This window comes from Bubalus bubalis, chromosome 4, assembly GCF_019923935.1.
Source record: "Bubalus bubalis isolate 160015118507 breed Murrah chromosome 4, NDDB_SH_1, whole genome shotgun sequence".
NCBI lineage: Eukaryota > Metazoa > Chordata > Mammalia > Artiodactyla > Bovidae > Bubalus > Bubalus bubalis.
In genome coordinates, this window is record NC_059160.1 from 36,284,867 (window position 1) to 37,309,147 (window position 1,024,281).

Sequence of the window (1,024,281 nt, forward strand, 5' to 3'; positions counted from 1 at the left end):
ACCTAGCTTATGTGTGATGATGGAATTTTGCTTCTATATCATATTATTAGGTATGGTATTACCTAATATGCTTAGAATAGAAATTTAGGAGAAAGTTATGAGGCTCTGACACTCTACTAGTACATTTGATAGGAAATTTCATGTATTTTTGGAACTCCTCCCTTGACTTCTGAAACATTCTTCTTTTTGTTCTCACATTAGCTCTCTGATTTTTCTCACTTTTTTTTTTTTTTTTACTTCTCTTGCTAGTTGTACTTTGGGGCTCTGTCCTTGATCTTCTCTTCTCAAGGTCTGTCTTTCAGCATTTATTTACTTCTTTACTCTCACTGTCATGTATGTCTCAATGACTCTTACAACTTTTATCTCTACCCCTGACTTCTTTCATAGACTTCAGACCCTTATAACCTCTATCGAACAGATATTCCTTCCTGGATATGTCTTAAAGAACTAAAACTGAGTATGTCCAAGAATAAACTCATCTTTTATTTCCCCCTTGAGCCCACTTCTTCAGCATGCCCTAGCTCAATAAACAGCATCACTCTTTCCCTATTCAGCAAACTCAAAGCCCAAGAATCATTCTGGAATCCTTCTTCTTGAGCACCCAATTGAGCACCAAGTTTTGCAGATTCTCCCTTCAGAATATTTATTGTAACCAACCCATCTTTCTATCCCCAGTGCTTACTCTTGAAGATAAAACCGTTATCATATCTTGCCTGGACTTCTTTAATATTTCTTAAATAAAATAAACACTAAATACACACATGTTGAGGGGCTTCCCCAATTGCTCAAGCAGTAAAAGATCCTCCTGCAATGCAGGAGACACAAGAGACTCAGGTTCGATCCCTGGGTCAGGAAGATCTCCTGGAGGAGGAAATGGCAACCCACTCTGGTATCCTTGTCTGGAAAATTCCATGGACAGAGGAGCCTGGTGGGCCACAGTCCATGGGGTTGCAAAGAGTCAGATGTGACTGAGCATGCATAAGATGAGAAACATGTTGAAGTAAATGAATATATCAATACAGAGCTAGAGGTTATTGAAAATCTCAAGGTTTGTTTGCTTTTTACATGAGTCATTGTCTTCTATATCCTATATTTATGCAACTGAGCTCTTTGGAGGTAAACTTTACATTTGTCCCAGTTAAAGTCCATCACAATATCTTTGTTCATCATTCTAGTTTTCTGACCATATTGTTAACTTTGTCATCCATCTTGTTTACTTCCCAACTTTATATCATCTCCACATTAAAAAATTTTGCTATTTCTTTGCTTCAGACATTGAAATAAATGTTGATCAGGAAAAGGCAAAGGACAGAGATTTAACAATAGGCCAAGGCTATTTTGGGCCTCCCAGGTGGTGCCAGTGGTAAAGAATCTGCCTGCCAGTGCAAGAGACTCAAGACGCAGCTTTGGTCACTGGGTTGGGAAGATCCCCTGGAGGAGCAAATGGTAAGCCATTCCAGTACTCTTGCCTGGAAAATTTCATGGACGGAGGAGCTTGGCAGGCTATAGTCTATATGAGTTCACAAAGAGCTGGACATGACTGAGTGACTGAGCACACACACAAACACAAAGATATTTTACTCAAATCTCACGTCAAGTAAAATCCCCTCGTTTACTTGCATACCTATTTGTAGAAGTCTATTCTCATCAAGGACACGTTTTGTATCTTGTCTTTAAAAATCATTCAACTTTTCTTTACCGTCTTGTTGAAATCAATATAAACTGTGGCTATAGTATTTACTTAATCCATAATTTCAATGATCGTATAAAATGTAAATGAATTTTGGAAAACTTATTCTTAGAAAACACTTGTTGGATTTAATACAACTTTCATTTCCTTTTAAAGATGTTTAAACCACAAAAAACTTAGAAAATGAAAAAGGAAAATAATATATAATCCCATAGTTATTTTAAAATAAATACCATTATAGTGGATTTTGTTCAAGTCTTTTTGAGAAACATGCTCTTCTATAGTTAATAGTGTACATAAAATTTGTAGGCATTTTTAAAGTTTATTCTGCCTGTTTTCCAATGTAGCCTCAGTTTACATACTTTTGGTGGCTCAGACGGTAAATAATCTGTCTGCCATGCAGGAGACCCTGGTTCGATCACTGGGTTGGGAAGATTACCTGGAGAAGGCCATGGCAACTCACTCCAGTATTCCTGCCCGTGGAGTCCCATAGACAGAGGATCCTGGCCATCTACAAGTCCATGGGGTTGCAAAGAGTTGGACATGACTGAGTGACTAACATGTGCACACACACACACACACACACACACACACACATGACAGTCCATTCCATGATTGAATCATAAATTTTAAAACACACCCAAATTACTGGGCCTTTGTACTGCATTCAATTTTTTAAATTATAAATAGAGTTTGTAAACATAGATTTTTTTCTTCATCTTTTTCTTGGATACATCTCAGAAGCTGTACATTTGGGTCAGTTTTCTGGTCCCTAATACAAATGTCTGTATTAGTCAGGTAGACTTGTGTTATGCTATAGTAACCATTGCATACACCATCGCATACACATCTCATTTATTTAACAGGAAACAAAACTTTTAAATGTCAATGACTTACCACAGTTAAGTTTTTTACTCGTATAAATTTTGCTGTGTGTATCAAGGATCTCCAGGGTAGTTCTCTTCAAAGAGCTGACTCAGGGTTTCAGGATGGTTCCATCTCGGCCTCCATGATTAAAGCGGTGGGAAAAGAACTTGAGGTTGTGCAGAGACTTTTTTATTGCCTCCACTTCTCAGTTTCACTCACAATTCACTGTTCAGAACTAGTTATATCAACCACATGCACAAAAAATAAATAAATAAAACAGAACCACTGTCTCACATCATACAGAGAAATCAACTCAAAATGGATTAAAGACTTGAATGTAAGGCCTGAAACTATAAAGGTCCTAGAAGAAAACATAGGCAGTATGCACTCTGACATTGGTGTCAGCAATGTCTTTCTAGATATGTCTACTTAGGCAAGAAAAGCAAGAGCAAAAACAAATAAATGTGATTGTATCAATTTGGGTTTTATGGGAAAAGAAAAATCAGGTTGGGTGACATGGACTGAGAGATCTATTTTAAGGATTTGACCTCATGCAGTTAGAGGAAAGGGGACTTCCTAGGTGGCGCTAGTGGTAAAGAACCTGCCTGCCATGCAAGAGACTAAAGAAACACTGGTTTGATCCCTGATCAGGAAGATTTTTTGGAGGAGGGCATGGCAACCCATGCCATCCTGTCCATGAAATTTTCTGCACAGCAAAGGAAACCATCATCAAAATGAAAAGACAACTTACAGAATGGGAGAACACATTATATATCCTATATCTATATCCAGATTCTATATCTGATAAGGGAGTAAGATCCGAAATATATAAAGAACACTTATAACTCAACAACAAAACACAAATAACCCAATTAAAAATGTTTCCAAAGAAATACAAAGGGCCAATGGGCACATAAATTTCAGTTCAGTTGCTCAGTCGTGTCCAAATCTTTGCAACTTCATGAACCACAGCACTCCAGGCCTCCCTGTCCATCACCAACTCCCGGAGTTCACCCAAACCCATGTCCATTGAGTTGGTGATGCCATCCAACCATCTCATCCTCTGTCATCCTGTTCTCCTCCTGCCCTCAATCTTTCCCAGCATCAGGGTCTTTTCAAATGAGTCAGCTAAAAAGATGTTCAATATCACTAGTTAGGAAATGCAAATCAAAACCACAATGAGATATCATCTCACACCTGTTAGAATGGGTGTTATAAAAATGCTAGGAAGAACAAATGTTGCAAACAATGTGGAAGAAAGGGAACCCTGGTGTATTGGTGGGACTGTAGTTGGTGTAGCTACCATGGAAAACAGTATGGAGATTCCTCAAAAAGTTAAGACTAAAATTACCATATGATCCAGCCATGATACTTCTGGGCATTTATCCAAAGAACGTGAATTCACTAATTTGAAAAGATACAGTCACCTTTATGTTCATCATGGCATTATTTACAATAGCCAAGATATGGAAACAACCTAAGAACCCATCAATGGATGAATGGATAAAGAAGATGTGGTATATAAAGACACACAATGGAATACTGATGAATCATAAAAAAGACAAAATCTTGCCTTGTGTGACAACATGGATGCACCTTGACAGTTAGTTCTAAGTGAAATAAGTCAGATGCAAAAAGACAAATATCATAGGATTTCATTCAGATGTGGAATATAAAAATCAAATAGATAAAATAAATGAACAAACTAAACCAAATAAAAACAAACATGTAGATACAGAGAACAGAATAGTGGTTACCAGAGGGGAGAAATGGGTAAAAGGGATCAACTATACGGTGATGATAGAAACTAAATTTTTGGTGGTGGGCAAGCTGTAGGGCCTACAGAAATGGAAATATAATGTTCTACACATGAAACATGTATAATGTTATAAACCAAAGTTACCCCAATGAAAAATAAATCTCGGGACAACCCTGGCAGTCCAGGAGTCAAGATTCTGTGCTTCCAACTGTTTGATCCCTGGTTGCATCAAGAAAACTGAGATCCCATATGCTGTGCAATGCAGCCAACAAAACAAAACAAAAACAACCCTTAAAAAAATCTGAAAAACAAACAAACAACAACAACAAAAAAACCCAACCTAGTAGTGTCTCCCCCTAGCTGCAGTGGGTGCTGGGAAATGTGCCCTTTGTGTGTCCAGAACAAGAAGAGCATCACTATTGAGGAGCATCAAGTTCTACTCCAGTGGAGTGGCTTTGCATTACCTCAATTTAGCTTAGCTAGAACTACATTTCCCAGAATCCCCTCTCTCAGAGGATTAGAGGTTACTTTTGACCACAGGAAGTATTTTCCTGAGCTATGGAAGGTGGGAGTGAAACAAGAGTTATTAAGTTCAGAAGGAGTAGACAATAGCTACCACTGAAACCTGATCTCCTGCTCATGATACTGGTGTGAACAGTGGCTAGACACGACAGTCTTCCATTTTCCAGCTCCCATCAGACCGCCTTCAGCTTCTCTGAGTCCTGGGTCAGATGCATTCTGTTCCATGGTGAAGGCCACCAGCTTTTTATGCCATTAAGTTTGGAGGCTGTGAGAGCCAGATGCAAATCTTAAGTTTGTCCTCCTGGGTTGTAATTTGCCCTTGCCCTTACATGCCTCACACCCAGGTTTTTTTTCTGACCGCCAGCCCCACTGACTTAGTGATTTCAGACTCAACGGCCGATGCCGTTGCAGCAGGCTTCCGCCGAATTCTTCACCAGCTCTTCACTACAACTGTGTGTGCACGCTTGAGTGCGTGCTAAGTCACTTCAGTCGTGTCCGACTCTTTGTGACCCCATGGACTCTAGCCCTCCAGGCTCCTCTTTCCACGGGACTGTCCAGGCAGGAATACTGGAGTGGGTTGCCATGCCCTCCTCCAAAAAATCTTCCTGATCAGGGATCGAACCAGTGTTTCTTTAGTCTCTTGCATGGCAGGCAGGTTCTGTACCACTAGCGCCACCTAGGAAGTCCCCTTTCCTCTAACTGCATGAGGTCAAATCCTTAAAATAGATCTCTCAGTCCATGTCACCCAACCTGATTTTTCTTTTTCCATAAAACCCTAAAAGTTCAAAATACATCAATATATTTAATAAAACCAGGTCAAATTTTAAGATATTGTGTTCACAAATTTTTCTATTAGAAGATACTGCTGAAAAGATCAGGATCACACAAAAAAATCTGATCTATGTCGAAAGATAAGGAACAGGTTATGGCAGACAAAAAGGCAGATACAACTGTCCACAGTGAAGACAATTATAAAAACAGAACGAAAAAGCACAGTTGTTAGAACAGGCAGCAGTCTCAGTAGCAACTTTTCCCTGTGCAGATTTGAGGGGAGAAGACTTGGGGAGGAAGCACTGCGGTGGATTATAGGGGAAATTCACACCTGTATCCACATTTTCACAGCTAGGAGGACCGTTCTACCTGGAGCTGATTTTACTCAAGGACCAGAGTGAAAATGAAACAGGCTAATCAAGGCAGAAATCCACACTGAAGTGCAAAGACCAGAATTTTTTGTTAGATCGAGCCAAACTGTGTTCAACAATTCATTTCAGTTCTTATCAGTTTTCTATCTTCATCAAGTTTGGTCTCTGTGTTTCTGTGTTCCATGTGGCAGCTTCCCTGAGATGTGCCAGTGCCTCTGTTTTCAGGGAGGGACAGAGGAGTGGTTCGAGTACACAGATTTCTGGCCTGCAGATTTTTGTGCTGTGAAGACTAGCCTTCCTAAGACTTCCTCATAGCACCGCGGTTGACAGTCAAATGCAGGATCACTTTCCAGTGTCCATGACGCTCCCCACCACGTGTATCCTCCGTTTGTGCCAATTTCTCTCACTGGAAGAGGAACTCATTGTTCAGTTTCCCTCCCAAAGCCTTTCCTCAGATCTCAAACAAAACAACAATTCTTGTCACCCAGCTTCAAGGACACTGCAAAATGTCCATGTGAGCAGAGAATTCTCTTCATGGTTTGCACGTGATTCTTGCAAGTCATTTTGATTTCAGCTGTGCCATGCTCTGGGGGTTAAGAACCAGGAAATTCTGGATGACCATATGATCTGTGCCCACGGAGCCCCTGCTGGGTGTCAGCATGATGTCGATACACTAGGAGGTGCCGGCCAACTGGGAGTCGGGCCAATTCCTAGTAAGTGTTGGGCACAATGGCCCACCTGAACTATCTCACCAGTGTGGTTCAAGTTGCCAAAGTTTTGTCCCCCAAGTCACCATGTAAAATAGCAATAGTAATGATTTTCATACCAATACATTATTTAGAAACATTAAAAAATGACAAAGCACTTGAAAAAAACACACACACAAAAAAAGTTTTACAAACTCAACTTTATTAATAATAATTTATAAGTTATACTTATCTGGTCTTGACATATATTAGAATCATACTTTTTGAGGCAAATATAGCAATCTTCTACTGCAGGGGAAAAAAAGGCTTCTGGTGAAATGAGAAAAACTGGTATGATACTTTCATACATTACTCAAGTCTGTGGATACACTCAGTTCAGAGGTGAAATCTGGCTTTGTTTTCAGATTTCTTGACTTGCACATGCATTTTAGCTCCTCTGCTCCATTTTGGTGTAGTGTACTTTCTTCTACTAAATGGTGTAGATTTACCAACAATTCTTTCAAAGATAACAAATGAGTGACTGTGCTTAGCTGCTCAGTCGTGTCCAACTCTTTGCGACCCCATGGACTGTAGCCTGCCAGGCTCCTCTGTCTAGGGGGATTCTCTAGGCAAGAATACTGGAGTAGGTTGCCATGCCCTCCTCCAGGAGATCTTCCGAACCCAGGAATTGAACCAGGGTCTCCTGCATTGTGATTCATTACCAGCTGAGCCACCAATGACTAGAGAGCCTCAACTGGCCTCAGGCATTTTCTTCAGAGTGGAATTAGGTGTCAAATTTGTAAACAGAAAGCTCCCCACATTAGCAGATGCAAACGTATATACAGAATGGATAAACAAGGCCTTACTGTATAGCACAGAGACCTATATTTAAAATCCTGGGATAAACCATGATGAAAAGAATATGAAAAAATGTACATTTATATATAACAATCACTTTGCTGGACAGCAGAAATTAACATTGAAATAAACTATATTTCAATAAAATAAACTAAAAAAAAGAAAGCTCCCCATAGGTTTCCCCTTCCCTACATACAAGGTGCCCCTCACAACTGCACTCATTCTAGTCACTCTTCTGGTTCCTATGGGCACCTGTGCTTGTGTTTAAGATGCCTGCTGCACCCCCTTTTTGCATTGCATTGAGTGTCAGGGCTTTGGAACAGGTCTGTGGGTCAGAATATGCCGATTTGTGATTCTGTAAAGATTTAAGGACTGCTGGAGGGAACACACCTCTTACGGATGCTCTCCACAAAGCCCTGTTCTTTGCATGTTTAAGGGTTATCTCTTGAGGTTGTAATCTGTTAAATCATTATACCTGTGCAATATTTACTTACTTATGTCCCAGTCTACTGGGTCCCTGGAGGGTAAGCCCTGTTCATCCTACTCTCTACCCTTTACTCTGTCTTTCCCCTAATCATACTACGTTATTACTAGCTCAGTTGTGTCTGACCTTTGGCAACCCCTGGACTGTAGCCTGCCAGGCTCCTTTGTTCATGGAATTTCCCAGGCAAGAATAGTGGAGTGGGTTGCCATTTCCTCCTCCTGGAGATCTTCCATCCCCAGGGATTAAATCCAAGTCTCCTGCTTTGGGGAGGTGGGATCTTCACCACTGAGGCACCAGGGAAGCCCTTCCCCTAATCACAGTGAAGTCCCAAAGTGCACTTTCCCTCCCCAAGTCTCTAGATCCCCAATTTCTCTGCTTATTCTCAGCCCTGGGGCACGGGGACAAGGGTGGACCCTTCGGCATTACTGCTTCTAATAAAATAAAACAACTATAAACTAAAAAGAACAACCAAAACAACGAGTTGTGAGCTGAGAATATGGAAAGAAGCAAACAGTTCTGACTTGAGCGGAATATCTTCCTGATTTATCAATAATCCACTAGAAAATGCATCCTCATCACCAACAGAAAAGTTTCAGTATGCAAGAAAATAAGCCCTTGTCTAAACAACCTTTTAAAAGGTAAAATATGTTAATTTTACACGTATAAAATTTATTTTTTAGTATTATAGTCTTAAAACATACCTGCATGAAACTCTTGGGCTTCAGAGTGGACTATGTAGGGGAATCAAATCCTTTTGAAATTAAAAATTATGTTCCACAGAAACTGATACTTTTAAGCCAATATGGGTTTTAATAACTAAACAGTAAAACATTTCTCTTAACATCAAAATCAAAGATGATTGTACTTATTTTAATATCACTATATAAATATGAGAATGTTAATTGACACTTGTCTAGGTCAAATATTCCAGTTACATTAACAAACATATATAAAACAAATATAAATTTATAGTGAATGTCATGATTATCTGCTTCATCATGAATTTAATAGCCTGAAAGCTGCCTCTTTTGTTTGCTTTCGTTTATTTTACTTTAATAATCTCAAAGTATTGAGGAAGGAAAGAAGAGAAACACAACTGAGCAATATTTCAATTTTGATTAAATAAGAGTCTGGTTAGTTGCAATCCCTTCTGAATACTTCTCAGAGGAGAAAACACACTGTGATGTGGTGACTTGCCACTCCACAGTGGTTGGAGAGGTTAGGCCATTTCTTGATAGCAGGTACATATCCAATGACTCATTCTCCCTAAAAAAAAAGTGTAAGAAAAAAGTAGGTAGTTCATCTGAGAGGTTGCTCTCATCTGTACAAACTAATTTCTTTTCTTGATGCTGGGACATCCATCAGAAACATGTTAGTTTGTGCTAAACAGAGATAGGTTCTGACATTGCAATATAGCCAGTATTTACCGCTTTACCCTGCCTGTGAAACTCTCTGCCTGCCTAGTTAAAATACTTTAAAAGGGTACTTTTCATCTAATACTGTTAATAACAAAGAGGGCCTTATTTTGTGTGTGTGTTTTTTTTTTTTTTTTTTAAATGGCTGCTTTGGTCTACTTCAGTTTTGGTGAAGCCATTTAAAAATCAAAATGTGATATTGTTTAAAGTTTTAGTGAAGCATTAGGACTGAATGACAGTAGAATTCCTCATATATTCACTGAATGCCCACTGGGTCCTAGGCTCTGTGTTGCATATAGCTCAGTTTCTGAGTATCACTTGATTGTGATCCTTCAGGGACTGGTCCAGAAAAATACTATCACATCAGAGTGAGGAATTTTTAACTTGGGGAATTATTCGGAGGGGGGCAGATTCAGTTCAAAAACTCACTGCTCTGGGTTTCCACAGCTTTCCTCCAAGTCTACATTTTAATGGGGTGTGGAAGAAGGATGGTTTTGGGCATCCTTTATCATCTTCCTAGACCGGTGATTAGAGAATTTTAGGAGCCAATAGCTTAAACTACATTCAAATAATCCAAAAGCTTTAAAAAGGGGCATAGCAAATCCTGTCCAGACCTTAAACCTTGGTGGTAATAACACGAGAGTTTAAAAGGCGATATTTTGTTCTTTTGGGGGCAGCAACCAGAAAAGGTCAGCTGGTGTCAGTGCCTTGCTCTCTCACCGCATGGCGGTTCTCTTAACACTTTCATGATGTGAATTTTGCTTTAGCATTCTAAAGGCATAGTCTCTGAGACTAACACAGGCATGGCAGGTTATTTTCTCCCTCTACAAATTCTGGTTGCATAATTTAACATAAAAACAATTTGAGAAAGAGATTATTATCTTTTTACCTTTTGCAAAGCTCTTACTGATAGAGTTTAAAATATGCAATTGAAACGTTGCATTTTCTGGAGTATTCAATACATTTCTTGGATTTTTTCCCTAACTGCAGGACTAGAATAAATAAAACCACTCAGTTCTTAAGCACAGCAAACATGAATCAAATAGCTTTTACTCCATATTTATAAAAGGCAATGCCACCATCATAAGTTTCTCTGTATTTCCTGTCACCTTTCAGCATTTTCATTTGTTAATCTCAATGTATTTCAATAGCACACATACGTTCTCAAAAAATTCTTCTCTGGAGCTCACTGTCAGCTTTTTTGTTCCCAAATCTTTGATAGTCTTAGTCTCTACATGATTTGAAACATGATGTTAACAAGTCGTATGAAAGCCTCTTTTTGTGCTCCGTATTGACAAGAGTCCCTCTGAATCTGGGAGAAAGCAATCATATTCCAGTCGTGTTGTCAGCTGAGGGACATAAGCTCCAAAGCACTAGTTCCTAGGGCTATAAATCCATTGTGCTCCATGTTATAAATAAGGAAATTGCCTGTGATGGCTACGATTTGGAAGCATTAACATTTTTTCTTTGCAGCTCTCATTTTTAATCTTTTTAGTTATTTCCCTTAGTAAAACTTAGCCACCAAAATATGACTTCCTGTATCACTGACTCAGATGCCATAATTAAAAGAAAGACATTCCAGTCAACCATGACAAAGGTCTCAGTGAGCATTAAAGACAAAACAGACCCTTATCGATTTAGCCAAAGGTAGTTCTCTCTGCCCTGCACCTCTTTCCCCCCTGCCTCCCCCCTCTTCTCTCTGTCCATTTGAGCAAGCGGCTTCACTTTGCATTAAGAATGCGTGCTGTGTGCTTTCTAGCGGCTGCATTTTAAGTTTGGTCTTCTCAACCATGAAAACACAGTTAAAAATTGTTCTCAGAGCTAAACCACTCAACATCTTGGCACTTGGTTGTTTTTAACTTTTCAACAATAGGCACTGTTCACTCCCCTCCGTCTCAGTTCTTTTTTCAGCGATCAGGCAGCACATTGATGAAAGGCTAGTCACGGCTGCCCCCATGGTATCAGTGTGGTGGCATGTGATGATTCACATGGGGTGTGTTTGATCCGAGAAAGCCCAGTCTCTGCTTATTCTTCCTTTGTTCTGTCATCTGGGGGGAAAAGAGAGAGTGAATTAAGCTGATTTTTCTCACTCCTTCCCAGCGCTGGTGGAACACACAGTGTTGGGTGAATATTTCCCAGTGAGTATTTATTGCAAAAGGGAAAATATCTTTAAAAGTGAATTTCCATCGGCAGAGAAACACAGCAAACCCCTCTCTGTGGTTAAGAAAGAGGAACCATGGTTCTTTTGAAGCAGCCCCTGCTTGTCACATATCATCACTGCCAGCACCTTAGTCATTTTAAAAGCGACCACAGTTACTTCTGATACTATTTTTACTAAGGCTAACAATCTTACGTGATGAAGGGGTTGAGTGCAGCACTGAAATGATAGATACTGATGACGGTCTACTTTGCTGATGAACTTAATAATTGCTGTGATGGCAGAATATACGATTTTCTATCAAAAAGCCCAAAGCGGTCCCTGTCTTTCAGTATTTGTTCCTTCCTTCCTGTTCCACAGAAGTGTCACACAAGACGCGTGTGATAAGCAGAAGCAGCCTCTGCTCGCCAAGAGGTGGTTCTTACAACATAGCATGGGGTTTCTTTACTGTGATTTACAGTCCCATGGATAACAATCTCACTGCCAGGATTCTCCAGTCTCTCCCACTCACAGTGGTGAAAGATTTCACATCACTGCCCCCCGCCCCCACCACCACCCAGCTTCATCTCTGAAGGGCACACACCTGCTCCTTGAGCTCTGCCAGCTGACTGGACAGCTGTTTGACCAGACTCATGGTTGACTCCAGCTTCTCCTGCAGGTTCCGAATCTCATTTTGCTCACTGTCACCTTCATTGCTAACAAGGGACATGGCTCGCATCCGAGGAAACCAGTCCAAATTCTTCTCCTAAAGGGAATACATATGGAAGGGAGCCTGAAGTTATGTAAAGAATGTTTAGAAGGGTTCATTATTAACATTTTGGAGAAGAAAATGGCAAGCCACTCCAGTATTCTTGCCTGGAAAATCCCATGGACAGAGGAGCCTGGTGGGCTACAGTTCATGGGGTTGCACAGAGTTGGACATGATTGAGCAACTGAATACATTATTAACATTCTTAGCAAAGCAAAAGGTACTTTTTCTGGCCAGGGTTGAGGAGAGGTTGAGGGTGGGAATGAAGTGAGGGTTCCACATTAGTCTTCATGAGGTGAGGGAAGATTTTAAATATTGGAACGAATTTCCTATGGTCTACCCCGGGAGGTCCAAGGTAAAGCATTTAGGACAGCATCCTGCACCCTGTAGGCAATTAGTGAATCTTGATGAATGATGAGCTAGGCTTTGGAGGCTGAGAAGAGCAGATCCAAATGTGTGTGGGAACAGTAAAGGCCTGAGCTGTTTATCCTCCCTACCGGATTCCTGCCCTGGTGCAGAGGAGAAAGGGGTGGCGGAATAGGAGGTGATAAAAGACATGTTTCAGTTCCAGATGCCCATGCCCATTTACCTCCCACTTCCCCAAGACAGGCTCTGGGGAAGAGGGAAGTGGGAGGGCATGGCCCTGGGTTACCCTGTCTGCTCCTTTTGGAAACATTTTATTACAGTTGGGGATGGGGTTTTAGAGTTAGACTTCCCCAGAGGGCAACAGCGGGTGCCACTTCTGTTTTTCCAGGCTGACTAAGAGTGTAGGGGTGTGTGTGTGTAACTGCACGTGTGTGTGTGTTCCCTCCATTGGTAAAAACAGATGGTTACCAAGATACTCACATCTCTTGAAAATTCTCCCTGATTGCCCAACATCATAGAATCCCTGTGAATTACTTGTATCCCATCTTTCAATCCTCAAGAAACTTTCCCATTTTACAGATGAGGAATCGAGTGGTCCCAAGAGTTTAATTACCCTCATCACAAGCTAGGAATTGGCAGAGCTAGGGTTTGAAGGCAGGTTAGCTTTTTGTCTGGGTTTCCCTGGTGGCTCAGCAGTAAAGAATCCACCTGGAATACAAGAGACCCAGGTTTGATCCCTGGGTCGGAATCCAACACAGGAGGGGATGGCAACCCACTCCCGTATTTTTTCCTGGAGAATCCCATGGAAAGAGGAACCTGACAGGCTACAGTCCATGGGGTTGCAGAGTCAGACGTGACTGAGCATGCACACAAGCCTTTTAGCCACTGATCAGGAATCCCAGTCTATATTTACCTATTTCCTTAAATCACCTTCTCCCCGTATCCCTAGCAGTGACCTTCCTGCTTAAGATTCTTTCCACTCCAGAAAAGCCCACTGCAGTAGCTACAAAGACCTCTGCCTAGCTGAGCCAGAAGAGTTCTTTCTCCCCCTAAAGGGAAAGGGGAAACGTCCAACCTCCGTACCTTGGCACGTCTGTCTAAATCTCATCTGGCCCTTTGGCTGGTTTCTTTGGTAGTTGTTAGTCAGAGAACAACACATTCTTTATAGTTCCTGACCCCCAATGGCAATGGAAAGGGCTGATAAAGGATAGGATAAAATATTCAAGAGAGTTAAGCTGCATTTAAACAGCTGTAGCTAATTAGCATTTCAAAGCAGAATGGTAACTTATTCTGAAGTGCAGAGTGACAGCCAGATTCATTCGATTAGTGCTTCAACATCTATTGCCAGGTATTTAAAGATGAAAATCAGGTAAGACAAATGTCTGCTCTCAAGGAGCTTGTGGCTTAGGACAGCCCTCCATGAAAAGTGGACTGGGTAGTCTGCGTATCAAAATTCCCTGGGGTTGCTTGTAAAAATAGCAGATTTCAACCCCACCACCTCTTATGAAATCAGAACCTCCTAGGGGGCCTGCATGATTTGTAGGTGCACTAAAGTTTAAGAAGTCTGATCTATGGAGACATAGAAGATTAACGGGAACCACTAGGATAGTGGCAGGGTAGGGAGATGGAGTGAAGAGGAAAGATCTGAAGTGGCTGGCATAAGGAATGGGAAAAGTGAAAAATGAAAGTGTTAGTCGCTCAGTTGTGTCCGACTCTTTGCAACCCCATGAACAGGCTCCTCTGTCCATTGGATTCTCTAGGCAAGAATACTGGAGTGGGTTGCCATTTCCTTCAACAGGAGATCTTCCCGACCCAGGATCGAACCCAGGTATCCTGTCTTGCAGGCTGATTCTTTACCACCTGAGCCACTGGGGAAGAAGAGAAGCCAAATAGGGATCACTGAATGCTTGCAGGGTGGAGTGGGAGACCCTACCTTGGAATGACTCCATCAGAGATCAGGGCTCACCAACAGCCCAGGTGGGTGTGCAGCTGAGGCCAGGAGCTGGACTGATACAAGATGGTGTGTCCCCTGGAAAGGGCATCAGAATGACAAAGGTATCGGGAAGCTAGGTATGTCAGCAGAGCAGCGGCTGGTGTGAGGAACACTCATGTGTGGACTAGCAGGAGGGATGGCTAATAAACAGACAATCTAGGGAGCTCCAGTTCTCTTATTTAGAATCTGTATTATCTACTGTACTATCTCTTATCTGAATTTTACAAATGCAGAAACTGAGGCTAGCAAGCACAAGCTGGAATCAAGATTGCCAGGAGAAATATCAAGAACCTCAGATATGCAGATGACAGTACCCTTGTGGCAGAAAGCAAAGAAGAACTAAAGAGCCTCTTGATGAAAGTGAAAGAGAAGAGTGAAAAAGTTGGCTTAAAACTCAACTTGCAGAAAATTAAGATCATGGCATCTGGTCCCATCACTTCATGGCAAATAGATGAGGAAACAGTGGAAACAGTGACAGACTTTATTTTTTGGGCTCCAAAATTACTGCAGATGGTGACTGAAGCCATGAAATTAAAAGATGCTTGCTCCTTGAAAGGAAAGTTATGACCAACCTAGACAGCATATTAAAAAGCAGAGACATTACTTTGCTGGCAAAGGTCCATATAGTCAAAGCTATGGCTTTTCCAGTAGTCATGTATGGATGGGAGAGTTGGACTATAAAGAAAGCTGAGTGCCGAAGAATTGATGTTTTTGAACTGTGGTGTTGGAGAAGATTCTTGAGAGTCCCTTGGACTGCAAGGAGATCCAACCAGTCCATCCTAAAGGAAATCAGTCCTGAATATTCACTGGAAGGACTGAAGCTGAAGCTGAAACTCCAATCCTTTGGCCACCTGATACAAAGAACTGACTCACTGGAAAAGACCCTGACGCTGGGAAAGACTGAAGGTGGGAGGAGAAGGGGACGAGAGAGGATGAGATGGTTGGATGGCATCCATGATTCAATGGACATGTGTTTGAGTAGATGCTGGGAGTTGCTGATGGACAGGGAGGCCTGGTGTGCTGCAGTCCATGGGGTTGCAAAGAGTTGGACATGACTGAGTGACTGAACTGAACTGAACTGAGGCTAGCAAATTAATTTGCTGGAAGCCCAACCCAGACCTGTCTGTATCTAGGCCTTCTGGCCAGAAAGGAGACTGTGGACAGAAAGTCGAATAATAATAAGGTAGGATAACTTCAGGAAATAAAAATACTAGAGTAAAAAAGTTTGAAATCTGATAAAATATCAGTGAATTTGGGGAGTTAGTATATCATGGGTATAGTTGGAGAACTTTAGTTGGAGAAGATGAAAAATTTCTGGAGATAGACAGTAGGGATGTTTGTATAATGATGTGAATGTACTGAATGCCACAAAACTCTACCCATAAAATGGATTAAATGGGGCTTCCCTGGTGGTTCAGTGGCTAAGACTCCATGTTTACAATGCAGAGGGCCCGGGTTCAATCCCTGATCAGGGAACTAGATCCCACATACTGCAAATAAAAGCTCCCAAATGCCTTAACTAAAAAAAGTGTCTGTATGCCACAACGAACACTGAAGATCCCGCATGCTACAAGTAAGATCCAGTGCAGCCAAAAAAAAAAAAAGAAAAATCAAAGTTAAAATGGTATGCATGTGTATGCTCCTCAGCCATGTCCTACTCTTGGTGACACCATGGACTGTAGCCCACCAGGCTCCTCTGCCCATGGGATTTCCCAGGCAAGAATACTGGAGTGAGTTGCCATTTCCTTCTCCAGGGGATCTTCCAGATCCAGGGATCAAACCCGAGTCTCTTGCGTCTCCTGCCTTGGCAGGCGGATTCTTTACCACTAGTGCCGCCTAGGAAGCTCAGGACGGAACACAAAGGTTTGACAGCCTCAGATGGCTGGCTGGATCTGGGCTGAGGAGGTACCAGGAGACATGATGGAGATGGCGAAAACCTCAGCTTTTAGAACATTTCCTAGATAAACAGAGACAAAGCACTGTTCTAATACTTAGCTCACTGGAAAAGACCCCGATGGTGGGAAAGATTGACTGCAGGAGAAGTCGGCAATAGAGGATGAGATGGATAGATGGCATCATCAACTCAATGACATGAATTTGAGTAAACTCCAGGACATAGTGGAAGACAGGGAAGCCTGGCATGTTGCAGTCCATGGGATTGCAAAGGGTTGGACACGACTGAGCGACTGAACAACAACAATCCTTAGCAAAGATAACATGGGTGAGATGGAAACTGCCTCCAAAGAAATTGCTATCATAGGTATCTCAGGGGCCAGGTCAGCTCAGTCCACAGGCTCTTGCTTTTGAGGAAACAAAAGCAGTTCTCAGGGGACCGCTGCCCCAGCCGGTTGGGCCACGGGACTCTTTTCCTTACACATTCTTTCTTCACTTGTTCCTTTGTTCATGCATTCATTGACTAATTCTTCCTTGTTGACCCTGTCTGTGCTAGGCACCGGGAGAACAATAGGGAGCCAAACCCAGCGCGATTCTTATGCTGGTGGAATTGATAGTGATGGTCTAGGTGGAGCATAAGACTTCAATCAAAGATGGTGAAAATAACGACAAATCGCACTAAAGTGCTGGGGAGGAAAGTCACCTGGCTCCACTGTCCTTTCTCCTAAGTTCCCCAAAATCATTCTCTCTTCTAACTGTCTGGTTTCTCTCATCTTTCTTCCTTTAACTGCCTCTTTCTTTGTGTATGTTTGCCTGGTTTTCAGCCTTTTCTCTACTCATTTTATACTGTTTCAGTCCTCTTTTTCTCTGTATACCAACTGACTATAATCTAAAATTAAAATATAATGTGTCATTAAGCTTTTTTTTCAATATTGAATGCTTTCTTTCCTTTTCTTAATTTTTAGGAATCTGACTTGAATGCCTTGCATCTCACTAAAATAGCAAAAAATAAGCACCCTAAATTGATTATCTTTTGTCCTCTTTCTACAAAAAAAGCCAGCCTTTTAAAAATAAATGTTCACAACTGATTTCTCCTAGTACAGAAAGTGTACTCTTTTCACCAAAAGTAACTCAAATCCAAACAAGTTCTTAGAATAAATGCTGCACGTGGCTTTTCACAGAAAGTGGTTTCCAATGAAATACCCCAAGCTTCCTCTCTCTGCTCCATTGTCACAAGGAGCAGCTTCCGCAGGAGGCTCAGCCTGAGCAGGGTGAGAAAGGAAACCCTGGACTTTAATCTGAGCCAGAACCACAGGACAGACACCCAGAACACTGGCTGGTTAACAAGACACCACTCATTCACCGTGTTGGCTGTGTCCGCCATCTAACAAAGCAGTTTGATTTGATTTGTTATTTCTTGGTTACTCACGTAGGTTATGTCCATCCTGTGATCATGCTCATGATTAGCAGATTGCCGTGGTGACTGTGGTTAGTCAATATGACATCATTTCTTTGATTCACCAGGAATGAATATGTTTGACCGCAGGGTAGTATAAAGTTGGGAAGCTACAGATTGTTAGATTCTGAGGTTACAATGTATGATCCTAGAAACTTGGTGAGTGGAAAGCCAACACTTTTCAAAGGTACCAAAATGCAACTCCCAGAGATGAAGGGACAGAGAGCATGGCAGCCATGATCCTCCTGCTATCCCTAAATTTTCATAATAATGCATCTTCCTAGAAGACCAGAAGGATAGATAGGAGCGTGAAAACCTTTCAAATAGACCTTTTAACAGTCAGATCAATTTGCTTTATTTAATTTTGTAGTTATTCAGTAAATGATTGGGTTGTCAGAGTCAGTCAGAGCTTATCTGTGCTGTCTTTATAATTTGTTCTTAAATGTGATACCCCATTTTCAGGAAAGAGGCCACACAATATCAAGGAAAGAGCACTGATCTAGGAGTCAGGACACCTGGGTTCTGATTTCAGTTCAACCAAAAATGAACTATGTGATAGAAGGAGGGTGGGGAGCCTTAGTCTCTGAATCCAAGTTTCCTTATCTGTAAAACCAGAATGTTACCCTGAGTGGTCTCTATGTCTCTTCCAACTCATCATTCCATGAGTTATGAATTCAAAACTTTAAAAATCAAATTGCTGAGACAAGCCCTAAGCTTGCCAACTGAGCAAACAGAAACATGGCATTTAGGCTAGAAGCAACCTTGAAACCACATAAGCCAAGCTCAGCATATTACAGATGCCCAGTCTGAATCCTAGAAAGTTTAGGTTTCCCTGAGGTCTCACAGCTGTTCCTCTGTACTTGATTTCCACTTCTGGACAAGTCCTTCCATTTAATGTAGTGGAACAGCTCTTACATAATGTAACCTAGCCCTGCTGATGTTTAATCGATGACAGGCTCAAGAAAACATAAAGACTGTAATGATTTCTCTCCATATCACAATGAGATTGAAAAGTAGAATAAGATTGAGTTCAGTGAGCCAAACATTGGAGAAATTGTCTTATGTCTCTTTAATGTGTATTAGGTACACATTAAATGTTGCCTGGGACAAATTGGGAGTTTTGAATTAACAAATATATGCTGCTATATATAAGACAGATAAACAATAAGGACCTACTGTATAGCACAGGGAACTGTATTTGATACCTTACAATAATCTATAATGGAAAAGAATCTGAAAACGGTACATACATACATTTCTCTCTCTATGCTGCTAAATCACTTCAGTCGTGTCTGACTCTGTGCGACCCCAGAGATGGCAGCCCACCAGGCTCCCCCGGCCCTGGGATTCTCCAGGCAAGAACACTGGAATGGGTTGCCATTTCCTTCTCCAATGCATGAAAGTGAAAAGTAAAAGTCAAGTCGCTCAGTCATGTCCGACTCTTAGCGACCCCATGGACTGCAGGCTACCAGGCTCCTCCGTCCATGGGATTTTCCAGGCAAGAGTACTGGAGTGGGGTGCCATTGCCTTCTCCTCTCTCTCTCTCTATATATATATAACTGAATCACTTTGCTGTATAACTGAAACACTGTAAATCAGTTCAGTTCAGTTCAGTTGCTCAGTCATGTCCAACTCTTTGTGACCCCATGAATTGCAGCACGCCAGGCCTCCCGGATCATCACCAACTCCCGGAGTTCATTCAAACTCATGTCCATCAAGTTGGTGATACCATCCAGCCATCTCATCAACTATACTTCAATTTCAAAAAAATGTGAAAAAAAAAATTTGCCTGCATGTAAGTTAAAGAGAATGCAAGCACTGTAGTTCTGTATCATGGTAATAATCCCATTTTTAGCTGCTTGGCAAGTGTCAGCCACTTAAGTCATGCTACAGCCAATACCCACAAAAATTCCATAAAGTTGAGACTGTTGCCAGCCCCATTATCAGAAGACAACACTGAGACAGAATAGGATTAGTTACTGGCCAAGGCCACAGAGTGGTGGTAAATGGCTGGGCCAAGCTTTGGCCTCCACCCTAGGTGACTGGAAATCTTGTACTCTTTTCACTACCCTGGACTACTTCTCCACGTCCAATAGAGATGCCAATTCTTAGCTTCTGAACTTGCCAGATAAAACAGAGACTACCCAAAGGCTCAGTGGGTAAAGAATCCACCTACAAAGCAGGAGACACAGGAAACACGGGTTTGATCCCTGGATTGGGAAGATCTCCTGGAGGAAGAAAATGGCAACCCACTCCAGTATTCTTCCCTGGAGAATCCCATGGACAGAGGAGCCTGGTAGGCTACAGTCCAAAGGGTCACAAAGAGTTGGATACGACTGAGTGACTAAGCACGCAGCACAGTGAGAATACATTTTATAACCTGAATTCCCCTGATATTTCCTCTCGGGTAGGCTAAAGATTTATTTATTGAAAATCAGAAATAAAAGCTTTAGGCATTGAATCAGAAATGTAGATGCAGATACTGTGGAAATACATTGACTGACCCTTGACATTCACTGCAATTTTGCAGAGTGCTCTGAAATATTGCTAATGAGAGGTACCACACTGAATGTACCACTGTACCGTGTTGTACTGGAATATTGATAAACAATTAGTACGTGTATCTTCACCTCCACTTCCAGACTCTCTATGCTTAAAACATGCTGTCACAAGACCATTTGCAAAGGTTTTTCTTGGTGACCATCCTCTCCTAAGCCTTAAATTTACACTGCACTTTCTGTTCTAAAACCGTATGTGACGCCTCCTAGGCTGAGGAGCATAACCATCTGCCCAAAGCCTCAGTGTGACCCACTACATTCCTCTCTTGGCACTTCTGGTTTGAAGATGTCGGCAGAAATGGCTCTCAAAAGGAACACCAGCAACGCTAATACTATCTACTCACTGGAAGGTCCCTGAGGGAAAGACACTATTCCTGCTTTCCTGGAACTTCACAGACTAAGGCCAATAATCTGGAACAAGGATTCTTTCTGAAAGTCAAAATAATCATATGATTACTTCTGAAGTCAAAGTAATCATGTGGGTTAATGGGAAATGCGTCATATAGCCCATCCCAGCCTCTGCTCCATGAAGGAGGGGCATGGCAGGCCTCCCACCCTCCGACCAATATGGCAGCCTTGCTGGCAGGTGAGACGTTGTCTCAAACCCTTAAGGAACACCCATAACACTGGCATTTGGACTTCTAGCTTTGTTCCTAGTGAACATCCCACCTATATGTGACCAGAGTTGCTTAATCTGGACAACAAAAAGGCTGATTCTCACAGGGGTTTGCGCACAAACCCTGGGTTAAAAGGAAGGAAGGATGAGCTGGGAAACACACTCTTGTCTGACAAACACTGGGGACTGTCGGTGAAAGAAAGGATCCAGCTGTGTCCTTTGAAGCTAAAACACTATTCTTGGATTGATAAATAAATGAGAACCTTGTCAACTAATTCTAAAAAAAGGGAGGGAATAAGAGTAAAAATTTTGCTGTGTTAGAAAAATAGCACATTTCAGGACTGGAAGATTCATTTGCCACCCTTTATTAACTGTATCTTCCTTCTGTCTCTATTTATTCTGTTCTGTATCTTCCTTCTGCAACTGAGTTCCTGAAACTCTGGCAGAGTACTCTACTTGGGTGGCTTGAGAAATTTAAAATATGTTAGTTATCCAAGGCAAATCTGTATTGAAAGTTTTTGTAAAGCAACAAACTCCTTTACGGTGTCATGTTCAAACTCTGAAATATTTTACAAATCTAAATGTGTGGACATCATGTTTGCATTATGTATGTGAAAGTGGTTTGAATCTTAGAAGGTGGAGATGTAGATGTATGTGTGCTCTGTCATGTCTGACTCTTTGTGACCTCATGGACTGTAGCCCGCCAGGCTCCTCTGTCCATGGGATTTTCCAAGCAAGAATACTGGAGTGGGTTGCCACTTCCTTCTCCAGAGGATCTTCCCAACCCAGGGATCGAACTCGCATTTCTTGCATCTCCTGGCTTTGGCAGGAGGATTCTTTACCACTAGCACCACCTGGGAAGCCCTGAACCTTACAAAGCAAGGTATAAACGTCAAAGATCCTTGGACTGCTGAACAGACTGCAGAGAGGCAGGAATCTGTCCCTTAGAGGCATTTAACAAAGGCTGAAAAGCAAGAGACCTTGACATCCCTGCGAGGCTCCTGCCTGACCCCTTTCCATGGCCCGGCCTCCAGGGGGCTGCTGGCGTGGGAGCCCTCCAGGGACAAGGCCTACTTTATCCAGTCCCTGCTCCCAAGGTCAGTGAAAGAAGTAGGTCCAGCAGAAGTACCACCGAAAGAGAGATGGTGGAATGAAAATGACTTAACAGGCTACTGATCTCGGCAGGGCCCCAGGCTGGTAGTCAAAAAGTCTCAGCTGGGAGGGACTGGACACCGGTCCAGTTTCACAGTCCCCTTGTTTTATATGCAGCCCCACCATGGTGGGAGTGGCTGGCCCGTGCCCAGCACAGGGGGTGCAGGAAGGCACTGCTCATGGCCTGGCAGGCTCAGTTTCTGTAGAAATGAAATCCTGAATGCCCGCCTTCTGTGGCTTCCTCACCTTCGGAGCCAAAGCAAAGCAGATGAGTGTGGACCTCATCGGCTGCAAAGAGGGTTAAAACAGTTCAACCAATGTTTATAGAAATGTCAGAAAAAGTGCTGGACTCAAGTTTCAGACTCATGGGTTGAGATTTCTGTTCTTAAACATTTCCAGATTGGTTTAAAAAAAAAAAAAAGCTATCTAGGTGCTGGTTTAAAAAAAAAAAAATGAAATCAGTTGCTTAGTCATGTCCGCCAGGCTCCTCTGTCCATGGAATTCTCCAGGCAAGAATACTGTCGGGGGGTAGGGGGGTGTTGCCATGCCCTCCTCCAAGGGATCTCCCCAACTCAGGATTGAACCCAGGTCTCCTGCATTGCAGGAGGATTATTTACCAGTTGAGCTACCAGGGAAGCCCAAGAATACTGCTGGAGTGGGTAGCCTATCCCTTCTCTAGGGGATCTTCCCAACCCAGGAATTGAACTGGGGTCTCCTGCATTGCAGGTGAATTCTTTACCAGCTGAGCTACCAGGGAAACCCTATCTAAGTCATACAGCTAACTAGTTATTATATAATAATTGTATTTAATAATATCATAGCTATGGGAGAATTATTATCATACCATAAATAAAATATCATAATCATATCATAATATCATGTCATATATAATTAATATTACTGATTAGTTATGGGATCATCAAACAGAAGAAATTCATAAAGTGTTTAGTTTATAAGCCCTTTAGAGGGCAGTATTTCTTTCTGATGTCTTCTTGCATCTTCCATTTCTATGTCCTTGGTACTTGATATCTATTGTTGGTAAAACAGATGGATGATAAGGAGTTGCTGTATATAGTGCAAATGAACATAAGTAAACATAGTAACCTGAATTTTTCAATAAGACATTATTATTATGAATGGTTCCCCTTCCTTTTTGTTCTTTATTAATCCAAAGCAAAAAGACCTCCTTCCTCTCTTTCTTCAAATGTTTTAATGAGCACCTGCCACGTAGTCATGGAGAAGGCAATGACACCCACTCCAGTACTCTTGCCTGGAAAATCCCATGGACGGAGAAGCCTGGTAGGCTGCAGTCCATGGGGTCGCTAGAGTTGGACAGGACTGAGCGATTTCACTTTCATGCATTGGAGAAGGAAATGGCAACCCACTCCAGTGTTCTTGCCTGGAGAATCCCAGGGATGGAGGAGCCTGGTGGGCTGTCATCTATGGGGTCGCACAGAGTTGGACACGACTGAGGCGACTTAGCAGCAGCAGCAGCAGCCACGTAGTCAATACGGTTCCAAGCTCTGGGTAAAGCAAATGAGCAGCTCAGAAAGGACCCATTTCCATTCTAATGAAAGGTGAATAAGGGGATGAAGACGATAACAAATGAAAATAATTTCAGATAAAGGTTAAGTACTATGAATAAAATCGTGGTTTGAAGCGTTATCTTTAGAGAGAACGGGGCTACTGTGGATTGAACTGGCTGTAAAGGGTGCTCTGAACTAAAGGGACAGAGTTTCAGGTAGAAGGAACAGTCATGCAAAGGCCCCAAGGCTCGAAATGAGGCTGGCATATCTGGAGAACAAAAACAAACAAACAAAACTAGACTGTGCTACCAAGGGAGAGATAGAGAGAAGTAAGAGAGAAGGTGCCAGAGGTAGACAGGGATCAGTATGGAGAGGGCTGGAGGCAGTGGGAGTCAAGGAAGATTTTGACTCCCAACAGTAGAATGGCATTTCCTGGTTTGCAGCAAACACATACACACATACACATGCATTCAACACACACACACACACACACACACACACACACAAACAAATCAAGTTAAACAGAATATTTTGGCTGCTGCATGAAGAACAGACATAGGAGACTTCCATTCGGAGAGCACCATCTCCAGGTGGGCATTCTGGGGGGCTTTGGCAAGGGGGTGGGCAGGAGTAGAGCACAGGGAAGTGCTTCCACAATACTGTCAGCCCCCAGAGGGGCTTTGAAGGCAGCCACTGAGTGTTTGGAAATGCATACTTGACAGGCAACACCTTTCCTGGAGGATAAGACTTCATTCAAAGAGCTCACAATATTTGGTTTGCATGATTAATGTGACTAGGTAGGCTGGACAATTCAGCCCCTAAATGGATTATTGGGTCAGAACTTCACAGCTGTTCTCCCACAGGAGAGAGCTGTGTTGTGCTATTGTGCCCATCTCTGAGTTCAGTGACACCACATTGGCAGCCTGAAATCAGCCATGGCGGGAGTAATTACACCAGGGAAATGGGCAATGCTACTACCATGGCACTCCTGGTACCCCCAAACTGGTTGTTAAACATTAATACACTACTAGAACGTCTCTTACTAATAGAGATGGAGGAAGCCTTAAAGATAGTTTAAATTAAACCACTAATTCCAAAGTCACAAACCAGAAGATCATGCCAGAACCAAGGTGACAACTCCTGATACCAAGTTGGCCAAAAATTTTGTTTGGATTTTTCTGTAACATCATACAAAAATCCCCAAAAAACTTTTTGGCCAACCCAATATATCAACTTCAGGAGATGTCACCAACTGAATTCTTAGTTTACAGGGTTTATATAGGTGCCATTTTTTTTTTTTTTTCATTACTGACTTTTCTTTTTTGATTTTAAAGAACCAGATGATCTGAATCTAAACATACTTCTCTTGTCGTAATTGAGGAGAGTAATATCCAAAGTACATATATAAATACAGAACAACAAAGATTCAGGAAAAAAGCTTAACCTATGAACGCTGTAAACTAAAAATTCAGTTGGTGACATCTCCTTAAGTCAAGAGACTTTTAAGGTCAGGGATTTCTTTGATGGGTTGGTTAAAAAGTCTGGGGTTTTGTACGATGTTACAGAAAAATGCTGAATAAAAAGTAGTGACATAAGCAGTAAAATGTAGATCGAAGCACCTTTTTCTGATATTTTGACAGGACGCTCCAGAAACTTTGCTCAAATATCTCATTTCCACTGTACATGATTTAATATGAAGTGAATTAAGAATAATACATTTATTTTAAAAAATAATAGTCAATTTATAAGTAGAGCTCAGGGGAAGTTTTATGGAGACACACATATAAAATGTCTATACAGAAAACCTAGAGAAAAAACACTCCCAGAAATTCTTTTACACAAGAGTCAAAGGCAACGTAATAAAAAATGGAATTAAAATCTGTTTTAGTAACTCCATCTGTTACTGTTTGAACTTCACTGTCTTTTATACCTCATATACATGTATCACATCTATGTATGTGTATATGTACATGTGTGTATATATATATATATATATATATATATATATATATATATAGGCTTCCCCAGTGGCTCAGTGGTAAAGAATCCGCCTGCAATGTAGAAGATGTGGGTTCGATCCCTGGGTCAGGAAGATCCCCTGAAGGAGGGTACAGCAACCCACTCTAGTATTTCTGCCTGGAGAACCCCCTGGACAGATAGCCTGGTGGGCTACAGTCCATGGGGTCAAAAAGAGTCAGACACAACTGAAGTGACTGAGCACCACATATGTATATACACAGCACATATAGGTTTGTCTGAAACAAACAAAAAAATGAGTAAATCTTTGAAAAGACCACTTAAATTCCTCCTCTGGAATTAAAAAAAAAAGTCCTTTTTCCCCCCCACTAAAGTAAGCTATATAATGAATTGTCACCAAATCTCAAAATCACACACAAAAGCAATAATGATCCAGCACATGGTTATCCCTGCAGGGCTTCACCTGTCATAACCTGATTAGACTGTTGCAGTTGGCCAGCTCACCAGCTGACGTTCTTACACTAGCCCCTAATATTAAGACATTTTATCAAATTGTGCTTTTAACTTGCTTGGTTTATTGTAAAGTCTTTTTCCTTGTCTTCAAAATACTACCAAAGCAAAGGAAAAGAGTTAGTGGTCCTTAAGTGTGTCTGTCCTGGGCTAGCAGCATTAACATCGAATGGGAAACAGAAGTGCAGATTCTCAGGCCACAACCCAGACCTGCAGAATCAGGTGCTCTAAGGTTGGGGCCCAGTAATCTATGCTTTAACAAGCCCTCTGGGTGATGCTGATGTATACTACAGTCTGAGAATAACCACTTTAAATAATTCAAGACCTAACCAGTAATATCATCACTAAGTATTGGATGAACCTTAACAAAAATCCTTAACTGTATTCCTGTACATATTGAGTAATCAAACAATTTGTAGGCTAAATAGGGACACATTTGGGCTTGAAAGGAGTGTTATTAAAAATTCTGCAGAGACAATGGCATAACCAGAATTGTTTCCATCAAAACTATGGTCCCTCTTGTTTCCATGAAAACCCAGACTATCATTTACAGCATCTGGACCAATCCGTTAGGAGAATGAAAGAGTTCCATATCTGGGCAGCCTGGAGATAAGAAAATTGCATTTATGAGGCTTCCCTGGCAGCTCAATAGTGAAGGATCTGCCTGCTAACAGGAGACACGGGTTTGATCTCTGGTCGGGGAAGATTCCACATGCCCCAGAGCAACTGAGCCTGTGCACCCCAACTACCGCAGCCCACACATCTAGAGCCTGTGCTCGGCAACAAGAGACCACATGAGAAGCCCACACACTGCAACGAAGAGTAGCCCCTGCACACTGAAACTAGAGAAAGCCTGCATGTAGCAACGAAGACCCAGCTCAGCTTAAATAAACAGAATTACATAAAAAAAGACAATTGCATTTATGTATACAAATTGCTGAAAGGATACTTGTGAGATATTATCTACCATGAAGTCATATTTAGGTCACTTGTAAATTGCCTATAAAAATGGGTTTTGATACATTCTCATGGGAGTTGTCCATGCCTGCCTGGCTCATTTCATTATTTCCCATTCTCTTTCTTTTTTAAAGTGGATGGATATTAATAAGTCCCTGAAATCTCTCTTCAATGCCAATGAACTTCTAAAAAAATCCAAATTTGTTCCTTTAGTTTTCATCATCATTGGCCTATCAGTCCCTGAATTGTTTAAAAAATCTATCATGAAGAGCTTCAGCATGGTTGCAATCAAGATCTAGAATGGCTTTTCATAGGTCAGTCTCTAAGCACAATAGAATTAAAAACAAAAACAAACAAATGGGGCCTAATCAAATGTACAAGCTTTTGCACAGCAAAGGAAACCATAGCAAAATGAAAAGACAACCTGTGGAATGGGAGAAATATTTACCAATGATGCAACAGACAAGGGCTTAGTCTCCAAAATACATAAACAGCTCATACAACTCAATAACAAAAAAACAAACAACCCAACTGAAAGATGGGCAGAAGACCTTAATAGACATTTTCCCAAAGAAGACATACAGATGTCCAACAGGCACATCACAAGATGGTCAACATCACTAATTATTAGAGAGATTACAGATTAAAACTATAATGAGGTACCACTTCACACCCATCAGAATGACCATCATTAAAAAATCTACAAGTAACAAATGTTGAGAAAAGGGAACCCTCCTACACTGTGGTGGGAATGTAAGTTGGTATAGTCACTATGATAAACAGTGTGAAAGTTCCTCAGAAAACTAAAAATAGAACTAGCAAATGATCCAGCAACTCCACTTATGGGCATGAAGAAAAACCTATAATTCAAAAAGATACATGTACCCCTATGTTCACAGCAGTACCATTTACAATAGCCAAGATATAGAAACAACTTCAATGTCCATCAACAAATAAATGGATAAAGAAGATGTGGTACCTATATAAAATGGAATCTTGCTCAACCATAAAAAATAATATTTATATTTACAGCTAGATGCAACTAGAGATTATCATACTGAGAGAAGAAAGTCAAAAAGAGAAAGACAAATATCATATGATACCACTTTTATATGGAATCTAAAATATGGTACAAGTGAAACTATCTAGAGAACAGAAACAGACTCACAGACACAGATCAGACTGTGGTTGCCAAGGAGGAGGGAGAGGGATGGACTGGAGTTTGGGGTTGGTAGGTGCAAACTACTACATTTAGAACGGATAAACAATCAGGTCCTATTGTAACAGCACAGGGAACTATATTCAGTCTCCTGGGACAAACCATAATGGAAAAGAACATAAAAAAGAATGTATATATGTGTACAGTTGAGTCACTTTGTTGTAATACAGAAATTAGCACAAAATTGTAAATCAACTATACTTCAATAAAAAAAACAGAAAATAAAAATGATCTGGAGTGTCTATTTGGGGATAGCACAACACGGAAATCTAAAAACAAATTCAGAGTTGGGCCAAGGTGATGTGCCAGGTTGTACCAAAGAAATCTTACACTTGGATCATTTTCATTAGCATCAATGAGCTAATATATTTTCACTAAATTTTTTGCAAAGGGCATTATATGGATTGAAGGAGGCTGAATAAAAAACTCTTGAGTCAAAACCAATACGTTTTTCTGGGATAAGGGCAAGCAGGATGTGATGTCAACATGAGACTGAACTCTAAGTTTGATGATAGCTTGAAGAGTAGAGCACTGACCACTGTCTACCGGGCTCAGGGACTTAGAAGAACTGCAGGATGGTACATAGGCTTCCAGGTGGCACTAGTGCTAAAGAACCCACCTGCCAAATGCAAGAGATACAAGAGACCTGGGTTGGGAAGATCCCCTGCAGGAGGGCATGGCAACTCACTCTAGCATTCTTGACTGGAGAATCCCATGGACAGAGGAACCTGGCAGACTATAGTCCACAGGGTCACAAAGAGTCGGACACAACTGAAGTGACTTAACACACATGCACACATGCAGGATGGTGCACAGCTTGACTTTGACTGTCAAAGCATCAACAGCTGGCCACTGGGTCCAAGGACAACGTAGCCCTGAATGTAGGGAGCCTAACGGCTGCAGGTGATGACACATAAGTCTGCCAGGCAGCTGCTGTTACGTGTCACAAGAAACAAGATAATCTCAAGTGCGATGAACAAGGGAAACTTCAAATGACATAGCCGAGCTATGGGCTGCCCAGGACACAAGTGAAGCTGGCAGAAGAGTAGGGTGTACTGGAATTCCAGGGGACGGCAGCTCTTTTTGAATAGTGACTCCCGGCTGACTGCAATGGTAAGATGCCCAGCTACAAAAGGCACAGGTCTTGGTGAACAGGAACTGCAGCCATAGTTCATACAGCAGTTGGACACAAGGCCATGTGGAAACAATCATTGATCATACAGCAGGTATTGTATTTCTGATTTCTGTACACTTTCACAAATACAGTCCCCATTTTCCCAACTGAGGCTATTCAGGCTTTATTCATCTTCATGCATTCCCCCCACCTTTTTAAAAATTTCTTGGCTGTGCCATGCAGTATGCAGTTCCCCAACCAGTGATCACACCTGTGACCCCTGCAGTGGAAGTGTGGAGTCTTAACCACTGAGCTGCCAGGAAAGTCCCCATGTTTCCATTTTTGAAACATTTCCCTAATTATTTGTTTTTATGGAACATCAATCTGACACAAGACTTAAACTGAAACATATGCTGAAGCAACGCCTACATGTAAAACTCATTTCTGTCACATGATGGAGCCTGTGGATGAAGCACTGTGATGCCTGGTGATGACTAGCTGCTGCACACACGTGCTCTGTGTTGGTGAGAACTCAGATGCTGTCCTGTTTTATACCGAATACTGGCTGACTTTTAAACTGTCGGGCTTCCCTTGTGGCTCAGCTGGTAAAGAATCCACCTGCAATGTGGGAGACCTGGGTTCAATCCCTGGGTTGGGAAGATCCCCTGGAGAAGGGAAAGGCTGTCCACTACAGTATTCTGGCCTGGAGAAGTCCATGGACTGTAGAGGCCATGGGGTCTCAAAGAGTTGGACGCGACTGAGCAACTTTCACTTGCTTTCACTTTAAACTGTCTCCTCATTTAGGTGGTGCACATCTTAAGAGCTGAAATCTTGGATATGGCTATATGTATGTGCCTCCCACCCCTGTCCCCAGCAGTACAGGCAATTTCTGATCTCACATTTCTCCTCTGACTTGCTTCTACTCCTACTGCCTTCCTCCTCACTGACCACTCTCAGGCCTGCCCTTCTCCTTGGCTAGGGCCAAGTTACATAACAAAGAAAAACACTGTTTCTGGTTGATTCCTAATGGGAGATTCTACTCTCTTGTATAATCTGTGTGCATGCTCAATTGCTCAGTCGTGTTTGACTCTTTGCTTCCCAGGTGACACAGTAATGAAGAACCTGCCTGCCAACGCAGGAGTTGTAAGAGATGTGGGTTTAATTCCTGGGTTGGGAAGATTCCCTGGAGGAGGAAATGGCAACCTACTCCAGTATCCTTGCCTGGAGAATCCCATGGACAGAGGAGCCTGGAGGGCTATATTTCCAGAGTCTGCTTTCTTGGAATTTCCCAAATCATGGGAATGTCTTTATTATTCACAAGATCCCTGAATCAATCCTGAGTTTACGGTAATGAGTTGACTCCCAGTGGGCCCCTACAAAGCCTCAAGACAGGCGCAAGGCACTAGAAAGCCCAAGCACTCCTAACTGGAGGGCTGGGACTCTGAGTCAGCCTGATCTCTGGAGAGGGGAGGGAGGCTGCAGACCAAGTTCAAGTATCCATATGTGGCCATGATTCAGTCTATCAGGCCCATGCTATGAAAGCCTACTAAAAACACTGGGCACTGAGGCTTCCTGGTTGGTGAACACACTGATGTACTGGTTAGATAATGCACTCCAGTCTATGGGGAGAGGGCACAGAAGCCCTGCGTTCCCTCCCAGACCTTGTCCAGATTTCATCATTTTGTTGGCTCTCCTGATTTGTACCCTTTATAATAAAATCATGAATACAGTGTTTTCCTGAATGCTGCGCATTGTTTTAGTTCAGTTATTGAGCCTGAGGGGGTCATGGGTACCGTTGAACTTATATGTAGGCTGCTGGAAGTGCAGGTGCCTGGGGACACCCAAGGTACAGTTGGCATCTGAAGTCCGGGCAGCCTTGATGGGGACCATGCTCTCTAACCTAGGGAGTCTGTGCTAGCTCTGGGTGGTTACTGCCAAAAATTGGATGGCAGTGCCCTCAGATGGGACAACTGGTGTTGGAGTAGGCACCAATCCTGTTTACTGCTTGTTATGGGCCATGCGGCCATTGCCTGCTGGAAGTGGCCAGAGGGGCAGGATGCCTAGAAATGATGGTAAAGAAGCTGCAGGACAAGCAGTCCAGGTAAAGTGGGCTAGCTCGGCATCAGTTTTTGCTAATTGTTGCTGATCTGAGACCCAGACAGAGGGGATATTTAATGGGACTGTTTTAAAGAGAGTTACAGAAGGACAGAATACGCCCAGAAACATGCAGCTACATATACAACTGGGCTCCCAGGTGGGGCTAGTAGTGGTAAAGACCCACCTTCTAATGCAGAAGATCTAAGAGATCCATCCCTGGGTCGAGAAGATCCCCTGGAGGAGCGCATGGCAACCCACTCCAGTATTCTTGCCTGGAGAATTCCATGGCCAGAGGAGCCTGGTGAGCTACAGTCCACAGAGTCGCAAAGACTTGGACACGACTGAGCAACCAAGCATGCACATACTTAGGGTATAACCACACAAGGCAGAAAGATTTATCCAGGGTGTGTTTATGGATAAAGAATAAAGCAAAAAGGATGCTTTCGGATTACGATCTTAAGTTCTCTCTTTACTCCCTACGTTCTGCCTGAGTGGTTAGGAACAGTTTGAACCCACCAGCCTGTGAATGTTCTATGAATTGAACTATTAACTCTAGTGTGTGCTCCCCATTTCCTTGTCAGGAGTGAATCTGGTGCATGAGATAATTGACAATGTTGAAGCAGAAAGTGAAATCACTGATAATTTTTTAGGATAAAATTTCCTAGCAAAAATATAAACTCCTTTCCCAGCATGATCCAATCTCTGCCCTCTCCTCTATATCCTTGACAGTCATCTGCTTTCCTCATTAGCTCTGGTCAAGTGGGCCACCCTGCTGATCCTCCCTCATGCTCAGTCCATAGCTGTCAGGGACTTGCTGATTCCCAGATCTCTCCACGGCTTGCTCACTCACTCCAGTAGAATATACCTCCATCCCTCTACTTCTTCAGCTTTCTTTGCTTTTCCCAATCGGTTTAATTCTCATTTGTTTATTTTTGAATTTATTCCTTTTGCCTTAGGAGATTGATCCAAGAAAATATTGCTACAATATATGTCCAAGAGTGTTCCGCCTATGTTCTCTCCTAGGACTTTTGTGAATTCAGATCTTACATTTAGGTAAACCATTTTGAGTCATTTTTGTATATGGTGTAAGGGAATGTTCTCATCTCATTGTTTTACATGTAGTGGTCCAGTTTTCATGGTACCATGTGTTGAAGAGACTGACTTTTCTCCATTATATGTTCTTATCTCCTTTGTCATAGATCAGTTGACCATAGGTACATGATTTTATTTCTGGGCACTTTGTTACACTGGTCTATATGTCTGGTTTTGTACTAATACCATGCTGTTTTAATTATTGTACTTTCATTTTTAATTTTGTACTATAGTCTGAGGACTGGGAGGGTCATACCTCTAGCTTGGGAGGTATGTGGGTTTTGTGGTCCCATATAAATTTTAGGATTATTTGTTCTAGTTCTGTGAAAAATGTCCTGGGTATTTTGATATGGAATGTGTTAAATCTGTAGACTGCTTTGGGTAGTATGGCCATTTTAATAATATTAATTCTTCCAATCCAAGAGCACAGGATATCTTTCCATGACTGTGGAATCATCTTCAATTTCCTTCATCGGTGTTTTATAGTTTTCAGAGTGTAGGTCTTTCACCTCTTTGGTTAGTTTATTCCTAGATATGGCAATTATTTTTTTGGATGCAATTTTAAACATGTTTTTTAAAACTTTCTTGTTCTGATATTTAATTTTTAGTGATAGAAATGCAACATATTTTTGTATATGAATCTTGTATCTTGCAACCTTGCTGACTTCATTTATTAGTTCTAATAGTTTGGGGATGGAGACTTTAGGGTTGTTTATATAGAGGATCATGTCACCTGCAAATAATGATAGTTTTACCTTTGCTTTCCAATTTGGATAGATTTTTATTTCTTTTTCTTGCCTGACCGCTGTGGCTAGGACTTCCATTACTATCTTAAATAGAAGCAGTGAGAGTGGGCATTCTTGTCATGTTCCTGAATTTAGCAGGAAAGCGTTCAGCTTTTCATTATTGAGTATAATGTTGGCTGTGGGTTGGCTGTAAGTGGTCTTTATTATGTTGAGATATGTTCCCTCTATACCCACTTTGATGTCAGTTTTTATCATGAATGTTGAATTCTGTCAAATGCTTTTTTTTGCCTCTACTAAGATGATCATGTGGTTTTCCTCATCATTCCCTAATATGGCTTCCCTGACATAGTTATTTGTCAGTTTCCAGTGATAAAATGCAAATTCTAGGAGAGCAAAGATTGTCTGACTTGTTCTTAGAGCCCAGAGCAGTGTCTGGCACACAGCAGGCTTTCAATAGATGCTAGGTGAATAAATGTAGAGGCTACAATGAGGATGCAGAGGAAGAAAAGTTTTCTGCCATTGCTCCAATTTTTGCAATGTCAGAGGTAAAGAATATTCAGGTAAAAGGTGAAGTGGCTTCTGCCATCCTAGACTTCATGTTAACACTTACCAAGGAAAAACGACTCATTTTCCAAATGAGAGAACACTTAGATGAGCAGCAACCCAGTAAAGCAGGCTGTGACTGAAAAGGCAGGGGTTTTGGAGGAAGTCCATTTTCTTTCTGAATTCCAGCTTTTCCTCTCATTAGGTGTGTGATCAGAGAAGATTACTGCTCAAGTTTCATTCTCTGAAAATGGGGATAATAATACCTATCTTTTAGGACTTGTGTCAGGATTTGAAGAAATGATGTAGAAGAACTAGTGCAATGATTTTGTCTTGTGAGGAACAAGAACTAATATGTATAGCACGTTTCTGGTGGGAGGAGAGTGGAATGGGAGCCAGGCAGGGCGGTGTAGGTGTAGGATGGGGCAACATATGGTTGGGGCAAAGAGGATGGAGAGAGTGGGAAGACTGGCCTGTGACCGGCCTCATGAGATTATGACATCACTGAAATCAACAGATTTTAAGGGACAAGAACAAGGAGTCACCCTGACATTGAGTTTTAACATTTCCCCACGTCGAATGCTACTTGGGAGTTTCAGAAGGTTTTCCCTCCATTCTGCCCCACCCCACCATGAGTAACCTTGTGGGAAAGAAGAATCTACTCATTTGTTTCCAAATTCCCACTTACAACTTTGCCTGTATCTGCCCACTTTTAAAAATGTACATTCCTCAAGTAACCATGGATTTCAAAATCTACTGTTTGAGACTCAGTGACACACAAAGAGAAGAGGAAGGCCACCTCAGAGTGGAAGAATTCTATTTTTTGTTTCTGTTTCTTTGCAAGGGCAACCTGTGGTCAGGCTTCCAGGGGTGGTGCGTAAACAGTCAGAGCCCATAACATTGGTGTATCCAGACTGTTACTCGGAAAGAAAGTGGTAAGACTCTGTTCCAGGGTATTTTAGCCTTTCCACTTTTTACTAAACACACTATTAATTCTCTTCCACTTTCTGCTTCTTTGTCTCGCCCGAGGCACAGAGAAGCCCTTCTGATCAAGTTTATCTCTTCCCTTTCCCATTCTAACCTCCTTGTCATCTCTCTTCAAGGCTCACTGTTTTGGAGAAAGAAGTGATGTTGACCTTTGGCTTTGCCTGGTCACAAAGCCCAGGGCCATGCTATGAATTATGTTGAAGAAGCCTGGCCCTTGGAGCCATACTTGGCTTTGCCTTAACTTTGTGCTTGAAAATGAGATTACATGAGATGTGGGCACTTTGGCCTGGTTTGTGGCATCAATACACTGCCAGTCAATGCATGCCTTCTTAACTTCTGAGCTGACAAGGCTTTTTAGTGCCCTAACAAACAGGATTTATTTGGATTAAAATTTATCACTAGCAATGGAAAACTGACAGTTTTGCCAGTGTTAACAGCCAAGACTTCCAAGGTCCTGCTGAACTTACATTTATCCTTAGTTCTCCAACAGATGATCTGCTATATCCTATACATTCCACCAGGCAAATATAAATATATATATTTTCTTTCTATGACAACTTCAACGTAATTTGATTATACATCTTTGTGTGACAATTACAAATACTTTTATAAGACATTGTAGTTGTCCAAATAATACATTTTTTGGAACTTGGGGTACTTACTTAGAATATAAACGAATGTTACCAAAGAGCCTCACATTTAATTATGTTGTGTTAGGTTGAAAATTACATTATCTGTTGGAATTATAGCAACACCTATTCAACATTATTTAAGATATTTGGTTATCATTTATATCCTTGGTCATGGTCTATGTATCTTATAAAATTGAGCATAATTCCCCCACATTTCTGAACCTCAGGGTAATCTTTGTACCCCAAGCCCACTGTCTCTTAACTCTTCTTTTTAATTTTCAGAAAAAATGTGGGGAATGATTTGGTAATACAACTGTATGATGCAGATAGTATTGGTTCAGATTGTACACAATGACCAACTACTGAAAAAAAGATAATCTGTTCTGACCCAAGACAGGTAGGTGTCTTCAGATAATATGATATATAAGACCAAATTAATAAAACCAAACAAAATAGATTATTTGCTATTCGTTTCATAAGGCTTCTTTCCTAAAGGAATAATCCCAGGATTTCTTTAGGTAACAACTTCCCCAAGTACACTGGAAGTATGTTTCCACTTTCAACACAAAATATTTCACTTATGTGACATTCAAATGATGTGTCTAGGGTCAAAAATGATGGAGAGATTTTTTTTGATGTGCACCATCAGGTTAAGCAGCTAATTTAGCAAATGCTTATTTATATTGACAGCCATTGTACTGCAAAATGACATTTTACAGGATGAAAGCAGTCAGTACAACGTGCAGTAGAAACTTTCTACCAGCCAAATCCCACTTTCTTTTTTTTTTGAAACAAAATGTGTTCGTTTACTAACCCTACTTTTGTCATACACTGGCAACCTCTTTAATATCTAGAGACTAGATACTATAAAATTGGGACCCATTTGTAAAGTATATACATATATGTATACCGTAAAGTTAAATGAAGCACATTTAACATATGGTAAGCTGAAATGTTCTAGCACGCTAGCAAAACCTCTTTTGCAATCTTCCCTCCCACCTCCCTCAACGCAATGAAAAAGCACAGAGTACACTGTTCAGAGGGGTTTAACAATTTCATTTCCAATGACGGTATTTCCCATCAGGTTTTTAAGGCTATTTACAAGAAGCATTATTCTACCCCTTCTACTTTTACATGTATCAAGACTTCTAAATACCTAGAAAGACTAGATGTTTCATGTAAGAATTTACTTGTCCACTATGTACAAAGAGCCTCTTGATGAAAGTGAAAGAGGAGAGTGAGAAGCTGGCTTAAAATTCAACATTCAAAAAACAAAGATCATGGTATCTGGTCCCATCACTTCATGGAAAATAGATGGAAACAATGGAAACTGTGACAGACTTTATTTTTGGGGGCTCCAAAATCACTGCAGATGGTGACTGCAGCCATGAAATTAAAAGACACTTGCTCCTTGGAAGAAAAGCTATGACCAACCTAGACAGCCTATTAAAAATCAGAGACATTACTTTGCCAGCAAAGGTCCATATAGTCAAGGGTATGGTTTTTCCAGTAGTCATGTATGGATGTGAGAAAGTAAAAGTTGCTCAGGTGTGTCCAACTCTTCGTGACCCCATGGACTATACAGTTCACGGAATTCTCCAGGCCAGAATACTGGAGTGGGTACCAGTCCCTTCTCCAGAGCATCTTCTCAACCCAGGGATCAAACCCAGGTCTCCCACATTGTGGGTGGATTCTTTACCAGTTGAGCCACCAGGGAAGTGATATGAGATGAGATGTGAGATGTGAGGATGGATGTGAGGACTGGACCATAAAGAAAGCTGAGCACCGAAGAATTGATGCTTTTGAATTGTGGTGTTGAGAAGACTCTTGAGAGTCCCTTGGATTGCAAGGAGATCAAATCAATAAATTCTAAAGGAAATCAATCCTGAATATGCATTGGAAGGACTGATGCTGAAGCTGAAGCTCTAATACTTTGGCCACCTGATGCGAAGAGCTGACACATTAAAAAAGACCCTGATGCTGGGAAAGATGGAAGGCAAGAGGAGAGGGGATGACAGAGGACAAAATGCCATTACTGACTTGAAGGACATGAGTTTGAGCAAGCTCTGGGAGATGGTGAGGGACAGGGAAGCTTGGCATGCTGCAGTCCATGAGGTCACAAAGACTTGAACATGACTGAGCGAATGAACAACATGTACACAGCACTGTTAAATAAAATTGTACAGTGTAACAATGGCTATAATCTGAGGCATCTTCTAAATACGAACATTTTGGCCTGAACCATTTCCTCCCTTGCTTCCTTGTAGCCACCACCAATCCACTTTGCTGTGTATAAAGTGTATATAATCGACAAATGAGTCCTAATTTACAACAGCTAGTCTCTCTATATGTTAAAGAGGTTGCCAGAGTATGACAAAAACAGTTAGTAAATAATACATCTTGTACATTTTGTGTTAACAGTTTCTAGGAAAGACTGTCTTCTGAAAATTTGAGCATTATAGCCCTCTGGGTTGGTGGAGGCGGGGACAGAAGAGCAGAGTCTTAGGCTATGAAGACACTTTCAGATTATAATTGGTACATGTGTGCAGTTTATTCAAGATTGCTCTGTATATCGGATCAGATCAGATCAGATCAGTCGCTCAGTCGTGTCTGACTCTTTGCGACCCCATGAATCGCAGCATGCCAGGCCTCCCTGTCCATCACCAACTCCCGGAGTTCACTCAGACTCACGTCCATCGAGTCAGTGATGCCATCCAGCCATCTCATCCTCTGTCGTCCCCTTCTCCTCCTGCCCCCAATCCCTCCCAGCATCAGAGTCTTTTCCAATGAGTCAACTCTTTGCATGAGGTGGCCAAAGTACTGGAGTTTCAGCTTTAGCATCATTCCTTCCAAAGAACACCCAGGGCTGATCTCCTTTAGAATGGACTGGTTGGATCTCCTTGCAGTTCAAGGGACTCTCAAGAGTCTTCTCTAACACCACAGTTCAAAAGCATCAATTCTTCAGTGCTCAGCCTTCTTCACAGTCCAACTCTCACATCCATACATGACTACAGGAAAAACCATAGCCTTGACTAGACGAACCTTTGTTGGCAAAGTAATGTCTCTGCTTTTAAATATGCTATCTTGGTTGGTCATAACTTTCCTTCCAAGGAGTAAGCGTCTTTTAATTTCATGGCTGCAGTCACCATCTGTAGTGATTTTGGAGCCCAGGAAAATAAAGTCTGACACTGTTTCCCCATCTATTTCCCATGAAGTGGTGGGACCGGATGCCATGATCTTCGTTTTCTGAATGTTGAGCTTTAAGCTCTGTATATAGTGGACAAATTAAGTCCTTATTTGAAACATCTAGTCCATCTAGATGTTTAGAAGTGTCTGAAGTATGTCAAATGTAGAGGTAGTGAAATATTACTTTGTAAATATCTTTTTGCTTAATTTTATAGGAAGTACTGTCTTCGGGATTGTTAAATGTTAAACTATCTCTGTGAGCAGCATACTATTGTCTATACTTGTTTAGTGGTTTGGAGGAGGTGGGGGGTGGGGGAAGAATTGCAAAAGGTAATATGCTAGTACATTTGCATCTGGACATTTTCAGACAAAACCATTTTTCTATGTTACGTGCATTTTGTTTTGTTGTGTATATAGTATATATAATGGACAAATGAGTCCTAATTTTGTGCCATGTAGTCTCCAGATGTTAAAAGAGGTTGCCAGTATATGACAAAGTAGTTAGTAAAATTAGCACATTTTTGCACACTTTGTGTTGAAATTCATAGGAATGCTTGTCTTCTGGAAATGATTTTTGGATATGAATTTGTTCAACCACCTCTAAGCATTACAAATCCCTTTTTAAATACAGCATCTCCTGTGCTATTTGCTGCCTGAGTCATAGCATCCCCATCTTATCACACAGAATCCCATTATAATAAATAAGCTTGTGATGGGTGGAACAAGGCAGTGAGATGTTTCTAATACCCCCCACTTCCAAGTGGCCTGGGATCCTGCAGATGAAGGCACTGCATTTCCAGCAAGGCTCTCAGCTGTGGTCAGAGTGCTGAAGCACCGTCACACAGGCTGAGTCCCATGCAGCCTTGCGCGACAGTGGATAGAGCGGGGTGCCTGTCACCTGCTCCAGTTCAACAGCCCTGGACAGGCTCTCTCTCAGAGCTGGTCACTGGGAATATATCTCCAGCCTGAGCTGGAGGTCAAACCCAGAGCTCACAAGGATGTGGTCTCTCTCTCTCAAAAACAAAGCAACTTATATAGTGCTTTCGTAGCCTAAATGTCAACACAACACTTTAGAGAACAAGTTTGCTCATCCTTTCCTGACGTCACCTGCGCCTGATGACCCCTCAGGCATTTCTCTGGTTAGTGTCTGGCACACAAGCCCAACAGGCATTCAGATATTTGGGGCTAGATACACACATGGAAGAATGTGGGAAGAAGTTTGACTATCATCACTCCTTCACCTTCACAGATCACAGTCTTGTTGTGGTGAAGGGGCTCATGTAACTCGATGAAGCTACGAGCCAGGCTGTGCAGGGCAACCCAAGACAGACGGGTCATGGTGGAGAGTTCTGACAAAACGTGGTCCACAGGAGGAGGAAATGCAAATTACTCCAGTATTCTTGCCATGAGAACCCCATGAACAGTATGAACATGCAAAAAGATATGACACCAGAAGATGAGCCCCCCAGGTCAGAAGGTGTCCAATATGCTACTGGGGAAGAGCAGAGGGCAATTACTAATAGCTCCAGAATGAATGAAGTGGTTGGGCCAAAGCGGAAATGACGCTCAATCGCGGATGCGTCTGGTGGTGAAAGTAAAACCCTATGCTGTAAGAACAATATGGCATACATGAATTTGAACAAACTTCGGGAGACAGTGAACAACAGAGGAGCCTGGTGTACTGCAGTCCATGGGGCTGCAAAATGTCAGACACGACTTGGCAACTGAACAACAACAACTCTACCTGCTATTTTTACTTAGTCGCTGATTATTTATATTTTTACTTGGTGTCTCATCAGACCCTTTTTCTCTACTACAGTACTGCCAGGACTCCTTTAAACCATCATAGTAAATTCTTCTCCTGCTTAAACACCATCATTTTCTAACCTACTGCAGTGAAACTTTTTGGTTTCTTGATGTAACATTAAAGCTCAACTACTAGAGAAGTTCCTGGTGGTCCAGTGGTTAAAAACCTGTCTTCCAATGCAAAGGACATGGCTGATTGGGAACTAAGATCCCACATGGCTCGGAGTGGCTAAGCCCATGTACCAAAACTAGAGAGCTTGTACTCTAGAGCCTCGTAGAGAAAGCCCTGCCCTGCAATGCAAGTGAAGACCCAGTGGAGCAAAAAAAAAAAAAGAGGCCCAATTACTAGGCAGCTATTTTTCCTGGTCCTAGTCAGCACCATACTATAGTCGAAAGAATGCATACATGGGAAACGAAAGATAGGGAACATACTGGCAGCCAATCTTGGGTGAATACTTTTGTTTGCTGATCCTCTCTTGGAAGAGGAACTCCTGAGTTGGCCTGGAAAGTTGGACTAGTTATCGCAGACCTTAGATTCTCTAAGCTTATGCTTTATCATATCAACTTCTACTTAGGATTGTGGGCAAAATATTGGTACAGATCTGAAAGGAAAAGTGAAGGAGAAACCACTAAAAACATTATTAAAATCAGTACTACTTCAATCACATAATACTTTACATAGTTCACTGCTTTAAATAGTTGTTTTAAATAGTTCACATGAACTCTGTGAAGGGCACCCCAAGACAAAACTAAAAGGAAACTAAGGTTCACCGTTGTCATTAACCAGTGTCACACGAATGATGAATAAGTCAGAACTAGAATACAGACTTTTGATTCTCAGGGCCCCAAGACTCTTTCTCTGGGGATCATGAGATATTATAATCCTTTTCATGATCTTATCCTACAAATTGCTCTAAGTATGCAGGTGCCTCTCAAATGCTTGAAGTTAGACTTAAAAACTAACTTGCGATAAATGAAATTTGTACTCTGACAACCTAAGGATAACATGTCCTCCAGAACAAAGCAAGACCCACTGTTAATGAATCAATGAAATTAACTCATCTAAAGGCAACTTTGTCTACTGCCAGGAAGAAAGTTAGCTTGGGACAAAGTAGGCAGAAAGCATCACAATTGGCTTGTGTGCCACTCACTCACCTAGGCTCCATGTGGTCCATGGAAGAGGAAACGAGAGGAGCAGGAATAATCATAACTTAGAATGAAAAATGTGATGGTCTGGGTCCTGTCATATTTACATTCATTATTTCACTGCAGTTAAAAGCAACTCCAGCACGTCCCTGGTGGTCCACTGGTTGAGAGTCTGCCTGCCAATGCAGGAGACATGCGTGCAATCCCTGGTATGGGAAGATTTCACGTGCCTTGGAGCAACTGAGCCCACATGCTGCAACTACTGAAGCCCGGGCACCCTAGAGCCTGAGACCCGAAACAAAAGAAGCCACCTCTGTGAGAAGCCGGTGCACCACAACAAGAGAGAAGCTCTCACTCACTGCAGCCAGAGAAAGTCCACGTGCAGCAACAAAGACCCAGAGCAGACACAGATAGATAAATAAATAAAAGGAACTCCGCTGCCCTCGCTCTTTTCCCTTCTCTGCTTACTTTTTCCCTGTAGCATCCATCACCATCTAGCATACTGCGGTATTTATTGATGTTGTTGATGGCCTGCTGTTAAGAGCATACATTTCATGAACGTAGGGATTTTCCTGTTTCGTTTACTGCTGCTTTCCCAGTGCCTAAAATAATGCTCATTTCATTATAAGTACTAATAAATACTTGGTAATGAATAAACGAATGAATGAGCTTTGATAACCCTAAGGTAGGCACTGGTTTTCTCTCATTTCACAGAGAAGCAGACTCTTATACAGAGTAATTACTTCCCAAGGTCACAGAGCGAGTAGGTGGTAAAGCCAGGACTCACCCGCAGGACTCCAGCTCTCCTTTACAATCCAGTCTACAGCTTCATGCAGTGATGAGGCTGGATCAGTTTATCTCAGTCTGACCCACTAAACATTCAAATCATGCATCCAACTAGCTCCCTTTGCTCTGAACCTCTGCTCATTAAACAACCTTCAGATTACAATCTGACTTCTCAGGGGGAAAAAAAAAAATACACTGACCGGCTAGTATGTGTACCTGTTCTGTTTGGAAATTATAATTTATCTTGTTAAATCAATGCCTAGGTGTTCTGATTTCTCTACAGCTCTGTCTTTGGACTCTGATTAGTGCATTCCCAGCCCAATTCATTCTGTGTGTCCTGATGGCATTGAGGATCTGAGGCTGGGAAGTTGAGCACAGGATCTAGAACTTTCATCACATGGGAAAGGACCTGTGTGGAGCTCTGTCCCTGAGACAACATCTGGTGACCTGCTGTAGGTCAGCCTCTCCAGGTGGTGGCCCCACATCACTGCATTCACATTTGATCTGGGATAAAGCATTTTCAGCAAAGAAGTAGTCTAACTACAGTTATCTGATATAATTTGGGAATGACAGCGACGAACAGGAATCATGAAAGGATGCTTACTGATCTCAAGCTAAGAGTACAAAAGCAAGCCACAACTTTACAGAAGTTTCCTAGCAAGGTTAAGGCAATGGCACCCCACTCCAGTACTCTTGCCTGGAAAATCCCATGGATGGAGGAGCCTGGTAGGCTGCAGTCCATGGGGTCGCACAGAGTCGGAAACAACTGAGTGACTTGACTTTCACTTTTCACTTTCATGCACTGGAGAAGGAAATGGCAACCCACTCCAGTGTTCTTGCCTGGAGAATCCCAGGGATGGGGTAGCCTGGTGGGCTGCCATCTATGGGGTCACACAGAGTCGGACACGCTGAAGCGACTTAACAGCAGGAACAGTTAACAGCAAGGTTAAACTGGAAACTCTAAGGAAGTCAGACAATTTTCATGCTTAAACACAAAGGACTTCAGGAAAGGAAAATGAACAATGTTACTATATATAGAATGTAAATTAAATTTAAAGCTCAGTAATTCCCGTAGCCTGAGTACCTAACAATATTTTTATTATAAGAGTAAGACATTGTACATTCCCCAATCATGCAAGGATTCAAATAACGGCTCCTACAACTTTAATTACAGGAACCATTTTTAAAAATGAATCTGTTTCATTTTTCTTGACATACTGCATCCCCAGACTTAAGATATGGGAATTCAGAGGTAATAGATCAGAATTTTCATTAAGCACATATGACATTCTTAAAACATAAGATTGTTCATGCCCGTTTACAATTATATACATGTATGAGTTGCAGCTTTAAACCCTAAAATAAATGAGTTCATCTGTGCATTTATTCTAGAAAGTGAGAAGCAGAAAAGAAGTTCTCTAAGGAAAATAAATTGCGAAAAATATTTATCTACTACTTAAAGGAAAAAATTGTTTTAATTAAAAGGGAAATCTATCACCTAAAGAGTTTAATAAATAAACTTAAAAAACACTTCGTCTGATTAAGATGATGTTAAGTGATGAGGGCAGATAAAGAAGGCAGAGCACCGAAGGATTGATGCTTTTGAATTGTGCTGGAGAAGGCACAAGAGTTCCTTGGACAGCAAGATCTGAAACCAGTCAATCTTAAAGAAAATCAACCCTGAATACTCATTGGAAGGATTGATGCTGAAGCTGAACCTTCAATACTTTGGTCACCTGATGCAAATGGCCAACTCACTGGAAAAGACCCTGATGCTGGGAAAGACTGAAGGCAAAAGGAGATGCGGGTAACAGAGTATAACACGGTTGGATGGCATCACCAATCAGTGGACATGAATCTGGGCCAACTCTGCAAGATGGTGAGGGACAGGGAGGCCTGGTGTGATGCAGTCCTCGGGGTAGCAAATAGTTGGATGAGACTTAGCAACTGAACAACCACAACCAGGAGTACAGGTACAGGAGTGAGTGGGCAAGAGGAAATCTTCCACAGACACTGGGCCCACGCTGTTGCTTGCATAGAAACCATTTCGGAGTGGAGTATTTTTAGGTAATATTGCATTATTCTTGCACGTTATCCAATGTACCATGAAAACTATAAATTATATTAAACTAGAAAATAAAAATAATAGAGGATTTCTTTAAAAAGACATCAGAAGAGAAATCTATTTTAAATTAATTACCAGTTAAATATCTTCTTTCTGCCTGCTGACAAGTTTTCAGTATTCATGCAACAGTTGTTCTTATTTTCCTACATTAGTTGGACTTTTATGAAATGGTTTAGTCTGCTTTCCTTGTTCTCTTTGCAAACTTTAAAGACATTGTCTGTGTGATGCAGAAAATGTAGTTTCTGCTGGTTTAATGGCTAATTACAGCAACAAACAAGGAAACAGGAAAATCCAAGTAAATTGCAAATAAGTCATGAAAGACTTTGTGAGCGCTAACTACAATTTCACACCCAGTTGCAAATGTTTTACACTCTGTTTTTAAATAAAGCCTTTGTCAACAATTCTTTTTGTTAATTTTGGTTTGATATTTCTATGTTTATTAGGTACCAGGGTTTCACAGAAAGTGGCTTTGGATTGTGCTTATGCTTTTCGTTAGCAAGGATGTCCTTATCAGGATCCACTCAACTACAGTCCTATCTCTGCTCTATCTCCAAAATAAGATGCATTCTTCTTCTGGTGTTGGACTAACTCAAATACTATCTACCGTGTTCTTCTCCACTATTGTTTCAGAATTTCTTCGGCTAAGAATACTAAAGAAAAATGCAAGTTTCTACAAGACTGTCCCTCCTCTTTTGCACACCCCTATTTACATTCATGGCAGGAGGGAAGCATGCATTTATCTGGGAGGGTGTATTTTACTTGAATGTTTTTGAGAAACAGCAATAAAAACAATCTATTGAACAGTCACTTCTGGAAAGGATACCCATATTGACAGTTGCCATAACCATAAGGAAAGAAAAGTCATTTTGCAAGAATGCATTTTCTAGCTCTATAAAGTCAACACTCTATTTTCTCACAGTGAATACAAAACAGCAATGGAAACTTATCCATATATCATTTTAAACTAGGACTGATTAAAACATTAAAAACATGGACAGTTAACTGTGGGCATTAAAAATTATTAAAAATATCAACTTCAAAATCTCCTCCAAATCCCCAAACTATAATGCAATTCTTGATCTGCTTTGTGGAGTGGCTGTAGAGGCATCTATTATACACAGACAGGATGTACCTAATTTACAACACTAGATATATACTTTTATATCTGAAGGCCTTTTGAGGCAATTGTGTAAAATACTATAACAAGGATTGTTGGAAATACTGAAAGATTTCATACTGTAAAAACGACATCAATGTCATTTTAAATTTAACAAAATGGTTTCTTAGTTTTCCATATACATTTTAACCATCTCCTTCACAAACTTCTTCAATAAATATCTTCAATAAATACTGCACAAAAACAGCATTTCACACTTTGTGCCATAGATGCAATTTGCCAACTGATTGATTTCCTTCTGTGTAGGTCACCTGGCTTCTACATATTATATATTTTCTCCTTTATTAAAGATGATGTAATCTTAGCTTCTATCACATTTACATCCACAAAGCCTACTGAGAGAGACGCAAAGATGAGGATGGGAAAGGAGAGGATTTCACAAAGCAGGTTTGCAACCAAATATAAAAATCTGATAAAAACTCATAATGCAGATGCGGAAGAGTGATAAAACAATATTATATAAAAAGAAGAAATCTGAACCAAACTAAGACACATACCTGGAAAAAATTACGAATGAGCAGTAGGAAACCAATTATTTATTCTGAAAAGATAATGTACTATGATTTGATCAGATCAAATAATTTATGTATTGCCAGATGGAGAAATTGCATTCACATGTGTTAGCCCATGTTTCTATCACTGTTTATATCTAGACAGTGCCTTGTCTTTCTCTGATGATATAAACTAATTTCTCTTCCTTCTTAGGCAGTGCTTCATCTGAGAAAGAGTAAGAGAGAAAAGAGATGCTGACATGGGCACTGAGCTAAATCTGACTCCACCTTCAGCTACATTTTTGCTGCCATTTCTCTGCACAGACCAGAATTAGCCATGATAATCATAACCATGATTAGAAATTAAGCTTTTCAGTGACTGTTTACAAACTACAAAGAAAATTTAGTTGGGGCCATAGGACTACTTGGTGACTATTTGAATGAGCAGACTCTAATGAGAAAGAGAGCACCACTGCTTTTCTTCCATTTTTGATGTATGATTCTCTGATCCACCTCTGGAGTCCATGTCTCTCAAGATCTGTGGCTTTGTTTATAAAACCAAAGCATATCAGAGCTTGAAGCTTTTCTGATAGACTTAATTCAGTTCAATTCAGTTCAGTCGCTCAGTCGTGTCTGACTCTTTGTGACCCCACAGACTGCAGCATGCCAGGCCTCCCTGTCCATCATCAACTCCCAGATCCACTCAACTACAAACCCATGTCCGTTGTGTCAGTGATGCCATCCAACCATATCTTCTGTCGTCCCCTTCTCCTCCTGCCCTCAATCTTTCCCAGCATCAGGGTTTTTTCAAATGAGTCAGCTCTTCGCATCCAGTGGCCAAAGTATTGGAGTTTCAGTTTCAACATCAGCCCCTCCAATGAACACCCAGGACTGATCTCCTTTAGGATGGACTGGTTGGATCTCCTTGCAGTCCAAGGGACTCTCAAGAGTCTTCTCCAACACCATAGTTCAAAAGCATCAATTCTTCGGTGCTCAGCTTTCTTCACAATCTAACTCTCACATCCATACATGGCCACTGGAAAAACCACTGCCTTGACTAGACGGACCTTTGTTGGCAAAGTAATGTCTCTGCTTTTCAATATGCTATCTAGGTTGGTCATAACTTTCCTTCCAAGGAGTAAGCGTCTTTTAATTTCATGGCTGCAGTCACCATCTGCAGTGATTTTGGAGCCCCAAAAAATAAAGTCTGACACTGTTTCCACTGTTTCCCCATCTATTTCCCATGAAGTGATGGAACCAGATGCCATGATCTTCGTTTTCTGAATGTTGAGCTTTAAGCTAACTTTTTCACTCTCATCTTTCACGTTCATCAAGAGGTTCTTTAGTTCTTCTTCATTTTCTGCCATAAGGGTGTTGTCATCTGCGTATCTGAGGTGATTGATATTTCTCCCAGCAATCTTGATTCCAGCTTGTGCTTCATCCAGTCCAGCATTTCTCATGATGTACTCTGCATATAAGTTAAATAAGCAGGGTGACAATATACAGCCTTGATGTACTCCTTTTCCTATTTGGAACCAGTCTGTTGTTCCATGTCCGGTTCTAACTGTTGCTTCCTGACCTGCATATAGGTTTCTCAAGAGGCAGGTCTGGTGGTCTGGTATTCCCATCTCTTTCAGAATTTTCCACAGTTTATTGTGATCCACACAGTCAAGAGCTTTGGCATAGTCAATAAAGCAGAAATAGATGTTTTTCTGGAACTCTCTTGCTTTTTCGATGATCCAGCGGATGTTGGCAATTTGATCTTTGGTTCCTCTGCCTTTTCTAAATCCAGCTTGAACATCTGGAAGTTCACAGTTCAAGCCAAGCTGAAGCCTGGCTTGCAGAATTTTGAGCATTACTTTACTAGCGTGTGAGATGAGTGCAATTGTGCAGTAGTTTGAGCATTCTTTGGCATTGCCTTTCTTTGGGATTGGAATGAAAACTGACCTTTTCCAGTCCTGTGGCCACTGCTGAGTTTTCCAAATTTGCTGGCATATTGAGTGCAGCACTTTCTCAGCATCATCTTTTAGGATTTGAAATAGCTCAACTGGAATTCTATCACTATCACCTCCACTAGCTTTGTTTGTAGTGATGCTTCCTAAGGCCCACCTGACTCCACATTCCAGGATGTCTGGCTCTTGGTGAGTGTGAGTGGTCACACCATCGTGATTATCTGGGTCATGAAGATCTTTTTTGTACAGTTCTTCTGTGTATTCTTGCCACCTCTTCTTAATATCTTCTGCTTCTGTTAGGTCCATACCATTTCTGTCCTTTATTGAGTCCATCTTTGAATGAAATGTTCCCTTGGTATCTCTAATTTTCTTGAAGAGATCTCTGCTGCTGCTGATGCTAAGTCACTTCAGTTGTGTCCGACGCTGTACGACCCCATAGAGGGCAGCCCACCAGGTTCCCCCGTCCCTGGGATTCTCCAGGCAAGAACACCGGAGTGGGTTGCCACTTCCTTCTTCAATGTATGAAAGTGAAAAGTGAAAGTGAAGTCGCTCAGTCGTGTCCGACTCTTAGCGACCCCATGGACTGCAGCCTACCAGGCTCCTCCGTCCACGAGATTTTCCAGGTAAGAATACTGGAGTGGCTTGCCATTGCCTTCTCCATGAAGAGATCTCTAGTCTTTCCCATTCTATTGTTTTCCTCTATTTCTTTGCATTGATCCCTGAGGAAGCCTTTCTTATCTCTCCTTGCTATTCTTTGGAACTCTGCATTCAGATGCTTATATCTTTCCTTTTCTCCTTTGCTTTTTGCTTCTCTTCTTTTCACAGCTACTTGTAAGGCCTCCTCACACAGCCATTTTGCCTTTTTGCATTTCTTTTTCTTGGGGATGGTCTTGCTCCCTGTCTCCTGTACAATGTCATGAACCTCTGTCCATAGTTCATCAGTCACTCTGTCTGTCACCCTCTTGTTTTTCATACAGGGAAGCAAGAGGAGGTCAAGCAACATGGCCAAGCTCTCTCATGTCTCTTAGTCTCCAATTCAGTCTTTTGTGTCTACTTGGTCTATTTTAGACTTGTTGAACCCTCTGATCCAAGGTTCCACTGTGTATACTGGGAAGTACTAGGAGAGAGTAGTTTCCTAATTATGAAAGGTCTTCAAACACAGTTTTAAGTGTTAAGGTAGATAATTTTTTTTTTTTTTTTCCTTTTCTAACAGATGAGGACACTGAGGCAGAGGGGCTAAGCAAACTGCCCAAAGTCACACAGCTAGGAAGCAGCCAAACTAGGATGTGAACTCAATCTAATCCCTATACACTTCTTACTATCCCGTTTTGCTCACCAACCATCATCCGCACTATTAGGAAGCTAAGCTAAGCCACTAGAGATATATCATCATTTATTTCTTATTCATTTGTTTGTTCATTCAGTCATCCATTCATTCAGCAAGTACTCACTGAGCACCTACTATGTGCCAGCCACGGCTTTGAGTCCTGTTAATATAGCAATGACCAAAAACGTCGCCTTAGTGCAGATTATGTTATTTATGAATGTACGAGGAAGTCATGCAGTTAAAAAATAAACATACAATACAATGTCAGGTTGCAATAGTGTTTGAGAGGAGTCAATAAGAAGGGTAAGAGGATTAAGAATGATATAGTCAGGAGACGTGACTCTTTTTGAAAAGGTGACCAGAGACAGACTCTCTGAGATGCTGACATTTAAGCAGAAACATGCAGGATATGAAAGAACAAGTGGCATGCTGCAGGCCAAGGAAAAAAAACGAATACAAAAGGCCTCAGGTAGAAGCAGGCTTGGCGTATTGTGGGAAGAGCAAGGTCAAGACAGGCTGGAGCCAAGGGATGAGAGAGAGGCAGTGGATGGCAGGTGTCAGAGGGTATGGGCCTGAAAACAAGTTTGAATTGCATTCTGTGTACTTTAGAAAGCCAGTGGATGGTTCTGAGCAGGTGAGTGACATACTCTGATTTACAGTTTAAAAATCATCACCTTGTTCTCCAAGGAATAATCAGTAAAGGGGCAAGTGTGGAAGCAGAAGTTTGGAGGCACCTGCAATAGTCTAAGTGGCAGCTGAGGGTTAGAGCTTTGGCAACAGTAGATTTGTATCTATTTCACCAGAGAGAGTAGATGAAATATTTTGATGGAGCGTGGAGAAAGGAATGGCAACCCAGTCCAGAATTCTTTTTTTTGGGGGGGGGGTGGGGTTAACAGGTATATTTTATTTTATTTTTAATTAATTTATTTATTCTAATTGGAGGCTAATTACTTTACAATATTGTGGTGGTTTTTGCCATACATTCACATGAATCAGCCACGGGTGTACATGTGTTCCCCATCCTGAACCCCCCCCCCCCACCTCCCTCCCCATCCCATCCCTCAGGGTCATCCAAGTGCACCAGCCCTGAGCACCCTGTCTCATGCATCAAACCTGGACTGACGATCTTTTACACATATGATAATACACACATTTCAATTCTATTCTCTCAAATCATCCCACCCTCACCTTCTCCCACAGAGTCCAAAAGTCTGTTCTTTACATCTGTGTCTCTTTTGCTGTCTTGCATATAGGGTCATCATTACCATCTTACTAAATTTCATATATATGCGTTAATATACTGTATTGGTGTTTTTCTTTCTGGCTTACTTTGCTCTGTATAACAGGCTCCAGTTTCATCCACGTCATTAGAACGGATTCAAATACATTCTTTTTAATAGCTGAGTAATATTCCACTGTGTATATGTATCACAGCTTTCTTATCTATTCATCTGCCAATGGACATCTAGGTTGCTTCCATGTCCTGGTTATTGTAAACAGTGCTGCGATGAACATTGGGGTACACGTGTCTCTTTCAATTCTGGTTTAATCGGTGAGTATGCCCAACAGTGGGATTGGTGGGTCATATGGCAGTTCTATTTCCAGTTTTTTAAGGAATCTCCACACTGTTCTCCATAGTGGCTGTACTAGTTTGCATTCCCACCAACAGTGTAAGAGGGTTCCTTTTTGTCCACGCCCTCTCCAGCATGTATTGCTTGTGGACTTTGTGAGAGCAGCAGTTCTGATCGTCATGAGATGGTGCCTCATAGTGGTTTTGATTTGCATTTCTCTGATAATGAGTGATGTTGAGCATCTTTTCATGTGTTTATTAGCCACCTGTATGTCTTCTTTGGAGAAATGTGTGTTTAGTTCTTTGGCCCATTTTTGATTGGGTCGCTTATTTTTCTCCACTCCAGTATTCTTGCCCAGAGAATTTCATGGACAGAGGAGCCTAGTGGGCTACAGTCCATGGGGTCTATATAAGAGAGACAGGAGGTAGGATTCCTAACTTCTAATTAATTTTTAAAGCTCCTTTCCACTTTATTAGCCACTTTAAATAAAAGCAAAAGACACATATATAGGAAATGGGAAATGTATCTACTATACAAAAAGGAATGTGACTGGTCTTTATCTCTGCTTCTAGAGAGGGAGATTCTAATTTGACAAAAGTGTCTTTGTTATTCATAAGTCCCTCAGTGTTAAGAGATAAGATGCCTCAGGATGGGGGCTGGTCATCAGAAACACCAAACTATGTGATTAGAGAGTTGGAGTTTTGAGTCAGTTCAAACTTCAGGGAGGGGAAGGGGGCTGAAGATTGAGTTCAATCATCTGGCAAATGCCACAAAAAGTCAACCATGCCTATGTAATGAAACTCTGATAAAACTCTGGACACCAAAGCTCAGTGAAGCGTCCTGGGTGGTGAACACATCTCTGGGCCAGGAGGAGGAAGCACCCTGGCACCCCTACAGAGGGAGGGCAGTGGAGTGCTGTGTTTGAAACCCACCCAGATCTCATTTGGCTATTCTCAATCTCTATACTTCAAATAAAACTGTAAGGGTAAGTATGGTGTGCCTCTGAGTTTTGTGTGTCACTCTAGTGAATGATCAAACCGAAGGGCTCATGGGAAACTCTGAATTTATAGTCAGTTGGTCAGAAGTGCAGGTGTCCTGAGAACAACCAAAGTGCAGCTGGCATCTGAAGTCAGGGAGGTCTTGCTGGGGACCATGACCTGTAACCTTTGGGGTCAGGGTTAGCTCTGGTGGTTACCATCAAAAATCTAGTGCAGTATAACCACTGGTTTGAGAATAGTATCCCAGATCACCACGGCTGTACAGGATAGAATGGACCTGGGGAGAATAACTTATCCACAGCCAGGTCCTAATGACAAGGTAGTCCTTCAGTTCCACCGCCACTATGCCCTAAACACTGAACAAATTCATGTAACTATTACATGTTAACATTGATTTACTGTGATAAAAGTTCTTAACATTTTCCTTTCAGTTATTTGAATGAAAATATAGGATTTTCATTCAAATATCAATAGCAACACTAACAGCTTTAAATAAATCAACTTTTGTTATTACCACCAGTTAGCAAGCATGAATTTCATCTATGAGTTTCATAACATCTTCAGTTTCATCAATCTACTCTCCTGGACTCCAGTTTTGTTATTGCCAGGAACCATGCAATCATTAGCCTCTGGATGGATGTCCCATTGTCATCTATGTGGAGTGAGCTGGCAACCAAAATTACTGTTTCCCTGCATGTTTTAGGGAGGGGTTAATTGTTAATATGTCAGGCAAAAAGGTATTCTTCTAGTCACCCAAACCTGAAAACCTTAATCTTCTTTTCTCTTGAATCCATGGTCAGCTAAGAGTTTTATTCTCAGGTGGAATTAGGGAGTCAAAAATCAGGTCTGGAAGGACCTCAGAGATGAGTTACTTATACACTTCTTTAATAGATACTTGTTTGAGAGGCTTCTTAGTCCAGATGCTGTTCTAGGGACTGGGCAAACAGTGAACAGGACATTCAAGAGTTCAGTTTCCAGGGAAACAAAGACTCAAAAGTAAGTTAGCACGCTCATTCGCATATCATTTCAGACAGTGCTGAGGATTTTGTAAAACTATGACCAGTGCTCTTTTCAAAGGCCTGGGGGCTTGGCCAGGAATGGGGATTTTAGTTCCCGAACACTGGCATTCCCAGTGGAGGGAAAGCAAGAGACAAAGTTGGAAGAATGAGAAACCTCAGAAAGAAAAGCCAGGAAAGTTGGGCACAGGGACAAAACTGCCTGGTTCCTAGGTGGGAGAGAAGGGCAACAGCCCGTCCTTGCTCTTGGTCCAGTCTTCGTCCCACCACACCCTTCCTTTCCATTCTAGATTCCTTCCATCACATTTTCCATCAGAGTGATGCTCACCGGATTCCCTTCCTCCAGCCTTTTGCCCTGTCACTGCTGCTGCTGCTGCTAAGTCGCTTCAGTCGTGTCCGACTCTGTGAGACCCCATAGAGGGAAGCCCACCAGGCTCCCCCGTCCCTGGGATTCTCCAGGCAAGAACACTGGAGTGGGTTGCCATTTCCTTCTCCAACCATTTAGCCCTCATCTAATCCAGGGGTAGGTCCCCTTATGCTTTGATATCACTCCTCAGATCTGCTTCTTTCCTTTACACACAGCCAGCTCTCCCCAACCTATAGGAAAGTTGCTTATCTGCAGCTCATCATATGTTGCTACTTGGTGTTATTAACCAATCTTTGTGACCATATATTATGCTCTCTGTATTAGGCACAGACTTCTTGATAGCTGGGAATTGATCTGTCCTTTATCTGTGCTCTCCTACATGATCTAATCCATTGTTACAGACATAGCAGACACTAAATATAAAAGTTGTTGAATAAATAATTATTTCTTGAGCCTTGAAATGCTATTCTGATATATTTGATTTTATTTTTCATCATATAAAAGTTTATTTTCCTGAGTGTGGTTTGTATAATTTTTTTAATTGGAGGATAACTGCTTTACAGTGTTGTTAGTTTCTGCTGTACAACGTGGACCAGCTCTAAGTGTGTGTGTGTTTTATATATATATATGTCCTCTCTTGAGCTTCTCTCCCAGCCCACATCCAACTAGTCTAGGTGATCAAAGAACACCAAGCTGAGCTCCCTGTGTTATATAGCAGCTTCTGATACATATTTTAAATTTTAATGTACTGTGTCAGATACTGTATAAATATTAATTTGTTTAATTATCATAAAAATCATAGAGGTAGAGCTGTTTAGCTACTTTTCAGATGAAGAAACTGAGACACAGGAAGATAAAAGTATCTGCATGAGCCCCCTAGTCCGTGTCTACACACCATGTGATGCTGTGTCATTCTCACATACAGTAGCCTTCAGTAGCTCCCTTGCAATACTCCCCGCTCTTACTTCATCCTCAGATACTTGCACACAAGTGAGTTATGTACTAGAGGACCAAGTGAGAAAACCATGATCCTCTCAAGTAACCATACATTTTATCATTCCCAGTAATATGAGTTATCTTTGTACATATCTGTTGGCACTATGTCCTTATCTCCTGGGTTGAGTGCTTCCAAATTGTTCTAGAACCTGAGCTCAGGAAACAGGAAGTCTCTGAGGCCCCACAGTACAGGGACCCCCACCAAAACCACAGAGGTTTCTCAGAGGTGAGGCTCCAGGTCTTAGAGGGTAATTCATGGTCTGATACTGACCAATGTGGTCCTCTAGGGAACTCCAGAGGCATGGATGTATAATCCTGTGGACAGCAGACCATCTACCATCTAAGACCCAGACTCCAGGAAGGGTCGGGGGAGAGGTCAGTCCTAGAAACAAATTTGGACCACTCCAAACTACTTTCTATCCCAACTGCTTTCAGTTTGTAATAGAAAACAAACATTAACATACTCAAAATCTGATGAAAAGAAAAATTTAAATATTAGAGTTGTCAGAATTTTAGAACTAGAAACCACTTTAGAAGAGACTTTAGAAACCACTTCCATTCTCACTCTGAGTGAGAAATTGATGTGCATGGCAGGTGAGTCTCCAGGTCACAGGTAGAACCAGGGCCAAGGGTCTTTATACCACAGCATGGTACCCAGCTGGCTAGAGAGAATTCCTGGGTAGTTGTTTCTTTGTCAAGTTACAAGTACCTCTGCAAATAAATCAGGCTTCCCTGGTGGCTCAGATGGTAAAGAATCTGATTGCAGTGCATGAGACCCAGCTTCAATCCCTGTTTCAGGAAGATTCCCTGGAGAAGGAAATACCCACTCCAGTATTCTTGCCTGGAGAATTCCATGGACAGAGGAGCCTGGCAGGCTATCATCCTTAGGGTTGCAAAGAGTTAGACATGACTGAGTGACTAACACATGAATTTGGCTATTTTTGAATTTCAGATGAACTGGTGAACTGGTGTTTTCTTTTTAAGTCAGTTGTGTTTGAAATCCTAATCAATAATCTCACAGAATGACATTAACACTAGGAATCCTTTCTTAAGAGTTAATAATGACAGTAGAGCCCCAATGCAGAAGGGAAGTTAAACTCAGGATATTCTTTCTAAAGGGAAATGAGTGCTTTATATTAGAACTTTATCAAATGCTGGGAAAAAATTTAAAAAGTGATTACATGACTGAAAAATGCTGTAAATTCTTCACTTGAAGAAGCCTAAAAGGTACTCTTTGGAAATGAAAGACTTTCCTGTGGCTCCCACCACAGAGCCAAGATAAAGGCAAAGTTTTCACTCTCCCCACCCTTTCCCCCAGGGGGAACTTGAAGTAATCCAGACAAAATCTGTTTTCCCAGTGCTTTTGTTCTGACTCAGTGGCAGCTCCTAGCTCTCTTTCCAAACAGCCCAGCCCCCAGGTCCTGCTAGTAGGAGCCTCTCCTACTAGCATCACACCATAGCTCTTTGTGGAAAGATCTGGCTTTCCCAGTGGCTCAGATAGTAAAGAAACTGTTTGCAATGAAGAAGACTCAGGCTTGAACCCTGGATTGGGAAGATCCCCTGGAGTAGGAAATGGCAATCCACTCCAGTATTCTTGCCTGGAGATTTCCATGGACAGAGGAGCCTGGAGGGCTTAAGTCCATGGGATCACAAAGAATTGGACAAGATTGAGCAACTAACACTAAAATCACTTATTGGACTCAAATGAATTCAATGGTTCAAGCAATATTGAGTGAGTTCCTGACTTTCAGCTTAACAAAAAGGAACAAATGGCAGAAGGACTTGAGTTTGGGTCAGGTCACAAGATAGGAAAGTCCCTCTGACCGGCCTGTTCTAAAGATAACATTCACTATGTAAAAACCATCCTGACTTGTTTAGGATCTGCCTTCTGCTTTAAACAGGAAATTCCATGACAGGACACATCTGTCCTGCTCTCCTCTGTCCACCTTTCCAGGAGACATCGTAGTGCCTAGGACATGGTTCAGTTCAGTTCAGTCACTCGGTCATGTCCGACTCTTTGTGACCCCGTGGACTGCAGCATGCCAGGCTTCGCTGTCAATCACCAACTCCCAGAACTTGCTTAAACTCATGTCTGTCGAGTCGGTGATGCCATCCAATCTTCTCATGCTCTATCGTCCCCTTCTCCTCCTGCCTTCAAGCTTTCCCAGTATCTTTTCCAATGAGTCAGCTTTTCACATCAGGTGGGCAAAGCATTGGGGTTTCAGCTTTCCAAAGAATATTGGAAATTGGAATACTGGAAAATTGAAAATTGGAATATTCAGTCTTTCCAATGAATAGTCAGGACCGATTTCCTTTAGGATTGACTGGTTTGTCTCCTTGCTGTCCAAGGGACTCTCAAGAGTCATCTTTAATACCACAGTTCAAAAGCATCAATCAGTGCTCAGCTTTCTTTACGGTCTAACTCTCACATCCATACATGACTACTAGAAAAACCACAGCTTTGACTAGATGAACCTTTGTTGGCAAAGTAATGTCTCTGCTTTTTAATAGGCTGTCTAGGTTGGTCATAGTGTTTCTTCCAAGGAGCAAGTGTCTTTCAATTTCATGGCTGTAGTCACCATCTGCAGTGATTTTAGAGCCCAAGAAAATAAAGTCTGTTACTGTTTCCATTGTTTCCCCATTTTTTTGCCATAAAGTGATGGGACTGGATGTCATGATCTTCATTTTCTGAATGTTGAGTTTTAAGCCAGCTTTTTCACTCTCCTTTTACTTTCATCAAGAGGACATGGTAGGTAGTAGTTATTGAACAAATAAACTGACTATTGCCTGATCTCTAAGAGGAACATGGTCCTGAATGCGAAAAGAGTTTGAACATTAAAACTCTTAATGCTATGAATCTGCAAAACAGTATTTAAATAGTCACATTATTTGAAAAACATCTATTTCTGCTTCATTGACTACACTAAAGCCTTTGTGTGGTCACAACAAACTGTGGAAAATTTTTAAAAGAGATGTGATTACCAGACCATCTTACCTGTCTCCTGAGAAACCTGTATGCAGATTTAGAAGCAACAGTTAGAATTGGACATGGAACAATGAACTGGTTCCAAATTGGGAAAGGAGTATGACAAGGCTGTATATTGTCACCCTACTTATTTAACTTACATGTAGAGTACATCATGTGAAATGCCAGGCTGGATGAATCACAAGCTAGAATCAAGACTGCTGAGAGAAGTATCAACAATCTCATATATGCAGATAATACCACTCTAATGGCAGAAAGCGAAAAGGAACTAAAGAGCCTCTTGATGAGGGTGAAAGAGAAGAGTAAAAAAGCAGGCTTAAAACTCAACATTCAAAAAGTTAAGATCATAGCATCTGGTCCCATCATATCATGGCAAATAGAGGGGAACAAGTGGAAACAGTGATAGATTTTCTTTTCTTAGGCTCCAAAATCACTGCAGACAGTGACTGCCACCATGAAATTAAATGACACTTTTTCCTTAGAAGAAAAGCTATGACAAAGCTAGACAGCATATTAAAAAGCAGAGACATCACTATGCTGACAAAGGTCCCTATAATCAAAGCTATGGTTTTTCTTGTAGTCATGTATGGATGTGAGAGTTGGACCATAAGGAAGGCTGAATGCCAAAGAATTGATGCTTTTGAATTGTGATGTTGGAGAAGACTCTTGACCTTGGACTGCAAGGAGGTCAAACCAGTCAATCCTAAAAGAAGTCAACCCTGAATATTCATTGGAAGAGCTTATGCTGAAGCTGAAGCTCCAATACTTTGGCTACCTGATGTGAAGAAATGACTCATTGGAAAAGACCCTGATGCTGGGAAAGATGAGGGCAAAAGGAGAAGGGGGCAAAAGAGGATGAGATGGTTAGACAGCATCACCAACTCAATGGACATGAATTTGCGCAAACTCTGGGAGATAATGAAGGACAGGGAGCCTGGAGTAATGCCGTCCACAGGGTTGCAAAGAGTTGGACATGACTTAGTGACTGAACAACAGTATTATTTTAAGAGGCCAGTGTTTTAAGTAGAAGTGGAATGATCACATATTTGTTGACCAGTGACTAGGAGTCAGACACCATGTTAGGTACAAGGATGGATGTGATTTTGTTGAATATATACAGGAATCATGGTAAAGAGGAGTAGGATCCCCATTTATAGGTGAGGAAACAAGATTCAAAGCTGGGGCAAATTATCTCAGATGCTATTGTTTCAGAAGACCTTGATCTCTAAATCCTCATAAAAGTAACTGATTGCATAGACATGACATTAAGTGACTCATCTTTGAAATCCAAGTGCTGAATCATTTTTGTAAAATTCAGCCATTATTTTTCAGGAATTCCCTTAGATAAAACTAGTCCAAAATCCTATGGAAACTAGCTTGCCTGATAACCTTACCTAAAATAAATGTAGTGTTTCAGCTTAATTGCTGTCTTGACTAATTACTCATGGGGCATAGGCTATGCCGGTCTATTAAAAACCATTAGATAGAAGCTGTGTGGCTTTACGGTATATAGTTCTCATTCCCACAACTTACATTTTGATGGCATCTGTTACTCTCTGGAAGAAAGCCAGAATTTCTGAGTAAAATGTATCAGTCCTAACAATGTGGACATTATTATTCCAGAAAGCCAACTGAGAATTGAACAAGATCTTACGGTAATGACCAGAACTGGGAAACAAGAATTTTCTTCAGCACAGCGGGAAGAAGTCTTTTTATTAAGGTTAAGAGAATCAGAGATGTGAACATCCCTTTATAAGGTTCAAATAAATACCTTGGGATGGGTCATAATTCTAAGAGGTTTCAAAGAGGCTTAGATTGAATGAAACCCAAATAGCTTTGCTCTAAACATTTGGGTTTGCAGCATAATTCTATCCTGAAACTTACTGATCAATGTTGGGTTATAAGATATGCACAAACTGACCAAAACACTACTCAGTTTGTTGGCCAATGAAAAATTAAATTTGTTTTTTGGTGCCCTCCTACCAAAATTGTTTTTCTCTTTTCTGGGTTCACTTTTTGATGAGTAAAATCTGGGTGGCAGGTTCTAGACATTTTTATTATTGTTAGTTGTTATCAGTATTAAGTAGGTTACAGTTCTGTGTCTGTCTAAGAGCACGTTCCTGTCAATTACGCACTCTGTGTAGTCTCCCTTGGAAAACTTTATCCAAATTCAGCTATTGAGTATATTCCATGAGGCATAAGCTTTATGGTCATTTAACAAATCTTTAGGGAGTACCGACTCTATACCAGGCATTGTTCTGTGCTCTGGAAATCTCCCCGCTGTGATAGTTGATCTTTCCTAACTCCTTGTGGTAACTGGAGACCCATCTATTCTGTTTCTTACTGGACACATGCACTTAGAAACCCAAATTGTTCCTGTGCCCTTGGATACCATGAGGCAAACTGAGCTTATCACACCTCTTCAGCTGGCCCCCGATGAACTGGTGGGAGTTGGGTTGGGCCCCACTGCTCAACCCACTACCCACAACTATCCAAGACTGAAAGCTCCTTTCTCTTGCCTTCAGAAAGTCTTCTGCCTGAATCTTTTCATCCTCATCATTTCTTCTCAATCCCCAGTGGCATTTCATACCAGCTCCCATCACTGCTGCTAGGTAATTTTTTCCTTGCTCTATGACGGCCCCCTTGAATACATTTCCCACGCTGTCATGGAACATACTTTCTAAAATGTACAACTGACCTTGTCTCTTTGGCTTAATAACTCTGAAGGGCTTCCCTTAGCTTTTAGGGTGAGGTAAAGACTTCCCTGGTGGTTCAGAAGGTAAAGCTCATCTACCTAGAATGTGGGAGACCCGGGTTCAATCCCTGGGTCAGGGAGATCTTGGAGAAAGGAAATGGCAACCCACTCCAGTATTCTTGGAGAAGGAAATGGCAACCCACTCCAGTGTTCTTGCCTGGAGAATCCCAGGGACGGGGGAGCCTGGTGGGCTGTCTCTGGGGTCACACAGAGTCAGACACGACTGAAGCAACTTAGCAGTAGTAGCAGCAGCAAAGACTTCCAAGGTCCTTGTGATCTGGCTCCTAGTTACATTTCCTCCTGGACAACTTCACTCTTTCCCTAGACAGGCCGACTTGCTCTCTCCACCTGCTCTCTCCTAATTTCCTGACTCACTCGAGCATCCAGGCATGACCTCGTGAAGCCTCCTTGCCCAGGCCGTCTGCTCCACAGCAGGCTCCGCTGCTGTCTTGCACCATTATCACTCTTTTATTAGATTCCTCTGTCTGCTGTATTTCACCAGTGCTTCTGGAAGGAAGTTACGGTCTCTGCCTCAACCCTGAATCCCCAGGCAGCCCACTAAGCGTTCAGCCTGTGAGCCTGTTTTTATTGGATGAACAAATCTTGAAATGATGAAAAAAGATTTGTTGGTCTGCATTTTCAAGACATTTTGGGTTAGGCCTCAACTATTACAGCTTAAAAACTAAGGATTCTAATTCCTTAAAACAGCAGTCCCCAACCTTTTTGGCACCAGGGATCAGTTTTGCAGAAGACAATTTTTCCACGGACTGGGGTTGTGGTGGGGGTGGTTTCAGGATGATTCAAGAGCATTACATTCATTATGCACTTTATTTCTATTACATCAGCTCCACCTAAGATGATCAAGCATTAGGTTCTGGAGGTTGAGGACCCCTGACCTCACATACATATTGGAAAAGCAGGAAGTGCTTTTTTCCTTCCAAAGGATGCCTTTTGGTTGGTGTTTGGGTTTGTTCCCCTACCTTTTCTCCAACACTGAATTTAATATATATTTGATCTTGGTTGTTCTACCTGATTCTTCACTAAGAGATAGCAAAGCTAAAGTAAAATCATATACACAAGTCCCAGAAAAATGAGTGTTTGGATTCTGGTTCAAGTCTTATTGACTGAGTATCTTGGATAAATAATGAGCTTCTCTGAGTCTCAGTGTACAGAAAATGAGTATAATTAAATAACATGCAAAGCTGCTGGCCCACAGCATACATAGAATTCATCTTCTTTTTCTCTGCTTATCCTTTCCCTTTACAGATACACACTTCACCTGGAATATATCTTCCTCCATCCCTCCTGACCACCTCCTCCTCATTTTTAAGGTCCAACTCTCCTCCAAATCTTCTCTGTGCAGTTGTCCCTGGAGCCTTCAGCCAGAAAGGGCCGTCCTGTCACTGGGGCTCCAGTGCCTCAATATCTTATTCCCTTTGTTCAACAGATCTATGCCGAATGCCCACTATGTACTGGGCATTAATTTCGGGGCTGGGAATCAGCAGTGAAAAAAACAGATGTGGAAAAGTCTGAGTCGTAGTGAAGAGGAATAAACTTGCTAACAAGTATAAAAACAATATTCGGTCAGGTGAGTGTAAGTGCTCTCACGGGTAAAAGGAAAGGAAGTACCTGGAACAGGGATGTCAGAGAGGGTGCCAGGCATGGAAAGAGCTGGGGGACAACAACTGCAAGTGGAAGGCACCCACATACCAAGGCTCTGACCCAGCAAAAGTGCAGCATTCTCAAGGAAAAGAATAGGGTCAATGTAATAGAACTGTCCTGGGCTAAGCAAAGTGGGATAGAATAGGACTGGTGAAGTAGATATAAGGGGGGGCCAGGAAGATAGCCTTCATTTTATTCTAAGTACCAATGAACAGCTTTAATAAATCAGGGGTCAGGGACTTCCCTGGTGGTCCAATGGTTAAGACTCTGCACTTCCAATGCAGGGGACGTGGGTTTGATCCCTAGTCAGGGAACTAAGATCCTATATGCTGTGCATTGTGGCCAAAAGATAAAAATAAATAAATAAGTAAATAAATCAGGGGTGCACTGGTATACTTTGTTCTAAGATTTCTCCAGCTGCAGTATGTCTGAACATCTACTATCTCTCTGACAGGAGTTCTGATTTGCACTACAGTTTTCTGGTGATTGGCTTCCCTGGTGGCTCAGATGGTATCTGACTGAAATGTGGGAGACCTGGGTTCAATCCCTGGGTTGGGAAGATGCCCCGGAGTAGGGAATGGCAACCCACTCTGATATGCTTGTCTGGAGAATTCTGTGGACAGAGGAGCCTGGCAGGCTACAATCCACGGGATCAAAAACAGTCGGACACTACTGAGCAACTAACACTACACTTTCCGGTGAATACAGCTATTCTATTACCCCGTGGTTCTGTAAGGGCAGCAATGATGTTTTATTCTTGTTTTCATCAGTGCCTCGTGCACGGTCTTCCCAGTAAAATGCTTGTCGAATTAAATGACAATGTCCCGTAGCTTCTTTCTTGCCCACCACTGTAATAATTGTAGTTGAACCCTTCTAATCTTTGCAGGAAGCATGCCATTGGCAGCCAGCTCTGAACAAGGACAGTCCTGTTTGTATTTCTCTCAGGCCTTCCTGCCATTGTAGGCTTGTCCGCCAACTTCCTGTCTTCTGGCTCAGTTACTCCTGGGCCCGGCCTGCAGGGCACATTTGTGGTCCCTCTTCTGTAGAGCGTGAGGTCTGTGCTGGAACCCCGCCCTCAGAGGAAGCACTGCTGGTAGCTTTACATAATGAACAGCATCACAGCACAATAGCACGCATAGTGGCCACTGCATGCAACGGACACAGCATCACTTCCCGCTGGCCGTGCCGTTTGGGAGCTAGTTACCAGTCCTCTCTAAGCCTCAGTTTAATCCTGTGGAGAGTTGGGATAATCATAACAGACTGCCACCTAGGGCTGATCCAAGGCCTTTAAGATCATGCGTGTCACTCACTTAGTACAGCACTGAGCACACAGCACTCATCAAATGTCAGTTTCTATGACTCACAGTAATGCTAGTATGCAGGGTTTCATTTAATCCTCATAGCATATTACTTACTATAGACAGGGTTAATATTTAGCTGGTTTGCATAGATACGGCCTTACTAGTTGCTAAAACTATTGCAATATTTCCTAGTTTCCAGATTGCCCTCTCTCAAGCCCTCCAAGCCCTGTTCCCCTCCCCACGACCCTGCAGCTTTCTCTGCCCAGCTTCTTTCCCTGGGATCCCTGTCCACTTTTTCACCTCGTGATCTGGCAGCTAATGGAACAGGATCCTGCAAAGTAGGAGGCCTCTGTGATCCAGGCACAATTCAGCTCATTCAACTCTGAGCATTGACTGGCTGACTATGCTTTCTTCATCAACAGGTAACGTGAAGTGCAGAAGGAATCAGGAAAAAACATGGGTCTTGCATAAGGGAATCCTAGCAAATCAAACTTCAGAATCTGAGGCCCAGGTTCCTTCTATGACATTGAGCTTCTCCTTAGAAACTGATTAGAAAAACTAACAAGAGTCATTTGGGCTTCTTGAACTTTGAGGACTATTACCTGGACACCAGGGGCTTTCCCGGTGGCTCAGCGGTAAAGAATCTGCCTGTGATGCAAGAGGTGTGGTTTCGATCCCTGGGTCTGGAAGACACCCCTGGAGGAGGGTATGGCAACCCACTCCAGTATTCTTGCCTGGAGACTCCCATGAACAGAGAAGCCTGGTGGGCTTACAGTCCATGAGGTTGCAAAAAGTCAGGTATAACTGAAGTGACTAAGCATGCACCTGAATTCCAGCAGATTCAGTTTCTGATTAGTTCAGGAAACCAGTCAATGACAACTGAGAGCCCACACCTCATGTGCCTGCCCTGGTCCTTCTTACTCATCCCACTTCCATCCCTGAATCTCATTTAAAACAATTTGGCCCAATCCTTTCACCCTCATTTCTGGTCTTTAAGATGAAGACTCTGTGTACATCCACACTGTGAAATATTTACCTTTTCTATCTCTGTATTTCAAAATAAGATGAGGATTAGAAAGATGTTAAGATGTACACAAAAATGTGGTAACTCATGGATCATATATATGAATACTAAACAGGAAATTAGGATAATTAGAGGATAGAGCCTACCACAAGAATGAAATCCAGAGTTGGGAACTGAAAAAAAGATGCCTCTTAAATTAAAGACACATGTCTGGATTTAAAATATGGACAGTAGAGGTGGAGTTCCCTTGAAGGTAGACATTTACTTCTTAATTGTGCATTCTGAAGCTACAACCTCTAGCCTCCTGCTTCCCTGGAAATGTAAACATTTTAAAAGTGTCTTATTATGTTCCAACGTCTTTAAAATAGGTTTTGAAGATTGAGCAGTTTCCTAATTGGCTTAATTAGATCCAATTACACAATTAGTGTAAATTGGAAATAATAGAATCAGAATGTATAATTTCATAATTATAACGCATGACAATAAAGCAGCAATTAAGTCAGCAAATGCTGCTAATGCAGAAGGGGTGCATATAAATTTTAGAAGACCTGATGTCTTTCATGAGCCCACCTCCCTCCTGAAGTAGTTACTGCTCAAAAATACCGTTGAACTAAACGAGATTGATTTTGAGTTCCAGACACAGAAAAACAACATCTGGTAAATTCTTAGTTCTTTTCCTTCCTTCTGGGTGACTAGATTGCTTTTCTATCTCATTAAAGGATGACCTCTCTCTTTCTGAAGTCTTCATAGATCATGGAAGAATTCATTCTAATGGCTGAATCATGCCGAACAACCCACCATTGTGCATGCCTGCCCCTCTGCCAGACCAGCAGCTTCAGGTGCACTCCTGAGTGCTTTGCATGTATGGGAGGAGCTGGTCTTAAGAAATACTTAGATGACAGAGGGATTAAATCACCAGTCTCTCAAATCAGCCATCTGATTTTTAATATTGTATCCATTATGCTTGGTTCAGGTGGCATACCCTTCCTGCTTTGTCTTTACCTTTTGATTTTAAAAGAGGGGGAAAGATGACATTTGTCTAATGGGAAATTCATAGTCTAAACTCGTGCAGCTATTTTGGTGTATCTTTCTGTAAATTACGTCCAACTACCAGAGGGCTAAGAAGAAACTGTTCATTTGTTAATTCACTCATTATTCTATGTATTCATTCAATAAAAGTTTTGAGCTTCTTGAGGGTAGAGACTGTGTGTGCTAAGTTGCTTCAGTTGTGTCCAACTCTTTTGCGACCCCATGGACTGTAGCCCACCAGCTTATTCTGTCCATGGGATTTTCCAGGCAAGAATATTGGAGTGGGTTGCCATGCTCTCCTCCAGAGGAGCTTCACGACCCAGGATCAAACGCACATCTCTTATATCTCCTGCATCGATAGGCAGGTTCTTTACCACTAGTGCCACGTGGGAAGCCCAAGGGAACAGATTACTTCTTGTTTAGTCTTATGTATCAAAACCACAGAATAGCTGCTAGCATAGAAGAAACACTAAATGTCTATCGAGTTACTTTTAATGTATATTACAGATATCACCTGCTCTGGTCTTACACAGAACAAAAGCTACTCTATTCCTAGTTGTGGCCTTCAAGAAACTTAAAATTGTTTTTGTGGCAAGACAACTATTATGTTAACAAAAACATGAGTTAATTGGTACAATTATTATGGAAAACAACATGAAGATTCCTTAAAAAACTAAAAATACTATCATATGATCAAGCAATCCCACTCCTGGGCATATATCCAGAGAAAACTAATTTGAAAAGATACATGTGCCCCAATGTTCATAGCAGCACTATTTCAATAGCTAAGACATGGAAGTGACCTAAATGTCCATTGGCAATGAATGGGTAAAGAAGGTGTGTTCCATATACACAGTGGAATATTATTCAGTCATAAAAAGAATGAAATAAAACCATTTGCAGCAAAATGGATGCAACTAGAGATTATCATACTGAGTAAAGTAAGTCAGACAGAGAAAGACAAATACTCTGTGATATCACTTAATACATGGAATCTAAAAAGAAATGATACAAATGAACTTACCAAACAGAAACAGAGTCACATATGCAGAAAACAAATTTATGGTTACCAGAAGGGGAAAGGGGGGACAGGATAAATTGGGAGACTGGGACTGGCAGATACAAACTATATAAAATGGATAACCAACAAGAACCTATGGTATAGTACAGAGAACTCTACTCAATACTCTGCAATGACTTATATGGAAAAAAAATTTTTAAGAGTGTATGTGTGTGTATGTGTGTGTGTGTGTGTGTGTGTGTGTGTATAAAACTGATTCACTTTGCTGTACAGCAGAAATTAACATAATATTGTAAATCAACTGTATTCCAATAAAAATTAAGAAAACAAAAAAAAAACCCCATACAACTCCAGCCCCTCAAAAAAGAACAAGTGAAACTGTCCCAGCTGACATCACCACGATGTCCACAAATAATTATTAGTCAAGAGTCAAATAAGCATAAGAGCTTAAAAGGGCCATACACTAAAATGAGGAACTGGTCCCCCCCAAAGCCAAGGTCATGGGGCATGGCCAGCCAGGGTCTGGGTTGCCACCCAGTACACCAGAACACGTGGGCAGTTCTCTGAACAAGCAGGGTACCTGCCGTTCCGGTATCTCTGATTTCAATCTCATTGTTTGTCAAACGAAGTACTAAATATTCCCAAAGGTCCCTAACGTACCTTGGCAAATGAGCAAATGAAAATCTGAAAATGTCTCCAAAATGTTACAGAAACCTCTAAAAGCCTTGGGCATTTTTTCTAATGATCTCTATTTTGTTTGTTCCTCTTCAGTATCATCCTTTGGGTGATGGCAGAAGCGAACGGGCTTAGTGATGCTCACAGGCCATTACTAACACAGGCTACAGGACTCACCCTCTTAGGCCCTTTCCCCCTAGTTTATTGGGTTCTTTTTCATTATTTTTACTTTCCTGCACGGTCCTTCCTTTTCTGTCTCCCACTTTGTGTCCCCAATAAACACTAGCTCAAAATATCAATCCTCTTATAAAAAATGAGAACTTGTTTGCCAGAAGAAAACATATTCCCAAAATACCTTGATCTACTCACATCTCCCATAACAATATCCCAAAAGAGTTTTGTGTTAATTCAAAGACTCAGACAGTGGATAGTTAAACAGCTTGAGGCAGGGTCTGAAGGCAGGAGTGAGGAAGTTTTAAGTTCCTATGAATATTTTAGAGGTTTGACCCTGTCACTGGGTGGAGGTAGAGGCACAAATGTATTTTCTAAGAATCTAACCCCTAGAAACAATGTATCAATTTATTTATAATGTATGCTGTTGCTGCTGCTAAGTTGCTTCAGTCGTGTCCAACTCTGTGTGACCCCATAGACGGCAGCCCACCAGGCTCCCCCGTCCCTGGGATTCTCCAGGCAAGAACACTGGAGTGGGTTGCCATTTCCTTCTCCAATGCATGAAAGTGAAAAGTGAAAGTGAAGTCACTCAGTCGCGACCCCATGGACTGCACCTACCAGGCTCCTCTGTCCATGGGATTTTCTAGGCAAGAGTACTGGAGTGGGGTGCCTGCATATGAGTATAAATATTCTTTATGTGTGTTGTGTGTGTGCCAAGTTGCCTCAGTCCTATCTGACTCTTTGTGACCTTTCGGACTGAAGGCTCCTCTGTCCATGGGGTTTTCCAGGCAAGAATACTGGAGTGGGTTGCCATGCACTCCTCCCGGGGATCTTCCCAATCCAGGGATTGAACCTGCGTCTTTTATGTCTCCTGCATTTGTAGGCAGGTTCTTTACCACTAGGGCCACCTGGGAAGCCATCAAGTACTCATTTTTACCTGAGCATAAAATTGATGGATTGGAGGTGAAAAAATACACAGAGGGGAGAAACAGCCCCAAACTTGGTATATTCTTATTTTTCTCATTTCACCAGAAGACAGGAAGCATTTGCTAAGGGCCCGTAGGTCCAAATTGGGCTTACTTAAAGTGTAGCAGAATTCAGATGAGTTGTTTCATGAACAAATATGAGGAACTTCCTTATTTTATTTTGCAAAAATCCTTGAGGGTAAAACTTATGTCCACCATGAAGAAATGAAAACTTCTTCTAAAGCTCTATTGATAAATAAGCATTTAAATCAAACTGGTAAATGTACCTAATTTTAAAGACCAAAAATTGAAGTGGTAGGAAAATAGAAGGTTTCCTACCAAGCTGTTAAGAGTGATTACCTTTGACCTGGAGGAAGAGAAAAATACAGTCTTTGAAATGAGCTACAGACGTGTGTTGACTTGCTATGAGCTCTAAAATCTTCTCTCTCTTGGTGGATCAAGATTAGGAGACCATAATCTCCATGGAGCTTGGAGTAACAATTTTCCAAACTGGGTTTGTCAGCTACAGATTTTCAGAAGTTTTCCAAAAGGGCTATTTCAGTAAATGAACACTCTTAAGAGTCAAATGACTTTTTGTTTCCATCCTTCCTAAGCTTAATATCAGTCTTCCTTCTCCTGACCATTAAAATTCAGGACCAGTGCCTATTCTCTTGGATGTGCTCTGCTTGGATGAGAATGAGACATTTCATGCTCGAATAAGTTTGTGGTTCTCCTCCCTCTTGTCCTGGTTCTTGAGAGAGGAGAGGATGGACAGACACACGGAAATGTAAGTCTTAAACATTCAAGGACAAGAGCCCGGCAAAATGGTGATTTTAATATGAAGGCTAAAGATGGGTCAACAGTTTCTTGGCAGTCACCTGGGGATTTCCTTACCCAAGATCCAAAGGCTTGGACCTGTCTCTTCTTTGCAACAACTGATGCTGTGAACTCTGACACTGAAAATGCTCATCTCTAGGCTTCTGACACACTCCACTTCCTGGTGCTTCTTCTACCCTTTTTATTGTCTTCTTTTCTACTTATTTTATTTGTCTTCTTCCTTTTTCCTCAAGATGAGATTCCCCCAGGTTTTGTCTCTGGCTTTCTCTTCTCCTCTCTTTATATTTCTTTCTCCTGCCACTCACTAACCTGATGGTGCCAGCTGTCTTTCCATGTGGATGATCCCAGGGAAAACTGCCAATTACTGAGTACCCACCAGAAGCAAGTCACTTTTTACACATCATCTCACTGATCTCACACCCATTTTCTGCCTCTCAGCTGAGGAGGCAGAGTCTCAGGGAGGTTCAAAGACTCACCCAAGATACCAAGACCACACAGCAGATCCGTGCTAGAGTCAGGGTTTGAGTCCAGACTCCCTGCTCTTGTCACTATACCCCCTCTCCCAATGACTCAGCCTCCTGTCTTGTTTCAAAATCAACAAGTCTTCTTCTCTGACTAGTTTCTCCTCCTCATAGAGACTTTCTGTAACCCATTCGCTACCTTTCTCCCAATGACCAGGCTCACAGTGTCAGGTGTCCCTGGCTCAGCTCTCAGCCTTTCACCTGCTCCTCCACGGCCCCCTCCTCATCTTGTCGACTGCCAAGTACCACCTCTCACTTCGTCTTTCCCTTCCCCAAACCAGCCCACGCACCTCTGCCTGAACACTCTACTGGGCCATATTATTCCCTTAGGTAAAAACCTCTGTGGCTTCCCTTTGCTGAAAGAAAATAATGACCAAAACCTACACCTCTTACTCAAAAGTCCAGTTGACTTTTTGGGTCATAACTTGTGGGTTGTAACTTGCAGAACTTCCTTAGAAGTAAACCATGTGCTGGTGAAACCAGGCAAGTAACTATCCCCTGAGTGTTTGAATGTCCCATTCTGAGGCTTTTCTTTAGGCTGCTCCCTCTTATAGGAACTCACTCTTAATCCAGTAGACACTCCTCATCTGCACAAATTCTACCCTTTTTCATGTATTATACATACACACAGACACACACACCCCTCAAATCCCTTCCACCACCTTCCCAGTGATGTTATCACTCTACATCGTTAAGCCTTCAGACTTTTCCCTTTTCCACTCTTAGGGAACTTGGTTTGTTGTACTTTAGGTTTATTATTCACCTCCTCTTCTTAGGAAGCTCTAAATTCTTTGGCTTTAAGAAAAGGAATGTTTCAGACTTCAGTGTATTCTCCAAAATCTTTAGTCCAAGGGACATAATAGATGACTGATAAATATATATTAATTAAATGTAACTCAAACTTTGATAAAATACAGCAGTGTGAGGTCACATTGTATTCACTTACTTTTCTAAATTAAAAAAAAATTTGGGCACACTTCAAGGCATATGGGATCGTAGTTCTCCAACCAGGGATGGAACCCATGAGCCCTGCATTAGGAGCTCGGAGCTTTAACCGCTGGACCACTAGGCAAGTCCTGAGGTCACACGTTAAATGAATGCTTACATGATTTTCCCCTAGTAAGCAGAAACAAAATGTTTCACACAAATAGTCTCTGAGCATCTTGAGATCAAGAATAAATGATGACTGTGAGTGTCTATTCTCAAAATGATAACCTGTTTCCTAATTTAGAAGGAAGAGAGGGCAGAAAAGGCTACATGAAAAAAAAAAAAGAAACAATATTAAGTTCTGCCCACTGTCATATAAAAATGGAGAGAAAATAACTTACAGTAGGATGCATGTCCATAATAAAATAGGATGAAAAATGCTGAATTAAAAAAACTCAATTTACATGGAGCTCTCCTGTGACACATAAATATTGTCAGGTAAGGTAAAACAGTGCGATGTTAAGATGTTAGTAACTTAGTAACATGTTAGCCTCTGAACATGTTCTTTGGTTCTTCATTGTATTGCAGCTTATGCCTTCCTAAGTGGATGTAAGCTTCCAGAGGGGAAGATACAGACCCGCTGTTACCTGGCTCTCCTGACACTCTGATGTTTAAAATGTTATCCTTGGGATGGGGCTTCCCGGGTGGTGCTAGTGGTAAGGAATCCACCTGCCAATGCAGCAGATCTAAGAGATGAGGGTTCAATACTTGGGTCAGGAAGATCCTCTGGAAGAGGGCATAGCAACCCACTCCAATATTCCTCCCTAGAGAATCCCATGGACAGAGGGGCCTGGCAGGCTACAGTCTACAGGGTCACAAGGAGTCGAACACAACTGAAGTGACTGAGCATACACACATTCTTGGGACTCAGCATTAAAGAGGGTCTTGGCTCTTTAAAGGCCTCATTCTCAAAAAATTAACACAACTTTGGAGGATGGTTTTTGAGGCAAAATCCAATATATGGCCATATTTATTGTAAGAATACAAGAATTTATAGCAGATACAAAGATTTGTCATTATTCAATTACTAAGTCATGTCTGACTCTTTGTGACCTCATGCACTTGCAGAAGACCAGGCTTCCCTGTCCTTCACTATCTCCCAGAGTTTGCTCAAATTCATGTCCATCGAGTCAGTGATGCCATCCAACCATCTCATCCTCTGTCATCCCCTTCTCCTCCTGCCTTCAATCTTTCCCAGAATCGGGGGCTTTTCCAATGAGTCAGCTCTTTGAATTAGGTGGCCAAAGTACTGGAGCTTCAGCTTCAGCATCAGATGCAATGATACTCACTAACTCAATGGACAATGGGTTTGAGCAAACTCTGGGAGATGGTGGACAGTGAAGCCTGGTGTGCTGCAGTCTATGGGGTCGCAAAGAGTTGGACATGACTTAGTGACTGAACAACAAAATGCGTATCATGGATACATGAAAGTTGCAACTCTGACTTCTCTTTAAGCCAGTTCATTTTAATTTTCTATGAAACAGAAGAAACTTTTAATCATGGACAACCGTACTCTCTATGCAATGCTACTGATCATGAGGAGGAGTCACAAGCAACTGGACACAGCAGGATCAGGGCAAATCCATCACCAACACTAGTCAATCGATTCAAAATGTACGCTGACAAAAAGTCAATGCTCTCCCACTGGGGTTGAACATTATCCCCTCCCCAAACACTCTTTAATTGCTTAAATGCTTGATTTCTGAAATTCAAGGCTTTTCTTGAAGTACGAATCATGTGCCAATGTGAAAGTTCCAGATTTGGGGAACTGAGACATTAGTGATGACAGGAAGCATGAGGTCAGAAGATGACAGAAAGGACTGAATTCACTGCACAGAGAATTCTCCAGGAAATACCATCTGTACATCTGAAGCTTAGATTTGGTTTGTATAACCAAGATGTCCACTGAGAACCAATGATTTAGCCAGGACAGAGTTTCTTCAATGATTGACAGTCCTATTTAAAAGTTAACAAAATGACTGCTAAAACCTTTGCATTCTGGAAGAAAGGTAGGGTAGGGAATTGGAAGCATACAGAATGCAGTACAGTCATGGATCCAAGCCCTCTCCTCACTCACCACAATCATTTGAGCCACGTAACTTTCAGGTCCGGTATATTCAGTTGGGTCTTTCACCTTCACCAGGACTAGGAAGTACAAATAATGCCACATATTGTGTTCTGACTTGATGTGTTCCTCAAAAGAAACTGTTTTATTATCAAACTTGTCCCTCTCAAGTCCTGCAAAAAAACCAGGAGAGACAATGTATGTAACATGTCATTTAATCAGCACTCACTTTGGGCATAAAAACATAATCATTATTGTGAAGAAACATTTTCTGAAAGAGCGTGACGATTTTAAATGTTATGATTAAAAACGCAGTACACAAGACCTCCAGAAAAAATGCCAGAGTTTTTCATTTCTTCCCAACTAACATTATCCCCTGTGGATCCCGGGAAAAGTGGAGTCCTATTATAGATGCAAAATTTGCAGATAATTTAAAACGTAACCAAATAAAAATTGTCAAATTATAATAAATTGGACCTCAAGTCTAAGAAAAAGAAGTCAAAATGATTGTGCAAGAAAAAGCACGCTTGCTAATAATCAGGGCAGAAAAAAAATGCCATTTTATCCAGGAACTTGGGTAAAAAGGAAAAAAAAGCAGTTAACAGTCATCTCTCTTCAAAACCACTTGTAATCAGTGAAGGCAAAAGAATGTCCATAGAGATTTGTGTTCCGAATGCAATAAGGATTCACAGGCTTGTCCCACCCTTAGACTACTGTGTTCCAGGCATTTTGGGGAGGGGAAGGTCTGATCAATTTCCAGGGAATATTTTTTTAGCTTCTGGAAGGACACTGAGGAGAGGATCTGGGTAGTAAGATGCTTTTCTCTCAAAGGTTGAAGGGTAGATGAAAGGAAATGAATGGAGATGAAGAAAAATGTCTATGGAAAAATGAATTAGGCTGCCAAGTAAAATGGGATGTTGGGATTCAGTCTGGTTTTGCAGTTCGGATACTGGAGAAGAAATCTGGAGATTGAATTCCAAAACTGGCTACTTTCTTCCTAAACATATTTTTTTTAAAAAAAGTCATCTGGCCCTTTAGGCATGAAGAAGACCCTTTAAACAATAAGATACAAAATACATAAATCAAAAAAAGTCTGTCCCCAATGAAGGTGTGACCTTTTAAATTACATTATTGGATATTTTTACGGGAAATACCATAAAATTTAGCTGGCTGATGGTCATGCCTCATCTTACTTGACCTATCGTCAGCTTAGCATGCTTCAAATAAAAATCCAATCCTCTCCCCCAAACGAGCTCCACCCACGTCCTCTTTTCATTCCATGGCAACTCCAGTCTTTCAGTTTTCACGCCAAAAGTCTAGAGTCATCCTTGAATCCTCTGTCTCACATGTCACATCCAATTCATGTTGAAATTCATTTGGTACTTTTACAATTCGCCCCACCTTCACCTTCCTCTGCTGGGTCCACAAATCTGTTCTCTACTAGGCTCATGAAAACCATTTTTTCTAGATTCCATATATACGCTTTAACTATACAATACTTGTTTTTCTCTTTCTGGCTTACTTCACTCTATAAGAGGCTCTAGGTTCATCCACCTCACTACAACTGACTCAAATTCATTCCTTTTTATGGCTGAATAATATTCCATTGTATACATGTACCACAACTTCTTTATCCTTTCATCTGTTGAGGGACATCTAGGTTGCTTCCATGTCCTGGTTATTGTAAATATTGCTGCAATGAACACTGGGGTACAAGTATCTTTTAGAATTGTGGTTTTCTCATGGTATATGCCCAGGAGTGGGATTTTTGGGTCATATGTTAGATTTGTTCCTAGTTTTTTAAGGAATCCCCATACTGTTTTCCATAATGGCTGTATCAGTTTACATTCCCACTAACAGTTCAGGACGGTTCCCTTTTCTCCACATCCTCTCCAGCAATTATTGTTTGTAGATTTTCTGGTGATGGCCGTTCTGACTGGTATGAAGTGATACCTCATTGTAGTTTTGATTTGCATTTCTCTAATAATTGAGAAAGTAGCTCTGACATATATACACTGTGTGTGTGTGTGTGTGTGTGTGTGTGTATGTGTGGGTTAGTGGCTCAGTCTTGTCTGAGTCTTTGTGACCCCATGGACTGTAGCTCACCATGGAATTCCTCAAGCAAGAATACTGGAGTGGGTTGCCATTCCTGACCCAGGGATTGAACCCAGGTCTTCTGAATTGTGGGCAGATTCTTTACCATCAGAGCCACCAGGGAAGCCCATATATACATGATCGTATATAAAATAGATAGTGGGAAATTACTAAATAACATAGAGAGCCCAACCTGGAGCCCTGTGATGACCTAGAGGACTGGGGTGAAGGGAGAGGAGGGTTGAAAGGGATATATATAATTTATGACTGATTCACATGGTTGAATGGCAGAAACCAACACAAAATTGTAAAGCAATTTTCTACCAATTAAAATATTTTTTAAAAATTTAAAAAAGAAATTATCTTGGCTGTATCTTCAACATATACCCAGAATCTGATCACCTCTCACCACTTCCAAGGCTACCACTCTGGTTTGAGCCATTATTGCCACTCATCTGGTTTACCCAAATAACGCCCAGGCCTCCTTGCTTCCACATTTCCTCTCTAAGGCCTATTCTCAACACAGCAGCCAGAGTGACACTTTAAAAACCTGAGTAGGATGGTGTCTCTCCTCTGTTTTAAACCCTGCAGTGGTTCCTCTCCTCAGAAAAAACGTCAACATTCTTACAATGGCCCATGAGTAGGGTTGCCAGGGAAAATACAGGATCCCCAGTTAAGCTCAAAAATTGAAAAAACAATGAATAATGGTTGAGCTTAAATATATCCCATGCAATAGCACCTTGCTAAACCCTATGTGATGTGGCCCTGAAGCCTTTCTAATCTTATCTCCCACCTCCTCTCCCTGGCTAACTCTCATCCAGCCACCAAGGGCTTCTCTGCTCTTCCTGGCACCCAGATCCCTGCCTCAGTGCCTTTGAACTGACTGTTTCCTCTCCCTACAGCTCTCTTCTCTCTGATATCTCTTGGACTAACTCACTTACCTTCTAGTGTTAAACCTCACTTTCTCAATGTGGCTTAATTTTATTGCTTTATTTAGTCTGTCCCTCCCTTTCTACTGGGCTTCCCTGGTGGCTCAGAGGGTAAAGCATCTGCCTACAATGCGGGAGACTGGTGGCTCAGAGGGTAAAGCATCTGCCTACAATGCGGGAGACCCGGGTTCGATCCCTGGGTCGGGAAGATCCCCTGGAGAAGGCAACGGCAACCCACTCCAATACTCTTGCCCGGAAAACCCCATGGACTGAGAAGTCTGGTAGGCTACAGTCCATGGGGTCGCAAAGAGTTGGACATGACTGAGCGACTTCACTTTCACTTTCTACTGATACTTCTGATCACTCTTTCCTTTGTCTTACAGTGTTTTTCATCTCCAAACAGACTGAAAATAGCCATATCAAAGGTGTTTAATTAAACTGGGCCACAAGTCTCAGGTATATAGGTAAACATTGTTGTGCAAGAAAAATCCAGGCTGCTAATTAATTAGCACAAAAGAAAGGCATAACGTTTTATCTGGGAACTTAGATATGAGCTTATTATGTTGATTATTTACTGCATGTCCATGGGCAGACATATGTGTCTCTTTTCTTCAATAATGGTCCCTGTAGTTTAGAACATTGCCTGGCATGTAGTCAGCACTGAATAAAATGTTAATTGAGTGAATTAGGAGTATATCACTAAGAACAAACAGAATTGAAGAGATGCAGGAAAGAGTAGAATATAAGTAGAAAGCAATGAAGCAGTAGAAGTTGTAAACTGGCAGAAATCAGGGGGTGGATCTGCAAGTACAGAGATGGAATTAGAATGGCCCTAGAAAAGAGAGAGAAAGGGGGAAGCCAAGAAAAAAGTTGGGTAATGGCGTATGGTGGGGCTGCAGGTCTTGCTAAATTGAAGCATCTGTCTCTCCATGATGGCTCTTTTGCTTACTGTATTTGTTATCTTAAATTGTTCATGTATTCTTTCAATAAATACTCATTATTTTAAGAATAAAAAAAGGAATATGTCACTAGGATTCATATAATCCTAGGATGTTCCACTAGGATGCACATAATCAATAACAGATAGCAGCAGTATTGATGACATGGATAAACTGGAACCCTCCTACACTTCAAAAATAGTTTAGCAGTTTCTCAAAAGTTGAACACAGAGTTACCATGTTACCAACAATTCCACTCAGGTATATTCATAACAGAAAAAAATGTATGTCCACATAAAAGCATATACATGAGTATCTGTAGCAGCATTATTCATAATGGCTAAAAAATAGAAACCCAAATGTTCATCAACTGATAAAAAGATAAACAAAGTATGGTATAGCCATACAATGGATATTTTTCTGCAATAAGAAAGTACTGATGCATGCTAATATGAACCTTGAAAACATACTAAGTGAAAGAAGCAAGTCACAGGTGACCACATATGATACGATTCCATTTATACGAAATGCTTAGGACAGGCAAATCTATAGCAACAGAAAGTAGATCAGTGGTGGCCTAGGGCTGAGGAGGATGGTCAGTTTGATGGGAAGGAAGGGAAGAGTGATGGCCAAAGGGTGGGAGGTTTCTTTAGAGGGCAATGAAGAAGTTCTAAAATTATGGTGACATACACCCATGGCTGTACATGTCAATGTATGGCAAAAACTACCACAATATTGTAAAGTAATAAATAAATTAATTAAAAAAATAAAATGACGATGCTAGATACACAACTCTGAACATACTAAACCCACTCAAAATTTATACTTTAAATGAGTCTATCATAAGGTATATAAATTATATCTCAACAGAGCCATTACAGAAAAATGGAGAAAATTTTTAAGTAGCTTTCTCCTAGAATCCAATTCAAACAATTACCTACCTATGTACCTATTGCAAGGTACATAGAACTATAAAGATAAAAAGATAATGTCTACCATCCATCAATCCATAATAGGGTAAAGGAAACAGACAAATTGTATTATATTCTAAGTGGTAAAAACTATCAAGGAAACATAAAGGAAGGCAAAATGAGTTTTGACCAGATACATTTTAAAAGGTTTCAACGAGGCATAAAGTTTTAAACGTCTGATCTATGAAACATGACCATGGCAAGTAGAGAAGAGATGACCAGTAAGAAAGGGTACTTAATTTTTACTGAGCACCTATTTATGCTGAGAACTATAAAGATGTTTAAATATGCTATAATAACAACAATAATCAATCTGACCTTTCAGCATCTGAAAAAAGAGATTCAGAGGGATTTCATTGATTGCTCACGTTAATACCTCTACTTAGTGGAAAAGTCAGCTAATATTTAAATAAAAATATTCCTGACTCCAAATCTATGTTCTTTTGCCTCTGGGCAGAGGAAATAGCACAGCAAAACTAGAGATGAAAGCAAATGCCCTGTTTGGGGAACTGTCAATTCTTCTGGTATGGTCAGGAGGAACACTCGGAAATGAATATGAAATGGTACATTTGGCACAAACCCTGAAAAGTTTTACACACAAAGCTAAGGAGTCTGTACTTTATTCTGAAGGCTTCTGAGTGGAGCCTAGCATACTGGGTGCTGTGCTTTAAGTAATTTCTGGTGGCAGGATTTAGAGGTAGACTGTGAGAGAAGAGGAGAGGGTGGGAGTCCAGGGGGTCAGGGCACAGGAGGAGGCATGTAACGGAGGGAAATTGGTTGTCTTTCATCATCATTAGATCTTACTCTCTAAGCATTATAGTCCATTCGTGTGGTTTCAACCAGCATCACGCTGATGATTTCTCAATCTTTATTCCCAGTATCGACCTTTTTTCTCAACTTTAGATTTTATTTCCAGCTGCCTCTTGAATAACTTTACAGGCATGTCAAACTCAACTCATCAAAGATTTATGTTTCTAGCCCTTCGTCTCTTCTGTTAATGAAGTCCCTGTCCACCAAGGAGCCTGACACTGCCCTGAGACTCATGTACTAACTCTGCACATGTCCTGTGGTTACCCTGACTTTCTCACTATTCTCCAAACACACCAAATCCTTTGAAAACCCTATGCCTCTATCTAGTCTCTTTCCCACTTTATAGGAATTCCTTCTCCAAGAGCCAGCTCAACCACTGGCACCACTCTGACTCCCTTGGTTGATCCTTTCAGTGTCTTTCTGCAAAACTTGTCTGTTTCTACTGATTCCTTAGGCTCTACTACTTTATTGTCTGATTTATGTTTTGTATTACCGGCACCTGGCATAGCAATTGGAAAACAGCTGACATTCAACTAAAGTTGACAGAATAATTGAATATATGAATAAGAGATTGAAGAGGACTCACAAATGAAAACTGAAGAGGGCTTGATGTCCAATTAGAGGTATAGATTTAGTAGGAATGAAGGATGACTCTGACTTTTCTGACTCGGATGAGTGTGTTTAAGGTAATATCCACAAATCAAGAGGAAAAAAATAGAAGGAAGAAATTTTAAAGGGAGGATACGTTTGATATGGGATGGGCGCCACTTAAGATGCGTATAGAAAAATTAATGTTGGGATGCTAGGTAGGAAGCTGGGAACTCCAAAAAAGCATTCAAGATGTAACTCTACTAGTTCAAGGATCAATGACGTAAAACAACAATGAAAGCCAGAGCACTGGATGAGAGGACTAAAAAAGAAAGAAAGGATGGGTAAGAAGAGTTCTGTGTGCCCAATACAAACTTTTCCAGAAAAAGGAGAAGACTACACTTATGCTGTGTTTCCCACCCCGCACGACTATGGTAAGGGCACATATCCGCGCAGTAGCCAGGCATTCCTATTCCTCTTCTCTGCTCTATTTTTCTCCTAGACCTTGTCCTCATTCGACAGTCTAAGTATGTTAGAAAATAAGCTCCATGATGACAGAGCTTTTTCTCTGGTTTTGTTCACTGCAAGATCCTACTACACTGTGGATATAAGTATTGAACAAATAGGTGAATGAATGACTTTCATGCATAAGTATAGAGAATAAGAGAATAAAACAATGCCTAACATATAAGAGAATAAAATCACACATAAGGTACAGAGAAGGAATTAACATACCAAGAGAAGAACACAGATGCTTTCCTCACAAAATAACCTTTATTTCCTATTAAAGCATCTAGACAGACCTTTAATTCCAGGAATCTGACTCTCCTTATGATAGGAATTCTGACCTTCCTCCATTTTGTTATTCTGTTGCACTTCAGCCTCTAGTAATTCAAAATTAAGTTAACGTGGACAACAGAGCCAAACTGTTTCCATGCTTGCTGCTTCAGCTCTGTCACGTGTTCATCACCACCCTATCATGACTGCCTTCTGGATCCCTAGCAATTGTTTTCTGAATCATAACTGATACACCTGGTCATGTCTTCAAGGCTTAGAAGTCCCATCTGCTCTCACTGCCTGTCACAGAACCTACCTCTTCTGCAAACGCTACTATGCGTATCCTTGGAATATTCCTAGAGCCAATTCCTACTGTGGAGAACCCCTTTTCTATTATTCGATACCATATTCCCCTCTGGATCACAATTTAATACCAGACTGTTCCAAGAACCATTTCTAGATTAAACACAACTATTTTATAGCCTGCTAATACAACCCCCAAATATCCCATATGTTTAAATCACTCTTGAAGATATATTATTATAATATATATGGTATATATTTGGGCTTCCCTGATAGCTCAGTTGGTAAAGAATCTGCCTGCAATGCAGGAGACCTCGGTCTGATTCCTGGGTTGGGAAGAGCCCCTGGAGAAGGGAACGGCTGCCCACCCTGGTCTTCTGGCCTGGAGAATGCCATGGACTGTACAGTGCATGGGTCGCACAGAGTCGGACACGACTGACCCACTGTCACTTTCAGCGGCATATATTAGATCTTATATGTAATAAGCGATTGCAGGAATGAACGCATATCTAGATATACATGATCATAACACTTTATACATCTTTCTGCCTTTTGAGGGCAGAGGATAAAGAACCCTTAAGCTACTGAGGTCACAGGGATTAGCAGCTATAAGAACTTGGAAACACTTTTCAATATTTAAGTTTCTAGTTTAAATGTTCACACTAAATTTGTTCTACTTTACAAAACAGTTGTTCCGATATAAAAAAATACTATTTAAATTTGCTGTCTGGTTAACTTACCTAAATGGCCTCTCACGTATTTGAATAAATATGAAGTTTCTGAAAAATACACTACATTGATCTAATACTTCTTGATGTGTGTGTGTGTTAGTTGCTCAGTTGTGTTCGACTCTTTGCAACCCCATGGACTGTAGCCTGCCAGGCTCCTCTGTCCATGGAATTCTCTAGGCAAGAATACTGGAGTGGGTTGCCAGTTCCTTTCTCCAGGGGATCTTCCCAACCCAAGGATTGAACCTGGGTCTCCCACACTGCAGGCGGATTCTTTACCATTTGAGTCAGGGAAGCCAATACTTCTTGATATATCACACTATATATCCCTGTGGATATGTGTATGCCACAGAAACTATACCCTACCTGTAACAAAATTTGGAATAACTTGGAATTAGTGAAATCCTACCAGGCTCCTCTGTCCCTGGGATTCTCCAGGGAACAACACTGGAGGGGGTTGCCATTTTCTTCTCCAATGCGTGAAAGTGAAGTCACTCAGTCGTGTCCGACTCTTAGCGACCCCATGGACTGCAGCCTACCAGGCTCCTCCGTCCATGGGATTTTCCAGGCAAGAGTACTGGAGTCGGGTGCCATTGCCTTTTCCATTTTTGTCTACTGTATATAGTAATTTAGGACTTACTTTCTTTATTTTCCTTTATAAGCAATAAGCCACATAAGTATAGAGACAATGTTAGTTTGGAGGTGACTAATTGGATAGTCGTTCATCAAGCAAATATTTATGAATAATCCCCAATACATACTGAGTTGGCCAAAAAGTTCGTTCAGAATTTTCCATTACATCTTACAGAAAAACTCGAATGAACTTTTTGGCCAACCCAATAACTGGAATCATAAAAATGGATAAGATGTAGATGTTGATCTCCTAAAGAAGAGAAGTTATCATGTATTGAAAGCTTACTTTCAGCTAAGCACTGACTTAGGGATTTTTATTTATAGCCACCACAACCCCCAAACATGGCAGCATATTCTTCACTTTCAAGGTGAAAGAAGACTTGGCTAAGATCACAAAGCCAGGATGGGGAACCAGTGTAGACCCACATATATCTGACTGTAAAGTTCATTTAGTTTCAATAATATGGCAATGCATAGTATCCAACAGAGGAGATAAGACTATGGAAAACGTGTATAGTACCCTAGAGCTAATCATGATTGAAAAATTTAGGAGTGAATGTGTTTGCTTCTGATTAGTAAGACCAGAGAAAGCTGAACTCATGCAATAACGATTTTACATCTGGGTCTCAGAGAGAGGGTGGTTGTTCAACAGCCTAGGAGTTTGGGCATTCTAAACAGAAACACCATAACTGAGAACACATGGAAAGAAAGAGTTAAAGATGAGTAATCAGTTGAACCACACCTTGAGCTATAAATGGGAGAAGAGTGGAAGGAAAGACAGGCAAAAAAAGAAGAGGCCCAATCGTGGGGCATCCTACATGCCAGGAAAATCAGAGTTTTTGAGTTATAGTCTGTACAATGCTATCGATGGTCTTTTGAATAAGGAAATAATGAGCTCAATGTGGAAAATTTTGTCTGGCAGCACTGAATAGGTCATTTGGGGGTATGAGCCAGGGTAAGCCTGAAAAACCAAGGTGTGGCTGTGGGAATATGTGGAAGGAAGTGAGTGAGACTGTGAAAACAGATTCATTAGCACGTGGTAAGTAGTGCATCTGGAAGAGGAAAAAGGAGATGCTTCGAATGATGGAGAAGCTGCCAGGCCCAGTAGGCTGTCATTAATTGCAATATGGAAGTCAGGATAAGCTGCTGGCTTAGAGGAAGGAGATGGAGAGGCGTGATGTACTGGTTCACAGACACGGTAAAACTGGCTGCCAGGAAGTCATCCCTTTTAAAATGTCAATCAACCATGGAAAACAAAGGATGAAAGTTTGGAGAGAGGCTGGAGCCTTGGCTACATATTTGGCAATAAACTGCATAGAGCAGTGTTAAAGAGGTCAGCAGAGGGAAGACACAAGGAGTCAATGATAAAATCATGGGCTGGGAGAAAGTCTGAGACCTTGTGATGGACCCAGAGAATGTGCAACCTGAGCTAGAAGAAAAGGTCAGCAGGAAATTCATGATGAGGTTTGAGACAAACACTTCAATTTGGGGAAGAAGCTTAATGTGATATTTTAAGGAATTTATAGGTTACAAGCTTTTTGATAACTTTGAAAAGCCAGAGAGGACTTTGATATTGAAGGGAAAGCTCAGAGGAGCAGGAATGGGGGTGAAGTGATGCACTTATTTTGCTGTTCATGCTTGTTCTTGTTAGAATAGGGGAGAGAGGATCATGCCTTAGGATGAGGTTCACATTCTACTGACAGGTTTTTCCAAAGAGCCCATGTTTCGGAGGCAGGGTTCTGACACAACAGTCATTGTGATTGTGAAGAAAAAGGCTTTGAGGAAGCAGGTGAATGCAAGACCACGAGACACAGGAAACTCTTCAAAGGCAGTTATCTTTCTTCCTCCGTGAGGCTCACCCTTCTGTTAATATATAATAACTCTCTTCTCAAATCCCCCAATTATTGTACGACATCTTCCTGACGCCATGTCAATCTTGCGTTCCTCCATCTAATCTAGACATATAAAGAGAAGATTCTTTTTTGTGTCATTTCCTTCCAGCAAGTCCCTCCCCAGCACTGTGCAATCTGGTCCCTGCCCTTATCCATGTGGAAACTCCTAAGATTCCAAAACCTCCTAAACAAGAAATTCAAAGGCTGTGTTTCAGTTCATGTTACTGGCCTTCTCTGCTTGGGCACAGTTGACAATCTATTATATTCCCCCCAAGGCTACTCTCTCCTTTCACCTTCACGTGCCACCTGTGCCTGGCTGTGCTCACACCATTCATACTGGATAGTTCTTGTGTGTACGTGATCCCCTTTCTCTTTCAGCTTTTCAATCCCGATGTTTTCCACTTGAATCCCATTGTCTCCTCTTCTTACTTGGAAGCCTTCTTCCACACTCCAGCTTTTTCTATGCCATTCAGCCTGAGGACTCCCCAGTACTGTCTCCTTCTCTGAGGCTCAGACATATATCTTCACCTCTGTGCTGGGTGTATCCCACTGGGGTGTTCAGTTGTTGCTCAGTCACTCAGTCACGTCCAACTTTTTGCGACCCCATGGACTGCAGCATGCCAGGCTTCCTTGTCCTTCACCACCTCCCGGGGCCTGCTCAAACTCATGTCCTTTGAGTCAGTGACATCATCCAACCATCTCATCCTCTGTCGTCCCCTTCTCCTCCTGCCTTCAATCTTTCCCAGCATCAGGGTCTTTTCCAATGAAAAGACCATTGGCTCTTCCCATCAGGTGGCCAAAGTATTAGAGCTTCAGCATCAGTCCTTCCAATGGATATTCAGGGTTGATTTCCTTTAGGATTGACTGGTTTAATCTCCTTGCAGTCCAAGGGACTCTCAAGAGCCTTCTCCAACACCACAGTTTGAAAGAATCAATTCTTCAGCGCTCAGCCTTCTTTATGGTCCAACTTAGTACACACCTCATTTTCAGTACTTTCAAAGCCAAATTCAGCCTATGCCTACCTAAAATTGTTTTTCTTCTTCCATTCTCAGACTCAGCTTTTGGTACTACCATCTACCCAGGCACTCACATTCTTTCATATCCATTACAAACCACTGAGATTTAAGGATTCTGTGTGTGCTTATGCATGCTCAATCATGTTCTACTCTTTGTGACCCCATGGACTGTAGCCCACCAGGCTCCTCTGTCCATGGGATTTTCCAGGAAGAATACTGGAGTGGGTTGTCATTTCCTCCTCCAGGGCATATTCCTGACCCAAGGACTGAACTTGCATCTCTTGCATCTCCTGCACTGGCAGGCAGATTCTACCTCTCCAATATTTACTCTGTCCATTACCCTGAATACTGACATCGGTACCTGTCCTGGATCAAGGTTTCTTTACCTTTTATGGACAATGGCAATAAACTTCTACCTGGTTCCTCTGCCTCCAGTATTGTTTCCTGATGAACAACTTCCCATAGCTGCCCAGAGATTGAAAATAATAATTACACCCTGTATCTTCTACTTAAAATTCTATAATGATTCACCATCTTCACCACCTATAATAAAAGCATAAGGATAAAGTCCAAACTTTTTAATATAAGAGGTCACGCATAGCCTGGCCAGTCTCTTTTGCTGGCATACCCTGCTCTGAAACTTTCACTTTAGCAACATCAAACTATAAAATGAAGATTCTTTTCGTCTGTTTATAGGAAATGAAGATTCTTTTCATCTGTTGTCCTCTCCATGCCTTTCCTTATGCTAGCCACTCTGCTTCTACCCACTTTCATATGGCTCTCTCCTTTCCATCTTTTACCATCAGCTCCATCACCATCTCTTCTAGGAAACTTTTCCTAACTTTCTCATCTGCCCTCTACTAAAGACCAACAAAATGTTAACAACCTTTAAACTTCTCTATCATTTCCCTTAATGCATTAGACAGCAATGTTATTTTTTTTTCTGTATTTCACAATATATTGTGGATACCCTGGAGACGGGCATGTTGAATTTGTGCTTGTTTCCTTGGAAGACAGCTCATTATTACAGGTTAACATCTGGCACACTTCCACCTGTTGCAGTGATGTTGGGAACGCTTGGATGAGCCATTCAGGGAAAAGAGACAGGTGACAGAAGGCGAACTGAGGAAGGAAGGGGATTATTGAGGGTGCAGTTTAAGTTACATAGAATAAAGGTTATCTACTATATAATGAATGTTGAAGCCCTTATACTTATTTTGTGACTTCAGCTCAATATGGAAAAATAGACGTTGAGTATCACTAGGAGTTGGTGGTTATTCAAGGAGGGGAAAGGGGGACTTCTCTGGCAGTCCAGTGGTTAAGACTGTGTTTCCACTGCAGGGGGCTTGGATCCAACCCTTGGTTGGGGAATAATATTCCGCATGTCACATGGTGCAGCAGGCAAAAAAAAAGAAAGAAAGAAAGCAAAACTACATCCATGTTCTAGCTTCTATAAAAGAAAAGGAGGGGAAAGGATCCTAGGGTGACTAAGCCAGCTAGAGACAACTAAAACCAGAAAGGGCTGAGGTCTATGAAGCAGAGGGTAGAGCCAAAGGACATAATGAGGATGAAAGCAAGGTTGGGTGGGTCTGAGAGAAGAAGAGGAAAAGCACAGGGTGTGAGAGATGGGGAGAGAGAGACAGAAACTGGGAGAAAGCACAACTCAGAATCGAAGACAAAGTGCTGCCAGGGAGTAAGAAGTTCAAGCTGCTGGAAAACTCATCTGTGGATTCATAATCTAACAGAATAAAATAAAAATCATTCTATTGTTTAATCAATATGTTATTGTGATGAAAAATCTGTTTGCCAGTTGGTGGAACCTTCTGGCATTTTGCAACACATGCTATAGTTAGAGAATCATACAAATGGCAGAAATAATGACAAGAGAGCTTTGGGATGTGATTCTTCTATTTCTGGAAGCAGAGTATCCCGGTCCAATGCTCAGTTACATAATCTGAATTTTGTCCAGCTTTCATTTTGAAATAATTTTTCCCAAGGCATGACAAACAAAAAATCCTTCCATCCCCTCCTTTCTACTGGGCAGTTTCTTTCTCTTATTTTAGTATCTTGAGAACACTTACCACAGATGAAGCAGGTGGTCTTTAGAATTTCTTCTTTTTTCTGTTTTTCACTTCTGAGATCAGCAAAAGTATCAATGATAACCCCAAAAATCAAGTTCAGAACGATAATGATGACAATGAAATAAAAAAGAAGGTCATAAACCACACGGGCAGCAAACAAGGGCTCCTGAAATAAAACATTTTAAAAACATTTAAAAAAACCCTCTATCATGTGTGTATACAAACTCACATTTTCAATGTGTGTTGATTTAGCATATTGTCTAGCAGAAAGTATATATTCAATAACTGTTTGCTCAATGACTATAAATAGTATTCCAAGTTGGAAAAAAATAAGACCCACTTTCTATCTTCATTTACTTTATAAGTTTTGTGAGGAAAACTTTCCAGTCTGTCCCTAGACTCCTTCCATGCAATGCACTTTTACTTTTCTTCTCCAAAGGAGGGATTTATCATGTATTAAAAATCACTTTACATGTAATTATGCTACATGCATTTTGGTGCAGTGGGCTCCTATCCCAGGAGCTACCCAGAAGGTAAACAAATGCCATTTCCAAAGGTCAGAGAGACTGGAAATTTGAGTATCATCTAACGGTCTGTCCATTTCTGAAGGAGATTTTACTCTTGGCCTTATAGGGTCAAGTAGATTCAACTCAAGCATATTTCTACTTGATAAATGTTATTAAAATACACATTGGAGATCAGATAATCTAGGTGTTTCATAGATGAAGAAACATGAGATGGATGGACAACGTGATATGGCTGGCCAGTTAGAGGACTGAACTTGTTCAAGCTCCCAGTGGGGGGCTTGAGATGCTGCCACCAACAAGAAGTTTTTCAGCCTTGCCATTTTAATATATGAAATCCTGTTAGAATCCATTCAGATCGGATATTCCTTGTGGACAAAGAATAAATCTCCACGCCTGCAAAAACTGAGAGACAAGAGACAGCCTGGTTTCTGTTATTTATGTAACAATCAAACTCCTCCATAAAGTCAGAAGTCATGATTTTGTTGCTGTCATACAATATACAGTTCAAAGTTGGTAAGATGTCATGACCTACTAACATATATAGATTTTTAGGACATTTGCTATTTCTATGGAATTCTATTATACAATGGGTTGCTTTCAAGAGCTACCATTATATTTTTATAGCAAACAACATAAAATGGAGTACCCTATAAACAAAAACTGGGTTGTAAATGCTGTTAAGAAAGGCTAAAAAAAAGATCGTGTGCTCCGTGAAAAACTATTTTTCTCCAGCTTACATCTTTTGATGGTCTTCTCAGCACGTCACCCACGCCTCCACCATTCCTGAGGCCCTGGTTCAGGACGGTCACAATGCACATAAGAAGAGTGTCACACGTCCTTTCAATCCCATCTTCATATTCCTCATCAGCTACAAAAACACAAAGTCAAACTGTACAGCAAACTCACGTTTTTAAAACACTCTTTTCGACATCTAAAGATCTATTTCTTCATAACTGTGCCAGGACACACTTTCTTGAAGTCGTATGTTAATAATACACGTTCTATGTGGCATCCCAAGACTGACATAGACTGATAAAGCCACATGTGTAATATCCCCAAATCACTTTTTCTTCCATCAGTGGAAAATGACAGAATGAAAAGGATGAAATATAAGAAAGTTACTATTCATTGTGCATTGTCGTGGTGTGGGGGGAGTTCCATAAAACCTTCTGAAAACAATCAACTCACCCAGGGGAAAGAATGTGTACAAGAAAGCTAGGCGAGCCCAGCTTCAAACTCTACTCTGTTCCAGAACTGGGACTTGGGCAAGTTATTAACCTCATGTACTCATCTGTAAAATGGGGAAATCTGTTTAAGGATTAAACTCTTTGGAGGGCTGTTTAAGGATTTTATTTAAGTATGTAAAAGACTTGGCACAGAGATTGGCATACCCATAGTAAGTGCTTGCAAGTTGAGGGCAGATATTATTTCATTTCTTTGGTAAGTGACTACACTTTCTGAATGACTAGCACAGTGCTACAATGCATTTATGTGAACAATTTGTTTCATGTGAATAATTTACTTTATGTGAATGTGTTTATGCGAACATGTGCATGCTGTCACTTCAGACATGTCTGACGCTTTGTGACTCTATGGAGACCATAGCCCGCCAGGCTCCTCTGTCCATGGGATTCTTCAGGTATGAATATGGGAGTGGGTTGCCAAGTCTTCCTCCAGATGTGAAAATATTTAGGGACAAATAGAGAAAGGAAAAAAATTACTACGTGACAGGAAAATTTCTAGTTCTATTTTTTTAAAGATAAAATTACTAAAATTGGTAGTAATCTCTCAGTCACTTAAAAATAATAAAAAGTTCACACCAAGTTGGAAATTAGAATTAAGATGTCTTAAATTGAGAAGTGAGAAGAAATGTATTTTTCTTGTTAGATTAAAAAACCATAATGGTGCTGAATTTTGGAATTATGTAGCCAGTCTGCATGTTATGGTGTGAGTGTAAAAATCACCACTACCAAAGGGAAAAGAATCCTTCTAATTTTGTGTACGTGATCCATTATAAATAGTTTCTTTGGTGCTTTGTTATGAAAGGCTGGTTTTCTTCTTGTAAGCTGACTTTAACATCACATGGATGGCAGATCTGGTATTTTCCCTTTACTCAGAGTTGTTTCTTTCTAAAACATACACCTCAGGGTATATGCCCAGTAGTAGGATTGCTGGGTCATATGATAGTTTTATTCCTAGTTTTTTAAGGAACCTCCATAGTATTCTCCATAGTGGAATACCAGTTCATTTGTTTTTTTAAATCAGTTACATAGTGAAATTCAAAATCAGAAAGACGAGGGGAAAAATACATAGTAAAATATTCTGAAGTGGAACTGATGGAAAAATATGACTCCCTTGAAAATCAAATGTTTTCATACTCCACTGCTCACCATTTATTCTAATTCTGACCTATCTAGTGGTTAAGAAAAATCCATAACATACAGAATCCCGGATTTATTAATAGTGTTGATTAGGAACAATAAATAAATTTGCTTTGAACAGCAAAAAAATAAATAAAAATAAAAAGAGCAGAACATACACCTTGAGAGAAGGGTGGAAGTCAGAGGTGGGCAAGCACTAAATGCGGCATTGAAGATACTGGCAGAGCCTGCGCTGGACCGTGAACCTCAGAGGTGAGCATCAAGGCATATTCTGACTTAGAAAGTAGAAGAAATGAAACTGCTTTTGGAGACAGAATAGATGTGGAGGAGGGGAAGCTTGTGGTGACAGCCGTCAGAGCAGCAGAAGAGACAAGCAAGGCAGAGAAGACAGAGACAAAGCTCAGTGTGCAAAGTGCTTGGTTAGGTCCAGTGCCTGGTGGTGGTGATGGCAGGAAGCATGTGAAGAAAACAGTTAGTAACATGTAAAAGAGGTAAAGGAAATTTTGAAGAGAAATATGGTTTTCCAGCAGTGCCATCATGTGCAGTATGTCTTATGCTACTTTGCCACGGTTAGACTTTCAAATAATTTTCTATCTAGTGGCATTTATTTATCTCATCAGCAACTGCCTGATTATACGACACCAGTGTTTACTAAAGACTTATTACATGTGGGTTAATCAGTTCACAGAAACTACAGGAAAGTGCGCCCATTTCTCCCCAATAATTGAGAAGTGAGGTTGTTTGCTCTTTAGGAGGCGAGCCAGTACGATCCACACGCAACTCATGTGATTAGCCATTGTGAAGTACAATAGATTGGCCGCCAACACATGAGGAGAACTGGCTTCCTGTGTGACACGCAAACAAAGGCAGAGTGCCCGGGTCAGGGTCAAGGCCAGCAAAAGCCCAGTCCACTCACTCCACAACTAGGCGTAAGCATGCTGGTTTCACACAGCAGGCTCTGTGAGTGTGGATAATAAGTTCCTACCTTTATGAGATGGATCTATTCACAATTTGTTGAGCCAAGCTCCCAGGCATTCAGGCTGAGAGCCAGGCCCTGAGTCATGGTGAACTCACCTAAGTAAATGCCACCTGGTGGAGACTTACCTACATAACCAGCTGGCTTTCCCCATGCCAAGCCTGCCTCATTTCACTTCATCAAGAGCCCCTGGGCTAGGCACTGGAAATATAGGTGAGAAGATGAAAGTGTTGCAACCCCCAGGAAACTCACGGTCCTCTAGGAAACACAGGTCAGCATATGAACAAAGGCAAGGCCTGGGTACCAAGGAAGCAGGATAGATATGCATCTCATGGGCTGGGGCATCAGGGACAGCATCCTAGAGAAGGTGGCACCTGGGTTGACTACTGAAAGAGGGGCATCCTTCGCCAATAAGATGAATGAAGACATACCAGGCACATAAAATGGGATGAGCAAAGGCAAACAGGCATGAAAGTATCTGGAGTGTTTGCGGAATGACACATGGATTGGGATGGCTGGGCTTTGGGACTTCCCTAGTGGTTCAGTGGTTAAGACTCCGTACGGTCAATGGAAGGGATGTGGTTTCTACTCCTGATTGCAGAACTAAGATTAACATGCTGCTAGTGCAGCCCACCCCCCAAAAAACATAGTAGACCAGGAATGGCTGGGCCTTTGGGGTATACAGATGAATATGGGAGCTGTAAGAAGAGAAGCAGGTAGGGGCCAGATTACTGCAAGAATCATACACCCAGGTGAAGAGTTTAAACTTCATCCAGAAAGCTATGAGGAGGCACTGGAGAATTTCATACAGAAGGAAGGTGATTTACCATCTAGTTGGCAAAACAGTATGAGATAAAACATGGACTTAAATAACCAGACAAATTAACACATGATAAAAGCCACACAAGTGACACAAAGAGATCAAAACAGACAGAGAACTTTTAATAATAAGGATAATGAGAGGGGAGCCCTTTTAATTAATGCAGATACTGAGTTTGCCTTGACTATTCAATAGAGTAAGACAACAGGAGATTGGCATTTCACAAGGCATGGACAGAGAGCCCCAGAGTTAAAAAAAAAAAAATTGCTTAAAGATGAATAGCAGTATGTAGAGGAGTGTAAGATATGGCTGGAGATAAACTGGGAGCTCTCTGAAAGCTCTAAAGAGTTTGGATTTTAGCTGGCAGGCAATGGAGGATTGTGGAGATCTTAAGTTGGGGTAGGGGAGAAACTATTCAAAGCAGTGATTTCTGACAAGTGGTCTTAGCAGTGATATAGTGGGTGAACTGAAGAGAGAATGACTAGATGTAGGAAGACCACTTAGGAGGCAGTTGCAATAATTCAGGCATGAAGTGCTATGAGTCTGAATTAGAGTAATGGCTGTGAGAATAAAAAGGATGAAAGAACAGGAACTAGGGGGACTCGATAGGAAGGAGATGGCAACGTTAAGCACCAGACTGAAGCTTCCAGCCAGCGGTCACTTGGGAAAGGATGGTCTCATTAAACACAGAAACAGAAACTTTGGGAGGAGGAATTGGATGCTTGTGTTTTAATGAAGACAAGGAAAGAATCTAAGATGATCTTTGTTTATGGGATATGAAAATGAGAAAACATTTTAAAAGCCTAGAGAGGACAAGAGAGCTCTGATGTACTGTGATTCAAAATTAAGGAAGACACTAATTTAAAGATGAAGAGAATAACAAAAGACATCAAAATTACACAAGGGTCAAAGGCAATGAGAAAGAAGAAAAGGTCACTGGATTTAACAATTAGGTCATCAGGAAACAATAGGAAGATGGCAAATAGTGGAAGAGAAGAGAGTTGATTCAGAAATTGAAGGAGAGAGTGTACATCAATTGTTTTTAGAGAAAAAGTTGGTACTACAAGCAAAGAGATTAATAGGATATTAGTTTTCGGGGGGGGGGGTGGGGATAAGCGAATGCTAAAGAAAATTCAATTAAGACCCAAAAGTGTTTATAAGAAAAAAGAGACTAGATGGTAATAAGGAAAAGATTTCAGTTATAAGAACAATGATCGAACTAATGATGGCAAAGGGGGAATGATGAAAAACAGAGATGGTTCTAAAAGAAGTGAGAGGACATAGTTGTTTACATGCAGAAAGGAAAACTTAATGGAAATAGACTTTCATGTGGATACATTTTAAGAACTAAGTATATTCATGTAAGTAACTTAGAACACTGCTTGGCATGTATTTAGGGTGTAATAAATTCTAGGTATCATAATTACCATTCTTATTGATAGATGGCTGTCAAATCTCATGCAAAGCTATAGTTTTAATACAATCAACAAATTCTGTACTTGAATAATATGAGTTTAAATTATCCTCATTTTCAGTTTAGTAGTATTACGAAGGATTTTTTAAAATTCCTAATAGGAATGTTTCATATGAGAAAAGAAATAAAAATATATCCTATTGACTCTGAAATAATTCCCCTGATCTGAGGTGTTAGTCTGTAAATTTTTTTAATACTGGACATGCTTGAATAAGAGTGTATACTAATGCCATTTTTCTGCTGTAACAATTATTTCTTTTTTATGGTTTCTTAGAAAGCAACAGATTGCCATTGAGATATATGTGAAACTATGAGTACAACTGAGAACTTCATGTGTGTTGGCCTTGAACTTTAATCACAATCAACTCAATATGGAATTGCTGATTTAAAAAAACTATTAGGGGAAAAAAATTGAAAACATTGGACACCCAGTAGGAAGACAAAATGTAGAGCAATATAAAGACTGACTGGTTTCTGCTATTGATCAGTCTTTTTTATTACAGTAAAATACCAGAATATATTCAATGTGAATAACCCATAGATGTTGGACATCTGTTAACGTCCTCTTTTTCCTGTCTATTCAAATGATTTGAACTTAGAAAATAATTGCAATATATATCATATATAGGGCTTCCTTGGTGGCTCAGGAGTAAGGAATCTGCCTGCAATGCAGGAGCTGCAGGAGATGTGAGTTCGTTTCCTAGGTCAGGAGGATTCCCTGGAGGAGAGCATGGCAACCCACTCCAGTATTCTTGCCTGGAAAATTTCATGGACAGAGGGGACTGGCAGGCTACAGTCCATAGGTTGCACAAAGTTGGACATTACTGAAGAGGCTTTAACACCCACACATGCATATTATATATATAATATGCATATGCACATGCTCAGTCATGTCCAGCTCTTGCCTCAAAAAAATCTTACTTTTTTTGAAAATCAGTTTGTTTTTTTTTTTAAAGAGAATATTTTTGTCCAGGAAGTCAGGGAGGTCTGCAGCAAATAAAAGGTTTTTTGTTTCTTTATTCAACCACAGTTGGTTGCCAGCTGCCACGAGGATTTGCTGCCTTTGGGACAATGACCCTACCCACGTTCGTGGAGCTTCCCCAGGAGCTGGCAGCTCAGCCTCCCACTCCCCGCGAGGCTTGTTATCGTGCTACTGTGTGTGTCCGGGTCTTTTGTAATGTGGACCTGCTGTCCACTAGGTGACAAACCAAAACCTTCACAAATGCACACTAGGGCTTGCAAATTAAAATTTCATCCTGGTCTTAAACACACAGCAAAGTTATTTTTAAATCTAAGTGACACATGCTGGACAACAAACCCCAGGTTCTAGCTTTCATTCTACTTTTGCAGTTAAACACAGGTGGCCAAAATTGCAAGGTGGCCAGGGCTCTAAGATCAAATCCATTTTCAATCAAATGGATTTCATCACTTACCATGTCAAATGTAAAAAGGGCACAGAAGGAAAAGGAGATTAATACAAGCTTTCCTGTAGCTTTTAATACTCATTTAGGAATGATCCCTAATGATGAACAGCTATGGCCACCAACTCTATCTCCCACCAGCCTCTCTATCACACCTCCGGCACTGAAATCCCTGCAGGATTCTTTCCTCCCTACTCTGGGAGCTTCCCTTGCAAAATCATACCCAGCTTTCCACACAACTTCTAGCTCAGGTCCAGCCTAAAAAAATGGAGACTCTGGCCCTGGGGTGCTATGCCTGGAAGAACTGTCCCCATCTGTCCATAGGGAAAAAGGAAGTTCTGTTCTCTGTATAATGTAGTAGGTAAAAGTGATGGGTTATAGTGGTATTGTGGGAAATCTTTTATTCATGTGCATTCAGAGCTAGAATATAAACCAGTATCCAACCAGGCTTTATGACAGAACAGGGTTTCTCAGTCTTAATACTACATTTGTGCTGTGTTCAGTTGTGCCCAATTCTTTGCGACCACATGGATTGGAGCCATCAGGCTCCTCTGTCCATGGAATTTTCCAGGCAAGAAAGAATACTGGATTGGGTTGCCATTTCCTCTTCTAGAGGATCTCCCTGACCCAGGGATTGAACCCGCTTCCCCTGCATCTTCTGCATTGGCAGATGGATTGTTTACCACTGTACATTGGCATGTGGGGCTGGAAAATTCTTTGCTGTGGGGACTGTCTTGTGGATTGCAGGATATTTAGTAGCATCCCTGGTCCCCACCCTCTAAATGCCAGTAGGACTCTTCCCAGAGTCATGGCCACCAGAAATGTCTCCAGACATTGCCAAGCATCCTCAGGCCAGGGGGACAGGCGAGAGCATGAACTCCAGTTGATAAACACATAAGAGAGAAGATTTATTTTTTAAGAAATTGCCTCAGAAGACAATATGCATAAAGAAAATCTAAGCACTCTTAGGGGAAAGGCAATATGGTAGGCAGAATTATAACAATCTCTAAATTTTGGCTAGGAAATAAATAATTAGTAGATATTAATCCTTTAATTAGGAGGCGATAAAATTTAGAAGGTTGGAACACAGGCCTTGAATCAGAGATCTAAATTGATTTACTAGCTGTGATCTTACTGAATGGCTCTGTCCTTCAGTGTTTCTACCTATAATATGAGGACAGTTAGTAGTATTTTTCTATCCTTGAACATGCCTCAGGGCCTTCATTTATGCAGTTCCCTGAGTCTAGATGGCTTTTTCTTCCTCTTGGCCTGACTGGCCCCCTTTTATCCTCCAAATCTCGGTGTAAATAATCCCTCCTCAGAAGGGCTTCTCTGATTGTCAACAACCAGGCTCCTTGTGATTACCTATCATAGCACCATACATAGTTCCATATTTTGCAACTTTGCTTCCCTCACTATTTTATAAATTCCATAATGTCCAGGATTATCTTTTATTCAATGGCTGGCCCATAACAGAGACTCAACAAATGTTGTTGTATGGATAAATGAATGAATACACAAGGTTTTCATAATTATTAATATATCACTGTCATGACTGAGGATCTGTACTGATTTGGCTTAATTTCTAATTTACAAAAACACTTCATTCTGTTAAATGTTAAGGTCAAAATATTACAATTAGTGAGAATATGTGAAACAATGACACCAGAATACCTGGCTGAGCAGCTACAACAAGGCCTGGGGAACTGTCAAAAGCCTGAAATTCGCAGACTTGCACAGAGCTGGACAGCCACATCCTGGAATGTGTGCACCCATGTATGACCTGGAGGACCTCATTCTTGGCAAGTGGGCTCCCACGGCTCTCACACTGCACCTTAGAGCTTCTGGATGCTGAGTGGTAGACAAGCACCACTGATGCTCAGCTGCTGTGCTGGGTCAGCCTCCTTTACAAACTCTGGCAGGAGGAACACCAGTTTCTTTGTTGGTTTACTGACAAACCAATATTTTCCTCTTAAAATAAAACCACTGTTTCAGTATATTTGTTTTTTAAAAAAGGAAAAAAAATTTTTTTTTTCCTTTTCATAAAGGGAATTAACCTTGAATACTCACTGGAAGGACTGATACTGAAACTGAAGCTCTAATAATTAGGCTATCTGATGCAAACAGCTCAATCATTGGAAAAGACCCTGATGCTGGGAAAGATTGAAGGCAGAAGGAGAAGAGGGCAACAGAGGATGAGATGGTTGGATGGCATCACTGATTCTATGGACATGAACTTGGGCAAACTGAGAAATGGTGAGGGATAGAGAGATGTGGCATGCTACAGTCCATGAGGTCACAAAGAGCTGGACACGACTTGGCAACTGAACAGCAACAGTAACAAGGCAGGAATAGGGTTACTCTACTTGAGATCATGTTGTTAAAATACTTTTGCTAACAAGAAAGTAAATTTTTTAACATACTTGTTTTCATATTCGGTCAAGGAGAAAGAATGTTGAATTGAAGAAGTAACAAGTACTTAAGACAATAAATTGATGTTCAAGGTGGCCGAAAGATCCCAAGAGCGATTTAAATGTAGCCAGCTACTTAAACTAGGTCTACATCTTTGAAATAGCTGTCTGTGATTTTTTTGAATCATGGATAATGGCAAGAGAAAAGAAACATCTATAGACCTGAACTTGATATTATGATAAACTCTGCAAACTATGACAAATAAGATTAATGCAGATTCCCCCAGATAAGAGATGTCATTTAAAGGATAATGTGGGAAGGAGTCAGGATCAAGAGAAAGACAATATGGGTTCTGACTAACCTCAAATTGAGAATACTGGCAGATTTTATGTATCCAGGCTTTGGCAAGGAGGCATTAAGAAGTAGCCTCATGTCATATTTTTTTTTTTTAAAGACAGAGGAACATGGGCTAAATGGTAGTTTATTTAAGACAGATTTCTTTGTGGGTGAATCATGCACAAAACGTGCCTACAACAATCTGAAAGTATGTTTTCAGTGGCTGCATGCCAAGGACTCTGTTCTTAGCATTGTCTCCATGTAACATTTCTAGCACCTTTTGTGAAAATCTTCTAGAGGTTGGCAAAATTTATTCTGTTAAGAGCCACAAGACAAATATTTTAGGCCTTGTGGGTTACATATAGTCTCCAATGCATCTTTTTCTTTAAAGGAAAAAAAAAACTTTAATGCAAATAAGTTTAACAAAAGCTACATATTATATATGAAACTTTAAGACTGTCCTTAAAAATACTCATTCTCTTTTTGCTGAGTTAACTTTCCCTCTTATTTTATTTATATGCCATTCTAAAGACACACAACAATATTTGGGACTATAAATAAAGTCAATGAATTCAGTTGCAAACATTCCTAGCCTGAGAGCTGTACAGAAACAAGTGACATTTGACATGTTTTTTTCTCAGATTTCCCCATGGGCCAAGTTTGCTAAACCCTGTTCTAGAGCTTATCAGACTTGACGATGACACGAGAGAGAATGAATTTACTGCTTAACAGAATCAGAATTCATTAGGACACCATGAGCTCATGGCACGTGAACACTGGAAGGGACCTGAAACCTAGAGACCATCTGGTCAAGACACCCCTCCTCTATTCACAGGAAAAACTGGGACAGCCTGGGGCTATGGGTTGGCAGAAATATATAAATATAAATGCATGGTTTTATACTTGAAATCCCAAACTCCCAATTATGTGACCACAGAATAGGCATTTATGGCTTGATAGCTGAACCACTGAAGAACAGCATTTTAACTGAGAGTCAGTCAAATATGGGTCAAGAGTGTGGTGTGACTGCAAATTGCACTATGCTGAAAATGATCAGCCCATTCAGCCTCTCGCCTTGGAGTGTTACATGACGAGTCATGGCCATAATACATAGGCAAGAATGAAGAAATTGGAGGTGTACAAGCCTGAGGAGGCATGTAATGGGATTTCAGAAACTGCAGAGCACAGTAAAGCTACACAAAGAGAACAAACTGGTTTGTGGTTTATAGGCCTGAACTGGGTACCCAGGAGGTCAGGGAGAAAAGAAGTCCGAGTGGTCTCTGCTCACAGTGCCTAGAGCTGCTGGCACATGGGAATGGAACATACACGTGCGTGCTTGCTCAGCCGTGTCTGACTCTTTACGACACTATGGACTGTAGCCCACCAGGCTTCTGTGTTCATGGGATTTTCCAGGCACAAATACTAGAATGAGTTGCCATGCTTTCCTCCAGGGGATCTTCCCAACCCAGGTACCTGCCCTCCTTCAGGGGATCTTCCCATCCCAGGGATCAAACCTGCATCTCCTGTATCTCCTGCACTGGCAGGCGGATTCTTTACGACGGAGCCACCTTTGAAGCACAATGGAACATATGAATGTGTTTAACTCGCCCTTTAGGTCATAGAGAATGAAACATTCAGTCAGTAGAAGGGATTGTTCATTTTTGTTGGGCTTCAAGCAATAGTCCGACATCATATGGTAAGAAGCAACTTGGGAAAAAATCCTCTATTGTTATGACTAAACAATGTCCTTCTGGATGGAAGGGAGGAAATCCATCCTTATGCTGTGTTTAACTCTTGCTTCCCTCACTTTCTCTGAGTCCGATTTTGCCTTTTGTATATATCACAGAGATTAAATCCATTCCTTTTTTATATATAGAACTCTTGAAATAGCTAAACACTTCCTAAATCTCTGCTGCTTCTGGAAATAGATCACTAATTCCTTCTACAATTCATTAAATTTCACATATGCCCTAGTTTCCAAATTCCTGCCACATCCTAAGAGGACAATTTAGAGTTTAAAAATTTTTTTGTATGTATGGTTATATTTGTTCCTTTGAAGGCAAGAAAATATCATAAGCCATATCTATCTATCTATCTATCTATCACCTCCTTATCTCCCTGCCTGCCTCCCTTCCTTCCTCTCTTTTAGGACAAGCCATCTGAACAAAATCTAGGAAATTTACATAACATATCCAAGACCTAAATCTAGAAAGCGACAGGTCAGGAATTATAACCAAGCCTTTTGAATTCTAAACCCATGCTTTTCCATTCTTTGTTAATGGATGGATTCTTTTGTTAAAGGTAATACACTCTTAGTGAAAGGCTAAACAGTGGAAAGGGTCTTGCTTAGTGCAGTATGGTTTTGCAATATAGTAACAGCATTTTTAGCAGTCTGTACCACAGAGTAAATCTGAAAAATTCTCATGATTAGAATTGATATAAAGAACAGGGTGAGAATACAAAATGTTGGATATGAGAATCCTTTCTCTAGTTTGAAACTTTTAGGTTCTTTTAACCTCCATTCTATTTCAACTCACCATGAAATTTTCAGAGCAACTTTCTAACTTCAGGGGAATCTTCCCAACCCTGGGGTTGAACCCTGGTCTCCTGCATTGCAGGTGAATTCTTAACCGACTGAGCCATCAGGGAAGCCTCAAGCTGTAATAACTTTAATCAACTAAACATAACTTCAGAATCATTGAGTTCGTGCTGTCCTGGAGCCCCTTTTACAAACCTGTATTTGAAGCTGGTATTGTGGGTGAGCAGTTGTCCTTTTCGCACGTACTCAGGATTGAAGTTAAAGTCATCGTAGGAACCGCATTGCTACCTGAGAACACACAGCAGAGACATGGTAAAGAGATGAATATACAAGTGACAAGAAGTGAGCATAAATTACAAAGGCACACACATAAAAGGCACTATTACTCCAAATTAGCTGCCTTCCTAAAGGTTTTGGTTAAGTTAGTGTGGAACTCTGAATACAGTTTTGCCTACTGAAGCAATTTTATAAATAAAGAATAGGTTCTTGGACCAACCCACTAAAAGCCTTTTCTGTCTTTTTAAAGTGGCTGAGATAAAGTATTAATAATTCTGTAGGCGCTAATCACCCTGTATAACAAGTTTCCCGTGGCCAAATGCATTCAGGGCTGTGACTTGGAAATGCCAGCAACACGGTCCCCCAGGGTTGTTGGCACCCCCATGAGCTCTCAGCCACTGATGCCCATGGCTGGAGGTGGCAGCTCTAACCGTAAAATGTGGGCTCCTGGGCACAGGGCATAAAGCATCTCAAGGAAGCGAGAATCATCTGCCAGATCCCTTTCCGGATCTTCCTTTTCGTCCTTAGTCCCCAAGGATCCATCTGCTTGCTGGCTTACCACCTACCTTCCTGGCCCAGATGTAACAGAAAATAGCAACCTTCTTCTCCATATAAAAAAGTTTCACATAGTTTGCTGTTAGTAACAAAGTGAAGAGGTTCATTCCTCTCAAACCCATTTATTACATGAAGCTATCAAGGAAAGTCCAGAAGATACAGGGAGAGGATTTGGTTCACTTTTTTTTTTTTTCCTTTAAGCACATTTCATTTATTGTCTTCTTGGTTGTTTAACCATTAAGTTGTGTCTAACTCTTTGTGACCCCATGGACTGTAGCCTGCCAGGCTCCTCTGTCCAGGGGATTTCCCAGGTGAGAATGCTGGAGTGGGCTGCCATTTCCTCTTCCATCCGTTCATTTTTATACACTAAAAAAATATTCAAGTGCATTTCAGGGCAGCACCCCCCCAAGGTTAGCCTGGTTGTTTAATGAGGAGAGGGTGGAAATGGAGAATGGTGGCTGGAGTTTGGTCATGTGATGAGGAGAGGGACTAGGCCTGGGTTTGCTGCTGACACAAGCCCTGGAGATGAGAGAGCTGGGGTCTATGAGGAAGGAGGTTGCCGATTTCACCTCTGTCTCTCCCCGCACCCTGACTGGGGCAGCTTGGCAGGTATATCACTGGTGTAGCGTGAGTCAGGTGGTCAGAGAAAGAGAGGTGAGGTTCTTGAGTGTCCCTTATAGCCATTCCCTTAAATTAGTAAATATTTACTCACTTTGTGCTAGGCTCTGAGGGCTCAGAGTTGGGGCCTTGAAGAACCCACAATCCATTAGGGAACACAGAGACATACATAGTTATAGCTGAATAAAGGAAGTAAAGTACAGGTGAAGTGAAGGAGTACATCAGGAGAGGGAGAAGGGAATTCTAGAAAGGAAAATACAAAGCTTTTCAGAAAAAGATCCATCTCGAGGAGACAGGATTTACATAGGTAGAGAGCAAAGGTTGCAGTTCCGGGAACAAGTTGTTATGAAAAGGGGCACAGCAAAGGCACAGACGAGGCAGAGCTTCCAGGCTAAGGATTTTAAACAAAGCATTCTACAGCCAGCCCAGGATCCAGCAAGGTTCTGAACCCATAAGACACAGAACCAGAGCCATGGTTGGAATGAATGACATGGACGAGCAGAAGAGAGGATGCCATCTGAAGCCATCTGGGAGGTTTCTACAGTTTTCTGGGAAGAGGAAAGGAGGGTGAGAGACAGGAAGCCAGCACTGAGGAGGCGGAAAAGGGATGGCAGGGGAGACTCTGGACCCTCCACCTGGCAACACCACCTTCTCTCCAACTCCTTGGGCTCACCTAACACATGGATTCCCCTGAACACTGTCAGATGGAGCCTCCTACATCTACAGAGTCAGATTCTACTGGTGCCAAAGGTGGGATCTGCATTGTGCTGAATTCCCAAGGCCATTGGCAAATTATCGGTCCCCTGTTCTCCCACGTGCCTGTGATGCTCCTGTCATTCACTCTAGAATCTCAACCTCCTCTTTGCTCCCTGACTCTTCACTTTCCCTGAAGGGTTGTGTATTTATATACTCCCAATTTCACTTGCCCTCCAGATGTGTATCTTTGACAATTTCACTCAACTCTGGGAGAAAATAGTGTTCAACAACTGAAAGGATAAACTTTATGCTATGTATCAACAGCCATAATATATAGAATTAGAAATTAAGCCAAAGCTCCAATGCTGGCCACCTGATGCGAAGAACTGACTCACTGGAAAAGACCCTGGTGCTGGGAAAGATTGCGGGCAGGAGGAGAAGGGGGAGACAGAAGATAAGATGGTTGGATGGCATCACCAATTCAAAGGACATGATTTTGAGCAAACTTTGGGAGTTAGTGAAGGACAGGGAAGCCTGGCGTGCTGCAGTCCATGGGGTCGCAAAGAGTTGGACATGACAGAGCGACTGAACAATGAACAACAACGTAAATATGAGTGATTTTCCAAGGAAATGGTATCACATACACACACTCTCTATGAAACAAAAAGCTCTCAGTCTTTGAAGAATCAAAAGTTTAACTTTGTTAGCTGGTTTTGAGTGCTAGATTTGCATAGCATTTACAAATGCTTTATTTAACAGTTTTCATATAAACGCATAAATATTTTCAGTGACGATCTTGACATTTTAATTTCAGTTCTACTTATTTTGTAAAAAAAAAAAGACTTTTAAAATACAATATTTCTAAGGAAAATATATCCATAATATAATGACACTAACCTACTTTTAAAACAACACAATTAAAATTATTTACTACAAGATTCATAAAACAATAATGACTATATACATTTGAATTCAGAAATTATGATGCCCAAGGGTCAGGCTTCCTGGACTTCCCTGGTTGCTCAGAGGTTAAAGTATCTGCCTGCAATGCGGGAGACCTGGGTTCGATCCCTCGGTTGGGAAGATCCCCTGGAGAAGGAAATGGCTACCCACTCCAGTATTCTTGCCTGGAGAATCCCATGGACAGAGGAGCCTGGTGGGCTACAGTCCACAGTGTCACAAAGAGTCGGACACGACAGAACAACTTCACTCAAGGGTCAGACTTACTCTGTATTGAACAAATCAATATGATTAAGCCTAGTAAATACTTAAGACAAAGATTTTGAGAATAGGAATTCACAGTTTAGTACAAGTGGAGTTTTGGGTGTATTTGTATAGATGAGCTTTTCTATAAATATTTATACCCGTAAATCTCTGGATAAAGAAACATTTAAGGAAGAACAAGAAAGGTCATAGCAGAAAATGTACGATATGGCTGTGAACAAAGACAACTACCTAGGTCTGAAATTCAGTCTCAAGTTTAATAACTTTCAACTTATGTATATGATGTTTCTATTCTACGCTTTGATCACTTAGACTCTAATAGATTTAAATGCCATTTAATTATCCCATATTTTAAAAGCACCACTAATTCAATCAATCCTGCTTTTAAATTTGATGGTTTGAAGAAAGAGAATGTCATTCTGGGGCTTCCCTTCCCTGCAATCCACAGGCAGTGGAATCACCCAGAGAAACTGTTAGCAAAATGCAGTAACTATGATGTCCATCTAGCAAAACAGGAGAGTGAAACTAGAGGAAGAATGAAATTTAACCAAAACAACAAATGTAGGCAAAAGGGAAAAAAGAAATCATCAGGGAACATAATAAATAAAAAATCCAAAGTAAGACAGAAAGAATCACCCATCACATCCCAAGAATCACAGTGAGTATAAATGGGGCATGGCTAACCAGTCAGACAACAAAAATAAATACCACACAGAAATTCTGAAAGCCACAGACTCATGGACAGTCTTAATTTCTGACAGTATTAATGACAATACTTTGAGCATTTATACTTTCCAATTATTCAAGTATAATATAATGTACTGTAAGAAAAATGTATGAAATAATGGTTGTGAATGATGCTGGCTATTCTTGGGAGAGATAGCCCACAATGGGAAAAGAGGAGGAAAGAAAGAAAAGAATCTCAAAGTAGTTACCCTGAATTGAAATTGTCAAGTGTCTCCTGGAGTACGGTCAACAACTGTTGAAACTTCTGTACTGAGACTGAGCGTATGTGATGCTTCTTGTACAAAGATTTTCCTAAATAGTATACACTGTCAGCTAACATACAGCCTATGGGTATTTCACACTCATGAGCTCTTAGTGAATAAGAAAATGTTTTCAAAGCAATGAAAGAAAACATTGCCTCCATTAGTGTTTATCTGTGATCCTCTTCACTAGCTATGTACAAGCTGTGCGTGTTCAGTCACTATGTCCAACTCTTTGCCATCCCATGGATTGCAGCCCACCACGATCCTCTGTCCATGGGGTTTCCTAGGCAAGAATGCTGGAGTTGGTTGCCATTTCTTTTTCCAGGGATCATCGCAACCCAGGGATCAAACCTGCAAGTTCTGTAAGGATATCAACTGCATTACCTGTGATGGGAGTTCTGTTTTTCAGCCTATCCACCTCCATGGTGAAGTCATCCTTCAGAAAAAGGAACCCAATAATGGAAAACAGGTAGACAAGGATGAGGGCAAGAACCGCAGTTAGAATAATGGATCGGCCGTTCCGTGTGACACTTTTTATGACATTGAGCAGGGTCTCTTCTCTATATACCAAATCAAAAAGCTACAGGAAAAAAAAAAAAGAAAACAAAGGCAGGGGAAAAAATGCAATGAAGCAACAAGTGAATAAATACAAGGGTAATCACAAATACAAATGCAGCCATTTTAGTTTATCCATGAGAGAATAACAATATAAATAAGACCTTAAAAATGAACCAAGATAGGTATTTCTCTAGTCAGAATGTATTAATAAACTGCTTTTCAATCAAGATAACTCTAACACAATATATAATGTGCATCTATTGATTTCCTAACCAACAAAATATTAATTTTTTAAGACATGGAAATAGCACAGAAAATTCAAATTTGAATTTAGAATTATAATATATATGTAATCAACTTAGCTGCTTATTCCCTTTTTTTAATCTTTCTAATATTCTGCAGTTGCCTCTGGAATAAGTAAAATAGCTAATGTGAAATGCTGAATTATGTTCACCTAAGTGATGAATAATTGACAGATTCATTCAATGTATTGTTTAATTAAGGGATTAGAGGTGAGATGACAAGAATTCAATTTTATGAGCCCACTATAATATTAATAGAAAAAGTATGCAATTTAAAAATATTTGAGAAATGTAAACATCTTTCTTAGTTAAACAGGTAGAATGAGGGCAAAATCTATTACTTTAGTATATACTTGTGGAAACAAAAGTCTAATACACAGTGCTAATTCATTTCCTCTAATGGGTTACTATCTATTTTGTATTTAGTAGTAGAAAATCTATGCTCTAATTAAGAACCTAGGTATGTTGTCAACATTAAGGAAAATTTTATTTATTGTTATAATGTTGAAATTAAACATCAGAAAGTACCTGTTTTATTATCAAAAACTAGTTAAAAGCAATAAATTAACAGTTACTTTAAAGAAGGCATTAATAGCAGTATAGAAATGAATAGTATTTTAACACTGGAATAATTAGGTTTGTCTTCTCGTATCTGTGGGCAATGATCAGAATTTCTGAACTGGTTTAAATTATCAGTGTCACTCATCCTTTCAGAAACACCAGGATTTTGTACACTGTTTTTCTAAGTGCTGAGGCTTATATGGTTACTTACCAATTTAATTGCAGCTGTGCAAATAATTGCTGTAAAGATATTAACTTGTTTGCTCACCTTAAGACACTGATATTTTATGATGGTCAAATATAAAAACATATGTTTAACTATTTGCTATCTGTTTATCTCAAGAGGGAGCTACAACATTTAGAAATAAAGTCCATATTCTTCCATAAAGACAAATTAAGCAATGCTGATTCAGCTTCCAAATTATTGACCCAGCTTATTTAACTGATTTAAACATTTAGTTGACAGAGAGGAGATTTTTTCCTCAGTTGAACAGTGGCTGAAAGAAAAGGTCTGGCAAAACATCCAGTTCATTTCTGGATAGTTTCTGAAAGTTTCTAGTTTTCAGAAGCCGATGGGATGCTTGCTAAAAAATACATATTCTGGGACCCCATTCCATATGTATGGAATCAGAAGTTTGAGAAGGCAAAGGTATTGACATTAGACAGATGAATGGTTCCTTCTGTTTATTTCTGAAAGAAAAATCTATAGTGTGGTTTTTATTACTGGTTAAAGGATGCCTGGGCATTTGTGGACATAACTGAGACTGCATATAAATATATTTTTTAAATATAAAAATATTTAAAAATACATTGAAATACTATTTTAGCACTATATCCAATAAAATGTCCTTCTAGTACTCTAAACATGAAAATGAAATATATCCTTTTATAATCAACCCAATGAACACAAATTAGCATCAGTGTTGTACAATTTGAAAGATGAAAGATGAGGAAAAGGCAAAAAGAAAATAAGATTAACACAAATTAAAAGTAACATTACTACTAATAACTCATATAATAATTCAAATATACCTTTATTTTGTCAAAAACCTTTCTTTCAATAATGCAGAGTTACATACATCATTTCACATGTTTTTCATATTATTTCTTTAATGGTCTTGATATTATTAGTCTCTCATACTAAACCTATCCATTTTATAAACAGGGAGGTGTTTTTTATAAAAACACTGTCATAAATTTTACATATTACAGTCAGGGAAAGGTTCTGGGTATAACCTATTATATCATATATAATACATGATATAACTTGTCTATTAAATTTCATAGGCAGATTTTTTTAAATGGAAGTTTTATGGTGAATCAGAGTAGAGAAGATACTCATTTGTATCCCTGGATTAGAAAAAAAAATCTACTTTTGATTGCTGAATACTAATCTAACTTAACTGCCTAGAATATAATTTTGTATCCTTATGTTGATAAGGGACAAATCCACTCTTCACTGCCGGTCTTTTCATTGCTTTAGGGTAAATGAAAATGTAGTATCTTATTGAATCCTCCTACATGGCTGTTCTGGATAACAGGGCAGCAGGAGACTATGGATTTGCCTCTCATGATGTAAGCAAACCAGTCAAGATAATGTTTTTAGATCTTCAGCTTGTTCATTAGGAATTATTTTACTGGGTAGTACTCTCCTCTGTACATCAGTTGTGAGCTAAAGATATAAAGAAATTGCTCTTACGGCATCATGATGCTAACCTGGTAATGCTCTACTGTTCAAAACATCATCATCTACTTGTATCGACTCCTCTCCTAGCTTATGGCTAGAGAGCATATACATAGGAAGGAAAACTGATAATCAACAAAAAAACAAAACCAAAATCCAACTTTAGAAAAAATCTGCAAGTCCATCCAATGAATAGACATATGTAAATAAGTTTAACAACAATGCCATGTTAAATCTGAAACTGTAAGACTGTCCTTAAAACAACTCATTGTCTTTTTGCTAACTGTTAGCTTTCCCTCTCAGTTTATTTATATGCCATTCTAAAGATATACAAAATACTTGGGTTTATAAATAAATACAATGAATTCAGTATCAAGAAAATAAATCCCTTTTCTTGCTCAAGAATCTCTAAGCTAATATGATGTGGCTAAAACCCAAAGCAGCCTGGGTCAAGAGCTGGGTCTCAGAGAGTACATAAAGAATTGCACCACCTATGTAGTATCTCAGAGAAAAAGACTAAAAATAATAATAATGCATGATTTTCCTAGGCAAGTCTAAAAATAACATAATTTGTCCTCAATGCCAGACTCTGCTTAAAAAAATCAAAGAGAGAAGCATAAGAAGCAGCAGCATTGTGTATGTTTTTCAGCAGTGACCGTCCACATAGAGATGTACTCACCAGGAAGCTATAGAAGAATTCATGGACAAAGAGGCCCAGCATGCAAACCAGGACATACGCCACGTGGTAGAGAAAGGCCATATCCAGGATGACCGCTCGGTAGCCTCGGGTGAACGTACCACGATTTCCAACAAAACTCACCAGAAACACTATTTTATTACAAAGCTAAAGGGAGGAAAAGATTCGATTTTATTGTCTTATTCATACTGGTGAAGCTCACAAAAACAGCAGGTCATTGACAAAACCTATTATTTGCAAAGTCTGTGGTTTTCTTTGATGATTTCTCATTTTGCAATTTTTCAACACTGCTTACAAATCTACATGTAAACACCAGACAGACAAACCCTGTATTCTCTGCAATTCCAGGAAAAGGGAGCAAGAGTGATTAAGAGACCCAGCTCTGCAATCAAGACAGACCTGAATTTAAATCCTAGCTTTCCCACTACTATTATCTGATCCAGGCCATGCAACCGTAGGCCTTGGTTGTTTCTTCTCAAAAATTAGAATAAAGGAATTCCCACCTCAGAGAACTCTTCAAAGAATTAAACAATTCATAACGCATATGAAGTCCTTAGTACAATGACTCTTGAAATATTACTTATTATATCTTCCATATTAAAAGTAATACATGCAATGTTTTAATCCTACTGTAAATGAAACAGAAAAATACATTTTCAGAAAGCAACCAGAGATTTGTCCTGGATTTTTTTATTATTTTTATTTTATTTTATTTTATTATTTTTTTAAATTTTATTTTATTTTTAAACTTTACATAATTGTATTAGTTTTGCCAAATATCAAAATGAATCTGCCACAGGTGGATTTTCTCCACTGAATATTATTTTAAACAAGTAAGAAATTAAAAATTACTTTTAAAAATTTACTCTGCATTCATAAAAAATAAATATTTTTATCTATCTATATTAAAATAAATATAATACTTGCATGTATCTTCTAAGCTGTATGTATGGTAATTATTCAGTAAGCATTTTGGAGTGTTTATTATGCTTTGTATCATACAGAATATTTAATATTTAAGTTAAAACTACATTTAAAATTACCTTCTGTGGCATAATTTTAGAAGACAGAAATTTATACTGAGGTCTTGGGGCAATAACAAATGACCCATGCAATGATTTCCAAAGAACACGGCTATCATAAACTTGGTGCCATCTCTTTGGTTCTAGAATCACTGCATTATTTATCAATGGAAAGACTAATTTTCCCATTTAGTTATCAAGGAAAGAATTACAGGTTTCAAAATTTCAGCTAGTTCTTTCAGATCATTTCCTGAGTCCTTAAAAATTTTCTAATGGTACCATATTTGTCTTTATGTGTCCAGACCTAACTTTAGGAAGACAGCTTGCTCTTTGCAACATCATAAATTTCTCAATGTATATGAAAAAAATTGTGTTATGGAATGATTTTGAATAACATAAGAAGGAGAATAAACAACATTTTGGACAGAAGTAAAATTTGAGAAGTTGAAAAACCTTCCCTTCAACTTTCTGAAGTCCAAATCAATACAGAAAAGGCTTATCATTGCACCTTGTGAAGTTAACCAAACCAAACCAATAGCATAGCAAGTAAAAGTTTCAAACCTTTCCTAAGTTTGCTCCATGTTAATTAAATATCCTCTCAACAATCAACTTTATCAATTTCATCATTTTGCTAACAACCTGAATAGTGTCAAATGAAGTTTTACTTTACTGGTGTTACATCATCATATCTTGACATTACTATTAAATATAGCTACAGTATTAATGGATATCTTTATGCTTACTATCCAAGAACAAGTTTAATTCATTCACCCAAATCGTTAATATGAAACAAAAATGTGGAGTTCAATAAAAATGAAATTAAAGATTTAAATTATGACTTTTCAGAAGGATGAATGATATGCTGCACACAAATTATTTATATATTGTGTCTTTAAACTGAGTCATAAAAAGTCAGGCATGAAAACTATGTACACGTCCTTTATATGAAGTAAAAGTGATATACTGAATTCAAGTTCTCAAAAAGAGCAACATATGTCACTTCTCAAATGATGCAAAAGCAAGGACACACTTCTGCCTGAAAGGGCCTCTGCCATTTTTGCATGAAAAATAGAGATTAGCCTTATTGGTTTCAAGTTAATTCTTCTGAACCTTGACCTAAAGTTTGATGTTGATGGACATGCTCCTGTACTCTTGATGGAATTGATACTGGTAGTGATAGCCACCTATTTCTGCACAGAATAGAAACAAGGAATTTGAGGTCTTTTTAAGTGTTCATACCATGAAGAAATAAGTGCAAGTATAAATGATTTGGGTAGGAAAGAACTTGAACATTGGTTTTTCTTACCCATGACCTTGAAATTTGTGAACTAGTGTTAGTGAGCATTTTCCATGAAAGCTGGGAATATTCACGGAAATAAAGAAGTTACAAAAACATTCTCCTTCTTCATGTCATGACTTATTGGACACTGTCTAACTAGTCCTTCATTTATCAATACCATTATGTAGGCAATCATTGCTTCTGTGGCAAGGGTCCAGGTGGGCAACAATAAATGGGGAATGTGGGAACTGGGCAAGGTGGTTAAAAGGCCATCCTCAGAAAAACAAACATTGTATATTAACACATCTATGTGGAATCTAGAAGAATGGTATAGATGATCTTATTTGCAAAACAGAAACAGAGATAGAGAACAAACATATGGACACCAAGGAGGGAAAGGGGGAGTGGGATGAATTGGGAGACTGGGACTGACATGTATACACTATTGACACTATGCATAAAACAGATAACTAATGAGGACCTACTGTTCAGCTCAATCTGCAGTGACCTAAATGGGAAGGAAATCCAAGAAAGAGGGCATATATGTGAACACACAGCTGATTCACTTTGCGTACAGCAGAAACTAACACAACTCTGCAAAGCAACTATACTCCAATAAAAATTAATTTTAAAAAGGCCATCCTCTTCTGAACTGCTGTTGAAAGGACCTTTCAGTCAGCACACAAATGCCAATATAAATGATCATAAATATCCCATGTATTTTTTTGTTCTCTGTCTATTCTTCAAAGCTGCCCTTGATATATTGGGTTGACTGAAAAGTTTTGTTTGAGTTTTCCTGTAAGATCTTATGGAAAAACCCACACAAACTTTTTAGCTAACCCAACATTTTTCATTGGAAGGACTGATGCTGAAGCTGAAACTCCAGTAATTCAGCCACCTGATGTGAAGAGCTGATTCACTGGAAAAGACCCTGATGCTGGGAAAGATTGAGGGGAGGAGGAGAAGGGGGTGACAGAGGATGAGATGGTTGGATGGCATCATCAACTCAATGGACATGAGTTTGAACAAACTCCAGGAGATAGTGAATGACAGGGACGCCTAGCGTGCTACAGTCTATGGGGTCACAAAGAGTCAGACACAACTTAGTGACTGAATAACAACAACAATATTTTCAATTAAGAATGGGGTAAATTATGTGAAGATTGGGAAGAAAAACTGGTGGGTGAGGGAGAGAGAGTAGTAATGTAAGCTCTCTGTACAGCCTTTTAAAAGTGGCACATCCATCCAAATGATTTATGAATGTCTTCTATAACAGCAAAATTAATGCTCATTTGTTAATTAACGTACACTAAAATAAGTGCATTAATTTTAACTAAGTAAATTAATTACACAGTATAGCAATAGTTTCACAGATACATTACATTGAATTGATACGTCTTTGCAAAACTTTTAACAGCACAGTGTAGTGGAAAGACCCTGGCTTAGAAATTGGGCCATCTGGGCTCCAGTCTCTGTCATTAATTACTTTGGTAAATCCTCCTGGTCTCTATAGGATATGTATATACTCATTTCTAAAATGAAATGACTAGAAGGGAATAAGCCTGAAGGTGCCTCATAGCTCTAGAATTCAAAGTGGTGTTCTTTAAATTTTGCTGTTTTATGTGATCCCAGAAATTTCCAGCTGCCTTTATATTACCCTATTTGTTATTTGACTGTGTATTCCTGATCGGTAATTCCATCCCCATCTTACATTGTTCCTATTTATATCCTAGGAATAAATTATAGTAAAATAAGACTGTTTACTGTTTATTGAAAAGCAAAACTAAACTTATTGTCTTGAACTATCAGTTCAGTTCAGTTCAGTTCAGTCACTCAGTTGTCTGACTCTCTGCAACTCCATGAATCGTAGCACGCCAGGCCTCCCTGTCCATCACCAACTCCCGGAGTTCACCCAGACTCATGTCCATCAAGTCAGTGATGCCATCCAGCCATCTCACCCTCTGTCGTCCCCTTTTCCTCCTGCCCCCAATCCCTCCCAGCATCAGACTCTTTTCCAATGAGTCAACTCTTCGCATGAGGTGGCCAAAGTACTGGAGTTTCAGCTTTAGCATCATTCCTTCCAAAGAACACCCAGGGCTGATCTCCTTCAGAATGGACTGGTTGGATCTCCTTACAGTCCAAGGGACCCTCAAGAGTCTTCTCCAACACCACAGTTCAAAAGCATCAATTCTTCGTCGTCTATATTCAGTTGCAGAGACAGAAAACTGCACCAGTGCTGGGAGAATACTATTAATAGCATGTGTTGAATTGAGTAAGAGACACTAGTGTTTATACCACCCTTGTTTACTGTACTGTTTTGTTGACGATTTAAAAGTTTTCTTGGGTGATTTTGACTACATAATAATTTTGACTTTGACAACTGGGCTTATAGCCCAGTTAATAACTGGGCTTATGGTAATATAGCTATTTTACCATATACTCATCAACCATCAACTTTCTAACTCAAATATGAGATTATTTAATTCAAAAATTTCCATTTCAGTGATGTTACATGGGCAGGATAAGGTTCCCCAGTTGTCAAAGCCTAAGGCAAAATTGTTATATAGTCAAAATCACCCAAGAAAACTTTTAAATCGTCAAGAAAACAGTACAGTAAACAAGGGTGGTATAAACAGTAGTGTCTCTTACTCAATTCAACACATGCTATTAATAGTATTCTCCCAGCACTGGAGCAGTTTTCTGTCTCTGCAACTGAATATCAGAAGTAGGTGCCTCAGTGAATAAACTACAAGAAAAACACACAGAGAGTGTGAGAGTGTGTGTGTGTGTGTGACAGAGAGAGAGAAAAACGAAGAGAATAGGAATGTTTTGACTCAGAATACATCTTTCACAGATATATACTGTATTATTATTTATTATAAAAATGATCTAAAAATATGAATAATAAGAATTAATGGGATGGTTAAATAAATTAATGGGATGGTTAAATTGGAGAAGGCAATGGCACCCCACTCCAGTACTCCTGCCTGGAAAATCCCATGGATAGAGGAGCCCGGTAGGCTGCAGTCCATGGGGTCGCTCAGAGACGGACAGGACTGAGCGACTTCACTTTCACTTTTCACTTTCATGCATTGGAGAAGGAAATGGCAACCTACTCCAGTGTTCTTGCCTGGAGAATCCCAGGGACAGGGGAGCCTGGTGGGCTGCTGTCTATGGGGTCATACAGAGTCGGACATGACTGAAGCGACTTAGCAGCAGTAGCAGTAAATAAATTATATGATATCCATACAACTGGAAATATTATCATTACTAAAATGAGATTTACAAATAAGTTTAATGGTATGAAAAAATATTAAGTTATCCCAAATTGTTAAAAACTGTTTATATTTGCCAAACTAATGTTAATTTCCAGTACCCATAGCTAAAAGTGTGATGCAGAGGGTGGGAAGAAAACTGTATTGGGTTATAAGATAGGATTTTATAACAGAGAAAAACATTTGAATTTTTTAAGCATCTCAACTAGTGAGATAACTAACCCCTGTGACAAGACAAGAGAGGCTATCTGCAAACTAAATAAAACATTTTTTAGAACCTAGTAAAGATGAAGCATCATAATAAGCAGAAACTGATAATATGAAGTGCTCATAACACAGATCGAGGCTTTTCCTCCCACTTGATTCCTTTTCCAAAAAAAGGAACTTTCTGTATTTGCTTAAAACTGTGAAAGACACTGAGTCAGAAACAAACAAGTTCCTGCGAACCAAAACACAAACACTTTAAGGATCATGACAGCAATGTTCTATAATTAAATGCTACTTCACATATTAGGTACCTAGTAAACACTAGCCTTTATTGCTGTTTTATCATTATTACTGCTGCTGTTCTTTTTTAAATCTTCACACTAATCTCCTGAACTGATCTTCTCAACAACCCATTTTACTGATGAAAAGAATGAAATTCTGAGGCACGCTATTTGCCTAAGGTCTGAAATTCTGATTCTCACTAAGTCTTGACTCTCAGGTAGACATTTTTTTCCTGTTTCTCATACCTATAACTGTAGTAATTACAGTTCCACGTGTTATACAACGCAATGTTTTAAGTGCAAATTAAGTTACTAAATATGTTAAAATCTAAGGTACAAACGCGATTGATTTGTTTTCTTTTCCCCCTACCTCCTAGGAAATGGTAAACCATAGATAGTTCCTGTAATGATCCTGTACGTTAAATGTTAAGATAAATGATATCCACTAAAACATTTCTATTTAACTGTATAATATCAAAACTATAGATAAAAACTCTATCAATATTTATCATATCAAAATTACAATTATTCCATTTAATTTGTCCCAAATGAAAGCTGATTATTTTTTTTTTCAGTCAACATGCTCTAGATAGGCAGATAATAATGCATTATTTAGGGGTTGTGCAAATAAGTGTTTTATGCTCTGAACACTTTAGAGTACCCACAGATTGACAAGAAAGTTTTATCTCCAGGTAGATTTCTTCTCATGAAGAAATTAAAGTATAAAACTTGTCAGTCAAACAAACAGTCATTTCTTATGGTGGAACTATTTTCACCAAACTAGGCAGAAGTTATATTTTTATCCTGTCTCCCGAGGGGGAAAATATTCCTAATGTTATCGGTTTTCCCAATAGACTTTAAAATGTTATTCCTTATTTCTTCATATATTCTTAAAGCTTCTGGATGACAAGAACATAAATCTTCTATTGGAGACCCAAAATATGCCGTTATTTTGGGTCAAACTCTGTCTAGCTATTATTTCACTGACCAAATTTAAATTTTCTCACTTGGATTAATGTCTTATTGAGAATCAGCTATTACTTTATGCATATTATTTGCTTCTTCAAATAATAGGGTTCAATAGTCATTGTATTTTTTAAAGAAAAAATAATAAGCTGGAAGTAGTAATAGGCTTAGAAAAAATCAGACAAAGCCATAAAGATTCCTTAACTCACCTGCTGGAAATATTGCAAAATTAGCTTATTTCCAAAGCACAAAAAGTACAAGTTCAGTTTATGTAAACCATTTTTGAATATTTAAGTATTAGGTATTAAGGTAAAGTAAAATGGGGCAAGGATTGAGGTGGACAGGATTATATCTATGAATGTGACAACCTCTGCCCTCAAGAAACTTATAGAAAAATATATTTGGTACTTTACAGAATTTTTACTGATAAACTCTTTGTATGTATAGTATACTTCACTTTATTCACAATAATTGTGGAATAATTGGTAATATGGTGACCTGAATGTTCTAGTTTAATATATATAAACATATAAATATATCTGTCATATCAGTTCAGTTCAGTTCAGTTCAGTTATTCTGTCCTGTCTGACTCTTTGCAACCCCATGGACTGTAGCATGCCAGGTCAGACAGAAAGTATATCTGTCATATACGTATATGTATATATGTATCCACCACATATATATGTCCGTATCTGTCATATATATCATGTTCAATTTTTGAAGAATTATAACAGAGATCAGAAACATAGATTTGGCCATACTAGCTTAGCTATATAATTCTCAAAACTTCAGTTGATTACTTCATTTATTCATTTTCAATATATATTTGCCACATTTTTTATGGCGAGGCACTGTAATTGTGTAAGAATACAAAGATAATCTTTCACTCATTCATCTACTCACTCATTACTTAATTTACTTAAGAAACATTTGTTGAGTACCAATCATGTTCCAGACTTTGAATGATTACTCATTCTTCTTAAGAACTTATGTAGAAGGGGAGATACCAGATACAGATACACAGATACCAGAATATAGGACATTATGCTAGAAACCCAGTTAAAAGTATAGAAAGTGCTTAGGCATGCAGTGGACATATTAGCAAGATTTATTTGCCTACATGGCAACTTGTTCTTTCATCAACCTGGTGATTTATTGTTTCTTAATATCCCTTTTCATCTGCGCCATACAGAAAGTTATTTTGTCCCTTTAAAATTTTATCACTTGGGCAAAATTACTGCTATCTGCAATAGTAGTCTGGCTTACTTATCCTAAACTTACCTAGTAAGGTTGTGAAATGTGCTCCCTTGTTCTAATATTTTAGAATTCAGTGAAAAAAAACTTAATCTCATCTATGTCTTTCACAAGTTAACAGGTGGTGTTCACATTAAAAAAGCCCAATTTCCTATTTTCTCTTGTAGCGATCCTTTTCCTTTGGTCATTTTATAAAAGATACTCACTTCTAAAATTCTACTGAATATAATTTAATCTTTCTTGGATGATTTAGAAGTTACTTTAGAATGTTAACAGTCGTTCGGAGTCATTTTTGTCAATAGCTGCCCATATTGGATGCAGAAGGCATTAAAATTGGATTGGGTTAAATTGAGTGCAGAACTGGGTCATGCCCCAAATGCTACCATCCTAAATATATAAAATTTTCACTTGCCATTTTTTCTTTCTCTATAAAGTCAATGAAGAAGGTACACATTAAACTCAATTTAATTTGGATTCACAATAAATTAGAATTTCTTTACAGAGTTAAAGCATAGAGCTACGTTTTTATATTTAGTACACTTTTAATTAATCTAAAACAGTACAAAACTAAAGTACTTACATTTGCTGCACCAAGAAGTATTAATGTAGGCCCAAGACCTATTGTATATATTGATCTGAGCATTATTGACACAAGAAATGGCCGAATACCCACAGGCTTGGAGAAGAAAAACAGCATAGATGTGCAGATTGCCACTGCTATCCAAAGCAGAATTGAGAACAACGGTGAAAGAGTACCTGTAAAATGTGGAAGGAGTTTATTTTTACTAAGAACAAAACTGGAACATGTTAAATTATTTGCCACTCTATTTTATATATTTTATATATATGAAACTCCAATACTTTGGCCACCTGATGTGAAGAACTGACTCATTGGAAAAGACCCTAATGCAGGGAAAGATTGAAGGCAGAAAGAGAAGGGGACAACAGAGGATGAGATGGTTGGATGGCATCACCAACTCGATGGACATGAGTTTGAGCAAGCTCCAGGAATTGGTGATGGACAGGGAAGCCTGGTGTGGTGCAATTCATGGGGTCACAAAGAGTCAGACATGACTGAGGGACAGAACTGAACCAATTTCATATAATAGAGCAAGACAAGTTGTAAAACACTGAATTTCAAAGTAACCCACTCTACATTCAGAAAACTAAGATCATGGCATCAGGTCCCACTGCTTCATGGCAAATAGATGGGGAAACAATGGAAACAGTGACAGACTATTTTGGGGGGCTCCAAAATCATTGCAGATGGTGACAGCAGCCATAAAATTAAAAGACACTTGCTCTTTGGAAGAAAAGCTATGATCAACCTAGACAGCATATTAAAGAGCAGAGACATTACTTCAAAAAAGGTCCATCTAGTCAAAGCTATGGTTTTTCCAGTAGTCAGTATGGATGTAAGAGTTGGACTATAAAGAAAGTTGAGCACTGAAGAATTGATGCTTTTGAACTGTGGTGTTGGAGAAGACTCTAGAGAGTCCCTGGATTGCAAGGAGATCCAACCAGTCCATCCTAAAGGAGATCAGTCCTGAATATTCATTGGAAGGACTGATGCTGAAGCTGAAACTCCAATACTTTGGCCACCTGATGCGAAGAACCAACTCATTGGAAAAGACCCTGTTGCTGGGAAAGATTGAAGGCGGGAAGAGAAGGGAACAACAGAGGATGAGATGGTTGGATGGTATCACTGATGCGATGGACATGAGTTTGAGTAGGCTCTGGGAGTTGGTGATGGACAGGGAAGCCTGGTGTGCTGCAGTCCATGGGTTCACAGAGTTGGACACAACTGAGTGACTGAACTGAACACACTGTATATTTAGAGGAGATGTCTTTGTACACATTATTCATTATTTCTTGTACTCAGACACTCAGTGGCGTCTGACTCTTCATGATCTTATGGAATGTAGCCCCCTCCCACCCCAGCTCCTCTGTTCATGGGATTTTCCAGGCAAGAATACTGGAGCAGATTGCCATTTCCTCCTCCAGGGGATCTTCTGGACCTAGGGATTGAACCACCGTCTCTTAAGTCTCCTGAGTTGGCAGGTGGATTCTTTACCACTAGCACCACCTACATTTCCAGAAAGCTTGTGATGAATCCCAGGCTGCTAAAATACTCACTAGGCAATGCTCCTTACATTAATTCTGAAACTTGTGTGCCTTTCTTTCCAGTGGGAGTCATGCTAGATTCTTTGGATAGGGATTTCTCATTTTGGAAATCTTAATTCAAAATGCATGATTAATGGCCATCAACTATTCAGCTAAATCAAATGGAATCAGGCACTGAACTCATACCTTGTCCTGTTTTATTATAATCAAGTTTTTATATTATATTAAAGAATTCAGAATGCACACTCTCTAGTTTTTAATGAAACAGACCTAAGCTTTAACTGTTAAAACACACAAGTGCGTTTATGTGTATGAACACATAGGTATATGTGTGTGTTTCTCAACTTCTAAAAATAATGTTCAGCTATTTACTTCATCAGAAAACAAAAGCTCCAAATGTTTCAAAACTAAACTCCATTGCAACAAAAGTTTCTTTAGAAATGGCCCCAGAAGGGGTTTATAAATACATTTCCTTTTTTAAAGAGGACAATTTACTGATGTTTGCACTGACATGTGTATTCAAGGAATCCCCCTATGATGGTCAAGTGATGCTATATTTGCAGAAGTAAAATAAGGGGGAACACTCTTGGGCTGATTAGGCCTTAAACATGTGTATTTAAGCTGATGAAGTCAGAGGGGAGACGACAAAACAGGGATTTTCCACTAGTTCAGGTAAGTCATTTGGAATCAAGCGCTGAACTCATATCTTGTCCTGTTAAATATTATCAAGTTCTTATGGTGGCTTAGGGGTAAAGAATCTGCCTGCCAATGCAGGAGACATGGGTTCAATTCCTGATCCAGGAAGATCCCACGTGCCTCTGAGCTACTAAGCCCTTGTGCCACAACTATTGAGTCTGTGCTCTAGAGTCTGGGAGTCCAAGTGCTGCAACTATTGAAGGACTCTTTGCAACCTGTGTGCTCTGCAAGAGCAGAAGCCACCACAATGAGAAGCTCTCTCACTGCAATGAAGAGTACCCTCTGCTCGCCACGACTAGAGAAAGCCTGTGAGCAGCAATGGAGGCCCAGCACAGCCAAAAATAAATAAATAAAGTTCAAAAAGTGTTTTTAAGTTATAGATTCAGAATGTAAAATATCCATTTTTTAACGAAACACACCTAAACTTTCACTGTTAAAACACATAAGTGTATTTATATATATGTGTGTATGAAAGTAAAAGTGTTAGTTGCTTAGTTGTGTCCGACTCTGCAACCCCATGGACATGGCAGGCTCCTCTGTCCATGGAATTCTCCAGACAAGAATACTGAAGTGGGTAGCCATTCCCTCCTCTGGGGGATCTTCCTGACCCAGGGATCGAACCCACGTCTCTTATATCTCCTGCGTTGGCAGGCAGGTTCTTTACCACTAGTGCCACCTGGGAAGCACCAATTATTTACTGACTATAAACAGAAACATAACCTGTGAGCTCGTTTTGAGTAAGTCCATCTCTAGTTATAAATTCCCCAAGTTGTGGAGCTTCACTCTTAAGTTTAGTAAAACTGCCAACATCTTTGCACTTAACTCTCTCTCATCCAATCACTAGATTCTTCAGTATAATTCTTAAGCAACATCTTGGTGTGACATTCTTATTTTAAAAGTCTCAACTTTGGCACTGCCCGTCACGCTGTGCATTGTCACTCATGCCTGAGAAGCTAACCACAACTTGACCACCCTTTCTGAGACAGTACCTGGCTTGCTGAGATTTCCTCTTGATCCAATGAGAAATTATAACCATGAACTTAAAACTGGACATTTGATCCCTTTGTAGACAGAACTCAGTGTCTAGCTTAGTACCCTGCTGCTGCTGCTAAGTCGCTTCAGCTGTGTCTGACTCGGTGCAACCCCATAGACGGCAGCCCATCAGGCTCCTGCATATAGTTTAATGTTAAATATGTATTTGTGAAGGGTAAATAAATTTAAAAGTTACTTAAATGGCTACTTACACTATTGTCAATTGACAACAATTTGTAATGATATTTTGTAAGAATGATCATATTGGTTTTTAGCTGAAGATTTGATCTTCAGCTAGAAAAATAAACTGAAATCCTCTGACAAACTTTAGAAAACAGTAGACTGTCAAAGCGATTTTTTAATCCATTAACGGTGGAAAGAGAGGACTGTCTTCTTGATATTTGTATTAATTTTCTATAATGATCATGTCTTATTTTATAATAGACAAAAATTTAAGAATTCACTTTATACATTTTAAAATATTAGAGTATAACACGTGTCCGTAATAAAAGAAAATTCAAACAGAAACACTGGAGACTTCAATTCTACTCTCCTATCTACTTCACACTGACTTGTTTTAAGTTGACTTATAGCAGGGGTTCCCAACCCCTGGGCCACAAACCAGTACTGAGCAAGTGAAGCTTCATCTGTATTTACAGCCACTCTCCATAGCTCACATGCCATGGTCTAGGGAAAAACTGTCTTCTATGAAACTGGTCCCTGGTGCCAAAAAGTTGTATGTGCATGCTAAGTCGCTTCAGTCATGTCCAACTCTTTGCAACCCCAAGGACTGTAGCCCACTAGGTTCCTCTGTCCATGGGATTCTCCAGGCAGGAATACTGGAGTGGGTTGCCATGCCTTCCTCCAGGGAATCTTCCCAACTTGGGAATCAAACTATTTCTCCTGAATCGCAGCAAGATTCCTTACCCGTGCGGCATCAGGGAAGCCAAAAAGGTTGGGTACTGCTAACTTATAAAACATGCTGCATCTTACTCCCCTCTCTCCACTCCTCTGCCTCCAGCAGAGACTTGTAAGAATTTCCTATTTCCCCCTTCTCAATCTGGCTAATGCAAATTAGATAAATCTATGGGTGTTCTTTACTATTGTGTCTCATTCCTTTCTTCATCCTTTAACTAGACTATAAGCTCCTTGAGGACAAGGTCAGTTTTCCCAGTGTTTGTATCTCTAGGGTCGAGCACAATGTCTGGCATCCAGCCACACTCTATCAGTGGTTGCTATTAAGGTGAATGAATTAAAATCACCTTGAAGATTTATTTCCTTTAACACAAAGCACTTGAGGGAAAAAGAATGACATTCCAAATCTGAACACAGTATTTTTAAAAAATCACATGCTAAATGGATATGCTGCTGCTGCTGCTGCTAAGTCTCTTCAGTCATGTCCGACTCCGTGCGACCCCATAGACGGCAGCCCACCAGGCTCCCCGTCCCTGGGATTCTCCAGGCAAGAACACTGGAGTGGGTTGCCATTTCCTTCTCCAATGCATGAAAGTGAAAAGTGAAAGTGAAGTCGCTCAGTCGTGTCCGACTCCAGAGACCCCATGGACTGCAGCCTACCAGGCTCCTCCGTCCATGGGATTTTCCAGGCAAGAGTACTGGAGTGGGGTGCCATTGCCTTCTTCGGCTAAATGGATATAAGAAGGCACAATTCTCTGCTAACCCCTCTGCCTTTGCCAAACTGGGCAGGGATGGTTGGCATGGCAATGCTCAACTTCTGAGTGGACATCTAGGAGATTCCCTAGCATCGATAGCTGTGGCTTCAGCCACAACCAGCATGACCTCATTCCCTAACTTTGGCAAAAGTTTCATTTTTAGAGAAGCACATGTTAAGCATATAAACTAATCAACCAAACAAGGAAACCCACACCAAAACCCACACCAATAGGCCCTGGATTCTTTTTTTTTTTTTTGGCCCTGGATTCTTGAAGACATTCAAAGAAAGCTCTGCAAAGCCTGACTACAAAAGGAGATTATTTGCAGTAGGGGTTGGGAGGGTGGACGTCTTACAAGCTGGTACTCTGAGAATCACCTTCCACTAAGTATCTCCCTTTTATTATCGTACGCTACTACCCTGGTTGAAGGCAGACACTGTTCCCTCAGTTAATATTATAACCTAAGCGTGAACCAGATATCTGGACACAAGTGATTCCCACAAACTCACTGCGTGTTCAGGCTGGAAAATACCCTTGGAGACAGCAATACACAGCCCATTTCCCCCGCTGCCAGCCTCTCTGTCCTCACCTGACACATTAGCCAAAGTGACTCCAGAACAGCTTGTATTAGGATCTAGGGTTGGAAAAGGTGGCCTGTTTGGACCACAGGTCTTTTTTTCTGGCTCAGGATTCACCAGGTGATTTTGTGATCAACTTCTACCCAGAATCCAGGAACCTCAGAGCTGGATGGAATCCTCATATTTATTTATTTTTTCTTTTTTAACTTTTTATTTTAGAACTTTTTCTGACTAATGTTACAGTTGCGAATATAATACAAAATTCTCATCGTCTCTTTACCTGGCTTCCCCAAATATTGACACCTTACATAATCACACAACAATGATCAATGTCCAGAAATTAATATGATATATTACATTAATAGGGTTAGACCATAAAGAAGGCTGAGCACCACAGAACTGATGCTTTCAAATTGTGGTGCTGGAGAAGACTGTTGAGAGTCCCTGGACTGCAAGGAGATCAAACCAGTCAATCCAAAAGGAAATCAACCCTGAATATTCATTGGAAGGACTGATGCTGAAGCTGAAGCTCTAATACTTTGGCTACTTGATGTGAAGAGCTGACTCGCGGAAAAGACTCTGATGATGGAAACGATTGAAGACAACAGGAGAAGGGGACAGCAGAGGATGGGATGGTTAGATACCATCACCGACTCTATGGACATGAATTTGAATAAACCCCAGGAGACAGTGGAGGACAGAGGAGCCTGGCATGCTGCAGTCCATGGAGTCGCAGAGTTGGATACTTAGTGACTGAACAGCAACCACTTTAGTCTACAGACCTTTATTCAAAGTTCATGAACTGCACAAATAATGTCTTCTTTTCTGAACCAGGATTACATATCACATTCAGCTGTCATGTCTCTTAGTCTCTTTTAATTCCTCAACACTCCTTTGACTTCACAAGCTTCAAGAGTACTGGCCAATTATTTTGTAGAATATTTCTCATTCTGGATTTGTCTGAAATTTCCTCACTTTATGCATTTTTGTCCAAGATGCCATATCCTTATCAGCACATCATGTCAAGAGGTACCTGATGTTGCTGTCTCTTCACTGGTGACATTAACATTGATCACATAATTAAAGTGATTTCTCCACTTTAAAGTCACTCTCTTGCATAATAAGTATATTATGGGGAAATACTTTGACTACATCAATATCCTGTTTCTCATTATACTTTCTCATCTAACACTTCTCTATTAATTTTAGCATCCACTGATGGTTATTACTATTATATGGTATTTACCAAACAGCAACATTCTATTTCTATTACTCTTCCTACACTGATTAACAGGAATACTATTGTAAGGAAGAGCTTTCTCCTCCACCAGGAGGATTCCCAGATTCTTATTTTATTTTGTGGGTTATTATGTATTACTGTAACCATTTTTATCTCAAAATTTCCATAGACTTGGCCACCGGGAGACCTTTCAAGTTGAATCCTGTGTTCTTTGACACATTCCCATCATTTTCTGTAGCACTTTTTAGAAGGAATCTTAATGATCAACTAATTCATCTTTAAATCGTCTCAAAGCATCCCAGCCAAGGAGTCATCCAGTCTATGCTTGACAAAATCCACCGTTAGAGACTTGCATGTCCAGCACAGAATTTACCTTCTCCAGCCAGTTCTGATGGCCAAGTATAGTAATCAGTCTTAACTTTGCTTTCTCAGCTTTCCCAGCTATGCATAGCATGTAACTGAAGGTTAGAGGCTCAGCTAATCCTGATCAAAACTGTAACCTTATTCATGGAGCTGTAATTAAATAACTCATCTAGAACTGTAATCAGATTATCCAAATATAACCTTGGGGTTCCATACTGCCAAAATGGCAGCTCATGCTTTCCCTTCCCCCTTAGTGCCATACCCACACCCAGATACTGAGGAGTGAGCCTCCACCTCGGTTACTGCTGTTCACCTCTATTCAGTCCCATCTGAAGAGTAAAGTGCACCCCTGCACCTGAAGAGGACACACCTCGTCTTCCTGCCTTGTCTTTGTTGGTCTTATTTCTTTCTGCTTCCCTGGTGGCTCAGAGGTTAAAGTGTCTGCCTGCAATGCAGGAGACCTGGGTTCGATCCCTGGGTCGGGAAGATCTTCTGGAGAAGGAAATGGCAACCCACTCCAGTATTCTTGCCTGGAGAATTCCATGGACAGAGGAGCCTGGCGGCTACAGTCTATGGGGTCTGTTTCTTTCTGAGGCTGGAGCCTCATTCCCAGTTTTACCATATATGTGGTTTTAAGTTCTTGTTCAAGGACCAGTGTATTAGTAACACCTCCGGAAATTTGTTTAAAAGTATGTATTTCCAGACTCCCGAATTACTGGTCAAATCTTCCAAAGCCTCAATTTCTTCATCCAGAAGGATGAAGTACTTACTTATAGAACCGTCAGGAAGATTACATGGAATTATGTATGCATTGTGCTTAGCACTTTGCCTGATCCAATTTAAACAGTAAACAATACAGTTGCTATTATCATCATTAGCAATACTCTTACAACTGTTATTAATCAGGCAAATATGAAAAAATGTATCAGATGCTTGACTTTCTTGTGAATGAGTAAAGAGTAGATGTACAGAGGGGTACCTGTGCCCATCACTATCATATTTAACGTATAATAGGTGGCAGCACAGGCTATTTACTTTGGCTCTGGTGGTCTTGTAAGGTATATGATGGAATAGAACTTAGGGAAGATGATGCCCCTGTATAAAGGGGCACCTGTTACTGACACGCTTCTAACCTAATCATCCTGCAGAAAAGTCTGAGAGCACAAACAAATGCTTTAACCATCTAGTCTTAGATTTGCCATTCTCTGGGCTTCCATCTCTTTATGTGTCAATGATGATTTGATACTAGATAATTTCCAGAACTGCTTCTATATCTAAGACTTTATGTTCTATTTACCCGGATGCTACAATCTAGTTAGCATTCCTTGTGCAGATGATGCTAATTTATCATTTCAGGCTGGACTTCTCTCCTTAGGAAAGTTATGTTCTTTTGTGTCAAGAGGGCTATCACCACTAAATGAGACTAAACACAGTGAAGAGAGCTGTTTCCACTTCCTGCTGTATTTGCAACTTCCTCACAATGGACGGCCAAATATTTGCTATGTTTTCATTGCTATTTAACTCACACATCTACTCCCTTGTCAAATATCCTTTTATTAGCACTGGCGTACCTACTAAAAAAAATCAAACCTTTCTATAACTACTCAGATTATACCCAAAGGCTAGAACTTTACTATCTGCCATCTGCAACAGACCTTAGAAATAGCAAATTACTTCTGCACTCCCATTTCCCTTCCTGCTCACTCCCCTTCCTACTCACATCTGAAATAGGTTTAAATACCTCTTGCTCTTCTCTTACCCTCATTTCCACTGAGCTTCCCTTTGTAGTACTAATATTCATCTTGTAACAACAACAGCTAAGCTTTATCAAATGATTAGTAGTAGTACTGTTAATCGCTCAGTCATGTCTGACTCTTTGTGACCCCATGGACTACAGGTCACCAGGCTCCTCTGTCCATGAAGTTCTCCAGGCAACCATACTGGAGTGGGTTGCCATTTCCTTCTCCAGGGGATCTCCCAACGGCAATTGAACCTGTGTTTCCTGCATTACAAGCGGATTCTTTACTGTCTGAGCCACCAGGGAAGCCCAGATAAAATGTAAGTGCTATGTAAACAGTTGAAGATGAGTGGCAAATTCAAGTTTTATTTTTTGGTATCATATGATTACTAGTTGCTATTCTTAATGCTTTACCTACAACATCTCATTAAATTCTCACATAATCCTATAAACTGATGAGATACAAAAGCATTTTGTGGTTATTATTTGCTGGTATCTCTCATCCTGTCCTCTGAGCCATTCTTTCAATGCCCATTCCAAAGTTATCTACCTGATTGTATCCCAATCAGGATACAGATTGTGACATATTCTCCCACGTTCTTTTGCCAGATTTAAAGAAAACTTAATTTCCACAGCCTTTAGTGTATCTCTCCTACTATTTCCCATTTCACTTAACATGGGATAATTTTTCTTGTCTTTGCTTTCGCATGTATCAGCAGTTTGATAATATTAACTTCATGGTCAATATCCTTTGTGCTCTATTATTATAATCTGCCTTATGCTGTACATTTAAAATTATTTTTCAAATTATCTGCATGCTCACTGTAGAATCCTTAGACAATACTGAAAGCAAAGAAAAGAGAGTAAAATAGAGATTCTACTACTTAAGATAATCACAATCAACATTTTGGCATACATCTCTCACTTTCCCATGTATTTATAAAATTGAGATGATACATAAAATGCTTTTGCTCACAAATTTAGAAATATTTTTCTTGCCTTATTTATCAATATAGCTCTTCTGTATATGAACTTCTTGAAAAATAGTTATATTGACCATCATTTTCTGCCTATTCTACTTACGATAATTCTGTTTCCAGTGAATAAGGAAAAGCTATTTAACAAGAATGAAATTGTTGTAACTGGGAAGGTCTAAATAGTTAAGGCATGCCTCAAAAGTATTGTTTTTAGACTCTAAGATACTTATCATTTAAAGACAGACAAGCACTTGCCTTCATCTCCATCGTCCCCAAATGGGTAGAAGAGAGCCACAGCTAAGTTGATGAACACAGCCAGGTTGAAGGAGATGCTCCCCCAAAGAGAAATATGCCTTGAGAACCAGAACAGGGCAGGATTACCTAGTGAGAAAGAGGCACGGTGGGACAGAACAGAAAATGAATTTTGATTTCAATACCCGAGCCCTACTGAAATAACATCTTCCTAAGTGCATTTTTGCAAACTACTATAAAAGCATACATAAACAAACATTTAATGCAACTTATTTTAGAATATTTATCATCAATACCATAAAGGAGTTTTCAATTTGATTCCTTCTTTTCTTTAGCCAGTTTACACCTAAGCTATTGTAGAAGGGTGAGTAATTCTGCAACTGCTAATTCTGGTCAGAAAAGATGACTCTGGGTTAATTCTCTTTAATATATCCCTAGAGCAGGTTGAGGGAAGGCAGTTTAGCAGTCACCTGGAGCCCCTTTTAATGGAATGGTATACATTGCTGTGTAATTTAGTAATATCAATTAACTGGTCTCACTCCCCTGTCTTAAAGTAAAATAAAACCCTCACCCTTTGCACAGATGTATCTCTGGTGAAAGTTTCAAATCACAGTCACAGTTACCTGAAACTCTGAAACTTAATAGCATGGCACAGCACTGCTTACTGGGAACTAGTGATTTATAATATTACCTAAGTTTTAAACCTTTATGCTTCCCAAGAAGTTGTTGGGTTTGCAACAGCAAAAGTAAGTGAAAGATACAACAAAAACTACCAATAAGTGGGAGAGGTTTTGCTGAATGTTTTCAGAAATGGGATTCTGTATCTGCCACCAGAAATGAAATGATAGACGCGTCTACCGAATAAAATTTACATAAGCCAAAACTCAGTTTCTTTCACCTCTCCTAAAAAACTGAACAGACACGTCATGCATACAAGTTTGTCATACAACATATTCAGGTCTTGTCCATTGTCTAACTCTTAATAGTTTAACATTAGATTTAAAATATTAAGAGTCAATTGAGGAGAAAAGCCATCTCAATTTTCAAATAGAAATTTTAAGCTTTTCAAAGTATGTTCTGTGAATTCCAATCTCAAGTCTGCTGCTTACTTATAAACTAGACTTCCCTTCAGTACATCTTGTTTTCTTTCTCTTGGAATAGAGCATTCCAACACTGGAGTAGGCTATGATTAGCCACAGCATTTAGTTGACTAATGTATCATAAATTGTAAGCATTTGCATTTTCATCGTTCCTGAATTAGGAGTCCTCATTTTAAAAAGCAGAATATTAAGACAAAATTAGAAGATGTTGATACATACATTTGTAACAACAAATCCATCAACTGAATTAGATTCTGTCTAAAACCTCATCATAAGCTACTTCCAAATTTTAAAAGTAAACTGTATATTGGAAATTATTTTAAGGGTTTTTTTTTTTCTTTACAAATGACAAAATATTTATCTCAAAAACACAGACCCCACAAGCACTAGCTCATTATCCAATTTACTTTTTGTCCGGAATAAAATGAATGATTTTCAAATTGAGTTTCTGTTATGTACTCTGAATACCTAAGTTTCTCTGAATTCCATAAGGTTCTTCATAGGAAAGTGCTAAGGGAGAGTAATTGCTTTATTTTCTTCAAATATCCTGCTAAAAAAGCCTGACAATGCATGCTACAGTCTTTATTCAAGGATGTTATGTCTCAAGCTCAACCAAATTCATAAACCATAATCATTGACATTCCCAGGAAACGAAAATGATGCAACACTGTTGAACAGAAGTATTGAGAACATATGCCTGTTGTCTGGAAAATCTCTCCAACAGTCAGAAAAGACGTAATCAAAAGTTTTACCCCAATGATTTTTATTAAAAACTCATGATATTTCTCATCTGGGAAAGTAAAGTTTATTGTAGAATTGAAAAATTTTCAATCCTTCTGCAGTCTTTTTAAAACGTATTGGAGTGTAGTTGATTAACAAGGTGGTGTTGATTTCAGGTGTACAGCAAAGTGATTCAGTTATACATATACACGTATCTATTCTTCTTCAGATTGTTTTCCCATTTTGGTTGTTACATAATATTTCCAAATAGACTTAAACCTGAGAAATAAGCAACAGGAACTATGAGATGGTAACTTTTAAGTGTTACATTATAACCTTGCCCGATTTGAATACAAATGTCACACAATTTTTACTTCGACTTGGCAAGATTCAGATATGTTGAAAAAAGGAATGAGTCTCAGAAAAAACACTAAACAGTCTACCTGATCATAAGATCACAGATACAAGAGGACAGGCATGCCTCTGCCAGGATCTCTCCACTCCATTCACTGATTGTTAAGGCCGGTCAAGGCCTATTCACGGACTACAAACCTGCAGCTGCTCCACAGCTGAAACCCACAGCTGCAAACTTGGATGTCATAATATTTGTAAAACTATAGGATCAGTACTAAAAGATGCCTAATTAGTCAGAACCTTCTATGTTCCTTAAGCCACAGGTGTCTTGGCTCCAACTGTAGACAGAGCTTACATGCTTAAGCGTATAAGTGATTTCAGTAACATCAGATGGCAAGAAATGAAGAGCCAATTGAAACGAACACTGTCATGTATCCCAAAGTACTGGTGTATCTATCATTATGCTCAAAACATTTTCATTAGGCTCAGATCATTTCAGTTCATTGTACTTACTCCTGATTTTCTTCTGCCACTTCATCTCATTGTAGAGATCTTCAGTTTGCTGGAAAAAGTCATTCACTTTACTTCCCTGTTCATCCCTCTCTGTGGTGTTGAATACGCGACACTTGGATTCTCGCGTGAGGTATTCACATATATTGGGGACAGGAAATACTATTTGTTCCATTGTCCTGTCATGCCGAACAATCTGAAAAACATTAATTTGCATTTGTTTTAAGCTTTGGAGAATCTTAGACTACTTTCTGCTTTTAGCAATGACTTCAATAATGATACTTTATGAATTCAGCTATGAAAAAATATGCCAACTTGAAATATCTGAAACAGTCCTGTATATTATTCTCTTTAAATGAGAGAAATTAATCAGACTAATGTATCATAAGTATTATACTTCACTGTAAATAACAAAAACCAAAATCTTTATTCTTTCTCAATTAACATTAAACTCTTGCCACCCATTTTTATCTTCATGAAGTACATCAGAGAACTAAGAGGGTCTTCACTGGGAAGTGGCTGGCTATGTAATCTTAAGCACAGCACTTCTTATAGTTTTATCCTGCTCTTAGCCTATTCTTCCTAAAAATGGCTACTGGGGAAAAAATGACATATTCAACATAATGTGCCCTGTGTTCTACAGAGAAAAATGTTTTATGTCATTAAAATGTTTTCCTGATAATGGCAAACATATTTTTATGTGTAATATTCATTCAAGCATACACTCAGATGTGAATATTTGTTGTTTTGAACTTCTCTAATTTGGTATTGGTAACAGTTTGTGTTGAGTTGCTGAGTCATATCTGACTCTTTGTGACCCCCTGGACTCTGTCCATGGAGTTCTCAAGCAAGAATTCAGGAGTGGGTTGCTATTTCCTTCTCTAGGGGATCTTCCTAGACCAGGGATCAAACCTGCATCTTCTGCATTGGCAGGTGCACTGGGCCACCTGGGAAGCCCTGATCTCAGTTTAGCTTTAGACAGAAAAACAAGTAAAATGGTTTGATACAGAGTCCCTATGTCACAAGGGTTCGTGCAGACTATCTGTCAAGGTTCATATTTATATACTCTATCTAGCCCTCAAAAATTAATCAGAAATTAGTCTAAGCTAAAAGAGTCATTCTATCTCCCTGTGCTACTGACTGGTATGGTGATGAGCACTTGACCTATTTCTGGAAAATGAGGCATAAGGAGAAATATCCGGGGGTTGCAGGTGTTCGCAAGGGAGATTTTCCCTCTAGAAAAGGCAGAAACCATGTGAGACAAACAAAAGATCAAATATACAACACAACAGCTCTTTTTCATCAGTACCCTCTTTCTCCCTGCTTAGAAAAAAAGGTGATAATGCTACTTGAAATCCTGGCAGCCATTTTGCAACCATGAGGTGAGACAGCACCCACATAATAAGAAAGACTTAGCTGAGAATATGGAAAACGTCGGAGTGTTTGAAGACATCACTGCGTCATTGAATCAATTATAGAACTACTGGTACCTCCAGACTTCCCATTATAAGGGAAAATCAAATATTTTTATTGTTTAAAAACTGTTAGCCTCGTATTTGGAGAAGGCAATGGCAACCCACTCCAGTACTCTTGCCTGGAAAATCCCATGGACGGAGGAGCCTGGTGGGCTGTAGTCCATGGGGTTGTGAAGAGTCAGACACGACTGAGCGACTTCACTTTCCCTTTTCACTTTCATGCATTGGAGAAGGAAATGGAGACCCACTCTGGTGTTCTTGCCTGGAGAATCCCAGGGATGGGGGAGCCTGGTGGGCTGCCATCTATGGGGTCACACAGAGTCGGACATGACTGAAGCGACTTAGCAGCAGCAGCAGCAGCCTGGTATTTTGTTACTTGTAATTGAAACTATCCTAAATGATATGTTATATACACAAACCACATACTAGGATACTATCATAAAACAAAGAGGAAATCTGTAGTGGTAGATAAAAATTCTTAGAACATAGGTTAAAAAAAATCAATCATACAAAATAAAAATTGGAAGTATTTGGTATGGTAAGCAACTACATGGGAAAAAATGGTTTACTGGTTCCAACAATGCCAAACATTAAAAAAAAAAAAATCTCCAGATGCATTTAAGAAATAATGTCCTGATGACTATAAGCCAAGCTTTCCACCCCTTTGTGACATGTTATGTTTGATCCCGGTTGTTACATTTCACAAGGGACACTGGCAGACTGGAGGGAGTACTGAAAGAGATGGGGATGTGTTAACAGCAAAAAGCCAAAAAAGGGATACTTTTCAATACACTTATACCACACATGCTTATTCAGGCCTTAGGTGAGGAGTCCTGGGAAATTCAAAATGAAAAAGCATGAACCCCAATCTATAAAGGCTTGCAATTTTGTAATCACAATGGCACCTCAAATGTCTGAACCAAGCTATCATGGTGACAGGAGAGCAAACATTCTGAACAGTAGGCAAACATGAAAGTGGGCTGGATTGCATGTGTTATCAAAAAATAACTTTATAATTATTAGCTATTCCAAATCAGATGTTTCCTCCTGAAGTAGTGAGATGGCTATCACAGGAAGAATTTAAAGCAGAAACAGGATCATTGCAAAGCAATTCATCCTTGGACTGGTGAACAGATTAGGTAACCCGTAAGGTCCTTCCTATTTCCCAGGGTCTTTGAGCCTATAACATATAGACAAACTATTATTTGTAACAATATTCATTATTCTGAGGCTATGCTTCAAAACCAGTGTTCAGTATTGGAAATAAAGGGGTGATTAAGAGCAGTCCCTGCCTCAAGTAGGGGGCCAGTGACCCAGAAGAAGCTAACAGTATTCCAACATGACACTGTAAAAGAACAGAATGATCAAAATGCCTGTGGGAGTATAGTGGGATAAAATAAATAAATGCGGAGGTGATATAAGCTGGTCTTTGAATGAGCATGAGGTTGGTCAACATGAAGAATTTAGAGCATCAGTCCAGATTATTCCTTTGAACTCTTAATTTCTATATCCAGCTTCATGCATTCCTCAAGTCACCTCAAATTCAATTTATCCAAGAATCAACAAATGACCTTCCAGAACATTTTAACTGCCAAAATTAGGATCCTTGTGCATAACACCAATTTCTGTCCATTTGTTCAGAGCAGAAGCCCAGGGGGCATCCTCTTCCCCAGTGTTTCCCTCACCTTACATGCAGAATCCAACATCAAGCATCAAGCCCTGTGTATATGTATATGTGTGTGATATAACATGCTGCTAAGTCACTTCAGTCGTGTCCGACTCTGTGTGACCTCATAGATGGCAGCCCACCAGGCTCCCCCGTCCCTGGGATTCTCCAGGCAAGAACACTGGAGTGGGTTGCCATTTCCTTCTCCAATGCATGAAAGTGAAAAGTGAAAATGAAGTCGTTCAGTCGTGTCTGACTCTTAGCGACCCCATGGACTGCAGCCTACCAGGCTCCTCCGTCCATGGGATTTTCCAGGCAAGAGTACTGGAGTGGGGTGTCATTGCCTTCTCCAGTGATATAACATACAGTGTCTCTATTTCCTCCAATCTGTCATCTTCAATACCACCATCTCTCTCTTTTCTATCTCCCTGTCTCATCTACTTGCTTTCCTGGCTTCATTCCCTTTTCCGGTCCTTTCTCCAAATAGCAATTTGAATAATCTTTGAAAAGAATCATTCCCTTTCCTATGTTCTTTCTCTCTCCCTTCATTCAATTCTACCTGGAATTCCATGCCCAAATTTTAGTAGAAACAAATCTCTACTCAATCCTTTAATATATATTTTATGACAACCTTCTTTGTGAAATCTACCCTGAAATACCCCAGGCACAGTTAACTACTATTTTCTCTACATATCCTTGGCCTTTGTTTATACAATTACTACACAGAATGATATTCTCTATGTGTATGTAACTGGTAGAGAGTAAAGGCTCAGTAAACATTTACAGAATGTACGTATTCACAGCTAAATCTCTCCTCACCGCTGAGAACCCACAGAAGTCCAACTCCAACCACAGTCCCCAGTTCTCACAGAGAGGTATTAATTCAATCCCTACCTCTGGCCCACCTGCTATTCCATCTATTCCTGATATTCTCTTCTAATTACTAACCTTGTTCTTTGGCCTCTGGGACCTTCCATAGAACCTTGGTGGTTTGATGATCTATTTGTATCAATTTCTCTGGCTTCCTAACTTTGCCAGCTTCTCAGCCCCTAAGCACCTGAGATAGTGAGCAATGTTCTTGCTGTGGGTGCAAAAACCCCAGCTCGTGGGCTGCACTAGGTCAAGTCTCCCACCAAAGCTATTAATGTTCATAAATGTGAGCAAGGGATCCACTTTGTAACACCAGGTAATAATGATCATTACTGCAAAGGTTTGGCAACAGTAAACAAGAAGGTACAATGATTATGTACCCTGAGAGTTAACAGCAGTAATGCCATTGTGCACTCTGCTAAAAACTAAAAAATATCTGCCGAAGTGGATGAATGCACAAATGTAAATTACCTTGACAGGCGTCAACTATTCTATTCATTTCTGCCTGATCATCTCTGTCAACCAGTGTCAAAATGATACCATAGCTAGTAAATGACAGCCAGATGGGTCTCACAACACATAATGATTAAGGCCATGTTGATCCACACCTCCTGAACTGCCACCAGCCCTTAAATAAGGGCTCATTTATGGGGGCGGGGCTCAACTGCTGCAGACTGAAATGGAAACTGTTAAACCATTTCAAGTCCATGCTATCAATATGAAAACTTTACTAGTGCCTTCTGTTTTCCCCACCCTTCTGTACACTTTCTTACACAGATAGCTCTTCTTTAATAAGCCTTCCACAGTTTTATAAAAGAAACAATTTCTTGAATGATAGAATCTATTATAATAATCTTGTCTCTAAAATATCTTCCAGAACCAAAAGAAAACAAAACAACTTTATTAATTACGAAGGAGAATTTACATATAATTCTGGTCAAAAACGAAAGACAATTTTGAAAGATGTGCACACCGATTTCTTATAGACCACCCCTCACATCTCCTCTTTTGGTATATATGTTGATACTTTGACAGTTTACATCACTCAATTCTACGTCATTGTTCTAGGAAACAATTATGAAAACGGTCTGAAAGAGAAAGTAAACATATCTTTTCATGGTTGGACCCATTGATGGTTACCTCGATCTGTGCAGTATGGTTGGCATAATACTTCAAGGCTTCATCACCATCATCTGGATCGGATCCTGGTTTGAGCATCTGCTGTAAAAGTTTGTTGTGGCGGGCCAACTAAAGGGAAAAGTGAGAAAAATGTTTTAGTTCTTTTTTCCCTCCTTTACTGAGGACAGACTTTGAAAATACTTTATCCACTTTAATACAGAGCTCCACAGTTCTGGGACTAATGGCAATTAATTCCATTTCAGGAGAGCATGTCTATCTGAAAGGCATAAACAATGACATCACTATAGCAATCTTGCATTTTTATTTGGTGATATAGGTTCTTAGCAAGGGCTTCCCATGTGGCACAGTGGTAAAGAATCCACCTGCGAATGCAGGAGACACAGGTTTCATCCCTGGGTGGGAAAACCTCCTGGAGTAGGAAATGGCAACCCACTCCAGTGTTCTTGCCTGGAAAATTCCATGGACAGAGGAGCCTGGGGGACTACAATCCATGGGGTTGCAAGGAGTCAGACACGACTGAGAATGCACGCATGCACGCATGTTTTTAGCAGATGACCATGTCTTGCCCAGAGTAGGTATTCAGTTACTATTGTTGATTAAATATATATCTTCAATAAATGCACAATTGTGCCAAGAAGAAGAAAAGCCCACAATGATATATAATTGATACTCCTCATAATAAATTTAGACTACATGTACACATAAAATAACTTGATGAATACTGTGATGGTTCAATGGGTAGTGGCACCAATATAAACGGCAGCTTCTTATATGCACATAAATAGGTATTTATATTTCCTATAGCATCTAATCAAAGCTCTACAATTAGCAGTTTGTACTAAAATCCTATGCTTCTGCATAGTCAGATGTCAAAATTGCTGTTTTATGAGTACAGAGCTCAGTTTTATTAAAATTGAAACCAAACATTTATTTATTTATTTATTTTTAAATTTTATTTTATTTTTAAACTTTACAATATTGTATTAGCTCCGCCAAACATCGAAATGAATCCACCAGAACACAAAAATTTCATTATAAATTATCTTAAATGGTTGTCAATAGAACTAATGTTTTTCTCTCATTTGAATGTCTATGGAATTTGTTAGCCAGTTCTCTCACTTTGTAGATAACTAATACATATTGCCTTCAGGTAGCTCTTTTATGGTTGTCTTGAACAATCTCTAAAAACCTCATAATGTCTTTAACCTTTCAGATTTTCGATTAAGCCCTAAGTTCCCTGAGGGCTTCTGGTAACAAAAACTCTGACATATAATTATTTTATTCCTAGCACCATTCCTATCTCTTACTCTGTGCCAGACACCATCCTAAACATTGAGGTACATGAATGCATGTGCACCTAATAAGAAATCCTGGGGTAAACACTATTATCCCCATTTTACAGACAGGAAAACTGAGGTGCAGAATATTTAAGGAACTTGTCTATGAGAACATAGCTTTCGAGCTAATGATAGATCCAGTATTGAACTCAAGCAGCATGGTTCCAGAATCAATACTCTCATCAACATGAAAGAGCAATAGATAAGTGTTTGTATTATTCATTAAATGTTATTATAAATTATGGGTATGAAGAATAGTAATAAATTTTAAACAATAATCCTGAATCTATGAAACTAAATAAATATAATCCTTATTAGTGATAATTCGGTAAGTTATACATTCATTCCATTGATGCTGCTCCTCATTTTTATTAAACTATTATTTTAGAATTGGCTTTCAGGGATATTTATAAATCACTCAATAAAGCCATTCCTGTTTTATATTTATATTTAATTTTTGACTGAAATGTGAATTATACAGATTTTATTACAAACCATAGTCATAAAACTTGTTGTGACTTGCAGGTGTTTCTAAAACTCTAAACGAGTTTCAAAAGATAAAATTATGGTAATCATTTAGGCACATTAGCATATGTTCTAGGAAATGGCCAGTTCTTGAAGGCATGAACTGGCATGATTTGTTTATCATTTGGATCTGAGGCATGCGAGAAAGAGAGGAGTTAAGGATGACTCCAAAATTATTGACCTGAGCAAGTGAAAGTCTAGAAATGCCCTTTACTAAGGAAAAATGCAGGAGGAGTATAATTTACGGGGTCAGTATCTGGACTTTGGTTTTGGACACAGAAAGCTTCAAATATCATTCAAAAGGAAAGAGTGAGCAGGCTCTTGATGTTTGTCAGGAATTCTAGGCAGGGGTTGGGATGGAGCTATATGGTAGGCATTTTATATGGCTGATATTTAAAACTATGACCCTTAAAGAGATCAGCTGCTGTAAGCTTAGCTAAAGAAAGGAGACCTAAGGAACTCTGATAGAGATTAGAAAGATGAGAGGCACCAGCAAAGGAGACTGGGAAAGTTGGGCCAGTGAAGTAGGAACAAAGCCAGTGAAGTCGGGTCTCCTGGCAACCAAAGGAAGAAAGAACTTCAAAAACGGAGGGCATGATCATCTGCATCACATCAGATGAGGACGGGGAAGTGGTCACTGGGGTTACCAACTTGGAAGTCGTGGTAACCTTCACAGGGGCAGTTCAGGCAGTAGTGGACACCAATGTCTAGTCGTAGTGAGTTTAAATGAGAATGAGAGGAGAGGAAGTACAAGACTGCAGCTGTTAGGGGAGCCAAGAAATAGGGTGGTAGCTAGAGAAAGGGAATTACCATGAGAGTTGCCATTAATGAGACTGTGGTTTTGCTGGGTTAACAACATGCAAAAAAAAAAAAGAGAGAGAGAGGTGGAATTTAAGAGTCTGCAAGGAATGTATATGGGACCATGGAATCTCAGCTGAATAAGGAAGGAAATGAAGCCAGGAGGAATGATGAAAAAGTGACGGGATCAACAAATTGTAGCTTCTAATGTGGTTTTTAAACTGTGTTGGGAGTTTGGTGCGAGGTAGGAAGCGCTAGTCAGACTGAGATACTTGAATGGAGCTGACTGACAGAGAGCAGGGAGCAGGGATCAGCCAGGACCAGGTCTCAGGAGTGTCTGCCATCTAATCTCTATCTCCTACCTCTTGCACCTCCACACCACCCTGGTTCTAGGCTCCATCTCCTCTCGCCTGGAATTCTACAACAGCCCCATAATTGTCTCCTGGCTCCACCTTTGTCTTCTAGATATCACCTTAATCCAAGGCCAGAGTCCTTTCGATCAGATCATGCCTCTTTCCTGTCCCAAATCCTCTGATGGCTGTCGTCTCATCTAGAGTCAGAGCCCAGTCCTCACTGTGGCCACGAAGGACGACAGAATGTGGCCCTGCTCCCTCTATGGACTCCTCTCTGCCACCTTCCCCACAGTGCCAGCCACACTGGGCTCCTGTCTGTTCCTTCAGCCTGAGAAGTGTGTTCCCATCTCAGGGTTTTGGCAGGTGTGGTTCCCTTTGCCTAGATTCTCTTCCTCTGGATTCCTACATGGCTTGCTCCCTCACCTACTTCAGGACTCCTTTCAAATACTATCTTATCAATAACTATGCTTTCAGAGAACAATTTATTCACCTCCCTCAACACATCTAACCCCATTTTCTGCTTTGTTTTTCTCCATAGCACATACTATGACGTACCATATTTTATCACTGACTATCAGCTATCTCCCCGCAAAGAATATAAGCACATGCTCTCAGAGGAAATGGTTTTTCATCTGTTTTGTTCATGGCTGTATTTTCAAGGCTTAGAACAGTGTTTGGTACATAGTATATGCTCAGTACATACATTTTAAAAATCAACTGAATGCCAGTCTTTAAATCTTAAATTATGGATAGCTTCCCAAGGTGAGACATTAACATGAATGATTTTCTTTTCAATTTATTTATTAAAATGCTTCACTTTTTTTTCTTCTCTGGTCTTTCTATTTTTAAATTGCCATAGAGTTAATTTACAATGTTGTGTTACTTTCAAGTGTACAGGAAAGTGATTCAATTATGTGTATTCATATAATGTATATTCTTTTATAGAGTCTTTTCCATTATACGTTATTACAAGATACTGAGTTATTTTGACCTGTGCTATGCAGTAAGTTCTTGTTTTTTTTTTTTAAATCAATTCTATATATAGTACTATGCAGCTCTTAATTCCCAATTCCTCATTTGTCTTTCCCCCCAACCCTTGCTATTCTCTTTGATAACCATAAATTTATTTTCTCTGTCTGAAAGTCTATTTGTAAATAAGCTCATTTGTAAAAGAAATAAAAAGATTTTATGCCTTTATAGTCACTTTATAGTGTCAAAACTGCTATAATTATTTTAAGAAACCACTAATGCTATTTTATGTGATATAATCAATAGTACAAATCTATACAAATAATTTTTATTTCATCCAGAAATAAACAGAAACATGGTAGGGCCTCTCTCTCCTTCAGTCTTAATGAAATGCTTTGTTTCATTTGTCTTGTTTGATTGCAGATAAGAGGCACCCTAAAAGGCACATTAGAGGCTTCCCTGATGGTCTAGTGGTTAAGACACCAGTGCTTCCAATGCAGAGAGCCTAGGTTTGATCCCTGGTCAGGGAACCAGATGTTGCATGTCGCAACTAAGAGTTTGCATGCTGCAGCTAAAGATCCTGCATGCCTCAATGCAGATTGAAAATCCCACATGCTGCAACTAGGGTCCAGTGCAGTCAAATAAATAAAAACATTAAAAAGACACTAAGAAAATGCTTAGGCCTCCTTTCACATGTTCAAACATTTATTTTATCTTCATTCACGATATGTAAGTAATCTATATAACTCCTGGAAAATTTGAAATATATATATATTTAAAAGACTGATTTATTTACATTTATGGCTGAGCTGCGTCTCTGTTGCTGCATGGGCTTTTCTCTAGTTGTAGCCAGCAGGTGCTACCCTAGTTGCAGTGCGCGGGCTTCTCACTGCAGTGGTTTCTCTTGTGGAGCACGGGCTCCAGGCCGCTTGGGCTTCGGCGTTCAGGGCCGCAGCATGTGGGCTCAGTAGCTGTGGCCTAACAGCTTAGTTGCTCCATGGGCTTAGCTGCTCCATGGCATGTGGGATCCTCTTTGACTAGGGATTGAACCTGTGTCTCCAGCATTGGCAGGCAGATTCTTTACCACTGAGCCTACCAGGGAAGCCCTGAAATATAGAATTCTTTAAAATAAAAACAAATTAGAAGTAATTGCCATTGTTTAAAACCTGGACATCTTTTACATTCTTTATAACTGATGGCCTTTCCTGAGTAAAGTCACCTAGTTTCTTCTTCACTGTTCTGTGTTCAGATATTGCCCTTTACATTTCTAGAGAGTATAATTTTCCATATTGCCTCTTAGTAACTATTATTTTTCTTCAATGGGCTGTGAACAACCTTGAGAAAAAGTGCTTGGGCTTATTCACTTCTACATTCTCAGAGCCAAAAGCAGAACTTGGTACACCAAATAGACAAAAACAAATATTTGTTGGATAAATAAAGAAATGGGTTAATTAGTGACAGTCATTATGCATTTAAATGAGCAAGGACACGTATAAGTTTCAGTAAATTGTCTCAGTTTTCTCCTCAATAAATGAGAAAGGCCGAAGACAAAGAAATATGATTAGATATCACATGATGACAGAATTCCCAGCATTGGTAGAAATAAAGTATTTTAATATTTTTTCTTATCTCATGGCTGTTCACGTACTTCTATTTCTTCTGCTAGATTGTAAACTATTTGGAGAAGAAGGAACTGGGTACTCAAAAACTGTTGAACTGAATCCTTTATGAAGCAAGGATAGCATTCCTATCACATAGGCAAAATACAAAAAAGCAGACTCTCTCAATGATTCTGAAATGTGTGAAAATGTGTCCGTTTAGAGCTCTCTTGGTCCAAATTTATAGTTTACTAAAAGCACAGTACAAATTCTCAGAGACCAATGAACACACACCTAATTTTTTAAAATAAAGATTTAGTCCCCTATTTATGCAATTCTATCAAAAATATTCTGCAGAATGGCCACACTGACAATCGGAGACATCAGGGTTTCCTCAGAGATGGGCTCTTACTCCAGCCACATCTTGTCCACTCTACCAGCCATGTACCTTTTCCTACGATGCAAATAAAGAAAAACAACCCCAGCATCCAAAGATACAATGGCATCATTTAGTATTCTGTGCTCTGGAAACCAAAGGTGCAAACACTGGCTAAGTTTCTGGACAAGTATGGTATGTCTATCAAGAGTCATCACAGTAAGAAATATAATTTAAATCCTAATGAAGAACTGAAAACAGCTAATTTAAATAATCAAGGACAGCCGTCTTACAATATCCAACTTGACTTGACAGAGACCCTCAACACAGCACTCAAAATCATATGATGTCACGACACACCACAGTCTGGAAAACCAGCCAACAATCAATAGTAGTAATCATGAGAAGCTGAACATGGGCAGCAACACTGAATGCTAAAAGGGATAACGTCATAGGTGGGAAACCTCTGAGAACAGAAAAACTTGTAATCCACAGCAATAAATGTGAGACAAAATAGTAGCAATTGTTTTATATATGATATGGACATGGGATTTACACTTGTCATATCTGCTTAGTAAGTGATGGCCAAATAATTTTACCAATAAACAACTCCTATTAGCTCATTAACACAAACAGAAAAATTAGTCCTGAGATAATCTGTTGTTTATAACAATAATAAAGCTTTAAAACAAATTGCAATGCAATCATGGGGAGATATATTAGTGAGGAAAGGATCAAAAGCTTTGGTGGATAGTTACCCTTATAAAAGGACTTCCCAGTGGCTCACAGTAAAGAATTTGCCTGCAGTGCAGGAGACCTGAGTTTGATCCCTGGGTCGGGAAGATACCCTGGAGGAGGGCATGGCAACCCACTCCTGTACTGTTGCCTAGAGAATCCCATGGAAAGAAAGAGAAGCCTGGCAGGCTGCGGACCATAGGGTTGCACAGAGTTGGATATGACTGCAGCAACTAAGCAGCAACAGCAGCCTTATAAAAAAATCAAGACATCCCTCATAGCAAAAGACTGCCAAGAAGGGCTAGGGTTCTTTCACTATATGTTGAAAAGAAAAAATGAAAGTCATGTACCTTATTATTAATTATGGCATTTGTAATTTAGTTAAATACATATGCAACATTGAAAGGATTTTAAAATATGTATATGTATGTACACATACTTTAAATACAAACCTTATATATAAACCTACAGTAGGGTCTTTGACTAACACTGGGCAGTTTTAAAGTCCAAGATTGGGAAATAAAGATGATGGACCTGGGGTTTTCACTTTTAGCAGCAACTCTTGGGGAAACAGTGGAAACAGTGTCAGACTTTATTTTTGGGGGCTCCAAAATCACTGCAGATGGTGACTGCAGCCATGATATTAAAAGACGCTTACTCCTTGGAAGGAAAGTTATGACCAACCTAGATATGTATTGAAAAGCAGAGATATTACTTTGCCAACAAAGGTCCGTCTAGTCAAGGCTATGGTTTTTCCAGTGATCAAGTATGGATGTGAGAGTTTGACTGTGAAGAAAGCTGAGCAACGAAGAATTGATGCTTTTGAACTGTGGTGTTGGAGAAGACTCTTTGATGTTTGGCAAAACTAATACAGTGTTTCAGGTTTAAAAATAAAATAAAATTAAAAAAAAATAAAAAGATAAGACATGGAAAAAAAAAAAAAAGAGTTCCTTGGACTGCAAGGAGATCCAACCAGTCCATCCTAAAGGAGATCAGTCCTGGGTGTTCACTGGAAGGACTGATGCTGAAGCTGAAACTCCAATACTTTGGCCACCTCATGCGAAGAGTTGACTCATTGGAAAAGACCCTGATGCTGGGAGGGATTGGGGGCAGAAAGAGAAGGGGATGACAGAGGGTGAGATGGTTGGATGGCATCACCGACTCGATGGACATGAGTTTGAGTGAACTCCGGGAGTTGGTGATGGACAGGGAGGCCCGGCGTGCTGCGATTCATGGAGTCGCGGAGTCGAACATGACTGAGTGACTGAACTGACCTAAACTTGTTAAACCATTTCACATTTGCATTCTTATCATTAGGATTTTAGTGTTCATTTTAGTTTGGAGCCAAGTAAGGATGAGGTAAAAAAAAAAAAAAAATCAAGCAATTGCATTTGAATGTTATTCAACAATAATTATTCTTTGGCACCTCTCATCTGTGAACTTTTTCATGTAGTCTCTATTTTTATTAATTGGTAAAACTGACACAGCTATCCAAAAATCACAAAGTGAGCTGCAGCCTGAAGTCAGAATAATTACCTTATCTGCTCAGGTCTGGTACACTGCTTTTATACCAAATATTCTTCTTATTTGAGCTAGAAATCAGCAGAAGATGGTATAAACTAAAGTTTTACCTATTGTAACATGCTTAAAATATACAAGGCCTATATTTTCAAATTATCTGTTTTTCTCTGATTTTGTGATTCTACTATATGCAAAGCACAGAACTAGTGTGGGATTACAGAGATAAGTGAGATACTTTATTCTTTTAAACAACTTACTTTTTAGTTGGAGGAATTAAAATGATTACAGGAATGTAATTCAAAGAGGGAACACAAGGGCAGAAATACAAGGAATCACATTTGGGTGGTGATCCTAGGAAAGGAATCACACACGAAATGCATCTGATAAAGGTTTTTAAAGAATAGAGAAAATGAAGAAGGGGATGGAGAGGATGGCACAAAGAAGTTATTCTGTGTAGAGAGGGATCCACATGAACAAAGTCACAAAGAATGGGTAGTAGGAGACAAGACTAGAATTTGGAGCCAGACTAAATGCCCACATGAGGAGTATGAATAGAGAATATGGCTGTGCTGCTGCTGCTGCTGCTAAGTCACTTCAGTCGTGTCCGACTCTGTGAGACCCCACAGACGGCAGCCCACCATGCTCCCCCATCCCTGGGATTCTCCAGGCAAGAACACTGGAGTGGGTTGCCATTTCTCTCTCCAATGCATGAAAGTGAAAAGTGAAAGTGAAGTCACTCAGTCGTGTCCGACTCTTAGTGACCCCATGGACTGCAGCCTACCAGGCTCCTCTGTCCATGGGATTTTCCAGGCAAGAGTACTGGAGTGGGGTGCCATTGCCTTCTCCAGAATATGGCTGTAGATTGAATTATATCCACCAAAATGATACATTCAAGTTCTAACCCCCAGGACCTGTGAAATTGACCTATTTGGAAATACAGCAAGTTCTGTTCAATTTCCAGAGCATGTCCAATTGTTCATAAGCCCAACAAAGTTAGCTGAGGTACCCAACTAACACAATCAGCTACATAGTGCAATACTATAGTAGGTTTACAATATTTTTCACACAAATAATACATAAAAAAACAAATACACAAAAATAAAGAAAACATTTTAAATTTCACAGTACTGTACAGTAGTATTAGCTACATCACTGATGCTTTTATGCTTGCTCCTGGACATCTCAGGCTTGAAATAAAGACACTGCACTACTGTGCTACAGTACCATACAGTAAAGTACACAAATCCCCTACACACACTTGTAGGGGATACATGCATGTGACAATGTACACCAGACACGTGAATTATTAAGAATTTACGTGACTGGACATGCGAACGCATATTTGCATCTTTGAAAGTTCACAACTTGAAGGTCTGTATGTAGTGGACTTACTGTAAGATCTTTGCACACATAATGATATTAAGATAAGTCATACCGGATATTGGTGGGCCCTAATCCACTGACTAGTGTCCTTATAAGAAGAAGGAAATTTGGATAAACACACGCACACGAACACACATACACAGAATGCCATTTGATGACACGAGAGATGGGAGTGAGACAAGCCAAGGAATACCAAGGACTGCCAACAACCACCAGAAACTAAAAACAGCAGGAGGGCAGGATCTTCCGCTAGAGCCTAGAGAAAGAGCCTGGCCCTGCCAGCTCTTTGATTTAGGACCTCCAGCCCCCGGAACTGTGAGATAGTTAAAACCTGCTGTTTTAAGCCATCAAGTTGGTGGTAACTTATTACCACAGCCCGAGGAAGCTGTCTTAGTCTGTTTAGGCTACTATAACAAAAATATCATAGACTGGTGGCTTACGAACAGAAACTGATTTCTTACATTCCTGGCTGCTGGGAAGTCTAAGAACAAGGACCAGCAGGTTCAATGTTTAAGGAGAGCTCACTTTCTCATAGTCAGATATCTTCCCATTATAACTCTACTGGTAGACAGGGCAAAAGATCTCTCTCAGGCCTCTTTTCTATATAAGGGCACTAATCCCATTCATAAGGGCTCCACCATCATGACCAAATTACCTCCCAAAGGTCCTGCCTCCTAATATCGTCACATCAGGCATTGAAAGTAGTTTCTCAGTTGATTCTTTGCAACCCTATGGACTGTAGCCTGCCAGGCACCTCTGTCCATGCGCTTTCCCAGACATGAATCCTGGAGTGGGTTGCTATGCCTTCCTCCAGGGGATCTTCCTGACCCAGGGATTGAACCTGCATCTCCTGCATTGCAGGCAGATTCTTTACCATCTGAGCCACCAGGGAAGTCCCCACATTAGGCATTAGGATTCAACATAAGAATCTGGGGGGAAGGTACATAAATACACACTAAAAGAATAGAAACAAACTAGACTTTAGAAAGCAAGACAAAGGGTGCATCTGGGGACTGGGCATGGGGTCATAAGAAACTTTAACTTTATCATTATTTTTCTTATACCATTTAAGCTTGGAAGCAATTATAAGAAAATTTTTAGCAACAGATATTAGGTTGCTACAAACAATTTCAGTTTAGGACCATGAATTTTAAATCATTATAACTAAGTTCAAACACATCTTTATCAATCAAAATAGGAACCGTTACAATCAACACATTTTTGTCAAGGAGAAATAAGTTTCACACTCATTCAATCTATAGAAGAAGCTAACACAAATACAATCCATAAAGGAATTTTTCTCTTAATGTGGTAAGATAAATTGAGATCCTTATCTGTTCTTTTTGCTTCTATTAGAAAAGGAGTCAGGAGATTAGAGAGAAGCCATTTGGGATTGGTGTCATCTGCCCAGAGCCACTCCCAGGACTGTGAGGTCATTTATAAAGAAAGTAGACCAAAGAAGAAATAACTCTTCTTCTAGCATATGGATGCCAGAATTATTATTCTGTTAGAATAGGGCCAAAGCCATGACAAGAAGAAGAAAAGGTTTTCTCACATGAGGTAGTTCAGCAGTGTGGTCTTGGCAAGAGAACAATCACTTCAGCATGGCAGGAGTTGTTTGTACTAAGATATGTCAAAGGAGAACTGGTTTTAGGCCCTCCAGGTAGACAGGAGAACACCCCTCCCACCTCAGGCAGTACAGCCCAGGCCACAGGAAATCCCCATTAATATTCGGCTCATGTTTGAGGTTAAGGAGTGAAGGGCTCCTTTCACAAGGAGAACATGATGGCTTTTTCCCAAAGCAAGGAGGTGACAACATTAGAGACTGGGGGAGAAGTCAGGTAAGAATGAGACAAAGCAGGAAGAGTACTATAGATGGGCCATGGGAAGCAGAGCAAAGTATGGATTCACCACCAAATAGTATAATGGAATCGATTAGCTGGGAAAAGTAACAAATCTCAGTCTTTCTTAAAAAGTTAATTCACAAGTCCCTTTTTCTCTTTCTCAGGTTTCCCTGTTACTCAGTCAAACACAGTTGTCCATATTACCTTGAGCAGTATTTGGACTGTAACCAGAATGAAAGAGGAAAAAGGCAATATTTGTTTTTCTGGATTTCTAAATAGGCTCCTGAGAATCCAAAGAGAAAGCCCTTAAGAAAGTGTAACCAAGAGGAAAGCTGGCAATGAACAGGAGAGAGAATAGATTGGGCGTTCATTCAGAGAAATACAGTTTGGCACCCTGGGAAAGAGATGGGGCAAATGTCTTAGTACCTTGCCAGGCAGCTGTGAAGGATTCATGGACCACCAGCCCAAAGGATCCCAGACCTAGGAAAGCATGAGGTCTCTCATCATTGGCACGTGTACACATCCACAAGGAAGTAAAGCGGGTCCTTTCCCTCCAGTGCAGGACTGAGGGAGGGACCCTGCAAAGCCAGTACTACTCTGTTACAGCATTGTTATCTAAGGTAATAAAGAAACATAGCTTTTACTTATCTAGTATCTAAAATAAATCCTTTTATATTTCTTAGAGATCAGTTTATTATTTCCATTTTACAATGGTAGCCAATCTAAAGATAATGGGAGATAACAAGAAATTTGCCAAATTTTTTAAAACTCCTAATTTCCAAATGATCTAGACTCCTATTCATGAGGGTCTTTCTAAAATTATAGTAAAACCAATAAAAGACCTTTAGTGATCATAATAAATAAATATTTGACAGCTAAACCCTTGAAGCAAGGCAAAAAAGGAGAGGGAGGAAAAGGGCAAGAGACAATGCACTTTAAAATGACTGAAGGTAGTAAGTTGTCTTTGTACTAAAGTTTTGCCATAAAGCATTACAAATTGTTGTGATGAAGAATCTAGCTTTCCTGCTGATTGCTAATACTTATGCTAAAACAAAGATTCTCAGAATATGGTCTACGACCGGTGACATTAGCATCACCAGAGAACTTGTTAGAAAGGCAAATTCTAGGGCCCCACTTCACCTTCAGAATCAGAAACCCTGCAGTTGGGGTCCAGCAACCTGGTTTAACCAGCCCTCCAGGTGATTTCAATGCTGCTAAGAGTTGAGAATCCTTGTCCTTAATACATTTTTATCACCAGGACCAACTTATATTCTTGATGGGAAATCCCCTTTTGTAATCTAAAATTAAACTTATAAGAAGCAATTCTGTTTTTAAAGGAGGTGACTCAGTGGGTAAATAATCCACCTACAATGCAGGAGATTCAGGTTTGATCCCTGGGTCAAGAAGATCTCATGGAAGAGGGCATGACAACCCACTCCAGTATTCTTGCCAGGAGAATCCCTTGGGCAGAGGAGCCTGGAGGGATACAGTCCATAGGGTCACAAAGAGTCAGACAAGACTGAAGTGACTGAGCACACATGAGAAAAGTGTAAACATTTTAAAACTCTTAAAAACAGTAGCAACTGAATCCATTTTTCAAAAAAAAAAAATCTGAAATTGGGATCAGACATATAAAAAGTATTCCATTTAATTAAAAAAAATTGGTCACTTATCACTCTCAGATTCCAATTTCTGAGTTCACTTTGCTCTTTTAAAAAGATTTCTGTACTCACTATTTACAACAGCCAGGGCAGCACGGAAGCAACCTCAGTGTCTACTGACAGAGGAATGGATTAAGAAGATGTGGTACATATATACAATAGAATATTACTCAGCCATAAAAAAGAATGACTCAATGCCATTTGTAGCAACATGGACCTAGAGACTGTCATACTGAGTGCAGTAAGTCAGACACAAACACAAGTATCATATGATATCACTTCTATGTGCAATCTAAAAAAATGGTATCAATGAACTTATTTACAAAATAGAAAAAGAGTTATGGGTGTAGAAAACAGAATAGAGTTATCAGGGGTAAAAGAAGGCAGGAATAAATAGGGAGAATGGGATTGACACATATATACTACTATATATAAAACAGATAACTGATAAGAACCTACTGTATAGCATGGTGAGCTCTGCTCAGTACTCTGTAATGACCGATACGGGAAAAGAATCTAAAAAAGAGTAGCTATATGTATATATAAAACTGATTCACTTCTCTGTACACCAGAAAGTAACACAACATTGTAAATTATCTATACTCCAATAAAAATAAAATAAATAAAAGATTTCTGTACCAAAATCCCATTCAAGTAAAAAATGTTTATTAGAAGGTTTACATAATTATATAAGCATATTCGTTTATAAAATTAGTTTATAGATGTATTTTCATGAATAGATGAACAAAATTACCTTCTAAAAGCTAGATTTTTCCCTAGAATTGCTTGTCATATCTGTTCTTTAGTTTCATTTCTTCAATTAAAACAGGTCACACTTTCTCATACTTAATACTGCAGAAGTTATGTATGTTAGTATTTTATTAAAATTTTATAATTTTGAAGGAAAATATCAGTCATTTTGCATTTTTCACGGAAAATTTAAAAAAGTACAATATAATGCTGAACTGCTTCTGATATTAATGTAAGAATATTTTCTGAGTGACTATAACTACTGTCCATGAAAATAAATTGTATGTAAGTAGATTATATTCTCTGAAATCAGCATTGCACAAAAATATTCTGTATTAATCATTGTTGGCAGTGTTCTACTCAAAACAAATAAAATATTTTCATGGCTAGAAGTACACAGAAAAATTAATTCTACTTGTTTAGTGGAGTTGTTCAAAATACAGATTAACATTAGCAAGTGATCTCCAGGAAACACCCAAATGATATACCCTAGGAGTTTTTCTTTTGCTTTGTAGAATTGATGAAAGACAGACATTGCTTCAGACTCTATTTCTTTTTGCTGTAAATAAAGACAAGTCTTGGAAATTTCCAGGTTTTACTATTCCTATAGGGCTTCTCTGGTAGCTCAGTTGGCAAAGAACCTGCGTACAGTGCAAGAGACCCGGGTTCGATCCCTGGGTCAGGAAGATCCCCTGAAGAAGGAAATATCAATCCACTTCAGTATTCTTGCTTGGAGAATCCCATGGACAGAGGAGTCTGGCGGGCTACAGTCCATAGGATGGCAAGAGTTGGACACGACTTAGTGACTTCACCACCACCACCACCACTCCCATAAAGGAAGTAAGGCATTTCTTCAGACCCAGAGATAAGAGGATAATAATACTTCAGTAGCTTCTTCAAGCATCTAGAAATAAATTAGCTAGAAATTTACAATCATGTCCCCTCCCTAATGATCTTTCAAATGTAGTTTGGGAAACACTAGCAGAACAGAAGGATCTTTCTCCACAGTAATTAAAATAATGAAACATGACTGTGAATTATCAATTATCATTTATCTGATGTTAGTGTATCTCCCTCACCTAGAGTAAGGTCCTGGGAGGACAGGAATTTTATTTTGTTCATGATTGTGTCCCATGTAACAACAGAGTCCAGCATACAAAGACTCCTTAATAAATATTAATTGGATGGATGGATGGATGGATGGGTGGGTGGACGGCAGGCATAAAGAGTTTTTGTTTGTTCGATTTTTAAAGGTAAATGTGCTTAATTTTCCAAAAGAGATTGATTTTTAGAAAATATTGAATCATAATTTGTAAATGTGAAAGATGGTTTAATTCAATTTTATGGAAGAAAGCAAATGTTTACTTACAAAATAAAGAATTGATGAATTAGAGTATTGCTTATCTGTTCAAAAGTATTCTGATTCTTTCACCGTTTCTAGTGATTCTTTTCTCCCCCCTAAAGGAGAGCATTGAGAGATGAAGACAGTCATCTTTCTGAAGTCTTTGAATGTATTAAAATGGGTCTTACGGTTGTCTGGGAAAACTTAGAGAACACTTGCTCTCAAAATAATTGTTGCAGTGAGGGAGCTTATTATCCACATTGAGGGATTATCTCTGGTTCTGCCCCTGACCTTTCACAGGACATGTACAATTATTGACCTTTTTATGTCTAATTTACCTGGCTGTGAAATAATACCTACAATACCCTATCTAAGAGAATTACTGGAGAACCTACGCTTCTAATACTCCTGACATTCCTCAACCAACCAGGCTTAGTGAAGAGCACAGTATTACTGTTGTACTCTCCATTATGATAAACCTCGTCTAAGAATGAGTCAATTGCTTTTCTCTTGCTCATAGTCTTGACAAAGCCACTTTAAAGTGGCCTAATTAAAGGCGTGGAATCCTAATGATGAGCTCCACAACACTGCTGCCACTGCCAGCGTGCTCAGGAACCTAATCTGAAGTGCACAAATGAGTCAGAGGTAAAACCGGGGGAGGAATGTGGGGAATTGAGCAGAAGCACCATGAGATAATTTTCAGGAACTTTAAGATCAATTGCTTGAAAGCATTTCAACCTCAGGTTTCTGCAGCTTTCTATTTTTGAGTTTCATCAGACTGAGAAATTTACCGTGGTAGTGCCTCTCTATGTTTAACTGTCTAATCAACAGCTGCTTTAAACAAAAAAAAAGGTCAGCCTTTGTTAGACAGAGTGGTTCTCAAAAGTGAGAGAATTACTGCCCAAGCGAACTTCTTCATTCAAAGGCAAACCTAATAAAGGGGGAAATGCGGTGGCAAGGTGAATTTCAACTCTAAGTTAGGATTCAGATAAGTTGAATCGAACTGAAAAGAAACAAAGAATTTCAAACAGACAGATTTTGTTGCTTGTTCATTCTGTGACACCCAACACCTTTTAAAAGTTATACAGTAATTCAGAAGTTAAATTACCCAGGTTGCAAATGAAGAGACAAAGAGAAGGCATGCAATGAAAAGAGAAAAGGAGGAAAGAAAATTCAGAGACAAACTCAATTAGAAAGACTTGTTCTCCTTTCTTAAAAAATACATGGCTAACTGCTCGATATCTAAGGATATAGGCATCAAACACAAACGTATAGATACTACAGACAATGCTATATTCTGCAATTTATGCTTCTTTGGTATTACATGATAAGGTCATGAGTTATCCATAAAAGAAACAATACTGTTTGATCCATAAAGCACTGCTGCTGCTGCTGCTGCTAAGTCGCATCAGTCGTGTCCGACTCTATGCGACCCCATAGACTGCAGCCCACCAGGCTCCTCTGTCCCTGGGATTCTCCAGGCAAGAATACTGGAGTGGGTTGCCATCTCCTTCTCCAATGCATGAAAGTGAAAAGTGAAAGTGAAGTCTCTCAGTAGTAACAGCAGCAGCAGCAGCATACACAATTTTAACATAACAAAAATGCCACTTATCTCAATCCCCGACAACAACAACAAAATTCTCTTCATAATGTAAGCAATCATGAGCTAAATACTATGACTGGTGTATGCTTTCTGTGTTCATTCTAAAATGCTTCATGAAATTGTGATGTGTGTCCAGTAATTCTCTAAGCATAGGGAGCATGCATAATAGTGAACGCAACAGACAAAATTCCTGCCCTTATGGATTTTCCAGTCATGGGGAAAACATACACAAACAAATCTATGGTCAATCAAAAGGGGAAAATGCTGAGAAGCAAAAGAGGATGGGAGTAATGAACACTGGGAGGGGCTGGAGTTTGCTATTTCAAATGAAACAGAACATTGTAACAGAAACTTAATAACTAAACAAACAGTAAATTCAATGATAGAAAGTAGGAGTAGGTTTGCTGGCTTCAGAACACAGCCTTAAGACCAGGGTCACTTAAGTAGGGGAGGAAGAGGGTGGCCACAGAGGCAGGTAGAGGCGGTGCAGGGATCAGGTCATATTGGGGAGCCTTTGAAGCCAATGATTTGATGTTTGTTTAGAAACTAGAATTATCAGAAGGTTGTGAGCAGAAAGATGACATAATCTGCATTGTATTCTTAAGGGTTCAAGGCAGAGCTGTTAGAGAAGCTGCTAGGCTTCCCAGGTGGCCCTAGCAGGTAAAGAACCCACCTGCCAATGCAGGAGACGGAGGAGACATGACTTTGATCCCTGGGTTGGGAAGATCCCCTGGAGGAGGAAATGGCAACCCACTCCAGTATTCTTGTTTGGAGAATTCCATGCACAGAGGAGCCTGGCGGGCTGCAGTTCACAGGGTCGCAAGGAGTTGGATGTGACTGAGTGGCTAACACAACACACTAGCTTCCCTGCTTCCACTCACCTCAGTGTCTTCTCTAACAGTGCGCCACGTATGTTAAGTTGCTTCAGTCATTTTCAACTCTGTGCAAATCATGGACTGGAGCCTGGCAGGCTCCTCTGTTCATGGGATTCCCTAGGCAAGAATACTGGAGTAAGTTGCCATTTCCTTTTCTAGGGGATCTTCCTGACCCAGGGATCGAGACCCACATCTCCTGTGTCTCTTGGAGGCAGATTCTTTACCACTGAGCCACCAGGGAAGCCCTCCAGTAACAGTACTTTATTCCTATTTATCTCAGAGTGGTAATGCTTTCATGAGATACAGCACTCAATACTTGATAACTATGAGTCAATTTTTTTTTTTTAAGTAATCAGGCACATGAACATCAAAGGTCTCCCAAGCCTTTCTGACCGCCTGTTCTGTTCTATTGAAAATGTATACCTGTGGCGGATTCATTTTGATATTTGGCAAAACTAATACAATTATGTAAAGTTTAAAAATAAAATAAAATTAAAAAAGATAATAAAAAAAAAAAGAAAATGAATGAAAAGTTTGGTGAGGAGACAGACACAAGCAGTGGGTATTTTAGAACAATCCCTCTGACCTTCCAGTGGAAAGTGGATTAAAAAGGGACTTCACTGGAGGCAAAGGAAGGAGGCTGTTACAGCTGCCCGGGCAGAAGGAGGAAACCAGCAAGAAGAGGAAGAAGCTTGAGCAGGTCTAAGAGATGTCAGAGGGAGGAAATGGTGAGCCATGCTGTCTGGGTTGGGGGGTGGGGAGGGTGGAGATGAACTCCAGCTTTCCAGCTGGGGAACTGGTTAGAGAACCGTGCCATCACTGAGAAAGGGGGCTCAGTGTAGTTCTGGGTAGAGGCTGGTAATGACTTTAAGGTGGGTGCTGCTCTGTGCCACCAACTGCAATGCAGACCGTGACGCACAAGAAAACGTCTGAGCCCCCAGGAGAAGCGGGATAGAGCCTGGTTGCCTATCACCACCTGCAGCCTCAGCACTCATCTTTCCTGGATATGCTGGGTGTTTATTACTTCAGAAGACTTCTCCCTTCCTCTGCATCAATGCTGAACTGTGGAAGTGGTCAACTTTCCATTCATCTCCCAGAACAATGGAAATAAAAGCAAAATAAAAGCAAAAATATACAAATTGGATCAACTTAAATGTCTTTGCATAGCAAAGGAAACAATAAACAAAATGAAAAGAAAACCCACAGACCAGAAAAAATATTTGCAAATGATGTGACCAATAAGGGATTACTCTCCAAAATTTACAAACAGTTCATGATGCTTAACAGCATCAAAACAAACAACTCACTCAAAAAATGGGCAGAAGACCTGAACAGACATTTCTCCAAAGAGGACATAGAGATGGGCAATGGGCACATGAAAAGATGTACTAACATCGCGAGTTAGTACATAAATGCAAATCAAAACTACAATGAGACATCATCTCACACCGGTCAGAATAGCTATCCTCAAAAAATGCACAGCAATAAATGATGGAGAGGGTGTGAAAAGAAGGGGTCCCTCCTGTACTGTTGGCGAGAATGTACACTGGTGCAGTCGCTACGGGGAACAGTATGGAGGTTCCTGAAAGACTGAAAGTAGAGCTACCATGTTGTTGTTCAGTCGCTCAGGTGTGTCCAACGTTTTGCGACCTCATGAACTGCAGCACGCCAGGCTTCCCTGTCCTTCACTATCTCCTGGAGTTTGCTCAGACTCATGCCCATTGAGTTGATGATGCTATCCAACCATCTCATCCTCTGTCGCCCTCTTCTCCTGCCTTCAATATAACCCTCCAATCTCACTCCTGGGCATATATCCAGAGAAAAACATGATCCAGAAGGATACATGTACTCCAGTGTTCATTGCAGCACTGTTTACAATAGCCAAGACATGGAAGCAATCTAAATGTCCATTGGCAGAGGAATAGATAAAGAAGATGTAGCACATATATACAATGGAATATTACTCAGCCATTAAAAAGAATGAAATAATGCCATTTGCAGCAACATGGATGGACCTAAACAGTGTCATACTGAGTGAAGTAAGTCAGACAGAAGGAGAAATATCATATGACATCCTTTTTATGTGGAATCTAAAAAGAAATTATATAGATGAACTTACTTACAAAATAGAAAGAGACTCAAAGAAAAACTTATGGTTGTTGGGGGGTTGGGATAGTTAGGGACTTTAGGAAGATCATGTACACATTGCTATATTTAAAATGGATAACCAACAAAGACCTATTAAATGAAGCATAGCCTTTCACAATTAAAAAAATGTTTTTTTAAAAAAGAACAAGCTAAATTCAATTTACAGTCAATCAAATAGGGGTGATGGAGGATGTCAAGGAAAACCTGCCAAAGGATGTGTTTTCTGTTAAAACAATGTAGACTAATGTTTGTTTATTCCTTTTGGAGTTCATTTGTGGGCCCTCTTGCAGTGTCCATTTAGGATCTGAATCCAGCAACTGTCTGAATTTGAGCCCTCCCCAACTCTAATGAGCCTCAGGAAGGCTGATGCACTTCTCCTTCCTACTTCTGTCTCAGCAATCTGAGCCTGAAGGCCTTGCTGCAGCTCCTGAGCTCACTGACATTTAATTAGCACTGTCGCTGCTATCTCATCACGTGAGTTACCATCTGGGAACCGCAGAGCACCACGCAGGGTGGGTACCAGTTGAAATAAATGCCTTGTCTGGCAGCTAAAGATCTGCTTTTGCAAACAGGAATCCGTATTTCCTCTTAGCCCTTTCCTGGCAGTGCTTCTGGATAATGCCACTGTGCTAAGAGCAGAGACAAACTTATATGAGGAGGCTTCGGAAATCTGAGATGGGCATGTTAAACGAAACACACACACACATACACACCCACTTCGTCTAAAGAGCAACTGCCGTGTGTTGAGGGTATAAAAGCTGCTCAGTGACAATGAGAAAATTTGAGTTGTAATGCCACCAGTGTTTATCTCATCCTCCCTCCCCTCAAAGATTTAGAACGGATATTTCACTTTCATTATGCTTAAGACAGGGATCAGAAGAGGATACACTGGCTAAGCGGCTCTGAACCACTCCTTCTCTAATATGCACCCAGAATGAATCCACTTTTTAGTATTAACCTTCTAGCCCTCTCTGCTCACTGCTGTCTGTCGGGGGCCCCCACCACTCAGTATGGATTGCCCTTAGTGAGGCTGTTGGTCATCTAAGTGCCAAACCCTGTCGGGATTTAGGGCTGCACTTGGGTTCAGATGGTAAAGACTCTGCCTGCAATGCGGGAGACCTGGGTTCGATCCCTTAGTTGGGAAGATCTCCTGGAAAAGGGAATGCCTACCCAATCCAGTATTCTTGCCTGGAGAATTTCATGGACAGAGAAGCCTGGTGGGTAACAGTCCATGGGATCGAAAAGAGTCAGACACAACTGATCGATTAACACTTACTTACTGAGTTTGCTGGAGTCCCTGGTCCCCTGCTCCTTTGTGAGTCTCTCTCCTATTTTGCTTTCATGCCCCATTTGCTCAGACCTCTCATTCTCAACCTACATGTTTCTCCTTCTCTTCCTTTCCTGTAAAGTGCTCCATTGTTGGGGCTTCCCTCGTGGTCCAGTGGTTAAGAATTTGCCTTCCAGTGCAGAGATGCAGGTTTGATCCCTGGTCCGGGAACGAAGATCCCACATGCCTTGAGGCAACTGGCCTGCGTGCTGTAACTGCTGAGCCCGCACACACCATAACGAGAGAGTCTGCATAAAAGAAGATCCACTGTGCCACAACTAAGACCTGCCACAGCCAAATTAATTAAAAAAAATTTTTTTTAAATAAAGCATTTCATTCCTAATCTTTTTCTCCTCTCATTCCAACTGTTTTTCCTGAGAAATCTCATCTATGCCCACCAATTCAAATAGCATCTATATACTACTATCTCTGTTCATCCATGTTCCAAGGCCAGGTCTCTTTCCTGAGAATCAGGTACATATAATAAACTGCAGGTTATATACCTGTGACCCAATGTCTCACAAATTCCTCAAATACCAGAGGTCCAGAACCAAGCTGCTTTCCCCCCTATTCTACCCCCTAGTCGTCTCTATATCCCATCTTACCCAGCCACCAACTCTACACCTCGCAGTTATCTCCCATCATCCCGCTCTCCTCACGCCATTCCCAGAAACGGAGTGGAGTCTGCATATAGTTGATGCTAAAGGTCAACCCCCTTAGGAAGCTCTCCAAGTGTCCTGGACTGACCCTGCCAATGTCCCCTGCCTCATCCCTGGCCCTCTCCCATGTTGTGCCCCAGCTTTCTGGCCTTCTCTTCTTGTTTGGTCCTTAGGAATTCTATATGCAAAGCACGCTTAGGATTCTCACACAGCCATGGGGGATCTAAGAATCCATGCCCAGGAGGAGAAAGTTACGGTTTTTGTTCTGATGTAAATTTTTTTAAAAAAGATTCTTTTCGTGGATAAATCACCCAGGTTAATTCTTTTAATTTCATGTAAAAGAAAATTAGGTGATAATCAGATTAGTTTGATAGCACAAAGGTAGAAATTTCAAAAGGAGAGGGACAGGAAACAGATTAGAAGAGGCTGGATCTGGGTCAGATGACCAGGCTCTGGGACAATTAGGGAAGGAAGCTGGCGAGGGTGAATGTCTAGCCTGTGGACAACTTGAATAAAAATACCCAGGATGGATGGTAAGAGGCAGTTGCGGGCTCCACCCCAGACTTAGTCAATCAAAGTCTCTGGGGACAGGGTCAAGGAGCTGATGCACATTACAGTGTGATAACCGAAGCTCTGACCTCCACTTTTTAAATTTAATTAGAATATAACACCTTCACAGTGTTGTGTTAAGTTTCTGTTGTACAACAAAATGAAGCTGCTATATGTATGTGTGTTTCCCCTCCCTCTCCTACCTCCCTCCCGGCCAGTCCCATCCCACATCTCTAGATCATCACAGAGCCCTGAGCTTCATCTCCCTATGCTATACAGCAACTTCCCACTAGCTATCTGTTTTAAATATGTCAATGCTACTCTCTCAATTTGTCCCACCCTGCCCTTCCCCTCTATGTGTCCACAAGACCATTTTCTCTGTCTCTGTCTCTATTGCTACCCTGCAGATAGGTTCATCAGTACCATACACAATGTTTCCCCAGTTTGGAGATGGAAATATTACCCTTCCCCCAGCTAGCAGTTTCTTTAGTTTGCCCTCTCACCTCTCCCCCTAGGTCTGTGTCATTCCAAGTATTGTGCCCCCATGCTCCCCTCTTCTGCTTCTGTTCTACTTGATTCATCCACACCCCTGTTTCATTCATTCATTCATAACTTGATTCATTCATACTCTCAATCTAATGATTCAGCACACACTGCCCAGTCAATGAGTTAGTTAGCATCAGGCTTCCACTGTTCATAGAAGGCTGAAATCAGGATCTCAACAATGCAGAGTGACTTCACTTTTATCCAGGCAGATTCTAAGTGTATGTCTCTCTGTGGTATGTGTGTGCCTGTGTGTTACACTCATAAACAAAGTGAATTAAATGTTATAGAGATGAAAAATAAATGACCTATCACTTCTGACTCAGAGAGATTTTTCAAATGTGAGAAACTTCAGACTGTGAAGGTTCTACAGATCCTCTAAAGCAGAGTTTGGCAAACTCTGGTTTGTGGGTCAAATCTGGCCTAACATCTGTTTTCATCAATGAAGTCTCATTTTAACACAGGCTGGTTTGGCACTAGACTGGTAAGTTAATGTTTCCAGTAGAAACTGTATAACTGAAAACCAGCCCAAACTATTTACTAGGTGGCCCTTTGCCAAAAGTTACCTATAAAAGTAAAAAAACAAAACCAAAAAACTTGCCAATACTTTGCAGGTCTCATAGAGCAGACAAAATCAGAGAGAGAGATAGATACATAGTGAAGTGAGAGTCGCTCAGTCGTGTCTGACTCTTTGAGACCCTATGGACTATACAGTCCATGGAATTCTCCAGGCCAGAATACTGGGGTGGGTAGCCGTTCCCTCCTCCAGGGGATCTTCCCAACCCAGGGATCGAACCCAGGTCTCCTGCATTGCAGGAGGATTCTTCACCAGCTGAAAAGGTATCTTTTGAACCAAAAAGCTTTATACCTCTAGAGTTGATATTACTTCACTGATTACATAAATCCCAACATGGGACTTTCCAGAACTATCCCCTTCTTATAATCTCAACAACTACTTGGTTGTGATATAGAAGGGGGACTTTTTCGGTCTGGCTGAGGGTAACTACTTTCCTTTCTGAAACTTGACATTTTAGTTCAACAGTTTATCTTCTAGCATTATTTTGTCACTGTGGTCTTTCACTTTTCTGTGCCTCTGTAAGTAATTCTAAAACTCCAGATGCACCAAGAGCCACAAAACACAAAGGCATTACTAGTAATATTCAACATACCTACAGAAGTCTCTCGGCTACTATCAGAAAAGAACTATTCTCACATTCCACCTTAATATTCTACCACTGGATCTACTGATTAAAAGTGTGAAGTAGATCCTTCTGTCCTGACAGCCCATCCCATCTCATACTTCTACAATGTGTCCTGGGAATAAAGTGTCAGCTATATGTTAACCTTTCTTCATTTATGTGTGAGCTGGAAAAACAAGTTAACCAATAAACATAGGCAGACACATGAAAGCACATACACACCAACACATACATCCAGGATACTCCTTGTGCTAGGACATTCGTGTTTTTATATTGGCTTCTGTGTTTACTAATTATATTTTCTCATGGGTTTGTATCTAATTGATCTGTCTTTAAATACTTGCTTAATACTCTCAGGGTATAAATTAGCACTTGGAATAAAAGTACAGTCATTAAAATATCTTTTGCAGACTTGTAATAACGCTTTTGAGTTGGTGGATATATTTAAAGCCAAGTTCTGTGCCATTTGTCTCTGTGTTAGTGCATTTAGCAATCAACAAAATCCTTAATGTCTCATTAATTTTATGGCAACATAAATAAGAACTAAGTATCCTAAGGAAGAATTTAGTAGACACTTACACTATATTTCAATAATCAACTGAATCAACAAATCAATTTCAGTTGATTTCAATATCAACGGAATTATTTTTTGGCACTTAAAATCCTCCAGAATTTCGTAAGGTATGTCCCTCAACTGTTACCTCTACATCTGTACAATGCTGCTCTATCTCCTGATGTCCCAGAGCTCCTCACTTCCATAGACATATCATGATGACTACTTCTGGTTCCTCTGCTCATTTCTTCCCTGTGATGGAAATGCCTTCCTCTCTTTTCTCTGCTTATCTAAATCTTATCAGAGCCTCTTGATGAAGGTTAAAGATGAGGGTGAAAAGTTGGCTTAAAACTCAACATTCAAAAAACTAAGATCATGGCATCCTGTCCCATCACTTGGCAAACAGATGGGGAAGAAATGGAAACAGTGACAGACTTTATTTTCTTGGGATCCAAAATCACTGGGGACAGTGACTGAAGCCATGAAATTAAAAGACACTTGCTCCTTGGAAGAAAAGCTATGACAAATCTAGACAGTATTAAAATGCAGAGATATCACTTTGCCTATAAAGGTCCGTATAGTCAAAGCTATGGTTTTTCCAGTAGTCATGTATGGATGTGAGAGTTGGACCATAAGGGAGGCTGAGCACCAAAGAATTGATGCTTTTGAAGTGTGGTTCTGGAGAACACTCTTGAAAGTCCCTTGGAAAACAAGATCAAACCAGTCAATCCTAAAGGAAATTAACCCTGAATATTCATTGAAAGGACTGATGCTGAAGCTGAAGTTCCAGTACTTTGGCCATCTGATGTGAAGAGCCAATTCAATAGAAAAGATCCTGATTCTGGGAAAGACTGAATGCAGGAGAAGAAGGGGGAAACAGAGGAAGAGATGGTTGGATGGCATCATCAACTCAATGGACATGAGTCTGACCAACTTTGGGAAATGGTGAAGGACAGGGAAGACTGGTGTGCTGTAGTCTATGGAGTCTCAAAGAGTCAGACATAACTTAGCCACTGAAGAAAACAAATCTTATCAATACACAAGGTTTATCTAATATGTTAGCCCCCTTGGGAATCCCTGATGGTCCATTGGCTAAGATTCCGAGCTCCCGATGGAGGGGCCTTGGGTTCAATCCCTGGTCAGGGAACTAGATCCCACATGCCACATCTAAGAGTTTCTATGACACAATTGAAGATCCCACATGCAGCAAATAAGACCTGATACAGCTAAATAAATAATTATTTTTTAAAAGTAAAATAAAATGTTAGCCCCTCCACAAAGCCCTCTACAGTAACACCAATGCTAAGCTCTTCCCTTTCTAGTCATCTGTGGCACTTGTTAACTGTAATAGTCACTCATTTAATCACTCAATCAAAGTATTTACTGTATCAAACATAGTCCTGTGCACTGGGCAACACATTCAAGAATAAAATAAAACTAATGTTTTTACGGTCTGGGTCTGTATCTAAGTTAAAAAGACTGTGGCAGAATCAAGAGTTTCATTACAAATATGTTAAGTGTGAGATGCCTAAAAAGACATTCAGATGCAGACTTCCTGGGTGGCACAGTGGTAAAGAACCCACCTGTCAATGCAGGAGATGTAAAAGACAAGGTTTTGATATCTGGGTCAGGAAGATCCCCTGGAGAAGGAAACGGCAACCCACTCCAGTATTCTTAGTGGAAAACTACATGGACAGAGGAGCCTGGTGGGCTACAGTCCATGGGGTGGCTAAGAGTTGGAGAAAACTGAGTGACCGAGGACACACGAACAAGATGCCTATAAAGACATTCAAATGAAGATCTTAAGCAGTTGGATGTACAAATCTGGTGTTCAGAGGAGAGATTCAGGTTGAAGATATAAACTGGGAGTTGATTATGGTGCATCTGGTGCTTAAAGTCACGTGACAGAATGAGACCATCTGAGTGTCCGCTGAGAAAACCAGAGCCGTGGAATGGGTCCTGGGACTCTCCTTCTGATAGAAACGGGAGAGGAATAGGAACCAGTGCTGGGAAGAAGGCAGAAAGAGTAGAAAACTGTGCAGCAAGAAAGCTAAGTATTTCAAGAAGATAGCATCCCAGTGTGTCAAATGTTAGTGACAGGAGAAATACGATGGAGACTGAGGACAAGCCATTCAATTATTCAGGTGGCAGTCACTGGTGACCTCGTTAGGAGCTGTCCTGGTGGCATGGTCAGGAGGAAAGCTTGTCAGGGAGGGATTTCAGAGAGAATAGAAAGAGGAAACGGAGGTAGCAATTGTATACAACTTTTGATCGTTTTGCTAAAAAAGGGAGCAGAGCTACGGGTCAATGGGCTCGGGGTTTTTTTTAGAGAAGCTGATTTGCCTGCTTGAATGCTGAGCAAATGATCGAGTAGGGGGAAAGTGCTGTCTCTGTTCCTCTGACTCTGTCTCCCGCTCTGTCTCAGCCACACACTCACTTTCCAGTGCACACTCCTAACCTGAGATCCCAGAGCATCCCAGGGACATACTGTCCACAGGGCTGCTATGCTGTGATCGTCTTTATGTGGTTGTTGTTAAGTCACTCAGCCATGTCTGACTCTTTCATGACTCCATGGACTGTAGCTCGCCAGGATCCTCTGTGGGATCTCCCAGACAGGAATACTGTTGTGGATGGCCATTTCCTTCTCTGGAGGATCTTCCCAACCCAGGGATTGAACCTGCATCTCCTGCATTGGCAGGTGTATTCTTTGCTGCCACCAGGGAAGTCCTTGATTGTCTTTACGTCTCCCAGTAATAAAGGATAAATTCCATGAGAGCAGAGACTATATCTCACTGTCATGCCCTCAGATATCTCCATCTGTGGCACAGTTGGTGTCTCTAGAATAGCTTCCCCAAAAGGAACTGGTGATGTGATCTCAGGGATCAGGCTCATTGAGCATGGAATCTGCATCTGTTTGGTGAGAACATAACCAGGTGATAATATGTGATCAATAAATTTACATTGACTTAAGAATGAACTGAAAATGAATTTAAAGTCATGAAAATAAATCTGATGAGCCTTAAAGTTGATGGAGCACTTCTGATGCACGAGGCTCTGTCCAGGTGCTAGATGTGCACGTAGGAATATTTGTGGAGACAATTGCCAGTCTTTATATCATGTTAAAGTTGTTAGTGAAAATACAATTGCCTTCTATTACTTTGCTGTATGGCAACAGGATACAGCTAAGTACTTTTTAAAATTTAGAATCTGACAGGCCTTTTTAAATTGCAAAGTTGTATTAATCTAAACTTCTATCATATGACCAGTAATTAATACTATTAGTGAAGGTTCCCTCAATCAATTTCTATACGCCTCAGGTACAATGAAGTGTTGTACTTCACTAATCATCAAATTATATGGCTTTGTTTTTTTGGGGGGGGTCTGGGTCTGGGCGGGGTGTTATTTTACATTATATATTATCATGTAACTTAAATATTTCTTTCTATGCCTTGGTTGCCAAGAAACATAGAAAAATTAATGCTTAAAATAATATTAGTTAGTAATATTTTTCCCTGATGCTAGGAAAGATTGAAGGCAAAAGGAAAGGGGGGTAGCAGAGGATGAGATGGTTAGATAGCATCACCAACTCAACAGGCATGAATCTGAGCAAACGCAGGGATAAAGTGGAGGACAGAGGCGCATCAAGGACTATGGTCCAAGACATTGCAAAGCGTCAGACACGACAGCAACTGAACAACAACAATGTATTTTTTCTTATGTCAAACTGCCATATGATAGCAGCATAGAAAAACATCTTTCTTGTAGTGAGAAAATAGCTGATCCTGGTTTTCTTATTTCTTTGAGACAAGAAAACTTGCAATTATGTTCAGTTTTCAGGCAAAGTTCCTTTAATTGCTTACATTTCTACATATCTATCTGCCAAGACTAACAGCAGGTTTTTCACGTAGCTGGGCAATTAGGATAAGCGTATTTTCTGTTATTTGATAAAATAATCTCTTGATATTTAAAAAAGCTATTTTCAACTAAATTCACATATTGGAAAGTTTCTACAATATGAAAGTCTCTCTATGAAGTGACCTTACATACCTATTTTCAGAATGACTGTTGTACATGCTTCACATTTATTTATATTCAACTCTTGATTATAACTCAAAAATACAGATCATTATTTATCCCTCAAGACTAAAAACAGCTATGTTCATTTTTTTTCTGGTGTGTTCTACAGAACAGTTTAGAAAACATTGTTTACCATGCTGTCTTCTGCCCTTGTATATGTTTCTTTTAGAAATAAATAACAGTAATACGTTGGTCATAAATGAATAGTATAGATATGACTTGTATTGCCCATTATTTTTCACTCTTGGTTATTACCAAGAAGCTCAGTGCTACCACTGATAAACAAGAAGGATATTGGGTAAGATACTTAGCATATTTTGATTCTTTTCCTTCTCAAGCCTTTTGATCTTGTATTCTAACAGTCTAATTACACAAGTGCATTTCTTCCTCAACCTCAAATTCCTTTTATAAGTAGGTAAGGTAAAAATAAATACATAAATATCTAGTAGCTGCTTAGTTTTGTTGTTCTTGTTCAGATGCTAAGTCATGTCCAACCCTGTGACTCCATGGACTGCAGCACGCCTGGTTTCCCCGTCTTTCACCATCTCCCAGAGTTTGCTCAAACTCATGTCCATTGAGTTGATGATGCCATTCAACCATCTCATCCTCTGTTGTCCCCTTCTCCTCCTGCCCTCAATCTTTCCCAGCATCAGGGTCTTCTCTAATGAGTCGGTCCTTCGCATCAGGTGGCCAAAGCATTGGCGCTTCAGCTTCAGCATCAGTCCTTTCAAGGAATATTCAGCGTTGATTTCCTTTAGGATTGACTGGTTTGATCTCCTTGCTGTCCAGTTAGTTACTCTGTTACATTAGTTAAAACGTAATATAACTCAGTAAAAGAGTCTTTACGGTCCAACTACTTCTAGTTCAGTTCAGTTCAGTTCAGTCGCTCAGTCGTGTCTGACTCTTTGCGACCCCATTAATTGCAGCACGCCAGGCTTCCCTGTCCATCACCAACTCTGAGAGTTTACCCAAATTCATGTCCATCGAGTTGGTGATGCCATCCAGCCATCTCATCCTCTGTCATCCCCTTCTCCTCCTGCCCCCAAACCCTCCCAGCATCAGGGTCTTTTCCAATAAGTCAACTCTTTGCATGAGGTGGCCAAAGTACTGGAGTTTCAGCCTTAACATCAGTCTTTCCAATGAACACCCAGGACTGAGTTCCTTTAGGATGGACTGGTTGCATCTCCTTGCTGTCCAAGGGACTCTCAAGAATCTTCTCCAACACCACAGTTCAAAAGCATCAATTCTTCAGCGCTCAGCTTTCTTCACAGTCCAACTCTCACATCCATTCATGACCACTGGAAAAACCATAGCCTTGTGCAGACGGACCCTTGTTGGCAAAGTAATGTCTCTGCTTTTTAATATGCTATCTAGTTTGGATATAACTTTCCTTCCAAGGAGTAAGCATCTTTTAATTTCATGGCTGCAATCACCATCTGCAGTGATTTTGGAGCCCCCCAAAATAAAGTCAGCCACTGTTTCCACTGTTTCCCCATCTATTTCCCATGAAGTGATGGGACCAGATGCCATGATCTTCATTTTCTGAATGTTGAGCTCTAAGCCAGCTTTTTCACTCTCCTCTTTCCCTTTCATCAAGAGGCTTTTTAGTTCCTCTTCATTTTGTGCCATAAGGGTGGTGTCATCTGCATATCTGAGGTTATTGATATTTCTCCCCACAATCTTGATTCCAGCTTGTGCTTCTTCCAGCCCAGCGTTTCTCATGATGTACTCTGCATAGAAGTTAAATAAGCAGGGTGACAATATACAGCCTTGACATACTCCTTTTCCTATTTGGAACCAGTCTGTTGTTCCATGTCCAGTTCTAAGTGTTGCTTCCTGACCTGCATATAGGTTTCTCAAGAGGCAGGTCTGGTGGTCTGGTATTCCCATCTCTTTCAGAATTTTCCACAGTTTATTGTGATCCACACAGTCAAAGGCTTTGGCATAGTCAATAAAGCAGAAATAGATGTTTTTCTGGAACTCTCTTGCTTTTTCGATGATCCAGCAGATGTTGGCTATTTGATGTCTGGTTCCTCTGCCTTTACTAAAACCAGTTTGAACATCTGGAAGTTCATGGTTCATGTATAACTGAAGCCTGGCTTGGAGAATTTTGAGCATTATTTTACTAGCATGTGAGATGAATGCAACCGTGCAGGAGTCTGAGCATTCTTTGGCATTGCCTTTCTTTGGGATTGGAATGAAAACTGACCTTTTCCAGTCCTGTGGCCACTGCTGAGTTTTCCAAATTTGCTGGCATATTGAGTGCAGCACTTTCACAGCATCACCTTTCAGGATTTGAAATAGCTCAACTGGAATTCCATCACCTCCACTAGCTTTGTTCATAGTGATGCTTTCTGAGGCCCACTTGACTTCACATTCCAGGATGTCTGGCTCTAGGTGAGTGATCACACCATCGTGATTATCTGGGTCATGAAGATCTTTTTTGTACAGTTCTTCTGTGTATTCTTGCCTCTTCTTAATATCTTCTGCTTCTGTTAGGTCCATCCCATTTCTATCCTCTATCGAGCCCATCTTTGCATGAAATGTTCCCTTGGTGTCTCTAATTTTCTTGAAGAGATCTCTACTCTTTCCCATTCTGTTGTACTAGTTAGTGTCCAATAAATCTCTGGAAGTTCACTTTGCAAACATAGCTCATGGATACTCCTGTTGTTGTTTTTTGTTACCCCCAGAGAAAGCTGAAGTCAGAGAAGTTGAGTGACATAATCAGCAAATGGAGAGAACACAGAGTTCAGGGTGAATACGAGTTAAGCAGTTTGTAGCATATTCTAGCCAACATATGACTGTGAGTTGAAAACCCAGCCGTGTTTTCTACTCTCTGCACTACAGGCAATAATAAAGATGAAGTAATTGTTAAGTTAGTTAAAATCTTTCAAAGATATTAAGGATGGAAGTCATGTATCCAATTACAGGCCCATCCTTCTATTTCTATGAATAAAATGAAGCACCACTGATGACTACATATTAGCAGAAGAAAATAGAAGTGTCAGAGAGGTGACATTTTTCCCTAGACCTCTAGGGAAAACATTTTAAGTAATCTGAGCAATATATACATTTCATATGACTTTGGTATAAATTAAAATTTAGCTACTTAAGAGTTATGTATATGCATATCCCTTAAAATGAATATAGCTCAAGCTGTGAGATTAGAATTTTAACAGAAAAAAACAGATTAATGAGCAATAACAACTCATTAATGACAAATTAATAACAAATTTCATCAGCATGACAGAAAGCACCCTAGTCCTTGAAACAGGATGGCAGTTCCCACAATCCTCTAACCCCTGAAGGGAAAAAAAAGAGATACTGGCTTTGCTTGGGGACAAGGTAACAATTCAAAGGTTAAAATATGCTAGGGGATGTATGTATTTCCCTGCATGGAGAAAAATATATAGAAACAGCACTGCTTGGTATCTCTAGCTCTACTAATAGACTTTGAATTCAAGAATATAGTTGAAATCAGAGCAGACCTAAAGAGGAGCCAAAGAGGGCTTCCCTGGTGGCTCAGAGGGAAAGAATCCGCCTACCAGTGCAGGAGATGCAGGTTTGATTCCTGATCCAGGAGGATCCCATGTGCTGCAGAGCAGCTATGCCCGTGTACCACAGCATTTGAACCTGTGCTCGAGAGCCCGGGAGCCACAAATACTGAATGTGCCACAACTACTGAAGTCCATGTGCCCTAGAGCCCGTGCTCCAAAATAAGAGAAGCCACTGCAGTGAGAAGGCCACACATCACAATAGTGGCCCCCGCTTGCTACAACTAGAGAAACGCTTGCCACCCCATGGACTGTAGCCCGCCAGACTCTTCTGTCCACCTAATTCTCTAGGCAAGGATACTGAAGTGGATTGCCATTCCCTTCTCCAGGAGATCTTCCTGTCCCAGGGTTGAACCCAAGTCTCCTGCATTGCAGGCAGACACTTTACTGTTTGAGCCACAAAGGAAGCCCAATGAAAACAGCACAGCGAAAAAACAGGTACATATCAATAATAATATTAAAATTTTTAAAGAGAGACCAAAGACACAACGAAGGGCTTCTACATTCCTAGAATTCAGATTGATGCTCTAATAATGTAACTCAGAAATAAATATAAGTTGACCAGCCATGAAATTTTAAGCAGAGAAATAATTGCTTCAACTGAACTTGACCTGATGATCCTTACCCTAAACTAACAATTAGAAGTCCAATTACAATCCACTTCCTGGAGTACACTTTTTTTTTTTACTGCTCCCACTAACTATGACTCTGAGAGGTCATATGAAAGGCAGTAATCCAAAGATTCTTTGGAGCTTGTTGAAAGATATGCAGGAGCCTATTTGAGGGGTTAAATACCTAAGCATTTTTCCCTGAGATAGTTGTCTTCGTGAAAAAAAAAGTTTTAAAATGAGGCTTCATGGGTGCCCAGATTTTGCGAATCTGCTATTAATAATGTAGCCAAGACCTACATACATGAAATAAAGAACAATTCTAGAATTATACACGGCATAAGCTAGTGAGAAAGAATGTAAGCAGTTTGGGGGTGGGGCAGTGGACATAACTCAAAACAAAGACCACTCACTGTTCACTGGAAATGGGGTAACTAGGTTTCAATTTGAGCTTTAGAGGAACTAAGGTAATAATAAATGAATTTTAAAAACAAGAAGAGATATTTTGCTAGTTCAGAGGAAAGATGGTATCCTGAATGAAAGTAAGAAAAGTTCCTGATATGAGGGAAGATATTATAGAGTCCTGTCTATGTAGAGTTTGCTGATATGACTGGTAAAGAATAAACTACAAAATTAAAAAGAAAGGCCACAGCAGCTGAGTAATATCCTTGACTGTGAGAATGCTAATGTCAATTTTTCAGGATTCTATAAATATTAGAGTACCTGTATTATATAAAAACACTATCAGCATGCATGAATTTTTGCAGAACATTATTCTCCCAAACTCTTGTTGAGTATCTACTATAGCTAGGTACAATACTTAGCATAGGAACAGAAACAATAATTGTTTGTGCACAGGATTTATTCTCCATTGGGGGGCAATACCATTAATTTTGATTGTGGTAATGAGAACAGGAAAATATCTTTGTTTTTTAATTACAATACTTACATTAAAAATATTAAAGTTTTAGAGTATATCATGTCCTATTCATTCATTCACTCAATCATGCAACATTTGTTAAATGCTTACAATCAGGGTCATTACAGTTATGAAAGATGTTGACTCAATTCAAATTATTGTAATTCATTTCAAATAAAGACATAAGTAGATACCATACCAAATCCTTACCAATATTTCCCAAAGGAGTTCCTTTCTCTAAAATGTCTATGGTGTATTTTTGCAGAAGTTGTTGCCTCTGCCTGGAATGTTCTCCCCAATTCCCCTATTTGTCAAGATTCAGTTCAAGTGTCACTTCCATGAATTCTCTCCTGACTTAAGAGAAGTGTGTCTTGTACATACCTCCATTTTAACAAAAGTATGTTAGATTATCATCATTTATCTGTCTCCCTCTCTCCACTCCAGGGCTTCCCAGGTGGTGCTAGTGGTAAAGAACCTGCCTGCCAATGTAGATAGACATAAGAGACAGAGGTTTGATCCCTGGGTTGGGAAGATCCCTTGGAGGAGGGCATGGCAACCCGCTCCAGTATTCTTGCCTGCAGAATCCCATGGACAGAAGAGCTTGGCAGTCTGCAATTCATAGGGTCACAAAGAGTTGGAGACAACTGAAGCAGCTTAGCTCTCCCCACTCCAACACACACTTAACTGTGAGCTTTTTAATGGCAACTTTATTCATGTTCTACCTTAGCAACTAAAATGATGCCTGATATACAAGATGTTCGGTAGGAGGGAAAAGGCAAGGCCAAGGGATGCCCATGGTGGTCCAGTAGTGAACAATCTGCCTGCCAGTGCAGGGGACACAGGTTTGATCTCTGGTTCATGAAGATCCCACATGCCGCAGGGCCACTAAGCCCATGTGCCACAACTGCTGCAGCCTGTGCAACCGAGAGCCTGTGCTCTGCAACGAGAGAAGCCACCACAATGAGAAGTCCATGCACCACAACCAAGAGTAGCCCCTGCTCACTGCCACTAAAGAAAAGTCCACACAGCAATGAAGATCCAGCAAAGCAAAAAAAAAAAAAAAAAAAAAAAAGAGGTGCTTAATTAATAAATGTTCCTGAATGATAATCTTATAATAAATGAGCCTCGGTGCAGTGTTTGTAATCCGTACAGTGTTTAAGTGCTGGGAGCTGGGTGAGGGTCCAGCTACACAAGTCTTCTACTCCTGGAAACATGCCAAGCTTATTGCCACTTTCCAGACATCTCTGGGATGCGCCCCACACTGCCCCACTACATACTGCTGACTTCTGCTTTTTTCACCTAGATCTAGCTTCAATTTCACCTCCCTAGAGAAAACTCTCCTGATCAGTCATTCTGCAATAGACTTCCTGAGTGTCTTTCATCCCACCCTCTTCTCATTCACTGCGTAGCTTGTATGACTATCTGCTCTCTCTGGTTTGTCTACTTATCACTGCTACCAGTCAGAATCTAAGTCCCCTGAGAGCTGATTTCTTGCTGCTTTCCCTCACTGCTGTATTCCTAGTATCTAGTACAGTGCCTGACATCTGGTAAAGCATTAAAAAAGACCATATAATTGAATTAAAAACTGAATGAGAAATTCAGATCCCTTAGTCCACAAGTGGGCTTCCTTGGTGGCTCAGTAGTAAAGAATCCACCTGCTAAGTCAGGAGATGTGGGTTTGATCCTTGGGCCAGGAAGGTCCCCTGGAGAAGGAAGTGGCAACCCATTCCAGTATTCTCACATGGAAAATCCCATGGACAGAGGAGCCTGGCAGGCTACAGTCCATGGGGTTGAAGAGTTGGACATGACTTAGCGACTAAACAAATCCACAAGTGGCAAACTATGGTTCATAAGTTGCATTCTTCCTGCTGGTAAATTTTGGTTGGCACACTTGATGTTTTTAAAATTTTTGGATGAGTTGTCAATTTTTTAAAATTAGATTTCACAATGTTTTAAATTTAAAAATTCAGACATTTTTAAATAGTGGAGGAATAGGAAATTTAGTGCCTGCAATCCCAACTGGAAAGTCAACAGAGGTAAGTAACAGCTTACCAGATCACCAGATAGTCCCAGCCTCACCTGCCCTGACATCACCCATTTTTCTTGGCCCTGAAGGTGGTTTGGGTTTTGGCCCTGGTCTCTAATGTCCTACATACATCATGGTCATGTAATTACTAGAAGCCCTGCCCTCCCAGACTGCTGTTATTACTAAATCTTGGACTATGTCTTTACAGATAAATTAGCACAAGAACGTAGCTTTATATTATTCTTGCATTATGACACGGAAAAATTAAACAATTAAGAGCAAAAACTGAATTTCTTAGATACCAGAAGAAAATCTAGGTGAGTGTTTAAAGATATCAAGAAAGTGGGAAAAATTATCATTAAAACATTAGAAAGCAAATGAACTAGGATGGAGTAGATGTAACTACTATGAGTAAGATTTGTTGACCTTAATTAAAATTCACAAAGAAAAAAATGAAACCCAACTGAAGAACAGACAGACACATTTTCAAGCAATTCAGAGAATAAATAGAAATGACCAAATAACATATTAAAAGATAATTCATTTTATTAGGAATCCAAAAGATGTGGATTAAAATGAAATTCCTTTTCATCTACCTCATTAATTTATTCAACAAACGTGTTGAGTGGTCACTGTGTTCCTGACACTATTCAACTGGTGAATCTTTATTTAAATGGTAATAATTTTAGGATTCAGTAAGTCTATTACCATCACATGGCGAAAAACAATTTTATAATGTGCACCAAGAACCATAAAATAGTTACTACCATGAAACCTAGTAATTAAACTTCTTGGAATTTATCCTAGGGAAATAGTGCAGCAGACAAACATTAATGTGTGAGGATGTTAATCATAGCATAATTTATAATATTGAAAACATTAGAAGCCTAAATGTCTAACAATAAAAAGTGATTAAATAAATTATGGTGCAATAAAATGGTGAACAATTATGCAGACATTAAAACTGTGTTTTCAAAGACTATTTAATGACATGGGGAAATGATGATGAAAAAATTTAAAGCCTATATTTAAAAATAATTTCATATATCCAGTTAAAGTGATCCATTCTTTCTTGCCTTAAGAGCCAGGAGTTATTTTTGCTTTCCACAGGCAAGCTATCTAATACTTCTCTGCATCCTGCAAGGCACATGACATTTCACATTTCTCCATATGCTTCTCAATTCTAGTAGGTACTGAAATAAACTGTCTCACGTGTTCACTGCAGCATTATTCACAATAGCCAAGACATGGAAGCAATGTAGTTGTCTTTCAATCAATGAACGGATACAGAAGATCCAATATAGATACACAATGGAATCTTATTCAACCATGAGGAAGAAGGAGATCTTTCTCTTTGCAACAACCTGGATGAACCCTGAGAGCACTATGTTTAATGAAATAAGTAAGACAGAAAAGGACAAATGCTGCATGAGATCACTTAGATGTGGAATCTCACACGACAAACTCAGAGAAGCAGAGATAGGGTGGTGTTTACCAGGGTTTGGGAGGTGAGGGAAAAGGGAAGTATGGGAGTCAAACTCCCAGTTGAAAGATTAACAAATTCTGAGGATCTAATGTATAGCCCAGTCATTAGAGTTAGTGATATTGTATCATAAACCTGAAAGTTGCAAAAAGAGTTGATCTTAAATGGTCTCAACACAAAAGAAAAATCGCAATCATGTGACTAAACTGGGTATTAACTAATGTATCAAATCAACATACTTCACACCTTGCTGCTAAGCTGCTAAGTCACTTCAGTCGTGTAGGACTCTGTGCGACCCCATAGACGGCAGCCCACCAGGCTCCCCCGTCCCTGGGATTCTCCAGGCAAGAACACTGGAGTAGGTTGTCATTTCCTTCTCCAATGCAGGAAAGTGAAAAGTGAAAGTGAAGTCACTTAGTCACGTCCGACTCTTCGCGACCCCATGGACTACAGCCCACCAGGCTCCTCCGTCCATGGGATTTTCCAGGCAAGAGTACTGGAGTGGGGTGCCACTGCCTTCTCCGTCTTCACACCTTAAACTTACACAATATGTGTCAATTATATCTTAATAAAACTGGGTAAGAAAATAAAATTAACGTAAAATAAAGTCTCATAAAAACAGAACTGCCACATGGAATCAAAGAAACAATGTGTGTGTGTTAGTCGCTCAGTCATGTCTGACTCTGTGTGACCCCATGGACTGCAGGCCTCCAGGCTCCTCTATCCATGGGATTTTTTTTAGGTAAGAATACTGGAGTGGGTAGCCATTCCCTTCTCCAGGGGATCTTCCCAACCCAGGATTTGAACCCAGATCTCCTGCATTGCAGGTGGACTCTTTACCATCTGAGCCACGAGGGAAGCCCTAAAGAAACAATAGGACTTTATATATGTTAAACTTATCTAAAGTACTGAACATTGTTCTAGATTTCATGCAATGCCTGTTTTATAGAAAGACAGGAATAAAGAGAAGGAATATGAAGAAGGTAGAATATAAAAGACCAAAGCTAGAGCAGAGAGAGGAGGCAGAGATGCATGAGAAGAGCATGTGAAGGACAGAAAATGTAAAAGGACACAGAGCTGAATTTTAAGGAAATTACTCTGCATGACACTATGGTATTAGACTTAAGAAATTCCCTTTTTCAGGTATTGATAGTTCTATGTAGATCAGACAAGACACTTACAAGAAGCATTATTTGTTTCTGGTAACACCAACCACAGGAAGGGCCAAAAAGGATGTCATGGTAGAAAAAGCAGAACTACCCAACTACCATGAAAAGAATAACAACAAAAATTGAAAGTCTGAGGGCACCAAAATAGACTGTCTGTGCAAAAGATGATTATAGCAAAACAAGGAGGAAGCTGAACCTCAGTTTTGGAATCACTGAACTGTGCAAAGGCAGAAACCAATCTGCACGGTCATCAGCATGACAGACCCAAACAACTCCACATTCACAATGGATACAGCCGAACCTGGACCCCAGAAGACTCTTGGAGCTCAGCTACATGGCTACTTCTGAAGCAAGGCTTACAACCACTGTCTTTGGCATTTGTGCCTCAGTGTGGAGGCTATTTGGACAACAGATTCATAAGGAAGGAATTCAGCAACCATCTCTGCCTCCTAAGAAACCAGTACAATATCCTGGCCTAGAGAAAGCCAAGGAAGTCACTTGAGGAAAGATCAAAAGAGCACGGGTTGGCTCTCTTCTGAGTGAAAACTGAATTTTTCATTAAATCTAGTGGGAGGAGCCACCCCATAGAGCACACATGTATAAAGTGGCAAGGGAGCAACTTCCGGTGTCATTTTAAGAAAGCGAGCAGGCTGTTGCTTAACTACCCTGTTGGTTACATACACTGTTCCATACAGCTTGCATTCCTGTCCTAGACTCCTGTGGACTCCCGTTTCATGTTTACACTCTTACAATTTAATCACAAGGCCTCAAGGATTCCAGATCTCCTTCCCTCACTCAGTCTGACAGTCTCCCTCTTCCTGAAGTCTGGCTTTATCTATGTGCCTAGATATTGTACCATCACGCTCTGCATACTACTGCTTTTCTAACATGTTGGTTTGGGGGAGATTCAGAAACCTCTAGATATCCATTCAGGCCATTTTCATATCCATTATCTCTTCGTTTCAGTAAGTAGTTTTTAGCTCTTCGTTACTTTTTTTTAACAGGTAGTTCTGAATTCCCACTGGTTGGACAAGTCCACCATCATCGTTGAACCTGTTTCTCTCTAAGCACTTTCATAAACTCAAATCCATCAAAATCACTGACATTATGCTGTCTTCTTTTTTAACCTCTTTCATAATTTAAATCATTATCTTTCCATCTAAGAGTAGCTTTTGTATTCTTTATTCTTATTCTCCACTCTTTTCAACATTTACCTTAACTTGTCTAAAAAATCTGCATTCTTCAGACTTCCCTGGCAGTCCAGTGGTTAGAACTCTGAGCTCCAATGCAGGGGACACAGGTTTGATTCCTGGGTTAGGGAACTGAGATCCCGCATCCCACATATCATGTGGCATGGCCGGAAGAAAAAAAAAAAAAACACCACCTAATCTCTACTCTTGTATTTAATCTGCTTAAAACTGAACTGACCCTGACCTAACACGGGTCTTTCCTGACAATATTTTTATTGTTACTCAAAACTGGTAATGTGAGATTACATTTTTAAATGTCTTCTCCATGGGTTCGAGGTAATCTGGCTCAAACATCTACTCTTCTATTTTTCTCAGGGCTGACTTGGCTGGTCAGGTTGTTCACTTCCAACTTGAAAGACACATGGTTAGATCTTGCTCGTGTAGCTGCTTGCTCAGGCAGCGGAATAACTTTTAAAGGCAGAGCGAGACTAGCTTTCAGTCAAAAGAACACAAAGGGTGGCTGTACTCCCTGACTTCCTTCTAAAACTTATTACTGCTCACTCTGCTCTTCTCTTTTTCAGTTGTTTTCCTTCCACAATGCTGCAGCTTCTGAAATAACTTCTTGCTCATGTACACGTGCTGTGTCACTCTATTTCTATCTTTGTTGTAGAAGCCAATATGACTTTAATTCCCAGTTTGTGATTTTTTTCCCTCTCTACTCTCATTCAATCTCTGGACAGTCCTTCTCTGGCTTGACTCAATTGCTGTCACCCAATTTCTTTCTCTCTAAAACTATACCTCTTCCGCATCTTAAATCTCTGTGTTCTACTTTCTTCAGTGTATCTCTTCATCTTAGCTTTCAGTTCCTCAATACTTAAAATTCTCTCGTCTTCCTAGCTATAACCCATTTGCTCTGACCTTTTCTGTTCTATATATGAATTTTGCTATACTGTGAGAAGGTTCCCTGATGGCTCAGCAGGTAAAGAATCCACAAACAGTGCAGGAGATGTGATGCTGGTTTGATCCCTGGGTTGGAAAGATCCCCTGGTGAAGGGAACAACAACCCACTACAGTATTCTTGCCTGAAAAATCCCACCGACAGAGAAGCCTGATGGACTACAGTCCATAGGGTTCCAAGAGCTGGACGTGGCTGAGAACATACTGTGAGAGACCTAAAAATCTTTTCAATGGTGCAACTATACTATAAAATTATTGCAGCTTCTTGTATTAATATCTTTTAGAATTTGATTCCTTTCTGAATTTTTTATAAAAATTATACTCAAGGTTACATACATTAGGCAGTTATGTATGAGGACAGAGATGGGTAAGAATCGTCTAAAGAGGAAATTTTTAATACCTTAAACTTACACAGTGCTGTATGTCTATTACATCTCAATAAAACTGGAAAAATTTTTCAAATAGAAAGTTAATCTATTCAGAGTCTTATTTATATCTACCAATGTTTGTTCAATTACCTGATAAGATATACAGGGAAGCAAGAAAAGGTAGAGATTGTCAATAGGGGAAAATGACTAGCAAGACAGTCTAGAAGTTTAGACTTTATTCTGTAAAAAAGGGAGAGCTATATAGATAATCGCTATATGATGTGAAGAACTGACTCCTTGGAAAAGACCCTGATGCTGGGAAAGATTGAAGGCAGGAAGAAAAGGGGACGGCAGAGGATGAGATGGTTGGATGGCATCACCAATTCAGTGGACATGAGTTTGAGCATGCTCCGGGGGCTGGTGATGGACAGGGAAGCCTGGCATGCTGCAGTCCATGGAGTTGCAAACAGTTGAACATGACTGAAAAACTGAACCAAATTGATATAGATAGAATCAAATGGACATACGTACATCTCAATTTTTTAACTTCTAAAACAACTCTGCATTAGAAGATGCAAGTTTAAAGTGGATCTCCAGGTTAAAAGAACTAAATGTGTCAGATAACACTAACCAAGCACCTGTTTTCATACTAACACAAAATAGAAATGGTTTTCCTTTGAAAGAATGTGAATTTAGCTTCATATTTTTTAGAAGTCCAGTAAAAAACAGTTAGAGGCTGTCACTTTACAGGTTCTGCAGGAAATACGCTAGCCTATAATTCAAAGAGGCCAGAAGTCTGTTTCGACCTGAATGCATCCCTTCCTTTACACTCTCTGTTTTCTCAGGAGCCTCTGTCCTCTCGGCTTCCAGACTTCCATCTGTTGCCATGGATACCTATTCCTCAGGCTCTGACATGGGATTCTCTCCTCCTTGCTGGCCCAGTTTTTGGTACCAAGTACTGTTTTCTTGCTGACTAGCTCTGACCACAGCCCTTGGGGCATTCTGGGAGCTTTTCCTTTTCTTGACTCAGAGCAAGGGACACAAGCGCTGAATAAATGGAAGGACCAGATCTTGAAAGTATTGACAGAAAGCCATGACATAAGACGAGATTGATAAGATTAGCAAAACAATACAAAGATTAAAAAAAGTGATACCTGATGGGCCAGGATATAGATATTGTGTCCAACATCCTTTGGGGAAACATCCTCATCTCCGCCCTCATCATCCCCATGATCGCATTCCAATCCTTGGTTATAGGCATTCTTCATCACATCCACCTATCAAAAAACCAACAGGAACATCAAGACTTAAAATGCCACAAACAGCATGCATTTGTCTCGTTTATGGGTTATAATTAAAAACTGGAATGCCCCCTAAGACTTGAAAAATATACAAGAATTCTAAATGAAAATGGCATTGGAAACCTTCTTCATTTAAATGATTATGGAATTATTTTCCTACAAAATTCTCTGTTTTCCTTGGAAATTTTGGCTTGATTTTTGAAAGCTGACAGTGCTCAAGTTCCCATGAATTAGACTTTGGAACCCTGATAAGCATCCATTATTTATCAAGGGTCCACTAATAACAAGAATACATGGTGCTGGACAGACACCATCCTCTGCCTGAGGACCCAGTGGTGGATAGGACAGAGTTCCTGCCCACAGGGAGCTTACCATCCAGTGGAAGAGTCAGCAAGAGGCCAGCATAACAGTCCTGCCTGCAGCAGGAATAAGTGTGAAGCACTCAGTGAGCACAGGGCAGGGGCATTAATTCAGGCAGGAGGTTGAGGATGGGCCACAGGGAGGAAGTAGATGATGGGACGATAGTGTTGTAGATAAAGGAAATGGTATTTTCAAAGGACCATTGTGCAGAGTTGCTGTTGAATGAAAACATAACTCACCACCCGCATTTAACTATGAAGATGAGGAAGTGTCTTGCTCTTCCTAGCCCAATGCCTTGCAGATACTATGCTGTCATTAATTATTTGTTAAATCAAACTGCACCTTATCTTTCTCTTTATCTACATTCTTCCACTCTGTTCTTTACTATTAAAGAGAGCAAGAGGTCCTTCATACGTCATATTTCCCTACACTCCCTGCCTCTCTGCTCTTCTCCCAACCTTCCATGTTTCCTGTTAACATTACACATTGCTTCCCTGTCCCTTCCCTGCACCTCCTGGGCCCACAGTTTGTTCTAATATTTAGCAAATGCTCTTTCACATCAATGAACTTATTCTGCTTACACATTAAAAGTGTCTTCATAGAGTTGCCCATAGCACCAACAGGGGTACTCAGACAACTAGGACTTAGTTATTAGGGGACTAGCTATACAGTTTGAGAATGTTCTCAATGCTTTTGAAACTCAATGCTGTTAAAGCATGCTGATATTTCTTCATAATTCCCATGTCACAGTGAGGAGGAAAATATAACCTCTCCAATAGGAAGACAACACCAATGATCTCTGGGGATTTCCCATCAGGTCTCCATGCAATTTTTTCCAGGCTGAACACTGTCATGTTTCACTAAGGACAACTGCAAAAGATATTTATTTTGCTTTTATTTTCAGAAAGAGGTGTGAATATAATTTTTGAGGGGTACAAACATTTTTGTTTATCTTCCTCACATGTATCCTAATATACAAACTAAAGCAAACGTTTTTTGGGGGCAAAAATAATTTGCAGATAGTTTAGTCAAGTGTAACAAGCCGGTTAAGAAAAGTATTTAGAGTGGATAAACCAATGAAGTCATAAGGACCCAAATCACACAGGCCTTTGCGTCCATAAGCCCTCTGAAGTATTAGTAATGGCAGGTCACGATGTGCCAGCATGTCTTGGTAGATCAGGGAAAGCCCCCTGACATGTATACTATCCACTGTCCCTTTCAGGTTACACATTATTGACATGACTTTCAAAAGTGTTCTTACCAGTTCTCTGGGTCTCATGTTGAAAAGAATCCTTTCTGCATTCTCGCTGTCATGTCTGCTTTCCATGATGGCCAGCAAAAGCTTGGAGGCATTGTTCTAAAGATACACATTGAGTTGATGCACATGAAAAGTCTATTTCATGGATTAAGGATCCCCTGCATGTGTTTTAATTGAGATTATCAGGACTATTTTTTAAATCAAGCACAATTGTAAACTCCTACTTTTCATCAGTTAGCTTATTAACATTTTAAAAGAGAATGTTTTATTTTATTGTCAACAGAAAATAAAAGCAATGAATCATTTGAGATATGTTACAAAGGAAATTTTAAATATTGCTATAAAAGCATTTTAAACACAAAATTGACTTTATATATGATACATTAAAATATAATCATATCTTCCTTCACTATTTCCTAAGTAGGCCTTTCTATGAAGACAACCTAACAAGACAGTAAGGTGAACCAGTTATCAATGACATATTTTACAAAAATGGCACATAGTTCATTAGAATTTAACACAATTGTTTTTAATATGAAAGATCAACTCATAGCAAATCAAAATCTTAAATAAATTTGATCAATAATTTAGTGAGAATTAATTTACAAAATTCTAAATTCATGAGTTAGAAACAAAATATAAATTTATTGATAACAGTTTAGACTCCCTACATGGTAATATATATATGCTTTGTTGTCTTTGGTGCTTCCTAATTTGGTTTTTAAAATATATTATCTCAAACATGTTTACCTATAGAAGAAATCTTAAATGTTTCTGATTCAGCCAATTTATTATCCAAAATGGATACCACACAGTTACAGAAAGTCTTACAGCACAAAACACAATATCCTCAACGTTTGGAATAATGCTCCATTTTTAATTTCTACAGATTTGCACAAATCCTAAAATTCCCTTTTTATAATCCAGCATCCCACACAAACAACATATCTTTTAAAAAGTAAGGTTCTAGAGTTAGTGAAGAGCTTACATCTTTAGAGCAATCTGAACTGACCCAAATAATCAAAAGCTAAAACCCTGGCAACACTAACAGTATACTCGAATGAATTTCACTCAGCAGGCCCAATACAAAGTAGCTTAAAAATGCATCCGATTTCAGAATATTGGCAATATGGTGTTTTTCCTAACCGATCTTTTTCGTACTATCTTGGGGGAACAGAAATCTTGTAAATGGCCTACTGAAATCTGAATCAATTTGAAAGTTCAAGAGATTATATATGCTAAGAAATTCAATTTTTATGTGTTAATAAAGGATTCTCTTCCAAAAGAAGCTAGAATCCTTAGACAAAAAACAAAACAAAACAAAACCAACAACAACAGTAACAATAACAACAAAAAAACCTACTTATTTTAAAAATTCAGCAATTTATAGTCCAGGTCAGTTATGAAACATAAATTAAAAGGGACAAGATATATATATGAAAAAATTCATGAACTTGTATAGTAAATGAGTGCAGTTAAATATACTTAAAAATATACTTGTTTAAGTAATTAAAGAGTAAATGATATATAATAAAACCTTAACATTTTTTTCATATGGCATCTCTATAATGTTCCAGGGAATTTATAATTAAAAGCATCCTACCTATACCTTCTAAAATTTGCCAGTATACTATATCATTCTGTCTTACAAACATTGTTCTCATATTGGCCATTATGTACAAAGCCTCATGGATTATTTAGAAACATACACTCATCTCTCTTAGTAAAATATTATAAATATTTCAATTCAAATTCATTCATTTTCTATTTTACACATACCTTGACCTATCCAACTGTCATATTTTGAAAAGGTAACATAAATGAAATTTTAAATGACCCTTTTTTCAAAACAGATTTTCATCTGAATAGCTAAGAATATCTTCATACAAGTAAGTCATACCCTATCATTTAGGGTTCCCCACCATAGGTCTGAATTTGTAAATAATCTATATGTTTATACTTTGTTTTAGTTTATTTTTTAGATTTTTTTGTTTTTTGATGTGGACCGTTTTTAAAGTCCTTACTGCATTTGTCACTATATGGCTTCTGTGTTATGTTTTTTTTTTGGCCATGACATGTGCGATCTTAGCTCCCCAACTAGGGATTCAACCCACAACCCCTGCATTGGAAGGTGAAGTCTTAACCACTAGACTGCCAGGGAAGTCCCCTACACTTTGTTTAAGTTGATGAATCCTTCAGTATTTCTCCCAGTTAAGTTAGATCTATTAAAAATGAGATTTAAAGGTGTAAGTCTTTAGATAAATGAAAGATTAAAAAAAAATCTAAGACTTCGAAATGCTGTTTCTTTCTGAAATATGGTTAAAGATGAATTCAAGATAAAATCATTTTTTCTCTAGTAACTCAAATTAAGCTATCATATAGGCCAGGCTGACTTTGCTAACTGAAGAATGAAGTTAATGAGGAAAAGGACACAAGTGCAATCTACCTGAGAATCACCTTCTTTCTCATTTATGAAGAGAAAGATCCAAGATACCTATTGCAAATAAAAATAGTGAAAACACACAAACATAACTGTTTGCTTATTATAAGCCATTAGTATAATCTCCACACAGGTAGGACGCATATGTATTCCATTATGTAATCTAAATCTATATTTAGAAACAACTATAAGAATACCATTTCTATCCTTCTTGGCCATAAATTTACCTATAAAAGGTAAACTTTATTCTCTGTGATATTGGATCAACCCTATGTTTATGGAAAAATTTTAAATAAGCAATGTTTTTAGTTCTAACACCTAACATATGCAGTCTTTAAAAATTCATCTCAATTGAATATCATGTCTTTTTATTTGAAACTATATAGTTTCTTGTGTATATTCACTTATCTATTTCCATTTGAACAAAAAGTTGAAGGAATTTTTTTCAAAATGCCATTGTGCTCCTGACTTCTGATAAATGGAACTGCTATAAAGTATGCACATGATTTAAGCTAAAGCAACTTCTCAAAGGGGGCTTCCCTGGTGGCTCAGCGGTAAAGAATGCGCCTGCAATGCAGGAGATACTGGTTCGGACCCTGGGTCAGGAAGACCCCAGGGAGAAGGAAATAGCAACCCATTCCAGTGTTGTTGTCTGGAAAATCCCATGGACAGAGAACATGGGGTTGCAAAAGAGCTGGACATGACTTAGCAACTAAACAAAAACTTCTCAAAGGGAGCTTGAAAATGGCTTACCGTATTGGGGAAAAAATTAAAATTCTAATATAAAAGAAAACAACTTTTAGAAAATAGATATAAAGTGAAAACGGAGCCCTCTTCTACCATAGGTTCATTAATTGTGACTTGTTAGATAGAATTCTATAGTCAAGATGAATTAAAAACATATGGCATAGTGAATGTTCAGCATCTTATGTTCCTCTATATAATGAAAAATAGAAAAGAAAAGCAGTGAAACAAAGTGACTGCTTAAAAACACTTCCAGTAAGATATCCTCAAATCTTATTTGACACTTTATCAGCAATTCAGTGCTGATTGTGCTTTTCCTATCCCTTTCTGTCAATTCATTACTTGAAAATATGAAAATACCTTGCTTTCTAGAAGAGCGACTTGAACGTTTAAAGTCAACTCTGAAAGTGAGTTTTATATAGAGAATGTCACTTTCCCCTTCCCCGCAGTGGGTTTACTTTACCTTTAGTTGGAGCACCAGGTCCATTCGATATTTACCAAGAGGGTTTATGTCATTCAGAATCAAAGCAATGATGATATCAATTCCATTAGATTCATGAGTAGCAATACATGTCTAGAAAACAAAGTATTTTTAAAATAAGTCTATTTACAACATAAGAGCACTAGAGGCCATGACATAAAATAACAGAATCACCTTAGCTTTTTGACCTTTAAAATGCAATTAAGATTTAACTTTGAGATTAAATCTAAGTCAAAGATTTAATTTTACATATTCTTTTACATAGAGTCTATTATTTGATTAGTGTTAATTAAATGACTTGTATGAAGAACACAGAGAAAGACATTGTATGAAACAGGCATCTTTTCAGGCGAACCATTTTTGTAGAATTTCAAAAAGCAATGGTTAAGTAAAACACTGTCTGTAAATTTTTTTTTTTTGATTCTATTTTTTTTTATTTTATTTTTAAACTTTACATAACTGTATTAGTTTTGCCAAATATCAAAATGAATCCGCCACAGGTATACATGTGTTCCCCATCCTGAACCCTCCTCCCTCCTCCCTCCCCATTCCATCCCTCTGGGTCGTCCCAGTGCACCAGCCCCAAGCATCCAGTATCGTGCATCAAACCTGGACTGGCAACTCATTTCATACATGATATTTTACATGTTTCAATGCCATTCTCCCAAATCTTCCCACCCTCTCCCTCTCCCACAGAGTCCATAAGACTGTTCTATCCATCAGTGTCTCTTTTGCTGTCTCGTACACAGGGTTATTGTTACCATCTTTCTAAATTCCATATATATGCGTTAGTATACTGTATTGGTGTTTTTCTTTCTGGCTTACTTCACTCTGTATAATAGGCTCCAGTTTCATCCACCTCATTAGAACTGATTCAAATGTATTCTTTTTAATGGCTGAATAATACTCCATTGTGTATATGTACCACAGCTTTCTTATCCATTCATCTGCTGATGGACATCTAGGTTGCTTCCATGTCCTGGCTATTATAAACTGCTGCGATGAACACTGGGGTACACGTGTCTCTTTCTCTTCTGGTTTCCTCAGTGTGTATGCCCAGCAGTGGGATTGCTGGATCATAATGCAGGTCTATTTCCAGTTTTTTAAGGAATCTCCACACTGTTCTCCATAGTGGCTGTATTAGTTTGCATTCCCACCAACAGTGTAAGAGGGTTCCCTTTTCTCCACACCCTCTCCAGCATTTATTACTTGTAGACTTTTGGATCGCAGCCATTCTGACTGGTGTGAAATGGTATCTCATAGTGGTTTTGATTTGCATTTCTCTGATAATGAGTGATGTTGAGCATCTTTTCATGTGTTTGTTAGCCATCTGTATGTCTTCTTTGGAGAAATGTCTATTTAGTTCTTTGGCCCATTTTTTGATTGGGTCATTTATTTTTCTGGAGTTGAGCTGTAGGAGTTGCTTGTATATTCTCGAGATTAGTTGTTTGTCAGTTGCTTCCTTTGCTATTATCTTCTCCCATTCTGAAGGCTGTCTTTTCACCTTGCTAATAGTTTCCTTTGATGTGCAGAAGCTTTTAAGGTTAATTAGGTCCCATTTGTTTATTTTTGCTTTTATTTCCAATATTCTGGGAGGTGGGTCATAGAGGATCCTGCTGTGATGTATGTCAGAGAGTGTTTTGCCTATGTTCTCCTCTAGGAGTTTTATAGTTTCTGGTCTTACGTTTAGATCTTTAATCCATTTTGAGAAATTAAGGAAACAATTCCATTCACCATTGCAACGGAAAGAATAAAATACTTAGGAATATATCTACCTAAAGAATCTAAAGACCTATATACAGAAAACTATAAAACACTGGTGAAAGAAATCAAAGAGGACACTAACAGATGGAGAAATATACCATGTTCATGGATTGGAAGAATCAATATAGTGAAAATGAGTATACTACCCAAAGCAATCTATAGATTCAATGCAATCCCTATCAAGCTACCAACAGCATTCTTCACAGAGCTAGAACAAATAATTTCACAATTTGTATGGAAAAACAAAAAACCTCAAATAGCCAAAGCAATCTTGAGAAAGAAGAATGGAACTGGAGGAATCAACCTACCTGACTTCAGGCTCTACTACAAAGCCACAGTTATCAAGACAGTATGGTACTGGCACAAAGACAGAAATATAGATCAATGGAACAAAATAGAAAGCCCAGAGATAAATCCACGCACATATGGACACCTTATCTTTGACAAAGGAGGCAAGAATATACAATGGATTAAAGACAATCTCTTTAACAAGTGGTGCTGGGAACTCTGGTCAACCACTTGTAAAAGAATGAAACTAGAACACTTTCTAACACCATGTAAATTTTTATATGTCCTTCATTAGAGAAATTCTTTAAATTTAGAATTTTAAGATCCGATCAATTTTAAGAGAATATTCCTATTTATAAGAACCTTAGGCCCAAGGTTGGTAAGTCAACTTTATCTGTAATGATGTGGCATCTTCATTTCTCTGCTATTTAATGCTAAATGAGTAACAATCTATGCTGTTGACTGTGCTGGGAATACAGTCACCTCCTGATATTTCAGACATCGTGTCAATTATGCTGGTTGAGAGAAAAGGTCAGCAGATTCCTTAAACTTAAGCAATTTATAGAGGAATCTGACTTGGGAAAAGTTTATAAAGTACCCTGAGAGATAAATGTCAGTATTTTGAAGGTTAGGGCCTACCGTGCTAGGACTCTGAATTTAATTCATTTTATACAACTTGAAAATTGGAAACTTGGTTGGAATTTGTGGAACTACATCTTACCATGCAGGACCCAGAGTCAAAGGGGTTTGAAAAATTGAAACCCAGGTAAGATAAACGAGAAAGAATAAAATCAAGGTAATTCTGAAAGGATTGTTATTTTTCAGGATGGGCTTCATTTCTCTTTTCACACAAGGAAATTTTTACTCCCCTGACACCAAGGAGAGGTATCTTCCATTCATCTACATTTCCTGAGGTTCTTCTGATCATGACAATGGTTGCTCAATTTAGAGGAAATCAATTTGTGGATCATTTCTGAAATTTGCTAGCATTTTTCCTTCCTTCCACATATTTCCAGAGCACGAGGTTCATAGTAAGCTTATTTTTAGAGTATATGGGATTCATGCTATATTATTATTAATTTCTGTTTTTAGCTAACTTGATTTAGTAACTTTCAAAACTTAGTTTCATTGTCTTAAAAAACCAAGAGTGGAAAATACATGCTTTCTATTATAGATTTACTTTATTTTAACCAACAACAAAATGAAGTCTTTGAATCTGCATATATTTCCTTAACTTAAAATCAATAGTTAGGTTTTCTTATATTATTGCCCTGGAAGAGTGAAATAAAAGACAGAGCAAAATCCACAAACTCTTTCACCATATCACATGCATATTACAGGGGGTAAAGATACCCATAACAAATTATTTATGCCAATAATTGTCATGTTTTTGTTCTACATACCTATGTATGTACATATATGTGTGTGTACTTTGTACATATATGTCATATAATATGCAATAGAAAAGCAATTACTTTTCAACATTTCTTTTCTGTATCAAGCACCGACATTTGGTCTCAGTGGCTTCTTTAAAATTTATATCCAGAAATGTTTGTGATTTGAAAATTCTTCCTTCCAGGGTGGATCCATGCTTGTGATGGTAGCTCCATAACACCTGTGTGGATGTGGAGTCAATAAACTCCAGGCTGCCCTCTGCCCTTTACCAACCCAAGTATTCCATCTTCTACTCCCTCTCTGTGTCTGTGATATCCAAGAAAATGGAATCAGAGACAAACACTCTGGAAGAGGGAGTCGAAACTTTGCCCTGGAAAATGTTATACAGTCAAAAGTGCACTCTGTTTAGACTCAACCACAAGTCCTGAGTTTTAAGAATGGCCCTACAACTTAAGAGATTCCATTACTCTGGGACCCTGAGTAATGGTCCCAGAGTAATTAAGGCATTAAAAAAATTTAAGTAAGTAAGGCATTAAAAAATTAAGATCACTTAATTTCTGAGTCACAATCTAGCTATCAGCAAAATGGGAGCAATATGACCTATTTGCTACATTTACTGTCAATATAAAGATGGTAATATACACAACCCACTGCATGGAACACAAGACGCCAAAGGGAGCCAATGCCACAAATCCTGGTGAGACTGACTAAAGACGAAAACTGATCAATGATGAAAAAATATATTGTACTCTGATTTTTATCTGGGATGTTTTCATGGGAATTTCCTTTTACAGTGAAATTAAATTAAAATATGGCATAGTATTTGCTAGTCTATAATTCAGTCTTTGTATGCTTTGTTAGGAAAGTAAAAATATCTGGCAAAGTAAAAGAAAGATCTTTCAAATGCACACAAAGCTTGGCTCTTTCACCAAGTTGATCCTTTGGCTAACTGGTCAGAATAATTTTCATGAAGGACTGCTTTCACTTACCTGATTTTCATGGCATGGACCTTGGCAATACTCAGTCAAGCTCTCCAGAGTCTGGTTGACCAGCACTACATTCTTCTCGTTGATGTAGAGACCCAAGAGTCCCAGGCCCCCTGTTGTACTTCCACAAATGCAATCCAAAAACTGAAGGGTCTCACAGACAAGGTTGTAATTGGTTTTGTTGTTTTGATTCCTCAGGAAGTGCTAAACAGAAAAAAATATACCCAAGGCATTAAAAAAAAAATCACTATGCTAAATGTTTTCAGTTTTCTTTCTATGGGTGTTTTTTCAACTCAAGAGGATCCCCATGGCAATGTGGAACGGACCTGCTCTTTGTAAGGAAGTATTCACATTTATTACATTTCTCTTGGGATTAAGAAAAGAGCGATATATTTTTCAAGCATCTATATTTATCAATACAGTTCATAAAAAACATTTCTCAATGTCATTATCTTAAAACTATATACAAAGGGCAAAAATAATTAAGTAGCAGGTAAGGAGAAAAGAAAAAGGAAACCAGAAGAAGTTAATTAGGGAAAGAAGCAATCAAATAGTCAACTAAGCAATCCCTTATACATAGTGCAGCTTCAAATGATACAACCACTATGAAGGGCAACTTGGAGGACCTGTCAATATTTTGAGTAACAGACAACTACAAAGAGATCCAGAGCACACCGCTTGTAACAGCCCCAACTGAAAATCACACCATACCAATCACAATGGGACCAATTTAATGAATAATTGTATATACAAACACTGGAATACTTAGAAGCTATAAGAATGAGGTACTTCAGGGGGCTTTCCTGGTGATTCAATCATTGGGACTCTTCCTTGCAGTGCAAGAGATGCAGGTTTGATCCCTGGTCAGGGAAGTAAGATCCCACATGCAGTGGAGTAACGAAGCCCACATAGCCTGTATGCTCCAAAGCCTGCCCACCATAACTAAAAGATCTCATATGATACAGTGAAGATCCTGTGTGTGCAACTAAGACTCAATGCAGCCAAATAAATAAATAACTACTTAAAGAAAAAGGACGTACTTCAATATGTACTGACATACATATTAAACACATACATACATATTAAACACAATTTAGTAATAATTTAGTATTAACTTAGTAATAATTAATCTAGTAACTGTTGTTATTCAGTCACTAGGTCATGTCCAACTCTTTGAGACACCATGGACTACAGCGCAACAAGCTTCACTGCCTTCACCATCTTCCAGAGCTTGCTCAAACTCATGTCCATTGAGTTGGTGATGCCATCCAACCATCTCATCCTCTGTCGTCCCCTTCTCCTACCTTCAATCTTTCCCAGCATTGGGGTATTTTCCAGTGAGTTGGCAAAGGGATGTCTCTGCTTTTTAAGATACTCTCTAGGTTTGTCATAGCTTTTCTTCCAAGGAGAAAGCATCTTTTAATTTCATGGCTGCAGTCACCATTCAGTGATTTTGGAGTCCAAGAAAACAAAGTATGTCACTGTTTCCATTTTCCCCCCATCTATTTGCCATGAAATGATGAGATCTGATGCCATGATCTTACTTTTTTGAATGTTGAGTTTTAAGCCAGCTTTTTCACTCTCTTCTATTACTCTCATCAAGATGCTCTTTAGTTCCTCTTTGCTTTCTGCCATTAGTGTGGTATCATGTGCATATCTGAGTTGGTTGATATTTCTCCTGGCAATCTTGATTTCAGCTTGTGAGTTATTTAGCCCAGCACATCACATGATGTGCTCTGCATGCAAGTTAAATAAGTAGGGTGACAATATACAGCCTTGACGTATTCCTTTCCCAATTCTGAACCAATCTGTTGTTCCATGTAAGGTTCTAACTGTTGCTTCTTGACGTGCATGCAGGTTTCTCAGGAGGCAGGTAAAATGGTCTCCTTTTAAACAAAATTCCCACCTTTTAAACAATTTTCCACAGTTTGCTGTGATCCACAGAGTCAAAGGCTTTAGCGCGGTCAATAAAGCAGAAGTAGATGTTGTTTTTTTTTGAATTTCCTTGCTTTTCCTATGATCTAACAGATGTTTGCAATTTGGTAAGGTAACTACTAAAGGGTTTCCCAGGTAATGCTAGCGGTAAAAGAATCCACCTGCCAATGCAGGAGACGCAAGAGACATGGGTTCAGTCCTTGGGTCAGGTAGATTCCCTGGAGGAGGAAATGTCACCCCACTCCAGTATTCTTGCTTGGAAAATTCCATGGGCAGAGGAGCCTGTTGGGCTACAGTCCATCGGGCCACAAAGAGTCAGATACAAGTTGGCAACTGAGCACACACACACGGGATTAACAAACACACACTACCATATATAAAATAGGGCTTCCCTGGTGGTTCAGGTGGTAAAGAATCTGCCTGCAATGTGGAAGACCCAGGTTTGATCCCTGAGTCAGGAAGATGCTCTGGAGAAGGGAATGGGTACCCTCTCCGGTATTCTTGCCTGGAGAATTCCATGGAAGACGAGCCTGCTGGGCAACAGTCCAAGGAGTCACAAAGAGTCGGACATGACTGGGCAACTAACACTTTCACTTCCACATATAAAATATATAAACATTAAGGATTTACTGTATAGCACTGGAAACTATACAATATCTTGTAATAATCTTTAATGGAAAATAATTTTTAAAGATATGTGTGTGTGTGTATGTGTATATATATATATATATTAAAAAAACGGAATCATTTTGCTGTAGTCCTGATACTAACACAATATTGTAAATCAATTAAACTTCAAAAGCAAGAAAATCCTCTTCTATATTAATCTGTTTATAATAAAAACATATATTAACTGTTTATAATAGACATATATTAACTCTGTTTATAATAAAATATAAAGATACTCTGTATCCTCACTCAAGAAACATGAACTGAGTTGGCAATGATGAAGGCCCTCCAAGTCTTACAAAACCCTGTAAGGCACAGATGAGGCAAAACTGACCTTATTCAACAAATCTCGGAGTCCTAAAGTTAGATGATACCCACTGAGACTGAAGAGATGTGAGTTGAGAATGCAAAGAATGATACTGTAGGAATGCATAAAGGAATTTTCTTCTCATTTTTCTTCACCCAGATACCAAAATTTCTTCCCATTTCAGAAAAGCACTATTGTTCTTATTATCTCTCCAAAACGACTTGTTAGTTTTATCTGAATTTAATCACTAACATCATAGGCTGGATGCTCAGCTCTCACACAAAACAGAATAAGTACCTGCAGCTCCCGGTTATGATTCTCACAGAGTAACTGCAGAAACCTCAAAATCGGCTGCATGATGGCAATGGCAGGGCTCATTGTGACTTCCTCGGTGGACTTGTCCTCGGCATTTCCCGCTTCAGGTCCTGCACACATGATGTCTATTTCTGGATCCATTTCTCTTCTGTATACACAGTATGCTTTGGATGTGGCCGAAGAAGCTTCTGTTAACTGCCCTTTCATTCCCTCTTTTAAATGTAATGATGAATCCCTTACTGAAAATAAAGCAGTACTCTTACATTTATGAATTAACTTCCATTTGCTAATTAAAAAAAGACAGTTACCCAAATTCTCTAACAATTGGATTTCAAATCACCTGACAAGAGGTGCAATAACTTATCCCAAAAGATTCTGAAGGAGCAACCAAAAAATTAAATATGCACTGGGATATTTTTTTAAAAAGATCTTAATGCTTAGCCCATTTTAGAAGGGCTCCTGTCTTTCTGATAAATATAAAATTAAGAGCTCCTAAATACAAGAAAGTGAGAAAATAGTACAAAGTTCAAAATATTTATACAATTCGTTTTTACTATCCTGATGACTTTGTTATTTCAAATTCCAAGAATCTTTCATAGAGTTTAGTGCTATAATTCTGGTTCTTACAGTTTACATTTCATGAGTGTTCAGAAGGGATGGGTAGTTCTTTTTTACCATGAATTTCATGATGAAATCAAATATTCTCATGTCACTAGTTGCTTTGCACTGATAATTCCTTGTTTGAGGCAGACCCCACAGAGCGGTTTGAAGGTCAATACCATGACCACAATAATTCAAGGACAGTGTTCCATACACAGAGGCACAAGTGGCATAATTAGACTAAGGTAAGTGAGATGACAAGATAAATGAGCTCTAAAAATTGTGTTACCTTCTTTTCTCTTACTCATTCTCCCAAATACTCAACTAGTCCTTTACCTCTCATCCGTGGGCCAGACGTCATCAGTTCTGTGTCATCATCCCTTTTCTTGTTACCTAAGTCGATGGTGTTAACTGTCACTGTTGATCTTATCTCTTTCTGAGCAGCTTTCATTCGGTCGTAGAGAACTTTGAAGAATTTTTCTGATTTTTTTTGTTCATGTAACTGCTGGTAGAAGGAATACTGCAAGAAAACATATTTTAAGACACCAACCCCCAAGGGTGTTTCAAATAAACATAAGCATTATGGATAAAAGCCCATATTTAATGTGCTGCTCATGATTATTTCATAAACTGACAGCTTTACTAGTCTCCTATACTATTTACTGTGTCCTAATAATAGCTTATATTTGCTTAGTACTTTCCACTAAAATTCAACATAATTTTATGTTATTGAAGCCACCTTTAGTGATTATTTGTTTTAAAATTTCATAAGAACACTGTAACAGTGGTATGCAAAGAGCTCTTTAATTTTTATATTATTATGAAGTCATGTTTTGTGCAGTACTATGTATTGAGGTCCTACTATGTTCCAGGCCCCATGCTGTGAAGTGACAGAACACTCAGGAAAAATAGCTACAGTTCCTGCCTTCACGACTCTGTAATCTAGATTGGAAAACAACCACTAATTCTGTGATCATCCTGGTAAATGTGAGCCTACAAAGTTATTTTTCTCTTTACCTAAATTACTGTATATTTAATTTAGACTGTGTTACCACGGCAGCCTCACTCACAGGAACCCACTGATAAGTAGACACTAAGTCCCTTGGGTATTTTATTAGCTACCTTGCTTTGCACAGGATCTAGGACAAGCCCACCATAAAATGCATGAAGTGAACTCTACTGCACAATCAATAATGATGTGGAAAGGATTCAACAGTCAAAGTATGATAAAAACACATCTCTGGAAATAACAAACCTTGAGATCATCTGCCCTAATCATTGTCTGCTTGGAGAAGTATCAAGAAGAGGTATGAGTTAGGAAACGTGATATGCTCTGGACAAGCAAATTTAAGTTATTAAGACTAACACCATGGGACAGACACAACACAAACAAGAGAAATACAGTAAAAATAATTAATAAAGATAGTAATTCCAGTCACTGTACTGATATGAGAAGAGTTATATAAACTTGATAAGAGACAATGGGAAGAAAACATCTGAAGAAATAATGACTTTCAGATCAAGTAGAATTGACTATAATGCAATAGAGTAGACAATTTTGGGGAGTTTGGTTCTTGCAGATACCCTTTCTGAAAGAGTGCCTGAAACCATGACTCACAGGTCCTGGGACTTGCAGGTGCGAGTCTGTCTAATGACATCAGGCCTGGAAATGGATACCTGTCTTGAAATTTCTACTGTGGGTGATGCACATTCTCAAAGCGTTTTCATAAAGTCTTACAAGTCAGTTTCATACCTACAAGGGGGAAGCACTAGGTAGAGGGCTAGCAACAATTCAAGAAAGCAGGCTAAAAAGCCACAGTAACCATAGCAACCACAGTGCAACCATCAAGCTGGTCCTATTAATTCAGAGGATAAAGGCAGATTTCAGAGACCTCTATAGTCCCATAAATTACACTTATGCTTTAACCCTAATATTTTCAATACAATGGTATTAGAAGGCAGAAAGGGATTCCTATATATTAATGAGGAAGTTATAGAACATTGTGGTTCTATTAACCAAAGTTTTATAATTTTTATTGTTCCTTGACATGTATTATCTCATTGATTCTTTCAGGACAACTGTGTGATGAACAGAACGTGCTTATTTCATTTTATATATCAATAAAATAAAGTTTGGTGAATGTAAATGACTTTCCCAATATTATATAACAGTAATAGAGATAGGATTTAAATCTAGATTCTCTGACTCTAAATCACTATATAAAATGACCCTTTAAGCTCAAAATAACAAATGATTTACATGGACTTTTAAAAACTAGAAAGGAAATCAATCCTGAATATTCACTGGAGGGACTGATGCTGAGGCTGAAGCTCCAATACTTTGGCCACCTGATGCGAAGAAATGACTCATTAGAAAAGACTCTGATGCTGGGAAAGATTGAGGGCAGGAGGAGAAGCGGGTAACAGAGGGTGAGATAGTTGAATGGTATCTCTGACTCATGAGTTTGAGCAAGCTTTGTGAGATGGTGAAGGACAGGGAAGCCTGGCATGTTGCAGTCCCTGGGGTCGCAAAGAATTAGACACAACTGAGTGACTGAACAAAAACAACAACAAAGCTGAACAGTATGATTTTAATAAAGATAAATAGTATGCTTTTATAATATATATATAATCTCAAGAGCTAGCATAACAACTCAATCCCTCACAAAGGTACAGGTTTTGGTTAGGAAACCACCTCCATAAACTTCAGAGTATAAGGGGAAACTCCTTGTTTTTTTTCAGGAGCCAAGGTGATAGATAAACAGTTCCATACAGTAGAGGAAGGACTTTCCCCCAAGAAGGATGGAGGGTGACTAGAAATGAGAGGGCAGAGAAGAGAAACGAAGTGAGGACCCAGAGAGATGAAGTAATACTAGGGTGTAATACAGGGTGATCAGTCAGTGAAACTTCCCAGGAGTGAGTAGACAGAAGGATATTTTAGAAAGGACATTTAAAAATATTTATTATTTATTAGCTGCATCATATGGGGTCTTCTGTTGTGGCGTGCAGGCTTAGTTGTTTCACAGCATGTAGGATCTTAGTTCAACCACCAGAGATGGTTGCATGACCTCTGTGTTGCAAGTTGGATTCTTAACCAGAGGACCACCAAGAAAGTCCTGAAAGGAGATGTTTATAGCGGTTAAGAGCACAGACACTGGAGCCTGTCTGCATGGGCTCCAATCCTAGCTTGATTTCTAAACAGCCATGTGAGCTTATGTGTATCTCAGATTCTTCTTTGGTAAGATGAGATAGGACTCAAGTTCCTGCACAGGTTGTTGTGAGGATAAATCAAGCTAATACACAGAAAGCACTAAGAAGAGTGCCCAGTATTTAGGAGGCATTAAGGAAAGTTATGACCAACCTAGATAGCATATTCAAAAGCAGAGACATTACTTTGCCAACAAAGTTTCATCTAGTCAAGGCTATGGTCTTTCCTGTGGTCATGTATGGATGTGAGAGTTGGACTGTGAAGAAGGCTGAGCACCGAAGAATTGATGCTTTTGAACTGTGGTGTTGGAGAAGACTCTTGAGAGTCCCTTGGACTGCAAGGAGATCCAACCAGTCCATTCTGAAGGAGATCAGCCCTGGGATTTCTTTGGAAGGAATGATGCTAAAGCTGAAACTCCAGTACTTTGGCCACCTCATGCGAAGAGTTGACTCATTGGAAAAGACTCTGATGCTGGGAGGGATTGGGGGCAGGAGGAGAAGGGGACGACAGAGGATGAGATGGCTGGATGGCATCACTGACTCGATGGACGTGAGTCTGGGTGAAAACCGGGAGTTGGTGATGGACAGGGAGGCCTGGCGTGCTGCGATTCATGGGGTCACAAAGAGTCGGACACGACTGAGCTACTGAACTGAACTGAACTGATTCTCATGGTTGCTATTATTAGTGTACAATTTGAAATTATAATTTAACCATCTTCTTTCTCCTCCCCTCAACCAATTTTTAATTAAGTACATTTAAACATATAAATTGATTTATGTAGCTAAGAGGGTAAAACTTAAGAAAGGGCATCAGATCCCTAATTCAGGACTACAGAAGCTGGGTGTCAAGACAATCCCTGAACTAAGTAAGCAAGACAACAGTGGCCAATGAGACAATTAGAATCTAAATCCCCCTGGATTTTGACAGAAGTCTTGGGGAGGGTAAGCATTCTAGCTGACCTCAATTAGACCTCTTAGGGCCAGGAGCACACAGTTGACATCTGGGTTACACAGTGATGTAGATAAGTAAGAAATCTGGATAGTGTAAGGCTGGTAAACAAGACTGTCATAACCCATTTAAAAGATTTTCATAAACAAAAATCACTGAATTCTATTTCATCAAGTATTTGTCAAATGGCTATAAAGCTGTAGATACGAAGAACAAGACATGATCCCCCTACTTTAAAGAAGATGACATTTAACTGGAGAAACAGAATATCATATCGATAACAACCAAGCAAAGCAGCACAGGAAAAATGCCAAGTGAGCATCCAAGAAGCAAATGTTATGGGAGCTCAGATAAAGAAGTGGTCCCAAAGGCCACAGCCAAATAGTGAAGACTTTGTGAATAGAAATGGACTTGGACCACTCATTCATTCCGATTATTTACTGAATCCCTAGGCTGGGCCAGACATGGTGCCAGAAACAAGGGATGTGAAGATGGAAAACATGTGGTCTCAACCTCTAAGGATTCATAATTCACTAGACAGAGCCTGCTGTACTCATGAAGAGGCACACACACACACACACACACAAAATGCAGAAATGCTACTGCAGATATCTGCAGGATACAGCAGAAGCATAGAGTCACTAGTGGACAGAAGGCTTCCCAGAGAAGTTCATGAGCTGAGTCCTCAAAGAGGAGAAAGTGACATGAGAAATGGCACAGCACATCTGAGGAGCTATAAAGAGCTTAGTACAGCTGGTGCACAAGAGAAAGGATGGAGGCGGGGAGAGACAGAGTAAGAATGGAAAGTTAGAAAACTTGAAGAGACTAGATCATGAAGGAGCATTTACCTTTATAGAGGAAAGTGACTGACTTGAAGCAGGAGAAAAATATGTGTTTTGGAAAGATATCTTTAGAAACAACATGATTTTTCTTTTTTTTTTCCGTGCTTAATAAGATGTGATGTCTACTTGCCATGAATAGGGAAAATAGATTCTAGAATTTCCAATTAGTTGTTTGCCTTCCTGACCAAGGCAAACCTGGAAATACCTGGTTGGTGAGTGGCAGGGCCGGGAAGAGGAAGCCTGTTCCCTGGGAACACGTGCCAGCTCTCAGGATCACACAGTAAGCTCTGCCTTTAGGTGTGGGGAAGTTCAGGGGCAACTTGGCAGGAGTTTCTAAATCACGTGTGTGCCTTTGGGAAATAGTGGTGTGATCGTACATGCAGGTGAGCACACTGCTCACTGGAGTGGAGCACTGAATAGATGAACGATGACTCTCAAGTCACCCCTCCTGAGCTGAATGAGTAAACAGAACAAGAAAAGAAGGAATGGTTCTTCTCTCCCCACATCAGGGAAAGCTTCACCTACTCAGGGGCAGCAGGGTAACAAGCACCGGCAGATTTGGGGAAGAAGGAACAGAAGAGTTCTCAGTTTCTAAAAAAGTAACTGAGATGCATGGTGAATATTATCAGAACTTGTTTTAATGTCAAGTACTGTATGAGGAATTTATATATATATTACCTCATTTAATAAATGCACTTAATTCCTTTTTTTACATATAATTCTTGGATAAGTCAAAATGTCCTAATCTGCTTAGTCAGCCTAAAATTTCCCTAAGCAAATGAGAATTTCTGGAATGTTCTGCTTCACTGAGTAATTTGCAAAGTTCTGCTTCCCAGGTGGTTCAGTGGTAAAGAACCCATCTGCCAATGCCAAGAGACTTGGGTTCAATCTCTGGATCAGGAAGATCCCCTGGAGAAGGAAAAGGCAACTCATGCCAGTATTCTTGCCTGACAACTCCCATGGACAGAGGAGTCTGGCAGGGTACAGTCCACGGGGTTACAGAAGAGTCTAACATGAATTTGTGACTAAACAACAACAATGTACTTACTACAGCAAATCAAAAAATTTATAAGGAAAATGTGATACAAAGTTATTGTGGGTTTTTTTCCTTTTTGAGATAGTCATGAGAAACTTAAAGAAAAATCATTACTTGGGTTTCCAAGACAAAGAAGTAAGAAATACAAAATAACCAAATGTAACCAACAACAATGATTGTAAGCAGGTACCTGAGTTTGTGTGTTTCCTCCTTCCAGCAAGGCAATGCCAAGTAAGATGCCTTCTGAAAAAATTCTGTCATTTTTGGTATTCACTATAACATCAATGACAAGTTCAGATGCACCTTCTTTATCCAGGAGACACTGAATATCTGACATGGATATCCCCATCTTATCTGAATCTTGCCCAGAAAAGCTTCCTGTGATTAGGAAAAATAAATAAGTAAACCTTTGTCAAAAGGCTCAAATTTGTTCCCTGAACCCAAAATCATACAAAGGGTTTTTAATGTGCTTTATACTTATTTTTCCAGTTTTATTGAGATATAATTGATATATAACATTGTATAAGTTTAAGGTGTACAACATTAATAATTTGATAGATGTATATACTGCAAAATGATGAATACAATAAGATTAAATTCATCATCTCATAAAGTTAATTTGTATTCCTTGTGATGAGAACTTTTAGCACCTCTTTTCTTAGCAACTTTCAAATATGCAATACAGTACTGTTACCAACGGTCATCATGTTGTATATTACAGTCCCAAGACTGCTTTATTTAACTGAAAGTTTGTTCCTTTTGACCACTTTCACTTAATTTCTCTACTCCCCACTCTCTGCATCCAGCAACCACAAATCTGATCTCTGTTTCGCGGAGTTTGGAGTTTTTAGATCACATATATAACTGATTCTTTCACTTAGCATCATGCCCTGAGGTCCATCCTAGATGACACAAATGGCAGGTTTTCTCTTTGCTATGGCTGATGATGGTGCTTTTTAAATGAATCTTTTCACATTCGCGCTATTTTTAAGTAAAACACTAGAATAACACTGGCACACAGAGATGTTATTAGAATTTGAAAATAAAGGGAAAAATGGTATCTTGCCTGCTCCTTGTGCAGTTTTGCAGTAGGTTCCAGAGAGGTGTCCATTTATAGAGACTCCGTAATCACCTTTAAAGTATCGATTCAGGAGGATTTTTCTTAATGTATTACCCTAATAATAAAAAGGATAAGAAAAATTTTATTGTTCCTTTTTCTAGTAAAAGGGAAGGTTACCAATACATTAAAATGCCACTTATAATGCATTTTATCGATGATGTTGAACATGGAAAAACTAACATTGTATAATATTTTCTAAGGCAAAAATCTGCCAATATTTCCCATGAAAATAACAAAAATGTTGCCTCTCCCAGAAATACAGAATAAATATACAGTATTTTCAATAGAACAATACAGTCACAAACTCTATAAATTTAAAATTGCTTCAAAAGCTGAGGGTTCCAGTGTCAGTAAGAATATTCATGATGTCTAAAGAAAACACGGATTAATAAATAACCTAAGAATTGGAAAGGAAAAGCCTTCACTTAGATAGGCTCAGTAAAAAGAGCTAGACAAGTCCTAGGTATACAGAAGGTGCTTAAAAAATTAAGCTTGATAAGACAGGGTAAATTATATTTAAATTCCAAGAGCTTTATTCAGAACACAGTGGGCAAAAGATAGTCTATCAAACACACAATTCAACAATTTCTGTTTTCTACTGTTGATTGCTATTAAGGCTGACAGTCATATACTAGTTGGTTATTTGGATTTCCTCTTTTAGAAAGACTTTGTTTACCTGATTTTTTTCAATTAGATTATTTCTTTTGCTATTGACAAAAAGGAGTTCCTTATATATACTAATTTCTAGTCCTTTGTCAGTTATATATGTTGTAAAGTCTTCTTGTTTATTACTCCTCTTTCACCACTTTTCTTTAACGAAAAGAGCTGTTTAATTTTAATGTAGGCACATTTATCAGTGTTTTCCACTAGTCTTGTGTTTTTGCGTTTTTGTTAGAAATTCTTTCCAACTGTGGTTCAGAAAGACATTTTTCAAATATACTCTTTCAAAAGTTGAAAATTTTGCCTTTCACATTTAGATCTATACTCCAATTTGAATTGCATTTTGTGCCAGGTGAAAGGCAAGATCTTAATTTAATTTTTTCCATATTGACATCAATTGTTCCCCCATAATTTACTGCAAAAATCATTTTTACCACTTATCAATAAACTTCTATCATATACCAAATTTTTTTCTGTCTTCAATTTTGTACAGATTACAAGAGATTTTTAAAATAGTATATTTTGCAATATAGTTGCTTGCATGAACAGAAGAAATACAGATAACTCCAAATCTTCCATTTTATTGGTTATGATTTGAATAGGCAAGAGTACTTTTTGAAGTATTATGTAAGGACTATAGATTTAAACTATGACATTAACACCACAACTGCAACGGGAAGGACACTGTGGACCAAAAGCTTATGCATTGGCTGCAGGTCATGCAGCTAACAGGTGACAGACTAAGACCTGAACTCAACTCCTGATGGCAAAATGTGGCCATCGCCCCAGGCCATGCCACATGCCCGCTTCGCAGGCCTCCCTTTCCTACTGTGACACGTGACTCCATTGCACCTTCTCTCTCCCATGCTTTGGTTGTCCCTGTTTCTCCAGCCCTTCAGGCTTTGTCCTCAGTTCTCCAACTCTTGGCTCCCCACTCCCCATCAGCAACTTCTTCCAGCCCTTGCTTGTACAATCCCTTGGGCAGGTCTCACTGTCAAATGTGTCTCCTCCATCCTTGACCTGGTTCTCCGGAGCCTCCCCTTCTCTTTCCATCCACATTTCCTTATCTACAGCTGCAGGGTCTACTGGCAACTAAACTCAGCTTTTCACAATGGATTAATTCTTCTCTCTTCAACGTGTTTCTCTCTTAAGTGGAAGAAATTCAACTGGTTTCAAGGAGATCACATCATTCTGGTCTTTTAGGCTCCAATATCCCCCTAACTTGGAAATGATTTGTGAAAACCTACCCATTCTACTTTGTTCAACTGTTGGTTCCAAGAGTGTCTTCACACATTATACTGTAACCCAACTGAACTCTGTGATGATTCCTCAACCACAGTTTTCTAGTCTTTCTCTTTGTTCATATGGTATTCTCAGTTTGAAAGCTCTTCTTTCGTCTTACTTATGGACATATCCTTGGAGGAGGACAGGGCAACCCACTCCAGTATTCTTGCCTGGAGAACCCCATGGACAGAGGAGCCTGGCGGGCCACAGTCCATGGGGTCACAGAGTGAGACACAACTGAAGTGACTTATCACACAGGCACGGACATATCCTATCTTCCCTCTTCACTCTACAAATATTCATTAAGAATCAACTGTATTTTAGGCACTATCTTAACTTTATAAGATATAACCCTCCTCTTAGACACAGGTGTAAAGAACAGACTTTTAGACTCAGTGGGAGAAGAAGAGTGTGGGATGATTTGAGAGAATAACACTGAAACATATGTATTACCATATTCAAAATAGATAACTAGTGACAGTTTGATGTATGATGCAGGGCACCCAAAGTCAGTGCTCTCTCTGTGACAACCCTGAGGGATAGAGTGGGGAGAGGGGTGGGAGGGGGATTCAGGATGGAGGGGACACAGGTATACCTATGGCCGATTCACAAAGATGTATGGCAAAAACCATCAAAATACTGTAAAGTAATAATCCTCCAATTGAAATAAATGAAAAAATACAAATAATTTTTAAAAATATAACCCTCCTCTCAAAGAATTTACAATAAGGTCAGTTCCATATGAGAGGTCCATACTAAGACCTACGAAGTGCTTAAGGGGGAATGGCTGACTCAGAAGAGGTTTCACATGGCAAACCTCCCCTGCTAACTCAGATGATCATCCCAGCAAAGCTGTCTTGTGCACAGTGTGGAACAAATGTCCTAAAGGTCACAGTGCCGAGAATTCCAACAGACACTCAGAGCCTTACAGTGGCTTTTATTTCCTGACACTTAACATTTTTAGAACACATCTATTATTCCTCCCTATTTCATGCTTTCTTCATCTAAGATTTTTTCATATAGGGGTGCTATGAGTAAAGGTGATGACTAGTCTTAGAAGAGAAAGTGAGGTGTTAAGAGCTTATTCTACCAGTGAAGAGAACTTGACTCTCCCCTGTCAAACCAGAGTGGGGCACTTATAAAAGACACAAGAAACTAAAAGTTCTCTTTTTATGTTGAAAAGAAAGCCTTTTGAGTTGAAATAACTTCATCTGGCCAAAGAATGATGCTTCCAAAAGGGTAGGAAAAACAAAATAAGACATTTCTTTGGAGTCAAATGGACTTTTTATCATGTATCTCATTACAGCAGAAGGAGATGCTACAAAAGACCTTTTTAGACCCATAAATTATAAGGTTCAAGTTGTAACCTGGGGAGAAAAATGTGAGAACGCATTAACTGAAGTAATTTCTTTAAAGGGCAGCTCAGTTTGTTGTACTAATCATGGTTCTCACCTCTACACATGAATGGATTGCTTCTCACTCAAACCCTGTAACATACAGTTGGCCTAGCTGTAATAAATAAAACTGACAAATGTGAAAACACAGGACTGTTTTTCTTTTTTTATGGTATGGCTATTAATGAATTAATTTTTTTGGCTGTGGCAGGCAGGATCTTAGTTCCCCAAGCAGGGATCAAAGGTGCTCCCTGGCAGATGAAGTGCAGAGTTTTAACCACTGACTGCCAGGGAAGCCCTAGGACTGTTATTCTTGATATGACACAAGTCACGGTCACCTCCTGGAACAGAAACTGCTGTGAATGAAGCCCCAGGTCTACATCAATGAGTCCCATTTTATTCTCTGTAAGAGCCTTTTAACCCCATTACTCCAAGAACTCAACCAAGAGATAGAGAAACAATAGTTTGGTTTTTTTTTTTTTTTAATTTTATTTTATTTTTAAACTTTACATAACAAAGAAGAACTAGAGTGATCACGGTGGTGTGATCACTCACCTAGAGCCAGACATCCTGGAATGTGAAGTCAAGTGGGCCTTAGGAAGCATCACTATGAACAAAGCTAGTGGAGGTGATGGAATTCCAGTTGAGCTATTCCAAATCCTAAAAGATGATGCTGTGAAAGTGCTGCACTCAATATGCCAGCAAATTTGGAAAACTCGGCAGTGGCCACAGGACTGGAAAAGATCAGTTTTCATTCCAATCCCAAAGAAAGGCAATGCCAAAGAATGCTCAAACTCCTGCACAGTTGCATTCATTTCACACGCTAGTAAAGTAATGCTCAAAATTCTCCAAGCCAGGCTTCAGCAATACATGAACTGTGAACTTCCAGATGTTAAAGCTGGTTTTAGAAAAGGCAGAGGAACCAGAGATCAAATTGCCAACATCCGCTGGATCATTGAAGAAGCAAGAGAGTTCCAGAAAACATCTATTTCTGCTTTATTGACTATGCCAAAGCCTTTGACTGTGTGGATCACAGTAAACTGTAGAAAATTCTGAAAGAGATGGGAATACCAGACCACCTGACCTGCCTCTAGAGAAACTTGTATGGAGGTCAGGGAGCAACAGTTAGAACTGGACATGGAACAACAGACTGGTTCCAAATAGGAAAAAGGAGTTCGTCAAGGCTGTATATTATCACTCTGCTTATTTAACTTACATGCAGAGTACATCATGAAAAATGCTGGGCTGGAGGAAGCACAAGCTGGAATCAAGATGGCCAGGAGAAATATCAATAACCTCAAATATGCAGATGATACCACCCTTATGGCAGAAAGTGAGGAAGAACTAAAGAGCCTCTTGACAAAAGTGAAAGAGGAGAGTGAAAAAGTTGGCTTAAAGCTCAACATTCAGAAAACGAAGATCATGGCATCCTGTCCCATAATTTCATGGCAAATATATGGGCAAACAGTGAAAAAAGTGGCTGACTATTTTGGGGGGCTCCAAAATCACTGCAGATGGTGACTGCAGCCATGAAATTAAAAGACACTTACTCCTTGGAAGGAAAGTTATGTCCAACCTAGACAACATATTAAAAAGCAGAGATATTACTTTGTTAAAAAAGGTCCATCTAGTCAAGGCTATGGTTTTTCCAGTGGTCATGTATGGATGTGCGAGTTGTTCTGTGAAGAAAGCTGAGCGCCAAAGAATTGATACTTTTGAACTGTGGTGTTGGAAAAGACTCTCAAGAGTTCCTTGGACTGCAAGGAGATCCAACCAGTCCATCTTAAGGGAAATGGGTCCTGGGTATTCATTGGAAGGACTGATGTTGAAGCTGAAGCTCCCATACTTTGGCCACCTGATGCGAAGAGCTGATTCATTTGAAAAGACCCTGATGTTGGGAAAGATTGAAGGCAGGAAGAGAAGGGGATGACAGAGGATGAGATGGTTAGAAGGCATCACCGACTCAATGGACGTGAGTCTGAGTGAACTCTGGGAGTTGGTGATGGACAGGGAGGCCTGGCATGCTGCAATTCATGGGGTCGCAAGAGTCAGACACGACTGAGTGACTGAACTGAACTGAACTAAGAAAGCTACATTTTACTCTCTGTTTTAAAAAATGCCCTTTATGTTGCTAGAAGAAGGAAGCTATTCAAAACCAATCAGGGAGCGGAAGAGTTTCATGGCAGATTAAAATATGCACCCTACCTGTCATTATTTCTAAATTATTTTCAGGCAGATAAAATGAAATTGCAGGTACTTACCAGATTCATAAGCATCAAAATCCAATGAGCCACACTTCTGTTATCTAATTCCAGCCAAGTTAGAAGCATATGTTTTCTAACTATGTGAATTCAAAATGCCACAGAAAGGGGACATGGCTCCCTATATTCTGCTTTCTACTCTGGAGCCACACCGTCCGTGCTTCAGTCCCCTCTATGCCGCATACAAACGGTATGTTTTAAGCAAGTTACTTTACTATACTATCCAGCACTCAGTCCTAAAACTGTCAAATGAAATGATCATAACACCCTTCAGGGGGCTTCTGCGATGTGGAAAATATGTAAAGTACTTAGAACAGTTTCCAGAACATAGTAAGTGCTCTGTAAGTTGTGTATAATTGATGCTGTCGCTGGTATTAATACCAGATCACAGAACAGTTTACAGTTGACAAGGTGATTTTGTACATAGTTTCTCACTGTATACCAAACCGTCCCATATACTAAGAAAATGGCAAAAATAATAAATGGTAAACTAAGTGAAAATCCTCATTCATCCACTATTAGTCAGTCCTTGAAATTACATACTTGTGAGCTAATCTGCACATTACTTTGCCATTTAAAATGGACCTTCCAACTTGAACTAAATGGAAAATATTCTATACTGGTTCCAATTCCACAGTTTTCAAAAAAAGGAAACCTCGGAACTAAACAGGGCTTCCCAGGTGACGCTTGTGCTAAATAACCCACCTGCCAATGCAGGCAGACGTAACAGACATGGATTCGATCCCTGGGTGGGGATGATCCCCTGAAAGAGGGCACAGCAACCCACTCCAGTATTCTGCCTAGAGAATCACATGGACAGAGGAACCTCACAAGCTAAGGTCCATAAGGTCACAAAGAGTCAGACATGACTGAAGTGATTTAGCACGCACGCATGGGGCTAAACATGAATGAAGGATAGGCAGAGATGGAACAGGATTCTGTTTGTCTTAACTACCCTCATTTAAGATGGAAAAACTTCAGCTATCGCTACATCACAAGTTTAGCAGACAACAGACATTTCTGTTGTCCAGTACTGAGTTCTGACTTGAAGGATGGGAGGCAAGTATTTCGCCTTAACCTGTCTTGGGGCGTTCTTGGTGGCCTTACAGTGTTGACAGCTTGGAGGCAAGTCATTTCCACATATTCCTTTAACTCAAAGTAACTGTAGAATCAAGGTCAGAAATTATGGTGCCAGGGTTATAAATAATAGTCTCAGAGCTATAATTGCCACAGCAGAAATTTGGGAAAGAACTAAAAACATATTTTGAAAAGCATCCTAAAACTGAGAAGCTCAACTTCTGTACTTGCTCTTCAGCTTCCAAAATGAATTCCTGACTGGGCTCGCCATGGAAGGTGTCTTTATTGGGTTAGCCCAAATAGCAAGGAATGTCCTTCCCTCTCTTTTCAATATCAGAGTCAATTCCAGCTTTTCAATATCAGAGTCAATTCCAGGCCACAAGACATGGTTTTTAGCCAATGCCTTCATGTGAACACATCCCAGATGTGCTAAAGATAATGTAGCCAACATAACTAACAACCACCTTCTGAAATTGCAACAAAACATCTCCATAAAAAGAGAAGCCACAAGTTTGTGAAAATCTGAGAGGATGGGTTTTGCCCGGCCACTTCCTGTTGCATCAACTCTAATGGATCAAAAATTAAGAAGCTTAGAAATGACTGCCTTTCACAGATAGAAAGGATACCAAGTATGTATTAGTCTTAAAAAAGGACTAAAGATTTTCTTTGATTTTCAAGGAAGCCCAGCACTGTCTCATTAGGAGTTAGAAGCATTCAGAGTGAAGGGTTCAAGGATGTGATATTTGAGGGACCAAATCCACATTTGTTCCCATTTCCTTGGAAAAATCAGACACTAAAGTAACATTTTTCTACTGTGTGCAGTGTCCTTAACACACCATCAAAATATGTCCCACAACCAGAATCCTAGAAAACTAAGTCCTCAAGTAGAAATTTAAAAAGCAATGAAAATTGCAAACTAAAGATGCTTAATTTATGGTTTCTCCTCCAGGACTAACAATTAGCTTCTAATCAGCTTGGATAAGATCTACAAGAAAGTGATTGTATGTTTCTGTACCCTCTGCATAGTTTTATTTTAACATTAAACTCGGTATTAGTCTAACCGGTGCTCTCCTAACCTTTCTATTTAATGATAGTCTCTCTGATTAGATAGTTTTCCTCATTTGAATTCCAAGAGGTTAAAAGGCATATTTCTAATTTCAAATAAATTATTGCAACAGCTGTATCCTAATGGAATTACATTAAATGTGGCATTATAATCAACTACATCTTCAAGGAACTCCTTTGGGAAAATGTAGCCAAACTCCTATAATCTAGTTGTCTGATGGTTTAAATTTCTGGGTCACTGATTCCAAGGAATGTAAGCCAGTTCTTTCTCCTGATAATTTCCCCCCATTTTCTTAAGATAAGAAATACAAACTTCAACAGGAATAGTTATTATATACATTCACAGATACTCTTTATCAACACGATGACACAATCATGATAACCTTGAAAACATACTGATGTTTCAATAAATCTAGTAAACAAGGTTATGAAAAATAAAAGAATATAGAAAAATTTTAAAACCAATTATTCATACACCAGAATGACAGTCTATTTCCATCTCCTTTCTTCCCTTTTTTACTCCTTGTTAAGACATATTATATTTCTACCATGTGTCAGGCACTAGGAAAGGGGCTGTGAAGAGCAATTTGGCAGCATATGCTAAAATAATTTTCAAATATGTACAGCTGAAACATATGGCACTGTTTTTCAAAATAAATAATTGTCACCAGACCATTTGATTCCATTTGTGAAATTTGAACATTTAAACAGTAAAGGATGATATTTAAACATTTAATGATGATACTGGAGGAAAGAGTGGCAAGTCATCATTCTGGGTTTATCAACTATCAACCGGCTCTAGAAAAACAAGGTTGCTAAGAACACTGTTTTAGAGAATGAGTTTGTGCCACATAACTAGTGAGAAGTAAAGGAAACTATTTATCTTCTCTGAGGTTTAATAAAAGCCTCTCAGTATTTGGTTTCCAGGAAGTACACAGACTGACATGAAACTCAACAGCATCGTATACCTCCTCACCCATTTTAATACAGGGTCTGTTTAAATTCTAAGGGTTGAGAACTTATTCAACCCTTCACTCACAGTACTGAAAATGGATCTTTCTGCTTATAATTGTTCACTTTTCTGGGTAAGAAGTCTTATTCTCATCTCCAGAACATAAAGAGCTGAGAGAAGAATAAATAAGCAAGTGACAAGCAGAGGAGCCTTAAATACCATTTCCCTATTGAAGCAAAACTCCTAGATTCACACATCATAAATCACTACCTCATAAAATTACACTCAAATGGCAGTGCATACAACCACTGAAGTTAAGCCCACAATCTCCTGGTAAACAGTGCAGAAACTACCTGTTACTGAGAAAATGGAATCAATATGCTGCTGATGCAAGCATGAGCACTCACAGTGAAGACCAGGAAAAATGGAATTTCTTATGGTTAATTTCAAAGCTCCTGTAAAAGCTTTGTATACCTGAAGGATGACATGGCCAAGTATAGATCAATAAAGATTCAGCCTATGGAGGTCTCAGAGAACACAAGAGAACAAAGCAAGATGGGAGAGGAGATGGAAATAATTGAGAGACTTGAACTTGATCTGAATGTGAAGTACAAGTGAAGAGTTTCCCTCTTGGACAATGGGAAGAATCATATCTGTTTTAGATCCTCCAGTGCTGTGATTCCTCTCATATTTCCGCAATCACTTGGTAAAGACTGTTACATAGGTACAACTTTGCAAGATGGAGTACCAAGTGGTAAGGAACAATATATAAGTTATTGAAAATCAACCTCTATCTCACACAATCCACAAAAAATCAATTTCAGGTGGATTCAAGATTTAAATATGAATGAAAAAACTATAACACTTAACACTTTCAGAGGTCTATGTAGGAGAAAGTATATTTATGACAAAGGGGTAGGAGAGAACTTCTTAAATAAGAACCAAAATCTGCAAACTATAAAAGACTACAGTATAAAAGACTACAAAATTAAGAGCTTCCATTTATCAAAAGACATTGTTAAAACCACTCAGAAAAGATAATATATATATATAATATTTAAAGAATTCTTGCACACTAGGAAAAAAGCATAAACCATCCAAAAGAAAATAAAAATCTCAAACAGGCACGTTATAGAAGAGAGAAGCCAAACAGCCCCCCAAAATGCATACAAAAATAAACAACCAACCTCACAAGGAAGTAGAGAAATGAAAATTTAAACTGCAGTAGGTGCACTGGGACGACCCAGAGGGATGGAATGGGGAGGGAGGAGGGAGGAGGGTTCAGGATGGGGAACACATGTAAACCTGTGGCAGATTCATTTTGATATTTGGCAAATCTAATACAGTTATGTAAAGTTTAAAAATAAAATAAAATAAAAAAAAAAAAACAAAAAAAAAAAAAAAAAAAAAAAAAAAGAGACTTCTCATTCACAAGACTGGCAAAATTTTAAAATTCTTTCAACATCAACTTTCTACAAAGATGTGAGCAAAAAGAACACTGGGAGTTGAGCAATTGGTGTAACTACTTTGAAAAATAATTTTATATTTTCAGTGAAGCTAATGATGTACAGATGAAAAACAACAACAACAAAAACAAACAAACAAAACAAACAAAAAAAAAAAAACAAAGCAAAACAAAAAGAGAAAAGAGAGAGAGGAAAGACCAGCATGTTCCAGCCCTATACTCACCTTGCTGTTTCTATGGATATTATGTTATGTTGTCAGCGCAGTTGTGAGTTGCAAGCTGTGATCTACCTATCTACAACCAAGAGGGTTTGGCTCACTGGGCAGTGAGAGGGGCACAGAACTTGGCAAAGTTGTTGAGGGAACAAGATGGTAGAAGAATCAACCCCTTCAGAGAAAAAGAGAGAGAGAATCCTCACCCCTTTCTCCCAAAAATACTGGAATGGAATTAGCCTTAAAAGGGAAGGAGAAAACTACCACTTGCATTACTTACCAATCAGTGCAAATATTTTGACAAAAGAAGTATGAAGGCAACGTTTTATAAGTTCAGAAAATATTTAGAAGTTCCTTAGATTTATGGAGTCAATGGAATGAAGAGGAGCTCTACAAAGCCACAACGTCAAGGTAAGCTCTTGAAAATTAAAAGAGATATCTATCAACACACAGTCTAACACATAATAATGAAATTTAGAAAGTGCTCAGCATTGGAAAGCTGTACACTTAGTGAAAATGATAATGTTCTGGAAACCAACATAATTAGTTTGGATCTGGGTTCTGCCACTGGCTTTGTGATCTCAAGAATTTTATTTACCTGGCCCTGGACTCAGTTTCCCCATCTTTGAATAATAATATCTATGCTGCAGGGCTATTTTCAGAATTAAAGATTGTATATGGAAAGCGTATGTTCTTAGCCCATGCTGCTGCTGCTAAGTCACTTCAGTCGTGTCCGACTCTGTGCGACCCCATAGACGACAGCCCACCAGGCTCCCCCATCCCTGGGATTCTCCAGGCAAGTGCTAAATAGACAGTTATTATAATATTGTGTTTAACATTAAAAAATAAGCTTCAATTGAGAAAGATTTGCACAAATAGCATATAAGGCGATGGCACCCCACTCCAGTACTCTTGCCTGGAAAATCCCATGGACGGAGGAGCCTGGTGGGCTGCAGTCCATGGGGTCACGAAGAGTCGGACACGACTGAGCGACTTCCCTTTCACTTTTCACTTTCATGCATTGGAGAAGGAAATGGCAACCCACTCCAGTGTTCTTGCCTGGAGAATCCCAGGGACGGGGGAGCCTGGTGGGCTGCCGTCTATGGGGTCGCACAGAGTCGGACACGACTGAAGTGACTTAGCAGCAGCAGCAGCAGCAGCTCCACAAAGATACCCACAGTTTTAACTGCTGACCTAAGTATCCAGCTCCAACTTTCTATAAATGTTTAAGAGAAGGCAAATGAAAACCAGCATTCATTTTGTAGAAGATCGCTTTGAAGCCCACTTGATCAGTGTGTTATGGTTTCATAAAAACAATACATTAACACGCGTGAGTTTCAAGTGTCCCTAGTGCAGGTACAAAGCAGAACTCTTCCCAAAGCCAATGGTCTCATGTTCCATTAGGGAAAAAGAAAAAGAACAGTATTTCATCCTAGTATTTGTTTTAACATAAGAAACGTAAGAAAAATATTTTAAACATTTATAAAATTATCATTTCAATATATGGCAAAACCAATACAATATTGTAAAGTTAAAAAATAAAATAAAATTAAAAAAAAAATTATCACACAATGTCCATTAGGAAAGACTGCTTGCTAACTAGTCTCCCCACACGCACTTGGTGCCCCTGTAATTCATTCTCTGATATTCAGAGGGCTGTGAAACAACAGAGGACTATAGTGAATATACACAAACACATAAAAATGCCTACAAATTGATGAGAAAAGATCTCGTAAAAAGTGACAAAGAATTGAACTGGCATTTCATGTAAGAAAATACATATGGCCAATAAGCATGAAAAAATGCTCACCTTTATTAGTAATTAGGGAATATAAACTAAGTCTGTGTTGAAAAAGAATACATATATACATATACATGTGTGTGTGTGTGTGTGTGTATATATATATATATATATATATATATATATATATATATGAATCACTGTTCTGCACACCTGGAACTAACACAGCATTTTAAATCAGTTATACTTTATTTAAAAACAGAAATACCAAAAAGACTATCATAAGCCACCATTTTACAACCACTAGATTGGCAAAAATTAGGAAGTCTGACAAAATGAGTGCTGAAGAGGACGTGAATCAGTTATGGAAATGAAAACTGGTACAACCAGTTTACAAAACGTGTTCTCACCTGGTAGTTACATTCCCAAGGAAATGTGCTCCAGAAGATACACAGTACCACACCCTAGCCATTTATATTAGCACTGATAGCAAAACAAACAGGCAAAAATTAAACAAAAACACTGCAATCAATCCAAATATCCACTGACATGAAAATGGATCAGTAAACTGTTGTACATTCCCAGACTGGAATAAAATAAATGGAATAAATATGAAAGAACTAGAGCCTCACAGCAATACCCAACAGCCTTGAAGAATTTCAGAAACATGATGTTGAGAGGGAAAAAAATGTCCTAGAAGACATGAAATGCAATATTAAAAATGAGAGGTACCAGTTTACCAGTGGCCTCTGGAAGATGAAGCCAAAACACATATGTAGATACATGCTCTTCTTCGTTTGCTGGGGGATTCACACGACTTCATTACATTATTGTGCTTTATAATTTAAAGTGATGGTGTATATATTATCTCATACAAAGTCAATATTATATTTAAAGAAAAATTCAATAAATGTTAAACATCATGATAGTTTGCATGTCATCTTCTGTCATGCATGTTTGTTATCTCTTTCTACTAGATTCTGAAAACCTTTTTTTTTTTCTCCTTTTGCCATTTTTTTTCCTTCTGGCTGATCATCAACTCCAACATCTAGTGCAAAAGCTGGCACACTAAGTACTCAATAAAAACTTTTGAATGAATGTATAAACCACTGATTCTGAATGAGAGAGCACTATTTACCAAAAAATAGTCACACTGAGTACAGTCTGTTTAAGGACTGCAATATTTGATGTCTGCCATGCCTTACAACTTTGGAAGATATTTGAATTATATTTAAAGTTACTTACATATTAAATATTTTCAATACACAAACTCATTAACTGTGCTTCCAGGTCAGAAAGAAGGAAGTTATGTTGGAATCCAAGAAGCAAAATATTAGCCTACCAAAAAGAAAAGGTGAACAATTCTAACATTCAGTCTGAAAAATTTGAAGGTAAAATGTTGATCAATGATTGTGATATGGTCTAATGCAAGAAAATACACTAATGTGCTAAAAGTCTAGTCCAAATTATTCCCTTGTCACCATACATCTAATGAAATAGGCTTTTTGTATTTACTGAAAAACATTCGTATTTACTGAAAAACCTTGATGCTATATCCAGTCAACAGTCTTATGGACTCTGTGGGAGAGGGAGAGGGTGGGAAGATTTGGGAGAATGGCATTGAAACATGTAAAATATCATGTATGAAACGGAAAAAAAAAAAAGGCTATGGTTTTTCCAGTAGTCATGTACAGATGTGAGAGTTGGACTATAAAGAAACCTGAGCACCGAAGAATTGATGCTTTTGAAATATGGTGTTTGAGAAGACTGGAGAGCCCCTAGGACTGCCAAGGAGATCCAACCACTCCAACATAAAAGAGATCAGTCCTGAGTGTTCATTGGAAGGACTGATGTTGAAGCTGAAACTCCAATACTTTGGCCACTTGATGCGAAGAGCTGACTCATTTGAAAATGAGTCACCCTGATGCTGGGAAAGATTGAGGGCAGGAGGAGAAGGGGACAACAGAGGATGAGATGGTTGGATGGCATCACCAACTCGAGTAATCGACATGAGTTTGGGTAAACTCTGGGAGTTGGTGATGGACAGGGAAGCCTGGCGTGCTGCAGTCCATGGGGTCGCAGAGAGTCGGACACGACTGAGTGACTGAACTGAACTGAACTGAATACATCATTGCAAGGATCTGACTGAGTAACATAATTCTTAATATTATGTAAGCGTGTCCCTTAAAAAGATACTATTTTCTTTTAAAAATATTATATTTGGTGTGCCATAATTTATAAAAGATAAAAAATAATTTTTTCTAACTCATTTTCCCCTTATCAAATTAAAATCATTTTTTCTTAGTGTTTGCTGTTATGACAATAAAAATTATGTAGGTCTAGTTTTGATGGTTTCCTGCATCTAAGTGTCCATGAGACCATATACCTTGCCTATTTTAATATAAGCAAGCATCTGCTTATATGTCCCAACTATGTTCTAGAAGTTAACCATAGTTTTCAAAGAATTCCACAATGAAACACTATGAGACAATGATTTAGAACTGGTAGAAACTAGGAATTCCATAAATATTCAACCACATTTTAAAGTACCAATACAATTATTACCAAAAGAAAAGAGATTTCAGTTCAAACAAACCTAAACATGCCTGAGCTGATTAAAAGACAAAGTGTCAAATGCCTACTTTAGGAAGAGACTTTTTCAGTCTTTGACTCAGCTTATTACAGTCTTTGAACACTATTTTGAAAGTCATTTATTCCCTCTGGCATATACTATGGCAGAAAATTCACTATCTTATACATCCCAAACTGTTAACTGGAATTCAAGCCACTAAGAAAGTAACACTTTATGTCTGAAGTGAAGTGTTAGTCACTCAGTTGTGTCCCCACTCTTTGTAACGCCATGGTCTGTAGGCCACCAGGCTCCTCTGTCCATCCCATGGACTTCAGCCTGCCAGGCTCCTCTGTCCATGGAATTTTCCAGGCAAGAATACTGGAGTATATAGCCATTCTCTTCTCCAGGGGATCTTCTCAACCCAGGGATCAAACCCAGGTCTACTGAATTAAAGGCAGATTATTTACCATCTGAGCCACTAGGCTGTCGAGTAACATGCAAAGTACTTCTGCTGTTATGGAAGCCGAGCTGCTTGGCAGGGCTGGGGTGTAAGGGATCTGCATTATAGACACTTACACAGGCTCGTGAATCACCTGTCCAGTTAGTTTTGGAAAAGAACAAAGCAAAGTATTTTCATGGTGAAAACGCAATCTTCAAAATTTTGACTTGAGGTAAAACAGCTACTTTCAATTAGTAACTTAAATAGGACATGGAAAATAAAAATTTCAGTCAATGATAGGTTGCTAGACAGTATATTGAAAAGCAGAGACATCACTTTGCCAACAAAGGTCCATATAGTCAAAGCTATGGTTTCTCCAGTAGTCATGTATGGATGTGAGAGTTGGACCGTAAAGAAGGCTGAGCACCAAAGAATTGATGCTCTCAAGCTCTGGTGTTGGAGAAGACTATTGAGAGTCCCCTGGACTGCAAGGAGATCAAACCAGTCAATTCTAAAGGAAATCAATCCTGAATATTCACTGGAAGAACTGATGCTAAAGTTGAAGCTCCAGTACTTTCGCAACCTGGTGCAAAGACCCAACTCATTGGAAAAGACCCTGATGCTGGGAAAGACTGAAGGTAAGAGCAGAAGGGGATGACAGAGCAGGAGATGGTTACATGGCATCACCAACTTAATGGGTTTGAGTTTGAGCAAGCTCTGGAAGTTGGTGAAGGACAGGGAAGCCTGGCATGCTGCAGTCCATGGGGTTGCAAAGAGTCGGACATGACTGAATGACCAACAACAATAGGTTGCTAATTTCACACTCCCAAATTTGGAAACAGTAAGTTGATGACTCTTTCTCTCTTCTTAGTCTGTACGCGTGTGCATGAGTGTGTGCAAAATATCATTTTTATATTCATGGATATTAACATGTATATATGTCCAACTCTTTGAGATTCTATGGACTATAGCCCATCAGGCACTTCTGTCCATGGGATTTTCCAGGCAAGAATACTGGGGTGGGTTCCCATGCCTTCCTCCAGAGGATCTTCCCAACCCAAGGATTGAACCCACATCTCCTGCATCACCTACATTGCAGGAGGATTTTTTACCTCTGAGTTACTGGAGAAGCCCATTAGTATGTATAAAAGGTATTGATCAATCTTTGAGGTATTAAAAGTCTTGTTTCTCCTGTGGGTATTGGCAGCATAGATTATTGAGTTGACTTCAAAAAATAAAAAGGGCACAAACACATCTCCTACTACATTTCTTAAAAAAAGAAAAAAATATAGATGTATATATATTTATTTATTTATTGGCCACACTAGGTCTTAGTCGCAGCATGTGGAATCCAGTTCCCCAACCAGGGATCAAACCCAGGCCCCCTGCATGGGGAGCTGAGTCTTAGCCACTGAACCACCAAGAAGTCCCTCGTATTACGTGGAATGATTTTTTTTTTTTTCACAAGGATGTATTTATTGAAACCATATTTTTAGGAAGAATTGAAAAAACATTTCAATGATTCTAGCACACACATTTTCACCCAAACTTTAGGATTCCTGAATTACAGGTCAATCTAAAATTAATGGTATACCATACCTCAATTGGCAACATTTCTTTTTCCCCCCCGAGATACAACTCATGGCACATTAAAATTGACGAGAAAGAAAAAAAATCTTTTAATCTAGCATTGGAATTCAACAAAGCCTCATAGTATCTGGTATCACTCACTATTACACCTACTTTCCAGTTCATATAAAGCAAGATGAAAATATACCAGAAATTTAGGGACTTAATTTTATAATCAAAGTAGTTGTCTTTAGTGTTTTCCCTTTTTTACTGCTACCCATTCTATGCAATACTTCAATTCACCATCATCTTACATTTTGATGTCATATGCTCTGAATTGGGCCTACATTAAGATCCATATATAAAATGAAAATATTGACAGAGATGAGGTATGCTTTACTTAGAGCATACCTCTAAGAGCAATAGGAAAGTAAGTAAGGGAGATGCATTTAAAATAATTTATGAAGCATGGACAATATTAAATTGCTCTCCTTTAAAATATTCACCCTTAGACCTCACTTCACCTCCACTAGGATGGCTAAAATAAAAAAAGAGAGATGATAACAAGTCTGTGAATGCAGAAAAATTGGGCCTCTTATATATTATTGACCATAATAAAATCATACAACCACTCAGGAAAACTGTTTTGCAGTTCCTAGAAATTAAACATATAGTTTCATATAACCCCAAATTCCACTCCTAGTCATGTGTAAAAGAAAAATAAACACATATGTGCACACAAACAGCTGTACCTGAATGCTGACAGCAGTGTTATTCATAATAGCTAAGAAGAAAAACCCAAATGTCCATCACGATAAATGGATAGACAAAATACATACAAAGGAATATTAGTTGGCCATAAAAAGGGGATGAAGTACTGATACAGGTAAACATGGATTGGCCTTGACAATAGTATGCTAAGTGAAAGAAAGCATAAGACCACATAGTTAAAGACTGCATTTATATGAAAGTCTAGAAGATGCAAATCCACTGAGAGAGAAGGCCGATTAGGGGTTGACAGGGGGTGGGGTGGGGAATGGAGAGAAACTGCTAAGGGTATGGGGTTTCTTTTGGGGGTAATGACAATGTTCTAAAAGTAGACAGTGAGTGCTGTTTGCAAATCTGTGAATATGCTAAAAACCACTGAACTGTATACTTCAGCAGGGTGAATTTTACAATATATGAACATTTTAGTAAGGCCATTAAAAATATAAAATATATACATTATATGAAAGAACTTCACTCTATCAATTATTTTAAAATGCTTATCTTAAAGAAAATAATGTCAATTCTGTCCAAATTTTTGCTAATAAGCAGCTGAGCCATCACTGCTATTTGCCACAAAGTTCTTGCGTTTAAGTACATTTGTACAACAGATGTATCAAAAACAGCACGTGTTTTGAATGTTACATCTCTTAGTAAAATACAGAGCAGCTCAAACTGCTAATTAAATATAAAATTGCATGTGTCAATTAGGAGCCAATTTCTTGTTAAAACTATCTAATGTTTAAGGCACAATAAATTGAACTATCATCTAAGACTGCTTGTCTTGACCTGTGTGGGAAGGCGGCTCAGCGCACTGAATATAGGCTGGACAGTTTCCATGGATACCTCACACCATTTGAGATGTAAGAAACTAAAATTTATAAACAACCTCAGGAAAAGCATGCTTCACAAAATATATTAGTTTAAAAATAATGATCTTCTTGAAGATGCTAGAATTAATTTTGTTGATAAGTGGATAAGGTTTTGGGGGGGCATGAGGGAGGGTTTTAAGAGGACAGCTTTTAAGTTGAGTTAGAATTCACAGTAGAGGGAGAGACATATTCAAAAGGCTTTACATCATAAGGTTTACAGCAAACCTCAAGAGTTTTAAAGATATTTAGCTTTTATAGAAACCAACTCTATTGAATTATTCCAGCTGACTTTAATTAATCTGGCCACTGCATACTAATATGCTGATCTTTCCCAATAACTGTAATTACAACCAGGGTACTCCACCCACCATCCTTTTGCTCCTTCCCATGGAAGAAGACTACACATTTTCCAGATGTAACATGAAAGCCACAATGTTATTCAGAAATCATTTCAGAATTAAACAAAATAAAGCATGAGAAGAACACATGTATCTGTATATGTATGACTGAGTCCCTTTGGTGTCCACCTGAAACTACCACAACATTGTTAAATGGGCTCTACTCCAATACAAAAGAAAAAGCTCAAAAGAGAGAAAAAATAAAAAATTAATAATGTTATTTTATTATACTTTATTGTTTTGTTTTTAAAATGTGTATCATTGGTTATTATTTTATTATTTTAATATGTATCATTATTTGTAAATTATTTTTAATTTTTAAAATAATTATTTTTAAAAAATAATACATTTTTTTAAAAGAAGAAAAAAATAGAACACATGAAGCTTTTAAAAGAGATATTTCCCAGTCCACTTTGCTGAGAAGACCTGACTCTACACCTGCTTGTTCACATCTTTAAAATTTAGAGAAGAAGAATGACGAAGTCATAGCATCAGCTTTTTCCATGTCCCCAAAGCACTTCCCTTATTAAGCAATCAAATCAGGATTCAGTCCCAGAACTCGAGAGAACCAGCATGAAAACATGGATGTTTTCTTTGGACCACTTAGTCCTGCTATTATATGAGATACAGCATGAGTGTTTTAATAAAGGAGACAAATGAATCAGTACATTTTAATCAAAGTACACCAAATATTTAATTTCTATAACAGGACAGTTTCACAAATGCCTCATTCGATGCTGATAACAAACTGACACAACACCTCATTTAGCAGCAAGAATCAACTCAGATGCATATGCTCTTCCCCATTATTTCTGGAAAACATGCATCTAATTTATTTTAAAATAAAGACAATGTTTTGAAAAATTAGAAAATATTCAATAAAAGTGTTGGGGCAGAAGCTGATGGTCAAAGAAAACAAAAAAGAATTCTACCCAGAAAAACACTCATATTAAATAGAACTCAGCTCGAATCAAGTTTTCTTGATTGTTGCCAACTCTATTCCCCTATTTCTTATTTACTATGGGGCTTCCCTGGTGACTCAGTGATGAAGAACCCACTTGCCAATGCAGAAGACGTGGGTTTGATCCCTGGGACAGAAAGATCCCCTGGAGAAGGGACTGGCAACCCACTCCAGTATTCTTGCCTAGGAAATCTTATGGACAGAGGAGACTGGCAGGCTACAGTCCATGGGGTTGTAAAGGATTCCCACGCAACTTAGCAACCAAACAGCAGCAACAATCATCTTGATTCCCCTCAGTTCTTCCTGTTTTCTCACTTTGCTTTCACCTGAGCTGTAATCAATTCCTTCCTTGCAGTCCCCTTTGCTTCTGGATATCTGTTTTCATCAGGAGACAAGATCTGTACAGTATTATCACCCCATTTGTGGTGCAGGAATAGGAGCCTTTGAACCTGCTGCTCCTCCCACCCTGCAGCATTCCACTGCTCCCTGCCTTCACTAGCACCTGTCACCCTTTCGGTCTCAGCTTAAATATCACTTTCTCAGAAAAACCATCTTCTGGAAGCTCCTCTCCTCACCTAATCTGCAGTTACACACCTCCAGTTACACACTCTTAAAGAGCATTCAGATCCTCCTCAGAGTCATTAAGTAAAGAAAGTAATTAATCCCTGCCCAACCTCATGGTTGGAATCTGTCTCTCGCTAAACTTTAAATTCTATGAGAGTGTAACAGATTGTTCAAGGCATTCTCAGGGCTTAGCAGACATTCAGTAAATTTTTGTAAATATATACCGTGTCATCCATTTTTTTTTCTATTTCCAAATACCTCTGCATTCTGTCATTTTCCTGATTTCCTAATAAAAAATTGTCCTTAGAATCAGATTGTTTTTCAAAATGACCTAAACAGTCATACTGTGAAATAAATATTCTTCATCCTAGGGTGACTAGAAAACAATCACTCTCAAGCACATGGGACCAATGCATAAACACCTGTGTGACCATGTCTGGGACATGTCACATAATGACACATAATGCACACAACTGGAGAATGGTAAAGGCAGAAGGGAATTTCCATACATCCACTTTAGCTGAAAATGAAGACTTGAAACCGAAGCCATTTCTGTCTTCCACTTTCACCCTTCAGCCCGCATTAGTTTCTTTAGCTCTGACCCCTCGACACCTTGCCACATGATCTTACCATTCACGGCACTAAAATCTTGTGCTCTGCAGCTTCTGTCACCTGGAACAACCTCCTGGTGCCTCTCTACCTCATTTACTCTTCACCTCATTTCAAAGTTCAGCTGCAAACGTCCCTCTGCCCATATTTCACCTCTCAATGAACATAGAAGGACACCAATTTTTAACTCTAAAGCACTCTAGCACACACTTTACAGGAAGACACTCTACAGTATTGTCATGAAGCAGAGTATACTGCATTTTCACCCAGGGGATCTCTTAGGTCTGGGAAAGGCATTTTCATCCTGCACTTTAAAAGCCCAAGCTTAAGTTAGAATTGATTTACTATGGTATTGTCATGATGTTAATATTTTTGTCCTTTGAAAATAAATTAATATAGTTGTTCCTTCTGGAAAACATAAAACATTTTATAAAAATCCATTGGCAAAGACAGCAGCAGCAGAGGGTGGGGCAAATTGAGAGAGTAGCATTGAAACATATACATTATCAAGTGTAAAATAGAGTGGGAAGTTGCTGTATAACATAGGGAGCTCAGTCTGGTGCTCTGTGATGACCTAGGGGGTGGGATATGTGGAAAGGAGGGTCAGGAGGGAGAGGACATATGTATACCCATGGCTGGTTCATGTTGTTGTATGGCGGAAATCAACACAACATTGTTAAGCAATTATCTTCCAATGAAAAATAAAGTAAAGGGCTTCCCTGGTGGCTCAGTGGTAAAGAATCTGCCTGCCAATGCAGGAGACACTGGTTCAATCCCTGATCTGGGAAGATCACACATGCTCCAGAGCAACTAAGTCCGTGTGCCAGAACTATTGAGCCTGTGCTCCAGAGCCCAGAAGCCACAGCTACTGAAGCCGGCATGTCCTAGAGCCCATGCTCCACAACAAGAGAAGTCACTGCAATGAGAAGCCTGAGCACAGCAACTGGAAATCAGCCCCCAAAGACCCACCACAGGCAAAAGCAAAAAAATTAATAAAAAATAAAAATAAATAAATAAAAGTTGTTAAAAAGATAGCAGCAGCCATCCCTGCCCTGATCAGAAAACTAAGATCATGTCATCTGATCTCATCACTTCATGGCAAACAGATGGGGAAACAAAGGAAACAGAAACTTTATTTTGGGGGGCTCCAAAATCACTGCATATGGAGACTGCAGCCATGAAATTCTTGCTCCTTGGAAGAAAAACTATGACCAACCTAGACAGCATATTAAAAAGCAGAGGGAGACATTACTTTGCCAACAAAGGTCCATCTAGTCAAAGCTATGGTTTTTCCAGTAGTCATGTATGGATATGACAGTTGGACTATAACGAAAGCTGAGCGCTGAAGAATTGATGCATTTGAACTGTGGTGTTGAAGAAGACTCTTGAGAGACCCTTGGACTGCAAGGAGATCCAACCAGTCCATCCTAAAGGAAATCAGTCCTGAATATTCATTGGAAGGACTGATGCTGAAGCTGAAACTCCAATCCTTTGGCCACCTGATGTGAAGAACTGACTCACTGGAAAAGACCTTGATGGTGGGAAGGATTGAAGACAGGAGGAGAAGGGGACAACAGTGGATGAGATGGTTGAATGGAATCACCGACTCAAAGGACATGAGTTTGAGCAAGCTCCAGGAGTTGGTGAAGGACAGGGAAGCTTGGTGTGCTGCAGTCCATGGGGTTGCAAACAGTCAGAAACGACTATTCGACTGAACTGAACTGATCCCTGCCCTGTAAGTGTGACATTACCAGCTCAAGAGGAAAAGATAGACACTCTGGTTTACTGGTAGGAGAGGCAGAGATTAGCCGGCTTTCACCAATCCTCTTCCTTTTCTTCTGGACATACAACTCGACTATGTTGCCCAGCCTTCTGTGCAGTCAGGTGGGGCCACATGACTGAGCCTGAGCTAAATGAAAGGGAACGGAAGGAACAGGTGTTGGGCCCACGTTGGAATCTTGCATCATTTCCTCTATGGTGTGCTCAGTTGCTTCAGTCGTGTTGGACTCTTTGTAACCCTATGGACTGTAGCCCACCAGGGTCCTCTGTTCACAGCATTCTCCAGGCAGGAATACTGGACCGGGTTGCCATACCCTCTTCCAGGGAATCTTCCCACCCCAGGGATAAAACCCATATCTGTAGCCTGAAGCAAAAAGTTACAGCAGCCAAAGAAGATGCAGAGTCAGGAGAAGGATGGAATCTAAGGCTCTATATTGCTCGGGAGCCAACCAGCCAGAACATCACATTTGGATTTTAACTTTCATTATGCAAAAGAATAAGCAAACAGTTACTATACTAAACCAGGGAAGCTTTGGGGTTTATCTGTTTCAACAGCTAGGGCTATCTTAACCAATACAGGCCAGCATGGGTTAGCCTGCATGGAGAATAACTGGTCTTGTCCCTGGAAGCTCCAGTTGTGACTCTTCCTAAGGCATTTTATCCAGACTCACCTCTGTCTGGAGAAACTGACTCTGGGCACAAGCTAGTCGTGAAGCTGCCATGAAAAGTCATCTGGGAATAAAATTTCATCCACATCAGAGTGATTCCCGGTTTCCCTTAACTTATCACAGCTTTCCCTCTTTCCACCATCTCTGCCTTCTCTCTCTTATCCAACTTTTCCATTGTCTCCAATAACCATTACTACAATTCTCTCTCTCTCTCTCTTACACACACACACACACACACACACACACACACACACACTTTTTTCCCACGTGGTTGATCCTGAAAAAAGGGAAATACAAAAGGAAAGTCAACTAACTTCAGGCCGCACACACATCATCAACTATTTCAAACTATCTAGTATTCAGCTATGTTTCCACCAACTTTGTTACCTGTCTGCTTTCATTTGTCCCATCTTTGAACCTCTGAAAACATTTCCCCTTTCATAGTGATAACTGAAGGCTTAATAAGACTCAAAAAGTATTAGATATTCCTCAATTAAATATGTATTCCAAGAACAATATGATACTTCCAAACAACATAAACCAAGATTTGTCTTCATTTTTTCATTATTTTACCAACTATGGAAAAAGTATGAGCTAAATTTCTGAGAACAATCAGTTTTCACGTGAAAAGCTTCCAATTAACTTCACTTTTAAAAAGAGATAGGAAAAAAGCAAGAGTGAGGGAATGGAAATAGGGACAAATGAATTGAGGAATTGTACCAGCTGGAATTTGTATCAATTTAATTCAATAGCAAAGAATGAAGTGATTATTGCTATGTCTTCTAATGAAATCCCAAAAAATGATTTACAAGAATATTTACTACAGTCACGATGTTTCTGGTCTTGAAATAAATCCACACAAAAGATATTCTTTTGTACTAGATCAATCAAGTTCCAGCCTGGCTAGAGGTGATGATAATTACTGGAAAGTAAATTGTTATGTTTTCGTCTGACTGCCTGTTACCTTGGCACATGTTATTTCTAATTTCGTCTGGAAATAACAGTACATCAAGCCATCTTGGGTGACTTACATAACCAGCTACTATCATTTGAAAATTGTCAGCCCCAGTACCTTGCTACTGCATGCATACTTACAGTGTTGGAACACTGATTCAGTTCATTTATTTTCTGTCATGGAGAATTGTTATTTTACAAGGCAAATTGATTCTAAAGCTTAACCTTTCGTCTTTTTTTTTTTTTTTTTCCAAACTTTAAGCTTTTTTTCACTGGGGTACAGTCGATTAACAATGTTGTGGTAGTTTCCGGTGAACAGTGAAGGGACTCAGCCATACATATATGTATCCATTCTCCCCCTCACCCTCCAATCCAGGCTGACACATAACACTGATTCACCTTTAATCTTAATTCAAGCCATTTAGGTTTGGTAACCAATGATAATCAAAAAGGAATAAGATTCAATGAACAGCTGATCTCAACTTTTCTTATTTTATCAATTAAAATTTGCACTTAAACTATGACTAACTCTTCACACAAAACGTAATTATCTACTGCTGTCTGTATTTATAATAACTGGCTAAAACTGTATCCTTAAGTTAGACAATTATCCTTAAGTTAGAAAATTCTTCTCCTAAATTCTGGACAGTTTAACAAATACAAAAAGTAATTTCTACCTCAGTACTCACTAACATATTTCGCACTATCAAAAAACAAAACAAAACAAAACCCCAAAAAACAAGAGACCCAAAAACCAGTGAAAAAACAAGGTCCATAAAATCTTACTCCGATTGAGCCAATTTTGTCTGATACCAGCAAGAGAAGAAGAGAAATAGAAAAAAGAACCTACACGTTAAAAAAGGGAAAACTCTAGGGGAAACACACACACACACACACACACACACACACACACACACACACAAAACAGAAGCTTCATATCATTTATTAAAGAAAATAATTTTCCTGGACTATAAAAATACTAGCACTAAGTTCCAATACTAAAACCAATTTTTTAAAGAAGTGAAAGTCAAGAAACTGAAAAGCAACATCTCTCTCATTGTTTACAATGAGAGACTTTGTGGGGCACTACAGTGACTTTGGGGGGCAATTTGAACATTATTTTACTTTCAAATATGAACAGCACCTGTTATAACTACGGTATTACCTGGGTAAACCATCAAAGCCCAATATTAAAATGCTAGTCCTTAAAAGCACATACTGACTTCCAGTACGATATGAAAGTGTTAGTCGCTCAGTTGTGTCTGACTCTTTGCAACCCCATGGACTGTAGCCTTCCAGGCTCCTCTGTGTATGGGATTTCCCAGGCAAGAATACTTGAGTGGGTAGCCATTCCCTTCTCCAGGGGATCTTCCTGACCCATGGATCAAATCTGGGTCTCCTACATTGCAGGCAGATTCTTTACCATCTGAGACATCAGGGAAGCCTGTCTTTCAGTATATGTCTGACTAATTAATCTAACATCATTATACTTCTGTGGAAATCAACAAACACAACAATGAAAGAAACAAAACCCTAAAAACTCCATTTTCAGCAGAAGGAGGAGACAGATACAATCTAAAGGCTACAAAGGACTGTTGTCTGGCAGAAGCCATGCAGGATAGTGTCAGGAAGATGCATTAAAAGTGCTAAGGCCAAAAAGGAAAGGCAAAAATATACCCCCTGAAGTGATGGACCAAACACCCCCTCCAATCTACAAAAGCTACTTTCCACATTAATCATTGGATTTCAGGATGAGAGTGAGGAAAAGCAACGTGAGATGTGCCGAGGAACTGGAGTCACCATATTTATAAGATGGTTCTGTCTTTGTGGTGGCAGGAAAGTGCTTTTGGACCTCTAAGACCTCCTGTAAAGTATTTGACTGTATCAATAGAAAGAACATATAAAAAGGGACATGAAAGGATGGAAAAGGTGAAATGCAACAGCAAAACAAATCAATATATGTCACCCATATGAATTTATATACATACAGATTAAAATTGCTAACAAAATATTTCAACACACATTCTTTTAAGTTATAATGACATCAAATCTATAAATGAACACAGCAGAGCAAAAAGAAATAATTCATAAAGAGACTATGGACAATATAATAGGAGATGAAACTAAGAAAATATTTCTTCAGAAATGAGTAAATAATTTGAAGGGACACTACAGAAATCAGACACAGAAGACAGACAAGAAAAAGAAAACAAAATGGATATTAAGTAATTTCTTCAAAATTAAAAGCAAAAGTGAAAAAAACAGAAGATAGGGAATGAAAACAACACATACATAATCTAGAAGTATAAGGAAGCAAACCATAGAAGCAAAAGAGAATAAATACTTAAAGACAAAACAGAATTTTCCTAAATGTAAAGAAAACTTTAAGACTATAACGATAACAAAAAAGAAACTAGAGATTAGTTTTTAAAATCTGAAAACAAAAGACCTCCTGCATCTGGTAAATAATACACTCTCCTTAAACATTTGGGCCAGAGAGAGAATTCAAACAAAATTGAAGAATTTCTAGAAAACAACAAGTAAATTCCTATACTGAGAGAGATGCTATAGGATATAAGTAAAGCAGTGCTAGGAGAAAAATTCATACTCCTAAACCAGTCAAACCTAAAGGACTGATGCTGAAGCTGAAACTCCAATACTTTGGCCACCTGATGCAAAGAACCGACTCATTGGAAAAGACCCTATTGCTGGGAAAGATTGAAGGCGGGAGGAGAAGGGGACAACAGAGGATGAGATGGTTGGATGGCATCACCAACTCAATGGACATGAGTTTGAGTAAGCTCTGGGAGTTGGTTGGTGGACAGGGAAGCCTGGTGTGCTGTGGTCCATTGGGTCACAAAGAGTCAGATACAACTGAGTGACTGAACTGAACTGAAACCTTTGTACCAATAAAAGTAAATTAAATGTCATATCCCAAAATAAAAACTAGCAAAAATTTAAGCCAGATAAAATTTTAAATACAGAAGTATAATGTAATGCATTAGAAATACAAACAGCACTAATAAACCTTTAAAAATTGCTTTGGGAAAAATGAAAAGATTAATCATCTGACATAGTAAAGAAATAATATAAAACACTAAGTAATAAACTGCAAAGGGGAAATAAAGAAAAAATTAAATGATCATAAGTTTTTCTATGATCAGCATAATTTTCCATCTCTAACATTTTTCTTCAAAACCTGAATAAAATAATATTCTAATAAAATATAATTCAACAGAGTTGAGCCAAAATGAAACAAAAAAAAAAATCTAAACGGTCCATTTCCATAAAAGAAATAGAGAAAAGCATCAAAGGAGCTAAACACCCAAAAGTACCAATTCCAGAGAGTTTCACAGGAAAATTCTACCAAACTTTTTTTTTGAACTTTTTATTTTGTATACTGAGGTACAGCTGATTAACAATGTTGTGATACTTTCAGGTAAAGAGTGAAAGGACTCTTTAGCCATACGTATACCTGTTCCCATTCTCCTCCAAGCCTCTCCCCCATCCAGGCTGGCACATAACACTGAGCAGAAAAATCTACCAAACTTTAAAGAAGAGATTATTCCAATGCTATCTGTTTCAGGAGAGGAAAACAAGAACAACTTCTAAATTCTTCTTATGAAACAGTAAAAGTGATATAAAAACTTGAAGAATAGTGATCGACAATAATAAATATCTACAATTTTTTAGAAGTATCATTTTTTGTGTGTGTGTATGTGGGTGTGTTAACAATTCTATGACTCAGTGGACTCTGTTCCAGGAATACCAAGATGGCTCAATATTAGGAATACTAAGAAAACTATTAACAAGATAGGAAATTAAAGGAAATATATTTACTATATTAAGTTTAAAAAGAAAAGTCATATGGTTGGTAATGCCCTATAGATGGTAAAAACCCACTTAGTAAAATTTAACCTCATTTCTGATCTTAAAAAATAAGCTCAATAAATGGTTAATTCTTTTAACAAAGTAATATACTTATCCCCAAATTCAACATCATGCTAAATAGGAAATATTAGAAACACTGCCATTAAAGCCAGAAGCAGACAAAGATGTTCACTACTACCATTAATATTTAACACTGTGCTGAATGTACAAGCCAAAACAATTATCAGAGAGAAATGATTTTAGAGATAGAAAATTTGGAAACTATCAGTATTTGCAGATGATGTCATTTTATCCTGAAAACGCCAAAGAGAATAAAATTTAAAACTACTGAAAACAGTAAGAGAAGCCATTAAGGTAATGAGATTCTAAAACATGATGAAGGTTTTAATGTATGAATACAGCAAAATCAACAAGATATACTGTTAAGTAAAAAGACCAAGGTGCCAAAAAGTGGTATGAGAAGTAATATAACAAAGATAAGCATAAGTATTTGCACACCATATGATATCACTTATATGTAGAGTGTAAAAGATGACAAAAATGAACCTATCTCTGGAACAGAATCAGGGACATAGAGATCAGACAGGTGGTTGCCAAGGGGGAGGGGGTTGGGGGAAGGATGAAGTGGGAGGGTGGGGTTAGTAGAGGTAAGATTTTACATGTAGAATGGATAAACAACAAGGTCCTACTATATACTTGCCGGGAGCCGGCATATTGCATATTAAGTGCATATTGCATATTGAGTGCAGCACTTTCCACAGCATCATCTTTCAGGATCTGGAATAGCTCAACTGGAATTCTATCACTGCCAGGAGCAGGAGCTCCGCCCATGGCAAAGGTCATGAGGAAGGAGGCTCGGCACACGCAAAGGCGGGATCGAGCCTCAGGAGTCCCCCTGGAAATTCTCGAGCATCTACCCCCAAACCAGAGTCTGCCTACTTTCGGCTTTGTGCTCTCACCTACACCTCTGACTTTATGGGGGCTGTCCCCCACTACCTCTCTCTGAAAAAAGAGTTAGCTTATAGCTCCAGTTAATAATTCCTGGGTGTGACAGTGTTTCAACCTACAAACTCCTTTGGAAATCCTCTAGCCTGCCTGAATAGGTTTTTCCGGCCACATGTGATTGTTCAGAGCTTCCCGACTGTGAGAGGCAGGAGATGTTCTAAACGGTCTAAACACAGATTCCTTTGAGTAGTTAAAAGATTGATTAGAAATTGTATTGGTGAAGGGTTTTTCACTTATTGGGCCAATGTTTGCTGCTAAGTCTCAATACTCCTTACCTACTGTGTCCTTGGCAGTGTATTGATTGATATAATGGGTGTATAGAAATGTAAAATGCAGCTTTGTCCAATGCTTTTTTGGAGGCTGGTGCCTGACTTTGGAATAACCACCTTTAGAGACAAATAAGTTTCTTAAAATGTTAACAGGCCTCCTGGCCAGAAGATGATGTAATTCACCTGAACTTTTGCATATGATAAGTTTGAAAGCCTGGCTTCGATTAGGACCAGGAACTGCTGTCCTTACATGACTCCACCCCTTCCCCCATTATCCTTTATGCACAACTTAAGGTATAAAAACTACTTTGGAAAATAAAGTGCAGGCCTTGTTCACTGAAACTTGATCTCCCCATGTCGCTCTCTCTCTCAAATTCTGGCTGAGTCTCCATCTGGAGCGCGGAACCCGCCATGCTTGCTAATTATGCCTGGGCTTCTAAGATCCGACCGGGGAGGCCTCAGTGTCTCCTCTCCTTCGGGAGAACGGAAGGACGCCTGAGGCCTACGTAAGTGGTGCAAACTTCTTGTCTTGAAGTTTTATTGGTCTCCCGCGTAAACCAAGCTACTCAGCCTCTTTTCTCCACTGAATTTCCTACTGAGCTATCCTCATTCTATTACTCTTTATATCCTTAATTAACGTTTAATTAAGCAGTCGTTTCCTGACCCTCGCCTACACCATCTCTCCTTCGAATACCCTGGATCAGCTGGGGCTGGACCCCGGCATATACTGAAGTCACTCAGTCACGTCCAACTCTTTGCGACCCCGTGGACTGTAGCCCACCAGGCTCCTCCATCCATGGGATTCTTCAGGCAAGAGTACTGGAATGGGTTGCTATTTCCTTCTCCAGGGCGTCATCCTGACCCAGGAATCAAATCCAGGTCTCCCACATTGCAGACAGACGCTTTACCCTCCGAGCCACCCGGGAAGCCTCACTATATAGCATAGAGAACTAGATTCAATACCCATCGATAAGCCATAACGGAAAAGAATGTTTAAAAAACAATATGTATAGATATAGATATACACACACATATGTATGAATAACTGAATCACTTTTCTGTACATCAGTAATTAACACAACATTGTAAATCAATTACACTTCAATAAAAAAGAATGAATACGTATTTGCATTTGCTTGTGAATGAATAAAGACAATGTGTATATGTCTGCTCAACTGCTCAGTCGTGTCCAACTCTTTGCGATCCCAATGGACTGTAGTCCACCAGGTTCCTCTGTCCATGGGATTTCCCAGGCAAGAATAGTGGAGTGGGTTGCCATTTCCTTCTCCAGGGGATCTTCCCAACCCAGGTATCAAACCTGGGTCTCCTACATTATGGGCAGATTCTTTACCTCTGAGCCACCAAGGAAGCCCTGAATAAGAAACAAATAACAGTGATTATCTGGTTGGATGGGAGGGTTTGACGGTGAGAGGAATATCATTCTGTTTATATTTTTGTACCACATGGTATATTAACTGTTCAAAAAACTAAACTTCAAATAATTTTTAATTGAGAGAATATTCTTAAGTTACTTAAAAATAGAGCATGCCAGTTACTGAGCTTCCCTGGTGGCTCTGTGGTAAAGAACCCACCTGCCAATGAAGGAGACACAAGAGACACAGGTTTCATCCCTGGGTTGGGAAGATCCCCTGGAGAAGGAAATAGCAACCCACTCCAGTATTCTTGGCTGGAGAATCCCACGGACAGAGGAGCCTGGTGGGCTACAGTCCATGAGGTTGCAAACAGTCAGACACAACTGAGCAACTAAACAACATTAACAATGCCAGTTATTAAGCTATTGATTCTCAGCTCCAGATCAGCTCTCGTGATGCAGGGGCTGGGACTTAATAAACCTCATTTCTGCTTTGCTGGCTGAATTCAAACAAGGCTCTGCCAATAGGAGGCGGTAGAGAGTGTACAGGGCTGGAGGAAGAGGCTCCTTCTTTCCTGGTGGCTTCCGGCAGACTTCCTGCTTTTGCTTCCTGTTCTTGTATGTGGCTTTCCAGTCACACATTATTCTGACGGGGGTGATTCCTGCCCACAGCTATACCTAATCTGGGCTTCCCAGCTGGCACTAGTGGTAAAGAACCCGCCTGCCAATGCAAGTAGATGTAGGAAACCTGGGTTTGACCCCTGGGTCAAGAAGATCCCCTGGAAGTGGGTATGGCAATCCACAGTATTTTTGCCTGGAGAATCCCATGGACAGAGGAGCCTGGCAGGCTTCAGTCCATAGGGTTGCTAAGAATTGGACATGACTGAAGGGACTTAGCACTCATACACACCTAACCCAGTCTGTAGTTTTTTCATCATGCCTTTCCACCCCAAAAATCTGTTCCTAGTCTTTTCCACAGGACTCACAAATCTGATCCAGCCACATCAGTCCCCTCTGCTAAGTTTTTAAGTTTTAGTGATTCCCAATCACTTCCCCTTGCTCCTGCCCTAGGGGTGATAGCTGCTTCTAGAAGTTGCTTTCCATACCATACTTCAAGGGTGTTTTTATTTTAGCCTTTTACTTCTTCAATTCCTAATTAACAATTCTTCATATTAATCTATTAAAATAACCTGTGCCTTTTTCCTGACTCAAACCCAATTAATACACCAAGCAAATTTTTAAAACAAATTTTAAAGCACATACTACTTATGAACTTGATTAGATATTTGTGGAAATGGATCTTCTATAGGTTGATACAACTTTGGAAAACTATACAAGACAAGTCAGGCACTGGGGAAAATTCATTTAGGTAAGAAGTACAATTTCCTTTTAGAAAACCTGAATAAATTATTTCCTGGACCAAACACCATCACATTAATATAACAATATGAGTCACTATGAAAGAATGGACATTAGAGACCCAGATTCTGCCCTTAAGTAGTTTCCTTTCCATGGTATAAATCCTCGGAAAGAAACTCCAGCTAACCAGCTTTCATAATGCTGATTTCATTTCTTACCTGAAGACATTTTTGTGAGATGGTGCATTTTCAACAGTGAAAAACTGACAATATGTGGTTCATTTGCCAAGACAAGTTTATTTGTGTACGACTGAAGTTCAGAAAACAATATCATACTTTATTATTATTTACTTTTTAAGTATAACACATGGAAAATCATTTCTATTAATTATGTAATACTAGGATTGTGTAAAATTTAATTAAAAATGCCTAATATATCTGCCAATCATATACTTGGTAAACCCATTGTGACAGCTGAATCATTAAAAATGTGTTTCTAGAAAGTACATATTCTGCAAAGTTGTCTGTATGCTAGCTATTAAGTTAGAACTGTCAAAATTTTTCAGATTCATTGCAGGCATTCAGAGCCCCATTCTGCATCTATCCAAAGCCCAAACCATGATGTTTGGTCATGAAGCAGGTTTAGGTTCACATACTTAATTTGACTTTTGCAAACATCTGCCTTTAAGACAAATATTTGTGGTACAAAACCAGATGATCTTTGCAAAAAGGCAAGGTGGGGGATGGAGGAAGGAATGAGATGAAGCAAGGAAAGATGCTCATGGAGCCCCAGTCCCTGCAATGATGAGTCACACATCATCTTTTAAAGATGCCAACAGGGAAAGGAAGAAAAGGACAATTATGGTAGGGCCAGGGGATGCATTAGTCCCTGTTTATTATTTTGCAAAGATGCAGCAGCAAGTTATATCCACTGATGAAAATGAGCCATCCTTCCAACACCAACTCATTAAACCAACTCTGAATTCACTCATTAACAAAGTTACACCCTAGCATCAATTTAAGACTGGAGGCTAGCTAGCCTTTTAATAATGGATGCCATTTATTGAATATATTTCCCACTATTTTCTTTTGACTATTATAAAATACTACTGTTAACCACAAAATATTTTGTGTCCATTTTGAAAAGATATATTTTCTATTAAAATTTTACCAAGAAACAAACAAAAAAAAGAACTATGTTTTAACAATTTGGTTTGTATATATATATATATTCATATATATGGGCTTCCCTGGTGGCTCAGTGGTAAGAATCCACCTGCAATTCAGGAGATCCCTGGGCCGGGAAGATCCTCTGGAGTAGGCAATGGCAACCCACTCCAGTATTCCTGCCGGGGAAATCCCATGGACAGAGGAGCCTGGTGGACTACAGTCCATTGGGTCGAAAAAGAGTTGGACATGACTTACTGACTAAACAACAACAGTAAGTACATACACACATATCAGAAGGATAAACAGAGAAAAAATATATTTGAAGTAGAGCATAGAGATGTTCTAATGCTATCTCTATAGTTCAGAATATTAAACAAGAAGTAGCTACCAACTCTTATCTTACATCAGAAGCACCTGGGAAGCTATTTTAAAATGACAAAATCTGAGACCTTCACTCTAGGCATAATAAAATAGGATTTCTTTGAAATATGGGCCAGTCTAGCCCTAGTCCATGGAACGGCATTTGCGGACCATTAATGCACAGTGGGATGAGAATGCTTACGATCTGTTTTGGAACCTCTATCCAGTCACCTCCTTGTAGTGTCACCCTGGGCAGCTCATTGTACTCCTCTACCCATCAATTTTCCCTTTGCTTAATAAAAATAACAGTAGCAATACCTACTGCCAATGGTTTGAAAAATTAAACCAGTAGAAATACCTATGCCTGTTAAATCTCACAAAATTTAGATAATCCAAAAAAGAAAAATTGTTAAAATCTGGGTTTTACTATGACATGTTAGAAAACAACTCTTAACGAATATCAACTTACACTAAAAGTCAGGATATTAAGTTGCAGTGAGCAAATCCGTGTCCTAAGGATTTCAAAGGTTAGGAGGGAAATAAAAGCTTTTTCCAACAGGGAAAAAGCTACAACGACGGTGCTTTTGCTGCCACCAGTGGAAGACCACCTTGCCTAAAACCACAAAGGAACTGTACTCTTTAATCCCCATTTGATAGAACAAAACGGAAGCTCTCCGCATAGCATTTTGGCACCTTTTGTTTCAATTCAGTGTCCCAAACAATTCTAAAGAACTTTAAGTTCTTACCAGAGCTTTTGGTTGAAACCTTAAATTAAATCCCATTTGGAGGAAAATAAGGGTAAAAGAAAGTGGGAAAGTTAAGCTCCCATCACTGATTTTGGTGGTTTCCCAGTGGCCCTTTAAGCCCTTAGTACTATGATATTCCTGACCATCCTTCCAAGTTTTCAATTTCTCAACATCTACTCTGACCTTCCCTCCTCCATCCCAGATCTTCTTTTGTGAAAAGATATCAGAAGTTTCAGCCAAACAATATGGGGTTAATTTTAGACAGATCCCAACTCCTTAAATTGATCATCTACAATTCACAAAGAAAGTAAACTCACTCAGTATAAAAAGGCCACTGAATTTATAATTCAAAATTCTTCCTAATCAAAGTTCCTTTGCCCACCCCCACCAAATTATCACTCTACCCATTTCTTTATTCTCACTCACAGATTATAGTATAAACAAACAAACAAAACATAAAGAAAAAAATAAACACCACACAGGCAGTCTTTAAACTGATTCCTCAAAACAATATAAGAAAATCTATTCCTAAGTGTCTGTAAGAAAATCTACTTTTTTCAGTCGTGAGGATTGGGTGTTTTCTCCCCATTATTTATCCAGGTTACATAATGCTTACACTCTGCTCTTCTGTGGCACAATGATATATATATATATATATATATATATAAAATGCAAATATCCTTGCTGGAATTATGATGGCAATTTCTCAATTTATGTGGGGCTAATCAACCCATTTGCTTTCTACTGGAGAGCAGTAAAAGCTTATCTCATGCAGACTCACGGATCATTCAAAGCAATCTAATTGAATTTCAGGGCCAAGAGCATTGTACAACACGTGATGTGTCTCCAGTGGAGCACGGTGCCAGACACTGCAGGCGTTACATAATCCCATGCCGTCGTTGGCAGAGGACGCCTCCTTAGCTGCCTCGTGGCTTGGCAGTCCATGCCTCCTCCAATCATGCCCTGCAGCTTTAATCTGCACAGGCTGTTCACATGGATGGTCACATGTTTTGAAACTTTCATAGCAGTGAATAATAACACAGGGACCATTTCCCTACTGGTAAGTAACAACAGTTCATTAAAATCAGTAGCACAGCACACAAGATTATACCAGGACAGAGGATACAACACTGCAGTTTCTCAGCAAGCAACAGAGAAAGCAAATGTGAAATATTCTACTTTTCATATAATTAAGTGTAAATAGTAAGTGTGAGATAATAATAGTCTCCACCCATGGTTTCTGCTAATGTTTGGTCTTTGACCCTGGTTTCCAACAAAAAGCCCCTAAAACCCTTGTAATTTCCCGAGTAATAGGGTGATCTAACACAGAGCATCTAAATCTCTTAGAATTCCTGGGGAACAGGAGCATCTTTTGTTCCAATGAGGTAACTCCCGGTGGACTCCTGCTTGGGGGCTGGTCACCAGAAAGACCAAGTCACGATTAGAAGTCTGTAACTTTCAGTCCCCACCTCCATTCCCTGGAGAGGGAGAGGGACTGGAAACAGCATTAGCCATCTATCATGCCTGCATGATGAAGGGTCCATAAAAAACCCTGAAGGACAGTATTGGGGCTTCCGGGTTGCTGAACACATGGAGGTGCTGGGAGAGGGCAGGAGAGCACCATTCCCCCTTTTCACATACTTGCCCTTCACAATCTTCCATCCCACTGCTCCTGAGTTCTATCCTTTTACAACAAATTTGTAATTTAGTCAGCAAACTGTCTTTCCTGAATTATGTAAGCCACTCTAGCAAATTATCAAACCTGAGGAGGGAGTCCTGGGAATCTCAAATTTATAGCTGGTCAGGGCTTCCCAGGTGGGTCAAGTGGTAAAGAATTCACCTGCCAGTGCAGGAGAGGCAAGAGACATGGGTTCAATCCCTAGGGTGGTAAGATCCCCTAGAGGAAGAAATGGCAACCCATTCCAGTATTCTTGCCAGGAAAATCCCTTGGACAGAGGAGCCCAGTAGGCTACAGTTCATGGGATCACAAAGTGTCAGACATGACTGAGCACACACATGTACACATGCACACTCAGAAAGTGAAGTCGCTCAGTCATGTCGGAGTCTTTGCGATCCCATGGACTGTAGCCTGCCACGCTCCTCTGTCCATGGGATTCTCCAGGCAAGAATACTGGAGTTGGTCGCCATTTCCTTCTCCAAGGGATTTTCCCGACCCAGGGATCAAACCCGGATCTCCCGCATTGTAGGCAGACACTTTACCGTCTGAGCCACCAGGGAAGTCCTGCACACTCAGAAGCACAGGTAAAAACCTGGACTTGCTTTGGCATGTGAAGGAGGGATCTGATGCTGTCTCCAGGCAGAAAGTGCCAGGATTGGGTTAGATCATGCCCAGCTGGTGATGGAAAATTAGTAAAGGGCAGGGGGCAGGGAGACTTCTACATTTGGTGGTGGAAATGAAGTATGAGAGTAATAGTCAGCCCTTATCTGCAGGTTCTGCATCTGCCAATTCAACCAACCAAAGATTAAAAATATCTGGAAAAAGCTTCAGAAAGTTCCAAAAAGCAAAGCTTAAATCTGCCACAGGCTGGCAACTGTCTACATGGCATTTACATTATATTTACAACTAGCTACATGGAGTACAACCAAGTGTCAGACATGAGATGGTTATTCCTGAAAATGAGCTACAGGGCCTCCAATAAAGCCCCACCCTCATACACTTTATATTCATTAGTTGATTTCCAAGGATTGATTAGAATATGCACAATTTAAACATATTAAGTATATCTAGTTTTAAAGTAATATTATTAGATTTGAAAATACTGAGCTATCATATAAGCCTAGACATTTAACCTTTGCCTTTCTTCCATTTGACTAGTATTATGCCCTAATCTTAAAAAATTCTAAAACTGAGAGTGAAATATAATACACACTAAACAAAACCTTCAAAGAATAAAATTCCATTCCTAAAACATATCTACATTCAAGATCCTGAAACCAGGCTCCTGGTGATATCTTCTGACTTTTTTCTTTAACAAAAGAAAGCAGTTTAGTTTGTACCAGGGATGTCTAATTGAGCTTTCTGTGATGGTGGAAATATTAGATAGAAAGGGTAAAAAAAGGAAACAGGAAAATGAAAACCAAGTACACAAACCATATTTTTTTCTTGCTCCAAGATATGTCTATAGGTCCATCAAACATTAAAATATTATCAAAATAAGTAACATAATACTACAGTAGCTAAAACTAAACAGACTATCAATTGTTAAAAACGATCACAAAACAGCAAAACTGTCAACAAAATGTGATCATGGTATTAAATATGCAACTAAATTTAGACAAAATTTGTTGATCTCATGTGACCTGAATAAATATTTATAATTATGAACTGATAACTCAAAAGATATGAGATGGAAAAAAAAACCAGTAATTTATTTTATATACAATATGCTAGCTTTAAGTTCGGAGAAGGCAATGGCAACCCACTCCAGTACTCTTGCCTGGAGAAACCCTGAAGACGGAGGAGCCTGGTGGGCCACAGTCCATGGGGTCGTGAAGAGTTGGACACGACTGAGCAACTTCACTTTCACTTTTCACTTTCATGCACTGGAGAAGGACATGGCAACCCACTCCAGTGTTCTTGCCTGGAGAATCCCAGGGACAGAGGAGCCTGGTGGGCTGCCATCTATTGGGTTGCACAGAGTCAGACATGACTGACGCGACTTAGCAGCATCAACAGCACCTTTAAATTAGACTTGAAAAAGTCTCAAAGTGGAATAAATCACTTGTGAGATGGTGACACCTACTGATGAGTTGTGACACTGCAGCCCAGCTCTATAGGTCCGTTCATCACGGTGAAGAGACAGAAAGAAAATTGCAAAAGATCTCAATACAAAACGTGAGTATCACTACCATGCGGACAAGGGGGTCAAGGAACGGAAAAGACGTGATACATATGTCCCTGTCAACCTTTCCAGTTTTAAAGCTTCCCAGGGTCCAAGTTTTGAAGCCCTTGATTGCATGATAACTCCCTTTTAATAGCTTTCAGTTTGGGATTTATGACAGACATATAAAGTCTACCCTTTTCAACTGAAAGAGCCACAGAAACATATTTCATAAAATCTCAGATGGACAATTACAGTACTCTCCTATATGACTTCTCTGCCTACAGCATTTCTCACCAACAGTACCACAGAAGCATTAATCTTACAGTCATTCCTTGATCAAAAACCTTCATTCAGTAGCTTCAAGTTGATGTGAATTCTATTCCTATAGCTTTAAGACCTTCTATAAATTAGTTTTACTTTCCAATTTATATCCAAGTACAATTAAAAGAAAACTTGGCACCATATGACTGCAGCCTGCCAGGGTCCTCTATCCATGGAATTCTCCAGACCAGAATACTGGAGTGGGTAGCCATTTCCTTCTCCAGGGGATCTTCTCAAGCCAGGAATTGAACTGGAGTCCCCTGCATTGGAGGTGGATTCTTTACCAGCTTCGATTCCTCGGTCAGGAAGATCCCCTGGAGAAGGAATAGGCTATTCACTCCAGTATTCTCAGCTGGTGGCTCAGCTGGTAAAGAATCCACCTGCAATGCGGGAGACCTGGGTTCGATCCCTGGATTAGGAAGATCCTCTGGAGAAGGGAAGAGCTACCCACTCCAGTATTCCGGCCTGGAGAATTCCACAGAGTGTATAGTCCATGGGGTTGCAAAGATTCGACACAGCAGAGCGACTTTCACTTTCACTTTTCTTTACCAGCTGAGCTATATAGAAGCCCTAACAGGAACAGTGCTGCTCTGGATAATCTGTTCACAAACCACATTCTGAACTATTTGGCACTCTGCTCGCACTCTCACCCAGACTGCAAGACCACTGTCTTTCTGCTCTGCTTGTATGAACTGCATTCTCTATTCATTTTACAAATGTTTACTGGATAATCCAAAACACAGTGATGTGTACTGCAGATACAGTAATGAACACAAGAGTTTTATTCTCATGGAGTTATAGGACTATAGACGGAGACACAATTAACAGGATAATATAATAGGAGACAATTGAGGGAAATTATTTTAGATGGGGTCATTAAAACAAAAACAAAGGTATTTGAGCTAAGAATGTGACATCTGAGCTGAGACCTAAAGGATGAAAGGAAACAGGTGTGGTAACAGCCAGAGGATCAGCATGCCGGGCAGAAGGAATAGCAAATGCAAAACCTCTAAATAGTAAGAGATCCTTTTGTTTGAGGAACATAAAGGACATTATGTGGCTATCTTTATAGTAAAGTAAAAGAAAGATGAAAAAGATGGCACAAGCTAGGTCATGTAGAGTCTTATTTATTCTGGCAAGAAATGTAACTTCTCTTTTAAAGAGCAACAGAAAAACATCAAAGGATTTTAACAGAAGAATGGCATCATCTGATTACAACTATTATTCTATAGAAAAAAATGGACTGGGGGTTACAAACAAGGGCAGCACAGAGATGAATTAGGTGATCACGGGGTAGTCCAGGCAGGAGATGATAATGTCGTCAGGAAATGCGTCCAAACCAGGGACCTGCAGGGCAAATAGAGAGCTGGGTGTGTTGAAGAAACATTATAGGTAGAATCAACTTGTTGATGCATAGCTGTGTGAATGAGAGGAAAGAGGATCAAGAATGACACTTAAGGTTTTGATTGAAGAGCTTGGTAGATGGTGATACTGCTTATTAATAAGTGGAATGCGGTGGAATGAAGTGTGAGAATGGGGCTTCCCTGGTGGCTCAGATGGCAAAGAGTCCACCTGCAACGCTGGAGACCTGGGTTCGATCCCTGGGTTTCGAAGATCCCCTGGAGAAGAAAATGGCAGCCCTCTCCAGTATTCTTGCCTGGAGAATCCCCATTGACAGAGGAGCCTGGTGGGCTACATTCCACGGGGTCGCAGAGTCAGACACGACTGAGAGACTATGCACAGCACACAGTGTGAGAATGACTTGGTCCTTGGGATATCGAAGGATCAGCTAAAATTCTACCTCCCTCCTGAAATTTCCTAGGACCAAAAAAATCTCATTATAATCTATTCCTGCAAAGTTTGCAGTGACACTCATTTTTAGTGTCTTGAACTTTATGAATAATTCCTAGGAAATGGCTTGTAGCCATCCCAAACCTGTCAAAAATGACTTTGGTTCATGACTTCACATTCTGCCTCTAACGTCTATATAATTCATTAACAGGTAGCACAGACTTAATTCACGTTATTTACTTTTCCCGTGGACTTGCCTGGCATGCATTCTACCCTAGGGCACAAACTTCCTGCAAGCAGATAATTGATACTTCCTGGTGCCTCAGAACTTGGTAGTGTTGTACTTTGTAGGAAGGAGGCTTTTGATAAGTGTGTGTCATCAGCGATGAAGTGGCTAACAGTGGCGTCACATCCTGAGAATTCTATTAAACAATGTCCAAGCAATCAGAATGGTTCTGATACGGTGGAATACTCAGCATTTTGAACAATGGAAATGAAACCAGTATCTTTCAATTCAGGTTTACGGGTAAACTTATAGAGAAAATCAGTTCCAAATATTCATTTTAGAGAAATTTTCTTTAGTCAGTCTAGACTAACACAGACCTATACTAGGGGTTCTCAAGCTCACAAAGAAAGGATGTAACATCAAAATTGGCAATTATATACAGCTTAGCAGTAGCACAGACTGAGGTACCCGTATTGATGGCATGTTATTAATCAATGTTTCTATGAAAAAAGAAAAAAGTTAAAACCTAGTATTCCCAATCTATAAAGCAAGGATACATATACCCCTGGAAAAGGAAATGGCAACCCACTCCAGTATTCTTTTCTAGAGAATCCCATGGACAGAGGAGCCTGGCGGGCTACAGTCCATTGGGTCACAAAGTCGGACAGGACTGAGTGACTGAGCACATAAGTATACAGTATTTATAAGAACGTGAACTTAGCATGGATAAAGGCAATTAAAATTCATTATGTAATGAAATAAAACTCCCAATGGAGAAACAACAACAATAAATGGAGAAAGGTCAGTGGAGAAGTTCCTTTTTCCTCACCTTGTGTGCCCTGGGTGGAAGAATTCCTATTAGTGCCACTTTTGACCTGTCTCTGCCAACTCACTTCCCCTGTAAAAATGGGAGCATCTGATTGGTGAGTTGTAAAGAAGGACTAGGAAGATGCTTAGCAGAGCTTCTCCTGAGTTCTTCTTGACCACGAGAGCAGGTGAATTCTGGGCTGCTCTCTGCCACATTCTAAGAAGCCTGCCCTTTGGGGGAGCCACCGCACGTCTGAGGTCAGGGGCAGAAGTCAGGAGGACCCCATGCCCGAAGGGCAGCGGCCAAGAGGAGTTACCCCACGTCCGAGGTCAGGGGCAGCAGCCGAGAGTACCAGACGGCGACGGCGCAGGAACAGCCGAGAGGAGCTACCCCATGTCTGAGGTCGGGGGGGGGGGGGGGGGCGGGGGGGGGGGGGGCGGCGGGGCGGCCGGGATTACCAGACTGCGACGGCGCAGGAACGGCCGAGAGGAGCTACCCCGAGTCCGAGGTCGGGGGGGCGGCTGAGAGGAGATACCCAGCGTCTGAGGTCAGGGGTGGCGGCCGCGAGGACCAACCTCACGTCCAAGGAGCCGTGGCTGCGTGGGCACAGGAGGACCTACAGAAGCTATCCCACGTTGAAGGTCAGGAAGGGTGGCGGTGAGTAGATACCCCTCGTCCAAGGTAAGGAGCAATGGCTGTGCTGTGCTGGAGCAGCCGTGAAGAGATACCCCATGCCCAAGGTAAGAGAAACCCAAGTAAGATGGTAGGTGTTGCAAGAGGGCATCAGAGGGCAAACACACTGAAACCATACTCACAGAAAACTAATCAATCTAATCACACTAGAACCACAGCCTTGTCTAACTCAATGAAACTAAGCCATGCCCGTGGGGCAACCCAAGATGGGTGGGACATGGTGGAGAGATCTGACAGAATGTGGTCCACTGGAGAAGGGAATGGCAAACCACTTCAGTATTCTTGCCTTGAGAACCCCATGAACAGTATGAAAACACAAAATGATAGGATACTGAAAGAGAAACTCCCCAGGTCAGTAGGTGCCCGATATGCTACTGGAGATCAGTGGAGAAATAACTCCAGAAAGAATGAAGGGATGGAGCCAAAGCAAAAAGAATCCCCAGCTGTGGATGTGACTGGTGATAGAAGCAAGGTCCGATGCTGCAAAGAGCAATATTGCATAGGAACCTGGAATGTCAGGTCCATGAATCAAGGCAAATTGGAAGTGGTCAAACAAGAGATGGCAAGAGTGGATGTAGACATTCTAGGAATCAGCGAACTGAAATGGACTGGAATGGGTAAATTTAACTCAGATGACCATTATATCTACTACTGTGGGCAGGAATCCCTCAGAAGAAATGGAGTAGCCATCATGGTCAACAAACGAGTCCAAAATGCAGTACTTGGATGCAATCTCAAAAACTACAGAATGATCTCTGTTCGTTTCCAAGGCAAACCATTCAATATCACAGTAATCCAAGTCTATGCCCCAACCAGTAACACTGAAGAAGCTGAAGTTGAACGGTTTTATAAAGACCTAAAAGGCCTTTTAGAACTAACATCCAAAAAAGATGTCCTTTTCATTATAGGGGACTGGAATGCAAAAGTAGGAAGTCAAGAAACACCTGGAATAACAGGCAAATTTGGCCTTGGAATACGGAACGAAGCAGGGCAAAGACTAATAGAGTTTTGCCAAGAAAATGCACTGGTCGTAACAAACACCCTCTTCCAACAACACAAGAGAATACTCTACACATGGACATCACCAGATGGTCAATACTGAAATCACATTGATTATATTCTTCGCAGCCAAAGATGGAGAAGCTCTATACAGTCAGCAAAAACAAGACCAGGAGCTGACTGTGGCTCAGATCATGAACTCCTTATGGCCAAATTCAGACTTAAATTGAAGAAAGTAGGGAAAACCACTAGACCATTCAGGTATGACCTAAATCAAATCCCTTATGATTATACAGTGGAAGTGAGAAATAGATTTAAGGGCCTAGATCTGATAGATGGAGTGCCTGATGAACTATGGAATGAGGTTCGTGACACTGTACAGAAGACAGGGATCAAGACCATCCCCATGGAAAAGAAATGCAAAAAGCAAAACGGCTGTCTGAGGAGGCCTTACAAGTAGCTGTGAAAAGAAGAGAAGTGAAAAGCAAAGGAGAAAAGGAAACATATAAGCATCTGAATGCAGAGTTCCAAAGAACAGCAAGAAGAGATAAGAAAGCCTTCCTCAGTGATCAATGCAAAGAAATAGAGGAAAACAACAGAATGGGAAAGACTAGGGATCTCTTCAAGAAAATCAGAGATACCAAAGGAACATTTCATGCAAAGATGGGCTCGATAAAGGACAGAAATGGTATGGACCTAACAGAAGCAGAAGATATTAAGAAGAGATGGCAAGAATACACAGAAGAACTGTACAAAAAAGAGCTTCACGACCCAGATAATCATGATGGTGTGATCACTGACCTAGAGCCAGACATCCTGGAATGTGAAGTCAAGTTGGGCCTTAGAAAGCATCACTACGAACAAAGCTAGTGGAGGTGATGGAATTCCAGTTGAGCTGTTCCAAATCCTGAAAGATGATGCTGTGAAAGTGCTGCACTCAATATGCCAGCAAATTTGGAAAACTCAGCAGTGGCCACAGGACTGGAAAAGATCAGTTTTCATTCCAATCCCAAAGAAAGGCAATGCCAAAGAATGCTCAAACTACCACACAATTGCACTCATCTCACACGCTAGTAAAGTAATGCTCAAAATTCTCCAAGCCAGGCTTCAGCAATACGTGAACTGTGAACTTCCTGATGTTCAAGCTGGTTTTAGAAAAGGCAGAGGAACCAGAGATCAAATTGCCAACATCCGCTGGATCATGGAAAAAGCAAGAGAGTTCCAGAAGAACATCTATTTCTGCTTTATTGACTATGCCAAAGCCTTTGACTGTGTGGATCACAATAAACTATGGAAAATTCTGAAAGAGATGGGACTACCAGACCACCTGATCTGCCTCTTGAGAAATTTGTATGCAGGTCAGGAGGCAACAGTTAGAACTGGACATGGAACAACAGACTGGTTCCAAATAGGAAAAGGAGTACATCAAGGCTGTATATTGTCACCCTGCTTATTTAACTTATATGCAGAGTACATCATGAGAAACGCTGGACTGGAAGAAACACAAGCTGGAATCAAGATTGCTGGGAAAAATATCAGTAACCTCAGATATGCATATGACACCACCCTTATGGCAGAAGGTGAAGAGGAACTCAAAAGCCTCTTGATGAAAGTGAAAGTGGAGAGTGAAAAAGTTGGCTTAAAGCTCAACATTCAGAAAATGAAGATCATGGCATCTGGTCCCATCACTTCATGGGAAATAGATGGGGAAACAGTGTCAGACTTTATTTTTCTGGGCTCCAAAATCACTGCAGGTGGTGACTGCAGCCATGAAATTAAAAGACGCTTACTCCTTGGAAGGAAAGTTATGACCAACCTAGATAGCATATTCAAAAGCAGAGACATTACTTTGCCAACAAAGGTCCGTCTAGTCAAGGCTATGGTTTTTCCTGTGGTCATGTATGGATGTGAGAGTTGGACTGTGAAGAAGGCTGAGCACCGAAGAATTGATGCTTTTGAACTGTGGTGTTGGAGAAGACTCTTGAGAGTCCCTTGGACTGCAAGGAGATCCAACCAGTCCATTCTGAAGGAGATCAGCCCTGGGATTTCTTTGGAAGGAATGATGCTAAAGCTGAAACTCCAGTACTTTGGCCACCTCATGCGAAGAGTTGACTCATTGGAAAAGACTCTGATGCTGGGAGAGATTGGGGGCAAGAGGAGAAGGGGACGACAGAGGAGGAGATGGCTGGATGGCATCACTGACTCGATGGACGTGAGTCTCAGTGAACTCCGGGAGTTGGTGATGGACAGGGAGGCCTGGCGTGCTGCGACTCATGGGGTCGCAAAGAGTCGGACATAACTGAGCGACTGATCTGATCTGGGGTTGTTATTAGGTTGGGGCAAAATATTAGCAAACACATCCACAAATTGGAAGCACATTTTTCAGTTGGATATTCCAGTCAGTAAGCTGGCATTTTGACCTCAATCTGAGTGACTTCTATGTCTCTCAATACTTCCAAATCCTAGGAGAAGGATGCTGTTTAAGTGGTTTATCTCAAACCCTTACAGTAACAGACAGTTTGAATTAGAACCTATTTCTAAGGTTGCTGACATTTAGAAATACACAGTGCTGAATTTTCCTGTGGGGCGGGCTACACAGCTGAACATGAAATCCAACACACTTACATCATCTAGGAACATTGCATCTGTCCCCCAGGAGAATATCATCTATCTGATTATCCTCTCTCATATTCTTCCTTAGTCATTTGTTATAGCAATACCCATCCTTATGACTACCTGCAGGGATAAGCCAACTGGAATAGCACTTCTTCTCAGGTCACTGAACTCTATCTAGTATATCTAGTATCTTTGGTACTGTGCTGTGCCGAGCTTAGTCGCTCAGTTGTGTCCAACTCTTGGTGACCCCATGGACTGTAGCCTGCCATGCTCCTCTGTCCTTGGGATTTTCCAGGCAAGAATATTGGAATGGGTTGCCCTTTTCTTCTCCAGGGGATCTTCCCAACCCAGGGATCGAAACTGGGTCTCCCGCAATGCAGGCAGATTCTCTACCAACTGAGCCCACCAGGGAATAAAATCAATCAATTACAGCAAATAGTTTTTATCACAAATATCCTTAAAAGTAAGAGAGAAAATAAATGGCTGGGAGCTGAGCAAGTTCACTTCTGTATGTGGTTCCCTCAGAGGACTAACAATATTCACTGCACTTTCCTGACGCAGCTGACTGTATTCTGCCAACTGAAATATCTCAGGCAAATGTCAAGCACAGACCAGCGTAACACACTTACATTACGTGTGGAAGACACGTCAATAAATGCACTGAAAATATCAGCAGTCAACAAACAAATCAAACAAAAGAAAATTTTTTTCACATTCAAGTCTATAACCTACTTCTAATTGTTCATTTATTATACAATGGTCATGTATATTAAATTGGAGTAAAAAAACTAAGCTTAGAGAAATTCTGCAGTGGACAGGTATAAATAGCGGTTTTTAAAAATGTGTCTGGGGTTTGTTTTTTTTTTTTTCCTTTTTTTTTTTTTTTTTTTTCAAAAAAAGGATACATCCATTAAGAAATACTCTGACCATGCCTGTTCTTATATAGTTCAGACTTCCTCTCCACTTCCAGGATCCTGTGCTTTAGTCTAGTTTTTATTTCTAGGTGATATTTTCTCACATACACCTATGATTTGCAAATACCATGTTCTATATCTCGTTTACTTCTTTACATATGTATATCAGAGATATTACTTTGCCAACAAAGGTCCGTCTAGTCAAGGCTATGGTTTTTCCAGTGGTCATGTATGGATGTGAGAGTTGGACTGTGAAGAAAGCTGAGCGACGAAGAATTGATGCTTTGGAACTGTGGTGTTGGAGAAGACTCTTGAGAGTCCCTTGGACTGCAAGGAGATCCAACCAGTCCATTCTGAAGGAGATCGGCCCTGGGATTTCTTTGGAAGGAATGATGCTAAAGCTGAAACTCCAGTACTTTGGCCACCTCATGCGAAGGGTTGACTCATTGGAAAAGACTCTGATGCTGGAAGGGATTGGGGGCAAGAGGAGAAGGGGACGACAGAGGATGAGATGGCTGGATGGCATCACTGACTCGATGGACGTGAGTCTGAGTAAACTCCGGGAGTTGGTGCTGGACAGGGAGGCCTGGCGTGCTGCAATTCATGGGATCACAAAGAGTCGGACACAACTGAGTGACTGATCTGATCTGATCTGATAAATGTTTATCTGAATGATCCCCAAAAATTCTTTTCTTGTGCAGTTATCGAAGTGACCATTTAGAATCCCACAGGAAAGATTATACCAAAATCAAAACAAAAACTGTATAGCTAATCTTAATTTAGCTATATAGTTACCTTTGTAAGAGCAGAAGGAATTACTGTGTGAATGGATCTTAAAATATTTTCCTGGTACTATTTATTTACATTTGTTAGTAGAAGAGACTTGATTTTAAATATACAAAAAGTAGAACTTCACTCCTAAGAAAATAAAGTAACACTGCTTTAAAATATCAGAAAAATGTTCTATAAGCCAGGATATTTACAAAAGCAATACTATGACATGAGTCATTTTATTCTTTAAAATAAGGAGAACTTGCCACTTCATCCCACAGACAGGCACAAGGAACAAGGTACAGAGGCTAGGATAAAAGTAGTGTTCCTGGCTGTGTTTTGTTTTTTAAATTTTACTTTATGTGAGTATTAGAAATAACCATTAAAAAAAAACCAGGTACCTAACACAATAAATAAAAATGTGTATGTGAATTTTACAAATAATAGAAAGCCCTCCTCTAGATAAAGCAAACTTTTCTTAAAAAAAAAAAAACTATTTATTTTTGGCTGTGCTGGGTCTTCACTGCTGCATGGGCTTTCCCCTAGCTGTGGTTTGCCGCCCTCTCATCACGGTGGCCTCTTGTGTTACGGAGATGGCTCTAGGGCACGAGGGCTGCAGCGGTTGTGACACCTGGGCTCAGTAGCTGCAACTCCCGAGCTCTACAGCTCAAGCTCAGTAGTGTGGTACATGGGCTTAGCTGCCCTCCAGCATGTGGGATCTTCCTGAACCAGGGATTGAACTCATGTCCCTGCATTGGCAGGCCAATTTTTAACCACTGTACGACTAGGGAAGCCCCCAAAGTATACTTTTCAATGAAGGATTTTAAGTGTTTAATTTTTATGAGAAGACCAGACTGATAAACTGCTAAAATGATATTCCAGAATAACCCTTTAATTTGGAATAAATAAACTGCAAAAGATCATATCTGAAACTTCCAACTCTTTGAGATTGGGCTGAAACACTGTCAAAGTACCCAAGAAAAAAACTGGACTATGTCAGGCTAAGGCTAAATAATAATAACACAAAAATTAAATTCTATCCAGTTTTCAAATTTTCCCATTTTCTCTTTTCAGAACCAGTCAGATCTACATAGTGTTCCAATTTTATGCTCAAACATTTATCCATGTAATTCCCAGCATCACTGGAATTTTTATGCCAATCAACAGTTTTCTTTCAACATTAATCCAAGATATGAAACAAGAGGAAAATAAACCCCTTTTTCTGTTTCTTTGTTGGTCTAGACTGACTTAAATAAAAATGTTTAGAAATAACTTCCTAAATCTCTGCTTGTATACCAGCAATCTGCTCAGTGCATTTTGGCTGCCCTCAACCAAATGAGCAAATGAGAATCAAGCATAGAAAACATATGAGCACATCTTATCTATGTGTAGATTAAAGACTGAGGTTGTTGTTATTCATTCACTAAGTCGAGTCAGACTCTGTGCCACCCCATGAACTGCAGCATACCAGGCTTCCCTGTCCATCACCAACTCCCTGAATTTGCTCAAACTCATGTCCATTGAGTCAGTGATGCCATTCAACAATCTCATCCTCGGGGTCTTTTCCAAGGAGTCGGTTCTTCCCATCAGGTGGCCAAAGTATTGGAGCTTCAGCTTCAGCACCAGTCCTTCCAGTGAATACTGAGTTGACTTCCTTTAGAATTGACTGGTTTAATCTTTTTGCTATTCAAGGGACTCTCAAGAGTCTTCTCCAGAATCACACTTTGAAAACATCGATTCTTTGGCACTCAGCCTTCTTTATGGTCCAACTCTCACATCCACACATGACAACTGGAAAAAACACTTTGACTATACAGACCTTTGTTGGAAAAGTGATGTCTCCACTTTTTAATACACTGTTTAGGTTTGTCACAGCTTTTCTTCTAAGGAATGTCTTTTAATTTCATGGCTACAGTCACCATCCACAGTGATTTCTGAGCCCAAGAAAATGAAATGTGACACTGTTTCTACTTTCTCCCCAGCTATTTGCCATGAAGTGATCAGATCCAATGCCATATTCTTTGTTTTTTGTATGTTGAGTTTTAAGCCAGCTTTATCACTCTCCTCTTTTGCCTTCATTAACAGGCTCTTTAATTCCTCTTCACTCTCTGCCATTAAAGTGGTATCATCTGCATATCTGAGGTTGTTGATATTTCTCCCATCAATCTTGATTCCAGCTTGTGAGTCCTCCAGCCCAGCATTTCGCATGATGTACTCCGCATATAAGTTAAATAAGCAGGGTCACAATATACAGCCTTGATGTACTCCTTTCCCAATTTGGAACCAGTCTGTTGTTCCATGTCCAGTTTTAACTGTTGCTTCCCTATTGGTCCAGTGATTGAGAATCTGCTTACTAATGCAGGGGACACAGGTTTGATCCCTGGTCCATAAAGACTCTGTATGCCACAGAGCATCTAAACCCATGTGCCAAAACTACTGAGCCCAAGATCTAGAGCCCATGCTCCACAAGAGAAGCCACTGCAATGAGAAGCCTGCACACACACACTGCAACTAGAGCGTGGTGCCCACGTGCCACAACTAGAGAAAGCCTGTGTACAGCAATGAAGACCAAGTGCAGCTGCAAATAAATAAACAAATAATATTTATTTAAAAACACAAGGTCACAAGGGCTGGCCTTAATACAACATGCCTGGTATCTTTATAGGAAGAGGAAATCCGGAGACAGACATGTATACAGAGGGAAGACCATATAAAGACAGGGAGAAGACAGCAATCTAAAGCAAGGACACAGACCTGGACAGCTCTTTCCTCACGGTCTCAAAGAGAAACAAATTCCCCAACACCCTGATGTCAGACATTTCATCCCCAGAACTGTGGAAAAATAAATTCCTGCTATTCACCAGTCTGTGGTACTTTGTGCCATGCCAGCAGCCCACAAAAACCAATGCTGGTGGTATCACATCAATTCTTAGTTTCTTAAAACCACAGAGAATGACAACTCATGACAAGTTCTCAGGAAGTGTGGTGCTCTGACTCAAACAGTATAAGTGAGGCCAGGCTTTGCTCCAGACAATCTTCTCTCTGGTGCCTAATCCATGACCCAGAGGAATAACGATCAACACAGCCATTCCTCGATAGCATGGAATCACTGGCTGCCACGGCAGAGGCCTCCCTGGGGCGGATCCTTTATCTACTCCTCAATTTCTGGCCCAACACTGGAATGGTTCCCAAGTTGTGTGAGATTCTCTTTTCTCCCTAAAACAGAGGCGCAGCAGAGATATTTAGTATGCTCTTTCCAGAGAGTAACCCTGGCAAGAATCAGCAGGATGGTAGGCGAACATGTGAATCTCTTTACTTTCAGAAAATGGGAGACATCAAGGAGAGCAGACTTTTTTCTCTTTTTCCTTAGCCCCACCACGAAGCCTTTGGGATCCTAGCCCCTTGACCAGGGATCAAACTCATGCCCTGAACAGTGAAAGCACAGAGTCCTAACCACTGGACCACCAGGGAATTCCCCAGCTGTGTGTCTTTAAATACAACCGAGGACAGTTGACTCTTGCCAACAGACTTTAAAGGGAACCATGCTTGATCTCAACTGTGAAATATATTCCCAGACCCTGACACACCCTTTAGAACTCCAACATCTAAAAATCTCTTCTACTCTAATTTTTACATAACTGTAGATAGAGCTGAAGAAATAACAATTTCATCACACATCAGTGAGTTACAGTATCTTTCAATTTATTAACTCTGCTTTAATAATAGAGCATTCTGGCTTAAACAATAAGAAAAAGGAAATCTCACATGAAAATCTGAGGAAGCAGTATCCTTCTCAAGATCTTGTAATGAGATCTTGCAAGCCATTTTATAAAACAAACTAAATTCAGTATTACACAGGCAGTTTACTAAGGAAGAGATGATCCCATGGTATTGCAAACAAATAAATTCCCTTCCAAATGAGGCTCATGCTGTGTTTGACATACTGGCTTAACACACAGATAACTCTTTGCTAACAGACCTCAAGATTAGGTTATCTATATGAAGCAATTTCCATTCTTATGATTAAAAAACATTTTATTCAGTATGGAGGTTCCTCAAAGAACTAAAATAGAGTTGCCATATGATCTAGCAATCCCACTCCTGGGCATATATCTGGAGAAAACTATAATTTGAAAAGATATACGCAGCCCAGTGTTCATAGCAGCACTATTCACAATAGCCAAGACACGGAAACAACCTAAATGTCCATTGACAGATAAACAAATACAGAAGATGTGGTATAAATCTATGATGGAACACTACTCAGCCTTTAAAAAGGATGAAATAATGCCATTTGCAGCAACGTAGATGGACTCAGAGAAAGTGAAGTAAGTCAGAAAGAGAAAGACAAATACCATATGATATCACTTATATGTGGAATCTAAAATATGACACAAATGAACTTATCTACTAAACAGAAACAAACTCATAGACATAGAGAATAGGCTTATGGTTGCCAAGGGGGAGGGGCAGTGGGGAGGTATGAATTGGAGTTTGAGATTAGTAGATACAAACTGTTAAATATAGAACAGATGAACAACAAGGTCCTACTGTATAACACAGGGAACTATATTGAGTATCCTGTGATAGACCATAATGGAAAAGAATATATATATATGAAAAAGAATATATATGTATCATATATACATATGACACATACATATGAATCACTTTGTATACAGCAGAACATAACATTGTAAATAACTATACTTTAATCAAATTTTTACATTGTTTTATTGATTGAATAACACAGAATCAACTTAAAGTGGACTGAATTAATGATCTCCCGAGTTAACAGTAAAACATGTCATGAATATCACACATAATAAAAATGAGCCTAAAAAGCTATGTGAAATATGTACACTGCTTTCCATATACTAACAGAGCACAGAAGAGACCACCCAAGTCCAAGAAAAGTGTACTAACAATCAATAGATAAGACTCTGGGCTGAAACGTGTGCTCATTGTATCTTCCATCACAGCCTTGTCAATGATCTTCTCATGCAAAGGTGTGAACAGAAATTAAAACTATTAGTGAACATCTTGAATAGGCTATTCGAAGTCCAGTTCAAGAAACGTCATAACTATAAAGTTGTAAAGAAATCTGCAGTATCACCTAGTTCTATCGATCATTGAACAGCTGAGGAAATAAAAGGCAAAAAAGTTAAAAAAAAAAAAGAACGTGATCTGGTTCTCAAGTTCATAGTTTCAGACAAAGAGAGTGTAGTGTCAACCTTGGGACTCAGCCAAACACAGGGGGGCGGGAAGGTGGGTGGATCTGAGCTCCAAAGTCTCCCTGAGGGGTGTTCAAGGGCTGACGTGAAAGATAATTTTTCACAAAAGTAGAGCAGAAGCATTATTTCAGTGGTCATACATTTAGTTAAGTACAGGAAAAGGAGGGGGAATTCAAATGTAAGAAAAAGCATATATATTACTAATTAGCCCTTGATTCGAATATAGGAATTTTTCTTGAGAAAAATATTTTTTTCATTATATTGTAACAATTATTTAAAGATGGTGCACATAAAAAAGAAAAGAATCCAAAAAGAACAACTCAGATGTCAGTCAAGATTTCAAAGATTAATATTTACAAAAACAATTGGCAAACAACAGTGTGTGATCCAAGAGCAAAAAATGTTGCAGCAGATGTCTTGTCAAAAGGCTACAGATGACGAGACGTAGCATACTCTCGTCCATATGTTTTCTCAGTCTGAGAAAAGAGATCCTCAGCCGTTTTTCAGTTCTGGAGAACACACAGTGCCTGTGTACACAGTGAAGTAGATGTTTTTCTGTCAGGGAACTTAGAGCCAGGAATTCCAGTTTCATTTGGAAAAACGTGGCATACACGTTCAGTGGAACGTTAATAGAAAATCAGGCAAAAAAATAATCTAAACTACTCAGTCTGTCAAGAAACAAATTGCAGAAGAAACTGGAATGGCCTTCGGGTTGTTTTGGTTTTCCTGGACATTCTTCTCCCTAACCTTTTGGCAACAATATTTCAATTCTCTCCTGGGGAACCACCCTCCCATCTTCCATGTTAGTGGCCCGCCTTCAACAGCTGCTCAGCAGTTGGGCTTATAACCGTGAAATAATAAGCAGACAAAGAGACCAAGCTGGGCAACTGGGAAATTGGAGGGGTCAGTGGTTTTGATCAGGTCAAAGGACAGTCATGACGGCTGTAGTTAAATAAACAAGCTGAATGCGAAAGAGGACAGGGCAGCCAGCGAGACGTCTGAATTTGCTATCATGGGGAAGAAGCAGTTCCTGGTGATGAAAATGTCCAAAATATTGCTAAAGAAGTGGGTAATGGACGTGGACAGGAGAAGCTCAGTGCAGATGCAGGGCTCAGAGGCCGAAGTGCTGAATGTGCTGCCTATGTGGACTGGTCATCCCAATTGTCAGGGGAAACACACTGTCTAAAGCCGCCCACCCTGACCAGGCACTAGAGTAACCATGTGTGTGAGTTATTTTATGACAGGAGGTCCTAGTAAGTAACACAGAGCTAACAAGCCACCACCAATCAAAAGAGTTCCAGAAAAGTCGAAAGGAGACGTCATACATCCTACCAAGCTCCCAGAATCCTCGCTGGAATCCATCTTGGCTGAGCAATGTCAATGGACCCTGATCCAGGGTCCTCCACCAGGAAGGACCCTGAATCAGAATGACTGGCCAGAGACAACTGGGAAACTAACCTCATCACCATAAAACCCGAAACTGCAAGTTACATGGCAGAGCAGTTCACCTGGGTTCCCTTACCCTCTTGCTCTCTTACAGGGCACCAATAAAGTCTCTTCCTTTATCAGCACATGTGTCTCCTTGGATAATTCATTTTCTAGTGTTAGATAAGAGGCCACTTTCGGGCCCAAGAAGGGGTCTCCCTTCCTGGAACACAATGATAGCAGGTCTGGGGCTAGAGACATGGAATGAGAGCTAGGTTCCAAAATATTGGAGAGATGAAAGGCAGGGAAGGTGGGGGGGTGGGGAGGTGGTGGTACGGGAATGCTAGCAAAGCCAGAGTGATTGAGTCAGAGGGTCTGAACCTCAAAGAGCCATAGATTTTAAAAGATGGCAGAAGAATCAGTCTAGAAATAATCAAGAGAAATAGCAAGACCACAGAGCCTCTTCACATACTGGGTATGAGAGAAAAGCTCTAATCCACAGAGCTGCTGAGAAAGAGAGGTGGCCTCAGGAAAAGAGACTCTTGATTAAAGCAAGAAGGTGGGGGACTCCCCTGGTGGTCCAGTGGTTAGGATTCTGGGCTCCCAATGCAGGGTGCCTGGAGTCAATCCCTGGTCAAGAAACAAGATACTGTGTGCTGCCGCAAAGACCCAGTGCAGTCAAGTAAATAAAATGAAAAATAAATAAACAAAGCAAGAAGGTGGGAGATGGATTGGGAATTTGGGGTTATCAGATGAAAACTATTATATATAGGATGGATAAACAACAAGGTCCTACTGTGCTGCACAGGGAACTATATTCAATATCCTGGGATAAACCATGATGGAAAAGTATATGAAAAAAATGTATGTATAACTTTATCACTGTGCCATACAGAAGAAATTAACATGACACTGTAAATCAACTAAACTTCCATAATAAATAAATGAACAAATAAATCAATAAAATTTTTTTTAAAAAGGAGATGGAGGGAACACTTATATGAGAAGATAAGGACACAGGAGCATCTGCTGAGGGGGACAGAAGAGAGGAAGAGCCTGGGAGCCCGAGGAGGAGAGGAATAGCAGGTTCAGGGCAAGGAGACAGGCAATACCATGGAGACAGCAGTGGGAACAGGACTGGGAGAACGGCTTAGTGTTTACACTTTGTGCCCTGAATGGCAAAAGCATGTAAAACTGATATCAAAGATCTCTTTCAAGAGAGTGGGCAATCGGCCAATAGCCAGAAGTCATATCTAACTCTGCCAAGGGGATGGGGAATCTCAGCTGACTCTACATATGGTAAATGAATAAATAAGTGCATGCTCCATCGTTGAAGATGGTGGGAAGCCTAAAGAAAGCATGCTTCTCAAAGGTATGCTCAAGTATGAGATTACTTCTGGTTACCACATACCTGCTGGTATGTACATCTCTGGTTACTATATGAATGTACTCTGGCATTTTGAGAGAAGAGGAAACAGACTCAATTCCTGGGATGGGAATTTACAAGAACATCAATATTATTCCTTGTATCTGATATTAACTATAAGCATTCGACTTTAACTGTCACGTGCCCTCATACAGATTTTTTTTTGTGCCACCAACTCATTAAACCAAGCTGCCAGGTTGAGTTCATTAACACATCACGTCTGTTTTCCCCATTCCATGACTATAGAACTAGTATAGTCTGTAATTTGAGTTTTAATTAAAAACTCAGCCAAAGGCTACGAACAACTGAGAAAAGATAAACCTGACATCACACTGAGCAATCTGCAAATATTCTAAATGTTGTATGCTGCTCTGTTTTAAGTAACCAAGACGTATCCAAAAATGCTTAAGATTTTCAAGCACCAGATGGAATGCAGAAACGGAGCCTACCCTGAAGAAATCAGCAAATGGTAGCTGTTCAGAATCATTAAACACGAGAAGAAATATCTTAAGGTAGTTTGTGTTACTTGAAACAAGAAAACAGTTTTCCTCCAACAGCCATGAGTGACATTCTTAGGGCTTTGTAAGTTGATGCCAGACTAGAATGAAAGGCAGTCTCCCACAGTGATTGTAAACCTGGGCTCTGGAGCCAGAAGACCTGAGTTTTCATCCTGGCTCCACCATTTTTTCACTTGTGACCTTGGGCAAGCTCTGTAACCTTTGTGGGCTATAGTTTCCTCAGTGTGTTGTTAGGAGGGTTAAGCGAATTAATACTGTGGGGCATTTATACAAGCACCTGACTTTCATTATACAGTAAACACCATAGAGGGCTTCCCTGGTGACTGAGTGATAAAAATCCCACCTGCCAATGCAGGAGATGGGGGTTTGATCCCTGGATTGGGAAGATGCCCAGAGAAGGAAATGGCAATCTGTTCCAGTACTCTTGCCTGGGAAATTCCATGGACAGAGGACCCTGGAAGGCTACTACTGTCCATGGGGTCACAAAAGAGTAGAACATGATTAGTGACTAAACAACAAAAAACAACAGACATCACAGAAGTGATTTATGTTACTATCATTTAGAGCATGTACCTAAAAAAGAATGAAAATACATTCTCCCTTTTTATTTTTTTTAAGATTGCTTGAACTCCCCAGGTTTCTAGAGGCAGTGAAAGAACTGAAAGCCTGAAAGAGGGTTTCAAAAGGTAAAATCACATTTAAATGGCCATTTATTTTCTCCATCATTATCTGATTTCTTACCATGTGGAGAAGCATCACATACAGAGTAGAATCAGAACTCCTTGATTCCCTAGCTCTGTCACTGACAAATCTATGATTGTGGCCAGATCATTTCCCCACCGGGGCCTCAGTCTTATCTATAACAATGGAAATTAAAAAGTATTTGCCTACCTCAGAGAGTTACTGTGAGGCTCCAAATGCCCACAGACACATTGTTATTTTGCAAATAGTTTCTCTAGAGATGCACAATCAATGATAGTTAAATAACAGCAACAGCAATAATGCGGTTTTAGTGTCTCATATACTAAGTCAGATATTTCCTCTGTGAGCACCTGTCCGCGGATGAAAGCATCAGACAGAAAAAGTAAAATGTCTCAGTTCCGATCTGCTTCAACCTTTACATCCTGCTTTCTCGTTTCTGTGGTAACAGCAGGACAGTCTCAAACACCAATTTTGTCCCATGGCAGGAGATCCTGATGCTGCTTGAGAGCAATTGGTTAGTGGGCCGAAAAGCTAGTTACAGGCTTCCCAGGTGGCTCAGTGGTAAAGAATCCACCCTCCAATGCAGGAGACACACGTTTGATCCCTGGGTTGGGAAGATGCCCTGGAGAAGGAAGTAGCAACCAACTCCAGTATTCTTGCCTGGAAAATCCCATGGACAGAGATGCCCGATGGGCTACAGTTCAGGGGGTCACAAAACAGTCAGACACAACTTAGCAACTAAACAACAAGCGCAGCTAGTAACACTAGTTAACCTGACAAATGCAGTGATCAGTTCAGCTGACTGGGTCGCAGCCTCTCTCCAGAGCCTGAATTGCTCTCAGGTTCTAGGCTCTACAGTGGGCTCTTCCCACTTCTTGTGTGGCCTGAGGTCCCTACTTGTTCTCGAATTCCTTCTCAGGGGAAGGGGGCCCTTCCTGAGAGCAAAGCCCAGGGGCTGGATCCTTCCTCCCACCTGCCTGCCTTCAGATCCGGTCATCCTTCTTCTGCCGCAGCTTCCCTGAGCTGAGCACTCACACTACCATGTGGGCGGATCCCCCACTTCTTCCCCTTCCAAGGCAGACCACAAGTAAACACCACACGGCACATCAGACAAAGCCTTTGCTACAAGATAATCTGCTTCACCAGCCCTCAAGAATGTATGGAGATCTCCTTGCAGCTGGCCCAACTCTGCAGCTGTGTCAAGTACCAAGAAACCTTCCTGGGTGACAAAGAGATGCAAATTAGAATGTGAAGTGATATTTCTAGAACCCACTTCTTGGATATGACTAGTGAAGGGCAATGTGTTGTACAAGCAGACAGTCACTAACATTTGTATCTACTGTGTATAAATGTCAGTTCACAAACACTGAGCAATGATTGTGCGCCTCTGGGAACACTTCAGGGAGTATGATCACCCATCTCTGTACTCAATAGCAGCACAATGCTTATGACATGCGGCGTGGGACTGGGGATAAATACAGAACTAGACCCTTAGAGAATCTCTGAAAGGTCTTCGGGGCATTTCTTCATCACAACTATCAGACTTGTCCTCAAGGAGTTCCTAATTTATTTAAAAGTAACAACACACATCCTTCAAATGGCAAGATAATAAAAGGTCTACACTGAAGAACCTGCCTACCAGTGCAGGAGACATAGGAGATGCAGATTCAATCCCTGGGTCGGGAAGATCCCCTGGAGGAGGGCATGGCAACCCACTCCAGTATTCTTGCCTAGAGAATCCCATGCAGAGAGGAGCCTGGTGGGCTATAGTCCATAGGGTCACAAAGAGGCAGATACAACTGAAACGATTTAGGAAGGATGTAACAAGACCAAGATGATTTTATAAGTAATTAAATGATTATAAACTAGAATAATATGGAGTTAAAAGAAACTAATCATGGTGTGCATCCTGAAAAAGAGTTTAGGTTAGATGTAATTGGAAATAATTAACACATAATTTAGTAATACATTAATTTTAGCTTTTTCTTTTGTTCTTTTTGTTTTTTTTTAAACTTTTTATGTAACCCATGTTTATTTTTTAATCACAATATCATTTTTCACATACAACCATTAACTACAAATAATTGGCTAATTTTTGAGTACTGATAATATTTTCAAGATGATCTTTCAGTCATTGATCTCTAAAGAATCAAACTGCTAAGTCATTTCAGTCGTGTACGACTCTGTGCGACCCCACAGATGGCAGCCCACCGGGCTTCCCCGTCCCTGGGATTCTCCAGACAAGAACACTGGAGTGGGTTGTCATTTCCTTCTCCAATGCATGAAAGTGAAAAGTGGAAGTGAAGTCGCTCAGTCGTGTCTGACCCTCAGCAACCCCATGGACCGCAGCCTTCCAGGCTCCTCCGTCCATGGGATTTTCCAGGCAAGAGTACTGGAGTGGGGTGCCATTGCCTTCTCCGACAGAATCAGAGCTTAACTCAAAAATCATTGAGGCAGTGGTGTTATTGTCAGATTTTTAAGTGGGACAGTAAAGTCAAGATGTATTTCAGAACTTTATAATTTTTGTAATAAGGGTACAGTGATGAATAAATCTGATAAACATATCATTTTGATGGCTTAAAACAAGTGGCCAAGCCAGCCCAGCAACTGACGAGTAAATTTCTAAAAGTAACTGCTTCCTTTGTGCCCACCTTAATGCTAAAAGTCTTTCTGCCCCTATAAAAATATAAAACAAAAACTCCAAAGGGTAAGACTATACTAATTATATTTCTAAAACAGATCTCTTACTGTAAGGAGACATCAACATATTTTCACATTCCAACCATTTAGTTACCTAGTGAAAACACAATACACACACCCTCACAATACAGGAATGGCAGTACAAAAGGTTTATAACATCATTTACTGTTCAGTTCAGTTCAGTCACTCAGTTGTGTCCGACTCTTTGCGACCCCATGAATTGCAGCACGCCAGGCCTCCCTGTCCATCACCAACTCCCGGAGTTCACCCAGACTCACGTCCATCGAGTCAGTAATGCCATCCAGCCATCTCATCCTCTGTTGTCCCCTTCTCCTCGTGCCCCCAATCCCTCCCAGCATCTTTTCCAATGAGTCAACTCTTCGCATGAGGTGGCCAAAGTACTGGAGTTTCAGCTTTAGCACTGTATCTAGCTTTAAAAAATATTAGAATATAGGGGGAAAACTTCACTCACCTCTAAAATGTATGTTTTTAAAGTTCTATAAAATACATCTGATGCTAAAACTGAAATTTATTTTTCCTTAGCAAAACAATTCTTAAGCTACAGTGCACTTTATGTAACAATTCTACATAATTTGTTTATCTGCCTCCTAAAAGTGAAATAAGCATATGCATAGAAGGTGAATAATTCTGCAGACTCTTATAATAAGAGGAGTTTGATACAATTTATAAATTTGCAACAATGTAATTACTGCTGGGACTGACAAGTCTGCATATTTGATGTAGGAGTGAAGTTCCTCGGTATTTTTCTGACATTCTTTTTGCTGCTTTTCAAAATCAGAAACAAAAGATTAATTACAATGATTTTTTTTTCCTGCTGAAGAAAAAAATAAAACCTAGTTAACTCAGTAAATTTCTGAGTTAAAGGTATCTTTAGAAGGTATCTTAAAAATAACTCAAAGCATCCTTTCTTAAAGATCTTTATTCCATATCAATCCAGATACCAACTTTCAAACCAAGAAGCTCTGTCTGTCATCATTGTACAGTGTGTAAATATCACCTGTCCCACCTGGGCATTCATAAAGATCACAGCTCGCTATTAGATGCTACGTTGTTTGCTGAATGCCACATTTCCACAAGAGGCTATCTACCATGTCATCTTATAAGCATTGCTTGGGACTTTTATATATAATATTCAGGCTACTAGAAACTCAGACATGATCACAAGGTGGGACTTGGGAAGCTCTGATATTGATCTGTAGGTCTGTAAAAAATACTCTTAAAAATCTGCACAGCTCTTGCATCACATTGTTCCCAAACAGCTCAATCTAAAATCTTTAAGCGCTTCCTCAGCAGCTCACTGATTCAATGCTTTATGCTTTCCAGCACACATGCATACAGATTTTTATCAAGAACAAAACTAAAAAGCTTTTCATTTTATTTAGGTGAATATCTGAGAAAATAGAAGAGCTGTGATTGTAAATTGTATCATGTGTTCGGCTCTAACATCTTGTTAAGACCTCAGAAGCCAAAATGTTTGGGTGGAGTACAAGCTCTCTTCACCTACTTACACTATATACGTTGGTTTCCGCATCAGTAAGAGAGGTGTGATACTACCGATGACAAAGTAAGTGGAAAGTATTAGTTGCTCAGTCCTGTCCAACTCTTTGTGACCCCATGGACTCCTCTCTCTACAGAGTTCTCCAGGCAAGAATACTGCAATGAGCTGCCATGCCCTTCTCCAAGGGATCTTCCCGACCCAGGGATCAAACCTGGGTCTCCCACATTGCAGGCAGATCCTTACCCAACTGAGCCACCAGGGAAGTCCGATGACAAAGAGTTAAAGATTAAATAAGATAATACATACGAAGGGTCAGGAATAATATCTGATTTTTTAATAAGGTTTCCCTAGTGGCTCAGATGATAAGGAGTCTGCCTGCAAGGCAGGAGACCTGGGTTCAATCCCTGGGTTGGGAAGATCCCCTGGAGAAGGGAATGGCTACCACTCCAGTATTCTTGCCTGGAGAATTCTATGGACAGAGGAACCTGGGGGGTTATAGTCCATGGGTTCACTATTCTTTATTTGTTAGAGATAAAATACTTAATACTATGGATGACAAAGAGTTAAAGATTAAATGAGATAATACATACAAAGGATCAGGAACAGTATCTGATTTTTAGTGAGCTCCCAAATAAATGCTAGCAATCATTACTTTATAAAAACAAACATCTAAAACTACAGCAGAGTAGAAGTGGTTTCTAGATCCCTTTGCAAAAATATTCCAAGAATATATAGCATCTCAAACCTGAAAATTTGAAGAATATTGAACTTGACTAAACATCTTTGTTGTCCTGTAGATTTTATGTATTGTCAGTATAACTTACAAGTGGATATGAATATACTCACAGAGGAAATTATGATTGGCATTCTAAATAGGTCAATTTCTTTGACTACAATGTAAGGAAAGAGACTGTAAATTACCAGATCCACAGGCTATCAGGGGATATTTTCAGGACTCCTTATCTTTTCCAATTCTACAGGACAGAAGCTACAAATTTTATACATTCAGGATCAGATCTTATAAACATCTTTACTATTTATTATTTATATATTTCTCCCTTTTATGAGAGAAATAATTTCTAATGCTCTATAAATCTTAATGAAAATATATACTGAAGAGCATAAGATGAAGAAAACCAACCAAAAAAAAAAAGTCCTTCAAGCCAAATCGATCCTCTGAACACAGTTCTTACTATTTCCTACTCGGCATCTCGACCATCCACCTCCATCCAACCCAAACAGCTCTATCTCCTGACCACCTCAGGTAAACCTTACTCAGACCTGGACCTAAAACACCCTGAAGTACACAAAACTAAGATGCAGTGCTAAATTAAGCTTTGCTGTTCCAAAGCACACGCATCCTAACAGGTATTTCTATTTTGTGGTGGAGTCTCAGAAATAAAAGGGTCTCTCTGGTGGCTCAGATTGTAAAGAATCTGCCTACAATGAAAGAGACCCCGGTTTGATCCCTGGGTTGGGAACATCCCCTAGAGAAGAAAATGGCAGCCCACTCCAGTATTCCTGTCTGGACAATTCCACAGACAGAGGAGCCTGGTGGGACACAGTCTACAGGTCGCAAAGAGCTAAACATGACTCAGTGACTAACACTTCCACTTCCACAGAAATAAGAGTAGAAAAACATGGCACTGAGGATGGAGAATATGAGAAATCACACTGCCCTCGAGACATTTTAAAAAACATTCCTTCTCTTCTCTTTCCCTACACACATTTTCCAACATACATATTTTTTAAAGTGCAAATAAACATGCCCGCTGTTGTTACCTAAAAGGATCCTTTCAAATGGAACCCATCACAAAGGAACACTGAGCTTTCAGGGTACTTATATATATCCTTTGTAACTTTTTGCTTTTCTACCAGAATCGTCTAAATAAATAAAACTTAATAAAATTTTTATAAAACTCAGCTAACTCCCTACCTCAGGGATTTTAATATACAATTTCCATGTTTTAACCTTCAATAAAAATAAGCATTGTCACTTGTAACAAATGGTACACAGATGATCAGTGGGTTTCACAGAGGCTTGCCTAATAGAAAATTAAATTTTCATTTACTTGTATTATTCTATTTGAAATCTTCAGAATATTACCACCTACATCTTCTCTCTCAGCCTTTAGCAGAAAGGAACATAAAGCAAGGAAAAATATTACATAAAATTAATTTAGGAACTATGATCAAAGGGATTATAAATTGAATACATTTTTAAAATCAACTAAATACCAGAAAAATGTAGTTACATGAATTTTTCCTTAATATTTCATACAGAGAGAGCTAATAAAATCAGAAAACTATGGTCTCGAAGTCCAAAATTGCTTTAAGGACATCTGTTTCAACCATGAAGCAAATTTACTTCACTGCTCTATTTTTAAATTTTCACCACTATGCACACACATAGACACACACTTGTAGTACCAGAGACAAAAGAAACAAAAATGAAAATGGAGATTTTCTTTTACGGTATTAAATTTAAATCAATGAAGTCTCAAACGTAATATTATGATGTTACTATTGTTTAGTTGTTAAGTTGTTTCTTTTGCAACCCCACAGACTAGAGCCCACCAAGCTCCTCTGTCCATGGGATTTCCCAGGTAAGAATACTGGAGTGGGTTGCCATTTCCTTCTCCAGGGGATCTTCCCAACCCGGGGATCGAACTCCAGTCTCCTGCATTGGCACACAGGTTCTTTACTACTGAGCCACCAGGGATGTGGAGCAACATTAAGATAGCTAGTGTGAAAAACCTTGGTGTGAGTTTTCTGTTTGATTTAATTCTGAGAGATCTCTTGGGAATGCTTCAATATACAGACAGTAGACATCCAGCTGATTGACATGTCAGGCAGCCAGGTACTAGGTAAACTATGTGACAATGCAATTCAATTCTCTGAGTCTCTCCACGTTACAAACCTGGAGGTACTGCTTCCTGTTCTATATACTTCCTAGAACTGCTGAAAGGTAGCAAAATATTTTACAATACTTTGAAAACAGAAAAATGCTATAAATTCAAAGCAATTTTTGTCATATTCATTCACATTTAAACTGTCCTACATTTTAATCAGCCATAGGTAAGCTCTACAGTAAAAAGATCATTGTGATGGATTGGGTAATGGCCCTCCCAAAGATGTCTATGCCCTAGCAACAAAAACCTGGCACTGTCACCTTTCTTGGTAAAGGAATTTTGCAGGTGTGATTAAGGATCTTGGGATGGGAGGATTACACAGGATTATCTAGCTGGTTCCAATGTAATCACAGTGTCCTTATAAGAGAAAGGCAGGAGCGCAAGAATAAGAGTGGGGGGTATAACAATGGAGTCTTTCTCTGTGTATATGTCTGGGTGTGTGTGTGTGTGTGTGTGAGAGAGAGAGAGAGAGAGAGAGAGAGAGAAAGAGAGAGAGAGAGAGACAAATAAGGCCAGGGGTGGGGAGGGAGGGTGTTGAAGACACTACAGCTGCTGGCTTTGAAGACAGAAGGAGAAGCCATGAGCCAAGGAATGCAGGAGGCCCCTAGAAGCTAAAAAAGGCAAATGAATTGTCTCCTGGAGCCTCCAAAAAGAATTCAATTGACATTTTGATTTTAAACTTCAACCTTAAAACTGTAAGATAATAAACATGTGGGTTGTAAACTAATGAGCCACTTGATAAGGATGAAAGAGGAGAGTGAAAAGCTGGCTTAAAACTCAACATTCAAAAAACAAAGATCATGACATCTGGTCCCATCACTTCATGACAAATAGAAGGGGAAAAAGTGGAAACAGTAACAGATTTTATTTTCTCGGGCTACAAACCACTGCGGACAGTGACTGCAGCCATGAAATTAAAAGATGTTTGCTCCTTGGAAAAAAGCTATGACAAACCTAGACAGTATATTAAAAAGCAGAGACATCACCTTGCCAACAAAAATCCGTATAGTCTGGAGAATCTCAGGGATGGGGGAGCCTGATGGACTGCCGTCTATGGGGTCACACAGAGTCGGACAGCAGCAGCAGCAGCATGGCTTTTCTAGTAGTCATGTATGGATGTGAGAGTTGGACCATAAACAAGATTGAGCACCGAAGAATTGATGCTTTCGAACTGTGGTGATTGAGAAGACTCTTGAGAGTCCCTTGAACAGCAAAAAGATCAAACCAGCCAATCCTAAAGGAAATCAACCCTGAATATTAATTGGAAGGACTGATGCTGAAGCTCCAAAACTTCAGCCATGTGATGTGAAAAGCTGACTCACTGGAAAAGACCCTGATACTGGGAAAGACTGAGGGAAAGAGGAGAAGGGGACAACAGAAGATGAGATGGTTGGATGGAATCACTGACTCAGTGAACATGAATTTGAGAAAACTCCAGGAGACAGTGATGGACAGGGAAGCCTGGCGTGCTGCAGTTCATGGGGTTGCAGAGTCGGACATGACTTTGACTGAACAGCAATAACAAGTAGGAAACTAACATAGTAACGAAAACACAACCACCTGTTATCCCAGGACAGAGAATCAGGATTTTTTCCTGAAAATACATAGTAAGTTGTAAAATAATGGATTTGACCAGCTTCTGAATCTGTTACCCAAGGCCATTTCATCCAGACTGGTGGGTCCTTTAGGTCCCCTCCACTGGCACAGAAAAGGGACCACCAGTCATGTAACACGGGCCAAGTGACAACATGCAGAGATTGTCCATTGCTGTCTCTTTCCCAGCAGAGGTATTTGAATCACTCTAGATCTAATATGCTTTCTAAAAATTTCATATAGGGAGAAAAGTCTTCTCCTTCCACTAGTAGAAATGCTTCTCACTCTACAACATTTATAATTCAAATATTGACTAAGATCTAGAATTCTTTCAGCTACAGCTTTCTTATTCCATCTTTAATAGACACAGAAATTAAGAAATGATATTTATGTAAGTCTCTTTTAGGTTTTTCTTTCTAAGTTAATGACTACATTTCCATATTCCGTAATGTTTAATTCTATGTTTCTAAACTTTTATCTATTTTGGATATTACATTCTACTATATTCTGTCTGCTTATGACTTAAAATCCAGCCCCCCCAAACATGTTGGACAAAATATACTAATCTTTCTTAATAGTGATATACATCATTTGTAAAAGTTGTCTGTGATCTGATAAATAAGATTAGGCTGGTTCTGGTTCTGGCCCTGCTGTGTGACCTTGGGTAAATCACACTACCCCTCTGGGTCTCAGTGACATCATCTATAAACCAGCTTGGACTAAATACCCAGATACAATGTCTTAAAAAGAGAGGCACCATGGAAGCAACCTAGATGTCCATCAACAGATGAATGGATAAAGAAGTTGTGGTACATATACATAATGGAATATTACTCAGCCATAAAAAGGAAATCATCTCAGTCAGTTCTAATGAGGTGGATGAACCTAGAACCTATTATACAGAGTGAAGTCAGTCAGAAAGAGAAAGATAAATATCATATTCTAACGCATATATACAGAATCTAGAAAAATGGCACTGAAGACTTTATTTACAGGGCAACAGTGGAGAAACAGACATAGAAAATAGACTTATGGACATGGGGAGAGGGGGGATGTATGGGAAGAGTAACATGGAAACTTACATTACCATATGTAAAATAGATAGCCAACGGGAATTTGCTATATGGCTCAGGAAACTCAAACAGGGGCTCTGTATCAACCTAGAGGTGTGAGGTGGGTAGGGAGATGGGAGGGAGTTTCAAAAAGGAGGGGATACATGTGTATCTATGGCTGATTCATGTTGAGGTTTGACAGAAAACAACAAAGTTCTTTAAAGCAATTATCCTTCAATAAAAAAATAAATTAAAAAAAGAGAGAGAGGTACATAGTATTTTGTTAATTCTATTGAGAAAGTATCACTTTTGGCAAAAACGGTTGATAAGTATTCCTCATTAGCTCCTTCACAAAGATAACACTGGGGGTATTGAGGCTTATTTGTATTTTAACAATCCCAATTCCAGATTGGGAAGGCTCAGTGCTGAAAAAGCCTGAGGGACACTGCAGGCACCCTGAGAAGGACAGGTTTCTGGAGGCTAATGGATGAGGAAGGGCGAGGTGGGGGAGGCAGAGGGGGTCCTGTAATACCCAGGCAGTGCAGAGCCCCTGAAGGTTCCTGAAAGGCTCTCGTGATCTCCGCAGACACTGACAGGACCCCAGAAGCATGTGAAATGCACTCCGTGGTGGCCCTGAGTAAGCTGTGCCATTGGTCTCCATCTCCCCGGTGCCCAGACACTAGGGCCACCACTTAACAGTTGCTCGCAGTGTGTGTGAGCTGCCTGAGTGAATGAGCCTAAAGAGCCTCAGCTGACCCCTTCCCTGAGGACCGTGTCCTGGGGGCGCCGTTCACATCATACTTGATGGGAATAGTGTCCTTGGAGCTCTGAAAACAGCAGCCCTGCCTCCCTTCAAGGAGGTCTCAGGGAACTGGGCACTGGTGTTTTCTAGACAAGAGAAGATGAAAGCCTGAGCTAGTTAGTGATGGCCCTAGGAGTGTAAAGGAAACCCAGACAGCAGCATGAATTATTGTACAGTGGTTTGGGAGATGTGCTGAAATTCTCCTGACTAGTCACAGTAAAATCTTGCCTGACTTCTTTCCTAGTTTGCTTTACAGTAATTCAATAATCATCTATTATATAAAATTGAAAGGCTTATCACATATCTTCTGTTAAGCACAAATAACTGTTATCATAAACTTCACTCATCTGTAAAAAATTCATATGACCTCATTTTTTCTACTTTAGGATCTGATACTTCAGCCAATATCAAACAATCTATAGCAATAGTTTGAAGTACCAAAGGAGAAAGAAACAAAAAGTCCCAAGGAATTCTATGTATTGTTTTTAAGAACATATCATATAGTCAAAGTTATAGGCATATTTCTTGAGTCCTATGCTACAGCAACATTTATTAAAACTGTATTGACCACCTGTATTTTATTAATGTTTCCCAAATATAGTTTAAAGGATGATGAGAACTAATACAATGCAAAAGTCATTTTGATTACTGAAGCAAACAACTGATTCAAATGCTGTATTTTGAAGCTATCCCCCCTTCTATTAATATCCAAGATTCCACTGCAATTCTTTTCTACCAAAATATGTTAAGAAAAAATCTACCACTACAATCTTTTTGGAATTAGATAGCATATACATAAATAAAAATAAAATCTTTCCTTAAACATACCAGATAATTAATATTTACAGAAACAGAATAAAAAATTATTAAGGAGCATGTTATAAATTATGTTTGATACTTAACATAGAAGTAAACAGTAAAGGTAGCTAAAAAAACCTACATTAGATTTATATTTTATATTTAAGTGTATCTATCACCTTGGGTATTAAACATGCTGCCAGCTATCTCTTAATGAGCATCTGAGCTGTCATTTTTAATAACAGACTGACAATTATTATCTATAAGTTGATATTCCCTGAAAATCATCTGTGCAATATTTAGTATAGTTAAGAATAGAAACTTACAGTTCCATTTATTTAAAAAAGTATTATTTTATAATACTGGGTATAATATTATAGAAAATGACATGAACATATATGTACAATGAAAAATCAACATATTCCAAAATGCACAGACCATTTAAATTTACAGCAGAACTTGGTACAAAATCTTAATAATGCTTAAGAAAGATCATTTGGTCCATTGACACTATATGACAAAAATATACATATTCATGACAAAATATAATAATAACAAATAAACCAAATACTTGGGCCATTCTAATCTTAGTTACTTCTCAAATCAAAAGTAAACATTAAGAGATGAATAACATAAAAACTCAAATTATCTAATTCATCTAAGTACACACACTATTAATATGTAATACAAATAATCATATAATAGCCTATTGTAGCTTATTCATTATAGTATTCTAGAAATTCTATTTTATTTTCAAATAGCAAGAAAAAATCTTAAATACCTCTTCCACAAAGCTGTCTTTCTTCTCTAGCATTTCTCGTAAAGTCTGAAGAATTTTAATGCACAATTTTTCTTCTTTTTCCATCAGTTTCTTTGTATGATTAATCAACCTTAAAACAAAACATTAAGCCTTAATAGGACAGTAATTTCTCTTTAAGTTAATATAATAGCATCATATACCAGAGGGAAAAAATAATCACACCATTATTTTAGAGTATAAAGCAAACAAGATACATGTCATAAAGTTTTAAAATTATATTCCAGCTTATAAACTTTGTATTATAAAACTTTTGCTTTATAGTCAGTATACCCCAGTGCTTCTCAAGTTTATTCAGGTAACATACTTTTAGTGGGACACAATACTCTAAAAAGACCAATGAAACACTGATTATCTTCAAGTCTATCATGTGAACTAAAACAAGTTTATTAGGAAAGAAATATGAATATCTGCAGTATAGTACACTTTATTATATTATGCCATACTATATTATTTTCCATGTAGTGTATCACAGTAACTATATAATTGCAGCATACAACACTGGAGCCTTAGCATTAATGGGATGCTTCCAGTTTCCACTAATAATAACTGCTATTTTTCACTGCTAGGGCTTGGTAGAAATTGGCAGTTTTCGTGATTAGAAGCAAAAAAAAAAAAAAAAAAGTAAATTCAAGGTAGCTTATCCATTTACTATTTTTGCTATAATTTGGGCAAAGATTCTAATTAATTTTACAGTGGTGACCTCTGCAGTGGAGTTCTGTCAAGAGAAATATTTGAGGTCACAGTTATATAACATCTCCAAGAACTCAGAATCAAATAAGATGTTGAGAATCAGAATTTACAGCTTAGCACATACAACTCATGTTGTTAAAAAGCTGGTTCTCAAAACAACCCCGTGAGATATGTTCTCCTAGAAGAAAACAAAACCATGTAGAATATAATGGAATGATCTGATCTCAGTGACATAACGGGAATCCGATGGGACAGAGCCCCGAGGAAAAGTGAGCTTTCGCTAGATAGCGGCTAGTCAGCGCTTATCAAGTGTCAGCATGAAGCATGAGCACTTGCCATGAATTTTCTCCACTTATCCTCACAGCAAGCCAAAGTCATATGTGAGGTTCTGTTAACAGGCTAATTTTGCTAATGAGAAAACAGAGACCCAAAGAGGTAAAGCAACTTTCCTCCGGTTACACAAGTGTTAAGTTGTGGGATCTGGAAATAGACCAGGTCTATCTGACTTCCAGTAATCATATATGGATGTGAGAGCTAGACTATAAAGAAAGCTGAGCACCAAAGAATTGATGCTTTTGAACTGTGGTGCTGGAGAAGACTTTTGAGAGTCCCTTGGAATGCAAGGAGATCCAACCAGTCCATCCTAAAGGAGACCAGTCCTGAATATTCCTTGGAAAGACTGATGCTGAAGCTAAAACACCAATACTTTGGTCACCATGCAAAGAACTGACTCATTGGAAAAGACCCTGATGCTCGGAAAGATCGAAGGCAGGAGGAGAAGGGGACAACAGAGGATGAGATGGTTGGATGGCATCACTGACTCGATGGACATGAGTTTGTGCAAGCTCCGGAGCTGGTGATGGACAGGGAAGCCTGGCTTGCTGCAGTTCATGGGTTTCGCAAAGAGTTGGACATGACTGAGTGACTGAATTGAACTGAACTGAACCTGACTTCAGAGTCAAAATTCTGAAGCACCACTCTGTGGAGACAGGACATCCCTCCACTGATGAAGGCTGCCCTAGGTTATACACAGCTGCGTCTTATAAGAAGTTAGAGCAGAGAGAAAGGCAAAAGTCATAAACTGGACAAAGAAGCCATTACATTTTGTTGGGGAGCTGCCTAGGGCTGACCAGAGAAGGTTTCAGAAACAATGTAACATTTAACTATGAAGATTTCACCTGGCAGGAAACAGTGGAGAGAAGTGATTTCAAAGGGAATGGAAAAAAGGGCAGAGGCAGAAAAGCTGATGTCATGTCCAGGAAATAAGTATACTCTAGCTGCCAGCGGACAGTTAAAGACATGGAAAAGGAGAGTGTAAAAAGTGCAGTCTGAAAAGAAAGAACTGGGAATATTATGCTAAAGAGTCTGGAATTTATAGAAAATAGAGAACCACTGTGTTAAAGGAGCTGTATGATCCTCCCTACCTGTTAAAAAAGATGGCAGTGGGAACAAGGGCATGGAAGCGTGAGAACAAGTAAGAGATGAACAGGGCACACAATGGGGAAAGGGCATAAGAAGCAATACTGAAATAAAATAGCCATGACCTGGCAAACAATGGCATACAGGAAGTGGAAAAATGGAAGGGAGATCACAGATGCCTAAAATGTATGAGTTGGGTTAGTAGATGGGCAATGATAGTTTTAAATGACACCTATTTCATGTTGGGAAGGAATAGTGATTTCCTCTTAGACATGTTACATCTGGGCAGAGCACTATATGTTCATGTGGTCAGGCACATTTGTTGGTCGAAAGTTCTCCTGCTGCTGCTGCTGCTAAGTCACGTCAGTCGTGTCTGACTGTGCGACCCCATAGACAGCAGCCTACTAGGCTCCCCCATCCCTGGGATTCTCCAGGCAAGAACACTGGAGTGGGTTGCCATTTCTTTCTCCAATGCATAAAAGTGAAAAGTGAAAGTGAAGTCGCTCAGTCGTGTCCGACTCTTAGCGACCACATAGACTGCAGCCTACCAGGCTCCTCTGTTGATGGGATTTTCCAGGCAAGAGTACTGGAGTGGGGTGCCATTGCGTTCTGGCAAGAAACAAAAACCTGCCTCTCTGAAAGAGAGTTATTCAGTCTTTTTTTTACAGACTGTACTATGCATAGCTGCTCAGTCATGTCTTACTCTTTATGACCCCATGGTCTGTAGCCCGCCAGGATCCTCTGGACATGGGGATTCTCCAGGCAAGAATACTGGAGTGGGTTGCCATGTCCTCCTCTGGGGGATCTTCCTGACCCAGGGATTGAACCCAGGTATCCTGCACTGTGGGCAAATTCTTTACCATCTGAGCCACCAGGGAAGCCCAAGAATACTGGAGTGGGTAGCCTCTCTGTTTTCCAGGGGATCTTCCTGACCCAGGAATCGAACCAGGGTCTCCTGCATTGTAGGCGGATTCTTTACCATCTGAGCTACCAGGGAAGCTCATGAAAATCATTTGGTAGACACTGTAAATTTCTTTTGACATTTTTCTCTCTTAGGCTATTTCTATTTTCTTTAATTCTTTAGATAAAATATTTAATTCACTGGCCTGGCATGCTGCGATTCATGGGGTCACAAAGAGTCGGACATGACTGAGTGACTGAACTGAACTGAACTGATTTGAAAATACTGGTGGGAATAAATGAACACATGCTTGGGATTTATACAAAGCATTCATCTATCGAATAATGTTTGGTTGAATTAGATCATTTGGCTTTCAAATTTTTTCTGTATCTAAGTAAAGAGTAAGTTTCACAAAACAATTCACTATACAAATACATGAATGTGAGTGTATTTATACAATGATCGCAAAAAGTTACCTTTATTATATGAGATGCATGCTGATATTTTATATTCTTTCCCAATTCTTTTTTACAAATCAATGGTTTCCTCTTCATAAGTCACATCCCATAATTTGGGAAACATTAAGCTTATCCTTCATAAGGGAGGAGTAAGTGTGGATATTAATGAACTACATGCACCCACCATAAAAGCCAATACTCACAATGACCTATTCTCTTCTCCCTCACTGCATGTGACTAATGTGAAATCTGGTCCTTTCCTGGGGGTTAGCCCTGACATTCTCCAGCAGACCCATCTGACTCAACAAGTTCCAATAATTCAATTCATCTGAGGAAGTCAGAAGCCCCACTTAAGACCTACAGCAATTAATGATGTTGGATTCTAATTTTATTATAATAGATATCCTTGCAAATAAAACTCTTGGCTCTTCCCAGAATTATGCAAGAAATAAACAGATATCCCCGAGCCTCAAGCCATGCTACAATCACCCACATACAACTGCATAAAAATCCTTTCTCTAACCACTAAACTACGTGTGACTTTCTCTTCCTCCATCCGAATGTAGGACCTGTGATACATTCTCAGTATCATGGCATTCTGCTTCTCTCCTTTGAAGTGAAGTGAAGCGAAGTGGCTCAGTCATGTCCAACTCTTTGTGACCCTGTGGACTATAGCTGACCAGGCTCCTATGTCCATGGGATTCACCAGGCAAGAATACTGGAGCGGGTTGCCATTTCCTTCTCCAGGGGATCTTCCCGATCCAGGGATTGAACCCAGATCTCCCGCATTGCAGGCAGACGCTTTAACCTCTGAGTACCAGGGAAGCCCCTCTCTCCTTTGAATTTACCTAATATTGCAACAAACTTGCTTCATCTTCAGCACAGGTCAATATTTTCTTGACATTTTGAGTTACTTTACATCACCTTCTCACACACCTATATCCTTAAGTTCTAGACCAGAATTTTATTTGAGATCGTTGAAATGTTCTATAACTGTGCTGTCTTAGTTGTTGGCCAGTAGCTACCTAGGGCTACTGAGTATTTAACATGTGGCAAATGTCAACTGAGGGACTAAATATTTTATCTGTGTTGTAATGAATTTAAACGTTCATATTAATAGCCATGTATAGTTATCATATTGACACTAATTCTTGACACTGAATCAGCAAACTCTTTTTCTCTAGGGCAAAACAGTAAATAGCTTAGGCTCTGGAGGCCATGCAGACTAGGCCACTAGTCAGTTCTGCTGTAACAGTATGAAAGTAGCCACTGATGACAATATGTAAATGAATGTGTGTGGCTGTGTTTCAATAAAACTTTAGTTGCAAAAATTATCAATGGCCTGTGGGCCAGAATTTGCCAATCACTTGTCTAGACTATCAAGCCTCTGGGATATGGCTGTAGCATCATATGAATATCCTAGAGTTAAAATTCTCACGTTTATTGCCTACTTTTTAACCTATGTTATATATATGTTGATAGGGAGCCTGGTGGGCTGCCATCTATGGGGTCACACAGAGTCGGACACAACTAAAGCGACTTAGCAGCAGCAGCAGCATATTCATGGGAGATAAAGTATATTTGACAAAGACCCTATTTTTATACTAGACAACACCTCTACTTTTTTTTTTCCAGTGGCTTCCACTGTCAGCAGTTTGCAGACACTCTAGACCCTTCATTTAAAAATGCTTATTAGAAGGCTGGTTAGTGCCCAGACAAGTCCATTCTTCCCAGGCTTCTTAAGATACAGTGATCAAGAGTAAAGAATTCCTGATTCTGGCCATAATGGAGAAACTCCACCTGCTCTTCAACATGACCCCTGTAGTCAGTTCTCACTGCATACCTCATTTTCTCTCCCCAAATCCCAACTTTAACTGGTAAAAGAAAGAAACACACTTCCTGTGTCCCCTCATCCTTCAATTTCTGCCTCACTATGTCACAGTCAATAGAGGAGGCTTTGAGATCATTTTAGCCATATTCTCAACCATACAGAAGAGGCTGTGACAAATAATGGTCAAGGGGGTTGCAGCTTCTCCTGACCCTTCATCCAGGTTCTCTCCCCAAGGAGACCATGTACCTCTGCCTGGCCATCTCGAGTCAACATGCGGTTACTCGCACAAATCATTCAGTGAAGGGTCCTCAACATGAAGATGCATCTTTCTGGAGCTACCTAAAACTTTCTCTCACAACTGCTTATATTTCCTTGAGAATTTCTCCTTTACCATTAAAATGAAAATATTCTAGGATAACACACCCACTGCAGTAGACCTGACAATACCACAAAAATGCTAAGAGAAATACATAAATGAAAGAGCTTTAGATAAGCATCATCAAAGCAGCATGGCTGAGTGCTGGGTCGAGACTTAACAGCTGGTTACTGAAGCACACCTGGGCCTCAGTTTTCTCATCTCTAAAATGAGGCCCAATCTCTCAGAGCATTTGTACAGATTAGATAACATGGGTAAGCGTACACAGGACAATAGCCCACATAGTAAGACCTCAATAAATGCTAGTTCCCTTTCCCTCCTCTTTCTCTTAAGGAAAATCAGTGACCTTACACTGAAATCTTTTAACAGTTCACACCATAGAGCTATAGAAAGGACTCAGAACCAAGATATTCTTTTATGTGATATTTTTGTGCCCAATGATACATTTCATTTTCAGTAAATGTTAATACGTATGATAACCTGAAAATCACCAAAACCAAATTTCCACTGAATCACACTAATGATTTTGGAAGTACATGTGCAGGGATTTTAGACGCTTCACATGCTCTGTGGACTGTCATGAGGCGCCAGCAGCGTCAGAAAGCAGGCATGTCAGAGGCAGGCTCAGCGCGGCAGCACCTGCAGCATCTCGGCTGTACCCACTTACTTCGACATGAAAGCGCCGCATCTTATTCTCGCATCGCTTCCCTCGGGAAACAGCAGTTCTGGGCTGTACAACACATCAACCAACACTGAGAATTCAGCCTGCATCATCGGGCTGAATTGTTGCTCCAAGGAGGCCACTACATCCTAAGGAATAAAGCACAAGAGAAGACATGTGAAGCCCTGACTCAGATTTCATCCTTTAAAAATACGACAAGCTTATGAATACTAACCAGAAATGAGATGTGGGACTTTCAGAGAAGAGGTACCCTCCTTGCCAAAGCACTGGATGCGTGTGCTTTAAGCAGAGGCTGGCTTTCTGTGTGAACACTTCCTGGATCTCCTTTTTCATGTATATGATAAAGGAGGAGTGGGTAGCTACAGATTTCTGAGAATATACAGGAAAGATAGCAAGTCAGTAAAGCCACGGCTACAAGTACTGCAGTTTCTGGGATTGTAATACAGATAGGGCAAAAGTGAAAGTCTCTGTCATGTCCAAGTCTTTGCGACCCCATGGACTAAACAGTCCATGGAATTTTCCAGGCCAGAATACTGGAATAGGTAGCCGTTCCCCTCTTCAGCGGATCTTCCAGACCCAGGATTTGAACCTGGGTCTCCTGCACTGCAGGCAGATTCTTTACCAACTGAGCAACCAGGGAAGTCCACAGACAGTACAGGTATTCATCAAACTGGAGTTAGAGTATGCCCAGGGAACAGCTAAAAAAGACTTCATATGTGTCACTGGTCACCTGAAACTGACCATTTTTTTCCAGTGGGGGAAATTCCCTGATATATTACCTGAAGCAATATTAGTACTACACAAGGGTTCGATGACATTTAGTAGTATTTAAAATTATACTTTTTGACAGACACTATTGATCATCTACCAGTAGCCTTTCCTCATCCTTTTCCTTGCTAACAGAATCTCCATGTTTTTTCTCAGTCAGGCAACAACATTGTCAGGGAGAGGAGCCCCTGCCCGCCTCCCCTAGGGCCAAGGTTGATTGGTTTAAGCCAGTCTTGGTCATTCCATTTCCCCTGCCAACAACTGGTTAGGTGTGATTCTGTGACACAATCTTGGCCAATAAGACATCAAGTGAAGTCTGTTGAGTGTGAGGGTGTGTATGGAGTTGGGGAGTGGGCAGGGCAGATTCTTTAGAAACTATCTATGGCTTCTAAGATAGCCTCAGAGTGTGAAAATTCAAAATACAAGGCAGACCTCAAAGGACCTTTGAAAACCAGCCTTAAGCTGAAAGTCAACAGACTAATGGTGGTTGAGACCCTGACCAATGAAGCTACTGAATTAAACACCTCAGGAAGAGCCCTAGTTTCAGACTTCTTGCATGTGAAAAGATATATTTTTTATTATTTAAGCCACTTTTCGCTGTTAATTATAGCTGAAAGCAGTCAACTGACATGTTTCTTAAATTAAGTATAAGCAATGATAATTTATTGAACATTATTTAATGATGAAAGCCTCCCCTTTTTGTTTTAAAATTAACTAAGAAAACAAACAAACAAAAAAGCAAACACTCACATAAAGCAATACTTTATTCGCCCATAACTGTAGCTTTATTCTGTTAAGCAGAAAACTAACTGCCAATTGCTTATTGTTACTCTCAGCATATACTTTTAAGTTATTTTCTTCCTGGTAGTCTCTTGATTTCTTATGACTAGATTTCAGGAGTTAACTTTTGTTTAACTCTTTCCTTCCCTTTTAGCAAAAGTGATCATTTCTCCTTCAATTACTAAATAAGTTTTCTGAGAAATTCCTCATAATAGTTGAGAGAGACTACCAGGGAGGGAAAAAAAAATCACATAAACAGAAACTAGATATTATACAAAGCCGGGAAGAGAATATGGTTATCAAATGTGACCACAGTTACCGTAGTTAAGAAAACATCACTAAAACATACCTCTCTTTCAGACTACCTCTCGACTTCATTTCATTCTCTAAACAAACTGTGTCCAGGCATCTATGATGTGAGTCTCTATCTCCTATTTCGATCATGGGTCAACTATGTAATCTCTTTAACTGTTTCCCCAATGTGAAAACCCAGGATAATGATACTAGCAATTACATAGGCTTGCTGTGAAGATTAAAAGTAAATACATACAGTAGCCTCTACAATGTTTTGTAATAACCCTATAATGGAAAATAATCTGAAAAATGATCACTGATATACACCTGAAGCTAATACAACATTGCAAATTAACTATGTGAAATAGTTGCTTAGTCATGTCCAGTTAGCACTTTGGGACCCCATGGACTGTAGCCCAACAGGCCCCTCTGTCCATGGAACTCTCCAGGGAAGAATTCCGGGGTGGGTTGCCATTCCCTTCTCCAGGGGATCTTCTGGACCCAGGGATGGAAACCAGTTCTCCTGCATTGCAGGCAGATTCTTTACCGTCTAAGCTACCAGGGAAGCTCTCACTACTCCCCAAATTAACTATGCTTCATTTTAAAAATGGCTTAAATGATCCCTGAAAGTACCTGTGGCAGATTCATTTTGATATTTGGCAAAACTAATACAATTATGTAAAGTTTAAAAATAAAATTTAAAAAAATAAAATAAAATAAAATAAAAATGGCTTAAAAAGCTAAAAAAGAAAAAACAGCCTCTAACATGTACTGGCCACTCCTTAATGTTAGTAATCATTGAATACCAGTTAGCTGCAATCATCACCATGTTGCCAAATTCAGTGGTTACTTTTCTGTCCTCATCTTACCTAAGCATTTTACACACTGTTCCTGATTCGTCAAACACTTTCTACTCTTGGTTCTGTAACATCACATTTTTCCTTGTTTTCCATCTGTGTCCTGACTACTCCTTTACCAAATTCCTGGTCCTTTCTCTTCTACATCTACAGTTTCTTGTGAGGAACCTCATGAAATTGCATGGTTTTGACATCATATATATGCTGAAAATTCCCACATTTATATTTCCTGCATTGATATCTTGCCAAACCACCCCAGACCCATACATCCATCAGTCTGTTTGACACATCCATATAGATAATGACATAGGCATCTCACACTTAAGATTCTCCATACAGAATCTCTTGATTCCAACTCTCCCATCCTTCCTTACCTTAGCAAATGATCTAATCCTATTATACCAAGGCTCATCCTTGATTTCTCTTTCCAACATCCCACAACTCTCCCATCCATCCACCAAGCCCCAATGGCTCTAGGACCAACTATATCCAAGATTTATTATCTTCATTGCTATCACTACCCCCTTAAGCCAAGCCACCATTACCTTTTACCTGAATTAATGCAATAACTAATGAACTAGACTCACTGCTTCTGTCTGGACCCGATAGTCAACTCACCACTCAAGATCCACAGTGTTTTTTTTAAAGGTAAACCAAGTCATGCCTATTTTCTGCTAAAAATCCCCAATGATTGTCCATCACATTTACAATAAAGCCAAACACTTTATCGTGCATGGCAGTCTCTACGTGATTTGGCTACTTATTTCATAATACTGTCTTCCTTTGCTCCCATCTGCCCCAATGGGATTCTCTTGGTTTCTCAAATCTCTAACCTCATTCCTGCCAAAGCATCACTGCATTTACTCTTCCTTTCCCATAAAGCTCCAGACTCTTCCTCCTCATTTGGGTGTCAACGTCTCCTCAATGGAGAAGTACTCCCTCACTACAGGATCACTCTCCCAGTGACTCTCCATCATACTGTTATCATGATTTATTCATAGCAGTTTTAATTATCTAACATTATATCATTTAGTTAATGGGTTACAATGCATTTTCCATGAGGACACAGACCTCATGGTTCTATCTCCAGTACTTAACACGGTGGCTGGTACAGTGTTCATCAAATATATATTTATCCAGTGAATGTAACTGACTATGCTGAAATAAGTTGAATGCATGCCCTCTCTATGCTGGTTGACATGACAATCTCTCCTCTGAAATGTCTGCTCCCCTGACTCTCATAAACCTGCTTGCCTCCTTTCTGACTGTGCCTTTTTTCCCTCATTTTATTTCGCCATTCTGCAACTTCTGGCAGCCTAAAAAAATGTTCTTTGTTTTTCCTACCACTATACTCTTTCTTTTCAGAGAAGGCAATGGCACCCCTCTCCAGTACTCTTGCCTGGAAAATCCCATGGACGGAGGAGCCTGGTAGGCTGCAGTCCATGGGATCGCTAGAGTAGGACACGACTGAGCGACTTCACTTTCACTTTTCACTTTCATGCATTGGAGAAGGAAATGGCAACCCACTCTAGTATTCTTGCCTGGAGAATCCCAGGGACAGAGGAGCCTAGTGGGCTGCCGTCTATGGGGTTGCACAGAGTTGGACACGACTGAAGTGACTTAGCAGCAGCAGCGGCATACTCTTTTAGCAACATCAACCAACTCTTACCTCCAAATATAGACCTACTTTCCAGTACATTCAGTAGCCAATAAATCTAATTCACTGTGTGTTCAATGAGCACAGCCAACATCCTTTTACTGTATTCGCTCCTTCCTTCTGACAGTCCAGGGTCTATAACGTTACCTAGTCTCCAATCATCATGCCTCTTCAATGTCCCTCATGCTCCCTCTCTATCTCCATCTAAGAACCAACAGGTCTGTTGACCTTGCCTTCATTTTTTTAATAATTTTATTTAGTTAGTTATTTTTGGCTTTGCTGGGTCTTCATTGCTGTGCACGGGGGCTGCTGCAGGGCGAACTCCAACCAGAAAATAATTCTACTTATTCTGTTTTGGCTTGTCTACCCTCTCCTTATGTTTTTCTCTTTACCAACGATTCTGGAAAACTTAATATACATATGACTTTCACTGGTGGACCCAATGTAGTGACTTGTGAACAATGTATGCTCTCATCTTGTTTAAACCCTCAATATAATGTTTGCTCCTTTGTAGTGTTACAACGTCCACCTTATCTTATGATGTAACCACTTATTGATATGTTAATTATGGTCTCGCTGTGTTATAACTACAAGATTTAATGTGAAAAAAAAAAATAAATAAATAAAGTGCAAGCCTTGTTCACCAAAACTTGGTCTCCGCATGTCGCTCTCTCTCTTAAATTCTGGCTGAGTCTCCATCTGGAGCGCGGAACCCGCCATGCTTGCTAATTATGCCTGGGCTTCTAAGATCCGACCCGGGAGGCCTGTGTCTCCTCTCCTTCGGGAGAACGGAAGGACGCCTGCAGCCTACGTAAGTGGTGCAAACTTCTTGTCTTGAAGTTTTATTGGTTTCCCACGTAAACCAAGCTACTCAGCCTCTTTTCTCCACTGAATTTTCCTACTGAGCTATCCTCATTCTACTACTCTTTACATCTCTAATTAATATCTAATTGAAGCTATTGTATCCTGATTCTCGCCGACGCCGTCCCCGCTTCGAATACCCTGGATCAGCCGGGGCTGGACCCCGGCACACAGGCTTTCTCTAGTTGTGTCAAATGGGGATGACTACATTCATCTATTAAAACTCTGAATCTTCACCAAGTAATCTACTCATTACCTCTTATAATATTTATTCCAGTTCATGTTGTGACCATTTTCCATGCCAAAAACTTTCCTCAAGCCATACTCCAGTTTGTGCCATGACATCCTTCACTGGTTATGTGAGTGGGAAGGTATCTCCTATGGGCCGAATTATGTCCCTCTCAAAATTCATATGATAAAGCCCTAATCCTGGTGCTTTGACGCTTCCCAGATGGTGTTAGTAGTAAAAAAAAAATCTACCTGACAATGCAGGAGATGCAAGAGACGTGGGTTCAATCCCTGCGCCAGGAAGATCCCCTGGAGAAGGGAATGGCAACCCACTCCAGTATTCTTGCCTGGGAAATTCCATGGGCAGAGGAGCCTGGCAGGGCTACAGCCCACGGGGCCGCAAAGATGGACACGACTGAGTGGCTGAGCACACAGCACATACACAGTGATGCTTCAGAATGTGACTATATTTGGAGTCAGGGCCTTTAAAGAGGTATTTCAAGTAAAATGAATTCATATGGATGGGCTCTACTTCGAAATGACCGGTGGCCTTACAAGAAGCAATTAGGACAGAGAAGTATGTGCACAGAGGGAAGACCACATGAGGGTACGGTGGCACGCATGCCACCTGCAAGCCAAGGAGAGAGACCTCCCAAGAAAACAAAGCTGCCAGCGCCTTGATCTTGAATTTCTAGCTCCAGAGCTGTGAGAAAGAAATTTCTGTCGGTTAAACCACCCAGGCTGTGGTATTTCATGATGGCAGTCTGGGTAGATTAATACAATGCCTCTCTTTACTCAGTGTCCCAGAATGTCCAGGCCAAACACAGGAGTGGGATACTATGCAAATAATTTGGGAGTAAAGGTGCTCACACCATTCTCATCAAAGAAATATAAAAGGATATTGAGACATAAACTGAAGCAAGGTTGTGAAATATTTATTACACGGGTCTTTACAGTAAATTATTCCATCAAATGTATTACAGTTATTATTTTGATATTAAGACCCATTACCTCACTGTCTGCTGCTGCTGCTGCTAAGTCGCTTCAGTCGTGTCTGACTCTGTGTGACCCCATAGACGGCAGCCCACCAGGCTCCCCTGTCCCTGGGATTCTCCAGGCAAGAACACTGGAGTGGGTTGCCATTTCCTTCTCCAACGCATGAAAGTGAAAAGTGAAAGGGAAGTCGCTCAGTCATGTCCGACTCTAGCGACCCCATGGACTGTGGCCTACCAGGCTCCTCCGTCCATGGGATTTTCTAGGCAAAAGTACTGGAGTAGGGTGCCATTGCCTTCTCCAACCTCACTGTCAGAACACATTAAATAATACCTACTCAAAAAGAAAAAAAGAAAAAGACTCCCAACAACTTCTATCTGGAAGCAATGTTTTAAAAAGGATAACGTTGGTTGGACACTGGAAAGCAAAGCCTTGTACCCAACTAGAATTTGATAGTTTTAACCATAGTTTATTTATGTGGCCACATATATTAAAATTATAATTTAGAAAATATTAATGTCATTTCATGCTGTTATTGTACCTGTAACTTTTCAATAATATTTCTGTAATCCCAAGAAGGCCCTCCAAGAGCTTCCTTAAAGCGTGGTCCAGAGCGAGCTGATAGTCTCCAGCCCATGGCCGCTCTCTGCACCATGTTTGAATGACTCTTCAAGAAAAGAGTATTCACTTGGCTGTCCAAATCCACTGGAATGGCAATTCCACGATTCTTTGCTGAAAAAGAAAAATTTAAACACTTTCCTCTTAATTTGACTAAACTTACTTGACTGGTATCAAAACAATTAAGATAGAACAAATACAAAAGAAAAAAATGAGACAAATTCTGATATGTAATGTAAAGCATGGTGATTATAGTTAGCCATACTAGAGCATATATTTGAAAGTTCCTAAGAGAGTAGATCTTAAATGTTTCCATTTTAAGAAAAAAAATTATGACTGTGAGATTGTTAACTAAATTTATTGTAGTAATCATTTCACAATATATACATATATCACTGACAATATTATATGCCAGTTATATCTCAATGAAATGGGGAAAAAAGAAAACTATCAAACCTTCAAGTTCTGCCATTAAATTATTTTACACAACTACAAAAGTGTTTAACTTGAAAGTGTCTCAGTTCTTAAGACCAATGACTAAAATAGACTCATTACATATTCAAGATCTTATTTGATTTCTTGATGATTAATGTTTAAAATATACTTTATACATCATCAATATGGGAAAACACTGTATAACAATCATATATATTTGTATCTTCCTAGATGCAGAAGACAATTAAAAAGCAGGCAGAAAATACATGACAAAATCCTGACAGTCCATTTTATAAATATAATTCTTCTGTGTATGTGTATGCACACCCATGTAAAATGCACAAAACTGCATATGGTAAAACATCTGAGACAAGAAATCAAAAAATTGCAAAGTATGAGAAAATATGCATTGGAAAATAGTACACAGTACATGTTCTTCTTTCCAAGATCCACTGAAATTTATATTTTAATAGACATAGTTTTCCCTGGTGGCTCAGATGGTAAAGAATCTCCCTGCAATGGAGGAGACCCAGGTTCAATCCCTGGGTTGGGAAGATCCTCTGGAGAAGGGAATGGCTACCCACTCCAGTATTCTTGCATGGAGAATTCCATGGACAGAGGAGTTTGGTGGGCTACAGTCCATGGGGTCGCAAAGAGTCAGACATGGCTGAGGAACTAACACTTTCACTTTCATTTCATATCACAATACTGAAAAACAAGATTGCTTGCCAAAAAAAAATACAGAAATGTTGAGGTATTTTTGCAAGCAGAATGAAGATGAGATTCATCCATCAGAGAAAGAAGAGAAGAAATTGCTCTGCAAGAGATTAGAGTTAGAACAGGCCTTCCTAGGTTCCCAGCCAAACAATACATAGAGTGGAGATGGGAGGTGGGATAGTCAGCTGGCAACTGCAGAAAGAACATCTGAATAGCTGGGAAGTTTAGGTCCTCCTCTCTCTGACAAGTATAAACAGAGTGACAAGCAGCAGAGGCTTTTACCCAGAGGATAAAGTTAGAGAAATGCAGAAATGTTCTCTCAAGAAACAAGAATACCTGCCTGGAGAAGATGCCAAATGAAGGCGTTAGGGATTGACAGAGAAGCTGAATAGGGCTGGAAGTAACTCCAAAGATCCTGATCAAATAAGAAGAAGAATGCAGGGGAGAGGGGGGGTTACCCCAGTAAAAAGAGAAAATATATTAAAGATTTCAACCCATGAGGAAAAACCTCCTGATTTTAACACTTGTTAGTACTTCCAGCTTGTTTTCTCTTTCTCTCTCTCTCACACACACACACACACACACGTACACTCCAAGAAAGCCTGTGTATCATTTTGGAGGGGGGCTTCCCTGGTGGCTCAGATGGTAAAGAATCTGCTTATAAAATGCAAAATACCCAGGTTCATTTCCTGAGTGAGGAAGATACCCTGGAGAAGGGAATGGCTACCCACTCCTGTATTCTTCCCTTACCCAGAATTCAGCGTAAGCCTTGTCATTTACATGAGAAAGCTAGTAGAGAAACAGACTCTCAAAACTGCAGTGGAAGCCCGTGCAGGTCATTTATAGATCTTTGTAACTATGACATACCACCATGAATCACAGGGAAAAGCAAGAACATTAAGAACAGCTCTGGGACTTCCCTGACGGTCCATTGGTTAAGGGTCTGCCTTGCAGCGTGGGGGACACCAGTTTGATCCCTGGCTAGGAAGATTCCACATGACTCGGAGCAACTAAGCCCATGTGCCACAACTACTGAGCCTGCTCGCCTAGAGCCTGTGCACTAGAGAAAACTGGTGAGAAGCAACAAAAACCCACAACAGCCAACACATAAATAAATATTTTTTAAAAGAGAAAAACAAATATCACATACTAATGTCTACATGTGGAATCTAGAAAACTGGTACAGATGATCTTGTTTGTAAAACAGAAATAGAGGCACAGATGTAGAGAACAAATGTACGGACACCAAATGGGAAAGGGAGTGAGATGAATTGGGAGACCGGGATTGATACATATTCACTTATAGGAATAAAACAGACTATCTAATGAGAACCTACTGTACAGCTCAGGGAACTCTACTCAGGGCTCTCTGGTTACCTAAATGGAAAGGAAATTAAAAAAAGAGAGGGTATTTATATACGTACAGCTGATTTACTCTGCTATACAGTAGAAACTTACACAACACTGTAACACAAGAATACTCCAATAAAAACTAATTAAAACAAAGAATAACTAGCCTCAGTGAAAATAGAAATGATTCAGGGAATCACAAAAAAAAAAAAAAAACATTCAAATAATTATAGTTATTGTCCTCAGAAAATGTGAGCACACACCACATTCAAAAAAAAGAAAATAAAAATAAAGCAATCTTGGAAATTAAAATGACTGCATAGATTGTACAAAAGAAATTTCAAAATTGGCTGTAAAAGATAGGAATAAGGACCCCCTGGTGGCTCAGGTGGTAAAGAATCTGCCTGCAGTGCAGGAGACCCAAGTTTGATCCCTGGGTTGGAAAGATTCCCTAGAGAATGGAATGGCTATCCACTCCAATATTCTTGCCTGGAGAATTCCATGGACACAGTAGCCTGGCATGCTACAGTCCATGGCATTGCAAAAAGTCAGACACGACGGAGCAACTAAATAACACTTTGATAACTGGGAAAGTGAAGGAATCTTCCACAACACAAAGCATAAAAGAGTCAAAGGGACAATATACAGAAGATGAAAAGATAGAAATACTTTGTAAAAAAAGAAATAGTACATCTAGAATTACTGTGGTGCTAAATGGAATAAGTATCTGTTATCTAGAAAATTCACTCATGTGAAAAGACTTGAAGACTCATAATATAGATGAAGTATTATAATAGACCATATTTTAAATAAAATGTGTGAGTGTTAGTCGCTCAGTCGTGTCCGACTGTTTTGCGGCCCACCAGGCTCCTTGGTCCATGGGATTCTCCAGACAAGAATACTGGAATGGGTTGCCATTTCCTTCTCCATTAAATAAAATAACTATGCATAAAAATGAGTCCAAGGGAAACTAAAACAGAGAGAAAATGAAATAGGGAGGGTCACCCAGGAAGTCAAATATCTAATAAATGTAAGCTCCAGAAAGAAACATCCAAGACAATGGAAGAGAAAAAATTATTAAGAAAATATAGAAGACAATTAATTACTTTGAGTTGAAAAAAAATGCAAGTCTTAACTGAAACGGTCTACTGTGTGTGTTAAATAGGATTAAATAGGATTAAATAAGCATATTGTTCATATACATGTATAATGCTATTATCGGTTGAATTGTGTCTGCCAGAAAATACGTGTTGAAGTGCTAATCCCAAGTACTTGGAAAGGTGACCATACTGGGAAATAGGGTCTTTGCAGATGGAATCAAGTTAAGTTGATGCCCGATTAGGGTGGGCTTGTGTCCTCATAAGAAGGGGAGGAGGGAAACAGAGCTAGACACCATGTGAAGACGGAGGGAGACTAGATTTATGCATTTCCAAGCCAGGAACACGAAGGGCTACCAGCTGGACCACAGGCTACGAGAAAGGCATGAACAAATCCTTCCCTACAGTCTTCAGAGAGAGCACGGCACTGCTGACACCTGGATTTCCGCCTTTTAGCCAGCACTGGGGACAACACATTCCTGTTGTTTTAAGGCTCCTCGGTGTGGTCATTGATTTGGCTCCCCTATGAAATCACTGTAAATGCCAATAGCAGAAAGAAAACTGCAAGAATTTTCAGAGAGAAAAGAGGGTTTCTACAGAAATTCAGACAGGCATCAGACTTTTCATCATCAATACTGGATGCTAGAAGTCAGCAGAATAATATCTTTACAGACAGACTGCTGAGCAAACAAACCAATTAGTAGCTGCCACTGGGAAAAGGGAAGTGGGGAAAGGCAGGGGTAGAGCAGAGGATTATATGTACATGCAGTTAAGAGGTACAAACGACTGTGTAGAAAATAAATAAGCTACAAAGCTATACTGTAAACACAAGGAATATAAGCCCATATTGTATGATGATCTAAATGGAGTCTAGTCTATAAGAATACTGAATCATTATGTTGTACACCTGAAACCAAAACAATATTGTAAATCAAATATACTTCAATTTTAAAAGTGATAAAGAGGCAAAAAAAAGACCAATGGATAAAACCAGATTTTTTTAGGTGTTTATAAACCATCTAAACTAAAAATCAACAGTGATGCCTAAATAAAAACATTTCAGAACAAGCAAGGCTCATAAATTTTTCTATTCAGAAAAAAACTGATTTTTAAACATTATCAACCTATAAGAGATTTCATTGTATTTCAGAATAGAATACAATCATCACAAGTCATAACAATGCAAACCAGTCATCTATAAAGCAATCACTGGAACACAAAGTGGGAAAGAAAAGGTGAAAAATGAAGATGTGTTAATTTCCTGATTTTTCACAGTGTGAAGATAAAGACATTATTTAGACCTGTTATTCAAGTGATAGGGATAAAAAGATATTCTTTAAAGTTATAATGATAGTCACTAGAAGATTTCTTTAATTAATGGAAATAGGAGGGAAGGAATAAAAAGAAATGAGAGTAAGTGAGAATGAGAGGATCTGGCTTGCTTCGTATAATGGAAGGAAAATAACAGCAGTGGCAGTACTATTCCTGTTGGTGAAAATTTTGTGATGCTCAGAGATACTTAAAAACTTCTTTGAAAATATATAATTTTAGCTGCCAACACAAAAAGTTCCCAATTTAGACAGGAGCTCGAGCTAAAGTTTTAAGGAAACAATAACAGCTCTAAGCCAACCCTAAATGATCAATTGTACCACTGTCCAAATTTCCCAAGTGAATATTTTCCTAATATTCCTTATAAATTTCCCTTTTCCACAGCATACAATGTCTCTGCTTCTGTCCATCACATACAGCAAAGCAAATGCACTCTAGTCCCATCTGAAGGACCAACAGCCTCAAAATGGCCAAGCTGAACATATTTTTTAAATACTTAATTTTTACTTGACTGACTCACCCATAATGACTGCTTCACACATATGCTGGGTTTGCTCTAAACATTCAAAAGTCAAACAGAAGGCAATATTCCTTATATGTTATTTTCTAAGCAACAGAAAATAAGAAAAATTATAGAACTTAAAGTGTTAGTTGCTCAGTCATGTCTTGACTCTTTGCAAGCCCATGGACTGTAGCCTGCCAGGCTCCTCTGTCCATGGTTAATACATGCTTTTGAACTGCTGTGCTGGAGAAGACTCTTGAGAGCCCCTCAGGCAGCAAGGAGATCAAACCAGTCAATCCTAAAGAAAATCAACCCTGAATATTCATTGGAAGGACTGATGCTGAAGCTTTAACACTTTTGCCACCTGATGTGAAGAGTCACCTCACTGGAAAAAGACTCTGATGCTGGGAAAAATTGAGGGCAGGAGGAAAAAGAGGCGACAGAGGATGAGATGGTTGGATGGCATCACTGACTCAATGGGCACTAGTTTGCACAAACTCCGGGAGATAGTGAAGGACAGGGAAGCCTGGCGTGCTGCAGTTGGGGACACAAAGAGTCAGACACAACTTAGCAGCTGAACAAAAACAACATAAAACTTAAAATTGCTCAAAACATATTGCAACCCAGTTTTCACAATTGTTTAAACAAAGGGGATAGATTTACCTCCCCTTTAGTAACCAGATATGTTAGATACAACTGACCATCAAGTGAGTGTGTGCTGCTATGAATACTAAGAAGTATTTTTCTAATGACACCAGTGAAGATGTAATCCAACGGTGTGTGAGTGCATGCTACACTGCTTCAGTCGTGTCTGACTCTTTGCAACCCTATGGACTGTAGCCCGTCAGGCTCCTCTGTTCATGGGATTCTCCAGGTAAGAATCCTGGAGTGGGTTGCTGTGCCCTCCTTCAGGATATCTCCCCAATCCAGAGATGGAACCCGCATCTCTTCCGTCTCCTGCACTGGCAGGCAGGTTCTTTACCACTAGTGCCACCCCAGCATATGAAGCCCCCGTATGAGTGTGGTCAAGAAAATCTCATTCCCTACCCCCTCCTCATACCTCCCATGAGCTGCTACCACTATTCCACTATGGCCAGCAGCAAGGAGACACCACTATCCCAAACTTTATTGAAAGGGTGTTTCTGTCCCCCAAACTGAACCACTCTAGCTGGTTTTTTCTAGTCTTCTGTCTTGGCACAAATTGCACAATATACATTAACTGGCTAAAATAAACCCTACTTTCTCATGCCCAAAGGTAAACTCTAGTCAAATGCTAAATCACAATTTCTAAGCAATAAAAGAAAATCAATTAAGCAACTGGGGAAAGGAGAATTTGAGTTAAAATAAGTGAGCTGTGTAGATAATTATAAAACTTTTTCAAGCAATTGTAAAATGTTAATACCTTTAAGACGTGGCCTGAAATAGATTCTCGGCACTGTCAAAATATTATAAAAGAATTAAGTTGAAAGCAAAAGTGACAATGCTAATTTAGTTTTCTATATATAGTTTAACAATTAAAGCAGAAATTTGTGGCTAGGAAAAGAAAGGAATTAATTCATGATCTCACTTTACAAGAACATTAATAACCACAATAATATTTTTCTAATGTAACCAAAAATATGATCCACATTTAACTTCCATTTATTAAGGTAGAAAACATTCTGATATAAATATCAGAATGTGAATTGAAATGTGAACTAGGATGTAATTTGGGGGTTAATGGTTTCTACACCTCCTATCTTCAATCAGAAAAAACTAATGAATTACCAACAGCCAATCATTCTTTCAGCATGTGTCATTAACTCCAACTGTGCTTTAGTGGTCATATAAAAGTTTAAAGTATTTAAAAAATAAATGTTCCTATTTCACCCTAAGCTAGAATGCAACTAAGATACTATCTCATTAAGGGTATTTTGTCAGAGAATAAGCATATGGAGTTCTTTAAAATCAAATAAGAGAGAAGATGGGTTGTTATTAACAATTTATCTTTTACCGTGTTCTGCCCAGAGATGGCTAGTTCTCTAAAATGCATTATCTTTATTCATAGGTATTGTGATTACTGGGCTAACTGACTAATTAGGCTTACAAATCCTGAAAATTCTCTAGATATGACAAAATTACTTTAAGATGTAATTGAAATCTATTTTTAATTATTATTCATTAAATATTGCATAGTCTGTGATATTTTTAAATTAGACCAAATTACTGGTGGCAAATGGCAAATGAAAATCTCTGAGAATACACGTATTACAGTGATAAGTGTGACAGGAAAAAAATGTTTAGATAAATTGACAGGTTGGGGAAAAACGCAACAGAAAGTGTAAGCATTTATTAATAACACTTGGTTTGTTGTCAAGCACCCCTGTACAGGCTCAGAAAAATAAGAATGGCTAGTGCACAAGAAAGATAAGTGAGCAGAGTGGTACCTTTTCTGAATCAGGTCAAAATATCCAGGATAAATCACCACTGAAACACTAGCATTCTTAAATATGAAGAACACTAAATACACAAATTGTATCTTTCCTGTTTGGTACTCAATCTACATTTAACTGACCCCTCAATTAAATAAAATTTTATTACAAGTGTTGGAGCGGAGAAGACAATGGCAACCCACGCCAGTACTCTTGCCTGGAAAATCCCATGGACGGAGGAGCCTGGTAGGCTGCAGTCCATGGGGTAGCTAAGAGTCGGACACCACTGAGCGTCTTCACTTTCACTTTTCACTTTTTACTTTCATGCATTGGAGAAGGAAATGGCAAACCACTCTGGTGTTCTTGCCTGGAGAATCCCAGGGACAGAGGAGCCTGGTGGGCTGCCGTCTATGGGGTCGCACAGAGTCAGACATGACTGAAGCGACTTAGCAGCAGCAGCAGCAACACTGGAGAGGATGTGGAGAAAAAGGAACCCTTGTGCACTATTGGTGGGCATATAAATTTCATGAAGCGGAAAACAGTGTGGAGGTTCCTCCAAAAATTAAAAATAGAACTGCCATGATCCACATATTCTACTTCCAGGTATTTATCCAAAGAAAATGAAAACATTAACCCCCAAAGGTATATACACCCCTGTGTTCACCACAACATTATTTACAACAGCCAAGAAATGGGAGCAACCAAAGTGTCTGTCAATGTATAATGCATGGATAAAGAAGATATCACACACACACACACACAAACTGGAAACCATTCAACCATAAAAAAAGAAGGAAATCTTGCCATTTGGGACAGCATGGACGCATCTGGAGGTTACTGTGCTAAGTGAAATAAATCAGAGAGAAACACAAATACCACACGATTTCACTTACATGTGGAAGCTAAAAAACAAAGCAAATGAACACACAAATCAAAACAAAACTCACAGATACAGAGAAGAGCTCAGAGGAGAAGGGGCCTAGGAAGCGCGCGTGGAGTCAAGGCAGTCCAAACACATGCTGAAGGACGGCCACTATACTTATTGTGCTGATCACTTAATAGTGCGTAAAAATATCAAATTATTGTGTTCTAAGCCTGAAACTAGTGTACTGCTATATGCCAATTCTACCTAAATTAAAAAAGAATATATAATTTTATGGGTTATGTAAGAACTAGTATTGGCACACATACCTGACTATTCATCTGGAAAAAATTAAGTGGATTTCACATCCTCTATCTTACAACTAAATATATTCCAGATAACTCAAAATTGTAAACAGCCACACCAAAAAACAAACAGACCAGGCAAACTAAAACCATGAACATTCTCAATGGGAATTAAAAAACAACATCTTAGGCTTATCAAGGCCATTCTGGAAGATGAAACAAAACCTAAAAAGCCTACAAGAAAATAATTTCTACATGCCCTGAAAAATTCAAATGACAAATGAAAAACTGAGAAAAAAAATATTGGCTACTTTCAGGCAAAGAGCTCATTTTCTTAATGGATAAAGGGCTATGCAGACTATCGGGAAAAAAACAAACAAACAAACAAAAAAACTTAAAAAGAGTAAATAAAAAGTGACAGTTCACAGAATAGGAAATACCAGTGACTCAATCACATGGAAAGGTTTTTTTCCCTTACTTGTAAGAAGAGAGACACAAATTAAATCTATATGGATACTTTCAGTTAAAAGATTTGCAAAGATCTAAGAATACAATAACACACCGTATTATTAAGGAGACAAATTATCTCCTGCATTGTTTGTGGCATATAAATTGAACAATCTCTACAGACTACAGTATCTGTCAAAAGTAGAATATCCAGAAATTCTACCCCTAGGTATTTATCTTATTCTTCCTCATGAGCAAAATGATTAGAAACAACATAAATAATAATGGGGTTAAATAAATTAAAATATAGGCACACAATAGGATATTATGCAGCCAATGACAAGAGTAGAATATTCATTCCTTTGTATTCACTCAGGTATTTTATTCATATAATAAATATTCATCAATCTACCATGCTCTAGCCAGTGTCAGATTCTCGAACTTTGTAACAGATAAAGCACTTAGCTTTGTTTTTTACTGAAGTATGATTGCTTTACAATGTTGCATTAGTTTCTGCTGTACAAGGAAATAAATCAGCTATATGTAGATAGGTATCATCTCCCTCTTGCACCTCCCTCCTACTCTACCCCATGCCACTTATCTAGTTTTATTCTGCTTTGTGATTCCTGTACATGTAACATTTACCCTCAATGTACTAGAAATTCACTGAGGTCAAGACATATGGTTTCTCAGACTGCACATCCCTAACAACTAGAGTAATGTTTTTCAGATAATGAGGGCTTATTAGCTGAATTAATAAATATGTGAAAAAGTTTATAAAATTTGTCCTAGCTTCTCCTTCAGATTTAATTTTTTAAGTAATAATGGAGTTTTTAAATTTCCATTATTACTTTAAAACCATAATTATAGAGATACATCATGTCAAATGCTTTATATAATCAGTCAGAACATCTAGAGAGATGAAAATAGACACACTGATTTAAGACAGACTGAATTTCTCTTCTCAAAGGGTTAATGTTTTATACACATTCAAATTTGGGGGGCATGACTGGCTTGAAGATTGATGTTCATTATTCAAACCATTTGTAAAAGATATTTTGCAAAATTTCCATTTGGAAAAATGATTTTTTAACAAAGTACCCAATATTAATGACCTCAAATCATTTGAAGGTTATGAAACACATGGAACAAAATTCTTTTTTAAAAGAAATAAAATGGGAGTGATCCTTGGATGTTTTTTCTCAAAGTACTTCTAACATGTGCTATTGTATTTTATACAAATGAATAAATTGAAGAACAGTAACTGACTAATGAAATTAACATCCTGATCAATATTTTATACTTTAAAGGTATGATACAATGTTATTCACACTGATTTCTGATAGGAGAGCATCACAAATGCCTACTAGGATGTCAGTCTAGAAGGGGTTCACACCTGCCTGTGTGACCAAATGAGCTACCTAACCTTGCTAACCTCATGACCTCATCTTTAAAATGGGCCTACGGATTATGTCTACATCACAGGGTTTACCACACTGTCTAACACTAATAACAAGGCTTCCCAGGTGGCTCAGTGGTAAAGAATCTGCCTGCCAAAGCAAGGAGCTGCAGGAGACGCAGGTTTGATCCCTGGATTGGGAAGATCCCCTGGGGAAAGAAATGGCAACCCACCCCAGTATTTTTGCTTGGGAAATCTCATGCATGGAGGATCCTGGTGGGTTATAGTTCATGGGGTCACAAAGAGTCAGATACAACTGAGTTACTGATCATATACACACGCAATAACACTAATCAATGCTCCCCACTCCCAGTAAGGTAAGTTCTGACCTAGTAAATGCTTTTGCTGTTTTTACTACCTTTTATATCTAATGTATAAATATGAAAGAGAATGAAATATTTTTGATGATAGATGAGTTCAGCCAATATACTTGAGAGCACTTTACAAATGACAAAAAGTTATGTAAATATAACTAGAATAGACAATATAATAATTATCTGCATTTATAAGAATGTGTTTACCAGTTTGTAAATGCACTGAAATTTTGCTTTAAAAAAATTAGGTATTCTCTTTGACTTTGTAACATTTTTCTTAAATACATATATTCTTTGTTTTCTTTAATATAAATTCATATATATTTCAATTGTAATAAATGCCTCTTTGTATTCTTAAAGAGGTGTTGACACACAAAAATGACTTTGCACCTGAGTTGTAACACGTTGGACAGATCCCTGCCTGGCAAGCCAAACTGCCATAGTCCTAGTTTATATGTTGGGGCTTCCTAAGAAAGGACTCTGGAGCAACCTGGTACAGCATCAACTTCATACTCAGAGAAACTTGGATTTCAAATCCAGCTCTACTTATTAATCAGGTAAGTTATTTAACCTTTCTATGCCTAAAGTTCACCATCTGCAAAAATACCTAGCTCATGGATTACTGTCAGTCAACAACATTCAAAAACCAGCTATGTCATTTTGTAGTTTATATTCTAAAGGGAGAAGCAGACAACAAAGAGGTAAACAAACAAACAAGGTGCTTCCAAACAGTGGTAAGGGCTAAGATGAAAATAAAGCAGCAAGACAGGACAAGGGGTAGGAAGAAAACTACATATGGAAAACTATATCTGGAACACTTCACTGAGCATTTAACGTTTGGACATGTCATCATATGGGAGAGAAGGATTCAAATAACGAGAACAGTACATGCAAAAGCCCTGGGATGAGAAAAAGGTTTACAGAAGAGAAACGGAATGTAGGCCAGTGTGGGTGGATCAGAGATGGAGGTAGGGAAATGGGGGAAAGTAGTAGTAGATGGAACTCAGATGATGAAGGTCTTTCTAGGTCATGACAAGGAATAGGAATTTTTAGTGCAATGGAAAGTTTTACATAAATGACTGATATGATTTGATTTACATTTTAAGATCACTACAACTACTATATAGAAAATGGGTTGTAGCGAGACTGGGGTAGAGGTAGGGTATTCAGTAATGACACTCTTCTGTAATCCATGTCATATCATGGTGCATTTGACAAGAGTGTCTGACAAGAGAACAAAAAAACTGATGGATTTTGGAAGTGGAACCAATAGAACCTGCTATTGTATTTAACAGAAGTGAACAAAAGGGAAGATTCACATGTGACTCCTAAGGTTTTAAAAATGTACTAACTGTAAATAGTTATTCTTTGAAGTGGGACAAAAATCTGCCTCTTAGGGAGTTTCCTGGCAGTCCAATGGTAAGGACTTGGTGCTTCCAATGGTTAGGACTTGGTGCTCCCACTGCCAAGGTTCAATCCCTGGTCAGGGAACCGAGATCCCATAAGTTGTGTGGCATGATCAAAAAAAAGAAAAAAAATTTTTTTAAATCTGCTTCTTGCAGTTGCCATATATTAATTATAATCTATTCCTGGGAACCTGTAAACAAAATCCATTCACACCTTCAAGTGTTGCAAGATAAGACTTCTTTTTTATTTGCCTAAATATTTCAAATGCTTTCAAACACTGTTAGGGGAAGCACACTGACTGAAACCACCCACCCTGGCCAGGCACCATAGTAACCATTTACATGTGTTGTTTTACAACAGGAAGTCCTGGTAAGGAACATGGAACTAATAAGCCACCACCAACCGGAAGAGTTTCGGAAAGGTCAAAAGGAGACGCTGCATGTCCAACCACCTCCCAGCATCCTTCTCACTGGCATCCTTCTTGGCTGAACAAGGTGTGCACCACCAGGAAGGACTCTGAGTCAGAATGATTGGCTAAAGACAACCTGGAAACTAATCCCATCACCATAAAACTGTGAGCCACGAGCCACATGGCAGAGCAGTTCTTCTGGTTTCCCTTACCCTACTGCTCTCCATCTGGGCGCCCTCTCCCAATAAAATCTCTTGCTTTGTCAGCACATTTGTCTCCTGGGACAATTCATTTCCAAGTGTTAGACAAGAGCCCAGTTTCGGGCCCTGAAAGGGGTCCCCCTTCCTGCAACAGCATTACATAAGTAAGGGAGGTTTAGATCCCTTTACTACCACAGATGCTTACTTCTGAATGCTTTCATTTTGATGATGTGTTTTTCCATGAAACATATCCACCAACAAACAAAAAAAAAGATGTGGTTGACCCAGCACTCATTGGAAAAGACCCTGATGCTGGGAAAGATTGAAGGCAGGAGGAGAAGAGAATGAAAGAGGATGAGATGGTTGGATGGCATCATCAACTCAATGGATGTGAGTCTGAGGAAGCTCGGGGAGACAATGAAGGACAGGGGAGCCTGGCATGCTGTAGTCCATGGGGTTGCACTGAGTTGGACATGACTTGGTGACTGAACAACAAAAACCCATCACAAAGCAGAATTTGCTTTTTACTTTTTCATCTTAGACAATAGCTTTTATTAATGTATTTTTCACAGACATTTCATACTTGTTATCCCTCAAAATCTAGTAGATTAATACTTAGCAATGGTGTAAGCTAGGATAAAGCTAAGACTGTAAGAAAAGTATAAATGGTCAAATGGGGATGAGTTCAGATCCTGACCTGTAAGTCAGAAATGGCTTTAATGGAGGAATTTGAACAATAAAAATTTTCAAGTAATGGAAAAGATACTGACAAATAGCAATGGTGGAAACTGGAGAGAAAAAGAGACTTATTATGTGAGAAATATCTGGGGCAGGATATTCAGTTCTCTGTGTGGGGGTGAGAAGCAGTGAGCAACAAGTCAAAAGAGGAGGCAGGGCTGTGCTGGCAAGGCCACAAATGTGCAATGAGGAGTCCATCCTAGCTTACTGGACAAAGGGATGCTGCTGAAGGCTGAGAATTTTGTTGTCGACATTTTTAAAACAACAGAATTTCACATCAAGATTATTCTGGTAGCATATTTTTTTAAGCGAGGAAAGAACACAGAATGCCTATATGGTCCAGAAAGGATGCAAAGAGGGGTCAAACTAGGCCATTATGGAGTAGGAGAAGGGGACAGATGCAGACAGACAGTTTCCTAACTGTTCAGTTGGAAACAACAAATGAGGAAGTGGAAGGAAATATGCTTGCCATTTGCAGTGCCATGGATGGACCTAGAAATTATCATACTAAGTGAAGTGAGTCAGACAGGGAAAGACAAATATCATATGATATCACTTATATGTGAAATTCTAGAAAATGATCTAAATGAACTTCTTAACAAAACAGAAACAGACTCACAGACACAGAAAAAAAAATTAATGGTTCTCCCAACAGATCACAGAAGAAATCAAAAAGGAAATCAAAATATGCATAGAAACAAATGAAAATGAAAACACAACCCAAAACCTATGGGATTCAATTCAGTAAAAGCAGTGGTAAGAGGAAGGATCACAGCAATACAAGCTTACCTCAAGAAACAAGAAAAACATCAAATAAATAACTTAACTTTACACCTAAAGCAACTAGAATAAGAAGAAATTAAGAATCCCAAAGTTAGTAGAAGAAAAGAAATCATAAAAATCAGAGCAGAAATAAATGAAAAAGAAACAAAGGAGACTATAGCAAAATCAACAGAACTAAATGCTGGTTCTTTGAGAAGATTATAAAATAGGCAAACCATTAGCCAGATTCATCAAGAAAAAAGGGAGAAGAATCAAATCAATAAAATTAGAAATGAAAATGGAGAAATCACGACAACATGGAAATACAAAGGATCATGAGACTATGAGCAACTATACGCAATAAAATGGACAACTTGGAAGAAATGAACGAATTCTTAGAAAAGTACAACCTTCCAAAACTGAACCAGGAAGAAATAGAAAATCTTAACAGACCCATCACAAGCATGGAAATCAAAACTGTAATCAATAATCTTCCAACAAACAAAAGTCTAGGACCAGATGGATTCACAGGTGAATTCTACCAAAAATTTAGAGAAGAGCTAACACCTATCCTACTCAAACTCTTCCAAAAAATTGCAGAGGCAAGTAAACTCCCAAACTCATTCTATGAGGCCACCATCACCCTAATACCAAAACCAGACAAACATGCCACAAAAAAAGAAAACTGCAGGTCAGTTATTACTGATGAACAAGATGTAAAAATCCTCAACAAAATTCTAGCAAACAGAATCCAACAACATATTAAAAAGATCATACATCATGACCAAGTGGGCTTTATCCCAGGGATGCAAGGAGAACAGACTTCTGGACTCTGTGGGGGAAGCTGAGGGTGGGATGATTTGAGAGAATAGCACTGAAACATGTATATTACTATACGTGAAACAGATGACCAGTCTAACTTCGAAGCATGAAACAGGGCACTCAAAGCTGGTGCACTGGAACAACCCAGAGGGATGGGATGTGGGGGGGCGGGGGGGAGGTTCAGGATGAGGGGACACATATACACCCATGGCTGATTCATGTCAATGTATGGCAAAAGCCACTAGTAATCAGCCTCCAATTAAAACAAATAAATTTTTAAAAATAAATAAAGATAATATATTTTTAAAAAAGAAAACAAATTAATGGTCATAAAGGGGAAAAGTGGCAGGGGGCAGGGGAGTGATAAACTAGGAGTTTGGGATTAACATATACAAACTACTGCACATAAAACCTTAATAGATAACCAAAGATTCTACTATATAGCACAAGGAACTATATTGAATAAATTGCAATAACCTATAATGGAAAAGAACCTGAAAAACTGTGTCTGTGTGTGTGCATGCACAACCGAACCACTTGGCTAGGCACCTGAAACACTGCAAATCAAGTATATTTCAATTAAAAAAAAAAAAAAAGTGCTTTCACACAAAGATAAAACTGAGATTTTATACCAAAGCATTCTTCCAAACCTATTTGATTATTGACTTAAGGTATTTTTTGGACTTCCTTTCACATGTGTCTCTATAGCATACAAAAAGAGACTAAAATTTCCTGTTAAATCATAAAGAGTAAAGGAAATGGTAGAAACAGAAGTCCTGTAACATAGATATAAATTCTATTCTTAAACTGTAGAGTTTCAGTGACTGTTTTAAACTTCCAAAGTTGTGCCACCCTGCTCTGCAAGGACTGGCCTGACTACATGGGGAACAACACTGGAATTGCAACTCAGATGGAAAATACAGCATGGCATCTCACTTGTGGCTCAGAGCTCTTCATCTCTCAATTTGTAAGTGCTATGAACAGCATACCCTCCATGCCCCATGTTTTCCCCCACTGTATTTGCTGAATATCAACACTTAGGGAAGAAGAGGAGGAGACAAACAGGAAGTGAAAAAAAAAGGGGGGGAGGAGAAAGAGGAAAGGGGAGAGAAGAAGCAGGAAGATGAGGAGGAAGAAGGGAGACTGCCTTAAAATGTAAAATACAGAAATATACTTGACAGCAAAGACAATGCAAAAAAAAATTCCTTTGTAAAAACAAATCATCGTATTTCTTTGCCTTTCCTTTAGTTATCTTTTGATGGTTAGTATATTTCCCAGCTGACTGGGTCAAAATGAAAATGCTTTTAATATTGTTTTATTACAATTTGAGATCTATTATTAAAAACTCACAAGTTACAGGAAAGCATGGACAATAGAACCATTCTACCCCCAAACAATAACCTGTGTTAATACTTTATTTATATCCTGCTGTACCCTTTGCCCTGTGCATCTTTTCAAAACAAAATTTAGGTTCTCTTTTGTGTTCTTTATTTTTGACAGTACGTAGGATAGCCTGGGCTTCACTGTGGCTCAGATGGTAAAGGATCGCCTACAATGCAAGAGACCTGGGTTTGATCCCTGAATCAGGAAGATCCCCTGGAGAAGGGAACGGCAACCCACTCCAGTATTCTTGCCTGGAGAATTCCAGGGACAGAGGAGCCTGGAGAGCTACAGTCCATGGGGTCACAAAGAGTCAGACATGACTGATAGACTAACCCTTTCACTTTCATGATGGCCTCTTCCTTTTCTTCTTGAACAATTCTGTCCTAGGCCTTCCCTTGTGGCTCAGCTAGTAAAGAATCTGCCTGCAATGTGGGAGACCTGGGTTCAATCCCTGGGTTGGGAAGATCCCCTAGAAAAGGGAAAGGCTATCCACTCCAGTATTCGGGCCTGGAAAATTCCTTGGACTGTATAGTCCATGGGCTGCAAAGAGTCAGACACGACTGAGCTACTTTCACACACGTTCTATCTTAAAACCAGGAGAGGGAGCAGAGCAAAGTCAAGTGCCAATGCTGGGCAAGGATACATTAGGGGCTGAGGTGGTCCAGAGTGTTCGAACCCAGAAAGGAGTGGAAGGCATGTGCCTAGGAGGTGCCCTGGAATGGAGAATCAGACTTAGGTAAGGAAGCTGTCCACACTGGTGGACAGCCTGGCACGGTGACAAAGGTGATAAGGGTATCCGTGCTAACGAGTGACCCAGCACAGAGTCAGAGGCCACTGGGCAAGAGAGCAACAGCCTGACGGGGGCTGTGGCAACCAGTGGGATGTGAGGAGGAAGCTTCCACAAGAAGGAGGCAGAGGCTAAGCTGTCAGAGGACACAGCCTTGTGGGGTGTGGCCCTGCATAGGGTGTCTAGGCCCAAGTAGAGGGGGTAGAGAGTGCATGCGAAGAAGGAGGCCCATTTGAAAGCAGTAAAATTATAAACTGTGGAGAACTGGCATCCTTACAAGCTGAATTTTATAATCCCCAAATAGTAGTTTTTTATTTAATCTTATAAATTTAACATAATTTAAATAAATCCATTGATTAAATTTAAATAAAATCCATTTGCTAAATTAAAAATTAAGTTAAAATCATTTATTAAAAATTCAAACAAATCATTTATTAAAATCTTTTATATCCCTCAAAATAGCAATATAATTTTACTCTCATGTTTCTTATTTTGCCTAAAATATTTTTATTGTTGTGACATATTTTTTCAAATGTATTCTCTCTTAGGGATATACAGAAGATCTACCAAGTTTAACACTTATTAACAATTTACAATCACCTAGATGAACTCTATTCATCTCTTATTTCTAATAATTTTCAATTGATCCTCTTAGGTTATAAATCCTTTGAATGTATTCAAATTAAAATTGGGCCACCCTTACATTTTGTCAATATTAAATTACTTAAACCAAATTGCACACAGGGAGAAGAGACTAAAGTATTTCAAGTGGCCATTAATTAGTTAAACCATTTATTCATTTATCAAATATTTACTGAGCACATACTGTAACCCTGGCCAAGTTAACTGATCTAGATAATTCTGCTTCCCCAGCTGTAAAATGTAAATAAGCAATGAGCCTATTTAAGGATTAAATGAGATAATACATGTAAATTGCTTAGCATGGCAAATGGTGTATGCTGACAAATGTCAGCAGTGACGATGATCAGACTAATGAAACACACCATAAGCTGCCCTTTCCAATGCCTGCAGTGCCCGCAGAACCAGCATTAGCTGAGAAGAATGATTCAGCTCCTGTTTGTTTTCTGAAGTCCAGTCCAGTCTATATTTCTTTTCCCTCCTCCTTTCTGCCATCTAGAACAGTCCAAATTTACTTTAAAAAAATAAAAGGAGAGAACTCTAAAAAATACTTTCTAGAATGCACTAACCTTCCCTTAAGTGTTATTCTCTGGCATTCCATTTTATCTGTAATTTCTGAAGCCTCCTATAGATAATAGAGGCTCAAATAAATATGGATAGATTTCACACAAAATTAGCAAACTAAAAACCCCTCAAGAAGTCCTCCTACAGATATTAATATATTAGGCTACTTAACAGACAATTCCATAATAAAATCTGATAACAAAAACAAACTCATTTGTATAATATTCTACAGAGCTATATTAAAGCACTATATAAAATATTAATTTAAGGTTAGAAATATAATAATTTAAAAATAAGTATTTTTAAAATATTTAAAATGAAGAAATTTAATAATTATACTCTCCTCCCTAAAAGGATGCGATGTTCAGAATCGTTTGCTCATCTCTGTTCTTCACCTTTATATAAGTCACAGAAGCTACTTTATACTGCCTTTTAGACAAAAGCCTGATTTCTTTTACATAATGTGAAGTAAGTAAAATCTGACACTCCAACTTACCCACTTCAGCCAAAGTTCTGATACAGGACTCCACTGAGGCTTTCTGGGCCGGATTTGGCCAGGTGCAATTATAAATTCTGAAGGCAGACTGGAGCAGCTGAATAAAAACTGGCTGATGTGTCTGAAAACAGAAAGAGGCAAACAGGTCATCAGACCATTAACCCTCCTGATGCGATATCTACTCATTATGAAAACAGGTCCATCAAAATAAAATACAATCTTGTCTTTTAAGTTTCAGTGCTATTTAATGAACATCTCATTCAACAGATATTTATTATGTACTCATTTCATGACAAGAACCACACTGGACACTATAGAAAATTCATTATTTTACCTATATTCTTAATCTGGAAAATATGACATTTCTTGAAGCCAGTGATATGAATTTAAGTATACTTTTATAATTTCTGGTTTATTTCCAAGTATAAACAGAACATGGATTAGAAAATGGCAACCCACGCCAGTATTCTTGCCTGGAAAATTACATGGACAGAGTAGCCTATTGGGCACAGTTCATGGGGTCACAGAGAGTCAGACACGACTGAGCAACCAAGCATGCATAAATAGAACAGGTGCCTCGGGTTTATTTGTTTGTTTTATTGATTGTATGTTTAGGTTTCATATGATGAGCAAGTAGAGGAGACAGCAATTTTGACCTACAAAAACAATTTTACATGATTTTAACAGTCCAAAAGTTTTCTCTAGAAAGGTATAACTGAAATAGCATTTTTATAAGAGCAATATACAATCACTGTAGAATATTTGGTAACCAAACAAATGAAAATCACCGATAATCCTAACAAGCAAAGATAATCAGTATCAACATTTTTAAAGTAATTACTTACTGAGTTTTTCTATGTATATATGCACATATATTCTTTACACACACAAACCTGGAGGACACTATAATGCAATTTTGTGGCCTATTTCACTTTATACTGCTTTGTGATTATTTTCCTTAGTCATCAATTTTTCTTTTAAACCATGACTTTTAATTGCGATATAATAAGCCATCTATAGATATACCACAATATATTTAGCTAATCTCCAGCTTGAGGACATTTGAGGTTGACATCAAATTTTAAGTATTTATAAATGAAAGTGAAAGTGTTAGTCACTCAGTCGTGTCTGACTCTTTGCGACCCCATGGACTGTACGCAGCCAGGCTCCTCTGTCCATGGAATTCTCCAGACAAGAATAATGGAGTGGGTTGCTATTTCCTTTTCCAGGGAATTTTCCCAAACCACAGATGGAACCCAGGTCTCCCACACTGCAGGCATTTTCTTTTCCATCTGAGCCACCAAAGTAGTTAATTTCCTGCTTATGAACATTTAAAGTTGACATCAATTTTTAAGTATTATAAATACTTCAGTGCAAATCTTAGTATATAAATCCATGCTAATTCTTTCAGGATTTACTAAGTTGGAATTATTGAGTCAAAATGTCTATCCATTTAAGGAATCATACCAGTTATTTTGACACATGGTAAACAGTCGATCAACAGTTGTGAAAGTTCCTATTTTGCTTACAGCAAAAAGAATTCAGCTTGAAGTTTCATTTATTGAAAATAAAGATTGGGAAACTCAGAAAGGGGTATAACAGTGAATACTATGAAAGAAGACTGATCTTTAGAAGGGTAGAAAAGGACTTTATGGCCACATTAAATTTTTTTTCACTCAAATAAGGTACAGAAATTCTGTGTGACAGGATGTTTTTTACTTTTTGGTAATGTTACCTGGAGGCTGGTACTGTTGTCTGAAAAGGGTGAATTAAAGAAGCCGCTCACAATGTTCATTATTGACTCAGTAACACACTTCTCCAAAAAGGTGTCTGCATGCTTCCTGTCTGTGGTTGTGTTGCAAACCTGGAAAGAGAAGCCAAACAACTCAGTGTGTTCTTTATAACTCAATATTGGAACCTTCAAAAAATTGTCCTGAAATGGTTATTGATAATATTTCTTCTGCTTTTGAAAGTTGCTTTGAATAAAAATATTCCTGCCTAAATCCATTCCAAGTTTATCATCAGTAGTAGCTTCGCCTTTAAGTTTGGTTGTTATTTCATCTTTGGTTGTTATTTCACAGACCACCGCCCCTTCTTCCTGATCTGCTTCTCTTTCCTCCTGCACACAGCCTTCTCCCTCCATCCTCAAGCCTGACTTTGCTGGAAAATACTTTTCCACTTGATGTGAGGAAAATAAAGAGGAAACAGCCATTATAAGTACAAGAAAGTGGTGAAGGTGATTACTGATGGCTCACATCTCTATACATTTTCACCTCTAATAACTGGCCCATATGGGAGGATGCGAACACAGAAAATACCTGGAGAGGAAAACAGAAACATAAGAAAAAGCCAAACCCTTGCCAGCAATTTTGACTTGTTTGTCCACAGATTATCTGGTAAGCTCAGAGGATCTGTGCTCGTGCCTTCTTCTCCGAGTCGGCTAAGCGACAAGAGACGATTCTAGAGCAAAGGGAACATCAACAAAGACTACGGGCTCTGACCTTCATGTGGGAGTAAATGAGGCCAAAGTTGGTTATCCTGCTAAACAAACTGTAAATTTCCAAGCATGTCAGAGTAGACAAATTGCAAAAGCTAAGATACACAATTGAAACTAAATGAGTTGGGTGGTAGGGAAAAAAAAATGGAGTTAAAAAAATAAAAAGAAGTGAGCAAGGGAACATAGGCTTTGAGAAAAGACTCAAGGACTGGGCAGAGAGAACATTTAAATATTCACAAGATTACAATGGGTCAGTATGGTGGCCAGATGTTCCAGATGTTCTTAAACAGTTCCCAATTTTTACATAATTTATTTTTTCAATAAGGTGATTAATCAAAAGAGTAAGGAAATATAATTTAATCAGACAGTCCTTTAATACCCTGCACACAAGTAAAATCACCAAAGAGAAAAACTCCCTTTTCAAACTGTGTGTCCCAGTGTTTTGGTTTGGAAAATAAGTCTTCACTAAAAGGAGAGAGAAGAAAGGGTACAGGGTTTGTTTTGCTACATCACTTTCCCTCCAGTCAGGGCATCTCACTTTTTTTCCATCTATTAAATGACACCTCCCCGACAGGGGTGTTAACAGAACTAAAAGGTTTTCAGTGTGTTCCCAGGTAGCTTAGTGGTAAAGAAATCGCCCGCCAATGCAGGAGACACAAGAGACACGGGTTTGATCCCTAGGTTGGGAAGATCCCCTGGAGGAGGAAATGGCAACCTACTCCAGTACTCTTGCCTGAAGAATCCCATAGACAGAGGCGCCTGGTTGGCCACAGTCCATGGGGTCACAGAGTAGAACACAATCGAGCACACACACACAGTCTCATAGCTATGTAGGGAATGATGCAATTAATGGCAATAAATTATGCTGTTATATCATCTTTTAGTTATTGTTTTAGCACAAAATGCAATGTCTGATAAATACAAAATGATCAATAAATGTTTATGAAATGAATGACCAATTAATTTTTAAATGAAAGAATAATAGAGAATAAGAAAAGATTCATTTTATCTTAGGTTAACTAAGGGTTAGATTTTATTTGTGGAACATCTAACCTTGGATTAAAATTTAATGTGATCACGGAACTAATATAAGATTGATTTTCCCATGATGGACATAAAGTAGGGTTTATTTCACTTAATATCCTACAGCACTGGCTCTTACGGTGATTTTTCTGATACACAGGATAAAAGTACATTAAATTTGGGCAGCTGCTTAAAAATTCCACCATAACCAACCCACGGATGCTTCTTCCTCATCAAGGAGGAACAGCTGACATTTCACCAATTGAATGGGGGTATTTGGAGCTACCAGAGAATCACATTGCATTATCTGCAGCTGAACATTTGCTAAAGAATCCCCCAGATTTGCTTTAGTCTGTGGACAAATGAAAGGAATCTACTTCTAGATGAAGGCTTTCCTCAAAATCCTGGTTGTGGAAATTCTAGGTTTACAACTGTGTGGAACCTATTTCTCAATTTATTTGGACGAGAAATTCACATAAATCATTCAAGATACTTTTTCTGCCACAGATGAATGACAACTTTTTCACCTCTAGAGCCTGCATCTTACATTGTGACATTAAGGGCGGGCAGTCTCTTTCCCATAAAGATTAGAAAATAGCTCAAAAAAAAAATCACATTAAATTAATTTTATATATAATACATGTGTTTTTAAAGTTTCTGTTTGCAGACATTATTCATATACTATTATTTCCTATCAAATATTCCTATGTACCATCAATATCTAAACACTTATTTCAAAAGGTTATTGCATAGATTCCACTCTAATGCACCATTATGCTTTAATCTGTTTTTGGAGGGAGTTGAAGTGTGTTAATTGCTCAGTTGTGTCTGACTCTTTGCAACCCCATGTACTATTGCCTGCTAGGTTCCTGTGCCCATAGAATTCTCCAGGCAAGAATACTAGAGTGGGTAGACATTCCCGTCTCCAGGGGATCTTCCCAACCTAAGGATCAAACCCAGGCATCTTGCATTACAGGCATATCTTTACTGTCTGAGCCACCAGGGAAGCCCAAGCGCAGTTTAAATGTCTCCCCAAATCTCTGGTATATATCATTATTTTTTTAATATTTTAATTTAATTCTATAAGAATGATTCTCGATTTGTAATGTGCTTTACACTGGGGAAAAACATCCACCTTTGTTATCCTTTCCAAGAAAAAAGTCCATCTTTTGAAATATCTGTTCTCATCTACTTTCAGATGAATTTTACCTCATATCAGTCAAGTTTCATGGACTATCACTTAGGGACATGAACTACTAAATTAAAACTAAATATTAGACTAGGAATTAGAACAGTGAACCAAAAAAAAGAAAAGAAAAGTCTATACTCTATTAGAACTCTAATTCTAATCAAGAGATACACCATAAATAAATTACAAACATATAAGTGGTAAAAATAGAGAAAACAAATAGGCTCCTGAGAAAAATAAAGAGCAAGTAGTACAGGAAATGCAGCAGGAGGAGTAGGTATAGGGAAGGATTACTATTTTATCTATTAATAAATTGCTTGGAGAACTTCTCTGTATAAGGCCACATTTTAACAAAGAACTGAGGAAATAGCCATGGAAGTTTCTGGGGGAAGAGCAAATAAAAATCTGTCTCCACAGACAGACACACAGTAGCCATTTAAAACTGTTGGTTAAACAAATTAATATTAAGTGTAATTTCTAGATATAATTATTTCTGAAACTTCTCCTCTTTTATACATGATCTCCCTTCTCTCTTGTTCTCTACAAGTGATTGATATCTTTCAAAGATGACAGACTGAGCTAAATAAGTTATCATATATATGCTGGAGCAGCCCTGTCCATAGGATTGTCTGCAATGATAGAAAACTATATCTGGCATGTTCAAGATAGTAACTAGGCATGTGCTTACTGAGCACTTGAAATGGATTTTTTATTCTATTTTTTAAAGTTTTTATTGAATTTGTTACAATATTGCTTCTGTTTTATGTTTTTTGGCTTTTGGGCCACAAGGCATGTGGAATCTTAACTCCCTAACCAGGGATCAAACCTGCACCCCCTGTATTGGAAGGCTCAGTCCTGACCACAAGACTGCCAGAAAATTTTCTTTTATTCTATTTTATCTAGCTAAAAGTAAAATTTAAATGTGGCAAATTATTAACCTATCAGATAGGGCAGCTCACACCAGTAACATACCTTTGATGATACAGACCAAGGAATGCAAATCTTAAAGTCATTTTTTAAACCTCATAGGCAGTAAAAATGTTTTTATAAATATCTGAGGTAATATCTCATATTTATTTTAACTTGCATTCTTTTATTTATGAGGCCAAAACTTTTTCAAACATTTGCTTTTTATACTTCCTTTTCATGTGAGTCATCTGTGCCTACACTCCATTGGCTTTCTTAGAATTTTAAATTCATTTTTAAAAAAGACAATATATATTGATGTTAAGATAGCAAATGTAGGAGCCCTGTAACAAAATAGAAAAATACAAAATGGAAAACAAAAACTATCCACAATCCTAAAATCCAGACAAAACCATGGTTAACATCTTGGAATCTTTTCTTCTAATCTTCTTGCTCTGCCCTATATATTTTACATAACTGAAATATTCCTGGGTAATCAGCTTTTTCTTCTCCTTCTTATACTCATTACTCAATCATTAGCACTCTCATATCATTAAAAATCTTCAAAAAATAGTCACAGCGACACTATATCTTCAATCTTGCAGATATATCATAATTTGTTGAACCACTTCTCTATTAACTACATATGTAAACTATTTCCTACTGTATTTTATTATGAAAGTATGTTGAACTTTCTTGACCATAAATCCTTGATATCATTGTTAATTATTTCCTGAGGACAGATTCTTGGAAGGTAAATTACTTGACACATTAAAAAGATATAAAGGCTTTTTTTTTAATGTACTACAAAAATGTGTTTTTAAAAGATGGCATAAATTTACTCTCATCAGCAAGATATGTGAACCAATATTTAGTATTATCCTTTTATCTTTTTATTTTTATACTTTGATAGTTATAAATTCAGAGAAGGCAATGGCAACCCACTCCTGTACTCCGGCCTGGAAAATCCCATGGGCGGAGGAGCCTGGTGGGCCTCAGTCCATTGGGTCCTGAAGAGTCGGACATGACTGAGCAACTTCACTTTCACTTTTCACTTTCATACATTGGAGAAGGAAATGACAACCCACTCCACTGTTCTTGCGTGGAGAATCCCAGGGACAGGGGAGCCTGGTGGGCTGCCGTCTATGGGGTCGCACAGAGTCGGACACAACTGAAGCGACTTAGCAGCAGCAGTTATAAATTAGATCTTATTTTCCTTTGTATTTTTTTTTAAAGTTATTAACAGTTGACTATTTTTTCAGGGATTTACTTGTATGTAACTGAGGAAATGCCTGGATTTGGCCCTTTTTATCATCAGATTATTCGTATTTTTCTTATCAATACATATATATGTTTTCTGCGTAAAGGTTATGAGCCTTTTTTTAATGTATGGTAACTTTTTCTATTTTTATGTTCTTTTATTTTTATGATGTTTATATATATATATATGTTTTATATTTTCAAATAGGGAAATGCTTTTTTCACAGCTAATTTCATCTACTGCATTTATGCTTAGAAATAACACTCTCATCCAAAGACAGATAAATATACACCTACACATCCAACCATTTTCATCATTTCACATTTATCTATTTCAATTTATACAATTATATGATGTAAGGACAGGAACTAAGTTCATTTCATCCCAAATACCCAGGTCTTCAAATGTCATTTGGATTTAGTTCAAATCAACAATTTTTATTGAATGCCCTTATTTTATGCCAAGGACGTTCTGTGTACCTGGGATCTATCAGTGAACAACAAAATATATAAAAATCACTAACCTGATGAAGTTTATTATTACTAATTTAATAATCCAGGGGTATGCAAACTACCATGGGTCAAATCTAGCCATATCTATTCATTTATATTTGTCTATGGCTCCTTTCCCTTCAGTAATTGTTATAAGAGTTGTGATAGGAGCCTGAAAAGCTAAAATATTAACTATCCCTCTCTTGACCAAAAATAGTTTGCTAATCACTGAAAATCATGGAAAATTACCCATCACTTCCCTACTAATAGGTGATCAGTTATTATATCATAATATCTTACATAAATAAAAATCATTTTCTGGCTATTTATTTCATTCCATTGATATGTCCATTTAATTCTGTGCTAAAACCACACTTTTTTCAGATTCACTTTTTAAATATTTTCAACTTCATATGAGATTTATCTATCCATCCCACAAATATTGGGAGGTCCCTGGCAGTCTAGTGGTCAGCACTTGATGCTTTCATTGCCCTGGCCCAGGTTCAGTCCCTGGTTGAGGAACTGGGATACCACAAGACATGCAGTGCAGTCTAAATAAATAATAACACAAATACTGAATATCTATTATGTGTAAGACACTGTTCCAGGTTAGATATGCAGCAGTCAACCAAACAAAATCTCTGTTCTTCTTTTGTTGCAGCAGAAAGAAACACAAATACATTAAAAAAAAAATAACAAATCAGGTAAGGATAAGTTGTATAAAGAAAAATGAAGCAGTACTTCCCTGGTGGACCAGTGGTTGAGAATGTGCCTGCCAATACAGAGGACATGGGTCGATCCCTGGTCCAGAAAGATCCCATGTGCCACGGAGCAACTAAACCTGAGAGCGGCAACTACTCAAGCCCCAGCACATAGAGCAAATGCTCAGCAACAAGAGAAGCCACCACAATGAGAAGTCTGTGCACCAAAAGTAAGAGTAACCTGTACTCGCTGCAACTAGAGAAAGGCCACTTGCAGCAGCAAAGATCCAGTGCAGCCAAAAATACACAGATAAATTTTTTAAAAAGAAAAATTAAGCTCAAGGAGAGGGTACAGAAGGAAGAGATTGTTCCTTAACATCGGGAAGTCAACCAAAGCCTCTCTGAAGACTTTAAGTAAGGGAGGGACCTCAAAGAAGTCATGAGGATGGAGCGTACCTGGAAATGAGTACCTCCCAGGCAGATGCAGAGATGCTGAGAACGGAGTGAGTTTGCCATATGTGGGGAGCAGCAAGGAGGCCACCAGAAGCAAAAGAGAGCTAGCCAAGGGGACAATAGGACAGTGGGAAGCCAGGGTGGGGTTGGGGTGGTCATTGAACAGAGGAGAGTCCAATCATATACTGATTTTACTCTGTGAGGAGTCTGAGCAGAGGAGGAACCTGAACCAATGTTCTTCCTCTTTTTTAATCATTATGGCTGCTGTATAGAGAAAAGATGAAGGGAGGGGGCAAGAGTAGATGCCCGGAAAAACAGCTACAGCAATTATCCAGATGAGACTTAATGGTATTTTGGTGCAGGGTGGCAATGATCAAAGTATTCAGAGGTAGTCAGATTTTGAATATTTTAAGGTTAGAGCTTGCAGGGTTTGCTAAAGGATTAAATTTAAGAGCAAGAAAATAAGATTTACAGATGACATCCAGATGTTTATGCCTGAATGCCTAGAATGAATGATGGCATTGCCATTTACTGAGATGCAAAAGACTTGAAAAGGAATTAATTTTTAGTGGGACATGAAAGTGAGTGAAGAGTTTGAAGTTCAATTGCCAGCTGGAGATGTCACGTGGGCAGTGAGATATGTGAGACTATAAGAGGAATGACCCAAGCTTCCACCAGCCTGGGATTAAAGTTAGGAGAGCAGATGAAAACAGCAAGCAAGTGACTGTGGAGAGAGGAGGGAGCTAGTTTAAGGTTTGAGCCTGGCACACTTCAATATTTAGAAGCTAGGAAGATTCAGAGGAAATAGCAAAGGAGACTGAGAAGGAGTGGCCTGGTGAAGTGGAAGGCTGAGAGTAGGACTGATATCCTGGGGGCCAAGTGAGGTCATGTTTCAAGGAGGAAGTGATCAACTATGGTAAATGCTAATGATGACCTGAAGAATAGAAAGTGCTGTGCAGGACTGGGGCCAACCAATCATCAGTGAAGAAGAGTCAAACAAGTGTTTGCTCCACACGGGCACCACCATTATAAATTCATCATGAAAGATGAAAAGAAAAGCAGAATTACAGCTGAGGGAATGGTGCTACACACAAAATAATACTTATTGAATACTTAACATTCTTCACTTGCCTGCCGTGCTAGCTGTTGTTCAATCGCTAATTCATGTTTGACACCCTGTAACCCCATGGACTGTAGCATGCCAGGCTTCCCAGTCCTTCACTATCTCTTGGATTTTGCTCAGACTTATATCCATTGAGTCGGTGATGCTATCCAACAGGCTTTTTAGAAGGGACTTCCCTGGTAGTCCAGTGGTTAAGAATCGGCCTGCTAATACAGGGCACTTGAGTTTGATCCCTGATCCGGGAAGATCCTACATGCCATGGGGTAACTAAGCCCATGTGTCACAACTACTGAGCCCGCACACCTAGAGCCTGAGAGTCACAACTACTGAAGTCCATGTGACCTTGAGCCCATGCCCTGCAACAAGAGAAGCCACAGCAATGAGAGAAGCCCACACACCACAACTCGAGAGTGGCCCACAGCTAAAACCAAAAATAAATAAATTTTAAAAAGAAGGCCTTAGAATGAGACTTTTCAATGGTTCATTCAACTTAAAAAAATGAAAATTATGGACTCAATTCATCAAGCAAAGAAAACCTATTCAATTCTATCAAATTAGAGAACCTAGAAAGTGTGTTTAAAAGTACATATACATTTTATCTTTACTGTTATTTCTTACCTATTTGGTAAGCCAAAGGGAGAAAATGCTCAAGTGATCTACTTGGAAATGAAATACTCTGATTTGTCTTGTTAAGCAGTGTTTGATGAGACAATGACATGACACTGTGGCAGGTGTGTCTCTAAGTTACTCCTCAGTCTAACTTCATGCCAGTGATGCCAGTACATCACTTAGAGTACTGTTGACCATTAGAGAACCTTGGAATTGATAGCAAAATTAGGAACATCTTCAAAAGGAAAAACAGTCTGAGGCTAACACTGACCACAGCTCACCCCTCTCCATGTGCCTTCTACTACTACTACTACCTACTACTACTAAGTCGCTTCAGTCGTGTCCGAGTCTGTGCGACCCCATAGACAGCAGCTCACCAGGCTCTGCCATCCCTGGGATTCTCCAGACAAGAACACTGGAGTGGGTTGCCATTTCCTTCTCCAATGCATGAAAGTGAAAAGTGAGAGTGAAGTGGCTCAGTCGTGTCCGACTCTTCACGACCCCATGGACTGCAGCCCACCAGGCTCCTCCATCCATGGGATTTTCCAGGCAAGAGTACTGGAGTGGGGTGCCATTGCCTTCTCCGCCATGTGCCTTCTAATATGACTCAAATCTCCTGACTTTGCAACAACCATCAGTTATGAAGCAAAGAAAAGCATTTCTGCCTTACAAACACCGATTTTAGCTGCACTGACACAGAGGTCAAAGTGGGCTGTTGTTAAAGCTCTCTGTAAAAGACAGTAAGACAACTTTTCATAGGCCTAACAGCTTTGCTGTCTGTCTAAATCTGGTGTATTTACAGGATGTGGATGCTGGTTCTGTCAGAAAATCAGAATAGAATAAGTATATGAAACAGGCCAGTGCAAATAAATATTAAAAAAATAATAAAAATTTAAACAAATTTGGTTTAGTAAAAACTGTCTTTCGGAAAACTTTTCTTATATGGGTCTTAACAAGATAAAAGACAAGGGCGTACAAAGAGGAACATGAAAGATACTAATTAGGGGGCTCTCTAGAGAACTGTACCAAGAGCCAACAAAAGGAACTTGGTGGTGCTGATTCCTGCGAAACATGAAGACAAAGGTGGAGGGTGCTATGAGGACCACCACACATTAATATTTCATTTGCCTTTTAAACAGAATTGCTCTCCAAATTTCTAATCATCAGCCTCGTGCTGGCTTGCGCTTCCCAGGTGGCACTAGTGGTAAAGAATCTGCCTGCTAATGCAAGAGACACAGAGACACAGGTTTGTTCCCTGGGTCAGGAAGATCCCCTAGAGGGGGAAATGGCAACCCACTCCAACATTCTTGCCTGAAGAAATTCCATGGAGAGAGGAGGCTGGCAGGCTATACAGTCTATGGGGTTGCAAACAGTCAGACACAACTGAGCGACTGAGCCTGTGCACACGTGCACACACATACATAGCTGGGCTAGTTGAACCCTGCCTGAAGCACTGGGTTCCATCCTGAATGCCATGTTTAAAACACTAACAAATTAGAGAGAATCCAAAAGTGTAGTGCAAACAAGCCCAGAAATCTTAACGGAAGAGGAACCACTGAAAGTCATGGAGAAAACAATAGGAGACATGAGGGCTATCACGACATACTTGAGAAGTTACTGTGTGAAGAGCCCTGGATTCAGCACCCGCAGGCCTTCCAGTTCTGTTACCAGCCAGGCCAAATATCCTATGTGAGCAAACTAATCTCTCGGGAACTTGGGAGCAAAATTATCAGGTCAACCTAGACGATCTTAAGTTCCTTTAAGTTGTATACCTTTATCATTTCAAACTAGATCACTAACAAGGAGACTAGCAAACACCCACATCTTTTCTGAAATGAATCATCCTATGTTGCTACAAAAGGAAAAATAGGTAAAAAATTATAACGTAAAAATTTGGATCAATATAAGACCTTTTAACAACTAAAGTTTTCTAGTAATGAAACCAGTTGTCTCCCCAAAAAAAAGAAGACTGAGGTCACTGTTAATGGAAATATACAGGCAGGTACTGAACTCTGAACTGCAACCCTGAGATCCTACGGTTCTTCAGGTCCAATTTGCCAAATACCTTTCCTCCAAATTACCTTCACCTTGTCTCAGTGATGGAAATCAGTTGCCCCAGGATTTCAAAACTTTGTTATAACACCTGAATTTAGTCCATCTCTACATCAGGTTGCTGTTGCCTGCGTCCAGCTTCACCAACCTGGCTTCTGGGTCTTGCCTGTGTTGGATGGTCCTCATTCAGGTTATCCTCCATATTATTATTGGGTCTTGGGGAAACTACTTAAAATTGCTTTAAAGGCTACATATAACCTTTTAATAATACCAGTGAGGTTACCATGATATGGATAAAATGGATGGTAGTACCAACTCTCTTACTAAGTGCCATGCCTGTGTTAAGACCTGTATACCCATTATCTCATTGAATCCTCCCAGTAACACTATAAAGAATGCATTATTATTGTATTGATTTTACAAATAAGGAAATTCAGCATCAGAGGGGTAGGTGTCTTGCCCCACAAGATAACTGAGCTATTAAGAGGCAGAATCTAAAGTAATTAGCCTCCAATTAAACTAAATAAATAAATATAAATAAATAAAAAGAAAAAAAAAGAGGCAGAATCTAAATTTTTATGCTGGTCTGGCTAATGCCTCTAAAATGCCTAGTCTTAACAATCCTGCCCTACTTCAGTGATTATCGAAGTGTGGTCCCTAAACCAACATCTTCAGGACCACCTGAAAACTTGTTAAAAATGCAAAGACTTTCACTTACTGAATCAGAAACTCTGGGGGTGGGGTCCAGCAATCTGTGCTGTATCAAACCCTCCACGTAATTCTGCTGCTTACTAAAGTTTGAGAATTACTGCTCTACTGAACTGAAAATTTGCCTAAACGGCCACATTATACTTGCTTACCCATATACATATATATATATATATATATTTTTTTTTTTTTGCCTTTGAATTTGAAAGTGTGTGGTAGCTCCTTAAACTTTGTTCAAGGGGAGAAGGACAAATCCTAGATATGGAAAGCCAGGTTTCCTGTCCCTTCCCTGACATAAGAAGGGTGATTCCTTGTCTTTCTCAATGAGGGGATAAAAGAGTTCCTGCCTGACATATAGACAAGAGGGAGGGAAACAAGAAGGAAAGAAAAAATGCTTTCTGCAGTATAGTTAAGCTATTGTGGTTAGACATAAGGACTGAACAGACCAAGAAGATCCTGAAATTCCCTTAGAGCCCTTAATACTAATAACACTATGTCTACTTAATCAGAATAAAATAAAAATCCTGCCTACACACACACTTTAAAACAAAAATGTACCCCTTAGCCTTATGAATAAACACATCAATGGAAAGACTGTTTCCAAGGTAGCATGATCAATGACAGTTATCATCAGCTTTCTTTGGTTTAAAAATAAAAATCCTGTTAGCTTTGCAGCTCATGCTGTCTAGAGTGTGACTCTGGTCTTTTCAACCTTATCTTTAGTCTGGAGCACCGTGCAAATCTGCAAATCAGTCTGCAATATTTTTACTATCTTCCCGCACATGTAATTTTAAAACTCAGCCATCAGCATGTAAACCGTTGTTCATTCCAAGGTCTCTGGAGATACTCGTGGCTAGTCATTTAGAAGTGCTTTCACAAGGTCACAAGGGTAAATGCAAGAGGTATGTAAGTGCTGTGTAAACCAGGATGACGCCTCCACAGGTGCAGGTCCACCTGAGGAAGGTAACGAGTGGCTTTAAAGGTCTACAGAAATAAAGTAAAACGGGAACTGCTTTACTTCACGCACGTGTGAACACAGCGGAGCTCAAGCATACTCCCCCACACCAAAGTCGAAATGAATACATTCCACCTGCTAACCCTGACTAAATATAAGAGTGCCTGGACTAGAATATGTGATTTATTCTATTATCTAAGATTGGTCCTGGATGTCTGGGTCTGCAGTTGTTTCATTATATCCCCTTTGTCCTTCCTCCTTCCAGAAAGAACTGTAAGGAGGCAGTGAGATAATGGATAAAATCAGCATTCATCCATGTGGACTTCATTATTCCCCCTCCTTCACTACATCTTCAGTACATCTTAGTGAGACCCATGTAAACAACAGCACTCAGGAATGTAGGAAGCCAAAGGACTGGGACAGGCCACCATAAGTCATAACAGGTCTAAGGAGTTAGCTATACATTATCTTCTATTAGTGAAACCCTTAATTGAACAGTACGTCCCATAATTTTAAAGGGGAAACTGAAGAAGATCCCCAGCCCACTGTAAAAAAAGAAAAAAAAAAGAAAGAAAAACCTAAAATAATAGAGTTTGGACATTTTGATAATTCAGTATGCTTAAAAGGGGCATAAAATATACTAACTAAAATTAAGTGCTATCAAAAATTCCTTCCTTCCTTTCTTCATTCATTCAGTCAATATTAACAGAACAAAAACATATGCTAGACAATATCCAGAAAATGCCAACCAGCTACCTGTGTCCTTCCCAACCCTCAAAAAAAGCCAAACATGAGAAAATGGACTCAAAGTAAAAAGCAGACTGCATTTTGGCTGACATGAGTAAGAACACCAGATGATTCAATTACTGGAACACACTTTCATAGGCAACAGTGGGCAGTGTTAGGTCCCAAACAGTATGGTCAAGTACCTACCTGCCTGAAAGCCACAGTCAAGATCTTGTGAGATTCCTTCCACCTACAGTTTGTAATTGACATGAGGCTGAATATATTGATCTCTGCCAAATATCTTCTCTAACCAATGTAAGATGGCTACTAAAATTCTGTGTACCAGTAGACCAACATAATCAGCAGTAAAAACGAAAATGAACACCTTGTTGCCATACACGCTGTACTGGCATTTTGTGTACATTCACTCATTAAATCTCATGCACAGTCTTGTGAAACTCAGTCACAACTTTTTGAATGTAAAGGATGACATCCAAACATAGCGGGTTTAATTTTAAGTTTTCATCTATTAATAGCTGCTTGATACTGTTTAGTCAAAAGCTACATCAACAACTTTACTAAACACGAAGCAGCATTTAATGGTCAAAGCATAACTTACCCTTGCCATATCCACCAAGAAGTTCTCAAATAATTTCCAAATATGGTTACTTGTGTAGATTTCTTTCATTTCCACTTCTGTGTCCACGTAACAGTGATTAACAAAATTCACATAAGCAATTTTAACCTGTGCCAAGTTTCAAATATAAAAGAAAGTTTTTTCTTTTAGTTTTTTCTACATTCTCCATTTTCAAATATCTATTAGGAACGGTTAAATAAAACTTTTATTTCCTATAGTAAATTATAGTATGATTTGTGTCTACCCAGAGAACATGCCTATTTCCTTTCTTTTACCAAGATATTTCATCCCCTGACCCAGGGTAAACACATGACCTAGTACTCTGTTCCCCCGGGCCCAGTGACTGGTGTGAAAATGTGAACTTCATGTAAACCAAGTTTACATGACATATTTGAGACAAATGTCCCTTTCTCTCTCTCCCTCCCTCTACTCTCTCGCATCTCCCCACCTCCTTTTCCCTTCTCTATCTCTGTCATTCATTCATTCATACTCATCCTCTCTCTCTCTCTCTTCCTCTCTCTCATTGTCATACGGAACAAGGTAAACCTGAACTCCAAGAAGCCTCTTCTCCGGGTGTGTAGAGGAAAATTATTTATTTAATTAATTAATTTATTTATTTATTTTTTGCTCAGAAAAAAAGGGCATGAGGCAAAACCACAAAGGAAAAGGGAACAAGAGACAGATGGCACTCTGACACTGCTTGAACCTCTTGACTCATCTGAACAACCATCCTTCAAATTTCCAAATACTGGAGCCAATATATAAAATTCCCCTTTAAAATTTAAACGAGTCTAAATTAGGTTTCTGTCCATTGCAACCAAGAGAGATCTAATACGACACTTAAATATGCTGACTAATACTATATTGCCATTCAAAAACAATTAAACTGCTATTTCTGAGAAGAAGCAGGCTCACAGTTTACCAAAAAATGATATTATTTTAAGATGTATTAAAGTTTTTTTTTCCAGATTTAGCAAAACTCCTCATAAGAGACTGGGATGAGTCTCACCAACATATACCATTACTAAAGTACATAGGACAATAGTTTTTGTTTTTCTTTTCTTTTCTCTTTTTTTTTTCTCTCACCTCATCTTTCCTCTTTCTCTTTATGAAAATGTGATGAAGGCTATAAATCTCCCCAGTAAAAATCACATATATAAAAAAATCAGGTAAACAGTTTCAGAGGATTCATAGAATCCAAGTTAGAACCAACAGGAATACAAGGCCAGCTTTTATGGCCTTAGAAGTTATCAGTACTTGACTGAGGCCTAAAACCTTCAACCACAGGGTGCCTGTGTCAAGGCTGCACTACAGGGTAAGGAGGCGTCAGAATCTCCAGTATATCCTGCAATATCCTAATTTAACTTATCCTAATTTAATTCCCCAGCAATTCTACCAGATAGAGACTATAGATATAATACTCAAAATTGTGTAAATTGACAATGAGAAAGGTTAAGTAACCTGCTGGAATCAGTCACACAGGTAGAAAGTAACCGATCCAAGATTCTGACTCATTCTTCAACCCATTCACTCATTCACTCAAAACATATTTATTAAACGTAGGTCCAGGCTCAGAGAATATAATGGTAACTATAAACAGACCCAGCTGTTACTCTCACTGAGCTTATAATCTTGGTAAAGAATGACATTTGTTAATCAATAAAATTCAAATGTCAAATTTCAAATTGTAGACTCTTATAGGCTCTAACACTAGAAGCCAGGAGGATCTTCTTTGAAGAAGTAATACTTGAATCAGGATCTAAAGAATGAAGAGGGGTGAAGCAGGTGAATATAAGAGGTTAGAGTGCTATGTCAGAGAGAACTGACTGGGCAGAATCAGGACTTCAAATAAAGACAGAATCCACAATTTAATCACAACACTATGCTTCCCTTCTTTGCTACCTTACTTCAAAACAATCAAGGCATGAAGTACTCTTGGTTTGAGGCACTAGCAAACCTAAAAAATTTCATAAAAAATATACTTTCAAGTCCATCACCAAGCAGGACTATTTGGAAATAGGAAAATTAACCTAACCTGGTATCTTTTAAAGTTACTGTGATTTAAAATGTTTGGATTTAGCATATCATACATTTATAAACTTTGCAACAATACACTAGAACAGTAGGAAAAAAAAAAGAAATTATTGTCATGTTCATTCCTGGAAGCTTCATTAATGCACCTGGCAGACAACCAGTCTCTAATGAGTTTTTTCCCTGCCTGTCACACCAAACTAGGATGGAGGGTAAAAGACGATGTATGAATAAAGCAAAATATGTGTCCATGTTTCCAAGAAACCATCTATTCCATAAAGCAAAGGTAAACCTAGAGAACCTAACAGTGGTCCTGTAGCACCATTCGAGCCTCTACTGATGACGGTGCATTGTTTATGAAGCATCTGTTTTATACTCAAAACATACTAGAAGTTACAAGTAAATGTTTAAGTCTGATCACAATACCATACCTAGAAATTTCTATAGTGGAATTTCTAGAAAACTAACAGTGGCTATACTCTTAAAAGGTTTATCAACTTTCATAGTCCCTTGTAGAACAAAAAAGTAAGTTTTAACGATTTTCAAATTCCCCAATTATATACCTAGGTACTATTATGTGACTAAGTGTGTTATTTCATTATAAATAACCATAGGAGGACTTCTGGCACTTACTAGAAATTGAAAACAATTCTATAGCTGCTAAGCTTTTGCCAGGCTTACCTCAGGGATGCAGTCATCATGGGTCACCACCCTCACTATGTCGTCCAGGGGCAGAAGGGAATTGCACTTGATTTCAGTGTAGACATTTTTCCCCTCTGTGCATGCTGCCAGCAACTCCACGAGGGTGATGTGGTAGGCTAAGGGGCCACTCTCATCCCCTCGGTCTCTCTCTGAACACATCATATGGAGAAGGATGGGAAATGATGCTCTATCATTGTAAAATATCAGCACATCTTCGCCCCCATTTATCAACTGAAATGATAATAAGAGAGTCTATATAGCAGTCCAAATGTTCATCCTTGCAGTTATTTCTAAAGACTTGGTCTATATGGAAACACATGCATATCTTTGTAAAAACAGAGATAACATTGCAAAAGCAGAACTATACCAAAGCAGGATGGCAAAAAGATTGTATTCATGTGTGAAGTGATTAATTATGAAAGTCATCAAAACCAGTTGAGGAGATATGGGAGAGGTACATGGCATTGAGAATAAATGACACAGATGATTGGAAGCTGTTCAATGAGTTAGCCACTGAAATTAAACCTACAAAATATTCCAGTAATGTTACTTTCTTTAACTTCAAATGGTAGATGCCGTTGCCAAGTATGAGAAATCTCATAAGTCTCATTTTACTATGAATTAAAATATTCCCCTCCCCTTCAATAGTGATGGAATAAGTAAGCAAGTACACATAACCAAATGTAACTCTACAAGAATTTGCAGATTCCATTTGTTGTGGATATCAGTAGGGGATGGAGGTAAAAGCAGAAAAATAAAAAGAAAAATACAAGCTTAAAAAAAGAGAGAGAGAGAGACAAAGAATGAATAAGTAGGGGCTTCTAGGAAATAAATTTTCCTTCCTGTTTTGTTTGTATAACAAACTAAAGTGGAGTTTCCAGCAGGATATAATTTTATTGCTAAATCACCATAATGTCTTATTGTCTATTTGGGGGGGGGGGGAAACAGTAGTATTTTATTAAGGAATCCACTTTGCTGTGAAGCCCAGGCTGAGTTAACAGTGATGAGTTCTGGAGGTAGACTCAGAACTCCAGACTATCACTGCTATCTTCTCTCTCTCCCTCAACTGAAAACCCAGCCTCATGAAGTCTCAATTCTCGCCCTCCTATTCCTGGAAGATGCCCAGGCTAGTTATGTAAGAGGCTTCTGCAGAGAAGACAACTTTTGTCTTCCCAGGAGACAAACCCTCTACTTTGCTTTATGAGGCAGATAGCAACCCCAAACCACAGACAGGTTAGGACCTGCGCTGGCCTCAATTCTTTTTGTCTATTCTAGTACCAATTTTCTACCCCCAGTGGGAAATATTTTGGAAGGTAACACAGATTACATAATTTTTTCTCTATTTTATTTGAATTGATAACATACTTAAATTGATAAGACAATTAACTGGCTTACACTGAAAGTTCTGTTGAAAGAGAATGTATTAGTGTCAAAAATGTATATATTAACATAAAATTATAAATATTTCTTTACATATAGAAACACATCACCTAGTAAATACCATTGGACTCGCTTAACTATTTGCTGCTTTCCCATTTTAATTCTTCCCATGATGATTTTCCAAAATCTAATTAATTGCCACATTTCTAGGCAAAGGAGAACTATTACGAATGCAAATACAGATAGGTAAATTTTACAAATTAAAAATGCTCCTTAAATGTTTAATAACAATAATTTACATTAAAAATTTAGGACTTTACACTGAATTAACTTTGAAATTTCTGTGGGGCAAGAGGGACTCACATTGTAACAATACAGAAATTACTCCCATCCCAAATTTAAAGTGTATAATTATGAAAATTCCCCCAAATCAATATAATCCACTAGGTAACTGTTTGTAGATGGTTGAAAGCTGCTTTAATCCATCCAGGCCTTTAGAGAACAATTAGGTCACAGAGCAATGATCTACCCACACAGGCTCAAAGTATTCTCCAAAGTGGGCTTCCGAGGTGGTGCTAGTGGTAAAGAACCCACCTGCCAATGCAGGAGACATAGAGATATGGGTTCAATCCTGAGTCAGGAAGATCCCCTGGAGGAGGGCATCGCAAGCCACTCCAGCATTCTTGCCTTGAGAATAGAGGATAGAGGAACCTGGCAGGCTACAGTCCATAGGGTTGCAAAGAGTCGGACACAACTGTAGTGACTTAGAGCACACACACATGCATTCTCCAAAGTATCACTTGGTTCCTAATAAGTAACTCATTCACTGTATAAATCTGGCTCAGTGAGAAATATCATAATGAAGAGGGCAAAATAAATGGAGTACATCATCCATTTGCTTTTCTTAAATTTTTAACTGACTCTGGATAGCTAAACTTTCACATGTAAAAAAACACTGACAGATAATTTCTATTAATTTCATTTCCTTCAAAGCCCTCTGTAAATAGCAGCAAAGAACATCCATTTTATGATTACAGGAACACAGTAATAAAGGCACTTGAAAAGCAGAGTTTAATCCATTTTTGTTATATTTTGAAACTTAGAAATATAAAATTTAATCACTTTCATTTTAAATAATCTATAACATTTCATAGGATTTTACCCACTATTTAAAATACACAAATTCATTAAGGCTCAAAAATAAAAATAAACTCCTAGAAAATTATAACATCACCTTATGATATGTCACTTCCCTAGACCTAAGCAAAATGCATTGATGCTTAAGAGTTGTACTCAAATTATTTTCCAAACCTATGTTGTTGGGGGATTTTTTTCACTCAAAATTAACAGAAAACACATAGTTGAGCATAATGTCTATGTGAAGCTGGTAAGATGCAAACTGAGAACATACCTCGGTCATTACCATATCCTGGCATTTCTTCACGTATTTGCCATCTGCTTTGACAATCGTCTGCAGAAACCTTAGGTACTCCACGTGGCGGCCGTGTGTCTCAATGCAGTGCACAAAGTGCTGGACAACTCTCTCGCTAATTTCATTGCACAGATGGTAATTGTTCATGAAGATGTGCCGCATGGTTTCTGCTTCAAGGAGCTACACACAGAGGAATGGGCCCTTGTAATTCTGACAAGATCAGTTTTCTATTTTACAGTAATACTTAGACCATATTACCCGGCTTGTGATCAGTTTTCTATTTTATGCAAAATTGTAGTGAGTTTTCTCTTCCATAAAATGCAATGAGATTATTCAGCATTTAAAAAATAAAAAAAGACTGAGTTCACAAAGGAATTTACTTGGAAAAGGGAGCTTATTATAAAGGTCATCATGTTGGCAACAGTATTCTTGAGATTAATCATGTACGATTCAAACATGGCTCTTCCTTAGTATTCGCTGCCACATGTTTTACACAGCAGAGGTAACTCCGTCTTCGAGTTTTTCATATTTACTTACTCGTGGCATCACACTTAGTCTTTGCTGTACCTTATCTTTTTCCTAACTGTGTACATAAAAATGAAGTTGCCATCTGCAGGTAAGATTTGTGTGATTTTTCAAGTTTCTTTAAATGTTCCCTTAATGGAAAGATACTCACTTTCAGGAGAAGAAGCCCCTACAAGGAATAAAATGAGGTGACGAAGATGAATATGGGGCCTCCCAGGTGGCACCAGTGGCAACAAACCTGTCCACCAATGCAGGAAACTTAAGAGATACGGGTTCAATCCCTGGGTAGGGAAAGTCCCCTAGAGGAGGGCATTGCAACCCACTATAGTATTCTTGTCTTGAGAATTCCATGGACAGAGGAGCCTGGTGGACTACAGCCCATGGGGTTGCAAAGAGTTGGACACAACTGAAGTGACTTAGCACGCACATATGCACAAAGATGAATAAAATTCTATCCATTAATGTTGCTAAAAGAAATGACATGGACATTTTACTATAAATACTATAAATATTAGAAGTCACTCAAATACTTACACCAGGGGTTAAGAACAAATTCAGATGTTTATGGAGGAGAACTTGATTCTGTGGATTTCCCCGACAGAAATTCTGCAGGAATGTGTGAGCCAGATTCATTACTTCATTCATCTTCTCATCATTCTGGAAGTTAAAAAGTAGTACATGATACAGAGAAACACACAGAGCAAAAATACTATCAAAGAATGTTTTTTTACACATGCATTTTTTTCCTCTGTTTTCTTCACTGTTTTATGGTCTCCTTTCTGTGTCTATACCTCTCCCCATTTTGTAGATATCTCTCCCCTCATCTTCATTCTATTATCTGTTCTGCTCCCCTTTTTGTTTCACAGTCCACTTCTCGTTCCCCCAGGCTTCCTACTTGTCCACTACAATTTCCCATCGCTGTACAAAGCTGCCCCTTCTCCCCTGCATCTGTCCCCACACCTCCTCTGTCCCCCTGTTCCTCTCTCTCTGGCCTCCTTTACTCTTCCCAGTTCTGTTCCCTCTGCCCTGCATCCTTCAATCCCTCTCTTTCCTTCCCTCTCTTTGATTTACCTTCTTCCAGTGTTTCAGTGTACCTGGAGCTTCCTGATCCTCCTGCTTTCTGTTTTTCCTCATTCTGTATCATCTCTATCCCCCTGTTTCTCCAGCTCCCCCCTTTCTTCTCCAGGCATTTATCCCTCCTCCTCTGGCTCCTTCTGCTCCTTCTCTCCTGCTCTCATTCCCTTATACTGCTGATTTGCCCCCACCCTCTTCTTTCCACTCACCTGCCCTCTCTTCCCTACTCTGTAAATATACATTTTTGAGTTGGTCAAAAAGTTCATTCAGGTTGTTGCATAGTGGCTTATGATAATCTCAAACAAACTTTGGCCAACCCAGTATTTCTGACCTTCCCTCTATTCTCCACTCCCCCTTCTTTGTGCCTGCTTCTTTTGCTACTTACTTTGCCTCTTTTTTCCATCTCATTCTTTCCCTTTATCTCTTCGCTTTCTGCCCTCCTCTTCCCTCACGCTCTTTGTCCCCTCTTTCTTAGCACACATACTCTTAAGTTGCTTCCTTATTCACTGTCCTTTCCCAAAGTCCTATGATAAAGTACTTCATCACTAATCAGAATTTCAATAGGAAACCTGAGTTTCAAAACTCAAAGAATGCAAAGTTTTCATCTTAAAAGTTATCTTTTTTTTATTTAATTTTTTTTATTTTATTTTTAAACTTTACAAAATTGTATTAGTTTTGCCAAATATCAAAATGAATCCGCCACAGATAAAAATCACTGAAACAATCTAAAATTTTTTTAGGCTAGGTCATGTGGTCAGTGTCAGATACACAAAATGGATTAATGTTTTGAGTCACAGTTTATATTAAAATAATTCAATGTTTTATTATTTTCATTTTTCCTCATCTGAGAGTCTAATTTTATGCCATATATAACTAAACCAACAGCCTAAGATCATTAATAGACTCACTTCCTCATATTTAAATTAGGGATGAACTAACTAGACTAACAATTATGTCCAAAAACTCCATTCCCATCTTGAAAATAGGAAGTTTTTATTTCAAAATATACTAGCATTTTCTTTTGTTTGTAGTCCAGACATAGTGAAAAAACATCAAAGCAACTTCAGACACAGGAACACTCAATTCACACAGAAAAGCCAGCCAGTACAGAAGAATGGCAGGGACAATTTTACCAGAATTGGTATTTCTTTGACGCTGTCACCTTATGCTTTTTTTTGCTGGTTTATGAACAACTTAGTTATTAAAACTGAGCAAACCCCAGAGGCATTTTTTCACAGAAATAATTCTGAGATTTATATGGAACCACAAAAGACCCTTAATATCCAAAACAATCTTGAGAAAGAAGAGCAATGCTGGACATACCATGCTTCCTGATTTTAAACTATACTACAACACGACAGTGATTCCAACAGTATGACGGTGGCAGCAAAACAGACACATAAATCAGTGGAGCAGGACAGCCCAGAGATAAACCCAAAACATGGGGTCAGTTAACCTAGGAATGAGCTCTGAGAGAGACGATACCACATTGTATGTGCTTTTCAGTGATGTGTAGGAAAATTCTTCGACCTTTTATTCAAATTTTAGGTGATGCAAGTTAAAAATCACTTGGTTTAGATATTCTAGGCTGATGAAGAGACTGGAGAAAATGTATCAGGAAAGAATGAAAAAGAAGACAAGCATACACCTTGGGGAAAAGAGAACTTCTTAGTGTTGGTGAAATGGGACAGCTACATGCAAAAGAATCTACTATCTTATACCATATACAAAAAGAGACTCAAAATGGATTCAAGACTTAAATTTAAGACCTGAAATCATAAAAATTCTAGAATAAAATACAGGGTGTATACTTTTTGACACTGGTCTCAGCAACACTTTTTGGATGTCTCCTCAGGCAAGGGAAACCAAAGCAAAAACAAACAAATGGGACCTAATCAAATTAAAAAGTTTTGGCACAGCAAAGGAAACTATCAACAAAACAAAAAAGCAAAATACTGAATGGGACAAGATACTTTCAAATGTATCTAACAAGGGGCTAATACACAAAAACTCATACACCTCAACATCAAAAAAAAAAAAAAAAAGAAATGGGCAAAGGCACTGAATAGACATTTTTTTCCAAAGAATACACACAGATGGCTATCAAACACATGAAAAGATGCTCAACATCACTAACTACCAAGGAAGTAAAAGTCGCTCAGTGTGTCTGACTCTCTGGGACTCCATGGACTATACAGTTCATGGAATTCTCCAGGCCAGAATATTGGAGTGGGTAGTCGTTCCCTTCTCCAGGGAATCTTCCCAACCCAGAGATCAAACCCAGGTCTCCTGCACTGAAGGGGGAGCCACCTTCAGTGAGGGAGACCAGCTGAACCACCAGGGAAGCCCAATTATCAAGGAAGTGCAAATCAAAACCACAGTGATATATCAACTCACATCTGTTAGAAAGACTATTATCAAAAACAGTAACAAGTGTTGGTGAAAATTTAGAGAAAGGAGAACTCTTGTGCACTGTTGGTGGAGACATAAATTGGTAATAGCCACTATATAAACAGTATAAAGTTTCCTCAAAAATTAAAAACAGAACTATGTTTGATATGATCAAACATATGATTTGATCATATGATCCAGCAGTTCCACTTTGAGTATTTTTCTGAAGAAAACAAAAACACTAATTCAAAAAAATATATGCACCCATATGTTCACTGGAGCATTGTTTACAATGGTCAAGATACAAAAGCAAACTAAGTCTCCATGAATGGGTCAAGAAGATGTGAGATATATATATATACACACACACATATAGATAGATAGATAGATATACACACAATGGAATAATACTTAGCCAAAAAAGAACAGAATCTTGTCATGTGTGACAACATTGATGAACCTTGAGGGTATTATGTAACAGAAATAAATCAGAGAAAGACAAACACTACATGAGTTCACCTATATGTGGAGTCTAAAAAAGAAAATAAACAAGCAAACAAAACAGAAACAGATTTATAGCTACAGAGAACAAACTGATGGTTACCAGAGTGGAATGTGATGAGGGGATGACTAGGTGGGGAAGATTAAGAGTTACAGACTTTCACTTATAAAATAAACTAGTTATAAAATAAACAAAGGTTGTAATGTACAGCATAGGGAATATAGCCAATAATATTATAATAACTTTGTATGTTGACATCATTTTGTGATTATAAAAATATTTCAAATCACTCTGCTGGACATCTGAAACTAATATAATATTGTAAATGAGTAATATTTCAATAAAAATTTAATAATAAAATAGAAAACCCACAAATATAAAGTAGTAGTAAAACACTCAACACTATAGTTATATTTTTAGAAAAAGGGACTTCATTACATGTCATATGCCTGTGTTACAATATCAAAGATATAATAATTTGAATTATAAATACTAAGGAGTTAATACGTTTGGCTGCTTTTCAATAATTCTTTTACTGTATTCTCTAACATAGTTTGAATTATACCAACCTTATAAATATACATATTAAAATACACCTAAGTCAGACAGGGGGCAATTCAATAAGAGAAGTGAAAAGTCCAAGTGGGAAGGGTATATGGCCTGGCATGGTTGCTTTCCAAGAGAGAGAAATAGGGCATCTACTTGCAGATGGAGGTCAGAGCCTGAGTGAAGTGCAGAGAGCATTCATCAGGAGGAAGGGGGAGCAGTGATGGTGGAAGATGGGTTATAAACAGTATATTAATAAGTGAGTAATTATATTCACACACACATATATTCTCTAGACCTGTCTAGAGGACCTGAAGAAGCAAAACCCCCACAGAAATAAGTACTTTAAGTTCTCAGAATTTTTCTCCCAAATACCATTCTCCCCCAAATGGATCTGGAGCTTCCTGAAGAAATAGCTAATTCCAGGTGGAACAAGAAAAATGCAAGGTGAGCCTGGAACATTTTAATGTGCAATTAAGTGATGAATCACTCAAAGACTGATGAGGCCATGTTAGAGGACAGGCAACTAACCCCAATTTGGGACAATCAAAATAAATAATGATAGAAACCTAATATAACCTATTACATGAAATGAGCATCCATGAGTCCATACTAAAATAAATAAATGAATAAATCAAAGGTTTAATAAAAATAGCCAGCTAATGGAAGCTGCGGTATAGCACAGGAAGCTCAGCTCAGTGTTCTGTGATGAACAGAACGGGGTGGGATACTTGGGGAAGGAAGCTCAAACAGGAGGGGTTATGTGTATACTTATAGCTGATACAGCAAAAATCAACACAACATTGTAAAGCTACTGTCTTTCAATTAAAAAAATTAATTAAAAGGTTAAAAAAAGAAATTTTGATCAAAAATGGAATATTTACTTAGTTTCAAAGAACTGTGCCACAAAATATTTATTAAAGAGGAAAACTGAGCAGCTCACAGTGAGAATTCTGGCAGACACCATCTTTATCAAGTGACCCAAGTAAACATCACCGGTCATGAGGCAAATCAAAATTGTACGCTGTCTGATAGGAAGCGGTGGGAAAAACTTAAGTGTTACTCCTGTAACGTTCCTGCCAAAGATGCATAACTAAATTGAATCATGAGGCAAAGTCAGATGATCCAAATGAAGAGGCAGTCTTCAGAATGGCTGGTCTGTCTTCAAAAGTGTCCAGGTCATGAGAGGTCCAGATGAGGAGGTTTAAATGGACATGACACCAAACAGCACCTGTTTCTGAAGTGGATCTTTTTGTCAAACAGGACGTGATTAGGATGATGGGAGCACGTGAATGGCTCGTGAGGATGAGATGGCAGCAGAGTGCCATGTTCTTTCTCAATCTGGAAGGGTATCATGGGGTGATGTTCACAGGGAATACACACTAAAGGACCCAGGGGAAGTAGGGCATCAGGTTGGCAACTTACTTGCAAAGGGTTTGGGGAAAATATTAATTGCAACTTTGCTATACTGAAATTGCCTCAAAATTAAAAAAGGAAAACAGAACCTAAAAACTCACCTTTTCATAGGGTATCTGCAGCAGATCCAACACCACCGAATGGGCTCCCATATTTTTCAATAATCGTTGATGTTGATTGCGACACTTTTTGTTCTGGACGCAGAGTTTACTGAGCCTAATCAAAATCTTTCCAAACAAGAAGAAAATCATTAACCATAGAAAATACAATATTAAATATAATCAACAGGCAAAACTCTTTTGCCATGCAAAAATAAACCCACATAAAACTAGTTGCTGACCTCCTTTACAATCCGATAGTTGTTGCTCTTATTGCTGTCAATCTGAGGTTTCTTTGTTCCATCTTGCACTGGACTTAAAATGTTTGAGTCCTAAAATAAACACATAGATGTATTTTATGTTCTATATAGCTTCGTAATACATTTGGTTCTTTTGCAATAAATAAGAAATACATTTGAAGTTATTTTGTGATGAATTTACTATTCAACTTAAATGTTTCTTTGGTACTTTTTTATCTCATCAAAAGCTTCTTGGCTTCAAGGAGTCATGCAAATGACCACTTCCCAATAACAACCAAATTACAAGATCTGGGACTTCCCTGGTTGTCCAGTGGAATCTGCCTTCCAATGCAGGGGATGTGGGTTCAATCCCTGGTTGGGGAACTAAGATCTCATATGCCATGGGGCAACTAAGTCCATGTGCCTCAACTAGCAAAGCCCCCACATGCCTCAGGGAGTCCCAATGCAGCCAAAAGAGAAGAAGACATTACACGATCTATGGCATTACTAATAATTAATGAGTAAGTTAGAAAGGAAAGGAATAACAGGTAACATTCTCAGTGCATTTCCTTATGCTAAATGTATCAGATCTTATATGGCCTATAGAAAAAGGAATGGTAAAATTTCAGGGCACAGCAGGCAAAATTTTATTATCAGGGATAAACTGCTGGAAAAAAAAAAGACTGAAGGAGCATATCATAATGAAGCAAAATTTCAGAGATGGGAGGTAAAAACACCTCAAACCAAGAATTCTCTGACAGGTTACCATGACATTCTTAAGAGTCATGACTGGGGGGTGAACAACCACATATAGACCATGAAAATTAAAAAAAAAAAAGAAAATGTAAATTTAAAATATTTTAAATTAACAAAGTATATTAATAGGACCTAGAACACCAGAAACATTTTATTATAACAACCATTATCTGCAGTAGCACAATAAAAGACAAATATTAAGGAATGTACATATTTTAAATACCAATTACTGGAGTCATCATATGAAAATAAAACACCAGTTGTAATACAATCTCCAAACATTTACTAATCCTTAATGCATGCCTGGTACTAGACAATGGTGAGTGGATATAAAAGAAATAGAAGATATGGTTCTTCCCACAAGAAATTACAGTCTACCTAAGGAAGCAGGGAGAAACATGAAAACAAAGATCTGAACTGAGCAGAATTTACTATTCAAAGAGACAGAGAGAAGGAGACTAGATATAATTTTAGACAGCTTTATGAAGGAGGGCAAGTTTAAGCCAAGGTCTTGAAAGATGAAAACAGTTCAGTTAAGTACGAGAGACACACGAAGGGCAGGGGACATTGGTTAGGTGAAGTCACCTTACCCAAAGGTGCTGGAGAAAGGAAAGCACAGTGGTGTATAGAAACTGACAAGAACTGACAAAGCAGGCTGCAAAAGGAGGCAATTAGGAGGAGTGGGGCCTGCCCATCTCCCTGATTTACAACTAGTACAAAATTGCACTTGGGATGAATATCAAGGGTGGTTTAAAAAACACCCTGTATTCCTGACTTCATTGAAGGTGCTGAGCTCTCACAGTTAAATGGGACGCCAATCTAAGCTTGCTGCTGCTGCTGCTAAGTCACTTCAGTCATGTCCGACCCTGTGCGACCCCCTAGACAGCAGCCCACCAGGCCCTCTGTCCCTAAGGTTCTCCAGGCAAGAATACTGCAGTGGGTTGCCATTCCCTTCTCCAGGTAATCTAAGCTTAGGAGAAAGTAAAAAAAAAAAAAAAAAATATGAAGTTAATTGACACAATTTTATTTGTCCCTATTTTTCCTACTGCATTCCATGACAAATCACAAAATAAACTCAAACCAAGAAAGAAAAATCACTGTGTTTTCCTTGCTAGTCAAAGATTTCTGATCCAAGGTTTCAAGCAAGAGAATGACTTGGTCAGGTATGGAGTTACCACCACTGCTCAGGAAGCTCCATGTTTCTCTTTGACTTTTCTCCAGGCGAACATCATCCAAGATGGAGGCTCTCAATCTGAACTCCATCTTAGCAAGTAACTCTTCTCTCATTTTACTGAGCATAAGAAAATTCCCCTACATGATGCTGTCTCTTCAGCATTTGAAAACATCCAGTATCATCCACAAAACAGTCTGCATTCCCTGCTACGTCTCAGAGAAAAATAACTTTTGATACTCAGATTTTTAAATTCCATCTCTTTTCTCTCTGATTCATCCCTGTTTCTGCAGGTGAAAATTTTCTATCCTCTGCTGATTCTTTCTGAACTCTGAAACTACAACCCAAGTTGAGGCTAACTGAGCACTTTCCATGACACTGTGCATTCTGGGAATTCATCTTGCATCTTGGATTATTACCCCCACTAAGTTTCTCGAAAGAATAATCTACTGTACTAAAATTGTTTTATGTGTCAATGACTCAATTACTAAAATTGTCTTTAGCATCTGATTCTCTGGTTCACTACCACTGTCTTTAAATTCCACTTTGTTTTATTATGACAGGATATTCTCCAAGATTTTCTGACCACCTTTTCACTTTCACTGAATGGAATTGGAACCACAAAAAGTCACGAATAAAAACACTGAAAGCATTAACACTGTTCCTGTTACCTTCCAGGGTTGTGTCATCTATGCTAATAAATCCTAGGAAGGAAATGAAAGCAATCCAATTTCCACCCTAGGTAAACAAAAGAGAAAAAAGAATGGGAGATAGTATCTACAAGACAATAAACACTAAGTAAATTCAAAAAAGTTACAGAAGAAAATGTAAAAATATATACGTAAGTGAGGCCAACGTATTAATAGAAGAGGGAAAGGGCCCCCATGCCTCATGTGAATGGAAGCTATTTGGATGGAAGAGGTTGGAGGTCACAGCATGAGAGAAGCAGGGTTTCTACTTGATAGAAACATAATTTATTGATGAGAAGTAGACATTGCAAAGGTAGAAATAAAATTAAATTTCCTTTTTCTGATCACAAAGGTGAAGGTTGAATTTTAAAAGGCCATATTCATTTTTTTCTGGAAGAGAAAAAATATTAAAGAAAACTAAGTTTGTATTCCAATCCAAGATTAAGATGTTACAAAGTCTAAAGACTGACAAAGCTCCTAAGGTGGAAAGGAGATCTTTCTGATATATTTCAACTTTTTAAAAAATCAGTCAAATATACAGGCAAAGCTTTGGCAGATATATTTAAGTCTATTTTTCAAGCAACGGCCTGCAGAAAAAGCAACTGTCTTGTTTTAAGAAAAGTAATCTCAGGGAAGATGTACTACATTACAAAAGTTATGCTCTTTAGTTCTGCCCAAGGGAGGATGTAGACAATGCTAAACTTCCTAAGTATGGGAATTATAAAGAAAAATTATTTTAATTTAAAATTGCCAGCAGTCAACAAAGGAGGCAATGCTGGAGAATTCAATGAACGGCCCCTTTTAATTTCAGAAAATAATTCAATGTAATTAAACCGAACAAAAATATTAACTCATAGAACATCTGGATGATCCCAAAGCAGTGATCAGGGGAATTTAAGAAATATGTAAACTATATAACTACAGTTAGGTTTTATTTTCTTATTTAATGCCAAGATGTTCCAAGTAAAGTTGCCCTGTCTTCCTCCAGAAAGGAAAGAAATTGATTATATATTTTTTTATATCCTATACCTCTTTGTTCCTAGGTTAGTGGCCAAATCTACAAAGTCCTGGCTTTATGCTAATGACAACATATTAGTAAGGTGTAAAATGTAGAAGTGTAATTTATGCAGAATCCCAGAGTTGAGGAGGCTCAGGAAAAAAATGTGTAACACTGAGAGCAGTGCCATGCTTATGGTAAATACCTAAATTATGCTTTTGACAACAGTGATGAAGAAAGGACTGCAAAAATACTTGCACTTTACTGTAATTGTTTCCTATCATCTGGAAGAATTTGAATTTATTTCCTCTAATGGAATATGGGAACCAGTCAAGTGATTTTATTGAGGCAGCTAGATTTTTAATTGCATAGTATATACTGTAACATACTTTGGCCACCTGATGTGAAGAGCCAACTCATTGGAAAAGACCCTGATGCTAGGAAAGATCAAAGGCAGGAAGAGAAGGGTATGACAGAGGATGAGATGGTTGGATAGTGTCACTAGTTTGAGCAAACTCAGGGAGATAGTGAAGGACAGGGAAGCCTGGCATGTGGCAGTCCATGGGGCCGCAAAGAATCAGACATGACTTAGTGACTGAACAACAACAACAGTAATGTAAAGCAGTATATTCTGAAATACCATAGCAAGGATAGTTTAGAAGGGTCTAGAAATTTCTGGAAGAGTCTAGAAATTAGATGGTCAACATAGACATGCTCAGAGTGAATACCTAAGCAAATACTGGCTCTGAACATCACGTTGCTCCCACACTTATTTTGCATCAGGCAAAGAAACTCTTTTTAGATAAATAGCAAAAATGATATAATAAAATAATATTGTATGAATCATATGGGGAACTAAACATGTGCACAAGTTAATGAGGATCTGGCTCCTTAATTTAAACAAGGTCAGTCATGCTTTTAAAAAAGAACTTTCCAAATCCTACAATGTAGAAACGCCTACATCCACCACAGCTGTGATTAAAATAGCTTAGTGCATTTCTTTGCTTTGTCCCAACCCCAGTGAAGTGAAAGGATGTCCTTCTTCAGCAATGTTATCAAGTCAGCAAGACTGGAAAGCATTCTATTCACCATCTGGATCCCTAGCCTTCTCTTCTTGTATCTACTACTCAACCGAATCAGTGGCATCATTTACCAGTCACCCTCCTCCCAACTTCAGATGTCAAATGCCACCCTTTCTCCTTCTCACCTCCCTCCAAAACACCCTAAAAAAAAATCTAATAATCAGTTTGATGCTTGACTGACCAACCAGATTATAATTTAATTGAAGCTCTTCATATTAAATATCACCTCCTTCAGATAACTGAATGATAGCCCTGCCATGGGAGGATGAGGTATGTTTTTCTCCCATCCATCTAAAAGTTACATCACATACCAGCCATTTATGATGATATTCAAGGGGTTATAGAAACTCTTACATCATCCTGAATCTAATTATCTGACCGTGGCAGTAAAGCTAATACAGACCATCATGGGGTCATGATCGACAGTTTCGGCTTCCCTGGTTGACGCCTAAGGCTGCTCTAAGATTTGGTGAAGACATTAATACAGGCAGATAATCTTCCTCCAGATTTCCCTCAACCTGGGCACAAATTTCTACCCTTCTAGAGGGTAAACCATACTCTCAGTCTTACTCCAAACATGTTTGCTTTTCCTTTGTCCCAAGACAATACAAATATTGACATTTTTTGATTCATTTGATGTCATTTAATTAGTATTTGATGATGTTTAATCAGATGTCCTAGAAAACACCACAAATCTCTTTGACTATTAGTATCTCTGATAAAGTAACAAAAAAGTGTGTGCCACTGGAGTGCTTTCTCGTTGCTTAAAGTGATACTCAGAAAAATAGGGAATGTACTGATGATCGGTATGTTCAAAGTAAACTAAGAGCTGTTCCCATAGGCGTGCAATAAGAACCCACTAGAGCACCTATGGCACATCATGTACAGTACTTTTTACATAACACCTTCTATAATACTTTGGTGGTTTAGTCGCTCAGTCGTGGCTCCTCTGTCCATGGAATTTTCCAGGCAAGAACACTGGAGTGGGTTGGCATTTCCTTCTCCAGGAGATCTTCCTGACCCAGGGATTGAACCCAGGTCTCCTGCATTGCAGGCAGATTCTTTACCAACTGAGCCACCAGGGAAACTATAATACTTTTTAATATGATCCTCAGCAGTGTTATATAAAATGTAGAAAGGAAAGGCAACCCTTTAGTTAGCAGGGTGACCAAGAATAACATAGCACTGTGCAGGAAGTGGAAACAGCAACGCAACAGAGCCCTTAGAGAACATGCCTAGTACCTGCCATATGTGAGGGAAGCAACCCTAGTCGCAGTCCCCTCAGAGCAAACCCCGATGCGGCTGTGAGAGAGGGCTGCATGGACAGAAGCGGGGGAAGAAACCAGCACCTTCTTTTCAACTCCCTCTTTAGCAAGCAGTCATTACAGAAATGTTGCTTTCTGGCCCAGTGCCATAGGTGTGCTCTGATTTGAATGAATCAACTTCTATAATTTCCTTGTAAACCACTTGCTGAGGGGGAAAAAAAAAAAAAAAAAAACATAGGAAGTTAGACTCCTCGCTACCAATGAGGCAGGAGCTAGATGGGCCTCAGGGTGAACAGCTGGTTTCTCCCTGTAGAAAGATACTCTAAAATAGCAGGAGCAAGAAAGGAGATGAGCCCTGTCCAGGTAAGAGATAGGGACCACATATTTCTCATTCTCGAAGTCAAGGAGACCTCCCTGACTACATATTCACAGAAAGGCCCCTTGGAGATCAAAAGAGAGGGGACATCACATTTTAGTAAGTGATATTAACCTACCCACAGGCCTCTTTACTAGAATCCATCTTGGCTAAGAGCTGTGTGCACACATATGGGAGGACCCTGAGACACACCAAACATGGACTCGGAACCAGGCAAAGCAAGATGACTGGCCAAAGGAAACCCAGAATAAATGCCCCATAAAAGGGATTCAAACCTCCATGAGGACACGACTTTCTCTCTGAGATCACCCGTGTGTCTATCCACAAGTATTCTTTCTCTTCCATTAGGAGGGGTGTTTATTAAAACACTTTACTTCTTTCACTACTTTCCATCTCTCTGTGGAAATTCATTTCTACATAGCTGACGGGCCAGGGCCTTGTCACTGGCCACTGGTCCCTTGAGGTCTAGTTGCGCAGCCTCAGTGCTCTCACTGTTGAGGACTGACCTCAATCTCTAGGAGCAACTGAAACCCTGCTTCAAGCTGTTGCAGGCCAAAGCCACCCGAGATCACCAAATTCAAATGAAACTGAGAACAAATGGCAAAGTAGAAAAAACAAATAAAACAGTAACCTTCTCTACAACATGAAGGGAAATAATAAAATAGCACTAATTTTAAATGCAGGCCAGAAGACAAGAGGGAGAAAAAAGATTCTTATCCTGGAAATAACTCAAAGAAACCAATTCAGGAGATAAAAGCACTACTTTTAAAAATCTGCATTATAACCAAATAGAATGAGGATGTGTATAAGCAGCATTTGGCTCAAGACTAAAAATTAGTTTTCAGCTGCATGTCTTGTGAAAGGACTTATTAAAGTGATACTCATGTGCAGAAATCACCTTCAGTAACATCAGCTCAGACATAAAGGACAGAAATACGTAATCTGATATAAACAAGTAAAATAAACATACAAGGAGGTCAAGGGCAAAAACAGAAAATGAAGAAAACAAATTCCATAAAAAGAAAATTCACGCAAGCACTCTCCCAAATAAATGGATAAAAGTTCTCTATCCAGTTACCTTAGAGTTCCACATAAGTCAGATCATCTAGGAAGATTCTGTCGGAAACTCATGGACACTTTCTGTACCTAGCCATGAAGGTTAGACATCCAATCAGTTACTTTTGCCAAGAGTTAGTTAGTCAATCACAAGTTTTGCCAGAGAAACCAAGTTTATATAAAACTATTTCCCTGCGGTGCAGAATCAAAGTCCTAATACTTGGGAAAGCATAGCTTTCTTTCAAGATACCTTTCTAGAGGGAACAGCCTCCTTGCCTGTTTACCTCATCAAAGAAAAAAGATCATAAGTGGTCGGCAAAGAATGTAAACTGGGCTTCGCTTTTAAAGAGCACTGGGATGTGGAGGTAAGACAGAAACCATCAGACAAGGAAGGGCTGTCGACAGAAAAGCAGAGGGAAAGCAAAGGAGGGAAGGAAAAGGGGCGGGAGGGAAGGAAGGAAGGAACTCAGTTCATTCTCTCAGAAAGGTAAATCTGCAAACTAAAATTTAAATACCTGTGAGGAAAGCGAATGCTAAGGTAGATAACAAAAAACTCAATAATGAGACTCGGTCATTCCCATGGAAATGAAACAATTAAGAAACCTTCTGAAAAGACCTTTATGTATGTTTTAAAAACAGGCTTCCCAGGTGACGCTAGTGGTAAAGAACCTGCCTTCCAATGCAAGAGACCTAAGAGACTGAGGTTTGATCCCTGGGTCGGGAAGATCCCCTGGAGGAGAAAATGGCAACCCACTCCAGTGCTCTTGCCTGAGGAATCCCATGGACAGAGAACCCTGGTGGGCTATAGTCCATGGGGTCGCAAAGAGTCAGAAACGACTGTATTAACTTAGCATACACAAGCACATGTTTAAAATAATCATAAAGTGAGGAATAACCTCTCACCCCAGGTAGACCCCTGTGTGGCTGCTGCATAGTCAGGAGGACTCACAGCATCACTTGGCAGGGATTAGGGAGAGTCTTACTGGGAAAGGGTGGTGGGGCAGGGAGGAGCGGGGAAGACGCAAGCCAAGGGTCAGCAGAGATGGGAAGGCATGTGTCCTCCAGCCTTCAATCACCCTAGAGAGGTGTGACTGTCCTGCTGGACGCCATCCCAGGTCTACATTTCTGACTAACAACCTCCGCCCCATCTCAGCACAACTTCTCACAGAGCAAGTTGGAGAATAAGGGGTCTCTGAAGGTACACAAAACATCCTGGGCACCAAGCAGTCTGGATTTAGGTGCCTGCTGTTTGCAGGAACTGATCAGGATCACCAGCTATGAGGCCCATACAAATGAGACTCCTCCTGCTGAGAGGCAAGAGCCAGGGGTCTGCATGAGAAGACAGATCAGTGCAGGACCTCTTGAGAGAGAAGCTCCTGCCCCACCCCCCAACCCAGACTCCAGCAAACAGCAAGCCTGCTGTCTAGGCAACCCAGAGTAAACCCCCAGGGACATTTTCTAGTTAATTCTGCCCCTTACATCACACACCTATTAAAAGGACAAAAAAAATTATGAAGTGAAAACATGCACATAGGAATCTTGAATGCAGAGATATGAAAAAAATCAATCAGAAACCCCCAAAGAAAAAATAGTCCTTGATGGAAAAAAAAAACTAGACAGTTTAAACATCAGACTTTAGATTGTGAAGATTGTAATCTTTTTGTTTTTTTAATGTTAGTCACTCAGTTGTGTCCAACTCTTTAAGACCCCATGGACTACAGCCCACTAGGATCCTCTATCTATGGAATTTTCCAGGTAAGAATACTGGAGCAGGTTGCCATTTCCTTCTCTAGGTGATCTACTGGACCCAGGGATTGAATCTGGGTCTCCTGTACTGCAGGCAGATTCTTTACCATATATATGAGCCAGGACAGAAGCTCCCCCACCCCACCCTTTTTCTTTAAAGGAGCAGGCAACCATTTGTGGAGATAAATCTATATACATACACCAACAAAGAAGCACAATCATTGCGAAGGAAAATTAACAACCAAAATATTTAACACAAGTGGGAACTTCTGTTAGAAGTCCTGTGATGCCTCCATGGTTTGCTTTTCAACTGTTAAGAGATGGATGAGCATAAAGGGCAATCCTGATTTAACCCACTCAGATCTTATTTCCTGAGTTAATCCCTCCTTCTTATATTTAGAAGTCAACATGCATTTGAATGTAATGAACTAGTAATGCTACAGAGACTGTCAACTTGTTATACCCTAGCTTTTAAGTTTTCAGGAACGATGCCCTTTTTAATGCCCTTGAAAGTAAGTTAATAGGGAAACCTTGTAAGATATAATAGGCAATAAAGCTCATACATATTAGGGATGCAGTGAGCTTACTAGAAGACCCAATCTACTCCATCCTCCACTGTTTATACGAGATCAACTACAATACTAGGATAATTTTGGTTACACTGAGATTTGGTAGTGTTAGTAGGTGGATTATCAGAGCTTCCCAGGTGCTCAATGGTAAAGAATTCACCTACCAATGCAAGAGATGTGGGTTCCATCCTGGATCAGGAAGATCCCCTAGAGGAGGAAATGGCAACCCACTCCAGTATTCTTGCCTGGAGAATTCCATGGACAGAGGAGCCTGGCAGGCTGCAGTCCATGGGGTCGCAAAGAGTCAGACATGTCTGAAGCGACTAAGAAAGGCACAGCAGTTCAGTTCAGTTATTGACCCAAATAAACAAAATTTATCACTGAGGGAAAGAAAAATACTTTTATGCTATTGGAAATATTTCTTATTACCAAAATGAAGACTCACTGTACTGTTATCTGGTTTTCTGATGTCTAAGCAGGCACAAAGTTAGAACATTATGAGCTGTTTTAAAACAATGGCAATCATCCTGTGTTTAGAGCCTTTGTAAAGATTTACTACACAACAAAGGATTATTATCTGTACTGGCTTGTCAGAGTGCATGCTGCCTGCTACTGGCTGTTTCCATTGATATTGTGATATATTTCATCCTGTTTACAATAAATTGTCACTATCTCTGGCAGTTGGTTCATTGCATAACATAGATTATTTGGCTGTGTACAAGTTAGTAACTCTGTAGTCTCTCACTTTTTTTTCTCCGTATATTAATCCATTAGAAATGTACCATTCTCCTGGCTTCTCTTCTTGTGTCCATTTCTACTTTTGCCTCCAGAGCTCATGCTCACCTAACCTCACACCTGAATTTGAACAGGAGGCTCCTAACTGGTCCCCACCTTTAGGCTCTTTTTGCTGAGCCATCCTTCCCCCAAATCTTCAAGGGTTCCCAATCTCCAGCCACTTCAAATACAAACCACTTATTCCTGTTGAATTCTGCTTCTCTTGTGATTATTCCTGAATTAGTAGCCAAGGAAATCCTCCCAACCTTTTAAAACAGTGAAGCCAGGCTTCCCTGGCACCTCACTGGTAAAGAATTCACCTGCCAATGCAGCAGAGGCAGGTTTGATCCCTGGTCGGGGGAGGAGCCCACTTGCCACACAGCAACTAAGCCCGCATGTGCCATAGCTTATTGAGCCTGTGCTTTAGAGCCTGGGAGCTGCAACTACTGAGCCCTCGAGCCACAACTACTGAAGCCCATCTGCCCTAGAGCCCATGCTCAGCAACACGAGAGGCCGTGCAATGAGAAGCCACCGCACCACAGCTGGAGAGTGGCCCCTGCTTGCCATAACTATAGAAAAGCCCGCGCAGCACCAAAGACCCAGCTCAGCCATAAATAAATAAAACAGTGACGTCTTCTCCACACAGTCACGCCCACTCTGATCTCTCTTTTCTGTGATACAACAGTTCAATATTTAATCATACATTTGTCATACTGTTTTCTGGGTGTTATTCTGTGTGTGTTATCTTTGAGAGCAAGCATCATATCTCAGATATTAGATTTGATTCTACATATCAAACGTTAAGAAAGGAAACAAGAAATCCAGGTGTGTACAAAGATATGGAAGCATGACGGTGAAGGTATAAAGTTGTACCTTTAGCAGAATGTTCAAAAGAAGAGTGGTGCTCTGGAGAAACATGAAAGCAATCAAGTAGAGCAGGTTCAGATATGGTCTGATCATGCATGTGTGTTCAATCACTTAAGTCGTGTCCAGCTTGCTGTGACCCAATGGACTGCAGCCCACCAGGCTCCTCTGTCCATGGGATTCTCCAGGCAAGAATACTGGAGTGGGTTGCCACACACTCCTCCAGGGGATCTTCCCAACCCAGGGATCAGATTGAACCTGAGTCTTCTATGTTGCCTGCACTGCAGGCGGGTTCTTTACCACTGAGCCACAGGGGAAGCCCCAGATATGGTTCACACTGGCTCAAATCTAGCATCAGCAAAAAGATCTTACAAGGATAAATATATGGGTTCAAAATACAGAAGAGTTTTCTACTTTTAAGAACTGTCTAAAGTTGAAATAAAGAGAAATCCCTCTGATTACACAACATCCAGAAGTGATAGATTGGAGAAGGCAATGGCACCCCACTCCAGTACTCTTGCCTGGAAAATCCCATGGATGGAGGAGCCTGGTAGGCTGCAGTCCGTGGGGTCGTTAAGAGTCGGACACGACTGAGCGACTTCACTCTCACTTTTCACTTTCATGCATTGGAGAAGGAAATGGAAACCCACTCTAGTGTTCTTGCCTGGAAAATCCCAGGGATGGCGGAGCCTGGTGGGCTGCCGTCTATGGGGTTGCACAGTCAGACACAACTAAAGAGAATTAGCAGCAGCAGCAGCAGCAGAAGTGATAGATAAAAACAACATTTAAACTATCTCTCTCTCTCTTTCTCTCTCTCTCTGTTTTTGACTGCACCGTGTCTTCACTGCTGCGAGCAATGCAGCGAGTGGTGGCTACTCTTCCTTGCAGTGCGTGGGCTTCTCACTATGGTGGCTCCTCCTGTTGCGGAGCATGGGCTCTGGAGCACCTGTGCTTCAGTAGTTGCAGTGTGTACACTCAGCAGCTGTGGCACACAGGCTTAGCTGCCCCACAGCATGTGGAAGCTTTCTAGGCCAAGGATCGAGCCCATGTCCCCTGTACTGGCTGGCGAATTCTTAACCACTGGACCACCAGGGAAGTCCTAAACTATCTCCTACTAGTAAAGAGAAAGAAACAAATGGAAGCCAGAAACCAGAAAAATACATGACATTTCCAAGTAATAATCAAGCACTGACCTGTTTGTTGGCCTTTAAGGGCATCAGCCAGAGTTGATAACCAACAACTGAGTTTTCACTTGTCACACACACATACACAACTCAAAGAGCTGGGCACGACTGAGTGACTTTCACTTTCACTTTGTGTGTTGTTAGACTCTATGGGTTTTGACAAATGTGTAATGCTATGCATAGTATCATATAGAAGAGTTTCATCACCCTAAAATTCCTCTCTGCTCCACCTGTTTGTTCCTCTCTTTTTAATCTCTACACCCCAGAATCTCTGAGGAACCCATGATCATTTTACTGTCTCATGTATAGTTTTTCCTTCTCCAGAATACAGTTGGAGTCATACAGTATGTAGCTTTTTCAGACTTCATTGTTGTTCAATTGTTCACTTGTGTCTGATTCTTTGCAACCCCATAAACTGCAGCACGCCAGGCTTCCCTGTCCTTCACCATTTCCTTGAGCTTGCTCAAATTCAAGTCCATTGAGTGGGTGATGACATCCAACCATCTCATCCTCTGTTGACCCCTTTTCCTCCTGCCTTCAGTCTTTCCTAACATCAGTGTCTTTTCCAATGAGTCAGCTCTTTGCATCAGGTGGCCAAAGCATTGGAGCTTCAGCATCAGTCCTTATGAATATTCAGGGTTGATTTCTTTCAGAACTGACTGATTTGATCTCCTTGCTGTCCAAAGGACTCTCAAGAGTCTTCTCCAGCACCACAATTCTAAAGCATCAGTTCTTTGGCACTCAGCCTTCTTTTTCAGACTAGCCTCTTTCATTTAGCAATATACATTTGAGGTTCTTTTGTTCTTTTTGTAACCTGTAAGCACTTTCTATCGCTGACTACTACTCCGTTATCTGGATATACTAAAGTTTATTTATCCTAATTCATCTATTAAAAGACCTCTGCTTCCAATTTGGGGCCATTTTGCGTAAAGCTGCTGTAAACATTTGGGTGTAGGTTTTGAGTTGGTATCTTGGGGGCTGAAAGATGGCATGTTTTGTTCCTTACAGTATGTGGGATTACCTCAACCTGTGGCCAGAGGGCGCTGTGAGCCTGAGACGTCTGAAGGCAGGAGTCTGATTTAGCGCCCCAATCTTGGTATTTGCTTAGAGTTAACTTGTCTTTCTGAGTTGCAGAGTTACTGGCATTTGTCTTCAGGGAAACTTACCACGTTGCCCAGAAGCTTAGAACTCTCTGATCAGGTTTGAGGTTACTTTTCTTACTTGGTAGATGGAGGGCGAGACAAAGGATGACCTGGTTGGATGGCATCACTGACTCAATGGACATGAGTTTGAGCAAGCTCTGGGAAATAGTGAAGGACAGGGAAAACTGGCATGTTGTGGTTCATGGGGTCACAAAGAATCGGACATGATTGAGCGACTAAATAACAACAGCAATAACAGATGGAGGGTGGGGTCTTTAGAGTTGTCCTCCATTTCCAGTGAGCCCAGAAATATACTTAAAATAGGCTTTGTATCTAGGATCGAGTGGTTTTGTAATAGGAGGGCCATTTGAATTTTAACTTGGCTACTTCTGTAGAAGTCCTTGGGAATGTGTTTATTTAGATATTTCGTAATTTTAAAAGTGTATTATGAACTTAGATTCCTTGGAATATGTGAATTCCTCTGGGGTTTGTTTAACCCAGAGAAGATTTCATTTGCCTTACAGAGCCACTTTGGGATATGACATTTTGTGAATATGTTAATCAGAGTTTTTGACTTGGAACTTCTGGGGCCTTTTACTAGTGGGAATTCTAGTCCCAAATCTTGAGTGCAAGTGCACTTGTCTTAAGCTCAGGAGAGTTTTTCTCCCCATTTTGGCTTTTACCAAGCCAAAACAGGCACCCCTTTGCTCTTCCATGGGCCATGCGTTTCCCTGGTTTATCACTGGGTGTTTCCTTTAGGTACCCCTGGTTCTAACACAGGTTTCTGGTCAGACCTTCCATCTTCCTTGGGAGCCAGGCTTTGTTTCCTTTCTGTTCTGTGTGTGTGAAGTGAAAATGAAAGTCCTTCAGTCGTGTCCAACTCTTTGCGACTCCATGGAATTCTCCAGGCCAGTATACTGGAGTGGGTGGGTAGCCTTTCCAACAAAGAGCAAAACCTGAAATAAACTATGACCTTCAGTTAATAATAATGTATCAGTATTGTCTTATCAATTGCACCAAATGTACCATATTAATTAATGGTGGCACCAGTGGTAAAGAACCCGCCTGCCAGTGAAGGAGACATAGGAGACTCAGTGTTGGTCCCTGGGTCAGGAAGATCCCCTGGAGGAGGGCATGGCAATCCACTCCAGTAATGTTGCCTAGAGAATCCCATGGACAGAGGAGCCTGGCAGGTTACAGTTCATAGGGTCTCAAAGAGTGGGACACGGCTGAAGCAACTTTTCTTGCATGCACGCTAATAATAGAAAAATGAAGGGAAGGAAGGAGCAGATGTATAGGCATTCACTATACTTTCTGTGTAATGTTTCTCTAAACCTAAAACTGCTCTAAAAACAAAGTCTATTAAATTAAGATATGAGCTCATAATCAAAGATGACCAAATAGATAATGAAACAAGTGTAAAAAAAACATAAGAAATTCACAAGTACTTCAGATTCTGGAATTAGCACTACATACAAGGCCATAAAATAGCCACATGGAATCACAAAAATTAGCAAGCGACAACAGATAATAAAAATGACCAAAAAGATTTTTTAATCAAATGACAGGTGTGATAAAGTATAATGGCTGAAATTTTTAAAAGAAGTGAAGTTAACTACAAATAAGACATACCTGAAAAGCAACTCAGACAAGTCTAAAGAAATTATTCAAATTCAGCACAAAGTCTCAGGTATGGGAAATATAAAAAAGAAACTAACTGATATGAAAAAAATAATAAGGTTTAAGTAACATGCAAAGAGTCAGATACGAATGAAAAGACTGAGCTGAGCAGTTGTAAGATCAGAATCAAAGCACCACTATTCAATACGAGGTTTCCCTCATATCTTAAGTTGAGAAAGAATCTGCCTGCAACGCAGGAGACCAGGGTTCTATCTCTGGGTTGGGAAGATCCTCTGGAGAAGGAAATGGCAACCCATTCCAGTATTCTTGCCTGGAGAATCCCATGGAGCCTGGCAGGCTATAGTCCATGGAGTCACAAGAGTCGGACACGACTTAGTGACTAAACCACCACGTACAATACACAATAAACTTCTCAACAGCAGTAATGCTGCCAGAAGACATGGAACAATATCAACACAAGTGGAAGAAAATAACTGGCAAATGATAAAACGTTTTTATTTCTAGTTAAAAACAGTTTAAAATTTCTATCTATCTAATAAAATAGACTTAAAACATATAAAGGTTAATAGAACTACAGGGGAAACTGATAAGTTTACCACTACAGTAAGAAATGTAAGTAAATCTCTCTCAATTATGGCTACATCAAGAAAACAAAGACATTGTGAACACATGTATGGATACCTAGTTGGGGGGAATAGGGGAGGAACTGGGAGACTGAGATTGACACACATACACTATTGATACTGTGCATAAAATACATAACTCATGTTGTTGTTCAGTTGCTCAGTCTTGTCCGACTCTTTTTGTGACCCCGTGGACTGCAGCACGCCAGGCCTCTCTGTCCTTCATCATCTCCCAAAGTTTGCCCAAGTTCATGTCTATTGCATCGGTGATGCCATCCAGCCATCTCATCCACTGATGCCCTCTTCTCCTTCTGCCCTCAATCTTTCCCATCATCAGTGACTTTTCCAATGAGTCAGCCATTCTTATCAGATGACCAAAATACTGGAGTTTCAACTTCAGCATCAGTTGAAATATACTCGTCCCTCCAACGAGTATATTCAGGGCTGATTTCCCTTCAGATTGACTGGTCTTATCTCTTTGCTGTCCAAGGGACTCTCAGGAGTCCCCTCCAGCACCACAGTTCAAAGGCATCAATTCTTCAATGCTCCATCTTCTCTACGGTCCAACTCTCACAACTGCACATGACCACTGGGAAGACCATAGCCTTGACCATACAGACCTTTGTCAGCAGAGCATAACTAATGAGAACATACTATATAGCAAGGAACTCTACTTAATGCACTCTGGTGACCTGAACGGGAAAGAAGTCCAAAAGGGAGGGGATATATGTATATGTATGGCTGATTCATTTTGTTGCACAGTAGAAACTAATTGAACACTGTAAAGCAACTATACTCCACTAAAAAATAATTTTTAAAAAGTTGAACAAATGAACTTCATAAATAAAATTGTGACCATGAAAAAAGAGAGAAAACAAAATTATTAGTGAGTAGATGGATGATTTAAATACAATAAGCTCTATTTGCTAGTCACATATAAGGAATCCTGTACCCATTCACATTCTACTCGAGCATGAGAAGATAGTTCTAAAACCTGAAGACATAATAGACCATAAAGCAGTCCCAACAAATCTTGGGAGAACTGGTATCATCATAACCACATTCTCTTGTTGTGTGTTAATTAAGGTTCAATAGCCAAAGAAGTGTAAATTTTGCAAGTGTATTTGGAAATTTAAAAGTTCATTTCTAAGTAACTATTCTGGGCCAAAGAAGAAATCATAATGAAAAATTTTAATATCTAATATTGAACAATAATAAAAATTGTTGCTGTTCAGTCACTAAGTCGTGTTCACTCTTTGTGACCCCATGGACTAGAGCAGACCAGGCTCTTCTGTCCTCCACTATCTCCCAGAATTTGCTCAAATTCATGTGCATACTACCTAACCATCTCATCCTCTATTGTTTCCTTCTCCTGTTGCCTTCAATCTTTCCCAGCATCAGGGTCATTTCCAGTGAGTCAGCTCTTTGCATCAGGCAGCCAAAGTATTAGAACTTCAGCTTCAGCAACAGTCCTTCCAAAGAATATTCAAGGTTGATTCCTTTAGGATTGACTGGTTAGATCTCCTTGCAGTCCAAGGGACTCTCAATAGTCTTTTCCAACACCACAGTTCAAAAGCATCAATTTCTTGGAGCTCAGCCTTCTTTATTTGCCAACTCTCACATCTGTACAGGACTACTGGCAAAAACATAGCTTTGACTATATGGACCTTTGTCAGCAAAGTGATGTCTCTGCTTTGGAAAGCACTGTCTAGGTTTGTCATAGCTTTTCTTCCATGGAACAAGCATCTTTTAATTTCATGGCTGCAGTCACTCTCCATAGGGATTTTGGAGCCCAAGAAAATAAAATCTATCACTGCTTCCACTTTTCCCCCTTTTATTTGCCATGAAGTGATGGGACCAGATGCCATGATCTTAAGTTTTTTTTTAATGTTGAGCATCAAGCCAGTTATTTCACTCTCTTCTTTCACTTTCATCAAGAGGCTCTTTAGTTCCCCTTCACTTTCTGCCATTAGAGTGGTATCATCTGCATATCTGAGGTTGTTGACACTGCTCCCAGTAATCTTGATTCCAGCTTGCGATTCATCCAACACACCCATTTCTCATGATGTACTCTGCATGTAAGTCAAATAAGCAGGGTGACAATATACAGCCTTGTTGCACTCCTTTCCCTGTTTTGAACCAGTCCATTGTTTCACATCCAGTTTTGACCCACAAACAAGTTTCTCAGGAGACAGGTAAGGTGGTTGGGTACTCTCGTCTCTTCAGGAATTTTCTGCAGTTTATTGTGATCCACATAGTCAAAGGCTTGAGCGTACTCAATGAAGCAGAAGTAGATGTTTTTCTGCAACTCCCTTTCTTTCTCCATGATCCAGCGAAATACTGGCAATTTGATCTCTGGTTCCTCTGCTTTTTCTAAACTCAGCTTCTACATCTGGAAGTTCTTGGTTCATATACTCCTGAAGTCTAGCTTGAGGGATTTCGAGCACAGTCTTGCTAGCATGTGAAATAAGAGCAGTTGTATGGTAATTTGAACATTCTTTAGCATTGCTCTTCTTGGAGATCATAATGAAAACTGACCTTTTCCCATCCTGTGGAATACCATTTGTCAAAATCTGTGGGATGCAGCTCCTTAGGAATTATACCATTCTTTTTTTTTAAGTCTGCAAAGTATGTCAATCTAAAAGGCTAGAGTATAATACGATAAGTATAATGAAATAGCAAACAAGCCCAGGAGCTTAACAAGCCAAAAATAAATTCATTTAAAAAGATGAATAAAATATGTACAGCTCTGGTGAGATTGTACCTGATATCATACATTTGTCAAAACTCATAGAATTGTACAATCCAAAGAGTGAAATCTAAAGGGAAAAAGAAGAGAATGAAAAGGGGGTATGAAGCTACAGATGTAACAGAAATTTTAAAAGATAGTGAAAGATGAATAAATTTGAAAACTAAAGTATACAACTAGAATAATATATAAATTGACCCACAAGAGAAAAGTTTAATGAATTTATAATCTCTACAATATTAATTACTAGTTAAAATCTACCCAAACTAAATCCAAGGCCCATGCAAATTTAGACAAGTTCTACCAAACACTGACAGAAGAGACAATTCCAACCTTACCCAAAGAAAGGGTAAGAGTCTATAACTCACTTCATTATGGAACTAGTCTAACCTTGATACCAACAACTGACAGGAACAGTACAAGAAAGGAAGATTAGAGACCAACCTCACTGATAACATAGATATAAATGGTAAACAAAATCCTCGGAAGCTAGATGCAGTACTGCATAAAATATCATCAAGACATATTTTTTCTAGAATACAAGGTTACTATAGAAGTCTATTGATGATTCATGTTATTAAAATTAGCATACAAAAATTAAAGAAAACATCATCTTGATAGATGCATACACTGCATTTAATTAAAATCATAATCATTCATGGTAAAAAGTAGCAAATGAAAAACAGGAGAGAATTTCCTCGATTGATAAAAGGTATCTACAAAAAAGTATAATAAACATCATGTTCAATAGTAAAATATTAAAATTATTCCCTTTAAAATCAGAAGCAAAACAAAAATGCCATTATCACCACATCTGCTCAATACTGTACCAGAAAATCTTACCAACACCCACTAAAACAAGTAAAGAAGAAATAACAGATGAAAAGACAATACTCAATTTTAAACTTAGAGCATCACCATGACTTGATATAAAAAATATTTTTTAACTCAGTAGTAGGTACACATGAATTGGTAGGATCTAACTACCTGCCCACACAGAATGTGAGAGCTGGACTGTGAAGAAGGCTGAGCACCGAAGAATTGATGCTTTTGAACTGTGGTGTTGGAGAAGACTCTTGAGAGTCCCTTGGACTGCAAGGAGATCCAACCAATCCATTCTGAAGGAGATCAGCCCTGGGATTTCTTTGGAAGGAATGATGCTGAAGCTGAAACTCCAGAACTTTCGCCACCTCATGCAAAGAGTTGACTCATTGGAAAAGACTCTGATGCTGGGAGGGATTGGGGGCAGGAGGAGAAGGGGACAACAGAGGATGAGATGGCTGGATGGCATCACTGACTCGATAGACGTGAGTCTGAGTGAACTCTGGGAGTTGGTGATGGACAAGAAGGCTTGGTGTGCTGCAATTCATGGGGTCGCAAAGAGTCGGACATGACTGAGCGACTGAACTGAACTAAACTGAAACTGGAAGAAGAAGTGAAATGTCCAATAAACATATAAAAACATGCTCAACTTCATAAAAACCCAGAAAAATGAAAATCAAACAGGGATAATATACCAAACACATCCAATTATCAAAAATGAAAAAGCGAGAAAACCAGGAGTCTTCATGATGGGGAATTACAGAAATTCTTACATACCCCAGGAGTATCATTTGGCATTTGGAAAGCAACCGACATTATTTGGTAATCATACTAGATGTTTACACCTAAATATATATCCTGAAGGGTCTCTTAAACATGTGCATCAGGTGATATTTCAAAGTTTTTAAAGCTCCTTTTGGTAGCAAATTTCCTTTCAACACACTAGAACTGTAAAGAATAAAAATGTCCATCAAGGGTTTATTAGATAAACATCTGCATAAAATGTAATAATGTATATTAGAGAAAATAAAATAAGTCACTGCTACACAACAACAAAGACAGAGAACAAAAACATACCTAAAACAGACTAAATAATTATTTAGGTCTTCTGCTCATTTTTTGATTGGGTTGTTTGTTTTTTTGATATTGAGCTTCATGAACTGTTTATATACTTTAGAGATTATTCCTGTCAGTTGCTTCATTTGCAAATATTTTCTCCCATTCTGATGACTATCTTTTTATTTTGTTTATGGTCTCCTTTGTTGTGCAAAAGCTTTTAAGTTTAATTAGGTCCCATTTGTTTATTTTGGTTTTTATTTTCATTACTCGAGGAGGTTGGTCAAAAAAGATCTTGCTGAGATTTATGTGGAGGAAAAAAAAAACTTCTGCCTAAGTTTTACTCTAAGAGTTTAATACAATGAAATATTACTCAAGTCATAAAAATGAATGAATTGGGTCATCTGTTGAGACATGGATGGGCCTAGAGAGTGTCATACAAAGTGAAATAAGTCAGAAAGAGAAAAATAAATATTGTATATTAATATATATATATAGGAATCTAAAAAAAATCATATGTTTGTGTGTGTGTGTGTGTGTTAGTTGTTCAGTTGTGTCTGATTCTTTGTGATCCCATGGACCATAGCTCATCAGGCTCCTCTGTCCATGGAATTCTCCAGTCAAGAATACTAGAGTGGGTTGCCATTTCCTTCTCTAGGGGATCTTCCCAACCCAGGGATCGAACTCTGGCCTCCTATACTGCAAGCCGTTTCTTTACCATCTGAGCTATCAGAGGAAAAAATGGTGTAGATGATCCTATTTGAAAAGCAGAAATAGAGACACAGACATAGAGAACACCAAGGGGGAAAGCAAGAAGATGGGAGGAATTGGGAGACTGGGATTGACACACAAACACTACTGATACTATGTATAAAACAGATAACTAATGAGAACATACTGTCTAGCACAAAGAACTCTACTCAATGCACTGTGGTAACCTGAATAGGAAGGAAGTCCAGAAAGGAAGGAATGTATGTACATGTACAGCTGGTTTATTGTGCTGTACAGTAGAAACTAACACATTATAAAGCAACTGGACTCCAATAAAAAAAAAAAAACTAAATGAAATTCTTTTCATTTGTTAAATGTTTTAGAAATACAGATACACATAGTAAAACCAGTATGATAAGTAAGGAAATTATTAACATAAACTCATGAAAATGGTTTCCTCTGGAATACAGGGATGGACCATGGGGACATCTTATTGGTAATATTCTATTTCTCAAGCGATACACTAATTTCAACAGACTGTTCTACCTCAGGAGGTATTGAATTTCCCATCACAGAAGTTTGTTTTAAGAAATATCTCACTTAGGTGAGCTATTTAGAGACAGAACAAATACCACATAGGAAATGGACTTGATAACCCTACAAGTATCTTTTAAGATTTCATAATTCCATATCCATCATAATAAACAGCACAATATGTTGTGCATAAAAACCAACAATAATAACAAGCATTCACGGACTACAGATTTTTGGCAGACACTGTTGGTTGCTAACCTACATCCTTACTTCCTTCTCCCTTGCCAGCAGATTTTTTAAAATATTTATTTACTTATTTGGTTGCCCCGGGTGTTAGTTGCAGCATGCAGGATCTTTAGTTGAGGCATTCAGGCTTTAGCTGCAGCATGTAAACTCTTACTTGCAACATGTGGGACCTAGTTCCCCGATCAGGGATTGAACTCAGGCCCCCGACATTGATAGCATGGAGTCTTAGCCACTGAACACCAGGGAAGCCCCACAAGCAAATTCTGATTTTGTTTATCCTTCCCCCACATAACTCAGGGGAGAGTATTCTAGTAACCTGTAGAGCATTTTTTATTTAGTCTAAACTCACAGCCCCTTGGTTTAGAGGTAAACATATGGTCCTGCTTCAGCCAAGGAGACATGAGATAGAATCTACTGAGGGGCACCTGGGAAAGGTTTACTTGCTGTTGAGCAGGAGACCCAGACAAGCACAGACATTCTTTCTTGGGGTGTTGTGATGCTAGGATGAGGCTATCCTGATGCAACCATGAGGAAGATCAGTCTCAGTGTAAGGCCACTGGTCCATAATGATTGCACTGAGACAATACATTAACTAAAGCTGGAGACTTACTTCTTGACTTGTTGGTAACTAATATGTCACCATATTGTCTATATTTTCCCACTGAAGTCATATCAACTGACACCCCATATGCACAGAGTTCACTCATTTAATCTTCATGGTAACACTATGAGCTAAGTATCATTATTAAGCTCACTGAATGGACAATGAAAACAAAACTGAAAGAATTCAAATCAGTTGCCCAAAGTCACACATATAGTGAGTGGCACATTCTAGGGTGTCTGACACCAAAACCTATCCTCTGAATGCCCTATCCATTCAAGGCCCATCCACCTTCCTGAGGGTGTGCGGGGTGAAAAGAAAATCCCAACAGATCCGAGGGGTCCATACGTGTCTAAGGTACAAGTCAGTGCTGGTGGCTGTAGTATTTATACAGCAGCTGATGCAGATTCTTGGCCTCTGGAGCACGGTTATGATTGTTTGACCCTGAACTCTATAGTCCAAAGGCAGCCTCTAAAACTGTATTCCTCTAGACTTTCCTAAAATTTAATTCCTTGTATTAAATCACTTCCTGCTTTAAGTACCTAAAATTATTAACATGTGCTGAACTGATAAATCCCAACCTCAACAAATAAATAAATATATTTCAACTTTATTGATTTATATTTATCTGAAGTCCCTAGAAAAATAGTTTTATAGCCCACATGTAATGCAATTTTATTTTTAATAAAATGACTATCATCAGATGACTTACTCATTTTCTTTCTCACATCAACACAAACTTTTATTAAACTACTATGAGGATGTTGTGGATATACACTGAAGACAGATTCTTGCTCCACTTTCCCTCATGACTGGGAACTTAAACTGTAGACTAGTGACTGACATCCCTCACAGAACATCTCACTTCTACTCTTAAGTGATTTTCTGGGCAAACTTTTACAAAAAGCATAATGCATTTTTCCTAAGGTTTAGAGTTGTTCTCTATTAAAATAAAATAATGAAAAGTTCTGAAAAGGGAAGAAACATTACATTTATCCTCTAGAATATTTACAAAATATGTATTTGTAAAAGGAAGAGGTATTCTATCTTCATGAAAGCATAATACATCCCTTAATAACTTTAAATATTGTATCAGAAAGTGCAATTTTATATTAAAGAGCCTGGAGCTTATTATTAAAAAGACCTGAGTTAAAAATCACATAGAGCTGCTTGATAGTGAGAAAATCCTTGGGTTTTCTGAATTTCAGTTAATTCAGCTGATTCAGAAATGTGATCTTTATAACTATCTCCAAAGTCTACTGTGACATTTTAAAAAAATATACCTTGCATGACAGTTTCTGCTGTAAGAGTTGGTAATACAGCAAATACTATATAAATGTTGAATTTTCTCTTATATCTTAAATACGCTATGGAAGAACTCCATTTCAACAACAATAAAAAAGCTGTAGAAATTCTGCATGCCACTAACATATCATGTGTGTGTATGTACTTAGTTGCTAAGTCATGTCTGACTCTTTACAACGCCACAGACTATTGCCCACCAGGCTCCTCTGACCATGGGGGTTCTCCAGGCAACAATACTGGAGTGGGTTGCCATTATCACCTCCAAGGGATCTTCCTGACCCACAAATTGAACCCACGTCTCCTGCACTGGCAGGCAGATTCTTTACCATTGAGCCAACTTATATCATAAAATCACAGAAAAGTTTCTAAAGAATTAAGTCAAAAATATTGTGCAGATCAGTGGCAATTAGTGCTGAGACAAGTAGAAAGTAGTTACCCACCACTGAACTTCCCTTTGGAATTTTTCAGCATCTTATTATTTCCCATTACCACTAATTACCTCCTACTCAACACCCTACACTACAAAATACTTTGGGTATTCCAACAAACAGAAAAGTCGGAGCAGGTTAACCCCTCTAAACAGTTTACATTCCTGTAGATTAAAATAATAACTAAATAGGGACTTCCCTGTGGTCCAGTGGCTAAAATCTGGTACTCTCAAAGCAGGGAACCCAGGTTTGGAACCCAGATTTGGATCATGGTCAGAGAACTGGATCCCACATGCCACAACTAAGAGTCCACATGCCACAACTGAAGATTCTGCATGACAAAACTAAGATCGAACATCTCGCATGTTGAAACTAAGACTCAATACGGCCAAATAAATTAAAAAATAAATAAATAAAACACTGGACAGGTATTTAAGAAACTCAGCATATTATCAATCATGGTGTTGGCACTGATCTTCTAAAAAATGCTTAAAAAATTTTAATGGTTTATTTAGCATTTAGCAAAATGCACAAACAGCAATGAAATTAGCCCAGGGAAAACTAAAACCAATATAACAAAAGACTTACGAACACCATTTTACCATTTTTCAGATCAAACAAATTTGGGGGATTTTCATGTTGACAATGTTCTTTCATTTGGGTATTTTTACTTATTTATAAGGATATTCAATAATGAAAAGAATGATTTATAGGTTGGCAATAAAAAAGCCACCATGAACGTTAAAAATGAAAATTCCCCTCTCTTCATAGGTTTAGGCTTACGACCTACTCCTTTTCTCTCCACCTCACTCCATCCTGTTGTCTTGATTCTTGGATTATAAGATTGAGAGTGGGAAGGAGAAAGAGTGAAAAAGGAGGCAGATGATATAATGAGAACAATTAACAAGAATTAACCAAAGTACAAGTTTATGTGGATTATCGACTTGGCAAATGGAAATTTTATGCTGGTTTAAAAGATATTGTTCAGATGATTTCAATTTAGATCTTGAAAACAAACCTCAATTGGCTCTTCACCACCTTTTACTTGATTTTCACCCATTTCTCCATTCTCATAGCTGCTGCTCTTCTCAACCCATAACTCTGATTTCTCTACAGTAAGTCGAAGCTGGTCTAGATCTGCCTTGATCTGCTTGTAGTTATCTACATCCTGATTAGACACCAGCAACTGCACCTGGAAACAGAATTTCAATCCTCGATTTACTTATGGAATTTCATTTATGTCAAAAACCCCAAGTCTTTCAACATATGTATCCTTCAGTTGAAGTTTAGTATTTCTAGGCTATTTATGGATATTTTACATGTATATTGATCATGAAAATTTACCTGAAAGTATCTGTAAATTCCACTTAATATATTCACATGTTATAAGGAACTATACATATACAAAAGTGAGCCCTAAAAATGCTTTTCAAAATGTTAAAGAGTAATTTAAAGTTAAAGATACCCAAACTCTAATTTTACTGATAAAGTTAATTTTTCTGAGACCCCCTGTTTGAAACAGGTAGAAACATAAAAATAAGTGGAAGAAAATACCCATATAGTCTGAAGCTTAATTTGTATATATTATGTGAGTATATGAATGCTGCTGCTGCTGCTGCTGCTGCTAAGTCACTTCAGTCGTGTCCGACTCTGTGCAACCCCATAGACGGCAGCCCACTAGGCTCCTCTGTCCCTGGGATTCTCCAGGCAAGAATACTGGAGTGGGTTGCCATTTCCTTCTCCAATGCATGAAAGTGCAAAGTGAAAGTGAAGTTGCTCAGTTGTGCCCGACTCTTTGCGACCCCATGGACTGCAGCCTACCAGGCTCCTCTGTCCATGGGATTTTCCAGGCAAGAGTACTGGAATGGGTTGCCATTGCCTTCTCCAGACTATATGAATAGCTTTACCTATTTATATAATTACTTTTAATTATTTCATATTTTAACATATTCCTGTAAAATTTCCTAATGAAGATCAATGCTCTATTAAGGAACCTGGAGATAGTCCTCATTCATGGTCTCAAAATTGGTATCATTCAAAGATGACAAAGAAAAAGATTAGCTCCATCACAATTCTTCTCTTTTGGATTCATATATTTTTCAATCACAAAACATTTATTTCGGTGCAGTACCCATACTGATCAGTAAAATTTAGGGTCAGAATAACAGCAGGGGCAACAAAATTCCTAATATGGTATTATCCCCCAGTGCTTTCCTAAATCTTAGTGCCTATCATCCACATTAAAGATATTAACTGAAAAATCACCTTCTAAAATAGATCATGTCTTAGCTGCAGACAAGGCCATATCTATCTTTAAAAATAGAAAGTGTCCCCAGGAAAAGCTGCAGTCTCATTAACTCTGCAACCATTAAGTCAGGTTGGATGCTATAAACAACATTTCAGAGCCTCTGCGGGTGAAAGCACTGAAGGCTACTCAATCTCACCTGTTTAAATGCCTGTAAAACTTCCGCTCTCTGGCTGAAGTGCTTGAACAGCAGCTGCAGGGCTCCTGATAGCAGAGGCGGGTAGTCATGCATGATCAGATGAATAAGGACCCGTAAAAACGTCCTGCCTCCTTCATCATCAAGTTGAACTGGATTTTTCTCCTTTCTGTAAAACCAAAAAATCATTCTAAAAGACTTGTATTTACATAAAATCTAGTCATAAATGGCTAATATTGTATATACATTCTCAGACTTACACCATTTCCACCATCACCCCTCCACAAAAAATTGGAAATTGCAAAGGAAGGCATTTTTACTTTCTTAGGCCTCATGTTACTAACAAGGGGGCTTCCCAGGGTGGCGCTAGTAGTAAAGAATCTGCCTGCCAATGCAGGAGACATAAGAGACGTGGGTTTGATTCCTGGGTTGGGAAGATCCCCTGGAGAAGGGCATGGCAACCCACTCCATTATTCTTGTCTGGAGAATCCCCAGAAACAGAGGAGCCTGGAGGGCTACAATCCGTAGGGTCACAAAGATTCGGACACGACTGAAGCGACTTAGCTTGCAGGCACAACGGATGAGGAAACGGAACATAAAGAAAAGCTTGTGACTGTCCATGAAAGGAGGGGTGACCAAATTCCCAGTCTGTCCAAGACTGAGAAGGTTCCTAAGATGGGGGACGCTCAGTGATTGCACTAGGAAAGCCGCAGGCAAACTGGGATGATCTGGTAATCTAGGCACAGACAAAAGATAGAATCTGAATCAATCCAGAAGCGCTTATTGAGAAGGCATATCAGTTGGATAGATCCCATGGACGCAGTAGCCTGGTAGGCTGCAGTCCATGGGGTCGCTAGGAGTCGGACACTACTGAGCGACTTCCCTTTCACTTTTCACTTTCATGCATTGGAGAAGGAAATGGCAACCCACTCCAGTGTTCTTGCCTGGAGAATCCCAGGGACGGAAGGGCCTAGTGGGCTGCCGTCTATGGGGTTGCACAGAGTCGGACACGACTGAAGCGACTTAGCAACAGCAGCAGCAAGGGCCAATTTACCACGCCCCCCGCCCTCCCCACTTCCCCACCAGGCCTAAAACCTGCTCAGGACAGGCGGTGAGGCAGTGACGCACGGCACGCGCACGCGCACGCACACAGGCAAGGCCATAGCCGGAGCAACCCCGCGAGTCTCCGGTATTCGGACTCTGGGCTAGATTACCCGGATGAAAAGTTGGTTTATTTTACGGTGAAAATCATACACTGGTTTATCCTCTTCTCAGGAATAATGAAATACTTGAATAGGAAAACACAGTAACAATAACAACAGCAGAAACTGGCAAAACAATATAAAAACAAACCTAAACCAAAAGTTCACTAGAGAGAAAAATCCTTTTTGGGCTTCCCTGAGTCTGTCTTCTTCTCTTTCTTGCTAATCAAAGAAAACGCAACACAAGGCTAAGTACAGAAATCCGTTAGGTACATATGGCAAATCTGAAATAAAAATGGATGCTAGAAACTCAGTATTTGCAGCTCAGACATCGTACAGTTTTTTTCTCTTCCTTTTGACTATTAGTTTCATTTCTGGGGAAACCAAAGAAACCACCTAAAAACAATGAATAGTAGGGCTTCTGACAGCAAAGGAGGGTAGCCATGGCAGAGATACTTCATTTTCTTCAATCATATGGATATTTTCAATTGGCAGATAATAAGCATTAGTTCTCACATATATAGTTAATGATAACATTGAAAGAAGTTGCTTTCTTGCCTCAAATTTCTCAGATTTTGGGAAGCAGTGTTTTGCAAGATCCAGCGATATTTTTGCCAGGGGACTTAAAGGGCATTCGTGTGCTGTCATTATTTGAGGAAAGAAAAGCAAAGAATTCAGGGGAAAGTTCAATACACTGATCTCATCTCGCCTGTCTTTCTTTTTTTTTAACCTGACCTAAAGAAAAGCTATGCTTTCTCTTCTATAGTAAATTCGCAGCTTCATTTCTGGCAGGAATTATGTTGGGAACCATAAAGGATATAAAATTAAATAGATATAGGGAATGACAAAGTATTGTAAAATTCTAAGTAAAATCTTATTCATAAAATAATGATACATAAATGCTACTATACCTTCCAGCAAACATAGTTTCTGCCTGAGCTGCAATTTCATCTATATCAGGAACAATAGCTGCAAAGATAAATGGTAAAAAATCCATTCTTTATATTTTTATAATTAGGAGTCCCAATATTTATATTAATGTAGCATACCTAAAAATACTTTTGTCTTAATTTCTTTATGCCACCAAAAGTCAATTAACACTTTAAAAAGTCACAATACAATGTCTCTTATTCATCAATATTTTAAATTGAAGTTTACATTTTAAAATCATTATACTCAAAGATACATTGAAAAGATCACAAAGAACTATTTACAAAGTTTCTTCATCTATATAAGCACGTGTGTGTATATATATATATATATATAAAACTACATACACACGTACCTATATACATACATATAATTTAAATGGATAATGATATGGAAAGATAATATTTTTTTAAAGAATCACAATATACCCATAAGGAACCTTGTTATTACATGGTAGTTCTAAACAATATGATCTTTTAACCTAAGCTTACTTTTGCAATTCCATGCCTTCTTCTTGTGGGACAGAGTGCTTTTTTTTTTTTTAATGTGAACCAGTCTTGATTCCACACCCATTCCCACCACTAACATTTTGAAGATGTCTATGATAGGTACACAATTTATTTCTCATCTCCAAAGCATGAAAAGAAAAAGGAGCAAGATATAAAAAGGGAAAAAATTTTTCCCAGAAAGCTACCTCATACAAATACAAGCGATTTAAAAGGTCAGATAAATCAAAGAAGACTGGTTTTCTGGGGATGCCCCTAGACTTCCTCTCCCACACTTTTACTGACAGAGCTCCTTTTTCCAGAAGTCTGGCTTCTGAGAGCCAATAATTGTTATGCTAGTGTCAATGCAGACGCCAGCAAGACTTTCTGGTTCTGCCTCCTCATTCCTGGAAATAGCCCCTTGGGGTTCTACACTTCTGGGAAGCATAAAAACAACACAGCTGTAAATGTGCCAGGGAGACTTCTAGCTCAGGAGAGCTGAACTCCATCTGTAGAGCATGCCGCCTTTGGATGGTACCGATGAGTCAGGGAGCAGGACGTTCGGCTTAGCACCCATGTTAACTACTCTGACTTTCCTATCAAACTGACTGATGCACGAAGAAGAGGCTCCCTGATGTTATCACAGTGGTTGTAGTTCCCAAGAAGTTTCATATCTGTATATACATCCTACCCCAGCAAAAGAGTTCTGTGAACTGGCTAAATTGTCAATGATAAAGATTCCATCTTCAATATGATATAATTTCCAGCTTGTTACGGCTGGCCTGATCTAGCCAGAAAAAAAATGGTGATTTAATATTTCTTGGGTTTCATAAGGTACTTTCTAGAGTCACAACATTTTTACAATAATTTTTATGCTCTTATGTCATTATGCTCCTATACTCACAGAGAGAGTAGCTTCATTCTTACACACTTTAAGTGTGAAAAACTGGAAAACAGTACCAGTTTACAACTGTACAAGATAATAAAGAACCAACACACATACATACACGGTAAAACCAACATCCACATCCAGACCTTTATGGGAATGCCATGTCTTTATTCTTGAGTTGGGTAATTCCTACAAAATACCTTTCTTCCTGATAGATGCCTTTCACATGCTCTGTGATCAAGCCAAAAAAATAATCCCCTTGGATTTTCACCAAAACAGCATAATTCTTACAAGATTCAGACCTCCAGTTGGAGAGAGCTCAGAGAAAATCCCTTTTCCACTACTTCATAACTTTAAGCAAGTAACTTAACTGCTCTAACCTCGGTCTTCTTATCAGTAAGCTGGCACGATAAAGAGTACTCAAACTTGTGGAGTTGTGAAGATAACAAGAAAAACTGCATTCAAAGGACAGAGCACCAGAAGCAGCAAACATCCTCCCTGCCATTCTTGACAAGTTATTTAATTTCTGTCTCAGCTCCTTCATTTCATTGGTGGAGATTATTTGGACATTTTTGTCTCATACAAATGCTTCTTGTCTTAAAACATCAAAAGGAACTTTCAAGTTCTCATGGAAACATCATCCAGAGAGCAAATATTGTCACAAAGGTAATACCTGATGGTAGCAGTGTATCAGGAGAGCCACTGGCGGACGTTTCGGCATTTCCATTGTTCTCCCCGAATTCCTTCTTATATATTGACAGCATATAGGAGATCCTATAATCTAGTCTGACACTCAAGATAAACTATAAGAAACATTAAAAACAACATAAGTTTCTTTCGTCAGCATGGTGTTTAAAAATTCATTTCATTACAGGACAGCAGGAACAATGTAACTATCAACATGTCACGTGAACTACTTCGAAACTTTACTGGAAAACTCAACACTTCATCACACCCATGATAAACAGTCATAACACTAAGCATAGTGAGGCATTTGCAGGAGCCAAGGTCAGTAAAATCCCTCAACAGTTTTTGAAAAGAAGATGACATGACTTCCCACGATCACTCTTGGAATATTCCAGGTGGGGGTATCCAGTAGACATGGATGAAGACATTATCATGACATAATTTCCTGAGCCCTGAGCAGAGTTTCCACCGGCTCCGCAAGAAAAGTGCTGGAGCTGAGACCCTCGTTCACAACAGAAAGGCCAAGATTTTAGCTACAATAGTGTGGATTCTGACTATAACAAAAGGAGTCCTGGAGCTACGCTTCAGAGGGGCAGCTTAAGCAACAGCATCCGGTATACCAGGGATATGCCTCACTGCCACCTGGCCCTTCTTGGCTCTGTGTTGCTGTCCTTGTTCTCTTTAACGGACATATTGACAGAGACTAAATACCAACAAGGTTCCCATCTGTGCTCAGCACTGAGAAGGATGCAAGTGCCTGGAGCCCAGGGTCCTCAAGAAGAGTGATTGAATTGGAAAAACGAAATATATTTTGCCATAGCGCTGTTTGTTGTTACTTGTTTTTTGCTTCACTGCACAGCATGTGGAATCTTAGTTCCCCAAGCAGGAATCAAACCCTCACCCCCGCAGTGGAAGCACAGAGTCTCAACTACAGGGCTGTCAGTCCCTGGTACAGCGTTGTTAACATACTTGGGAAATGATCGAGGGCTACCCATGTGATATAAAATATGACGGAGATCAAGAAGGAAAAGGTATATGTTGCTACCTGAGTGGAGATGGGGAACAACAGAGAGGCAGACTTGCGCAGGGCAACCTGCCATCCCAGGTTGCCTGGGAGAGTCCTGGGACAGCCTTTGCTCCCAGTATAATTATTATCTGTGTCCCTTACACTCTCTTAAGAGATGCTCACTGGGACAGCAAACAGTAATGGTCATGCAAGTTTCAGAAAACTTGGGGTTTGGTGGTACCCTCCAAACCCAGTTCTCACTATCTATGCCACAGTCAGTGTCAGACCCCCATCTCCCTCCTCCCACCCTCCCGCCCCCTTCCTCTCTCTCCATCCCAACAGCACAGGCTGGAATGCCTGCAGTGTCTCTCTTGCCTCCTCACATTTATTTCCATTGTTCACTTTACCTTAAATATTCTTCTCCTCTACCCCATAATTACTAGCTTTTGAGATATCCTCCAAGGTTTGAATCCCTTTTGAAATGAAGCTTTCCCTGGTTCCCCAGTCCAAATCAATTTTTCTCCTTTCTGCTCACCCAACACATTATTTACAGCTACGGGTCCAAAGTTGAATGCCTCTTTCTCTTCCTTCTCCCTATTCCTCTTCTGCTAGACCTTTATGTTCCTCCTGGGTCACAGCCATGCTCCATGTCAGCTATGTTCAGTCAAGTTCCACAAACTTGTTGAGCCAGGTACTGAGGCAGGTACCAAGAGTGCGGAAAAGGTGCCAAGGGTATAAAACCTGCCTCTGAACAGCATATAATCCAGAGAGAAAAGCAAACACCGAAGAAACTCTTATTAGCATGCACTGAGCACCACTACAACTATTTGTTGAACTGATTCCAATTACTAAGGGGATTTTCAAAGCTGGAGACAGATCATGGGAGAAGAGGGCTGAGAAAGGACCAGTGGGTTTGGTGAGCAGAATGATAGGAGCAGAAGCTAGACTGCAGATGCATAAAATGAATAGTTAGTTTTTTAAGCGAATTCATTTCTCTGGTGGCTCAGATGCTTAAGAATCTGCCTGCCAGAGTTTGATCCATGGGTTGGGAAGATCCCCTGAAGAAGGAAATAGAAAGCTAACCCAGGATTCTTGCCTGCAATATCCCATGGACAGAGAAGCCTGGCAGGTACAGTCCATGGGGTCACAAAGAGTCCAACACAACTAAGCGACTAACACTTCACTTTCATGTAAAGAACAAAGAATGAAAACAAAAATTAATGAAACACTCATTGGCTTTTAGTTGATGATTAATATTCAAAGAATTACATTTTATAAATAGAGCCAAAATTCAAACTTTCATCTCTAATATAGTTAATTGTGAAAAATAATCGAAGGTAGAAGGGGAGGGGGAAGGGAAGAACAAAAAGAAAGGCAGAGAAAGAATTAACAAAGGGCTGAAGACAGACAGAGGGAGAGAATGAGCAAGAAACAAAGATGAAAAGAAAATATACAAAATGATGGGAAAAGAAAGGAAGGGCTGGAGAGGAAGAGGAGCTGGCAAGAAAGCAGGAGACTTGCTTAAGGAACGTGGCTACAAAGGAATTCTTGAAGAGACATTCTAAAAAAGAAACATTCAAGAGGAGCACAGGGGGACACAGACACAGGGAATCAGAGTCAGACACTGACACACAAAAACTGGAGCAAGAACAGAGGTTCAACCAGAAATACATAAAGAACCCAAAAGCAGCAGCAAAAGTAAGCCAGTCCTGCTCTGCCCTGCCATGGTTTCACCATAACATCATTTTTTAGCTATAATGGACTGTTTTGTAAATGCAGAATATCTGTAACTGCTATTGGGCTAAAATCAGGACATGTATTTCAGAGTCTGTCCCATGAGGAGGATGACACTAAGCTGGGAGCCCTTTAGGCCCACAGGTCAGGTGATCAACACCTTCCCTGGGTTAAGAACAGGACAACTGAGTGATTTCTCAGGGTAGTGAACACGGGGTTGGGATGCCTGCCAATAATTTCTCAGGACTTAGCCTTTGGAATTTGTGGGGGAACTGTGAAACAGTTTATGATTATAAATCTAATTACTTTAAATAAAAATGTACAAATCCTTCCAGGACAACTAACCACTTCTGGTAGCTAGTCTACATTATATTAGGATGAAAGACTTAGTAAATTGTAACCAGAACTTTAATAGATCCTCAAAAACTTCAGGCTCCAATGTTCAAATATGGAATAAATACTATAATTAAAGTATCATAAAACTACTTTCCAAACTTAAAAAAAGTGCTAAGAATCCATAGCTATAGTAATGAGATTTTATTTACTATCCCATACTAAACCACTGGTCACAAAATAGCAGCTTATTCCTTTAACTTCATAGACAAAGGTATTAGACTAGGTTAGTTTTTAAATGTATAGATTATTGATCTTCCCTGGTGGTCTAGTGGTTAAGGATCCTTCTGCCAATGCAGGGGACACGGCGGGTTCAATCCCTGGTCCGGGAAGATTCCACATGCCATGGGGCAACTAAGCCCATGCACCACAACCACCAAAGCCCGAGAACGGCAATGGAGAGGAACCCCTACTCACTGCAGCTAGAGAAAGCCCACACACAGCAACTAAGAGCCCACACAGCCAAAATTAAAAATAAGTACATAGATAAATAAACATATTTACATTTATTATTCCTAGCCTTTTGGAAACAAAAACATCAAGACAGTCACTTACATAAAATGCTAAAAACAGTAATTAGCTTTTAAGTTAATAAAAAGTCTCTTACTACGATATATCTGTATACGTAGAATCAAATGTCCAATTCAATTAAAAGTAAAAAAAGAGTTGGAATTCAATCTTAACTTCGCCTGCTCTGAAACCCTTCTTAAATTAAGGTAAAATTAAATCAAGGTCAATGTTAAATGACAAAATATATATTAAAGAAGTTATGCCAACCGCAAAGCACTCCACATTTGTTAGGTATCATCGTTAAACTAGTTAATGGGCATGCACACGTGTAATGAATATGTTAAATAGTGTCAGTGTGAGATTTCTTACCAGGCTTATCATTATCTTAAATGAAATAAAATTAGATCAACAGCATTTTAGAATATTTACACAGTGATCTGGAACAAAAAGTTAAGACATTAAGCCCATAGGCATAGGTAGGTGCCTATTGCTTCCCTCCCAGTAGGCCCTCACCTGTAAAATCTCAATGATCTTCAGCTTGGTGTCCATGACGGTGACGTCCTCGTGGTCAGTGGGGCTCCCCTGCTTGCTGGGGTGCAGGCTGGGCTGAATGTCAGGCACACTCATGGGGAAGATAGAGCCTCTGCTGAGCACCATCTGGGTCATCATCTCTCCCACCCCATGGATGGTTCTCATGACATTGTTTCCTGGCACAAGAAAAGCCCACAGGTCAACACACACGCCACGTTGGGAGACAGCTGTTATAGCCGTTGGCTGCAACCAGACTGAAAATGTGGCAGGAAGAGCACTAAGGATAAGAAAGAAGAGCATCAGCCCTGCTCCGGATCTTTCCTTGCAGATCAAGTTAAAATAGTGCAGGCACATTTCAGAATGACAGATTTTAGAAATAGAAGTTTACTTTTCTCAGAAAATGCTTTCAAATGACACACGGCAGGTGAGTTGTTGCTGGCTCTAACAATATCCAAAGCAGGTCCTTCTGGAGTGTAGGAAGTCCTACCATCCATCACACCAAGAGGCACTAACTCTTACAGTCACGAGCAAGAAAGGTTTTCAATCTCTACCATAAAGAACATTGCAAGTGAGGATACAAAGACTACAGGAAAACACTTAAATGGTGACTACTGTCCTAATCCTACCTTCAAGCCTAGGACTTTTTAGCTTGGCTTTCATAATGAGAGAAAAAAGCTTGGGAGGAGGATTTTTACAGCTTCATTTTAAGAAAAACTCTTTTCTAGAGAAGAAGCACATTTTACCCATTTCTTCATCAATTTGAATTTAAAAATCATAATTCAAAATCCACAAAAAGCAATTGTGTTTGAGATAATTACAGAAACAAATTACTAATCGTCATTTTCAATGAGGCATCCTGCCTCTCCTGCATCTTGAGTTTGGCTCCTCATTTAATTTGTCCTCCCAATAAAACTGCCCACAGGCTTCACTGGTGGCTCAGTGGGAAAGAATCTGCCTCTTAACAAAGGAGATGTGGGTTCAGTCCCTCAGTTGGGAAGATCCCCTGCAGAAGGGAATGGCAACTCACTCCAGTCTTCTTGCCTGGAGAATCCCACGGACAGAGGAGCCCAGCAGGCTGTAGTCCATGGAGTCGCAAAAGAGTCAGACACGACTGAGCACGAAGCACAAACAAAACTGCCCACACATTCATTCCTCACACTGACCACAAGCAGCTGTACCAAAGGAGCCTCCTGTCACTGCTATGATTTACCCTCTCCTCTGCTATTTCTCACTTCTAAATCCCTACAACAAGAAATGAGAATTTGAAAGAACAACTCTCTACTTTCTTTTCTGAACAGTGGTCTTTGCTTCGTGGGTGTTCATGGAACTTTGCCTCAAGCAAAGACCTAAGAATCTGGCAAAGAATTTTCCTTTCCCCAAGTGTCTCAGGGTATAAACCAAGAGAAAGGGAAATGGAAATAAGATGGGATGAGATTAAACCCTCAGCTCCAAGCAAAGACCCTAAACTGTGGGAATACCTACAGGATTGAAAGGCAAACAAATAAAGAAAGGGAAAATATTTAAAGGATGACTCAAGAGAATCTTCATGGTCCTGTGCACAGACCACAACTACCATCAAGCCAGTGGTAACTGATATTATTTGCACACTGTGAAAGGTGAAATGCCTTTCAAAATTCATTATCTTATCCACAGATTAAATCAGTATACATAAAAGAGGGTGGTACTGAAATAATACATTTTTGAGAATGCAATGAAGGAATATTTTTATCTAGAGTGGCATCTTCCAGGCAGAAATTAATTAGGGTTTTCATTCTGAGAGTCTAGGACCTTTTATTACACTACTGCTAGCATAAATTCAAAAACAGGGATCAGAAAAAATATATGAAAGATAATTTTCAAGTTTGGACAAGCTTGAGACAAAAGATTCGAGACAGCCTCATTTTCTACCAGAAAAACCTCGAGGCAGAATGCTTCATTGTCTGTGGTTCCCAAATAATCCTAACAACTGAGCATTCCTACATCTCCCCACCAACTGCAGGCATGTGATCTGGTTACTGGCAACAGTTTCGGATCATCAATGTTCACCCAGTACATTTATCCGAGGCTCGATTCCAGTATGTATATGTAGTAGCCTCCAAATAATGCTTGCTTACCACCAACACAGAACAGGCTCTTCCGTTATTCTTACCCTTGATTCACACAAAAATCCTAGGCACCCACATTGTCTGCACCTTATTTAGAATTCAAGGAAAATAACCATTTAATCCAAATGACTGTTACACACAAAACATTTGCCCAGACAATTCTTACCGCTCTCCCAAATACAGATCTTGTCATCAAGCAATTAAAATCTAGTAGCCAGGTCTGTCATAATAGATAAAACATGTTGTCAATGAAATGGGAAGGCTCATCCCAGTGGCAACATATCATTAGATGCCTGTGGCACTTGGTGGCCACAAAACTCTCCTAACATCTCTGTGTATGGCCAATGCTGAATTTGCAAATTAAAAGATGCTATGTCTTCCAGAATTTTTGGGTGGTGATGAGAAGTGCTTCAATTATGAACTACTACAGCTTGGAAAACATAAACCAAATACCACATAAATCACAGACAAGCAAGGTTCCATTTTTTCCGCAAAAAAATTTTTTTAATTCTAAGACTGTTGAGATAACTCAGAGGTGATTGAAAGTGAAAATCACTCAGTCGTGTCCAACTCTCTGATCCTGATAATTACAGATCCCCTTCTCCAGGGGATCTTCCCAACCCAGGGTTCGAACCCAGGTCTCCAACATTGCCAGCGGATTCTTTCCCATCTGAGCCAGCAGAGATACCCAAGAATACTGGAGTGGGTAGCCTATCCCTTCTCCAGGGGATCCTCCCAACCCAGGAATCAAAGAGGGGTCTCCTGCATTAAAGGTGGATTCTTTACCAGCTGAGCTACCAGAGAAGCCAGAGGTGATTAGTCTTCAACAATGCAAAAGAAGAAATCTTAGGATGTCTCTTCTCAACCATGATTAGTTAATACTACTGAAAAGTTTTCAGTGAAAAGGCTACTATACTATAATATATATCCTCTGGATAAATTCAAGTTTTCGATGTCCTTTATATTAACCCAGAAGCTAGAATTTTGATTTATGTACAAAGTGTATTGAGATGGTTTGAAAAAGGGAGTCACCTTTGTTACGTAAAACTACAAAGGAAGGAATTTCTTAGAAACAAAAGCAGACAGACTTTACAGGTTCTTTCCTTATACGATTGTATAGGTATTTTGGGGCTTCCCAGGTGGTGCTAGTGGTCAAGAACTTGTCTGCCAGCCAATGCAGGAGACATAGAGACGCAGGTCTGATCCCTGGATGGGGAAGATCCCCTGGAGGAGGTCATGACAATCCACTCCAGTATTCTTGCCTGGAGAATCCTACGGACAGAGGAGCCTGGCAGGCTACAAATGCATAGGGTTGCACAGAGTCGACATGACTGAAGCAGTTTAGCATGCATGCTAATCCTAATCCCCTCAAGAGAAAACCCCCCAAAGCAAGACAAGTACAGTAAATGCATACTAGAAATGGTGACTGGAAATGGGTTGAGAGTTCATTGCTTTGTTTCTTTGATGGTTTTCATGAGTCAAGTTTCCATGACCAATTGCAGAGATAACACTAAAACTGTGCTGACCATAATTGAATTTTTCCTTATTCCAAAGTCATTTTATTACTGGCCACACAATGGGATTCAACCATCTTTAACATTTTTGTGGATTTACAGAGAGTGTAAGGGATTTAGTAGAATCTTACTTGATTGAAATTTACTGTAGTCCTCTGGTGTTTTATTTCAAGTCATTCTTGAACTGCTATCTCTTTCTGTTAGAAATACTTTTCTCTGGGGACTTTCCTGGTGGTCCAGCGGTTAAGAGTCCACCTTGCAATATAGGCGATGCAGGTTCGATCCCTAGTTGGGGAACTAAGATCTCACAAGCTGTGGAACAACCAAACTCCAGTGTCACAACTACTGAGCCCACATGCTACAACTAGAGAGTCCACGCACCTCAACAAAAGATCCCAAGTGACGCAAGGAAGAGTCCACATGCCACAACTAAGACTTGACATAGTCAAATGAACATATAAATATTTTTTAAAAAAGAAATACTTCTCACCTATGAACACATAAAATTGATCATCTGGGTTTTCTACTTGTTCAGATTTCAGATAGACATTTCTGAAATCTTCTAAGCATTTATAAGAGAAATAGATATATCTGATAAGAGTTCTGTGAATAACTGCTCACAGCAATTTTCTTGTTTTGTGCCTACCAAAGGCAACTCTCAATGCTTTAGAGTAATGGAAGCCAAAAAATGGATAACACCAAAACCATTCTTATTTCCCTGAAACATATTTTTATAGTTGGACTTGGAAAAATATATCTGCTGTTTTCATAATTCATTTGAAACAGAATGGTGTTAAACCATAAAGACATGTTTCAGACATCTTCCTACTTGCCCTCCCTGCTTAGCAGCTCCTTATAAACCTCCTCTTGCTGGAAAACGCCTACACTCTCTAGAACTAGAGCAGTTTTCTATTTTGACCATTCCCTGGAGCAGATCTTCCTCCCAGTGGTTAGGGGCTGGGTTCTAAAGGGACTTTTCTGTATGCACACACACACAAAGAAAGCACTAACACAAGATCAAAACCTTAGTTAAGACAGTGGTATAATCAGAGTAACAGGGAATATGGTATCAATCTAAATTAAAAAAGATTAAGATTTAGCATCCCAACAGACAAGTAACCAGCACTCCCAGTTCAAAGTCAGATAAGAATAAGAGCTACATATACAATCCACATAGGTTTTTTTTTTAATTGCTCAATGATAGTTTTAAATTTTATTATAGTTGAAACTTACAATGTTGTATTAGTTTCCAGAGCACAGCAAAGTGATTCAGTTATACATAAATATATTTTTTCATATTCTTTTCCGTTTATCATTTATTGCTACTGCTGCTGCTGCTAAGTCGCTTCAGTCGTGTCCGACTCTGTGCGACCCCATAGATGGCAGCCCACCAGGCTCCCCCATCTCTGGGATTCTCCAGGCAAGAACACTGGAGTGGGTTGCCATTTCCTTCTCCAATGCATGAAAGTGAAAAATGAAAGTGAAGTCGCTCAGTCGTGTCCAACCCTCAGCAACCCCATGGACTGCAGCCTTCCAGGCTCCTCCTTCCATGGGATTTTCCAGGCAAGGGTACTGGAGTGGGGTGCCATTGCCTTACAGGATATTAAATATAGTTCCCAGTGCTGTACAGTAGGACCTTGTTGTTTATCCATTTTATAAATAATGGTTTGTATCTACTAATTCCATCCCTTCCTTATCCCTTCTTCTCCTTGGCAATCACAAGTCTGTTCTCTATGTGAGTCTATTTTCTCATAGATGATTGTAGATAAGTTTATTTGTGTCAGATTTTAGACTCCACATATAAGTGCTACCATATGGCATTTGCCTTTCTCTTTCTGACTTACTTCACTTAGTATGATAATCTCTAGGTCCATCCATATTGATGCAAATGGCATTGTTGTTCAGTCACTCAGCCATGTCTGACTCTGCAATCCCATGGACTCTCTGATGCAAATGGCATTATTTCACTATTTTTATGGCTGAGTAGCATTCCTTTGTGTATATGCATCCTATATACCACATCTGCTTCACCCATCCCTCTGTCAATCACACGAGGTTTTAATCCATGTGCTGGAACTGGAGAGAACTTGGTATTCCTCTGCCTGGAGGTCCCCAGATGGTCACTTGGCTCTCTCCCTCAAAATCCTTTCTGATTTCTGGTGCAATGTCACCTCTTCAGACCTCTTCTGATCACACTTTTAAAGAAGAACTGCCATCATTCTGGATCCTGCCTTACATTTCAGTCAAGGCATTATCACTGTCTCACATCATATTTTATACTTGTGTATGTGGTTATTGTTTCCCTCCCCGCAAAAAAGAACATAAGCTCCATGAAGACAGAGGTTCTGCCTGGTTTACTACTCTATCTCCGGCACCAGGTACAGTGTTTGACATGCTACAGTCATTCAATCAATGCTTATTAGATTACTTCACAAATAAAAGAAGTTGGATGAACAAATGAATGATTAAAAATGACATGAACTGTAGCCCAACAGGCTCCTGAGTCCATGGGATTTCCAAGACAAGAATACTGGAGTGGATTGCCATTTCCTGCTCCGGGGATTCTTCTCGAACCAGAGACTGAACCCCATATCTCCCTTGTCTCCTGCATTGCAAGTGGATTCTTTACCAATGAGCCACCAGAGAAGCCCAATTGTTATATGGCTTATATTAAAAAACAGGTAAAGCTGTGGTACATATACACAATGGCGTATTACTCAGCCATTAAAAAGAATACATTTAAATCAGTTCTAATGAGGTGGATGAAACTGGAGCTGATTATACAGAGTGAAGTAAGCCAGAAAGAAAAATACCAATACAGTATACTAACGCATATATATGGAATTTAGAAAGATGGTAACGATAACCCTGTATGCGAGACAGCAAAAGAAACACAGATGTAGAGAACAGTTTTCTGGACTCTGGTGGTGGGGGGCGGTGATGATTTGGGAAAATGGCATTGAAACATGTATAATATCATATAAGAAACGAATCGCCAGTCCAGGTTCAATGCAGGATACAGGATGCTTGGGGCTGGTGCACTGGGATGACCCAGAGGGATGGTACGGGGAGGGAGATGGGAGGGGGGTTCAGGATGGGGAACACATGTACACCCATGGCAGATTCATGCTGATGTATGGCAAAACCAATGCAATATTGTAAAGTAAAAAAAAAAAAATAGGCATTATTAAACTAGAGGGTAAGTTTCATCAAGGTGAGTGGGTTTTTGGGGGGGTTTTTTTGCTTTCTTTTACACTTTCTTAATTTTCTAAATTTTTCAAAAAGCATATATAATTTCATGTTACTTAAAAACATTTTTGTTAAAAAGTATAATAGATAAGAATGAGATAAGGCAAAATCATGGAAACTGACTTTATCAAGGGCATATCACATTGCATGTATTAATACTGTGCCAGGCCACACACACCATTCACAGCAGGGTACGGAGGTGGGGAACCCATCCCATTTTATACAGCAGCAAGTGGCAAAGTCACCGATTCAGGTTACTTAACATCAATGTGCATCTTTTCTCCATATCACATTGCTACACTAAAGGCTATCACCTTTCAAGTGTACAAAGATTTTATACTAGAACTCAGAAAACCTACCAAATGCAGAAAGAAAATATCTTAAGTAAAACTGTGTACTGAAAATGTGGGATGACTATTAATCATATCATGAATCTGCTCACATTATTCTCAAGTGATCTTATCCAACTGCTGCTGCTGCTAAGTTGCTTCAGTCATGTCTGACTCTGTGGGACCCCATAGATGGCAGCCCACCAGGCTCTGCCATCCCTGGGATTCTCCAAGCAAGAACACTGGAGTGGGTTGCCATTTCCTTCTCCAATGCATACAAGTGAAAAGTGAAAGTGAAGTCGCTCAGTCCTGTCTGAATCTTCGCAACCCCATGGACTGCAGCCTACCTGGCTCCTCCGTCCAGCTAGTTAATATTAAATAATTGCCCACACACTACTTGTGGGATTCTGTTTACATTACACAATTTAATTCTAAGGGCAGTCTCTGTTCAGAAAGTATCTATTAAGCAGTCAATGTTCACCTGGCTTTATACTAGGGACATGAGGTGTGGAAGGACATAAGAGAAGTAGAAAACTTGTTGCTGTTGTTTAGTGGCTAAGTCATGTCTGACCCTGAGACCCCATGTACTGTAGTCCGCCAGGCTCCTCTCTCTGTCCATGGGATTTCCCAGGCAAGAATACTGGAGTGGGTTGCCATTTCCTTCTCCAGGAGATCTTTCCAGCTCAGGGATCAAACCCACATCTCTTGCATTGGCAGGTAGGTTCTTTACCACTTGTCCACCAAAGATGCCCAGGAAATTTACAGTACAGCTAAGAAAACAGAAAACATGCCCCTCATCCCAAATTTAAGAACAGATACAAAACACATGAGATAGTAATAACACAACATGGGCAGTATACAAAATTGCTTAGGACATTTTTTTTTCCATTGGGGAAATTATCTTAGGGTAAGGAGACTGAAAGGCAGCTTCACTGAAGAAATACAATTTTGAACTAGGCTTTTAATGGGGTGAAGGATTTAAATTAGTGTCAATCTTTCACAAACCATTTCACCAGCTGATGTTCAGAATCTTAATCCTAATTAAAAAGTTTCCAATTTCTTGTGAGAATAAAATTATATAATATGTGCCCCAAAAGTTATGAAAAATACCATATATTGTGAGGTATTATTTCAAAATGAAAAGCGGAGGATTCGTGCATGCTTTCACTAAACTTCTGAAAAACAGCTCTTGTCTGTTGCGTTATGTCCTATTACAGCGGTCACCGCCTCACTAATGAGTACGTGATCCATCACATAATCACAGCTCATAATCACTAACACACCCGTGGGGTTGACACAAAGTATCACCTCTAAAAGAAGGAGTCTTGCAGAGGAGTGGTTTGTAAAGAATACTCAATGGACAGAGGATATGATATGACACCTAATCTTTTTCATTCTGAATAAACACTCAGTGAATACAGTATGCTGATAAGCCATTGACAGATTCCAACTTTCCAGTTAGAAATAGAGCAAAGCAAAACCTACTGAAAGCATGTTACTAAGGTATAGTAATGTTATTATCCATCTTTTTTTTGAATATAAAGTAGACTGCTTAGAAGAAAGTTATTTCCCATCCCACACCTTAAAGAAGACTTACACAAAGGATGAATTGAAAAAAGCAATTCATACAAAACAGTGGTTGAGTTCTACATCTTATTTTGAATTTCATCACTGTCAAATACTGACAAAGTCATTTCAGTATTCCAAACTCAAGGTTTCATTTTAATTTGCCAAACTGATCTTTAATTCTTAACAGCTAGTAATGCTGTTAAGTGGATTTACTATTTTTATAATTGAGATGTAAATTAAATACAGTGCAATACACAGCCCTTAAATGAAAGGCTGTAGTAGTTTGGAAAAGGGAGGACCACAAAGCATCCAGATAGTCAGACGTTTCTATTATCCAGAAAGCTCTTTTGTGCCCTTTCCCAGTTAATCCCCTCCACATTTCCCCTCACCACCACCACAAAAAAACAACCACTCCTCTGATTTATCACACTGTAGAGATATACACTGAATAACATACAGTTTCATAGGTATGGTTTTAGAAGCTGATTTTAGCCAGAATACTATTAAATGAATCATTGTTAAAGTACTGAAGGGCCTCTAGTTTCTTGCTGCTCTGTTGTTGCCTCCACCAGGTAAGTATTTTTGTCAGTGACGGGTGAAGTCAGAAAGAGCACGCTTTTTAAAAAGCATTTATTTATTTATGGCTGTTTTAGGTCTTCGTTGCTGGGCACAGGCTTTCCCTAGTTGCAGCGAATGGGGGCTCCTCTCGAGTTGTGCTGAGTGGGCTTCTCACTGTGGTGGCTTCTCTTGTTGCAGAGCACAGGCTCAGTAACCGTGCTGCACCAGCTTAGCTCCTCCACAGCATGTGGGATATTAAGAGACTAGGGATCGAACTCGTGTCTTCTGTATTGGCAGGCGGATTCCCCACTAATGAGCCACCAGGGAATCCCAGAAAGAGCATATTTCGCAAATGCAAAGATAATATGAAACAAGGAAAGATAACTAATATAGTAAATGACTGCATCAAATCCCAAAACTACGTGAACAGGTTGAAAACTAAGGTGTTAAAATCAATAAAACCAAGAGCTGCTTCTTTGAAAGGCTAAACAAAATAGCCAAAACCTCTAGCCAGGCTCACCAAGAAGAAAGGAGAGACAATCCAAATAAACAAAATAAGAAATGAAAAAGGAGAATCAACTGATATCCCAGAAACACAAAGAACCATAAAAGAATATTATGAACTGTTAATTATGTGCCAACAAATCTAACAAGTTAGAAGAAATGGACAACTTTCTAGAAACATACAGCACACCAAAACTGAATCAAGAAGAAATAGATGATTTGAATAGACCAATCACTAGAAGTGAAATGGAATCTGTAATAAATTGAAAAAAAAAAAAAAAAAAAAAAAAACTCCCTACAAACAAAAGTCCAGGACCAGAGGGCTTCACAAGTGAATTCTACCGAACATAAAAAGAAGAAGAACTTATACTGATCCTTCTCAAACTTTTCCAGAAGACTGAAGAGGCAGGAATACTCCCAAAGACATTCTATGAAGGCACCATTACCCTGATACCAAAACGAGACAGGGACAACACCAAAAAAGAAAATTACAGGCCAATATCTTTGATAAGTATAGATGCAACAATTCTCAACAAAATAGTTGCAAACTGAATGAAAGCACATAGAAAAGATCATACATCATGACCAAGTGGTCCTGTTAGTCGCTCAGTCACATCTAACTCTTTGGGACCCCATGGACAATAGCTCACCAGGCTGCTCTGTCCATGCACTTCTTCAGGCAAGAATACTGGAGTGGGCTGCCATTCCCTTCTCCAGGGGATCTTCCTGACCCAGAGATCGAACCCAGGTCTCCTACACTGCAGGAAGATTCTTTACTAACTAAGCCACCACGGGAGCCCCTATACCAACAAGTGGGCTTCATCCCAAATTCACAAGAATGGTTCAACATTCACAAATCCATCAATATAATATACCACATTAATGAGAGAAAAGAAAACTAATGGGTTAAATCCAACAAGGTAAAATGAAAATATAAAATTCCCTGCCATTTACATACAAATAAAACCAACTCAAGTATATGATGGGGAAAATGTGATGTAAACAGAATACAAACTAGAACTTGAGTTTCATTCAAGTAGATTCAACAGTAGGGCTTCCCCAGTGGCTCAGCAGGTAAAGAATTCGCCTGCAAGGCAGGAGACACCAGAGATGCGGATTCAATCCCTGGGTGGGGAAAATCCCCTGCAGAAGGACATGGTCACCCATTCCAGTATTCTTGCCTGAAAAATCCCATGGACAGAGGAACCTGGTGGGCTACAGTCCAAAGGGTCACAAAGAGTCAGACAAAACTCAACAGCTGAGCACACAGCAGAGCACACGCAGAAATCAATACGAGGTCATCATTACCCAAAACACTCATTTTCACCTAGACTGTATTACAAAAGTAAAGTGTTCAGAATAAATGAGAAAATAACTGTCCTTGCCAAGCAGTGATCAAAAATATTTGAATCATAAAGGGAACTGTTAAAGGAACTGCAGGTGATGACACAGTGAGGAGGAGACACACAGGTGACAGGCTGGCCATTTTCAAACAGAAAAAACTGATGTGTGGGAGTGAAGCTAGATTTCAGCATGGCTCCAGGGAACAAAAGTAGAGCTGCGTTTTGGAAGTGGGAGGGAGGTATCTTTAGGATAACCTAACAAAGGAGACCTGACGTTTACAGCTGCCTTTTGCAGCAGTAAAATCTTGGTCACTCAAGTGTTCCAAGAGATCCTAGATGACCATTTGCAATGGGTATTACAAAGATCTACAGATCATACAATGTGTAGATAATTTATTCAGTCCCTTTATGCACTAACGGTCTATCATCTCTATTTATGTTCCAATATGGTCCTTCATTGTAAGTCATCAGAGGATGCTCTTGACCAGAGATTGAGGCTCAAAGAGAACTTAAGATGGAGGAAATAACTGAGTAGAGAGAAGGTGAGGACAACCTGATCCTCTTTGGTCATTCTCATCACTTGGGAGGTCATCTAAGTATTGACTTTGCCTTATTAATGGAATTTGGTCCTGTGAGTAGCTCTTTCTGGTTTCCAGGAATCATTCATATTACTCCTAGGGAACTTCAGAGATTTCAGTCACTTTAGAGCTTAAGGAATGAAAATAAACTCCACACTAAACTGAAAGGTGCTTCATCCATTGTGGGGCAGATACCTTTGCAAAACCAAAACCTCAAAACTACAGACAGTTCTTTTGCTTCCAACACATCCCAGAGAAACACAGATAAACCTGGAATCAGTCTTCTGCTTCTACGAAGATAAACAACTTACAAAGTATAACAAAAAATATTTTTATATATCATAACTTTATGTGAGAAACCCCTGACTGAGAGAATTATAAGGAAGTTATACAGTAGTTTCATGACTTAGTATAGTATGGAAATTAGGCATGCATCATACCCATTAAATCCTTCTGAAATCTAACCCACACGGTTAGTAAGGGAATATTTTTCAACCATATTATTCTGTTAAGAAGGTGTACTAAACCTAAATGTCCATTGACAGAGGAATGGATAGAGAAGATGTGGTACACACATACAATGGAATGTTACTCAGCCATAAAAACAGAATGAAACAATGCCATTTGCAGCAATGTGGACAGGCATAGAGATGATCATACTAAGCAACTAAGTCAGAAAGAGAGCAACTAACACCATACGGTATCACTTATATGTGGAATCTAAAATGTGACACAAATGAACTGATTTACAGAACAGGAACAGACTGGCAGACACAGAAAACAAACTTACAGTTATCAAAGAGGAAACAGGGAAGGAGGGATAAATTAGAGGTTCAGGATTCAGTTCAGTCACTCGGTCATCTCTGATTCTTTGCGACCCCATGAATCACAGCACGCCAGGCCTCCCTGTCCATCACCAACTCCCACAGTCCACCCAGACTCATGTCCATCGAGTCAGTGATGCCATCCAGCCATCTCATCCTCTGTCGTCCCCTTTTCCTCCTGCCTCCCTCCCAGCATCAGGGTCTTTTCCAATGAGTCAACTCTTTGCATGAGGTGGCCAAAGTACTGGAGTTTCAGCTTCAACATCAGTCCTTCCAAAGAACACCCAGGAGTGATCTCCTTTAGAATGGACTGGTTGGATCTCTTTGCAGTCCAAGGGACTCTCAAGAGTCTTCTCCAACACCACAGTTCAAAAGCATCAATTTTTCGGTGCTCAGCTTTCTTCACAGTCCAACACTCACATCCATATGTGACCACTGGAAAAACCATAGCCTTGACTAGATGGACCTTTGTTGGCAAATTATTATCTCTGCTTTTCAATATACTGTCCAGGTTGGTCATAACTTTGCTTCCAAGGAGTAAGCGTCTTTTAATTTCACGGCTGCAATCACCATCTGCAGTGATTTTGGAGCCCAGAAAAATAAAGTCTGACACTGTATCCACTGTTTCCCCATCTATTTCCCATGAAGTGATGGGAACGGATGCCAGGATCTTCATTTTCTGAATGTTGAGCTTTAAGCCAACTTTTTCACTCTCCTCTTTCACTTTCATCAAGAGGCTTTTTAGTTCCTCTTCACTTTCTGCCATAAGGGTGGTGGCATCTGCATATCTGAGGTTATTGACATTTCTCTGGCAATCTTGATTCCAGCTTGTGCTTCTTCCAGTCCAGCATTTCTCATGATGTACTCTGCATATAAGTTAAATAAGCAGGATGACAATATACAGCTTGACGTACTCCTTTTCCTGTTTGGAACCAGTCTGTTGTTCCATATCCAGTTCTAACTGTTGCTTCCTGACCTGCATACAGCTTTCTCAAGAGGCAGGTCAGGTGTTCTGGTATTCCCATCTCTTTCAGAATTTTCCACAGTTTATTGTGATCCACACAGTCAAAGACTTTGGCATAGTCAATAACGCAGAAATAGATGTTTTTCTGGAACTCTCTTGCTTTTTCGATGATCCAGCAGATGTTGGCAATTTGATCTCTGGTTCCTCCACCTTTCTAAAACCATCTTTAACATCTGGATGTTCACGGTTCATGTATTGCTAAAGCCTGGCTTGGAGAATTTTGAGCATTACTTTACTAGTGTGTGAGATGAGTGCAATTGTGCGGTAGTTTGAGCATTCTTTGGCATTGCCTTTCTTTGAGATTGGAATGAAAACTGACCTTTTCCAGTCTTGTGGCCACTGCTGAGTTTTCCAAATTTGCTGGCATGTTGAGTGCAGCACTTTAACAGCATCATCTTTCAGGATTTAAAATAGCTCATATATATATATATATATATATATATATATATATATATATATAACTTAATTGCTGTATATCAGAAACTAACAAAACAGTGTGAATCAACTATACTTTCAATTTAAAAAAGAGATGGGGGCTTCCCTGGTGGCTCAGTGGTAAAGAATCCACCTGCCAGTGCAGGAGACATGGGTTCCATCCTTGATCCAGGAAGATCCCACACTGCAGAGCAACTAAGCCTGTGCACCACAACTACTGAGCCTGTGCTTTAGAGCCCAGAAGTCAAAACTACTGAGCCCACATGCCCCAACTACTGAAGCCCACTCACCCTAGAGCCTGTGCTCTGCAACAAGAGAAGCTACCACAATAAGAAGACTATGTATCGCAACTAGAGAGTAGCCCCCACTGCCTATAGCCAGAAAAAGCCCACACAACAAAGACCCAACACAACCAAAAAAAATTAATAAACAAAATTGTAAAAAAAAAAAAAGGTCAGCATCATGAAAATAAAGAAAAAAAGAGATGGTGCATGAGAGATCCCTGAAAAGGTTTAGCATAAGTAATCGCTAAAATTGTAGAAACAAAATATCAGGAAGCATTTTAACATCAACTGGCATTTGTCTTGGTATCTCCCATTCATTGACAATTTGGGCAGCCAAATTAAAAGTTCATGAGTAATAAAAGAAAAAATTATAAATCTGAAATGTTATGGTCTCAAAAATATTTTTATCATTCAAATATACAAAACACATAATTTACATACATTCCTCAAATGCATGTCACTCAATGGATAATTTTGAAAGCCAAGTATGCATAAAAAAGCATTTTAGGCATGGTCCAAGTCAACTCTAGAACCAGAAACAGAATGTATTTTCAAAGTTCTTCTCCCCACTTTAGTTCCCTTAGCCAATAAATTTCAATCTTTATTATTGAATTATCTAGGTAGTAATTGTAAAAGTCATGGAGTCTTTTGTGAGTCTACTAGAAAAAACAGACATTAAAAAAAATTTCAACATTAACAAAAAGGCAAAAGCATACATTTGGAATATTAGGGTCTGAATATTTTTGTCCTTCAAATGCATGCATATCTATATAAAGCATGTCACATACATTCATCCTAGAGATAAGTGAGTTATAAAAGTGTACATGGAAATACAGTAGTATTTGATCCTGGAGGATAAAATTGTTTCATATTACTGGGAATCAGCAAGAGACAGACCTAGAGACATCTAACGCAGATAAAGACCTGCGGGCATCAACTTAAGGTACTGTGTTGTTACTCTCTAGAGATTATGAGAACGAGTGACTCAGAAGGATCCTTATGTAGGAATGTGGAGAAACAGCCAAAAACAGAGACAAAGAGACCAGCAGGGAGTGAAGAGAAACATCCAACTTCAAGATATTTAAGCTGGTAAAAGTTTTAAGACTTGTGACTGAAACTTTGTTTCTGAGACAAGCCCAGCAATGGTTCATGAAGGCGAGATATTTGGCTTAAAAATTTTTTTGGATCTGACCTGTGAAATCACCTTAAGTTATATCAAAACTCCTTAATAAACACCTACTGTTCTGTACTAAACTTTCTCGGGAAATTGGGAAAAGGTAGAAAGCAGGATCCCTGCAGATGAAGAAGTCATCAGCACAGAAAGTAGTGGAGCAGCAGAAAGCACATCGCTGGCAAGGCTGTCAGGTTTTGTGAAGAACTAGAGAAAAAGAGACAGAAACCTGAATTCAAAATTTGGCTCAGCAAGCTATAAGCCGTGTGGTCTCAGGGCAAGTACTTAACCTCTGAAAGAGCCTATTTCCTGGGCAAAATGTGACAAGAACATCTAACAAGCTGGATTATGACAAGGACTGCAGATAAAAATATGCAAGAACTATATGAGTGCTGCTGCTAAGTCACTTCAGTCGTGTCCGACTCTGTGCGATCCCATAGACAGCAGCCCACTAGGCTCCCCCATCCCTGGGATTCTCCAGGCAAGAACACTGGAGTGGGTTGCCATTTCCCCCTCCAATGCATGAAAGTGAAAAGTGAAAGTGAAGTTGCTCAGTCGGGTCCAACTTTTCGAGACCCCATGGACTGCAGCCTACCAGGCTCCTCCGTCCATGGGATTTTCCAGGCAAGAGTACTGGAGTGGGGTGCCATCGCCTTCTCTGATATGAGTGCTAGGTGTTAAATATAAATAGATACCCTGCTAAATGTGTGGCCTGGCCAATGGTGGAAACTCAGTGTGAAGGAGACATATTACATAATTAGTCTCTGCCTACTATGTGTGTGTGTGTGTGATTTTTTAATTTTAAATTGGAGGATAATTACAATATTGTGCCGATTTCTGCCATATATCAACATGAATCAGCCATAGATATACATATGTCCCCACCCTCTTTAAACTCTCTCCCACCTTCCAACCCATCCCACTTTTTAAAGGGACATGATCTAGTGTAGATCATGTTTCTGAGAACCTCTTTATATAGAGAACACTTAAACCTTAACACTTAAGGGAAGGAAAACAAGTCCTCCCAGGCACCATTGGTAACTAAGAGAAAGCCTGACTATTACAGGCATTTTTTCTAAAACTTATAAAAGCTAAAGGAGAAAAAAAATACATGTATAAAAGTGTAAAAGACATTATACATCAAGTCAGAAAGGATTTAGAGGTGCAGTCAGCACAGCACAAAGCTGGTAGAAGAACCAGACTCAGGAGACCAGAGTGTCACAGAAAACTTCCTTCATATCTGCAGAAAAGGATTTCATAACAGACTTGCTGCCTAGAGTAGGTTTTTCTTGCCTGTGATTCTGGGGCATTTGAAAGCAGGTAGCATCTAGAAATTTCTTTCATGTCTAGAACTTTGCTGTGCATTTAAATGTTTTAATGTTGTTTTGGAGTTCCTAAATCTCCTTCTTCTGTAAGATCAGAATCACTTTTATGGTTCCTCCTATTCTGTATTTCCTGTGAGAGCTTAATCGTGACCTAAATTTTTTCCAATCATGGAACTTTTCTAGAAAATATCTATGGTGGATGCGGTGATGGTCCTGCCCAGAATTCACCTTCAGGAATGAAGGACTACTGTCTCAGCTGCTGGACAGCCCTCAAAAGTCAGCCCTATGGGGACTGACTGAACTGAAGAGAGCTGCCTCAAGCAAGCACCCATGCCATTCCAGAGTCGCCCAGAGGGGCATAAAAACTCAGCCCCCTCATCCAGTGAGAGACAACTCTGAAAGGACATCCAATTTCAGACAACCCTGAGGTTCCCCCTAAGACTGCATCACAATCCAGTTTCTTCCTTGGCCCAGTCCTGCTTCCATTCTACCATGCCCTTCCATTCCACTGGTGCTGTCCTAAGAGCTCCCCCTAATATACCTCCTAAGAGCTAATCTCTGCTCCCTGGGGAACACAACCTGTTCTGTCTCGAGGAAGTTGCTGTCAGTGGAAGAGTCTCAAGGCATGATGAGAACACACTCATCTGACACAGTGTGCACACACAAAGGACAAGACATACTTATCACTGTGGACAAGATTACACATGTGCCCTTGCTTCCTCTTCAAGGCTCCAGCTCCCTTTACCATAAGCCTACAATGTGGATGGAGAGAAGGTTGTAGATAGAAGGGAGAAGCAGATGGGGAGCAGCCAGGTGTGAACAAGGAGACCTGGAGAGGATGAGACAGATCTAAGGGCAAGGGACAGGCTTGAAGCTGAGATGAGGCAGGACCAACTGAAAGGAGCATCTTAAGAGGCAGAATGGTGGTTGGAAAAATTAAGTCCAGAAGTCCATGAAATGGATGCTCAAATGATGATGGGTAATCCGGCAAGTCAATCTGCTGACACTTCTGAGCACTGTGAGCTCCACTGTGAACGTATGTACTTTATACAGAACTGGAAGGAGCTTAGTCCCATGAAACATTAACAGAAGCTGAAGGGACACTAGAACGAGACCTAAAAAGGACCTTCACTACCTGCTCTTTGGTTATGGTCATGGAACTAAGCCTCATTTCTGTTCTATCTCACCCTGCATCTCCACACAGACACCTCCTCAGAGTCCCACTTTGCACCCAGTCATACCTTCTTGCTAACTTACTTGCCTGCTTGGTTTTTTTTTTTTTTTTTTTTTTTGGCTGCACTACACAGCATGTGAGATGGTAGTTCCCTGACCAAGGATCAACCCGGATCGAACCCAAGCTTTTGCAGAGAAAGCTCAGAATCTTAACCACTGGACCACTGGGGAAGTCCCCTTGCTTGCTTTTTTGGTGACATACTCCATACTTTAAGTGAACTAAAGCCCCTGGTTTCAAAGCATTGTAGCTGATGTCTTTACAAAGAGCAATCACAGCTCTTAACCAGGAGACATGCTTCACGAATATTTGCTAAAAGGAGTGTTTTGCAACACACATTAAGAAGAACAGCATTCAGTGAGGGAATGAGAATTACACACTAATCTTCTAAGAGCCCCGGTTTTGAACTGGAACAGACCGCAAAAATCATATTTGGACTAACCTCCTGATTTTATAAAGGAAGAAACTATTTTCTGGAAGATCTTTTTTGCTGCAAATATTTTCTTCCTTTCCCACCCATAGAACACTATTAAAAAATGTTTCTGCTCCACCTCCCATCTCAATTTCCCTTCTCCTTTTAAAAAGCAACGAGGCTGCCAGGAAAAGCATTTCAAGGTGGATCACGTGAAGTCCCAGCCAAGGCAAGGGAAAAAAAAAAGTTAAATTGAAGAAGCAGCTGGTTCTTTGCCACCAGATGGGAAGGTAGCTGTACTCTTACTCTCCGCCCCCAATCTCCTGGAGCAAGGAAACTGCTATTAGACACTTGAGTCTCCAAGGTCGCTCTCCCTCCCCTCCCTCCCCCTTCCCTGCCCTGGGCTGGGCCCACAGGGCTACACTGAGTCACCCGGTGCGGCTGGGATCCTTTTAGAGAAAGAGGATCATTCCAGGCTGCTGTGGTTACCTGTATCCTATTTCCCTAAGACCAAAGGCACTTCTGCTCCAACCCTGAAACCTCAAAGGAAAGGAAATCCTCAAAGAAAATGGAATTCTTCATTGATTTGGGGGTGGGTGTGATTTACTCTTTTCAATATTATAACATATATGCCCCCAAAAGAGATTACTAACTGGGAACAGGCCCACATGTCAGGGTTTGATTATGGGAACTCTCAAGAATGTGGAGTTGTGAAAAAGCAAAACGATAGGAGGTTTAAAAGAAAAAAAGAAAGAAACTATTCAGCTCTCATTTGGTCTTTTGGTAGTTTTCTATCTATTGTCTTTTCTTTTTCTTTAATATAAATTTATTTATTTTAATCGGAGGTTAATTACTTTACAATATTGTATTGGTTTTGCCATACATCAACATGAATCCGCCACAGGTATACATGTGTTCCCCATCCTGAACCCCCTCCCTCCTCCCTCCCCGTACCATCCCTCTGGGTCGTCTCAGTGCACCAGCCCCAAGCATCCTGTATCATGCATCGAACCTGGACTGGCGATTCGTTTCATATATGATATTATACATGTTTCAATGCCATTCTCCCAAATCATCCCACCCTATCCCTGTCCCACTATGGTGAGTTCAAGGACAGGAAGACAACTGTGAAATGAAATGACAGTGGTGGCCTGGATACCCGAACGGGCCCAACGTTTACTCAGTGGTTAGATTTCATTGCTCATTTTGGAGGTTTAAATTCGAATCCTAGTTCCATTCAAACAACAAACAGACAAACTAAAGGATATTAACAGGATAACCAAATAATAAATTAGACCTAAACCACTTCCAGACTATGTGAAGTTCTATTTGAACAGATTATAGAATTTTCCAAGTTAACATGCTATGTCGCTCTTAGAAGAATGTGTAAGTAGGATTCACATTTGCCCCAACTATTTAAATGACTCTCGAGTAGAACCACCTGTAATAAGTGATCTTAATTAATCACATCAGTACAGGCAGACCTGAGATGTTGCAGGTTCCATTCCAGACCTGCACCATAAATCATACAGTGCAATAAAAGTGAGTCACAGGACATTTCTTTGGTTTCCTACTGCATGTAAAAGTTATGTTTCCACCATGGTTTAGCCTATTCAGTGTACAGTAGCACTATGTCTAAAAACACAACATACATAGCTTCATTTAAGAACACTTAGTTGCTAAAAACTGCTGTCACCTGAGCCTTCAGGTGTTGTAATGTTTGTACTGGTGGAGAGTCTTGTCACAATGAGATACTGATGGCTGCTGAGTGATCAGAATCGCTAAAGGTTCGGGTGGCTGTGGCAATGTCTTAAAATAAGACAACAAAGTTTGCTGCATCAATTGACTTCTTTTCATGAACAATTTCTCTGTAGTTGTTTGACAGCATTTTAACCACAGTAGAACTTCTTTCAAACTTGGGTTCAGTCCTCTCATACGCTGCCACTGCTTTACCAACTCAGTTCATGTAATACTCTAAATCTTCTGTTGTCATGCCAACAATCTTCACAGCATCTTCACCAGAGGTGGATTCCATCTCAGGAAACCACTTTCTTTGCTCATAACAAACACCTCCTTGATTGTTCAAATTTTAATGTGAGATTATAGCAATTTGGTGACATCCTCAGATGCCATTTCCATTTCCAGTTCTCTTGTTACTTATACCACATCTGAAGTGACTTTCTCCACTGAAGTTCTGAACCCCTAAAAGTCATTTTTGAGGGCTGGAATCAACTTCTTCCAAACTCCTGTTTTTTGACCTCTTCTCATGAATCACAAATGTTCTTAATGAAATCTAGAATGAGAAGTCTTTCCAGAAGATTTTCATTTTACTTTGCCCAGATTCATCAGGAGAATCACTATCTAAGGCAGCTATAGTCTTATAAAATGTATTTCTTAAATAATAAGACTTGAAAGTCAAAATTATTCCCTGATCCATGGGCTGCAGAATGGATGTTGTGTTAGCAGCATGAAAACAACATTAATCTGGTTGTACATCCCAATCACACCTCTTGTGTGACAAGGTGCACTGTCAATGAGCTATAATATTTTGGAAGAAATTTTTTTTTTATTCTGAACAGCAATGGGCTTAGAATATTCAGTAAACCATGGTGTAAACAGATGTGCTATCATCCAGGCCTTTTTACTGCATTTATAGGGTATAAGCAAAGTAGAGACTGCAGAATTCGGAAGGATTCTAGGATTTTCAGAATGGTAAGAAAGCACTGGTTTCAACTTAAAGTCACTAGCTGCATTAGCACCCAACAAGAGTGTCAACCTGTCCTTTGAAGCTCTGAAGACAGGCATTGACTTCTCCTCTCCAGTATGAAAGTCGAAGGTAACATCTCCCAACAGATGGCTGTTTTACCTACATTGAAAATCTGTTGTTCAGTGTAGCCACTTTGATGAGTTATCTGAGCTAGATCTTCTGGATAACTTGCTGCAGCTTCTACATTAGCATTTGCTGCTTCATCTTGTACTTTATGTTATACAGACAGTCTGTTCCCTTAAACCTCATTATGAACCAGAGTTGTCTAGCTTTAAACTTTTCTTCTGCACCTTCCTCACCTCTCTCAGCCTCCAGAGAATTGGAGAGAGTTAGGGCTTTGCTCTGGATTAGGATTTGGCTTAAAGACATATTATGGCTGGTCTGATCTTCTAACCAGACCATTACACAACTTTCTCCATATCAGCAATAAGGCTTACCATTCAGGTGTTCACTGAAGTTAACACTTTTAATTTCCTTCAAGAACTTTCCCTTTACATTTGCAACTTGAATAACTGGTGCAAGAGGTCTAGTTTTCAGTCTATCTCGGCTTTTCAACATGACTTCCTCACTGAGTGCAATCATTTCTAGCTTTTGATTTAAAGTGAGAGACGTGCAACTCCTACATTCACTTGAACACATAAAGGCCACTTTAGGGTTAATCTGGCCTTATTTCAATATTTATGTGTCTCAGGGGAAAAGGAGGGCCCAAGGAGGGGAAGAGAGATGGGGAATGGCAAGTTGGGGGAGCAGTCAGAACACACAACATTTATTAAGTTGGCCAGCTTACATGGGTACAGCTACTAGTGTCTCAAAACAATTACAAGAGAGCATCAAAGATCACAGATCATCACAACAAAAATACTAATAATTTTAAAATTTTGAAGTATTGGGAGAATTATCAAAATGTGACACAGAGACTCAAAGTGACACCTGCTGTGGGGCAAATGTCTCCAGCAGACTTGCTGGACTCCGGGTTGCCACAAACCTTCGATTTATAAAGAAATGCACTGCCTGTAAAGCTCAGTAAAGCTAAGTACACTAAAAGCAGGCATGCCTGTGGCAGTACCCATCTTCGGACTGTATATCCTTCAGCAAGCACAAACAGAGATGAATAATTTTTTAACCGAACTGTACTTTCACAAGCATATTGAAAATACCCAGTTTATCAGCCTGTCTAAGGATTTGCTTTCAACTTCTGGACATGGCAAAGAAGAGCACTGTTTGACATAATCCTTCGACCCAAAAGATCAATTACAACGAATGGTGCCTGTGCATTTTAAATCACTGAGAGTAAATGATAGGTATTAGGCAAAGCAAACTGAATGAACAACATAGCCTGCTGGGAGAGAATTCATTTGTTTGAAAACAATTATTTCTTTTCCTAAGTGAGTACATAATGGCTAAAAGGTTGCTAGTTGATAGTTCTGAAGATGAGAGTCTTCTCCCTCACCACAGGAAAGGGCAGGGAAGTGCCAGCCCCCTCTGTCTCCATGTGAGTACGCCTCCATAATTTTCTGAATGGACCACCTCTAGGGCACCAAAATGCGAAGCTGCTGCGCATGCCAACTAAAAGCCACTGTGATGGTTGGTGTGTTGTCACAGCCTGGGAGCTAGATTCAGACCCCCGACCAGCTCAAGGGAGAAGGCAACTCCCAGCGATAAGAAGGGCTGAACTGTAACCAGGGACCCAGAAGAGGAAAACGTCTGTAACTGCCACTTTACAAGGCAGCCAACCCCATCACCTCAAACACTAATCACTGGCATCTAAGCCTACAGGATTTCCCAGAAAAACACAAGAGTGCGGTGCGCACACCCTATTTAAGACAGGCGCCACTGAGGCCAGCAAGGACTGGAAATCCGGAACCGGAAACCTTCACCTTCTCGACACGCCTCTTCTTCCGCTCCCCTGGGTCTGACCTGCCAAACAATGACGAGACACGTGTCTCTGCATGTATAACCCTAACTGCGCTGGAGCAGAATTCCTAAGTGGTAAGTAGATCAAAAGGATTTAAAAAAAAAAAAAAAAAGACATATTTCTATTGCACAGAATTTTCCAGACACATTATGAGAAAAGAAATCTGTTATCTCTTACTTGAAAGAGCTGGTTTGTCTAGCCACCGTGCTTACAAAAATTGTCTCCTACTTTTAAAAAACTGTGCTTTGCAAATGATTTCCAATGAAAAATAGTTTCATTAAAAATAAGAAAACAGAAATCAAATCATTCTAATATAAAAGAGACAAGAGGATGCTACACCTCTTGTACCCGATGCTATACCGAGTACTGTAATGTGGTAACACTTCTATGGCTCCCTGACTTTTCCTTTAGAATAACAACCCTTTTTTTTTCCCAGGTACTTCCCGTAATCTGGGATTTCCTCTCTGGCATCAACCTCAGTCTCACTCTGTACCACAGGAATTTTTCCCAGGCCTGACAATCCTGTCTCCACCTTTGGAAATTCCAGAAATGTGTTCTCTCTTGCTTCTTTTGCTAAGAATTTACAGAGTCTAAGAAGACTTTTTAAGGAATTTATAGCCTAATAGAATTCAGCTATAATAACACAGCTCCCAGAAAAGTTGCAGGATAATGCTGTTAAGTTTGAAGTGTCATCTTACATATAATAAATCATTTTCCTACTTGGCTAATTATCTAAGTCATTAACTTTTCTGTTTTGAAATACTCTCAAATTTATGAAAAGAGTTGCAAGAATAGTACAAAGAACTCCCATAATACCCTCTGATCAAATTTATCAGATTCACAAATTCTGCCACATTTGCATCCTCTCTTTCATTCTTCTCTCTCTCTCTCACACACACACACACACAATCTTTCCTGCACTATTTGAGAGTTAGTTCCAGACATCATAGCCTTTTAAACTCTCAATTCTTCAGCTATTTGCTAAAAACAACTACATTCTCTTACATAACCACAGTACAGTATAATTAGAAAAATGAGAAAATCTGATAGAACACTACAACCTAATATACAATCCATATTCAAATTTTACCGACTGTGTCAATAATGTCTTCTGTAGATAATAATTTTCTTGATGCAATACCACATATTCTATTTAGTTGTCATATTTCTTTAATCTCTTTTATTCTGAAACAGTTTTTCAACCTTCATCTTTTGTAACACTGCCATTTTTGAAATATTCAAGCCAGTTATTCTATAAAATACCCCACCATTTGTATCTGCCTCATATTTCTTCATGATCAGATGGAGATGATGAATGTTTATCAGAAATTTGAAATAGGCAATGCTGTGCCCTTCTCAGGACATCACAACTAGAAGCACACGATGTTGCTTTGTCCTGATTTTATTTTTATTTTAAAAATTACCTTTAACCTCTATTTTGTTTACTTAACTTAAAGAATATCTATAAGACTGAGTCCCTACAGAAATGCTAACTTTAAAAAAAATTATGGAACACAATTCTAACCTCAATAAGAATTTTTCTAAAGTATTAGCTCATTAGACTAATAAATAATGGAGCAGTGCAAAGGATAAGAAGCCTAATTTCTTGCACTTTAATTCTTAGCAATGCTACTAACTTACTAATGAATCTTAGGCAAGTTAATTAATCTCCCTGATTATGCTTTCCTATATTGGTACTTTAAAAAATTTTTCTTTTACAAGACTGTGGACTCCAGGCACAATTCCATTATATTTGCATTTATATTGCATTATATTGCATTATATATTATATATATTATATATTGCAATATATATTGCATTATATTGGCAACATTTATGAGCAAATGATGGATCCCTGTGAGGTACATTCTTTCTTATTTTATGTACTGTAAGTGAAAGCCACATATGCACTTTTTCAAATGTATCTCAAGGCAATATTGACAAAAGTTTAGTATCTTTTTTTGTCTTACAAATTTAGATAAGCTCCAAAGAGAGAGATGTAGGTGGCGCTAGTGGTAAAGAACTCATCTGCCAATGCAGGAGAACTAGGAGACGTGGGTTCCATCCCTGAGCCAGGAAGATCCCCTAGAGGAGCAAATGACAACACACTCCAGTATTCTTGCTCATTAAATCCCATGGGCTACAGTCCTGATGGGCTACAGTCCATGAGGTCACAAAGAGTCAGACACAACTGAAGTGACTGAGCATATCACACTATGAAAGCATTGTCCTTCCATATGTATGCAAGATAATGATATTAAATAAACAGTTAATGTTACTAAAAGCAAAAATAATTCCTTGAGAAGGACTTTTTGAGTTGAGAGAAATGAAGAAAGCTAATCATAATAAATTCTCTCAGAGGTATTGTGTGTAGTAAGTAAAATTGTCACTATTATCAAAAGAAGCTTAACAACAAACTATATTTTCCTACAGCTTACATTATGTATCCAATAATAGGAATGCATAAAAGAAATAATTTACCTTCTGATTTGCAAATATCAAGAGAAGAAATCAAACTATCATCCTTAAATTCAAATTAATTTTAATACACCAAGAACTAGAATAACAGATTTCTAGAATACTTAACTACTAATAAGGGGGATAAACACATTGTTCCAGATTCCAAAAATCTAGGCAAAATGCAAAAACCCTTACCACAAATTAAGAAAATGTGTTTCCCTAATGAAGAGACACCATTCCACACACCACACCAGTCTCAAAAGGAAGACCTCTGAATCTCGGTTCATGTAGAACACATATAGGTATTTCTTACCAACACAACAAAAAGTTTCTTAGAAAACTATAATTGGCTGATAAAAACTATCATGAATCACTTTTTTATACTACAATAGAATTATGGTGTTTAATATTTCATTAATGGAATAGCACAAGGTTAAGCCCAAGTCACATTACACGAAAGGTAATCCCATAAAACCACTCAGCACATAAACTACTCAGTGAACAGGTGCTATCTAGGAAGTACATTATATAAGCCAACAAACAATTAAAATTACTTTTTATTTGGCTTCTAAGACATTGTATTCTCCTGGTCCTCCTCTTTACTTGCTGGCACTCTGTCCCAGTCTCTTTTGCTGGCTCCTCCACTATCTCATTGTTCAATGTTGGCACATCCATGATTCAATCTTTGGACATCATTTCTTCCCAATCAACAGTCACTCCTTAGGTGATTATATTCAGTCCACTATTCTGAATGTCTCTTGTGCACTGATTCTCACATTCCTATTTCTTACCATGACTACACCCTAAGTTCATTCACATATCCAACTACAACATCGCCAGGAGATTCACAATAATCACTTCAGACCTGAGGTACCCAAACAGGAATTCCTGATTGTCCCTACAATCTCACTGACCTGCTAGTCTTCCTTATCTCAATAAACAGTACCACATTTACCCAGCTGCTTTCAAAACCTGGAATAATCTTTGATTCTCTTCCTTCTTCCCTATTCTCATCAAGTCCTATCAGTCAGGACTGCACCACTCTAATATCATCCATTTCTCTACCTCCACCACTTCTGTCCTAGTCCATCACCATCACCCAATTCTGAAATAGCCTCCTTTCTATAATCTTTCCAACATTTATGTCCACACAGATGTTCACGACTGTCCACTCAGCAGCCAAAGTTATCAAATCATATTGTTCCCTTCTTAAAATCCTCTGAAGTTGCTCATCAAACTCAGAACACAATTCCAATTTGAGGGTGTAATAATCTCTACAATCTGAGCTTCTCCAACCTCTTATCCTATGTTGGCCCTTCCCTCACTTTACTTCACCAAAATGGCCTTCCTGCTTGATATGCACATAGAGCAAGCTCATTCTGCCTCAGGGCTCTCTTTCTTGATGCATGTACATCTCTGCTCAAATGTCTGAGAGCTGGTTCACTACACGAGCTAGAAGTGCCGCTCCAAACTACAATGAGGTATCACCTCACACAGATCAGAATGGCCATCATCAAGAAGTTTACAGATAATAAATACCGGAGAGGATGCTGAGAAAGGGGAACCCGCTACACTGTTGGTGGGAATTTAAACTGTACAGCCACTATGGAAAATAGTCTGGAAGTTCCTTTAAAAACTGAAAACAGAGCTACCATATGATCCTGCAATCCTACTCCTGGGCGTATATCTGGATAAAACTATAATTTTAAAAGATAAATGCACCCTAATTTCATAGCAGCACTATTTACAATAGCCAAGACATGGAAACAATCTAAATGTCCATCAACAGATGGATGGATAAAGAAGATGTGGAACATGTGTACAATGAATTATTACGCAGCCAGAAAAGAGAATGGAATAACACCATATGCAACAACATGGATGGACCTAGAGGTGATCATACTAAATGAGGCAGAGAAAGACAAATACCATATGATCTCACTTATGTGTGGAATCTAAAAATATATACAAATAAACTTATATACAGAACATAAATAGACCCACAATCATAAAAAACAAACTTATGTCTACCAAAGGGGAATAAGGTGAGGAATAAATTAGGAGTTTGGAATTAACATATACATACTACCATACATAAAGCAGATAAACAACAAGGACCTACTGTAGGGCACAGGAAACTATACTCGACATTTTGTAATAATCTGTGAGAGAAAAGAAAACAATATATCTGTATGTATAACTAAATGACTTTGCTGTATACATAAAACTAACACAACATTGTTAATCAACTCTACTTCAATTTTTTAAAAATTCATTTTAGCTAAAAGTAACTGCCTGTCCCCTCTCCGTCATACGCCATAATGGCCTAGTTGATTTTTGTCCATGGTATCACTCAACACAGCAGTGTATATTCACTTATGATCTGACTATCTCCCCCTGTTGGGAGAGGGGTGGGATTATGTCTGTTTATTGTCTGTTCTATCTAGGACTAGGGACTGCACCCTGTTCATCATTTTTCCCAGTGACTAGAATAGTGTCTGGTAGACAACAGTTGCTCAGTAACAATTATTCAGTGAGAATTTACTGAGCAATTTAATTAATAGTTCTCATATAGTTGATAAAATGATTAAGGTATCCAGAAGTGAATGGAGCCCATAAGAAAATATGAGAGTTATAAAATATTGGAAAGAGTAAAAAAAATGTCTGTCAGAGGGCAGACATGAATAAAACAGTGGAGAGTACATACAAGATACTACCAACTTTTCAGGGGATTCAGATACTTTTTTTTAGGATAAAACTCTGAAAACACATTATCAGCACTGAGAACAAAAGTCGAAGTCAATTTTTAAGTTTTTCAAGGATGATCTGGTGTAAAGTAAACTGGATATTGTAAAAACATCACACCAGGAAGCATCTCTACTTTCTTTTATTTCTCCATTTGCTTTCATACTGCTTCCGTGCCCCCCACCACCACTTTCTCTGAATATATACTATATGTAATAGTTTATATAATAGTTTCTTTATTCTGTCATAAGTCTTGGACATTACCATTCTGTACAACCCCACGTGCACAATTCAAGTTTTCTTTTAGTTACAGGATGTTTTCTTGGATTGGAATTTTAACTCTCAGGTCTGTTCCATTGTTTCATTTTTCTTTTACAAGGACTCCAATTATTCATACCATGGCTCCTCTTTGCTTTCTTCCACTTAAACAATTTTCTCACTGACTTTTTTACTTGTTTTTTTTTACATACTTAACATTCTCATTACTGTTCTGCCTTTCTTCGATGGCGCTTCCGACACTTCCAATCAAATCTATTCTCCCTTTGATGTTGTATAATTCAGTCTGTTATTTCTAACAATAATAATAAAGTCTTTCTCTTTTCTGAGTCCAATCAACTTTCATTTCATTTCTTACTGGGCTTTTTTTTTTTGTCCATTTCTAACCTTAGTTCCCATGAAGTGATGGGACCAGATGCCATGATCTTCGTTTTCTGAATGTTGAGCTTTAAGCCAACTTTTTCACTCTCATTTTTCACCTTCATCAAGAGGCTCTTTAGTTCCTCTTCACTTTCTGCCATGAGGGTGGTGTCATCTGCATATCTGAGGTTACTGATATTTCTCCCGGCAATCTTGATTCCAGCTTGTGTTTCCTCCAGTCCAGCGTTTCTCATGATGTACTCTGCATATAAGTTAAATAAACAGGGTGACAATATACAGCCTTGACGTACTCCTTTTCCTATTTGGAACCAGTCTGATGTTCCATGTCCAGTTCTAACTGTTGCTTCCTGACCTGCATACAGATTTCTCAAGAGGCAGATCAGGTGGTCTGGTATTCCCACCTCTTTCAGAATTTTCCATAGTTTATTGTGATCCACACAGTCAAAGGCTTTGGCATAGTCAATAAAGCAGAAATAGATGTTTTTCTGGAACTCTCTTGCTTTTTCCATGATCCAGCAGATGTTGGCAATTTGATCTCTGGTTCCTCCACCTTTTCTAAAACCAGCTTGAACATCAGGAAGTTCACGGTTCACATATTGCTGAAGCCTGGCTTGGAGAATTTTGAGCATCATTCCTTCCAAAGAAATCCCAGGGCTGATCTCCTTCAGAATGGACTGGTTGGATCTCCTTGCAGTCCAAGGGACTCTCAAGAGTCTTCTCCAACACCACAGTTCAAAAGCATCAATTCTTCGGTGTTCAGCCTTCTTCACAGTCCAACTCTCACATCCATACATGACCACAGGAAAAACCATAGCCTTGACTAGACGGACCTTTGTTGGCAAAGTAATGTCTCTGCTTTTGAATATGCTATCTAGGTTAGTCATAACTTTCTTTCCAAGGAGTAAGCAACTTTTAATTTCATGGCTGCAGTCACCATCTGCAGTGATTTTGGAGCCCAGAAAAATAAAGTCTGACACTGTTTCCACTGTTTCCCCAAAGGAATGATGCTAAAGCTGAAACTCCATTACTTTGGCCACCTCATGCGAAGAGTTGACTCATTGGAAAAGTCTCTGATGCTGGGAGGGATTGGAGGCAAGAGGAGAAGGGGACAACAGAAGATGAGATGGCTGGATGGCATCACTGACTCGATGGACGTGAGTCTGAGTGAACTCCGGGAGTTGGTGATGGACAGGGAGGCCTGGTATGCTGCGATTCATGGGGTCGCAGAGTCAGACACGACTGAGCGACTGATCTGATCTGATATGATCTGAACCTTAGTTCTTGGATTTATGATTCAAGGTGTTTATCATATGTTTATGTCTTCATATTTGAAGGTATTTAACTCAGTTGAGAGTATCGTGTTGGAATTCTCTTCTCTTTCACGGTTGATGTTCAGAGAGAAATTTCCATCAACTGAAATGTTTTGATTCTCCATTCTGTTTTGATCTTATAGTCCTTTCATACAGATGACAATTGATTACATCTCTGACTTAGCAGCTGCATTTCAGGGACAAGGTGACGTGGGCTGATTTACATGATCTTTAGCTCAAGGGCACCCTCTCCTGTCAAAGTCATGAAATGCAGTTTCTTTAAAGGTTGGCCTTTGTTGGGAGGCTGTAGAGAAACAGTTTTCTTCAATTTTATTTTATGTTAAGGTATTCCAGATCTCCCCACCTTGTTTCTTTTCCATTTCACCAACAAGAGTCCAAAGGGCGCCTCTGTCTTCTTTTAACCTGTTCACCTCTAGTTTTCCACAACTGCTCCCTGTGTCCTTTCAAGTTCCTTCCTCTTTATTCAGAGTTCTTATCTATCTGGATTCTGGATTCTCTTTCAGTATTTTTCATCCTTAGGCTAGACCTTCTCTTTCTAAGGGTTGTTTCCTTTTTTTGAGGGGGGTGGTTTGGGGGGGAGGGTGTGGTGCACCGCACGGCTTTCAGGATCTTAGTTCCCTGACCAGGGATCGACACCCCCCCTTCCCCACCACAGTGGAAGGTGTAGAGTTGTAATCGCCAGAACCGCCCGGGAATTCCTTCTATAGACGATTTTCACACAGTCTCTTTGACATGGTTTTTCCCTATGGATAGAACCCCCTAACTATCCACATAGGCTCTCAGTGGGAATAGTGAGGCAGCGCCACTAAAAACTGATGTCATTTTTCTACTTACAATAACTTCGTACTGTCCTGTGTCTTCTAGTTTGGCTGAGGCTGAGGGATATATAAAGTTTCATTTGCTTCTTATTGACATGTACAAATTTTTGGCAGATGTAGAAGGAACTGAGATTTAAGCTGCAGCAATTAATTACTTCAGCTACTTTACCATTCTCTGTCAGATATTTCTTCTCTATATTTGAAGTCAGATTTCTGGCTTCACTGTTCAATCCTTAGTGGATACTGTAGTGGATACACTGTGCTCCACGCTCATCACCTATTCAGAGCTGAGGTATCTATTTCCTCAGTTGCTGGCCAGTTATGGCTGCTGACTTCTCGTACCCGTGCTTCTCACTAAGAGAGACCACCGTCCAAAAGGAACTGCCTTATTGAAGGCTGCACATCCTCTCTATGATGAAGCCAGCAATCAGTGCTGGCTAATATGAGGACAAAATCCCAGGCTCTCTGCCTTAATTTGTGACCACTGTGAGGGACCATCGCAGCTCCAGAGATCCCTGTAGGATTGGCAAAGACCTCAACTATAACCACACCGTGGCTCAGCTTCTCCACTTCCTTACAGGTGTATATCCTAAATGCCAATCCTACCTTCCCCACTTCCTTACAGGTAATTTAATCCAAATGCACTCTTAAATATACATTCTGCAAACAATTCTATACCACAGGATATTTTCAGGGCATCCATCCTGAAGACAATCACCATCTGAAACGAACTATCTAATTATGAGGCACGCACAGTTATAAGTGCTTTCAATATGTTGTATACATTCACTTAATTCTCACAAGGAAACCATGAGGTTTCTATCATTCAGTTCAGTTCAGTTCAGTCGCTCAGTCGTGTCTGACTCTTTGCAACCCCATGAACCGCAGCACGCCAGGCCTCCCTGTCCATCCCCAACTCCCGGAGTTCACCCAAACCCATGTCCACGGAGTCAGTGATGCCATCCAACCATCTCATCCTCTGTCATCCCCTTCTCTTCCTGCCCTCAATCTTTCCCAGCATCAGGGTCCTTTCAAATGAGTCAGCTCTTTGCATTAGATGGCCAAAGTACTGGAGTTTTAGCTTCAACATCAGTCCTTCCAATGAATATTCAGGACTGATTTCCTTTAGGATGGACTGGTTGGATCTCCTTGCAGTCCAAGGGACTCAACAGAGTCTTCTCCAACACCACAGTTCAAAAGCATCAATTCTTCTGAGCTCAGCTTTCTTTACAGTCCAACTCTCACATCCATACATGACCACTGGAAAAACCACAGCCTTGACTAGACGGACCTTTGCTGACAAAGTAATGTCTCTGCTTTTGAATATGCTATCTAGTTTGGTCATAACTTTCCTTCCCAGGAGTAAGCGTCTTTTAATTTCAAGGCTGCAATCACCATCTGCAGTGATTTTGGAGCCCCCCAAAATAAAGTCTGACACTGTTTCCACTATTTCCCCATCTATTTCCCATGAAGTGATGGGACCAGATGCCATGATCTTAGTTTTCTGAATGTTGAGTTTTAAGCCAACTTTTTCACTCTCCTCTTTCACTTTCCTCAAGAGGCTTTTTAGTTCCTCTTCACTTTCTGCCATAAGGGTGGTGTCATCTGCATGTCTGAGGTTATTGATATTTCTCCCAGCAATCTTGATTCCAGCCTGTGCTTCCTCTAGCCCAGCGTTTCTCATGATGTACTCTGCATATAAGTTAAATAAGCAGGGTGACAATATACAGCCTTGACATACTCCTTTTCCTATTTGGAACCAGTCTGTTGTTCCATGTCCAGTTCTAACTGTTGCTTCCTGACCTGCATATAGGTTTCACAAGAGGCAGGTCAGGTGGTCTGGTATGCCCTTCTCTTTCAGAATTTTCCACAGTTTATTGTGATCCACAGAGTCCAAGGCTTTGGCATAGTCAATGAAGCAGAAATAGATGTTTTTCTGGAACTCTCTTGCTTTTTTGATGATCCAGCGGATGTTGGCAATTTGATCTCTGGTTCTTCTGCCTTTTCTAAAACCATCTTGAACATCTGGAAGTTCACAGTTCACATATTGCTGAAGCCTGGCTTGGAGAATTTTAAGCATTACTTTACTAGTGTGTGAGATGAGTGCAATTGTGTGGTAGTTTGAGCATTCTTTAGCTCTGCCTTTCTTTGGGCTTGGAATGAAAACTGACCTTATCATCATATCTCAAATAGAAAAGAAACTCTTAGAGAGGAGAAGTACCTTGCCTAAGTTAATAAAAAAGTGGTCAATCTAGAATTGAAACATAGGCTGCTGCCGCTGCTGCTAAGTCGCTTCAGTCATGTCCCACTCTGTGCAACCCCATAAACGGCAGCCCACCAGGCTCCCCAGTCCCTGGGATTCTCCAGGCAAGAACACTGGAGTGGGTTGTCATTTCCTTCTCCAATGCATGAAAGTGAAAAGTGAAAGTGAAGTCACTCAGTCATGTCTGACTCTTCGCAACCCCATGGACTGCAGCCTACCAGGCTCCTCTGCCCATGGGATTTTCCAGGCAAGAGTACTGGAGTGGGGTGCCATTGCCTTCTCTGGAACATAGGCACTCTGACTCAAAAGCACATGCTGTCTTGCCCAGTATACTGTACTGCCTCTATAATGGCTTTGCACCCACTGCCTCTTTGGTGTGACCCTGCCTGTACCCATTCTCTGCATTTTTCTATTGCCCTGCTAGGAAGGGTAGCTAGCACGTGACACACACCAGGATGATCTCAAATATTAATTTTTTTTTTCAATTTGGCTGCACCGGCTCTTAGTTGCAGCTCGCGAGATCTTTGGTCTTCGTTGCAGTATGGGGCTCCTCCAGCTGTGGCTGCGAACTCCTAGTCGCAGCATCAGGATCTAGTTCCCTGACAAGGGGTCAAATCTGGGCCCCCTGCACTAGGAACATGGAGTCGTAGCCTCTGGACCACCAGTGAAGCCTCAAGTGTTTATTTTTTAACACATAATATTTTCACTAGTGAACTGACCATAGCATGATGGAATTCCTTGATCTTATGAAGTTGTCTCTTAAAGTTTTTCATTAAAAAGAGAAGCATGTCAGCACATCTAGCCTCTTGGCATTCAGTCCTATCAGGATGAAGGTCCACTTGCACATATATATTACCAGGTACATGTTGACAACCAGTCTCGACAGATTTGTTCTTTATCTCACCTTAAAGTAATGCCAAAACCTTATAACTTTTCTCCAAAGTTCTTACCTCCATCTTGAAATTTGCTTAATCTTTCAAAATACGATGACATGGGGGCCTGGACAATATCTAGGATAGCCAGAAGAGTCCTTGTTAGCCTTAACAATTCACTGAAACTGTAAAATCCAAAGTATATAAGATTCCGAGCCAAGTGAACCACCTAATTTAGAAAAAGAAGAAAAAGGGTAGAAAAGAAAAACATTAGGAACAAAAATAAGCACTGAATTTTTATTATCTAAATTTGTGCAGACATGTCTAATTATGTCTAATTCTTTTTTTTATTTCAGCTGGTCTGATTTAATAGAAAGGTAGATTTTAAAGAACCCAGCCTGAATATGGAGAACAAACTAGTGATTACCAGTGGGCAGAGGAGCAATATAGGTATAGGAAACTGAGAGGTACAAGCCATTACATATAAAATACATAAGCAAAAATGATATACTTTACAGCACAGGGGAATATGGCCATTATTTTGTAATAACTTTCAGTGGAGTATAATCTACAAAAATATTGACTCATTCTGTTGTATACCTGAAACTCATATAATATTGTAAATCAACTATACTTCAAAAATTTTAAAAAGAATTCTATCTAATCAACAGGAAATATATCCTTCAGCAGTTCTCTTCTAATTCATTAATACCTAGGAATTTAATACCTGCCAGAAGTAACCACTGAACTCTGATTTAATCAAGTTTAGAATTAAATCCAAATAAGACCAGTTCATCAACCCCATCACAGGCCCATGTGACAGGAATATGAGGTATCTGGTGAACAGTCCGCATGGGAAGCAAGAAGACAGATTTTAGATGTATCAGGGTGGTTAAATGAGGTTTACATTAGAATGATTGACCTCTTGCTTAAATATTAAGTTATTAGTTAGTAGGATATCACTTAATAAACAGTCACATTAATGAATTACTTTAACAACTGAATATTATCCATGAAATTTGTCTACAAACACATGTTCCTTATGCCACTTTGTGGTCTTCTGGATGCTACAGGACATACTAGGCATGGCAGCCAGCTTCCAAGATGGTCCCCAACATAGGGTCTCCTTCCACACTGCCCCAGGCTTAGTCGGTGTCACCAACAAAATACAGCAGAATGATGATAAGACACTTCTAAACTCAGGTTACAGAAGACTGCAACTTCCATCTTGGGCCCTTTCTCTCTTTCAAATAGTTACCCCAGGGGAAGCGAGGCACCAGGCTGTGAGGACACCGAGGCAGCCTATGGAAAGGCCCACGTGGCAAGAAGAATGAGGTGTCCAGACAACAGCCAGCAAGGAAGTACAACCACACAAGTGAACTCAGAAGCAGATCATCTAACCCCAGATGACGGTAACCCCAGCAACAGCTTGATTCACCACCTCATGAGGGACCCTGATCCAGAACCACCAGATTTCTGACCCACAGAAACATGAGATAATCATGCTTGTTGCTTTGGGTTGCTAGGTTTGGGGGTAATCTGTTACACATCAGTAGTAGGTACCTAATACCCCAGGTATCAGGTAATGGCATCTTCTCTCTAGTTTTGTCACTATCTACTCAAAGTGATATTATAATTTCAATTTAGTTTAATGAAGCTAAAAACATCACTTTAATGGAGATTTTTTTAAAATGTACGTAAAATATAAATATGCAAAACTCTCTGTCCATTAAATGCAATAAAGTTTACATAAATAGATCAAAAAATCAAAGAAAAGAGTATATAACATAATTATAAATAAAATATTTTGTATATCAGGTATAATTAAAGTATCAAATCTATCTTTTAATCAATGGCAGAGGGAATCATATCTTCAGGAATTTAACTACCGAATTATCAAAACATCCTAAATATTATAGGGAAAAAAATCTTTTGATGTTCAATGTACCTAATTTTAGAGTAAAGTGAATAACTTCACAGATTGTTTAAAAGAAATTACCTCAAATGTCAGTTTGTTTTTTTCTTTATCTCCAAATGGAAAAGGCTGATTTACAACTTCTTTCAAGTATTCTTCAACAAATTCCATTGTCAGTGCAAATTTCCTCTTCATATCATTTCTGGAAGAGTCTGTTATAGAATCATATCTGGGAACACAGAAAGAATTTAAAGGAAGTTAAATTTATTGTAGTCATTTAAATTGGAAAATATATGTACTTTAACCTCCTGACTTCTAAGTTTGGGTAAATTAATCAACCTTTCTAGATGCTGTGTCCTCTGACTGTGTGAATCACAATAAACTGGAAAATTCTGAAAGAGATGGGAATACCAGACCACCTGACCTACCTCTTGAGAAACCTATATACAAGTCAGGAAGCAACAGTTAGAACTGGACATGGAACAACAGACTGGTTCCAAATACGAAAAGGAGTACATCAAGGCTGTATATTGTCACCCTGCTTATTTAACTTCTATGCAGAGTACATCATGAGAAACGCTGGGCTGGAAGAAGCACAAGCTGGAATCAAGATTGCTGGGAGAAATATCAATAACCTCAGATATGCAGATGACACCACCCTTATGGCAGAAGGTGAAGAAGAGCTAAAGAGCCTCTTGATGAAAGTGAAAGAGGAGAGTGAAAAAGTTGGCTTAAAGCTCACCATTCAGAAAACTAAGATCATGGCATCTGATCCCATCACTTCATGGGAAATAGATGGGAAACAGTGGAAACAGTGGCAGACTTTATTTTTTTGGGCTCCAAAATCACTGCAGATGGTGACTGCAGCCATGAAATTAAAAGATGCTTACTCCTTGCAAGGAAAGTTATGACCCACCTAGATAGCATATTTAAGAGCAGAGACATTACTTTGCCAACAGAGTTCTGTCTAGTCAAGGCTATGGTTCTTCCAGTGGTCATGTATGGATGTGAGAGTTGGACTGTGAAGAAAGCTGAGCACCGAAGAATTGATGCTTTTGAACTGTGGTGTTGGAGAAGACCCTTGAGAGCCCCTTGGACTGCAAAGAGATCCAACCAGTCCATTCTGAAGGAGATCAGCCCTGGGATTTCTTTGGAAGGAATGATGCTAAAGCTGAAACTCCAGTACTTTGGCCACCTCATGCGAAGAGTTGACTCATTGGAAAAGACTCTGATGCTGGGAGGGATTGGGGGCAGGAGGAGAAGGGGATGACAGAGGATGAGATGGCTGGATGGCATCACCGACTCGATGGATGTGAGTCTAAGTGAACTCCGGGAGTTGGTGGTGGACAGGGAGGCCTGGCGTGCTGCAATTCATGGGGTCGCAAAGAGTAGGACACGACTGAGCCACTGAACTGAACTGAACATCTGTAAAATGGGCCTGTTTTGAAATGAGTTACTACATGTAAAGCACTTAAATCAAAGTCTACCATAATATTAAAGACTTAACAAATTTTTGCTCCTATTATTAATACATTTCCTGATTACTGGTTTCCAGAATAACATTTCTATTATCAAAAGCTGTCATTTTACTTTCCAAAAAGAGTATCTCATTTGCATTTGGAAGGTTAAAGAAGCCAAATTTGAACACAGAAATGCTTTTCCTTATAGTCCATTTCAAAATTGAAGACATTTGGGGGAGGGATGGATTTGGAGTTTAGGATTAACAGATGCAAACTATTATATATAGAATGGATAAAAAACTAGATCCTACTGTATAGTACAGGGAACGATATCCAATATCCTGTGACAAACCATATGAAAAAAATATGAAAAAGAATATATATATATATGTATATAACTGAATCACTTTTCTGTATAGTAGAAATTAATACAACATTGTAAATCAACCATTATACTTCAATAAAATAAATTTTTTAAGAAATTGAAGACATTTGATTTTGAGTTCATCAGCTGAATTTAAAGTCATCGAGAAATGCTCCCAAACATACTCATGAATTGTGATCTTCGTGGGGATTTCTGTCCAGAGCCGGGCATAGCGAACAGGCACCACGGACTCCTGGGGATCCCGGTCAACGTGCATGTGGAGCATGAGGCGACAAAAAGATGCTCGGAGGTCAAAAGGCAGGCTCTCATCTGACATACATCGCAGGATCAAATCAACAGAGAGCTGTGTAGAAATCTGGTTTATGGCCAGATACTGGCGATCCAAGCACATCCTTGCAAAGAGATTTAGCTGGTACCTTAAAAATAGTAAATGTATTACATTATTTGTCTTATCCGGATAAAGTCTAAGTATTAGTATCAATCCGCATCTACTTTTATGTTTCTAATATTTCCAAGTGTATGTGATACTGGACATTGTGGTAGTGGGTTAAGTGATTGAATGGCACGTAGATGAGTGGCCAACTCTATGGCCATTCAGTTGCAATTTCTCTCATTTGTTCTAGCCACAAGTTTCTGGTGGAGACTACCATCAGGCTCTAGGTTCTTGGTTTCCTAGGATTAAAAATACACTAAGCCCAAAGGCTATGGATAACAGCTCTCGTGAAACCATCTCTGTCTGCCTTGCCCAGGCTCACTCAGTTCCAGGCTCTCATGTCTACATTCCAAGTGTAGACTTACTCAGTCCCCAAACGATCAATGATTATTCAAGTGAGCAGTCCAAATGGCATCAGTACACTTTGATTCATCAGCCTCCAAGATACAGAAAGTAGCCTTTGATTTTGTAGCTGTAGAAATCAGGGAACACAAGGATTCTCTGTCTTTCTCAGATTTTTGTGATTTAAGCCCAGTCTTGGTTTCTGCTTTGGGTTTCCATGCCTTAGACTCAAAAAACACCAACGCGGTTCTTGCTCTCACTATACTGACTACATCAGCCACCAGTGAAACTTCAACTACTATATGCCACCACTGAACTTTTACAACTATAGACACCAGTTTGTCCAAAGTCCTAGGTCTCTACATGACCATGAGCAGTATATACATAACTACTGGCTAACCTTCTCTGAGGCCACCTCTACAACCAAATCAGTTTCCCTGGCCCCAGTTCTATCTCCCTCTCAACTCAATTATCTGCACCCACACCAATCAACAAGAGGAAAACCTCCTTTGCTGCACAACAGTTCCAAACTAGGAGAAAATGAGAAAACAGCAAGTGATATATGTGGAAAACACAGATGTTTACATTTATTGTGAATATTTTAAATAATACTAAGTATTTCAGCTACCCTAGTTCTGATATAACTTCTTAAGCTTCTTCACAGACATCTGACTTCACAGATTTACAGATTTCTGAGAATCACCTCTCAATATGTGAGACTGAGAATTATGGTTCTCCATGATACTTAACCTGTAATAGGTAAGGACTTCCAAATCAGCCTTGGTGCCCTCCTTTGCCTCCTGGGCAAGGTGTCTGATGGCTTTGCCATGAGGTTCCTTGTTGCTGTCAATCCAGTAGAGCCAAACTTCTTCCTCATCAATGTCATCTGAAAGGATGGCACTCTCCATGGGGTTGTCTCCTTGCATTGAGACCAGTCTTGAAATAAAACACACACACAAAAATCTATGAAAAAGTTCATTCAGAAACAAGACAAGGAACTGTCCTGCTTACAAATAATGAACATTAAAGGATGCCGCCATCATTTGGGCTTACTTGGTTTGAATGAGAATGTCTGCATTGCCTGGGCTCAACATAAATTTGCAGATGAGTTCTTGAGTTACGGGTATCGCGGTGGTATTAGACACACACAGATCTGATAAATAATCCAAAAACCTGACAAAAAAAAATTAAATTGAACATTAGCAAAAAGCATCTTATAAAATCATCACCCATAATATACTTTGGGATATAATGAAACTGTCTAGATACATTTTTAATATTATTTCCATGCAACAGTTTTCTAATGTGTTGCTTATCTACTGCATCATTAGAGACAAATTAAACGTCCAATTATTTGTATTTAGTACAAATCTTGTTTCCAAAAATGACATAAGCTTGCTTCTACTTATTTGCTGATATTCACCCCACAGCACTGTGACTTGTTATATTTACAGTATCAAAACAAAGCCAGATCAAAGTTAACGCTGTACTCAGTAAAACAGCCAGACAGCACATGAATTTGGTCTGGTCAAGTCAGAGGCCTAATTCTATCTTCTAACACTTATTTGCCATGCTAATTAAGAAGATTTTGTCAAGCTGCTTGACTTCTCTGCAATCATTTCTCCCAGATAAGGCAGCATGGTATAAGAGAAAGGTGACTTGCCATGGAGTCAGAAACCCTAACTTCTCTTTCTAGCTGGTTTGTAGGCTTCTATTTTCACATCTATAATATGTGGATAATATTTTATGACCAGTGTACTTCAGGAGAATGTGCAAGGATTTAAATGAAAGTGTATTAATATATATATGAACATATTCTGAAAAACTATGGAGAACTATAAAAACACAAGTTATCAGAGTGAAAATCAACCACATTTAAATACATTATCTATAAAGGGTTTTGATCTCCTATGAGATAATAACTCACGATGATATATAATTATCATAGCAATAAGTCCAACATTGTTTTGTCCATGAAAGAATTCTAACTGTACAAAAGTTCTGAAAATAAAGCAATAAGCCATAATCCCCACAAGAAAAGACTGCATGAACTACTTCAAACCTTGGCTCTCGATTTCTCCTGAGTAAACTAACAAATGTTTCTATTTCTTTTGCTGTAATGTGTTTCTCTAGTAGTTTTCTGTTGTTGTGCAACAAAGCTGTGATGGTATCTTCTGCCAAAATATCATAGCCAATCTGGGACTGCATGACACAGAAATTCTTAGCAATGTATTCCTGCAAAGGAGAAGGACTGTCAGAATGCGCTGCCAAACAGCTTAGAAATAACAGGTTCTATTAGGGTCAGCAACAATGATTAATTTATTCATAAGAGAAACACACTAAAAATTATTGTCAAAAGAAAAGCAAATAAGTAATTCTTAAATAAATAGGATTTTTGAGGAAAGAATTGCCAATATATTAATATAGACCTCAGTTTAATTATAACAGAAAATTACATGTCTAGAAGTAATTTTTAATATGGTACTTAACACTTACAAATTAGAAAAAAATAAACCTAATTAAAATCACAATTTTTTATGACATGATAACTAAGTATCTCACCAGTATAACAGATGGCCCTCTTCAAACACTCACTAAAAGTCATAACCCAGGATTTTGGCATAATTACAGAAATGAAAATGACCCTCTGACATTTTGTTCATGAAGCATGAGCTTCATACTGTTATATGAAGATCCCAGGTGAACCTAGGCAATTTCTTTTTTTATACATACTACAATGATTAAATCTTCTCTTTAAAATAATGATAAAATTACATAGCACTTTTCATCTTTAAAAAAAAAATTCAGTGAAAAAACTCACAAATAAAAAGGTAAACAGGAAAAAAAGTCCAGTAAGGTAATATGATTAATCACTTTATTGCTCAGACTGATTCATCCAACAGATATTTCTGGAAGGCCATTCCAGCTCTATAGTATGGTTATGTAAGAGGATGTGCTTGTTTTTAGCAAACACATGTTACAGAATTGAGAGCTAGGGGTATGGCAGTAAACAAGACAGACAAGCTCCCATGGAGCTCATGTCCTAGTGATAAAGGGCAGTCATTGAGCTAACAAACAGGATCATTTTAGGTATTGATAAGTGAAATGAAACAAGCAGAAGCATGGGAAAAGCTGACAAATTTATTGGATGGGGTAGATGCTGAAGAGGTGACATTTGACTTGGGATGGAAATGATGAAAATGATGAAATGATGGAAATGATTTTTTTTTAAAAAATGAGGCAATCATGGGGAGAGAAGTCATCGAAGCAATGGGAGTGGCAAGTGCAAGGTCCCATGGTGGTGGAACCCAGTCTTCTGAGTTCTGTAAACACAGAGTGCCCGTTGCAGCAGGAAAGTCGTCAGTGAGGAGAAAACAAGAGCTGACATGGGAGGTGAGGTCCTGAAGAGCCATGTGAAAACAGAAAGGTCCAATCTTAGAGCAAGAGACAGCCACTGGGGCGTTTCCCCCATGTATGATTCCATCTGCTGCTTCTCCTTCCCACCAGCCTGCCTCTCTATTCAAAGCCACATCTCAGAAATGGTAAGCTTAACCTTCTCCACAGTCCAAAGTGTTCACTTCAATTTCTTGGGGATTCTCCTTGGGGATGTTTTCTGCACTGGGAAAATTTACTGACTAGAATGTGTTCTTGCCTTAAGTAAAACTTACTGATACTAAGGGAACATTTCATACAAAGATGGGCACAATAAAGGACAGAAAAGGTATGGACCTAACAGAAGCAAAAGATATTAAGAAGAGGTGGCAAGAATACACAGAAGAACTGTACAAAAAAGATCTTCATGACCCAGATAACCATGATGGTGTGATCACTCACCTAGAACCAGACATCCTGGAATGTGAAGTCAAGTGGGTCTCAGGAAGCATTACTATGAACAAAGCTAGTGGAGGTGATGGAATTAATTACAGTTGAGCTATTTCAAATCCTAAAAGATGATGCACTCAATATGTCAGCAAATTTGGAAAACTCAGCAGTGGCCACAGGACTGGAAAAGGTCAGTTTTCATTCCAATCTCAAAGAAAGGCAATGCCAAAGAATGCTCAAACTACTGCACAATTGTACTCATCTCACACACTGGCAAAGTAATGCTCAAAATTCTCCAAGCCAGGCTTCGACAGTACATGAACTGTGAACTTCCAGGTATTCAAGCTGGATTTATAAAAGGCAGAGCAACCAGAGATCAAATTGCCAACATCTACTGGTTCACAGAAAAAGCAAGAGAGTTCCAGAAAAAACATCTGCTTTATTGACTATGCCAAAGCCTTTGACTTTGTGGATCACAACAAACTGTGGAAAATTCTGCAAGAGATGGGAATACCAGACCACTTGACATACTCCCTGAGAAATCTGTATGCAGGTCAAGAAGCAACAGTTAGAACTGGACATGGAACAACAGACTGGTTCCAAATAAGAAAAGGAGTACGTCAAGGCTGTATATTGTCACCCTGCTTATTTAACTTATGTGCAGAGTACATCATGAGAAATTCTAGACTGGAAGAAGCACAAGCTGGAATCAAGATTACCAGGAGAAATATCAATAACCTCAGATGTGCAGATGACACCACCCTTATCGCAGAAAGTGAAGAAAAAAAAAAAACAAAACTAAAGAACCTCTTGATGAAAGTGAAAGAGGAGAGTGAAAATTTGGCTTAAAGTTCAACATTCAGAAAACTAAGATCATGGCATCTTTTCCCATCACTTCATGGCAAATAGATGGGAAACAGTGCAAACAGTGACAGACTTTATTTTGGGGAGCTCCAAAATCACTGCAGATGGTGACTGCAGCCATGAAATTAAAAGATGCTTACTCCTTGGAAGAAAAGTTATGAGCAACCTAAACAGCATATTAAAAAGCAGAGATTACTTTGCTGAGCACCAAAGAATTGATGCTTTTGAACTGTAGTACTGGAGAAGATTCTTGAGAGTCCCTTGGACTGCAAGGAGATCCAACCAGTCCATCCTAAAGGAAATCAGTCCTGAATATTCATTGGAAGGACTGATGTTAAAGCTGAAACTCCAATACTTTGGCTACCTGATGTGAAGAACTGACTCATGTGAAAAGACCCTGATGCTGGGAAAGACTGAAGGTGGTAGGAGAAGGGGATGACAGAGGATGAGATGGTTGGATGTCATCACTGACTCAATGGACATGAGTTTGAGTAAACTCCAGGAGCTGGTGATGGACAGGGAGGCCTGGTGTGCTTCAGTCTGTGGGGTCACAAAGACTCGGACACAACTGAGTGACTGTTCTGAACTGAACTGATTGCCAAATAGCATCCAGCCTCCAGGTTAGACATCCTCAGCCCTCCACAGCTCAGCCCACATGCCTTTCCAGCCCACTCCCACACCATCCTTCCGCATGGACTAAACTCATCACCGAAGTTTCCTGACTATGCACTCATCTCTCCAACTGTGTAAGAGAAACATGGGACACTAATTTACCAAATGATAATTAATTGAAAACAATTTTGTATTAAGCAGATATATTTTACTGAGCCCACTGCATATTATAAGACAAAAATGAGACGAAACTCGACATGAGTTGGCAACTTTAAGCTATATCCCTGGATACACCTGGGTTCCCTGTCCTCCATGGTTAGGTGTATCTTGCGATGAAACTGCCCTTCTAGGATCCATTATTCTCTTTTCAGAAATCTCTGTTCACTAAAATGCCAGTTCCCATACAATTTCTGAAAATAATTCTTTTTTTTTTTTTAATGATTCTTATTGTATTCAAATGCTTCCTTCTCCAAGCACCCTTCCTGGGTTACCTGAGCTGAGCTCCTCTCTCTCCTGAATTCCCACAATACTGTCTTATCTCCCCTACCCACTCCATGACTCTGCCTTATATTTCAGATACACATCATATTTTTTCCACCAGACTATGAACTCTTTAGCCTACACACGATGGGGTATGTCACGTGTTTCTAGAAATGCCAAGAAATGTCTCATTCCTCTTTACATAATATATCCAGCATGCCTCCTGTCCATCAGGAGCTAATACCGTGCACACATGAGGACTCAGACATCTTCCCCCAACAATTCTAATTTTACAAGGAATAATAAATACATATGTCATTTCAAACACATTTACAGGTCGTTTTTGTGTGTTATAAAATATTTCAATTATAAAAGAAACGTTTTGGAACACACACAAATGACCAAGAGAAAGCATTTCACTGCAAAGCAGAATTTCCCATTCCTAATTTATATGTCTTGGAACTGTAACCAAACAACTTCGCCCATACTTATATGTTAAAAAGATAAAAAGGAGGGCCATCCTTGAACCTGATTTTTCCGGTAGTCCTGCTGCGAATGTCTCAGCACACGGTAGCACAGCCTCAGCATGTACTTATAGGGGGCATATCTTTGATCCCCCAGATCTTCAAGTCTCAACATTGAGCCTTCTCCTGCTTTCTCCTTAAAGGGTGCTTTAAGAATCCCAAATACCTATTAAGAAAACAACAACAACTATGACTTATTCTGATGAATGGAGGCGCATGTTTAGAATTTTTTAATCTTTTTATAACAAAAAATGTTGACTCAAAAAGGCTTTTGTAATATTTGAGTAGAATTAGTGGAGAAGGCAATGGCACCCCACTCCAGTACTCTTGCCTGGAAAATCCCAGGGACAGAGGAGCCTGGTAGGCTGCAGTCCATGGGGTCGCTAAGAGTTGGGCACGACTGAGCGACTTCACTTTCACTTTTCACTTTCACACACTGGAGAAGGAAATGGCAACCCACTCCAGAGTTGTTGCCTGGAGAATCCCAGGGACAGTGGAGCCTGGTGGGCTGCTGTCGCACAGAGTCGGACACGACTGAAGCGACTTAGCAGCAGCCGCAGTGTAAAGTAAAAAAATAAAAGAAAGATTTTTGGGGGGATATAAGACCAACATATTAAGGGACAGAAAAATACTGCTAAAATATTCCCTAAATTAAATGACAAAACAATATTTAAATAAAATGCTTCATTTTGTTTAGAAATTCTATTTTATTAAAATAAAAAAATATTGGGGAAGTGTTCCAGTTCCCAAATAAGTCAGACAGAAAAAGAAAAAAATCATATGATATCACTTATATGCAGAACCTAAAAACAATTATTCAAGTGAATTTATTTTCAAAACAGAAACAGACTCACAAACTAGAAAATGAACTATGGTTACCTGGTGGAAGGTGGGAGGGAGGGCTAAATTGGGGGTTTGGGACTGACACATACATACCGCTATATTTAAAGTAACCAATAAGGACTTAACGTAAATAAATAAATATTTGGTTAAAAATAATAAAATTTTAAAAATTTTAAGTTTTACCAAGTTACATAAACATATTCAGATGAACTAAAATATAGTTTGACTTCAATGGGCTTTGAAGTCAAACAACTACTTCTGTTATTCCCTATAAATTTCTAAAATCAAAACACTATAAGGAAAATCAAAACACTATAAGGAAATTTACTTTTCATCTAAAACTGACTACCTCAAAATATTGCTTTTAAACCTCTTGGTAAAAGAATTAACTTATTATTTGTATACATAAAGATGTGACCAAATCAATGAATGTATCAGCATTCAAACAAATAAGGAGCCATATGGGCACCTGGTGACACCCAGTGACTCAGATTCTTCTTGTAAGAAAACTAGCAGTTGGGAAGTATTTAAAAAGCATTGAGGAGCATGACTCTTTTAAGTAAGAAGACAGCAGGTAGGATCACCTGGAGATGAACTGGCAGGATGAGTAAATTATTTATAAAAGAGCACCTAGGCAAAGACATGAGGAGTCATACAAGAAAGCAGAATTATCCTCTGTAGTCCATGAAATAAAATATGAATTAAAGTTTCTTCAATAATTCTATATTCACTAAACTGTGAATTTTCTATTTATTATACTGAAGTAAAATATTTGACATATATTGGTTGAAATAATATTAATAAATCATTCAAGGTTCTAAAAGTCCTTGAAATCAAATGTTTTATACAAAAGAAATGCTAATGTTAGAAAAGACTTTGTCTCATTAGATTTGCAACCTTTATTTTATTTGAGAAAACTGTTGATTTTATATATTCTGACAATCAGCTACAGAATATTAACTGATAATGTCTACTGTTTTCCTTTCCCAACTCTACAATAGCAGGTATATTAATAACATAAATTTTATTTTTTAAGTATCTTCCTACAGTCCACAGTTAAGGCAGAAGCCCATTACTTATATAGCAATTAACAGAATAAAAAGAATGCATGAAGGTAGGCATGTCCAAACATGCACAGTATTAGGGAGTAAATTAATTTGCCAGCGCATGATGAACAACTTCAGGAAGACATAGCATAGGAGCATTTCTAGACTTCCAGGGAAAAAACTAGAATACTGTAAAGAGCACTTGTGACTAATGAATAGACTGCCCTACTTTTTGAGGGGAAAATGGGGGAAAAGGAGGAAGCAGATGGAAATGGCAGCTTCCAAGCTCCCCTGGAAATTCTACTTAGAACATTATTACAGCATGTTTTCTGGAAACAGTTTGACCATGTAGGTTTTTCAGAGGTCTGTGGCAGGCCGTCTCCAAGATAGCTCTCAGTAAACCCTGCCTCCTGGAATTACTCTCTTATGGAATCCTGTCTTATTGACTGTGAGTTGGAATTATTGGCTCACTTCTAACTAAGAGAACAAGGTAGAAATGACGAGATGTTAGAATTTCTAAGATGAGGTTACAAAAAGACTATGACCTCCACCTGGAGGCCCTCTCTTCTTCTGTCTTGGATCCCTCACTTCTAAGGAACACAACCTGCCTGGTCTTGAGGCAGCCCTGTGGAGAGGCCCAGGCGAGTGAGCTGGGTAATAAATCCTCCCCTATTTGAGCCTCGAGATGACCACAACCCAGCCAAGACCTTGACGGCAGCCTGTGAAACACCGTGAGCAAGAACTGTCCATCTAAACCACCCCCAGATTCCTAGTCCACAGAAAACCTAAGTATCTGCTGGCTTTTGACACTAAGTTTTGGGGTAATTTGTTATACATCAATAGGTAACTAATACAAGAACTTTCCTGATACTATAATTCAAAAGATAAAATATGCAAAATCACCTGTGCCAATATGTTCTGTTCCCTCATTAACTTCTGACGTTCTCGGTTTGGCTTGGTGATAAGCACGTCTAGAACGTCTTGTCCGTTGTTAGGTACATCAGCAACAAAGAAGATAAGGTCTTCCAATAACTTGGTTACAAACCTATCATAAAAAGAAAGGGAAATATTATGGTGTGCTTAATCTTGGAAATATTTGTAAATAAGCACTAAAACATTCAAAAGTAAAAGTATTTTATAATAAAATCATTTAATGAAATAACTAATACAGTAAATGTTTACTTAAATTAGCTGCTAAGTCGCTTCAGTCGTGTCCGACTCTGTGCGACCCCACAGATGGCAGCCCACCAGGCTCCCCGGTCCCTGGGATTCTCCAGGCAAGAACACTGGAGTGGGTTGCCATTTCCTTCTCCAATGCATGAAAGTGAAAAGTGAAAGTGAAGTCGCTCAGTCGTGTCCGACTCTTGGCGACCCCATGGACTGCAGCCCACCAGGCTCCTCTGTCCATGGGATTTTCCAGGCAAGAGTACTGGAGTGGGGTGCCATTGCCTTTTCCCATTTACTTAAATCTTTGCAAAGAGCATCCCTTCTTCAATTCCACCAACCCCTACTCCCACCTCCAACTCTAATCAAGTATTTGCAAAGACAATTATGAAATAAAACCCCATGAGTCCCAAAATCAGAGGTGTTGAGAGGATAACACCCATCAGCAGATGCTTTTTCATGACTGACTCACAAAGAAGGGTATTTTGGCTTTATGAGAGAACAGCTAAACTAAATTCTTAAACTCAAATTTGTTCTTTTTTATTATCAACTCAACTACATTTTCTAATCTTTACCACATTACAATTTCTCCCTGTACAGAATAGGAAAAACTTAAATGACCTGCAAAGAGAGACAAGAGCAAGCCATCACATCTCTAAATTGTTCTGAAAGTATTAACTGATCTATAAAAATCATAACACCCTAAAATCACACACTAATGTTTACCTTTAATTCTACATTTTGGCTATTTTCTTTAACTATTACTTGAACATTAGTGGCATCTGGCACATTCCTCCTTTAGCTTTCTTCTTCCTCCTTCCTGTGTTTTATCATTTCCTGTGTGACTCTTTTTTGTAAAATTCATACAGGCACTACACCACCAGGGAACTGCATCATATATGAATTTTTTAATACTACAAAAACTATCCAACAAATATTTAAGTAAACTTTATCCAAGAAGATGTCATATACATGCATGATGGAATGCTACTCAGACAGAAAAGAATGAAATAGTATCATCTGCCGCAACATGGATGGACCTAGAGATTACCATTACTAAGTGAAGTTCAAGTCCGACAAAAAAAGACAAATACCATATGATATCATTTGTATGTGGAATCTAAAATATGACACAAATGAATTTATTTACAATGTTTAAACATTTAACAGAAACACAGACATGAAAAATAAACTTATGGTTATAAAAGCAGGCACAGGGTGGGGGAGGAATAAATCAGGAGTTTGAGATTAGCAGATAAAAACTACCACATATAAAACAGATAAACAACAAGGTCCTACTGAAAAACACAGGGAACCATATTCAACATTCTATAATAAACCAAAATGAAAAAGAATATATTTATATATAACTGAATCACTTCACACTAGAATCTAACACAACATTGTAAATCAACTATATTTCAATAAATAAGCTTTATCCATATACATCAGCAAAATTATTCACTGTTATTAGTATGATCAATCAAGATCACATCAACAAAAGAACTACAATTTAAGAGATTCAGTGACTCTAGAAAAGTGCGGAATGTATTCAGTTATGAAGCACCTTGATCTTACCTCCAGATTCAACTCCTGCAAGGGAGTGGAGCCAAGTGGATACACCTATAATACAGAATTTAGCCACCACATCCAAATTCAGTGCACCTCCAAAGTTCATAAACTTACTCCAAATTCCAGAGATATGTTTTCTTGTGTGCCTATTTTAAATTTTAACCCAATCTGTTTCTTTTCGACAAAATGTCTTAGGAATAGGATTCACTGACATAACTTCTAGGGGCAACCACAGAAATGTAAAACATGATTTCTACACATCAAAATGTGGTGTGAATTTCTTTCAAAATTGTGACTCAACATCTTCTAAATTATTCTGTTGTCCTTAACAGAAATAATAAAATATTTATTTTGAGCTCAGACTTCTTCAGCAAACTAAAATTGAGTTGAGCTTCAAGGGCTCAATTTACAAGTCCAGTCCAAGCATAAATATATCTGCATTTTCTTTTTAGAAGTATTGGGGTTTTTTTTTCCTCTTGCTGTTTAGAGGATATTGTATTCAGGTGTTTAGTTATTTAAGAAAGTGCAACTCTAGGAGCAACTACAAATGCCTCTGCTTCAAACTCTTCTAGATGGCTTACAAATGAATGATGGTGGAGATGCAGATGTAGAGAATGATCTTGTGGATACAGCAGGGGAAGGAGAGGATAGGACAAATTGAGAAAGTAGCTTTGACATATATACACTACCATATGTAAAACAGATAGAGTGGGAAGTTGCTCTATAACACAGGGAGCCCTGCCTGGTGCTCTGTGATGACCTAGAGGGGAAGGATGAGGGGCTGGGAGGGAGGCTCACGAGGAAGGGGGATATATATATATACATATATAGTTATGACCGATTCTCAATGTTGTACAGCAGAGACCAACACAATATTGTAAAGCAATTATCTTCCAATTAAAAATAAATTAAAAACTGGTGATAGCTAATGGAATGATGATGAAGAAAATTAACAGTCTTGACTGAGAATGACTATACATTAACCTTATTTGCAGAGCCCACCTCCCCTAATGAGGAGGCAATGATAGTCAAGAAAATGAGTCTTCTCTTTTGACCTCCAAAACTGTTGAAACCTTATTTTTGTCTTTTCACCTCAAGCATCCCATCTGTGGCAAATAAAACTGATTTTTTCAGTTTAGACCAAATTACAATTCTGTACTGGGAGGTGAAAGTGAAAGTGAAGTCTCTCAGTTGTGTCTGACTCTTTGTGACCCCATGGACTGCAGCCTACCAGGCTCCTCTGTCCATGGGATTTTCCAGGCAAGAGTACTGGAGTGGGTTGCCATTTCCTTCTCCAGGAGATCTTCCCAACCCAGGGATTGAAACCAGGTTTCCTGCATTGTAGGCAAACGTAGGTCCTTTAATCACTCAAACTTATTAATTTCCTTTTATTAAAAACTTTTTGTGTGAATTTTATCATATGCACCCATGATAAACAAAATATATATTTAAAAAAGACACACCTAAAACATAAAAAACACAGTCAACCAGGAACAAAACAAGAAACACAGTGATGAGCAAGGATAATATTCAGTACTGGCAAGACAATGGGGACTGAAAGCATATGGCAGGGAACTAAACTAAAGACACAAAAGCAGAGACTAAAGCAGGGTGTCTCCATCTCTTAAAGGAACCCTAAACGTATGGTGACCCCTGTTCCAGTCCCGGCTGTGCAGTAAGTGAGTGATAGGAGGAAAGAGAGGATGCACACAGACAGGACTGGACTCAACCACCTGCAATCTCCATGGCTAAAGCCTCAAATTACTGGAGGACACAAATTCTCAGCCCTCAGTATCAGATCTGGCTCTGGACTTGTTGAGATGAGCAAGGTGGAAGCAACCATAAAACTAATAAAGAAGATGAGAGAATGTAGAGAGAGAATAAGAACAATATTTCCACTCAAGAAGAACCTGCATATTTAAATATCAAAGCACAAGAGAAAAACTGATATTAAGAAAGCCATCCATCATACTGAAAAACCAGGAGGCACTTCATCACCAAAAAAATGCAAGTAACAGTACAATTTCAAAATAAATTTTAAATCAGTGTGTTTCCAATCCTCAAAGAGTTAAGAAAACAATTATATACCAAAGAAGACAATATACATAAAAGAGGGCAGATACAAATGAAGAAAATGTGGCTATGCAAAAGAACCAATAGAAATCTGAGAAACAAAATTATAATCATTTAAATAAAAATATAATTCATGAAGGTAAAATACTACACACACATTCTAAGAAAATGTGGTGACTTATAGACAGTATCAAAAAATCAATCTAGGAAGCAGGACAGATCTCAAAAGGCAAGTTATAAAAGGAAAGTTAAGAGATAAGGGAGATGAATTAAGAGGATTCAACACACATCTAATAGGAGTTCCAGAAGAGACGTAAAAGGAAAAGATAAATATTGGAAGGAAGATGGCTGAAAATTTTCCAGAATTGAAGAAAAATATAAGTATTCTGATTAAAAGTATACCCTAAGTGTCAAGTGGGAAAAATAAAATTAAAAATTACTTGTAAACACATTGTAGTGAAACTTTAGGACATCAAAGACAAAAGAAAAAAATCTACAAAATTATCAGAAAGTAAGCAAAAATGCCAATAAAGAATAATAATTCTTAACGGCAAGATACAACAGAAAATAATTGTTATAACTTTAAAATACTAAAGAGAAAGAATTGTCAAGCTGGCATTTCATACATAAAGTATCAGTTAAAAAAGGAGGTAAAATTAAGACATCCCCATATAAAGATTAATAAGATTTATAACCTCATTGAACAGACTAAAGAAAAAATTTCAGCAAAAAGAAAAGTGAACCCAGAGAGGACTGAAATGCAAGAAATAAAAGCAAGTAGAACAAAAGGTAAAATACATTAAGAAATATAATTAATAACTGAAAAATAATTTTAGGAACTAAATTTTCAGGAAAAAGGTGATACATCATAATTTAGATGACATAAGTAATTTAAAGAATAAACTCAGAACTATGCGTCTAGACAACTATTGCCCCCCTAAAAAAAAGATGGGAAGTAGAATAGCAGAGAATAATCAAAGCATTCTGAAGTATTTTTCTCCCATGAGAGAAAGAAATATTTTCAAGTTGTGTAAAAAAGAAGATACAGCTGAAATGTATGACAAGACCATATGGGCACTTGCAAAAGAATAGGAACAGGATCTATAGCTTCTAAACCAGAAGAAAAGTAAAAATGGGGAGAAAATACAAACTTAACCACTCCAACAGAAAAGAAGAAAGAAGAAGAGGGAAAAGAAAAAAAGCTATACAGGAGAAAGAAAATAACAAAATATGATACCCATTGGTATTCATACAAGTCCAAACACATTATTTAACAAATCAAGGTAATTAAACTTTAGCAAATTCAAATAGACTACCAGATTATATTTTTAAAATCCAGCTCTTGCCTGCTCCCAAGACATTAACAAAGCAAAGTGACTGGCAAATCTGAAACTGTGGCGGATTCATTTTGATATTTGGCAAATCTAATACAGTTATGTAAAGTTTAAAAATAAAATAAAATTAAAAAAAAAAAAAAAAAAAAAGAAAAAAGGCATCTACTCGAACACTAAACAAAGGATAGCTGGTGTCAAGACAGGAATATCAAGCAAGTAAAATTCAAAGGGAAATGAGACTGCTATAGGAAGATATTAACTGTGTATCAGAAGGACATCTGATCTGGTGATCACATGTTGGATGGCCCCTGCTCTAGTTTCTGAGCTCCTGTCTCAGGGAACTGGAACCAATACTCAAGCTCGTAAATTGCATGAAGATGTGAATGGAGCCTGTGCTGTTCATGGCTGCATTGCCACCGTGAGCAAACTGTCCTAAGAATACTACACAATTTTAACAAACAAGGAAATCCTGTCACATATGAAAATATGAGTGAACCTGCTTTGTGAAATAAATCAGTCATAGAAGGACAAACACCGCATGATTCCACTTACACGAGGAGTGACTGCTTCCTTAAACTTTGCTCCTTACTGTCAAACTATGTTTCAAAATACTTATATCAATTATCTTCTGGAAAGCAAGGAGATCAAACCAGTCAATCCTAAAGGAAATTAGTTGTAAATATTCATCAGAAGGACTGACGCTGAAAGCTTCCAATACGTTGGCCACCTGATGTAAAGAACTAACTCACTGGAAAAGACCCTGATGCTGGGAAAGATTGAAGGCATGAGGAAAAGGGGATGACAGAGGATGATATGGTTGGATGGCATCACTGACTCAATGGACATGAGTTTCAGCAAGCTCTGGGAGTTGGTGATGGACAAGGATGCCTGGCGTGCCACAGTCCATGGGTTCACAGAGTCGGACACGACTGAGCAACTGAACTGAACTGATACCAATTATCATTTCACCAGCTGTCATGAGAATTTCAGTGTGTGAATGCCTGGGAAATTGGTAATTTCTTATTTTTCTTATTCAAATTGAAAGGTATGCAGCAGACCACGAAGTGGAGAAATACAGAGAATGCTTGCGCTCTGGTGTATTGGAAACCTATGGACTTTAAAAACACACATGATTAAATCCCCCACTTACAGTGTGACCTTACCTGATTGGCTTAAACTTTCAATTAGCCTTTATGTAGAATGGGAATAATGTCCATATCAAGGTTGTTTGAAGGACTAGAGGAATATATTTACAGTACCTAACATAGTACCAGTATAAAGTAGGGATGAAATGACTGATGGCTATCAGTATCACTCTTTCTTACTCATTTCCAAAACAGAATGAGTGGAGGAATCAAAGATCCAGTTTCTTAGAGTGTCTTTGAGCAAGTTACAAGGGCAGGAAGCTACACTTTTGCAGACTGTTTGCTGGTAGTATATAACATGTTTGCTTTGTGGGACTTGAGCAGAGAAATGTATCTTGAATAAACAAGGACAAAAAAGCATAAAACTTTTAGGGCCTTTAAAACTCCAAACCCAAATATCAAATCAAGTGCATCAAAAGGCATCTCTTATGAAACATTTAAAAGGAAAGGTCAGAAAGTAACTCAAAACAACTGTGTTCAAGCCAAACTAAAATGGAAAAATGTAAACATTCCCCAGATTTTAATGTTACTATTTTCATTTAGGCACCAGGATCTGCTCATTGAGAAGCAGGTGTGCTGCCATGGAGACCATTCTACGTATTTCCTTAGTCATTCATTCACCTGAGAGCTACTGCAAGAGTTGACAACTGACTCTTGATGATTTAAAAGTTATTCTAGCTCATGCAGCTCAATACCAGAAAAATAAACGACCCAATCAAAAAACAGGCCAAAGAACTAAAAAGACATTTCTCCAAAGACATATAGATGGCTAACAAACACATGAAAAGAAGCTCAACATCACTCATTATTAGAGACATGCAAATCAAAACCACAATGAGGTACCATTTCACACTAGTCAGAATGGCTGCTATCCAAAAGTCTACAAGCAATAAATGCTGGAGAGGGTATAGAAAAAAGGGAATGCAAAATAGTACAGCCACTATGGAGAAGAGTATAGAGATTCCTTAAAAAACTGGAAACAGAACTGCCATATGACCCAGCTATCCCACTGCTGGGCATACACACTGAGGAAACCAGAACTGAAAGAGAACTATGTACCCCAATGTTCATCCCAGCACTGTTCACAATAGCCAAGACATGGAAGCAACCTAGATGTCCACTGGCAGACGAATGGATAAGAAAGTTGTGGTACATATACATGATGGAATATTACTCAGCTTTAAAAAGAACATATTTGAATCCGTTCTAATGAGGTGGATGAAACTGGAGCCTATTATACAGAGTGAAGTAAGTCAGAAAGAAAAATACCAATACAGTATATTAACACATATATATGGAATTTTAAAAGGTGGTAATGATGACCCTATATGTGAGACAGCAAAAGAGACACAAATATAAAGAATAGATTTTTGGACTCAGTGGAGAAGGCGAGGGTGGGATGATTTGAGAGAATAGCATTGAAACATATGTATTACCATATGTGAAAGAGATGACAGTCCAAGTTCGATGCATGAAACAGGGCACTCAAAGCACTGGAACAACCCAGAGGGATGGGATGGGATGGGAAAGGAGGTGGGAGGGGGGTTCAGGATGGGGGACACATGTACACCCGTGACTGATTCATATCAATGTATGGCAAAACCCACCACAATATTGTAAAGTAATTAGCTTCTAATTAAATAAATTAATTAAAAAATATGAATGATAAATTAATAAGTAAAAGTCATTCCAGAAAGTTACTAACCTCCTTTCATTCTGGGTTATTGTGCCATTTTCCAGCTTTTTCACTGTAGTCGCCAGCACTTTATTTGCATCATTGGCAAAGTCTAAGTCTCGGACCTCGGACAGTGGGACAGACACAATGGCAAATGCCTCTTTATCTTCTTTTGTTTGGCAAGTTCCAATCTGCAATGTGTTTTTCCATTAAGATTAGTTGCTTTGTTAAAAAATGATGCAATCCTCTTAAAGTACTAACACATCTTAGTACTGCAGAAGAGGTACAAAACAGAAGTAGATGATCCAAACACAACAATTCCTACAAGCATTGCCCACTATGAAAAGCTGTAGAGACACAGATCTCTCCTGCCCGTTTCCTGCCTTGTTCTCAAAGCCTGACTGGCAATGTTTCCCTTTTACCCTTGCCCCTTGCTTCAGTTTCAACAGAGGAGAGGAAATGCCCTTCTGGAATCTTCTTCCCTTCCTACATGCTGCTCCCATTCTCTTGGTATCTCTGCTGCATCTTCTTGAATCACAGCCCTGCGGTGACCTGACGGGTGGGCATGAGTCCTTGATGAAACCCAGGGCAATAATTTCTAATATTGACAAAGTGCAGTTGTAAGAACATGTCAGTCATCCCCTAATCCTATTCATACAACATCTGGATGAAAAGTAAACCATTCTCAGAAACATTTACCTTCAACATAACAGGCCTCTCTTCATCCGTGTCTATGGGGATGCTAGTACTGGTTACCCACGTGTTTGTACATAGATGTCTTAACCGAACATATGAGTTCCTAAAAGAAAAATAATATTTAAAAAATGGTTTATAAAAAATTAACACACTTAACATTAACATATTTAACAGTTTCATACATGATATGAATATAAATATATTTTAGGCAATTAATGAGTATAGATCAGTCACATTTTAAGGGAAAATCTGACTACAGACTATTTCAAAGCATGCAGTATTATTACCTAGGCCGGTGGTTCTCAAAATCTAGACCTTGGACTAGCACCATCAGCATCGCCTGGACACTAGTTAGAAATACAGATTCCAAGGTTTTATCCCAGTCCACTGAATCAGAGAATCTGAGCGTGAGGTCCAACAGTGAGTACTTTACCAGCCTTTCCAGGAAATTCTGATGTATACAAAGGTAAGAAGCACTGACTGTGTAACCATCTCAGTTATAATGGCTGTCTCACTGTACTCCCTTTTGTGGTTTAAACATTTGCACATGAAAGTATATAGTGTAGTCGATCCTCAATAATTGCAGATTATGTACTTGTGACAAGTTATCTCTAACCCCAAAATCAATTCTTGGGGGCACTTTGGCAGTCTTTCTCAGACATGCATAGAGTGGCAAAAAATTTGATTCCCTGCCATTCACATCCCCAGTGAGGCTGAACAAGGTGACGCTCTGCCTTCTCCTTTCTGCTCTGGAACCGTCACCAAGTGTCTTTTCGTGGTCTGTATATTACCATATTTTCACTGTCATTGGGGAATTCACTGTTGAAAACAGCCCCAAGCATAGTGCTGAAGTGAGGTCTTGTGTTCCTGTAGAGCAAAGCTGTGATGTGCATTACAGAGAAAATACTAATGACAGAGAAGCTTCATCCAGGCATGAGTTATAGTGCTGCTGGTCATGAATTCAGTGTTCATGAACCAAAAGTATATATTAAGTAAGGTGTCTTTAACCAAAAACACATAAAAAACAAGGTTGAGTATTAACTGATTGACAAAAATACTGTGTCCAGAGGCTTGCAGGAACCTAACTCTGTATTTCCCTTAGGCGCAATGGTCCCATATTTGCTAATTCATGTTCCAGCAATAATAAGAACCAATGATAGGTGAATTGTGAGAGAGTGTATGAGAAAGAACAGCTAGAGCTTCCTCTGGCTCAAATATTATCATTTTCAGTGAAACTTTTATTATCATTTCTTAAAATGAATAAAGCGTCCATTAAAAGAAAACCATTGTGGTAAGTTCTCTGCCTTCAAGTTGCAAGAAGTTCAGCAGGAAAGATAAGATAAATCCCTATAACACAAGGCAGAAAGCATTAAGGCCAAGAAGAGAAACTCAAAAAACAACAACAACAACAAAGGCTTCAGGGAAAGAGATTTAGTCTCAAACACCATGATTCTGCTCATTCATAAAAGTAGATAGAGACTGAGTTTCAAAAATCTAGAAGAGCAAAGGTCCAGTCATTGTCCAAATAATCAGCAAAGGTCCAGTGCTGTAATACTTCTGTGATACCACTTATCTTCTGCATGGAATTACACAGGAGATGTCATTTGGACTCAATTATCCTCACTGTGGTGTTGGAGAAGACTCTTGAGAGTCCCTTGGACTGCAAGGAGATCCAACCAGTCCATTCTGAAGGAGATCAGCCCTGGGATTTCTTTGGAAGGAATGATGCTAAAGCTGAAACTCCAGTACTTTGGCCACCTCATGAAAAGAGTTGACTCATTGGAAAAGACTCTGATGCTGGGAGAGATTGGGGGCAGGAGGAGAAGGGGACGACAGAGGATGAGATGGCTGGATGGCATCACTGACTCGATGGACGTGAGTCTGGGTGAACTCCAGGAGTTGGTGATGGACAGGGAGGCCTGGCGTGCTGCGATTCATGGGGTCGCAAAGAGTCGGACACGACTGAGCGACTGAACTGAACTGAACTGAACTGATCCTCACCATTGTATTTTTAGCATCTGGAAAGTGGGGCCATAGCTGGAGAACGACCAGCTCCATGGTCGTTCCCCCTAGTCTTACCCCTGCACTTTTCCTATAGATGCTTATGGAGTCAACCTAGATGGCTGAGTTCCAAACTAATAAGGCCACACTTGAGCCATAATAACTTGCAATTTCTAACAATTCTAGAAATGAATAACTCCTTAGGACTTACACCACAAAAATCCTTTCTTAGAATCTTGATGTAATTTGAATGTCTAAAATATGAAGACGTCGGGAGGACTTCCTGGCAGTCCAGGGCTTAAGACTTTGTCTTCCAATGCAGGGGTATGGGTTTGATCCCTGATTGGGGAGCTAAGATCCCACATGTCTCAAGGCCAAAAAAATAAAACATAAAACAGAAGCAATATTGTAACAAATTCAATAAAGATTTTAAAAATGATCCACATCAAAAAAATCTTTTAAATAAATAAAAATAAAAGACGAAGGTATGCGTCATAGTGGTTAAGAGTACAGACTGCAGATTCACACACTTCAGGATCAAATTTCACCTCATGAGCTAGACATTGACTGATCAACCTAGTCACGCTAAGCCAGTAGTTCCCCAACCTGGTTGCACATTAGAGTCACCAGAAAAGCTTCTACAGCCTGTTGCCCAGGCTGCACTGCACATTATTTAAATCAGAATGTCTGGGACTCAGAGAAGGCATCAGTACTTTTTAAAGATCTCCAAGTGATTTCACTGGTCTTCGTGTGGTCAGAGCATAAAGGGCAAAATGCTGCACAGGTGATTCCAATTTAAAGCTGACATGAAAAGCAAGGCATTAACTAGTTCATCCCAGGTGGCTCAGAATTCGCCTGCAATGTGGGAGACCTGGGTTCAATCCGTACGTAGGTCAGGAAGATCTCCTGGAGAAGGAAATGGTAACCCACTACAGTATTCTTGCCTGTGAAATCCCACGGACAGAGGAGCCTGGTGGGCTATGGGGTCGCAAAGAGTCAGACACTACTGAGCGATTAAGCACACACAGCACAGCTAGTCTTTAGTTCTGATCTGTTAGAATTGCTGCCAGGATATTTATAAAGAACTTGACAGAGTGCTCAGCACACAGCAAGAGCTCCAGAGTTATATTACAATAGTAGTTATTACTAAGTGTTCATTAGCAGAAGCTTTAAAACAACTAATGACAAAGAATACGTTAATACAAAAATCTGTTCCATAATGAGAAGGGCTTCAGCAGCTCTGAATAATAATAGATGAACCCTGCCATATAGAGCAAGGCTCTGGGGCTTGTCTATATAGTGAGATCTTTCTACCTTTTTCTTAAGCAAATTTTCTTGGTTAGAGTTCAAGAAGGACTCTATGTTTGCTGTTAAAATCTAAAGTGAGTAGTCAGAGCAAGGATTTATTAAGATGCCATACTCAGAAAAGAAGGTCAGAGACTTGCATCAAGTCAAACCTTCAGTGTGGATCTCTTTACAGATCTCTGTTGGTAGCCCAAAGAGAAATGGCTCATGCAAGGCCAAGATTCAGCTACATTTCGCCCATCCAAGTACCAAACAGGTCTGACCCTGCTTAGCTTCCAAGATCAGGCATGTTCTGGGTGGTGTGACCATAGACTCAGCTACATATCTCATGAGTGAGAACAGCTGTGGAACAGCCCAGGAAGCCCAAGGAGCAGTGATTTCCAGCAGTGTTAGTAGAGCAGCTTTTTATCTTCTCTGAAAGTAACCTGCACAATAACGTCTGCATTTTGAGCATGTACATTCAGTCTAACCACTGCGATCTGCCCAAGGCCAAGGACAAGCATGCTGGATCAAGGACAATTTAGAACAATCCCATTAAACTTAATAATAAAGGCAAAACTCTACGCATCTAGAGATTGCATCCTAGTGCTATTGTTGGAAGGTAGACAGCTGTGGGCCAAAAAAAAAAAAACTTCATCAAATCCAAACAAAAGAATGTAAAATATTCTAAGTTACCAATTACCTCATTAACAATCCTCCTTCCCCCTCTTCATTTAGGTCTTCTTGTCTCCTAGCTGGGCCTTCAGCACAGCTAGCAAATTTCAATATTTTTCCATTTCATGTTCCTGCTACTTGAAACACTTCTCCCAGATGGAGAGGGCTTGATCTTTCAAATCATTCAGATCTTTTCTCAAATGTCCTAAATCAGAGAGGTCTCATACCTAATAATAGAACTCTCCATATGCTTCAATTTTTCTTCAAAACATTTTTATTACCTGACCTTATAGTTTGTGCTTATTTGTTTATTACCTCTCTCTCCCATTTGAATTTAAGTTCATCACCAGTTTGCTCAAAGTTGTCCTCCCAATGCCAAGGGCAATGCCTGGGAGGTAATCAATGTTCAGTAAAGATTTGTTGACTCAATGACTAAATAAATGAACAAATGGACAAATAAATAAATAAATGAATGAAATCTGGAATTTGACAGAATAAAAATGTCATAAGTATTTTAAAATTAATTTTTACTGGACTATAAAAATGCCGTAAGTATTAACGGAAATGCTTCTAGATTGTTTTTCATTTTAGTAACCACGGGACATCCGAGTAGTAGAAATAAATAATTCTTATGAACTTTGCATAATTTCTTACTTATTTTTAAGAATAGAACAACCATGTTAATCTACTCATAAAAGAGGCATGATTTTTTACACACTTGTTTCTCACTTATACTTGCTCTCTTGCTGTCACAAAAATTAGATTAAAATTATGGTTTTAATTCCTTACCAACTAGTAAAATTATTCAAAGGGACATTATTGTTTAACCTGTTTTTTTGTGTTGTTTTTTTTTTTTTTTTACCTTGGAACCAGGCAGTCTGCTCTCTGAAGAGTCGTGGCATCCAGTTCGAAAAGCGACGCAATGTCATTTCCATGCGGGACTGAGACCAAAGTGTACATGATCTTCTCCCCTGCCTGGCGTTTCTTCTTTGAAGCTGGAAGATCCCCATCTCTCTGTTGAGGTGGTAGAATGTTTTTTACTTTTATTAGATTTGTTACTAAACTGGGAGAGAAGTTGAAATTTGCATGTATTTCTTCATTGGATTATAGTGATGCCTAGTTCACACACTCCAGTTCACATACTCCAGAGGACTTCAGCTGGGCAAATTATCAAAGCAGCAACAGTCAAAATAGTTATGGCCCTTCCCTGATAGTAAACCTATTTTCACAGTAGTAATTTTGAGCATTCCACATTTAAAACAAACACAGAGGGACTTCCCTAATGGTCCAGAGGTTAAGAATCCGCCTTCCAATGTAGATGATGTGGATTTCAATCCCTGGTCCGGAAACTAAGATTCCACATGCCTGAGGGCAATTAAACCCTTGCACTGCGCTGACTGAGCCTGAAAACTCTAGAGCCCGTGCTCCACAACTAGAGAAAACCTACACACCACAACGAAGACAGCTCAGCCAAACAAAGCAAACAAAAACACAGAAGAAACTGTGCCGAATCATCTAGACGTCATAAACTGGAAGCATGGACGTGTTTCAGAGTTCCTGCCTAATCCCTAAAACACCACTGGGATATTAACTTGGAGTGAAGGGGAATCAACAGCAGGATTCCCATTCAGTTCACTGGCTATTCTATAAGATCCCAAAAGATACTATAATGTCAAATAAAGTGAAGTCAAGTGGAATAGAAGCCTTTATGATGAAACTCAGCCAATATTTCCACTACATCCCTACTATTTTAAGCAGAGAACACCACAAGACTGATGATTATGCATTTTCTCTTGCACTTCCCCAAGTTCCTATGTCCCATGGAAGGATATGATGTATAAGAAAACCAAAACGGGATACAGCAATTATAATATAAGCTTGGTAATACTTCTACATATTTATTAAATCAACTAAATTTGAATATAAGAGAGGACGGCTGTCATTGTACCATCAAAGGAAGTTGAAAGAAAATACAAGAGGGAAGGGATGCTTGAAGGTAAATGAGAGCAGTTCATATCCAAAGACAAGCTTTGCTTTCAAGGTCACCATGGCAATGTAGTACTACACCTGATCGTTCCAAAATGTTCCCTTAAAGCACCATCCCAAGGCTGTGAGCATCATTTTCCTTGGATCAGAAAATCCTTTCCATTTCTTGCTGGTGTCTTCTGTAAATGGTGCACAAATTGGCAGCACCACTGACCTACAAATGGGCAGAGGAACTGCCAGGGTCTGAAGTAGAAGCAGGATTGCTATCTGCTAAATCTCACACAGCCTAGCAGTCCCTGGTAGCTCTTGGCATCTTTCACTTACAGGCCCTCCACAAAGACCCAAGTTCAAACTTAAATGAAGATAGGAGTCTGGCTAACTCTCCCCAGGTAGTTTAACCCCCGTAACAGTTGTTTCTTACCAGTAAGTGTGAACTATGTTTATTCATCAGAAAAAAGGTAACTTACTACACATTAGAAGGAAGTATAGGGAAATAGGAAAGAAGGAAATGCAAAAACAGTAAGCAAATTACACTTGTGAATTTACACAAAGCTTCTCAGGGTACCCAAACCATTCCTTGGTTGTTCTTGCTAATCTTACAACAAAAATTTGAGAAAGAGGAAGAACATTATTTGATTTAAACAAAGAGATGAGTGCAGTTACCTGCAGGAGATGAAAGATGAGGGAAGGAGAGAAAGAAAGAGGATGGAGAGGGGGAGGACCAGAGGAGAAAGAGGGGGAGGAAAGAGAAAGGAGAGGAGAAAGAAGGGAACGAGATGGGGAGGAGGGAATAAAAAGGGGGAAAGGAGAGGGGAAAAGGAAGAAGGAGAGCAGCAGTGAATGCTCAACTCCAAATTTAACTAGACATCTCAATCCATATCACCCAAAGCCAGAGGCCTGATCTGCAGCCCTTAGACATTGAGTGAGTCACTCTTCAAAGAACAACCTTCTTTAAGGTTTCTGAAAAAATTCTCATGGGTCAGAAGACCCAATTCACAGTCATCTGCAGTGAGGGCATGGAAATCTGTGAACTGAAAACAAAAGTCTTTGAAGGGCAAAACACCATCCCATCTTGAGAGAAGAAAACCTAAATGTCTTTAAATAACCCAATAAAAATGGCCTTGCCAGACAAGTAAGCTAGGAAAGAAGGCAGCCTGGGTAACATTATAGCTTAGGCTCATGGTATCTCAAGCTTGGGAAAGATCTTCATAGATAATCTGTGAGCTAAAAAGACTTCTTCCCAAATAAATCTCTGGCAGCAGCTAGTCAAGTGAAATTCTATTACTTGAAATGTGTTCCTTTGCATCATGAAAACACTGGTCTTTAATTATTCCCTACTGAAATGTAGGCAGCCTTTGTGCCTTTCTACAGTTTCATTTATTTCCTGTATTTCAACTCTCAAGACAGTTGAGGGAAGGAGTCTAAAGAAAGAAAAATAGTTGGGATGAGAAGGTCAAAATGAGGGAAGGAATGGGAAGTGTGGACACTAGAAGGAAAATAGGAATGTGTGAGAAAAATATGACACCAAACGCACTTTCAATGAAAAATAATGATTGAGAATCAAGCTTCCATGAAAACAAATTTCTCCTGCTCTGTGAAAGGCACAGTCAAAAGAATGGGAAGATAAACCACAGACTGGGAGAAAATACTTGCAAAAGACATATTTAATAAAGGACTGGTATCCAAAATATACAAAGAACTCTTAAAATTCAATAATATGAAAACAATTAATCGAATATTTAAAAGGGCAAAAGACCTGAACAGATACCTCACCGAAGATGACATACAGGTGGTAAATACATATATGAAAAGATGATCAATATCAAATGTCATTAGGGAATAGCAAATTCTCTAATTAGATCTCACTTGCAGCAATGATATCCCATATACAGCTACTGAATGGCCAAAGTCCAAAACACTGACAACACCAAAGGCTGACAAGGATGTAGAACAACATGAACTCTCATTCATCACTGGTGGGGATGCAAAATGGTACAGTCACTTTGGAAGACATTCCAATGGTTTTACACAAAATGAAACACACTCTATACCATATGATTCAGCAATCATGCTCCTTGTCATTTACCCATAGGAGCTGAAAAGCTATGTCCACACAAAAGCTTGCATCACAGCTTTATTTATACCTACCAAAACATAAAAGCAAACAAAACACCTTTCAGGAGGTGAGTGAATAATAAACTGTGGGGCATTCAAACAATCGCATGTTATTCAGCACTAAAAAGAAATGAACTATCAAGCCATGAAAAGACATGAAGAAACCTTAAAGGCATAGTTAAAATGAAAAAAGCCAATGTGAAAAAGCTACATACTGTGTGACTTCAAATATATGGCAGTATGATATTCTGGAAAAAGCAAAATTATGGCACAGTAAAAAGATCAGTGGCTGCCAGGGATGGGAGGGGAATGAGTAGGAAAAACACAGAGGATTTTTAAAGCAATGTAACTATTCTGTATGATACTTTTATGGTGGATACATGTCATTATACTTTAATCAGAGAGATAGAAAGTTCTACACCAAGAGTGAACCCTAATGTAAACTATGGACTTTGGGTGATAATGATGCACCAAGGTAGGTTAACCAGTGTAATAAATATACCACTCTGGTAAAGGATGCTCATAGTAGGGGACGTTGTACTTTTGTGCAGGCAGCGGTATATGGGAACTGTCTGTATCTTCCACTGAATTTTGCTGTGCATCTAAAATGCTCTTTACAAATGCCTGTTTAAAAAAAAAACCCCAATCTGTGTGTGCCACAACTATAGAGCTTATCCTCTAGAGCCCAGGAGCTGCAACTATTGAAGCCCACGCACCCTAGAGCCCATGCTCCGCAACAAGAGAAGCCGCAGCAGTGAGAAGCCTGCACGCCGCAACTAGAGGGGAGCCCCAGCTCACTGAAACCAGAGAAAAGCCCGCACAGCGATGAAGACCCAGGACAACCGAAAATAAATAAATAAATAAAACTATGAAAAGTTCACAGTCTGAGAGGAAATATTTGTAAGTTATATATCTGATAAGGGACTTGTATCCAGAATATAAAAAGAACATTTACAACTCAACAGTTGTAAAGACAAATAACCCAATTAAAAATTGAACAAATGATGAGACCAAACATTTCTCCACAGAAGACAGAAAAATGGCCAAGAAATATTTGCAAAAGTGCTCAACCTCATTACTAAATAGGAAAATGTATTAGAATGGTTATTGTCAAAGTACAGACAATAACAACTGTTAGGATGTGGAGAGACTGTAACACTCAGTCTCTCCCCATATTGCTGAGGAACACACAATGGTGCAGCCGCTTAGGAAGAGTTTGGTAGTTCTTCAAAATATTAAACATATAACCAGCAATTCTAGGCTTCCCAGGTGGTGCTAGTGGTAAAGAACTTGCCTGCCAATGCAGGAGATGTAAGAGACATGGACTCAATCCCTGGGTCGGAAAGATCCCCTGGAGGAGGGCATGGCAAGCCACTCCAGTATTCTTGCCTGGAGCATCCCATGGACAGAGGAGCCTGGCAGGCTACAGTCCATAGGGTCGCGCAGAGGTGGACATGACTGAAGAGACTTAGCACAGATGCAACCAGCAATTCTAATTCTAGGTATCGACCCAAAAGAAATGAAAGTATATGACCATGCAAAAACTTGCACATGAATGTTCATAACAGCTTCACTTATAATAGCTGAAAAGCAGAAATAAGCCAAAAGCCCATCAAATGATAAACAAAATATGGTACATGCACCAAATGGAATATTATTTGGCCATGAAAAGGAATGACATACAGATACATGCTACATGTATGCACTTTGAAAACATTATGTTAAGTGAGAGAAGCCAGACACTTAAAAGGCCATATATTGTATAATTCCATATATGAAATATTCAGAAAAGGCAAATTCACAGAGACAGTAGATCTGGGTTGATAGGGGCTGCTAGTAGATATAGACTTTCTTTGGTGGGGGTGATTAAAAAAATGTTCTAAAATTAGATAGTGGTTACAGATTCACAACACTGTAACTTCTAAACAGGAGAATCCTTATGGTACGTGAATAACAACTTAGTAAAGCTGTTGAAGGAAGAAAGGAAAGGAAAGAGTGGGGAGGGAGGGAAGATGGAAGAGACAGGGAGGTAGAGGAGGAGGAAGGGGGAGAGGGAGGGAGGAAGGGAAGACTAAAAGAACCAACTAACCAACTCAAAAGTACACTGTTTCATTATCTCTGCCATCCAACTCAACATGAAAATCCAGATATTATACTAAGATTTGGATGAAGGAAGTAGCTTTCCCTGGCGGCTCTGAAATGTACTGGTAACACAGGAATCACACTTCTGTCCACCTCCAAATAACTGAGTCGAGGTCTCAAGAAGATCTACACAATCCTCTTATACAGGGCCCAGCAGAATGTACCATGTGCGACCAGGAACTCCTTCTCAATAGTGAAAATGGTGGTGACATCTGATATTGAAGATAAAGATCACTATGATGAAGAAGGTAGAGAAAGAGGAATGGTAGATTTAAGAAGAGAAAATGCTAATTCTAAAAGGAAAAAACGAAATTCTTTTTTTATTACAACATGAAAACTTGGGGAGAAATAGATCGGGAGAGTTACAATCACAAAGAAATATTATAAAAGAGCTCTTTTTTGGATTTGGCAATGCTATTGCAGCCAAAAGAAAGAACCACCAACATAAAGAGTGTTATTAATACACATGAGGGAAGACTGCCTCAGAATGGAAGAATGCAGAAATAACGGATGAGATCAGGCAGTTGTAGGAAAAAAAAAAAAAAAAAGCCACAATTAAAACACAATTTTAGCTAAGGAAAATAAAATCTAATCAATTATATTGAACCATATTTGAAGAAGGGCTTCCCTGGTAGCTCAGATGGTAAAGAATCCACCTGCGATGCAGAAGACCCAGGTTTGGTCCCGGTGTTGGGAAGATCCCCTGGAGGAGGAAAAGGCAACCCACTCCAGAATTCTTGCCTGGAAAAGTCCACGGACAGAGGAGCCTGGTGGGCTAGAGTCCACAGTGTTGCAAAAAGTCAGACGTGTCTGAGCAATGAACTTTCACACACTTCACTTTCGTATTTGAAGAAATGTTTTATTAACAGAAGATAAGCATGTACCCTAAATACTGGAGAGTCAATGAACAAGTATTTGACAGTTTCTCTCACTGTAGGCCAGTGTAGATGCAACAAATTAGTACTCCAGTCTTCCTGGAGGCATTCCATATCCCTGAAAGGGATCTGTGCGATCTGCACACCAACCTTCTCATCATAATTTAGCTTTTGATGGAGACTTTCCTTCAGGGAAAATGCATTAACTGCCCCAAGGCTTCATGTCTACTCAGCAACTGAGAGGGCTTCCCCAGTAGCTCAGTGTAAAGAATCTGCCTGCAGTGCAGAGGACGCAGCTTCAATCCCTGGGTTGGGAAGATCCCCCGGAGCAGGAAATTGCAACTCACTCCAGTATTCTTGCCAGAAAAATCCCATGGACAGAGGAGCCTGGTGGGCTGTAGTCCATAGGGTCACAAAGAGTCAGATACGAATAGGCGACTGAGCACAAGCATGGGGAGCTGAGAGAGGACCTTGTGATTATATATCAGTCATTTATGAATTCATTTAGTGGAGTCAATCCTCCTGTCTACACTCTCCTTTTTCCTCTTCTGAAAAGCTAATAAAATGAATTTTCTGGACACATAAAGGGAGAGCAGGTCCAGGTTCCTAGAGACTGCCCTCCTACTGAAATGGAGCAGGACCCTATGGTCCTTGTCCCCCATGTCCTCAGCCTGCCTTTTGTCCATGGAAAAACTTTAGCCTAAGAATAGGTCTAATCACAGAAGTGAGAACATGCAGAAACAAAGGAAACCAGTCAAAGGAGACCAAATAATAATAGTTTAGCCATTAAGCAGAGTCAAGGACCTTTAGTTCCTCCTCAAGGGCTATAGATAATATTCTGAGCCATAGTCTGTGAGCTGTTTTGCAGATACTGAAACTCACACAGAGTGGAAGAAGTTAACTACATGATGACCAAACTGTAGCCATGACATAAGCTGCCACAATTCAGAGAACTGGCCTCAAAGAAATGGAAACAAAGCAACCTTGGAAATGAAGATTAACTGTACTTAAAACAATTAAGATGATATAGATCAGACCACCAGTGACCAATTTCAAGATGACTGTCTGGACTGACTGTGCTGTTTCTGCATGTAGCCCCCTCCCTCTGTCTATAAAAGCTCTTGCCTCCAGACTGTTGAGGCGGGGAGGGGAGGGGGACAGGGTTGGGGGCGGGGAGGAGTTGGCTTTGGACAGGCATCTGTCCTCTCCCCCTATCCCTCACCAGTTGCCAGCCTCCGAAATAAAGCAGTTTCTACCAACCTGGCCTCTTTAATGGCTTCTGAGCAATGAGCAGCTGAACCCCACTTTCTACTATATCCCACTTGGTAATATTTCCCTGTGGAATCCTGATAAGAGTGATCAGAGACCTCTCTAGTTTGACACTCTTAAACAGTGAACAATAAAAATCCTTGCCATACAGAAACCTCACTAATTATTAGGACTAACTAAAAGCTCACTTTAAATTACTCATACTATTTAAGACCTGTGGTTTAACTTTAATTACACAGGATAAATGGAATGTATATTGTATCCCCAAATCATCTGCTTAGGTCCTTGGGGATAAAAAGCTTTACTGAACAGATAAGTCCCATTTATAAAAGCATGACAGTTGTTTATTTGGGAATAGGAGCTTCTAACACATTTAGAAGTTTTTTAAAACAGTGCTGTAGTCTAAACCTTTGTGTTTATTAATCTCTTATACTCTGTTAATTTGCTTAACAAGCTGTCATAAGCAGTTTGACAGCAAACTTCAAGCTAGCCCTTTGGAATTTTTTAAACAATGAAATGTGAATAATGAGTTATAAGTATACAATTTCTAAATGAATGGATTGAGTTTCAATGTACAAGAAAATTAATGCTTTATTTCCATAATACAAAAACAGTTTTGTTCAAAATCATGTGCTTGTGGCTTTTGTTTATAAACCCACATCTCTTTTAAAGGAAAAAACAAGACCCCAAAACACTAGTTCCCTGCTGAGAATTACAGAAGCACACTTCTCTCCCTCTTTGCATCATGAAAATACATTACAGTACAACAGAGCTTAAACAGGTGTTAAATTTAACATCAGCTCGTTCTCCCAAACTCTCTCAATTTAGGGCATGCAGGGCCTCAGAATGTTAACCTATTCTGCTGGGCTTTTAGAAAACTAGCATTTACACTTGGAAGGAAAGGCACACCGTCTCTCAGACTGTGTAAGTCGAAAATCCCGTGTGGGAAGCCAGAGAGGATATTAATGGTTCGTTGGCTTCTCCAGCTCCCGGGGGCCCTGCCGGGGCTTAACAGCAGGCAGCCTCCTGTAACACCTTCTCTGTTGACTCATTTGTGAGTCATCGAATTTTTAGCAGAGACATCACGTAGGGATTCTGCTGTGAGGAGCCAGAGACATTCGGTAAGAAATAATGTATGCGTTTTCAGGGCTGATTCAGACCTGTGCACAGCCACTGCAGCCTAAGATGTGCAGGCATCTGTGTCTTGGTCCAGACCCTCTGGGGCTCTCATTGCAGACTTTATGTAACAGACACAACCCTGCCAGTTAAAGCTGCAAACACTGCTTCTCTTGCCAGGGTTCCTTCGCAATCAAGTGCTCTCAAACGAATTCCTAATATGACCCCTTTTTTCTTTCTTTTCCTTATCATCTTACCACTGATGAAAATATATATAGTAATACTCAAAGAACTGGGGGGGGTCTTCTTTCAGAATCTGTACCCCCAAAGAAAAAAATCTATAGAAGTTTCAAGTCTATTTCAGCAAAGTTTCATGCTTCCTAGAACATTTCTGTTTCATGTATGTTTTTGATGGTTCTCAAAGGAAGACAATCTGGCTCCTAAGAGATATTTGGTCATTTACAGAAATACTTTTAGTTGCCACACTTGGGTGGGGGGAGAACAGGAAGGCCACTCCTGGAATCTAGTGAGAAGAGTCCATGGACACTGCTAAAAATCCTACAATGCAAAGGACAGCCCCTACACCAAAGAATGATCTAACCCAAATATTAATATATCAGGATTTCTGGGGTTGAGAATCCCCAGCACAGACAAAAGACATTCCCTCAAAAAATCAGATCACATTCCACAGAAATAAAGTAAGTGAAAATGGGTGGTGTTATCCTCCAAAAAGTCCCCTTCAAAGAGCCATCTGAAAAGATGCAGGCTTTCACGGAGAAAAAAAAAACTAATGACTGTCAGGTTCCCAGCTGGGCTTGATACAGTTCCAATATTTACAGGGTCCCTGTGGATGCTGTACATTTGTAAGATTGGAAATAATAGGCTTCTTTGTAGAATAAATACAGCAATTTGGGTCTTAATGGGAGCTCTGACACACTCCGCCTCATTTCAGCGGCACCATCCATTAACCTTTGAAACTTCAAAAATGGAAGGCAACACTTGATAAAGGTTTCTGAATTACAGGAAAAATATTAACTGGATATTAAATAGGCAACATAAGGAAAATTAGAAAAGAAAATAATTAGCATGGTCACAGTGAATTCAGTGTTACTGGAACCTAGATCTGAGGTGAGATAGCATTGTTTTGGGAAACAGATTTCATTTTTCACAGGCTACACTCCAAATGTTCCTCTGTTTCCTTTCTTAGACAGAAACGTCATTATTGCTAGGTGGTAAATGGTGTATAAAATGAGCAGCCATATTGTTAGCTTTACTGCTCCATATTCTCAGGTTTATTTACTCTCAAGCTAGTGGTTTTAGAGAGAAAAGAAAATGAAATCAAGTGTCCCAGTTGGATGTGCTTCTGAGATGACAGATGAGAGCCAATCATAAAATTCTACAGCAAAAGCAAATCCACCTGTGTGGTATGCAATTAAAGTATCACTAGTAACACTGCTTAAACAGAAGGGTGCTTAGGAGGTGGAGAGAAACTGTACTTCAGAATACAAAGAAACAAAATCTAGCAAGTCTAAGGCTTGATTAACACAAAGAGTGAACTTCACCATGGATTGATTACTTATTTATATGCTCTGTGAGGCTCCATAAGCCTTCACACACTATATTCTTCCCCTCATCTCTGCCCAGAAGCATCAATAGCATCTCCAAATGGTATGGAGTGTAAAAAAGATGAGCACAGAAGATTTAATTCAACTACACAATTTGAAGCTTTGATATGAGGCCCTCTTAAGAGAAACAACTTACACTTTTTTAACCTACTGACATCTTTTACACAATGAGTTGTCCATCCATCTGCTTTGATTTTATCCGCATGACATGCAAGTGAGGGATGTAGGGCAAACATCTTCATTCTATCAGACCGGTGAAGAAACTGAGTCTCAGGAAAGCTACCTGACTTGTCTGAGGCTATGCAAGTTTATGGTGGTGCTGAAGCAGAGCTCTCTTGTCTCTACACCACGCTCAAGAAGCCATACAGAATATCACAGAAATAAACCTTGACAAAGAGAAAAACAGTCCTTGACATCCAACAGCTGGCCTGGTATATGAGCCAGGCCTTGGAGTTGCTAGGAGCTGGCCTGACACTCGAGCTGGGCCTGGTGAATATGGACAATTTCACAAAACAGCAACACCAGATAAGGCCACTTCATGACTGGAGTGATCTAGGCAAAACAACACCACTTCATAACCATGTCTGAACACCAACAGATTGTGAATATTGTACAAGCCACAAAAAAATGATGATCCTGTTCTCCTCTACCAAGTATGAGCAACTACTGCCTCTTTAGCAAGGACATGGATCTCACCTACCCTGCCCATAGATAAAATGTATTAAGACACCTCTTCATCCTCACAGCATTCCTATACACAGCAAAGCTTCACCTGTTTAAGTCATCCCCAAAATCAACTGCATAAGCCCAAACCCTAAAATAGGTTCTTCCTAACACGTGCTCACTGAGATAACCCACAGTTCCCCACAGTGTGAGTGCAAAGAGTAATGAACCCCATTTGTTCAAGAAGGCATATTTTCCTAGTGGTCTCTGATTCGAACCATTGTGAGCACAAACAAGCTTACAAGAACACACTGTGCTTTTTAAACATGGCGTGTTCCTAAGTCATCAGAAGGTAAGAGCCCAACAATCCTGGTACAGCTACTTGAAAATCAAGGCAAGAAAAGCCCATGCTGCTGCTGCTAAGTCGCTTCAGTCGTGTCCGACTCTGTGCGACCCCATAGACCGCAGCCCACCAGGCTCCCCCGTCCCTGGGATTCTCCAGGCAAGAACACTGGAGTGGGTTGCCATTTCCTTCTCCAATGCATGAAAGTGAAAAGTGAAAGGGAAGTCACTCAGTCGTATCCGACGCTCAGTGACCCCATGGACTGCAGCCTTCCAGGCTCCTCCGTCCATGGGATTTTCCAGGCAAGAGTACTGGAGTGGGGTGCCATTGCCTTCTCGGGGGATAAAATTGAATTACAAACAAAAGATCCAATTTACCTTAAAAAACAAAACAAAACAAAACTACTTCTCTATTTAAAGATACTTTGACACGAATTAAAGTTTTTACTGGATCAGTGACCTGATACTTCCGTTTATTTCTATTGTAAACATGATAATCATTTTGCAGAGAGGAGTCAAACAGGACTGACTCAGGTCCAGAAATTCTGATTTGATTCATCACCTCCATAATCATTATCCTCATAAAACATAAATTTGCATACCAATATACAACAGTAATCACTTTATTCCAATGGTTTCCATCAAACAGCAGAATTTTGGGTGATGCAGTAATAATACCTGCTCATTCCAAAAGGGATGGCTAAATTCCTACCAAATTGTATTATAGACTTTGTCTATTTTATATCAAAATATCTGACTAAATTGCTTTTAGGGCTTCCCAGGTGGCATTAGTGGTAAAGAATCTGCCTGCAATACAGGAGACATAAGAGACACTGGTTCGATTCCTGGGTGGGGAAGATTTCCTGAAGAAGGAAATGGCAACCCACTCCAGTATTCTTGCCCAGAGAATCCCATAGACAGAGGAGCCCCGCAGGTGGGCTACAGTCCATAGGGTCGCAAAGAGTAGGACACAACTGAAGTGACTTAACATGCATACAAATTGCTTTTAAAGAAATCCAGCCCTACTGAGAGTCACATATAGAAAAGGTGGTAATCACATATATGAAGCAGTAGACACCATGGGGCAACAGCAAGTTGTACTCAGTTTAAAACAGTTCAGTACAATTCACTTCATTTGCTCAGTCATGTCCAGCTCTTTGCAAACCCATAGGATGCAGCATGCCAGGCTTCCCTGTCCATCACCAACTCCCAGAGCTTGCTCAAACTCATGTCCATCAAGCCAGTGATGTGATCCAACCATCTCATCCTCTGTCATTCCCTTCTCCTTCTGCCTTCAATTTTTCCCAGCATCAGGGTTGTTTCCAATGAGTCGGTTCTTCACATCAGGTGGCCAAAGGATTGGAGCTTCAGCTTTAGTATCAGTCCTTCCAATGAATATTTAGGACTGATTTACTTTAGGATGGACTGGTTGGATCTCCTTGCAGTCCAAGGGACTCTCAAGAGACATCTCCAACACCACAGTTCAAAAGCATCAATTCTTCGGCACTCAGCTTTCTTTATAGTCCAGATCTCACATCTATACATGACCACTGGAAAAACCTTATCCTTGACTAACTTTTGTTGGCAAAGTAATGTCTCTGCTTTTTAACATGCAGTCTAGGTTGGTCATAGCTTTCCTTCCAAGGAGCAAGTGTCTTTTAATTTCATGGCTGCAATCACCATCGGCAGTGATTATGGAGCCCCAAAAAATAAAGTCTCTCACTGTTTCGTTTCCCCATCTATTTGCCATCAAGTAATGGGACCTGATGCCATGATCTTAGTTTTCCGAAAGCTGAGTTCTAAACCAACTTTTTCACTCTCCTCTTTCACTTTTATCAAGAGGGTCTTTAGTTCTTCTTCACTTTCTGCCATAAGGGCAGTGTCATCTGCGTATCTGAGGTTATTGATATTTCTCTCAGCAATCTTGATTCCAGTTTGCACTTCATCCAACCCAGCATTTCATATGATGTACTCTGCATATAAGTTAAATAAGCAGGGTGACAATATATAGCCTTGACGTACTCCTTTCCCAATTTGGAACTAGTCCGTTGTTCCATGTCCAGTTCTAACTGGTGCTTCTTGAACTGCATACAGGTTTCTCAAGAGGCAGGTCAGGTGGTCTGGTACTCCCATCTCTTTCAGAATTTTCCACAGTTTGTTGTGATCCACACAGTCAAAGGCTTTGGCATAGTCAATAAAGCAGAAGTAGATATTTTTCTGGAACTCTCTTGCTTTTTCTGTGAACCAGTGGATGTTGGCAATTTGATCTCTGGTTCCTCTGCTTTTTCTAAATCCAGCTTGAACATCTGAAAGTTCACAGTTCATGTACTCTTGAAGCCTGGCTTGGAGAATTTTGAGCATTACATTCCTAGCATGTGAGATGAGTGCAATTGTGCGGTAGTTTGAACATTCTTTAGCATTGCCCTCTTTGGGATTGGAATGAAAACTGACCTTTTCCAGTCCTGTGGCCACTGCTGAGTTTTCCAAATTTGCTGACATATTGAGTGCAGCACTTTCCCAGCATCATCTTTTAGGATTCAAAATAGCTCAACTGGAATTCCATCGCCTCCACTAGATTTGTTCGTAGTGATGCTTCCTAAGGCCCACTTGACTTCGCATTCCAGGTTGTCTGGCTCTAGGTGAGTGACCACACCATCATGGTTATCTGGGTCATGAAGATCTTTTTTGTATAGTTCTTCTGTGTACTCTTTCCACCTCTTCTTAATATCTTTTGCTTTTGTTAAGTCCATACCATTTCTGTCCTTTATTGTGCCCATTTTTGCATGAAATGTTGAAATGTCACCTTGGTATCTCTGATTTTCTTGAAGAGATCTCTAGTCTTTCCCAGTCTATTATTTTCCTCTATTTCTCTGCATTAATCACTGAGAAGGCTTTCTTATCTCTCCTTGCTATTCTTTGGAACTCTGAATTCAAAAGGGTATATCTTTCCTTTTCTCCTTTGTTTTTCGCTTCTCTTCTTTTCTCAGCTAGTAAATCCTCTTCAGACAACTATTTTGCCTTTTTGCATGTCTTTTTCTTGGGGATGATCTTGATCCTCCAATACAATGCCACCTCCATCTATAGTACTTCAGACACTCTATCAGATCTAATCCCTTGAATCTATTTGTCACTTCTACTGTATAATCATAAGGGGTTTGATTTAGGTCATACCTGAATGGTCGAGTGGTTTTTCCCTACTTTCTGAAATTTAAGTCTGAATTTTACATAAGTTCATGATCTGAGCCACAGTCAGCTCCTGGTCTTGTTTTTGCTGACTGTGTATAGCTTCTTCATCTTTGGCTGTAAAGAATATTATCAATCTGAATCTGGAATTGATTATCCAGTGATGTCCACATGTAGAGTCTTCTCTTGTGTTGTTGGATGACCAGAGCGTTCTCTTGGCAAAACTCTTTTAGCCTTTGTCCTGCTTCATTCTGTACTAAATGGACAAATTTGCCTGTTACTGCAGTTATCTCTTGACTTCCTACTTTTGCATTCCAGTCTTGGGTGTTAATTCTAAAAGATCTTGTAGGCCTTCATAGAACCATTCAACTTCAGCTTCTTCCGCATTACCAGTTGGAGTATAGACTTGGATTACTGTGATATTGAATGGTTTGCCTTGGAAACAAATAGAGATCATTCTGTCACTTTTGAGATTGCACCTAAGAACTGCATTTTGGACTCTTGTTGACTATGAAGGCTATTCCATTTATTCTAAGGGATTCTTACCCACAGTAGTAGATATAATGGTCATCTGAGTTAAATTCACCCATTCCAGTCCATTTTAGTTCGCTGATTCCTAAAATGTCAATGTTCAGTCTTGCCATCTCCTATTTGACCACTTCCATTTTACCTTGATTCATGGACCCAACATTCCAGGTTCCTATGCAATATTGTTCTTTACAGCATCGGACTTTACTTCCATCACCAGTCACATCCACAACTGGGCATTGTTTTTGCTTTGGCTCAGCCTCTTCATTCTTTCTGGAGTTATTTCTCCACTCCTCTCCAGTAGCATATTGGACACCTACCAACCTGGGGAGTTCATCTTTCCATGTCATATCTTTTTGTCTTTTCATTCTGTTCATGGGGTTCTCAAGGCAAGAATACTGAAGTAGTTTGCCATTCCCTTCTCCAGTAGACCACATTTGGTCAGAACTCTCCACCTTGACCCATCTGTCTTGGGTGGCCCCACAGGGCATGGCTCATAGTTTCACTGATTTAGACAAGGCTGTTCTATGTGATCAGTTTGATTAGTTAAAACATTTAGTTATATTTTTTTTGTGCAACTAATTTCAGACAATCGAAATTATTTGCTAGAATGTTTACGATTAGGCATGAAAATGTTGAGAAGTTTTGTTCTCTTAAGTATGTTTTCAGATCATAAAAATTATTTAAACTTTCTATCTGGTCATATAAAATCAGTTTACTTATAAATTTTGAACCACTTCTAGATGTTTACCAGCTTTTGTGTGTCATGGAAAACAGGAGTCAGGGTTGCCAGTTTTCTACTGAAAGAGGGGAAACTGAATCAGTTTAAAAAATAGTTCACAGTCTTTTCCTGTGGGAAACTGAGAAACAGGAGTTTGATTTTTAGGTTTTGTCCTTAGTTGTTTCTAAGGACAGCAGTTGCAGAAGTAACTTAAAAATATAACAACAATAATATAAATAATAATTAGACATACAAAAAAAAAAGAAATCTAGCCCATGATCTGGGCTTTATTTATATCACATCAAAGTGTCCTGAATTTCTGAATTTTTAATAAGTTTCAGGTATATAGCATCATAATTCAACATCCTATAGTACACAGTGATGACTACCGGAAGTCTAGTTACCATCTATCACCACACAGTTTCACTTGTACCCCAAACCCATTCCCTCTGGCACATCCCTTCCTCTCTAAAATTTTATTGAATTAAATCATGTTGTCATCATTAAGTCATTTTCTTTACAAGTGGAGACGAGATGAGCAGGATGAATAATAATAAGTATTTTTAATGAAAAATAATTGAGATCTTTTTGAGTAGCACAGGGTAGAATATTAGAAACAAAAATTATCTACTTGTCAAATAGTTCAATTTCTCTGCATAAATAAAACCCAAGTTATTTTGAATCAAAAATGATTTTTCTGTTGTCCTATTTTAATTTTGTCACAATTCCACTCCTCTTTCCTAATTTCTATGCACTTCTGAAAACTAAACCTAGACCCAGCATACCTCTGAGACCCAGCTGCCTTCAGCACTCTATCATAAATAGTCTCCAAATTGCTAGAAATCTCCTTAAACACCCACTACTGATCATCTTCTTATACTCTAAGCTACCTCATCATTTACTTTTATCTTTGATCCACAAACTCTACTCAGAGTCTCTCTCTCAGAGTCCCTAGTCTTCATGTTGTCTACTAACTTTTCAATTTGTTCATATAAAATATAAATAGTATGTTTGTATTTTATGGAGGAAAAAAATAGTTGTACTCACCACATTTTTTCCTTCATTTTGGGCATCTCGATAATCAGGGTTAAGCTAAAAATCAAAAAAACAGAACTAGTTTTGAATTGCTATTAAAAGTACATTAAAAAGAACAGTGATCTTTAACTCCAGTTCACTATATTCCCAGGGAAGCCTGGTGTGCTGCAGTCCACGTGGTCGCAGAGTCAGACATGACTGAACAACTGAACTGAACTGACCTGATACTCAAAGGTGGTGAAGTGATGGAGAATCCACCTGCCAATGCAGGAGATATGGGTTCAATCCTTGGGTTGGGAAGATCTCTTGGAGGAGGAAATGGCAGCCCACTACAGTATTCTTGCTTGGAAAATTCCATGGACAGAGGAGCCTGGTGGACAGGCTACAGTCCATGGGGTCACAAAGAGTTGGACACAACTGAGCACACACACGCACACACACAATGTATACTTAACTAAATTTCACATAAAAAGAGGCTAAGAAAAAAGGTAGTACCAAATACCTTCAAATCCGAGTGGCAGGAAACTAGAGGTAAAATACCAAAGCTATGGCCTTTGTTTATATCAAAGAGTTGACATTTTTAAACAAGTGAGAGCTGACAACCTCACCTCCTAGGAAGCATTTGAGAAACTTCATTTTGCCCACCACAAAACCTGCCATTGACCAATAATACAGACACCAAGTTTTAAAAGTAGACCAAAGGCAAGTTTTAACTGTGATTCAAGATCCTGCTGCACGTGCTATACACACAAGAAAAGAAAATCAACCAAAAGAGGAACTATATATATATATACACACACACACGCACACACACACATATATATACATATACACACAGACACGTATCACCTACGTCAACTAATGCATGAGGATTATTTAACAAAAAAGAACTCATGTCTCTGGGTTGGGCTGTGGAGTAGTTTGGGGGTCATTCCAATGAGAAGCATGAGATCTGGATATGCTGTGTGTTGGCCCACACATTTCCAGCTGGCTAGAATTCGTAATTCCTGACTCCCACTGGATTTCAGTTCAGTTGCCCAGTCATGTCCAACTCTTTGCAAACCCATGGACTGCAGCAAGCGAGGCCTCCCTGTCCATCACCAACTCCCGGAGCTTGCTCAAATTCATGTCCATCGAGTCAGTGATGCCATCCAACCATCTCATCCTCTTTTGTCCCCTTCTCCTCCTGCTTTCAATCTTTCCACCAGGCTACACAGTTTCAAAAAGGCATCCTTATTGATCATTTGGTTTACAGGCTGTTTTCTCAAAATAACAAGCTGTCCAGTTGAATGTAATCCTATTAATGTGAGTCAGTTTGTGTATATAATATGCAACACCAGGTAATTAAAGTCACCACTTAAGACATAAGGCTAGAGGTCTTTTTCAGTATGACACTTGGTTAGTAGCTCTGATGAATGCCCCTGCCAATTAATTGCTAAATATTAATGAAGGTGTTGGAAAAAGATCAAAAAGCAAAATACTCTCAATAACATTGGAGACTTAGACTGAAAACAACCTAAACCTTAAATCTTCAGTGAATTGACAGTAATTATAAAGCTGGAGGAGAGGCAATACCTCCCCAGTTGTCATCTCATGGCAAATCTCAACCTCACTTCAGACTAGTGGCCAAGTGAACACAGTTCAGAAGATACTGGCCTTGGTTCCATGATTTGCCTGCTGACCTACAGAACCTGAGTATTCACCAACCAAAGACCCACACAGAAGTGCTTCTCCATCCCTGAAAAGCTGCTATGGAATGGAGCAGAAAATTTTCCCCCCATCCTTCATCTGGGCTTCTCAGGTGGCACTAGTGGTAAAGAATCTGCCTGCCAACGCAGGAGACACAAGAGAATCAAGCTTGATCCCTCAGTCGGGAAGATCCCTTGGAAGATGAAATGGCACCCTACTCAGTATTCTTGCCAGAAGAATCCCATGGACAGAGGAGTCTGGCAGGCTACATACAGTCCATGGCGTGACAAAGAGTCAGACACAACTGAATATCTGAGTATATCCTTCCATCCACTCTCCATTACCTCTTTCTGTTTCTCATGATCAAAGAGATATAACAAAGCTCAGAAAGCAAATGGGCAGAAAGCAGAGGGAGCAGATGATGGCAGAGGGTTTTCTAAGAAGCTCTGCCTGAAGAATCAGCGAGAAGAGAAAAAACTGTAGCTGCTGCAATCTGGAATGACACTGCGTGATGATGGAGATAACAGGGAAATAGCAGAGGAGCCAGGAGGAGACACAACCACAAGAGATCCCAGGGATGCAGAGTCGACACCTGCTGGAACTGGGAAGTAGGCAGGGACCCTGTAGGCTGTCCTGCAGCTAAAGATTCGGCAAGAGGATTGAGAAAAAGAAGAGGAATAAAAAGACCACCCACTCAACCCTTCTGCTTCTGAGGATAATAAGGGAGGAAAGCATGAAAAAAAACAATATGGGACAGATTACAAAGTATGTTAAAACAGGGGGAATTTGTTCTCAGAGTCTTTCTGAGTATTATCTATGGTGTCTGCAAGCATGCTCAGTCATGTCTGACTCTTTGCAACCCCATGGACTGCCTGCCAGTATCCTCTGTCCGCGGGATTCTCCAGGCAAGAATACTGGAGTGGGTTGCCATTTCCTTCTCCAGGAGGTTTTCCCCACCCAGGAATCGAAGCTGTGTTTCCTGCATTTCCTGCACTGGCAGGTGGATTCCTTACCCACTGAGCCACCTGGGAAGCCCAATATGATACAAGATAAGCTTTCAGGAAATGGCTTGGCACATTCAAGAGAGTACAAGTAAACACTGCCTCTATGTGAAGATAGCAAAATATGAATGTCTGCTGCTGCTGCTGCTAAGTCGCTTCAGTCGTGTCCGACTCTGTGCGACCCCATAGACGGCAGCCCACCAGGCTCCTCTGTCCTGGGATTTTCCAGGCAAGAGTACTGGAGTGGGGTGCCATTGCCTTCTCCGATGAACAGCTAAAAACATAATATAAAATAATAAGATAAATAATAAAATAATTAAAAAGTAAAGAATCACAATATAAAAAGAAGCTAAATTAATGGGAATTTCAATAATAATGAAAACATACATAAATACAAAATTAATGTCCATGTCAGCAGTAGGAATGAGCATAGTTGATGTTATAGGAAATGACTGATGCAAAGAACAAAAATTGAACAGCTATCTTTCAACACAGAGGAAATGTAAAGAAATGAAAATTAGGAAAAAGGAAATAATCATAGAGGACCAGAGAATGGGGTCAACTAATGGGTCCATCAACTAATGGACCTCCAGAGTACTAAAAGGAAGAGAAAATAAGTGAAACATAGGCAATAATCAAAGATAGCGGAAAATAAAGCTTTCCTCAGCTGAAGAAAGAACAGTGTATGCTGAGTTCATATTCCAGGAGTTTCCTGCAGACCATATTCGAGGAAAATCAACTAACAAGACACACTCATTTGAAGATGATGGGAAAGGTGGGGAGGAACAATGGTAGGAATATAAAACTGAGCTAGAAATTAGGCTTAGACAAAATGTATATCATGTAACAGGAGACTGGATTAGCAAAACATGGCATATTCAAGCAATGGCATTCTAGTCAGCAATAAAACATAGAGCTGCTGATGTTCATAACAAAGAAGGATCTCAAAAGTATATACCATGGAATATTACTCAATCGATAAAAAAAAATGAAATCCTGCCATCTGCAACGTCATGGATGGACCTTGCGGGCATTATACCAGGTGAAATACGCTGGACAGAGATTGGCAAATACTGTAGGCTGCAGTCAACGGGGTCGCAAAGAGTCGGACATGACTGAGTGACTAAGCACAGCACGGGCAAATGCTGGATGAGCTCACCTATATGTGGCATCCAAGACAAAGAAACAAAAAAGCAGGAAATGAACTTAGAGAACAGATTTGTGGTTACCAGAGGCGGGGATGGTCGTGGCAGAAATGGATGAAGGCAGAGTCAAAAGGCACAAACTTCCAGTGATAAGACAGTAAGTCCTGGGGATGTAATGTACAGCATGGTGACTACATTTAATAATACTGAATTGTATATTTGGAAGCTGCTAAGAGAGTCGATCTTCAAAGTTCTCATCACAAGAAAAAAATTTTACAACTGCAGTGATGGATGTTATCAACATTTACTGTGGTAATCATTTCTATATATATGTCTATATAGATCATTTCTATATATGTGTATGTGTGTGTGTGAAGTCGCTCCAGTCATGTCCAACTCTCTGTGACCACATGGATTGTTGTCCGCCAGGCTTCTCTGTCCATGGGATTTCCCAGGCAACAATACTGGAGTGGATTGCCATTTCCTTCTCCAGAGGATCTTCCCAACCGACGGATCAAACTTGTCTCTTGCATCTCCTCCATCGGCAGGCAGGTTTTTTACCACTAACGCCTATATATATACATATCCTTACCACTACCACTATATATATATATATCAGATCAGATCAGTTGCTCAGTCGTGTCCAACTCTTTGCAACGTCATGAATTGCAGCACGCCGGGCCTCCCTGTCCAGCACCAACTCCCGGAGTTCACTCAGACTCACGTCCATCGAGTCAGTGATGCCATCCAGCCATCTCATCCTCTGTCGTCCCCTTCTCCTCCTGCCCCCAATCCCTCCCAGCATCAGAGTCTTTTCCAATGAGTCAACTCTTTTCATGAGGTGGCCAAAGTACTGGAGTTTCAGCTTTAGCATCATTCCTTCCAAAGAAATCCCAGGGCTGATCTCCTTCACAATGGACTGGTTGGATCTCTTTGCAGTCCAAGGGACTCTCAAGAGTCTTCTCCAACACCACAGTTCAAAAGCATCGATTCTTCGGCGCTCAGCCTTCTTCACAGTCCAACTCTCACATCCATACATGACCACTGGAAAAACCATAGCCTTGACTAGACGAACCTTTGTTGGCAAAGTAATGTTTCTGCTTTTGAATATGCTATCTAGGTTGGTCATAACTTTCCTTCCAAGGAGTAAGCGTCTTTTAATTTCATGGCTGCAGTCACCATTTGCAGTGATTTTGGAGCCCCCAAAAATAAAGTCTGACACTGTTTCCACTGTTTCCCCATCTATTTCCCATGAAGTGATGGGACTGGATGCCATGATCTTCATTTTCTGAATGTTGAGTTTTAAGCCAACTTTTTCACTCTCCACTTTCACTTTCATCAGGAGGCTTTTTAGTTCCTCTTCACTTTCTGCCATAAGGGTGGTGTCATCTGCATATCTGAGGTTATTGAGATTTCTCTCGGCAATCTTGATTCCAGCTTGTGTTTCTTCCAGTCCAGCATTTCTCATGATGTATTCTGCATATAAGTTAAATAAACAGGGTGACAATATACAGCTTTGACGTACTCCTTTTCCTATTTGGAACCAGTCTGTTGCTCCATGTCCAGTTCTAACTGTTGCTTCCTGACCTGCATACAGATTTCTCAAGAGGCAGATCAGGTGGTCTGGTATTCCCATCTCTTTCAGAATTTTCCACAGTTTATTGTGATCCACACAGTCAAAGGCTTTGGCATAGTCAATAAAGCAGAAATAGATGTTTTTCTGGAACTCTCTTGCTTTTTTCATGATCCAGCGGATGTTGGCAATTTGATTTCTGGTTCCTCTGCCTTTTCTAAAACCAGCTTGAACATCAAGAAGTTCACGGTTCACATATTGCTGAAGCCTGGCTTGGAGAATTTTGAGCATTACTTTACTAGTGTGTGAGATGAGTGCAATTGTGCGGTAGTTTGAGCATTCTTTGGCATTGCCTTTCTTTGGGACTGGAATGAAAACTGACCTTTTCCAGTCCTGTGGCCACTGCTGAGTTTTCCAAATTTGCTGGCATATTGAGTGCAGCACGTTCACAGCATCATCTTTCAGGATTTGGAATAGCTCAACTGGAATTCTATCACCTCCACTAGCTTTGTTCGTAGTGATGCTTTCTAAGGCCCACCTGACTTCACATTCCAGGATGTCTGGCTCTAGGTCAGTGACCACACCATCGTGATTATCTGGGTCATGAAGATCTTTTTTGTACAGTTCTTCTGTGTATTCTTGCCATCTCTTCTTAATATCTTCTGCTTCTGTTAGGTCCGTACCATTTCTGTCCTTTATCGAGCCCATCTTTGCATGAAATGTTCCTTTGGTATCTCTGATTTTCTTGAAGAGATCTCTAGTCTTTCCCATTCTGTTGTTTTCCTCTATTTCTTTGCATTGATCGCTGAGGAAGGCTTTCTTATCTCTCCTTGCTATTCTTTGGAACTCTGCATTCAGATGCTTATATCTTTCCTTTTCTCCTTTGCTTTTCACTTCTCTTCTTTTCACAGCTATTTGTAAGGCTTCCCCAGATAGCCATTTTGCTTTTTTGCATTTCTTTTCCATGGGGATGGTCTTGATCCCTGTCTCCTGTACAATGTCACGAACCTCATTCCATAGTTCATCAGGCACTCTATCTATCAGATCTAGGCCCTTAAATCTATTTCTCACTTCCACTGTATAATCATAAGGGATTTGATTTAGGTCATACCTGAATGGTCTAGTGGTTTTCCCTACTTTCTTCAATTTAAGTCTGAATTTGGCAATAAGGAGTTCATGGTCTATACACACACACACCAAGTCATTATATTGTAGCTACAACTATGTCAACTATATTTCAATTTTAAAGTGGGAGAAGACACATGTGGTATGACTCCATTCATATGAAATCTAAGAACAGACAAAAAGCTAAACTGTGGTTAAACAAACCAAAAGGTGAGTGGGGGCATAAGGGAGAGGGGTTGCCAGTCCAAGAGCCACTGGACAGCAGTCTTCCAGTTTTCAGAGCAGACAGACAATGGGGAGGGGGAGAGGTTATAAAATAGGAATCCAGTTACAAGTTGCCTCTTGGTGCCAGGCCAGTAACTGGGGAGATATGAGGCTGAACTTTATTTTTCTATGGAGATGTGTACCTCAAACTCCTTAAATTCCCCTGAATTATGATTAAACGAGTCAGTTCCAGAACAGTACTACTCTTGCTTTTGGAATCCAACAGTGAAAGGTAGAAAGTGAAAAGATAGGGTACTGATTAATCAAACTCAAAAAGACACACCTTTACCCAGTAGTAATGAAAGTTCCAACAAAGGGCACAGAAGGGGTTTATTCAGCTTTCTTAGTCAAGTAGCAGTGTTTTAGGAAATTTCGTGGAGGTTCAATGGTAGGAATTGGCTGTTTTCACTGCTAGGAACTGGGTTCAATCCCTGGTCAGGGAACTAAGATCCTGCATGCTGTGTGGTGTAGCCAAATTAAAAATAAAATAAAATGCCTTTAACAAAGAGAGGATCATTGTTTTATTTTTTTTCAGTTTGAAGAATTCAGAATTTTCTTTTAAATTAAAAAAATATATATATATATAATACTAAAATATAGTTAAACTATATTCAAAAGGTATGCAGCAAGTTTAACCAGGATATATCATATGGTCAAAGTTTTCATCCAATAAGCATTTGGACTAGTTGGTTACAGAAACTGTAAAGTAAATCATATTCATGCTAGAAGCCATGACATATCCATCACAAAAATGTGTATAAAAACAGGAATTAACGTACCAAAGTCAAACACAGAATCACATATGCCCTTTAAGACACAGGTCACATTCTACCTTAAAGTCAATGTTACTTTCTAAAATTGTCTTCACACATTTCACCCTTTTAGCATCACCCAGTCCAGTCCCTGACAGATGTGTGGGGAACTGGATTCCAGACTCTGGTCTGGAAGGAAATACCATGGGTCTTAGGAGAGGTCACCTAACCCTGAAAGAACTGAGGATCCTCATCTGTAAAAGAAAGAAGTCTATGACTAAAGCCTAATCACACTTATTCCACGTCACTAAATTTTACATACTAATGTCTTTGGTAGCAGTACTAAAGATGGTGTTCATCAGTTAGATTTCGTCCCATCTTGTGTCTCACAGACTGCAATGTGGCCTTTTTTATAAAGAATTATTGCTTCAGTAAATTCATTAAAGTAATATAATAATAATAATAGTAAGGAGGAGGAGAAGAAGAGAAAGAAAAAGAAGGAGAAGGAATGAGTACCCAAGTAAATCTATGGCTACATAAATTCACCAACATTAACCAAAGATCAAATAAATATATGCTTTACTATATGTTTTAATTATACTGCTGATATCCTTCTCTAACTATAACCATAACAGTAATTCAGCAATTAGACTAAGGATGAATCAAAAAATATATTTCTAAAGAAGGGGAAAAAAGACACAGTGATATGAAGCTTCCTGAATCTTTTAGGACTTTAAAGGAAGTATTTCCTTATGTTAAAAGATGAATTATAAATCTGGCATTAGAGAGAGAGATCTAATATGTTATTCAATCATTTACTCAATAAATATTAATAGAGCATCTATAATAGACAAAGAATGGTGGCATTAGGTATTTTCACAAAGACAAAGAGAATATGGTCCCTGACCACAGGACCTTACAATCTAGAAGGGAAAATAAGACATAAATACAGTTAGCAGTAATACAAAATAGAATGTGACAAGAGATACAAGACAGGAATGAATAATTTATAAATAATAATAGGTCAGAAGAAGGCGGGATCTGTGGTGGGCAAATTTATTCAGGAATTATTCATGAAGGGACTTCGCTGGTGGTACAGTAGATAAGAACTCGCCTGCCAATGCAGAACACAAGGGTTCGATCCCTGGTCCAGGAAGATTTCACACGCAACAGAGCAAATAATCCTGTGCTCCACAACTCCCAAAGCCCACACACCTAGAGCCTCTGCTCTGCAACAAGAGAAGTCAACAGAATGAGAAGATCACACACTGCAAGGAAGGGTAGCCCCAGCTTACCACAACTAGAGAAAGCCCAAGTGCACCACAAAGACCCAGCACAGCCAAAAAATAAGCCAACAAATAATTTTTTTAAAAAAAGAATTATTCTTGGATAAGGTAGCACATGAGTGAAGCCTTGAAGGACAGGTAGAATTACAACTGGGAGAGAAGGAAATATTTTCTATATAAAATAGGTTCTCAGAAAAGAAATGCTGTATAGCACAGTGACCTCTACTCAATACTCTTGTAATAACCTATGGGCAAAGAATCTGAAAAAGAACAGATATATGTACATTTATAACTGAATCCCTTTGCTTTACACTTGAAACTAACACAACATTGCAAATCAACTATACTCCAATATAAAATTAAAAGTTAAAAAATAAAATTTTAAATTAAAACTGAAAAAAAAAAAAAAAGACAGACAGAAGGCCAGAATGAAGAAGACAGGCAGTACAAGGGGAGCTACTGCCAAATATCTGAGAAAATGAGCCTTGATCAGAGAAGGCCCGTAAATGTCATTTATAGAATACTTTTTATATGCTTTTCAAGGTTAATTCTCCCCATACAATTATCCTATTAGAAGCAACCCTTAACCCCATTTTCGAGGTGAGACACCTGGGGCACACCAAGTGAAGTACTCCATACAAAATCAAACCACTGAACAGCAGCAGGTTATTCACAAGCACTGGTCTGACAGTTCCAAAGCTCCATCTTTTAGTTCTGATAGCCAATGACTTCCCTCCCACCCCCATAATAAGGACTGGTATGATCCAAGGTGAGAAGGAAGGCCTAACCAATGGGGCTTTTTTGCCACATGCTAACGGGTTTGCATCTTCAGGAAGATTTTGCATATATCACTGGGAAAATGTTTGCAGAAACAGCGCACTAAAAACCCTCCCTTGGCCATCGTTAGCAGGAGACAGAGACAGATGATAAAAGGGACAATGCAACCAAGTGCAGGGTTGGAATAATTGGTGGTAGAGTCCCAGCATCAATAAAGATGCTGAAATAGAAAGGAGAAAGTGGATGGGAAAGATTCTACAGAGATAGAGTCAAGAGAATCTGAAGGTTGAGGGAGAAAACTGAGGGAGAAAAAGTGTTTATCATGACTCCCAAATTTTTCACCCAGAGCTAAGAAAACTTAGTCTCTCTGGGGAAACAATTTCATCTTAGATATGATTATTGGAGAAGGCAATGGCAACCCACTCCAGCACTCTTGCCTGGAAAATCCCATGGACAGAGGAGCCTGGTAGGCTGCAGTCCATGGGGTCACTAGGAGTCGGACATGACTGAGCGACTTCACTTTCACTTTTCACTTTTATGCATTGGAGAAGAAAATGGCAACCCACTCCAGTGTTCTTGCCTGATGAATCCCAGGGACAGGGGAGCCTGGTGGACTGCTGTCTATGGGGTCACACAGAGTCGGACACAACTGAAGTGACTTAGCAGCAGCAGCAGCAGCATGATTATTCAGTTTCAATGGCAGTGAAATATCTAAGATCAAACTCATGGCCCACTGCAGCCAGGAGAGTAAGTAACAGAAAGAGAAGAGAAAGAGCAAATAGGCACTAAACTTTTTTTTTTTAATTTTTAAAAATTATGTCTTTATTTATTTGGCTGTATTGGGTCTTAGTATGAGCTCTCTTAGGTGTGGCATGTGGAGTCTAGTTCCCTGACCAGGGATAGAACTCAGGCCCCCTGAATTGGAAGTGCAGAGTTTTAGTCATTGGACCACCAGGGAAGTCCTGAAATCAAGCTTTGAAGGGAATCTTCATTTAAGTGGCCAAAGAGGACTAGAATGAAGTCAGGCAGAGCATACGACAAGTTAGAATAGAAAAGTGGCAGAGAGACAGATTAATATCATAAGCACCGAGACAGTGAAAGTCATGGCTGTACCACTTATCAAATTAAAGACAGCTGCAACTGTCTCTCTAAAGAACAGCAAGCAGCAGATGGCAAGTTGTAAGTCCAAAATTTATGTTCATTTTCATAAAAAAAAATATTACTTTTTGTAATGAAATGTCTTTTGATCAATTTTTATCATATATAACACTGAAGTCATAAAATCAACACATGTATAATTTTAAATAGTTATATGTTCCTCTTTCCAATGACAAGGCATTTCAGAGCCAAGCTATTATTGTTAGGGCCAGAAAAGAATGGAAAAATAACATTTACAGGACGCTGACATGTACCAGGCATCATTTATATTTTGATATATATTTATTGTATATAAAGAGTCTGGTATGTATGTTCCTCTATTGTATATAAATTTTGCATACATATATATATATATATACACACATACACACACATATATATAAAGACCCTTTTCATATACTATGGCTGATATATTTGAAAGAGAACCAAACATTGAGGTGTTTAAAACTACAGCCCTAATATACATAAGATTCTATGCTAATGTACAAGTTCTTGAGTACTAAGTTTTTAATTAACTAAAATCCAGACTACGCTCGAGTTAGGAAATAAGTGTTTACTGCCATCTGGTGGAAGTCTGGCCTATCTACAGATAAATAAGCTAGTTGTCTTAAAACAGGTAATTACAAAATCTTTAACAAAATTATTTTTCACTGTCGCTCTTGGGAAATGATCATCAAAAGTGAGTCCTTTAATAACATCCAAAGAAATAAAATGCAGCAGATTAGAAACTGAGATATTTGAGTTATAATTCTTTTCACAGCTGTGGAAGAACTATTTACTAAGGCTTTCATATTGTCCCTATTCAAATTATGATAAAATTACTTTCTGAACCACAGACAGCATTGTGAACACTCCTGCACCAATAAGGTGATATAAGAAAAAGATCTATGGCAAAATGGCAAGGAGTGTGCTGACAAGCGTGCTGTATGTTAAAAGCAAGGTTCAAAAGGGAAGGGATACATGTGTACCAATGGCTGATTCATGTTGAGGTTTGACAGAAAACAACAAAATTCTGTAAAAATTATCCTTCAATTAAAAAATAAATTTTTAAAAATAAAAAAAAAGCAAAACTATATGAGCGTTTACTTCCGTTCATGTCACCTTATTTCTTGCCTGGCCCACAGAAACTGACATTATAGAAGAAAGCCTAATAATACAGTCACAAATGCCCTGTTACCTAATTCACAATTAAATATTTTGTTCCACATTTTGTCATGAGTTAGTAGCACTGTATATTATTCAAAAATAAACCCTTAATTCGCTAAGACAACACTGTTGGAGATATTCAAACTGAGTAAGGGTTCATTTCTAAACCTTAGTTCACTTTAGTAATTTACAGAATAAAGTCTAAACAGTGTTATATCATATCACCATCCTAATTCCTAGATGTTTTCTACAATTCACACACACACACACACACACACACACACACACACCATGGTGCTATTCTTGAATAGCTTGTAATTTACCTGTTTTGTCTCCACAGTTAAGACTACAGAATATTCAGCACATGAAATAGTCTAATTTTCTTTAGTTTCCCCTTCATTTCTAAACAAATAAGCTTATTACATTTGTCTGAATAACTTAGCCACCCAGAAAGCACTGGTTAAATAGAATATCAGATTACAAAAGTATAAGTAAAAATTTTAGGTGTTTTTTCTCATATGTGCTTAGATTTAAGGTGGCAGCCCTTTAAACTTACTGAGAGATTTATCATGGTCGTCTTTAAATGTTAACAATTTAAATCTTACACATAACCTGTTATCTCAGATATTTATGTATGCTGGAAACAACTGACAAATAGACGTCCCAGTGATGAGTTAATATAATTCCCCTCCAGATCGCACACTCTCGAAGGACAAGGACAAAATGTTAGTCATCTTCATTTTCTTTGCAATAACAGAACAGTGCTTTCACCTAGGAGGCAGTCATTAAAATGATTATGTGATTTCGGTATAACATACATCAGCTTCTCAACACTGGCACTGCCGGCATTGGGCCCAGATCATTCTTTGCTGTGGGATCTGTCCTGCACTTTAGAGGATGTTTAGCTGCATCCCTAGCCTCTACCCACTAGATGCGAGTAGCTCCCTCTCCCCAGCTGTGACAATAAAAATGTCTCCAGACTTTGTCAAACGCCCCCTGGGAAGAAGGCCATCCTCCATTGAGACTCGCTGACAGGGATGAAGCAATACAAGTGCAGCATTCAGCCTGAATACTGTCATTAACCTTGTTTCTTAACTTGGGACAAAATAAATCACTTCTCTGACTCTGGGTTTCCTGTTTTGCCAAGCGAAATGACTGGATTTAAAACTTCATTCTCTCTATGATTTATTCATTAGACTATTCAATACTTACTGAATATAAATTATCAGAGACTGTTCTAGATACAAGGTAGCCAGTGGTGATTCCTGAAACATTTTCCCCCTTAAGTTATCTGACTGACAAGGAAATGTCAGTTATGAATAACAAAAGTAATAAAGATAAATTTTAAAATAATAATAAACACAACTACACATTTCCTTTCCCCTTTCTCCCAATGGAAGCAAAGGGACTTAATACTTACTAAATACCCTTTATGTACAAGGTGTTGAAAATTCACAAGATATTCTTTAATTCCAAAAAATCCCATATAATATATATTATCACCTTTTTCACACACAAGGGAACTGAGGTTCAGAGAGGTCAAATATTTGCTTAAAGGCAGAGAGATTGTGAGCAGTCTACCTGGGACTTTTCTCCTCACTACTCCAGGCTCTCTTTGCTGCACTGGCCAATATAAATACCATGAACTCAAAGGCAATTTTAAGAATTATATCATCCAATTGATCAGGGGTGCCTAAGCATACTAAATTAATATTTCAAACTATAAATAGGTGTGTTGAAAGTGGAAAAGTTTGCGGAAAAGAGTAACATGCCTCCAAATCCTGCCCTCTGATGGATCGTTCCCTAGAACAGCTCATCCATCTTACTGTTTAAAAACACATTATAAAAGTCTAATAGAACTCTTCCCTCCCTTTTATGATTCTGTTTCTCCCCCTTCACAACCATTATACAAATCTCAGTCTACGCCTCCTTCTGATTGCTGGCTTCCTCGTCTCTTCCTCTGCCCCCTGCATTCTGGTCTTACTAAAAATGCTCTCAGCGAAGTCACAGATGACCATATTCTTGCCAAATGCTATGAAGACATTTTGTTCCTGACCTTTTCTGTAGCACTCCCTACTTCTTGAAACCCTATCTTCTCTTGCTTGGCATCTGTGACTCAGCCCATTTGATTTTCCTGTTGCTTGTGTGACTTCCCAGGCTGCCAGTCTTTCTAATTTTACTTAATTTTAAAAATATAGTTTAAATAGCCGACATGCGGCTGGTGACTACCATATTCGACAGTGCCACTCTGGAGTGGTCTGTTTTGAACACAGATTATTTAGAACACTGCTCTTTAAGCAGAAGATTAAACACATTCTGCATGGCTTAATATATATGGCCTGAAAATAGCAGCTACCCTACATTTCTGGCCCCATCACTCCCCTCCCACCTTCTAGCATCACTTCTTAACTCACATATATCTTATGTGTGATACACACATGAATTACCCATATGAAACTAGTTTGTAAAATAAACACATCTCCTCTGCCTCACTGCCTGAACACGCTTCTCTCTCTTCCCCATCTGCCTTACTCATTCACCAGGCAGCTGCCCTTCCTTGTGTCCCCCACCATCCTCTACCAAGGTGTGTTGTACTTGAGTGTTTCCCCATTTCTAAGAGAACTTTAATCCTAATTTCTAATCTTCAATAGGACACCCAGTAGACTTTTCTAATTCTTATTTTAGACAAGATTCTTTTACCTTACTGCTTAACTTTTCCAAAGCTTTACTTTCCCAAAAAAAGTTACTTCAAAACATTTATGGTATAAGCAGCCCATAAATTGTGAAGCTCTATTTCATTTAAGTGAGCCGATTCATTAAAATTGAATCAGATATTTATAGAAGTAAGAATGCTTTCTACTCACCATATAATAATCATGCCAGCACTCCTTCCTGGAAGCTTACCATGGTTACACATTACACCAAGCACTTTATATCATTTCATTCTCTTGATAAACTTATATAAATATTGTGATTATTCCCATTTTCTAGCAGAGGAAACGGAAGTTTAGAGAGATTAATTTGCCCAAATATGGTCTCAAATGTGTCTCAGATACAAATTCTATAATTTTCTTTTTTTCCATTCTCTAAGCTTAGGGAAGCCTGAATAGCTTCTTCATATTCATTCATTCATTCAAAATGTATTCACCAAATGCTTTCAAAGTACCAGGCACTTTCCCAGGTACTGGGCATGCAGTGGTGATGTTAGCAAAAAAAAAAAAAAAAAAAAAAATCCTGCCTTCAGAGAGTATTGATTTTGACAGAGAAAGTCAAAAGACATATAAAAAGTGAGAACGTGGGAAATACTATAAGGAAAACCATCACAGATTAACATGATGGAGAGGGTAATGGGTTTGAGTTCTACTTTAGACTGGGGTCAGCATATTTATAGAAACTTCCTGTTTGCACCACCTTTTCCTCATCAGCTTTCCAGCCCCACCTACTTACCCTCTGAAACATCCAAAAGCAAAAGTTAGATAATTAATACTAGACATTCCAAGACAAAATTCTGATTTAGAATTCCAGAAGAAACTCTAAGTTGAAAAACAGAGTTAAGAGTAAAATGAATGGATATTTCATATATCTGAAAACAAAGATTTTCTACATAATACCGAATGTAAAATATACAACAAAGATTTACTGTATAGTACAGGGAACTATGGGTTTCCCTTGTGGCTCAGCTGGTAAAGAATCCGCCTGCAATGAGGGAGACCTGGGGCCTGGAGAAGGAAAAGGTTACCCACTCCTGTATTCTGGCCTAGAGAATTCCATAGACTAGTACAGTCCATGGGGTCACAAAGAGTAGGACACAACTAAGTGACTTTCACTTTCACAGGGAACTACCTTATAATACCTTATAATACCTTATAATAACCTATAATGGAAAACAATTTTAAAAAGAATATAAATACATATATATAGATACACAACATGTATATTATGTATGTATAACTGAATCACTTTGCTGTAAATGTGAAACTTACACAATATTGTAAATCAACCATGCTTCAATGTTAAAAAGATTTAAGAAAAAATAAATTAAAAATTAAAACAAATATTTTCAAATATTTTCGATATAACCAGATAACTAAACTTTAATTAAATCATTCCTACAACTTCAGTGCTGTTATTTCTACCACTTTTCACTCTGACTGTCAACATGCATTTAGTGGAGAAAGAAAAGACCTTTCTACGTTTTTACCTGTCAATTTTTATTGACAGTTTTAGGACAGTGCAATATCTCAGAGGGGGGAAAAAAACCCTTTCCTTTCCAATGGTTTGAACAATGAAAGCCACCCACCAGTGAAAGAATAGCCACAGAAGATCAATCTGAAACTATCTAGACTACACCACACCAACTATGAGCTGATCAGGGTTCCAAATCAGACATTCTGAAAGAGTGAACTCAAACAGGAAGTCTCAGGATGAATCCCACACAGATGCAAATCAGATACCCTCTTCCAAATACCCTTCCAGCAAACCAACCACAAGGTTCTGTTGTGGTGGTTGCTGCTGTTTGTATTTTCAAAACAAAGATTATTTTAAGATTTCAATTAATATTTACATTTTTAGAATAGCGAACATGCCAATCCAGTACTTGATTAGCAATAATCGAATGTGCACAATAACTGTTCCTACAAATACATCTTCTCTATTGCCTGTTTCAGTATTTCCGAATCAGAGATTTTACAACACTATATCCATTAATCTTACCTCCGCAGCTAAATAGTTCCCGGTTGCAAGATGTTTAAATCTGAACAAGCTGTTCCACTGTCCTGCACCCCCACGGCATGGATCATGATGAACTACCTACAAAAAGACAAAAAGAGAAACAAAAATAATGGCTAAAAGACATGCATGTTCCTGGCAAGCAAATCTCAACAGGTTACATGGGGTACCCGCATGTTCACGTTAAACTTGTCAAACCTAATATACCTTTTTAGGAGTCCAATGTAGCAAAAAACAAGATTCCCCATAAATAAGTAAGAGAACAGTTACCTCACTGGGCTTGCATGATTCTCATGTCTCATATCTGCAAATACACCCTTACTCCAAAAGACATGTTTCCAGGCCCAAACTGGAAATACTGTGGGGCTTCCCCACATTTGTTATTCATTCATTCAACAGATTATGTTAAGAGTCTACCAGCTGCCTGGTACTCTTCTAGGCAATAGGGGCCAGAGCAATGAATAAGACTAAGCTTTCAGTGAATAAGATTTGGCAACACCAGGAGGAAATAAATAGAGTGCATGATTGAACACCTAGAGAAGGCTTGTGCTTGTGCTCAGTCGCTCATTCGTGTCCTACTCTGCGACCACATGGACTGTAGCCTGCCAGGCTTCCCTGTCCTTGGAATTCTCTAGACAAGTATACTGGAGTGGGTAGCCACTGCCTTCTCCAGGGTTATCTTCCCTACCCAGGGGTCAGACCCACGACTCCTGCATTGGCAGGTGGATTCTTTACCACTGAGTCATCAGGGGCGCTCCCTACAGAAGACTACTTTGGATCAATACAGCACTCAGCATGGGCACTCTGATGGATAAGAATGAGATGGTGATGCAGAGAGACTGGAAGAGATCATTCCAGGGAGAGAGACCACAAAGCCAAGGCCTGGAAGTCTGGACTAATTTAATTCCTGGCTCTTTCCATGTGTTGCTTGTTTACTAACACCATGTCCCTTGATACCTGCCCTAGATGCTGAGCCATTAGGTGCCCTGAAAATGAAAATGGTAGAAGGTCTGAAACTGTCGCTTATGACAAGTGGCTCGGTGCTGAAGCAAAGTTCAAGTTCTCCAGTTCAGAGACAACTGGTTTTGGGTCCCACCAATGACCCACTCCAGTATTCTTGCCTGGATAATCCCATGGACAGAGAAGCCCGATGGGCTACAGTCCACGGGGTCACAGTGAGTCAGCTACAACTGAGCATACACGTTCTTGATGTTAATGACTATGGTCTGATCACAGCAAGGAATGTAACATCTCAGAAGCCTGTTTCTTCATATACTAAGTAGGTTTAATTCATAGGATTGTTGTGAAGAGTAAATATCACAAGACATATTAGAGTGTTCAGATAACTTTCCACTGTTCTTCAGCAGATCGCCTTCTTCTTTTTGATATCCTCTGCCTCCTGCCCCAGCCTCAATTCTGCGTGCTAATGTATGAAGTGAAAGTGAAAGTGTTGGTCATTTAGTGCTGTCGGACTCTTTGTGATCTCATGGATTATTGCCCTCCAGGTTCCTCTGTCCATGGAATTCTCCAGGAAAGAATACTGGAGTGGGTTGCCATTCCCTTCTCCAGGGAATCTTGCCGATGAGGGATCAAACCTGGACCTCCTGCACTGCAGGCAGATTCTTTACCATCTGAGTCACCAGGCAAACAAATGTATAGAACTTCCCAATGCCTTTTGCTAGACTCCAGCCCCCATTTCTTCCCATACTCCAAAAGCTCAAATGAGATAACTATGAAAATACTTCAAAGTGGATAAAGTCTTACAAAAATACTCCCCCTATGGCCAAACACCTGCTTATCCTTCAAAGTTCAGTTCTCAAATCAACCTCCTTCCACCGATCCTTTGCTAATCCCACCCCCTACCATGATCTTGTCAATATCTGAACTCTTACTCCTTTTGGAGAGACACAGATATCTCTGAGAATCTGATAAAATCCATGAGTTGTCTCACATACATACATACTCTCACACAACTTTTGTATACAGCTGCTGCAGGTTAATAAATAACTTGACACTCATCAGGGATCACAGACTAAGAACTCCTGCCCTATACATTAGTGGATCTAGCAATAGTAGTACATACAGCTCCCTAAAGGACAATTTGGAGTCAGGGAAGGGAGGACATTTTCATTTATCACAGTGATTTTTGAGGGATGCTACTGGAATGAATGAACAGCGGCCAAGATATTAAATATCCTGCAATTCACAGAAGAGTTCAAGCATAGGCTAGATACTGTGTGTGACACTCAGGACCATCCCCGTCCTTCTAAGCGCCCTGCTGTATCACCAGGACAGGAAGCCAAGGAGAGTGAAAGAGAGAATCCTCCAACGGCTCCAATAAAGGTGGCAGCAGCTGCCTTGCAGGGCCTCCCACAGGGAGGCATGGGGGAGCACTACTGGAGCACAGGAAGAGGCAGCCCTGGCTTCCAGCCCTACCAGATCTGTACATAAAACCACATTCTTCACACTTTTTCCCATCTAGTCCTTCCAACGACGTTGAAACCAATTTCCAATTTTAAATATCTGTCTGCTTGAAACACCTGATGCTCAGGCTTCCTGAACTGAAGCCTGGTGATGTAGTACACCATACAGAATGTCCCCTGGCATCACTTTCAAATCTCCAACAGAAATAAAACCTACCACAGATATAAACTGCTAGTGCTGTAACATGCAATCATATGGAAAAGCTTTTACATCAAGGTACATGAAAAGGCCAATCACTTTAGAGAAATTCACTGTGGATAAGGAAGCTTACGTGAATCCAAGACATTATGTCAAAATTTCTGAATAATGTATTCACTCTCTCCATTCTGACTGCTCAGTGGATCATAACATTTCCAACCACGCATTTTGTTGGGAAGGATTTTGGTGCAGTGGCAAAATTACATCAAGAGCTATAAAACTAACAGCAAATATATAAGAGGGAAGATACAAAACTTCTTTTAACAGAGTTGGAACCAAACTCACTGTGTAAGGAATTTGCTATATAACTTTTCCATCACTGTATTTTGCTAATAAAATTTTAAAATAGCATTTAACAGTACTGCTGAAAGAAAGTGAAAGGTGAAAGTGTTTGTTAGTCGCTCAGTCGTGTCTGACTCTATGCGATTCCATGGACTGTAGCCCACTAGGCTACCCTCTCCATGGAATTCTCCAGGCAAGAATACTAGAGTGCGTAGCCATTCCCTTCTCCAGGGGATCTTCCCAATCCAGGGATCAAACCTGGGTCTCCTGCATTGCAGGCAAGATCCGTTACCAACTGAGCCATCAGGGAAGCCCTATCCCCTATATTTTGAAAATTTTTGGAGCACAATGATAAGAAATCTATGGTATGAAAAAATGTTTATTTTAACTATGTATTTATTTCCCTGTTGCCTGTTATCTTTCTCTTATTCTAATAAGAGAATTTGTGAGATTGGCTACTGGGAAGAGGATTATGTAGTTTTGGCGGTAGTTGTTTTCCTCCAACTTAATTCCATGTCACCTACTAAAGACCAGTGTATCCAAATACATTGAAGGATATGGTCCCTTCGGAATGCATGAGACTGAAAATATGCCTCAACATGCTTTTGTGCTATTTCATCTCTATTCTAAACCATGTCATAACTTAGAGAATTGTCTTTATGTAACATTTATAATTAAGGCTCGGCTCATTTACATAAATATTATACTTCCTCATTTTCTCTGTTTCAATAGCTTATAATTTGCCTCATTATCCTTATTTCAATTATGGTGATTTCTTTTTTAAATCATGTACAAATAAGTCTGTTCTGTTATTACCTCTCCTAATACTAGATATTACCCAAGGGCCCACATTTAGCTCTGCTATTTCATTTTCCTGTACTTGTATAGAATGTATTCTTACCCTCTTCTATCATCACTTCTCCCAAATTTAAATGAATCCATCAGAGTGAAAGTGAAATGAAAGTGAAAGTCGCTCAATCATGTCCAACTCTTTGTGACCCCAAGGACTTTACAGTCCATGGAATTCTCCAGGCCAGAATACTGAAGTGGGTAGCCTTTCCCGTCTCCAGGGATCTTCCCAACCCAGGGATCGAACTGGGGTCTCCTGCATTGCAGGTGGATTCTTTATCAACTGAGGTATTAGGGAAGCCCCAAGATGGGTATAAATGTTATAGTTTCTAGAGTATGTATTCATATGTTGAAATGAATATTATTTTATTATAAATTATTTTCCTTTTATATCTTCTTTATATTAGAATTTGGGCATTTTATTGATATTTTCATCATGAGAATATATAATAATAATATTAACCATGAATTTCATTTTCGTACATAAAGGAAGTATAACAAAATATACTGCTGTAAAAGGGGGGGTGATGGGTTTGAAATGATTGAGAATCACTGCTATAGCGGCTGGAGATGATACATTAAATCCAGATGGAACTTATCGGGTTGTTTGTAGTCACTCAAGTATATCTTTCTTGCCTGGAGAATCTCCACGGACAGAGGAGCCTGGCGGGCTACAGTCCATGGGGTTGCAGAGTCAGACACAACCGAGTGACTAAGCACGGCACAGGTATATCTTATCTCTTCCAGTATATAGAAAGTTCCTTTAAAGAAAAACCCATACCTTACATTTTCTTAATTACTCTATCATATTGGCACATTTAAGAAAATATGTCTTAAAGGTGAATGGATTCTTAACTATGGTTCTCCTGACTCCAATAGGAAGAGCATCCCCAGAAGACACAAATGCTCTTTTCAGTGACTGTATTTCTGATGCTCACTTACGGTGAGTCCTCCTGCTCCATCTCAACACCAGTGCCATTCAAGGCACAAGGCCTGACACTGGCCTGAAGTCAACACTTTACAATGGAATTTTTAAAAGCAAAATTATATATATGCCCTTATTAAATTCACGAGAAAGAGAAAGACGCCTCTAAGAAGATAAATAAAGGAAATAGCAACATTTCAGGGTGGTCACAGCAGTCAAGAGGTACAAGAGGCTTCACAAAAATTATTGTTTTACTGATCTATCACAAGTGATGTTTGGGCTTTCCAGGTAGCGCTAGTGGTAAAGAATCTGCCTACCAATGTAGGAGACATAAGAGAAGCAGGTTCAGCCCCTGGGTCGGGAAGATGCCCTGGAGGAGGGCATGGCAACCCACCTCAGTATTCCTGTCTGGAGAATCCCATGGACAGAGGAGCCTGGTGGGCTAGAGTGATGAGGTCGAAAAGAGTCAGACACAACTGAAGCAACCGAGCACGAACACACGCACAAGTGATGCTTGTAACGATAAACCATACAAGTGACCTTGTCTTTTAGATATAAGCATTTATTAAAAGCCAAAAATTATTTACGCACCTCTATTTCCCAGAGTGCTTTAGAGCTGGTTGCAGAAGTGGCTGATTGACGCAAGGTTGTACGAAGGAAAATGTGCTGTTTTTTCTCATATTCATCACAAGTGAGAAACTTCTCTTGTTCCGCATGGAACAAGCGAACAACATCACCCTAGAAAAAGAGGCCAAAAAAAAACTGTTATCTCCTTTGCTGTATGTCTCAGGGAACTCAAACCAGGGCTCTGTGACCACCTAGAGGAGTGGGAAAGGGTAGGAGATGGGAGGGAGGTATGTATGAGGACCTATGTATCCCTATGGCTAATTCATGCTAATGCATGGCAGAAATGAAACCATTATTGTAAAGCAATTATCCTTCAATTAAAAATAAATAAATTAAAAACTATTTTCAACAAAAGTTTGAACAAAGAGATTTAAGAAGTAGGTGACTCTGCAGGTTTTTGATACTCTGGGCCCTTCTGCTAACACTTGGCTTTTAAAGATTATGTATACATTTCCAAATATAGGAGGGAAAACTCAACATGAGTTTTAAGGTTTACAGTCACATTCTAAACTTCAAACACAGTGAATACATAGGTTTTGCATCTAGAAGCTCAGTAAGACAACCTTCAATTCTTCCAGCAAATGTTCTATGTAACATACTTACTCCTTTTAGTACATCTTCTCGATAGGAACTGTATTTCATGAATAAAGTGATTTTCCAGCTAGTGTTGCAATTAACAGCATTCACCTATTAACGAAGAGATGTTAAGTTATAAGACTGCAGGTTCCATGAATTATTACTTCAACTAGAGGAAGGAGAAAAAAGAACAACTTTGGACAATGGGGTATGTATGTCAAAAAATATCTTCAAAGGACCATTCAAAATCTATAGGTATCTTAGTAATAATAACTAGCATAAACTGGGCTTATGCTTATGAAAACAATGAGAGAACCTATAAGATTTCTTTTTCTTCTCGTGATAAAAATCAACAAATTCACTTTCCTCCCAAACTTACCTCTTTACACCCTGGATTATCAAGTAGTTCGATGTTGCTGGCATGTAGTGGCTGTCCTGCATTCACGGGCATCAAAACAACTTTATCTCCAACAACAATCTGGAAATCAGAATTAAGTTGCAACTGAGACACTGCATGGATCTGTGCTGATATATTTGATGCTAAAAATAACTGTAAAAAGTCTTCATTATTGATCTAATATTTGACCTGTTTATCAAATTTTAGATCAATTCTTTTCTCTTTAAGGTAAAATATCTTCTGATAAACGACTATATAATCATGTCCCACAGGGCCTATAAGTGTGGATTCATAAAGCTGGTTTTGTAGGTTTTTTTCCTTTTGCTTGGTATGTGGGATCTTAGCTCCCCAACCAGGGATCAGATCCATGCCCCTTGTGGTAGAAGAGTGGAATCTTAACCACTGGACTGCCAAGGAAGTTCTTAGATTCTTTTCTTATTGGTCTGCCATTTCAGTTAGAGCTTTCTTTCTTTCTTTTTTCTTTTTTTTTTTTTTAGAATTTAAGATCTATTCCTTTATTTTTTAATTAAATTTATTTATTTTAATTAGAGGCTAATTACTTTACAATATTGTCAGTAATTAGGTCAGCATCCCTCCACAGAGGTCTGACACCACATACACAGGAGCTATCAAGAATAAATGCATCTGCCACAAAACAAGAATCTGCCTAAACATTAAAACCACTTCAAGTACAAGCAGGAAATCTCATATATTTGTATTTGCTTTAAATTAAAAACAAATCTACTATATTTGATCTTCCCCCATAGTCTCAGAAATTTAATAAACGTTCTAATATCATCTGGATTCAGAAAATGAAGAATCTGGTATGACCCTGTAGGAACACGTTTATAGTTTGGGTCTTGGGCAACAGTTCACTGTTATCTTAAATATCTAATACTAATGGTGTTCCTTAAACCTGGTGCTCATTTGTAAAAAAAATTAAAATTAATTATGGGAAAAGTGCTCTAAAGAAATAAGTCAAAGTTGATCTTTTTATTAACAATGTCTGTTTGATCTTTAAGTCTTTTTATTCATCACTCAAATTGTGGGGGAAAGAAGTTGTGCTTTTCTTAAGGATAATAGTGAACAGTTATCTTACAGTTATTAAAGTTACTTTTGTCAAGTTCCACTAGAAGATTTACTACTGTAGTACCTTCACTCTTCTTCACAGAATTGCTCACCACTTCAGAAATGAAAACCAATACCTTCCCCTTGCATATTTCATATCAACTAAATATTAGAATAGATTAGTAGATAACTGAAAAACAAATTAGGACTGAGACAATAAAAACAGATAAAACGTCTCCTCCCTGGATCTGAACCTAGACTAAGACTTGAAGGAACATAATTTCACATTTTCAATGTCAATAAATTACATACAAGAGTCTACATTCACCTACAGTACTGCTGTCACAAACTATACCTGGAGATTCAAATATGATAGAGAAGCCCTAAGCTCATTAATCGAGCAAAAGAAGATTATTCTTTGGTTTGCAGGAATTGCTTCTGTTATTTACGGGACTGGTCTCTATTCACCATCCTGCCTTTCAAGTCCATAATCAGGTGGAGGCTGTGATTCAGAAAGGACCATTACAGACGCTCTTTATTATGTCCTGCTAAGTCACTTCAGTCGTGTCCGACTCTGTGCAACCCCATAGGCGGCAGCCCACCAGGCTCCCCCATCCCTGGGATTCTCCAGGCAAGAACACTGGAGTGGGTTGCCAATTCCTTCTCCAGCGCATGAAAGTGAAAAGTGAAAGTGAAGTCGCTCAGTCATGTCTGACCTTCAGCAACCCCATGGACTGCAGCCCTCCAGGCTTCTCCGTCCATGGGATTTTCCAGGCAAGAGTACTGGAGTGGGGTGCCTTATTATGTCCAGATAAGGAAAAAATCATTTAGAAACTGTGCTAAGTGAGAGGATGAGAGGGCAGAACTGGGCTATGTTTGTGTAAAAAAGGGAGAGTAGGAGTATATGCGTAAGAAATCATCCCAGTGGTTAACTGTGAAAAGAGAAGTGGGAACTGGTAACATGGAAAAAAGGATTAAAAAGAGACTTTTCCCCATATATCTTTATATTGTTTTCTACCTTTGAATCACGAATTGGTATCTATTTTAAGCAATTAAATTATAAACAAAATAAACAAAAATGAACATGACAGACATATTTTCAATACCTCCCTCAAAAAACAAAAACATAGGCTATTGCACATGACACCAAGCCAAGTCCAAGTCTCAAAAGCATGTAGAAGCTTGAGTGGTCTTCCATTCTACAGACACTGGGACTTGACACTACACACTGCCAATACTACATCTGGTCTTTCGATTTCCTAAAGAACAGTTAGATTTGGTTCACTATCATTCCTGTCTGTACTATATAAATATTAGCCAATAAGTTGCTAAATATAATGATATATTTTAGCTATATCTTTCTAATTAAAAGAATACTTTTGGTTGTACCTATAGTCAGTGCTCTAGGTCTCACTATTTTACCATAGCTTTCTGTAAGCTTTGGCTCTATCCCTATATTAGTTTTACTTCAAAACAACAGCTGTAAAGTCTTCTATAACTTTAAGAGACTAGTCATATAGCCAAATGTCACCAACTTCAAGGATTCATGTGTGGTATTCATAAGGAGAATCTAACATTATCTCCCTAATTTCCAGGTCCTAGGTCTTGTTGTTGACAATGGTTACTTTGATCACACAGGATGAATAAAACTGACACATGAAACGGACAAGATGCTAATCATAAGATATAAAAAGAACAGTAAGAAGTGCTAGGAATAACACAAACGTGTGTAAGAAGTAGTCTCTATTCTTGAGGAATTATCTGTTTAGATAACTTGGTAAATTTGGTAGTATCTTCAGAAGAGTGCAGGCATGGAGCCTGATCCACTGACAGGGAGAGATGTCCTCTGAGAAGCCATATATTTAATACAGAACTTGAGGATGACATCATTTTCTGCCATATCACGTTCACCCTAGTGCACACACATTTTAAAAAACTGCAATTCCAAAAGCATTTCTGCTGATTTTATGTAACAGCCATGGAAGATTCATGCTGGGATTTTACTGAAAATAAAGAGGAACACAATACCACCAGCAGCCACCCTTCTTTTGAAGTGGCACCTGGTGTGAAAAGAACACTACAGTAGAAATCAAAACACCAGGGATCGAGTGCCACCTTCTCTGAAATTCCAAGGAGCCTAGGTTTTCAAAAGAGTGAAATCTAATTGCTATTTACAGAGGCTCTTTCCCTAAGGGTTGTTTTTCTTTTTCTTGATTGAAAGAAATATCTGACCTTTTCTCCCTTTTAAAATCTACTCTCAAGGAAAAGAACCAATGTCTTCTTAGATCAAAGTTGAAGATGAAAAATTAACTACTCAATCAAGGGAAGATAAACGAAAATAAAATATTTATGTACTCTGCTCAAAGCTGTCCCCAGTGACTTTCTGAGCAGCAACAAGCATGGACATCTACACAGCTAAAAGTTGAGGGAAACGTGAAACTATTTTTCCCCAAAAATTATCTACCCTGAAATTCTATAAGATATATGACAGAGATGAACTTAAACAGTAGAAACTACTGATTTTTTGAGGATATGAGCACTTTTCTCTTCAGCCTATCATCAGCCTGTCTTACATTAGCTTTCAGTCACTGAACATCTTCTGGGTAGTTATAACCTAAATTGCAACTTAACTAATTAGTAAATAATAAAATGGAAATTTAAAAGTCTTTTAAATCTTGCAATTTCTTCCTTTTAGTTTAATGTTTTTTTTGAAAAATCTACAGTCTTATACAGTCATGGAAACGAATATAATTTTTATCCTGTTGTTGTGTGAAAATCCTATAAATCTTAATTACGTTGAATCAGTTCATAGTGCTTTTCAGGTCTACTATATCCCTTCTACTTTTCTGTTTATTCATTATACTAATTTCTGAGAGTGTGATACTGAAACTCCAACCAAAAAATCTTAATTTATCTACTTAAAAAATAATTGTAACATATAGTGGAAATAAATGTAGTTTGGTTCTGTATTTTCCAAGTCTCCAGTAAATGTTATCATAATTTCATAATTTAAAAAATTTTATTAAAAACTGCTTCAAAAAATCAATAGTAATTAAACCACTTGTTATGAAATGACAGGGTTTCCAACTGCCTTCAATAAAATACAGTATGCTTGTATTTTAGAAAAATGCTACCTATTCCTAAGGAGGAAAATGAACATTATGATACAATTATTTTCATGGAAATAAAGGTCTATGGATATGCTTATGCTTTCACAGCAACCTTAATTACACACAAAAGCTAGAGTGGTGAGCAAAAACAGTGAGCTATTTCAGCAAAAAGCAATGTGTAAGGTTGTTTTAGCCATGCTTTATGGAGCACATCTATATATGGAGGATCTCTATTTTGCACATAACAATTATATTATCCACTTTAACCAAGATGGAGTGCTTGGGTGGTAGGTTGTTCCCCATCCTGCAATCCAGTTCAACTAATTATTTGAAATAGTTCATTACAGTCAACTCTCTTTGATCCTGTAAAGACATTTGGGAGTAGGGAAAGGAATATAAGATGAAAAATTAGATAGGATGAATTAATAAAACCATCCTTATTATAGCTTATTGACAAGGACCATTTGGAGCTTACTGTTCGTCATTCCGTCATACCCAACTCTTTGTGACCCCATGAATTGTAGCCCACCAGGCTCCTCTGTCTATGGGGATTCTCCAGGCAAGAATACTGGAGTGGGTTGCCACTCCCTTCTCCAGGGGATCTTCCTGACACAGGGATCAAACCCGGGTCTCCCACATTGAAGGTAGATTCTTTACCATCTGAACCATGAGGGAAGTCCATAAAGGCATTTGGGAGTAGGGAAAGGAATAGATAGGATGAAAAATTAGATGGCATGAATTAATAAAATCCACGCTAATCTCAAGGCCCCAATTTATCCAATGATTTCATCCCATTCCTCCAGAGCTTGAGCTCAGCTTTTGTTTGTTTTCATGCTTAATTTTCATTGACTACCCGCAAACAGGGACCCTACTCAGTGAGGGGGGCTGGAGAAGTAGTTTAAAACAGGGCATCCAAAGACACAGGTTGTTCTTAAGCTGCATGACCAGTCCCTGAATAATTGAGAGTTGACTGTAATTAACCACCTACTGAAATTAAAATATATGTCATGCTCACAGCAAACATCACTTGATGCCAAAAGGAAAAAGAAAATAACTTATTTTCAAGGAATCCAAAACAAGTTTAAAGTGCATTACATTCCTGCATGCCATGCTTCTCCCAAACCTTACCGAAGGAGGATATCATCAGCTAATCTATTAACCAAATTAAACCATGAAGCTTGTAACCTGTGGAGTTGAATTTGGACTTCAAAATTCACTGGAAAAATAGATTTATTACAATATAAGACATTTCTAAGACAAGAAACAGCCAATACATTTTAAAATATCATAACAGTATTGATTGAGAAAATTGTCAGAATAATAAGACTTTAACATTGCTTTCAATTTTTAATGTTAATTTTTTAAAATCTCAACTATTTTTATTGATCACTTGACCCAATATTTGTATTCTATTTACAAAATTTATTGAGTACTTGGTGTCAACCAGAATTTATTAAGCATCTCCCACATGCCAGGACTGTCACTTGCTACTTCATCTATTACACACAAAAATATCTAACTACTGATCCTATTGAATCATCACACGTAATTTTTATTTTCTCTGCTCCATAAAGCAGCAGAAAAATATTTTGCAACTACTAAAATTCATATGATACAACATATTTAAGTATTGTCATCAATGAGCCACTGCCAATCATTACATTACGCATCTCCTCATACATTACACATCTACTAAGTTGTACAGATTGTAAACAACCGGCCACTGAGCCAATAAATGACATATTGTCATGATTTGCTGTGTTACTCTATTAATTCAAAGGAATAAACTCCATCTCCTAAACACAGCTTCTTCTATACAGCCACACTCCCTCCTGAATAAGGCCGAGAAGCAAACTCTGCTTTTCTCTCCCTTAAAAGTCTCAGCCAATATTTTAATGTTACTTAAATTCTTTCACAAAATTCTGGCTGGAAGATGATTTTAAATCAATCTGATCTTAGTCTTTTTATGATTCCAGAGCACAATCTGTACTATAAATAAATGCTTTCAACCTATTAAAGAAATTAACATAAAATAATATGTTGAAGCTTGAAAACTATCTTTCCTTTCTTTGCATTTTTTGGATTCTCCATTATTAAGAACTAACATCTTCAAGAACGCACGTTTTTCTCTTCATCTTAGAGCTACATACATTGTCGCCCTCGCTTCTCAGCTTCCAGAAGGGATGAATATAAAACCAAGACCCTTCATTTCCCGCAGCATCCAAGGACACACGCATGGCATTCTTCTCCAGTAAAGCAGGTAATCTCTTGTTGACAGTCAGATACTTGTTGCTTTTTATATGCAGTAGCTGTAGGAAAAAGTTAGGGATTACTGCCTTCATTCTTTGACCTCCTCTGTTCATTACACATCTGTGTTTATATTTATGTCACATGCCCGCATAACACGGCTCAGGGGACGCAGTAAACCAAGCAGCTCCTTGCAGACTCACCACCTTTCCAGGTTGACTTCCTCTGGGTTCCTCCTCACCTCCACCCCCAGCGCTGTTTCATATGAAGTGAGCACATAAGGGAAAAAAACTAAGGACATGTCCCTGAGTGATTTTCATCTCCTGATAAATAATAGGATAAACCCAGGCTTTCCAAAACAGACCAGGATGTTACTCCCAACTACTGGGTTGGCCAAAATGTTTATTCAGGTTTTCATAAGACATTACAGAAAAGCCTGAGTGAACTTTTTGACCAACCCAATATATTCTTTCTCAATTCCTGCCCGGCCACAAAAGCAAACTATATTAAAGGATAACCAAGGAACTGGAATAAGGCATCAACCCACTTCATATTATTAACCACCCCTGCCTAAAACCAGCCCTCATCCCCTTGTGTGAGACCAGCTGCCGGTCCTAAACAACCTCTGCCACTCCCACAAGAGGACATGATCCCGCTCCTTCTCAGATGAAGGCAGGAGTGCCACTGCTGGGGACATTTGGATCCCATGGGCAAAACCTTTCCAAGACACTATTCTGACTAGGAAAACTGAAACAAATAATCTTCCCATCTATTATTCCAATCATTTCAAAAAAAAAAGAATGGTCATTTTAACATCCACAAAATAAGAAGGAAATTATCTCAGAAATTTCCAGTGAAATCAGTGAAAACCCTCAGGGGCCAACTCCAGTCCTTTTGGAATCCACCCTGTTAAAAGGGCGTGGCTCAGCCCTTAACACTTTGGGAAACATCTGCATGTCAGATTCTTGACAAGAAACATAAGCTCTGCTTGCTGGCACTTAATATGAAGCAAGACTTGGCTAAGAGAAACTCTAGTTATGGAGGACCACCCAAGGGACATTCAGTCACAGGTAACACACAGTCTATTATGGGATTAACTTGTAACAACCAGGGAGTCGCAGACCCAGGGCTCTCCTCTTGCCCCATCAGAGAACTGCTCTGTTGGTCCCGTGCTCTGGCACTTGGCCACTGGCCAATAAGAAAACATTAGGGGATGTTATTTTTTGAAACAGCTCTAAGAAACACCTCATTGTAGCATTTATGGTAAGGAAGTTGTTAGGGCCATTGTTTACTATATTAAACAGTGTCCTCTTTATGAGAGCTCATTGGAGAAACAGTTCTCTGGTCCTCTTCCTGAGAATGTTTGTGCTTCCAAACTTCTGACTTAGTTCTTTGTACCGGCCTTCTACTAATATGTGAATATCGCAATATTGGAGTTATACCTAGACAAGCAACAAAAAGGCTTCAACTCAAAGTTTACCAGTCTTTACAACATGGATATGATAAACATGTCTCACCTTTGACTTCAATTTATTCATGCAATCAGTATTTTCCCTTTGATCCAGCTACCTTATTTATTTCTATTTTATCTTGTTATGTGAAAGGTATTTTTGAAAATGCCTTACATTCTTTTTGGAACAAGGTGGGGCATATATTAACAACTATCCAAGTAAAAAATTAAAAGATCTAAGTGAAGCACAAGAAAGAAATGCTGATGAAATAAATCAGTTTGCATACTAATTGAAATAGAAGATATAATAACTCAAGGACAGTTCTCATCTAAAAGTACAATTTGAAAACTTTCCTCCCTACAAAATGAAAAGATAAAGCTTCATATGTTACATGTTTAGTCTCATTAATTCTAAAAGACTATTTTATTACAAGCTTTCCCCATCTTCTTCCTTTTGATTTAATAATTTGTGTAATTCATCTAGATAAGCTCATATGTTTACATACCGGATTTATTCATATAGAATGACGTGCTGAATATCAACTGAAAATATCACACTGTCTGTATAAATCTGACCGAAGAACAAACTATTGTAGCCCCAAATTTTAATGCAGGTTGGCATTCCTACCAAATGCAAATTATCGATAAAATATTCATCTCTTTTATACGAAAATAAATAAACACTTACTTGTATAACATTACTGTATTTCACAATTTCTCCCAATAGCTTCTTATTCTCTGATTCATTTTGTTTTTGTTCCAGTTCTGCAGCATGCTATAAAGTGATTATCAAATATTTACTGTGAAACCATAACAAATAAAGCACAATAGCTGACACAGAAAAAAAGGTTTATTCTAGGAACAAAGAATACTATCAAGACTAAAATAGGTGGATTACTTTAAACTTGGTGCTTAGGGAGAAGTGGGGCAGTAACTAAATATATGATTATAATGTGTGACAATTCTCTCAGTTTAATGCTGAAATGTAGCCTAAAACATATTGATATGCTCTTATGTTAGAAATTTCAGAAAAAGGACTAAGCAGTTTGGTCTTAAAAAATTATTTTCAGAAGGAATATTGCTAGAGAAGCCAAACAGATAAATTTCAAAAGCTTCAAAATACAGTTTCAATTCTAAAAGTAACAGGAATTTTAATGACAAACTAAGTCCTATTAAATTTACAGAGTCCAAATCAGAAACAATAGACTTTCAATTTTTTTCTGATAGTTTTTCAAAAAAAAACTGGGTACTCTATCAAGTAAAATATAACTGGATTTGATATTCCTGCAGAGATTCTGAATTGGTTTTCAATGTGATGTGAATATCTGAATTGGTCTGGCACACCCTGATAAATAGCAAGAAATACAATACCTACACACCAGGAAATCAGTAGTCATACACTGATTAAATAGACTTAAAAGTCCTTTCCACTTTCAGCGTGTTGCCACATCTATTCTGGATCTCAGTGTATTGAGGGAAATCACTAAGCTATGGAACAGATCTTTTGTTATTGTTGTACTTGCTCTATGTTAAGCCAGAGAGATGGAAGGCTAGTCCTTACCTGTAATTTCTTCAGCAAGGCCGCCTCTGTGTGGTTCCCTTGTTTAGCTTGCTTGGCTTTCCAGTATTGCTTCTGAGCAGAATATCGGTTCATAGGGCACACCTTAAAGAGGCAGTCTATGACAAATCAACAAATGAAAACACTGTAACTAAGGAGACCAGCATTTTTTAGATTTCCCTTATAGCTGAGTATTAGAATCTTGAATGTCTGAGTACAAATAACATTTCAACATCATTTAGCCCATACTCAGGTGAATTCTTAAATTCTACCTATAACATTTCTTTTCAAATAATTATTTAGTCTGTTAAAATACCACCTTTTTCATTAGTTTAGGGTTTTTTTAAAGAAACCATAGCTAATGTGATTTACAAAGAAACCAAACCAATGTAAACATTATTAAGCACTTCTTAATTATAATGGGGTACCTGGTCTTAGAAAGTCAGGAGAACCAAATTAGTGTCTTTCCTTGCCTTATCTGACTTTTGCACAATCAATTACTTATACATGGTATGTACCTTTGACAGTCAAAAGTGATGGAAGAAGTAGAAACAATCACAGCAATCAAGCAATCACATTTCAGTCATCTATTCCCCAAGGTTACACATACCAAGGGTGAACACGGTGGGAAATCTGAGATGCAGTATGTTATAATGTTTGTACTGCATTGTTATAACGGAAAAACAAAGCAAAACAAAAAACTAAGATTATACTCTACTACTAAATATTAAGTTAGAAAATCATAGTGGAATAATATAGTGATATCTCTAAGTGAAAAAACAATTTTTTTCTGTTTAAAGAGGAAAACTGAAGTTTGACTGAACACTGCTTTTATTTGTTAATGATTCTGTATGTTTGTGGAATGGATTACAATCTAGAATATAGGTCAATTCCCAATATTCTATAGTAAAGGAGTATTGTTACAGAAGATTCAAACATTATTTTCATTTATCTCACAAAAATTTGTTAAAAATTCTATATAATAAATTAACCTTGTTTTGGCTGATGTGTTAATATTCACATTCATTTTCATTTTTCAAATACATTTCCAAAGATACAATTCAGTCAACTCAAATGTCAGTTTTAGGCACATTATTGACTATATTATAAATATATATATACTCATTCTATTATTCTCTTTAAAATTAAGTATAGAATTAAATGAGGTGATCTCTTTTCTTTTTGTATATACTTTTGTTTATTTATTTATTTTTGGCTGCACTGGGTTTTTGTTGCTGCACTCAGATTTTCCCCAGTTGTGGTGAGCAGGGACTACTTTTCACTGTTGTACACAGGCTCCTCATTGCAGTCGCTTCTCTTGTTGTGGAGCACAGGCTCTAGGCTCACAGGCTTCAGTGGTTGCAACACATGGGTTCGCTAGTTGCAGATCAGGCTTCCAGAGCACAGGCTCAGTATTTGTGTTACAGGGGTTTAGTTGTTCCATAGCATGTGGGATCTTCCCAGACCAGGGGTTGAACCCCTGTCCCCTGCATTGGCAGGTGGATGCCTATCCACTGCACCACGAGGGAAGTCCGAGACAATCTCTTTTCAAATCTCACTTCCTTTTGGTTCTAATGGCACACATGATCAAGAAATATTACTGTAAATTACTTAAGGAAGTTTTAAAACTCAGAAGAAATAATGACTTTTTTCTATAGCTTGTAATTAGAAATAATACAAATTCTATTGATTGCTTCCCCTCTACACATATACACCTATAGAAAACATTATTAACTTCTGGTCTAAAAGTTATTGATGTGGATGAGTAAATATTTTGTAAGTAGCAGAAAACAGACACCTTGTAACTGCTCAAAGTAGGTCGAAAGACTGTCATAATTAGAGCAGGAGACAGGAATCCTCACCAGGCACAAGTGTGCAAAACCCAAATAACTAGATTTAAAAACCATTTTCCTTGGCAACATAGTTGATAACCCCTAGAAACTATTCCTATATATTAGTATCTACAAAGAGAATATACAAGTTTTACAAGCAGGCATATGAAGGTTGTTTAGTGAGATGTCCAAAAGAGTACTCCCAAAGTAATACAGCAGACTGCTTTAACTGTCCTATATTAGGCAAATAGCCAAACCCTACACCGTTTGCTGCTGCTGCTAAGTCACTTCAGTCGTGTCCGACTGTGTGAGACCCCAGAGACGGCAGCCCACCAGGTTCCCCCGTCCCTGGGATTCTCCAGGCAAGAACACTGGAGTGGGTTGCCATTTCCTTCTCCAATGCATGAAAGTGAAAAGTGAAAGGGAAGTCGCTCAGTCGTGTCCAACTCTTAGTGACCCCATGGACTGCAGCCCACCAGGCTCCTCCATCCATGGGATTTTCCAGGCAAGAGTACTGGAGTGGGGTGCCATTGCCTTCTCCCTACACTGTTTAGTGCAGCAAAAATACAAGTCTATATTTAAGTAGAACTCAACTCCATAATCTGCAATCTCTACTTCTGATTACCTTCATCTATGAAGAAAGAAAAAAAAAATGGGTTCTCCATTACTTCAAATCCCTAGTTAAGTCCATTAGGAAATAGTCTTTTGACAAAGAAAATATTTTTTTCCTAAATTCTAGAGCACCCCAAGAGCACTCTTAATGAATGGTATCCTTGGGTAGCTAGCAAAGAAACTGTCCCAGTCCTCATCATCATAGCCAAAGCGATTGTGAAGCATCCAAACATCCAGCCAACTAGGGTTGACTAGTAGGCTGTGCCTCTAGGTGTGAAGACTCAGACCCTGTCTTCAGAAAGCTCTCAGTCTAGTGGGTGAAACAGACATCAACTGTGTGATGCCTTTTCACAACGAGGCTCTGGAGAAGGTGATGTGAGCCTCAAAGATGCAAGAGCCCATTCACATTGTTTAGGGGGATCCAGAAAAGTCTTCCAGAGAAGACACAAGTCAAGTGTAAAAGAATCTAAACTAATTCAGCATGTTGGCAAGAAGGTTCGAATGCTCAGGGGTTTTGGCCGGTGGGGTATCTCAAACAGAGTCCATGGCTGGTACAAGGGCAGAGAAGCAGAATGTCCAGGGACCTACCAACCAGTCAAGAAAATGACATTCCAGGCTGTGAAATGAAATCGGCAACACTGCTGAAATCCGGGTCTGCAGAGTGCCATGTTCTAGGTTAGGAGTATGTTCTTTACCCCAGGGAAAACACCCTATTCTTAGGGTTTTCAGCTCTTACAGCAGGTGGAGGATGACATAAACAAGATGAGAAGCCCAGCATGAAAGTCCACTGCCAGTATGATCAGAGATAGGGAGGATCTAGGCATATGGGAGTTTTAGGGTGGGCTGAAGTCCATGGGGTCGCTAGGAGTTGGACACTGAGTGACTTCATTTTCACTGTTCACTTTCATGCATTGGAGAAGGAAATGGCAACCCACTCTAGTGTTCTTGCCTGGAGAATCCCAGGGACGGGGGAGCCTGGTGGGCTGCCGTCTATGGGGTCGCACAGAGTCGGACACAACTGAAGAGACTTAGCAGCAGCAGCAGATTTAAAAAGAAAGCAGCAGAACCGACAGGCTTAGTCTTACCTATTAGTGTGGGGTGGGGAAGGGTGAGGGAGAGGGAAAATCAGGATCGTCTAGCTGACATCCTCCCACCCTGGTTGAGACACTAAGGCTTAGATTTTCAAAGCCCTTCCCATTTTCAGAGCCTCACCTGTTTAGTTCTCCTCAGCCACCTCCCCAGGAGGCATCTCATTTTGTAAATAATTGAAGTCTTCCTGTGGGTACTATCATCACAGGACTATTCTGGTTGACAGGAAGAAACCCAGGGCATTCAGACCTCTGCAAAAATGCTGTTGGTGGTAACAGTGGTGTGCGTGTGTGTGTGTGTGTGTGTGTGTGACTCTCCCTCTACCTCCTTTAGAAAACATTTTTAAAAATCTGTTCTTGGGCTAGTCACGTATTCTGTCTGATTTTAAATTTACGGCACAATAAAGGTGGTAATAATACTTGCTACACCTAATTCACAGGGCTGCTGAAATAAGCAAAAAAAAAAAAAAAAGAAAATCTGTGAAATTACTCTGTGAACTTAAAAGCCCTATAATAAAGCATCAAATGTAAGGTATTATTCTTAATATTGCTTCATTCATTCAGCAGTAGCTTTACTAAGATAAAGAAGTGACTAAACACTTACAGAGCTCTCAGCAAAGAGCTTCAAAAAGTAGAGCTCTCAGATTAAACCCAAACGTAACCCCAAAATGTCAAATTCATGACAAGGTGTTCACCCCTTCACTGATGCCACAGTCTCAGACACCACAATGTGTCTTTGTATACAGTTCTTTAATTCCCTGAAAAAGCACAGCAAGAAGTAGAGGGTGAAGTCTGCACTACCATGTTCAGTTCAGTTCAGTCCAGTTCAGTCGCTCAGTCATGTCCAACTCTTTGCAACCCCATGAATCACAGCACGCCAGGCCTCCCTGTCCATCACCAACTCCTGGAGTTTACCCAAACTCACGTCCATCGAGTCGGTGATGCCATCCAGCTATCTCATCCTCTGTCGTCCCCTTCTCCTCCTGCCCCCAATTCCTCCCAACATCAGGGTCTTTTCCAATGAGTCAACACTTTGCATGAGGTGGCCAAAGTACTGGAGTTTTAGCTTCAGCATCAGACCTTCCAATGAACACCCAGGACTGATCTCCTTTAGGATGGACTGGTTGGATCTCCTTGCAGTCCAAGGGACTCTCAAGAGTCTTCTCCAACACCACAGTTCAAAAGCATCAATTCTTCGGTACTCAGCCTTCTTCACAGTCCAACTCTCACATCCATACACGATCACTGGGAAAACCATAGCCTTAGTATCTTTTACAACATGCAGAAGCAATAACTAGCACCAGCATGGGTACAGCCTTGACAGAAAGCCTTCCTTTCTCTTCGCTGGTGGCTTAGCTGGTAAAGAATCCACCTGCAATGCAGGAAACCCAGGTTTCAATTCCTGGGTTGGGAAGATCCCCTGGAGAAGGGAATGGCCACCCACTCCAATATTCTTGCCTGGAGAATTCCATGGACAAAGGAGCCTGGTGGGCTACATGGGCTCACAAAGAGTCGGACATGACTGAGCAACTAACACTTTCTTTGGCATGCAGGAATCCAGACCTATCTATCCACTCTCACCACCCTCCTCACCCTGCTTCCAGAACTCTGGAACCCCTCTGTCTGCTCGTTCTCTAAATTTAAAGATGTATATACTGCTAGGAAAAAAGACCTCAGGGAGTTTTCTAATTACAAAGCTACTTAGTTTCACTTATTAACTAGGTGGCAACAATCTCTAGCATTTCAAGCCTCAAAGAATAATTTTTAAAAAAAAGGCAAGGTTTGCTTCATAGAGCAAACATCAAAAGCACAAACAAGTAATTACAAGCAAGTAATTCGAGTTAAATTAAAAAAAAAAACTTAACCTTAAGATCTAAGGCCAGCAATTTTGCAGAACTATAGAAGGTCAGAAAATGCTATAAATCTGACTAAACAGGCTATGTTCAGTCAAGCAATATTGTTAAAAAAAAAAAAGTCTTAAAATTGGAATATTTATTTTAAAACCACGGAAGGAAATCAAACCTCCCAGAAGTGTTCACGTTAAACTGAAAGATCTGCTGGCATCTTAAACCTTCTAATAAGTGCTCATGGAGGGAAGAAATATGAAAGCCATTCAAATGGTGTGGAGCATGTATTCCTCAGTATGCTGCTGCTGCTGCTGCTAAGTCGCTTCAGTCGTGTCCGACTCTGTGCGACCCCAGAGACGGCAGCCCACCAGGCTCCCCCATCCCTGGGATTCTCCAGGCAAGAACACTGGAGTGGGTTGCCATTTCCTTCTCCAATGCATGAAAGTGAAAAGTGAAAGTGAAGTCGCTCAGTCATGTCCGACTCTTCGCGACCCCATGGACTGCAGCCGACCAGGCTCCTCTGTCCATGGGATTTTCCAGGCAAGAGTACTGGAGGGGGGTGCCATTGCCTTCTCTGATTCCTCAGTATGTAACATTGTAAATCAAAGAACTAACCTTCCCAAGTGACTCCATGTGCGTCTGGAAGGAAACCAGTCTAAATTTCTACTCGCAATACCTCACTAAATAGTTCTCAAATGTTTTGCTTTGTACAGATACAAGTGCTTCCTAAAATACAAGGCAGCTTTTGCACCCCAGAAACTGTCTGTAGGACTCTATTCTAGGTTATTATACATGAAGTTCAAGTTATGTAGTAGCCAACAATTTCCCTTGGTAATGGTGGAAAGAAAACTTTGTTTCATTTCTTCTCCCTCCAAGAGATGTCATAAGATTTAAATGAGGCAAGACATTAAACCATCAGCAAATGGGTGTCACAAAGCAGGCATTCAACAAATGGCTCTTTCATGGAAGCCTGTAAAATTACCTCATGCTGATTACAGGGAATGTGGCTGCCAAGGGCTTTATTATCTCCACATGGAGAAAGGTGGGGAGGGAGAGCCTCTGAGCTTCTCCTGTTTTTAATATAAACCGGATGGAGCAGAGTTCCATGAAGACAACAGGCCCTTCCCAATGATAAAATGGAAAGTGGTAACAAAACTCTCCCCAGGGCCAGGGACAGGCAGATGAGGAGTGACTGGATGCCAGCAATTAGAATTAACAGTTGGTCAGAGAGAGGTACACATTCACTGGCCAAAAATATAATTGTAGCTCTCGTCTTATTTTTCAGTTTCTCTAAGAAATGTATCCTGAAATACAATGTGTTTAAAGAACTCTTTAAGTTTAGTGTATGTTTTTTTTTAAAGGAGTCTGTTTTGTTTTGTTTATGCGTGGAAATTTCAAACCAAACATCTACTCCCTGATCATGATCAAAGGCAAGGATAGAGGATGTCTAAGAGGGGAAGCGTCCTCTAGAATGTTACAAAGGCCAAAGAAAATTTACTGCAGGTGTTAGCACACGTTAAAATTTATCACAATACGTGGCTTCCAGCATGAAGACTGCAGGATAGCTTCTTCTAAGCAAAAGTCAGCTATTTTTACTACTGAAGAAGGAGAGAAAAGGCCTGTAGATTATGAAAATGTTACAATTCAAAGGGGCTCCAGATAAAATCTAACCTTTTCCTTCTCTGACATAGGGAGTAAAAGCTCAAAGTAAGTTGCCTTAGTCATTCAAGACAGAATCTATAGATTGAAATAACTTACAAATATACACAAGGTCAATCACACACAGGATGCTTGAAAGCCCTGTGAAGTGACTGTCTGGCCCCGCAGTGACAGATGTTGATACCATACTTGGTTTGCTCGATACAGTTAACTGCCTTGGAGCACCTCGTAAACTATAGAGAGCACTGCATATTCATAATGAAGAACATCTGATCTTCACAACAACATTGAGAGTTAGCGAGGATAATTTTCTCTATATTCCAGAGAAAGAAATTGATACTTCTCTCAAATCCAAAAAGTTGGTAAGGAATTAAGTCAGAATGTGAACTGAAATCCTCTGAAATATATCTATCTGAGTGAGTGAAAGTCGCTCAGTCGAGTCCGACTCTTTGCAACCCCATAGATATCTATCTACGTCTATAAATATATAATTTCTGATATCTAGATAGATAGATATAAAACAATTATAATACTTCAAAGGAACATTTATGTTTTATCATGGGAGGTATGCCACATGAAAGTGAAGTGAAAGTCACTCAGTCCTATCCGACTCTTGGTGAGCCCATGGACTATACAGTCCATGGAATTCTCCACACCAGAGTACTGGACTGAGTAGCCTTTCCCTTCTCCAGGGGATCTTCCCAACCCAGGGATTGAACCCAGGTCTCCTGCATTGCAGGTGGATTCTTTACCAGCTGAGCCACAAGGGAAGCCCAGTGTGCCACATATGCATATATAATTAATTAAATGTTAAGACATCAATAGGAATGTTACAATATCTTAGTCTCAAAAACATTTATTACCTGATTCCTACATTAATGGCTAAATTCTCAAAAACAAATGAAATGTTATATTCTGCTTCCTCTGGAATGAGACAGAAAAATAAAATTCAAATGTACCAATGCTTATTTTCATTCCTGTCAAGGTTTTAATTTTAGCACTAAGCAAACACTAGGCCTAAGCAGAATTCACTACCAAAACATCATAATTTATAATTTTCAATCAATTTCCCATTCTTAAAGTTTCATATTAACACTGACAATCAAAAAATGTGTAATAAGCAGGCTGATTCCAAAATCAAAACACAAGTCTTCAAGTCACAATACACAAATATCAAGTCTGAAAGAAACTGAAGCAAATTTATACATACATAAATGTGTGTGTGTATACATATAGACATAGGGCTTCCCAGGATGGCTCAGTGATAAAGAATCTGCCTGCCAAGCAGGAGATGTGGGTTTGATTTCTGGGTTAGGAAGATCCCCTGGAAAAGAAAATGGCAACCCACTCCACTATTCTTGCCTGGAGAATTCCATGGACAGAGGAACCTGGTGGGCTACAGTCCATGGGATCACAAACGAGATGGACACCACTGAGCAACTAAACCACTACCAACACCATACATATAGACATAGACATACATATACAGAATACTTATATATATTTTATATGTGTTTACTTGTATTTTCATTTATAACTATATAATACACTTTTATAGTGTCTCCTATGTATCAGAGCTTGTCACATTCCCTAACTTAATTCTTCTAAAAACCCTTTGAGGTTAGCATTAGTTTGATAAATGAAGAAACTGAAACTGAAGATCTATCCTAAATTTTCAAAAATAGTTTTTAGATTTACTCCAGATCAATCTCTGTTTTTACAAGAAGTAAAAGAAATCCAAACATCCATCAAGAGATGAATAGACAAACAAAATGTGGTATACACTTACAATGGACTATAGCTCCGCCATAAAAAGAATAAAATTCTGATACATGCTAAGAGATACATTTAGGTACATTTACTGAAATCAAAACACAACATGATAGTCTAGCTTTTCCTGGTTTCATACTCCTAGAGATGCTTAACTTCTCCTGTGCATATGTGCCAAGTTGCTTCAGTCATGTCCAGCTCTTTGGGCTCCTCTGTCCATGGGATTTTCCATGCAAGAATACTAGAGTGGGTTGTCATTCCCTCCTCCAGGGGATCTTCCCAAACCAGGGACTGAACCCACATCTCTTATGTCTCCTGCTTTGGCAGGTGGGTTCTTCATCACTAACTCCACCTGGGAAGCTCAAACCTCTCCTGCTGCTGCTGCTGCTGCTAAGTCACTTCAGTAGTGTCCGACTCTGTGCGACCCCATAGACGGCAGCCCACCAGGCTCTCCCGTCCCTGGGATTCTCCAGGCAAGAACACTGGAGTGGGTTGCCATTTCCTTCTCCAATGCATGAAAGTGAAACTGAAGTCGCTCAGTCATGTCCTACTCTTAGCGACCTCATGGACTGCAGCCCACCAGGCTCCTCCATCCATGGGATTTTCCAGGCAAGAGTACTGGAGTGGGGTGTCATTGCCTTCTTGGCAAATGTCTCCTACAAGGACCCAAAAATGTATTTTAAAAAGGGCTGAGTATCTGCAACTCTGACTTAATAGAAGTAACAAAGTAGCAACCTAGAAACAATCAGGCAGGATATTTCATGGTCTCAAGGCCTCCACTTTAAAAGCAGTAATTTTCAAATAGCTGAATAACTAAACTTTTAAGACAGGTAAAATAACTTTATAGTGATGAGCTTTTTAAACCAATTGCAGGATGGCAATAATAACTCCTGGCTTAAACTTTTTTAAAGTTGAACACAAAATATTTTATGCCAAGTTATAATTATGTAATGGAGAGTTATGTAATATTTAGATTGAAGAATTTCTTGCTGTTCATTATCTAGCTGTTGAATTCATTGTTATACCCATACAAGAGAACCAAAACAAAATCACCGTCTCATGCTAGGTCCTCTGTGAGCAGATATTTACCCATAGGGAAAAAAAAAAAAAAGATGACAAAGTCCTAATCATCACTATTGTTGCAGAGTTGTGCCCAAGTAAAACTACTTTTTGTTGATTATGATCATAAAGTATCTATCTCTACAGATAATTTATAAGTAAATGGACAATAATTCAATGGACATGAGTTTGAGCAAGCTCTGGGAAAGAGTGAAGGACAGGGAAGCCTGGTATGCTGCAATCCCTGGGGTCACAAACAGTCAGACATGGCTTAGCAACTGAACAACAATAATTGTTTTAAAAACTATAATTATGCAAACCAAGTTTGAAGTCAATATACTTGGTTTCAGTCAGCCCTTTTTGAATGGACTGAAATGAAATGGGATGGAATGAAATGGCATTTGACTTTTTAATCTTATTTTATTTTTAATTGGAGGATAATTGTTTTACAATATTGTGATGGTTTCTACCCTACATCAGCATGGAGCTTCAAGAGAGATGGAATGAAATGGAATGGGAAGAAAAGAGAAGGTAAACAGAAGTCACTGCACTAGCAAGTATTCTATTCAAGAAACTTGCTTTGTGTGTCTGTGTGTGTGTGTGCATGTACACGTGTGTGTGTGTGTGTTACATGCTGGATTATGATGTGAAACATACGGTATTCAGTATTCCACACTGAGAGTTGCAATACAAAGTGTTTGAAAGTGACTATTCTATAGGATTACACATGAATACAGGTTAGGGTTAAAGGAAATGAAATTTTTAAAAAACAAATCTACATAAAGAGAGGAGAAAAGGAGGGGAAGGAAAGGAAACAAAAGAAGGAAGGAATTCTGTTGTCAAGAGAGTGAAAACTGACATGATCAAAGGAAATTTTTCTTGATTTATAGACTTTTGAAATCCAGTTTTTACTATGAAATAAAAATTATCCTTCTATTAATTGCCCCATAAAGTTTCTATATAGGCAATTACAATAGAACAGGAAGATATCCTTTGAAATATATCTTCCTCTTTTTCACTCCCACTCTAGTTGACCTCTACCTTTATTACCTTATCTATCCATCAGATGGCACCTTTTTCTAAGTAACATTTGCATGTAACTCTACATTCACCACCTATTATCTGGCATATGGAAGACGCTCAGAATCTGTAGAGGAAACACCTCCTCTACCTTTACAACCTTGCCTATCAATCAGATGGTATTTTTGATAACTAACATATTTGCATGTAACTCTACATTCAGCTTCCCTGGTAGCTCAGCTGGTAAAGAATCTACCTGCAATGCAGGAGACCCTGGTTCAATTCCTGGGTCACGAAGTTCCCCTGGAGGAGGAATTAGGCTACCCACTCCAGTATTCTTGGGCTTCCCTGGTGGCTCAGATGGTAAAGAATCCCCCTGGGTTTGATCCCTGGGTTGGGAAGATCCCCTGGAGGAGAGCATGGCAACCCACACCAGTATTCTTGCCTGGAGAATCCCCATGGACAGAGGAGCCTGGCGGGCTACAGTCCACGGGGTCACAAAGAGTCAGACACAACTGAGCAACTAAGCACAGTGCACAGCACTGCATTCAGCACCTAATATCTAGTATATGGAAGATGCTCAAAATTTGCAGAGAAAACACCTGTCAAATTGCCTGAGAAACAATTGTTAGATTTCTGTTCTTTCTGCTCCAAAAGGTTTTACTCATTTTTGTCTCCTGTTAAAATGCAAATATTTGAGACGGGAACACTCTAAGATCCTGGGCCTCAGTTTAAAAGTGGAGATGAGCTGGTGCTGTGGATCTGGGGAGGTAACTTTTATATTACCAACAACTGGGAAGGATGGGCAAGAAAGGTGTGTATCAAATTTTCACATGGCACAGAATGGGGATGAATAATTAATTTGACAGACAAAAATCTAGATTTGAAATAATCTGTACAGGACAAACATCAACACAATGAAACTTTAACAAAAGTACAGTTCTGAATTTAAATTCAGAAAAATGCAGCTGCTTGAGTATCTGACAGATTTGAGTTCAACTTCATATAATTTTATGTGTCCAGGCCAATTCTGGTTTTATGCCTGGTGCCTGAGTTTAATTACTGTGTCCTTTTTTACTCTCAAAAGTATCCTATTTAGACGATAAAGTATATGTTCACCCCAAATATAATAAATGAATACCATGATATTGCGACTGGAAAGGCGATGGAGACATTTCAGGCTGATTCACGGAAGAATGCAGCTTCAACCAGAGAACTGGGACACATTCAGAATATTAGGCTCAATGATGCACACTCAGAATGCGGGGCTCAATTATAGCTGCAACAGTTTAAGTGGCACCCTGACAAAATAGCCTATCTCCAAAGTTGGGCACACAGGGAAGCCGGTATAATATAGAGATCATGCTATTTGAAGAACAATATCAAATTAACCACAGGCGAGTTAGCTTTCACAATAGCGTTCAGGCAGAGGCAGATGAGAAATGCTGTCAAAGGGATCTTGTGTTAGGAGGAAGGCCCTTTCTATATACTACCTACTGCCTTCTGTGTTACGACGGGACCCATGGCAGAGATGACTGGCATGAGAGGTTATAGAGTTCATGTTTACAATTTCCTGATAAAAAGCTCAGACAGCTCACCTGCCCCATCTGTGTTTATCACATCATGGACTGGTCTGGCGTCTCACTATTACAAAGACCAAGAAATGGCAGCCCTAGACCTTCTAAGTCTTTCACTATGAAATATCTGTCAGCAAAGGGTAAAATACTCAAAGTTAAAGCATTACATAAATATCCATTATTATTACTTCCAACTTTACATTCCAGATGAGCAAATACAGTTGTTCGATTATACCTCAGAGTTTCAGAAGCATGCTTGCTGTGATATTTTGTCACTTAAGTTGCTTAATTTCATAAGATCCTTTCAGATGAAAAGAAGGTGAACAGAGAATTGAAGTTTAAAGAATGAAAACTAAGAAACACCCTCTCTGCAGAACACACACACACGCACACACACTCTAATAACAGCTAACAATGAATGGTCAGACACTATGCACCAAGCACTATGAGAAGAGCTTCACATCAATTCTATCATACGCCAATAAAAATTTAAAAAAATAAATTACAAGGACATACTGTATAGCACATGGAATATAGTCAATATTTTATAATAACTTTGTATGATGTATAATCTATAAAAATATCAAATTACTATATTGCACATCAGAAACTAATATTGTAAGTCAACTAAATTTCATTTTAATTTTAAAAAAATTAAAATAAATGTAAATAAATCAAAAAAAGAAAAATGAGAGAAAGGTCCTATTCTCATTTCCATTTCACAGATGGTGAAAGTGGAGGTAGAAGGTTAGGTTTTGCCCAGGGTCACAGAATTAAACAAGCAGTGGAGCTAGGAGTCAAACCCTCGTAACTGCTATCAGAGTCTGTGCTTTTATACACTAAAGGTGGAAAGTACACACATAAACCAGCTATTTTGCATGTTGGGAAGGCAGGGCAGTAAGATACTGAAGAACTAGGAAATGGCAGGAAAGGGAAGACTTCCAGAGAGCAGGCTGGACATGAGAAGTTAGAAAATTAGAAGATGGGGTGACAGAGTAGCTTCTGCAGGAGTCAGGGCATTTTGGCAATTTCTTGAAAAATTAAATATACACTGAATATACAATTCAGGAATCCTCGTTCCAAGGTATCTACTCAAGAAAATCAAAACACATGTCCACACAAAGCCTCATATACAAATGTTTGTTGTTCAGTTGCTAAGTCTTGTCCTACTCTTTGCAACCTCCGTGAAATGCAGCACGTCAGACTTCCCGGTCCACAAGTGTTTATATCAGCATTATTCATAATAGCCAAAAGCAAGAAAGGGAAACAACCCAACTTCAAATGTATTAGTATATCCACAGAATGGAATATTACGGAGTCAAAAAAAAAAAAAAAGACTGAATTACTCATACACAAAACAGCATGGATAAATCTCAAAAATATACACAAAGTGGAAGAAAGTGTGAAAGTGTTAGTTGCTCAATCATGTCCGACTCTTTGCCACCCTCTCGACTGTAGCCTGCCAGGCTCCTCTGTCCAGGGATTTCCTAGACAAGAACACTGAGTGGACTGCCATTCCCTTCCCCAGATCTTCCTGACTCAGGGATCAAACCCAGATCTTTCACATTGCAGGTCGATTCTTTGCCATCTGAGCTACCAGGGAAGCCCATGGAAGCCAGACACCAAAAAACTATACAGCATAATGATGCCATTTATATGAAATTCTAGAAAAGGCCAAACTAGAGCATCCAAGACAGTCAGTGGTTCACCTAGTACTGGGCTGGGGACAAGGCTTGACTGCAAGGGGGCAAAAGAATTTTTGAGTTGGGGGTAATGGAAATATGATCATGTGTTGGCTGCAAAACTGCATTTTCCAAAACTTATTGAACTAGGCACTTAACATGGGTGAGTGTTATTATATGTAAGTTACTGTAAAATAAAGCTGAAAAAAAAATAAATCACTAGATTTGTATATAACACTAAACTGCTTTCTTTTCAATGGATCAGTGATGTCCCATAAATAGTCTTAAGATAAAAGATAAAATTCTGAGGACATAATAAGGATTTTTTTTTTTTTTTTTTTTTTTTTTTTTTTTTTTTTTTTGCTGTTTGGGTTGTAGTTTGCTTGGTTTGGGAGGAAGAGGTGACTTGCTGGCTACAGATCAGGCTCTAGCTGCCCTTCTCTGCACCTGCAGGCTCTCACACATACCTGGCGATGGACTGATAAGGCACACCCAGGGGTGCAGCAGGGAGACCTGATTAAACCTAGTGAGACAAATTTTCCTAAACACAGCACACAATAAAACTGAGGCTTAACCCAAATTTAAATTCTAATTTGGAGGAAAGAACAGCCTGGAATACCTTGTCCTACCTGAAAGTGAGTGACGCCGACTGAGTCACGTCAAAAGAGGCTCCTACTCAACAAGGATGGGGCTATCCGTGCCTAAAGGTTCATGACTAAAGTGGACTAAAGCACAGCAAATATGTTAAAATCCATGAGTTCACAGTTTTAAGAAAAAATACTTATTAGTCTTCTTTGGAGGTCAAGGTATCAACTCATTACTCGAAACACGAGTAAAGAAAACTAAGCATTAAAAAAGACAAGAAAAAAGGGAGGGACATCAGCACTTTAAAGCACATCCACAGAAACACGTCTGTGCTGCCCTGCCAAGTGGAAGAAGTAAACTACACCACATGCATGATGTGATCTCGGTGTTATAAAAACAAACTAAGCTACACCACGCTATTATATGCTTGATAAAAACACAAGGAAGATAAACTATTCGCCTTGAGGAATGGAAGTGAGCATTGCAGAGGAAGGAAAAGTGATTTTCACTGTGCTTTATAAAACTCTCTACAAAAAAAAATTTTAACAAATTTTTTAACAAAAACAGTTTAAACAAGAATTTTTCATTTTCCCAAGAAAAAGATCTAACTTACTATGAACTACTTAACTGTCTACTTTGTTTAGTCCACTCATATTCTTTTCCATGGAACTCTGTGATTAAGTAGCACCCAATTATTCCCCATAAAGAAAAATCTGAGGCAGGAAACCTGCCCAGGCTGAGGAGGGGAAAGCTCCCAGTGAGGGACGAAGCTCAAGGCAGCATATACCACTCGGAGGCTGGCTGTGTCTGAGGCCATGGTGACGCCTTCTCAGCCGGGGAGAGACTAGTTCAGTTGCAGTGTATCCCTTTTAGTCTCCAGTTAAGGAGTTTATTTAACAGAAGTGGTGAAGGATACCACTTCTGTTAATTAGAAGAAATTAGAAAATTTCTCAAAGGTTAGCAGAATTGAAACAATAAGAGTTTCCCAACAAGACAGTGACTTTTCTAAGTGCTAATATTTCTAACCTCTTTTCCCAGCAAGGTCAGGGTCTCTGTATTAGCCAGTTTTATATATGTGAATATATGGTCCTTCAGGGCTTCCCTGGTAGCTCAGACAGTAAAGAATCTCCCTGCAATGCAGGAGACGTGGGTTCGATCCTTGGGTTGGGAAGATCCCTGGAGGAGGGCATGGTAACCCACTGCAGTATTCTTGCCTGGAGAATCCCCATGGACAGAGGAGGAGCCTGGCAGGCGTTCATGGGGTTGCAAAGAGTCATACATACGGTCCTTCCTACTTGTACAGTGACATCTTGCAACAGAAGATCTTAAAGAAGAGGGGGAAGGTTGAAGAGGACTGATATGTTTAAAGCATCACAAAATTGAGAAGATTCTTGCCCTGGGAACCATGAACAAACAGCTGGATGGGACTCACGGAGGTCCACAAATCCACAAATGTGCTAAACTTGGCTTTGTTAATCACCGGGGAGGGGGGGTGGTGGAGAAGATATATTAAGGAAGGACAGGATTGTTACAAGATGCTTCAGAGAGACCAGATAAAAGTCAGTCCTAAATGTGTGCCCAGGAAGGGATGGACTCTTGCAGCAAGTTGGCAAGAAGCCAAGGGTGTGCCCAGCACCAGCGTGAATAAGCACGCCAGAACAATGTGGAAAGACAGATGAAGAAGGATGACCTAGCAACATCACTTTTGTGTGTTTATCCAGGAGAAATGAGTGCTTTTTCCACCAAAAGTCATATAAAGAATGTTCATAGCAGTATTATTTACCATAGCCCCAAACTGGAAATAGTCCAAATGTCCATCAATCATATTTGGATAAATAAATTGTGGTACATTCATAGAACAGAATCCTAAAGAGTAGTGAAAAAGAATGAACTGCTGAAACACACAATACCACAAATGAATTAACTACACAGACATAATGCTGATCAGAAGAAACCAGCCACCAAGAGGATGTGCTTTTCAAGACTAGGTCTATACCCAAGATAACTGAAAATGTATATCCACACAAAAACTTGTACATGAGTGTTTATAGCAACAGCAAGCATAATAGCCTAAAATGGGAAACAACCCAAATTTCCATCAACTGAGGATAGATAAAATAAGGCATATTCCCACAATGGGATACTATTCAGCAATAAACAGGAATGATCTGTTGATTCATGATACAACATGAATAAACCTTGAAAATATTATACTAAGTGAAAGAAGCCAGCCACAAAAGGTCATATATTATGTTTCTATTTATATGAAATGTCCAGAATATACAAGTCCAAAGGGACAGGAAGTAGATTCGTGGTTGCCAGGGTAGAAGTTAGGGAGATTGGAGAGTGACTGTTAATGGCCAACGTTTGGAGAATGTTGAAAAAGTTATGGAGTTACAGAGTGGGAGAGTTGCATAGATTTGCAAGTGTACTCAACAACACTGCATTGTGCACTTTAAAATGTGAATTTTATGGTATGTACATTATATCTCCATTTTAAAGCTTAATTAAAAAATAAGATGTATGATATGGTTCTATTTACATAAAGTTCAAAAACAGAGGAAACTAGTGTATGGTAATGAGGGTAAAAATAGTGGTTACTTTAACCAGAAGAACTGACAAGGAGTGGGAAAGGGCATAAGGAAACTGATTTATAATTACATGAATATATACGTAAAAATATATTAAACTAACACTTGATACACTTAAGCTTACTGAATGGTTATGTGTTTTATTGAATGTAAGCTAAATTTCAGCAGAGAATTTTGTGAAGAAAAAAATCCTTTTACAGTCCTTAACATTGTTGCTTGTAAGCTCCAGAGCATACAGTATGTGCTTAGGGAAGCAATTTCACCTTTTCAGTTGCCTAGACTAAAAACCCTAGAGCCATTCTTGATTCCCATCTCTTGTACCTCATATCCAAAATAATAAAACACCTATAGGTTCTTTTTTTATCCACTGGAACATATAAATTTTATTTTTTGATTTACTTTTGTTGTTGTTAAAGTACAGTTGATTTACAATGTTGCATCATTTTCAGGTATACAGCAAAGTGATTCAGTTATACATATATATAATCTATTCTTTTCCAGATTCTTTCTCCTCATAGGTTATTACAAAATATTGAGTAGAGTTCCCTGTGTTATACAGTTGGTCCTTGTTGGTTATCTAATAATATTTTATATATAGTAGTGTGCATATTAACCCCAGACTCTAATTTATCCCTCCCCCTCTTTCTCTTCAGTAACCATAAATTTGTTTTCTATGTCTGTGGGTCTATTTGTTTTGTATATAAATTCACTTGTATCATATTTTAGATTCCACATATATGCAATATTATATGATACTTGTCTTTATCCTACTTACTTCACTTAGTATGATAATGTCTAGGTCTATCCATGTTGCTGCAAATGGCAGTATTTCATTCTTTAACACCATGAAAGTGAAAGTGTCAGTTGCTCAGTCATGTCTGAACTGAATTGGGTCTCAGTCAACTCCTTGCGAACACATGGACTATAGCCCACCAGGCTCCTCTGTCCATGGAATCCTCCAGGCAAGAATACTGGAGTGGGTAGCCATTCCCTTCTCTAGGAGATTTTCCCAAGCCAGGGATCGAACCCAGGTCTCCTGCACTGGCAGGTGGATTCTTAACCACTGAGCCACCAGAGAAGCCAAAAGGAAACCATAAACAAAAACAAAAGACAACCTACACTATAGGTTCTACCTTTGAAATACCCTTAGAATCCACTTTCTTACCAACTCACCGCTCTGACCCAAATCACTACTTCTCTCCTGGATACAGCAACAGTCTCCTGACAAAGCTCCCTCTTTCTGCCCCTCTGACTGTCGAGTCTCCACAAGGCGGGGGAAGTGGACCCACTGAAAGACGGTCAGGTCCCATCAGCCTCTGCTCAAAACCCCGAAGCGGTTTCACTGTTCCAGCTCCAGCACCCCCAGGGGCTGTCTTGACTTCCCCACTCCAGCCACAGGCCATTCTTGAGGCCCCCCAGCCCCCTCATTCACTATTGCTGACACTTAGCCAGGACCCCCCACTTCAGGGCCTTTGGCCTTGCTGCTCTCTCTGCCTTTTGCCTTTTCCCCAGCATTTCTGCATGGCCAACTCTTGACTCCTTCTTCAGGCCTCTGCTCAAGTATCAGTGACACCCCAGCCCCAGCACAGTGAAAACAGCAAGCACCCCCTTTCCAGCCTGTACTCTCAGCCACCCTGCTTTATTTTTCTACCTCATATAGAAAAATACCACCACCTGATAAATGTCTGGTACTTACTACATGCTCAGTGAATGTTTCCTGAATGAATGAACACACACATGGATAAAGGAGTGAAAGAAATGAATCAATATTAGTGATATTACTTCCCAGATGTTGAATAAAATCCCACAACCTTTGGTACCATCTGAATTTTTCATCATAAGTATGGATCACTTTGATCATAAACAAGAGACATCAGGAAGAACTACAGGAGCCTGCAACTTAACTGGATTCCACCCATGATTCCCCGCCCCCCCCAAAAAATAACAAAATAAAGCACTAGGAAATGTGCTGTCTTTTCTTGAAAGTGGTTCCTGGGATCTTTTAAAAGGAAAAGGTGTGAGCACAGAGGAATTTGCAGTCAAGATGTGATTATTCATTTTAGACTGTCTGGAGAAGTTCTTTGTGAAACAAAGTTTGACAAACGATGATAGGTGCCACTTTTCTGAGCTAAAATGTTTTTGTGAAAGTGACAGAATCCTTCCGAAGTAGCAGCACTCTTAATGTTCTCATGGGTCGCAGGGGCCTGTCCTGCCCACAGATTAGCTGTGGTTCTGCTCGAACAGGCAGGCTTTGATGTGATCCAGGAATGGTGAACAGCAGACCTCCCGTGTTCCTTACCTGCCAGATGAAAACATGGAAACAGAAAGGAGCCCAGGTGTTTTTGCCTTTTATCCTTGAACACACACAGACATAAAGCAGCTGTGACTTGGCCAAATGTGAGCTGGTCCAGCGGAGGCACAGTTTCGATTGCACTCCTAATAATGACACGCCGTGAGGCTCCCGGCTCTACGTGCCTGAACCCTGGCAGAGGACGGCAGCCACCCTCTGTGCAACCAACATAAAAGTTTATTTGAGGTATAAACTCTGGATGCGCTAACAATCCGGTAAATGGTACAGGATTATGTTTCAATAGTCCAAACAGCAGAGTTGAACTGTCAGCTTGTTAGAACAATTGCTACAGAGAAAGCGAACTCACATTGTTTGAAGAAGCGCCCCGAATGCTTTCCCAGAATCACTGTTTTAAGAAAGAAGAAATGCCTGAAAATTCTCTGTTACAGACGTCTGTGTGTGTAGGGGGTAGGGGGATGGCGGGGGCGGGGGGTGCTCAGTTGCTCAGACGTGTCTGACTCTTTGCAACCCCACGGACAAGCCCACCAGGCTCCTCTGTCCATGGATTTTCCTGAAAAGAATACTGGAGTAGGTTGCCATTTCCTTCTCCAGGGGAACTTCCTGACCCAGTGATGGAACTCGTGTATCTTACGTCTCCTGCATTGGCAGGCAGATTCTTTACCACTGCACCACCTAAAAAGCCCACAGAAATCTGTAGGGTAATCAAATCTCATGAAGCAAAAATCAGGAAACATTTGGTTTAAACATTTGACTTAAAAAATGTCGTGGTCACAAAGTTATTTGGTGGAACCCAATTATCAAAAAGTGGCTCTACTTAATGGATAAAAAATAGAATTATTTGTAACTCAAATGTTAGTCCTTGCTACGAACAGAGGGTGACCTAGTATATGTTCAGTACGTGCCAATTTAATTTTAAAATATATACCTCAGTCTTCCAAAAAGCCATCCCTGATTGCAGCAGCTCATAAGAAACCCCCTTCTCAGATCCCTCCAATATTTACTATCCAACAATAATTATAAACAGTTTTTTGTTGTTCTTTAGTTATTTTATACAAAGAGGCTTATCTCTCCAACTTATTTCCCAACTCCCTCAAATTCAGAGCCTAAACATTAAATTTCTTTTGAGTAACCCAGCAGTACCTAACCTAGGGGACACAGAGTGGGATTAAATATAAAACATCTCACCCCATTCATCCTAAGGGAGCACAAACAGCTTGAAATATAATATTCCTACAACACACACACACACACACACACACACACGTCCTTGCATGGCTGTTCATGAGCTGCTTCTTTGAAGACCCAGTAAAATCTGCATGCAAATGGAGGCCACCTGGAGAATGAGCCCATTCTATTTTGCCCATGTTCCCCATCTACTGAGCCAGAGAAGACAGGGCTAGTGTTCTCTGTGGTGTTTAGGAAGCACTGGACGTGAGTTTGAATAGGAAATGAGCGGAAACAGCCTAACAATCTGCCACTCTAAACCAGGAACACGTCTTTCCTCAGCTGCTGTTCAGTCCCACTTGGTGCGGCCTGCCTCCTGGGAGATGGGGTCTGGTGATTCATGTCTTTTTCAAAGAAGTCTTGGGAGGTTTTCTCTGGAAACTCAGAACACCCCTGGTCCGCTGCGAGGGTCACAAATTTAATCTGGCGACACTGTTTTCTTCATTACTGAAGCACATGTGGGCCACTTATGATTAATTAATTTATACCCACCAATAAGATGCACATAAAGAAAAAGAGATGGTTACCAAAGTAATTCAGTCCAAAACCGTTGTGTATACACGCCTGTTCCTTCAAAGGTCTTAAGTGCTCTCTTATTCGTTGTGTATGTGTGTTGTATTTTGTTTAGTTTCTTAATTGACTTGAGCCTAATGCTCTTATAAGCTACATCAAAGTGACTGTAAGACTGAAGCAAACATGCTTCAACTCTCTTCCAGATTCACAAAACTCCTTTTGCTTGCTAAATATCCAAGTAAATCAGAAGCAAGCAATTGCCCAGGTCAGAGCAAAGCTGTCTGGACAGGTAATCAATCTTCCAGAGTTTCTCTACACTAGTTAAAGACTACTTAATCCAGTTTCAAAGGCCATACTGTTTTATCTGCACTCTGAGTTAGCATAAATATGTACATGTTTAAAACGTCAAAGATTATTTGTGAAATTTGTCTTTATTTATTTTGTTCTCAATTCTGTAATTTACTCAGCTCCCAGCTCAGAGCTCTGAAAAAAATCCACCATCACTTAAAAACACTGTCTTCAGTTAGCTGGTAGCATTGCTACCCTTGGAATTCCTGGTTCTTTATTAGTGCTGCTACCCATTTCTGAGAGTGGTTATCACCCAACCAGGTATGTACAACCAGGAATCATATAAAGCTACCACTTTGGAAGATTTAAAAAGTCAAATATTGGTAACTTCATATAATTCAAACAAAACATATGATTAAAAACATCTTCAACTCCTCTTAATATTTACTCACTCAAATATAAATTTTTACCTAATCCAATATAGTTTTTCTGATATCCCTGTTGCTTTTTTTTAACAACTATCATTCTCTATTTGCACAGCTTCACCTAAGCTCACAGCTCATCACCTTACATCAAGACAACTATATGTCCTTGCTTGAGTCTCCATCATGAATATCTCTCCATTCAATTCAGTCTTGAGTCTACTGGATCAATTTCTTCCAACATTGCTTTTTTTATTTTTTTTTCTGGGATGCACTGATTATTAGCTGCAGCATGCAGGGCCTAGTTCCCTGACCAGGGACTGAACCCAGGCCCCCTGCATTGGGAAAACGACGTCTTAACCACTGGTCCACGAGGAAGTCCCTCCAACACTGCTTTTAGCATGGTTTCTTGTTTAAGAATTCTTTTGCATCAAGTGCAAATTCATTTACCCCATCTTGAGTGTGCTCCACCAGTCTCCTATTTCATATCACTACTTCATTGACCTTTTCTCATTATTCCTCAACAGATTCTCTGTTTCAAACACACAAAAAAAGTCCCTGCCCCAAACCCATAGCTTGTTTTTCCTTCCAAGGAGACCTATGTGTGTTGTTCTATCACCTAAATAATTCAGCCTGTCAACTTCCCACCAAGTCAAATCCCTTCTAACTTCAAAACCCTGAAGAATCACTTTCTCCAGGAAAGCTTCCCTAATTAATTTTGTAACACTCAACTAATCCTATAATATTACCCAAAAAATCATTCTTTCTCACTGTTTTTATTTCTTTTTTAAAATTTTATTTATGTTTTAATTGAAGGATAATTGCTTTACAGAATTTTGTTGTCTTCTGTCAAACCACAACATGAATCAGTCATAGGCATACATATATCCCCTCCCTCTTGAACCTCCCTCCCATCTCCCTCCCCATCCCACCCTTCTGGGTTGATACAGAGCCCCTGTTTGAGTTTCCTGAGACACACAGCAAATTTCCCTTTTGCAGCTGCTCCTCTCTGAATTTCAAACATGTATCTCTAAACCATCCTTTCGTCATCAGGGTCATGGTTTCCCAGTTGCCTGAGGACAAGTCCACTGGGTGTCTCGTTTTCCACATGAAATAAGACCTTCCTTTTTAGTCCTAATAAGAATTACCAGGATTACTTCTTGACATTTAAATAAACTCATTTTTAAATTGTGAAATAGTAGATGGGATTCTAAAATACCACTTCCTCCAGGAAACCCATGGGTGATGAGTCCAGTGGAAAAGAAAATTATAAGGAACTTGAAATACAAATTTTAGAGTCCATCAGCACAAAGATGGCAATTTAAACTGTAAGAATCAATGAAATGTTTAAATGGAAGTATAAGAATTGAGAAGGGTAACAATAACCCTGTGTACGAGACAGCAAAAGAGACACTGATGTATAGAACAGTCTTATGGACTCTGTGAGAGAGGGAGAGGGTGGGAAGATTTGGGAGAATGGCATTGAAACATGTAAAATATCATGTATGAAACGAGTTGCCATTCCAGGTTCGATGCACGATACTGGATGCTTGGGGCTGGTGCACTGGGACGACCCAGAGGGATGGAATGGGGAGGGAGGAGGGAGGAGGGTTCAGGATGGGGAACACATGTATACCTGTGGCAGATTCATTTCGATATTTGGCAAAACTAATACAGTTATGTAAAGTTTAAAATAAAATAAAATTTAAAAAAAAAAGGAATTAGAATTTACAAAGGTGAATATATATATAACCTGAAGCTCTTGCTTTAAGAAAAATGTTGATTAAATTTCCATCTGGTAAATCAATAAAATTTGATGTCACAAGCAACACTTAAAAAAAAAAAAAAAGAATTGAGAAGGGAAAAGGGTAAAATCTGAGGAAATCTATACCTTTAGGTATAGGAAATCTGTACCCTTAAGTATGTGCTGAATGACTATAAGAAGTGAGAGTCATTACTGTATGAATTTGATTTGACAGGGATTTGACTGTATGGTACCATATGGTACCCAAATACCTGCAGCCTTTATCCAAAAGTATTATCTGGATTCCATACTAAGTTCTCATGGGTTATCATTCCTACAGTTCATTGAGTCCAATATGGAAACTAAAACACAAACAGAACTCAAGAAGGTTAGCATTGACTTATAAAACGTCCAGGTGGGAAAATGAAAAACAGACTGTGATCCAACGCAGCTTTCAGACATGTTACTCATATAAATTTCTAAGGGGAAAGTCACTGCTTATTCTAATATAATATAAAATGTCAAGCTTTTGTGGGAAAATCTGAATTGTATTCACATTTAAGTCATAACTGATTTTCTAAATGTACACATCAAACAGTTTCAATCCCTCCTTTTTTTCTCCTGGAGAAACAATGAAAAGCTCATATGTTCCACCACATTCATCACCTGTTCCTGACTCTACTAGAGGAAATAAAGACCTTTGTTTTCAAGTCTTGTGTCACGGCTGTTAACATTTCAGCGCTAAGGATCACAACCAAATATCAATGTTCTTTTTAGGAAACGAAGCCTATAGATCTCAAGGAATGCAAAAGCTAACTTGTCCAATAGCTTCTTATGTGATCAATCCCCATAAATGTCAAAAAAGTAAAAATAAATACCAAAAAACTCATTTTGTTTACTATAACATAAGCCCTCTACCTATAATTCCCTAACAAGTCTAGTAATTTAAATACTATGTCTTAGGACACAGTTATAGGATCTTTGAAAGGGAAAAAGACATGCATGATTTGTTAATCATGTATGGTTTCTTCCTCCCCCAGCACTGTTAGAATACGCTTCACCATTGCTAATTAATATTTGCTGGGTGTCCAACAGGGGTGAAGCATGGAGCCAGAAATGGAAAAAGCAAAACAAAACAAAACACAGGACAAGGAGCCACAGTCTTGAGTAAGCCATTAGGAGAGCAAGAAACGATTCTGCTGCTTCTTGAGAGCCTGGGGAAGAACAAGAAGACTTATTTCTAAACTCCTGTTATGAACATGAATGTAACCTTACATAATAGCATAACACTTCATTCCGCATTGAAAGAACTTTTTCTCAGTTTGGAAAACGTTCACCATGATGTCAAGTTTCAGGTCGCAGATGTAGATTTCTAACTTCGATATCCAAAAAAATTTGATTTTCATTCTGCAATCTGCATAGACAATAGATACACTCAACATCTCTCTACGGGCATGCCATACTTACCACTCCCTTGGTCATTTCCTTGTAGATAGTAAGTTATAAGACCCCTCCCTCTCTTCTGATAACAGCTGGGATAAACTAGAGACTAACAGCTCGTCTGAAAATAACCATCTCTCATCTGTGTAGTGCCAAGGTGCTGACCTTCACTCAAGAGGTCTGCTCCCATCAAGGTCCTCTATACTTGCTGGTGACTGATTAACGGGAGGGTGAGCAGGGCATGCCCTGTATTCTAAGCTAGGACACCTTTAAAAGTTAAAAGAACTGTAATGACGCTAGAACAACAGATGAAAACCAGGACTGACTCAGTAAAACTGGACATAGCATTATAATGAATTAGCCTAAACCAATACTCTCTCAGTACACAAGACTGGGCATGTGGGGGAAGTCAGGAGAAACACATAAAGTGAAATTAGTAAGCTAAAATCCCAAGGCAGAAGAGAAGGAAGTATGTGTCATGAATGAACAGAAGAGATGAGATAGAAATGGCATGAGGAAAAGCGCTGACATTTCAGACTGCGACAACTTGTGATGTCTTAGTGCAATTCCATGAGATAGCTGTAATTACTCCCAAATTTACATGAGTTAAGTGAGATTATCTGCCCAAAATCAGGTAGCTAGTTAACACCAGTCAGGCCATGAAAACAGCTGAGTCATCAAAAAGGCAAAATACCAGGGCAGGTTTCCACGAAGGTGTGCACATTCTCCTGGAGTGCCCAGTCTACTAGGGTGTGGAAGACATGTCTAAAAACTGAATATACATTCATATTTATCCCCTACTTTTTAACTTATTTCTGTGTATGTTCAACAACGCATACTACTCAGTATTACAGTAATATATATGTAATATATATAATCTATAAGTAAACATCTATTATTCCCACTTTGTTTCTGTTGGAACATATGATCAAAAGGTTGAAAGACCACTGCCTTCAGGGTCAAAGCAACAGATGGCCACTCCTGAGGAGACACTGCTCTAGTCACGTGACATCGTCAGTGCTCATCTCACACTGCAGAGCCCTTGTTGCGAGCATGAGTTATGGGGACAGAGGTTTGCTTCTCTACTACTTCCAACAATACCCTACCCTCAACTCAAATCATCATTTTGTACTAGAAGTTTTAAAGGTCCTAAACAAACAACACTGATCAACACGAGTTTAAACCCACCCACAAAATATTTTTCCCACACGACTGACCAAGCCCACAGAATTATACAACTATGTGTGTATACTCTTGTTAAAGTATTTAAACAGGAGGCCATCACATGGGGGAGGATTGGGTGGAGGGGCTGGTGCTGGCAGCATCTAATGCCCTGGTAGCCTTAGTAAGCAAACCAACACCTAAGCCAGAACCAAATCTAAGAAAGTGAGACTTAAGAACAACTGACCACAAACAGCCAACGAGGCTTTCCCAAAGCAACTGAATAAGCTATAACCAATCAAGTAATTGCTTTGCTTTGTTTCTGCATCCTGTCTGTAAAAACCTTGCCCTTAGCTCCTGTCCTTAGAAAGCTCCTGACCACTTCTGATTTGGCATGGTCCCATTAGAATTGTGTTTGTTCACAAACCCTTCAAAAAAAAAATGTTAATGTGCCTCAGTTTACCTTTCAACAATTATGAAAAGGCAAATGCATATGTAGGATTAGTAATAAGTTTTCAAGAGTAAAGAAATCCTTTAAAAATTATACTTCAGACACCTAAAAACTCATCTTAATTTCAACAGCCGTCTTGGTTAGTGATACAGCTCTTCTTGTCTATGCTACTTTCCTCAGACTGCTTAAGCCAGTTTCTCCTATTACATCCTCAGGTGAGATAATGACTAGTTTTCATATAGGCATAAATTTTCGAATAAGTGAAAACCCATTCATTTAATTCAACTCTTCTTCTTTCTCTGTCTGATATACATTCATATCTGTTTGACTGTATTGGACTCTCAGGAAGTGCACCCTATGTAGTGAGGATTCTTGAGCCAGAATCCTTAGAAAAATACCCTCTTCAGGAGGTAGACAATGGGGAAGTGAGGCTAGGAGGTGACTGCTATGACTCTCCTACTTGAGAACTTGTAGAAAGTCAAAGCCAGCTCTCGAAGCATTAAGAGTAATTGTTTACTCAGCCATTAAAAAGAATACATTTGAATCAGTTCTAATGAGGTGGATGAAACTGGAGCCTATTATACAGAGTGAAGTAAGCCAGAAAGAAAAACACCAATACAGTACACTAACGCATATATATGGAATTTAGAAAGACGGTAACGATAACCCTGTATGCGAGACAGCAAAAGAGACACAGATGTATAGAACAGTCTTTTGGACTCTATGGGAGAGGGCGAGAGTGGGATGATATGGGAGAATGGCATTGAAACATGTAAATTATCACATGTGAAACGAATCGCCAGTCCAGGTTCGATGCATGATACAGGGTGCTCAGGGCTGGTGCACTGGGATGACCCAGAGGGATGGGATGGGGAGGGAGGTGGGAGGGAGGTTCAGGATGGGGAGCACATGTACACCCATGGTGGATTCATGTCAATGTATGGCAAAACCAATACAATATTGTAAAGTAAAATAAATAAATAAAACAGATTTTAAAAAAAGAGCAATTGTTTATGCACTAATTAGAATTCCAAAGAACGGTAAGATTCAATAACGCTTGAGTCTAAAAAAAGAAAAAAAAAAAAAAACTACCCAAATTAAGAGTCCAGGGTAAGTAACTTTCCTCCTGCCTCCTCCTCCCTCCTCATGGCTGGCTTCTCGGTCTCCATCTCTTCAATCACCTGGAGCCATCTCTTCCACATCCTCTCTCCACTTCCACCCTTCTCACTCTCCATCTCCCCTTTCTAATCTTCTCTATTCATTAACTAGACAGATAATATAAAAGTATATTTTAAGTACCTATTTAATATGCACCGATGTCTCCTTTTCTCAGTTTTAAAAGATTTGTTGAAAAAGAAAACTGAGAAATAAACAATTACTACCTACTATAATATGTAACTGGAGAAGGCAATGGCACCCCACTCCAGTACTCTTGCCTGGAAAATCGCATGGACAGAGGAGCCTGGAAAGCTGCAGTTCATGGGGTGGCTGAGGGTCCAACACGACTGAGCAACTTCACTTTCACTTTTCACTTTCTATATATGTAACTGGAGAAGGAAATGGCAACCTACTATAATATGTAACTGGAGAAGGAAATGGCAACCCACTCCAGTGTTGTTGCATGGAGAATCCCAGGGACGGGGGAGCCTGGTGGGCTGCCGTCTATGGGGTCGCACAGAGTCGGACACGACTGAAGCGACTTAGCAGCAGCATAATATGTAATAGATGATTACTGATGTTAGTCTTTCCTCTTTGTTTACTGTATGTTTTTGCTTGGCAACTGACCCTTACTTGATTAACTTTGTGAGGATTAAGGTTCCCTAAGGAAGAAAAAAGGCTTTCCCACCTTAAAACTAGCCTTTTCCCATAATAGTGGCATAACAGCTCCCAAAAAAGCCCAACTTTCCAATGTCACTGTTAAAAGACACAAGTCCAGTAATACAAAGCCTCTTATTAGGAAAGAGAATGTCCATGTCATTATAGATTAGACACAGAAAGAGAAGCCCCAGGTAGGATGTGGCACCTGCTTCAGTAGCCACACTATCTTCCTGAGTTTCAGTGACCACCAAAGTATTAATATTTCACCTGCTGCCCATCTGTCAATGGTCTATGGCTTCTCCTTCTGCACTGGGCACATGGGTGGAAACAGGGATTTTCTTTATTCTCCTTAATCCAAAGGAAATAAGCCAGCATTTTCTTTTAAATTTTCTTATTAAATGCCAAGGTAGATATAAAATGAAATATTTACAAAACACATGGCTTTTCAAACAAGTTATTGATCCTCTACAGACCACCTCTGACCCACTATGACCAAAGTCAAGAAGTCAAACTTGAATGTTCTGGGCATAAGGACTTCCGTGGTGGTAGAGTGTTAAGACTCTGCACTTCAATGCAGGGAGCACAAGTTCGATCCCTGGTAGGGAAGTTCCATGTGCCCCTCGATGCAGACAAAAAAAAAGATAAACACGTTCTGCGCATCAGTGGCCATTTGCACCATGACAGCAGAAACAGTGTATGTATTAATCACCTTCAGATTTCCAACATCTATCAAAGTATCTAACCTACACATATATCACATCATCACCTTGTATGCTTTAAATGTACATAATTTTAGTTGTCAATCAACCTTCATAAAGCTGGAAAAATTAAAAAAAAAACTTTTTAAAGTATAAAGCACATAAAAAGTCTTCATTAAATACTCTAGAAATAAATTAATGATACACACATAAATTCTCACCTTTCAAGTAAAACACCCCTTCCTAGAAGTAGGTGATGGGTCATATCCACTGTAAGAACTAACAGGTAAGAATTTCCTTCTCTTAGGAACAAGACAGTTACTCTTTCAAAATTCTCTCACAGGAATAGACTTGTGCTGCAGTTGGAAACAAATTCAAATAACTAGAGTTTTTCCTTTGTTTTTGTAAATCAAACTACAGTAGCAAATCCAGGTATGCCCTAAAACATATTATTCATTTCATCAGGGCACAGCTGTTTTGCAAAAGAGCAGAGAGTAGTTTGTAACTGTCTGTCTTCCCTCAACAGCTGCTATTTAAATTGCAAGGTATCATTCTGTTATGAACTGTATCTTACCTAAGGAAATTACACAAGCTTTGCAAACACTATGCAAATCTAGACAAACTAAACACAAAATTACTAATTCTATGAGCTGACACACACAAACCACCTAATGAAAGGCGAGAACAATGCCGTCAAAGACTGAAGAGTAATCAGAGGTGGTGGAACCGGACTAACAGAGTGACAAGACACTGAAGTAGCAGCTGTGGGCAAAGCCAGGAACAAGGCATGTGATGTCCACATAATCTTTTCTAGAGCTTCAGTGACTTGTGCTGACTCCTCCACTGAGCCCAAACAAAGTCTGAACTGAAGTCACAGCAATGTGGAGGTCACCAGAATCAAACAGGAGTGTACTGGAATAACAGAGGTGAAAATTAAAACAATTCTCAACAGACTTGGGCTTGTGAAGGGAAAAAGGAGGGGAGGGATGGAATGGGAGTTTGGGGTTAGTGGATGCAAACAGAATATACAGAATGGATAAACAACAAGGTCCTACTGTAAGGAACAAGGAACTATATTCAGTATCACAATGGAAAACAATACGAAAAAAAAGTATGTATATGTATGACTGAATCACTTTGCTATAGAGCAGAAATTAACACAACACTGTAAATCAACTGTATTTCCATTTTAAAATGTATATATATTGTGCATCGAACCTAGGCTGGTGCACTGGGACGACCCAGAGGGATGGTACGGGGAGGGAGGAGGGAGGAAGGTTCAGGATGGGGAACACGTGTATACCTGTGGCAGATTCATGTTGATATATGGCAAAACAAATACAATATTGTAAAGTTAAAAAATAAAATTAAAAATTAAAAAAAATAAAATGTATATATATATAAAACAGAAGCAGAAGATATTAAGAAAAGGTGGCAAGAATACACAGAACTATATAAAAAAGATCCTCATGATCCAGATAACCACGATGGTGTGATCACTTACCTGGAGCCAGATATCCTGGAGTGCAAAGTCACGTGGGCCTTATGAAGCATCACTATGAACAAAGCTAGTGGAGGTGATGGAATTCCAGCTGAGCTATTTCAAGTCCTAAAAGATGATGCTGTGAAAGTGCTACACTCAATATGCCAGCAAATTTGGGAAAACTCAGCAGTGGCCACAGGACTGGAAAAGGTCAGTTTTCATTCCAATCCCAAAGAAAGGCAATGCCCAAAGGATGTTCAAAATACCGCACAACTGCATTCATCTCACACACTAACAAAATAATGCTCAATATTCTCCAAGCCAGGCTTCAACAGTACGTGAACCGTGAACTTCCAGATGTTCAAGCTAGATTTAGAAAAGGCAGAGGAAACAGAGATCAAATTCCCAACATCTGTTAGATCATAGAAAAAGCAAGAGAGTTCCTTTCTGCTTTATTGACCACACCAAAGCCTTTGACTGTGCCGATCATGACAAACTGGAAAATTCTCCAAGAGATGAGAATACCAGACCACCTTACCTGCCTCCTGAGAACTCTTTATGCAGGTCAAGAAGCAACAGTTAGAACCGGACATGGAACAACAGACTGGTTCCAAATTGGGAAAGGAGTACATCAAGGCTGTATATGGTCACCCTGCTAATTTAACTTATATGCAGAGTACATCATGAGAAACGCTGGGCTGGAGGAAGCACAAGTTGTAATCAAGATTGCTGGGAGAAATATCAATAACCTCAGATAAGCAATGACACCACTCTTATGGCAGAAAGCGAAGAGAAACTAAAAAAACTATTAATGAAAGCAAAAGAGGAAAGTGAAAAAGCTGGCTTAAAATTCAACATTCAGAAAACTAAGATCATGGCATCTGGTCCAATCACTTCAGGACAAATAGATGGGTAAACAATGGAAACAGTGTCAGACTTTATTTTTGGGGGCCCCAAAATGACCACAGATGGTGATGGCAGCCATGAAATTAAAAGATGCTTGCTGTTTGGAAGAAAACCTATGACCAACCTAGACAGCATATTAAAAAGCATAGACATTACTTTACCGACAAAGGTCCATCTAGTTAAAGCTATGTTTTTTCCAGTAGGCATGTGTGGATGTGAGAGTTGGACCATAAAGAAAGCTGAGTGCTGAAGAATTGATGCTTTTGAACTGTGGAGTTGGAGAAGACTCTTGAAAGTCCCTTGGACTGCACGGAGATCAAACCAGCTGATTCTAAAGGAAATCAGTCCTGAATATTCATTGGAAGGACTGATGCTGAAGCTGAAGCTCCCATACTTTGGCCACCTGATGCGAAGAACTGACTTCTTAGAAAAGACCCTGCTGCTGGGAAAGATTGAAGGTGGGAGAAGAAGGGGAGGACAGAGAATGAGATGGTTGGACGGCATCACCGACTCAGTGGACATGAGTTTGAGCAAGCTCCAGGAGTTGGTGATGGACAGGGAAGCCTGGCATGCTGCAATCCACAGGATCAAAAAGAGTTGGACATGACTGAGCGACTGAACTGAAGTGAGTATACATATATATATATCAATTTCCAGCATTTCAAAGAAAAGGGGAAAGAAAGAAGAAATTTTATATAAGATATAGAAATTTAACTATATCTTCCATCTATCTCTCTAATTCCTTGTATTAATAATAAAGGGAATGGGTGGGGATTAGGAAGAAAACAACCCTTAGTGATCCACCTTGAGCTAGTAACTGTGCTTGTAAATTTACACAAATTGTGTAATTTTCAAAGAATCCCAGGACATCAATATCACCATCATTTTACAGTGTGTACACTGAGACAGAGTGGAATGAAGTAACCCCTCAAAGTCACACTCCTAGTAAGTGGCCAGGACAGGGTCTAAACCTCCATCAGTCTGACTCCATTACACCCAGCTCCCAGTAAGACAACCAAGAATTGCACGCCAGCTCTGTGGTTCCAGGAGAGAAATAAGCCCTAATGCCTAAGAAATTTACTAACAAATCAACATCTCTCCTATCACACAGAATGGACTGGTTATGTGTCATTCTTTGGAGAACTGAGAAAGCGGTCCCTCACATTATTGGCCATGCTCTGTGGTTAAAGGACTAATTCTGACAAGAAGGGCTAGAATGGAGCATCTGCTGGTTCCTGGTAAGAGTGGGAAAACATGTTCTCAGACCTAGCAATGCCACTCCCAGGAAATACCCTAGCAAGAATGTGCTGTGGGCCTTTGGTGAGCTAGTGGAGCCAACAGACTCTTTCTCAGAATAATGTTTTATTAGCTCCATTTGTAATTAAAGAAATTATTTCTAATAAGAAATAGTGAAACAAAAAAAGCAAATGAAAACAAGGATGCAATTTTTTCCATCCAATTTCATGGACCCAGAAAACAATGAGATTTGTATATTTAATTTAGAAATACATACATATAGTGTAAATGATAAAACTAAAGAAAGAGTTGGTTAACACAAAAGTCAGGACAGTAGTTATCTCTGTGGGGGAAGAAATGGCAGAATATGAGTAAGTGGCACACAGGGGGCTTTTGGGGTGCTTGCACATTCTAGTTTTATGCTGGCTGATCAGCATTCATGTTGCTGTTGTTTGAACAGTACTATTAGTGGTAGGGGCAAGGTTCTTTTCCACTTCCATTGTTTCTTTCTAATGATGGGACTTGAAGAGTGAAACTGTGACATGTCCCACCCTTTGGCTTCCTCCCATTAAGGAAATAAAGGGGCTTACCTGAATACCTGAATGCTGCCTGTGACTGGGTAAAGACTTGTACTTGACTCTATTAATAGATTCACAATCAGCATACCCATTTGGTCAAAATGCCTCAAGTCAAATCTTCAAACCTATCCTTTAGCTTATAAAAGGTGAAATTTTGGTATCCATCTTCCCCACCTACTTCCCAATTTGTCCTTAGTGAAAAAGAAAAGGGCTACTTCAAGATTAACGATGAAGCTACAGTAATCAAGACAATGTGCTAAGAACAAAAGAATAGAAAAACAGATCAATGGAATAGAGTCCAGAAGTAGACTCCCATAATTATAGCCAACAGATCTTTGACAAAGGAGCAAAAGCAACAAAATGGAGAAAGATGAGCTTTTCAACAAATGATGCTGGAACAACTGGATAGCAACGTGCAAAAAAAAAAAAAAAAAAAAAAAAAACTGAAGACCTTACACTCTTCACAAAAATTAACTCAAAATGGATCACAGACCTAGATGTAAAATGTGAAACTATAAAACTCCTAGAAGATAACATAGGCGAAAACCGAAATGACCTTGGATATGGTGATGACTTTTTAGACACAGTAGCAAAGGCTCAATCCACGAAAGAAATAATTGGTAAGCTAGACTTTAGCAAAATTAAAAACTTCTACTCTGCAAAAGACACTGTCTAGAGAATAAGATAAGCTACAAATGGAGAGAAAATATTTGTAAAAAACTTACCTGACAAAGGATTGTTATCAACAATATACAAGAAAGTCTTAAAATTCAATGATAAGAAAACCAATGACCCAATTAAAAACTGAGCAAAAAAATCTAAGCAGATACTTCACCAAAGAAGATACAGAGATGGCACAGAAACAACTGAAAAGATGAGCAACATCATTTATCATTAAGGAATTGCAAATTAAAATAATGAGCTACAACTACACACCAGTGAGAATGCCCCAAACCCAAACGACTAAGACCATCAAATATTGGCAAGAATTCTCAGTCATTACTGGTTAGAATGCAGAATAGTACAACAACTTTGAAAAACTATTTAGGGGTTTCTTATAAAACTAAATATAATCTTAACATCCAATCCAGCAACCTTCTTAGTGTTTATCCAAATGAGCTTATGTCTACACAAAGCTGCACTCAGATGTTTATAGCAGCTTTATTCCTAATATGCAAAATTCGGAAGCAACCAAGATGTCCTTCAGTAGGTCAATGGATAAATTCACTGTGGGAATCCAGATGACAGAATATACTAATATTTTAAAAAGAAATGAGCTATCAAAGTCATGAAAAGACAAGGAGGAACCTTAAATGCATAGACTTAAGTAAAAGAAGCCAGGTTGAAAAGGCTACATACTATATGATTCCAAATGTATGACGTCCTGGAAAAAGCAAAACCAAGGCAAAAAGGATCAGAGATTAGAATGGGAGAAGATATTTGTGAGACAAATATCTGATAAGTTGATAAGAGATTAATATCCAAAATATATAAAGAATTCATAAAACTCAACAGCAAAATAACAAACAATCCAATTTAAAAATGGACAGGATTTTGCACCAATAACAAAGGGAAGAAAAACAAAATAAAAAAAAAGTGGGACTACATCAAACGAAAAAGTTTCTGCACAACAAAGGAAACTATCAACAAAATGAAAATGAAACCTATTAAATGGGAGAAAATATTTGCAAATCATATATCTGATAAGGAGCTAATATTCAAAACCTATAAAGAAGTCATACAGTTCAGCAGCAAAAACCCAAACAATCTGATTAAAAACTGGACAGACATGAATAGACATTTTTCCAAAGAAGACATACAGATGGCCAACAGGTACATGAGAAAGTGCTCAACATCATTAGTCATCAGGGAAATGCAAATATAAAACACAATGAGGCACCACCTCACAGCTGTTAGAACGGCTATCATCAAAAAGATAAGAGATAAAAGAGTTGGTGAGGATGTAGAGAAAAGGGAATCTTTATGCACTATTGGTGGAATGTAAATTGGTGTGGCAACTATGAAAAACTGGAGATTAAACTACTATATACATAGTCCAGCAATCCCATGTTTGGATCTTAAGGAAATGAAATCACTATCTCAAAGAAATATATGTACTCTCAAGTTCACTGCATTATTATTTATAATAGCTAAAATATGGAAACAATCTAAGTGCCCATCAACAGATGAATGGAAAAAGGAAATAAAGTACATACCATATATAATGGAATATTATTGGAATGAAATATTAATGGAATATATTCAATGGGAGGTTGAATATTATTCAGCCATAAAGGAATAATATTCAATAAGGAATATTATTCAGCCATAAAGAAGGAAAAATCTTGCCATTTGTGACAGCATGGGTGGAACTTGAGGGCATTATGCTGAGTGAAATGAGTCAGGCAAATAAAGACAAATACTGTATGATAGCACTTCTAAGAGAAATCTAAAAAAAAAAGAAAAAAACAAACTCACAGAAACAGAACAGATTAATGGTTGCCAGAGGCTGGAGGGGCGGGCAGGGTGTGGGGTGATGAGGCAGGGTAGTAGATGGGGATGTGAAGGTGGTCCAAAAGCACAAACTTCTGGTTAAAAGATAAATAAGTTCTGGGGAGTTCAGCAGAGTGACTAAACACTATTACAATATTAACAATATAGTTAACAATACTGTATATTTGAAAGTTGCCAAAAGAGTAAATCTTAAAAGTTCTCATCACAAGAGAAAAACTGTAAGTGAAGTGATGGCTGTTACCTAAATTTATTGTAGCAGTTGTTTCACAATGAATACATATATCAAATCATTATGCTGTATATCTTAACTAATACAATATTTTATGTCAATTATAACCAAAAAAAACTGGCAAGAAAGGGCTCAGGGGTTGACAGGGTTTAGTGGAGAGTGTGGAATGAATAGGGGAGCACACATACACCGTGACCCAACCCTGTGTGCTATGTAATGGTAGAGACATACATTATGAATTTGTCAACCTCCACTGAATGTACACCACCAAGAGTGAACCTCAGTGCAAACAACAGACTTTCAGTGAAATGATATGTTGTTGAAAGTTATCAATTTTAACAAATGTCCTACTCCGGTGGGGGATGTTGACCTGGGAAATCTCTGTACTTTGCCATCAATTTTGCTGTGAAGCTAAAACTCCTCTTAAAAATAGTGTCTAATAAAAAAAAGAGCAATGTTAGTTTGAGGCTCTACCCAGTTGAGAAGGAAATGGCAACCCACTCTGGTATTCTTGCCTGGAGAATCCCATGAACACAGGAGCCTGGCAGGCTACAGTCTATGGGGTCGCAAGAGTCAGACATGACTGAGTGACTACGTGCATGCATAGTCTCAGCAGACCTAATATTGGCAGTTTTCATCTTTCCTCTTCCCTTTCTCCTCTTCATCAAGTGGTATTTAACGTGTAACAGTGAGCTTCCCCTCTCCCCTCTCTTTCTTATTCCTCAAGCTTTTTGTTTCTTTTGCAATGATCCTGACACCTATAGGTCCTTCCACTAGAAAGCAGAAGGGTTGATAATGGACTCTGAATCATGGATTGTGACACTTTGAACAAAGTACAATCTGCACCAAATAGTAATTCCCAATGTTCTAGAATGACAAGAAGTTGTGTGTTGCTCTTATTTGTTCATAATACTTACATTTTTAAAGGAAAATATTTCAAAGCATAAAGGAACATATTCTCTTTGAATCCTTATTAATAAATAAAATGTTACATAGCAACAATAGAGGTAGGTACATGGTTTTGTTCTGTTTTAATCTGTCTTAATTATGAACTACTTCCAATATACAGAAAACCAAAGTCTAACAAAAAATAAAATTTTCCAGGCTCATTTGTTAGACATTTAGTGAGTACATAGTATGTGCCAAGCACTATGCTATTTGCTGGGAATGAAAAAATAAACAAGAGGGTTATACTTTGTAGCGTTCTTACTCTCATAGCAGAAATATATACCTAAGAACATATAGCAAAGGTGCACTTATTTTTAATGGCATCCATATTTCATGGTTTACTTACTCTTAAATTGTTGGATATTTTGTTTCTTTTTTTTTTTTTTCGCTATTTTGAGGAACACAGCTTTAAAATAAACAAAACAAAAAAGTTCTGCAAGTTCTTTGTCCACTTTCTAGCTACCCTAAGACTCAACTAGAACAAAGGCTTTGATAAGATTATCAGACTCTTCTATCTAGATCTGTCATCAGATAGAATGGTAAGGAAAAGTCTAACTGACATAAACTGGAACATTTCTTTGTCCATGAAACATAAGTAACACCCTAGAATTTTGTGTGAAAATCCAACAAAATAGTATTTTCCATGTGACATACATCAGAACGGGGCTTCCGAGGTGACTCATTGAAAAAGAATCTGCCTGCTAATGCAGGAGATGCTAGAAACGCAGGTTCAATCCCTGGGTCGGGAAGATCCCCTGGAGTAGGAAATGGCAACCCACTCCAGTATTCTTGCCTGGGAAATCCCATGGACAGAGGGGCCTGGAGGACTATGGTCCATGCAGTCACAAAGAGTCAGACATGACTTAGCGACTAAACAACAAAAACAACAAAACAACTAAAGATACCTTCATCTGCCTTGAGCTTTGCCCATCCTATTTTGATTCATCAGCCTATTTTAATTATATATTTTATGAGCTAATAATAGGTTTTTTGAGCCACTGATCACTGAACTTGCATGCTCATAAGTAGGCAGAGACAGAACCTTATTATTTAACATTTAAGATCAGAATTCTTTGCTTGCTGGGTATTTTATATTTCCCTCTCTCAGCCAAAGCCTTGTAAAGTAGCCTTGGTTCATCAGACAGCTCTCCAGACAATCTGTGCTAATTTATAATTTCTCCTTGAGTGTAAGAGTGCCTATTTCCACATAGCCTCTCTTTTTTAACAGGGGGAAGTTCTTAACCTCTCTAAAGCTTACAATTTTCACATATTTTGGCTAACTGGACAACAAGTTAGTACTCCAGTGTTCTTGCCTGGAGAATCCCAGGGATGGGGGAGCCTGGTGGGCTGTAGTCTCTGGGGTCACACAGAGTTGGACACAACTGAAGTGACTTAGCAGCAGCAGCAGCAGCAAGTTGATACAACTTACAAGTTTTAACATTTTATCACATGTTGGCTACATGACCTTTTGCTTTTCATAAGCTTGATTAATATATAATTTATATTCCATTAAGTTCATACTTTAAAGGTACAATTCAATTGTTTTAAAAATATTCAGAGAACTGTACAAATATATATTAACTTTAGAACAATTCATCACCTCAAAAAGAAATCTTGTACTCAGCACCCACTCTCCTACGTTCCCTTCCTTCACCTGGGTGGGTGTGTGAGTGTGAGAGTGTGTGTGTGTGTGTATGTGTGTGTGTTAGTCACTCAGTCATGTCTGACTCTTTACAACCCCATGGTCTATAGCCCGCCAGGATCCTCTGTCCATGAGATTCTCCAGGCAAGCATACTGAAGAGGGTTGCCAATCCCTCCTTCATCTCTATGTATCACTAATCTACTTTGTGTTACTCTGGACATTTCATATAAATAGTATCATATAATCTGGAGTCTTTTGTAACTTAGCATAATGGTTTCAAGGTTCATCCATGTCATGTATCAGTACATCCTTACTTTTTATGGGTAAATAATGTTCCCTTGTGGGGATATATCATGTTTTGTTTATCCATGTATCAGCTGATAAACATTTGGGGCTTTTTTCACTTTGGGCTATTATAAATAATCCTGCTATGAACATCTGTATGTAAGTTTTAGTGTGGATTATGTTTCGTTCCATTTAGGTATACATCTAGAGATGATTTCCTAGGTCAAATGATAACTTTATTGCTGGGAGCCGGCATATTGCATATTGAGTGAGGATCTGGAATAGCTCAACTGGAATTCTATCACTGCCGGGAGCCAGCGTGAGGCACTCCGCCCATGACAAAGGTCATGAGGAAGGAGGCTCGGCATACGCAAAGGCGGGATCAAGCCTCAGGAGTCCCCCTGGAAATTCTCGAGCATCTACCCCCAAAACCAGAGTCTGCCTACTTTCTGCTTTGTGCTTTCACCTACACCTCTGACTTTACGGGGGGCTGTCTCCCACTACCTCTCTCTGGAAAAAGAGTTAGCTTACAGCTCCAGTTAATAATTCTTGGATGTGACAGTGTTTCAACCTACAAACTCCTTTGGAAATCCTCTAGCCTGCCTGAATGGGTTTTTCCGGCCACATGTGATTGTTCAGAGCCTCCCAACTGTGAGAGGCAGGAGATGTTCTAAACTGCCTAAACACAGATTCCTTTGAGTAGTTAAAAGATTGATTAGAAATTGTATTGGTGAAGGGTTTTTCACTTGTTGGGCCAATGTTTGCTGCTAAGTCTCCATACTCCTTACCTACTGTGTCCTTGGCAGTGTATTGATTGATATAATGGGTGTATAGAAATGTAAAATGCAGCTTTGTTCAATGCTTTTTGGAAGGCTGGCGCCTGACTTTGGAATAATCACCTTTAGAGAAAGATAAGTTTCTTAAAATGTTAACAGGCCTCCGGGCCAGAAGATGATGGCTATCACCTGAACTTTTGCATATGATAAGTTTACAGGAAAAAAGCCTGGCTTGCTGCATGACTCTACCCCTTCCCCCATTATCCTCTATGCATAACTTAAGGTATAAAAACTACTTTGGAAAATAAAGTGCGGGCCTCGTTCACTGAAACTTGGTCTCCCCATGTCACTCTCTCTCCCAAATTTCAGCTGAGTGTCCATCTGGAGCGCGGATGTCCTCTGCGACCATTTATTTGCCTGGGCTTCTAAGACCCACTCGAGAAGGTGTCTAAGGTGGGGCACCTTCCGCTATTCGAGAGGGCGCCTGCGGCCTCCGTGGTCAGAGCTAACCTGGTGTCACGGGTTATATTGATTTTCCGCGTAAACCAAGCCACTCAGCTTCTTTTCTCCACTGAATTTTCCTACTGAGCTATCCTTATTTCAGCCGCTTTTCTCCACTGAATTTCCTCACTGAGCTATCCTTATTCTATTACTCTTTGTATCTTTAATTAGAGTGTAATTAAGCAGTTATTCCCTGACCCTCGCCTAGCCGTCTCTCCTTCGAATACCCTGGATCAGCCGGGGCTGGTCCCCGGCACTTTATCTTTTTGAGAAACTCCTGGATTGTTCTCCAAAATTATGCATCATTTTACATTCCCATCAACAGTGTATAAGGTTCTAATATTTCACATCCTCACCAACACTTGTTATTATCAATCTTTTTTAGTACAGCCATAATACATGTGTGAAATAATAGTCACTGTGGATTTTATTTATATTTCCCCAATGACTACTGATATTTAACATATTTTAATGTGCTTAATTGACCATTTTTATCTTTTTTTTGAGAAATACGTGTTCAGATTTTTGCCCATTTTTCAATTACATCATTTGTCTTTTTATTATTGAGTTGTAGGAGCTCTTCATACATTTAAGATATGAGCCCTTTATCAGATATATGTTTTGCAAATATTTTCTCCCAGATCATGGGTTATCTTTACACTTTCTTGATGCTATACTTTGAAGCATAAAAGCTTTAATTTTTATGAAGTCCAGTCTATTTTTTCATCACTTGTGCCTTTGATGTCATATCTAAGAAATCAATGCATAACCTAACATCACAAAGAGTTATTCCTATGTTTGTTTTTAATAATCTCAATAGTTTTCACTCTTACATTTATGTCTATAATCTTCGAGCTAATTTTTGTATATGGTCTTTTCACTTTTAAATGTCCAAAAATTTCCTCTACTAAAGAGAGGAAAAAAGACAAAAAGTGAAGCACTAAAGGACTATCTATGTTCTACAGCTAGAAAAACCACTAAAAACTTTAGCAAGTAGAAATATGTGTGCATGATATATATATTTAATTATTATTATTTTACCTCCTAATATAGGCCTAGTTTTTATATCTTCTAAATGGCAAAGGGCAAGCAAAGCTGCAGATAAACTAGTATTTCTTTATTTTCTTCTACTCGCTGCTGCAAGCTTTTTTGTCCTTTTCTTGACACCCTTGCAGCAGCCAGGCCTCTTTCTCGGCCCAGATTCTGGTAAAGATCGTCACAAGGAGCAGTTAGTATTACAGGACAAATTAAAATGACTTCTTGAGTTTGTGTCTTCCTTCTGATAAGGGCAGTACTGGCTGCCAGTACTCCCTCCTCTGCCTGGAATTCCCTCTTTCTCTGCCTCCTCCAGACATTCAAGTCAGCTTCACACAAGCAGTAAAGAAATTAAAAAATTCTAAGACCAGGACAGAAAAATATCTCAATCTGAAACAACTCAAAATTTTTTCTAGTGGCTTAAATTAAGTGTGTGTGTGTATGTAAAAAACAAACAAACAAAAAAAAAAACTTGACTTTTCTCTTAATATAAAACTGATATATGATCAAAATACTTTGGAAAATCTAAAGAATACAAAGAAAAAATAAAGTCCTAACTTTTTTCATGCCCCAAGGTTAACCATATTTATTATTTTGATGTATGCTCTTGGAAAGGCAAACAGATACAGTAACCAAAATATACAACTATACATGCATATGTATTTTAGATAACCGAAAATGTATTATATTTACAATTTTAACTAGAGCTCTTTTCACACTTCACATTATCTCTTTTTTCCAGTTTTACTGAGACAAAATTAGCATATAGCACTGTATAAGTTTAGTACATCATAAAGATCTGACTTACATACATTATTAAATGATTATCACAATAGGGTTGGTGAACATCCATCACCTCATGCAGATACAACATTAAAGAACAGGAAAAAAACTATTTTTTTCTTCATGATGAGAACTCTTAGAACTCTTAAATCCTAAATGTTAATCATAATTAACAGCAGTATTAATTAAATTTGTCATGTTGTATAGTACACCCCTAGTGCTTATTTATCTTATAACTGGAAGTTTGTACCTTTTGATTGTCTTCCTCCAATTCATGATCTCCTCCCCACCCCGCACTTCTTCTAACTATAAATTTATTATCTTTTTCTATGAGTCTGTTGGTTTGCTTTTGAGGTATATAATTAACCTACAACAACATGTTAGTTCTTACTGTACAACACAGTGATTCGATATTTCTATACATTTCAAAATGCTCACCACTGTAAGTCTAGTTACAGTCTGTCACCATGCAAAGATATTATGCATTATTGACTCTATTTCCCACCCTGTACATTTCATACCTGCGACTCAATTATTTTGCAAATGAAAGTTTGTACTGCTTCATCTCCCTCATCCATTTCTTTCTTCCCCATGCCCCCCTCCCTCTCTGACAACCACATGTTTGTTCTCCGTATCTATGACTCAGTTTCCATTTTGCTATGTTTGTTCATTTGTTTTTTAGATTCCACATATAAGTGAAATATTACAGTATTTGTCTTTGTCTGACTTATTTCACCTAGCAAAATACCCTCTAGGTCTATCTCTGTTACTACAAATGGTAAGATTTCAATTACTTATTATGGCTGAGTAGTATTCCATTGTGTATATAAATGCTAATTTGTAAAGCTGTATGCACCCCTATGTTCTTCATAGCATTATTTACAATAGCCAAGATATGGGAGCAACCTGAGCGCTCACAACAGTGAATGGGTAGAGAAGATGCAGTGTGTATATGTATACGGGCGTGTGCCGCGTGTGCTATCGCTTCAGTCACATCCGACTCTGCAACCCCATGGACTGTGGCCCTCCAGGTTCCTCCATCCACGGGACTTCCCAGGCAAGAATACTGGAGTGGACTGCCACATCCTCCTCCAGGGATCAAACTCATGTCTCTTACATCTCCTGCATGGGCAGGCAGGTTCTTTACCACTACCAGCACCTGGGAAGCCCATATATATGGATATATATATCCATTTCATACTTTGTAGTTATTAAACTTTACTTGAAAATATTAAATTCCCACTAAGGACAAATCACAATGTCTATATCTTTTTTCTCCTTGTGTATATTTAAGTTTCCTTCATTATAAAAAATACTATGATAAACACTGCACCTCATGTTTTTTCAAACTTTTATGTGATTCCACAATCTTTATATTTGCCAATTCATTCATTCATAAATATTTGTCAAAGGTCCATCCTGCTGTAGGCACAGTGCTGAACTCAAAAAATTCACAGAAAATAACTATCTACCTTTTCCCTTAATTTTGTCCTGCCTCCTTAGGTATACCTGCTGGACTGATTTCTAATTACTCTCCCTGACCAGAGTTCTCACCTGTTTCCTGCCTATCCACTGCTTTTAACACGTGCTTTTTCCTATAGCTCAGTTAAGCTGATTCCTAACTCTTGCTACTTGATGGTTTCTCTATTAAATTGTTCTCAAATATTTTGGTATCAAGACCTCTTCACAAGCTTATAAATTATTGAAAACCCCTAAGAGACTTTCTTTGGTGGGATGTTTCTATCGATGTTTACTATACAACAGATTAAAATTAGAAATTTGCAACACAATAAAACACAAGCATACGTTCCATTAACAAAGAGAGAGATGACAGGATCACACTTCACAGGCCTCTGGAAAACTCCACCGTACCGTCAACAAAGAACAAGAGTGGAAAAGACAAATAGTACTTGAGTATCATTATGAAAATACTTTGATCTTGAAGACCCTCTCAAAAGGGTCTGGAGGACGCCCAAGCTAGAGAACTACATCTAGGTCTTTGTCCTACAAGTAATTCATACTTTGCATTTACCATCTCTTATGGCCTGTGGTGGGCTTTCCTCAGCTGATAAAGAATCTGCCTGCAATGCAGGAGACCCTGTTCAATTCCTGGGTCGCAAAGATCCCCTGGAGAAGGGATAGGCTACCGGCTCCAGTATTTTTGCCTGGAGAATCTCATGCACAGAGGAGCCTGGCAGGCTACAGTCCATGGGGTTGCAAAGAGTCGGACATGACTGAGCAACTAGGCATAGCACAGCATGGCCTCTGGCAACCAAGGCTGGGCTGTCTTCAGCTTGCTTGGTTGCTATACAACCATCATAGCATGGCTCAGAGAACACATGCAACAAAGGCTCCTGACTGCCTTGTTTTCTCTGAAGAAAGTGATCACAGTTTCCAAGCCCAAAAGGTTTTATGCAACTAAGTTGCCGTTTCAAGGCTTCTTTTGCTCTAGGCTATTTAAGTGATGAAACCTTGAATTCCAGGCTGTTTGATATTTTATTTAGGAGGGCAAGGAAGAATATCCCAAAAAGCCACTAGAACATGCTACCCATCTCTGTGTTAGGTGAAAGTAGGGAACTTGCTTGCTCTCTGGGCTTGTCTATATGGAAGCCAACCAGTGAAAATACCTGCCTTTAGTTTCATTAACAATGCTGGCCAAATATATATTTTTTAAAAAACAAGAGTTGACAAAGAAATAGGAATCAAAGAACATCCAATTATTGCTTTAAGTCAAAATATAAGTTACACTCAATCAGCTGCTCTTTCCTTTTTTATAAATTTTCCCACTGGAGGGTCACACACATGTTTTTTTAACATGACATTTAAAGTATTTGATTTTTTTTTTCTTTTATGTGGTAACATTACAAAACCTAATGCAGGAGAGACCTGGGTTCAATCCCTGAGTCAGGGAAGATCCCTTGGAGATAGAAATGGCAACCAACTCCAGTATTCTTGCCTGGAGAATTCCATGGACAGAGGACCCTGGCAGGTTACAGTTCCATGGGGTCACAAACAGTTGGACACAACTGAGTGAGTTTCACTTTTCACAAAACCTAACTCCCAAGCTAACCACATAATTAACTTGTTTTAACTCTTTTTGCCTTTCATTATTTATCAACATGGATGTTTTAATTATGCAGATACAATCAGAGTACAAGTTGAATAACCATGAAGCTTTCTAGAATAATCACACCTGGACTTGTGCTTCATGCAGTACATCTAAATGGAACCAAAAGGACAAATCCCAAGGCCCTATTTCTCACCAGAGCTGAAGCTTCTGTCGTTTAGAAAGTACTAGCTTAAAAATCATTTTTAGCCTACCTATACCTATGATTTCAAGATGGAACACTTTATGGATGTGCTTATTATCTTCTGGTTTTTCATGGACCTTGAGAGACTCTAGAAGTTTAATTTTAACCAGCTCTAAGTCATCCAGTGGAAGAGTCACACACACACACACACACACACATACACACCACCACCACCATCACCAAAAATCACAGTCATATAGCAAAACATTAGAGAAGAAGCAAGACTCAGGGCATAAATCTCTTTTTGCAGGGGTCCTCAACTAACAACCTGGTAAGGAATCTGCCTGCAAAGCAGGACACCCCGGTTCAATTCCTGGGTCAGAAAGATCCCCTGGAGAAGGGAAAGGCTACCCACTCCAGTATTCTTGGGCTTCCCTAGTGGTTCAGTCGGTAAAGAATCTGCCTGCAATGAGAAAGACCTGGGTTTGATCACTGAGTTGGGAAGATCCCCTGGAGGAGGGCATGGCAACCCACTCCAGTATTCTTGCCTGGAGAATCCCCATGGACAGAGGGACCTGGTGGGCTACAGTCCATGGGGTTGCAAAGAGCCGCACATGACTGAGCGACTAAGCCCAGCACACAGCCGCTAACAAAAGACAAAAAGGCTTGAGAAGAACAAGGTGAGAGGGTGGAGAACCACCAGTTGAGGCTGGATCTCTACTCAGAGGGCTGCTTTGTTCAGTCTTTACCTCTTATTCTTCAAAAGGCAACGTTTCCAAACTACTTCCAAGCATTTGTAAAACAAACACTGCCACCCGCCAGCAGTTTGCTTTATTCTGAAATTGCTGTATTTACCTTGAAAACCACAAAATGTAAACAAGGGCACCTGATCAGAGAAGATCTTTAAACTGCTCATTCACTAAATCAACACCTGGGAAGAAAGGCAGTTGACTTGGACTTGACCACACAATGTACAAATCTCTTTTATCTTAGTGGTTGCTTGAGTAAGTTAATGATTAATGTTTTATAAGATGTACGGAGACTTTCATAAACAAAACATATATTAATTTATTTAATACTCAAAAGAGTAAAATAAGTAAGGCCAATCTACCATAAACCACAGAAGTATAATCTTAATTCACACATACTCTCACTTAAAATATCAAATGTGGTTAAGATATTTTCCCTCCCACTAGAGATATTTTATGCTATACAGCTTGTGAAAACTAGAGTGACTGACTTTGTAATATGTTTTTAATATGCCTAATACATGACAAAATAAGAGAGGATAGGGAAATAGTTTATTTAGAAATAACACAAGGAGCCCATCCTGGTGCTCTGTGATGACCTACAGGGGTAAGATGGGGGACGGGAGTGACGGTCAAGAGGGAGGGGATTATATGTACAATTATGGCTGATTTGCATTGTTGTACAGCAGAAATCAACACAACATTGTAAAGCAACTTTCCTCCAATTAAATAAATTTTAAAAAATAGCTACAATTTAATTCACTGAAGAGTTTCTGAGTGAGCCATAGCTTTAGTTTTACAATTAGTCCATGCTTCTCACCACAATGTACTTCTGAAAACTATATTATAAAAGCAATGCATTTCTCATAGGAAATTCCACTGGAATAATATACTTGAAATTACCTAAGAAATACAAAAATAATAATGGATATAGCACAGGTAGAAATACTCTAATCTTCCATATATTTGGAAGAACAAACATCCTATAAAAGTGATTAAAATGTGCTTTGTTGTACTTTCATAAGGATTGTTCTTTTCCCCCAAGTTAATACTGTATTATGTAAATGTGTAAAGACCTCACCGAGGACCTCCAGAGAGGGCCCAGAGAAGCAAAGAGTCCTGAATGCTTAAGAGCTTTCTCCATGTTTCAACACAGCTAGACTTAAAGGTGAAAAAAATTCACAGAAGTGTAGAGTGGGGAGACTTGATTATTTTTCAGTGAAGTCGTGAGATTATTTTTGGATCATATGAACTTCTAACCATTTCAGGGCTAGTTTTCCCCTCTGGACTATTCTATCTTGAATTGACTAAATTTACCCCTCCTGCCTCAACCTTTTCCAGAATGGTATATAAATGGAACCATACGTTAGGCAGATTTTTGAGACTGACTTCTTTCACCGAGTGTTGTGCACTTGAGAGTCACCATACGGTTGGAGGTATCCCTGGTTCACTCCTTTTTACTGATGAATGGTAACATACTTCATGTATTATTTATCCATTCATTAAAAGAGATTTTTAAATTTTTTCCAGTTTTTAATATAAGCACTGAGGAACAGATATCTTTGTATGAAAGTAAGTTTTAATTGCTCTTGGTAAATATTTAAGAGTGAGATTTGGGCTTTTATAGGTATGTGTGTTTAACTTTATAAGAAACTGCTAAACTCTTTTCCAAAATGGCTGGAGCATTTTTCACACCACTGACAAATGCATGAGAGTCCTAGTTGATCTGCATCCTTGTAAACACTTGATATTGTCAGTAGATTTATTTTAGTCATTTTTGTAGTAGTACTTCATTGTGGTTCTTGATATTGTTTTGGGAGAAGTACCTTAAATGTTGGTATTCTCAGGGATTCCATTTAGGGAACTCTTCTCACTCACAGCTTTAAATTCCATCTATATGCTATCAAATTTCAAATCTGTATTTTGCATCTGGATTTTTTTTCCTGCACCTCGAGACTGACATCTCCAGTAATCTTCTAGATCTACCCTTCTGGCAGAAAGGATGCCAGAACCAAGTCCATTAGTATGGTAAATGGCGAGCAGTCATAAATTCTTCTCATCCCTGTTTGCATGTCTCTTTACAAGTGGCTTTGCAGATACTTCTGTCAAAAAACACAAGTCAATTTCTCCACTCTCTGCCTCTGAACTTAGCCATATAACATTACAGGTCTGAATAATACTTGAGCACTAGGGGAGAAGGACTGCCCTTTCTGGCTGTTCTCACACCCTCCTTATGGGAAGAATCTGAGCTAGCCTGACAGAGAATGAGATGAATGGCTCAGCCACGCCTGTTAACAACCTATCCACAGACGGATGAGTGAGTGAAGCCAGCCCATACCATGCAGCCATCAGCTGACCACAGATACATGAACAAGTTCATCAGAGATCAGCCAAGTCAGCTCAGAACAGAAGAAGCCACAAGCAAACCCAGAGATTCAGGAGTTAAGCAAATGAATGCTTAGAAAGCCACTCAGTTTTGTTTTGGGTTTTTTTTGGTGTTGTTTTTTTTTTTTTTTTTTGGTGGGGGAGAAGGGTGGGTGTTAAAAATTAAAGCACCTAGACCCTCCTCCAAGCTCATTTCTGTCACTATTCCACATTCTCCTCAGCTTTTAACATTCCTAAAACCACAACCACAAATAAGTCACGCTACTACACATCCCTGTGCCTATTTCTCCCCAGCCCTCTCCTTTCCACCTAGTTAACAACTGCCCATCCTTCCACAGCTCCAGCTTACCTCCATTCTTCCTCTGAATTCCCAAGGCAATTATAATCTTCTCTTACTTCAACAGCCCTTTAGGACTAAAAGCAGTATAGATAGTGGTTAACAGTCTGGATTTCAGTCGGTCTTTTGTTTCTTACTAGTTATATGACCTTGGACGAGTTACTTAACTTCTCTGTACCTTGATCTACTCATCCACAAAATGGGATGTGTTGGGACTTCTCTGGTGGTCCAGTGGTTGGGAGTCCACCTGCCAATGCAGGGAACATGGGTTCGATCCCTGGTCCAGGAACTAGGATCTCATTTAGCCCAATATACTATATGACTATTACACATGAGTAGGAGTAATACAGGCAAATCCAGAAGTTCTCCTTAAAGAAGAATCTGCTTGCCCTTTGCCTTCTTTGTACCAACTACGGAATAGTAACTACTGAAGCAATTTTGGAAGCCACGTGTTAAAGACAACACAGTTACAAGACAGTTCTGTATCACTCACCTAGGAACTATTAGGTGAAAGAGAAATAAGCTTCTATCTTCTGTAAGCCTTTGGTCTTTGTTGTTGTTTTCTTTCTTTTTAGCACCTTATATATATTTTTTGTTTCAAGGTCTGCAGTGTTGTGCACTTAGTCACTCAGTCGTGTCTGACTCTTTGCAATCCCATGGACTGTAGCCCACCAAGCTCCTCTGTCCATGGGATTTTTCAGGCAGGAATACTGGAGTGGATTGCCAGTTCCTTCTCCAGGGGATCTTCCTGACCCAGGAATCGAACCCAAGTCTCCTGTGTCTCCAGTATTGCAGACAGTCTGTTTACCCCCTGACCCTCCCGGGAAATTCATCACCTTATACAGCACACGCAGATAATATCTTAATAACAATGCATACTTCTTAGGGATTCAGAAAGATTGAATGGATTAAGATAATATAGAGCATTGCAGGTATCACCTGATATATAGTAAGGACTAAATAAATGTCAGTGATTAGCAGCAGTGGTAGTAGAGTAGCCCTTAACATTGGTTTATTTGTGTATGTCTTGCAGAAGGCCAAATTTATTTGGGTAATGGCTTGGCACTTTCATCTCAGTATTAAGTCCTTACTATTTAAAAGGGAAATACAATTTAGCTTTGCATACCAAGTACTTCCCTAGGAACTACTTTCATGAAAAGGTGAATACTAAGCCTAAAAAGCCAAAATGTCTCTTCCCCATAGGCACAAATCTTTCTACTAACAGGGAAAATGCTATCTTAATTAAGGAGCTATTCTCATCTCTCAAAACAGGAAATTGAAATCTCCATTTTTGAAATATGGACATTTGGTTTCTAGAAAAGACATCAGAGGAAAATTGCCCTTGAGCATCAATAGAAAGGGTCTTATCACCCACTCTTAACAATGAACATAGCATGACAAGACTTCCCTGATGGTCCAAGAGTTAAAAATCTGCCTGTCAATACAAGAGACACAGGTTCAATCCCTGGTACAGGAAGATCCCACATGCCAGGGAGCAACTAAGCCCGTGCGTCACAACCACTGAGCCTGCCCTCCCCAACAAGAGAAGCAACCTCACCACAACGAGAGAAAGCCTGCAAGTGGCCAGGAAGACCCAGCACAGTCAAAAATAAATAATAATTAAAACCAATTAGCACAGCATGAAACTATGGCTACGTCTGTCAACTGAAAAGACATACATCATTTTTATCCAGACTACAAGCCATTAAACCTCAGACTGGGAACTCTGAAGAACTGGCTAAAATTTGCAGACTTTGGAAATGGCTAGCTTCTATCCAACATGACAGAACAAGATTAGCTTTCTGGTTCCACAGAAGCCTTTTCTTTACCACTTATCTTGCCTGTTACTGTACACTGACACCCTCTATTTTCTCAATGTGACTCCTATTATCTTCATCCTATTACTTTTCACCCCCTGTGGTTATGAGAATTACCTGATTCACAGGCATGGAGTCCACCAAGCACAGCACATGACCAGTAAACGAGGTATGGGAATAACCCATGGTTGTGGGATAGCTTATCGCATAACGCGCCTAGGAACGACCAGTCTCACAGGAATGCTGAAATGCTTTTCTAAAGACACAATCGATGTACCAGGCAATTCTCTGGAAGAATAAAGTGCCATTCTTCAGCACGCAGTGCATTTACTAAATCAGAGACCGCTACAGGTCCATGTGCCCAAGAGGAAAAGTAGATGGCTTGGGAACAAAGGAGTGGAGGCCGTAGTGGCCCCAATGTCCTACCATATATCTTTATGCATTCCATCCCTACACCTCTAGGCTCCACAGGGTCATACCTGCTCCAACTCATGAGTCTACTAGCATTGTTGTTGTTCAGTCACTCAGTCGTGTCTGACTCTTTGCAATCCCATGGACTGCAGTATGCCAGACTTCCCTCTCTTTCACCATCTCCCAGAGTTTGCTCAAACTCGTGTCCATTGAGTTGATGATGCCATCCAACCATCTCATCCTCTATCAGGCCCTTCTCCTCCTGCCCTCAATCTTTCTCAGCATCAGGGTCTTTTCCAATCTACCAGCATGGACTATATACTATGGTTTATGAGTTGGACTCCTTGACTAGAACTTACTTGTTTTACTATTAATAGAAAAGTAGTTCATTTTCTCCTTTATTGTGGTGGTGGTTTCACTGGTATATGTATATGTCAAAACTCATCAAATTGTACATTTTAAACAACTGTACCTCATTAAAGTTGTAAAAAATTTTAAAAACTCCATCATTCCACAATACCATTACTATAACTTTTTATGTAGCCCTTTGTACTTTCTTAACCAGATGGTCAATACCAAAATCAGATTGATTATATTCTTTGAAACCAAAGATGGAGAAGCTCTACACAGTCAACAAAAGCAAGACCAGGAGCTGACTATGACTCAGATCATGAACTCCTTATTGCCAGATTCAGACTAAAATTGAAGAAAGTAAAGAAAACCACTAGACCATTCAGGTATGACCTGAATCCAATCTCTTATGATTATACAGTGTAAGTGACAAATAGATTCAAGGGATTAGATCTGATAGACAGAGTGCCCGAAGAACTAAGGACAGAGGTTTGTGATACTGTACAGGAGGCAGGGATCAAGACCATGCCCAAGAAAAAGAAATGCAAAAAGGCAAATTGGTTGTCTGAGGAGGCCTTACAAATAGCAGAAAAAAGAAAAGAAGTAAAAAGCAAAGGAGAAAAGGAAAGATATACCCATTTGAATGCAGCATTCCAAAGAATAGCAAGGAGAGATAAGAAAGACTTCCTCGGTGATCAGTGCAAGAAACAGAGGAAAACAATAGTATAGGAAAGACTAGAGATCTCTCCAAGAAAGTTAGACATACCAAGGGAACATTTCATGCAAAGATGGGCACAATAAAGGAAAGAAATGGTATGGGCCTAACAGAAGCAGAAGATATTAAGAAGAGGTGGCAAGAATATACAGAAGAACTATACAAAAAAAGATTTTCATGACCCAGATAACCAAGATGGTTCGATCACTCACCTAGAGCCAGACATCCTAGAGTGCAAAGTCAAGTGGGCCTTAGGAAGCATCACTACGAACAAAGCTAGTGGAGGTGATGGAATTCCAGCTGAGCTATTTCAAATTCTAAAAGATGATGTCGTGAAAGTGCTGTACCCAATACACCAGCAAATTTGGAAAACTCAGCAGTGGCCACAGGACTGGAAAAGATCGATTTTCATTCCAGTCCCAAAGAAGGACAATGTCAAAGAATGTTCACACTACTGCACAATTGCACTCATTTCACACGCTAGCACCCCACTCCAGTACTCTTGCCTAGAAAATCCCATGGACAGAGGAGCCTGGGAGGCTGTGGTCCATGGGGTTGCAAAGAGTCGGACATGACTGAGCAACTTCACTTTCACTTTTCGCTTTCATGCATTGGAGAAGGACATGGCAACCAACTCCAGTGTTCTTGCCTGGAGAATCCCAGGGACGGCGGAGCCTGGTGGGCTCCCGTCTATGGGGTTGCACAGAGTCGGACACGACTGAAGTGACTTAGCAGCAGCAGCAACACACACTAGCAAAGTAATGCTCAAAATTCAAACCAGGCTTCAACAGTACGTGAACCATGAACTTCAGATGTTTAAGCTGGATTTAGAAAAGGCAGAGGAACCAAAGATCAAATTGCCAACATCCCTTGGATCATAGAAAAAGCAAGAGAATTCCAAAAAAAACATCTACTTCTGCTTCATTGATTATGCCAAAGCCTTTGACTGTGTAGATCACAACAAACTGGAAAATTCTTCAAGAGATGGGAATATCCGACGACCTTACCTGCCTCCTGAGAAATCTGTATGCAGGTCAAGAAGCAACAGTTAGAACTGGACATGGAACAACAGATTGGTTACAAACTGGGAAAGGAGTACATCAAGGCTGTATATTGTCACACTGCTTATTTAACTTATACGCAGAGTACATCATGCAAAATGCTGTGTTGGATGAAGCACAAGCTGGAATCAAGACTGCTGGGAGAAATATCAATAACCTCAGATACGCCGATACACCACCCTTATGGCAGAAAGTGAAGAGGAACTGAAGAGCCTCTTGATGAAAGTGAAAGAGGAGAGTGAAAAAACTGGCTTAAAACTCAACATTCAGAAAACTAAGATCATGGCATCTGGTCCCATCACTTCATGGGAAATAGACAGGGAAAGAGTGGAAACAGTGACAGACTTTATTCTCTTGGGCTCCTAAGTCACTGCAGATGGTGACTGCAGCCATGAAATTAAAAGATGCTTGCTGCTTAGAAGAAAAGTTATGGCCAACCTAGACAGCATATTAAAAAGCAGAATTATTACATTTCCAACAAAGATCTGTCTAGTCAAAGCTATGGTTTTTCCAGTAGTCATGTATGAGCTGCTGCTGCTGCTAAGTTGCTTCAGTTGTATCTGACTCTGTGCAACCCCATAGACGGGAGCCCACCAGGCTCCGCCATCCCTGGGATTCTCCAGGCAAGGACACTGGAGTGGGTTGCCATTTCCTTCTCCAATGCATGAAAGTGAAAGTGAAAGTGAAGTTGCTCAGTTGTGTCCAACTCTTTGCAACCCCATGGACTGCAGCCTACCAGGCTCCTCCGTCCATGGGATTTTCCAGGCAAGAGTACTGGAGTGGGTTGCCATTGCCTTCTCCAATGGATGTGAGAGTTGGACTATAAAGAAAGCTGAGTGCCAAAGAATTGATGCTTTTGAACTGTGGTGTTGGAGAAGACTCTTGAGAGTCCCTTGGACTGGAAGGGGATCAAACCAGCCAGTTCTAAAGGAAATCAGTCCTGAATATTCATTGGAAGAACTGATGTTGAAGCTGAAACTCCAATACTTTGGCCATGTGATGCGAAGAACTGACTCCTTGGAAAAGACCCTGTTGCTGGGAAAGATTGAAGGCAAGAGGAGAAGGGGACAACAGAGAATGAGATGGTTGGATGGCATCACTGAATTGATGGACATAAGTGTGAGCATGCTCTGGGAGTTGATGATGGGCAGGGAAGCCTGGCGTGCTGCATTCTATGGGGTTGCAAAGAGTCAGACATGACTGAGCGACTGAACTGAACTGAACCTGTACTTTCTATGTTGGGTTGCAATTATTTATACACACATCTTATCTCCCTCATTAGATTATAAATTCCTTGAAAGCAGCATTAATTTCTGACTCATTTGAACCCTAGTAACTAGCTCACACACTGCACTGCACACAGTGAATAATCAATAAATCTCTACTAAATATATCGAGATCTTACAGAGTTCAAAACATCAACTTCAGATAAAGCAGTCTCATCACCTAACAGCCGTGTGACCTTGAGCATATTATTTGACTTCCTCACAGTGTGATTTCTATATCTGTAAAATGAGGCTACCATGAATTAAGTAAGGGAACATGGACAAAGGCCATCCAAAGCACTCAAAGTTAAGAATTTCAATACGTAGGACTTTCTATTGTTAGAAAGAGCAGTCTTGGTTATTAAGTTAAAATATTCACAGACAAAAGGCATTTATTCTCTACTTACCAAAAATTTAGACACACATTTAACATCATGCATAACACTCGAAGGGAGATTTTTACAACAAGCTCCCAACTCGGAAAATTGGCCCATGGATACAGAACAGTAAACAAGGGAGTTGTTCTAACAGTGCTAAACCGTGGACCTCACAAGTGTTCATTTTCTGCCCATTACTTTTACTCTTCATGGAGCAAATTAAATTTCACAAGTCAAAGCCACAAATCAATCAAAGTTCATTTGTATGTATGAATCAAAGTTCATGCAGCATACACAGAGAGACGGATACACAATTAATTGTGTTGTTCTTGTTGTTGCAGCCCAAAACCGAAAACCACGCAGAAGGACAGCAACTTCCTTCCAACAGAGACTAAAATATTTTAAAAGTACAAGCCCTTTTACAATCATGACTAGATTCAACAAGAGAAGCAAAGAGACAAAGCAATGTGTTTTCATTCCATTTTTCAGCCCTCCTCTGAAATCTCACTGAAAAGAATAAACTTACTATCCAATTTCTACTGCCACTTAAGCGTTTAATAATAGGGGATTAGCTATAGAAGGTTCTTAATATGATGACTTACCACAAATACACAGAATCAACACAGCAGAAACATTCAACTGGAGAATGTTAAAGATGTTTTTCAATAAACCATGGAGTTTCTGGCTTGGAAATTCACTGCAGTTTTCTAAACTGAGTAGCAGCAAACTACAAAATGCTACAACCTAAAAGAGCTTCACTTAATTCATGTAGAAGTTTTCATCTTCTGCTATTCACACTACAGATTTATATATTAGAACACATATTTTTAACACCAATGAACTGAAATTCAGAGGTAGAGAATATAAGGCTGTAATAATAAAATAGGTCTATACTTTGCTTTCTCATGAGTGAAATAATGATCTAACATCTGTGTTACATGGTGGGTAATAGTAAGACCTCAAAAAAAGCATATGATGACAGAACTGAAATTATATTGCCTTTCAGAATTACAATTTTCTAGGACTTTATTCATCAGTTCAACAAAAATTAATTCAGCCCCAATGATACACAAAACACTGTTCTTGACCTAGGTAACTTGACAGAGCACAGTTTTTACCCTCAAACAGTTTGTAGTCTAATCACAGATCTTTCAAATAAAGAAACGAGTGCAAATTCTAAGCGCACACAAGTACCGCAACTATGTGTCCTCAGGCCCACGTTCACTGACAACCACAGTGGAGAGTTCCCAGCATGTGGGCAGGTTCCAAGCTCAAGCGCCCGCATCGCTCCTCTTGTCCTCATGATCGCTTCCCCGACACTTGGAGAACTTGCTCAGCTAACAAGCAGGAGCAATCCAGAAGTTTGTGTGGAAGGAATGACAGCACAATCCACAAACCCACCGAGGATAAAACTTGGCTGCAGCCTTGGATAGGAGATTCTAGGCATGTTCCTTGTGGTTTTTCAAAGGGCCCCAAAGGACTGAGCTCCAGTTGCCACACTGGTGAGTCTTATGCACACTTTGCCTGCATGCTTGCTAAGTAGCTTCAGTCCTGTCCAACTGTGTGCAACTCTATGGGGTGCAGCCTGCCAGGCTCCTCTGTCCATGGGATTCTCCAGGCAGGAATACTGGAGTGGGATACCATGCCCTCCTCCAGGGGATCTTCCGGACCCAGCGATCAAACTTGCATCTCTGACATCTTCTGCATTGGCAGGCAGGTTCTTTCCCATTAGACCCACCAGGAAGCCCTACGCACACTTCACCACCTTTCATTGCATTAGGCTCACTCTCCCTCACTCCCTCACACTTGCCAGGACCACTTCCCAAACTGATTCTCTCTACCCACGTCTTCCAGGGTCTGATGTGACAACAGCTCCAACCAGCATAGTCCTAATCTAGCTCTTCGGGTGTGCCCAGTCACACTGGAGCAACACATGAAAGGAGACTATCACATATACCCCTGTGATCCACTTCAGCTTCAAGATGTCAGGAGGCTGAGATTTTGAATAAATAACGTGGATGAGCGTTAAGATCGAAAAAGAGAGAATGAGAGAGCAAGAGGAAGTTTGGCAGGCTACAACAATGATCAATGCTCAAAAGATGAAACATAACAGATCCCCCATCTGGCTCCAAAATACCAGGTATGGAGCACAGGAGGAGGAAAGCAAGGGTCCAGAGATGCAAATGAAAAAGTTTCAGGAGTCTGGCTTGACTAACGGCTATAGGGGAGTTGGGGAGTCCTGCTCAGGACACCTGGGCTGCAAGTGTGGCATCCAAAAACAAGGTAGGGTCTCATCACAACACACCCAAATGTACTATATTCAGATCTTCCTAGGCTGCTAAGAATGACATTGACATATAGGAGCCTAACCAGAATCCAAACATAGCAGCGAGATGAAGACTAGAGAAATCACTGAAGATAATGTAGCTGGCAACAGGTGAAAGAATTTTTTAAATTAAGACTGTAGAAGAAAAGATGTACAAGAATAAAATCAGAACCAATACAATATTGTAAAGTTTAAAAATAAAATAAAATTTAAAAAAAATAAAATTTTGTGTTAAAAAAAATCAATCAATCAATCACTGTGGCCAGGTGTAAAAAAAAAAAAAAAGAATAAAATCATTCTAAACAAAAACAAAACGGCAAGAGAAGTAGGGGGCGACAGAGGATGATGTGGTTGGATGGCATCATCGACTCAATGGACATGAGTTTGAGCAAGCCCCAGGAGATGGTGAAGGACAGGGAAGTCTGGCGTACCACAGTCCCTGAGGTCACAAAGAGACACGACTGAGCAACCGAACAATAACAAACAAATACTTTTAAGTTTCATTGTGTGGAAGAGGGATTAGATAGAATCTATGTGGCTTTTCAGGGCCAACAGATAGAATTTACAGGAGGGTATTATACAACAGACAGTAGGGTACAGTCGTTAAAAACAAGCAGCTCTAGAGTCAGATAAATTCATTTTGAGTCCCAACTCCACCACTAATAAGCTTGGGGACCTTAAAATGGTTGTATAATTTCTTTATACTTAACTCTCTCAACTGCAAAATTGAGACAGCAACAATTTCTACTTTATAGGGTTATTGAGATGACTATAAATATTAATACACAGGAAGTCCTGAGCCCAGCGTTGCATGTATTAAGCACTCGGTCGATAAATGTTAGTGATTTCAAATCTGAAATAGTTTCAGTCTTCATCCCCAAAATTACATGATCATCAACTCTAAAGGAACTCAATAAAGGAATTGTGAAACTGGTAGAAGAAGTAGATATTTATAAATTGGCTCATACCAGAGAATTACTATGTTAGACAAGATTGACACATTCAACTATATAAAACGTCAAAGCGACTACTTAGCCAGATAGCTTTTTCACCAGTGCTCTTAAGTGTATAACCTCCATGAAAGTGTTGGTCTCTCAGTCATGTCTTTGTGACCCCATGGACGGTAGCCCACCAGGATCCTCTGTCCATGGAATTCCCAGGCAAGAAAACTGGAGTGGGTTCAGTTCAGTTCAGTTGCGTCTGACTCTTTGTGATTCCATGGACTGCAGCACGCCAGGCCTCCCTGTCCATCACCAACTCCCGGACTTTACTCAAACTCATGTTCATTGAGTCAGTGATGCCATCCAACCATCTCATCCTCTGTCATCCCCCTTCTCCTCCTGCCTTCAATCTTTCCCAGCATCAGGGTCTTTTCCAATGAGTCCGGTCTTCGCATCAGGTGGCCAAAGTATTGGAGTTTCAGCTTCATCATCAGTCCTTCCGATGAACATTCAGGACTGATCTCCTTTAGGATGGACTGGTTGGATCTCCTTGCAGTCCAAAGGACTCTCAAGAGTCTTCTCCAACACCACAGTTCAAAAGCATCAATTCTTCTGAGCTCAGCTTTCTTCACAGTCCAACTCTCACATCCATACATGACCACTGGAAAAACCATAGCTTTGACTAGATGGACCTTTGTTGGCAAAGTAATGTCTCTGCTTTTTAATATGCTGTCCAGGTTGGGCATAACTTTTCTTCCAAGAAGTAAACATCTTTTAATTTCATGGCTGCAGTCACCATCTGCAGTGACTTTGGAGCCCAAAAAAATAAAGTCTGTCACTGTTTCCACTGTTTCCCCATCTATTTCCCATGAAGTGATGGGACCAGATGCCATGATCTTAGTTTTCTGAATGTTGACCTTTAAGCCAACTTTTTCACTCTCCTCTTTCACTTTCATCAAGAGGCTGTTTAGTTCTTCAGTTTCTGCCATAAGGTTAGTGTCATCTGCACATCTGAGGTTATTGATATGTCTTCCGGCAATCTTAATTCACTGGAGTGGGTAGCCATTCCCTTCTCCAAGGGATCTTCCCAACCCAGGGATTAAACCTGGGTCTCCTGCATTGCAGGCAGACTCTTAACTATCTGGGCCACCAGGGAAGCCCACAACCTCCATGAGTAGAGCCAAATGGTGAGAGTATTGCTGTTGCTTCTGTTTTTGTTTGGTCACTAAGTCACGTCTAACCCTTTTGCGACCCCATGGACTGCAGCCCACCAGGCTCTTCTGTCCATGGGATTCTCCAGGCAAGAATACTGGAGTGGGTTACCATGCCCTCCTCCAGGGAATCTTCCGAACCCAGGGAATTAAACCCATGTCTTCTGCTTGGCAAGCAGGTTCTTTATGACTGAGCCACCAGGGAAGCCCAAAGGTCAAAGTGCCAGCCTGAAAATGGCACTCTGAGTTACATGCCCAGAAGAAACTGAGTTAAAGAAATGTCTTGTCAGTGTTCTCTCAAGTCCCTGATACTCACTACCTGCTTTCAAGTGGCATCGCACAGCAGAGAAAGTCCCTGTTTTAGTTCCTGAAGCATTCAAAATTATTGCCTCAGAATGACTTTTTTGCTTGCCGGAAGCAGCCTTTTGATAGGGCTGGTGGATTATGAAATAGTCACAAGTCAAATGACCACAGAGTCACAGAGATAGAAATTTCTAGAGCAAACAGCCAAAAAGCCTGTGGTCTAAGAGACAGGCCTGTCTTCTCTTCCCTCAGCCCTCCTGGGGAGTGGCCCCCTGGGTTCTGGGTTACTTCTGTGTTTTATCACCTTTATGGTTAAGAAAAGGGCACACACACCTCTCTTGTTTTGATTTAGGTCTGTTTCTCCTCCTAATAGAAAATCCACACATATTAATAGGTCTAAACATTCGGAAAAATCTATACCCAACTTCTCTTGAGAATAGAGGGAGACACACATAAAGGAACGAGGACAGGGAAAAGGAAAAGGGAAAGAATGTAAAGTCAATAGAAATAACTGCTATCATTTAGTGTGCAGGAGGACGGCTAAACTGTGTATCAGGATCTTCACACTAAGACTCTGCATTCCCAATGCAGGAGGCCTGGGTTCAATCCCTGGTAAGGGAACTAGATCCCAGGTGCCACATCTAAGAGTTCGCATGCCATAGCTAAAAGATCCCACATGCTGCAACTAACACCGGGCACAGCCAAACAAATAAGCGAATATTTCTTTAAAACTATGTATCAAACAATAGTATTAGTGATAAATCACGTTGACAATATGTGCCCCTGATATGATGTAGAGAGAAAGGCAGTTAATATCCCTTCTCAAAACCTTAGCCCCTGTCTAAGTATGATGAAAGCATCAGCCAGGCCAAAATCAAGAGACATTCTACAAAATATCTGGCCAGTACTCTTCAAAAGTATCAAGGTCATTAAAAAAAAAAAAAAAAAAAAAAAAAAAACAAGGAAAGACTGAGAAAGTGGAAGAAACCAGAGGAGACTAAACAGCCATGATGACTAATGGCACGTGGGATCCTGAACGGGATCAGGATTGTGGAAAGGATAATGGAAAACTGGTGACATTCACAGGAAGCCTGAATTTTAGTCAACAGTAATGTACAAATGGTAATTTCTTAACTGTGACAAATGTACCACAGTTATATAAGATGCTAACACAGGGGCAAGTGGGTGGAAGGGAACTCTCTATACTCCCTTTACGACTCCTCATAACTTAAATGTATTCCAAAGTTTATAGCTGATCTTTAAAAATGAAAGAATATTCAATCATGAAAAGACTTCTGCACTTACTTAAGAGAAAGCCAATGTGCTTCTGTTAGTGCTATTCTGATGGTGTGGTTACTGAAAATAACTGTCCATCCGCCAGGTTTTAAATAACTCTTGGGAAGCTGTTTGTTAAAGCTTCACTTCCTCTGTTCATGTGAAAAGCAGAGGGAACCCGTCAAAGGAATATTGCTTGTATGATTGTGTGTATTGGGGATAATTGTATTAACCTATTGAAAATTTTGCCTCCTCACTAAAAAATTTGGGAGACCCATATTCGATTTTCTTTTTATTTATTTATTTTGGTTGTGTTGGGTGTTCATCACTGGGCACGAGCATTCTCCAGTTTCGACGAGCGGGGGCTAGTCTTTGTTGCAGTGCACAGGCGTCCAGGCTTCTCTTGCTGTGGAGCACAGGCTCCAAGCACAAACTTCAGTGGGTACGGCACGTGGGCTCAGTAGTTGCTGCTCATGGGCTCTAGAGCATGGGCTCAGTAGTTTTGCCACAAGAGCTTAGGTCTTCCTGGGCCATGTGGAGTCTTCCCGGGCCAGGAATTGAACCCGTGTCCCCTGCATTCCAGGCAGATGCTTATCTACTATACCACCAGGGAAGTCCTCAACTGACTGCTAATTGCCTAGAAGCTCTAAAATTTTATGATTCACTTGAACAAACCATACAGTAAGTATGAAAAATTAAAACTGTTTCAAATTAATTTGCGGACACCATTTGCCTGGCTGAGGCAAGAGGAAGTGAGGTGCAGCTGAACTGGGGATACACTGTTGTTTCTTCATATTATCTAAAAAGTAACAATAAGGGAGGGTGCTCTGGAAACTTGGCAGAGGGGTCTGCAAAGGCAGGGGTGGTGATCTTGGAAGGTCAATCTATGCAAAAGTGATGGCTTTTACAGCCAAAGGGAACAGGAGGAACACATTTAGGAAGAGAAAGATGAAGCTGCAAAAGAATAAGGTATGAGAAAGGATACAGAATTGGGAAAACAAGGTCTGCCAAGCAATGTGAAGGCCAGGGAAAGCAACGCAAGTCCATCTCATGGAATTCTCTGAGGCCTCGTCAGGACGGGCCTCCAAGAATGCAAGGAGAAGACTCAGAGCTTTAAGGCAAAAAGGAATCTTGACTCTTCAATAGCAAGATACCCTCCTTCTCCAATGATGAGTGGAGACAAATGACTTAAGTCTTACACAAGAGGTAGAAAATGAGAGCAAACCAGCAACGACAATGACCTAACATATTAGATTACAGGAAAAGCCAGCCTTCCAGGGGCGGACGAAGCACCTGCATGATTTCAAACTTTGAACCAATGCCCGCTGAATCATATAACACCAAGTATCTGTGTATAATTACCTCCTGGGCACAGAGCTGTTACTGCACAGTTCCCTCAGACACACTGAAATATTTAAAGGAAAAAGACAGCCACAAACCCTGAAGATTTATCTTTGACAGATTAACTTCCCCTGACTGACAGAGGAATAAGCCTACACAAACTCATGATCATGAAGCATGAAGCACGCCTGGGAACCAAGTTGTATCACACAATCCCAGGGAAAGTGTGGGTCTCTCACCCATAAACATCTAATGGCTATTTTTTTCTGATATCTACTATGAATAAAGTTCTATGCCTGGGAAACACAAAAAGAAAAAAAGAAAAGCCTGCCCTTGAAGAGGTTATAATGTAAGAGAAGAGCCAATTATGTTTAAAGGAAATACATTATGTCTTTCTATCATAAGTTAGCTACCATTTGTATAATGACTTATAACACTTTTACATTTATTCTCTGGAAAGAATCCAAGCCACACAGAGCCTTGTGTGGCAAGATTATTCTTGTTTTTATCCACCCCTGGTCCCACCAGGCAATGACAGATGTCCTCGGAGACACTAAGTGGTTGGGTGACCTACTTAAGATGACATTCGGCGAGAAATGCGGTCAAACCCAGACTCCACGCTTTTTTCTGCTACAAATACAGATCTGTTGTCCCAGTTTGCTTTTAAAACTTATCTTCCACATCTTACAATTCACAAAAGAGAGTCTGTGGATCTGAATTTGTTTATCATCCCTTCTCTGAATTCAACTTATCTCTTCCACCTGAGAAACAGTGGCTTTCTACAACTTAGGAAAGTTCTCACCCGTATCTCTTTACATGTTGCCTCATTCTCATGCGCTCTGGCCTCTCCTTCTAGAATCTGATTAGACGCTGCTAGACCCTCTCGGTTCCTCCTCAACACTGGCTTTTTATGAATTGTTCACACTTTCCTCTACCCTGCATTCTGGGTAATCTCCTCAGCTCTCTCTTCCATACCACGGTCTCCTCATCTCCTCATATAATATGCTAGCTCACGCTTTCTAGAACCTGTATGTTCTTTTTCACAGTATCCGTTCTTCCATCAGGCTGCTCTAGCCTCTTCTGCCTCTGAAATCATTTCCACACACTTACTGCACAGTCTCTGGCAAGCTGTCCTGGAGCGCTCTGTGTCTGGTTTGTCACAACCGCTGACTCTCCTTCAAGCAGTTCAACAGTGAGTCCCTCCTCCATGGGGACTGTGTGTCGTGAGAAGACCTCACGTGCCCAGGGCTGGGGGAGTGTCCCCACTGAGCACGGCTCCGGGTGCACTGATGGGTGGTATCACTCCCACAGTCTGCTTTCACAATAATTTCCCCACATGGGGAGACATGTGGATCACGTATTCAAAGTAACTGATGTCACTCAAACCACATTTACTGTGCTCATCACTCTCTGAGACGAAAATGCAATATTCCTGCAAATCCTTATAATAAAAATGGTGTAAAAAAGTTACAGAACATGAAGCATGGGAAACACTCACCAGATGTGAAAGCTCCCTCCTCCCCCATGCACACGGACAGCATCCTGACTTGGGTCTGGGGCTCCAGCGAACCCCTCTGACTCTCTGTCCAGATCAGGCTCCCTTATTAAAGCTTTGTTTCACCAATGTGAGGAGGAATGCTGACACAGTGTGTTCAAAATGAATGCTGCTTTTAAGTTGTTATCATTATATTTTTATTATAAGTATACACTGCTGCTGCTGCTAAGTCACTTCAGTCGTGTCCGACTGTGTGCGACCCCAGAGACGGCAGCCCACCAGGCTCCCCCGTCCCTGGGATACTCCAGGCAAGAATACTGGAGTGGGTTGCCATTTCCTTCTCCAATGCATGAAAGTGAAAAGTGAAAGTGAAGTCCCTCAGTCATGTCCGACTCTTCGCAACCCCATGGACTGCAGCCCACCAGGCTCCTCCATCCATGGGATTCTCAGTACCGGAGTGGGATGCCATTGCCTTCTCCCAAGTATACACTATAAAGTATTAATTTGATTTGCACAAGCTCTTAATGACTGGTCTTAGTAGTCTATGACTCTCTACAAGTCCCATTCTCTTGTAACAGTCATCATCAGTTTGCTACTATGAACAACTTCTCAGTTGATAATATGACACTACCTCTAAAATTATCCCCAGAAGGGAATTCTGAGACAGTTGTTCATTATTATGTACCATCCAAAGTGACCTTTTAAAAGTGAAACTAACACATCAGTGTCACCATGCTGGAGATTTTAAAAAGACAAATTAAAGAGCTGATAAAGAAACGCTAATATTTATGGTGTAACTGTCACGGAAATATATAAATACATATCATTCAGCTATATTTACTGGTTTGAAAAGTGGCCTCTCACGGTTATTTAATTATTACCAAGATTTCCTTTCAACATACAGACTACTCTCCAGCAAAACAAAACTTGAAGCTATTCTTTCAGTATCAGTCCTTCAATGTGTCAAGGAAGAAAAACAATGGGGAACTTTTGAAAGAATTTTCAGCAGATATATTTCTATTTGAAAGTTTTATATTGAATAAAGTTCTAACATTACTTCTTTTAAGACACAAAAATACCGCCACTTAGGTCATATAATATAAAGTATTTCTTTCCTACCTCGGAACTTCTTGGGAGGGTTGGCAAGATCCCCTGCTTCTGGGTGCACCACACATCGGTCATCCACCAGTCTGGAAGGAAAAGAACATTCACACTGTTGACATCGTCGTGTTCATAGAGCACAAAATGCACATGGAGACTGCATCAATATTTACAAAAAGTTTTAATACCACTCTTCATTCAGAGATGTTTGAATAGTCATGGATTTGTAAAAAGATCTGGTTATACAGGCATGAATTAAAGCAGGGTTTACAAAACTCAAAACTGAAAAACTGTGAAGTGGTGGGCTTCCCAGGTGGCACTAGGGGTAAAGAATCCGTCTGCCAATGCAGGAGACGTAAGAGACGAGGGTTCAATTGCTAGGTAGAGAAGATCCCCTGGAGTAGGAAATAGCAACCCACTCCAGTATTCTTGTCTGGAAAAACTCCATGGACAGAGGAGCCTGGTGGGTTACAGTCCATGGGGCTGCAGAGAGTCGGACACGGCTAAGCACCAAGCAGCAGCAGCAGCAGCAGCAGCAGGAAACGTTAGAGAAATCACGATACTGACAAACCATGAAACACTGCAGAGCCATTTACAATTCTAGTTTTTTAAGGCAGTGGTGTGGGAAACATTTATAATACGTGATGAAAATAAGTGGGAACAAATCAATAAGATATTGTATATATTTAAACACACACACACCCTCCTCTGCAGAGACACATATGAGGCCTGGAACACAGACACCAAAACATTAACAGGGATTAGACTGCCCACGTTTTTATGATCCAGTGTGAATGCGAGCATGTTTTGTTTTCTTTTTATAAGGAATGTGTAAGCTTATGAGATCAGGCTCACAGAATGACGACACAACAGGATAAAAAGCGCTCATCCTGTGTTCATCTATGGCTCAGCCACTTCTCAGCCAGGTCGGGGTTTGGACCTCCTTCGCTACATCTGCAAACACAGATAAGAGTACCCACCTCATGGTATTGTCAGGAGGACTGACTAACTTCATAGCTGTAACGTACCTAGCACAGTTTCTAGCATAGAGTAGGCCCTTAAATATTAAGTGTTTAAGATAATAACATTAGGGACTTTACCTTTTTCCTATCTTCCTCGAAAAGGATGCCTGACACTTAGGGATGAGTACTCAACGAATTTACTCAAATGAATAGAGTACCTTTCTAGTTACAAAAACTTGCCCCTATTAAAATATCCATGAAAAGCCAATTTCAAGGACAATTCCCAGAAAAGCTGAATCTCTGATGTGAGAGCCAGGAGACATGAATCTCTTGTGTTAGGGTAATATCTAACTACCAAAAGACTCACTGATAGTCATTTTCTCCATTGACTAAGTAATGAGAGCCATTAGGGTTTTCTCCAGAATATTGTGAGAATGCACATGAATTAGTACAAATTTATGAGCTCATCTGAAGAACAATGCCCCAGTCGCAACTTTGTTAAAAAGCACACATTAACCCCAGCACAAAAGTAAACCCCACTCACTAGAATGCATTAACCCCAGCATAAAGTAACCCCAATTCATGATCAACAGTCCCCTTGAACTAGAATAATTAACCAAATCAAGATGAAACTTTTGGTTCCTGGTTTATCTGTTTACAAAAGCAGACACTTCCTAAATCACTGGATTTCTCTATAAGATCCAATTTCCACCAAACAAAATAATAATTTGATCAAGCATATAGTTCTTTGTTTGATTTTTTTTTAGTACACTTCATTCATACTGGTTTGCTAAAATGTGGTTTTACAAGAGCTGCCAAGCATGCAAGAAATTCCTTTTAAGAGTCTTCAAAATTGTTTTCTTAGAAACAGGAAGTCACAATGGGTCAAGAGAAAGCAAACCCAAACCTCCACAAAATCCAACTTCAGGCTGTAACACTGAATGTGAAAGGCTCAGAGTCCTAAGGGTGTCACAATATAATATTTAAATCTAAAAAAGTGCTGTGAGGGAAACTTCAGCTTTTCTAACTAGTTAAGTTGTGGGGGAAGGAGAGGGTAGGATGAATTGGGAGAGGAGCACTGACATGTATACACCACCATGTGTAAAATAGAGAGCCAGCGGGAAGCAGCTTTAGAGCACAGGGAGCTCAGCTCAGGGCTCTGTGATGACTGGGGCGGGGAGGGGGGCTGGATGTGAGATGGGGGGAGGCGTGGGAGGGAAGCTGAAGAGAGAAGGGTTATCTGTATACTTATACCTGATTCTTGTTGATATACAGTAGAAATCAACATAACAACATAACAATTATCTCCCAATTAAAAAAAAAAGATGAGTTAAGAATTCAAGGCATAATAATAAAAAAAAAAGCACATAATCTAATTTAGAGACTTCATGGCAAACAGAAGGGAAAAAGCGGACACATTTTATTTTCTTGGGCTCCAAAATCACTGCAGATGGTGACTGCAGGCATGAAATTAAAATATGCTTGCTCCTTGGAAGGAAACTATGACAATCAAGATAGCACATTAAAAAACAGAGACATCACTTTGCTGACAAAGGTCCGTATAGTCAAAGCTATGGTGTTTCCAGTAGTTATGTACAGATGTGAGAGTTAGACCATCAAGAAGACTGAGGGCCAAAGAATTGATGCTTTCAAATTTGGAGAAGACTCTTGAGAGTCCCTTGGACTGCAGGGAAATCAAACCAGTCGATCCTAAAGGAAATCAACCCTGAATATTCATTGGAAGGACTGAAGCTGAAGCTCTACTCTGGCCACCTGATGAGAACATCCAACTCACTGGAAAAGACCCTGATGCTGAGAAAGACTGAAGGCAAAAGGAGAAGGGGACAGCAGAGGATGATGGCACTGGAGAGGAGACAGTTGGATGACATCACTGACTCAATGGACATGAATGTGAACAAGTCCAGGAGATGGTGGAGGACAGGAGAAGCATGGGTTCTCAAAGACTCAGACATGACTTAGCAACTGAACAACAACTCATCTGGAGCACAAAAAATATGTATTAAAAGTGGCATTGATATTTTACTTATTCTTTGTGTCTGCCATTCCCACAGAAATACAGGCTCCCCTAGAATCGCCCAAGGAGTCTCCACCTGCGTGGTGGCTTGCCACCAAGAGGAATGGGGAAAAACCGAAGCCACCAGTCAGGTCACAGTGTATTTACGTAAATATTTATGCCTATCCTCAACCATCTGATAGCCCAGATAAAACATTAGTAGTTAACAGTGACTTCAGTTCTAGGAATTGGTCCTATTCCTTACAAACCAAAGTCTGTGAAAATTACAAAGACAGTCATCTCATCATACAGACTGAATGAACTGGAACTGAGTTTGGAGAGAATGGAAGAAAGGGAAGGTTACAATGAAATGGGTGGATAACGAAGCAAGTGTGAATTTTATAATAGTGTGAAACAAGTGTGAATTTTACAATAGTGTGAATGTTATAAAAACATATATGATCACAGATGTTAAATGTTAAAGATGACTTTACTGAATAACTTCTACAATATCTCCAAGAGCCTCTTCTTGAATACCTTCAGGGCCAGAGTATTCACCACTTACCATCTTCCTGCTCTGTTTTATAGGTCTTTTTCCCATCATAGTACTTACATTTTCTAACTACTTGCTTATTAGTCTGGTCTTTCAATAAATTGTAACTCCATGAAGTCAGAAAGTGAATCCATCTAGTTTACCATTATATCCTTGAGTTATAGTGGCCACTAAGTAAATATTTGTTAAATAAATAAATGAATCAATGAAAAACAATAAGACTGGCTTTCCAAAATAACTTCCCCTTTTTGGTCTCAGTTCTTTCTTTGGGACTAAGTTTTCTTTTTCTAGGAGTCTGTTTCTCTCTAGTTCTCCCTCATATGGATATTTACCAAGGAGCTCAACATCCTTTCATGCATCCAAGTGTTAACACCCCTATAAATGTGATCCCAGAGACTATTCACATGAATCCAGGTACATCTCCAACAAGTTCAGGGGTCAGGGGTCTCTCACCTCCTTCCTTATGACATAAGCTTACATTTATGCTACCTAAGATTACATCAGCTTCCATGGAAGTCAAGCCCACTTCTGACACTATTCATTATAGCTGAACAATTTCAGGTTTTTTCACGTGTACTACTGATAAACCAGGCTTTCCCATCTACCACTGGAGCAGTTAACTTTTATAACTTACAAACAAGGATTTACAATTGAATAGGTACAAATATAAAGATCAACCTTTGGCCAATGAGCAGAAAATCATCTGAAAGCCATCTATACCCTCCTGAAGTCATTTAAATACCTTCTCATGATTACTTCCCCTTTTTCTCACTCATAAACAGTGTTTTCCAAATCTGGCTCATTGGCTGAATCATATATACATGAGGTAATGATAATAATACCTTTCTTTGGTCCCTATCTAGCAAACAAAAATTTCTGAGGATACAGTCTAAGAATCTGTATTTTTTAAACAGTCTCCAATCTTTCTTGAATGGATTAGTAGCATCTATACTCCCACAGTACCTGAGGCTGTCCTCTATAAGAGAGCTTCTCACACTCCATCAAGCTTTCTTTTACGTGCATATTTTACTAGCACTACAAATTATAAGTTCCAGGAGAGTCAGCACATTTCTGCTCTGCATACATGCATGCATGCTAAGTCACTTCAGTCATGTCCAACTCTTTGCAACCCTATAGACTGTAGTCTGCCAGGCTCCTCTGTCCATGGGATTCTCCGGGCAAGAATACTGGTGTGGTTGCCATGCCCTCCTCCAGGGGATCTTCCTGACCCAAGGATGGAACCCACGTCTCCTATGTGTCTCACTGGCGGGTGGGTTCTTCACCACTAGCGTCACCGGGGAAGCTCTCACCATAATATGCCCAAATCTAAACATTAGGCCTCAAGCACGCAAGATGTTAAGTATTAACTGAGTGAATGACTGAGTCACTTTTTGAACAACTGAGAAAGTCAATAATGTTATTTTTGGTATTAATAGATCACAAAATCAATAAAAATAACTGGAACTAACAAATGGCTAACTAATAGTAGGTGGAAGAAAGGATGACATATCTCAGAAAGTTATCAAAAATGTCAAATCCTGATAAGGACCAAGACAGCCTGCTCTAAATAAAAATACCTTCTATAGAACCTTTCAACTTCAATCTGTCAGTACACTTTTTAAAGGGATGTATTAATCTCCCCCTGTTTGAACCAGCAAGTAGGCCAAATGGGCAATTATAGCCACAGCCAAAAATTCTCAATCTCTCCCTGAAACTCAGCTAACATAAAACCTGTTATCCTTCATATCTATCTTCTCTTCATAAGGTCATAACTGTAAATTATTTGTTTACTGTAATTAATAAGAAAAATTTCATTCAACAATTAGACCTTCCAAGGTATCTATAAGGAGATTTCATTAGCTACTTGGAATGATTTTATACATAAATATGAATCAAAAATATACATGAATCAAATTTTAACTGGCCAGATATGCCCCCTAGAGAAATCTTGCAAATTTTGTGCATCTGAAGACATGTGTTGACACAAGAGTTTTTGAGGCAATACTTCATGATAGCAAACACTGGAAAAACTCAAATGTCCATCAGTAATAGTAATGTGAATAAATATACCATAACAAGTGCGTAATTTCAAGCAAAAGAGAACTATTTTAAAAGGTGAATAAACTGCAGCTGCATGCAACAACACTCAAATACATGAAATTGAGCTAAAACAAGTCTCAAAAGTTACATAATTCCATTTATAGAGAAGGCATAGGTAGGCAAAATTAAATAGCATATATTTTAGGAATACACATGGAGTGTAAATAAATTATTGTATAAAAATACATGGCTCTCCAATTTTTAAGTAGACTTCCAAAAAAAAAGCAAATTACTCTGTTGGTCTCCAGTCCCTTATTATTCTACCAATTGTAAAGAAACTGCCACAAAATAGGTAAAATACAATATGTTAGTCATATGTTTTTCCTCATGAAGCCATAACTGATATTTCTACCTTTGAAATATCATACTTTTTAAAATAAGTGTGTTATCTTCCTGGTATTTGCCTACCACACATATGCAATCCTTGTGCAATTAAGTGATATAGTTTATTTCTAATACAATGGTTTGGAAGCACATTTAAATAAAGTGAATTTGAGGGGAGAGAGAAAAAGGGGAGTCCACAGTAGGTGTCATTAAAAACTATTAGTAAGAAAGAGAGCTAATATTGTGACCAGGTTCACAAGTATGACGGAATTACCTTTACAGAACCCTCAGGACTCTGTCACAAACCATTTCACCCTTAACTGGGAGTTAAGAGTTTTACCCTGATGGCCATATGAATTTCTCCTCTAGCTGCAATTTTCTGACTTTTAGCAAAACTGCCCCTCCACCCCACGCAACCCCACCACCCGCCATCAGTCACCCCTGGCACATCACCCTCCCTTACTGTCACTTAGAAGTAGTAGTAGAGAAGAAAAAACACATGTTGAGCTCAAATCCTTGGTCTGCTACTTTACAGCCAGCTGTGTTTATGCTAGCCACTTAACCTCTCTCTGCCTCATTTTCTAAATGGGGCAGCTGTGATCTCACAAATTCCTTCTATTTCTGTGGTTTCTCATTTCTCTGATTCTATTTTGTAATCAAAGTTGGCTTTGGTATCACCTTTCAGTAGCAAATTCTGGTTTTCTTTTTTTTAATATAGATTTATTTATTTTAATTGGAGGCTAATTACAATATTGTATTGGTTAAAATATTGTATATATTGTAGTTTGAAAGTTTAACTGTTCAGAATAAATTGCTTGAAGTTTATTTATTATTTTATCATACCAAGCAAAGTACTAGTGTGTGATCTTTGTTCCATTCATTCACCACAGTCTTAGAATGCAGTGTTTTAGCATCTTAAGGTCTTGCCATTTAGTAACAGGGACTTTTTTTTTACTGACCAATACTCAAGTTGCCTAAGTAAAAAGCCAACCTCCAGGCCTGTAGAGCCAACTCAATTCACTGAAAAAGATCCTAATGCTGGGAAAGATTGAGACAGGAGGAGAAGAGGGCAACAAAGGAGGAGATGGTTGGATGGCATCACCGACTCAATGGACATGAGTTTGAACAAACTCTGGGATATGGAGAAGGACAGGAAAGCATGGCCTGCTGCAGTCTGTGGCGTCACAAAGAATCGGACGTGACTTAGCAACTGAACAACAGTAAGGCCTGCAGATTCTTGTTTGTAAGCCAACTAATCTGTCTCATAATTCAGAGTAACTTAACATGAAATACTAGGTTCTACAAATGTCCAGTTCCATACCTTAGATCTGATAAGTCCTGTGGATACTCCCCTGCATAATGCCATAAACAATTCTAATCACACAAAAAGGGAAGTAATTTCATTACTAAACTTTCTGCCAAAGAGTGTTCTAACTTGTAAATGTAAAACAGATGCAACATAGAAATGTGGCCTGGACTCATATTTTGACTATGTTGACAAGTAAACTTAAATTCCCTTTTGCCATTGGAAATGTGAGATTTTTAAAAGTTAAATCAATAAAGTTGAACATTATTTTCTCTTATTAGGTTTCCTATTTCAATAACATATTTTTACTAACACAAATACTTTAAGTTTAAACATTAAAAGTATATTTAATTCCACGTGTAAGTTTTTCAACCATGCACAGGTTTGTTGCTGCTAATATTTCTAAAATTGGTTCCTTCCAAAGTTGAAATTGTGCTTGCTCTTACGTATTTCAAATGTTTCCAGTTGTTCTTCCATAAAAGATAAAATTAATCTAAACCACATATAAATTATAGCATAAACACTAAATTATCAAACAATACTACACAGAAATCCCAAAAAATACTGAGTGAATCTTTATGCTTAAATTTTTTGGTCAGCACTATCATCTATGCCAAATGACTTAAAGACCTTTAACAAAATGCATATCCTGAGGACTACAAAGGCAATGCTGTTGCTCACACATTAACATTTTTAGAAATCACTGCAAGAAGCCATCATTTAGTGAAACAGTTATATTCAGAGTATGGATGCTGGAAGAACTGGTGGGAAAACACTAAAAGAATTACACATTGCCTCTCAAAGAGAAACATGTATTACCTAACCATGACTTCAGAAAGGATTTGCCTGTATATTCTGAAAGCTTAAAGTCTTAATCTAGCCAAAGAAAGCAATCATTTTCTTCTCAGATTTTCCTTCTCCATCTAATAACTTTCTTTCCTTGATCCTCCCTACGCTGTCTGCTCAACCTCTTTGAACCCAATACTATTGCAAGCCAGTGCAGGCAGCATTTTATTCTAGCTTGCCCATTACTGTTCTCACGAAAGTCAAAGCATTTACAAAGTGTCTTTCTCAGGATATAAGTGGTCATCGATATCAGTTGAGATCAATTATGTAATGATGGCTAAGGTTACCTTAACTACTACCAGTTCTCAATCATCTGCAGAGAGCTAGAAAATCTTTGGCAGAGGTAAAAGTGACAGACTGGGCAAAGTTCAGGTCCAGAACTTTGTTAATACTAATACCAGATTGTCGTGCCTATCTGAGTTTTTGCCACCTGTTTGGTACCAACTTAAAGGTGCTACCAGTAAAAAGGCTATAAAATGGGAAACTCATCTAATAACACTCTCTTATTCCAAGAATAGACACCTCCCCTGCCCCAGGTTTCTGCCTGGTTTAGGTCACTCACTCACACCTTCACATAGTTGTTTACTATTTTCTGTCCAGAGTTATAGCAATTATACTATAGATGATACTCAAGAAATATGAGTTTGAATATTTCCAAAGTTTCTACTGCAGCAAGCTGCTATTGCATCAGCAAAAACAACAACAAACATACACTTCAATTACCAACTTAAACTATAACTAACATTTACTTTCAGTTCAGTTCAGTTGCTCAGTCGTGTCCAACTCTTTGTGACCCGATGAACTGCAGCACACCCAGCCTCCCTGTCCATCACCAACTCCTAGAGTCCACCCAAACCCATGTCCATTGAGTCAGTGATGCCATCCAACCATCTCATCCTCTGTTGTCCCCTTCTTCTCCTGCCCTCAATCTTTCCCAGCATCAGGGTCTTTTCCAAGGAGTGAGCTCTTCACATCAGGTGGCCAAAGTATTGGAGTTTCAGCTTCAACATCAGTCCTTCCAATGAATACCCAGGACTGATGTCCTTTAGGATGGACTGGTTGGATCTCCTTGCAGTCCAAGGGACTCTCAAGAGTCTTCTCCAACACCACAGTTCAAAAGCGTCAACTCCTCAGCGCTCAGCCTTCTTTATAGTCAAACTCTCACATCCATACATGACCACTGGAAAAACCATAGCCTTGACTAAACGGACCTTTGTTGACAAAGTAATGTCTCTGCTTTTTAATATGCTGTTTAGATTGGTTATAACTTTCCTTCCAAGGAGTAAGCGTCTTTTAATTTCATGGCTGCAATCACCATCTGCAGTGATTTGGGAGTCCAGAAAAATAAAGTCAGCCACTGTTTCCGCATCTATTTGCCATGAAGTGATGGGATCGGATGCCATGATTTTAGTTTTCTGAATGATGAGCTTTAAGCGAACTTTTTCACTCTCCTCTTTCACTTTCATCAAGAGGCTCTTTAGTTCTTCTTCACTTTCTGCCATAAGGGTGGTGTCATCTGCATATCTGAGGTTATTGATATTTCTCCCAGCAATCTTGATTCCAGCTTGTGCTTCCTCCAGCCCAGCGTTTCTCATGATGTATTCTGCATATAAGTTAAATAAGCAGGGTGATAATATACGGCCTTGACGTACTCCTTTTCCTATTTGGAACCAGTCTGTTGTTCCATGTCAAGTTCTAACTGTTGCTTCCTGACCTGCATACAGGTTTCTCAAGAGGCAGGTCAGGTGGTCTGGTATTCCCATCTCTTTCAGAATTTTCCACAGTTTATTGTGATCCACCCAGTCAAAGGCTTTGGCATAGTCAATAAAGCAGAAATAGATGTTTTTCTGGAACTCTTGCCTTTTTAATGATCAAGCGGATGTTGGCAATTTAATTACCAACTTCAACTATAGCTATTATAAATATTTATAGACATTAAAGATACTTTTCTTAAATGAAAAAAGAGAAAGAGCCCACCAAAAATGGCCAGACAGACTTGACAAAAATTTCCAGAAACAAAAAATAATTGTTAAACTAAGTAGGTAGGTTTAATATAGAAAATCAAACACAACTAATTAAGAACCTAGAAGACAGATCTTAAGAAATTGCTCAAAATGAAACAGAGGACAGGAAAGAGAAAAAATATGAATTAGGGGTTAAGAAACACCAGGGCTTCCCTGGTGGCTTACACGTTAAAGAATCCTCCTGAAATGCAAGAGACCTGGGTCCAGTCCCTGGCTCAGAAGGATCCCCTGAAGAAGGGATTGGCAACTCACTCCAGTATTCTTGCCTGGAAAACCCCATTGACAGAGGAGCCTGGGGGCTACAGTCCATGGGGTCACAAAGAGTCAGACACAACTGAATGACTAACACCCAAGAAACACAAGGGATGGAATGAGAAAGTATCAATGTATTATATTTAGCATCCTTGGAATAATAGACAAATGGAAGAGAGGCAATATTTGAAGAGATAATGGTTGAGAATTTCCTAAACTAATGAAAGGTATGAATCCACAGATACAGAAAACACAACCCATTGGGCTGCTAGCATCTCAGATTCAAGACAAGTCAGAAGATTTTGGAATCACTTCTTTGAATGTAATCATCTAGTTGAAACTGTGTGCCCAGCAAAATTAACTTTTAAGAACAGGGTAATATCAAAGTATTTTTAGATAGATAAAAACTAAAATTTACCACTAACAGATTTTCACTAAAAAACTTTCCAGGATATACTTCAGGTAGAAGGAAAATCTTAGTACAAAAATATCAGTTCTAAGAAGACATTGGAAGGAAAAAACTCACATGTGAATAAATGTAAATAAAATTTTTAGTATAAAAGAATAATAATGACTAACATATGACTTTTTTAAAAGTACAATATTACATATCAGATATCTGCATATAAGTAAAAAGAGAGTGATCAGAGTTAAATAGTTCCATGGTTCTGAATTGTACAGGAATTAGCTAAATATCAATTAACTTTTTACTTTACTGAGTTGCATAGCATAATTTTTAAAATACTGAAACAGAACTAGTATTAATATGTAAATACAGAGCCAACAGAGAAGGATGAACAGAACAAAAAGAAAAATAAGCAAAAATTCAATTGATCCAAAAAAGAATTAAGAGAGAAAAAAATTTGGGAAAATAATAATTAACATAAGGCACAAAGAAGGTAGAAATGAGTCAATATTAATCATAATAAATTTAATTTTTAACATACCACTTCAAAGACAGACTAAAAAAAAAAGATGTCCAGACTGAATGAAAAAATTCAACCATATGTTATTTACTAGAATTATACCTAGAACATAAGGACAGAGAAAAGCACATTAAAGAAATACTGATCAAAAGAAAGCTATGGTAGAAAAATAGACTTCAGAATTTTTTTAAAAAAGCATTATTCAAAACAAATAAGGTGATTAAATAACAAGAAGTGTTTCAGTTCTCTAAGAATACATAACAATTCTAAATTTTAATGTAACAGCCTCAAATTATGCAAAAAAAATGTTAGAACTACAAGGAGAAATTAACAAAGATATTATCACAGTGGGAGATTTCAACATATTTCTCAATTACTGATAGGGCAAGCAGACAAAATGTAGCAAGGTTATATGCTTTAAAACCCATAATTAGCAAGCCTGATCTAACAGCCATACGTAAAACATGCAACTTCTCGTAGAAATATATAAAACAACAAGTGAAGAAAATATTTTCTTTTTGAGAGTATATAGAACATTAATATTCCGGGTCTCTCAAATTTACTGATTTACTTCATATGCTGTCTCTTCCCTTCCATCCTCCTAGTATTCCCACCAATAAATAAAATCCACACAGGGGACAGCTGGGAATAAGAAATATAACAGAAATTATGAGCACAGGGCAAAAATGATTGTTAACCAATTAGCATTAATAATGTTACACATAGTGTAATGATCAAGATTTGCAACTCTGGTGTCATCAGATTGCTTGGATTCAAATTCTGAACTTGCCACTTACTGGCTGTGTGACACTAGGAAAGTTATTTAACTACTTTGAGTTTCAGTTTCCTCATCTGTAAAACGAAGGATTAATAACAAGAACCTAAAGAACCTGTATATTGTAAGGCTGTGTATTGTCACCCTGTTTATTTAACTTATATGCAGAGTACATCATGCAAAATGCTGGGCTAGATGAAACACAGTATGGAATCAAGATTGTCAGGAGACATCAATAACCTCAGATATGCAGATGACACCACCCTTATGGCAGAAAGCAAAGAGGAACTGAAGAGCCTCCTGATGAAAGTGAAAGGGGAGAGTGAAAGAGTTGGCTTAAAGCTCAACATTCAAAAAAACAAACATTATGGCACCTGGTCCTATCACTTCATGGCAAACAGATGGGGACACAGTGGAAACAGTGACAGACTTTATTTTCTTGGGCTCCAAAATCACTGCAGATGATGGCTGCAGCCATGAAATTAAAAGACACTTGCTCCTTGGAAGAAAAGCTATGACCAACTTAGACAGCATATTAAAAAGCAGAGACATCACTCTGTCAACAAAGGTCCGTCTGTCCAGTCAAAGCTATGATTTTTCCAGTAGTCATGTATGGATGTAAGAGTTGAACCATAAGAAGGTTGAGTGTCGAAAAACCGATGCTTTTGAACTGTGGTGTTGGAGAAGACTCTTGAGAGTCCCTTGGACTGCAGGGAGATCCAACCAGTCAATCCTAAAGGAAATCGGTCCTGAATATTCATTGCAAGGACTGATGCTGAAGCTGAAACTCCAATACTTTGGTCATGCGAAGAGCTGACTCATTGGAAAAGACCCTGATGCTGGGAAAGATTGAAGGCAAGAGGAGAAGGGGACAAAAGAGGATGAAATGGTTGGACGGCATCACCAACTCAATGGACATGAGTTTGAGTTAGCTCCAGGAGTTGGTGATAGACAGCAAAGCCTGGCATGCTGCAGTCCATGGGGTCGCAGAGTTGGACATGACAGAGCAACTGAACTGAACTGACTGAAAGAACCTACCACGTAAGTGTATTATGACACTTATGAAAGCTATTTGCCATGTAGTGTTTGCAAAACATTATCTCAGAAATTATGTTTATCTTTTTCTGAAGTTTGCACCTCTAGGAAATGAAAGATGTAGTTAAGAATGCACACTCAGGTAATTACTGTGGGGGCACAACCTTCATTTGATAAGAAAACAAACAAGATCCAATACCCACTAATATTCTGATTGTTCCTTGAGTCTTCTTAGATTAGGCCTTGCTGAAAAAATGTTTCAACAAAGCAAGACCATCCATGAATAAAGCAGAACCGATGGCTTTACAGTGTTGGGCTGCAACTCATAAAGGCCTCATTTTGTCTCTGAAATTTCAGAAATCTGTATCTTGCAGAGAATGGAAAAAACAGGTAAGAGATATAAAAGGCAGCAGAAATACAGGCATACCTGTGTCATTGTGCTTTGCTTTATTGTGCTTTACAGATACTGCATTCTTTTTATAAATTGAAAGTGTGTGGCAGCGGTGCATCCAGCAATCTATTGGCATTGTTTTCTTAAGTTTTTTTTTTCATGGAGTTTGCTTGCTTTACAATGTTTTTGTTGGTTTCTGCTATACCACAAAGTAAATCAGCTATACACATACATATACCCTCTCTCTGATCCCAAAGAGCACTGTGCTAAATGATAGGTTCTCGTTAGTCATCTATTTTATGCATAACAGTGTATAAATGTAAATATACATTTATGTCAGTCCCAATCTCCCAATATATCGCACTCTCCTTTTACCCTCCTAGTGTCCAGATGTTTGTTCTCTATATCTGCTTTGCAAATAGTTTCACCTAAGTATATACCAGGGAAAAAGTATATACCAGGGCCCTCAACTCTTCTCAGATTATATGGTTTTCGTATCCCTACTATATTGCGACAATATAGCCTAAATTTACAAGGTTTTGACAAATTCTCTTGGCTCATAGTACACATATTTCGCTTAAAACTCCATACTCATCAATCCTCTAGAAGCTTAGGGTCTCCTTCTATGATCCCACCATATTTGATATGCACCCTTTCAAGCTGCTATATATTGTATAATACTTTTAGTTCTATGCCTCTAATAAACACTGAGATCCTTGGGGACTGCAGCTACTGCTACTGCTAAGTCGCTTCAGTCGTGTCCGACTCTGTGCGACCCCATAGACAGCAGCCCACCAGGCTCCCCTGTCCCTGGGATTCTCCAGGCAAGAATACTGGAGTGGGTTGCCATTTCCTTCTCCAGACTGCAGCACTATATATTTAATCTTCATATTCTCAATACCTAGCATAGTGACTGGCATATAGTCAGTACATAGAAATAACTGCTGAATGAATGAACTCACATACTTCAGTGGACCACAAGGATAAAGAAAACAAATCTCAAAAGACAAAACAAGGTTGATAAAGAGGTAGCAGGAAGAACACAGGAAGAAAAGATGAATTAAATATATAAGTGATCGAATTGCTCCTCCCGGGCTCATGCCCTCAGCAAAACATAAAGTAACAATCATATATTACAGAAATGAGTGGCTAAAAAAGACCTCAAAAAATAACCCAGTCAGTAGGAGCTCCTAGGCAGAACAAACATAATTTAGCCAAAAACATTTCTCTCCTTTGAAATCTCCAGAGTACAATGCAACTAGCAATTAGTTTTAAAGCTGTTAGGACCTGTGTCTTCCCTGGTCTTTTAACTATGCTACCTTCTTCAAAAAGAGATGAATATGAAAACCAAATCTCATGCTAATCAGACATAAAAGAGAAACATACCTAGGAGGAAATAGTTGGCAAGAGAAGTTCCCTCACCAGAAAAACCTCTGGGAACCATAAACCAATTCTCACAATGATTAGCATAAGAAACTAGACTTCTTTTTTCCAGTAAGTTGGAGGGTATAAAAGTTACCGTGTTAAAGCTACAAGCAGATGACTCTTTCCGAGTCAACAAGAACTGGGACATTTCTAAGAATTGCCAGAAAAGGGGGGGAGCTTTAAAAATCCTTCTTATGGAAAAAAAAAATTCACACTGTCACATAGATCCTTCAGAGACACAGCTTCCCACATTTAATTAACAGTGGCTAAATGTGAGTAAATATAGGTTTAAAAAACAGATGTCATTAAGTCACACGTATAATATTTATGGATGGAATCAGTGGACATACCCTCTTTTAAGTCATTCTGTGCACAAAGAAAATAATTCCAAACTTATTTGTGTTACTGTCAATGGTCTAGTTGTAGCTGAAATAACAAATATATCCTCTTCTGCAGTGTTTTAATTAAAGGGCAGAGACCTGTCTTTCTGGGATAGAGTGAAAGTATTCTTACCTGAAAATAGTGAAACAAACCACACAATCTCTAAACAGAGAGCCAATTGACAGTAAAATCAAAGGTAAACAAAAAAGCAGAGAAATCTGATGGATGAAAAGAGCCACATATGTATGTACTAAATCATTTCTCTTGCTTCCAAGTTGGACAAAAAATTTTTTTCCCAATGCCTAGAAGATGTGGTGTTGGAGAATACTCTTGAGTGTCCCTTGGACTGCAGGGAGATCCAACCGGTCCATCCTAAAGGAAATCGGTCCTGAATATTCACTGGAAGGACTGATGCTAAAGCTGAAACTCCAATACTTTGGCCACCTGATGTGAAGAACTGACTCACTGGAAAAGACCCTGATGCTGGGAAAGATGGAAGGTGGGAGGAGAAGGGGATGCAGAGGATGAGACAGTTGGATGGCATCACCAACTCAATGGACATGAGTTTGAGTAAACTCCAGGAGTTGGTGATGGACAGGGAGGCCTGGCATGCTGCAGTCCATGGGGTCGCAAAAAGTCGGACATGACTGAGCGACTGAAGTGAACTGAGAAGCAGAAATACTAGTACTCTTAAAGTAGAATTTATAATTAACCCTAGGTAATGAATTTACCTATAAATGGAAGGATGTGCATGCTCAGTCACTTCAGTCATATCCAACTCTTAGAGATCCCATGGACTATAGTTCACCAGGCTCCTCTATCCATGGGATTATCCAGGCAAGAATACTGGAGTGAACTGCCATGCCCTCTTCCAGGGGATCTTCTCCACCCAGGATCAAACCTGGGTCTCCTGCATTGCAGGCAGCTTCTTTACCACTGAGCCACCAGGGAAGACCAAACAGAAGGATACTCCTAGTTCTAAACCCTAATCCTTCAGACAGTGATCATCAAAAATAAGGGACACTTCTGGTGGTCTACGGGTTAAGAATCTGCCTGCCCATGCGGGAGACAAGGGTTCGATCCCCGGTCTGGGAAGATCCCACATGCTGCAGGGCAACTAAACATGTGCACCACAACTGTTGAGCCTGCACTCTAGAGCCTGTGCTCCACAACAAGAAAAGCCACCACAGTGAGAAGCCCAAGCACCACAAATAAAGAGTAGGCCCCACTCGCTGCAACTAGAGGAAGTCCATTGTGCAGCAACAAACACTCAGCACTGCCAAAAATAAATAAATACTCGTTTAAAATTTTTAACTTAAAAAAACACAAATAAATGTTCCCAAACAGAGATATTGGCTCTACTAGATTAGGACAAAAATAGGATAATATAAATTTAACAACACATGTTTCTGGAACTTCTCTGGCGGCACAGTGGATAAGAATCCACCTGCCAATGCGGGGGATATGGGTTCGATCCCTGGTCCAGGAAGATCCCACCTGCCAAGGAGCAATTAAGCCCACGAGCCACAGATACTGAGCCTATGTTCTAGAGCCCAGGAGCCGCAAGTACTGAAGCCCTAACTCCTAGAGCCTATTCTCCGCAACATGAGAAGCCACTGCAACGAGTAGCTCAAGAACCGCAACAAAGAGTAGCCCTGCTTGGCGCAACTACAGAAAGACCACATGCAGCAACAAAGACCCAGCACAGCCCAAAAAAAAAAAAAAAAAGGTGTTTGTTTTTTTTTTTAAAAGCCCTTAACAGTACATATTTCTTTTAAGATTCTAATATCACAATTGTACTAATTCCATATAAATGTGTGATGTTGGGAAGTTATTTCTCTGGCCTACCTATGAAACTGAGATAACTTAGTACTACCTTCATAGAGTTAATCTGAAAAAACAACTGATTTGACAATGCAAAACACCCAGTACAAAGTTAACATTCAATAAAGGATAGCCACCATCATCATCAATGTTATTTATTATAAATACCCAGCACAAAGTACATTCTCAATAATTATTAGGATTCATCATTTTCATTCCTGTTATTTATTAACACATAGTTTTTGAAAAAAAGTTCAGCAATAAAGCAATCACTATAGAAAAAATGAATTGCAATCTCTTCATCAGGAAATTCATTCATTCCACAAATATTGACTGAGCAGTACGATGTGCCAGGCATTGTTCTACAAGCAAACAAAACCAACACTCTAGTAGGGAGTAGTAGGAAAGAGACAAATAAGAAACAATAAACACAATAAATCCATTAATTACATAGTGTGTTAGTCGCTCTCTCGTGTCTGACTCTTTGCCACCCCATGGACTGTAGCCCACCAGGCTCCTCCATCCATGGGATGTGCTAAGGGATAAATACTACTTTAAAAAGGAAACATAAAACATGATAGAAGATATAACGCAGGTAAGGGAGTTATCTAAGAGAACTGCATTCCAGGCAGAGGAAACTGCACAGTGAGAGCATGTTTGCTGTGTTTGAGGACTGACAAGAGTGAAGTAAGTCAGAAAGAAAAAGACAAATAACTGTATATTAACACATATATATGGAATTTAGAAAGATAGTACTGACAATCCTACATGCAGGGTAGCAAAAGAGACACAGACATAAGGAACAGACTTTTTGCACTCAGTGGGAGAAGGCAAGGGTGGGATGATTTGAGAGAATAGCAATGAAACAGGTATTGCTAAGTCACTTCAGTCATGTCCGACTCTGTGTGACCCCACAGACGGCAGCCCACCAGGCTCCCCCGTCCCTGGGATCCTCCAGGCAAGAACACTGGAGTGGGTTGCCATTTCCTTCTCCAATGCATGAAAGTGAAAAGTGAAAGTGAAGTCGCTCAGCCGTGTCCGACTTAGCGACCCCATTGACTGCAGCCTACCAGGCTCCTCCGTCCATGGGATTTTCCAGGCAAGAGTACTGGAGTGGGTTGCCATTGCCTTCTCCTGAAACAGGTATATCACCATATAAAATAGATGACCAGTGCAAGTTTGATACATGAAGCAGGGCACCCAGAGCAGGCGCTCTGGGACAACCCAGAGGGATAGGGTGGGGAGGGAGGTGGGAGGGGGGTTCAGGATAGGGGGGACACATGTATATGATGGTTTAGTCGCTAAGTCATGTCCAACTCTTACAACCTCATGGACTGCAGCCCACCAGGCTCCTCTATCCATGAGATTTTCCAGGCAATACTGGAGTGGGTTGCCATTTCCTTCTCTGGGGGATCTTCCCAACCCAGAGATTGAACCCTGGTCTCCTGCACTGCAAGCAGATTCTTTATCAACTGAGCTACCAGGGAAGTTGATTCATGTTGATGTATGGCAAAAAGCACCACAATATTGTAAAGTAACTATCCTTCAATTAAATACATTTAAAAAAATTTTTTAATCTAAGTTTCAAAAGTCAGCACTGCATCAAGGACTTAATAGTCTCCTGCTCAACACGGGTCCACAATGAACCAAAGAGAAAATTAAGAACATTATGCATTTCAAAATTAAACTGTCTTATCAAAATATATCTCAAGATTTTCAATGCATTTGAACCTTCCTAAGTGGGTTATTCTCAAACTTGCATAATAAGTATAGAAAGAAAACACTCCTCTTGTCTTTAAAAAAAAATATATGCATCATTAGAAAATCATTGTTGAGTGAAATATACGTCAAAGAAAGAACAGTGAAATTATAATTGAAATACGTAGCAGAGTGTTTCAAACAACACCCACATATTCTAAAGTATTCCTTCCCCACCCAGAGCCATCCTGCACTGGTTCCGTGTACGAGCCCTGCCAAGCACAGGGTGTTCAGCACATGCTGATGCCCTACAGGAGTCATTGCAAGGCTGATAAGTCAAAGCTAGAACATGTACAGAAAATCCACATCACTGTGCCTTCAATCTGAAGACAGACGCTCTCTCTGATTTATAACAGGTTTCACAAGATTACCATGCTCACTTAGTTAACGTTGGCATTTATTCTCTTAATTCTCAAAAATTCTGCAAGAAAGATAGAGTCATTCCATTGAGGATGTAAGTGTGTTTGGTGATATCATCCAGAAAACCAGTTGCTCAGTAAGGGATCCATTGACATCTCAAGACCATATCAACCTGAAATGAATTGTATAGGAAAGGTGCCTCAGACATATGTTACATTTTATTCTGCTCCTTAACCTTTCAAAGCTTCCATTTTCCACTTAAAACTCAACAGAGCATAGTTAAGAACCAAGAAGACCTCTCGGCCACCCAAGGGAGGATAAGAGGCCTAGGCTGACCCTTCTTGTCACATCCTCCCAGACACAGAGCTTCATCCAGAGGACAGTATGCAACCCCAGCAGGGCCAAAGCACCTTTACAGAAGCAGATATGAACAATGGGAAAGGAAGCTGTCCTAATCTCCTTCTAGGATCAAGAATTGTGATGGAAAGTGTAGGTCTAACACTGTCAGGAATCATTTTTCCCCACCATGGGTGGAAAAAGTGCCAGAGCAGAAAGCCCAAAAGGAGGGGGAAAAATGAAGCAAAAGACAAAATCCTGGTCTCATCAACTGAACCCCTGGTTCCAGCTGTACCTGAAGCGAGACCTCCTCATGCCCTTCTCAGCAACGCAAACCCAAAAGTCTTTGTTTTATTTAACCAGATTGGGTCTCTACTCCTTGCAAAAGAAGTTAATGTACCCATGAAGGGCACAGAGCTAGTAAAGAACTGGTGAAGTATTGAATATAAGCAACCAGAAAATCCAGAGTAGCCATGTAATCACAAACAACATACATTCATTTTGTCCCTGACTCATTCATTCAACAAACATTCATTGAGGGCTGACTGTGAAGGCATGGTCCTAGGCACCAGGTAAAAAGCAGAGTACAAGACAGACCAAACCCAGAGCTTACATCTTAATATAAGCACCATAATTACATACTAATACAAGTGCTCCCAAGCTTAGGTCCACAGAGTGGGTGGACCTAAGGTGGACCTTTAGGGAGCATTGAACACCCTCAATATATGTAAAATTCTATGTTTGTGTATATTCATGGCAAGTTGAACCATAAATTTTCTCTTAGTCTCAAAAGGGAACATGGCCTCCCCCAGGCCCCAGCCAAAAGATTTAGAAAAACTCTTGGAACATTAGCATACCTTAAGATCAAGAAGTCTTAAGTTCTTATGGAAATTCTCCTATCATAATGTTAGCATAGTTTTGTTCAAAGAAGACACACTCTATTCAACAGGGATTTTACATAAATATTGTTCTCCTTGAACATCTATTAGGAAGCTAACATCTTTCATACTTTATTTTTCTATGGAAATAAAACTAACAGCTAATAAGTGGTTGTTGTTTAGTCACAAGTTGTGTCCAAGTCTTCTGATAACACATGAACTGTAGCCCACCAGGCTCCTCTGTTCACAGGATTTCCCAGGCAACAATACTGGAATGGGTTACCATTTCCTTCTCCAGCAGATCTTCTAGACTCCGGGATCAAACCCGCGTCTCCTGCATTGACAGGCGAATTCTTTACTGCTGAGCCACCAGGGAAGCCCAAAAAGTGGTTGCCTTAAACCCTAAAAACCTAGAAAGTACCTCAAATAATAGCACCTCAATTAAGGGCTGTAAGGAACAGAGAATAAACTATTTAGATCCTCTCCTCAAGTCACGTAGTCTCCTCTTCCTAGGAAGCTGTTCTTCGCCAACAAATAGCTCAATAACTTTTTTAAAACTGATGGGATGCAAAGGAATTACACATCTCTTTTTAAAAGGAAAATTCCATCCCTACCCCCACACCCACCCACATTAAGTTTTGAAGGGCCCAGTTTACAAATACTGCTATTATTAACAAGCAATTTTTTTCTTCTCCCTTAGCAACTTAATTTGTATTTGGAAGTTTCCATGCTGTAATTCAAGACAACTAAAGAGCAATCAAGTTGCAACAAGCAAAAGTCAAAGGGGAAATTACCATTATAGAAGTTTCTCTTGAAGTTATGCCTCATCTTTAGAATTTTAAGTGAGAGGAAAATTAATTGTACAAAGACAAACTCAAGAAATGTACCATCTTCTGCATTCTCCCCTTCATAAGAATGGATGCAGATACTTTCTGCCCTACTTTCTAACTCACTTTTATATACAGGTTGTTTATGCTTCACACTTGCATTTCCTGGACCCAAAAGAAAAGCAACTTCCTTTCACCTGCAAAACGGTTTCCTTCTAAATTGATACTGATCAGATTCAGTTCAGTTCAGTTCAATTCAGTCGCTCAGTCGTGTCCGACTCTTTGCGACTACTATCTGGCAAAAAAAAAAAAAAAAAAAAAAAAAAAACCAGGAACCAGGGTCACTGCTTACCCTTATACCAGCTGATGCATCATAATTATTTTCTCATCAAAACTGTCTCTAAGAATGTGTTCTGGTGGCTTTTGCTTTGGCTATCCCTACTTCTAAGTTACCAAAAGCAGATTCTTTTTCCAGACAAAATAACTCATTTCTCAACTTTCTGCCATCCTATGGAGGGAAACTGAAGACCAAGTAATCAAAGGTAAACAATGAATTTTTTTTATCCTGCCCAAGTAATTCACTGATTCATGTTCATGAGGGATCCACTACTTTCACTCTTCTCTAAAAATGTCTGGACAGAAGTTAAGTTTCACCAGCCTTTTTCACTGAATTCACAGGAAGCAGCAACTGGTCTACCAACACTCATACTCTCTTTCTCATCCTAGGTTTTCCACATAATTGTTACGACTTTGGAATCTCACAAACTGATATTCTGAAAAACTTAAAGGAGTAATTATGCCTCCTAATTCTAGATTTGCAGTCTCTAAATAAAAATTACATTTCCTCATTCAGCACAGTAGACATATAAATACCAACCATCTATGAAAAGATATAATTTCGCTAAGATATAATTTTTAACACCATTTAGGGAGTAGACTTAATAAGACCAGCCAAAAGTTTACTTATGGTTGGTATAAAAGATGTCTCCCTAGAGACAGCAACATTTGACATTTTGGTTAAGATTTTCTCAGTTTCCTCAACATGCTATGACTCTCTTGTCCCCGTGGAAAGGCAAGCAAAAAACAATGTCACCAGCAGTCATTTTGCCCCATGAAAAAAACCAGCTACAGTCTTTAGGTAACTCATGCTCTCCTTAGTCTTCTATATCTGTCTTTCTCATTCTTTCTCTTTTATAATGTCAAGCTTTAAACAGATTTTTTTTTAATTTTGTTGAATTATAGTTGATTCACAATGTTGTGTTAGTTTCTTCTGTATAGCAAGGTGACACTTTTATGTGTATAGCTGAAACTCCAGTACTTTGGCCACCTCATGCGAAGAGCTGACTCATTGGAAAAGACTCTGATGCTGGGAGGGACTGGGGGCAGGAGGAGAAGGGGATGACAGAGGATGAGATGGCTGGATGGCATCACTGACTCAATGGACGTGAGTCTGAGTGAACTCCGGGAGTTGGTGATAGACAGGGAGGCCTGGTGAGCTGAGATTCATGGGGTCGCAAAGAGTCGGACACGACTGAGCAACTGAACTGAACTGAACTGATATATATATATATGCACCAAAATATTCTTTATCATATTCTTTTCCATTATGGTTTGTCACAAGATACTGAATATAGTTCCCTGTGCAATGAAGTAAAGTGAAAGTCGCTCAGTCATGTCCAACTCTTTGCGACCCCACAGACTATACAGTCCATGGGATTCCCAGGACAGAATACTGGAGTGGGTAGCTGTTCCCTTCTCCAGGGGATCTTCCCAACCCAGGGATCAAATCCAAGGACCAAACCCAGGCCTCCCACATTGTAAGTGGATTCTTTACCAGCTGAGCCACAAAGGAAGCCCAAGAATACTGGAGTGGGTAGCCTATCCCTTCTCCAGTGGATCTTCCCGACTCAGGAATCGAAATGGGGTCTCCAGCACCGCAGGCAGATTCTTTACCAACTGAGCTATCACGGAAGCCCCTTCCCTGTGCTATATAGTAGGATAACTATTTTATATAAGATGGATAAACAACAAGCTTTAAAAAGATATTAAGTAACGTTTATTCAAAATACTTTTTAAATTGCCTTTTAGAGCAACTGTTTTGAGGGCCCAGTCATCTTGCCAAACTGATGATTTCAAACCAAACTTCTAATCAAGAAGAAAAAGATAAACATCCACGATTACTCCATCTTATTGGACATCCTCTAAGAAACAAATGTAGACTTCATAACATACTCAATTTCTCCCACAAACCAATACAACTTTCAGCTTTTTATTAAAGTTTTTCACTTCGCACATTAAGTCACAATACCATCCAGAACAACAAATTACATGGAAAAAATACATCCGTCAAGAGACAAAATTCTGCAACTATGCGTTGGTTCTGGAATAGACACTAAGGGCTTCGTCACTGGAGGGTCTCATCCATGCGGATGCTGGCAACTGCTGCCAGGAGAAGAAATGGCTCCCAGGTGGTGCAGTGGTAAAGAATATGCCTGCCGATGCAGGAGACCCAGAAGATGGAGGTTCAGTCCCTGGGTTGGGAAGATCCCCTGGAGGAGGAAATGGCAACCCACTCCAGTATCCTTGTGGAAAATTCACAGACAGAGGAGTCTGGCGGGCTACAGTCCATGGAGTCACAAACAGTTGGACATGACTGAGCACACACATACATACATGCACACACACACACATACACATAAAGAATAAAAATCCTTCACCATGGCATTTGGCCCTTGCTTTTGTCCTGTCCGAAGAAAATCTATGAAAAAGGCACATAATTCACTGTGGACAAGATTTACTATTGCCAGTAGAATCACCACATGCCTTTTCTGGTTTCCTCTCTCAAAGTAATTCTATGCATAGTCCCCATAGTAAAGGATTGCCCAAAATCCTTATAGCTTTTCCCCTGGAGAGTCCTATTTTTCAGTGTTAAATTAGTGAAATGACATATCTTCAGCTACCTGCTGAATTCAACATTCTAAACTACTGAATTCTCTCTGAATGTAAAAAAGTTATACAGTAGGAACTCGCTGCTTCCCCACTGTCCACCCTTTCTAATTCTTCCCTATCCTCAGCGCAGCGCCACAGGGATGTTCAGTCCTCCCTTCTGTTCACAAACTAATCAAAAGCCTCTTCCCAGACTGTCGAAAATCTAAATTCCAAGAACTTGGCAGTACAGGGGCTGTTACTGGGCCAGACTCATAAGTATTCCATCCATGGCTAAAGAATTGTTAAGTAGCTAAAGTTTTCTCTAAAGAGCCTGGAATTTAAAAACAGAAAAAGAAAGGATGTGATAGGAAATGCTTTATTTTCCTTCATTTAATGTTATATTTCCTTTAATTTATGAATATCTTGATTAAACACATAACTTGATTTGTAACTGTGTTTACTATTTCGTCCTTTAAGCTTCACTAAGCACTGCAATTTTAAGAAACAGCTTCGCTAGATTTCTTTCTAACAATCAACAAATCTTAAACTTATGTCTCATCTCTTCTTTGATGTTTCAAGGTTTAAAAAAAAGTAATCTGGTAGGTTACCTTAACGACACACCAAATGTCATGACTGATCTGTTGAATTGTAATCAGATGATATGTGGAGTATAGTTTTAAAACCACTGCCTAAAACAAGGCATTTAATGATGTACACAACCAACATAAATTATTTCTATTTTCCAAATATGTTTATTTATCAATAAACACAAAGTGTAATCAAGAAAATACTGAGTTATGTAACCAATTCAACAATTATTTGCATCCCTGCTAAAGGGGAAACATTTTCCTGGCTTTAAAATTATAGAAAATCTGGAAAAGTAAGTCACTGATATTAAATGTGTAATATGATTCAATTGTTGAAAACAAATAGGTTTCAGTGACTTCTCTATGAGTTAATCAGTTTTTAAACCCTAGGACTAAATTTAAGCAAGGCAGTGAAAGAGTTGTATAGTGAACAATTACAACACATTAATGAAAGAAACTGAAGACACGAATAAATGGTAAGATATTCTATATTCATTGATAGAAAAAAATAATATTGTTAAAATGTTCATACTACTCAAAGCAATATACAGATTCAATGCAATCCTTATCAAAATTTCAATGGTATTTTTCACAGAATTAGAACAAACATTCCTAAAATTTATATGGAATCACACACACACAAAAAACCTGAATATCGAAAACAACTTTAAGAAAGAACAAGGCTGGAGGCATTATGCCCCTTCATTTCAAATGCTATTACAAAAAATCTCCCCTGGTGGCTCAGACAGTAAAGCGTCTGCCTACAATGCAGGAGACCTGGGTTCGATCCTTGGGATGGGAAGATCCCCTGGAGAAGGAAATGGCAAACTGTTCCAGAACGCTTGCCTGGAAAACCCCATGGACAGAGGAGCCTGGTAGGCTACAGTCCATGAGGTCACAAAGAGTCGGACATGACTGAGCAACTTCACTTTCACAAAGCTATAGTAACTAAAACAGTATGGTATGGCAGGGGCGGGTAGAGACAGACACACAGATAAACAGAACAGAATAGAGAACCCAAAAATAAACCCACACATATATGTTCAATTAACTCTGGCAAAGGAGCCAAGAATATACAATGAAGAAAGGACAGTATCTGCAGTAAATGGTGTTGGGAAAATTGGACAGCCACATGCAAACAAATAAAACTGGACCACTATCTTACACAATATACAGACATTAACTCAGGATGGATTAAAGACCTGACTGTAACACCTGAAACCTTAAAACTCCTAGAAGAAAACAAAGACAGTAAGCTGCTATTTGAGATCACTCTTGATGATGATTTTCTGAATCTGACACCTAAAGCAAAAGCAACAAAAGCAAAAATAAACAGTGGAACTATGTCAAACTAAAAAGCTTCTGCATAGCAAAGGAAGGTATCAAAAATGAAAGGCAATCCACTGAACAGGAAAAAATATTTGCATATCAGATATTTAGGAGTTAATATCCAAAATATATAAAGAACTTATACAACTCAACAGCAAAAGAAAAATCCAATTTTTAAGTGGGTAACAGACCTGAATAGATGGTTTTTCCAAATAAGACATTCAGATGGACAACAGGTACATGCAAAGGTGCTCAACATCACTAATTATCTGGGAAATACAGATTAAAACCAAAATAAGATATCACCTCTCACCTGTTAGAATGGCTATTAACAAAAGACAAAGAATTAACAAGTGCTAGCAAGGATGTAGAGAAAAGAGAATCCTTGTGCACTGCTGGTTGGAATGTAAATCGGTGCATGTGTGCGTGCATGCCTATGCACGCTCAGTTGTGTCTGACTATTTGTGATCCCATGGATTGTAGCACAGCAGGCTCCTCTGTCCATGAATTTTCCAGGCAAGAATACTAGAATGGGTTGCCATTTCCTACTCCAAGGGATCTTCCCAACCCAGGGATTGACTTGCACCTCTTGTGTCTCCTATACTGGCAGGGAGACTCTTAACCATTGGTGCCACTATGGAAAACAATACAGAGGTTCCTCAAAAGTTAAAAAATATAACTACCATATATGATCCAGAAATCCCACTTCTGGCTATGTATCTGAAGAAAATGAAAACACTACCTTGAAAAGCTATATACATCCCATTTCACTGTAGCATATTTACAATAGCCAAGATATGGAATCAGCTTAAGTGTTCACTGATGGATAAACCTTAGGAAGCATCATTAGGAACAAAACAAGTGGAGGTGATGGAATTCTAGTTGAGCTATTTCAAATCGTAAAAGATGATGCTGCTAAAGGTGTTGCACTCAATATGCCAGCAAATTTGGAAAACTCAGCAGTGGTCATGGGACTGGAAAAGGTCAGTTTTCATTCCAATCCTAAAGAAAGGCAATGCCAAAGAATGTTCAAACCACTGCACAAGTGCTCATCTCACACACTAGCAAAGTAATGATCAAAATTCTCCAAGCCAGGCTTCAACAGTACGTGAACCATCAACCTCCAAATGTTCAAGCTGGATTTAAAGACAGAGGAACCAGAGATCAAATTGCCAATACCCACTGGATCACAGAAAAAGCAAGAGAGTTCCAGAAAAACATCTACTTATACTTCATTGACTACGCTAAAGCTTTTGACTGTGTGGATCACAACAAACTGTGGAAAATTCTTCAAGAGATGGGAATACCAGACCACCTTACCTGCCTCCTGAGAAATCTGTATGCAGGTCAAAAAGCAACAGTTAGAACCGGACATGGAACAATGGACTGCTTCCAAATTGGGAAAGGGGTACATCAAGGGTGTATATTGTCACCATGCTTACTTAACTTATATGCAGAATACATCATGGAAAATGCCGGGCTAGATGAAACACAGGCTCGAATCAAGATTGTCAGGAGAAATATCAATAACCTCAGATATGCAGATGACACCATTCTTATGGCAGAAAGTGAAGAGGAACTAAAGGGCTTCCAAAGAGAAGAGTGAAAAAGCTGGCTTAAAATTCAACATTCAAAAAATTAAGCTCATGGTATCCAGTCCCACCACTTCATGGGAAATAGACAGGGAAACAACGGAAACAGTGACAGGCTTTATTTTCTTGAGCTCCAAAATCACTGAAGAAGGTGACTGCAGCCATGAAATTAAAAGACGCTTGCTGCTTGGAAGAAAAGCTATAACCAACCTAGGCAGTATATTAAAAAGCAGAGACATTACTTTGTCAGCAAATGTCCATCTAGTCAAAGCTATGGTTTTTCCAGTAGTCATGTATGGATGTGAGAGTTAGACCATAAAGAAGGCTGAGTGCCGAAGAATTGATGCTTTCAAACTGTGGTGTTGGAGAAGACTCTTGACAGTCCCTTGGACTTCAAGGAGTTCAAGCCAGTCAATCCTAAAGGAAATCAGTCCTAAATATTCATTGGAAAGACTGATGCTGAAGCTGAAAATCCAATACTTTGGCCACCTGATGCGAAGAACTGACTCACTGAAAAAGACCCTGATGCTGGAAAAGACTGAACACAGGAGGAGAAGGGGACAACAGAGGATGAGATTGGCTGGATGGCATCACCAACTCAATGGACATGAGTCTGAGCAAGCTCCAGAGTTGGTGATAGACCGAGAAGCCCAGCATGCTTCAGTCCACGGGGTTGCAAAGAGTTGAACACGACTGAGCAACTGAACTGAACTGAACTGATAGATAAACTGAGAAAATATGGCATATACCACATACAACTTTATATTATTTAAACAAAATATTAATGAATGTATACAATAGGATATTATTCAGCCATATAATAGAAAGGAAATCTTTCTACTGTAACAACATGAATGGACCTTGAAGTGAAATATGCTAAGTGAAATAAGTCAGACAAAAAAAGATAAGTGCCATACAATGTCTCTTTTTAAAATTTATTTATTTTTAATTGGAGGATAATTGCTTTACAATATTGTGTTGGTTTCTGCCACGTATCAACACAAATCAGTCACAGGTACATACAATGTCTCTTCTATGTGGTCTCTTAAAAAAAAAAAAAAATACAAGCTCCCAGATGGAACAGATTGGTGGTTACAAGAGATAGGGGGTAGTGGGTAGGAGAAATGTGTTAACTTTTTTTTCTGTTTAAATAAACTGAATTTTTAAAAAAAAATTTAAGCTCATATAGTAACTTTTTAAATATCCAGCATATACCAATATAGTTTTCCAAACACTCACACAAGTATAACATCATTTCATACCCTCAAAGGACCACTGAGGAACAGAATAGAAGTGTTAGTAGTACTCCCAAATTAAAGATGGGGAACTGACTTCAGAGATTAAATGATGTGTCCAAGTTCTCAACCACTTCAGGATAGACTAGAATTCCAAACTAAGCACTTAGACAGCTCTTTACAGGATTCATATTTTAAAAAATTCATAATCAAGTATCTATTTATTCAATGGTTTGACTTCAACCTTGAAATTAAATATGATTTCTAGATAGTCATTTCATAACCAACCAATCTGTTCAATAGTTCAAGATGGGCCTCAGTTTTAAATATTTAAGGTAGGACTAAAAAAAAAAAATTGAAGACACTGACTCTTAAGAGAAAAATTTACTATGTGTTCTCTAAATGTTACATAAAGATCACATTTCAAATATTACATATTAATTAGGTATTATAATTAATTTCTAGCTCTGACATAAAAAATATTTGTCTTACAGAGGGAATTTTTAATGAAAAGTATTTTAGCAACATTTGCTAATTTTGATATCTAAATTAACAATTTTCAGTTTTAAAAGTCATATTTTTAATCCTGCTTATGTTACACCTTGCTTAATACACATCTCCATCATAATAACCAATTCTTGTACACTGTATACATATAAGGTGCCGCAATTATTCAAAAAGTTGATAAGCTACTTATGTCTAAACAAAAGCTATGAATACTAAAAGCAAATACATTCATAATCAAATTTACTGTGAGCAAGAGGTTCAAATGCATATATCTTCAGGATGAGATTCATTTATCAAAGCAGGTTTATTCGTATACTTTTGAAAAATGTACACATTTTGAAATAGCTTGTCCCCTCAACTCCTGTTTCCTTTTTCACTTTGCATCAACATTACAATAAAATGCTGCCTTCCTTTTTTGACCCTCACTACAAGCCGCACCCTTGATAGTCTCGGATTCTTTCCTTCAGGAGATGATGCCAACGAAAAGTTTAGAACAGACCAGACTAATCAGGCTTTACCACACCATGCATAGTACTCAGATAATTTTCCTTTTCATCATGAAGTAGACTCCACCTGAAATTGTGTTACTTTAATACCCAAAACTAGTAAACTGGAAAGACAATAGTCTTCTATAGTATCAAAAATAACTAATGGTGGCTAGAGAGAACACAATGGCCGAGGAGTAGGTGGATATGGAGCACATCTCTCTCCACAGGTACATTAGGAATACACCTTCAGACACAGAAGTGCATGCAGAATACCAGCTGAGAGCAGACAGGAGTACCTGACCAGAGAAAAAGAATACATAGAACCACGCAAACTCAGGAGGAGGAAGGAACTAGGGGGAAAAACAGGAGTCTTAGTAGCAGCAGCAGCAGGACTGGACCTGCCCTCACTGGGTGGAGGAACTGAAACAGGGGTCCGATCCCCACATCAGGACAACTGTCTGAGTTAGAGGAGAAACATTTAAGAATGAGAGTGAAAGAGCCGATCTGTGGCAGCCTAAATGGAATGAGAATCAAACAGTCCTTGCTGCAGCCATACATACCCTGGACAGGGACATGGGTCCTCTGGAAAGCGCAGAGGCTAGGAGCTGGAGTTTGGGGATTGTGGAGCAATAGCAGGGGGAGGGCTGCTGTTGACTGCAGAGAGACAGATGGAGGGGAGGTAAAGGAGTAAATTGTGGTGGGAAATGCCTGTGGAGGAAAGCTGGGCAGCCATGGAAGCAAGGTGATACTGCTGAGTCATGCGTAAGGGGTGGAGCCATCACCAGAGCCTCTCTCTCCCCACATGCCAGCATCAGCAGCTGAACAATAGAAAGGCTGGCCCATCAAACGCCTAACACACTGAACTACAGAGCAGGACCCCACCCAGGGTGCTCCTTTAAGTGACCGATGCCCCGAACTACAGAGTAGGACCCCACCCAGGGTGCCCCTTTAGGTGCCTGACGCACCGACCTACAGAGTAGGAAACGAGCCAGGGGGACCCCTCTACGTGCCTGAACCGGTGGAGCTATGGAGAAAGACTGGTCAAAGAAACCTTATGATTGTCAGCTACAAGAGGCTTGAAAAAAGACTCTGATAGGGCCATAACTCCTGCAGCGGAGGCAGTCCATGTCCCTGCACACTTGGCACCTCCAGGGTCCTCGCAAGCCAAGCAGCTGCGCCACCTTCACACGCAACTCTCACTGGGGCAGAGCTGCCACAGGCAAAAAAGCTCTTGCGTCTATGCACGCATGGTCGCTTCAGTAGTGTCCGACTCTTTGTGACTCTGTAGACTGTGGCCTCCTTCTCTGTCAAGGAGGGGGGTTCTCCAGGCAAGAATACTGGAGCATATTGGCCAATACTGGTTGCCATGCCCTTCTAGAGCATTATAGTTCCTGCTGTCCTATCCACCAACCCCCCTGAGTACCTGGTGCTGCCAGAACCCCTGCAACCCAAGCAGCTGCACCACCCCCACACCAGGCCCTCACAGGGGCAAACCCAAGTCTTCCAGGGCAGCCTCAGGAGCAAACCCCAGTGGATGACCCACATGCAGAGATGGAAATAAAACCACAATTGAAACCTAGGGACAGTGTAGTTAAGGAAGAAGACCCAAAACCCTCCCAACAGCTGTACAAGCTGCAGATTAAATCCACACGATCAACTAGGCAGACTCTGTGTCTATGGAATATATAAAAGGTCACTGAGACCTCCCACAAAAGAACACTGTGGACATTGGAGGCAAGAACACATAGGAATAGGACCAGGTTAGAATCTGAGCTGCCCTCACAAGCAGGTCCAGAGATCAGCACAGTGCTGGAGATTATCTTAGGGAGGTGAGGTAGACTGTGACTCCCAGTGAGGAAAAGGACTCTGACAGCAGTGACTCAAGAAAAGCATTTATTATTCTTATGTTTTGACTTGTTCTGTAGATTCTTTTGGATTTTTTTTCTTTTTTCCCCTTTTTCTTCCCTCTCTGTTGTAGTTGTCAATTTTATTGGCACTATGAAATCTTATTAAGCTTTTGAGCTTTTTTTTGTTTCCCTCAGTCACATTTTCACTATTGTTAAAAACCTCTGCCTCTACATTGGGCTTTTGCAGTTCTACAGGGTTTTCTTTTTTTTTTAATTTTAATCTTAAATTTTTTAAACCCGTTATTAATTTTTCTACATTTATGCCTTTGTTTGCTTTTCCTACTGTTCTCTTTCCCTTGCAGTTAATCTTTAATATATATAAATCTTCTTTATCTACCTCTATTTAACTTTGCATATCTAGTCTCCCTTTCTTTTCCTTCTTTCCTTTCCTCTCAACGTATATGTTAGTTTTCTTTTCATTCCTTTATTTCCCAATTGGCACCTTGCTTCAGCTGTGTTTTCCACTTTGAGCTTTGGTTAGCTTTGTTCTGGTAGATATAATTTCTGGTTTCCTTTGTTTGCCAGGTCAATCTATTGTACTTTATTTTTGTTGGACTATTTTGATTTTGCTTATGGGTGTATATGTATATGTGTATATTCAGTCACATTTTTTATTGTTGTTATAAACCTCTGCCTCTACATTAAGCTTTTGCAGTTCTATGGAGTTTCCCTTTTTCTTCTTCCTTTCTCTTTCTTCTTCTGTTTTCTCTTTTTTATAATTTTAATTTTTAATTGCTTTTAAATATTATATTTTTCTACATTTATTCCTTTGGTCACCTTTCATACTGTTCTTTTCCCCTTGCAATTAATCTATAATGTATATAAATCTTCTGCATCTGCCTCTATTTAACTTTGAATATCTATTCTTTCTTTCCTTTCCTCTCAACATACTTTTTAGTTTTATTTTCATTGCTTTATTCCTCACTCGGCACCTTGCTTTAGTTTTGTTCTTCAGTTTATGCTTTAGTTAGTTTTGTTCTTAACTGGTAAATATAATTTTTGATTTCCTTTCTTCTCCAGGTCAATCTACTATACTTTATTTTTGTTGGACTGTTCTTACTTTGCTCATGGGTGTATATGTATATTTGTATATTCCATTATTTTAATTATTATTTGCCTGATTTTGTAACTGCCCTTTGTCTGGGGTTCATCTTTGATTTCTCATTTTTGGATATTTGCTTTAGTCTCACTTAATGCCATGAGAATCCACTTGTGGAATCTTTGTTCTTGACCAGAGATCAAGCCCTGAGCCTTTGGAGTAGCAGCACTGACTCCAAGACCCTAGAGTACCAGAGAACTAACCCTAGGCAATATCAAATAGTGAGAACTCACACAGAAGAAACCACTTGAATACAAGACCCGGCATCACCCAACCAACAGTAGCACCCTGTGCTAAACAACAAACAAAACAAAAATACAAACCCAATCATCAGCAGACAGGATTACCACCTGACTCAGCCTTGCCCATCAGAGGAAAAACAAACAAACAACAAACAAAAACTGAGCACAAATCTCACCCTTTTTGAAGCATACACAAACCACTGCACCAACCTTAAGAGGGTAGAAACCAAAAGGAAGAAAGAATTCAACATTAAAGCCTGGGAAAAGGAGTCCTCAAACACAATAAGTTAAAAAAAAATAATGAAAAGGCAGAAAAATACTACACAAATGAAGGAACAAACGAGAAACACAGAAGTCCAAATAAATGAAGAGGAAATAAGCAAACTACCTGAAGAAGAATTCAGAATAATGATAGTAAAAATGATCAAAAACCTTGAAAACAAAATGGAGAAAATGCAAGAATCAATTAACAAAGATCTAGAAGAATTAAAGAATAAACATACAGAGACAAACAACACGATTACTGAAATTAAAAATACTCTAGAAGGAATCAATAGCAGAATATCTAAAGCATAAGAGTGAATTAGTGAGCTAGAAGATAAAATGGTGGAAATAACTTCTGAAGAGCAGAATAAAGTAAAAAGAATGAAAAGAACTGAGGACAGTCTCAGCGACCTCTTGGGACAATATCAAACACACCAACATTCAAATTATAGGGGTCCCAGAAGAAGAGCAAAAGAAAGGGTATGAGAACATTTTTGACGAGATTATAGTTGAAAATTTCCCCAACATGGAAAAGGAAATAGTCAGTCAAGTCCAAGAGGCACAAAGAGTCCCATACAGGATAGACCCAAGGAAAAACATGCCAAGACACATACTAATCAAACTAACAAAGACTATAAACACAAAGTAAGAATATGAAAAGCAGCAAGGGAAAGGCAACAAGTAACCTGCAAGGGAAACTCCATACGCTTAACAGCTGATCTTTCAGCAGAAACTCTGCAGGCCAGAAGGGAATGGCAGGATATATTTAAAGTACTGAAAGGGAAAAATCTACAACTAAGATTACGGTACCCAGCAAGGATCTCATTCAAAATCGATGAAGAAATAAAAAGCTTTTCAGACAAACAAAAGTTAAGAGAATTCAGTACCACCAAACCAGCTTTACCACAAATGTTAAATGGACTTATATAGTCAAGAAATATATACCTGTGGTGGATTCATTTTGATATTTGGCAAAACTAATACAATTATGTAAAGTTTAAAAATAAAATAAAATTAAAAAAAAAAAAAGAAATATAAGAGAACAAAGTGAAAGTGAAGTGAAGTCGCTCAGTTGTGTCCAACTCTTTACGACCCCATGGACTGTAGCCTACCAGGCTCCTCCCTCCATGGGATTCTCCAGGCAAGAGTACTGGAGTGGGTTGCCATTTCCTTCTCCAGGGGATCTTCCCGACCCAGGGATCAAACCTGGGTGTCCCACATTCCAGGCAGATGCTTTAACCTCTGAGCCACCAGGGAAGCTAGTGAAAAGAAGCTGGAAGAGAAGAAAAAAGATCTCCAAAATCAACCACAACAATTAAGAAAAATGGCATAGGAACATATATATCAATAATTACTTTAAATGTAAATGGATTAAATGCTCCAACCAAAAGACACAGACTGGCTGAATGGATACAAAAACAAGACCCATATATATATGCTGTCTAGAAGAAACCCACTTCAGACCTAAAGACACATATAAACTGAAAATGAGAGGATTGAAAAATATATTCCATGCAAATGGGAAGCAATAGAAAGCTGGAATACCAATCCTCATATCAGACAAAATAGACCTGAAAATAAGATTACAAGAGATAAGGAAGGACACTACATAATGATCCAGGGATCAATCCAAGAGGAAGACATAACAATTATAAATATCTATGCACCCAACATAGGAGCACCTCAATACATAAGATAAACACTAACAGACATAAAAGGAGAAATAGACAGTAACACAATAATAGTAGGAGACTAACACTCCACTCACACCAACGGACAGATCATCAAATAGAAAATTTAAAAGGAAACACAAGTCTTAAATAATACATTAGATGAGATGGATCTCATTGATATCTTCAGGACATTCCATCCAAATGCAGAAGAATACACCTTCTTCTCAAGGGCACATGGAACATTCTCGAGGATAGACCACATCTTGGGTCACAAATCAAACGTCAGTAAATTTAACAAAATTGAGATCGTATCAAGCGTCTTCTCTGACCACATTATGAGACCAGATATCAATTACAAGAAAAAAAAACTGTAAGAAACACAAACATACAGAGATTAAGCAACATGTTTCTAAATAACCAATAGGTTACAGAAGAAATCAAAAGGGAAATCAAAAAAATTCTAGAAACAAATGACAATGAAAACACGACAACTCAAAACCTATAGGATGCAGAGAAAGCAGTTCTAAGAGGGAAGTTTATAGCAATACAACCCTATCTCAAGATATAAGAAAAATATCGAATAGACAGCCTTACTTAACACCTAAAACAACTGGGGAAAAAAAAAAAAAAGAACAACAACAAAAAAAATTAGTAGAAGGAAAGAAATCATAAAGATCTGAGCAAAAATAAATGAAAAAGAAATGAAAGAAACAATAGTAAAGATTAATAAAACTAAAAGCTGGTTCTTTGGGAAGACAGACAAAATTGACAAGCCTTTAGCCAGACTCATCAAGAAAAAAAGAGAGAAGAATCAACAAAATTATAAATGAAAAAGGAGAGGTTAACAGACAATGCAGAAATAAAAGGATTACAAGAGACTATTATGAACAACTATATGGCAATAAAATGGATAACCTGGAAGAAATGGACAGATTCTTAGAAAAGTTCAATCTTCTAAGACTGAACCAGGAAGAAATAGAAATTATGAACAAGCCAATCACAAGCACTGAAATTGAAGCTGTGATAAAAAAAAATCTCCCAAAAAACAAAAGCCCAAGACTAGATGGCTTAACAGGAGAATTCTATCAAACATTTAGAGAAGAGCTAATGCCTATCCTTATAAAATTCTCTCAAAAAACTGCAGAGGAAGGAACACTTCCAAACTCAATCTACAAGGCCACCACCACCCTGATAACAAAACCAGACAAAGACAATGCAAAAAAAAAAAAACCTACAGGCCAATATCACTGATAAACATAGATGCAAAAATCCTCAACAAAATTTTAGCAAACAGAATTCAACAACACATCAAAAAGGTCATACACCATGATCAAGTTGGGTTTATTCCAGGAAGGCAAGAATTCTTCAATATACACAAACCAACCAATGTGATATACTATATTAACAAATTGAAAGATAAAAACCATATGATCATCTCAATAGATGCAGAAAAAGCCTTTGACAAAATTCAGCACCCATTTATGATTAAAACTCTTCAAAAAATGGGCATAGAAGGAACCTACCTCAACGTAGTAAAGCCCATATATGATAAGCCTACAGCAAACATTATTCTCAATGGTGAAAAACTGAAAGCATTCCCCCTAAGATCAGGAACAAGACGAAAGTGTCCACTTTCACCACTCTTATTCAACATAGTTCTGGAAGTCCTAGCTACAGCAATCAGAGAAGAAAAAGAAATAAGAGGAATCCAGATCAGAAAAGAAGAAGTAAAGCTCTCACTGTTTGCAGATGACATGATACTGTACATAGAAAACCCTAAAGATGCTAAGTAGTGAATTTAGCAAAGTTGCAGGATACAAAGTCAATACACAGAAATCATTTGCATTTCTATATACTAACAATGAAAAATCAGAAAAAGAAATTAAGGAATCAATCCCATTCACCTTTGCAACAAAAAGAATTAAATATCTAGGAATAAACTTACCTAAGGAGACAAAAGAACTGTACACATTAAATTATAAGAAACTGATGAAAGAAATCAAGGATGACATAAACAGATGGAGAGATATTCCATGTTCCTGGGTAGGAAGAATCAATATTGTGAAAATGACTATACTACTAAATGCAATCTACAGATTCAATGCAATCCCTATCAAATTACCAATGGCATTTTTAACAGAACTAGAACAAAAAATTTCACAATTCATATGGAAACACAAAAGACCCCGATAGCCAAAGCAGTCTTGAGAAAGAAGAATGGAGCTGGAGGAATCAACCTGCCTGATTTCAGATTATACAACAAAGCTATAGTCATTAAGTCAGCATGGTACTGGCAAAAAAAAAAAAAAAAAACAGGACTATAGACCAATGGAACAAGATAGAAAGCCCAGAAATAAACCCATGCACCTATGGGTACCTTATTTTTTACAAAGAAGGCAAAAATATACAATGGGGCAAAGACAGCCTCTTTAATAAATGGTGCTGGGAAAACTGGACAGCTACATGTTAAAAGAACAAAATTAGAACACTTCCTAACACCATACAGAAAGATAAACTCAAAATGGATTAAAGACCTAAATGTAAGACCAGACACTATAAAACTCTCAGAAGAAGACATAGGCAGAACACTCATGACATAAATCAAAGCAAGATCCTCTATGACCCACCTCCTAGAGTAACAGAAATAAAAACAAAAGTAAACAAGTGGAACCTGGTTAAACTCAAAAGCTTTTGCACAGCAAAGGAAACAGTAAGCAAGGTGAAAAGACAACCCTCAGAATGGGAGAGAATAATAGTAAATGAAACAACTGACAAAGGATTAATTTCCAAAATATATAAAGCAGCTCATACAACTCAATGCCAGAAAAACAAACAACCCAATAAAAAAGTGGTAAAAAGACTTAAACAGGCATTTCTCAGAAAAAGACATACAGACAGCTAACAAACATGAAAAGATCCTCAACATCGCTCATATTTAAAGAAATGCAAATCAATGAGATATCACCTCACACTGGTCAGAATGGCCCTCATCAAAAAGTCTACAAACAATAAGTGCGGGAGAAGGTGTGGAGAAAAGGGAATGCTCTTGTACTGTTGGTGGGAATGTAAATTGATACAGCCACTATGGAAGACGGTATGGAGATTCCTTAAAAAACTAGGAATAAAACCACCATATGACCCAGCAATCCCACTCCTAGGCATATACCCTGAGGAAACCAGGGTTGAAAAAGACACATGTATTCACTGCAGCACTATTTACAGTAGCTAGAACATGGAAGCAACCTAGATGTCCATCAACAGATGAATGGATAAAGTTGTGGTACATATACACGAAGGAATATTACTCAGCCATAAAAAGGAACACCTTTGAATCAGTTCTGATGAGGTGGACAAACCTAGAACCTATTATACAGGGTAAAGTGAGTCAGAAAAAGAATGATAAATATCGTATTCTAATGCATATATATGGAATCTTGAAAATGGTATTGAAGAATTTATTTTCAGGGCAGCAATGGAGAAACAGACATAAAGAATAGATTTATGGACATGGGGAGACAGGAGGAGAGAGTGAGATGTATGGAAAGAGTAACATGGAAACTTACATTACCATATGTAAACTATATAGCCAACGGGAATTTGCTGTATGGCTCTGCAAACTCAAACAGGGGCTCTGTATCAATCTAGAGGGGTGGGATGGGGCAGGAGATGGGAGGGAGGTTCAAAAGGGAGGGGATATATGTACACCTATGGCTGATTCATGCTGAGGTTTGACAGAAAACAACAAAATTCTGTAAAGCAATTATCTTTCAATAAAAAAGTAAGTTAAAAAAAAAAAAAAAAACTAATGGCTTCACATTTGAAAACCTGATGGTAAGGACACAGAAAACATGGCTTTGCTATGCCCACAGGGCAATCCCATCTGGCTGCAGTAGACACGTGTTGTCTTTGCCCTTTCCAGCATCCACTGTCTTCCTTCTGGCCACTGAGCCCTGAAAGGAGAATGGAGAAGGGCTCTTCTTCCATGTAGTGCGTGATGGCATATCCTCTGTCATCAGAGCCTCTCATGCCCTGGCCACAGTGTTCAGCTGAAGACGGGACTGTTATCCCAGTCATTGCAACAGTGAAGACGGCAGCACTTCTGGAGTTTAAGGAACTGAGACGCTCTCTTTTCAGCTCTGGATGTAAGATGGTAGGATACGGTAACGATGAAGCTGCCAGCAGACACACTGCCACTAGAGGCAGAAGGCCTGTCTGAGGATGGACTAATACTGATGACAAAACAGAACCAAGGATAAAGCCAGAGAGCCTATAACAAAGTTATGCATAGACTTTTTAGCTACCCTGATCATAAACAATACATTGTTGCTGGTTGCCAGAGTAGGGGGATGGGGGGAAGGGATAGTTAGGGAGTTTGGGATGGACAGGTACACACTGCTATATTTTAAATGGGTAACCAACAAGGACCTGCTTTACAGCACAGAGAACTCTGCTCCACGTTATGTGCCAGCCTGCATGGGAGGGGTTTAGGGGAGAATCAATACATGTACATGTATGGCCAAGTCCCTCTGCTGTCTACCTAAAACTACCACAACGTTATTAATGGCTATACTCCAATATAAAATAAAAGGTTTTTTAAAAGTTCTCTTCTTTGCTAACAATTGTTCCAATTCAGTTTTCTGTTTCTTGCAACTAAAAAACATCCTGGCTAACAAACAGTCTTCAGATTGACTAATTCACTGTCAGAACAAGGAATGGAGCACTTTTACCCATTAGCAGTTAGTCCAGTAAGACTAGAGATAACAAACTGGCATAAACTGCACCATCAGGAATTGCTCTTAACTAAAAGGAAATACCTTCTCACAGAGAAATTTTCTAACAAGAGTTTGCAAAGCAGGTTTAAGTGTTTTAATGCTTTAATTTTTAAGAGTGCTTCAATAGTCAGAGTGTATATACACAGTAAGATTCTGGCAAATAGCAAAATCTCCTTCCATGTCTTAATCAAAAGAAGGCTACAGCCTGGATCATTTTTGTTCACTAGGTACATCTAAGTGGCAGGAGTAAGATACCCTCTCTATGCCTTTCAGATCCCATTATTATTCTAAAGAGAAGTAACCATTATAATTTGATTAGTCACTGTTTAAAATCTGACATGATTGTCCTAGGCAAATTTGTTTATTTCTAAACTGATTAATTATCCAAATTAGATAAATGTTTTTGCTAATCCCTCTAACAGTCACAGAAGCTCAGAAGGAATTCTTGGCAATAGGAAATTTCAGAGAAGGGACGGTGACACCAGCTGCTCGGTGGAAACTTATGCAAAACCTCCATTCTAATGGCTTCAAAGCAAACATTTGTTTTGTCTCAATAAATAAAACTGTTTCCTTTCACCACAGTGTTCCAGTAGGGAACAAATGTTAGCCACTGAAGTAGCGTGATGGCTTTAAAATTTAACAAGACTTGAAAATTCTAGTCAAGGAAGATATGGAAAATGTATGCCAAGCAATTCAAAGGTTGTGACTAATGTTGATACACTTTAGGTGTTTGCATTACATCAAAAAGATAGCATGCATCAAACCACTAATACAAGACAAAGAGAAGTGCCTGCAGTTTAGTAATACACATTATCAAAGTAAGGAAGGGAGGAAAAAAAGGGCCAAAACCAAAGCAAACAAGAGATAAGGCAGAGTGCCTTTGAACAGCCTACTAAACAAATACCCACTGAAAAACTGGTTTACTGCAAAGTTTTATAAACACAGTATGGCAGAACTTTCAAATCAATGCAGTACGAACTTAGCCAAGCTTCCAGAGAGACTCCTGCTGATTTTTTCAGATAGAATAATAGTAATAATAATGGTTTCCACCTATTTAACACTTAGGTGCCTAATTCTAAGAGGCTGAAGCTAAGGGTTTTACATACATTAATTTCCATTAGTCATCATGGCAATACTATAGGTAACAATCCCTCTTTACAGATAAGAAAGTTGAGGTATTCGGTATTAAGTAACTTCCAAACATCATACCATGAGAAGGAGTAAAGACATAATTTGAAACCAAGTTTATCTGATCAAAAACTCATCCTCTTAGCCATTATGCTAAAACATTATTCATTTGTTCAATATATATTTCTTGAAAACCTATTATGTGACAGATACTGTGCAAGGCATTGGGGATGTAACTGTAAACAACACAGTTGCTGCCCTTACACAGTTTAAAGCCTAGTGGGAGAAACATTTGTTATTTAGTCACTCAGTCATGTCCGACTCTTACAACACCATGGACTGCAGCCCACTAGGCTATTCTGTCCATGGGATTTTTTTCCTTCAGAAAGTTTACCCAGTTGTAGTTTTAATTGTACTTCTTTTACAACAATTGGATTATCTGTGTTTCTCCCAAGCTTCCCAGGTGGTTTAGTGATAAAGAATCCGCCTGCCAATGCAGGAGGACACTGGATTGAATACTGGAGTGGGTTGCCATTTCCTTCTCCAGGGGATCTTCCCATCCCAGGGATCAAACTCACATCTCCTGCATTGGCAGGCAGACTCTTTACCACTGAGCCACCTGGGAAGCCTGGGAGAAACACAGATAATCCCATAATACTATAAAAGTAGTAAAATGAAAACTACAATGGGGATAAACTTTCTGAAGGAAAAGAATGTGGTACTCTATGAGCATATGCATAGCTAAGAAAGCTCACAGTCTGGAAGGTCAGAAAAGCTCGCTACAGAAGCATCACAGAGCTGAAATTTGAACGATAAACAGGCTTTAATTAAGGGAAAGGAAGGAAATGGCAACCCACTCCAGTGCTCTCGCCTGGAGAATCCCAGGGACGGAGGAGCCTGATGGGCTGCCGCCTATGGGGTCACACAGAGTCGGACACGACTGAAGCGACTTAGCAGCAGCAAGGGCTTTCCGGGTAGCACTAACAGTAAAGAACCTGCCTGCCAATGCAGGAGATGCAAGAGAGGTAGGTTCAATCCCTGGGTGGGCAAGATCCTCTGGAGGAGGGCATAGCAACTGACTCTAGCATTCTTGCCTGGAGAATCCCACAGACAGGGAAGCCTGGCGGGCTACAGTCCATAGGGTCGCAAAGAGTAGGACACGACAGAAGCGACTTAGCACTCACAAAGGGCTTAAGAGGGGAAATCAACCCAACAGAGGAAACAAACATGTGAAAAGGCCCTATGTTAAGAGGAAACTCAGGATGTCCTTGGAACTAAAAAAACGCCTATGCCTAAAACAGAGCTACAGGATGGAAATACGGTACCAGACAAGGCTTGTACCTCCTCCCAGAACCACGGAAAGGTCCTACTTAATGACACTCTACCCAACTGGAAGCAATGAAGGGAAACCTTTCAAGTCTATATACTCATTTATTTAAAGTAATAAAGCCTCAAATGCAACAATGAATATTTTAATTCATAAATCATTTGCATCTAAAGTCAGACACTAAACAAAGATACTGTCCCTTCAAGGATTCTGATAAGAAGCTACTCTACATCCCCACTCCAGCTGCTGGGTTCAGGCTGCTTTCATGAGTCACCTGGTTCCTCCCATGCCTGCCATTTGCAGCTTTCTTCTACTTCTCTTTACCGTCTTCTTGCCATCTGATCTTCCTAGAGCAAAACCTGATCATTTCATTCTTCCACTTAACAGTTCATCGAGGGCTTCACATTGCCTAATGGGGAATACATGATCTGACCCCTGTCAGCCCATCTTGTTTCATCTTCTGTTCAAATACAGTACAGCCAGGATTTGCAGATGTCCAGAGAACAGGTTCATTTCTTGATATTCTGTTACTCCTAAAGTACTGGCCTCATCCACAAGGGTCAAGATGGCTTCTTCCCTCGCATATTACAACCAGCTGAATGGGAGTGGGCTGGGGGGGTCAGAAGAGGGGAGTAAACATCTCCTGTAAGGGTCTGACCACAAATTCTAGTCTGAAGCCACACCTGGCTACAGAAGAGGCTAGGAAATGTGGTCTTTATTCTCAGCATCCACACACTCAAATATTTCTATTAGCATGAAAGAGTGAAAAACTAATTTGGGGGACTAACTAGCACACTCTGATATAAAAATTAAAATCATTGTGCATTTTGCTAAATTAAATATGGTTCAAACTAAATAATGCAGTTGATATTAATTCTTTGAGCATGTATTACAACTTCAATTTTGAAAAAAGTACAATATGAATGTTGATCTATTCTTTCAAAAATGTTTATAGTATAAAATTATGGCTATCTTGTTGCCAAAGTAATTATCGACTCTCCAGAGCCTGTACCTGTCAATTTACTTTAACAATTATTTTTTTCAGATTCTCCAATAATTAACAAAATGTTTTTCTACTTGCAGTTTGATAGTTTTTAAAAGCCAGTTCTGAGAGATTCTATAGCAGCTAAGACTTCAGAAATAAGTACTTTGTTTCACTATGACAGATAACAATGACTTCATTTGTGCTGACCAGGAAAGGAGGCTCATTCTGGACATGGATTTAGAATTGGAACTCAATTACTAAATCATGTCCTGCCAGGTAAATAGGGAAGAAAGATAAATAAAGGCCTTTTATCATCTGTTATAATCCTGGCGATGGATTCATTCAGTAAAGTTTTAAATAATTAACACTTTCATTGACAAGTAATCTTGATTTGACTTAAAATGTCATAGTATTAACCATTCCTAGCCACAAGTCGAGTCCTCAACACAACAAGGTGTGTTGTGAATTCTTCCCTGTGAATTTTAACAAACCCAAACTAAAATTACCCTCTTTGCAAACATGGCTGAAACCAAAAGTCTACTTGAAATGCAAATGTCTAAGTAGTTATATCCCTGATACTAGCAATGACCTTGAACACTTTAGCCAAACACAAATAACTAGTCCTTGAATCATTAACTTACTTTGGATTCCTAATTCACCTTTTATCTCAATATTACTTTTCTAAAGATATCATATTTTCAAACATCTATCACAGGGGATCACAGCATGTTAGGACTAGAGGGAACAGAATGACCTTGTTCTACATTTCTACATTATTCTATCATTTGTTCACATCTACATTTTTCCCTTTATTTCTCTGTCCTATATGCAAATATGGTCTCAAAGAAGTTCTCATTTGTACATTGCTACCAGTAAGGATTCCAAGAATAAGAGTGAATAACAACACTGGAGAATTTTGAATTCTTAAAGAGAATGATCAAACATGTCTTTTGGAATAAGACTGAGGCAGAGCACATTATAACAGACTGAGTCAACAGAAAGAGTATTATTAAGTAATGAAGAACAAAAATACCATTCACTTGTTCTCCTCAACCTACATTTAAGTACCCATCCTTTTCCAGACACTTATTCCTAAATTTCAGAAATAAAAATTACAACTTGTTATATGCCTTCTTCTATTTAGTAAAATAAAATTATAAATTCCCCAAATACTTTCTGGTTTCATATTAGCAAATTATTTTCAACTAAACTTTTTTGCTTAAAGCTGTTAAAGTACAAAATATTCCCGGGATGTATTATATATTATCCACTAAGGAAAAGGGCTAATTGAAATTAAGAAACAGTCTCACAAAAATGCTTACAAATTCACTTTTTGCATGTGCAAAAATAAAACTGAACTTTCAGAAATAACAACTTTAATGTATCTATAACACTCAAACCATTAAGTAAGGCTATATACACTACTTTTTCCTGTAAGTTTTATCACATGTTAGGCTAGGGAGGTGCAGAGATATGACCCAAGAGATTTATTAAAGTTCCTAGTACATCAAGAGTTAATGGCACTATAAATCTAGTGACAACTTTCATCCATTTTAAAAGAATTACCCTTATGGATTCTCAAAGTATTTAATAAGAACAATTACCCTGACTTTACAATTAAATTGACTTTTTTCCCAGAGCAGGGCTGATGTAAACATCTACTTGGAGATTTGGCAATGTTCATATGCTAATTCAACATGTGTTTATTCAACACATATTTATGGAGTCAAGCACTTAAGATACTCAGTGACAAAACCAAAGATCTCGGCCTTCAGAGAGCTTACATTCTACCAGGGGCAGACAGGTGATAAACAATGAACACAAGAAATAGTAAATTATATTGTGTCTAATAAGAAGGTATGAAAGAAAAAGGTAAAGCAAGATAAAGAGAACAGGAAAGGCTGAGGCAAAATGTTAAATACGGTACCGTGTGACCAGGCAATTCCCCTCCTTAGGCGTATACCCAAAGGAATTAAGAATATGTCCACAGAGAACCTTACACACAAATATTCACTGCAACATTCCTCATAATAGTCAAAAGGGAGGAGCCACACAAATGATCATCAACTGATGAATGAGTAAGCACAATGGGCTATATCCTTATCATAATATACTATTCAGCAATAAAAAGGCATAGAGTCCTGACACGTGCTACAATATGGATGATCCTTGAAAGCGTTATGCTAAGTAAAATAAGTCAAAGGCAAAAGGACCGCACCAAAGTGTGTGTGGGGTGGGGGTGGGGGTTGCCTGGTGAGGGAGATGGGAGGTTATTTTCAAAAGGGTGACGAGTTTCTCTTTGAGATGATGAAAAAGTACTGAAAATGGATAATGGCTATGGTTGCCCAATATTGTGAATGCATTTAACGCCACTGAACTTTACACCTAAAGATGAGTAAGATGGGGGACTTCCCTGGTGGTCCAGTAGCTAAGGTCTGCACTCCCAATGCAGATGTCCCAGATTCAATACCGCATGCCACAACACAGAGAGAAGATTTCGAGTGCCACAACTAAGACACAGCACAAAGAAATAAATTTTTTTAAAAAATAAATAAGACAGTACATTTTATGTTATGAATAGGACCATAATTTTAAAAGGTGCTGAGAAGTTACTATTCAATTACCTACTAAATGATGAGATCTCAGTTCACTCAGGTCCTCCGCGCTCTCTTCCTGCCATATCACACCGCCCTGGAAGCAGGCAGAAATCAGAGCCCCACTAACATTGATTTCCCTGATAATCAGATCCAGCCTTGTGACTTTTCTTCATAGACATAAGTGATTAACCCAAGTGGAGCCAAATTCTATCACTCTGCATTTTGAATGGTAAGAAGATAAAGGGTATAGGAATTGCTGTAAATGGCAGGACCAGATAGAAGGTTCTGCTACCGATATAACCACAGCAGCTCTGAGTTTCTGCCTTTCTTGATGTTCACTTGTTGAGCTCATCATTCAATTTCCTGGAGCTCCTCCACGATCCTTGTACTCATAAATTCCCTTCTTTGCTTAAGCTAGCCAAAGATAGTTTCTGTTCCTTACTAACAATGGAACTTTACTTCTAATATTCAGTTCTTAATAAGCTTTACCCATATGGGCATAGATATGCAAGTACCTTTTGCTTTCCAAATCTTTTGAGCTTTTGTGATCAGATAGAACACAAGAGAGGGGCTTCCTTGACAGCTCAGTGATAAAGAATCCACCTGCCAGTGCAGGAGACTAGGGTTCAATCCCTGGTCTGAGAAGATCCCACAAGCTGCAGCGCAACAAAGCCCATGCACTGCAACTATTAAGCCTGTGCTCTAGAATCCAAGAGCCATAACTACTGAAGCCTGCACCAGAAGCCCGTGCACCACAACTAGAGAATAAGTAGCCCCCCACTTGCTGCAACTAGAGAAAGCCCACACACAGCAATGAAGACCCAATGCAGCAATAAATAAATATTTTATTTAAAAAAAAGAATAACAAGAGATACCTACAGGCAGCTTTTCAGGAGTTCCAAAACAATGCAATATAAGGCTTGCAAATAATTTAACTAAACGTAAGTTGGAGGGCACTGAACATTCTCTAATTTTTATAAATAATACACTTTGATTTGCCACTGGAAAAGTTAATCAACAATTTTTTAAATCCAGTTTCGTTTTTGGTTGGGTTTTTGTTTGTTTGATATGTTATATTTAGCTCTGATAATCCATAAGTTCTTTACACAATTTGAAGAATCCTCTTTTCAATAGGAGATAATATGTGGAGAGCCACTGCTCCTAGTGGCTATTTCATAATCAGTCATTACCACAGATCTTAGAGAGCTAGACATCTAGGAATTATTTAATTAAAAACATAAAAGTTTGTTCTAAGATTCCACTGAGGAGTTTTTTTGTATAACAAATACATAATAGAGTCCAGCAATTTGCAATTTTCACAAAGAGATTTTTCTGATGATATTTTAACAACGACTCAAACACTTTAGATAGCATCTTAATAACACATGCTTGAATTCTAAGAATTTAGATATGAATTTAGATTATGCTTTGTTCACTTCCTAAGCCTTTCCTGGACATCATGGGAATCTATCTATGGCCTCTATTGCTTGTTAAACACCAAAAGGAAATGAGGGCAGAGTGGGCCCCACAGATACCAGTACTCTATGCGAAGTGGAGTGTGTGTGTGTGTGTGTGTGTGTGTGCACATGTGCGTGTGTATGCACGCACGTACGCACGCATGCACCTGTTCATTTGTGCATGTGTTGAACAGTCTCAGGCACTATGAAACAAACAAAAAAAATTATAACTATTTTAGATGGAAAGTTTTCTTTATTAGCAAAGCTTCCAGGAATCTAGAAGTCAACTGAAGTCTATGATTAAGGAAGAAAAATGATGAAACACTGGGATGAGGAGAAATAAGGGGGAAAGGAATGAAAACAGAATATTCAAAGAAGCTGGAAATACTATAAAAATTCCCCCAAATAATTGCCAAGTTTCTGGGCTTTATATCCTGCCCTCTTTATCTCTTGTCTCAGCAAACTGAGTAAACTCAGCAAACATGTCTCAGCACATGACCAATTCAGAGGGCCTGAATCAAACCTAAAGCTCTTACATTCGATTAATAAGCATAAAATATGTTCTGAGGATATTTCTTCAATCTTTGCACATCTCAATAATATTTAATTTTTGCTTCCTTTTTTGGAGCTATTAATATGAACAGTAAAATTTCACTAATTTTTTGAATAAAAGAGAAAAGTACCAAGAATATATTGTCAGGTCTAGTGGTTAGGATTCAGCACTCCCACCACTGCAGCCCGGGTTCGATCACCAGGCAAGGAACTGGCCAATTTAGATCCAGAGGCTCATGCAACAGTTGCTACGGGCCTTGGTCAGTTAAAGAGATTTTTATTCTGTGACCTTGGTACAGGGACCCACACTGTGACCTTGGTATAGGGCTCCACATACATGATCAAATTATGGACACAGGTTTGAGACAAATATTCATCTTAATGATCCCACAAAGTTCAGCTAAATATCACCTCCTCTTTGAAGCCCTCTTCGGGTCATACTACTCAAAGAATCCACTTTGGTTTCCCTGTGATCTCTGTTTTTAATCATCTTCATTTGAAAAGAACTGCTTTATGTTGTAGTTATTCAACACCAATCTTATCTCCATGACTAAATAATGACTACATTGATTTCACAAATATTTATTAAATGCCTACTATGTAGCAGGAATTATGTGAGCTGCTGAGCATACAAGGATTAAAAGTCAGAGTCAGTTCCTGATCTTGTGGCATTTACAACTCTGAGGGCAAAGGTGTCAAATGCCCTTAGACTCCCATAGATCCTAGTCAAATGTCATACTACAAATTATCAGAGGAAGTTTGAATTTCTGAGATAATAATTAAAATAGCACAATATCTGGCATCTCTTCATGCTGGATCCCTAACACATGGTCGGGGTTTGTTAACTATGTGTCAAATGAACCAGTAATTCATCTGCAGCATCCTCCACCATAAACCACATCACCAAGAACAGTCCATAAACTTGATCATGCTGGGGACACATTTTCAATTTTATGATTAAATTTTTCTGAATAAATGGATAATTTATTCTTAATTCAGGGCTGGAGTTCTGTAGGTTTGTATCAGAATAAACTATAAAATTGCTATTATTAACCAATCATTGATTTGAATTTTGAAAGGGCTAATCCATCCATTTCAAAGATATTCAATAAAAACAATTAATCAAATGATTTCAATCACATACACACACAGAGCCCTCACTAAATAATACCAATAGAAACTGATAGACAATAAAAGTTCCATAGTGGGTACTAAGATTATTAAAATGATAGTCAGTCATGCTGAAGGGCATACTTCTTACATGTGTAAACAGACTTCGAAAATAAAACAGACTATATATTTACTGCACAAGTTAGTATTAGTCACTCAGTCCTGTCCAACTCTTTGTGATCCCATGGACTGTTGCCTGCCAGGCTCCTGTGTTCATGGAATTCTCCAGGCAAGAATACAGGAGTGGGTAGCTATTCCCTTCTCCAGGGGATCTTCCCAACCCAGGGATCGAACCCAGGTCTCCTACATTGCAGGCAGATTCTTTACCATCTGAGCCACAAGGGAAGCAAAAGTTAAATCAACCATTTATAAAGGATCAGCATTACTGGCCAAACATTTTTCCATAATACATTTTAAAATACCAAAAATAAATAACTAGGAACAAAAAATTTTATAGTAAACATATGACCTATATATTTTAGCAACATGTAGTTCCCGGTTTGTGGTTTTTGTCTACTGACAAAGACCAGGAAAATGCTTTCTTTCTGCTTTTTAAAATAAACATTGTTAATGAACAGTACTAAGAAACTGAAGATCCTCAAAAACATTATTTTCATTTTAGTTAACTGTGCTGACTGTAACAGTAATAAATGTCTAATTAAAGAAACATATGTACAATCTGGGAAACATAAGAGACCTAAGAATGAAAATAAAAATGAAAATCATGCACCCATCCATGATACGGTGTCACCACTGTGAAAAAAACATGCTGAAAGGTCTTCACTTTCACTATTTTCGTGGATATTTTTTTCTATATTTTTACATCAGAATTATGGTTTCCTAAAGCATATATTAAAAACATTCCCACCCAAATCTGCATGAAAGTAGAAAACCACTGTGCATTTGAAAAGCACAATCAATTTTACTCATTAAATAAATGAATGGATGAATGACCATTAAAATTTCACTTCTCTGATTACTATCTGGTGATTTATTACCAAGTTCTGACGTAAACAAAAGGAGTAAAATTCAATCACTTGTTATGCTAGAAATTTGTCATAGAATTCCACTGTTACTTCCTTTATATTTATATATGAAGATACAACTTGTGTCCGGAATTTGTTTTAAAAATTTGAATTTAACTTTTAAAGTATTCTGTCTATATGCTGAGTTCCAAAGGGAAAACATGATTGTGAAAAGCACTACCTATGCAAAAAATAATAATAATAATAAATGTTTTAAGCAAAAAAGCTCTGTTAAATAAATGAGGGCAATCATTTGCCTTTGAATTCTCTTCTCCCAAAGTCAAGGCACTTAAGGAAGCATGGTTGTTTACCTGACTGAGCTCTCCACCGGAGAGGGTCTAAAAGCTACCCTGTTGTTTATGGAATGACTTCAAAGTTTAAGAAATGGTCGACCTTTCAGCTTAAAATAGACTTTATGTTCACCACTTCAGAAGCTGTCTTTGTGCTCCGTCTGATTTCAAGTTCCATAACATGACACTACCAACCCTCACACTTTCCAAAACAACTCAGTATTCAAGATTATACTGTCTTCTTCCTCCTCTTTAAAAACACATGCAAATATCCAATGGATTTTTAGATACTTTTATCATAGTAACAAATGCTGTAGCCAAAACAGAGCTAAATTTATACACCTAGTTATAGCAGAAAATAATGGCTGTTACTTGGAAGAGTTTTATCTAGAAGAGACTAAAGATAAATTACAAATTAATGCAAATATAAGTCAGCTGTAACCATTCCTTGTTTCATTTGAGTCTCTACTGATTAAACAGTCCTATTAAGGGGAAGATTTTCTAAACTATGATAAGAACAGAAAAATTAAATAAGTAAAAGAATAAAAAATTAACAGTCAAATTTGCAAAACATTTAAATATTAAAAACTTTAAGCAGAAAAAAAGATCACAAAGGGAAATTCAAGGGACTATAATTGAGAAAAATAAACATAGGACTTTACACAGTCTTGTTCATTTATCTGAGGGATTAAGTCAGAATTATAAATTCTGTGACCCACCATTCCCCTACCTGATATCCATCATTGAACATGGAAACAAAACTCACTGAACTGAGCAAAATCAAACATGAACTAAAAATAAGAGTCCTGATCTTTAGCCACTCTGGCTAAGCAACTATTATGATACTTGGCAGTCACTGCTTCAATGGATGGTCACCTGAGCGTTTTCTCAAACCTTAACAAGCTGGTGTTAATTGTTGGTAGGTCCTGAGAAGAACCCTCAAACCAAAGGCAGTAATCACTTAAATATATGTATACAGACGTACATGATTACACACACTCGTCATTCACTGAACTCTGAACTACCAGCAGAACAATGAAACAACGGGGTACTTTTCACTGATTCTACTGCCCCACCCATCCTGGGAATTCTGGCATGCTCACTCCCACAATGTGGTATCAGACCATTGATCAAGGTGATGTACCCAAAATACCTAATGTCAGAAGTGTCAAGGCTAGGACTTCCAACTAGGCTGAATTAACACAAAAATAACTCAAAACTGATTAAAGACCCAAGTGTAAGACCAGATACCATAAAACTTTAGTGGAAAACAGAGAAAACTCTTTGACATAAATCGCAGCAATATCTTTTTTGAGCCATTTCCTAGAGTAATGGAAATAAAAGCAAAAATAAACAAATGGAACCTTATTAACTCAAAAGCTTTTGCACAGCAAACAAAACCACAGGCAAAACAAAATGACAGCCCACAGAATGGGAGAAAATATTTGCAAATGATGTGACCGACAAGAATCAGGCATCAAAATTTACAGAGTTCAAGCAGTTCAATATCCAAAAAACAGCCCAATCAAAAAATGGGCAGAAGACCGAAGTAGATATTTCCCCAAAGAAGACCTACAGATGGCCAAGAGGCACATGAAAAGATACTCAAATCACTAATTATTAGAGAAATGCAAATCAAAACTACAATGAGATATCACTTCACACCACTCAGATTGGCAAACATCAAAAAAGCCTACGAATAATAAATGCTGGGGAGGATGTGCAGAGATGGGAACTCTCCTACACTGTAGGTGGGAACATAAATTGGTGTATCCACTATGGAGAACCATATGGAGTTTCCTTAAAAAAACAAAAATAGAGCTACCATATGATCCAGCAATCCTACTCTTGAACATATACCTGGAGAAAAACATGGTTTGAAATGGTACATTCACACCAATGTTCAATGCAGCATTATTTACAATAGCCAAGACATGGAAGCAACCTAAATGTCCAGTGAAAGAAGAAAGGATAAATAAAACATGGTACATATAAATGATGGTATATTACTCAGCCATTAAAAAGAATGAAATAATGCCATTTGCAGCAACATGGATGGACCTGGAGATTATCATACTAAGTAATTCAGAAATAGAAAACCAAGTATCACAATATCATTTACATGTGAAGTCTAAAAAAAATGATACCAATATACTTATTTATAAAACAGAAACAGACTCACCTACTTAGAGAATGAATTTATGGTTACCAGGAGGAAAGGGAGGGAGGGACAGATTGGGAGTTTGGGATTGACATACACACACTACTATATATAAAATGGATAACCAACAAGGATATATAGTTCCCTGTACAGCACAGGGAACACAGCTCAATATTCTGTAATAACCTAAATGGGAAAAGAATTTGAAAAAAAATGATAAATGTACATGTATAACTAAATCACTTTGCTGTACATCTGAAACACAACATTATTAATCACTAGGCTCCAATATAAAACAAAAATTTTAAAAAAAAGTATCAATGACTAGCAAAGTAAATCTCAATATAAAAAAATAGAGGAAGAAGAAAGAGACAATTAACACTGCATTTGGTGCAAATAAAATCACCATCCTCAAAAACTCTACAAATCACAAATGCTGGAGAAGATGTGGAGGAAAGGGAACGCTCCTACACTATTGGGAATGTAAGTTAGTACAGCCACTATGGAAAACAGTATGGAGGTTCCTCAGAAAACTAAAAATTACCATGTGATCCAGCAATCCCACCCCTGGGCATATATCCAGACCGAACTATATTTCAAAAAGATATATGAGCTATGTTCATAGCAGCACTATTCACAATAGCCAAGACATGGAAACAACCTAAATGTCCATCAACAGATGGACTGATAAGGAAGACGCGGTACATAGATACAATGGAATATTCAGTTCAGTTCAGTCGCTCAGTCGTGTCCGATTCTTTGCGACCCCATGAATCGCAGCACGCCAGGCCTCCCTGTCCATCACCAACTCCCGGAGTTCACTCAGACTCATGTCCATCGAGTCAGTGATGCCATCAGCCATCTCATTCTCTGTCGTCCCCTTCTCCTCCTGCCCCCAATCCCTCCCAGCATCAGAGTCTTTTCCAATGAATCAACCCTTCGCATGAGGTCGCCAAAGTATTGGAGTTTCAGCTTTAGCATCAGTCCTTCCAAAGAACACCCAGGACTGATCTCCTTTACAATGGACTGGTTGGATCTCCTTGCAATCCAAGGGACTCTCAAGAGTCTTCTCCAACACCACAGTTCAAAAGCATCAATTCTTCGGCACTCAGCCTTCTTCACAGTCCAACTTTCACATCCATACATGACCACTGGAAAAAACATAGCCTTGACTAGACGGACCTTTGTTGGCAAAGTAATGTCTCTGCTTTTCAATATGCTATCTAGGTTGGTCATAACTTTTCTTCCAAGGAGTAAGCATCTTTTAATTTCATGGCTGCAATCACCATCTGCAGTGATTTTGGAGCCCAAAAAAATAAAGTCTGACACTGTTTCCCCATCTATTTCCCATGAAGTGATGGGACCAGATGCCATGATCTGTTTTCTGAATGTTGAGCTTTAAGCCAACTTTTTCACTCTCCTCTTTCACTTTCATCAAGAGGCTTTTTAGTTCCTCTTCAATGGAATATTACTCAGCCATAAAAAAGAATTATATAATGCCATTTGCAGCAATACAGATGGACCTAGAGATTATCATACTAAGAGAAATCAGAAAGAGAAAGATACAGACTTCCCTGGTGATTCAGTGGTTAAGACTCTGCCTTCCAATGCAGGGGGTGCCAGTTCAATCCCTGGTCAGGGAGTTAAGATCTAACATGCCTCAGAGCCAAAAAACCAAAACATAAAACAAAAGCAACACTGTAACAAATTCAACAAAGACTTTAAAAATGGTCCACATCAAAAAATATTTTAAAAAAAGAGAAAGGTAAATATCATATATGATATCACTTATATGTGGAAACCAAAATCTAAAATGTAACAGAAATGAACAGAAACAGTCTTCTGGACATAGAGAACTGACTTGTGGTTGCCAAGGGAGAAAAGGGTTGGGGGAGGGATAAAGCGGGAGGCTGGGGTTAGCAGATGTAAGCTATTATACAGAGAATGAATAAACAACAAGGTTCTACTATATAGCACAGAGAACTATCCTATGATAAACCATAATGGAAAAGGATATTAAAAACTATATATATATATATATGCATAACTGAATCACTTAGCTGTAAAGCAGAAATTAACACATTGTAAATCAACTATACCTCAAATTTAAAAATTTAAAATAAAAACAAAAGCAACACCACATTTGAAACTGTACAGCATGTCCCCAAACTCCTTCACTTTTAAAAGAAAAATAAAAACCATAACCTTCAAGTGTACAGTAGTAAAACAAATTGTTTATTTAAAATATATTCACCATCTTCATCCAACAGGATTTAACAGTTTTCCTTAATATAAGTGTTTCCTAAATAGATATGTAGATGAAAAATTAAGTTAGAAAATATAAACCAGGCCCCTGTGTTACCAATACAAGCTGGAAGAACAATACTCTACCTTATTTTGCAACAACTCAGGATCATAAACATCAGGTAAATCCTGGTTAAAGGATAATTGTGGGGAGGTGGGTGGGAGAGAGGGAAATGCAAACCTTGGCAACAGGAGCAGTCTAATTTCTCAGACTGAGAATCTGAGCTTAAAAGCTAGGTCACAGAGCCTATAAAAATCTTACCACATTTCCAGTTGGAAAGGCCTCTAAAAGGGCCTACTGAACTCTAACAGAATGAAAACCTGTAATTTTTTTTTCCAGCTGAAAAATTCATGACTTTATTGCAAAAAATTTCCAAAAACCAAATAATAACAAGTGTATCCTCTCAAATTTCCACACTAGATACTAAAATCAGATACGATGTATCTGCAGACAAATAAATATCTATGAATTATCTTGTGATAATTAAGCTGAACTTGAAAAACCATCACACAACCAAAAGTGTCCAATAGATAAAGAGTGAAAACAGAAGTCAGAAACTTTCAGCCTCATTTTTAGCTCTTACGCTGAGTTTTTAATATTACAGTGGAACAGACTATGCTGGCTAACTAAATACAAGGCCAACGTCTCCAATCAAGCTCTCTGATTCACTTTAACAATTCACACACCTTTGAAGAAACTTAAGGGCCACAAGGGAGAAGGCAATGGCACCCCACTCCAGTACTCTTGCCTGGGAAATCCCATGGACAGAGGAACCTAGTAGGCTACAGTCCACGGGGTCGTGAAGAGTCGGACACGACTGAGCGACTTCACTTTCACTTTTCACTTTCATGCATTGGAGAAGGAAATGGCAACCCATTCCAGTGTTCTTGCCTGGAGAATCCCAGGGACAGAGGAGCCTGGTGGGCTGCCGTCTATGGGGTCACACAGAGTCGGACACGACTGAAGCAACTTAGCAGCAACAGCAGCAGCAAGGGCCACAAGAATATGAGCGTAATGTGGATTTTCCTGCAAACTGTCTAAAAATAAGGGGGGGGGGGCTCTTTCCTTTCTGTCTCTTCCATTCACTTTTATAATACGCTAGGGGTGGGAGAAGCATATACTTTTACTCTCCACAAAGACATGCTGACATGAAAAGGGAATAAATGATATGAACAAGGTTAGCAATAGCCCTCAGACAACAGATCTCCCTCCAGCTATAGAAGAGCAGAGAGATTCAATCTAAAGTATGCTCTCTGTCTTTGATAGAAAAAGTGTATTACTATGATCCTACAACAATATAATGAAAAACTATAATGCTGCTTTGATATTTACAGCCCTAAAAAAAGATGCAAGGTAACATATCTACCAGTTGTCTTCTACACTAACAAAGTAGATGATGCTACTTTGCCTAGAGAACATTTCATGTCGCATGCACATAGGCTCCTGCTAGTTTTGTAACTTCTAAAACTCTCAGGCCAATGTAGTTCCATGAACCACGTTGTATTCCAATTACTCCATGGACTCCATAAAGAAAAAGAACACTCAATCAAAGCACCAAGATTCACTGGCGGCAGCATACCCCAAGATCCATCCTCACCTTAGAACTGAGCTACACAGAGGTCTTGTCATAGTAACCTCAAAAAGAACCCGTTTGTCAACAGAAAAATAATACTGCACAAACACACTCTAAAGCAACTCAACTTCCACAACACCAGCAAGAAATGTTGAATACAAATATACATGCTACATTAAAGGTCAAGCTTCTTTCTCTCAAGGCTTAAAGACAACAATATGTAACCAAAGAAATACACACTTGGCTGAGAATCTGGGGACAGGGCTACAGTTTCAGCTTTTGACATTAATGTCCTCTGCTTCGTAGGTAAGTCACTTCATTTGTCTTCCCCTCCGTGTCTCCACCTCCAAATTGAGCGGGAGAGACAGTACAAGTGCTTAAGTAGGTAGTTGCCAAACACATTCCTCTGCTGAAAGTGTGTATTAGTCGCTCAGCCGTGTCCGACTCTTTGAAACCCCATGGACTGTAGCTGGCCAGACTCCTCTGTCCATGGAATTCTCCAGACAAGAATACTGGAGTGGGTTGCCATTCCCTTCTCCAGAGGATCTTCCCAAGCCAGGGATTGAACCCGAGTCTCCCGCATGGCAGGTAGATTACCATCTGAACCACCAGGGAAGCCCTCTTTTGCTGAATAAGACACAACAAAAACATGGCTTTTTAATTTGACTAGTTTATAATTTAATTTATTATTATTATTATTTATTTTATTATAATTTATTATTTATAATTTATTATATAATAATAATATAAATTATTATATAATTTATATTATTATTATATAATTTAATTTAATTTTAATTTGACTAGTTTATAATTTAATTTTTTTATAGTTTATTCCTAATGCTTTTTATTATTTTGTCCAAGAGTGTCACTATTGCTCACAGTTACCAAGGGAGTGATAATTACAATAGCGAACATTTTATACAACTGCTCCCGTGCCTGGTGCTATACTAAACACTTTACGTTAACTCACTTCTTAGCACAATCCTATGAGGTAGTAACCACAATTTTCCTATTTTCAGAGGTGAGGAAACTGAGATGCAATTGCACAACTTGCCCAGGGTCATCAGGTTCATAACAGGAAAAGCAGAGATTTGACCCCAGGCCCCTCCAGCTTAACCACCATGTTACCTCCACAGAGTCCACAGTGGAGAAGCGTGAGGTGCAGCAGAGTCCATCTGCAAAATGTTGTTGGGGGCCCAAACACTGACCTTGCACTGTGAACTCTCCCAGAAACAAACGGCAGCTTATGATTTACAAACTCAGCACCAAGCACTTGTTACAGCTGTTTTTTTTTTCTTCCATGCTTTAGTTTCACAATAAATTAACACTGATCTTAAAAGAATCACATTAAATCTACCTCCCTTCTTTCACTCATTAGAGGAGATGCACAAATAACAGAAACTGTGGAAGTTGGGACTCCCATGTCCCCTGTCGGGTAGACACCACCCTGTTAATGGCATGGCTCAAAGTCACCGTCCAAGGACGCTGCATGTTAAGTTGTTGTGCCCTAAAATCTAACAGCAGGAAAAAAAAAAAAGTGACCAGTCATAAGTGGAAACACCAGTTCCTCAGCCTAAAATCTCTAAGACTGGGGAGTCCAGCTACTGAGACTAGGCGGCAACAGCAACAAAAACGTGCCTATCAAAAGACAATGCAGTGCGCATTAAAACTACAGGCTGGTATTCACCATCAGGACAGAGAAAATACTAGTTATCAAGGAAGTCCTCTTTACCCACCTAGCACAGGTTATGTTTATATACCTACTTCCCCCATTCAAAAACCAACTTCAATCTCAAGAGCCATGCACTTGGCTGCGTCCCAGGAGAGGCTGAGCATTTCAGTGGGCCCAGGCCCGGAGCGGGGAGAAAGCAGGTGTGAGTTCTAGAACCCAGAAGCCCCCAGGACGCCCCCGAGGGAGGCGAGTTCCCGTCTGGCACGGCCAAAAGGAAATTACTTCAGAGTAGCGGGGACAGTGAGCTCCTCCCGCAGGGCAAAGCCACACTCCTCCCGCTCGCCTCATCGCCCGAGTCTCACGTCCAAGGCCACAGACTTTTATCGACTGCTCTTACAAACCCGGCCGTGAGGGGCAGGGGCTTGAGAGTCGTAGCGAACAAAGGTGGGGAGAGGAGCCGTGTTGTTTGTTTTCTCTTTTTTTTTTTCCCCACCTGTAAGGGGAAAAAAAAAAAAAAAAAAAAAATTTTTTTTTTTTTTTTTTTTTTAATCAAAACAACCCACGGAGAGGCCAACGAGGACTTCGCCGGGCCTGTGTTCGGGCTTCTGAATCACTTCCTCCTTTTCAGATGCGTCTGAGCTCGAGATTACGAAGTTGCTGAGAAAGTCCTGCCTCCACCGGCAGCTTCCTGCGAGCGCGCGAGCCGAGCGCACCGCGCTGTCCGCGGGCACAGAGCCTGCCCAGCCACCCCAGGCGAAGGGGATGAGCTCCGAGGGGACCGAGCGCCAGGGCTCCCCAGCCCCGCGCTCCCCGCCCGGAGTCCTGGCTTACCCCAGCGTGTTGATGAAACCGTTGACCGAACCCTCCGCGTACAGGGACACGATATCCCCTATATAGAGGAAGCTGGACATTTTATCGGACATGCTGCTTCATGCTCCGAAGAAGACGTCCCCTTCTCTTCTCAGCACCCGCGCCGCCCTCTCCGGGGAGCCGCAGCGGCAGAGGCGGAACGGAGCGCCCGCCTGCAGCCCAGAACAGCGGCGGCGGCGGCGGTTAGGCACGGCCAAAGGGACAGACCTGCGCCGGGAGAGCTGCCAGGACCGGAGCCGCAGCTCCGGAGACCCCAGGACGCGCGCCGCCCGGACGCCGGGAGAGCCGCAGCCGCCGCCTCCCCGGCAGGTTTCCTGTTCCTTTCAGAACTTTTCTCTCCGACACCTTTGCTCCTCCTCCTTGCTCCTCCGCTCCCGCCTCCGCGAACCCTCCGCGCGCCTTCGCGGCGGTCCCCACCGCCTGGCCCGAGCTGCTGCTTGCAGAGCCTTTGGGTCCCCTCGGGGAAATTTTTGGACCAGGTGGTGGTGCCCATTGGGCGAAGGGGAGCCGAGGAGCGTGGGGACAAGGAGGCGGAGGCCAATCAGGCAGCGGCGGCAGGGGGCGGAGCCCGGCCAGGGAGGGACGACTTTAGGGGGCGGGGGACCCGGCCACCCGGGAAGCCGCGACGCGCGCGCACCGAACGCGGGGAGGCGCTGGAGGGGCGACAGAGTGGCCCCCGAGCCGGGAAGCTGTCGCTCGAGAGCCGCCCTGGAGTGGCTAGACTTAGGATGCGACAGTTCCCGCCTGGGAAGGCGAAGAACACTGGGGTCCAGACCGGTTCCCGCGTCTTAAAGGGGGCGGGGAGCATGAGAATTGGCGATGGGGCGGGCGCGCTGGACCCGAGCAGACTGAGCCAGCCTCACTCCTGCAGATGAAAAGGAGGAGTCAGGGTGAGGTGGGTGCGTGGAATGGGTTATTTGCTGACAGAGGGAGAGAAAGGAGGGTGTTGAAGTAAAGGGAAAAATAGAACTTTTTCAAAATACACAGTAAGGAAAGAAAATATGAGGGGAAAGGAGGGAGACAGTGGGGAGGGAGAAGGAAGGGTTTGTCTCCATGTGGAGTTAGTAGTTAAGGTTTTTGTCTCTAGTATTAGTGTAAGGCGTTAGTAAAACTTGACCCGTCAGCAGATGTCCAGGTAGATGCGAGAGAAAAGTCACTTGGCCGAGCCAGCAATTTTTTAGCCAACCATAGGCCGCGAACCTTCTGTTAAACCTCGGAGGCCGCGCCTCCTGCTCTTAATCCCAAACCCAGGTTTAATCTTCCACCTCCGGAGCCCGCTGTCACTCTCTCACTGACAGCCTTGGTTTGTTTCCTTTTTAAAGCTTCTGACTCTTAAAGTACCAACGGTAATGAATGAAACTGACAGCGGGACACGTTTCCACACCTTCTTTGTTGTTTTTGTAACTCTCGTCTTATCATTTTAAAAGACTTTGGTCCTGTCCTTCCGGAAGACCTGGAAAAGGCAAACTTGGGCAGCAGTTAGGACTCTAGACACCCAATCAAAGAATTTCGACCTAAGTAATCCCCCCAGAGCAAGGTTTGATGAAAGGTGAAGGGACTCAGGGCGGACAAAGAGGTGTGTGCCAAATTGTGCAACTGATGGAAATTTAAATTTACAGTTCAAGGCTGTCTTACATTTTGAAGATGGTTGACACTTATAATCATATAATGGAATGTAAAGCTGGTTCTGCAAAGTTGCTTTAGTCATGTCGGTTTCTTTACGACCCCATAGTCTGTAGCCCACCAGGCTCCTGTGTCCATGGGATTCTACAGGCAAGAATGCTAGAGTGGGCTGCCATTTCCTTCTCCAGGGGATCTTCCCAACCCACGAATGGAACCTGTGTCTCTTTTATGTCTCCTGCTTGGCAGGTGATTTCTATTCTGAAGGAATAAGCTTAATATTCAGACGTTTAGAAAGCATGCAAGATAGAGGAGAAAAAAATGTTAGACACAGAATCCAGGAAATGTCAGCACAAAGCCTGTATGTGTTGAGATAAACTGGACCCACTCATTGTCCTACCATGTAACTGACAGATCTCCCTTTACTTCTGGGTTCTCCTTTGGAAATCGTTACTTAGCAACTTAGAAATGCCTATTATGTGACAGAAACTCTCTTCTGTCTACATGATACAGTATATTAATGTTGGGAGCCTCCCAGGCATTGAACTATTTAAAAGCTTGCGGTGGAACTTGATGAAGACCCTGAAAATGGAGGTTTCTATTTATCCAAGAAGCCCATGGATTACATTCTATGGTTTCCCATGTTGCACAATCCTGTACCAAATATCCAAATGGATGCTCCACTATTATTGGCCGAAGTCATGAATGTTTTTCTTTGTTTCCCCTAGGTACAAACTTATCAGTGAACCAGACATTATAAAACAAGTGCGTTCATACTAATGAACAGGTACAAACTTGAGGTCATATAACCAAGATCAATGTCTTTTTTCCTCCTCACCCATCCCCACCACCCACCATCCACTGAGGTGTCCTGTATAGTCTGAGACCTGAATCCAGTCACACTTCTGCATTAACATGAAATAGATGGTCAGTCAACCACCGAAGGGTCTTCTGTGCCTTAGCTATTCTGGCAAATCTATCCTTCATTTGCTCAGCTTGGAAACCTCGGAATCATTTTTGACTCCTCTCTCTCATGTCCCACATTCAATTTACCAGCAAATCCTGTCAACTCAGCTTTCAAACTATAAACAAAATCCTACAACCCTGGTCCATGCCTCCATCATCTCTCTCCTGGATCACAGCAGACTGCTCACTGACTTCCCCTCTTCCACCATTGCACCTTTATGATCTATTCTCTACCAAGAAGCCAGACATTTGCTGTTAAAATACAAATTAGATCAAGCCTCTGCTCAAAACATTGCAATGGCTTCCCATCTCAGAGTGAATTCTAAAGTCACTTCCATGGCCTTTAAGGCCCTATATTGATCTTCCCCCTGGGCTGATGTGGTGCAGCTGTGCAGGTACACATATGTGAGCAGCACCTTACGTATAAGTGAGTGGTGAGCAGTCCGCATCTGCACAACCATTCTGAGAGCCCACCACCACATCTCTGACTTCATCTCCCACCACTGACTTGAACCCTTCCATTCCAGCCTCTTGGCCTCCTCACTCACCTTCACATATGCCATAGGAGGGCACTGCGCTTGCTGTTCCCTCCGCCTTGTGTGTTTATCCCATGTGTATCTGCAGGGTTCGTTGCTTCTTCTGCTTCAGGTCTCTGCTCTGATGTCACCGTATCACAGGAGACTTTCCCTGACCACCCTGTAAAAAATACTGTCCTCAGCTTCATTTGTTCTGTCTCCCCTATTCTATTTTTTCTTAGATTTTTTTTTTAGCACAACATGTTATTTGCTTATTTATTGTCCTGTCTCCTCCCACTAGAATATGAGTTCCAGGATGGCAGAGAATTTGTCTGTTTTCATTCCTGCTTTATTCCACTATTATAAGAGTTCTTGGCACAAGATAGGCAATTAATAAATACATGTTAAATGTGTGGGAGAAAAATCCCCTAGTACAGCTATTGTTATAGAGTCTCAGGGACCTCTGTGAAACTTGCTACCTCCAGGAGTAACGGTACTTCAGTTGGGATGAATGTTCACCCTAATCCCAGATTCCCAAACTTTCTTCAGGATCTATCATTGTCTTCTCTTTGAAGCTAATTGTAGGACAAAGAACCGCATTTAAACCTAATCCTAATTCTAACCCACTCTATACGTACTACTTCTCAACAGGTACCATTAACCATTAATGACTTGGCTAAATCCCACATAAGAAGAGGATGAAGGAAAACGCCGAGTCCTAGATTTACTGAGACTAAAACTGTGGTCATTGAGAAAACCTAAATTTAATGTATCCAGAGTTGACTAGATTTTTACCACCAGTAGAAATGGGCAATTGAAACAAATTATTAAAGAACAGCTTGGCCTCACATCAAACACAAAAATGAAATCAAAACAGACCTAAACATATAAGCTAATGCTATAAAACTCCTATAAGAAAACATAGAGGTGTTGATCTATTCAGAAACCAATACAATATTGTAATTATCCTTCAATTAAAAATAAATAAGAAAAAATTTCGGGGTAAATGTTCATAATATTGAATTTATCAATGGTTTCGTAAAGATGGCACCAAAGCCATAAGCAACAAAAGAAAAGATAGATAAATTTGACTTTACCAAAGTTAAAAATTTTGTATCTCAAAGGGTGCTATCAAGAGAGTTAAAATAATCATATGGGAGAAAGTATTTGCAAATCATATATCTGATAAGGGACTGATAAGATAATAACGAGTGTTGACAAAGATGGAAAAATTGGAATGCTCTATTGCTATTAGAAATTTTGGAAAAAGAGTTTGATAGTCCTTTAAAAAAGTTAAACAAACTTAACATTTGACCCAGCAATTCCCTGGTGGCTCAGAGGGTAGAGTCTGCCTGCAATGTGGGAGACCCAGGTTCGATCCCTGGGTGAGGAAGATCCCCTGGAGAACGAAATTGCAACCCACTCCAGTATTCTTGCCTGGAGAGTCCCCATGGACAGAGGAGCCTGGTGGGCTACAGTCCGTAGGGTTGCAAAGAGTTGGACACATCTTTCACTTTCAGCAATTCCATCTCTACAAATGTATTTAAGAGAAATGAAAGCATATATGTGCACAAAAAAAATTTGTACAAAAATATTCATAGTAGCTTTATTCATAATAGCCAATGTCCATCATCCAAGATGAAAGGATAAATACACAGTGGAATGGTACATGGCCATAAAAACTACTGGTTCATATTACAACATAGATGAACCTTGAAAACATTATGCTAAGTGAAAGAAACCAAGCACTAAAGATCACATGTTATATGATTCTGATTATATGAAATGTGCAAAATGGGCAAATTTGTGTAGATGAAAAGTCAATTCGTGGCAACGTCCCTGGTGATTCAGTAGCTAAGACTGCACTCCCAATGCAGGGGCCCTGGGTTCAATTCCTGGTCAGGGAACTAGATCCCACATACTGCAACTAAAGATCCACATGCAGCAACTAAGACCCAGTACAGGCAAATAAATGAATGAAAAATATTTTTTAAGCCAATTAGTGGTTACCTATGGCCTGGAAGACAGAGGATGAGATGGCTGGATGGCATCACTGACTCTATGGACGTGAGTCTGCGTGAACTCCGGGAGTTGGTGATGGACAGGAAGGCCTAGCGTGCTGCGATTGATTCATGCGGTCGCAAAGAGTCGGACACAACTGGGCGACTGAACTGAACTGAACTGATGGCCTGGAATGGATAAGAAAGGACACAGGGTTCCTTTTGGGAGTGACGAGAAAGCTTTCAAACTTACACTTTTGCTCACTGTATTTTTCCCTTGACCTCTGTGTTCTTGGTTTCACCTGACACCTACTTTGAGCAACAGTAGCCTCATACTTAGCTGCCAAGACTGGGGAAAAGGTGGTAGGTTACAACTAAAAAGAATTCAATGAAGCTGTAGATGGGGTAAAACACATTACTTGCTGCTGCTGCTAAGTCGCTTCAGTCATGTCCAACTCTGTGCGACCCCATAGACGGCAGCCCACTAGGCTCCTCTGTCCCTGGGATTCTCCAGGCAAGAACACTGGAGTGGGTTGCCATTTCCTTCTCCAGTGCATGAGAGTGAAAAGTGAAAGTGAAGTCACTCAGTCGTGTCCGGCTCCCAGCGACCCCATGGACTGCAGCCTACCAGGCTCCTCCATCCATGGGATTTTCCAGGCAAGAGTACTGGAGTGGGGTGCCATTGCCTTCTCTGAAAACACATTACTTCATTCCCCATTAATTGTCTGAATGCACAAACTCAAAATGTTCCATCTTCCAATCAAATCACTTTTATCATCAATGGCATCAGCAACCTCTTAAGTAATCAGGCGCAAGGTCTTGGAGTCACTCTTTTTTCTTTTCTTTACCTACTTTCTTTCCTTTATCTCAAAAAATGTCTCCTCTTTACCTTCCCCACTTGCTCCATCCTATACCTGTTGCCTGCTCCCAAGTCTCTGCTCTTCCAGTCTCCCCCACTCACAGTCCTCACAGCAAGCCAGAGCACTCTCCTTACAAGGCTGATCTGATCAAAACTGCTCAAACTTACAGTGACACTCCCCTGTCTACAGAAGAAAGTTTAAAGTCTTTAACCTGCTGGTATGAATATTAGATACTGTGGGCATCAGTCCATCTAAATGGATTTCCTCTGCTGAGAATATGACACCACCATGTCATAACATTCCACAGTGGTCATTATCTGGTCTCCTCCTTTGATAACTTTAGTTTCTACTCTTCCACTCCTGATAGCCTCGTGGGAAGCCAGACTTCCCCCATATAATCTAGTACTTTTAGCCTCATGATTTTTCTTTTTGTTGACTGCACAGGGTCTTAGTTGAGCCATGCGAAATCTTCAATCTTCATTGCGCCATGTGAGGCCTTTTAGTTGTTGCATGCAAATTCTTAGTTGCAGCATGTGGGATCTAGTTCCCTCACCAAGGATCAAACACAAGCCCCCTGCATTGGGAGCTCAAGGTCTTGGGCACTGGGCCACAGGGAAGTCCCAGTCTTCACGCTTTTGATTGCAATGGTCCCTCTGCCAGAAAATCCCCTTCCTCCTTCCCTCCTCCCACCTCTACATGCCCAAGCTCCATTTCCCCAGGGAAGTGTCCCAGGTACAGCCAGGGCAAAGTGCCTCTCCCCTCTGAATCCCCATCTCTATATTCACTAGGGAGAGTTCTGTGGATTTGTCCTCTAACAAATATGCTTTAGTCATGTATACAGCCTGCTGTGAAATTTTGGGCTAAAAAAATGCTGTGACTTGCTTCCAGGCGCAAGCTGGAATGAGAATAGAGGATGATATAGGGAAGATTGTAGAAGGAGAAGCTGATAGGATTCTCATAGGATTTGTAGGAGAATCTACCACTGTTGAGTGGTAGATCCCAGAGAACTGTCTACTTTTCCTCCATGTCTTCCAGCTTGAGTGGGGTCAACACCACCCTGCCCCCGACAACTCCAGGCATGGGTTCTAACTAGTCTAAACCAGTGCTTCTCAAACTTTAGTGTAAGAACCATCTTAAAACACAGCTCCCTAGGCCCCATCCCATGAAATTTTTGACTTAGCAGGTCTATAGTGGGGTTTACTAGCATTTCTGGAGGATGTGGTCATGTGTGAAACGGGTAGAGGGAGGTGGGGTAAAACAGATCTTGGTGAGTGGGAAGGCATTGCTGAAAAAATGTTTTTCATTTTTATTCTGAACTAATCTCAAACTTACAGAAAAGTTACAAAAGAGTAACTTTTTATGAAGAGCACATCACTTTGACCCAAATTCACAGATTTTTATAATTTGCCACCTTTGTTTCATCTTTCTGCACAAACACACACATACACACATACAATTCATTTTTAGAACCATCTGTCTATAGCTTGCATATATCATGCCCCTTTACCTAGGACTTCATGTGTTCCTAAGAGCAAAGATATTCTCTTCTGTATCTATAATACAGCTATCCAGCTCAGAAAAGTTAACATTGATCTAAAATAATCTACTGTCCACAATCCAGTGTTGTCAACTGTCCTTCATAGCAGGGGCCCTAGCCTTCAGGATCTAATGCCTGATCATCTGAGGTGGAGGTGATGTAAAAATAATAGAAATAAAGCGCACAGTAAATGTAGTGCGCTTGAATCATCTCAAAACCATCCCCACCACCCCCAGTCCAGGGAAAAATTGTCTTCTACAGAACCAGTCCTTGATGCCAGAAAGGTTGAGGACCACTGCTTGATGGCATTGTTTTCCCTCCAGGACAGAATCCCATGCAGGATCACATACAGCATTTAGCTGTCATATCTCTTCAGTGTCTTGATCTGTACCAATTCTTCAGACATCCTTTGTCTTTAACAACATTGACAGTTTTGAAGAATCAGGCCATTTATTTATAGGATAGTCCTCTGTTTGGTTTTGTCTTGCATTTCTTCCTAATTAGATTAGGTTAAGTGCTTCCAGCTAGAATAGTATTAATGCGTTAAGTGATGACGTGTACTTCCTCAGGTGACTTGACCTCAGGAAAGTGGTGTCCATCTGTCCCCTTGTTTGTGACTTTACTTTTGATCACTGTCAAGTGTTGTCTAGAGGAGAAGAGTTTAGCAATAATCCCAAACCAGGTCTCATTTTAAAGATTGATCCACAAGAAACACCCTTTTAGCTTGGGAAAATTCCACAAATGTAGGCCAATCCCAAAGCAGCAGCAAGTTTGATTTTCCTGCCAAGAATGGTGTCCAACTCATCTCCTGACGTTTAACTTATTTCCAAAGCTAGAGTTCGACATCGGTCAACTGTGTTTCCCTACCTGCAGGGGACAAATTCCAATCTCCCCCAGTGGTGCCTTTGAAGTTCTTCCCAGTAAACTAGATGTGAGAGCCAGTTATCCCTTCCACACCCTCCTCCCAATACACACACAAACACACACACACACTTGGATCTTGCCCATGCACTGGGGGTGGGGCAGGACTCATAACACAGCAGCAGCGCACTCCAAAGCACTTCAGAATCATTTATCATCTCCAACAGCCTAGCTCATGTTTCCCTTCACAATTTGCATCTTGGTCTTAATTATTATATTTCAATGTCTCCACTGAAAGTCCTATTTAACATCCTATTAAAATATTCTTCCAACCTCTTAGAGATATTTACACTACCAGCTGTTAAACTGCTCAAATATTTCAGTTCTTGCTTACTTCAATTTGCAACTATTCTTCCTCTAATATAATTTCATGTTCTCAGCTAGATATCAGGACAACAGTCATCAATCATAACTGTATACCAGAATAATTAAAAATAAAGCATCACATAGACCTGGTTTGTGTGTGTGTTAGCCACTCAGTCGTGTCTTACTCTTTGCAAGCCCATGGACTGTAGCCACCAGGCTCCTCTGTCCATGGACTTCTTCAGGCAAGAATACTGGATTGGGTTGCCATTTCCTTCTCCAGGGGATCATCCCAACCTAGTGATCGAACCCAGTCTCTTGCATTACAGATGGATTCTTTATGGTCTGAGCCACCAGGGAAACCTGGTTTAAGTCACTGTTTGACTCTCTGCTGAGTTTATGCAAATATTCAGCCTCTGATGCCTCATTTTCTTTATCTGTAAAATGAGAACAATAGTACCTGCCTCCTAAAGTCCTTGTGAGATTTAAATTAGAGAATACACTTAACAAGTTTGACATGGTGCTATAATTTTTGTGATTACCATTGTCTGAGAGAAAAGCAATATTAAAAGTCATAATAAAATCAAGCCTCAGAGATACTGTGACCTGTGCAAAAAGACAGATCAATGACAAAGTCAACACCAGACCTGTCTCCAGAGAGTCTGAGTCAATAGCTGCTTTATTTACACATCAGTCCCTTCACTAAACAGTAGGGAATGCCTGATAATCTCTCTCAGGGATATCTGATTCTTTAAAATTTCTTTAAAAGAAAGAAATCTGATTTTTAACGGGAAAATTTCAAACATAATAGAGAAAATAAATTTTGAAACCAAAGTGGCTAAATTCCCACCCTGGTGCTACAAAACCACCCACAATGTCCCATGGGAACTCTGCCTTCGACAAGTTTTTATCTCTTCACAGAAGCGGACCAGATAAAGCCCTGAAAGAAAAATGCCATCTAACACAAGAAAAAGCTGTTGTGCTTATGGTCCCTAGCCTGATAACAGGAAGACATAAAGCAGACCTCTGACTATCCCTCACCTCTTACAGACTTCCCGTACAGAAGTGCAGCTGGGGCAATTAAGGTCCTAAAATGCAAACTAGGAGCAATTTCTCAACCTGTAATCCCATTTTCAGATCCCTCAAGATTTCTGACTTGCTCTTAAAGGTTTACTTCAGGAACTTTAACCTTGTCTTAATGAGTGGAAACAGACTATGAAGCCCAAACTCGTCAAACTGGTAACTGTCAGTGAAAATGAAAGACGTAAGAGCAAATGTGAGTAGAAAGCAAAGAGATGGGGAAAAGTAATTATATTAATGACTTCTGTATTTGAGTCTCCGAACAGAGCACTTCTTGTATATTATCTGAGAACTTCCAGGAGATAATTACTACTTACTATCGGCCCCATTTTACAGCCGAAGAAACTGAGTCTAAGAGAAGTTAAGGAACCAACCCAAGGGCACCCAACTAGTGGCAGAAAAGAGAAAACAGCACCATAACTCAGAAAAGGGCAAAAACAGGGAGAATAAACTCAAGGAGAACTTCCTGAAGTCTCTTTTTTGACCTGACCTTTCCCAAATTTGCCTTGGCTTCCTCTCATGTGTGTACGTACTATAAACTGTCATATCGTCATTTCTCAGTATCTGGGGGATTGGTTCCAAGAGGACCCATGGATACCAAAATCCCCAGATGCTCAAGTTCCCATGAGAGGGTTGGTACAGCTGGTCCTCCCTATTAGTGGGTTTTGCATCTGCAGTTTTAACCAACACCCAGGCATATACACACACCCGTTTAAAGTTGTACCATATACGCAAACCGTGGTTGGCTGAAAATTTTAGTTTAGTGCTTTTAGAACATCACATGACATCTTAAGATAAAAATAAATTCAGGAGAATGTAGTTATTCAATAAAAAACTCAAAAATGAAATTTAACGTTTATAAGTATGTATAAGGGATTTCTGAATTTACATGTGCATTAATATAAAACATAAAGTAAAATGTCAAGTAGATTTAATTCATACAACTGTAAAATATGTCAAAATTCTAATAAAATTTAAAAGAAAACAAGATGGGCAAACTATATGCAACAAATGTTATAGGCAAAATGTTGGATGTAGGCAAGAAATGAAAGTAATATAATAGTGAGATGTCATTTCTCATAATAGCAAAAAATATTTCTTAATTATAATAACCAATGCTGATAGTGAAAGAGCCAATCTCATATCTTTACAGCCATTTTCAATGACAATATAGATCCAAGGAGTATATCCTGAGGAAATAATTCTATATATGAAAAATACTTTACTCACAATTTTTTGTCATAGTATTAATAATAATAAATATTGGAAGCAAAGCAAATATTGAGCAATAGCAAATCAATGATGTAGAAGTAGTAGCTAACATGGTGTATGCCAATGATTCTTATTAAGAATATGTAAAATATATAAAAAGATTCATGTCAAGATTTACAAGTAGGATCAAAGTTCTATATTGAGTTTGGTCACTAAAATGTCAGGGGAAAACAACATACTAGAAAAAAAGACTTGTATGGTAAAACTAGGACTAATTTTCTCTACTTTCCTAATGTTTTAGAAAGTTTGTATTTTTTTTAATGAAAAATAAAAATCACAGCAATAAATGACACTTCTTTTTAAATGGAAAAATTTCTAAAGAAACTCTGAGAAAGATTTTTTCAAAGTTTCAGTTGACACAATAGAGTGAAGGCAGAACAGGAAAAAATGGAAATACCAGATTCAGTCATGCAGAAGACATGCCTAGGACGTCAGCTTTTGATTTTGGTTTCTTACTTAACCTTTTCTTGTTAAGGCATATTTTTAAGAAAGTGTTTATCAGAGTCTTTGTAGTGAAATTACAAGCAGAGGATATATAGCTACCTGGCATTTCAGTAATTCGGTTTTGGCTGGCCCAGTGTCTCCTAGAGGGCCTCCTAGGAGGGGCACGAGTAGTAAAGAACCTGCCTGCCAATGCAGGAAACAAAAGAGGCGTGGGTTCAATTCCTGGGTCAGGAAGATCCCCTGGAGGAGGGCATGGCAACCCACTCCAGTATTCTTGCCTAGAGAATCCCATGGACAGAGGAGCCTGGTGGGCTACAGTTTATTGGACACGACTGAGCAACTAGGCACGTACACGTGTCTCCTGGCATCTTTCAGAACATCTCAGTAGACAAAGATGCCAAGTGGAAATTCAAGAAGCCTGTAGAATTCAAATCCACCCTTCTTGGCAAAAACAGATTTAAGATTGGACTGTAGTTCTCTATGACAACCTTATCAGTGTTTGGAGTCTGGTTATTTCTGGGTACCAGGTAACAGGAAAGTGTTGCAACTAAACCTGTGACCATTTTTGCCTTAGTTCTGGGCCTTGGGCTAAGTCAGGATTTGGCTAGGCTCACCATTACAATCAATCTCTGCTTATCAAACCGGAGCAGACTTGATATTGAATAAAACTTGCCATAAATGACATAAAAATATTCATTTTTTTGTCATTATATAAAACTCTAAACTGAATAAGAGATTTTGAGAGATACTCAAATAAACAGGCCTAAACTCAGCTCCCCCAAACTCTCCCAAATTATATTGCATCTTCTCTTAAGAATGCCTGAGGGCTATTGTATAAAACGAATCTAGTATTTTTCATATGGAAGTAGGTTTACACTAGACAAAAACATTCCTTCAAATATTGCAACCATCACGGCCACTTCACACAGACTTTCATTTCCCTGAAGAGATGAACACCTGGCTCAAATGTCATTTCCTGTCCATGTTTGTGTGTGGATGAAGATAACATAACACCAGGTTTTGAATACATGCTCACTTCCTTCTAGTCTGTCAATTTCTGAGAGAAGGTGTAAGCAGCAGTGGGTAGAACTAGAGGATGAGAAGGGAACATGCTAGAACTTTTAAGACAACTTGTTAGCAACATCTGTTCTATTTGCTTCTAACGAACATGCAATTCCTTCATTCTCACAGCATTTGAAATACTCTCCCGTAGAGTCATTGCATAATGGTTCATGTCTCTAATGTTAATATTTCTTAATGTATGCCGTCTCCCCCAACGCAGCCATACACAACGCCATATAAAGTTGTACCATACTGGTTTTCTTAGCAGCTATGTTACAAGTCTACATTAACTATACTTTGTATTCTTAGAGTTGAAAAATCATTTGTCTTTAAAACAGAAATAGATTCACATATGTAGAAAACAAACTTATTGTTACAGGGTGGGGGAAGGGGTAGGGAGGGATAAACTGGGAGATTGGAATTGATGTATACACACTATTATATAAAAAATAAATAACAAATAAGGACCTACTGTATAGCACAGGAAACTATTCAATACTCTGCAATGACCTATATGGGAATAGAATCTAAAAAAAGTGGATGTAGGTATAACTGAATCACTTTGCTGTACAGCAGAAATTAACACAACTTTGTAAATCAACTATACCCTAAAAATTTTTTAAAAACATAATAGAAAAGAATATGAAAAAGATGGGACTTCCCTGGTGGTCCAGTGGCTAAGACTCCATGCTCCTAATGCAAGAGGCCCAGGTTCGATCCCTGCTCGGGGAACTAGACAGATCCCACGTGCCATAACTAAGAGTTCTCACGCCGCAACTAAAGATTCTGCATGATACAATGAAGATCGAATGTCCTGAGTGCAACAACTAAGACCCAGTGCAGCCGTATAAACAAATAAACATTTTTAAACAGAGTATGAAAAAGAATATATGTATATATAACTAAAGCTCTTTGCTGTACAGCAGAAATTAACACAACATTGTAAATCAACTATAATAAAACAAAATTTTTAAAAGAAAAAATAATCATTTGCTTTTTGTCATGAGTATTTTCTTCCAATTTAATATTCATCTTTTTCCCACGGATTTTCTTATTGTTGACATAGTCTTAGACCAAAAGGCAAGGAGGTAGAGAGAGAGGAAAGCGCTTATTGTCTCCGCTTTCACCATCCCTGCAACACAGCCCACCAATCCACGTGACATAGTCTAACCTGCACCATTCATGTTTATTTCCGATACAGCTTTTGACCTTTGCCAAGTGCTCTGATAAACTTTATGTTGGTTTAGAGGTGTTCATGTTTCTACACTTCTGTATATCCATCCACTTCTTCCACTAAATTGTTGAAAGTCTCAGCTTTCCCTTTTCCCCACGCTGAGTCTCCCTGTGTTCTTTTCCTCCATGGCCAGGTCAGTTTGTACACAGGCATTGGAAACAGAAAACTAATTGTGTGTCATTCACCTGACAGTGTTCTTATAAAGCAAGTAGACATGAACATTTAAACACTTTAAATATAGCAGTTTATTCAAAGTTAATGGGACATCCTGGGAGTCATTTTACTCATCAGCAAATATTCATGGAGCACCTACGCTATCATGTTACATGGTAGTTATACAACAGTGACAAAAAATTGTTTCTGCCCTCAAGGAGTTTGATCCAAACATCATTTAGAAAATGCCAACCTATTTTTGTAAGTTATGTAAAACTGGATAGGCATTAAACAAAAAGAAAAAATTGAGAGTAATATTTTACAAACTATGCAGTTCCATCTTGCTTGAAGACTGAGTTCTAAAATCAGAATTAAGGTGAAAAGTTGAGTAAAATGAAAAATGTTACCCTTTGAGCATTGAACTCTCTTAAAGAGGTGGGAATACCAGACCACCTTACCTGCCTCCTGAGAAACCTGTACTTGGGTCAAGAAGCAACAGTTAGCACGAGACATGGAACAATGAACGGGTTCAAAATTGGAAAAGAGTATGTCAAGGCTGTATATTGTCACCCTACTTATTTAATTTATATGCAGAGTATATCATGCGAAATGCCAGACTGGATGAAGCACAAGCTGAAAAGATGACAACACCCTAATGGCAGAAAGCTAAGAGGAACTAAAGAACCTCTTGATGAAGGTGAAAGAGGAAAGTGAGAAAGTTGGCTTAAAACTCAGCATTTAAAAACCAAGATCATGGCATCCAATCCCATCACTTCATCGCAAACAGATAGGGAAACAATGGAAACAGTGGCAGATTTTACTTTCTTGGGCTTCAAAATCATTGTGGATGGTGACAGCAGCCATAAAATTCAAAGATGCTTGCTCCTTGGAAGGAAAGCTATGAACAAACCTAGACAACGTATTAAAAAGCAGAGACATCACTTTGATGACAAAGATCCATGTAGTCAAAGCTATGGTTTTTCCAATAGTCATGTACCAATGTGAGAGTTGAACCATAAAGAAGGCTGCATGCCAAAGAATTGATGCTTTCGAACTGTGGTGCTGGAGAAGACTCTTGAGAGTCCATTGGACAGCAAGGAGATCAAACCAGTCAATCCTAAAGAAAATCAACCCTGAATATTCATTGGAAGGACTGATGCAGAAGCTCCAATACTTTGGTCACCTGATGCAAAGAGCCGAGTCATTGGAAAAGACCCTGATGCTGGGAAAGATTGAGGACAGGAGGAGAATGGGGTGGCAAAGGACAAGATGGTTGGATGGCATCACCAACTCAATGGACATGAATTTGAACTAACTTCGGGAGATAGTGGAGGACAGAGAAGCCTGGTGTGCTGCAGTCTATGGGATTGCAAATAGTCAGACACGACTTAGCGACTGAACAACGACAAAGAACTGTCACATGCTCATGCTTCCAAGGGTCTCATGCTACTGAAACAGAGACAAGCAAGTCCCTTCTCCTGCTACCCCCAGGAGCAACATTCAGTACGAGGCAGCAAAATTCCCGCCTCTACTAAAATTGTTGTTTTCCTCTTTTTTTAACAAGACATTAAAATCTAAATTAAATTTGGGTATATTTCAATATCACAATAAAAATTAAGCTCCTGAATGTGAAATGTACAGTGTGGAGAATATGGTTAATAACTGTAATATCTTTGTATGGCAACATTGTAATTAGACTCATTATGGTGATCAATTTGAAGTGTATAGGAATATCAAATCACTATGTTGTGTAACAGAAACTAATATAGTGCTATGGTTCAATTATATTTCAAAAGCAAACACATTCATAGAAAAATAAATCAGATTTGTGGCTACCAGAACCGGGGTGGTATGTAGGGGAACTGGATAAAAGCAGCCAAAAGGTATAAACCTTCAGTTATAGGATAAATAAGTACTAGGAATGTAATGTATAATATGACATGATAAATATAATTAACACTGTTGTAATGCTATATATAAAAGTTGTTAAGAGTAAATTCTGAGTTCGCAATACAACAAACACCAATCTTTTTCTAGTTCTTCAATTTTGTACTTATATGAGATGATAAATGTTCACTAAACTTACTGTGATAATCCCTTCAGGATGAAGGTAAATCAAATCATTATGCTATACATCTTAAACGCATACAGTGCTGCATGTCAGTTATATCTCAATAAAACTGGAAGAAAAAAAGATTAAGCTCCTTATATTTTTGGACTGACACTTTCCTCTGATAGGGATGTATTATTGTGTGTAATATTTTTTACAGCCTTTTTTGTGACTGTGCTGGGTCTTCATTGCTACGAGCGGGCTTTCTCTAGTTGCGGCGAGTGGAGACTACTCTCTAGTTGCGGTGTGGGGACTTAGTGTGGTGGCTTCTCTTGTTGCAGAGCACAGGCTCTAGGATGTATCATCTTCAGTAATTGTGGTGCACAGGTTCAGTTGCCCCAAGGCGTGTGGAATCTTCCCAGCAGTGGTCAAACCCGTGTCCCCTGCATTGACAAGCAGGTTCTTTTTTTTTTTTAATGCTTGAAAGTTTTTTATTTTATTTATTTATTTTTTAATTTATTTTTTTAAATTTTAATTGGAGGCTAATTACTTTACATTGGATCCCCAAGAAAGTCTTTTCATGTATATTAATAAGAAAGAATTTGGTGAGGGAAGAGAATTTAGAAAACTGATGCTCTGAAGAAAAAGAAATAAAACCATACACTGTCACCCATGAACAGTAAGTCCAGTGATACATGTCTTTCAAAGCATACATGCAAAAAGAATTCCAAACATTTCTAAGATGGTTATTATATAGAGACTCTCAAGGGTAAAAAAAAAACAAACCAGACTTGAGTGGTTTGTATTACAAAGAATGTCAAATATTTTCACATTCAAAATATATCAAAATACTAGCTCAATTAAATAGCTAATCAATAAAGTTCAACACCTGTGTGCATAGCATTTTCTACTTATATAAGTCAAACACATTTTATTGTTTGTTTCCATAATTTATCCCAAATTGAAATAGACTCTTAATGTCTGTCTGTATGTGTGAATTTACTATACTAATCAAATAGTATTTTGGCAATGTATCTTTAATAGTATAATGACACAAATGTATTTTATCATTTGGAAAGAAGACAAAAATAGGAATTTTTTCAAGTTATACAAAACATATAGAAAGAAAAAGTAAAGGAAAGCAAAAAGAATGGAGAGGGTAGAAGGGGAGAGGAGGCAGATAGTAAGTAAGGATCAATAAAGAGACCTGTTGGAATTCCCAGGTGGCTCAGTGGTAAAGAATCCAGCTGCCAATGCAGGGGACACAGGTTCAACCCCTGGTCCAGGAAGATTTCACCTGCTATGGGGCAACTAAGCCCAGGCACCACAACTATTGAAAGTCACCACCCTAGAGCCTGTGGTCTGCAAAAAAAGAAGCCACTGCAACGAGAAGCTTGTGCACCGCAACTGCTGCTGCTGCTGCTGCTGCTAAGTCGCTTCAGTCGTGTCCAACTCTGTGCGACCCCATAGACGGCAGCCCACCAGGCTCCCCCGTCCCCGGGATTCTCCAGGCAAGAACACTGGAGTGGGTTGCCATTTCCTTCTCCAATGCGTGAAAGTAAAAAGTGAAAGTCAAGTCGCTCGGTCGTGTCCGACTCTTAGCGACCCCATGGACTGCAGCCCACCAGGCTCCTCCGCCCATGGGATTTTCCAGGCAAGAGTACTGGAGTGGGGTTCCATTGCCTTCTCTGGTGCACCGCAACTAGGAAAGCCCAAGTAGAGCAACAAAGACCCAGCATAGCCAAAAATAAATGAATAAATTTTTAAAATTAAGAAAAAGAAAACTATCCCCCAACCCTCCACACAATGTGATACAGAACAAGGTAGCCAGGCTGGGGTAGCAAGACCCAGCCTTTCTAGGATCAGCTTACTTGTTAGGATGCATTTATTCTTTGTTTGGATTTTAGAATGTCAGTGCCACAGATGCTTTCTTTGAATGAATGTTCTCAAAGCATAAAAAGATACATTTTGATTGAAAATAATTGCCTCTCATGTGTAATAATTAAATAGCTATCAGATCAGATCAGTCACTCAGTCGTGACCAACTCTTTGCCTAAGCTACCCATTATTTACTAGCAATTTTCATTGAGTCAGGACCAGCACCTTTCTGAAGGCCAGGAAAGAAAACTCTCCATATCACAGCTCCTCTTTGATAACAAGGGGATGGTGCTTTAGTCACTAAGTCACTTGCAACCGCAGAGACTACCACCCTCCATGTTCCTCTGTCCATGGGATTTCCCAGGATAGAATACTTTCCTGGGGGTGGGTTGCCATTTCCTTCTCCCCTCAATAACATGATCTGCTTATAAAATAAAGATTTAACCATCTAAACATTAATATTTAATATGAATTCTCATAACAAAATTCTCCTGGCCTAACCATTTGTATGACTACTTAGAACAACTTTATCACTTAACATGTATTTTAACACTTTTTACAATTTTCAAAATCATTTCTCTATCTAGTTGAGCTGGATACAGTGAATAAAAGGAAACAATGTAAAAATTATGTCTGAAAATAGGGAGGGTATTAGTAAATGTGAAAAAACTGTGGGGTATATTAATAGACTACCAGAACTTATTTCTTTGGTAACATTTTCAGGAAAATAAGTTGAATTTTTTTCATTTTTTTATCAGTCCCTCAATTTGTAATGACAAGTATCAAATAGCACACTTTTAGATTTTTCATCTTCATTCTGAGTTAGAGAAATTCTCAAATTGGATTTATAAGCAAAAGAGCATCTATCTATTCTCAATTTAGTACAATCCCAAAGACTGTAGTATTAAACTTTATATAATCTGAAGAAAAATGCTGTATTAATTTGTGACAATTGTGTAAGGATTAAATCTATATTCCCGGCAGATATGTAACACGTCACCACTAACCTTAAAATGAAAATTATTTTATTTTGCTGTAATACTTGCATATTTCAAAGAACAGGAAATTCCATATTTGTCAATTTGTTCAACATAATTCATACTCCAAAATGTATCATAGAAGCAAAAGGTGTGCCTGAGAGAAAAGAATCCATGATCCATGACTGCGAACTTTATATCATTCTATCTCATTATGAGAAATGACTGAATCATCAGTGTTAATAAATTTTAATAAACCTAAGATAACGATAAGAAGGTGACTATTCACATATGTATATTTTTCAGTTAATATTTTTTAATTTCTTAAGCTTTTATAGGTGAAGAAGTTAAAACATTTGTAGGTGTTTCTGATGATGTTTACTACAATGCAAAATGAGGCAGAGAACTAATACAAGTCTCTGGATAATTCACACTATAATAAAATAGTCAAATACTTGAGTTTAAGCTTAGGTGTCTGTTTTTGCTTTCTCTTTTGAGCTCAGTTTTCCTATTGATTTTGCAAACAGAACACTCCCAGACTTGATAACCCTCCATACCTACATGAATATCATCTTTTTCCCATTTTGCAAGTGACAAAAGCTAAGGGCCAGATGAATCAGGTGATTTGTTCATAAATCAGGAATTAAATCATAACCTTCTCACTCTCATCTCATTATCATATTAGAATCTTTTTTGTAGTAACAGAAGCTATGCTTGATTTTTAGAAGAATATACAAATAAATCGTGCTTATAGTATAACACAGAAAATAAGATTAACAATAGAAAAGATCATGCTATTCAAACCATTTGGAAACTACATTTTCTTTCAAAACAGTAGATCACTATCATATTTCCATCATAAGTAAATTTTTACTTGCCTTGTTTCTCAAATGCTTTATCTAGAGATTATCATACTAAGCAAAGTAAGTCAGAAACGGAAAGACAAATACCATATATCACTTGTACGTGGAATCTAAAATATGACACAAATGAACTTATCCACAAAACAGAAATACTAACAGACATACAAAACAAACTTACGGCTATCAAAAGGGAGAGGGGGTGGGGGAGGAATAAATTAGGAGTTTGGGATTAGCATATACAAACCACTATATATAAAATAGATAAGCAGCAAGGCCCTACTGTATAGCACAGGGATATTACATTCAATATCCTGTAATAAACCATAATGATAAAGAAAATTAAAAGAATATATATATGTATAATTGAATCACTTTGCTATACAGCAGAAACTAACACAATATTTTAAATCAATTATACTCTAATAAAAAATTCAATTTAAAGAGGGCCCAACCTAAACAAATACTTTCCAATAATAGAAAATTAGTTATCACTATTAGCAATTAAACTCTTGAAAAACTACTATAAGCATCAAGTTGTTACCATCATTATCAACAATACCTTTATAAAAGTAACTTTTGCTTTGATATTCATGTGTATAACAGGTATCACATTTATTTTGCAACTGTTAAACAGATACATTTTATTCCCCACTCCATAATCAGATTTCAATGCTGTCTTCATCTCAGAGACCAAGCCCTGGATTTTAATCATACTAGGGAGAAGGCAATGGCACCCCACTCCAGTACTCTTGCCTGGAAAATCCCATGGATGGAGGAGCCTGGTGGGCTGCAGTCCATGGGGTCGCTAAGAGTCAGACATGACTGGGTGACTTCACTTTCACTTTTCACTTTCATGCCTTGGAGAAGGAAATGGCAACCCACTCCAGTGTTCTTGCCTGGAAAATCCCAGGGACGGTGGAGCCTGGTGGGCTGCCGTCTATGGGGTCGCACAGAGTCGGACACGACTGAAGCAACTTAGCAGCAGCAGCAGCAGAGGTAGAAGAGCATGTTTTGGGTTTCTTGATCAAGACAAGAGGTAAAAATCCAGAATGGTGGAGAGGAATTTATTAAATTCGTTATTTCCCTTTCAACAAATAATACCTGCCACAGAGTAGGGACAATACCTTTAGTGACACCAGTGTGCTCAGTTGTGACAATAAAGTGGAAATAGGAGAATGTGATACAGCAGAAATAAAGAGAGGCAGTATTTTAGAATCTAAGACAACGTTGATTGTAAGGAGAACCATTACACCACCAAGAAAGAAAAAATTCTGCTAATTAAACTAAGGACATGATATGAATTCTAAGACCCAATTTCAAATATGAAGGGGGTAGAGAGCACTTCTCTGATGCCTAAGTACAGCAAAGGAATAGACAAGAAAGGGGGCGAGGGAGGTGGGTGAGATGCTCTGATCTCTACAGTCTGGGGCGTTAGAGACGGGAGGATGGAGGGAGGCACGTAGGCTAGTTGAAGGGCAATGCTGAGGGCAGAGTCGGGGTCAGGCTCTGCTTCCAGTTAGAGTTCCAGGAGGAGGCTGCCTCTCAGGCAATTCCCATGCTAAACGAGGGAGGCAGAGTGCCATATTAGAGTAAAAGTGGTGAGTCAGTGTCATTGGGCAGATAGGGGAGACAGACAGCAGATCCCCCAAATTTGCTTTTACTCCCATGTGGTAGAAAGTGTGAAAGTGTTAGTCACTCAGTCGTGTCCAACTCTTTGTGACCCCACGGTCTGTAGCCTACCAGGCTCCTCTGTCCATGGGATTCTCTAGGCAAGAATATTGAAGTGGGTTGCCATTCCCTTCTCTAGTGGATCTTCCTGACCCAGGGATCTAACTCAGGTCTCCTGCACTGCAGGCAGATTCTTTACCTCCTGAGCCACCAGGGAAGCCCAATGTAGAGATGGGACCCAAAGTGAGGATCCCAAGGGTTAGAATGTGAAGTCACATGAATAGAGACCCAGTGAGGTTGCCACAGGGCCACTGTCACACATCCCACCCCACTTTGGTGAAAGGTGAGATGACCCATAATCCATCAGGCCAGTGGCCAGATAGGAGACAGGGCAGAAACTCAGAGGGGACCATGGCAAGCAAGCAAATGCCAACTTGGTGAAAGAGAATTACTGGGCTCAGATCAAGCTCAGTGAGCAGACCATGGGTTACACCAGCACAGATCTCAGCCAAGAATGTCAGCAGAGCGAGCAGCAGCCCGGCAGACAAGAGGTTTCACCACAGAGAGGAGAGAAGCCAGGGCACAGAGCAGGACCCCATCCCCCCACAGCCACGAGGTCACAAAACCACATTCCACCAGGTGAAATCCAAAAGGCCAAACATTTCACCCCAAAGATATTAAATACTGTCTTAAAAAGATTGCTTGAATTTATGTAACTAACTCAAAGTTGGGGCTTCCCTGGTGGTTCAGTGATAAAGAATCTGCCTGCCACAACCCAGAGGGATGGGATGGGGAGGGAGGTGAGAGAGTTGTTTGGAATGGGGGACACACATATCCCCATGGCTGATTCATGTTGGTGTATGGCAAAAACCACCACAATATTGTAAAGTAATTAGCCTCCAGTTAAAATAAAGAAAGAAAGAAAGAAGAAGAAGAATCTGCCTGCCAATTCAGGAGACATGGATCAGGAAGATTCCCTGGAGAAGGGAATAGCAACCCACTCCAGTATTCTTGCCTGGGAAATCCCATGGACAGAGGAGCCTGGCGGGCTACAGTCCGTGGGGTCACAAAAGAGTCAGACACGACTTAGCAACTAATCAACAACATATCAAAGTTTAAACAGATTGGACTGAAGTCAGTTTTTTTTCTGGTTTTCCATCAGATGGGGTCTTGATGAGGATCAAATCCACTTTGGACAATGCAGCTTTATTTTTCTCTCTAGTTTTTTGAGATATAATTGGCATACAACATTGCATACATTTGGGGGGCTTCCCTAGTGGCACTAGTGATAAAGAACCTGCCTGCCAATATAGGAGACATAAAGAGACACGGGTTTGATCCCTGGATTGGAAAGATTCCCTGGAGGAGAGCACAGCAACCTACTCCAGTATTCTTGCCTGGAGAATCCCTTGGACAGAGGAGCCTGGTGGGCTACAGTTCATAGGGTGGCAAAGAGTCAGACACGGCTGAAGAGACTTAGCATGTGGTGTGCAAAATGTTGATAAAGTGTAGACAAATGAAGGAACCATGTTTCCTAGCTCCTCTGACATGCAGAGTAGGTAAATATGTAACTGAAAATTATGACTTCTCTTCTTTATACCAAACATATGGTATTTGATGATGTCAAACTCTGTTGTTTCTAAAATTATGCAAAGAAATACAGTATATTATTCACGAATCATCCTTGATCTTTCCATCCAGAAGAAATCCTCCTTATTCTAAATTTCCATACCAAGTAAGTTCATTTTTGAAATGTGCTGGGAACTTGTTAGAAATGCAACTCACTGGACCCCACCCCAGATTATATGAGAAACTCTGAGGGATGGGGCCCAGCAATCTGTATTTTAACAAATCATGTAAGTATTCTGATGCTTGCTAAAATATGACAACTATGATCATAACATTTTGTGCTTCTTTTATGAGCTCTATTACATTCCAGCATTATAGTTTTGGTTTTACTGTTCTTTGGTACCCAGGTTTGAATATTCTATGTGGCAGACTTTATTTTTCTGGGCTCCAAAATCACTGCAGATGGTAACTGCAGTCATGAAATTAAAAGATGCTTACTCCTTGGAAGGAAAGTTATGACCAACCTAGACAGCATATTAAAAAGCAGAGACATTACTTTGCCAACAAAGGTCAGTTCAGTTCAGTCACTCAGTCGTGTCCGACTCTTTGTGACCCCATGAATTGCAGCACGCCAGGCCTCTCTGTCCATCACCAACTCCCAGAGTTCACTCAGACTCACGTCCATCGAGTCAGTGATGCCATCCAGCCATCTCATCCTCTGTCGTCCCCTTCTCCTCCTGCCCCCAATCCCTCCCAGCATCAGAGTCTTTTCCAATGAGTCAACTCTTCGCATGAGGTGGCCAAAGTACTGGAGTTTCAGCTTTAGCATCATTCCTTCCAAAGAAATCCCAGGGCTGATCTCCTTCAGAATGGACTGGTTGGATCTCCTTGCAGTCCAAGGGACTCTCAAGAGTCTTCTCCAACACCACAGTTCAAAAGCATCAATTCTTCGACGCTCAGCCTTCTTCACAGTCCAACTCTCACATCCATACATGACCACAGGAAAAACCATAGCCTTGACTAGACGGACCTTTGTTGGCAAAGTAATGTCTCTGCTTTTCAATATGCTATCTAGGCTGGTCATAACTTTCCTTCCAAGGAGTAAGCGTCTTTTAATTTCATGGCTGCAGTCACCATCTGCAGTGATTTTGGAGCCCAAAAAAGTAAAGTCTGACACTGTTTCCACTGTATCCCCATCTATTCCCCATGAAGTGATGGGACCAGATGCCATGATCTTCATTTTCTGAATGTTGAGTTTTAAGCCAACTTTTTCACTCTCCTCTTTCACCTTCATCAAGAGGCTTTTTAGTTCCTCTTCACTTTCTGCCATAAGGGTGGTGTCATCTGCATATCTGAGGTTATTGACATTTCTCCCCACAATCTTGATTCCAGCTTGTGCTTCTTCCAGCCCAGCGTTTCTCATGATGTACTCTCCATATAAGTTAAACAAGCAGGGTGACAATATACAGCCTTGACGTACTCCTTTTCCAATTTGGAACCAGTCTGTTGTTCCATGTCCAGTTCTAACTCTTGCTTCCTGACCTATGGTTTTTCCTGTAGTCATGTATAGATGTGAGAGTTGGTCTGTGAAGAAAGCCGAGCACCGAAGAATTGATGCTTTTTTTTTTTTAAAAACTTTACATAATTGTATTAGTTTTGCCAAATATCAAAATGAATCCGCCACAGGTATACATGTGTGAATTGATGCTTTTGAACTATGGTGTTGGAGAAGACTCTTGAGAGTCCCTTGGACTGCAAGGAGATCCAACCAGTCCATCATAAAGGAAGTCAGTCCTGAGTGTCCATTGGAAGGACTGATGTTGAAGGTGAAACTCCAATACTTTGGCCACCTGATGTGAAGAGCTGACTCATTTGAAAAGGCTCTGATGCTGGGAAAGAGTGAAGGTGGGAGGAGAAGGAGATGACAGAGGATGGGATGGTTGGATGGCATCAACATCAACGGACATGAGTTTGAGTAAACTCCGGGAGTTGATGATGGACCGGGAGGCCTGGCATGCTGCAGTCCATGGGATTGCAAAGAGTCAGACACCAATGAGCGACTGAACTGAACTGAACTGAACGGAATCTTTATCACAGTCATCTGTAGACTACTTAGTCATCCTTTTCAATTTTCTGAAGATTTACCTTCTGGCTCACTATTACTCTTGCCAACACTTCAGGCATAACTCATAATACTTTCAGTATCTACATAAAGATCTTTTTCACATCCTGGTCTCTAACTTAATCAACCCCAGTTTTTCCTCTCTGCTTCATCTGCTCACTCTAGGAGCATGTTGTGGATCCTTATCATTACCAATAGTGATTACAAACATAAACTTTAATCTCAAGCAGCTACTCTCTCTCTACCTTCTGCTTCCTGTTTTTGTAACTACCCTAATTCCACCATCTTCCAGCCTGCTAAGATCCCACTGATCCACCACTTTTACATGGGAACCTGCCTCTCACAGGCCCTACTTTCCTTCATTACTCAGCTGGCTTAGGGTCTGTTGTCATCATCACACATGACTACTTCAATTTTCTTTGTCTTCTCTCTCTGTATTATTCACCTAGACAACTGCGACTCTGGCTAAATCCAATATCCCAGCTTGCTGCAACCTGCACTGCTAACTAATATCACTAGAGAAAAATGCAAACCCACACCGACCAGTCCCATTCTAGAATCACAACTACTGGATATGAATGGCTGAGTCCCTTCACTGTTCACCTGAAACTATCACAACATTATTAATCGGCTATACCCCAGATACAAAATATTTTTGGTGTTAAAATCATAACTACTGGACTTCCAGGGAGTGAGGCAGTCAGAACACATTCTCTTAATTGCATCCCTCTTCCACTCCTATGTATGACTGCTCACACCTTCTCATCCCTCCTCAAATGCCACAGCTGCTCCCCAGCTCTGACTCTCTTCCTGACGGTAGCCTTGTCTCCCAGCTCATGAGGAAATGGAAGCAATTGAGACAGAAGTTCCACAAGCACCTACGGGCACACCTCTGCCATTTCCTGTGTCCCCTGCCCTGTTATGAGCTCACCCTGATGGCAGCTAGTCCCCTTACAGAAAACCTCCTGAACAGAGTTGTGCATAGTCTCATTCTCCAATTTGTCTCCTCCCAGTCTCTCGCTCTCTCTCTCTTTTTAAATTTTATTTATTTATGGCTGCACTGGGTCTTCGTTGCTGAGCAGTCTTTCTCTACTTGCTGTGAGTGGGGGCTACTGTTTGTTGTGGAGCTCAGACTTCTCGCTGCACTGGCTTCTCCTGTTGCACATGTTCATGGTCTCTAGGTGCAGTAGTTGCAGCATGTGGCCTCTAGAGCGTAGGTTCAGTCGTTGTGGGGCACAGGCTTGGTTGCTCCGAGGTATGTGGGATCTTCCCAGACCAGGGAGGGAACCCATGTCCTCTGCATTGGCAGGTGGATTCTTAACCCCTGGACCACCAGGGAAGTCCTCCTCCCATTCTCTTTCGAGTGCTTTGGCTTTGCCCCCATGAATCCACTGAAACTACTCTCATCAACATCGCCTGTGACCTCCATGATGCTAAATCAGTGGTTCTCCTCCTCATCTTACTTCTCCTATCATCAACATTTTGCACAGTGGTTGACTCCCTCCTCTTTGATCTATTTGCTTCCATTGGCTTCAGGGATACCACCTTCTCTTGGTTTTCCTTGTATTGACACGTCACTGACTGCTGGTGCCTCAGTATATCTGACGCGTCTAAACAATATTGTGTCCCAGGGGTCTCTTCTCTTTTGAGTCTACCTTCACTCACAGGTTTTCCACTCCAAGTTTAATTGCAAATTCTGTATCTACCTGCCTAGACATTTATACTTCTTTGTCTAATACACAGGTTTGAGTCCTACTGATCAGCAGCATCTGAAATAAGACAGCTCTGGCTGGTGCATGAAGAAAAGACTCAAGGGGAGCAAGAAATAAAGTAGGGGTGCTAGTGAGAAAGCTTCATGTAGTAGCCCAGGCAAGAAATAATATTAATGTGAACTCTAGTGGGGGTGGTAGAGATGAAGAGAAATGGGCTCATTTAAACTTGTCTGAAAGTTTGAATCAAAGGACATGATAATGGATTGGATGGAGGTGTGGAGAAATTAAAAGATTTTTTATGAAAGACCTTATCTCTTCATGTTCAGAATCATCACAAACTGTCGCAAAAATGAATCAAATGTCCTGTGGGTAGCAGACATAAGGGAAGTAGAATGATACTGACTTCCTAAGACCAATCATTTCTTAACAGTTTCTTTTCTTGTTGTTGTTGTTTTTTTTTTTTTTTGCCAGTTTTATTGAGGTATAATTGGCATGCAGCACTGTATAAGTTTGAAGTGTATAGCATAATGATTTGACTTACATATATCATGAAATGATTACAATAAGTTTAGTAAACATCTATTATTTCATATAAATACAAAATTAGATAAAAGAAAAATATTTTTGCTTGTGATGAGAAATCTTAAGATTTATTCTCTTTAACAACTTTAATTTATAATGTAGAGAAGTGTTGATTATCTTGGTCATGTTGTACATCACATTGCTAGTACTTATTTATCCTGTAACTAGAAGTCTGTCCTTTTTGACTGCCTTCATCCAGTTTGCCCTCTCCCCCAACATCTGCTTCTGGTAACCACAGACCTGATCTCTTTTTCTATGAGTTTGTCTGCTTCTCTTCTTTTGAGGTGTAATTGACCAATAATACTATGTTAGTTCCTGGCACACAATATATTTCTATACATTTCAAAATGATCGTATGAAGTCTAGTTACAATATGTCACCATAAAGAGATATTACATAGTCCTTGACTCTATTCCCACACTGTATATTTCATACCTGTGACTCAATTATTTTTCCAGCTGCAAGTTTGTACCTCTTGGTCTCACTCACCTCTTTCTTTCCTCTCCCAATTGCCTTTCCTCTCTGCCAACCACCCTGTTTGTTCTCACTACTAGAGGCTATAGGCTATGGCTATAGGCTATATCTATAGGCTCTGTTTTTCTTCGGTTTGGTTATTTGATTTGCTTTTAGATTTTACATACAAGTGAAATCATGTAATATTTATCTTTCTCTAACTTATTTCACTGAGTATTAATTTGGAGAAGGCAATGGCAACCCACTCCAGTACTCTTGCCTGGAAAATCCCATGGACGGAGGAGCCTGGTAGGCTGCAGTCCATGGAGTCGCTAAGAGTCGGACACAACTGAGCGACTTCACTTTTACTTTTCACTTTCATGCTTTGGAGAAGGAAATGGCGACCCACTCCAGTGTTCTTGCCTGAAGAATCCCAGGGATGGGGGAGCCTGGTGGGCTGCCGTCTATGGGGTCGCACAGAGTCGGACACGACTGAAGTGACTTAGCAGCAGCAGCAGCTCCATCCATGTTGTCACAAATGGAAATATTTCATTGTTTTTTATGGCTGACTAATATTCCATTATCTATATATACCACTTCTTTATTCATTCATCTCTTTTTCCTTTTTTAATATTTTTTTAAAAATTAGGAAAATATAATAACACTTTTACAGAACACTATAACTGGAAAATACAGAACAAGTTTACATATAGTTCCACTATATATCACAATTATTTTTTAAGTAGATAAATTTAGATTTTTAATTGGAGTTTCAATATCAAGCTCTCAAAAATTAATAGAATGAATATACAGAGAAGTAGAAGGATATAGTAGACCTGACAAGCACTGTGAACCAATTCAACATAATTAAAATCTGTCTAATTTTCACACAATAGTAGGATACAAATTCTATTCAAGTTCCTATAGACTGTAAAGTAGGAGATGCTGGAACAGATCCAAGGACATAAAACAAGGTGCAAAAGTATCATGGGCTAAAGTTATTGAAATCATACAGAATCTGTTCCCTTATCACTGTGGAGTTATGTTAGAAAACTGTATCAAAAGATATTTAAAAATAGGCCTATATATTATCGAATGCAACATGACATTTACCAAGAGAGATCTTTGACTTAGCCAATAAAAACCTCAGTAAAGTTAGAAGACTGAAAAAAGCACAGAGGGTGATTGCAGAGAAGAAAACATTTAAATGAAATGAAAAGTGAGAAATTAATATCGAAGATACTTTAAACAAAATCCCATGTATTTGGAAATTAAATGTCCACTTTTAAATGATGGATGTATCTAAGAAGCCATAACAAGGAAATTTAGCAAATATTTGTAATAGAATAAAAATGAAAAGAGAATTTACCAGAGGTTTTTGCACACAGCTGAAGCTGCTCAATGTAATTAAATACAATGTGGAGTCTTGACTAAGGTATGAAAACATATAGTGGATACTGGCATAAAATTTTGTGAAATTTGAACAAAATCTGTACTTTAGTTAATAATATTGTATAACCTGCTAATTTCCCATTTTCTTTTTTTTACAACTTAGTTTATATTCATACTTTATAATCATTCATCTCTTAATGGTCCCTTAGGTTGGTTCCATATCTTGGCTATTGTAAACAATGCTGCAATGAACATAAAGGTCCATACATCTTTTCTGACTAGTGTCTTGTTTTCTTCTGATATATACCCAGAAGTGGAATTGCTGGATGATTTGGTAGTTCTATTCTGAGTTTTTTGAGTAATCTCCATGTTGTTTTTTCTATAGCGGCTGTACCAATTTACATTCCCCCCAACAGCGTTAAAGATTTCCTTTTTTCCACATCCTTGCTATCACTTGTTATTTGCATTCTTTTTGATAATAGCCATCCTGACAGGTGCGAAGTGATATCTCATTGTGGTTTTGATTTGCATTTCCTTGATGATTAATGATGTAGAACATCCTTTCATGTGCCCGTTGGCCATCTGCATGTCTTCTATGGAAAAATGTTTATTCAGGTCTTCTGCGCATTCTTGAGTACATCTGCCTCCAAACATAAAATTGTTTACTGTGTACAATGAGGAAAAGGGCAATAGATGTTTGTGGACTGATTGTCTCAATGTCGTAAGCTAAATGCAACCAAATTTTAGATAGCTCACTAGGAATTCTGAAATCATTTAATTTTCCTCTTTTTATAGAAAAAAAATAAACCTCATTCTCATTAACTGCCTGTAAATGATCAGGTTTTCTTCACCATGACATGTGATTCTTCACAAACATAGAATCTAGCCCTTCTTTTAGCTTCATTGAACATTGCCTTTAATTTTTTTAAAAAGGAGGAACATTTTTTTCACTGAAAGGGAAGGAAAGAGGAAGAAGATGGGTGCAGAAATAGATGTGTTCATAGGATTTTCCAGGGGATGAGCAGAGAGCACCACCCAATTTTTTTTTACTCAATGAACTGGAATGAAGAAGAGGTAAGAAGTGGGAGAGAGTGAAAGGTTAAAATAGAGAGGAAAACATGTTAACTAATCAAAGAAAGAGAGGGGGAACTGCTTTAAAAAATTTCCATTTATAAGATGGAAAATGAATAAATTAATACAAAAATACTTTTATGTGAGGGGATGTAAGGATGCTGCTAGGTAGAAATAAATTTCATATTTCTGTGTTCAGAAGAAAAGGATCCATACAAAGTTTAAGCATTCAGGAAATCATATGCTGTGTAAATAAATTGTAAACTCTTATCTTGAACTTATAAGATTTTAGGTTTATAACTGAAACAAATAGCTACCTATTTGCCTGTGATAAAAATAATACAGAAAAAAATTAATGAGAAGGAATTCTGTTAATTGTCACTTAAGCCAAACCATTTCCTTTCTTTGAAATCCAGCTGGAAAAGTTCACAGGGCGAGAATTTTGTTGTAAACCCAAGGTACAAACACTCATTACAGGACAAACAGCGGAAATTATTCCACCATTAATCGGTCAGTCATCAACACAGCCCATTCAGACCATTACAAAAGGCTTTATTTGCTCATGGACTTTTATGCTCTGGCTATATTTCTCTTTCCTTTCCTCAAGAAGGGACAGACATTTAGTCATCGGGATACTGGCACATCGGGAGGGACAATGAAATTTATCTGGCTCAGTACTCTGCATATGCTTGCCTTGACTTTACATAAATCATAGAGTCCATGCATGAGAGTCTCCAGCTAAATAAAACTCAATGACCCTCAAGGGAACCCGTTTCAGGTTGAACGGATCTTCCTTCCATTGAACTAAAACGTTTCCCTGATGTGTCCAGCTCTTTCCTGAGTTTGTCCATTAAAAATTTTCACAACAACTCTAATGTTTATTCCATATGCTATGGTCACCAAGAGGGAAGACAGCTATGGCATACTCCCCCAACCGTCTTTCTCCATTTGTTGTTCAGTTGCTCAGTTGCGAAGACTCTTTGTGACCCCATGAACTGCAGTACGCCAGGCTTCCCTGTCCATCACCATTGCTCAGAATTTGCTCAAACTCAAGTCCATTGAGTTGGTGATGTCACCCAACCATCTCATCCTCTGTCACCCTCTTCTCCTGCCCTCAATCTTTCCCAGTATCAGAATCTTTTCCAATGAGTCGGCTCTTCACATTAGGTGGCCAAAGGGTTAGAGCTTCAGCTTCACCATCAGTCCTTCCAATGAATACTCAGAATTGATTTCCTTAAGGATTGACTGGTTTGATCTCCTTGCAGTCCAAGGGACTCTCAAGAGTCTTCTCCAGCAACACAGTTCAAAAGCATCAATTCTCCAGTACTCAGCATTCTTTATGGTCCAACTCTTACATCCATACATGACTACTGGAAAAACTATAGCTTTGACTATATAGACCTTTGTCAGCAAAGTGATATCTCTGCTCCTTTGATACACTGTCTATGTTTCTCATAGCTTTCCTTCCAAGAAGCAAGTGTCTTTGAATTTCATGGCTGTAGTCACAGGCCACAGTGATTTTGGAGCCCAAGAAAATAAAATCTGTCGCTGTTTCCACTTTTTCCCCTTCTACTCGCCATGAAGTGATGGGATCAGGTGCCAGAAATAGCCAAATTCTGGAAAGAATAAAAATTAAGGCAATTATATTTCATCTTTATGATAAATAAAGATTGCTTACCTAAAGCCAATTTCACATTCCAAATAGTTTAATAGAATAGAATTTTACCAGAACAACTTGTGAACAAATAGTAGGAGAGAAAAATGTCTAGTGGGAAAGAGTGTTCTCTGGGTCTGTAACATTTGGTTTGATTATAAGCTGGGTACATATGATTTACTTTTCACAGAGTTCTATCAGAAAACTGCTCCGTCTGCTTAAGACTGCTTTTCTTTCTTAAATTACAGAGGTAACACCAAACCATAGTGACCCATTATAGGCTATACAATTCTGTTGCTAAATTACATAAGGAAAGCTGATATTTTTCTTACACTCTGTGCCTTTTAATGCATCACCCTGGGCCTCTTCCCTCTTTCCCAGCTTCATTCTTTTTCGTCATAGAAAACATTGTCTGGCTTACATTAAAAGTGTACTTTAGAGGCTCCCCAAGGGGCTCAGTGGTAAAGAATCTACCTGCCAATGCGGGAGACATGGACTCGATCCCTGATCTGGGAAGATTCCACATGGCACTAGAGCCCAGTAGTCACAAATACTAAGCCCATGCGCCGTAACTACTGAAGTCCACTTCGCTAGAGCCCATGCTCTGCAACGAGAAGCCACCTCAATGTGAAGCCTGAGCACTAGAGAGTAGACCCTGCTCCCTGCAACTAGAGAAAAGCCTGCAGCAATGAAGACCCAGCACAAGCAAAAAAAAAAAAAAAAAAAAAAAAGGAGGGGGGTAGTGTACTTTAGCTTGCTGCCCAATTTTTCCAAGAAGAAAACAAAAAGTTAATTAGAAATAAATACTAAAAGGCTATCATTAGAGCATCACTTCTTTAATTTAAAAAGGGCTTATTCTAATCATTTCATTTCTCGTGAATTTTCTCTTTCGTAAGAGTGCTTTTATGTACCACTTTTCACAGGAAATGTCTCCATGCAATGCAGTTGTTCTGCTATGACCAGGTTCAACCCAGGTGGGTAAATTTTTCTTTTCTTTCTTTTTTTTTTTTTTCAGAAATTGTTCACACTGAAGACATACTGACTTCTCTCACCCAGAAACCACAGGTCTCAGTTTCTCCTCTGCTGAGGCAAAATGGTGCTCCCCAACTTCTCAGCAGATTTCCGGCAAACTTACTAGTTCATGATCTTTCCATTTCATAAGCTTAACCGTATTAGTTGTCATTAACCCACTCCATTGGCCAAGACCTACCAGTGTTACCCAAACCTGTCATGAAGTAATTTCTGTTCAGGGTCTACTGTGGACAAGGACATTTTAAACAGATGACTAGAGCCCAAGGGCATTTTTGGAAGCTGTCAGACTCAATGGAAATATGGGAGGACTCCGCAATGCTAGCGAGAGTGTATCAGCCTTCATTCCAATCCTAGCGCTTCCACCTCCTAATTCTGGGACTTTGGGTCCATTGCTCAACCTCTCTGTGCTTTGTGGTTTTTCTCTGTCCTTAAGCCATGTACTGAGTGAGCCCCATGGTGATGGGTACCTCCAGCCTATACCACCCAGACTGACCTCAGGCTTTTAGTTGTTTCAGTTCAGTTCAATTCAGTTGCTCAGTGGTGTCTGACTCTTTGCGACCCCATGGACTGCAGCATGCCAGGCCTCCCTGTCCATCACCAACTCCTGGAGTTTACTCAAACTCATGTCCATTGAGTTGGTGATGCCATCCAACCATCTCATCCTCTGTTGTCCCCTTCTCCTCCTGCCTTCAATCTTTCCCAGCATCAGGGTTTTTTCAAATGAGTCAGCTCTTCCCGTCAGGTGGCCAAAGTACTGGAGTTTCATCTTCAGCATCAGTCCTTCCAATGAACACCCAGGACTGATCTCCTTTAGGATGGACTGGTTGGATCTCCTTGCAGTCCAAGGGACTCTCAAAAGTCTTCTCCAACACCACAGTTCAAAAGCATCAATTCTGCACTCAGCTTTCTTTATAGTCCAACTCTCACATCCATACATGACTACTGATGATACGAAATTGGAAGGGGGAAGAGCACTTGTTTCCCCAACACCTCACTAACCCCTGCATTGGTCACATCTCCTGCTCCCCCAGTCCCCAGATCACTGGAGTTCTGACTCATCCCATGACCGAGAGCAGCTCTTCCTGGAGAAGCTCTTCATCAGCTCTAACACCGCTTTCTTGACTGCCCTTTCAGTCTAGGGGTAGGAATGGCTTCCTACTATGGCTAGTTTCCTGGATGCCTCAGCATTCCCGATTGATTCCCTCAGATCTGCCTACACATCTGCAGATAGTCCCTTCTTTGAATTTGCTTCAGAATTTCATCTCTGTGTATCTTCTATTTCTTGCTGGAGCCTTGATTAAAATTCTTCACAGGACTGTTGGAAGGATTAAATAAATTAATATGTATAAAATGGTTCCCAGGTGGCTTCCCAGGTGGTGCCAGTGGTAAAGAACCTATCCGCCAATGCAGGTAGACGTAAGAGACATGGGTTTGATTCCTGGGTCAGGAAGATCCCCTGGAGGAGGGCATGGCAACCCACTCCAGTATTCTTGCCTGGAGAATCCCCATGGACAGAGGAGCCTGGTGGGCTACAGTCCATGGGGTCACAAAGAGTTGGACATGACTGAAGCAATTTAGCATGCGTACACATATAAAGTACTTAGAACAGTTTAGGGCACAGATTAAATACTCTGTGATTAGCTGTTGTTATCACTAAGGCTGCCATCTCTTCCTTTCCTATCAGTCCTGGAACACAGAGCACTCCAGTTGCCAAAATACTGAGTTGGCCAAAAAATTTGTTTGAGTTTTCCTATAAGATGTTATGGAAAAACCCAAATGAACTTTTTGGCCAACCCAATAGATAGTGGTCCTATCTCTAGAAAGCCTTGAGTGTCTGGAGGGCCTCCCCAACCTCCCTCCATAAGGACATTAGCACAGGTTTGGATGGGAAACTAGAGTGAAACTGACTCAGATACAGATGGAAAATCAACAAGCTGGGGCTTGAGGAGCTCAGAGTCTCAAGAAGTAAACAGGCAGAGACTGAAGAATTCAGTCCTTTTGGCAAGATTTGGTCTCCAGGAACTGAAAATTAGAGGAGTCTTTGATTGACTGGATATTTAGAGGGTATGGCAGAGTGCAGGGAAGTATAAAATGCCAAAGGCCAACTTCCTCTACTTCATAACTTGGCCAAAGGCCAGGCTGGCTGTTGTCCAAGTTTCTGAAGACCAGGTGGACTTGAGTGTTTGGAACTAAAAGGATCTTATCTTAAAGAGTGCCAGCTGGCAGAGTTCATGTTCACATATTTATACTGGTGGAATCTAGTTCAGGCAGGAACCAAGACCATTCTTTATTAACAGGACTGAGGGCATAGAGGATAAAGAGGTTGTATAGGGTGGTGGTTGAAACACAGGCTCTTGGAACAGCCTGACAAGATTCAAAATCAGTTCTACCACCTTCTTAACTGGACAGCACTGGGCAAGTCACTCAGGCTCTCTAAAGTCTCAATATTTTAGTATGTAAAAATGTTAATGACAGATTCTACCCTGAAAGTGGTTATGAGAACTAAATGAGGAAATTAAGGTACAGGGCCTCATATGGCACCTTAAATATAGTAAGTGCTCAGAAATGTTTGTTTTCATAATTCTCATCATTATCATGATCACCATCATGGTTCTTAACCACCAACTGATAGAAATCTTGCAGGCATAAGCTAAGGAAAGGGTAACAAGGCTTGTGAAGATACTATAAAGGACATGGAAGTTATACTGTATGATGGTATTAAGTCAACCAACTTATTCTTTCTCCTTTTGTCATCATAAGGATGTGTAGCTCAGATGTAACTCAGATGGTAAATCATCTGCCTGCAACGCTCAGATGGTAAATCATCTGCCTGCAATGCAGGAGACCCAGGTTCGATCCCTGGGTCGAGAAGATCCCCTTGAGAAGGGAATGGCAACCCATTCCAATATTATTGCCTGAAGAATTTAATGGATGGAGGAGCCTGGCAGTCTATAGTCCATGGGGTCACAGAGTCAGACACAACTGAGTGACTAATGCTATCTATAGCAGATGCCCAAAATTCAGACCCAGGACAATTGCAGTCATGAGCCAAACCTCAAGATATACCTGCTCTTTAGTACAGTGATTTAAAAGTCAAGTTCCAGCCTTTCTGCCCATGGACGCTGCCCAGTAAGCATCATTAAAGTGTCCACCCACCCTCGCTGTTGCATGATTGTCTAACTCAGAGTCTCCCGAAGAAATCAAACAGCTGCAGAAGCTCTTTGTCAGACTTTTGAGCTTTGAAACAACTGAGGAGAGTCCAAGGAGCCATTCTGAGCAATGGGGAACACTCACAGACTGTATGGTAATGAGGGCTCCAAACACCAAGCACTCCAGAGGCTTCGGGTTTGTCACATGTGCCTTGTGGAGGAGGTGGATGCGGCCAGGAAGGCAAGGCCACGTAAGGTGATGGAAGAGTTGTGGAGCCCAAGAGGTCCCTCTCAGGAGAAGATCCTCAAAGATCTGGTGCCCACTTAACTGTGAAAAAAAGATTTTTATGGGTGGCACTAAAGAAGACACTGAAGAATATCACCTGAGAGATTATTTTGAACAGTATAGGGAAACTGAAGTGTTTGAAATAATGACTGACCGAGGCAGTGGCAAAGAGAGACTTTGCTTTCGTAACCTTTGATACCATGACTCTGTAGCCAAGACTATCAACTACCCTGTGAATGACCACAACTGTGAAGTAAGGAAAGCCTAAGCTGAGCAAGAGATGGTTAGGGCTTCACTGGCTGGTGAATGAATGATGGCTAGTGATTTCGGTGGGAATGACAACTTTGGTTGAGGAGGAGACTTCAGTGGTCAAGATGGCTTTGGTGGCAGCTGTGGTTGTGGTGGATACGGAGGCAGTGGAGACAGCTGTAATGGATTTGTGCTATGCTTAGTTGCTCAGTTGTGTCCGACTCTTCAAGCCCCCAGGCTCTTCTGTCCATGGGGATTCTCCAGGCAAGAATACTGGAGTGGGTTGCTGTGCCCTCCTCCAGGGGATCTTTCCAACCCAGGGATCAAACTCAGGTCTCTCACATTGCAGGCAGATTCTTTACCAGCTGAGCTACCAGGGAAGCCCCATAATGGATTTGGTGATGACGAAAACAATTTTGGAGGTGGCAAAAGCTGCAATGGTTTTGGCAGTTACAATAGTCAAGCTTCACATTTTGGACCCATGACAGGAGGAAACTTTGGAGGCAGAAGTTCAGTGGTGGTGGAGGCCAATAATTTGCCAAACCATGAAACCAAGGTGGCTATGGCAGTTCCAGCAGTAGCTACGGCAGCGACAGAAGGTTTTCATTACTGCCAGGAAACAAAGCTTAGGAAGAAAGGATAGTCAGACAAGTGACAGAGAAGCCACAGTTTACAACAGACTTGAGAACTCAGCCAGGCACAGCGGCAGTGGGGCCTAGCTGCAACCAAGAAGACATGTTTTAGACAATACTCACATGTATGGATGAGAAACCTCCAGGACTGTGTTTGCGACTAATTGTATAACAGGTTATTGTAAAAGTTTCTCTCCTGTGGAAAGTGCAAAGCATTCCAACGAAGTGTTTTAGTTGGGTTTTTTTGTACCAGTGCTACTGATGCTAAATGTAATAGTCTGATCATGATGCTGAATAAATGTGTCTTTTAAAAAAAATAAAAGTTCGATAATCAGACTCATCTGAGTTCAAATTCCAGCTCTGCCACTTCAGAGCATTTTGACCTTTGGGTAACTGACTTGATCTCATTAAGCTTCAGTTTTCTCATCTGTAAAATTAAAAGAGGAATAGTTCCAACTTCCCAGAATAGTTATGGATTTTGAGATTATGCAGCAAGCATTGTCTCTCATTAGTTTACTTCCAACAGATGAAAGTTGTGAGAATTCAAATGATAACTAAAATAGAAGGCATCCCTAAGAACATTTGGGGACTCTGACAATTTAAAAAGTTCAGCCATATATTGGTAGGAGAATTGACTAGAAAGGGGCATGAAAGTAAATTCCTAGCTTTATGCTCATTCTTGTCTGGCTCTTTGCAACCCCATGGACTGTAGCCCACCAGGCTCCTCTGTCCATGGAATTCTTCAGGCAAGAATACTGAAGCAGGTTGCCGTTTCCTTTTCCAGGGAATATTCCTGACCCAGGGATCAAACCAGTGTCTCCTGCATTGCAGGCAGATTCCTTACTGTCTGAGCCACCAGGGAAGCCCATGAGGGTAAATTATGGGGATGGTGATTAAAATGTTTAATTCTTTTTCAGGTTGGTGTATAGAGTTGTCAAAAATTCATTGACTTGAACATGTAAGATCAGTTCATGTAATTGTATAAAAATTATACTGCAATGAAAAGAGAAAGAATAGTTATGAACTCTGCTCTAGATTTAAGAGTTTATCTCATCCAAGTCTCTATGTGAAACCTATAAAGTATCATTGATAATATTTATTTAGAGAAAAGGTGAGGGAGATACTGTTGTCCATAAGTTACTATTTTTGCTCTAAACTACTCATCTGCTGAAAACCAGTAAGGGCAATGGGGAGGCCCTAGTCATGAGTGTTGTCCATAGGATCCTTGGGAATGGTGAATCCAGGGCTTATCTTCACTGATCTTACTTAGGGCTTCTATCTATAACTGACTTGATAAATGGCTAGGGCAGTTACACCCACCCAAAGACCTGTTTGTATATATATGGCAAAGGCTTCATTAACAGCAGCTGGGGACTTTCCTGGTGGTCCAGTGGTTACAAATCTGCCTTCCAATGTGGGGGACATCCCTGGTAGGGGAATTAAGAACCCATGTGTGCCAGGGCAACTAAGCCCATACACTCCGACTACTGATGTGCCCCAACTAGAGAGAAGCCCATGTACCACAACGAAGGATCTAAATGCTGCAACAAAGATCCCACATGCTTTAACTGCAACTAAGATCTGATGCAGCCAGAAAGAAAGAAAGAGCCATCCACCTTGATTGAAAAAACAAAAAAGAAAAAACAGTGGCTGTAGTCTTGCTGTACAGGAGTAAGGCATGCATACCTGATGACAGAAAGGGTGAAACCATGAGTTGATAAATGGATGAATGAACAAATAAGAGCTTGCTTAATGGTTGTGATGCATCACCTTGATTATTTAACATGATTTAATTTCCACAAAATCGTGTGAAGTAGAGGTTATTATCCCCACTTTACAAATAGGAAAATCTATGCTTAGAAAGTTAAGTGATTGATTAGCCTAGCATTCTATGGCCTGATTATAGCAGAAATGGACCCCCTATAATCTAATTACATTCTAAGTTGTTGCAAATAATATTTTTAAGAGCTCCCATGTATCATATTAGAGCATGTAATCATCATTTAGTATGCGTCAAGAGGTTTAGTCTGTTTCAGATGCCACTCCAGTCTATGCTTCATACCTCTGTTAGGGAATTAATCAACAGAAAGTTAGGAGGTATGATACATTTTTTAAGTACTAGCCAATGCTTTCCTCTATTATTTTCTCTACTTCTTCATTCTTAATGTCTTACAAACAGCGGATAGGTTATTTGAATTCTATTATCCTCAGGCCAGGTGTTTCCCAGTTGGCGCTAGTGGTAAAGAACCTGCCTGCCAATGCAGAAGATGTAAAACACTTGGGTTTGATCCCTGAGTCAGGAAGATCTTCCTGGAGGAGGGTATGGCAAATCACCCCAGTATTCTTACCTAGAGAATCCCATGGACAGAGGATCCTGAAGGGCTACAGTCCATAGGGTCGCAAAGAGATGGACATGACTGAATGACTGAGCATGCACACCCTCGGGCAGAATAAATTAACAGAAAGCATAAAATAATGAGCATCTTTTGGCTTTTGACACCCCAAAGAGAATGGCAAGCGTGCATGGCATAAAGAAGATGTAGAAATCTACTCAGTAATGTAGAGGATGGGATCCCCGACAAAGATTTCCTGGTGTAGGAAGAAGTTGGAACATAGATGCTAACGTGGCCTCGAGATGGGCCCACCCCCTCCCCTTCTCCCTCACTCATTCAAGAGTCAGGTGGGAAGGAGGCATTACCAAAGCTCCAGATAGGTTTTTGGGTTCCTGGGAACAGCCTAGAAAAATGACCGCGAGGTGTGTCCAACAGATAGATACTGAAGGTGTGGTCCTTGTGGGAGCTGGAGTGGCAGGTCTTTCCCATTCCCAGTATCGGCCATCCCAGTGATGCCTGCCAGCATGGACAGATGGTGACGAGAGGTCAGATTCAAACTGTACTTCCACTCCCAACCTCTCATCTACTGAACATTCTTCAGATATTTGATGCAACTCTGGGAATGTGGGAGGAAATCCCCGAACTGACAGAGATTAATTCCTGCTGCATTGGAAGAATGAGGGCTCCAAACAGAAATTAGGTTATAGAAGAACAGACTGCTATACTCCCTGAAATTAGATACTTCTAGTAAGTGAGCTTGCTGAAGTGTTTCAGAGATACTTCTACCCTTGAATGAACAGGGTAAGATCATCTCAGTTCAGTTCAGTAGCTCAGTAGTGTCCGACTCTTTGCGACCCCCTGGCAGCACGCCAGGCCTCCCTGTCCATCACCAACTCCCGGAGTTCACCCAAACCCATGTCCACTGAGTCAGTGATGCCATCCAACCATCTCATCCTCTGTTGTCCCCTTCTTCTCCTGCCCTCAATCTTTCCCAGCATCAGGGTCTTTTCAAATGAGTCAGCTCTTCACATCAGATGGCCAAAGTATTGGAGTTTCAGCTTCAACATCAGTCCTTCCAATGAACACCCAGGGCTGGTCTCCTTTAAGATGGACTGGTTGGATCTCCTTGCAGTCCAAGGGACTCTCAAGAATCTTCTCCAACACCACAGTTCAAAAGCATCAATTCTTCTGTGCTCAGTTTTCTTTATAGTCCAACTCTCACATCCATACATGACCACTGGAAAAACCACAGCCTTGACTAGATGGACCTTTGGTGATCCTATTTTGTATGTATGCTGCTGCTGCTGTTTAGTCACTAAGTCGTGTCCGACTCTTCGAGACCCCATGAACTGTAGCCTGCCAGGCTCGTCTATCCATGGGATTTCCCAGGCAAGAATACTGGAGTGGGTTGCCATTTTCTTCTCCAGGGGATCTTCCTGACCCAGGGACTGAATCCACGTCTCCTGCTTTGGCAGGCAGAATCTTTACCACTGAGCCACCTGTAGAAGCCCAACTTTATGTATATAGCCTCATGTTTATCTTTGCTTGAAAATTCCTGAACTTTATTCTTCATGAGTTATGTGACCTTCAGCTTACACCTCTTAGAGAACATTAAACTTTTGTCCTGGAACTTGTTTATTTTGAAGCAGAAACTGCTAAGATGAGTCTTTTATTGGTGCAAAAAATCCTCCTGTCCAACATGAACTTTTCATGATTCTTCTCTGTGTGCTTCACACTCCATAGCAGATCCCTACTCATTTTTTTAAAAATCTTTTGGCCTCACCACAGAGCATGTGCATGCATGGGTGCTCAGTTGCTTCAGTCATGTCCAACTCTTTGCGACCCTATGGACTATAGCCCGCCAGGCTCCTCTGTCCATGGTATTCTCCAGTCAAGAATACTAGAGTGGGTTGCCACGCCTTCCTGCAGGGGATCTTCCTGACCCAGGGATTGAACCCGCATATCCTGTGTCTCCAGCATTGCAGGCAGATTCTTTACCACTAAGCCACCTGGGAAGCCCCATCACAGGGCATGTGGGATCTTAATTCACCAACCAGGAATGGAACCCCCTGTGGCCCCTGCATTGGGAGCACAGAGTCTTAACCACTGGACCACAAGGAAAGTCCCAGCAGCTCCATATTCTTACTTATGTAGTCATCTCTAGTATCCCATACATCACCTGGATCCCATACATCAAGGATGACTCAGGGATAACCATGCAGATAAGGCAAAAACAACCCAGGGGAGGGAGGAGCCACCAAGCCAATTTCCTTGAAAAAAATTTGTCATTTGAACCTTTGGAGACTCGGTGGCCCAACCCAACAGCTGGGTGGATGGGAAAGTGGTCAAAGGTAATGGAAGTAAAATCTATTTCAATGGCCTGGAAAATAGATAATGATGTTTTGGACTAAGATGTAATGTTGAGACATGATTGATTTAGGAACACACTATATTCTGAAAGCAGAATCAACAGGATTTGGGTGTAGAGTATGAGGTAAAGAAAAAGGTCAGGTCTGATCCCTGTGGAACTGGGTACAAGCCCCTCTGTCCTTGACTTTTGAAGTAAAATGCTGACTCAAGAGTTAATGATTGGGAAATGTCAAGATGTAGAAACAAAGAAGAGCTGTTGGGCTAGGGAACTGGTAACAATTTAGACGATAATTCTGCCACATAACAGAATCATCATATTCCCAGTTCCCTGAATGACATAGATAAAGGCCTGACACACATTCCTAAGGGAGGCAGACTGCCCTCTCTACCCTCCACTCAGATGGAAACTGCTGACCACAAGAATACAGACCTTACACTGGTTGAAACCAGAAGATGGATGATGCTTGAAACTTCACCTTGATGTCAATCAGTCCAAGAGCTGATCATGCTCTGCTCCTTGAACACTATAAAACTTCTCACTACTCCTTCCAGGGCACTGTCTTCAGGGAATTCACCCACTGTGGGCCCCTTTGTCTAGCAAAGCAATAGAAGCTACTCTTCTTTCTGCTGCTGCTGCTGCTGCTGCTAAGTCGCTTCAGTCGTGTCCGACTCTGTGCGACCCCATAGATGGCAGCCTACCAGGCTCCCCCATCCCTGGGATTCTCCAGGCAAGAACATTGGAGTGGGTTGCCATTTCCTTCTCCAATGCATGAAAGTGAAGAGTGAAAGTGAAGTCGCTCAGTCGTGTCCAACTCTTAGCAACCCCATGGATTGCAGCCTACCAGTTTCCTCCATCCATGGGATTTTCTAGGCAAGAGTACTGGAGTGGGGTGCCATTGCCTTCTCCGACTCTTCTTTCTACGTCACCCAAAACTCCACATTTCTATTTGGCACCACTGAACAGAGGCTGTGCAGCCCACACTTACCTGGAATTTCATACCAATGAATAAAATGTGACTATCAAGACTATGACCAGCATCCATGACTCCCCACATCACCCCATGTATAGTCTATATCTTTTTTTTTTCACATAGTGAAAACTTTTATATTTGGAATTAACCAGCTGGACTCAGTTTAGATGATCCCAATTTTGTTGGCAGCGTCCAAAGCATCATAGTCAGGAGCCAGTTGAACATATGCCTTCTTCTCTCCATCAGGCCTGATCAGAGTATTGACCTTAGCCATGTCAATGTCATAGAGCTTCTTCACAGCCTGTTTAATTTGGTGCTTGTTGGCCTTGACATCCACAATGAATACCAGTGTGTTGTTGTCTTCTATTTTCTTCATGGCTGACTCGGTGGTGAGGGGGAATTTGATGATGGCATAGTGGTCAAGTTTGTTTCTTCTAGGGGCACTCTTCTGGGGATATTTGGGCTGCCTCCTGAGCCGCAGTGTTTTGGGCAGCCAGAAGGTGGGTGATGTCTGGATCTTCTTTTTCTTGTGGCTGTGGACACCTTTCAACACTCCTTTCTTGGCCTTCAAAGCCTTTGCTTTGGCTTTGGCTTCAGCTTTAGGAGGGGCAGGGGCTTCCTTCTTCGCCTTAAGTGCCATCTTCATGAAAAGGTATAGTTTATATCTTAAGAAGTAACATTTTCCTAGAACTCTTGAAAATATTCTTGTATGTCTCATTTGTTAAGGCAGCTCTGTAACAATGTTCAGAAACAGGTCAAGTACTTTAAACTTTGCCCTCTTGATGATGTAATGTTTTAAAACTAAATATAGATTTTTTTCCCCTCATAAATAGAGAATAGTGTTAAAATCTCAGATAGGACTAGTGATGAGAAAGGCATTCTGATCAGAATTGTTGAAAATATGAAAAAAATAAAGATTTCTCATTAGACTAGGCTATCCTGGTAGGCATGGTGCCCACAATATTCTGTCTTTAAAATTAGGCTTTTTCACTCCCACACACAGCCCCTTCATCTGCTACCCCTCAGGGTGAATGGTGATTGCCCCAATCTCCTGATCTAGAGAAAACAATGCTTGGGGAGTGGGTCAGATGGCCAGGGCCCAGGGAAAGTATATCTGTCTTGTCTTCTCTAGGCAAGATGCAGAGGAAAGCTTATAGAACTGGAGACAGGCTTTCACTACAAACAATGAAGGAAGGATCAATTATTTCCTACCAGTCATCATGGAGACAGTTGGCAAAAAACTAACAACTTCACTTTTGTGCCTAGAGCCCAAGCAGAGAGAACAAAGAGTAGCCAGGTGCTGACAAGAAGCAACAAGCAAATGATAAGGAGCATTTGGAAGAGGGTGCTGGTGATTAAGCCAGCTCTTGGGTTTGACAACTGAAAAACGAGAGGAAATGTTCTTAATGTTCCAATGGGAGTGTTAAGTTTTATCTAACCATTATTCCTGGGCTTCCCTTGTGGCTCAGCTGGTAAAGAATCTGCCTGCAATGCAGGAGACCTGGGTTCAATCCCTGTGTTGGGAAGATCCCCTGGAGAAGGGAACAGCTACCCTCTCTGAGTCACTTCAGTCGTGTTCAATTCTTCATGACCCTATGGACTGTAGCCCACCAATCTCTGCCCATGGGAATTCTCCAGGCAAGAATATTGGAGTGGGTTGCCATGCCCTCCTCCAGGGGATCTTCCCGACCCAGGGATCGAACCCAGGTCTCTTATACCTCCCTGCACTGGCAGATGGGTTCTTTACCACTAGTGCCACCTCGGAAGTCCATATGGTTTGGACAAATGTAAATGACATGTGTCCATCATTATGATGGTATTTTCATGGCCCTAAAAAATTCTTTACATAAGGATTTAATTTTTTAAATAAAGCTATTTTTTTGTGAACATAGAAAAATACTAAAATTTGACTTTTCAATTTCAAACTAAAAAATTTTTTTACTTCCTTTTTCTCAGTTTTGTCTACAAATGCCATGTGCCAGAACAATGTACCAATGTTTTGCTTATCAAACAAGCTTTCTTAATATGTTTGAAACTTCTCCTGAAAGGTCAAATAATTACAATATTTTCATCGTTTCTTGCTCTTTTTCCCACCCCACCCTCTGCATTGCTTCATTTTGGGGAGATAGTTCCTGGCAGACTGTTTTCTATGCTGTGTTGTGATGCAGTACAGTTTTGGCTGAAAAACTCCGTGTGGGACCAGCAGAGTGCACACCAAGATGGTTGGGTAGCAGCTTCTACCTCCCCTATTAAAGCCTTCATTAAGCTCCAGTAATGGGCACTTTCCTTGTGGTCCAGTGGTTGAGACTCTGTGCTTCCAATGCAGAGGGTATGGATTTGATCCCCGCTTGGGGAACTAGGATCCTGTGGAGTGTAGGCAAAAATAAACCCTCTAGTAATGGACTCATCTGTTTTTTTTTTTTTTCATCTGTCCTCTACTCCAGGACTGTGAGCTGTAAGAATGGGGTTGTTTTGCTCACTATTGTATCTCTAGCACTTAGAACAATGCCAGAGACCACAGGAGATACACAGTAAATATTTTTTTAATTATTGAATAAACCATTATTCGTGAGATCATTTCCTCTGTGATTTTGAACTGCTTATCTCTCTTCTTTTGACATTCTAGATGGCTTATTTGAACAGGACTTGGGGAGCAAGGGTGGTTTCATCACTGACCACTCACTCTCCCTACAGCGAGAGCTGCATTCAGCTAAATGATTCCCAGAGATAGCGGAAGCTTCTATTAATAGTCTGCAGTGACTCAAAGAAATGATAGCATTTTTAAGCTTGAGGAAATCTTGGGTTTATGCAGGCTACAGCAAGCAGTAGCTGAATATGCAGTCTCCTTCATTTTGTTATTTTGTTGAGGAACTTTTGAGACGACAGCAGGTTTCATCAAGCCCCATAGAGGTTGAAACAGGTATACAGCCATTTGCATTATTTCTGGGAACATGGTATTTACCAACTTGCTATTGGCATTGAATAGCTTGTTCACATAAATTTCTGAGGTGAACTATTTTTCAGAATTGTTCTCAGAAAGTAACACCTGTTTCTGACCATGGGCAAATGAGCATCAAAAGAAAAAAAGGAAGGCAAGGAGGAATGTTTTCCTGGGTGTCAGCTCAACACACCTGGCTGTATCCATCGTGGGAATTTACACCTTCAGATCCAGTATCAAGTATAAACCACTCCCAGAGTGGATCTTGCACTTAAATCAGTATAATTTGTTTATTAACATTAAGTTACCAGGAGGTATCCAAGTTTCTTTCAAAACTCACACATCAGGAACATCCCTGGTGGTCCAGTGGTTAAGAATCTGCTTTGCAATGCAGGGGACATGGGTCCAATCACCAGTTCAGAAACTAAGATCCCACGTGCAGCAGAGAAACAAAGCCAGCATGCCACAACTACTTAAGCCCACGTGGCGTAACTAGAGAGTCCAAGCATCTCAACAAAAGACCCTGCATGACCCAATGAAAAACTGATACAGTCAAATACATAAATATTTTTTTAAACCCTCACATTTCACTTTTTAAAGTCAATGTCACAGATCTTGAGTACAGTAAATTGTGAAATTTGTCAAGTGTCAGGTTCTATGTCCATGGATGTTACAAAAAATAGAATTACACTCCCATTTATGTTGTAACAATTCTCATTTACTCCTTCTGCTAAACTTGATCCAAATTGTGTGACTTTTTAGTCACTGGTGCTTTGTGTCAAGAAAGAAATTCTAGTAACAAAAATAAGTTGCATTCAACTTGGAATTTCATAAGATTATTCCATTTCCAGCAGGATGGCAGACTAGATGCCCTAAATGACTCTCTTACTAGAAATAAATAAAATGATGGATAAAATAACAGGAAATAAAGAAACATTCAGGTCTCCTAACTAAGTAAAAACCCTCTCTGAAAGAAAATAACAGACTGACTCTCACAAAGATTTACAGCCTGAATTGTGATTTACAGTTTGCCACTGTATCAAACAAATAAATAAATAAACTTTCTTAAGATAACAATTTTATTTAAAATGGTGATATTGTCTTCTAAATGGTTGGCAGAAGAGAGTAAAATCTAGGACACAAAAATTCCCATAGATAAAGATCCAAGAAACTTTACATTTAGAATGGATAAACAGCAAGGTGTATAGCACAGGAAACTATATTCAATATCATGTGATAAGCCATAGTGGAAAAGAGTACAAAAAAAGAATGTATATATGCGGACATGACTGAGCGACTGAACTGAACTGAACTGATATGTGTATAACTGAGTCACTTGGTTGTACAGCAGAGATCGACATAACATTGTAAAGCAACTATACTTCAATTAAATAAAAAAAAAGACCCAGGGAAAAGGAGTAATTCACAAATGAATTTGCACAATTCCTTGCACAAGGAAGCAAGGCATCATGAATAGGAGATAACAGAAACAACAGGGGGAAAAGATCCCCAAAGACTTCTGATGTTGGAATTATTAGACACAGATATAAAATAGTTATATTTAATATGTTTAAATAAATAAATGTGAAAGCTCAAAATGTGAGTAAAGAACAACAAACTCCACAGATGAACAAACAGATTTTAAAGAGAACCAAACAATTGACATGTACACACTGCTGCTGCTGCTGCTGCTGCTGCTAAGTCACTTCAGTCGTGTCCAACTCTGTGCGACCCCATAGACGGCAGCCTACCAGGCTCCCCCATCCCTGGGATTCTCCAGGCAAGAACATTGGAGTGGGTTGCCATTTCCTTCTCCAATGCATGAAAGTGAAAAGTGAAAGTGAAGTCGCTCAGTCGTGTCCAACCCTTAGCGACCCCATGGACTGCAGCCTACTGTATTTAAAATAGATTACCAACAAGGACCTACTGTGTAGCACAGGAAACCCTGTTCAATACTCTGTAATAACCTAACTGGGAAAATAATTGAGAAAGAAGAGATTCATGTACATTATAACTGAATCACTTTGCTGTACCCCTGAAATTAACACAACCTCGCTAATCAACTATACTCCAATATAAAATTTAAAAATTTTAAATAAAATAAAATGCAGAAGTGAAAATAAATAATAAATAAAATAAAGAGAACCAAACAGAATTTTTAGGGATCAACCATTGAATGGTAAAATATCAATGGACAGGAATAATCGGTTAGCTATACCTGAGGAGAGAATTTGAGAATGGGAAGAAACATACAAAAAATTCCGGAAATATCCCAGACAGAGATGAAAAATATGAAATAGAAGTTAAAAGTATAGAGTGAGGTCTAACTATCATTCCAGAATGAGGTACTAGAATACCTAAGAAAAACTATTTGTAAGGATAATGGCTGGGAATTTCCCAGAATGCTTTAAAGGCACAAATCCAGAAAAACCAAATGAAAACAAAACAAAAAGCACGATGAAAAAAAGGTAATCTATACCTAATCATAGCCACAACACACCAAAAGACAAAGTGCCTTCAATAGCGCACAGACAGAAGATGCACCATAATGAAATAGCAATTAGGCTGACAACTGACTTCTCAACAGCAATGAGAGAGGCCAGAGACAGTAGAGTATCTTCAACAGACTGAGATAAAACAATTGACAACCTATTACTAATACCTTTAAGAAAATAATTTTCAGACAAATAAAAACTGAGAATTTACCACCAAAGAGTTCACCAAAGGATTAAAGGAAGGACTCTACTTCAAAAGAAATGGTAACAAAGACATTGGTAATATAAGGATAAAATAAACAACACTGATTATAATAACTGATTACATTGCTTGTAATGTTATAAAAATCAGTGGGAATAATTAGTCTAAAACACCATTTTAGTACCTTACAAATAGCGAGAGGGTGGAGGGTGGTCAGAATTAAAACATTCTAAGGTTGACACTTCCCTGACAGTCCAGTGGTTAAGACTCCATGCTTCCACCTGGCGGGGTGGGTTCAATCCCTCCTCAGGGAACTTAAGATTCTGCGTGCTGCGTGGCTAAAAACAACAATAACAAAACTCTACAGTCTTTGCGATTTTTGGAAGGTAAAATTACTGAACAACTATAAACTCTGACAAGTGTTCACATTAAAATAATCAGAAGAACCACCAAAATAAAAGACACAGAGCTTATTATTTCTAAGTTCAGTTCAGTTCAGTTCAGTCGCTCAGTCGTGTCCGACTCTTTGCGACCCCATGAATTGCAGCACACCAGGCCTCCCTGTCCATCATCAACTCCTAGAGTTCCCTCAAACTCATGTCCATTGAGTCGGTGATGCCATCCAGCCATCTCATCCTCTGTCATCCCTTTCTCCTGCCCCCAATCCCTCCCAGCATCAGGGTCTTTTCAAATGAGTCAACTCTTCACATGAGGTAGCCAAAGTATTGCAGTTTCAACTTTAGCATCAGTCCTTCCAAAGAACACCCAGGGCTGGTCTCCTTTAAGATGGACTGGTGGGATCTCCTTGCAGTCCAAGGGACCCTCAAGAGTCTTCTCCAACACCACACTTCAAAAGCATCAATTCTTCAGTGCTCAGCTTTCTTCACAGTCCAACTCTCACATCCATACATGACCACTGGAAAAACCATAGCCTTGACTAGACGGACCTTTGTTGGCAAAGTAATATCTCTGCTTTTCAATATACTATTTAGTACATGTGAAAGACTCAAATAAGGGAAAACTTAATGAATTTGAAAGACAGCAATATTAAAGAAGGGAGGCAGAAAAGGCAGCACAAAGAGAAAGGACATAATAAGATTTATTACTACAATCCTAATATTTCAATAACCACAGTAAATGAAAATGCATTATTTTCCCACTAAAACAAAGCAAATATCACACTGTATTTTTTTTAATCCACCGTTTAAAGCTGGTACTTTTAAAACATAAGAATTACAGAATGTCTGCAAATCAAACTGATGATCAACGAAATAAATCATTTAGTGTTTGTGTTTTGCCTGAACTTTCTAGTTTTAGAGTCAGGCTACAGGGAAGTGGCCCCCATAGTCACTGTAAATAAGCAGTTACTAGGCAACCACTTGCAAACAGTGTGTCTATCTATGTGTTGCTGAAGTTCTGAGAGAGAAAAAAAAAAGCCACCTCAAATCTTTTTAAGTTCAAAACTTTATGAATTTTCTAGCCAAAGATTTTTTAATTGTTATGGTTTTTAGATTCACACATGAAATATACTTTTCTTTTGGAAAAGTACCTAAAAATCAAGATTTTAAGAATGAGATCATTCTCTATTGTTTACTTCTTGGATTATCCTGTTCATCAACCAAAGGAACTCAGAATCTAACACTCTGGCAGAGTTACTCCATTATTTATTTTCTAACTGTTATCACATGTCACAGAGAATAGAAAGAGCTCATTAAGTTCCTACCTATTTAAATGAACAGTGACTCTCTAAAACATTCAAACACATATTCTCAAGCTATTCATAAATCTGTTTTCGGTTTTCTTTAACAGTGTACATGATGAAATGGAATTTGAAGTGCTCAGTCTCTTCAACCCTCAGGAGTCACTGAAATGCTTCCAAGTAAGACAGCCAAGTAAGCAAGGGCAGTTACTTCTGCTAACTCTCTTACAATTGCCACAGGGAGAAGGGTTCTTGTCGCCTATCACTACGAAATCATAAAATGTAAGAATGGAAAGAGACCACAGGGAAATTTTGGTCCAATCGTCTCTAACTCAACAACTGCAAAATCTGAGACGCCAAGAAAGGAAGAGTACTAGCTAGTTAATTGGGAAAGAAACAAGAAGCCATGTTTCTTAACTCCCTCCAATTCAGAGCTTTCCACTCCTCCCCCATTTTCCGTTTATCATTCTGTTGATAAAGCCTTAAATGCTTAATAAGAAGGCCACAAACTGTTGACTGGAGGGAGCTTTCTATTTTCAGGACTCCTCAGAATGATGGATTCTAACTTTTTTGGGTCATTAAGCTCAGTGAAACAGATGGCAGTTTGTCCGGGTCCACATTCCCTTTCTGAGACACAGGAGCACGCCCTCCTGACAGCCCCATCCTCTCCACGGGGAGTTTGAAGGCAGATCCCAGCAGGCACGGAAACCTGCAGGGCTGGCGGTCGTGCTCACACTGTCAGCTCATTTCCCAAAGGCAGCATCAAATGCTGCTGGTTCTTGGCCACATTTTCTCCCAGCCATCATTTAAGTCAAGTGGTCTTTTATATTTAGACAAGATGAAACTCTTCCTTGATGTTTCCTTTCATTCTGCTCATGTGAAAGACTGTTGGAGAACTTAAACAGGGTCGAAGATAAGCAACTGAAAAGCCCAAAGGATGGGAAGTGGTTTCTCTGTGGCAGTTAAGTGAGGTGGGACTGTTTATCTAAAGAAGAGACAGCTAAGTGCAGGAAAAAATACATTAAGGAGGAATTGCCTCATTAAAAAGCAAAATGCTAATCTTTAATTTCAAATTTGGGTCTCTGAAATGTTATATTTTCACCAGAAATAATAATAAACTGTATATTCGATAAGTTCTGTATTTATGTGATTAGCTCTGTAAGAAATGGTGGGTGTGTTTTTCAGAGTAGTTGTGCCATTTTGAAACTATTAACGTTTCCCCACATTATTGCCAGCATTTGATATTGTGACCTTTAAAAGAAATTAACAATTTTGGTAATTATGTGGTTCTTATTGCCTAAGAATTTTTTGTGTAATCCAAGGTCATAAAGTTTTTCCCCAAGTTCTCTTCAGGGAGTTAGATGTTACCTTGATTTTTTAATCTAAAATTAAGTGTGAGGCACAAGCCAGGGAATGGACTTAGAATCCCTTGGCAAAAAAAAAAAAAAAAAAAGGTGGGAGGGGGTAAGCTTGGTCAATATTTGTTAAGGCAAATAGTATTTTATTTTGTTTTGCTTTGGTTTTACAATTTACAAGTAAAACCAATAATAATTTCAATATTTCTCAACATTCTGTGTGTAATACACACAAGTAGGAATTGTGGGCATTGAAGAATCTCAAGAAGTAGCCTCGACATTCTGTGTGTAATACACACAAGTAGGAATTATGGGCATTGAAGAATCTCAAGAAGTAGCAGACCCACTGAAATTTTTCCTAATGTGTTTCCATTTAATTAAGAAGATGAAACATGAGAATTTGAATAATAGAAACTGTTTTAAAAGCTACACATATTTCACTGAGAAACATAATGTACAGAACCAGTGATTCTCAACAAGGAAGGAGCCAGGTCCTTCTATGGAGATATATTGAAATGATGACCAGGAAGACTTTCAAATTATATATACTTCCCACCCCTGGCCCCTGCAAATATACGTACACACACACACACACACACACACCCCTACATGCTGAAATTCTGGCAAAAACCCTCCCGTTTCCAATTGAGGGTAATATTGGCCACTGTTACAAAAAGGGCATATTTTAACTCTCAGACAAGCTTTGGGAAAAGTTGTGAATCACTGCTCTAAGTGCTTTGGGAGTTGTCTACCGAAGATTCATGATGGTTTTTAATTGGGTCTTAAAACATAGGGTGCAGATAGACAGAGAGGATGGAGATCATTTCAGGTTTGTTTTTTTTTTTTTTTGGTAATAATGAGGAGACAGGCAGGAAAATTACCAGGAGATGTTTACTTTCCTTGGAGCACACATTAAAGCAGGGAGATGAGTCTGGAAGGATAGATTAGGGTTAAATTGTGGATTATAAACTCCATAAACATAGGGGCTTTGCTTAACTTGTTCACTTCTAGATGCCCAGCACCCACAACAGTGTCTTGCACATCACAGGCCCTCATGAATGTTGAATAAATGAAGTCTTGATTGTCAAATTAAAAATTAAGGACATTATTTTCCATAATCTAGACAGTGTAGAATAACTGCAGACAGTCATGGAGACATTAAGCCTAGAGTTCCAGCAAGAGATCAAGGTGAACCCATAAGTATGAAAAGCTAAGGTATAGAGAGAAGGCAAAAGTCAAGAACCAATATCCTGGAAGCAGAGAAGGGGTGAGGGTAAATAAAATAAGATAGAAGGGCTGTTAGATAATAAAAACAACAAACATAAGATATCACTCTATAATTTACAAACTGTTCCATATACATAATAACATGTAAGAAAGGCATTACTTCTCCCATTTTACATAGACTTCAGTGGTGGAATAGTAATAATAAAACATTACCAACCTGAAGATAAGAAAAGAACCAAGCCAATTAAAGAAATTAAAAGTAATATTAAGAATAAGGGGTGACTCAGTCTGGACAATCAGGAAACAGGACACAAAGGAATTTGAAAAGGGAAGGTTTTATGTAAAGAATTATTAACTTAGGAGAATAGCTTTAAAAAGATGTAAGAAAGATTCTAAAGTATACCTAGGGCTGCTGGACAGTGCGTAAGAGAGAGAAAACCTGGAGAGGGTCCACTCTCCAAGAGCAGGGTTTAGATCTCTTTAGAGAAAAGGATGCTTGCCACCCCCGAGACGACAGGGATGTTTACTGGGTTGTCTGAGGCAGAGCTGGTCCATAGTCACCAGGCAACCGGAAACAATCTTCCGGGGTACAGATGCTCCGATGATGCATAGAGAGGGTCTGGGTGCCACTGCTGACGAACGTCTGGAACGTGCCAGCGTCCAGGCGGGAGAGTCACGGTTAGTGGCTAGCTGGGCCTGGGCCGGGCTGCCAGGTCACCAGGGGACACTGTGTGGCGAGTACAGAGCGCACTGGATGTCCTCTTTCATGCACAATCTTGCTGAGTCCTTCAGCAGGAACCGGCAAAAGCGTTAACAGCGCCCGGAGACCAGACGCCTCCTTCTTCCTGCAGCGTCTCTTCAGCGCTCTCTACCGGTTAAGCTTAACATTGCGCTCAACCTGAAGAAATGCTGGAGACACCACCAGTCCATTGGGAGTTGAAAAAGAACAAAGCGTAGGTTATTCGACTTTTTTCAGAGTGCTTGTGCATGACTGAGCCATTCTATAAGTTCCAGAAACCAGAGGCGTTGAGAGAAGTGGAGTGGGGAGAGGAAGGAGCAGTGATAAGAAACCGCAGGTTAACATTCAACCAACCTGAGCGGAAAGGGAGAGATTTTATGTCCCAGCACGTCCATGTAAAACCCCAGAACACAGTAAAAGTCGAGCCTGGGTCTCCTCCCTAAACCTGGTCTTTCCCAACAGCAAGAGGCACTGAGGATTTTGACTGACCAACCCATAATTATTTGCTCACCTGCCTGGCCAGACAGGTGGGTGACTGTTATGGGTCACTACATTTGGTCACGAAATCGGTGGAGGAAATTTTCCCAAAGGGAGGTCGTTATGATGAAAATGAGGGACAGGGGTGCCTAAAAGCCTCTGACCTCTATTATGGGGGCACAGATGAAAATGGGACAAGTCTGTTTCTTTGCAAAAGGCTTTTTATTGCTGTTTTGTATTTGTTTTTACTGTATTATTACATAAACATCCTTTTGTGAGCCCCATATTAACTCTAGGTGGAGCTGGATGGAAATCACTGAAGGAAGCCACACAAGCCTGACTGTCAAACTGCATAAGTGGTCTTCCTCTCTCGCTCACTGTACTGTCACCATAGAGCAGCGATGTTTTGAAATAGTGGGAATCGTCCATTCTCTGTTAGTTGATGCAAATGATATGTGAAAGCAAAAGGCTTCTAACCCTTAACTATTGCTCTGAAGAAAAGTTAGAAATGCTAATGGGCTGAGTTTAAATGTTGTTACTTTTACCTTTAGGCAGTTTGAGGTTCAGTAATGTGATATCCAGTTACCCAAGTGAGCCATGGATACCAGTAAGAAACAGAGGCGCCTACCTCACCTCACACCTTTGTCCCTGAATTGGAGCAGAAGAGTTTCAACAATACCACGTCTGGGGCTGGTGCTAACATCTGTCTCTGTGAATGTGCTGGCTGTGGAAACTCACTGTTTATGCAAAGAAATCCAGACTCTTCATAGCAAGCCAGACACAGGTGCTATCACTGGCAAATTATCCTATTATCCAATTCCTCCATATGCTTTCTGAGGGAAAATAAACCAGTTTCAGGTAAGCATTTAAGTATCTTTAACCATCTGTTCAGCACTGTGTTCTTGCAGTTATTAAAAATAAACAGGGATCATTAAAAAGAATGAAACCATGCCATTTACAGCAATGTGGAGGGACCTAGAGATTGTCATACTGAGTGAAGTAAGTCAGACAGAGAAGCAGAAACATTGTATGATATCCCTTATATGCAGAATCTAAAAAGAAATGGTACAAAACAGAAATAGACTCACAGAGAATGAACTTATGGTTCCCAGGGAGGAACATAGCGGGGAAGGGAAAGCTAGGGAATTTGGGATGTATAGACGTGCACACTGCTATATTTAAAATGGATAACCAACAAGGACCTACTGTATAACACAAGGGAAAAAATTTTTTTTACTTAAAAAATGGTTCAAACTTTCCAAGTTGCCCATGTAATAATTTATATGTAGGTGTCTCAGAGCACTAACCAAGAAATGAAGTTATTTTAAAAGGCTCATAAATAAATTTTCCTATAAGGAACTTAGTTCAAGAAGAAAAACAATTCAGTATTTGAATTTAATAGAATATAACATTTTTAGACACAAGTCTTAATTGTCAATCATTAAATAGCTGCTAGGTTTTGGTAAACTTTTTTTTTTTAGTATAATACTTGTCCAAGTAGTTTAATAAAGTTTAGTGTTTGTTCTATGATTTCTACTCAAAGTTTGTTTTTCATAAGGACTTTATGAGCCTGAGATGAAAGAATGTCTATTTGCAGGGTTTAAAAATACTGGTTTATGATTAAACTGACGTTTCTATCTCAACAGAGATCTTTAACTCTTGTTATCAGTACTCGGTCACAGGAACAGAGCAAGCAAACAAACGTAAAACATCTTCCTAAAGGCAAGTTCTTCATTTCACATGTAACTTAACAGGTTACACTGGTTCATAATGTTAGACTGCCAAGATGGCTAGAATATAACCCTTCTATCAAGACCTTGCAAGGACTGCCTTTAGAAGATGAAGGAAGAGATTTCCAAATCATGGTGCTGGTGTCTGGGGATTTCTGTTTCCAGCAAACGCGAACAGTCACCATCACCTCTACCCTTCATGTGCTGGACAGGGATGACGTAAAGGAAACAAGCTTGATTCCTTCTCCAAGTGGCTAAGTGTCCTCATTTTGAAAAGTACCAGGACAGCTGTGTGAGTTGCTCAGCCTATGAGTTTAGTCAAGAGCAAGGACAGGATATGAAGAAGTAAAACCTTGCCCTAGAGAAAGAGTAAAGAACAGAAGACCACCACAAAAGGAAGGAGACACATTTCACAATGTTGCTAATAAACAGGCTCTTAGAGCAAAGCTTATGATAATTCCTTGCATTGGAAGACAAACTCTCCAAATAAATGAACTCTTGGGAACTAAGTTTTTATTTCTCACACCATTTTATTTTACACTCATGGACCACACACTAGCTGAGAACAGTCCTCCTTTTCTCTTTCAAAAGGCAGCAACCTGAATACACGTGTGCCTTGTAAGCATAGAATACATCAGAATATTATAGTAACAGTAAGGGAGGAAAACTGGGAGACTGGGCAACAAGAATGAAGGGGTAAAAAGGAACATTGTATATTTTATATGATTTTCATTTTTGTGCCTTGTGACTTTTATTGTGTTCGTGTATTACTCACAGTTTATAAGGTGCCTTTGCATGTATCATGGCATATTTTTTTTGCTCATTTATCTACTCATTCATTCATTAAGAATTTAGTGAGTGCTTACTATTTGCCACATCCCGAAGCCGGGAGCAGGAGATAATAGGAATAAATGGTTGCCAAAGAACTCAATCTAATAGTGCAGTAGGGTATGTAGGAATGTAATAAAGAAACTGTAATACAGTATAACGAATACAATAACAGAACCATATGAAATATGTAGAGGCTAATTTGCAGCAACATTGATGGACCTAGAGAATATCATACTAAGTGAAATGTCAGACAAAGAAAGACAAATATCATATGATACCATTTGTATGTAGAATCAAAAAAATAATACAAATGAACTTATTTACACAACAAAAACATAGAAGACAAAGTTACGGTTAATGATGGGGAAAGGGAGGGATAAATTAGGAGTTTGGGATTAGCAAATACACAACATATATATAAAATAGATAATAAACAAGGTTCTACTGTAGAGCACAGGGAATTATCTTCAATATCTTTCAATAACCTATAATGGACAGGAATATGAAAAAGAACATGTATGTATTTGTATATATAGTATATAAACACTCACATTACTGTACATCTGAAACTAACACAACATTGTAAATCAACTGTGCTTCAGTAAAAAAGAAAAAAGTTATGGAGGCTAAATTAGTAGCTTAACCCAGCTGAGGGTAGGATGTTGGCAAAACTTTTTGGATGAGATCATGTCTATGATGGATTTTTAAAGTTGAAATTAGCTAGTCAGAAAAGGAGGCACTATAGTCTCAAAGAAGGACCTCTTTGATGGTTACAAAAGCATTACACAGAATGATATGTGTGGGAAACCACACAAAATTTGGCATCGCTGGAACACAGGGTGAGTTGGCCAGTGGTGGGAAATGAGGCTGGAGAAGTTAGCAAACCCTGGATCTTGTAAAGTCTTGTGGGCTCCCTGGCACATTTTAAGGTCTTGGATATGAAGGGAAGAAACAGAAGCCTTCAGAACAGAATCTAATCACTTCACCCTGGAAATAAAATCTATTTTCCTTGTCTTAAAAGACCTAAAAAATCTTTTTTTATAATTTTGGGTTTAGCATGCCTATTCATTTCAACAGTAAATGAGGGCTGTATGATGCTCAGATCCTCTCTGGATCTGTGAGGATTGTTACTTGACATTTCATTCAGTAAAGCTAGGACCTCCTAGAGACACTAGCCTCATGACCCCAACTCTGGACTGAGGTCAAATGAGGGTCTGTTACTTAAAAGAGTGTATTTAGTAATTTCGGGAACTACAAGTCAGTACTTCCATTTAAAAGGAGATCTACGGTTCATTTAGATGAAAAAGAGGTGAGATAAAGAAGTATAAGAGAGCAAAGCAAAAGGAAGGTGCAAGGAAAAGAGGGGTACAGGAGGGTGAAAGGAAAGAAGGATGCAAGGAAGGAAAGGACATGCTGTAGGATGAAAGGAAGGATACAGGGCAGAACATGGGTGGGAAGGAGAGGAAAGGTCACAGGAAAAGAAGAGAAGGGACAGAAAGGAACAGGACAGGTGCAGTGGGGTGAAAGGCTTTTTTTGTGCCAGGCGACTCGCCAAGTGTCCTATGCCAGTTCATATTCAAAATATCTGGGACTTTCCTGGTGGTGAGTGGTAAAGACTTTGCCTTCCACTGCAGGGGGTACCGGTTCGATCCTTGGTCAGGGACTAAGATCCCACATGCCTTGAGGATGAAAACGCAAAACATAAAACAGAGACGGTATTGTAACAAATCCAGTGAAGGCTTTAAAAATGGTCCACATTAAAAAAAAAACTCTGAAAGAGAAATTACTATACCCATTTTCTATTTGAAGAAACTGAAACTCAGATCAGTTAAATAACTCAAAACTTTCAAACTCCAAAATGACTTTCCCACTGAAATTCTTATCTTCTGACTTCAAGTCATCAAACACCTGGGTTTGGATCAGGTACTTACTCTGTTTCTTTGGACATTTTACTTAGCTCTTTGAATCTCAGTTTCTTCAACTATATATTGGTGGTTTAGTCACTAAGTCATGTCCAACTCTTGTGACCCCATGTAGCGTGCCAGGCTCCTCTATCCATGGGATTTTCCAGACAAGAACACTGGAGTGAGTTGCCATATCCTTCTCCAGGGGATTTTCCCAGCCCAGGAATCGAACCCAAGTCTTCTGCACTGCAGGCAGATTCTTTACCAACTGAGCTATGCCGGAAGCCTCAACTATCTATTAGGGATTATAATATTTGTCCTCCATCCTCTCCTAGTTATTGGATGTAGCAATAAACCATGTGAGAATATTATATACACTCTTCAGGGAATCTTCTAGACCCAGGGATCAAACCCAGGTCTCCTGCCTTTGCAGGCAGGTTCTTTACCATTAGCGCCACATGGGAAGCCCATATGCCCATATCATTCTAAATACACTCTGAAGGCCCACATAAAAGTAACAGGTTGTTAATTAGGCAATAATCCACTCTGTTGTCTTTTAAATTTTCAGTGTTAGGGTCCAAGGAGGCTCAAAGTTTTCTACCAACGTAGCTGAAATCACTGTTAAAGCAGCTGCCAAAATTCTTGGTGTTGGAAACCGTCTCTTTTGGTGCACACACTGGCAGACTATTTCCACTTGGATCCATCTTGAGTGACTATGAACTCCTTCAGAAGCAAGTTAAACAAGCACCTTTGGAACTTTCCAGTGTTGACTGCAGATTCCAGGTATGTCATTCCTTTACAAGGTCCCTTTGTACAGTTCCACTGGCCTATGGACCATGAGGTTTCTACAACACTGCCAGAACTAATGCAAGTTTTTCAACAGCATGCTTCCTTTAAGTGTCCTGCCCAAATTTTAGGATATAAGATTACAGGTTGGAGATAACCTCAAAAACCTCAGAGAAGATGACCCAGACAGTTAAGGGCTGTCCCAGTGACAACGATGGGGCCAAATGAGAAAAGAAGAAAACCAAAAAAACCCTTCTCTGTTTCATTATCTACTTTAGTGACATCTTGGATCCCTAAAGGTGTGTCTGTGCCTGCTCAGTCGCATATTCGTGCCTGACTCTTTGCGATTCCGTGGACTCCTCTCTTCATGGGATTTTCCAGGCAAGAATACTGGAGCAGGTTGCTATTTCCTCCTCCAGGGGGATCTTCATGACCCAGGGATCCAACCCACATCTCTTGCATCTCCTGCACTGACAGGCAGATTCTTTACCACTTCGCCACCTGGGAAGGCCCCTAAAGATGAGACCTCGTCAATTTCTGGCTTATTTGATCGCTTAAGACAGATCACTCCTATCCTTGACCCTGACTTTATTCCAGGTACTCCAAGGTATGCAAGGGCAACACAGTTGCTGCATACAGTGCAACACAGAATTCATTAAAGAGAATTCTCCGTGACAACAAACCTTGAATATTCTTTTGCTTTGCCTGAGGTCATTCCTTCTATAGTATCAACAGCTACTTCATTCACAGATTTTTACTTCCTTCAGAGTAGAACTACCATATCAATGTTATTAGGAAAACTAGACTCAACAGAGTAGGGAATAAAGGGGCACAGCTTGATCCACAGGACAAAAAGACAAAGGCATCCTGTTTTATTTGACATTGTCTCAGAGTCAGTTAGGCAAGCTTGGTATTCAAGAGCCCTGCTTGCTTCATCCCAGTACTCTCATTCTCCTGGGTCCTCCGTCTCAGAGGAAGTAATGTCAGATAAAGCCTCACCTTCTGAGGAACTATCTTCAATGACAATGTTGCTCTGCAAATGGAGTGGCTTTGACCCAGTCTACCTGGAAAGCTTTGTACAGTCACCTAATATCCTCCTGGATGTCCAAGGAGCGGTGGCTGCGTGGGTGCAGGAGGGCCAAGAGGAGCTACTCCACATTCAAGGTCAGGAGGGGCGGCCGTGAGGAGATACCCCTCATCCAAGGTAAGGAGCAGTGGCTGCACTTTGCTGGAGCAGCCGTGAAGAGATACCCCACGTCCAAGGTAAGAGAAACCCAAGTAAGATGGTAGGTGTTGTGAGAGGGCATCAGAGGGCAGACACACTGAAACTATAATCACAGAAAACTAGTCAATCTAATCACACTAGGACCACAGCCTTGGCTAACTCAGTGAAACTAAGCCATGCTGTGTGGGGCCACCGAAGATGGATGGGTCACGGGGGAGAGGTCTGACAGAATGTGGTCCACTGGAGAAGGGAATGGCAAACCACTTCAGTATTCTTGCCTTGAGAACCCCATGAACAGTATGAAAAGGCGAAATGATAGGATATTGAAAGAGGAACTCCCCAGGTTGGTAGGTGCCCAATATGCTCCTGGAGATCAGTGGAGAAATAACTCCAGAAAGAATGAAGGGATAGAACCAAAGCAAAAACAATACCCAGTTGTGGATGTGACTGGTGATAGAAGCAAGGTCCGATGCCATAAAGAGCAATATTGCATAGGAACCTGGAATGTTAGGTCCATGAATCAAGGCAAATTGGAAGTGGTCAAACAGGAGATGGCAAGAGTGAATGTCGACATTCTAGGAATCAGCAAACTAAAATGGACTGGAATGGGTGAATTTAACTCAGATGACCATTATATCTACTATTGCAGGCAGGAATCCCTTAGAAGAAATGGAGTAGCCATCATGGTCAACAAAAGAGTCCGAAATGCAGTACTTGGATGCAATCTCAAAAACGACAGAATGATCTCTGTTCGTTTCCAAGGTAAACCATTCAATATCACAGTAATCCAAGTCTGTGTCCCAACCAGTAACACTGAAGAAGCTGAAGTTGAACAGTTCTATAAAGACCTACAAGATCTTTTAGAACTAACACCCAAAAAAGATGTCCTTTTCATTATAGGGGACTGGAATGCAAAAGTAGGAAGTCAAGAAACACCTGGAGTAACAGGCAAATTTGGCCTTGGAATACGGAATGAAGCAGGGCAAAGGCTAATAGAGTTTTGCCAAGAGAACACACTGGTCATAGCAAACACCCTCTTCCAACAATGCAAGAGAAGACTCTACACATAGACATCACCAGATGGCCAACACTGAAATCAGATTGATTATATTCTTTGGAGCCAAAGATGGAGAATCTCTATACAATCAGCAAAAACAAGACTGGGAGCTGACTGTGGCTCAGATCATGAATTCCTTATTGGCAAAATCAGACTTAAATTGAAGAAAGTAGGGAAAACCATTAGACCATTCAGGTATGACCTAAATCAAATCCCTTATGATTATACAGTGAAAGTGAGAAATATATTTAAGAGACTAGAACTGATAGATAGAGTCCCTGATGAACTATGGACAGAGGTTCATGACATTGTACAGAAGACAGGGATCAAGACCATCCCTATGGAAAAGAAATGCAAAAAAGCAAAATGGCTGTCTGGGGAGGCCTTGAAATAGCTGTGAAAAGAAGAGAAGTGAAAAGCAAAGGAGAAAAGGAAAGATATAAGCATCTGAATGCAGAGTTCCAAAGAATAGCAAGAAGAGATGAGAAAGCGTTCCTCAGTGATCAATGCAAAGAAATAGAGGAAAACAATAGAATGGTAAAGACTAGAGATCTCTTCAAGAAAATTAGAGATAACAAGGGAACATTTCATGCAAAGATGGGCTCAATAAAGGACAGAAATGGTATGGACCTAACAGAGGCAGAAGATATTAAGAAGAGGCTGCAAGAATACGCAAAAGAACTGTACAAAAAATATCTTCACGACCAAGATAATCATGATAGTGTGATCACTGACCTAGAGCCAGACATCCTGGAATGTGAAGTCAAGTGGGCCTTAGAAAGCATCACTACAGACAAAGCTAGTGGAGGTGATGGAATTCCAGTTGAGCTATTTCAAATCCTAAAAGGTGATGCTGTGAAAGTGCTACACTCAATATGCCAGCAAATTTGGAAAACTCAGCAGTGGCCACAGGACTGGAAAAGGTCAGTTTCATTCCAATCCCAAAGAAAGGCAATGCCAAAGAATGCTCAAACTACCGCACAATTGCACTCATCTCACACGTTAGTAAAGTAAAGCTCAAAATTCTCCAAGCCAGCCTTTAGCAATATGTGAACTGTGAACTTCCAGATGTTCAAGCTGGTTTTAGAAAAGGCAGAGGAACCAGAGATCAAATTGCCAACATCCGTTGGATCATCAAAAAAGCAAGAGAGTTCCAGGAAAACATCTATTTCTGCTTTATTGACTATGCCAAAGCCTTTGACTGGGTGGATCACAATAAACTGTGGAAAATTCTGAAAGAGATGGGAATACCAGACCACCTGACCTGCCTCTTGAGAAACCTATATGCAGGTCAGGAAGCAACAGTTAGAACTGGACATAGAACAACAGACTGGTTCCAAAGGGGAAAAGGAGTACATCAAGGCTGTATATTGTCACCCTGCTTATTTAACTTGTATGCAGAGTATAGCATGAGAAACGCTGGGTTGGAAGAAGCACAAGATGGAATCAAGATTGCTGGGACAAATATCAATAACCTCAGATATGCATATGAAACCACCCTTATGGCAGAAGGTGAAGAGGAACTAAAAAGCCTCTTGATGAAAGTGAAAGAGGAGAGTGAAAAAGTTGGCTTAAAGCTCAACATTCAGAAAACTAAAATCATGGCATTTGGTCCCATCACTTCATGGGGAATAGATGGGGAAACAGTGGAAACAGTGTCAGACTTTATTTTGGGGGGCTCCAAAATCACTGCAGATGGCGATTGCAGCCATGAAATTAAAAGACGCTTACTCCTTGGAAGAAAAGTTATGACCAACCTAGATAGCATATTCAAAAGCAGAGACATTACTTTGCCAACAAAGGTCTGTCTAGTCAAGGCTATGGTTTTTCCAGTAGTCATGTATGGATGTGAGAGTTGGACTGTGAAGAAAGCTGAGTGCTGAAGAATTGATGCTTTTGAACTGTGGTGTTGAAAAAGACTCTTGAGAGTGCCTTGGACTGCAAGGAGATCCAACCGGTCCATTCTAAAGGAGATTGGTCCTGGGTGTTCTTTGGAAAGAATGATGCTAAAGCTGAAACTCCAATACTTTGGCCACCTATGCGAAGAGTTGACTCATTGGTAAAGACTCTGATGCTGGGAGGGATTGGGAGCAGGAGGAGAAGGGGACAACAGAGGATGAGATGGCTGGATGGCATCACTGACTCGATGGATGTGAGTCTGAGTGAACTCCGGGAGTTGATGATGGACAGGGAGGCCTGGTGTGCTGTGATTCATGGGGTCACAAAGAGTCAGACACTACTGAGCGACTGAACTAAACTGAAATGAATATCCTCCTGATATCTTCAGAATCAACAAGGGCAGCCTCCCATCTTTCCCTTGAGTTTAGGTAGTTGCTCTGGTCAAGCCAGCTGGGATAGAAGCATCTTCATGACCATAGTCATGTGTCTGAGACTCCTGAAGTTTCTCAGAAGAATCATTCATTCTCCACTCCTGCAGAGACATTTTCACCTCTTAGCATGAACGTAAATACAAAATTTATATGGGACAGTACATTTGACTCAGCTCTTTGGCTGTGGCAAACTGCTCATTTCACCAACAACCAATTAGAAGAAGACTCATCATCTGATGTGATTATGAGAACTTGATCTTAATCTAAGGAGATCTCATCATTGATGCATTTATCAGATTTATCCCTTTCTGAGATGCCCAAATTTGTAAATACATTTGAGTTACCTGAAAGTATGGGCTCAAAGACTGTACTGCATTTTCCTAGTGACTGATATTCAGGCATAGAATATTGAGTTTTTGGCAAATTCTCCAGAACTAGCCAGACTTCAACAGGTAACATAATGTTTAACCTGGATTCTACTGAAATGGTGATAAGTCACTCACATACCTCCCAAAACTTATTGGCAAGATATGGGACTGTTTCTGATGTTAACAACATGCAAGGTAAGATTGTGGTAGTTGCTTAGTTTTCTATTTGTTATATTTTTCGGTGAATCTTTATACTAACAGGTAGTAACCAGCTAATGTTGGTTAAAATATTCAGATTAAAATAGGGTGTTAAGATTCAAATATAGTGCCTGATGTCAACTGTGGGGACATTATAAGTTTTTTGTTTTCCCTCTCTTTATAGTTTCTGTATTTTCCAATATTTCTACAAGGAGCGTAGTGATTTTCAGGAGGAAAAACTTGTAATAAAATATTATGTAAGAAATTCAACAAAATACAGTATCCATTTTGGCTGATTCATGTTGAGGTTTGACAGAAACCAACAACATTCTGTAAAGCAATTTTCCTTCAATTAAAAAATAAATAAATTTTTTTAAAAATTAAAAAAAACATGATATCCATTTTCTACCCTCTACACATTAAATACAATTCAGATTTACCAAAGATTAACAAAACCGGAAGGAACTTTAAACCATCACTTAGGCCATGCTGTCTAGTTATTATTATTCTTAAATTATCTCAGGAAGACACTAATCATCTGTTGCAACCTTGTGGTTCCTCATCATTAGAAAAAGTCTTGCTAACAAATTTAATCTCTACTGGTAAAGTTAAGACCATCTTCTCTCTCATCATATACTCTAAACACAGGCAATATTGATTAAAAATCCAGTATCTACAGTCAGACAAGGGTTTGAAATCTAGTTCTATAATATACTATTGTGTGACCTTAAGGAACTACTTAATTTAATTATTTGATTTTTGTAATTTATAAATTGAGGATAATTATTATCCCCATATATTTGTTGTGAAGATAAAAAGAAATATACACTTAGCACAGTGCCTGGCATTGGATGAATATTCTTTAAATGTAATCTGTTATCATCTCTGCCCATCTACTCTTTTCTGAACTAGGTAACTCATATCAGAGTGATTTTCTTAGAACCTGTTTCGTATTGAAGCATATTTGTATGATAACTTCATGGAAATTTTCATGTATGATTTTTAATTCTGGGAAAATTCCTATGTTTGAATTAAAAATTCAATTTAAATTGATGCTTACCATTTTATTTGGATTCACTCCAGAGTTTTCAGTTCAGTTCAGTTCAGTCACTGAGTTGTGTCCAACTGTTTGTGACCCCATGAACCGCAGCACACCAGGCCTCCCTGTCCATCACCAACTCCAGGAGTTTACTCAAACTGATGTCCCTCGAATTGGTGATGCCATCCAGTCATCTCATCCTCTGTCGTCCCCTTTTCCTCCTGCCCTCAATCTTTCCCAGCATCAGGGTCTTTTCAAATGAGTCAGCTCTTCGCATCAGGTGGCCAAAGTATTGGAGTTTCAGCTTCAACATGAGTCCTTCCAATGAACACCCAGGACTGATCTCCTTTAGGATGGACTGGTTGGATCTCCTTGCAGTCCAAGGGACTCTCAAGAGTCTTCTCCAACACCACAGTTCAAAAGCATCAATTCTTCAGTGCTCAGCTTTCTTTATAGTCCAACTCTCACATCCATACGTGACTACTGGAAAAACCATAGCCTTCACTAGACAGACCTTTGTTGACAAAGGAATGTCTCTGCTTTTTAATATGCTGTCTAGGTTGGTCATAACTTTCTTTCAAGCTTGGTGAAACAAGCAGTTTGCCACAGCCAAAGAGTTGAGTCAAATGTGCTATCCCATACAAATTTTGTATTTACATTCATGCTAAGAGGTGAAAGTGTCTCTGCAGGAGTAGAGAATGAATGATTGTTCTGAGAAACTTCAGAAGTCTCAGACACATAACTGTGCTCATGAAGATGTTTCTCTCTTGCTTTTTTGATGATCCAGCAGATGTTGGCAATTTGATCTCTGGTTCCTCTGCCTTTTCTAAAACCAGCTTGAACATCTGGAAGTTCAAGGTTCACGTATTGCTGAAGCCTGGCTTGGAGAATTTTGAGCATTACTTTACTAGAGTGTGAGATGAGTGCAATTGTGCAGTAGTTTGAACATTCTTTGGCACTGCCTTTTTTGGGGATTGGAATGAAAACCGACCTTTTCCAGTCCCGTGGCCACTGCTGAGTTTTCCAAATTTGCTGGCATATTGATTGTAGCACTTTCACAGCATCATCTTTTCAGAGACATTATTTAGACAAAATATAACCAGTTTGTCTCTCACTCAATATCAATTGCTTCTTGCAACATAGATGCTGAAAACATGTGCTCTCCATTCTGAATCTCAGAAACCTTAGGACATGTCACCCCGAGGTAAGCAATTCTATCGCCAAGGAGGGAAAGCTGATGGAACTTGAGCCTGTTTGGAACTTATCTCCTTGGTAGCTAGGCTGTCCCATGAAATATGCAACAGTGCTCAGATCTCACTTCAACATAGTGTTTCTCTTCATTAAGTAGTTGCCCCATTCTGTCTTCTAGATTCATTCTTTTTTCCCTAGTATGATGCTCTTCTTTCCAACCTAATGCAACTCGCAGTATCTAAAGCCACCTGCCTTTGTTATATTGCAGCATATTTCCATTTTTGCAATAATCAGGCACGTCATCTGCTTTCTCCAACAACACCAAACCTTTGCTGTGCAAAACTTAAATTGTTTTCTAGCTTCTTTGACATTTAAATGTATTCATTGAAATTAGAATACTAGTTATTACTGTGTTCCTGTTCAATTATACAACTTTCATGTCCTGAACTTTATTTTTTAATAATTTATTTTTCGGCTGCTCCAATTTTAGTCATAGCACACAGGATCTTTGATCTTCAATGCAGCATGTGAGATCTTTAGTTGAGGCCTAAGCGCTCTTAGTTAGCCGCATGTGGGATCTGGTTTCCTAACCAGGGATCAAACCCTGGCCCCCTGCATTCGGAACGTGGAGTCTTAGCCACTGGACCACCAGGGAAGTCCCTTATATCCTAAACTTTAAGAAATGTCCCTGTTGAGCTTTTAAATCACACACACACACACACACACAGTCAGTTTAGAAATTTGAACTGACTGCCAAATTACTGTGTTTCTGAAGCCCTCCAACACAGACTTTGTTATTCGATACTATTAATGAGCTAATCTCAAGATGTTCTTCCATACTATAAAAAAAACTGAGAATATTAGGAAATTTAGAAACTAACAAACTCTATAAATATAATAAGCAGCATCAAGGCTGTAATTGTAATAAACCAATTGTTTATAAGGGAGAAAATGAAGAAAAGTAGAGGAGAGGGAGACAGAAATGGGAGAAAGAAAACAGAAGAGAAAGAGTAAATAGCTTATGATGGATGAACCTGACCCTTGAGTAGAAGGAGGAAGGCTGAAAACAAAGAAAGAAGTCAGACCCTTTCATTCCTTCCTGGAGCTACTAGTTCAGTTCAGTTCAGTTCAGTTGCTCAGTCGTGTCCGACTCTTTGCGACCCCCTGAATCGCAGCATGCCAGGCCTCCCTGTCCATCACCAACTCCCGGAGTTTACTCAAACTCATGTCCATCGAGTCAGTGATGCGATCCAGCCATCTCATCCTCTGTTGTCCCCTTCTCCTCCTGCCCCTAATCCCTCCCAGCATCAGGGTTTTTTCCAATGAGTCAACTCTTCGCATGAGGTGGCCAAAGTACTGGAGTTTCAGCTTTAGCATCAGTCCTTCCAATGAACATCCAGGACTGATCTCCTTTAGGATGGACTGGTTGGATCTCCTTGCAGTCCAAGGGACTCTCAAGAGTCTTCTCCAACACCACACTTCAAAAGCATCAATTCTTTGGCGCTCAGTCCAACTATCACATCCATACATGACCACTGGAAAAATCATAGCCTTGACGAGATGGACCTTTGTTGGCAAAGTAATATCTCTGCTTTTGAATATGCTATCTAGGTTGGTCATAACTTTCCTTCCAAGGAGTAAGCGTCTTTTAATTTCATGGCTGCAATCACCATCTGCAGTGATTTTGGAGCCCCCCAAAATAAAGTCTGACACTGTTTCCACTGTTTCCCCATCTATTTCCCATGAAGTGATGGGACCAGATGCCTATGCTATGCTATGCTAAGTCACTTCAGTCGTGTCCGACTCTGTGCGACCCCATAGATGGCAGCCCACCAAGCTCCCCCATCCCTGGGATTCTCCAGGCAAGAACACTGGAGTGGGTTGCCATTTCCTTCTCCAATGCATGAAAGTCAAAAGTCAAAGTGAAGTAGCTCAGTCGTGTCTGACTCTTAGCGACCTCATGGATTGCAGCCTAACAGGCTCCTCCGTCCATGGGATTTTCCAAGTAAGAGTAGTGGAGTGGGGTGCCATTGCCTTCTTCGGACCAGATGCCTAAGTGGTACCCAAATACAGGATACATGTGCTTTCCCACCAGGTAGTGCTAGTGGTAAAGAATCCACCTGCCAATGCAGGAGACACAAGAGATTCAGGTTCAATCCCTGGGTTGGGACGATCCCCTGGAGGAGGAAATGGTAACCCACTCCAGTATTCTTACCTGAAAAATTCCATAGACAGATGGCCTGGCAGGCTACAGTCCATGGGGTCAAAGAGAGTAGAACACAACTGAGCATGCGTACACTCAGACACACACACACACACACACACACACACACACACACACACATGCATCAGCCCCAAAAGGGAATATAGGGAGAAATAAGTCAACCATCGACAATGTTAAATATTTAAATAAAAATGGGATTTGTTGACATGTGTTTCTTGTTTGTTCCTTCTGGGTCAACCGAACATGTTTCCAACAGTTTTTAATCCAGTTCAATTGATAACAGCAACTGTTGGGCACAGATCCTATTTCCCAATTCCTCCTTACACTTTTCATGATCAGGAAGACGTAAGCTCAACTCACTTGACACTTGCCATGAGATCAGTAAATGATTATCCTTTGGGTCCCGAAAGCTGGCTGCAATTTAATTGGTTTGTTTTTTGCTAAACTCACTGACTACCTAAACTCCAGTAGCACTGAACAAATTGCATTAACCATCCTGAGACCAGGATCTACTATTATATGCTGGTATAACACAACCTTATGTGTAGTCAACGGCAGTTCTCTGAAAAGGTGTCCTAACAGAAAATTTCAGGAAATGATGTTTAAACTAAGGAGGTCTGATGGAAACGTCCACCCAAACTTTGCATCTGCTATGTCACCAGAATATAAAATGGGCACAATTGAAAATATCACATATAGTGGAATTTGCCTTATTCTGGAGCCAGACAATGGTGTGTTAATTGAGAACAGTCATCGTACCTCATTTAACACAGAAAATAGCCCCTAGATTAAAAATCTGCCTTTGGCTTTGTTAGTAAGTATGTGTATACTGACTATGGCAGAAGCGGCAGGTGTTGCTCATCATTTCTGTAGAAACTATAAGACTTTTCCTTTTCCTCAGTCCCTGATGTTTCAAAGGAGAAACTTAATAAATAATTCAGACCAAGAAATGTATGTTCTAAGGCTGAGAAAGCCCCCTATCCTGGAGTGTGAAGTTCCGCCCTCACCTGGATTATAGAGATGGGCACCGTTGCCTCTCAACATCAACCTTACAGAGAAAATGCAATCTCTGCCACAGACACAAGAGTAGGCAGTCTTCCAGCCTCCAAAACACCAGCTTTCATAATGAAGTGGATCTCATTAACCAGAGGAGAAGGGAGAAGGCCAGATGTGCCAACAACTGTGTGACAAAGAGGGATGACTGATCTAGAAAGCAGGTAAAATGAACAATAAAAAGCAATAAATACTTCATCCTCTGCATTAATTGGATTAACATACTACCAATTAATTCTAATTACTTGCCTCTCCTTAGAAGTCTGATGATCAATTATAAATTTATGTCATCCAGGCCACCACTATCTTAAACAAATCATCTAGACTCATCCATTATGGAAAGTAATTGGATCACTGGAACAGCATTTCCCAGTGTACAAAATGCTATAAACTGCCAACACAAGACATTATTTAAAACCTCAGCATGATGGCATAATTTAACTATAAATAATAAAGTCTGCAATAGGTTAAGATTTGACTATGAATAGGAAAAAATTAGTAAAGGCTTACCTCTCCGTGTATTTTTTAATTTTTTTCAAGTTTTATTGAGATAGAAATAAAAGTGCTGGAGTTGACATATAGCACTGTTTAAGCAATGCTTTCATTTACATGTATCATTAAATGATTTACCACGATAGATTTAGAGAACATTCATCATCTCCTATAGATACAACACAATAAAGAGAAAAAATATTTGTTGTTGTGAGAGCTCAAGATTAATTCTCTTAATAACTTTCACTTATTATGTATGGCAGTGTTAATTATCTTTATCATGTTGTATCTTAAATCCCTGGTACTTGTTACTTCTCTTACAACTGGAAGTTGGTACCTTTTGACCGCCTTCATTTATTTCCCCCTCTGGTAGCTACAAATCTAGCCTCTATTCGTATTTGTTTATTAGTTTGTTTTTGAGGTATAATTGACCTACAATTCTATATTAGGTCTTTGTGCACAACATGGTGATTCAGTATCTCTGTACTTTTCGAAAGATCACCATAATAAATGTACTTGTCATCTGTCACCATACAAAGATATCACATAGTTACTGACTACATTCCTGACACTGTGCATTTCATACCCTTCACTCATTATATTGGAACTGAAAGTCTGTACCTCTTAATCTATGTTACCTATCTCTGTCCTCCCTGGACCCACCTCCTTCCAGCAGCCACCTGCTTGTTCTCTGAATCTATAACTCTGTTTGATTATGGTTGTTCATCTGTTTTGTTTTTAGATTCTACATATAAGTGAGACTGTGCAGTATTTGCCTCTGTCAGACTTAATTTCACTTAGCGTAATACCCTCAAGGTCCATCCATGTTGTCACAAATGGCAAAATTTCGTTATTACAGCTGAGTAATTCTTTACCATCTGAGCCACCAGGGAAGCCCAATTTTCTAAGCCTGGCATGGTGAAATCCATGGGATGGTCCAAAGAGTTGGACCATGGCTTAGCAACTGAACAACAACAACCACATATTCTTTATCCATTCATCAACTATGGTTACTTAGGCGGCTTCCATATCTTGGCTATTGAAAATAATTCTGCAATGAATATGGGGTGCATGTATCTTTTCTAATTAGTGTTTTCAATTTCTTTGGGTAAATGCAAAGAAGTAAAAGTGCTGGATCATATTTCTAGTGTTTTGAGGAATCTCCATGCTGTTCTCCACAGTGTTTGCACCAATCTACAGTCTCATCACAGTGCACAACGGTTGCTTTTCTCCACATCCTTGCCAACACTGGTTATTTGTTGATGTTTTGATAATACTCTTCTGACAGGTCTGAGATGATATCTTGTGGTTTTGATTTGCATTTACCTGATGATAGTGGTGTTGAATATCTTTTCATGTGTCTGTTAACCATCTATAGGTCTGCTTTGGAAAATTGCCTATTCAGGCCCTCTGCTCATTTTTATTTTTATTTTTTTAAATTTTATTTTATTTTTAAACTTTACATAATTGTATTAGTTTTGCCAAACATCAAAATGAATCCGCCACAGGTATACATGTGTTCCCCATCCTGAACCCTCCTCCCTCCTCCCTCCCCATACCATCCCTCTGGGTCGTCCCAGTGCACCAGCCCCAAGCATCCAGTATCGTGCACCTCTGCTCATTTTTAAAATTGGGTTGCCTGGTTTTTGAATGTTGAGTTGTATAAGTTGTTTGTATGTTTTAAATATTAATTCTTTTTCAGATTTATAATTTGGAAATATCTTCACTCATTCAGTAGGTGGCCGTTTCACTTTGTTGTTGGTTTCTTTTGCTGTGCTAAAGCCTTTTAGTTTGATATAGTTTAATTTGTCTATTTTTACTTTTGTTGCTCTGTGTAAGGAAACATATCCAAAAAAAAAAAATTGCTAAGACTGATGTCAAAGAACATACTGCCAGCATCTCCTTCTAGAAGTTTTATGGCTTCAAGTCTTAGAGTCTTTAATTCATTTTAGGTTGATTTTTGTATATGGTGTGAGAAAGTAGTCTAGTTTGATTCTTTTGCATGTAGCTGTTCGGTTTTCCCAAAACTATTTATTGAAGAGGCTATATTTTCCCTATTGTATATTCCTACCTCCTTTGTTGTAGATCAATTCCCCATATAAGTGTGATTTCATTTCTGGGCTCTCTATTCTGTTCCATTGATCTGAGTGTCTGTTTTTGTGTCAGTACCATGCTGTTTGATGATTGTAGCTTTGTAGTATAGTTTTAAATCAGGGAGGTGATACATCTGTTTCATTCTTCTTCTTAAGATTGTTCTGGCTATTCAAGATCTGTTGTGCTTCCATACAAATTTTAGAATTCTTTGTTCTAGTTCTGTGAGAAATGCTATTGGTATTTTGATAGGGATTGCATTGAATCTGTAGACCTGAGTAGTATGGTTATTTTTAACAATACTAATCATGAGGAAATAGAAAATATGAATGAAACACTTATCAGTAATGAAGTTGAGTCAGTAATTTAAAAAATCCTAACAAACAGAAGTCCTAGGCCAGATGGCTTCACAGGTAAATTCTACCATGCATTTAGAGAAGAGTTAACATCTGTCCTTCTCAAAGTGTAAGTGTGAGTGTTAGTTACTCAGTTGTGCCCAACTCTTTGCACCTCATGGACTGCAGCCCACCAGGCTCCTCTGTCCATGGGATTTTCCAGGCAAGGATACTGGAGTGGGTTGCCATTTCCTTCTCCAGGGGATCTTTCTGACCCAGGGGTCAAACCTGGGTCTCCTGCACTGCAGGCAGATTCTTTACCAACTGAGTTACAAGGGAAGCCCCAAACTATTCAAAAAATTTCAGAGAAAGGAATGCTTCCAGGCTCATTCTACCAGGCCAGCATCACCCTGATACCCAAACCAGACAAAGATATCACACACACTAAAAGAAAGTTATAAGTCATTATCACTGATGAACATAGATGCAAAAATCCTCAACAAGATATTAGCAAACTGAATTCAAAAATACACTAAAAAAGGATCATACATCTTGATCAATTGGGATTTATCCCAGAGATGCAGGGATTGTTCAATATCTGCAAATCAATCAATGTGATATGCCACATTAATAAACTGAAGAATTAAAAATCATATGATCATCTTAATAGATGAATAAAAAGCTTTTTGACAACATTAAATATCCATTATGATTAAAAACTCTCCAGGATGTGGACACAGAGGGAACCTGAAAGTGAAAGTGGAAATCACTCAGTCGTGTCTGAGTCTTTGAGATCCCATGGACTGTAGCCTACCAGGTTTCTCTGTCCATGGGATTCTCCAGGCATGGAGAATACTGGAGTTGGTAGCCATTGTCTTCTCCAGGGGATCTTCCCAACCCAGGGATTGGGTCTCTTGCATTGCAGGCAGATTCCTTACCATCTGAGCCATCAGGGCCCAATAGAGGGAGCCTCCCCCAACATAATAAGAACCATCGATGACAAACCCACACTTAACATCATACTCAGTGATGAATAGCTTAAAGCATTTCTTCTAAAATCAGGAACAAAATAAGGATGCTCACTCTCACCATTTTAGTTCAATGTATTGAAAGTTCTAGCCATAGCAATCAGACAACTGAAAGAAATACAGGATCCAAATTAGAAAGGAAGCCATAAAACTGTCACTGACTGCCATTGACACGATACTTTACATAGAAGATTTTAAAGATTTCAACATAATAGCTACTAGAACTCATCAATGAATGCAGGATACAAAATTGATACACAGAAATATGATGCATTTTTGTATTCTAACAACAAGCTATTAGAAAGAGAAACTAAGAAAACAATCCCATTTACAATAACAACCAAAAGAATTAAATACCTGAGAATTGGGAGTTCCGGTGATCTAGTGATTAGAATACATCACTTTCAGTGCTGTGGCCTGGCTTCAATCCCTGGTCAGGAAACTGAGATCCTGCAAGCTATATGGAAGAGACAAAAAAAAACAAACAAAAAAAGCAAAAAACCCCCAATCCAAAACCTGCCAATAAATCTAACTAAGGAGGTAAAACACCTGTACTCAGAAAATTATGACACAGATGAAACTGAAGGTGACACAGATAGACATACCATGCTCAGGGATGGGAAGAATATTGTTAAAATGACTCCTTCGTATTCTTACCCTTAGTTCACAAACAAGCACATGATATTGATTTTTTTTTTAAAGACTACCAAAAAATAACAACAAACCTTCCCTCAGTTCTATTCTCTTATTGAGCTACCATACCTGGCAAGAGCACTTTGGCCTCCACATTTCTGAAAGAGCTGATTCATATCCTCCCTTTCTAACTTCATTCAAGTAACATTTTAATCACTAAAGTGTAGTTTCTACTCCCACCACTCCATGGAAATGGCTTTTTGGAAGTTAACTGCCAACATCTTGGTTGGCATATCTTTTGGTTGGCCTTGTCTAAATCTTCAGTCTTCTGAACATCTCTGCAACTCTTGTGGCACTTTTTTATTCTAACCTCTTTGACCTTTATTTTTCCCTCCTCTTCTACAACTTAAAACATATTCTGAAGGACTGTTCTTGAATCTGGTAAGTACATAAATTTAATGTGATGTCTGCTTTTAAATAGGATAATATTTCTCTCTTCTTTTAATATTCAAATCTAAATAGTTGAGTATTACCCTATTCCTTACTAAGAAAGAAATTACAGAGGCATTTAAATTCAAAATATGCTTCTCTTTTGAAGCTTTTTAAAAATTTTATTTATTTTTAATTGAAGGATAATTACTTTACAGTATTACATTGGTTTCTACCAAACATCATCATGAATAAGCCATAGGTCCTTTGAAGCTTTTAATTTTAAATTGATTCAGGGCAGTGGTGGAATTAATTTAAAATGTTACAAATAAGGCCCTAAATTAAGTTTGTACCTTTCACGAGGAGGAACTTGTTTCAATATGCACAAGCTACTAAATTTAGTTCTACCAAATATTTGGTCAGAATATAAAAACAAATCTATAAATCAAACCACATGAAATGGCCAATATTCAATTTTGTTTTTACTTTTAAAATGACAATTTTATATGGTTCAATCTAATATGCTCACTTTAATAACAGAACTATATCTCAATGAAATGAAACCTAATAAGAATAAATTCAGAGTTCTCAGGATTAAGTCTAGTGCTTCAAATCTTTATAATAATATGGACATTTCTAGATTTGCTCACCTTAGCAACACTTCCATAATAAAGTTAACATCTGGACACTTTTGTTCTCCACACATGTGCAATTGTGCTGGTGATTTTAATTGAAGTGTTACAGAAATAACAAAGCAAATAACACAGTGCCTCATAAAACAATGAGAACAAACTACTGTAGATTGTTTTGCCCTCAACTAACGGCACTTAGTACTGTAAAGTCAGGAATACAGGAGCAGTATTCAAGAATTCAAACACTGGCAACTTTCCTCTAAAACTATGCTGTGTGTTTTTCAGTCTTATTGCATGATACACAAGTGTCAATCTACATGTTAACAGATATATGCATTAATGAGGTTTGCACATGTCCACGCAGTGATTTTGAACAATATTCATATAAACATGAAATTTTTGGAGTAAAATATCACACTATTTATGACTGTAATAGTTCATCAAACAAACCATGCAATTATCACAGGATTGTGAAATTTTTACCATACACTATGATTTGTATCCTGTCGACCCACGCCTCCACTGTACACTCATGGACACTCACAGTGACTTGCAGTTTTGCAGTTCTTGCAGGAGAAGGTGAGTGCATGTCCTTTTACTCCACCATCTTGTTGAACAACCAGAGAAAACTAACCAAACTGATCACATTGACCATAGCCTTGTCTAACTCAACAAAACCATGAGCCATGCCATTTTGAGCCACCCAAGACAGATGGGTCATGGGGGAGAGTTCTGACAAAACATTGTTCACTGGAGAAGGGAGTAACAAACCACTTCAGTATTCTTCCCTTGAGAACCTCATGAACAGTATGAAAAGGCAAAAAAAAATAGGACACTGAAAGATAAACTCCCCAGGTCAGTGGTGCCCAATATGCTACTGGAAAAGAGTGGAGTAATAACTCCAGAAAGAATGAAGAGGCCAAAGCAAAAACAGTGCCCAGTTGTGGATGTGACTGGTGATGAAAGTAAAGTCCAATGTTATAAGGAAAAATATTGCATAGCAACCTGGAATGTTAGGTCCATGAATCAAGGTAAATTGATAGTGGTCAAACAAAGATAGCAAGAATTGACATTTTAGGAATCAATGAACTAAAATGGACTGCTGCTGCTGCTAAATCGCTTCAGTCATGTCTGACTCTGTGCGACCCCATAGACGGCAGCCCTCCAGGCTCCCCCATCCATGGGATTTTCCAGGCAAGAATACTGGAGTGGGGTGCCATTGCCTTCTCTGAAAATGGACTGGAATGGATGAATTTAATTCAGATGACCATTATATCTATTACAATGGGCAAGAGTCCCTTAGAAGAAATGGAATAGCCCTTATAGTCAACAAAAGTCCAAAATGCAGTACTTGGGTGCAATCTCAAAAATGACAGAATGATCTCCATTTGTTTCCAGGGCAAACTGTTCAATATCATAGTAATCCAAGTCTATGCCCCAATCTCTAATGCTGAAGAAGCTGAAGTCAAACAGTTTTATGAAGACCTGTAAGACTTTCTAGAACATCAAAACAGGATGTTCTTTTCATCATAGGGGGTTTAAATACAAAAGTAGGAAGTCAAGAGATACCTGGAGTAAAAGGCAAGATTGGCCTTGGAGTACAAAATGAAGCAGAGCAAAGGCTAACAGAGTTTTGCCAAGAGAATGCACTTGTCATAGCAAACACCCTCTTCCAACAACACAAGAGACGACTGTACACATGAACATCAACAGATGGTCAACACCGAAATCAGATTGACTATATTATTTGCAGCCGAAGATGGAGAAGCTCTATACAGTCAGCAAAAACAAGACCAGGACCTTGCTATGGCTCAGATCATGAACTCCTTATTGCCAAATTCAGACTTAAATTGAAGGAAGTAGGGAAAACCACTAGACCATTCAGGTATGACCTAAATAAAACCCCTTATGATTATACAGTAGAAGTGACAAATAGATTCAAGAGATTAGATCTGATAGAGTGCCTGAAGAACTATGGATAGAGGTTCATGACATTGTACAGGATGCAGTGATCAAGGACATCCCCAAGAAAAACAAATGCAAAAAGGAAAAATGGTTGTCTGAGGAGGCCTTACAAATAGCTGAGAACAGAAGAGAAGCTAAAGGTAAGGGAGAAAACGAAAGATATACCAATCTGAATGCAGAGTTCCGAAGAATAGCACAGAGAGATAAGAAAGCCTTCCTCAGTGATCAATGCAAAGATGGGCACAATAAAGGACGGAAACAGTATGGACCTAACAGAAGCAGAACATATTAAGAAAAGGTGGCAAGAATACACAGAAGAACTATACAAAAAAATATCTTCATGACCCAGATAACCACTATGGTGTGATCACTCACTTAGAGCCAGACCTTCTGGAATGCAAAGTCAAGTGGGCCTTAGGAAGCATCATTACAAACAAAGCTAGTGGAGATTATGGAATTCCAGTTGAGCTATTTCAAATCCTAAAAGATGATGCTATGAAAGTGCTGCACTCAGTATGCCAGCAAATTTGGAAAACTCAGCAGTGGCCACAGGACTGAAAAAGGTCAGTTTTCATTCCAATCCCAAAGAAAGGCAATGCCAAAGAATGCTCAAACTACTGCACAATTGCACTCATCTCACATGCTAGCAAAGTAATGCTCAAAATTCTCCAAGAGAGGCTTCAACAGTATGTGAACCATTAACTTCCAGATATTCAAGCTGGATTTAGAAAAAGCAGAGAAACCAGAAATCAAATTGCCAACCTCTGTTGAATCATCAAAAAATCAAGAGAGTTCCAGGAAAACATCTACTTCTGCTTTATTGACTATGCCAAAGCCTTTGACTGTGTGGATCACAACAAACTGTGGAAAATTCTTCAAGAGATGGGAATACCAGACCACCTGACCTGCCTTCTGAGAAATCTGTATTCAGGTCAAAAAGCATCAGTTAGAACCAGACATGGAACAATGGACTGGTTCTAAATTGGAAAAGGAGTACATCAAGTCTGTATATGAGCACCCTGTTTATTTAACTTCTATGCAGAGTACATGACGCGAAATGCCAGACCGGATGAAGCACAAGCTGGAATCAAGACTGCCAGGAGAAATATCAATAACCTCAGATATGCAGGTGAAACCACCCGTGTTTCAGAAAGTAAAGAGGAACTAAAAAGCCTCTTGATCAAAGTGAAAGAGGAGAATGAAAAAGCTGGCTTACAACTCAACATTTAAAAACTAAGATCATGGCATCCAGTCCCATCTCTTAATGGCAAATAGATGGGGAAACAAGGAAACAGTGACAGTCTTTATTTTCTTGGGCTCCAAAATCACTGCAGATGGTGACTGCAGCCATGAAATTAAAAGACACTTGCTCCTTGCAAGAAAAGCAATGACAAATCCAGGCAGCATATTAAAAAGCGGAGACATTACTAACAAAGGTCTATCTAGTCAAAGCTATGGTTTTTCCAGTAGTCATGTATGGATGTGAGAGTTGGACCATAAAGAAAGCTGAGCACTGAAGAACTGATGCTTTTGAACTGTGGTGTTGGAGAAGACTCTTGAGAGTCCTTTGGTCTGCAAAGAGATCCAACCAGTCTATCCTAAAGGACATCAGCCCTGAGTATTCATTGGAAGGACTGATGCTGAAGCTGAACTCCAATCCTTTGACCACCTGATGGGAAGAACTGACTCCTTAGAAAAGACCCTGATGCTGGGAAAGATTGAAGGCAGGAGGAGAAGTAGACGACAGAGGATGAGGTGGTTGGACGGCATCACTGACTAGATGGACATGAGGTTGAGCAAACTCTGGGAGTTGGTGATGGACAGGGAAGCCTGGCATGCTGCAGTGCATGGGGTCACAGTGTTGGACACAATTGAGCAACTGAACTGATGATTTGTATATCCTCTTTGGAAAAATGTTGACTCAATCCCTCTTCTGCCATTGAGCTGTATGAGTTCTTTATACATTAACCCCTTATCAAATACATAATTAGCAAAATTTTCTCCCATATCAAAGGTTGCTTTTGAATTCTATTGATTGTTTCTTTTGCTGTGCTCTTTAGCTTGAGGTCCTATGCTCAGTCGCTCAGTTGTGTCCAACTCTTTTAGATCCCTGGACTGTAGCCACCAGGCTCCCCTGTCCATGGGATTTTCCAGGCAAGGATCCTGGAGTGGGTTGCCATTTCCTTCTCCAAAGGATCTTCCCGACCATGGGCTTGAGGTAGTCCCACTTAATAATTTTTGCTTTTGTTGTTTGTGCTTTTGGTTTCATATCCAAAAAATCATTGTCAGTAAGTTTCCCTTCTATATCTTTTTATAGGAGTTTTGTGGCTTCAAGTCTTGTTTTTAAGTTTTAAATCCATTTCAAATTAATTTTTGTGAGATAGGGATATAGTTTCACATGTTGTTATCCAGTTTTCCCAACACCATTTATTGAGTATTCTTGGCTCCTTTTTCAAATATCAGTTGACCATACATATGAGAATTTATTTATGGGCTCTCAACTCTGTTCCATTTGTCAATGTACATATTTTTATGCCAGTACCATACTGCTTTGATTACTATAGATTTGTAGTATAGTTTAAAATCAGCAACTGTGATGCCTCCACCTTTGTTCTTCCTTCTCAGGATTCTTTTATGACTCCATACAAATTTTAGAACCCTTGTTCTAAAAAAAAATGCTTTTTTTAAAAAGTGAAAATGCCACTAGAATTTTGATAGGGATTGCACTGAATCTATAGATAGCTTTTGGCAGTATGGATATTTTAGCTATATTAATTTTTCTGATCCATAAACAGGGAGTATCTTTCCATTTGCTTGTGTCTTCTTCAGTTTCTTTCACCAGAGTCAGAGTTTTCAATGGACATAGACCTTGCACTTCTCGGTCAAATTTATTCTTTAGTATTTTACTCTTTTTGATACTATGGTAAATGAAATTTTATTTCTTTTTCAGATACTTCATTGTTAGTGTACATAAATGCAATTTAATTCTGTATGTTGATGTTTTATGCTGCAACTTTACTGAGCTTTTTGATTAGTTCTGTCAGTTTTTCTTTTTTTTTTTTTTGGTAGAGTCTTTGGATTTTCTATTTAAGATTATATCATCTGCAAACAAAGTCAGTTTTACCTCATTTTCCAATTTGAATGCTTTTTATTTATTTTTCTTGCCTCATTACTCTGACTTCCAGTATTATGCTGAATAAGAGTAGTCTTGTTCCTTATGTTAGAGAAAAAGTTTTCAACCATTCATCAATGAGTATGTTGTGAACAGTGAACTTGTTATATAAGGCCTTTATTGTGTTGAGATATGTTACTTCTATATCCAATTAGTTCAGTACTTTTATCATAAAAGAATGTTGTATTTTATCAAATGCTATTTTGCATCCATTGAGGTGATTTTATTATTTTTTTAATTTGATTAATGTGATGCATCACATTTACTGATTTTTATATGTTGAGCCATCTTTGCTAAATCCCCCTTAATCATGGTGTATGTACACTTTTTAATTTGTCATTGAATTTGGTTTGGCTAACATTTTGTTGAAAATTTTTGCATCTATATCCATAAAATCTAGTTTCTCTTCTTGTAGTGTTCTTGTCTGGATTTGCTATCAGGATAATGCTGGCCTCATAGAATGCATTTCAGAATGTTTCCTCTTCTTCCATTTTGTGAAAGAGTTTGAGAAGTGTTGGCATTACTTCTTTAACAATTTTGTAGAATTTACCAGTGAAATCATTTGGTCCTGGGCTTATCCTTTGGCGAATGTTTTTTATTACTGATTCAATCTCCTTGCTTATGATTGGTTTGCCCAGATATTCTATTTCTTCATGATTCAGTCTGGTTGTGTATTTCTAGGAATTCATTTTTTTTTTCTGTGTTATACAGTTTGTTGGCATATAGTTATTCCTAGCAGTCTCAACTGCTAGGAATTAAAAGACGCTTACTCCTTGGAAGGAAAGTTATGACCAACTTAGATAGCATATTCAAAAGCAGAGACATTACTTTGCCAACAAAGGTCCATCTAGTCAAGGCTATGGTTTTTCCTGTGGTCATGTATGGATGTGAGAGTTGGGCTGTGAAGAAGGCTGAGCGCCGAAGAATTGATGCTTTTGAACTGTGGTGTTGGAGAAGACTCTTGAGAGTCCCTTGGACTGCAAGGAGATCCAACCAGTCCATTCTGAAGGAGATCAGCCCTGGGATTTCTTTGGAAGGAATGATGCTGAAGCTGAAACTCCAGTACTTTGGCCACCTCATGCGAAGAGTAGACTCATTGGAAAAGACTCTGATGTTGAGAGGGACTGGGGGCAGGAGGAGAAGGGGACAACAGAGGATGAGATGGCTGGATGGCATCACTGACTCGATGGACGTGAGTCTGGGTGAACTCCAGGAGTTGGTGATGGACAGGGAGGCCTGGCGTGCTGCGATTCATGTGGTCGCAAAGAGTTGGACACGACTGAGCAACTGAACTGAACTGAGCAGTCTCAACATCTTTTGTATTTCTGTATTATCAGTTATAATGTCTCCACTTTCATTTATCATTTTGAGTCTTTTTTCTTTAGTCTAGTTAGATATTTGTCAATTTTATCTTTTCAATAAATCCACCTCTTGGTTTTATTTCTTCTGCTGTTCTTCTGACCTCTATTTCATTTATTTATGCTCTGATCTTTGTTATTTCCTTCCTTCTTCTTACTTTGGACTTCTTCTTTTTCTGGTTTCATGAGGTGTAAAGTTAGGTTGTTTATTTCAGATCGTTATTCTCCAATAGAGGTGTTTATTGCTACTAAGTCCTCTCTTTTGCATCATACTATATGTTTTGATATGCTGAATTTCCATTTTTAAGATATTTAAAAATTTCTCTTTTGATTTCTTCCTTGACCTATTGATTGTTCAAGAGACTGTTATTTAATTTTCACATTTTTGTAAATTTTTAAGCTTTCCTCCTGTTATTAACTTTCAGTTTCATACCACTGTGGGCATAATAGATACTTAGTATCACCGCACTCTTCCTAAATTTGCAAAGATTTGCTTTGTGACCTATCATGTGAACTATCCTGGAGAATATTGTGTGTGTTCTTGAGGACAATGTGTGTTCTGTTGCAGTTGGATGAAATGTTTTGTGTTACTGCTTGGTTCAGTTAACGATTAGTTTTCTATCTGAATTACTCATTCGTTGTTGAAATTAGGGTACTGAAGTCCCCTGCTATTACTGTATTGTTATAATACAATAATATTTATCCTTTCAGAGCAGTTAACATTTGCTTAAGGTGCTCAATTATGGGTTAATATATGATTCTGATATTTTCTTGGTGAATTGACCCCTTTATCATTATATAATGGCTGTCTCATCATCATTTTTGGCTTTGTCTATTTCGTCTGATATAAAGTATATCTACCCTGCTCTCTTTTGGTTTTCACTTGCATGGAATGTTACTTTCCTCTCTTCATTTTGAGCCTATGTGTCCTTAAGGCTGAAGGAGTCTCTTGCAGGCAGTATACAGTTGTGTCTTATATTTTTTCAAAATCCATCCAGTCACTGTATGTCTTTAATTAATTAGAGAATTCAATCTATTTACTTTTTGAGTACTTATTGATAGGTAGAGACCTGGTAATGTCATCTTTATTCCTGGCTGTTTTGTATTTCTGTTCCTTTCTTCCTCTCTTTGCTACCTTATTTTGTGAATTGATGATTTTCTGGAGTGGTATGCTTTGATTCCCTGCTCCTTATGTCTTGTGAGTCTACTGTAGATATTGGTTTGTAGGTACTCTATACTTATTCCCCTCTTCATGCTTTTGATGTCACAATCATCTTTTATATTGTATATTTATTAACAAATTATTGTAGCTATCAGTTCAGTTCAGTTCCGTCGCTCAGTTGTGTCCGACTCTTTGTGACCCCATGAGTCACAGCATGCCGGACCTACCTGTCCATCACCAACTCCCAGAGTTCACTCAAACTCACGTCCATCAAGTCAGTGATGCCATCCAGCCATCTCATCCTCTGTCATCCCCTTTTCTTCCTGTCCCCAATTTTCCAATGAGTCAACTCTTTGCATGAGGTGGCCAAAGTACTGGAGTTTCAGCTTTAGCATCATTCCTTCCAAAGAACACCCAGGACTGATCTCCTTTAGAATGGACTGGTTGGATCTCCTTGCAGTCCAAGGGACTCTCAAGAGTCTTCTCCAACACCACAGTTCAAAAGCTTCAATTCTCCGGCGCTCAGCTTTCTTCACAGTCCAACTCTTACATCCACACATGACCGCTAGAAAAACCATAGCCTTGACTAGACGGACCTTTGTTGGCAAAGTAATGTCTCTGCTTTTGAATATGCTATCTAGGTTGATCGTAACTTTTCTTCCAAGGAGCAAGCGTTTTTTAATTTCATGGCTGCAGTCACCATCTGCAGTGATTTTGGAGCCCCCAAAAATAAAGTCTGACACTGTTTCCACTGTTTCCCCATCTATTTCCCATGAAGTGATGGGACCAGGTGCCATGACCTTAGTTTTCTGAATGTTGAGCTTTAAGCCAACTTTGTCACTCTCCTCTTTCATCAAGAGGCTTTTGAGTTCCTCTTCACTTTCTGCCATAAGGGTGGTGTCATCTGCATATCTGAGGTGATTGATATTTCCCCCCACAATCTTGATTTCAGCTTGGGCTTCTTCCAGCCCAGCGTTTCTCATGATGTACTCTGCATAGAAGTTAAATAAGTAGGGTGACAATATACAGCCTTGACATACTCCTTTTCCTATTTGGAACCAGTCTGTTGTTCCATGTCCAGTTCTAACTGTTGCTTCCTGGCCTGCATATAGGTTTCTCATGAGGCAGGTAAGGTGGTCTGGTATTCCCATCTCTTGAAGAACTGTCCACAGTTTATTGTGATCCACATAAAGGCTTTGGCATAGTCAATAAAGCAGAAATAGATGTTTTTCTGGAACTCTCTTGCTTTTTCCATGATCCAGTGGATGTTGGCAATTTGATCTCTGGTTCCTCTGCCTTTTCTAAAACCAGCTTGAACATCTGGAAGTTCATGGTTCACGTACTGGTGAAGCCTAGCTTGGAGAATGTTGAGCATTACTTTACTATTGTGTGAGATCAGTGCAATTGTGCAGTAGTTTGAGCATTCTTTGGCATTACCTTTCTTTAGGATTGTAGCTATGGTTAATACTTTCGTCCTTTAACTTTTGTTAAGAGTTAACACTACTGGGGAAGTTGGGCGATCATACACTCTTTCTCCATACTAAGATCTCTTTTGGCCCTAAGCTGTGTCATGTTGGAGGAAGGGTGATGCAGGTAAGGTCAAGCTGTTTCTCTTATCTACTCCAATACCTCCAGATGTCCTTTCTTTTTTACTCAATGGTGTGCTGAAACTTCTCACCTAGAAACTTAGAATTCCACAAAGGCTCTCATGTCCATGGATGACTACCTAAGATAGTGTTTTCCAGGGGCTCCCACAGTGTAGCTGAGCGTTTGGAGCCCCTTCATGAGCCACTGCATGGTCCACAGCTGAGTCTACCTCCACACACAGGTGGCTGAGACTCTTCTCAGGCTGTCATAGGATGCAGAATTCCATGGCTCGCTCAAAGGGACTTTTGTCCATGGATGGATGTCAAACTTTCATTGGTGGTGTTGGGGAGTCAGGGGACAAAAATAAGGGACATCTTTTGCTCCCATGATACTGGCATCAAAATCTTTAGAATTGAAAGTGTACTTGTTCTCTGTAGGTTTTTGGTTCCCACGATCATTAAGTCTGGACTTAAGCTTAGATTCCAGTATTGCAAGGGTAATAATTTTTAAATTTATATTTTGTCCACTTCTCTTGACTAGTAAATCCTCAATATGGATCCTGTTTTAGAAGAACCAAAAACTCACCAATCATTCTTCTATTTTTGTCCTAAAACAGTCACTTCCACCAAAAGGCTGTAATAGGTATTGCAGGATAAGACCAATAATACATAGCCTGATGTTCTGTGGGAGATGAAGGAGGAGCTCAATTTTAGGTGCTCAAAAGGCATATAGTTAGACAGAGAAGAATGTGTCTACTGGAGAATATTAACCACCAAAAATATATAGAATAATATAGAAAACTACCTACAGTAGTTCAAAATGCAGCCACAGAAACATCCTCCCAGTGGGTAGAACACAGTAACAGCAGTATATATGCAAAAATAATACTTAAAAATGAAGACTGAAATGTAGATAAGTCTGTCAACAAAGGAGCATTGCTTTAGCACATGGGAAAGGAAGAAGCACAAATTGAGAGTAAAAAAGAGTCTTTTTCAAATGGGTTATAAAGAAAGTATTTTTTAATTAAGAACTAAACTAGGAAAAAAAAAAAAAAAGAACTAAACTAGGGACTTCAACTTGGTACAAGTTAAATGGGTATCAAGGATAAGGCAGAAACAAGTAAATATGATCCAATAATTTAGCACTGGGTTACAACTCCTGAATCTTGCAAGTCTAGGTGCTAGCTAGGCCTGGTCATGCTTTTGAGTGGTGCGTGTCTAAACATAGTGGTAGGAATTCAGATGGCACGAGCTTAGGGGAGAGGGCAGATGCAAGGGCTCAGAATTCAGGAATGGATAAAGAAGAACATTGCAAATTTCACTGGATTGACAAGAGAACCTGGTGAACTCTTGTTTAAGCACAAGTGATTTTTTTTTAAATAGAAAATATTGAATTTCTATATTTAAACCAAGAGCTTTTCCTATTCTCTAATAGAAACTCAAAGAAAAATGAAAAGCCTAGAATTAGCATTTAACAATGAAATAACATGTTTCTTGCAACATGTTATGAGCTTCCAAAAGCAGCACAGGAAGAAGACTCACCAAACATATACCATATAACCTAGACGTTTCTGAGAGATGAGGAGACCAAGATTCTATTCAGGGATTAAAATAAGCAACAGAGTAACTTTTCTTTAAATCCACAGAAGCAATCTCCTTCATCCTTCTCCTTCAATATGAAAAGTTAATGAGTAAGTTTTTAGCAGAAAAAGAATTATAATATCATCCAATATAGGTAAATAAGTCTGCAAAGCAATCTCCTTCATGCTTCTTTTTCAATATGAAAAGTTAATGGACAGTAAGTTTTTGGCAGAAAAAGAATAAATAGCATCATCCAACATATTAATGTTAACATCCCAAAACTGAAAACTACCTGCAAACTCTGCTTTTAAAAGGGCAACACACACACACAAAATAATCTAAAATAAAATACAAAATAAGCAAACAAAAACATTCGTTTTTGGAAAAGCACCACATATGTTGCAGATTCATATTAAATACTGTAAATATCACCCAAATTGTTAAAATTTCTTAAAAACTTCTCAAAATTCTCAGCCATTATATGAATATAATCTTTTATTTAAAAGAACACTCTGATATTTTGCATTTTAGATATTTTAATAGTTTTATTTGGCAAAGAGAAGCCTAAGAATTTTTTAAAAAACATTTCCCGAGGGAACACCCTCTACCATAAAATAAATTTGTTTAATTTGGGAGGACAAATGTATATTTTTGACATATGTGCCAATTTTACAATTAATACAAAAAAGATAAAGTTAGTTGAAATATTTTAAAAATGTAAAAACCAGTCCAGGCAACATAACTATACAATCTTGCTGTAAAAGTTCTTATATCAAATTCCATCCAAAATATCTATGCAGTATACTAAATTCAGTTGCTCAAGTCACTCTTTACTGCCGGCTGGCTTTTCCATTTTCTGTTGTCTCCATTCTGAAAAATAGGAGGGAAAAAAAAGTGCTGGTAAGATAAAATATTAACTACCCATATTTTTTCTCCTTATCTAAATTTTAAATGAAATTAAAATCTAATATAGTCACAGAACAGAAGAATGTAAGCACTTTCGAAAACAACTAACTTGAGGGTTCCTGATGGTTAGTTTAACTTCCATGTTTTGCATATGAGTGAAAATTGAGGGAGGCCCAGAGAGATCATGTGACTTTCCCAAGCTTTCATTTCAAAGGCCACTGGTTTTTTCACTATACTGCTCAAAGTAAAACTAAAGGAAAAAATCTTTACCATTTAGACAAGAATTTATTTCCTTTTCTACTAAAGAAATTTCTTTATCAATACATTTTTAAGAGAATTTCTTCTAAAAAAGCAATTAAAATAACCATTTAAATTATTTTATATTTATCCTAATAAATCTTCAATTATTTGTAGATTTTGGATTTATTCAATTAAACTCAATATTCCTAATACTGTACTACTTACTATGAAAATATTTTCTCCCTGTCATTTTATATAAGGTCAGTGCTATATACTAAGTTTTCTTTATGATTTTTCCCTCTATGATGTTTACTGAACATTCATGGTTACAATGAATAATACCGGGTCTTTTACAAACACCAAAAATTTAAGAAAGTGATTTTTTTTTCTTTTTAAGTAACATTATCAAAACTGCTGAACACAAAAAACAGGCAGTGTTTATTTTTTAAACTTATTATAATAAGGCAATTAATAAAACTAATTTCTACAATAAATAATACAAACCCATTTTCCTCTTTAAGATGTTGATATAACTCAGCTTTGTTATTAACAGAGTTCAAACGTCCAGCAAACTCCTGATGCTTTCTGGAATTGGCAGTGTTGATTCTATTACTCCATAAAGATAATAAGGACACTGGCCCTGGTGTAATATTTGAAAGAAGAGAAAAAAAGTAGAACAATTCATGACTTCAAAGATTACAAGTTTACCCCTAATTCTTGTTCACTTTATATGAATTTAAGCAATATCATCTTCTCTTTATTCTAAAATTTCTATGTGTTTAGGGATCTCCAAGACCACCTGCTAGAGTTCAGTGATTTGCTAGGACTCAAATAACTAAAATCAAGTTACAGTTATAGCTAAGAATCATTACAGCAGCAGAGTAAGAACACATAGCCAGCCCAGTGTGGCAGAAAGACACAATAGGCAAAGACTAGAGAAATCCATCTACAGGCTTTCCATGTTCTCTCCTTCCCATGAGGGTTCATACAGAGTGCATACTTCCTCCAGAGGCAAAAATGCAGCCACATACTTCCTCCAGAGGCAAAAATGCAGCCATGTGTGTACAATATTTCTGTCAGAAAATCACAGAAAAGTAAGATTCAAGAGTTCAAAGTTTTTATAGAGGCTGGGCACATATGCATTGTCTTCCTAACTACAACTACCAAAATTCCAGACTCCCAGAAGGAAAGCAGGTGTTTAATTCAGACATAACTTCATCATTTGGGGAATGTTTTGAAAGCCATATTCCCAGATGTCAGCCAAGGGCCAAACATGCAAGCAGGCTTTTCTAATGATGATATAGCTTCAGGCCTGCTATAGTTAACTCTTTTCTACACAATATGAAGAGGCAAAAAACATTCCCTAACACCATATACAAAAATAAAATCAAAATGGATTAAAGACCTAAATGTAAGACCATTAATCATAAAACTCCTAGAGGAAAACACAGACAGAAAACTCTTTGAAATAAATCATAGCAATAATTTTTTTCTGATCTGTCCCCTAAGCAAAAGGAAAAATAAACAAATGGAACCTAATTAAACTTAAAAGATTGCACAGCAAAGGAAACCATCAACAAAATAAAACCAAACCTACTGAATGCTATATAATACTTGCAATTGATATGACCAATAATGGGTTAATATCCAAAATATATAAACAGCTCTTACAACTCAATATCAAAGAAACAAACAACCCAATTAAAAAATGGGCAGAGGACCTGAATATGCATTTTTCCAAAGAGGAAATGCAGATGGCCAACAGGCACATGAAAAGATGTTCAATATTCTTAGTCACCAGGGAAAGGTAAATCAAAACCACAATAAGATATCTCCTCACAGCTGTCAGAATGGCTATCATCAAAAAGAGCACAGATAAGTGAGAAAGGAGGTGAGGGAAGTCTTTCCTGAAAAAGTAGTTATCCAAGTTAAAATCTGAAATGATATTCCTTAGCGAGAGGGAAGAGTAGACATTTGTGACAATAGTAATTCTGGGGCTTTATAAATCCCACCCTATGGACACACCATCATTTAAGTTATTCTCTTACTAATACATGTTTCAGTTGCCTGCAACATTTTGTTACTACTAATAATTTTTAGAGTTGTATTTTCCAAACAATGTTGAAGCATTGTTTAGAATAAACCAAAATTAACTGCATCCTAATCAGCAGTGGCATATGAGTAACAGGATAATTTACCAGGAGATATTTATTTAAAGCCTATTATTTTGCAGGTACCCTGGCAAATGCCTGAAAGACAAATTTGATAAGATTGCTTCTATCTCTAATTTCAAAGAAACTAGTGAACTGGAGAATATTAAGATGTATTACAATATATACTACAATAGTAGTACATAAAAAAACAAACCTCCCTAGGATGAGCTACCAATAACTGTAACCTGGCCAGCCTTGAGTTCTTTCTGTATTAGTAAGGGTGCAGTGGTTAAAAATCCAGTCCTTTGTCATACCATTTCCCATTCACCCTGAAAGAACTGAATTTAGTTTACCTTCAAGATAACTAAGGCCTACAATAAAAAGCTATGACCAACCAAGACAGCGTATTTAAAAGCAGAGACATTACTTTGCTGATAAAGGTCCGTCTAGTCAAAGCCACTGTTTTGCCAGTAGTCATGTAAGGATGTGAGAGTTGGACCATAAAGAAAGCTGAGCGCCAAAGAATTGATGCTTTTGAACTGTGGTGTTGGAGAAGACTCTTGAGAGTCCCTTGACTACAAGGAGATCCAACCAGTCAGTCCTAAAGGAAATCAGTCCTGAATATTCATTGGAAGGACTGATGCTGAAGTTGAAGCTCCAATCCTCGGGCCATCTGATATGAAGAACTGACCCCTTAGAAAAGACCCTGATGCTGGGAAAGACTGAAGGCAGGAGGAGAAAGGGACAACACAGAACGAGATGGTTGGATGGCATCACCAACTTGATGGACATGAGTTTAAGCAAGCTCTGGGAGTTGGTGATGGACAGGGAAGCCTGGCGTGCTGCAGTCCATGGGGTCGCAAAGAGTCAGACACCACTGAGCAACTGAACTGAACTGAACTGAACTGAAGTGACATGAGGAGCCGTGAGCAGCTGTTCCTCACATAGAGGACTCTGTACAACAGAACTAAATTGGAAAACTTTTTACATAGTGACCACAGTTCTGCCTTACCTTTTGATTTTTCTACCGGTGGAGTTTCATCCATCTCAACAAGAGGCTTTTTATTTGGAGGTTCTGGAGAATCAGGTGAATCTTTTATAATCTCAGCTTCAGCCAGCTCTTCTTTCCCACGTTCTAAGATTCCTTTTAATCTTTTAGAGGGACAAATAATAAAAACTTACACATTAAAAAAAAAAACTTAAGTTTACATTCTTAGAAATCTAAATGGCTCAGTAATTAAACTAGACTTTGCAAATCAGCCTTATTAAGATATGTGCTCTCACAACATAAGCCTAGGAACAAATCAGGAACAAATCAGAAGCTAACCCTCAATTTGCAATCCGGTAAGAGAACTTAATGAATATAAATACAACTTTTCCTTTTTCTTCATCAGTGTCATTATTCAGTAATGTTGTTAGCTGTAAAATGGTGCTGCTGCTGCTACTGCTAAGTCGCTTCATTCATGTCCGACTCTGTGCAACCCCACAGACGGCAGCCCACCAGGTTCCCCCGTCCCTGGGATTCTCCAGGCAAGAACACTGGAGTGGGTTGCCATTTCCTTCTCCAATGCATGAAAGTGAACAGTGAAAGTGAAGTTGCTCAGTCATGTCTGACTCTTTGCGACCCCATGGACTGCAGCCCACCAGGCTCCTCCGCCCATGGGATTTTCCAGGCAAGAGTACTGGAGTGGGGTGCCATCGCCTTCTCTGAAAATGGTGCTAAAATTGTAAAAAGAAGAAGGCAGGAGGGAATTTAGGAAGGTAAAATGTAAAAGATCAGAAATAATGTGATCTTTGGAAAATAATCTACAATTTTAATTTTTCTAAAGATACGGACAAAACACTATTTCAAATTGAACTAAGATTAAGAAATCTACTAGAATTTGTTCCCTCTAGTTTATGTACTGTGAAAATGTATTTATGTTCCATAAGTTAGGAACTTAACTCTAAGCATATCTTGGATTTCATGTACTTGAAGATCAATGGGATCGGAATGAGAATACTCTTCCCTCCTCTTCTGAAAGCAAGACAATTTTGTGTCAGAAACTCAGCAGCCCTAAGGAAGAATTTCTAAGGCCAAAGAGAATAAAAGTGTTCTGCCTACTTATGAATGAAATAAAACACTTTTCAGTATTAGCTTCAAAATATTCACGTGGGGAAAGTGGAGGGTGGTGAGGGGAATGGATGTGGATATATATGAAATGAGGTCTGCTACAAATTCATTAACTATTGAAAGCAGATAATCGATGACTGCCTGCTCTACTGCTGCACATGTCTGAAACTTTCCATGTAAGTTCTGCTTTTAACTATTGCCATGACGATAGTTACCTGGCTCTTTGCCTGATTTCTGGCAAGGAGACAAAAGATGAATCCAACTACTACATCATGATTTTTTTTATTTATAGACGTTTATTATTTTTTGTTTTTTTCAAATTTACCCTGACACCTTTCTGAGAAAAAAGAATGTACTAATGAAGAAGGTTTCCAGGATGGGACTATGATCTTCTGTGCTTTCAAGTGTTTTTCCTATGCCTATTTTTATAGCAGCGTCTTTCACACTTTGCTATAAATTGCTCACTTACTTGGTCAACCTCTACAAAATACTGTTCATCCTTCCAGGGTAGGGATCTTATGCCAAATGTCTGGCATATGATAGGCATTTAAAAAATATTCACTAAATAAATAAAACTATGCCTTTGATGTGCATAACACATAAAAGCAATTACTGATAACAAAAATCATGTATTATGATTTTCAGAAGTTAATTAGGAAAAATTAAACACTACCTTTGCTGTTAAATAGCAAACAAAACAAAACAAAACAGCAAAACCTCTTTAAGCCCAAGAAAGACCTTCCAGATTTGAAGAATAATAAAATAACAGCTATAAAGTACAATAAACACATTAAATGCATTACTAATAAATAAGGTCTGAATGTTCAAATGTGTTACATGTAGAGTGTCATATGACAGAAGGCACCACGGACTATGTTAATATCAACAAATCACCTCTCGGAATCTTGCCAGGATTTCTCCTGTTCATAATCTTTCACTGCTTTCTCTGACTTGTCCTCTTTGTCCTCCCTCTTTCTTCCTCGTTTCTTTCGTTCTTCTTCTTCTGGGGGTTTGCTTCTACATGCCATTAGACATTCCAAGACTCTCTGATGTTTCTCCGAATTGTTGATATGGGCTCTGACAAGGGTTTCTAATTCATTCCACATGATTCTGTACTGCTCATCTCTAAAGTAAAGATTTAAAAATAATGTCCTTACAAAATACTCTTTAAATAATATCCAAGTGTCAGTTGTTAATGATGAAGTTAAAAGAGAGAATTAAACATGGGCTTCCTTTCTCTTCCAGTGGTGCAATTCTAACTGATAATATGTCTAATTCATCTATTATTGTGTTTTTTATCATTTCACCTTAATCTTATGTATGTGTAGAAACACACTCCCAAACACATAACTTACATGTGGAATAAGTCAGCTAAAAAAAAAGAAAAAAAAAAAAACCAATAAGCATCAAGTAAGTGTGATATATGAGAAAGACAGGAAAAAAACCCACCTTTTAGGGCCTTTTCCTCTTGTACCAACTGTGGAAATAGGCAGAGGATCGTTTTTTCTTTCCATATCGACTAAGTTGTATATTGTTTTTTGACAGTTTAATACATCTTCTTCTGTCAAAGACTCTTTCACAATAACACTGGCTAATGGAACTACCTGTCAGATTCAAAAAAAAAGGAGAGAAAAAGAAAATCTGTCATGAAAAATGAGTATCAAAGCATCTAGACAGAACTTGAATTGATTTTAAACATCACCATGGAGAGCTAATCTATTACTATCATTTCCATTTTCTATTGTTTAACTGTAACAAACTCATATAATTTTATTCTTTGCTTGATAAATGTTATCTATAAATGATATATCATTAATCCAAAAGAAAAACAAACTATTTCACACTTACCGCTTGCATATTAAAAATGGTGGTTTGTGAAATAATCATAGGCCAGTAACGGGTGTGCTTTTCTAACTGATCTTTTGCTCGTTCCAAAGGAATCTCAAGACTTCCATCGATTTTATATCTGGGGTCTAGAAAAGGAGTTAATCTGTTTTCCCTCATAAATTCACCAAAATCCTAATGATAACCAAATAAGATAAAATTAGAAACTATTTTCTAGTGTTTCAGTGTGGATTACATGTAACAGTCTGTTCCCCTGATGTCTTCTGTCCTGTGATATACAACAAAGCATTTTCTCTAGCAGCCCACCCTCCACACACTAATTTTTCCTTTTCTTTTTGAACATGAAACCCAGCCTTTACTCAATGGAGATTAAGAAAGTCTCAAACATAAATACATTCATGGTTCCTTCCACTTTTTAAAACCACTGATTTTTCTTCACATCTATAATTCATCTCTTTTCTATTATATGCAGATAAAAGACTAAGTTCGGCACATTAAAATACCATTCTACTTAAAAATTTTCTTAACACAATATCAAAATGTTAACAGTGTTTATCTTTAATGATGGAATTATAGGTAATTTACATTTAATTGTTCACATTCACATTTAATTGTTATAACCACCTTAAAAAGTAGACAGTCATGAAATATCCAATATAATAGATGGGTAGGGAGTGAACAATTCAAATCAGAACAATACAGTTTCTATCAAAAATAGACCCAATTGCCCTGTATGTACCTATCAATAACACAAAAACTGACAGTGTTATTTCAAAGTAGCAGAATCCAAATCAAAGGTTTATGCTTGGCACTTAAGTTACTAGAAATTAAAATTCAGCCTAAGGTATTGTGCAAATCAATTTCCATTCTTTCCTATTAATTCCATCATGTCAATGCTATCCACATACATCTCAGCATACACTGAGTACATAGGGAAGATGACATAGTGATAAATAAATAGCTCTTTTGAGCAAGTACTGCAGGAAATTCATCTAATTAAAATAATAATAAAAAATCAACTTCTCTAAACTTCTTTCTGCTACAGGTCTTAGCATGCAATAGGCCCTCTACATGTTCGCTGAATGATCGACTCAAAATTTATAGATATTAGTGTCTTACTGTAATCCGGTAGTCGGTAACTCTTCCTCCACATCCTTCACTAATTGAAGGTGGATCTTCTAGAATGGATCGAGAACTACTAAGGACGTGCAAAAAAATCTCTCCTCCATGGCTACTAAGCATATGACTGATGACTTTGGAACCTGACTTTCGTGGTTGTTCCAATAAAACAGAACGGCCTGTTAAAAACAAGATTGCTCTTATCAGTGATGGAATTCAAGTGGCTCTTAATTTTTCCCATAAGATTGACATCTAGGTTTTTCATTTTACTTATTGCCCCTCATATTTTAACTAGCATTGCTAATTCAGTCTCTCTGCATGTCAAGTTCTAAAAATTTGAATGCTAGCCTTAGCCTTCTCTTGGTTACTCCAAGCTTACACAGGTATGTACGAGAGTTTCCAGAATAAGTTTAGTGGTCTCTGGTATGTTTGGTTTCATTCAGTTACAAGTTCATATAAAAATTTTCTTCCCAAACGTCAAGACAAAAGTGGGACAACTCTTATATAACCCTCAGATCATCAAAGCTACAAACCATTTTAGGGAGAAAGCAAGTCTTAATTCACTTCTACAATACCTCCCTATCAGCACAGTTACTGTTACTACTTTCTATTTTACATGACCAAATGTTATTTAATCTGGACTTTACCTAATCTGATAATCAAACTGTGTTTAACAGAACAACTGAATTAACTTTATGATAAAGCAGAGTAACTCTTTACTATGGTGGTTCCAAAACCTATTATAAGAATCACCAAAGGAGTCACTGGAATTTAGATTTAGCAAATGGAATTCAATAATTTGGCCTAAAGTTTTTTTTTTTTTACTCAAAGAAACCACAGCTTTAAAGTTATATCTCTTAAGAATCACATCATATATTACTGAAAATAGAATATTTATTTATGATAAAGGAATAGTAAAGAGAAATAAGTTCATTTATATTTTATAATTTAAAATTCAATAGGCCATGATAATCTATATCATTCTATCTTCCAAAAAAATCAACTCGATTCTAAATGTCAATTTTTTTAAATAAAAATACCAAAAAATATACTAAATAAATTTACTTAGATACAACAGTCTGAAAGACATAAAGTCAACTTATTTTTAAACATTAGTAAAACTGTTAAAGGGTATTTATACAATTTTAAAACAGCTTTGGGCTTCCCTCATAGCTTAGTTGGTAAAGAATCTGCCTGCAATGCAGGAGACCTGGGTTCGATTACCGGGTCGGGAAGATCCCCTGGAGAAGGAAATGGAGACCCACTCCAGTATTCTTGCCTGGAGAATCCTATGGACAGAGGAGCCTGGCAGGCTACAGTACATGGGGTTGTAAGAGTTGGACGTGACTTAGCTACCGAAGCCAAACAGCTTTGGAAAATAAAATGGTTATAGACTACATTTAAGCTTTTCCAGAATTCACATTTTCACATATTCTAATGATTCACTTGTAATGATCTCAGTAAAAACAAATAAAGAAAGTTACCATTTAGAAGAAAATTAGTAAGGCAGGAGGAAGGTCTACTATTTACATCTACAGGTGAAATTCGGTAAGCGCCAGTGCAATAGTGTAATTCTGAAATAGAAGAAAATACTGATTTGAAAGAATATAAAGAAATATTTCTACAATTAAAAGAGAAAAATAAGCAAAAACAAAAACTTGTTCTTTGAGCCCCTAAAATAATGAAAAACAAAAATTCAAAAAGAAACAAATGAACCCTACCTAATACTTGAAAAGAACCTTTTGATTTATTCTTTTCACTTTCAATTATTTTTAAGTACCTACCAATGTTATTTGTCCTTGGTGTGCACCACTTCAATGTTATTGTTTCTTTAAATGAGCCTTCTCTACTGCTGCCACTTAAATGGTTATCACCTTTAAAAATAATTTAGAGAAATATTAAGATTATTAAATAGATCACAAACTTCAAATATGTGCCAAGATTTCTGAAAGAGTTTAAGCTTTATAAGAGAAAATAAGTCTGGGAGAACATCTTTTGTACTAAGCCTATTAGAAAAACACCAGAGTTTGGATATTAGTTATTATTAAAATAGGTACTTTATTTTCCTCCAAATTTGTTATTAATAAATCATTTTATTCACTACACTAAAAACCAACAGCAAAATTTTTTACATTTCAAGAATCTACAACGGTTTCCCTCTGACACTATTAAATGATAAAATAATGTGGTTATGTAACTAAACCTTCAGGAATCTAAAATACATAACTCATTGTTCTGAATCCCAATAAATTTTTAAGAAAAAACATAAAATGAGGAGTGTATAAGTTAAATATATGAGATATAAGTGAACACTTTTTGCCTTAATGGAGTTGAGTAAACAGATGTCAAAATAATGACAACACTGAAGTCTTAAACTCCTCAAAGTCATCCGAGAGGGTTGAAATCAACTTTTCCCAAACTCCTGTTAAGGTGATGTTTTGACCTCTTCCCACAAACAATAAATGTTAACAACATCTAGAATGGTAAATCTTTTCCAGAAGGTTTTCAACATTTTTCAGTTCAGTTCAGTTCAGTCGCTCAGTCATGTCCGACTCTTTGCGACCCCATGAATCGCAGCATGCCAGGCCTCCCTGTCCATCACCAACTCCTGGAGTTTACCCGAACTCATGTGCATCGAGTCGGTGATGCCATCTAGGCATCTCATCCTCTGTCATCCCCTTCTCCTCCTGCCCTCAATCCCTCCCAGGATCAGGGTCTTTTCCAATGAGTCAGCTCTTCACATGAGGTGGCCAAAGTACTGGAGTTTCAGCTTTAGCATCAGTCCTTCCAATGAACACCCAGGACTGATCATCTTTAGGATGGACTGGTTGATCTCCTTGCAGTCCAAGGGACTCTCAAGAGTCTTCTCCAACACCACAGTTCAAAAGCATCAATTCTTCAGTGCTCAGCTTTCTTCACAGTCCAGCTCTCACATCCATACATGACCACTGGAAAAACCATAGCCTTGACTAGATGGACCTTTGTTGGCAAAGTAATGTCTCTGCTTTTCAATATGCTAACTAGGTTGGTCATGACTTTCCTTCCAAGGAGTAAGTGTCTTTTAATTTCCTGGCTGCAATCACCATCTGCAGTGATTTTGGAGCTCAAAAAAATAAAGTCTGACATTGTTTCCACTGTTTCCCCATCTATTTCCCCTGAAGTGATGGGACCAGATCCCATGATTTTAGTTTTCTGAATGTTGAGCTTTAATCCAACTTTGTCACTCTTCTCTTTCACTTTCATCAAGAGGCTTTTTAGTTCCTCTTCACTTTCTGCCATAAGGGTGGGGTCATCTACATATCTGAGGTTATTGATATTTCTCCCGGCAATCTTGATTCCAGTTTGTGCTTCTTCCAGCCCAGCGTTTCTCATGAAGAAACATGAGAAACATCTATGCAAATATACTCTGCATAGAAGGTAAATAAGCAGGGTGACGATATACAGCCTTGACGTACTCCTTTTCCTATTTGGAACCAGTCTGTTGTTCCATGTCCAGTTCTAACTCTTGCTTCCTGACCTGCATATAGGTTTCTCAAGAGGCAGGTCAGGTGGTCTGGTATTCCCATCTCTTGAAGAATTGTCCACAGTTTAATGTGATTCACACAGTCAAAGGCTTTAGCATAGTCAATAAAGCAGAAATAGACATTTTTCTGGAACTCTCTTGCTTTTTCAATGATCCAGCATTTTTAGCTGAGCTCAATCAGAGGAATCACTATCAAAGGCAATTATAGTTCTACAAAATATATTTCTTAAATAGTAAGGCTTCTGAAGGACTTCCCATATGGCTCAAGTGGTAAAGAATTCACCTGCCAGTGTAGGAGAGGCAGGAAGGAGATGTGGGTTTGATCCCTGTGTCAGAAAGATCCCCTGGAGGAGGAAATGGCAACCCACTCCAGTATTCTTGCCTGGAAAAATCCCATGGACAGACAAGCCTCGTGGGCTACAGTCCATAGGATTGAAAAGAGTCAGACATGACTGAGTGGCTAAACACAAGGCTTTCTTGAAAGTCAAAATTACTCCTTCATCCATGTGCTGCAGAATGGATGTTGTGTTAGTAGGCATGAAAACATTAATCTCACTGATGTCTCCATCAGAGCTCTTGAGATATCAGATGTACTGTGCAACAAGCAGTAACATTTTGAATAAAACCCTTTTCTCTGAGCAGTAGGTTTCAACAGTGGGCTTAAAATCAGAAGATCCTGTTGTTACTTGGAATCAGTAAACCATGATGTCAACTAATGTGCTATTATCCGGGCTTTGTTGTTACGCTGATAGAGCACAGGTGGAATAGATTTAACATAATTCCTAAGGGCCCTAGGATTTTCAGAATGGTAAATAAGCATTGCCTTAAACTTAAAGTCACCAGCTGCATTAGACCCTAATAAAAATGTCTGCCTTTCCTCTGAGGCTTTGAAGTCAGACACTGACTTCTCTCTAGCCATGAGAGTCCTAGATGGCATCTTCTTTCAATAGAAGGCTGTCTAATCTACACTGAAAATCTGTTGTTTAGTGTAGCCAACCAACTTCAGTGATCACTGAGCTTGATCTTCTGAATAACTTGCTGCAGCTTCACATCAGCAGTTGCTGCTTTACTGTGCATTTGTATGTTTTAGAGTTTCTTTGCTTAAATCTCATGAACCAGCCTCTGCTAGCTTCAAACTTTTCTTCTGTATCTTCCTCATCTCTTTCAGCCTTCACAGAATTGAAGAGTGAAGGCCTTGCTCTGGATCAGGTTTTGGCTTTGGCAATATTGTGGCTAGTCTAATCTTCTATCTAAACCACTGTAACCTTCTCCATGTCACCAATAAGGCTGTTTCACTTTCTTATTATTTCTCTGTTCACTGAAGTAGCACTTTTAATTTCCTTCAAGAACTTTTCCCTTGCATTCACAACTTGGCTAACTGTTTGGCACAAGAGGCCTCACTTTCAGCCTATTTTGGCTTTCCACATGCCTTCCTCACTAAGCTTAATCATTTTGAGCTTTTGATTTAAACTGAGAGATGTCCAGATAATGAACATTAAAACAAAAATAAACAAATGGGACATAATTAAACTCAAAAGCTTTTTCACAGCAAAGGAAATCATAAACAAAATGAAATGATGACTCATAGAATGGGAGAAAATATTTGCAAATGATGTGGACAAGGGATTAGTCTCCAAAATTTACAAACAGCTCATGCAGCTCAATATCAAAAAACAATCCAATCAAAAAATGGGCAAAAGACCTAAAGAGACATTTCTCCAAAGACGATATACACATGGCCAAGAGGCACATGAAAAGATGCTCAATATTGTTAATTATTAGAGAAATGCAAATCAAAACTACAATGAGGTATCAGAATGGCCATAATCAAAAAAATCTGCAAACAATAAATGTTGGTGAGGTTGACAAGAAAAAGGAACCCTCTTACACTGTTGATGAGAATATAAATTAACACAGCCATTATGGAGAACAGTACTGAGGTTCTTTAAAAAACTAAAAATAGAGCTACTGTATGATCCAGCAAGCCCACTCTTGGGCATGTACCTAGAGAAAACTAATTCGGAAAGATACATGCAGCCCAATTTTCACTGCAGCACTGTTTACAACAGTCAAGACAGAAGAAACTAAATGTCCAGTTAAGATGAATGGATAAAGCAGGTATGATACATACATACCAAGGAGTATTACTCAGCCATTAAAAAGCATGAAATAACACCATTTGCAGCAACATGGATGGACTTGGAGATTATCTAATCTAATAACATCAGTATTTTTGTGTCTCAGGGAATAGGGTGGCCCAAGAAGAGAGAAAGAGACAGAGAAAAGCCAGTTTGTGGAGCAGTCAGAAACACACATTTATGGATAAGTTCTCTGTCTTATATGGGTACAGTTTGTGGTACCCCAAGACAATTACAATAGCAACATCAAAGACCATCGATCACAGGTGACCGTAACAAATATAATGATGATGAAAAAGTTTGAAATATTGTGAGAATCACCAAAATGTGACACAGAGACATGAAGTGAGCAAGTGCTATTAAAAAATGACACCAACAGATTTGTTCAACCCCTGTTACCACAAACATTCAATTTGTTTAAAAAAAAAAAAAAAAAAAAAGCTACATCTGCTAAAGCAAAGCATGATAAAACAAGGTATACCTGTATTTGTTCCATTAGCCTCATCTTTCCCAAAGTATACTCAATAGAACACTAGGTTCCATGGCGATTAATGGGTGACACTGTCAGATAAGTTTGCAAAGGGATGAACTAAAGTCATCAGGTTAGTTACTCAAGAACTTCTCAAAGCTGTTAGTATGTTTTCCTATGTTAGATCTTATAAAATAATACTTTCCAATGTCTCTTACTTACCACTTTTTAGGAAATCTACATGTGCATCTTTGTGATGAAGCAGCTCCACATCATAATTGGCAGATGTGTTAGCATGTTGTTCTTCCTTAAAGCAAAATTAAAAATAACTTGGCTTTGATTTTTAAAAAATGAATTAATTATTCATTTTTCTTAAAGTGAGATCAAATATACTCAACAGTAATTAGCTATAATAATAGGACAATGTGCTCAGTATTTAATCTATTTAAAGATGCAATACTTTTCCAATTCAATACAAACTATATGAAAAAAAACTACTGGCTGCATTTCAGCAATAAAGTAATGGTTTTATGTCAGAATTAACGTAGATGACTAATCTAGAAATTCAGAATTTTTTTTACTCTGAATGCATTGTCCTGCCAATACTTTTTTATATGCAAATATGACTTAACTCAAATAGTTTGCTAATTGTACAATAGTTGTTTAAAGGAGGAAATAGCATCTTTAAATTCCTATAGTAAATTAAACAAGCACCAATTATATAAAATAGCAAATATAGACTAATAAACAAGTTCAGCAACTTGTTTTCACTAAACAGTAAATAGAAATTTTAGTATTATCTATTTACAAGAAAGAGACAGAGATTGAGGAGTCACACCAGTAACACACAAACATGGTCAGATTTAAAAAGTAATGTATCTATCATCCTCAGAGGATTTTGCTTACAACTCATGAAATTATATAGTGTATCTATTATGCTATTTTACTTCTTAATTGCTTCCTCACCGAAACTGATCTATTAAGGCTATGATTTCCACTGAAGAGCCTCCCACTGGTATAAGGAAGGAATTAATAATGAAAAGATTACATTTCTCATGCAAATTTGTTTTTATAATATGCAAAAAAATACAACTGGACTTATAAGAAATGAATTTAAATGTTTAGATATAGTGGCTACTTTATGTTTGTAGACATAAACAATACAATTAAACTTAACTCCACTCAGTAAAAATTCACGTGAAGCTTTCTATAGGCCAGGCATCATACTGGTCTTAAGACAACTAAGTAATACAATGAAAATGCTGTTGCTGTTTAGTCACTAAGTTGTGTCTGACTCTTTTGTGACCCCATGGACTGTAGTGCTCCAGGCTCCTCTGTCTGTGGGATTTCCCAGGCAAGACTACTGGAGTGGGTTGTCATTTCCTTCTCCAGGGGATCCTCCCGACCCAGGGATTGAACCCACATCTCCTGCATTGGCAGGCAGACTCTTGACCAGAGTCATCAGGGAAGCCCATAATGAAAATGACAAGTTAGTAACAGATTCCTAAGAAAATCCTTTAGTAAAATCATAAGACTCATATGGTAGTTTTTCAACTAGAATAATAAACTTGTTTAAAATCATAAACTTTTTTCCCCTAGTTAGACCTATCAGTTATAAACACCTTTATAGTGTGTAGGGAAGAACAAAAATAAAGGAAACAGAAGATCTACTAGAACACACGAAGTGAGTTAAATCTAATAGCAACTGTCAGGAAAAGAATCACAGAAAAAAGTAATCATTTCAGATGAAAATTATATTTTGACAAAAATAATGAGAGCAAAATTAAAAACAAAAAAGCTGATACAGAAGGTTCAAATTAGGAAAAAAATAGTGCATTTTGTTCTGTGATCCTTTCATGTTGCTTTTCATTATTTACTAACCTGGTCAAAAACACTGAATGTGGGCTAGCAAAACAGAAAATATGATATGGGAAGAAAGAATTAAGGTTCATTAAAACAAATAATACATATCAAGCAAACATTTAAAAAGCAAAGCAGTTTTCAAAGTAGCAAGAAAAAGAACTGCCCACCTTCATTGGAATATTAGTAATAGTAGTTGAAGCCAAGTCGAAATGCTGCTGTACTAAAATATTTAATTTGGTAGCAAGATGCCGTCCTGCACGAACACTATGAACTTCGCTGGTTAAAACGGGGGACAACTATAGAGAAGTATGAAAAAAATAACACACAAAACATTAATACATTGTAACTTAGGGCAAAATATTTTACTTCAACCCATAAAAATTAAGTACTTTTAAACTTTTGAGATAGGAAACAAAAAATCCATAAGTTAATCATTATCATTATCTTAGTAATACATTTTTATTCATTCATTCAGTCAACAGATAGGTAAGGAGAACTTACTATACTGATTACTAGAAACTGTGAGTTATTGGAGGATACAGCAGTGAACAGGTAAAATCTCTGTCCTCTTGAAACTCAGAGTAGAATAATCTTTGATTTAAATATATATTTTAATTTATAAGTTTTACTTCTATTTATCTATATGCAAAATTGATTTGAGGTGACCCACAGAAATACTGTAGAATAATTAATTTTGTGAAGACAAACCTCTGCAGATAACACTGCTCATTACAAAGAATGAAAATCACTACAAATGTCATATTTTGTCACCAATAAATGTAATAAGGCAGCCAAGTCACTTATAACAAGGTAACATTTTATTCATTCCAGGGTAATATTTATCGTAAGTAAATTGTTTACTTATCATAAAGTCAAAGTACTGTCATGTTATCAAGAGTTACAAAAAAGCTAACAAAAAAAATGGGTTTACACTGGAAATCACCTAAAATACAATGACAGAGATAACCTAAAAAAAAAATTAAAAAATAATAATAATAAAAAAATTAAAAAAAAAAACCAGTTATAAAAAAATTCATTAATACTTTAGATGTTTATAATAAATAATGCTAAATAAAAAAACAGAAATAAGAACATATACATTTAATATCATTATATAAACACATATATCTGTATTGCTAAACACAGACCACTGATATGGTCTATGCTATGTGAATCCATTTAATAATCAACAGACTCATCTTTTCCTTTAAAATTGTGCCAATTTATTTGAAAAGTAAAACTAAGGTTGGAAATTAGTCTTTTCCCTTCTGGACAGGTAAAATTAGTTTCTTTGCTATAGGAGTATATTTTGACTAAAGAGTGTATTTTTCTTCTAATGAGGAAAAAAAAGAAAGTTTTCCAGAAAAAGAAGTCATTAAAGCAATTTGGCTCAGATGATAAGAGTCTGACTGCAATGTGGGAGACCTGGGTTCAATCCCTGGGTCAGGAAGAGCCCCTGGAGAAGGAAAGGGCAACCTACTCCAGTATTCTTGCCTAGAAAACTCCCATGGATGGAGGAGCCTGGCAGGCTACAGTCCATGGGGTTACAAAGAGTCAGACACAACTGAGTGACTCACACACACAAACAGTAATTGAAATTTGAGAAACAATACAGATTGTGTGTGGTTTGACAATAAAGTTATTTGAAATAAACATTAAGAGGCAAGCAAAACAGAAAATACTTTCAAAATCTACAATTATAACATAAAGCACCAATCCAGGTATTTTGCCATACAGGTAGATTTCAAAACTAAATTTTCTTAGCAGGAAATGTTGGCAACCTGATCATTCTTATGCTAAGCCTTGTGTTTATCATTAATAACTAACAATGACCTCTTCTATGACCTCTACTTACCTCTTTCTTAGTACGATCAGATACAAGGCTGTCTTCACCAACAGGGTAGGTGTGGATCAAGACTAGCTCACATTTCTGAATCTGCATGAGACTTAAAGAAAAACTTTTCACTTAAAAGATAAGAACACATACTATGGAAAGAATTCAGGCAGGTAAACCATAAAACATTTAATATACTAAAACAGTGTATAAATCAGATTAGTACAGTTAACATAAAAGCTAAATATTCGGAAATACTATATAATTGCTATCCTTCTACGAACATTTAACGAGTAATTTTTATGAATTTAATTCAAATGCAAAAATGATCATTTTCTGTGTGTTTGAAGGATAAAAATTCTTACATTCTGATATAATTTTCAAAAGATAACTGCCACAGAGAAAAATGAATATATTGTGTATTATTTTTCCTTTCACTAGTATTTAAATGGCAACCCTCTCCACTATTCTTGCCTTGAAAATTCCACGTTCCGAGGAGCTTGACAGGCTACATACAGTACATAGAGTAGGCTGCAACTGACAGCATACACATACATACTAGCGTTTTTAAGGACAAAATCAGCCAACTATATTACCTATAATTGGTTATTTCCAAGAATACAGGATCTGTAATACTAAAAAGTTACCCCAACTTTTTATGTTTTTGCCCCTCCATTTTATTTTATTTAATTTTTTAAACTGAGGTGCAGCTGATGTACAATAATAAAAGTTGCAGGTTTACAACACAGTGTGATTCACAATTTTAAAAAATTATACTCCATTTATAGTTACTACAAAATATTGGCTATATTCCCCGTGTTGTACACTATATCCTTGTAGCTTAGTTATTTATATACAGTAGTTTGTACCTCTTAATCCTTACCCCAACTTGCCCCTCCACCCTTCCCTCTTTCCACTAACTACTAGTTTGTTTTCTGTATCTGTGAGCCAACTTTTTATTTTAAAATTTCCAAACCTACAGAAAAATTAAAAGAAAGGAACTATTCAATGAACACCCATATATCCTTAACCTATATTCACTGTTAATTACATTCATTTTCACTATAAATGACTAAATAGATGTACAGTTTCTTTTTTTTACTAAGTCATTTAAGAGTAAGTTGCAGAGGCAATGATACTTCACTCCTACATACCTCAGCATGCTTCCTTCTCCTAGTGAGAATAATCCTACTTGTTAACAATAATACCAGTACTCCACCTAGAAATTTAATAGTAGCTCAATCTAACATATACTCCACACTACAATGTCCCAAACATGTCTTTAGTAGCTTTTTTCTTTTTAAAAAATTCATACAATGTAATTAGCTGTAATGTTTTGATTTGGCATTTTATAGATTTGTAACAGAGTATGAGATCTAGCCATTAAAAATATGCATTATAAATTTATTTATTATGTTATCCTTCTGCTCACCTTTCCTGTGAGCAAAAAGTAAAATCTTATAGTGAAAGGTAAAATGGGACAAAAAGTTGCTGATCAAACATACATTTTGACTAATTTGTAGAGCCAGTAGAGAATTCAAGGGAATGCTACCAATTACTAATTAAATTACTGGAATAATTATAATGAAATAAACAGGACTATAAAAATGGAATATTTATTCAATTTATGGGTTTTACTCACTGATCTGAATTTGCAGCAAGTTTGTTATGCTCATGAATTGTTTCTTGGACACAGTCCTCAAGCATTCGCACATGACTATCACTATGGGATATAAAAAGATATAAACAAGTTAAATAAACAATAAGAGAAAAAAATTAAACACACTATTCAGCTGTGGTATCATGTTACAGGCACTTTAATTACTGCAATAAGGATTATCTGTAGCATGCTCATTCACAATATCAAACAACCAACTGAATGAAAACCTAAAGAGGGGAAAAAAGTCAAATTGACCAATTCAAACAGTTTCACTGAGGTGAACTGGATATTTTAGAACTGGGAACACAGCTTTGATATTAGAAAGGCCACATGTGATATGCTTAAATGCTAACATGTTGCCTCTACTTTTTTAAAGTAAAAACCATAGTAGGACATGAAAAATTCCTCAGTAAGAATTACTGTGATTAGTATCTCACCTTTTTGCATTAGTAATGCAAATTATCCGTCCTCTATTTCCAACACGTTCTGCGTTCTCCATCAGCAGAGTACGAGCCTCATGTTGGTATTCAGTAATTTTACAGAGGGTTTCCACTGCTGCAACGAGACCATGCAGAATACTGCAGCATTCTGGATCTGCCCGTGGATTAGGAGGCCCAACAGCAGCTAATGCTGCCATCAGCTAAGTAAAAGGAGAAACAATTACGTTGACAAGAATAAGCACAAGTCAGACAAAGGCATCACAAGAAATGGAAACTATAGACCAATGTATGTTATAAACATGGAGACAAGTGTCTTCAACAACATACTATCAAACTGCATCCAGAAACATTTCAAAGGAATTATATACCATGACCAAGTGGGACTTACTCCAGGAATGCGAAGTTGATTTAACATCCAAAAATTAATTAATACAAATGCTATCAATAGAATTTTTTAAAAACCACATGATCAGCTCCAGAAAAAGCATTTGACAAAAATCTAAAATCCTTTCATGGGTTGAGAGAGGATTAAATGAGCCAAGGTAAAAAAATAAAATAAAATCTTTTCATGATATAAACAGTTAACAAACTAGAAACAGAAGGGAACTTTCTCAAGCAGGTAAAAGGCATCTATGAAAAACCTACACATAATATCATGCTTAACAGATGCATTCCCTCTAAGATTAGAAACAGAAGGATATCCACTCTCACCATGTCTATTCAACACCGTACTAGAGGTTCTCTCCTGGGCAATTAGGAAAGAAAAAGATGTAAAAGGAATTCAGATTGGAAAGGAAGAAGTAAAACTATCACTATGCTGCAGATGAAATAATCATGCATGGAGAAAATGCTAAGGAATCCATTAGAAATTCTCCAAAAATAATAAAACTCAGCAAGGTTGCAAGTATATGATCAAAAGACAAAACCAACTACACTGCTATGCATTTGCAAAGAAAAATTCAAAAGTAAAATTAAGAAAATAATTCCATTTACAATAGCATCATAAAGAATAAAATGCTTAGAAATAAATTTAACAAAGGAAATGCAAATTTTATACTCTGAGACTAAGAAATATTGTTGAAATAAATTAAAGATCTAAATGAATATAAAACACCCTACGTTTGTGGATTGGAAGATTTATTATTGTTAAGATGACAGTACTATCCAAACTGAACTAGGATTAAATATAAGCCCTGTCAGAATTCCAGGTGACTTTTCTGATAAGCAGATTTGAAAGTTCATATGGAACTGCAAGGATCCAAAATAACTAAAACAATCTTTAAAAGAAAGAGCGAGGACTTTGTTCTATGTATGCATAAAGATACATTCGAAGGTCCAGTTAAAAACTAATAGTGATGGGGATAAACGATGTGCTGGTAAACCAGTTCTCTTTAAAAAAAAAATTCCTAATTTGTAGTGTTTGCCAGTATCTATGGTTAAAAACTCCCATGATAGCTTATTTCAATCTTTCACTAAGTGCAAAGGTGAGATGGGATTCACACACTCAACTCTCTCAAGCTACATAAGCAGGCTCTAGTATACCACTAACTGGAGCAGGGGACAAGTGGGAAATTCTTCAAAGCCTAGCTTTTATTTACACACACATGTATGTACATATGTACACAGGCCAATATATATGCAAATTTTATTTTTAAACTACATAGGTATTACCTATTCATAAATAATAATCAAAAAAGAAAAAATACTGTGTACACATCACTATAAAAGCTCCTGGTTCACAGGAGAAACTGCTTTTTAGGAGAGGGGTGCTGTGGTCACAGGAAAGCAGCAGAAAGAAAAGTTTATAACTTTTGGTGTCAGATAAATATGGGCCCAAATCCTTGCTCTGCCTTACAGTGGAAACAGTGTCAGACTTTATTTTTCTGGGCTCAAAAATCACTGCAGATGGTGACTGCAGCCATGAAATTAAAAGACGCTTACTCCTTGGAAGAAAAGTTATGACCAACCTAGATAGCATATTCAAAAGCAGAGACATTACTTTGCCAACAAAGGTCCGTCTAGTCAAGGCTATGGTTTTTCCTGTGGTCATGTATGGATGTGAGAGTTGGACTATGAAGAAGGCTGAGCGCGGAAGAATTGATGCTTTTGAACTGTGGTGTTGCAGAAGACTCTTGAGAGTCCCTTGGAGTGCAAGGAGATCCAACCAGTCCATTCTGAAGGAGATCAGCCCTGGGATTTCTTTGGAAGGAATGATGCTAAAGCTGAAACTCCAGTACTTTGGCCACCTCATGTGAAGAGTTGAATCATTGGAAAAGACTCTGATGCTGGGAGGCATCAGAGGGGCAGGAGAAGGGGACGACAGAGGATGAGATGGCTGGATGGCATCACTGACTCGATGGACCTGAGTCTGAGTGAACTCCAGGAGTTGGTGATGGACAGGGAGGCCTGGCGTGCTGTGATTCATGGGGTCGCAAAGAGTCGGACATGACTGAGCAACTGAACTGAACTGAACTGAACTGATCCTGGTCAATCTCTCCTAGTCCTTTAACCTAATCTGAAAGTGAAACCAATAGAACCTGCCCCACACTAGTATGATACTTGTAGACTTCACTTAAATTTAGCTAACAAAAACAAGACTCTTGAAATTTGACACATTTTTTTAGTAACATCTACCATGAACAGAGAGGATAGCATTATGAGATGTAAGAGAAGAAGCCCTGAATCTAAGCATGTAAGTCAAACTACCTCTGGCCCCCTGGGCTTCAGTACCTTCACCAGCACGAAGAAAGAGCCAAAGCAAAAAATGTCTACAATCCTTCCAGCCTAAACATTCTTCAATCAATCTACTTCAATTTTTTCTCATGATTATTCAAAATAACTAGAGAAAGGTGTGACATGGATAACTAAAGCTAAACATAAAATGTGTCAACATGGAGATGATGATACATAATTTACACAAAATGTCAATTACTTTGTATCATCCTAAACACCGATGCTTTGCTATATGGTTGCATTCACAACTAGTTTCCCTTCAGTTCATAATCTAAAAGCAACTCTTGTGATACAGTATGATATAATATTTCTTTACCTTCAGAAAGCAGAAGGAAGTACTACAGTAATTCTCATATCATCAGTATATCTACCATTATCAAATGCATACCTTTTACTGCACTGCAGAGGTGCAGTAAGGAAAATCTATACATATTTGTACTTATTTTTATTCATATACAACTAGAGAAGCCTCAGCCTTCTTTCACAGTACCTCTTGAAAGAACAAAACAGAATACATGCTATTTCTAAGAGATTGTACAGGGGGAATGAATGCAATCTTTAATACTTTTTTCAAGCAATTAAAGAATAAAGATCATTCTGGAGTGATATAAATGCAAAGACAAGCCAAAAAATAGCCCTCCTACCCACCTGTCACCTTCAGTGAGTTACCTCAAAAGAAAAGAAGATTAGAAATGTTTATATATTATATTAATCACAACATTTTAAGACCAAACACTGTGATAAACACGTTTTCTCATAAGTATTCAGTTTAAAACCCCCATTTGGATGGGATTAATTCCATTAAAGGCTTCCCTGGTGGCTCAGCTGATAAAGAATCTGCCTGCAATGTGGGAGACCTGGGTTTGATCCTTGTGTTGGGAAGATCCCCTGGAGAAGGGAATAGCCACCCACTCCATTATTCTGGCCTAGAGAATTCCATGGACTGTATAGTCAATGGGGTTGCAAAGAGTCAGACACAACTGAGCTATTTTCATTAAAGGATATCCATTAACAGAGAATTTTTAACATGAAATAGTTCAAAATAATGTATTAAAATATTTCACTAATGCTTGTCTCTCTTGCTCATATTCATCAGTGAAGAACTTTGTAGACTGAAGTCTGCTATCCAACTAAACAACAGCAAAGAATGCAATCTACCACAAACTCAGTATCCTTAGACACGTTTAAAAAGCATAAACTTGATGTATTGAGCATGGGTTTATTTCTGCTTCCTCCTAAAACCCCACTAAAACTGTAGTAAAGGAATTTAATTTTAAAAAGCAAACACCAAAGGCAGGGGGGCAGAGGGGGGAACCCCAATAAACTCACAAATATGAAGAGAATGGAGGAGCAGACAAGAGAATAAACAAGAGATGTCAACAAGAATGTATGGAGGACAGGTAATCGACTTAGCAACACTGAATTAGCTGAATCTAAGTCCCTACATGGGAAAAGCAAGATGATACGCTTTTCAGAATCTAGGAGAAGTTCAGAAACTGAGGTATCAAGTACCACACAAAGCAAGAGTGAGCAAGATACTGAAAACTGAATGAGTTGATGTCAGTATAAAGTACAACTTGACTCCCAAACTTACACCCTACCCATGCAAATGACCACCTCTCCCCAGACACAGAATCACATCCCTTGGAGGAACTGAACCAGGAAGTTACCAAACAAGGATTTCACCAAGTGCAGCAGAATGTAAGGGTAAGACACTAGACCAGTGCTGCCCAAAAGAATTTTCTGTGATGATGGAAATATTCTATATCTGTGCTGTACAGTAGCCACTATCCACATGTATTTTATTTGAGCATCTGAAACATGGCCAGTACTACAGAGAAACTGAACTTTTAACTGCATTTAATTTTGTTCAGTCACTAAGTCATGTCCAACTCTTTGCGACTCCATGACCTGCAGCCCACCAGGCTCCTCTGTCCTTCACTATCTCCTTGAGTTTGCTCAAATCCATGTCCAATCAGTCAGTGATGTCATCCAACCATCTCATCCTCTGTCATCCTCTTCTCCTTTTGCCCTTAGTTTTTCCCAGGATCAAGGTCTTTTCCAGTAAATTTAATTTTAAATAGTAGCTATTTAATAGCTAATAGTAGCTACATATGGCTGGTACATTGGACAGCACAATACTAGACCAAAACCAGAAAGACGGAGTGGAAGTTTGATATTTTACCTACCCTCTCCCCTGGTTCCCAGAAGGCTGATAATCAGGTTTACAGCATAGAGATAGAAGAGTGTAAGGTCTTCCCTGGAGACCCTGGGTGGTCCCAGAGAGGTGATCTGTCCATTCTGACACCCAGAGGTCTCCCAGGGAGAACAATTAGATAACTATGACAAAGACCAGTCAGCAATACCTACTTCATAACATGCAGATCTTCTCACCTGCTGTTGAGTGCCTTTCTTTTAAACAAGATTGCATTACCCAAGTATTAGCAGGCATTAAGAAAAGCCTCAACATGAAAAGAACACGGAAAACACAAGGAGATCAAGAGAAAACATCAAATAAATTACTAGTACCTTCATATTAAAAAATTACACCCATAAAGCAAGAAAAGAAAATGACAAACATGTACATAATTAAAGCACAAGTAAAAGTTCTTGGAAATTAAAGATATGATCAAATAAAAAGTTCCATATAAGGATTAAAAGGAGATAGGTAAAAGGCTCAGAAAGAACAATGAGGACCAAGGAGAAAAAGAATAAGGGAATTAATTCAGGAAGTCCAATTTCCCACTCATAGGGATTCCAGAAAGATGCAGAACACAAAGACAAGAACATTATCAAAGAAACAGTACAGGGAAATTTCTCTGGAAGAATATAAACCCTAGCTCACTGGAAGAATATAAACCCTAGCTCACTGGAAGAATATAAACCCTAGCTCACTGGAAGAATATAAACCCTAGCTCACTGGGAGAGCTAGGAAATTTCTCTGGAAGAATATAAACCCTAGCTCAGTGAATGACAAAAGACCAACACTGGGGCAAACACTTGAGAAATTTCAGAACAAAAGGGAGAAAGAAAATATTCTAAAACGTTGCAAAGAAATATTTCCGCTTTACAAAGGAAAAAATATTTGACTTCTTGACAAGACTGGAAGCTATATAACAGTAGAGTAAGGCCCTCAGGATTTTGAAGAAAAAATTATTTCCAAACTTAAATTTTTATACCTCTAGTAAGAATAAACTGTAAGGTAAATTACAGAAATTCTGGAGGGTATATCCTCCCAAAACAAGAGATTACACACACACCAAAAAAAAAAAAGAAAAAAATTGGGAACTGAAAGGCAGGGAGCAAGGAGGACGACAGCAGGGCAACTGGCCTAGAAACGCAACCAGTTCCAACTGCAGCCCAAGACTGAGCTCCAGGATGTTTTTCAAGGGAAAAAAAAAAAAAATCAAACCGCCTAATTTCTAATTCGCCAATAATAAAAACATCGAAATTTTTTTGTAGAGACATGAGGAAAACAGCAATATATTCTCAGAAAACTAACTATATTAAAAGCGAAAAAAGTAAATATAAATTCCAGAAATATATAAAAAAATTGTACAAGAAAGGAAATAACACAGAAGTCAAATCATTGTGCTGTACATCCTAAACTTATACAGAGCTGTAAATCAACTATATTTTAATAAAACCTTAAACAAAACACAAAACAAATGAAACAATCACATACACTACTTGGCTTAGGAGTTGATAACCCTTTACACAGACATAATGTAAACATGGAATTTTGAATTAACCAAAACTTCTGATATAACAGTACTGAGAAAACCGGGGAATGGAAGTGGGCAGTCATAGTGGCATATGCAAGAGAAAGTATAAAAGGTAAATCTTCATTGACAATAATGATAAATAAGATTTAAATTAGGAACTCCATAAATAGAAATAAAAATGTTATTTAGAAATATGGAAGTAAATACTAGATGAGCTAGAGAGTTGAAAGCTTGCTTCTAGGAAGTGGGGAAAGACTGGAAGGTAGATAGCTGTTTTTCTTTTAGTGTTAGTTGGTGTTTTAAAATTACATGCAAATACTACACCAGTAAAAAAAATTATTTTTAAGGAAGTATTACTGTATTCACATATTTTCAAAAATGGCCACAACTCAAAACCTAAGCAAAAAACAAAAGAAACCTAAGCATACCTCCTGCAAATTTTGGTCTTCTTGAGTCCAAGAATTTAAGACATGTGCTCCAGAGTCACTTACAATGAAATTCACCTAATAGAGTTCAAAGAAATAATTAGTATTCAACTCCAATTCCACTCAATTACATATTTAAAATATTTATTTTATTATAAATATCTTTTAATATATCTAATACAAACACAACTTGAAGTGCAGTCTCTAGCACTAGTTTGCTGACTGATTCATTCATACATACACAGAACACCCAGTACCAGGAAAACAGTTTTGCCCCTCACAACGTGGGGAACGTCCAGGTTCTCGGATGTAGAAAGACAGAGGGCAGGGCAGGAAGAATACAAACAGAAATAAAATAACAAGATGATTTCAGAGAGTGATAAATGATATGAAAAAGAAATTGTTTAGCTTTTTTAGATCAGTTGATCAGAAAAGGACTCTCTATAAAAGTGGCAATTGCTGCTGCTGCTGCTAAGTCGCTTCAGTCGTGTCCGACTCTGTGAGACCCCATAAACGGCAGCCCACCAGGCTCCCCTGTCCTTGGGATTCTCCAGGCAAGAGGGGAATCCAAAATAACCAAAAGAAACCAGCCAGGGAAAGAGATGGAGGTAGAGAATACTAGGTACAGCAAACTGCAAATGCAAAAGCCTCTGTGTATTCTCACAAGGTCAGAAAAATATGCTGGAGTTGTATCACATTAAGGCAGTGGAGGCCGGAAGAATGGATTTGGACTTCATTCTAAATTTTAAAGTAAAAAACCAAAAAATACTATCAGGTAAGATGATGACAGTAAGGACATATTAGAAAATACATCAGAATATGGCTGTGTTCTCTTTTGGGAGGAGGGTGAGATTATTTATTCTTCACTGAACTATACGGTCTAATTCATGACCTTTTTTCTTATTATCTGTGAAATACTAGTTTTGATTTCCCCCTTTCTCCTGAGGTTTATCTGACAGGAACATGTCTTACTGGCCCTTTTACTCACATTACTGCAATGAAATCTTACAACAATCATAGGAAGGAGGTGTTGTGCTGACTAGGAAAGAAACTGAGGCTTGAAGAGATGAAGCAAAAAGATCAAGGTCACACTGCTCGTTGCTTAATGATGTCAGAATTTGAACCAAAACCTATGCCCTCAACCACTACATTATGCTTCCTCTCATACTTTTTATCCTACATGATACACTATTTACAGAGGGACTAAAAGCAATTTATATTTAATTTAGAATACATCTGAATGTGTAATATATATTAGACTTTCCATGTTCAGCCTGACTGTTACTCCTCTGCCTATGCCAGTCTATGAACTGGCTAGGTCCCAGCCTACTCACTCCAGTATTCTTGCCTGGGAAATCCCATGGACAGAGGAGCCTGGCAGGCTACAGTCCATGGGGTCGCAAAGAACTGGACATGACTGAAGTGACTAAACAACAGGTCCCAGCCTACGCTGCTCCAAATGAGACAGAAAGCACATCATCCACTGTGGCTAACCAAATGACTTCCCTTAAATACAACAGTTGAGATTCTGAAACCTGAAGATCATTTTCATACTAGAAATTTTTATCAATCTTACATTTCCCTTCTTACTGATAAAAACAATTTCCACTTAGCATTCTTAAGAGTATTTCTTTACAACATGGCCAAACCCTGCGGCGGTTTAGGACACTTTCACTAAAACTGTAAGCAGCCTGGTTCTGAGAATTCTGGTTCTGCCTCTAACTAGCTATATGACTCAGAGCAGTTGCTTCTTTTGACCTCAGTTTCTGCATCTCCATGAGGCAGTAATAAACAAGACTGATATTCACATGGAACACACCAACACACTCTGACAAAGTGCTTTCAGCCAACATCCCTTCTGCTTATGCTGGCAACAGTTCTCAGTGGTCAGTGTCTGTTCCATTCTGGTTATTACATACTTTGAATATTGTCCCATTAATTACAGTAATTACCGCATAGGACTGTTGTGAGAGTCATAGGAGTTAATAAATATGAAGCACATGTAAGAAGAGCTCTGTAACTGTAAGCTGTTATTATTGTTGGTCCCGATTAAATATATGTAACATATTAATCCCAAAGGGGAGTTCCATATACCACATTTTTAAAGTAGCAAATAAACTAACTCAAATTGATAGCAAATTCATATATAAAAAATGTAACAAGCAGTTAAGTACACCCCCGAAATCATGATTTTCCTTGTACTTCACACTCACCAGCTTTTTGAAAGGAAATATGTCATACATTATTCTACAATATTCCATGGAAGATTCTACTGAGCAAGTCCACAACGATTTAGATATGGGGGCCAATGGGATGATTCCTTGGGTCCTATTCTTCACCAGCATATCAAACTCGACATGCTGTCTGCATGACTCTGCCATGTAAGGGCAGTGATCCACGACAAACACTGTTTTATGAGATTCAGAAAAAATCTTCATCTTGTTTCAACCTGTAAAGGATAAAATATATTAGCCAAACATCTTATATATAACATTTAATCTCTTAAATTATTTCTAACGACTGTCTCTTTTCCTCAAGTAGATTTGGTAGGGAACATAAATAATCAGTATTCAATGAAATTTATCCAACAAAGGACAAGATTTAATGAGGTCATGACAATACAGTAACTATCAATTCAAGGGATGAGCTGCTCCATATTAACCTGTTATTCTACCGGAGGCAAGCAACAGTGCAATGCATGCATACATTTTTCGCTTTTGGAATGCACTTAACTTGTCAACAGAAAATATTTTTACAAATAATCGAATTGTTTCTCTTACACAATATCAAACATAATAAACGACAAGTACTCTTCAAATACACTTTTGATGATCCTTGTTAATTGACATCAATTACATATAAATCCCTAAACTTAATTCAGTATTTTGGGGCTTCCCTCCAAAAAAAATCCCAAGACTTCTGAAGAAGGGTAGAGGGGGAGAGAGAATGAACTGGAAAGAGGAGTGACAACAAAGGGAAGTCCCAAACATAACAAACATCTCCTAAGATAACTGTATATCAGGTCTTCGCATTAGGATAAGGACCTCAAATTTACGTTCTCCCCCTTAGCTTATGAAACACCACGGTAAATTTATCATGTAGAACAGAAAAACTTAGGTGCTACCATCACGCTGGTGGGGAGGAGGAACTTCAAGAACTTTTCTTATAGGAACTCTCTTGCTTCGCTAAGAAAATCTTACACTGAATAGACAATCCACATTCGAAAAGCACATGGTAAACAGAGCAAAAGTGCTCATCAAAACGAACTGACTTTTTACAATCTACCTATTTTCTTCTACTGCTTTCAAACGCATTTCCCCTTCATGCAAAACTCTTCTTTGAGAAACCTAGACACACTCTGCTGGAAGGTGGGGGGTAGAAAGTACAAGGTGAGTGGATAGGGAAGACCTCAGGATCGAGGTTCGCTTACTTTCGTGCCTGGTCCTGCAGTGAAAACGAACAGAGGCTATGGACCACAGCCTCTCTGGAAAAGGCTGCTGGCTGGGTGGGGAGGGTCAGCGCACAGCCAGGAGTGACTGGTACCAAAGACAGGGGACTATGCTTTCCCCGTTCATCTCTTAGCACACCGGTCCTTCCCAGGCTTCCTAAATGCAGGAGCGCGCGCGCGCCTGCGCGTGAACACAAACACTCACACACTCGGACTGGCGCGTGCGCAAAGCGCCAAGCTGCCCTTCCCCCTCGGCGGGCCAGACGCCCAGGTCTCTAACAGGAAGAGGGCGGAGCCAAGAAAAAAAATTGCCTCCGACCCGCAAGATTTTCTACCCGCTAATTTTCCCAATCACCCATTGGGAAGACTGATCCCGGCGACCTGAGAGCCTCCCCAAGAGCGTAATACCAACCACAGCACCGGCTAAACCAGTCACGGCCCCCTAAGCGTAAAGGGCTCCCACTAGATCTCCCTGCTCCGTCTCTCCACCCAGCCCGTTTCCCCTAGCAAAACTCGCGAGACTTTGCGAGAGGCCGAGCAAAAGCCCGAGTGTGGACTAGCGGGGAGGGACGTAAAGTGGCCCGCCCCTACGACTTGCGCATGCCCAGCTTGAGGCCTCAAATAAATCGCTGAGGTCTGCCCCCCCCAACCCCCCACCGTTACGCGAGGAAGGAAGTCTCGCGAGGTTAAAGCGCTTTGAGAGCGCTGGTCGGAGGCGGTCGCCGGAGGTTTTCTCCTTGCCAGTGATGGGGATGAACCCCTGGATCCCCGCAGCCAGCCCTGCATTGCCTGTTCTGGGTTCTGCGTCTGCTCGCTGAGGAAGCTGAACAGGCGGGAGGAGTCTCTTCCCTTGATTGCATAGGTCCCTGTTGGCAGAGGCTTTGAGTCCTAACCGCCACAGCTGACGGCTGCGAGGGATTGAGACCAGAGTAAGTGGAATCAATCCAGGGAGACGAGCGGGCGTAGCGAGTCGTAGGCTTTCCTTCCCCTTTTGCACCACCTCTTGAACCACCGGCTGCCCGTTCCTGGGCGCGGTACTTCCTGTTCTCAGCTCTAAGCACCTCTTTCCGGAACTCAGGTGCGGAAAGTTCGATGAAAAGCCTTGGCCCTAACCCGTGTGGACACACCTCTGTTCTCTGTTTCCTTCCTGCCTAACCCATCTGGCAGCTCACCGTTGGCGGGGCGGGGTGGGAGTTGTCTGCCGGGGTGGAAGAGGGTTCCTTTTCAGGTTTCAGGTTTCAGTTTACCTCTTTGCGTAAGAACCATTCCCTTTCTCTCTTCGCGGATAACCAACTGTCTTTAAACTGCCCTCTGAAAAATCCTACCTTTTTCTTGGTTTTCATCTTACCTTTCTTCTGTATCCTATCTCAGATAATAGTACTGGTATCCATCCAGTTGTCTGCACTAGAAACCCAAGGCTCATCCTTGACTGTATTTCCGCTTGCACTGTGCTATTTCTTCTTTCAAAACCAGATGATTTCCCCACTATCCTCCTCCCCTGGTTACCATTCTGAAATACAAATCTGTTTATGCCAATCCTTTCTTGAAACGTTTTCAATATCCTTACCGGTGACAGAATTAAGTCCTATTTGTTAAGCGTATCACATAGCGCCTTTTACTGTCTGTCCCAATCCATTTTTACTTTTTCTGTTTTATATTGCCAGTACCTCAATATTCGTTCACGCCAGACTGCTGTTGTCCAGACACGCCAAGCACTTTTACAGCTCTCTGCCTTTGTATGTGCTGTACCATCTGTCTTGAATGCTTCCTCTTCCTTTTTATAAAACCACCTATCAAAATCTAATTCATAGACCATTGTCTTCTCCGGCTCCCCCAGATGATACTGATAGTACCACTGGCTCTCCCAAAGCACTTGAAACAGTATTTCTACAGAACTTTTAGACTGTATAGCATTATTTATTCAAGTATCTTGTCTCGTGCCAATTTGAGCTTGAGTCTGGAATCACATCCTACTCATCTTTGTAGCAAAAGTTAATTTATTGTTTGGCACATAGCAGGCATTATTTGTATTAATATATGCATGTGTGTACTTATTTATAATGTGAGTGTGCGTGCTTAGTTGTTCAGTGGCCAACTCTTAGTAGCCTTGTGGTTTATAGTCCCCCAGTCTCCTCTGTTTCTGAAATTTTCCAGGCAAGAATACTGGAGCAGATTGCCATTTCCTACTCCAGAGGAATCTTCCTGACCCAGGGATTTAACCCAAGTCCCCTGCATTGGCAAGTGTATTCTTTACCACTGAGCCACCTGGAAAGCCCCATTTATAATACAATAGTTCTGAAGATTCATCAAGTAGGAGTCCTTAGCATCCTCAAAAAATGTAGAATTTTAGAGCCAGAGGAACCTTATATATTAGTTTAAAAAACGCTGACCAGTTTTGAGTATGAGGAATTCTGTACCACTAACACACAAGTAATTGTATTTTTAGTATTTGTTAGTTGAGATTGTGCATCGTGGCACAAAACTATTATGCTTTTACATGATTTTGTATTTTATTATTAGCAGTCTCTATTAAAAATGGTGGGATATATAGGTATGAGAGGGATATTTAGACTACAGACCATGCTTAGTACATGTACATCTGTGCCACCCTTCCAGTGATTCCTTGGCCATAGGTTAGAAATAACTGGTTTAGGTTAGATTAGTTTCTTCTTAAATTGTCATACTTGTTTGAACATATATGTATATATGTGTATATATATATAGTCACAATTCCAAGGAAACATGTAATTAAAAAAAAATAAAACTTCACCTGTGTCCTTGCTTTCAAATTCTGTTTCTTCTAACTTTAAAAATTCATTTTCTTCAAAAAGCTGCTTCATAAAACTCTAAATGTGTTCATTCCATTATTTTCAAGGACAGTGAAAAATTTTTGTGCTTTCAAATACAGTGATATGTGTGTGTAAGGTGCTTTTTAGAAGTACAGAATTTATAATTTACATGTTTTCTTTCTTGATCTCTGTAAATTTCTAAGAAAACCATAACTATGCCTTTCATTTTTGTACCTCCATGGATGTCAGTTAATATTTTCTACAAAGTAACTTTAGAGGCACCTGCCCAAACAATAAAAATGTTTAAACTAGATTGTTGACATTTATAGACACATCTGTGGTATGTCAGTGGTCACAGTATTTCTCTGTGGTTCCAGCTAAAGGATAATGGATTTGTGGATAAAGGAGAAGGAAGAATGATTTTAATTTCTTTAAATTTTTCTTAACCAAAGTCTAAAAGTAAACAGCTGGCAGTTTCTTTCTTGGGTGGGTGGTGGTTTTTATCAGCAGCAGAATGTTCTGAACGCTCTGCCAGGAGTCTGACTGCAAATATCTTTGGTTGGTAGAGTGGGCCAGAATGTGCTTAACATGGCGGGGGCGGGGGGTGGAGGAGAGAAGGACCAGGAACTGCTTTAAAAAAATTTTACCTGCAATCTGAACCTACCTGTAGAAGATAATACAAGTAAGTACACTAGTTAAGTATGACTAGTTAAGATGCACACTTAAAAATAGATAAATTGAGAATTTTTTTTTTTTAATTGAAGTTTTTTTTTTTAATTTAAAACTTGTTGGAGAATGGGAAAACAAGTCTTCCTCCCACTGTAGTTACCAACGAAAAGGGAGGACTCGGGGAGGAAGAGAAGCACAGTGGTTTCCAAAAATGTGGCAAAGTAAATGCATATTATAAAATATTTTAAACTTTGCTGTGGTTTCACATACAGGAAATAAACATGCAGATTCTTAGAAATTTTATGTCACTGCTTATCTAAAATGCTAATAAAAGTATGCTTTTAATTACCTGCTTTTTATAATTCCTTACCCTGAATAGAATTGGGCTTACCTGGTGACCCAGATGGTAAAAAATCTGCTGGCAATGCAGGAGACCCAGGTTCCATCCCTAGGTTGGGAAGATCCCCTGGAGAAGGGAATGGCCACCAACTCCAGTATTCTTGCCTGGAGAATCCCATGGACAGAGGAGCCTGGTGGGCTACAGTCCATGGGGTCACAAAGAGTTGGACATGACTGAGTAGCTAACACTTTCCCTGAATAAATAAGTTTTTATAGTTACAAAACAGATTTTAAATGTAGTTCATTTTGATAGGAGTATTTCATTATGCAATCTAGAGAATGTTTTTTTTTTTAAGTGGATGTTAATTATAGTTTTAAAAAGCCTAGTTGGTCTTGTTAAAAAACAAAATTCAACTGAGTAAACTTTAAAAATCTTTTTGGCTTTGTTCAACAGTTCATGAATCAGGCAGCACCCTACCTAGCAGAAGGGAGTTCCAAGGAGCTGTACAAAATGAGACACTGTTATAGGAAAAGGAACAAGGAAGTTATACTAGCAAAAAGCAGGTTGGATGTGACAAGGTCACTTTCCTTTAGGGGAAGTCTTGGTTTGATGATATGGGGCTTAGCATAAGTGACTCCATTTGGGGCTTGTTTTCTCTTTTTTAACAGTCTTACAGATTAACTGTGATGACTGGTTAAAATAAGTGCTAGGCTTCTTATTGATTATGAGGGAGGATATTAGAAATTTGTTATTTTTTCATCTTCATTTACACTTCCATTTATTTTCTACTGCTGGTTTGAAATGCAGTTTATATAATATTTTGGAAGTCTCATTGGTGGAGTAGCATCAAGAAATTTGCTTTGTTTTTCCACCCAGGACACCACGGTAGTTTTTATATAGGTAGAAGCAGGCAGAGCCCTGGAGAGCCATCTTGGCTGATGAACATCCCCTAGACTGGGATCAGAAGTTCTATTTCTGATACTCTCTTGGCTCCTTCCTTGCTGCATGGTGCTGTCAGTCAGCTCCTTTCTGTTCAAGTCCTGAGTCTGTTTCCTCATTGATAAAATGGGGATAACAGTTATCCCAGTGAGCAAGATTCGGTATAAGGTTGTATCCCTTAGGTTCAGAAAGCTGCCAACAGTTGGAATCTAACAGCTGAGGCAGCGTACTGATAGATAAATAGATCCAGAAATAGAGAGCTCAGAAACATACCAATACATTTATTGAGAAAACATACAACAGATGTGGCAGTAAAATTCAGTGGGGGTGAAACGTACTGTCCAAAAAATGGGAAATGAGACAATTGGTTGTCTCTATGAGAAAAGGAAAATATAATTAGATATCTTCCACACATGCAAATAAACAGCAAATGAACTAAAAGGCAAAACGTTGAGGATAGGTAAGATTCTTTACCGTCTGATCCATCAGGGAAGCCCGTATATCTCCCTGTCTAACCTGTTGTCAAGTTGGTAACCCCAGACACAGCTTAACGTTTTCATATTTCAGAAAGAAAGATTTATCATTATCTGAAAAGATTGCATCTAGATCAGGGCTCTGTTTCAGTTAATCTACAGATTCCTTTGCCCACAGAATTCTGAGAGCATAGCTTATGGGGAGAGGGCAGCTTACTGAATTACAGTATAGGTATTCGGTCACCTGTCACCTCATGCTGTGTGGGAACTTTAGTGCATTTTATTTGGAAACACATCCTAGCTATTGTTTGTAGATGTCATGTTATTACAAAGCATAAAGAGGTTTCTTCTGATATTAATTCCAATAATGTCATTTACATGTTGGGACCTCGGACTGTCAAGATCCTCATACCTGAGTTATTCTGTTAAATCAAGATAAACTTCTCTCAAATCTTTTACAGGTTTCTCTGCTGCTGCTGCTGCTGCTGCTGCTAAGTCGCCTCAGTCGTGTCCGACTCTGTGCGACCCCATAGACGGCAGCCCACCAGGCTCCCCGTCCCTGGGATTCTCCAGGCAAGAACACTGGAGTGGGTTGCCATTTCCTTCTCCAATGCATGAAAGTGAAAAGTGAAAGTGAAGTCGCTCAGTCGTGTCCGACTCTTAGCGACCCCATGGACTGCAGCCTACCAGGCTCCTCTGTCCATGGGATTTTCCAGGCAAGAGTACTGGAGTGGGGTGACAGCTTTCTCTAGACTTTGCTTTTTTATTTTCTTTCAACATCTGTTGCAACCAGTAATTTTTACTGTAAGACATTTTTTTCTGTTTTTAAATGTAATTTTACTCTAGAAAATCTGATGTTCTATAGTTAGTGGAATTGATGGGAGATATGGAGATATAGGGGCTTCCCTAGTGGCTCAGATGGTAAAGAATCTGCAATGCAGGAGACCCAGGTTCAGTCCCTGAGTCAGGAAATAGCTAACCACTCCAGTATTCTTGCCTGGAGAATCCCACGGACAGAGGAGCCTGGAGGACTACAGTCTGTGGGGTCACAAAGAGTCGGACACAACTGAGCAACTAACACTCAGTCACTCATAGAGATTTAGTGACCCCCATATAAATAAGAAAGCTGTACTATTACCTAGCTCTAATTTTAGGTAATTCCAGAAGGGCAAGGCCTTGTTGGAAGACATCTTAGATAGATTTTAATGACTGTCCTTTTGTGTTTTAACCTATAGTAAAAATTGGTTCCTTTAGTGGCCCTTTTGCTGTTGTATTTTGAAGTGCCCTTATCTAAATCTCCTAAATCTTTGAAGACAAATCCTTTGGTGGTTTTATCTAGAGAGACAGAAGTTGTATTAATTTCCAACTTAATTCTTAAAGCTCTCTGGAAATGTCTGGTCATATAGTGAACATTTTACAAATTGGCAGTTTTATTTTATTTTGATTAAATCTTTTTATTCAGCTTTGAACCTGTTTATAAAAACAGGACAACATACTCCCTGCTTCAGCTGTTGGGTACAACCAAGAATGCTGTTTGAATCTTTTTTCATCTTTATTTAGTTAGCAATTTTGAATCTTTGCTAGATATAATCTTAATGAAAGCCTGCTAAAATGGTGGGATGTGTTGTATTTTATTTCTTTTAAAATGTTACACAGTTGGGTTATTTAAATCTCTTGCTGCATTTTTCTGTATCTGAGGGGCTAACAATTAACCTAACGAGTCCCATGTAGTAGTATCTAAAGAAGACCTATATTCTGTAGCAAATTCTGTCTTCCTAAACTTGGTGAAAATCCTTAATTATAGCCCTTAACTTTGTTCTACACCTGAGTTTTAATTTAATTGCTATAGATTTGGCTTGTGACATAGAAACATTACAAGGTAATTTTATTTTTTGAGAAAATCTTAAAGGGTGGTTCATATATTAACAGAAAATAAAGCAAAACAATAGAAAAATTCAAGAGTGAAAAGTGTCAGAATGTTAAAAGTTTTTGAGAGATTTTAAAATAAAAGTTTTGTTTTGAGGTCTCAGCATATCAGTTGAAGAAGCTAACTATTGGCTGTGTTATGTTTTGTCTCCTAGTTCTTCAGCTCCTTTTATACATTTTAGTTATTGATTTTAACATATCAGAAATTTCCCATAATGGCCAGTGTTGTTCTAAGTTAACACTTCCTTTGCCATTTACAAAGGAAAGTGCAAGAGTTAGAATTATTAAGAATTTTTATATGAGAAGCTGAAGTTCCTCCAGAAGGAGGTTGATCCTTTAGCGTAGCATGACACGTAGAGGCTGCTTTGGCTGGTTAGTAGTGTACGTTTGTGGGTGGTGTCTGAGGTCACCTAACCAAGCAGAGGCTAGGAAGGGTCATATGGTCAGAGACCTGACAGTCACTGACTGTAGAATACAAAATAATAAAATGACCTTTTTTCACAAATGGCAAGATAGGGATTGCCCTCATGAAGAGTACGATTTCTATATAACATTCAGTTCAGTTGCTCAGTCTTGTCCGACTCTTTGCAACCCCGTGGACTGCAGCGTGCCAGGCTTCCCTGTTCATCACCAACTCCCGGAGCTTGCTCAAACTCATGTCCATCGAGTCGGTGATGCCATCCAGCCATCTCATTCTCTGTTGTCCCCTTCTCCTCCTGCCTTCAATGTTTCCCAGCATCAGGGTCTTTTCCAGTGAGTCAGTTTTTCCCATCAGGTGGCCAGAGTATTGGAGTTTCAACTTCAACATCAGTCTTTCTAGTGAATATTCAGGATTGACTGATTTGATCACCTTGCAGTGCAAGTCAAGAGTCTTCTCCCACACCACAGTTCAAAAGCATCAGTTCTTCAGTGCAGTAAAGAATCCACCTACAATGTGGGAGTCGCAGGAGACATGGGTTTGATCCCTGGGTTGAGAAAATCCCCTGCAGAAGGAAATGGCAACCCACTCCACTATTCTTGCCTGAAGAATCCTATGGATAGAGGAGTCTGTATAACATAAAATGTATTTAGTGAATGTACACTTTTGTCCCCACTGTATATTCAAGGTGTTTTAAATACATTCTGATTTTGTTCTCAAACTTTATATATATATAAACACATATGTGTATATATGTAATATATAATTATATATATTTATATATGTTGTGTATAATTTTTTGAATATTATAAATTTACTTTCAAGTTTGTTCCATCTTAACAGAATCAAAACCACAGGTGTTCTTAGATGTTTTTCATCCTGAGACAGTGAACGATTCGCTAACAAATGTAGCTTAAGCATAATGTGTGTTAAAGTGGAACTAAAATAAGATTGATATGCCAGCTTTCTTTTGAATGTTTTTCATTTTTAATCCTATGTATTCCTTTAGAAATGAGTTGCACCATTGAGAAGGCACTTGCTGATGCTAAAGCCCTTGTTGAAAGATTGAGAGACCACGACGATGCAGCGGAATCTTTGATTGAGCAAACCACAGCTCTCAACAAGCGAGTAGAAGCTATGAAGCAGGTTTGATTTTTTTTTCCCGTTTGTTCTATTTTTAAAAGACAGTCATTGACATTTATGTGTTGCTTTTATTACAAACTTCTGCTTAACTAGTATTTTATTTTTAATGTTTTTTGAAGTTTAAAAGTAGCTTGACTTGTATGTTTTAGTTTACTTTAGATTGAAATATAATTTTGTCAAGGTCAACTGACATGTATGTGTGTATATATATATCTTCTAAAACTTGTAGATTTGATCACTTAATTTCCTACAGTGATGCAGATTTGAGTTTGGAAAATACATGAATTTTTTTAGGTCTAAATACATTTGACAAAGACAAGATAATATATTTTACTAATAGTGACACATATTTTGTTCTGTTTCCTATTTTTATAATGTAGAAATATTTTTATAAGAATATTTTGGTGCTGTTTAATAATAAAATAGTTTTTGAAGATGATGCAAAGCAGTATCTTGTTTTCACCTTTTGCAGTTACTGCATTTGTGTGTGTGTGCATGCTCAGTCGTGTCCAGCTCTTTGCGACACCATGGACTGTATAACCCACCAGGCTCTTCTGTTCATGGGATTTTCTAGGCAAGAATACTGGAGTGGGTTGCCATTTCCTCCTCCAGGGGATCTTCCCAACCCAGGAATTGAACTTGCATTTCCTGCATTGGCAGGTGGATTCTTTACCACTGAGCCACCTGAGAAGCCCTATTCATTTATACTTGCTACCTTATTTTTCATTTACTGCTGCCAATTAAGGAAGAAATGAAAAGGGCTTCACTTCTTGTTATCCTTACCATTGTGTATAAGAACTTTCCAGTGGGCTGTGAAGTTGAACTACTATTTTAAGCCCTCTTTTGATTTTAACTTAACTTTAACAGAACTATAGAATCTCTGAAACTATGATGGAAATCACTGTAGGAAAATATATATTTATAGCTTACTCTCGTGAAGCACATCTCTTTTGTAAAAGGAAGCAGCAACCTGGGGGTACTGATTTTAACAAAGCTACTGAAAAAGTGAAGCAAGTTTACCTATCAGATTAGCCAAAAAGTTCATGTGGGCTTTTCCATGACATCTTATGGGAAAGCCTGAACTTTTTGGCCAGCCCCATATTTTGTTTTGCAACTCTGCTGCCCTAAACACTTTACATACCTCCCTGTATAGCTTGACTCATGCATTCCAGTGAACATACATATCTTGTATTGAGTTGTAAAAAGGGGAGGGGGGGGAGGTTGACAACCAGAGTTAAGAATCATACCATAAAATTTACCCTATTTTTAAATTTTTTTGGCTGCACCACATGGCATGCTGGATCTTAGTTCCCCAGCCACAAGACAAACCCACATCTGCTGGAAGCATGGAGTTTTACCCACTGGGCCACCAAGGAGGTCCCCTACAGTTTACCCTTTTGAAGGGTGCAGTTGATTGAATTTTAGTATATTCACATGCTCTGCAGCCATAATCACTGTTAATTTTAGAACACTTCATTATCCCTAGAGCTGATCCCTAAGTCTCCCTTTCCCTGGTTCCTGGCAACCATGAATCTGTCAGTCTATAGGTTTGCCTGTTTTAAACATATCGTATGAATGGAATAGTACCATATGTGACTTATTGTGACTTGTTTTTTAAAGTTTTCAAGTTTCATCTGTGTTCTAGTATGTATCAGTACTTCATTCCTTTTTATTGCTAAATATTAATACATTGTAAGGATATAGCACCTTGTCTTTTTCTATTCATTGGTTGGTAAACATTTGGATTGTTTTTCTTCTGGGGCAATTATGTATAATACTGCTGTGAATACTTGTGTATACATTTCTATGTGGACATCTGTTTTCAGTTTTCTTGGGTATATACCTAGCTGTAGAATAGAAGGGTCTTATACCTCTGTGTTTAACTTTTTGAGGATCTGCCTGTCTGTTTTCCAAAACAGCTACGTCATTTTGCATTCCCCTCAACAATATATAGGCGTTCGCAATTTCTGCACATCCTCTGTTAAACTCGTTATTACTTGTTTTTTGACTAAGGTCATCCTGGTGGCTGTCATGTGCTATCTCCTTGTTATATTGAGCTGTGTCTCCTTAAAGACTAACGATGTTAAGTATCTTTCATGTGTTTATTGACCATTTGTGTATCATCTTTAGAGAAATGTCTCTTCAAATCCTTTGCCCATTTTTTCAGCTTTATTGAGATATACTTGATGTACAACATTGTGTAAGTTTAAGGTATACAATACACATGTATATATTGTGGAACCATTACCTGCTAACCATGAGGTTAGGTAATACTTCTTTCACCTCACATAATTACTGTATGTAATTACTGTATGTGGTGAGAAAATTCCAAATATATAATATAGTATTGTTAACTTTAGACACCGTGATGTCCATTGCGTCCTCAGAAATTAGTCGTTTGCCCATTTTTTTATTTGGGTTCTTTTTCTTTTTATTGTTGAGCTGTAAGAATTCTTTATGAAATGTACACACATATATACACATATGTAAGATACATATTTTCAAATATATTCTCTTACATCTTAAAAAAAAATCTTTTCATTAGTATCAAGAAGAAATTCAAGAACTTAATGAAGTTGCAAGACATCGGCCACGGTCCACATTAGTTATGGGAATCCAGCAAGAAAACAGACAAATCAGAGAATTGCAACAAGAGAACAAAGGCAAGCTATATTATCACTGTTTATAGCATATCAAAAGTGAGCTTTAATCTCCAATTGCACTATTGAATTCGGATCAGTTAATATTTTTTAAATGGGAAAATAGCCAGTTAAAGTTACTTTTTCTAGTCCATTATGCTTCAATTACATATATTTCTGTCTGTCTACCTTACTTGGAATCATCTTAGGCTCTCACCTTCAATATCCATTTGTACCACTGAAATTATTACCTGTGAAATAACTCAGTTTCATTCTCTGCAGTCCCATCGCTTTGGCCCCTAGCTTAGATGTTTATAGTCTCCGGCCTGAAGTATTCTCATTGGTCTCCTTGATTTCAGTCTCTTTCCGCTCCAGTCCATCTTCAGCACAGTCATCAGACTGATTTTACAAAAACATATCTGGTCATGTTGTTCCTTTGCTTAAGAACCCTCACTGTGTACTATTTCCTTATCCAGAGGCCTTCAGAGTTGACTCTAAGCCTTCTTTTTTGTATTCTTCCCATACCTCCCTTCTCCATGAGACCTTTGCTCTTGCCACCCTGAACAAGGTCCTGAACATACCATCCACTTTCATGCCTCCCTGCTTAGAATGCCCTGTCCTTTATTTTCAACTGAAGGAGTGTACATTCATCTCACTACTATACTTCTGTGAAGCCTCCATCAATTTTTCCTCACAGACTTTTTATATGTATTAGGGTAGAGCTCCACTCTGCACTTATCACATTGCGTTATAATTATTTATGTTTTGTTTTCTCCACTAGACTCTGAACTTTATGGCCTTTTGGTATTCCTAATATAGAGCATGATCTGACACTCAGTTGTTGTTCAGTAAATAGTTGTTAAAATGATTCTCAAAAAAATGAGCTTAAAATGGTTATTTTGAAAACTAATAAAGGACTCCTTTTGGTGTCCTTTATTTCCATATGGCTAGGTTTTTGTACCTCATGTTTTCTTTATGAAATACCCCCTTTATAAGTTTTTAAAAATGTGATGTGGAAGAGAATACAGTGTGCATTTTAAACTCAAGTTTAAATAAAATATGCTGTTACTCTTGATAGAATTACGTACATCCCTGGAAGAACATCAATCTGCCTTGGAACTTATAATGAGCAAGTATCGAGAGCAAATGTTTAGATTGCTAATGGCTAGCAAAAAAGATGATCCAGGAATAATAATGAAGTTAAAAGAGCAACACACTAAGGTAATCCCATTCTGTAAATATAATTTGAAAAAAGGACAATCAATTAACTTGTGTTCAGATTTTTAAAAAATCACAGGTGTCTTACATGATATTGAATACTTCCATTTTTGACATTTTCTTCTTTTCCTTATTTTTTTCATGTTATGTGTCATTTTCTGTTTGATTTAGTCTTCAAACTCCCATTCTTCCCTAGTAGCTTATAATATGTATTATAAAGTAAACATTATTTGGGAAATAAAGGTAAGTCTATTCAATTCAAATTATTCAAAATTATAATGTTACCTGCTTCAAAGAAATATTTCTTCTAACTTGTGTATTGATATATGTTGCAAAAATGAAAATTAAATGCCAGAAACCTTTTTAAAAATCCGAAAACAGCTAAAGTTAGATTTGTTTTTAAGACCATCTTCTGAATGAGGCTAATTCATCCAGACTATAGATACTCCTGATTATTAATGAAGCACCAAGGGGTGGGGGGAGGAAAAGAAACAATATACTATATATATTGCCTTCCCACCCATCCCATCCTCCATCACATACCACTCAACAACATTTTTAGAGACAGAGCTGAACTGGCTAGAAATCCACATTGTTTCTGCTGTTCATCTTACTAGTTGTGATCCCTGTGTTTGCTAGCAGCTGCTGTGAAAAGATAGAATAGTCCTCTACCATTTACATTTTATTTTAAACTGATTTTTAACTGCTGGTGTGAAAAATATTAGCATAGATTGTGATTACAAGGCCATTATCTCTATTGGATAATGATGAGCTAACTATTTTTTATTAGTTATAATGAGTGTTATCTAAGAAGCATTGACTGCTATAACGTATTTTTATCTTTGTTAATTATTAAAACACTTTTTAGATTCTTTAAAATATTTATTCCATCTTGGTGCTTTTAGATATTTTTTATTATTACTTCTACTAAAAATAAATATTTAGTAAATTGCTTTAACATGTAAATTCAACTTTCCATATTAAGGAAGTTAGTAATAGCTTTTGTGTCAAATAGTATAATAATAAATTAACAAATGTGGTTTTAATATTATGTAATTATGCTATTTATCTCCTAACCAAAAGGAACCTTGGATAGTTAAGTGGCAATCTTTTGAGTATAAAATGTATCTATTGTTAATATCATTATAAAAACATTTTATTTTGAATATGTAATTTAAGAGGTTTTTTTAAGGTACAAATATGAACTGACTTAAAATTATTGGTAAAATAAGTATGTTCATGAGACATTCCAAAAAGCCCTTGTGTTTAACAACCTAACAAATTTTTTAAGATCTACAGAGAATACTCTGGCAAGCAAGTGCTTAAGAATAAGATACTGAAGGTAGCTAGTCCCTTGTGGTAGCAGCTATGTCAGAAGCAAATGTTTTCTAAAACACATTAGATTTTACCATTCATTACAGCTGTTTTATTAATTAGCAAGTTAAACATGTCTTAAGATAGCTGTAAGCCATCCTTTTTCATTATGCAGATGAAATTCTTCTTCTAAGTGCTGATTCTTGCCTTCCATGAAATAACAGTTCAGTTACTTGTTATTAATTCTAACTAATACATATTAATGTTTGTGATTTTGATTTTTCCCAAAAAGGAGATGCTTTGATTCAAACAAATATTTATTAGTGCTTGCACTGGCTTAGTTATCATAATGAGATGAATGAATAAGTTTTATTATTCTACCATAGGACCTTTCAGTGCATTGGGAGATACAGATAGAAACATGATTATCTAACATAAGGTAGGATGTGATGAATCCTAAATAGAGATCTGGATTATTACTGGAGTAGTAGAGGAAGCAAGATTAGTTCTCATGAGGAGAATCTGGGAAAGTGTCAAGGAAAGGCCTCGAATTAATTTGGGGGCTTAACAAGCAGAAATGGGTGAGCAGAGAAACTTGCACGATAAATATGAGCTTCCAGGATATGTTTAGGTACTAGTGCTCTGATACACCTAAACACTAAAATAATTTTATAACACATTTTTGGGTAAAACACAGAGTTACACTTAACAGCATTTTGGAGTAAGAGGCTCTGTTGAGACTATGTAACAGAATTCTGCCCTCACCTAGAAGTTTTTGAGCACACATTTAAAAGCCAATAAAAAGTTTGAGGAGAACTCATTTTCATTCAAACACTCATTTTTACATTATTTTTGAACTACTACCTTTTTGGAAATCTTAAAAAAACAAACATTTCCAACAGTTGGCTAACTCGCATGAACTAACACTCATTCAGTTTTTAAATTACGGATATTGTCCGTATTAACATTATAATGACTCTGTACTACAGATTGACATGGTGCATCGTAACAGCTCCGAAGGATTCTTCCTTGGTGCATCTCGACACATCCTTGAAGCACCTCAACATGGACTGGAGAGGAGGCACTTGGAAGCAAATCAGAATGTACACTAAATAAAACAGTCAACTTTGGGGGTGTGGATGGGAGGGGGCATTTAAAAAGTTCTTTTACATTGAATTCTCCCAAATTAAATCAGCAAATAAATGAAATTGCTTTTAAAGAACACTATGCTTTTGATAGCCTTGCAAAAATACTCAGTGAAGAAACTTTAAATCTGTCATGAATTCGCTGTATATTGCATTATACATAGCCTGTTAGGTAATTGCAGGCTTTAGAGGTTCTTTAGGCCAGCCTTTCATTTTGTTGTTCTAGTTAACTGTAGCTGCAAAATTTTAGGAAACTTCAAATGGTTGTCCTCTTTCTGGACATCAAAGACATTTTCTTGACAGTAATTTTAATCTGACTTTGTAAAAATTTTGTTTAGTCAATTAAATGAACTTTTAATTCAGATTTTCCATAGTTTATAGTCCTTTAATTTGCATTCACAATAAAATAAAATTACCTTTGTTTAGGTGTTACAATTAAGTATAGTAGCAACCTCTCCATTGTGTCTGTTGTGTTTTGTCTCTTTTTTCCTCGAATGCTATTTCAAGAGAGTGCAAAGATCTTGTTGCTAGCACTTCTTGCTTTTAAAACATTTTTGAAAGCACAGGTCTTGCCCTATTGTGCCTTTTAAGAGATCTATGATACTCCCCTAAAGATCTTATTGTAATAAGTGGATCATCCAGGAACCAGCCTGTAAAAATACCCTCCTGTTTGTATTGAGGTTTTTTTTCTTATGATGGTTTTATTAGAACAGACTGTCCTGAAAAAAGTAGTTTCTTGTTTTCTTCCATTTTAGAAGCAAATGATTATTTGTTTCCTTGTAGTTGCCATAAGACATCAAATCATAAACTGAGAAAGCTGTTGGTATTAAAAATTTTTACTTATTATCCTTATCCGACTTGCTGCTGCAATTACCTGTACTTGACTTGCTTTTAAACATTAGGCTCCCTTTATGGTAGGAGGGATTGTAATTATTTTTTTAATTGTTATAGGACATGACAGTTGCTTGTCTTGATATCATTCTTACCATCATAGTCTAAGCCAGAGCTGTCTAATAGAACTTTCTGCAGTGATGGAAATGTTCTTTATCTGTGCTGTTCAAATTGGAAGCCACCAGCCACGTGTGGCTATTAAATGTCAGCAGTGCAACTGAGGGGCTGAATTGTTAATTTCTTAAAATGTATTTGACTTCAAGTAATTTCAATTTAAATAGCACCGCACTATACAGTGTAGTTTATTTTGCCTTCTTCCTGTGTACTAGCTTTGTATAGATTATATTAAAATAATATATAAGGATCTGTATTTTTGTTGCTTAAGATATTAAACATGTGGTTTGCTAAAGATATTCCTATTTGTTGTCTGTTTGAATATTTATATTCCTTCCACAGTTTACTAGTGTTGTAGGTTTTGAGGAGTCTTGTTCGAATCCTTTTTCCAAATAGAATATATACAACTATTTAAGAGACTGAATGTTTATGTGGGAAACTATCAACTTCTATATTTAAGTTTTGGCCTTAGTATAACAGAGTAACCCTCAGTTGCCAGTGAGCAATGGTCTATAGAAGTTATTCATTTAAAAAAGTATTAGTCTTGTGTCCCTGCTGATTATAAACAACAGAGAAATTATAAAACCTTTTGTCCATCTCATTTCATTGACTGTAAGCTCTTTGGAATTAGGGAACATTTCTGTTAACATTTCTCTTAACAGAAATGTTCCCATTCCTCTCACCTAGCATAGTGCCTGCACACCATAGGTGTGCAAAAAAGAATAAAAAAAGCAGAACTCTGTTCATTTTATTCAGTACTTATTATTTACTCAATACTTATCATCTATTGGGCTTCCCTGGTGGCTCAAACGGTAAAGCATCTGTCTGCAATGCAGGAGACCTGGGTTCGATCCCTGGATTGGGAAGATCCCCTGGAGAAGGAAATGGCAGCCCACTCCAGTATTCTTGCCTAGAAAATCCCATGGACGGCAGAGCCTGGTAGGTTACTGTCCATGGGGTCACAAAGAGTTGGACATGACTGAGCGAAGGGAAGACGATATCATCTATTATATACCTAACATTAAATAATAGAGAAATACAAGCAATGTATAGGTCCTGTGAAGATTATAATCTGGAAAAGATTCTAGATTGAATTGAGATCAGTTTTTAGGGATGGATAACATAGGATATATTTATAAATCATGAAGACTTCAGGAAGGAATAGATATTGAATATGTATCTTTCCCATTAGTTTGGTCATGGGGCATGTAGGTACGAAAAAGAAAATGTTGCTGATCATTTGTGGTGAGAGAAATGTGAAATGAGTATTCTTCCTGTTCGTGGGTTTAGATATCTTGTGCTGCTTATCCTTAATCCTAGTCCTAACAGAAATCTGACTTCACAAGGACATTTATCTTCAGTCAACAGTCTTGTAAATACCTGTTTGATATATTAAATTTATGTTAAATGGCAGTGTAAAGGTATTAACATTCATATCCAGTAGTAATGTAGATTTTATAAAAAGAGGAGTTTTTTTTTTCTTTAAGTGTTTCATTGATTGACAGCTTCCATCTCCTTTTTTTTAGGAATTACAAGCACATGTTGACCAGATAACTGAAATGGCAGCAGTAATGAGGAAAGCCATTGAAATTGATGAGCAACAGGGTTGCAAGGAACAGGAACGAATATTTCAACTTGAAGTAAGTTTTAAATTGCACATGTAGGTGAAAACTATTTGTACAAAGATTTATGCCAGAAAATATATCTCATTTTTAAATATTTACTTTCTGGGATGCTAGTAATGTTCTTTTTCCTAATCTGGGTACTGGTTATTTGGGTGTATAATGCAAGACCATTTATATAGTAATGTAGGAGTCAAAGATCAGTAATAAACTTATACCAGTCACTGAGAAAATTGACTTTTTTTGATCCTGTGTTGCTTCTGTTATTAGGTGAATATAATTCTTCAGCTTAGTAAATTGTTAAACTATCTCTATTTTATCAGAGATCACAATGATGCAGGGGGAAATTTTTTTTAATCCACAAATAATATTCTTTGGCCACTTGTATTTTTCTAGGGATATAAAAACTTTCTTACCACCTGATGGCTCAGATGGTAAAGAATCCGCCTGCAATGCAGGAGACCTCAATTTAATCCCTGGGTCGGAAGATCCACTGGAAAAGGGAATGACAACCCACTCCAGTATTCTTGCCTGGAAAATCCCATGGACAGAGAGCCTGGAGGGCTACAGTCCATGGGGTCACAAAGAATCAGACATGACTGAGCAACTAACACTTCACATAAAAGCTTTTATCGCATCTGTCCTTTATTCTGTGGTAGCAGAAGCACCATTGTTGACTAGCTCAGATTGGTAGAAGAGGTGACCTTTATAATTTTAAAGCCTTCATTTTGAAATCATGGTGGAGAAATTGGTTATAGGGGAATAAAAATGATTTTTCTAACTGTACAAAATTCTCTCATTCTTTGTAACTAAGGCAAACAAACTTTCTCAGTAAAAGGCCAGATAATAAATCTTTTCAGCTTTGAAAACCAGGCAATCTCTGTTGTAGGTACTCAACTCTGACACTGAAATGAAAAACCAGCCATACACACACAAAATAAGATTGGAGTCAACTGTGTTCCAGTACAGTTTAATTTACAATAACAGGCCTCAATTCCGGCCATAGTTTGCTAATGCCTTCTTTATACCTTTGAAACTTAGAAAGTAAGACCAAAGATAAGGCTGTAGAGAATAAATTATGATAGTTATTTTTAAATGTCTAAAAATTTCTTACAGTAGTTCAGTCGCTTAGTCATGTCCAACTCTTTGCAACCCCATGGACTTACAGTAACTAATCTAGAAGATAAGGGCAAAGTCATTTACTAGTGCTCAATTTGGTCGCTTACTTTCCTTCTTAAAAAACCGCACAATATATTCAGCCAACCTGCTGCTATTAAATCCCCACAAGGAAAGCAAACCAGGCTTGCCCTGAATTCCATGCTATCATGGAAAATAATAAAAGTATTAAAGTACTAAGAGGTGTTAGCCCCAGGGTATTATTCACAGACTTTCTGAGTTTACACAAATAAAAATCTAGGTATTATATTCTTCATCTGTGTCGTTGTTTAGTTGCTCGGTCGTGTCTGATGCTTTTGAGACCCCATGGACTGTAGCCCACAAGGCTCAGTTATCCTTGGAATTCTTCAGGCAAGAATACTGGAGTGGGTTGCCATTTACCACTCCAGAGGATCTTCCCGACCCAGGGGTCAAAACCCATGTTTCCTGCATTGCAGGCAGATTCTTTACCACTGAGCCACCAGGAAAGCTCCTCTTCATCTACATATACTGTGTTATAAAATAAGGCAGTTTCTGAAGTTCTGTAATTGAAGCTGAATAAATAAAAAGCCTTCACAGTGGTGGAAGACACTGAACATGTAATTCCTACCTCTTTAAAAAACTGTTTTCTGGATTCAAGTCGGTAAAGGCATATATCATTTAATATAGGGTTTCCTGACCTCCAAGATCCACTGCCTGATGAACTGAGGTGGAGCTGATGTAATAATAATAATAATAATAGAAATAAAAGGCCCAATAAATGTAATGCACTTGAATCATCCTGAAACCAACTCCTTCCCTCCTCCCACCCACCGCCTCCAGCCTATGGAAAAATTGTCTTCCATGAGACTGGTCCCTGTTGGCAAGAAGGTTGGGGACCCACTGATTTAATACATTTCTGCCAGTTACAGTACTTGCTTTTATTTATCATACCTTCATATGTTTGGTGTTTCTTAAGATATGTTTTTACTATTATAGCCACCGTGCTGACTGCTTCTTTTTGTTTGCTTTCTTATAGCAAGAAAATAAAGGCTTGAGAGAGATTCTTCAAATAACTCGAGAATCATTTTTGAACCTTAGGAAAGAGGATGTGTCAGAAAGTACCTCTTTGTCAGCATTAGTAACCAGTAGTGACCTCAGTCTGAGGAAGAGCTGAAGAGCTTTTTAAGTCTGTGAACTTCTTACAAGGTTCCAGCACATTCACTGGGACTGGCTTGTTAAGTGAATGAATTAACAGCAAAATCCATCTCAAGTTACCCTTTGTTTTGTTTTGTTTTTTTTCTATAATATGTACAGTGCACTGGCAAGGACATTTAAAAGATAGCAATGAGAAAATACATAGTTAGTGGTCATAGACTTTATTCCAAAATATAATTGAAAAGTAGAAATTAAGCCTTTGTTAATTGGTGAACAAGGTTTTTGTAATTTTTTGTAATTTTTATAATTACAAAATTTGAATTACAAGAATTTTGTAATTCTCCCAATTAAATGTAATTGGCAGAATTAAAGATTTTCACAGCAACTACTGAACCTAACAAGAGCTTTCAGCAGTGCTGTGGCTTTCGGTTGACATTTAGATAAACATGAATATTCCCAACAAATGTCTTGGAATTCATAAAAAATATCCCAATTTTAATATACAGATGTTGCCACAGTATTGTGAATGGAAAAATCATCATACTAAATTATTTTCTTCCTATTTGGTGAAAGTTAACAAATAGCTTATGTACCATGAGACTTCAGCTTTAATGATTGCCTGTCTACCTTCTCATTAATTTAAATTTTTGTCAAACAAAGTTCAGTTTAAAAGGCTGTTAGGAATGTTTTATATGCACCATAAATAAAAGAGGTGATTTAATTTGAGCTCATTTATCGTCATAATGAGCTGACACTTGTCCATGACTTGCTTAAGTACATGAGATATCATTTCAGGAATGAAAGAGAAGGAATACTACTTTCTAAGAAAGAAGAGCTTATAAGAGACATATTTAGTAGGTTAAACTACTTCTTTGAATAATTTTGGCTCTAAATCAGTAATGAAGATGAGATTTTTCTCTTCTCTGGTTGATCTTTAAGGATATTATGTAGCTCATTTAGCTAACAGTTGAAATGTTTGATACAGCAAGCTAGGTATGGTAATTTCACAGTAAATTGGGAATTGCTCTGCCTCAGAACCCTTTTTTTTTTAAAGTAATTACTCTTAAGAGATACAGAAACAGTAAATTAAAATAAAAAAATTTTTTGCTAGGTCTAAAGCTCCATCTGGTTTTCATAAATGTAAGCAAAAGATATTTCTTGTAACCTTTCAGTCAAAGGGTTGGGGAGTGCCAGGGGAGGAGGGGGAAATCTGGATTTATAAGTATTTGTTTTATTTTTTACAAAATGTATGTCCAATATATAAGTTTTTAAAAGCCACTAGAAATAGAAATGTGGGGACATCAATCAAAATCTAAAATTTTCATATTTTGTGATGATTATAGAAAAAAAGGTAAGAATGTCAAATACTATTAAATATACTGTACTCATTTATATTGAATATATATTAAAATATGCATGATAGAACATTCTACTTTGGAGTGTATAATTTGTTAATAATCACATGGTAACTTTTATGTATAATTTCATATATGGTCAAATTAAAAACTGCTTTTCACTTCAGAATTTTTTTATCTTAAGTTTGAAATAGTTGAGGAGACTGACTGAATAGAAAATGGGCCCAAACATTAAACAGATTTATTTTCTCATTCAGAGGCCTTGATTGGTATTTTATAAGCAAGTAATAAATTTTATTTTTAAACTTCTCTATTGGTTTTTGGGAAAGTATCTTTTAATTTGATGGCGCATTCATAGAGTTTTTATCCCAAGTCAGAATTAAAATAAGCTACACAATTGAAATTGAGTCTGAGGCAATTTGTTGGGGCAGCTCTATTATAAAACATTACTTGACAAATAATTATTTTTATAAACAAATAGGTTGAATTAATTTATTCTTGGTCTTCTTACTTGGATATTATTTTAAGAACTTGGTGTTTAAAAACATGTACTTTATTATATAGCAACAGTGTTCTATCCCATACTTTTTTTTTTAAGCAGAACCCTTAAATTTGTGTCTGAGACTATGTACTGCTAGGAACCTATTTTGTCAATAAAGATGAGTAATTAAAATTGGTATGGTATCCAAGTTAATTTGTAAACAATACTTAACATTTATTCTTACTTGTAGGTATTTTTTTAGGGCTGTTTGTTTATCCTTACCACAAAATTAGTACTTGGCAACAGCTTCTACCTGTATTCCTTAGGAATTGGCCAGCAACTTATTGCTGATTCTGCAGACCTTTGGATCATCTGTAGTGGGTTTAAAAGTGTCTTTTGTGATATGTCCGGGTACTAACTGCTCTACCTATGGATGTGAGCATATTTGCAGATACAGTCTTTACAGGTTTAAGGATCTCAGGATAAGATCCTCCTGGGTATTGTATGAATCCTAGATCCAATGACTAGTGTCCTTATAGGAAAAGAAGAGATTTGAAACTCACAAGGAGAAAGTCACGTGAAGACAGAGGCAGAGGGTTATGCACATCAAGGAACCCTAAGGTTTATGAGGTGCCTCCAGAAGCTTGGAAAGAGGCATGGAATAACATTATCTCCTTCAGGCCCTCCAGAAGGGATCAGCCCTGCTTGATCCCAGGCTTATGGCCTTTTTGATTTTCAGAACTCTGAGAGAATACATTTCTGTTAAGCTTCCCACCCAGCCTGTACCAGCCTGTAATAATTTGTTACTGCAGACTTAGGAAATGAATATATCATCTATTATTTATCATCTATCCACCATATTATTTATTTTATAAAAGGAATACAATTCTGAAAAACCACTCATGTACAGGCTCACAGATAAAATGTTTTCTGCTCAAATTGGTATTCTTTAACATCAAGATGTCTTCCAAAGTGTTGTGTTCCTAAACTGACTCTAATGAATGGAAGATCACAGATCCTCAATTTGTGGTGACTACTCCTTTTTTGACTTTCAGAGTAAAACAAGAGTACAATTTTTAGTGAACTGTTGAGGAAGAAGAATTTCTAATTGGTATTTGAGGGGATGTTTCCTTTTTAACTCACTGGCTGCAGCTCATTCTCCTTTGTTCTTTGTGGTTTCTTAACATTAGAGAACCACAGGGCTCGGTTCTTATTCCTGTTCTGAATCTAACTCACTTCCTTGCTGATCTCATCCAGTCTTGTGACTTTAAATACCACCTATATGATAGATGACTCCCAAATTTACAGCTCTCATTAGACCTCATTAACTCTAGACTCCTCCAACTGTGACTAAGAGAAATATCAAACTTAAGATGTCCAAAGCTGAATTCCCCTTCTGACTCTCAAATCTCTCTGTATTTTTCCCCATCTCAGTTGATGACTGCTCCATCTTTCCAACTCCTAGAGCCAAAATCCTTGATGGCATCTTTGACTCCACGTCTTAAATCTTGCACCAAGTTCATCAGCAAATCCTGTCAAATCTCCCTTCTAAATACCATTGACCCTTGAACCATAACGGGGTTTAGTAGTGCTGATTCTACACAGCTGAACATCTGAGTATAACATCTGGTGTTCCTCTGTATTGTGAGGGTCTGAATCTGTGGATCAACCAACCATGGATGATGTATTGCTGTAGTATTTACTACTGAAAAAAAAATCCATTCAAACCTGTTATTCAAGGGTCAACTGTGTATCAGAATCTTAGCATTTCTCAGCATCACCACTGCTTCCATTGGCTAAAGCCACATTATGATAATGATTTAGTTAAACTGGATTCAACCTAAATACAACAGGAAAAGAGTTAAATTTAGTTTTTTTAATAATCTAAATTATTGATACCCATTCAGTGAGGTTTATTATATACTGTGGCTTGATTCTAACAACAGGAAGGAAAAAATATGTGCCTAAATTTGCGTAAGAACCGTAATACTAAGTTGCACATAAAACAACTAAGTCCATGGGGTTGCAAGAGGCGGACACAACTGAGCAACTGAACTGAACTGACTGAAAAATCAAATGCATGGGAGAAATGTCCAGAAGCAAACAACATCAGTATTCTAACAAATTATTCTATTGTTAACATACTCTAGCCAACTAAATTCTTTAACCTACAAACCAGTATTTTGTAACCATCATTGGATAAATGCATTATAATTTTTTCAACTATTTCCCTTATTGGTGTTTATTCAGATTGCAGTTTTTGTTAAATGCTGCATTAAACATTTATATAAAAGAATAAACATTCATATATATACAGGCTTTTGCACTGTCTGGTGTATAAATTCCCAGAGGTTTGTTAGAGTATGTTCACTTTTGTTATTTATTTTTCACATAAAGGAAAAAGAACTGTACATGGTAAAAAAAATCCAACATGTGGAAAATATAAAATTCAGAGTAGTCAACCTCATCCTAAAACCCATGTATAGTAAGTTGCCTTGCTTTTTCACCATGGTTTTTCTTTTCAGTTAATGATATCCCTTGTAAGTCTTTTTCCACATGAGTAAAAGGGAAAGAGTAAGGCCACTGTTTTAGAGTAACCAAAAGCCTTCAGAAAATTCGCTATATTGAAATCAATATCAATGGATAGGATTGTGCCTAAAATAAAAATGCACTGATCTTGAAACACAGGGCCTACTTCTTGAGTATCAATAGGCTACATTTGAGTTTTCTAACAGAAATCCTTAGTGATCAATGCAAAGAAAGGAAAACAATAGAATGGGAAAAACTAGAGATCTCTTCAAGAAAGTTAGAGATACCAAGGGAACATTTCATGCAAGGATGAGCACAAAAAAGGACAAAAATGGTATGGAACTAACAGAGGCAGAAGATAAGAGGTTGCAAGAATACACAGAAGAACTATACAAAAAAATATCTTCATGACCCAGATAACCACAATGGTGTGATCACTCACCTAGACCAGACATCCTAGAATGTAAAGTCAAATGGGCCTTAGGAAGCATCACTACAAACAAAGCTAGTGGAGGTGATGGAATTCCAGTTGAGCTATTTCAAATCCTGAAAGATGATGCCGTGAAAGTGCTGCACTCAATACGTCAGCAAATTTGGAAAACTCAGCAGTGGCCATAGGACTGGAAAAAGTCAACTTTCTTTCCAATCCCAAAGAAGGGCAATGCCAAAGAATGTTCAAACTACTGCACAATTGCATTCATCTCACTTGCTAGCAGGAGAAGGCAATGGCACCCCACTCCAGTGCTCTTGCCTGGAAAATCCCATGGATGGAGGAGCCTGGTAGGCTGCAGTCCATGGGGTTGTGAAGAGTGGGACACGACTGAGCAACTTCACTTTTAACTTTTCACTCATGCATTGGAGAAGGAAATGGCAACCCCCTCCAATATTCTTGCCTGGAGAATCCCAGGGACAGAAAAGCCTAGTGGGCTACTGTCTATGGGGTCGCACAGGGCTGGACATGACCAAAGCAACTTAGCAGCAGCAGGAGCACATGCTAGCAAGATAATGCTCAAAATTCTCCGAGAGGCTTCAACAGTATGTGAACCGTGGATTTAGAAAAGGCAGAGCAACCAGAGATCAAATTGCCAACATCTGCTGGATCATCGAAAAAGCAAGAGAGTTCCAGAAAAACATCTACTGCTTTATTGACAATGCCAGAGCCTTTGACTGTGTGGATCACAACAAACTGTGGAAAATTCTGAAAGAGATGGTAATACCAGACCGCCTTACCTGCCTCCTGAGAAATCTGTATGCAGGTCAAGAAGCAACAGTTAGAACTAGACATGGAACAACAGACTGGTTCCAAATCGGGAAAGGAGTATGTCAAGGCTGTATATTGTCACCCTGCTTATTTAACTTATATGCAGAGTACATCATGCAAAATGCCGAGCTGGATGAAATACAAGCTGGAATCAAGATTGCCGAGAGAAATATCAATAACCTCAGATGTGCAGATGACACCACCCTTATGGCAGAAAGCGAAGAAGAACTAAAGAGCCTCTTGATAAAAGTGAAAGAGGAGAGTGAAAAAATAGGCTTAAAACTCAACGTTCAGAAAACTAAGATCATGACATCTGATCCCATCACTTCATGGCAAATAGATGGGGAAACAATGGAAACAGTGGCTGACTTTATTTTCTTGGGCTCCAAAATCACTGCAGATGGTGGCTGCGGCCATGAAATTAGAAGGTGCTTGCTCCTTGGAAGAAAAGTTATGACCAACCCGACAGCATATTAAAAAGCAGAGACATTACTTTGTCAACAAATGTCCGTCTAGTCAAAGCTATGGTTTTCCCAGTGGTCATGTATGGATGTGAGAGTTGGACTATAAAGAAAGCTAAGTGCTGAAGAATTAATGCTTTTGAACTGTGGTGTTGGAGAAGACTCTTGAGAGTCCTTTGGACAGCAAGGAGACCCAACTAGTCCATCCTAAAGGAAATCAATCCTGAGTATTCATTGGAAGGACTGATGTTGAAGCTGAAGCTCCAATACTTTGGCCACCTGATGCGGAGAGCTGACTCTTTGGAAAAGACCCTGATGCTGGGAAAGATCCAAGGCGGGAGGAGAAGGGGACAACAGAGAATGAGATGGTTGGATGGCATCACCAACTCAATGGACGTAAGGTTGAGTGAGCTCCAGGAGTTGGTGATGGACAAGGTAACATGGTGTGCTGCATTCCATGGGATTGCAAAGCATTGGACACGACTAAATGACTTAACTGAACTGAACTGAAACAAAGAAGAAAGCTCATTAGAATCAGCATTCCCTAAGAGCTTGTCCTTATCATGTTTGTATGTAACCCTGAACCTCAGCACATTGCTTTGATTTGTATAAACAGCTGATGAACAGGGCTAGTCATCCTTGGTTGCTTTCAATACCAGAGGATTTTTATCTCAGATTTTGGTACCACTCAGGGATGAAGTCGGAGAAGGCAATGGCACCCCACTCCAGTACTCTTGCCTGGAAAATCCCAGGGATGATGGAGCCTGATAGGCTGCCATCTATGGGGTTGCACAGAGTCAGACACGACTGAAGCGACTTAGCAGCAGCAGCAGCAGCAGGGATGAAGTGCTCAGTCCTGTCAAACCAAAAGCTGATGTGAGAGAACATGAATGAACTTCTCAAATATTAACTTCCCCTAGAATATGTTCATTTTAAGACCTATCTCAATAATTGTAAGGTTTTTGTTCCCAGCTCATGCGGACTCTAGACATACATATTATGCAAGAGGTGAAAAACGTCTCTATTCAGTAGAAAGAAAATCACTGGTGTGTTTTACGTGATATACACCACCCATGGAGAAGCAGGGAGCTTAATACATTTTCTTCCTTGCTGTTTGCAGCTGCTTCTGATCCTCTGCCCCTCTCCTCAAAGCTCCCAGATCCTGCACCATGACTACAGGCAGGCTGAGCACATTGAAGCTAATCTGGGCAAAAGATAATCCATTAGAGGAGGAGCCATGAAACCTCATGTGAAATAGGCTTTTTCCTCCTTAACGACTTCAAAGGGAAAAGACTTCAAAAAAAAAAAAAAAATTTGGCCATTTATTATCCTCCTTCCAGGGGAAGTCATGTCATATATTATTATACTTGTGTGTACAGGACTCTAGAATAGAAGGAATGATTCCAAGGGTCACGGCTTGTGAGTCACTGGGATTCTGACCTACCTGCCAGGATCACTAAATTTTTAGGGTCTTGGGAGGAATGGAAAAAGGTAAATAAAAAAGGCAAGGTGTGCTCTGTGCAGTTTTGTAAAACAGTTAAAATGTAATGAGGAAGAGAAGACTGACAATCAAGACAGAACTAGTATATAATCCAGCAATCCCACTTCTAGATATACACACACACACACACACACACACACACAAAAGGAAAACAGGATATTGAAAAATTATCTTTATGCCTGTGTTTATTGCATCATTCACAATAGCCAAGGTAGGGAAACTACCTAAGTGTCCCTCAGTGGATGAATGGACAAAGATGTTGCATATGTATGTAATCAAATATTATTTAACCATAGGAAAGAAGGAAAGTCTGCCATTTATGACAACACAGATGACCCCTGACAGCATTATGCTCAGTGAAACAAGTTAGCAGAGAAAGACAAACAACTGTGATGCTAATCTGTGGAATCGAATGAAGCCAAACTTCTAGTAACAGAAGTAGAATGGTGGTTACCAGGGGTAGGGGCAAGGGGAGCTGGGGAGAATGTTTAAAGATATAAACTTAAAATGAGAAGGTAAATAGATACATTCTGGACATCTAATTCACAGCATAATGATTATAGTCAGTAATACTCTAAGTTGCTGATAAATGAAATCTTAACTGTTCTCACCACAAAAAAGAATTATGTGACACCATAGAGATTTAGTTAATGCTCTAATGATAATTATATAGTAATATATAAATGTATTAAATCAGCATATGGTACACCTTCAACTTACACAATGTTATGTATCAATTGTAACTCGATTAAAAAAAAAAAAATGACATCCTGTCTGGATCAGCTGCTCAAAATGACAAGAGCTGAGACTGGGAGAGCTGATTCTGCCAAGCACCAAAATGAAGGGCTATAATGACTGGTGGGCATACAAGTGAGATTCCACTGGGGCATCTCCAAAATGAGAAGGGAAGGCCCCCAGGCTTTGTTCATGCTTTTCCTCTACTACATGGAATGCACTGTGCCTCCCTGTGGTCCTAACTCATCTTCCAGTGAAAGTGAAACTGTTGGTTGCTCAGCCATGTCCAACTCTTCGTGACTCTTCGTGACTGTAGCCCCCAGGCTTCCCTGTCCATGGGATTCTCCAGACAAGAATACTGGAGTGGGTTCCCATTCCCTTCTCCAGGGGATCTTCCCAACCCAGGGATCAAACCCGAGTCTCCCACATTGCAGGCAGATTCTTTACCATCTGAGCCACCAGGGAAGCCCCCATCCTCCAGCTGTTGTTGTTCAGTCACTAAGTCGTGTCCGACTCTTTACGATCCCATGGACTGCAGACAGAGAAGCCAGGCTTCTCTGTCCTTCACTATCTTCCCAGAGTTTGCTCAAACTCATGTCCTTCGAGTCAGTGATGCCATCCAGCTATCTCATCCTCTGTCATCCCCTTCTCCTCCTGCCTTCAATCTTTCCCAGCATCACGGTCTTTTCTAATAAGTCAGCTCTTCACATCAGGTGGCCAAAGTATTGGAGCTTCAGCTTCAGCATCAGTCCTTCCAATGAGTATTCAGGACTGATTTCCTTTAGGATTGACTGGTTTGATCTCCTTGCTGTCCAAGGGACTCTCAAGAGTCTTCTCCAACACCAGTTTGAAAGCATCACTTCGGTGCTCAGCCTTCTTTATAGTGGTGCAGCTTTCTCAACCGTACATGACTACTGGAAAAACTATAGCTTTGACTATATGGACCTTTGTCGGCAAAGTGATGTCTCTGTGTTTTAATACACTGTTTATGTTCGGCATAGCTTTCCTTCTAAGGAACAAGCGTCTTTTAATTTCATGGCTGCAGTCACCATCTGCAGTGATTTTGGAGCCCAGTTAAATAAAGTCTGTCACCGTTTCCATTTTTTACCCTTCTATTTGCCGTAAAGTGATGGGACTACCTTACCTTACCTACCTCCTGAGAAACCTGTATGCAGGTCAAGAAGCAATAGTTAGAACCATTGTTCTAACTATCCAGTATTCCATGGACTGGTTCAAAATTGGAAAAGGAGTACATCAAGGCTGTATGTTGTCACCCTGCTTATTTAACTTATACGCAGGTTACATCATGTGAAATACCAGCTGGATGAAGCACAAGCTTGAATCAAGATTAACGGGAGAAATATCAATAACCTCAGATATGCAGATGACACCACCCTTATGGCAGAGAGTATAGAGGAACTAAAGAGCCTCTTGATGAGGGTGAAAGAGGAGAGTGAAAGAGCTAGCTTAAAATTCAACATTTAAAAAACGAAGATCCTCCTCCAGGTTTGTACTTAAATGTCATTTCCTCAAGGAATTCTTCCCTGGCATCCCAGATTTTACCTCCAATTCCATGGTAAATTTCCATTGTGTATTGTATTTCTTTTGTGTAACTATTTTAGTGTCTGCCTCATCACACGCTAAGCCCTGAAGCAGGGACTGGGCCTAATTTTTGCCAATGCCTGGCACTTAGGAACTTAACAAAATATTGCATGGATGAATGAAGGTGGGGTCCAAATCAGAGTATTATGGTATTACAATTTTTAAAATTTTGTCCCTGGTGCTGATGTAGCTTGATCCAGAACTGCCAGCCTCCCCAGAGCCATGATTATAGGATCCCTAGTGAGTCCAAGTATCCACTAACTTGAGCCCCTCTCTACCTCAGTTTCGTAAAGAGTGGTCCTTGCAAAAGCAGTAGCCAGATTGCACAGGTGTCTTCCAATCAACAAGCAGGATTAAATGGACTTGTAAAGTGTAGTCATTTGCCAGGGTTGCCATAACAAAAATACCACAGGCCGGGTGACATCACATCAGAAACTTTCTCAGTTCTGAGGCTGCAAGTTCAAGATCAAGGTATGTTTTGTCTGAGGCCGCTCTCCTCTGCTGGCTGGTGGCCACCATCTCACTGTTTGCTCACACCTACTTTGTCCCAGAGTCCTTGTATGTTCTTTTTCAGATTGGATTCAGGGCTCGCCCTGATGGCCTCATTTTCACCTAAGTGAAAGTGTTAGTCACTCAGTCATTTCTGACTTTTTGCGGTCCCATGGACGGTAGCCCACCAGGCTCCTATGTCCACGGAATTCTCCAGACAAGCATACTGGAGTGGGTTGCCATTTCCTACTCCAGGGGATCTTCCTGACCCAGGGATCAAACCAGGGCCTCCTGCATTGTGGGCAGATCCTTTATCTTCTGAGGCTCTTCTGAAGCTCGGTTACCTAATTAATTAACTCTTTAATAAAGCCCTTTTTCCAAATGGGCTTCCCCCGTGGCTCACATGGTAAAGATCTGCTTGCAATGTGGGAGAATCCTGCAATACAGGAGACCTGGGTTCGATCCCTGGGTCAGGAAGATCCCCTGGAGGAGGGCATAGAAACCCACTCCAGGATTCTTGCCTGGAGAATCCCATGGATAGAGGAGCCTCATGGGTTACAGTCTGTGGAGTTACAAAGAGTCAGACACGACAAAGCAGTGAACACTTTCACTTTTCACTTCTCTCCAAATACAGTCACACTCTGAAATACTGGCAGGTGAGGGCTTCAACATATAATTTTTGGGTGGATGGCACAATTCAATGCATGTCAAAAAGGAAAACACAGGCAGCCTTGCTCCTAAGGACTGGATCACAGTGGGAAAGCCTACAGTTTTCAGGAAATGAGAGCCTACTGGGGTCCAGCCCCGGTTGGATCCAGGGATTCCCTCCAGATAACGGCATTGGCGAAAAGGGATAGCGTCAGTGGAGAGAATCAGAGGCCTAATTATAATTGATTTACGTGGGAAATTAATATACCCCCACACTCCAATTACGTTGGCCAGAAGAAAGAGTAGAGACAAAAGGAAAGAAAAGGAGACGAGAAAGAACGACACAGGGAGACTGAGCTTAGTGAGCAGGGTCCGTAGCTTTATTTCCAGCAGGGGCTTTTATACCCAAAGTTGTACATAGAAGATAATAGGGGATGTAAAGCCATGCAAGGTCAGCAGACCTTGAAACCAGGCTTTTCTTCAGATACAAAGGTTTTATGATTTACATCATCTTCCGGTCAGGAGACCTGCTAACATTTTTCTTCTGATAAGAGTTAGTCAACCAGAAAAACTTATTTTCTCCAAAGGTGACTTTAGAGTTTAGTACCACTCCCCAAAAGCACTAGGCAGAGTTGCATTCCTATAGGGCAAGGGTGCAGTGGGGGTAATAAGGGAAGAATTTATTAGCTTAGGGGTCCAAGGTTATTATTAACATTAAAGCTTCTACTTATATTTCTTATATATCAACTATATTAATCAATACACTCTCAGGGACACAGAGGGTGGGAAATATGGAAACTTGGCAGCAGGCATTAATCCAACAAAGAAATCTTCTATCAGTTCTGTTTTAACAATTTCTAACTCCCCGAGAGGCTCTGCATTGTTAAAGTAACTGAGTCTCCTTGTGCCTCATACGGTTGGGAGACTATAAACAATCACATGCATGGCTGTAGGAGTCTGGAAACCTGTTAGGCAGGTTAGAAGGCTTTCTGAGGGAAACACAATTGGAGCACACCTTATTATACCCTGGAGACTTAGTAACTAGAGCTCTAAGTTGCTTTTCTTACAGATAAGAGTGGTTGGGGATAGCCCCTTGTGACTGTCAAAGGAGCTGGTGAAAGTCATGAAGCAGTAAAACAGACAGGCTCAGGTTTTGGGGTAGACGCTCAGGCAGGCCCAGAGGGGCACCCCTCGAGTTCTGGCTCGCCTTGCCCACCAGATCTCTCCCACATGACCTTGTCATGGGGTGGGGACTCCTGTGCTGGCCCCTGGCAAGAGCCAAGAATTCTAGGGTTTTGATGAAGGTTAACAACAGGTACCAAGTACATCATCAAGGAGTGAACTTGATACCAAAAAATTCACTACAAATGCTGCTGTGGTGGAATACTTACGGAATTGGAAACTAAACATCTATTATATACTTTATAATGAATGTGAAATGGTCCATGACTGTAACTTGGAAAAACATGTTTTCACTGTGCAAAATTAACACCTTCCTAGAAGAAGAGATCATGGCAATATTAGGAGCATAGGAGCTTCCTAAGAATTCACGAACAGAAGAAAACTGAAAAAAAAAATCAATGATTCACATTTTCATCACAATAAGAGTGTAAAGCACATTTGGATAGGGAGTTCTCAAATTTTGGTCTGGGCACTATTATTTGATAACTGTGACTTTATATAATTTACTCCTTAAGAATTTCCTCAAGTACAAAATAACATGATTACATGTTAAGATCAGATAACATTGTATCTAAAGTCCATTCCTGCTCTAACATTGTAGCAATTTCTTTGTTAGAATCAGTTTTCTATCCCACTTTATACAGAACTCAACAGGTTTATAGCACTGGTTAGCTGCTGTGGTTTGGCAACCTAATAGCTAATCCATAATAGATTAATCAGAACTAAAACATTTAAATGGTAGAAACAAGTTTCTGACAACACTATTATTTTTCTGTTTGACTCAACTAAAGTACTAATGACATCAACACAAACTAATGCATTAAAGACAACAGCTTTCCTTCTACTAAAGGATATAACCTTTAACGCATTATCCCAGATTTCCTTCATTTCCTATCATTCCATTTATGCTTAAACTGATTTTTTTTTAACATATACATGTATCCTTTTTTAAATTCTTATCCCAATTAGGTTGTTATGTAACATTGAGCAGAGTTCCCTGTGCTATAAAATAGGTCCTTGCCGGTTATCCATTTTAAATATAGCACTGTGTACATGTATATCTCAAACTCCCTAACTATCCCCTCCCTTCAACCTTCCCACCCCCTACCCCCACACCGTCCTACAACCATAAATTTGTTTTCTAAGTCTGTGAGTCTGTTTCTGTTAAACTGATTTTTTGAAATAAAAAATTATTTGTCCAAGTTAAATACTTCTGTGTTTATAGCTACGAAACTGTCCTCATGTCTTATTACTTTTGTACAAATACAGATGATAAACAATTTTATAAGAATTTTATAATAATGAGACTTTTTTGCATTTGTTTCAAAATAGGTATTTATTATTAAAAAATTAACAAACTGGCTTATTACTCACAAATTATCATGAAAAATTTTAAACAATTTGTCTCCCCTCTCCAAGAAAGCATGTGTGTTTTGTCTTTATAATCTTTACTGGCAGACATTTTGACGGTATAGGAAAAAAAACACAAATATTCCATGTCACTTTGTTAGAATTTATGATATAGCAGAATACAGAATCTCTATGGTAAATCATTAAAAAAAAGCCCACATTTTTTTCCTTCACGTTCAAGTGTTTTTTGAAGTTATATAAACAGTGAAGATTACAAAATAAATAGTAAGCAAACACCTGTGTAATTTCAATTTTTCAATGCAAGAAATTATTATACATTTTTTTTTTCATTTTGTCTCAGGCTTTCCATAACACTTTTAGGAGCAAAGCTGAAAAGTTTCCAGTTACCGGAAGCCTCAAAAACCTATTGTATATTGAAAAACCTGTAAAAGCAGCATCATTTAAATAGTGGTTAACTCACAAAGTAGGGCAACCATAACCAACCTCACGGCTACTCAGGCATCTCAGTCACCAGCTTCAGATACAAGGTAGAACCCTGGCGGAGACTCTGACAGTTGTTAGAAGGCCATGAGGAGCAAAGATGCAGCCCAGGGCATCTGGGTGCTTTCTTGCGGTGCAACAAAGTCGGAACTGAAGAGACTCGTCTCACAGAATCCAGGGGCCTCATTGAAAGCAGCTTTATTCAACACCTAAATCCCTTCTCTCTCCTCATCAATTTACAACACAGATAGGACAAAGACTTCATACTGATATTTTTGAAGTTGTACCAATGCTCTAACAACTAATTTAGCAGAAAGAACTACAAAATGCAAATATTTTAAAGGTTTCCTTATAAATGGGACTATAGATGAAGCTGGGGCCAATTTATCTCCCCCAAATAAAACAATTTATATGTCACTGAATGCAGTTTAAATTAGAAATCAGCTGTCAAAACTATTTTAAAAGGTTTTGAAAGGAAAAAAGTCATTTTTTTATCTGGAATATAAATAAGTCATCCATATAAGAGCTTTATTATCTATATAAATTGACCTCTTTTCAAATAATTGAAATATTTCAGCTATTTAAATTACTATTTTAAGCACTAAAAGGCAAAGATGAGGGGTACCAACTGAACTATATATACACTTAAAAATGATCGATAGGGTAAATATGTATTTTATCACAAAGATAAACAAAAGGGTAATTTTTGATAATATATGATATTTATGTGCAACTAAGTGATCAGATTGCTTGTAGTCAGAAAATAAGTTAGTTTTCCCCACTTTGTACTCTGAAGTTCAAAGGTGCAATACCAAATCTCCAAAACTACAAACATAGTGGCAAATAAAAATTTATTTAAATAAAACCACCCTCCATGCCCTGGTCCCCAAGTTTAGACAGACTTAGGTGAGAGAATTGTTCAAGGAGTTACAAAAAAAAAAAAAAGAAGGCAAAAAAACCCACCATGGCTTTACAGAACAACAATTTTTAATTTTTTTTAAGTGTATACTTAATGGAGTAAGTTGACACATAACTTATAAACCAAAAATGTAATTTCTTAAGCATTTGGTAATAAAGAAAAACCTCCTTACCACCAACATTATGACCACCTTTCTCACTCTCACTTAGAATTACTGTCATCTCCCAGGCATGCTCTTACCCTCTTTCAATAAAGAGACCACAGTACTGTACAAAGCACAGATGCAGAGCCGGTTTCTTAGCAGACTTGCCCCAGAGACTGCTGAAGCAGCCAGGCAGCAACACCGAACCTGAGAATGTACCTGGGTTGTAGTTCTAGATTGCCCTGACCAAGCGTTCTGGCATCTACAGAAGCAGGGGCGTTCTCTCTCCTGCTGGCTGCTCCTTCTGGAAGAGCCCTTCAATCTGGGCTAATCGGCTGAAGAGTCGCTCTCTCAGTGGAGGGATGTGGTAGCTGGGGTCCAGAATGTTCGTCACTCTGCGCTCACGCTCTCGCTTCCATAACTTGTATGGGTGGGGAGGGAAAAACGGCTGCCCTCTTTCTCTTCGAATCTGTAGCGTAATTCCACTTACAGCCAGCATCCCCCATACTGCCAGGACAATAAAGTCTACATAACAGTAGAAAAGCACAGTTTGAACTCTTGTATTTTAAAACCAAGCACAGATGTTAAGACATTTTATAGCTTCAATCTGTATCGTCTTTTCACAGTTAATACTACACTTTATGGTGAGTATGTCCAAATATATGTGTATTTCCTCACTTATAAGCCAGGGAATAAGCAAGGAAACTATAGTCTTACATGTCAAGATAGGAATTTCCTATTATAGGCATTTGAAAGTCCAGACAGAGTTATAAAGGAATCAGTTGTTTGGAGCCTTGGCATTCCAGTATTTTATGACTACAGGCATAGTGTTCAAAGGCAGAGTTGTTTGTTGTGTTTTTCCAGAGTGGAGAGGAAAGGCAGTGATCTCACAGACATACAACATGGAACATCAGAGACCACCATGCTCTTCTTTTCCCATTCCATCCTGTATGGGACCCCACCCCACTCATATAGAGTAGATACAGAAATGCATGAAGAGATTAAACAAATTGTACTGAGCTTCCAGTAAAAGGTTTGGCCAAATACTGAAACTTCCACAACACGTGGATTTCAAGGTCTCTACCATCAACCTCTTAAACAATGAGGGCAGGTTCAGGATAGCAGAGGGAAAAAGCTGACCTTAAATATTCAAAACAATTGCAATCATGCTTCTATATCTTCAATTCTAAGTCTTGCTTTACCATCCTCCCTATTTTAACATTCTGAAACCAACATATCTTGCAATCTTTGTGAACATTTGATTTAGTAGCCATTTTTTTCCTTCAAAAACTTAATGGAAAATCTTTAATGGGTCAACTCTTACAATTGAGGAAAAACACAACTACTGACTGAAAACCACTTTCTCTTTTTATTAGCAAATTATGTGCTTCTTCGTAGGAAGGAAACAAGGGAATAATTTAAAAAATCAGGTTGTCCTTCTCACCCCTCACCCTACCCTCAATTCATAAGGTGCCAAACAGCTTTATTCTCAGCATTTTTCTGACAAACGGGAATGACTAGATAAACCTTTGTAATCCTGGTTTAGAAATTTCTTAATAAGTTCATTTATTAGATTTTCAGAAGTATGAATTTCAGCCACCTTACAAATTCAAATTCTTCGCTCCTATGATCATAAGTAATCATTAACACAGGGCTCTAATACCATCTGGATAGTGTGAATTTCCTCCTTATGTCCTGTTAACCTTCTTTCAATCTGGTTATAAGAGCTCTTATTAGCACAGGTAAACTAATATTCCCTACCTGACCATCACTTGGTTCTTGGATTTAGAGTCTTACCATTCGTTTGAAAAGGCACATTCACAAAAGCTCTGCGGAAATCCACATGGAGTGCTCTCCTGAGTATGTTCAAAGTGATGTAAGAAAGGCTCGTATACAGGTAACTGTCCACGGCCAAGACCACCGAATAGGAGCCAATGAATCCACAGCTCAGTATGTTCAGCTGTGGAAAAGCAGAAGTGTTCAGGCATCACCTCTGGTAGGACAATAATAGTTTTTATAGCTTTCATCACTGGCCTCAACCCTGAGGAGCAGGGAATCACTCCTGCTCCTTCAGGGCATATGAAAAGGGACCAAATCTTAGAACTGAATAAAGGTTACCTGAAAAGATAAACTGGGGGCTTTCTTGGTGGCTCAGTGGTAAAGAATCCTCTTGCCAATGCAGGAGACACAGGTTCAATCCCAGATTCAAGACGATTCCATATACCTTGGAGCAACCAGGCCCATGCACCATAACTATGGAGCCTGTGCTCTAGAGTCTGGGAACCTCAACTACAGAGCCACATGCCACATCTACTGAAGCCCAAGTGTCTGAGAGCCTGTGCTCAGCAACAAGAGTAGCCACCGCGGTGAGAAGCCTACACACTGCAACAAGAAGTTCCTGCTCACCGCAACTAGAGAAAGCCCACTTGCAGCAATGAAGACCCAGTGCTTTTTAAAATTTATTTTGGCTGGAAAATAAATAAATAAAATTATGATAAAAACAAGATAAACTGGAAAAAACTTTCAACACCTATGGTTCATAAAACACAGTTTCCCTCATCATAGAAAAGGTCTTCCCGCTAAAAGAGCTTCAATGATAAATTCTAAGTAGATGAAGAATCTCCTGGAGAGACAGCAGAAATGTACAGTCCATCAGGTGGCTGCATCACCGTACCTTCTCTGCTCCTGCTGTTAGAAGTGTGATGACCTGCACCATTTATTGGAAAAAAATAATGTGATCATTGTAACAAGAACTTCTCTTGCTTTCACAGTAACAAGGCTATTCAAAATCAATCCCCTGATACAGACAGACAGCTCTCTCTAGTGAACAGAAATGCAAAATGATGCAATAAGTGAACAAAGGAAGGCTCAGGAAAATAGGGTGAATATCCTGACCTGATGAAACACTTACTATTCTTAAGCAGCCCATGAAAACCACTGGAATGAAAATGGCTATACAAGAGAAGGTCACCCAGAATACTGCGTCGACACGGAAAATTTTTAGGTTTCCTGGAAAAGCAGAAAGAAATCAGGAGTAAACAACAGGTTCGCCAAGTGAAATTTCATTTTCTCAACATGTGAACACAGACATACCCTGAAGGTTTAAAGTAACAAACAGGCACTATGAAATGAATTGATTTCTTTTCACTTAACTATCAATACAATCCTCTTTGAAGGATGTGTCCTAAGAAAGTAGAGGAGTAGGAGGAAAAATCAAGCAGGTAATGCTCTGCATTTATTACAGGATAACTTAGAAGAGGCTGGACTAGCTCAAGCTCGATCATTCACCAGCTGTGATGCTGGGCCTGTTTCCTGATCCTTAAAATGAAAAGGTTGAACCACTTTATCTCCAAGCTTCAAATCATCCCTTCTAGCTATAAATTTCTATAATTCCCTGATTTTGTACTGTGAAGTAAAAAATATAAGTGGCATCCAGAGTGATCATCAGTCAGTTCAGTTCAGTCGCTCAGTCGTGTCTTGATATATGAAATCCCATATAAGGAGCAGACTCTGTTTAGTAGATTTTGACCATCAATGCACTTCCTGTTTATCCACTGTACACTGGAAGATGTGACTTTTTCTCAGGCATCAGGAAAGATGTGAGCTAATCATTTAGCTAAGATGTGAGCTAATCCATCCTACTAAACCCTTCTCTAAAGTGCGGTGCACCTTGGGGTGACCCAGGACGGATCTATTAGAACTCCTATTATAAATTATGTTTAAATAACAAAAATGTAAATCTTACAATTATTTAATACTGACACTGGCACCATCCCTCAGTCCAACTGGAGATGTCCCTGTATCTTGAGACCCATGTATCCTGAAAGAGTTGGAGGTCCATAGTGAAGGGCTCTGACCTGGAGACCCCATGTTCTCAGAAAGCAAACTGCAACATGCTTCAGTGAGGTGAATGGATGGATCACATCTGCAGTTCACCTATGCTATCCTTCACAACATGCACATGTGACTTAAAAAAAGGAATACAAGAGATTAACAATACTAGTTATGATGCCAGGCATGAGAAGACTGACCCATTCAGAAGACACATAATAAAGTGAAAACAGTAATTTCATTAAATCTAGAAGTCAACCAAATCTTTTCCAAATTTTAGTGCTTAGAAATATGAGTTTGCACCCACTCTAATTAAGGTCACACTTACCCTAAATGTCTTTGAGGGATGAGATAGTTCATACATTAACTACTAAAAATAAGATGGTTCAACACATTAACTACAAAAGATTCTAATCCACCATCCCTCCATCTTCTAAACGTTAACAAAAAGGAAACTTATTAAATAGTATTTGGGTTAGCACTTCTAGAGTAGAGCTCTGAATCTGCATTTTCAATAAACATCCCTGAGAGTTTGTGATTTAGCCAAATCTAAACAATGCTACTTCGTAGGTAGATAAAGAGCTACCTGTAAGGGGGCCTGGAATGAACTTGGCTATAGGTTTGCTAAAATCAGAGCAAAGGGCCTTGGAATTGTCAGTAAACACACAGGTCACCAATTCTTTCTGATTTAAAAAATTTTTAATATAAGAACTAAACATTATCCGAAGTAGAAAATAGCCTAATAGAGTACTTTTGGCCATAGATACCCTTTTATAAAATTTTATTTTTTCTTGAAATATAATTAATTAATAATGTCATGTTAGCTTCTGGGGTACAGCAAATTGATTTGGCTATACCACCCACCCACCTCACTCACACACACACACACACACACGTTTCTTTTTTGAAGTATCTTCCATTATAGGTTATTACGAAATACTGAATATAGTTCCCTGTGCTATACAGTAAGGCCTTGTTATTTATCTATTTTATGCATAGTGTACGTGTGCTCAGTTGTGCCTGACTTTTGTGACCCCATCAACTGTAGCCCGCCAGGCTCCTCTGTCTGTGGGATTCTCCAGGCAGGAATATTAGAGTGGGTTGCCATTTCCTTCTCCAGGGGATCTTCCTGACCCAGGCATTGAACCGACGTCTTTTGTCTCTCCTGCACTGGCAGGAGGATTTTTTACCACTGAAGAAATGTAAGTTATCATACAACTACAAAGTGAAGGGGAGCAGAACAGACACCCCAAAATGGGTCCCTTTGGCATGTGGATTATTTTGAGCTGAAGGCAATCAAGACCCAGCAGATTCAGGGGAAACTTTTCTCTCCCTTTACTGCCTAAAAGAATTTAGATCACAAGCCTGGCCCAGAATGAAAGCAATTACCAGAGACAGCTTTACATCTGCAATGGCAGACATCTGATTACCAAAACCTGCCCTTCTTACATTCCTGTGAAGTGCTCTCCACCTCTCAGAAGCCTCAGAGTCCATCTGAATTCTTAGCTCAGGATGGCAGAGAAGCCTCAACTGCCTGACTGCCTTTGAGTCTTCTATTTTTATGGGACTCCAGTGGTACAGAATTAAATTTGTTTTTCTCCTATTAATCTGTCTTATGTCAACTGAATTATTAGAGCAGCCAAAGAACCTAGAAGGTTAAAAGGAAAATCTTTCCTCCCCTACAAAAGGGAGTTAACTTACACATTACCTAGATTTTTTAAATGGATAGAAACTGAATAATTTAAAATCCCCCAAACCACCCCTGTGCTACTGTGCTAGGATGACTACAAGTAGGTACCTCAGGAACACTCAGGGCTTGCAAAGGGTGGGAGCAGGGGTTAGGGGTACGAGATAAGACTGGCAACAGAGCATCAGGCTCCCTGGCTCAGCTGGCATCAGAGTAGTGCCAAATTTATCTGTGGGTTGTATCAGGCTTCTGCTTAAGACTCACTCAAAGAAAGAGTTGCAGGGTTTTAGAAACTGAAAACCACTGTTCTGCCATATATAAAGAATTCCCTTTACCTCCGTTAATTTCAACCAACAGAAATACACACAGACCCCTTATGACACGTAGGTCCAAGGCAACCTCTGAAGATGTTCTAGAATTCATCTACATGGGGTGCCTTTGAGGAAAGGGGGATTCTTAGTGGTACTGGCTTTCCCTAAAGTGGCACACTGGCAGTGCAAGTTTCCAGAACTCTCAGGAGAGGCCCCAAATCCCTGACAAGGAGTGGGGAGGGACGTGTACTGGAAAGGTGAAATAAAGTCCCTGACAATGAACTGCACACACATAAAATGAGTTATACATCTCCTACCAAGGGGAGTGAAGAAAGCCACTGACGCGACGAGGAAGCCCAGCACCAGTCCGACACACAGCATGCAGAGCGTGAGGACTCCAAATCGCCACCAAGCAGCTACCAAGAAAATTCCACCGATGCTTCCGGCGATGGCTGTCACAATCAGGCGGACTGCACAGGGGGAACGGATGGACAGTTAAATCAGAGCTTCTCAGATGCATGCTCAGACGTGCTAACATTACCAAAGCCAGCCTAGACTAGCCTTTCTCTGGGTCAGGCACCAAGGGTGCATCAGCAGTGCCATGAAAGCAGCATGGAGAGGCCCTCTCTAGGGAGCGTCTGAGACTGGAAACCAGCCGGGAGCTAAGCCTCTGAGGATGAGTGACAGGCATGGTCTGGTACAACCTCTATCTGGGACTGTGGAAGAAGGGGTGACAAGCATTCTGTTCAGCATGACAAGGAAGGAGGGTTGTGTTTGTTTTGAGGTAAAGAAAATCCTAACATTCTGTTGTAAATGTCATATTGTCAATATACCACATAGCTGGAACACAGGCTTATAATCCACATGGCCCTTCATTTCCCTAAGTACCATGGAATTCTCCATGCAGATTAAAAACCTTGGAAAGAAGGTCTGAGGGAGTAGTTTAGAAGATGTGTAGAGCATAGGTGGCCAGTTATTTTACACACATAGGAGAACAGCACACTCAGTACTGGTCAACCTATTCAAGGGGTGCTGGGTTGCAAACAGCACCTTGCTTTCTGAACCTCCATCAAACTATATTATGTTCACTTACCATCATACTTAATAGGTGTCAGTCTTGTAATCAGTATATAAAAGAAGAATCCCATGAAGATAAAGCCTATAAAGAATAGTTCTAGTAGCAGACCACCAAGAAAGCAAAAAAAAAAAAAAAAAAAAGCTACGGTTAGTAAATGCAATTTAAATGTCTAATCTACAAATACATTCTTCAGTCCCCAGAATGTATACATGAGGGCATTCAAAGAAAAGAAATAATTATCCAAAAGGCAGGAAAAGTTCAGAAGTCATTGGGAGTAAATATTTTTATTAAATGGGTACAAATTAAAGTATTAACTATTGGATACATTTTTTGTATATAGGTCAGTTTTGATTGATCAGTTAATTGTTAATTTCATAGCTTGGTTTAATATATTTATAGTCTCGATTTAAAACAAAAATAGTACATTTGTTATTGTGTCTGATCTGAAATTATACACTAGATTTCAGTTCATTGTGCTCAGTCACTCAACCATGTCCTACTCTGTGGCTCCATGGACTGCAGCCTGCCAGACTCCTCTGCCCATGAAAATTTCCAGGCAAGAATACTGGAGTGGGGTGCCATTTCCTACCACAGGGGATCTTCCCAACCCAGGCATCTAACCCACATCTCTTGTGTCTTCTGCATTGGCAGGTGGAAGCGCCACCTGGGAGCCCTTCATTACATGAGCAAAAATAGAATTTGAACGGTTAAAAATATATATTCCAAAGCAAAATGTGACTTTTATGTCTTCTTTTAATTCATCCTTTCTTGTTTAATATGAATATCGACTATTGTCTTTAACCATAAAAATCTAGTAGTATCTTTTAAACTCTACATACACACAGCTTAACAATTAAATTCTGTACTACAGGATCATTCTACATTTTGAGCAATTAAATATTCTTCACAACATTCTCTTCTCAATTAAGATAAAAAAAGGTAGCAATGGAAGGAAAGGAGTTGCTGTTTCAAACAACTTATCAGTTCAAACGGTTTTCTAAGATGAGGATGACATTCACTCTCCCCTTGTTATACCATTATATCCCCTGTTAATGAATTACATGAAGGGTTCATTTTTTATTTTTTAGTAACTACAAACATTAGGCTCAATGGGTAAAGAATCCGTCTGCAATGCAGGAAACAGAGGAGAGTTAAGACCCCCTGGAGGAGGAAATGGCAACGCGCTCCAGTGTTCTTGCCTGGAAATCCCATGGACAGAGAAGCCTGGTGGGCTACAGTCCATGGGGTTGCAAAGAGTCGGACATGACTGAGTGACTAAGCACTCATGCAAACATTAGTTATATAAAAGGTAATCCAAAGAATTCAAGTCAATTTAATAAGCACATCTCATATTCTCCTCCCTTCACTGGGTTTCACTGAGCAGATCGTGGAGTTCCCATTTGCTGTTTGAACCTCCCAGGGTTGTGCAGATATTTCAACCTCACTGATTTGCAGCCTGATTTGTGCAAAACCACGTCCATCACCATCACCAAAATCCACATATATTTTGTATACAGACATTCTGATTTCTAATTAGTAATCTTTGGTCAACTAGTCATTCTAGCAATTGATAAAGGTGCATGCACAAACCAAACTTTATACCCTGCTTAATAAGAGGAGTTTGCACTCCCTAGTGGAGAAAAGAGAAAAAATTAAAATGCACTGTAATTCAGTAAAATGTTTACTAAAGACCCCAGCTACAAATCAATGAAAATAGTGGAGATAACCAGTTGCTTACTCTCCTTACAGGTCATAAACTCCCCAGCAGCATTTCAGGGAAAAAAAAAAAACAAACCACAAGGCATGTAAGTAGCAACTATATTAGGCAAAATACCTGTTTTCCAGAATCTGTGTCCAAAGAAACAGATGAAGAGGCCAAGCAGGGCAAAAAGAGTGAAGAAGACTTTGGTAGATACTCTTCCTAAAAAGAGTAAAAATTAAGTGGATAACACACCCAATTTGACACTTTGTATCTATTTAGTACAGAACAAAAGCTTCATGAAAAAAATGTAGAGTGAAGTGATAATTTATTCCATAGGTATATAGTTATTTTAGAAACATTCTTGCCACCCCTAGCAACTTTATGTGGGTGATGAATACCAATGGCTGCAGGTCCCACAGAAAAAGAAATCAGACAACGCTGCTTCCTGATAAGGGTCTGCAATTCTACCTGCGACACGTTTGGGAAAGGGAATGGAGGAAAAGAGAAGGAAAGAGCGTGTGCCTAAAACAAATAATTCTGTTTCTTCACAAAGAAACTAGAAGGAAAAAAAAGGAGAGAGTGGGGAGGGAGAACTATGGCATCAAGGGAATAAGACACACCAATTGCATGCAACATACAGACCTCATGTGAAACCTGACTCAAACCAATGAACTGTGAAAAACAAGACCGGGAAGAGGTAAACACTGGCTGTTAATTTGATGCCATTAAGGAATTACCTTCAATATTTTTCATTGTAACTCATATTAATCCTACTGTGGCCATTTTTTTTTAAATAGCCCTTTTCTTTAAGACATACATACCAAAATTCCATAAACAAAATGACCATTAGGTACCTGCTCTAAAAAAATCCAGGGATAAAGGAGAGTGGAGGGGCAGAGACACGGGTGGGTGTATAACTGAAACAAGCTAACAGCCATGAATCAAAATTGTTAAGGCCAGATAATGGTATATGGAAGTTCACTGAAGTTTTCCCTAACAAACAAAGTTAACCGAAACTCACATTAAAATAAAAGAACATGTATTATTCTACAAGTCACACGTGAACAAGTCACTACCAGTCTTATCAATTATGCATGTTGCTCTGCATAAAAAAATATAGCTTAATATGATGATTAATTTTAGATTAATATTAATGATAAAGCACAATGTGCTCCCTGAAGCAGAAGAATCTAATCCTGTGATCCTCAAGCAGTGCAAACTTAAATACAAAAACTAGAATTCAAAAGATAAACCCTACTGAAGGGAAAAATAGGCCCACTAAATTCACCACCATCATGACTCCTCTGAGATAAACACAAGAAAATAATTCCTGAACTAAAAATAAAAACACAGCACCTACACAAACTTATGTGAGGTATTTACAAACCAACTACAAGTCAAAACACACAAAATACTCAAGCACTCCAGTGGATACCATGAAGACCTACATTTAGAGAAAGAACACAAGATAGAAGGGCAGAACGTGCAGGGCATAGAATATAGCTACATATCAGTTTCTCTGTGAATGAAGAGCTGAAAGGAAAGATGAAATGAGAGTTATTGCCACATTCTGCTTATTTCAGACCTATTTGTTGTTGTTCGGAGAAGGCAATGGCACCCCACTCCAGTACTCTTGCCTGGGAAATCTCATGGACGGAGGAGCCTGGTGGGCTGTAGTCCATGCGGTCGTGAAGAGTCGGACACGACTGACCGACTTCACTTTCACTTTCATACATTGGAGAAGGAAATGGCAACCTACTCCAGTGTTCTTCCCTGGAGAATCCCAGGGACGGGGGAGCCTGGTGGGCTGCCGTCTATGGGGTCGCACAGAGTCGGACACGACTGACGCTACTTAGCAGCAGCAGCAGCAGTTGCTAATTCACATCCGACTGCTGGCAACCCCATGGACTACAGCACACCAAGCTTCCCTGTCCTTCACCATCTCCCGAAGCTTGCTCAAACTTATGTCCATTGATTTGGTGATGCCATCCAACCATCTAATCCTCTGTCGCCCCTTTCTCCTCCTGCCCTGTGATTGACTGCTGCTCTACAATTCAATCATTATAACAAAAACATGCAGTTTAGTGGGATAATTTTTTTCAAGTGAAAATCTAGTGGAAGTTTCCAACAAGAACAATCGCCAGAGACAGCAAGTGGCCCAATAAAAACTGACCCAGTTTAGATACGTTCCTCCGGGACATTAGACAGCAGAGGGGAACTAAGAATCTCTGATCACAATACCAGGAAGGAAAGAGAGAGAAAGTCAAATATATAAGCAAACCAGAGAGGAGACAAGGTTTCATAAGTAGGACTGAGAGGTAAAATAGCGAGTGGGAGGGGAGGATGGAGGAGAGCCAACGTTTCCAGTGTTTTTAGTCATCACAGCATCGCTATAGGTAACGGCATAGGCAACGGTTTTAATTAAATGGCAAAAAAGAGGGGATCCATGTATATATGTATGGTTGATTTACTTTGCTCTGCAGCAGAAAATAACACTGTAAAGCAACTATACGCCAATAAATTTTTTTTTTTAACGAGGTAACGTGGATACATCCTCCCTACTCCAAGCTCAGGAAGGTCATCCTGGTGTGCATCGAGGTTGAAAAGGAAAGTGATAGAACCCACATGACCGGGACGGTTCTACCCTGAGTTGAAGGAACAATCAGATGGGACCTTTCCCTCTCCTCCTTCTAAAGTGGAAAGACAGGGCCCAGAATGCTCTGATCAGGAGGGGCCCTGGTGCAAAGAGTTCAGGGGAAAAGGAACAGAAAAACCCAGACAAGATCTAGCCTAGCCGTCAAACCACAGAACTTATATCTGCCTGGTTTCTTGCACTGTATCTCTCAAGGCTCTTGCACGTGGCACTGGAAGACTGGGCGGGATACAGCTCTAGCAGAGAAGAGCAAAAATTAATCCCTGCTTGAACACAACCAAAAGACTTTATTTACGTACTTCTTTTATTTTGGCCACACTGGACACCTCGTAGGATCTTAGTTCCCCAACCAGGGATTGAACTCGGGCCTCAGTAGCGAAAGCGCTGAGTCCTAGCCACTGGGCCACCAGGGAATTCACATAACTGACAGACTTTATTCTTTATAGAAAACTCATTGAAAGAGCTCTTTGAACTCTTTCTCCAATTTCTTTCCTCCTATTTGTTCTTGAACATACTCCAATCAGGCTCCTCTGAAACACTCCCAAGGGCACCAGTAGCCTCCAGTTGTTGCTAAATCCAAAGGTTTTTTTCCAGTCTCTTTCTTAGCTGGCCCATCAGCTCAGTCCCGAGACCCCCTCCTTTTTCCTACAGCTATAAACATGAAAGAAATGATAAATAGAGCAAAATGCCATTTGGCAAACCCACTGGTAATATTTCAGGCAAGTTCACTGGATCCTCCAGCCAACAAGTGAAGAGTTTGAGAAGCGGATATTTGCCTGCACTCAAAGTATCTCTCCAAAAGATATTTAAAGGGAAAAATAGTTACTTCTCAGTGGAGAAACCTGGCAGACACCCCTAACCAAGCACTCAGGATCATGACCACCAGGAATGGAACAGACAGACATCAGGTGTCTGCAGAGAATGACACTCCATCACTTCTTTTGTATTCCTGCCAAAAATGCATCATCTGAACTTAGTTAGGAGGAAACATCAGATAAACCCAATTTGAAGACTTTCTACAAAAATAAATACTAACCTGTATGCCTCAAAAAGGTAAAGTGTTTTGAAAGACAAAAACAGACTAAGAAATTATTTCAGATTAAAGAAGATAAAGCACCATATAATACTGAAGTGGACCCCAGACCAGAAAAAAATTTTTTCCTTTGGTTATAAAGGACATTAGTGGAACAAACAATGAAATTTGACAACATCTATAGATTAAGTAACAGTAGTATATTAATGTTCATTTTATTTCGATAATGTCACTATGGCTGTATAAGGAACAGAAATATTTTAGGGCGAAAGGGTCTTTATGTCTGCAACTTACTCTCAAATGCTTCAGGGGGAAAACATGTAGATATGTGTGTATGTCTAGATAAAGAATGAAAAGCAAACAGCAAACATGTTAACTAACATTTGAGGAATGTTGGTGAAGATTATACAGAATTCTTTGAATTATTTTTACATCTTTTCTGTGAAACTGTTTCAGAATAAAATGCTAAATACACACACATAGGATGATGTTACAACACCCCGAGTGCCATTGTCCTCTCTCTCCTGGACACTATGACGGCCTCCTCATCAATCTCCCTATTTCTGCTCTTGCCCCTGATTTTTCTCAAGAAAAGCACCAGAGTGATCCCATTAAAATATGAGACTGATCATATTTGCTCAGGCCCTTCAATGCTTTTTCATTGCACTCGGAATAAAAGCTGTAGCTCAAAGGAGGACCTGTGAGGCTGCCCCCTCCTGCAGCCACACTGCCAGGCTCCCAGTTGAGGGCTCTGCGCTGGCTGTCTCCTCGGCCTGGCAACCACTCCCCACCCCAGACATGGGTATGGCTCCTTGCCTTGCCATGGGTCTCCACCCTAAAGCTACCAGTTCAGCAAGGACTTGCCTAGCTAGCTTCTCAAATTCTCTCACCCTCACTGGTTATCTCCCTTTCCTACTTAATTCTTGCTCCTTAGCCCTCATCACTTATCTTAGGTACTGTGTATCTTTTGCCTTCCTCGTTTCCCCACCACTAAAATGCAGGCTCCAGGAGGGCAGGTATTTTGTCCATTTTGTTCACTCCTCTATCCCAGTGCCTAGAACACAGAGCAGAGTAACACAGGTGCTCGGGAGGCGTGTGCTTAATGCATGAATGAATAAAGGAGACAAAAGCACTTGTAAATATCCTGAAGTTCTTTACTAGTTGATAAAGCTCTTCAAGGTCAAAGAAGAAAGTTCACAATTGAAATCTACATACTCACCAAGGGAAGAACAATTACCCTCCTCTGCCGCAAAGCTGCAAGCGTATGTGTGAGTAGGCACGTAAGCTGTGGATGTGTTTAGAAATGGATCCCGAACGATGACGTTGTAAATGACACCCTGTCCCCGGAGAGAGGAGAAGGAAACACTTGTCTTATCGTCAGCTGTTAGGGTGACCACCTGAAGCCAAAAATAATGCATGATTAGTGTTTAAGTTAAAAAAATCATACCCCACAAGCTTTTCTATTATAACCCCACCTACATGTGCCATTAAATTCTAGTATGAAAGCATCATTCTTGTTTAAAACCTACACCAGGCCATTTGACTTTTTTTAATGTATTGAAGTACAGATGATTTACAATGTTGTGTTAATTTCTGCTATAAAGCAAAGTCACTCAGTTATACACACATATATTTTTTTCATCTTCTTTTCTATTCTGGTTTATCACAGGATACTGAATATAGTTCCCTGTGCTATACCTTGGGCTTCCCAGGTAGTGCTACTGGTAAAGAACTCGCCTGCCAATGCAGGAGACTTAAGAGATACTGGTTTGATCCCTGCGTCAGGAAGATCCCCTGGAGGAGGGCATGGCAACCCACTCCAGTATTCTTGCCTGGAGAATCCCCATAGACAGAGGAGCCTGGCGAGCTACAGTCCATAGGGTCTCAGAGCCGGACTAGACTGCAGTGACTTAGCAGGCATGCACTTGCTATACACAGCAATTTGCTATCTATCCATCCTATATATAATAGTTTGCCAACTCATTTGGTCGAAAGATTACCCTACACAGTCTGTTCGTGCTGACATGATCAAGCTCTTACACAAAAACATCTAAAGACTTTGCATATGTTAATAATCGAAGTAAAATGTGATATAATGATTAAGTAAAACGTACTAGTTAGGACGAAGTAAAAGAATTTTTCCCATCTGCTGCTGCTGCTGCTGCTAAGTCGCTTCAGTGGTGTCCGACTCTGTGCAACCCCATAGACGGCAGCCCACCAGGCTCCCCTGTCCCTGGGATTCTCCAGGCAAAAACACTGGAGTGGGTTGCCATTTCCTTCTCCAATGCATGAAGTGAAAAGTGAAAGGGAAGTTGCTCAGTCGTGTCCAACTCTTCGCAACCCCATGGACTGCAGCCCACCAGGCTCTTCTGTCCATGGGATTTTCCAGGCAAGAGTACTGGAGTGGGGTGCCATTGCCTTCTCCACTGCTAGACTATAAAAAATATAAGGGCAGAAACCTTATACATCCTGCACTCTAGTCTCCTGTCAATACTCCACACAGAGTGAGTGCCCAACAAACACTAGTGATCACTGAGAGCCAGCGCCAACAAAGGTCGTGGGGGTTAACAGCTCACAGAGAGCACCCACTGATTTTGTCTAACAGGCATAAGAAAAATTACATACAGCCATCTTATCTTCTAGTCCTTCACTTCAACAATTCCCTTTTAAAGGTTGATTATTTTTAATTGGAGGATAATTGTTTTACAATACTGTGATGGTTCCTACCAGACATTAACATGAATCAGCCATAGTTATACACGTGACCCCGCTCCTGAAACTCCTTCCCACCTCCCAGCCCTTTAGGTTGTCACAGAGTACAGGGTTGAGCTCCCTGCATCACACAGCCAAGTCTCACTAGCTGTCTATTTTACACATGGTAATGTATATGTTTGAATGCTACTCTCTCAATTCGTCGTCCCACCTTCTCCTTTCTCCACTGTGTCCACAAGTCTGTTTTCTATATCTGCATCTCCACTGCTGCCCTGCAGATTGGTCCATCAGTACCATCTCTCTAGATTCCATATCTATGCATTAATATATAATATTTGTTTTTTTGACTGACTTACTCTGTGTAATAGGTGTTCATCCACCTCATTAGCACTGACTCATGGTCTAGCTATTGTAAATAGGACTGCAATGAACCCCAGGGTACATGTGTCTTTTTTTAAATTCTGGTTTTCTCAGAATATATGCTCAGTAGTGGGATAGTTGGGTTATATGGTGAGCTATATCAATTTACATTCCCACCAACAATGAAAAAGGGTTCCCTTTTCTCCACACGCTCTCCAGCATTTATTGTTTGTAAATTTTTGGATGATGGTCATTCAGGCCAGTGTAAGGTGATATCTCATGAGATCTCATTGAAGTTTTGATTTGTATTTCTCTAATAATGAGAGATGTTGAGCATGTTTTCCTGCGTTTATTAGCCATCCACAAGTCCTCTGGAGAAAAGTCTGTTTAGCTCTTCTGCTCTCTTTTTGATTGGGTTGTCTGTTTTTCTGGTATTGAGCTGCATGAGCTGCTTATATATTTTGGAGATTAATTCTTTGTCAGTTATTTCATTTGCTATTACTTTCTCCCATTCTGAGGGTTGTCTTTTCACCTTGTTTATAGTTTCCTTTGCTCTGCAAAAGCTTTTAAGTTTAATGAGGTCCCACTTATTTTTTTAATTTCCATTACTTTAGGAGGTGGGTCATAGAGGATCTTGCTTTGATTTATGTCAAGGAGTGTACTGCCTATGTTTTCCTCTAAGAGCTTTATAGTTTCTGGCCTTACATTTAAGTCTTTAATCTATTTTGAGTTTATTTTCGTGTACGGTGTTAGGAGCTGTTCTAGTTTCATTCTTTTAGATAGGGGATGCTGCTGCTGCTGCTAAGTCACTTCAGTAGTGTCCGACTCTGTGCGACTCCATAGACGGCAGCCCACCAGGCTCCCTCGTCCCTGGGATTCTCCAGGCAAGAACGCTGGAGTGGGTTGCCATTTCCTTCTCCAATGCATGAAAGTGAAAAGTCAAAGTGAAGTCGCTCGGTCGTGCCTGACTCTTAGCAACCCCATGGACTGCATCCTACCAGGCTCCTCCCTCCATGGGATTTTCCAGGCAAGAGTACTGGAGTGGGGTGCCATGGCCTTCTCCGTAGATAGGGGATACATGTAATAAAAACAAAAGCTCCACTTAGCCCTCACACACAGATAGGTTCCTACTAACAGAAGAGAGAAAACTAAATATTAAGAGTTTCAGGAGTGAATAATTAGAAGCTTCTTAGAAAACTTCTACTGTTTAAATATAGCACTCAGGCTTCAAAAATATGTTTTCTGGGGAAAGGACTAGTCAAGTCCAACAGAATGCTGTTAACATTAGCTTCTACTCTTCCAAGCTGTTATTATGAGACATTCAACCTGAGAGAACTGTTGAAAGAATAACACAATGAATAAGTTATATACCACCACCTAGATTCAACAGTTGTTATTTTAGCACATTTGCTTTTCTGTCCTTCCCTCTTTCTCCCTCCTCTCCCATATATATATATATATATATATATATATATATATATGAGTGAAGTCACTCAGTCGTGTCCAACTGTTTGCAACCCCATGGACTGTAGCCTGCCAGGCTCCTCCATCCATGGGATTCTCCAGGCAAGAATATTGGAGTGGGTTGCCACTTCCTTCTCCAAGAGATCTTCCCGACCCAGGGACTGATTCCAGGTCTCCCGCATAATTTTTTTTTCAGTAAGTGACAGGTATCATGACATTTCACTTCTAAATACTTCAGCGTGCATGTCCTAACACAGTGCTTCTCAAACTTAATGGCCTATGAATCACGGCAGATTCTGACTCTGCTGGTCAGAGGAAGTACCCAAGGTTCTGCTTTTCTAAGAAACTCTCAGGTGTTGCAATGCTGTGCATTCACCCACCACACTTTGAATAGCAAGTACAAGTATAAGGATATTCTCCAACGTGCCCACAATACCTTAGCTCACCTAAGAAAATTAATAATTTCTTATCTAATACACAGTCCATATTCGAATTTCCCCAAATGTCTTTTATAGCTTTTCTCCCCCTTAAGCAAGATCTCCAATCTCTGTAATCTGGAACCACCTTTCTCCCACCTTTGAAAGATGAAGGAAGTTATTTTACAGATTATTCTCCAATCTGAATTTATCAGATTATACTCAGGGTGTCTAATTTGTACTTTCATCCCATGGATTTCTTGTAAACAGAAACTCCTATAAACAGGAAATCAAGGTGAACGTGTTTCGCCAGAATATTCCATAAGTGATGGTGATAAAGTCAGCCTACATTGCTTTAAGCACATAATGCAGGTTCATCAGCAAAATTAACTTTGACCACACAGATAAGGTAGAGACCATTGAATCACTCCATTCTGAAAGTAGTTTTCCCTCTGCAATTAGAATTAACCTCAGGGTGCTATTTAGGCATCTTGGGATTATCCTGCCCCCTAACACTCTTTTACCTGGAGATCCTTGCCTGAATTATTCAATGAGGGTCATAAAACGGTGATTTTCTAATTCTATTATTCTTCTGCAGCCAATAGCTGGCATTCTTCTTAAAGAAGGGCTTTCTGAGGCTTCCCAGGTGGTCTGGTGGTTAAGAATTCACCTTGCAATGCAAAGGACAATGATTTGATACCTGGTCCATGAAGATCCCACGTGTCACAGGGCAACTGAGCTTGTAAATTGCAACTTCTGAGCCCATGCATCTTAGAGCCCATGCTCCACTACAAGAGAAACCACCGCAATGAGAAGCCCACACACCGCAACTAGAGAGTAGCCTCCGCTCACCACAACTAGAGAACGCCTGTGTGCAGCAACAGAGACCCAGCACAACCAAAATAAATAAATAAATACTAAAAAAAATGAAGGGGAGCTTTCTCTTATCAACTGGGGGTGAATTCACATCCTTCTTTTGTTAAAGGTAAATTCCTTCCCTTTTATCAATTTTCAGAGTAATTTTATGTAAGTTGCTCCAATGGTAGGTAGCAACTGAGAAATTTTCCTTTTTCTTTTTTTTTAGTATCAGGATGGACTAAAGATGTTCTTCTTTATTGAAGACTTAATCAATCATGTTCTTTCTGATGACTGAATTGCCCCAGAGTTGGTCAGTATGAACCTCTTCAAATAGGCTCCACAGTCTTTTTGTCATGTCCTCAATTTGTGTTTCTTTGAATTCTGGCACACAATGTTCTAACTCTTAACCAAAAGTTAAAAAGTAACCTAGGGAATTCCCTGGCAGTCCAGTGGTTAGGACTCTGGGTTCTCACTGCCAAGGGTCTGGGTTTGATCCCAGTTGGGGAACTAGGAACTTTGTCCTGCGCTAAGCCGTGCAGTACAGCCTAAAATAAAAAAAAGCAACCTAAAAAGACTGTTATATGATGTTTTATATGCTTCATGAGAATAAAAGTGGTCTTTGAAATTTCCTATGTACAAAGGCAAACTTTTCAAATTGAGCTCCTAATTTGTGAATAATCACAATATTTTTAAATTTAATTAATTATGTTGGCTGTGCCAGGTGTTAGTTGTGACATCCAGGACCTTCATTCTTTGTTGTGGCATGTGGAATCTTTAGTTGCAGCACATGGGATCTAGTTTCCCTGACCAGGGATCAAACCCAGATCCCCTGCATCAGAAGCACCGAGTCTTAGCCACTGGATCACCAGGGAAGGCCCACAGCTGCCCTATTTCAATTGCTTCCTTCTATATAATCTGGTAGTCTGCAACTTTCTGGGAAGATCATAACAGTCTAGAAAAATGCTCCTCACCAACTATCAGACTGACAGATGTCCTTGTTTATCACACTGATATCAGGTACCTTTTAAGACATAAAGACAAAATCCTGCCCTCCACAAAAATGATCGAGACTATAAGTCTCAAACTTTAATGTGCAGAGGAATCACCTGGGGATCATATAATACAGACGCTGATTCTGTAGGTCTGGGGTGGTCCTGCCTCCACAAAAATGATCGAGAGTATGTCTCAAACTTTAATGTGCAGAGGAATCACCTGAGGATCATAAAATACAGACGCTGATTCTGTAGGTCTGGGGTGGAGCCTAAGAATCTATGACTCTAACAAATTCCCACGTGATGCCAGTGCTGCCAGCCTGTACCCCCACACTTGAGGAGTAGCAAGAGTTTTCAGGGGTTCAAAAGCTCAGAGAAAATTTTTGCTGCAAGTTACAAACTTTGTACTTGCATTTAAATAGTAAGGATAATGCATACATCTTTAAATAGTTTCACATTATTTCTTCTCAAAACACTATACACTTTATATTTCCCAACTTTTTAAATCTAATAGTTATGGGAGTACATAGAAAATGACCACCCACTTCCACCCATAGTTCAAGATAACCAGCCACAGTCATGGCTGCAACAAAACATAACAAAATTTACATGCACCTCCTCAAAAGCCAATGTTAGTCTGGGATGTCACTGGAATTGACTCCCAAGATGACAATGAAATCAAAGAGGATAAAATGAGAATCCTAGAAAGACCAAGAAAACAGTAAAAATAGTACTAATAATAAGCTCCTGGTAGCTTCTCCCCTTCTCAGCTCTTACAAAGGTGTCACAGTCTGGCTACAGGAAGTACACGCATCAGACTTACCTTGACAGCATTGGCCTGCACCTGAGGCACCTCGGCCATCCTCTGCAGATGTCTCAGCAACACCTCTTCAGTGAGGTCGTTCTCGGGCAGAAAATACTGATAGACATCATACTGCAACCTCCACCTGGAGTCCAGGCCCGTCTTGACGTCACATGACGGAGGATCTGCGCCTCTAAAATCAACCAACAAAGCTGAACATTAATCTCTCATGCTACAAATTTCATCTACTAATGTAAAAAGTAATCAAAACTTCAAACTTCTGCAACAGCGATTCCCAGTTTGGCATCACTAAGGAAAGAGAAGCGGTATGTATGGTTAATTAACCAGATGTGAGTATCAGTCAGGCTGCATCAGCTGCCAGTTTAGCTACACGTTGGCCGTGTGTAGGTGGGCAAGTCACTGAATCTCAACAACCCTTAGGGTACCACTCTGTAAAATAAGAACAACAGCCCCTTCTTCATAAAATTCTAAGGATTAAATGACAAAGAACATAGAGTATTCAGTAGCACTGTAAATGATACACAGAGAGTGTTCAAATGTTACCTATCATTACTCTTAAAGTAGAAATTAGGGCAGAGTTTTAATTAAAACAATAAATCCTTACAAACATAGGCATGTTTCACAGCTACAGAATGCTTTCTTTTTTAATGTTTATTTATTTGGCCACATCCAGTTTTTGTTGCCGCACATGGGATATTTGGTTGTAACATGTGAACTCTTAGTTGAGGCATGTGGGTCTAGTTCCCTGAACAGGGATCGAACCCCGGCCTCCTGCACTGGGAGCACGGAATCTTAGCCACTGGACCACCAGCGGAGTCCCCAAAATGCTTTCTATATTTAAAATTCTTTACAAAAACTAAGATGTACTTCTAAGCTCCTAATAAAGACATTTGGCTCTTCATAAGAAAGGAGGGAAACAATACTAACTATAAATGACACTTTACGTATTAACAACAAAGCTTAAATTACTTCTCTTTGGAAAAAAAAAATAAGCAGTTCAACTCTGCTAAGGAGAACTATGGATTTTGAGAGAATTTACTCAGTCTGCACAACAGTGAGTCATGCTTATCCTAAAAAGAGTTCTGGGAGTTGGGAGACAGACATACCTTGCATAGCCTAGGTTTGCTGGAGCAAATTTGATAGTTGTTTCAAAGAAATTATACTCCAAGTAAATGTTTGGATCGATATCTACATCAAACTCCAAATTACAGCCACCAGGGATAGGATCTGGATGGGAAACCAGGAAGTTACTTAGAATTCTTATATATTCAAAGCACACTCAGAAAAACAGAACCCTACTCTTACAAGAACACCCAACACAGAAGTTCAGTGGAGAGCTTCTAGCTTTGTACTACCTCATGGACTGAGGGTAAAGTTATATGAGGTAATGGGCTGTGGAAGACCTTTTCTGTACAGAGCCAGATAGTAAATGTTTTAGAAGTTGTTCAGACTCTCTGGTCTCTGTGGCAGCTACTCAACCCTGCCCCGTGGCAGGAAAGCAACCTGATATGTTGCAACCTGATATGTTACATATCACAACAGATGATATGTAAGTGAACGGCTGTGTCCCAATAAGACTTTATGCACAAAACAGGCCGCGAGCTGGCTTTGCCTTGTGCTCTGCAGTTTGCCAACCTCTGCTCTAGAGTTGAAAACATCAGAAGAGACAGCAATTCTGAAGCTGGGGTCCAAGAATGGGTTTCAGGAGCCCCGTGAACACCTGGAAATTGTATGCCAACTGTTAAATATGTGCATTTCCTAAACACATTTTTTTTTAGATTCTGAGAAGGTTTCATTAGATCCTGGTAAATAGAAAAAGGGTGTCCACTTTTCACTTAACTCTTTCAACAGGAAGAAAGATGGTGTCAACCTCTCCTCCTAGCTGGAAGAGTCTTTGTGTATACATAAAAGAGGAAAAAATAAAAGATCTCAAGAACCCCAGGTTCATGTATTAGACACAGCATGTGCACAATTAAACACAAAATAAATCTGGGGTATTTGCATGCCTGCATGCTAAGCCGCTTCAGTTGTGTCTGACTCTTTGTGACCCTATGGACCATAGCCCACATGGCTCCTCTGTCCATGGGATTCTCTAGGCAAGAATATTGGAGTGGGTTGCTATGCCCTCCTTCAAGGGATCTTCCCAGCCCAGGGATCAAACCCGCATCTCCTGCATTGGTAGGCAGGTTCTTTACCACTACCACCACCTGGGAATCCCCTTAGGGTATTTAATTTACATTCATAATACAGTTAAAACAGCTCTTATTAGGAATCTTATTCACAACCTTTAACCAAGACAAAACTTTAAGTCACTTGATATTAGTTCAATTCCATGCAAAGAACTGTGTGTGGTGGGCTCAAGATGAGAAGTTAAGACACCAGAAGGTAAACCAGTTTAAAGTACTTTAAGATCTCAGCTTCATAAACTCATTCAATCGCTCCCACAGCTGGTTCTTAATTTCCATCAACTGCTGGAATTCTGAGCTCCGGAATGGAGACACCCAGTGTGCACCGCTTCCCAGTGGACTCTGCCTCAGAATTCTATGCTCTTCTTTCACACTCTTCTTTTCCTGTATTTACAAACATTTACCACAACCAAGAAAAGCATGTGTACTGTAACTGACACTCTACTGCTCATTAATTTTCTTTGTATACTGACCTTGATGAAAGCTTGACATCTATCATTTTTTAAATCAAGTGATTACCCTTTGGCTACATATATCTGTTTTTCTTCAACTCCCATCACTTTTTGGAATTCTACCTCCTTTTCTAGTTATTGCAACCTCACCTTCCCTTTACCACCAAACTTCAAGAGAATGTAAACCTCCTCCCCTCACCTTCACTCCTCAATCACTACGATCTGGTTTTCATCCTCATGGTGTCACTAAAATGACTCTCATTAAAGGCCACCACTGACTCTGGATTGTGCCACCATAGGGACATTTTCAGTCACTCTCTTGACCTCTCTGCAAAGTCCTATTTACCACTTATAATGCTGGGCGTCCAGTCTCTCTTCTCACTGTCCTGTCTACTCCTTAGTCTTCTAATTATTATTCAGCAGTTAGCATCCCCCAGAAACTGTGGCAGGCACTAGGAAATTATTTGCTATAATTTTCCTCCCTAAATCTCTAAGTTCATGCCTGGATGACCTCACTCACTCCATGACTTTACTAACAGCTATTAAGCTGTTCAGTTGGATATCTGACCCCACTCCTCCACCTTAGGCCCTTATTTTCAGCTGCCTATTATGCAAGTCCATCCAGATGTCCTACAAGTGTCTCAGAGTCAATGTGCCAAACTGAAGTCACCATCTAACCCCATCCCAACCACCTAAAACATCCAGCACCACAAATACCCCATCTGATCACTATACTGATCATCTCCGAGCTGCCCAAATGGGAAGTCTGTGCTCCCTACTTTTAACAATCCATAACCACTGGTCATTGTATCTTGTAATTCCATATTCCAAATTTCTCAAATCCAGCCTGTCCTCTCCATCCCCTTCTCAGGGCCTCTGTTCAGATCTTCATTTCTCATTTTGAGTCCTGAAAGTTGTATTGGCTTGACTTTGTTATGCCCCCTCCAATCCACTCCCCGCATTGCTTCTAGGGTTAACCTTTTAAGAGAGGAAAGGCATCAGGTCATTTCCTCTGCTTCAAAAGTCTCTCTGCTGCCTCAGCAAAGAGTGAAGACCTCACATTATAAACCAGGACCTTCCCACTCTGGCTCCAGCCACACCCACTGTCCACCATTCTCCAAATACCCCATTCTTCTCCCACACCTTCCTTGGCCTAGAACCATCAACTAATGTGTGAGAACCATGTCTTGCCTTTTTTTTTTTAATTTATTTTCAATTGAAGGATAATTGCTTTACAATATTGTATTGGTCTCGTCCATACATCAACATGAATCAACCCCTCCTCTTAACATGTCTGTCACAGTTTCTCCAAGGGCTCCTTCAGTGTTTTCCAAATGAATACATGTGTTCTTCTAGTCCTAGTCCCTTCCTGGGCTTTCACTCATCATGCTAATTCTCTGACTCCCCTGCTGTTAAAACCTTTCTAATTCAAAGTACTATACTTATAATAAACACTTTTAATAGGATTATAGTTATCTCTAAATTCTCACCCACAAGTCCTGCATTCTGGACAGTAATAAGGAGTTGATGATAGAAAGGTTACCGCTTTCCGAGTAGGACAGTGGAATGGCCACATTTTGGACAGGCTCAGGGTCTAATGTCTCCAAGTGCCAAGTGCACATACTCTGCTCTGGTCTAAGAATGGAAACCAATCCTTTGTCAGTGCCTGTCCCCGAGGCATTAGGAAGGAGAGTCTGCAACAAGGAAAGAAGAGTCATTGCGAATCAGCAGTTGAACAAAGTGCTTCGATGCCAGAGTGAATCTAGTGTGCATGCCCTATTCCAAAGCTTCTCAAAACCAAAAAGGAGTAAAAAAGACCTTCCTCAGATGATTTAAGAATTATTTTCACTTCTATGTGCGTGTACCCACAAATACACTGGAGGAATTATTTAAAATATACAGTCTTTGATCAGGAATAGCAGATACACAATAACATTCCCAAGCTTTTCAGTCCCTTCAGTTAGGATTTACTACGTCAAGTACTTGGCTTCATGGGTGTTGCTAGTGGTAAAAACTTGCCTGCCAATGCAGGAGACATGAGATGAGGGTACGATCCCTGGTTCGGGAGGATACCCTGGAGGAAGGGATGGCAACCCACTCCAGTATTCTTGTCTGGAGAATTCCACAGACAGGACAGCTTAGCAGGCTACAGTCCATTGGGTCACAAAGAGTCAGACAAGACTGAATTGACTTAGCACGCATTTCAAGTACTAAGACTACTGGGTTAAGGACTTCCATGGACATGACAAAACTAAAACAATTTAGTAACAAGTCTGATGTCCTTTATTCAGTGGAACACCACTGATGGATTGGGGGAGGACAGGGCCTCATTAGATGTGGAGCATGCTTCCCAAGGGATGTGGGGCATGAACTAGCTTTTTAGAGCATTAGAAGAGCATGCTCGGTTAGGAGGTTGGAATTTAGTCAGAAGACGAGCAAGCCCTATTTTCTAGGGTAAAGTGAGCTGGCTAAGCTGAGCTGGAGGATTGTGATCAGTGTAAGTTAGGTTTCCTTGACAGGCATTCCCTGTAAGTGCAGTCTTAGGTTTAGATTTGTGATGTGGGCCAAGTCACTAGGGTGGCCTCCATTTGTGGTCCCGATATACAAATTAACTTGACCACTACCAAGACAAAAAATAGAAGCTCTGCCCCCAAAGAGTTCGGTCCTTGAAAAGTTTTTTAAAAAACAGAGTTATAATTTACATATTATAAATTACACATAGAGTATACCAATATACGTTTTGATAAATGCAGGCACCTGGGAAACCATCATCAAGACCAAGACAGTGAACACAGAGATCATCTTCTTTATGCCCTGTTCTTACTCTTCCTTACACCCCCATACTCTCTCATCCCCTTCCCCCATCTACTGGGAAAGCTTCTTGAATAACAAAGTACTAAAGTTGAGAGGTAGTAGATTCAGAGTGTTTTCTTAAAGTTAAGGAAAAGACCCTGATGCTGGGAAAGATTGTGGGCAAGAGGAGAAGAGGGTGACAGAGGATGAGATGGTTAGATGACATCACTGACTCGATGGACATGAGTTTGAGCAAACTTTGGCAGATAGTGAAGGACAGGGAAGCCTGGTGGTGGGCTGCAGTCCATGGGGTCACAAAGGGTCAAACACGACTAAGCAACTGAACAAGAAAGAAATGGGAAGAAAAAAGAGCCACATGAGTTTCAATTTGACAAGCATAAGAGAGAATGACCAAGGAACTTAAGGGTCAAAAGTTTCAAAGAACTCACTGCCAAGATGACCCCAAAACTCCAAGATGCCACAAGTCATCAGGAAGTTACAACAGAAACAGCTCTCTTCATGCAGACTACTCCCTTCTAGAATTATGCACAGTTCTGGTTATCATCTTCTCAGCAGTATAAATTTAGTGAGAACTAAAGGCAGCCCAAGAAAGGAACATGGTTATCATTAAGGATAACTAAGTGGCAGCCCACTCCAGTACTCTTCCTGGAAAATGCCATGGACGGAGGAGCCTGGTAGGCTGCAGTCCATGGGGTCGCAAAGAGTCGGACAGGACTGAGCGACTTCACTTTCACTTTTCACTTTCATGCACTGGAGAAGGAAATGGCAACCCACTCCAGTGTTCATCCCAGGGACAGTGGAGCCTGGTGGGCTGCCGTCTATGGGGTCACACAGAGTCGGACATGACTGAAGTGACTTAGCAGCAGCAAGATCCTTTCTGCATGAAAACTGAGACCCAAGATGCTGCTCATCCAGGCCACTTTTGTCACATCAGTCATGCAGGTACCCCTTCACCTAAAGGGTTTCTTTAGGTGAAGGGGTTTCTTCACCGTTTCTTCCAAAGTAAAGATAAACATTAAGACTGCTTGGACCAACTGTTACAAGAATTAAATTAACTATACGGAAAATCAAATGCAAGGGGTCCTAACTAGGAGGCTCAATGCATTTCCAGAGACCCCCATGTAATTATACAGATGTAGTCATACATTCTGCCAGGTAGAGAGTCCACGATTTCAGCAGACACCAAGTCCTTGGGCCCAGGAGCTCAAGGATCACTGGCCTAGCACACACTGGGCATGCAATAAATATAACTGCATTTTTTTCTCCATCCCGTCTCTTCCTTCAAACGTTGTCTTTGCTGTGATGTTATTAAGAAGGAAATTGTCTTTGCTGTGATGTTATTAAGAAGGAAATCATCTATGTGCCATTTTACTGTGTCTCCTAGGTAAGTGCCTGAATAGAAAGTTTCCCTTTGAATTTAGTGCCATAAAAAAACTTGGCTTCCCCCTGAAGAATGAGAATGTTTTTTCCTTCTAAGAAAGTTATGAAATTCAACATGCTTTGATTTCTGCTCTGGGTGCAAAGAACTCCCACAAAAGCAATGAATGGGTCATATACACTATTATATCTTCAACTAGTATAATTTATTTTTTCCTCGTTTCCTCGATCAAACCCTTGCACTTCTAGTCTATTACTTTTTGGCTGTGCTAGGTCTTAATTGCTGCATGGGCTTTTCTCTACTTGTGCGAGCAGGGACTACTCTCTAGGTGCAGGGCATAGGCTTCTCATGATGGTGGCTTCCCTTGCGGCAGAGCACCAGCTCTAGGGTGCTCAGGCTGCAGCAGGTGCAGCACATGGGCTCACTAGTTGTGGCTCCCGGGCTCTAGAGCACAGCTCAACAGTTCTGGCGCATGGGCTTAGTTGTGCTCCATAGCATGTGGGATCTTCCTGAATCAGGGACTGAACCCATGTCTCTTGCATTGGCAGGAGGACTCTTTACCACAGAGCCAGCAGGAAAGCCCCCATATCTAGTCTATCAAACCATCACACACACACACACACACACACACCCCTTCAAAACCTTTGTGGTAGGGGCAGGAAGGCAGGAACAAAAATTATAAAACACTTAGTGTGAAAGATGCAATGACAAATGTCCATAAAATATATAGAGACTGGATGAAGACAGCTTCGTTTATCAAATTCCAGAATATCAGAAGGTACGCTTGTGCTGTGCTGAGTTTCTCAGTCGTGTCTGACCCTTTGCGACCCCCATGGAGTGTAGCCCGCCAGGCTCCTCTGTCCATGGGGATTCTCCAGGTAAGAATATTGGAGTCCATTGCCATACCCTCCTTCAGGGGGATCTTTCCAACCCAGGAATTGAACCAGGGTGTCCTGCACTACAGGCGGATTCTTTACCAGCTGAGCTACAAGGGATGCCAGAAGGTAGGCTGAGGACAGATAAAAATGCAGCACAACTTCATACAGAGTGAAATTCATGTATTAGTCTAAGGGGTCATATGGACTAAAAATAAGAAGATCTGTAAAGGGTAACAGAAATGGCAAAGCCTTAATGGCTTCAGCTGATTCAGGATATTTGAAAACTTCCCAGAGATGAGGTTGAGGCTCAGGGGTTTAGTGAGGACCTCTGTAAGAGGGTCCCAAATGCTGCTAGGAGCACAGCACTGCTCTGGTTAAACTAAGAGTTAGGATTCTTTTGTTTCAATGAAACTCTAAAGAATAAAGCTGATCTTATTAGGTGTCTTAGTAAACTTCAAGGCTAAATGGCTAAAAGACCACAGAAATCCATTAAAATGTATTCTAAGGTAAAAATCACTGAGGACCCAGTAGGATTAAGAAAAAGAAAAGGTGGGAAATATGGGGAAAGCTTAACTGCAGGCAGGAGACATTTGGTACAAGCCGCCCTCCCTCCAAACTCAGCAGCATCACCCCTCCTTTAGGTCAGAGGTCACTATTCAAGAAAGGCGTGAAATATTCACCTCCTAGCCAGCCTAAATTACTAACTTGACAGGACTCAATCTTGATCTTTTAAAAATTTAACACATAAAGAGGTGTTAATTTCTAATGCTCACACTAAATACAAGATACCAAACTGTGGAAATGGCTTTTATGGAAGTAACTCTTTGTACTTACCTCAGAAAAAGAAATTGTTGTATTCTGATACTGTGAGTGTATTTGGAAAATAATAAAAGTGACATTGCTGGAAATATGACGCAAAATAGCTTCCTCTGGAAAGGGCTTCTTGAGCTCCAGGTATCTAAATTTCCCCACAGAAAATTCCAGAAGACCTACAAGGGGAGAAATGTTTCATTATAACATTCATACCTCTGTAACCAATTTGTAGGAATTGTATACTTAAACACACATGCAAGGTTAATTTAATCCTCAGAAAAAACTGTTGAGCCCTATTCACTAATGAGGACAATGAAGCTTAAAAGGCAGCACAGCAACCCCCCACCCCCTCATAAACCTCCCCCCACCCCCGCCCAAGGTGACTCATCTGGGAAGGGTGGAACTGAGAACTGAAGGGGAAGAACGGTATTTCCAAAGATGCAGGCACCAGGATGTTCAAGGTGCTCGGCTTCCAGGGCCCAGGAAAATCCCTCTTTTGGTAGCAGCAATAACAGCTCTATTCAGAACAGAATCCCTGAATTTAAGGATTAACAACCCTCATGAGTTACCACCGATTGTAAATGCACTGGTACTAAACAATATATTCTGAAATCAGTCCAGCTAGAGACACACATCTGGCTTCAGTTTTATCCCACCCGTTACTAGCTATGTGATCTCAGAAAAGTTACTTAATTCCCTTAAACCTCAATTTCTTCATCTGTCTAACAGGAATTATATTACCCAGCTTGTAAAGGAAAGTGTCATCAACGTGGGCAAAAATGTGTATTGAGTGTCCACACCAGGTACTTCATGAAAAACAGGTCTTCAAGGAGTTTTTTGTTTGTTTGTTGAAGGATCAAGTTCAGAGTCCACATAAGTATAACAAGTTTTCCAACACCTCATCTAGGCTTTCCCACCTGCCGACCTGCCTCCACTGTCTGGCTGTATTTCATTCACTCTGTGTGTCTTTCTTGTAGCTGCTCACCACTTCTTTCCTTTTCCAACCTAATTCTCAAGGAATCCACTAAATAGGCAGCTTTGACTTCTGTGTGGTTCTGGGTTCCAATCTCACCCTCTGCCCCAGAGTCAGTGTATCTCTGCATAACCAGCAGAGTTCACAAGCATTACATAAGCAGGCTTGGGTGTCAGAGTCTAAAAATAAACCAAAATATTTCAATTTAATATAGATGAAAAGGAGTCAATGAGGTAAAGATTATATTCACCAGAGTCTTAGAGTGGAACAATCATTTTTTTTTTTAAAGAAAGAAATTTGAGTCAGTTGGAGCTGAATGAAACACTCCAGACACTAAATAACTTCCTAACTCATTCTTATGTACCATTTCCAAAGAAAACTAACTTTTTCAATACTTTCTGCTGTTTTTGTTGTTAACACAAGTACTCCATCTGGATGATAAAAAAAAAAAGAGAATATTAAGAAAGGCTAACCAAGAAAGCCAAACAGAACATGTAAATAGTGGATGAGAATAAAGGTTTTTGTTGTTGTTGTTTAGTCCCTAAGTTGAATCCAACTCTTTGCAAACCCCTGGACTGTAGCCCATCAGATTCCTCTGTCCATGGGATTTCCCGGGCAAAAATAAGGGAATGGGCTGCCATTTCCTTCCTCAGAGGATCTTCCTGGCCTGGGAGTCGAACCCCTGTCTCCTGCTTGGCAGACACTGAGCCACCCGGGAAGCCCAGAATAAAAGTTACTCTCTATAGTACCTTTGTAACTTAATTTTTTAAACTGATGACAAAAGGTTATTTGTGGTTATAATTTAATTTCTAAAAATCCAGAGAAAATTTTAATGAATGTGGTGTATTTTCTTATTTATGTAACAAGAAAGACATTTCATCTTTTATGTGGAACAAAACTCCAGCCCAAATAGAGGTAAAAATATTAGGAAGTGACTAATAGAATCAACAGAAAGTCTGGAAAAAATGGCGAGTTTCCTGTTTTGTTTTTTTTAAAGGGAGTAAGGAAAGCACTTTAATATATCCTAGACCTTCCCATCACCATGATTACTCTATTGTGCTCAGTCTCTAAGTCATGTCCAACTCTTTGCGACCCCATGGATGTTAGACCACTGTCCATGGGATTTCTCAGGCAAGAACACTGGAGTGGGTTGCCATTTCCGTCTCCAGATTACTTTACGAGGAAACCAAAATTATATATAAAATTAAGTGGATCTCAGTAAATGGCTCTAAAAACCTTTCATGTTTTGTACTTTAATTTTAATATCATCCATCCGCCATCTTCCAAGTCTTAAAATTATCCATAAATTCTAGTCTACAAGACTCAGAGCAGGATCAATTTGTTTTCCTAGGAATTAATTAGATTTCCATCCTTGAACTGTCCACAGCACTCAGTTCATTTACTGGCCTGCATTTTCTAGTTACATTTTCAGTTTTTGTGTTTTCAGAGCCTCCCCACCCCATTTTCTCTATTTGACAAATATTTATTTAAGTATTCTGCTGAACTAGTCACTCTGCCTCTTGGGTATTGTGACCAAAACTGATGTAAGCAAATTCATAAAGGTTATTATCACTTAACACTTAAATTTGCCCTTAAGCCTGTCTTGGAAACTCTTTTGATAATCTTTATGTCTGTCTCCCGTTACATGGGCCTTGAATCAAAATGCTCTGTAGAACCTTTCAGTCAGTTCAGTCACTCAGTCATGTCCAGCTCCTTGTGACCCCATGGACTGCAGCACGCCAGGCTTCCCTGTCCATCACCAACTCACAGAGCTTGTGCAAACTCACGTCCATTGAGTCGGTGATGCCATCCAACTATCCCATCCTCTGTTGTCCCCTTCTCCTCCTGCCTTCAATCTTTCCCAGCATCAGGGTCTTTTCCAGTGAGGCAATTCTTCGCATCAAGTGGCCAAAGGATTGGAGTTTCAGCTTCAGCATCTGTCCTTCCAATGAGTATTCAGGACTGATTTCCTTTAGGATAGACTGATTTGATCTCCTTGCAGTCCAAGGGACTCTCAAGAGTCTTCTCCAACACCACAGTTCAAAAGCATCAATTCTTCAGTGCTCAGCTTTCTTTACAGTCCAACTCTCACATCCATACATGACTACTGGAAAAACCATTTCTAACCTTTACAAGCCCTAAAAGAGATTGATGCTATCAACTAGTGAAATCTTGGTTTTCTTAACTTTTCCTTAATCTATCACAACTCAGAAATACTTGGAGAAGCAAAAACTTCCAGTGATTTAAAAGACAGCAGGGAAAGACACAACCATAGAAATAAAAATATATTACTCAACAACTGGTAACTTAACAAAATAACTAGAGGTAATAAAAGTAGGTATTTCTGGGAATGTATGCTAAGTGATTTTTCTTTTCTTTTTTTTTTTTTGACTATGTGATCTTAGTTCCACAACAGGGACTGAACATGGGCCCTCCCCATTGAAAGTGCAGAGTTCTAACAACTAGACCATCAGAGAATTCCCCCAATTTTTCTTTACACATTTCATTGTTTATAAAATGTCTATAGTGATCATGAGGTGTTCTTACCAGAAAGAAAATGCACAATCTGGAGAAAATCTCCTTCTTTGATGGCACTCAAAACACAAGTTCTACCTTAACTCTTCATCTGAAACTTATAAAATAGGGACACATCCAACCTAGATAAAATGGTGACACTCTCAACACTTCTGTCACTTATGTTCTTCCCTCAAAATGGTAATTTTTTTCAGATCTTATATAACCATATTTAAAAAGGCTGATCATATTTAAAAATAAGATCATGCCATCACTTCATGGCAAATAGATGGGGAAAGAATGGAAATAGTGAGAGACTTTATTTTCTTGGGTTCCAAAATCACTGCAGATGATGACTGCAGCCATGAAATTAAAAGATGCTTGCTCTTTGGAAGAAAAGCTATGACAAACCTAGACAGCGTATTAAAAAGCACAGACATTACTTTGCCAACAAAGGTGTGTATAGTCAAAACTATGATTTTTTTCAGTAGTAATGTATGGATGTGAGTTGGATAATAAAAATGGCTGAGCGCCAAAGAATTGATGCCTTCGAACTGTGGTGCTGGAGAAGACTCTTGAAAGTCCCTTGGAATGTAAGGACATCAAACCAGTCAATTCTAGAGGAAATCAACCCGGAATATTCATTGGAAGGATGGCTCCAATACTTTGGCCACCTGATGAGAAGAACTGACTCACTAGAAAAGACCCTGATGCTGAGAAAGACTGAAGGCAAAAGGAGAAGGGGATGACAGAGGATGAGACAATTGGATGGCATCACCAACTCAGTGGGCATGAGTTTGAGCAAGCTCCGGGAGTTGGTGATGGACAGGGAAGCCTGGTGTGCTGCAGTCCATGGAGTCGCAAAGAGTCAGACACGACTGAAAAACAACAACAAAAATGCAAGAAATGTACAGAAAGTTAATTCCTCCAGCAAGTACACTATGCAGAAAAAACTTACTATTAACAGATTGGTATAATCTTTCAGGATTTAGGAGATATCAGCATAAGCATCTCCATGTAAATGGGAAAAAGAAAAAAACAAATATGTCTTGGTATAGCCCATCTTCTAGATCTTAGATATCTTTCCACATCAACAGACAATCCTAGTTTTACCAGTTTAAAGGTTATATAACATTACATTCTATGTCACCATGATTATTCAACCAATCTATTATTATTTTTTGATGTAAACCATTTTTAAAGTCTTTATTGAATTTGTAACAATACTGCTTCTGTTTTATGTTTTGGTTTTTATGGTCGAGAGGCATGTGAGATCTTAGTTGCCCAACCAAGGATCAAACCCATACTGCTGCATTGGAAGGCAAAGTCTTAACCACTGGAATGCCAAGGAAGTCCCCAACCAATCCCTTATTAATAAATATATATGCTGTTACCATTCCAGCATGAATAAAAAATAAGAAATAAAATTTTTCTGTTGTATAGTCACTAAGTTGTGTCTGACTCTTTTGTAACAGCATGGACCCACAAAGCTCCTCTGTCCATGGGATTTTCCAGCCAAGAAAACTGGAGTGAGTTGCCATTTCCCGCTCCAGGGAATCTTGCCAACCCAGGAATCAGACTCAGGTATCGAACCCAGGTTTTCTGCATCTCCTGCGTTGCAAATGGATACTTTACCGCTGAGCCACCTGGGAAGCACAAGAAATAAAATCACTCTATATATATCTTACCAAAAAAAAAATATATATATATATACATATATGTGTGTATATCAGCAATAAACCTACTTGAGAAGGTTTTTGCTGTGACAGTGTAGCAGATCACCTTTGATCCTAAATGGTTAAAATACCTAAGAAGTCTTGTTCTCCTTAAGAGAATGAGAAATGAAAACAAACAGCTTCTGTAAGAAAATATAATGACCAGGACCAAAACAGTAAGTTACAGCCTTTGCTTCTGACTTCTTCAAGAAAAACATGTAGCATTTCAGAAACAATTACAACTTTCATCTATTATTTTACAGATTTTCAAAAGCTTCCAAAAGGAAGATGATGCCTCACCAACCCTCTTTCCCCAGTCAAATGCCTCTGGCAAGAACCAAGCAGAAGCCAGAGAACAAAGGGGAGAGACATTGCATTTAACAAACTGGTTAAATATTTAACAAACCAGTCACTTTGTATCTCTGGGGTATACTTTAAATGATATTTTCTTTACACATTTCCTGTTTTTCATATTTTCTATAGTACTCATCAGGTGTCCTTATTAGAAAGCAATTTTCAGTTGTACATTACAATTATCTGAAGGTGCTTTTTTAAAGATATTGTTGCCTGGGTTCCTCTCCAGATAAATCAAAATCCTTGGGGTTAGGGCCCAAGTATCAATTACAAAGCAAATATTTATTGTAATAAATGCATGCAGATAAGGGCACAAAGTTTACACATCCAGGTCAAGAAACAGCATTCTAACCTCTCCTTCCAGTCACTGTCTCTTCCCTCCTTCCCAGAGATAACCGTGATCCTCACTTCTAAAACCACAGATGGGCTCTTTTGGAAATTTAATGAAACAGACTCATACATCATGAATTCTTTTATGGCTAGTTTTTAAAAAATCAACATTTTATTTGTGAGATTCATCCCAGTTGCTGTAGTAACCACTATTCACTCACTTCCATTGTTGTATACATCACAAAATAAATGTACCACAATGTATTTATCTATTCTGTTAATGAACACTTAGATTATTTCTAGTTTGGAGTAATTATAAATCACTCCATTTAGGCATTCTTGTATGTATCTTTTGGTGTACATGTACACATTTCTACTGGGAGAACCTATGAGTAGAATTATCAGGATACAGGGTTTACTTATGTTCAATTTTAGTAGGTACTCTCCGAGTTATCCAACATTGTTTTGCCAATTTTGACCCTCATCAATCTATGAGAGAGCATTTCAGTAATCCAAGATGCTCACCAACACTTGGTAAGAATAGTTTGTTTTACTTATTGGCTATTTAAATATCCTCTCTATGAAAGGGTCTTGTTGTCTAGCCTCTCAGTTGTGTCCAACTCTTTGTGACTTCATCGACTGTAGCCCACCAGGCTCCTCTGTCCATGGGATTTCTCAGACAAGAATACTGGAGTAGGTTGCCATTTCCTTCTCCAGTGAAAGAGTCTATTCAAGCCTTTTTCCCATGTGAAAAACTGGATTATCTGTCCTTACTGAATTTTAGGAACTCTGTAGGCATCACTGATATGAGTATTCTGTCAGATATGTTGCAAATATCTTCTCCGCTCTTATAGCTTGTCTTTTCACTCTCCTGTTACCTTGAGATGAAGAGAAGTTTTCGTTTTAATGTAGTCCCGTTTCTCAAGTTTTTCCTTTATTATTTTAAAGAATTATCTGCCAAAATAATTCAAGATTATAAAGATACATTCCCCATGTTAACCTCTAGAACTTTGTTCTACCTTTCACACTGAAGTCTAAAATCAACCTGAAACTGACTTTTACACAGGGTGTGAGGCTAGAGTCAAGGTTCATTTCCCATAGGAATATCCTGCTGCCATAGCAACTTTGTTGAAAGTAGTTTTCCTACTGCTCAGAAATTCCACCTCTGACATAGGTCAAGTGACCAGGTGTGGGTTTCTGAACTCTTAACTTTGTACCATTGCTCTATTTGCCTATCCTAACATCAATATCACAGTCTTAATTTCTGCCCTAAATTTGTTCTTCAAGACTGTCTTGACTATTTTTTGCCCTTTTTCATTTCCACATAAATGTTAGAAACCAACTTGTCAATTTTCACAAAACAAAACAAAAACCTGTAGAAATTTGATTGGGATGGCACTGAAAGTATTAATTTATGAAGAAATGATATCTTTATAATATCTTTATAACATGGGATTCTTCTGTGATTTTGAGATATCCCTCTATTAAGTTTCTTAATTTATCTCAAGAACATTGTATAGTTTTCTGTGTAGAGACTGTTTCATATTCCATTATAATCATCTCTAAATATTTAATGTTTCTTGATGGTATTATAAATTTGCTTTTTATATTTCAATTTCTAGTTGTCTCTTTATCAACATTCCTTTTTTCAAGGCACTCCAGGTGATTCTAATGTTCTGCCAGGTGTGAGAACTCCTAACACAATGCTTGATGAACCAGGGAAGTATAATTATATTTTTTCCTACCCTTAGTTACCTTTATCTAATTTCTGTGTGAAAATTCTTTGGCAGCATTACACAGGCAATCCAAGAGCCATTTCACAATTTTTATAGAAGGTTGCATGTTAAACCAGTTATGGTTTGAGTCCTGACTTGCAGGGCTTTGTCATATTTGATATTCCAGGGCCTCAAACAGTCCCAGGCAACTGACTGGCACGTGATAAGTGTTTGGTAAATGATGGCTGAATTTTGTGACCTTGGGCAAGGAATTATTTCCTCTGGACCTCAGTTCCCTCGTGGTAAAATGCAGGCAACTGTACTGCATACATCAAATGGCTGCTAAAAGTATCAAATGGGAAAAATATTTGTAAACTATCCAGTACTGCACAACAAAACATCATTATTAACTTCCATTAGCTTTCCAATGTTTCAGAGGTTCATGTAGTTACCAATAAAAAAATATGAAGGCAGTCAGTATGGTTCTGTTACAAATACACTAGTGAAAAGAAGAGGTCTAACATGGATAAATGCCCAGCACATCCATTATAAACAGCCTTGAGAAAGTGACTTCCATAGAGTGACAGGGAAAAACACTGAAAGTCAAGACAACTAACAATCCCGCCTGGCAGAAACTGCATTCAATCACTACTCATAAAAACATATATGGCAAAAGAAGACACACATACAAAACACATCCTGAAGAGGTTAACAGGAACTTAACTGCACCTCAAAGTCATCTGGAAAAGGATGCATCAGAAACATTTTATGAGGGATATTTAGGTTTTATGACTTGGGGGTGGGTGGGAAAGACAGCACATCAAAGGATATTACAGGGCAAATGGCTATCAGGAGACGGAGCACTCAGGTTGTAGCTCTTCTGTAAAAGGCAGTACCTCTGCCTTGTCTGCCAAAAATATTTCTTGCCATCTAACCCACAGCAGGGGATCCTTTTCTATTTTCATAGTCTTCTTCCTTTCCTACCCCAGAGTCATTTTTTATTTTCAATATGTGTGTGTGGAAAAAAAAATGTGCGCGTGTGTGCGTGCGTGCTCAGTGGCTCAATCATGTCTGACTTTGCAACCCTATGGACTGCAACCCACCAAGCTCCTCTGTCCATGGGATTTCCCAGACAAGAACACTGGACTGGCTTGCCATTTCCTCTTCCAGGGGATCTTCCCAACCCAGGGATTGATCAAACTCACGTCCCCTGCATTGCAGGTGGATTCTTTACCACTGAGCCACCTGGGAATGCCTTCTTTCCAATAATACCATTCTAAAGGAGCTGCCTAATTCCAATATTTTCCTTTTCTTTCTCAATCCGAACCTAAATGTGCAACCTTAACATTTTCCAACTCTTCATTTTTACTATTTTACTAAAACATATCTCTTTACGTTTGTGCTTTAACACAACAAATTGTAGGAGAGATCTGTCAACACTTCATAATTCTCTTCAGATGGAGTATTAAAAATAGTTCAGCCACTTGAGCTGGCTGGCATTCAACTGTCCTCCCAATTTCTCACTGATACCTTCTTATGGATTTTCATTAGCCCTAAAAGATGAAAAGAAACACAAACATATACACACTTTTGAGAGAAAGAGAACACTTGCAACTAACTACACAAGTGGCCTGCAAGGCACTTGAGAAGGTTCAAAGGGCATGATGCTAAACTCCAATTACTGGGTAAGTTCCATGTGAGTTACTAGTTATGAACCTGAAATAATACTGAATTAAAGGTGTTAAGGGTAGCAGGGAACCGGGACTCCAAGAGAAGGGAAAACTGTTTAGATGTATGATTCATCTCCTGTGCCCCACTGGTCACCATCCTCAGACATCCTAGAAACTCAATCTGCCACCTTTAAAGTTTCCCTTAGCTTCTAAACCACCACACAAGGTATCAAATTAGCTTATCCTGCTATAAAATGGGTAAATCCTTCTAACTTATGGCACTTGCTCCCTGGTGGCTCAGTTGTAAAGAATCCGCCTGCAACACGGGAGACCTGGGCTCGATCCCTGGGTTGGGAAGATCCCCTGGAGAAGGGAAAGGCTACTCACTCCAGTATTCTGGCCTGGAGAATTCCATGGACTGTATAGTCCATGGGGTTACAAAGAGTTGGACACGACTGAGCGACTTCCACTCACTCACTTCACTCAAGTTACCAGAATCTTCCAATAAAAATCCAGCCGTTTTCCAGGAGGATCATGCAAGTGCTGAAGTGTCTCTGTTAATTCCCACTCTGATCTCTACCTGACAGATGTGGAGAATATCAGGTTTCATTACTGCTCAGCAGTCAAGTTCCCACATGCTGCCCTTCTTCTACCCAGAACAACAATACTGATGCAAAGGCAGAAGAATAACGTGGCTGAGGAAATGCTAGTGGCTGTAATCACAGAAAGGAGGTGAGAAACAGCATCTGAAAAACATTAATTTCTCATAAATTACTTCACGAGTCTGATCATCTGCACACTCTAATCTCTCAGACTCTTCTCCTTGGAAGAATGGAGCTGGCCTGATGAGGAAGGGAGAAGAGATTCTATTTCAAGGAATAAGAATTCAGAGAAGAATTAAGGGTAAAGCACCATACTAAATAAAGCATTCTCATTGGAGGGCAGCTTTGTAGAAGGGGAGGACCATGAAATTTACATGACACACGGGTTCATAGCTACCTGTGCCCCACTGAGCTGTTTACTCCTGCAGTGAGCATCATCCTGGGTCTCAGCTTCATCCTCCACCAGCAAGGGACAGTAATTATCTCATAGGGTTGTGAGGCGTAAACAACACTGCCATGAAAAGCACCTGGCACATACTGCACGCAGTGAATGTGAGTGCCCTGTTAGAAACAAGGCTTTTTTTTTTCTTCTTCTTCAAAAGTATAACTGCCCTTTTCAGCTTTGGTCTTAAGTCCTAGGCAAAAATTCTAGGATTCAGTTTGCACAGAACGTTTCACAGATAAGCATTTAGAAGCACAATCACATTTATTCAGAAAATGTCATGTTTCAGAACTATAACTAGTCTCTTAAGCTCAATACATAACCAAAATACGCTTGACCTCACGACACGGAAAAGCACATGATTATCAGCGTGGTACAATTAGTGCTTTTTACAGTTTACATTAACAAAACACCAACTAGTGCTAAGATCCAGTCACCAAGCACATGACCTATGAACTGAAGTCCCATTCTGGGTTCACTTTTCCTCTGAAACTCCGCCGAGGATAACGAATTTGAAAAGCATCTAGATTGGGGGAGTACAAGAACAGCGGCAGCTTGGCCTTATCAAGCTTTGCAGTCCAGAGGTTCAGATGAGCCACTTGCGAGCAAGAGGGTGTTTTACGGTGTTAAATTAAACCTGCAAACATGGCTACGCCCTAAGGGAGAGAATAATGTGTCTGAACAAGTGGGTTTCCTATCTCTTCCCATTTCCCCAGTATAGATTAGGAGGTTGGCAGTAGGGCCTTCTTAGCCAATAGGACTTGCCTCCTGCAGGAAAGGATCTCGATCCATTCCTGCCAGTTCTGAACGCACCGCCTCCCCGGCGTAGTGGACTGACCCCAAGGGCGGATTTTGACCCTGCAATAAATGCAAGACCAAGTTTGGGTTGCAAAGTCAGGCGTCCCCGACCTTACCCTCGCTGGAGTTTCCGACGATCTCAGCTCCGCCGGCCGCCCGGGTTACCGAAGCCAGCACCACGATGAGAAGCAGCCGAAGGAGCCCCATCGCTGCCCGGGCCGGGCCCCACCGTCTCGCCAGCGCTACCCTGGGTCGCCCGCGCCTGGGGCCATCACTTCTCAGATGCACACGCTGCACACCTGCCAGCCCCGAAGAGCGCGCGCGCCCGGGGCCCAGCAGACCGTTCCAGTTCCGGCAATTAGCCCGGCTGCGCGGCCTCGCACCCCCTCCAGACCTTCACGTCACGGCGGCTGGGCCTCGGGGGCGGGGCCTGGGCCGGGCCTGGGCGGGGGCGGCCGGGGCCGAGGGCGGGCCGGGGCGGGGCCGGGAGCCGCGCGGGATCCAGGGGCTTGTCAGGGCAGCGCGAGCCTCGTTTCGGCTGGCCAAGCTTCTCAGACTCCCACCCAGGGGGCATCGGCGACTTCAGGAAGTTCTCTGGTGTAACCTGTGTCTCTCAACTTTGGTATCTTTGCACTTACGAAAGCCACCGTTCGAGGAAAAAAAATAACCCTTTCTTTTGCGGCCTAACGTCTCCCGGTACCACGTTTAACGGTCCTTTGCAAAAGGGAAAAAAAGAGGAATCTGGTGATCAAAACGCTAGAGATGATCGTTTCTCCCTGTCGCAATTACCTTAGCCGCCAGGAGAGGTTAATATGAAAATGTGGGGGCGATGCTGTGTCTGTAGTACTTATTGCGATAGTGATGAGCGCCACGTTTAAAATTGAAGTTTAGTTTTCTCCAAGCGAAGACTCAAGACCTTCCTCTGAACTTCCTCTCTCAAATTTTATACCCGAGGGCTGTTTAAAGAACAGTGGTCCATGTGATTAGATGGCTCGCGAAACGATGGTGGAATTAGGTTCATAGATTTAAAGTTATTTGGGGAAGAGTGCCCTGCTTTATTTTTCCTGCTCTTTCACTTTTTTGAGGATTTCCCTGGTGGCTCAGACGGTAAAGTATCTGCCTAGAATGCGGGAAACCCGGTTTCGATTCCGGGGTCAGGAGGATCCCTTGGAGAAGGAAATGGCAACCCACTCCTGAGCGACTTCTCTTACTTTTTCAGTTATGTATTTCAATGAACAATCATGTTGAAAGTTACATATTTGGTTAATCCACTACTAAACTAAAAACCCGGAGAAGGCAATGGCACCCCACTCCAGTACTCTTGCCTGGAAAATCCCATGGATGGAGGAGCCTGGTAGGCTGCAGTCCGTGGGATCACAAAGAGTTGGACACAACTGAGCGACTTCACTTTCACTTTTCACTTTTATGCATTGGAGAAGGAAATGGCAACCCACTCCAGTGTTCTTGCCTGGAGAATCCCAGGGACAGGGGAGCCTGGTGTCTATGGGGTCGCACAGAGTCAGACACGACTGAAGTGACTTAGCAGCACAGCAGCAAACTAAAAACCTATAGCAATCACCATAATATTAACAGGCACAAGTCTTTTCCTGTCCTTCCTCTGCCTGGTCTAAATGTTCACAGCTGCAGTACTACTGTTTATTCCTATGGTTTTTATTACTGTCCTCATTCCAGTAACTCTCAATAGATGAAATACCAAGAGGATGATAGGAGCAATTATAAGGGTAGCATTTGGATCCACGGATGGAGCATGCAATAAACTGTGTCTGATAACTGATTAACTGTATCAGGGAGGGAGGATTACAACTCTCACATTGTCACAAGATCTTAAAAGAGCTAGAGGAAATACATGTTAAAAAAAAATTGGGACTTCTCTGATGTCACAGTGGATGAGAGTCTGCCTGCCAATGCAGGAGACATGGGTTCAATCCCTGGGCCAGGAGGATTCTAAAGCTGTGACTAAACCCATGTACCACAACTGCTGAGTCCATGCTCTAGAGCCGGAGAGCCAGAACTTCTGAGCTCACGGTGCTGCAAGTACTGAAACCTGTGCTTGACAAGGGGTGAGGCCACCCCAATGAGAAGCCTGCACACCACAACTAAGAGCAGCTCCCACTCTTCAACTCTAGGAAAAGATGGCTAGAAGTAATGACCCAGCATAACCAAAAAATAAATTATATATCTCAGCTCTCCCACTCTTTTAAGAATTTATTTGAGCAAAAATCTCTTGGAATCTGGCAGCATGAAAGTGGAGGAACTTACTAAGCTAAAAAGCAAAGGAGGAAGCCATAAAGAAAAAGATGGGTAGATTTGGCTACTTAACATTGTTAATTACATAAAAGTCAATAACACCATAAGCAATATGATCAAGTTGATAGCCAAAAATAAAAGTTAGCAAACAATATGAATAGGGAATCTTAAAAAAATAAAAAGAAACACAAATGCCCAATAAACACATGAAAAATAAGTTCAAATTTACTAGTAACAAACATACATACAAAATCAAGTCAAGAAACTAAGCTGCAAATATTTTAAAAGAACAAGAACTTTGAATAAGGATGAAAGATTTGAGAAGACATTCTATGATGGAACTGCTAAGTCACTTCAGTCATGTCCAGCTCTGTGCGACCCCAGAGACGGCAGCCCACCAGGCTCCCCCGTCCCTGGGATTCTCCAGGCAAGAACACTGGAGTGGGTTGCCATTTCCCTTTCCAATGCATGAAAGTGAAAAGTGAAAGTGAAGTCGCTCAGTCGTGTCCATACTCTTAGCGACCCCATGGACTGTAGCCCACCAGGTTCCTCCGTCCATGGGATTTTCCAGGCAAGAGTGCTGAAGTGGAGTGCCATTGCCTTCTCTGAGCAAAAAGAACTAAAACAACCTAAATCCCCAATAATACGGAAGTAATTAAATAACTTGTAATGCATCCATGTGATAGAATACTGTGTAGCCCATCAAAAATCATGCTTTAAAAGGCAACTGATTGATCAGGAAATGTTTATGAAAAGACAAGTTAAAAAGCAATAAAAAAAAAAAATATATATATATATATAGTATAAGCTTTATTTGTTTTCTTTTTGATATGCATTCATGTTTATATGTCAGAAAGTTTGAAAGAACATTATCACAATGTTTGAAATAGATTATCTCCAGGTGATTGAATTAAAAATAATTTTCTCAGACTTCCCTGGTGGTCCAGTGGTAAAGAATCTACCTGCCAATGCAGGGGACACTGGTTCGATCTCTGGTCTGGGAAAATTCCGCATGCCTCAGGGCAACTATGCCTGTGGGCCACAACTACTAATCTCATGTGCCACAGCTACTGAAATCCACAAGCCCTAGAGCCTAGACTCTGCTACCAAGAGAAGCCACTGCAATGAGAAGCCCACGCACCGCAACTAGAGAGTTGCCTCCACTAGCCACAACTAGAAAAGGCCTGTGCACAGCAACAAAGACCCAGCGCAACCAAAATTAATTAATTTTTAAAAAAAGAATGATTTTCTGTCTTTTGTAAAATGTTCTATGAATGTATATAGCTTTTGATTAAGAAAATAATTTTTTTTAAAGATACTGTTCTGAAGGTTTTCTGGTAAAATCGTTCAGGGTACCAGTCCATCTTCCTGAGAATGACATGTTTTTCATGATGTGGTGCCCATCCAGCTTTCCAGGTTCTTGGTGCAACTCAACTCCTGTGTGCTGGCCATGCTGAATTAGTTTCACTTCCCTGAACTAACCCTATTCTCCCTTCTCCACATTTTTGCATTGCAGTTCCCCATACCTGCAGAAGACAGATGATGACAAATATGTCAGTAAGCAGAAGAGGATCTCATTACCTTGGCTCTGGAATACTGTAACAGCTTGGGAAGAGTATTGGCTGGGGTTCCTTGCTCATGTCAGAGTTCCACTGGCAACCTGTGAAGCATATGAGCCCAGCAGCTTTGCAGATGAGATTTTGTTCCTAAGAATTGAAACCAAAGACAGATCCAAGAAATAGATAACTAGAGCCTTAAGGACTGCTTAAAGTTTAGAAAAGAAAGGAAAGTGGTCAATTTACTCTAGATTTTTGACAAAATGCAAGATGCTGGGGAAGATTGAAGGCAGGAGAAGGGGACAACAGAGGATGCGATGGTTGGATGGCATCACTGACTCGATGCACATAAGTTTGAGCAAGCTCTGGGAGTTGGTGATGGACAGGGAAGCCTGGCTTGCTGCAGTCCATGGGGTCGAACAGAGTTGGACACGACTGAGTGACTGAACTGAACTGAACTGAACTGAAGACATTTGGATGGAGATGGGAATAGGGTTTCAGGGGAAAGGCAGGAAAGGTTCTATATGAAGCTCTCCCATTTATCCTATCTCATTCTTTTTTAAAAAAACATTTTTTTCACTGCTCTAGGTCTTAGCTGCCGCACGCAGGATCTTCACTGTGGCTGTGGGACCTAGTTTACTGACCAGGGATCAAACCCAGGCTCCCTGCACTGGAAGCATGGAGTCTTGGCCGCTCGACCACCAGGGAAGTTCCTATCCTACCTCATTCTAAACTTACCTTAGCTCTGTATTTTTTAATATTTTTGTTCTTCCTGCTGGTTACATTCTTTGGACTGTGTTTATTAAATTAAATTCAATAAATGTTATTTACTAATTTATATAGAAATCATTATGCTAGGAAATTCATTCACTTAGTCTATAAATATGCATTCAGTGGCTTCTATGTGTCAGGCTAAATGCTAGGTGCTAGGTATTAGAAATATGGAAACAATTAAAATATGTTTCCTGCTCACAAGTAGCTAATGGTGGTGAGTGAATGAGAGTCATGTATGGATAATTAAACCTCAATTTGTTAAGTGTAATAACAGAAGTACAGGGAACAATTGTGATAAAGATTGGGAGCAATTAACTTCCTCTAGGGTTTCAGGAAATGTATTATCAAAAAATAAACTGTTTAAAGTGAGGTTTAAAGCTAAATGGGTGATCAAGAAGGGAACAAAATCAAGGTAGGAATGAAGTGTGGGCTTTTCATACAGGAAAAGAGAATTAATGTGTCTTATACGATGTTCACAGGCATGTGAAACAGCAGAGCATCTATAGGGAATTGCAAGTAATCTACTATAGCAAATGCTTACAGTATTTCAGCACAGTCCTTGGAACAGTTTAGAAGTTAAATAAATTGTGACTGAATAGTTAATAAAGGTAGTTAAGGGTCTAGAATGTCAAGTTAAAGAACTGTTAAAGTTTTCTTTTTCTGAAAAAATGTCGTTACAGATTAAACAAATTAAAATACTACAAGATAGGCTATAAGTTGATTTAAAAAAAGTGAAGCTGGATGATGGGTACATGAGTGTTCCCTACACTATTCTCTTTACTTTTGTGTATATTTGAAACTTTTAATAATATAAAGCTTAACAGAACATACTTACAAAATTGTGTTTAAAATACAATGTTAGTCGCTCAGTTGTGTCCGACTCTTTGTGATCCCATGGACTGTAGCCCATCAGGCTCCTCTGTCCATGGGATTCTTCAGGCAAGAATACTGGAGTGGGTTGCCATTTCTTTCTACAGGGGATCTTCCCAACCCAAGGATCAAACCCAGGTCTCCTGCATTGCAGGCAGTCTCTTTACTGTTTGAGCCTCCTGGGAATAAGAGAAACATAATACTGGGTTCCTCCTCTTAAAACCATATAATCCAGTTGGGTATTCAAGAAAATCAAATGAAAAAGCATGTGAAAAAAATGTCAAAATCACGAAAAGAGAGAGAAGGGAGTCCATATGGACTCTAGTCATTTTAAAAATTTGCATGAAAATAGTAAAACATTTTACTAAAAAATCCTAAAGGAAATCAGGTTTCCTAAAGGAAACCTGACTATGCATTAAAAGGACTGATGCTGAAGCTGAAACGCCAATACTTTGGCCAGCTGATGCAAAGAACTGACTCATTAAAAAGACCCTGATGCTGGGAAAGATTGAAGGTGGGAGGAGAAGGGATGACAGAGGCTGAGATGGTTTGATGGCATCACTGACTAAATGGACATGAGTTTGAGCAAGCCCTGGGAGTTGGTGATGGACAGGGAAACCTGGAGTGCTGCAGTCCATGGGGTCGCAAAGAGTCGGGCACAACTGAGCGACTGAACTGAACTGAACAAAACTTTAAAAGATGGAGTATGAATTAAATAACAGCAAAGAAATTGTTTTGATAAAACCTTTGTCACTCAGTAATTTCTAACACTTTGGACCCCATGGACTGTAGCCTGCCAGGTTCCTCTGACCACAGAATTCTCCAGGCAAGAGTACTAGAGTGGGTTGCCGTACCCTACTCTAGGGAACCTTTCTGACCCAGGGGTCGAATCTGAGTCACCCACATTGCATGCAGATTCTTTACCATCTGAGCCACCGGGAATGGCTGTCAACTGGAGGCAATTTTGCCCCACACTTCCCAGGATATATTTGGGACTATCTGGAGATATTCTGGGTTGTTACAACTGGGGAATGGGGAGAGCATTGCTACCATCATCTCAAGCATAGAGGACAGGGATGCTAGCAAACATCCTACAATGCCCAGGACAGCACCCCTAGGACAAAGAATAATCAACCCTAAATGTCAATAGAGGTGTTGTTGAGACATCCTGAGCTACATATCTAAGACTGTATTAGGCTGAGGAGTTATTACCTGAAGTTCACAGCTTCAAGAGATTCATAAATCCCTTGCTGCTGCTGCTGCTGCTAAGTTGCTTCAGTCGTGTCCAACTGTGTGCGACCCCATAGAAGGCAGCCCACCAGGCTCCCCCGTCCCTGGGATTCTCCAGGCAAGAACACTGGAGTGGGTTGCCATTTCCTTCTCCAATGCATGAAAGTGAAAAGTGAAAGTGAAGTCGCTCAGTCGTGTCCGACTCTTAGCGACCCCATGGACTGCAGCCCACCAGACTCCTCCGTCCATGGGATTTTCCAGGCAAGAGGACTGGAGTGAGTTGCCATTGCCTTCTCCATCATAAATCCCTTAAATGTATGCAAAATTTTGAGAGCCTGATCTGGGGAAAAGGCCACAGTTTTTATCTAATTCTTAAGGGTTCTGTGGCCAGAAGAGGCTGAAGAAGCCTGGGAAAAACAAGGGTTTTCAGAAGCTGTGGCTGAAAAATCGGAAGTGATTATTTCATTCAGAAAATGACTGCAAGATGAGGAGATCGGTTTACTAGAGCCAGGTTATGGTCGACCTTGAAACCCAAGCAGAAAGGGCTTGACAGCAACCTAAGATCTCTTTCTTACAGTTTCCAGTAACTCCAGAGAAATCTTAGGTTGATACTCAGCCCTTTCTGCTTAGGTTTAACTGCAAACCCCTTCTCCTTGTGAGCCCCTGACTTATTCATCTTTGCAAACTCAGCACCCCTGACATACTTCCTGGCACATGGCAGGCATTCAGTAATGTACACTCTCAGCTGTGGCCGAGTGGAGAGGGTCACAAGCTTAACCCACATTGCAGTTAAGACAAACTGGAATTCTCTCTCATTTATCCCATGAATTGGGGAAACCAGGAGAGGTTCCTAATCAGGTCCCAGCAGGTTTGTCCATTGTTTGGAGATGGGGGTGGGTGTGGGGGTGAAACAGAAGGTTGGAATAGATCCAACAAGCCAAGCTCCCAGTGGATAGTTTTCTCAACCCACCCCCAGCCCTGGGAGATCATCCCCAGGGATAATCTGCCTGAGGAGCAGGATCTGGGAGTTTGTCATTAGCTGATGCCAGCCCCATTTCTTTCCAGACTGTCCCCAGGCTAACTTCCCTTAAATACCAAGTTTCTAGTATCACTCTTCAGACTGATACCCTTAGGATGCCTGAGTGTAAGCTTAAATTGCACAGTTTATCATTTTTAAAATTGAACTTGCCCCACCTCTGCACCTGGCTTATTTTCTAGGAACCTCTTCTCTTCCAACTACACAGTGAGACTTCCACTCTCCTCTCCACTAAGCCTGATCTGTTCCTTACCGAGGTCGCTAACATACAAACTGCTTATCCGTTACCTAGCTCATCTTCCTCCTCTCGCTTTTGCCCATAAGACCTCTCTTGTTCGTACTCTCAACACGGACATTACAGCTCCCTTTAGTACTTGTTTTTGGACGCTTTCCATCTCATGTATGTCAACTTCCCCAGCACACCCATAGTTAAATACGCCTCCAGCCTCCACTTGGCTAAGGCACTCTGCACCCAAGAGGGGCACCTGAACCAAGTCCGTCCTGATTGCTTGCTGAATTTTAATTCATATTTCTTAAAATGAAAATCGGTATCATGACTCGCAAGTATTCTTTAGCTGCTTGCTGTGTATGGGAAATAGATGGGGAAACAGTGGAAACAGTGTCAGACTTTATTTTTCTGGGCTCCAAAATCACTGCAGATGGTGACTGCAGCCATGAAATTAAAAGACACTTACTCCTTGGAAGGAAAGTTATGACCAACCTAGATAGCATATTCAAAAACAGAGACATTACTTTGCCAACAAAGGTTTGTCTAGTCAAGGCTATGGTTTTTCCTGTGGTCATGTATGGATGTGAGAGTTGGACTGTGAAGAAGGCTGAGTGCCGAAGAATTGATGCTTTTGAACTGTGTTGTTGGAGAAGACTCTTGAGAGTCCCTTGGACTTCAAGGAGATCCAACCAGTCCATTCTGAAGGAGATCAGCCCTGGGATTTCTTTGGAAGGAATGATGCTAAAGCCGAAACTTCAGTACTTTGACCACCTCATGCGAAGAGTTGACTCATTGGAAAAGGCTCTGATGCTGGGAGGGATTGGGGGCAGAAGGAGAAGGGGACAACAGAGGACGACAGAGGATGAGATGGCTGGATGGCATCACTGACTCGATGGACGTGAGTCTGGGTGAACTCCGGGAGTTGGTGTTGGACAGGGAGGCCTGGCTTGCTGCGATTCATGGGGTCACGAAGAGTCGGACACGACTGAGTGACAGATCTGATCTGACTGATCTGATCTGTGTATGTTTTGTGGTCACCTAGAAAGCTAAAGCAACGTAAAATAGGTAAAGTATTTAAGGCAATGTTTAAGAATGGATACAAAGGAGGGTAAGGAAAATTACATTTAAAAACCCCACAATCGAACAATCTCTGTATAGTGTTTAACACTTAAGTCATGAGAAAGTATGTGGCCTCCAAAACCGAGACTCGCGACAACCCACTGACGACAGACAATGGCACAGCAGGGTTATCCAAGTGGAGTTCAGTTCAGTAGCTTAGTCATGTCCGACTCTTTGCGACCGCATGGACTGCAGCACACCAGGTCCCCCTTTTCATCACCAACTCCCGGAGTTCACCCAACTCACGTCCATTGAGTCGGTGATGCCATCCAACCATCTCATCCTCTGTCGTCCCCTTCTCCTCCCGCCTTCAATCTTGCCCAGCATCAGGGTCTTTTCTAGCGACTCAGCTCTTCACACCAGGTGGCCAAAGGATTGGAGCTTGAGCTTCAGCATCAGTCCTTCCAATGAACACCCAGGACTGATCTCCTTTAGGATGGACTGGTTGGATCTCCTTGCAGTCCAAGGGACTCGCAAGAGTCTTCTCCAACACCACAGTTCAAAAAGCATCAATTCATCGGCGCTCAGCTTTCTTTATAGTCCAACTCTCACATCCAAACACTGGAAAATCCATAGCCTTAACTAGACGCACCTTTGTTGGCAAAGTAATGTTTCTGCTTTTTTATATGCTGTATAGGTTGGTCATAACTTTCTTCCCAGGAGTAAGCGTCTTTTAATTTCTAGGCTGCGTCCCTTAATTTCAAGAGGAGTTCGTCTGAACAAAATTAAGGCTCGGGAAAGCCCCGCCCCTTCGCTACGGGGTTTGGGTTTCGGCTTGACTCCACCCCCTCCAAGAACGCAGCCGTGTGATTGGCCATGACTGTCCAATTGCGTAGGAGAACCGGCTTTCACGTCTCTTTGTTTGCGGGAGGAACATGGCGGATCGGCTCACGCAGCTGCAGGACGCTGTGAACTCGGTGAGCAATTGCACTCGATTAATTCCGTCGTCTTCCTTCCCGAGAGAAAGCATGGCAGAGAAAGAGGTGTGAGGGACGAAACTCGGAAGTGGGGAATGGACTGAGGCTGGGCTTCAGCAACAAGCGCTGGGGTTGGCTGGAGGCGGCGCCGCCGTCTGGAAGGTCTGAGGCCGGCTGCGGGGCCAGGCGGGAGCCGGCGGCCTCTTCGCCTGCCAAGTGGAGGATCTCACTGCGTGGACAGTCAGGGTTCACCGGCTTGCCTTGTTCTCTGGGACCGGTTTTATTTTCTTGTCAGTGGTGCTTATGGATCTTTCCTTTTTTTTTTTTTTTTTGCCGGGAGGAGAGAGGAAGCGGAAGCTGTTTTTCCCTTAGGAATTTTAACCCACCGAGATAAATCCGTGTTCTTAATGATTGGATCTTTGTCGTTACATGTTAGCCGAGAGTATTCTTTGGCTACAATTTTCAGATTGGGGCTGTAGTGATACTAATGTAAAAAGTTTTGTTTCATCCTAGTTGGTTCCATCTCTCGGCCGCTCCCCCAGCTAGTCAGTTTAAGGGAAACTGACATCTTAATAATAGTGAATCTTACGGTCTTTGTATATCTTTAAGATTTTTAAAACATCTGCCAACGAGTCTCCTCCCTGTAAAAGGGCAGGTATTGTAAGTAGCCCCCCTTTAATCTTTCTGGTTATTTTTCCTGTTGTTTATGTCTACGTGGAAAGTATATGCAAACCAAAGCATTCATATACTTATTACCATTAAGAGCTAAATTGTTTTTCATTGGTATTTACACTTCTGTCAGTCTGTTTATAATTTGATGTCCCAGGTAAGATACCTGTAGATGTTGGCTGGAAAATCAAACTAGTCTCTTGTCCCTAGGCTCTTCCCAGTTTTTTCTCACTGGAAGCTAATAAGTTGGTATTCTTGTTATCACTCAGTGTTTGTACACTTGAAGAGTGTGAATCTGCCTGTGAGAAATGGATCTATTTTGTATGAGGGCCAGCCTCTAAATGTTGATAAATTCACCAAGATGAATTCTACCTTTGGTGACTTGCCTGGGCTTCCAGCCAGTCTCCCTTGGGGAGATACTTCTTTGAGGCTTTACAAAATTAAATTGTAATGACTGCTGGATACAAACATTATTTTAGGGGAAATGTTGCATGTTCATAAATGTTTCATAGCCAGAAGGATAGTAAGGACAAAGTGAATTAACTCCGGCTTTAACTCCATGGTTGATCATTGGATTTTGGAGGAAAGCCTCTAGGTTATCTGGTATGGTTGCCTGGTATATATAAACACTGTCATGGTTACAGAGAGTTAACTCCTTGAGGAGTGTACAGTCTGGTTAGAAAGACTTCATATACTCGAAACATTTAAATAGTGCAAAAGCAGTATGCGGTTAGGAGTTGTAATTAATCTAGTGTTTTCAGCTGTAGGCAGAATTTTCTGGCTCTAGAAATACCACTGCATTCTCTACAGGGTCTGAGCATCCCACCAGCCACATCAGAGCAGTAAGTTTCCAACATCATATAAGGACACCTCTTTTTTAAAACCCATGGTTACCTAATCTGAACAGATTAAAAACCACAATCACACAAAACTAACCAAACTGATCACATGGATCACAGCCTTGTCTAACTCAATGAAGCTATGAGCCATGCCATGTAGGGCCACCTAAGATGGACAGGTCATGGTGGAGAGTTCCCACTGGAAAAGGGAATGGCAAACTACTTCAGTATTCTTGCCTTGAGAACCCCATGAACAGTATGAAAAGGCAAAAAATAGAACACTGAAAGAAGAACTCCCCAGGTTGGTAGATGCCCAATATGCTGCTGAAGAAGAGTGGAGAAATAACTCCAGAAGGAACAAAGAGAGGGAGCCAAAGCAAAAACAATGCCCAGTTGTGGATGTGACTGGTGATGGAAGTGTAGTCTGATGCTGTAAAGAACAATTAGGTTAAATAGAGTCCAAAATGCAGTACTTGGGTGCAGTCTCAAAAACAACAGAATGAGCTCTGTCCGTTTCCAAGGCAAACCATTCAATAACAGAGTAATCCAAATCTGTGCCGCAACCATTAATGCTGAAGAAGCTGAACGGTTCTGTGATGACATACAAGACCTTGTAGAACTAACACCAAAAAACGATGTCCCTTTCATCATAGGGGACTGGAATGCAAAAGTAGGAAGTCAAGAGACACCTGGAGTGACAGGCAAGTTTGGCCTTAGGAGTACAAAATGAAGTAGGGCAAAGGCAAACAGAGTTTTGCCAAGAGAACACACTGGTCATAGCAAGCCCCCTCTTCCTACAACATAAGAGATGACTCTACACATGGACATCACCAGATGGTCAATACTTAAATCAGTTTGATTATATTCTTTGCAGCCAAGGAGGGAGAAGCTCTATACAGTCAGCAAAAATAAGACAAGGAGCTGACTGTGGCTCAGGTCATGAACTTATGTAAAATTCAGACTTAAATTGAAGAAAGTAGGGAAAACCACTAGACCATTCAGGTATGACCTAAATTAAACCCCTTATGATTATGCAGTGGAAGTGACATAGATTCAGGGGATTAGATCTGATAGAGTACCTGAAGAACTATGGATGGAGGTTCATGACATTGTACAGGATGCAGTGATCAAGACCAGACCCAAGAAAAACTAATGCAAAAAGGCAAAATGGTTGTCTGAGGAGGCCTTACAAATAGCTGAGAAAAGAAGAGAAACTAAAGGCAAAGGAGAAAGGAAAGATATACCCATCTGAATGCAGCATCCCAGAGAGTAGCACAGAGAGATAAGAAAGCCTTCCTCAGCGATCAATGCAAAGAAATAGAGGAAAACAATAGAATGGGAAAGACTAGAGATCTCTTCAAGAAAATTAGAGACACCAAGGGAACATTTCATGCAAAGATGGGCACAATAAAGGACAGAAATGGTATGGACCTAACAGAAGCAAGCGATATTAAGAAGAGGTGGCAAGAATACACAGAAGAACTATACAAAAAAGATCTTTATGACCCAGATAATCATGATGGTGTGATCACTCACCTAGAGCCAGACATCCTGGAATGCAAAGTCAAGTGGGCCTTGGGAAGCATCACTACAAAAAAAGCTAGTGGAGGTGATAGAATTCCAGTTGAGCTATTTGAAATCCTAAAAGATGATGCTGTGCAAGTGCTGCACTCAATATGCCAGCAAATTTGGAAAACTCAGCAGTGGCCACAGGACTAGGAAAGGTCAGTTTTCATTCCAAACCCAAAGAAAGGCAATGCCAAAGAATGTTCGAACTACTGCACAGTAGCACTCATCTCACATGCTAGCAAAGTAATGTTCAGAATTCTCCAAGTCAGGCTTCAATAGTACGTGAGCAGTGAACTTCCAGATGTTCAAGCTGGATTTAGAAAAGGCAGAGGAACCCGAGATCAAATTGCCAACATCCGCTGAATCACTGAAAAAGCAAGAGAGTTCCAGGAAAACATCTACTTCTGCTTTATTGACTACACCAAAGCCTTTGACTGTGTGGATCACAGCAAACTGGAAAATTCTTCAAGAGATGGGAATACCAGACAACCTGACCTACCTCCTGAGAAATCTGTGTGCTTATCAAGAAGCAGCAGTTAGAACTGGACATGGAACAACAGACTGGTTCCAAATCGGGAAAGGAGTACGTCAAGGCTGTATATTGTCACCCTGTTTATTTAACTCATATACAGAGAACATCATGAGAAACACTGGGCTGGAAGAAGCACAAGCTGGAATCAAGATTGCTGGGTTATCAATAACCTCAGATATGCAGATGACACCACCCTTATGGCAGAAAGGAAGAGAAAATAAAGAGCTTCTTGATAAAATGAAAGAGGAGAGGAAAAAGCTGGCTTAAAACTTAACATTCAACAAACTAAGACAATGGCATTTAGGGGAAACAGTGAGAGAACATTTTCTTGAGCTCCAAAAGCACTGCATATGGTGATTGCAACCATGAAATTAAAAGATGGTTGCTCCTTTCAAGAAAAGCTATGACCAACCTAGACAGCATATTAAAAAGCAGAGACATTACTTTGCCAATAAAGGTCCGTCTAGTGAAGGACCATTTTTTTTTTCCAGTAGTCGTGTATGGATGTGACAGTTGGACTGTAAATAAAGCTGAGTGCTGAAGAATTGATGCTTTTGAACTGTGGTGTTGGAGAAGACTCTTGAGAATCCCTTGAACTGCAAGGAGATGCAACCAGTCCATCCTAAAGGAAATCAGTCCTGAATATTCATTGGAAGGACTGATGCTGAAGCTCCAATCCTTTGGCCACCTGGTGTGAAGAACTGAGTCACTAGAAAAGACCCTGATGCTGGGCAAGATTGAAGGCGGGAGGAGAAGGGGACGACAGAGGATGAGATTGTTGGATGGCACCACCAACATGAATTTGAGTAAACTCCGGGAGTTGGTTATGAACAGGGAGGCCTGGTGTGCTGCAGTGCATGGGGTTGAAAAGAATCAGATACCACTGAGCAACTGAACTGAACTTTTGGCTGTAAGTGCTGAAGCGGACTGTTGAGTGATATTAACTAAAGTAGAGGGAATCTTATTAGGATTTATCTGAAGCATAATTATTTGTAAAATTTTTAAAATAAAGTTATTTTACCCTCTGAGAACTGCATGAGAGCAAACTGTCTTGTTCGCTTTATCACTATAATGTTTATACAGTTATATACACAGTGCTTCTTATAGAGCTGATTTTTTTTAAAGTTTTTTTTTTCCTTTAAGATTTATTTATTATTTATTTACATATGGCTGCACTAGGTTGTTACCGCTGTGCACAGGCTTTCTCTTGATGCACTGAGTGGAGGCTGAGGGTGGGGAGGGGGTGGCATGGTGCCCGGGCTTCTCATTGCAGTGGTTTCTCTTGCTGTTTAGGTAAGTGGGCTTCCCAGTAGTTGCGGGTCAGGGACTCTAGAGTGCTGGCTCAGTAGTTTTGGTGCAGGAGTTTAGTTGCCCTGTGGCATGTGGAATCTTCTCAGACCAGGGATTGAACTTGTGTCCCCTGCATTGACAGATGGATTCATTACTACTGAGCCACCAGGGAAGTCCCTAGAATTATATGATAAATATTTGTTGAGTAAATGGATTTTGAGAGCTTCATATGCCATTGTATTTAACCTAATGTGAGAATGTTCTCAGTTAACAAACTCCAGTTACCAGAATCAGAATCTATATTTGTACAGGCTCAGAGCACTTACTGCCACCCAATACCTTTGCAAAAATGTGAACAAAAGCAGTGTAGTCAGGAATGAATTTTCACTAGTCAGGCATATATAAAGGAGTAATAGATAATGACCACTCCAGTACTCTTGTCTGGAATATCCCATGGACGGAGAAGCCTGGTAGGCTACAGTCCATGGGGTCCTGAAGTGTCAGACACAACTGAGTGACTTCATTCTCACTTTTCACTTTTATGCATTGGAGAAGGAAATGGCATCCCACTCCAGTGTTCTTGCCTGGAGAATCCCAGGGACAGAGGAGCCTGGTGGGCTGCCGTTTATGGGGTCGCACAGAGTCACACACGACTGAAGCAACTTAGTAGCAGCAGTAGATAATGAACAAGTAGGGTTGAGTTCGATTATTGAAAGCTTTGAAATAGCCTGAAGATTTGGAGATTTATCTTGAAAACCATGCTTTGGCGAGCTCAGAATTTTGGAGCAGAGTAAAATAACCTAGAAAATAATAAGAACTAGAAAATAATAAGGAGCTACTGTAAACAGTTCTTGTGTGAAGTAATTAGTTGCACTAACAGCATCAGTGATAGTAGAAGGAAAAGGGAAGGATTTGTAGTAACATTAGCAGGATTTGAAGATGAAAGTTAAGAGTCTGAAGGTAGGCTGGTTGACTGGAAGATTCTCAACACAAATTAGATACTAAAGGAAATACTTGACTTTTGAGTTCTGTCATTCAAATAATGGCAGTGAAACTTAGTGGAAATGCTGATTCACTGATTGGAGACAAGGAATTGCAGTTTGAGTGGTCAGGACTATGGAGAGAAGTTGGTGGGAAGGATAGGAGTCTTAGGTTTGGAGATGGTAATGTTAACAAAGCTAAGTTTGTTTGCTGGATCCACATCTGGCCAAAGGCTGAGACTATCGTTTTGCAGCCAGAGAAGGGGTTTATTTATTCAGGAAGCAGCCGAGTGACAAGATAGGAGGGCAGATCTCAGATTGCTTCCCAGAAGGCAAGAGACTTGAGATTTGGAGGACTTGCCTGGTGGTCCCATGGTTAAGATTCTGCACTTCCAATGCAGGGCGTATGGGTTTGATCCCTGGTCAGGGAACTAAGATCCCACATGCCTCTTGGCCGGGGATGGGGGGTGGAGGTGGGAAACAAACAGAAAATAAAGACGCTTGAGATTTTATGGGATAAAGAAGTAGGGTGGTCTCAGGCATGGGGTAAGGGGATTGGAGGTAGGGAGAAGGTAATCAGTATTCTGCACAGGAGCAGTTCTTGGGGCTTCCCCTAGTAGCTCAGATGGTAAAGAATTTGCCTGCAATGCAGGACACCCAGGTGGGGTCATTGTTCCCAACTGTTCTTAACTGGTCTGAACTGGGCAGGACCTTACTCCAAATTTTTCAAATTTTTGGAAAACAGCTTAAGTCCCTTTTACTATAGTGACCCACACATCAGGAGCATTATCTGTTGGGGGTAGTAAGAAGTCTGGCGCTGTATTATGTGGGCTATGTGAAGCTTGGAAGGTATGCAATTAGGGAAAGAAAGCTAAAGCAAACATAATCATTAGAGGCAGGTTACAAAGGGTTTTGTCACAAGCTGTTTCCTTACCTGCTATTCTGTAAGACATACTCCAGTCTTTCATTTAAGGTGCCAGCTTCCGTTTAACCCTATGGGACACAGTTTCAGTAAGTAAGGACTTGGTATTCTCAGTCTTCGAACTGCTTGAGAAATACTTTTAGAGCACTAGGAGTTTTGATTCCTGGAGAAAAACATTTCAGACATACTTAAGGTGCAGTCTTTTCCCACCACTGTTTCTTTCTACTTGTAATTACTCTGGTTTCAGAAAAGGGATCATATACTTTGTATATGAGTCACATTTAAAAATTTAGCCTGGGGCCATTCTGAGATGTTTGCCTGTCAGTTCAGTTCAGTCGCTCAGTTGTGTCTGACTCTTTGCGACCCCATGAACCGCAGCACTCCAGGCCTCCCCGTCCATCACCACCTCCTGGAGTCACCCAAACCCATGTCCATCGAGTCGGTGTCAAATGTGCTCTTTGCCACCACGGCTCCCCCAAAGTATTTACTTGTGCTTGCAGAAAGTACTGGCATATATTTCTTTTATCATTCTGTTACCTTGGGAAGAAAAGAAAGATTATTTTTTCTTTTTAATTGTCTAAACTAAATTGATACCAAACATAGTTTCTTTAGGGCTTCCCAGGTTGCACAGCGGTAACGAATCTGCTTGCCAGTGCAAGAGACACAGAAGACTGGGGTTCCATCCCAGGATAGGGAAGATCCCCGGGAGGAGGAAATGGCAACCAACTCCAGTATTCCTGCCTGAGAAAAGCCCATGGACAAAGGAGCCATGGGTTTGCAAAGAGTTGGACATGACTGAGCCACTGAGAATTTAGTTTCTTTGCATGATTAAAATGTTTATGAATCAGCTATACCCCAGTACAAAATAAAAAATTTTTTTTAATTAAAAAAAAAAAAAACGTTTAATCATTGTTAGTAACTGGTTTCTGTTATCCAGAATGACTCCTTTCTGTTTTATTTATTTATTTTTGCTCAGAGAACACTATAGAAACATTGCTGCCGCTGTTACCAATAAAATCCTTAAGGAGGATAAATCCATTCTAACTTGGCCACGTTTCCTTTGCCTCCAGCTTGCAGATCAGTTTTGTAATGCCATTGGAGTGCTGCAGCAGTGTGGCCCTCCTGCCTCCTTTAGTAATATTCAGACAGCCATTAACAAAGATCAGCCGGCTAACCCTACGGAAGGTAAATAGATTTTCTTGGCTTCTCTTAGTTTGACTCTCACATTACCTGTAATACCTTAAAATCAGATTTATTGAAAGATTCAATTTACTTATGGCTTTCTAAAAATTTTATTGTTTGAGAATATTACAAGTTTGTCATAAAAGAAATGAATTCATTACAGTAAATTTACATAACAACTTGTAAGTCTTTTCATGTGAAATAACAGATTTTTTTACTCCTCTAAAGGAGAATTGTGTGAATTTAGTTGAATTTTTACTTGTGGGACCTTAATAAAAATGGCATCCAATTTACAAATTCCTTTATTCAAGGGACCACCATATTGCCCTAATAATGAAATGATAATACATTATGCTTAAGTTCTAATTTGAGTTAACATTAAAGCTAATTCTCAGACATAGAATTGATGTGTTAAAATTATACTTTTATCATCAGAAGCCTAATACAGAAAAAGTAATGAAGTTTCCAAGGTTTCATTAAACTTTAATTTCTCTTTCTGAAAACTTGAGATTCTCTAATATCCTCAACGCGTGCTATCTTTTTCTAGAATATGCCCAGCTGTTTGCAGCGCTGATTGCACGAACAGCAAAAGACATTGATGTTCTGATAGATTCCTTACCCAGTGAAGAATCTACAGCTGCTTTACAGGTAAAAATCTCTTTTCCTTTGAGAATTTTACGAATAGAATTCTGAATTCAAGGAAATAGATTTAGTACCTTTTATTACAATATTAAAAGTTACTCTAAATTTTAAAATGGGAGTTTTATTGTAAATTACTGCAGCCTATTTAAGACTGTGCTGAAAATATATAGTTGTCCAGTTTTGACTTACAAGAAACTTGCCATTTTCCTCAGTTGGATTCTTTTCCTTGCCAGTAGTGACAAGAGAGGGACCATTCTGGATATGGAGTAGAATAGCAGTGTCTGAAAGCAATGTGGAAAGGAGTCTCATGTAGCCATCCCGAGATCTCTAATTGAAAAGTCATCTTTTAAATAATTCATACAGGGAAGACTCTCAAGTAATATCTGATCTTAGGATTTCTGCCACTCGCAAAAAAATCTTATCACAGTGGTCGCATAGTTATCAGATTTAAAAGGAAATGCTTTCATTGCAATTTCTTTCCTCCTCAACTTTTATCAGTCTCCCAAGTTTTTCATTTCTCAAACTATTCTTAAATTTGTGTTTTCTCACAAAGGCTGCTAGCTTATATAAGCTGGAAGAGGAAAACCACGAGGCTGCTACCAGTCTGGAGGATGTTGTCTACCGAGGGGACATGCTTCTGGAAAAGATACAGAGCGCACTTGCTGATATTGCACAGTCCCAGCTGAAGACGAGAAGCGGCACCCATAGCCAGTCTCTTCCAGACTCATAGCACCAGTGAACACGTACTGCGGGTGAGGAAAGGACTGTTGCAATGCCAGTAAGAATTCTGCCTCAGATTTAGGTGTAAGCCTTACCAGCAGTTCCAGAAACATTGAGCACTATGACACATGTTATCTTTTCAGCTATTTTAAATAGTCTTCTGTTTTCACTCTTAATAAATAAGCTTGTAAAATCATGAATGAACCAGCTTTAAAAAACTGTCACTATACCACTATTTTTTATTATCTGAGTGAAATTATTGAGGCCAGTGTTGCATTAATGTTCATAATATAATTAATAAACAGCTGTACTATAAAATTCTGTTGTGACATAATCTCTGTCTTTATTTTTGTCATGTTTCTGCAGTCTTTACAAATCAAAACATCCCTCAAGAGGTGGTAAACTCAGAGAGCATGGACTTTTGAATTTAGGTTGACATCCCTCTACCTCTTTAATGGCGACATGGTATAAATTTGGAATTTGAGCAAGAAATGATTCTGAAACCACGTTGCTTTTTAAGAAACAAAGAGTTAATATGGTTGGATGAGATATTAGGTCACTTTTGGAGGCTTTTTCCTCTTTTCCTAGAACCTCAAACCCATTCTAGTTCATCTCCACATTTGTTTCTAATAAGAAATTGTCTCTGTGTAATTCTTATGCTATTATGAGAAGAATTTTCTTCATTCTCAACTTTTTCCCTCTTATCTCTTTGCCTGTTCCCCCCCTGCCCCGCCCCGTTTTTCTCCTTAATTTGCATAGTGAACTATAGTGAAGTATGTTTCCTGAGTCATAGATTCCTTCTCATTCTTTTTATTTATCCAAAGTTTGTTTTCTGATCTTGTAAACCTCTCAGCCTTTATTGCTGCATTCTATTTGACCAGAGCATGCTTCCACTACCTCAGTTATTACTCCTTCAATATCATTGTCTCCATTGGCCCTTTTTAAGAATTTTTATTTATTTATGTTTGCCTGTGCTGGGTCTTTGTTGTTGCATGGGCTTTTCTCTAGTTGTGTTGGGTGGAGGCTACTCTCTAGTTGTGGTGCACGGGCTTCTTAACGCAGTGGCTTCTCTTGTTGAAGAGCATGTGATCTAGGGCACTTGGGCTTCAGTAATTGCAGCTCCTGGGCTCTAGAGCACAGGCTCAGTAGTTGTTACCCACGGCGTAGTTGCTCCAAGGCATATGGGATCCTCCTGGACCAGGGGTGGCAGCCATGTCTCCTGCGTTGGCAGGCAGATTGTTTACCACTGAGCCACCAGCGAAGTCCAGCCCTTTGTTATTGCTGACATTGTATCTGCTTTTTCAAGTATGCTTATGCATCCAACTCTCGGGTCTCCTTGAATTCCATCATAATCAAGCACTTCTACAGTTTTTGAAAAATACTGCTTAGAGAGTACATTTTAACTCCAGTAAGAGAACTTAGAGAATCATTAACTTTTTAAATTGTTAAATGTTATCCATACTAACAAATAATTTTAAATGTTAAGCTTATTCTTTCTGACATCACTTAAAGTTCATTTTATTTTTAAACACGAGAATAAAGGATGTAAAGGAGCTCACAAAAGAAAGTCGCCTTCAAAATAATGAACCCTATTCAAAACAATTTGGGCTTCCCAGGGCACAGTGGTAAAAAATCTGCCTGCCAACACAGGAAACACAAGATACTTGGTTTTGATCCTTGGGTCAGAAAGATCCCCTGGAGTTGGAAATGGCAATCTGCTCCAGTATTCTTGTCTGGAATGAAGCCTAGTGGGCTATAGTCCATGGGGTTGCAGAGAAGCAGACACAGCTGAATGACTGAGCATACTCAATGCAGTTAACCCCAAGAGAGAAATAAGTTACAGCCTTAAATGGTAGACTGACTACTGTTAAAATATTACTCTTCCCTGAAAGAAACTTCTTATATTTGAAATTGACATTCCCAACCCCCACCTCCACCCCCAGTTTAAAGTGTTAAAGAAAGAGGACAATACATATTCTGAAATATGCATAGAGATTGTATAAAATAATTCATAAAGATTGTTTGCGGCAGCTTCTCTTAGGCACCATTTTGTGGCTATTGGATTAGGAGGTCCTCAGAGCTGAAATAAATATATGGGCAGAACAGTGAAGAAATCCCCCTACTGTATTCCAGGAAATGGCTTCCTGCAGAGAACCACCTTTCCAATATGACTAAGGTACGATGAGTGGATGACTCCTTTGACTACCTGTGACACAGCCAGACCTAGACCCTCCAGATTCCTGTTTTTTATCTCATGAATTGGTTGGTGAACTGGTTGTTCCCAAAGACCACTCTGTACAAAATGCCCTCTAACTTGACTTGATCACACTTTAGGCTGTCCCCCACAGTCCCCTGAACTGGAATCCACCCTCGGCCTGAGCCAGCCCTGGAATGTGGAAGAGACTGTCCTCAGCCACGCCTCCTGAAAATGGACCACAGAAAAGACATTCCCTGATCAACTGTCCCATTGTCATCTGCTCCCTTTCCCTCCCTCACACTCAGATCTTTCTAGCCTTGCTTGTTCCTATTAAAAGGATCTGATCTGTCTTTGAGCTTTCCAGGTGGCACAGTGGGAAAAAATCCACCTGCTAAAGAATGCAGGAGACATAGGTTCAATCTCGGGGTTGGGAAGATGCTCTGGAGGAGGAAATGGCAAACCCACTCTAGTGTTCTTGCCTGGGAAATCCCATGGACAGAGGAGCCTGGTGGCCTACAGTCCTTGAGATCGCAAAGAGTCAGACATGACTGAGCATGCATACACGATCTGTTTTCAGCAGCTTGCAGACTTAAGTACAAGACTTTGGGACACCAGAGGAACTATTGCAAATGGGCGAGGAGGCTATAGCAACAGGGTTCTCCAACCGATCTTCGAATCCTGTTGCTGTAGCCTCCTTGCCCCTGTTTGCAGTAGTTCCTCTGGTGTCCCAAAGTCTTATACTTAAGTCTGAATTTGTTTTAACACCACTCACTGTGTAGGAAAAAAATCCCATGACTCTTTAACACATAGCCCCAGGTTTAAGTCTGGGGTAAAGGGTGTGGAGACATTTACTTCAAGTAATAAATCGGTCTGATTCAGAACATCTTGTGTGCATGTTCAGGATAAAATTAAGATGAATGCGAAAAAACTAACACTAAGAGACAACTTGGAGATCAGAGGAAATGATAGTGGAGGTTAGAACATAATTCAGAACTAAATAAAACCAAACTACATATAGAAACTTGTTGCATTCGCTAAGACAGCATTTAGGAGGTACAGTATTGTATTCCTTGCTTATATTAGAAAAAAGGGAGCTGAAAATTAATCAGCTAAACTTTGAACTGAAAGAAGGAAATACTAAATCATAACAGAAAACTAAGAAGGCAACTATACCTTGAGAGAATAAGAAAAGCCCAAAGTTGGGATTCAAAAAGACTAAGGTAATGAACAACCTAGGTGAGTTTGATTAAAGAAAAAAGAGAGATGACTTAAATAATGTCAAGTGCTAAAGAAGAAAAAATTGTGTGCATCACAATCTGTGTCTAATCTCAGTGCATGGGAGTTTTTCTTCATGATTTACTTTGTATCTTGTCAATTCTAAAATGCCTATGTTTTCTTAACTGTATCTTAAATTGGAATATTCAGTGGGGAGCTGTTGTTTCATTCTTTAATGGAGCATAAAGTCATGGTATGTGTCAGAATTCATGGGATCTTTGATTTAAAATAGTAATGTAATTTGTCACATTGACAGATTAAAATCAAAATCATGATCATTTAACTTGGGGCAGGAAAAACATTTGATAAAATTCAACATCATTTATGAAAAAAATAGCAGGAGAAACAAAAAAATTTTTAATGTGGCAAGTGATTTACAAAATACAGCAAACATTGAAATATCAAATGCATTCCCTTTAAGTTTGGGAACAAGACAAGGATGCCTGCTGTTAACCACATCTATTCATTTTATGCTGACAGTAATAACCAACACATTTTAAGCTTTAAAAAGAAAAATTATAAAATAGAAACAAAATTTCTTATTATTTAAAGATGAAATAATTGCTTAGTGAGAAAAGATTCCATAGGTAGACTTCAGGATGTTTTGCATGTTAGACATAAAAACAATGTACACTGCATTGGCAACAAATTGTAGGAAAAAAAGCTTTTGAAAAAAACATTTTCAATAGCAAAAAAACCTTTCAGGTTTACAGTAAAAATGTAAAACATTAAGGAGAAATAGAACAAAAATTGAAAAATTGTAAAACTATTTTCAAGCATTTTTAGAGCTGGAATAAATGGAGAATAATATCTATGAAATAGGAGTCAATATTATATCAATCTTCCTCATAAATTAACAGAATTTTAAGCTTCCAACTGAAATTCTTGTGGAAGTTGACAAGTTATTTCTAAAATTTACATGGAAGTAGAAAATGTCAGTAGAATTTAATATTCTCATGAAAAAATAACAATGACAGCTTGCTTTAATAGTATTTACTGATTAAGGCAGTATTTGTTAGTGCAAGGATAGATAAATAGACCAATGGAAGAGCTCTAACAGATCCTCACAGATACGAAAACTTGACTTGTGACAGAGATGAGGTTGCAAATCACTGGGGAAAGAATAGAAATTGTACTAGAATATTGATTATATACATGCTATATATTAAAGTCATAATATAAAGTACCTCTGGGGTTTCTTTTTGGGGTGATGAAAATTTTCTGGAGTTAGATAGTGGTGACTCTTGCACAAATGTGAATTTAATAAAAAACAATGATATATTGTAAAAGGGTGACTTATGCTAATTTTTCTCAATAAAGCTGTTAATGAAAAAGAAAAAATTCTTGGCAGGTGAAGGGCAAATATATAAAACTTTAAAAAGACATTTGTAAGGAAATATCTGTGTAACTTCAGGCCAGGAAAGGATTTTTTTAAACTAAAAAGTTCACATTATAAAAATATAAAAATTACAGTAAGCAATGTGTATCATACTGCTTCAAACCTTTATATATATTAACTAATTTAGAAAAGGCCCACTCCACTATTCTTGCCTGGAAAATTCCATGGGCAGAGGAGCCTGGCAGGCTATAGTCCATGGGACAGGAAAGAGTTGGACACAACTGAGCACAGTGCAGCATTAATTTTATGCATAAAAATTTAGACTTTGTGTTTATAAAAATACTCTGAGAAGAATGAAAGTACAAGCTCAACTTGGGGCAGAGCAGATATTTGCAACACTTGTAACTGGACAAAGGGTTAGTATCTAAAATATATAAAACCCATCTATGAATCAGTCAAAAAAAAAAAAACTAACCCATTAAAAAAATTGCAAGACGCTTAATCTTTTCACAGCAGAAGAATGGCCAATAAAGGTGCAAAAATGCTCAACCTTACTGATAATCAGAAATTTGAATCTAGCTGGCTAGGTTTTCAGGAAGGTTCACTTTTCTGGGCAGGGGGACAAAACTTATTTTTTACATTGACACTTTACTAACTTGACTTATAAATTTCATACATTTGTGTATATGATCCCTAGGCTTGCATGTATTCTTGGCCAGAGGTGCATATGTTCAGGCAGGCTTATAAATGTATGTTTATATAACTTAAAGAAAAGCAAGGAGATTCCAAAGAAAATGCAAGGCAGTGATTACCTTTCTGATGGAAAGAAACTGGTGCTATCAAAGAAGCTAAAAGAGGGTCTTTTAATGTAGTGTAATAATATTCTTTCCTTGAGTAGAGAGGCATGTATTTAATACAACTCAACATTTTATGTAAACTACATTTAAGGGTTGTGTTTTCAATGAAAAGGTTTAAGGTGGCACCTTTTTAAGGAGCATAACACATTGTTTTACTTGTGACTGAGTTCAGCAGAGTTCAGTTCAGTCTCTCAGTCGTGTCCGACTCTTTGCAACCCCATGGACTGCAGCACGCAAGGATTCTCTGTCCATCACCAACTCCCAGAGCCTACTCAAGCTCATGTCCATTGCATCGGTGATGCCATCCAACCATCTCATCCTTTGTCATCACCTTCTCCTCCCACCTTCAATCTTTCCCGGCATCAGGGTCTTTTCCAGTGAGACAGTTCTTCACATCAGGTAGCCAAAGAACTGGAGTTTCAGCTTCAACATCAGTCCTTCCAGTGAATATTCAGGACTGATTTCCTTTAGGATGGAATGGTTGGATCTCCTTGCAGTCCAAGGGACTCTCAAGAGTCTTCTCCAGCACCACAGTTCAAAAGCATCAATTCTTTGGTGCTCAGCTTTCTTCACAGTCCAACTCTCATATCCATACATGACTACTGAAAAAACCATAGCTTTGACTAGATGGACCTTTGTTGATAAAGTAATGTCTCTGCTTTTTAATATGCTGTCTAGGTTGGTCATAGCTTCTCTTCCAAGGAGCAAGCATCTTTTAATGTCATGGCTGCAGTCACCATCTGCAGTGATTTTGGAGCCCCCCAAAATGAAATCTGTCACTATTTCCATTGTTTCCCATCTATTTGCCATGAAATGATGTGACCAGATGCCCTGATCTTAGTTTTCTAAATGTTGAGCTTTAAGCCAACTTTTTCACTCTCCTCTTTCATTTTCATCAAGAGGCTTTTTAGTTCTTCTTCGCTTTCTGCCATAAGTGTGGTATTATCTGCATATCTGAGGTTTTTGATATTTCTCCCGGCAGTCTTGATTCCAGCTTGTGCTTCATCCAGCCCGGTATTTCACATGATGTACTCTGCATATAAGTTATTAAGCAGGGTGACAATATACAGCCTTGATGTACTCCTTTCCTGATTTGGAACCACTCTGTTGCTCCATGTCCGGTTCTGACTGTTGCTTCTTGATCTGCATACAGATTTCACAGAAGGCAGGTCAGGTGGTCTGGTATTCCCATCTCTTAAGAATTTTCCACAGTTTGTTGTGATCCACACATTCAAAGGCTTTGGCATAGTCAGTAAAGCAGAAGTAGATTTTTTTTCTGTAACTCTCTTACTTTTTCTATGATCTAGCAGATGTTGACAATTTGATCTCTGTGTCCTCTGCCTTTTCTAAATCCAGCTTGAACATCTGGAAGTTCACGGTTCATGTACTATTGAAGCCTCTCTTGGAGAATTTTGTGCATTACTTTGCTAGCATGTGAGATGAGTGCAATTGTGCGGTAGTTTGAGCATTCTTTGGCATTGCCTTTCTTTGGGATTGGAATGAAAACTGATCTTTTCCAGTCCTGTGGCCACTGCTGACTTTTCCAGATTTGCTGGCATATTGAGTGCAGCACTTTCACAGCATCATCTTTTAGGATTTGAAGTAGCTCAACTGGAATTCCATCACTTCCATGCACTTTGTAGTGATGCTTCCTAAGGCCCACTTGACTTTGCATTCCAGGATATCTGACTCTAGGTGAGTGTGAGTGATCACACCATCGTGATTATCTGGGTCATGAAGATCTTTTTTGTACAGTTCTTCTGTGTATTCTTGCCACCTCTTCTTAATATCTTCTGCTTCTGTTAGGTCCATACCATTTCTGTCTATTATTGTGCCTATCTTTGCACAAAATGTTCCCTTGGTATCTCAAATTTTTGAAGAGATCTCTAGTCTTTCCCATTCTATTGTTTTCCTCTATTTCTTTGCATTGATCCCGGAGAAAGGCTTTCTTATCTCTCCTTGCTATTCTTTGGAACTCTGCATTCAAATAGGTATTATCTTTCCTTTTCTCCTTTGCCTTTAGCTTGTCTTCTTTTCTCAGCTATTTGTAAGGCCTCCTCAGACAACCATTTTGCCTTTTTGCATTAGTTTTTCTTGGGGTTGGTCTTGATCACTGCATCCTGTACAATGTCATGAACTTCTGTCCATAGTCTTCAGGTACTCTATCAGATCTAGTCCCTTAAACCTATTTGTCATTTCCACTGTATAATCATAAGGGATTTTATTTAGGTCATACCTGAATGGTCTAGTGGTTTTCCCTGCTTTCTTCAATTTAAGTCTGAATTTGGCAATAAGGAGTTCATGATCTGAGCCACAGTCAGCTCCCGGTCTTGTTTTTGCTGTCTGTATAGAGCTTCTCCGTCTTTGGCTTCAAAGAATATAATCAATCTGATTTCGATACTGACCATCTGGTGATGTCCATGTGTAGAGTCTTCTCTTGTGTTGTTGGAAGAAGGTGTTCGCTACGACCAGTGCGTTCTCTTAGCAAAACTCTTGTTAGCCTTTGACCTGCTTTGTTTTGTACTCAAGGCCAAATTTGCCTGTTATTCCATGTGTCTCTTGACGTCCTACTTTTGCATTCCAGTCCGCTATAATGAAGAGGACGTCTTTTTTGGGTGTAAGTTCTAGAAGGTTTTGTAGGTCTTCATAGAACCATTCAGCAGAACTGGCTTGCTATTAGCCACTGCAGATATTGTTGGAAAAGGCATTTTGATGTGTTTCCACAAGACTGACTCTCACTCTGTCTCCTGAACTCCTCAAAAGTTCAACACTTAGTGGAATTTAGAAAGGTGAACTGCTTACCACTGTGTCCTGTCTCTTCATACTTGCCCCTGCCTATGGAGGGTTGCATTTTTTTTTTTTTCTTCTGGTTGCCTGAGAAAGGCCTTAGATGGAGGGAAAGAAACTCCCTTAAGGCACTGATGCCTTAATGATGCAGATTGGGTCTTCTGAGACCAAACAGGCAACAATCTTTTACCACAAGAGGGCAGTTTGACCCTGAACTTTGGTTCTATTCGGGAAGCTTATGTGTCCTAGAAGGGAACCTGAGGACTGCTGCTGCTGCTGCTGCTAAGTCGCTTCAGTCGTGTCCGACTCTGTGCGACCCCATAGATGGCAGCCCACTAGGCTCCTCTGTCCCTGGGATTCTCCAGGCAAGAATACTGGAGTGGGTTGCCATTTCCTTCTCCAATTCATGAAAGTGAAAAGTGAAAGTGAAGTCGCTTAGTCGTGCCTGATTCTTAGCGACCCCATGGACTGCAGCCTACCAGGCTCCTCCGCCTATGGGACTTTCCAGGCAAGAGTACTGGAGTGGGGTGCCACTGCCCTCTCTGAGGACTAGCTGGCTTGGTAGCAGACATCACAAGTCCCCTGGAATCCACTCAAAGCTGGTGGTGTGATTCTGATTTGAACTAGTGTCCTGCTGGAGCCAGCAACTTGAATCTATGACCAGGACAGCATATTAAAAAGCAGAGACAACACCACTTTGCCAACAAAGGTTTTATGGTCAAATCTATGGTTTTTCCAGTAATCATGTACAGATGTGAGAATTGGACCATAAAGAAGAATTGATACTTTTGAATTGTGGTGCTGGAGGAGATCTTGAGAGTCCCTTGGACAGCAAGGGGATCCATCCAATCAATCATAAAGGAAATCAACCCTGAATATTCATCAGAAGGATTGATGCTGAAGCCGAAGCTCTAATACTTCGGCCATCTGATGCGAAAAGTTGACTCATTGGAAAAGACCCTGATGCTGGGAAAGATTGAGGGCAGAAGGAGACGAGTACGGCAGAGGATGAGATGGTTGGATGGTATCACTGACTCAATGGACATGAGTTTTAGCAAGCTCCTAGAGACTGTGAAGGACAGGGAAGCCTGTGCTGTGGTTCATGGAGTTGCAGGGTCAGACACGACTTAGGGACTGAAAATTGACAACAGTGACCAAATGTCTACTCTTGTCTGAAAAGGAGAGGGACATAACATGGCTCTTCATAGAGAAGTTGTTAAGTCCTAGTGATGACCACAGAGGAAGTTCCTTGAGCACTTCTTCTGCATGGTGAATTATCTTTTATGTCCACGTTCATTGGACAGGTCACACAGCAGAGACCTGCTACTTCCTGGCTGAAGGCAGGAGAGACAAAATAAAAAGTGTAGTATAGGTGCATGCACCACCCTGCTTGCACTGCCACTTATTAGTTGTATGACCTTGGGCAGGTTACCTATGTCCATGCAGAGCTGAAAAATAGCAATAATATTACTAATTACCTCATGGGGTTATTATGGAGGTTATTACACATAGTCATTATGTAAATGACTAGACAGGCACAGTAGTCTAGCATCATTCTCCTGGATACATTTTCCTGTTTTGTTTTTATTTTTTGTTGAAGATTGACCCAGGTTTGATCCCTGGGTTGGGAAGATTCCCTGGAGGAGGGTATGGCAACCCACTCCAGTATTCTTGCCTGATGAATCTCATGGAGCGAGGAGCTGGCAGGTTATAGTCCATATGGTTGCAAAGAGTCGGACATGACTGAAGTGACTTGGCAGACACGCATAGCTGATTTACAATGTTGTGTTAATTACTGCTGTGTAGCAAAGTGATTCAGTCATACACATATATACATTCTTTTTTTCTTTTAAAATTCTTTTCCTTACAGTTTATCACAGGATATTAAATATAGTTATCTGGACAGTAGACCTTGTTATTATGCAGTGGTTTTGGCCAAAAATTATTTTCATCATCTATAAAAACTCTCCTATCTAAACACTTACAGTAGCTCTAAAATAAAACTATCTGATCTATTTTAAAAATTTTCCAAACGTTAGTTTTGAAAGAATTTATTTAAAATATGGAAATATAAAAAGTTTTAGTCTTTGCAAGAACAATGTATTGACATCTGGGAAGGTGGAAATTTACTACTTAAATGCTTAAAAAAAAAAAACTTTTATAATAGGTGGATGAACTGATTTAGTAAATGCAGCTAACCTTTAAGTTTGAATCCATAATTTTTTGCAAGATCTTTTTTAGCTGTCAGAGCCATTACTACCAAACATTAGAATAAACTAAACTTGAAACCAGAATTTCATATCACTTTATCCCATAGTCCCAAACCAAATATTATAGAAACAAAGCTATTCAATTATGTTTCTCTCACAAAAATTTCTTTGGTGAAGTCCAAGAAAAGTTTTATAAAACATAAAATAAAAATATTAAAGAGTAATTTAAATTAGTTTTAAAAATATTTATTTGGCTGTGTCAGTCTGTTTTGGCATGACAGATCTTCATTGCTCTTAGTTCTTCCACAGCATGTGGGATCTTAATTCCCTGACCAGGGATTGAACCTGTGTGCCCTGCATTTCAAGGCGGATTCTTAACCAATGGACCACCAGGGGAGTCGTAAGAATAGTTTTAAATCCTTTCAAAATTTCTGTCTTTAGAAGTATGACAACTGAAATATATTAGCACAGTATTATGTATATAGTTTATAAAAAAATAAATATGAATATATCAGGAATATCAGCTCAACATTTGTGTGGATGGGGTGTCCAATAAAAAATTTGGGATCATAACGCCTATGTGATAATAAAGCAACCCTTATACTAAATTATACTTGATTATTAGGTCATCTCAGTAGCACTGCATGCTACAGAGAAATATTTGTGAAAGAAAACGTCATTGCCTTATTTTAAGAAATTGCCACAGCCACCCCAGCCTTCAGCAAACGCTGCCCCATCAGTCAGCAGCCATCAACATCGATGCAAAAACCTCCGCTAGCAAAAAGATTACGACTCACCGAAGGCTCACATGATGGTTAGCATTTTTTAGCAATAGCATAGTTTTAAATGAAGGTGCGTACATATTTTAGACAAAATGCGACTACAATATAGTGCAAGCATAACTTTTTATGTGCAGTGGGAAGCCAAAATATTCATGTGACTTGATTTATTGTGAGATTAGTTTTATTGTGATGGAACAGAATCCACAATATCTCTGAGGTACAATATCCCTGAGGTATGCCTGAATGTTAACAATTTCCCATTTATTAGATATCATCCAACCCCAAATTCTTCAGAGTTCTTGATAATTTTTAAGAGTATAAAGTGTTCTTGAAACTAAAGTTTGAGAACTGCTGCCTCAAAAGAAAAATAAGACAATGTACTTTTACATTGCTAAGATTGCTTAAGGGTCTAGGAGAGAGAAATGAGGTGACAGATGTAACCATCAATGGTTACATTTTTTTCTTCTTACTCTTTCCCCTTTGAGGTCTGGTATAGCTTGGTATTTTATTTTAGTTGTTTTATTATGGCAAGAAGAATTCTGACACTCTGGAGGTACATCATAAGTCACATGACCCTGATGAGCATGACAATGAAGCATTTTCTTGTCAGTTGATTCTAGACTGTTTATATTAATCTTGTTTATTTCTCAGACCCAAGATTGGGGAAAGTTGGAAGACTCTACTTAAAGTACACTCTTCTTCTGCAAGAGCTAAAATTTAAGAAAATCCTTAGACACCAGGGTCATACTTATGATCTTAAAATTATTTTTCTCAACCCACAGTGAAGAAATTACTTATTAAACACAGGTGCTTTTGGAGGAAAAAAAAATCCAATAAGCAATTGAATACGCAGTTTAATTTTGGAAGAGTTAAGCTCCTTCCTGACGTAGTCTACTCTCTCAGATGGTGGCTTATTCTAAATGCTTCAGCAAATAACACCAAACAGTACAGTAAACCTCTATCTTTCCTGAGAGTGCTGCTGGAATAGATTTCCCCCTAACCCTGGCTGGGGCTCTCTTTATTTATTAGAGGGATTAAACTTAATTCCCTTGATTTATACTTGTTCTTTCTAACAATGGTTGATACATAGGAATTCAGAGAGGCTTTTTCAGATTGTAAGTTCAATGTCAGCCTTTTTTTCTTTCTTTTTTTTTGGTTTTGCTAAATCAAAACAAAGGAATAGTTGCCAATAAAGCAAGCTATGCAGAATCCAGGACTTATATGGTGACTCCAAATCAAAGTTTACTCCCTTGATTTTGCTAGAAATTAGATGCAGCTACTGAGAATACCAGAAGCGTCGGCTTCAGGGTCAATAGATGTAAGCTGAGCTTAGGAAAATAGGATCTTACTTTGCAGTCTCCCGATTACTGTTGCAAGAATTTCTTGAAAGATTATTGATACATCAGCTGTTGAACAACTCTTTTCTTTGTAGAAGCCATAAGATGTAACAGTTTAGTATATAGGCTCCAGGTTTGAGCCCTGGCTGTACCACTTACAGGTCACGTGACCTTGGTTAAGTAACATCACCACTCAGATATCAAATCCCTAAAATAAGAAATATAATGACCAACCTCATAGGATTATGTTGTTGATATGAATAATAAATGTCAAGTATTTGATCTGATATGAAGTAACCAATAAACATTATTTATAATTGGTTTTCTTTTATTTCTTGAACCTCCCACAGCTCTGTGATTACTGTGAGGTAGAAATCACTACTTTTAAGGAAATACTGAGGGTCAGCAGTTAACTGTCCATTGACCCAGAGCCCATGGCCCTCTGATTCCAAACTCAGGGTACTTCCTAATACTCCATCCCGAATCTTGTAAGTATAGGAAAAAGACTCATAAAAGCTTGAACTCTTACATAATCTTATACCTTATTTAATAAATGCAGAGAATTTATGGAATCTAGATAAGCATATAAATTTGAACTTTGAACCTTTGTGAACAAACATACATTAATTATTGGATTTATTTAATTTTCTGTTTACTATTGTTTTCGGGCTTCCCTGGTATCTCAGAGGTAAAGAATCCACCTGTCAATGTAGGATCTGTGAGTTTGATCCCTGGGTTGGGAAGATCCCTGGAAGTAGGAAATGGAAACCCACTCCAGTATTCTTGCCTGGGAAATCCCATGGATAGAGGAGGCTGGGGGGCTACAGTCTATGGTGGTGGTGGTTTAGTCACTAAGTCATATCTGACTCTTTTGTGACCCAAGGGACCATCGCATCCATGAGTCAGATATGACTTAGCAATGAACAACAAAAAATATATTGTTTTATTACTTTCACATGGTACTAAGATCCATCTCTATCAGTAGCTGTTTATGGACCCAAACTTTATATTTAGGATAATTGGGTCACACCAGATGTGGTAGTTTCTCAAAATTCTGAAGAGCAGGGACTGTCTTAGCATGGTAGAGAGTTCAGCAGAGTGGCCTAAACAGCTGAGTATAATAGGAGAGGTCAGCTACTTTTTCATTCATGATGCAAATATTGGTAGCATCCCCAATGTGTGCAGGGACTGCTCTGGGATACGGCAATGAGTGAGCCAGACCAGGTCTTTACTTTTAAAGAGATCACATACTGGAGTGAGGAGATGAGCAATTAACAAATAAGCAAATACAACAGAATGGTCATTTCAGATAGTGTAAGTAGGAGCTAAGAGGACAATAAAACAGGGTGATGGATACAGGCTGATGGGAGAGATGCTGGGGTGTGATGGGGAAGTCAGGTGTAGTTGTCTGGGAAGACCTATCTGTGGGGGTGGAAATTTGAGCTGAGACTTTGATCATTAAAAAAAACCAACTGAACCAGGGCTCAGGCACTGGGAACAAGCTTGGCATGTTATAAGAATAAAAGGAGGGGCTCATTATGAATAACGAAACTCAAAATCCTTATGAGGTCTTTTTTGTCCACATAGGAAAAATACAGGCTTGGGATTACCAATTGCTTTAGTCACTTTTATTTACCTTCTAGAAAAAAAGAATAGGAGTGGCTGAGGTACACTTTTCCTTTGAAGTGCTTTAAAGGGCAAAACTGGTTGCAACTTGTTGACTCTTATTACAGTGATGAAATGTGTATGGTTTTCCTTCAGATATTTGAGAACCAAAACTTTTACACTTAGGAGCATTTGGCTCATCTGTGAAGTGTTAGTTTCTCTTAGTGAACTTCACCAAGGATTTGGAATTTGGTATCCCTATTTATAAATCTGATCTTTAAGCACACATGATGATTCACACTAAAGAAAATAGAAGATCTTACTGTAACTCCACTTTTAATTTCTTCCCATTTTTTTTTCACTCATTGTAAATAGTCAAAGTACCTATGTATAGAAAAATCAACAACTAGAAAACAGAAGAAAGGTAGAGATGATTTGGGATGTTTGCCTTTCCTAAACCATGTCAAGCAGAATGTTGTTCGTTGTTCAGTCACTCAGTGGCGTCCAATTCTTTACAACACCATGGACTGCAGCACGCCAGGCTTCCCTGTTCTTTACCATCTCCTGGAGCTTGCTCAAATTCATGTCCATTGAATTGGTGATACCATCCAACCATCTCATTCTTTGTCGTCCCTTTCTCCTCCTGCCTTCAATCTTTCCCAGCATCAAGGTCTTTTCCAATGAGTTGGCTCTTGGCATCAGATGGCCAAAGTATTGAAACGTCAGGCAGAATACTGTAGTTATGAAAGATCTTATGTTTGCTGGGAGGGAAATACTGTTTGTATCTTTCCGTGTCTAACCAGAACAGTGGAAACAACTCAGCCTTTAGCCTTTAATATAGAGATTGCAAAAGTGTTAGAAGGGCTGAAGGTGCAAAGAGGTGAAAGGATGCTCCCCAGATATCAGTAAGTCCAGGAAGCTGTCAATCTGCATGGCAGGAGGAGCGAAAGGGCAAAGGATGCTGCCTGAATCCTGTGAGCGCTGTAATATTGAGACTGAGAGCATCACTGCCGCACTGCTGCTGGAACCACCACAGCTGCTGCTTCACGTGAAGCCAGCAGTCCAAGTGATGGTTCAGGATTCTGGGAACCAGCTTTCCGGCTTTTGCTGATAGGCTTGCTGCTGCTGCTGGAGCTGCTACTTGTCCTCTGGCGCTGTTGCTATGACCATGCCACCATTACAGCAGCCTGTGTGGCCCGTGATGACCTGCCACGGCCAGCTGGCTGGCTGCCGGAGCCAGAGCAGAAGGAGGAAATCAGGGCTCCTTGGCTCCTCCTGCTTTCTAACCTCTTGCCAGGACTTTCTGTGCCAGAACCTAATCAGACCCAGCAGAAGGGAGAGTCTGGGAGATGTGGTTTTAAGGCTTCTAGCCCCTGAGAGGCAGGAAGGAGAATAGTATGAAGTTGAAGACCAACAGTCAAGTAACTAGAACAATACTCTAGTAAGAATGATAAAAATTGAGTTAAAATTAAATTCACTTAATTTTAATTAATTTTAAATTAAAATCCATTAATTTTAATTAACCTTAAAATTTTTTTTTTACTTCACTATTTCTCCAAACCTTTAATATGCTATTGTGTTTGAAATGTTTCAAAAGGGAGTTTGTAGTGCTTCTACACTTTGAGTTTGTAGCGCTTCTCAATTTTATTTGGTAATTTTCTCCCCACCAAACACAGTTTTTAACCTTTCATAAGACCTCAGATTAAGATAAAAACAGGGCCAAACAAAAATGCTATTTTTGTTAGATTATAATGAGGCCATAGAATAATAAATTACATAAAAGATGTTTTCCTCATGAATTATGAAAACTACAGAGGACAGATTAGAGTGGTAATGTAGGAATTCAAATATACCAACACCCTGAAAACTAATTATGTTAAAGGAATGACACTGACAAATCCTTGCATTTCTTGGATATTTTTGTAATGGTCACTTATTGTTTTGGTAGCCCAATACATGAACATCTTCTTTGAGAGAATCACAAGGGGAGAAATAAAAAATGAAGAGCTCTGATTGATATGGAAACTGGAGGGAAGGACAGTCTTTCTGGTTAGTTAATAGTTGTTGAAGTTGCTCAGTTGTGTCTCACTCTTTGCAAACCCATGGACTGAAGCACACCAGGCTTCCCTGTCCTTCATTATCTCCTGGAGTTTGCTCAGAGTCATGCCCATTGTGTCGATCCCATCCAACCATCTCATCCTCTATGGGCCCCTTCTCCTGGCCTCAATGGTTCCCAGCATCAGGGTTTTTTCCAGTGAGTCAGCTCTTTGCATCAGGTGGCCAAAGTACTGGAGCTTCAACTTCAGCATCAGTTCTTCCCGTGAATATTCAGGACTGATTTCATTTAGAATTGACTGGTTTGATCTCCTGGCTGTCCAAGTTAATAGCTAATTCTGATAGTTCAGGACAGAGAAGCCTGGTGGGCTACAGTCCATGGGGTTGTAAATAGTCGGACATGACTGAACAAATTTTATTGTATCTGCAGAGACACAGTGAGTTCAGAGGCATTAGCCTAAGTGTCCAGAGGGAGCAGATGCCAGCAGCACAGCTGTGACTCTCCAGCAGGGCCAGTGCCAATAGGGCACCCCACGCAGATGGCTCTATTGGCAGGGTCTTAGCTACACTTTGTCCATGTATGTTCCTGCCTGAGTCTGTTTATTTGGTCTTCTTGCCTATTGTGTAACTTTCAACCCCTCCCCAAATTATTTTTCTCCTTAAGCAAATTAGATTTATTTTCTTTGTTGCAAGAACTCTAACTGAAACATTCTTAGAAAGTAGAGAAAATCAAAGGGAAACTCAACATTCTAATTTTTTTTCTTACCAATAAGAAAGAAAAGACTGATTATATCAGGGAAATTACTATGAAATAAAATCTGCCTCCCAATGCAGGAGATGCAGGTTTGATCCTTGGGTCAGGAAGATCCCCTGAAGAAGGAAATGGCAGCCCACTCCAGTATGATTGCCTTGTAAATCCCATGGATAGAGGAGCCTGGTGGGCTATAGTCCATGGGGTTGAAAAAGAGTCAGACATGACTTAGTGACTAAAAAAACAATTACATTCCAACAGAATGGATAGGTTTAACAAAGCAGATTTACAAAAATTCAAAGAAATACCATATGTAATAGGGAAAAAAGGAGAACATTCTAAAACATTATCTCATTGCATAAATGTGAAAAATTCCAAAGGAGAAAAAGTAGGAGAAATGTAAAAAGACAGTAGGATGGCTGCAAAGATTAAAGTCCAGAATAAGAGTAAGTTTGTGAAAATTCTTAATAAAAATGGAAAGATTTTTAAGGCATTATCGGAACAAGAACAAGAGACGGATGAGCCAGCATCTTGGGAAGGATGCTAGACGGTTAATGTTAGTCGCTTAATTGTGTGCAACTCTTTGCTATCCCATGGACTGTAGCCCTCCAGGCTCCTCTGTCCATGGGATTTTCCAGGCAGGAATACTGGAGTGGGTTGCCATTCCCTTCTCCAGGGGATCTTTCAGACCCAGGGCTCAAACCTGGATCTCCTGCATTACAGCCAGATTCCTTTCCATCTGAGCCACCAGGGAAAGTTAGATCAAAGTTATATGAGGACAGGTTAGACAAAGGTTAAATGAACACAGAACGCATGGACTAGATGATCTCCATGGTCCTGACCATTCATAGTACTTTATGATAATCAGCTTACTCATTTTCTACATTTGCTCCAGGTTCTCTAGCAAGAAGGATTGCCTTTAGTTTGCAAACAGCAGAACAATCTGCCTAAATATAGACAGCCTAGTTAAGACCGGTGCGGTAATGAGAGAACCCAGCCACATAGTAAAATGTAATCATAAATTTAAAAAGACTTTTATATGCTCATTTTAAGACTGTGATCAAGAACTGCCAATAGCTCTGTCATGTGAAAAAAAATCCTCCCTGAAGTAGGTTAGCAAGAAGAGAAAAAAAATTGGAGATGGGGAGACAAAGTGAGTCCTGGAAACTCAATCTTATTAGATTATGACTGCATCCCAGCCCCTTCCAGTCACATGGACAAATAATTCCACTTTTTTTTTTTTGCTTGTTTCAACTTTTTTATCTTTAGTAACAAGGCCAGAATGATAATATATTCATAGGTGAGGATTCCGATGCTCAATCACTCAAGTTATAAGCAGCAAGCAAGAGATGCAGGCTTCAGAGATCTTCGAGATCACAAACCCATTACTCTTTCTATTTTGCCTCTATTGATCAGTAGTTCTCAATTTATTGTTTGCTGAAAGGTACCAGGGTCCTGTAGGAGAATCTCCCTTGGAGAGTTTATTATGTGTACTTAGTCGTTCAGTCATGTCCAACTTATTGGAGGTGGATTCTTTACCGTCTGAGCCACCAGGAGAATTTATTACCACACCTAATTATTTGCTCCTCTCCCTGTAAGAAGAGCCTACAGCCTTGTAGTGCTTCCCTGTGGGAGACTATATTGATACATTTTCCACCTACATTTTCCACCATGGCATATTCTTAGATTCAACTCAATATTCAGATGCACAAAACTACCATCAATTACTTTGGCATCAGATTCAGCAGAAGAACATAGGACAGGAACCACAATTTGCCAGCAGGGAAGTGTCAAGTGATGCTTTTCTATGGGACATCAAATCACACAGCTTCCTGGGGACAGCTCGAGTGCAAGATGTGACACACCTGGGACTGGTGCAGGACCCACGCACACCCCACAGGAGCCAATATCTCCTTTAAAACTTCAGAAGCATCGCTTCTAGCATCCCCACAAGGACCTGCTCAGTGAAAACTGTCACCGCACTCAGGGGAGCTAAACCTACACAGCCTCCATCAGAGATCTATTATGCATTTATATTTCCTCCCAGTTGTTGATTGGTTGGTTTGGTTGCTCAGTCGTGTCTGACTCTTGCAACTCCATGAACTGGCAGCCATGGAATTTCCCAGGTAAGCATACTGGAGTGGGTTGCCATTTCCTTCTCCAGGGGATCTTCCTGACCCAGGAACTGAACTTGGATCTTTTGCATTGCAGGAGGATTCTTTACCAACTGAGCCACCATGGAAGTCCAGTTCCTCTCAGGACAGATGCAGTTTCCAATATGAGATCATATTTACTATGAGCATTGTTGTTGAAGAACACTGTTAACACATTACTCTCCTCTGGGTCCAGGGGAACCGAGTTAGTGCGTTAACTGAAGGTCAAATTCTTACACAGCAAGGGAAGATTCTGTTAATCATTTATCCAACCTGCCCTATTGATAATGGCTTTGACTACCTGATTAGCTTTGACTAATAGACACAGCAGCCATTGCCTGGTTCCATTCCTACCCTCTTCCCTCTGCTAAGAGACAAGGAGGGGCATCATCTTTGGCTCAAGCCCTGAAATGAAGGAGATAGTTGGAGCAGAACCATGGGGCAGAGCTGCAGCAGATCCTTGGCCACCAGGAAACCTTCAAGATAGGTAAATGTTCTAAGCCAGGGGTTCCCAATGACTGGGATCTAATGCCTGATGGTCTGAGGTGGAGCTGATGTAATAATAACAGAAATAAAGTGCACAATGAATGTAATACACTTGAATCATACGGAAACCATCCCGCCCCGACCTTCTCCCAGGTTGGTGGATAATTATCTTCCGTGAAACCATTCCTGGTGCCAAAAAGGTTGGGGACTGCTGTTCTAAGCCATTGCTAATTGGAGAGTTGTTTGTTATTGTAGCATAACTTGTTTGTGATTAATACAACCTCTTTGGAAAGATGTAAGCTGGGTTTATCACTCCCCAACCAGGATTCTCTAAGGAGAGTTTGCCAACTAAGCCAGCTTTTTGATTCTGGCAATAATCCTCAGCTCAAGAGGCTGATGGAAAGTTTCCCCTTTTTGAGTAATCTGGCTGTTAGGGCAGTTCAAGTAATGTCTGAAAAAGACCACATATGCAGATTGTACCCTTTATTGTTCCACTGCACCTTCCTCTTTGCACCAGTCAGAGTCTAGTCAAGAGACAGGAACTGCACAGTTATTTGACAAAAAGAATTTAATATAATGAACTGTCAATTAGGTATAAGATTGTCAAGTTGGTAACCATAAAGGTATAAAGAGAAATCGAACATACTGCCCATGTAGCAACTACAGGAAACTGTTAATTACCTTCAGGATCGAGGAAACGGTTGGCAAGAGATTGGAATGATTATGAAAACGGAGAAACTTAGAGAAGGGGCCCTGAGGAGCTGAAATTCAGCCATCTGAGGAAGAGGGTGCTTCTCAGGCTGCACTGGCGTCTCTGGGTCAAAGGAGGAGCCTCGCTGAGCTGGGACCCAACTCTAAGGAAGAGTGGGCTGCCCAGTGTCCTTGAGGGGACACGAGGCAACTTGTCCTGCAAGTGTTGAGAAAACTGCATACTGGATCTACCTGCTGCTACGGGAAATAAGAGTTAATGGGGTGCTGCTGGCAATAACCATAGCCAGCTGGAGGGCCACAGGCCCTTCTTCCTCCTCCAGCCCTTCTGGCTCCCGCTAGCGCCCCGTATTGTCAGAGCCTAACAAGGAGCTGCTGGCAAAGCAGAGATGTGGTTTGTAGAGTCGCAGCAAACTCCTCTGTGTCCATGCACGTGGACTCCTGGCAAGGGGGCAAGTGAGGGCAGAAGTCCAACCTCTGCTGTTCTTGCCAAGCCCTGTGCGGAGCTCTGCAGCCTGGGGAAGAGGCCTTTTTTTTTCTAATTTGCACACAGGTGCCATGTAGACTAGTCCACACACTGCTGACGGAAACCTCAGCAATCAAATCTTCCTTCCATCCTCCAATTGGTTGTAAAAAGCATGTGTTTTTATCGTAACATTCCAGGCAAACTTACATGGCATAAGCATGCAATTTTTTGCAATCATATAGGTATATAACCCTCCCTTTGTATGAATTCAGTTCCTCATTTTAACACTTTTTCTCAGGGTGGGTACTGTTTCTGGTACACAGTGTAGATTCAGTTCCTTGCCTTCTTTTAAACTGGACTTCCGGCTGTGCATCCACGTGGACTTTCTTATTGTTCTCCAGTTGTCTTTATACTGGAATTGTGCCGTGAGCCACTTTGTTCTTGTCCTCTCTCTCTATGTCTGTCTTTTTAAATTTATTTTTTAAACTGCTCTGTGTGGCATGTGGGATCTTAGTTCTCCAGTCAGGGGCTGAACCTGCACCCCTTGCTTTAGAAGTATGGTGTCTTAACCACTGGATTGCCAGGGAAGTTCCTTGTTTTGTTTTTTAGCCAGCTTTATCTTGTTCTACAAATGGTTTGACATTTTTTAACAAACGATTTAAATGAAGCTTAGAAGAAATTATTTTCAAGTATGTTGAAGACACAAAAGTAGGAGGTCTAGCTCAAATGACAGATTATAAAATCAGGATTGCTAGTGATTTCTATAGATGGAAATGCTGAGTTAAAAGCAGACAGATACAATCTATGAGATAAAGGAAAAATCCAACAGAATTTAAAATAAGGATAAGAGATAATTAAAGTAAAATAATGGAACCTGGTGGCAATATTGCTTATGTGGAAACATAAAGGAATTGTGCCATTTTGCAAGAAGCAGACAGCAGTGACTCAATAAATGTTTATATAATTTACTATTTGACAGAAGATCATGGAAATAGATCATTGATTATAGCTGAGGGGAAACATTTGTTTGTTTCTTACTTAATTACCTTATGAAAATTCTGAAGAGATATAATGAATTATATGTATGTAGGTATACAACAAAATATTAATGGTGATTATCTCTGACTCAGGGCTGGTAAACTTTCATTTTATTTTACTACTAAAATAGTAATATTTTCCTTATTATATATACATGTATTTATTTTGAAATAAGAATAAACTTTAAAAAAACAGATAAGAACAGCACAATGAAAAGTGACCAAATATATTTGGAGTTTTAGGAAAATTTTGGTAGAAGAAATTTTTTTACCCCCCTCTGTGGCCACGCAGCATGCAGGATCTTAGTTCCCTGATCAGAGATCGAACCTGTGACCCATGGAGTGGAAGCTTGGAGTTTTAACCACTGGACAGTCAGGGAAGTCCCAGCGATGTTTTCTTTACAATGATTCAAAATAAATAATAAAGCAACAATTGGAAATAAAAGTTATCTAATGTGGCTCCATTCAATAAAACCTAAATGAAGAGTAATTTTATCTAGAGTTACAGATTTCCAAAGGGAGCAAAAGGGATTATATTTTGAATATATAAAAGCAATATCTGTGGAATAGTTTTGCAAATAAGAACCCATGTCTTTCTTTATACTATAAGATCTGGAATAGAAATACTCATTGAACCTTTCAGTAGTTAGAGAAATTATAAGAGAAGAGTCTTTGACTTAATTTTTTTTTTTAACTCTTTGTAGGTTTCTGGGTGTTTTCTACTGATTCTTGGTTAGTAGATTTTCTAAGTAAGAAAATCTTTTAAACTTTTTTAAACTTTTTATTCAGTACTTCTAAATAAGAAAAAAATATTCCTTCCCCACTGTCTTATAGCCCTGGGGGAAAAAATACTATAAGATTTCTACTGTGGGTGAAGAAAGTTTTTATTCACTCTGAAAAACTGGGTCATCTTTTCAGAACTTTTTCTTTCAGAGAAAAGTCAGAGAACAAATTCAAGGGAAACAAAGGTAGCAGGTTTTCAACAATCCAGTGGGGAATTCCTCTCAGAGACAAAAATGAGTAAACTAGCTAGAGAGGGGGTTGCATGGAGTTAGCAAGGTTGAAATGAATATTGGGGGGAAAAAGTATGTAAATTAGTGGGTTAATTGTTGATTTAATAAGTGACAGAAATTGGTTTCTCAGTTTTGTAGGAGAACAAAAATCAACTGACTTCCGTCAAATTTAAATGTATTGATTTATTAGTTCCCCAATGTATTGATTCATTGTGGCTCTTAGGTTTATGGTTTTTAGTATGAGATAGAAAGATAATCCCCAATGTAATTTAAAAAGAAAAAAAAGGAAAAAGAGCAGTTGGCAGTTTTGCAAGGATTTTACTTAATCTGTTGAACACTTTAAAGGGTGATTAAAGGGAGAACCACAAGGGTCACAGATGAGCCTGAAAAAATATTACAACTGAGCTTGAGGAGAAACAAAGTCACACTTGAAGAAAGGCAAAACCAGAAGTGACACATGTAATCTCCTAAATGCTAAGATGGCAACCTTTACACATTTTAAAAATTGAAGTATAGTTGATTTGGGCTTCCTTGGTCACTCAGTGGTAAAGAAACTGCCTGCCACTGCCAAAGATGCAGAAGATGAGAGTTAGATCCCTGGGTCAGGAAGAGTCCCTGCAGGAGGAAATGGCAACCCACTCCAGTATTCTTGCCCAGGAAATCCCGAGGACATAGGAACCTTGCGGCCTACAGTCCATGGGGATGCAAAGGGTCAGACATGACTGTTCATGGATACATGCACACACACATATACAGTTGATTTACAATGCCGTGTTACTTTTTGATTTTTTTTTTTTACAACAAAGTGATTTAGTTATACATATGTATGTGCACATTCTTTTTTTTTTTAATATTCTTTTCCATTATGGTTTATTATGGGATGTTGAAGATAATTCCCTGTGTTATACAGCAGGACCTTGTTGTTTATCCATTCTCTATATATTAGTAATAGCTTACATTTGTTAATCTCAACCTCCCACTCCATTCCTCCCCCAAACCCCTCCCCCTTGGCAACTACCCGTCTGTTCTTTATGTCTGTGATTCTGTTTCTCAGATAGGTTCATTTGTGTCATATTTTAGATTCCACATATACATGATATCATACTGTACTTGGCTTTCTCTTTCTGACTTCACTTAGTATGATAATCTCTAGCTGTATTATTTCACTATTTTTTTACAGCTAAGTTGTATTCCACCATGGGGCTTCCCAGGTGGCACTAGTGGTAAAGAACCCACCTGCCAATGTACGTAGACATAATAGACACAGGTTCAATCCCTGGATCAGGAAGATTTCCTGGAGGAGGGCACAGCAACCCACTCCAGTATTCTTGCCTGGAGAATGCCACGGACAGAGGAGCCTGGCAGGCTGCAGTCCACAGAGTCGCACAGAGTTGGACACGACTGAAGTGACCTAGCACACACGCATGCAGTGTTCCACTGTATATATGTGCTACATCTTTATCCATTCATCTGCTGACAGACATTTAGCTTGTTTCTGTATCTTGGCTATTGTGAATAGTGCTAGGACAATTGGACTGCCGCTGTCCAACTTTCCCAAAACCACTTGCTGAGGAGACTAGCAATGAACATAGGGGTGTGTGTATCTATTTGAGGTATAGTTTTGTCAGGTTATATGCCCAGGAGTGGGATTGCTGGATCATATGGTAATTTTATTTTCAGTTTTCTGAGGTACCTCCATACTATTTTCCATTGTAGCTGAGCCAACTTATGTTCCCACCAATAGGGTAGGAAGTTTCCCTTTTTTCCACACCCTCTCCAGCATTTGTTATTTGTAGACTTTTTAATCATGGCCATTCTGACCAGTGTGAGGTGATACCTCAGTGCAGTTTTGATATGCATTTCTCTAATAATTAGCAATGTTAAGCTACTTTATGGGAAATAGATGGGGAAACAGTGGAAACAGTGTCAGACTTTATTTTTCTGGGCTCCAAAATCACTGCAGATGGTGACTGCAGCCATGAAATTAAAAGACGCTTACTCCTTGGAAGGAAAGTTATGACCAACCTAGATAGCATATTTAAAAGCAGAGACATTACTTTGCCAACAAAGGTTCGTCTAGTCAAGGCTATGGTTTTTCCTGTGGTCACGTATGGATGTGAGAGTTGGACTGTGAAGAAGGCTGAGCACGGAAGAATTGATGCCTTTGAACTGTGGTGTTGGAGATGACTCTTGAGAGTCCCTTGGACTGCAAGGACATCCAACAAGTCCATTCTGAAGGAGATCAGCCCTGGGGTTTCTTTGGAAGGAATGATGCTAAAGCTGAAACTCCAGTACTTTGGCCACCTCATGTGAAGAGTTGACTCATTGGAAAAGACTCTGATGCTGGGAGGGATTGGGGGCAGGAGGAGAAGGGGACGACAGAGGATGAGATAGCTGGACGGCATCACTGACTCTATGGACGTGAGTCTGAGTGAACTCCGGGAGTTGGTGATGGACAGGGAGGCCTGGCGGGCTGCGATTCATGGGGTCGCAAAGAGTTGGACATGACTGAGCGACTGATCTGATCTGATCTGAAGCAACTTTTCATGTGTCTATTGGCCATCTGTATTTCTTCTTTGGAGAAGTGTCTATTTAGGCCCTCTGCTCACTTTATGACTGGGTTTTTTTGTTGTTTTTGAGTTGCATGAGCTGTTTGTATATTCTGGAAATTAAGCCCTTGTTGTTTGCATCACTTGCAAATATTTTCTCCCATTCTGTAGGTAATCTTTTTGTTTTGTTTATAGTTTCCTTTGTGGTGCAAAAACTTGTAAGTGTGATTATATCTCATTTGTTTATTATTGTTTTATTTCTATTGCCTTGGGAGACTAACCCTAAGAAAACACTAGTACAATTTATATCAGAGAATGTTTTGCCTATGATTTCTTCCAGGAGTTTTATGATGTCATGTATTATGTTTAGGTCTTTAAGCCATTTTAATTTTTGTGTATGATGTAAGGGTGTGTTCTAACTTCATTGGTTTACCTGCTGCTGTCCAACTTTCCCAAAACCACTTGCTGAGGAGACTGTCTTTTCTCCATTGTGTATTTTTGCCTCCTTTGTCGAAGATTAATTGGCTGTAGGTGTGCGGGCTTATTTCTGGGCTCTCTATTCTGTTCCATAAGATGCTATATTAATTTTTCTCTCTGATTTTTGGAAAATGTATTAAATTAAGTAGTCATCTATCTTGTCTCATAATTAGTACCTTAAAACTTTTTATTTCTGCTATTTTATAAATTGAAGTAATTAAAATTATTTTATTCACAGAAAATCTGTTTCAGTTCTCAAATTTAGTGTAGTAAGTTGTTTTAAAGGTTTGATTATACAAAATAAACCAACATTAAACATTAATTATCCACAACTAATATAGGTATTCATGGGCTTGCTTGGTGGTTCAGATGGTGGAGAATTGCCTGCAATGTGGGAAACCTGGGTTTGATCCATGGGTTGGGAAGATCCCCTGGAGGAGGGCATGGCAACCCACTCCAGTACTCTTGCCTGGAGAATCCCCATGGACAGAGGAGCCTGGTGGGCTACAGTCCATGGGGTGGCACAGAATCGGACACAACTGAATGACTAAGCACATGTACAATGTAAGAAGAAAGTGAGAACAAATGACTAAAATATCCAAGTTAATAAGTGCAAGATTGTTTAAAATACCTTTTAGTGTCTTAAGTCATTTAAAGGCAATGGGATTTAAGAAATCTTACTAAATTTGAGGTTTATGGAAGTTGTGATTATATCTAGTTAGAGGAATTCAATGCATTTTGCCATTTTCTTTAGAGATTCCCATGGAGAGAAAATAAATTTCCACAATTAAGCTATATTCTTATGATTAATTTTTAGTTTTTTTGGAGAAGGGAATGGCAACCCACTGCAGTATTCTTGTCTGGAGAATTCCATGGGCAGAGGAGCCTGGCAGGCTACAATCTATGGGGTCGCAAAGAGTCGGACATGGCTGAGCGACTCACACACACACATTTTATTCAAAAGTAATTAATAGCCTTGAAGACAATTTAGAAGATCCAGACTTTGAAAAAAAAGATAATAGAAGCCATTCATCATTTCATCACCTAAAAATAACCACTATGAACATTTTGGTGTCTATCTGTTCAGGCTTTTTCTAACCTTGTTATTTGGTACGTATTGTTTCAATAAAAAACTAGAATCAGGACTTCCTGGAGGTACAGTGAATAAGAATCAGCCTGCCAATGCAGGGGACAGAAGTTCAGTCTCTGGTCTGGGAAAATTCCACATGCCATGGGACAATTAAGCCTGCGTGCCACAACTACTGAAGCCCACCCACCCTAGAGCCTGTGCTCTGCAATAAGAAAAGCCACTGAGAGTAGAAACCCACATGGACAATGACGAGTACACCCTGCTCACAGCAACGAAGACCCAGTGCAACCAAAAGTAAAAAGATAATAAATAAATAAATAATGAAAAAAATAGAATCATATACATACTATTTTCATGTAACTTGCTTTTTTTCACTTAAATATATTGAAAATAAATTTGTAATTCATTTTACAAATTATATATTATATATATACAAATTATATATTATCTTGATATCTTCATTTATTGTTAAACATCTAGTTTGTTTATAACAAGTGATAAAGATACTTATTCGATATGTTTATAATATAATAGACATTAAAGGGAGAAGGCAATGGCACCCCACTCCAGTACTGTTGCCCAGAAAATCGCATGGATGGAGGAGCCTGGTAGGCTGCAGTCCATGGGGTCGCTAAGAGTCAGACACGACTGAGCGACTTCACTTTCACTTTCCACTTTCATGCATTGGAGAAGGAAATGGCAACCTGCTCCAGTGTTCTTGCCTGGAGAATCCCATGGACGGAGAAGCCTGGTAGGCTGCAGTCCATGGGATTGCACAGAGTCGGATACGACTGAAGCGACTTAGCAGACATTAAAAATTACTAACAATTTCTTCCAGTGGATTTATGGGGTAAAAATACTATTTTTATGTTGTGGATAATTAATGTTTAATGTTGGTTTATCTTGTATAATCAAAAGATTTTAGAGATAAAAAGTCAGAATTAGACGTTGTTAGATAAAATTCTTTTTAACAACATTCATACAGTTCTTACTCCCTACTATTCTGGATTTTAAGTAGATAAAATCATTGACTCCTCCTAATAATGCTTTGAGGTACATAATATAGCTATCCCCATTTTATAAATGGGAAAACGAGGCACAGAGAACTTAGTCAACTTGCCCAATATTACACAGGTAGTAAGTGGCAGAGCTAGTCTAGCGTTAGGATTCATGCTCTTAGCCATTCCCTTACAAGGATTAGCCCAGCTGTCATTTTCCTGGGCTATCTGAGAAATGGGATTTGAGGTGTTAATTGAACAGCTTAGGGGTATCCAAGAAAGAGAATTTGGTGAGCATTGAGAAGATTCTGGGAATGGAGTGAGTCTTAGCCAATCTTTTTGAAAAGAAAGGAATCTAGAACTTCTTAGATCAGGAATAGAATGCCAGGCATCAATTATTCTGCTAAGACCCAAAATGGCAAACCTTACCTGAAGAAATCTGTATCGTCCTCTCTTCACATTTTTGTGATTTTTAAAATGTGGCTTTCTAAAACACAATTATTATGCAGAATAATTTTTTTCCTCCTTCATTTTACCATTTTTTCTGCCAAGTAAGTAGAGTTAATAAAATTCACTTAAGGAGAAAAGATTTTTAAACTGCATTTGCAGATATGGGCTCTCTTAAAATTTCCCAATATCTTGCTATTTTGTGTTTAATATAATTAATTCTAGAAAATTCTGTTCTCATAGAGAAATGACAACATAATACTGCTTGTTCACCATCCAAGTTAGTGAATATAAAGATTAATTTGAAAGAAGACTATTCTAAAAGCAACTTTTAAACAGGCAACTAAAGCAAGCAAAAAACAGGGCTTACTGCGACAGTAAAACATCTTGGGAGCGACTAAAGAAATGCTCCGAGAACAGAACTCTTCAGAAGTCTCTGGGACAGTGTGGAAGGCAAATTTAGCAAGAGAGATTAACTGTTCTGAGGAAGAACAAAGGCCCTTCTGATCCTCAATGAGGTTGCCCTTCTATGGGGAAGTTTGTGAAGCTCCTTCTTGCTTTTCCTGTCACAGGGCCTGGAGGCCTCAGAGATGTTTAAAACTGTTGGTGCAACATGTAAATTTTAATTCTGACAAGTGTATCAGCCCAGTCAGTGGTGAGGTAGGAGGAACAGAGGAATTCAACCAGGCAATGGAACAGAAGACAGGGAGCACACACAGAATAAATGACTAGTAAGAGTAAGGCTTATCACAATTTATCACATTGCATCTCATCACATCATATCGTATTTTAGAGCTAGTTCAGACCACTTACACTAAATCAGAGGTAACTAGAGGAAAATTAAATTTGCTGAACTGAAAACATTCTTTTGCTGGACTCCAAAGTGTGTTAGTTGCTCAGTCATGTCTGACTCTTTGCAACTCCATGGACTATAGCCCACCGGACTCCTCTGCCCATGGGATTCTCCAGGCAAGAATACTGGAATGGATAGCTATTCCCTTCTCCAGGGGATCTTCCTGACCCAGGCTTTGAACCTGGGTCTCCTGCATTGCAGGCAGATTCTTTACCATCTAAACCACCAGGGAAGTTTGATTCTCCACTGCACAATTGCAAAGGAGAAGAGTCTAGATAGGACCAGAGAAGATTCTATCGGAAATTTATCTCTCAACTTATCAACCAATCACATAGTTCAGTAATTAAAGCTTAATGGAAGTAATCAGACTCTTTCTACGTACTCTAAAAGTGACAACAAAGGTCAGCTGGATAACTCTGAATCAGACTTAAACTTGATCAGTTCAGTTCAGTTCATTCACTCAGTCGTGTCTGATTCTTTGTGACCCCATGGACTTCTGCATGCCAGGCTTCTCTGTCCATCACCAACTCCAGGAGCTTGCTCAAACTCATGTCTGTCAAGTCGGTGATACCATCCCACCATCTCATTCTCTGTCATCCCCTTCTCCTCCTGCCTTCAATCTTTCCCAGCATCAGGGTCTTTTCCAATGAGTCAGTTCTTCAGTCTTCTCCAACACCACAGTTCAAAAGCATCGATTCTTTGGCGCTCAGCTTTCTTTACGGTCCAACTCTCACATCCATACATGACTACTGGAAAAACCACGGCTTTGACTAGATGGATCTTTGTCAGCAAAGTAATGTCTCTGCTTTTTAATATGCTGTCTAGGTTTGTCATAGCTTTTCTTCCAAGGAGCAAGCATCTTTTAATTTCATGGTGTCTTTTAAAACTTGATCAGTGTAACATAAATGGGCCAAGAGATATAGTTTGATTACTTAGTAAACTAGACAAAGAGCTGAACTTGGAGATTCTGTGGGACTGTTTTTGCTTGGTTGCCTTATTGAGGATTCTCTCTCTAAATTCTAGACAGTTAAAGCAAGTTAGTCTGAACATTGACCTAGATTTATTCTAGAAGTGGCCTCAAAACTACAGAAAACTCTGAGAACTGGCAAGCTGAAATCAAGATATGGAAAGATACTCAAGAAGAGGTCCAAGAAAATATTTTCAAAGATGCTGTTACTTTTTTTTTTTTCCAAAAAGTAAAATTATCCTTTCTCTCAATTACCCAATCATTCAACTAGTATTTATTGTGTTACTAAGTCCCAGGAGCATCCAGGAGTGAGTGAGGCAGATCCCCACCTCATGGTCTTTAGAGTCCAGTGGGGAAGCTGATTCTGTCAGAGACATGCCATTCCTCTGTGACCATTTTTGTCATGTAGGGCTTCAGTGCTGACTTCTACTTTTAACTAGCATGCATGCATGCATGCCAAGTTGCTTCAGTCATGTCTGACTCTTTGTGACCCTATGGACTGTAGCCCCCCAGGCTCTTCTGTCCATGGGATTCTCCAGGCAAGAATACTGGAGTAGGTTGCCATTTCCTCCTCCAGGGGATCTTCCCAACCCAAGGATCAAACCTGCATCTCCTGGGTCTCCTGCTTCAGCAGGCAGATTCTTTACCACTGGTGCTGCTAAGTCACTTCAGTCGTGTTCGACTCTGTGCGACCCCATAGATGGCAGCCCATCAGGCTTCCCCATCCCTGGGATTCTCCAGGCAAGAACACTGGAGTGGGTTGCCATTTCCTTCTCCAACGCATGAAAGTGAAAAGTGAAAGTGAAGTCACTCAGTTGTGTCCGACTCTTTGCAACCTCATGGACTGCAGCCTACCAGGTTCCTATGTCCATGGGATTTTCCAGGCAAGAGTACTGGAGTGGGGTGCCATTGCCTTCTCCATCTTTACCACTAGCACCACCCTTTTAACTTAAGCTTTCAGTAACTGATGGGCTTGGAGACACCAGAATACAGCAGCAACTACCATTTATGACCACTTACTATTAATAGGTGCCTTACATCTGTGATCTCATTTAAATCCTGACAACAGACATGCCTGAAGTAGCCCACAGAGGGCCTTGTGCAAATTAGAAATGAGTACCTCTGCTTGGTAGATGCGGCCCAGGGACTTGAGCCCAACTGGAATGTCAGCCTCTTCTCACCTCCTCTACTCAGTGCATTTGCACAGTTCACAGGCTGCACAATGGTACTTAACAGGCCTCTCAAGAGCCTAGTTAAAGTATCATCCACCTTGGCACATCCATCCTCAGAAGGACCCTGAGGTCAGGAGAAATTAAATAGCTTTTCTGGGGGTTAGGGTCATCTTTCACAAAGTTTCTTTGGCTTCTGCACCTGCTCAAGCACAGTCTCCAGGGTACTGCTTCTCACTTACAATAGTGCGTTGCTGCTAGGCCCGCCTAACTTGTGACCTGGGGATCCGAGAGCATCCAGCTCATGATGAGCAATTCCGGACACAGAGTCACTTGATGTCCCATGGTAGAGGCTAGACTACATCAGGGCCCAGTAGCCTACCAGGAACTGCATTTCTAAAAAATTTTAGGTATAGTTCCTTTACAATGTTGTGTTAGTTTCTGCTCTACAAAGACATGAATCAACTCTATGTTTACATGTATCTCCTTCTCTTGGAGCTCCTTCCCATCTCCGCCCCATTCCACCCCTCTAGGTCATCGCAGAGCACCAGCTGAGCTCCCTGTGCTTCTTCCCACTACCCATCTCTTTTACACATCACAATGTACAGTGCACAAAGTCAGCCCTAATTTCCCAATTCATCCCACCACCCGTCCTCACCGTGTCCACACATGCATTGCCTATGCTTGTATTTCTATTTCTGCCCTGCAAATAAGTTCATCTGTACCATTTTTCTAGATCTCACATATAGGCATTAATATATGGTATTTGTTTTTCTCTTCCTATTCTCTGCAGCAAGTGGCATGGCATCTCTTTGAGAACCCTAGAGGTCTGCATTGTGATTCTCCTACTGGGACTTGCCCAAGAACTCAGATGGCATCTTTTCTTCAACTGGTACTCCTGCTACCATGGGATCTGCTGAGGCATATGACCCAAGCTGCAAGGCTGCTTTTACTGAAAACTGGACATGCTACAAACCCCTGTCTTGCTCTGGGCTCCACTCCAAAGCTGGCAGCCTTCCAAGTCACCCTGTAAATGGACTGAAGGAGTGCACCTCAGTGTGGAATAGTCTGCAAACAAGTAGTCTGCTAATCTGGCAGGCCTCTGGATCTTTCTAGGGCTGACTTTTCACCCTCTGGATTCGATAGGTCTCATCAAGACATATCAAATCCAGGGGTACATGGCACATGTTGTTCATTAACATTTCCTAAAATAGTAGACCAATGTAATTTTGTGAAATGTCCAAATAGCATGGATCCCTATGAGAGAAAATGGGAGAATTAACATAGTCCTGGGGCAATCCTGAGAATATACTGTTGTTCAGTTGCTCAGTCATATCTGACTCTTTGGACTGCAGCATGCCAGGCTTCCCTGTCCTTCACTATCTCCCAGAGTTTGCTCGAACTTACATTCATTGAGCCAATGATGCTATCCAACCATCTCACCCTCTGTTGCCTGCTTCTCCTCCTGTCCTCAATTTTTCCCAGAGTCAGGGTCTTTTCCAATGAGTCGGCTCTTTGCATCAGGTGGCTAAAGTATTGGAGCTTCAGCTTCAGCATCAGTCCTTCCAATGAACATTCAGGATCAATTTCCTTTAAGATTGACTGATTTGATCTCCTTGCTGTCTAATGAACACTCAAGAGTCTTCTCCAACACCACAGTTCAAAAGCATCAATTCTTCGGTGCTCAGCCTTCTTTATGGTCCAACTCTCACGTCCATATATGACTACTAGAAAAACCATAGCTTTGACTAGACACACCACATCAGCATTCTTGCCTTGAGAACCCCATGAACAGTATGTGAATATATATTATTGTCATTTTGTGCCAATTGAAAACTGCTTTCGGTTCCTCTTTTGATTAATATGAAAAATAATATGCTCACCAGATCAACCACACACTTCATACTTGAGGCTCTATTAATGTGCTTCAGTAGACGTCCCATATCCAGCCCAACAGCTGCAACTGGGCTACTCCTTTGTTACATTTACATAATACATGATCATCCACCATCTGGTTTTCATAGATTCCAGAAAAATAATTAAATGGGCACCACCACCTCCGCACCTAAATCTTTGTTGTTGTTGTTGTTGTTTATTCGCTAAGTTGTGTCTGACTCTTTGCAACCCTATGGACTGTAGTTCACCAGGTTCCTCTGTCCATGGGATTCTCCAAGCAAGAATACTGGAGTGGGTTGCCATGCCCTCCTTCAGGGGATCTTCCTGACCCAGGGATAGAACCTGTGTCTCCTGCATTGGCAGATGGATTCTTTACCACTGAGCCAGCAAGGTAGCCTTTAAATCTTTGAGGGTGGCTCTGATCTCTGCCATGCTCCTCTGAGATGTGACTTAGTTTCTTATTTACTATCTTGGCTGGATGCAGAAGTTGATAGTTTCAGGAAATCCCACTTGACATTTTCTTCTACAATGAAGCTCTACTGTAAAAGAAAAACAAGATAAGACATGGGTCTTATCACAGTCTAACTAAGAAGAGAGTCATGACTGGAAGAGTCAGGAATTTCAATCCCTAAACTTCACAAAGCTATATATGGTGCACGTCTTGTGTCTCAAGGCTCACCTCTCATTTCACTTGTTCACCTCAGTTCCATTCCAACACCTCATGTCAGCTGCCCTTCATAGCTCTAGTTTGCTGCTCAGAGGCTTCTCTGCTCTGCACTGGGTCATCTTCAGCAAACTTCTTAGTTTTTCTGACAAATGTGCAAACTTTGAAATAGGAAGGACTTAAAACCCTTGACCTGTGGAAAAGAAGCTGAGAACCTGTCTTATGTCCTTCAGACAGATGGTGGGGAGGTCCATTCTACTTGGCTCTTTAGAGAGGGTTCTAGAAGGAACACCTCAGTTTCCCATAGTGGTGAGCAGCTTTATAACCCATCACACCCTTGGTTTTGAAACAAGAGGGAAGGGGGCAGGGCACAGCCTTTAAAAGAAAAACATGGCTTATTGGCCATGACAAAAACTAGTTAGAAATAACTAGGTTCAAGATGGAGAAGATTCATCTTCCAGTAAACCTTGAGCCTCATTGTATGCTTATTGTAATACATTCAGTTCAGTTCAGTTCAGTCGCTCAGTCGTGTCCAACTCTTTGCGACTCCATGAATCGCAGCACGCCAGGCCTCCCTGTCCATCACCAACTCCCGGAGTTCACTCAGACTCACGTCCATTGAGTCAGTGATGCCATCCAGCCATCTCATCCTCTGTCGTCCCCTTCTCCTCCTGCCCCCAATCCTTCCCAGCATCAGAGTCTTTTCCAATGAGTCAACTCTTAGCATGAGGTGGCCAAAGTACTGGAGTTTCAGCTTCAGCATCATTCCCTCCAAAGAAATCCCAGGGCTGATCTTCAGAATGGACTGGTTGATCTCCTTGCAGTCCAAGGGACTCTCAAGAGTCTTCTCCAACACCACAGTTCAAAAGCATCAATTCTTCGGCGCTCAGCCTTCTTCACAGTCCAACTCTCACATCCATACATGACCACTGGAATACATTAGGATATGCTAAATGACACACCCACCAGTGCCATGACAGTTCTGAGGCTGACCATAAAAGGCTAAAAAGTGGGTGGCACCCCTTCCCCAAATAATTGGAATAATCCTGCCACTAATTAACCTATGAAATTACCCAGCCCATAAAAGCTAACCATATCATATTTCAAAGCTCTCTCACCTTCTGTAATGGCCCACACTCTGTCTGTGGAATGTGCTTCTCTCTAAATAAATCCACTTGTTACCTGTTATTTCATCTTTGTGTTCTTTCACAATGAAGAAAGAACCTTAAATTTACCAGCAATAGTTTCACTTTCACATTCTTACTCCTGTTCTCTGGTATCACTGACCAAACCAGTCACTGTGGGCAAGCTCTTGTTTCAGGATCTTCTATGTGAGCTCTGCTGCTGCTAAGTCACTTCAGTCGTGTCTGACTCTGTGCGACCCCACAGATGGCAGCCCACCAGGCTCCCTCGTCCCTCGGATTCTCCAGGCAAGAACACTGGAGTGGGTTGCCATTTCCTTCTCCAATGCATGAAAGTGAAAAGTGAAAGTGAAGTCGCTCAGTCATGTCAGACTCTTAGCGACCCCACGGACTGCAGCCTATGGAGAGGCAGTTGCTTTCTACAGATCACAAAGAGGCACAGGGAAGATGATTGCAATATATAGAACAAGAATAAGTTTTAAAATTCTTGTCCTAATTTTCAAAAAGTATAAACATATACTTTGTTGGTTTTGAGCTTTGGAGTAGAGCCCAGAGCAAGACAAGGATCTGAGCAAGTCCAGTTTTCAGTCTGGAAAGCTTATTCTTGGATAGTGGATCTTGCATGAGTTTTTCTTCTAAGTACCTCCATGCATGTGGTATTACAGAAAATCAAAAAATGCATGGGGATACTTAGAAGAAAAACTCATGCAAGATCCACTATCCAAGAATAAGCTTTCCAGACTGAAAACTGGACTTGCTCAGATCCTTGTCTTGCTCTGGGCTCTACTCCAAAGCTCAAAACCAACAAAGTATATGTTTATACTTTTTGAAAATTAGGACAAGAATTTTAAAACTTATTCTTGTTCTATATATTGCAATCATCTTCCCTGTGCCTCTTTGTGATCTGTAGAAAGCAACTGCCTCTCCATGGTATGTATTCTAGCACTCAGTGTGACTGCAATTGATTCAACACTGTTTCACGTTTGGACACTTGATTTGCTTCCCAGCTTCAAGGTTCTAAAGCAGTCCTATGATTTATATCCTTAAAGCTATTTAAGAAGTAGCAGTAGTTAAGGTACCACTTACATATGGAATCTTAAACCAAAAAAAAAAAAAAAAAGCCAATTTAATAGAAACAGAAAATAGAATGGTGGTTACCAGGGGTGGGTGGGAGGGGAAATGGAGATATGTAGGTCAAAGGGCACAAACTTTCAATTACAGAACAAGTTCTGAGTGTTTACTGTACAGCATGGTAGCTACAGCTGATAATAAGGTACTGTACACTTGAAAACTGCTGAGAATAATCTTAAGCATCCTCACCACTAAGTGATGTATGTATTAATTATCTTGATCTTGGAAATTATTTAATTTCATTATATATATAATGAAATAATAATGTATACAATCATCATGTCATGTACTTTAAATATATATGACTATATCTATCAGATATTCCTCAGTAAACTTGAGAAGAACAAGATCACTAGGAAAAGACCATACCTTTGAAAATTAAGAAGTCTGTAGGTCAAAGAAGAAATAGGGAAAAAAGTAGCAGTATATCATAGTGGCTGAAATTTTACATAAGCTTGGGAATCGAGCTGATTGATTTAAATCCTGGCTACTCTGCCTATTAGTTGTATAATTTTTGACAAGTTGCTCAACTTTTCTAAGCTTCAGTCTCTTTGTATAAAACTGTAACAGTGTTGGGTAATAATGTCATACATCATAGGATTGTTATAAGCATACTAAATTAATTTGTGTGAAGCTCTTAGAAGAGTGTCTGTTGCATAATAATTGTCCAATAAAATTTAGCTCTTATTATTGGTTGTTTCATTAGGATTAATTCCTAGGAGTAGAATTGTTCAGGGCTTCCCAGGTGGTGCTAGTGGTAAAGAACCTGCCTGCCAATGCAGGAGACGTGAGAGATGCTGGTTCGATCCCTGGGTTGGGAAGATTCCCTGGAGGAGGAAATGCAACCCACTCCAGCATCCTTGCCTGGAGAATCCCACGGACAGAGGAGCCTGGTGGGCTACAGTCCATTGGGCCATTCAGAGTCACACATGACTGAATTGACTTAGCACAGAATTATTTGGTCAAAATGCATTTTTTTTGAGGCAATTGATATAAATTTCTGAATGTAAAGTTAGAATTGACATTCATAAAATTCATATTGTCAAAATCCATGGTATTTCCATGGGTCCAAATATATGTATTGTTTTTAAGACAAGAGGCTAAATGTACATATTCTTTATTTTATGTACATTCAAATAAAATATTTTTTATTTGAAAATAATGCCAGGAGTCATCTGGCTCCATTTTTTATCAGCAAAAGTAGGCCAGTTTAGCTCTTGCCTGGTGGTGCAGTGGATGAGTCTGCCTGCCAATGTAGGGGACATAGGTTCGATCCCTGGTCTGGGAAGATACTGCATGCTGCAGAGCAACTAAGCCGATGTGCCATACCTACTGAGCCCACATGCTGCAACTACTGAAGCCTGTGTACCTAGAGCCTGAGCTCTGCAACGAGAGAAGCCACTGCAATGAGAAACCCGAGCACCGTAGTGAATAGTCCCCACTCACCACAACTAGAGAAAGCCCATGTGCAGCAAAGAAGACCTAGCGCAGCCAAAAATAAATGTAAATTTATGGCCATTTTATGCTCTAGTAGCAAACAACCCTATAATTTAAATAATTTCAAACAACACAGGTTATTTCTCAGTCGTACTAAAAGTCCAGTGTTAGTGTGGTGGGGTAGGAGGTGGGGTGTCTATCCCTTGTATATCTTGGACTCTGGCTGACAAAGGTTCCACGATGCTTCCACGACTCATGAGGTGGCAAAAAGAGGAAATGGCAATACATGTACTGGCTCTTAAAGCGTCTGCCTGACGTGATGCACATTAGTTCTCATATTTTATCCTTCAAATAAGACATGTAGTGACACCTAACTTCAACAGACACTGGGAATTACAGTCCTACTCTGCACTCGGGGGAAAAGTAGCAGGCTATTCATGACCAGCCTTAACGACTACCACAAACTTCATTGTTTCTATATTTATTTTTTAAATGTTAATGTTACTTATTTTTTGAAATAGGTAGTATATTCACAAGGTTCAATATGCAAAAGCTACAAAATATTATAGACTGAAAAAGTCTATGTCTTTCATCTTTCTCCTTTCCTGGAGCCAAGTAGTACTAACAATTTTCTTGTGTTTCTTCCAGGAATATTCTATACATATACTTTGTTAGCAAATACTTGTATGTGTGTGTGCACACGCGTGTATGTGATCATTTTCTGTTGGTTCTCAGATTCATTATCTACCTTTTATGGATCTGCTCTGTGCGCTAAGGAGTTATTGTTGTTCAGCAGTTAAATCATGTCTGACTCTTTGCAACCCCATGGATGGCAACATGCTAGGCTTCCCTGTCCTTCACTATCTCCTGGGGTTTGCTCAGATTCATGTCCATTGAGTCCATGAGACTAACCATCTCATCCTCTGCCGCTCCCTTCTCCTTTTGCCTTCAATCTTTCCCAGCATCAGGGTCTTTCCCATGAGTTGGCTCTTTGCATCAGGTGGCTAAAGTATTGGAGCTTCAGCTTCAGCATCAGTCCTTCTAATGAACATTCAGGATCAATTTCCTTTAAGATTGACTGATTTGATCTCCTTGCTGTCTAATGAACACTCAAGAGTCTTCTCCAACACCACAGTTCAAAAGCATCAATTCTTCGGTGCTCAGCCTTCTTTATGGTCCAACTCTCACGTCCATATATGACTACTAGAAAAACCATAGCTTTGACTGTACAGACCCTTGTCAGCAAAGTGATATCTCTGCTTTTTAATACACTGTCTAGGTTTGTCCTAGCTTTCCTTCCAAGGAGTCTAAGGTGTTGACTTGTATGCAAACATCACTGAGGTTGCCTTGCCCTCTGACTTGGAGCTGAGTTTGGCCAACGTGAGGCATGGTGGGTTGAAGGGCAGGAGAGGAGAAAGTCTGCACTATCCTCCTCCACAACATTGTTTGCTTCAGAGCTGCTGTTGGGGCAGCGGATCAATCCACCCACAACTGCAGCTCTTGCGGGGAGCCCCTCCTCGTGGTCTTTATCTCACACAGGCTCTGTTAACACTGCTCCCTCCTCTTGCCCCATAAGATTTAGGGATGGTAACGACTTCCTGTCAATGTTAGTCCCCGGAGGCCCCAGCAGCTCTCTCATGTTTTCAAAACAGCTTTGTTGAAGTATAATGCACATACCATACACATCACTCACTTTAAGTGTACAATTATTTTTTTGTGTGTGTATTCACACATCTGTCAGCCTCTCTCTGTGTTTCCTTAACCTCGACCATACCCTTCAACAAATTCTCTTCAGATTTTCCTCTAAGTGTGCTTTCTGTTTCCTGGTGGGACACTATCTCATTGTATATGTGGTGGTATGTTGGTGCCAGCTCATATCAACTCATGAGAGCTGATTGTTAAACTTTCAGGAATTTTGTGTGTTGGTTACTGAACACAGCCACTATTTCAAAATAAACTTACAATTAGTTATAATAGATAAGAAATACTAAAAATTCATCACATCCTAATTATTCTACTATATTTTACTATTATATGTTTGTTGTGAGATTATTTGCATCTACTGTATTTGAAAGGGGTAAATGCTATATAATGACCTCCGTGTAGGTATGTGTATTTTTTCCCAACTCTGTATTCAGTGATGTCACATTGGCAACTGAAATTGGCCATTGTGGGAGTATTTCCACCAGGAATCAGCAAATCATAAAAACCAGGGCTTAATTTTTTGTTTGATTGATTGTCTGGAGATGGTAAATATGTTAAGAATACAAATTAAACATAAGTGTTTGTCATTGTGAATATAATAAAAAATTGAGGAAATGTTCTTCCATTATTTGAAATTATTATCCATTCCAACAAAGAAGTCACTTGCATCATTGAGGAACTAATGAAGCTCCATACATCTTCATTGGTTCACTTTCATCTTACTTGTCAACCAACATTCGTGGAACTACACTTGGGGAGGTGGGTGATTGAACATTAGCCAGCACACCAATGGTACAAATACACACACATGTGTAATTTAGCTCTCATTCCTTATCACCAACAGAGCTGCATCAGTCTTTTTAGGTTTGCGTTGTATATACCTTATTGATGGATAGTTAGGCTGTAGTCTCTTGCTGCTACAAACAAACAAAGCTACAGTGAATTACCTGTGAATCATCTGTAAATGCATTTTTAACTTCAATAGTTATTTCCAAATTGCTGTCTATGAAAAAATTCAATTGCTACGCCTACTGGCAATATACAAGAATGTCTGTTTTCTCACACCCTCAGTAATACAGTGTGCTGTCAAATGCTTTGTATTTTTCTGTAGTTTTATTATTAATGATTGTTGGTAAGCCACCTAAGATTTTTAAAAATGCAATTTTAGCTAATGCAATGCATTAATCATTGCATTTCATAATAATTTCAATTCTATTTTAAATGATAGACTTGAAGTGATTTATTTGAGAGATAGTAACAATTATTCTTAGAGATACAGTTCAGTATTATAGCTCTTACACTTCAAAAATGATATGGGAGTATTTTTCCAGTAGACACTAGAAATATGAAAGACAAATGTCAGTTTACAAAAGAAATGTCCAATTTAATGAAGCGATTGAATGACAGTGCTTGATATCCTGTACTAGAGCCCACTGGGCCCATGCTACAGAGCTCCCCTAGAGCGGGGGAAGAGAAATCCAGGCAAAGGCAGAGTGGTTTCTGCTAAGGTGCAGTCAGACCCACCATCAAGATCCTAAGGGATACTGAGCAGAGCCTCCATTTATCCAAACATAGTCATAAGCTGAGGTTTGAGCAAGAAAACGTGCATCCATATACTTGAACTTCCTTGACATCTCTCTCTTTCCTACTCTCTTTTCCACTTCAAAAAGAAATAACGTCTTCTGTACCTGTAGTTGAAAGATATTGGGCCAGAAGAAAGTGCATAAAGATTGAGACCTGACCCACCACGTTTCCATATTAACATGGCTATGAGTCATCATCCTTCCCTTCATAAACGGGTGCTTGTCACTGACATCTCTCTATCTTCTAAATTCACTGGAGCAAGAGGCAGTCTTTGACTCCTAGTTCACTTCACTATGGTTTTGTAACATTTGGAAGTTACTGACCTTCTGACCTTCAGTTTCCTCATTTATAAAATGGAGATAATACCAATTTCCCCCTTATGGTTATTGTGAGGAAATGATATAATCCTTGTAAGAAATACAGCCAGGGCTTGACATATATATGGTATTGCTTAATATATGTTATCCATTGTTTTATAGAAACATATATAATACGTTGTGTGCACCCTCATTAAGCAGTAGAAATTCAGTCATTCACAGTAGGCTTTTTCTGATGCCTTTATGAAATCCGGAGCCAAAGAACTCCATTAGATATTCCTATACAGAGATAAGTGGTGAAGCAGATCTTGACTGAATGGAGCAGGTGCAAGTAGAAAAACAGTGCTCTCCACAACCATTATCATGAGCTTTATTTCTGTCTGAGTGATACATGATACATTTTAGTTGATCCAGACTTAATTTTAAGTAACCATTAATTTTGCTGAACAAAATTAGAGCTTATGTGCATCTATTATAACATATATCCAAGCCCTATTTAAATCTGCTAGGAGAAGAAATTTACTAAATGATACCCTGATGTCCTAGAAGGGCTTATTCAACTTTGTGGAAGAGGCCCTTGATTCACATAGAGTTGATTAGATATGCTGGATCTGTCTGATGATTCTGCACTGGAATTTAGCTGACCTTGGAGTTGGTTGTGCATAAAAAAGCATGCAACACGCCTTTCTTTGCCCACAGTTTAATTATATAGAGAGTGTGGAAAAGAATTTTGCCAAGAAAGTCCAATGGCCTAACATACATTGAGTGCAGATACTTTGTGTTTCTCTCTTTCCTCTGTTGCAGGTAGCAAAGCAACTGAATCTGATTAGAAGACTGATTTTGAAAAAAACTGATTCGGTTCAAATGGAGAAGTATTTCTTGAATGTAATTATCTGCAAGGCCTGTGCTGGGGGGGTATGAATAATAATAAGACAAAGAAGGTAAAATCTCTGCTTTCAAGAAATCATCGTCTACAGGTACAGACAAAAAAGAGAAGGACAGACAGTAACAAAATATGGTAAGAGCTCTGTTAGAAGTAGGCTAACATGGTATGTGGTGAGGCAGCCACTAATTCCACCAGGGTGGAGGGAGGAAGCTGCTAAGAAAGACTTTGTACAGATGGCCTTTGAATGGGATCTTAGAGGATCTGTGAGATTTTTGGATGCAGAGGGTGGAGAAACAGAGAAGTAGCATGACCGTAGGCGGAGAAGCTCCATGGTGGGAGAGGAAGGTCAGAGGATTTGCTGAGACCAGGTTATGAAGGAGTCGACACTCTTCCTAGAGTGTGGATCCAACTTGAAAGCAACAGTGAAAATGGAAGGTTCTTAGCTGGGACAGTGAACTGTCCGGGTTTGGTTTGGAGAAGGTCATTGCAGAAACAGTGATTGAGACTAGGGGAGCCAGGAGATAAGCTTGCCAAGGGGCCCAGGGGCCAGAGAAGAAGCTGGAATGATGGCCCTGGAGAACGTCTAAGGGCGAGTTACAGAAGAGAAACAAGTGAAGAAGGCTCGTAAGAAGTTATCTTCAGAATCCAGAGAATCATGAGACAGGAATAAGGAAGCAAAGACAGGGGTGAGGAAGAAGAGTTGATCCACATGTCAACCACAGCCCACAGTTCCAGAGGGAAGGAAACTTAAAAGGATCCACTGGATTGGGCAACTAGACTATTTTTAGCAACCATTTTGAGACCAGTTTGAATAGAACGAGCAGAGTAGAAACCAGATACTGTGCCAGACGTGGAAAAATATTTATAACATGCAGGAAATATAAAGATAGGCGAGGACTAATGTTGCCTCCCTCGAGGAGGGGAGAGTTTAAGAGCAACTGCTGGAAATCATGAGACACAAAAGTCCCAGAAGTCTCAAGGCCAAAACCAGACAGACGAGAAACATTTGCAGAATGATGTCATCCTGCCTCCTTGAATGATATCACTTGGTTCCTCAGATGTTTCACCCAGACTGCATGAGTCAACCTCTATATTTGGTCATAAGAGAACCACCTTTTGTGATATGTGCCAATTCAGAAGTCTGTTTGTGCTAGTCTGGTTTAACTCTGCCAAATTATTTTAAGCTATGACCTCACCACCAGCTCGTGGTAGTTAATCTGTTTAAACTTTATCTCACAGCATGAATTCCAGTACTCAATTTTATGTAATGTAATCTTAATTGGGTTTTTCCCCCCTTGCATTTGGAAGACACCAGGTTTATTTTTACAAGTATATTCATAACCGATATAAAAAAGGCAAAAGTAGAAATGTCAGAAGCAACCATAAATAGATCCAAGAGATTATGTAGATTACTGGGCATGACTAGAATAATAGGAATAGCTTCCAGGAATTAAGTGCCTATCACTTGCCAGACAGTTTTCATAGTTTGTTTCCAGTTCTCACTATAGCTCAAAAATATACTATGATTTCCAGCTGAAAAAAATTAAGGAACTTGTCTATGTCCACTCAGGCAGCACATGGAAGAATAGGGACTCAAAACTAGACCTGATCCCAAAGCCCTGGTCTTTCATTATACTGCCTTCTCTTCTGATGTCATTGTTGTTGCTGTAGTTCAGTTGCTAAGTTGTGTCTGACTCTTTGCGAGCCCATGAACTACAGCACGCCAGGCTTCTTTGTCCATCACTATCTCCTTGAGTTTTCTCAAACCCATGTCCATTAAGTCAGTGATGCCATCCAACCGTCTCACCCTTTGCTGCCTGCTTCTCCTCCTGCCCTCAATCTATCCCAGCATCAGGGTCTTTTCCAATGTGTCAGTTCTTCACATCAGATGGCCAGAGTACTGGAGCTTCAGCTTCAGCGTCAGACCTTCCAATGAATATTCAGAGTTGATTTCCTTTAGGATTGACTGGTTTGATATCCTTGCTGTCGAAGGGACTCTCAAGAGTCTTTTCCAGCACTGCAGTTGGAAAGTGTCAATGTCTTGTACTCAGTCTTCTTTATGGTCCAACTCTCACATCCATACATGGCTACTGGAAAAACCATAACTTTGACTATACAGACCTTTGTTGGCAAAGTGATGTCTCTGCTTTTTAAAACACTGTCTAGGTTTGACATAGCTATTCTTCGAAGGAGTAAATGTCATGATTTCATGGCTGCAGTCACCCTCTGCATTGATTTTGGAGGCCAAGAAAATGAAATCTGACACTGTTTCCACGTTTTCCCATCTATTTGCCATAAAGTGATAGGACCAGATGCCATGATCTTAGTTTTTTGAATGTTGAGTTTTAAGTCAGCTTTTTCACTCTCCTCTTTCACCTTCATCAAGAGGCTCTTTAGTTCCTCTTCACTTTCTGGCATTAAAGTGGTATTATCTGCATATCTGAGGTTGTTGATATTTCTCCCTAATATCATGGTGTGTATTATTGTGAAAGAAAAGTGAGTCACATCAGATGAGGTATGTTCACAAGTGACAGCTTAGACATTGATTTCTACAAGCTCTTATACAATAGATGTAAGTTGCCCATCTAAATTTTATTTAGACAGAAGTAATACAAGTTGAATGTAGTTAACCAGCTTAATAGTGAGGACTCTCTATCTTAGATGGGGGATCCAAGGAGAAGCCAAGAAAGAAGAGAAGACCACAGGATTACACAACAGAAACTATGATCCAGAGGGAAATTCAACATTAAAGAAAACCTGGAGATGAATTCTTGTAAGATCCTGAGAAGGCATAACTTTTCTGAAATTTTGAACTACAGTGATTCTTTCTTGGGCTAAATCATAGTGAGATCACTCATCAGAATTTTATTTCTTTTATTCTGTACTCATTGCTATGACCAGCAAGCAGACCTGTGATATTTATTTAGGAAGGAAACAGAAACTAACATTTGGTTAGTACCCAGTGCAGAGTGATTTTGAATGTGAATGAATGTCTGCCTTGTCCCAGAAACTGTGCTGTGTGTCTCTGTGCCAGTACTAAGGGATTTAAATAGAAGTTAAGAAGAGGGACATTGAGGCATTGATTTGTGTTTTTCAGGCTGGAATGCTGAGTGATCAAATGTTTGATATTTGATACTATTATGGGGCTATTTCTAAACAAAGCACACCAATTAAAGTGATTATTTTGAGGGAGGTTGTAGGGACATCAATGTCTTAGAATTTGTTGTATCTAAAGAGTCCATGAAACAGTGAAGGAGAAGCTGAAGGATGGGGAATAGGGTGGATGCTGCTTTTGAATGCTGGTATCCAACGTAGTGCCTGGCATGTGGGAGGCAATCAACAAACACTGGTTGTGCTGGCCATCACTTTAGTTTTTTAAAATAATTTTATTTATTTTTGGCTGTTCTGAGTCTTCGTTGCTTTGCATGGATTTTCCCTAGTTGCAGAGAGCAGAGGCTAATCTTTGTTGCAGTGCACAGGATTCTCATTGTGATGGTTTCTCTTGCTGTGGAGCACAGGCTCTAGGCGTGCGGGCTTCAGTAGTTGCAGCACATGGGCTCAGTAGTTGTGGCACATGGCTTAGTTGCTCTGCAGCATGTGGACTCTTCCCAGCCCAGGGATCAAACCTGTGATGTTCTCTGCATTGCAAGGCAGATTCTAATCTACCACTCCATGAAGGAAGTCCTATCACTTTATAATCAGTGTAAGTCATGTCCTCAACTCAGCTCCTGCGGTCACATTTTCCTTTACATCTGAAGAACATCACCCTTCAAATTCTCACCATCCTTGATGGCAATAAAATTCTCCAGAGCAGGGACCAGCTTCTGGTCCTTCAGCATTTTTTCCCCAGCATCAACAAGGTACTTGGCAGATAGCAGGTATTTGAGGAATGCTGTTTGTGAATGAATCCTGCAACATTAAAGATTTTGTCACCAAGCAGTTCTGAGGACACCCAAGTAGTCCTGATTTTTGTTGTCTTCTCAGAACAAGACTGCTGATCCACCTGGCTGTGTGGCAGTTGCCTCTCTGGGTTGCTGTGATCTCTTCACCCACTTTGCTTAATCATGGGCTCAACTACTCTGGGCCTTCTCCTGAAGCACTTCCTAAGAGGCTTTAGCAGTTTGACAAACAACTCAATTCTTGAGAATAACAGAAGAGATTGATGACACTAGAAGCAAAGTTAAAATGAGACAGCAAGACTCCACAGACCATGCCTCTCAGTAGGTCCTCACACTTTTCCTTCCTCTTTAGTCTCTGGATGACGTCAAGTTGTTTTGGTCTATTTCCTCCCACTGATGAGAGTTCCAGCTGACTTTCTGTTATTGGTTGAATAATTCCTCCCAATTCATGTCTACCCAGAACCTATGAGTATGGTATTATTTGAAATAGGGTTTTGCAGATATAATCAAGCTAAAATGAGGTCATATTGGGTTAGGGTGTGTGAAAGTCACTCAGTTGTGTCTGACTTTATGTGACCTCGTAGACTATACAGTTCATGGAATTCTCCAGGCCAGAACACTGGAATGGATAGCCTTTCCATTCTCCAGGGGACCTTCCCAACTCAGGGATCGAACCCAGGTCTCCCACATTGCAGGCTGATTCTTTACCAGCTGAGCCACCAAGGAAGCCCTCCTAAATCCAATGACACGTGTCTATAAAAAGAGGGAAATTTTTTAATTAAAAATACTTATTTTTTTTTTTAATAAAAAGAGACACAGAGGAGATACAGGGAGTCAGGCAGTGTGAAAACTGAGGCAGAGATTAAAGTTATGATGCCGCAAACCAAGGAACACCAAGGATTGATGGCAACCACCAGAAGTTATGGATAAACAAAGAAGAATCCTTCCCTAGAGTCTTTTGGAGGGCCCTGCTCACAAGTTGAACTTGTATGTCTAGCCTCCAGAACCACGAGAGAATAAATTTCCAGTTGTTTAAGTTTGTGGTAATTTATGATGGCTGCCTTAGGAAACAAACAGACTGTGCCTGCTTCCTGAAATCCAGGACTTTGACGTCGTCTCTCTTAGCTCCAACCAGAAGAAGTGGGAGGAGAAGAAAAGAAAATCAGCTCACATCAAAAGTATCTCCTGAAGATTATTTCCATTCCCCACTACCACTGAAGAAGGCTTTTAGGTATTTCATAATGAAGTTTAAGCTAGCTTTTCTCCTTGTCTCAATCCCTCATTGTCAGACCAGGCTGGGAATAGGAAGGGTGGCTTACGTTCGTAGGTCCCCTGCTCAGAGAGATTTCTCTTGGCATCAAATTTGAAGTAGCTCCCCACCCCCCGACACTCTCCAGCATACTGCATGCATGCTAAGTTGCTTCAGTCATATCCAAGTCATTGTGACTGCATGGACTGTAGCCCACCAGGGGCCTCTCTGTCTATGGGATTCTCCAAGCAAGAATGTTGGAGTGGGTTGCCATGCCCTCCTCCAGGGGATCTTCCTCTCCCAGGGATCAAATCTGTGTCTCCTGCATTGCAGGTGAATTCTTTTACTGCTGAGCCACCAGGGAAGCCCTTCTAGCACATTACAGAACTATATATTCTTCATAACACTACCTGAAATTATCTTGTTCACTTAATTTATTTTATTTTTAAAACCAAAGTTCTTAAAAAAGTTATTTAAAAAAAATTTTGGCCACATTGCACAGCACTGTGGGATCTCAGTTCCCTGACCAGGTATGGAACTGGAACCCCCTGCATTAGAAGCATGGAGTCTTAACCACTGGGCCACCAGGGAAGTTGTTCAATTTTTTTAATTGACTAAAATCACACCCTGCCCCTGAAATTTAAGGTTCATGAGACTAGACCTTGTCTCTTTGTTTCATGGCCAAATATAAAGTTCTCAGAACAATGCCTAAAACATAGCAAAAAATTTTATTGATTGAATGAATGAGTAACATTGCCAAATGTATAGTAATGTCAATTCCCAACTGAGAGTGGAGATGGTCACTTAAGAGAGAAATGTCTACATTGTTCCTAGAAGGGGGACCATATTAAGGGGTAGGGTTCACTTATGCTAATAGGCTATATAGGGAAGACTAGGAGAGATAGATGGTTTACTACAAACACATGAACAGAACAGATCTCCTTCCTCCTAAAAGTGAAAAGTAGACCTATAAACATCCAAACATATCTTGGCTTTAAGGCAAAAGGATGCTGAGTTTTGTAGCTGCCACATGAAAGTTGTCAAACGATGTGTTAAATATATTCAGATAATTAAAGTGAACTCTAATGGCAGAAAGTGAAGAGGAACTAAAAACCCTCTTGATGAAAGTGAAAGAGGAGAGTGAAAAAGTTGGCTTAAAGCTCAACATTCAGAAAACGAAGATCATGGCATCTCATCCGATCACTTCATGGCAAATAGATGGGGAAACAGTGGAAACAGTTTCAGACTTTATTTTTTGGGGCTCCAAAATCACAGCAGATGGTGACTGCAGCCATCAAATTAAAAGACACTTACTCCTTGGAAAGAAAGTTGTGACCAACCTAGATAGCATATTCAAAAGCAGAGACATTACTTTGTCAACAAAGGTCCGTCTAGTCAAGGCTATGGTTTTTCCAGTAGTCATGTATGGATGTAAGAGTTGGACTGTGAAGAAAGCTGAGCACCAAAGAATTGATGCTTTTGAATTGTTGTGTTGGAGAAGACTCTTAAGAGTCCCTTGGACTGCAAGGAGATCCAACCAGTCCATTCTAAAGGAGATCAGTCCTGGGTGTTCTTTGGAAGGAATGATGCTAAAGCTGAAACTCCAGTACTTTGGCCACCTCATGCGAAGAGTTGACTCATTGGAAAAGACTCTGGTGCTGGGAGGGATTGGGGGCAGGAGGAAAAGGGGACAACAGAGGATGAGATGGCTGGGTGGCATCACTGACTCGATGGATGTGAGTCTGAGTGAACCCTGGGAGTTGGTGATGGACAGGGAGGCCTGGCGTGCTGCAATTCATGGGGTCACAAAGAGTCGGACATGACTGAGCAACTGAACTGAACTGAACCGAATTAACATTCAAGCCTGATGTGATGTTGAATTTACTATTGTCCAGGATTTCTTCTTTTTTTGAAGGTCAGAATTTTTTTTGAAGGTCAGAATTTTTTTTTTGAAGGTCAGAATTTTTTTTGAAGGTCAGAATTTTTAAAGCAGTTAGGAATAGAAGGAAGTTTCTATCCTGCTAGAGTCTTACAGCATGGAATATCTTATCTACTCTTAAAGCTATGTATGCTAGAGTGCTTCAAATGGACAGAAGTAAGATGGTTAGTGCTTTTAGTTAACATGGCTGCATGCATTAGGCAGATGACCTTTCACAAAGAAGTCCATTCATTGAGTTAGACAACACAGCCAAACTCCACCCAACCTGAGTAAGATATATTGGTCAGAGGCACAGGAGTACTACATGCCTTTATATTTCTGTTTAATAAATTTTTGGTTATTTCACCAAAAGGCAACCTGATATGTTTTTGGACAAGTCTTTGAAAAAGTGTATCTTCCTAGTGAAAAATTATTATCATACTGCTGAAAACTGGGAAACCACATACATCAAATATGTGCATTTTTCCATAGCATTTTATAATGTTGAGAAATCATCCTAACTAATCACCTGAGAATATTATCCAGAATTAAACAAGGGAAAATCAAAGTATGAAGTTAAGTGAAAGAAAGCAATATGATTAGCAAGGGAGGAAAAGTCACATCAAAGACCAATTTCAGTCAATAGAACCACATGATTTGTTTTATCTTATACTGTAAAATAGACCACCCCTAAATCTTGTGGTTTAAAGCAATAGCATTCACTCCTTTGTCTATGATTTTGTAATTTGGTCAGGACTTGTAAAGACAAGTCATCTCTGTTTCTTTTGACCAGAGTGACCTGGGTTGCTCAACTGCTCCGGAAGGATGGAGGACCACTTTCAAGACAGTTTGTTCCTGTGACAGGCAAGTTGGTGCTGAATAAAGCTACTAGCTAAGGCTGCCAGCCAAGGGTGATGGTTATCTTCCACCTTTTGTCCTTCTGTGGCTGCTTGGGCTTCCTCACAGTTTGGAAGCTGAGTCACAAGAGGGAAAAATTAGAAGTTGCCAGTCTTCTTAAAGATTAGGCCCAGGCCTGTCCAGCTTCAAGGAGGTGAAGAAATAGATGTCACCTTTGGGGGATGGAACATGACAAAGACTTTGCATTGATTTGCAAAGAATTTGCATACATTTCAAGTAGTTGACAGCATATTGGGGATGGGGATAGATGCATAACTAGACAATATGTAGTGCTAGAGGGAAACTTGGGATTTGGAGGAAACATAGAGAAAGAACACTTCAACCAAACTTGGCTGGAAGCATGCGGAGTCAGTGAAGATATACGTGTGCTCATGCTCAGTCACTCAATCATGTCTGACTCTTTGTGACCCTATGGAGTGTAGCCTGTTGGGCTCCTCTGCCCATGGGGTTCTTCCAGGCAAGAATACTGGAGTAGGTTGCCATTTCCTCCTCTAGGGGATCTTCTTGACCCAGGGATTGAACCCACGTCTCCTGCATCTCCTGCATTGGCAGGCAGATTCTTTACCACTTAGCCACATGGAATGTTCAAAAGTATACTAGATATATGCATTCGGGCCTGAGTCTCAAACAATGGGATAAAGTTAGTCAGGAGCGGGGAGTATGGGAGGTAGAGAGAGGTGTTCTACGTAGGGATAGCTCTTTCACAAAAGCACAGATTCCAGAAACAGAGTGATAAGGGATGGGACTTGAAGCTGTACAGTGTAAAGAGAGAGGAGAAAGTACCAAATGGTAAAGATGGAAGAGTTGGGTTGATCAGAACCAACTCTTGTTCTATTCATCAGAAAAAAGCAAATACACAGAATAAGGGCCACTACTCTTTCTTCCCTTACCAAAGCCACTGTTCATTATGAACCTCTGACATGGCTTCATAGTCCTTCTCAACACAAAAGTCTAGAAATTACCATTGAATGATTGGAGTTGGTCTGTGGGGTGGGAGGATTCTTTGCTATAACAGCTGTAGAAACCATCGAGGTTTATGTGGAGGGTCACAGAGTTAGATTTTGCTATTTGAGCCCTGGTAAGCTATTGGAGGATGGATTTGAAGAGAGCCATTCTGGAAGGAGAGGGCAAATTTTGTGGCTGGTGGAATGGTTCATATGAGAGATGATAAAGAACTGAATCTAGATTAAGGGACACTGTTTGAAGAGAAAAGGACTGATTCAAGAGATATTTAAGACATGAAATTGTGAGAGTTGGACCATAAAGAAGGCTGAGCACTGAAGAATTGATGCTTTTGAATTGTAGTGCTGGAGAAGACTCTTGAGAGTCCCTTGGACTGCAAGGAATTCAAACCGGTCAATCTTAAAGGAAATCAACCCTGAATATTCATTGGAAGGACTGATGGTAAAGCTTAAGCTCCAATACTTTGACTACCTTATGCAAAGAGCAGACTTACTGGAAAAGACCCTGATGCTGGGAAAGACTGAGGGTAAGAGGAGAAGGGGACAGCAGAGGATGAGATGGTTAGACAGCATCACTGACTCAGTGGACACGAATCAGCAAATTCCAAGAGACAGTGAAAGACGGGGGAGCCTGGAGTGCTGTAGTCCATGGAGTCAAAAAGAGTTGGACCTTACTCCTTAAGCAGTGTCACCAACAAAGAATGGTGGGGAAACCTGTAAAGAGGAGGAGAATTTGGGACACATTCACTCGCGTTGTCTGTGGTGGTAAATTTCAAAGCATATATTGAACAGACAGATTTGTGTGTCTGAGACCTTAGACAGAGAATGGGTTTAGGAGACTTGACATTCAGGGAACTGTTACAACTATGAGAGTGTGAGGTCTGCCAGGAAGGACACATAGAGCAAATAGAAAAGAGCCAGCGAGAAACTGGGAGAATATCAAGACCTGTGGAGTGAGTGGTGGAAGAGGAGCTTAGGAAAGTGCAAGAAGAAAGGGTTAGAAGGCCTTAAGGATCCTCAAGAGTATACAGAGTCACTAAAGCCAAGGGTTGAGAATTTCAAGAAGGAAGAAGTAGTCTCCAGCATTACATTCAGCAGAAAGATCCACTAAAATTAGGACAACATGTAGTCAATGGATTTCTCAGTGGAAGGTCACTGATTGCATTTACACACCATGTTTTAGGGGAATAGTTGGAACAGAGATATGATGCAACTATGAACTGAAAGGAGACTGAAGAGGTGACAGCTTCAAGCAAGTGTAGATGGCTTTCAAAAGTCTTATCCAATTAAAATAAATTAATTTAAAAAAAGTCTTATGGGTAGAGGAGAGAGATGGTGGAAGAGATAGGTGTGGATGGAGTGTCAAAGGAAGGTTTTGGGATTTCTAACAAATTTTTAGAAGAAAAGGATAATTTCCATTGCAAAAAACTGAAGCAGTGCTTCTTTTAAATATGCTGGTTCTGTTGTTTTCTATAATTTTTTTTTTGTAAACTAAACAAACAAAAATAACAAATAATCTTTCTTTCCTTGAATCCCATTTGACATGTAAGAAAAGCAAGTATTCTGGTTGTGTTCTATTATGTTTTATTCTGAATGATGTGTATAATAGGTGTACTAATTCAGCAAGATTTTGTCTGTAGAACTATTGAGTTCAAGGCATATCCTTGTGTTTTTAACTTAGGTCTTGTTTTCCTAATTATAAAAGTTATAGATGTTCATTGGAAACACACACACACCAGAAAGGAAGAAGGAAAGCATTGCTTTTTAAAATATGCCTGTAAATGTGAAACTCAACTAGAAATTCCATGGCAGAAATTTCAGTTGTCTATTCAGGAATGGTGGGTTTACCTACAATCTGACATGTGCTTGATTATGACTGTTGGAGGCTTTCTGTTTGTTCCTGAGTCTTAGTTTTTAATATAAACAAGACAATACTCAGAATAGGTATAAGTTTGGTGGAAATGTAGACTGTTACTACCTTTCTCTATCAGGACCTTTAAAATTACTATCCTCTCTCTAGATGGACCTACTGTATAGCACAGGGAAGTCTACTCATGGTTATGCGGGAGCCTCAGTGGAGGGGAGTTTGGGGGAGAATGGATACATGCATGTGTATGGCTGAGTCCTTTTGTTGCGATCTAAAGCTATCACAACATTGCTGATTGGCTATGCTCCAATATAAAATAACAAGTTAAAAAAATTACTATCCTCTGTCCCATGAATTCTAAGAATTTACTAGTACAATAATTTTAAAAGTTTTCATAAGCATTTAAATACAAGGGTTTTTTTTTAATCTCAAAAAAATAAAGCCCAATAATGTGAAATCCTTAATAAGTATGGTAAATCCATATGACACAACCAGTAAACTCAGATTTTTCAAGAATGTTGATTGACTTGGGAGAATGTTTATGATACAATAAAATCTCAGGTTATAGCTTTTCAGTATGTTCTGAATGTTTTAAAAAGGAAACACACAGACATCAATATATAAACATTTAAAAATTGTCTGGAAATAAAATACATTAAAAAATACAGTAAGATGTTATCAGCTATACTTCAACTAAAAAATACAAGATACTAATAGTTCTATGTCCAGGTGGTTCTTTATGGGTGATGGTAACCCACTCCAGTACTCTTGCCTAGAAAATTCCATGGATAGAGGAGCCTGGTGGTCTACAGTCTATGGGGTCGCAAAGAGTCGGACATGACTGAGCAACTTCATTTATATTTTCCTATAATGCACTTTTCTGCATTCCTAAATTTTCTGTAATTACATGCACTGTTTTTAATAATCAGGAAAAAATTAATAATAAAAATGACATATCTGGTGTTCAATTTGTGAATTCTTATGACTGTGTACTAAAACCCATTAGGTTCTGACTCAATGTCACTCAAACCAAGAGTACTTGAAATTTTCTAAAAACCTCAGAGTTCTGAAATGATATAACGTCATTCTGTGCATGATGCTTTCCTTGGGAGCACGTCAGCAGTATTCCAGTGTTCTGGCAAGCAGCCTTTGCAGGGCACAACTTTAGGAAATTTAGACAGTCCTGTTAAAAATGGTAGTGTTTTGGTATTTTGGTTAGTCACACAATGGTTGATTAAAGTGAAATTATTATGGCATCTGTTTGCGGTTACCCTGGAATGAGCAATAAATCAGGTACAGTGGTAACTTGTTCTAACTAATGCTGACATTTTTTCCTTCTCTGGGTGGAATGCTCGTGAGTCTGGATATATGTGGGAAAAAATGGCATGAATTTCCTTAGAATCATATGTGTCATTACTTTCTTTAATCCTTTAAGTTTGGGTAGAAATTTTCCCTCCAGGGCTTTATTTAGAAATCTAGAATGAGAAAGTATCTGTCCCAGTTCTGAGAAAGATATACGTGTGGGTGAGTATGTCTATGTGTTTCTTGTTTCCTGAGTAACATTGTCCAGAAGGAAAATCAGGGACAATTTTTTTTTTCTGTACATGTATCTATTCTTTATTTTTTTTTAATTTATTTATTTTAATTGGATGCTAATTACTTTACAGTATTGTAGTGGTTTTTGCCATACATTAACATGAATCAGCCATGGGTGTACATGTGTCCCCCCATCCCAAATTCCCCTATCACCTCCCTCCCCATCCCATCTCTCTGGGTTTTCCCAGTGCAGCAGCTTTGAGTTCCCTGTTTCATGCATCAAACTTGGACTGGTCATCTATTTCACATATTTCACAATTCCTTTTCTCTCAAATCATCCCGCCCTCACCTTTTCCCAGAGTCCAAAAGTCTGTTCTTTATATCTATGTCCCTTTTGCTGTCTTGCATATAGGGTCATCATTACCATCTTTATAAATTCCATATATATGCGTTAATATACCGTATTGGTGTTTTTCTTTCTAATTTGCTTCACTCTGTATAATAGGCTCCAGCTTCATTCACCTCATTAGAACTGACTCAAATGTGTTCTTTTTAAGAGCTGAGTAATATTCCATTGTGTATATTTACCACAACTTTCTTATCCATTCTCTGCCGATGGACATCTAGGTTGCTTCCATGTCCTAGCCATTGTAAATGGTGCTGCAATGAACATTGGGATACACGTGTTTCTTTCAATTCTGGTTTCCTTGGTGTGTATGCCCTGTAGTGAGATTGCTGGGTCGTATGACAGTTCTCGGAGGAGGCAATGGCAACCCACTCCAATACTCTTGCCTGGAAAATCCCATGGACGGAGGAGCCTGGTAGGCTGCAGTCCATGGGGTTGCTAAGAGTTGGCACGACTGAGCAGCTTCACTTTCACTTTTCACTTTCATGCATTGGAGAAGGAAATGGCAACCCACTCCATTGTTCTTGCCTGGAGAATCCCAGGGACAGGGGAGCCTGGTGGGCTGCCGTCTATGGGGTCGCACAGAGTCGGACACGACTGAAGTGACTTAGCAGCAGCAGCATGGCAGTTCTATTTGCAGTTTTTAAAGGAATCTCCAGTGTTCTCCATAGTGACTGTACTAGTTTACATTCCCACCAACAAGGTAAGAGGGTTCCCTTTTCTCCACGCCCTCTCTAGCAGTTATTGTTTGTAGACTTTTTGATAGCAGCCATTCTGACTGGCATGAGGTTTTACCTCATTGTGGTTTTGATTTGCATTTCTCTGATAAGTCATGTTGAGCATCTTTTCCTGTGTTTGTTAGCCATCTGTATGTCTTCTTTGGAGAAGTGCCTGTTTAGTTTTTTGGCCCGTTTTTTGTTTGGGTCGTTTATTTTTCTGGTATTGAGCTGCATGAGCTGCTTGTGTATTTTTGAGGATAATTGTCAGTTGCTTCATTTGCTATTATCTTCTCCCATTCTGAAGGCTGTCTTTTTACCTTGCTTATAGTTTTCTTTGTTATGCAAAAGGTTTTAAGTTTAATTAGGTCCTGTTTGTTTATTTTTGCTTTTATTTCCATTACTCTGGGAGGTGGGTCATAGAGGATCCTGCTGTGATTTATGTCAGAGAGTGTTCTGCCTATGTTTTCCTCTAGGAGTTTTATAGTTTCTGGTCTTACATTTAGATCTTTAATCCATTTTGAGTTTATTTTTGTGTGTGCTGTTAGAAAGTGTCTAGTTTCATTCTTTTACAAGTGGTTGACCAGTTTTCCCAGCACCACTTGTTAAAGAGATTATATTTTCTCTATTGTATATTTTTGCCTCTGTTGTCAAAGATAAGGTGCCCATAGGTGTGTGGATTCATCTCTGGGCTTTCTATTTTGTTCTATTGATTTATATTTCTGTCTTTGTGCCAGTACCATACTGTCTTGATTACTGTAGCTTTGTAGTATAGCCTGAAGGCAGGCAGGTTGATTTCTCCAGTTCCATTCTTCCTTCTCAAGATTGCTTTGGTTATTCGAGGTTTTTTGTATTTCCATACAAATTGTAAAATTATTTGTTCTAGTTCTGTGAAAAATACCATTGGTAGCTTGACAGGAATTGTGTTGAATCTGTAGATTGCTTTGGGTAGTATACTCATTTTCACTATATTGATTCTTTTGATCCATGAACATGGTATATTTCTCATCTTTGATTTGTTTCATCAGTGTTTTATGGTTTTCTATATAGGTCTTTTGTTTCTTTAGGTAGATTTTTTCCTAAGTATTTTATTCTTTTCATTGCAGTGGTGAATGGGATTGTTTCCTTAATTTCTCTTTCTGTTTTCTCATTATTAGTGTACAGGAATGCAAGGGATTTCTGTGTATTAATTTTATGTCCTGCAACTTTATTATATTCATTGATTAGCTCTAGTAGTTTTCTGGTGGTGTCTTAAGGGTTTTCTATGTAGAGAATAATGTCATCTGCAGACAGTGAGAGTTTTACTTCTTCTTTTCCAATCTGGATTCCTTTTATTTCGGTTTCTTCTCTGATTGCTGTGGCTAAAACTTCCAAAACTATGTGAATAGTAGTGGTGAAAGTGGGCACCCTTGTCTTGTTCCTGACTTTAGAGGAGATGCTTTCAATTTTTTGCCATTGAGGATAATGTTTGCTGTAGGTTTATCATATATGGTTTTTATTGTGTTGAGGTATGTTCCTTCTATACCTGCATTCTGGAGAGTTTTTATCATAATGGGTGTTGAATTTTGTCAAAGACTTTCTCTGATCTCTTGAGATAATCATATGGTTTTTATCTTTCAATTTGTTGATGTGGTGTATCACATTGATTGGTTTGCAAATACTGAAGAATCCTTGCATCCCTGGGATAAAGTCCACTTGGTCATGACACATGATCTTTTTAGTATATTGTTGGAGTCTGTTTGCTAGAATTTTGTTGAGGATTTCTGCATCTATGTTCATCAGTGATATTGGCCTGTAGTATTTTTGTGTGTGTGTGGCATCTTTGTCTGGTCTTAGTATTAGGGTGATGGTGGCCTCATAGAATGGGCTTGGGAGTTTACCTTCCTCTGAAATTTTCTGGAAGAGTTTGAGTAGGATAGGTGTTGGTGGTGGTTTAGTCACTAAGTAGTGTCCAACTCTTGGGACCCCATGGACTGTAGTCCACCAGGCTCCTCTGTCTATGGGATTCTTCAGGCAAGAATACTGGAGTGGGTTACCATTTCCTTCTCTAGAGGATCTTCCTGACCCAGGAATAGAACTTGGGTCTCCTGATTTGCAGGCAGATTCTTTACCAACTGAGCTATGAGAGAAGCCCTTTTCTAAATTTTTGGTAGAATTCACCTGTGAAGCCATCTGGTCCTGGGCTTTTGTTTGTTGAAAGATTTTTTATTCAGTTCAGTTCAGTTCAGTCACTCAGTTGTGTCTGACTCTTTGCGACCCCATGAACTGAAGCATGCCAGGGCTCCCTGTCCATCACCAACTACCAGAGTCTACCCAAACTCATGTCCATTGAGTCAGTGATACCATCCAACCATCTCATCCTCTGTTGTCCCCTTCTCCTCCTGCCCTCAATCTTTCCCAGCATCAGGGTCTTTTCAAATGAGTCAGCTCTTCGCATCAGGTGGCTAAAGTATTGGAGTTTCAGCTTCAGCATCAGTCCTTCCAATGAAAACCCAGGACTGATCTCCTTTAGGATGGACTGGTTGGATCTCCTTGCAGTCCAAGGGACTCTCAAGAGTCTTCTCCAACACCACAGTTCAAAAGCATCAATTCTTTGGTGCTCAGCTTTCTTTATAATCCAACTCTCACATCCATACATGACCACTGGAAAAATCATAGCCTTGACTAGATGGACCTTTGTTGGCAAAGTAATGTCTCTGCTTTTTAATATGCTGTCTAGGTTTGTCATAACTTTCCTTCCAAGGAGTAAGCGTCTTTTAATTTCATGGCTGCAATCACAATCTACAGTGAGTTTAGAGCCCTCCAAAATAAACTCAGTCACTGTTTCAACTGTTTCCCCATCTATTTGCCATGAAGTGATGGGACCGGATGCCATGATCTTAGCTTTCTGAATGTTGAGCTTTAAGCCAACTTTTTCACTCTCCTCTTTCACTTTCATCAAGAAGTTCTTTAGTTCTTCTTCACTTTCTGCCACAAGGGTGGTGTCATCTGCATATCTGAGGTTATTGATATTTCTCCTGGCAATCTTGATTCCAGCTTATGCTTCCTCCAGCCCAGCATTTCTCATAATGTACTCTGCATATAAGTTAAATAAGCAGGGTGACAATACACAGCCTTGACATACTCCTTTTCCTATTTGGAACCAGTCTGTTGTTCCATGTCCAGTTCTAACTGTTGCTTCCTGACCTGCATACAGGTTTCTCAAGAGGCAGGTCAGGTGGTCTGGTATTCCTATCTCCTTCAGAATTTTCCACAGTTTACTGTGATCCACACAGTCAAAGGCTTTGGCATAGTCAATAAATCAGAAATAGACAATTTTCTGGAACTCTCTTGCTTTTTCAATGATCCAGCAGATGTTGGCAATTTGATCTCTGGTTCCTCTGCCATTTCTAAAACCAGCTTGAACATCAGGAAGTTCACGGTTCACATATTGCTGAAGCCTGCCTTGGAGAATTTTGAGCGTGACTTTACTAGCGTGTGAGATGAGTGCAGTTGTGTGTTAGTTTGAGCATTCTTTGGCATTGCCTTTCTTTAGGATTGGAATGAAAACTGATCTTTTCCAGTCCTGTGGCCACTGCTGAGTTTTCCAGATTTGCTGGCATATTGAGTGCAGCACTTTCACAGCATCATCTTTTAAGATTTGAAATAGCTCAAATGGAATTCCATCACCTCCACTAGCTTTGTTCGTAGTGATGCTTCCTAAGGCCCACTTGACTTCACATTCCAGGATATCTGACTCTAGGTGAGTGTGAGTGATCACACCATTGTGATTATCTGGGTCATGAAGATCTTTTTTGTACAGTTCTTCCGTGTATTCTTGCCACCTCTTCTTAATATCTTCTGCTTCTGCTAGGTCCATACCATTTCTGTCCTTTATTGAGCCCATCTTTGCATAAAATGTTCCTTTGGTATCTCTAATTTTCTTAAAGAGATCTCTAGTCTTTCCCATTCTATTGTTTTCCTCTATTTCTTTGCATTGATTGCTAAGGAAGGCTTTCTTATCTCTCCTTGCTATTCTTTGGAACTCTGCATTCAAATGGGTATATCTTTCCTTTTCTCCTTTGCTTTTCCTTTCTCTTCATTTCACAGCTATTTGTAAGGCCTCCTCAGAGAGCCATTTTGCTTTTTTTTGCATTTCTTTTTATTGGGGTTTTTTAAATCACAGTTTCTATTTCCATGCTTGTGATGGGTCTGTTAAGATTTTCGATTTCTTCCTGGTTCAGTTTTGAAAGGTTATACTTTTATAAGAATTTGTCCATTTCTTCCAAGTTGTCTGTTTTATTGGCATATAGTTGCCGATAGTAGTTTCTTATGATCCTTTGTATTTCTGTGTTGTCTGTTGTGATTTCTCCATTTTAATTTCTAATTTTATTGATTTGATTCTTCTCCCTTTTTTCTGGATGAGTCTGGTTAGTGATTTGTGTGTTTTATTTATCTTCTCAAAGAACCAGCTTTTAGTTTTGTTGATTTTTGCTATAGTCTCCTTTGTTTCTTTTTCATTCATTTATGCTCTGATTTTTATGATTTATTTCTTCTACTAACTTTAGATTTCTTCATTTATTTTTTTAGTTGCTTTAGATGTAAAGTTAGGTTATTTATTTGTTTCTCTTGTTTCTTGAGGTAAGCTTGTATTGCTATAAACCTTCCTCTTAGCACCGCTTTTACTGAATCCCATAGGTTTTGGGTTGTCATGTTTTCATTTTCATTTGTTTGTATGCATATTTTGATTTCATTTGTGATTTCTTCTGTGATTTTTTGGTTATTCAGAAGAGTGCTGTTTAGCCTCCATAGTTTGTATTTTTAATATTTTTTCCCCTATAGTTGACATCTAATCTTACTGCATTGTGATCAGAAAAGATGCTTGAAATGATTTCAATTTTTTTGAATTTACCGAGGCTAGATTTATGGCCCAAGATGTGATCTATCCTGGAGAATGTTCTGTGTGCACTTGAGAAAAAGGTGAAATTAATTGTTTTGGGGTGAAATGTCCTATTGATATCAATTAGATCTAATTGGTCCATTGTATCACTTAAAGCTTGTGTTTCTTTGCTAATTTTCTGTTTGGTGACCTATCCATAGGTGTGTGTGGTGTATTAAATTCTCCCACTATTATTGTGTTACTGTTAATCTCCCCTTTCATACTTGTTAGCATTTGCCTTACATATTGAGGTACTCCTATGTAACATGGGACAATTTTACTGGAGCCCTTAGGGTTACAGTCCAAAGTGGCTCAGCTGATAAAGAATCTGCCTGCCAATGCAGGAGGTGCAAAAGATTTGAGCTCTATCCCTGAGTCAGGAAGATCCCTTGGAGAAGGAAATGGCAACCCACTCCAGTATTCTTGCTTGGAGAATCCCATGGATAAAGGAGCCTGATGGGCTACAGTCCGTGGGGTCACAAAGAATCAGACACAACTGAGCATGCACACAATCAAATCAATCTTTACGTATAACGCACTGCACTAGGTACCCAGCCAAGATGCCATTCCTTATCCCCAAAGCCTGGGACCCAATCTCACCTGGTACAGGTGTGTCAGTCCTCAGTCTTGAAGAAAGCCTGGGCAACTCAGCACAAGTTGCTTTGATTCAATACAAGTTTTCATCAAGGGAAGTCAGTTCTTGGCCTTTCTGGAAGCATGGACTTCTATGAGCTGATTAGAAATGACACCCATCCCAAGCTTGAGGCTACTTCATAGCCTTTTCTCACAGACTGTCCTACCCTTGAAGACATCCAGGACTTTCACCATCTCACCAGTTCTACATCTCTCTCACATCCTCACCAGTAGTGGCCATGCCTCCCACACCACCCTGTCATATTAGTTACCTATTGGGTGCATGTGTGAAGTTGCTTCAGTCGTGTCTGACTCTTTGCAACCCCATGGACCACAGCCCACCAGGCTCCACTGTCTATAGGATTCTCCATGCAGGAATACTGGAGTGAGTTGCCATGCCCTTCTCCAAGTGATCTTCCTGACCCAGGGTCGAACCCATGTCTCGTATATCTACCTGCATTGGCAGGTGGATTCTTTAGCACTAGCACCACCTGGGAAGCCCAGTTACCTATTGCTGCTGTAACAAATTGCCAGAATCTTGACAGCTTAAAACAACACAGATTATTCTCTTATAGTTCTGGAGGCCAGAAGTCTAAAATTGGTTTCAGTGATACCATCAAGGTATCAGCAGGACTGTTTGCTTCTGGAAGCTCTTAGGGAGAATGTTTCTTGTCTTCCCCAGTTCCTAGAACTGTATTTCTTGCATTTCTTGGCTAATGGACCTTTCCTCCAACTTCAAAGCCAGGATCACAGGATCTTTAAATCTCAGTTTTCCCCATTTCCATCTTCACATTCCCTTCCCTTTTAGAAGAATCCTGGGGAGTACACTGGGGCCACTTGGATAATCCTGGACAATCTCCCCATCTCAAGATCCCCAATCTAATTCACATCTGCAAAATTCCCTTTGCCATACAATGTAGCAGCCATGAGGCTTCCCTGGAGGCTCAGTGGTAAAGAATTCTGCCTGTAATGTAGAAGCCCTGGGTTCAATCCCTAGGTCAGGAAGATCCCCTGGAGGAGGGCATGACTACCAATCCAGTGTTCTTGCCTGGAGAATCCCATGGACAGAGGAACCTGGTGGATTACGGTCCTTGGGGTCACAAAGAGTCGGAAACAACTGAGCAACTGAGCATATACTGGATTTGGATGTCTAATTTGTATTTCAAAATGAACATGTCCAAAACCAAACCTTTTTTTTGAAGTGTAGTTGATTTACAATATTGCATTAGTTTCAGGTAATCAGCAAAGTGATTCAGTTTTATATATATATGTATTTGCAGCAACATGATTGGACTTAGATAGCCTATCATACTAAATCATATATATGTATACATATATGTAATCATGTTTACAGATGTATACTTGTATATGTATTCATATATATGTATCAGATTTTTTCCATTATAGTTTATTGTAAGATACTGAATAATTATTTTAACTATTCACTGTGCTATACAGTGAATCCTTGTTGCTTATCTATTTTATGTATTGTAATTTATATCTGTTTATCTCATACTTTTTATTCCTCTCCCTGCCTTTCCTCTTTGGAAATCATTAATTTATTGTCTATGTCTGTGAGTTTGTTTCTGTTTTTTCTGTAGATTCATTTGTATTCTTTTTTAGATTCCACATATAAGTAATATTTTATCATATTTGTATTTCTCTGACTTATTTCACTTAGTATAATAATCTCTAGGTCCAACCACGTTGCAGCAAATGGCATCATTTCATTTTTTTATGACTGAGTAATAATCCATTACATGTATGTACACACACACACACACACACACATCTCTCTCACATCTTCTTAAACCAATCAAGACCAAACTTCTCAACACCTCCCCTTCCCCAAAAAGCTACTTCCTGAATGATATTCATCTCAGCAAATGGTGACACCATTCTCGCAAGTTCCTCAGAACAAATACTTCTGTGCTTCCTTTTTCTGTCACACCTTGTGACCAACCTGACAATCAGAGTATTATTAGTTCCAATACAACTACTACACCTCTACAGACACCACCCAGTCTGAGGCACCATCGTCTCATATCTGGAGTATTCCTACCTAACAACTCTCCTTGCTTTCATTCCCATCCTCACAATCCTTCTACAGATATGCCTGATAACTTCACTGTTCAATCCTCTCCAGCGGCTTATGACTAATCTTAAACAAAATCCAGTCCTAATTACAGCCTACAAGACTCTATGATCAGCCACTGCCTGCTTCTCTGATCTCATTTCCTACCCTTTTTCCTTATTCACACTTCTCAAGGCACACTGGTCTTCCAGCTCTCTTGGGAAATTCCCAAGCACATACCTGCCTCAGGACTTTTGCACATGCTGTTTCCTTTGCCTAGAATACTTTTCCACCTAGATATCCTCATGATGTGTGCCCTCACCATGTTCAGATCTATGTCAAATACCATCTCCTCATAGAGGGCTTTCTTTCTCTCCCTATGCAAAAAAGCATTCTCATCATGTTATTTTTTTTTAGAGTGCTTCTTATTACATGCCACTGTATTATTAACTGTGTTGTTTATTGGTTTATTAAGTGCTGATACACTAGAATAGAAGCTGCATGTTCACCATTGCATTTTCAGCACCTAAAACAGCATTTGATTAGTGGTTGGCACTTGATACAAGTTTTTAATTAAAAAAAAGCTTCCCATGTGCTAGATACATGCTTTAACAGTGTTAATTATTTCAATCTTCCTAATAACTTTATAAATTAGGTATTATTATTATCACTCCTTATTTATTTACTTATTTATTTTTGGCCATGCCTGGTCTTCATTGCTTTGGTCAAACTTTCTCTAGTTGTGATGAGTGGGGGCTACTCTTCATTACAGTGCATTGGCTTCCCATTGTGGTGGCTTCTCTTGTGCAGCACAGGCTCTAGGGCTCAAGGGCTTTAGTAGTTGCAGCTCCGGCACTCTAGAGCACAAGCTCAGTGGTGGTGACAAATAGGCTAGATTGCTCTGCAGCACGTGGGATCCTCCCAGATCAGGGGTCAAACCCAAGTCTCCTGCATTGACAGATGGATTCCTTACCACTGAGCCACCAGGAAGCCCTATGAACTTCTTAAAACCAATTTCAACTCATTGACACCTGTCTCTCCTGCTCTCTGCCCAAGCTTTCTATTTTCTACTAGCATCCTATTTTCTGCTAACAGATCCCTGGGCTCAACTCCAAGACTACCTTTATCACTGAGTGAACTTTTCAGGAAGCTCCAGCTGCTTTGCCTCCCATCTGGACCCTGGTTAACACTAACTTGGCCAAAGAAAGTATTAAGAGGAGAAGTCAAAAGCCTTTTCTTTCTGGGAGATCAACACATCTGAGTGAGATACTGATATTCTTGCCTCCCATATATGGAATAGTCTCTCACTTTGGAAATTACATCTACTAGTTCCAAGTCACTTGATTTGTTTGTGGGGATCTTCCCAACCCAAGGATCAAACCCAGGTCTCTTGTGCTGCAGGCAGATGAAAGAGACAAGTTGCAAGAGAGATAAAAAGCAATTAATTGAGGAGAGTTACCAAGAAGATGGAAGGGAGGGTCAAAGAGAGGCAGAGGTTTTGGCCTTTGATGGATGAGAGATTCCTCTTCTACTGAAGAGGAGAAAAGAGAAGTGATGGATGTGGATGTAGACAGAAATTGACTTTTGCTCTGATTAAAATCTTATAATAACATGGATCATGTTGGATAAATATTTTCTTCTTTCTCCTTTTAATAGGAATAGTAATTTGATGATAAACACACACATGCATGTTCTATGTGGGGCGTGTTTAGCCATGAATGTATGTGTAATTGTCTATACAGTTTGTCTAGCTATTTTCTTCTATGTTTTTCCTCTCTTCCCAGTTTTATCAAGATGGTCTCCCTGATTCACTCTGTAAGAATCATGCTTGAAATCTTTTTTTTTTTTAAATCTTGCTGTAAAAATACAGGGCAAAGAATCTAGATATGCTCTGGTTATCCCTTCGCCTCATGGGTCAGTCTATTTATTTATTTTTTAAGACACTGATTCCTTTGAGAGGCAATGATGTCATGCCTCAGTTTTTTTTTTTTTTTTTTTTTCTGCAAACAGTTTATGTTCTTAGCTATTTCTTAGAACCATTTACAATTTCCTGTTGGGTATGAATTTGTCCTGCTGGAATTTTATTTGAAATGATTTTCCTGTTAGTTTAAAATCACACATAGACACACACAGAGTCTTTCTTTCCCACCATTGACCCATTTTTCAGCTATTTATTAGCTTTGGCTTCAGAGGCATTCTAGACTGGATGACCCTCCAGCTCTGTCTCACTGATTGAGATGCTCAAGCTACAAAGGAAAAAGCCCTAAAAGGTCAAGTAACCACAGGAGAGCGGAACTTCAGTGTGTATGGAGCGGGAAGCCAGGCACTCAGAACAAAGGTGGCTGCTGTGTTGGGATGCAGTGGGCAAGGCTTCCTCTGTCCTAGGTTGGCTCTCCAGCGGTTGTGGTTTGTTGCAGTTGTAGCATTGTGGCAGACAGGAAGCCAGGAGTGGGCAGGATCCTGGGCAGTAACTGGGAGGTGGGCATCAGCAATCCTGATCCAGCCCTGGCACAAGTGGTACAGGGATGTCTTAATTTCTCCCGTTCCTTTCTCTGTTTACTCTTTCTACTCCTCATCCTTCCTCTCCCTGAAGCTCATACTTACTTTACAGCTCTCATCTGTAAAGTAGCAGAAAACACTGGGGTGAAAATACATTCTTCAGAGAGCAAAGTATGTAATTGCAACAGAAAATCTGGGGCTGCTTAGTAAAAAAGGGGAAATGTAGCCTGGCTGCCTTGCTAGTTTATTTTAAATTTGTGGGTTTTTTGTTTTTGTTTTTTGCTTTATATGTTTATTTATTTGATTAACAATGCTGTGCCAATTTTTGCCCTACAGCAAAGTGACTCAGGTTCTGCTAGGACTGGACTGTTCTCCATCTACCTGACTTTGATTCTAGCCTATTAGTGGGACTCACGCTGTCATGCCCTACCCTCCAGACTGGACTCACTTGCCTAAACCCAACCGAAGCTGGCCCTGAACCATGGAAGTTTTCCAGAGCTGTTTTGGTTGTCTCCTCTGACCTTATTCTTCTGACTCCTTGTTTTTCTCTCAATCCTCTCTCATTTTGCTGTGACCCAACAGGCTGTGTGGCTAAGTCTTGTGTTGTGACATTATTACCCAGGATGCCTTGGGTTGGTTGATAATTGAACACCTATTGATTTGTTCTTTCTCCCTTGCACGTGGTATAAGTGTTGACTATTCATTCAGTCAGAATCTTCCAAGAGCCCACCAACCACCAAGCACTATCCTGAGCACTGAGGAAATGCCAGTAAGTAAAACAAGATCCCTGATTTCTAACCACGTCCATCCTGTGTGTGTGCTTTCTGCAAACAACAGTCTTTAACATCAAACACACCCTGACAGATACCAATAGGTCTTTCACTTAATGTACAAGACACACTGTATTTCCTAACACTGCCCCCAACCGTTTCCTAGATGAAGAGACCCATGTACTGCCTCTCATTTCCTCCATTATAAATAAATTTCTAGGACTTCCCTGATGGTCCAGTGGTTAAAACTCCAGGCTTCCATTTCATAGAGCACCGGTTTGATCCCTGGTCAGGGAACTAAGATCCCCTATGCCCCGCAGCCAGGCTGAAAAAAAAAAAAAAGAAAATGAATTCCCATATGGATTGTTTCCAAACCACCCTGATGGAAGCTCACAAATTGTTGCGCCAAGTTTATAAATTACCACTGATAAATGAGTTTAAGGCTTGGAAATCAAATAACTGCCCTTTGAGACTTGCAGACTAGACAACACAAATTGCTCATTGCTGACAAAGAGATTCCAAGTCAGTGTTTCTCATTTTGGAAGATTTAACCACACTATTTAAGGGAACCCAAATTGACTTTTGCTCTGATTAAAATCTTATAATAACATGGAACATGTTGGATAAATATTTCCTTATTTTTCCTTCTAATAGGAATAATGATATGATGATAAACAAATACATGCACGTTTAATGTGGGGCGAGTTTAGCCATGAATGTATGTGTAATTGTCTATGTAGTTTGTCTAGCTATTTTTGTCTGGCTTTTCCTCTCTTTCCAGTTTTAGAGTTCTCCTACAGACTATCATAATTACTGGATAACAAAAATATTACTTATATATCAAGAGCAATTACTAGTAAGCAAAATTTTAAGATCATGTCCTAGGACTGAACAAAAGTGCTGAGCCTTGAGACAAATGTTGCCTCACTTGCTAGCCTAGTAGTAGACAAGCTGAAGTCAAGATGGTCTCCCTGATTCTTCTAGTATGCACAGGAAGTGCTGGTGATGTGAGAGCAGGGCAGACATTAGGTAGAATGAAGACAGTAACTGGCCATGTGGTGTGATGTCAGAGATTCCCACAAAAGGGACTGAATAGAGAAAGTCCTTCCTCTCTGCTACAGACAGTGTAGTGTTAGTTACAGTCATGTCCAACTCTTTGCGACCCCATGAGCGGTAGCCCATCAGACTCCTCTGTCCATGGGATTTCCCAGGCAAGAATATTGGAGTAGGTTGCCATCTCCTTCTCTAGGGGATCTTCGTGACCCAGGGATTGAACCCAGGTCTCCAGCATAGGAGGCAGATTCTTTACTGTCTGAGCCACCAGGAAAGCCCCTGCTACAGACAGACAGAAGTATGATTAACTGTCAGAATTGAAGTGAGGTGAGCCTCATCAGGGTTTCCCAGGTGGCATTAGTGGTATAAAACCCAGCTGCCAATGGAGGAGACATAAGAGATGTGGGTTCAGTCTCTGGGCCAAGAAGATCCCCTGGATGAGGGCATGGCAACCCACTCCAGTATTCTTGCCTGGAGAATCCCATGGACAGAGGAGTCTCGTGGGCTATGGTCCAATAGGGTTGCAAAGAGTCCAACACAACTAAAGCGACTTAGCATGCATGCACGCACGAGCCTCACCATTCTGACTCTTGCTACATCTGCTAACATGTTATTCACCAGGAGATAAAAGAGATTCCTTATTCACAAGGAAGAGGTCTCTGTCCTCAGGTCCCTGGTCACTGGCTTGGAGCTAAGCATTGTCATAGTCTGCCCTGGGTCCCAGGCAACTCTCCCTGGCCTCCATGGGTCAGACGCCCTTTCCATTCTTCCATCCTTGCTTTCACAAACATTTAGCTGTACTTTCTGAGAGCAGGGCACCATGTGTGAGACTCTGAGAACACAAACCCAAATAACATATATGTCCATTCTCACAAGGATCTGATGAGACTTTAAAAAAGGAACACTGAGATGCAAATGAGGGAGCTCTTTGTGGTGATGGAATAGTTTGTATCATGATTGCAGTGGTGGTTCCACATGCCCACACTGGTGATAAAATGCTATAGAACTGCACACATTTTCCCATGTCAGTCTCCTGGTTTTAATGTTGCACTAGATGGGGAAAGAGTGAAAACAGCGTCAGACTTTATTTTTTTGGGCTCCAAAATCACTGCAGATGGTGACTGCAGCCATGAAATTAAAAGACACTTACTCCTGGGAAGGAAAGTTATGACCAACCTAGATAGCATATTCAAAAGCAGAGACATTTCTTTGTCAACAAAGGTCCGTCTAGTCAAGGCTATGGCTTTTCCAGTGGTCATGTATGAATGTGAGAGTTGGACTGTGAAGAAAGCTGAGCACCGAAGAATTGATGCTTTTGAACTGTGGTGTTGGAGAAGACTCTTGAGAGTCCCTTGGACCACAAGGAGATCCAACCAGTCCATTCTGAAGGAGATCAGTCCCGGGTGTTCTTTGGAAGGAATGATGCTGAAGCTGAAGCTCCAATACTTTGGCCACCTCATGCGAAGAGTTGACTCATTGGAAAAGACTCTGATGCTAGGAGGGATTGGGGGCAGGAGGAAAAGGGGACAACAGAGGATGAGATGGCTGGATAGCATCACCGACTCGATGAACATGAGTTTGAGTGAACTCTGGGAGTTGGTGATGGACAGGGAGGCCTGGCATGCTGCGATTCATGGGGTCGCAAAGAGTTGGACACGACTGAGCAACTGAACTGAACTGAATTATTATGCAAAATGTAACCATTGAGGGAAACTGGGGGAAGGGCACCGGGGACATCTCCATACTGTCTTTGCAACTTTCTATGAATCTATAGTTACTTCAAAATTAAAAAAATGTTTGAAGGTCACAAGAGATAGGTATCTCGTTTTCATTTTACACCCAAGAATGTAGGTTAAGGGAAGTTTAATAAGTTGGCCAAAGTGACGGATTTGAGTGTGTGCATTGCTGCTGCTGCTGCTGCTGCTAAGTTGCTTCAGTCGTGTCCGACTCTGTGCGACCCCATAGATGGCAGCCCACCAGGCTCCCCCGTCCCTGGGATTCTCCAGGAAAGAACACTGGAGTGGGTTGCCATTTCCTTCTCCAATGCCTGAAAGTGAAAGTGAAGTCACTCAGTCATGTCCGACTCTTAGCAACAGCATGGACCGCAGCCTACCAGGCTCCTCCATCCATGGGATTTTCCAGGCAAGAGTACTGGAGTGGGGTGCCATTGCCTTCTCCAAGTGTGTGTGTTAAGTAAATGCAAATTTAGGTCTGGAATTCAGCAGAGAAGTCTGGGTTTTTTTGTAGATCTACTGTAGATCTACAAGTCATCCCCCTTAGCGTGGTGATTACAGGTGTGGAAGTGAATGAGAGCACTGGTGGAGTGCTGGAGAGCTGAGGACAGCATCCTTTAGAAGATGGGTAAAGACACTGAAGAAATGTGACCAGGGAGAAAGGAGCAAAACCCAATGAATTAGATGTCTTAGAAGCCCAGGGAGAAACTAATCTGCAGAGTCAAATGGTGCTGAAATGGCAAGAGAGACAAGGACTGGAATCCTCTGACTTTTGCCACAAGGAGGCTATTTGTGACCCTGGTAGAGCCCTTACTATGGAACAGGAAGAAAGGAACAGGAGGAGAGAAACTGGAGGCCAGGTATATAAGATGCTCTTTCAATAAATCTCATGTGAAGAGGAGGAGAGACAGGACCATAGGTGGAATGGGGAAGTGAATTCTAGGGAGGGTTGTTTGATTAAAGTTAAAGAGAGGAGGCAAGGGAGAGGTCGAAGATTCAAGAGAGAGAAAAGGCGATCAGTTGAGGAGAGTCACCATAGAAGGTGGAAGGGAGAGTCAAAGAGAGGCCGGTGTTGGCCTTTGATGGGTGAGGGATTCCTCTTTTACTGAAGAGGCAGAAAGAGAAGTGATGGGTGTGGATGTAGACAGAGTGGTAGAACTGTTGGCAGAAATTCGATGAATTCCTTTTTGAGGATGTCCATGTTTCTCTGTGAATTAGGAGGCAAAATCAATTGCAGAGGTTTGAAGTGATAAGGAATTTTGAAATGGTTGTAGGGAGGGATTTGAAGGTGGCTAGGGTAACAGGGCAGAGAAGGCAATGGCATCCCACTCCAGTACTTTTGCCTGGAAAATCCCATGGATGGAGGAGCCTGGTAGGCTGCAGTCCATGGGGTCGCTAGAGTCAGACACGACTGAGTGACTTCACTTTCACTTTTCACTTTCACGCATTGGAGAGGGAAATGGCAACCCACTCCAGTGTTCTTGCCCGGAGAATCCCAGGGATGGGGAAGCCTGGTGGGCTGCCGTCTATGGGGTAGCACAGAGTCGGACACAACTGAAGCGACTTAGCAGCAGCAGCAGCAGGGTAACAGGGTAAGATGCTAGGCCACATTGAGGCTGTAGGGGTGGCCCGCTGACATCCCCTGGCACTCACAGTTCTGCAAACATGATGATGGGTTTCTACTGCAAACACAACTGCCTGGGGGCATCCTCTGGCTAGGAGCTTGTGTGACCTGTGCACAGGTAGCCTGGAATGAGAGGGAGTTAATGCCCCTGAGAGCAGACCTCCACCAATGGCAGAGAAGAAAGGATAGCTCTATATGGTCTCTCTGAGGTGCAGGTGGACTTGAGCTTCAGTTGCCACAGTAGTAATCTGCTCTTAACATTCCCCTCTCTCCCTCTTTCTCTCCTCTTCTCTCTCCTCTCTTCATTCCTCTACTTGGGAATATCTCAAAATAAACCGTTTGCATCCAGATCTGTGATTCAGGCTCTACCTTTGTGGGAACAGAACTCAAGCAAGGGCCCAGTTGAAATTAGTGAACAATAGTGAATAGTGGTACCTGTCTTTCAGGAGGTGACACTCTAGTATTGCTTGGTAGCCAGGGTATGAAAAAAACAACAAGACAAGATAATTTAATCACAGAGGGTAGGCGATTTTGCAGCAGGTGCAGAGTGAATAATGAGGTGAAGGAATTTAAAATATTGGCAAGAGAATGCTTGAAATTGTTGATCATTAAGTCTTCAATGAATAGAGGGGTGGACTAGAAGATCTGAAGCAAAATAAAAACAAATGTATCATGAAAATTGAGCAGGCTAGTTGAGAGGATAAGAGGATGTGGTCAGAGAGAAGTACGCCTGATTCAGTAATTTTAGAGATGAGGCAATTTGTGCCTCATCTGTGGCCAAGAAACCAGTTGATGACACAGTAACATCTATTGTATTTTATTATAAATAAGAAATTCAAGAATTCCTGAGACTGGAAAGGGTATGGGTTATTCATGCAGATATTTAAGTCTCCTTGGATGATAGTCATTTGCAAAGCTATGAACCAAGTGCCAATTTAATAAGGAGTAACTTATCAAAAACTCAGCTGATAAGGAAGGATAATAGTTGATATGTCTGAATGGCATGGTCCCTAAAGATTCAATCATTGAAGTCATCTTTCTGTGTTGATATAGATTCACATCATTCTTATTTATTTATTTTTGGCTGCCCTGGGTCTTCATTAGTGTGCTTGAGCTGTCTCTAGTTGCAGCAAATGGAGGCTACTCTCTCGTTGTGATGCCCAGGCTTAGTTGCCCTGCGGCATGCGGGATCTTCCGGGACCAAGGATCGACCCCATGTCCCCTGCATTGGCAGGTGGATTCTAAACCATTGGTCCACCAGGGGACGTCTACATCATTCTTTTCAAGGGCTGTAAAGCAGTCCATAAATGCATGTACCACAATTACTTAACTAGCCCCTACTGTACTGTGCTGTGCTTAGTCGCTCAGTTGTGTCCCACTCTTAGCAACCCCATGGACTGTAGCCTGTCAGGCTCCTCTGTCCATGGGATTCTCCAGGCAAGAATACGGGAGTGGGTTGCCATGCCCTCCTCCAGGGGATCATCTTCCCAACCCAAGGAAGTTCTCTTGCTCTGCAGGCGGATTCTTTACTGTCTGAGCCACCAGGGAAGCCCCTAATAAGAAACATTAAAGTTATTTCTTATTTTTCAAACTGATAAAGTCTGAATACATCTTTTCAAAGATGTGTAATAATCTCTTTGGATTAAAGTCCTACATGCACAATTGCTTCACCAGTTCAGTTCAGCTCAGTCGCTCAGTTGTGTCCGACTCTTTGTGACCCCATGAATCGCAGCATGCCAGGCCTCCCTGTCCATCACCAACTCCCAGAGTTCATTCAGACTCCCGTCCATCGAGTCAGTGATGCCATCCAGCCATCTCATCCTCTGTCGTCCCCTTCTCCTCCTGCCCCCAATCCCTCCTAGCATCAGAGTCTTTTCCAATGAGTCAACTCTTCGCATGAGGTGGCCAAAGTACTGGAGTTTCAGCTTCAGCATCAGTCCTTCCAAAGGACACCCAGGACTGATCTCCTTCAGAATGGACTGGTTGGATGTCCTTGCAGTCCAAGGGACTCTCAAGAGTCTTCTCCAACACCACAGTTTAAAAGCATCAATTCTTCAGTGCTCAGCTTTCTTCAGAGTCCAACTCTCACATCCATACATGACTACTGGAAAAACTATAGCCTTGACTAGATGGACCTTTGTTGACAAAGAAATGTCTCTGCTTTTGAAAATGCTATCTAGGTTGGTCATAACTTTCCTTCCTAGGAGTAAGTGTCTTTTAATTTCATGGCTGCAATCACCATCTGCAGTGATTTTGGAGCCCAGAAAAATAGTCTTCCACTGTTTCCCCATCTATTTGCCATGAAGTGATGGGACCAGATGCCATGATCTTAGTTTTCTGAATGTTGAGCTTTAGCCAACTTTTTCACTCTCCTCTTTCACTTTCATCAAGAGGCTTTTTAGTTCCTCTTCACTTTCTGCCATAAGGGTGGTGTCATCTGCATATCTGAGGTTATTGATATTTCTCCCGGCAGTCTTGATTCCAGTTTGTGCTTCTTCCAGCCCAGCGTTTCTCATGATATATTCTGCATAGAAGTTAAATAAGCAGGGTGACAATATACAGCCTTGATGTACTCCTTTTCCTATTTGGAACCAGTCTGTTGTTCCATGTCCAGTTCTAACTGTTGCTTCCTGACCTGCATATAGATTTCTCAAGAGGCATGTCAGGTGGTCTGGTATTCCCACCTCTTTCAGAACTGTCCACAGTTTATTGTGATGCACATAGTCAAAGGCTTTGGCATAGTCAATAAAGCAGAAATAGATGTTTTTCTGGAACTCTCTTGCTTTTAGATGATCCAGTGGATGTTGGCAATTTGATCTCTGGTTCCTTTGCCTTCTCTAAAATCAGTTTGGACATCTGGAAGTTCACGGTTGAGGTATTGCTGAAGCCTGGCTTGGAGAATTTTAAGCATTACTTTACTAGCATGTGAGATGAGTGCAATTGTGCGGTAGTTTGAGCATTCTTTGGCATTGCCTTTCTTTGGGATTGGAATGAAAACTGACCTTTTCCAGTCCTGTGGCCACTGCTGAGTTTTCCAAATTTGCTGGCACATTGAGTGCAGCACTTGCACAGCATCATCTTTCAGGATTTAGAATAGCTCAACTGGAATTCCATCACCTCCACTAGCTTTGTTCGTAGTGATGCTTTCTAAGGTCCACTTGACGTCACATTCCAGGATGTCTGGCTCTAGGTGAGTGATCACACCATCGTGATTATCCTGGTTGTGAAGATCTTTTTTGTATAGTTCTTCTGTGTATTCTTGCCACCTCTTCTTAATATCTTCTGCTTCTGTTAGGTCCATACCATTTCTGTCTTTTATTGAGGACAGAAATGTAATAATCTCTTTGGATTAAAGTCCTACATGCAGAATTGCTTCACCAAAGAGAATGTATATCTAATGTTTTGATACTTCTTTTCAGATTTTCCTCAGGTAAAGTTGTGCCATTTTATACTTCAATGGAAAAAGCATGAAGTATACATGTCTTCCAACCTTGTCAGTGTGTGAGTTTAGGCAATTAAAAATCTTTGCTAATCTGACAGGTGAAAATTATCTTGTTATTGTTTCAATTTGCCTCTGAATATTAGCAAAGTTGAACATTTTTTCATATATTTTTGACCAATGTGTTTTACTTACCTGTTTGTGACTTTTGCCCATTTTTTCTATTGAAGTTTTAATTTTTCATGCATTGTATGAGCTCTGTTAATATTATGAGTAGTAACCCTTTGCCTCGCATTATTATTTTCCTCAGTTTGTCACTTATGTTTGAAATTTATATGTAATTTTAAAATTTTGTCACACAGAAGTTTCCAACTGTTTGTACTTAACATTGTTTACTTGTCATCATTCTTCCTATTTTTAAATAATTTTTATGTCTAAAATGTTTATATTAAGGGTTAGTTAGGGAGTTTGGGATTGACATGTACACACTGCTATATTTAAAATGGATAACCAACAAGGATATAACACAGGGGACTCTGTTCAATATTCTGTAACAACCTAATTGGAAAGTGAAGTCGCTCAGTTGTGTCCGACTCTTTGCTACCCCATGGACTGTACCTGTCAGGCTCCTCTGCCCATAGGATTTTCCAGGCAAGAGTACTGGAGTGGGTTGCCATTTCCTTCTCCAGGAAAAAGAACAGATACATGTAAATGTGTAACTGAACCATGTTGTTGTACACCTGAAACCAACGCAACATTGTTAATCAACTATCCTTGAGTATAAAATAAAAGCCTGTATTTAGTTAGATAGAGTGAAGTAATGAGCTAATATTTTTCCCCTAATTGCTAGTCAGTTTACCCAAAACCTTTAATGATCCGTTCTTTCCTTCAGTGGTTTGAATGCTACCTTTTGTCACAGACACACGTAAAGAGTGTGTAGTTCTTTCCCACTTCCCCACCCCTTGTGGCTCTGTGCAAGCGTCAGAGTTGGAGAGCCAGCTCGCACCTAATTCATACACAGCCCTGGTGAGCGGCTCTCAGATGGAGCCCAGGAAGTGGGGGAGAGGGTGGAATGGAGGCATCGTTGCAGCAGCTCTTGGGGAACAAGACTCTGACTCATGCTCTGACTGGAACATTCATGGGCGGCTCCTTCGAAGGACAAAAATAAACGGGACTCTAACAGCATAGTGGCAGGCTGCCTCATTCCCTGGACTGCATGCCGGGATGATGGCTCTGTTATTATGGCCATTGCTCCAGGCACTGGCCTGATGCCCATTTTTGGCAGAACTGTACCCTGATCACCCAGGCTTGTGGTGCTCAGGCCCTCCAGGGTGGAAGCTGATCTCCAGCTGCTATCAGAAGGCGGCACACCCAAATTCTGGTGTCCCCCACCCCCAGACCCTAACCTTGATCATTTTCCCTTCTCCTGTTTCTGCTTCAAGGGGCCAGTGCTTTTCTTTTGCACCTTAAAATGACTGACTCCTCACTCTTTGAGAAGGATGAGAGTGTGGCTTCTCTCTGAAGACAAACTACCCTACAACTTTGAATCCAACCTTATAAAAATGGCATTCCTAAATCCTGCATTACCTTTTTTAAGTACAGCTTCCCTAAATCCTTACATAACCATGCCCTTCAAAGGGGAGTTATTTTTGATGTTTCAAAGGTAAAATCAAAGGAGACAAAAAAGTTTTAAAATTCATTTTATCAAAGTATAGTTGATTTACAATGTTGTGTTAGTTTGGGTGTACATCAAAGTGATTCATATGTTCAAATACACACACACACACACACACACACATATATATATTCTTTTTCATGTTCTTCCATTAGGTTTATCACAGGATATTGAATATAGTTCCCTGTTCTGGGCAGTAAGACTTTGTTGTTCATCCATCTTATGTATACTAGATTGCATCTACTAACCCCAAACTCTCAATCCATCCCTCCCCTACCCCCTTCCTCTTAGCAACCACCAGTCTGTTCTCCATGGCCATGAGTCTGTTTCTGTTTTATAGATAAGTTCACTTGTGTCATATTTTAGGCTCCACATAGAAGTGATATCATATGGTTTTTGAAGGAGATAAAAATGTTTCATCTCTATCAAGGCATTTTGCTACATAAACTCTTCATTAGTTAATTGATTAATTCCTGTTTAAAACAAAAAACCCTGTTTTTAAGTGGGAGAGACAAGTGTGCACAGAACCTCATCACTGCTCCTCCTTGAATCAGCCCAATAGCCTCAGAAGCTAATGTTGCTTCTGCTGTCACTCAGTCCGTGGAGTTTGTGGCTGGCCTCTCCACTACCGGAAATGTCCCTATGGCTCTGGTACCCGGGAGTGGGCTGTCTGTTCCTAGAGGCCTTCCAATTTAGTCATTGTTGCCATTCCTTCTACTGTCTTCCATCACCAAGCCAAAGCTACCACTGAGCCTTACTTCTACTGATGCTAGAAGTCTTGCTTTTGAACAAGGGATAGCCTGCCTGCCTCACTTCCTTCTGGGTGGCCTGGACTGCCAGAGATGCTTGTGCAGGTGGGACTCTGGGCTAGAAGGATCCAGGCTTAAGGGTATAAGTTGGCTGAAATCCAACACTCAACACAAGAATCCTGGCAGGGTGCTAGGGAGGTGACCAGGTGTTGGGTCAGCTCAAGGAAGGCATGCCTTTCTAATTTGCACAAAGGCCCTCAGGGTTTGGTGGCAGTCCTGGGCAGTGCTTGCAGAAGCCATAAGGCACTGTGGAGTTATAGTCTTTCATATGAGGAAAACAGACCAGACCTTCCCAGTAGGCTCTGTTTCAGGTGCTACATATGTTAGGTGCTTCTTGTCAGTTTCTCTCTCTCTCTCTTTTTTTTGGCCATGTCACAAGGCTTGTGGGATCTTAGTTCCCCAACCAGGATCGAATCTGCATCCCCTATAGTGGAGTCTTAACACTAGGCCACCAGGGAAGTCCTTTCTTGTCCATTTTTCCTGATGTCCTTTGATGGGAAGCCTACTATCACTGAAAGTGAGTGTCGCTCAATCGTGTCCGACTCTTTGCGACGCTGTAGATTATACAGTCCATGGAATTCTTCAGGCCAGAATACTGGAGTGGGTAGCCTTTCCCTTCTCCAGGGGATCTTCCCAACCCAGGGATCGAACCCAGGTCTCCCCAATTGCAGGCGGATTCTTTACCAGCTGAGCCACAAGAGAAGCCCAAGAATACTATAGTGGGTAGCCTATCCCTTCTCCAGGGGATCTTCCCGACCCAGGGCTCGTACCGGGGTCTCCTGCACTGCAGGCGGATTCTTTACCAACTGAGTTATCAAGGAATTGTGCTTCAAATAAACATGTCATCTCTCCCTACCTTTCACCGAAGCCACTATGCTGTAAGTCTCTTCTCTGAGTATCCTGTGGGCAGCTCTTTCCTAGCCATTTTTTTGTCTTTCTAGAATCTTAGAGATTTGTTTGTAAATAGGACAATCCATGCCCTCAAACATAGCAAAGAACATGGACAGAGTTGTTAACCCAATACTTTTCTAGCCCCCTTCTCCTAGGAAAGGCACAGTCTCTTCTCCATCCTGTCTCCCTCTTCGCCCCCTCATCTAGGATAAGAGTGTCATTTTTATACTACACATCTCCTGTTAGCTTTGATCCACCCTGGGCCCAGAGGTTTTCCCTGGGATTTTTCTAATTAAAATTGAGACACTGTTCCTCTTTAGGAATAAAGCTGTAAGACTTGAAAGAGAGAGAAAGGAGCTGTGTAAGGTTAGGTTTCCTCTTGATAGAGAAGATTGATCTACACTGAGACTGAGGGTGATGTGGAGGGAAGCAGAGATTCCAAATGGAGAAGGAGAGAATTCTGGCAGCTTTCCAGTCCCTGGTTCCCATGGTTCCAGAGGCTCTGCTGTATCCCAATTTCCCCCTCATTAGGTTATTCACCTCCTTCTTGGATTTTGTGAGACAAATGTCCTTGCCTCCCCACCCCCTCTCTTTGGAGAAGGAAATGGCAACCCACTCCAGTATTCTTGCCTAAAGAATCTCATGGACAGAGGAGCCTGGTAGGCTACAGTCCATGGGGTCACAAAGAGTCAGACACAACTGAACTGACTTAGCACGCAGCACACCACTCCCTCTCTCAGGCAAATTCAAGCTGTGTTTCTATTATCTTGCAACCAAGAGCTTTACTTATCCAAAGGCAAATAAAGTACCTAAGGTTGCTTCATTTAGACTCCACTGGGTCTGGACTACAACTATGACTTCACGTAGATGAAAACTGGAGGCCTACTGGATCAACTGTCACTTGGACTGCTAAATAAGATTCATTATCTGGTGAAGTTTAACAGTGAAGAGTTAAGGAAATGAAGTCCAGAAGGGTGTTCCAGTTGACAATAATGTCAGTTTCCTGAGAAAATTGCTTGACCCCAGACAAGGCATTTACTTTTTCAAGAAAATTGTTTTGTCTTGGTCTTTTTTTTATTTTTTTAACAACAGAGTGCTATTGTTAGGAGGCATTCTTGAGATGACTTCCTTTCTGTACACATATATGAACAAGTGAAACAGATATAAGCAGAATAAACTGGATTGAAAATGTGTATGCGTGAAGCATAGTATCAAGAATCTCTGCTGAGGGTTTGCCCATGGTTTCAAAAGATCAGTGTATCATAAACCTATTTTTCACATTTGCATTAGTGACATTCATTCAACCACCATTTATCAATATTTGCTTTGGGAAAACTTCATGGAGACTTCAGGGTTGGACAAAAGAGTTCCTTAACACATGGTGTATATAACCCTAGTCTGGAAGTATACTCATGAAAATAAATTAATGCAAGGCCAATTGAAATAGATGTTGTAACAGAGAGAATGAAATATACTGGAGCACTGAGGGAGGAAAGACTAATTCCAGCTGAGCTGGACACAAATGGCAGACTCCTATTATTCAAGTTCAGAGAAAATTATCTACAAATCTCAAATGTCAGGTCATTATTTTTCAATGATAACTAGACACTTCCTAGACATTTAAGTTGTACTTAAATTTCCTACAAGGCCCTTAGCTGACACCTGACACTTCCTGAACTGAGATTCTATTTTATGACCAATATTCCTTTTCACAATTCTAATGCTTGCAGATTTTATGAGGTGAGAGGTTTAATGGATTAAGTCCAAAGGGCACATCTCTTTTCTTACTAAAAATAGACAAGGATTAACAAGCTTTTTTTAGTAAAGGGCCAGATAATAAGTATTTTCAGCTTTGTAGGCTGTAAGATTTCTGTCACAACTACCTAATACCGTCGTTTTATTTTTTTTAATTTTTGTTTATGTATTTATTTATTTTTGGCTGCTCTGTGTCTTCATTGCTCTGCGAGGGTTTTCTCTGGTTGCTGTGTGTGGGCTTCTCATTGCAATGGCTTCTTTAGCTGCGGAGCACGGACTCGAGGGTGTGCAGGCCCGGAAGTTATGGTGCATGGGTTAGTGGCCCCATGGTATGTGGGATCTTCCCAGACCAGGGATCGAACCCATGTCTGTTGAATTGGCAGATGGATTCTTTTTTTTTTTTTTTTTTGCAGTTCTGTAGTTTATTGGACAAATAAATCATTGCCCCTCACAGATGTCCATTCCTTTCTGAACAACATGGATGATAATTCCCACTCCCAGAGTTGTTAGTATCTCAACATTACAATGAGATTTTATATACATGAAGGCATTTTAAACTGTAAATCATACAGATAACAGTTATGATCTTACATATATTATAAATCTGAAACAGTAACATTTTCTAGGATTTTTCAATGCTTATAGACCAAAACAAAAAACAACTCCCTGCAGACCGAAAAAGACCAATTTCCAAATTAATGACATATTCAAATCCAATATAAGCTTTAGATAGAGTGATAACAAGAATAAATGGGCCCAATAGGAATGTTAAAGAGGAAAAATTTGAAAAAACCTCTCAAGTGGCACGAACATTCAAACTGGCAAGAGGTTAATTTTCTAGAGATATGAAAACGCAAAATTTTAAGGCCAAATTAAAATATTTTTTAAAAGTATAAATATATTCTTATAATTAATATAATACATTGAGTGTTTTATAATCAGGCTTGGCTCTTTTTAGAAGATGCATGATATTCAAAAGGCATTAAAAAATAATATTCCTGAAATCCCAAAAATGCTAAAGCAAAAGGATGCGATATGAAAAATCCAATCATCGCTATGCAAGGCCATAGGCCATAGGATGGCCCAGGAGGCAGGAGAGCTCTGAATTCTCTAGAGAGGATTTACTGTGGTGCTGAAGTTTTTAACTCCAGTAATCTCCAAAGACAGTACACACCCAAACTAAGGTCAGCTGTATCTTATAATGTAAAATAATTGAACACATATAAATTAAAACAAAAGTGAAATAATTTAACTACTGAGACCAGCAAAGATTAAAACATTTTTAAATGATCTGAGTCAACACCAGATCTGGGAGCCCTGTACCCTACAGCCACAGACCCTGGGACCAGCTCTACCCATGAATGGCCAGGCTCCAGCTCAGGGCCACCATAGTCCTGCAGCCAGCTGTGTCAGGAACTGACCCCACCCACTAGTAGGCCAACACCAGTTCCAAGACCCCCAGGGCCTTGCATCCAGAGATCCCAGGACCCAGCTGCACCCACCAGGGACCCAGCACTGGTCCCAGAACACCCAGGGCTTTGGCCTCACCCACCAGCAGCTTGACACTACCCCTCCAAGACCCAGCTCTCTCTGCCAGTGGGTCTCTAACCCAGGACCTGATTGCACCCACCGATTGGCAGGCACCAGATTTGGGATGCCCTGGGCCATGACTCCACCTATCAATGGGCAAACACCAGCTTCAGGACCACCTTGGCCCTGCAGCCTGCCCATCAGCAAGTCAGTGCCAGCTCTGAGATACTCTGGGACGTTCTGCCAGCAGCCTGGGGATCCAATCCCACCCATCAATGGCCAACATCAGCTTCAGGACATCCAGGAGCCTGCCGCCAGAGCCCCTGGGCCCTATCTCTGCCCACCGGTCAGCCTGCACCAGTGCTGCAACACCCCCTGCCGCTGTCTTCTCAACCCACCCCCTCCCCTACCACTACCCCCAGTCTAGTCACATCCACCTGCAGGCCAATACCACCTCTGAGAGACCTTGGTCCCCGGGATCCAGCTCCACTCACCAGCAGGCTGGCTGACTGACACTACATTTAGGAACCTGACCCTACAATCACCCAGCCCAGAACCTGATTCTGCCCACAAATGAGCAGCACTAGCCCTGGGAGCTCCCAGGGTTCCTGGAGCCAACCACCTTGTGACCTGGCCTTGCCAACCAATAGCCAGCAGCCTCAGCACAAGGCAGGGCCTGGCAACCAATCAGACAGAGGGCCAGCCACGCCTACCAGACCACCCATATAGCCAATTTGCCTCCAAGAGAAGGACCCCTGCAACCCACATAAGAGGCACCCCTAGAATGTATAGTCCTGGTGACCAGAGGGGAGTGGGCTGTTGGGATGAATATGATATCTCCCACAAAAGGCCTCTTTTAAAGGTCAGGAAACATAACCAATATACCACATACAGAGAAATAAAACCAGCAAATTAGGCAAAATGAAGCAATAGGAAGAACATGTTCTGAATGAAAGAACAAGATAAAATCCTGGAAGAACTAATTGAAGTGGAGACTGGCAATCTACAGGAGAATGAATCCAGGGTCATGATCCTAAAGATGGTCAAACAACTTGTGAGATGAATGGATGAACAGAGTGAGAAGTAGGACCTGACCAAACGTAAAAGCTTTTGCACAGCAAAGGAAACCATTGACGAAATGAAAGACAGCCTATCGAATGGGAGAAAACATTTGCAAATGATACGATCAATAATGGATTAATATCCAAAATATATAAACAACTCATACAAAAACAAAAACACACCAATTTAAAAATGAGCAGAATCCTGAATAGATATTTTCCCAAAGAAGACATACAGATGGTCAACAGACACATGAAAAGAGGCTCAACACTGCTAATCATCAGAGAAATGCAAATCAAAACCATGATGAGATATCATCTCACACCTGCCAGGAATGACAGCCCTCAAAAAGTATATGTAAAGTTTAAAAATAAAATAAAATTTAAAAAAAAAAAAGAAGAAGAAAAAAAAATAACAAACATTGGCAAGGATGTGGAGAAAAGGAAACACTCATACACTGCTGTGGAAATGTGAATATTGGTGGAAGCCATTGTGGAAAACAGTATAGGTGTTCCTCAAAAAACTAAAAATGAAACTACCATATGATCTGGCTATTTCACACCTAGGTATATATCTAAAGAAAACAAAAACACTAATTTGAAAACATTCATGGACCTCAGTGTTCATAGAGCATTATTTACAATAGCCAAGATATGGAAGCAACCTCAGTGTCTATCAACAGATGAATGGATAAAGAAGATGTGATATATACATACAATGGAATACTACTCAGAGATTTAAAAAAAAAAAAAGGAAATTTTGTTGTATGTAACAACCTGAATGGACCTGGAGGATATTAACATTATGTTTAATGAAATAAGTCAAAGAAAAGTGAAAGTGAAGTCATGTCCGATTCTGCGACCCCATGGACTGTAGCTTACCAGGCTCCTCTATCCATGGGATTTTCCAGGCAAGAATACTAGAGTGGGGTGCCATTTCCTTCTCCAGGAGATCTTCCTGACCCAGGGATTGAATCCAGGTCTCCTGCATTGTAGGCAGACGCTTTATCATCTGAGCCACCAGGGAAGTCAGAGAAAGAAAAGTACTGTATAATTTCACTTATACGTGGAATCTAAAACTAAAACAAATGAATGAATATAACAAACAGAAAGACTCACAGATAAAGGGGACAAACTAGTGCTTATCAGGGGAAAAAGGAAGTGGGGGGCAAGATAGAGATGGCGATTAAGAGGTACAAACTACTATGTAAGAAATAAATGAGCTACAAAGATACATTGTACAGTACAGGGAATAGAGATCATATTTTATAATAGCTTTAAATGGAGTATAATCTATAAAAATGTTGGATCACTGTGTTGTGAATCACCTGAAACTGATATAATATTATAAACCGACTTACAACTTGGTAAATTATTCTTAAATTATCAGAGTTAACAAATTATAGAGAAATATACCTCCTCATTTCCCATTGTTGGGAGAATGAATTAGAACAATGTTTTTCATATGGATTTTGCAATTTGTATAAAGTTTTTAAAATGTTTGTACTGTTTGGTTTAGCTTTTTTATTTTTAAACATTTAGGATAAATAATGGGACAAACACATACAAATTCACATGTGATGATGTTTAACTTAGCATTTTTAAAATCAAGAACAGTGTAAATGTCCAGCAAGAGACTCATTTAAATAAATTTTGTGCATTCAAATGACATATATTATTCCAGAGTTAAAATAAATATTATGAGAACTATGATGTGTTGAATGTAAAAACAGTTTACCAAATAGTATGCTAATAGGATTATAGTTTTATTATGAAATACATAAATATTTATTTTAAAAATACTGGAAATATATACATATATATGTCACTAAGGGATTGGGAAATAAATTATGGGATATCCATACAGTGGAGTATTATGTGGATATTAAAGGATGACATGGGACTTCCCTGGTGATCCAGTGGTTAAGCCTCCAAGCTCCTAATGCAGGGGACACGGGTTCTTTCCCTGTTTCGGGAACTAAGATCCCACATGCTGCTTGGCTTGGCTAGAAAAAAAGGATGATGTTGATCCAAGTGCTGATGGACAAAGATATAGTAAGTGGATAAAAAGGTTATGTAATAATACATATAGAGAGATAAATGTGGCTCAGATGGTAAAGAATCTGCCTGCAATGCAGGAGACCCAGGTTCCAGTCCTGTGTTGGGAAGATCCCCTGGAGAAGGGAACAGCAACCCACTCCAGTATTCTTGCCTGGAGAATTCCATAGACAGAGAAGCCTGTCAGCCTACAATCCATGGAGTTGCAAAAAGTCAAATACAACTGATATATATACACATATGTACATTGCTAATCATCAGAGAAATGCAAATCAAAACCACCATGAGCTATTACCTCACACCTATCAGAATGACTATCATCAAAAAGTCTACAAATGACAAATCTTGGCAAGAATGTGGAGAAAAGGGAACCCTTCCACACTGATATAGTTTTAAGTGGAGAGAAAGGTTATATAATAATACACATACTATGAGCTTATTAGTATTTTTTAAGTTTGTTAAAAATTTAACAAAATGTCTTTATGGATATAACTCAACTAGTAATTGCAGTTACATCTTGGATGAAGATGTAACTTCATGAGAAATGAAGCTGTTCTGTTTATCTAGCACTGCATCACAATTCACCCTAAAATGTGTGGCTTGAAGCAACAGTATTTATTCATCAACTCCCATCGCTTATGTGGATCTGGATTTTTGAAGTTGCTCAGTAGGGTGGTTCTATTATACTCAGATTATAATCAGGGGGTGGGGTCAACCCAAAGGCTTGTTCATTCATTCATCTATCCCCTTGTGGTTTCTCCATGTGGTTTCTCCAGAGTGATAGTCCAACTACCTTGTCGGACTTCTTACATGACTTTTCAGGGCTCCAAAGATACGGGCTGAAAGATCAAGAAGCAGGGCAGAAGCCACACTGCTTTTGATGACCTAGCCTTGGAAGTTGCTTCCACCTTTCTACTAGTCGAAGGCAGTTACAAAGGTCTGGCCAGGTCCAGGGAGCTTCCTCAATGGCTCAGCTGTAAAGAACCTGCCTGCAGCGAAGGAGATGCAGGAGACACGGGTTCAATTCCTGGGTTGGGAAGATCCCTGGAGGAGGACATGGCAACCCACTCCAGTATTCTTGCCTGGAGAATTCCATGGACAGAGGAGCTTGGTGAGCTGCAGTTGCAGAGTCGGACCCAACTGAGCACAAATGCACTGATCAGGTCCAAGGTGAGGAATCTGACCCTATTCTCTTTTTTGCCAGCTAATGAGATATAACTGACACATGGCATTGTATTAGTTTAAAGGTATGTGATGTGATTTTATATGTGTATATATTGCAAGATGATTACTGCAATGGGATAAGTTAACACATAGCTACAATTGTTTTCTGTGTGTGGCAAGAGCTTTAAAAATCTCTCTTAGCAATTTTAAAATATACAACACAGTATTATGAACTGTAGTCCTCATTCTGTACATTATAGCCCAAGAACTTATTCATCTTACAAACCAGAAGTTTGTGTTTTTTGACCACATTTACCGTTTCCCCCACCCCTAACTTCAGCCCCTGGCAAAACCCTCCAATCTGTTCTCTGCTTCTGTGAGTTCTAGACTTTGTTCTTGATGGAGAAGTGTCAGCATCTCATTATGAGAAAAGTGTGTTGGATGCACTATGACTGGTGAAGCCTCCTTTGGAAAATACAATCTGCCACAGTATATTATGTGTACTTTTGCATCGTTTTAATTTTTACAATGAATGTGTATTATTTTAGAATGAGAAAAAACAATGGAAAGTTACTTCAATTTTTAAATCTGCATAACTAAAAAGGAATAAAATATTCTTTCCATTCTACCGATATAAAGAGTTTAAAAATCACATTGAAAGTTAAAGTATTAGTCACTCAGTCCTGTCTGACTCTTTGTGACCCCATAGACTGTAGTCTGCCGGGCTCCTCTGTCCATGGAATTCTCTAAGCAAGAATACTGGAATGGGTAGCCATTCCAGGCAAGAATACTGGAGTGGGTTGCCATTCCCTTCTCCAGGGGATCTTCCTGATCCAGGGATTGAACCCAGGTCTCCTGCATTGCAGGCAGATTCTTTTATAGTCTGAGCCACCATGGGAGACCCCAAATTACATTACATCTTGCCTATACTGTAGTAACATGTTTAAGTTGGAGCAATTCTATTAGAAGTAGTGGGGATAATTTACCTTGTAGTTATTACAAAGTGATCTATTTCAAAGCAGCCCTTATTAAACCTACATTTGTGTTACAGTGGCTTGATTTTAAATAGGGCTCTGAATTAGAGGTTTATCTACTCTGCCCAAGACTGTTTTTATTTTTGTTTTTAACTGTAAACATAAGTTGGAGAAATGATGTAATTCCATAGAATAATCATATCACTCAAAGTTCTAGAGCAAAAGAAAGATTCCTAGCGTGACAGCCTTACCAACAGGCAAACCTTATCTCACCACTTCCTCCTCCTGACATCAGGAGTCTTAGGGAAAACTGCTGCCCTAGAGAGCTTTTCTCTAACAACTGAGACCCAGAGTTCTGGCCAGTTTTGTTCTTTTACCTTAAAATTTCTTATCTTTTTAATCAAAATACCTATGAAGAATTAACTGTGGTGCTGGAGAAGACTCTTGAGAGTCCCTTGGACAGCAAGATCAAATCAGTCAATCCTAAAGGAAATCAACCTTGAATATTCATTGGAAGGACTGATGCTGAAGCTGAAGCTCCAATACTTTGGCCACCTGATGCGAAGAGCCAAATCATTGGAAAAGACCCTGATACTGGGAAAGATTGAGGGCAGGAGAAGGGGACAACAGAGGAGATGAGATGGTTGGATGGCATCACCAACTGATGGACATGGGTTTGAGCAAACTCTGAGAGATAGTGAAGGACAGGGAAGCCTGGTGTGCTGTGCTCCATGGGGTCACAAAGAGTCAGATATGACTTAGTGACTGGACATTAACAACCACCCATGAAGAAAGGAATTCTTTAAGCTTCTTGGTCATTTACAATGAAGTCGATGAATTTCTGACCCTTGCAGATGAGAGGTTTTTGAAGAATGGAAATGTTAGGTCTCAGGTGAACAGAAAAGAAGGAAGTCTGTAAAAAGAAAAATGTGGTGGTTGACAGACACCAAACACACCTTTCACCTGGTTCATTTACCAGCGCTCACTCTGTTGGTCACTATTGTTGATTAATTCTAACAGTTCTCTTGCTACACCATCTTGTTTATTCTAGGAAGATAATATTCCATACATAGTGAGAGCTCACCTCGACATTTTAATTTTCAGTGAAATAACTAAATCACAGAATTTTTAAAAGTTGAATAACTATGATTTATATTGTAAGGCAACAGATGTACCTAGAGTCTGTCATATGGAGTGAAGTAAATAAGAAAAGGAAAAACATATCATATATTAACACATATATATATATATATATATGAAATCTAGAAAAATAGTACAGATGAGCCTATCTGCAGGGCAGGAAAATACATAGATGAAGAGAATGGACATTTAGACGTGGAGTGGGGGAGGGGAGGGGAAGACAAACTGAGCGAGTAGCACTGACATAAATACACTACCATGTGTAAAAGAGACAGGTAGCTCCCTACTTTAAGCACAGGGAGCTCAGCTCTGTACACTGTGATGACCTAGAGGAGTGAGATGAGGGGGAGGTGGGAGGGAGATCCAAGAGGAAGGGGGTATATATATATATATATACATATAGCTGCTTCACTTCATTGTACAGCAGAAACTAATACAACATTATAAACTAAATTATACTCCAGTAATAAAAAAATATTAAAAGCAGAAGTACAGCAAAAGAGACAATAACTTCCTGCTTTACTCCAGAAAAACCCAAAGGGATCTTTAAATATATATATATTTAACTATTTATAATTTATCAGTGTTAAACATGGTGTGCTGACATCCTGTTATAATGAATGATGAAACAGCTCACTTCTCCACACTTTCCTCAATTTTCCTTCTGCCTTCCTTTTAACATAATTACATCACCATTTTTTGTTCCTATACTTGTTACCTTCAAATTAATGATTAAAAGCCAGAGTTGCTGCTGCTGCTGCTGCTGCTAAGTCACTTCAGTCGTGTCCGACTCTGTGCAACCCCATAGATGGCAGCCCACCAGACTCCCCCATCCCTGGGATTCTCCAGGTAAGAACACTGGAGTGGGTTGCCATTTCCTCCTCCAATGCATGAAAGTGAAAAGTGAAAGTGAAGTCCCTCAGTCATGTCCGACTCTTAGCGACCCCATGGACTGCAGCCCACCAGGCTCCTCCATCCATGGGATTTTCCAGGCAAGAGTACTGGAGTGGGGTGCCATTGCCTTCTCCAAAAACCAGAGTTAGGTACTATAAAAGCTGTGAGACAGAACACATTTTATTTAGGGACGTGGACCTAAATATTTAGGCTATGAAATTAATATTAGCATTATAATTAATGCTAATTATATTAACATTATATTAGCATTCTGTTTTCTTTAACACTCAGTTGAGCTAAATGCCTCTCCCTCTAATCACCTCTCAAGGAAAACTTCAAATAAAATTTTATTATTATATTGATATTAGATATTATTATATTGATACTAGAATTGTAGTAGATGAGGAACCCTAGTAAAACTAAAATTGGCTAATCACTCTAGGGATAGGGAGAGGAACCTGGAGAAGGGCATGCCAACCCACTCCAGTATTCTTGCCTGGAAAGTCCCATGGACAGAGGAGCCTGGTGGGCTATAATCCACAGGGTCACACAGAGTCGGACAAGACTGAAGTGACTTAGCATTGCCTGCAGGGAGTGGAAATCTGAATTAAAATAGGAAAGATGAAGCTACAGAAGTAAACAGAAGGCTCAACATGGCAGGGACTGCTAGCTGACTGCTCTATTTCCAATTCGATGCCCATCTTGTTGGGTATGACAGTGTGTCCTGTCAAAAATATTACATTTGCAAGCCTAACAAATTAAAAACATAAGACTGTCAGTTAGCAATGAATAATTTCTTAGTATAAGAACGTCCCAGGAACTATTTTATCTGGCAATCTTGAGAAGCATATTTACCAACCTCCCTTGTAGATCGGGGTGGTCAGTGAGATGTCAGAAGCCCTTGGGTGAAGCATCTACAGAAGTTCTTAAAAGGGAACTGACTTACCTAGCAGGCACACACTTCTCCTTTTCTCTTCCTCCTTCTCCCTGCCTGGAACTCTCGTGTGCAGCTGTTGCCGGGTAGTCAGTAGGCCACATGAGGGTGAAACTGACCACTATGGACAGGATTGTGCGTGTGTGTGTGTTTAGTCGCTAAATCGTGTCCAACTCTTTTGACACCTCATGGATTGTAACCTGACAAGCTCCTCTGTCCCTGGAATTCTCCAGGCAAGAATACTGGAGTGGGTTGTCATTTCCTTCTCCAGGGGATCTTCCCGACCTAGGGATTGAACCTGTGTCTCCTGCATTGCAGAAGGATTCTTTACCACTGAGCCACCAGGAGAAGCCCATGGACAGTACTACAGAATGAGAAAGGAGATTGGTAAACACATGATGTCACAGAGCAACTCTAGAGCCTGGATTTATTTTACATGAGAAAAAACAAATTTCTTACTGGTGTAGACTCTTTATTTTAGTTTTCTATTTTATGCAATTGAACTCAATACTAACCCAAACATTTTATGGTCATGTTCTATTAGTAAAAGGTCAGAACCATTGTCTAAGAAATCATCTCTATCCAAGCAGTGTAGAAGGAGGGAGCAGCAGAGAGAATTAGCAAAGACCCATATGGATAAATGACTGGCATCAGAGAGGTCTAGAGACAAGCACAAAAGACCTGGTCAAAAGAGCTGGAATTCAGAGCAAGGACATTTAACTCTTGTGGAAAATGGGGCTGAAGGCAAAGACTTCCTCCTTGAGGGATATGATCATGAAGTGAGATCAATTTTCACTCAGGACTACCGTGACAGACATGCTGACTTCTGTTGTCCTTACCTGAGACCAGGCCTGGCCTCTGAGGAGAAAAGAACAGATGAGTTGGTCTCAGCTGCACAAGTCAGTGAACTCTTCCTGGCATATCATAAAATAACTAGGGCTTATGATATGCCAGCCAGTATTCTCAATGTCTTTCATATCTTAGCTTACGTCAGTTCAGTTCCATTCAGCCGTTCAGTCATGTCCAATTCTTTGTGACCCTATGGACTGCAGCACACCAGGCTTCCCTGTCCATCACCAACTCCTGAAGCTTGCTCAAACTCATGTCCATCAAGCTGGTGATGCTATCCAACAATCTCATCCTCTGGCATCCCCTTCTCCTCCTGCCTTCAATCTCTCCCAGCATCAGGGTCTTTTCCAATGAGTCAGTTCTTCACATCAGATGGCCAAAGGGTTGGAGCTAAAGCTTCAGCATTAGTCCTTCCAATGAATATTCAGGATTGATTTCCTTTACAATTGACCGTTTTGATCTCCTTGCTGGCCAAGGGACTCTCAATAGTCCCTTCCCCCAAAGGCAAGGGTGTGATAAACTGCAGAGTTAGAGACTGAATTTTGAGTCTGGCTGAGGCTGTGCTAGAGTTTCCTCCTTTGCACACAGGTTAGTAAGTAGACTTGGTACCTGCATATTGAGGCACGTGGCTGGGATGAACACAGATGGGGCCTTCAGAACAGCCCCTGGGTCGCTTAGCCAAATGGGCAAACAGCAAAGACCACAAGTTCCTTTTTAAAAGGTAGGCTCCAGGCCCTGCCCACATGTGCTTGTCACTCTGACAGGAAGTAAGGCCAGATCTGGGCTCAGAAGTGAATGAAATGACAGGACAGTCATGAGCTCTAACCTTGAAAACCCCAGGCACACCCCTTTAGCCTCGAAAACAGGTCTAGTTACCAGTTAAACTGGTCCAAGAAATGTTCCCAACTCTGACCAAGCATCTCAGTCTCTCCTATGAGGAGAGACAAAAAAAGGAGTGAAGTGAGAGAGGAAAGAAGCATGTGAGTTTCCTTCTTTTCTGAGATAAGGCAAAGAAGTGAGGAAAAGGTGAAAGAAATCCCTCCATCTTCAGCAGTTTTCCTTTCCTGTGTCTTCTTTTCTTAGAAATAATTAGAAGCACGAAAATCTACAAGTGTCTCAATGTTCAATTCAATCAAAATTAAACATTTTCTGAAATGTGAAACACCAGTGAAGCATGTGTTGTTGTTCAGTCGTGTCCAACTCTTTGTGACCCCATGAACTGCAGCACATCAGGCTCCTCTGTTCTCCACTATCTCCCAGAGTTTGTGGAAATTCATGCCCATTGAGTCAGTGATGGTATCTAACTATCTCATCCTCTGCTGCCCCCTTCTCCTTCTGCCTTCAATCTTTCCCAACATCAGGATCTTTTCCAGTGAATTGGTTTTGTACATCAGGTGACCAATGTATTGAAGCTTCAGCATCAGTCATTCCAATGAATAGTCAGGGTTGATTCCCTTTAGGATTGACTGGTTTTCTCTTCTTGCTATCCAAGGGACTCTATAGAGCCTTCTCCAGCATCACAATTCAGAAGTGTTAATACTTCAGCACTTAGCCTTTTTTATGGTTCAATTCTTACATCTGTACATGACTACTGGAAAAACCATAGCTTTGACCATATGGACCTTTGTCAGCAAAGTCACGTCACTGCTTTTTAATACACTGTCTGCATGTGTGCTAAGTCACTTCAGTCATGTCTGACTCTTTGCAACCAGATGGACTGTAGCCCACCAGGCTCCTCTGTTCATGGGAATCTTCAGGCAAGAATACTGAAATGGGTTGCCATTTCCTCCTCCAGGGAATCTTCCCAACCCAGGGATTGAACCTACATCTCTTATGTCTCCTGCATTGGAAGGTGGATTCTTTAACTTTAGTGCCACCTGTGAAGCCCCAATACACTGTCTAGGTTTGTCATTTTGCATTAAAGATCCTGAATGTCTTATTGCAAAATTCAGCCTTATGCTGAAGCCTATCTGTTTCATAATAAATACACATTTGTGTCCACCCATAAATTGGGTGAATGGCCCCCTGGGCATTCTGGGTCCCATAGTCACATCACATAATATCACTGGGCTGGTGCAAGGATTAAATGAGTTAAAATATATAAAAGTATGTAAACAGTGCCTGACATACAGAGAGCCTTAGTTATTATTATTGATTTAGGACAACAGAGGGTGAGATGGTTGGATGGCATCACCAACCAAATGGACATGAGTTTGAGCAAACTCCAGGAGATGGTGAAAGACAGGGAAGCCTGGCATGCTACAGTCTATGGGGTTGCAAAGAGTTAGACATAAATGATTGCCTGAACAACAACAATCATCTCATTTGATTTTCACAGCACCCTGTGAAAAAGGTTAAGGTAGGCCATATTACCATCTTTGCAGATGAAGTGATTCAGTACCCTAAGCCTGCAATTCAGATTTCTTAATTTCTAATTCAAAATCCTTTGCACTCCCCCAATCAGGGTGGCTGCCTGATTTTCCTTTTTCAGAAATTTAAAGATTGGGTGTCTTTTATTGTCACTGACTGAGAATTCCCAGATGATGAAAAGGTAGACATTTGTAATTCTCATATTCTACTAGGAAAAGAGATACTTGGCTTAAATTACATGCAGTGTTTGGCTTTACAGTTTCCTAGGTAAATCAATATGGGTATTATACAACTGATATACATTTGCTTTATGTCTGCACACAAAATATTTCACATGCTGATGGTTTAGTTCCTCATGAGTTAGGCCATTAAAGGAGAAGGGGAAGGTAAAGCGATGCCATTCCCAGTCCCCTCACTGAATGAGGCTGACTTAGCTCATTTGGCTGGGTATCACCATGCCCCTCCCCTTCTTAAGCACATATTTTAGCTTTATATAGATGAAGTGTCTATAATGTTTGTAAAATGTGTATATAACAGATATCTGCATGTGTGCATGTATGTATACTCACACAAGATGATGAGGACCATGCTCTGCACATGCTCTGTAACCTACTGGTATTGCTTAACATGCTTAATATCAAGAGCATTTTCCTATGTCCTTGGAATCTGGCAAAACAGTTCTTGTCACTTGTGAAGGAAACTTAAAGTATATCTGATACAACAATGGCCTGCACGATGGCCTTTTTGTTATTAGTAGAACTCCAAATTTCTTTAGGAGGACAACATGTCCAGCTAAAACCCTTCATTTCCCAGGGCAACGTAGATGTTCAAGTCATAGATTTGCAGTCCACTGTAAAGCCTGTATACCAAGTCTTAAACAAGTAAGGAAGTTATTTGTTACACAAAATAAGAAACCTAGAGGCACACAAGACTTGTATGATCCCTTCACACTGCCTTCTAGGACCCAGGCTCTTTCTGGGTTTCTACTCTGCCATTTTTAGTATGGGGTTTTAGATCTAGTGTTTGCTACCTCGTCACAAGACGGCTGCTCCACAATTTAAAACACATCTGTGTCCCAGGCAAAAAAGAAGAAAACAGCAAAGAGCAAAAGGTGTGTGTCAGTTGAAACTGCTTCTGATTACAGTGGTTTTCTAGACTCCCACCTATCAACTTCCACTTAGATGTCACTGATCAGAACTGTGTCAGGTGGCTGCCCAAAACCACAAAGGAAGCTGGGTGTGGCCAGTTTTGCTCTTTAGGGAGTAGGTGCTGAGACAGTGAGGAGTGAGAATGGTTTAATGGGGAGTAACACCTGTGAAAGAAGCAGGTAGCCCAGTTAGGCAGGGGGAGTCAGCATGCCCTGATGCAAATCTGACAGTGTCTGCCAGCTCAGTGACAGCAAGAGTTGCCCACTAGGGGAATCCTATGTTGGGTGGAAATGGCTAGGCTTTGTATTCTCATCCTGCTAGACATTGGCTGGGGGCTGAGGAGAGCCCGAGGAGAGCAGGAGGAGAGTAGGATCTCAGCTTGAAAGTTGCCAGGAGGTAACTGGCAACTTTGACATGGGTAGCAAATCCTTTACAGAAACGAGGGGATTTGAGTGGTACATCCCCATGTGTGACAGCCTGGGAAACTGAAGTTTTTAGCTGAGCATGTTGTCCTCCCAAAGAAATTTGGAGTTTTGTTAATAAGGAAGAAGAAAAGATATTGCCCAGCTTCTTGGGCACCAGGAACCAGTTTCATGGGAGACAATTTTTCCATGGGCCAGAGGTTGGGTGGGGGGATGGTTTGGGGATGATTCAAGCTCATTACATTTATTGTACACTTTATTTCTATTATTTTTATGTCAGCTCCATCTCAGATCATCAAGCATTAGATGCCAGAGTTTGGGGACCCCTGGATAGGCCTTGTTTTATTGCATAAACTTTGTTAAGTTTCCTTCTCCAGTGACAAGAACAGTTTTGCCAGATAAAGGGGACTCATTGTTGAAAAAACTTCTACGAGTAGTTGTGTCTTGTGTGCAAGGATGACAAGAAACAGAAACATCATCTGCATTAGTGAGCACCCTATAAGCCATCTTCGCATGACATCAAGCTGCCACTGGTTTGAAAGTGAAGGTGAAGTCGATCAGTCATGTCCAGCTCTTTGCGACCCCATGGACTATACCTCCTCCATCCATGGGATTTTTCAGGCAAGATTACTGGAGTGGGTTGCCATTTCCTTCTCCAGGGGATCTTCCCAACTCAGGGATCGAACCTGGGTCTCCTGCATTGCAGGCAGACTCTTTACCGTCGGAGCCACAAGGGGCTTCTGCCACTGGTTTGGTAATTCAAAAAGGAATGGGGCTAGTTTCCAGGTGAAATGATGTACACGAGTAATGGCAGAAATCAGTGAATATGAGTGTTGCTTTCGTCCTTCCTCCTAACTTTGCTCTTTTTAAAAAGTCACTGGCATAATTAAAGTTTTCCCTTTGGGCTTGTAAAGATTTGGCTCATTGATATGTCATTTGTAAACTGGGGCTGTTGCTGCTGCTAAGTCGCTTCAGTCGTGTCCGACTCTGTGCGACCCCATAGACGGCAGCCCACCAGGCTCCCCCATCCCTGGGATTCTCCAGGCAAGAACACTGGAGTGGGTTGCCATTTCCTCCTCCAATGCATGAAAGTGAAAAGTGAAAGTGAAGTCGCTCAGTCGTGTCCGACTCGTAGCGACCCCATGGACTGCAGCCTACCAGGCTCCTCCGTCCATGGGATTTTCCAGGCAAGAGTACTGGAGTGGGGTGCCATGACTGGGGAGGGACCAATTATTTGATCCTCTCTCCTGGGTCAGATAACTCAGAAGCTCTCAGGATGATGCCAAGTCTCATTCAAAAAGGGAGTTCCCCAGGAAAAACTGAAACAAGTGAATAAGCAATTCAGGAGCTAAGGTTTGTTCACTTAGGATGCTTATTGCTGTCTGTTTTGCCGAAGTCGTTTCTTCCAATCTGAATGTTTTTAATACTATCAAGAAAAAGTCTTGGTCTCTAACTGCAGGAAATACATTTCACTTTCTCCAAATACACTCAAGAGTACAATTTTGAAAGGAACCGTGAGTGTCTCTCTGTGCGGATATCTGGACTGGTGCTTTGAGTATGGATCTGGCCGGTTGATTAATTCTGAAAGACTCAGTGGTATGCATACAAATAAAGCATCAAAATATGGAAATGTGACATAATGGAGAATACATTTGGGTCTTAGCTAATCTTAGAAAACTGGTGAATAATTTATTCTCCTAATTAGTTTCCTTGCCGTAGAGTTTGCTATTTACCAGTAATTAGGACCTCTATTTCAGCTCCTTCTTTCCCAGAGAGAAATAGCATGATCAGTTTTTAATTGGTAGTGAAGAATTAAAAGTTTTTCAGTAATGTTTTTAATTTTAAAGAATACATATTTATTGTAGAAAATAAAGAAAATATCAGAATGCTTAAAATTACTCCTAATTTCACCGAGAGGTAATCAACATCATCTATTCCTACAATCTTTCAAAACATTTATGCAATATGTTTTTTTAGATAAAATGTGCACATATGTAGAAATGTGTATACATTGGGACACTGCACACAATTGTCATGCTTAACAACATGCCATGAACAATTTTTTCATACCATTTTTTTGACAGCACATTTTTCAAAGGCTGTGTAGTGTTCCTTTGAATACATCATACCATAATTTATTCAGCTAATCCCTCATTATTGAATATTTCAATTCTTTCTAATTTTGCATTGTTTTAAATAATTCTGTCATGAATAACCTTGAAACTCTCTCACATTCCTGATTATTTCCTAAAAGTAAATACGTAGAAGATTAAGAACCTTGGATATAGATATCCCCTATTTCTGCCTGCCTAGAATTCTTTCCCTTTTTCATGATAGAACTGACCTCATATGCCACACATGCACTGCCTTTCAGGAACTGCTTCTCAACCACCTGGTAGAATGTTTTGTCACATGGCTGGGATTAATCAGTATCGTGTTTCCTACCACTCCAGACAAAGTGACTAGTCCAGGAGTGGTACATGATCTAAGCTGGGTCAATAAGGGAGAATTTTTCTACATCTGATAATGATACTTGGATAAAAACATCTCTTTTCTTCTGAAATTATGGGTACCACAGACTATTTAAGATTGGAACTGACAAAAGACATCTTTGCAACAATGATGCCAACATAGAAGAAAGCACAGCTGAAAGGTGGAGAGAGAAGGAAGCTTCCTGATGACAACATTCAACTTCCTGGTTCCAGAAGCAAGGTGCTCCTCTAGACTTTTTCAATTCAGTTCAGTTCAGTTGCTCAGTTGTGTCCGACTCTTTGCAACCCCATGAATTGCAGCATGCCAGGCCTCCCTGTCCATCATCAACTCCTGGAGTTCATCGAGTCCGTGATGCCATCCAGCCATCTCATCCTCTGTCGTCCCCTTCTCCTCCTGCCCCCAATCCCTCCCAGCATCAGAGTCTTTTCCAATGAGTCAACTCTTCACATGAGGTGGCCAAAGTACTGGAGTTTCAGCTTTAGCATCATTCCTTCCAAAGAACACCCAGGACTGATCTCCTTTAGAATGGACTGGTTGGATCTCCTTGCAGTCCAAGGGACTCTCAAGAGTCTTCTCCAACACCACAGTTCAAAAGCGCCAATTCTTCGGTGCTCAGCTTTCTTCACAGGCCAACTCTCACATCCATACATGACTACCGGAAAAACTATAGCCTTTTTCAGTTACTTGACCTAATAAATTCTCCTTTTTGCTTAAAACAGTTGGAGCTGGTTTGCTTCCCTGGTGGCTCAGATGGTAAAGAATCTGCCTGCAATGCAGGAGACCCAGGTTCAGTCCCTGAATTGGGAAGATCCCCTGGAGAAGAGAATGGCTATGGACTCCAATATTCTTGCCTGGAGAATTCCATGGGTAGAGGAGCCTGGAGGGCTACAGTCCATGCGATCACAGAGTCAGACATGACTGAGCAACTAATACTTGCACATTTCACTTTTTTGTCCTTAGGCAACCAAGACTTTTGGTTAATGTAGGTATTCTAATAGTTTGATGCATATTTCCAAGTTATGTCCCTGAACAGTATTGCCAAATATACTTGTAAAATATGGAATTCTGAATTGAAGTACAGTTGATATTGCTATAAAGCAATCTAGGTAGAATTACTGTATGAATCAGTTGTGTCTCTTCTTTTCCTACCTCCATCATCTCCTGACCAAACGAGAGTATCCTAGTCAAACCATCACACTAGTTCACACTAAAGGTGGATACTGTGATGAATACAGATCAAGCAAGGTTATATTACATCTGACTGAGGAAAAGTCCTTGCTGTCAGGTCCATGTATTTCTTAGCCAGTTACACAGTGAACCTCTAACGCGTTTGTTCTCTTCCCATCCTCAGAAGCAAAGGTGAGGAGAAATCTTAAGGGAGGCAGTTCCGAGAAAGGAGTTAAATTATTCAGGAGTAAATTGTCAGCTTCAAGTCAGGGAGTCAAGGAAGAGTATTTTAGAAAGAAATTATGTGACTGGACTAGGTCAGAAAGTTTCAGAGCCAGATTAAAAAGGCAGGCCTGTGGGCAGCTGTGAAAGGAGGTGGGTGGGGGAGGGGTGGTAGTCAAAGAATGGTAAAACAACATCGGCAAAAACAAATCAACTTCAATATTTCACTGGAATTAACTGAAAAGTAATGTACTCTAACTCTGGGTTTTCTATCAAGTCCTTATATAGCTAAGGAAATGAAAATTGGTTCCAGTCTTACTGAGGTGGACACTCCCCTCAAAAAGGAAATGAAAACAGCACTCTTTAGTAGTAGCGGCCACTCTAATTTGGGTATTTTTGAGGTGAACGTGTGCACTAGTGGTTAGCTGAAATTCCTGAATCAGTTCATGTATGACCTAGGGCTATTTGAGAGTGAGTGGTTTGTTTTACTCACCCTTTCATGTCTCTCAAAATGTTTTCTAGTTCATAAAATTACAAACAAAACAAAACACAAGAGAGAAGAGAGCTTCAGAAAAATGGGAAGTGACTGTTAAAAAATTTTTAGAACATTTCCTGTTCTTCAGCTAGTGGAAGTGAATTAGCAGTAAATATGTTTCTAAATGCATTTTTTTATTGATCAAAAAAATTTACCCATATCCTGACCAAATCAATGTTGAACAAACATTTGTAAATATTTGCTGGTAGAGGCCACCTGACTTGGCCCAGGACTTCCAGGAGGTTGGGAGAGGGGAATGGGATAAAGCAGTGAAGTTATCTCTGTTTTTTTAAGTTCTGAGATTGCTCCATTAAGGAGATGTCTCTCTGGAGACCAGCTGGGTAGGCAAGGTTGCAAAAGAGCAAACTTGAGGACAAGACAGTTTCATGTTAGAAATTTTAGAAGCATTGAACAAGGTCCTAAGAACAAGGTGGCATCTCCAGCCACCCATGGCTGTTTAGGCAAAGAAAGCACTTAGGAGAAACAATAGCCAACTTCTCTGAAAAAATCAGACAAAAGATCTGAAAAACTGCTGAAATAATTACCTCATTCACTCACTATCTCATTCCTTCACTATCCTTCCAAGTGCTTTGACCTAAACACAAACCGGATCTTGCAGCTCTGTTCAGTTCAGTCTGGGGAATCAGAGGGAAAACTGTCTCTGCTCACGAACCCCTTCCTCCAACTCTGCTGCTTCACTGCTTTGAAGTAACTGAAACAAAACCCAGGTATAACAAAACTTAAAAGAGCATAAGCTGTCCGTGTAGAAAAACTGAAAGAACAGACGAAAAACCTTCTGGAACTAATAAGCTATTATAGCAAGTTGGTTGGACGTAAGGTTAACATACAAAAGTCAGTCAATTTCTTATACCAGCAATGAACAAGTAAAAATTGAAATACTAAAATTGAAATATGGTACTATTTCCATTAATATTTCCAAAAGAAATACTAAAGAAATACTTCAGTATACATTGAATAAAACATATACAATATCTATTTGAGGTAAACTACAAAACTCTGATGAAATAAAATCAAAATAAATAAATGAAGAGATATTCCACGTTCATGGATAGGAGGACCAAATCTGGTCATGATGTCAGTTCTTCCCAACTTAATTCAAGGCAATCTCAATAAAAAATACAAGCAAGTAATCTTGACAAAGAAACAAAGGCAATAATGGAAGAAAGATAGTTTTTTTCAAGAGATGGTACTGGAACAACTAGACATTCAGATGTAAAAAATGAATCCAGACACAGACCATACTTCCTTCACAAAAATTAACTTAAAGTAGTTCATGCTGCTGCTAAGTCGCTTCAGTCGTGTCTGACTCTGTGCGATTCCATAGAGGGCAGCCCACCAGGCTCCCCCGTCCCCCGTCCCTGGGATTCTCCAGGAAAGAACACTGGAGTGGTTTGCCATTTCCTTCTCCAATGCATGAAAGTGAAAAGTGAAAGTGAAGTTGCTCAGTCGTGTCTGACTCTTAGCAACCCCATGAACTGCAGCCTACCAGGCTCCTCTGTCCATGGGATTTTCCAGGCAAGAGTATTGGAGTGGGGTGCCATTGCCTTCTCCAAAGTAGTTCATAGATAATTTTAAAATACAAAACTATAAAACTTCTAGAAGATACCGTCAGAGGAAATCAAGATAACCTTGGGTGTGGGAATGACTTTTTAAATACAATGCCAAAGGCATTATCCATGAAAGAAATAATTGATAAACTATACTTCAATCAGGGGTTTCCCTGATGGCTCAGCAGTAAAGAATCATCCTGCAGTGTAGGAGACACAGGAGATTAAGTTTTTATCCCTAGGTTAGGAAGATCCCCTGGAGAAGGAAATGGCAATCCACGCTAGTGTTCTTGCCTGGAGAATCCCATGGACTGAGGAGCCTGGCAGGTTGCCAGCCATAGGGTCACAAAGAGTTGGACATGACTGAACTAAAATTAAAAACAAAAGTTAAATTAAAAAAAGCTAAAAAACTAAAAATTAAGAATTTTAATTTTAAATTAAAAACTAGGAACTACTAAAATTAAAAACCTCTGCACTGTGAAAGACTATCAAGAGAATGAGAAGACAGAAGATGGGAGGAAATATTTGCAAGAGACACATCTGAGAAAGGACTTGTGCAAAATATACAAATAACTCAACATTAAAAAACAATATGAATAAAAAATTGGTCAAAGACTTAAATAAACACCTCAACAAAGAAGATGTATAGATAGCAAGTAAGCACATAAAAGAGCGCTCAATATCATACATCATTAGGAAAGGAAGCAATCAAGATATTCCTTAGTAAGTGAATGGATAAATAGACTGTGGTATATCCAATGAAATGTTTTCTGTCACTAAAAGAAAATGATCTATTAAGCCAAAAAAGATGTGGAGAAACCTCAAATGCCTACTACTAAGAAGCCAATCTGAGAAGGCTACAAACTCTATGATTTCTACAATATGACACTCTGAACATATAAAAAGATCAGTGTGTTCCATGGGTTACAGGGGAGGGACAGATGAATAGACAGAGTACAGATGCATTTTAGGGCAGTGAAACTATTTTGTATGATACTGTAAATGGTGGATTACATTCATTGCTTTTTAAAACCCAAAGAATTTAAAACACTGGGAGTGAACTCTAGTATAAATTATAGACTTGGGTGATAATGACCTGTCAATGTAAATTCATCGACTGTAACAAATGTACCGCTCTGGTGCTGGATCTTGAAAGTGATGGCGGGTGAGGGGTTGTGCTCAGGAGAGGAACTCTTTGTACCTCCACTCAGTTTTGCTGTGAACCTAAAAGTGCTCTAAAAAAGAAGGTTCATTTTTTAAAGAGTCTAAACAATGAGTCAGTGAGAGAGGGATAAAGTGTTGAGTAGCAGAGGCTATTTTTCACTGACACTGCCTTACCGAGGAAAGTTTGCTTTCTTCCCTGGCATCCTGTATTCCCTACTCCATCCCTACCTCCACCCTTTTAAGCACTCACTTTGTTTTTCTACATTTGCTCATTCTATCAGTCTGATTGCATATTAGTGTTTCCATATTTCAGGGTGGATACACTACAGCCTAGGCCATAGAAAGACCACAGGAAGTCTGAGAGCTGAGCACAGTCCTGTGTGTCTGATTCTTACCTGTATGCTTCCAAATTTCCTGTTCTCTCCCATCCTTGCTTTCTGTCTCTGGCTTCCTGGTGCTCTTGATCCAGAACCCTTGGGCTCATAGTATAGGGGACATGCTGTGTCCTGCTAGACCTGCCTGGCTGTTGCCAACCCTCAGCTTCTTAGTTTCTTTTTCCTTCACAAATAACTAGACATCTAAGCTGGGCCAACTGGGTAGGAGAGGGACTGCAAAAGAGATATCTAATACTTTTTTTTCCCCTATTAATTACTTCCCCCTCAGAGGGCTTTACCAACTCCTAAGGTGAGCTAATTTGTAGAGTTTCTCAGAGGACATGTCATAGGTTACAGGCGTCTATGAGTTGCAGATGGTGTTAAATTTTTGTAGTCTTTAAAATTTTTAAGCCATTTAAGAACTATTAAAAATTTTACAACATTTGAATTTATTTTTACATTTTGGTAGATAACGGTATCACACAAAGAAATATAGTGTTTTTACCAAAGCTCATAGAGTATATTTCCAATCCCCTACAGGTTGCAGATAGTGTCTGATGAATTGAAGTCCTAGCCTGGAAGTCAACACACCTGAGTTTAATGTCAGTCACTCTCAGTTACTTGATATTTTAGCTTCCTCATACACGTAAAGAAGGGAGGGGGACTAGGCGATGTTAAGTCTCTTGCAGCTTTAAAATTTTATGATTTCTATACTTTAAATGCAGATACAGATGGCAATGGTTTAGCTGGCACAGTTTCCTCCTGTATCACATTTCTCTCCAAATGAAATCCGAAAACCTAAAAAAGTTACCTGTAAATGGCCATATTTCAGATTTCATCAACTCCCAAAGCAGATTGCTTATGGATCCGAAATTCTCATCTTGAAAAGGGGCAAGTCTTAACTTGTCCACATTTTCTTTCCACTCAAATGCAGACACTGTTTTTGTGGAAATAGTAGGGGAGTTTGGCCAGCCAGAGGCCCCAGTCTGAGGGGATTGAAAGGCCTCCCAAGGCAACCACTCCCAAAGGCGGGTGGAATTTCTGGGAACCATTTCCTGCCTGAATAAACAGCCCCTCCCAAACCCTTCAGGCTGAGCTGATTCAGGGCCTACCCTTTGGGATCAAGTCCACTACAGGGGCCAGTCAGCCTTGGACAAAAATAAATGTGAAGAAAGTGGTCCATGGTTTTGACTCCATGGCAGACCCAGAAATAACATGGTTTTCCAGTCATTAATAAATAACTGGGAGCCTGCGCCAAACCTGGAATTCATGCTGGAGTCTATCTTGGTTCAAATATGTCAATGTTACACAGCCAGGACTGGCGGTGGAGAAACAGGAGCCAGGACTCCATTGGTTGGCCATATGGGGAGGTTGTTTGTCTTGGAGTTGTCCACATTAGTCGCCTTTTGAACGATCCTCCCACCTCCCTTTCTGAAGCTGTTTACTCTCCTGGCAAATGGACCCTTCTTCCTATCTCGGCTGCCCACCATGCTGCCTTTGTGCTCAGACAAGGACTGAGGTTGGAAAGGGTTTGATTAATTCAAAAACACGTTTGCAGCAAATTAGAGTTTAAGATGCCATTCCTCTCAAGAGAATTTTTATTTCACGGAGGACTCTAAAAAATTGTAGAGCCTTGGGCAAAATTTCTGATATTGGAATTTCATACATGTAGGAGGGAAATTCAGGTGGAACACTTTTCTACTACCCTCTAATCATACCACAATTATAATGTAAGGAAATAGGTATTTATTTGGGTATGCATGGTCTTAGTTGCAGCATGTGTGATCTAGTTTCCTGACCGGGCCTCCTGCAACGGGAGCATGGAGTCTTAGCCACTGGCACCAGAGAAAGTCCCACAAAACACTAATGTAATGGCAACTGTATGCAAATACTGTTCTATCTACATTACAATATCAACTCATTTTCTCCTTACAGCCATATGAGGTAGGTACTTTTATTATTCCCATTTTCTAGGTAAGGAAACTGAAGAACAGAGGTTAAATAATTTTCCAAAGGTCATACAGCTAATAAATGGCAAAGCTGGGATTCAAATTCAGGCAGTCTGCTTTTAGAATAGCATGCTTAAAACTACTGTGCTATTCTGCTTCCTCTGTTTCATGCTTCCCTCAATCCATCCTAAAAATTGAAAGTCACTGAAAATTATTTCTATTTTTGTATTGAGTTAAATATCTTTCATGGAGAGGCACATAATGTATGATAATTCTACTTATTTGTTTCTATCACTGTTTCCCCCTATAGTTTCAAATTACCTTCCTTTTTTTTTCCCTTTCATTCTCTGGCTTAATCCTTGTTTTCCATTATTTCAATCACACCATCAAGCACACGGAATTCTCCTTTTCCTGTATTCCTCCATTTTCTTGTTCACTTTGTTCTCTTGCCCAAAACCCTTCAATGACTTATAGGCACAGTTAACAAGACAGAAAAGGCTCTCGTGAACTGGCCCCTGCTTTTCTCTCTCCCATCATCCCCTTCCACATATTGTGTCATGCCCACCATTCTAGCTACTTACTGTTGCCTTCTTCCCACTCTTCAAAGACACAAAGCTCGTTTCTGCCTCTGGATTCTTACACTTCCGGTTTCTTCTTCCTAAAATAACCTTCCCCAGCTTTTCCTAGACCCAGTTCCTCATTTCTTTCAAGACTCCCCTCAAGTGCCACCCCACAAGAGAAGCTGTCCTTGTCCACCATGACTGAACCAGCATACCTCTCCTTTCCCTGCTTTATATTTCACCACAGCATTGATCACTTCCAACAGTTAGCTTATATACATATTTGTTCACTTCTTTTGTCTCCCATGTCAGAATGGAAGCATTACGATGACTTTGTGAAGTAACAATGAATTTCTAGCACCTAGAAGAGTGCCTAGCACAATAAGTGTTTACTGGATAATTGAAGGAGTTTCTCTTTATTTAGTTTCTGCTAAATAAATGCCATGATGGTACTTCCCTTCGTCATTCTCCTCAATTAGCCTTACAGATCTCTATTTCCATTTTGCTGTACTCAAATACTTCCTAAGAAAAGATGCATTGGGAGTAAAATTTCCAAATTCTTACATATTTGAAAAGTCTTCTCTTTGGCCTTCCACATAACTGGTAGTCAGGTTGGACATAGAATTCTAGGTGGAAACTCATTTTCTCTTAGAATTTGGACAGCACTACTGCTGATAAGAAGTCTGAGGCATGCTTACCTTTCATGGCTTTGATGACAAAGACTGTGTGTGTGTGTGTGTGTGTGTGAAATTTCTTTCTAGAAGCTTTTAGGATTTTATCTTTACACATCCCCAGTGGTGTATCTGAGTTTTTACTTTCTCTTTATTTTCCCTATTCATCGGGAACTGGCCCCTGCTTCTCTCTCTCCCATCATCCCCTTCCACATATTGCATCATGCCCACCATTCTAGCTACTTACTGTTGCCTACTTCCCACTCTTCAAAGACACAGAGCTTTGAATTTGTGCAATCGACAGGCTTTTGCAATGTGAAGACAGTGTTTCTCTATTTAGCTTTTCTATTGTGTTGTTCTCTCTTTCCAAAATGCTTTTTAGTCAGTTGGGGCTTCTTGGAATGAGCTCTTATTTCTTAACTTTCTCTCTTGCTTTTTACCTTTATGTCTTTTTTATTCCATATTGCCAAATCTCCCTGGTTTATCTTCCAAATTTTTAAATGTTTTTGGCAGTTGTATTTTCGCTTTCTGAGAATGAGGTTTGTTCTCTGACTTTTTCTTCTCTGTGGCATCTCATTCATGTTTTAGGAATATGTCATTTCAATTTGATTTTATTTGCATTTTTGTTTTAAAAGTTCTATCCTACTCCCTGTATTAGCTGTTTTTGCCAGGCCACTTTTTCTATTTATTTGTCTTTATCTTTTTCTTTAAGGCTGTAGCTTTCATCAAATGCTTGGTTATCTCTTCATATGTAAGAATGAGACAACAGAAAGTTGAGCTGTGCGTCTGACTGGGATTTGTCTTTTAATTGACCTCTGTATCTTCCCTCCCCTCATTCAACTAAACCATCCCATTCTTTGCCACTGAACTTCCTGAAGAATTTCACTGATTTTATCATCTACCAACTTAAAACTTTATTGCCTTCCTGTTGCTTAGAACATCAAGTGAAAAGTCCTTACTCTGGGGTCTTCCCTGGTGGCTAAGTAGTAAAGAATCCACTTGCCAATGTAGGAGACACAGGTTCGATTCCTGATCTTGGAAGATCCCACATACCGTGGAGCAACTAAGCCCATGTGCCATAACTATTGAGCCTGCTTGCGCTCTGAGCCCATGAGCTACAACTACTGAAGCCCAAGCAGTTACAGCCAGTGCCCCGCAAGATGAGAAGCCTCTGTAATGAGAAGCCCGCATATTGCAACTAGAGAGCAACCCCAGCTTGCTGTAACCAGAGAAAAGCTCGTGCAGCAATGAAGACCCAGCACAGCCATAAATAAGTAAAATTATAAAAATTCCTACTCTGATGTTCAAACCCAACCTACTTTTCTAGTTTTGTATTCTAAATTCTCCTTCCTGGAACTTCTAGTCCAGTCACTGTTTTGTCAACACATCATTTCTGTTTCTCCACCTTTGCTCACATTGTTTTCCTTTTTTCTGTATGTCAAACCCTATACCTTTTCCAAAAGCTTTAATATTCAGTCAAAAGATTTTTTTTATTCACTCATGTACTCAGTCTTTCAAAAACCATTTCTTTTTGGCCTTTTATTTGCCAAGCATAATGAAAGCTATTGGAGATGTGATGGTGAATGAAATAGAGTTTCTACCTTCAAAGACATTTTGCCTAGTGGCAGAAACAGAGAAAAGGCAATTTCAAAACCTCCATACTATGAGAGCAAGACCTTGAGAGGACTATCCAACCCAATCTTAGGTCATCGGGCCAGGGTTCCTGGAGAAGGTGAATCTAAGTGAAGACGTCACCTACTCTAATCTGGGTCACAGTGATCTTGCCGTCTCTCTGAGTATACTGTCCTTATCATTCATTTGACTTATACTTACCTGGAGTTTTGTACTACTTGTATCGAACACAAGGGACTTCCCAGGGAGCACAGTGGTAAAGAATCTGCCTGCCAACGCAGGATACAAGGGTTTGATCCTCGGGTCGGGAAGATCCCCTCGAGAAGGAAATGGCAACCCGCTCCAGTATTCTTACCTGGGAAATCCCATGGGCAGAGGAGCCCAGTGGGCTATAGTCCATCAGGTTGCAAAGAGTAGGACACAACTGAGCACACACACATACATACATACTGAACACAAGGCCTTTTTAAACTTTTAATCATAGCTCCCTAATCTAAGTCAGTCTTATTAATGATGGAAGGCATAATCTTACATCCCTTTGTCTTCATACCCTTTCTTTCGATTAAGAACAAATGTCTTACCCATTGTCTAGGGAGCTCTTGTGTGTTTAGAAGAACTAATTTTCAGTAGACTATTCTACCCTTGCTTGAATGCTTTTCTTTCTCCAAGTCTTTTCTTCAAAGAATATTTATTATATATCAAAAATCACTGTATGTCTTTGGAATACTGCAAGTGCTATGGTAAAATGTGCACAAGATACAAAGTGTAAAGAAGGGAGTGATTTCTTCTGAGTATGCTTCCTTTTTGTTTTGTTTAGTTTTCATTTTTAAGGAAGAGTTATGTGAATTACTTAAAGGTAATCTGATTGCTATACACAATAGCCATACACATGGCAATACACAATAATGGTTTCATTTTTTAGTCACTTTTTAATCTTGTCTTTATGTATAAAATATGAACAATTTCAAAGTCTATATAGTACTAATTTATAGTGAGATGGAACAACCATGGACTAGTTCAAAATTGGGAAAGGAGTATGTCAAGGCTGTATATTGTTATCCTGCTTATTTAACTTATATGCAGAGTACATCATGCGAAATGCCAGGCTGGGTGAAGCACAAGTTGGAATCATGATTGCCAGGAGAAATATCAGTAACCTCAGATATGCAGATGACACCACCATTATGGCAGAAGGCAAGTGGAACTAAAGAGCCTCTTGATGAGGTTGAAAGAGGAGAGTGAAAAAGCTGGCTTGAAACTCAACATTCAGAAAACTAAGATCATGGCATCCAGTCCTATCACTTCATGGTGAATAGATGGGAAAACAATGTAAACAGTGACAGATTTTATTTTCTTGGGCTCCAAAATCACTGACGATGGTGGCTGCAGCCATGAAATTAATAGATACTAGCTCCTTGGAAGAAAACCTATGACAAACCTAGACAGCATATTAAAAAGCAGACATTACTTTGCTGACAAAGGTCTGTATAGTCAAAGCTGTGGTTTTTCCTGTAGTCATGTATGGATGTGAGAGTTGGACCATAAAGAAAGCTGAGCGCTGAAGAATTGATGCTTTCAACCTGTGGTGTTAGAGAAGAGTCCCTTGGACAGCAAGAAGATCAAAGAAGTCAATCCTAAAGGAAATCAATCTGAATATTCATTGGAAAGACTGAGCTGAAGCTGAAGCTCTAATAATTTGGCCACCTGATGCAAGGAGCTGACTCACTGGAAAATACCCTGATGCTGAGAAAAACTGAAGGCAGGAGAAGGGGACAACAGAGGATGAGATGGTTGGATGGCATCATTGACTCAATGAACATGAGTTTGAGCAAACTCTGGAAGACGGTGAAGGACAGGGAAGCCTGGCATGCTGCAGTTCATGGGGTCGCAAAGAGTCGGACACAAGTGAGCGACTGAACAACAAACAATGGGATGATAATGACGATAATGTTGATGATGATGATGCTAGGGTCAAGATCCAATGTTACTGCAGGAAGCCATTCATTAACATATTTATTTTTTAGAAATTTCATTTATTTATTTATCTTTGGCAGGCTTTCTCTAGTTGTGGTGAGCAGGGGCTACTCTCTAGTCGCAATGTGCAGTCTTCTCATTGTGGCAGTCTCTCCTATTTTGGAGCACAGGCTCTAGTGCATGAGCTTCAGTAGTCGCAGCACACAGGCTCAGTAGCTGAAGCTCATAGGCTCCAGAGTATGTGCTCAGTAGCTGTGGCACATGGCCTTACCTGCTGCAAGGCATGTAGAATCTCCTCGGATCAGGGATCAAACCCGTGTCCCCTGCATTGGCAGGCTGATTCCTACCCATTGTGCCACCAGGGAAGTCCCATGAACATACTTCTTGCTTCTGTTTTGTCAAAATCTGTTACTTCTCATCTCTTGAGGGTTCTGTTGATGCATTTTTGACTTTATATTTTTCCTAGTCTACCTCGCTATTACGAGCTTCAAGCCCCTTAAAACTTTAATAACTTCCATTTCTCAGTGCTATGAAATTTAAGATTGGACTCACAAAAGGCTAGAAGCAAAATGCAATTCTGTTTTGTGCCACTATTTATTTATATGGCCAGTTCCTCAAAAAAAGTTCAATTTAAAATGTTTGGTGGAAAATGTAAAAGCCCATGTAAGTTGACCCAATTTTCACTTCTTTAACAGAACAGAGTGAAAATTTAAATTCATAGGACCACAAGGCCAGTCCACACTTTATTAACTAGTGGGATCTTTGACTTTTAAAGTCAATTTTCATTCATTTACCTTGAAAAAAAAGCAAAGGTTCTACTTAGAGTAACCAATATTTCTGCTTTGCCCAATACTGAGGTTGTTCCTAGGACACAAGATTTTCAGTGCTGGAACCAAGGAAATGCCTGGCAAACTGGGATGAGTTGGTTATCACATAGATAGATAGATAGATAGATAGACATTAGATGTATAAAAATAAGTAAATAAAAGGCATTAGTTTTACATGGTAAACAATTGTTTTCCATTAATTTTATATCCCATATAAGTACTTAAATATATACATTTATAAGCATATGTCCCTGGAGGAGGAAATGACAACCCACTCCATTATTCTTGCCTGGAGAATTCCATGGACAAGCAGCCTGGTAGGCTACAGTCCATGGGTCGCAAAGAGTCAGACATGACTGAGCAACTAACACTACTACTACTATATGCATATGTATTGGGTTGGCCAAAGTTTGTTTGAGTTTTTCCATATTACCTGACATTAAAAACCCTAAGGACTTTTTTGGCCAATCCACTATGTATATGGGGCTTCCCTGATGGCTCACACAGTAAAGAATCTACCTGCAATGCAGGAAACCTGGGTTTGATCCCTGGGTCATGAAGATCCCTGAAGAGGGGAATACCTACCCACTCCAGTATTCTTGTCTGGAGAATTCCATGGACAGAGGAGCCTGGCAGGCTACAGTCTATGGGGCTGCAAAGAGTCAGATATGAATATACACCTATCTATTTATTGGGGTTTCCCAGGTGGTACTAGTGGTAAAGATCCTGCCTTCCAATACAGGAGATGTAAGAGACATGGGTTTGATCCCTGGGTCCATAAGATCCCCTGGAGAAGGGAATGGCTACCCACCCCAGTATTCTTGCCTGGAGAATTCCATGATCTATTTATCACCATTTAATTTTTCTTTAGTTGAATCATCTTTGAAGTGAGGAGAATAATATGCAGCATGCTCACAGGAGTGTTCAGTTGCTTAATTAATACATGTAAATTGCTTTGGGATCCTTTGATGAAAGCACTAAATAACTGTAAAGTTTGTAACAATATTATTCTTATTGTATTCAGAAGGGCTCAGCAGGACTCAAAGCACCTTACTGTTTGAACTTCGAGGGACTACTTTACCATTATTTAGATACTGTAATTCCCATGGAGGTTCCACTAACAATATTTACATAATATGGAACTAGTTCGCAACAAATTGTTCTTTTAAAAATATCAAAGAGGGAAGGCAAATGAAATAGGGCCTTTGGACCTCAGAAACAAAAGACATACTCAGGAAGGAGGTAGTTGCACAAGCCACCTGGCTCTTGTCAAAAAAAATAAAACAACTATAAGAAAGAGCCCTTTTAGGAAGCAGGGTTTTTTCTTCTTGTATGCATTCTAGGTAAATATATTTCTGTGATTTGTAATTAGTCTTAGTTACTGAAAATGTCGGGAAGTTCCCCCAGGAAGGGCATGGCAACCCACTCCCGTATTCTTGCCTGGAGAATCTGTGGACAGAGGAGCCTGGCAGACTACAGTCCATAGGGTCGCTCAATGTTGGGCATGACCCAAGTGACTTAGCATGTACTAAAAATGTCAGGTTCTCCATTGACAGATACGGTAGTTTTTCCCAGGGCAAAACTGGGAATATTTGAGATAAAAATAAATGGCATTGTTCAAATGGAATGTTTCATCATTTTATACTTAAATATTCCTGTGTGTACTTCTTAGGAACAGGATATTCTCTTACATAACCATAGAATGATCATCAAAATCAGAAAATTCACATTAACTTTATCTAAATTATAGATCTTAATCATATTTTCATCAACTGTCACCAAAATGTCCTTTATAGCAAATAATAATAAAATTCTGGTCAAGGATCTAATTGGGGATTAAATGTTGCATTTAGCTGTGTTGTCTCTCTAGTTTTTAAAATCTGAAACAATTTCTCAGTCCACCTTTTTTTTTTTCATGAAGTTTATATTTTTAAGAGTATAGACCAGTTATTTTGCATAGTATCTCTGACTTCTGTGGGTCTGATGTTCTTCATGATGAATTTAAGGGAAAGCAGGGTAAGCTACAAGGGAAACACTTGTAGTTCATCAGTAAAGAATCTGTCTGCAGTGCAGGAGACCTGGGTTCAATTCCTGGGTCAGAAGATCCCGTGGAGAAGGAAATGGCAACCCACTCCAACATTCTTGCCTGGAGAATCCCATGGACAGAGGAGCCTGGCGGCCAACAGTCCATGGGGTCGCAAGTGTCGGACATGACTTAATGACTGAAGCCCCACCACCACAGGGTAAGATAAAAATAATGTGACCTCAGTATATCATGATGCTGCGGCTGTTGAGTCCCTTCAGTCATATCCGACTCTTTCTGACCCCATGAACTATAGCTGGCCAGGCTCCTTTGTCCATTGGATTCTCCAGGCAAAAATGCTGGAGTGGGTAGCCATGCTCTTCTCCAGGGGATCTTCATGAACCAGAGACAGAACCCAAGTCTCTTATGTCTCCTGTGTTGGCAGGTTGGTGACAAATAGATTCAAAATAGAAGTGACAAATAGATTCAAGGGATTAGATCTAATAGACAGAGTGTGTGAAGAATTATGGACCCAGGTTCATGACATGGTACAGAAGAGAGTGATCAAGACCATCCCCAAGAAAAAGAAATGCAAATAGGCAAAATGGTTGTCTGAGGAGGCCTTACAAAGAGCTGAGAAAAGAAAAGAAGTGAAAGGCAAAGGAGAAAAGGAAAGATATACCCATCTGAATGCAGTGTTTTAAAGAATAGCAAGGAGAGATAAGAAAGCCTTCCTCAGAGATCAATGCAAAGAAATAGAGGAAAACAATAGAATGGGAAAGACTAGAGATCTCTTCAAGAAAATTAGAGATACCAAGGGAACATTTTGTGCAAAGATGGGCACAATAATGGACAGAAATGGTATAGACCTAACAGAAGCAGAAGATAGTAAGAAGAGGTGGCAAGAATACACAGAAGAACTGTACTAAAAAGATCTTCACGACCCAGATAATCACGATGGTGTGATAACTCACCTAGAGCCAGACATCCTTGAATGCAAAGTCAAGTGGGCCTTAGGAAGCATCACTACGGGCAAAGCTAGTGGAGGTGATGGAATTCCAGTTGAGCTATTTCAAATCCTGAGAGATGAGGCTGTGAAAGTGCTGCACTCAATATGCCAGCAAATTTGGAAAATTCAGCAGTGGCCACAGGATTGGAAAAGGTCAGTTTTCATTCCATCCCAAAGAAAGGCAATGCCAAAGAATGTTCAAACTACCGTACAATTGCACTCATCTCACACGCTACTAAAGTAATGCTCAAAATTCTCTAAGCCTGGCTTTCACAGTATGTGAACCATGACCTTCCAGATGTTCAAGCTGGATTTAGAAAAGGCAAAGGAACCAGAGATCAAATTGCCAACATCTGTTGAATCATCAAAAAAGCAAGAGAGTTCCAGAAAAACATCTACTTCTGCTTTATTGACTGTGCCAAAGCCTTTGACTGTGTGGATCACAATAAACTGTGGAAAAATTCTTAAAAAGATGGAAATATCAGACCACCTGACCTGCCACCTGAGAAATCTGTATCAGGTCAAGAAGCAACAGTTAGAACCGGACATGGAACAACAGACTGGTTCCAAATAGGAAAAGGAGTACGTCAAGGCTGCATATTGTCACCCTGCTTATTTAACTTATATGCAGAGTACATCATGAGAAACGCTGGGCTGGAAGAAGCACAAGCTGGAATCAAGATTGCCGGGAGAAATAGCAATAACCTGAGATATGCAGATGACACCACTGTAATGGCAGAAAGTGAAGAAGAACTAAAGATCCTCTTGATGAAAGTGAAAGAGGAGAGTGCAAAAGTTGGCTTAAAGCTCAACATTCAGAAAACGAAGATCATGGCATCTGGTTCCATCACTTCATGGCAAATAGATGGGGAAACAATGGAAACAGTGACAGACTTCATTCTTAGGGCTCCAAAATCACTGCAGATGGTGACTGCAGCCATGAAAATAAAAGATGCTTGCTCCTTGGAAGAAAAGATATGACCAATCTTGACAGCATATTGAAAAGCAGAGACATTACTTTGCCAACAAAGGTCCATCTAGTCAGAGCTATGGTTTTTCCAGTAGTCATGTATGGATGTGAGAGTTGGACTATAAAGAAAGCTGAGCGCCAAAGAATTGATGCTTTTGAACTGTGGACTCTTGAGAGTGCCTTGGACCACAAGAAGATCAAACCAGTCAATCCTAAAGGAAATCAGTCCTTAATATTCATTGGAAGGACTGATGCTGAAGCTGAAACTCCAATACTTTGGCCACCTGATGTGAAGAACTGACTCATGGGAAAAGACCTTGATGCTGAGAAAGACTGAAGGTAGGAGAAGGGGATGACAGAGGATGAGATGGTTGGATGGCATCACTGACTCAAAGCACATGAGTTTAAGTAAGCTCCAGGAGTTGGTGATGGACAGGGAAGCCTGGTGTGCTGCAGTCCATGGGGTCACAAAGAGTCAGACATGACCAAGTGATTGAACAGACTGACTGATTTTATTGGTACATGCAATAAACAAGCCTAGGACCAAGGATGAAGCCTGGAACCACTTCACTGGGCTGGTAGTGGATGCTGTGGAGCACCATCCAACTCCAAATCTGCCTGAAACACTGGCACCCACAGATGCATCCTTCTTCAGCTATTCCCTGAGCCAAGTGGCTGCCACTCCCACATTCAACAGCTGGTTGAGATTGGGGTGCAAAATCCTGTCCCCTCGTCTCAATTGGACAACTCAGAAAAGTCATCCCAACTGCAGAGTTCCCTGGGGGATAGACTGAGGCTTCTGTTGCATCTGCATCTGAGTTCCACTTCTTCCTCTGCCTAATCTTGCTACCTTCTCTCACTTACCTGAGTTGTGCCAGAGATCACTCTCCAATAAATCTCCTGGTCTTTTCCCTAGGAAACCTGACCCACAATTAGGCCATTTTAAACAGGTGAGTGAGTCTTTCAATAATCATTTCAAATATTAAAACAGGCTCATTTAAAACATTTCAAAATTATTAAAAATAGTCTGTGTATTAATCCTCTTAAAAGAATTTTACTCCAGCGTGATTCTACCAGAAACTGTTACAGTCAGAGAACCACCACTAAGATGTCAACAAGAGGCTTTGTCCTTAAGAGCTTGGTCCTTAGCTTTGCAATCTAGAAATGTAACTTTGTCAGAGGTGATCAAACTCAGAGAAACTAATACAGAGCAATAGTAATATAGCTCTGAAAAGAACAAGTAGCAATTTATAATGAGCAAAGTAATTGCCTAGCCAACCAAATTTTTCTACTGGCTAACTGGCATACCCCCAATCCATAAGAAAATCTAAATGAGAAGCTAAATCAGAAATGTACTTGATGACTAAGATGATACATCTGATGTTCACTTATCTATCATATCTGATCATATTTGTACTATTCAGCCCTGGTTGGACACACTCACAAGTAAACCAGACATTTATTCCTGCTTAACCATGGCAACTTACAATATTCAACTTAATACTTATAAGACCAGTTCTCCATATGAGAGAAACAGAGTACTTTTTAAATGTAAATTTGACACCATTCATCTGCCTAAAACCCTGTAATAACTTCCAGTTGCTATTAAGGGTAGATAAATCTCCTTAACCTTATCTGCAAGGCCCTGTGTGGCCTAATCAGAAAAAAAGATCATGTTTTTGAAAGTCCTATTTGGGTTACATCCTCCTGGAACCCAAATCAGCATAAAATACATGAATCCAACCCTCTGAAATCAACCTGACTCACAGGGGTGTTAGAGAGTGTAGCAGAGTGAGAGACAGGTCCAATAACTTCTTCCCTACAATCCCTTGCTTCCAGATTTATAAAACTATTAGGCAAAGAGAAATTATCAACCCAGCAACAAACAACATGACCCCAGACTATACTTGAATCCTCTATGATCAAACAAGCCATAGGTTTTGTGACTTTCTTCCTTAGACTGTCTTGTTCCCAACCTTAGCTCCACAGTTGAGAAGAAGAAGAGGCGCTCAGACTAAGTGTCTATGAGTAGATTGTATCAGATGGAGAGGAGAGGGTCCTCCTTATCCAAGTATTCATTCCCTGAGTCCCTATTCTTATGAGATTGTTCAAACGAGTCCCAAAACATGAAAATAACTACTAACAAATGGACCTATTACAAAATGAGTCTCCACACAAACCTTCCACTTAACACTGGGCTTTATTTCTAATGCCATACCAAAATCTTAGTCTCTCTTGCTTTCTTTTTTTAAAACCATTTTTAAAATTGAAGTATGGTTCATTTACAATGTTGCATTAGTTTCAGGTGTACAGCAAAGTGATTCAGCTATACGTATATATATATTTTCAGATTCTTTTCCATGATAGGCTATTACAAGATATTGAATATAGTTCCCTGTGCTATATATACAGTGTGTCTTTGTTGCTTATTTTATTTATTTATTTAATTTTGGCTGTGCTAGGTCTTCATTGATGTGCACAGTCTTTCTTTAGTTGTGGTGAGCAGGGGCTACTCTCTAGTTTTGGTGCTTGGGTTTCTCATTGCAGTGGCTTCTCTTTGTTGCAGAGCACAAGCTCCAGGGTGCATGGACTTCAGTAATTGTGGCTCCAGGGTTCAGTAGGTGTGGTGCACAAGCTTAGTTGCCCCTGGGTATGTGGGATCATCTCCCACTAGGGATTGAACCTGTGTCCCCTGCTTGACAGGTGAATTCTTTTTTGTTTTTAATATAAATTTATTTATTTTAATTGGAGGCTAATTACTTTACAATATTGTATTGGTTTTGCCATACATCAACATAAATCCGCCATGGGTGTACACGTATTCCCCATCCTGAACCCCCCTCCCACCTCCCTCCCCATACCATCCCTCTAGTCATCCCAGTGCACCCACCCTGAGCATCCTGTATCCTGCATTGAACCTGGACTGGCGATTCGTTCCACATATGATATTATACATGTTTCAATGCCATCTCCCAAATCATCCCACCCTCGCCCTCTCCCACAGAGTCCAGAAGACTGTTCTATACATCTGTGTCTCTTTTGCTGTCTTGCATACAGGGTTATTATTACCATCTTTCTAAATTCCATATATATGCGTTAGTATACTGTATTGGTGTTTTTCTTTCTGGCTTACTTCACTCTGTATAATAGGCTCCAGTTTCATCCACCTCATTAGAACTGATTCAAATGTATTCTTTTTAATGGCTGAATAATACTCCATTGTTTATATATACCTCAGCTTTCTTATCCATTCACCTGCTGATGGACATCTAGGTTGCTTCCATGTCCTGGCTATTGTAAACAGTGCTATGATGAACACTGGAGTACACGTGTCTCTTTCCCTTCTGGTTTCCTCAGTGTGTATGCCCAGCAGTGGGATTGCTGTGTCATATGGCAGTTCTATTTCCAGTTTTTTAAGGAATCTCCACACTGTTCTCCATAGTGGCTGTACTAGTTTGCATTCCCACCAACAGTGTAAGAGGGTTCCCTTTTCTCCACACCCTCTCCAGCATTTATTGCTTGTAGACATTTGGATAGTAGCCATTCTGACTGGCATGAAATGGTACCTCATTGTGGTTTTGATTTGCATTTCTCTGATAATGAGTGATGTTGAGCATCTTTTCATGTGTTTGTTAGCCATCTGTATGTCTTCTTTGGAGAAATGTCCGTTTAGTTCTTTGGCCCATTTTATGATTGGGTTGTTTATTTTTCTGGAGTTGAGCTGCAGAAGTTGCTCGTATATTTTTGAGATTAATTCTTTTTCAGTTGTTTCATTTGCTATTGTTTTCTCCCATTCTGAAGGCTGTCTTTTCACCTTGCTTATAGTTTTTCCTTTGTTGTATATAAGCTTTTAATTTTAATTAGGTCCCATTTGTTTATTTTTGCTTTTATTTCCAATATTCTGGGAGGTAGGTCATAGAGGATTCTGCTGTGATTTATGTCGGAGAGTGTTTTGCCTATGGTCTCCTCTAGGAGTTTTATAGTTTCTGGTCTTACGTTTAGATCTTTAATCCATTTTGAGTTTATTTTTGTGTATGGTGTTAGAAAGTGTTCTAGTTTCATTCTTTTACAAGTGGTTGACGTTTTCCCAGCACCACTTGTTAAAGAGATTGTCTTTTCTCCACTGTATATTTTTGCGTCCGTTGTCAAAGATAAGGCGTGCATAGGTGCGTGGATTTATCTCTGGGCTTTCTATTTTGTCCCATTGATTTATATTTCTGTCTTTGTGCCAGTACCATACTGTCTTGATGACTGTGGCTTTGTAGTAGATCCTGAAGTCAGGCAGGTTGATTCCTCCAGTTCCATTCTTCTTTCTCAAGATTGCTTTGGCTAATCGAGGTTTTTTGTATTTCCATACAAATTGTGAAATTATTTGTTCTAGCTCTTTGAAAAATACCATTGATAGCTTGATAGGAATTGCATTGAATCTATAGATTGCTTTGGGTAGTATACTCATTTTCACTATACTGATTCTTCTGATCCATGAACACAGTGTATTTCTCCATCTATTAGTGTCCTCTTTGATTTCTTTCAGACAGGTGAATTCTTAACCACTGGGCCACCAGGGAAAGTCCTGTCATTTATTCTACATATAACAGTATGTATATGTTAACCCCAAATTCTTATTTCTCCCTTCCCCCTACATCCCCTTTGGTAATCACAATAAGTTTGTTTTCTATGTCTGTGAGTCTCTCTTTCTGTGGCAAGACTGAAAATCTGGACAAGTCCTGGTGTGAACAGCATAAGGGGAAATGGAAATTTTCTTGTACTATGTGCTGGTAACAGTGGAAATTAGTGCAACCTCGGGATGATAGTTTTTGCAATCAGTGTGGGAAATATAAAATGTGCATTCTCTTTGACCCATTTCTAAGAATTTGCCCTACAGTCGACACTCTCTAATGGGAAGAGATAACTGAGGAGGAAGTTCAGTTGTTTCAACTGTTTTCACTAAGTGGAAACTATTGAAAACAATGGTTTAAAAAAAAATGAACATCAAAAGATCTCAGGAAACTTATTTTTTTTAAGAGGAACCCTCTATATGATTGTGATGTTAAATGTAAATTGAGGATGTCAATGCATAATATCATACAATGTCAGAAAAAAATACGTTAAAAAAAAAATCCCTAATGTGATTCAGTCTCTGTTCAGTCTAAGTATTTCATGGCTACAACTGTAACCTGAATTTTTTTCCAATTATTTTTTATTTTGGTAAAATACATATAACATAAATTTTCTTCCATGGTTACTATAAAATACTGTCCCTTCCTCTGATATTTACTTTTTTCCCCCTGGTAACAATTATCCTCTTATAATGAGAACTTCCTAAAATTTCCATATTATGGATGAGTAAACTGAGGTTTGGTCTTCCAAGGTGGCTCAGTGGTAAACAATCTGCCTGCTAATGCAGTTGATGTGGGGTTGATCCCTGGGTCGTGAAGATCCCCTGGAGGAGCTAGAACTCTTGCTTAGAGAATCCCATGGACAGAGGAGCCTGGAGGGTTACAGTCCACAGGGACTGCAAAGAGTCAGACACAACTGAGTGACTGAGCATGCATGCATCGCAAGAGAAGGAAAGACCAACAAATGGGAGGTGTTTAAAAAAATCTCCTCTAAACCCTCTTAGTTTACAGATGTTTCTGAGATCTGATATTATCTCCAAAGAGTTCTTCTTAACAATTCGAATAGATTTTGAAGCAGTCATAATCACTTATAAAGAAATCAACTTTTTAAAAATGATACTCTATATTAAATGGGCTAATAAATTATAAAGGAAGAACCAAATAAAGTATAGGAACTCTGGGGCAGATCCAAAAACCAAAAAGGTTATCTATTTATGTAAAATAAATATTTTAATACTATTTTAAAAATAATAATATTTAAAATAAATAAATATTTATTTAAAACCCAGAAGAGTGATACCATTAAAATTCTTTTTAAAACTGGAAAGTGATTGCTTTATAAAGGTATAATAATTTTAAATACTAGATACACAGAATATGAATAGACACTCTACAACAAAGTGACTACATTAACTTCCCAGAATGTATTCAAATTATTTTAATTTTCATTAGACTGCTTAAATTAAGGATGAATTTTTTTATAAGTTGAATTCCACTATTGTCATGAAAAACAGTCTTTGGAGGGATATTCTTTCTCTTACTTGAGAAAATAAAAATTTTAGGATTCAGCCCTAAAATTAAGAATGGGAAAGGCAATGAGATTGAAGAAAAAAAACTCTACTTTTTACTTTTAAAAATAAAATTTTTTAAAAATAGGGTATTATACAATGTGAATGAATTTCTAATGTGAATGAATGTCACAAGAGACTGAAGAGACCAGGAGAAGTTATTTTTTCTGTTCTAATTTGATGTTTTAAAAATTAAAATTGCATCAAATATATACTATTACAAAATATTATATAGTATCTTGCATTTTTATTTTGTAAAGAGCTTAACTATCAGTGTTTCTTTAAGACATGGAGAAAGGGACTCAAGTAACACCTAGTATTTGAACAGTGTTTTTCACACATACAGTATATAGGTCATTAATATTAATACTGCTGACAAATATTCCTGCTTTTTTCTCCTTCCTGGGATATCTTCTTCTTTTTTAAGAAAAATTTTTGGGCCACACTATGTGACATAAGGGATGACACCAGCCTTATGGCAGAAAGCAAAGAACTACACTTACTCCTTGGAAGGAAAGTTATGACCAACCTAGATAGCATATTCAAAAGCAGAGACATTACTTGGCCAACAAAGGTTCATCTAGTCAAGGCTATGGTTTTTCCTGTGGTCATGTATGGATGTGCGAATTGGACTGTGAAGAAGGCTGAGCGCCAAAGAATTGATGCTTTTCAACTGTGGTGTTGGAGAAGACTCTTGAGAGTCCCTTGGACTGCAAGGAGATCCAACAAGTCCATTCTGAAGGACATCAGCCCTGGGATTTCTTTGGAAGGAATGATGCTAAAGCTGAAGCTCCAGAACTTTGGCCACCTCATGCGAAGAGTTGACTCATTGGAAAAGACTCTAATGCTGGGAGGGATTGGGGGCAGGAGGAGAAGGGGATGACAGAGGATGAGATGGCTGGATGGCATCACTGACTCGATGGACGTGAGTCTGAGTGAACTCCGGGAGTTGGTGATGGACAGGGAGGCCTAGCGTGCTGTGATTCATGGGGTCACAAAGAGTTGGACATGACTGAGCGACTTATCTGATCTGATCTGAAAGAGCCTCTTGATGAAAGTGAAAGAGGAGAGTAAAAAATTTGGCTTAAAACTCAACATTCAGAAAACTAAGATCACGGCATCAGGTTCCATTACTTCATGGCAAATAGATGGGGAGACAATGGAAATAGTGACAGACTTTATTTTGGGGGGCTCCAAAATCACTGCAGATGGTGACTACAGCCATGATATTAAAACACGCTTGCTCCTTGGAAGAAAAGATATGACCAGCCTAGACAGCATATTAAAAGGCAGAGACATTACTTTGCCAACAAAGGTCCATCTAGTCAAAGCTATGGTTTTTCCAGTAATCATGTATGGATGTGAGAGTTGGACTATAAAGAAAGCTGACTGATGAAGAATTGATGCTTTTGAGCTGTGGTATTGGAGAAGACTCTTGAGAGTCTCTTGGACTGCAAGGAGATCAAAGCAGCCAATCCCAAAGGAAATCAGTCCTGAATATTCGTTGGAAGGATTGATGTTGAAGCTGAAACTCCAATACTTTGGCCACCTGATGCAAAGAACTGACTCACTGGAAAAGACCCTGATGCTGGGAATGATGGAAGGCAGGAAAAGGGGACGATAGACGATGAGATGGTTGGATAGCATCACCAACTCAATGGACATGAGTTTGAGTAACGTCCGGGAGTTAGTGATGGGGAGAGAAGCCTGGTATGCTGCAGTCCATGGGGTTGCAAAGAGTTGGACAAGACTGAGTGACTGAACTCATGTGACATGCAGGATCTTATTTCCCCACCCAGGTATAGAACCCATGCTCACCACACTAGAGGGGTGGAGTGTCAGAGATGTCTCCTTCCTAGAATATGAGGAGATTGTACCTCTTGGCTTTCTTTTATTTGCATTGGGGCCATTCAACTACTTCTGGTCAATCAATGGGTTGTAAGCAGAAGTCTCTACTTGAGACCCTTCCATCTTGTCTTTTCCTTCTGGCATAAAAATTAACAATGTTCAAGATGATAGCTGCGCATTGGTTTGGAACCCTGAGTAATCCTGATGAGCAAGCCTTATTGCTGGCCTGAATTGGGCATGAAACACTAGTAATAAATAAATCTTCACCATTTTAAGCCACTAAAATTCTCTGATTGTCTGTTAACACAGCATCACTTTGTCTCATCTTATGTATGCACTATTTCCTATTTCACAGATGGAAAATCCACTGTATCTCTATTAGTATCAGAAATCTATAAAAATTAATAGAGAGGAGACACAAATCAAAGCAAGAAAGGTCTGACAAGGACTTCCTCTCTCTTCATGGATGTAAATATCACCAAAAGTCTTTTGTAGATGCAGAGAATTCATTTGATTTGAAGTTGACAAAAGTAAGAGGGTTTCATTCTGAAACATGCATTTTTGTTCATTATTAGTATTAGTGATGATAATAAAGACAGCTACCTTGAACTAAGAGTGAATATGTTCTGAGTTCTATAATAGGTGTTTATATTATCTTACTTAATTTCATTTAATCCTAAAAGGTAGCTATTCAGTTCACTTCAGTTCAGTTCAGTCGCTCAGTCGTATCTGACTCTTTGCTATTACTAAACTGAAATCTATCTTCAGTATTTTTTCCATTATGGCAATGGTGTTTTATGGTTCACAAAGTACTTTTACCAAAAAATATTTCTTTTTTTGCTGCAAATATCCTGTTGCTATTCTCCCATCTTACAAATGAGGAAAAAGGACTTTTTTGATCTGTGCAAGGTCATACAGTAGTAAGAGAACCTGATCTTTGGAATACAAATCCAGTCTGATTTTTCTGTTAGAGGAGTAATAAATAAAATGCAAAGAGATGGGTTGCATTATGTGAGTGTTCAGTCGTGTCCAACTCCTCATGATCCCATGGACTGTAGCCTGCCAGGCTCTTCTGTCCACGGAATTTTTCAGCTAAGAATAATGGAGCAGGTTGCCATTTTATAATCCAGGGGATCTTTCAGACCCAGGGATTGAATCTATGCATCCACCATCTCCTGCATTGGCAGGTAGATTCTTTACCATTTCAGTTAGATGTAGTATATTTTTACCTTCCCTTTATGCTTTTCTTTGGGTTTTTTTTATTTACATAGGTGGTTTTAACTTTGGGAGAGAAATAGCCTAACCTTGGAATACTTTAAACCCTAGGTGATAAATAGTTTGCAATTTAGTCAAGCCAGCTAAAAATTAAAGTATAAATCAATTAGAAGTCATTGTTTCCAGGTTTATAAAGTATTTTTCAGAAGGCAGTCTGGTGAGAGTTCTGAACGGATTGTCATGTGTTTTACTAAATGGTCCAATGAAAGTCCCCTGAAGCTTGTAAAAAAGAGACTTTATTTTCAAACAGACAAACCTGAATTGCATTTAGCTTGTCTGGGCAAGAGCCCCTTTGAAAACCTTGGCTATGAGAAAAGAAGCCAGGGGTCAAGTACTCTTCATGTCAAACTGGAAAGGTCCATTCACTTTTTTTTTGTAAATCCTATCTACTTTCTATCTTTTCCAAAACAGAAAAATTAATGTATTCCTGTCAGGACACTCTTCCAAGCAGACTGAAAAGCACTTATTCTCTCTCTCCTTAAAAAAATTAATTGGCATAACATTATATATCATAATCTTTTTTTCATAATCACAACACTTAAAGCTTTTATTTTACCGTTTCTCTTTCAGTCTTTAAAAATTTATATATATATATATATATATATATGGGAGAAGGCAATGGCAGCCCACTCCAGTACTGTTGCCCGGAAAATCTTTCAGTCTTTAAAAATTTATATATATATATATAAATTTATATATAAATATATATTTCAGTCTTTAAAAATTTATATATATATATATATGAGAAGGCAATGGCACCCCACTCCAGTACTGTTGCCCAGAAAATCCCATGGATGGAGGAGGCTGGTAGGCTGCAGTCCATGGGGTCGCTAAGAGTCAGACATGACTGAGCGACTTCACTTTCACTTTCCACTTTCATGCATTGGAGAAGGAAATGGCAACCCACTCCAGTGTTCTTGCCTGGAGAATCCCAGGGACGGAGAAGCCTGGTAGGCTGCAGTACATGGGGTCGCACAGAGTCAGACACGACTGAAGCGACTTAGCAGCAGCAGCAGCATATATATATATGGAATGTGTATATTATGAATGTATGTATTTATGTGTATGTGCTCAGTCACTCAGTTGTGTCCAACTCTTTGCAGCCTCACAGACTGTAATCTGACAGGCTCCTCTGTCCATGGAATTTTCCCAGACAGAATACTGGAGCGGATTGCCATTTTCTACTCCAGAGGATCTTCCCGACCCAGGGATCAAACCTGCATGTCTTATGTCTCCTGCATTAGCAGGTGGGTTCTTTATCACTAGCACCACATGGGAAGCCCATATTATGAATATATACATATATTGTTTCTCAAATAATTTTTATGTAAAAGCTGTTAGACTGTTGGTAACATGCTTTAGAACTCCCAAACCTAACAATATATTCTGAACAACTTTCTATGTCATTAACCATTTATCTACATATAATTTTAAACAAATATATGCTATTACATTGTACAGATCCACCATAATTTATTATACTAATCCCTATCTTTAGATATTTAGATTAGTTCCAACTTTTCACAGTTACGAATACATGATGCTGAGACATATTTCTGTCCATATGTCTGCATGTGGGCAGTTGTGGTCTTAATTCCACTTAAAGGATGGGGATTATCATCATACTAGTGGGCTTCCAAGGTGGAACTAGTGGTAAAGAACCTGCCTGCCAATGCAGGAGACCTAAGAGTCGAGGATTTGATCCTTAGGTCAGGAAGACCCCCTGGAGAAGGGCTGCTGCTGCTAAGTCACTTCAGTCGTGTCCGACTCTGTGCGACTCCATAGATGGAAGCCCACTAGGCTCCTCAGTCCCTGCGATTCTCCAGGCAAGAATACTGGAGTGGGTTGCCATTTCCTTCCTGGAGAAGGGCAAGGCAATCCATTTCAGTATTCTTGCCTGGAGAATCCTATGGACTGAGGAGCCTGGTGGCCTAGAGTCCATAGTGCTGCAGAGAGTCAGATATGACTGAAGCGACTTAGCATGCATGCAGTACTCACAGTTAATAATCATTGAACATGTTGTAAACAGGCAAGTACTTCAAACTAGTTTCTCTGTCTCTAAATTCTATGCTTTTACTTTTGCGTAGTAGTACTTCTTTGATCCAATTAGGAATCTGGGTTGCTGGCTTTGCTACTTGCTACTCGGTGACCTTAGGTAAGTTATTAGAGCTCTTTGAGCCTCAGTTTCATCATCTATAAACTGGTGATAATACCTAACTCACCAACTTATTATAAAGATTACAATACAAGCAGAGAGCATAATGCTTGGCACACAGAAAAAAAAAAAAAAAAACCTCAATAAATATGAACTACTCTTCTTTGTCTATCCATAAAGCTAATCAGGAATTAACATTGCTCATACTCACACAGAAGGAAGTGTTCAGCCAGCTTGTCTTAATAGCCTCTCGCTCTCTTTTAAAAAAAAAAAATGTATTATTTATTTGTCTTTTGGCTGCTCTGGGTCCTTGAAGCTGTGAGTGGGCTTTTTGGCTGCACTAGGTCCTTGAAATTGCAAGTGGGCTTTCTCTAGTCGCAACAAGCAAGGGCTAGTCTCTCGTTGTTGTCTGTAGGCTTCTCATTATGGTGGTTTTTCTTGGTAGTGGAGCACAAGCTGTAGGCTTGTGGGCTTCAGTAGTTGTGGTGCACGAGCTTAGATGCCCTGCAGCATGTGGAATCTTCCCAGACCAGGGGTCAAACCCCTGCATTGGCAGGCGGACTCTTAGCCACTGGACCACCAAGAAAATCCTCTCTTTTTCATCATAATTTTTAATGCTTAAAAAATCTCCATATCAGCAGTTATATCTCTATTATCATCCTTTCTAGCTGTGTCTCCCCTAGATTCAGTTCAGTTCAGTCACTCAGTCGTGTCCAGCTCTTTGCAACCCCATGGACTGCAGCATGCCAGGCTTTCCTGTTTATCACCACCTCCCAGAGCTTGCTTAAACTCATGTCCATTGAGTTGGTGATGCTATCCAACCATCTCATCCTCTGTTGTCCTCTTCTCCCCCTGGATTAGTTTTGCCAAAGATTTTCCCTATTTCCTTATTTCTTTGACTTTTCAAAGAATTACCTTATTGGTCAATTTCAGACATTTTTTTTTTTTTTACTTTGTGTTACATTAATTTCTGCCTTTATATTTTAGAATTGTATTTGAATTTATTAATCTTAATAAATTACATCTATTTGAAACATGGAGTTATATATGGGAGCAATTATGTATTTGATCTATAATACTTGGTACATATAAGGGCCAGGATATCTGGAAGGGATTCTGCTGTAATCTTAACATTCTTCTACCTTCGTTGAATTTAGTTTTTGTTTTCAATTCAGGTTTCCTGAGTTGAGAGTTTGGTTCACTTGTTTTTACATTTTTGTGTTTTCTGTTCAATGCATTTAAAGCAGTAAGTTTAAATACTACTTTGACCATATCCCACATATGCAAAGCTGCATACACGGGAAAACAACTTTTCTGTTTCTATGTTTTCTATGTGGAAGGGTTTTACTAATAGCTTCCTTCTGTTACCGTTTACTACTGTCATTTGGCATTCTTTGGTTATTTACTACATGGTAGGTCTAGGACAGTAAAAGTAATACTAAATTTCACACACTGAAAACAAAGATCAGATGAATTCTGGGTGCCAAAAAGGTTTTCACCATGATTTTTCTCTGTGGGCTACAATTTTACTCTGTCTATCCACATTTGGTATAATTTAGAGAAGAAGGAATAAGTGAAAGATAGGGGATAAAAATTCATATTCAACTATAGGTTACTAAAGTTAGCAATGACCATGGTGTGTACCTGTTACCTGTATTACCTGAACTTTAATTATGATTGATAATAAGAGAGTTGATAAGAAGAGTTTTGGAAAGTCCTACAAAAAAATATATTATTTAGGACAACAGTTCTCAATCTGGGTCTGTGAACTTTAATGAAAAATAAATACACACATTTTATATACATATATATATAAACATATGCATTAATAATACATATGCATCAATGTATTTTTTCACTTATCCTTAACTGAAAATGATAATTTCTTCCATTATGAATATATTCAGCAAACCATAGTAATATTAGAAATCTTTGACTTTGTTCCCAATAGAAATCATGCATATTTTCTACCACATTAAGTTGGTACAGATATCTCAAAATATTGTTTATGTATATCACTACTGCAAAATTACTGTAGGTATTGATTTTGTTATTTGATGCATTAATCAGATCAGATCAGATCAGATCAGTCACTCAGTCGTGTCCGACTCTTTTCGACCCCATGAATCACAGCACGCCAGGCCTCCCTGTCCATCACCAACTCCCAGAGTTCACTCAAACTCACGTCCATCTAGTCAGTGATGCCATCCAGCCATCTCATCCTCTGTCGTCCCCTTCTCCTCCTGCCCCCAATCCATCCCAGCATCAGAGTCTTTTCCAATGAGTCAACTCTTTGCATGAGGAGGCCAAAGTCCTGGAGCTTCAGCTTTAGCATCATTCCTTCCAAAGAAATCCCAGGGCTGATGTCCTTCAGAATGGACTGGTTGGATCTCCTTGCAGTCCAAGGGACTCTCAAGAGTCTTCTCCAACACCACAGTTGAAAAGCATCAATTCTTTGGCGCTCAGCCTTCTTCACAGTCCAACTCTCACATCCATACATGACCAGAGGAAAAACCATAGCCTTGACTAGACGAACCTTTGTTGGCAAAGTAATGTCTCTGCTTTTCAATATGCTATCTAGGTTGGTCATAACTTTCCTTCCAAGGAGTAAGCGTCTTTTAATTTCATGGCTGCAGTCACCATCTGTAGTGATTTTGGAGCCCAAAAAAATAAAGTCTGACACTGTTTCCACTGTTTCCCCATCTATTTCCCATGAAGTGGTGGGACCGGATGCCATGATCTTCATTTTCTGAATGTTGAGCTTTAAGCCAACTTTTCACTCTCCACTTTCATTTTCATCAAGAGGCTGTTTAGTTCCTCTTCACTTTCTGCCATAAGGGTGGTGTCATCTGCATATCTGAGGTTATTGATATTTCTCCCGGCAATCTTGATTCCAGCTTGTGTTTCTTCCAGTCCAGCATTTCTCATGATGTACTCTGCATATAAGTTAAATAAACAGGGTGACAATATACAGCCTTGACATACTCCTTTTCCTATTTGGAACCAGTCTGTTGTTCCATGTCCAGTTCTAACTGTTGCTTCCTGACCTGCATACAAATTTCTCAAGAGGGAGATCAGGTGGTCTGGTATTCCCATCTCTTTCAGAATTTTCCACAGTTTATTGTGATCCACACAGTCAAAGGCTATGGCATAGTCAATAAAGCAGAAATAGATGTTTTTCTGGAACTCTCTTGCTTTTTCTATGATCCAGCGGATGTTGGCAATTTGATCTCTGGTTCCTTTGCCTTTTCTAAAACCAGCTTGAACATCAGGAAGTTCACGGTTCACATATTGCTGAAGCCTGGCTTGGAGAATTTTGAGCATTACTTTACTAGCGTGTGAGATGAGTGCAATTGTGTGGTAGTCTGAGCATTCTTTGGCATTGCCTTTCTTTGGGATTGGAATGAAAACTGACCTTTTCTAGTCCTGTGGCCACTGCTGAATTTTCCAAATTTGCTGGCATATTGAGTGCAGCACTTTCACAGCATCATTTTTCAGGATTTGGAATAGCTCAACTGGAATTCCATCACCTCCACTAGCTCTGCTCATAGTGATGCTTTCTAAGGCCCATTTGACTTCATATTCCAGGATGTCTGGCTCTAGGTCAGTGATCACACCATCGTGATTATCTGGGTCATGAAGATCTTTTTTGTACAGTTCTTCTGTGTATTCTTGCCATCTCTTCTTAATATCTTCTGCTTCTGTTAGATCCATACCATTTCTGTCCTTTATCGAGCTCATCTTTGCATGAAATGTTCCTTTGGTATCTCTGATTTTATTGAAGAGATTCCCTAGTCTTTCCCATTCTGTTGTTTTCCTCTATTTCTTTGCATTGATCGCTGAAGAAGGCTTTCTTATCTCTTCTTGCCATTCTTTGGAACTCTGCATTCAGATGTTTATATCTGTCTTTTTCTCCTTTGCTTTTTGCTTCTCTTCTTTTCACAGCTATTTGTAAGGCCTCCCCAGACAGCCATTTTGCTTTTTTGATGATTAATAAAGAAGCAAATATATAACTATTATTATGTATGGCTGTGTAATAAATTACCCCCGGCCCAAATTAATGGCTTAAAAAATGAATACATATTATTTCACAGTGTCTGTGGGGTAGGAATCTTGCAAGACTTCGCTGTGTATGTTGGCTAAGAGTCCTTTACCAGGCTACAGTCATCTTGAAGTTCCACTGAGATAGAGTCTGCTTCTATGTGGTTGTGTGCAGGATTCAGTTCCTCACAGGTTGTTGGACTGGGTGCCCCAATTCCTAAGTGTCTGTTGACTGGAGACTTTGCTCTGTGTTTACTGTGTGGCCCTCTCCACAAGACAGGGCAGAGCATGACAGCTGCTTTCATCAGAGTGAATAAGAAATGGAGCAAGAGAGGATGAACAAGATGGAAGCCAGAGTTCTTTGTAACCCAATAGTGGAGGTGACATCTCATCATTTTTGCTGTATTCTCCTTTGCAAAACTAAGTCACTAGGTCCAGTCCACACTTAAGAGAAGGGGGTTGTGCAAGATAAGAATACCAGAAGGTGAGGATTATTAAGAGTCAGAAGCTGCCTATATCAGAACTATATAAAAAACTCAGTTTTAGTATTTTAATAACTTTACATTAATGTAATCAATTTCCTTTATATCCTAGGTAGCTTATTTTATGCATTTAAAAACACTATTCTGAAAAAGAGTCCATAGATTTCACCAAACTTCCAAAAGGGCACTTGGCTCTAATTTGATTCAGGTCAGGTACCTTCAACACCTAGGGGAATTTGTTAGGAATGCCTTCAGTTTAGAAACTAGCCTGCCTCATGTTGTCTTAGTCTGATATCCTAGACTAGATTACAACTCTTAGTGCCATGAAAATAGCATGGCACATTTGAAAACATAAGTTTGCTCGAGAATACTCCATAAATTGTTCTCAGTCCTACTCACCTGAATTAATATGTGTGTGGTGGAGGGAGAGAGGTGTACAGCCCTCTGTCAGGTGGAGGGAGAGAGGTGTACAGCTCTCTGTCAAGCATGGTTGATCACAATTAAACTTCTAATGCTTGCATATGGCAACTGTCATTTGAGCCTCAAAATCACCGTATGATATAGAAGGAACTGATTTCTCCAAGAACACACTAATTAACAGATCACATAGTGCTTTTTCCAACAATCAAGCTATGTATGAGAGTGAGTGAGTGAGTGAAGTCGCTCAGTCATGTCCAACTCTTTGCGACCCCGTGGACTGTAGGCCCCCAGGCTCCTCCATCCATGGGATTCTCCAGGCAAGAATACTGGAGTGGGAGATAGTGTTAAAAAAAAAAAAAAAGAGAGAAGTGATGTTAAGATTCTTTCCTAAGTCTTTCCTATGTGTCACCTGCTCTGGGCAAAACTAAAGATAATGGTTATCATCTCTGAATTACATTTTCTGCAAGCACAGCACTAGCTTTGTATATTGTCCTAACAGTCTAAAGTAAATTCTATTTTATAAAATCTCCCATATTCAGATAGAAGATAATTTGTTAACGATAATTGGGGACAATTCTCTTATTTGATTTGCTCAATAAAAACTCAAATGCATCACCTTCCCAAAGCCATCCTTTCTGAGTCATAGTACAGGTGATTTTCCTCATAGTTTTCTGATCCTAAACAAACAGCAGCCCAGTACTGTCAGTTATTTTGGATTTTCCAAGATGACGCAAGAAAATTTTTCATGAATGCTGCAGTTTTGGGGGTTGTTGTTGTTGTTGTTTGTAGCTTTTCCAAATGTGAATCCCTCTCAAGTCTCTACAATCGAGTCATGATGGAAAAGAAAAAGGGTCAAGGAACACTGACTTACTAACTAGTTAGGCAACACGATCAGCCAATCCATTTTTGTTGACCACATTTTCCTACTCTGCAAAAGGTTCCAAAAAAATAATAGAAATGATGTCTAAGCTCCTTTTTATCTTTAATACTCACTTTGCATCGTGAAGCATCAAGAAAAACTCTGGCGACATGTAGGACACGTAACCAATGTGGCAACACCCTGGGTCACTCAAGAGTGGCCTGAACTCTCTAGCTTTCAGCAGAGAAGAGGGAGGTGAGGTGAGGCTGATGAGGAAGGGAGGCGGTCACTCTTCGAACAACTCTTTCAGGGCTAGTCAGGAATTCACCGGGCGCAGGTAGGTGGGGCGTGTGTGTGTGGGGGGGTGCCTGCGTTGACGACAGAAGGCTACTTCCGGCTGTGCTGCGTATGACGTCAGGGACAGGCCGAGCCTCCTAGAAACGGAGGAGGAAGGGCTCGCGAGAGTTCTGGGAGGCCGCCCCGAGATTCCGGCTCCGCGGCGGCGGGTCCCACCTCCCGGGGGCGGGGCGAGGGCGGAGCGGGCAGAGGCAGCAGACGGTCGCCGGGCCGGCTGCGGTCCGTGCGGAGGCTGAGCCGGCCGCGGGCGCGACCGGAGGCAGGTGAGTGCGCTGATGCGGCGCTTCTTCGCGGAGGAGGCTAGGGGGTACGGCTTGCCCCTCCGGCCCCAACTCTGAGAGCCGGATCAGGAGAAGATCATATGTGTCTTAGGGTGTCCAGGGAAAGCCGGGCTGATTTCGAGGCTGGAAATATCTCCGGTGAAGCTCCGGTGACGGCCTTGGCCCTCTTGTTCCTTGGGGTGATACTGGCCCCCGGTGTCCGGAGAGGTGGCCTGGGGCCCGGGGAGGAATCTTTGTCCTTCCTGGCTCCTTTGGCCTCTCCCCTCCGCGGTCCCCGAGCCCCGGGCTCTCTGTCCCTGCCTGGGCTTCATAAACAATAACAAATGTGGACCTTCCCCTGTATCCCCTGCTCTCCCGTCCGGTGCCCTCCAGCCGATGCCAGCGAGGGGAAGGCTTCTGGGCATGGCTATTAGATTGTGGGGGCTGTTTGTGTACCATTCCTAAAAACTGATGCGTCAGATTGCTAAACATTTCTCAAATAGACACAGTAAAAGACGTCCAGCTCCCAGAAGCCAAGGAGTGTTTAAAGTCGGTCTCTCAAAAATCGGACCCTACCGCTGGAATCCTAGACCCTTCTTTTCACCATCATTTTCTCCCACTCCCTTTTTTTCACCTTTACTACGAGGGGACGAACGAGTGGTTGTTTGGTATGGGTTAAAATAGGGAAGGTTGTGTCCGATGGAGGAAGGAAACATTTCACCCTTAAAAGTTGCCAGGTAGAGAGCAAAAGAACTAACTTTATTTTCAAAATCGGTGGCCTCCCGTTTACTGATACTACTTTTGTTTTATGGGACCGCTTTTCGGATTGTGGATTTGGAGGAAAGACATAAAAAGAAGTGGGGAGTGGGGCGGGGAGAGCTGGTGGTGCAGAGAGTAGTGGCTGGTCCAGAAAGTATGATGCTAGTGTTCCTCACTTGATAAAATGCAGAGCCAACGCTCCTGTCTATTTCACGCAACTTGGGATAAGTTTTGATAGAAGCCAATTGCTTGGAAAAGGTGGACTGAGTATTAGCTTTAATACTACTAAAATCTGAGGAAACAGCTTTAAGTGTTTCAGTTATGCCTCCTAGCTGTAAGCTGGGAGTGAGACTTGGTTTTTAGGGGGTTGTGAGTTGGGGTCGGGGTTAGGCCTTATGCTTATCAGGTCTCCTTACTTTAAGGCAGGGTTTAGTGTTGTTTAAGCCCAGTTTTGCTTACTGAGGGCAGGTTTTTGAAAGTTCTTTGTCTCGGTCATAAATGTATATAAGATACTGGAAGCCTCTTTGTGTTTGGTTTTTCTTTGTATGCCTCAGGATATATAAAACAATTAAGTTTATTATACTGTCTATCCAGGAGCTGAGAGGTATTGTATGTGAATTGACCATTCTTGTGACTATATAAAGGGAGAGAAATTCGTCCAAAATAGGATGTTTAAATTATGATGGCATTTTTTCATTGCATAGACTCGTCAGAGTACCTTTCTGTAAAAGATTCTGATCTCAGAGGAAGTACAATGGATTAAAAAAAAAAAATTTTTTTTTTTAATCTGGCTTAGCATTTGTGGTGTTCTCCTTGTTCAGATGGCTAATAACATTCCCCGTTTACTTGGGATATGTTTAGAATGAGAAACAAATTGGGTGTTGTCTTTGTAATCCTTTGGAAGCCCCTGCCACTGGGGAATGAAAAAAAAAATTAGACTTAGGAAAACCACATTAAATGAGTGCAATTCTTCTTTAGCCTTTTGTTTTTGAGTTTCTTTTTAAATAAATCATAGAATGGAGACCAGAAATATTTGTGCAAATAAGGTGTCCTCAGCAGTTTTTATGCTGAAAAAATTAATTTCTAAAGGTAACACACTATAAAAACAAAGGAAGAATCACAGTTTGTAGAAAGGGATAATAAAGCAGCAGCCTCAGTTCAGCCATTTGTTCTCAGAAAAGTCCTGTCCTCTCAAAGTTCGGGCTGCAGCATCATGTTAGCAAAGTTGGATAACACTTCAGATAGTGTTTTCCCAGTGATCTGGGATAAGCTGGAGGCTCTTTTGCATGTGTGTGGCACTTTTTTGAGAGACAGAAAAGGGCACAAATCAAAGCCAGAAAGTTCTGCATCTCAATGTAATGTGAAAGTGATTTTATTTTACATAAACAATGGAGGGTGAATCAGGCAAGCATATTGTCATCTAGCAACCCCAAGATTATGTTAAAATTAGCAGATGGGTAAGTTATGATTAGGTTGACTTGACATATGTGGAAACTATGCTACTGTATTTTTATATTAAAAACACCATAGACTTTTTGAATGAAATAATGAGAGAGCTTTTAAAGCATAAGAAATTTAAAAAATTAATTTAAAAAGATAACCTTGGTCAGTAGTTAAAAGATATGAAGTGAATCCTTTTTCCCTACCTCCCAAATTTTTGTTTAAGTCTTAAGAGAGTGTTTACCTAGGTATGTCCGGTACTAATGTGTGCTGATTACATAAAGCTCCTTTCTCCAGGTAAATGTTTTCTAATTGATTGACACAGTATTATTGTTCAGAACCTTTAGAGAGAAGGAACTGAAGGGCAACAATGAGTAGTATTTGCTGCCCTGTGCACTCAGATGAACTGTGGTCTTTTGTCTTTAACCTGATGGGAAGAAGATATTCCTAAATAACTATAATACACAATCCATTTTGTGGGGAAGCCAAGGAGGAAGGGGTTAAATTCTACTAGACCAATTAAAGAAGGCTTTCATCAGGGAAAGACATTTGTGTAGATGATTGAGATGATCTAGTCATATGATAATCATCATAAACAAACACTTTATATAATGCTGCTTGCTCCTAAGCCGTTACCGTGCTAATCTACCTCGGTTTAATCCTTAGAGCAACTGTGTGGAGTGGATGTTTTTATTCCCATTTTGCAGACAGAGTAATTGAGGTATCTAGAAAATGGTAAAGCAGGGGTTCCCACCCAGGAATTCTGACTTGTATCCTTGTGCTTAACCAGTCTCCTTGATTTCTCTCCCACTTTTGATGATGTTGGTTTGGGAAAATGCATTCATCTGACACCTAAATTTAGGGACCTGTTTTCTAGAAAGAGCTCCAAAGTGGTGAAAACCCAGGTAAGTACGTTATTTTGGGCATGTTAGATACTGACTCCGTTTTTAGAAATTGCTCTTGGTGCACATTAGGGTGTAATCCTTGAGTGGGGTTTTGATAAATTTGATTCATTACCTAGTAGCAGTACCCGCAAGGGTTTACAAGAGAGAAGTTGTAACTATGTTAATTCCTTTGCCTAGTGGAATGTTTGAATCATTGTATATTTTGGCTTGTAATTTTTTAAAACCACTTGGCACTGGGTATTTTTTGGATTGAATTGGGAAGTTGGAATTTAGTTAATTATTGAACGTCAGTCTCAGCAGCCCTTTTTATTTTTTATTTTCACAACAGCTAAATTTATAATCAGTGAATTTGAATAGTGTTGAACACTTGAATCAGTGTTTTGAATAGTGTTGTATAAAATGAGAGAAGTTCAGTCACTGATACTTTTATGTTAGGGCAACTTTGAAAGCTCTTTGGGGTTGTGAAATAAAAGGTACTCTAGAATTGCACTGGGCCCAGTACTAGGCTACTTGGTAAATGCTTCTTTGTTGAATGAATGGTCCAACTGATTTTATTTAAGAAGTTTCAGGAGTGGTTTGCACTTGTTGGTTAGGTATTGAAGTCACTTTAAATTGAATTTAAAGATAAGGGGAAAAAAATTATCATTAGACCATACTAACCATATGGATACTTAGCTGTCCTTTCCTCCCAGCAAGATACGTACCTTTGTGAGAGCCCTTATCAGCTGTGCTCGTAGTATTAAGTAGAGCTCTAGGGGCGCAGTTTTTATGAATGAATATAAGTATCCTCTCCTTGTGTGAGTGTGGTAGATGGTAGGAAACCTTGACAAGGTTAAAACCTAATGGGAAAAAGTGGCAGAACAAAATCCAGGATTTAGAGCCCAGTGTATTTATATTATTACAGTAAGACGCAAATTGCAAAACACATTAAAAAATGTTTTTCCACACAGCCTGAATTAGTAGTGATGGCATATTATTTCCATTTATCACCACCTGATTGACAAAATTTTGGGGATCTTCAGCCCATAATTTCAGGGAGATGCTTTTAAGTCTACCCTGCTTTGTTATTAAAAAAGAAAAATTACACATTCCTTTAAGTACAGGTTTTATTTTGAACGGTTATTCTCAGTAAGGAGGAGTATGAGTTGGGCAAACTCAAAAGGAAACCAGACATACCCTCGCCTCCTTGCTGATAGTAATTTTGGAGGCATCTTTTCCCATCATAGGCTAGTTTTGTCTCCAATGAAAGTCCACTGAGAGCTGTAACCTCCCTCAGACCTTAGCAGTTACAGGTCAGATAGTGAGTTGACCGTTCATGTTGATGTTGTGTAAATTCAGAAAGGCCTCGAACTTTGGGAATTTGTCTGTGGCTTATGACAGTAGTACTTGGACTGTGTTCAGCTTTTAAATTCTTAAGCTCTTTGCCTTCCCCTGAATTAACCCTAGACAGGTTGACAACCCAAGTGGGTGTTGATTCTCTGGCCACCCATATGGAATGTTTCCTGTTTTCCTGGTCTTTTGCTGATTCTTATTGGTTCCATAGGGCTTCCCATATTGCTCAGTGGTAAAGAATCTGCCTGCAATGCAGGAGACCTGGGTTTGATTCCTGAGTTGGGAAGATCCCCTGGAGAAGGGAATCGGTACCTATTCTAGTATTCTTGCCTGGAGAATTCCATGGACAGAAGAGGAGTCTGGTGGGCTACAGTCCATGGAGTCGCAAACAGATACAGCTTAATGGCTAACACTTTCACTTACTTTCACATCAGATCTCTGATTGGTGACATGGGTCTTAACATCCATGGATGCAGACTTTGCACATGTTAGAGTGTTTAAGACGCTGAGCTCATATGCAAAGGCAGTGTCCAGTGTTTTTCACCTTTTACAATTATTTGCTATCTCTTCATCTGCTTCAGGAGGGGATTCAATTCCTCTTCTTCCTAATTTTAGGACGCTTTTACTGTTTTTGCAGTTATCAAATATGATGGCGTTAATAATGATTTCCCAGGTGACCCTACTGGTAAAGAGTCTACTTGCGAACACAGGAGATGCAAGAGATGCGAGTTCGACCCCTGGGTCAGGAAGATTCTCTAGAGGAGGAAATGGCAACCCACTTCAGTATTCCTCCCTGGAAAAATCCTATAGATGCAGAAGGCTGATGGGCTACAGTGCATGGGGTTGCATAGAGTTGGACATGACTGAGCTACTGAGCACATGCATGCGCATGCACACACACACACACACACACACACACACACACATCATCTCAAAATCAATCACAGATACAGCCACTTCCCCAGAATAAAAAACAAGATGGTAGAAACTGAAATGATTCTACATGATGTTGAAACCATCTATTTTGGGTCAGCAGAGTTGTGGTAGCTTTGCTATGGAGCCTCACTTTCATTCTTTCTATGAATATTTGGAAAATTGCACTAAGCACTTTTTTTTGTCCTGTTCTCCTTCTATACAGTCATTGCTCTTCAGCTTTTATGACTTGGAGATTTTGGCTACGCTTCTCTAGATTCTTCAGCAGTCCTGGAAGCACAGTAAGTAACTTGTATATTTAATACAAAAAATGCTTTGTGGTAATCCATGTTTTCCAAATGTTGTCACCCAGCAGTGGAATATAGACTTAGCTCTCTGTATTTCATCTTCCCCGCTGACATGTTCTTGGCTCCTTTTTCTCCCTGAATGTCACCAATCAGGGTACAGGTCTAGTAATAATTTTACCAACAACAGTAATCATTTGCTTAATACTTACTATGTAGCAGATATAGTACTGAGTACTTTATATAAATATTATCTCATTTAATCCCACAGCAACTGTCTGAGCTGTTATCTCTAGTTACAGACAAGGAAACTGGAGCCCAGTGGGGTGAAGGGACCAGGACCACGGGAGTAGCTGAGTAAATAGTTAAGTGGCAGGGTTAGAAACTGATCTCTGAGATCCAGGGTTGCTTTCTCTTATATTGCTTTATTTTATTACAAAAACCTTCTCCTGTGGTATTTAATTTACCTTCTCCTTCTAGTCTCACCTGAATTTTGTTTCTTTCCTCTTCTCCCTCCTTTTTTTAGGAGTTATTTACATTTTTGATATAGAACATAAATTCCTTTGGGAAAAGTATACAGAAATAACTTCAGCTCTGCCCAGATTTCGTATAAGGGGGGACCTGCTCTTGGCGAGAGCTAACTATAAGAAGAATACTAGTAACACCTTATGTTTGTATTGTGCTTTAGAGTCTTATAAAGCATTTTTAGACATTTTCTTGGTTAATCCTCAAAGCAAACTTAAATTTGTGTCTTTAGATTAAAAGCTGCCAAAGGTAGTTTGCTAAGGCTTCTGCAAAGTTAGTTGATGAGACAGTTTTGGGCCTCAGCAATTTTAATGCTGAAATAAATGATGTAATCAAATGTTCTGATTTCACGCCAGTTGGGAGCAGATATATATCATTGTAGCACAGCATTTTCCTAAAGGGTCTTACTGTTTTGAGCTTTTTTGGTCAAAATTGAGAAATTGGAATTTTAGTTCTGCATTTTGAATCATAAACTGTTTTAAATCCTCAATTCTTACAGTTCAGGTGAGTGATAGTTAAGTTTCTGTCTGCCTCATCCTGCACACAGCTGTTGGATTTAACTAGATTAATTATGATGAAGGAATGGGTGGAGGGAGGATAGATACTGTTTCAAAAGTGAAATTAAAGAAAGAGGGCTTGGTGAGGAGTTTTCCAGTAGCTATGTTTTAGGAAACCGATTATAAGCTTTAAAGGATGGACAAGCTACAAGTATTCACCTATGGAATTTGAGTGATCAGAGAGTTTATTGAATGATCCATTTTTGAAATACTATCATGTACATGTATCTTGCTTTATTAATTTAGTGTTTGCCCAGCTGTGGACATTTTTACTTAGCTGAGCACTTGTCCATTGACTTGCCCCCATTACGGAAACGCCATAACATGTTTGCCCTTCATAATGATTCTGTATGTGTAAGCAGGGGCTGACTTTAGAGACTGGGGAGTTGCCTTTTGTTGTGTTTTTACAGTAGTGACCCATTGCATTTGGACACATCTTTCAAATCTGGTTGAGGATGTTCTCCTTATGTCCACTATTACTTTGCCAAACAGAGTAGACTTTGTATTTTGGTGGCGAAAGTGGAAAAATTTCAGCCTTGAATTGTGCGTATTATTTGACCCACTGATATTCTTAATACTGGCAAATCCTCAAGGAATCACAGACTCATAATATTTTCATGAGCTTAATCATCACAGTTCAACTGGACACTTTATTAGGTACCGTGGCAAAATAGAGACACGTGAAAGGGATTGCCCTTCTATTTAGGAAGGTTCAATCCAGTAAGAGACATAATGTATGAGTACAAATAAGTGTAAATCAAGCAGAAAGTGATAAGTAACAGGGTACTGGGAAACAGAAGGAGAAAAGAGTGCTTCAGGCTGGAGAGATTAGAATGGCTTCCTATATCAAGTGAAATAGAAATTGTCCATTTATGAGTGAAAGACATGCCAGGGGAGGGATTAGCATGAGTTTGAAATATCTCTATAACACCTGATGAGTTTTGTGTTAATTATTTACTTCTTTCTCTGCCCTTTTGGATTTGAGCCCATTCAGCTTAGAGAACAGGTGTTTTTCAGCTTTTCATTCTCTGCATCATCAACTGTGCAACCTGGTACATTTAATTAAAGTTCTACTTTAGTAAGATTACAGAGGCAGTAGTGTATATGGGATGGATTCAAGGGAAGATGGACTGGAAATGGAAAGACCGAGGAAGAGGCTGGTTTAAATAATCTAAGATTGCACTCATGCTCAGTTGTGTCTGACTCTTTCATGACCCCACGAATTGTAGCCCACCCACGGGGCTCCTCTGTCCATGGCATTTTCCAGGCAAGAATACTGGAGTGAATTGCCGTTTCCTTCTCCAAAAGGATTCATAGTGAAATTTTCTAAACCTGGTGGGAATAAGTAAATTTATATTGAAAAAATAAATAAATAAATAAATAAACCTGGTGGGATTGGAAAGGAGACTTGGATGGGTGAGTGTTGGCCCTTCATGTTGAGACATAGGGAGTTCTTTGCCTCTGTGATTATATGTGAGGTCTGTGTCCTGTTCCAGGAGATGCAATGATGGAAAGACGAGTTGTACCCTCAAAGCAGGCAGGCAGCTGGATGGAAAGACGAGTTGTACCCTCAAAGCAGGCAGGCAGCTGCCGAGCTACCTCACAGTTTAGAGATAATTGCAATAGCATATAGCTGCTGTAATGAAAGAGCATCAGGAAGAAAGGAAAAGGAGCACCTGTCGGAGAATCAAAGGTTTCCAGGGAGGTGGTGGTGTTGGAGCTTAGACTTGAAGGGTGAGTAGGAGTTTTTCTGGCCAGCAAGCAGGAGGAAGATATAATAGCAAGAATGTGAGAGACTAGGGATTGATTACTTTAGTGTTGGGACAAGAGGCTAGGTAAGATAAATGAACTTGTCCTGGTAAAATAACTTTTTATTTGCTGTGTTTTTCCATATTTAGTTTATTTAGCTTCAGCACTCTGAACTTTTGTAAGGAAATGCTTCTGTTGCCTCTTATAGCCTCCTGGAAGCACCTCTGCTGTGTTTCCCAAGTCGGCTGCCAGGGATACATTGTCTCTTGCTCCCATTTTGTGAAATTAAACAGAAAAGGTAATGATACCATTAGCCAGAGAGGAAAAAATCCTAAAACCCTTTCCTTTGATGAATGTGTGGAGCAAGTAAGCTTGTTGTATGAGAGTGCAGCACCAGAACACAGCTTCAAGAGCACCTGACTTGAGAGGAACATACTTATTTACCTTTCCCATAAAGTTTTATGGTGCCCCTAAAACTTTCCCAGAATTGTAATATCTAGTGCTGAAGTCCTTTTATTCTGGATCTAGCCTTGATTTTTTTTTTCACCATCTTCTCTAATGCTTATTGTGTTGTAATTACTTAGTAGGACTCTAGACTTCAAATGGTGTCAACTGTTACCTCTAGTTTGTCCTGTTTCTCTCTGTTTTGCTCATTTAGAAACCTGCATCTGCAAGTCATGGAGCCTCCCCATTAGACTGCTAGAGCTAAAAAGCACTTGTGGTTTCTTTCCCCAAAAGTTTACTTGCTGCAGCCATTTGTTTTCCTGTCCTGTGGATTGGGCCACTGACACAGAATATAGTTAAATTGTTTTCTAAGGACAACCAAAAAGTTCATTGTAGACTCCAGTTAGATTTATACCCATTGTATTTCTAGGTGAAGGGTTGGGGGGGTGGCAGCTGTGTTAGCTTTACTGCCATTAGTGGTAGTAAAAGTTTATGGGTACTGCCAGGAAGAAAGCAAAAGACAAGGGCAGGAGAAGAAAGAGAAGGCGTGCAGAGGGGCAGGACAGGTTTTGACCGGGGGCAGGAGAAAGGTGCATATGGTTGAAAGAGGTCAAATATCTCTGACACCTGTTCCAAGTGTCTCTGGGTGGAACTAGTGTCATTTTTTAAGGTGAAATTTTAAGTCCTCTCTAAAAATACTCTGGGTATATTGTTGTGCCAAAAATGACAATTTGTTTTAATCAAACATTTCTGGATTTAATTTTTTAAAATGTGTTTATATACCCGTGTCTCTGTTTTTAGAATTGAGCAGAAAGGGAAACAAAAGCCAATACACTTTAAATATTAGTGGAAATTATAGCTACATTTTGGAAAACCTTCAAGACTTAAAACCATAGGTTAAGTCTAGCCCCAGTCAGGCACAGGGTGACAGAAAGGGAAAGGAAGAATAAGTAGGCACATGTGTTTGGGTAAAACTACATCCAGATACCAACCGTATAACAGGACCCATAGAGGGGAACATAGAACAAGAAATCAGGTGAGAGCCTGTGCTCTCCTGTCTTGGTCAGTCAGGGACTCCTTCCCTTTATGGAGACATTATCAAACAAGAAACTTAAGTTCCTCAAAGTGTTTTTTCATCCTTGGACAAACATGGCCAAAGAATTAAATTAAGTATGAAAAAAAAAAAGTATGATTTTAGTTTTTCTGTAGTGGTGATAAAAAGTTTTCTCAGATTGTAAGAAATACTAGATTGAATTAAAGTCTTTGACTCATTTTCAGAGGTGAAAGATCCTATAGAGTCAGATAGTCCATTTCTGTGCTGTGAATTCCCCCTAATTCTTGGTAAGTGGGTATTTAGTCTTTGCCTAAATATTTCAGTTCCTTGCAAAGAAAAGAAACTTAACAGATCATGAAATCACTGACTTTCATTGTCCTGAGTGATTGGTATTCTCCAGCCTTCTGTCCCCAACCCTCTGCTTACTTCTCACACTCTGGGGTCTGGATGATTTCATAGGCTCTGATGTTTCCTTCAGTGACTACTCTGATGATGACTTTCAAACCAGACCCCTTTTCTGAGCTTGAGACTCCAATGGCTCATCTTTCGTAGACATCACCACCTGGGTGTTTTTCCAGAAGACTCAGTGTTACCTTCTCCTTTCCCAGAATCTGTTTCAGGCTTCTTACCTCCTCCAGTGCACGGTATTATTCTCTTTGGTTGTCCCAGCCGTAAAGCTGGAAATCATCCTTGACTCTCCTCTTGTTTATCACTCACATAAACTCTTAGTTGCAGCATGTGGAATCTAGTTCCCTTTCAGGGATCGAACTTGGGCCCCTGGAACTGGAAACATGGAGTCTGAGCCCCTAGACCACCAGGGAAGTCCCCATCTCGGCTCTTTCTACAATGTCAGTATCTTCATGTGGACTCCAAATTATTGAAATAACCGTCTTTTTCTGCTACCAGCCTTGTGCTCTTCCAGTCCCTTTTATGTGTGGTTGCCAAAAGGGTTCTCAAACATAAATCGGATTATGTAACTCCCACAGTTACAATTTCCAGTGATTCTCCATCATCTCCACCGGATTCCTTACCATGGCCTGTGACCTGAGTCCCTTCCAGAAGTGGTGCCCTTTTGCTTTTCTAGCCTTCTCTTTCCTTACCCCCTCTACTCACCTCTGCAGCTTTCTCTGACCTTGAATCTTACATGCTTCTTTCTGGAATTCTCCCACACTCTTCTGGGTAACTCCCGTGCTTTCTTTCATACCCTGCTTAGGTATCTCTACTTTTGAGGTTGCCTTCCTTGATCTCGCACCTCTTGTTCAGAGTTAGGTACCCCTCCTTTGCATTCCCACAGCATCTTGTAATACAACACAATCATAGCTAACATTGAGAACATTTCCCATGTGTCCAGACTTACTGAACCATGCCTGTGCCAGGCCTGGGACAGTATAAATTGAAAAACTCTTCATTACGCAGATTTCAACTGATTCTCATCACAGAGTTAGAGATAATTTCATATCACTGAAAGAATGAGGAAGGAAATGGCAACCCACTCCAGTATGCTTTCCTGGGAAATCCCGTGGACAGAGGAGCCTGGCAGGCTATAGTCCATGGGATCGCAAATAGTCAGACACGACTAAGCAACTAAACAACAGCAAGAGTGACGACTGAGGACAGCTGTCTCAATCTTCTCTGTCTCAAGCTAAGCGTGTTCAAATTTGTTCAAATATCAGGGATTTCAGACTTTTTACTTTCCTGACTACTCTCTTCCACATGTGTTATATTTTGTTAGTTTTCTCTCTTAAAATGTGTGGTTCACTTTTAGATAAAGTACAGTTATCGTACAGAGAAACAGGACTTCACAGGTTTGTGGTACCTGGATATAGAATGACACAACTTAATGTATAGACTTTGCTTTTCCAGTTCCATAAATGTCAATTTGTGTGTATGTGTGTGTCCAGAAATATTTGGGATTATGGAATCTACTTAATATTTAGCAAGTGACCAGGAGACTGACAGAGAAGCAAGATGTCAACTAATGAATTTATTAATATCACTGTGAGTAGAACGGAAACTTCATAATTTGGTCAGCACACTGTCACCCCAGTAGGACAGTCTACTTGGGAAGTGGTTAATTCTAATCAAAATAGGTCATCTTAATGAGGAGTGTCACTGAGCCAGGAGAGCTGATGGAGCCTCTTTGTAATAAGGATACACCTACCAGCAGTGCTCTGGACATAGTTAGCCAGACAGGTCCAGAGCACTGTCTCTGTCTCAGACAGTGTTGGGGAATACAGGCAAAATCTTGCTTGTTAAACTCCTGTCCCCACCCCCAACAGATTAATGTAATATTCTTCTCTTAACGGGCTCACCAGGTGGTGCTAGTGGTAAGGAATCCACCCATCTATACAGGAGACACAAGACATGCAGGTTTGAGCCCCGGGTCGGGAAGATCCCCTGAAGTAGGAAATTGCTCCCTACTCCAGAATTCTTGCCTAGAAAATTGCATGGGCAGAGGAGCCTGATGGGCTACAGTCCATGGGGCCACAAAGAGTTGGACATGACTGAGTGACTGAGGACCTTCTGTTAATACAGTCTTTCCTTTAGCCAGACAAAAACACAATTGACAATGTTTCAGCTTTCTTAGGAGAAGGCAATGGCAACCCACTCCAGTACTCTTGCCTGGAAAATCCCATGGACGGAGGAGCCTGGTAGGCTGCAGTCCATGGGGTCGCTAAGGGTCGGACAGGACTGAGCGACTTCACTTTCATTTTTCACTTTCATGCATTGGAGAAGGAAATGGCAACCCACTGCAGTGTTCTTGCCTGGAGAATCCCAGGGACGGGGGAGCCTGATGGGCTGCTGTCTATGGGGTCGCACAGAGTCAGACACAACTGTAGCAACTTAGCAGCAGCAGCAGCAGCAGCTTTCTTAATTCATATTCTGTTATAATCCAGCCTCCCAGAAAGTACACCATGCTCACTTTTGATTGGGTTTGAGTGTTCTTAAATATTTTCAATTATACCTTTTCTTGGAATTACTTATGTTGATAGTCATTTCTAATTCTTTTGGTTCATGCTGTTATTACTCCCAGAGGGTGACTTAATTTTCAAATTGTGAGGACATTTTACTTTGTCCTTTTGTACTTACTATAGCACATTGCCAACTATGGAAAACTTCTCCAGGTCAGAACCCAGTGATACAGCCTAGTGTATGGCATTCATCTTGCTTGTTTCTAATCTATGTCTATCAACTAAGCCTAAGATTGAGATCATGTAAATTTTGAGGACAGCTTTTCCATACTTTTAATTTGTGTCAAGCTTTATTCAGCAAAATCTTTAGTTGTTCCTTATGTATATAATAGTTTATCACAATTTATACTTAGCATTTGTTTTTGAATCCAAATATAATTTTTACCTTCTTTCTATTAAATTTCATTTGTTAAAGTTAACCTTCTGTTAAAATTAGTTTGGATTCTGACTCTGCTGTCCTGCTCTTGGTTATTCTCCAGGATCTATTCATCCTCACGTTTTGATAAGAGTGTCATTAAAAGCTTTATCTGGTTCATTGTTAGTATAACTGCTGAAGCCCCATAAGTCTTGTATAGAACTTGTCTATGAGCATTCTGAGTTTTATTGCTTTATAAACACATCTCAGTCCATGTTCCTCATCTTTCTCCCTTACCCTCTAAAAAACTTGGAGAGTGAAGCTTGTTAAATACCTTTCAAAGAGTCACATAGATTGTTTGCCTTGTAGGTTTGCCAAGAAAAGAAGTAGAGTTACTGGGCAAGACTTGTTTCTCCTGAATCCATGTGGATCTTTAGTGACCACCCATCTTTGTTCAGAAGCCATCTGCTTTATGATCTTTTTTCGAATACTCTTCAAGCTGGGTGATAAGCCTAACATTATTACTGATATTAGTGTTTCATCATATCCATGCTCTTTTGTAATGTTCATGTTAGTGTTTTGTAATGTTCATGCTCTTTCCTCATTTTGGAGGATTGGGAGGCCTGTGTTCTGTCTTTTAGCAGAGCTCTCAGGTCTCCATAATCCATCAAAGAGTACTTGTCCTCAGCACAGTTCACAGGCAAATTCCTGGTGTGTGACCTTGTCAGCTGGCTGAGTCAGAAGACCTGCAAGGCACTGGGGGCAGCTCTTTTGTGGCCCCCGCCATCTTGGGCTTTGGTTTCCTCACCCCATGGACTCCACTTCCGGCCGTTGTCCTGAGGAGGAGACCAAGGAAGGAGGCCGAGTTCAAGTGGGGGATGCACACTGGACAGAGAGTTCTCTTTAAAGTAGGAGCTGCACCTACCTCTCAAGGACATTGTAAAATAGAAACATATAAACTGTAAGGTGGTATTCAATGTAAAATTTTTAAAAAGTGACAAAAAGGTAGAGGTCGTTCTTTTTTCCCTGTCATGTGTTAACTACACCGTTCACTTTAACCAGTGTACCCAGGCCTTTTGTAAATTTTCTCTCCTGGACATAAATTCAAAAGCCCCTTTGGTACCCTTGATGGTTTTCTTAAGCTCAGCTCACTGTGGACTTTTTGCTTCCTGATGTCACCCTGAGCTGCTTTTCCAGGTGTCCATGTTATGTGTTGTCTTTTATCTGTGTCTTTTAAAACCTCAGTTCGTTGGAGAGCTCTGTGTGCAGCTAGTCTTTTCAGACTCTTCTCCTTTTCTCTGTTGCACATTATAACCAGAATGCCATTTTTTTTTCTTTATACCAAATCATTTCAGTTGTACTTTTTTCTATGTAACTAGAGTGAACCAGGGCATACTGTTTGGTTCTATCTCTTTCCACATGTCTTTCTCACTTATCTTCTTTTTTTAGTTCTCTCACTGTATCTCAGCCTTCTTTCCTAGATTATTCTAGTGATATAGCTTTAAGAATTATTTACTTTAAAACCCAGCAGTTTAAACCTGTTATTTTATCAAGTCCTGTGTGGATATGAAACATCTTCCTAGTTATTCTTTTTTTTTTTTTTAATTTTATTTTATTTTTAAACTTTACTTAATTGTATTAGTTTTGCCAGATATCATCTAGTTATTCTTTTAAATTCATTTTCAGTTTATAATTTACTTTCAATCATGTCTGACTCTTTGCAACCCTCTGGACTATAGCACACCACACTCCTCTCTCCGCGGGAATTCTCCAGGCAAGAATACTGAAGTGGGTTGCCATGCCCTCCTCCAGAGGAACTTCCCAACCCAGATGCTGAACTCAGGTCTCCTGCATTGCAGGCAGATTCTTTACTCTCTGAGCCACTAGGGAAGCCCAAATTTTCTTTCAACTAAGTTTGAAATGTTCACTATCTCCAGGGCAATAATCATGTTTTCTACTTCCTTTGTATTTTCCTTGTTGCCTACATGCTTGGTCATGTCTGACTCTGCGACCCTATAAACTGTAGCCCACCAGGCTCCTCTGTCCATGGGATTCTCCAGACAGGAAAACTGGAGTGGGTTGCCATGCTCCCCTGCAGGCGATCTTCCTGACCAGGGATTGAACTCTCATCTCCTGCAGCTTCTGCATTGCAGGCGGATTCTTTACTGCTGAGCTACTGGGGAAGTCCCATTACCTGGCCCATAGTGGATGCTCAGTATTTTTATGGGATTAATTAATCAAGGATAGTTTAGCTAGAATTCTGTTCTTGAGAACTTCCTAAAACATATGACTCATCTTCCCTTTTAGAGTCTCAACAGGGTTTACTTTTCTTTCCTCTGAAGTTTTTGTAATTTCTGTTCCCTAAGCATGTCCCACATTCCTGTCCCCAGCAATTGTAGAGTTGAGAGTTACTCTCAGGTTTTCCAATTAACCATTGCTCTTCAGTCAGCTGATTTCTTCCAAGTAGTTGTATTCCTATCCAGAATGTTTCTTTCCCTATGTGAGAGATGAAGGTTAAGCAAGGCATTATCAGTGCCTTGAGTTTTAGCTATAAGAGAGCTCTAGCAAATATCCCAAATGTTGAAGTCCCCATTACAGCTTGGTTTCTTTCTGTGTCAGCTTCAGCCTCTAAAATAATCCAGACCAGCAGTTCTTTATGTTTCTAAGTCCCATCCCTTCAGATCTCAGTGATGCTTAGTGGTATTATAACTTATTTTTAGCTTATTTTTATAACACTAATTTTCTTTCTTTATTTAATCCCATATTCTGGACATGGGTTTGCAGGTATCTAAGGCTGCATTGTTGCTCACACCTTTCCCATTTCTTCTTCTGCAATAAATAACTTGCTGAACCATTCTCACTATTGTCATTTTTTAAAGAGAGCCTGACCAGCTGCTTTCATTGTTGCAGTAATATCTGAACTTTTTCTATCTCTTTTTCCACTTTAAGCTTAAAGTCCACTTGATCAGTAAGTCAAAATTACATAGTAACTTCTGAGAATATGTTCAGAGGAAACAAAAACACTAACTGGAAAAGATATCTGCACCTCCATGTTCATAGCATTATTTACACTAGCCAAGATATGGAAATGACCTACGTGTCCATCAGTGAATGAATAGATGAAGAACTTATGCACACACACATACACACACATACACACTTGAGACAGGTTCAGAAAAGTGAAACATAAATGAGGTTGGAGAAATCAAGAAAACCTTTGTAAAAGATGGGAAATCCATTAGGCTTTCAAAATAAAAGTGCAGATGAAAGGAAAGGCCATTTTTATGTTTAGATTTTCCAGAGCTTGGTGGTAAGATTGATTATGGCATGTCTCTTGGTTGATGAGGGGTGAGACCAGCAAATAATGGAAAATAGAGTCAAGTAGTTAGGGTGGAGCCAAATTATGGGGTTTAATAAAAGCCAGGCAGAGAAGTTAAGATTGGAATGGAAAAAAGGAGACAGCTTCGAAGTTTTTGAGCCTCCGAATGACATCATCCAAATCCTGTATACAGAGCCGTGATTTAGAGAAGGGTGAGATGGCCTCGGGAAGACCCGCTTGAACGCTGGTACCGTCACGTAGGGCTTCCCAGGTGGCGCTAGTGGCAAAGGACCCACTTGCCAGTGCAGGAGACATTGGAGACACGGGTTTGATCTCTGGATCAGGAAGATCCCCTGGAGGAGGGCATGGCAACCCACTCTAGTATTCTTGCCCGGAGAATCCCTTGGACAGGGAGCCTGGTGGGCTACCGTCTATGGGGTCGGAGCGACCAGCATGTGCACACGCACCATCATGTTACTGACAGTGCGGTCAGGGGCAGAAGTATGGGTGAGGAGTAAGATGCAATGGGAGAGAGATTTCAATAGATTTTATTAATGAACCCAAAATGGGAAAGGAAGAGGTGTATGAAGGCTGCTTTCCAAGATTCTGATTGGGAGAAAGGTTAGTGCCATGGCTAGAAATGGGGTTGTTAGCAGACTGGCTGTGTACACATTTACTTTCTGACGTAATTAAATGTAAGTTTTTTGTAAGATGTTTAAGTTGAAAGGAAGAAGCAAGAAGTAGGAATGAAGAGATAAGAAAGTGTGTTACTCATCCTTGTGGAGTATGGCTTACAGGCATAGGGAAGGGTGACTTCTCTCTCTGAAAGTTCAAAGACAGAGCCAAGAACTGGCATTCGTGGATGGCTTCTTAAAGATAAATCTGAAGAGATTCTGGTATTTATGTCGGTTGAAATTACTTTGAAAGTGATCCCTGCCCTTGGTGATAAAAGACATGTAGTGATATTTCAGGAAATTAGAAAGTTTGAAAAGGTATCAAGTTTTCAGTTACCTTTGAAAAAATATCAAAGGAAAAACAGATAATTATTGGTGACTTTCTGGTCTTTTTCTTGTGCATCTAGAAGAATAGGAAATTTATACATATATGTAAGTATACATGTGATACACATGTACATGTGATCATACACTACATACACTTTCATAGCTTGCTTTTTTTGTTTAATGTTGCACCGTAATCATTTTTCCACATCTTGAATTACTTCTTAAAAGTACTATTCTTTAAAAACTATATTTTCCCCATCATTTAGATTTATATTTAATCAACAGCTTTATTGTTGAACACTTAGATTGCTTTGAAATTTTTTTACCCTGTTAATAATACTATAGTAAACTTTGATAAAATATATATTCTTCAGCTGTTACTTAAATATGAGCTCTCTGAAAGCAAAGACCTCCATATCTGTAGGACTTGGAAGAATGCCTAGACATAGGAGTTGCTTAATTAAAGAAAAAAACAGTTATTGCCAGGATGGAAGAAGACCATTAAATTCTCAGTTCCTCTTACTTCCTAAATTCTGATTCCATGCATACTTCGGAATCTTATTGTGATTTGGCTGTCAGTAGGAATCTGGTTGTAATGAAATGACTGGCCATGTATGTCCACATGACAGGTGTTCTTCCTTCTGTCACTGTCATATTTATCATTCTTAATCATTTTTGAGGGGTACACAGCACAGCATGTGGGATCTTAGTTCCCCGATTGTGCCCCCTGCTCTGGATGTGTTTTCTTTTGAAGAGCATTATCACCTTATTTTCCTATGGTAATAAAAGCACATTTTGAAGAACTGGCTGACCCAGTTCACAGATTCATTTTACTTAGGGAAAACTTTAGTAGAAAACTAGAAACTTTCTAATTGTATTAGGGGAAGCCTAGTGTAAAACCTTTTAACTAAGAGGTATGATTTGAAACATATTTTTGTACTGGAGGCTTCTATTGAACTCTACCTAAACCAAATAAGACCTGCTAAAAGCTGTAGAAATAGATTTATTTTTTATACTCCATCCAGATCTTTTCTGTTGCACCTTATGCCTATGTTATGTATTGCCCCCAAGGGAATCACATAAAGCTGTCACCATGTTCATGTAACACTTGAAATGACTGTTCCCTTAGTTACTAAAGGGTTGTATTTGGTTATGGGTTTTGATCCCAACTGCCCAGGGTTTGGCTTGACCAGATCAGCTACTGAAGACTTAGATATCTGAATACCTTTCACCAGCGTATCATCTGCTCTCACCTGGCTTGGGGATATTCTCTCTGGTATGACCTCTGTGTCATAAAATGTTCCCCAGTTTGTGTTATAGGAAATATGAATCCTAAAAGATCACAATGTAATTCACCATGTTAAAAGATTCTAGAGTCAAGTTAAGGAAATTCTATTTCTTCCTTAGGAGATTTATCTGTTTAACCCATTAATCCTCAAATTTATTTCACACCTGGTTCCCGTTTTCCCTTAGACATCTAAGAAAAAAATGTTTTATAGAACACACTTGAATAACTGATGCTTTGAGTCATTACTGTGTTGTTTTTCTGCTTGTGAATCAGTTTGGTTCCATTTTAAAGTTTTAGGGTTTTTGTTTCTGCTGCAGATTTTAAAGTTTTCTTTATTTTAAAATTGTTACTTTTCTAGTCTGCAATGTATACATTGTTTCAGTGATGGATTCATTATGTAGACTTGCCTAGGACTCATCTAAAAGGAATACATGTTAAATTGTTTTTTTAAGATTTTGAACTGTGTTACATGTTTGTACAAAATAAGGAAAAATAATGAAACCGACCACAAAGTATCTTCCAGGGAGTTTAAAAACTAAAACTTTACCAGTATCCCAGAAGCTTCCAGAATGCCCTTCCTCCTCCGAGCTGTCTTTAATTTTATGGTAAGCCGAAGAGTCAGACACGATTTAGTGACTGAACAGCTAGCACTTCCTGGCTTTTACTTACAGTTTCATCACCTTGGAGTAGATCCCATTGAGTCAGTATTATTTTTTAGGTTTGCTTGTTTTTTTGAACTTTATATAAATGGAAACATTCAGTGCATAATCTTCTCTTACTCACTTCCTTTTTTTCCAGTTTATGTTTCTGAGATTCACCCAGGTGGTGGTGCCTTGTTCATTTTCACTGTGGTGTAGTTTTCAGTTAGATGAATGTACCAGAATTTGTTTTTATTCCAGTTCTATTGATGGTCTTATATTAGACCGTATAATAGAATATATGGTCTATAGAATATAATAGAATATAGTAGACCATATAATAGAATCTTCTATTCTATTTGTTTCATACTTTTTTTATCTGTAGTAACAATGTCCACTGAATGTTGTTAGGTATTGCCCTTGTGCAGGGGTATCTTTTCTATTTATACCTAGGAGTAGGATTGCTCAGTCATTGGCTATTCATTTTTGCTAGAACTAGATGCTGACAGCCTTTTTAGTGTTTGTGAATTCAGTGTGTGAACTGATACCTCATCAGGGTTTTAATTTTCATTTCCTTGATTAGAATTGTAGTTGAACATCTTTCATTATGTGTATGGGCCATTTTTGTTTTCTGTGAAATTCCTATTTGGGATTTTTGCTCTTTTAAAAATTTTGTTGTTTGTGTGTTTCTTATTGATTCATAGTAATTCTTTATGTATTTAAGATACATGTATATAGTTTAGAACAGTGCCTGATACATAGTAAGAACTGTTTAAGAATAACTTACTATTATATTACCATTGTATTTAGTTCTTTATTTTTATGTTTCAAATGTCTTATGCTAGTTTGTAGCTTATTTTTCATTGTGTGATGCTATATGTTTTTTAACCTAGTATTTTAATATGTATAAATTAAGTTTTATATAAAATCACCATGGCAAATTCATGGGGCAAATGTTACATTTCATAACTTATAACTTTTCAGTCTTCAGTGTCATTTTTGTTGCTGCTGCTCTTTTTTCCTAACCCCAGGAAAAATTAACCTATTTTGTTTCCTGTTCAAATTACTGTAGTTTAATTCTCTATGCTGTAGCCTAGTTAGAGATGCAGCCATCTCTCCAGACATATTGTAATGATTTTGAAGACAAAATATGTTTGGCTTCATTATTTCAAAATTAAATACTCATAACTTAGGGCCTGCCTGAAATCTGTAACAGTTGCCCATAAGAGATTTAAATGAATCCTAAACTGTTATTATAATTGAGTGGTTGAGTCCTTATGATGTTAAGTTCTTTGAAATATGTAACTTGCCGACCAAGCTGTTAATGGATTATTTTCTTCAGCTTAATCAGAAATCTGATTATCTCCTGATAGATTCTTCCACATACTAGAAGGATGGTGAAAGGGGTATGTTAACAGATTATCAAGTTAACAACAGTGACGATGGACAGCAATAATGGTAATAACAGTTTCTCCAGATTGACCACTCAAGTGTCGGGTACTATCCTAAAGGCATCACATGTAGTAACCGACAAAAATTTCTTTAATCAGTGAGAAAACTAAAGACTCAGGTGAATTAACTTCTCTAAGATCCAAAGCTAGCAAGAATGGAATCCGATTCAAACTCAGTGAGTCTAGTTGCAGTCTCAGAAGTAGATTCCTAAGGTAGTTATCGACTTGGTATCTAAAGTGTTACCTCATTTAGTTTTAAAAGAATTTACCTAAAGCTCTGTATTGTTTTTTAACGTAGTGGTAAAAGAATGGAAAGACATTTTCAACATGGTGGATGGAATCAAAATAGGAGGAGAGCTTGGAACTGGAGTTGCCTTGTGTGTCAGGCTCACATCAAAACACTTTGGATCTTTGTGAGTGGACTGTGGCCTGTGAAAGATTTCAAGAGCTCCATAGCCTTTAATTCAACCTCCACCCCATCCCCCGTATGCCATTGTCAACTATTTGGAGAGGGAAAAATGGGGGAAAGGCTTTAGAAATACCATAGAGAGCTCTCACTGATTTAGAGCTTGGTTGGAGTCCTCCTCGGAGAAGGCAATGGCACCCCACTCCAGTACTCTTGCCTGGAAAATCCCATGGATGGAGGAGCCAAGATTTAATAGGGGAATGTTATACAACTATTCAGGAAAATAGGTAAACATATTTGAAAAGTGTCCACTCATTAACTTTAGGTTAAGAAAATTTCCCCCCTCATAATCTTTATTTTGAATTTGAAACATTCTCTTTGGTTCATGAAGTAATCTTCTTTGTTGCTATTGCTGCTTTGTTGTTGCTCTGACCCTCAGTCATATCCGACTCTTTGCAACCCCAGGGATTGCAGCATGCCAGATTTCCCTGTCCTTCACCAGCTCTTGGAGTTTGCTCAAACTCATGTCTATTGAATCAGTGATGCCATCCAACCATCTTGTCCCCTGTTGTCCCCTTCTCCTGCCTTCAATCTTTCCCAGCATCAGGGTCCCTTACTGCTTTGGCTAGTGGCTATTTTCAGATATAATTTTCACTCAGCTGTGGCTTCTTGATTCATTCAGCTATAGATTAAGTACTTACAGAAATTAAGGTCAGTGCATTTGTTCTAAAAATTATAGAGTTAAATAAGTGAAAGGAGTGAAACAAATTACAGCTTCTTATCCCGTCTATTTTGAGTGATTTAGCAGAGTTGGAATGACCATGCATAACAAAGGTGGTTAGTACCGAGGTGAGCCGCTGTAGGGTGTTCCGATGATGACTCAGCTAGGGTGTGTATCTTAATGGAAAAGTTTTCAAACTTTGCTGTGGGATTTAAATATTATGCCTTTTCCTTTTGCTTCCCCCTCAAGGAAGGACCAGGAAGGTAGCTCTTTTCCCTCCCTTGTTTGGTCATAATGAAGGATTGCAAGTTAATTAGCTGCATTCAAAGCATCACACAGATTGAATTCCATATTTGTCTTGGAGGGAAGTCCAGACTTCTGTTTGGGGTGATTGAATCTGTGCTTTGTGAGACTGGGTGCAACTTCCTTGTATTCAAGGGTGGGATCATCTTGTCAACTATGAGACATAAGTCACTTGGAAGAAATGAGCCCCCAAAGTGTGGGGTTTTTTTAATGTTTCTCTCTGCCCTCTTTCACCCATTCTGTCTCCCGCCCCCACCCCATACATCAGAGAGATATTGCACTTGCTTGCTACTTGGCAATAGGATCTATGAGGATTAATTGTATACATCGTTTTCTTTGTGGGTTGGGGACAGAAAATTGCTCATTAACCTTTTCCCAAGTCCCTGAGAAGTACTGAAAACTTTGACAATTAAATATGAACTGTAAAAGAAACATGTAAATAAATATTGGGAAAGCAAAAATAAAGGCACAGTTACACATCTGAGAAGCATTATTTTCTAAATTAGCTCCTTTTATGATTTGAGTTTAAAATGTCCTTGATGTGTCAAAAAGAAACCCTACTAGCTTTTTTTTTTTTTTAAATAACATTATGACCTTTATGCTATGTTGACAAAGCCTGTGTTGTTTGATTTTTTTTTTTTTTAACAGGGTGGGGGTTTTATACTTTGCTGATTCCCGTAGGGTGATTATGATTTGTTTCATGGAACAGATCCAGTATTAAAGGTAGAGTGGTAGAGGCCCTGAACCATGAGCCTAGTGCTGTCTGCATTTCTAAATATGTGCCCTTCAACAAGTCTTGTCAACTTTGTGAGCCTCCGGGTTTTTTTTTTAATCCTTAAATGGGTTTGGGAGAGAGTACTGCAGAGTGGTGAAGAGTTCTGGGCTACTGAGTCTAGCAGGCTTGTTTGGGATATATCATATCAGATAAGGTACATGTCTCTGAACCCCATTTTTCCCTACTGCAAAGTGGCAGTAACTTTATGTACTACTCCTTAGGATTAATGTGAGGATCAAAATCAAATGACACATTGTATATAAAGTGTTAAGCTTGTTACCTGACTCATGATTAATGCTCAGTTCGTTACTATTAATTATATATTGTTGTTATCGTCAGTAATGTCTGAAGTGATATTAACATTTTACAAAGTTATGAGTTTGGAATTGGATGATCAGATTTCCAAGTTTTGATGTTTAGTAGCATAGGCTTACTGCTGAGAAAATCTTAAAAAGTATAAGAAAGTAAATACTTAACAGATGGGCAGAATTTTCTAATTTCAGACAATAGTCATTGATAGCAAGCTGTTGTTTAGATGACCTCCCTTTCTGTTCTTTATTTTTTATGATCTTTATTTAAATAAAGATAATGGTTTCTGAGGGAAAATACTGCTTTTGTTTTATAAAAGTTGAAACACAAGTCCATGTGGTTTGCAGCACCTAGGACTGACTGAGAGCTCCTAATTCTACTCTCAGAAGTGCCCCCTTGGGAGCTCAAATAAAAGATACAATGTAATTTATAAGGAAAAAAGTATCTTCTGTAATAGTCTACATGTGGGGTGTAGTCTGACTCAAATAATAACTGAACTATCCACTCACTCCCTTGTGTGGGGATTATTGCTGATATGGACTAAAAATCTGAAGGGGATAGGGGGTTGTGGGGAGGGTCTCAGAGGGGCATAAAATTACCAGGAAAATAATTTTCATCTTTCCTTACTGGTGCTCTTGATCAAGTCATTGCTAATATGGCCAGTGAGCAGGGAGTTAATCACCTGTACACATGGCACTGTTTCACTAGCTTATGAAAACTCATCATATCCAACACGTAACCCACATTGTTAAGCACCTGCTGTGTGTGGGGCTTCCCTGGTGGCTCAGTGGTAAAGAATCCACCTGCTAGTACAGGAGACGTGGGTTCAGTTCCTGGGTCAGAAAGATCCCCTGGAGAAGGAAATGGCAACCCACTCTAGTATTCTTGCCTGGGAAATCCCGTGGACAGAGGAGCCTGGCAACTATAGTCCATGGGTCACAAAAGAGTCAGACATGACTTAGCAATTAAACAATGACAACAACATGTATGATACTGTGCTTGAACCTGGCCCCTCAATAATGGTGAATAGATAATGTCTCATGCTATAATTTCTATATTATCTTGGAAGAAAGAAATAGAATTATAGCAGAGTACCTAAAACCTGCATTTCTAAGATCTTTGCTTCATTTATACTTTGGAGAAGGAACTGATTGCCTTTTTAGTACATTAACAACTACTTCCTCATGTAACTGAGTATGCTTTCTGTTCCCTGTTCTGAACCTCAGGATGCCGCTAGAGCAGAATCTCAGGGATCTCCATCTACCTCAGTTCAAGGCCTCATGCATATCCTGCTCGACCATTTTCAGTTCAGTTCAGTCGTGCAGTGATGTCTGACTCTTTGAGACCCCATGGACTGGATCATTTTAGTTTTCTCTTAAATACTAGATTTAATTTCCATCCTTTTTACCCTCCTCTGTTCTATAAACACCACTAACTACCACCAAATCTGTACTCCTGTTCCAGCAGATCATCTAAAATGTAAATTGCACCACAACATTTCTGGTTTAGAAATCTTTAAAATCCCTTTCTTATCACTTTTCAAGAAACTGTCCAAATTCCTTGGTGTGGCATACAGGGTTCTTCTCAATCTGGTCCCTGTTTTCTTTCCAGTCTCATCTACTGCATCTTACTTTCTCTCTCCCTTTGCATATGAATTTATTTACAGTTCCATGCTTTCTCACATTGTGAAGGCCTTCTAGTATTTTTTTTTAAAGATTATTTATTTTTGGCTATGCTGGGTCTCCACTGCTGCACATAGGCTCTCTCTAGTTGTGACAAGTGGGGACTACTTCTAGTTATGGTGCTTGGGCTTCTCATTGCACTGGCTTCTCTTTGTTGCGGAGCTCAGGCTCTAGGTACTGGGGCTTCGTTAGTTGTGGCACGCAGGCTCAGTAGTTGTGGTACATGTGCTGATTTGCTCTGAGGCATGTGGGATCTTCTTCCCAGACCAGGAATTGAACCTGTGTCCCTTGCATTGCAAGGTGGATACTTAACCACTGGACCACCCAGGAAGCCCCAGCCTTTTAGTATTTTTACCTCCATCACCGCGGTGTCATCATACATTGTATTGTTGTCATTTGTTTAGACATGTTTTCCACTGTGAGACTGGATCCTAAAGGCAGAGATTTTGCATCATTTAATTTTGTATTCTACCCACATATCGGAGAAGGCAATGGCAACCCACTCCAGTACTCTTGCCTGGCAAATACCATGGACGGAGGAGCCTGGTGGGCTGCAGTCCATGGGGTCGCATATAATACTGCCAGGCACATAATGCACATTCCCTAAATGTTTGTCAAATAAATACATAAATGAGGGATTAAGGATGCTCCTATGTGACCAGTGCTATTGCTAAGTCACTTCAGTCGTGTCCGACTCTGTGCGATCCCATAGATGGCAGCCCACCAGGCTTCCCCGTCCCTGGGATTCTCCAGGCAAGAACACTGCAGTGGGTTGCCATTTCCTTCTCCAATGCGTGAAAGTGAAAAGTGAAAGTGAAGTCGCTCAGTCGTGTCCAACTCTCAGTGACCCCATGGACTGCAGCCTTCCAGGCTTCTCCATCCATGGGATTTTCCAGGCAAAAGTACTGGAGTGCAGTGTATTACTAATAACATGTGCAGTTCTTAACTGTATTATTCAATAACTAAGTCAGTTTTATAAATCCAGTAATCATGGTATAGCCAATAGGGAAGTTAAGAACCATCTCATCCAATCCTTTCATTTTTTCAGATGGATAAACTCAGAACCAAAGCGACTGAGTAACTAAGGCCACGGTGCACAGTTGAGGAGTGATGGCATGAGGATTAACCCTGGCATGGATAGGCCCAGCAGATTAAAATGGGAAAGGCTTTTAATGTGATAATTGTTGTTTTAGTGGCTAAATCCTGTCTGAATCTTTTGTGATGAACTGTAGCCCACCAGGTTCCTCTGTCCATGGGATTTCCCAGGCAAGAATACTAGAGTGGTTTGCCATTTCCTTCTCCAGGGGATCTTCCTGACTCAGGGATCAAATTCCTTTCTTCTGCATTGGCAAGTGTATTCTTTATGATTGAGCCACATGGGAAGCCCTAATGTGATAATAAGTAAACAACTTAGTTTGGGGATATTTTTTGAAAGCTTAATTGTGGGAAAATTTTAATATATACAAAAATATAGAGGAGAGTATAATATATTCCCATGTACCATCACCAGATATTACCAAAGCATGGCATCTTATTTCATCTGTAACTACACTCATTCTTTTTGTATTCTTTTACAGACAATTCTTGATAATGTTAACAGTATTTCATCTGGGAATATTTCAGTATATATGGGATATGTTTTTAATCTTTTGAATATAGATATCTTGGTATTCTGGGAAGTCATTATACTTCAGAAAAAATCATGATGCCTCACTGAAGGCTTGGCTCCAGAAAACTGGCAGCCTCTCCCACTGGGGGTAGTCTTCATGCACCTCCCAGCTGTTCTAAGACCATCAAGTCCACTGAGCCCACATCCCTGAGCTTCATTTATCTGTATGCCCTGGAGAGAGTTGTGCTATTTTATTTAGATTCTGTTAGATGAAGGTGTAAGGGAGAAAAGAATCGGTGACCATATTAGTAAGGAAAATAGTTGTTAGAGAAGGGAAGATACTCTATGTATAAGGATAAATAGCTTTTAAAAAGTTTATCCACAAGAAACCTTTAAAAGTTCTTGGAATCTTTGTCATTTTTCTTTTCTCAAGATTATATTAGAAGCTTCCTTTTAATTATGGATTATTATAAAGTTAGGAAAATGTAAAGAACATTCATGTACCTGATGCACTAATCTTAACTTTTTGCTCTGTTTGCTTGAGTTTTTATTGAGATAACAAAACATTACAGATAGAGTCTGAAATGCCTTTGTGGTCCTTCCCTTCCTTCTCTCCCCAGACATACTCATCCCAGATGTAGAGGTTTTATTGTCTAGTGTATGTATAACCGCACACTGAATAGTGTTTTGCCCTTTAGAAAGCAATTTTATCTCTCCCACTTTATCTTCACAACTCCTGAAGTACGTAGGGAACTATACAGAGTGTTTATTTCACTTCTAAAAATGTACAACCCACTGAATTATCCAAGTTTCACTTAAAAGCTACAGGATATGAGGCAATGTTTTATGATTTACAGTGTATCTCATTAGAAATTGAGTTCTGAGGCTTTTGTATGAATACTCTTCATATGCTTAAAGTACTAAAACTTACCTTTAAAAAGTATAAACAGTGTCATGAGATTGAGAAGGAACCTCAGATGGATAAATGGTCGTAACTTCCTCATTTTAGTGAAGCTGCCTTAAAACTTCCCAGGGCTTCCTAGGTGGCGCTAGTGGTAACGGCTAGGTAACGGCTAGGTGGCTGCCATTGTAGGAGATGTAAGAGTTGGGAAGATCCCTTGGAGAAGGGAATGGCTACCCGCTCCAGTATTCTTGCCTGGAGAATCCAATGGACAAAGGATCCTGGCAGGCTACAGTCCATAGAGTTGCAAAGAGTCGGACATGACTGAAATGACTTAGCATGCATGCACAGGTCTTAAAACTAACTCACAAGTAAGTTTTCTATGCACTTTCAAAGAAAATACCATAAGTAATGCTTGTTGACATATCAGGTTGGTAAAAAAGTCACTGAGATGTCTTGCTTTGCATTATCTAATAATATTTTAAAATTAATATCTGTAGAGTTTGCATAAGATTAAAATTTTTTTAAGAATTCCACCCCCATTGCCCCCAACCAGTTTTCCTAGCTATGTTTAGCATTGTTTTTTTGTTCCTTGGGAGGAGATACAGTGCTCATCCTGTTTATTCAACTTAAAAAAATTCTTTTATTCCTTTCTTTTTACTTTGAACGAATCTAGTGCTGGTAAAAATTTTTGACTCAGTGCTTTTGGAAAGAACTACCTCTTTCCACAAATAGAGGAGCCCTCATACTAGATCTTCTGAGTAAACTAGTGAATTTCCATAATGTGAGGAAACTGGGTGGAGTTTCTGTGGATGTGAGTCCTCTGGAACAGGGACTTTTCAGGTTGTGTATAGGGGAGTAGGATCAGGTTCTGGTATTGAATAGCCCTCATGCTGCAGAGTGTTTGGGGATTTCCCATGGGGCTAATCCTGTGCCCACCAGTTTCTATGTGTCACCTGGAGTAGCTGCTTTGAGAACAGTGAGAGATGGCATGCTTATGGGCTCTCTGCCCTTTTATCAGGATGCTGGGAGTTTGGCTGAGTCCTGATTTATAAACCAAGGTGAGCTCATCACTGTTTTTCTTAACTTGGGCTCCTAAAAAGCTGCCATTAGATTTTGATTACTGCATTCAGGTAAGCTGGAGCTGAGTTTAGCCAACTTAGTTTTTATTGGGCACTGCAGCCCACACTGATCTTTCCCTGTTTGAAGCCCTGCTGACATCACATAGGCTTACCTGGGCATATTTGTCACATGCATTGATTGTTTTTGTGGGTTCGTATTGCTTTTTTCAACAGATCACCAGATTTTAAGTGCTCAGGTCACCTCTCTTACTGTTTAGGTCTCTTCTTACTAGCAGAGTGTCAGGTGTGTAAGGGGTGCTTTTGATGCCAATTATTTGATCATAATTGGTCAAGTAATGATCAGTTACCTAAAACCAGTGGAACTGTTGGCTGGTGTCTTCTCTTTCTCTATCTTTGGTCATCCTAAAAGCCAGCTTTGCAACCACCACCTGGTAGGTTTACTGAATATTGAATTTTTTTTCCTGTAATCAATAAGAGACACTCTAAGTTTGGATGCACCTTTTAAAAAGGGATTTTTAGGGACTTCCCCAGTGGTCCAGTGGCTAAGACTCAGAGCTCCCAGTTCAGGGAGTCCAGATTCAATCCTTGGTCAGAGAACTAGATCCCACATGCTGCAACTAAAACCTAGTACAGTCAAATAAATATATATATATATATATATATATATATATATTTAAAAGAATTTTAAAAACCTTAATCTTCAATTTGGATATTCGTTTCCCAGGTGATAGAAATACCTTGGCAAAGGAACCAAAATCCAATTGGTAATTTTAATCCTGGGGCTGAGGCTGGAAGTGAAAGTCACTCAGTCATGTCCGACTCTTTGTGACCCCATGGATTATACAGTCCATGGAATTCTCCAGGCCAGAATACTGGAGTGGGCAGCCGTTCCCAACCCAGGGATCAAACCTAGGTCTCCTACATTGCAGGTGGATTCTTTACCAGCTGAGCCACCAGTGGCTGAGGCTGGATGTGCTTAAATCACCATGCCCTTTCCTCCCCCTTTTCAAAAAACTGATACCTAGTCAAAATCCCAACAATGTTTTTAATTGAACTTTAAGAACAGAATCTAAAATTCAGTTAAAAGAGTGTATAAAAATTTGGGAGGAAAACGAAAGAGGAGAGTCTTTCCAACATGTCAAAATATATCCAAGATGTCAAAATATATTTTACGAGCTCTGAAAATAGCTTGGTTTAGTTATGAGAATAAATAAATAAATAAGTAGATTGATGGAACAGAGTTTCAAAATGGATTGTTACCAGATGGTTGTCTCGTGCAGAAGTTCTGTAGTTGCTCAAACTCAGACTCTAAATCTTGGTGCACATAATTTATTTTCCTTAGATTTTTAAGGTGTTTGCTGCATTCTTAAGCTGATTCTCTTTAGTTCTGTGAAACCTTGTGGTTGTCATATTTGCACAAATTTTGTGTTGGAAAGAGATGAGGAAAATAAAATTTATTATAAAGAACTTGGAGCTCTCAGAAACAAAGTGCTCTATAAACAGAGGCTTATTTACCCAGTTAAAAATAAAGGTCAGATGGGAGACGATGTAGTGGAGTGGGTTATAAGCTTAGGCTCAGTTATAAGGCAGAATTGGTTCCATTTACTAGCTCTGTGTCTTTGGGATGGAGACTTAACTAAGCCTTAGTTTCCTCATTTGTAAATGTGGGAAGCATCTACTTCATAAAATTGTTGTCAAGATGAAAAAATGTTAAATGTTTAGCACTGTACCTGACACAGAAGGGTTTGAGAAAGTTACCTATGGTTTTATTTTTGTTAATAAAGGCCTTTAAAAGCACTGCTGAAGGGCTTTTGTCTCAGTTAAGTACCAGTTATGAAGAGTTATAAATAAAGCAACTTTATTTTCAAACCAGTTTCACAGTTTTCTTGCGAGAAACAAGCAATTCTTCCCTTAGCAAAAAAGGACTGAAAACTTTTGATTATGCAATGAAGAGAATCAAAGAAAATCAGTACTGGTTCCAGCTACTTTTTTTTAATTTGCTGTGAGAATTTGAGCAAGTTAATTGCTGCAGTGAATTTCTTTCTTTTTATGGCAAATATGAGAAAAGGAAATAGGCTTGAATTTCAGTGGGAAAGATTTAGGTTGGATGTAAGAATCCTCTGATTATAAGACTGCCAAGCAGATAAGAAGGACTCCTTTGTCACCACCAGGAGACCTTTCTGTTCTCAGGTTATTTCAGGACTACTGTGACCCCATCTAGACACAGCTTAAACCTGGATGGACTTCAACCCACATGATGGTATCTTTGCCAGGATTCTGGAAGCCTCTCAATGTTGGTTAATCCTCCCACTCATACAGCAAAACATTCTGATGCTTTTCCCCTATTTAGACAAGTAATTGAGGACACCAAAGGTTCCCAGCAAGATTATGAAACTTTTTAAACAGCTTCTATAGCTATGTGGATCAGAGGTCAGGTTAGCACAGTGGAGGAAGGGTAGCACAGCCTTGTTCCTGATAGAAGGATGAGAGAGTCGATCCTTTGAAGTTTCTTTAAAACTAGGGATTATACAGCAATTTAAGATTTGTCAAGAAGAAGTAAGGTGATCATGTAAGAAAAGGCCAGTCCTTCTCTGGAGTTGCCTTTTGGAAGTTACAGATTTATTTTTTGGCTTTAGCTTTGTTTAATCGTTTGAGTCTGGTCATAAAAGGTAGACATAATGTTGGAACAATAGAATAATAGCTCTGGAGTCAGACAGGGTTGAAACCCCAACTCTGCTACTCACTAGTTAAGAGGCCTCTGGCAAATGACTTCATCTCTCTGAGCCTCAGTTTCTCAGGAAAATAGAAATAGTGTCTCCCGGCCCTGGTTGTCGTGAGGTTGCCTGAGAGGAGGCGCACAGTACTACCTGGCACTTCAGATTGGCTGTGATGATGACAGTCATGATCATGATAATGAGAAGGACAGTGATTAGTTGCCTTCTAGAGAATTATTATCTAAGCTGGGAAGTTTCTGCTGAAGAATAATTTGACATTATTAAAAATCTATATATGCTGCTCCAAATAAATAGGGTCTGCACAACAGGGTCTTAATGTCACATCTGAATCACAGAAGGTTTTACTTAGTTTGGAAAGTTATATTTCTGCACATATTGTCAGCCTTTGAGCTTTGTGACACTTCTGATTTGATACTGTTGATTTATAGAGGAAAGTGCCTTGCTGCTGTTGTAATAACTACAGTTCCTGCATGGACTAAAGCATGCTCTGATTTTTTCTTAAATTGTATAAATGGAAATTGTTTCAATATTGGCATTATGGTATGATTTAAGCTGGGCAAAGAATGTAAATCAGGCAGCTTACAAAAGAAGAAATAGTTATTTTAAATACATGAAAATTGGTTAACTCATTGTATGTGTGTAACTCAGTCACGTCTGACTCTGCGACCCCATGGACTGTAGACAGCCAGGCTCCTCTGTCCATGGGATTTTCCAGGCAAGAATACTGGAGTAGGTAGCCAGTTCCTTCTCCAGGGGATCGTCCCAATCCAGGGATTGAATTTGCGTCTCCTGAATTGGCAGCAGATTCTTTACCACTGAGCTACCTGGGAGCTCATTGTAGTCAAAGAAATGCATAATCAAAACTAAGATGTCCTATCAGGCTGGCCAAGATTAAAAAGATGGACAGTGACTAGTTTTGGCTCTCTCATGTAACTGTGGTTGATCAATTGGTTTTATATCTCTGGAGAGCAACCTTGCCATGTGTATCGAAATTTTAAATGTGAATGATTTGACTTAGCAGTTGCATGTCTAGAAGAATATAATAAGGAAATAGGAGAAAGCATGCACAATCTATGATCTAATATATTCATTGTAGCATTGTGAAAAATCCCCTCCTCATCCATCAGTGGAGAACATTTGAACATTGGTTTAGTGGACGCTGGTTAAAAAGTATGGCACTATAGAGAATGAAGTGTGCTTGGACCCTCAGTCACAGAGGAACCAAGTTCAAATCCTAGTTCCACCAAGGTCTTGGGCAAGTTACTTAATCCAGCTAAGTCTCACCACCCTCTTCTCTAATAAAGGCACATTCATTTTAGGGGTCTTGTGAGGATTAAGTAGGGGCTTCTCAGGTGGCTCAGTGGTAAAGAATCCATCTGCCAAGCAGGAGATGCAGGTTTGATCCCTGAGTTGGGAAGATCCCCTAGAGAAGGAAAGGACAACCCACTCTAGTATTCTTGCCTGGGAAATCCCACGGACAGAGGAGCCTGATGGGCTACCGTCCATGGAGTCCCAAAGAGTCCTACAGGACTGAGCGACTAAGCAGCAGCAGAAGATTAAGTGAGATGATACACAAAGCACAGTGTCTAGTACAAAACAATTCATTATATGTTAGTATAATATGTTATTATATGTTAGTAAATATTATTACTATTTGTTGCTTAAAAAGGATAAAGTGGATCTGTTGGAATTAACACTGAAGGATGTCTGCAAGTTAGGGAAAAAGCCAGTTACAGTACATTTTATATAAATGCATTTTGTTGAAACTGTGTGTGTGTGTGTGTGTGTGTGTTTGTGTGTGTGTGTTTATATGGACATTAAAATTTTGGAAGGCCATAACAACAGTTAGCATTTAATGAGCCCTTGACTAAATCTCAGGCACTATTCTAAGTGCTTTAACTCGTATCAATCAACTACTTTATTAAAATTGGTTAATATGTTTTAAGTAGTTGGAATAATACCTACACTTTGTAAAGTACTTAATCAACACTAGTTATAATTCTCACATGCTTTCATGGTCTTTGTTTATAGAAAAGGACACCAACACCCTGAGAGGTCTTCCAGTTCTTAAGCAGCAGAACCAGAATTTAATGCAGGCAGTCTGACTCCAGTCTGTTACCCTATAGTGAAAACTGGATTTTAGAGTGATGAGGTCACTTTTGATTGACACTATATACTTTTAGATATTTTCACATTTTTTACAAGACAGATATTTCTTTCATAAATAGAAAAAAAAAGATATTTCTAGCTTCAAAAAAAGTTCATTGTTATATTTTAGAAACCTTGTTTCATCCGTTATAGAATACCTATGGCAAATTCCAGAGACCTGAATATTTGTGCACTTAGGTTTGCCATCATGCTAAATTATCTTGGACAAGGAGCATACAGGACCCCAGTACAGTATATATGGTTTTGAGAAACTCACTTTGGAGCATAATTTTATAAGGAAATAATTATAGGTAGAGGTAGAGCCCCAAACTAAATCTATATCGCTTGTGTGTGTGTCCAGACTGTGACTCCATGGACTGTAACCCATCAGGCTCCTCTGTCCATGGGGTGATCCTCCAGGAAAGAATACTGGAGTGGGTTGCCATGCCCCTCTCCAGGGAATCTTCCCAACCTGGGGATCAAACCCGCATCTCTTTATGTCTCCGGCATTGGCCGGTGGGTTCTTTTCGACTCACACCACCTGGGAAGCCCCTTTGTATTGCTTAGTGGTTGACTAACTTCTGTAATGAGGTACTAATAGCCTTCAAGAAGCCTTTAGTCACAATACTTTGGTTTCCAGAAAGTTTGGGGTTAAAATGTCATTCTTTGGTCATCTGAAAAGCATGCAGTTACTTGATCCACAGATCCATAATCCTAAAATAGAAAGCAGTGACTTAGTGTCAGACATGGACTCCAGGGACAGAGCTGGTAGGCGCCATTGTGGTCCGGGGCTGCCCTGGCGTTCAGTGTTCTGAAGGGCAGCTCCACTGGGGGGTTACACAGAGCTACACAGGGGCTGCATAGGGCTGCCACCACACTGTGGACTTTCCACATGGACTGGGAACTCCCCTGAAAGTTGAGTAACCTAATCCAAACATCTCCCCCAGATGTGACTGTGGGCCTCATGACTGCAAAATGCGGGAGATGAACTTGATAATGGAGTTTCTGTCTTCAGGTTCTGTGATTCTGACAGTCTTGCCTGAGTGGTGAACTAAAATTGTGACCTGAGAACTTAAATGGTATCAAGAAAAGTGTTGAACAGAAATGAACTCATAAGCTGATTTATGGAAGGGTTTGCCAGTGTACTAACTTGAATTACAGGATATCCCCAGTGACAAAAACTGTATTATTTGCTTTTATTCTGTTTTATGCACAGTCTTCCTCCTATATTTGTTTTCCAAATAAACCAGAATTGTGTTCTGAAGATCACAGCTCAGCACAGTGGTTTGGCCCTGTTTGATACTTAGATAATAAGTTATTCAGGTATTAATTATAAAGGGTACTAGTACTAAAAACATTTTTTTCTGCCTTAAAGTTTTCTGTTCTCTGGTGTTTTAATGAGGAGGGTACCTCCTGTTTTTTCTCACGATTGCAGAAGTGAGGTAATCTCTATGTTCAACAGAATATCTGAGTCTGATGAGTCACATGGTATGTCTGTTTCTAGCTGGAAGCAGTTTTCACTGGTCCCTTGTAATGGTCAAAAAGTCTCTTGGAAGAGTTTGCTGCTGCTGCTGCTAAGTCGCTTCAGTTGTGTCCGACTCTGTGCGACCCCAAAAACGGCAGCCCACCAGGCTTCCCCATCCCTGGGATTCTCCAGGCAAGAACACTGGAGTGGGTTGCCATTTCCTTCTCCAATGCGTGAAAGTGAAAGTGAAAGTGAAGCCGCTCAGTCGTGTCCGACTCTTCACGACCCATGGACTGCAGCCTACCAGGCTCCTCCATCCATGGAAGAGTTTAAATCACCCAAAATAACTAATAGTAAGTAGCTCATGGCAACCCACTCCAGTGTTCTTGCCTGGAGAATCCCAGGGACGGCGGAGCCTGGTGGGCTGCCATCTCTGGGGTCGCACAGAGTCGGACACGACTGAAGTGACTTAGCAGCAGCAGCAGCAGCTCATAGCTACTTAAATCTTAAAATCATAAGCTTGGTGATACCATGTTTTAATTTTAGTCTAATCTTTGCCCTCAAAAATGACTTCTGCTCTGGCCCTTATGTTGTTAAATTAGTCTGATCTCTTTGAGTGAGTGCTTTTCATTTAAGAAGAACAACAAAGAAAAAGCAACCAATACTTTTAAAATTAAAACATATAAAAGAAATTAATACAATGGAGGAATCTGTATAAGTCTCCCCTGAAGCTTTTTAGTGATACAGAAGCTTTAAATATTCTGAATGAATGGGAAAAGTAAAATCGTTTATATTTTTAATTAAAGTCATTATTTAGGAAATTTATATTTCACAGCCTTACTTAAAACTTTTCTGTTTTCAGGTTTTATTGTGTGTGTGAATGTTGACCGGTTTTTTTTTCTCTCTCTCTCTCTTCTCTCTTAGAAGCTTACTTTCAGGAAAGTGAAAGGCAAGAGAGTGCAGAGATGACCAGGCTTTTTATAACTGGGCTGCTGAGGGATTTGTGTGCTTAGGCTACTTCCAGAGCTCCTCCTCTTTCCTTTACCAGCGTGTCACACCACCTCTCACCACTCATCATTTTCCTGCCTTGCCCACTCATTGGTTGTCCTCTGTCACACCAAACCTTCACCTTGTAGCACAAAACAGTTTTGGTTGTACTGGTGTTATGAATCAGGCAAAGGAGTAAAGGGGAGGGAGGCTCTTCTTTAAAGCTAGAGTGCTCATTTATTCTCTTATGCTTTTGGAGGAGTAGCTTCCTTACGTGAAATGAGGCTTGAAGTTAATTGAGCTGAGATTTGTGCTGCCTTGCTTTTTGATTTTGGTACAGGCCTTTTGAATCACAGGTGGAAGAGCTATTTGAGAAGTGAGGGGCAGTTTTAGCCCTTGTAAATATGCACAAGTATAAGCCCCCACCCCCAAAATGTTTCCCTACAAAGATGTGTGAGGTATGACTGAAAAACTATGGAATTCCCACGAGTCTTCTGGTTTGCCTTTAGTTTTATTCTGTGACCTCAGACTCTTTTTGCTGTTCTTCATAATCCTCTGCTAAACCCAAACTAAGAATTTGGTTGTTAACTGTTGTTGTTTACTCGTGTCCAGCTCTTTGCAACCACACAGACTGCAGCATGCCAGGCTCCTCTGCCCTTCACTATCTCCCAGAGTTTGCTCAAACTCATGTCCATTGAGTCAGTGACGCCATTCAATCGTCTCATCCTCTGTCATCCCTTTCTCCTCCTGCCCTCAGTCTTTCCTAACTCAGAGTCTTTTCCAGTGAGTCGGCTCTTTGCATCAGGTGGCTAAAGTATTGGAGCTTCAGCATCAGTCTTTCCAATGAATATTTGGGGTTGATTTTTTTAGGATTGACTGGTTGGATCTCCTTGCATTCCAAGGGACTCTCAAGAATCTCCTCCAGCACAATTTAAAAGCATCAATTTTTTGGTGCTCAGCCTTCTTTATGGTCCATCTCACACATCTGCACATGACTACTGAAAAAACTGTAGCTTTGACTATATGGACCTTTGTCAGCAAAGTGATGTCTCTGCTTTTGAATATGCTGTCTAGAATTGTCAGCTTTCTTTCCAAGGAGCAAATGTCTTTTAATTTCATGGCTGCAGTCACCATCTGCAGTGATTTTGGAGCCCAAGAAAATAGTCTGTCATTGCTTCCTCTTTTTCACCTTCTATTTGCCTTTAAGTGATGGGACTGGATGCCATGATCTTAGTTTTTTGAATGTTGAGTTTCAAACCAGTTTTTCACTCTCCTCTTTCACGACCTCATCAAGAGGCTCTTTAGTTTCTCTTCATTTTCTGCTATTAAGTGGTATCAGCATCTTCCACGGTGGCTCAGATGATAAAGAATCTGCCCACAACACAGGAGACTCCAGTTTGATCCCTGGGTTGGGAAGATCCCCTGGAGTAGGAAATGGCAACCCACTCCCATATGCTTGCCTGGAGAATTCCGTGGGCAGAGAAGCCCGGTAGGCACAGTCCATGGGGTCGCAAAGAGTTGGACACAACTGAGTGACTAACACACATCCAGTGGTATCTATCATCTGCATATCTGAGGTTGTTGTTATTTCTTCCAGGAATCTTGAGTCTAACTTATGCTTCATCCAGCCTGGCGTTTCACATGATGTACTCTACATAGAAGTTAAATAGGCTGGGTAGCAATATACAGCCTTGACATAACTCCTTTCCCAATTTTGAACCAGTCTGTTGTTCCATGTCCAGTTCTAATTGTGTCTTGACCTGCTGGAGAGAAAATGACAACCCATTCCAGTATTCTTGCCGCAGAAACCCCATGAACAATATGAAGAGGCAAAAAAAGAATTTGGTACTTAGGGAAAATTTTCACATACAGTGGTACCAGGAAAACCACTTCTGGGGGCTGAAAAATACAAGTTGATTTCCTTTTACTGTTCCTACCTTCCTCTCACATACTCTTAAATACTTTTTTCTTATCATAAGATGGATTGTTTTCCTCTTATGGGAAAATTACAAAATTTTTAAAAATGAAAAAATTGAAATCATCCATATCTCACATCATATCTCACCCTAATTTACCCTCTTCCTCCAACCATATAGTTGAGTTCATATTTTACCCAAATATAAAGCATCATATCCCATTTACTTAACCTTATTTTTCACATTGTTAGGTTTCAGGGGGAAATTTTTCTTCAGTATTATGTCTGTGATATTTCATGCTATCATCATTCCATCAGTCATTCCACTTACTTTTAAAGATTTACTTTATTTTCTATTTTAAATAATGCTTTGATTTTTAAAAATGTTTTTGAATCTTTGCTGCAATTTTGATTGTTTTCTTAGCATAAATTCCCGAAGGTGAAATTATTTATGTCAAATGATTTTAAAAAAACCTTTAAGATCTTAATATAAATTTCTACATTCCCTACCAGAAAGGATTAATCCCTATCAATTAACATAAGCAGAGGGAATGTAGTCATCAAGATGGTGACATAGGTCATTACTAACTTCAGTCCCGCCCCCCCGCCCAAGAGGACCAATTATCTATGGGCTAGACAGCATTGTAAAATATCCCAGAACACTGGGATGAGGCTGACACATCCATTGGAACTGCAGAGACTGAGAAGGACCCAGGCCAGCACAGTGCCACACCAAGAGGGTCTCCCTGAGTCTGTTTTTTCCAGTGGGAAAAAGAGCCCAAGTTGGATATCCAGCTCCTCCAGCGTTGTGGGACACTTCCTGGGAAGCCCACTCGGGTCTCACCTCACAGGGATCACTGGGGAAATCTGTAGAACTCAACCACGGGGAGACACTAGAGACAGAGAAGGGGATGGGTTCACAGCAACCAGTGCTCAGATCTTGGGGGACCACATTCCTGCTTACAGTGGTGCCTGAGCAGAGACTGCAGCCAGTGGCTCTGTCCATCTGCAGAGGCAAGTTCGGTAGTCCTATCTGGCATGGGAGCTCGTAGCTTGCCTGATTTGAGTCTTTAGCCAATGAGCAGGCTGACTGTGGAGCCCATTCTACAGTCCTACCCAGGCAAAGAAGCATGCTCACGGTGCTGCCTAACTGCTCAGTGTAGCCTCTGGTCCTATTTGACCAGGAACCCTGGTCAAAGAATGTGTATAGCCACAAAGCCTGTCCTACAGCCCTGCTTAGTCAGGGAGCCAAGCCAGCAAACTGTTTGAGGAGCCTAAACAGTGACCCTGGGCAGCCTTGGAACCCAGACTATGGTGCTGCCCATCTGTAGATTCACCCTACTGCTCTGGTCTACAGCAGAGCCCAGCCTAGGGCCCTATCTAATTGTTGAACACAGCTTGTGGCCTTGCCCAGGGATGGAGCCCAGCTATGGATCCTGCCCAATTGGAGAGCATAACCTGCAATCCCACCTGTTAAGGGAACCTGGATAGTGACTCTGGTCATCTGAAAAGCACAGTCTCTAACTCCTCCAACTGCAGAATATAGTTCTTGCAACCAGTGATCCTGCCAGTGACCTTGTCCAACAGTAGAGCACAGTCAATGGCCTGCTTAAGTGCAAAGCCCAGCCTAGGGCTGCACCTCAACATGGAGTCAAGCCAGGAACACCATCTGGTTAGGATGATGTTCCTGACGTGACCCAGGAACACCATCTGGTTCCTAACAACCTAAGACCATGCCCAACCAGAAACAATTGCAGAGCCCAAGCCATAGCCCTGCCCATTCATGAGTCCAACCCAAGCACCATGTTGGCAGGGAACATAACCTGCCACCTCACTCCACTAGAAGTGATTGCAGACTCCAGCTAGTGGCCCCACCTGACCATGGATATAGCTAGCAGCCCCACCCGGTTAGGAGGCCCTCCTAGCACTCTGCTGGAATGTGGAGTCCAGCCAGCAGTTGCACCCAACCACAGAGCCCAGCAAGCAGCATCCACCCCCATACCTCAGAATATTGGCAGTAGCCTTATCTAACAAGAGAACCCCATAGCAAGCCCTGCCTGCCAACAGACACTATCAGCAGGCCTGTCCAATATTCCAAGCTGAGCTGACTGGTGACTGTCTTTCCCTGCTGAAGTGAAATCATAAATACTGAAGGAAGAGACCATTTGCCTTAATCTGCAGATACCAACACAAGGAATCAAGGAACAAGAAGAGTCAGGTAAACTTGACACCATCAAAGGAAGCTAATAAACCTCCTGTAATCGATCCTGAAGTAGTGGAGCTCTGTGAACCATCTGACAAAGAATTTATAATAATTATCTTAAAGAAGTTCAGTGACCTATAAGAACACAGAGACATCTAGATGAAATTAGGAAAACAATGCAAGAACAAAGTGGAAAGTTCAGCAAAGAAATACAAACTATCAACAACCAAACAAGCAACCCAGACAGAAATCTTACAACTAAAAATACAGTGACTGAACTGGAGAATTCTATTGAGAGATTCAACAACAGACTTGACCAAGTACCACCCCTTGGCCCCCACAAAAAAAAAAGTGAGTGAGTGAATTAGAAGTTAGGTCATTGAACTTATTTAGTCAAAGCTGCAAAAAGAAGGAAAAAGAATAAAGACTTATAGAACACTATTAAGACATACAAATACCTGGAATCCCAGAAGGAGAAAGGAAAGCAGTTAATGGCTTAGGGAAAGAAATGGACATTCAGATTCAAGGATCCCAAACAGACGGAAACCAAAAGGGCTCTACTGAGACACATTATAACTACATTATCAAAAGTCAAAGAAAAGGAGAAAATTATGAAAGCAGCGGAGAAAGCTCCCTTGTTACATACAAGGGAGCCCTTACAAGACTGTAAATCGATTTCTTAATAGAAACTTCACAGTTTAGGAGAATGAGAGGATGATATTCAAAATATTGAAAGAAAAAAGCTGTCAACCAAGAATAGTATAGCTAGTAATGCTGTTTCTCACAAATCAAGGTGAGAAAAAGATTTCCTGAAAAACAAAAGCTGAGGGATTTTATCACCCCTCGATCTAACGTACAAGAAATGCTAAGGGGTGTTTTTCAAGCAGAACTTTAAGGGTACTAACCAACATCATAAAAACATATGAATGTGTTTATAAAACTTACTGGTAATGGTAAATGTATAGTCAAAGTCTGGTTCTTTGAAACTGTAATCAGTTCAGTTCAGTCGCTCATTCGTGTCTGACTCTTTGCGACCCCATGAATTGCCGCACCCTAGGCCTCCCTATCCATCACCAACTCCCAGAGTTCACTCAAACTCATGTTCATCAAGTCGGTGATGCCATTCAGCCATCTGATCCTCTGTCGTCCCCTTCTCCTCCTGCCCCCAATGCCGCCCAGCATCAGAGTCTTTTCCAATGAGTCAACTCTTCGCATGAGGTGGCCTAAGTACTGGAGTTTCAGCTCTAGCATCATTCCTTCCAAAGAACACCTAGGACTGATCTCCTTTAGAATGGACTGGTTGGATCTCCTTGCAGTCCAAGGGACTCTCAAGAGTCTTCTACAACACCACGGTTCAAAAGCATCAATTCTTTGGTGCTCAGCTTTCTTCACAGTCCAACTCTCACATCCATACATGACCACAGGAAAAACCATAGCCTTGACTAGATGGACCTTTTTTGGCAAAGTAATGTCTCTGCTTTTCAGTATGCTATCTAGGTTGGTCATAACTTTCCTTCCAAGGAGTAAGCGTCTTTTAATTTCATGGCTGTAGTCACCATCTGCAGTGATTTTGGAGCCCAGAAAAATAAAACTGACACTGTTTCCACTGTTTCCCCATCTATTTCCCATGAAGTGATGGGACCAAATGCCATCCATGATTTTAGTTTTTCTGAATGTTGAGTTTTAAGCCAACTTTTTCACTCTTCTCTTTCACTTTCATCAAGAGGCTTTTGAGTTCCTCTTCACTTTCGGCCATAAGGGTGGTGTCATCTGCATATCTGAGGTTATTGATATTTCTCCCGGCAATCTTGATTCCAGCTTGTGCTTCTTCCAGCCCAGCATTTCTCATGATGTACTCTGCATATAAGTTAAATAAGCAGGGTGACAATATACAGCCTTGATGTATTCCTTTTCCTATTTGGAACCAGTCTGTTGTTCCATGTCCAGTTCTAACTGTTGCTTCCTGACCTGCATACAAATTTCTCAAGAGGCAGGTCAGGTGGTCTGGTATTCCCATCTCTTTCAGAATTTTCCACAGTTTATTGTGATCCACACAGTCAAAGGTTTGGCATAGTCAATAAAGCAGAAATAGATGTTTTTCTGGAACTCTCTTGCTTTTTCTATGATCCAGTGGATGTTGGCAATTTGGTCTCTGGTTCCTTTGCCTTTTCTAAAACCAGCTTGAACATCTGGAAGTTCACGGTTCTTGTATTGCTGAAGCCTGGCTTGGAGAATTTTGAGCATTACTTTACTAGCATGTGAGATGAGTGCAATTGTGTGGTAGTCTGAGCATTCTTTGGCATTGCCTTTCTTTGGGATTGGAATGAAAACTGACCTTTTCCAGTCCTGTGGCCACTGCTGAGTTTTCCAAATTTGCTGGCATATTGAGTGCAGCACTTTCACAGCATCATCTTTCAGGATTTGAAATAGCTCAACTGGAATTCCATCACCTCCACTAGCTTTGTTCATAGTGATGCTTTCTAAGGCCCGCTTGACTTCACATTCCAGGTTGTCTGGCTCTAGGTGAGTGATCAGGGAAATGCAAATCAAAACAGCAATGAGATATCACTCTATACTGGTTGGAAAGGATATTATCAAAAAGGCAAGAGAGAACAAGTGTTATTGAGATTGTGAACAAATGGGAACTCCTGTAAACTATTGGTGGGAATGTAAATTGGTACAGCCACTATGGAAAACATATAGAGGTTCCTCAAAAAATTAAAAATACAACTACCATCTGGTCCAGCAATATACAAAGAAAATGCAGTTACTATCAAAGAGATTGCTGCACCCTCACGTTACAGTAGCCAAGACATGGAAATAGTCCAACTGTCCATTGATTGATGAATGATAAAGAAAATGGTGTACACACACACAGTCTACTAGTATGCTTTTCACCCAGGGAAAAAAAAGGAAATTTGTGACAACATGCATGAACCTTAAGTTACACAATCTTACATATCCATTATACCTCAATATAGCTATTAAAACATCCACATGGATACAGATAATGTGTAGAAAGATATTTGATGATAGACTGGACCCAAACAAGGTTTTCCCCCAGGTTGTGGCTACTTTTACATAGGGAATATATTGCATTATTTTAAAGTTTTAAAGTTTCCATGTTTTTGATTTATTGCTAACATTGAACGTTTTTCATGTTTGTTAGCTACTTTTACTTATGTATTTGTCAGTCAGTATTATCCATTTATTATTAGGGCTTTTATTATCTCTTTACACCTTTAATGTTATAAAACTTGTGTTATGAACTTTGTATATATTTTAAGAAATTATTTTGACATAGGTATAAGGTATTTTTAACATAAAAGTTTAATATATACTGCTATTTTGCAGTTTCCCTTAAAAGTACTATCTTTTAATCTTGTTTGATACATATACATATATTCAAAATTTTTCTGTAATTGTACCTAGGACTATTTTCCTTGTGATGATTTCCTACTATGACAGTCCTTTTCCTTTAACTGATCAGTTAGTCATCTAATTTTCTTGTAATTTTTTTGAAGTTTAATTTTTCCTTTTCCTTTTATTCCCTGTTCCTCCTCATCTTTTTCTTCCCCTTCCCTTTCTTTTTCCTTCCTTTACTTTTTTTCCCTTTAGCTTTATGTTCACCCTTTTGTACCATGTGAAATGTATTTTGGCCTTTGGAATGAAATAAACATCTGACTTGTTTTTTTTCCACAAATAGATAGCCAGTTGTCCCAACACATTAATTGATTAATTCTTCCCTTCCCTTCCAACGGTCTGTGATGAGATTTTTTCATCAAAAAGCCAACACTTTTTTTTTTGAATCAAGGTTATTCTAGGTATTTTATGAATGTTGTTCTCCTCCTCCTCTTTGCTACTTTTGTAAACAGGATTATTTTTCCATTTCTAAATGTCTATCTTTAAAATTAACTCTTTAAGGAGTATATTTTAAACTTTAAGTTGAACTCTTTATTTAGAAAATAATTTGTCTTCTTTTCACTGACCCATACTCTTTATAACAGAAGCAAAAAACATAGAAAACTCATGTTGTTGGATATTAGAAGTAGACAGAAGCATGACTGACAAGGCCAAAGGAGGGCAAGTTCTTTGAATGCATTCGTTGTCTTTGTTCATCTTACTCCTCCATGTCTCAATTCAGAGCCACAGCTTAAACCTGGGAACCCCAAATCTCCAGATCACTGTCATGCCTCACTCTCTCTCTCACTATCCAAGAACTTCTCTTGTGTAACTTTAAGATGTACAGTGTAATGATTTGATATATGTATTACATTCTGAAGTGATTATCATAATAGTTAACATCCATCACCTCATATAGTTAAAATTTTTTGTGTGTCTAGTGAGAACTTTTAAAATCTACTCTTAGCAGCTTTCAAATATACAGTACTTTCAGATACTTTCAACTTTGAAATAGCAGTATAATATTGTTAACTTAGTCTCCATGCTGCGCTCTATATCCCCAGGACTTATTCATCTTGAAACTAGAAGTCTATAAGTGAAGTCAGCCAGAGAAAGACAAATCCCATATGAAATTGCTTATATGTGGAATCTTTTTTTAAAAAAATGATATAAATGAACTTATTTACATAACAGTCTATTTACAAAACAAACAGGCTTAGAGAACGTTCTTATGGTTTCCAATTAATAGAACTTGATTTTAAAAAATTTTAGGGTGACCTCTACTCTCTAAGCTTGTTTCCTTCTCCATTGTGATGCTAAATTATCCGTATTTGAAGTTGTCTGGCATTTCAGATGAGGTAGTTTATTTTTTTAAGTTAACTGTGACTTGGTGGATTCAGGTAAGCATCTATCGTTTGCAGGCAAGATCTGACGCATTACAGACAGAGCTATAGCAATAGGAGAATTGAATTATATAACCATATTTAAGAATGGTTGACTTCTTTCTGAATACTTTTGAGAAAAATGGGTTACTACATTACCTAAACATTAAGATCTGTAAACAGGCCAGGTTTTAGATAAAATTACCACTACTTTGGCAAATTTAACTTAGTTTAATTATTTAATTTAGCTTCTTCGATTACATTTGCTTCAAAAAACACTTCCTTCTCATTTCAAGTTAAAAGAAAAAAAAAACTATGTACAGAGGGAGTTTGGATTAACATTCTTAAGTAGTCTGCTGTTAACAGTATTACTATAGCCAAATAAGCTTTGGGGAGCTCAACCTTTGAACTGTATTTTGGTCACCAGGAAAAGGTGCCTTTTTATAAACAGTTTTAAAAATAAAGATGATAATGTTGACTTTAGCACCGCTGCGCCATTACCACTGGGCTTATGACACTCAGAAAGCAAGGACAACTGCGTATAGATTCGATCTTCTGGACTAGTAAACAGAGCCAGCTCTCTCTCCACACATGGAGAGCGTCACATTTACTAATTAAAAGCAAAAGCTCTCCACACTAAGCAGAGTAAATAGATTTTAAGTGGAGTGAATGTCTGTTGGCTCATGGGAACGACTCCATCCTGTGAGAGGAATGAGTAGTTCTCTGAAACACTTTCTCCTGTCATAGTCACATTCCCAGATCATCACTAACATCTAGTAAGACTTCCACCAAAAATTGTTTTGTTTTGTTTTTTCCTTCAAGTCTTTCTGTTTAGAAAGTACTTTTTGATACCTTTCTCTCACCACTAAAAGCACTCTAAACTTTCAAATCAAGTAGGTTTTAAGACTAGAAGACATAGAGAATATCCACTAGACAATAAATTTACAAATTAACTTACCAGGACAGTTACTCAAGACAGGAGGAATGAGCAGGAGGATTGGATAAAGAAGGGAAGAAAATTGATCATTTTTGTATATTTAATATGAGCCACATGTATTTAAAAGATTTTCTTATTTATTATGGAGGTATCAAACACTTACATGACGTTTCTCTTTGCTAGGTACTGTTCTAAGTCCTTTAAAAATATTAACTTTTGTGATTCTTGTAAGTCCTACATTAACATGATAAGCATGTACTATATATATAAGTTGGTCACCATAATCTTTTAGTCAACAGTAAATTGAAGCACAGAAAGTTTAAATAATTTGCCAGAAGTGATGTACCTAGTAAATGTCTGGGCCAAAATTCAGAGCTAGCAATGTGGACCTTCATCACTGGGCTTTGCCATCATTGGAGCTTCACATCAATTCTGTAAGGCGGGCCTGGTGTCTATCCATTTTAGAGCCGTGGATCCTGTGTCTGGTGAAATAACTCAGGATCAGCCTTGAACTTATTTTCTTTCCCCACCAAGTTAGCATTTCTTATGTACTTCCTGTTCTTATTAATGATATCAAGATGTACCCAGTCATCCAAATCTGAAATTGAATTACAGATTTCATTATTTTCAGCTGAGTATCTGAGCCCTTCTTTTAATCTCTTCTGCTACTGTATTAAATTGGGCCCTTATTATTCTGCCCTAAACCAAGGATTGTAATCTCAGATGCTTACTGGAAGCAGGGAGGTAGGTGGTACAAGGAGTGAAGGAGCCTGGGCCTGAGGAAGGAAGTTGGTGAACTCTGGCAGGAAGTGGGGTTTTCAGGGACCCACTGCTTCTGTCCTCGCCGTCCATTTGCAGGCAGGATTATGGGCTTGAACTTGACAGATTGGATTTTTTGAGAGGAGCCAGAAATCTGGATTTGTATGTGAAATCTTCTCATTTCTGAACCATAGTACAAGTCACGCAAAATATGGTTGCAGGCCCTCAGTTTTGTTACCCCTGACCTTTTATTATTGAGTCCTCCAGGCTGATTTACACTCCTCCAGTCTAGTCTACTCAGCCTTCCTGCATCCTCCCTATGCTAGCATAATCTATCTGAAGTCCCAATCAAATAGAATTGTAGGGGAGGTTAGCAGGATCAAAAGCATTAAAACATGTAGCATTTTTGGAAGAGTTCTTGGTACTTGGGTAAGTGCTCAATAACTGTTCCTTATTGCCCTTCACTTACGTAAAGGCCTTAGACAACTCCCATTTATACTCAGGATAATTTTTTAACATGGCCAGAAAAGCATTTTATGATTCCTGACTGACTTTGTACCTTCATCTTTGGCTGTTTCACCAAATGTACTCAAGCCATTCTCTACACTTGAGTGTGTCAGTTGATTTAAGCCCTTTCAGCCTCTTCCCCTTCTGCCCTGGCCATCTGACTTGTGGACTCTTTGATCATCACCAACAAGAGTTAATTGAGGCATCTCCTCTCTTAAACCTCAGTCTATACTTTTCCTTGCGTTTCCCTTGTGTCCCCCTAGGACTGTGAACCCCTTAAGAGCAGGGACTGTGTTTTCTCAGTCTTCGTATTCTCAGTGCTTTGGCAGGGCTGGCACATTGTGTGTGTGTCTGCAGTAAATGTTGGTTGGAAATAATATGACTATAAAAGTTAGTATTGGCACTTGAGCTCTCACCTGACAGTGAATATCTTGTTCTTCAGATGGTACCTCAGAGAGGAAAGAAGCTATGGCTGCTCTACTGGGGACCCAGAGGGCAGTGTCCAGCCTGAGGACCTGTTGGGATTCTAGGTTGCACCTAATAATGAATCTAGGAAAATGTTTATTCTCCAAGGCATTAGTGATGCTCTGCCCTCTGAAATGTACTTGGTGAAAGTTAAGGTGAAGTCATTGGTTAAATAGTACTGGTCAGGTAAAGCAGCTCTGTTTTTCTATTTTAGAAGTGTGATGGTAAATGCTTGGAGACACTATATCTATTTATAGATGGCCCCAGTGCCAGATTTGTTATCTCCTTTCCCCAGGCTTGATAAACGAAAGAATGCTGAACTGCGATTGGTAGCTTCTCCATTAATGAATAGGAGAGTCTGGACAAAACACGTGAACAGGAAATTCAAGGACACCTACTGTTGTTTTTATCAGTGCAGGAATTCTAGACTTGCAAGTTATATCCTGTTCTTTTTCTGGCTGAAGAAAGGGCTTTAGTAAATAAAAGACAAAGAACAGTGTGAAATCCATTAGAGGAATACATTTGCAGTATAACAAGTGCCAGTTATCCAGATCATTCTTTGTAATAATTTGGTCCCTTTCGTTCTCAGTTTTGCTTAATTTTATATTATAAAGCCTATTTGTTTCTGGCTAGAGAGTAATAATTTTTGTTTTGTTTTGTTTTTTAAGCCAGTCTCTAAAGGAGATTATTTAATCCAGATTAAGGGAGGGAGTTTTGGGTTTTTCTGTAGTTGACTCTCTCAAGTAGTATTTGTCTCTCTAAAGGTTAATATAACACCAAATGATACTGTAGTTTTTAATCCAAAGGAAATTGTTAGATATGAGACATATATAATTTAAAATCCATTACTTTTGAGTTCAGTTACTCACCATCATTTATAGAATGCAGACTGTGTGCTCAGCACTTTGCCAGGCACTATAATTGTGTTACAGAGGTGAACAGACATAGGTTTTTCTCAGATTAGGTTTTTAAACAAGGCATACACTTCCATGTATGTATAATCTGAATGGAAAAACCATGGTGATCATGGTTAAATTATATAGTATTTGGAAGTCTCTTTTCATCACTCTTATATCCCTTCTGGATTTTGGAGTTATAAGTTCATTTCATCTTTCTATGGTAGAATCCTTCTCCTTTTTATGTTTATCCCTCTTTCATAAAGACTTCAAGTTCATAAATCTTTATCTCAAACTGTCTCACATTTTTTCTGCACTGCTAATGCAAACACTTTCTGTGGTTTGGAGTTGTTTTTAGTACCCCAACTTCTTTATGTTTCACAGAAATTTCCCCCCCAAATTTTGCTCAGTAATATTTCTGGCCACTCCTAGCCCCCTAGTTTTGCATCATCTGGGAAAGCCCTGTCAGCAATAGGGCTTAATATTGGCCATCTCCTCCTGCCACTTTGAATGGGCAGAGGTGTCCTGGGCAAGATAGTGGTCAATCTTTTCTTTTTTTTTTTTTTTTAAGATTCCACTTTGTCCTTGTGCCATTAAACGGTTGAATTGAATAAACAATTCTCTGTTTTGATGCCGTGTTCACCAGCCTTCTTAAGTCTTTACATCTAACTTGCCTACAAAAACAGAGCGCATTTGCCAAAACGTGCAAGTTATCTGTTTCTTGTTTCTCAGTTTCTTACTGTGTAAATCCATAAATTGCCATTATGTCTTGTTTATCAGTCTCTTTTGAACTTTGTGAGGATTAAGTAGCTTCCATAATCTGATTGCCCTGGAACACTGGCAGCTGAAGGCCAGACCCTGCTCCTTGGCAGACAGAGCAGAGCAGCCTGTTTTGCAAGGCCCTTTGGCAGCCTGTCAGCTGCCACACCCTGAGTTCATCATATATCCTTCTTTCTGACTTCTAAAAGCATTTGTGTTGTTTAGTCACTAAGTCGTGTCCGCCTCTTTGTGACCCCATGGACTGTAGCTCCGCCAGCCTCCTCCGTCCATGGGATATCCCAGGTAAGAACACTGGAGTAGGTTGCCATTTGCTCCTCCAGGGAATCTTCCCAACCCAGGGATCAAACCTGCATCTGCTGTATCTCCTGCATTGACAGGCAGATTCTTTACCTCCGAGCCACCTGGGAGCATTACTGATGTGTTATTTCTTTGTGCTTTTTCAAGGGGCATTATAAAAGGTTTTATTTATTAGTTTTTTTCACCATTCACTTTTTGAAAGGAAACTATAAACCTTGGATAACTATAACTGAGTCTTGACCTTTTTTCCTCCTGCCGATTGGCAAACCAATTTGAAAATTCTCTTGTCAGCTACAGATATTCTGGACAAATCAGAAAGCACTCTTAAAATTTCTAGATATTGCTCTTTGTTGGAGTTTCTAAGTCCCCCCCACCCCCCGCCAAATATTAAAAAAAGTAACAGGCACTTTTTAAAACCAGTGTTTGAAAATAACTGTCTATAAACTTAAAATTTATATGCCTAAAGGGGATTCCCTCGAATACTGCTGCAAATATCAACCTATCCACCTTTTTGAGAATTTAGGATACATATTATTCCATTAAGGATGCAATGTAATGGGAAGTCATACAGTAAGAAACTTTGTATAATCTAGACTTCCTAAATTTATTTGACTTCTTCCACTTCCAGCCAACCTTCCAGCTCCCCCCTTCCTCACCAAATTCCCAAGTGCCAATTAGCAAACATGACTGGGGATGTTTGCTCTGTACTATCCCATCCCCTCTTTTCCTTTCTTTGACCTTTCTGCATCTGATCCTGAAACCGTGAACCCAGTTTTCTGAGATCTCCAAAGATAATGTGGCAGCATTGCCTTAGGTAGCATTCCAAGCTTTGTCATCATGTTCAGTCGTGTCCGACTCTTTTCAACCCTGTGGACTGCAGCCTGCCAGACTGGTCTGTCCATAGAACTTTCCAGGCAAGAATACTGGAGTGGGTTGCCATTTCCTCCTCCAGAGGATCTCTCCTACCCAGGGGTTGAATCTATTTCTCCTCCATGGAAGGTGGATTCTTTATCACTGAGCCACCTGGGAAACCATTCCAAGCCTAGTACTCAAAAATCACTTGGCCAGGATAATTCCTGAGCTCATTTTATTATTGTTTCAAAAATAATATTCACTATTATTAAAGCACATAAAAAATTAAACTAAATACCTAAAATAATGTCTTACATTTGTATAATTTCTATGTTGTGTTATCTCAGATGGCCTTAGACTAGGCCTGTGAGCTAGCCGAGCAAGTACTGTAATTCCTGGGTCTGAGGGGAAAGTGACCTGAGTTCAGAGCATTGTGGTGATTTGAATAGGACCCTGGTGGTTCAGATGGTAAAGCATCTGCCTGCAATGCAGGAGACCTGGGTTCAATCCCTGGTTTGGGAAGATCCCCTGGAGAAGGAAATGGCAACCTACTCCAGTAAACTTGCCTGAAAAATCCCATGGACAGAGCAGCCTGATAGGCTACAGTCCATGGGGTCACAGAGACGGACACGACTGAGCAACTTCACTTTCACTTTTTCACTTTCATGTGATCATTTAGCAGCAGAACCTGGATTAGATCTCCAAATATCTGACTCCAAGGTTCAGTAAGTTTCTTTTTCTACAGTTGCCACCCTTTATGGGCAAGTTTTGCTAATTTTTTAAACTCTCCTTTCACCCCATCCCCTATTTGATAAGTGGACTCATTTCATTGAGTAATACCTACTCTGAGTCCAATACAGTGCTATCAAAGTGAACGCTCAAGAACGATTCAGGGCAAGTCCTTGCCCAGAAGTGCTCCAAGTTTAGTGGGATAGGCACATGATGTGATCAGGGCTTATACCTGGGGTATTTGTTACACGTGGCAGAGAGCACACTTGAAATAATGCCATTTGGTCTCTTCTGGTAAATTGATGTCTCTCCTGGCAGGGAACCTTAGAGAAGTCACCACAGTAAGGCTTCTGTCACACTGGGCTGTGAAGGATCAGCAGTAGCCCTGCAGATAGAGCGTAGGACAGAACTGGTTCAGGAATAGATCATACCAGGGCTTGGAGGCATGAAAAGGCCAAGTGAGTGGTGAGGAAGGGCAGCAGATAAGGCCAGAAAGGCAGATTGGAGATAGGCGGGGTGGGACTCCAAAGCTCACCAGCTGACTTTTCCAAGTTTCAGTTCCTTTCTTTACTGGGCTGTTGTGAGGAAGAAATGCAATCATGCTTGGGAGTGCCATGGTCTTAAAGCCTCAGGCAAAAAGGGGGAAATTAATGAATAAACTCGCATAAAGTTTCTGATAGATGTCAGCAGTCTGTGTATGAGTTGTCCTTATTTATCTTGCTGAGCTCATTTGACTTGCTGTACATGCCATGGACAATTTTAAACAAGTAATGTGATCAGCTTCTTGTTATAAAAAGATTTAGAGTAGCTAGCAGAGAAACAAGTTTATGATGTTAAAATAATAAGTGCAATTTTAGACATAATGAGGTTCAAGCAGTAGATTGAGGTATAAACTCACTAAGACAACAGCAGAACTGGGAGTTTGCCATAATTAAATTGTTTACTTTCAACCTGTGTATGACTTGTTTCACATGAAGAATGAGATTCCTGGAGTGTAGTTCAGTTCAGGTCTATATCTAGGGCTCTGTGTCTTGCTGTAGTTAGTTAATGAGAGGTTGGTGTTGGGGGTAGGTGGCAGATTTGGAAGAATACTTTTAGCTATTAATGCAATGTTGGATAGTTACCCTGGCAATCTGGATCTTCTCTAGTATGGTCTGTAATGATCTCCCATCTAGATTAGCAAAAGTTTCTTTAATGTATGGAGCCATTCTAGGTTTTTTGTTTTGGGTATTTTTTGGGGGGCAGTGGGGTCTAGATGTGGACTATGGTGAGCAAGTCTCTAGGGTCAGTGCCCACCAGAGTTCAGTCCTAACATTCCTTATCTTGTCTAATTGTTTACCTTATCTTCTCCTTCTTGGTTTTGTTGTTGTTGTTGTTGTTTGTTTGTTTTTTGGCCACGCCACACAGCATGTGGGATCTTAGTTCCCCAACCAGGGACCAAATCTGTGCCCCCTGCAGTGGAAGCATGGAGTCTTAACCACTGGAACTCCGGGGAAGTCCTCACATTATCTTCTTTAAACCAGTACTTTGCTTGGCTGGCTCAATGGTTTTTAAAAGTTGGCACCTGCATGACTTTAAGTAAATAAACATTGTCCAGGAAAGACCACAGAACTTCCCTGTTGTCACCTGACTTGATTCATATGTTTTTGTTTTCTGCCTGGTTCCTACAGGCATTTGAGTTTCATCTGAAAATGAAATGGACCTACCAGTCTAGGGTAGTGTACTAGACTTTGTCCTAGCACTATTTGGAATGACTTAGGATTCAGGATGAAATAGGGCATCCATGGACTCCATTCAGAGGGGCTTGTTTCTGGGGCATCCTTGGTTAAGCCTGCATTTCCACTGCAGGGGGCACAAGTCAGGGGATTAAGATCCCGCATGGTGTGCAACGTGGCCAAAGGGGTTTGCTTCTAAAAGTAGTTTTTCCCTAAAACATAATACCCATAAGAATTGTTCTGACAGATGTTTGTGTGCGTATTTGATATAACACTACTTGATTCATATGATTTATATGGCAGAAACTACTTCTTGCTGTTTAACTAAACTTCGTTAACTCTTTTGGAGATGTATGTTTATTGGGTCATAAGTATTAGCAAAATCTTGTGAATTTTATTTAGTAATCAGTAAGACAACCACAAAATTGATTGAACCTTTCTTGTTTTGAATGACTGGTGAATATGTATGTGAATGTGTTCATATTTTGTGTGGACTGCTACTGGTGCTTCTTCAGTGTGATTTACATCTGCCAGCACAGAATTATTTCTGTTGCTTTGGGAATGGTGTATCTTTCTCTTTCTTTACTATATTTACTAAATACTGTGTTTCTTTATTATATTATGTTACTTATAATGTGAGAGACTCCAGTGTCTTAACTGTTAGGGTACAGTGTTGTTGCCTAGTAGAAATCAGGCCATTTCTAGAGTTTGTTAAAAGAGATAGAAAGTTTTCTTTTCCTATGAAATAATTTGTGTCTCTGTGTCATTCTAGTTTCTGTTACTATGGCAATGACGGCAGGGTCTACAACCACCTTTCCTATGAGCAACCATACCCGGGAAAGAGTGACCGTCGCCAAGCTCACATTGGAGAATTTTTACAGCAACCTAATTTTACAGCATGAAGAGAGAGAAACCAGGTATAGTAAAGGCTGGTCAACATTTTCGGTGTAGTTAAATAAGCTATTATGTTGCAAGTGGGATGTAAACATGTTGTCCGTTAATAATATAAATATTGTGGATCCTTGAATGCTGATTTTAAGTTTCCCATAATGACAGTATACTTGGTTACTTGTTTTACCTTCACAGAATAGTGTCTTGTCCTGGCACCAATATATTTATATCTCATGTTAATTGATGTTTTAAACAAAATGTTTCTGACCATGAGATTATGGTATATCTTTATACTTTCTTTTTTAAAAAAACTTTCTTTTAGAGAGCTAATTCATGAATGACTGCTTTTAATCCAGAAACATTGGTAGTGTTGTGTGTATATCAGTGGGAATGAGAGAATTTTTTAAAAAATGACCTTATTTTGCCTTCAGAAAACTTAGAGTAAGGAAGATAATGCACATGAATATTATATGAAAGGGTGAAAAGTATGCCCTTTGAGAAGGGTGAAGAAAGGAGAGGTTGTTTTTGACAAAGGCAGCTGGGAAGGCTTCATCAAGGTTGGTGGCGTTTGAACAGAGCCCCTAATGAAGAGTACTATTAAATATGCGTGAAAGGGAGAAGGGAGAGGTTAACAAGCTGGAGGGAGGATACTGGAGACAGAAGAAAGCACCTTACCGGGTCAGGCATTGTCCAATTTAACTCCAACTAAATTTTTACCATTTCCTGCGAATCGTGGACGCTTCAGATCAAAGCTATTCTCATGGTAGTAAAGAGCCTTGAAAAATTTTGAACAGAAGATCTAAATGATCACAGGTGCTTCTCTGGAAGACCACTTTAGTTGTGTTGTACAGAATGGATTGTGGGAGGAGAAATTAGAAACAGGAAAGGATGTAGTCCCAGCCAGTGGAAAGTAGGCTAGCTTTAGGATTATGCCAGCAATAGTAGGGAAGAGCTCAGTGAGAAAGATGGGAGAAACATGGCAGCTACCCAGATAAGGAATGTGAGAGAAAGAAGTCAGTGCTGGCTCTGAAATTTCACACCTGGGCAAACAGAGAGTGGTATAACTTAGTGAAATAGAACTCAAGGGGAAGAATCTGGTTTTGGATGTAATTTTGGGTGGGTCTAACTACAGATTAGACGTGGCTGGGGAGAGTACAGAACTGGAAAGTGAAACTCAAGTGACTGTTCAGAAGTCAGCTTAGAGGAAGGAAATAGAGAGCTAAGAAAGGTAGAGACTAGTGAGGAGAGTAAATGTGTCTTTGATCAAAATTCCTAGAGGAAAAGAGGAAAGAGAATGGAACAGAGGTGAATTAAACTGAGTTCACCATCAGTAGAAATTCCGAAAGATTCAACTTAGGCAGAAGGCAAGTGAGCACATTCAGAGGATCTAAACGTAAATATGTAGATAAATCTCAGCCAAAATGGACTGTATAAGAAAACTTTGACAATAATGATACTATCTTAGATATTTTAAAGAATAGAACTAAAGTATTTTTCTACAGTAGACTATCAGGAGGGAAGTGGAATTAAATTGTTCTTAGAGATCAGTGTGTCCTAAGGATAGGGATACAACATAGAGAGGAGTAAAGGTTGATTAATTTCAAGCTTTGACAAATTAAGAATGCTTGTTATAATTTCTAGGGTGGCCACTAAAAGAATAAAATTAGTTTGTAATTTTCAAATTAATAGAAGGAAAAAAAGAGCTAGGGGAAAAATAAGTTCAGAAGAAAGCAAGGGAAAAAGAAAAACTGAAATACCTAAAAGTAACCACAAGTAGAAATCACACCATAAGTTAGAAATAAAACATATAAGAAATTACTGTAATTGTAAATATATTGAAAGTCTGAAAGTGATCAGATCATCAAGGAAGACTGAATGAAGTAAAAGAGAACCAAGGAAGGAAAGTCCTATATTTTTTCAGTGGTCACTTAAGTTACCATCTTTCTCAGTGAGAAAGATGGAAAAACATGGCAGCTACCCAGATAAGGAATGTGAGAGAAAGAAATCAATGCTGGCTTTAAATTCATGAGAATTTTAAAGGTTCATTATTGCCTTTTATTGCTGAAACCTTAAAGTAACTCAGTTTTGCCTTCTGTTCCCAAACAAAAGAAAATAGATATAAAAATTAGTTTTTTTAAAAAAGCATGGTAAGTGCCATGGAAGTCAAATTAAATAGCTCATGTTTCCTAAAAGCTTGTACTTTAAGGAACATGTGATGGATTTTTTAGGCTTAATTAATTGCATAAATGCATAAGCCAAATAAAGTACCAATCAGTACAAAGCTTAAGATCATTTCAGGAGGAAACTATGTTTTAAGAAGGGACAAGAGAAGCCTGTGGGTCTTCTCATTTAGGTATGGAAACAGATGAAAGTTTTTGCATCTCTCCCCAGAAGGAAGGATAAGTTACTGAGGCTTTAGAAGGCGAGCATAGGGATTTGACAGAAGAATTAAGTTGTTTGTATATTGATAGTCCCTCCTGTGATAATGGTCCTCTGACTCTCTGGATTCTTCTTGCAGAGAAGAAAACTCAGATCATTCACCAAGCAGCTCTGGTGTCTAGAGGGGCATGATGGCAGACACAGAGTCCAGTATCAGGAACTTAGTCCATTCAAAGGGTTGGCCTTGGGCAATCATGTGTAAACAAAAGATAAAAATCAGTGTGATTAGCACCAAAGGTAGGTGCTTATTACTAGAATTGAGGAAGTAAGTGGAGAATATTCTTATGAACAGCTGACTTATGAACAGGCTTTAGATAGTTTTGTTATGAATTTTCCATAAGAAATAAAAAGGATCTTAACAGTGGTTTAGGAAAGAGCTTCCCTTTGGGCATATTGTCATAAACATCATGGTTTCAATCCTCAACCCTTATGGATAAATCTTTGAAAGTTAGTCTTTTTCTGCTGTGCTGCAAAACTAATTTGGAAAAGCTCTCCCAGGTTTATCATTAGGAAAAAAAAAAAGCAATACAATAGAAATGAAATACTAATAGTCACTTGGAAATGAGTCGCAAAGTAGATATTACAGCTGTCTGTCTGGTTACCAGTTATTTCATCCATACTGACCAACACCACACATCCCCTCACCCCACCCCCCACTCCCTCTGTAGCTTAAGTAGCTTCAAGGGTACATTTTAAAATATTGAAGAACTGAACTTGGCTATACCTAGCAATGCAAATATTCTAGTAGTTAATGGGTTATTTTTTTAATGTATATGTATCAGTTTCCAATTTCCCAAGAATTATAGTAGAATCAAATATACTTAATTGCACTGAATATCTTTCCTTGATTAATTAGGAAAATCAAGTTTAGAGGTTAAGTGAAGGATGTAGACAAGCTTTAGCTAATAAGCGTTAAAACCAAAGTTCAAGCACAGGGAAGCCTAGAGATATCCACCTTAAAAATTTTTACTTTTAGTCACTATAGTTACCTTTTTATACATCTAGTATAAACACTGATAAATGTTAATGATTTTGGAGGTTTAAACATTAGATAACAGAGTTTTCCATGTTAGAACATGAGTCACCTTTGCTAACAATTCATTTAGGCAGCTTTAGAAGTAAAATACTCATTTGGCTAGTATAAGACAGCTAAATCTGGACTGGGCTTATATTTTGAAAAAGAAATATATATATATATACACACACATAATCACTCTTTTTAGTGATTATTTTGATTCAACTTGAAAGATTTGTTTTTTAGCATAGCAAACTGAAGTGTAAACTTGAAAAAATAAATGTACATTTCTTAGATGGAAATACTTAGGAACACATTTAAATTTAAATTATTTTTTCTTCTAAAAAGGCAGAAGAAATTAGAAGTGGCTATGGAAGAAGAAGGATTAGCAGATGAAGAGGTAATGTAAGCTGTAATTACTATGACTAATGCCTCTGTTATATACCTAAAAGTCACTAAATCTGAAATGCTCTCACTCCAAAAAAAATAGCATTTAGTTATGTGATGTAATGGATGTGTTAACTAACTTTTTTGTGGTCCACATTTCACAATATATATTCACTTGTATCAAGTCATCACATTGTAGGAAATGCCCTGGTGATGGACCCCATGCTTCCACTGCTGGGTATCTGGGTTTGATCCCTCTTTGAGGAACTAAGATCCTGTGGATCACATGGCATGGCCAAAGGGTGGGGAGAAAAATTACCACATTGTATACCTTAAACTTACACAATATTACATGTCAATTACCTCTCAATAAAAAGGGGGAAACTATAATAACTGTACAAAAGCTACCCCAGTGGCCTTTTCAAGTATTAGCGCTAGTGGTAAAGATTCCTCCTGCCAATGCAGGAGACATAAGAGAACACGGGCTCGATACCTGGATCAGGAAAATCCCCTGGAGAAGGGAATGGGAACCCACTCCAGTATTCTTGCCTGGAGAATCCCACGGAGAGAGGAACCTGATGGGTTACAGTCCATGGGGTCACAAAGAGTTGGACATGACTGAAGTGACTTAGAATGCACACATGATCTTATAATTTAGATAGTGTGGGTTTAATATTTGAACGTGGTTCTTCTTACTGTGTTGCTATGATGGAAATCTTTGAAAGGGGGAAGCTTTTTTTTAATTCTAAGAACATATATTCAGTGAATAGTATCTACAGTATTCTAGGTGTGAGGAATAAGAGGGCTCCAAGAAGAATCAGTTAATTGCCAAATCTTCTTTAAAATCTTCCTGCATGTTTCTTAAAACCTCCTGGTTCACTAGTCTGGTGCCCAGAACCCAGTCATGTAAATGACCGTGTGTTTCACCTGAAGACTCACTGCCCCCAGCTAGTCTGTCTTGTGTTCTCAGCCATGTTCCCACCCCCAATTTTCCTGTGCACTGCAACCAGGGTTACTTGTCACAACCCAGATCTGACCAAGTCACTCTTTTGTTTAATACCCTTCACTGGCTCCCATGTTCTCTCAGGATAAGGCCAACTCGTAACGTGAGTGGATATACAAGTCCCTTTATAATTTGGCTTTTGCTTCCCTTTCTCTCACTTTATCTCTTGTCACCCCACTGCCAGGCTGCTCAATGGGATTGAATTATTTTCATTTCCTTGCTCCTGCCTGTAGACTTTCTTCTGTGCATCTCTGCTGCTTGGAACTCTTGCTTCTGCCCGCCTGAGTTCCACTACTCTTCAGGATGCTTTCTGTCTCTTTCTAGGCAACACGTCCACTGGGATAGTGCACTATTCTTGTCCCTGGGACAGCCTTAAAACCATCTTCCCAGAGTAGAAACTCCATGACGTCTATTCAGCATTACGTGATCCGGGCTGGCAGAAGGCTGGGATAAATATTTGGCAAATAAATGAACAAATGGACAGTGGATCTCTCCCTAAAGAGTTCATAGATTAGAAGGAGAGATTACATGTGTATACGTGTACAAATAGGTATACATGATAGAATGTGGCAAACTTTGAAAATATGGAGGGATTTTTTCCTAGTTCAGGGGATCAGAAAAGGTTTCACGGAAGAATTAACAGTTGATTTGAATCTTACAGAAATAGGTAGAATTTACATGATTGTTAAGAGGTACATTCAAAGTAATGAATATGTGCATCATATTGCACTTTAAAAATGAACTATATGAAAGCAGATGTCCAAAGGCCAAGCAAGTGTCATAAACAAGAGAAGCTGGCCACATTGGTTTCCTAGGGACATTTCGTCTTTTGATCTAAAATATTTTACATATTTAATTCACTTTTTTTTTTTCATTTCCATGAAGAAATAGATTTTTTTTTGGTCTTGTTCTAAAGATTTTCTCCTCACAGTTTATCTTTTAATAAAGAATACCACTTTTCACTTTGCTGAAAGAAAACAAGACCACCAGCCTTATTATTCGGTTTCCCATGACTGGCACTGGGGTGGATGGAGGTGGCCTGGTTTCGGGGCTATCCTGTTGGCCCAGTGAAGCCAAGTTCTGCTTTTCAAGAGAAGCTGGAAATCTGGACTTGTATGAAATCATTTGCCTTTTAAAATATTGGCAAATTATTAGAATGATTTAAAAACAACTTAGGGGCCAAATCAAATGCATGTAAGAGTTGAGTATAGCCTCTCATCCACACCAGCAGGTGCTAAGTACATCTAGAACTGTTCTCTTTAATTCTTTTTAAATAACTCACAGAAAATGTGAGATGATTTTACCCCTAACAGTTCTCAGTGGCCTAAAATAACCATGTATAAAACATCCAAAATTTTCAGTAAAGATACTAGAATTCCACAAATGCTTCTTGTTGGGCCCCATGCTAAGCCCTAGACTGTCACAAATAGACATGGTCTCTGAAAGAATGTACAGTGTGCTGGAACTATATTTATGTGGGGTGGATCTTTTCAAAGTAAAATTGTTTTATAAAAATAAATTTATCCTTAATGCATTCTGTAATAGACACTAACTTGTGAAATAGTTTATAAAAGTTAGTTGTGAAAACTAAACCATATATAATGTAGCCATGAGAAGCATTTATAAGAGATGAAGTTGTTACCCGATGTATTCCATATCTTAAAACTTCTGTGTACACTGTCTTCTACAAAAATTGAGCACCCTGCGAAAAGAGCATTTGAGGAACACTCATTTGAAGAGGAATGGAGAAACAAAAAGAAAATGGTGTATTTCTAGTTCCATCTCCTTTTAAATCCTATCTAACATAGAATGTTATTTACTGTAAGGGAAAACCAAACTGCACAAGTTTAAGCTGCAAGAGAGCCTTGAAATGTTAAGCCTGCCCGTAGATTTCTGTTGTAGTCTTCAAGAGGAAAGAATATGATTTACCAAAAATCTGATTATAATGTTATTTGCTTTCCAAGATGACTTGATTTACACAAGTTGTGAGCAGATATATCAACATGCTTTTTTCATCAGTTTTTTAAGAAATGTGAACTTGTTTCAACTCTCTTTGGACTACAACATGGGCTTTGATACTATGGATAGGTTTTTTTGTTTTTCAAGTACTATGCCAGTGTCATAGGTGATTTCCCTCCTTCATAGGATTGCATATTCCATACACTGTGATCTCCCTTTCACCATTTAATAGCTGCCTCCTGACTACATAAATATTGTTTACTTACTACACTACACAACCTGTCAAATAGTTAAAAGCATTACTTTCTTTGACTGCCTCTCTTGTCTGTCAACTTTGAGCATAATTTATGAAACTGATGAGGTCTTTTCCATTCAGATTAGACAAGTTTCTGAGTCTGCATCCAACTGTACATTGTTAAATCCATAAAGCCAGAAATCCAGCCTGCCTTTCAGAATTCTTATATTAATCATTCATGTAATTTTTAAAAGGGGCTTTTGCTTCTTTGAAAAATGGTGTTATAATGCCACCGTGTGGCCTTTGTAAGTTAGAGTCAGAGTTTATAACAAGCTACTTCTGAGCTATCCTTTTGTTTTACTAATAATTCATTTTTCAACATTATTGATTCAAAAGGCATTTTTAAACAAAGAAGTTCTTCACTATTTTCACCACTGGTGTGACTTCATTTAGCTGTTTAAAGGTGTTTAGATTGAAGACATAATTTCAGGATTTTATTTTTGTAGACTTTGTTAGAAGTATCAGAATTCCATTGTGTTGATGATGCATACTTGCATATTTCTAATTAATAATTCACTTTACCAATTTGGAAACAGTTGCACACAGGGGTAGGAAGGGGCTATTCAGTGGTTATATCTTGAACTACATTTAGGAACAGTGCTTCTGAACCATTTCAGTCATTTTGACTTGTTTCTTTCAGACCTGAACCTCTGCATGCTTGGTAGGGTTCAGCTGAAGATGAACTGGGGCTTGATCTTTTCACTGATTTTGTTTGTTACCCATTCTGTGTGACCTCTACTATGTTGTTGTTCTGTTGCTAAGTTGTGTCCAACTCTTTGCAACCCCATGGACTACAGCACGCCAGATCTTCCCTGTCCTTCACTATCTCCTGGAGTTTGTTCAGGTTCATGTCTGAGTCAGTCACGCCATCCAACCATCTCATCCTCTGCTGCCCGCTTCTCCTCCTGCCCTCAATCTTTCCCAGCATCAGGGTCTTTTCCAGTGAGTAAGCTCTTCACATCAGGTGGCCAAAGTATTGGAGCTTCAGCTTCAGCATCTGTCCTTCCAATGAACATTCAGGGTTGGTTTCCTTTAGGATTGACTAGTTTGATCTCCTTGCTGTCCAAGGGACTCTCAAGAGTCTTATGTGACCTCTACTAGGTTGAGCTAATTTGACATAATTCTATGTCAAAAAGCAGAATTTTGTTTCATGAGGGGACAGAAAAGCAAGGTTTAGAACAATTAAATAAATGCCCATTCCAAGTGTAAGCTTCAGGTAGTTCATAATTTTTCTTTAATAGTATTTCTTGTAATCTTTGTATAATGAGTTGTGAAATTCTTGACTTGGATATTTTGAAGGATTCTTTGTGTAATTATTTTTTTGTTGTTGAAGTTTCATATTTTTAAGAAGTTATATGCCAAGTCTCAAGCACTTTATTTAAAAAACCTGCCCAAGAATAAATTCTACCATAAATAAGCCTGTATGGAAGTACTGCTGCTGTGTTATTTCAATGTCAGAAGTCTCAGCTGCTGTGAGGGAGCAGCCTTGGAAATTAGAGAGTTGACACAATTCCCTAGTAGATTTGTTAACAGTAAAAAATGAATATCAGAAATTATGGGACTTCCCTAGTGGTCCAGCAGTTAAGAATCTGCTTTCCAATGCAGGGGGCACAGGTTTGATTCCTGGTTTGTGGAATTAAGATCCCACATGCTGCATGATGTGGCCAAAAGAAAAATGAAGAATGCTATTAGCATTTCCTAAAGTTTAATTTTTATTTTTGAATTAAGTTAGTATATAGATAAAAGAATATATGGACTTGTTAAGATGAAATATTTAACAGAGTCTGTCTCAAGAATAAAGATTTATAAATTGTTAAAAATTTTTTAATGATTTTAAAAATTATTTTATTTTTTATATGCTCAATGAATGTTCAACTTTGGTAAATAAATTGTAGCACCAGTATATAATATTTAAGATATGTTACCTTCATTTTAATATATCACATCTTTTAACACTATAGGCTTCCTTTGAAACAGTCTGATTTTAAAAATCATCTTCCCAAAATGTTCTTTTTTAATAGAAAAAGTTACGCCGATCACAGCATGCTCGCAAGGAGACAGAGTTCTTACGGCTCAAGCGGACCAGACTTGGCCTGGATGACTTTGAGTCTCTGAAAGTTATAGGAAGAGGAGCATTCGGAGAGGTGTGCTTCTTTTTTAAAGTCGCTGCTATTGAAAATATGTATCTTAAGAAAGTAGCTTCATACGTAAGTAGTGTAATGTGTTAAAATGTGTATTAAAGTAGCTTAATTTTAATAGAATTTCTAAAATAACGAGCAACAGCAAATTACAGCAGTGCTTTCTTTAAAGGAGCCTGCCTTTCACCCCTAAATAAATAGCAGTGACTGAAATTTGTGCTATGAATTTTTACATTCAAGGTGCGACTGGTCCAGAAGAAAGATACAGGCCATATCTATGCAATGAAGATATTGAGAAAAGCTGATATGCTTGAAAAAGAGCAGGTAAGAGTTCTTTAGCACATGTAACCAAAGGAACATCTGCTGGCGAGGTGTTAGAGTAAGTGTTAAAACTGAGATTTTTAAGAAAGAGAAACCTACACATTTTACTATTTAATTGATTATAGATATTTGGTAGCCTGGTTCATTGTTTCTTTCTGGTTAAAATTTCTTCCAAATACATAATCTAGCTTATGTGTTCAGGCTGTCATAACAAAATACCACAGACTGGGTGACTTAAACAACAGAAATTTCTTTTCTCATAGCTCTGGAGGCTGGAAGTCCAGGAGCAAGGCAGGGTTTCATTGCTGGTGAGACCTCTGTTCCTGGCTTGCACACAGCAGCCTTCTCACCAAGTGCCTACATAGCCTTTCCTTGGTGTGTGCAGAGGGCAAGAGAGTGACTCCCTGGAGTCTCTTCTTATAAGAACACTAACCCTCCCTACTTATGATGTCACTAAACCTACCTCCTTAGAGGACCCTGTCTCCAAATCCAGTCACAGTGGGGTTTAGTGCATAACCATAGGAATTTTCAGGGAGGACACGAACCTTCATTTCACAGCAAAATACCTTCTTCTCTGACTTCAGTAAAAATAAAGGACAGTACTCAGCACCCTCAGTCCCTATTACCCATCAAATTAACAAAGCAGTCTCCTAAGAATTTGCTGATTTTATTACACGTATTTCAAAATCTGTAAAGGGCTCCTCTTGTGGCTTGGATGATAAAAAATGTGCCTGCAATGCAGGAGACCCAGGTTTGATATCTGAGTTAGGAAGATCCTCTGGAGAAGGGAATGGCTACCCACTCCTGTATTCTTGCCTGCTGAATTCCATGGACAGAGGAGCCTGGCAGGCTATAATCCATGCGTTACAGAGTCAGAGACAACTCAACGACTAACATTCTAACACTCAAAATCTGTAACCCCTCCAATTTTGTACTGCTGAGCTCTCTCCCTCTTTCCTATGACTTGGTGGAATTTTGGAGTGACCGTGAATCTGAAGACATCGATTGGTGGTGTTCTATTATTTTATGCATCCACCTGAGTAGACATTGTTAGAACCCTGAGTGAATATATATGCTAGTGAAAGACTCAACAGTGTGAGGGTGCAGAGGGACATGGTACCTCCCTGGACCTAAAGCTCAACTACACTGTTAGTCCCCCCTAAACTAACTTTGTTATCATAACAATACGATCCTGATTTTTCTTTTAAATATGGCCCAATTGAATTTTCACTGCATTATTTCACTTTATTTCTGTTCCATTCATTCAACAAGTATTTATTAGGTGCCTACGATTTGTCAAATACTATTCTAGGTTCTGGGAATACAGTGATTAACAGGCAAAACCTGAATCTTGTTCACTGACAGTTGTAGGGAAAATGAGCGGACAGCTGTCTGAAATAGTCATGTCTGCCGAGTACTATGAAGACAAATTTTACAAAAGGATAAAGTGATGCAGATGACCTGCCTTTAGGAGAAAGAATTAGATGAGGGAAGGTTCTCTGCAAAGAGAATATTGTTGAGAAAGAGTGAGATCTATGATCAGGTAGAACGAAGATCCAGAAGCTCTGCAACAAAAAGAATCTTGGTCTGTTTAGAGACGGAAAGAAGCCACTGTGGCTAGAATTTAGGGAGGGGAAGAATGGTGGGAGAGGGAGGCAGGGAGCAGATCACACAGAGCTTTGGGGGTCGAGAAATGGTGTGTGGGTCCCACTCCAGATGCAGTGGGAAGACATTATTTTGCTTAAACGAGAATTGATATGTCTGTTGGATGCTTGACAAAGATGGCTTGCAGGCAGGACAAACAAGAGTTGGAGCAGGGAGAACACTTGAGAGACTGTGCAGCAGTGGCAGCCAGGGTGTGATTGTGACTTACACAACAGTGCGTGCACGCTCAGTTGCTTCAGTTGTGTCTGACTCTGTAACCCTATGGACTGTGGCCCACCAGCTTCCTCTGTCCATGGGATTCTCCAGGCAAGAATACGGGAGTGGGTTGCATTCCCTCCAAGGGATCTTCCCAATCCAGGGGTGGAACCTGAGTCTCTTATGTCTACTGCATTGGCAGGCAGGTTTTACCCCTAGCACCACCTGGGAAGCCCTGTACAACAGTACAGGGTTACAACAGTAAAGTGGAAGAAAAGTCACAGATGAAGTTATGATCTCATGGAAGAGCCAGCAGGATTTTCTGAGCCATACTCTATATTGGGAGGGAAACAAGGGGCAAGGATAGTGAGAAAAGAGGGAAGAATCAAGGATAATTCCCAGAGTTGTACCTTGGAATGGGATGCTTGATGGTGTCGTTTTCTAATGTAGAAAAGACGGGGGAAAGCAGGTCATTCCTGACCACTCACTCTCCAGGAAGACAGGACTCTCTGCAGACAGCCTGCTTTCAGGATGAGAAGGTGACAGGAACGTCCAGAGATGCGGTGGCAGGGGTTTTGTTGAACACAGGCTGATCTACAAGGAAAAGGTTAGAGGGCAAGGGAGGTCAGATTTTGAGATGTGATAGAGAATTACAGATAATGATGGAAATAAACATCTGGGTCAAGATGTAGAGCCTCCGAGATTAGGAGATAAACAGGAAACTTCTAACTAAGCCTATGGGATTAGTCCTGGATTGAGTTTTAGAGGAAAGACTAAAGGCAGAAGTGAGTTCCAGCCCGTAGTCTTTAGGTAACTGGCCATATGTGGCTGCTGGGCACTTGAGTGTAGTTAGTCTGAACCGAGATATGCTGTGAAAAGGAAAATTTCCTACCAAATTTTGAAGTCTTGGTGTCCCCCTCCTCAAAAAAAGAGTATAAATAAATAGCTCAATAATTTTTATGTTGATTACATGCTGAAATGATAACATTTGGATATGTAGGGGTTACAAAAACTATATTGTTAAAAATAATTCCACCCATTTCTTTTTATCTTTTGTGTGGCTACTAGAAAACTTAAAATGACATGCGTGGTTTGCATTTATTTCTGTTGGACAGCCCTGGTCTAGAATTTTTGCAGGAGAATCTTCACTGTAGTCCAACATCAAGTCTGTTTTGCATTTTGGGGTTGTTTTTTTCCCCTATATAAATTAATCTGCTTTTGTCACCATTGAATTTCATTTTAGAAAATGTTTTTCCCACTTAATTCTAGTACATTATTATTTTAAGTTTTTATCACATTTACTTGAATGCTAACGACTCTGCAAAATTAAATAGCAACTTATCTCCCCACTTTCCTGGTGGCTCAGACAGTAAAATATCAGCCCGCAATGCGTGAAACCCAGGTTCAGTCCCTGGCTTGGGAAGATCCCCTGGAGAAGGAAATGGCAACCCACTCCAGTATTCTTGCCTGGAGAATGCCATGAACAGAAGAGCCTGGCAGGCTACAGTCCTTGGGGTTGCAAAGAGTTGGACACGACTGAAGCGACCAACATATCTCCCCACTGTTGTGGTTCCAGATTACTGTGCATGACACTTGCTTTACTTTAGAAACCTAGGTCCATTTTGAAAACATGCCTGTAATCTGGCTTTAAGATACTTAAAAATGATTAATCAAGCCAAGTTAGTGATGTAGTTGTTTATCTTGACAACACCAGAGGCAGCACCAGAGTTTGTTTTTCCTTTACCATCTCAAAATGTTTTGTAAAAGGTGGTAGGTAGGAATTGCAATATAATTTTTCACTTTATGAAACAGGTCCAAAGAAATTTTAAGTTTTTTGATGCCAGAAAACAAGTTTTTAATGTTTATTCTTGTGCTTTGATTTTGATCTTAGAGCATTTACTGTATCAGACCGTAATACAGTAACCTCAGTTATTTTAAGAAGATCATATTTTGTTATCAAGAAAAGGTTTACAAAATCTGTATCCTTATGTGCTTTAGGCCAGAGTTCATAATGGCACACATGAAAATAGCAAAAGCATAAAATCAAATTATTCTATTGTTAATTAAATTTGAAGAGAGAATGTATAGATGTATCAGTGTGAAAACATCTGAAAATTAACTGTACCAACCCCACAAATTACTCAGTTCATAAAGTTTTTCAGTCTCCAAAATGTTCATTTAATAGTAACTGTAGTAATTATGTGTCTGACAAAAGTCAGTAGCAAAATCCCAAAAAGTTATATAAGAATTTGCTGTAGATCATGTTTATGGATATTATAAAGGTTTATTATAACAAAATAATATAAAATTATTATAAATGTTTCAACTTCTTAAAACAACCTAATAGTTAAAGGCCAAGTCAGGCCCTTTGTTGGACTGGTAACAATTAAAAATAGTTTGTTGAGGACCCTGACTTTGTCATACCAATCTATAGGGCATTGCTAACTACTTAACTTTTAATAAAAATCAGACCAGGACCCTAAATTTATTTGACAAAGCCAAGATCCTTGGTTAAGTGGAGATTCTGGTTAGAAAATCTTTAATCATTTTTCAGCCTCAAAAGTCCCAGCTTCCCTTTGTGATCCCACCTTTTCAGACGTAAAGATATCAGCTAAAATAAACTGTTTCCTGAACGTCTCCATATTTAATGAGAATATGATAATTGTTAAGAAGTAAGCTTGAAAAATGTGTAACATGTTACAATTATTTTTTCAAAATACATTCATCCAGGTGGCCCATATCCGAGCAGAAAGAGATATTTTGGTAGAAGCAGATGGTGCCTGGGTGGTGAAGATGTTTTACAGTTTTCAAGACAAGAGGAACCTTTATCTAATCATGGAATTTCTCCCTGGAGGTAAAAGCAAACGTAATAGCAATAACAGGCCAACACAAACACATCTTTATATCTAACTATGATTTTATTGATTATATAAATCAATAAGCTAGGGATATTTTATACCTCTGGCTCTGAGGTTTTACACAGTCATAATTTTCTAATCATTCCTCCCATGAAAATACTAATTTGAACTGCAAATCAGATTGTTTTGAAGAAATGATAAAGCAGGCACATTTTAAATATTATTATTCTGTTTACTATATATAATTTTTTAGGTCTTTGCAAGTCTAGAGTTGAGAACAAGTCACCAAAGAGGAAGACAGACAACCCAGTGGAAATATGACAGGCAGTGTAAGGAATAGAACTCTGGTTGGTCTACGAATAGATAAGAAAGTGTTCAGCTTTACTCATATTCAGGGAAATGCAAATTAAAACAAGAATGAGATTCCATTTCACACTCAACCATCTGATTGGTAGAAACATTAATAGTCTGATGAGGCTGTGGGGGAAACCTGGCCTCTCATCTGTGCAGAGGAATCTCTGACTCAGGGAGAGCAGTTCAGAGATGCCAGAAAAGTTAAAAAGCCATGTGTCCTACAGTCAGGGATTCTTCCCCACATGTGCACAAGAGGCCTTATGGCAGCACTGTCGTAAGAGTGAAACCCTAGATGCAAGATGACTGTCCATCAGTAGCAGAATGGATGAGTAAAACATGGCATAATTGTGTCATTAAATATTTTAGTAGTTAAAAGTCTGGAGCTGTATTTGTTTCAACAGTAAGATCTCAGAAATCAAGAGAGATAAACCAAGCTGTGGAATTACATGTATAGTTGATATCACTTATGTAATTTTAAAAACCATAAAAAAGACTCTAAATTCATAAATTAATATATATGCATCTGAAAACATTTCAAAAATAAGCTAGAAGAATACACACCAAAGCAAATCCATGATAATGGCAACTCAACAAAAAGGGGAAGGAATAGAATGGAAACAGAGGATAAAGAATTTGCGTGGTATTTATTTTTTTTAAAGACTTGAAGCATCATGAAAAAATATTAACAGTTGTCAATTTTGAGTTGTAAATTTACCACAGTGTTTCTTCTTTGTCCCTTGTAAAAGAGGAAAATTTCTTGGGAACAAGAATGTTTAGAAGTGACCCTTTTGGTGGAATAATGACCTATCTTTGTTGGCCCAAAGAGTGCTGAGTGCTTTTGAAACTTGAATTTGAAAGAATATATCCCATTTCCAGATGTGCTTACACACATTCATTTTCCCGGTTTGATATATTTTCCTCAGCAACTTATTTCTGGATGTTGAATGGTAGATACTATATCATTATCAGTTCTGCTGTGATTTGATTTCACATATTTTCTACCTTAAAACCATTACATGTCATGAAACTTCTCCTTAATGAGACTTTTTTTTATTTGGCCCTAGAGATGGTTGGAAGTACTCTGGGTGGATCATAAAATGCAGAAATGAGGCTTATGTTGTATATTACAAAGACATCTTTTACAAAACATTCCCCCTTTTGAGGCATTACTAATACAGGGTACTTACTCTCATTTACTTAGGTGACATGATGACATTGCTAATGAAGAAGGATACTTTGACAGAAGAGGAAACACAGTTCTACATTTCAGAGACTGTTCTGGCAATAGATGCAATCCACCAGTTGGGTTTCATCCATCGGGATATTAAACCAGACAACCTTTTGTTAGATGCCAAGGCATGTGAATAAACTGGTGAATTACTAGGTCACTGACTGTTTTATGCTGTAATAGAGGTGATTTTGTGATTGGAAATGGGCAACTGCAATTTATATGACTGCTAACCTACATTATTTCATAAACTGGTACAATAGGAGAGAGCCCTTGAAGTGAAATGACATCAAGGGAAAATTGGATGTCTTTTTATCATCTTCCATTTTCTCCTTCTTAAAATAATCAACATCAAATATTGATAATTTTGCATTTCACCTGTAGGAGTTCTAAGCTAAGAATTTTTATGATTGCATTTAGAAGAAGAGTTTTAAATAAGCCTTTTGTCTCTAATGATTTTATGAGGTTTTTCCTTTTTTTTCCTTAGGGTCATGTAAAATTATCTGATTTTGGTTTGTGCACGGGATTAAAGAAGGCTCATAGGACTGAATTCTACAGAAATCTTACCCACAACCCACCAAGTGACTTCTGTAAGTTGGATTTTTTTTCGAGTTAAAGTAGCCCAGCTGGTTTAATCCAGGACTGTTGAGAACTGAAGCTTCTCTCCTTCTCCTCAACCCTTAAACTGGTGTGTTTTCAATGCATGTATGTGAATTTGTTTTTTTGGTAAGAGTTTTTCCCTCATAATTAGAATTCTGTCTCCTTGAAATTAGCATTCCAGAACATGAACTCAAAGAGGAAAGCAGAAACATGGAAGAAGAATAGGAGACAACTGGTAAGTAGCCACATTTGGAAGAAAGAATTTTGGGCCCTGGTCCTAAAACTTATTTGGTATTTGTTTTATAATTTAGAGCTTCACAATAATTAGTTCTTACTTCCTAGCAGTGATAGAGCTTGTTCTGAGATCGTATAGTTTTCTTAATTTTTTTGTAACATTTCCATGCCTATGAAGGAAACTGCCGCTTTTATATTTAATGATTTCACTTCAGAGTATTCTGTCAAGCATATCTATAGTTCTGTGTTTGTCTGTTTACCAGTACTAGCACTTTCTATAAAACTCACCGAGATGAGTGTGTGTGTGCTAAGTCACTTCAGTCTTGTCTGGCTCTGTGCGACCATATAAACTGTAGCCTGCCAGGCTCCTCTGTCCATGGGATTCTCCAGTACTGGAGTGGGTTGCCATACCCTCCTCCAGGGGATCTTCCCAACCCAGGGATCGAACCTGTGTCTTTAATGTCTACTTGCATTGGCAGGCGGGTTTCTTTACTGCTGGCACCACCTGGGAGATGAGTGTAAATTGAGGTAAATGCTGAGTGATATTCATGTTTCCATTTTCCCTACCTGTCCTGATACAACAAATATCAGTCAGCATAAGTAAGGTTATTGTGTGTTTCTAAGAACTTTATAGACAAAGTAAACAAAGTTTGTTGTCATGTTAACAGTGTTAACAATAAAATAGAATTGAAAAGCAGACTTTATTGCAAATAAACGTAATGACTCCTTTAATGCCCAACAGCACTGTTATTAACCCTACAAGCTTTCTCCTCCATTACTTAGCAAATATTAGAATCATTTGTCCCTTTTCCTCTTTCCTTTTATCCTGTGAACATTTGTCAAGGTTACAAATGTGCCTTTTGACTTTAATTTCCTAACTTCTTATACAATGCCTGGTACATATCGACAGATATCTATAAATATTTGTTAAATTCTGCCAAATGATGAAGAGAAACTTACTCAGCAGTCCCTCAGGAAGGTAAACAGACTGAAAGGCAAGAGTCTGGTACCCTCTCAAAGCAAATAAAATGACCTTTGCATTATTGAGCTCATTCTCTCAGTAGCCCAAGTAAACTTTTTGTGCTTGTAAAACATTTTGGTGTTTTAAAGTTTTCAAAAATATTTTTTAAGTGTTTTGAGCTTTGCATTAATGACAGAATATTATTACTACTTTTAAATGTGTCACTTTTAGATCAGATTTTACGATTGAGAAAAGAATTGCAGTATTTCCTACTTTTAAAGGGAAATATGAATACTGCCTAAAACTGTGGTGGAAATTCTGTACCCCCTAATTACAGAGTATTCACAATCATTACTCATGTGCAGGTTTTACTATTCTTGTGACCATCATCATGACTTACATCAGTGTTTTCTAGTGAAGAAATGGAGCGGACTCTTGGTGTTTGGGGCAGGAAATTCCTTTAGAGCCTATATCCCCCACCACTAAATGCCAATCATGTCCTTCCCCAGATCATAGAAATGTCAAAATCTGCTGTTACACATTTTCAGATGGCCCCTAGAGTACTACCTGTAATAGAAAATTGTTGCCTTAAGGAAAGTTTTTGTAAGATTTTATATGAATTAAGAATGAAAAACTGCATTGCTTTCTAATAGATAAGCAGTGCCCTGGAAATGAGTTTATAATGAAAATACCTGATCTTTATATGGGAGGCTGTGGTTTACAGACACGTTCCTTTGCTTGTTTCATCCTCGTACCTACTCTGTTAGGGCAGGAATTATTAGTCCAGTTTTATGTAAGCAGAAGTTGAGGCTCAAAAAAGCTGAATAACTTGCCTGAGAGCAAGTATCGAGTGCAGAAGCCAGGCCGACTGAACACAACCTTTTTATTCTTTTTTGGAATGGATTTAGGACTGAATACATAAATAACTTAGTTGAGCTCTTTAGGGACAGAAATCATGTCTTAACATATTATCTGACTCCATGCCTTTCACTAAGCCTTATACATGATAAACATGCAAAACACATATTCGATTCAAAATTAGCTTCTGTATATTTTAGTTTTTCCAGTAGTGAGCCATACTCAGATCTTTCAAAAAAAAAATATATATATAGTATATATATATACACTATATATATAGTATATATATATACACTATATATATAGTATATATATATATTGAGGACACTGGTTTGACAAGCTGTTCCTTTGCAGGCATATTCAACAGTTGGGACACCAGATTACATTGCTCCAGAAGTATTCATGCAGACTGGCTACAACAAATTGTGTGACTGGTGGTCTTTGGGAGTAATTATGTATGAAATGCTAATAGGTATGTTTTATTATTCATTTATGTACATACCATGTAAATCAGAGCACCACTGATTGAACATACTGTAGATATTATGGGCTAAAATATCTGAACTCTTTAAGCTGATTTCTGGCATCCCCCAATGTTAAATACACAATGATAAATATCAGTGAGCTCTCTAGGGATCCTGTGTCAGGAAGGAGGCATTTAACCAGAATTCCTAGGTATCTACATTGTATCTGCGTGACCTTTTAGGTGAAAGAGGGGCAATGCTTTAAATCCTTTATTTTGTTGACTTTATAAGCCATTTTATTATAAATGGATGAATGGTGGTATTTTTTTATTGTTAAGTAGAGCACTCAGGGCTGTTTTTTTTGTGTGTGATATGTAAATAGTAGGTGCAGCAAATTTGATCATAAAGGCTAATGAAACCTTATTTCCTGTAATACTTAGGATATCCACCTTTCTGCTCTGAAACACCTCAAGAAACATACAGGAAAGTGATGAACTGGAAAGAAACTCTGGTATTTCCTCCAGAGGTGCCTATATCTGAGAAAGCCAAGGACTTAATTCTTAGGTTAGTAGTTAAATCTCTTAAAGAGGTTATGGTATCTTAAGGCCTCACAGGGACCTAAAAGATTAAATTGCCTATTTCAGTTTTGTGGGAAGAAAAAGACTATCACTGATCTATACAGTTTAAGGACTCAGTAAAGAAAAGGCATTTTGTTTTTTCTAATGCAGATTCTTAAAAGGTAATATTCAGGGGAAAAAAAAAAAAGAGTTAAGAAGAGGGAAGAAGTCTTATATTATTTCAGAGGTCACTCCTGTTAGATTACAATGACTTTATCCCCTAAAGAGAAAGGGAAAATAAATTCTTAGTAGCAGTTCATATCACAAAAGTCTATGTAAGAAAAACACCAATACAGTATATTAATGCCTATATATGGAATTTAGAAAGATGGTAACGATGACCCTATATGCGAGACAGCAAAAGAGACACAGATGTAAAGAACAGACTTTTGGACTCAGTGGGAGAAGGTGAGGGTGGGATGATTTGAGAAAATAGCATTGAAACATGTATATTATCATATGTGAAACAGATCGCCAGTCCAGGTTCGATGAATGAGACAGGGTGCTCAGGGCTGGTGCACTGGGATGACCCTGAGGGATGGGATGGGGAGGGAGGTGGGAGGGGGCTTCAGGATGGGGACACATGTATACCCATGGCTGATTCATGTGAATGTATGGCAAAAGCCACCACAATATTGTAAAGTAATGTAATTAGCCCCCAATTAAAAAAAAAGTCTATGTATGAAACCTTTTCTAAGCAAAAGATTCCATTCTTTTTCTCAACTAAGATGAAGTGTTTAGGTTCTATTGTGGATTCCTAGAAGGAATATGAATTGGGACAATCTTATAAAAAAAAAATCTTCAAACTGTATTTGACCTTTGACCCAGCAATTCTACTTCGAGGAGTTTTGCATATGCAGATAATTAGATGTGTGTAAAGATTTAGGATATATTATGTTATCTTGATACTGTTTTTAGTTATGAAAGATTGAAAATCATCTAACTGTCTGGCAATGGTGGACTAGCTAAGAAAATTGTAGTGTTTCCATGTGTAAACTTTAGAAAACAAATGTATAGAAAAATAGTTAAATGACTTTGGGAAATGTTCTCAGTATATTAAGTGAAAAAAAAAATAATGGAAACTCCTTATCAACACCATATTTTTGAAATTATAGTAAAAAACTGGAAGGAAGTAGCCTCAAACTGTTTGCAATAGTTATATCTGAATAGTGCAGTTATAGATGATTTCTATTTTTCCTCACATTTCTCACAATAGAGTTAACTTCAGTAAACAGAAAAAAAGATGAAATGTTTGAAATAATGCAGAGTACTTGAGATGTAGTCTGCATATTATAATTTCTCTGTTCCCATTTTCTAGGTTTTGTATTGATTCTGAAAATAGAATTGGGAATAGTGGAGTAGAAGAAATAAAAAGTCATCCTTTTTTTGAAGGTGTCGACTGGGGGCACATCAGGTATATTTACAGGCTTTGAGTGGGATAAGGCCGTGCGAGTGAAAACTTTCTACTAGATTTGGTGATTAATTTATCTCTGATTCTGATTGATTAAATACAAGAATTGTGGTCATGTGATAAGTTAGTGTTTTCTGGATTAAATAAATGAGTGAGACTGTAGTGGCCGTAGCTAAATGACTCATTTTATGTAACATCCACTTTAAGAAACAAGCACATACTGTGCCCGTTTAGATTTTGATATGCAAAGTTACATGATGAAGGCTGTTAGCACAACAAAGATGTAATTACATTTAACACTGTATAACTATTTTTGTCCTCTCATATTCTATACTGTGTTTCCTTTATTAATTTTGAAGAATATACAGTCCCTCTTATAAACACTGTGAAAGTGAAAGTCACTCAGTCGTGTCCAACTCTTTGCAAACCCATGCACTATACAGTCCATGGAATTCTCCAGGCCAGAATACTGGAGTGGGTAACCTTTCCCTTCTCCAGGATATCTTCCCAACTCAGGGATTGAACCCAGGTCTCCCGCATTGTGAGCGAAGTTAAATAATGCAGGTAACTTTTAAGAACTGGCTTAGAGGAGTTTGTTGTGAGCATTGGCCTTTATTCATTTTGTGGCCAAACTGTCTTCAGCAGTTCTGGTCTCTCCCCCACACAGCAACAGTTCAGAAACAAATCTGATTGTGCCATTTCCTTCCTTCTCTTTGTATTCAGAGAGAGATACTAAGGGTCCTTCCCTGCTTTTCAGGATCTTGGGATATGATTCTTGCCTCACCTGTAGAAGCCGCATCTTGTGTGGTTCCTGCCCCATCCCTCCCACCCTAGGGCATTGTCGTTTGCTCTTCATTCTGACGAAAATGCTCTTCACCTCTCTGGCCTCCCTGCCCTCAGTCCTGCCTCGCCTAGGCTCACCAGCCCCCGTTTCCACTTTCAAGACAGCTAAGTGTCCCCTCACGGGAGCCCCTACAATGTGCTAGACACTGTACCTGATTCTGGAGTAGGTATATTTGGGGGGACTGTTAACTGTATGTCCAGCACTGTTTTAAGTACTTTATGTACATTTCTCATCTTATCTTCATAATAAGCCTTATACAATAGGTATTATTATTTTCCCCATTTTACAAATGAGAAAACTAAGTCACAGAGAAGTACTTTGCCTTACTAGTGCCTCAGCTAGTAAGTGATCTGGCTAGAACTGAGTCCAGGCAGTGTGATTCCGGAGTCCTGACTCTAAACTGCTACACTGCATTTTACTCTCCGTGTGTCATCTCATTGAGCAGAACTATTACACGATCCCCCTTGTTACGGTTGAAAGAATGCTTATAGACCACCAGTCCAGTCTCCTGGTTTTATATGAGGGAAGAGTCACAATGTCTAAGGTCATTCGATAATTACTAGAGATTAAATCTCAGGGCACCAGAGTTTATATTTTTTTTACACTAAACTAATATAAATTTGTTAAGTTGGTACATTAAGTGTAAATAGGTTAGAATAATTCTGGGGAAAATATAAATGTGTTTTTACACAATTTTGTATACTTATCACCTAATAGATCAATAAGTACTTGCTGAAAAAATAGAAGCAATAAAAATTGATTAATTTCCTAAACTATTTTTAGCATGATAAAAAAAAATTTCATGACTTATTATTTTTTTTAACCTAATGCCCCCAGTTCCCTTAAAATTTATATGACTGAGAAGTTTTTGGGTTCAGATTTCATCACAAACATGTAGTCCCTTCACCGTTTGAGTCCCTTATTTTCCCAAATGACTTGACTTATGAAGTGGTGGATCCTCTACTAGAAGAATTCTATTCCTATATTAATTAGGTTGGATTCTGGTCCCCACCATGTTTAGGGTACTTTATAGAATGATAAAATTTTTTAAATAAAATTCTCTGTTCTTCTTTCCCTTTCATTAACTATTGTTTTTCCTCTTTAAAAAAAGAAATGAGAAAGTCTTGGTATAAAGAAATAAAAATTCCAAGTAAATGATAATATTTTAATAAGAAAATTCTACTCTGCTATAAAATCCACTTAACTTCAGAAATTTCAGATCCATAATAAATTTCCTTGGCTCTTCTAATATCTATAGAACAGCATGGAGAATTTGCAAGTAGAATTAAGCTTTGGAAAACTGAATTCAAGAAAACTTAACTATGATTACTCAATACTATTTTACAGGGAAAGGCCAGCAGCGATCCCTATAGAAATCAAAAGCATTGATGATACATCAAATTTTGATGACTTTCCTGAATCTGATATTTTACAACCAGGTAAGACAGTCTCACAGTTAACCACATTTAAAAGACTATGAAAGTGATAACATATTTCATTAATGAAATTCCTTTGGTCTTGGTTAATTTTTCTATCTTTCCAGTGCCAAACACCACGGAACCGGACTACAAATCCAAAGACTGGGTTTTCCTCAATTATACCTATAAGAGGTTCGAAGGGTTGACTCAGCGTGGCTCTATCCCCACCTACATGAAGGCTGGGAAATTATGAGCGAAGACCACGTTGGCTCACAACCAAGAGAACTCAGGTAGCCGCATCACCAGGCTTGCTTGGCGTAGGTAACAGTTCACTGAAATACTCCTGATGACGGTGGTGCTTCTGACTACAAGAGGAAATTCTACAGGATTAGGATTTCGAAGACTACTACAGGAATTGGTTGGCAGTGCCAGCTGGCTTTTTTCTTTTTTTAATATTATTTTTTTTAACTTTATTATATGAAGGTACTGGAATAAAAGAAATGTACATCCCTTTCTAACTGCACTGCCTACACGCGTATTAAGGTCCATTCCACCTGTGTGTGCCGTGGCTTTGTACTGTAACACCTCTAATCAATTCAGGAGAAACACATATCACTTAAAGCAACATAGGCTAACCTGTAGGTAACACTGCAGTATTGGCTGTTTTACTGCACACCTTATGGGTCTAGATAATCAATAAAAGCCATCTTCCATAGCTGGTATTAGAACACTTGCCCTATTGGTTTGGACATCTGTAGAATATATATGAAGACAATTTCTGTAATGGTTTTAAGGCATTTTAAAAAGGAAATACACTGGGTTATTTAAAAAATAAAGTTTATCATCATGTTATTACACAAACTCCACAGTAGGGAGTAACGAGTTTTGAATAAGGAGGAAGTTGAACAGCTTCACTCAAGCACTCCACTAATATATTTACTTTGCATTCAGAAATACTGATGACCTTTATACATGTATTCTGTATACTCATAGGGAGATGTACTGTATCATATAAAATGTAAAGTTGCTTTTCTTGTGACAGGAGGACTTCTTTTTTAATAAGAGGACATGGCATTATTTTAATTTGATTATGGTGAGTTGAATTTGAAGAAATGACCATGAAGGCTGCTTGTAGAACTACTAGTGTATTTTTATTAAACTATTTTTTTAAACGTCAAACTTCTGATCATGTAAATGAACTTGTAGAGAACAAAGAGCTATTTCCTTTGGTTTTCTAGAAAGTTGTTACATATCATGGCTGGTTAACTTTTATTTGTTTTGATGAAAAATTTTCCTTTGATAGTACTTGTATTATTGTGCCATTATTTTCTTATACTCCAGATGTACCAAAGATCCTGAACAGAGTGGATGTTCACAACTGTGGGGGATTTTACTGTCCTGCGGGAATGCTGTCTTCAGATCTTTGATGGAGGCTAGCTCATTCAAGGGCACTACTGTTCATGTTTAGCTCCATCACTGTGGTTACTGTAAACGGAATTAAGGAAATAAATGCAGGCCAGGGGGCTTGTGATTAGAGGATGGGGGAGGTGATGTCAGCAGCAAATTCTTTGGGTATTCCCCCAAGAATACGATAGTCTTTTCCAGCTCAACATTTTCATTTAAAAATGACTCTCTGAGGTTTTGGCTTCATCAGTAATAGTGGAGGAGTATTAATTTATCAAAGAATGGCCTAATGTTTGTCTTAACTGTTAACTAGTAGAATTTCTTTTTTAGATACAACAGTGATTACTGTTACAAATGATCTGTGATCAGAATCTAAAATGATAATTTATTTGTATAGATGTTCTTCTAGTGGGGAAGAATTGCATAGGACCATTATGCAGATCTACAAAAGCTTTTATAAATGTTCCTGCTTTCTAGGGAGCTCCATGGTGTTTCAATAAGGCCATTCTGTTCTTTTTCCTTCCTGCCCTGTTCTCCCCTTCCCTTTCCTTCCTTTCCCTCCCCCTACCTTTCTTCCTTCCTTCCTCCCCTTTCCCTCCTAGTATTTGTTTGATACTTATTATGTGTTCACCTAATAGTTCATCTCCATTTTTCTTATCTGGAACATGTGACCAAGTATTTAGGAGAGAGAACTATTAAAATTTTGGGGTTATCTCCTTTTGCCTAGCTCTGGTTTTTCTAATTACAACTGCCTCTAATTTTAAAAACTCTCTAACTTACATTTAGTTTTATGAGATTTTTCTCATTCCCCCCATTCCCCACTGTTTTTTTTAAAAAGGATGTTTTGCTAGTGTGAATGGGTAAGATACAAGGAAATTGCAGCATACTCTGGTTCTACTATGGTAACTATTCTAGTATTAAAAAATTTCATTAATTCAAGTGAGAGAGAGAGATTGATATAAAGGAGCTGAATTACCTAAGTTTACCTTTTAACTGAATAAGAATAGAGCATTTTAGTTTCCATTTCCTTCATTCTTATTAATAGGAAGAACTTGGGGATAGTTATGGTTTCTTGGCAGCAGAAGGGCAGTTATGAAAAGTTTACCTTGTTAAGATACTCATTTTTCCCTGGAGTTGAGTGATTCATAATCTTTGGGGTTTCCTCCTATCAAAAGCATTTCTTAAGTGCCTATCTAAAAGCAATTAAAGACTGTGTCTGCCCTTTGGAAGCTAAGAATTTGATTCATAAAGCAAATTAGATAATTTGCAAAGTACCCTTGAGCTTGAATTTTCTCTTATTATATACTTCCCATATTTCAGGTGAACCATTTAATTTAAATGACAAAACCCTATCTAATCAACAGAGCATAATGACATTTTCTTTAAATTAGACTCTATTTTGAATTAAAGAGTTTTGTTATAAACTGTGTGTTTTTGGTTTTTCTAAGTATATAGAAAGCTTGTATAATTCATATTTGTTGATTTCCTGATTTAATGTAGACTTTGACTTTTTTTATTAAAAAACCTTTGTATTAAAGCAAGTTATGTTTTTTTTTCTTTTATGCTTTTCTTATTAACATGGCTTTAAATGTTTAAATTTATTGAAGCATAGTGCTATCTGAGAATAGGAAATTTCTTATCAACCTTTTCTGAATGGAATATATATCTGATTTAATAAGCTATTAGTTGAATGGAAAATAACAAGTATGGAATATTCAAAACTGGTTGCTTAGGGTTAAGATAGGGTTTCATTTATTTCTGTAATAATATACTCTTTCTGTTTTTTTAAACACCTGTTATCTTTGTGTAGATCTGTAAATCTTACAGTATTTTTAAGTACATTTATTTTTGGTGTTTTATTGTAGAAAACCTTTCAACAATCAACCCAGCAGTATCTACTGGTAGGAGAAACAGCTATCCATCTATCAATGATCTACAAAGAAATGGATTGAAATTTTAATCAATAGAGAGGTCCCTGCCTAAAAACACGTTCTATTTTCTCTCTGAATTGCTAAGAGTCAGAACATTCAAAATAACTATTTTGCTACAACCATGAATATTTCCCCTTGTCTTTATTTAAATTTTGTTTTCTCTGTAGAAGTGCACTTATCTCTGGAACATTTTAATGAAACAAACACTTGGAACAAATATAAATACAATACACTTAGGACTATTAGAGATATTTTAGATTTTTATGAAAAAATGAGAGTAATATTGCTACTTTTAAAAGGACTGAAGTAATAAAGATAGATGTTAGTTATTTTTAAAGCAATATAAATTATTCAGCAGTTGTCTGAAAAATAATCACCAGGCTATTGAGTTCTGTGTTCAGTTACTGAGTTTCAAAAAAATGTTTTGGTGGCATCATGCACTTTTCATTGAAGGTAAGAAAAGAATAAAAAGTATGTTTACAATATTTTTGTTGGTGAGGTTTTTTGGTTATATTTTTGAATTTTGACATAGATGTTACCCAAACCTCAAGAAAGCCTGCTTTGTAAAGGGATCCAACTTTTCCCCTTAAAGATCACATCAAGAACAACATATTGGATAAATATTTTAAGTTTCAATTTTCTTATGTTTAAACACTCAAGATAGTTGTACAGGTTTATATGCAGCTACTCCACTAGGCCAAAATCAATTAGCAGGTAGAAATGAAAATATGCCTCAAAATAGCAATGGAAACTAGGGATATAAGTGCCCAGGGGACCCAGGTACTACTTCATCTATCCCACTGGAGACACCGATCAGTGATCATGACACTGTTTCTGCCAGTCTCAGAGAGAGCCAGTCAGAATCCTGTTCATCCAGCTGTGCCCTGACTGACATCATTTTAGTAATGCTATTGTTAAAATGGTAAAAATACTGAATATTAAAATTTGGAATTCAGAGCAAACTTTGATATTCTACATTTATCTTTCAAAAGCATCTTGTTAAAAGAACTTACATTTTGCTTTATAAAATGCTTTCACTTAGCTTACTCATTTTGGTTTTTTCTACTACTCTGTGAAATAAACATAATATTTTACAGATGATAAACATGAAACTGAGTGTGAATTACCCAAACTCAGGTAATAGATTGCTCTTGAACCAAGTCTGGGGCTTCCAGATAGCAGAGCACACTTCCTTAACAAATTACCTGATATGCTTCTAGACCTCAGAAAAACACATGGGAAGCCAGTGACCCAAGTTGGTATTTTGGGTGCTTTTGACTGCAAGTATAAGATGCAAGTAAAAATGCAAAAATAAGGAAAATGAGTATCTTGTGTAAAACTAAGACACAAGATAGGGACCTTCCAGAGTAAATTTAGCATCTCAAAAAAAAAAAAAAAATCTTCAAGAACAGAGATTCTGTCTAGTTTTCTACATTGTCATCAGCAGAGTGTTGGATGTCCTTGGGCTTGTTTTCTCAGAGGGCTGGATGGCTACAGGGACTCTAAGCATCAAATTGTCATACAAGTCTTTAAAAAGAAGATTGTTCATCCTCTTTTTAAGAGTAAGGAAAATCTTTTCCAGAAGCATTCTAAGCAAAGAATCCTGCCCCCCCACCCTACTTTGTTGGCCTTGATTATGCCATCCATCCATTCCTACAATAGTACCTGGTCTGTTGATTGATTTAAACTAAGCAGGCTTCACATCCTTGGTACAGAGTGCTGCTGCTAAGTCGCTTCAGTCGTGTCCAACTCTGTGCGACCCCATAGACGGCAGCCCACCAGGCTTCACCAGCCCTGGGATTCTCTAGGCAAAAACACTGGAGTGGGTTGCCATTTCCTTCTCCAATGCATGAAACTGAAAAGTGAAAGTGAAGTTGCTCAGTCGTGTCCGACTCTTCGCGACCCCATGGACTGCAGCCCATCAGGCTCCTCCGTCCATGGGATTTTCCCGGCAAGAGTACTGGAGTGGGTTGCCATTGAGGCTCCCCTAAAGCACATGGCCACCTGACACCAGAACCAAATTGGAGTTAACCCCCAAGATAATTAAAAGGGCGCCACACTGGTTTATACCAATGGTTCTTACTGAAGCCACTGCACTTGGGTTTTGTTACTTATTCTGCCATTGCCTACATATGAACTGAAGGGCTGATCCATTAACACCTTTTCTGACGCATGTGAAATAGGAGTACTGAGGACCACCATGCTAGACCATAGCTCAGCTACTGGGAGCCTAGGTTGCTTGTCCAGAGAAGCAGGAGTAGGGGTGGGTCTCTGGACATCATACAAACAATGGGTGTTTGGCCCAGTGACCAGGGTTTGGTCTTTTTAGTGCTACTGCCAAGGCTTCCAGCTGCCATTCGTCTCACGGGTCCATCTCCCACAAAGCTGTTATACCAGTAACAGGGATCCTCATCTACTTACTTCCTCTCAAGATCCAGGCAAGGGTGGGCCTAATGACTGGCCTCATCACTAGTGGCTCAACTGCTTTGTCTAACTTGAGAAGATAGGCTGTGATTAGTAGAAATCAAAACATTTCTCGGGAGGTTGTGCTAAAAACCATTACAAAGTTTATTACTGTTCATTCTAAAGCATTCCTTAGCAAATCCTTAAATGTTGAGATGACTTATAAGTCTCTGCCAAAGGGAGAAATACATAACAGGAAAGGGAGATTGTCCTTTGCCTTTCCTGTCCTCTTAGGTAAGTTAATCATGGACAAAACTTGAAAAATCCTCCAGTATGGGTCTATATAGTAAAGGACTGAGGAGGGTCTAGGGTACCATACATGTTGTAAGACTGTCCAAAATCTCCAAAAGTAAAAATTACTTCAGCTTTTGACACTTAACATATACAAATACATAATCTCTAAGGAAAAAAGAGGCAGTAGCTGCATATATAAAGAGATGTCTGTAAACTATTGCCTCTTGTTCTAAGTTTTGTTCTCCCTGTATTTTTCTTGGAATTTTAGTTTATTGCTACTTCCGTCCTCTGGCTTATAGAAATACAGACACACACATACACACACACAACTTCTCCTTTGCAACAACCTAGGCTTAATAAAATTCATTTTTGGCTAGTTGAAGCAATATTTCCTGAAATAGAGTACTTGGTGCAACTATTTCAGACTCAACTAGGATACTTGTTTGAATAAAGATTTAGTGTGTCTCACCCCAGACTTACTAAGTCAGAGTTTCTGGGGTGGGCCTAAACTTCTGCACAGTCTCAATTCTGAGCTACTGAGCTCAGAAACTACTGAGCTAAAGGAAAAAGGACACTGGTTGGACTTTTCTAAAATGAAATAATACCTACCTCACTGACTGTTATGAAAACATCTATATGAAGTAATGGATGTCCAGTTGGCGATGTATGGCAATCAGTGCTTAATAGCCATGCCTGGCACAGTGTAGACACTCTACAAGCATTTGTGAACAAATGAATAACTGCATTTTGTGAGCAGCCCTACTCCCCCTCTAAGGCCAATCTCAAAATGTTTTCATGTTTAATAAATACATAAATCAACTCCAAAAGCATTGAAATGAACTATAGCCTTTGCTAAAGTTGTTATTTTCCAGGGAAATAATGTAAGAGGGTTTGCATTACACAATGAAGCTTCCTAAATACCCTTTAAAAATACTCTCAAATTTCCACTCCCAGTGGCAGCTGCCACCACCACTTCTGCTCTTTCTCATGAGTATACCCTCCTGCAATTATCTTCTCTGCGTCTCACTTCCATGGGCCAAGCTCAAGCTGCTTTCTCCCATTCCAGAAGCCCATGAGACACCTATCTCTCAAAACACGTTTGTGCCCCCCTGTTTCTCCTAACTGCATTCCCACTCATCAACCTGCTCAGAAAATCCAGGAACCTTCCCCAGAATTCACCCTCCATGGAACGTCAAGGGTGGCGGAGTGATGGGGAAGAAAGAGTAGTTTTAAATATTAATAATTATTTCCTCAGTCACTTAGGAGCTCATTAATGGGTAGTTATTTATTTTTAAACATCACTGGAGATGGGGGTCTTCAATTTAACTATACTCTGAAACAGGTGATTTTTGTTGTTGTTGTTCTGGACCAACTGAAATATATATGTGAACTTAAAGGGCCCTCCAAACAAAATTGCATTGTTACAACCCCAGCAGGAGGTTGACAAGAATAGGAATTTATAGTGTGCTAGGCAGCGGTTTCTATGTCAGTCTTGTTCTTGCTTGAGTATTTGGCAGTGAAGGAAATTAATGAACAAACTAAATTCCCCCTAAGATTAGCAATGGTTCCTGAAAGCAAAGTTGTTCCTGGGCTTTTGGGAAGGAAACCACATTGGCCGGAAGGAACTATACCATCCACTCTGCAAGTTCTGTTTCAAATCACCTTCTTACATTTTGCTCAAGTAGAAAATATGAAAAGATCACTAGTAAGAAAGGAGAGATGAATTTCCTATCCATCTGTCAAGATATTGTGTGACTATCTCTGCCTTATCCTAGGAGGTATAGTATAACCACTCTAAAAAAAAAAAAAAAATCTTAGGAAGTAAAGCTCCAGAGTTTAAAGAAAAAGTTGAAAGCAGAATTTAAATTTGAACGACTGGGGAAACACACATTAAACTATGAGAATGATTTGCCCCAAGGAGTCCTGTGTGTCTGCTCTCCTTGTGTGTTACACATCACATTTAGGTACCAGATTCCTGGCTCTTGCTCTCAGGCTTTTGGTGGAAGTGAATCATCATTTCTAAGACATGAGGACTGTGATGATTCACCAGCAAGCTTATCATACCACGTATTAACTCCTGAGGAGATCTGAC

The 1,024,281-nt window shown here is 39.5% G+C and overlaps 7 protein-coding genes, 1 long non-coding RNA gene and 2 other non-coding genes across 17 annotated transcripts; 6 read left to right on the forward strand and 4 right to left on the reverse strand.

Annotated features, from left to right (window-relative positions):
- Window positions 1–6,868: 6,868 nt before the first annotated feature.
- On the reverse strand, window positions 6,869–596,717 carry ITPR2 (inositol 1,4,5-trisphosphate receptor type 2). 2 transcript variants are annotated; one of them, XM_025285008.3, is made up of 57 exons: window positions 596,585–596,717; window positions 537,607–537,677; window positions 472,571–472,686; window positions 471,698–471,784; window positions 469,463–469,621; window positions 463,117–463,215; window positions 462,765–462,848; window positions 462,126–462,272; window positions 456,782–456,877; window positions 440,165–440,209; window positions 423,415–423,566; window positions 418,596–418,695; window positions 417,927–418,087; window positions 409,837–409,978; window positions 407,049–407,210; window positions 402,805–402,977; window positions 401,796–401,915; window positions 401,493–401,678; window positions 400,132–400,383; window positions 398,207–398,351; window positions 396,286–396,436; window positions 361,907–362,100; window positions 357,737–357,866; window positions 355,671–355,728; window positions 353,561–353,726; window positions 352,135–352,308; window positions 326,733–326,822; window positions 326,494–326,619; window positions 320,998–321,120; window positions 319,918–320,118; window positions 317,106–317,357; window positions 314,376–314,501; window positions 300,798–300,926; window positions 299,063–299,183; window positions 279,551–279,741; window positions 272,557–272,699; window positions 266,176–266,284; window positions 197,244–197,352; window positions 196,368–196,555; window positions 190,480–190,663; window positions 189,526–189,782; window positions 186,321–186,521; window positions 181,867–181,977; window positions 178,223–178,318; window positions 176,455–176,577; window positions 134,302–134,409; window positions 129,154–129,346; window positions 126,470–126,595; window positions 116,377–116,552; window positions 107,495–107,659; window positions 104,095–104,290; window positions 99,548–99,640; window positions 87,731–87,861; window positions 86,467–86,632; window positions 72,719–72,879; window positions 12,165–12,326; window positions 6,869–11,471 (listed from the first exon to the last, which is right to left on the reverse strand). In XM_025285008.3, the coding sequence occupies exons 1-57, from the start codon at window positions 596,674–596,676 to the stop codon at window positions 11,385–11,387; spliced, it is 8,106 nt and encodes a 2,701-aa protein (XP_025140793.1). In that variant the 5' UTR covers window positions 596,677–596,717; the 3' UTR covers window positions 6,869–11,384. The 2 variants fall into 2 exon arrangements, with proteins under 2 accessions (XP_025140793.1, XP_025140794.1); XM_025285009.3 differs by lacking the exon at window positions 440,165–440,209.
- TRNAG-UCC lies at window positions 62,352–62,424 on the forward strand. The gene has a single exon. It is a non-coding gene; the product is annotated as a tRNA-Gly (tRNA).
- TRNAW-CCA lies at window positions 138,740–138,813 on the forward strand. Its single transcript has one exon. It is a non-coding gene; the product is annotated as a tRNA-Trp (tRNA).
- A 43,049-nt stretch (window positions 596,718–639,766) lies between the features above and the next one.
- LOC102393324 (60S ribosomal protein L23a-like) lies at window positions 639,767–640,249 on the reverse strand. The gene has a single exon (XM_044940631.1). It carries the CDS (start codon window positions 640,247–640,249, stop codon window positions 639,767–639,769), a length of 483 nt encoding a protein of 160 aa, XP_044796566.1.
- A 9,919-nt stretch (window positions 640,250–650,168) lies between these two features.
- LOC112584318 lies at window positions 650,169–653,094 on the forward strand. The gene is made up of 3 exons (XR_003108534.2): window positions 650,169–650,472; window positions 651,287–651,593; window positions 652,382–653,094. It is a non-coding gene; the product is annotated as an uncharacterized LOC112584318 (long non-coding RNA).
- Window positions 653,095–683,720: 30,626 nt separating this feature from the next.
- Window positions 683,721–714,263, reverse strand: INTS13 (integrator complex subunit 13). Of its 2 annotated transcripts, none has more exons than XM_006046529.4 (17): window positions 714,182–714,263; window positions 712,535–712,770; window positions 710,325–710,399; window positions 703,436–703,638; window positions 702,981–703,061; window positions 701,360–701,450; window positions 699,672–699,800; window positions 697,864–697,948; window positions 693,296–693,385; window positions 692,996–693,085; window positions 691,512–691,690; window positions 690,396–690,566; window positions 689,997–690,151; window positions 689,442–689,672; window positions 687,447–687,586; window positions 684,786–684,921; window positions 683,721–684,005 (listed from the first exon to the last, which is right to left on the reverse strand). In XM_006046529.4, exons 2-17 carry the CDS (start codon window positions 712,757–712,759, stop codon window positions 683,966–683,968), a joined length of 2,121 nt encoding a protein of 706 aa, XP_006046591.4. In that variant the 5' UTR covers window positions 712,760–712,770; window positions 714,182–714,263; the 3' UTR covers window positions 683,721–683,965. The 2 variants fall into 2 exon arrangements, with proteins under 2 accessions (XP_006046591.4, XP_006046590.4); XM_006046528.4 differs by having other exon boundaries at window positions 713,752–714,243.
- A 295-nt stretch (window positions 714,264–714,558) lies between these two features.
- FGFR1OP2 (FGFR1 oncogene partner 2) lies at window positions 714,559–735,733 on the forward strand. Of its 3 annotated transcripts, none has more exons than XM_006046525.4 (7): window positions 714,559–714,698; window positions 722,333–722,469; window positions 725,012–725,129; window positions 726,184–726,326; window positions 728,627–728,740; window positions 731,314–731,427; window positions 733,583–735,733. In XM_006046525.4, the coding sequence occupies exons 2-7, from the start codon at window positions 722,335–722,337 to the stop codon at window positions 733,718–733,720; spliced, it is 762 nt and encodes a 253-aa protein (XP_006046587.1). In that variant the 5' UTR covers window positions 714,559–714,698; window positions 722,333–722,334; the 3' UTR covers window positions 733,721–735,733. The 3 variants fall into 3 exon arrangements, with proteins under 3 accessions (XP_006046587.1, XP_006046589.1, XP_006046588.1); XM_006046526.4 differs by lacking the exon at window positions 714,559–714,698 and adding an exon at window positions 719,491–719,552; XM_006046527.4 differs by lacking the exon at window positions 728,627–728,740.
- An 11,529-nt stretch (window positions 735,734–747,262) lies between these two features.
- Window positions 747,263–788,789, reverse strand: TM7SF3 (transmembrane 7 superfamily member 3). The gene is made up of 12 exons (XM_006046524.4): window positions 788,528–788,789; window positions 777,320–777,474; window positions 772,959–773,109; window positions 769,884–770,004; window positions 768,778–768,949; window positions 762,372–762,549; window positions 757,599–757,685; window positions 755,780–755,860; window positions 755,004–755,156; window positions 751,769–751,866; window positions 750,655–750,817; window positions 747,263–749,382 (listed from the first exon to the last, which is right to left on the reverse strand). Exons 1-12 carry the CDS (start codon window positions 788,616–788,618, stop codon window positions 749,120–749,122), a joined length of 1,713 nt encoding a protein of 570 aa, XP_006046586.3. The 5' UTR covers window positions 788,619–788,789; the 3' UTR covers window positions 747,263–749,119.
- A 9,465-nt stretch (window positions 788,790–798,254) lies between these two features.
- On the forward strand, window positions 798,255–808,073 carry MED21 (mediator complex subunit 21). Its single transcript, XM_006046523.4, has 4 exons — window positions 798,255–798,410; window positions 806,282–806,396; window positions 806,941–807,041; window positions 807,589–808,073. The coding sequence occupies exons 1-4, from the start codon at window positions 798,369–798,371 to the stop codon at window positions 807,763–807,765; spliced, it is 435 nt and encodes a 144-aa protein (XP_006046585.1). The 5' UTR covers window positions 798,255–798,368; the 3' UTR covers window positions 807,766–808,073.
- Window positions 808,074–938,898: 130,825 nt separating this feature from the next.
- Window positions 938,899–1,019,102, forward strand: STK38L (serine/threonine kinase 38 like). 4 transcript variants are annotated; one of them, XM_044941269.2, is made up of 16 exons: window positions 938,899–939,037; window positions 944,609–944,684; window positions 947,727–947,816; window positions 992,775–992,919; window positions 996,696–996,747; window positions 1,002,013–1,002,135; window positions 1,002,370–1,002,453; window positions 1,007,041–1,007,164; window positions 1,008,724–1,008,878; window positions 1,009,238–1,009,340; window positions 1,009,524–1,009,585; window positions 1,011,758–1,011,875; window positions 1,012,308–1,012,431; window positions 1,013,803–1,013,898; window positions 1,016,087–1,016,178; window positions 1,016,283–1,019,102. In XM_044941269.2, exons 4-16 carry the CDS (start codon window positions 992,786–992,788, stop codon window positions 1,016,408–1,016,410), a joined length of 1,395 nt encoding a protein of 464 aa, XP_044797204.1. In that variant the 5' UTR covers window positions 938,899–939,037; window positions 944,609–944,684; window positions 947,727–947,816; window positions 992,775–992,785; the 3' UTR covers window positions 1,016,411–1,019,102. The 4 variants fall into 4 exon arrangements, with proteins under 4 accessions (XP_044797204.1, XP_025139201.1, XP_044797205.1 ...); XM_025283416.3 differs by lacking the exon at window positions 947,727–947,816; XM_044941268.2 differs by lacking the exons at window positions 938,899–939,037; window positions 944,609–944,684; window positions 947,727–947,816 and adding an exon at window positions 988,673–988,691.
- The last annotated feature ends 5,179 nt before the right edge of the window (window positions 1,019,103–1,024,281 follow it).

What these genes read in the sequence shown, in the direction of transcription:
- ITPR2 (XM_025285008.3), bottom strand. Translation starts at nt 596,676, where the DNA reads ATGTCCGATAAAATGTCCAGCTTCCTCTATATAGGGGATATCGTGTCC. An exon ending in GTCCATGCCATGAAAATCAG is followed by an intron (nt 181,978 to 186,320) that starts GTAAGTGAAAGC and finishes TTTGTTTTCTAG; the next exon opens with ACATGTATTGCTACTCATGA. An exon ending in AATTCTTCTATAGCTTCCTG is followed by an intron (nt 104,291 to 107,494) that starts GTGAGTACATCT and finishes TTTTTCCTGTAG; the next exon opens with CTTTTTGATTTGGTATATAG.
- LOC102393324 (XM_044940631.1), bottom strand. Translation starts at nt 640,249, where the DNA reads ATGAAGATGGCACTTAAGGCGAAGAAGGAAGCCCCTGCCCCTCCTAAA.
- INTS13 (XM_006046529.4), bottom strand. Translation starts at nt 712,759, where the DNA reads ATGAAGATTTTTTCTGAATCTCATAAAACAGTGTTTGTCGTGGATCAC. An exon ending in TATTTCCTTTCAAAAAGCTG is followed by an intron (nt 710,400 to 712,534) that starts GTGAGTGTGAAG and finishes GAACTCTATTAG; the next exon opens with GTGAATTTCATTGTAAGTGA. An exon ending in TGCATTACTAATGCAAAAAG is followed by an intron (nt 703,062 to 703,435) that starts GTGAGATACTAA and finishes TATATCCCATAG; the next exon opens with TGATAGTCATGTGCGAATGC.
- FGFR1OP2 (XM_006046525.4), top strand. Translation starts at nt 722,335, where the DNA reads ATGAGTTGCACCATTGAGAAGGCACTTGCTGATGCTAAAGCCCTTGTT. An exon ending in GAGTAGAAGCTATGAAGCAG is followed by an intron (nt 722,470 to 725,011) that starts GTTTGATTTTTT and finishes TCTTTTCATTAG; the next exon opens with TATCAAGAAGAAATTCAAGA. An exon ending in AACGAATATTTCAACTTGAA is followed by an intron (nt 731,428 to 733,582) that starts GTAAGTTTTAAA and finishes GCTTTCTTATAG; the next exon opens with CAAGAAAATAAAGGCTTGAG.
- TM7SF3 (XM_006046524.4), bottom strand. Translation starts at nt 788,618, where the DNA reads ATGGGGCTCCTTCGGCTGCTTCTCATCGTGGTGCTGGCTTCGGTAACC. An exon ending in CAACAATTTCTTTTTCTGAG is followed by an intron (nt 773,110 to 777,319) that starts GTAAGTACAAAG and finishes TCCTTGTTGCAG; the next exon opens with ACTCTCCTTCCTAATGCCTC. An exon ending in GGGTAATTGTTCTTCCCTTG is followed by an intron (nt 757,686 to 762,371) that starts GTGAGTATGTAG and finishes TACTCTTTTTAG; the next exon opens with GAAGAGTATCTACCAAAGTC.
- MED21 (XM_006046523.4), top strand. Translation starts at nt 798,369, where the DNA reads ATGGCGGATCGGCTCACGCAGCTGCAGGACGCTGTGAACTCG. An exon ending in TGCAGGACGCTGTGAACTCG is followed by an intron (nt 798,411 to 806,281) that starts GTGAGCAATTGC and finishes CTTTGCCTCCAG; the next exon opens with CTTGCAGATCAGTTTTGTAA. An exon ending in GCCGGCTAACCCTACGGAAG is followed by an intron (nt 806,397 to 806,940) that starts GTAAATAGATTT and finishes ATCTTTTTCTAG; the next exon opens with AATATGCCCAGCTGTTTGCA.
- STK38L (XM_044941269.2), top strand. Translation starts at nt 992,786, where the DNA reads ATGGCAATGACGGCAGGGTCTACAACCACCTTTCCTATGAGCAACCAT. An exon ending in GAAGAGGAGCATTCGGAGAG is followed by an intron (nt 1,002,136 to 1,002,369) that starts GTGTGCTTCTTT and finishes TTTACATTCAAG; the next exon opens with GTGCGACTGGTCCAGAAGAA. An exon ending in CATGGAATTTCTCCCTGGAG is followed by an intron (nt 1,007,165 to 1,008,723) that starts GTAAAAGCAAAC and finishes TCATTTACTTAG; the next exon opens with GTGACATGATGACATTGCTA.